The sequence below is a fragment of the Schistocerca americana genome, chromosome X, assembly GCF_021461395.2.
Source record: "Schistocerca americana isolate TAMUIC-IGC-003095 chromosome X, iqSchAmer2.1, whole genome shotgun sequence".
Lineage (NCBI taxonomy): Eukaryota > Metazoa > Arthropoda > Insecta > Orthoptera > Acrididae > Schistocerca > Schistocerca americana.
In genome coordinates, this window is record NC_060130.1 from 648,026,970 (window position 1) to 649,180,402 (window position 1,153,433).

Genomic DNA, 1,153,433 nt, shown 5'->3' on the forward strand with positions numbered 1-1,153,433 from the left:
AATGATGTAGACGCGCCGGTGTCAGCGCTTCTCGCCCACTTGGCTCTCCAGCTGCATATTCCAAGTGGCTCCGCAGTGCGTTGTCAGGCGGCGGCGCATAAGCTGTCGTAACTGCGAGTGAAGCAGCCAGTCCATCTGCAATCCATCTGCAGTCCGCGGCTTTGTCCAGGGCCAGCCTCACACCGGTGGCTGGAGAAGTGCGGCTGGCAGTGGCCGTCCGAAATGGCTTGGGGCTACGAGGGCCTTAGTTCGACCCTCGGCCTATCTAAGCTGCGGCTGGACCGCCAGGCTGGCTGTCCCGTCGAGATGGTAGAGAAACGTCAGGAGCCTCGTTGGCGGAAGCCTTACACATAGCGGACACCGATTCGATGCCTAGCTGTACCCATCATCAGCCTGGTGTAACGGCTAGGCTGCATTTATTTTTTGAAGGCTACATTTACGCAACTAGAGGCCACCACTGGTAAATTTTGCGCGACCGTAGTGCTCCACTTATTACAATTAGCCGATACCCACAGCCCCTGCCCGCACATTGAAATCTGACTACAGTGCTGAGACCACGGGCACCGTTTCCAATGCAGCGCCACGTGGAGGTGGGCTGGGTGGAAATCATTTTCCTTTTTTTGTATTAAATACAACAGTGATTACTTCTTAAAATTATGACATACGAAATTCCGAAATGGAAAAACATAAAACTTTAATTTTTAAGAAGGGAAAGAAAAAGAAGGTGGGAAAGATTAGTGTTAAAAAGAGTTGTCTCCTAACTGAGGCTACTCAAGGACGTGCTATCCGAATGCGTCCTCGAGCCAGTCGCCCCTGAGGAGTGCATCCAGTTATTAGCTTATTACACGAGTAGGCGGTATTCGGGATTATGCTTCCGTTGATGGTGACACGTAGTAGGACTGCAGGTCCATAAATATTGCAGTGGCAGCCATTCATCATCAGCCCTTGCTCCCTTAGCTCAAATCGTGAACTATCACGTCTCGAAAGACACGAGTCGATCTATCTCTCTCATAACTGTTCTAATATCTAAGTGTGTCGATTACCTAGTGTACATGTGAGACAGTTTTTCTCTGTTAATGTAATCTAGTTACAGGTTCAACGTTGCACGTGGTACAGTGACCAGCCATGATCTCTCCTACATAATCTGCTGAGAAGTTTCTATTCTACTTTACCTGTATGTCGCTATTTCTTTATTTAGTGTCGTTTATTTTGTCTCGACTTTATCTGCTATATTACTTGTGTTACGTGTTAAGGCAGTATAATTACATGTTTTACGTGGCACCTGGTACAATAACCGACCACTAATTAGCCTGCTCAGTAGATTAACATGTTTCTATTCTAATTTGTTTGTGTGTTCCTATTTCATCATCAGTGTCATGTATGTGTTATGTACATGGTAACTATTCTTTTGTTTCGTCGTTGGTGATAGCTTCAGAGGAATTCGTTGTGCTGGAGTCTATGTTTGAATTAATCCATTCGTCACGCTATCGTCTAACTCGATGTCGAAATGGTCTCATTTCTTTAGAGATAGTGGGTTCAAATTCGAAGACGTGATGTGTGTGTTTATTTCATAGTCCCTATTTGTCTGCATCTCCGAGTGTTCCTCGTAGTATCTTTGTGGTAATTCCTGGTGTATTGCTATGTAAGTGGTTGTACCGCGCAGCCTACAGAATTAAATGTTCAGAAGGTCCATATTCCCCATTCTGGCATTCACTGATGTAAGCAAGTGAAGGGCGCTGCAAATGCATGAGAGAGCAGGGGACGTTACTGCAGGTGTCACATACGAGACTCGGTAAACGCCCAAAAGGTCTCTAACGCCGGACATTGTCCCACGGTACGGGACGTGTTCGCGGAGACGCCGTGATGGCGTAATGCCATCTAGCGCCTGGATTATGGCACCAGGCCCCCGTTCGGGCCCGTGTCGTTGCATTTCTTTCCGTCTTGGAAGAATTCTGCTCACTGAATTTCTGGTTCAATCAGAGATGCTGATACACTTACATCTTTGCACTTCGCATATTCCCAAATAAAACACAAACTTACGGTTCGAACACTATCATAGATGTTTCATGCCAGTACTCTTCGTTTTCATCTTCATATTTAAAGCATTTACAACATTCCACGTTCATGCCCCTCAGTCACTGAGTCTTTGAGTCATGATTTTTTTTACTATTTCACTTCAACTCTTCAAAACTAAGTCATCCATTACCCATGCCAACACCATTAATATGATCCTGCAGGTCGAATGGTGCGGAAGATGGAACCAGGGCAACTCTGCTCTTGATGTGGCAAAAAACAAATCCTACCAACAAGGTTTTTTTTTCTTTTTTTTTCTTTTTTTACATATCCAATGAAAAGTTCCATCGACACACAGCCATTCTGAGTGGCCAGTATGTAGCACGGGAAGGCTACAGGGATTTGGTCCGAGGTGCCATTTAGGTAACTTAAGTTAACTTTTGGCAGAATTTGAGACGGTAAGTCCGTAAGTAATGCTGCGAGTAGGTGGTATTTAGGATTGTACTTCCGTTGATGGTGACGCGTAGTAGGACGTGAGGTCCATAAATATTGCAATGGCAGCCAGTTATCAAGAGCCCTTTCTCCTGTAGCTCAAACCGTTTTGCGCTATTTCCGCGACATTGGTCGTAGCACGTGTAGATTATGACCACGGGATCATGTACTGAAAAGAGCTAATGACACCCTACCTTTTGGAAAAATTGAGCTTTACTTGCAATCATCTCTATGGGACACTCATACGCAGCTTACTCAGTGAAACAAGTTGAGTTCACATGGCACTGGGACCGTAGGCAAATTCTGACTCGCTTGGTCCGGCACGGCGGCAACTCCAAAGTAGAAAGCAGTGCGCGGAACTACCTCAAAATCTTTAACTCCGAAGCTAAACACAAAACACACTCACACACACACACACACACACACACACACACACACACACACACACACACACACAACAAACACGACATACGCACACAGACACACACTTATACGCAGCGACAACCAAATTCCTGTTACAAGCTTGTGCAACAGTTTCTACAAAAATCATTGTTACCCTAACATGTACACACTTCACAAAATAATCAACATGTTGCGCTACATACTCGGAAGTGACGAAACTCATGAGATACCTCCTATCATTGTGTAGGGCCTCCTTTTGTCCGACGTAGTGCAGCAACTCGATGTGGCAGCGACTGAAGTCGTTGGAAGTCCGCTGCAGAAATACAGAGTCATTCTGTCTCTGTAGCCGTCCAGAGCTGCGAAAGATTTGCCGGTGCATGATTTTGTGCACGAACTGATCTCTCGATTATGTTCCGTAAATGTTCGACGGTACTCATATAGGGCGGTCTGGGTGACCAAATGATCCGCTGGAACTGTCCACAATGGTCTTCGACGCACTCGCTAACAATTGTGACCTGGTGACCAGGACCACTGTCATCCATAAAAATTCCATCCTTTTTGGAAACATGAAGTTGGTGAATGGCTGCAAATGGTCAGTTATCGGTTAAGTTGGACCAGAGGACCCAGTGCATTCCATGTAAACACAGCCCACACCATTATGGAACCACTTCTAGCTTGCACAGTGCCTTGTTGACAACATGGATCCACGGCTCGGTGGGGTCTGCGCCACACTCCAATCCTACCGTTAGCTTTTATCGGGTCTCGTATGACTATGCCATGGTTTTACAGTCTTCTAGGGTCCGAACAACGTGGTCACGAGCCCAGGAGAGGTGCGGCAGACGATGTCGTACTGTTAGTAAACGCACTTGTGTCGATAATCTGCTACCACAGCACATTAATACCAAATTTCATCGCACTGTCCTAACGGATACGTTCGTCATATGTCCCAGATAGATTTCTGCTTATATTTCACGTATTATTACATGTCTGTTAGCAACGACAACTTTACGTACACGCCACTGCTCTCGGTTGCCAAGTGGAGGCCGTCGGCCACTGCGTTGTCCGTCGGGAGGGGTAAAGGCTGAAATTTGCTATGCTCGGCACACTCTCGACACCGCAGACCTCCGAATATTGAATTCCCTAGCGATTTCCGAAATGGAATTTGCAGTGCCTCTAGCTCCAACTGCCACTCAGCGTTAAGAGTTTGTTCTTTCCTGTCGTGCGGCCATAATCACGTTGGACACATTTTATGTGAAATCATTTGAGTACAGATTACAGCTCTGCCAATGCAGTGCTCTTTATACCTTGCGTGTGCGATACTACCGCCCTTTGTGTGTGTTCATATTGCTATCTCATGACTTTTGTCACCTTAGTGAAATATCAATTCATTCCTACCACACTAAATTAAACACGCTAAATTTCCACTATACACATTACAACCATTACACAGTCCACATAAAAAGAAATCTCAGTTGAAAGTTCCTTTAATCCACAAAGACATACTTTCACAACACCAAAATGCCCCCTTTACGCCCCTTCGTAAACTTCTTGCATAAGTGCAACACCTTATATGATATGAATCTCAGCACTTACTAATGCACACGAAGATTAACACAACTTATACCCACACATATCACATGAAACTAAGAAGAAAATTCAGAGATAAAATTATTGGCTTACTAAAAGCGCTCTAGGAGGAGAGATTATTCTGAATCATCTCACAAAGACACAGGTCACCTCGTGACTTTAGGGCGTATGCATATATCGGAGTAACAGCAGGGTACCCTGTTCTTTTCAACTGACCTTACCTGATCCCCTCACTATTTCCCTCTTCCGTTTCGAAGGAGATGCCGACACATGAGACAGTGCTTCAGGACCGCCTTTGAACGGACAGACTTCTCTTCCAAGCACAACCAAGTTACAACGATGTGTGAGGGATTATTAATTACAAATTTGGTTAACCAGTATTTATATTGTGGAGGACGAGTTAGAATGTCTAACTCCTAGTAACTGTGTCTACAAACAGCATTTTGACTGTGGGTGAACAAAAAAAATCATTTGCTACCCTAGAAAATTATGCTGTAAGGCTTTACTAAGTGGAAATACACAAATATTATTATTATGTTTCTATGTTTGTTTCCAAACATATCAGTCATATATGGAGCAAAATTTGCTGAACTTGTGTTCTGAACAGCTCTTTGATATGCTTCCTCCAGTGGAAGGCTCCATCAACAAGCTGAAAGCCTCCTCCTACATACTTCTTGAACTAAGCTGAGTACCTGAGATGTTTGACTTCAGTAAAGTCGCTTGAAAATATTTCCCCTTTCCTACTAAATTTTGATCAAATGATAATGAATAGTGCCTTCTGACCACGGTTTAGCGGAAATATTCAAGAGTAGGCGGTGCTCAATGTTCAATGGAGAAAAAGGGAGCTTGACAGAATACTCGACTGCCTGATTCATAGGAGTACGTGAACTCCCATATAGGCAGATCACGTGCAGTGAGGGTGTACAGCCTCACATTGAAAGCCTAAATTCATTCAAAAAGAACAGTATTAAGTCTAGAAATCACGCCAACACGGAATTAGCTCACAGACCTTAAAGAATGCAAAGAAATCAAGGTATTCCTGCTGATGGCAGGCTAATGAGTCCTCTAAAAGCAGAATGCACTAAATAATTTGTTCTCAAATTAGCTACTGTCTGAAGTACACTGAACTGCCAAAGAAACTGGTATTCAAATACAGAAATACACTCCTGGAAATGGAAAAAAGAACACATTGACACCGGTGTGTCAGACCCACCATACTTGCTCCGGACACTGCAAGAGGGCTGTACAAGCAATGATCACACGCACGGCACAGCGGACACACCAGGAACCGCGGTGTTGGCCGTCGAATGGCGCTAGCTGCGCAGCATTTGTGCACCGCCGCCGTCAGTGTCAGCCAGTTTGCCGTGGCATACGGAGCTCCATCGCAGTCTTTAACACTGGTAGCATGCCGCGACAGCGTGGACGTCAACCGTATGTGCAGTTGACGGACTTTGAGCGAGGGCGTATAGCGGGCATGCGGGAGGCCGGGTGGACGTACCGCCGAATTGCTCAACACGTGGGGCGTGAGGTCTCCACAGTACATCGATGTTGTCGCGAGTGGTCGGCGGAAGGTGCACGTGCCCGTCGACCTGGGACCGGACCGCAGCGACGCACGGATGCACGCCAAGACCGTAGGATCCTACGCAGTGCCGTAGGGGACCGCACCGCCACTTCCCAGCAAATTAGGGACACTGTTGCTCCTGGGGTATCGGCGAGGACCATTCGCAACCGTCTCCATGAAGCTGGGCTACGGTCCCGCACACCGTTAGGCCGTCTTCCGCTCACGCCCCAACATCGTGCAGCCCGCCTCCAGTGGTGTCGCGACAGGCGTGAATGGAGGGACGAATGGAGACGTGTCGTCTTCAGCGATGAGAGTCGCTTCTGCCTTGGTGCCAATGATGGTCGTATGCGTGTTTGGCGCCGTGCAGGTGAGCGCCACAATCAGGACTGCATACGACCGAGGCACACAGGGCCAACACCCGGCATCATGGTGTGGGGAGCGATCTCCTACACTGGCCGTACACCACTGGTGATCGTCGAGGGGACACTGAATAGTGCACGGTACATCCAAACCGTCTTCGAACCCATCGTTCTACCATTCCTAGACCGGCAAGGGAACTTGCTGTTCCAACAGGACAATGCACGTCCGCATGTATCCCGTGCCACCCAATGTGCTCTAGAAGGTGTAAGTCAACTACCCTGGCCAGCAAGATCTCTGGATCAGTCCCCCATTGAGCATGTTTGGGACTGGATGAAGCGTCGTCTCACGCGGTCTGCACGTCCAGCACGAACGCTGGTCCAACTGAGGCGCCAGGTGGAAATGGCATGGCAAGCCGTTCCACAGGACTACATCCAGCATCTCTACGATCGTCTCCATGGGAGAATAGCAGCCTGCATTGCTGCGAAAGGTGGATATACACTGTACTAGTGCCGACATTGTGCATGCTCTGTTGCCTGTGTCTATGTGCCTGTGGTTCTGTCAGTGTGATCATGTGATGTATCTGACCCCAGGAATGTGTCAATAAAGTTTCCCCTTCCTGGGACAATGAATTCACGGTGTTCTTATTTCAATTTCCAGGAGTGTATGTAAACAGGCAGAATACGGAGTTGTGTTCGGGAACGCCTATGTAAGACAACAAGTGTCTGTCGGTTACTGCTGCTACAATGGCAGGTTATCAAGATTTAAGTGCGTCTGGCTGTGGTGCTATAGCTGGCGCACGAGCGATGGAACACAGTATCTCCGAGGTAGCGATGAAGTGGAGATTTTCCCTTACGACAGATTCACGAGTGTTTCGTGAATATCAGGAATCCGGTAAAACTTCAAATTTGAGATGTCACTGCGGCCGGATACAGATCCCGCAAGAGCGGGACCAACGACGTCTGAAGAGAGTCGTTCAGTGTGACTGAACTGTGACTCTTCCCCAGACTGCTGCAGATTTGGAAGCTTGGCCATCAAAAAGTGTCAGCTTTGCTAACTATTCAACGAAACATTATTGATATGGTCTTTCCGAGCAGAAGGCTCACTCATGTTCCCTTGATTACTGCACGACACAAAGCTTTACGCCTCGCCTAGGCCCGAAAACAGCGACATTGGAGTGTTGGTGACCGGAAACATGTTGATTGATCGGACGAGTCTCGTTTCAAATTGCATCGAGTGGATGGACGTGTACGGGTATGGAGACAACCTCATGAATCAATGGACGCTGCCTGTCATCAGGGGACCGTTGAAGCTGGTGGAGGCTCTGTAATGGTGTGGGGCGTGTGCAGTTGGAGTGATATGGAGCCCCTGAAACCTCTAGATACGACTCTGACAGGTGACACATGCGTAAGCATCCTGTCTGATCATCTGCATCCATTCATGTCCATTACGATTTCCGACGGACTTTGGCAGTTCCAGCAGGACAATGCGACACCCCACACGTCCATAATTGCTACAGAGTGGCTCCAGGAACAGTCTTCTTGGTTTAAACATTTCCGCTAGCCACCAAATTCCCCAGACATGAACATTATCGTGCATATCTGGGATGCCTTGCAACGTGGTGTTAGGAAGTGATCTCCATCATGTCGTACTCTTACTGATTTATGGACAGCCCTGCAGGATACATGGTGTCACTTCCCTCTAACGCTACTTCAGAAATTAGTCGAGTCCATGCCACGTCGTGTTGCAGCACTTCTGCGTCCTCGCGGAGGCCCTACATGATATTAAACCGGTGTACCTGTCTCTTTGGCTCTTCAGTGTGTAAGAGCATGTGTGAACAGTTCAGTAATGAAATAAAAAGTAATTAATATGAAACAGTCCACTTTTTCGGCTACCGTGTATAATTTTATATAATATGTTTTATTCTTTTTGCTCTCATGCGATTGAAGAGTAGCGCTTTGTACCCATTGACAGCCCACGCCCCGCCAACACGGGACGAGGGGAATGAAATGACAACGAAATAAAAAAAAAAAGAACAATTCAATACTTAAAACAACAGTTTCTCCCACACAGTGAGATGAGCCCCAGTATATACCCCTCTCACCAACTTCAACTCTTCCCCATCAATTCCACCCCACATTAGGCTTCCTCTCTCTTTTTCCCTCTCCATCTATCCCTATCGCTTTCCTCTTGTATTAACTACGCTCTCCAACCATCACAATCCCTCTTACCCTCCGTCTTTCGAATCGTTTGTATTCCCACTATCCGCTTCACCTCCTACCTATCATCTCCATAGTTTCCCCGCCTAGCAGCTCCCATGGAGCTACACCACGTACTATGGGTGCTTCAGCAAGGGTAGATGTTTGTGCTATTGATCCGTAAATGTAATCAGTTCATGTAATCCGCATAGACTGTTGGATAAAGCAAATCTAGATTGTATTGGAATCCTGTAGAATGGGGTGCTACTTTTTCCCGGCAGTATATATTCAGAATGAGTAAATATATCGAGATACAGCTTTCGGTAAATAATTGAGGAAAATGTGGCAAATTTTTTGACGTATATAACTAATTTTTTACTTTTATAGTTTCTAAGTTATGACAGGAACATCGTTTTTCTTCACTGTAACTACGTAAATTTTCTGTGGCACTCGAAAGAACCTTTGCAGCGTATTTCAGCAACATCATATGTGTAATAGTTGATCAAGTGGTAGCAAAATAAAAGTAGCACAGGCGACTGTCCAGCTGTCACTAGAGGCACTGAGGCATACACCTTTGTTAACTTGAACGTTAATTTCATTGGATCTGAGCTTTGTCCCGCTGCTCTCCGTCAGTTTATTTATGGTACTAGTGCAAATGTAATATTCTTGCAGGAAGTACTGTTTACCACATTTTCTCTCCCTGGTTTCAACAACTTCTTTGAAGGAGAACCTTAAGATTCGACGGCCGCTGCTTTATTCTACCATTAAGGTTTCCTCGTCACTGACATTGAGGTTCTGGCTGCGGGATTGGTTATAGTTTTGGTGGTGATTTATGCACTGGCTGGCGCGGATCAAACAGTGGCTCGCTCGAAATTTTACAGATAAAGGCTCCGAATCTTTTGCGTAATAATCATCTGAACCTTCTGCTGGATGGTGACTTCGACTGCGTGTTGCGTCCCGTTGATGAGTCCCCGCATTTTAATTTGGTTGTGATCTCCATGAATTGGTTAGTACGATGCATTTGAGGAATTTTTGGGAACATAAATTTCCGATGTTGGTAAAATTCACGTTTTGTACTGCAACTTCTAGTAGCAAACTTGACAGGTTTTATTTGTCCGGTGTTTTGTCTCGTTAGAATCTTGTAGTCGAAGTAATCCCAGACTCTTTCATTATTCACTGTGCTGTTGCAGCAACTAGCAACCTCCAGTCCTTTAAATACTGCTGTGCTGAGTGAAAAAAAATGGCTCTAAGCACTATGGGACTTAACATCTGAGGTCATCAGTTCCCTATACTTAGAACTACTTAAACCTAACTTACCTAAGGACATCACACACATCCATGCCCCAGGCAGGATTCGAACCTGCGACCGTAGCAGCAGCGCGGTTCCGGACTGAAGAGCCTAGAACATCTCGACCACTGCGGCCAGCGGCGCTCAGTGAATGCTTAATGTTTCCCGACTTTTTGATAGGTCTATTGATGCCGTGACTAGTGCAGTAGTTTGGCCTCCTCTCGGTAGAGTGTCACCCAGCTTTACGTGGATGGTGATCTGAGGATGTAAAACGCGGATCCGAAAAACTCTGATACGTTATTGTGCTGCAAGGGCGAGACACTTTCGGAACATGTATGAGTTTCATTGTATCATGCTTTATGGACTATATGCGCGAGAAGGTGACGCCCGTGTGAAAATCGCTGACGTTAAGCGGATCAAGTATAAGTTCTGCAGATTAAGAAATAACAGATGGAAGTGTTTAGGGTGAAGTCTACTCCACGTTCTCTCATTAACAAGGAACTGACATCCTTGTATCACCTGTTTCGTCGTCACACTCATCGTCGTCACTCTCTTATTACTTCGCTAGCCGTCCGTGGTGGCCGTGCGGTTCTAGGCACTTCGGTCCGGAACCGCGTGACTGCTACGGTCGCAGGTTCGAATCCTGCCTCGGGCATGGATGTGTGATGTGCTTAGGTTAGTTAGGTCTAAGTAGTTCTAAGTTCTAGGGGACTGATGACCTCAGATGTTGAGTCCTATAGTGCTCAGAGCCATTTGAACCATTACCTCGCTAGTCGCACAGGATGGTCGTCAGTTCACTCCTCAAGGAGTGGGGACTCAAGCTTTACATCAATACTATGCACAGTTTTATGTAGCGAATGACACTCTGCCCCCCCTCCCCCTTCCTATAATAGTTTTGCGATCCTTGCTGAGATGATTACGCCTGAACACAATGTTGTTTCCCCCTCCCATAAATCACGGCGTCTGGACGGCTTTTTGAAACTAGTTCAATTACATTTTTGGAATCTCTTTGGTTCTAACTTTACTTCTAGTTTAAACGATATTTTGCGGGAGAGAGCTATGCCTGCGGGCATAGCTGGAGAGAGTTGTTCTGATTTCGAAGCATCATGATTGCTTAACAGCGGCTGAGTTTCGTCCCCTTACTGTACTCAATTTTGACTACAAAACTGTTGCACAGGCTGTGAACAGCAGATTGTCGTTGTTATTTAAATGTGCGTCCGGCCCTGGTAGCTGAGTGGGCAGTCGGCCCTCGGCGGCCGTGGCGAGCGGACGCGCGCTGGTGTTTACGTCTCTGCTGCTGCCGGCTGAGCGCTGTTTACGGTGAGTTGACGCTCTTGTAGCGTACACAGTTAAGGGTGACTGTGTGAAAAATGTCACGCATTCACTATGAATGAACTAGCACGAAAAGATACTTTGAAATTCAGTTTCGATCCGAAATATGCATGACTTAGAGCTTACGAACTCGAAGCATGGATTGAGAATGTTTTGAAACGATCTTTTGATGAAATAATTGGTGTACATCTTTCGATCGTTAGCAGTACTGCGCACATAAAGTTTAAAACTGCTGAAATATGCGATCAGATTGTTCAGTCATGCGGTGGTAGCCTTAAATTTACTCACAGCGATGGTAATTTTGGCGAAGTTCAGATATCTCGTGCAGGATTTAGTGTCCACACAGTTAGAATTTTCGAACTACCTTTTGAAGTTCCTGCCGACGAAATAAATGCAGTTTTGAAAAATTATGGCACGGTTATCAGCAATATTGCGGAAAAGTGGATGTCCTTCAAAGTTCCTGTCTTGAACGGTGTTGGGCAGGTGAAAATAGAACTGGAGAAACACATTCCATCATATATTACGATCTGTGGATACAGGGCCATTGTTATATACGATGGACAGCCTCGCACTTGCTCTGGGTGTGGTGCAGCTGATCATGTTCGCGCACAATGCGTACAGAGACGAGTGACACAGTTGCCACCAGGCGAAAGTGTTCCTAGTAACAAGATGTCATCAATGCCTCTAACTTATGTGGTGGCAGTCCGTTCGACCATGGCAGCGACGGAGGTCACTCACATGGACACAACTGTCAACACCACCGAAGTTGACCAGACACCAATGGAGACTGCCACCCCAGAGGGCAACGCTGACACCACCCCCGACGTGACTATGAAACTGAACGATCCGGAGGCTGCGTGGTTGGTTAGCGCCCAGGCTGGCGAGGAAACCCAAGATGATGAGAATGATCCACGCACTGACAAAGGAGCGGATTCTAAATCAATGGGAAGCGACGACAACACCGGATTACCAATCTGCAGCTCTTCCTCAGTGACTGTGGCAAATGAAAGGGCTGACGTTTCTCCCAGAAAACACAAAAAGACACGGACCGCTCACAAGGATACTGAGAAAACAGCTCCACTGCTGCGCGAGAAAAGTGCGCAAATTGCCCGCGAATTAACGGACGCAACTCTTGGCAGGACAGATGCGAAGCATCGAGTGGCCATGACCAGGCGATAACAGTGACCACGCCGAACTCTGGGGTTGGAAATCACGTTGCAACAGACGAGGATCGGGTCTCTCAGCAGCTTCTGAAAGAGGGGCGAAAAGAACAGTGTCCAACGGGAAAGGGCTCAGATAAGAAGATGGACATGTCAAATGCGGGCAGCTGGGCTGATGATATCGAGGACATGTCGGTGGATCGAGGACTGACTACGTCTGAACCACCAAAAGAGGCTATGCCAGCCGGGAGAGCGGAATTACTTGTGACACGACAGCTTTCAACGAACCTGAGGAAAGATGATGATTCGGATACGTATTAAGTTCCTCACCGACATCATGCTTGTGCTGACTGGTCAGCGACTCTTAACATAGAGAACTTCATGCCTCCTTTTCAGGACTATAAGATAGTCACTGTAAACATAAACAAAATAACTTCTGAGCAGAAGATACACAGCCTCCGTGATTATTTGTATAGCTGTGATGCAGACATCGCGATGCTGCAAGAGGTGGCTCACCATTTCCTACCTGACTTTCCTGGGTATGAAGTACTGACAAATACCATCCCAGATAGCTCCTCAGGCACAGCTTTGTTATTCAAAGAGGGTTTTATTGTCTCGGACGTGGGAAGGCTAGAGTCTGGCAGAGGAATCTCGTGCCCTATTAACGGAGTTCGATTGATAAACATCTATGCTCCCTCGGGGAATCAAAATAGAGCTGCCAGAGCACATTTTTAGGCTACTGTGTTATTGTATCTTTTACGGAGGAATGAGGAGGACTTGATCGTCGGCGGGGATTTTAATTGTGTTTTAAAGCCTAAAGACCAATGGCCGAATTTTAACGGTTGTGCGACACTTGCCCAAACTGTTCGACTGATGGACCTAGACGACACCTGGGATATCCTGAACGGGGGCCGACAGTGTTTTACGTATTTTACCGCTCTAACTGCCAGCCGAATAGACAGAATTTATGTAGGAAAACGCCTGCGGGACAAGGTCTCTGCAACGGAGACGTGGCCGTTGTACTTCTCCGACCACGAGGCATATCACTGTACAATCCGAATGGTACGGCATGGAACGTACCGTGGCATAGCAGGTTGGAAGGTGAATGTTTCAATACTCAATGACCAAATTTTAAGAGAACGGGTGCAGGAAGTATGGGATCTCTGCTCACGGCGCCAACAAACTTTCCCATCGGTCATGCTGTGGTGGTGCCGCTGCGCAAAGTCCAAACTTATTAATTGCTTGAAAGGTTACAGCTATGAAAGGAGCCGTCAGCAGAAAGAGCTTTTCGAGTTTTATTTTCGATGTCTCCGTGAGCTGCATTCTGCTCCTCATGTCACACAGGAGAACTTTGTACAGATTAAAAGGATTAAGGCGAAGCTAACACTATTGAAACGAAGACAACTGGAAGTAATTAAAATACGTTCTCGCGATGGTAACAGCGCCTATGACGAAAGCCCATCCTCCTTCCATCTTGCGAAAGAGAAACGCCGCGTAAGACAGAAATTGATTCACAGATTAAAAACAGAAGGTGGCAGTGTCACCACAACCCAGAAAGAGGTAAAGGAATATATAACCGACTATTACTGACGGCTGTACATGTCAGAGCCCACGAATGACAAGGCAATTACGACCATGAAAAACTACCTTACGGCGACCCTCGACGAGACGGACAGACAACTATTACTAAGTGATGTCACTGAGGAAGAACTTCGGGAGGCTTTGAAGAAGGCTCAGGGTAATAAATCGCTCGGGGAAGATGGACTACCCATTGAATTCTACAAACAATTCTGGTACTTACTCGAACATTGCTTTCTGACCATATGTAATGAAATTAAAGCGGGTCGGCAACTACCAGCAGGATTCAGTGATAGTCTAATTGTACTCGTCTCCAAAGAATACCCACCAGATGATGTCAATAAATTTCGTCCTATTTCCCTCCTCAACTCCGATTACAAAATTGTGGCCCGCGTTCTAGCAGCGAGAATAAACATGTTTTACATAAAATCATACATGATAGCCAGACAGCAGCCGTCCCTGGTCGAACGATCTTTAAAAGTCTCGCAGATTATAGGGAGATCATCTCCTTTAGTGCTATTACCCAACCGGAGGCTGCAATTTTAGCTCCAGATCAATGGAAAGCCTTTGACAGGATCTCGCACAGCTACCTTTTTCAAATTATGAACCATTTAGGTTTTGGTGACGGTTTTATTACGATGGTCAAAAATATGTACACCTCTGCTTGCTCTAGGATCGTCATCAATGGGCAACTCTCCCGGCAAATAACTATTGAGCGATCTGTTCGACAAGGGTGCCCCATGTCAATGCCTCTTTTTATAATTGCCATTGAGCCACTTGTCCGTTTGCTGAACTGTGCTCTTGAGGGCTTAGCCCTGTATTCGACGACTGTAAAATGTGTGGCATACGCGGATGACGTAAGTGTCATCGTACGTTCGGAGCGAGACCGGCAAGAAGTCACTAATAGTGTACGGGAGTATGAACGAGCCTCATGCTCAAAGCTCAACTATCGAAAGACTAAACTAATGCCGATCGGCAGAGGGTTTAGAATCGATGACAACTGTCCATATGTAGTACACGAGAGTATCAAGCTGTTGGGAATACGAATGAGTCGCTGCCCTCTGAAAACTACTACGGACAACTGGCAAGAGCTTCTGGCTATGACGAGCGGTTGTCTCCAGCAAAATAAAGGCAGAGAACAGGACCTCATACAAAGAGTACAGTTTATCAATAAAATGATACTTTCGAAAATATGATATGTAGGGCAGACAATCCCTGTGGTCAACATCATTTCCAAGCAAATAATGACGGCAATTGGTTGGTATATTTGGGGGGGGGGGGGGGCGAAATATTACTCTCCCACCAGAGAAAGGGCTCCTATTATACGGAGAACTATTCAGCTGATTCAAGACTACCCAGACAGCGCGCTCCATATGGCCCTACGGATGTATACACCTACTAATATGGCAATACCGATAAACCTGGGGGAAAACCCACTACAAAGCGAACCACATCAGGATGTTTCTGCTCGAAGTTAGTTACCTGCGAGCGAAACTGAGCGCACTACTACAGGACCTTACAACCGCCCAACTATACTGGATAATGAATACTAGTGGAAGAGTAAACCGCATGGAAACGAAATATCCCCTACGGGATTGGGCTCAAATCTGGAAGAACATCCACAACAAAGTGCTCGGAACAAATATCAGATCAACGTGGTATAAAGTAGTTAATGAGACCATACCTACGAAAGAAATATTACACAGAATGCGATTGTCGGCAACTGACAGATGTAGGGAGTGTGTCCTCATAGACAACTTGCAACACAGATGTGTCTGCGGAGAAAATAAATTGATCTGGGAATAGTGCAGAATGAACCTTGCCTCTATCTGCAGGACAGCTAGACAGACAATCTCCATCACATCGGCGTTGCAACCTGATGGCACTTAGTACCACATCACGAAGAAAAATATATGGACATGGCTGACAGGACATACTCTGCATTACCTAATTCAAGCTGAAGATGCGCCATCTTACCAGGGCTACAGAGTATATCTAGCCACACAAGCACAACTGCTGATGAAGGATGACAAATACAGACAAAAGTTCGCGAACTATATACCAGCATTGAGAATAACGACACTATGAACGACAAAGACGATGAAAAAAAAAAAAAAACGAACAAGGAACGACGAAGTAGATGTATGCACTGTGTCCGACTGTTAATAGCGTTGATGGCAGTGTTTTTTTTTTTTTTTCCCTACATCACAACCAGTGTGTGGCGTCCGGCAATTGGGTACTCAGGTGCTAAGAGAAGACAACTGCCGACATAAGAGATCACATACAAACGGGGAAAAAGAAACGAGACCAAGCTATATGCTTGGGGTATACCATAATAGGCAACCCTCGAGAAGACGAGCGTTGAGTGCCGTCAAAAAGCCGAGATGTCTCACGCATAGAATAGTGGAAACAAACAATTAAAAAAATCTTTTGTATATTAAATAAGTTGACAAGAAAAAAACAACAAAATAAGATGAAAATAACAGTTTTGCAGCAACGAATCATCAACAGGAATGAAACGTTTCCTTTACTGCAGAGGCAATGCACCTTGAACTTTCCACTGGAGTGACAACATGTTTTCTTTTCTTGATGTAGAAGAAGCATCCTTTGTGTTAAACATTCTTTTAATGGCATAGAAGCCAGTCCGAGAAGGCAGAAATTGGCGAGCGCAAGGATGGGTTGAAGGGAAGGAAGGAGACCCAAAAAAAAAAAAAAGCAAAAAAAAGAAAAAAGTGGTCAGCGTGACAGACTGTCAATCCTAAGGTCCCGGGTTCGATTCCCGTCTCTGTCGGAGATTTTTCTCCGCTCAGGGAGTAGATGTTCTGTTGTCCTAATCATTATCATTTTATCCCCATCGACGCGCAGGTCCCCGAAGTGGCGTCAACTCGAAAGACCTGCACCATGCCAACGGTCTACCCGACGGGAGGCCCTAGCCACACGACATTTCATTTCATTTCACTTAACTGTGCGATTGATAAACCTCAATGTTGGGATGTTACATTTATTCATTGCGCTTTTTACGTTCTTAGGTTTTATTAGGTCTACGTATCTCGATCATATGAGCGTGTCGTTCTTTTTAACTTGTATAAGACTATCGCAGCGTCGGTGGTGGTCCAAGGACGGGGGACGCCACCGGTGGTTCTCTGTTGTGGAGTGATTCATGGCAGACTATTCTCTATGTCTTGGTCCTATATCTTGAACCGTTGTTGCGTCAAGCTGCTGATCCGTTGTCGGGTTAAAATCTCTCGGGTGTGGGAACATCATAGTTCGGACCCACTGAAGATGGCGGCTTTGAATTGGAAATCTGTTACTGATCAAATTCAGCGTGCCGCACTACAAAATGAACGATGTTCGCTCACCATTTTGCAGAAAGTACGAATACTGGATACCTATATTTTGTGTGAGACATATTATATGTCGCAGATCTTTCCCGTCCTCAAAATGGTAACAAATAAATTGCGGCAACTGTCTTGGCGATTTATATGGAAAGCCCATATATTTAAACTACAGTGTACGGTTCTGACGAAACCGCGCACAAAAGAAGGCTTGTCTCCGTATACCACATGTAAGGCTTCTGCGTTGTGTATCCAACGCATGATACTCATCTTTACCCGTGAATTGCATAATATCACGTCACGACTCTTCACTCTCGTACCGCCAGTGAGTCTTGCTTCACCTGTTGACGCAGGTCGCGTTCATTTCAAATTGCGTCACGTTCGAGAATTTTATATTGCAGTGAACTATCTTGGGAACGACACTTTGAGGCGGCAAGTGGTCATGACGCAATTCCTGCTTGCTCACAAGGGCGGGGTTGTCTGCCGAATCCCATCGAATGTTATCACAGCGTGGTCGTTGGAAGGTTTTATGGGTCAACGTAAGTTTCTCGATTCACACAGTGGAATTGGCTTCCTCTTGGTACAGACCTAGTAATGAACGCCTACACCGAACTGGACTTAGTGACACGGCTACATGTTGTTAATGTGGATCCTTGGACACGCTTCCATATAGATTTACCTGCAGTGGTCACCTAGAGCACTGGCTTTGGCTGCGGAATTAACTTAATTACCTCGTCAGGATTTCTGTCACTGCTTACCCCACTTACATTATCCTGTTGCTGGATTCCGCCTCCATTCCGAAGTCGAAGACGAATTCTGTGATGAGCTTAATTGCGCAATTTGTACATCTTGTTGTTACTAGTGTGGATGGAATGATTCAAAAAATGGCTCTGAGCACGATGGGACTTAACTTCTGAGGTCATCAGTCCCCTAGAACTTAGAACTACTTAAACCTAACCAACCTAAGGACATCACACACACCCATGCCCGAGGCAGGGTTTGAACCTGCGACCATAACGGTCGTGCGGTTCCAGACTGTAGCGCCTAGAGCCGCTCGGCAACCCCGGCCGGCGAGGGAATGATTTTTGACGTTTCAGCTTACTACTGCATTTTGGATCGCCTCGCTATTGTCCAGTTATTAGGGTGATATTACTAACATTCAAAATCTCACGTTTATTAGTGATGGGAAAAACCGAATGAAAACAATAGATTCGGTCGATTGCTGGAAAGCACTGGAGCTTTACTTATCAGTTAAACTATTCATTTGTTCTTTTGAGTGAAACCAGTCTAGGGGAGCAACTGAATGGAGCAAACGAATCAGTCGCCTGTAGTTTTACGTATCTGTTAGCTTATTATCTATTCATTTCTTTCGCAACTGAATGAAAACAGTAGACATAATCCGATGGTGTCTTGCGTACTGATAAGGGAACCTCCCCATCGCACCCCCCTCAGATTTAGTCATAAGTTGGCACAGTGGATAGGCCTTGAAAAACTGAACACAGATCAATCGAGAAAACAGGAAGAAGTTGTGTGGAACTATGAAAAAAATAAGGAAAATATACAAACTGAGTAGTCCATGCTCAAGATAGGCAACATCAAGCACAGCGTGAGCTCAGGGGCGCCGTGGTCCCGTGGTTAGCGTGAGCAGCTGCGGAGCGAGAGGTCCTTCAAGTCTTCCCTCGAGTGAAAAGTTTAATTTTTTATTTTCAGGCAATTATTATCTGTCCTTCCGTCCGATGAGAGGTAACTGACGGTCTACACACGGAAAAATTTGAAAACGTTAAAAACATATGTTTTGACAGAGCACAGGGAAAACTGTGCGACTGTGAAATTTTTGCTTTCATTTGTTGCAGTTTACGTGACTAACTCTTACGTTTTCATCACTTTTCTGGGAGTGACTGTCACATCCACAAGAAAACTTCAATCAGGCAAGGTAGAAGAATCTTTTTACCCATCCGCCAAGTGTACAAGTTAGGTGGGTCGACAACATATTCCTGTCATGTGACGCACATGCTGTCACCAGTGTCGTATAGAATATATCAGACGTGTTTTCCTGTCGAGGAATCGGTTGACCTATGACTTTGCGATCAAATGTTTTCGGTTCCCATTGGAGGGGCACGTCCTTTCGTCTACTAATCGCACGGTTTTGCGGTGCGGTAGCAAAAAACAGACACTAAACTTATTACAGTGAACAGAGACGTCAATGAACGAACGGGCAGATCATAACTTTGCGAAAATAAAGAAAGTAAACTTTCCACTCGAGGGAAGACTTGAACCAAGGACCTCTCATTCCGCAGCTGCTCACGCTAACCACGGGACCACAGCGCTCCTGTGCATATGCTCTCCTTGATATTGCCTATCTTGCGCACAGACTACTCAGTTTGTATATTTTCCTTACTTTTTTCATAGTTCCACACAACTTCTTCCTGTTTTCTCGATTGATCTGTGTTCAGTTTTTCAAGGCCTGTCCACTGTGCCAACTTATAACTAAATCTGTGGGAGGGGGGGGGGGGGGTTGCGATGGGGAGGTTCCCTTGTGAGTGGACTACTCATTCTTTGTTTTCAAGTGAAACCAGTCCTTAGTTCTTCGGTTGGTTAAGCACGAATTCGTTCGTTCATTCAATCGCAAGCACTGTTTAGTAGTGTACTTGACTGAGTTATTCTTCTGAGAGAAATCAGCATGTAGTAAGTAAAGCAGTGGTATGTATACAATACAAACACCCCCTCCCCCCACAGCGTAGCCTCACCCCCGAATGTACACGGAGACATTTCAATAGGAACACCAAAGTTAAAATAAGCAATTATGCACTGCATACTGGGTCTTCTTTTCACCATTAAAAACAGACAGGTTGTTGCGCATTAAATTGTTCCAGGTGTAATTAACGCGTAACTAATAAATAATCTACGTTGGGCATACGAAGTTGAGAAAGCACAGAAGTTCTTTTATGGGTGCGTGAAGATGAAAGACATTGCTAAATTTTTGCAGCTGTTTGCACTCAGTTTTACTGAAAAGCTGTGACGATACCCATTAATTAAAAACCATTTTAACCATTTTGCCGCTCGTCAGCATCCAGGGGCTGCCACGCCCAGGGCAAGGGTGGCAGACGGCAGGAGAAGGTAGCCAGGCACCGCCAGCAGTATTGCGCTCGCACCGGCCACCGCGCTACCTCCTCGCACCGGCTGTGACCCTGGCCCCGGCACCAGCAGGAGCAACGACGACGACCCACTGGGGTAGGTGAAAAAAATTTTTTTGTTAAGTTCGAATGAATGACTGAGTAAAACCATTCATATAACTGACGTAACCGACAGACTGTCAGTTGGTTGTCTGACAGTAAATGAAACCACTCAAACCTGGAAAGTAACGTAGCCACATCGGTTGTTTTTTTCATTCAACTGAAAAAACCGACTGAACGAAAAAACGATCGACCGGCCTGTATATAGCTTGTTGAAAAGAAGCCGGTTGCCACATCACTAACGTTTTACCAGACAGGCTGCTGGTAAAGGTGGTCAACGGACCGATGGACCTATCTGATAGAGACGTCGAGGAACCCTGTCAGCATATGTGACCCTTGTCATTTCTCGTTTCTGTCTCTGGCAAGGAGTTTCCACGAATTGTGTTCTCTGCCATATATATAGACAAAAAAAGAAAAAAAAGACATTTATGCATGTACTTTGTCCTTCAACTGTTTGTTGCTGCTGTTTCAGTTTAACAAAGAAGAAAGTGGCTCTATAGTCCGTGGATCGAGTCCCGCTCTTTCTTTTCTCCACTTTTTTCACTACTGGTCTAATTTTTTCGTACACGTGACATTTGACGGATAGTGTGGTGAAGTGACGCGTGTGCTTGTTTGCATGGGCTTTAGTCGAATTTCTCAAGTTCTTTTGGAGAAGAACTATCTAAAAATAGAACAAGGCGCTTGCCTGTGAACCGAGCGACTGAAAAAAGATTATCTGAGCACTAAATGCTAGTTTGATATACGTAGGGTCTGTGTTCGATTCCCACTTCAGGAGACGTTTCTTAATAGGCGCTAGTAGATTCTATTTACCCCTGGCAACGCCAAAGGAGAAACATAACGATTCCACTATGATTCCAGGTACACATTAAACGTGATTTCTCTACCCTACTGACTATAAGTTAGGCTGGGCGACGACAGAAGCAAAAGTAACATCATCCAGAAACACTGTACAAAGAAAAAAAAGTGCTACAGTTGAAGCTTTGTGCGGCGAACGCTGCATTAGCTTTATTAGCTCTACTTTCTAATCTCGCTAGAGGCCTAAACGTATGTGTGCTACAAGCTTTCAAATTGAAAACCACTAAGGAAATCTTTACTTCATTATCTTAAGTCTCATCGCATTTCGATTCATTACCCACTAGACGCAAAGGAGAAAAATCTGAGAAATTGTGAACTTGCCCCCCCGTTAAAACTTACATTTCTCTGCTTATACCAACACACTTCTTAGATTTATCTGAATATACAGTTCAGTTGAGTATGTGCGGCGCTGAATAATTTGAAAAAAGAAAAAAGAAAAAAACTGTTCGCTTGTAGATCCTTAGTCTCTTTTCTGATGTTTTAGCGACCAAATAATTTTCTCATAAAACTGTTCAGACTTCCTTAATGCATACGACAAACTAAAAAGTGGATTTAGTTTTCGTTTTGCAGTATGTTGTGAAAATGATAGAGTAGCTGTGCAGCTGGGTGTCGAAAGTTATCGTTATCGTGTAAGCCCTAACCATCTATCTTTGCTCACATTATAAGGAGAGTGACACGTAAAATACGCCAACAACGAAGAATAACAACTAACGACAGAAATGCAACTGAAATATTGTTGGAAGTATCGCACAATCCATACGGTCACTATTAATCACCTCGAGGTTTCGACTAGGGGCAAGTAAATCTTGGTCAATAATGCTTTATTTCTCTTGTCGTCTTTGCGCTACACTTTTAACACTTTTTTGAAAGATAGTTTCTATTACTTTGCATCAATTGTAGATACGTGTGATACGTTTAAACACCGTACCTCTCCATTTCATACAAGCATAATTTGGACTAAAATTTCCCAGCAGTCAGTGTTTGCAAATATGAAAGGGGTATGATTTCACATTAGATCGTACTGATCTCTGTGTCCACGATCTACCATAACACTTCTGGTTTGTAACATTTCAGAACTGATTATTCAGTTTTGGGAAAGAAATATTGTGTAGCATAACAAGTCTGCAAACACACCTGATTTCGTGAGGGTGGATGAGTGCTGCATCCAAGCATGTTGGAATTTTGGGCTTGGCTATGAAAAACCCTCGCTACCGCTTGTTGCCTCATTTAACAACAGTTACGTTACACTTGCAAAAGCTGCAAATTTTTATTCTGCCGGGAAGCATGTATAAAAAAATTTCTGCATTTGTATGAGTCGGCTGTTGATGCAAATTATTTTGCGAGTTATTTAGAAATTTTGAATGCAACCGACAGTTTTATGAGCCCGTACAGTTCCGTAAAATCTAGCCTGGTCTGCTTGCTGCGGACCGTGTGACTAATGCATATCCTCCGTGTAATCAGCTGTTTCGTGCTTACGGGCTATTCTGAATTGTTAATGACTTATTCAACTACAGGACGGAGCCGTGTTGGAGATGTTTTATTACTGACGCTGTTGAATCGACTTAGCGAGTTATCCGATTTAGTATGCTGTATGGTTCTCTATGTGACAAGGCTAATACGTGAGGGAGATTGATTTTGTACCACGTTTACGAGCGAAATGGAAGGGACTGCTGGCTGAGTGAATGTAAATAGTGTACCGTATTGATTGCTGCTACACGAAGATCAGTTTGTGAAACAGTGAACAAACAGTGCAGAATCTCGTTACTGGCGGGAGTAGCTCCCATGGCAGAGTCTCCAATACTACTTCTGTGTAACAATTATTTCTCGGAACATTGGGAAGAGGAGGAAATGTTACATCAGCATACTTCACAACAGTCAACTTGTTTATGCTTTGCGTGTTAAACCTACATCTCATTTGTTATGATACCTACACTTTGAGAGTCTTGTTACATAATATTACATTTGTTTATTGTCACGGGGTGATGAGCTTCTAAGCCAAAGAAAAGGAAATGGTAGGCACTTGTACGACAAAAAGATATCATAGATAACATTAGTATGGACAATAATTAAGTATTATTCAAGTGTTTTGCATACATTCTAAGCGAAAGAAGCAGGAGATATCGATAAAATACAAAGATGTGCTGTGCAAATGTTAATGAGTACAACTGAATGACGAGAGAGTGTAACAGAAATTTTGAAAATTCTTACACTGTAAAGGATACTCCAAGGAAGACGTAAATTTCGTGAAATACCGCACACTAACAGCTGTGGTAGAGATGTATAACCAGTCACTCTTCGTGCTCAATCCTCGAATGGAACGAGAGGAAGCCACAGTACAAGAACTACAGAAAGGAGCCTCTGCCACAGGTTCACAGTGATTCCCAGAGTATAGATGATGAAATTGTTCTGTTAAAGGCCTACCGAAGTGGAGTCATGTTTTTATGAATATCATTTAAGTATGACGTTTATAACTTGCGGCTTACGGCGTTAGTCCCTCTTTATACCGAATGTAGTAGGTTGGAAGCAATCTACTAAAGCAGATAAACTTGATGTTATTCGCCTTTGGCGCCAAGTTATTTATTTGTAAGGGAAACAACATATTCGTATACATACAAGGTGTTCGAAAATTCCCGTTACAAACTTCTGGGAATTGTAGAGGGGAGCGAGTGCACAATATTCTGAGTAGAAATCCCTATCCGAAAACGTACCGTTTCCGTGCTACAGCCGTTCGAAAATATGTTTGCTGTTTAGGTATGCAACAGGGTAGTCATGGTTGGGGGTGGTTATGTCGGATCGGTTGATGTCGTATGACGTCTATCCTACTTCTCTTACCTGTTTCGAGCCTCTTCACGTATCTGCGAGTGTTAGAGCAACATCGATGAGCACAAGTTTGCAGAATACAACGACATGATCCTTCTGAATGGCGAAGCTCACAGTGGTGGAAGAGCTGTTCCTCGCCTTTATCAAGATCGTTCTACACAACGTCCGACTCCATCGCATACCCTGCTCGCCACAATTATTACGCAACGCCTTCTCCATCAACAGGCGTGACTGTGGTGCTTCAAGCAGACACCGCACACCCCAATTGGAAGAAGCCGTCCTGCATCACGTTGACTAAGAACACGTCAATGAGTACGCGAAAAATTTATTTGGCTATTAATGAGTGGAACTGTAAAATAACTAACGTACTTGGTGACTCCTAATCAATTACTTGTAGAAGTGGTCGCCTTAACAACCTGTCTTCAAATGGTGTCAGAACGGTAACGGTACCTTTCCGGACATGGGTTTCAGTTGAAAATACTATCTACTCAGTTCCCTCTTCAATTTCCTGAAGTTAGTGACGGGAATTTCCGAACTCTGTAAGTACTCCACAACTTAGAGTACAGTGTGTGAACGATTTTCTGCCCAATTCACTTTGGGTATTCAGCAAGGGATGAAAAATTAATACATACACGACATAATCCCATTTATCTTATTCTCATGATCTCTTACGCGAGATACAAAGTGATGGAAGTGGATTCGTATGAAGTCTTCCAATGCCGGTTTCCTACATTCACCCAACAGTACTTCTAGAGAATGTACACATGTTTCTCATTTAAGTTTTGCGAACGGCTCTGCAACGGTTTTGTACGGGCTATGCCGCCTTTTTACGATCCTTGCTTCACGACTGTGAATTCGTTAGAGTTTTGCTGTCAAATGTATTTGATAGGCACCACAAATCCCTGACTAGTTCTTCAGAACTGATCGCACTAGGTTCTTGTAAGCGATTTTCCTTACAGATGAAATACACCCAGAACCCATCCAAAAAAGCAAAGCCCTACATCCGCCTTCCTCAGTATTTATTTTATAGCGAAGAATTGTGTGCATGTGCGACGGAATTGTGTGCATGCGCTGATAGAAATAGTTATATTATTTGATAGGCAGGTGACAGCGCTTGCGTGTGATATGATTCAATATATTGGTGTAGGAATTCCGTACGAATCAGTACACAACAACAGTGCGCGGGAGAGCGAGGTATACTAAAGACTGGAATATTGCTCAAGTCACACCAATACCCAAAAAGGGAAGTAGGAGTAATCCGCAGAATTACAGGCCTATATCACTAACGTCGCTTTGCAGTAGGGTTTTAGAACATATACTGTATTCGAACATTATGAAGTACCTCGAAGAAAACGATTTATTGACATATAGTCAGCACGGATTCAGAAAATATCGTTCTTGTGAAACGCAACTAGCTCTTTATATTCATGAAGATGTCAAATTGATTCCATATTTTTAGATTTCCAGAAGGCTTTCGACACCGTTCCTCACAAGCGTCCTCTAATAAAACTGCGTGCCTACGGAGTATCGCCTCAGTTGTGCGACTGGATTCGTGATTTCCTGTCAGAAGGGTCACAGTTCGTACTAATAGACTGAAAGTCATCGAGTAAAACAGAAGTAATGTCCGGCGTTCCCCAAGGAAGTATTATAGGTCCTCTATCGTCCCTGATCTATATTAGCGACATAGGAGACAATCTGAGTAGCCGTCTTAGATTGTTTGCAGATGATGCTGTCATTTACCGTTTTGTAAAGTCATAAGATGATCAAAACGACTTGCAAAATGATTTAGATAAGATATCTGTATGGTGCGAAAAGTGGCAATTGACCCTGAATAAAGGAAAGTGCGAAGTTATTCACATGAGTACTAAAAGAAATCAGCTAAATTTTGATTACGCGATAAGCCACACAAATCTGGGGGCTGTAAATTCAACTAAATACTTAGGGATTACAATTACAAATAACCTAAATTGGAACGATCACATAGATAATATTGTGGATAGAGTAAACCAAAGACTGCGATTCATTGGCAGAACACTTAGAAGGGGCAACAGATCTACCAAAGAGACTGCTAACACTACGCTTGTCCGCCCTATTCTGGAGTACTGCTATGCGGTGTGGGATCCGCATCAGGTGGGACTGACGGATGACATCGAAAAAGTACAGAGAAGGGCAGCTCGTTTTGTATTATCGCGAAATAGAGGAGATAGTGTCACAGACATGATACGTGAATTGGAGTGGCAATCATTAAAACAAAGGCGTTTTTCGTTGCGACAGAATCTTCTCATGAAACTCCAATCACGAGTTTTCTCCTCCGATTGCGAAAACATTCTATTGGCACCCACCTACATAGGGAGAAATGATCCTCACGATAAAATAAGAGAAATCAGGGCTCGCACGAAAAAATTTAAGTGCTCGTTTTTCCCGCGTGCCGTTCGAAAGTGGAACGGTAGAGAGATAGCATGAAGGTGGTTCAATGAACCTTCTGCCAGGAACTTTATTGTGAATAGCACAGTAATCACGTAGATGTAGATGTAGAAGTATGTCAAGAAAAGTCTTCGTGGAATCATCATGTTAGCTGTCAAGTGGCAGATGGTTTGTACCATCTCTTTTATGTCCCAGTCCATCCATCAGGACACGACGATTGTCCGTCCCTTGGGAGCAACTGTGACACGGCGGTGCAGCTACACTTAAAGCGCAACAACTGTAGTCGAGTAGATGGTATAAAGCCGATGTATAGGTAACCTAGCCATGACCAGTGGTATTCGGCTGACAAATATCGAATTTTCGATAACAAAGAACTTAAGAAATTTATTTGGCAAGTGCACAAAGGGGCTCTAAGCACAAACTGTTAGTTTGTAACGTCACACCCAACTGGCTGCAGAATGAACAACAGTTGAGTCAGTGGTGTCGCCTGTAGAACGAAGTATTATGCAAAAGTTGGTACCTCATGACGGCACCACAATAATGACGGTCGCTGCGAATCGGAGACAACGGCGTAGACACGCCCCCTGGTGTTACGTTACGCCTCCGCAGCAGCCCGAAGGTCACTTATGTGCTCACATCTTTCTCTACGTGATCAGCAATCAGTTGTAGTCATCGCTTAGGACGACAGTATCGTCGTAGTACAGATCCCGCTGCATGCGAATAGAACAGTTATTCTGGACTTATCATCAGTTGAACACTATTGTACTCTGACGTGAAGTTATCATTCTGTAAAAAGGTGCTAAAGGTTGTAAGTGTCAGAAACCGCATCAGTTTTATGTCATTTGTGTGGATATTATTTCTTTCCAAAGTAAAGTATTTACTATGTTCAAGTTTATATAAATTACTGATAACTTTTGTTTATGTGCTGCAATATCTGTTCGACCTCCTCCTGAACTAGAGTTGCTATTACACGCCATAGACACAATGAGAGGAATTCCTAGGAAAAGAACGGAAGGGCAGGAGAAATCCTTTCGAGACATTTCCTTTCGGTTGGATCCTTGGAGAGGTAGACTTGGTGGCAGTAACTGCACTCGCTACGGCCGCAGGTTCGAATCCTGCCTCGGGCATGGATGTGTGTGATGTCCTTAGGTTAGTTAGGTTTAAGTAGTTCTAAGTTCTAGGGTACTGATGACCACAGCAGTTAAGTCCCATAGTGCTCAGAGCCATTTGAACCATTAGTAACTGCTCTACTGTCGTGTAATAGTCAAGAGGCATCACTGGTCGCTGCCGCATTGGATTGTATCCTAGCTTATGCTTACCACTGCTGCATGATCCGAACTATGTTTCTAAAAGTGATACAGGCCCTCTCATCCAGATGATCAGAGATGTAACGCACCCAGCCGACGACTCGAGGCATATGAGCTGCACCACCACCTTCGCCACTACCTGGAAAGCGCCGTTCGTCCAGTCTAGGATTGCGGTAGTTTTTGGACTTTCTTTAAGACTTGTCCCGAGGTACTCATGAAATTAAAAACCCATAAACATATGTCTCTACGGTTGTTCAAATGGTTCAAATGGCTCTGAGCACTATTGGACTTAACTGCTGCGGTCATCCGTTCCCTAGAACTTAGAACTACTTAAACCTAACTAACCTAAGGACATCACACACATCCATACCCCAGGCAGGATTCGAACCTGCGACCGTAGCCGTTGCGCGGTTCCAGAATGTAGCGCCTAGAACCGCTCGGCCACTCTGGCCGGCCTCTACGGTTGTCCAGACAAATTTCCCCGCAGAGTCTTACTTTTTGTGCACCTAGTTAATGTTTGTTCTTACTAAGTCATTGTATTATTGTAAAGATTGTGTAATGTTTTTCATCCTTATTTGCAGCAGTTCTGTACGCGTACGTGACAACGTTAATGCTTCATGGTCCGATATCCTATATTTTCTTAACACTTTCCTAAGACTTTCACTCCCTGGAATACATGCACACTATGGTATGTTTTAATTTTTATGTTCACTGTCCAGTCACATTAATATGAGCACCTGTCAGAAGCCTGAATAACCACTTTTTGCTGTGCGGACCGCTGCGAAACGTGCAGAAAGAGAGTCACTGAAGTTCTCATACGTACCGACAGGGACGTAGAGCCATGCCGACTCCAATTCCATGGCCAGCTGAGCTAGGTTTCTCAGTTCAGGATCCGTGGCTCAGACATCTCGATCTTGGTGGTCACAAAGTTTCCCGTCTGAGTTTTAATACGGTGAGTATGGTGGCCAGGGGGGGGTACGGTTAATACATCCTGCTGCTCTGCGAACCACGCATGCACACTACAAGGTATGTGACACGTTGCGTAGTCCTGCTGGTAGATGCCATGGCGCCGTGGAAAAACAAGCTGCATGTAGTTGTGGACACGGTTCCCAAGGGTAGATACATACTTGTGTTGGTCCATTGTGCCTTGCACAATGGTGAGATCACCCAAGGAATGCACTCCAGCCTGGACCCTTCCGACGGTTGTTGCAGAGTTTACTTTGAGAGGTTTCACACCATACTAGCCGAAGGTCATCTGTCGGATGGAGCATAAAATGTGGTTCAGCGGAAATATTTACCTGTCGCCACTCAGTGGGCGTCCGGTTGCGGTACTGGCGTGGAAGTTCCAGCCATCGTCGCTGATTAACAACAATCAGTATGGAGGTCGATATGCAGCAACGTTCCCTGAACGGTCGTTGTGGAGAGACTGTTGGTAGTCCCTTGGTCCATCCGCGTGGTCCGTTGCTCAACAGTTACACGTCTATTCGCCCGTACACATTTCCGCAGCCGTCGTTCACCCCTGTCATTTATGGCTCGTGATGCACCAAAGTTATCTCGGCACCGGTTTTGTATAGTGCCATTTTGCCATGCGCGGTATACTTTAACCAAGGCAGCGCGCGAACAGTTTACGAATGTAACCGTTCCGGAAATGCTTCCAACCTTGAACCGAAAGCCAATGATCATGCGCTTTTGGAAGCAGATAAATCGCTCCATTGCCGCATTGCGACAACGACTGCATTATTGCCGCGTCAGCCCGACACGCTTTATCTACCCTCCACTGCTTGTACTGCCACCTGCCAACTGTGAGCGATTGTTGCACGTTGACGTCGAACATAGACAGTGGTCACATTGATGTGACTGGACCGTGTATTAGCCACCTTGGTGCCTTGCTTAATAAATTATCTGACCCTTTTACGCATAAACTAACACCACACAATTTAACTATTCTAAAGATTAAACTCTGCACGAACATTTAATTAAAACAGAATACTGTGGTTACCGAAGTGTGGACCACGATATAACAACAGTACATCACATTTAGTACAGCTCCTTAGGGAAAACATTCAAAAGATGTGTGGTTTACCATATTTTTACCCTCGAATTTTAATTTTCTCTATCTTTCATTTATCCTCATCAAGAGACTGCTGCCATTCGTTACGCCAAGTGAGAATTTTGTCAAGGTCTTTCCACATATCCCTACAATCTTCCAACGATGATATTTCACTCTACGCAACAGCATCGTCAGTAAGGTATCTGATTACTTTTCTGGCTCTATCTGATAAAACACTGATACATATGACAACCTGAAAGGACTACGTTTCCTTCGGGCACAGCTAAGAGAGGCTTTTTTTCCCTCCAGGATCATTATAAGCTTTGAGGTTAAACTATGCTCTAAGATACTGTAAGAGACAGAAGTTGTTTTCTTTCTTTTTTTTTTTTATTTGCTGGCTTTCGGAACGTGCCAATATAGCCAACTCACCACTGAAAATATTACACAACAGTTGGTTTTGACAATTCATAGTATACATAAGGTTACACTGGTAAGAAGTTACATAGGCTTACAAAAGGACAGATTCCGACATAAAACAAATTTTACATCCGCAGTATACACAAATACGTAATCAAGACGAAAGGTAACAAACATAGAGGTAGTACGCTACAAAATTCTAGTGATAAAACAAAATGAAATGCTAAAGCGCCGCTAGTACGTCTTTGGGATACTCCCGATTCAATCCATATTAACGAGCGTGTATCTAAATTAACAATGAAATGTTCTTTTCTATGCCGCATAGGAATTCTTTCAAAATCTGCGGATAGAAAACTGAATATTTGGGCACGTATAAATGTCTCATCTAGACAGAACAAGAGAGCAATATACAATAACTAGATTTGGGTATTGTAGCTATACATGTCGAGGGTGCGGCGCGTAAATCCGGACAAATTTTAATTTGAATTTCCAGCCATATCGTAGATCGACAGGAGAACGCGATTGGCGTTGTTGAAAGCCATAAGCATCTAGCAAAAGTCAGAACCTCAAAACGGCCGAGATGTTATGCACAAGTGCGGAGTACAAACGAAGACTCGCGATTAACGAAAGTCTTCGCGCTGGGCATTCGCCCACTGAAATAGTTCGATTCTTCGGGTACACGAGATCAACTCTTTACGATATTGTGGACAATTATAATGCTTCGGAGAAGTCTAGGGTTCATGTCCTTGCTATTGCGTCCAGTGAGGGTGATATCATGCCGCCACGTTTCTTTGAGAAGAGACAAACTGCCACAAAAGAATTTTATCTGCACGAATGTCGTGAAACAGTGGATGGTGACTATGGCCCCGGGGATACAATTTGTCTTTCCACAGGGCGGTGCACCGGTTCATTCGAGTCAATTAGTACAAAACTGGCTCTCGGTAGCGTTGATATGTTCTGGTCAAAGGAGTTCTGGCCCCCGAGTAGCCCGGATTAAAATCCCCTTGACTACCGTGTTTGGAGCGTAGTCGAAAGAGTTACCATTAAGACGAGGCACCCTAATGTCACGTCTCTACGCACCGCTGTCGCAGCAGCATTCGCGAATATCGACAGAGCTGTATTAATGACTGCGAGCGATCGCTTCAGGACAGGATTGGAGGCGGTCATTGTGGCTGAATGGGGTTACATCGAGTAATGTTACTCTTGTAAGATAGACCTACTTTTATGTAAAAATATTTTCATTTTCATTTGTATTTTGTTTTAATAAATTTGCTTTTAAAAAGAAGTTTCAACTGTCCAGATTTAAGCGCCGCACCATGTAGATGTACCAGTATTCAGAGACATACATACAGGAGGCAAATAGTGACACATATTTATTAGACTGGCGTTCCACATCCTGCTGAGTAGTGCGTTGCGATATAGGAAGTTAACTGTGCTTTTGTGCTCCCCTTGCGTTCTAATTGTCAAGAACATTAGATCAGCAGCACAGGGAACTTGTATTTGGATATTGGCACTGTTAACGAACTCGTACAGGATTTTATACGTTGCTATATCGCTGGATGCTAACAAAGTTTAGAGGCTGCTTAGGAACTGACGATCAAGAACCCGAAGATAACTTGCAAGAATGTTTAGCTGACACGTGTTCCGAAGACAGTGTATGAATATGTGGTTTGCATCATCTACCTCTCCGCAAACACAGAGAGGGGTGGCGTTTAGATTGAGCCAATATAGATATTTGTAGAGCTTCCAGTGATTGAACTTCAGCAGTGCTATAACTGCCGTTAAGCTCCTCCCTGTTTGTATCTTATTATACCATGGTGCTCTTGGAATAATGGGATGAAGTAATACGTATTGGCTACAGTGCAACTAGTGTGATGGTTTCTAACGAGTTGTAGGGATCAGCTGTCAGAGATTATGACTGTTATGTCTGTTGTGGACGTCTGTGAAAATAGCAGGGCTTCAAAAATGGCAATCAGCCCTGCTATCACCATAGTGGAATGTGGATCCACCCAGTAGAGGCCTTGTCGTTTGCTTCCGGGTACCCGTCAGGCACTATCAGCGCCGTCACTACACTTGGGTAAATCTGTATAAACCACTCGTCTATCGTGACAGTGAGACAGGAATTCAATTGAAGTTGCCTTAGTTCGATCCTCAATTTGAAACGTTAAACTGGTCCTGGAATCAATCTGCAGAGTCGACGTTTGGTATGGCCTATTGTATGTGACAAAAGAGGACTCTTCGACACATTGCGCCTTAATGCATGCATTTCCATATATGCAACCACGACAGGTAGAAGTTGCTTATTTATCCAATATCTTCAGCAAACACTCCTCGAAATAGAGGTGCAGGAGGGATTTCTCGGAAGGGAATGTACGTCGCAACTTTAAATGAGTCTCACTCGCTTCAATCAATAATGCGTTGCTTGTTGTTGATATGTTCGCTCCAGCCGGCCGGTGTGGCCGAGCGGTTCTACGCGCTTCAGTCCGGAACCGCGCGACTGCTACGGTCGCAGGTTCGAATCCTGCCTCGGGCATGGATGTGTGTGGTGTCCTTAGGTTAGTTAGGTTTAAGTAACTCTAAGTTATAGGGGACTGATGGCCTCAGCTGTTAAGTCCCGTAGTGCTCAGAGCCATTTGAACCATTTTTTTTTTGTTCTTTCCAGTAACTAAACCCAAGGCTTTGTAATGCATAATGTCGAGACTCTGGAGCGTGCTGCCTGACGTTTATTTTTAGCACATGTATCCATAGTCAATGTGTGTCCGTAATAGGGGCCGGTATAAAGTCATCTCTGACCGCCGATCAGAGTCCACCCATACTTTTTCGTTGCTCAGTGAGATGGCAGGCTTTTTAACATCTGCTAACGATATATCCGATATACGGAGCCCATCTTAGTTTATCATCCAAGATATTGTATTGTTTTCGTAACTGCGAAAGTTTTTTGTCCCAGTTGCATTGTTTTGGGGAACTGGAATCCTATGGCGAATAAAGATCAGAAGAGTAGGCTTGCTATCAGAGATTTCGAACCAATTTTCTGTAAACGACTCAGGTAGACGTATGAGAGTGATGTGTCTTGTCGTGTGACAGGACTGAACAGTACTGTCTTCGGAAAATATACACGCCTCATCTGCGTGTTGTAATATTTGGCTGGCACTGGCAAAAGTCTCATTAAGTTCAGCAGTACAGAGAGTAAATAATAAGGGAGCCAAGACTGGTCTCTGCTGGAGTCCTCGCCGAGTTTCTCTGGATCCCAGTGTAGTTCCTTGTTGCAAAATGATTGTTTTTCGTATTGCTCACGAAGCTTACCATGTTTCGCAAGAGTGCTTTTGGGTAGTCGAGTTTGAACTTTTAAATCCATACGCTATTGCAAATTTTGAGTAGCAGCATTTTCACTTTGTGGGCGATTGTCGTAGCATCGGATGGGCAATATAATCGGGGCCAGGAGCAGTACCTTCCTTTGGAAAAGTTCAGTCTTGAGTCCTTCCGGCTAAAAGGGTTGTGTAATGACACTGTTCTTCTCTTCGTATTCTGCTCGTCTTCCTAGTTCATTACGTCAGCTAGGGCTGTCACTCATAAGAACGATTCTACAAGTTCGTCGGAAGGTGGAGGTGTGCGCATGTACATTTTCAGACCGTTTTTAATGTAGTTTATTTCATTCCAAATCCTGGTTTTTCTTTGCAGTCTGCAGTGCAGATATTATGCCAAGATTTTCTATTCTGGCACTAGAATAACTTCTTGGCTGCAGCTTGTGCTTCAAAAGAGCAATAAATTTAGTATCATTTGAAAGAGTTTTGTAGTTCCTTAATGTTTGTCTTCGTTCCTTGAGGACTGCGGCACATTCTGAATCCCACCAACAATGTGACCGCCTATGAGTAGACTGCTTACGTTATTTTAGAGGTATTGAGACGTCCACTGCTTAACATATAAGCGATACCGAGATTCCATAATCTCGTTCGGGTTCTCTGTTTCGATGACTGATTTCAGTTTACCTTCCAGTAATATTTCGTATAGGTTCCAATTGGTTTTGTTTGTGTCCCATTTACGGCTGATTATGCGTTTGACAGTCTCCCTACGTCGTGCATTTACTACGATTTGAATTGGCAAGTGATCCGAACGTAAAGTATCTGGTAGCGCTTCCCTTGTTGTTCTGGGAGACAGTGCAGGGCATGCTACGCTGAAGGCTACTGCCATCGGGACTTCATTTGGTCGGACTATCCGTGCTGATGAGCCCTCATTTAATACTATAAATCTTACTGAATCTAGTAAATCCACTAGCATTTTTCCCATTGCCTTAGCATTTCTGTACGCTCCACAGAATATGGTGACCGTTAAAGCCATTTAGTAGCAGAAGAGGTTTCTCGATGGAGCAATTATCGTTGTCAACTGTCGTTTGGAAAGCCTATCGTTAGGTGCTTTGTATGAGGAGACCTAATTCAGTTGGATGTCCTTAATCTGCAGGCAGATACTCACCGTTTGCAGTGTATCATGCTGAATGCCAGTACTGACAGCAGAAAAGTAAATATCGAGTTTTATCAACAACGCTGCACCTCCGTAGCGATCACCTCAACCTTTTATTAAGACAGAGTATCCTGGGAGCGCGAACAGTTCTTTTCTTTTGAACCATGTTTCAGTTATGGTACAAATGTTTACATTAGTCTCGAGAATAAAATGTTGAGGACTGTCGTTTTTTGCCTTGAGCGATCAATCTCGTACCCCATTGGATAATTTTATAGGCCATACTGTGATGTAAAGTGCGGGGGCCACAAATTTTGGATTGACATCCGGAACAAAAGCCGGCCGAAGTGGCCGTGCGGTTAAAGGCGCTGCAGTCTAGAACCGTAAGACCACTACGGTCGCAGGTTCGAATCCTGCCTCGGGCATGGATGTTTGTGATGTCCTTAGGTTAGTTAGGTTTAACTAGTTCTAAGTTCTAGGGGAATAATGACCTCAGCAGTTGAGTCCCATAGTGCTCAGAGCCATTTGAACCATTTGAACCGGAACAAAATGGCTCTGCGCATTATGGGACTTAACTTCTCAGGTCATCAGTCCCCTAGAGCTTAGAACTACTTAAACCTAACTAACCTAAGGACATGATACACATCCATGCCCGAGACAGGATTCGAACCTGCGACCATAGGACATCCGGATCGAATCTGTTTGCAGTACAGGAGTGGACCCATTAGTACTCTGCTCGTATCATTCTTCACAGCCTTTACTCTACTTAAAATGTTGAGTTCAAATGGTTCAAATGGCTCTAAGCACTATGGGACTTAACATCTGCGGTCGTCAGTCCCCTAGACTTAGAAACTACTTAAACTTAACTAACCTAAGAATATCACACACATCCATGCCCGAGGCAGGATTCGAACCAGCGACCGTAGGATCAGCGCGGTTCCGGGTTGAAGCGCCTAGAACCGCAGTTGGTAGAATCTAAGACATTGTGGTGGCTTCAGCCACCATAATTTAGGAAGATCAATAACAATCCACAGTTAAATAGTTCTTCGTTCAAGTAAATCAAATAAATTCTATTTTATCATTCTTGCACTACAAATTCGGAGCTGGAAGTAAATAAGCCCATCGATAGCACGGTCCTTGGAGACGAAGCAAAAGCTCGAATTATATGAACATGGAGAAGGAAATGGGCAGTACCTTTCTTGAAAAAAAAATCCTGTCATTTGCCTGGAGCTAATTAGGGAAATTACGGAAAACATAAACCCGGATGACTGGTTGGAGATTTGATCCATCGTCTTGCCAAATGCGAGTCCAGCGTGCCAGTCACTGCACTCCTCGCTTGGTCGAAAGTAGAGTGTTGCTGGTTGATAAAGAATACAAGAGGTATAAAAGGTAGCCTTCTCTGGCGAATGTCGTATGTCATGCATACGAGACACGGAAGTCATCGTGTCTTGCTGAAATGCAGCAAAATCAGTGTTCTTAAGAACTGCTAGAATAACACATCACGATTAGGCCTACATTATGCTCTGTGGATGATTAAGTGGCATTTTCGACGACTATAATTTGATGTCTGCCTTCAGAAATACCACCGTATATCTTATGACAAGACAACACAAATTAGTCATCCTTTACCTACCTGTCCAACGGCATTGTCCAGCCAAGAACAGTAGCAGCATCGGCTACATTCCTCGCCCACTAGGTCTGTTACAAGCAGGTAAATACGTAAGAGGTACTAGAACAGCGCGGAGTGCCACAATAGCCTGTGAAAACTGAAACCGTTTAGTGATGTCTATACTCCCTATATTATTAAGTTGCCTGAGACGACACTGGCTACAGTCTATATTTTCTTCAGAAGAAGATGGAAACAAATGGTACTCACCTAAGGAGTTTTAGGCACCATGAGAAATCAAGAAAAAATGGATAATAGCACAAAATTGACTAACCTGGTGGCTCAAAAGGTTTATCAAAATGAAGATCGATTAATTAGCAGTGGCTGTAGAGACAGAAAGTTTGCTCATGATCTGTCTGACGTCGATCAATACTGATCTACCGAATCTTCCGTTGCATATCGAAGACGTCTGTATATATATTATCCGTTTGACAGTCTTTGCTCGCTGGTTAATTTGGTCTTTTGCTGCCTAACTAACTGACGTAATCGGTGGACATGCAACAGAGAGCAGTAGGCCTCCCCCCCCCCCCCCCCCCCACTCCGCATAAAACCTTTATGACATCAACACCATCCTCTTCAGTCCAGGCTGACTCTAGAGAAGAATGCTACCTGCTGCAAGCAAGAGTTGGTTCTCTCGCTTTTTACCAGAGACGACACAACTCGTCACTCATCCGATCAATAAACATTTTTAAAATTAGACGTAGAACTCATTTAAGCACCTCAAATTCAATATTAACGTACAACCAGTGCACCGTCTAGGTCAGGCTGAAATTTATTATTTCATCCCTTTGTTTCAGTTAAATCATAGATTAAAAACACTCTGAGCGCATTAATTAAGTCAGTGCCAGTATGGTCAGCAGATTTCGAGTATTGCAATGTTGCTCTGTGCCATAAGTAGAAGCTCTGCGTCAAACAGCGCCGCTGTCCGAGCAGCAGTGTCCTATGAAGACTGCTTTTGAATGAGATGCCAGCTCGGACTGCAATTGTTCATGTAATCAGTAGACGACTTTGGTTTTACGCTGTTATCTGTGTCACTACACTTTTATTAGTCATATAACTCCATTTTGTGTTGTTTTCAATAAACTGTGTTACGCAGACATCGTTGCAACAAATAATGCATTATTTGTTCTAATATATGTCGTTCTGTATTAGCCACTTTGCCTTCATGGAATCTGTTCATAACATTTTAATGTCAATCGTTGTCGGTTTATATTCAGCGTTATGGCGCTCAGCAGTCATTAAAAACTAAAGATATGAGAGGAGTGCAACTTTTTTGTTTTTTTGGTCATCAGTCTACTGACTGGTTTGATGCGGCCCGCCACGAATTTCTTTCCTGTGCTAACCTCTTCATCTCATAGTAGCACTTGCAACCTACGTCCTCAATTATTTGCTTGACGTATTCCAATCTCTGTCTTCCTCTAAAGTTTTTGCCCTCTACAGCTCCCTCTAGTACCATGGAAATCATTCCCTCATGTCTTAGCAGATGTCCTATCATCCTGTCCCTTCTCCTTATCAGTGTTTTCCACATATTCCTTTCCTCTCCGATTCTGCGTAGGACCTCCTCATCCCTTACCTTATCAGTCCACCTAATTTTCAACATTCGTCTATAGCACCACATCTCAAATGCTTCGATTCTCTTCTGTTCCGGTTTTCCCACAGTCCATGTTTCACTAGCATACAATGCTGTACTCCAGACGTACATCCTCAAAAATTTCTTCCTCAAATTAAGGCCGGTATTTGATATTAGTAGACTTCTCTTGGCCAGAAATGCCTTTTTTGCCATAGCGAGTCTGCTTTTGATGTCCTCCTTGCTCCGTCCGTCATTGGTTATTTTACTGCCTAGGTAGCAGAATTCCTTAACTTCATTAACTTCGTGACCATCAATCCTGATGTTAAGTTTCTCGCTGTTCTCATTTCTACTACTTCTCATTACCTTCGTCTTTCTCCGATTTACTCTCAAACCATACTGTGTACTCATTAGACTGTTCATTCCGTTCACCAGATCCTTTAATTCTTCTTCACTTTCACTCAGAATAGCAATGTCATCAACGAATCGTATCATTGATATCCTTTCACCTTGTATTTTAATTCCTCTCCTGAACCTTTCTTTTATTTCCATCATTGCTTCCTCGATGTACAGATTGAAGAGTAGGGGCGAAAGGCTACAGCCTAGTCTTACACCCTTCTTAATACGAGCACTTCGTTCTTGATCGTCCACTCTTATTATTCCCTCTTGGTTGTTGTACATATTGTATATGACCCGTCTCTCCCTATAGCTTACCCCTACTTTTTTCAGAATCTCGAACAGCTTGCACCATTTTATATTGTCGAACGCTTTTTCCAGGTCGACAAATCCTATGAAAGTGTCTTGATTTTTCTTTAGCCTTGCTTCCATTATTAGCCGTAACGTCAGAATTACCTCTCTCGTCCTTTTACTTTTCCTAAAGCCAAACTGATCGTCACCTAGCGCATTCTCAATTTTCTTTTCCATTCTTCTGCAACTACTGATATGATTCTTTAGGGTTTCTCATGGAATCTTACGAATCTGCTGCTCTACGTTGTGCAAATTCCGCATTACTTACTCGCGGCAAGTGGTCATGCATTTACTGCTGGTTATGGCTGGCAAGTGGTATCTTCAAGTGTCCACAATGCCGCGGTCTTCGTATGCAGGCCCGGCAGAAGGCGCGCATGCGTGGAAAAGTTGCTTCCAGACGGATGATCGAACCGTGTTCAAAGATCATTACGGGGAACGGGGCTATGGCAATCGGCTCGTTCGTTGTATTACCACTGTTGCCGCTGGCACCGTTCTGGGAGGGTACCAGATCGAAACAGGTAGCTAAGCGTGTCTTCCAATACGTAGCAACGAGGCTAACAGCGGAAATTCTTTTTTCCTCATTGCGACATAGTGACAAGAAAAGATGGGCTACTGGCTTTACTTACGAGGGGATAGCACCTACGCATTATCACCGATTTCGTCCAGATTTATAGCATTCCCAGGGCTATACATAAATGAAAGTGACTAAATGGGAGCCGTGCGGTTAAAGGCGCTGCAGTCAGGAACCGCAAGACCGCTACGGTCGCAGGTTCGAATCCTGCCTCGGGCATGGATGTTTGTGATGTCCTTCGGTTAGTTAGGTTTAAGTAGTTCTAAGTTCTAGGGGACTAATGACCTCAGCAGTTGAGTCCCATAGTGCTCAGAGCCATTTGAACCATTTGACTAAATGGGAGTTCCACTTGGCCAACCGTTTATAAAAAGAAATGCATGTTTTGGGCAGGTCGAGCGAGCAAGGGTCATTTATGTTAGCATACTTCCTAGGCAACGTTTGGCGCAGCGGTTGAGATGAAAGCGGTAGTCAGAGGGTCGTGGGATCGAGTCCTACCTTTAATTATCAATTTTTACGTTATTTATATTGCAAATAAATCGAAGAAATACTCAGCGTCTTGCATTTATTAATATTTTCATAAGAGGCATGGGAAGCAAATGCGAAGGAAAATCTGTGATTGTAAATAAATGTCTCTGAAGGGACTGTGATTTAGGCGTACACGAGAAGCTCTTACATAAAATTAGATAATTCGGTTATTTTATAGTTGAGAATTTACCGAGATTGTGTGACATTCAGCGTAAAAAAGGGGAAGCACTAATTTTATAGGCATTCCGCACACTTTATAAACGCCAAGCTTTTACAGTTACGTGGTTATTTTAAAGTTGCTGTAGAAAAACTAACTTGGTTTACACTGATAAATGGTTGTCATTGCCAGCACACTTTGACAGCAAACCGTGCGTAACGCATCATTTCGCGAAATATTGGTGAAGATAGCTGGTAATGTACACTGGAATGTGTTCTGATGTTGTCTTCTCAGGATGTGATTCCTTTTCCTCTTTCGATGAGATAAGAGCAGTTCTTCAGCTTTCTTATCAAATTTCTTACCGGACGAAAAAAAGACGTTTCAGGGTTGTATTACCAGAGTGCATTGGGCGGAACCCCTTTAATACTACACGACGACAATCCATGTCTAACTTACAAAATCTCGTCGGGGAATGGTGGATTTGTTTGTCCTTCCCATGAGTCAGTTAACAAAATAAATTTGTTCTCCTGCACGCAGGACTTCACCACTTCAGTCAAAAAAAATTTGTATTAGGCTGTTGTAAGTCCACAAAAGTTTCATGAAGTAATGACAACATTCCTACATTTTGTCGCACACTTATCCCCAGTTTTTTGAATCCTCGGTCCAAAAGAGTCATTACTTTCTTGTAGTCATGCGTTGGCTGTTGAAAACCATGTTAAAGAAATGGGATGTAGCATATTGTGCTGCATACGAATGGGTTACTTTGTTCATATCCTTTCGTTTCAACAGAACTACTCTCGCCCTTCTATAGTGCATGGTCCGGTTATAAGTCGATTGGTACTGGCAGACTAGAAAGAGAACATACGAAGATAAACATTTTACTTTACGTGACGTCAAGAATAGTATTTCGACGAAGAATTCTCGCCTTACCTGTTTCATCGGTGTTGATAGCAAAATTATTTTCGTAAGTAGAGATAAGAGCCCGAATTTGGACTTGAAACGTCTCTGCTGCAGCAAGGGTTTCGTTAATAGTGGCTCTCTTTTCTGGGGAATTTTATGCTATTGTCTGAACTCTCTTCCTCAGGTTTTCGAGACTTTCCAAAATTGGACAATGACTCACAAAAACAAGTTCTCTTTGTTGCAAGTTTCTTGTGGTAACTTGTTGGCTATACCTACAAGTCTCTACGAAGCGGTCATGTTTCCAGGTACCAAATGTGTTATATTTATCCTTTCGTCTCCAACCCTTTCTAATGTGCTCTCAAATTTTCTGATTTCACAAATTCTTCAAGCGAGATTCTCCTCTCGTTTGCAGACTCTTCATATTATACTTTCGATGTGTTTTTGCAACATTAACCACCATTACTTTGTAATCTAGTGAAACAACATCTGTATCATTTTTCATTTCTTTTTCGATTTGTTCGTAGTCATCGCTTGACAGGAAGTCTCCCTCCACTTCTTCACATTCCCCTCGACCGTCGACTTCATCGGACCAAATGAACTGATCGCCGCACACTAACGCAGAAATTCTATAAAGTCTCAATTACTTTCTCGCACACTTTACTTTTAATTTCAGTGTGTCCTTCGGTTATTTCTGAGGAACTTTCTGATGTGACCCGATCGTTTTCGGCCAAAAGATGTAAACTACAATCCAAGACCGTTACCAAACATTGTTGTTCTCCCTGGTCGATGGGATGATTTTACCTGCAGCGGAAACCTATTGTTGGCATGCATCTGCCGATGTCTGCTCGGAGGTCAAAATGAAACTAACTGAATACGAAATCCTGACATTTTAATTCCAATCCCTTGTTGGAAGTCTGTTTTCAGAGTACTGTTAAGTACCATCTTTTCTTCGAAATGAGCAGCCCTAAATTTTCCTTTGCTTTTCCTTGGCATGCCTTTTACAAAAATATTCATAAACACAATATACTGAGCATTATTTGCGTAAAGTAAAAATTTATAATAAGAAATTAAAATTTTTCCGCATAGAAACTGGACCCCACGATCCTCGGACTGCCGTTCTCAACTATTTCTGCTGTGCCAACCGCTGTTTAGAAACTGCGCTGACAGAAGAGGATTATGCCTCGGCCGATCCACGCCAAAAATGCTAATTTTACTAAAGGCTTGGCCATCTGGTACTCCCGTTGCTGTCACATTTCTAGCCAAGCACCGCACATACTTTCTATTACCGGATATAAGGTCTCCCTGTTATGCAACACACTGTTTTTTCATAGTGATCCAAACATTTTGCAGCACCTTCGCACGATGGTCAGTAGGTTTCCTTTACTCAAATCTGTAAAATGTGAACGTGTTTTAACTGGCAATTAATTTACTACAATTATACCAAAGAACAGCCATTGTTTGTTCTTGTTAAACTGTTTTTGTTAAACAGTTGTGTGGTGTCACCGCCAGACACCACACTTGCTAGGTGGTAGCTTAAATCGGCCGCGGTCCATTTAGTACATGTCGGACCCGCATGTCGCCACTGTGTGATCGCAGACCTAGCGCCACCACAAGGCAGGTCTCGAGATACGATATAGCACTCGTCCCAGTTGTACGGACGACATTGCTAGCGACAATACGGACGAAGCCTTCCTCTCATTTGCCCAGAGACAGTTAGAATAGTCTTCTGCTGAGTCCATGGCTACGACCTAGCAAGGCGCCATTAGCCTTACCTAGTTTGAGAGTTATCGTATAAATGTCTCAAGAAGAACTTTGTAAACCAACAAAGAATAAAGTTAAGTATATTCCAAAGCTACGTATTTTCTTTATAGCAGTCATAACGTATCTTGTTCCATACTTGACGCCAGTCGGCGTGTGTGTACGCGTGCCTTTCGGCTCCCTTCTCAATGTGGCGTAGCTAGCTTGTTACGCCACAACAAGTTGAACTGTAGGTCGCCCTATAATTGACTAGACAATATCAGAGGTAGGTACGGGCATATTATCACAAATTGTGTTATTGCGGCACTTAAATCAATCTTTGTCTTCTGGAGGGAAGTATATAACAAGATCTTATTTTCCGTATCATGAGAGTAAGAATGTTGTTTGTCTCCGACATCTGCTGTCGTCTACCTAACCTACACCAGTCGCAGGCGTTTTGGTAATACGCCGTGGTACACACTGGTAAAAACATAAGTAAAGTGGACAGAGAGATGCGAATCTGTGTGCTCATTCTGTGGCTGTCGTGTTCGGAAAGACCTTTTCCCTTGATCTGGGGAGAACGATGTTTCTCTGCTGCTTGAGGAGAACGGGTCGTTGGAAAAACACTTCTGAAAGCTCTCGCAGGGAGTAGAATCGTACAGCAAATGCTGTTAGCATTAGCATGAAATGACCAACTAAAGTGTCTACATTCTCTTCTGGAAACTGACCGACTGAAAGGGCTACATGCTAAAACAGTTTCGTGCAGCTGTTTGGAGTCCGCGGATTAGAGCGGTCGGCTAGTGGCCCTCCTCGTGTGCAAGAGATAATCTTTATATCCTCTGAGGCAGAGATAGTATCGCAGAGTGTATTACAGACGTCGATAGTGAGTGATTAATAAAGTTGTTCTCCCCTTGCGAAAAGTTTCGACAGAGTTCCCAAGTGCATTCCCATGATCGATCATGAAAACCAGTTTAGTCCTATGCCAGTTTTAAATGTGAGTGTTAAAATTTTGGTGGACGTACATACACTAGGTAGTGCGGCTACTCACAAAAGTCCACTTTGGGCTGTAATTATCGTATGGCAGAGCAACTTGGTAGCTAATGCGTTAGTGCGGAATCGATTTACACTGGAAAAAATTAGTTCCAATTTTTGCCACCAGGTGCAAATCTGGCGCTGTATGCTGTTTGTATGTCAGTATGACATCCACGCTGTCATCTGACAAGCCATAATGTGAGTGAACAGTATGAACATATAGACGAGAGGCTGGGTGCTATTAGTGAAATTTTTTTATGTGAAGAGCAGCAGTTAAAGTGCTGCATTGAGAAAGTATCGCCAGCTGAAAGGTCTGAGGAGAGACCCGATGTATTTAAATGGTTTAAAGAAGATGATACTGAAATTCGAAAATCCAGGTGAGCTTGGTGTGGTACGTGGAACAGAAGGCTTACTACTATCCCTGTGGAAGTTGTTGTCGATGTTGCTGATGCCGTAACTGACCATACAGCACGTGCCTCTGGTTGCGCTAGTGCTCATGCAGAGTCCCGAGAATTGTCCATCCCTTGGTGAACAGTATGGAAAGTTTCTCTGTCTATATTACACTGGTACCCATCCAAGATCCAGACCGTGCAGCATCTGAGATCTCAGTGTCCGCAGCTACATTCTGATTTAGCTCTTCGGTTCCCAGTACAGATCGTAGTTGATGACATGTGGACGATCAATATTGTATGGAATGACGAGACCCGTTTTACGCTACTGGGTGCAGTAAATACACAGATCTTCCGAATCTGAGGTACTGTTAAACCGCGTGTAGCGCACAAAGACCCATTACTTTCGGCATATGTGACTGTATGGTGTGAATTCACAAGCACCTTTATTCTCAGCCCGCTCTTCATCGAGAATAATACACACAGAGGGCCTTTAAAATGTGCTGTGACACCTGAACGTTATCGACACCTCCTTGTACAGAATGTGATTCCCGCTTTGGAAGAACGCAACTGTGTAGAAACCACTGTTTTCAAGCAAGATGAGGCAACACTTCACGTCGGTCGCTAGTGAAAGACCTGCTTAACGCAGCATTCCACGAATGTGTTATCTCCAGAGGTTTCCCATATGCATGTCCTGCAAGACCACCTGACCAGAACGCGAGTGACTTTTGGCTCTGACGACATCTAAATGAACGGGCTTACCACGGACACGTTCGGGCTCCACCTGATCTGAAGGCCGGTATACAGCAACACGGTGCTCAGATTCCACTGGAACTGCTGTGAGCAACTGTTGGTCACGTCGTCGGACATGTCCGAAAGAACAGATGCCATCTTCATATCGTTAAGGCTAACCGGCTGATGACTTTCTTCAGTGCGGGTACCCACGAATTGCCTGAACTCTTACGGGACTCGGTGGATTGTCTGCCGCGGGTAATGGGTATAATGGCAGGGGCACTACGAATGAAGTTTGTGGACTATAAGTTGAGAAAGTGGTCTCCCGGGGATCGTACCTGCGATAAATCCCTGCAGTCGCACTATCCTCTGTGCCCTCGGTGGCTCAGATGGACGCCGGCACGGTAGCTCAGTGTGTTCGGTCAGAGAATTTAGCTACCCTCTGTAATAAAAAACTGAGAGCACGGATCTACGAACAACCTGAACGAGTGTCATCGGACGTCCGCCACGAACAAATTCAACGAACAATATAGAACAAAATGGGTTAAAAAAAGATGGATAGAGCGTCTGCTATGTAAGCGAGAGATCCGGGGGTCGAGTCCCGGTCGGGGCACATACACTCCTGGAAATTGAAATAAGAACACCGTGAATTCATTGTCCCAGGAAGGGGAAACTTTATTGACACATTCCTGGGGTCAGATACATCACATGATCACACTGACAGAACCACAGGCACATAGACACAGGCAACAGAGCATGCACAATGTCGGCACTAGTACAGTGTATATCCACCTTTCGCAGCAATGCAGGCTGCTATTCTCCCATGGAGACGATCGTAGAGATGCTGGATGTAGTCCTGTGGAACGGCTTGCCATGCCTTTTCCACCTGGCGCCTCAGTTGGACCAGCGTTCGTGCTGGGCGTGCAGACCGCGTGAGACGACGCTTCATCCAGTCCCAAACATGCTCAATGGGGGACAGATCTGGAGATCATGCTGGCCAGGGTAGTTGACTTACACCTTCTAGAGCACGTTGGGTGGCACGGGATACATGCGGACGTGCATTGTCCTGTTGGAACAGCAAGTTCCCTTGCCGGTCTAGGAATGGTAGAACGATGGGTTCGATGACGGTTTGGATGTACCGTGCACTATTCAGTGTCCCCTCGACGATCACCAGTGGTGTACGGCCAGTGTAGGAGATCGCTCCCCACACCATGATGCCGGGTGTTGGCCCTGTGTGCCTCGGTCGTATGCAGTCCTGATTGTGGCGCTCACCTGCACGGCGCCAAACACGCATACGACCATCATTGGCAACAAGGCAGAAGCGACTCTCATCGCTGAAGACGACACGTCTCCATTCGTCCCTCCATTCACGCCTGTCGCGACACCACTGGAGGCGGGCTGCACGATGTTGGGGCGTGAGCGGAAGACGGCCTAACGGAGTGCGGGACCGTAGCCCAGCTTCATGGAGACGGTTGCGAATGGTCCTCGCCGATACCCCAGGAGCAACAGTGTCCCTAATTTGCTGGGAAGTGGCGGTGCGGTCCCCTACGGCACTGCGTAGGATCCTACGGTCTTGGCGTGCATCCGTGCGTCGCTGCGGTCCGGTCCCAGGTCGACGGGCATGTGCACCTTCCGCCGACCACTGGCGACAACATCGATGTACTGTGGAGACCTCACGCCCCACGTGTTGAGCAATTCGGCGGTACGTCCACCCGGCCTCCCGCATGCCCACTATACGCCCTCGCTCAAAGTCCGTCAACTGCACATACGGTTCACGTCCACGCTGTCGCGGCATGCTACCAGTGTTAAAGACTGCGATGGAGCTCCGTATGCCACGGCAAACTGGCTGACACTGACGGCGGCGGTGCACAAATGCTGCGCAGCTAGCGCCATTCGACGGCCAACACCGCGGTTCCTGGTGTGTCCGCTGTGCCGTGCGTGTGATCATTGCTTGTACAGCCCTCTCGCAGTGTCCGGAGCAAGTATGGTGGGTCTGACACACCGGTGTCAATGTGTTCTTTTTTCCATTTCCAGGAGTGTATTTTCAATTGATCCCGTTGATGTATAACAACGCCCGTCAGCAGTTAAGGGTATTGATTTAAATGTAATTTCAAGTTGTATAAACGGTGGTTAATATTAAATCAGAATTATGCCTTTCTCAAAAAAATGTGTGTGAAATCTTATTGGACTTAACTGTTGAGGTCATCAGTCCCTAAGCTTACACTCTGCTTAACCTAAATTATCCTAAGGACGAACACACACACACATGCCCGAGGGAGGACTCGAACATCCCCCGGGACCAGCCGCACAGTCCATGACTGCAGCGCCTTAGACCGCTCGTATGCCTTTGTCATTTCTTTGACATTTTCTGCATTATCTCATTCGTAATCCGCTACATATGCAAACATATCTATGCGTAAACATTTTTGGAAGGTGACTGTCAACAGCCGTTAATTAATGTATAAAATTTATGAATAAACAGCGCTAGATTTGCAACTGGTGGCCAAAATCAAAACTAATTTTTTTCGTCGTGCATCAGTTCCGCATTAACGCAGTAGCATGTCTATCAAGAAGTGTCGCTGCCACAAGGTAATTACAGCCCACAATGAACCTCTGTGAGTAGCTGCACTTTAATTACAACCAACCTTTACTCTTTAGGGACAGGATACATAGCATAACGTGCAGCCATTCGTTAACTGGCTGTGTTGTTGAACTAACTAAATAAAGATGGAGGGTCTTATGACAAGAGAATAAGTTTAGTTTTCCTGTAACGGTAATCTGAAGTATTCAGTTCTTGTGCATGTCTTTCTGCTCTTTGATTTTAGGCTGTTACTCTCTTCTGTTTATGTACGATATTACCGTCGAAAACTGCTAGATACCAATTGGAGACAGGGTAGTGACTTTGGTGAGCTCGTTTTCCAGTCTATTGGTCGGATATCAGAGCCTTCTGTAAGTAGTTGGGTAGCTCCAGGGCGCTTATGGGTTATACAAGAGTGGTGACGGTTTTTAATCCTGTCAGGCGGCTCGAAGCGAGACTGACGAGTCTTATTTAGAATGCTTCAGTATTTAAGTGCCGCAGAGAATTAATCTGGAAGCGGCACTAAACCTTTCCGAGTAAATTTGACGAGCAGTCGTAGCGTGATTGGTCTCGCGCCCCGCCAATCGCAGAGGCTGCGCTGACTGGCTGTGGTGCGAGGATCATTTCGCGCTACGCCGTGGTAGTTTCGAAGCACAGTCACATGAGTGGTTACGTTGACAACTGTGTGTCCACGAGCGCAACAACGTACTCAAATTTACATTCCGTAATGCCCTTCGGGTGTGCAGTTTCGTGAAGATGTTACTATGTGCTCAAAAGGTTTGTGTTTAACCGTGTACTTTCTGGGTTTGTGTAGTTAAGTCTTGCATGTCTCTTTAAAGGCTAACAATATATGCTTATAAAGTGTATAGTTTATTTTATATTACACGCCCAGTTCCGTGGAACAAAACTGAGAAGGAAATGGCTCAAATGGTTCAAATGGCTCTGAGCACTATGGGACTTAACATCTTAGGTCATCAGTCCCCTAGAACTTAGAACTACTTAAACCTAACTAACCTAAGCACATCACACACATCCATGCCCGAGGCAGGATTCGAACCTGCGACCGTAGCAGTCACGCGGTTCCGGACTGAAGCGCCTAGAACCGCACGGCCACCGCGGCCGGCGAGAAGGAAATCTCCATGTTCATGAACTAACATCAAAAAAGTTAATACTATTTAACATAACACTTACACTAATACTGTGCAGAGGACAAGCTGATGAGTGTATGCACTGAGGTGACGAATCGTGGGATAGCGATATACACTAATACATACGACGGTAGTACCGCGTACACAAGGTATAAAAGAGCACTGCATTAGCAGAGTTTGTACTCAGGTGATTTATGTAAAACGTGTCCGACTTGATTATGGCCGCAAAACTGGATTTAAAACACTCTGATCGCGGAATAGAATTTGGAGCTACACGCATGGGACACTCCATTTCATGAATCTTTATGGAATTCAATATTCTGAGACCTAGAGTATCGAGAGCGTACCGAGAATACAACCAAGAGCAGCGGAGTTTGCGTAGATTTGTTAGTGCTAACAGCCAAGCAGCGCTGCTTGAAATAACTGAGAAATCATTGTGGGATGTACGATGAACATATCTGGGAGGAGAGCGTGGTGAAATTTGGCGTCAATGGGCTATGGCCGTCGACAACCGACGCGAGTGCCTTTGCTAACAGCATGATATGGCCTTCTGCGCTCGTGACCATATCGCTTGTACCCCAGACGACTGGAAAACCGTGACTTGGTCACATAAGTCCCAATTTCAGTTCCTAAGGGTTGATAATGGAATTAGAGGGGCGCAGGCCCCATGAAGCCATGAACCTACGTTGTTAACGAGGCACTGTGCAAACTGGAGGTGGCTCCATAATGGTGTGGGCTGTGACTGCATGAAATGAATGAATCATTGACTGGAAATTGTCACGCTGGGCTACCTGTAGACCATCTGCAGCCATTCATGGACTTCATGTTCCCAAATAACGATAGAATTATTATGCATGACAATGCGCCTTGACACCGGGCCACAACGGTTTGTGTTTGATTTGAAGAACATTCTGGACAGTTCGAGCAAATGATTTGGTCACGCAGATAGTCCGACAATAATACCATCGAATGTTTATGGGGCATAATCGAAAGTTCGTACACAAAATCCTGATCTGTCAACCCTTTCGGAATTAAGGACGGCTATATAGGCAGCATGGTTCAATATTTCTGCAGAAGACTTCCAACGACTTACGGATTTCATGCCACGTCAAGTTTCTTCAATACGACAGGCAAAAGGAGGACCGACATGTTATTAGGAGGTATGCCATGACTTTTGTCACCTGGTGTATTAGCAAAATCAACAATGGAACACAGGAGCTTGCTTAAATTTTTTCCAGGAATTCCACAAGAGAACAGAAGTTAGGAACCGTGAGAACATTCTTCACTTTAAACGAGGATTATTGCTAAGATTCCGTAATTCTTGTGGTAACGTATTGAAAATGGATTCACGAGGAAGATTTAATCCTTTCTACACAAGAATAAAGAAGTTTCGATTCGAACTGAGATTGTATTCCTGCCTAGAATTAACGGAGTGAAAGCTGTTAATTCTCGGAATAAGAAAAACGTCATTAAAGAAAAAATATGTTGAGTGGACAATGTCAGAGTTCCCAGACTCTTCAGCAGTGATGGACAAGAGGTTCGTAGTCTTACAGCTCATATTGTTCTAAATGGCCGTTCCGAGCCAAAAATATCCTTTGAGAATGGGAAGAGTTACCCTTCAATATAATGCTGTATGTTATAACCGAATACAAATAAGCACAGTACGAGGGTAGGAACTTAAATAGTGGAAACCAATTATTACTTTTGTTGTCTTATTAATGAGAAAGTAGTAACTTCCACATTCTGCAATTCTCTAAGCTCTTTTACTAAAAAATACCAATACTAGTTACTATTTTCTGTCACATTAATGAGAAAGGAGCAGAGCCACTAGTCCTCAGAGCTCTGGAAGTCTTCTTTACCTGCTGAATCTATACTTTTTCGAATAAAACGCTCAAGTTACCACACTTGAGAATCATTCTGAACTGAACCGAAGTGGGCTGTCATAAATGCCTGGTTTTTTCCTGCAAACGTGTTGCGGTTACAACATTAAAACTCGAAAAATGATCATGAAAATCTTTCTGAATTTTAGTGTACTGTTGATGAACTCAGACATTCTTCATCTCTGCGTGTTGCAGTAGAGATCACAAGCTCTGTTCCGGCATCGATTGGGTGTGTACGAGTTTTAAGTACGAGGGTTGGAACTTAAATAGTGCCAACTATTTATTCACAACCGATACAAAAGAGTTACATGTTTGCACCTGTTACTGTCCTTCAACGTAGTCACCAGCGTTGTATAGAACCCGCTGTCAGCGATGTGAAAGGCGCATTATACCGTTAGCAGAGCCTTTTCTGTAGGTGGTGCGAATGGAACGGTCTAAAGTTATGGTGATTCTCGTGTACGACTGTGATGGTGTTATCCTAACGCATTAGTTCCTCCACATCGTCTTGTATCTTCCTACAGCCATTTAACTTCGATACCTTACCGTACACCACAGCACCATCAGCAGACAACAACAGATTGCTACCCACCTTGTCAGCTAAATCATTTATGAACATAGAGAACAACAGCCGTCGTAACACACTTCCCTGGGGCACTCCTGACAAAACATTTGTCTCCGATGAACAGTTGCCGTTGAGAAAAAGATACTGGTTTCTATTACTTAATAATCTATCTGTGAACTTATTCAATATGCTTGTATCTTTGTTAACAGCCTGCAATGGAGCAGCGTGTCAAATGCTCTCCGGAAATCTAGACGTATGGAATCTGCCCGTTGCCCTTGATCCATAGTCCGCAGTACAACATGTGAGAAAAGGGTAAGCTGAGTTTCGAACGAGCGATCCCTTCTAAAACATTGCTGATTCGTGGACATAAGCATCTCAGTCTCAGGGAAGTTTATAATATTAGAACTGAGCATATTTGTCAATGATTATGAAGCAAATAGAACTTAGGGATATTGGTCTTTAATTTTGCGGGTCCATTCTTTTACTCTTGTTCTGAAGTCACCTACAATTTCTTCCAGTCGCTTGGTAATTTGTGCTGGGTGAGATATTCGCGATAAATGTAAAGCCCATGTTTGAACCTCAAATTAATATGAAGGATATTATGAAGAGCTAGTGTGCCACAGCAATTTGTTTCGACTATGTGCGCTATTTACGCTGAAACAGCTTGTGCGTTGTCCTAAAAACACATGAGAACCATAGGAAGACAGGGCGCCGACCATTGGAACATATCGCACGTGAGGACGAGATGCTGCTGATGAAAATGTTAACGTAATTAGATACGTTAACAATCTAAAGATGAGCATGATAGCCTGAAACCCATTAAGGCATTGAAATAATGCATTTTAAACGTAATTGTGACTGATTCTTTATTCACCAACAAACCTTAATTGCCGCAGAGTTCACAAGATCCGATATCGATAAAATAACCTTAGGCCATCAGTTTTGTATCATAAAAACTAAATTAGTGGGACAGAATAATACTCTATCGAGACTTAGGGCAAAAGGAATCAAACCTAGAGACGAATCTAGAATATTTCCGCAGAAATTTTCAACGTTGTCGATTCAGCAGCATTTTTTTTATAAAATAGACAAAAAGGGCGTCTCTTTTATCTAAGTCTTTTTCTCTTTTTAAAGTAACATAAAACCCCAATTTCAGTGACAAAAAATTAAAGTCCTTCTCTAGAAACAGCCTTAACGTATGTAGTAGCTGGAAGAATGCATTTCAACCTTCATCGAGAATAATTAACGAAAACTTGTGTTCGTCATGCTCTTCGGGTGACAGCGCCGACATAGATTTATCAGCAAGCTAATCATGCGTTTCGATTAATAAAATGTGAATTTATGTTTGTAACGTTCCCCAAAACTAGGCTAAATAGTTGTAGGAGAAACTGGGTGCATACGAAGCTTCTGTAGCCTAGCCAAGCTCTTTTGTTGGTCTTCAAGTGAAATGTGTTTAACTGCTTATACACCTTTGTCGTTACGCAAAGTAAGTATAAAGTTATGCGCAAACTTATGAACCAGTTTTAAATCTATGGAATGTAAAGCCTATCAGATTACGGTGAAATTTGCAACGAATGGACTCGATGGCAATGGCAGACGGAGTGAGCGACAACGGACATCAGTTCTTGAGGCTTCGTTCGAGTGGCACATAGTTTCTTGCGGTTTGGTTCATTTAGATTCTAGTCCGCGAAGCCAAAATACGAATGTGGATTTTCTATTGAAGCTATAAATGTTGGATGAAAATGAAAGGTTCTTATGGATGATAGAATACGTGTGTATTACATTGCGTCTTAAGCTTTCTGGAAATTTAAACAATACTATGTACAGCAAATGAGCAGTTCCATATAGGTATGTGTATTCTACCCCATTATAAGTTCCTTTTTTAATCCAAACAAACCCATTAAGAGTTAAAAAGAACTGAAATGTTCCCATGGATGATGTAACTCATGCTTAAGCTTGCTGGCAATCCAGCCAATACCATGTACAGCAACTGACAAGTTCCATGTCGGTATGCGTATTCTACTCCATCTAATTTTCTTATTGAAATCCAAGCAAAGCCATTTACAGCGACGGACAATATCTATATAGGGATGGAGTATGTCTATCATGGAAAGCCCTGGCGTGAAACATGCCTGTGAAGGTCCAATTGACAGAAGTGAAAGATGCGTCATTCCAGCGTTAAGAGAACGTGTCATCAGTTTACAATTGACAAAAACAAGGCGAGAGTCTGGAATAGCGTGGGGGCGATTTCTATAGGAATTACAAAAATAACATCTTCTGTAAAAATTCGGATAGAGGGGTTTTTGTGCTCTTCAGTCCAGAGACTGGTTTGATTCAGCTCTTCATGCTACTCTATCCTGTCCAAGCCTCTTCATCTCCAAGTAACTACTGCAACGTATACCCTTCTGAATCTGCTTACTGTATTCATCTCTTGGTCTCCCTCTACGATTTTTGCCCTCCTCGCTGAACTCAAATACTAAATTGGTGCGCCCTTAATGCTTCAGAACGTGTCTTAGCAACCGATTCCGTCTTCTAGTCAAGTATTGCCACAAATTTGTCTTCTCCCAAATTCTACTTAGTACCTCTTCATTAATTACGTGACGTACCCATCTAATCTTCAGCATTCTTCTGTAGCACCACATTTCGAAAGCTTCTATTCTCTTCTTGCCTAAACTAGTTATCGTCCATATTTCACTTTCATACATGACTACATTCCATACAAATACTTTCAGAAAAGACTTCCTCACACTTAAATCTGTATTCGATATTAACAAATTTCTCTTCTTCAGAAACGCTTTCTTTGCCATAGCCAGTCTACATTTTATATCCTCCGTACTTCGGAAATCATCAATTATTTTGCTTCCCATATAACAACTCATCAACTACTCTAAGTTCAAAAATGGCTCCTAGCACTATGGGGCTTAACTTCTGAGGTCACCAGTCCCCTAGAACTTAGAATTATTTAAACCTAACTATCCTAAAGACATCACACACATCCATGCCCGAGGCACGATTCGGACCTACGACCGTAGCGGACGCGCGGTTTCAGACTGTAGCGCCTAGAACCGCTCGGCCACCCCGGCCGGCCTACTCTAAGTGTCTCATTTCCTAATCTAATTCCCTCAGTATCAGCTGATTTAATTCAACCACATTCCATTATCCTCGTTTTGCTTTTGTGGTGTTCATCTTATATCCTCCTTTCAAGACACTGTCCATTCCTTTTCAGCTGCTTTCCCAGGTCCGTTGCTGTCTCTGACAGAATTACAATGTCATCGGTAAACCTCCTAGTTTTTATTTCTTCTCCGTGGATTTTAAGTCCTGCTCCAAATTTTTCTTTTGTTTCCTTTACTCCGTGCTCAATATACAGATTGAATAACATCGAGGATAGACTACAATCCTGTCTGACTCTCCTCTTAACCATTGCTTCCCTTTCATGCCCTCAACTCTTATAACTGAAATCTGGTTTCTGTACAAATTGTAAATAGCCTTTCGCTCCCTATATTTCACCCCTGCAACATTCAGAATTTGAAAGAGAGTATACCAGTCAACTCTGTCAAAAGATTTCTCTAAGTATACAAATGTTAGAGACGTAGGTTTCCCCTTCCCTAGCCTGTCTTCTAAGGTAAGTCGTAGGCTCAGTATTGCCTCGGGTGTTCCAACATTTCTTCGAAATCCAAGCTAATCTTCCCGAGGTCGGATTCTACCAGTTTTTCCATTCGTGTTTAAAGAATTCATGTTTGTATTTTGCAACCGTGGCTTATGAAACTGATAGTTCGGTAATTTTCACACCTGTCAGCACCTGGTTTCTTTGGGTTTGGTATTATTATATTACTCTTCAAGTCTGAAGGTATTTCAACTGTCTCATACATCTTGCTCACTAGATGGAAGAGTTTTGTCATGGACGGCTCTCCCAAGCGTATCAGTAGTTCTACTGGAATGTTTTCTACTCCTGGAGCCCTGTTTCGACTTAAGTCTTTCAGTGCTCTGTCAAATTCTTCACGCAGTATCATATCTCCCATTTCATCTTTATCTACGTCCCCTTCCATATCCATAATATTGCCCTCAAGTACATCCCCATTGTATAGACCCCCTATATATTCCTTCCTCTTTTCTGATTCCCTTCTTTGCTTAGGACTGTTTTTCCATCTCAGCTCTTAATATTCATACACTTGGGTCTCTTTCCTCCAAAGGTCTCTTTAATATTCCTGTAAGCAGCATCTATCTTAACCCCAGTGATACATGGTTCTATATCTTTACGTTTGTCCTCTAGCCATCCCTGCTGAGTTATTTTGCACTTCCTGTCGATCTCATTTTTGAGACGCTTGCATTCCTTTTCGTCTGCTTCATTTACTGCATTTTCGTATTTTCTCCTTGCATCAAATGAATTCAATATTTCTTCTGTTGCCCGTGGATTTCTATTAGCCCTCATCTTTCTACGTACTTGGTCCCTGCTGCCTTCATTATTCCATCCCTCAAAACTACCCATTCTTCTTCCACTTTATCTCTTTCTTCTGTTTTTATCAATCGTTCCCTAATGCTCTCTCTGAAACTCTCAACAGCCTCTGGATCTTTCAATTTATCCAGATTTCGTCTCCTTAAATCCCTTCCTTTTTGTAGTTTCTTCTGATTTGGTTTACAGTTCATACCAATAAATTATGGTCAGAGCCCACATCTGCCCTGGAAATGGCTTACAATTTAAAACCTGGTTCCCAGATCTCTGTCTATATTATATAATCTATCTGAAACCTTCCAGTGTCTCCAAGCCTCTTCCACGTATACAACGATTTTTCATGATTCTTAAACCAAGTGTTGGCTATGATTAAGTTATGCTCTATACAAAATTCTACCAGGCGACTACCTCTTTCATTCCTTAGCCCCAGTTTATACTCAACTACTACTTTTAATTCTCTTTCTTTTCCTACTATCGAATTCCAATCCCCCATGACTATTAAAGTTTCATCTTCATTAACTATCTGAATAATTTCTTTATTGCATCATACATTTCTTCAATCTCATCATCATCTCCGCAACTAGTTGGCATAAAAACTTGTACTACTGTGGTAGGGGTGCGCTACGTTTCTGTTTTGGCTACAATAATACGTTCACTATGCTGTTCGTAGTAGTTTATCGGCGTTCCTATTTTTTTTATTCATTATTAAACCTACTCCTATATTACTCTTATTTGATATTGTATTTATAACACTGCATTCACCTGACCAGAATGCTGTTCCTCCTGCCACCGAACTTCACTAATTCCCATTATATCTAACTTTAACCTATCCATTTCCCTTTTTAAATTTTCTAAGCTATCGGTCCGACCCGTAGAACGCCATTTATGTTTCTGTTGATAACGACGTCTTCCTGTGTAGTCCCCACCCGGAGATCCGAATAGGGCACTGTTTTACTTTCGGAATAATTTTGCCAAGAGGACGCCATCATCATTTAACCGAACAGTACTGGTTCATGTCCTCGGGATACAGCATAGCAAGGCCGTTTTGTTGATGTTACAAGGCCAGATCAGTCAATCATCCAAACTGTTGCTACTGCAACTACTGAAAAGGCTGCTGCCCCTCTTCAGGAACCACGCGTTTGTCTGACCTCTCAACAGATACCCTTCCATTGTGGTGGCACCTGCCATACGGCTATCTGTTTCACTGAGGCACGCAAGCCTCCCCACCAACCGCTAGGTCCATGGTTCATGGCGGGTGGGATGGAGGGAGGGATATAGTGGTAGTCTGTAACAATTTGTTAAACGCAGAAACTAGTTGGTTACCTAAACTATACCCGTATTTCTTCTCGGGATGCTATCAAAACCGTCTAAGAGTTCGTCGCACGTGAAATGCAGGGCGAGTTCATGATTTACGACGAGTTAGGAGTGATGTTGCTGTCAAAGTATTTACTCATAGGATGACTTCAGCAGGAATGTTGTTTCACGTCTTTTTGTATCGCCCAAATTACTATGCAGATTTCTTTCTGTTTCCTGCGATTTGTGGATCAGTCCTTTACGCTCACGTCGAAGTTCTCGTTCTAAATGGTGCATAGAACTGGTTTGAGTAGAATAGTTACGAATATCTCGTACCTTATCCCGTAACAGGCAACAGATCGGACAGTAATCTGAATTATAATCGCTGTGTACTTGTCTTAGGTCGTAAAAATTGTACTCTAGTTTCACTAAATCAATAGATTTCATTCCTCTTTAAGTTTTCACCAAGGACACTAATTTTTATTTAGAGTACCACGTTCACGTCCTAATCTTGTTAAGCGCTTTCTGCAGTTGTTGGACAATGCTAATGCCACAGCTTTTCAAGGTAATATCTGCGATGAGTTAACAATTAAATCTTCATTTTACATATTCACGGTAAATCTACTCCACTACAAACTTAACAAAGATGTGGTAATGTTATTGGAAAATGAAACGAGCCAATATTCGCAGGAGAGTAACGTTTGTGAATGTTCTGGGTCGACACTAATCTTGTCTCACACATACGCAACAGGAATGGACGCATATTCATACGTCTGAACGTAGGGAGGCAAATGTCAACGAGAGATGCTCATGTTGTGTACACATTGGCACCGTAGACAATCATGCCATGCGCTGGACAGGTATGAAATATGCAGTCTGGCAAATTTCGTTCTCCTCGGAGATACAAGGCACAGATACGTCCATCGTGATGTTGTATGCCGAACCTGAACACTTTTAAAAGACGAAGTGGTGACAGTCCTGTGTCCATTCCAATCATTGGATGCACAATTGAGGCGTGCCCCTTTCTGCAACCATGTTAAGGTAAGCTGTAACGGTGGTCACCATGCTGGCAGGCAGTGGGGATCCAGACGTCGTTGCACTTCCCGTGTAGTGTTTGCGAAAAAAGAGCATTTCCTTACAAAAAATACGTAACGTGGCTGTACGACCCTTCAGGGCCGAGCGAACAATATGTCTGTCTTGTTGGTCGCTAGTTACATAAGGCGGTGGAGATTTGGCATGTCGTTGAATATGTCCCTCCGAAAACCATCGATTCCACATTCGCATGACAGTCGTGAGGTTCCAGTCAACGCGAGCAACAAAAACCGTGAAATGTAAGTCACAGCCTGAATAGGCTACTATTCTGCCATTGTCAAATTGCGTCAATTGCTATTAGACGTTTCTCTTCTATATATGAGGCATACGTAAATACTCTCCTAAACAAACAACACTCGAATGCGATAGCTGAATGAAAAAAAAAAACTTTGTGTAACCTCCCTTTATTTAAAGAAGGTATATGGCATTACTCATACCTAATGTGTGAAGATCTGCTGCAATGCTAATCCTTCGGATGTCGAAGCATGTTGTACACTTAACGCTAATTGCTGCATAGTTGCATGTCGACTTCATGGTGTTGTAGTTTTTGTTGCCAGCAGTATACATTTACTTGTAATTTGATCAAATTATTGTTTGGTAATAGGTATCAGATTTCGCTGAGTCCCATCGCTCTCTAGCTAAGGGTCACGGTTCGTTTACAGTCGAGTGGCAAGTCTATTTGCAGTAATAACCCTTTGAATGTTCAGTGTTAATCCGTCGGTACACACACCGTGCTTTCGAACGTTGAGCGTTGAGCGTGCAGAGTTTCTGACGGCATTGTGTGGAAAAAGTGCATTGGGAGTCTTTCTGAAGGTGTAGAGCAATATCTAGCATGTCAGATATTCTGAATGTGCGTTTGAAAGGAGACCAGTGATATGGAAGAAGGTCGTGTTACGCACGCCATCTCTCTGCAGTACAAAGTAGCGAGATGTCATATTGGCTTACATGTCGTCTGTAAACACTAGCAAATTGAAAATCCCTCTAAAACACGTCGACAATTGTACTGTTTGTTGCAATAAAATGACTGGAACCGTTGTATTGGTGGTTACAGAATTAGTGTAACTTGTGTCTTATGAAAGAATGCCGTTTCAAGGCAATGGTACATTGAGGATTCATCAAAAACCCGTTGCTCCTGTTGTAGTTTGTTATAATTAAATGTCAGTTAATAACACACCTACAATTAAAACTTTCAGGGGATGCTAAAATGCTGAGTATGATAGCAAATAATTCATGGTCGGCGTATCGTAATGAGCAGTGTGATAGAATCGTAAGCTGGTTCGCGTCTCACTGCATCGAAATATTGTTCTTTATAATCTTTGTGTTTCATGGTTTAGTAAATGTATATTCTATTGCACTGAGGTGTCAAAGTCATGGGATACCTCCTAGTATAGTGTTGGACCTCCTTTCGGCCAGCGTAATGCAGCAGCCCGACGTGGCATAGACTTCACAAGTCGTTGGAATTCTGAGCCATGGTGCCTCTACAGCCATCCGTAATAGCGAAAGTGCAGCCGATGCAGTGCACAAACTGACCTCTCGATTATGTCCTCCAGATGTTCGACGCAATTCATGTCTGTCGATCATTTGCTCGAATTGTCCAGAATGTTTTTCAAACCATTCGCGTACATTTGTGGCCCGGTGACATGGTGCATTCTGATCCATTCAAATTCCACGTTGTGTTGGAAGATGAAGTCTATTAATGTCTAAAAACGGCGTCCAAGCAGCCGAACATAGCCGTTTCCACACAATTATTGGTTCAGTTGGATCAGAGGACCTAGTCCATTCCATGTAAACACACCTGACACCTTTATGGAGCCACCACCGGCTTGCACAGTGCCTTGTTGGCAACTTTGGTCCGAGGTTTCGTGGGGTCCGCGCCACACGTGAACCCTACCAGCAGCTCTTACTAATCGGGCCTAACCTGACCAGGCCACATTTTGCAGTCGTTTAGGGTACAACCGATCTGGTCACGAGTCCAGAGAGGGGCTGCAGGTGGTGTCATGCTGTTAGCAAAGGCACTCGCGTCGGTCACCTGCTGTCATTGGCCATTACCGCCAGATTTCACCGCACTGTCCTAACGGATACGGTCGCCTGTGTCCCACAATGATTTCTGCGGCTCTTTCTCCCAGTTTTGCTTGTCTGTTAGCACTGACACCTGTACGCAAACGCCGGCGCTCTTTGTCGTTATGTGTTGGCCGTCGGCAACTGCGTTGTCCGTGGTGAGAGATAATGCCTGAAATTTTGTATTCTCGGCACACTCATGACAATGTGGATCTCGCAATATTGAATTACTCAACGATTTCCGAAATGAAACATCCCAAGCGTGTAGTTCCAGTTACCATTCCGCGTTCAAAGTCTATTAATTCTTGTCATGCTGCCATAATCACGTTGGAAGCCTTTTCAAACGAATCACCTGGGTAAAATTGGCAGGTACGCCAATGCACTGCTCTTTTATGCCTTGTGTGTGCGATACTATCGAGATCTACACACGTGCATATCGCTATCCCATGACCTTCGTCGCCTCAATGTGCATACGATCTTACGTAGAAATAAGTGTCCTCTTTGTGAGGAATGATTTTGTTCGATTTGATTAATGTAAAACACAGCTTGCACTACTAGCAGTAAGATATTTCCCACTCTCCTGTTGTAAGTTTCGTATTTCGTTTGTTGTAAAGGTTCTGATATTGAACAGAAACAGTGGTCAAGTAAGAATTACGTCGAGGTATTACGAAAATGTGAGACTGATGAAATAATTTTTATGTTATGTGGAGAACTATTTTAAACTATAATGCACTATTTGTAATCTAATTTTTGTTAAGCCGATGTCTTGTTGACTCCACATCTTACTTTCCTTTTTGCCTCATAGCATGTTCATGGATATGAAAGTTTTTTGTGTGTGCTACACACAAAACAGCATGGTTTGCGTATGGGTAGGGGAGGAAATGTGCGTTTTAATAGAGCTAAAGTAGGAAATTTACTCCCGTTCGTTTCGTAAACAGTGCGATACGGACAACAACTATTGCTGGAGTGCGCTGCAATCGCGTGTAATACGTTGAGACACACACACCGTATACACAAGTCGCATCCTTTTTGAGCGTTCAGCAGCTCTTTGAACTCGGCACGCTCAACGTTAACGTTCGAGAGTACGGCCCATGTGCCGTCGCCTTTAGGCTCTGCTTTGCTGTTTTCCCTCGTTACCCTTTTAATGTATTGTAGTGTACGCTTTCTGTCCTTGTTCTCTGATTAATGTTGCAACTTCAACAAGTTTTTGGTTTTGTCTTGGGGGGAATTAGTATTGTCATATTTTTGAGGCAAAGATTATATGTTTTTTAATCGAGTTCTGTAAGCGGGGTTGCTGGATGTCGCTGTAGCTAGTATCCTGTAGGTGATACTGAAACCAGATGTAGCTGCTGTCTCGGTGGCCTACGATGGCCGGTAGTATCTTGTGGAGATTACAAATTATTTACTGTCGGTACCAGGACAATGAGAACCTTGCAATAGCCGGGAGGACGACGGTTCAATCCCGCGTCCGGCCATCCTGATTTAGGTTTTCCGTGATTTCCCTAAATCATTCCAGGCAAATGCCGGGATGGTTCCTCTGAAAGGGCACGGCCGACTTCCTTCCCCATTCTTCCCTAATCCGATGAGACCGATGACCACGCTGTCTGGTCTCCTTCCCCAAACCAACCAACCAACCTTGCAATAGCTTGATGAGAGTAGACAAGGAACCTGTTGGAGCCACTGTTACTTGAATAGTGTTAATACGCCTACTGGTATACTGTGCTCAAACGTTATCAGTTGCCTAACATACTGCACTAGTGTGAGGCTTTCCATCATAAATGATATGGGCACAAAACGTACAATAGCCAGGAAATTAGGAAATGTCTTTCGTCAATTACATTCCGAACACATGGACCCCGTTATACACATTCAAGAGGAGATTGTTTTACCAACGCTTTTAATAAATCTGATATATTTGAACAAATGTGACGAGATTATGTTGAATAGCCTCATTCCGGATTTCAAACTGCATGTTATGAGCCTTAATCGAGAGGAGTGTAGTCCCGCGTATACAGGGTGAGTCATAAATGAGGAAAATTATATCGTGCAAATTTTCATACACTGAGCTACAAACATAAATTCGTTTTCGCATGTTCTTATGTCAATAAATGACAATGCAATTGAATGGTAAAAATCTGGAAATATGAAGTGGACTTTCGGGTGTTACTGTGCGCAGACATTGGCCAAGGGGACAGATCGGCAACAGGGCACAACAGGCGAGTATTGTAGGTAGTATAGCTTCTCACGAGAAGGCGAGATATGCGGCGTCAAGCGAAGGTCTGCGTGATACCGCCAGCAATGTCAGTGCCCACATCTATCTCGTACCGGTTACGTTGGCAGGTATTATGTATCGTGGCTAGTTGGCATAGCGACACGAACGTGAGGAGGGGCTGCACTACTGTACGTGCATGGTTTATAATTTGGTTTTCGTGTCCCAGACTTAGTTTTAAGAAACGAGTACATAGATGCAAAATACAAAATACAACTACACAGGTATGTGGCAGTTAATACAAACGAATACAATACAGCCGTACAAATCGAAACTAACATAGCAACACATGACCAGAAGCTGCAGTGGTGGTTTATAAGTACTGTTCGAAATGGCGGCCACGAAGTGTGCGGCAAAGTTGAACTCTTCGCAGAAAGGATTGCTCAGCACCATCCAACATGTCTGTATCTCTTTGCGTAATATCACAGGCATTTTGTATTCTGCGTTGAAGTGTGCTGATATCAACAATCTCTCCTTCATAAGTCACAGATTTCAGATGCCCCCACAAAAAGAAATCCAGTGGATTCAGGTCTGGCGATCTTTCTGGCCATGCTACAGGGCCTCCACGACCGATCTATTTCGAAGGGAAGGCATTGTCCAGGTGGCGTCGCACTGTGCCGCTGAAGTGAGCCGGGGAACAATCTTGCACGTATCACAGGTTCACACGAGAGGCCAAACTAACGTCTTCCAACAATTCCGGTAGTGTAGTATCCAGGAAACGCATACTTCGCTATCCTGTAAGCCTTTTTGGTAGCACATGTGGCCCTATGAGATGGTTATCAATAATACCACACCAGATATTGACACCGCATCGTTGTTCGTACCCTCGTATCACCGTGCTGTGGGGGTTTTCTTCCGCCCACTCGTGCCAATTATGCGAATTCACTATACCCTCCTTCGTGAAATAGGCTTCGTCGGTGAACAGTATTGTTCGTGAAAAATGCTAGTCGTGGGTCTGACGCCGTAGGATAAAGTTGCAGAAGTCCAGCCTCCTCTGGTAGTCTTCCGGCAACAGTGCCTATTGCGCCTTCTGCATGCGAAAGGGATGGTAATGGTTCCTATGGAGTACTCGCATAACAGTAAAATGTGACATTCCGACGGCAGTTTTCTTCGCCATCCGCGCTGTACGTCGACGGTCGGCCACGACCACCACTAAATCCTGGAGGTGCTACACATGCACCATACTCTCTCGAGCGCCTGTCCACAAAGTAAAGCGTTTTTGCTGATGGAAGGCGCCGGCTAGGAAACTTCTCGTGCCTTGGAACGTTAGCTCTTCCATCTTCAAGCCCGTAGGTGAGGTGGATGTCGGCGTATTCCTCGTTTGTGAAACTTACTGTAGTAACACTGCGAAGCGGCCGTTAGCAGCTGTCGACACGGCGAGTATCCGGCAGAGTGAGCAGCGTAGAGGTGTTGTAAACACGTCATGCACGCCGCGGTTTTACTTCCGCCGTTAACCACCCTTTCCGCTTACAGGACACACATTCCCTAACATGGGACTGTACACTCCGTTACCGCCGTCAACGTGTGATTCACAAGTTCTGACCCAATTTCACATATATTACGATAGGATTTGTTCTTTCTCGTATCTTTCTAAAGCTGGCAGATACACATCAGCTCATTGGTGTGTCATGTGTTGTATCTATGGGTGAATGACATGTCGTGATAGTGAGGCTCGTCGGTATCTCGTTCAATGGTTAACAGGTGTTTCTGTTTTACGTACACAGTACACCAAGGAGAACGAAATTAACAACGGTGCGTCACATGTTACGCATAGCACTATGCGGTCCTGGACATATTTTTCCTCATTTATGACTCACCCTGTGTATTCGTGGTTAGAGTTGTAAAACTACCGTACTACAATAAGTAAGCGTAGTTTTTCTAGTAGCTTTGGTCATTCAAGGTCGTACCTCCGTTACCTGTAAACTGGGTATATTCCACACCTGACGGGCGTTACTACATAACGAACGCTTTCTTTGCGTATGCGATCAGTGTCTTATTAGATTCCCCTAAAAAACGGAAGTAGTTAACCCTTTAGAAACTGAGTGAGAATATATAAAGGGACGAGTAATCGATGGAACGTTTGTGTTCTACGTAGTTATCCTCCTGTTTGTCACTTAAGAATGAACTGTATTTATAGCAAAACTGAAATTGCCTATGTTTAATTCAGGTTTTATTCGAGAATTGTTGATTTGTAACGTGGAGCAGAGGGATGCTGCAGTAAAAATAAATAAAGCGATATTGGTTTATTATATACAGCTAGAAAACGCTATTTATTCAAGAAAAAGGTAAAAAATAAAAAAAAGCACGAAAAAACGTCAAACATCGCTTCGGCATTTCGTCGAAATTATATGAAATATTTTCTGTTTCACATTTATCAATAATAACACGAAACTCTTACACTTGATCACGATGAAGAACGTTCTACTGAGTGCAAAATAATGGCAAGAATTATATATACGAATATTTCTACACGTTTCTGCATGTAGACAGTACTTGCCTGTTACAGAAAAGCGCTGTAGTTACGCGATCAACTAATTTTTATTACTTATTAAATGCAATTTATATTCTGTAAGGATATAAAATACACAATCGGGTAACACTGACTGATGTGCAGTTCTGATTATGTGCAAAATAAACAACCAAACAGTAAAGAGAAAGAAGTCGTCTGATCGCACTTTTTCTCTTACAGATTAGTTTCACTTTCTTTTCCTGCCAATGCTCCCACTACCGGTAACCCTACCATATACTACATCATCTATGTAGCTTACAGAAACTCCCGAACCGTAGTTTTGGTAGAACACAACTTTGATCATGACCTTATTTATTTCGTATGAGGATGTAAGAAAAGCTGCATCTCTAGTATTCAGGGAGACAATACGCATGTGACCTTCATCACTCATCAATTAACCCAAACGATCCGGCCGAAGTGGCCGAGCAGTTCTAGGCGCTTCAGTCTGGAACTGCGCCACCGCTACGGTCGCAGGTTCGAATCCTGCCTCGGGCATGGATGTGTGTGATGTCCGTAGGTTAGTAAGGTTTAAGTAGCTCTGAGTTCTAGGGGACTGTTGACCTCAGATGTTAAGTCCCATAGTGCCCAGAGCCATGTGAGCCATGTAACCCAAACGACGTCAGCAGAGAAGTCATGTTACAATGCCTTGAGCTTACGTCTAGCAAACCTATGGATTCAGACAGCCATATCGAAGATTGAAATGGAACTCGAGACCCAACTCACTTTCACATGCGAACATTTCCGTGATAAATGCAGTTGAGTACCTACAAACAGGTGGCTCTGTCTGCCCAGTGCAACTGCTCAGTGTGCTCTGTGGTTAAAGCTGTCGACACCGTACCGCTGGTCTCACTCTCGACTGAGGGAATGGATCCACTTAATGTTCTGGGCAGAATATCTGCAATGACAAGGATACCAGGTACAGGATGTCAGTTTTTTAAATTTACTGGTTCACAGCTGCATGTCATATTCAATTTCTTGTCCTATGCAGATAAATTGACTTTGCCGTGCTGGCGTGGCTTGTGTGCCTCCCCTTTACAGACAGACTTAGTGTGGGTGGAACCGTATCGGAGTGGTGTCTGTGGGGATGCCTGTCCATTATTTCCTCCCTGAAGAGAGAGAGCAGCTTTTTCAGTCGTTACTGTGGAAGCAATCTGGATAACTGAACGATCTATTCTTGTAATATTAGGCAACATGGCCTTCCTATATTGATATTGCTGAGGGTCGAAAGCTAAGAGAGCTACAGGCGTTACATTTCTCGAGGACATGTAGCTCCACTGTATGATTTAAAGCTCATGGAATATTCTTTGGTTACGTATTTCGGAAGTAAATGAGTCCCCCTTTTTATATCTCCCAGTGAGGATTACTCAGAAAAATGTAGTCATCGGGAATATATTCCTTGAAATTCTCAAGGTAGCAGGAGTAAAATTCAGGAAGCGAAAATTTTTACATAAACTACACGGCAGTTATAAAACTCGAAAGAGATGAAACGGAGGCAGTAGCTGAGATGGAAGTGACTGTGTTGTAGTCCATCTGTGATGTTGTTCAAGCAATACATTGAGCAAGCTGTAACGAAATTCAACGAGAAATTTTGAGAGGGAATTAAAGTTAGAGGAAAAATAAAACTGCAGCTTTTCCGACGACATTGTAACTCTTTTAGAGCCAGCAACAGAATGGGAAGATATAATGGACGGAATGATTGTCTTCAGAAAAGAGTTTATATACGGGAAATATTTTTAAGCGTAAAGAAGCAGTAATTGAGTTTATCCACCTCCAGATACATCATACGCTGTTATAGAAATGAAGAAGTAAATGAGTTAGTACAAAAAGGGCCAGTCACTGTATCCTTGTGATGCGCGATCAAACCAAAATCCTCACCAGAGTGGGTCTAAACTAGCAAGTGAATGTTGTGACAACGGCGGAGAAAATGTTAGCCCACGAAGATTTTGCAGACAGTGGCATTCTAGAATGATTAAATAGCATGTAAAATTCCTTTAGCAAACCCGATATATTTCGATACCTTTGTTTTGGATACTTAGCAAGAGGACAGCAATTACGGCTCAGTCGCCTTTGAGAACGTTCGAGGCATTCGTGAGAATTCTCTAGCTGAGATCTGAAGGTCTACCATTTTCAGATCAAGCAGGCTGAGAGTTTCGTGCCGTTACGACAGTTTTTTAGCTGTCCAGTGCGAGAATGGGGAGAGACGTAAAAAGGATCTGCACTGGCCGGTCGGAGGCCCGCATGCAAGTTTTGTTTGCTCGGGGCGTAGCCCACAAGTTTAGTCTTGGCCTCTCTAATTTTATTAGATTAAAGCGTAGAATGATTATAGAGAATGATGCTATGCTGTCCATCGTAATTTGAGTTCACCATTGGTTTCTCTCCATCTCCTAAAAGTACCACGGCCGATTTCCTTCCCCATCCTTCCTTGTCCTCTATCTCTAAAGACCACGTCATCAACAGAACATTAAAACCTAAAGTTACTTCCTTGTTTTCTTCGAGTTGACAGTGGACATGAAAGAACGCGCTGCTGACACGGAACCTGGAACAAAGTGTCGCCATAGTGAAAAACTGGAACGAAGACGACTGCTGATAGTGTAACCAGTAAGTAATGCGGATGGTGGCCAACACGTGTGCTTATGTCAAATGGAAGATCTGAAAAACACGTAACAAGTTTGTACTTCACAGGATGCGAGAATTGTGGAGAAGTCGGAACGATGTGTTAATTGTGCAGAGGTCGGAATATTAGACTGTAACGTCCTGCCGACGACGACATCATTAGAGATGGAGCTTTAGCAGGGACTAAGGAAGGAAAGTAAACATTTTCAAGGAAGCATACCATCACTTTCCTAATGCAGTTTAGGGAACTTCTTGACACTTACAATGTCAAAACATGTCTGGATCGCTGGAGGAGCAATTGAACCCCACCACTCCCGAATGCGAGTCCAATGTCTTGACCACGGTGCTATCTCGCTCGGTATGAACCACGGAGTTGTTACAAACTGGAAGTGCGTAGAAGCTTTCAAACTCCCTATTTGCTGAAAATAAGCAGGCGTAGAGTGGTTGCGCAGAACTATTGATTAATAAATTATAAAACAGAATATGCAGAAACAGGAGCCCTAAGCAGCTATACAACCTGTAAAGTGACAGATTGAAGTGTTACGTGATTGGATTAATCATGGAGTAATGGGCACTACACAACCAAAAACGCAGGATTTGCATGAGGTATAAAGTCGTCTCTAAGTGCGGCTAGCAAATATTGCACACTTCTGATTTCCTTGTTTTAACTTCGCCGGGGATGACAGTGAGTCGCCACAACAACAAGTCAACGATGTGAGCCGTTCGATGATAACAGAGACAACACAATGTTTTGGATGTCCTTTATTATGAGTCAAGACTTTGAGAGATATATTAAGGAAAAAAGTAATGCGCCCTAGTATTTTGGTAATGTTTAACAGTGACGGTCACGTGAGTTTTTTATTTCTCTTATGGTTTTCTGAAACTATCATCTGACCTTTATCTGTTTAAAATAAACTGAATATAAATAACACACTTACCTTACGCGATCTGGGCCAGAGGACCAGGTACAAATCTCATCTTTCACTGAATCCTGTTTCTCACTTTCTGCTGCCAATCACCCTCTATGATAATCTGCTTCAGGTCCTCATAAAGTCCATCTCTCAACATTTCTTTGGGATACCTAGCAGTCTTCTTCAGGGGCGAGTAAATTCCATGGATTCCGATGTTTATCCATGGAAATGACATTAACTGCCCATACAAGACATCTGATTCTCATCAGGCCTACAATATTTTATCTGTTGTAGATCTCATCCAGCTCGCAATTATGCCTGATCCTCCATTACTCAGTGATCACATCTCATGAGATTAAGTATCAATTGGTATATAAGAAGCATGACTGCATGTTGTGACTGAAATTTTGAGGGTTGAGAAAGGAGTAAAATAAAAGTTAAGGAAAAATTAATAATATAAAACGTAGGACATGTTTTGTATTGACCGCCAATTTTTTTACTAGGATGAGTGATTTAGACTGACCAGGCAATCATCTCCAGATCACAAAAACATAGTTACACTGAGTAACTAGTCAAACGACATAGCATGTGCGTACGGTGCAAATGACGCATTACTCATTGTACCAAGTCTTCTGTGAACTGAGGAAGACTGTCTGATAAATTGAAACCAGTCATCCTAGTATGTATTTTCAGTGAAGACAAAAAGAATTTGATAGGGAAAATAAAGTTCATGTACACATGGCTTATCATAATTAATATGTAAATGAATACCGTTCAAAGTATACGATATTAGAGGCAGAAAAGTTCCACTAAACATGGGCTGTAAAATGCGTACCTTAGCTATCAGCACTTCTTCGTATTCAATACTGTGAAACCAGTCTTTTTCTACTGCAATATGTGTGCTTTAAATATTTTCACATGAAGCAGTATGAACTAAAACAGGATAAAATTGCTTTGTGTGTGTGTGTGTAGCAGAGGACACATGCTGGCATATGTCGTTTATCTGTCTCCTTCTCCTCTCTCCATCCAATTCCTCGTTCCATCATTCGCTTTCTAACCCTTCCTCCTCCCTCTCTCTCATCATATCCTTCTCACCCTCTCTCAGCCATTACCCTCCTCTTCCTGTGTCTTCCATCTCCTACTCCCCACTCTATCTCTCAATCTGCTCTTCCCTTCTCTCTTTGTCCATTATCCTCTAACCCCTCTCTATCTGTCCACCTCCTCCTCCGCCCTCTCCTCTATCTGTCCACTTCCTCTCTGCCCCTCTCTCTCTGTCCACCTCCTGCTGCCCCTCTCTGTCTGCCCATCATCTCCATCCCCCCCCCCTCTCTTTGTATAACTCATCCTCACCTTCTCCCAGTATCCGTCCATCTGCTCCACACAGTCCATTTCCCAAGTCGTACCCCCCACATGTGTGGGCCCTCCAATACTTGCTGATACAACCCTCTTAAAATGCCAACCATATAGGGTTGAGTAGATGTCTGGGGTTCGTACCTGTTTTCACCCATATCCCTGTCACGCTGGACACACACACACGCACGCACACACACACACACACACACACACACACACACACACACACGCGCGCGCGCCCGCGCGCTCGCGCTCACGCAGGTGCATGCCCCACATTGGTCAGAATCTCAGATATGCGTGTGTGTGTGTGTGTGTGTGTGTGTGTGTGTGTGTGTGTGTGTGTGTGTGTGTGCTCGCGTGTCGAATGTGTGTGAGTGGGGGGAGTTTGGATGGGTGGGTGGGTAGATGAGTGGGTGTTGGAGGATGAAGTATACAAAGAGAGAGGAGAAGGAAGAGGTGGACAGTCGGTGGCAGGCGAGGAGGTGATGAACAGATAGACAAGTGAGAGGAGGTGAACAGATAGAGAGTGGTTAGGAGGCGATGGGCAGAGAGAGGGGGCAAGAACAGATCTGCAGATAGAATGGGGTGGAGCAGATGGATGCAGAAAGGAGGAAGGAGGAGTGGCATTGAGAGCCTAGGGAGGAGGAGATTGGAAGATACAGTGGGTTCTAGGAGATGGAAGAGAAAAGGAGGAGGTGTGGAATCTCAGAGTGGGAGAGGCAGAGATAGTGAGAGAGAGGAGGGAGGAGGTGCTGGACAGAAAACGAGGGAAGGAGGAGTTGGACAGGGAGAGGAGGAGATGGACAGAGACAGGGAGGGTTACATATGTCAGCACATACCATGTGCTATTGATAATCGATTTATAATCATTACTACCTGAAAATTATCCCTATTGATTAATAAAATAGTTATGTTTCTAGTTAATAGCGTCAGTGATGGTCAGGAGTAAGCTGTCTACTTCTACATTAATTCTTTTGCTTCCCTGGTCGCTGTTTTGCATTTCATATTGTAGTGTATTTGGGTAAATAATGAGCCAGGCTGGATACCATGGTCCAGGCTGATGAGCTGATGTTTGGACCGTGTCCCTGGGGGCTGTGGCCTACCATTTCAGAGGAAAGCATGAGGCGTGGCGACCACCCAGAGTAGATACCTACCAGCCATCCAGCCATTGTCAGTGCTCACATTCACGAGTCAAATCTCTGCAGTTTGTCGCATAATGCGCCCTGCAAAATGTTCGGTCCAGGGCCACTTTGGCAAAAATCGTTGCTGCTGAGAGACCATCACCTGCACTTGTGAAAAGTCTGCGTTTTTACAAGCGGGCTCATCCAGCCAAAACATATTTCAAAGGAATCTGGTATTCTGCCAAAAAGTCGCCTTCCAGGAACACTATGCTAAGGACAGTCAGTGTTAGGTAAAGATTTCGGCATTCTGTAAAAAGTATCTGGGCGGCACTTTCTCTTTGTTGCAAACTTTTTTATATTCCAGGCAGCCGCATCTTTGAAAGGAGTGGTGTTAGGAAGAATTCTAAAATCGTTCTTTATTAAAATACGACCGGCTTCACGGCTTCAAGCCACATCATCAGGTGAACAAAGTTAAAAGATAATAGGCATACCCCTCGCTCCTAGACAAAATTTACTGTTGGAGAATATCGTCAACACTATGGTGAGCGAAACGTAAATAAGGAGTGCCCCATTTGTAAAGTTTTCCTGCATCATTGGGCAGCTCAATGCCGGCCACGGCAAAAGGGGCCCTCACGAACGACAAAGAGAGCCTCTCTTTCTCGTTCGTGAGGGCCACTTTCGCCTTTCCCTGCACTGACCTGTCCTGCTGTCACACTGATACAGGCAAATTTTCAGGAATTGGGTACGTATTCTTTACCTTTCGCTCGCCATAGTATTCTCTAAACAGAAAATTTTGACTAGGAGCGATGGGTATGCCTATGATGTTTTAACGATGTTCACCTGATGAAGTGGCTTGAAGCTACGAAACCGGTCGTGTTTCAGTAAACAACATTTATATCAGCTGAAAGCGGAGTGCTTCCTAACATCTCTCTCTCTCTCTCTCTCTCTCTCTCTCTCTCTCTCTCTCTCTCTCTCTCTCTCTCTCTCTCTCTCCCCCTCTCCCTCCCTCTCCCCCCCCCTCCTTCTCTTTGTAAAGCGATACGCCGATTTTCTTTTCGTGTCTTACGTGGGATGGAGTAGGAGAGTTCAAGAAGTCAATTCTCGAGAAGTGTGGGCTTGGAGGCGAGCATGTTGGCTGAAGTGATAAGCTTAGCTGTGGAGTGTGATGGTAACTCAGAGCTGTTAAAGAACTGCGTGTGAGGGTGTGTAACGATTGGTTAAGGTTATAAAACATTTTCTAGGGGAGGTATAGTGGTCTCGTCAGTAAAATAAATAAATAAAATGATGCCAAGGTTGTTTGGAGTACACTGCAGAAGTTTCTCTGAGAAGACCTTTAACATCCTTCATACAGTCCCAATGTCTAACCATGCGATTTTTAGAATCCTGAAGAGAAAAGTTCGCGGCCGTCGATATTCTTCAGACAAAGAAGTGCCTGTCTTGGTAAAATCATGGTTCCACAGCTTAACGGAACTGGTCAGTGCTCGTATCTCTGTCAGGTACCGGAGAATATGGTACTCGCATTAAAGTCATGACACGATCCAATGGAACCAAAATCGTAACTTTGTATTTATTATATTTCCGATAACACAATTTAGTCTTCAATGTTTCGTAAACAGAAATGAAACATGAAGTTAACTTAAGATTCATTTTTCAGAAAACTTAGTTTTCTTGTACTTTAAAGTTAATTTGAAATTGTAATCATATTTGAAATTATCAGTATTTTATATAATTGGTCCTATATAATAAATTGATAATATTTATGAAAGATATAGTTAATTGTATGTTAATCTATTTTGATGTAAATTATCGATGTATTATAAGATCACTTAACTATGTATTCTTGTATCTTTGTACTTACGGTCCAGTTAGTAGCAGATGTTAACTAGCAGTCATGGAATAGTTGTTGTTATGGAGCTGGCGTGAGATGTAGTTCTGGAGAAGTTGATATGAAGCTCTTATGTTCAAATGAATAAATCGTACGAGAATGGAGACTGATTTGTGACATTACTCTGAAGTATGAGATGAAGATAATGAGGGGAAAGATGAAGAAATTTGATCATTCAGTGTCCAAACTGCCAAACGCAAAAGAACTCGATCGTACCGCCTAGACATACAGAAGTATTATTTTCAGTGAGCCATATTTTCAACGAGTTATACTATCGACGAGAAGCTACGAGAATCATTTTAGTACATTTTATTTTTAATTATTATTTCGATCTTCCCTCCATCTTATACTAGTGGCACTGGCTTAGTGTTACTATGCCTCAAAATCTGCACATGAATAATAACTGGATTTTAAAAGTAATACAAAGTGGTTTGTAATAATAGGCCACCGAAAACGCTTTCCTCACCGTTGATAAATTTATTAACGGTTAGTCGATTACTTTTGAAATAATAAAGATTTTTTTCCCCAATGGATTATAAGGTTTCTAAATTTCAGTAATAGTGAGGCGCCTGACGAGGGCTGCAGTCTGGAACCGCGAGACCGCTACGGTCGCAGGTTCGAATCCTGCCTCGGGCATGGATGTTTGTGATGTCCTTAGGTTAGTTAGGTTTAACTAGTTCTAAGTTCTAGGGGACTAATGACCTCAGCAGTTGAGTCCCATAGTGCTCAGAGCCATTTGAACCTGACGAGGGATGAAAGTATACACAGCCTACTTTTACTTTACTTTACCTTATTTTATCTGTTATATTGAGAGTCTTATTGACTGATACAAAATTTGTTCTCCGAGGCTCCGTGCAGGTATTAGGAGCATTTCTGCGGTACGAGAAAGCACACCAGCTGAGCCTAGATCTATTGGAAAAAGCGAGCTTGGAGCTACACTATATTTCGACGGTATTGTCGCTGTTGCAGTTCGACAACATGTGGTGATTTTAAAAGGAGCTGCTACATTACAGTCAGGGTCTCTCGTGGACGTTTTGGTGATGTGCTGCTGAGCCCGCGTCTGCGTATTGTAAAAGTTTTGTCATAGGCAATCCAGTGACTGAATGGCTTGAGTGAAACTTTTAAAGCTAAGAAATGAGTAATATAAAAATTGAAGCAAAAATTTGAGAAAGTCATTGCTATCACAGTGCTAGGTTCCCGCCATTATACGCCATTTTTTCCTGGATGAGCCATGTAGGCAATAATGCAGTATAAGGAAGAAAGGGCATTATGGTTTACCGTCCCATACACAAGAAATAATTTTAAATTGAGCATAAGGTCGCATATTACAAGTATAGTTGGAGAGTTGGTCGTGTCGTACTCTCAGAAAAGCTTAATTGGTTTACAGAAAAATGTCAACTGCAAATGCTAGGGCGTGCTAGAAGGAAATGCCTCCAAATTTTTATGTAAAACACTCTTAACACTTGTTAAGTAAAATCCCATGAACCATAGACCTTGCCGTTGGTGGGGAGGCTTGCGTGCCTCAGCGATACAGATAGCCGTACCGTAGTTGTAACCACAACAGAGGGGTATCTGTTGAGAGGCCAGACAACTGCGTGGTTCCTGAAGAGGGGCACTAGACCTTTTAGTAGCCGCAGGGGCAACAGCCTGGACGATTGACTGATCAGACCTTGCATTATCAACTAAAACGGCCTTGCCTGTGCTGGTACTGCGAACGGCTGAAAACAAGGGGAAACTACAGCCGTAATATTTGCCGAGGGCATGCAGCTCTACTGTATGTTTAAATGATGATGGCGTCCTCTTGGGTAAAATATTCCGGAGGCGAAATAGTCCCCCATTCGGATCTCCAGGAAGGGAGTACTCACGAGGACGTCGTTATTAGCAGAAACAAAACTGGCGCTCTACGATTCGGTGCGTGGAATGACGGATCCCTGGATCTTGTAGGTAGGTTAGAAAATTTAAAAACTCAAATAGATAGTTTAAAGCTAGATAAAGTGGAAATTAGTGAAGTTCGGTGGCAGGAGGAACAGCACTTCTGGTCAGGTGAATACAGGGCTGTAAATACAAAATCAAGTAGGGAAAATTCAAGAGTGGTTTTAATAATGGATTAAAAAATAGGAACGCGGATAAGCTACTATGAACAGAATAGTGAACGAATTGTTATAGCAAAGATAGACACGAAGCCCACACCCAACACAGTAGTACAAGTTTACATGTCAACCAGCTACGATGATGAGGAGGAGATGGAGGAAATCTATTCTATGACGACATAAAAGAAATTATTCACATCTTTAAGGGAGCCAAAAATTTAACTGTCATGGGGGACTGGAAGTCGGCAGTAGAAAAGGAAGAGAAGGAAGAGTAATAGGTGAATATAGACTGGGAGAAAGGAATGAAAGAGGAAGCTGCCGGGCAGAGTTTTGCACTGAACGTAATTTAATCATAGCTAATAATTGGTTTAAGAAGCATGAAAAAAGGTCGTATACGTGGAAGAGACCTGGAGACACCAGAAGATTTCAGAATGATTATATTACGGGAAGACAGAGATTTTGGAACCAGGTTTTAAACTGTAAGATATTTCCAGGGGTAGATGTGGACCACACCGTAATTTATTAACTACGAGCTGCACATTAAAACTGAAGAAATTGCAAAAAAGGCAGGAATTTAAGGAGATGGGACTTGGATAAACTGAAAGAACGAGAGGTTCTTGAGAGTTTCAGAGGGAGCATTAGGGAAGGACTGACAAGAACAAGGGAAAGGAATCCAATAGAGGAAACATTGACGATAAACGGTTTAGACGAGAAGAAAAATAGAAGCATTTGAAATGTTGTGCTACAGAAGAATGCTGAAGATTTAATGGGTAGATCACGTAACTATTGAGGAGGTACTGAATAGAACTGGGAAGAAGAGAAATTTGTGGAACAACTTGACTACAAGAAGGGATCATCAGTTGATAGGACAATTTTCAGGCATCAAGGAATCACCAGTTTAGTACTGGAGGGAAGGGTGGAGGGTAAAAATCGTTGAGGGAGACCAAGAGATGAATACAGTTAGCAGATACAGAAGGACGTACGTTGCAGTAGTTACTTGGTGATGAAGAGTCTTCCACAGGATAGAGTAGCATGGAGAGCTCCATCAAACCAATCTTTGAACTGAAGGCCACAACAACAACAACAACAACAAATATTTTTTCCTCAGCAGGGTCACCCTGGCGACGAACACTTTTCTCCCAAGAAAAGACCAGTTTGTTGACGCCGCCACTAGAAAATGTCTGACTTTGTTAACGGAGCTACGATCTGGCCGCTCCTAACACCACTTCGTCTGTATCAAAGTGAAGTCCTCGAAGGTGTTCTCTAAGTTTTGGAAACCGAAGAAAATCTGATGGGTGCAAGTCGGGACTGTACATAAGAAGATCGATGTCAATGGCCCCTAAGCATTGGGTTGTTTTAGACGTCAAAGAGCTCGAGTGTGGTTTGACGTTTTCATCCTGAAAAAGAGGGTGCTCCACGTGTGGAGGAACTGTTCAGATCACGTGACATGTAATACTTCAACTGATAATGGGAACAGAATAAAAAATTCGGAGGCGTTAATTTTCAGCACCCCGTTGTAGGAGGATTGTAGCCGTTTCCGTTAGTGGCTTAACGTCTGCGGCATTTGATTCGTTAATGGATCCAGTGTAGTGAAAAAGATTACCAGTTATCTGACAGGATGCATTTGTGGAGGAAGAGTATTGAGGATTTGCAAAAGAAAACTCGCCAGAACACAGTAGAGCACGTTGTAAGCTGTCCAATGACGGCTCTTTTGTCTGTGTTTGCTTAAAGAATAACATACTTTTTAGGTGGGGTCTGTTGTAATAACATACTTTTTGGGTGGGGTCTGTTGTCGAAGACATGTTTCACTGCAGCTGCATCGTCATCAGTGTGTTTTTTACTGTATATAAGCCACTGATGATGCGTCAACTGCAGCGAAACATGTCTGGGACAACAAACAAAGCTGTGCTTTGCTAAAGGCGAAAACCACCCAAAACTGTATGAAATTAAATTTATTTAACGCAGTCTTTAAGCAAAAGGCCTGGACACTTGGTGGTCAGAAGGTTTATAATTCTAGAGACCTCAAAATTATAGCGCAGATTATGCGTTATTGGGTGCTTTGTATCTGTCGATAATCTTTGTGAATTGTTTGCCGAATTTTCAAAAGGACCAGGGGAGGAGGGATGTCTGCAGGAACAACGCTTCAGCGCTCAGCCCATATAAGTCTAAGCCACAAAAACTCACACAGACCTCTGCTAATTCCAATTCCTGTGGTTCACCCAACACGGTTTCGTGAGAATATCACCTGTCATCCCAAGATTCCTATTTAAGTTTTCGAAGCACATCGGTCACACTTACCTATGGGTTATACCGACCAGTAACAACTCTAGTAGCGCGTCTGTGGACACGTTCGTGGTATGGTGTCAAACATAACGGATAATGACTCAAATTGCTGCAGCACTGTTCAAATGTTCAAATGTGTGTGAAATCTTATGGGACTTAACTGCTAAGCTCATCAGTCCCTAAGCTTACACACTAACTAACCTAAATTATCCTAAGGACAAATACACACACCCATGCCAGAGGGAAGACTCGAACCTCCACCGGGACCGCTGCAGCACTACTCTATGTTTATTCACTTGGTGAAATGAATGGCAGCTCTCTTTAAAAATGGTTCAAATGGCTCTGAGCACTATGGGACTTAACATCTGAGGTCATCAGTCCCCTAGAACTTAGAGCTACCTAAACCTAACTATCCTAAGGACATCACACACATCCATGCCCGAGGCAGGATTCGATCCTGCGACGTAGCGGTCGCGCGGTTCCAGACTGAAACGCCTGGAACCGCTCGGCTACAACCGCCGGCAGCTCTCTTCAGATGTAGGTAAAGACAAAATAATGATTTTGAGACAGAGAAAGATCCCGATCGTATCAGATTGCTGGTGAGCGTCTTTAGCACGTGAAAAAATACACTGAGGTAGCGTAAGTCATGGGTTAGCGATATGCACATATATAGATGGTGGTGGTATCGAGTACACTTGGTATATAAGGGCAGTGCATTGGCGGAGCTGTCATTTGTACTCAGGTGATTCCTTTTAAAAGGTTTCAGACATAATTATGGCCGCAGGACAGGAACTGACAGCCTTCGGACGCAGAATGACAGTTGCAACTAGACGTATGGGACATTCAGTTTCAGAAATCGACAGGGAATTCAGTATTCCGAGGACCACAGTGTCAAGATTGTGTCGAGGGAGCCAAATTCCGGGAATTAACGACCAAGAGCAGCCGCGTTTGCTAACAGCTGTCAGTGCTAATAAACAAGAAACATTGCGCGAAATAGGCGCAGAAACCTATGTGTGACTACGAAAAATAAATCCGTTTGGACAGTGCGGCCAAATTTGGTGATAAGTGGCAGTGGCAGCAGACGACCAACGTTAGTGTTTTGGCTAACAGCATGACATCGCCTACAGCGTCTCCACTTGGAGTCGTGAGCATATCCGTTGGACCATACACGACTAGGAAATCATGGCCTGGTCAGATGAGTCACGACTTTAGATGGTAAGAGCTGATAGTATGGGTCGAGCGTGGCGCAAACCCCACGAAGCCATAGTCCCAAGCTGTTAAGAAGGCGCTGTGTGAGCTGGTGTGGCTCCTTATTGTTGTGGGCTGTGTTTACATGGAATGGACTGGGTCATTTGGTCCTTCTGAACCGATAATTGACTAGAAATGGTTCGGTTTGGCTACTTGGAGATCATTTTCAGCCATTCACGGAATTCATCTTCCCAAACAACGATGGGCTTTTTATGGGTGCCTTGTTACCGGGACACAGCTGTTCCCGATTGGTTTGAAGAACTTTTCGAGCGAATGATTTGACCACCCAGACCGCCCGACATAAATCCCAAGGAACATTTATCTGACGTAATCGAGAGGTCAGATCGTGCTCAAAATCCTGCACGAGCAATACGTTCGCGATTATGGACGACAGTAGAGGCAGTATGGCACAGTATTTCTGCAGGGGACTTCCAACGACATATGAGGTGCTATCCCATGACTTTTGTCGGCTAAGTGTGTAAGTAATTCGTGTCCATACGAAGAAGCGATTTGAAATTGGAGGATCTCACGAAGTTACCCGAGGACGAATGGAAGACCTAGATTTGGTGGAACGATTCTGGGAAAGAGCAGCGCACCTGTAAAGGAAACACCATATATGATGCTAGTGCGACCAGTTCTAGACTATTGTTCCAGTGGTCAGAATTCTTATCAAATAGGCATGACAATAGCCATCGAAGATTTTTGAGACGCCTTAGTAGGATCGTAATTTGTTTGCTATGGCCCCTCCGGCTGTGTAACAATTCATCTCGAGGATCTTGAGGGGAATACTTTGAGGATCTCTCGAAATCCCGTTGGGTGAATATCGAGAAACTGTATTCGAATACGGCTGTTCGAACATTATGCGAACACCACATTATATCTTCTGAGGGATCACTAAAAATGTGATGAATGGTTAGGGCTTACACAAAGGGATGTATAGGATGTGGCAACTCAGACAGTCCACCTCAAATATATACGGAATGAATAAACAGATCAAGGAGCTGTGTTCGCCAATTTGTAGCGGACAGTATGGCAAACTTCCAGACATTCTCTAGTAATTTCTGTCGATTACAGTCACTGAATCACGACACCGACCATTTTCTTCTGATGGAACTACATACTTTTTCCGTTGTGTTTGAAAGAATCTGATAAGAGAACCCTCAATAACATAACAAGTATGGGACTAGATCAAATAGCATCAAGATAACATATCCGTGAACCATTTTCCCGGCCTCAGAAGAAGAGATTCAACAAAGGTCTCCCATCTTATGCCAGGTGTAGGAAAACACTTACTGCCAGTATGCTTCTTATGTTTACCAGTACGCTTGACTGCCACCAGCCTGGGTCTGCTGTTCTAGCAATCAGAAAACTTGTCCCCAAAAGTACTGAGACGTTCACAATGCATGAGACAGCCGAAAAAGTGAATATAGTTTATGGCGAACGTTGCCGAACTGAAGAATGTCGAGATCGTGTCAAGCACTCACGATCAGTCTTTTCAAGTGTTATAAAAGGAAGTACTAGAAACTGGAATTGTTGAGAATAAAATACGCCAAGGAAATAGTGGACAAACTGAAGAAAGAAATGAAACTATCATTTCAACAGCAGTAACACACAATGAAAACGCCAATAAGAGAGCTCTCGGGGGTACGAGAGGGATTAACCATACGAGAGTTCTGCGAAGTACGAACACTACATTCGATCGCATTTCATCATCTTTACATTTTGCTGCGTTTACAGCTGCACGCTAATGATTTGCAAAATTGGTTACAGCTCTGCGAGTGTTATCTACTTAAAGTGTAAAGTAATGCGGCACATCTATGCAAAAAGTTTGTGTAAGAAAGGTGTTTCTCAAGACCTGCATCATTGGTCTACGTTAATCGATGGGAATCTAAATACACTAAAGTATCTCGAGTTCCTAAGATATGGTGTCCCCGGAGTAATTGGAAGACATCACACTGGTCATAAGGCAATTAATGTGATAACAACATGACGGAAAGCCTTTTCATTCCGCAGATGTAATGATGGACTCTGTTAAGAAAACATTTGGGAAGCATTGGAAAGGAAGTTGCGGAAACGCAAAATGGTCTTCATACTTATCAAACTTAACACACCGATACTTTTATCTGTGGGGAAAACAAAAACAAACGTTCTGTTAGGAAACACCGACAACTCTCGAAGATATGAAATACCTCCTAATTCGGGCCTGTGCTGCCGTTAACTCCAGATGAATTTAAACGTGCTGTATCGCTTCTCCAGAATCACTTTATAGTGCGTAGCAATGCTCAAAGTCAACATTTTGAGCACTTGGTATGACAGCCTTAATAATAAATACATGAACCATAACTGAATTACGTTTTAACATACATTTCGTACAGTGGGGCAGACGTTTGAGGGACCTCTTGTCCTGACTACTGGACAATGGTTTCCGGCGCTATTATCTTGCTACTATTTGATCACGTCCCACACATGTTATATCGCTGAAGTACTCTTAGATGCTTCTCCCATATGCCACGAAAAAGTATATAGTTCCCAGAATGAGATTTTCACCCTGCAGCGGACTGTGCACTGATATGAAACTTTCTTGCAGATTAAAACTGTGTGCCGGACCGAGACTCGAACTCGAGACCTTTGCCTTTCACGGGCAAGTGCTGTACCATCTGAGCTACCCAAGCACGACTCACGACCCGTCCCCACGGTTTCATTTCTGCCAATTCTGACATGTTCGCAGAAGAGCTCTAGTGAAGTGTGGAAAGTAGGAGACTAGGTACTGGCAGAATTGAAGCTGTGGGGACGGGTCGTGAGTCGTGCTTGGGTAGGTCAGATGGTAGAGCACTTGCTCGCGAAAGGCAAAGATCCCGAGTTCGAGTCTCGGTCCGGCACACAGTTTTAATCTGCCAGAAAGTTTCAAATATATAGTTGTATTAGAATAAAACAAACTCTGTGTCGTAAAGGTGACTATAAACAAAAAAAATTGTACATATTGTCTGCTATAGCCGCACCTTGATATATTTGTTCATTCTGGGTATATTTGTTGTGGCTTGTCTTCGTTGCCTCAAACAGTATAAGCACACCGGACAAATGACTTATGACAGCCTGGAGACATCACGTTAGTACTGCCCGTAGCCATGATAATAGCGTCACTTGGACGAGGAAGAGAGTCTACTACTTGTTTCAAGTATGTCACATACAGGTGAAGTCACACATTGATTACTGCAACCCGCATAGATACCAAATTTCGAGGATTTTGATTGCTGCTTGCTGCCCCCAAACCCTCCCCCCCCCCCCCCCCCCCCGCACACACACACACTGTTCGCGTTAAACATCTCATTGGTGCATACGGTGGCTTGTATGAGTTGGAAAAAAAAGGCCGAATCACGACTGGTAGGGCCACATCACACGCCTCCAGTTAACTACTGTGCGGGTGTTTGAAGACGTGCAGCTTTGTGTACCGCTGGAGCAATAGCCTTTTGCGGGGTAGCCGACTCCGAATGTACACTGTATGCAGTTCCCTTCGCATTTCCTCGCGGGAACTGGTGAGATGGACCTACATCCACTAACAGTTGGTTTTCCTGTCGGATTTAAAATCGATTCTCTCTGACAAGGTGTATCCAGAGCTTGTCGGTTAGGATCGCATTACGACCCATGTCACATGGCTGTTAATGGTACACCACGTTGCAAAGTTCTCACTGATATGTCAACAAATCTGGCAACTTTTTTAGTTTGAGGTTATGAGATCGTTAAAACACAAAAGCTCCTGTCCACCGTTGTGACAGGGCTCTAAGATTACTCTTCTTGTCTTGACTTACATCAGCGGTGGAGGTCAGAGAAACGGATGGTACAAGTCCTACACCACCTACAACGCTACAAATCGACCAGTGCGATCGTTTGAAGAGATGACTCATAAATACTTTGTCCATTGAGATTACAGTTACATTCCTCTCTCTCGACACGCGAATTGAATGGGACAGATTAACAGTACAATTTCCTTCCACCATTCACCGTACAGTGGCTTGCAGGTTACATAGGCCTATGTAGCTGTAGATATACGATCAGGACCGCCTGTGGATGGTAACGAGCCAAGTACACAACTGGAAAAAAATTGTACACCTTGTGCACCCGAAAAGACAATGTCGATTTTGATCCTATGACGGTATATGACACATTTGGGGTAGTAGATACAATCATAACAGTTTCAACGTCGTCCACCGGAAGATAGCGTAGAGGCATTACTACGATAGCGCCATCTTCGTCTAGCAGTCAATAGGGAATGCTGATTTCCAGAAGCGTAGCTATGGCGCAAATGTGTGGAACAAACAGGCAGTGGCCGGCCGAAGTGGCCGTGCGGTTAAAGGCGCTGCAGTCTGGAACCGCAAGACCGCTACGGTCGCAGGTTCGAATCCTGCCTCGGGCATGGATGTTTGTGATGTCCTTAGGTTAGTTAGGTTTAACTAGTTCTAAGTTCTAGGGGACTAATGACCTCAGCAGTTGAGTCCCACAGTGCTCAGAGCCATTTGAACCAAACAGGCAGCCATGCCACGGAGACGCACTTATATTTCCTGCAGCCAACTGAGAGAGATTGATGGCGTCCAGTTGTCTCACTCCGAGTGGCAGGATGGTCCTTTCGGAGAATTGCCACACTAGTAGGACGTGTTGTGCAATGATGCTGGTATTAGTGGTCACGTGAACATTATCAACTGGACGTTCACATAGTACGGACACCGGCCAGGATGCTCGTACAATAAGGACAGAAGTGGGAGACCGTACAGCTACCACAGCACAGATAAGAGGGCTTATGAGCCTAGGCGTGTCAAAAAGAACTGTTACTAACCGATTGTTAGCAGTGGAACTACGGGCAAGTACACCTGTAGCCCGTTTTCCACTCACGCCACAGCATCGATGTGCACGGCTCGACTGGTTGCTTCAAATGGTTCTGAGCACTATGCGGCTTAACTTCTGAGGTCATCAGTCGCCTAGAACTTAGAACTAATTAAACCTAACTAACCTAAGGACATCACATACATCCATGCCCGAGTCAGGATTCGAACCTGCGACCGTAGCGGTCGCTCGGCTCCAGACTGTAGCGCCTAGAACCGCACGGCCACTCCGGCCGGGGCCTCGACTGGTGCCATCAGAGGATCACTTCGAAGATGGAATGACGCACCGTGGAATTCAAAGATGAAAGCAGATTCTGTCTGCACACAAGTGATCGTCGTTTGCGCTTACGACGTGAAGCTGAGTGCTGTCTCGTAGGGTGCGTTTTCCCAAGACACACTTCACTCTCGCGCTTTTTTTGGCGTTTCTGGAGGAGACGCTAACCAGTGCTTGGTGCGTGCAGAATGTTGTTAGACCCGTTCTCTTGCCGTTCTTACAACAAGAACGTGATGTGTTGTTCCAACTGAATAATGGTCGCCCACACGCCGCCCGTGAAACTCAACGTGCTCTGCAGGCGCACAGCTGCTTCCCTGGCCAGCACGATCTCCGCACTTGTCTCCGATCGCACACGTGTGGGATATGAAGGGCCGAGAAGTGACTTGTGCGATTCGTCAACCAACACCTCTTACAGAACTACGTTGTCAAGTTGAGCAGGCGTGACATGAGGTATCCCTGCACACTCTTCCCTGTCTGTACGATCGACTGGATGCGGAAGTCAGCGCCCTGTTTTGCTGCCCGTGCAGACTTCACTACATACTAATATAGGTGTTTCAGTATGATTCGATACCTGGTATCTCAGTGCCGCTTGTGCTATTAATCTGTAAATGTAATCATCTTATGCACTCCATAATCGGTGCTTCAACAACTAATTTTGAGCGAATTAGGAACTTATTAGAAGGTGTCCTAATTTTTTACGGCAGTGTATTATACCATTTGGACAATTCTACCAGGCACAGTACCCGAAAAAGTTTAAAACAGATGCAGACATTGACACTACAGATATCCACACACACTGATCAACCACGCGTCAACTTGCCGCCACCCGACGGACAGAAACAGTGTACTCAGCTCAGTCATTCACATAGTCTAAGTTCTTTCCGACGATGAAGACTCGACCACCAGTTACAATATACGAAAACTGTGTTCCAAAGGAACGGGCACGGTGATCACCGGAGAAGGCGCTCTAAATGGCATACTATAGCCATGGGAACAACCGCGCCCCACGGTCTTCCTACACTGAGATGAATCAGCGGAATGTTAAGATGAAAAATATCGTCCCTCCGCCCACCCCCCTATTCATTGGCAACTATAACATGAGAGATCCTCGGCAGGGTCGAAGAAATCATCAACCTCCGAATACCAGGAATACACTGCCGCCAGTGAGACTGCAGGAAAAAATAAATCGATCGGACAGTTATAACTGTGCAACAGAGACTGAATAAACACGTGGGCTAACGAAGGCTACCCTGTCTCAACAATTCCCCGGTGCCAAGAACCTATTTCCACTTCAGCGAGCTGTGCAGTAAGACGGAAAACTTATCATGGTGCAAGCCTCCTCCTATTGCGACAGTGTCGTCAAGGACACAGTGAGAATCCTATCACGATGTACGATGAACAGAGGCCACGGGTACAACACCAGTAGTATGCGGGACCTTGTACTGCCGTTACGTGCTTCCGCTACCGCCGGACGCGGAGCATCAACAGACACTCGCCAAAGGTGGGGGCGACTGACCACCCACGATGCTGTACAGCAGTTTGAATAACGTGCACGTACCGAAAAGACAACGCGATAGGATCTCATTAATTATTTCTTTCGTCAAATCAACGAGTACGGTTCAAATCCGCGTATAGCTATACAGATTTAAGTTTACCGTGATTTTCCTTAATTCACCCAGGCAAACGCCGGGATGGTTCCTTTGAAAAGCACACGGCCGATTTCCTTCATCTACATCTACATACATACTCCGCAATCCGCCATAAGGTGCGTGGTGGAGGGTACCTCGTACCACAACTAGCATCTTCTCTCCCTGTTCCACTCCCAAACAGAACGAGGGAAAAATGACTGCCTATATGCCTCTGCACGAGCCCTAATCTCTCTTATTTATCTTAGTGGTCTTTCCGCGAAATGTAAGTTGGCGGCAGTAAAATTGTACTGCAGTCAGCCTCAGATGCTGGTTCTCTAAATTTACTCAGTAGCGATTTACGAACAGAACGCCTCCTTTCCTCTAGAGACTCCCACCCGAGTTCCTGAAGCATTTCTGTAACACTCGCGTGATGATCAAACCTACCAGTAACAAATCTAGCAGCCCGCCTCTGAAATGCTTCTATGTCCTCCCTAAATCGGACCTTATAGCGATCCCAAATGCTCGAGCAGTACTCAAGAATGGGTCGTGTTAGTATTTTATAAGCGGTCTCCTTTACAGATGAACCACATCTTCCCAAAATTCTACCAATGAACCGAAGACGACTATCCGCCTTCCCCACAATTGCCATTACATCCTTGTCCCACTTCCTACCGCTCTCCAATGTTACGCCCAAATATTTAATCGATGTGACTGTGTCAAGCGCTGCACTACTAATGGAGTATTCAAACATTACAGGATTCTTTTTTCTATTCTTCTGCATTACTTTTACAGTGCGGTTCTAGACGCTACAGTCTGGAGCCGAGCGACCGCTACGGTCGCAGGTTCGAATCCTGCATCTGGCATGGATGTGTGTGATGTCCTTAGATTAGTTAGGTTTAATTAGTTCTAAGTTTTAGGCGACTGATGTCCTCAGAAGTTAAGTCGCATAGTGCTCAAAGCCATTTTTTTGCATTAATTTACATTTATCTATATTTAGAGTTAGCCGCCATTCTTTACACCAATCACAAATCCTGTCCGAGTCATCTTGTATCCTCCTACAGTCACTCAATGACGACAACTTCCCGTACACCACAGCATCATCAGCAAACAGCTGCACATTGCTATCCACACTATCCAAAAGATCATTTATGTAGACAGAAAACAACAACGGACCTACCACACTTCCCTGGGGCACTCCAGATGATACCCTCCGATGAACACTCACCATCGAGGACAACGTACTGGGTTCTATTACTTAAGAAGTCTTGGAGCCACTCACATACTTGGTAACAAATCCCATATGCTCGTACCTTAGTTAGGAGTCTGCAGTGGGGCACCGAGACAAACGCTTTCCGAAAGTCAAGGAATATGGCATCCGTCTGATACCCTTCATCCATGGTTCGCAAGATATCATGTGAAAAAAGGGCGAGCTGCGTTTCGCAGGAGCGATGCTTTCTAAAACCGTGCTGATGCATGGACAGCGACTTCTCTGTCTCAAGGAAATTCATTATATTCGAAATGAGAATATGTTCGAGAGTCCTGAGACAAACCGATGTTAAGGGTATTGGTCTGTAATTTTGAGGATCCGTGCTTCTACCCTTCTTATATACAGGCGTCACCTGCACTTTTTTCCAGTCTCTCTGGACTTTACGTTGGGCAAGAGATTCGCGATAAATGCAAGCTAAGTAAGGAGCCAATGCAGTAGCGTACTCCCTGTAAAACCGAATTGGATTCCCATCAGGACCTTGCGATTTATTTATTTTCAACCCATTCAGCTGCTTCACAACCCAAGGGATGTCTATCACAATGTCCTCCATACGGGAGTCTGTACGAGACTCAAACGGCGGTATGTTTGTACGATCCTCCTGCGTGAAAGATTTCTCAAATGCTAAATTTAAAATTTCAGTTTTCGTTTTGCTGTCTTCCGTTGCCAACCCAGACTGATGAGTGAGTGACTGGATGGAAGGATTCGACCCGCTTACCGATTTTACGTAAGATCAGAATTTCCGCCGGCCGGTGTGGCCGTGCGGTTCTAGGCGCTTCAGTCTGGAGCCGCGTGACTTACGGTCGCAGGTTCGAATCCTGTCTCGGCATGGTTGTGTGAGATGTCCTTAGGTTAGTTAGGTTTAGGTAGTTCTAAGTTCTAGGGGACTGATGACCACAGATGTTAAGTCCCATAGTGCTCAGAGCCATTTGAACCAGAATTTCCTTCGGTTTTCAGCAGGATCTTTTGTTAAGGTATGACGGTGGTAGTGGTTGAATGCTTCACGCATCGCTCTTTTTACAGCAGCACGAATCTCTACTAACTTTTGCCTGTCCTCGTTCTCCCGTTCTTTCTTGTACCGCGAGTGCAACTGCCTTTGCTTCATGAGCATTCTCCGAATTGCGCTGTTAAACCACGGGGGGTCTTTTCCATCCGTAACCCACTTTTTCGGCAAATACTTGTCCAATGCGTGATTTACAATGTGTTTAAAATTTTGCCATAATTCTTCCACGTCCATCGTACCGGAAGTAAATGAAGTCGATTCATTTACTAAGTGGGATGCTAACTTCTTCTTATCTGCTCTTTCTAGTAAGAATACTCTCCTAGCCTTCTTGACCAACTTTTTAACTTTTGTAACCATAGTCGTAATGATAACATCATGATCACTAATCCCTGTCTCAACACTGACACCGTCGATGAGGTCTGGTCTGTTCGTGGCTACCAGATCTCTAAAATATGTCCCTTACGCGTTACTGTCGATTTAGCTGCTCAAGACAGTTTTCGGATAATGTGTTCGAAAGTAATTCACACGACGGCATGTCTGTACCACCTGTAATGAATCCATAGACATCCCAGTCTATACTAGATAGGCTGAAGTCGCCTCCGACTAATATAGCATGATCAGGGTACTTCTGCGATACAGAATGTAGAGTCCCTTTGAATGATTCTAGAACTGTCACAGTGGAACCTGGTGGCCGGTAACAACACCCCACAATTAACTTTATTTCCCCTAGCCCTGTTAAACGTATCCAGATAACTTCACAATCACACTCTACTTCGACCTCAGTAGACACAATACTTTTGTCGACTGCAATGAAGACACCACCTCCTACAGTGTCTAATCTGTCTTTCAGATACACGTTCCAACCCTCACGAAATATTTCAGAACTTCCTATCTCAGGGTTCAGCCAGGTCTCAGTCCCGAGAATAATTTGCGCGTCACACGCTTCCTGGAGGGCAGTAAATTCAGGAACTTTATTCCGAACACTACTAATATCTTGATAGCTGAAATGTCTTTACACTGAGCGCGTCGTGATTTCCCTGCCTGTACGTCGACTGGTGAGTGTTCATCAGGACACCTCGCGCTACTGCCTAGCCTAAAAAAAAAACCATGTGCACGCTACAAGTATTCTGCTACCCGAGTAGCCGCTTCCTTTTTGTAGTGCACCCATCACCTATCTAGGGTCGTCCTACAATTCCCCACCCAATAGCGAAAGTCTACAAATCTGTAGCTAAGACCGTCGCAGAGTCGACGAAGCCACTGGTTGAGACCCTCCACTCGGCTCCAAACCAAAGGACCCTGCTCCACTCTGGGAACGATTCTGCAGATAGAGAGCTCTGCTTGAACCCCACGTGCGAGGCCAGCGGTCTTCACCAAATCCGCCAGCTTCCTGTACGAACTGCGGATCGCCTCAGAACCAAAGCGACAGGCATCATTGGTGCCGACGTGAGCAACTACTTGCAGATGGCTGCACCCCGTACGCTCGATAGCCGCAGGCAAGGCCGCCTCCTCATCTTGGATGAGGCCCCCCGGCAGACAAACCGAGTGCACGTTGGATTTCTTTCCAGCCCTGTACGCTATTTCTTTAAGGGGCTCCATCACCCACCTAACGTTGGAGCTCCCAATAACCAGCAAGCCTTTGGCCCCTTGTGCCTGCTCGGGCCCTGCTGAAGGAGCGGCCACCCGTCCACTGACAGGACGAACGGGCGAGGCCAGCCGGACAGCCGCCACATTGACCCTCCGCCTTGAGCGACGTGAACGCGTTGCAGTCCGCCACTCACCCTGAGGTGAGGGCGGCCCCAACGCGCCGGGTACACTAGAAGGTGCCTCGGCGGCTGTGTCAGCGGACGCAGCAAGCGACACTTGGGGTGTCTCAAGCGACGCGCCAGACCCTCCACCGTCGCTGCACCTCGAGGCAGCAGCCTGAAGGCAGATGACCGTGGCCAGCAGTACGCTCAGCTGCTCGCGAACCGCGGCCAGTTCCTCTTGCGCCAGCACACAGCACGCACACACCCTATCCATCCCACTGCTAATATCTAACGACTCCGCGAATTTATACTCTACGGCTATCAATAAGCAATATTACTCCTTCCCCAACCTTTCGTAATCCGAGCTTGCGTTCTTCACTAGTGATCGCGCCGTCGACGGGACCTAAACTGTAATCTCATTTCCTTCCTTTCTAGAGGAAAAGCACACCGAATTCAAATACAGGAAATAAAAAGAAAAAAAAATACCGATACCTTCAGAACATTATCAGAACTCTATAAAAATAACAAATACTAAAACAAAATCCGTTGCATATGTAGACGAAAGGAAACGAAAATACATTACAGGAGAACCGACGAAGAAGACATCACCAGTAATTAGACAATAACGAAAGAGATTTCACACACTCTTGCTGAGGTCTAATGAACATTTCCCTCAGCAATTGGGAAAATGCCGTTGTTCATTACCACCCTCCCAAGCAAATTCAATTCGACTTTAAATGAACAGACAGAACATAACCACCGCCATAGAAGAAATTAAAAGCCTTAGCAGGGAATTCTGTAAGACTGAGTTGAGACAGTTAATAGCATTAGGCTCTTTACATGTCTAGGCCCAACTCCTTGGGGGAAGGCTGGGAGGGGAGGGAGGATATTACATGAGAAATACGCACGTTAGATTATCCTGCGACGGCGTCTCGGTTTGAGGACAAAATTAGAGTAGACATGAACTACCAAAAACTTTGGGACAGGCAAACACGAATTGATTTATGTGTTATTCCGTGTTGAAGTTGGAAAATACAGAAACAGAAAAAAAATACAACTTCAAGAAGGAGTTTTTCGATATAAACGACATTTGGTAGGCGTATTTGTACATGTGAAAGATGATGTCTATTCCGATTTCGCACCAGTCACATGAGATTGGCCCCAGTAACGCTATTATGAGGATGCAAATCAGGCTTGCTTTAAAACCACTCTGTACCGGTCGTGAGCGTTAGTCACCTTTGAGATTCGACCTGGTGAGTTGATGTCAGTTCAAGAATGGCTTTAAGGCAACAAAGACTTCATTATGAACACCTCACTGAGTTTGAACGAAGTCGTGTAATAGGGCTAAGAGAAGCTGGATGTTCCTTTTGCGCTACTGCAGAAAAACTTGGCAGGGATGAATCTACGGTAGATGATTGCTGGTAACGGTGGTCACAAGAATGTACGGTCACAGGGCTCCTGACGGCCATGCGAAACCACCGAGAGGAAACACCATTGTGTTTGGCGTATGGCTCTGACGCATCCTACTGCATCTGCTGCAACAATTTGAGCATCAGTTGGCACCATAGTGACACAACGAACTGTTACAAATACGTTGCTTCAAAGACAGCTCCGAGACGGACGTCCTGTAGCATTCATTACACTGACCCTAAACCATTTGCTACTTCAGTGGTGTCAAGCGAGAGCTCCTTGGAGGGCAGGGTGGGAGTCTTTTGTGTTTTCTGATGAAAGATGGTTCCACCTTGATACCAGTGATGTCCGTGTGTTCTTTTGAAGGAGGCCAGTTGTGGGTACGCTACCATACTGTTTGCTTGCTGGGCACACTGGGCCTACACCTGCAGTTATGGTCTGGGGAGCGATTTCGTATCACAGCAGGAGCATTCTCGTGGTTGTCCCACTCACCCTGACTGCAAATTTGTACGTCAGTCTGGTGATTCTATCTATTGTGCTGCCATTCGTAAACAGCAATCCACGGGGTGTTTCCAACAGGATAACGCTTGACTATATACCGCTGTTGTAATCCAAAATGCTCCAAAAAGTGTCGACTTGTTGCCTAGACATATTTGATCACCAGATCTTTCTCCAATAGAGCACATATGGGACACGATCGTACTACAACTCCAGCGTCACTCACAAATAACATTAACCAACCGTCCCTGTACTGAGCGACTAAGTGCAGCATGCAATGAACTGTATCCACAAAACTTACCTCCGACACCTTTACGACACGATGCATGCACGTTAGCATGCTTGCATTCAACATTCTGGCGGATGCATCCGTTATTAATGTACCAGCATTTCACATTTTCAGTGGCTTATCTCACGCTAACATTAACCTGCGATCTTGCATGTTAATCACTTAAATAGTTACCTACATAAATGTATTCCCCAAATTTCATCACTCTACATTAATTATTTTTTGCTGCTGCTATTTGTTTTCCGTTAGCGTGACTGACTGAAGATGTGGTAAGCTATAATTTTCCTCAACATTATTCGGAATTGAGGCTCCTCGTAGTACAAGGAAGTAATCCATACAGTATTTCATTTCGCCTAATCTCTTTCTTTACATTAGGAATATGGAGCGTTTATATGTCCAAATTTCTCTAAATATTTATTAAATAACCTTTAAAAGTCCGTCATGTGGGTGAAAGCTGGCTGTCAAAGAGCAAAATTAATCTCCATAACATCAGCCGTCATGAACGAACTCACACCCAGGAACATTTTCATTTTCAGTTTCCAGGTACTGGGTACAGACGAGATTTTCTTTTCTGTAAATGGATAGACACTAATTCTGATAGCAAACATTTGAAGACCCAATTCAAAAATCAAAATGCCGTGCAAATGGCGTTTCCAAAAATAAAAAAATTAAAAATAAAGTGATTTACAGGAAAGTACTCATTATACAAGCAACATGCTACTGATTAATGAGGTCATTTTTATATTTATTTATCGTTATCTTGTCAGAAGTACAAACTATATAATGAACAAAAGGAAATCGATCTTCGACAACAGTTTATACATTGGTTGACAAGAAACTGGCCACATCGTGTCCATTCGGTGTCACTCTCATCAGCACAGGAAGGCCCCACTTCCGCATCTCTTCGTACCAGAGCGTAGTCTTCCATATTGTCCACTTTTCTGAGTGATCAGGAAGGAGCTCATTGTTCGGAATCATCCATTTTTCCAAATGTTGACCTTTTCCTCACCACTTTGAGATCCTTGCTCGCATGGTGTTCCTATAAGAGCTTCAGCAGTTGCCAGGAACACCTTTTTTGATATCAGCCAAGGATATGCTGGCTGAGGGCCAGCGGGGCTTTCGTAATCATAACATTGCTATTCTCGCACGTAGCAGGTATCTCGCTTTAATTTCAGGAGGGGCTATGCCAACATGACATTGGAGTTTATGTACGGGAGTAGGTCTTACACAGTTAGTGACAGCTCCGATTAAGTGCGAAATCTGAGTTTGTGGCATGGCTGGATTTGTACCGTGCCAAACATGTATATTCATCTCTGGAGGAACACAGCGCTAGAGCTCTAGTTATCACTGTGCGCTGGTAAACTCCCCATTTGTCAGTTTGAGCACTATGCTGTTTCTGGCAGACACTCTCTGTTTAATGTTTAGATAGTGTTCATTATATGTAAGTGTACGGCGCAGAGTCATTCCCAGATATTTCGGAGGCGGCCAGTGTCTAAGGTATTTCCTTCTCAGTTGATTTGAGGAGTTAACAACTTGTTTATTCCCTGGTGGAATATACAGGTCTGAGTTTTGGCAGGATCGAGTTTCAGGTGATTTTCATTACGCTAAACGGTAAATTCTTCTGTACCTTTAGACAAGGTTTCCTTCTTGTTTACAAAACAGTCTGCCTGAGGAGTGATTTGACACTCATCAGCACAGACACAACTATAGGTACCTCAGGCAATGGCTGATCTTTAGTGTAGATGTTCAATAACTATGGTGCGAGCACTCTGTCTTGCGGTAATCCATACTTCTGTGTTAGCCATCTGCTTCTTTATCCCTGGAATTCCACAAATAATCTCCGGCTCTGGAAAATATTTTTGGTGTCCCACACAAGGTTCAAGTCTTTGGTGATGTCATACACTTTGTTAGAAGAAGCTAATGAGTGACTATATACTAAACCACAGAGAGGTTAATGGCTACAGTGCCTGTGACGAGCCGTTTCTCGAAACCAAGTTTAATCCCAGTTTAATATCTGTGATTCGCAGCTCTTTTCTTCTCTGAAGCCAGCTTTCTGTGGCATAAGAGAAGGCTCAATTTTTCTTCAGTCTCTGAAAGATGAGCCTTTCCAGGACTTATTTCTCTCTCTAGATCAAGCTGGTTTTCCGTTTAGTAGCAGTTGATGGGCACTTTGCTCAAACTTTATACTAGCACGCATGCTGGCTTGGGTGTTATCTTTACTGAGACGGCGTTTATTAGTCTTCAGTCTCTCTGAGTGCCTTCAATCACGTCACAATGTGTGCTGAAACCACTCGACTCTCTTAGCTAGCGATATTAAGTAAAGTACGATTTGTGCACTGGAAGGAGCCTCTTCAAGTTTAATGCCCTTCATACAGTTAGTTTTGCAGTCCATTGGAATTTATGCCTTAGAGGAAACTTGGACAATGTCGACAAGATGGTCGTACTCTCCAGGAATTGAAGTAATGCTCAGAATTTCTCATCCACTGGAAAATCTTGCCCTGTCACCCTTCTTAAAGCTGTATCTCCGCTTAAATTGGATTTCCTAAGGTTTTATTGAGGATAAAATTTTACATATGATGGGTCTATGTTCTGTGTTTGATACAGGTGGACATACGGCTTTGGAACATGTATGTACAATACATTCACTAGCAAAAAGAGGGTGTAGATTATAGCCTCGTCTCCATTTCACACTGCTGAAAGAAGGAGGATGTTTGATACCGTGAATCAGGACCACTTGAAAAGTGGTTCCCCATTTTTGTCGTCATGTGTATAACGGCGTACATGACTGTGGCTGTTGAAGTCTCTATAACAAACCTTTAGAAAAGGTCTGATTTGGAGTGAAAGAAAATTGTCTTGCAGTTGATTAATTCCGTGGAGATAATTTCAATACCGCTTTTATGAGATTGGCCAACACTGCAGAGTTATAAATTGGGCTTTACAAAAATGGCCCTAGACGGTTTTGATTTGTATTAGAATGTGAGGCAAAATGTGAAGGCGAACGAGGGGTTCATCAGCATCTCTTCTCTGCGAATCACTGAGATTTGCGTGGCAGAGGGCACTTTTTGTTGCTCCATTTATTATATCTCCTGGTTCGTCCACGAATGGAGATTAGGAATTGTGCGCTTTGTATGGCTCCACGCGAATTGTTATTTGTCAACAGTACCTGCGCGCTCTCTGCGGGATAGATATGTTTCTGCCTTCAAAGATGGTTCTTTAAGTTTTCTAGCTAGGTTTTGCACCAGGTTCTTGGCACTTTACTTCGAGTGTCTGCCACGTAAAGTTTTTCAATATTTCACTTGCACTCTTCAACCAGCCAAACAAGGCTGCGAGCATTCGCAACAGCTTCCTTAGTATGTGCTCGATTTACCCTGTTGTTCCGACCTTATACGGGCCACAGATACTAGAACAGTAGTCACTTATGCGCCTTATAAGTGTTTCAAGCGTGATATCTATTGTAAATAATTTGTTATTTCCCAGTTTCCTTTTAAATATTTGCTACCTGCCATTTGTTTTTCCTGCAAGTGAGTCAGTGTGACCGTTCCACTTTATAACTACACATTGTTACTCTCAAATACACTCCTGGAAATGGAAAAAAGAACACATTGACACCGGTGTGTCAGACCCACCATACTTGCTCCGGACACTGCGAGAGGGCTGTACAAGCAATGATCACACGCAGGGCACAGCGGACACACCAGGAACCGCGGTGTTGGCCGTCGAATGGCGCTAGCTGCGCAGCATTTGTGCACCGCCGCCGTCAGTGTCAGCCAGTTTGCCGTGGCATACGGAGCTCCATCGCAGTCTTTAACACTGGTAGCATGCCGCGACAGCGTGGACGTGAACGGTATGTGCAGTTGACGGACTTTGAGCGAGGGCGTATAGTGGGCATGCGGGAGGCCGGGTGGACGTACCGCCAAATTGCTCAACACGTGGGGCGTGAGGTCTCCACAGTACATCGATGTTGTCGCCAGTGGTCGGCGGAAGGTGCACGTGCCCGTCGACCTGGGACCGGACCGCAGCGACGCACGGATGCACGCCAAGACCGTAGGATCCTACGCAGTGCCGTAGGGGACCGCACCGCCACTTCCCAGCAAATTAGGGACACTGTTGCTCCTGGGGTATCGGCGAGGACCATTCGCAACCGTCTCCATGAAGCTGGGCTACGGTCCCGCACACCGTTAGGCCGTCTTCCGCTCACGCCCCAACATCGTGCAGCCCGCCTCCAGTGGTGTTGCGACAGGCGTGAATGGAGGGACGAATGGAGACGTGTCGTCTTCAGCGATGAGAGTCGCTTCTGCCTTGGTGCCAATGATGGTCGTATGCGTGTTTGGCGCCGTGCAGGTGAGCGCCACAATCAGGACTGCATACGACCGAGGCACACAGGGCCAACACCCGGCATCATGGTGTGGGGAGCGATCTCCTACACTGGCCATACACCACTGGTGATCGTCGAGGGGACACTGAATAGTGCACGGTACATCCAAACCGTCATCGAACCCATCGTTCTATCATTCCTAGACCGGCAAGGGAACTTGCTGTTCCAACAGGACAATGCACGTCTGCATGTATCCCGTGCCACCCAACGTGCTCTAGAAGGTGTAAGTCAACTACCCTGGCCAGCATGATCTCCGGATCTGTCCCCCATTGAGTATGTTTGGGACTGGATGAAGCGTCGTCTCACGCGATCTGCACGTCCAGCACGAACGCTGGTCCAACTGAGGCGCCAGGTGGAAATGGCATGGCACGCCGTTCCACAGGACTACATCCAGCATCTCTACGATCGTCTCCATGGGAGAATAGCAGCCTGCATTGCTGCGAAAGGTGGATATACACTGTACTAGTGCCGACATTGTGCATGCTCTGTTGCCTGTGTCTATGTGCCTGTGGTTCTGTCAGTGTGATCATGTGATGTTTCTGACCCCAGGAATGTGTCAATAAAGTTTCCCCTTCCTGGGACAATGAATTCACGGTGTTCTTATTTCAATTTCCAGGAGTGTAATTTTATAACATGTCTGATTTAACCTGTGATGTGTTAATCACATAGTCAAAAGATATAACGCTTTTATGTTTCGTTAAGTGCATAAGTAATAATCTGTCTACGTTTAGAGTATGTTGTCAGCTTTACTATATGGATAGCACACACTTCCTTATCCTGCTCTTTATTGATATTGAGGTACAACATACATGATCTATTTCTCAGTGCACATTCCATCATCAAATGTATTCCAGAAACCAGTCAAATCTGTATCGACTCAAAGAGGCACTTCCGTACATGGACTGGTAACAATTCGTATTCCTTTAGAGCACAAATAAAATATGGAGCTCGTTAATACACTGTGAAACTGTCAACCGCTCTAGGAAAGAACCACAAGTACATTGCAGCTACAGTGTGATCACAGTGAAAAGCGGGAGAAGATAGGTATTATACCTGAGGAAGTATTTTGCTTATCATCCTCGGACATTCGTAATGATTTTCTCTCATTACCATTACCAAAACACAACAAAATAAATCAATAAGACCCTTCATTAGTCCACCATTTCTGTAGTCGTCGCCGGTCAGGCAATGCTATCATAAGCGCTGTGTATATCAGTTTCAGCTAAGACGAAATTATCGGTTAGTAATTCTAATAACTTTCAGCTCCTGAAATATTTCACAACAAAACGGAAGGTAGTTTCTGGGAACTGACTGTGACGCTCATACCGTAAGTCGAACTAAGAGCTGTGGCACAGTGCTTACGACACTCGAATCTGAAAGATTACGTTCGAAATTCTCGTGCGGCCATTGGATATTAAGGTTCTCCGGGGCTTCCCTGAATCGTTTCAAAGAAATTTTGCTATCGATCCTACAAAGAAGTTGATTCTGTTCCCCCTTATTCTCCAATCAGAGCTGGTACTCTAGCGGCCACGTCGTCGAGGGGGCATTAAACTGAACTATTCGTTCGTCTTTAACATGATTGTAGTCTATGGTCGAAAATTATTTTTGGTACTCTCTATACAAAAATGAAGAGCGTTATTGACCACTTTTTTATTGGATGGATTTCCAACATTCGTACCGTCTTTGGAAACATCAACTCATGTGCTCCAAATATTGTTGCAGAAGTAACTCCTTACCTGTCATAAACAAATTCCCTATGTCTGGGAAATTATGATTTTCTTCGCATCAGCCATTAATGACTGGTACGAGTTTAGAACAAAGCGTTCCTGAATATCATTCACTAATTTGTTAAAAAAAAAAAAGCGTTTGTGCTTTTAGCACGGTAGTTTCGTATATTTCCGTAACGCTTTGAGGGCATTGTCGTTCCAGTTGTTGTTGAATATCGTTCACTCCGACTTCCTATATCGTTCATTTATCTACAGTCAGTAAGTTCATGTAGGTATCTTACAAAGAATGCCTCATGTGTATATTAAGGGCGTTAATCCGTTCCGTTAATATGTTATTGCATTTGTCGTCTTACAATTTAGGTGATAGATACACGAAAGAAAAGGTTTATTTATTGACTCCTTATCACTGTAAGCAACAACGTTCAGGAAATCTGTTTGTTCACCATGAACATAATATTGTGCATGCACCTGTCTCCTTTCTAGAAGTACTGCCTGAAATTTCAGTGGATGACACTTTGTGAAGCTCTAGTCTCATATCTGAGAAGAATAAGGAAGGTTGGATCCAAGTCGTTCTGCATCTGCTTCCTCCGCTTGTTCTAATGTTATTCAAGGTGACCCTACGTAGGACTACTACACTTACACACTGATACGGTGCTTTTATTCTTTTCAGCGTACTTTCATTACGTGAGGTATCCTAAAATTTTTGCTGCATTTTCAAGAGGTTATTTCCACAGTATGAGCCTCACACGTAGTGATAAGCATTAGAGTCACATATTCGAATGCCCATTTGCTCCATTGAATTAGTCAGAGTTAGCAGCTGTTAGCTGATTACAATCTGGCTCTTTCATAAGTCAACTGACACGGCCTTCCATTCTTGGGCATCAGCAGCAGCTTGAAGTGATACATTAGCGATCATATTTTCTGGGCTTTTGCAAGATTACCTTTGATGAGTAGCTGTCTGCCCGAATTACGTCAGTCTAAGAGATTATAAATAATTAATTTGATCATAACTTTGTTTCAGATTTATCACTGACTGATATCCCAATGAAACTAGAAGACTGGAAATGCTTCTTCATTATCTTTCATCGATCAACACGTTTTGGTATAATCCATTCATATAATGTTCGAGAGTTTCTGAGTCCCATGCGCAGTAGCGACTGCGACATTGCATTATTATAAATTGTGGCTCTTTGACTGTGTGCTAAGTTGCCGCGTGCTATTCCAGAGTGAAATGGTATTGAAATAGTACGAAAGTGGTTCGATGAACCCTTTGCTACACACTTAAGTGTGAATTGCAGAGTTATCATACAGATATGGATGTAAATGTTCTATGTTGTAAATTACATCAAACCTATAAGAGTTGTATCATGTTTCTTTAGAACCGCAAGCCACTGTGAGTATCGTGCATTTGCCGTCGTCTCTGCTATCTTCATTCACAGCTTTACTGCCATATTATTTCCTCAGGGGACTTTTGGAGGCAATCATGTGCGAGTACATCCTCAGAATCCGTGATGTGTAATAAATTCGTTGATATATGTAAATATTATTCTGACAACAAGATTATACATTTTTCAGATATATTGGAGCTCTAATTAATTTCAGTTTTATTAGAACTGTACCTACATTTCCTCATGATATTATCCTAAGCTAGGAGGTGGCATACTGTTCTATTATCCACTAAATGCAGTGCGCTACTTAATTCTCCTCCGACGCAGCTATTCCTCACATGTTGTAGCTATAGACATATGTTAAACTGTGAATGCGAGCTCCAGTAGCAATTGAATTAAAGTCACTTACCTAGTAGTGCTCAGCATTCCACTTCGCCTTGGTCACAGAAGAGACGCGCTGGGGCATCCTGAACATATAGGTTACCATCGAGTGCCGCAGACAAACAAACTGCGGCGCATGGTTGGGCAGTGTGTAAGTCACCAGTGAGAGATGTTGGCAGATCCATCAGGCGCCTCAGATTACCCCTTGCATCACTTGCCTGAACAGTGCCCTGTTGGTAAGCGGGCGCTTCACCTCGTGAGGTCTCCAATGTCTCTGTGTACATCTACATTTATCCTCTCTAAGACAAAATAATAAAAGGAAAATACCTACTACGACGGGATTAACGGGATGGGACGGAAAACGGTTTGTGTGATGTACACGTACAGTCAAACAAATCATTAAAATTTCAGAAAAGTTTGATGATGTACTCAAGAGAAATAGTTTCACAATTTGAGCAAGTCAATAACTCGTTGGGGCACCTCTGGCTCTTATGTGAGCTGTTAAGCTGCTTGTTATTGATTGATAGTGTTTCTGGAAGTCCCACTGAGGGATTCCGTGCCATCGTCTGTCCATTTGGCGCGTCAGATCGTCAAACTGCCGAGCTGGTTGGAGAACCCTGCCCATAATGCTCCAAACTTTTTTAACTGGTGACAGATCAGATGTCCTTGCTGGCCAAGGTAGGATTTAGCAAGCGCGAAGACACGCAGTAGAAACTCTCGATGTGTGCGGGCGGGCGTTATCTCGCTGAAATCCAAGCCCAGGATGGCATTCCATGAAATGTAACAAAAGAGGGGTAGAATATCTTCGACGTATCGCTGCTCTGTACGGGTGCCGTGAATGGCAACCAAATGGGGCTGCTATGAAATGAAATGACACCCCAGATCTTCACTCCTGGTTGTTGGTCCGTACGATGGGCGACGGTCAGTTTGGTACCCCACTGCTGTCTGGGGCGTTTCCAGACATGTCTTCGCTGGTTATCGAGGCTCGGTTAGAAGCTGGACGGATCACTGAAGACAATGAGATTCCAGGTATAATGTGCCTGAGATCACTAAAAACGAGCTTGTTGGTGTACAGAAGTCAATGGTGGTCGGCGCAAGTTCAGACCCCATTCTGTGAGCCGCTGATAAATGGTCCTTGTGATCACTGAAGCATCAGTTGCACGTCGGATAGACGATAATGATGACTCTGGGGCTCTGAGTGCCTCTCTGACGATTGCTCGGTCCTCTTATTCTATCGACTGTCTAGATCGACCGCTTCTGTGTTCTGCTACCGTTCACCAATTCCTGTCAACACCGTCTACTGGTGTCAACGCTCCTGTTCAAAGCGATTAGCAGATTACTCCAACCGGTTCCTTTGAGCCCGACTGCGCGTCCTCTCTTAAATCATGACATCCGCATATATCATTCACTCGCCTGTCTGTGAGTCATAGTTATTGTCGAACTGACTACACAGAATGAAAGCCGCAAATACTTTATACCCTGATATCAACATGTTTACGGTCCTTGCCAGCTGCACGGTGAAATTGCACTGCAGCGTCACACATTCATCCACAGGCTTCCAAAGCTTATAATTTTGCCTTTTCCGTCGATACCTTTTTCAGTACTAATTTGTGACCTCTTCATGGCGTGTCGTTGTTTCTTTAGTCTTAGAGTGCACTTCGCAAGCCACATTATGGTATGTAGACGAGCTTACTTTGTGTACCACTGATACTAACCATCTTTCCTGCCCCAGTCGCGAAAGCTGTACAGAAGGAACGCTTGATGGAAGACCTCCGTGTAAGCCCGAACATCACCAACTTTCCCTCATGGTCTTTCTGCGAGATATAATTAGCCAGGAACAGAATATTCGTCGACTATTCTAGTAGTGTACGCTCTCGTGACGCAAAACTCATCTTTTGTAACATTTGCAAATGGAGATGTATGAGCATATTCCTGATACTTTCGCGTTTACTAAACGAACTTGTGACGAAACACGACGTCCCTCTTTTGATTTTCTGTATTTCCTGTCAGTCCTATCTGTTATGGGTCCCAGACTGACGACCTGTATTCAAGTTTCGTTCAAGCGAATGTTTCGTTAGCTACATCCTTTGCGGGTGATCAACTCTTCAACTGAATATCACCTGCCTTCTTCCTTTATTGCGATAAATTTCATATGAGCTTTCAACACTAAATTCCTCCATACGCCTACTCTTAGGTATTTAATGGATGATATGGTTCCTGTATTTGTTCGACAGCCGTGTAATCGCACAATAAGAGGTTTTTACACCTATTTATATATAAAATATTGACTCTGATTATGTTGAGGGTCAACTGCCACTTCCTGCACGAAGCGTTTATCCTCTACGGCTCTTCATGTACACTGGTGTCCAAAAGTAAAGCAAAAATGGAAATTTTCCAAGGTTGCGTTTATTTTGCCACGAAACAGTGTAAACAGGTGATATTAAAGTACAAACAATGCAAAGAATACAGTACATAAATCATGCTATATGCATAACATTAGACAAAAATGTTCTTCTTTTCTTTCAACTGAAACGATTTGCACACACATTTCGACAACTGCTTAATCTGCTCAGCACGGCGTGTGAACACCTTTGGCAGCAATACAGGCCCGAAAACGAAAGGCCATGATGGGAATGATGTCATTAATGTCATGTTGAGGCAGTATTCCTTCAGAGCTGCTCGCAACTCTTGGAGAGTGGTTGGTGGATGCTGACGTGATGCAATCTGTCTCCCTGGTGGATCCTAGATATGCTCTATGGCAGTCAGATCGGGAGAGCTTGCAGGCGACGCCATGCATGTAATACTTCCTGTTTTCAGGAAAACATCAGTCACCCGTTCGCTATGAAGTTGAGCATTATTGTCCATCACCACGAAGTATGGGTCCACACCACCTCGCAACAACCGCACATGAGTCCCAAGATCTCGTCACGATACCTGACAGCTATTAAACCTTGCCGATTCACCCGTACCATTTCATGAGAAGGTATTCGGGTGGTCCGCATAATCCCTGCCTCAACCATTAGGGATCCTCCTCGATATTGGTCTCTTTCCACAACGTTTGGGTCCCGAAATCATGTTTCACGTTCCTTTCAGATGCAAATCCTTAGAGAATCACTCTCCAAACCGTATCGGGACTTATCTTTGAAAATAAAATTGGCCCACTGTTCGACGTCCTGGCGCCATGTTGACGACTCCATTCTAGACGTTCCTTTCTGTGAAGACGTATCAGAGGTACAAATACAGCAGGTCTCCGACAGTAAAAGCCACTCTGCCGAAGCCATCTATCACCGTTTGTCTCGATACAACACGACCAGGGGATTCTGCGAGGTCAAATGGCACTAGCCGTGCAGTATTAAGGCGGTACCACCGTACCCTTACAGCCAAATAACACTCCTCTCTTTCTGATATCACACACGGTCGGCCATGCCCTGGTCTTCGAGATGTTGTTTCGGTCATATCCGAAAAACAACAGAACGATTCCCATTAATCCATCGGGCCACATCATTTTGCGACTGTCCTGTTTCGATTCTTCTTATGACTCTCCACCGCAGAGAGTCTGGTAGGCGTCTTCTTTGCGTCATATCGCCCCGTCTGTGACTGTAAACACAGCAACTGTGGATGTGGAACTATCCGGCAAACACTGCCCCGTTTCGTAACTGACCTGACGTCGTTGTCGGCTTGGTTGTCCGCTGACCGGAACACCACCTTCCGTGCAGAACACGGTTTCACGGGCATCTGCTGACAGTTTATATGATTATACCGCGAACTACACACAAGACGGGGAAATGACGGTTTGTTGCTTTAATTTTTCTATACCAATGTATTTCGCTACAATTTTGCAGCTTTGCGACCTCCTCATATCTTCTCATATCTTCTCTGAAGAAACGATCTTGTCTTACATATCGGCCGTCCAATGAAAGTGTTGATGCTGCTTGCATCCTCGGTAATCTCTGTCTGCTGTGGCGTACAGTGAGCGGAAAAGCACACGTGGAATGGTGGATTCGCTATGGGTTATAGCTCCCGGGCTATAAGGCTGCTTACTCATTGCTGTTTTCCAGCACGGGCTTGGGGAGTAATCTCCCGCTGTGTTGTGATCCATCTACCCACTGTTACAATCCTTGATAGTCGATATGATGCCAGCAATAAGCAGGTCTCTGCAAATGCATCTGATGGCAGGCTTTCTCCCTGTGACGGAGTACTAACGATGCAGCTTTGACATAGTGGCGGTGGAAAGCGCAGTGCCTGCTCGGCCTTGGAAGTGGAACGTCCCATGTGTCATGTATGACTCTTTTTCCATTTGTTGTTCTCGTCCAGCACTGAAGTGCTGAGTGCTTTTCTGCGTTGTGGCTCGTTTATCCGCTGTTACAATCCACAATATTATGCGGCGACCCCTATCATCAACAACTCTTTGTCCACGGTAGTGTATTCTGGCGGCGTCTGTACTCATAGAAAACCTATGTAACGGTTACACAAGAAAGGCGCAGTGCTTGGATGACTTCAGGAGTGCCCCTTGCGAAGCATAATCTCGTTGATGTCCGCACCGAAATAAGGTGGCATTGTGCATCTTGCCCATTCTTATGTCATTTATCCTGTCGATGACCAGTAGACAGCAGAGGGACTGTAGACCTCCCTCTGTCCCACATCTGTATTTAATTCAGCGGCTCTAAGTATTCATGCTATGGTAGTTTCGGTTCGGTGTTACTGAGGTACGTTAAGTTTCGTAATTTCGGACTGTGTGACGTGCGTTAACCATTCATCGACACATTGATCGTCTGTTACATTTTCTATGGTCCCTGTGGCGTGCGAAGAGTTGACACGAAGACTTGAGGACATGAGGATCATCAAGCAAGGAATTTTTTTGTTTTTTTTATTTTTTATCAGATAGCAGGAAGTGCTGCGCTCCTCAGTTTTCATCTACCACGACTGCGACTTGTTGACATAATAAGAGTTACACTAGCTGCCTTGCACGTAAACAGACCTAGTGTCGTCACGGGTAATTTAACAACGGTTTTCTCATCATACTATCTATGACTGGATTTTGACGGTTTTCCATCTGCCTCGGCGAATGCTGGCTGTTCCACTTCATTCGGCCTCAGTTACACTATGTCGGGGATTGCTGCACAAACACTGTCTCCACGTACGAATACACCATAATTACTCTACCACGCAAACGTTGGGGTTACACTCGTCTGGAATGAGACGTTTCCGGGGGGTCCACTGGGGGCCGAACTGCACAATAACCCTGGGTTCGGTGTGGGGCGGCGGTGGAGTGAGTCGACTGCTGTAGCCTCTCGTGGGGTTGTGTACCACTGAGGCTACGGCGGAGACGAAGCCTCTCCGTCGTTTCTAGGTCCCCAGTTCAGTACATACATACACATACATACATGACTGAATTTCAGGTCTTGACTTCCTGGCTTTCTACTTATTTCTGGCGATGTTACTGCTTTTCTTCCGTAGCTGCAGGCCATAGTGTATTCGTTGCTCAGAGTTAAGGAAGATCCTCTCTCCTCTCCAAAACAGATATTTCTCCTATATTTCTCCTTCCTGTTGTCTCCACTACTTGTTTTATTCGGACTCCTTCTTCTGCCATACTTCTTTCAGCGTACTCTAGGTGGGACTTACAATATAACAGAGTCAACAGTTTCTATGTCTTGACTGGATATCACGTTGTCTGCTGCCGTGCTAACGTCTTCTGATCATTATTGTTACGCTTCTCCTTATACCACTAGTACCTTAGCCACCACATTTCTCATCTGGCCACAGATCTGTAGTGCACATGTTGGACTTGTTATGGTCGCTTCACAACAGCAATAAAGCGACTGTGCATAGTAACTCAAACTCTTAACATGGTGGAACACCAATGATTGGAGCAACTAATAGAAGAAATACAGACTTTACTAACTTGAGGGATTCGGCTGTCAATTACCTTCCCATATTACATGTGATCAGCTACTGTTTCGTAGTAATCCTTCTAATTAGTGCAATTTGTCACTGTATTTCAGATATTTAGACAGTAATCTACCAAATGTATTTGAGTGGTGCTTGAAAGTCGATCACATAGTCACCCATTTGACACCCACTGTTCGATAAATTTCTTTCCTAGACTCTTCCATGCATTACATACTTCACATATACAGTTGAAAGTCATCTTCAGAACTGTGTATTATAAACTTTTATCACATGCCTTGCTTTACCACTTGTATATCAAGAAAATTCTATGAAAGTATTACGCTAGAAGAAATAGAGAACGTGCTCCTTTAATTTTATTGTAAATATTCTACCGCAGAAAATCAATACTGTAGTAATGTCAATCAGCCATAATTGATGTCCAATTAAACTGAACGTGTCTAAGCATAATGTCTCGGCAGTCGAGAAATTTGCAACGTTTTTACTCATACGACGTAGCACAGAACACATTATTTTCACGTCTTTTTCCCTTAACTTTTGAAATTTAGCACAGACCCGCACATTGCATTTGAATTGTGTATGTATTACACGTAAAAGGGGGGCGAAAGGGGGGGACAGCTATGGTTATCGAATTCCTTAACGTATTTCGATACTCAAGCATTTGATTAACATTCTCTCCAAGCACTTTTACTGCAGTCTATAATATGTACAGGGTGTCACAAAACTACGCTACAAATTCAATGTGTTATAGTTCTAAAAGTAATTACGATAATTAGGCCTATGAGACAGAAGATCTCAAGTTTTGTTTGTACGTGTTCCAGGTTTTCGTGAGTGAAGCCTACTCACAAGGGTTTATTCGGACCAAATCAGACTCAGAGTTTCAAAGGAACAACGAAACACAGAATAGGAATGAATCACCCTCGCGGACGTCGATATGCTGGTGGTACAGGAATTTTATGCATACGGGAAGTATTGAGTTGAAGCATCATACTGGCAGACATGGAACAAGTGAAGCCGACACAGAATAGCTACAGCTGGCTTTCCAGCATCGTAGAAATCTGTTCGGAGGGCGTCACTGGAGCTCCAAGTTCCTAGGGCGACTGTGCACTGCGTCCTTCGGAAACGTTTACACATGTATTCATACCGGCTGCAACTATTGCACGCATTGATACCAGATCAAAAGCCACAACGTATGTAGCTCACTGAGGACGTTCTTCGCTGTTTAGGGGAGGATGAAAGTTTTCTACACAAACTAACATTTTTTGTTAAAACAATATTCCAAGTGTGTGGTAAGGCAACCAAACACAATTTTCTCATTTGGGGCACAACCAGCCTAAATACTGTGACGGAAGTGGTACGCAACAGCCAGAAAGTGAATGTGTGGTGTTGTTTGATGGTTTATCGCGTTGTGGGATTCTTTTTATTCCCCTGAAGCTGTTTACGTTAACACAACTGCATAGTCGCGAAGACACAACAGTTTTCGAAGAAGACGATGCACCATATCAATGTGCCCAAATTGTGTGATACATTCCAGACTAGGTATTTCCAGATCGCTGGATTGGCAGGGATGTTCGCCTGACATCACACTGAAGAACTTCTTTGTATGCAGGTATGTCAAGGTCATAGTCCACCACACGTCTGTCAACCACATCAAAGAATTGAAGAACGGAATCGTTGCTGCCATTGCTGCCACTGATGCGGTTATGTTGCGCCGACTATGGATAAAGTTTGAATACTTACTGTGTAGGGAAGCAAGCCCATACTGGTACGTCGAGTGAAGTAGTGATCATTCGCCTAGTAACTCAGTCAAGGCCAGTCGCCAGAGAAAATGCCGTGAGCCGCTAACAAAGAAACTGACACATACCCTTACATAAAACTTAAATGTTTAAATATAACTTGGAAACTTAGATTATGTAAGACCAAGGAAATGTTAAAAATTGTTAATATCAACATGATTCTTTAATTAGTTACTTCAAAAATCCACTTCTTGTAAAATTCTGAGAGACATGCAGTAACAAAGCTCTAGACCTCTACTTTTGGAATTAGGTGCAGTTTGTCATGAATACAAGAGGTAGAAGTTTCCAGGAAGCTACCCCTTTTACTTTTAGAATTCTTCCATTTTTCATGAAGATATATTCTGTCTAAGTAACTGAAAGATAAGCGGTTTATACTTTTCCATACATGCTTCCGTTATTTTCTTTATGGAGCATCTTCAGTAGCCTGCAATAATGTTTCTTTTTATACATATAATAAATGTATTATGTAGCAGTTACAATATTTTACTTTGTTACATTTTTTCACGCTTTTCACCGGTTTTTCAGATTAGAAACAACTTTTGTATCACAAATTTCGTGATGTTGAATTATCATTTGGTGTTACTTACGATTTCCATTGTTGTTGCTCTATATGTGTGGTCCTGGAAATGTGTTCATTCGATCCTCATGTTCCAGGTGGCCGATGTCCGGTGTTTCTTCAATCACATTAATTGTAACACATCACTTGCAATTTCCATTTTTTGATCAACTTGTGTGTGTGTGTGTGTGTGTTTACAGAGTGCAGTGTGGCCAAGTGTCGTTGTGCGTTTACTTTTCGAGTTTCGTTGTGTTGTGTGTGTAATTTGATACTTTTTGTTTGTTTTGTGTGTGCGTGTGTGTGTGTGTGTGTGTGTGTGTGAGAGAGAGAGAGAGAGAGAGAGATAGGGTGGGAGTGAGAGAGAGAGAGAGAGAGAGAGAGAGATAGAGCGAGAGAGAGAGAGAGAGAGAAAGAGGGCGGGGAGAGAGAAAGTAAGGGGACGAGGACGATTCATTAATTATTTACTCTGGTTATGTTCCATATTTCTGTATGTTATCGTTTTTGTGGGCAACATTATCAGGAAATCTGATGATTAATTACTTTGTTTTTCACTGCAGGGGCTCTTTATATATGGAAGTTTTCTTGTAATAGTATCAGTTCTTTATCGTGATTGTTCATCCTAATGATTTTGACATCTTGTTCTATGTCGAATGGTTCATGTCCATGTTTTATCAGGGGTTTACCGAAGTAAAATTGACTATGGTTAATAAATGAATGGTTAAAATATGAAATAAAATCGTTTTATAACAAGAAACTCATGCTTAATATAATGTTGTTACAAAAAACTGAACATATCACAGGAAGAACACTACAATGTACACAGCACAAACACAAACGAGAAATGAGAATATTCTCTAACAAAAATAACCAGAAAGGAAACTCAACAAAGTAGGATACACCCACCACCAAAAATTTCACCCGATATTAATGAACCTCACAGATACAGAATTAACAGAGAAAGAAACACAACTATTGGAGAAAGGGATCATAAACAAAATCGGTAAAAAAATAGATAATCACTACATAGAAAATCTGATCGTAGAAACAGAAAGCATCTTCACAGTGGAAGAGCAACAAGAAAACAATACTGTAAATATTGTGCTAACAGGAACTAGTGAATTGAGAAATAAACAACTTAATCACAATGTCAAAGACCGAGCAAAACAGGAAACCTGAAACAGAAAATAATATCGCTAAAAAATTAAAATAAAAACTATAATCCAACAGCATCATAGTCACAAGAGCTGATAAACCGAACAGCACAGTACCGAAAATAAAGAACAATGTATAGAAATAACTAAACATTTTACCACCTCAAATAGTATCACAGAACTGAAATCTGATCCAACAGCATGTTTACAGACACACATAAGAAACACCCTCAAAGACATCAAACACATACTCAGAGATAAACGAAAACAACACAAGAACCCAAAAGCACCAACATTAAAAAGCCAGCCCGAACTTCATGAAGTCCTTTATTCAATTAAGGCCTGTTATTAATTTCACAAATCCATCGTTATGCCATGTGGCAAAACAGATTTAAATAATCACAGTGCAATAAAATGAAGAACAGCAAAACAGTGAAAATCACAAATGATCTTATAACACAAATAAAAGACTTATATATTTCACAAACAGCATCCCTGATATCTTTTGACTTGGAGAATATGTGCATCTCGATACCCGCTGCATACACAATAAAACTAATTGAAGAAAACTTATTAACATACAATGATCTACCTGCGGACAATATTAATGAAATAACCAAAACCCTAAATAACATCCCAAAATTACTTCCAATTAGAAAAGTAATTTTACTTACAAAAAGATGAGCTTCCAAAAGGATCCCCAATATCCGCATCATTGGGAAACACATTCATGAACCAAATAGAAAACACAATCTTCGATACTGTCATCACAGAGGAAGGATACAAAATTGTTTACTGGCGCAGATATGTGGATAACATAATCTGCATGGTAGATGAATCAAACAGAAAATAGATAAACTTAATACGGACATAACAATACACACAAAAATTTTCAATTCATCATGGAAGAAGAAGCACAATCGTAAATACGCTTTCTGGATAAAACAGTTAAGAGAGACACCAATAAGCACATATTTGACAACTTCAGAAAGCCAACAGCCACAGACAGAAATATAAGTGCTTCATCCAACCACCTGCAAGATCAAAAATTAGCAGCCGTATGACACATGTTACACAGGCTAAACAATATCCCACTCTGCAAATAAAACTATGAAAAATAATTACAAACAATGTAACTCATAGCCACAAACAATTATTACAACACCCATATAATACAAAGACTCAACCAAATAATTAGAACACAACTAAAGAAAACAAGTAGATAATACCACCCCCAAACACCAAATAACCTGACAAGCACTACAGCACACACTAAATCAGAAAACAATAACACTCATGACATGACTAACAGAAAGAAATGGTACACTTCAACGTAGAAACACAAATCTACACGCAGGAAAGCAAATAGTTTAAAGAAACAGGGATTACATATTGCTTATACAGCAAGAAACATTCTCTAGTCACATTTACAAACAACAACAGACAAATCACATAAATACCAAGGAGCAGGAACATAGGCTTAAATGAAGTACCAGTGTGTGTACTGAAACTATGCATAGAGATTACACAAGGCCCTTTAACAAATATAATAAATGAATCCTTCACATCAGGGACATTTACAGAGCAGTTAAAACAGGCAAGAGTTATACCTTTGCTTAAGAAAGGTAATGCAAAAGACATAGAAAATTACCAGCCCATTTTCCTGCTGTCACCATTCTCAAAAATAATAGAACCAACCATGGATGAAAGATTAATGAATTACCTGAATTAATACAGTCTTTTAAGCAGATCACAATTTGCTTTCCGAAGTGGCAAAAATACGGAGTCAGCCACAGTAGAATTCACAAGGGTTGTACTTGATGCTCTTGATAAAGATGAGTGTGTCACAGGTATATTTTTTGGTCTTTCTAAGGCCCTTGATACAGTTGACGACAAGATTCTATTAAATAAATTAGAATCATTAGGAATAAGAGGGGTAGCTAGTGACTGGTTTCAATCATACCTAGCAGATAGGGTGCAAAGAGCAGAGATAACACAAACTTCAAATAGATCTAAACATTTATCAGAACCAAAATAAATTAATATAGGGGTTCCACAATGGTACCATATTAGGACCAATACTATTCCTGATATACATCAATGACCTTCCCAGTAGTGTTACTCATGGTGAAAAAATTCTGTTCACTGATGACAGCAATATTATAGTCACTGAGAACACAAGAGAACTTGCAGAGAAAGCAAATGAAGCTCTCAAGGAAGTTTATGATTGATCAATAAGCAATAAAGAGGCACTGAACATAAAGAAAAATAATACCATGAATTTCAGTTTGAAGATGGAAAAGACAATGTTAAATAAAATGTAGGTGGCACCTCTATAGACTGAGTAACAAATGGTAAATTTCGAGGAATGAATATTGATTCTCAGTTGAAGTTGTGTGAACACACAAAGGTACTTGCAAACAGAATGTCATCAGCATCTTATTATGCCCCATAGGATTCTATCATCAGTATGTAACATGCATGGTCTTTTAGTTACATGCTATCCATACGTGCACTCAATTATTAGCTATGGCCTTCCTTTTTTGGGGAACAAATCCACAAAATATGAACACAGTTTTCAAACTCCAGAAAAGAGCCATAAGAATCATAACCGAAAATGGTAGTCTAGCTCATTGTAAAGATCTGTTCAAAACACTGGGGATTTTTAGTGCTCTGTGTGAACACATTTATCTCTCAGTTGTAGACATCAAAAATACCATTGGTAATTACTGCACAAACAGTTCTGTCCATGGCCATGGAACAAGAGGTAGACTCAACTTAGAGTTACTAAGAAGAAATAAACAAAGAACTCGAAACAGCATTTTCTACCATGGAATAAAACTGTACAATAAATTACCAAAAGAGATAAAAGAATTGCAAAAATACACTTGTTTAACAAGGTAGCTAAAAGTACCTGTTAGGCAATACATTTTATACAGTGAAGGATTACTTAGATAAAACAGAGTAGGGGTTTCGTACAAAAAATGTTATACAGATAAATAATAATAATGGTTATAAAACATCGAACATTCCACATAACACCTTCAGACTGTGTTTTTTTCCTTCCTTTTGTTTTTCTAGATAAACTTACCCTGAAGTTATGCATTGCACAATACTAACACCAATTCCTGTTCCTAAGCTCAACATCTCACTCATTATAGATGGACGCTGACTCAGTTCTTCAGTATAGCAAAAGGGAAGTTGTGGCACAGCAAACGGCTCAGAGACCACCAGTGTGTGTGTGTTTGTGTGTGTAGTGACTGAAGTGTTACGAAACAGTGTGTATATAGTGTATGCAGTGACTGATAGTGGGATATGAGTGGACAATGTGGCATTACATTATTTAATAATTTACAAAAGTATTGTGTACCAGGAGTAAATCTAATGATTGTCTCTAGCTAGAAGTCTGTAAATGATATGTGTAAATGAATTAACTTATTATAAATTGGTCTAAAGTTGTAAATAGTTTGACATATTCTATATCCTTGTAAAAAGAGATATACGGTTGAATAAAGTTACTACTACTACTAGAATGAGATTTTCACTCTGCAGTGGAGTGTGTGTTGATATGAAAATTCCTGGCAGATTAAAACTGTGTGCTAGACCGAGACTCGAACTCGGGACCTTTGCCTTTTGCGGGCAAGTGCTCTATCAACTGAGCTACCTTTTCTTTTTTGATGTTGTTCGATGTTGTTCGTTGCATTTGTTCGGTGCGGATACACACTCGTTCAAGTTCAGTGTTGAGCTGTTGACCCAGTTTTCTATTACAGAGGGCAGCTAGCACTCTGACCGAACACGCTGAGCTAACGTCCCAACGTCCTAAGCATGACTCACGACCTGATCTCACAGCTCCAATTCTGCTAGTACCTGTCTCCACCGTCCAAACTTTACTGAAGCTCTTCTGCAAACCATGCAGAAACTAGCACTTCTGGGAGAAGGGATATTGCGGAGACATGTCTTAGCCACAGCCAGGGGGATGTTTCCAGAATGAGATTTTCACTCTACAGCAGAGTGTGCGCTTACACTACTTCTACTACTACTGCTACTACTACTACTACTACTACTACTACTACCAACTAGAATGCCAAGCATATGAATCCACATATCCTGATATGACAGACAGGAAAGAACATATAAGAAGGTTGAAGTGTGAAAATAGTCATTCTACCTTGGCCAAACACCTAATAAAACATAAGCATGAACCATCCAACAAGAAACAAGACATCAGAATTATTAGAGCGAACAATCACAACAAAAAACTCCTGCCATCAACAAGAAAACTTCCATATACAAACAGCGATTGCATGAAAAAGAAAGCAATTAATGACCAAATCAATATAAGCAATAAGTCCCTGATGTTGTTAGCCACAAAAACAATAACAATACGCACACACACACACACACACACACACACACACACACACACACACACACACACAAAAATATCACCACATTGAAAAAAAAAAGTTCTCACAAGGAACGACACATAACAAAATGCACAGACACAACACACGAAAAATATCAGACCACACACATAACACGAAAAAAAGACGAAAAGTAAACACACAGCGACAATCGCTAACATTGCACTCTGTAAACACACGCAGGTTGATCAAAAAATGAAAATTACAAGTGATTTGTTACAACAAATGTGAGTGAAAAAACTACAGAAATCGGCCAGCTGGAGCATGAGGACCGAATGAGCACATCTCCAGGACCACACATATGGACTAACAACACAGGAAATCGTAACACCAAACGATAATTTAATAACACGAAATTTATGCTACAGAAGTCGGTGCTAATCTAAAAAACAAGAGAAATACATGAGAAAATATAACATAGTCAGTATTGTAACTACTGCCTAACACATTTACTATATGTATGAAAAGAAACATGTGTTACAGGCGACTGAAGATACTTCATAATTTAAAGAAACGAAAAGCTTATGGCAAAAAACAATTTGCCCTTCACTTAGCTGTGTAGACAGAACACACCTCCATGAAATTTGAAGCAACTACGGAACGACGGAAAACGAAAAAAAGTTCCATTTTCTTTCTAAACATTGCAGAGCTAGACTTTTGCAATTAGGTTCTCTTTATCATAAAAATACATGGTAGAGGTTTCAATGAAAATACCATATCAACTTTTCGAGTTATTAAGAAGAAACCCAATTTTGTACTTAAATTTAGTAAAACGAGTTAGATTAAGTAACCTTTGATACTAAGCTAGAAGGCTATAAAGGTATCACTATATTTGAGATATGTAATAATGAAACTGTACCAAGCTTGAACGTAATGTGATAATATTAAAAGGTACAGAAATTCAAAAAGAAGCACTACCATGTGTTACGTTTGGAAGACTGTGGAGTTCGAAGTTTAAGACCTACGGGCAAAGAATTTTATAGAACATAAATAATGTACGGAGATACAGAAAAATTGGGATCGTTTGTAGTCTTCAATTTTGTATTTATAAATGGTGTTGGATGAATGCTGTTGTTGTTTCCCGAAACAGTTTTGAAGCAAGCGTGTATAAACCAACGGATAAATGCTTCTATCGGAGCACAAAAAATGCAGAATACGTTGCTTTTTGTAAAAAAAATACTGTGACAGAAATTTGGATACCAACTGCCTCATATAAGCTTCCTCAGAACCTATACAAATTTTCCGAAATTTTTTTTAATGTGAACATACTCGTGCTTTTTATAAGATGCAGCTCACCACACCCTCCCACAAGCTCCCCTAATTGCAACTCCTTCGCATCCACTCTTCTATTGTTGTAAGTCGCTCATGCCGATTCACCTGTGCCACAGCCACAGTCCTCTTCGTTCTGTCCTACTGCAGACTCCTCTCACTGTAACTGTCTCCCATCTTGATAACACTTACTGCTAATATCTCATTTCTTTCTTCCTACTGGTGCTTTCTCTTATGCTGTCATTCCATTTCCCAGTCATTGTCGTATACTCTGTCTCTCATTATCACTGGATCTTACCCACTTCCACTTTCTCTTTCTCTTCATTCCTCTCCCTTTTCCCCCCACCCCTGCACTGTCGCCTTCACTCTTTCCCTAGCGCTGTTATGCCACTGTCAACCATGTTCCACCGCCATTATGTCACTCTCTTTCTCTCACTCTGTCACTGTCTCCTTCGCTCTTTCTATAAGAAATAAACTGTCTGCTATCTTCCAGTAATTATTACTTTTCCGTATCTTTGTCATTGGAAATATCTTCTTGTCTCTCAGCATAGAGAAGAGTGAATATGTTCACATACCAAAACTTTTGGGAAAATTTTTAAAGGTTCTGAGAAAGATAGAATGCGACAGCTGGCACCGCACTTCTAAGTTAGAGTCTTTTGAATAAACGGAAACTTACTCGCTTCTTTTGTGCTCCGTTAGGAGCATTTTTCCACTGGTCCCTCTCTTTCCCCTGCTGCAAAAGGGCATGTAACTCATGTGAGAAACAAAACGTATTGGTCAGTAAAATCTTAAGACACTTTATTCATGTGAAATTGAAATAACGCAAAACTACTTTTACACCTCAGACCGAATTTCAAGCGCAAAAAATTTTGAATATGCTTCAGTGTAAAACATAGGATTCCTAGATAATAATGGAGACATATTACAGCAAATTTCCCTGTTCTAAATATTTTTATAAACTAAGTTTTCGCCTCACACCGGATGTTGTGCGCATATTTACTTGTACCAGTAGGGTGATTTTGATCCTCTGTATCTCGAAATCTAAAAAAGATATGAAGAAAATTTTTCAAGGTAATTCCTAATCGATATTTTAGGCATATGTCACAAAAATTACAACCATTGGATGTGCATAGCTGTTTCGAAATCCGCGGCAGAGTTTTAGTATCCAACAAAGGAGTTTTTAGGATGTTCCTCGAAACGGATAAATATTTTTTGTACACTGTGGGATGGCTCTTCTAGGTAAATGTCTAGTGAATATACCGTTAAAATTTATGTAAGTTTCTTCGATTATTTAATACTCAAATTTCGATTCAAACCAGATTTTACTTGAAGATGTAGAGTAGCTTTGAAATCTTGTATCTTGGAAACTGGTAAAGATACCAAGAAAATTTTCAAGGTTTTTCGAGATCGGAATCTTAGGAATATATTGTGAAAATTTGAGCCATTTTCTGTGCGTAGCCACCTTGGAATCCTCGGCTGGGCTTTGGTCCGCTGGTGAGGGCTAAAATATATTAAGAAAACGCTTTTTTCGAGGTTTACCGAGTAACCGCACATGAACTAATGGTTCCTCCACAATTCCCAACAAGCCAACCGTAGATCACACCAAACGCAAAAAGAACAACCAACTGATGTGCTCCATTTGTCTAACCAGGAGGAAGTTTGAAACGTTTAGACTTCTACGCTGTTTTGTAGGATAGTAATACCAAGACGATCCTTCTGATGGATATACCCATGGTGCCCCAGGGCTGCCCAAAACACTTGACCCCATCTTTTGGTCACCAACAGAACTCGAGGTACGATCACTGAAAATTCTGTTTTTATGCGAAGTGTTTTGGAAAATATTGGTAAGCATGCTTTCGCTTGCGTAACGATAGTGAGGTGTCTGCACAGACCAGCTTCCGCTTATGCCTCAGTGGTCTTAATAATGGCTGACGTAATTGTGTTCGGTGTAATTGATGAAACTGTGTAAAAGTGAACTTACTTGGCTGAAGAACTTATCTGGAAAGCCCATGTTTTGTATCCGTATCCTTCTTCTTGTGGCACCCGCTATATTAGAGAATACCGCGTGCAATTATCTTAGAGAGTCGGAATACTTTATTTCAGTCTAGCGGAGCTCACAAGTTGACCTGAGGAGTGAAAACTTGATATTACTGTCTCCATCACTTTCCGCCTGTCCTTACAAATAGTTTTCAGACCCTTGTAAAATCATTTTAGTTTACATTAATAGCGAACACACACAAAAATTTCACTCGCCACCCCACAACTTGATGTTATGTATACCGCCAAAGGCACACATGTTGAAACTGACTAACTGGCTTGAAAACCTTAAGAGATAATATGTCACATAAGCCAAACATGGTGTGAATATCTAAATTTGTTTGTCTGTAGCAATTAAAAATAGTAGCATACCTTTGGAGACACCCGTATTTGCGTGTTTGTTTGTGCGTGTGTGTGTGTGTGTGTGTGTGTGTGTGTGTGTGTGTGTGTGTGTGTGTGTGTGTGTGCACGCGGGTGCGTATTTTATCTGAAATAAAAACAGAACTTTTTTCTACAAAAGCTGGTAGCAGTCAACTGAAGTATTTGTATAACAGAACTTGAAAACTAAAACGTTTTCCTTCGAAATCAAGTAGACTCACAGGTTTAGGAAGACGTCACCTTCAAAAAATTCGTTAGAATCTTGTTTCTATGGGGATGTTGTTGACACTAAAAGAAGTTGATAGAAAACTTGTTACATCGTTTTTCACCTTAGTATCTGAGTGACGTAGCGACGAAATTCGTTATCTTGTTTAGCATTTGTCCATTCCTTTACGAGTCCCTCTTTGAGTATTGGCGTGTTTTGGGAAGTATTTTCCATTCTACGAAACTCTCTGATATCCTATAGTGTGAAGATTGTTAAATGTAACACAGCTAATGCTACGACTGTGTAACAGTTACTTTTTTAAGTTGTTTACAAATTGGAAAGCCAATTCTTTTAACTTTCTGTCTTTATAAACTGTTATTACTTTGTCGTCGAGTTGAGTGCATCCTTTGTGTTCGAATGCTATTTGTTTTTTATTTTTTCTCGTTGAATTTATACGAGCTAGTTTTCGAATACGTGTTTCTTGCTACGTTAGACAACTATATTAGAGGTATGTATGGTGACTGCAGGGTATAATCTCAGTGAAGGTCTACTAAAATAGTTTCAGTAATTAATAGTCCACATTTTCAATTTTGCTGCAAAGTACCAGCGCTGAAATTGTGTGCTCTGCCTGTAATTGGAGTGAATGTAATCTGTTAATGTCAACTGGCGTGAGCTGTACTTACATTTCTTTACATAGGGGAAGAATCGCTGATCCGTATCAAGGTTCTGTCCAAATGTTATAAGGCGGCAGAGTTTTATAATACATCAGAGGTGTCAGATTTTGGTAACTATGCAGATATTACGTTGTAAGAAAGCAGATGATGCAATACAACACCAGGTTTAATGTGACATACAGTAATTCGAGGCACAGACAAACGGAGGCAATACTGATCTTACGACCCATAAATAGAATTTGGACTCGTCACTCTTGCAGTATCCACTGCTTTAGTTGCCTTCCAAACTGGTCTCAAACATCTCATGGCAAATGACGAATCTGGAAACCGTAAAGTTATAAATAAGTGTTGATGTCGGTCTGTGGTGAGAGACTGACTGGCCACAAAGAAAGTAATGTATCGACCATAGCCTTGTTGAAGGAACACTTGCAGTATTAGCCAGAAGTGATTTACGGAATAGACGGAAGATCAAAGTCTCTATATGCGTGTAGTGATTTGGAACATATTCGTCCAGAATATGAGCCTAGTATGTATACTGCTGTGTCAACCTTTTCGGCGAAAATCTTGGAAGCTTGTAGAGCAGTAGTATGTTAACATACAGCCACACTCCATTAATGTGAAATTTAAGAACGTAGACTGCTGACGCGGCTCTCGGAAGAAAAGAAACTAAACGTCAATAAATTATTAAACGTATAGGTAACTATCTTGATCAACCACAGATGTGTGAGGTACATCACTCGTTGTCAGGTCACTCGTTTAAGCTAACTGCATAGTCGGCGTGATGATCTACAATGGTCTCTTGATTTCCTAACTGGCGTCAGTGAATTTTTGTTTTGGTTCTTCGGTCAGCCATGTCCACATAAATTCTGATATTTCATCTGAGCACTCCTCCATCTTACTCTCCAGACAGCCATACCAACTGCTACCTACAGGAAACTCGATTATTCAGATCCTTTTTTGTCAAGATCCTTGATGTCGGCCTGATCATTACAGGACACAGGAATGTAATGCATGTTGCCATTTTCATTTAGTATTTGCTTAGATGCAACAAACATGGGAAGTACTCCTTTCAATGAAAAGCCAGCAATCAGAGTGTAAGTTTTAGTGTTCGATGATATTGATTTTACAGCATCTGAGAACACTTGTTGTATCACTATTGAGACGAGAATACACCACAGTTACACACAATACACTCACTTCACGATGCCGTCAATGTGGGTTGGCAAAAACTCCTTAATAAGATGTCGTCGAGTGCACAAACAAATTCAAATTCTATAGGGATATGAGACTTTGTCTTTTTGTTTTATAGTACGATTTTTATAAATGAAACAGTTTGGGGAAATCAAGCATTTATTTACACAGCGTAAACATATGTCATACATGCATACCTTATGTAACACATAATTCGAAAATAATGACATTTACTCGTGGGGACAAAGCAGGTAGCGTTAAATAGGTTAACAATCTTCATGAATCTTCATATCCTGTTTACAATACACCATGTATAGTAGTGTGTATGCACTGTAAGCTTACTTATTAATACTTCTCAGAGTTACATCACGAGGACTGTTGGCAGATTCTCGTCAGCTGCCGAATGCATTTCCGTTTGTACTCACACACGTATAGTTGTTTTATATACCGCCATTTCTTCGCATAGTAATTATTTTAAGGACATGGTGAAGTTGCGATTAAACTTTCACATGAACCGTGTATGCTGAAGTAATGAAATGGCTTGCACATGTGAATATGAGACATTTTTATCCACAGATATATAAAACAGTTGTGACGTTGCTATCGACGATAAAAATATTAAAATTTGTGTCCGTTGATGGATGGGGTGTGATTTACCTGTATTAGTAAGATATTCTAACACCAGATTGTTTCTCAAAATTATCTGTTCTTCGAGACCCAAATATTTTCCGAAATATATTAAATTTTGAGATAGTTGATCTTAGTTATTTGATTTGAAATTTTTGTTTCAATTTTAATTAAATTAACATAGATTGTACCATATCTCTGGTTCTCACTTGCGCGTGTCTCCAGATATTGTTGCACTTTGCTCCAGGCAGATCGAAAATATTCCTCATTATTCATTATTTGATGTTATATTTCACTAGTTGAAACTCTGTTCAGTTAAAGAAGTATTGCGCAACCTTTGTTGCTTCCGTAGACCAATACAAGAAGTGTCTGTCTTCAAGTAATTACGTAATAATTGTTTTACACAAAACACCATAAAAAGGACAATTAGTTTAGTCATAATCGAGTATTTGCTACACGAATAATGTTTTTCAAGTTTGTACTTAAACAGGGTTTCAAGGAATAATACTACACTTTTCCACATAATAGTTCACATGTCCACCCGTATATGAGTAAGCATCTCAAACTACAAAAAGGCTGATAACACTATTCAATAGAGATAGAGGAAACATGACACCAGGAATAAAGGAAAGAATCACACAACAAGGAAAACATGGTTCACAGCTGTACAACAATATTCCATGATTACAGTATATAATATTTTTGAAAGCTTATACACGATAACATTTAGTTCATAACGGTCAAAGAACTCCATTACTGGAAGACTGCTGTACAGGTGTTTTATACACTCCGCTAGCAATCAGGGTTCAGGATGTAACTACAACTGCTTAAAACTGGAAGAAGGGAGCGTAAAATATTGTTAAGTTTCGTACTATTGTTGTCCACAGATATAACCATTTAATTAAGATCAATACTTCTGATTTTATATTGTAAAAATAGGAGTTTCCTAAATATGTACTCTCACATAGTAAAGAGCGGCAAATATGTTTCATTTCGAAGGATTCAAGATATATGTATATATATATTTATATAGCTCGATTGCCCCTAATTATATTTAGCACAGCTGTTACTGCTGCCATTAGGGAAATATGACACATGTACGCTACTAATACTTGTGAGAAAAATATACAATAATTCTTAAGCAAATATTTCATTGAAAGTAGTTGACACATACTGGAGATAAAGTGATTACATCCATTTCAACAATTTTCTCACCAGTTACACTAATATAATACAAAATCTTTTCTGCGTAGGAACAGGTAGAGGGACGATGAAATATTTTTTGTGGTTACCGATTTCTTCCATCTATCATGGAATAAAGATTTTGCTCATGTTAGCTTCTAACGTTCAGTATAATTATGGGAATTAATTGCTCACTTTTCCAGAGGTTACAGCATATTTTTTTCGTTTCGAGTACTACCAGAAATTTGCAACATAATATTATATGGACCTTTTACATCCCACGCTCTCGAATGCATAGACAGAAAACAGATACAACAGTATTTCGGCGGACGCAAAACATTTGATAAAGGTAAATATATGCTTTTCTTTAAAAGCACAGTCCATTGTTCTCTACAGTCCAATATTACTCTTATTTCTTGATATAAATTCTACCACATTCGTCGTAGCAGGATACTGTGAAGTTACATTTTGCAGCTAATTGAAATCCTAGTATTCACTGCACTATTTCATACGTAAGTCTGGTTTCAATAAAGGTGCCATTAAGTATGACATGATTGTAACTGTAATTTTTTACAAAATTTTTATATACTTTAGTGTCTAATAATTTATGGTACCCTGTCGTTTGCCTCTTCCGTACTGGTAATTAAACTCGAACTCGTGGATATAATACTGCAATAATATCAGCATTACGGTAATAACATTTCTGGAATAGTGCACGAAATTTTTATTTCTCAGGTACATATATACAGTACTGCCCCCTACTATATACAGAACTGTCTCCAGTCTTTCAATGGATCCTGAGAGTTGTCTTTGGCGACTAATCTTCGAATTTTATGTGAATTCTTATAATACTAGGAACACTGTGTTGCTGTGCCCTGATTTATTGGTGATGCTCTGATGATTGATGCCAATGATGATCTTCAGCTTAATTCGGGAATCAATTCACTTGCAATAGTAGTTCATTGGTCATAAAACGTTACATCATTAGACGACGGTGGCGACAAAAGTTTCAGTGTTTCCCGAGGCACGACCCACAGTGTTGTTTTTCACCAACGTGCGTCTTATAGCCCGCCTGAAATTCCTTTACCGGGGGAAGATGCTGGAACTAGCTGCACGAGTTGCGTGGGTTGCGGAATGGGGGAATTACGTGCCCTCCTGCGATCGGTAAGTTTAGTCAGCGGGCCAGCTCTGCACTGCAGAATGTCTGCTGTGTTACTTTGCTTATATGTGTAAAAAGGCGACACCTCCAAGGAAATCATTGCTAGTGATGTGATCTCAGAGTAGTATATATCTATACTGAACGGAGACACGAAGGCATCACTACTCAATTTCTAAAAGCATATTACATGAACAGTACAAATTACGACAAACGATTGTGCTAATACCATATCTCAAATACAGAATGTAGATGCAGTGCTGTATTTGGCAATGCTTCGTTTCATATAGTTAGTGAAAGTAAAATCTCAAATGTTATACCATGTAAAGAAAATACGCTGTCGCGCGTAAGAAAAACAGTATTTCATTAGCGGAAAACATCATCAAAGGAGAAACATTCGTAATTTTCAAGGCAAATAAACATATGCTTGTGTAATTTTGTATAGATTTTAGAAGAAATCGAGTTTCTTGACGTTTTACTATCTCCTTCCAGCTGTGATTTAAATCCAATATAACTGATTTGGAACGTAATGCAAACATATTTCAGCAATAAACATCTATAAATCCTTCACTGAAATGTTGGAAACGCCTATCACACACCTAACACAAAGACGCGTAAAAGAGATAAACACAGAATGCCAGGCGACAGGACATGCGTATATTAAAAGTAACTAAAACATTAACTGATGTAGTGATGCTTTAATACAGACGAAACTTAGGAAAGGTTCTTGTAAGGAGTGGACAGGAATGTAGCGAAGAAAAAAGTGACCAGCCCATCGACGTTATCCTGATCTATCTGATCGGAAGGAGGGTCTGCTTGTACGGCAACAGGATCCACTCACACAGCTAATAAACTCATAGTTCAGACACTTAATATTTACTACAAAAATCATTAAACACTGGCATTAAATCAAATGAGCTACTCACGAAATACTGTCTTCGTCACAGCTTACAAATATGGTATTTCAGACCGGGAATTGGGACAAGGGTTTAATATCGGTAGGGCACACAGAAAAATACCGGGTGTCTCTCCTAAGAGTCGTCAGTTGTATTTTCTCTGGTTTCTCGTTAGATCTTTTCCATTTCGTTTCCGCAACGTGTTGCGTAAGTCAGCTGAAACTATTACTGCTTGTCCCATCGTTCATGCGAAAGCCAGTGTCAGCAGAGAGCGTCGGTTTGTTTGCCATTAGAAGCAAAATGGATTTTAAAGCGGAATTTTTCGTTCCCACTCGGTAGAGTGGTTCCAGATTAGTATAGTGCGATATTTGTTTTATCTGTATGTATTAACAGGGCGAGTAAATCACGAAGAATAAACAGTAGTCCAGCAGCGACTACGTAGCGCTTCCTGCTTGGCGGGAGCAGTCAGCGCGAGCCAGTTCGGTGCTGTCGCTCCTGACTACTAGTTATTCCTCGTGATTTACTGTCCCTGGTAATGCATATCGACAGAAAAAATATCGCACTAAAATAATGTAGGATCATTCTATCGAATTGGCACGTAAAATTCTCCTTAATTTTTTTTTTTTTTTTTTTTTTTTTTTGTTTTTGAGGAAAACAAACCGATGCTTTCTGTTGACGTTGGGTGTCGCGTGAAAGACGTAACGATCACTATTTGTTTGGGCTGGCTCCAGGAACACAATGCAACAACTAAATTGGAATTATCTTCTCAAACAGCAGAGAAAATGCACTTGATGACTCTAAGGAGAGACACCCTCTACAGACGGATAGTATCCTGTTACCCACAGTCGAGATAATAACATAAATGGGTCTCTGTCTCTGCTTAGAACGTTAATAGCGAAAAATGTAACACGAAAGAATCTAATTCCAAAGAAATTAAATAATTGCTTAAGAATGAGCCTTAGCATATTGTGATTCTAGCGATTTTTTACGAACGACAAAACCACACATGACCTTACACAGATTAAGGTAATTTCTGTTCCCTCAGTTATCATACTCCTCCTGACGCGCGCGAGCGCGCGCGCACACACACACACACACATACACACACACAATTAGTGATATAGTGAAATAATATCAAGGGAAGTACCGTAAATCGTGGCAACATACGGATGTCACAGTGCGAAGGAATGTATAGTGCTCGTAGGGCTTCCATGTGGACAGTACACCTGCGTTCTTCCTGTGTCTTACTAAAAATGGGTTTCACATTATCCTATTAATACACCACACAAGACATAAATCTCGTCAGTGCTCATGTCTCGACTTTGTAGAATGTTGGCTATTGTACCACAACAGTATTTAAATGCAGCATCCGCGTTTGGCTTATTGTATTTAGTTGAGCAGTCACATAAATGAAACAACTAGAGTCCTCTTCTCTTGACAAACATATTTCACACTTCTCAGTAGCTTTTAGAACTAAGACGTATTTACGTGGGGCTTATCATCTTTCATATCGGCAATCAGTTTCTCGCATAATGCTAGACTCTTCTGCTTGCCGACATGAAAGATGAGTCGCCCCACGTACATGTCTTAGATGATGTTTCACGGCAGCTTGATGTTTTGGAGGCTTCACCAGTTAGATAGGATTCCTATAGAAGGTACAGAGCTAAATTTAATACACGTGGTTAACTGGTAGGTTTTAAATAGAGTGAGCTGCAATTCTAAGAGTGCACAGTGTTCTTAAATTTCGACACTTTGAATCCCTGCCTCTTGTCACTCTCGCCATTTCCCACTGTGACATAAGTGAAGTTAAACGAGTTCCTTACTACTCGATTAATGAGCCCTGTATCACAAACTGGCTGTAAATACTTTGCACTGGGTTTCGTTGAGCCTTTCATGGTTCATTTTGTAATAGGAGAAAGGGTATTTCAAGGGAGAAAAACGAACGGGTCCTTACTGTTGTTCATCAGGTGAACGTTGAGGAAAATGTTGTAAAGGAAATTATTGGGTGTCCATTTAATTTATATGCCTTTTAATTTCACCTTATCTCTGTGACATCAGCGGCAACAGCACTAATGGAAAGGTTATCTTTTACGTTCTGTTCATCCCTTACATTGCACTTATGAAAAGTCATTGACCTGGAATGGAATGTGTCACGTTGATTGCTGCACCCGGCGGTGTATGCTCGTGTGGTAGCAAATGAAGATAAGAAGAGTACACTTGATATGGAAATAAGAGGGTAGTGATGGCAACACTATAGTGTCACACAGGGTCTGCAGTTATCAGCTATGGACGCATTGGCGAGATGAGTCAGATAAGGTGGAAACTTCAGAGCGGTAACCAAAGAGACGCCATTCGCTGCCGCAGAACGTCTCTTTGATTCGCCGAGCTAACTGCAATAGTTCCACATGTAGAATATAAAATTAATAAATTAACAGTATGATGAGGCGTTGGTGGTTAGTGGACCTTCGACATTTTGGCAATTCTTCTGTAGGTTGCATGAGACACCACTGCAGAAGGTGTAGGTGGTCCATGACGTTCTCTGCTGTATCTGTCCAAGTACACACAAATAAGGACAAGATCTCAAATGAGATGTTGCAGGATAACTACAGAAACTACGCTACAGTATCTCAATGATTGTGATGGATGACGACATATCATCTGGTGCCAGTAATGTATTCTATGGATGGACCAGTGGAGTATGCTGTCATTTAAAAGTCATTTTGCGGGGAGACATGGTCCCTGTTTTTGAGTATTTTACCTCCCATAGTACTTTCACATGAACTTGATCTTAAACGTGATGTGCATTGGACCACTATAGACATGACGTGACCATGTTTCAGTAAATAAACAGCGATATTGTGATGGATGGAGATGAAATAAATAATTTCTCGAATATGTGCTATTTGGGATACAGTGGACGAGGGCATCGTTTTGAAACTGACATGGTGGGGAGGCAGAGTCACCGATATTGGGTATCGAATCTGCTCAATTATTCCAATCTGGACCAGTTCCTCCAGGTGTTCTGGGAGGGATCACCAAAGAAATGTCTTTACAGCGATGCAGTTATTTCATGGCGACATAGTAACGGATGACGTCATAACATATGACATCACAAAAATATATTAGTGAGGATCCAGTGGAGTTGAACATTGTTTCAGAAACAATTTGGGAATGATTTCAAATAAGTTGTGAGGGGGCATCACAATGGAAATGATTTTATAGTATCTCAGTCAATATAAGTAACATTGTGATAAATGATAACTAAATATTGGTACAATGCTTGTGTCTAGTGGTGATAAGGTACCGCTTTAAAATCGACACCACAGTGAGTGTCTAGAATTGGTACCCTTTTCACAGTTTGTTAACGGTCTTGCGGATGGTCGCGTCCATGATGATTGTAGTGGAGGTTCTAGCGTCACTCTCATGGCTGCACTTTGGGTTTCTGACATGAGGTCAGGGTCGTGACTGGTTCTGCCCAGTTCACAAATTATTGACGGTGGTGGAGGTCGTGGTGGCGTCACAACTGAGGCTGTACTTCGACCAATGCGCTATGGCTGGTGCTGCCGTCCTCACAGTTTTTGACAGTGGAGGTGAGGTGGCATTCCTGTCAGGGCTACACTTACGGTAGCCGACACAAGGACACGATTGTGACTGATGATGCTCACCTTGCAACATTTTGACGACGGTGGACGTACTGGTATCACTCTTGTCGCTGCAGGTAGGATTTTTGACTTGGTGTGAGGGTTGTGACTGTTGATACCTTACTCAGAGACTATTCACTGTGTTGGGGTGGTGGCATTACACTCAGAGCTGTACTCTGGGTAGTAGACTATGGTCGATGCTGCCCTCCTCCCAACTTGTTGACGGTGGTGGCCGTCGTGGCTGCACATGGGGTAGTCACGGGAAATGATTGTGACCAACGATGACCAACACACCGCTTGTTGATGGTGGAGGATGTACTGGCATCACTTTGATGGTTGTACTTAGGGTATTTACTACTGGGATAAGGTTGTGACTGACGCTGCCCCCCTCGCTGATTATTGACAGGGATGAAGGTGGTTTTGCAACACTCGAGGCTGTGCTTTGAGTAGTAGACTATGGTTAACGCTGTCCTCCTCACAACTTTTTGATGATGGTGGGGGAGGTGGCATTCCTGTCGTGGTGGAATTCGGGTAGACCACACGGTCACGTGACTCTGACCGACGATGCCCACCTCACAGCTTGTTGACGGTGGTGGAGGTGGTGGCGTCCCACTCGTGGGTGCGCTTGGGATAATAGACGCAGGGCCCAGGCGAGGGGGCGCGTGGCCCCTGGCGCCGGCTAGCGTGTCTGGTGACGCTGCGCTGCAGCCGGATCGAGTAGTGGCGGCCGTCGCCATTCGACACGAGGCTGTCGTCGTGCGTGCCGTCCGGCGAGTCGCGGCCCCCGTGGCCCAGCCACCGGCCGTGCGAGCAGAACATCTTCAGGAACAGACGCTTGAACTTCTCCCCGAATATTACGTAGATCACGAAGTTCACCGACGAGTTGATGGTGATGAGCAGGTTGCTCGTTTTGACCAGCTGGTCGATGTTTATACAGTAGAATGCCTCCAGAATGTTGTTTACCAGAGCGAGGATGTTGCAGAGGAAGAAGACGATGACGACACACAGGAGCATCGTCGCGAGCCCAATCTCCTTCTTCTGCAGCCGGGACAGGCGTTGCCGTTCTTGGTTGGCCTTCCTCACCTGCAACAAAACATATTTCGTTTACAAATTTATTTTCTACGACGTAATTACTTACAACACTTTGCCGGTGTTGACGTAGAAAGAGGTGAATGATTTTAAAATGGTCGAATTTTTAAAAAATGCCATGGCACATGTATGTTTGGCTCTGAGCACTATGGGACTTAACTGCTGAGGTCATCAGTCCCCTAGGACTTAGAACTACTTAAACCTAACTATCCTAAGGACATCACACACATCCACGCCCGAGGCAGGATTGGAACTTGTGACCGTAGTGGTCGCGCGGTTCCAGACTGTAGCGCCTAGAACCGCTTGGCCACTCCGACCGGCCACATGTATGTTTAATGGACAGTGCACACATACTTCAAGACTTTCAGACAACCAAAAACCAATGACCAGACAAACAAAATATTGAATATAAAAACATAAGTTGTTCAATTGGTTCAAATGGCTCTGAGCACTGTGGGACTCAACTTCGAAGGTCATCAGTCTATTCTAACTTACAAAACTTAAATCTAACTAACCTAAGGACATCACACACATCCATGCCCGAGGCAGGATTCGAACCTGCGACCGTAGCGGTCGCGTGGTTCCAGACTGTAGCGCCTAGAGCCTCTCGGCAACCCCGGCCGGCAAACTCATTTCAACAAGATATTAAGGTCCTGCGGTAACTCAGTCTAGTTCTACACAAAAATTCCGAGTGAATTAACGCCGCCTTGACGATTGTTTAGCACAAATATCTTCAGTGGAGAGACTGCCGCGGTGGCCAAGCGGTTCTAGGCGCTTCAGTCCGGAACCGCGCGACAGCTACAGTCGCAGGTTCGAATCCTGCCTCGGGCATGGATGTGTGTGATGTCCTTAGGTTAGATAGGTTTAAGTAGTCCAAAGTTCCAAGGGAATGATGACCTCAGATGTTAAGTTCCATAGTGCTCAGAGCCATTTGAACCGTTTTTTTCAGTGGAGACACAAGTACATAAGCAATGTTTGGAAAAGACCACAGGTCACGCTCATCTGCAAGGAAAGGAAGTAGTAGTGATTCACTGAACTAGTCTCCTTCATTACCCACATCTGTATGTAAGAGGTCACAAGAACATAGTTTTATTTCAAACACTGAGATGTAGATGGGAAAAGTACCCTTCTCAACGGAAATCAGTGTGACAATTGTGGTCAAAATGAATCATTTTTTTATGCATTTTTGTTACTTGCTTACAAGTAAAGTTACATTTTGATATACATTATTGAAACTTCCCATGATTGAATCCGTCAGGGCTGTATTTAAGAAGCAATAACTGACTGATCCAACAGGTGGGAGAGCTTATGTGCCATTCGATTCGATAGGTTGTCCCATACCAGAAACCGGCTGGTTAAGAACCGGCCGAGCTCGTAGTAGAAGTACACTCCTGGAAATTGAAATAAGAACACCGTGAATTCATTGTCCCAGGAAGGGGAAACTTTATTGACACATTCCTGGGGTCAGATACATCACATGATCACACTGACAGAACCACAGGCACATAGACACAGGCAACAGAGCATGCACAATGTCGGCACTAGTACAGTGTATATCCACCTTTCGCAGCAATGCAGGCTGCTATTCTCCCATGGAGACGATCGTAGAGATGCTGGATGTAGTCCTGTGGAACGGCTTGTCATGCCATTTCCACCTGGCGCCTCAGTTGGACCAGCGTTCGTGCTGGATGTGCAGACCGCGTGAGACGACGCTTCATCCAGTCCCAAACATGCTCAATGGGGGACAGATCCGGAGATCTTGCTGGCCAGGGTAGTTGACTTATACCTTCTAGAGCACGTTGGGTGGCACGGGATACATGCGGACGTGCATTGTCCTGTTGGAACAGCAAGTTCCCTTGCCGGTCTAGGAATGGTAGAACGATGGGTTCGATGACGGTTTGGATGTACCGTGCACTATTCAGTGTCCCCTCGACGATCACCAGTGGTGTACGGCCAGTGTAGGAGATCGCTCCCCACATCATGATGCCGGGTGTTGGCCCTGTGTGCCTCGGTCGTATGCAGTCCTGATTGTGGTGCTCACCTGCACGGCGCCAAACACGCATACGACCATCATTGGCACCAAGGCAGAAGCGACTCTCATCGCTGAAGACGACACGTCTCCATTCGTCCCTCCATTCACGCCTGTCGCGACACCACTGGAGGCGGGCTGCACGATGTTGGGGCGTGAGCGGAAGACGGCCTAACGGTGTGCGGGACCGTAGCCCAGCTTCATGGAGACGGTTGCGAATGGTCCTCGCCGATACCCCAGGAGCAACAGTGTCCCTAATTTGCTGGGAAGTGGCGGTGCGGTCCCCTACGGCACTGCGTAGGATCCTACGGTCTTGGCGTGCATCCGTGCGTCGCTGCGGTCCGGTCCCAGGTCGACGGGCACGTGCACCTTCCGCCGACCACTGGCGACAACATCGATGTACTGTGGAGACCTCACGCCCCACGTGTTGAGCAATTCGGCGGTACGTCCACCCGGCCTCCCGCATGCCCACTATACGCCCTCGCTCAAAGTCCGTCAACTGCACATACGGTTCACGTCCACGCTGTCGCGGCATGCTACCAGTGTTAAAGACTGCGATGGAGCTCCGTATGCCACGGCAAACTGGCTGACACTGACGGCGGCGGTGCACAAATGCTGCGCAGCTAGCGCCATTCGACGGCCAACACCGCGGTTGCTGGTGTGTCCGCTGTGCCGTGCGTGTGATCATTGCTTGTACAGCCCTCTCGCAGTGTCTGGAGCAAGTATGGTGGGTCTGACACACCGGTGTCAATGTGCTCTTTTTTCCATTTCCAGGAGTGTATTTGACGCTAGTAACTATGTGGTGAAAGAGTCTTGCTGTTTAGGCGCCGAAGTGAACTGATTTAATAACAAATAATCATTATGTTAGGCAAAGGTCATCAATGAGGTCTGAAGTATTATATACTGGTACGCAAAACTTAAGGACGCAAGTAACTTTCTCACGATGTGTCCCTGCCAAGTAATATAGTTCGATGACACTTGGATTCCTCGGTGCATTGCGTGTTCCCCCTTCTCATCTTGTGAGGGTGCGTCCATCATTGTCGAACGTGATCGTTTTGATAGTCCAGGCGCTATGGTGTAGGAAGGCATGATATTGCAAAGGCGTATCGATCTCCAAACCTTCGAACACGATACACTCACCAGTCAGGGTCACTTGTGACTCTACACACCTTCCCCACGTGAGGCTTTTAGGAGGAGCATTCCGCCCTGAATTCAATTTAGCGATGACAATGTGAGACTTCAGCGAACTCCGTGGAGATCACATATATTAAAAGCCACGTCACGCCGTGTTTAATGTCTAGAAAACTTCGCTGACTTCCATGTAGTTATTGTTTTTGAAAAGAAATGTCATTTCCATTCCCCTCATTACGCATTTCTTTCAGTTACCTTCTGTACTAAGTTGTAGTAGTTATTTCCATGTATGATCCAAGTTTCATCCAGCTATGTTACTTGGTGAAAGATACTTCCGTCCCTGAAATTCATATTACGCGTTATTGTAAATTTGAAACGGGCCGAATGTATCATACAGACTTCCAAACTCTTTGTATTAAAATTTAGCATATTAGAAAGTCATTCGCTGCTAGGTTCTGGCAGAGGTAACATCACATACCACTTGTGGTAATCCTTTTTCCAGGTGTACAGCGGGGTGAACATTTAAACATACCGAGCGAGGTGGCGCAGTGGTTAGACACTGGACTCCCGTTCGGGAGGACGACGGTTCAATCCCGCGTCCGGCCATCCTGATTTAGGTTTTCCGTGATTTCCCCAAATCACTCCAGGCAAATGCTGGGATGGTTCCTCTGAAAGGGCACGGCCGACTTCCTTCCCCATCCTTCCCTAATCCGATGAGACCGATGACCACGCTGTCTGATCTCCTTCCCCAAAACAACCAACCAACCAATTTAAACATACTTGTTACCTTATGATATGTTATTTACTATGACATTTATTCTAAAACGTCCGCAGCTCGCGGTCGTGCGGTAGCGTTCTCGCTTCCCGCGCCCGGGTTCCCGGGTTCGATTCCCGGCGGGGTTAGGGATTTTCTCTGCCTCATGATGACTGGGTGTTGTGTGATGTCCTTAGGTTAGTTAGGTTTAAGTAGTTCTAAGTTCTAGGGGACTGATGACCATAGTGCTCAGAGCCATTTGAACCATTTTTTTATTCTAAAACGTAAACGGTGTGTTTACAATCGGCATATTAGGGATGAAGATATAAACTGAGTGGTCATAAAGCATAGGGAAAGTTGTCCCATTTCAAGTTGTGTCTTATATGATGCCCGACTATCGCGGTTTCGTGTGTCATATAGTCCCAGTGCGGACGATATTTGTGGAGTCTGTTAATGAGTGGTGTATACTGGACATGACACCGAGTGTACGGACTTCCGATGTGAGATGGTAATCAGTGGAGGAGGCATGAATCGTACCATGTCACAAATTAGACAAGTGTGGGGACTTGTCAGCCTCAGCAGTGCCTAACTGGGTTTTCAGTATTCTAGAAGCAATGTTTTCACTAGCGTAATTCAGACCCACAAGAAGTCTTTGATGAACAGACGTGAGGTCGCATCTGTACATCAGTACAATGTGATCGACGGTCTGCTGACAGTCCGATCACCGCCGATTTGAATGTGTGGCGTCAGGAACCAGTTTTCACTACGACAGTACCGTAAATGCAAAACATTCACCACAGCCATCAAATTTCGACTCGCGTCCCTTTGCTCGTCAACATCGACCCTGGACCATGGAAGAGTGGTGGCATGTATCATGGCCTGCTAAATCCAAGTTTCAGTTGTATAAATCTGCTGCCCGACTGCGAGTTTAGTTATTCCACATGAAACTATGGGTATTGCTTGTCGAAAGATTATGTCAGGGCGTGACTCAGTGTTGTCTGAGATGTGTTTGCATGACCGCAGTTAGGTCCCATTGTACGGCTACAGTCACCAGCGACAGGTGCTCGTTATGACGACATTCTTTGCATCCCTTTCTGGCAACAGAGTACCCTAATAAGTGACGTATCACCGCTCCTTGTTTGCACTTAGGTGACTTGATGAACACTCATGTAAGTTCACTACGATGGGTTAATCTTCTAGATCAGCTGATCCTAACCTGATTATGAACTTATTGACTGCTGTCCATACCAGTGTACGTTCCCCAGCACCAACTACCCAAGAACAGTTTTGGGTCACAGTGAACAAGACTGCTTCAGCTGTATGACAAATCGTTATTTCTGATCCAACTAGTTTCGTGCTGTTAGAGCTACATTTTCAGGTACAGGTACACAGACTTATTTTATAATTTAGTCCAAACGATAACTAGTAGATGACCCAACATGATGTAGTCCAATGAACTTATCTAGGTGGTCACTGCGGACTTCATGTTGTCACGCCGATGTTAAACCTTACTTTTCCCATATGGGGATGATGTTCCCTGCATTCTGCTCTATTTTAAATTGGACCGACCTCTTGACTGTTAAGCAATTTTATCACAATTGGAAAAAGAATGTTGGGTCATTGCTTTGGAATAAATTATGAAATAAATCTGTATCACTGAGGATGTGACTCTAAGGCCGTGAAAGTAGTTGGATCAGAAGTAAATATTTATTATACAGCTGAAGTGGTCTTATTTATCATGGTTCAATTCTAATGTTTACATTCTTACAGTGCTATTTTTTTTACAATTTTGGGTGTTCCACTAGAAGAGATGCGGCTCAATGTCTCTCCAAAACGATTCCAATAACGCTGTGAGTTGATGCTTCGACGTGTTACTACAGTTCTGAGCGCTCACGTAGGAGCGAATCGCTATTAACATAGCATCCAACGCCTTCCCTTGATATTTGGCCAATCAAAGTGTTTCATCAGCGTTGACGTTCTGGGAGACAATACAGTTGGATACCTCTAGTTCCTGACAGTAAAATAGCATCTCCTTATTACTTTAAAATATCTACACTAGACATCACTCATCAAGCAGTAGCAACTTATGTCAAAACTTTTAATGGAGCTGACGAGTGTTTCTGTTGCGGGGACAACAAAAATAATAGTAAGTGGTACCTGTTTCCCAACGACCATACCATCACCGGCCACGCATTCAGTGGAAATAACAGCTTTATCCACATGGCAGATTATTTTGCAATAGAGTAATTCTACGACGACAACAGTACAGGCTGTGGGAAAAGTAATGGTAGAGGTTCTTCACCAGTCATGGAGGTAGCACTTGCATGGTTTCCGAAGACATCGATCGAATGAGCCTCACCTTGTCGTCTTTACTCACGATATCCAAAGTGGCATGGATGGTGGAAATGCTTTTGATTCAGTACCACATCAACGGCTTCTAAAGAAAATTCTTCCTCTAGGATATCTAACCAGATACTCGTTTGTATCGAAGATTTCCTGACCGGTGGGATGCAATACGTTTTCCTAGACTGATAGTCATGTACAGGCACAGAAGAGAGCGCTCCAGAGAAATGTAACAGAAATGTCGAAGATCATTGCATACGTTACTCAAATAGCGGACAGTATTAGCTGTCATCTCAGGCTTTTCGCAGATGATATTGTAATGTATGTCGATATTACACCCGTGGGAAATTCCAGTAGAATCCAGTTGGGTCTCCACCATATGTCAGCCTTATGCAGTGACTGGCACTTCCCCTTAAAGTAGAGGAATGTAAAGCTGTCCCCCTCACAAATTTTAAGAGCATGGTATCCTTTGACTACTGGATTAATGAGATACACCCAGAGTCAGTCACATTATAGAAGTATTTGTGAGAACGACGTGCAGGATTATGAAATGTATTGCACGTATAAACTCAGTTGTAGATGAAGTAAGACTACAACACTGGGAACCTGCAATTTTCCTACGAAAGAGATTCTATTCAAAACACTAGGTACTGCCTGGTCTTTCAAGGAAAGGATATTAGCACTGAACGTCGCGTCGACGACGACGAGGTTATTAGAGACAGATTACAAGCTGACAATCAAAAAATAAGTTCTAGGATTCTCATCGGTGCTACAGGAATGTCAAAACACTCCTCCGTATAAATTATGAGTCATTATAATATCGCTGCGCGGAGTGTTCAAGGGGTTTGAGGCGCTATGTCACTGATTGCGCGGCCCCTCCCGCTTGAGGTTCGAGTCCCCCTCGGCCATTGGTGTGTATGTTGTTCTTAGCAGAAATTAGTTTAAGTTAGCTGAAGTAGTGTGTAAGTCTATGGACCGATGACCTCATTTTCATTAATGAAGTCTGTTCCACAGTTCAGATTAAAGTGAATTCTCATAGTGTGTACGAGCCAATGGAAGTAAACTCAAAGGAAACGCATTTACGATGACATTAAAATAATATGGTGTAAATATCCAGTATGAAACTATCGACTGTAATCTGGCTGGCTACGTGTGCTACTAGCAAAATTTTCAGGAGAACGAATTTTGCATTTTCTGGCCGATTCTCTAGCGGAATTATCTGAGACTACTAAGAATGTGAAAATATGATTCATACAGGGTCAATTTTCCGCTCACTTCTATACCTCAAGCAACATGGTGGATTCCTTTTCTACTGAATGGACCTGACGTGTGGAACTTTTACGCCAACTAGCGCGTCAGACTTTGACCTAAATTCTTTTTATACGTCATCTAAAATCCCTATTTTGTGAGTAAGAAATCCTTGACACTGTCGACTAGAATCGTAGGATACCACATGCCATTGTCATTGTGCGAAGGCGCACAAACGTATAGGATCTTGTTTGCCAACCTATTCCGAAAAGAGTTGATCGTAGGAAGTCTGGGAATAGCTAAAACGGAAACGACGTATCCATTTGACAGTGAAGTCGTGGGGAAACTTTTTTCTTTGGGTCGGCTCCAGCTACAAAACGCAAAAACTAAACTGAAAAATGTTACGGAACACCAGAGGAAATATACCTGACGATTAATAGGAGAAACTCTAACACGATATCCAGCTTCACAAACAAAAAAGACGTCGGAATAGTTGAATGTTTGCTGTAAATTATGAAATATAGCGTCTTCTGAAAACAGTTCAGACAGTTTTAATAGCCGGCCAGTGTGGCCGAGCGGTTCTAGGCGCTTCAGTCTGGAACCGCGCGACCGCTACGGTACAGATTCGAATCCTGGCTCGGGCATGGATGTGTGTGCTGTCGTTAGGTTAGTTAGGTTTAAGTAGTTCTAAGTTCTATGCGACTGATGACCTCAGATGTTAAGTCCCATAGTGCTCAGAGCCATTTGAACCAATTGAACAGTTTTAATAACGTGGAACCCACAACAGAAATGCAGATGACGCAGTGTACTGAAATCGCAAATGTGCAGCAGGATAAACTAAAATGCGCTCCTAAGTAAAATAAAGGGAAACGCATTGATTTTGGTGTGACATTATCAAAATGGTTCAAATGGCTCTGAGCACTATGGGACTTAACATCTATGGTCACCAGTCCCCTAGAACTACTTAAACATAACTAACCTAAGGACAGCACACAACACCTAGCCATCACGAGGCAGAGAAAATCCCTGACCCCGCCGGGAATCGAACCCGGGAACCCGCGCGTGGGAAGCGAGAACGCTCCCGCACGACCACGAGATGCGGGCGACATTATCAAAGGTGTATGGTGCTGAAACAACAGGAAATAGTGTTTTGCTGGAAGTAGAATCGTCAAAATATATTAACTGATGAACCAAATACGCACGCATATATTGAGTTTCCTAAAGAAATACTACGCCAAGATGGGCTACACTGATGACTCAAAACATTACGACAACACATTTAATAATATACTGATCTCCTTTTGGAGAGCTTGTGCGCGGCATGGTTTCAACAAGTTAGATAACGCAACTTTGATGGGCAACAAATCAACGTGAGTTTACTATCACGTTATCCTGTTGGAAGATATCACTGCCGCCGGGGAGGATCTCGAGCATGAAATGGTGCAGATGGTCCACAACAGTCTCCACGTAGTCCACAACTATCATGACGCCCTCGATTACCACCACATGCCCAGTGGAATCCCGGGTGAATGTCTCTAGTAGGAGAACGCTGCCCTCACTGGCCTTAGCTCGTGACGAGTTCCATGTTTCTAGCAGCCGTTCGCTTGGAGGACGGCGTATACGGATGTGATCATTCAGTGTAACAAGAAACGAGATTCATCCTTCCGGGCAACAAGATTCCATTGATCCACGGTCCCAAAACTAAGATGCTGTGTCCACTGCAGTCGTAACAGACCATGTCGCTGCTCCAATATGGCCATATGGTAACTCATAGAGGTCGTCTGCTGCAGAGTCCCTTATTAAATAATGTTCGCTGTCCTGTGTGCTCCGAAACACGTGCGCCAGCGCCAGCCTTATGGTATACCCTGTCGTCGGATCTGCCACACATGGCCGCCTATGCTCCTTTACAAAATAAGCAGGCCTTCCGGTACTGAATACAGCTTCGAATGAACAGCTTCCCAGATGACCATTCCCAGGCGCATGGTCATAACGATGTGTCATTTTTCAAAGTCACTTACGTCAGTTGATTTCTGGATTTGTGACCCGTGTCGAGGCTGTAGCGATTCCCCTCCTCTATGCTCAGCAGGTATATGTTCGTCCCCGATGGCTGAGTGGTCAGCGCGACAGAATAATCCTAAGGGACCGGGCTCGATTCCCGGCTGGGTCGGAGATTTTCTTCGCTCAGGGACTGGGTGTTGTGTTGTCCTAATCATCATCATCATTTCATCCCCATCGACGCGCAAATCGCCGGACTGGCGGAAAATCGAAAGACTTACACCCGGCGAACGGTCTACCCGCGAGATGCCTTACTCACACGACATTTACAACAGGTATATCTTGCTTTCCGGATCACGCGCTGTAACGCCACCAGGCGCCATTCAACCTCGAGGTACACAGTTGTCATAATACTTTTCCTCATCAATACAGAAGCTGTGTTTGCTTCATTTCCAGCTCTAGCCCTCTCCACACTTTTATTTCGTCTCTAATGACCTCGTCATGGGCGGGAAGTTCAACCATAATTTTCCTACCGTTTTCTCACCGTACCTTCTTCTAATGAGAATAGAGCTAACTTAAGAAATGAACCGCTTTGGAGTGTAACAACAAAAGTGTAAAATGAGAGGCACAGCTTCTAACAGAAATGTCACACAACAAATAAATCACGCTGGATCAGACTGATCTTTCTTAACGACAACCAGTGTCATTTACTGCGAAGCATGATTGATCATCTGTCAATAAAATTAATTTTTGTCTTCTACTTCTTCAACTACACAATGGCCTGCGGCAGTGATGTGATGATGAGGATGAAGATCATGATAATAATGACGAAGACGATAACTGTGATGCTCTGTTTTACGAAACACGAAACTATTGTTTTTGGAGGAAGCATTTGTTAATTTTTCTTCATTTATTATAAAATTTAGGGTGTCCTACATGTCATGAACCGTCCTTAGTTATTGACAAACGGTTAATTTAATGGCGTGTGACGAGGGCCTGCGGTCGGGTAGACTGCTCGCCTGGTGCAAGTCTTTCGATTTGACGCCACTTCGGCATCTTGCGCGTCGATGGGGATGAAATGATGATGATTAGGGCAACACAACACCCAGTTCCTGTGCGGAGAAAATCTCCGACCTAGCCCGGAATCGAACCTGGGCTTTTAGGATTGACAGTCTGTCTCGCTGAATACTTTTTTTTTCGATATAGTTCATTGCTTTTGGTCTGGGCGGACGTCACAAGACATCTGTTAAAGTTGATTGGTGATTCCTTGACTCAATTTTTTTAATACAGAGAGCACACAGCTCTCTGACCGAACACGCTGAGCTACCGTGAGTGAGTGTCATTCATTGTATTAGCTTCCTTTCTCTGCCGAGATATTCAATTAACTATTCTTCACTTTCTCATTATCGTTCTACACTAGCAAAATATTTGAAAATTTTTGAAAATGAATGTAAAAGTCATAATGTTGTTTAATGGTTGCACTGAGACGTTTCCGTAATATAAATGGTACGTGCGCTGCATGTGACGTCCATAAATGTTGGTCATAACAGTCTCTGTACCTCTACACTGTACGACAGTGAGGAATTGAGTTGTTCTGCTGTTCTGAGACTTCACATTTAAAAATTTTTTGCCTGTTTCGTGAAAATTTTCCACGAAAAATGTAATAGGTGTTATATTACTATACCACCTGCACCTAAGACTTCCTAATATAACATTGCAGTGTCAATCAAAAATAACTAAACAATTAGTACACCTAGCAACATCAGATGATTGAAAGTAAGTAATGGTCTCTTAAACCAAACAATAGTAAATTAACGACTACTTCTGGTGGGGAAATTAAATCTAAATCCCTCAAATATCTCCTCTCATATGATTCTCCCTATTCGTTATATTTTCAGCTACTTTAATCCTATTCAATCAAATAAACTTTTTCTCATTTAAACCCAACCCTATTAAAAGAACAGAAAAAAGAACAATTGAGATAAAAAACTTAAATTGAAAATGAAAACAAATTTATTCTCAACATTTGATCCATCAACTAACATCTTCAATTTATCGTTAAATTGAACTAGAACATTCTTAGGACTATTATTAATCCCATCAATGTTCTGACTTACACCATCACAAATTAATATTATCTGAAATAAACTAAACTTAACCTCACACAACGAATTTAAAACACTACTAGGACTAAAATCATTTAATGGAACCACATTCATCTTTATGTCAATTTTTATTATGGTACTATTTAATAATTTTATAGGATTATTCCCTCACATTTTTATTAGAACAAGACATTTAGCATTTGCTATTGCCCTACCTATATGATTAAGATTCATATTATTTGGATGAATTAATCATTCTAATCATATATTTACACACCTTGTTCCACAAGGAACACCACCTGCATTGATATCATTTATAGTATTAATTGAAACAATTAGAAATGTCATTAGACCAGGTACACTAGCAGTATGACTAGCAGCAAATATAATTGTAAGACACTTACTATTAACCTTACTAGGAAACACAGGACCATCTATAGCAATAAACCTAATCTCACTACTAATTATTGGACAAATACTTCTATTAATTCTAGAATCAGCAGTGGCCATAATTCAAGCTTATGTTTTCTCAATTTTAAGAACTTTATATTCTACAAGTATATTAAACCTATATCAACAACTCACTCAAATCACCCATGGGTTCTCTTTCTTTAATGGTTGGACATGGTTTAGGTTCTTCTGGATTATTTTGTTTATCTAATATTATTTATGAACGTTTAGGTGGACAAAGATTATTAATTAACAAGGGTATAATTAATTTGATACCTAGAATGACTTTATGGTGATTCCTTTTGAGATCATCAAATATAGCTGCCATTCCATCATTAAATTTGGCAGGTGAACTTAGATTATGAAATAGAATTATGTCTTGATCTTCTTTTCGATTTTTTGCTTTAATTTTTTTATCTTTTTTTAGAGCTGTTTATACTTTATATATGTATTCTTATTCTCAGCACCAGAATTATTATTCTCGGGTTTATACTTGTTCTCTTGGTTATTTTCATGAATATCATCTTTTACTTTTGCATTGATTGCCTTTAAATATTCTTTGTTTAAAGTGTGAGTATTTCTTTGTTTAAATTGCTTGAGTATTTTAATTGAAAATGTTGTTTCGTGGAATCAATGATATGAAATTTTTCATCTTAGACCGTGAATTTATTTTCTATTTGTTCTTTGAGTTCTTTTCTTTATTCTTTTCTGGAACTATAATTTTATTTTAGGTATTTATTATTTAATAATTGATTGTAGACTTTTGTTGAATGAGAACTTTTTAATTTGAATGGTTCTATGGTTGTTATAACTTTAATTTTGGGTTTAATGTATCTTATTTTTATATCTTTTGTTATATATACTTCTTCTTTGGTGATTTATTATAGAGAGGATTATATATCAGAAGAAAAGAATATAAATCGTTTTATTATTACTGTTTTAATATTTATTCTTTCTATAGGGTTTTTAATTATTAGTCCTAATTTGATTAAAATTTTGTTAGGATGAGATGGTTTTGGTTTGGTTTCTTATTGTTTAGTTATTTATTATCAAAATGTAAAATCTTATAGTGCTGGTATATTAAATGCACTTTCTAATCGTATTGGTGATGTTGCTATTTTAATTTCTATTGCTTGTATGTTAAATTTTGGTGGCTAAAATTATACTTATTATTATGATTTCATTTCTAATTCTTTTGAAATAAAAGTTATTACTATATTAATTGTTTTGGCAGCTATAACTAAGAGTTCTTGGCTTCCTGCTGCTATGGCTGCTCCTACTCCTGTTTCTGCTTTAGTTCATTCTTCTACTCTTGTTACTGCTGGAGTTAATTTATTAATTCGTTTCAGACCAATATTAGAGACTTATAATTGTGGTTGATTTTTACTTTTAGTTGGTTGTATAACTATATTTATGGCTGGATTGGGCGCTAATGTTGAATTTGATTTAAAGAAGATTATTGCTCTTTCTAGTTTAAGACAACTTGGCTTAATAATAAGGATTTTGGCTATAGGTTATCCAAAGCTTGCACTTTTTAATTTATTAGCTCATGCTTTATTTAAGGCATTATTATTTATGTGTGCAGGTTCAATAATTCATAATTTAAAGGATTCTCAGGATATTCATTTTATAGCCTCAATTGTTAATTTTATACCTTTAACTTGTGTTTGTTTTAATGTTTCTAGTTTATCTTTGTGTGGTATGCCTTTTTTTTGGTAGGGTTTTATTCAAAGGACTTGATTCTTGAAATTGTTTAAGATGAATTAATTGTTTAATTTTTGTTCTTTATTTTTTTCTACTGGTTTAACTGCTTCTTATTCTTTTTGTTTATTTTATTATTCAATATCTAGGGATAATAATCTTTATTCTAGATTTTCTTTTGATGATAAGGGTTATTATATTTCATTTGGTATGACTGGTTTATTATTTGTTGCTGTTTTAGGTGGTAGTCCTTTATCTTGGTTAATTTTTCCTATTCCTCATATGATTGCTTTACCTTATTCTTTAAAGTTTTTGACTATTACAGTTGTTGTTCTAGGTGCTTATTTGGGTTATCTTATTTCTAAGTTTGATTTTTCTCATAATTTGTTTTCTTTAAGTATGCTTTCTTTTGTTAGATTTACTGGTTCTATATGATTTATACCTATTCTTTCAATTAAGTTTGTTAGATATGTTCCTTTAAAATTAGGTTATTATTCATCAAAATCATTTGATTATGGTTGAGGTGAGTTATTTGGTGGCCAAGGTTTATATAGATTATTTATTTATTTAACTGGATATATTCAAGGTTGATGTGATTCTAATTTCAAGATTTATCTTTTAACTTTTATTTTTTGAATGTTTATTTTAGTAATGTTGTTTTTCATATACTTAAATAGTTTATAATTAGAGCATGACACTGAAGATGTTAAGGAAGTATTTTTACTTTTAGGTATTTATAAATATAGATATAATAAAATTATAAACAGCCGACCAGTTGCAATGGATAAAGAAATCTTTACCTAGGTTTCAACAAATTTAAATTTGTCTTCTTCAGAAGGTGGCAATTTTACATTAGTATGGACTGATGTATCATCGCCGTTTTTACAAATGTCTGCATAGATCCATTTGTCCAAATTAAAGTATAGCTGTATTTTAATTTGGACAAATGGATCTATGCAGACATTTGTAAAAACGGCGATGATACGTCAGTCCATACTAATGTAAAATTGCCACCTTCTGACGAAGACAAATTTAAATTTGTTGAAACCTAGGTAAATATTTCTTTATCCATTGCAACTGGTTGGCTGTTTATAATTTTATTACGTGGAACCGTTGCTGTTATGCAGCTATGTTTAAAACACTGAAATATAGATATATTACTTTTACAGTGAAAATGTATCAGTGAATTATAGTTAATAATGTAATTCCGAACCAGTTATAAATAAGTTAATGTTACATAGGTGGAATCATTTTGCTAATCCTGATAATAGGACTATTGCTGCAATTGGTCCTGTTAGTGGTCAAGGTCTATAGTCTTGAAAAGATGTTTCCCTACATGTAGTATGTGTGCCCATATTATACGTAACCGTTTGTGTATTTTGTTCAGAAAGTAGTTTCCTTCGAGTCTTTAGTTTCAATTTTGAAACATCATATTACACTCTAAGCTAAAAAAAACGGATGCACCATGACGGAATTATCCGAATGCGACGGAAATCAGTAGATGTGATGTACGTGTACAGACCAACAAGAGATTACAGTTTCAGAAAAATTGGATGACTTATTCAAGAGCACGGTCTTCACAAACTAAGGAAGTCAGTAACGTGTTGGTCCACCTCTCGCTCTTATGCAGGCAGTTATTCGGCTTGGAATTAACTGAGAGAGGAGTTGGATGTCCTCCTGAAGGATATCATGCTAGGTTCTGTTCGATTGGCGCGTTAGATAGTCAGAATCCCGAGCAGGTAGGAGGCCCTGCACATAATTCTCCAAACTTTAACTGGGGAGTGTTCCAGCTACCTTGCCGACCCAGGTAGAGTTTCACAAGTCCTAAGACGCGGTGTAGAGACACTCATCGTGTGCGCTCGGGTTTATCTTGCTGAAATGTATGCCCAGGATGACTTGCCATGAAGGGCAACAAAATGGGGCGTAGAATATTATCGACGTACCGTTGTGCTCTAAGGATACCGCGGATGACAAGCAAAGGGGTCCTGCTAAGAAATGAAATAACTGACCAAGCAGTCACTCTAGGATGTCGGGCTATATGGCGGACGAGACCAGGTTGTTACCCAATCACTGTCTGGATCGTCTTCAGACACGTCTTCGCTGGTCATCGGGGCTCGATTCGAAGCAGGAGTCTTCACTGAAGAGTCCTGCTTTGAACTGTTTGTATGTTCAATTACATCACACCTACCGATTTCCGTCCCATTTGCATAATTTCTTCGTGGTGAGTCGTTTCTTTTATTGTGTTAGAGTGCGTTTTGATTAATCTTAATCTACTTAAATTCTCTTGACTGCTGTCAAGTGGAATTAAGTGCCCCCGGTAGCTGAGTGGTCAGCGGGATAGAATGTTAATCCTAAGGGCCCAGGTACAATTCCCGGCTGGGTCGGAGATTTTCTCCGCACAGGAACTGTGTGTTGTGCTGTCCTAACCATCATCATTTCATCCCTATCGACGCGCAAGTAGCCGAAGTGGCTTCAAGTCGAAAGAATTGCACCCGGCGGACGGTCTACCCGACGGGAGGCCCTAGTCACACGACATTTATTTAGTGGAATGAAGTAAAAATTGTATAATTCGAAGGCAAAGCTACTGTCTCTGTTACTTATGGTGCCATAAATGAGGAAGAACAAACGTCTGTTCTCCAGTTTACTAGCTGGAGAGAGAAATTCATCCATTACAGCAGACATCCACTCTTCACAGTGAGTACTGCTTTAATTTGGACGCTACTTCCACCTATTACTTTCCACTGAGGAATAAGGACCCTATTTAAACGTGGATTTTGCGTAGCGAAACAAAGTAGTGGGGAACTCTTTTGTTTTAACATGGGGCGCTGCCGCAAAGAGGCAGTATTTTTTACCATTCTGTTGTGTATAGGAAAAAAGGCGCAAGCTCTTGTGTTCGTTGCCATTATAAATTATACCAGTATAACGACAACTATCCGCAGCCAGACTCATCCTCTGACAGCATTCTGAAGCGAAACTGAATTACCCAGAGCGTTTATGATAATTCACTCATGTTTGTATGTTAGCTAACGAATCTTTTTAGTTATTCCATTTTCTTAACACTTGAAGTTACATTACTGAACACATTAGCAAAAGAGGAAACGAAATCTTACGGTCTAAGAAACGAAAGTAGCAATTTAAAGGACAAACAGGAGACTGATATAGCATCACACACTCAAAGTTATCAAAATATTTCTCTTATCCGCTGGCTTTTCTTATAACAACAACATACGCCATGGCAGAGATTTTTATGCAAATCTGAATAGCTGGAGGTTGAATGTTAGATGTGACTTCGTACAGCACGTCATTTAGATGTAGCGCTAAAGGGATGGAACTATGTTTTTCATGCTATATTCCGAAACAGTCGTATGATTTCACTAAATTTCTGTGTATTTAAGTACACTATCATCCTGAAAACCGGCAGTCTACGCTGGGAAGCCTCAGATCTACTAAGTTACACACCTAATTTCGTAATTATTTCACGTGATCAATGATATCAGTCTGTTATGTAAGAGTTACGACAATTCTGAGAGTATATCATGACACTCGCCTAAAGACTATTGCAGATACCCATAGAAACCTTCAGGGAGTTACGGAGTTGTCAGTACTGTCAGTTACAGAAGACGTGTACTGGGTTCCCTGAACTGTCATCCTAGCCAGTGTTCCTGCCCCCTTCATTGTCGTCTCAGTCTATGTGCGAGAGGACGCATCATAAAATACTATTTTTTTTAACAAACATCAATCTATGTTTTATGATTAAAACACCAGTTTTTCAGTTCACAATGTTGTACCTGACAATACGTGCCTTACCTAGTACGTTTTTCTACTTACTTTGTATTAAATAGATCAGCTAAATGCAAAAAAATACCATTTCACAAAACCTAATTATGAATTATTGTCTTACATTGGCGTACATAAGATTCTAGTAATCCAATGTCACAAATTTTAAATTTACGTTCTGCTTACTAGTAACACTTACAGTGCCAAAGATGATGGAAATAAAGGGGAAGGTGAATGGGTGAATGAGTAAATGTGAGTGTGTGTGTGTGTGTGTGTGTGTGTGTGTGTGTGTGTGTGTGTGTGTGTGTGTGTCCGTGTATACATAACCTGCATGAAAATCAGTTGAAATATGGAAGAAGTTTCGTATCATATTAATAATCAACATTTGTTTCCACGCTGTTTTCAAAATATGTGTAACGACTCCAGCAGCAGTTTTTCGTCTTTCGTGTAGTTACTCATTTATGAAATGTAAACGTTTGTAGAGAAATTAGGGCGTGTAATTTTAAAGTTTAAAGTCTATGAAATTATGAGCAGTTGTATACATTTCTTTACTGTGTAACACAAGCTGAGGGAAAGATCGAGGAACCGTTTTCTTTCGTTATTTTCTCACTTACATACAAGTAGAGTTACAGTTCCAACAGTTAGTATGTAAAGCACAAATGCTTATCTGCTATTTAACGTAGAAAAAAACTGAATAAACTTAAAAATGAAACCTGACCGTAGGTGTGTAGTGAAATGGTTAAGAAGCTGATTGACGACGCAGTATTTAGGTCTCAAATAAGAGCAGTGATAGTACACTAAGGACGATATACAACCACTGTTATTCGATGTTTGTTGTTAACAGGGAACACTCAAACTATAGTTCCAATGAAAATATCCACCACTCAGTGAACCAGTTTGCGAAAAGGAGTGAAGATAAACGGCCGAGAATGTTAGGTTTATGTATGAGTACTTCCGTGAACTCAGAAACTTTGTTTGTCTGTTTATTTTCCGGAAGTATACAGACTTGTTTCTCTCTTGATTCAGATTCTCGTACAACAGTGCTGAAATTACTCAAGGAAAATTCGAGACTTCTAATACATTTTGGAGGACCATTGTCTTTATGATGAGCTATAGCTTTATAGATTTATTCTACATACAATACAGTATCTCCTACAATGAAGAATTTTTGTCTGTCATAGCCCTTTCACTCGTTTCTCAGAGTACTAACGTCAGTTCTGCCTGTTTGCATTGAAATAAAAAGAAAAGAAAATGTTACCGAGCTTCTCAATGACCCTCATAATTGCTAGTTGCGAAACAAGCAAATCAGTACATTAACGCCTTTCACATATTCTATTCATTAAAGTCTTATGACAAACAGCTTGTCATTTAGCAAGAAAGGATTCATTGGACAAAGGCTGAAACTGTGGTTTTCATGCACAACCATCTTTTAGGTGCCTCATTGAGGAACCGTACATTCGTGATAATGCCATATGTAAGTCAAAGAGGTCATTTTTTTATTCTATTGATGTTACTATTGCCAGAGAACATTTGTCAAGTTGTGATGAGCTGGTTTTGAAATCTCATATATCACTTGTACAGGATTTATACATGCATACATACTAACCCAAAGCAATATGAAAAACTGCTTCTCTAGGCAAAAGACTTTTTTTTTTCAAACTGTTCAAATTTTTAATTTGAAATGTATACAGAGTGTTCTTGGAGAATGGTCAGTATTCAGGGATATGACAAGAATGAATGTTTGAAGCAGAAACTTCAGAGAAATATATATGCTGTAGTCAAAATGATAAAATACATTTAACAATCATCATTATTCTTTTTTGTATTGTTTAACACAATTTCAGGTTTACACATGTACAAATTGTAAGGCGTCCGCATTTTACAGACCTTACATGAGCTTCATCCATAACAACATTACGATACAGTATGAGATATTCAGAAAATAATAAATATATTAGGTCGACAAAAGGCAATTTCAGTTACTCTCATGTCCCAAAAACTAGCAAAACAATATCTACCAATGTATGGACAGGGGCATGAATAAACAAGTTAAAGTGAAATGCATTATGGAGACGAACCAAGCAGGTGGTTAAAGGCATTGGGAAACCCCATTTAACAAGATAACAGAGAGCTTCAGCACAGAAAAGGATAAAGCCACAATAATACATTATTCCTTTTAACATAAATATTGCCAAGACTGAGGGTAAGTGGCTGCATAGCATTAACAGGGGTAGGCTGTGACCCAGCAAGAAAAATAAAATTCACCTCTAGTATTTTGGAAACATCTGTTTTTAGTAATAGATAATGTCAATGAATATAATGTTTGTGTTAATGTGTATAAAATGTGCAAAAATATTAACTATTTTACATATATAACGTCACTTAAGTAAATACATGCCTGTTTATGAGGATAAGTTGCAATATTGACGTAGAATTTATGTGTTGAGAGTAGATAAGACAAACGAATGCTTCCTTAACTTCACTCATCTTTCACAATCATTAATATCATGAATGTTTGAGAATTGTGGAGTGCAGGAAGTTATTGTAAAGAGATAATCTAAAGGGTGCATGAACCATTTTAATAGAATTTAACCACGAGTACTGGAGAGAAAAATGTTGTAAGATTAATCAAAATAACTATAAAGAACTGTAAAGACAAATAATAAGCATCTAAATAGAAAATGCCATGGGAAGCAATACATCTTAAATAAAAAAAATTAATGTTAAAACGAAATTATCTAGCATAAGATAGACAATTAGCTGGACAATGATTAAAATTAATTGAATCTATAATTTTGCACTGCAATGAGCAATTCCTCAACCATTGATCACAGCAGCACAAAATTAATTCAGAAGTGATGGTATGTGTAAGGTGTCCAGATTTTATGGACCTTATATGAGTTTGATCTACAATGACAGTACGATACAGTATGAGATATTCAGAAAATAATAATTATATTAGACAGACAAAAGGAAATTGCATTTAATCTGATGTACCGAAAACTAAAAACAATATCTACCAATATATGGACAGGGGCATGAATAAACTAGTTAAAGTAAAACGCATTTTGGAGACGAACCGAGCAGGTGGTTAATGTCACCGTAAAACCCTATTTAACAAGAGAACGGCGAACTTCAGTGCAGAAAGGGAAAAGGCGATGACAATACATTATTCCTATTAACGTAAATACGGCTGGAACCGAGGGAAAGTGGCTGCATAGCATTGACAGGGCTAGGCTGTCACCCAGTAAGAAAAATAAAATTCACCTCTAGCGAGATGGCGATTGGCTGAAGCCATACTGGGCGATGCAGACGCAACACTGATGGAACATTCCCATAATATAAAAGCATTTTGAAAACTAAAATTTCGAGATCTCTCTCTGTCTCTCTCTCTGTCTCTCTCTCTTCCTCATCTCGCAGTGGACCGCACAAGTGTGTGGAAATAGCTAAGGCATTGAGAGCTTTGCTTTCTGTGGAGTGAGGACGACATGCTTCACGTACTGTGGCGACAGATAGGCAAATACATTGTGCACGTCGCTCCAACCCTTAGCAAGTGTGTGAGTCTAGAACTGCTCACTCCAACTTAAGTACTCTTTGACCATTGAATATGAAAAGCTAGGATACTGACCTACCCTCACATTGAGTACATGAGAGTTTTTTCATTGGCACAAAAAGTAAATTTATTCACCATCAACTTAGTGCACTGGCCAGCATGAGTTGATGAAGATATTTAATCATTCTTTCCTGTGATAAAAAATTTGTGTGTAGAGATAACATTTTAATAATCGTCAATTCAATACGTCCAAGAGTTAAATATTTTGTTGTTGAGCGTCAAAGGTGATTGAACATGATTAATGTGTATCACTTGATCGCTAAAAGTACAGTTGATAAATTATATGTATAATAAAAAAGGGAATAGCTGTTTCGTCTTTCTAGAATACACCCCAAACTTTCACCTTTATTAATTCATTCATTCTACTTATGTGACAGCCGAATTTCCAATGATTTTGCTACGATCCGCACCTGATATTAGCTACCTTACAGGGCCAAGTTCATATTTATTTAGAATGTCTGTTTAACACCCTGGGCTTGAGAAGACAGTTCTGATATTTTGTCCATTTGCCCGCTAAGTCTTAAGCTATGTCTGCGGACATTAATAGACTCACTGTGTACATACAGAGGTACGGACCATGACAAAATTACAACGGTTACGAAACGTTTTTTCGTGAGTCATCAGTCTTACGACTGTTTTGATGCGGCCCACCACGAACTCATCTCCCAGAATGACCTAATCAATATGTTTCATTAAATATATAATTTTTAGAATAAATAAGTGGCTCTAGATAATGAAGCTAGAAAGCTAAGAATTTTTTAGAATGTGCAAATGTATGTCACAACCAAAAGATACAAGTCTCAACTCGATTACGGTGATATTTTGGTCAAAACTGGTGCTTTTATAACATACTGAAGGCGTTAATATTAGACTTAGAGAGACGAAAATCCTTATGTAGTCTTAGTTATGTTACTCCATTAAGCTACGTCTAACAGTTTTCAAGTTACTTATTAAAGATTAAATTTGGAACTAAAAAACCGTTTTCGTAATAGATTAACTATCTTTTGTATTAGTATTAGAAAGTTCTAATTACTGCACTCGATTACATTGATGAAATAATACTGTTATACCAGGTTTCAAGACTTTATTGTAAATAACAATCTTTACAAACAATCTTAAACAAGCAGGTCAGAAGTCATGTTCTACTGTCGGTTCTGGTCGAAAAATTATAGCTGGCAAAGTTTACATGCATTCGCGCTAAACATTTTCACTAACTAAAGCAAACTTAACTTTAATTATGTAAAAATTATGACGATTGTAAATTGTTAAATGACAGAGATACTAATTAATACGTGACCGAGAAAGGGGCCACTTAGGTGCTGCTATCTGTGCTTGGAGTGGTTGATAGCAGATGTTCTGTTCGGCGGTCCACTGCATCTATATATAAATACGGCCAGATAGACAGTAGGTAGAGACACGTTGCACCGAGATATCAATCTGTCCGCGTCAGTCAAATGTCTGGAAATTCTGTGCATCGAATGACGTCAGAGCTTGATAGCTACAAAAACAGTTTTCGGTAAAAGCAGGAAGTGAACTCGCGGGGAGTGTACACAGTCCTGGATCGCATAGATTTCACGGAAGAAAGGGTTTGTGTGCCGCCCGTAATGTTGGAAAAAACGCGGAGAGATTGCTTTCCACTTTTCAGGAGAGCAAGTAACTTTGGTGATAACAAGTCAGGCCGATAGACCATTTTACCTGGAACTTTACGTAGAGGTCGCTTCTGAACTGGTATTAGTGCTATTTCCCATAAGGGTATTATTATTATCATTAGAAATATTATTATAAATTGTGTGTGTGTGTTAACTTTTACTGAACATATCAATCAGTTTAAACTCAAAACTTTTATTTATAGTGATAGTTTCCTGAGTCTGTTGAGTAAATAGCAAGTAGGAAAATTTTCTTTCACTGAACACAATGAGTGAAGTGGACTTGCAGACTGGAAATTATGGTCAGTATGTTCTCCATCGCTTTCAGTCTGACGCAGAAATAGTTTTCCGGTTCTTGTGAACGGGAAGAAGGCATAATTTACCCGCCGCTCCACTCTGCAAACTCCGGAATTGTGAGGATTATAGTTTTCCAAAAGTGAGACGGTGTATCGGCAGACTCGTAGATTCTACACACCAGCGTGAATAGTCGTTTTGTTGCCACTTGCTCCAATAGTTTTAGAAATTCTGGTGGAATGTTACCTATCCCTTCTGCCTTATTCGGTTTAAGTCTTCCAAAGCTCTTTTGAGTTCTAAATCTAATACCGGGTTCCCCTACCTGTTCTATATCGACTCTTGTTTCTTCATCGGTTACCTCAGCAGACATGTCTTCCACCTAATAGAGGCCTTCAATGTACGCTTTTCATGTATCCGCCAACTCCTTTGCACTTAACAGTGGAATTCCCATTGCAATCTCAATGTCGCAGGCCTTTTTTTTTTCATTTCACCGAAGGTTCTTTTGAATTTTCTATATGCTCAATCAGTCCTTGTGACGATCATTTCTTTTCCGATGACTTCGTGTATTTCACGGAGCCATTTCGCCTTAGCTTTCCAGCACGTCCTATTTCTTTTCATTCCTAAGCGACTCGTATTTCTGTATTTCCTTGAACATTTGTGTACTTCCTTCTTTCATCAATCGACTGAAGTATTTCTCCTGTTATCCATGGTTTCTTCGCAGTTACCATCTTTGTACCAACGATATTCTTTTCAACTTTTGTGACTGACTTTTATGGAGATGTTCATTCCTCATCAACAGAACTGCTACTGAGCTACTTATTACAGCCTCAGAGAACTTCAAGCGTATCTCTTCATTCCTTAGTACTTCTTTATCACACTGTTTCTTAATGACTAGCCTCTTAAGCTTCAGCCTACTTTTCATCATTACTAAACTGAGATCTGGGTGCGCCTTACAATCCAGAATCTGATTTCGCAATCTCTGTCTGACCATGAAGTAATCTGACTGAAATCTTCCCATATCTCCCGGTCATTTCCAAGTATACCTCCTTCTCGTGTTATTCTTGAACAGAATATTCGCTATTACTAGCTGAAATCTATTGCAGAACTCCAGTATAAAAAGCGTTTTATAATGGCTCAACAGAAAAAATATGCATTTTTAACACGTTCACCTCCAAGTATTATCGCATTACAGCGTTTGTACAGTTCACGGTAAGTATTTCAATGTCCCACCGTCAACTTAAGTACTTAAGTGCAATAATGCACTTTTGTGAGAACATGTTGTGTTGTTTGTCTGAGTGCCTCGGAATTCTGCGGTAGCGCCAATAATGTGGCCAAGAAGTTCATCTCGCGTATTCAACTTTCGTTTATACATCCCAGGCTACACTCAGCCCTGTAAACAAAAATGTAATAGTGTCAGTTCTGGCGATCTTGGTGGCCAGTTAATTGTACTGAGGAGAAATCACGACGTGAGTCCCACAAGAGTCAAATTTAGGATCCACTCCTATTCCTCATTAACGTGTTCTCGTACGGAAACCATTCGAAATAGTGCTTTGCTCTGATATCCCTGAATATTGACCATTCCTCTTGGGGCACGCTCTACTCCGAACAGCTACAAAACCTGGTGGGAACTTATAAATAACTTTCTTTACTGATTACTAAATCTGTGATTGCCTGAGAAAGAAATTCAAATTAGCCACAAAAATCTTTGATTGCTTGTCCAATGACGTAAAATATGTGAAAGGTAACGAAACAGACTCTAAATTTAACATGAAAGTACTTCCTCTGGACACCCCCTTGTATTCTGTAAACGAGTAATGAATCAAACACCGCTAATATGTGTGGGATAGTTGACACCATATTTATATGTTCTTAGGTTTACAGCCAGTTGAGATCTTCGATTGGTCATCCTTCCATCATGTTGAAGGAAGTGTCAAAACGGCCTCTATGTCCTCTTGGTGTGGAGCAACATGATGGCGGGGACTGGTCCACCGCTTCCCAGCACCACAAGGCGGGAAGAGTCGGTCTCGAATTCCGGCGTGTTCTGGTAGGCGCCATCTCTCACGGCGTTTGGATGTCTCTGGGTTGGAGCCGCTCGCAGCTTATTGTGCCCAGTAACAGATTCGGAGCAGAGCTCAGGTGACAACGTGTCTGTTTACGAGGCCACAATCTTTCGAAATATAAAAGGTTTCCTGTATTATGTTTTCGGAAAATACACTGGCACTACAAAGTGCTTTTGCAGACCCGTTGAAAATCGAACACGTGGCGTTCGCTCAAGCTGTGTTCAATAACCACCGATTTATCTTTGTGTCAGAGGTGAATATACCTGCCGTCTCCAGTGTCGCGTTGTGTCTGCCCCATGTTCTGCAGTCTTCACTCACGCTAAATGCTGCAGACGTTAGACGAGCGCAGTTACAATGGATCCTCAGCCAAGTCAACAACATAGCTAATGATTTATGATGGTCGAAAGGTTGTTCAGACACCGTGTTTCTTCAGTGTCTTTGAGATGTGAGCTGTTTTTGGTCCCATGTCTGATATGAAACCTAGTCGCTTGTTCTCTACCTATGTTATTTCGTCATAGCGCTTAATTCGCATTGCTTTCTTAGGTAGAACAATGGCGTAGTTGTTCTTCCGGAAGGCCTCTCTCAGTGATTCTCACAATGTTTGTAGATGATTCACATATTTAAAAGTAAACTCCCAATACCTGAAAGACTCGAATTTCTATGTATAAAGCAGCTTCAAGATTCTTATCACTTAACAAATGAGTTAATCGTACTAATCAAACGAAACAATTTTTGGTCTTGTTTCACAAACTTTATTATTACTATACGACCTAGGTTTTTGGTTAGAAGCCCATTTTCTAGTACACAGATGATCAGTTGGGATCCGTTGCGTGCTAGACAATGGACTTATAACCCGAAACATAGGTAATACAATATTAATAACATTAGTGGAACTAAAACATTGTTTCGTTTAGTTAATATAATATACAATGATTGGTCAAGCACCCACTGTTGAATCAGTCAAAATGAGTTATTGTGTTACGCATCTGATGTTAAATATGTAAGGGAGGAAAAGCTCAGAACTGGCTTTTAAGATGCGCTTAAAATACGTTGGAAGTCACTAAGTGCTGTCATTATGAAACACTGTATGAATATGGTGCGCGTAATTTGCCTTCCGTTTTCAGAAAAAGTCTTTCACGCATCTCAATATTTATGGCATCATATCTCTTTAACTATCTGTGGTACAATGACGTAGTTTCACCGACACTTTCAGTGGTATATGTAGATGCTCTCTGCAATTTATTTTTGCAAATAAAGTCAGTAAAGAAGAAGTAATAAATTAAAACGTCTTCCTTGATGCTGAAGTTTGGCTACATGGGCAGCGAAATTTTACTAAAGAATAAACACTTTTCCTCTCATCATTTTTAGGTAGTGTCAGAGATTAGTAAATCGTAATGGTTCGAAATTATAGTTAAAGAGTGTTTGATGTAAATAAGTGCTGTCATTTTCGCATCCTGGGTGAATATAATCTGTGTGATGTGAGTTGTTGTCTACAGTTTCTTACTATAATACTTGTCTTACTGTGCTAAACCTGTAACATAAGGTTATTGCTTTTAATGAGCAAATTATGACAGCATTTTATATTTTTAAATTCGCTCAATAACTGTATGGAATATTAAAAATTAAATTTTTGCTGCCTCTGGAAGCCATAAAATAGGGAACCTGTCAACACGCTGGGGTTACTGTCCACCACATTACTTGCATAGTGTTACAGATATTGAAGTACTCCACGAAAAAAGATGCTCAAATATTGAGGTTGGCATAGAGAAGCTTCCAAAGTGGTAGAAATGTCGGCATCTTGCTTTGTGTTTCGAAATACAAAATTTTGCGCATCATACAACTCACAAATGTCGAATCCTATGATGACACTTTCAGTGAGACATATTTGGAATCAGACGCCCTTACACAAATACCTGAATGCAAAAATTTAGATTGATATGACAAAAGGTGCTCATATAGCCTCAGTCGTAGGAAAATAAGATGGCAATATCCCACAAAATACAGTTAGTCTACAAAAGATCTACTGAAAAAATACATGTGTGTCTCATCTCAGATTACTGCTCAAGTGTGTGCGACCAGTACCATATAGGACTAACTGGGGATATTCAGTGAAGGGAGAATCTCACAGAAATGACGATAAACTTAACTTGGCAGATTGCAGAAGATAGATGACAGTGATAATGAAAGATGCCACTTACAAAGTTTCAAGAACCACTATAAATGGGAGACTCTAGAAATACACTTCAGCTCCCCACGCTTCGCAAGAAACCCCAACATACGATACAGAGCCATTCACGTCACAGTTTGCATAGCATGTATGTAGCATAGACGTACTGCGGTTCGGTAGACACATTCTCCTTGTCACTTACTGCCATCATCAGAAGATTGGGCCAGTTTGAGCAGTTCACCTGACTGGAAACCCCAACATTGCTGCAACTAGCCGGGAAAGACAAAGCAGATACATATGTTTACTTTGTTGTTAATTCTGTGTTTCACTTACGACACGAGTGGTGACTAAGACAGACACTACCATTTTCATTACCTTTAGCTGTTGTGCTGTTTAGTGGTCAGTAAATTGCAACAGATTTCGTAACAAGATGCAAAAGAGCAGCTCGGCTATAATACGTCTCTTCTGTTTATTCAGTTCGTTTACTTATGCAACTGTGTTCTTTGAAAATGTACGAATGCTATGAACTCGGATCCGTGACATCTAAATCCCGTCTTGACCACCTGCAAGTACATTTACATAGTAAATTAGTGCCTAAAATCGGATGGACCGATGACCGTAGCAGTCTGGTCCCTTTGCTCCCACAAACCAGCCAACCTAAAATCGGCAAATAAGCAAAATAGAGCCATACATCTAAACAAGTCACGTATACATAAGGTGTAAACTGAAATGGCCCTCATCATTTCGACGGATATCTTGCAAATCATCTGTTGCACATGTAACTAACTACACTCCCTTTACCTTTTCGAGACCGGAAACGAAATACAGTCTTTCAGCCCGGTACTGGGGCACGTCCAGGTCTTCTTTCTTGTCCAGCCACAGATCGTCGATGCTGCATCTGTAGGAACAGTTTGAATAGTCCAGGAGGTGTTCCATGTCTTGTCCAGCACCATCCATGTTACCATGTTACCATGACCCTGCCTGATCATGTTTGTTTGACTGGGGCCACCCATGTTTTTATACGGTTCCGGGTTCTCCACGTATTCAAGCTTGTTGTGAAACTGCCAGGCTATACTTGTGGTGTTGGATAGTCAGGTGGTGGTTCTTCAATGGCCGTATCTTAAAAGCTTTTACTGGTTTCAGCCACCCAGGTTCGCACTAAGTGCCAAGGAGTGGATCTCGTTCATCGATGGTTTGTCTGAACCTCTCTTTGAATTCGTGAGATATTCTTAGGGATATGGGACCCTCAAGGCAAGCAGCTCTGTAAAGTATTGGTAGCGACGTGGCTTTCACAGCTTTTTTGATTCGACATGCTTCATTACAGCTTATATCAACCTTTTTGTCAGGGATTGATCTGGTAAATACTGGGCCGGCATACTCAGCTATAGAGACGCATACTGTGGTGTAGAGACGCATCGTGCTGTAGAGACGCATAGTGCGGTGATTCTCTGGAGAGTACGTTTTCCACCCTATTTACTGTTTACGACTTTCACCGAAATATTATTTCTCGAGCCGCATTATGACGAATCTTTTTGGAGTGTTATCTATATCTTAGGGTTCTATCAAAGGTCACACCCAGACAAGTTGTGTGTTCCATTGTGCTATTATTACAGGAAACGCTGAGCTTTGTCTTTGGTTGCCGAGATCGAACGTAGAAATCGCTTGCTGAGTTTTAGAAGGATACGATTTAGCGGATATACCGGGTGATCAAAAAGTCAGTATACATTTGAAAACTGAATAAATCACGGAATAGTGTAGATAGAGAGGTACAAATTGACACACATCCTTGGAATGACATGGGGTTTTATTAGAACCAAGAAAATACAAAAGTTCAAAAAATGTCCGACAGATGGCGCTTCATCTTATCAGAATAGCAATAATTAGCATAACAAAGTAAGACAACGCAAAGATGATGTTCTTAACAGGAAATGCTCAATACGTCCACCATCATTCCTCAACAATAGCTGTAGTCGAGGAATAATGTTGTGAACAGCACTGTAAAGCACATCCGGAGTTATGGTGAGGCATTGGCGTCCGATGTTGTCTTTCAGCATCCCTAGAGATGTCGGTCGATCACGATACACTTGTGACTACAGGTAACCCCAAAGGCAATAATCGCACGGACTGAGGTCTGGGGACCTGGGAGGCCAAGCATGACGAAAGTGGCGGCTGAGCACACGATCACCACCAAGCGACGCGCGCAAGAGATCTTTCACGCGTCTAGCAATACTTTTTTTCTTGTTGTAATAAAACCCCATGTCATTCCAATCATGTGTGTCAATTTCTACCTCTCTATTTACATTATTCCGTGGTTTATTAAGTTTTCAAATTTATACTGAGTTTTTGATCATCCGGTATTTTGATAGTATTCTATCGTATGCAGAGCTGATGTCAACCAATGCTAGCTCTGTAACCTTTACATTTTCGTGCACTTTTTCGATATGTTCTGTCAGGTATAGAATTTGGCTGGTGCATGGTTTGCCAGATCTAAAACCAGCTTGTTGTGGAATCGTTTCAGATCAATAAAGTCTGCCACGCAGTTAAAATACAATTTTTACAGGTGACAAAGAAGTGATAGTGGTCGGTGATCTTCGGCGAGACTGATTTCTTCCCAGGCCACAGCAGCGCCACTAGCTTTGCCTTTTTTTTCATATCTTGGGGATCTTATGAGTTTCGTGGCCATGGTTGAAGAGCTGCAAAATCCACATATCGGCGGCCGGACAAAAATGTATGATCTGCTATGTGCACATATTATCCACCCCAGACGCTTTACCATTTCTCATAGTATAGAGGACATAGTCGAGTACTTTCGTTGTGGAAGGCGCTGAGAAATTACGAGTCTCCGATTGAAGACACAGTTGATTTTTACTTTTTGGTGCTTTTCATTGGACTTTAGATTCAAGAGGAGTTGGTGGGCCACTGGGTGGGTGTTACCTCAGCAGACTGTCCGAGCCTTTTGGATCATCGCTGAACTTTTTGATAAGATTCCAGGCTACTTTGCTTCAGTGCGTCATGTCCACCTTCTGCAAAGTCTCGATCTACTTTGTTTCGCTTCACTTAGGATTTCCATTAGCGTTGCATCTGATATTATGGTTCTTTCACTGAAAGTGTCTTTCTGATACAGTTCCTAATACATATATGAGACGTATGTCAGACACATGCGAGAGGATGAATTTCTGTTCAAATGGTTCAAATGGCTCTGAGCACTATGGGACTTAACATCTCAGGTCATCAGTCCCCTAGAACTTACAACTACTTAAACCTAACTAAGCTAAGGAAATCACACGCATCCATGCCCGAGGCAGAATTCGAACCTGCGACCGTAGCGGTCGCGTGGTTCCAGACTAAAGCACCTAGAACCATTCGGCCACCAGCGGCCGGCGATTAATTTCTGTCTGCAGCCAGGCAGTATGTGTTACATTGAGATTCTTTATAATATTTTTACAAATGCTGGGTAATTTTCAGATGTGGGGATGAGGTACACATTGTCTTTGTCAAGTTCCTCCTGAAAAATGTCCATTTCGCCTTCCTGAAGTAAAATCTTCTGCGGAAGGGCACCGTAGTGTCCTTATCTGTGGCATACACCGTTATCCCAGTTAGCCTGTTTTTGGTTCGATGAGTGAGCTGATATATCATTTTAATACAACAGTCTTGTATGTAAGAACTGGTGATAAAGCTACAAGGATTGTAGCCTCACTTCTATATTTTACTCGTAAAGGATCAGAAAAGTTTTGGTCATGAAGGATAGAGAGCACTTGTGTCTACCCACTTCTCCATTAGGTGTCCGTTCTCATGTGTTTCTTTGAACCCCTGTTGGTGCTGTGGCAACAGAAATCTCCTACTATGAATTTGGGATTTTGCTTGTTAAAATGTTTTGACAGTGAGAAAGCAAAGTTTTCTCCTGGAGGTTTGTACACATGTGCCACTGTGAAGTTTCCAATTTCGATTGTTAGTATTACAGAGGCATTATTTGTGGTTTTATCCACAGAGCTCACGATCATTTCTGTGCTGCTAAATATATGACTGCCATGTTTGAGGTGCGATCTTCCACCGCTAGTGGCAGTCCTTGTATTTCGGATACTTTTCCTCCTCTGCCTGTGTGAGATTCTTGAATGCATAATGCATGCCTGTAATTCTGTCGACATTTAGACTTATTATCGTCATAGCTGCCTCTCATTGGTGCCTATTTTTTGATTTGAAGATGGGTTTCTATTGGTGGAATGATTGGCCGTTGTCCTTGTGGATAAAGTATTGCCGGCCGAAGTGGCCGTGCGGTTAAAGGCGCTGCAGTCTGGAACCGCAAGACCGGTACGGTCGCAGGTTCGAATCCTGCCTCGGGCATGGATGTTTGTGATGTCCTTAGGTTAGTTAGGTTTAACTAGTTCTAAGTTCTAGGGGACTAATGACCTCAGCAGTTGAGTCCCATAGTGCTTAGAGCCATTTGAACCATTTGATAAAGTATTCAGGCGACGCCGACAATCTCTGGTCTATTTTCTCCTTTGCCACTTCGAGAATGATTTTTTAGAGGCTCCTGACTACAAATTCTGCTCACTTTCTTTTTACACACTATATAAGGGCACTCTGATTTTGGGACCCAAAAACATGGTTACGAAAGGATTAATCTTGTGGTGATCAAAACAGCTATCCAGAATCGGTAGATGTTAAATCGAGCAAAGTAAATTCGTGTAGCACACCGCGGGTATGTTGACCTACCTTTCCTTTACCCGCTGTAAGAGTTGTTTGTTTAAGTAAATCTGATAAGTGTAGGTGACTGTAATGCGTGTGTGTAGCGTAATCTCATGTCCGTGTTTGGTGACGATAAGACAAGCGAGTAGGTGAAACTCGATGCCGGCACACAGTCTACTACCCTACCAGCAACAAGGGTGCTGCCGAGCCTTACGCCCCCATCCGAAGAACGAATCACCATCAAAAGTGTTACATGCCCCCCACCACGACACACTGCGGAGAGAGTTCGAATTTAATCCAAGACCTTGGAGCAAAAGACTGTTGATTAGGTGCCTTACCCCTTCACCTTTCCTTCTCTTGCTGGCGAAATACTAGCGGTGAAAATTTCTTCCAGACGCATAATTCGATCCAGTTAATTCTGATTCTACCTCCGCTACGGACGTGAGTAAATACTTCAAGTGATAAAGGCCAACGAGGGATTAATTCGACGCTTTTCTCCGCCAAAGCATCAATATTTTTATGTGTTGAATAACTTGTGACAAACGTGCTTTTTTGTTCCATTCAGCGGTAAATATTCTTCGAAGCTCCAAAGCTATGGTCACGACGTATCCAAAGTTAATTTACGAAAACACGCTCTAGGTTCTAATGAGATCTTCGTTAAGTCAACGAGAGTTTTCTGCCTTTAAATCAGGCCATTTTCAGATCCACTTGAAAATGGTCTGCTGGAAAGGCTGAAATTGGTCACTGACTTAATATAGATCGTATTACCAAGTGAATCAGTTTTTGTCGAGTCAACATATAGTTGCGGAATCGACAGCCTCCGAACATGTAGAAACTAATAATCTACAGAATTACCAAAGAAACAAACTTCCTTTAGCTAAGAAAAGCTTCCCGAACGAACTACTTTCGCTGAATTTAGTTCACCATGGAATATCCAAACAGCCGACTGCTACTTAATCTGCGGTTCCTACGGATATATACCTGTTAAATGTTATATACGGATTTTACATTTCCTCGATTGATGTTCTTAATTTAGTCAATTAAGTGAAGCCTAATTTTTAGCGTTGGTCAGAATATGTGGAATCCATTGAGAACAGATATTTGTCAGAAACAGAATTTCGTCTGTTATAAAATGCACTACAGTCTTTGCTATGCCCAGGAATACCTCTATATCTTGCTAAGTTACATGCCGACCCCCTTCAGCTGTGTTGCGCACATAATGGTTGTTGTTTTGGAAAATAACCGATTTTGTACAATGTTCATGAAATTCATCTGTGACGGAAGTACAACAACCACAATGAAATTCCTCAAACAGTCTTTTCGGATGTTAGTGGGAGACCACGTGTTTAATGAAGTTATTCGATTCAGCGTTGATGAGATTCACCTTAAAGAAAGCCGGCCGCTGTAGCCGAGCGGTTCTAGGCGCTTCAGTCTGGAACCGCGAGACCGCTACGGTCGCAGGTTCGAATCCTGCCTCGGGCATGGATGTGTGTGATGTCCTTAGGTTAGTTAGGTTTAAGCAGTTCTAAGTTCTAGGGGACTGATGACCTCAAATGTCAAGTCCCATAGTGCTCAGAGCCATTTGAACTTTACAGAAAATCGTAACAAATCATCCAACGAAAATAGTTCACATGAAAATATTCGTTTTTCAAAACACTACTTCTTTAAACACTCAATGTAAACTGACTAAATGGCCAGTTTCTGAGCTGCTATTATTTTAATAATAACCAACGACAATAGTAATATCACAGTTCAATAGCGACAACCATCGAGTATTTTTAAAATCTTAAAAGATGACCCCTGATACATTGTTACTGTGTTACGTTATTCTATTCGGTCAGAAGTCGATTTCCTTTTCTGTTTTAGGAATTTACAATAATTACATGTATTGCCTCTGTCTCTGTCTTTCTCTCTCTCTCTCTTTCTCTTTTTCTCTCTCTCCCCCTCTCTCCTTCTCTCCCTCCCTCCCTCTTTCTGTCTCTGTGCGCGCGCTCGCGCGCGCGTGTGTGTGTGTGTGTGTGTGTGTGTGTGTGTGTGTGTACGGGCTGCGGGGAGGGGGCTGGAGGTGCAACAATACTTAACGTAGAATCGAAATCATTATGGTTTGAACCACTGTCTGAAAAGAGAAAGAGTTGCTGATGATGAAGCTGTTTCGTAGAGGGAGGGGGACATCTGCGGCACGTCATACACGGCAGATGCGCCGGCTGAGTTGCCACTGCGGCCGTACAGTATATCACGGGCACCAGATGCGCGTGAGAGGCCGCTTCCCTCCCGCACTGACAGTCTGCATGTCATTTGTTTCCCGCCAGATGTTGGGCAATGGGTGCTACATAATGAATCAATGTGTAACGAATTATAATACCACTCTTTCAGTCATGAACAAAATGAGATTTTGATAGCTTGAAGTTGTTGAAATATGTCGAATGGAATTCGTTTGATACTGATAAATATTACTGACTCTGAAGACATATTTATTCAATTTATGATTATTCCTCTGTCATAAGAATTAGAATGCCTAGATTACGCTGTAGGCAATGTGATTACTATCTTACCTTAGTTGTACTAAATTTGATTACTTTTGCTATTTTCCTTCTTAAGCAAACATTATTACTAAACTGAAATACACTTCATTAATGTTCCACAACATTATTTATATTATTGGAAGGCTATTTTTCTCAAACTCGGATGGGTCAAGAATTAGAATCAGTTGGTAGAGCATCTGCACGAAAAAGGCAAAGTTTCCGAATTCAAATTCCGGTCTGGCACACAGTTTTAATCTGTAAGGAAATTTAATATTAGAATACACTCAGCTCCCGAGTGAAAAAATTCATTCTGAAAATCGAAAATATTTTATTTGCAACGTTTACCTACACGTTCCAACTACTTGTCTACATAATGGCAGCTTCGACTTAGACATCTGCCGTAGCATGGTACTAACGTTCCAGTAACCTTGTCATAGCCAGTTCCCTACACTGGTCTGAAGATCGCTGTCTGTGTCTAAATGATGTTGTCATGGCCAGCTGCTGATCCCAGAGAAGAGATGAAAATCGCAGTGAGCCATGTCCGGGTTTGGTCGGGGATGATCATCCACTTTCCATGGAAAATGCTACACCTGCAGTGTCCGGCCAAACATTTTCACGAATTAGGGAACGCATGACAGTTATGTTCTTTGGGAAGCATGAAATCAGGTGGAAGCACTCAGCAGTCACTTCGGACGTGGTGGGAGAGTCTATTGTTCTAAGCATCTTTACTATCTCATTGTGCGTTCAGAACTCAACAGTGTGCCGTGACACGATCGACAGGCATACTAGAAACATTGTACAAAACATCTGGTCAAAGCATCATCGTATATTCACGGTGGTTTCAATTTCGACGAGGATAAAAGTCTGTCATATTTCGTTTCTAAACGGCATTCAGCTATCTAGATCAACATCAGACAACTTAAGACTGTGAATACCACAACACATGATGCGATAATGTCAGTTTCGTTTGCTACAGAAAGCAAACATGCACCCACTCAGTGATGTTGGGGTAAGACAATATCTGCCATAATTATTCTAAATGTTCCGATTCTATGGCACACGATCAAATCGGCTTGTCTTATAGAGTACTAAAATATGTTTAAGGAATGTGTAAATTCGTGCAGTCATCCATCCCACTCCTTATTTCCATTATGTATACATAGTTAACAACTGCAACATATGTACGCTGATGGAGACTGGGTATAAGACACCATCTATCGTAATGATACGAACTGTTCCGATTCTACGCTACAGTGTCAAAACGATTGTTTTTAAACAATACAAAAGATTTTTAAGCAATTTGTAATAATCCTGGAATCATCCAATCCATTTCCTGTTCCCATTATGTATATACAGTCTGTAAAATGACTCGTTCAAGTGAATTTAAAAGAAACTGTGCTACTGATTTATTGCACATCTAATGAACTAACTGTGGAAACGGTGTCGTACAACAGCCATTCTTCAGGACTGTACTGTTTCAATACCGAAACTGTTAGCGTAACGCTATCTTTTGGATCGTATTGTACACGTGAAACTCACGGTGTTGCTGGAAATATCTCGTCCTCAAATGTGTTTTAATTGTAGAGGATCTAGAAAATACACTGCCTGACAAAAGAGAGTGAACCTATTAAAGATCTTGGTCGGATGTCACTGTAACTTCGTACACACGCACGTCATTCGCAATTTTGTAAATAATTTGAGTTACAATGCTCTGTACAAGTGGAATGGACACTATAGTGCATTAGTGTTACTGGTGTTTAGTGTTATTGCCAGGTCAGGTAGGGCATGTAAAGGGCCTGAACAGCATCAGGTATTGAGTGATCACTGCGAGGGACAGGAAGATATTGCGTACTCGTGTGAGACAGCCTTACCAGCAAATAACAGAGTCTGAAATGGGTCTTAATGTGGATCTCCATTTGGACGGGTGGCGAAATAATGTAATATCAAAGTCTATGGGGTATACTGATGCGACACTGGTCTGATGTGGGATTGCATGGAAACATGAGGGCAGGCGTAATCGCCCTTAAGGTTCCAGCCGACCGCTTCTAACCACCTTAAGGGGGGATTGCTGTATTGAACTCCAAGCACATTGTAAGCTATTCAGATCTGCGCTTACCATCCGAAATCAACTAATGGACTCCCTCCAACCTTCTGTGTCAGTCCGCACCACTTAATAGAGACTAGCAGATACCGGACGAGAGAACACCTGTCCCATGGGTAGGTTGCTGTAGGCATTTCAAAACAACCAGCTGTTTTTGGAGCGGTTCCGTTGACTGCTGGTGAATAGTGTCGTGTTGTTTTCAGCAGTGAATCATGGTGCTAGCATTAGCCCGGATGACAGACCACTGTTTGGCAAGCCATTTCGTATGACTTTACATAACAGCTGGTAGCTATTTAGGGAACTTTGGTATGCCACGTACATTCTGCTTCCTCACGTGCTACCTCTCATGCAACAGTAAAGAAGCGCAATTTTTCAACAGCACAATGCTTCTACAAACATGATATCTGTCACCGTGATTTGTCTTCGTGACGTTGATGTACCCCATGGCCAGCGTGGTCCCCAGATTTGTCTCCAGCAGAACATGTATAGGTCGAGGTCAGACGTCAAAAAGTCACAGTGGCCGTAAACATGAAATCAATGATCATTTACAACAGTTGTGGGCCAACTTACCTCAGAAGCGTATGCAACGGCTTCATAACACCATTCCCAACCGAATCAAAGCGTGTATCGAGGCCAGAAGGGTGCAATATCGTACTGAAAACTGGGTTCCACTGTCAAGTTTTTTGTAAATTTGACTCGACATCGTAATGGCTGAAATAACATTACGCATATCAGCAACACATGAAGTTTTATTTTGTTCTTTCCTCCCCTCTTGTGTGCTATACTTTTCTTGTCAAATTACTGACTCTCCACAGTTGACGCGTGAAAAGGTGTACATCATTTTTTGGCTGTAGGTACTAATCCGTCATTATTTTTAAAATGAGGCTTCTGTGTTACTTATTTTTCAGTAAATAGCTTTTATGTAAGTATGTAGAAAAAATATTATTTATATTCTGTTAGGTATTTGTGGCCTAGTAAACTGAAGCAGTACGAAAAGCACATAACAGAAAACCAGCAATACAAAGATATTCAAAGGTGAGCTCGGCCTAGTAGTTCAATAGACTTTGCCATAAGACAGATTTAGAGAGCGACATCGAGGAACCATCCACCTTTACTGCAATGAATTCTACTTTCCAGGCAACTAGTTATGATTAAGAGACCACCTTCAAGCCCTCTGCATATTTATAAAATTTCATAAGAAACTCTACAAGGCAAACAAGCTACTGTAAGCCATAGTACCTGATAGATAATCAGATCTCTCGCGTTGAATACATATTTTTTATTACTTGCAGGATCTACATCAAATAGCTAAGAATTCAATATGTGAAGAACACTGAAGTAGGTAGTTGTATTCTGGTTTACACGTTATATGCCAGTAATGTTGCTGTGGTGACAAAGGCGTTACCCTTTACGTTTTTGATGTCACGTGCAGAGGCCAGTGACGTAAATATACCGTCACAAGCTACGCCCCTTTATCTGTGACATTGTAATGACGAGGCAAGCCACGTCCCGTATGACGTTATAATCATAGTGTGATAAGCCACGCCCATATCAACGAGGCCATGATCATGGCATGACAAACCATGCCCATTTCCCTCTGAGATCACAACCATTGCATGAGATCACATCGGCGGGAAATTGAAAATACCGACCAAACAGGCAATTAGTATGTAGCTGCCATTTTGAAAAATGGTTCAAATGGCTCTAAGCACTATGGGACTTAACATCGGAGGTCATCAGTCCCCTAGACTTAGAACTACTTAAACCTAACTAACCTAAGGACATCACACACATCCATGCCCGAGGCAGGATTCGAACCTGGGACCGTAGCAGCAGCGTGGTTCCGCACTGAAGCGCCTAGAACCGCTCGGCCACAGCGGCCGGCACACACACACACACACACACACACACACACACACACACACACACACACATAGTGTAACGTTCCATCTCTATAAAATGTATATATCGAATACTGTATTCTCTCTTCAGTAAATTTCATCTCTCCTTCTCTGTTTTATATTCAACGAAAAGATGTTTGTGTCAAATGCCGTACTGCTCACGAGTAGGTTTCACCTCTCTGTAACGATTCATTTCTGCAACAGAACAAAACACATAGGCCTAAAAATAACAGGCAGCTGACATTTAAATTCTAGGCCTAAATCAGGCTATGCACCAATACGAACCTGCAGATACTATGTAACTGTAGAAAACAAATTATGGTTGAAGTAGTGCACCAAACAGTCAAGCTCACAGACAGTCAAGCAGTCTGCATTACTCTTCTATAGCTGTCAGCTACTGGAAGAGTGCAAGTAATGTGCATCTTGCCTGACACCTAAAACACGGAAGTGGGCTCTACAGTTAATTGCGAAAATGCTTTTTCACTGTAAAACACGGAAGTGGACTTTACAGTTAATTGCGAAAATTCTGTCTCTATTTAGCAAAATACGTAAATATATTGGCATTTCAATCCCTGGACTTCTTAAAGCTATGTTACTTATGGTACAAAAGTCGAACTATGATCAATAGACAGTTTTAGAAGATTTTCAGTAATGCCTCGTACCACCATGCACCAAATCAGGGGGTGGGGGGGGGGCGGGGGGGAAGATAGCGCATCATGTTCTAAACAAGAAATGGGTAATCGATGTTACTGACTAACTAATATACCTTTCTGTTACTTTTGATCTCGGATATACCTGTCCTAGCTTGTTATATTCCGAAGTTACATTTTTAGTCACTTCAGCACAACGAAGCGTTCTAAAAATAATATCTATTGAAGAAATATTTAATGTGTTGCATCACGTGAAGTACATATTTTCGTAATTCGAAAGAATAACTTCGCAATACACTTAAGTGAGAACTGCAGGTTACTGGTATACCTGTAGATGGAGATACACTGTGTGATGAAAGGTAGCCGGACACCCCCAAAAACAAACATTTTTCATATTAGCTGCATTGTGTTGTCACCTACTGCCAGGTACTCCATATTATAGACTTCAGTAGTCATTAGACATCTTCAGACAGCAGAATGGGGCGCTCCGCGGAACCCACTTACTTCGAACGTGGTCAGGTGATTGGGTGTCACTTGTGTCATACGTTTGTACGTGAGATTTCCACACTCCTAAACATCTCTAAGCCCACTGTTTCCGATGTGATAGTGAATTGGAAACATGAAAGGACAGGTACAGCACAAAAGCGTACAGGCCGACCTCGTCTGTTAACTGACAGAGACCACCGACAGCTGAAGAGCGTCATAATGTGTAATAGGCAGACATCTATCCCGACCATCACACAGGAATTCCAAACTGCATCAGGATCCACTGCAAGCACAATGACAGATAGGCGGAGGTGAGAAAACTTGGATTTCATGGTCGAGTGGCTGCTCATAACCCACAAATTACGCCGGTAAATGCCAACGACGCCTCGCTTGGTGTAAGGAGCGTAAACATTGGACGACCGAACAGTGAAAAAACGTTGTGTGGAGTGACGAATCACGGTACACAATGTGGCGATCCGATGGCACGGTGTGGGTATGACAAATGCCCGGTCATCTGCCAGCGTGTGTAGTGCCAACAGTAAAATTCGGAGGCGGTGGTGTGATGTCGTCGTGTTTTTCATGGTGGGGCTTCCACCCCTTGTTGTTTTGCGTGGCACTATCACAGCACGGGCCTACATTGATGTTTCAAGCACCTTCTTGCTTCCCACTGTTGAAGGGAAATTTGGGGATGGCGATTGCATCTTTCAACACGATCGAGCACCTGTTCATAATGCATGGCCTGTGGCGGAGTGGTTACACGAAATAACAATCCTGTAATGGACTAGCCTGTACAGAATCCTGATCTGAATCCTAAAGAACACCTTTGAGATGTTTTGGAACGCCGACTTCGTGCCAGGCCTTACTGACCGACATCGATACCTCTCCTCAGGGCAGCACTCCGTGAATAATGGGCTGCCATTCCCCAAGAAACCTTCCAGCACCTGAATGAATGTATGCCTGCGAGAGTGGAAGCTGTCGTCAAGGCTTAGGGTGGGCCAACACCATACTGAATACCATCATTACCGATGGAGGGCGGCACGAACTTGTAAGTCATTTTCAACCAGGCGTCCGTATACTTTTGATCACATAGCGTATAAGAAATGTTACCACACAACACAACATGGTCAAAAAATGAGCATTAAGGTTCTACACACAGACATTAAAGTTCGAAACATCGAAAATATAAATAAAGTTTTTTATCAAACATGTAGGGATATAGAGTAGAAAACACACGCATTGTATTACTGTAATACGCATGTATAATCACGTAAGTATGGTGACGAACGAAAATCGAACTTGTATCAAAATAAAACTGTCTGTATTATTTATTAAAAAAAACCTACAAATCTCTAGTACAAGCCGTATACAGCACTACTGTCACAATATAACTGTTCTGTAACGTGAAAGAAGGTACACATGGCTCTCATATTTTCACTACTGGCGTAAGTTATAACTAAACAGCACTTGAGCTTAGTATCATCTTTCTACCATAAATTAAATAAACCAGAAATTGTGTGTATTATTTATAGAAATACGTAAAGAATCGATGTATTACATTACAGAAGACATATGGCTCGACTGGTGATCTAACAGGTTAAATTGCACATTTCGACGTGAATACTTCGATCTTTGTACCAAAGAAAACAATGTTATTCCCACATTTAAACTTTCTCTATTAATTACCAAAAAACATTCCTACTTTAGCTAAGCCAATATCAAAGTCAGCCAAAACTTATAGTGACCCCGTCTCAAGGGTAAGAATTTCATCTTGCTTTACAAAACGTTTATCATTTTATGCTGATAGCACTAACTTAGGGCATTGCACAGTAGAGACTTACATGTCACGTCGTGCGAGACAGATCCCAGAAATGCTACTCTCTGACGTAATTCCAGACTGAATTTAGACAAAACATAAGTGCAGGCAATGATCTTCACAACTTTTTTCATTACCAGTTAATGCATAATACTTAGGAAAGTGTAGACGGTTGAAGTCGGCAATGTCTTTACAAGACAAGTGACTGCCGCAGTTGTTAGATCGGTTACAGCAGCTGCAATGACAGGTTAACAAGATTTAAGTGAGATTGAACGTGGCGCATGAGCCATGGGACACAGCATCTCCTAGATAGCGAGGAAGTGGGCATTTTCCCGTGCGACCATTTCGCGAGTGTACCGTGAATATCAGGAATCTGGTAAATCATCATATCTCCGACATCGCTGAGGCAGGAATAATACCCTGCTAGAACGATACCAACGACAACTGAAAATAATCGTTCAGTGTGACAGAAGTGCAACTTTTCCGCAAATTGCTGCAGCTTTCAGTGCTGGGCCATCAACAAATGTCAACGCGCGAACCATTCAAGGATGCATAATCGATGTGGGCTTTCGGAGCCGAAGGCCCCCTTGTGTACCCTCGATGACTGCACAACACAAAGCTTTATGGTTCGCCTGGGTCCGTCAATATCAACATTGGACTTTCGATTACTGGAAACGTGTTGCCTGGTCGGAAGAGTCTCGTTTCAAATTTTATGGAACGGATGGACGTGTACGGGTATTGAGACAACCTCATGAATCCATGGAACCTGCAAGTCAGCAGGGAACTGTTCAAGCTGGTGCAAGCTCTGTAATGGTGTGGGGCGTGTGCAGCTGGAATGATATGGGACCCCTGATACGTCTAGATAAGACTCTGACAGGTGACACGTGCGTAAGCACCCTGTCTGATCACCTGCATCCATTCATGTCCATTGCGCATTCCGACGGATTTCGGCACTTCCAGGACAATGCGACACCCCACACATCTAGACTTGCCACAGATTGGCCCCAGGAACACTCTTCCGAGTTTAGACACTTTCGCTGGCCACCAAAGACCCCAGACATAAACATTGTTGAGTATATCTGGGATGCATTGATGCGTGCTGTTCGACTGAGATCTCCACCCTCTCGTACTCTTACGGATTTATAGACAGCCCTGCAGGATTCATGGTAACGGCATCCTCCAGCACTGAGTCAGACATTACTCGTGTCCATGCCAAGTCGTTCGGCACATCTGCATGCTGGCTGGGGCCCTACACGAAGCTAAGCAGGTGTACCAATTACTCTGGCTCTTCAGCTTATTTCTGTGCTTTGTGTCAGCAGTTCGTAGTGTGTGGTCTTGAGGTTACTGCTGCTGAAACTCGATCACGGGGCACGTGTTCTATACCCGACCGGGTCGGGAAATTTTCTCCACTTGTGACTGGATGTTTGTGTTGCTTTGATCATTATTTCTTCGTCATCGATCCGCAAATTGCCGAAGTGGCGTCAAATAAGGGTATTTGCACCAAGAATCCCGCCCTATAACGCCACGCGGACACGTGTGTGTGTGTGAGTGTGTGTGTGTGTGTGTGTGTGTGTGTGTGTGTGTGTTCCACCACGGGGTTTCACACATAACTTATAGTCTGTTGTTGTTGTGGTCTTCAGTCCTGAGACTGGTTTGATGCAGCTCTCCATGCTACTCTATCCTGTGCAAGCTTCTTCATCTCCCAGTACCTACTGCAACCTACATACTTCTGAATCTGCTTGGTGTATTCATCTCTTGGTCTCCCTCTACGATTTTTACCCTCTACGCTGACCTTCAATACTAAATTGGTGAGTCCGCAGCTCGTGGTCGTGCGGTAGCGTTCCCGGGTTCGATTCCCGGCGGGGTCAGGGATTTTCTCTGCCTCGTGATGACTGGGTGTTGTGTGATGTCCTTAGGTTAGTTAGGTTTAAGTAGTTCTAAGTTCTAGGGGACTGATGACCATAGATGTTAAGTCCCGTAGTGCTCAGAGCCATCTGAACTAAATTGGTGATCCCTTGATGCCTCAGAACATGTCCTACTAACCGATCCCTTCTTCTAGTCAAGTTGTGGCACAAACTTCTCTTCTCTCCAATCCTATTCAACACCTCCTCATTAGTTATGTGACCTACCCATCTAACCTTCAGCATTCTTCTGTAGCACCACATTTTGAAAGCTTCTATTCTCTTCTTGTCTAAACTATTCATCGTCCATGTTTCACTTCCATACATGGCTACACTCCATACAAATACTTTCAGAAACGACTTCCTGACACTTAAATCTATACTCGATGTTAACAAATTTCTCTTCTTCAGAAACGCTTTCCTTCCCATTACCAGTCTACATTTTATATCCTCTCTTCTTCGACCATCATCAGTTATTTTGCTCCCCAAATAGCAAAACTCCTTTACTACTTTAAGTGTCTCATTTCCTAATCTAATTCCCTCAGCATCATCCGACTTAATTCGACTACATTCCATTATCCTCGTTTTGCTTTTGTTGATGTTCATCTTATATCCTCCTTTCAAGACACTATCCATTCCGTTCAACTGCTCTTCCAAGTCCTTTGCGGTCTCTGACTGAATTACAATGTAATCGGCGAACCTCAAAGTTTTTATTTCTTCTCTATGGATTTTAATACCTACTCCGAATTTTTCTTTTGTTTCCTTCACTGCTTGCTCAATATACAGATTGAATAACATCGGGGAGGGGCTACAACCCTGTCTCACTCCCTTCCCAACCACTGCTTCCCTTTCATGCCCCTCAACTCTTATAACTGCCATTTTGTTTCTATACAAATTGTAAATAGCCTTCCGCTTCCTGTATTTTACCCCTGCGACCTTCAGAATTTGAAAGAGAGTATTACAGTCAACATTGTCAAAAGCTTTCTCTAAGTCTACAAATGCTATGAACGTAGGTTTGCCTTTCCTTAATCTAGCTTCTGAGATAAGTCGTAGAGTCAGTATTGCCTCACGTGTTCCAACATTTCTACGGAATCCAAACTGATCTTCCCCTAGGTCGGCTTCTACTAGTTTTTCCATTCGTCTGTAAAGAATTCGCGTTAGTATTTTGCAGCCGTGACTTATTAAACTGATAGTTCGGTAATTTTCACATCTGTCAACACCTGCTTTCTTTGGGATTGGAATTATTATATTCTTCTTGAAGTCTAAGGGTATTTCGCCTGTCTCATACATCTTGCTCACCAGATGGTAGAGTTTTATCAGGACTGGCTCTCCCAAGGCCGTCAGTAGTTCTAATGGAATGTTGTCTACTCCCGGAGCCTTGTTTCGACTTAGGTCTTCCAGTGCTCTGTCAAACTCTTCACGCACTACCATATCTCCCATTTAATCTTCGTCTACATCCTCTTCCCTTTCCATAATATTGTCCTCAAGAACATCGCCCTTGTATAGACCCTCTATATACTCCTTCCACCTTTCTGCTTTCCCTTCTTTGCTTAGAACTGGGTTTCCATCTGAGCTCTTAATATTCATATAAGAGGCTCTCTGTTCTCCAAAGGTCTCTTTAATTTTCCTGTAGGCAGTATATATCTTACCCATTGTGAGATAAGCCTCTACATCATTAAATTTATCCTCTAGCCATCCTTGCTTAGCCATTTTGCACTTCCTGTAGATCTCATTTTTGAGACGTTTGTATTCCCTTTTGCCTGCTTCATTTACTGCATACTTATATTTTCTCCTTTCATCAATTAAATTCAATATTTATTCTGTTACCCAAGGATTTTTGCTAGCCCTCGTCTTATTATCTACTTGATCCTCTGCTGCCTTCACTATTTCATCCCTCAAAGCAACCCATTCTTCTTCTACTGTATTTCTTTCTCCCATTCCTGCCATTTGTTCCCTTACGCTCTCCCTGAAACTCTGTACAACCTCTGGTTTAGTCAGTTTATTTAGGTCCCACCTCCTTAAATTCCCACCTTTTTGCAGTTTCTTCAGTTTTAATCTACAGTTCATAACCAATAGATTGTGGTCCGAGTCCACATCTGCCCCTGGAAATGTCTTACAATTTAAAACCTGGTTCCTAAATCTCTGTCTTACCATAATATAATCTATCTGAAATCTGTCAGTATCACCAGGCTTCTGCCATGTATACAACCTTCTTTTATGATTCTTGAAGCAAGTGTTAGCTGTGATTAAGTTGTGCTCTGTGCAAAAATGTACCAGGCGGCTTCCTCTTTCATTTCTTATCCCCAATCCATATTCACCTACTACGTTTCCTTCCCCTCCTTTTCCTACTGTTGAATTCCAGTCACCCATGACTATTAAATTTTCGGCTCCCTTCACTATCTGAATAATTTCTTTTATTTCTTCATACATTTCTTCAATTTCTTCGTTATCTGCAGAGCTAGTTGGCATATAAACTTGTACTACTGTAGTAGGCGTTGGCTTCGTGGCTATGTTGGCCACAATAATGCGTTCACTATGCTGTTTGTAGTACCTTACCCGCATTCCTATTTTTTGTTCAATATTAAACCTACTCCTGCATTACCCCTATTTCAATTTGTATTTATAACCCTGTATTCGCCTGACCAAAAGTCTTGTTCCTCTTGCCACCGAACTTCAATAGTTCCCACTATATCTAACTTTAACCTATCCATTTCCCTTTTTAAATTTTCAAACCTACCTGCCCGATTAAGGGATCTGACATTCCACGCTCCGATCCGTAGGACGCCAGTTTTCTTTCTGCCGATAACGACGTCCTCTTTAGTAGTCTCCGCCCGGAGATCCGAATGGGGGACTACTTTACCTCCGGAATATTTTACCCAAGAGGACGCCATCGTCATTAACCATACAGTAAAGCTAGTATATATTCATAAATTAAAGCATTTCGTACATAAATTCCAGAGTTCTTGCATACTTTTTTTCGATTCCCCTACAGTAGATTTCTGTCTGCTCGTTGATTTGATTTACATGGTTTTGGATAGAAATAAGATTCACATTGGTATTTTCATAGCCATCGCAGTTCCACATCAGCCAAGCCTCGACTTGAGAGCATTTCAGAATGAGAATGAATGCGTGCTTCAGTGAAGTAGCGTTTCTGCACAGAAAATAGACACTTTGCAATGTCAATGTACTTGCTGTCATGTACAAAATTTTCCTTTTTCTTTCTATGTGTTTTAGGGCACAATATTGCTACTGTCATGCAATGTTCTTTCTCACGTGAGATACAATAATGTGGATGTGTTAGTAATTACATTTAGTAATAAAGGCGAGTATGTTTCTGAAAAATAATAAGGAACATACGTACTGATACATTCTTTAACTTGAAGTAACAAAACTTATGTAAGTAGCTCTAAGTATTCCGATGAGTACTTCCTATTAACTTAATAATCAATTTCTGTATAAAGTCAAACATAACTAGACATTTTCAATACACTGAAAAATACTTATTAAATATGTTACCGTGGTGAACAAATGTAGAAATATCTGACCAATTTGCTTATTTTTTACTGCCGTTCAGTTCAATAATATTTCTTTACCAGTAAATAGCATTTAGGCTGCTAACTAATTAGTTCAAAAGTGCTTCTGTACACGCGGATTTGGTGACCGTTTATTTTCCACGTAGTTTAGGCCATGAGTAATAAGGGTAGCACAAGTACCGCATTTTAAGCACAGCTCTCTATCCGTGGGTACTGCGGTAACACTCAGAGCGCCCTGTTTGTTTCATTAGACAAAATACAATACGATTTATTCTTGTAAAATTAGAAGTGTTTGATAACTTGTAACAAAATCAGCTATTATTTTCTGTCTCATTAAAAAATTGTTCAAATGTGTGTAAAATCTTATGGGACTTAACTGCTAAGGTCATCAGGCCCTAAGCTTACACAATACTTAACCTAAATTATCCTAAGGACCAACACACACACCCATGCCCGAGGGAGGCCTCGAACCTCCGCCGGGACCAGCCTCACCGTCCATGACTGCAGCGCCTGAGACCGCTCGGCTACTTTGTCATTGCTTGGTAGCTACGTTACAGTGCTACAGCTATATAAAACTGCGTTAGGCAGGCGTCCTGTGGTTACTGCATCAAGAATAATATCTTTGTCGTACCAATAGGATTTCTTACTTTCAAAATGTGACAATTTTGAGTTCAACGTCCTATAAATGTTATGACGCTGATGCTCAGAAATCTGGCCATTATAAATTAAAAGGGAAGTTAAAGAGTGAAGTTACCTAATATATGAAATGATTATGCTAATACTTCTGTCCATATGGCATTATAGTCTCGAATTTCGTATTGTGGCTCTTACAGTCCACGTTGAAATAAGATTTTTGTACACTTCTAACGTACTTACTGGACTTGGATAAGAAATGTCGAAAGCGGTTGAATAAGAAACGTCGAAAGCAAGATATTGGACTGGTATTCGAGGGGTGAAGGGTTCAGATCTGCATCTACAAATTCGGATTCAATTTTCGGATTGAGTCCAAGTAAATCGCAAGGTGATTAGTAAATATTCCGCACCCGAATTCATATTACATTCTCTACACAGGAAAAATAACGTTACTTTATACTTCATTTAAAAATTCTTAACAAATCCAGTTTTCCGCATATGTAGCTGAAGATTAGCATCGAGTGACGGACAGAGCTTACAACCTACAAATATTGCACCCGACCAAGAAAGACAAGAAAATGAACCTGGTCTCAAAAAATTGAAATTTATTGTCATAAGTGTACGCCCGAAATGACAACCTTAGCCGTCAGAGTTAACCAACATAATGTTTCAAAGACATTTGTATTTAATACTTACATAACCTTCACATCAAATCCAGTCCTGGCAAGGTACAAAACTAATAAAAAATAGAACACCACATTTTTTTCTCCGTCCTAACGTGAAAAACGGAAAATCTTGTAACTTTATGTAGTATAAGTAACTCACTTCTTGTTGTACTCATTCTAAAATGTTAGCCCAATGTTTGTAAAACGCGTGGTATCACTGTTTACATGTAAAATGTACCGTATCATTTTCGTACCACTCAGCATAATTTAATTACTGTACTTCATACATCTTATATTAACCAATTTCAACCATACATAGTTAAATATCGAATTTTAATGTCATCAAAATTAATTAAATGAGTGTAACCAATTTCAGAAGTAGTTTTGGAACGTGTAAGAAAATGTTAACTTCACCTGAAATGTAATTTTTGACGTAAAGAAACGCATTAGTCGGTCAATAAGGCAAATGATGCCCTGCATCAGAGCATCGGTAAATTTAAAAGTGTTTGTGTGGTCATAAGCTGCATAAACGAGCTAACACATACAGAATAAAATGAAGTGCACCAACTGTTAATTAAACCTGAACTGGAAATTTGTGGTAAGTTCCTATGGGACCAAACTGCTGAGGTCATCAGTCCCTAGGCTTACACACTACTTAATTTAACTTGAACTATCTTACGCTAAGGACAACACACACTCACGCATGTCCGAGGGAGATCTCGAACCTCCGACGCGGATAGCCGCGGGAACCGTGGCAAGTCGCCTTCGACCACGAGACTTTAGAAGCCTGGTAGCTGTACCAATTGTTATTTTGCCCAGAGCAGCTAAATCGTTCAAATTGCAGTCGACACAAACGCCATACTGTCGCACATATAAATGTATTACACCAACTGAAGATGAGCGAAAGCGCGCTAGGCGTCTTAGCAAAGATTTGCTGGTTGCTGTAGACCTTCAAGTAATAAGGTAACGAAATACATACATACATGCATACTCTCTCTCTCTCTCTCTCTCTCACGCACATACACACACACACACACTTTTCACCCGGCTGTAATTACAGAATACAGGAATCAATCTAAGTGCCCAGTCTATATCATCTGATTATATGGGCCGTGACAAAGTAGTTTTTTATTTATCACCATTACAAAAAACCTGTCACTAGTGTAACCACTACCCTCACTCACTAGTAACAGGTTATAGTAGCTAAGGAGTATTCAGGCTTGTGTTGACACATGAGAAACAGTTTTGTCGCGATCTCCATCAGGATATGACATAGACTGCGGATTTCATTTGGTTCCTTATATCCCTGAAGGCGCTTCTAAAATGCATACAGCGTAAATCTGACATCAATAAATACAGATTAGTGGAAAAGAATAATAGGAAATCAGGTCAACATAAGAAGTAGTTTTTGTACTGTCCAGGAATTTGTGACCAGATAATATCCTGTTATCTACCATCACCACAGGGATGTTCCAATTAGCTTTATCACAGTGAGATAATGTTTCCTCTCGAACAACCTGCATGTCTAACCTAAACTTCCTTACTTTGATTAGCTACGTTAGGCTTATATATTGCATAGTCGTCATATTTTCCACCAGTGTACAGAAAAGATAGTTTAAATACCAGAAAAAGGTTCCACGGTCTACAGACTATTAGCTTCTGTAAAATTGCAGAAATATCTTCCGTACTTCTCTAGAGCATAATTAATCCGGGATATCCCTCGAGCGCTGTTTTATCCTAAAAGCTCGTGGAATTACGAACGTCTGCGGGCAACTACATTTATCATTGCACCTCAAGAAAGATTAAACTAATTAGAGGGAGTAATTTGATTCATTGCAGCTGCTGTGAAGAGCGTGGAGGCTGAGGGGGAAGTGCCGGGTGATATTCATAAAATAATTAAATCCATCAAATGTACAGGACTGGTTTAATAGTGGTAAGATAAATATATGAGCTCAGCTTTCAAACATTCGAGGCAAATGTATATGGTTTAATATTGAAATAAACGGCTTGTTTCAGTCTGTTTATTTTATCACAACGATTCATATGTTAAAGCAAAGGCTAGAATGGCTCCATTCAATTTCGTATACCGATTTGTTTAATAGACCGACAACTGAGAGCATATCAGCATGACGTGCTTCAGTATTCGAAATCTCTACGGTACGACTTCGCAGAGGCACTCGACTCCGCGTTAGGTAGTTCGAATCCTACTCGTGGAAGAAATGTTTATTTCTAGAGTTTGGATATCGAGTGGAAAAGCGGTGATGGCGTACGGGTTCAGACCATCACTCATTGCACTAATATTCTGAGTTAAATTCCAGACATCTCTGCAATGTCTCTAGGAGTGGAGATATGTAGCACCGTTCATGACGATCCGTCCGTGTGATGAGGACATTAGGCCAGCGATTCGCTTGATGCTATTCGAGAGCAGTAGGTCATCATACCTTAATAGACACACAACACTACACCGTACAAGCACTCAAAACAGGCATCCATACGCCACAGATGCATATTTGACATTTCATAGTAGCTCCGAGGAAGGCATACGAGATTCCCGCATCTGCTCAACTCTCATTTCGTAAACATGAAATGACTTAGATTAATCTGAGCTTGAAAAGATGTTTGGGGAAGCATCACATAGCATATTCCCGCATCTGCTCAACTCTCATTTCGTAAACATGAAATGACTTAGATTAATCTGAGCTTGAAAAGATGTTTGGGGAAGCATCACATAGCATAGAACAAACAAGTCTAAAGAACATCAGAATTAAGTTTCTTGCGAAGATGTCATTATACAATATTTTCACTGTCTTCTAGCCGCATCAGACTAGTGTGAAGACTCGAACTTCAGCTGGAAATCCCCGTCGCCACGTATGGAACCACCGATTGTAGTAACGGCTGCTGTGATTGGCTTATCTTGCCCCACACATACCGTTATTAGTATTCCGTCATCTAAGAGGCCGTACAGGTCAGAACGTGCCACAAAAACTGTCATGAGGCCGGCGGCTGTAATCATTGTGGTACATAGATGCAGGTACTCGACGTTGAGACACTACGTATATACGCGTCAAGTTGCTTATAATGACATTCAATAGCCATACATCTTTCGATTCAGTCTCCCGTCCACCGAAGTCAGTTTTGGTCTGTGAACTACACTTTTCGTCGACTAATGATAAAGGACTCATGGTGACCGCAGGAATCTACACTGAGGTGACAAAAGTCATGGCATAAACCTTAATATGGTATCGTACCTCCCTCTGGCCGGTGTAGGTCAGCAACTCTACTTAACATGGACTCAACAAGTCGTTAGAAGGCCTCTGTAGAAATACTGAGCCATGATGTGTCTGTAGCTGCCCATAATTGCGAAGGTGTTGCTGCTGCAGTATCTTGTACATGAACCGACCTCTTCATTATATCCTATAAGTGTTCCACGGAATTCATTTCGGGCGATCTGGGGAGCCAAATAATTCGCTCGAATTGTCCTGAAGGTTTCTCGTACGAATCGCGAAATGTTATCGCTGACATGGCGCACTATCATTCATGAAAACTCTTTAGTTTTTTGGGAACATAAAGTAAATCCATTTCTGCAAATGGTCCCAAGTAGCCAAATATAAGCGAGGACCCAATCAATTCCATTTAAAAACAGTCCACATCATTATGGTGCCGCCGGAAGCTTGCACAGTGCCTTGTTGACAACGTGGGGTCTGCACCACACTCGAAACCTACCATTAGCTCTTACCAACTGATACAGGGCTGATCTGACCAGGTCACCGTTTTACAGTCGTCTAGGGTCCAACCGATATGGTCACGAGCGAAAGGGACGCGCTACCGGCGAATTCATGCTGTTAGCAAAGACACTAGAGTCGGTCGTCTGCTGTCATAGCCCATTAACACCAAATGTCATTGCAACGTCGTAATGGGTACGTTCATCATACGTCCCACACTGACATCTGCGGTTATTTCACGCAGTGTTGCTCTTCTGTTAGCACTGAAACTTTACGCAAACACCTCTGTTCTCGGTCGTTAAGTGAAGGTGCTCGGCCACTTCGTTGTCCGTGGTGAGAGGTAAAAGCTGAAATCCGGTATTCGCGGCACGCTCTTGATACTGCAGATCTATGAATATTGAATTTCCTAACGAATTCCGAATTGGAATGTCCCATGCGTCTAGCACCAACTACCATTCTGCGTTCAAAGTCTGTTAATTGTCATCGCGCGGCTATAATCACTTCGGAAACCTTTCCGCATAAATCATCTGAGTTCAAATTACAGCTCCTCAAATGCGCTGCCCTTTTACACTTTGTGTAGAAGATACTACCACAGTCTGTACATGTGAATATAGCTATCCTATTTCTTTTGTCACCTCAGTGTATGATGGAGGTAATATTTAAGCGTTATCGGTAACTACTGGCTAAAGGAAGTAAAAGTACTTCAGTACAAGTAGCATGTGTTTCATTGCAACAAGCTGAGGATGTGAGATACCCGGGACTCGGCGCTTGAAGACCTACCAATGTGAGACCTTGGGTCCATACGCACTGTGTGGACATTACCCAGCATTTTTTACAATTAACACTGAAAACTGAAAGAAAATCATTTGAAAGTTTTAATTATTGGAAATTTCATAAAGACATCACAGAGGAAATTCTGACGTTGTGCATGATATGGAGGCAAGACTTAAGAAAAATGAAGACAACTTTATAGTACTTGTCTACCTATAAGACTAGTAAAATGGTGTCCGAAGTTTAAAATTATTTTAAAAACAGGTATAAGCTGCAGGGAATTACGCTTAATGTACAATACGAACAAGAAAGAAGGCGTACAAATAATAATGGAAGACCAGCTGAGAATTGCTCAACATATATATATCGAAGAAGCAATGTATGGGAAAAAGAAAGATTCAGGAGTGGGATTAACATTCAGGGTGAAATGATATTAATGATAAGATTTGTGATGATATCCGCGCCCTCAACGAAAGAGAGGGAGAATTGCAGGAAATGTTAAATGGAATTAACAGTCGAGTGAGTATGTAATGTGAATTGAGAGGGAACCGAGGAAGGACGGAAGTAATGAGAAGCATCGGAAACGACATTGGCGACAATTTTGACGTCTCAGTTAGTAGATGAAGTGAAGGAATTTTGCTGTTTTCAAAGCAAACAAAGTCATTACGGACGAAGCAAGGAGGATATAAGAAACAGACTAACACAGGAAAAGCGGACATTCATCGCTAAAAGAAGTGAACTGGTATTAAAGATTTTTGACAATGTACATCTGTGGCACACAGTTGTATGGAAGTGGATCATGGGCTGTGACAGAACTGGAAAGGAATAGCATCAAACCGTTTGAGCTGTAGGTTCCAGAAGGATGTTGTAAATTAATCTGCGGATCTGTGAAGAAATGGATGCGGGGAAAACAATGACTAGGAGGAGGCACAGCGTGGTAGCAAACCTGGGAACAACTTCCAGCGTGCTGACGAAATTGTAGAGGGCAAAAACTGTAGAGTAAGGCAGAGATTGCAATACGTTATGAAAATAATCAGAACATTTGTAGTTAGTGCTTCTCTGAGATAAAGAGGTTGACACAGAGGAGGAAGTCGTGACGGGTAGCATTAAACCAGTCCAAGGACAGATGACCTGGAAAAAATCATAAAGGGTGAGGTGACCTAAGTATGATGCAAAATCACAAAATTTGTGTTTTTGAAAGAAAAAGAGGACCTGTTACGAAAAACGTTAACTCCTGGAGAGTATAAATGACAGCGTTTTTAATTCATTAAAGTTACAAATTTAGACTAGACAAAATAAAAACTGTGTATAATTTTTGGACTGAAATTCTTAAATATGATTTGGCTGGTCCAAAAAACGATACTCGTGTAATCATTGTCATATGCACTGAAGATCAACAGTTGTTGTCTTAAAAAGCAGAGAGCGAACTCACAAAACGGTACAGATGTGTAACTGGGATTTTTCTCGGGATACTATTTTCAGGATATTAATGGCATGAAACGTACGTCAGATTGGACTTCTGAAATTACTTAATTTGTTTTTATTACTTGTAATACTGTCAATTTAACAAGGATTGGGCAGGAAATATCCACAATTATTCTTAATATAATGACACCTATACGAAAGTAAGAGATACACAAAACAGAATCACTATTTTTTTCATATCATCAACGGTGATCGTTTCTTGCCGCGTGGGATTAGCCGAGCGGTGTAAGGCTCTGCAGTCATGGACTGTGCGGCTGGTTCCGGCGGAGGTTCGAGTCCTCCCTCGGGCATGGGTGTGTGTGTTTGTCCTTAGGATAATTTAGGTTAAGTAGTGTGTAAGCTTAGGGATTGATGACCTTAGCAGTTAAGTCCCATAAGATATCACACACATGTTTTTTTTATCGTTTCTTAGCTTTGGTTACTGGTAATAACTTGATACCAGTGCCTAAGAGTTTAATTTGTACACCACAGCACTGAAGATGACCACTATGTGATTGAAAATCGATTTTGCTATCAATAAACCGTCAATATTACGGCCAACGTTGACCTTCCTTCTAATCAACGGTAGCGTTAAACAGTAAGCTGATTCCTGGTTTAACATTTCGAATCCCAGCAGCAACATGAGAAATTAGCATTTTCCCGCTCACACCACTCCTATTAGTAAGATAAATGTATTTTTTATTTAATTTGAAAACTATTTTGTCCCTACACACAGAGTCTAGGGCCATAACTTCCAGATCATGTATGGTGCAGATAATGTATTCTGCAGATATATCTGTAGCTGTTTGAACCATTCCTCTATTCCTCTTGAATTTTAACCAAGATATAATCTCCTTCGACTACATGTGCTGTATCAGTCACTACAATAGGATCAGAAGTGGATTCTCTAAAGGTATGAACATCATCCATGCTGACGTCATTCTTCAAACGTATGTCGGAATCAGAATCAGTCTCGGTTTTCTAGCCGGATCAATTCGAATAAAATCCTCGAGTTTTTGATGACCGTCTCCGCCATCGTCGTCAGGAGTTCACTGACTGCCAGGGCTGTTACGGTTTATCGCTTAGCAGCCGCAGCAGTCAGTGAACTCCTGACGATGAAGGCAGAGATGGTGATCGAAAGCTCGAGAATTTTATTCTAATTGGTGTCGCTTGAAAAATGAGAACATTTTATTCATGTATGCTGTCACGAAAGATTCCGAAGACACAGAATCAGTCTCGTCAGTTTCCTTTCTTTTTATGCTCTTGCCACAGCTCTGGCCACAGGCAAAGCCTTCTGGCTCTTCTGCTTTTGGCCTATTCCTTTTTTATTTGAAGGATTTTCGTTTTGACCCCCTACGCCAACAGCAGATCATTATAATTTTAACTAGAGTATCTGTGTATATGTCTGTGGAATCGTAGCTCCCAAACGAAAGGGGCGATTTCAGTACAGCTTTTTCTTTTAATCTGAAAGCTGGTTTAATCGGTACAGTTCTTAGCTATATTCCACGAAAGTCTGTTCAGCCATTTAAATTTCGTCAGCTAAATTAAGTAATAGTGTTTTCCGCCAGCGTGCTCTCTTGATACACTCTATGTAATACGTGAGAGCTAAATCAAGTTACTTTGAGGTAACGGGCGAGTTGCGGCGCCATGGAAATATTTTATGTTTGGCGTTGGCGTGGTCGCGTTGGGGAGTCTCGGCGGGCCGCGGCTCGTCGGCGGCCACGTCGTGTCGAACGTTAGCTGGGGTTCATCGGCCACATGGCTGGGAATTCCATGGCGACACTGTGTCGATGAAGGAGACACGCTGGGAGTGCCACAGATGGCGGACTTTGTGAAACCTTGATGACAGATATTTCACAGTTCGTACAGAAATTAATAGTAGCCAGATGAATGACGATACCTCAAAAAGAAACACGTACATTAGCATTACTTGAACGACGATTCTGATGGTGTAATCAGATTTTCAATATCTTTATTATTTTACAGTTTAGTATCTGACTGTAAATTATACAAGAAACACCCAGCAACGAGTTTCCAAAATCTAAGCGCTTCATCCGATTTCATCGATCGACTTGTCTCTAGGAAGCTGTTAGTGTAAACCTAAATTAGTATGAATTACAGGCATGTAACTTCAATAGTACATAAGTTATTGTATGTCAAAGTGGATGATTACTATCAATTGAGACAGGCCGTAAGTACTCCACAGTTACACGAAAAAACAGTAGCCGCACGCTTATAAATATATTTATTCATCTATGTCTTTGTTTATAATCGATATATGCTATTCATGAAGAAATTGATCACTTACTTACTGTGTTTTAGAAAGCACAGAGGCATTAGACTACTGGCTTAATTTAGTTTCTATTCCTTTGGTATATGTTTATTTAACTTGTTTATGTATTTAATAATGTGTGTTAGAGCGTGTTTATGGTCCATCCGTTGGAATATTTATTTCAAAAATGTTCAAATGTGTGTGAACTCCAATGGCACTTAACTGCTAAGGTTATCAGTCTCTAAGCTTACACACTACTTAACCTCAAACACACACACACACCCATGCCCGAGGAAGGGCTCGAACCTCCGCCAGGACCAGCCGCACAGAATATTTATTTAATTTCAAGTTATTTAAATGTAAATCCAGTACTTCGAATGTGTTTCAAAATGTTTGCGAGTGTGCGTTGGCTTGGAGACATGACAGAAGCGCTATCGCCAATCACAGCGCTCGGTGCTAGTACAGAGGACAAGAGAAAGTTCTGAACAGTACGGCACAGGACACGGGGAAGTGAAGACGTAGTATACGTTCAGAAGTGAATATTTCACAAGCTATGTTGTTGTTCATATTTAATTACGTGAAGTAGGAATCTATTGTTCCCCTGTTATTCAACATATATTTTATTTTATTGCTGGACCATCGACACCAATAAGTGTTTCGCAGGAATATACAGCATTCTCAAAAGTACTTCTACTATCTTACTCATCATTTAAAGTCGTTTAGATAGTACCTGTCGATTTTATTTAATTGCAGTCTTTCACTTATAAATTTATTTTTTACATTCATAATTCGCAACTGTCCAGTGATAGAAACCTTAGACCATTCGATTCATGTGCGTATTCTTACTGTATACTGTAGACTCAGCAGCATTTGGCCTGTAATGCGGCAACTATGCATTCCAGCACATAGACAACGAAACCTGCCAAAAGTTTTAATGTTGGAACTCTGAGTCGGAGGGTACGTATCTGAGAGCCACCACCTCACACCCTTTCATCATTTTATTTGAAAGCCCACATTATGGAGAGCCAAATTGGAGAGCTCGAAAAAAAAATCCCAATAAAAGTCCGCAAGAACATATGTTTTTCTTTTGCGGTTCACCAACAGTGATGATTTTTGTCTTTGGAAGTCGCGTGTTTCAGCGCCTACAAAGCAGAGAAATGGTGACTGTGACTCAACAGTAAAAGATAAACATCTGCCCTCCCAGTCTTTTTTGTTGTACTATTTGAAGTCTACAATTCAGTACTCAATAGTTTAGGAAGCCTAATGCCAGAATATGGAATGGCAGCCTATTTTCTTACGACTTGATTTAGAATTATCGCCACTGCCTATTGTCTACGTTATCTACGTTAGCTAAATAGATACTAAATCATAGTCAATAAGTATATGTGTGAATTAAAAGAAAGAAACACGTAAATCACATAAGTGAAAAAGAATTCGCATCAAAATTTCGCGTTTCGTCCAGAAACTATTTCTGTGAATGTGGGGATCGAGTATCAGTGTCGACTGTATCGTGTCTACTACTAAAATTTGAAGTTTAAAAACTATAAAATAAAATTTACATTAAAAAATTTGAAAAACACCGACACAAGAAACCTCTAAAAAATAATATGTATTGCCCATTTAAATTTAATATAAGTGGCTATATTTTGACCCAAGAGTTGTCGCTTCGGGGGACAGCTAAGTAAATAAAATAAAAACGGAATACATCTAGAAAAGATAAAGTATCAAATTCAAATACAAGTCAGCTACCTAGCCATCGTGAGTAAATATCAAAACAGCAATATCAAATCGGTGAGTCTGAGTATTAATTAATGAAATCCGAATAATTTGCAATGTAGACACAACCGTTAATAATGCCTGCCCTCACGCGACTATCCGTTTCGGGCGCCGCACTTGAACACGCCAACGTGACGTATACCAAGCACCGTGCAACTCGCACTCGCGGTTTACTGAAGCGTGAATTAATACGCTACCATTAAACCACTGCAGGACATAGGTCTCAGAGATAGATTAATGATTGAACCCAACTTCGTACGTGATTATGTAAAAATATGATCTAAAATAAATAGGAAACTCTATTCTTTAACAATATTGGACTAATTAAAGACGGTTTGGTTTTTCATATTTTATATAATACGTAATTATAACTTCAATATTAATTTTGAGGTGTGGATGCGGGACGCACAGACATGGAAGAGGTGACGCCAAACAGAAGAGGTATGTACCCAGCAATGAAGAGAGTATACTGTTCTAGAAAGGATAGCTGCCGTTGACTTCTTTTACTTTTGTTTACTTAGAGGTCCCCCGATGCGACGATGCTTGGATCAAGTTATTAATATTTATATTAAACTTGAAGGGGCAATACATATTTTCCTTTTTCTTTTTAGAGGTTTTAGTATCGGGAGTTTTAAACTTTTTTTAATTTTATTCAGCCGTTAGTTTACTGCTAATGGTGTAGTCCCTAGCGGTTGTCTTACTGGCGTATGCGAAGTGCGACAACCTGTGGTTCACCGCTGTGTGGCAGGTGAGTGAGCAGTAGGTGGTAGTGTATTACTTTGAGAAATTAACCTGCATCATGTTTCGGAATGGAGCGTATCAGATTTGAGGATTATATAGACTCCTTAATACTTATCTCCATTCAAATAGTGTTTTTAATGTAATATCGGTGGGTAGAGTAAAATTTTCTGTGTATGTAGCACACATTTGGTAGGTATACAGGGAGAATCACCTAAAACTTGCAACACAAATACGAACAGTGGAAGATGACCTGTTGGCACGCTGCGATACTTGTGCGCATTCAGTCCTCCGTCTATGAAAAACGGACATGTGAGCTGATGGTTCCTATCCTCCACGCTGACGTGCCACCTGTCGAAGCTAACGGGGATTGTCAGCAGACCTATAGTGCGTGTGTCGGACGTTTACCTTCCTGCGATTGATTAACATGGCTCCATCACTAAATAAGAGTGATAGAAATATCTCAGTGAGAAATTTACTCATCTATCAGAAGATAAAGTGCAAGGAGGTGCATTTGTCAGACCTCACGCTCCAAAAATCATTTTAGATTTCAACAATCCAAAATGACTGTTGGCGAGGTTGGGTCTCACTCAAGAAGGTAGTTACTTAATTCTCAGGCAGCAAATGGACTCATACCATGTTTCTGTTGCAGCCAAAATGCTGGATAACTTCAGAACATTAGGCTATGTGACAAGTCCTAACATTTAACTTTTTTACGTTCACCTCGTTTTTTTTTTTTTTTTTTTTTTTTTTTTTTTTTTTTTTTTTGCTGGAAATTTGGATGACGTCATTGGGGGACACTCGGAATGCCTTCATCGAGACAAGAAAGTAATGAGATTATGACGTCCGAAATACCAGTATGTTGACGGACTACTGTTGGCCACTTCACCGGGACGCACAACAGGCAAACCATCGGAGGAAATTGATAGTAGACGCTTTAAGGAGAAGGAGAGAAAGCAAATAAAAACCAATGGACACTTAATCCGTATGCAGTAAAGAGGTGTTTACTTATTTACATTTCCATGAAAGCTTTGTTCATATTAAAAATTTAAATTAAAGTGTCAGTTAAATTATTTGTCTGTGGTTACTTTTTAGTTTAATGTGCAAAACAGTGTGTGTAGTACTATATGTTTTATTCCTAGATACAGCTCAAGACAAACCAAGGACCTTTAAGAAATATAAAAATGAAGTAGTCAGACACCCGCGCTCGTTTGCACTTGATGTGACTTGTAAGCACCACTGCATTGAGTGAGCATAATGAAAGAAATCTGTAGGGACAGTAGAACCTAAGAAGAGAGAGATAAGATGCATAACTTGGTGAAAAAATAAGACTTGTTGTTATATTAAGGAAATGTTAGCCTACGTTATTTCACTTCCTTGCAACACATTCAAGATTAGTTGGCGTTAAGGATTTGGAAGAATTAAATTATTGTCAATCAGAATCCCGTATTCGTATCTAAGTATCCTACAATGTGTGACCTCTTCCGTAACATACTTACTGGTGGTATTACTGACTGAATAATGTGAAAATATACTTAGGCTAAGTAGAAAGTTAAAATATGACTTTCCTTTATAGTATTAGTAGATAAACTGTAGAGTATATCACCCGGAATGAGACATATATCCCTCATAGCTGGTGACATGGGAAAAATCACAAGGATGATTAGAACTCAGATAAATTAAACCAGATGACAACAAGAAAATAATTTTCTTTCCCTCATGAAACGTCAAAAAGTAACTCTCTAGAATGCTTGTATTGTATTTCCGAATAACAGGTAAATGATATTTTTGTTGTTTTCTTTCACCCAAGGAAACTTACGGAATTCTCCTAGAACCATTATTCACGAAGAAACTTCATCTGACCAATAATCTTAACAAATTTCGATGCCGTAACTAAAAACACGTTTTTAATGTAGACAGATTTATATATTTAAAAAGGGCTCCATAGAGTCACTCAATGACTTAATGAATTCATTAGTTTAATAGCGTTTGTGTTACGTGGTTTTGGCAACTAATTTACCATATTTCATTCATGTATTGGAAGCTCGAGAATATTTACCAAACAGCAAGGCACTTCAACAAGTAATCAGAATTACAAATCCGGTCGACAGTTGGGTCGCGCTTCGTTTAATTATCTTCTAAGCGCATAACTTCCAAATTCTGAGAACGACCGAATGCTATGCATTATTCAACGCATTGGACTTCGCAGCTCAGTGAGAATGGAAGTAATACCACTGTTTATTCTGTGTTCGTATGCAGGATCCCATATTGTAAGTGGTGAATTTTGATTTGCATTGTGACAGTGTCCTCATCCACGTAACAGTATTGTGGAAAGGTGAAATTATACTTTCCAAAGGAAAACGGTTAATCTAATGGTAAATCTTATCTCTGTATTTTTTTTTTGTCTTCTTTAATGTTTCCTTCAAGGTTTCTCTCTACAATACGGAAAGGAAAAGAGTAAAAAATAAATAAATCCCTTATATTTTAGTGGTTTTACATATGTATAGAATATTTACAACACTCAGTTTGAAACAGCATCGTTTATACGTAATACTGTGCCGTTCTGCACTTTTGATCGTCAGTACAAACATACTTGTGCTTCATTGAACATGGACCACGCAAAGATTTTCACTTCGACTAGTCTTCGTTACTGTTACATCAACAAACAATTACACTTGTGGGCCATTGAACATGGACCACGCAAAGATTTTCACTTCGACTAGTCTTCGTTACTGTTACATCAACAAACAATTACTAACCGTGTTGTAAAACCTACCATTCAGCCAATCGAAAGAAATTTTGGTAGTTACCTAGTTATTTACATGTTCCAAAGATCATTTACATGATACATAATAATGATGGAACAAGTTTATTGCAGGCTGTCGACGTATTTAATTTTATATAAGGGCGAATACTGATGATTTACAATAGAGTACAGATTATAGTGAGAAATGTGTAGGTTTAACAACAGAAGGTACTTCCCCTCTTAATTTACATGTATGTCACAAGATTCGACATGAAAGTAGCCTACGCCGCGGAAACAGTTTTCAAGATTAAATATAGTGGTTTAGTTTCTAACTTTAACTTTCATCAGTTATCTCATACCATTCTGCACGTGGATGAAAATATTTTTCGGAGCCGACTTCATAATTTTGTGATCCAAAGCCGTGATTAAAGAACAGTAATTGCGGTAATTATGAAACAGGACGCTTCAGTTATATGCGCTATTACTTATTTCATACATGAAAGAATTACTTATAATAAATTTCGTGAGAGAATTTTTGTTATGAAACTGTTTTAAATTGCCTCGCTTTAAAGACAGATCTAGATTATTCAGCACTGTATATTATTTGCACGGTAACAAAGAGAGATGTTATTATTCAGAAGTACAATGACAATATTACTTATAAATAATGACTTTCCCAGGAATATTGTTCTATATGAAATTTAAAAAACTGGAAAAAATATTTTGAGATGTAGGTACGTTTGTCTGTGAAAACTACAACGGCACAAAAGTGCAAACGTTTTGAACGTACCCATGTAATAAACACACACACACACACACACACACACAGACACACACACACACAACACAAAAGTATATGCCTCGCATTATTTTAGAATAAGGGCAGGATTTTATGAAAGAAAGATATCAGCAAATGGAATGGAGTAGACCTGGAAAGAAAAAGTACGACGCTATGAAAAGATTAAGGAAGTCATCGAGAAAATAAAGCTTAACAGAAAGAAGATTGACGAAAGATGATATACGACACTCTCTAAAAGGATTATTCGAGTAAATAATAAATTTATTGTATTCATGATTAGTGCTGGACCAAACGATTCTTTAGAGCAGAATGTATTGTAGTCCCCGAAGTTAATCACGAAAGCAGGCAACTAAGCAGTAAACAGTTTACATGCCGAGTAAATAGACTTGTAGCCTTATATGGATGTCACTCTGAATAGTATTTCACTATGAACACTGCTTTCGGAAAGCAGTTCAAGAAGTGAAAAGTCGCAAAATTTGTTGCCAAGACTAACTAGAACGTGGGGGGCCGATATGCAAACAGACAGTATAATAACATTGGCCTTGGTATACTGATGAGATGAGAACTGTTCAGCACGATGGCTCAGCAGTTCCCAGACACACTTATTTGACGCTGAGCTTCGACATTCCATGCGCATTGTATGTAGTACGCTTATGGTTACGCTTTGTCAGTGACTGCCAGTGCTAATCAGTGTCACTACACACACATAAGAAGACAAGCTAGCCTTCAGTAGATTGTAGAATGTAATGCATAATAAGCATTCTCTCGTCTTAGACGAGACATCCTACTGGGGCCTCGCCAGTTAGCCTGTAGAGGCGCCGGGAGCCAGTCCGCCAGCACTTTCTATCCTCTGAGTACCTGGAAATCGGAGTGACCGCCCTCGCTGCATCGAGATTAGTTGCGCATTGAAAACTTGTATTTCAAACTACCGGGTTTCAATCATTATTAACCACGTCGTGTTGACCAACTCGGATCAGATGTGGAAAAGTAAGATCTGATGATGTTGATGTTTGACTTGTGGGGAGCTCAACTGCGGGGCCACCAGCGCCCGTAAAAAGTCCCTAATTTCACTCAGTCCAATTTTTTCACAATCCAATCTAGCCACTGTCACGAATGATGATGAAGATGATGATGATGAAATGATGAGGACAGCACAAATATCCAGTCCCTAGGCAGAGAAAATCCCCAACCCGGCCGAAATCGAAATAGTAAGGTCTCTTCACAGCCGAGGAAACGACTCTCTCCTGGCTGTTGCTGAAGAGAAGTGCGTAAACAGTCTCCATACCGTACTCTAGTGTCCCTTGCGTGATTTCGTGTACCATAACTGTACACTGAGGTAACAAAAGTGAAGCGATACCTCCTAATAATGTGTAGGAATTCCTTTTGCCCGGCGTAGTGCAGCAACTCGACGTCGGATGAACTCGACAAGTCATTGAAAGTTCCCTGCAGAAATATTGAGCCATGTTGCCTTTATAGCCGTCCATAAATGCGAAAATGTTGTCGGTGCAGATTTTCTTTCAGGAAGTAATCTTTTGATTACGTCCCATAAATGTTCGGCGTTATTCATATAGGGCGATGTGGGTGGCCAAATCATTCGCTCTAATTGTCCAGAATATTCTTCAAACCAATCGTGAGCAGTTGTGGTCCAGTGATATGGCGCATTGTCATCCATAAGTATGAAGTCTGTGAATTTGTGAAAATGGCCTTCAAGTAGCTGAACATAACATTTCCGGTTAGTGATCACTTCAGTTGGACTAGAGTACTCAGTCCAATCCATGTAAATACAGCCCACACCATTACGGAATCACCACATGCTTGCACAGTGGCTTGATGACAACTTGGGTCAACGGCTTCGTGGAGACTGAGCCACACTCGAACCCTACAATGAGCTCTTACCAACTGAAATTGGGATTCATCTGTTCAGGCAACGGTTTTCCAGTTCAAAAATTGGTTCAAATGGCTCTGTGCACTATGGTACTCAACATCTTAGGTCGTAAGTCCCCTAGAACTTAGAACTACGTAAACCTAACTAACCTAAGGACATCACACACACCCATGCCCGAGGCAGGATTCGAACCTGCGACCGTATCAGTCCCGCGGTTCCGGATTGCAGCGCCAGCACCGCACGGCCACCGCGGCCGGCGGTTTTCCAGTTGTCTAGAATCCAACCGACATGATGTCGAGCCAGGGAGAGGAGCTGCAGGCGATGTCATGCTTTTAGGAGAGCCACTCACTACTCTACGCAAACGCCGCGGTTCTTAGTCGTTACGTGAAGGCCGTCGGCCATTGCGATGTCCGTCGTGAGAGGTAATGTCTGATATTTGGTATTCTCGGTAATATCTTGAATCTGTGGACATCGGAATATTGAAATCCCTAACGATGTACGAAGCTGATTGTCCATTGAGTCAGTCTCCAACTTCCATTCCATGATCAAAACCTGTTAATTACCGTCGTACAGTCATAATCGCTTCGGAAACCTTTCTACATGGATCACCTTAGTAGAAATGACAGCTCCGCTAACACACTGCCCTTTTATACCGTGGATACGCCATAATGCCGCCATCCGTATATGTAAATATCAATATTCCAATCCAATGGCTCTATGCACTATGGGACTTAACTTCTGAGGTCATCAGCCCTCTAGAACTTAGAACTACTTAAACCTAACTAACCTTAGGACATCAATCTCATCCATGCCCGAGGCAGAATTCGAACGTGCGACAGTAGCGGTCACGCGGTTCCAGACTGTAGCGCCTAGAACCGCTCGGCCACCTCGGCCGGCATCAATATTCCATAACCTCTGTCAGCTCAGTGTATGAATTTATTTGGTAATACTGCAGTCGCATGTTGACAAGTGTCCCTATTAAGTACGATACAGTAGCGCTGCGCAGTTAGTGCGGAGCATGTTCTGTTGTGCTACAATATCCCAGATAGAGGGTTCTAATTCTGAAGTGGGACTATTTTAGCCTACGTGGCGTGATACACTAGCTTCTCAATCACAAGTCCTGCCGGTTTATTGGCAACACTGGTTCCTCGTTTCTAATTTGTAGCCCTCAATCCAATATAACAAGAAAGGAATTACATCTCCCATTTCCATTTTGGTCTACCCCTGCTTCTATTATCTCCGCTATTGAACTGATAGGTTTTTCTAAGCAGGTACAATTGAATCCTAAGTATTACATATGAACATGATTTTAGTGTATTGTTTCGCACCCGTTATTCTGCTACGTTCGAAACCAGGCTATATCGTACTGAATGAAGATGCTTGTCGTATGTATGATGACACTGTTGCAAGATTTCCTTAATCTGAAATCCAGTTTCTCACGAAAATACACACAGGACAAAGTTTAGATACAAACCTTTTTAGTACTGCCAATATGCAACGATCGCGGAGTAGAGTTCAAAAGCGAAAATTTTTCTTCGTCCCATATGTCATGGGGATTAACAGTCCCGTCATAGTTTCTGCATATAAGGAGGTCACCACATCTGCTTCTGACTGAATAAATCTACGTTTGACGAACAACATACTGAGTTGTGGTTGGTACAAACTTTTAAATTAACTTGCATTCCTGTTCCAGCATACCATAAGCAGTTAGTTTGTCTACTAGGTCACTGTAAAGAACTTTGTCGAAGGCGCCTAGAAGCATGGCAATTTGGGCTAGATAATCTACATGCTCCTAGATATCCAGAATGAACAGATCAGGCTGGGGTTCTCATGATAACGCTTATGAATCAATTCTCCTTCATCCAGAGGCGTTTAAATAATTAGTTGACGTAAATGAAGTTCGCCTGTATTACTCGGCCTTTGTATTTCAACACTTCATTCTGGTAAACATTTGTTGCTGTAGCCACTATTAGGGCTAAAGGACATACTTTGATTAAAAGTGTTACTTTGGAAGTTTATTGTCTAAAGAGCCACTATTAATGTGCGCAAAATGTCTTCAATGAAATCATTTGAAAAACATTTGATCGAAATCCACCTTTCCCAACAACAAGCATAAAACACGAAAGAGATAATTTACAAAACTTTCTTTCGGCAGGTTCCTGAGTATTTATCGTCACATAGGATCAATAAAGTAGAGAAGAACAAAATCCAGCTCCTCGTACTTGGAGCGAAGGCCCAAGGCATGATTACCTGCCTCCGTGCCATCCTCTCTCTTGTGGCGTCATGTAAATGCGGTATAGAGGGACATGTGAACATTACGCTTCTCTGCCGGCTGTTTTGCAGACTTTTCAGACCGTGGAGCCGCTACTAGACCAAGTAGCTGTTCACCTGGCACCACGAGGGTGAGTGCACGCCGTAACAGCCCTCCCACGAAGCAAAAATGCTTGGCAGTACTGGGGATCGAGCCCGGGTCCTCTGCACGGCAGCCACCTACTCTGTCCGCTCAGCTACGCCGGCGGACAATAAACTATATAGATAAGATCCAAAGAAAAGAGGTATGCGTCGTCACAGGTACAGTCAGTAAAAAGCTTAGTACGAGAGCTTCAAGAAGACGCTAATCAACTTCAGTAGTTGCTGCTGCGGGCTGGGCACAATAAAACTGGCCCTGAAAGTATCCACTATAAGGCAGCACTGGATGGATCCATATTAATGAGCATCACAGAAGTGGCTGGAAATCACTTTCGCTGACGTCGATGCTTTGCTCTATGCATCAAACTGTGAGACACGGATAGCAGCTCTGTCTGAGGGACAGCAGCAATAGCGTTTTGTGTGTTCTGCTGTAACTCTCCCAGTGTATGAGGATTATTTGAGTACACCTGACCCTTCAGTTTTCCCCACCACAGGTAAGAATCACAGAGAGAGAGAGAGAGAGAGAGAGAGAGAGAGAGAGAGAGAGAGAGATCAGGCGATCGAGACGGCCATCCGATTTCGTTGCATCTGCTGGTTTTCTTCTCCTCATGGAACACTTCGTGCAGTTGGGACAAGGTTGTGGAAGGTGGCGTCTTTCTGAACATATCAATATAGTCGTTCATCTTCTGTGAGTTGATCCATATATAGATTACAAAGAGTACAGATATACCAGACAGGATTAACAGTTTGGTGCCAGCCGGAGTGGCCGAGTGGTTCTAGGCGCTACAGTGTGCAACCGCGCGACCGCCACGGTCGCAGGTTCGAATCCTGCCTCGGGCATGGATGTGTGTGATGTGCTTAGGTTAGTTAGGTTTAAGTAGTTCCAAGTTCTAGGGAACTGATTACCTCAGAAGCTAAGTCCCATAGTGCTCAGAGCCATTTGAACCATTTTTTAACAGTTTGGTGAAGGAGTCCTGTTACGATACAGCCATCAGACATCGTTCACCGAACAGCAATCCTTAAAAGTATTGATGGAGATTTTCTGACTTGTATAGGCGCCTAGTCTGTGAATTCACATACCCTGACTGGATGAATCGGGCCTCATCAGAATAAATGAAAATCTCAAGATCCAAGAGAAATGATTGCACTTCACTCAGAAGCCACTGGGAGAACTGAATATGAGAAAGTTTCTCTGCACGCTTTAATTCGAACTGAACAGTAAATTTTTATGGGCACAGATTCAGGTCCTTTCGACAATGTTTCGACACGATGGTCTCTTAATTCCAACTAGCACACATATACGGCGCTGAGTATTTCTTCACTCGAGCAATGTTTCATTCTGTTCGAATTCTTTTCAGATAGTTACGCGGCTCATTCACTCCTGAGTCCGTTTCACAACAGTTTGCTACTAAGTTTTACACTGCAGGCTTCCATTACACCTACACGTACGTGAACCGTGGACTGACTAGGACAGTAAAACCAGCGAAGCTCGAGTACATACAGGGGCTTACTAACTATGGTAAAGTATTAGGGAATGGAACAGAAAAGGGCAGAAATGATTGTGTTACCAGAAATATCCTCCGCCACACAATGAATGAAGGGTTGCGAAGCACAAATGTCATTTTAAAAAGCAAAGCAATCAGAAGGTAATAAGGAAATACCTCTTTTTATCTTTAGACGCATAGCCGTTTCCCTCAATCTACCACCTTTATTTGACGTCAACGTGTAATAACCACTCACAGACAGCAAGTGTGAGCACTGGCAGTTGAGAGTACATAAGGTGGCTCGGAAGGACGCTGACGACAGTGCAGTCGTTGTCGAAATGTGGAAACGGGGCCATCTATATGAGGTCCTAAAGGGTATAATTATTGGCTCTCTGGCAACAGATGGAAGCATTTCCAAAACGGCTAGGTTTGTAAACTATTCGCTTCCGCAGTGGTTAAAGTATACCGTTCATGGAAACATTGCGCTATCCAAAACCAGCACCGAAGTAACCGTGGTGCACCACAGGCCATAAATGACAGGGGTGAACGAAAGCTGCGGAGGTTTATAAGGGCGAAAAGACGTGTAACTGTTGAACAACTGACCACCCAGCTGAACCAAGCCTCTGCCAACAGTGTCTCCCCAACAACCGTTCAGTGAACGTTGCTGAGTATGTGCCTCCGCAACATTCGCCTGTATCAAGCATCCATTCTGACTACTGTTCATCGGTGACGAAGGCTGGGATTTGAACACCAATATCGCAATTGTATGGCCACTGAGTGTTGACACATGGCCTTCTCAGACTAGGCAAACACCCTGAAACAATGTCGGAAGAGTCCAGGCAGGAGGAAGGAGCGTTATGGTCTGGGGAATACTTTCGTGGCATTCCCTGGATGATATCGTCACTCGGGAAAGCACAACGGATCAACTTAAGTACGCATCTATTCTTGAGAGCCATGTCCATCCCTACATACAGTTTATTTTTCCTCGTTACGATGGCACCTACCAGCTGGACAATGCAACATGACACACAGCTCACAGTGTACGTGCGTAATTCGAAGAGAACGAGGAAGAGTTTACCGTACTCTCCTGGCCACTAAACCCTCCGGCTATAAATTCAGTCGAAAATCTATTTGACCACCTCGATCGGTCTGTCAGCGCCATTGAACCTCAACCGAGAAATCTAGCGCAGCTGCCCACGCACTGGAGTTGGCATGGCTCCACATCCATGTCGGTGTCTTTCACCACTTCATGGACTCTCTTCTTGTATGTCACGCAGCATTACGCGCTTTAAAAGGTGTTCATTAAGGCTTTTGACAGATGCTCACATCAGTGTGACTAAACGGTGTGTTTCGTAACTGGTAGATGTGCTGCTTCACAGTTTCTAGGCGCCCGTGGAATATCGTGAAGACCACTACGCAGTGTGGCTGTGATAGCCCCTACCCTGCTCCATAACCAGCTGACAGCACCAGATCCCCAGTGATATTTGTCTCACAGGAAAAGCGGATTTCTATTGACACGTTTCAGTGAAAACTTCTGCAGTTTCCAGCCATGCTCCCATCTCTCCCTCAGTTAATCTGTACTGCACAAATCAGAAACAGGTTTTCTGCTAAGCAAGACCTTTATAAATGACAGTGCTGATACTGTGGTTGCTAATTTGCAAGTTCTGAATATGAGCGTCCGGTAGGGTCGACGATTTTGTGGCCGTACATGTCCCACTTACTCGATGTTGTCCCCCGTTGGCCTCTATATACACAAGCATAGCTCACACATGAACAGAAGTTTCTTTTCGTCAATGGAGCTAGCAAATTTATCTGGTTTACCAAAAGTTATACAACTACTCCAAGCTTTCAAAATATTGCCCTCCCTTTAAATAGTTTGTTCATTATGTAGCATGTCTCATTCATCGTTCTTCGTGGGTTTTCGTTCCTGCTACTGGCCTGAAAACTATACATGAAAACTGCAAAGCAGAAAATACAGTACACTCAGCGTAATCAATTTTTCAATTAATCTAGCATGGGATGCTATCAGTTTCCAAATACACCTATTCGAAGATATTCAGTCAAGAAAGGCTAATGTAACCTCCTCTTGACGCTAAACGAGGCACAATAGGATCTTGGAGCGACAACCGCAATCCTTAGCTCCACATTTCCATCTCGTTTTCCTCCTTCCATGTTAACTTGGTGATTTTCACATCTCTCTCTTACTATTTAATTCTAGGTTATTTAAGCAACGTTATTCAATGCGTACAAAAACTTCATTTTTGCTGCATAGAGATATTGCTTTCCCTTTTCGAAAAATGCGCTGGTCTGAATATCCATGACAAGGTAATAAAGGCATACAGAGTTTTGTGGTCAGTGAGTACCTCAGTTCATGACGTCACTTTTAATGTTTTCACACCAGGCTACATAAAAGAATCGTACCATAGTTGCAAAATGGAATAAAGTAGACCAATAGTATACTCTGTTAATTTAAAAAAAAAAGAGCTGTATTTCTCTCTACATGTGACATTTAATATGCAAAGCTCGTGATGTTTGTGAAGTGATGTGCTTGGCTGAAGGAAGGGGCCCGTGCACTGTCGTCATCAGCAACGAAATCGGCTTACCCGAGTTATCGGATTTCGGATCAAATAGAGCTGTATTTCTGAAACGGCGGTGATCGTAAACGGTTCGTATACCTTGCCTTTCTCTCCTGTAGCGTTTATCTCATATTACGGGGTTCGCTTTTTTCAGGAGTTGACAATTGTAATTCAAATTTATGGTATTCTGTCGCCCCAGCCGTCAGTTCACCTAAGGGAAAGAAGTCCTGTGCACCTTGTGTCTAGGAATCGAGTAAACTTTATTCCTTGTCCAATCGTATTTTAACAGTTCTTATATAGTATTTTTGAAGGTAGCATTTGCCTAATATAGCTTGAAATAGTACTTAAAATCACACTCAGGGTGGCCGATGTACCAGGTCAACGGTCTGTTCACATGCCAATGAGGCAAAAAAACATGCCATAGCTCTCTGGGGGAGCCCTAGGGACAGGTTTAGAGGCCTTGTTCCTTTCTGCCATCGCACCAAATACCACTTCTTGGAAATGTGAGAATTCTGTCTGAAGAGTATCTTTTGAATATAGGTGACTGTGATGAGTTCATTTGGAGTGTTTGTATTGTGTTTGTTTTGTACTTGGTGGCAAGAGAGAAGGTAGAGACTGAATCCTAGATCCTTTTAAATGTCTCCATCCGACGGACGGACCACGAAATAATGTGCCACATACTCACACTCCATGAAGCACAATTGAGATCGTTGTAATTTGACAGAAGACATTGACGCAAAGTCTCGTTATCATGTACTGTACAGCACCAAATCTCCTTCCCCTACAAGATAAATACTGTCGAAGAAGATTTCTTTCACCGCTGGGATACGAACTGGTAACCGAGAAAAGTGGAATAACGACCTCGGCTGTGGAAGTGGATGCCTCTCCGACAAAGTGTATCGGAAGTTGTGTAACGCGATAATCGTGAGTAATCATTGTCGTGAATGCGGAGTTCCATGAGCCACTCATGACTCCGGAGAACGTACACTACAATGGGGTATGTCCAACAGGCTCGACACAGTGGAACAATCCGTCGTTCAGATAAATAAAGGAGGCTACTACACACATATCTACCACAACAATCCAGAATATCGGGTTGCGTGTTCGAATCTGAAGCCGTGGAGCTGTCTCTGTACACATGCTGACTACAACGCAACAAATAAAAAGGTTTTATTTGTTCATCTACATCAAAATTAGGAGGAATGGCCGTAAACGTGTCCACTTCAGCTAGGGTCGTTGCAAATCACTTCTCTGAAGGAGAGATAAACTTACAGGGTATCGTTTGGCCAATGACGGTATCAGAAATGTAACAATAGACTTGACTGAGGAAGGCTACTGAAGCAAATTGTGCCTATTATTTTCACAAGAAAGTTCTCAGCACTTGTTTCAGTTGATTCGAAGAAGCCAAGGGTAACCTACATGTTGATGATCATCGTTGACTGTTATTTGAACACCACTTTTTTCAAGCGTCGTTACTCTAGTTTAATCATAGACATTAACAATGAAGGAATGAAAGTTGTTTGTAAGAATACTAAAGCCGCTTTTAACGATAAGGTCAGCTGCGACTATACACAAGTTTAGAGGGGCAAGGATAGTGAAGGAATCTGGCCGTGACTCCATTGTGCCCTAAATTTCCACGAGTAGTAAAACAGTTGAAAAGCCTGTGGGATCACTTTGACAGCATTTATAATTGTATGAATATCTGCCACATTCCAGAGAACAGTTCAGGAAAACACTGTAGATATTACGGCTTCTAATTAATACCTATGGAGACTTTACAGAACCAGAGTCATGCCCTGCTTGCGGTGTCTGCCTTGTACAATGAGGTCATAAGTCGTTTTTTCATGACTGCCTTCCTGAAGCCAGCCATAAATTCACCGTCTGATACTGAGATCACCTCTACCCCCTCAATACATACCGAATTTCCCAACTTTCTGGAGACATTTCTCTCGAACAAAACGTATTTTCAGTGACAACAGACAAGACAATAGGCCAATAGACACTTTGATGTGCCAGCTTTACGGATAGACAATGAAAATCCATCCTGCGTTTTTGTCTAGTACATACTCCCTGGATTGTTTTATTGCCTGAGACAGGATGAACTCTGTACTTGCTGTATGCAAAGATATATGATACTGTACCTCTGAGAGGACTGAAACCGACACACAGGTTAAATCTGATGAGTTGTAGGAGTGAAAAAAATCGCCAGTAAACTGAGAGGAGGTAATAAATTAGAACAGCAAGTCCCAGTCAGTCATTGACGGAAAAGTATTACTTCTAAGGAATGGCACACAAGAGACAAAGACTTGTGTTTCGGAACGTAGAATACAGGGAGATCGAGATTTCACATGCATCTTCGCCCTCTGTTGGTTTTGTAAGCTGACTAACTTTGGTCATTTGCTGGATAACTAGTATTCAAGATCTCTTCACACGGTTCGTATCAAGGACAGCAGCTATCATTATCCAACCCACACACGTACGAGGTCGAAGGCTTTCATCTTCAATCCTATCTGACATGCGAGAGCGTCCTGGCAAAATGGATAACGCTACGTGCTACAAATATGAAGGAGAACAGTTCCTTATCGCTCAAGTCCCCACGACTCAACCGCTTTTGTAAACATTTGTAAAGAACATGGCAACTGGATCCTGGGGACAACTTGGGGTAAATAATGTGAAACTAACTGTCTATCTAGATCAAGCATTCTGAGATGAAGTGATCTGTTATTGTTGGTTCAAATGGCTCTGAGCTCTGTGGGACTTAACATCTGAGGTCATCAGTCCCCTAGAACTACTTAAACCTGACGGACCTAAGGACATCACACACATCCATTCCCGAGGCAGGATTCGAACCTGTGACCGTAGCGATCACGCGGTTCCAGACTGAAGCGCCTAGAACCGCTCGGCCACACGTATTTATTAGTTTTCTATATCTGGTTTTCTAATATATGCCTTTCATTTATATTAGATGTTTTGTAGTCTATAGTTTTCATTGTTATATTTACTTTCAGGGGTCTGATACCCAGCACTCATAATAAACGGCTAATAAAAGGGGAAGGAAGCTGCATAATTTTTGCCAAGGTGAGCTAGCAAATGGAACGATTAAAAAGTGGTCTTGCTGCTGTGTGTGATGAAATCAGTTTTTTACTCTGGATAAAAACTAGCTGATGCGTATGATAGTCTGATTTGAAAGTATTTTTCCACGGACCATATTGTCAACTTAATTTTTAATACTTCAAATAATATAGTATATAATTCTGTCAGGCGGATCGAAGGGCTTTCAGTTTCTCAATTTAATTTCACGTTAAAAACTGTGGGATGACATAATTTCTTGAAGGGAAAACAAAACATAGTCACTAAGTGGTAATACAGACAGGCTGCATCTGTAATGTCAACAAAGGAGAGTAAAAGCAATGTGTTCGTGATATTAAACGATTACGTTTTTCGGTGTATTGATCGATAATATTCATACTCTGGTGTGATAAGTCTCCATGTATCAAGTTACTAAGCCAACACGTCATACAAGAAGACCCTTATTAGTATTCTTTGTTTCTTTTGCGTGTCAACATCTCTAATTTTTAATCGTCATTGAAATACACTGACGAAGAAAAAATCCAAACGCAAAAAAAAAAAAAAAACAATTATGTTGAGAAATGAAATTTCAGGAATACATTTGCCTAATTTGGAATGCTTGTACATTAATAGCCGGCGTAACTGCCAGAAGGTGTATGTAAGCATGTAAACGTGCTTGCATTGCTGTATACCGGTGGTGGATGTCAGTTTGTGAGTTGGAGTTCCATGTCTGTTACATTTCGTCGGCCAATATACGGGCGGATAGTGCTGGTTGTGGATGACGCTCGAGCTGTCTTCCGATGATGTCCCACATGTGCTCGATTGGAGTCAGATCTGATGATCGAGTAGGCCTGCGCAACATGTCGACACTTTGTGGATCATGTTATGTTAAACAGCGATGGGTGGGTGACCGTTATCCTGTTGAAAAACACACAACAGGTCGAATCAAATCACCAGACTGACGTACAAATTTGCAACCAGGGTACGTGGGGTAACCACGAGACTACTCGTGCTGTCGTACGGAATCGCACGCCAGATCGTAACTCCTGTTGTAAGTCCAGTGTGTCTAGCACCCACACAGGTAGGCTGTAGACCCTCAACTGGCCTCCTTCCAACCATCACACGGCTATCACTGGCACTTAGACAGAATCAGCTTTCACCAAAAAACACAAAAATCCTCCACCCTGCCCATCTAAGAGCTCTCGCTTGACACCTCTAAAGTCACGAATGGCCGTGATTTGAGATTAATGTAATGCACGCTACAGGGCGTCCGGCTCGGAGTTGTCCTTGGAGTACCCGGAGTTCGATGTGTCACTGTGGTGCCAACTGCTGTTCAAATTGTTGCTGGATATACAGTAAGACAGGCCAGAGCCATACGCCGAACACGATGGTTATCCCTCTCGGTAGTGTCACGTGGCCGTCCGGAGCCTGGTCTTCTTGTGACCGTGCATTTTCGTGACCAGCGCAGCCAGCGGTTATGTACAGTGTCTACATTCCTGCCAAGCTCAAGGAACAGACAGCTTCTCGTAGCCTTTTTATGCGAACTCGTTCAAAATCAGTGAGAAATCGATAATGGTGTCTTTGTCGCCTTAAAGGTATTCTCGACCAAAGTCATCTCACCACGTCCAATCTCAGAGGTAACTAACGCCCACGACCGTTTCAGCGTGTGAATAAGTATCATCCTTCTGTTGTAGAAACATTTTCGCTTATGATGCACTACTCCTTGGTATTGTGACTTTTTTTCATCAAAGTATAAGAATCTAACCTCTATTTATTTTGTTTACAGCTGAATTGGGTGAGTGCCTATATCATTAATTTTATTTGTTAAGCATATATTTACTTGCTGCTTATACGTAGATAGGTCAGTCTTTGACCTTAAAAAGGAATTTTTCGTTAATACTGCTTCTGAAGTTCCATAATCCTTCAGATTATAAATATACTGATTAAATAAGATACTGTCGTTTGAATACTGAACTGCTTCCGTCTTATATATAAATGGCCACAACAGCATCATCAACACTGTATTTCTTAGAATATAAATTCTATTTCCATTCTTAGGCCCATTAGCTTAGTATACCATTTACAAAAGTTAAATCTCAAATTTGACAAATATACACTGTTAGCTTGTAAGTCATCAGGAAATGTAGGTATCCTTGAAAAATCAGTAGAAAATTAGTTTTCAAACAATGATTATCCATCGTAACATTGCAGTGAAACAGATCATAAGAACTTCAATATGTAGTAAGATTCTTAGACCGCTTACACCAGCTATGCGAAACAGCAAAGAGGAGCCACTCAAGCATTGGTATGAAGTGGTTTCCGAAATAATGGTCATCAAAATCATTCGTCTCACAGGAGTTTGAAATTGGCACCTATCGAATAAAACTATAGAGAGCCGATACTGTGGCCTCCATGACTGCCAGGTTGGCAGAGTGCGGGCATGAGGATCTGTTGAAAACCCTGAGGCGCTAGTAAGGCATTTTTAAAAGAATATACCTTTATTATTCATGGACACGACTGCCGGTAGCCAGGCGAGCAGGTAGAGCTCACGCAAAGCCAGTGTGTGTGTGTTTACGCGCGTGTGTGTATTCCTAAGGGACCAAACTGCTGAGGTCATCGGTCCCTAGACTTACACACTACTTAAAGTAATTTATGCTAAGAACAACACACACACACACACACACACACACACACACACACACACACACACACACATGCCCGCGGGAGGACTCGAACCTTCGGCGGGAGGGGCCGTGCAATCCGTGACATGGGGCCCCTAAAGATGATTCCTGCATGGATCAAAGTCTTGACTACTGCAGTGACGGGGCTACACAATCAACAGGCAGCTATGTCACATTATATTGCTGACAGGCCACACTGAAAATGTCCCGATGGCCAGCAGTACGTTTAGAAAGTGACAGGGCACTCTGGCTGACGTCGTAGACGGCGCCTGGAGAAAGCATCCCACAGCCCTGCTCGAGGTGGGGAGTTACGTTACAGACTTTCAGCAAGAGAACGGCCACCGCCACCGATGTCTGCTTGAAGACGCATGTTAGGGGGGGGGGGGGGGGGGGGGGGTAGGGGTGGCAGCAGCTTATGTGTTCCCCGAGGATTATGCTAGTTTGGCAGATTACCATTTACCATCAGCTATTAGGCGTCCAAGAACTTGGCGGTAGAAGGCATTCTAAACTTCTCGTCGGCAGTTAATAAGGGTAAAAATTTTGTTGTATGCAATAAAGATAGTCAACTTAGAGACGCCATAATCGTTTCACAACACTCTGTTAACATTGTCCGGCCGGAGTGGCCGCGCGGTTCTAGGCGCTACAGTCTGGAGACGAGCGACCGCTACGGTCGCGGGTTCGAATCCTGCCTCGGGCATGGATGTGTGTGATGTCCTTAGGTTAGTTAGGTTCAATTAGTTCTAAGTTCGAGGCGACTGATGACCTCATAAGTTAATTCGCATAGTGCTCAGAGCCATTTGAACCATTTTTGTTAACATTGTCTGACGATAATTACCTTGAATATCAGCAGGGACTGGACATAGGAAGTTTTGGGGAAGTTGGAGAGTAGAAGAAGATAACTAGTTGATAAATAGCTTCCACCAACCGTCCACGGGCTTAGCTGAGTGGTCAACCCGTCTAACTGCAATGCAACGGGCCCGAGTTTGACTCCCAGCCGGGTGGGAGATTTCCTCTATTCCGACACAGGGTGCTGAGTTGTCCTCATCATCATTTCATCATCATCATCGACACCTAAGTGGTACAATGTGCTTTCAAATGAAAAGGCTTGCAATTCGGTGGCCGAACTTCCCCAGGTGGGGCCCACCTGCCATCAATGTCATACGATCATTTCATGTCCACCACTCGAAAACAAGACAAATGAACGATGAAACCTTTGGAATGCGACTGGATACGACATTTAAAGTGATAACTCGAGAGTGTTATTCAATTTAGTTGAATAATTTGGATGTTCCACAGGTTTTATTTTTGAAAAGAAATCGCTACATTTATAAATATTGTGTTCCAAATGACAATAAGGTTACGTGATACCCATTTACATAATATTACTTCATTTTAATCATAATTTAAAATGAATTATAACAACTGTAACCCCTATAAACACAGTTATTATCTTATTGTAGTTGTTGATATTTTTAGTCTAAAGGCCGGTTTTAGGCATCTCTTCAGCTACTCAGAAATTCATCGATAAAGAATTAAATGTTTTCTAGCAATAATTTATCTTTCGTTATGTTTCCATCCTCAGGCAGCACTTGTTATTGTAAAGGGAAGTGGTCAGATATAAAGAGAGAAGAAAAATGCCGCATTTGGAAGTCTGCACGCGATTCCTCATCCAGATTCAGGACAAAAGTTTATCTAGCAAAATCAGAACATCACAGCTTGCAGCGCATCGGAATGTACAGAGAAACGTGTATCAGGTGCTCTACGTTATCAGACGTCGCAGTTCACCGACTAAACGGCTGGTGTATAATACTCTCATTCACCATTTAGTTATGGTTCGAGCCCTCATCAGGTTTCTATTTATTTTTTAGATGTCCATTCCCTAGTTCTCGTCGTTTATAAGCATGACATTATTTTCTCTTATGACAATACCCTATCATATGGCAGTGGGATCCTTTAAACTGCATACTTGCGTCTACGCACTACCCGCACTGTGCAGAGCCATAACTAGTTCTTTCAAGTTCATATACACTACTGACCATTAAAACTGCTACAACAAGAAGAAAGGCAGATGATAAACGGGTATTCATTGGACAATTACATTGTGCTAGAACTTACATGCGATTAGATTTTCACGCAATTTGGGTGCATAGATCCTGAGAAATCAGTACCCAGAACAACCACCTCTGGCCGTAATAACGGCCTTGATACGCCTGGGCATTGAGTCAAACAGAGGTTAGATGGCGTGTACAGGTACAGCTGCCCATGCAGCTTCAACACGATACCACAGTTCATCAAGAGTAGTGACTGGCGTATTGTGACGAGCCAGTTCCTCAGCCACCATTGACCAGACGTTTTCAATTGGTGAGAGATCTGGAGATTGTGCTGGCCAGGACAACAGTCGAACATTTTCAGTATCCAGAAAGGCCCGTACAGGACCTGCAACAAAAAATGGTTCAAATGGCTCTGAGCACTATGGGACTTAACTTCTGTGGTCATCAGTCCCCTAGAACTTAGAACTACTTAAACCTAACTAACCTAAGGACATCACACACATCCATGCCCGAGGCAGGATTCGAACCTGCGACCGTAGCAGTCCCGCGGTTCCGGACCTGCAACATGCGGCCGTGCATAATCCTGCTGAAATGTAGGGTTTCGCAGGGATCGAACGACGGGTAGAGCCACGGGTCGTAACACATCTGAAATGCAACGTCCACTCGTCCACTGTTCAAAGTGCCGTCAATGTGAACATAAGGTGACCGAGACGTGTAACCAATGGCACCCTATACCATCACGCCGGGTGATACGCCAGTATGGCGATGACGAATACACGCTTCCGATGTGCGTTTACCACGATGTCGCCAAACACGGATGCTACCATCACGATGCTCGAAACAGAACCTGGATTCATCGGAAAAAATGACGTTTTGCCATTCGTGGACCCAGGTTCGTCGTTGAGTACACTATCGCAGGCACTCCTGTCTGTGATGCAGCGTCAAGGGTAACCGCAACCATGGTCTCCGAGCTGATAGTCCATGCTGCTGCAAACGTCGTCGAACTGTTCGTGCAGAAGGCTGTTGTCTTGCAAACGTCCCCTTCTGTTGACCCAGGGATCGAGACGTGGCTGTACGATCCTTTACAGCCATGCGGATAAGATGCCTGTCATCTCGACTGCTAGTGATACGAGGCCGTTGAGATCCAGCACGGCGTTCCGTGTTACCCTCCTGAACCCACCGATTCCACATCCTGCTAACAGTCATTGGATCTCGACCAACGCGAGCAGTAATGTCGCGATACGATAAACCGCAATCGTGATAGGCTACAATCCGACGTTTATCAAAGTCGGAAACGTGATGGTACGCGTTTCTCCTCCTTACACGAAGCATCACAACAACGTTTCCCCAGGCAACGCCGGTCAACTGCTGTTTGTGTATGAGAAATCGATTGGAAACTTTCCTCATGTCAGCACGTTATAGGTGTCGCCACCGGGGCCAACCTTGAGTGAATGCTCTGAAAAGTTAATAATTTGCATATCACAGCATCTTCTTCCTATCGGTTAAATTTCTCGTCTGTAGCACGTCATCTTCGTGGTGTAGCAATTTTAATGGCCAGTAGTGTAGGACGCTTCCCGATAGAGTATACGAACGATGGAAACGGCAATATGCTTTCGGCGCTGGTGCGTCTGATAATTAAACTGCGGCTGCTGATGTTCGAATGTAAGCCGCACGGTACCCTCAACGGCGTCATCCCGGTAAGATTGTTTTTCGTCGCCTGGAAAAAAATTTGGAAATTTGTGGTAAGTTCCTATGGGACCAAACTGCTGAAATCATCGGTCTCTAGGCTTACACATTGCTTAATGTAACTTAAAATAACTTACTCTAAGGACAACACACACACCTATACCATAGGGAGGACTAGTTATTTACGACGGAGTGAGCCGCGCGAACCGTGGCAAGGCGCCTTCAACCCCGAGGCTACCCCGTGCGTCTCGTCCCCTGGAGCAGCGCCCTCAGGAAACTGGTAATCTTCGTCCACAAATAACGGGGAGAGGTCGTCCAAGGACTAAACTTACTACACAAACAGAGGACGCGATTCTTGAAACCCTTCACCAGTCACTTCAACAAAGTACCAGTGATATTCCAAGGCAGTTCAGAATCTCATACACTGTTTGCTGAAGTGTTGGACTGCGTCCATATCGTTACACGTTAACTCGACGTCAGGGGCCAGATGACCGCATTCGACGAGTACAGTTTTTTGAATGACTTTTGCACCAAGTGGAAGGTAACGAACATTTTAAAAATAACGTGATAAGGATTGATGAATCTAGCTTCATTCTTGAAGGTATTTTCAACCTCCAAAACAGCCATTATTGGTAGGATCACGACCCACATGTCAGCCGCGAACGTAGTTTCAGGCACGCTTTGGCATAAACACGTGGGCTCGAATCGTGGGAGCTTTTGAGCCCTTATCTATTGCCGGAGAAGTTAAATGCGCCTCAGTATCGTATGTTTCTTTGTGTTACTCTGACGCATTAGAAAACATCGGCGACAGCTATTGCTTCAACATGATGGTGCACTGCCGCACTTTGAAATGAATGTGCGTAACAATTTAAATGAAGCGTTTCCAAGGAAATGGATAGTTCGTGGAGCTCCAGCGTTCCGGTTTCTATGTTCCCCGGGCCTTAATCCACTAGACGTTTATTTGTGGGGACACTTATAGAAAAAGTTCATAGTATTCCACACATGGATGTACATGACCTAACATTTCGCTGTTATGCTACTTCGGCAATGGTGGATGCAGGTGTGTTGCGTAGGGTCCAGCAAGTATGATCCAGAGACAGACGAAATGTTTGCAAATGGAAGGTGGTTGCTTTGAACATCTCCTCTATAGCGAACGTTGCTCGTCCGTGTGCGTACCGGCTCTGTGAAGTTAAACATGAATGTCAAACGCTCAGAGTGGAATTTTGTGGGTAGTATAATGGGCAACATAGTGTAACTTACCTATTGCTTTTTTGCACCTCATTGGATACAGACGATGTTACTGTATCGACTATTATTTTCTGTTAGCTTTGTCTTTGTCATATACGAAACAATGTGGCTCTTGACGTCAGTAAGAAGTTAATGTTTAAACAAAGGTAAGAGTAACAGAAAGGAATACGCAAGACATCGCATTGTGGAGGTGCTATCTGAATGCAATTCTGTGCTTCAAGTGAATTGTTTACAGCGAAAGCGATTCGAACATCGGTGAGTCAGCATATCCGTTTCCCACTGCACTGCCTCATCTCACTGAGCCAATGGGACACCGCCGGCATCGCCTAGAGTTGATGGTACCTGCTACCGGCCTCCTACACGCAGTAACAGCGTTGCCAGAGCCTATTGCTGGGGCTAGGTTTTGCTAGATACACTTTTGTTTTGAAGTGAGATGAGGAATTAAATGCCGATCTCCAAGTGCAGCATTTGTTTTGTTTTTTCAACCTCTTTTGCTGTTCTATACTTTGCTCTTCTTTGTGCAACAGTGTGGTTCATCTTGGAGTTAATGGAGGTCATTTTTGTTGTAATTATAACAACACTATCATTTTGTAAATACAACGGGTTCTTCACAAGAAAATGGGTAAGAAAATAAATGTGTTGCGTGTCCATTGATAATTTTCCTAATTTTTTCAACAGTTGCCCAAATGAGTTTTATGTTGAGTCAGTACCTTATTCGTAAGTGTAGAATTGCCCATAGAGTAATTAGGTGCGGAAATGAATGGAAAGTTCCAAAGAAAGTCAACTTTTTCATTTTTTGTTCAAGAAAAATCTGTTACCACTATCAGAGGGAATTTTTCTGAACTCAAGCATTACAGAAAATTTACATTATGCTTTATACAGTTTCACTTCTGATCAACATGCTCGCACATTAGTTTGAACAATCAGTGTGCCACATATGTATTTTCTCCGGTGCTCTACAAATTTTAATGGCGACACAGCTTGCCTTATACAGAACTGAACGACTAGTTGGTTGGTTGATTTGGGGGAGGAGACCACACAGCGAGGTCATCGGTCCCATTCTTTCAGAGGAACCATCCCGCCATTTGCCTGAACGGATTTACGAAAATCTAAGGAAGCCTAAAGCAGGGTGGCTGGAGGTGTGTTTTAACCGCCGTCCTACTGAATGCGAGTCCAGTGTCGTAACCACTGAGCCACGTCGCTCGGTAATCTCAGTAACTGAATGGCCTGTGTTTTTCCTGTTATATGACAGGTGTTTTACTGAGATTAAATCAGTAATTCTTCAGAATAATCGTTGTTCTTTTAGTTGTTCCATCTCCGTTCCGCTTGAGTATCGTTCTTGCGTGATCAGCTAACACTACTATGTCACGGTATGTCGTTTTTATATAGTATGATGAGGAGCGGTCCTAACGCTGAACCCTCTGGACTACCAATTGCTATTATTGCCAATGATAAGACGATTCATCGCAAGAACTTTACCGGCTGTCTAACATTTCCTTTTGCTTCCTATCAGTCAAACATGAAGTGAACCACGTACTCACTGAACTTTGGAACAGATAAATTTTCTCGAAAGTGTGTGGCGATTTCCGCAGTAGGACGCCTTAGACACATTACAATAATTCCATTGGCTGAAATTTTGTCATTGAAATACTGTAACAGTAAATATAGCTTTCCTTCATTATAGGAAACGTTTTATGTCGATAGAATTACGAAACATTTCGGAAGAACATCCTTGGCAAGATCTTAAGAGAAAAACTTGCATTTCGGCTGTAAAAAAATGGTTCAAATGACTTTGAGCATTATGGGACTTAACATCTGAGATCATCAGTCCCCCATGACTTAGAACTACTTAAACCTAACTAACCCAAGGACATCACACACATCCATGCCCGAGGCAGGATTCGATCCTGCGACCGTAGCAGTCGCGCGGTGCCGGACTGAAGCGCGTAGAACCGCTGTCACCACAGCCGCCTATTTCGGCTCTGGGATGACTATTTGTATCCTTAGCTACAGTTCGCTGCCTCTGTTTCTAAAGAGACCACGTCGAAGTAGACTGAAAACACTAAAGTATGTTGTGACTGTTGGTCATAAGGCTGCAAAGGAGCACAGGAACGGGAAAAACGGAATAGCGCGGAAACCCCGGCAGCGTCGACCGCTGTCAGCAAATTACGGCGAGCTAAGCGGCCGTTGGCGTCGCGGACAGCTGTCCTTATGCATATTGAGAGCGGGGCAGCCCCTCCGCTGCGGGGGACATGTCGTATTGCCTGCCAATCACAATAATTACGTCCCTCATATGTACGCACCCCCCCCCCCCCCCCTCCCGAGCCCTACTCATATTTATGAGAGCTGCTTAATATCTTAAAGCTCTACCGATTGTGCGTTCATTAAGTGAGGTGCATCAAAAGAATGGGATATCCATGTTTGAAACTCGCCCGCATATCAATAAAGGAACGTCCTGGCATTCAGGTGAAACGATTTACAGATTTCACTGCAAACCAGAATGGAGGAAACAATACGGCTTGTACCAAACAATTTGTAACTAATCCATATTTTTAATTATCACGGTTGCTGTGAACAATAAGGAGAATCTATGATCATGGGATAATCCTCCGTATTTCCTGCGGCTTCACCTGTTGATACAAGAAAACATTAGATAATTTAAGACCTTTTGAAGTAAACGATGTGTCATCTTTATCATTATCGTGATCATTATCAGTTATTTGACATTCACTGCCAGATAAAGACCTCCTCCAGATTTTTCCATGCCTTATGATACCCAGCTATGCGCAGTTATGTTGTTGTTCTTATTTTCTTTTTAACGTCCTTTCAAAATCTCATTCTTTCCTTGTCTCTCGAACGGTCCGGATAGCCGCGCACGTTAGACGCTGCTTCCGAAATTCGGGGAGGCATGCAGGCCCCAGACCGAATACGCCCGACGGATTAGCGACCAGAGCATGTGTGTTGGCCAGCATAGAGGTTTATAGGCGGTTTCCCACATCCGACTAAGTAAATACTAGGCTGTTACCCACGTCCCGCCTAATTTATCTGGTAAGAAAACATTCTGAAAACGTTCACAAACTTTCACATAGCGTGACACTAGTCGCAGACGTAGAGAGTGCTCAAATTCCCTCTTGGAGCTAGGGAGAGGGAGGGAGATGGTGAAAGGAGGGCATCATGCCAACCTGTACCACTAACATGTCCAAATCCAAATTAACGTGCAGACTCCGTGAAAGACACGGGATAAGCTCAGGAAACGAAAAAGTTCTTTACTTGCGTCTTGGAAGAACTACGTGCCCTATCTTCCATACATTTGCCAGGCTACAAGTCCTGCCCACCTCCGTTTCCTGTTAAATGCTGTCTTAAAACATCTGCACCCTTTGAGGTTCCTGAACAGTTTCTGTTGTGTTGGCAGAAGAGCCAACACTTTTTCTGGAGGAGGTCGAAATGCACGCGTTTAATTACACGCTGACTGGCGTGTGGTCTGGAACAGGACAATATCTTGAGAATTGTAAATAAAGTACGTAGATGATGTAATACTTAACTTTAATCCACAATTGTAGAACATCTCTCGTTACGGTACATGCTTCATAATATTAATTATCAATTGAATACGGCGCCTTGTTAGGTCGTAGCAAATGTAGCTGAAGGCTATGCTAACTATCATCTCGGCAAATGAGAGCGTATTTGTCAGTGAACCATTGCTATGAACGTCGGCTGTACAACTGGGGCGAGTGCCAGTACGTCTCTCTAGACCTGCCGTGTGGTGGCGCTCGGTCTGCTATCACTGACAGTGGCGACACGTGGGTCCGACGTATACTAATGGACCGCGGCCGATTTAAAGGCTACCACCTAGCAAGTGTGGTGTCTGGCGGTGACACCACAGTTTCGGTCTCTATAAACTATCGCCACATCCGTAAAACAACAGAACGATTCACATTAAGCCATCAGCCACATCAGTTTGCGACTGTCCTACTCCCATTCTTCCTATGGCCATCCACCGCAGAGAATCTGGTAGGCGTCTTTTCTGTGCCGTACTGCACCTACTGTGACTGTGCACACAGCGATTGTGGATGCGAGACTACCCGAAAGACACTACCTCGTTCGATAGGTGCCCTGATGTCATCGCTGGTGTTGCTGTCTGTTGACCGGAGTGCCATCTTCCGTGCAGAACACGATCGTGCAGCCGTCTGTTGACAGTTTGTATCATTATATCGTGAATTAGGCAGAGAACGGGGAAATAGCGGATTGTTGCTTTAATTTAAGACGCCAGTGTAGCCCACTTTACTTGCGGTCGTAACGTTGACTCCCTACAGCATCTTCAGTCATCACCTTAATGACGATTTTTGTTTACACACGTTTTGTGGTTTTCGACAGTGATGTGTCTCGTTAGTGTTACGTTACGGTACGAAAGTACTCTACTTGAGATTATCTCGTTTAATTGTAGACAGCCAAGCATCGCTGCAAGGTTATACAAAAGAGAGTATGTTCTCAACTGAACTGCTACCACACAGTTTTAGTTTAATATTCCATCAGAAAGAAACGTAGGAAATGCTATCCTTGGTCATGATTTCTGGGCTCCTGACTGCAAAGAGCCGAGCTCTGTGCCCCACAAGTAATGTCGCTGCCACACTCCGAGTCGGACTGTGTGTATCTGGATGAGTGGGACATTAAAATGTCATACTTAAAGACGAAAGTGTATAGTGAGACCTATGCTTTTAGACAAAACAAGCCATGTGACAGACTTTTAAAAAAATGCATCAACTTCCGCAACATTTGTCACCTCTTCGGTTACCTTTAAATAGTAGGAGTCGCGACTGCCAGTGTGTTCTTTCGCCTGTTACTTAAAGTCAGGAAGCGTAGGCTGAGAAGAAACTGTCAGGAAGTAAGGCGTGGGGGCTGTATTCCGGCTTCCTGCGCTAAAGTCGTTCAGCCAAGGCTCCCTGCTGTGGCGTCAGTCGGGTGGCACGACAACAGAACGAAAACCGACGCTTGATGCAGTCTCCAAGTCGTAACGATTTCATGTGCGAATAATGATGTTGCTTAACATAATGACCCATGAAACGCGGGACGCGTGCTTATCGTTTTTCAAAAATACTAAATCTATTCCAGATTCAGCCACATTAGTAACAGATGAATAAAATGGTCATTCTACGCCTTACATTAGCATAAAATGGAACATAAGACTGTTAGTAATGATATGCAGTTTATTTTTTCACAGCGATTCACATCAGGACAGACTCGAATTACGAAGATATCTGAAGTTGAGTTTTCTGTCGTTGTTAAAAGTGCAATGGAAGTAGATACTTCGGAACCGCGCGACCGCTACGGTCGCAGGTTCGAATCCTGCCTCGGGCATGGATGTGTGTGATGTCCTTAGGTTAGTTAGGTTTAAGTAGTTCTAAGTTCTAGGGGACTGATGACCTTAGATGTTAAGTCCCATAGTGCTCAGAGCCATTTGAACCATTTTTTTGAAGTAGATACTTCCTTCCTCAACAACACAGCATCATCAGAAAAAGGTACAGGATTTGTATTTGTGTTGGGTATTATGAGGACTATCTTGATTTTTATTTATAACGCTGTGGAATACATCAACACCGCAAACTCTGGAAACGTAATTCCCCATTCACTTTTGGTTTACGCTAACAGTCAGTATGTAAGATTCTTCCATATTCAGTATATCGCTAAAGAGAAAAATTGCTGAGTTCACGGACGACAAAACTCGTCTCTAGACTGCTCTGAGACAGACAAATTTACCTATAATCATGGCCGAACAAAACTCCAAAAAAGTTCGTAAAATATTCCCTCCGTTTTTAGGGTTCAGGCCGTAGTCGATTTTCAGGGAAATCGCCTCATTTTTGGGGTATAGCCAGTTGCACACCTCTCGTTTTTACTTCAATAAAACGGTCTTCACAACTTCTGCGAGTGGTGTGAAAGTAATTGTGCAGCTATCGTCACACTTTAGCGTGCCGGTCCAGTAATTTTCAGGTATGCCTATGAAACGCAGTTGGAAGACATTCTCAAGATCCAGCAGATCTTGTATTAACTTCTTTGTCACGGTGATGATATCTGGCAAAACGAGTCCTTCGTATAGTAAGTGGTTTCTTATCGGTTTCAACAACGGATACAATACAGGATAGCAACAATATCCTATCACGGACCACATGGTTAGAGAAATACGTTTTATTTCTGGATAACCCAAGCTATTTCCATAAATTTAAAGTATTCAGCTCCCATGTCACAAGCAGTAGCTCCAGTGTGTAATTCTGATTGTTATGCTTCTTTAATTACTCGATGGTCACCCGAGTTGTTGTAATGGCAAAGTCGTAATATAAGGGCTCATTCCACACCACACATGCGGTGCGGCACACCGTAAACTGGAGTATTAAACTAGCAGATGTAACTTATACGATTATCAATGTTGTCTTTATGAATACATAGGTTACCTCTTCGAAGATTTTAAACAGTTCTCCTCCATCGCTAATGAAACTGCCTCGTCCATTTTGGAGCGTTGAACCGCATGGCAAAGGATACTTATGTGTTCTCTAATAATTGTAATCTTTGGGAGAAACCAATGCAGAAACCAATGCAGATTATGAAACCGCCTTTGCTGTCTGTTATATATCAAACAAGACGTCATCTTAAATGGTAATTCATGTTATAATAATGCCAAAGGTAGAAACGAAGACAACTTGTTCTAAATATTGCATTCGATTGATCATCATATCCCAGTGAAGATGTGGCACAAAGTACACTGAACTACTTCACTGGGAGGTCAAACAAAGAACTGTTTGCCTGATACGAAAGACACAGCACATCATGACTGGATTACTGTGAATTGCAGAGGAGGTCTCTCATATTAATCACGTGAATGGCTGAGTACATTGATAGTCAGGCATATTTTCATAAATATAAGAAGCACGATTGTTATTTATAACTGGCTTGCCGTACCTCATTGAAACAGTACTGTGTATTAACTGGTATTCACGTAGATCTTATAATTATTCTAAACAGAACGGGGAGAGTCGGTAAAGCCGATTGAGCAACATTCTGCTACTGGGAGCTTCATTCTACTTTCAACGCGGTTATTGTTCAACGTTTCTAGGCTGACTTATCACAACTGGTTTTAAAGTGTAGTAGACTTCAAAGGTATAGTAGTTTATAAATCAAAATGTCGTATGGTGTTGTTGATCGGGACATCTCACGGGGTGTGTTCAGCCGCCTTTAGGAAAGGGTGTTGTTCATCAACGCACGTTGGCCCTTTTCCGTGCGGATGTGTGAGAGTTATGACGTGTGTACTTTTAGTGGACAGGTATCGTGGGCGTGCGTATGGTGTAGTGATATATTTTTTTGCATAATGGTGATGATGATAATGATGATGATGGTGAGAGAAAGAGATTGTGCAAAACCGTTGCTGTCACATAGCCTTCTCCTCTCGAGTAGCACCAAGAGAACCGCCGAGCCTAACGTCCCCGTCCGACATAAGGATGAACATTAACAATGTTACGTTTCTTCACATTTCGAGAGACTACAAAGAGGTTTGGAATTTAATCCAGCACATTGGAGTAAAAATTATTGGTCATAAATTTTAAACCACCACCTCAGCTCGGGGGTCAAATACTAGCAGTGAAACTTTATGTCACCACAAGGACTCCAGCCAGCTTATCTCATAGTCGAGAGCTACCGCACAGGCGTTCATTATCAACCTTTTATAGGCGTAAGGATAATTGTTTATATTCAGTACGAAAAATATACACAGGAGCAACACTGCGATCAGCACTTAAGGCAGCACAGATCGTAAGTACGCGGCACTGCTGTCTCCTCGGTGACGTCAGGGTGCGGCGACCAATGACAGAGCATTCGTCGCGAATGGTCTACATGTTAAATTTCCCCATACCTTGTTATCAGATTTTAGCGTCGCGTCGTAGACGAGATTTTATGGGACGACACACACTCGGATTGAGGAACTGTTGGAAAAGATATTAGTCGCGTCAGTTGAAAGAAAACTTTCTGCAATTCCCTTAAGTGATTTATGGAAATCCCAGAAAACGTAACTTTGGATGGCCAGACGGGGTTTGGAACTGTAGTTCGTCTGAATGAAATCTAGTGTCTTATGATGAGGCCCTAACGTTAGGTGAGCACGCTGAGAGCAGCTTTGACGTGCAGTACATTCAGTGTTGTATTATTTCAAAAATGCACTGTGATTAGTGTTTCATGTGATGTTGTTTTCTGACTTAAAGTGAACGGCGGAAAAGAACAAGTTAACTGCAGGTAACAACATACTTCTTTTTAATGCGATAACTTAACAGAAGTTGGATGAATCAATGTATAGCTCTATGTTTCCTGGAGCATATCTTTATGATTACAGCCAAAACGTTCACATCCTCGAAACATTGCTGCTGATTTGCTGTTTGATTTGAAATTATCTCATTCACGTACATATCTAATAGACTTACTTAGCGGCAAAGGTTCCACGTTTCATTTAGTAGTTGCTGCTTGTATTGTATCCCTGCGTTACTTCCGACGTGGGTAATTCCTCGCGGAGGGAGATATCTGACTTCAAAGCAAAATAAAAAATGAAAATAGATGAGTGCGGAAGAAGGAAAAACCAGTTACTGAGTTACTTTTGTTTCCTTTTTGTTACATATAGCAACGACAGTGAAATACACATACAACGAGGAAGTTAATGAAGCGTACAGAGAGGCGATACTGTTCTATTTTCAGTAAAGTTTTACGTACTTTACGCTTCTAAGTCATTATACGTGAAACCAACCAGCGAAAGAGTTCTGCCTCGGTAAGGTCGCTACGTCAGCTTAGCGCGAGGGCACCGAGCATGTCCGCTTCCTTCCCATCGCTCGTATTGGCTGGCACACATGTACAGTCGTGCTCAAAAGTATCCGAAAGATCTGAATTGCATTTCGCCTGATTCGCATGCTACCCACATAGCGCAGCTGTCTAGCAGGTCCTATAATCGCTCCTAGGTACAGTCGTTTGACTATTGAAAATGGCTCCAAAAAGTCACCACTGAAAAAACGGCTCTGTATCGCAATAATTCAAGATGTAAAAAAATACCACGATACTACAAATATCAGGGAACACCTTATCACAGATAAGACTGTCCTTAAGGCTTGTAAGTTCACATTTATTGCAATAAATGACCTACCTGAAATGTTACCACTCTCATTATTACGTCAGATAGGTAATGCACGTAGTAAGTTCGTCGTATTCATGATTTCCTCTTCAAAGTAACAGACCGTACTTGTTGTTTAACACAAAATGGTATCAAAAATTTAAGTTGTTCACGATCAGCTAGTTGAGAATATGTATGAACTTCAAATGACATGACGAACCGTCCCGTTCTGCATTTGGATTCAAACCCAGGTCATGCAGACTAAGATTTCGTGACTGCCGGAAACTAACAGCCATTCCTGACTAGGCATACAGAGAGTGATATATCTCGACTTTAGACAGTATCAGTTAGCAAATATCAACTTTAAATTACATACCGTAAACGTTTTTAACGGTCGCGAATTCCTACCCAGCATCTACTGTCCCTGTTAACGAACTAAGAGAGATGTTAAATATTTCTTCTTCACAAGTAACTTACTTGAAATTCCGTGACGTAAGGCTTTGTGTTGGACAGGGATTCTAACCCAGAACCTAATCGGATTGTTATCGAAGCACAATCAACTGTGACTTATCGTATTTGCTCGGCAGTAGCTAGATGTTTTAACTGAAATGACGAGATGAAACATTATTTTTTTCCTTATCACGACTCCAACCCGGAACCTATCGCTGTTATATATTAGAGAAAACGAACGTTAAATATGGTTTTGTTACATCAGCAGCGACATGTGAGGATGTTTGAACTAGTAATAATATCACGAAGAATTCAAAGCTGACTTGGGATCGAACCCCACACATACCGTTGTTGACTACAAACAAAGAGACGTCAGCTACAGAATTGTTCTCCACCAGCAGCTCGGAATAACATCCTTGAACTTAGAGTGATCTCTCAAATAGTTCTGTGTCTCACTGGGAGTCAAAAACGTCAGATATCGTTAGTGTTGACAACGAATGAAAATGCATTAAAAATCAAAATTATTATCCATCAGCAGATAGGTGTTCTCATGCTAGAGCTTGATAATACATAATGAAAACTTTAGTGCCGGGCCAGCACTCGAACCCATTCACGCGCAATATGTGGAGATGTTGAGGAATCTGCAGTTTTGACAAACAACAAATTGTAGTCGAGCTGTATTTTCAGGAAGGGATCAAATTCCGCGTTAAGGGCGGTCTGAATTGCATTCCAAGTTCAGAACCAATTTTATCGACATACAGAAGCTCAAATAAAAGATGGAATAAGGGACCTGTGACCCTACATAGCGTTTGTTTCGTCACTATAAATAAATAACTAGTATAAGAAAGGCTACTGGTGACAGAGTTCCCACATTTCGCCACTCCTGACTTTATTGTGGTTCAACCTAACGACTACTTGGTAGAGAAGGAATATCATGTTTAATGTGAATTTCGGACCGCAATGCCATTAAACCTTCTTCACTTGGCGTAGCCAGAAGAGAATAGAATCTGTCTCTCCCTATTAAAAATCATGGGCAGAAGTTGGAATCGAACCAAGGCCATCAGCATAGAAACCCATCATCAATCCAACAGACCACCAAACCAGCTACTGTGAGGACTCATTTTTCTTTCATGACACCGTTGTGGCACACTCGATGAGAATTATGACACACAGGTTCCCTGTAGTGGTTTGCAGCATGTTCAGTACATTCATTTACTTGGTTGAGCGAATCACCATGAACTAACTGCCTCGGCTACCCAGTGCATACATTCGACTCTATTTTGTAATCACCGAAATAAAGTCATGTAACTGCCACCTACACAGAACTGCCAACAGTGCAGGATGCAGAAATTTAAAGAGGAAGTGTTCCTTTCCATTTGAGCTACTCTATTGCGCTATCTGTTTGTTGAAAACGTCGTGCAGTGCAAAAGAAGTGTCTGTCTCTCAGAAGTCTAGATCCGGCCATATGCATTATCTCACAGCACTGTGGAATGTGGAAGATCTGGAAGAACTATTGTTGACGTCTGGAGGAGCTGTAGGTATATGACAGCTAGTAGCGTCACGGTAAGTGTCACGCACCGTAGATAAGATGTCGAGAGTTCCATTTTACTCGCTCCTAAATTTTTTACAACGCAATTCTGCTATCTGCTGAAGTTACCAATTTAACGGACCTTTGAAAATAGATACCTTCACTTCTCAACACAAAATAGCTGCATGTGGAAAAAGGGCTAACTACTGCGACATTTTGTTCTTTTCGGGTACAATAGACGGCTAGGCAGCAGATGAATCTCGAAGCTTTTGTGTTATGTATGGGGAGAGCGCATCGTGCGAAAGTAGTCAGAAAGTATTTTCTACATTAGCTGTCGTCTGGTAGCGGCATTTTATTCTTCTTCAAACCTTGTTTGACAGCTTTAACTCAGAACAAGTTTTCTACATGCATGTAATCAATAAACTACATGTGCAATGTCAGAGTGTTATAGATCACATCAGAGAATTCGCATATATCGTTGATGATTATTTTCTCTCTCATGTTTAGTATTGTTTTAACAACACTAAAAGAAACCTTACAAAAATTGTGCACTGTATTAAAAGAAATGAGATAAAACTACGCAAGATAACTTTACAACGAAAGTCTGTTTTGATAAAACTGAATATCTGTACACAAGCATGCCTCTATCGGCACGAATTAGTAAAATACTACTCACTTAGATTTCGATTGGGTCTGTGTTTAATTGGTATGCTGTGTCATACTCAACAGGTATGCAAATGTGGCATTTCATAAATAAAGTTATGTATTCCTAGAGACCCAAAATTTGCTTATCAGCAGCGTAACGAGGCGTTACCTGTTGTGCAGCATTGTAAGTTTTTCACCATTGCACTATGAGCTGAAAGTATTTTCTTGCGATTTCCTTATCAATGTTTGATCTGACTGCTTGTAGCTCTTTCGCAGAAGGGATAAAAACTTTACATTCAGCGAGACTGGAACCGCGAACCATAACAGACGCTTTTCCAGAGGTCAGCACGTCACCACAGAGCTAGCGAAGAGGTATGTGTTGCTCATTTCTTTTACGAGACCAATAGTATCTAGAACTCGTAAACCGCTATGTAAAGGCCTTTCAAAGACGCGGCTGCGACGGCCTGGAATGCGTAATGAATCTGATTCGCATTTATGTAACCAGGTTCAGGGACTGGAGCGTAGTTACTAATAATACTCAGAACTGACTGCAAACTAAGCATTATAAATCAGTAACTCTCATAGTTGTTTTTATATTTCTTTCGTAACTGTACTCAAACTTAAGAAACTCATTCACGGACGTTTTCGTGCCTCGCCGATAGTCGAGCGCACTAAACAAATAAAGAAAGAATTTGTGTGTGTGTGTGTGTGTGTGTGTGTGTGAGAGAGAGAGAGAGAGAGAGAGAGAGAGACAGAGAGACAGAGAGGGAGAGAGTGAGAAGACAGAGTGAGAGAGAGAGAAATAAAGATAAAGAAGCATGAGAGAGAGGGTAAAAAATTGTTGTAAAGAAATTGAATACTGGTATGGAAAGAAATCTTTCATTAAAATAACACGTTCCACATCATTACGAAGTGTCGTATTCATGATCTATGGAACAAGTATTAATCCAATTTAATCTAATCAATCATATTGCTGACTAGCCGTGAAGAGTCATGAATTACCGAAATTTTCGCCAATATCAGTAAGCAAATCTAAACTTGAAAATAAAACACGACAGTTTTTGTAATAAATCGGGACTCCTATCAAGACCCTTTCATCCCTGTTAACTAACCACGAAAGATGACTGTGTATGCATTTAAAGATGAAGTGCATGATGTGAAGTTCTGTGACGGAGTTACGAACCCAACATGTAATTGGATTGTTAACTAAGTAAAATCAAATGTTACATATCGGTTTTTCTTACCAGCTTCTAGGTGTTTGAATCTAAAATAAGGATACAAATTTTTGTGCTTGAGCGACAATCGGACCGCACTCCTGTCGTTCTTCTTTATCGTCCATGAATGTAGCTTAGGTATCAATTGCTTACTCACCAACAGTAAGATGTGTGCGTGTTTGACCAGAAATTTTTGGCACACATGAACAGACATTAAAAATACACCTTAATCTGCACTAGCAGGTCGGTGTGCACGTGATAGGGCTTGAAATGAAATTATGAATATTTTTTAACTATCCACGAAAGATGTATGATATATCTCCGTTCGGAAGTAACAAAGTGTGTATGCATTTAAAGATGAAGTGCATGATGTGTAGTTCTGTGTCGGAGTTCGAACCCAACACGTAATCGGATTGTTAAATAAGTAAAATCAAATGTTACGTTTCGGTTTTTCTTACCAGCTGCTAGGTATTTACACACACGTATACAATACAATAATGGCTTGCAGAAAATAAAGGCGAAACGTGTATGACATTAAAATTGTATTTATTCGGTTGCTGTCAGACGGTCCATAAGTAAAAATTATTGATATATCGTAGTACAACTTACTGTGTCGAGCTACCAAGAGAATTTGATGTCTAAAAGTTTACTCCTGATTTCGTTACAAAATTTTTCTGGAAATTCGCAGCCCCATAAAGTAAATCAGAAAAAAAGCCTGCACACGCTGGTCCCTACCACAGTTAGAACTGACGACTTACTGAGCCGTTGCGGCACGAGACATGGGCGGTACCAAGGGGCTACGGAAACACTGCTAACAACACCTCACTCTGATCATGGAGTTGGTCGCTCAGCCTCATAATGCGTCGTGAAAGATAATAAAAGTGGTCACTTATGTGAAGAACAGCATTTCTTTAGCCAAAAAATTGAACTTTCTGACTCAGTGTCTTAGATTACATGAGGATTATATAGCACGAGTCATTCAAATGGATAGGTGAGTCAATTCAGTACCATACGCGGAAGTGATTGCACTGTCACATTGTTGCCAAATGTTTGTGACGATGTTACCAGTTCTCAGCTGTGCTAGGAACAGCTCTGTAGCGTTATAATATTGGAGGATATAGAGAGGAGGCGCGGGGTTTAGTTAATATGCAGCGTCTTCTCCTACCAGTTGCGTCAAACATTCAGGTGTGCAATCTTCCATCACGATTACAGTTTCCCACAAAATATATACGAATAAAACACTTACCTTGTTACTTTGTGACAAAAGATTATTTCAGTACAATAAAAAGTCTTTGGAAATCAACTTTGCCCACCTTTCACGAAAAGTAAGATAACAAAGACTTTGCACATCGAAATCGATTGCATCTATGTGCAGTCTTGTGATCATACAAGTAGAATTTCGTGAATTGCACGAGAATTTAGAAAAATGTTGGTGCAAACGGAAGCTGTAAGAAACACAGTTAACTAATTATGTTGTACCACGCAATAATCAATTCATTTGAAAATTCAGAAGAGAATAAACTAAAAATTATGCCCATTAAGACAGAAACTAAAGTGCGGATTCGGGCACTGAGCAGATCTGTACTTTTTCATCTTCAGATATATACAAATAATATATACTAACCAGCGCATTTATTGCTTTCGTAATGTTTCCCTCTTGTTTAGTTTTCTAGAGATGAACTAGATCCACACCCATGAATCTGATTGTTTGTTTGCATCCTTGCATCTACTATCCTTGTGTGTTATTTTTCGGTGTTCAAAAAGCAAAATATTATGCTTACTCCCACGAGGTATTAAAACGAATTATAATCAAAATACAGTGAGACGCCAATTTGTCTGTCGTCACGGTGTTAAGTCGACAGAAATAGTTGGGTGTTATTGCCTGCATCACCGGCATCCCGTTGTCGTCTTCTCTTACTGAGATTTTCATATTACCCTAAAAACAAGACGCCGAGATAAATGTGTATACTCTCCGTGACGAAACATACCATATTCCATTCATCCTGATCCATTCGTTGCATGCATCGGCAGCAATGAGTGATAGGAAAGCTGTTGTGTACTGACGAATAACAATAAAAATGGTAGTAATAACGAATCAGTAATCGAGGATGTTAGTGCATTACAGACGATTAACAAAATAACCAAGAAAATTTGAGTGTTTAATTGGCCCACTACATAGGTGTTCTTACCACTTTGCTACTGAATTCTGTTCTGGTTGTTTGCAGAGAGAAAAGAAAGAACCCTGTAGCCATACATACCGCTAGTACAACGAGATATTACCTATCAACTATCCTTGCTTTACATCACGAGACGTACATGGCGTCACCGAGCTGATATTTGAGATACATTTCTGTTTTCTCTCTGTGTCTCTCTTTTTTTTATTTTTGTTTTTATTTTTTGCGGAAAGCATCGAGAAGCGCGAATAATAAGCAAGTAGGCATATAAATTGTTTACTGTTATTTTCACTGGGATACGTAATGCAAAAATATAACTTTTAAGTGTATTATTGCGTAATTCCAGTTATTGACAGTCTATTTGTGACCTTCTCGCATTCAGTTGGGTGAAAACTATCACATAAGCAAGCAAAACACAAATATTTCTTGCACCATGCGTACCACACAAACGAAATCTCGCTGCACTGACGTGTTGTCCGATATATGGCACGAAAATCATATCTGATTCATATTGATAAATACAGCTCTATCAGATACAAATTTGAATGCGTACCAAGTGTATAAAAGTATATCTTGAAATACGTAGAAAGTCACATGGAGGTATTCGACTGAAACACAGCGATGACCAAGACTGTAACTGGGGTCGACAGCATCGTCGCCTACCACCTCGACAACTCGAACGGTGACAGTGCTCGGCCGCTTACTTACGTTTACTGGTATCAAAGCTACAGCATGAAGGCACAAAAATGTTAATAACCCGAAGATCATTAGAACCCATAGAAAGTAAAGCAGTCATCAGTCGGAAGAGTGGTTTGAACACCACAGTGCTTTAATAGGCACGGTCTTGTTGGAGGTAGTATGTCGTTGCCTCCCGCCGACCTTTGAGTTGACTTACCCAGCCAGTTAATAGGGGAAACTACAGCTTAACGTGGCTTTCGGACCACAGTGCAACTCGGCATTTTTCACAGCAACAAACACTGCCTGTCAGGAAATAAGTGTAAAATGTCACATAAAAATCATGGGCCTAACGATGGATTGAACCTGAGACCTTCGTATCAGTTCTCATGCTCTTTGTCACATTGCCACTATGCAGGTACTACTTTGGGTTTTGCTTAGCATTAAAATTAAGGATCTCTCGTTTGTGCCTGCGTTGGCACATGTGTGTCCCTTAGGAGCCCTTACTTTTGGGAATACCCTCGTATACGTGTGTGTAAACGCCTTCCGATGCCCCCTCAAGGAAGACAACAGTCTAGCTACAATATTATAAATATGTCTCAGTTTGTGGATGAACTCAGGTTGATAATCATTTTGAATATTTAGAAGTGCTGTACCCACTGGTGTTAAACTAGTTTTCAGCCAATGATTCCCACAGCTACAGGAACACTACTTGTGATACCTCTTAGACAAAATACTTACGCAGTGCTATCAGATGGAAAGATCAATCTGACACAAACTGTGGGAAGTTTGTTTTACAACCTTCGTACCTAGATAAAGAGCTTTTCCTATTTGAGATATCTGTGAACGTTGCTGCATACGACGATTTAAGAAGAAACTAAATTCCTTCAGCTACGCCACTGTTTAAAGAAATCGTCTTAACGGCACTAGATCGTGGTTTGTGAATCGTTTACCGGCCGTACTCTGCCGCATTTCGCTGGTTGGAAGGCAAAAAGCTTACTGACAAATTTCACACGAGGAAAAGGGAGATGCAATGTCTCCCACTGGAAGGTCATGTTGTTTTATTTAAATGATTACAAAATCAGGTAAAACGAACTGTGAGGTGGCCAGTATAAGCACATTACTGTTGTCAGTATAATGTTGCACCGCCCAGGGCCTGTAATGATAAAGGGCGCGTTTAGGTCAGTCATATTGTATACAGAAGTGGAAGAGAGAGCAGCACTGAATTCTACAATCCGTATGCATTGCACACACACAGAAATTACTGTTATAGTGTACTAATGGAGCCCAATGAGTGAATTGCATATTTTACGATGAGAAAGAGCACTGGGAAACAGTCTTCGCTACTTTAGGTTACTTAAACTGGTGTCACTCTGAGCTATAATTTATGGTCAGTGTAAGGACAATGAGTAGGATGCGGGTTTTTCAACTGTGAAATACTTTCCTACATTATAGAAGCGAATATTAAATTTGAACTAATATTCCGAAAATTTTGAACTTGGATAGCTTACAATGAAAATCTTTCTAGAATGAGATTTTCACTCTGCAGCGGAGTGTGCGCTGATATGAAACTTCCTGGCAGATTAAAACTGTGTGCCCGACCGAGACTCGAACTCGGGACCTTTGCCTTTCGCGGGCAAGTGCTCTACCAACTGAGCTACCGAAGCAACTCACGCCCGGTACTCACAGCTTTACTTCTGCCAGTACCTCGTTTCCTACCTTCCAAACTTTACTGAAGCTCTCCTGCGAACCTTGCAGAACTAGCACTCCTGAAAGAATGGATATTGCGGAGACATGGCTTAGCCACAGCCTGGGGGATGTTTACAGAATGAGATTTTCACTCTGCAGCGGAGTGTGCGCTGATATGAAACTTCCTGGCAGATTAAAACTGTGTACCCGACCGAGACTCGAACTCGGGACCTTTGCCTTTCGCGTCCTCAGTTACCCGATTCGTATAGATTCAGGAAACGTCCACAGTCTTTCAATTCCGTGCATGTGGCGGGGAAGGGTGGGGCGTTAAGTGGGAGAAGGGAAGCCGCGGCGACAGAAAATGTATCCGGCGTCTACCACTAACACTGCGGTTCCTTGAAGACACGGCCGTGAAAAAGATGAAGAGATAGCTGCCAACTTTTGCACAAGGCTATCGTTCTCTCGGGTTCTTTCGAAATTTTCAACGCGTAGAATTTTATGATATATTATCATATTACACTCTACACGCACTCACAAGAGCTAGTGCAAAGAAAATGATACAGTTAACTCACAAACAGGAAATGTTGTCTGCTAACGAACAAAAGCGCGCTTATTAGGCGGCTGAAATTTCGAAGGGTCTCCGAATATTGCCACAAATCATTACGTTTTAGCAGTAGATATCGTCACCAGTCAGCTGTACTATACTCAAAAATCAACCTGTCATTCATCTGATAACAGTTACGGAAACGTCGTTTAGTTGGCAACTTATTTTAAAACTAAGGAATATAGTTGGCTTCTGTCTGTCCAATTTATAGGGCGGATTTGCAGCTCTTTCTGTCGGTGCTATTTGAATTATCTTTGGAAACATGAATTCATTTCCTCCACGAACACTGATGGAAATGGAAAATTGTACACCAAGAAACAGCACTTCGATTTTTATCAAATTTTGTGTACATGTCCATCATCATCCCCGTAAAGAGCAAGAATACACTCTTCCATTCCTTGTGTCGTGGAGGAATAACTTGCCTTGCCTAAAACACCTGCTGTATCAGTTGATAAAGGCTGCTGACTGGAGGCTGTCTTGAAAGCCGCATCCCACATCTGCTCAATGGCTAACAAGTCATACGATCGGGTAGGACTGTCGAGGATCTGTGCATTCCCGTGTCGTTTCTCGTGTTAGGTATGGAAGGATCTTGCGTTATCCTGCCACATTATTCCAGTTGTTACATTGGGTATTAAAGGCTACACCACAGAGATCGCCATTATTACCACTTACTGGCCCATCAACAGTTATCAAATCGGGGTTGTTGCCACATCCAATAGCTACAAGCATCATTATTCTAGAAGCTGAAGAGATGTGTGTCTGGAGATTGGCTGTTTCCTGTGATCTTTCCCCAGGACGTCTATGGACACGATGGCGTCCATCTGACAGAAATAGAAGTCATATTCATAGCTGAACACCACAGAATGACACTCAGTGTCCCAACTGACTCTTCATCATGCAAGTATATTTTGTGTATGATATGGTGTTAGGGGTAAAGATGCATGGCAAATCGAGGTATCAACATGCTTCCAGTAATCCGTTCCTAACGATTCGTGGTGAAATTCCGAAGGTAAGACGTTGCTGGATATCAGCTGCTGTAATTATTTTTCAGATCTATTCGAACAACCGATCTTCATATGGTCTGCTCCTATCAGAAGGACACTCGTCAAATAATTTTATAGTCATGTTGTTTTCATGAGTGCATCGAGTCACTACTCACTCAGCAGTTATGCCATTAAAGCAGACAGACTGCGTGGTGCTGTGTCAGTATGATGCTCTCATGTCCCTGATGTCACTGGTACAAACCTCCCGCAAAATGTGATAAGGTAAATGTGCACGTCCTCTGGGAAGACTGTAAGCAGTCTCCACTTGAAGTGCTTATAAGATTTTGAAGGTATACAACGCGTGTGGTAGTGGATAACAGCAGTCCAGGCCTCTCCCTATCCCAAAGAAAAAGAGCCAATGACATTAATTTCAAAGCTCCAACCACAGCTTATGGCTTCATAAAAGAATTCCCAGCTGATTGACAATAATTACATACTCGACAGATCATCAACTAAAAAGACATAAAAATTAGTCGATCAGTTTATCCAATTAGATTTATTTTCCCCAGCCAATGAAAACCACAGATGGATTCCCTACATGGAACACCAGTGAATGGAGGGGGCGAAGTAATGTTCAGGTTCACCATTTATGTAATGTAGGAGGTGATCAAGATGGAGAAATTCTGTAAAAGTTCTTGGCCATTACATTTGAATTTAAGTTGAAGCCATACAAGTTCCTCCCTCGTTCGAAGAACTGGCACCGAATCAGGTGTCCCAACTAGAGAGTCAAAGAGACAGGACCGCCTGCCGAAGCGAGGCTGCACCAACGATTCGTTTCCTCCCATTGTCGTGATATCTGTGGGAACATATTTGTTAACTGCGGATACACGCAGTGTGGTGTGGAGTCCGACTTTATAAATAGCGCGGGAAGTCACCCTTCAGCCCCATTCGGTTGTTGATCTTGGACGAGTTCACATCGCAGTTACCGCCTTTTTGGTACGCAGGCGTTGCCTTCCATCTCCCTGGGAGCAGCCTTGTGTTAAGACTGTCTGGAGGATCTGACATCGGTAATCCACTGATCGCTATGTCATAAGCTCTGTCGTTGCGTCTCTGCCTTTGTGCAAGTAATGTGCAACTCATGGCTAGGAACTCTCAGTTCTTTCAATCGAGGATACTTTCTATGAAACACTGTGATAGGCTACCTCGCATTTGTGTGAACTCCTGTAATATAGAGGGTGGTCAGAAATAGTGTGGAAAGCTTGTAAAGACGTTGGAGGGTAGGTTGTGGTGAGGATTAATTGTTAAGAAAAAATTCTATACGTTGTAGCGTTTCCGATTTAATTATCATTTAAGTTAGCCCGTCAGGTCGTTGCGGGTGCAAATTCCAGCGGTACCACAGAGACGGTGTCGCCAAACATGTGCTTTGGTTTCCTCAATTCAAACAAAACAGAATTACAAAAACAGGATGTGGAAGGTAGCGAAGATCGAACTTGCTACCGTCCAATGGTTCCCCATGTTTTATGCTAACCATACGAAGGACACATTTGGCATGACCACCTCTGGTAGACTGCTTGGATTTGCACCCGCTGTGACCTGATTGGATAACTTTAATGTTAGTTAAATCGGAAACGGTGCAACGTATGCCATTTTTTTCATTATTTCTCGCCGGCCGCGGTGGTCTAGCGGTTCTAGGCGCTCAGTCCGGAGCCGCGCGACTGCTACGGTCGCAGGTTCGAATCCTGCCTCGGGCGTGGATGTGTGTGATGTCCTTAGATTAGTTAGGTTTAAGTAGTTCTAAGTTCTAGGGGACTGATGACCATAGATGTTAAGTCCCATAGTGCTCAGAGCCATGTGAGCCATTATTTCTCAGCACAAGCTACCCTGCAATATCCTTACAAGCTTTTCACAAGATTTCTAATTACTCTGTGTGATCAAATTTAATAGCATTTTATGGCTATTAGTGTTCTGCAAATTTCCGACTGCCCCTTCCCCTTTAGATTAAACTATCAAATATGAGATGAAACGTTTGCCAAGAAAAGAAGCCCGGCTTCTTAACGGTCTAGGGCCAGAAGATTAGCGGTGAGTTCTGATACCTGTCTGACAAGGAAACGGCCGATAGGCAGTGATTTCCCCAGTTTTATTCATATAATTCATCAGCTGCATACCAGTCCCTGCAAGTTCCATTAACCTTACACACACCCGTTACCCACCATGCATGCACATCATTCAGCCGCGTGGGGTTCTCACTTGAAGGAAAGGCAAATTTACGATTACATACACAGCAATCCAGTGACAACATATTCTCCAGTCAATATAAAATATCGTTGTCTTGCGGATCGCATCATGCTGGATAATGAAGACCGGAGTTACATCTAAGTGTGATGGGATGAATAGAACGGTTCGTGCCAAATGTACCCTAAACACAAAATACGTGGCTGTAAAAACGATCAAAGCCGGAAACTAGTCAATCAGTAAATAAATAGCAGCTCTGGTGTTAAACATAAACACTGCGGAAAAAATCGCAACACCAGAAAGATAATTAATGTAGAGTAATTAAATGTTAGAGCGTCGAGGGACACTTTTTTTGTTTAGTTAATGTTTTTATGCTGGTATCAACGGAGACATTGAAGCAAGTACTTTTTTTTAAATGGAACTGTGTACTTTTTATAACGCGTTCGACAGTTCCTGAGTAGAGAATTACAGTGACATAGCGTTTGTTAATGTTAACGTTGAAACCCGGCGTATAAACTTTGAGAAATGTTCTAGAATTTGAGAGCACAGTGGTCGCAAACGGCTTTACCGGTGGAAACACTGCCAGCAGAGCTGTCGTGCTACGCTGTGTCAGAATGTCAACACATTTGTCTGTTTACTTGTCTGCACTTCAGGCCGCTCATTTCTGTTTCAACATTAGTTGTTGTGCAGACATGTACACCAATGACGATAAGTTGGACATACTAATTTTATTTGGTGAATATAAAAGAAATGCTGTAACAACAGCATCTATCCGGATCTACTCATGTACCCTAGATGATTGCACGACACAATGCTTTACGACTCGAATGAGCCCGTCAACACCGATATTTGACTGTTGATGACTGGAAACATGTTGCCTGGTCTGACGAGTCTCGTTTCAAATTGTATCGAGCGGATAGACGTGTACGGGTATGGAGACAGCCTCGTGAATCCATGGACCCTGCATGTCAGCAGGAGCCGGTTCCAGCTGCTGGAGCCTCTGTAATGGTGTGGGGCGCGTTCACTTGGAGTGATATGGGACCCCCGATGCGTCTAGATACGACTCTGACAGGTGACACGTGCGTAAGCATCCTGTCTGATCGCCTGAATCCATTCATGTCCGCTGTGCATTCCGACGGACTTGGGCATTTCCAGAATGACAATGCGACACCCCACAGGTCCAGAATTGCTACAGAGTGGCTCCAAGAACACTTTGTTGAGTTGAAACACTTCCGCTGACCACCAGACTCCCCACACATGAACATTATTGAGCATATCTGGGATGACTTACAACGTGCTGCTCAGAAGAGATGTCCAACCCCTCATATTCTTGCGGATTTATGGAGAGCCCTGCAAGATTCATGGTGTCAGTTTCTTCCAGCACTACTTCATACATTAGTTGAGTCAATGCCACGTCGTGCTGAGGCACTTCTGAGTGCTCGCGGGGACTCTATATCACTGGAACGCCCATAAATCACACATTACTGCCAATTCAGACTTTTCTCGTAACTTGTAACATTTCGTGCAAACCATTTCATGACTTCATGACTCCATGTTGAAACGCATAAATATACCACTTAGCTCCTTCTGCATATCCTGAACAGTCACTTTTCATTCGAGATGAACCCATCGAAGCATACACAAGAGTCTTTCATATTGTGATGACATACTGCCCCTCCCCCCCCCCCCCCCCGCCCGCTCTCTCTCTCTCTGTCACACACACACACACACACACACACACACAAACAAACAAACAAACAAACAAACAAACATGACACAGTCACAACATTCATACATCACCAAAGCGATATATCCTAGCTAAACAAATACACAAGCAAATATGCATGTATAGATGTTTTTGGGACTATAGCAAGAATTGTGTCTCTCTTTGGACAGTCAACATGAAACAGTGCACCCCTGGAGATAAGCTACGTGCAGAGGCGGTCCGAATCATTTAAGAACTTTATTGTAAATTTTATTTAGATTCTCAGCTGTTGAATTTTCTGCATGAGTTTTAATTATTACTTCCATCGCCAGAAAAGAGGAATATTACTTCGATACAACAATAACAAAGTTGTCCCAGGGTTTGTCCCTGCTGCACATCTTCAGTCACCACTTATCGGCTGTAATATAACATATAGGCAAAAAATTTGATTTTAGTGAAATATTGAAGATATTGTCAACTCTCTAGAACTTTTAGTTTGAGAGAATTAATTCCATTTTTAACATATTAGTCAAATAAAATTGTGATTTGGATGTATTTATGTGGCATTAATTTGTAAATTTGTGGTAAGATCCTATGGAACCAAATTGCTGAGGTCATCGGACCCTAAGCTTACACGCTACTTAATCTAACTTAAACTAACTTACGCTAAGGATAACGCATATACCCATGCCAGAGGAATAAGTGGAACCTCCGACGGGGTGAGCCGCGCGAACCGTGACAGGACGCCCCTGACCTCGCGGTTATCCCGCGCGGCTATGTGGCATTACTTACTGCACATATTCTACAGATTTATCCCTAGAAATGTCGACACCTGTCTTTTTAACTACTCCTAGGACAAGTAGATTAAGTTTGTTGGCTAGATGACTACTATAATCTATTTTGGCAGTATTTTTTAATAACTAAATCCTCACATACCTATTTCTCTACTAACTTGTCCGCAAATATTTTATTTTATTATTTGACTCGAAGAAGTTCATTGACAAAGATCCAGTTTTCCTAGAATTTGAAGCTGTTCTTTGAAATACGTCGCCACCATTCTCTAAAATTCACGGATGTGAGGGTCATGTCTCATTCGATGATAACTGTCAAAGGATGGGTGTAGAGGTGATTGTGATCAACATATGATCACTTGCTGAATGCACTAATGTATACTAATAGGCCAATATATTACGACCACTGACCACCGCAACGTTCGATGCGTCTGGTGGCGTTGCGGGCTGGGTGCGCAGTAACAGACGTATGTAAATGAACCCCACACAGACGTGGGACCATCCCAGCTATGATATTAGCTGCAAATGGTGAAATACATTGAGATAAGAGAATTTGAAAAAGGTCAGATTATAATTACATAGGGCCTGTGAAAGAGTACCACGATAACAGTGAAGCTGGTCGAATGTTCACGTGTTACTGTTGTGAGCATCTACGGAAAGAGGTAGAATGACAGTGAAAGCACAACCAGGCGCTAAACTGTTAGACATCTACGACTGTTCACAGAACGTAAGGTTCGGAGGCTTGTCTGCTCTGTAAAATAGGATAGATGGTGACCTGTGGAATATCTGTCTAAAGAACATAGTGCTGGTGCACTTTCAAGTGTTTGGGAACACACCGTTCCTTGTACATTGTTGAACATCGAGCTCCGCAGCAGACCACCCCTATGTGTTCACATGTTGAACCAACAACATGGTTAATTATGATTGCGGGGGCACGGTCCCATCGGGAGTTGACCGTCGATCGATGGAAACGTGTTGGTCTTCGGCTGAATCGAATTTTTGCTTCACTAGGTCGATGGTCGTCTCCACAGATGCCGTCATCGAGATGATCGGCGGCTCGAAACGTGCAGAGCGCCAAGGACGCAGGCTCATGGGGGTAGCATTACGCTATGGGAGTCGTTCTCGTGCACTTGCGTGGGACCTGTGGTAGTGATCGAAAACACGCTGGCTGCTGCGAACCACCTGCATCCCTTAGGCTTGATGTCTTCTCCGACAGTGATTTCATCTTTCACCAGTACAGTTGTCCGTGTCTGGAGCCAGAACCGTGCTACAGGTGTTTCAGGATTATAGTGAACTCATGTTGATGTCTCAGCAACCAAATTCGCCTGATGTAAATCCCATGGAACCCGTCACTGCGTAAGCAAATCAGTGGCCTGTTATTACGCGAATTACATGACCTGTGGGTAAACATCTACTGACACATACCTCCGCAAATCTACCAACAAACTGTGGGATCCCTGATACGCAGAATCAGCGGTGTATTTCGTTCCAAACACGGAAAAACAAGCTCTTAAGTAGGTGGTTATAATGTTCTCGCTCATCAGTGTACGTGCTCTGTAGTATGACACACACTGTCAGTAAGCATGAAGACTGACTGACGGAGAAGACAACAATCCTTAAATTTTAATTCCTTAATCTAGCACTGTTTCGTCAACAGGAAAATTCTGACGTTGCTTCGTTTCGTATGTGAAGCATCGTAGCAATGAGGAGCTCGCCATAATCTCGCTGGTGACGTCGAAAAAAACAGACTGCCCCATCCGTTGCTTACTCATAATTAGTCAAGCATGCAGCAGCAGACACCGCGTTGTTTTCATCTTGTTGGGACACATCCCACAAACAATGTTCATTGGTCGGTGCTACTCAAGTCGTCTGCAGGAATTTCTGAAACAGTCGATAACATGGCAGGAACTAACGGGAATAGTGATCTTCACAATCTATGGAAGCTTATGTAGACTAATATAGGGAAACTCCATCATTTACGCCTCAGGTGTTCCGAATAGATATGTACAAACCGACTGTGTAGATCATGAAACTTCAAAAAGTTTAAGTTTTTCGTGCCAAATAGTGTTAGAAACAGCTTGTTTCAATGATATTTAGCCAAAAGTATGTAGAATGTGTTACTGATAAGTCGAACAGTTCAGACAGTGACTATGGGGAAATCCAAAAAGTAAATCACAGGGTTCAGATTGGTTTCCTCTTGTATTCTTTATGCATGTGGATGGGCTGACACTTGATATACATCAAGCAGCGTTTTTATTTTTTGCAGATAACGTACGTGTTGTAATTAACAGGTTACAGAATCCAGTAGAAACCACCTGAAACAGTAACCAGCAACAATCACGCTAAAATCTCTAGCAGTTGCCTCGAGGAATATTGCGTAATTTACACAGCGGTATCCGGAAGAAGACCAGAGAGCCGGTGTATTCAGTTAACAAGCGATTCTCTGCCAAGAGACTCTCATTTTATACCGGAAGAATACAGTGTATTCCGTTCGGTACAACAAATAAAGCAGCAGTAATCATTGAAACTTATGAAGTACTGACAGTGAATAGATGAGAATACTCAATATTTTGGATGTAGATATTCGTATTAATGAAAATACGGGTTAAACCGATGTAACTCGTTATCGAGCTTTTCAGATAGCTAAGGTTAGTAATTTCTACTCTTATCTTAACTACTAGTTTTCGAAACAAAGAAATTATGTCCTAATACATTTCTTTCCGTTAATATTTTGTGGTAAAAATTTCTACAGTAACTCAACCCTTAGGCAGAAAGTACTGACTGAATAAAGGTGAACAACTAGAATAATAAATGGTGTTCAACCAAACTCACATTTCGCCTTTTGAAGATGTTCGGCATACTAACTGCATTCACTGCACCTGCATTTTACTATCGTTTACTAATGAAATGTGTCAAAATCAGCTCAGAAATTTGAAGAGAATGTAGATATCAACTGACACAAAACTGAAGATAAGAATGACTTTAATACCCACTAAAACTCGCAGTCCCTCAAAAAAGTGTTCAGTATAACTTAAAAGTAACATAAAAAGCCTAAAATTTTGCAAAGATCATTGTAGATCTACTCTGAAAATATTTTTTCTTCTGAACTCCTTCTGTTCTACAAACTAATATTGAAGTAAACGCTGGCAGCATGTACAGGTTAGTAGAAAACATATGTTTATTTTTTCTGAAGATTGTGTTTCATTTATATTATGAGTAGTGACAATGAGGAATGTCTTCATTTTTCCTACCTTAAAGCCACTGTACTGTTTCGTGATGGTCTGCGTTCAGCCTCACAGGGAAACAAATCACCTATATATATCGCCAGTCAACTGCCTCGGTCCATACCAGTTCGATATAAGCTGTGCAGATAACCTGTGGAACATGTAACTGACTAGCCGCGGTAATTCTGTAAGTATCAAAATATCAGAAGCCCTGTGTCAGAGTACAACAACATGTCCAAGTCGTTCGTTTATTCACTGAAATTTTGTTAGGTAAATACTGGGCATCATAGAATAGACTTCTGAGGACTACTAATCTATCTGTTTATCTTTGCAGATTTTAGTTGTGAAAAAACTTGCACTTTGCTGCTGTTAATGGTCTACTTTTCAACTGGGTTTACCATTATAGCAATTATCTGACTGCCATGGATCATCGTACTAATCAAGGAATCTTCTCAGTTTTTATCATGCATGCATTCCGAGTCCTCGGTCAATGAACAGACTTCGAAAAACTGACAGCAACACGCTCCCTACTTTTTACTGACAGCGATCCTAGCACAGAGGAGGAATGAGAGTGAAGTGAGAGATAAAACGTTCTGTCAGCGTCCATGTCCTAAGAGATAGTGCATATCTCGCTACGGTTGGTTGGTTGGTTGGTTTTGGGGGAAGAGACCAAACAGCGAGGTCATCGGTCTCATCGGAGTAGGGAAGGACAGGGAAGGAAGTCGGCCGTGCCCTTTCAGAAGAACCATCCCGGCATTTGCCTGGAGCGATTTAGGGAAATCACGGAAAACCTAAATCAGGATGGCCGGACGCGGGATTGAACCGTCGTCCTCCCGAATGCGAGTCCAGTGTGCTAACCACTGCGCCACCTCGCTCGGTATCTCGCTACGGCCAAGAGGCACAAGCCCTAGTAAAAAGAACCAGTCACGATATCATCTGAAGTAATTTGTTCAAATCACAGGAAACGTACATGTGGGTGGCTACCTAAAGCCTTCTAAATACATCTATTGTGTATCTTTGTAAAACAACAGGAAATGCGTTTACTAGCTTTCTGTCGAGGGACGTAGCTTGATCTGTCACTGAATGAATACACAGTGGTCCCAAATGTAATACGATGTGTTGACTGTCAAGAACTGTGATCCAGAGTTACGGAAGTACTCATATAAACACTGGAAGGATGGCAGAATGTGATTTGCATTAAAAGATGACCTTCCTGAAGTCCGCATATTAACTGCATTATTTTGAATATTCGTGATTTACGAAAGTAAAGTTATTGTAGGTAAAACATATGACAGTGGTGTAATGTCTGGAAGTAGCAGATGTTGCTTACAGACAATTAACGTTTCAGGCCTCGTGGCTAAGATGTATGGAAAGTTTATTATGCGCATGAAGTCTGCTAAGTAGGTTGCAAGGCCTATCAATTTACCAGAATCTGTATGATACTATCAGTCCAACAGAACTCTTGTGAAGAATAAAAATTTAGTCTGTATCTACGATTCTTTCTATTTCATCTTATTTCCGTTTGACTGCAGTTATGCACAACATATTGGCCGACGGCAACAATGAATCATCTACATTTCGATTTTACTCAACGAATCAATGAATCTCGATGGTGATGAGTGGAGTGGATAAGGTCAAAGTTGAGCAATTATCACATGACCATTCAAGGAGTCATCTTGGCTCTATTTAAAGTGGTACAAATGAGTGATGTAGGACGGAGACTAATTTTACTGATGCCAGTCTAATGATCATGAGTTTTCGAGTATAAATGTAGGACATTATTGGGAGTGGATTAACTTTTACGGAAGAGCGTTTTACTACCACAGACTGAAGGCACAAACATATTGATTTGTATGTGTCACTGAACAGGAAGGAATAAAAATAAATTCATTTATTCGATGTTAACCTTCATCTACATCTGCACACTGCAACCCAACTTGTAGCTTGGGCTATGCAACGGACGGCATTTGTGGTATCCGCAAGTCGTTGTGATGCCTCCAACATCTTTCTCATGCCCTGCTATCTTGTCCTATTCAGTTAGCTAATGATGCGTGGGAAGCATGACTGTCTGTCAGCCTCCTTATAAGATCGAATTTCTCTGCTTTTTACGTTGTTTTTTTTTCCTCTCGTCGTCATTTTGCCATATGTGTCAGAGAAAATATTATACTTTGGAACGTACGATCTCGGAATTTTAACTTCAATACTCTCCGTGATGTAGAACGCCTCTCTTACACAGTTTGCCATCTGAGTTTGATGATCATTTGCGTTACGCTTCTGCATTTACTAAACGCATCCGTAACGATATATGGAAATTATCTTCATATTTCCTTTATCTCGGATTTTATTGTTGCATGTAAGGATCCCAACTACGAGACATTCAAGAAACGATCAAATGAATGTTGGGTTTTGTAAGTTATTTCATGCGGAGTAGGTTTCGTTTTCTTGACATTTTTTCAAAGTACCTCAACCTTAAATCTGTTTTTTTCTAGTTTTACTTTTATGTGGCTGTTCTACTTTGTCGCCTGAATGAATATTTTTACATATATTACGGCCGTTACAAATAACATCATCAAACAATAATAGCCTCGCCGACATAATTATACGCTAAAATTTATATTATAATATATCCCATTAGAGAGAGAGCAACAGAATAAATTTTTAATGATGTCTTTCAATGAAGTATTAAGTGGTTCCCCAAATTCTGAGAACACATTCTATATTCAGTCCTGTACAACATTCAGTCATACGAGCGATTGATTTAGCACATGAACAGGAGTCAGTGTATAGAGTAGGCTGCTCCAAATTTTTGGGTATACATATCGATGAAAACATGAACTGGAAGAAGTGTATCACTGAGCTGTGCTCAAACAGTTAATTACAGCTGCTTCTACTCTTCATGTAATTACTAGTCTTGAAAAGAAACGGATGAGCCTCCAAATATTCTTTGCATATTTCCACTAAATAATGTCTTACAATATAATTTTCTACTACTCAAAATCGAGCAGTAAGAATAGTAACTGGAGATCACGCACGGTCATCTAGTAGGTATCTCTGCAATGAGTTAGATACTTGAACCACATCATCACAATATATATATTCGCTAATGTTATTCGTTTTAAGTAACACATTACAGTTTGAGAGGAATGCAGATGTCTGTACCTACAGCGCTATAAGAAAATGTGATCTTTATTGTACATAATTAAAGCGGTCAGTTGCTCAGACAGGAGTTCAATATGCATCTACAAAAAATTTTGAATATTTGTCAACAACATAAAATGTCTGACAGGTACCAAATTTAACCTAAAATTATTTCTTGTGAAGAAGTTCATCTCTTTTCATTTCAAAACTGATAACCAGCAAAAAAAAATGTGTTTCAAGCGTAGTTGTATGTGTAGTGCTGAGGAATTGAATGTTGTGGTGTACACATATTCTGTAAACTAGCTCATTCCACATCATTTCGTTAAAACAATTAGTGAAATTATGTATGGTACATGAAGCTAAGTAACTTTACTATTTAATTATGTTGAAGGCCAACTTCCAGCCTGCCGGAGTGGCCGTGTGGTTCTAAGCGCTACAGTCTGGAACCGAGCGACCGCTACGGTCGCAGGTTCGAATCCTGCCTCGGGCATGGATGTGTGTGATGTCCTTAGGTTAGTTAGGTTTAATTTGTTCTAAGTTCTAGGCGACTGATGACCTCAGAAGTTAAGTCGCATAGTGCTCAGAGCCATTTGAACCAACTTCCAGACCAGCCCGGATAGCCGCACGCGTTTTCAAGCCGTTCCCGGAATCGGAGAGGTGCGTCGGATCCGGATCGGATCCTCCCCGTTAATTTACGACGATGGCTAGTATGCTGGCCAGCGTGTATGTGATTTTTAGGCGGTTTCTCAGATACGGATAAATGAATACCGAGCTGATACCGACGTCCCGCCTCAGTTACACGAATCTCATACCCTTCGAAAACATTATCAGCCTTCCAAATGAGATAACACTGGACGCAGACAAATGAACACAAATTCTTTCCCAGAGTAGTTGTATTGGCGACCTCTGACCACGATCTACCACTCAAATTGCCAAATTGAAAAACTGACATACCGATCTCCTGAAGATACGAGATTAGGGCAGAAGAAAGAAGAAAGGAGCTCAACTGCCAGTCCTTGCGGTAAGTGTCAGTCCCCCGCAGATTTTCCTGTATGTCACTTAGTGTTTCTGGCACTGTAAAATTAATTAATAGAACAGCATCATTAAAGGGGTGACTTACAGAGCTTCTGACATTATCTTTCAGATCACGTGTGGCTATGTAAGAAACATGAAAGTAATACAGAACACCAAACTCGAAGTTTGACGAAACAGATACACGCTGTGTTAGCAGCGTCTATGGCTCCTAGCATCGATTCACAGCGACTCTCAAAGTGTTCCCAGCGATCTTCATTTCTTTTATCTTCTATATCAATCCAAAGTTCAGCTGCACAGCAATAGCAGTACAAATGAATCTCCATGCGATGAAGCCAGGATTATGCTCTGTGAATGACGAATCAGGTGCAGGAGAAACTAGATGACATGCCGGCTACGGTAATGAAAGAACTTTTCTTCACTATCACATCCAAAAAGTGGACGAGCACACCTTCTGGAAGACAGGTCTAGAAATGTGTTGGGCTCTACATCTTTCCGTAATAATGGGTCACTTAAGTTACATGAGTTTTTGCTTTGGTTTAAGGAATGTACCATACAAAGGAATACCTGAATGAAGGTCAGTGCCACACCGATAATCTTCTAGATAACCGATCATTCGTTCCCCCTGCGACACCGTAAATAAGTCACAAGACTACCTTTGACTTCGAAGAGGTTCAAAATGGTTCAAATGGCTCTGAGCACTATGGGACTTAACATCTGAGGTCATCAGTCACCTAAAACTTAGAACTACTTAAACCTAACTAACCTAAGGATATCACACGCATCCATGCCCGAGGCAGGATTCGAACCTGCGACCGTAGCAGGCACGCGGTTCCGGACTGAAGCGCCTACAACCGCTCGGCCACATCGGCCGGCACTTCGAAGAGACATAGAAATCTTTCATATAACCTTTCCTGCTTTCACCGACAATTAACGCACAAAGCTCCGTAACTGGGCATTCAAAGAGCCCAGTTCAGTGCAAGTATGCTTTTAGGTCTTTAATTGCAATCAAAGAATAGATGGCCAAAATAAAACTTTATACAATGCAGAAGCTATTACACGTACTGGTGATTATTTCATGATGTATGGTTGCGCATATTCTGTGATTGCACATTCTTGGACAGTTTAAATCGAGCCCCGTTTGAAGAAATGAAAACTGAGGTACCGAATGCCCCTTTACCACTTCATTTAGTAATCACCAGCAGAACTGAAAACTTGCAGGTCTATCTTTAAGCTTTAAGACACACACTACAAGAGGTGGTGAAGATAATGCTCTGACACGACGATGTTTTGGATTCCACTTAGTGGCGTTTACTACGTACGTGATTTCTTAGGCTGACTTTCATTTACTCAACACTTGTACACGGGATACACGTTTGAATGTCCTCACAATTGCTTCTTTCGTGAATTTCACAAACAATTTTCGACAAATACATTAGATTTTGTGTAATTTCAAAGGAAAAATACCGGAGGTTTGGCAAAACAACACTAGCCCGTAAAATAATTAATGCACCTTGAGGTAGGTAATGTAAATTACGATAAGTGAAGGGAACTTTGCAAGCCACATTGGCTAAAAAAGCATTTTAATAGATGGCCGGATACCTATTGTTCTTTGGGACTGCGGTGCGCTCGGAGAACAGTAGAATATGCAGCCTCCGCAGGATATTGGCTGGTTTGAGCAGCGCACGTCATCCAGCTTATAATAAATGAGGCGAACTCAGTAGCACGGAAAATCGTGCGGAAGCGAGCCTGGAGTGGCAAGCATCGATACACTCTCGTATCAGCTGACCTTCAGCGTAAACGGCTCTTCCGTGCGTCGAGGTGTGCGATATTACCTCTCTTTTTCCTCGTGCCTCGAATGCGACAACACTCTACGTACAGAGCTTCTATTTGTGCTGGTTTTTGTATTTGCATGAGTGAACGGAGCGTTGATCCGCTGTTTTGACTTGATAGATACGGTTCACGCATGCTCATTATTAATACAAATGTGGTGACTTATCGAAACATCGCATTCATTGTGAACTGAATTGGACATTACCCCCTTTGCAGAACATTATACTAATTACAAGAAACAAACTTCCGTTATGTCCTACTAAACTGTTATGTCTTTATTCACCTGTCTTCCGCTTTTTACACCGCTTTTAGAAGACATTAGACTTCTATAAACGTAAAGAATAAAGTTAAGAAAATATCCGACTGTACAAAGTGTGAACCGCAGCCTAGTTGAGAAGGCAACTACACCACCTACCGATGTCGTTTTATGCAACCAACAATGTTTATATGTGGCCTTCAAAAACCACACACCGGGCTTTACATTTAAGATAGTTAAATTGTGTACTGGAATATGTTTTCACTATAGGCTGAAGTTTTCGAGTTATCCAAGGAAAACGTACGGAAGTGATTTTCAAACGCACTCCCGCTCTTACGCTCAGCCCCCACTGATGACGATCTCTTGTATGTTGTTCACACTTCCTTCTATCACGGAACACAGATTTGCGACTGCACGAATTATTTCCCAAACTCGAATTTCTTCGGTCTACAATTACTGGCCTTATTACATAACAGGCTTAGTCGAGCAATTATAAATTGTAAAATTGATATTTGTGTAAATCTTACCTAACAGCTTTGTGAATTTCAACAGCATTAATTAAACAATTACATAATTATTCACCAGTTCTTCTGATTACATAACTACTGTTCTTTTAAGGGTTAAGTTTGGATCGCATTGTCAACATGATTAAGTATAGCGTAACGTTTCCGGAAGTCGTGTTTCTTTCATTACCCTCACGGGCACGTTTAAATCAATAACGTCAACGGAATACCCGACCATGCTGGTGGCCTAAAAGCCCAGTCAATAAAGAACAAAGAAGGTAAAGTATCAGGAATAGTTCATGTAGTCGGGAATTTAGTACAGTTTGTAACAGGAAGTGGCATGAACAACATACTAGAAATGCTGACTGATGAGGAATGTGTGTGAGGGTGGAGGTTTCTTTGAAGGTCATTTTTTCACGTTTACCTTGAATAACTAGGATACCCTGTCTGGCCTCATGCAAAAATGTATCCCAGTACAGAATCTAACTATATTAAATTTCTTATATAAAGGTCCTGTTCATTTTTCTGTAGGTCTAATAGTTGGCACGTATAGAGCAACAGAAAATGGAAATGTCGTACGTGGTTTTTGAGTGGCAGGTATAACATTGTGGGTTGCATAATGTGACATCGGTAGGGGCAGCTGAATCACCCTGTGTACATAGAACTGTACACCCTACACACTGCACAGCAGGTGGACAAATACTACATATTTTTCCAAACTGAGTACCAGGCGTTGCCTGTGTATGTGTTTGTTCCAGTCTTCTATTGAACCATCTTCCTCATCCCCTCTCTCTGCCCACCTCCTCTTCTTCCCTTTATCTGTCCATCTCCTCTTCTACCCTCTCTCTGTCTTTTCCCCCCTCCCCTATCTCCGTTCATCTCCTCCTCGACATAACTGTGCCTGTCTTCTCCTTCCCCCTCGCTGTCTGTCCATCTACTCGTCCTCCCTTCTCTCTCCACGTTATCTAACTCACCCCAATGGAAGCCTGGTGGTTCTTACCCCTGCAGTATTTCTTTCCAGATTGTAACTATAGGTGAACTTACTTTGATGGAAATTATTCCACAAGTTCAGGATACTCTCTCTGCCTCTGTCTTTGGTCGTACACACACGTCTCAAATATATTTTACACATATTTGGCATATTTCACGCGTATTTCTATACATATTTAACCTGTGTGTCTAGTGAATTTCCCATGAAATTTCAATTACTGGCAGCTTAATGTTTATGACGTTGTATCTTCCCTGAACCATGTGCTGTTGAAAAAAAAATATTCAAATGTGTGTGAAATCTTATGGGACTTAACTGATAAGCTCATCAGTCCCTAAGCTTACACACTACTTAACCTAAATTATTCTAACGACAAACACACACCCATCCCCAAGGGAGGACTCGAACCTCCGCCGGTAACAGCCGCACAGTCCATGACTGCAGCGCCGTACAGTGCTCGGCTAATCCCGCGAGGCCCATGTGCTGTACGATGACATAATTTTGCAGGTACATCCAGTGGTATGTATGCCTACCGTCTGCGGAATGTCTTGCGAATAGTGTCAGTAGTAAAGAAGTAATCAATTAAAACATCATGCATAATACGGCAGTGTATCACGCACCTCATTGTTTATGACGACGTATCTTCTGAACTAAAAGTCATACAATGATGTAATTTTTGTATATATTAATAATGTCTGCACATGTGTAACAAATACAGGTCGTGGTAAAGAAATGATACATTGCAGCAGCGTGCTTCATCTGGCAGTTATACTGCGTGAACAGTAAAAATGTAGTAAGCTACAAACTCCTTTCCTCTCGTCATTTTGTGAGGAATGTGAGCGAGGAAACGTTGCCTGAAAGTTCGAAATTACGTAGAGAGTTTGCTCCTAGTTTTTACGTGCTCTCATCCTCAAATACTGGATGACTAAAGTGTGGTTATTCTCGCGTAATGGGCTGCAATGCTTTGTCACTCCCATCCCTACCTATCTGATAAATGGGTGGTTCTTACCCCCGTAGAGATTCTTTCTAGACAGTAAATGATATGTGTACAAAGTTTGGTTGAAATGGGTTGGGAGGGTATGTGGAACATACATACATACACTGATAACCCCGCCACTGAGCTCCCGTAAAGTCTTCGTCATACATATGTATATATTGTATTATATTGAACTGGGGACCTAGAAACGACGGAGAGGCTCCGTCCCCACCGCAGCGGCAGTGGTACACAACTCCCACAACAGGCTACAGCAGTCCACTCACCCCACCGCCGCCCCGCACCGAACCCAGGGTTATTGTGTGGTTCGGCTCCCAGTGGACCCGGCTCACACCAGACGAGTGTAACCCCAATGTTTGCGTGGTAGAGTAAATTATGACGTACAAGTACGCGGAGAAAGTGTTTGCACAGCAATCGCCGATATAGTGTAACTGAGGCGGAATAAGGAGAACCAGCCCGCATTCGCCAAGGCAGATGGAAAACAGCCTTAAAAATCATCCACAGACTGGCCGGCACACCGGACCTCGACACGAATCCGCCGGGCGGATTCGGCCGGGGACCGGCACGCCTTCCCGCCTGGATAGCAGTGCGTTAGACCGCACAGATAACCTGACGGGCCGTAGGTATACATACATACATACGTACATCCCTTTTTATATTTTACATGGATTGAGAAGATTCTAGTGAGATTTCGTGCAGTTGTTACAATACATGAATTTGCTACTTAGCCCCGTTTGCATATCCGCGAAAGTTATTCCCTCCCTCTCTCTCTCTCTCTCTCTACACGCACACACAGACACAAATATGACACAGTTACTCACTCATACATCAACAGCTTCCATCATTGACAGAATGATATATTAATTTTGGGAAATGACACGATACGGATATTTAGTGGTGTCCCAGCGGGGTATAGCAGATTGGAGACCAATGAATTAAAAATGAGTGGACGCATAAGAGGAGATCTTATTGACTGACTTCTAAAGATAAAAAAACTTCATTTACAGTAAATTGGGGCAAAACTTAGGGCAGTATCAACTTACTTCATCAAAACATCAGGGGAATAAAGAATAAAGTAGATGAGCTATTAGTGTGTTTAGATGACCTCAAAAATAATAATGAGATTCAAATACTCTGTCAGTCTGAACGCCATGTAACTGTGGGGACGGATAGTGTCAGTAAAAATGGGTATAATTTGGTATCTTACACTTGTAGATCTAGGATGGATAAAGGAAATGTTGCCATTCTCATAAAAACAAGGATATAAATAAAAAACTGCAGAAGTAACCAAATTTTGTGTTAATCAGCACTTTGAGGTTTGTGCATGTGAACTTCAGCTAGATAATGTAGTATTGATATTAGCAACAGTGTAGAGGTTCCCATTAGGAGGCTGGGAGCTATTTATAAAAAGAGTTTGACTCCGTAGTATGCTGTCTGTCAGACAAAATGAAGTAGTTATTAATTTTTGGTGATTTCGATATAAACGTTCTAAGAAGTACTGTTACGAAGACTGAACTAGAAGTGTTATTAGCAACATATAACTTAGAATCAGTGGTCCATTTCCCTACACGTATAGCACAACACAGAAGCACTCTAATAGATAAAGAATTTGTACAGAAAAAGGATGTAAAGCAAACACATGCTTTCCCTATGGTAAACGGATTGTCAGACCATGATGCACAACTGGTTAACCTACAAAACCTAACAAGGTGTACTGTTCAGAAACGATTAAGTAAAAGTGTGAGGTTGCTCAACCTGGTATTTATAGAGCATTTCAGAGAAAGTTTAAGAAATGTTAATTAGGGAGATGTATATTATGAGTCAAATGCTAATGATAAATGCAACATACTTCTTGATAAATTTATATCCCTTTTTTAACATTGTTTCCCAAAGAAAAATACTAAATCTAACACCACAAACTTTTCAAAGAAACCTTGGATTACTACAGGTATTAAAGTGTATTCAGGAAGAAAAAGAAAACTGTATGAGACAGCAAGAACTACTAAGATCCAGAAGTGTTTTTACACTATAAAATTATTGTAAGACACTGAGAAAAGTTATAAGGAAATCAAGAAATATGTCTGTTAGAGAAGAAATTAACAACCCCAGCAATAAAATCAAATCAATATGCAATATTGTTAGAAGGGAGACAGGAAAAGTAAGCACTGGAGTAGGTAGTATTACTCTTAAAGAGAATGGGACAACCTAACCAACAACACACAAGTAGCTATTTATTTAACAACCATTTCTTAGGTGTAGGAAAAAAAATTGGTGAGAATAGTTCAAAAGAAAAAAACGTGGCAGATTTGAAAAATTTTAGTGAGATTAAGTTTCACCTAACAATCTCTTGTGAAATAAGTAAAATTATTTCATCTTTGAAAAATAAAAGTTCTTTTGGAGTAGATGACATCTCTAATAAGATATTAAAACAATGCAGAGCAATTACACCTGATGTTCTGAGTCACTTATGTAATGCATCACTAACTCGTGATATTTTCCCAGACAGGTTAAAATATGCCTTTGTCAGGCCTCTCTACAAAAAGGGGGACACCACAGATGTCAATAATTATCGTCCAGTATCCTTGCTTACAGCATTTTCAAAAATATTCGAGAAAATAATGTACTCAAGAGTTGTTAGTCATCTCAACAGTAATTGGATACTTAGTAAATCACCGTTCAGATTTCAAAAACTGAAATATACAATTTCACTGCCCACATAATAGAGTCTTTAAATAGTAAAATGTCTCCAGTAGGAATTTTCTGTGACTTTTCCAAAGCAATTGATTTGGTGAACTATGACATTATGTTACAGAAATTAAAATTCAATGGTATAAATGGAATAGCATATAAGTGGTTTAAGTCATACCTACAGAACAGAAAACAAAAAGTTTCTTTGTATGGGTCAAGTGATTCAAATAAGTTTGCCACTTCATCTAACTGGGGTGAAATTACATTAGGTGTTCCACGGGATTCAATCATGGGTCCCCTACCGTTCTTGATATATGTGAACGACATCCCTTCTTATCTGAAACAAGAAGCTGAACTGACACTGTTTGCTGATAATGCATGCATCATTATTAGTCCAGTAAAAGAAATTCCAATTGAAAATAATACATATAAGGTCTTTGGAAAAGTCATTAATTGGCTTACTCAAAACTTTGGAAAAACACAGTACATCCAATATTCTGCTGCAAAATGTACAGTTCCTTTAATAAATATAACACATCAACAGAAGTCAGTAGATAGGGTAGAGCATACGAAGTTTTTGGGTGTACATATAGATGAAAATCTTAATTGGGAAATTCATATTTTGGATCTTCTAAAGCGATTAGGTTAAGCAACTTTTGCAATCAGAATAATTGCCAATCTTGAGGAAATAGAAATTAGTGAAGTATCATACTTCATATACTTTCATTCTCTGATGTCATACGGAATAATATTTAGGGGTAATTCAACACTTAGACAAAAATTATTTACTTCTCAAAAGAAAGTGGTTAGAATAATGTGTGGGTTTCATAGTCTCACATCTTGTAGGCATCTTTTTAAAAGATTGGGAATTGTTACTACAGCCTCACAGGTCATTCACTCACTAACAAAATTTGTTATCAACAACATGGACCAGTTTAAAAACAACAGTGACATTCATGATTATAATGCCAGAAAAAAGAAAGACTTACACTATCGTTTACTCAATCTACCTTTGGCACAGAAAAGGGTAAAATATGCTGCTATAAAAATTTTGACAAATTGTCAGATAAAATAAAATGTTGGACAGACAGCAGTAATAGCTTCAAAAGTAAATAGGAATCATATTTCCCTAACAACTCCTTTTATACCATAGATGAATTCTTCAATAGTAATAAATAAATATTGTGCCATTTAAAGGAATGGGGTAAATAACAGAAATATTAATCTTTAACACTGTACTAAAAAATCTTGTTTCATATGTGCATTTCTTGTGCACTTGACACCTTCCACATCATAATGGCTACTGTACCGTGCGATTGATCAAGGGAACACGCAAACAACTAACTCATTAACTTCATTGCTGATCGGGCTGGCTGTATTAATCTTCAGCAACTGACTGTCCTCACCTATCAATTTGTGAAGCTTGTCGAGTATGTAACCTATACACAACATTTTAACTGAATTTGTTTTATATTCTGACGAGAACGCAGCAGTAAGTTTAGGTGGACACTTGCCCCCTCATTCACGTGATGGCAAGACGACTTTGGTATGCGTTTTAAAATTTTTTGAAATGGACAGACACCAGCCTAAACAGGTGGTTAGCACATCCAATTTTTGTTTATGGAAATGCCAGTCACATGTATCTCTTGTGATAGTATAATGCATCTTTGTTTGAGCTTGGACTTTAGATTTATATCTTATGACAAATGGTGTAAGTGCGCGCGTGCGCCTGTGTGTGTGTGTGTGTGTGTGTTTTCACAGATATTAAAGATAAAGTTTTCATTTCTCGTTCTGTTATAATTTATTTTAACAATTTTACTCATTTTACCCATATTAGACTCAGCAGACTTCAGTACTACGGGGGCGACACTTAACGCAGCCCGACAAATATTTGTTGTGTATCATGCCTCTCTCATGGAATAATTATCATACAGTAAATCGTGCAGCCAGGACAAGTGATGCCGTTTCATTGTTTGATTGGAAAAAAATAGCTTCGCAATAAGATCCGAAGGACCAGGAATAATGACCGGCCGTCGTGTCAACCCATGATGTATGTCGTCATTTGAATGTGGTATAGAGGGGCACGGGTTCGGGTTACCAGTCTCCAAGTCTTTGTCACCTTTCCAAAAGTAGGAGCCGCTACTTTCCATGAAAGTAGCTACTCAGCTGGCCTTCACACCAAGGAAAATAGAACCCGGACCCTCCACAAGACAGTCAGACGAGCTCACTGATTTATCTAAAATACAAGTTAATAAAGGACTTTTTGCAGTGTATATGATTCACAATTAGCCGTTTTCCTTCTTGCAACCGGGTCCCAAAGTTATAAATTTGACTTTCGATGGTTTGCTTTTAGCAGTCTGGCGGCTACCAGACATTAAAATGCTTCATAGGACAGGAGGGTCGCAGCATAACTTTTTACCAGCGTGACGTTTAATAAAGCTATCAATTCCGCACACACTTCGAATTTTAACAGTCATCCTCAACAAGACTCAAAAAGCTTTCCTTCTAGTAGCTGTAACTAAAGGTAAACGAACGTTTCTGACACTATATCGCGTTTTCTAAATGAATCCTTGAGGAAAAGTTATTCTCTTCTTTGCCTAAACTTTATCTCTTCAATTATCCATTCTTGATAAGACCATCAACTCAATAGCAATGTTCGATAATCGATACAAAAATGATTATGTAGGCTAAATCACCGAATGTAATTACATAGGTTCTCAATAAGTGCTAAATTACTTCGGCTATCCTCATATCCAAGTTATTAATATTGCATGCCAAATGCAGTCCCTAATTAACATAGTATTCATTCCAAAGAGGAAAATAAATATGCTTCTATGTGATGTTCATTTCCTGTTATGATCAGCAAACAGTCAGAAGGACTGATTTATTTTACTCGACATTTATATTCTGTAAAAGCAGGCTGCGTGCGCTATTTAAGCACATGGAGCGCAAACGTGTCGTGCGCTGCGGCAGACGCGGCGATACAGTAAGCCAGGATCTCCGGCTGGCAAGAGGTTAGCCCACGTTCCACCAACGAGCGGTTGTCGTTTACATTCGGATTATCTGGCTTAATTTTAATAACCATAGCACTCTGTATATGACCGAGTCTTTTCCAGATTCCGTAGCATTACTCTTTATAAAGTGTGTCTTTTATCCACCGTACTTCCGGAGAGAACGTAAAGTTCTAAAAATAGTCCAAGCTAGGGCACGCATGTCAATTTATCCTGTAGCTTTAGTTGATAGTCATGACTTCGGTGAAGTGTCCACGGAAGTGTAGGTCAAAGGTGAGTAATTGGGCATTGCATTAAAATTGCGTGTAATTTGTTTCGTTGAAGAATTGGATCGGGTCGATATAACACTGGTAAGGAGGGCTACGCAAGTAGACAATAACGATCGTGAGGTACCTGTCTTGCTAACGCGCTACTCCATTACTGCAGTCCTATTATTTCTTACGCAGTTTAAAGTTGCCATATGCCGATACAATATTGTGTTTAATGACTGTAACCACAATAATGATGAGAGTTGAACATTATCTAATGTATCCTAAACGACGTACTTAAAATTATGGGTTGTTTACACACAAAACAGTTAACTACCACAAATACTCGGATAACTCTGCTGGGCTGTTTATGAAAATTAGTCGTTTGATATAAGTATTCTCAGTTTCTGATACATATTTTGCATTAATCTGTAACTGAAGACCTAATGCCTTGGTTGGTTGGTTGTTTGAGGTTTAAGGGACCAAACAGCAAGGTCATCAGTCCCTTGTTTCAAATATAGTCCATTCCGCTAATGGGACACCTCAAGAAAGTCAGAACAATAAAAGGGAAAAAGCTAAAAACGTAAAAGGGCAGTCATGTTGTCAATGGTAAAAACAAAATGAGGGAAGTCAGCAAGAGAACTAACCCAACGCTATGCTGAAGCAGCATAGGCAAGACCACCTGTGACTTAAAAGGTGCAACTGCTAGAATGTAGAAGTACGTATGGGAAATGGAGACTAACCAATCCTTAAAAAAAGGGTAAAAACAGAGTAAAAGGGGAAGAAAAGAGGAACTCGGTCAGGGGGGTGAATCGGGAATCTCCGAACACGGCGTACAGTGGGAGACACCCAAACACTCACCGCCCTGCCCCAACACCAGAGAGAGATTAAAAACCTTAAAACTGAGAATAAAAACCACTTTCCCGGAGGAAACCGAGAACCAGAGAGACCATCCGGGAATCGTCAGCCAACATCAAAGGTAAAGTGTGGGGGAGTCTGTACTTAGCACGCAGAGCCAAAAGAAGGGGACATTCAACCAAAATGTGGGCTACTGACTGGTAGGCTCCACAACCACAAAGTGGGGGTGGCTCATCACGCAAAAGAAAACCATGGGTCAGCCTGGTATGGCCAATGCGGAGACGACACAGTGTGGTCGAGTCCTTTCGGGAGAGGCGAAAGGAAGAACGCCACGGGCCTGGCGTCACCTTAATCGCACGAAGTTTATTAGACAGGGCGGTAGCCTCCCAAGAATTGGCCCATGACTATGCGAAGTGGGATTTGATTTGAAGCCGTAGATCCGCTGCAGGAGGGGTTACAGAAAACGGGGGGTAAGTGACTGCTCCCCCAGCCAAACGATCAGCGAGCTCATTACCCGGGATACCCACATGGCCAGGGACCCAAAGGAAGTCAATGGATTAAGCAGCACGGTGAATATCAGTGAGATGGTCATGGATGGCAGAGACCAAGGGATGGCGCGAAAAACACCGGTCAATAGCAAGAAGGCCACTCATCGAGTCCGTACATAACAAAACGCGGTTGTGTTGGGACTGTTTAATAAAGGTAAGGGCCTGGGAAATTGCCATCAATTCGGCAGTAAACACCCCACATGTTGGTGGCAGCAGATGGTTTTCCGTGAAGGCATACCCCACATGATCAGCAGATTTAGAGCAATCAGTGTAAAAAACAACAGCATCCCGAAACTAACATAAAATTTGGCGGAAAAAGGAGCGGAACACCAACGGGGGGATGGAATCCTTCGGACCTCGGCGGAGATCCATCCGAATTCGAGGCCGAGGAACTAACCAAGGGGGGGGGGGGGGGGGGGGGGTGGATGGGAGGGAGCGAGGAAGGCAGGACAACCTAATGCCTTGGGAAAACAGTGAACATTGTAGATATAATAACGGAAAATACTATTTGGATCTAAGTATTAATTATTTTGACAACATTTTTCTATCAGACATACAGTTTACCTTCACATCTATTAATGTCTCGTTTCTTGAGTCAGGACATGTTTATTTTGTGGAGGTACGTTTATGAAGTTAATTATAGTTTATCTGAAGTAGATGGATTCTTTCCCATCAGATCACCATACTTCGCGTTTAGATAATTCGTGTCACAATTCATATTTAGTCCAGCTGGATATGATGTATGTCAATATCCCAAGCAATTGATTTATCTTTAAATTTCGGTCGTTTTGGATTATGTTATTAAGACATATTTGTACCGTAAGTTTAAGTAGTCAAAAATAACAGAGCAGCGGTGAAGTTCGTCCTTGCCTCACAGTGCACTGCCGCTACTTTCTTCCATTCACTCATTTACACCCACTTACTCGAATTTCACAAGGCTTTCCAGTATGCAGGTTCTTCACATAAGAACTTCAACTAAGCCGGTCTGCGAATGATCATAAATTTTCTAGCAAACATAGCAATGAAGCTACTTCTACGTCTATACAGTGCAAACCACTATGAATTGCATCGCACAGGGTGCGTACCATTTTATCAGTTATTAGGACTTTTCTCGTTCCTTTCACGTAAGGAGCGTGAGAAGAATGACTACTTCAATGTCTCTGTAGGCTCTTTAATTAGTCTAATATTGCCTTACTGATCCGTATGGCAGCGATATGTAGGAGTTGTGATACGCGACGAACGACGCCCTACAAAAAAAATATCCGAATGGGGCGTAAATCGGTAGGTATGGTGTACATACACAAAAAATGATTACAATTTCAGGAAAATCGGATGATTTACCCAAGGGAAAGAGATTCATCAATGGAGCAAGCCAGTAAAGCGATGGTTCCACTCTCGCCCTTACGTAAGCAGTTATTTGGATTCGTATTGACTGATAGAGTTGTTGCATGTCCTCCTGAAGGATATCGTGCCAAATTTTGTCCAGCTGGCCTGTTAAATCATCAAACTTCCGAGCTTGGTGGAGGGCCCTACCCATAATACTCCAAACGTTCTCAATTGGGGAGAGATCTGGTGACTTTGCTGGCCAAGGTATGGTTTTGCAAGCACTAAGACAATCAGCAGAATCTCTCGCCGTGTGCGGGCGGCCATTATCCTGCTGAAACGTGAGCCGAGGATGGCTTCCCATAAAGGACGGCGTAGATTATCGTCAACGTACCACTGTGCTGCAAGGTTGCAGCGAATGACAACCAAATGCAGCTCCAAACCATCACTCCAGGTGTCGGCCGTATGGAGGCCGAAAATCAGGCTGGTGTCCCAACACTATGTGAGGCATCTCTAGAGACGTCTTCGCTGGTCATCTGGGCTCAGTTCGAAGCGGGACTCAACACTGAAGATAATTCCACTCTCGTCAATGAGATTCCACGCCGAAGACCTGATACAATTCTTAGCCAGATATGGTCGAATACGCATACGAAAATCCTGTGGATGTTCAACAATGTACACTGCTGTCATAAGTTGTATGAATGACAGAAGTTTGCCACGCTCTCATTTAACGTGCTGTACTGCTTATAACGAAAGTTTACAGCGCTATACGAATAGTAACTAAAACAGTAATTAGGTTAACTAAAACGTTGTATTGAGGATAGTAATTGCAGGGTAGGAGCATATCCACCAATCCGTACAGTATAATAAGTAAACATTATCAGTTCTCACAAAAACGAAAACATCAAATAATAGCTAGCAATAACTTACGTTTACCAAGGGAAAGAGATATATTAATTCAAATATTGTTTTGTATGGTCTAACAGATTTGTACAATATATAGTCCAAGATATTAGAAAGAAATTCTAAACATAAATGTTTACAGACGACTCTACAGTGTACTTCATAAATACATTATCCCGCTTTAATTATCAGTTTAAATAATACAGAGTACAGGATGGTAAAAATAATACATATAACTCTCTGATACTCAATGATTACTCTTTTCGTTCTGCTGAACTCAACATCTGATTCCTAAGGCAGGGAGGACGATTCATTTACTTTTTGACGGCTAAATGAAGGAAAGCATTAATGGCAGTCGACAGGTACTTTTGTAGTCCTTATACAAAATACAAGCCGGTCGCGGTGGCCGAGCGATTCTAGGAACTTCAGTCCGGAACCGCGCGACTGCTACGGTCACTGGTTCGAATCCTACCTCGGGCATGGATGTGTGTGATGTCCTTAGGTTAGTTAGGTTTAAGTAGTTCTATGTTCTAGGGGACTGATGACCTCAGAAGTTAAGTCCCATAGTGCTCAGAGCTATTTGAACCTATAAAATACATATTTATTTATGTATGTTTCACATAGTTATTTGTATATCTTTTATCACTGTACTACGACTTGGCAAAACAAGAAAGAAAACGATAGCCACAGCAATAATATTTTACCGCACTGGTTGTCAGTAGATGAAGCAGAACTGCATTTTATTTCGTTTCCTTTACAGTACACTTTCTACTGTGAAGCCTTTTTCCCCACTCTTTGTGTCAACTAATATGGCTCAAAGAAAAAAAAAAAAAAATAGTTCGTACAATAATTTCTGAAGAACTTCGTAAAGTAATGTATCGTGTTAATCCGTTGATGGTTCTTTTTGTACGCCTCGAATTCACTTGGAAAGGGAAACTTGTAATCGTTTCTCGACCTTGGGTTGCCAAGCATTAATCTGAGTTTAACCTCTAGTCTGAGACTAATATGTGCGCCGGAGATCTACATATTTCATCGAGTGTACAGCTCTAATTACTAGAAGAGTCTCACTACACGCTGAACGTAATCCACCTTATCGCTTGCAAGTTGGGGCTTTGACCCATCATCCTGCCCCCTTCCCCCTCTCCCCAATCCAGCCACCCGCGCGTGCACGCGCGCGCGCGCGCGCACACGCACACACACACACACACACACACACACACACACACACACACGCGCGCGCACACACACACACACACACACACACACACACAGACCAGCAAATATTCACACTTCATTTCCCAGCTTCCCAGAGTAAAAGTGCGAGAAACAGTAACATTTTCTAGCTTCTGTGAATCAATTGGCATTAGCTGTAGAAGAATTTCTGTAAACTGAATCCAGCCTTAAACACACTATACCTCATATAAACAAAGAAACGAAACGAATAGCGCTAATTCGACCCTGATCATAGCAACTTACGAAGATGACGTCCAGTTTCAGTGGAGTTTAAGGTGAACAAACGTAGCTTCTGGAGGTGGTTATCGAAGTGTGATATTTGCCGCGATTCATACATGCTTTAGATACGGAAAATACCGAAAAAGAAATTCCTCATCAGTTTAATATTATTATTAGGGCATCTTAACAGTATTTTAGGAACCCTTTTTCAAACAGCCACAGAAGTGCCTTGTTTCCTTAACAAAATGTGTTGGTAATCAAGTGTAAAACGGGACAATGGGTTTCATTCTACTTGTGGTTCTTTCGATTATATTAGTAATAATAATGTCGTGTTGAACTTTATCTGAGTTCTCATATGTTTAAAGGAACAGAGGCGTGTCATATGAATCACTACTGTTTACGACATCCGTAAGGAAACATTATACACGTGGCAATGTTTCCCACTTACTAACCTTCCTCCACGCAGAGTGACCCCTTGCCATGCTTCGCGATTTGCGAAGGTTATGTCTTGAGTGTATCTGTTAGATGTAGGCCACTATAATGGTTGTGGGTAAGTCCGAAGCAACCGTAGAAAGCCCAGATGGCTCCTGTACAGTACTTGTAGTTGGTCTGATATGTGGCAGCTCGATCTAAATAGAGAAAAATGTAAGTTAATTGCAGATGAGTGGCGAAGAAAACCTCGTAATGTTCGATTACCGCACAAATAGTGTGCTGCTGGAGAGAGTCAGGTCAATAAAATATCAAGGCGTAACGTTTAAAAGCGACATAAAATGGAAAGAATACACCAGGACGGTAGTAGGGAGACGACTGGTTGACGGGTTATTCAGTGAATTTTAGAAAAGCGTGGTTCACCTGTATTGGTGTCCTCGTGTAGAACACTAGTGTGACCCTTTGTTGAGTACTATTCGAGTGTTTTGGATCCCAACTAGGGTGGATTAAAGAAAGACACCGAAGCAATTGAGAGGCGGTCTGCTAGGTTTGTCAACGGTAAGTTGGATCAACACGCGATTATTACGGAGATGCTTCATGAACTGAAATGGGAATCCCTGGAGGGAAGACGACGTTCTATTCGCGATATAATATTGAGAGACTTTAGAGAACTTGCATTTCATATTGACTGCCGGAAGATTGCTGCTGCTGCCAATGTACATTTCGCGTAATTACCTCGATGATAAAATAAGAGAAATTAGGTTCAAATGGTTCAAATGGCTCTGAGCTCTGACTTAACATCTGAGGTCATCAGTCCCCTAGAACTTAGAACTACTTAAACCTAACTAACCTAAGGACATCACACACATCCATGCCCGAAGCAGGATTCGAACCGGCGACCGTAGCGGTCGCGCGGTTCCAGACTGAAGCGCCTAGAACCGCTCGCCCACAACGGCTGGCGATAAATTAGGGCTCGTACGGAGGCATACAGAAATTCATTCATCTCTCCCTCTGTTTACGAGTAGAACAGGAAAGAAAACGAATAGTGATTGTACAATTAACCCTCCGAATTGCGACATATGGTGGCTTGTGGAGTATGTGTGTGAATTTAGATTTCGACGATGTATGTATCGCGTGGAGATGTGTTTATGTTTTATGTTATTGAGAAAAGAGAGCGTGTGAAACTCTGTGCCAGCACATAGCCTCTTCTCTCGAATGCCCACAACGGGGCTGCCGATATGAGCGTCCTCGTCCGACCGACGTATCACGACCAATACATCACACGCTGACACTTCATGAGATATTGCGGAGGTGGAATTTAACCCAGGACATTTGCGTGAAGTCTGATGATCAAGAACCACACCACACCACCTCTCCTCTCCTTCGAAGCAAATTCTGGAGGTAAAAACTTCTTCGACCATCAGGATACGAACCACCATCCTCAGTGTCGACTGCCGCCAAACAGGTGTGCGTTACTAACCTTGGCGACGAAGACACGTCGAGGATTCGTAAAGAACTTCCAGTAACGCGAAGAACTTTTCACAGAAGTATATAATTTTTTTAATAGTGTAAAAATGCAGCGCATGCATAGTTAAATATTTCGCCAGAAACGCGCTTTTCAGTCGAGCTAATAGTTTATATAGTAGCATCGTACAGTTCACAATGTAGTCTCAGATACAGCTGTTCGACGTGATATCACATTAGAAGAGATGATTCCTGCGTAAGTGTTACACAGTAGAGCCCTTCTTCCATTGGTACGAGGTTCATGGTCTCTCTTAAAAGTACTGTTACATGGAGCGTTACAAATACTGTATAATGTGTGAAAAGTTTCAGAGGAGAAGCTGACAACATGAAAGACGAAGCGCACGCGCACCACATTGTCGTCAGTGGCAGGTATTCCACATTTGTGTATGGGTCTACGAGTTCATAAGTGTTTCACCTAGCGAAAGTGTTACAGTACGTATTGTGTCTCTAAGAGTGTTTTAATACCCAATATTTATGTTGTTTCTTTAATAAAAGAATCAACTTTTGAACAATATTGACCTGTCGCCCATTAGGATAGAAGGCCCTTGATAAACATGTTGTCAAATTCATTCATCGTACGATATATGTAGCTGATGTTTCAACCCTTTTCACCTCTTCAATACGTTTTTATGGACTTCCGCTTTAGATACGTGTTTCCCACACACTGTGTTTTCAAATGTTTTCAGTGTAACTCAGAATATGGAAGTCAACATCGTTCTGCTCCACTTCCAGTTTTCTGCTCCCAACAACAGGCATGCGCAGATCAGCTTGTGCATTCGGCATCAAATTCAAGAAGTCGGATCTAAATTCAGATAAAAGAAATAATGTGAAAAAATGACATAGATGTATTGAGTTAAAATAACCTTGAGGTCATGGTTTGTGTGTTCTGCCTCTACCTCTTTCTTACGTACACCTCCACTCCACACTGTAGGTATTGTAAGAGATGTTATTGTAGTTATAGCGGTCAAGTTACACTAATAACACAGGTTCACTAATGGAAGTTTATCTCATACTATCTAATGGTTCACTTCAACAGAACATGTAATTTCTATGAAAATCGTAAAATTTAGTAAGGTTAATTTGTTCTAAATTAATAGGTGATGTCCTTAGTGATACATCTAATACATTAGTGGCTCAGTGAATTTTTTGAGACAGAAATAAAATGCCATTTTAAACGTCTTTATAAAAAAGGCTACAACAAGGACTTAAACTTTTCCTTACTGACATATTTTCCCAAAACTTTCAAAATGTAGGTGTACAAAAGAGTAGTCTCACATTTAACTAGAAACAGTTTACTTAACACATGACAGTTTGGATTCCAGAAGTGTTGCTTTGCTGATAATGCCATTTATGCACTCCTTCACCAAACATTAAATGTCTTGAACGAAAAAATATAGCAACTTTGTATTTTTTGTAATCTGTCCATGGCGTTTGATTTTGTATATCACGAACTCTCTTAGAAAAGCTTAAGTTTCATGGAATTGCTGGCTTTACAGACAACTGATCTGAATCATATCTCACAAACAATGTGCATAAAGTTGCGGTGATTAATTCAGACAAGGTTAGAACGACAGAAAACTGTAGTGACTTGGTGGGAAGGATGAAAGATTATATGTCAAGGTCCCGTCGATGGCGCGGTCATTAGAGACGGAGCACAAGTTCGGATTCCAAAGCGATGAGGAAAAAAATTCGGTCACACCATTTTATGAGGAACGATCCCGGCATTTGCCTGGAGCAGTTTAGGTACATGATTGAAAACGTAAATCTAGATAGCCCGGTGGGGATCTGAACCCTTGTCCTCCCGAATGTCAGTCTAGTGTGGTAACCACGGATCCACCTCGCTGGCTAGGTGACAGAGGAAAAATCACGAAGGTTCAAGTCTGGGTGTACTCCTTTATATTTGCGAGTGACTTTTCATTTTATTCGTCAAGCAAAGCTGATACCTTTTGCAAATTATAATTGTGTTATAATTAACGCATTAGAGAGGAAATAACAAAAGACATTTTAATGATATTTCAAAGGTTTTATTAAGCGGTTTTCTGAAAACGGACCCTACCTTAATTTTGGGAAAACACGCCATATGGCCTCACTTAATGCTTGGAAGACACATTTTATTCAGTTCTGTATCAATAAATAAGCTTATACTAACAATCGATGTAACAACTGAACATGAGTCCACAAAAGTAGTAGAACGCTTCCGATGTTTGTGTTTACATATTTATCAAAAACTTGAACTGCAATAAATATATGTCTGAGCTGCTTAGATACTTAAGTAGAGCTACTTTTTCCCTATCTGTAATTCCTAGTTTTGGAAACAAGCCAATCAACTTCCTAACTTGTGCTACATATTTAGATTTAGTAAAATGTTATGCAATACTTTTATTGGGTAACTCATCACTTAGAAGGAAAGTATTGCTTACAGAAAAGCGAGAAATAAGAATAATATGTGGTGTTCACTCGCAGTAATCTTGTAAATTAGCTCTTCAGGAAGTTATGTATTTTAACTGCACCAGCACAATGTACATATATACACTATGTGATCAAAAGTATCCGTACATCCCCAAAAACAAACGTTTTTCATATTAGGTGCATTGTGCTGCCACCTACTGCCAGATACTCCATAGCAGCGACCTCAGTAGTCATTAGACCCCGTGAGAGAGCAGAATGGGGCGCTCCGCCGAACTCACGGACTTCGAACGTGGTCAGGTGACTGAGTGTTACTTGTGTCATACGTCTGCACGCGAGATATCCACACTCCTAAAAATCCCTATGTCCATTGTTTCCTATGTGATAGTGAAGTGGAAATGTGAAGGGACACGTATACCACAAAAGCGTACAGGCCGACCTCGTCTGTCGGCTGACAGAGACTGCCGATAGTTGAAGAGGGTCGTCATGTGTAGTAGGCAGACATGTATCCAGACCATCACACAGAAATACCAAACTGCAAGTACTATGACAGTTAGGGGGGAGGTGAGAAAACTTGGATTTCATGGTCGGTCAAGCGGCTGCTCATAAGCCACACATCACGCCGGTATATGCCACACGACGTCTCGCTTGGTGTCAGGAGCGTAAACGTTGGACGATTAAACAGTGGAAAAACGTTGTGTGGTGTGATTAATCAAGGTACACAATGTGGTGATCCGATGCCAGGGTGTGGGGATGGCGAATGCCGGGTGAACGTCATCTGCCAGCGTGTGTAGTGGCTCTGAGCACTATGGGACTCAACTTCTGAGGTCAGTAGTCCCCTAGAACTTAGAACTAGTTAAACCTAACTAACCTAAGGACATCACAAACATCCATGCCCGAGGCAGGATTCGAACCTGCGACCGTAGCCGTCTTGCGGTTCCAGACTGCAGCGCCTTTAACCGCACGGCCACTTCGGCCGGCAGCGTGTGTAGTGCCAACAGTAAATTTCGGAGGTGGTGGTATGGTGGTGTGGCCGTGTTTTTCATGGAGGGGGCTTGAACCCCTTATTGTTTTGCGTGGCACTATCAAAGCACAGGCCTACATTGATGTTTCAAGTAACTTCTTGGCTCCCACTATTGAAGAGTAATTCGGGGATGGCGAATGCACGGCCTGTGGCGGAGTGGTTACACAACAATAACATCCCTGTAGTGGACTTGGCCTATCTAGAGTCCTGACCTGAATCCTGTAGAACACCTTTGGGGTGTTTTTGAACGTCGACTTCGTGCCAGTCCTCACCGACCGAAATCGATACCTAGCCTCAGTGCAGCACTCCGTGAAGAATGGGCTGCTATTCCCTAAGAAACCTTCCAGGACCTGAGTGAATGTATGCCTGCGAGAGTGGAAGCTGTCATCAAGGCTAAGTGTGGGCCAACACTATATTTAATTCCAGCATTACCGTCGGAGGGTGCCACGAACTTGTAAGTCATTTTCACTCAGGTGTCCGGATACTTTTGATCACATAATGTACATTCACTAACAAAATTCGTCATAAATAATTCATAACAATTTGAAAGAATGGCGTTGCCCATATCTACAACACTAAAAGAAAGAACTGCCTTCAGCTGAGCGTAGTATCGGAAAACAGCCGAGTGGGCGCCGCCGAGCTTCATGTGATCTTTAAGGCACGCTAGCGGCACCATGTTACCTGATCAAGTTACAGAGAGACGGACAAAAATGTATGTAGTAGTAGAAGAGAATCTCCAGTGGACTGGGAGTAAATTAGAGGTAACAGTTTCTGTCACTGTCGGAATAATTTTTCTGAACAGTGGCAAAAAAGGTCGTCGCCATACAGGCTCACGGGATGCAAAGCAGACAAGATATATAGGTCGTTGCGCGTAAGCACAGATCGAGCAACAGAGAGTTTCAGTTCCAGTGTATAATTCTCTCTCTAAATCAGAAATCTTTTCGAGGAACAAGTTCACTGCACCCAATCTACTCCGATAAACGTCTAAATTCCAGCCATTATACAACTTTCATGAAAGAACCAGGTTAATTATAGTACATATCAGGGCAGTGACACGCAAGTATTTTTCTATATTCTACGCAGTTATTCAAGATAACTACCTTCATCATCACATGCTGATAGTCATCCACTGGCTTACTTGCAGTATGCTGTGTAGAGAGGCACTTCAATGAGACATAGAGCACCAGGAGATCCAACGTCCAACAATTTTACGACATCAAGATGGCATCAAAAAGGAGGAACTTTCGTTTTTCACTCAGGTGCGCAACGATCGTTTGTAATTCATCATAGAGTCGCATTCTGAGTTGCATTAACTTTCACTTGTGCCCAGTTTAACTCCTCCCCACGCCCAGTGACTCTGAGATGTAACAGTCAATTGTTTTGTATATTTATTTCACTGAAAACACAAAATAATAGTGCTTTTATGTAAACGGCTTCCCATCAGTTGCTTATATTCATGTACACACAGCCTCGAAACAATGGTCATGTCTGTGACACTGTATACTTGCACATCACAAAATGGTTCACGAATGAGTGGAGAATGCATCGATCTACCATTTTCTGCAGTGCAATAGCTGAACGTTATTTGGAGCGAGTTAGGAATTTTAAAACTTCTTCCGCTTTTGCATACATTAAGAGTGGCACTCTGAGCCACGATTCCCATCTGCCACACTTTCAGAGACACAAGGCTAGTAATCCTTTGTTACGCTTGGCGCTGGAGATAAACAGTACATAAACATCAAAACGCGTAAGTTCTGATATTTCTCTACAACTTCACGCAGCATGATATTGTAACTGAAGTGAAACTTTATGGGATGCAATACAAGTGTGGCGTACTGATGGAGAAATTTGATTATGTATCTGTTAAATATTTATAAAATACATACCGTGTAGTTTTGTGAGGTAAAAATTAACACATAGGAAGTTGACGATTCCCTACATAGTTCACCGTGAATGCAACGTACTGAACGAATTCTTGTACGTCCACAGTTAACCTGACAGACGCCTGTGTCTTATCAACCGAGGCTCTCTCTCTCTCTTTCTGCTTTTACGCATGAGGAGAGCACAAACATGGTCTAAAAACACGTAGCCTCCTTCACATGGTAAGACCTTGTTTTGCACGAATCTGAGCAGCATTTCATGGGGTAAAACTAAACAATTTAAACATCACGTGGTGCGGATGCTACCATGTGAAATTCGCGACAACCCTCAAGTTTCTGTAAAATTTATGACCAATGTTCACAATTGTTTTCATGCGTTCTAAATGCTAAATGATCTTTATGAGCGAGGAGAGTTTGAACTTCACGGAATCGATGCAAATTATAGAAACAGATGTGCGAATTTGTGTATGTATGATCCTCATCGCCTCCTAAACCACTGGATCTATTTCAATCACACTTGGTACACATATCATTTACTGTCTGGAAAGAATCATTGGGGGCGTAAGAACTTCCCACCTGTCAACAGCGTGGGGGTGAAAAAGTAGTGTAACGCACGGCACTAGAATACGCATACGTTAGTTATCCAGTGTTTGAGAATGAGAGCACTTAGAGACTTTCAGCAAGCTTTACACATAATTTCAAACCTTCGTGAATCATTGTCTTGCTGAAGACCCACACAGAACGATGAAAGGAAAAATGTTTGTGGCTTGCTACGTTTTCGCTGTTCATGCAGTGTAATTGCCACATGAAGCATGGCGTTTTAATTTGTTACTCCTTTACTACTAACTGTATTCGTGACACATTTTGGAGACAGTATTTACATATAATACTGAATCTCCCAGAAAAATTATCTCACTGTTCGACACTTGTTCAGGAGATACGACGTTATGAACACTGAATGCGAGAAAAACTACCACATCATGAAAGACGTTTAAATTTATTACTTCGTTGCTACAAACTCTATCAGCAACACTTTTCGCTGACGGCATCCACATTTCCCTTTGAGTAAAGCTATAAAAATATTTGATTGTGTGACACACGCTTCAGGAGACGTAACATCAAATGCTGAGACGCGTCAGAAACTTTCGCATTATGTTTGACGTTTTAATTTATTACTTTTTTGGTACTAATTCTGTTCGCAACATATCCCGCAGTCGGTAGGCAGATATATCACTGGATGTTCCTGCAAAATGGTATCTTTGTACAGTCCACAGTTCAAGAATTGCGACGTCATAAACATTAAGCAGCGTAAAAATGAAAGTGCAGGGCGAAATTCGCTACACATGCAGGTGAAATATGTGTACAAGTACGCGTGAAATAAGTTCAGTATGTGTGAAATATATTTGACATGTGAGTACGCGAGCAAAGCCATAGGTAAAAAGCTCATCCATAACCACTGGAACGATTTAAATCAAATTTAGTATACATATTTGTTACAACCCGAAAAGAAAGAGTGTAAAAGTAAGAACCACCAACCTCCGATTGGGGTGAGAGTGGTAACATGGAAAGAGAAGAGAGGACAAGTAGATGCACAGACAGGAAAGGGAAAGGGAGTGATTTGCGCAGATTGGAGAAGGAGGATACAGAGAAAGGTAGGGCAGGGAGCACTGGACAGAGAAAGAGGGGAGAGGACGAGATGGGAAGAGAAAGAAAGAGGAGGAAATGGACAGAGACAGCAGCGGAAGAGACAGGCAGTGTGACACGAGGAGATGACCCGCTGGAGGGGGAGGAGGAAATGGACAGAGAAAGGCAAGAGGAGGAGATGGATGGAGAGAGGGGAGAAGAGTAGAAGTACAAAGAAAGGATGATGAATGAGATGAAGAGGGAGAAGGGGAGATGGAGATGGACATGGAAAGGGGGGATGAGAAGATGGACAGAGAGAGAGATGGGGGGGGGGGGGGGAGAAGGATACTGACCAAGCGAGAGTGAGGAGGAGATTGACAAAGAGAGAGGGAGGCGGAGACGGAATTAGAGGATGGGAGAGGCGATGGACAGAGGAGGAAGGAGCTGGTGGATGGGAGGATGAGATTGATTGAGACAGGGGAAGAGGAAATGGACAGAGAGAGGGGCAGGAGGAGATTGACAGAGAGTCGGTGGTTGAGGAGATGGACCGAGAGATGGGATAGTGGAGATGGATAGAGAGAGGGAGGTGCGGGTTGATGGATGCAGGCAAGGGGTGTGGATACAGAGAGGAGGGAGGAGCAGTGGATAAAGAGATGGGGGATGGGTAGAGAGAGGTGGGAGGAGGAGGAGCATGATAGAGCGAGGAGGAGGAACAAGATAGGCAGAGAAAGGGAGGAGAAGGAAATGGATAGAGAGAAGAGGGACTAGGTGATAAACTAATGGAAGACTAGAATAAATAAATACTCGGACAATGTCGGGTTTCCCAGCGAATTATTCAAAAAGTTAATCCTGGGTATTTTCTGAAATGGAAGTTTTTATATTTCCTTTATAGTTTCTTTGGGGTTATTTGTGCGCTTTTAAGCATCTGTTCTCTTGCGATTACTTGGGTCTGAAATAAATTTCCAACAGTTCACAATATACTTGCAGCAGATCACACTACATTTCAACGCTTATCGAACAGTTATGAACACATTTCGGACTGTTCGCGTCATGTTTTATCCGAAACGATAACAGAAGTCCACAGTGTCCAGCGACATTCGCAATATTGTGTTTCGCTTTGCAAGTGATATGCCAATTTGAAAGAAGAAATTTATGAATGTTTTAATTTACGTTTTTAACGAATTCGAGTGTGTAGCGGCGGTAGCAGACTTGTAAATGTGTCTACGTACGAGAGCCATATATTCGCCAATGTACTCGTATTTATCTACTGACTTTTCTTCGACTTCATATTTGGCAGGTGTTTTACAAAATGGTTCAAATGTCTCTGAGCACTATGGGACTTAACATCTGTGGTCATCAGTCCCCTAGAACTTAGAACTACTTAAACCTAACTAACCTAAGGACATCATACACATCCATGCCCGAGGCAGGATTCGAACCTGCGACCGTAGCAGTCGCGCAGCTCCGGATTGAACGCCTAGAACCGCGAGACCACCGCGGCAGGCGGTGTTTTACAAAACAGTTCAATGTAAAATTCACCTGAAACTCTCAGCGAGTCCATCTACCCATATAAGCATGTGTCATGTTGGGGAAAAACAGACCGTAATTTTCCCACAAAAGGATAATACAGCAGTTTCCAAAAGAATGTGGGGTTATAGCTTTCGAGGGGATATGCTTGTGACAGGACGGGAGAGTATCCAATTATCAATATTATTTTAGAAAATATTACTACAGCATCATTCAGACAGTAAATGAATGAAGAAAACCTTCAGCAATACTCAATCCCAGTGTGTATAGCATGTGAGTACACTCCTGGGTAAGCAGATCTGGGAACAAAATGTGTAGTTACTTTGAATATAAGAAGTCGTAACTGCATCTCATTTTGCTAAATTGGGTTGAGAGTAGTACTAAAGCAGGAAGATGTGAATGTCTTTTTGAAAAAAGCTCATGATTACGATAGAACTGATCAGGGATAAAACTGTAATGTGAACTTTTGAAGCAAGTAAGTGTCCTGGTTTTATTTAGAAAGTCACTGCGCGGAAGAGTTCAACCCGGGAGATACGAGTGACTGTATTGTTCGCCACCTGCTCAGGCCACCCCGTCCAGTAGAGAAAAAAAAAGCGAGCTGAAAAAAAAAGAGAAACTTCTGGCTGGGCGGTCGCTGGGCGCTGCAGTACTGAACTGAGCCGCCGGGAAGCGGGAAGTTGTGCGGACAAGCGCTGTCGCCGTCCACCCTACCTGTCGTTGTTCCTCAAAAAACTCAACGGCCATGAGTTTATGTCAAACGTGGGCCAAGTTGCGGGTCCGTGACGCGTGAAAGATGTTGGATATTACGACCACATCGTGATTACATGAAAAAAAGCGACTTGCTGTTCAACATTCATGCGTGCGGTTACCTCGAGAGATACGATGTCCTGATGTGAAATATAAGGTGATACATTTCTTGAGGTTGCCGAAAAACACTCGGTTCCGCGAAAGTTACGGTCATTACTCTGTTGGGAGCTGTTAGAGTGTCACGTACAGTAGCGGAAATCAGCAAAAAGGTAGGGTTTCTACGAAAGTAATCGTATGGTGTCTGAAGCATACATGTATTGAATTTATAATGAAAGTAGTAGATCCATATATTTATTTCACAACACGAGTAACACAGTAAAGCCGTTGCCTTTCGTGGATGGAAACTGGTATAAAAGCGCTCACTGTCCTATTGTGTTATTGCATTGTTACTACTTCGTCCAACCTCCGTTCTTCCCAATTACCTGAAAAATTCTCTTCGGCATTGGTGTTGTTAAATGTTTGTAGTTCTTGCAGTGAAATTGTCGCCCACTCTTTTCGTATCGCTGTTTTCAGCTCACTTATGGACTTAAATTGCATTCTATTGCGATAAACATGACTTGCAAGTATTTAGCAAAGGTTTTCTACAGTGTTCAAAAGCAGGGATATGGCAGTTAGTATCGACTGTAAATCAGAAACAAGTTGTCTGTTTCCTATCTGCCGTAAAGGCACGTAAGCACACAGTGACCCCGCAGAGAGCCGACTGCCTTTATACCGAGTTCCACCCCTCTTCTACCTGAATCATTCATGTCTTGTTATATAATGTAGTACTGACATCAAATGCGATACCATTTCATGCAATTGTCGGTATACTGGATCTCATACTATAGTATGTACACTGTGCACAATTATTTCAAGTGACAATGTGAATTTTCCTAAAAATATCCATGCCTTTATGCTAATTTTCAATCCTGTTTTCCTTACTCGGAGTAATGTGATACACAGGCCATGACAAGTATACCAATGCAGGTTAAATATATGGAGGTGCGATTTTCGCTAAGCTGTAGCGAACTACGTGGTAAATTATCTGACTTACGCAAGAATTATTAACGTTTGCAACTGCTTAACTACGACACCAACTGTGTTTTGTAAAATGGAACTATGTACAGACAGCCAACAGCGTAGTGGCATAGCTGTCAGAGCGCCATCTGTATCTACTCTTCAATAGGGAATGCTCACAGCGAAAAGGTTCAGTGTGGTGCTAACATGTGAAACAAGCAGGCAACTGTGCCATGGGGATACAGTCGAACATCCTACAGCCAACTGACCGTGTTTGAAAGCGGTCACATTATGGCCTTGTGTGTGGCGGGTTGGCTCTTTCGGAGAATTGCCACACAAATTGGCCGTGCTGCGTCAGTTGTGCAACGTTGCTGGTATCAGTGGTCACGTGCACATTATCATACCTGCAGACGAATTTCTGGACATCCACGCAGCACAGACGCCCGCCAGGATCGGCCTATTATTAGGATAGCTGTGGCAGATCGTATGAATGCCGGACATTTGCCACGCCGGACATTTGCCACGCCGGACGTTTGCCACACTTGCCCCTTCGCCAAGTAGCGATCCCTCAGGTAAGGGACGCCCTTCCTCGTACTACTTCTGTCCGCTTTCAAACCGCCGTCTCCACATCTTACTCGATACAACCAGTACGTGAGGGACATTCTTCTTCGACATCTAGGCCAAATACAGAGCTTCTTTTCCGAAATCGAAATATTTGTAACTTTTGGGAAACAAAAGCAATACCGGCGATTATGTCAGTATGCAGTTAGTTCTGCCAAGTATAAATATAGATCCATCTGTCTGTACGGTAGTTTCTTTTCACGCTTACTGATTGCGATAGAAACAGTGCATCGCCATGGGAGCAGCAAGAAAGGAACGATGTAAAGAGAATGCTAATATACGCTAGTCACTTGTTTTTGATCACTCCATTTGTGCCTACTTTAATTACTACAACTGCATGCCCAAAAGACAATAAGAAAAGAAGAAATGGCTATGTGAATGTTTGAAAAGAAGAACGACATACTCCATATTAATTTACTATCTAAAATGGGATATCCCTTGCTGCGAAACATTAGTTAATAAAGTGTAGCGGGACAATGTTCAAAACATGACTGAAAATACGTTCACTAAATAGAGATAAGAACATCTATGATTGACATGCCATCTAAAGTGGACGTACAATTTTAAAATGTTAGAAATAAGGAAATGAAGTAAGACAGAGTGCTATGCTTGTAACGTACGTTGTTGTTCTACATTGTTTAGCTCTGGTATTTACAGGGTCACAGAGAAAGCATCCTAGGTTTTGGAGGGGAAATCCGTAATTGTAATGATCTGCACTACAACAGAAACACGAGGCACAAATTAAGGAAAAATAATGTAATGTGTGTTCCAGCTCACAAGCGACATTGAAGCAGATAGTTCCTGTGACTTAGTATGGGCAGAGGTTATATTCGACAACCGGAATAAATTAATAACTACCTCCTTTTACCGACCCCCGGTCTCAGATGAAACAGTTGCTGAACAGTTCAAAGAAAACTTGAGTCTCATCACAAATAGGTACCCTACTCATACAATTATACACTCCTGGACATGGAAAAAAGAACACATTGACACCGGTGTGTCAGATCCACCATACTTGCTCCGAACACTGCGAGAGGGCTGTACAAGAAATGATCACACGCACGGCACAGCGGACACACCAGGAACCGCGGTGTTGGCCGTCGAATGGCGCTAGCTGCGCAGCATTTGTGCACCGCCGCCGTCAGTGTCAGCCAGTTTGCCGTGGCATACGGAGCTCCATCGCAGTCTTTAACACTGGTAGCATGCCGCGACAGGGTGGACGTGAACCGTATGTGCAGTTGACGGACTTTGAGCGAGGGCGTATAGTGGGCATGCGGGAGGCCGGGTGGACGTACCGCCGAATTGCTCAACACGTGGGGCGTGAGGTCTCCACAGTACATCGATGTTGTCGCCAGTGGTCGGCGGAAGGTGCACGTGCCCGTCGACCTGGGACCGGACCGCAGCGACGCACGGATGCACGCCAAGACCGTAGGATCCTACGCAGTGCCGTAGGGGACCGCACCGCCACTTCCCAGCAAATTAGGGACACTGTTGCTCCTGGGGTATCGGCGAGGACCATTCGCAACCGTCTCCATGAAGCTGGGCTACGGTCCCGCACACCGTTAGGCCGTCTTCCGCTCACGCCCCAACATCGTGCAGCCCGCCTCCAGTGGTGTCGCGACAGGCGTGAATGGAGGGACGAATGGAGACGTGTCGTCTTCAGCGATGAGAGTCGCTTCTGCCTTGGTGCCAATGATGGTCGTATGCGTCTTTGGCGCCGTGCATGTGAGCGCCACAATCAGGACTGCATACGACCGAGGCACACAGGGCCAACACCCCGCATCATGGTGTGGGGAGCGATCTCCTACACTGGCCGTACACCACTGGTGATCGTCGAGGGGACACTGAATAGTGCACGGTACATCCAAACCGTCATCGAACCCATCGTTCTACCATTCCTAGACCGGCAAGGGAACTTGCTGTTCCAACAGGACAATGCACGTCCGCATGTATCCCGTGCCACTCAACGTGCTCTAGAAGGTGTAAGTCAACTACCCTGGCCAGCAAGATCTCCGGATCTGTCCCCCATTGAGCATGTTTGGGACTGGATGAAGCGCCGTCTCACGCGGTCTGCACGTCCAGCACGAACGCTGATCCAACTGAGGTGCCAGGTGGAAATGGCATGGCAAGCCGTTCCACAGGACTACATCCAGCATCTCTACGATCGTCTCCATGGGAGAATAGCAGCCTGCATTGCTGCGAAAGGTGGATATACACTGTACTAGTGCCGACATTGTGCATGCTCTGTTGCCTGTGTCTATGTGCCTGTGGTTCTGTCAGTGTGATCATGTGATGTATCTGACCCCAGGAATGTGTCAATAAAGTTTCCCCTTCCTGGGACAATGAATTCACGGTGTTCTTATTTCAATTTCCAGGAGTGTAGTTGGCAGTGACTGCAATCTACCTTCCGTATGTTGACAAAAATACATTTTCAGACTCTATTGTAGATAGAAAACAACTTTCGTAATTGTTCTAAATGCTTTTTTAAAATTGTTTTGAACAATTAGTTCATGAGGCCATTCAAATTATAAATGGTTACGAAAATACACTTGACCTCTTAGCCACAAATAATCCTGAGCATCACGACGGATACAGGGAATACAGTCGTAGCGAGGCTCAATTCCGTAACAAAGAAATTCACCAAAACAAAACGCGAAGTATATCTATTTATAAATGCAACTAAAAATTCGGTTGACGTATTTCTAAGAGAGAGTCTCCAATCCTTCCAAACTATGTAAGTGAAGACCATATGTGGTTTAAGTTCAAAGAAATAGTATCCGCAGCTCTCGAGAGATTCATACCAAATAAATTAATAAGAGACGGAACTGATCCCCCATCGTACACAAAACACGACAGAAAGCTGCTGCAGAAGCACCGAAAAAGGCAAGTATAATTTAGACGAACGCAAAATCGCCAAGTTTGGCGAAGTTTTACTGAGGCTCGAAATTTGGTGCGGATTTCAATGCGAGATGCATTTAATAGCTTCCGAAACGAAACTCTCTCTAGAAATGTGGCGGAAAATCCAAAGACATTCTGGTTCCATGTTAAGTAAACCAGCAGAAAGGCTCAGTAAGCGACGACGTGGAGGAGGAGGAGGAGAGGGGGGTGGGGGGGTGGGGGGGAAGAGACAAGGGACGCAACCCTTCGGAGCAGGTAAAATCGTGGCAAACGTCCAGCATGGCAAATGTCCGCACAACGATCGTTTAGCTACCACAACACAGCAAATTCGGCTAGTTTGCCCGGACTTGTCAACACGAACTGTTGCGAACCGGTTATTAGCAGTGGGACTACACCTCTAGCGCATCCTCCACTCACATCACAGCATCGACGTGCATTGCTCGACTCGTGACGTCAGAGGATCACTTGGAAGACAGAATGCAAATGTAGGTGATGGTCGTTCGCGTGTATGATAAGGACGTGGTGAGGGATGACTTGTAGAGTGCTTTCGACCAAGATATGCTGGTCCCACCACAGGCCTTATGGTCTGGTATACGATAAGTTACAGCTCTCGTTCGCCTATTGTGTTTATGGAGGGGACGCTAACCAGCGCTCGGTACGTGTAAAATGTTGTTAGACCCTTTCTTGAAACAAGAATATCATGTGTTGTTATAACGGAACAATACTCGTCCACACACTGCCCGTGAAACTCAACGTGCTCTGCAAGACATGCAGCAACTTCCCTGGCCAGGACGATCTCCAGCCTTGTCTTCAATAGGGAAAGTATTGGGACAAGATGTGACTCGTGTGACTATTCAACCAACAGCTCATACAGAACTACGTGAACAAGTCGACCAGGGCTGGAACAACGTATCCCAGTACAGTATTCACCATCTGTACGATCGACTGGATGTCAGAATCAGCATCTACATTGCCGCCCGTGGAGGCTGTACCACATGGGTGTTTCAGTGTGGGTCGATACCTGATATCTCAGAACTACTTGCGCCATTCATCCGTAAATGTAATCATTTCACGTACTACATATGCTCTATTAGAACAATAGGTCCTGAGTGAATTGGAAACCTCAAAAAAGGTGTACTGTTTTCTTTCTGGCAATTGAGCTGAGAAATAAAAAGAAAATAAATGTCGTATGAGTAGGGCCTCCCGTCGTGTAGACCGTTCGCCAGGTGCATGTCTTTCGATTTGATGCCCCTTCGGTGACTTGCGCACCGTTAGGAATGAAATGATGATGATTAGGACAACACTACATCCACTCCTAGAACGGAGAAAATCTCCGATCGAGACGGGTATCGAACCCGGGCCCTTAGGATTGACATTCTGTCGCGTTGACCACTCAGCTACCGGGGGCGGACGCGCTGAGAAATATCTGGTAGAAAAAACATTAGATATATTGCTCGGTTTCCGAGTTAATCTTGGGTAAGTTAGCACACAGGCTGATGCGCGCGCAAATTCAAGCGGCCCGCCATAGAAGGTGTCGCCAAACGTGTTCTTCGTTTGGTTTCCTAAAACCGAGCAAGAGAGCGATTCAAAAACTGAACGCGGGACGGTAGTAAAGATCGAACCCGAGCCAACTGCCAAGCAATCCCGTGTGGTATAATCTACGTTATGAGAACAATTGTACCATGCGGGCCGCTGGAACTTGCGGGTGCTACGGCCTGATGCGATAACTTCAATGCTAAATAACTCGGAAAGGGCACAAAGTGTCGAATTTATTTCTTAACTCTTATTTCTCAGTACAGCCTGCCCTGCTACACTTTTATAAGCTTTTGAGAGCATTTCTGCCCTCATGGTATACAAATAACTTGTTTTAATTTTTTGGTAGCATGTGGACGGTCTACTGTGAATGTGTCCATCTACGTAGATCATGTAAAATTCTTACAATTGTAATTTCGACTGTTTGAATGCCATGTCTGTTTACGGTCCTCTTGCGATGTAATGAGTGGACGGTTGTTGCTGAAGGGATTTCTCCTCAAAGCGATGTTTTCTCACACTCCACTGTTATACATGCAATGGCGAACCTCTTTCTCGGGAACTATTTCTGTTTTCTGGTGATGTTCTATTGCAATGATATTAATGGAAGGCGTTAAAATCAATGTTCGTATTAGTCGAAGAGGGTGTTATAAGAGCAAAACAACGAATTGTCGTCCTTCACGTAAGTGTCGACGCAGCTTTGATTTCTGCTGGACTAAAGGAATGGAATTTCAGTCTGACTCCTGGCAGGCACGGACGTAAAGCTTTTACGGGCTCTTAGAGGGACGGAGGTTCTTTCGCGTGTGTTTTCCGGGCCGCTGAGCAGCGGACAATGCCATAAGCACGGCAGTGGCAAGTGTGATGTACTGCCGGATTCCCCAGACGTCTGCGTCTCATCAGTCTGGCGCTTCTACTCGCACACCGCAGTGTGTCCCTAGCCCTCTGCATCGTTCTTCAAAAAGAACGAACACCTATACATGACTGGATTCTGCAGATTCTAGTCGACAGCTCTTGACACTGAAAGGCAGAGCAGTTACTAATGGCAGATGCATACACTAGCATATTTACCCACCGCTTGGATCCTTATTTAACAGTTTCACACTAAGGTTCAATGTGAAACCAAGGCCCATACTGTACATGTGCACGGTAGGCATATACACTACTGGCCATTAAAATTGCTACACCACGAAGATGACGTGTTACAGATGCGAAATTTAACCGACAGGAAGAAGATGCTGTGATATGCAAATGATTAGCTTTTCAGAGCATTCACTCAAGGTTAGTGCCGGTGGCGACACCTATAACGTGCTGACATGAGGAAAGTTTCCAACCGATTTCTCATACACAAACAGCAGTTGACCGGCGTTGCCTGGTGTAACGTTGTTGTGATGCGTCGTGTAAGGAGGAGAAATGTGTACCTTTACGTTTCCGACTTTGATAAAGGTCGGATTGTAGCCTATCGCGATTGCAGTTTATCGTATCGCGACATTGGTGCTCGCGTTGGTCGATATCCAATGACTGTTAGCAGAATATGGAATCGGTGGGTTCAGGAGGGTGATACGGAACGCCTTGCTGGATCCCAAAGGCCTCGTATCACTAGCAGTAGAGATGACAGGCATCTTATGCGCATGGCTGTAACGGATCGTGCAGCCACGTCTCGATCCCTGAGCCAACAGATGGGGACGTTTGCAAGACAACAATCATCTGCAGTTCGACGACGTTTCCAACAGCATGGACTATCAGCTTGGAGACCATGGTTGCTGTTACCCTTGAGGCTGCATCACAGACAGGAGCGCCTGCGATGGTGTACTCGACGATGAATCTGGGTGCACGAATGGCAAAACGTCATTTTTTCGGATGAATCCAGGTTCTGTTTACAGCATCATGATGGTCGCATCCGTATTTGGCGACATCGCGGTGAATGCACATTGGAACCGTGTTTTCGTCATCGCCATACTGGCGTATCGCCCGGCGTGATGGTATGGGGTGCAATTGGTTACACGTCTCGGTCACCTCTTGTTCGCATTGACGGCACTTTGAACAGTAGAGGTTACATTTCAGATATGTTATGACCCGTGTCGCTACCCTTCATTCGATCCCTCCGAAACCCTACATTTCAGCAGGATAATTCACGACCGCATGTTGCAGGTCCTGTGCGGGCCTTTCTGGAAACAGAAAATGTTCGACTGCTGCCCTGGCCAGCACAATCTCCAGACCTCTCACCAATTGAAAACGTCTGGTCAATGGTGGCTGAGCAACTGGCTCGTCACAATACGCCAGTCACTAGTCTTGATGAACTGTGGTATCGTGTTGAAGCTGCATGGGCAGCTGTACCTGTACACGCCATCCAAGCTCTGTTTGACTCAATGCCCAGGCTTATCAAGGCCGTTATTACGGCCAGAGGTGGTTGTTCTGGGTACAGATTTCTCAGGATCTATGCACCCAAATTGCGTGAAAATGTAATCACATGTCAGTTCTAGTATAATATATTTGTCGAACGAATACCCGTTTATCATCTGCATTTCTTCTAGGTGTAGCAATTTTAATGGCCAGTAGTGTATAAGGGACGATCAAGAGGTTACCCTTTGAGGGCGTTTCTGCGGCGTGTATGTAACGTGGCGCGATGCCGCTATATAAGCAACGACAAGTAGGTAGCAGATTACTGTGGCATTCACGTCTTCATGCCCTTTCGACATGTGTGCGATAAATACGGAAACGTGAACTATGACAATATTATTGCGAAATAAGTCCAAATAGGACCAATGTCCTACCATCCTTTTCTTGGCTGCCGGAGGACAAACACCGGTAGTCATCCATCGGTGAACGAAGAATATGTATGAGGCAGCATGTCCGTCGAAAACCACCGTTGTGGGGAAACTGCGTCAAGGGGAGCTGCTGCTTCATGATAATGCACGTCCCCATATCGCAAATTTCGTAACTCTGAAGTTACGCCAAATCAAGTGGGAGATGCTTTAACACCCGACTTATAGTACTGATGTCTCCTCATGTGATTATCACGCCTTCGGCACCTTAAAAAACACCTTCGAGAGTAAACTATTCCTCTCGAACGAGGATGACCAGCAAGCAGTTACCGACTTCTTCACGCAGCTGGACACCGTGTTTTAACAAACGACCATCTGCAACCTGGTGCGTCGGTGTGATTGTCGCCTCATTGTTCACGGCAATTTTGCCTGATTGGCATATCAATTGTGCATCGCACGGTCTTCAATCGAGACTTTTAGATTGCCCTTTATAATAATCAATGAGTGGCTTGCACTGGAATGGAAGTAATATACATCAAATAAGCAGAAGATACAGTACAGTTTTCAGTTACACACGGGGGTTGACCCATAAATAATACCTTAATTCATTGCACTACATGCCATAGCAGTGGCACGTAACTGATTGCAGCACGTTAAGTGGAATTTTACTATCTACACTGGTGTCCAAAAAAATTTAAGCAACAATCGGAGATTTTTATTTTGCCACAAAACATGTAAACAGGTTATAGTAAAGTAGAAGCAATGTAGAGAATACAGAACGTAAACAACTGCAACGTGCATAACGGTAGACAAAAATGTTCGTCGTTTTTTCCTACTCAACGGATTTGCACATACATTCCTACAACTGGTTAATGCGCTCAGTATGGGGTGTGACCACCTTTGGCAGCAATACAGGCCTGACAACGACTGGGCATACTGTGAATGATGTCATAAGTCCCATTTTGAGGTAATAACGCCCATTCTTCCTACAGAGCTGCTCGCAGTCTTGTAGAGTGGTTGGTGCCCGCTGAAGTGATGCAAGCCATCTCCCTAGTGCATCCCAGACATGCTCTATGGCATTCAGATCAAAAATCGACTAGGCCAAGCGATGCGTGGAATATCCTCCATTTCCAAGAAAATGCCCACGATCCGTGAGGTCGAGCATTATCGTCCGTCAGTACGAAGTCTGAGCCCACAGCAACTCGCAACAATTGCATATGACGTCCAACGTCCCAAGATATCGTCACGATATTTGACACCAGTTAAACCTTGTCGATTCACCCGTACAATTTCGTGAAGACGGATTCGAGTGGTAAACATAATCCCTGCCCACACCATTTGGGGAGCGTCCTCGACATCGATCTCTTTCCACAATGTTTGAGCCCGTCGTGTTCCACGTTCCCTCGAAATACGAATCCATCGAGACTCACTCTCCAGACTAAATCGGGACTCTACTGTGAGAACAACATTGGCCAACTGTTCGACCGTCCAAGTGCCATGTTGATGACTCCACTCTAGACGTTCCCTTCTGTGAAGATGCGTCAGGGGCAGACATACAGCAGGTCTTCGACAGTAAAGGACACTCTGCCGACACCTTCTGCACACCGTTTGTCTCGATACAGGACGTCCAGTGGATGCTACGACCTCCCATGCCAGTTGCCGTGCAGTACTAAGGCGGTACTCTTCTGCCCTTACAGGTCCTCTCTTCTGAAGTCATACGTGGTCGGCCCTGCATACAGTTTCTGTCCCTATAAACTGTCGCCACGTCCGAGAAACAACAGAACGATACACAATAAGCCATCGGGCCATTTCAGTTTGCGACTGTCCTGTTCCTATCTTTCTATGGCCCTCCAACACAGAGAGTCTTCTCTGTGCCATACTGCACCTTCTATGACTGTGTGCACAGCGTTTGCGAATGAGGGGCTACCAGATTAGCATCCTTCGTGCAGAACACGCTTCTTTTCAGTATTTTCATTATGGAAAAGTGCTGTTCCTGCAAAGGATGAATGGCGCGAGTACATGACTTCTAATGGTTGTGTTACATTATTCGAACTCCTCAGGTGGAAATCACACACAGCATACTCTGGAAACGTGAAAATGCAGCATATCGCCTTCTTCAGGAATTTGAGAAACGTTTAATCAGTAGCATCAGCGACTTGGGAGCATCGTACCGACAGATCGTACAGACATCTGTTGGTTGTATTACAGTGACAGCTGATCGAGTGGTCACAGGATGGACAGAAGACTACCGTCAAGTGTATTCATAGTCGCGAATATGGGGAACGATGACAATGAAAACTTGTACCGGACAGGGACTCGAACCCTGATTCCTTATTATCCGAGCACGCTTCTCGACTAGACCCAATCTTCCATACCTCGTCAACCATGTGTCTACCTATATTCGTATATCAATTACATATAGCACCGTACAGGACAGAAATTTTAATTGGCATCGCTTGGCCAGTGTCGGCGGATAAATACGATATTGCAATGCCTATATTGTTCTGAAGTACGATGCAATGTTCCTTCGGACATGCTTGTCCGAAGGAAAAGACAGCGTGGCGACTACAGCCTTTATGAAATACGTTAAATGTACTTGCAGCTACGATTATGGACAACTATCAGCTATATAGTGGAATGACGACAGTGAAAATTTTGGTAGGACTGGGGCAACATATGGAAGTTTGGGTCTGGCCGAGAAGCGTACTCGGATAGGCTAATGGTAGAGCGACCGCTGGCTTTAAGCAGGGATTTGGGGTTGAGTCCCAATCCGGTACAAATTTTCACTGTCGTCTTTCCATCACACAGTTCTTGGTTGTCCATATTTGAAGCTGCGAATACATTTTACGTATTTCCTAACGGCTGTAGTCACCGCAGTACTTGTTCCTTAAGGAACATTGTATCGTAGTTCAGAGCAACACGCGCTCTGTAGTATCGTATCGAGGACAACTATGTCCCAAGATGAGTAGTCACTCGCCTTTCCATAAGAACTGCACTATCAGAAGGTAGTAGGACTGCTCGATATTCGACTGGGTCTATCGAATTGACCGATCACAACAGTTGACACATGAGAAGAGGTCACAGGCAGCGTGTCACTACCAACTGTCCGGAACAGATTATTGGAAGCTAGGTTAAGCTGCCGACAAGCGTCGTTTACTGCTGACACCATGTCGCAGAAGAGAAAGTTTGGCATGGGCTACAGCCAGAGTCATTGTGTCGTTTCATTGATGAGTTTTATAACTGTCTCTGGCAGTTAGACAAATCGGAAAGTGTCCGCAGACGAACTGATAAAAGCTTAGGTAACAAAACGATTCTCGAGACTCACACCTCTCCAACTCCTATTGACATGGATGTAAGGGCTATCGGATATGACAGTAGCATTCATTTGACAACTGTTGAACGCTCGCCAATATGTGGTCAGAATGGAAAACCCTGTTGTCGTAGCTTTACGACCAGGGAACCAAGTGGCGTATTCCAGCAGGATACCACAAGACCCCATTCTGCAGGTCACACAGACAATTGCCCAGGTGAAAGAAGGACTTGCGCACTGAGGGTTCCGTACAAATTTATTTATGTGTATAGACAACTCATCCATTCCGGGAATCTAGAATCTCGTCCATTTTTGCCTGACACATTTTTGCTGACCCAGATATTCTCAATATATAAGTCCTAGGAATTCCAAGATTTTCGAGAATTTTTTTAATCTCAACAATATAAATGTGACAAAGTCATGTAGGAGTCAGGTTACCATTATTGTAATAATAAGCAGTTCTCTATTCAGGCTGACCGAGTCCAACAGAAAGTACCCTTTAAGTTTTTATGAGTGAGTTTGCGTGTATTAAAATATGTGACATAAATGATTGTATCTTTTGATTGCATTGACTTAAAAGCCTCAATGTTTTACCACCAAGGGACCATACATCTCAGTATGTGACATACATCTCAATTTGGGAAGTCTACCCGTTCCTGAGAAAAAGGGTTATTAACAGTTTCACAGACAGACAGACAAACAGACACACACAGGCAACAAAGCTATCCTGTAAGGATTCCGTTTTTGCCAACTGAGGTACAGAACAGTAGAAACACCTTACTGATCGTCGACAGTCCTGTCCTGGCCCCCAATTTACCTCCCCGTAAAGCATGTCAGGTACCCCATTGGAAGACTTACACATTCAAACAAGTCTCCAGCCAGCAATCTTTATGAACTGCCACCGCGTGAGGTGGCGCATTGGTTAGTCCAGTAAACTCACGTCCTCGGGATCTCTCACCCACGAAAACATCTGGCCATGGGTTGCCGAGAGCGTAGCTGCCCGGGGTGGCCGAGCGGTTCTAGGTGCTACAGTCTGGCACCCCGCTACCGCTACAGTCGCCGGTTAGAATCCTGCCTCGGGCATGGATGTGTGTGATGTCCTTAGGTTAGTTAGGTTTAAGTAGTTCTAAGTTCTAGGGGACTGAAGACCTTAGAAGTTAAGTCCCATAGTGCTCAGAGCCATTTGAACCATTTGAACCGAGAGCCTAACACGTCACCACTCCGACTGATGTACTCTGGCACAAAGCTGAAACAACGTGGAATGATGTGACAGTATCTGTCTCACAACCTCAGTTAGAGCTAATTGTGTCAGATTTGTTTACTAAATTTCACTCCATGTACACTTTCAATTCATTTCAAAATTTAATCAGGCGGTCTTGCTCCTGTACCAAATACGAACACCTACTAAAATATCATTAGCGGCTATCCTTCCTAGTGCTGCAATATATCACAAATATCTGACGAAACAGAAGGCAGTTACCTGTGTGAAGCCATCGTACAACGTTCTCATGAAGCGCTACTGAAAGTGTTACACCATAAATTGTCAAATGTGTGACATTTTTAGCACGACATGTTTCGAGACTATGATATCACATTATCAAATGTTATAAATCAAGGAAACGAATAAATAAATCCCGATACTACACGTACTGAAAATCATGTATCCTGTAGTATTACATACATCACAGTTTCCGTACTATTACGTACCGTCAAAAGTAAAATTCCAGCAGCAAACATGCATTGTAAAACACAAAATTCTTCTCAGAACATCCCATGTTGTCTTGTTTTGCTCTCAAAGCATAGTTGTTAACTAATGGCAGGCCCTTTCACCTGCTAACGATAGTACTTTCCCGCAACCCATACGTTACAGCCCCCAACATTGCATCTATAAAAAAATCTGTGAAGGTTATATGGCAAGTACGCGTAAATTATAAAATACAATACTACATCTATGTTGCAAGGAATGCGTCCGTATAGAACGTTCAACGGGAAACAAACCTAACGCCGCCAGCTCGAATAAGCTGATGGCTGCTCCCAAAGTTGATAAGGATAAAGTGGCTTCAGAAATGCCTCTTGGAAACTTCTGTCTTTTCATTTATCACGCTGAGGAATTCCTTCCTCCAAATCTGATTACAACTACCCATTATCCTATAAGTGCAATACCATCATGCTGCCTCTGGTGTTACCCAACGAATGCTGCTCATTCTTGAGGTGCTTCGCTACTTCCGATGTGTCTTTTTTTTTATTATTATGCTCTATATACCCTATTCTATAGTCTCTTCCCATTTGTCCCACTTCACTTCGCAATCCTGACACTTTAATTCATAAACTGGCCCTTTCCCCACGCATTTCTTCCTTTGTCTATCATATGCTTCAGCCTCTGCTCCAGTTAGTTGTCCGTCCTGAATGCAGTTTTTACCCATTTCTTGTTAAATAACCACGCCAGTTCGTGTGAGATGATTCCCATATATGATATTACTTTCTAATCTGCCGATTTTTGTCGTTTTGTGGTTTTCTGTGCCCTACAACTGCATCCCCCCTCTCTACGAACCTAGTTTTCAAAACCATTTTCCAAATATATTTGCCTAAGTGTTTTCATTTCTTCATCCTTGTTCTGAGGACTTAGCGGAATGGAATTAGTCCCATGCACAGCATTTATGAAGGATGCTAATTTACGCATATTGGTGTTTATATTCAAACAAACTAATTGGCGAGTAACACTGATAAAATGCTTAAGTATGTAATATTCACAGTAGAGCATGAGCAACAAGGTGTTTTGAATTACCTTGATTTGAGGATAACAAGCGTGAGCATCGTTGGGGCCTGTGATATATGCTTTGCTGGAAAATACTGTCTGTGGCGGGTGAAAGCGACTGCTCTTGGTTTACAGCAGTTTTTCGAGAGTATAGCGCACCAACATGAGATGTTGTACGAAGAGTTTTTTTTTTTTTTTTGACACTGTATATTCAAATGGCTCTGAGCACTATGGGACTTAACTTCTGTGGTCATCAGTCCCCTAGAACTTAGAACTACTTAAACCTAACTAACCTAAGGACATCACACACATCCATGCCCGAGGCAGGATTCGAACCTGCGACCGTAGCAGTCCCGCGGTTCCGGACTGAGCGCCTTAACCGCGAGACCACCGCGGCCGGCACTGTATATTCAGTGCTGGGTTTTTACTCCTGATTGTGCCTAATGGCACAGAAACTTTAAGGTACGTTATACTACAGGATAATATAAATAATTTTATATGGTTGTCAGCACGTGTGTAGTATTACAGTTTATTGATTCATGGCCCCGCGGGATTAGCAGAGTGGTCTCGGGTGCTGCACACGTGTGTGTGTGTGTGTGTGTGTGTGTGTGTGTGTGTGTGTGTGTGTGTGTGTGTGCATTGATTCATGTCCTTATTTTATATAATTCGATAATGGGATAACGTAGCCCCGAAATATGATGTGCTAAAAATGTCACACATTTGACAACTGGCGGCATAACATCCTCAGAAGACAGTCAAAAAAAATGGCTCTGAGCACTATGGGACTTAACATCTTAGGTCATCAGTCCCCTATAACTTAGAACTAGTTAAACCTAACTAACCTAAGGACATCACACACATCCATGCCCGAGGCAGGATTCGAACCTGCGACCGTAGCATCAGAAGACAGTCAGCTGAATGTACTAGCGGTTCCTGTCCAACGGGAAACAGCCAGATAATCCGACTGAAATGCTGCGACACCTCTGCCTCCTGTAAAACAGTTCCGCGAGCGACACGAGGTATCAGTGTGATGGGAGGTAGCTGGTTGGAATCCTGGTGCGTCATTATATGTCGTGTGAGAGAATGCGAGGTGGCAGTGTTGAATTCTGCTCACGAGAAGCTACTTCAGAATCCTTGATGAGATACCAAACTGTGATTTGTCATGGAGCAAAGGCGTGTGACACAGTTGACGATGAACCGTCCGTTGGATTGGGCGTTAAGCTCGACGATCCCACTGGTTGCATTGGAGAGGAGGGAGCTGTATGCCAAAACTGGGTTTCAATTCTCCCATCCCTTGATCATAACAACACAAAACTACACTCCACAAGCAACCCTTCAGAGCAATCCACACCACACCGATACATACTTAACTCGTCATACCACGTCAGAGGAGAACAACATGTGATTCTCGAATCTGTAGCCAGCGCACGTGTCCTGTGTATGGGATTGACTGTCACTTGAGGCAGATAAAACAAGCCGATGTAACAGTTCCGCTTTATGCTGCGATGAACATTCACGAAAATTTAAAAATATGTCTTTCAGAGACGTTATATTCTACACTGACTATAGAAAGTTTTTTATTTTCACAATTGCAGTTGAGGCCTTGAGGCAGTGTGAATTGCTGTACTGCAGATGACTGTGTTTCCGCACACGTCAAACAGTAAATACGTAAAATACTGCCGGCCGATGTGGCCGAGTGGTTCTAGGTGCTTCAGTCTGGAACCGCGCGAACGTTTCGATCGCAGGTTCGAATCCTGCCTCGGGCATGGATGTGTGTGATGTCCTTAGGTTAGTTAGGTTTAAGTAGTTCTAAGTTCTAGGGGGCTGATGACCTCAGATGTTAAGTCCCATAGTGCTCAGAGCCATTTGTAAAATACTGAAACATACGCAGAAGCACAGTCGTCTGCAGTACACTAGCTGATAATGACCTTAAGGACGATAAAACGATATTCAAATTGTGAAAAGGAAAACATTCTACAGTCAGTGGCGATTATAACATGTTTCCAAAAATTCTGCATGACTGTGAACCCCTGCCATGAAAAATTAAAAATATGAGTCAGAATAATTCTCGAATCTAGATTCCTGTTTATTTGGTGTAATATTCTGAAAAATCAATTATCCGTGCTGTCTTAACTTTTCAAATAGTTACTTTTTGCTCTGTATGGAGAAATTGGGCTCGATTATCTGTCCAACAAATGTTCATCTCAATGCCGTTCATAAGAGCTTAACCAAGTGTGCGCCGGCGACCCTATCTCGGAGTACATCTGTTATTCTTTTTCGTGACCTTATCCCAGGCTTCAAGGGTCGACATGTTAACTCGTTAATTCGGCAGTGTTAATCGCATAGGGTGGACGGATACACATCCTGGCTCCACTGCTGCTCCCCTCGCCCCACTCTACCCCCTCCTCAGAAGGACGGAATTAATCTGTCTGAACCTAGTTTCATCCCATGTGAAATTGTACAAACGTATTCGAAGTACAAGTAGTTGCGAATCGCGTAACTGAGGCGGAGCGTGCGTACTGGCCCAGTATTCACATATTCGAATGTGGGAAACCGCCTGAAAAACCACATCCAGGCTGGCTGGTATACCCGCCCTCCTTGTGAATCTGCCGGGTAGATTCGATCCGAGGCCAGCACGCCACAGCGAATCCCGGAAGCGGAGAATTAACAATCGCGGATATCCAACATCGTAATTATTCTTTCTTCGTAAAAATAGATTCTTGGCCTGAAATTATATTCCTTTTAGATCATTTCATAATTTCAATTATGTTAATCAGATTTCGTATAATTCAGTATTTATTTTTACGATTGTCAGATTTTCCTATCGATATGGTAAACATTGTACTTTGTTAGTAATTAATTATTATGAATACAAAATGCGTAACATAGCTTGGCACTTCCCGTGGGAACTCTGGGAACGGAGGAATCAGTAGAATTGTAAAAACTGCATTATCAAGTACACTGCTGTATCAGTATACTTTATTAAAGACTATCTGTTTCGGTCTAGGATCCGGCCATCATCGGGTACAAAAAAAAAAAAAAAAAAAAATCTCCGCTACGCATTTACTCAATTAGAATAACAGCTATGAGCTGTACGTTGTTCCATCGCTAGTATTAGCTGTATGTCCTTTTAACCTCCGAGACGGTTGTGTGTACGTGTTACAATGCCTGCATGCGAAGCTCATGAGTCCATGATAACAGGTACACACAAGCCTCTCCGATGTTAATAGGATATATATGTTACACACATACAGCTAATACTACTGATGGGACAGCCTACAGCTGATAATTGTTATTCCAGTTGTGTAACTGCACAGCTGAGATGTTTTCGGACCCGATGATGGTCTGATCCTAGACCGAAATCGATCGGTATTAATGAAATATACTGATGCAGAAATTTATTTCGTACTGTAATTTTTAATTTTCATTACAGCTGTATAACACCTACACAAAATTTTTATGAATCGGTAGAAACTGGCTGGTGCTGACGTCTTTCCGTAAAGTACTAAAAAAGCACTACTGTCTGCAGGAACACCGTATGCTGGTGTAGCGGCGATGGTCGGTGCAAGTGTTCGTTACCGTAATCACGCTGCCTGCTGCCATTAGAGGGTGCAGTATTTCACCACAGTGTCAGCTTCGGTACACTGCCATGACCGCCCATTTCATGACCAACGGCGCAAGTGAAATCAGGGATGCTTCAGCAGTGTTGCAGCAAAGGTTTTATTAGTCGACCACACCATTATAGGACCTGAGAATGAAGACACTTCGGTCTGATTATCGTGAGTTTTTATCGTGATATTTCACGAGTACACCGTGCACCACTTGACTGTTTATGCACAACTGCCTTGAAATCATTCATAATTGTTTCGTATTTCTTAGCCACCACTGTGCTTGTTTGCAGCAACATGGTCCTGTAGTGCGTGACAGCTGGGGTGCCTGCTTACCAACACGGTCACAATGGTGCACGTACACTGACGTACTAAAAGTTATGGCATACCTCCTAATGTCGTGTCTCATCTGTTTTTACCTGGCGCAGTGCAGCAACTCTACGTGGCATGGATTCAACAAGTCGTTGTAAGTCCCCTGTAGAAAAACTGAGCCATGCTGCCTCTATAGACGTCTATAATTGCGAAAGTGTTGGCGGTGCAGAATTTTTTGCACCAACTGACCTCTCCATTATGTACCATAAATGTTCGATGGGATTCATATTGGGCAGACAGGGAGGGAAAATCACTCGCACGATCTGCCCACAATCTTCTTCGACTCAATCGCAAACAATTGTGGCGTGGTGACTCAACGTATTGTCGTCTATAAATATTCAATCCACCACCCCCATGAACCGTGGACCTCAGCTTTCGTGTGGAGGCTTGCGTGCCTCAGCGATACAGATAGCCGTACTGAAGGTGCAACCACAACGGAGGGGTATATGTTGAGAGGTCACATAAGCCGTGTGGTTCCTGAAGAGGGGCAGCAGCCTTTTCAATAGATGGAGGGGCAAAAGTCTGGATGATTGATTGAACTGGCGTTGTAACATCTACCAAAATAGCATTGCTGTGCTGGTACTGCGAACGGCTGAAAGCAAGGACAAACTACAGCTGTAATTTTTTCCGAGGCCAAGCAGCTTTAGTGTATGGCTAAATCACGATAGCATCCTCTTGGGTAACATATCTAGGAGGTAAATTAGTTCCCATTTCGGATCCCCGGGTGGCGAATACTCAGGAATACGTCGTTATCAGGAGAAACAAAACTGGTGTTCAATCTATCGGAGCGTGGAATGTCAGATTCCTTAATCGGGCAGGTAGGTTAGAAAATTTAAAGAGGGAAATGGATAGGTTAAAGTTAGATATAGTGGGAATTAGAGAAGTTCGGTAGCAGGAGGAATAAGACTTCTGGTCAGGTGAATACAGAATTATAAATACAATATTAATATAAGTAGAGCAGGAGTAGGTTTAACAATGAATATTAAAAATAGGAACGCAGCTAATCTACTAAGAACAACATAATGAACGAATTATTCTAGCCCAGATAGACACGAAGCCCACCTCTACCACAGTAGTACAAGTTTATATGCCACCTAGCTCCACAGATGATGAAGAGATTGAGAAAACGTGTAATGGGATAAAAGAAATCATTCAGATAGTTAACGGAGACGAAAATTTAATAGTCATGTGGGACTGGAATTCGATAGTAGGAAAAGGAAGAGAACGAAAAGAAGTAGGTGAATATGGACTGGGGGAAAGGAATGAAAGAAGAAGCCGTATGGTAGAATGTTGCACTGAGCATAACTTAATCATAGCTAACACTTGGTTCAAGAGTCATGAAAGAACGTTGTATACACTGAAGAGACCTGGAGACACCCAAAGGTTTCAGATTGATTGTATAATGGTAAGACAAAGATTTAGGAATGAAGAATTAAAATGTAAGATATTTATAGGGCCAGATGTGGTCTCTGACCACAATTTATTGGTTATGTAGATTAAAACTGAAGAAACTGCATAAGGTAGTAATTTAAGGAGATGGGACTTGCATAAACTGAGAAAAACCTAAGGTTGTAGACAGTTTCAGAGGGAGTATTAGGGAAGGATTGACAAGGAAAGGAGTAAGGAATACAGTATATGAAGAATGAGAGGCTTTGAGAGATGAAATGATGAAGACAATAGATAATCAAGTATGTAAAAAGATGAGTGCTAGTAGAAATCCTTGGGTAACACAAAAGATACTGAAATTAACTGATGAAGGGAGAAAATATAAAAAAATGCAATAAAGGAAGCATCTGAAAAGGAATACAATCGTCTCAAAAATGAGATCGACAGGAAGTGCAAAATGGCTAAGCAGGAACGCTAGAGGACAAATGCAAAGATTTAGAAGCGTATATCACTAGGGATCAGATAGATGTCGCCTATAGGAAAATTAACTTGACCTTTGGAGAAAAGAGAAGCACCTGTATCAGTGTCAAGAGCTCAGATGGAAACCCAATCCTAAGTAAAGAAGAGAAAACAAAAAGGTGGAAAGAGTATACAGAGGGTCTATAAAAGAGAGATGTACTTGAGGGCAATATTATGGAAATGGAAGAGGACGTAGATGAAGATTAGATGTAAGATATGATATTGCGTGAAGAATCAGACAAAGCACTGAAAGATGTGAGTCGAAACACAGTCCCGGGAGTAGACAAATTCCATTAGAACTACTGACAGCCTTGGGAGATCCAGCCATGATAAAACTCTCCCATCTGGTGGCTCAGATGTGTAAGACATGTGAAATACCCTCAGACTTCAAGAATAATATAGTAATTCCAATTCCAAAGAAAGCAGGTGCTGACAGGTGTGAAAATTACCGAACTACCAGTTTAATAAGTCACGGTTGCAAAATACTAGCACGAATTCTTTACAGACGAAAGCAAAAACTGATAGAAGCTGACGTCAGGGAAGATCAGTTTGGATTCCGCGGAAATGTAGGAACACGTGAGGCAATACTGGACCTACGACTTATCTAATAAGACAGGTTAAGGAAAGGCAAGCGTGCGTTTATAGGACTTGTAGACTTACGGCAATCTTTTGAAATTGTTGACTGGAATACACTCTTTCAAATTCTGAAGGTAGCAGGGGTAAAATATAGGGAGCGAAAGGCTATTTACAATTTGTACCGAAACCAGGTAGTACTAATAAGAGTCGAGGGGCACGAAAGGGAAGCAATGGTTGAGAAGGGACTGAGACAGCGTTATAGCCTATCTCCGATGTTATTCAAAAGGACTTGGAAGAGCAGTTGAACGGAATGGACAGTGTCTTGAAAGAAGAATGAAACATGAACATCATCAAAAGCGAAATGAGAATAATGCAATGTATTGAAATAAAATCAGGTTATGCCGAGGTAATTAGATTAGGAAATGGGACACTTAAAGTAGTAGATGAAATTTGCTATTTGGAAAGCAAAATAGCGTTTATGGTCGAAGCAGAGAGGATACAAAATGTAGACTGGCGATGGCAATGAAAGCGTTTCTGAAGAAGAGAAATTTCTTAACATCGAGTATAGATTTTAGTTCAAAAATGGTTCAAATGGCTCTGAACACTATGGAACTTAACATCTGTGGTCATCAGTCCCCTAGAACTTAGAACTACTTAAACCTAAGTAACCTAAGAACATCACACACATCCATGCCGGAGGCAGGATTCGAACCTGCGATCATAGCAGTCGCGCGGTTCCGGACTGCACGCCTAGAACCGCTAGACCACCGCGGCCGGCGAGGAGGTACTGAATAGAACTGGGGAGAAGAGGAGTTTGTGTCACAACTTGACGAGATAAAGGGATCGGTTGTTAGGACATAATCTGAGGCATCAAGGGATCATCAATTTGTTACTGGAGGGAAACGTGGGGGGTAAAATCGTAGAGGGAGACCAAGAGATGAATACATTAAGCAGATTCAAAAGGATGAAAGTTGTAGTAGTTACTCGGAAGTGAAGAGGCGAGCACAGGATAGAGCAGCATGGAGAGCTTCATCAAACCAGTCTTTGGACTGAAAACGCAACAACAATAACAACAAGTATTCAATTGTTCGTTGGAAACCTGAAGTCCATTAATGATTGCAAATGGTCTCCAAGTAGCCGAACATATTCGAGAATCCAGTCCATTCCATGTAAACACAGCCAACGTCATTATGGAGTCACTACCAGATGGCACAGCGTCTAGTTGACAACCTAGGTCAAAGGCTTCGTGGTGTCAGCGGCACACCCGAACTCAGGAAACGCGCCGCAAAGGCACTCACGTAGGTCGTCTGCTGCCACAGCCCATTAACGCTACATTTCGCTACACAGTCCTAACGGATACGTTAGCCGTTCGTCCCACATTGATTTCTGTGGTTATTTCACTCTGTGTTTGTTGCCTGTTAACATTGACACGTCAACGAAAACGCCGCTGCTCTCGTTCGTTATGTGAGGGCCGTCGGCCACTGCGTTGTTCGTAGTGAGAGGTAATGCCTGAAATTTGGCATTATCGACACTCTCTTGTCACTGTGAATCTCAGAATATTGAATTCCCTAACGATTCCCGAAATGGAATATCCTATGCGTCTAGCTCCAACTGCCATTCAATGTTCAAAGTCTGTTCATTTCCGTCGTGCGGCCATAATGAAGTAGGAAGCTTTTTCACATGAATCATGTGATGAAAATGACAGCTGTGCCAAAGCACTGCCATTTTATAGATATTGTACGTGATACTATCGCCATGTGTATATGTGTATATTGCTATTGCATCACTTTTGTCACGTTAGTGTAAATACTGGTCGTCCATCCACCAAGAGCCACTGAGTCAGTCACCAATGTGGAGCGGGCTACAACCGTGAGGCCGTTTAAGCACCGTCTCCCGCCACCTTCCGCTGATGTAGTCATGACCATTCGACAACCTAAATGGTCGCCTGGCTTGCGGGCCCAAGCTTCAAAGCAATGGGCCAAGTGTCGAACTGAGACCCTCCTCGCCGACGATACGCTGGGCGTCCATCGGCGCCAGGAGCCGCCAGCCAGACGTCGAGGCCGTGGTTTATACCCTGGATGTCAATACTTTTGTTTCTCGCCTCAAGCGTAGTCTTTCCGTTCCCGAGATACGCTGAGTATGGTGGCCGTAGGGGATCAAACGACAACGCATCGCCGTCGAGGACCGTGGGTTCAAAACCTATCCGCTGCCTGGGTAAATGAGCACAAGACCTCTGCTGGACGATATATTTAATACATACACCAAGCTGAGCGTGACTGAATTTGCTCTCGCCAACGCAGTAGTGAACCCAGACGCTCTCCATTAGTATCTGTACCTGCATCCACAGCTATATTCCGTCAGTCACCTTATGGTGTGTAGCGGAGGGTACTTTATGGACCATTATCACTTCACACTTTTCCTGTTCCAGACGCGAATGGTTGGTGGGAATAATGATTACTGACAAGCCTCTGTGTGGGATCGAATATTTATAGTTTCATCTTCATGGTCTTCTCGTGAGATATATCTAGGAAGCTGAAATGTGTTGGTTGAATCGTCTAGAAATATACACTTTCGGAACTTTAATAGTAAATCACATCGTGATGTAGAAATGCAGAACGACCCTCTTGCAGTGTCTGCCACTGGTTTTGGCTGAGCATCCCCGTGACTCTTTCATGCTTACTAAATAAACCTCTAACGAAACATGCTGCTCTTCTTTGGATGTTCTGTATTTCCTCTATCAGTTCTACGCGGTATGGGCCCAGATTGTCGACCAATTTCGAGTACTGGTCGAACGAGGGTTTTGTATGCCACCTCCTTTTTGAGTGAACTACAGTTTCTGAGGTTTCTTACAATGAATCAGTCTGGCAATTGCTATACCTATGATTAATTTCAATTATTCGTTCCACTTGAAATCGATCCGTATGTATACTCCAGGGCATTTTATGGAAGCAACTATTTCCAGTGATTCATTTCCAATCGTTTAATCACACAACAGTGGGTGTTTCTGTCTGTGTAGTACAATATATTACATTTCTGTATGTTAAGGGTCGAGTTCCCCCTCCCTGAACCAAGCCTCGACCCTCTGCATTTCTTCCTGCATTTCGCTACAATTTTCTAGTGTTGTGTCTTCTCTGTGTACAACAGCATCATCCAATAATTTTGTAATTTTTGGAAATATAATTTCAATTTTAGATTATTTGAAATCATTTAAGGGATCGTTACGTAATTGTATCAATTTTGCTTCTGCAGAAATACGGATGCAAGTTTGTTTTACATGCTACTTGCTCTTTGCGAGTTCCGTGAATGGAAGGAAGGGATCGCTCGCATCTGCCTTCATCTGTTAAATTTACAGGTAATATATTTGTTTACGAATCCTTTAGTTGGCTGAAACAATCATGTTCTCTCCGTAAATTGTCTAATTGCCATAGTTAACACTGGGTTCACACAGGCATTGTCTACCATTAAAGAAGAAGAACATTCGATAATATGTAAACTATTCATAATTCAGCATATAAATGCCATAATGTCATGATACCAATAACTACTAACTTTTTTATACTTAACTGATCATCTGGGTTAACATCAGTACAATGACCGACCATAGACTGCGTAGTGAAATTATGTACTTCAAAACGATATGAAGAAATTATTAACGTTTCTGAGGATTACTGTCAGAACACTGCAAACTAAATCCTTAAGGAGCTACCTTAAGAAAAATAATATGTTCTACGAGTTACAGTATCGACTAAAGTAGCATTATAGGCTATAATGAATCCTAAACCTTCATGAGTATGGCATAAGAGAAAGAGAAACAAGGAAAGGGGGATAAGGGTTTAACGCCCGATCATCGACTAGATCATTAGAGACGGAACAGAAGCGTCGATTAGAGGTGGACGAGGAAGGAAATGAGTCGTTTATACTCAACAGAACCCTTTCAGCATTTGAATGAAACGGTTTAGAGAAAGAACCGGAAACCTAAATCTTGATAACCGGATGTTGATTTGGGCATCCGTCGTCCTGAAAGTGAGTCCAGTGTCCTCCCATGATTAGACGAAAATTCAGCTATTTACCTATGGCCACAACCAATTTCATAATGTCTTGACGCATGTTTTGACGCAACCTAGTTATTGAGAAACAAATGTCAGACACCGGCAGCGTATAGAGTGTTACGAAGAACAAGTTAGGATTTCTTTCACTTTATTTTATATCGTAGAAATGAGTTCAGCACCAAACTTTAGATTAATAAATCATAACCTAATGTGCGAAATCCTGAATCAGGTTGTGCAGTGCCCGTATGATTAATAAAAGCAAGCTCGGAAAGGGGCAAAGGAGGATGGTAGGCTGTGGTGGCAAACAGCTGGTAAGCCGCTAACAACGAGAATTGTGCGGTGGTAAAGAACCCAATTATCTAAGGAAGCCAACGGCTTCGGGCGGATGAGGCCGCAACAGGCTTTAGTGTTACTTTAATGCAAAATTGTCACTGGAAAACATCCGCTCGCGTCTGTTCTTCATGTTGCGTGCAGTCATCAATTGTGTTCCCAACGTAAGGGCGGCGGCCTCTTATAATACATGTAAGACAAGGTGCATTTACGAAGTCCGTAGGTAAGCTGCATAAATAGCAGGACGTGATTTTCCAAGAGAAAAATTAATTCCGGACGTAAAGTGTCTCCCGCTTCGGATGTCCGAGGGGGAGGTGCTGACAGGGAATAACATTTAAACGAGAATGAGTAGAATATTAAGAGTAAAAACATGGAATGGTAACACCTTTTAGATGCTGGTTAGGAGGAGGATCATAAGGAGGAAATTAGAAGAAACTGAACTAACATAATGTTAATCTCATAAATGAGATGGGTAAGGAATGGAGAGCTTTCAGGTTACCAATTCAGAGCACTGTATTTTATTTTGAAGAAACATGTTAAGGAATTGGTGATATTGGTATAATATTAGGACGAAATATTAAGGATAAAGTGATGTTAATGAGATATATAGCTGAACTGTTGATCACAGTAAAAACTCAAAGAACGTTGAAAAAACTAGTGATAATGCAAATATACATGTCCCATAGATGTCAATCTGATCAATATAAACGAAAACTGTGGCAAGATTGAGGACATAATTGAGACAGAAATGAAGGATATATGTACAGCAGTAAAGGATGCATGGTATGTGGTAGTACGTTTAGGTCAAGATGGAATAATTGTGGGAAAAGAGATTATGAAATAGGAATGAGTGAGTAAACGATTTCGTGCACTGTGCACTGCCAAAGAAAAATGAAAAACTCCTTAACATTAGGAAACACATTGCATGAACAACGTGGGAGAAGAAGATACACACGATCCCCACTCCAACTGACTCAAACAGATACCAGATTAACTACATTTTGACGCAGAAAGAATTTAGAAATTTTTTGATAAGTTCTAAGACATTTCCAAGGACGGATATCATTTCAGATTATATCCCCTTGAAAAGAGAAATAATTATTAGGTTAAAAATTTTAAAAAAAACATGAATGAAAAGAAAATTTAAACTGGAGGAGCTTCAGAGGAAGAACTAAGAAAGGTATCTGAAGAAAATTTACAGGAAAAAATAGCCAAATACACAACTTATGAAACGGCAGTAAAAACTTTTGCATTGGTGTTAAGAACTGTAACTAGGAAGCGGTAGCAGAAATAATATCTTAAAAATAAGAATAGAGAAAATAAACCATTATTAACAGCAAAAATGTTGGAGAAGGTGGAAGAAAGACGAAAATATAAAGAGTCTGCCACGGAAGGCGTTGGAAAAAAATACAGGGCTCTAAACTACCAACTCCGAAAAGAAACTTACAGTGCAAGAGCTGAAAGGCTACAACGGAAATACTAAGAAACTGACGAAATAGAAAGGAAGGAGAGGTAAGATTCAACGTACGGGGAAGTAAATAACGTGGATTTCAGGAAGTGGAAGGAAGCCACCTTGTGGATGCTTAAGATGAAAATAATAATGAAATTGCAAAAGGCGAAGGAACGAGTACTTAGAACAGTTATGACAGGTAATGGGTCGTAATGATGCTTCGGAAATGGAGAATAAAAATGAATTGCTCGAAGAGGACAAAGGATTTGCACTCATTATGGAAGAAGTTGAACACGAAATGAGGAAAGGAAACCGATGGAGACGAGAATCTAAATTAACCAATCGAAGGCTTAAGCCAAGGACCTTAATGTACATAGTATAAGAAGTTTGATATACCATTCGGTAACAACTGAAAGTAGAATAACGAATAGACTATTGCCATGAAAAGTTAAGAGAGAATTGGTCGAAGTGCAGTTCGGCTTCAAAAGTAGAAAAGTCACAAGAGATGCCATTAGACAGTTATTAGAAGCCGGGAAACGATTCCTAGGGATGTTTGCGCAGTTATTGGTGGCTTGGAAAAACCGATCGGTGGATTAAACTTCTAGATGTCCGGAAGAAAGTCGGGACTGACTAGAAGAAACGGAGGTTAGTAAGCAATTTACATACCAAACGAAGACGAAATAATAACGGGATATGAGGTAACGAATTAAAATTGGGAGAGAGGACAGACAAGGCTGTTATCTCCCACTTATTGGGTTCAAATGGCTCTGAGCACTATGGGACTTGACTTCTAAGGTCATCAGTCCCCTAGAACTTAGAACTACTTAAACCTAACTAACCTAAGGACATCACACACAGCCATGTCCGAGGCAGGTTCAAAAAAAATGGCTCTGAGCACTATGGGACTCAACTGCTGAGGTCATTAGTCCCCTAGAACTTAGAACTAGTTAAACCTAACTAACCTAAGGACATCACAAACATCCATGCCCGAGGCAGGATTCGAACCTGCGACCGTAGCTGTCTTGCGGTTCCAGACTGCAGCGCCTTTAACCGCACGGCCACTTCGGCCGGCAGTCCGAGGCAGGATTCGAACCTGCGACCGTAGCGATCGCGTGGTTCCAGACTGAATCTCCCACGTATTCTGATTTAGTCTGCTTAGTTAAAAACTGCTTCTAAGAAAATTGTGGTGTGACAGTAAGAGAAAATGAAATAAAACGTAAAAGATTTGCTGATGACGTGGTATTACAAAGTGAAAATGACTGTCGTCTCATAGACATATTTGCAGCGAAATGCCTAGAGTAACTTGTACCTCTCAAATATCTGCTCGTGACATGTTTGCCCGTTACGTAATTTACATGACGTGCTCGCTAGAATGTCTCAAACAGATTTCAGAACCGACTATATACCGAGACTTCAAGCGTATTAATGTACCTTAACCTGTATCTGAGACGCAAGAAATGGTTTGGGAGACCTCATCTATTCCCTTCTCGGACGTAAACGAAAAACTTCAGGGATTTACTAACAAACTAACTCAATTGCATTAGAAATATGCTCCGCTAAAGACAGGAAAAGAAAGAAAAAGCCTCCAGTTTGGTTAACTGAAGAACTGAAACAGCTCATGAATCTCAGAGACGCTATACAAACTGCACCTCACGCCTGGAAGTCATATTGCTTTTAAACAGAAATGGAAAAAAGTCAGTCAAACTGTGAGAACTGAAAAACTCGGGTATGTCAATACATTTACTGACAACAGAAATCAACCAGCTGTCTTATGGAGACACCTGAGTGGTCTTGGTCTATGTAAATTAAAAGTTTCAGCTGATCCCATTGTCTTGGCCGCGGAACTGAACCGTTGTTTGACATTACTTACATCCCAACTGAATCAAAATCGTAACTGAGGCTCATTGATTACTTCGATGGGGTAAACGACTGTAGCCACGAAACATTTTATCTAAAGCATGTTACTTGCAAAACCGCCCAAATCATGTGGATCATGAGTATTAGATCTGCATTTGCAGGGCACGATGGCATGACAACCCATTTAATGAAGCACGTTATTGACCCACCATTGCCCACTGTAACAGATACCTTCACACACTGACCACAAGTTTGTCCCTGAGGCTTTGGAACAGGAATTAGTTAAGCCACTACGAAAAAGAACGTTGCCCCACCCTCTGATTACCGACCTATCTGAATTCTTCTTCCACTGCCCAAGGCCTTAGCATATATATGCATGACCAGCTAACAAACTACCTAAAGGCAAACAACCTACTTCACGATTAACAACAAGGTTTCAGTAAACATTGGAATTTCTACCTCAATAAAGATAAACAGATGGCCTGAAGCTTTCCATGTGTGCAAAAGAGGCGACTATAATATGGTTCTTAGACTTCGCAAAGCTTTGGAAAACTAAGCAGCCTAATTTCTGGCCAACTACGGTGCAATGCTTTCGCTCATACCCGATGTCTCGCCAGCAATGTGTTACATCCATAACCATAAACACATAGTAGAGGTAGGTAGTATTAGGTCCAACATTCTGTTAATTGTATGTCAATATGTGTCATCAGTTTTGTCCTGCTGCAAACAGGACGTGTACGCTGAAGACCTCCAGTTGTATTTAAATGCAAAACCAAAATACCTGGAGACATCTATCGAGAATCTCAATACTCCAAAACGAGCGCATGACACAGGGTTAAAGCCCAACCCATACAAAACCCAAATGTTACTTGTTGGTCGTTCTAGGCTTATTAGCCCGAAATATCGGGATTCGCTACCTTAAATGGGACGAATATTAACTTCTCTCCTTCAGTAAAGAATCTAGGAGTAATAACAGATGAAAATCTAAATTGGACTTTACTGCAATGTGCAAAAAGGTATCAGTATCTTTCCATGCCCTACAAAAATATAAAAAGCTCTTGCCTCTTAGTCTGACAAAGAACGGTGTTATCCGGCATTGCCTTTCTCAGGAAAACTCTAGACGCTGGGAGCTGATTATGAATGATTCCTGCGTTCGTTATTTCACCTTCAAATACACAGACTAGCGCAGGAATTTCCATATTCTCTGTCTTCTCCACTGTCTTATCAAAGTGCACTATTCTTCATACTTCTCTGTCTGAATAACACGGCAGAAACGCCCCTTCCATTCAGATCGAAATCTCTCACTCCATCGTTCAGCCGCTTTCTCGAAGTCTTTCTCAGTTGCAGGGACCTGAATCTGGAGTAAGCGCCCTCATTCTATTACAGAACTGAACAACGTCTCCATTTACCGAGCGACTTGGCGCAGTGGTTAGCACGCTGGACTCGCATTCGGGAGGACGACAGTTCAAACTCACGTCCAGCCATCCTGATCTAGATTCTCCTTGATTTCCCCAAATCGCTTCAGGCAAATGCCGGGATTGTTCTGTTGAGAGGGAACGGCTGACCTCCTTCCCTATCCTCCCCTAATCCAATGGGACCAATGACCTCGCTGTCTCGTCCCCTCCCTCAAATCAACCAACTAACCAACATCTCCAATTTCAGACGAGAGTTAATGACATATCTATTAAATCAATAATAATGATTACCATTTTCCCTGTACGCACTCGTTACACTTGTACATCCTTCTTTCCAACCAGATCTTTCTCATTCCCCGGTATTTTTAGCTGGTGCAGTCTCCTTAAACTTCCTTTCTCACGAACTCGCTGTATCAGAAAACATTTATTTTGTTCTCCTGTAAATTGTTTTTATTTCTGCCAATATTATTATTATTATCGTTGTTGTTGTTGTTGTTACTATTGGTTCAAATGGCTCTGAGCACTATGGGATTTAACATCTATGGTCATCAGTCCCCTAGAACTTAGAACTACTTAAACCTAACTAATCTAAGGACATCACACAACACCCAGTCATCACGAGTCAGAGAAAATCCCTGACCCCGCTGGGAATCGAACACGGGAACCCGGGCGCGGAAAGCGAGAACGCTACCGCACGACCACGAGCTGCGGACTGTTGTTACTATTACCACTATTAGGCACAGCAGTAACAGTACTAGAGGTACTGCTAACATTAACTTTATTAGTTCATAGTAGGTATTATTAACTCACATTGTCACTATTTACACTCAAATCGGCTTAATACGATTTCTCACATTAAAATTATTTTTTCTTAGGTAACTATGATGTAAAAAAGGTACGTTATGTGTGAAACCTTATTCCTACGTAATGATCTGCTAATGATATCAGGTTAGGTAAATAAATGAGTTAAGTAACTTTTTTCCTAAAACATCAGCTAATAAAACCAGATATACAGCTAATGCACAAGTAGGGAATCCCATAGCCTACACTCTTGTGAGAAAACCGTTGGCCACATACTGAGTCGGTGTGAGATAAGTGAAGCAGGACGATAACAGCAGAGGTCGCCAAACTGCTGGCGGTAGCGGTGTGGAGGGCGACACCCCGCGTGCTGTTGCGTTCCTACTCCCGAGATGTACATCACGCCAGCAATTAAGGAAACACTGCCTCCTCCAGAGGGAATACAACCCGCTGGAAAAAGCGTCCGTCTCCTCACTCCCAGCCCGCCTCAAGCAAATAACCAGCAAAAATTATTGCCACCTATCTCTCTTCTGAACCCGCCTATAGAATCTAGTTACATAAAGGAAGTTAGATATTAGAAGATGCTATTGTCGATTTAGACGCAGAGGTAAGTTACTGTATATAGTGTGGAGTTACTCCCTTCAATTCGTCTTCTATTTTTCCAAAGATGTATTTTTCCTTGTACGACCGTGGATGTAATATTGATCGACGTTACGAGTTACGCCTGGTGTGAACCACAAATTCTTAGAAATTCTTTGCTCTGAATTCCTAAATATTTTCGAGCAGTAATTTGTAGATTTTAATAGGAAACAAGCCCTTTATAACCATAGAAGTTATTTCTAGATGAAAACTTAAGAATTTTGTACCAAGTGAAAACTTTTTCTAGCTTTTTTCTGGATTTATACACGGACATTTATTTACTTGCTGCGGAAAGTGGCCACATTAACGAACTCGAGATGGAACCTTTCGTGTTAATATGGTAGATAGATTTGCAGATGCGGAAACTCCGTTTGTTCAACTGAAATTTCGGACCTATCTTTCGGACATCTTTTGACTGAGCTGACAGACTGAAGCTACAGCGCTGGCAATTGATATTTTATTTTTAAAATAACAGCTGTAGATACACGCTTTGCTTTCCCTTTAAAAATATTCTACAGCGCTGTTCATGAGTACTTTCAGTGTTTCGTATGAAGACTGCAGTAAAACCACGAAAAATATAGGGAAATGATGCATATGAAATGACAGAACATCCTTCCCAGTTTCGATATGTAATGGGCGCCGTGGCGTAGTTTCACTACTCGGCAGGCGTGTCAGCATATGTTGATAAATCATCCGTTCTTTTTTTTATAATGGGGGACAGAAAAGTTTCCGTTCGAAGATCAGACAGTCCTGAGTCGGTATGCCAAGTAGGCAAAATCGCAATGAGCGTTGAGGTAATGATTCCACCGACGCAGCAGGTTGAAAATACCCGTTTGGTAAAATACCGTGTTCTGCGGCGTGAAGAAGTCGGTGACTGCCTCCTCGTGTTACAGGTATCTTAGACCCTTCATGGCCTTTTTGGAGACTGATAGTCCGATAATCGCATGGCGAGAGATCAGGGTGCTCGAAAGTCTACCACTTGAGTTGCTGTCCGTAATGGAGGAGTCTGGCCTCGCAGTCCGACCAGTGTCTTATGTCGAACCGCGACCGGCATGGAACTTGGTGCACCATTCCACAACGGAGGTTTTCGACAGACATGTTACCCATACACATACTTCATTCTCCGATGGATGTTACCGGTCTTTGCCCTTCGGCAGCCAAGATAAGAATAACAGCATGTAGGTCCTATTTGGTCTCATTGGGTAATACCGTCGCCACAGTTCACGTGTCCGCATTTACTGCTAACACGCCGGAAACGCATGAATACCACACTACAACTCGGCGCTTATAGACCTGGATCGCAGTCGGGCTACGTAGCATAAAGCTTACAACAACACCCTCACATTAGTTCACGTTTGCAGACAGGCTATGCAGGCTGTTGCGTCTTCCCGGGAAGTTCGTGTCTGCTACTTGGATGAAATGCATGCACATATTGACGTACGCCGTGTCGCAAACGTTGTCAGCGTTGAGCACTACTAATGCGAGTTGAAAACGTGGATAAATACTCTATTAACTCATTTTTGTCTAATTTCAGTATGTCTTGTAGTTTTGGAGCCATCACCTACTTCAACCCCAGAGATACTTGTTTATGTAATGAATGTTAAATTTTCAAATTTCATTGCTCTTTGTCCTCTTGAGATTCTAAAGTTCGTTAATTTGTCAATGAACGACGTTTAATGCAAGTGAACTGTTTTTACAGAGAGCCAGCGGGCTCCTTACGGCATCCCTCTGCACGTAATCACACTCTCGTGCGTCTGGTGTACACATTTTATACAGTCCGATCTCATTACATTAAGGCGAAAATCTCGCTAGTTAAAATTATTTGAGGATATGTATTCGTTAACATTAACTAGTAAAGGGAGACCTAAAGAGACTGACTACTAAGATGGGTTTAGAAGGCCGGCTGGAGTGGCCGTCCGGTTCTAGGCGCTACAGTCTGGAGCCGCGTGACCGCTACGGTCGCAGGTTCGAATCCTGCCTCGGGCATGGATGTGTGTGATGTCCTTAGGTTAGTTAGGTTTAAGTAGTTCTAAGTTCTAGAGGACTGATGACCACAGCAGTTAAGTCCCATAGTGCTCAGAGCCATTTGAACCATTTTTGAGCGTAGAAACAAAATTAAGAGGAATCACGTGAAAATTTGCCATCACGTGATAAGAAAAAATGTATGTGAAAATCTTTAAAGAAATTGCATAAACAAACCGCGATTCATTGCTCTCTTTCTTAGTTTACGTACTCTAGAGCGTCAATGGGTCAAATGGCTCTGAGCACTATGGGACTTAACATCTGTGGTTATCAGTCCCCTAGAACTTAGAACTACTTAAACCTAACTAATCTAAGGACGTCACACACATCCATGCCCGAGGCAGGATTCGAACCTGCGACCGTAGCGGTCACGCGGATCGAGACTGAAGCGCCTAGAACCGCACGGCCACACCGGTCGGCTCTAGAACGTCATACACAAAGGCGCCCAGGTTGATTCCATGTTCCTTGATACGGTTTGTTATGGAAACAGTCAGGTACAGGTTGGAGGAGACAAGGTGGGCAGGGTTCGTATCCCGAGGCCTGGCCACTTTGCATCCCCTTTCGCGCCGCCGTGCTGCACCCTCATACTGCTCATGTTAATTTTACTTATTTATTTACTTTTTTTTATTTTTTGTCCACATGTATACTGAGGAAAACAAATCAAAACTAGTCCACCCATCCGGAAACTTGGGAATCCCGCAATGTGATACAGGATGGCTGGCGGGCCGAGTCCAAGGTGCAGGCGCGTCATGTTTCATTCCTAATCGAGCGAGCACCTTCGACGCCAGGAACACGCCAACTTAGTGGAGGCGTGGTAAAAACTCTGTTAAGATAACTGGCAAAATATGCGCGATTACGGAAACTGCACGCAACTGCTGCATGTGCAGTCTGCAAGTACTGCCAAAAATCAAGGCGCGAGTGAGGAACATCTCCACATAGACATTCGAAAGTCCAGTCCCTTATCGAGAGAACTGCCCAAGACGTTTTTTGCAGGAAAATATTCCAATAACATGTGACGGCACTCGTAGAAAACACGTGATCATTTGCCGCCCCAACAAACAGGCATCCGCAATCGCTACCCAGTTGAGTCGGTGAGAATCATCGTCGACATAACGACAGACAGCGCAGACGGAAGAGTCCGCCAGTCCCATGGCATGGAGGTGTTGATTAGTTGGTCACTTCCCATAGGTCGTATAATACCAAGTTCATCTGATATACGTCGAAAAGAAGCTATGAGGAATGTGCCGCCAAATGGAAGTTCACCGCAACAATGGGAACTTACGTTCTAGTACGTTACAGGAGACACCACGCAAGAAAAGGACGTAAAAATCCTTCTCCCTCGGCAGGTGTGTTCGTGGGAATTCAGCGCGAGCGTAACTCAGTTCCACAATGAAGGCCGCGATGTGTGCAAACGCGGTCCTTATGCTACCGACCGCGACCGGCGGACAGAGGGACACTGGCACAAAAACGCAAGTAAATGGTGCGTATTGGAGGCCTCGACGCTGCGCCATTGTTTGTGCATCGTGCCATGCAAAGTGCTGCCGCACGATAGCGGATGTTTATGAGATCAAGCCCTCCCGCACACGGGGGCCATTGAGTATGTCACAGCGTACTTTGAAGATGGACCGAGCCGTCAGAAAATATCTTAATGCCGCTTGAATTCAACGTCCTATAGTAATCGGCAGCGGAAGAGTGTGGGCAATATGAACCATTCTGGATGCTACATAGACATTCGGGTAAGTAACTCGCTGCAACGTATCGAGGCGATTTAGGGAGCTGTGACTGATCATCATGTGGGTAATTGTCAAAACGTGACGAAAGCTGACCGCCGCTGTACGGCGCGTTGACGACGTAAATGTGATCCCACGAGAGCGGAGATGTTAGGCACAGGGCAGGGGCGCCAGAACATCCGGGGTTAGCCCGCGACCAATAGACAGCGCCGTGGATTTGCGCACATTCATCACACTTCCAGCCGCTCTCCCAGGAGCCGTGATGGTGTGGAGGATCAGTGCGACCTTCTCCCGAGAACTAACGAGCATCAGGAGGTCATCTGATTATGCACGACATCGGAAGGTGTAACCAGACAACTGCGTCATCAGCAGGCTTATGAGTAACTCCAGCGCGACTGCATTCCCACTGAGCTACCGCCGCAAGACTCACGATACCTCCTCAAAGCTTCACTTCCGCCAGTAGCTCATCTCCTACCTGACAAACTTCACAGAAGTTCTCCTTCGAAGCTTGCGAGACAAGCACTCCTGGTAGAGAAGATGTTGTGGAGACGTGTCTTAGCCACGTCCTGGGGGATGTTTCCAGAATGACATTTTGACTCTGCAGCGAAGTATGCGCTGATATGAAACTTCCTACGGATTAAAACTGTTTGTTCGACCGAGACTCGAGCTCGAGACCTATGCCATTTGCGGGGAAGTGCTATACCAACTGACAGGAAGTTTCATATCAGCGCACACTTCGTTGCAGAGAAAATTTCATTATGGAAACATTTCCCACACTATGTCTAAGCCACGTCTCCGCACTATCCATTCTTCCATGAGTGTTAGCCCCAGAAGTTTCGCAGGAGAACTTCTGTGAAGTCTGTAAGGTAAGAGAGGAGGTATTGCCGAAAGAGAAACTGCGAGGAGGAGCCGGGAACTATACTACTATACTTGGTTTTCTCAGTTTGTAGAGCGCTTGCCAACGAGAACAAAGGTCCCGAGCTCGAGTCTCGATTTGGCACACATATTTGATCTGCCAGGAAGTTTAATGCATTACTTACGTTGGAATGCACATAACCTAAAATTTTATTTTTCAAATAAGTGGGCTGAACTCAAATGAGATCGGAAACCTGGCAGTATAGTTCAGCGAACAGTGCTCACATCTTGAGTTGGAGGAGCAACTGGACACCTGAAGGTGGTTCTATGGATATGGCAGTGCAAAGGAATGCACCTAAGTTCAGACACTAAGTTGATCCAATGCCGCCATTTCCACTGTACATAAAGATCGACTGGCACGTTGCCTTAGTTATCGCCAAAGGGAATTTTTCACTAAAATGTTACTCAATTTACTACTTGCAAAGCTTTAGATATGAGCATTACTGCCGCTCGAATTATGGAAAAACCAGAAGCCGGTTATACACTCACGTATTATATACATGTGCGCCGTAAATTTTAGCTGCACGCTTTTAACCCCACAGGTTTACATCGATCAAGTGCGTCCGTGGCTCCTTTTTCCAGCGTGACATTTTTGGTTCACGCATAATTATAAATCACTCTTGCGTATTCTGTTATAGTCCATTACACACAATTACAATGAATTTTGTCACAGTACTTCGGCATTTCGTTTTGGAATAAATGCTTACCGTTCGGAGGCACGTGAAATGTGTCGCATCGTTCAGTAGTAGTCTGAAAAATATTTGAAGCTAAATAACAGGCGATTCAGTCTATAAAGCAATTTCTTCAAAAGCGAGGTTCACAGACGGTGAAGAATAATAATAATTCAGAGCCGTTCACGAGAAAAATAACAGAAATTACGACCATCGACTTCAAGGGTATTTGAGAATGTTTCTTTACTTGATCGTGTGCGGTTGTAGGAGAGGGATTCAGTCTCTGGACATTTAATGTTTCAAACTGCATTACAAAGTTGTATTACCTTACGTAAAGTTATCAGGTATATCAACTTAGTCTTTCTTTCTGTGCTTCTGTCTGTTGAAGGTAAGAGTATGCATGTTCGCCATTAGAAAATTGCGCGAATGATTCGGTAGCCAGACCCCAGATTGGACTCCACACTCCCTTCAATTCTGACGCAATTTAATTGTCTAACAATTTAATTACTAAAAAGATTCATAAACTTATGGTGTGATAGACTATGGGTTTATTTTAATTTGTTTGTGTTTTGTCGTTGACATTACTGTATACCTGATAACGACGTAATACAATGCTCCTACGTTGTAGACGACCACACGGCTTAGAAACATGCTACAAACCCCTCCTCCCTTCGTCCTCCCAATTAATTCTCCAAAGCGAACAGTTTAGTGTGAGCAGTATCTTTGGCTGTCAGTTGTTCCAAAAAAGTTCATAAACTTAGGCCGCCGAATTAGTGCTGATGAAAACGTGTGTGGAAAGGTGCATGCTTGAAATTATTTTTGACGGTTTGGTTCTATCTACCTTGGTAACACACACAAGTGACTCTAGAGAAGTGTTTATTGTATTGTGTTATATTATCAAGCCACAGTATTTCTGAATAAATGCCTCTTAAGTCACCTGATAGTCTCTAATCACATGAGAAATGTAGAGAGCGCGACACTTATATGTTGTCTAGCCACCGACAAGCAGGTAGATGTTACGGAGGTCCAGCCAAAGAATTTTCGTATCTCCAGAAGCGCACTACCTGGATACCAAAAAACTGAGAAGGTGTCTTCCTCACACTACACAGGTTTGCGTATAAACATTATATCTAACTTGAAATCTTTGACATTAATTGACAAATATATGTTGCGAGATGCGCGTTATTAACTATCAACTCAGTGTTTCCTCAATGCCTATACTGCCAGCAGAAAAACTTATCTTCCACTTTTTATTTGATCACTGGTTTAATCAATAATTAAAATCAGAAGTTTTTGTTTTGTTGAAGCATAAGTCTCATGTAGGCCATCACAGGCAGCGAAGGAAAATGCGAGCCAGCTATCGACATTGGATACTGCATTAATGCTTGCGTAATACCATGAAGCGCGGCGTTCTACCATTAGCGAAGGACGAGATTAATTCGTGCTATGGTACAAAGCAACATTTCAACAGCCGACTTCTCGGCGGGCACCCGAATCCTTCAGATAACCCTGGCCGGAGTTCAGTACATGCCCCCTATCGTGGTGGTCGCAGCTCGGCTGATAGCAGCATTCCACTGTTTCCGTGTGTTCGACCTGCACAGGCTCTGCGCCTGGCGTCTGTCGAATGTGTCACCAAGCTGATACAGCTTCATTGAGCAGCGTCATCAACTGGGCGAAGCCGCTGGTTTAGGAGCCATATGATGTTGGGCTTCGAACTGGATCCGCCCAGGTGATGCCACCCGGTGGGTGGCATCACCTGACACTCACGTCAGTCATCGAGGGTCCTGGGTCCTACTCGAAGCGTCTGAAGCTGACTGAGGTAAGAAAAGCCAGTTGGACGTTGATGTTGTAACAAGCAGCCACGCGAGAGCTTTCCTGGCACAACAGACATATACAAGGTGAAGTACGCCACATTCACTCGACGGCACTCGGCATGTAGACCTACCAGTCAAGTCTGACGGAAGTACAGTGTTACACCGATCTCTCGAATGATTTACTATTGAAACTTTTCGTACGTTTTGCGATGAACGTTCCGCATTCAAACGAAGCACGTTCATAAAAATCTTATAGTAATTTTATGAATGAAACAGGTTTATATATAGTAATTTTACGAATTAAACAGGTTTATAATTTGGTGACTGTCAATTGTGAGCTACAGAAAAGTAGTGATAGCTCCGTAATCGTTTGTTTGCGGAGAAATGATATGCAGCTCTTCTATTTCTTGGGGTGTTCTCGAAAGGTCACTTCATTTTTTTTGTGTAAGTAAAATGTCACTCTGGATACAGTGGATACTTACAGACAATTGAGTCCGAGCTAAATCTACTGTCGAAATGAATTAAGTAGAAAAAAATGCGATGAGCATTAGTCTTGGTCCTGCTAAGCGCGCAGTCCCTAATAACAGTTTTAGCGATAAGGAATACCACAAAAATAATTAGTCAGGATGGGTCAAACTGAACTGGAGTCCCGCTTCGCATGAATGTGGATCTAGTACTGTAACTCGTCTCCTCAATTGGAAAAGTTTCTCCTCTAATAAGTATGTTGTAAAACCTGTGCTGGTGTACTAAATATAGCACACCATTCCCAAATGATTGATTACAGTGTGTCAGAAAGTAGGCCTGAATCTAAAAACGTACGTGAAAGTAAGTGGCGTTGGGTTCTACCATCACTGATACATAAAGTGGCTGCGTTGTATCTGCTCTAAAACATTTTAGCTGCTCTTTTATCGGTTATTACCACGTTTGTGTTATTGTCATACCATTGATTTCAGTATATTACAAATATTTTGACTGAGTAAAACACTTCATTATGATTTGTTAAGTGTTTTGTCTTGAATGGATCTGTAGCAACGTTAACTTACGCTTTTCTCATACTCTTTGACCATTTTACATATTACTAATTTGATAACAGGGTTTGCACGGTTCATAACCTATGCAATATCAGTTCTCCAGCGCAAAATTAAATGCCGAATTTTACATACGCCAGTACAAGTACTATGCTCCGTGCTTTAGATAGCATGGTCAACTTAATAAAAAGCCAAAAATACATAACTGTGTTGTTACAACAATTCGGAGTCTGCTAATTATTACAGTATCAATAGTTTCCTTGAATCTCTTCCTTCAAAGCGCAGATGATTCCTTGAAGAATGTCACGGACGAATCCTCACCCGCGTTAGCTAAAACGCCGCCACTCTCGACCTCAAAGTCGACAGGACGTGAAACTCTGACCTTCTATCGCCACCATACTTGACCTGTTATGCCCTAGTAGCATACGACATATACATACATCGGGTCGGCGTACTTATTTAACTTTATATAACATATATGGGACTGACAACGTCATCTGTAGATGAGACCATAAAAGCAAAAAATGATCGAAAATACAATTAGACGTGATTGCGTAAAGATTGATTGACATCGAGCATATATCATGCGTTAAACTACAAACCCCTCCGCAATGTCACATGAGGCCATGACATGGGTCTGTATTAATGGCCAGCTGGATGTAAACGTCAAGATCGGCAGACTATTACAAACTATTCGAGAGATGCGGGTTTTGTAGTAACACTGGTAGTTACCCTCTCCTTTTATTTCGCATGCAGCCATAATGGCAAAGCGCCTCAATTTAGCACCTTCCGATTGACATTAGTGTAACATTTCTATGGTTTAACCAATGTTCTTTACATAGGTGTGAGACTATGGTTCGCTTCATTTAGGGTTCATCTAAGGGAGAAGTATCTTGCGTTCAGATACGTAAAACAGCGTTTGGTGTCCGAAATAACTGAGCCGAAGCCACAGTAATGACTGGCAGTTCACTTGTAGCTGCTAATTAATTTAAGCCAATTAACATCTCAATTTCTCTGATACTACCGCGGATACGATATGATTTAAGTATCACTCAATATCTTACTCGGCAGATGCACTTGAAGTCGGCTAGCTGACACAGGCAATCCGTACATCGCTTTGAAAATTTTTCTGCGTCCAGTATTCGTCAGGAGACTATTTCCTAAAACCGCACACAAACCTTTGATGGCAGCTGGTAAATTTACAGCTCCCTTCCGACTTGGGTACTGGGCTATTGACGCTGGGCTCCTTCCATTCGTTAACGGGAGTGCCCAGCATGAACTCATAACATCGTGAGACGATTAAACGGAACGAGCACATAAATTCCATTGTAGGAAAGTTAATTGCAGATCGTTCCTGCACGGCTCTGGTAAAGTATCCTCCATCAGCAGAAACGGCGAGTTGAGGCAGGCATGTGGCCAGTAGTTTAGTGACTTGTTGTGCAATTCCAGTATTACAAAAGCCATGTCAGAGTTTTTACAAGTTTAGTCGAGTTTTAAAAACTATATGTTATAAACCAGAGGATTAGAAAGACAAATGAAAGAAACGCCTATTAAAGATCGAGAGTGCGGTAAGATCCCATTTATTTGCTGTCTTTCGTGCTTAATGAGCAATGTGCCTTTTCCTTCTCCCCTCGTGTTTATTTTGCAACCTTAATCAGTTTACCTTGAGCTATCATTCACATCCGAAATGAAATAAGAAAATTATCGTACTTGTGTTTTGGCTCTCTTCATACTTAACAGATTGCATATTAGGGTCACCAGCCTCCCTTTATCTTCAAAACACTGTGAGACGAGCGTTTTCAACCTATCAAACGTTTGTAAGCCTAGTGATCACCTCAGTCTTCGAGGTCCATGGCTCTTGCATTATATCGCAGAAATACGGGATGATTATCAATAAACAAGCTTCGCCACAACATGTAATGCAAAAACAGATAGGGAAACAAATAGTATAGGCTACGCACAGCGAATCAAAATTATAAATGAATATAGAATTACAAAATAGCCTTTATTTATTTTAACATCATTCAGCAGAATCAAGTTTTTCCCAGGCGTATGGACATTTATTTAAATTTTTGCGTGTCCCTCTGATGCCCGCAACAGGGAATTCTGTTACTCAGTTGCACGTTACGGCGTCCCTCCCTAGGCGAGAATACCTCAGTCTTTTCATTTCATACAGGTAAAATGGTTTAATATTTTATCTTTGTGTTGTCGTACGTCTATTACGCTCACCAAGCCTGCGTCTGTTCAACTCTTCCCCGGCATCTTCGTTCTCTCGCCAAGCGCGGTCACGCTGGGCCCCTCTCTGTTCTGACTACATCTTTTCTCTTCTATGGGCAGCCACTTGGATTTCACTCCCTACCGCAAGGCCACCTGACTGGCTGTCTTTGCACTGTTAACAACAATCCTCTCGGACTGGATATAATATATCTTTCTCTGCAAAATATTGCAGACACCATCCTTGGGCCACACGCTGGTTAAACCCTTCTTCAGATTCTCCAGACAATGGGATTTTTACAAAACTGTTATCCCACCCACCTGTCCAATCATGAGAGCTTCCACGACTGGCTTGGGTTGTTCGCTAAGATCATTGAAACAACCGCAAGCTGTCTACCTGAGCTTAACTGCGAGTTCCTGTGGGAACAATGACACCGCCGACCATCTATAGAAAATACGCCATGTTTAAATTTCCAACCGATCCCTTTTTTCCGAATTGAGCGAGGTTACCATTGATCAGCACACGCATTCGGTAGGGCGACGGTTCACATCCCCGTTCAACCCTCCAGGTGTAGCTTTTTCTCAACCGTCGCTATACGAAGGGGGTCGACACTTCATGCCCACCTTTACAAAATATTGTAATCTAGTCAGTTAAAAAATATAACGTAAAAATTTAAGTCTTAGTAGCAAAACGTGACTCCTCCCAATGAATATCGCATTCAATATTTTCAGGTTCTGGACGTTTACTTACGCAGCAGTATCTCTTCAAAAAGTATGTTGTGGGTAAGAGTCAACAATAATCACCGAATTTTGCATTCTTTAAATTTTTTGCGATGGGCATAAAGTAACAACCCCGTTAGTGGTACACATTACCGAAAATGCGTTGATATTCGCAAGAATGTGCTAAAATATTTAAGGTTCTGGATCGTACTTACACATCAGTATCTGTTTAAAAAATATGTTTTTAATATAAGTCAAGGACAATTATTAAAATTTTGTAATTTTGTTTTTTAAAAAAGATTTTTACGGTGCACATAAAGTAATCGACCTCCCCCTTCACCCTTTGGTAATGCGTTGTTGTTGCTAATGTTAATATCCATTAACCGCTCTAGTTAAACGTCAGGATGGTTCCTTTGAAACGGATACGCCCGATTTCTTCCCCATTCCTTCGTAATTCGAGCTTGTGGTTCATCTGTAATGACCGAGCTGTCAACACGACGATAAACTCTAATCTTCCTTAATTTAATTGCTTTTATTTTCTTTCGAAATGGTTCTTTAGGAATATATTGGATATTATGTACTGTAAACTGACGTACTGTATGTACAAGGTCAAAATCTGAGTAATTCCTTCAGTGAGGAACGATTCTGGGTCACAGCCTAAACTGAAGTAATATTACTCTTTGATTTCTGCTGCCCTCAAAATAGTTCTGAAAATACAATAACTGGCTAATAATACTCTGATACGCTGGATAACAGGTACACGAAATCCATCTATTAGGGCAAGTGCCTGTAACTGAATTCAACAGTTCTGTTTTGTGTAAGAAAGCCGGCCGGGGTGGCCGAGCGGTTCTAGGCGCTACAGTCTGGAACCGCGAGACCGCTACGGTCGCAGGTTCGAATCCTGTCTCGGGCATGGATGTGTGTGATGTCCTTAGGTTAGTTAGGTTTAAGCAGTTCTAAGTTATAGGGGACTGATGACCTCAGAAGTTAAGTCTCATAGTGCTCAGAGCCATTTAACCATTTTTTTTGTGTACGAAAACAACACTAAGATCTATTGGAAGGCTGGATAATTCACAGTTTATAGTGATGTATCTGGCTTTGTACGGAACTAATTCAGCTCATTGATGTGGTGGTGATTTGCATACTTTGCACTGCATTATTTCGATTACGCCACATTCAGACAACATATCATTATAGAGAACGCAGGGCATCAAACTACTAGATAAAGGCAATCGAATACACTTAAATGGCTATATTTTTTATCAATAATCGTACAATTATTGAGCCGCAGTGAACAGTTAATTACTTTATCTCAGTACATTATAGGGAGATTCTAACACCAGAAACAATACATACACAAAATGACAGCAATGCACATTCTTTGCTTCTTTTCGATACTATTTAACCTTTCTTAACTACGGGATCTGATGTACTCAAGTTCTGATAAGTTTATATTATTAACTTTGTGGTCAGATGGGCTTCCTGTCGCTACAGTCGCGTTACTTTAGGTGGGGGAGTTGTGTGCGCCACCTGGCCGTGAATTTGGTAAATTTTGTTGTGTCTGATCTTACTTTTTTAAATGCTTGTGTACAGAAGTTTATAAGGTGGAGAGTGGGGATCAACCCAGCATTTTCCTAAGCAAGCGTGGAAACTCACTCAGGCTGGCCGGTTTATCAGCGACGATTGGTAATCCGCCACGAGGGTTCGATCCAGGGCTGACTCACCTCCCTATGTCGCAGGCTATAGCTTTGTGAGTTACGCTATACGAGCAGGTGACAGTGATATACATGCATCAAAAAACTGGTTTTAAAATTTAATATTTTTGGGGAAATGCTGTTAGTGTTATTGTTAAATATCATACATATTGTCTTCATCTTGCTGTCTCAGATCTGCATAAGAAGTTTTAATTGTGATTCCAAATGTAAGAAACTTACCTCCTGGTCAGGTCACCTAAACTTGTACACAGATAAAGTCAATCTAAATATCTTTTAATTTAATTAAAGGAATAAAAATCCGCTTAAGTTTCTAGTAAGTTTATTATTTATTACGTGGCCAGTTTCAAAGGCTAAAGCTCCATTTTCAGGTGACACCAAATAAGAAAGCATAAATGTATGGCAGTAGGGCCGGTCAGTCGTGAGGAGCTGCGCCAACGCCAAAATGCGCAAGAGAGCGTAGGACCAGCAATCGAGGCGCCGTACTTCGCCTGTCTAGACAGTGAACAAAATGTCCATTGACAACATCATGATTTAAATCGAAAGCCGGCCACAGTGGCCTAGCGGTTCTAGGCGCTTCAGTCTGGAACCGCGCGACTGCTACGGTCGCAGGTTCGAATACTGCCTCGGGCATGGATGTGTGTGATGTCCTTAGGTTAGTTAGGTTTAAGTAGTTCTAAATTCTAGTTGACAGATGGCCTCAGATGTTAAGTCCCATAGTGCTCACAGCCATTTGAACCATTTTTGAAGCGAAATTCTCGAACAAGAAAACAAGTTATTCAACAGTTGCCAGTAAATTCTGCTACACCGTATCGAACAACAATAATGTACACGCGCAACCGTGGAAAAATCCGAACACAAACTCTAGGCGTTGGCTACAGATACTAGTGTTGTTGTTGTTGTTGTTGTTGTTGTTGTTATTGTCTTCAGTCCAAAGACAGATTTGATGCAGCCCTCCATGCTACTCTACTCTTTGCATGACTCTTCCCCCTCCGAGCAACTAGCGCAACTTACATAATTCTGAACCTGCTCAATGTATTCTTCTATTGGTCTCCCCTACTATTTTTACCCACACGCTTCCCTCCAATAATAAATTGGTGATACCTTGATGCCTCAGAATGTGTCCTACCAACCGATCCCTTCTTCTAGTCACGTTGTGCTGCAAATTTCTCCCCAATTCTATTCAGTACCTCCTCATTAGTTACGTGATCTACCTATCTAATCTTTAGCATTCTTCTGTAGCACCACATTTCGAAGGCTTCTATTCTCTTCTTGTCTAAACTGTTTATTGTCCATGTTTCACTCCCATACATGGCCACACTCCATACAAATACTTTCAGAAAAGACTTCCTAGCACTGAAGCCTATATTCTGTTAATAAATTTCTCATCTTCAGACGCACCTTTCTTAAAATTGCTGGTCTAAATTTTATATCCTCTCTACTTCGACCTTGATCATTTATTTTTCTTCCCAAATACCAAACCTAATTTATTACTTTAAGTGTCTCATTTCGTAATGTAATTCTCTCAGCATCACCTGATTCATTTTGACTATATTCCATTATCATCGTTATGAATTTGTTCATCTTATATCCTGCTCTCTTCCAAGTCCTTTGGTGTCTCTGACAGAATTACAATATTATCGGTAAACTCAGAGTTTTTATTTTTTCTCCCTGGACTCAAATTCCTACACCAAATTTTTCTTTTGTTTCCTTTCATGCTTGCTCAATATACATACTGAATAACATCGGGTATAGGCTACAACCCTGTCTCACTCCCTTCTGAACCACTGCTTGCCTTTCGTTGCCCCCGACTCTTATAACTGCTTTCCGGTTTCTGTACAAATCGTGAATAGAATTTTCCTCCCTGCATTTCACCACTTGCGCTTTAGAGTTTGAAAGAGATTCTTCCAGTCAACATTGCCACATGCTCTCTATAAGTTTATAAATTCTATAAACGTAGGTTTGCCTTTCCTTAACCTATTGCTTATGAGAAATTTCAGGGTGAGTATTGACTCGCGTTTTCTTACATTTCTCCGGAATTGATCTTCCTCGAGGTCGGCTTCTACAAATTTTTCCATTCTTCTGTAAAGAATTCGTGTTAGTATTTGGCATCCATGACTTATAAAACTGATAGTTCGGTAATTTTCACACCTGTCAGCTCCTGCTTTCTTTGTGATTGGTGTTATTATATTCTTCTAGAAGTCTGAGGGTATTTCGCTTGTCTCATACATCTTGCTCAAGGCTCTCAGTAGTTGTATCCCTGGGGCCTTGTTTCGACTTACAACATTCAGTGCTTTGTCAAATTCTTCACACAGTACCGCATCTCCAATCTAATCTTCATCTACATCTCATTCAATTTCCATGGTATTGCCCTCCAGTACATTCCACTTGCACAGACCCTCTATATACTCTATCCACCTTTCTGTTTTCCCTTCTTGGCTTAGGATTGGGTTTCCTTCTTGATATTCATACAGGTGGTTCTCTTTTCTCCAAAGGTCTCTTTAAGTCTCCTATAGGCAGCGTCTATCTTACCCTATTGATATATGCTTCTACATCCTTACATTTCCCCTCTAGCCCTTCCTGCTTAGCCATTTTGCACTTCCTGTCGCTCTCATTTTTCAGATGTTTGTATTACATTCGCCTGCTTCATTTATAGCCTTTTTATATTTTCTCCTTTCATCGTTTATAGTCAATATCACTAGTTTTACCCAAGAATTTCTACTAGCCCTCGCCTTTTTACCCACTTGATCCTCTGCTGTCTTCATTATTTCATCTCTCAAAGCTACCCATTCCTCTTCTACTGTATTTCGTCCTCTGTTCTTGTCAGTCGTTCCCTAATGCTCCTGCTGAAATTCTCTACAACCTCTGGTTCAAAAATGGTTCAAATGGCTCTGAGCACTATGGGACTTAACTACTGTGGTCATCAGTCCCCTAGAACTTAGAACTACTTAAACCTAACTAACCTAAGGACAACACACACATCCATGCCCGAGGCAGGATTCGAACCTGCGACCGTAGCAGTCGCGCGGGTCCGGACTGCGCGCCTAGAACCGCTAGACCACCGCGGCCGGCGACAACCTCTGGTTCTATCAATTTATTCGGGTCCCAACTCCTTAAATTTCTGCCCTTTTGCAATTCCTTCAGTTTTAATGTACGGTTCATAACGAATAAATTGTGGCCAGAGACCACACCTGCCCCTGGAAATGTGTTACAGTTTAAAATCTGGTTCCTAAATCTCTGTCTTACCATTATATAATCAATCTGAAACCTTCTGGTGTCTCCAGGTCTCTGCCACGCATACAAACTTCTTTCATGATTCTTAAACTATGATTAAATTATGCTTTGTGTAAAATTCTACCAGGCGAGTTCCTCTTTCTATCTTTCGTTGTCTTCCTTTCCCTAATATCGAATTCCAGTCCCCCATGAGTATTAAATTTTCGTCTCCCTTAATTATCTGAATAATTTCTTTTATCGCATCATACATTTCTTCAATCTCTTTATCATCTGCGCAGCTAGATGGCGTATAAACTTGTACTACTGTTGTAGGCATGGGCTTTGTGTCTATATTGGCTAAAATAATGCGTTCATTATGCTGTTCGTGGTAGCTTATTCGCGTTCCTTTCTTTTTCTTTTTGTTCATTGCTAAACCTACTCCTGCGCTACCTATATTTGATGTTGTATTGTCACCTGACCAGAAGACTTGTTCCCCCTGCCACCGAACTTCACTAATTCCCACTATATCTATCTTCAACCTATCTATTTCCCTTCTTAAATTTTCTAACCTACACCACGTGATCAAAAGTATCCGGACACCTGGCTGAAAGAGACTTACAAGTTAGTGGCGCCCTCCATCGGTAATTCTGAAATTCATTATAGTGTTGATCCAATCTTAGCAATGATGATAGCTCCCACTTTCGCAGGCATACGTTCAATCTTCAAGTTTCTTGAGGAGTGGCATACCATTCTTCACGTAGTGCTGCTCTGAGGAGTGGTATCGATGTCGATCAGTGAGGCCTGCACGAAGACGGCGTTCCAAAACATCACAAAGGTGTTCTGTAGCATTCGGGTCAGGGCTCTGTGCAGGCCAGTCCATTACAGGGATGTTAGTGTGTTGTAACCACTCCTCCACAGGCCGTGCACATGAACAAGTGCTCGATCGTGTTGAAAGACGCAATCGTCATTCCCAAATTCCTCTTCAACAGTGGGAAGCAAGAAGGTGAGAAAAAACGTCAATGTACTGTGATAGTTCCACGCTGATTAACAAGGGGTGCAAGCCGCCTCCATGAAAAACACGACAACCGCCTCCGAATTTCACTGTTGGCACTACACACGCTGGCAGATGACGTTAACCGGGCATTCGCCACACGCTGACCCTGCCATCGGATCGCCACATCATGTACCGTGATTCATCACTCCACACGACGTTTGTCCACTGCTCAATCGTCCAATGTTTACGTTCCTTACACCAAGCGAGGCGTCGTTTGGCATTTACCTGCGTGATGTGTGGCTTATGAGCAGCCGCTCGACCATGAAATCCAAGTTTTTTCACCTCCCGCCTAACTGTCATAGTACTTGCAGTGTATCCTGATGTGCTTTGTAATTCCTGTGTGATGGTCTGGACAGATGTCTGCCTATTACACATTACGACCCTCGTGAACTGTCGGCGGTCTCTGTCAGTCAACAGATGAGGTCAAAAAAATGGTTCAAATGGCTCTGAGCACTTTGGGACTTAACATCTGTGGTCATCAGTCCCCTAGAACTTAGAACTACTCAAACCTAACTAACATAAGGACATCACACACATCCATGCCCGAGGCAGGATTCGAACCTGCGATCGTAGCGGTCACGCGGTTCCAGACTGAAGCGCCTAGAACCGCACGGCCACACCGGCCGGAAGATGAGGTCAGCCTGTACACTTTTGTGCTGTACGTGCCCTTTCACGTTTACACATCACTATCGCACTGGAAACATTGGACCTAGGGATGTTTAGTAGTGTGGAAATCTCGCGTACAGACGTATGACAAAAGTGACACCCAATCACCTGACAACGTTGGAAGTCAGAGAGTTCCGTGGAGCGCCCCATTTTGCTCTCTCACGAGGTCTAAGGACTACTAAGGTCACTGATATGAAGTATCTGGCAGTAGATGTCAGCACAATGCACCTAATATGAAACACTTACGCTTCTGGGGGTGTCCGGATACTTTTGATCGCATAGTGTACCTTCCCGATTAAGGAATCTGATATTCCACTCTCCGATATGTAGAACGCCAGTTTTGCTACTCAAGGTACCGACGTCCCCCTGAGTAGTTCGCGCCCGGAGATCCGAATAGGGTGACGACTTTACCTCCGGAATATTTTACCCACGACAATACCATCATCATTTAACCACACAGTAGAGTTGCGTGTCCTCGGGAAAAATTGCTACTGTGGTTACCCCTTACTTCCAGCCGTTCACAGTACCAGTACAGTAAATCCATTTGCTTTCATGTTAAAAGGCCAGATCAGTCAGTCATGCAGATGGTAGCCCCTGCAACTTCCGAAAAGGCTGCTGCCCCTCTTGAGGAACCACACGTTTGTCTGGTCTCTCAACAGATGCACCTCCGATGTGGTTACACCTACGGTACGGCTATCTGTATCGCCGAGGTACGCAAGCCTCCTTACCAACAGCAAAGTCCATGGTTCATTGGCTTGGGGATTAGTAGTGGTATACTCTTAGCATTCTTCCGAAAATAGCAATAATTAGTTTAACACTGTCTTTTTCTCAGAACAAAATATTATCAAATTTAATAAGTACAATATTAAGAAAAACTATTTCTGAAGACAATTTGAATGCTCGATCAAAGGAAACACGACATTTATTTGCATAGGTATTTTCACTGTCGTATCGACACTTAGCCTTGAATATTTGAATATCTGATTTGAGCGCCGTATGCTAGACTTTACATGTTCTATGGATTATGTAGCCTATTTGTTTGACGTGTTTCACTTTAAAAAGTGCTTTTCAGATGTTTACATGTATTCCGTTGTTGTTTAGACCACGTTTCCTGCCTGTTATTGGCTGTCTTGTTTAATCGGTGCTCTCCTTATCACTGAAACGACACTCCTGCCCACCATTGTGTTTTGAGGCGCCACGGACTCAGAAATAGACATCCCTTGTGTAAGTTTTGCACATTTCTGTTTGCGATTCACTTAAAAACTCTGAGGCGTCGGTACGAAATAATTTGCATACATAACTGTATCTGGCCGCTTATTTCACGTTTTAAGATGCTACTTCTATGTATTTAAACTAAAGTGAAATAATGCCTAATCACTAGAGCTTGGCGTGTATATATTTATATAGCTGGAACTGCTATGTATTCACATTACTAATGACCGTTGCGGATACTCGGTGTCCAAGATAGGCATAATAATTAACTAGTGTTAGAACGCTTCAACTGTAGAACTGTAGAACTGTGGACATACAAGTGTAGGATCCTATATTTTCTTGGTAATTTTGTCATTATTTTAAGGATATGAGAAACACTGTGTACTTTTCATTGTGACTTTGTCTGAAAATATAATAATATTGTCTCAAGACATTAGCTGGGCCGGCCGGAGCGGCCGAGCGGTTCTAGGCGCTACAGTCCGGAACCGCGCGACCGCTACGGTCGCAGGTTCGAATCCTGCCTCGGGCATGGATGTGTGTGATGTCATTAGGTTAGTTAGGTTTAAGTAGTTCTAAGTTCTAGGGGACTGATGACCTCAGAAGTTGAGTCCCATAGTGCTCAGAGCCATTTGAACCATTTGACATTAGCTGCTGTGCATCTTAAACGATTTAAATACATTATTAAGTGTTAAAGTGGATTTAAAGTAATTTAAATATCGATTCCCAAAAGCTTGGGACCGTTGACGTCATCTCTGTCAACTGCTTTAGTCACTACTGTACAAAGGACAGCGACGGCACCGGTTCAAACACTGTCGCCGTGCAATTACTCCAGTGCAAACAGCGGATGTTATGTCAGCCCACACAGAGACCGAATACAAGCAAATTGGTCCTTACCAAACGTATGAACGGTATAATTCTGTTCAGCTAAAATCGGTATCAACGCAAATGTTACTAAGACTAAGCTACTGAAAAGCGATAGCACTTCTCAGTCTTCCTTATTAACATTACTTTCTCGATTTCTAGGAATATATGCATTCAATAACAAAAAGCGGTGTACTAGAGAGCTGAAAAATGTTGACTGATGATGAGTCTCTGCACAGAGGAAGTGCGCTTCGGCAAAGCCATACTGCCGTCGTGAACAAGAATAAAAAAAAAAAAAGACTTGGCGTTTTCGCTCCGATTGTTTAGTGCCACATTTGTAGGATGTATATCTGTTAGAGAACATGTTAACCTGTAATACCGCAATACCGGTGTTTCTTATAACTTTATATGATAACTTACATGTGTAAAGCTAACGGTGCTGATTGTAATTTTTGCAGTGTGGTATCAGTAAATTCACGTAAAAAGTACTGTGTGTAGTATGTAAATTTATCTATAAATAACATCGCTGGGTGTGTGGAAGGGACTTCGCACATAATAACTGCCAGGAATAGAATAATGCCAAACCCAATTGCTTGGGAAACAATTCGTGAGCTCATCTCTGGCTGCTCGTGAAGTTCAGTCTATGGCATGTTGAAGCTCACGAGTATATGCGAAATATGCATATTAGATATGTAATGTACTAGGTGGCATGAATTTCGCACTCTGTGTTAGCAGCTTCCATTGTCGTCAGTGATATGAGTTTCCACTCATAATTACAACACCATTGTGATGATCCAGAGAGGCCCATTCAAGAAGAGTCAATTCGAATATTGTCGTCTTCACCATACGATGGCATCACATCTACGTTCTCATTACAGCCGGCATTGCTTCCGTAAGAAGAACGACGTTAACAGGCTTTAGACTGTATAAATTACCGTAGCAATTTCTTTATTGACAAATTTAATTTTAAATTAGTGCTTTATGTAAGTGTACGTGGGTTGTAAAGTTATATCGTGCTCACCCATTGTTACCTGGAGTAATGTCCAGCTTCCTATAACCCTATTTGAATGTTCGAGTATCATTATGAACGAATACGAAATGAAAAGTGACTGATAAAATATTATTAACTAGAATTTTATTTAAAATTTTGCAAAAATGGTTACTCACTTATATTTGACGCCGATAAAAGATTTTTCTGCTCTAAATACTTCAGTACTTAATAAATGATATCAGAAATGTATAAAATGTAAAAGAAATAAAGGATTATTTTTATATAAACCGCCAGAAAAAATTTGAATCATCCAGAAGGGGAGGAGTACGCGAAATGAAAGTTTCCAGGTTAGGGGTGCTGTGTGACGTTATTACAGTGAGCACAAAATCGAATCTAACTTAGGAGGAATTCGGTACAATGTGTTCAATTATAATTAAGACTTTGCTCCACCTCTAGTGTGGTAGCATGTACTGATTCACTTAGGAAGGGTATCACAGATCCGTTGTATCTTTCCTCGAAGTAAGCTGGCCCGCAACTATTATAACTGGACCTTGACTCTGTGACACTGACACTGGGACGTAGTTGACGACCGAGCTAGACACATGTGTATTCTGGGGACCTTGCTTGTAACAAGTGTACATCAACATTACGCAGACTGTTGAAAAAGACACGACCCATGCATGGAGGAACTTAGTCCTGTAGAAAAATGGCACCACGATACTGTCGCACGACAGGTAACACATGAGTGATAGGATGTCCATACTGCTGTACAGTTAGATCCCCCTCAATCACTACTAACTGTGACCAGAAGTCACACCCGATGATTTCCCACACCATGACGCCAGGCACAAAACCGCTTTGCCTTTCGAGAACATGGGAAGAACTGGACCACTCCAGACGTAGCCACCATAGTCCCGGACGATGGTCATCCAGGATACTGCTGAACCGCGATTCATCTCTGAATGCCCTCCAACGTCGTTCACTGGCAGTCCATGCTTCTCGGTCACAGCAAAACTCCAAAAGCAACCGTTTTTGCCGTAGAGTTTACGGCAGCCTACGAATAGAACGATAATTCCGACCAATGGTTCGAGATAACATGCAGTATTGCAGGGTTCCCTTTACTTGTTGTCGGACTGGATGCGCAGGTGTAAAGCAGTTAGGACGTACTCGGTGCACAGTGCGACGATCATCATTTCTGATGGTCAGACGTGGTCGACCGGAACCCTGACAACGAGTACGCTTGCCCTCGCGTTTCCATGCTGTCCAGAATTGGGATACTGTCACATCCGAACACACCACAATTTGGACGTTTCACGATTCGATCAGCCAGCCCAATGGAGATCCACAATTAGGCCTGTTTCAAACTCTTTGTGGTGCAGATAAAACTGACACACGAATACCCGGCAATTTCCATATCAGACATTATGATCACTCATCATCTGCCGCTGTTCAGGCCCCTTACATACCCTACCGGTTCTGGTAACAACTCTGAACGCGAAGGACACCAATGCACGCTTGTGGCCATCGTACCAGTCATACAGAATTGCAACTGTAATCATTTATATAACTCCAGATAGTGTGGACATGCACTAAGTTACACATACGTTCTGACATATCTTATGCGTGCCTTACATATTTCGGCAGACAGTGTATTAGATGACTGTAGGTTTCTTACACAGATGATGTACTACGTGTTTTGCGTGTTGTCTGGCATGCCGTACTTCAAAGTGGTTTCGTCTTTTGCTGTTCACAGTGCTGTAAGAGGAACTGTTTGTTTGACTCAAAACAGTTTTGGTTACAAAGGTTCAGTGTGTATTAGGTCAAGCTGGTTAGCAATTAAGTTTTTCAAACGCTTTCATTTAAACGCGTGTGAGAGCATCTTTGAAATTACCGTAGTATTATTGTTTTTATCTAGAGAAACAGCGTGTTCAGAAATTACTCATTTCTTTGTGCATATTCCAGTTCAAATAACGAGACTAACCGACTCATAACGTACAAGCTAGAGCAATATCCTTCGTCCTTAGTGGACTTACGGCGTTATTGTTATAAGTTAAGTGATTGCTGTGTTTTATACAGGTGAACTGTATATATTCTTCACATCGTTTCGCTTTGGAAACGTTTACTCGTTCCCGATAGACTCAGACGCACAATAAAAAGGCCTAGTGATTAACCGACGGGATACGTTACAAATTATGGTGTACTTTTTTTATACTTAATAAATGTTTAATACGGTCATAGTAAAGTAAAATATAGCGACTGGCTCTTGTGGCAGAGAGACCACCTGGTTCAACAGCTTCACCTCACAAACAACAATGAACGTTGTGTCAACTTCACAAGAAATTCTGAGAAATTTTATTTTGTTAAGCAAAGACGTGTGAAGAAGTTCGAAAGTTAACCTACGTCGTGCTTCTCTGTATGGTAGTTAATAGGTTACATTCGACCGCTCCCACCTGTGTTGAAAATACTTTCTCCCACAGATGTTCAAATCGGGTATCATCAGATCGGAAGCTAAACGTTACTGTAAGCTACCTGTGCCTCTGAGATTAACATGGCAATGAATATTTAGCATTTCATAATTTAAGTCTCCAATACCAAACAAAACAAGGTATATACTAGCACGGGTATGTGTTATGGAACTATCCATTTAAATGATCAGGACTGAAAAACAGTAACACGAATTATCTACAGATGGATGGTACGAACGGTAGAAGCCGACATGGAGGAACACGCGATGTATCTTGGGAAACAAACTGAAGAAAGGCCATCCCACATTCCAAGCACTTGCAGATGAAAGAAAATCTGTTGAAAATGTTTATGGGAACACACTCTTCGCAATTTGAAGTTATCAGGGATAGATTTCACTATGTTAAGGATACGACATGATCAGGACTGAAAAACAGTAACACGAATTATCTACAGATGGATGGTACGAACGGTAGAAGCCGACATAGAGGAACACGCGATGTATCTTGGGAAACAAACTGAAGAAAGGCCAACCCACATTCCAAGCACTTGCAGATGAAAGAAAATCTGCAACTGAGAAGGGAGTGTGACAAGATTGAAAGCCATCCCACATGATACTGAACCTGTGCGTAAAGTAAGTAGTGACGAAAAGTCACTAAAATTTGGAAAATAAAGCCGGCCGCGGTGGCCAAGTGGTTCTAGGCGCTTCAGTGCGGAACCGCGCGACCGATACGGTCGCAGGTTCGAATCCTGACTCGGGCATGGATGTGTGTGATGTCCTTAGGATAGTTATGTTTAAGTAGTTCTAAGTTCTAGAGGACTGATGACCTCAGATGTTAAGTCCCATAGTGCTCAGGGCCATTTGAACCATTTATTTTGGAAAATAAAGATTAAAGGTCATGGAGAGAAAAACAGAAATTAAAGGTTTGAAAACAAGTTGGCAACGTACTTGGAATATCAGTTGAACAGAATTGATAGAATCTTGAAAAGGTTTATAAGATGAATATAAAAAAGTAAACAAGGATAATGGTCAGTAGTCGATTAAATCAGGCGATTCTGAGCGAATTAAATTTGGAAATGAGCTACTGAACTAATATACGAGTTTTGCTACTGGGCAGCAAAACAACTGACGATGACAGAAGTAAGCAAGGTATGAAAGACAGGCTTCCACTACATCCAACAGCTTTTCTGAAAAAGAAGAACGTGTTAACATGTAGTACAACTTTAAGTGTTACGATGTTCTTTATGAAAGTATGTGTCTCAAGTGTTGCGTTAGATGGAAGTAAAATGTGGATGATAAGCAGACACACAAGATGCCAAAGTAAGCTATTGAAATTTGTTGTTACACAAACATGCCGCAGTTTAGATGCGTACATTGAACAACAGATTTTATTATTTTCTTTTATATTTCACGTCTAGTTCCGTATGACCAAATTGAGGAGCAAATTTCCATGGTCAGGGAACGTATCATTACACGAAATTATAACATAAAAGTAATAACAGATAAAATAAAATGTTTATGAACCCTAAAATGCAAGCCATAAGTTTATGTAAACGCAATCAACAATATAGCAGAGGAATCAGCTTAATTCTTCAAGGAAATTCTCTGCAGAACAGGAGGAATGACCCTTGGGAAAACTCTTGTTTCGATTTGCAAGTGCGTCGATTATTGCTACAATTTTTGAATTCTTGAGGTAGGTTATTGAAATCTGATGCAGCAGTATACTGCGTACCTTTCTGCACAAGAGGTACGGAAATGCGATCCAAATGCAGATTGGATTTCTACCTAACATTAACTGAGTGAAAGCTGCTAATTCATGTGAATGACCTGCTACTGTTAACAAGAAACGAAAGTAAGGAATATACATATATATATGTATATATAGGCCAATGTCGAAATACCCAGACCAATGAGTAGGGGTCGCGACTCCACAACTTATTGCCCGAACCGCCTGTTTCTGAGCAAAATATATCCTTTGGGAATGGGAAGAGTTACCCCAAAATATAATACCACACCTCATAATCGAATGAAAATAAGCAAACTTCACTACTTTTCCTGTCGGACTATCACTTACTTTAGATACTGTTCGAAGAGCAAAAATTAGAAGCGTTAAACCTTTGAACAAGATCCTGGACGTGCGCTTCCCACGACAGTTTACTATCTATCTAAACACCTAGAAATCTGAACTGTTCATTTTCACTAATCATATGCCACTCTGCGAAATGAAAACGTCGGGTTTTGATGAATTTTGTGTTAGAAACTATAAAAACCGAGTCTTAGTGTGATTTAACGTTAGTTTATTTTCTACAAGCCATGACCTGCTCTATTTGAAACAGTGCCAGTGTTGCACACAACATCCTTTACTACCAAGCTAGTATCATCAGTAAACAGGAATATTTTAGAGTCACCTGTAAAACTAGAGGGCACATAATTTACATAAATAGGGAACAGGAGCAGCCCCAGCACAGATCCATGGGGCAACCCCCATTTGACCGTGCCCCACTCAGACCCCACATCATAGCCATTATCAACACTGTAGATAGTGACCTGCTGTCTGTTGTTAAAGTAAGAGGTGAACCAATTGTGAGCTACTCCCCGTACTCTACAATAGTCCACCTTCTGAGCAACATTTTGTGATCAACACAATCAAACGCCTTACTTAAATCAAAAAAGATGCCTAGGGTTCGAAACCTTTTGTTTAATCCATCCAGTACCTCACAGAGACAGGAGAATATAACATTTTCATTTGTTAAACGACTTCTACAACCGAATTGTATATTTGATAGCAAATTATATGAAATAAAATGATCAATTATTCTTAGATCAACAGCTTTTTCAGTAACTTTAGCAAACACTGATGGCACAGGAACAGGTCTAAAATTGTCTAAACTATCCTTTTCTCCCTTTTGATAAAGTGTTTTACTACTGAGTACCTTAGTCGTTCAGGAAACTGTACATTATTAAACAAAAAAATTACAAGTATGGCTCAATACAGGGCTAGCATGTGCAGCACAGTACTTTAATATTTTACTAGGCACTCCATCAGATCCATGAGAGTCCTTAGTCTTCAGTGATTTAATTAATGATACAACCTCCCCCGAATCAGTATACAGAGGACTATTTCAGACATAAGTCTCGGTGAGGTGTTTTCCAAGAGAGTTATATGACTCCCTGTAGAAACTATGTTTTTATTTAGTTCACCGGCAATGTTCAGAAAGTGATTGTTAAATACTGTACATATCTCTGACTGATCAGAAACAGAAATATTTTTACTGTGAACTGACTTTATGTCGTTGACCTTGTGCTGCTGACCAGATACTTCTTTCACGACTGACCATACGGCTTTAATTTTATCCTGTGAACTAGCTATTCTATTTCCATCCATATATTCTTCGCCTTTCTAAAAAAATTTTTAAGCACCTTACAATACTGTTTGGAACGTGCTATAGTAGCTTGATTGCGACTGCTTCTGACATTTTGACATAATTCCCACTTTGTTCTACAGTATATCCTTACGCCGCTAGTCAGCCACCCAGACTGCCTTTTACTGTTAGTGCCCCGTTTAGAACGTTCCAATGGAAAGCACCTTTCAAAGAGCATGAGAAATGTGTTAAGAAAAGCATTATATTTGTCATCTATGTTATCGGCACTATAAACGTCCTGCCACTCTTGTTCCTTGACGAGGTTTAAAAATCTCTCTATTGCTGTTGGGTCAACTTTCCTACGTAGTTTGTAATTATATGTGACATTTGTTTGACTACAAAAGCCCTTCATTGTTGAAATTCGTGCATCATGGTCTGAAATGCCATTCATCCATATACTAAGGAAATGCCCATCTAATAATGAAGAATGAATAAAAATATGGTCTATGGCTGTGCTACTGTCCTCCTGCACCCAAGCTGGAAAAAACACAGTCTGCATGAGATCATACGAATTTAGGAGATCTACTAACATCCTTTTTCTTGCACCATTATACACAAAATTTATATTGAAGTCACCACATATAACTAATTTCTGGTACTTCCTATAAAGTGAATCAAGAAACTTCTCTAACATGAGCAGAAATATTCTGAAGTCAGAGTTAGGGCACCTATATACAACGACAATTAGGAGTTCAGTTTCATTAAATTCAACAGCCCCTGCACAACATTCAAATATCTGTTCAGTGGAGTGCCATGATACGTCTATGTACTCAAACGAAATACTCTTGTTTACGTACATGAAAACTCCTCTACCAGCCTTATAATCTGTATCCTGGTAAAGGAAGCCTCTGAATTGTCAAATTATTTAAGTGGTGCTCCGATATACCAATAATTTTAGAGTCATCATCTAAAAGCAGTTCACTACCTTTAGCTCTAATATATCTTATATTTTGATGAAATATGCTAATTCCGTCACTACTTGGATACCTAACCTCCTCTGAAGGTGACTTCCTGTAAGACGAGATACCTATCAGCTGACTTCAATCTAAAATAGATGCAGCTCTAATACCAAACACTACTGGAATTTTCCCATTAGTGATCCCACTATCGCCCAGTACACTGTCACCTATAAGCTTCCACATACCTATTGAGGTGCAGGCCATGCAGAGTGAAACCGATCTATTGATAGAATTAACTGGCAACACTGCAGTGTGAGCCATGCCCTCCACGATCAGTGCCTGCTACAGTCTCATGTTACCACGCCGAACAGCAGCATTAAGATCAGGCCGATTGTGACGTTGAAGCATTTGCACGAATTACACATTATTGCCACCATTTTGAGTACCTGTCTTTACCAGGTCACAACCTACATCATACTCCCCGTCCCTATCAAGTACACTCCTGGAAATTGAAATAAGAACACCGTGAATTCATTGTCCCAGGAAGGGGAAACTTTATTGACACATTCCTGGGGTCAGATACATCACATGATCACACTGACAGAACCACAGGCACATAGACACAGGCAACAGAGCATGCACAATGTCGGCACTAGTACAGTGTATATCCACCTTTCGCAGCAATGCAGGCTGCTATTCTCCCATGGAGACGATCGTAGAGATGCTGGATGTAGTCCTGTGGAACGGCTTGCCATGCCATTTCCACCTGGCGCCTCAGTTGGACCAGCGTTCGTGCTGGACGTGCAGACCGCGTGAGACGACGCTTCATCCAGTCCCAAACATGCTCAATGGGGGACAGATCCGGAGATCTTGCTGGCCAGGGTAGTTGACTTACACCTTCTAGAGCACGTTGGGTGGCACGGGATACATGCGGACGTGCATTGTCCTGTTGGAACAGCAAGTTCCCTTGCCGGTCTAGGAATGGTAGAACGATGGGTTCGATGACGGTTTGGATGTACCGTGCACTATTCAGTGTCCCCTCGACGATCACCAGTGGTGTACGGCCAGTGTAGGAGATCGCTCCCCACACCATGATGCCGGGTGTTGGCCCTGTGTGCCTCGGTCGTATGCAGTCCTGATTGTGGCGCTCACCTGCACGGCGCCAAACACGCATACGACCATCATTGGCACCAAGGCAGAAGCGACTCTCATCGCTGAAGACGACACGTCTCCATTCGTCCCTCCATTCACGCCTGTCGCGACACCACTGGAGGCGGGCTGCACGATGTTGGGGCGTGAGCGGAAGACGGCCTAACGATGTGCGGGACCGTAGCCCAGTTTCATGGAGACGGTTGCGAATGGTCCTCGCCGATACCCCAGGAGCAACAGTGTCCCTAATTTGCTGGGAAGTGGCGGTGCGGTCCCCTACGGCACTGCGTAGGATCCTACAATCTTGGCGTGCATCCGTGCGTCGCTGCGGTCCGGTCCCAGGTCGACGGGCACGTGCACCTTCCGCCGACCACTGGCGACAACATCGATGTACTGTGGAGACCTCACGCCCCACGTGTTGAGCAATTCGGCGGTACGTCCACCCGGCCTCCCGCATGCCCACTATACGCCCTCGCTCAAAGTCCGTCAACTGCACATACGGTTCACGTCCACGCTGTCGCGGCATGCTACCAGTGTTAAAGACTACGATGGAGCTCCGTATGCCACGGCAAACTGGCCGACACTGACGGCGGCGGTGCACAAATGCTGCGCAGGTAGCGCCATTCGACGGCCAACACCGCGGTTCCTGGTGTGTCCGCTGTGCCGTGCGTGTGATCATTGCTTGTACAGCCCTCTCGCAGTGTCCGGAGCGAGTATGGTGGGTCTGACACACCGGTGTCAATGTGTTCTTTTTTCCATTTCCAGGAGTGTATATTCCCAGCTCTACCCACGATCACTGCCTGATCTCCTTTCGTAAAATTGATGAAGGGGTATTGCATCGAATTGGGGAGAAAAGAGTTTGATGCCCCAATTTACCTAAAAGAAGAAACACTCTGATAGGGCATATCCATGGACATCATATTTCAGTTAGTTAGGCAAGAGATGGAAGTTTGGGAAATGAAAATTATACAGGGAGTTTGAAGCTTGGTTAGATTATACATGTCAAAACTTATGTAGGTTGCAATAATTACGTAGAGATGACGAGACTTCCAAGAACAATCTAGCGTGAGGGCAGCATTAAAACAGTCTCAAAGACCACAACAACAACTACTAAGACAAGAGATTATGTCTCCGGATTACGAGGTGATTTCATAAAATGATATTCAGTTATCACTATTTTGGGTCACTGAATGAAATTTTAGCGCAGTATTACATTATTTAGTCTGATTTTTTTAAACAACAATTATATACGACACCACTAAAACTTTCGTTGAGAAACCCATTTGAAGTAGTTTGATATAAAAAAAACCAGAAACCTCAACAAAGTTGGTCCCTTTAGTACACTTACCGCAAAGTAGAGTTATAGCTTTTTTAACAGAAACCTGAGACTTCAAAAAGCTTTTTTATGTGTAACGTAGAATCTCCGAACACATTCATTAAAAATATGTTTCGTAGCTACAGAAAACTATTGAAGTAAATTGAAACGAATGAGTTACCACAGAGACTAATATTTCTATTATCCCTAAAGCCTTATGAAAAGTGAGACACTCTGAACAAAACAGAGAGTAAAAGAGAGTTTCAGCTGGTTGAAATACGAGTGGAGGGACGCTTACGATAAAGTTCTTATCTTTTGGAGTTTTGAGACCCAGAATTTCGTAAAATAACTAAGTTTTCCTACTGTTTAGAGCAAAAGTTGGTTGTCACAAACGTGAATTGAATTCTGTCTGTCCTGTGATATGAAGGTAATACAAAGAACATGTAAGAAGTCAGCCGAGGGTGCAACATGCAGCGTTTATACTCACCTAAACCAGGGTAGTTTCATCGCCTGCAGATATAGTCAAAACTACGTTTGCTCACATACAGAAAAAATTCGTTACACGTGTATATTAGAAATGAAAACCAGGTAAAATGACTGATCGAGGATGTGAAACCCCCTTTTCCAGTGTCTTAACCAGTGCTCCAAACTGCTCAGTCATTAAATAGAAATCTCTCGGCGATTAATAGCAACAGATATACACTGCGCAACATAATTAGATGATCAGTTTTTCGAAACCACGTAATTGTCTTCCACTGCGACGCATGAGTTTGAAACTTAGCTCAAATGTGCCTGAAACATTCCGCTGCAATGACATAAAATCATTGCGCCCTGTTAAGTCATCCTCGGGCTCGGCGACGCTTCAAAGGGTAACACATGCGGAAAAAGTCCAGAACTCAGAAGTTTATGTAAGGTGTAAGGAGGGTTAATAATGTCACATTGCCACCAAATTTCGCTGAATCTCCACCCAACACAACCGCGGATGTGTCTTACGTTGGGGAGGTCAATGCACCCTTGTTAAGTACATTTAACCCCTTCTTTGACAGCCCCCCCCCCCACCTCCCACAACTGAACGCGACCGCGCCCGTTTGGACTCCAGTGCAGCCACAATTTTGCTCTGGTGTGGAGGGTGCAGAAAACGGGGACCGTTAGGAACTATATGGCGAAATTTGAACACGACCCGACGCAGAAGAGGGTGCTTATGCTGTACCATACCTCTTGCTTCACGATCTCCTGTGGCGTTATCATGGAGACGTGGGACATTGACAGTTGCGTGAATAAAACAGCAAAGCTTCCCTCTAAAACGACTCCATTCGGCAACACTCTCGGTGGTCTCCGCCCCTCTTTGTTGCGCATCTGCCTATACAGTAACAAGTAGTGATAGAGTTCTGGGCGCCTGCAGACAGGCAACCCTGCAACACCCTTACGATTCCGCCAGACTGTTAGCATGTGATAGACCAGCAATATGTAGGCGTGTAGGTTTCCCTCACGGCTTGTCTCCGAAGAGGTAGACTTTTGAAGTCCTCACTTGCTGCTTCAGATCACTTTCAGAATTCATGGAACAGTTCTTGAGAGTCCTTAGTGGTTCCACCCTGAACACCTGAGTAAAATTGGCGGTCACAGTGCACTACAAAGGGGTGCGATCATGTTCAGTAGGGATGCTGGCCCACGATTTGTTTAGAGAAGAGTCATCGGTGTCAAAGCTTGTCAGTAATGTCGATTTATTGCTCATGGTACTGCAAACTGTCGTTCAGGGCCGTGATATGTGGGGGAATCAACGCTCAAGTAAAGGTGTGGCTTCAATGACGCCCTTCATCCCACCACCTTAGGGTTCTTCGTGTCGATTCTGGGCGGTAGCGTGTCTGAAATGTTTTCCTCGGCCACCTGAAGGAAACAGCGTAATTTTAATTCTGGAAGTCGTGGTTCTGACCTCAATCGCAGAGGGGTCGGAAGAAGGAGAGAAATGTGGAAAATACTGAGTTAGACGACCTTCCCATTGTGATACGTCCGCAGTATCGTTGAATAGAATTTTCGTTTAACTTGGTGCCAATGTGACATTATTAACCAACCTTACTCCTCACATGAACTTCTCAACACTAGCCTTTTTTCCCCATGAGTGTACACCTTGCTTTGTGAAGAGTCACCGAGCTCGAGGCCGACGTCCCTAGGCGCCACGCTTTTGCGCTTTAGAGCGGATGGTTGTAGGCAGCTTTGACCCAAATTTCAAACTTATACCTTGCTATGCGTGACAATTTCCGATTTTCGAAACATTATCCTTTAATTGTATTGTGCAGCGTAAATTCGATAAACTTCCAAATTTATCTTAGCACAGTATTATTTTTTACTAAAATAATCATCTGCTTATTCTGTTAATTATCTGCGTTGAAGGAATGATGCAGTTAACATAATATTGTGTGTTCTGTGTCGTTTTTAGTGAAACTATAACTTAACAATTCAAAAATTAAAATAACTGCAGCCAAAGCAGTGACGCATAAACACCATTTCTGCATGGGCTAATAAAAACAGTACAGTAACAGTCTTCTTTTTACGACAGAGGTAGGAACAACAATCGGAGCTTAAAAACGCAGAGCCCATATAACTACAATTTATTAGTTGAATGATTAGTATGTTGTTTCGAGTTTCATACTCTATTAGTAAACATCGTAGAAACGGTAGCACGTCGACGGTTAGGATGGCAACTAACTGAATTCCAGCGAGCTAGTAAATCTGCTGCAGATTAAGGGTTTCAAGAGAATAAACATCAAAAGTAATTAGTCTCTTATTCATCTCCCAGGACAGATACTGTGCACCCAAGCTGTCTGCGTCTAGGAAATTTTGGAAATTTGTGGTAAGTTCCCATGGGACCAAACTGCTAAGGTCATCGGTCCCTAGGCTTACACACTACTTAATCTAACTTAAAGTAACTTACGCTAAGGACAACACACACACCCATGCCCGAGGTAGGACTCGAACCTCCGACGGGGGCAGCCGCGTGAACCGCGACAGGGCGCCCGAGACCGCAAGGCTATCCCGCACGGCTGTCTGCTTCTAGATTTAATCCTATGTGCAAGTCTGAGAACGTTTTCTAAACGTTTTCGTAGCGTGTATCTGAGGCGGAATCCGGATATCTGTCCTGTATTTACCTAGTGGGACGAGGGAAACCACCTAAAAAAGACTTTCCGCCAGGCAGCATCACCGGATTTTATGCTGGTAGCTTGAACGGCATCATATGATAACTGAACATGATGGAGGATACGGAGATGAGGTCGTACTTGTGTGACACAGTGTTATCAGCACCTGACACAGTCTGAAAGTGGCCTCATTTCAGGTACTTATTTGGTCAGCTTGTCGAATCGTGCAATACACAGATTTGTAGGACATTTGGATGTGGCAGTGGCCCGATGCTGGATTCTATAGGAACGTAAGGGCCGACATACTCATCGCCAATGCCGATCGAAAAAGTCTGACTGCCTCGAGAGAGGGTCGCCGCGTTGTGCACCAATCACGTCGTAACGGCTTGACATCCACGCCCCAACCCGACAACAAAAATCGACTGCCTGCAACGTTCTGTGTCATCACACACAATTGTTTGCAGACTAGCAGCAGCGTAGGTTGTTGTTAACACCACAGCACAAACGGCTGCGTTTGTAGTGCTGCTGTGACTGAGAAGCATGGACTGCTGATTAAGGGGGTCGGATTTGGCTAAGCGATGAATCGCAGTTCAGCAGTATTCTGGATGACCATCGTTGGCGAGTATAGTGGCAACCAGGGGAGAGGTCTGGTTCTTCCAGTGTTCTGGATAAGCAAAGCGGTGTTACTCCTGACGCCATGGTGTGGAGAGTCAACGGGTATGACTTTCGGTCAGGTTACGTCATGGACATCCCGTTCCCCATGCGTTACCTCACGTGCGGGACCAGCTCGTACGTCATCTCTTTCCCATTTCCTGTATCCACGACAAGTTACAGTCACAACGACTTTGTGACACCCCTCCCAACCGAATCAGAGCATGCTTCAAGGCCGGTTGGGGCTGCACCGTCATACTGATAAGTGTGCTCATGTTGGCAAGTTCTTTGCAATTTTGAGTTTCTTTTGTAATCATTAAAATAACATCGCATGTCGTGTCAAACCATCAAGTTTCCTTCCGTTTCTCTTCCATTCTGAATGCTTAACTGTTTTTGTCAGACACTGTATTAAACTTATATGTTTTTTGAGGGGGACCCAGAAAGTATAATAACGTACATGTGTTTCACTGCAGCATGAGCATTCTTCTTAATACACTCCTGGAAATTGAAATAAGAACACCGTGAATTCATTGTCCCAGGAAGGGGAAACTTTATTGACACATTCCTGGGGTCAGATACATCACATGATCACACTGACAGAACCACAGGCACATAGACACAGGCAACAGAGCATGCACAATGTCGGCACTAGTACAGTGTATATCCACCTTTCGCAGCAATGCAGGCTGCTATTCTCCCATAGAGACGATCGTAGAGATGCTGGATGTAGTCCTGTGGAACGGCTTGCCATGCCATTTCCACCTGGCGCCTCAGTTGGACCAGCGTTCGTGCTGGACGTGCAGACCGCGTGAGACGACGCTTCATCCAGTCCCAAACATGCTCAATGGGGGACAGATCCGGAGATCTTGCTGGCCAGGGTAGTTGACTTACACCTTCTAGAGCACGTTGGGTGGCACGGGATACATGCGGACGTGCATTGTCCTGTTGGAACAGCAAGTTCCCTTGCCGGTCTAGGAATGGTAGAACGATGGGTTCGATGACGGTTTGGATGTACCGTGCACTATTCAGTGTCCCCTCGACGATCACCAGTGGTGTACGGCCAGTGTAGGAGATCGCTCCCCACACCATGATGCCGAGTGTTGGCCCTGTGTGCCTCGGTCGTATGCAGTCCTGATTGTGGCGCTCACCTGCACGGCGCCAAACACGCATACGACCATCATTGGCACCAAGGCAGAAGCGACTCTCATCGCTGAAGACGACACGTCTCCATTCGCCCCTCCATTCACGCCTGTCGCGACACCACTGGAGGCGGACTGCACGATGTTGGGGCGTGAGCGGAAGACGGCCTAACGGTGTGCGGGACCGTAGCCCAGCTTCATGGAGACGGTTGCGAATGGTCCTCGCCGATACCCCAGGAGCAACAGTGTCCCTAATTTGCTGGGAAGTGGCGGTGCGGTCCCCTACGGCACTGCGTAGGATCCTACGGTCTTGGCGTGCATCCGTGTGTCGCTGCGGTCCGGTCCCAGGTCGACGGGCACGTGCACCTTCCGCCGACCACTGGCGACAACATCGATGTACTGTGGAGACCTCACGCCCCACGTGTTGAGCAATTCGGCGGTACGTCCACCCGGCCTCCCGCATGCCCACTATACGCCCTCGCTCAAAGTCCGTCAACTGCACATACGGTCCACGTCCACGCTGTCGCGGCATGCTACCAGTGTTAAAGACTGCGATGGAGCTCCGTATGCCACGGCAAACTGGCTGACACTGACGGCGGCGGTGCACAAATGCTGCGCAGCTAGCGCCATTCGACGGCCAACACCGCGGTTCCTGGTGTGTCCGCTGTGCCGTGCGTGTGATCATTGCTTGTACAGCCCTCTCGCAGTGTCCGGAGCAAGTATGGTGGGTCTGATACACCGGTGTCAATGTGTTCTTTTTTCCATTTCCAGGAGTGTATTTTGCGTCTCGATGCCTAATGGGATTAATACGTATCTTATTATCGTCACGTTGGTGATTTCATTTAAAACGAAGTGCTTTTGGAATAAAAGCCTCCTTTTACGTGTAAGACTATGTGAAAAGTGAAGTTGATGGTATAACGCATACAGAACATGGCAACCTCACATCAGAGAGTGGTCACTTCAGTGCTTTCTACCAAGACCCATTAAATTTGGTGATGTACAACAGTGCTGCTACGATCAGTCGACGGTCTTCCTGGGTGCTAAAGGTTTGAAATAGTATCTGAGGAGAAATGTCGTTCTCACTGTATATCTCGTCTTCTAGAGACCAACATAGAGACCGCATAGATTACAGTCAGCTTCCGGAACACAGAGAACTGCAGTGTAGGTGCCTTGCGTGTACATGTCCACTTGACACTAAAAGCCACAGAATATTAAGGAAGGTTTCAGGTTTTAAGTGATCATTTTGACTATATCTTTCCTCTCTTGCTTTTATGTTCTGATTAGCGAATTAACAATATTACACTACGTTCGTTACGGAACCGAAACATCATCCATACCGCAACTCAGGAAACGTTGAATATTCTAATGCTGACGTATCTTATTTGATGATATCTCTATCGCTCGCCTCACATTCTATTATTTTTCTTCATAGTCTATGACTTATATTCTGAAATTAACTGACCAATGACTGCAGAATTTATTCTATGTTAATATTAAACGGCGAAAGAACTTGCTACCTATTTCAGTGTAATTACGTTTCCTGAAAAATGAGGCTCTCTATGTGTGTAATTTATTTCTAAGATATCCGGCTGAGTCTGAATTCGTATTGGATTTGTGTATTGTTGTAAGCTTCCCACCTGTCCTCATTCTCTAACTGTACTTTTATGAAATATACAAGACTAACAATATGGATCGACGAAACCCCAGCAATGTAAGAAGGGGATACGCCAAACGTATTACATACTAATTCTGTTGTACGCTCATAAACTTGGGTCATGAAGGAAAGGGAAAAAATTAAGGAGCGAGGAATTGGAATGAAGTTTCTGAGTGGTCAGGTAGGTCGTAAAGTAAGAACAGACGAGAAATGATACTTTTAAGGAGATAAAACATGAACCCATGATATGGGCATGTGAAGAGAATGTATGAGACGAGGATGCCTAGGAAGACGCCAGAGACGAAAACAAAAGACAAGACACTAGGGGAAAGGCCACAGGACAAATGGCTGCAAGGAGTGAGAGAGAGCACTCGCAACCGAGGAGAAGACTGGGACGGAGTATCAACAAACAGCAGATCATCAATGTGTCTAAGGTAATGTAAAAATTGTGGCCTTGTCCAACTCTACATTAGATTCCCCGCTTCTTATCACTTACCTTAACCATAAAGTTTATTGAGCTGTAAATCCGGCTTCGAGACTTAGCCTGTACAAATTTTCATTAATCGCTATGTATTCATTATAATGCAGTTCAGCATTTTCTGAGTGTACTTCACTTATTTCATTTCATGCCATTTCATTTCAATTAGCTGATGCTCATCAATTTCATGCATGTTATTTCACTGAATTTGATTCAGTTAGAGTTCATAATGCGTGAGTGGTGAATGTCTGAGAGTGCGGAAACAACCAAGCGACACGATAGCGGCAAGACCACATCAGTTACCAGCTGTACTATCCGACGAAGTGTAGTGTATTGTTTATAAGCTACGTCAGTTTCTTACTTCAGGACAGCCGGCCAGTGTGGCCGAGCGGTTCTAGGCGCTTCAGTCTGGATCCGCGTGACCGCTACGGTCGCAGGTTCGAATCCTGCCTCGGGCATGGATGTGTGTGATATCCTTAGGTTAGTTAGTTTTAAGTAGTTCTAAGTTCTCGGGGACTGATGACCTCAGAACACTGTATAGCAAGCGCTGAACTAGGCGTGCCAATGACAAGAGAAGACCAAGAGACGCCCCAAGGCTACGAGGCAATAACGCCCCCTGGGCAGCACGCATATAGGACGTCGCCGCCGACCGAGCTGGGCCAATCTCTCGATCTCTGTACGTCCCAGCGGGACGCAGTTCGCATTGCGCCTCAATACGTCGCATTGTGGTCTATTCTTCCACATTGATAGTCGTCGCCTCGCACCTTAGCTAGTTGTGATGGAACATTAGTCATTGTATATAGTTGTGATATAGACACGGACAAGATTCAAGAGTTAATGCATGTTATTTTATTGCTGTTAACCACAGAACTTCAGATTGAACATCACTGAAGTTAAGTACTCAATTGGTTCCTGTGATACAATGTATTTTAACCACCCTCTCCTCATCCAGCTGAGAACCACAAAACATTACAAGACGCCACAGCCACAACAAGTGGCGACAAGTCTGATCACCAAGTTTTGTTTGCTTATCATGTATTCTGTTTTGCTGCAGGGGAGCTGTCGTTACAGTGATTCTATTTGCTGATTTGTTCTTGTTATTGCATGTATTACAGGAGGGGAGCTGGAGAACTAATCTATTTCTCTTTCCAGAGGCTTTGTACATTGCTTTTCTATTTGTCTTTTCATATTTTGCTGAAATTTGTTAGCGTTAGAATAGCTACCCCGCCCACTCCAGTCCATGGCCGTGCGCTTAAGCTGCAGACTGCTCCTGTTCTGCAACTAAATCAGATTTTTCAGTTTCAGAAGCAGAAAATCGCCACATTGCTGTCTACAGTACAGCAATTGCTTGCCGCAAAAGTTGCGTTGGCTGCCCAACCTACCAACCAACCGATCCAACAAGTGCCTCCAAACAACATTACACCTTTCCGGCACTTCGATGGAAAAAGAAGAGGAATGGCTCGAATGTCTCACCCAGTTCCAGGCCCACTGCCAAGTCCATCGAATTCGAGGTACTGTAAAATCGCATTATTTCTTGGCCGTCGAGGTAACCCTTGTTTCGCTTAATTCAAAATCTCTTCCCTACGTCGTTTCCCAATGCACTCTCCTATGATGTAGTAGGCGAATTAAGTTAGTATTACGAACAGCAGGTTCAGGTCGCGGCAGGCAGATTTCAGTTCTTTCGCCTTAAGAAAAAGCCCGAGCAGTCGTACCGTCTGTGGCATACCGTCTGACAGGGTCTCACTGGGAAGTGTAAATTCAAGCGTAGTTGAGGCAACTTTTATAGTCAGATGACGATCCTTGATGCGATCAGATACAATTTCCCCGATAGCAGGATTAGAGTACAGGTTTTCAAGTACTCAGTTTCTTCGCTCCATTAAGTGTTGCAAATATTAGAACAATTCGATTTCGACGCCATGGCAGTGATGAATCTGATCAGGTTCCGATTTTTCGGGTCGAGTCGCCTCTTGCCCGCGACCGCCCCACTCAGGCACCACAAAGAGCGCTCACACAGACGCGCAGAGGGCCTAGTAAACACGTAGCCAGGCCTGTGAATCTAGTGAAGTCTTGCCCTCGCTGTTTTGCTCGCCGTAAGTGGCAAGACCACCCGTTGTGCAACGCGACATGTTACTCATGTGGAAAGAAAGGCCACGTCAAGGCAGTTTGCTTCTAACGGCAAAATGACGCCAACTCTGCCCGCTGTCGCAACAACAGGTCTCATGCACTTTCTTTGAATCCAGTGTTTCCAAAACCGACAACAGGTTCTAGCAGAAATTCAAGTACGTGGTGCTCTCATCTCGCCCCAGTATAGAGCGACGCCATTCCAACAAACTATCTGTAATCTTACAAATTGCTGGCCGTCGTGTTGACTTTCAATTGGAAACATGTGATTCTGCAGCTCTGCTTAATCGTGCCACGTACGAAAAAAATGGTTCAAATGGCTCTGACCACTATGGGACTTAACATCTGTGGTCATCAGTCCCCTAGAACTTAGAACTACTTAAACCTAACTAACCTAAGGACATCACACACATCCATGCCCGAGGCAGGATTCGAACCTGCGACCGGAGCGGTCACGCGGTTCCAGACTGAAGCGCCTTTAATCGCACGGCCACACCGGCCGGCAATGTGCCACGTACGAACAATTAGGCTCACCACTACTGTCAAAATCTTGCACCCAACTCACTGCATACAACGGACAGAAAATTCCAGTACTTGGACAGTGTAGTTTGACTGCCACTTACAAGTCTCACACTAGGACAGTAAAATTTAATATGTTGCAATCAAGAGACAGTGAAAATATTTTTGGCTCAGATTCGTTTGACTTGTTTGGCCTTAGTATCCAAGACAATGTATTTTCAGTGGCTGCTTTTAATTCAAAACACAGTCTAACTAGTTTGCTTAAGGAATTTCCTGAACTCTTTTCTGATGGACTTGGAAAAGCTAATAATTTTATGGCGCACATTACCCTGAAAGACAATGCACAGCCTAGGTTCTTTCGGGCTCGGACCGTTCCCATTGATTTAAAAGACAAAGTAGCCAGTGAATGAATTGCAGGACAGTGGTGTGATTGCTTCGGTACAAGCTAGTCAGTGGGCAAGTCTATTGGTTTTGATGCCCAAACCTTCTGGTCGCATTCGCATTTGTGTTGACTTCGAAACTAGAGTCAATCCATAGAAAAGAATGGACATTTATCCTTTTCCTCGCCCTGAGGAACTTATGGACGGGTTTGGCGCAGGTCGTTACCTTCCTAAGATAGATTTGCTTCATGATAATTTAGAAATGCCACTAGACGAAGAATCACAGAAAGTATTTGTTGTTATTACACACTTAGGCCTGTCCAAGTATTTGCTTTTGACCTTGGGCAATACCTCCGCGTCCGCCATTTTTCAACGTTACTTCGAACAGCTCACTGCTCAAGTGCTGTTCTGTTCGAACTACCGTGACGATATTGTCGTCTCTGATCCTGCGCCAGAGGAACACATTGCCGATTTGCGCTCTCTTTTTCGAGTGTTGTCAGATGCAGGACTCAAGTGTTGTCTCGAAAAGTGTCATTTTATTTTCAGAGAGAACTACAGCGCTTAGGTCACATGATAAACAAAAAAATGGTTCAAATGGCTCTGAGCACTATGGCACTTAACTTCAGGGGTCATCAGTCCCCTACAACTTAGAACTACTTAAACCTAACTAACCTAAGGACATCACACACATCCATGCCCGAGGCAGGATTCGAACCTGCTAACGTAGCGGCCGCGCGGTTCCAGACTGTAGCGCCTAGAACCGTCACATGATAAACAGTCAGGGCGTGCACCCACTCCAATTTCATTTGCTTGCAATCCGTTGTCTGCCTGTTTCTCGCAGAGTATCTGAACGGCAGTCAGTGATAGGCAAGTTGACATACTACATTCGTTTCATTCCGAACGCTTCACAGATCGCGGCCCGCTTGCATCGCTTGCGTCGGGAAAATGTGCCTTTCGTGTGGACCAAAGAGTGTCACGACGCATTTCAGAAACTCAAAAATGCCTTGCTCATTGGGAGATGTTCAGTACGTTTCGATCCTGCCAATCCAGTGATTTTGCAAGTAGACGCTTCCTCTTACGGAATCAGCGCTGTGCTTTCGCAGAGAATTGGTGCACAACACAGACTTATTGATTTTGCCTCAAATTTGTTAACTCAAACTCAGTGTAGTTATTCACAAATTGAAAAAGCTCTCGCTATGTATGTTGTGACAAAATTCCACCACTGTTTGGTCGCAAGTTCTATTTAGTGACAGATCACAAGCCTTTGCAGTCCTTGTTTCATCTGCCAAAGCCGGTTCCTAAACGTACTACTCAAAACCTGCAACGTTGGCTTTTCCTTCTATTCCAGTAGCAGTACGACATAGTGTATATACCCACGGCAAAGCATGGCAATGCTAACGTCCTTTCTATCGGCCCCGACACTGATTTTGATTCCTCTGGCACATCGTGCTGCCAGGTGGATGCGCAGGACTCTAAATTGCTGCAATCTTGTCCAGTGAATTACAGAAAAATTGCATAGGCCACGGGAGCTAATCCTGATCTGAAGATTTTGTTGCATTACATTCACACGTCTTGACCTCTCTCATTGAACAGTATTCAGAACTCAGTAGTGCGCCGATACTTTACTCGTCGGCATAACCTTTCAGTACAACAAAGTGTTATTTAAGTACAATCTGACAGCGGAAAATCCCCTGTGCTCATTCTTACAGTGTTGCAAAAGGATGTGTTACAACTGCTTCATCAAGGACATTGGGGTATTGTTCGCACTAAATACACTCCTGGAAATGGAAAAAAGAACACATTAACACCGGTGTGTCAGACCCACCATACTTGCTCCGGACACTGCGAGAGGGCTGTACAAGCAATGATCACACGCACGGCACAGCGGACACACCAGGAACCGCGGTGTTGGCCGTCGAATGGCGCTAGCTGCGCAGCATTTGTGCACCGCCGCCGTCAGTGTCAGCCAGTTTGCCGTGGCATACGGAGCTCCATCGCAGTTTTTAACACAGGTAGCATGCCGCGACAGCGTGGACGTGAACCGTATGTGCAGTTGACGGACTTTGAGCGAGGGCGTATAGTGGGCATGCGGGAGGCCGGGTGGACGTACCACCGAATTGCTCAACACGTGGGGCGTGAGGTCTCCGCAGTACATCGATGTTGTCGCCAGTGGTCGGCGGAAGGTGCACGTGCGCGTCGACCCGGGACCAGACCGCAGCGACGCACGGATGCACGCCAAGACCGTAGGATCCTACGCAGTGCCGTAGGGGACCGCACCGCCACTCCTCAGCAAATTAGGGACACTGTTGCTCCTGTGGTATCGGTGAGGACCATTCGCAACCGTCTCCATGAAACTGGGCTACAGTCCCGCACACCGTTAGGCCGTCTTCCGCTCACGCCCCAACATCGTGCAGCCCGCCTCCAGTGGTGTCGCGACAGGCGTGAATGGAGGGACGAATGGAGACGTGTCGTCTTCAGCGATGAGAGTCGCTTCTGCCTTGGTGCCAATGATGGTCGTATGCGTGTTTGGCGCCGTGCAGGTGAGCGCCACAATCAGGACTGCATACGACCGAGGCACACAGGGCCAACACCCGGCATCATGGTGTGGGGAGCGATCTCCTACACAGGCCGTACACCACTGGTGATCGTCGAGGGGACACTGAATAGTGCACGGTACATCCAAATTATCATCGAACCCATCGTTCTACCATTCCTAGACCGGCAAGGGAACTTGCTGTTCCAACAGGACAATGCACGTCCGCATGTATCCTGTGCCACCCAACGTGCTCTAGAAGGTGTACGTCAACTACCCTGGCCAGCAAGATCTCCGGATCTGTCCCCCATTGAGCATGTTTGGGACTGGATGAAGCGTCGTCTCACGCGGTCTGCACGTCCAGCACGAACGCTGGTCCAACTGAGGCGCCAGGTGGAAATGGCATGGCAAGCCGTTCCACAGGACTACATCCAGCATCTCTACGATCGTCTCCATGGGAGAATAGCAGCCTGCATTGCTGCGAAAGGTGGATATACACTGTACTAGTGCCGACATTGTGCATGCTCTGTTGCCTGTGTCTATGTGCCTGTGGTTCTGTCAGTGTGATCATGTGATGTATCTGACCCCAGGAATGTGTCAATAAAGTTTCCCCTTCCTGGGACAATGAATTCACGGTGTTCTTATTTCAATATCCAGGAGTGTAGTTAGAATGCTGGCACTGCACTTGGCAGGGCATGGACGCCCACATCCAACAGATGACGTCACACCCAGTGCGCTCCACCACAGACATTCTCAGCTTGTTCTAAGACTCAATCCCCATGGCAACGAGTGGACATAGACTTTGCAGGGTCATTTTGGAGCACTAGATGGCTCGTAGTGGTAGACTCTTTTAGCAAGTTCCCATTTGCGGAGCGTATGAACTCTACCACGTCTCGTGGCCACATTCAAGTGTTGTCCTCAGTTTTCTACGTTGAAGGATTGCCTGGCGTCATTTTTACGGACAACTGACTTCAGTTCACGTCACATGACTTTGAAGATGTTTGTGAACAAAATGGTGTTCTTCATGTAACAAGTGTTCCGTTTCACCCGCAGCCCAACGAAGAGGCGGAACGCTTTCCTTCGTACATTCAAACAACAAATGGTTAACCTTCGCACCTCCCACACACGGGAACAGGCGTTGCAACTCTTTGTCGCCTCCTATCGCTCCCACCCACGCGACGGACCATGGCCGGCGGAACTTTTGCATGGCCGCCGCCGTCGGACGCTGCTTCACTTGCTCCGCCCACCGCAGCACCCGGCGTCGCCGATGGTCCGCAAGTATTGTTTTACGCCTCGTGATCTTGTTCTTTACAGAGTTGTTGGCCTACGTCAGTGCTGGGAGCTAGATGAGGTCCAGAAACGCATCGACTCGTATTTGTATCTAATTCCAGGTCCCGATGGTTTGCAGCACCGTCACCAGAACAAAATTCGCATTTGTCGTTTGCCCCGTGACTCTGTTGCTTTTTTTCCCCGAGATTCACGGCCTCACGGGACCACGCGGCCCTCGCAGCTGTCCGCTGGTGCCAGCTCGGCACCCCAGGACGAGTCACTGGACGTCGCACCCTCGCCTCCGCCATCACCGCTCTCCGACCCGATGCACTTGGACCCACCGGCGCCTTTGCCATTCCGAGTGGATACCACCTGGACCAGATGGTATCCGCTGAGAAAACTAGCACCGTAGATAAGCTCGTTCCTAACAACGTTACTGAACGATGCCTTACGGCTTGGCAGGGCACTTACAGTATGGAAAATCACCAAAGCAGTCATTACTAAGAAATCAGCGAACAGGGAGCCTTCAGAGCCAGAGAATTACAGGCCAACATGCCTAATAAACACCCTATCAAAGATTCAGGAGAAGCTGCTGTGTGAGCGCTTGCAAACACACAGAGCTCTGAGATATGAGCTAGCATCAATTCGGCTTCAGAGCTGAGAGATCAGTGGATGATGCCATCAACCAGGCCCTACACATAGTTAATATTACAACACAGAAATACGCCACGGCAATAATGATTGACATTTCTGGGGCATTCGATAATCTCTGGTGGCCCCTAATGTTTTACAGGTTAAGACATCTGGAGGTACCGCAATCACTGCAGGACAGTTTCCTAGACTACTGTAAAGACCTAGTAGTCTAATGGCGGATGGACAGCCGCAAAGTAATTAAAAGCATTACCGAATGCTGTCCTCAAGGGTCTATCTGCGGCCCCATCTTCTGGGACAACAATCGAACCCCTCCTACAGCTTCTAAATGGGGATGACAGGTTAGATGGAATTGTCACCTACGCAGATGACCTATTAGTTGTAGTCACTGCAAACAACAGATCCTAGTTAAAAGAGAAAGCCAGTGGAATACTACAAACAATTGCACAATGGTGTCACAGCAATAAACTCAGGATAGCCGAAAACAAAACATACACATTACTGAAAGGATCACTCCTAAGGAATCCTTCGGTTAAAATTGGGGACACAAACATCAAACGAGCACACATTACGGGCTATCTTGGGGAACAAATAGATGAAAAATAGAATATCCACGAACACATAAGGCTAATAAGAGACAAAGCAGAAAAAATACTACACAAACTGGTGAGGCTGAATTCAAAACAGTACAGACTACCTCTACCAGTCATACTGACATACCATTGTCCGCTCTTCGTATCAGTACTCAGCTTCGCAGCTAGTACGTGGGCACACAGACTGAAACTGGTCACCAACAAAGCATCAGTCAGACGAGGGCAGAGAAGTATCCTACTTAGGCTATCTGGAGCCTTCGGCACCACCTCAGTGGATACGCTATGTGTTGTGCTCGGAATATGCCCCATAGATATAATAACGATCAAACACAGATCCGCAGGATACTGGTTAAAGATGGGGAGACTAGATAGGGTACACACAATAACTGTTGTGCCGATACAGACGAAACGTCACTTTAAAAGTTGGAGTTTGGATACATGGCAAGGTGAGTGGGATGTAAGTGATAAGGGGTGTAGACTGCACGACTTCCTCCCTGACATAAGGGAGCGCTTGAGAATGAAACAAATCGATCCCAGCGGCGGTATGGTACATCTCTTAACCGGACACCGACCTTATCCCAATCATTTAAATCGCGCGAGTCTGAGGCAGACACCCACATGCACATGCGGGGAAGAAGGTTCCCCAGAACACACTTTCTTTTTCTGAGAACAATAGACTTATTCTACGCAGAAAGAGACATAAATATACACAGAGCGATAAGAGAAGAGGAACAATGGCTCAGTTAAACGTACTGACAAACAGTATTTCAAGAACAACACATGAAGAGTACGTGCGGACACGACATAACAGGCGTGCCTATATGCGACGTAACAACAATCTCCAGAGGGTGGGCAGCGATACCCACAGTGAGAACGAAACCAGTAACAATGAGGAAGAACAGGAGGAATACGAGATGTGACAGTAAATAAGCATAAGGTGCTGGCTATTTTGCCAAAAAATCACCAAATGCTGTACACGGATGAGCACTTAAAGTTAATACATAGGATTAGCAACACTATTTCTCCGCAAAGTGAGTGAGTGAGTGAGTGAGTGTGTGTGTGTGTGTGTGTGTGTCTGTGTGTGTGTGTGTGTGTGTGTGTGTGTGTCTGGCGGTCAACAGCTCGAAAAAGACCATTCCGAGGTATTCACCGTCAGTCACAATCGGTGATGGCACTAACAAATCTCTCCTCTATCCTATCATCTTTTATATTCTTCTTAAAGAAACAAAATTTTATTTATATTTAAACCTTAAATTATTGTTTTTTGAAAGCTAGATGTTGTAGATGAAACAAAAGAAAGGAAAATTTAAGATTTAAGACCAGTTTTAAAACATCAGGTAACAGGTCTATAATAGACAATAAATAAATAAGTCGCCGTCATCGCCCCAGGAGACGCCCTCGCGACTGGACGTGTATCCTGGAAAGTGTTTTCGGGGGCACATTTCTCGGCTTTCGCAAGCCAGATGGTGGAATACGGCCGGGAGTACGCCATCCCCCACAGCTATGCCTCCGGCTCATCTTTATGTCCAGCTTCCTGCCTCCCGCCCCCTCACTGCCGTTGTCGTTTGCATCTCTAATACACTATATGAGGAATGCGCTGGCATAAACCTTCGCCAGCACACCGGTTGGCGCAAGGAAACACTGTATAGCAGGCCCTGAACTGAGCGCGCCTTTAACAAGAGAAGACTAAGACACCCCCCCCACCCCCCACCCCCCAGGCTACGAGACAATAACGCCCCCTGGGCAGCACGCATATAGGACGCCGCCGCCGACCGAGCTGGGCCAATCTCTCGATCTCTGTACGTCCCAGCGGGACGCAGTTCGCATTGCGCCTCAATACGTCGCACTGAACCTAGTCTTCCACAGTGATAGTCGTCGCCTCGCACCATACCTAGCTGTGAGAGAACGTCAGTCATTGTATGTAGTTGTGATATGGACACATACAAGATTCAAGAATTAGTACAAGTTACGTGATTGCTGTTAATCACAGAACTGCAGACTGGACATCATTGAAGTTAAATACTCAATTGGTGCCTGTAAGAAAGTGTATTTTAACCACGTGTGCTTTCTCTGTTGTAGTGAGAGGAAACCGGCCAGCTGCTTATCATACTGCCCTCTCCTCATCCAGCCAGGAACCACAAAACGTTACGAGAGGGCACAGCCACAACAGTAATGTTGACAAAGCACAAATCCTAAACTTGATTCACTGAAGACGCCACGTGGAGCTACACAACTTGGTTTTGTTGGTAGAAAGGATTTACTTTCATGAGTGATAATTAGATTTTACTGTTTCAATTTACTTCTCATTTATTGTAAAATATCTTTATACAAAGGCCTTTACTTCACCAAACTTCTTACCGACAAGTTAACTTAATGGCCCTGACCAGTGAAACCAAGATTTTACATACAACTTTGAAACACAACGTTTGCGCTTAGTGAATATAGTCATTTTAAGTTAGATTTGCAGAATGGTATACCATGACTACAGTATCACTGAGCTACAGTGGAATCAGGCAACTCATATAGATACCTGAGTGTAACATCTTGTTTGAATATAAAACGGGATTAACACACAGACTCTGTTGTAGGTAAGGCCTTGGGTCGATTGTAAGATACTATTCAAAAGCAATTAGTCTGGAGCCAATAACGAGGTCCTCACCAGGTTGTGAAGGGCAGTGTTATGTCTACCGGCCGCCGTGTCATCATTTGCCTTCCGGCGTTAGTCGTATGCGGTATGGAAGACCGTATGATCAGTACACTGCTCTCCCGGCCGTTTTGCAGACATTCAAAACCAAAATCACGAGCCTGAGAGCACTTTGTACCAGTCCTCTCACCAAGGAAAAATCCTTAGCAGTACCGGGAATAGAACTCGTTTCCTCCACATGCCAACTATCCATGGCGACCACTCACCTCCGAAGGTGGACTACGGAATCAATACCAGCCGCAAGTAACAGGTAATAATGAACTATAGAAAAAAAGGCAGCACGATTGGTCACAGATTTGTTTTTCTCACGGGACTGTGACACAGAAATTCGGAGAAACCTCAACAGGCGGACGCTGGAAGAAGTTAAACTTATTACAACGCGTACAGAAGCATTCAGGTAGTCGCTATTCCCATGCCCCATACGCGACTGGAATAGGAATAAACCGTAATATGTAGTACAATGGAAAGAATCCTCCGACATGCACTTTGCAGTGGTTTGCAGGGTACAGACGTCGGTGTGGAATCCGCGGAGGTGAGCTCCTCTCGCAAGATAACAGCCGTGTAACACCTCTTGCGGTACTCAGCGTACGCTCCCTGGCTTCTATCTACGCCATCAGCCATCAGCCATCTCGAAAACCAGACACGCCACATGAGCGACGTCTTAGAACAGCTTCTGTTCGTGTCAGCGAAATGCGAGTGCATCTCGTCACCAGATGCAACAATAAATGGAATTAATGTGGACACTAATTCCAGATACGATGTCTGACACCTCTGTGAGACAATCAATAAAAGACTCTCGCGTAGTTGGCGTATACGATACAAGAACCTGAAATCGTTGCCGAAGAAAGTCTGTAGGTATATGATTCTTTAATTGTGATCGAATAGACGGTAGAGTTACAAACTAGTATTTTTGGCGAAGGTAGTAATAGTACAAAACAAATGTTTAGTTCTTATTGGCATGAACAACTTATACCTCGTCAGAGAAACATCATCACATAGTGACAGTTCGAAGTGATGACCGCAGCGCCTTACAAATATTAGGGATGAAATAACTTTTAATGCTAGAGGGACTAAGAAAGGGTGTACTTTTTGCAGTTAGTACTTTCAAATTCGTTTTAAAGCCCGCAAAACAGAAAGTTCGCATTATTTGCGAAAAATATGTTCAGGTATGTCGTAAAGGTAAGCATATTTCTTTTTGTTCAAATGTTCAGTGCAGGAACTCTAAACTCTGGAACTGCACACTAGTGCAAGAAACAAAATCTGAACAAGCATTCCACTATTTTTTGAGTTTATATATATACACACCAGTTCAAAAAGTGTGGAATATATATAGAGTGTTTCAGTAAAAGTGTTTGCCTGTGTAACTTACAAACTAATAGGTGATGGGAAAGTCCATCCACAAAGTCAAATAAAATAAATTTATGAAATCACGAAAACAGCTGGCCCCAAACTACGATATATAGTACCTGAACAACCTCAGAAATTTTATAAGTGGAGTTCAAGCTTCATATATATACAAGGTGTGTCAATAAAAGTCTTTCCGTCTGCAACTTACAAAATAATACGTGACGGGGAAATTTAATGGTGTACCTCAAGATAAAAAATACCGTTTCTGCGAAACTACGAGCATAGTTTAATGTGTTATTTTCCAAAGAGATGCAACTAGGAGATAAATTTTTTTAAATGTAACAAAAGTTGTTTCTACCATGCACTGGATTTGTTTACACCAGCTGTGTACAAATCGGTTTAAATCACATTCCTATCACGTTTAGTTTGGGAGCTACAACACTTCAAAGTTTCAGGGGCGGATACCACACGCTGTACATAAGGTAGTGCGCCTTGTAAAGGTGCTGCAGACGAGACGTAACGTCACCGGTGTGAGCTTATGAGACGTTGCTGCAGTCGCTGATATCAGCCTTAGATCTGTGCGGCGCATAGTACAGGATCACTGACCCACGATCTACATGGTAACGACTTCGATCGGAGAGTTACTTTCTGTGAATGAGCCATGCGTAATTTCACTCTGGATTCTTTGCAAAATGTTATATTCTCTGATGGGTCCACGTTCACAAATTATGGTGTAGTGAACAAATTTTGGAACAGCAAACCGTCATAACATGCACTACAGGGCCGCAGACAATCCTCGGTGAGTACGACCTGTCGAACATCAACGTCGATGGTCTATTAATGTATGGTGTGGAATCCTTGGGGATGAAATCATCGGTCCACACTACTTCACGGATATTCTGTCAGGAGAGATGTATCGGGCTTTTACAGTCGACAGTTTGGGCCTCTTCTTGAACATGTGCGTCAACACAGCAGAGATCATGTGTAGAAGCAGCACGATGGTGACCGGGCCTATTCTGCGCATGCTGTTGCGGAAGAACTGAACAACAGATTCTCTGGAAGATGGTTGATGCGCCGTGCCCCTCATAAATGGCTCCCACGGTCCCCCGTTTTAATAGCGGTTGATTTCTTTTTGAGGGGATATCAAAATAATCGTCCTTATGTCGCTGAGCCCACAACCCAGTATGATCTACAACGGGGCATCGAGGAAGTATGTTACTCCGTGACAGCGACGACGTTACACCTCATTCCCAGATCCTTTAGAAGGCGCACTGCGTTGTGCATTCAGGAAGATGGACACACATTTGAACACCTCATTTAAATCAAAATTCCGCCGCCGAAACATCCATCACCACACAGTCACGTACTATGTACAACGTGTGGTGTCCACGCTTGAAAATTTGAAGGTTTGTAGCTCCCAAACTAAAGGTGACAGGAGTGTGATTTAAATCGATTTGTACACAGCTGGTTTCAACGATTCCAGTGCATGATGGAAAGAACTATTGTTGTATTTAAAAATTGTATCTGTTCTGAAAATAACACAATAACCTATGTTCATAGCTCTCCAGGAAGTGTAACATGTCTTATGTTGAGCTACAGCAATAAGTTTCCCCGTCACGTATTATTTTGTAAGTTAACAGAGGCAAAAATCTTTACTGACACACTCTGTATGTATGTATATATAAAGCTTGAACTCCACTTACAAAATTTCTGAGATTGTTCAGTTTTTTTCTGATTATTTTGTAGTGCGCTAGCGTATATCTCGTCGCTTGGGGTCCGCTACTTTCGTGATTCGGTAAACTTATTTTATTTGACTTTTTGGGTCGATGCTCCCATCAGCCTTTTAGTCGTACAAACATTTCTCTTTGTGTTATTATATTCTAACTGTTTCTATATAATATATTCTTAGATGTAGATTGGTATGAAAGAAGGTAAATTATGGTTTAACATCCCGTCGACAACAAGGCCATTAGAGACGTACCACTTGTTCGGATTAGGGATGGATGGGGAAGGAAATCGCCCATACCCTTTTTCAAAGGAACCATCCCGATCACAGATCGTGTCCAGCCCAGAATTTTCCGATACGAGGGTCGAAAACGGTCTAAAATCTTGACAAGGCTCACCATTCTACCACACCAATGATAAAAAATCTGTAGGTTTATAGAAATCTGACCCCCATACTAGCGTATGGTTATCAAGGAGCAGCTGTGGATGAAGATTGCACAAAAAGGTCACTGGAGCGACAATGCGTGCAGGAGCTTCTAAGTTACGTGCTGAAGCAAATGTAGGCTGCTAGTATGATACCTCTAATTATCTTTGTAATTTTAAATCGAGATATGCCCAGCTTTTATCAGAACAGAACTTGTGTCACGGTTAGCAGATATGACAAAATAACGCCGTCTTTCAGGTAAAGAAATTCCCCCAGCACAGTGAAATCAGACGGAAGAGCAAATATTGAATGCCTATGTGTAACACTCGCATAAGGCGAGCATCGGTAGCTGCAAACGGCAGCTAAGAAAACAGGTGTTTCCCGCTAAAGCGGTAGGGGAGCGCTCCCTACCTGCATACGGGAGCAGGTAAGCCTGTTGCCACGTCCTCATTTCGCATTCATGAGCTGCACTTGTCCTCCTCCGCTACCACTGCTGCGTGCTCTTCCGAAGAATTTATCTTTTTCAACATAAAGGGGCAATAAGGAAAATCGCAAAGTATGTGCAGCGTAACAGAGCTGCAGGGCCAGTTTTTACAGCTATAAAAACAAAAATAATGTAATAAATGTTTCGAAAGACTCTTTGTAGATTTATAAGACGTATGTGAGTATCCGACGGATTAAAATGTCTACTTGTTATACACTACAAAGAAACGTTTAAAAGTAGATATTTCGTTATTAACCGTTTTCTAGGTGGAAAAGCGATTTGGATAATATCCCACATATAATCAACCGATTTCTGTTTTGACGAATCTCAGTACCTACAGACAAACTAAATGCGAAATGTTTACGATTCTTAATTTGGAACAAATGTTTGAAAACTTTTTGTATGGCTTTCGGTCTGTTGTCCATACGAATATCCCTTGGGGTTTTAGGAACATTGTATGATTTTACAGCGCAATATGACATTTACCTGAATTTTGTATTACTGTTTTCAAAATTAATATATCATTTCGCTGAGCAGAGTCTCCTGTCAGTAAGTAATGACTGACTGTATCTGTTAACTGTCCTTGAAGTTCCGTTTGGTGGTTTGCATAGAGCAAAGATGCCAGCAAAACGTCATTTATGCTTTCCATTGCTACATACCACCTTCACATCAAGGTTTCTTTCCCAAGTATATTCAGCGAGGTGACTGGGGAATTGTGATTGATTAGAGGTCATGAGTAATAACCAAATTTAAGTACATTTTATTAGGTTTAACTTTGTGAACTTGAGATTTCTAAGAAACGTTCGGCTGTATTTGTTCTTGATATTTACATTAATTGCGTTCCAAAATATCTTATTTGCCTTCACACTGGCGTCTTACCCTACCATATAACGAACGTTTTAGGCATAATAGCGGAAGCTTCACGTTTTTAATTGCGCCTTTTGGAGCAACTGTCTACATTAAGTCATCAACTAATTCTGTACTCTCTTTTACTGTGTCTCCTTATCTGCAAAAAAATTCTACGTTCACGCCGCAATTTTTGTTTCCAGAAAAGAGTTATAATTAAAAATCTAGTGGACAGAGCTAAAAGGATTTGTACGTCGGATCACCTGGACGCCGAGTTAAAACATCCAAAGCAGGCTTTTCAGATTAATGGGTACTCTAACAAGGAAATAAATAGAGTTTTGCGACCGAATAACACGAGGACTAATGGCAACGATAGGACACAGAGAAGGAAGAACACGATTTCTCTTCCCTCCATCAAAAAAGTAACGGATCAGATCGGCAAAATTCTAAGGAAACATAACGTTCGACCGATTTTCAGACCAACTAAGAAAATAGGCCAAGCTCTTCGTTCCGTTAAGGATAAACGTCCCTCTCTGTCTGCAAGTGGTGTATATAAGATTCCGTCTACGTGTGGCTAGGTCTACATTGGAACTACGAAGAGAAGTGTGAATACACGGTAGAAGGAACATAAAAGTCTTTGCCCTCTAGAGAAAACTGACAAATCAGCCGTGGCGGAATATGCTCCTCAATCAGGTGATCAAGTGGTGAAATTTTCGGAAACTGAAGTTTTATGTACTATGACGAACTACTATCCACGGCTATATAGAGAAGCCATCGAAATATATAAACATGGGGATAATATTGACAGAAAAGAAGAAGCCATGAAGCTCAGTGATATATGGACTGTGGCGCTACAAATGGTTTAAATGACTCTGAGCACTATGAGACTTAACATCTGAGGTCATCAGTCCCCTAGAACTTAGAACTACTTAAACCTAACTAACCTAAGGACGTCACGCACATCCATGCCCGAGGCAGGATTCGAACTTGTGACGGTAGCAGTCGCACGGTTCCGGACTGAAGCGCCTAGAACCGATCGGCCACCGCGGCCGGCTGTGGCGCTACAGAATCTATGAGAAGTTTTTATCTTTGACGTACTATAATCGATAGTTAAAAAATTTTATCTTTCACAATGTTTATCTCTTCTATCACGTGAAATACAGACCACGCCCACTTTCCACGATATTTAGGCCGCTCTTCGACGTCCGCCTCGTCAGTCTGCAAGACTCAGCACGACCAGGAGCACCTCGAAAGATGTCCAACGTAGCCTTGGACGAAACGTCAGGGATTGAAGAGTTCCATGGACCACTGTCATACAACCCAGAAAAATTCTCAGCAGCTGAAACATCCGGTCGTGAAAGCCTTCATTATATGATTGCACCCAGTCGTTATGAAAAGTGGTGGCATTCTTATTCATTATCCTCAACCTCCCAAATCTGGTCTGTTTCTGGTGCCAGACATGCTCTGAGCCGACTGTGCATTCTCCTGGTCTCACGCTGTTAGTTTATGCCGATATGCGCATCCTTTCCAATGGGGTAACTGAGTGTCGTTGCTTAGCTGTGTCTTCGAAGCGCTCCTTGACTTCAGTGGTTGTGGTACACGAAACGTGTTCACAGCTCCATAACTTCGGTCAAAGGACTGCTTGAGTTGCACACTGAGTTCATGCGCTGCTCATCCTTTTGTTCAAGATGAAGCGCCTACACTTTTATGTTGCTAATCGAGACGTGTGCCCTTTACGCAGTACTGACAGTACGTAGTTACGAGCTTCTGAAAGTATAGATTTTAGAGTTTCGCGTGAACCGGTTGTTTGTCACTTGCTCCATTGCTCTGCAGACGTCTAATGCCCGAGGGCGTAGTAAGCTTAATGTACAGCCGACTAACAACGTATTTTTAAATCTTGTTCGAGAACACATATGAAAAATGTTAAGGAATATGAACGTAACTGGTCAACCGTCCACACACATACGTTCACTGTTATTTTAACAAACACTGATCGTCCATGGTACACAAAAGAGGTCGGCACACTGTTGCAGAAGCAACAAAAACATATGCACAACTCAAAAAACGCAAAGTCTCAAAGATTGGCCATGACTTACAAAAGCTCGAAATTTAGCACGAACTTCAATGCGAGATGTTTTTTAATATCTTCCCCAACGAAAGCCTGTCTCTAAATGTGCAGAAATCCCAAAGGCATTCTGGTCACATGTGAAGCAATGTTACTGATGAAAGTGCCAATAAACCGTTTTCCTAAATTCTATCACCAAAGAAAACGAAGTAAATATTCCAGAATTCTAAACAAGAACTGCTACCAACTGAGCAGTAGGTATCTGTGGCTTATCAAAACAGCTTAAATCCCTTAGTAAAGCTAAGTCATCCGGTCCAGATTGTATGTGAGTTAGATTCCTTTCAAAATATTCCGATATACGAGAGCGTGCTGAAAATTAGTGCCTCCTAATTTTTTTATGTCAAAACTATTAAAGCTGTTTAAACAAACCCAACGTTATTAACATTTTACATCTTCATTGTTGACGTCTACATATTTGCAACCGTCTCCCGCTAGAGAGTTCCGAATTGTAGGGAGTACCATGGCACTGCGTAACATAACTAAGTCGACGCGTGAGAAAAGCTGCAGTATTCAAATTTCGTAGTCGAAAAGTTTGTCGCCTTCGAGCACCCTCTCTAAGGCGCTGCTGTCATGGACTGTGCGGCTGGTCCCGGCGGAGGTTCGAGTGTGTGTTTGTCCTTAGGGTAATTTAGGTTAAATAGTGTGTAAGCTTAGGGACTGATGACCTTAGCAGTTAAGTCCCATAAGATTTCACACACATTTCAACATTTTTTTCGAGCACCCTCTCCTTCAGCATGCCAACGCCAGACAACACATGAGTTCTGAGATATCTGCAAGAATCTGACGTATTGGTTTCCCTGTCATCGGCCATCCTCCATAGAGTCGCGATTTGGCCTCATCCGATTTTCGTATGTTTGCAAAACTTAAACAAGACCTTTGTGTACTTCTCTTTGATAGTGAAAATGCGGCGCGAGCAGAGCTGAGTTTGCAGCTCCGTCAAAAAGTCAAAGGTCCTACAGTGGCGTTATCAGAATCCAGTCTCTCCTTAGGATAAATATGTTCGTCGAAAAGATGACTATCTGGAAAAATAAATACTTAGACATGAGGAATAAAGATAAAGAATGTTAAGACATTTGTTTTATTTAAAAAACTTTATGAGTTTTCACACATACTGTACAATCATATATAATAGCTGGCTCGACGGAAGATCCGTACCTAAGGACTAGAAAGTGGCACAGATCACACCTCTACTCAAGCATGGAAGTAGGAGTAATTCGATGAATTACATAGCCACATCACTGACTTCGATTTTCCGTAGGATTTTAGAAATTGTACTTTGTTTGAATGTTATGAATTAACTCGAGTAAAAAGATCCGTTGACAAACAATCACCACGGATTCAGAAAATATCGTTCTTGTGAAACACAATTAGCTCTTTACTCTCATGAATAATAAGTGATTCAGAGAAAGAATCACAAATTGATTCCATATTTCTAGATTTCCAGAAGGCTTTTGGCACCGATACTCATAAGCAGCTTCTACTGAAATGGAGTGCCGTTTCAGTTGTGTGACTGCTTTCGCGATTTCTAGTAAGAGAGGTTACACTTCATGGTAACTGATGGAAAGTCATCGAATAAAACAGAAGTGGCATCTGGTGTTGCCCAAGGAAATGTTATATGCCTCTCCTGTTCCTAATCTGTATTAACGTTTTAGGACAAAATCTGGGGAGCCTTGTTAGATTGTTTGAAGCTGATGCTGTCATTTAGCCTCTAGTAAAGGCATTAGAAAATCAAAAACTATTGCCAAATGATTTAGACAAAATATCTGTATGGTGCAATTGACCCTAAATGGAATAATTTCGGTTAAAAGATAAATCACAGATATCCAAAAACTGTCAATTCAAATAAATACCTACGAATTACAATTACGTACAACTTAAAAGGAATGCTTACATAGATAAAATGGTGTGAATGCAAACCAACACTGACTTTTATTGGCAGAACACTGAAGATGCAACAGGTCTATCGTAGCAGTGGTGAAGGTGGGGGGAGGGAAAGATTTCGGCTCACGAGATGTGCACTGGCACGAGTGCCATAGCGCTCCAATCGCCACGCCATGCTGTCGGGAAACTACAAACGTGCCGCACTTAACTGGCCGTGCAGTCGCACTGCATCTTTCTTTGTTATATCTCACATTTCTGAGCAACAAAACCAATAACAAAACATATTTTCCGCATTATTTAATTATTTTTTGCGTGATGAACACATGATATAATTTTTATCTGGTGCGAACGGACAGACGCAGACAATTTCACACATTTCCGCACTCTGGTGGCTACGTAATCGTGACTTAATTAGTTTCATAATCGAAAAAGGTCTTCCACACAAATATCTCGATGGAAATATCGTAGCACTTTTGCAACCTCATTATGGAGACGTCGAAACTATACATGAGGAAAGCAATGAGGACGCCCTGGACAGTTTGAACGCAAAGACATTTGTCATTAAAACGGAAATTACCCTGCAGATCAGTCAGTAATATCTGCACATGCACACTGGCGCTTTTAACTGAAACAGTAAACGGTCTCTAAAACAGTTCAAAAACTGGTGTTAGTCTTGGCACTGTCCTCAAAATGTTTAGGAAATGTTATATCCTAGCCAGTAATGCCACCCGAGCCCGCTGCCAAAAGGTTGGCAGCATCAAAGTCCGGACGCCGTCCGCATAAGCAGCGCCAGCGAGACAGGAAATCGCAGCAAGACTGCGCGCGCCTCCGCTGGCTTCTGGTTTCTTAAGCGCTGGAGTCGCGAGCGCTAGGACAGTTCTGTATTCGCCGCTCAGTTGTATACTCGCCACCGAATTGTGTACTTGCTAGTCAGTTGTGTGTTCATCGCAGCAGAGTTGTTGTTTGCCGTCAGCCGACGCTGACCTAGTCGCTCCGACTCATACTAGACAGATTTCTGTAGACACGGAGTCCACTACTGTGTTTCTGTATCTTCGTTAATAAAGATAAGTACCGACTTTTATTTAATCAGAGTGTTTGGGTTTTCATCTTTCTGTTCACTGTTCCAGCGGACCGGTCGGCCCGCTATTAAAAGTGTGGCGGTGACTTCGTAAGCCGTTTCTACAGCGAATTGCTTGTCGCTACGAAGGCCGCCACAAAACTGGCGACGAGGACTTCCGAACTCGTGTGCAGGGCTGGTTCAACTTGTTTCTGGTTATCCTAATTATAGCGATAAAATTTTGGGGGCTGGTTTAATTTGTGTTCACTATGTCTGCCGAATTACAACAGTTGATCTTGTTACAGAGTCAGCAAATACAAAGTCTGGTGGAAGCAATCGCCAAACAAGCGGTTAATCCTCCAACACAAAAGGAACAAGCACAGGCAGCACCACCTTTCCGTGCTTTTGATGCATCACGAGAAGAATGGCGAGAATATTTTGCGCAGTTGCAGGCGCACATGACAGTCTACAAAATCACAGGTACTGAGCGGCAGCTTTATTTAATTTCCACTGCAGGCGTGGAAGTCTATCGACTACTTTGTAAGTTGTTCCCGGAATCCCAGCCAGAAGCTTTAGACTACGACGTTGTCGTTAACAAGCGTGCTGAGTATTTCGAGTCGCGAGTTCATGTGGCAGCAGCCAGATTCAAGTTCTTCAGATTAAAGAAACTGCCACAGCAATCTAATAAACAGTGGTTAACAGATTTACGGGGCCTCACCCGTCAGTGCCGATTTAATTGTGTGTGTGGAGCTTCCTACAGTGATGTCACGTTACGAGACGCTATTACTCAAAACATTGCAGATTCTCGTATTCGTGCTGCTATCTTAAAGTTGCCTGACCCGTCATTAGAGACTGTGATGAACATCATTGAAGCCCAAGATACTTTTGACTATGCTGAGTATGAGTTAGATCAGCCATGTATTTCTCAAATTGCCTGTGCTAAGCAAGTTATGTCACGCCCGCGGCCCCACCGGCAGCGTCAGACTGTAAACACTAGCCGGCCGCGTCATGTTAAACCCATTCGTCAGCCGCGTGTGCAAAATGATAGAGTTAAGTCTTGCCCTAAGTGTGTTCTTGCTCATCCTCGTGAACGTTGCCCGTTAAGAAACGCGGTTTGTCACTTTTGTCAAAGGAAGGGACACATTCAGACTGTTTGTTTGCGTAAACGCAAGAACAATTCTAGTGCTGCCCAGCCCATGGATATTCATGTTCTTCAAAGCCAGCCCGCCCAGGAGGTCGCGTTTAAAGACTCTTCCACGGTTCGTGTGGGTAATAAACTTGTTCGCAATAAGCCACCCACCCAGCCCTCTGCTATGCGACCCAAGCGTAATTCAAACGCTGTAAAACGTAATGTACAGACTGCAAGTGAAGCGGGAGTTGTTGTTCCACCCGCCCAACCCACGAGTTGTCGTAAGCAGCGAACACGCGCTAAACGCGCTGATTTTGTGTCTTCCGCCTCCACTGCACCGATCCAGAGACAGTGTAATAAACTATTTGTCAAGCTACGCATCCAGGATAAGACCTTCAATTTTCAATTAGACACTGGTGCGTCTGTGACTCTCATAAATAGTGCTACGTATGCGGCTATCGGCCGCCCTAAACTTTCAGCGGCAAAACATTCTTTGGCTACTTATAGTGGAGAACAAATTCCTGTGTTAGGTGTATGTAGCGTGCCAGCCACATTCCGTGGCAATACAAAAACAGTTTCATTCACAGTGCTCCGCGCTACAGACAGTGTAAACATTTTCGGATTAGACTGTTTTGACTTGTTTGTCCTGTCTATCCAAGACAATGTGTTGCAAATTAATTCTGTTGTTGTTCCTCAAGACAGCATAACCGATTTGTGTAAACGATACAGTGACATATTTAAAGACGAACTAGGTTGTGCTGCGAACTTTGCCGCTCATATTACGTTAAAAGATAATGCTCAGCCTCGATTTTGTCGTGCTCGTCCAGTGCCTCACGCCCTCCGGGCACCTGTAGAAGATGAACTTCGTCGTTGGCAAAACAACGGTGTTATTCAACCCGTTTCCGCGAGCCAGTGGGCTTCTCCCTTAGTTATTATAAAGAAACCGTCTGGCAACTTACGTTTGTGTGCTGATTTTAAGTCGACAGTTAATCCTCAGACTGTCATTGATTCTTTTCCTTTGCCTAGACCGGACGAGCTGATGGATAAGTTAGGGGACGCTCGTTTCTTTTCCAAAATTGATCTCCGTGAAGCATATTTGCAATTGCCCCTCGACGAGCAATCACAACAGTATTTTGTCATAAACACGTCGTTGGGGTTGTTCCGTTTTCTGCGTTTGCCTTTTGGTTGTGCGTCAGCTCCAGCTGTTTTTCAGCGTTTTTTGTCACAACTTCTGGCTAATGTGCCATCGTGTTGCAACTATTTAGACGATATTGTTGTGTCCGGTCGGACGCCTGCTGAACATTTCCGTAATTTGGAGTGTTTGTTTAAAGTGTTGTCTCAGGCAGGCCTACGTTGCAACATCGATAAATGTTCATTTTTCCTTACGGAGCTGGAGTATCTGGGACATGTTATTAATGCTCAAGGCATTCATCCCTCCCAGTCACATTTAGCAGCTATTCGTGATTTGCCCGCCCCTCGCAATCTGCAGGAATTGCAAGCAGTTCTTGGCAAATTGACATATTATATTAGGTTTATACCTAATGCATCACAGATTGCTGCACCGTTGCATCGTCTCCGCCGTAAGAATGTTCCGTTTGTGTGGTCAGCTGATTGCCAATCAGCCTTTCAGCAGCTTAAAGAGGCTTTATTGAATGATCGTTGTCTGGTCCATTACGACCCTAACAAGCCTCTGGTGTTAGCTTGTGATGCCTCTTCTTTCGGCCTCGGTGCTGTGTTGTCTCACCGAGTCGGTAACATCGAACGTCCTATTGCGTTCGCATCTAAATTGCTAAACAAAGCTCAGTGTAATTATAGCCAATTGGACAAGGAAGCGTTGGCTATTGTGTTCGGTGTCACAAAATTCCATCACTACCTCTATGGTAGACCATTCTATTTAGTAACAGATCACAAGCCCCTGACGTCACTGTTTCATCCGTCTAAACCAGTTCCTCAGCGGACAGCTCAGAGACTACAACGTTGGGCTCTTTTGTTATCACAATACCAGTATGAGATACTGTATCGCCCTACAGCTCAGCATGCAAACGCTGATGCGCTTTCTAGATTGCCGGTTGCTGCGGATGATGTCTTCGATTCCTCTGACGACTCTTGCCATCAGATTGACGCCGATGAGCATCAATCGCTCCGGGATTTTCCGATTGATTATCGTCAGGTGGCACGTGAGACAGCTATGGATCCTCATCTGAGTTTACTATTACGTTTTGTTCAACGTGGTTGGCCGTCCAGGGCAAAGGACATATCGGATCCTGTGGTTCGTCGCTATTATCCGCAACGTCCTCTGTTGTCTGTTTCGCACGGAGTTTTGCTGTTACGCACCGAGAATGACCAGCTTCGTGTAGTGGTTCCCCAAGTGCTCCAATCCAAGGTCCTCGACTTGTTGCATCAAGGTCATTGGGGAGTGGTCCGCACCAAGCAGCTTGCCCGCCGTCATTGTACATGGATCGGCATTGATAAGCAGATTACGCAGATGTCTACAGATTGTTCGACGTGTGCCGAACACCAAGCTGCTCCGCCTCAACGCTATTTTGAGTGGGCACGCCCTGCCGGTCCCTGGCAGCGAGTACATATTGATTTCGCTGGTCCATATTGGCATTCTTGTTGGCTCATCGTGATAGATGCATTTAGTAATTTTCCGTTTGTTGTGCCCGTGCAGTCTACAACGTCTGCAGAAACTATACAGGCGTTGACTTCAATTTTTTGTATTGAGGGTCTTCCAGAAGTTTTAGTGTCTGACAATGGTCCACAATTTACCTCTGCTGAATTTGAAAGTTTTTGTTCTGCCAATGGCATTCGCCATGTTCTTACTCCGCCGTTCCACCCTCAATCGAATGGTGCAGCGGAACGTTTTGTACGCACATTCAAGGATCATATGGACCGCCTTCGTGCTACGCACTCTCGTCGGCAGGCCCTCATCACGTTCCTGTCGTCGTACCGGACCACGCCACACGACGGCCCTTCGCCTGCGGAGCTTCTCCACGGCCGTCGTCATCGCACCCTACTACGGTCGTTGCACCCCCCGGATCGACCCGCCACTTCTGAGCATCGCACGCGTTTTCAGCGCAACGACGCCGTTTTTTTCAGAGTTTATCACGGTCGCCGTCGTTGGGAACGTGGTACCGTGATAAGTGTCCAGGGTCGCGGTTTTTATACTGTTCAAGGTGCTACTGGGGTGCACAGGAGGCATCAGAACCACCAGTTGCGCCGCGCTGGCCGCCCGGATTCTGCCGCCCGTTCTTTGTCCACAGATTTGGTCCGCGGCGGGTTCCAGCCGCGCCTTCCGACTTCGCTGCCGCCCCCAGGGCAGCAGCAGCAGCCGTCGCCGCTACCACGCCGACAGCCCGTCCCGTTGATGCCTCCCGCGCAGCTTCATCCGGGAGCGCCCCAGGTGGTCGCTCCGGCGCCTGCGGTCCCTCTTCAGTCGCCACCGCCTTCGGAGCTGATGGACGTCGACCCCTCAGCCGGGCCGCCTTCCCAAGCGGTGGCTGTGCAGCCTGTCCTGCAGCCGCTTTCCTTGGGCACCCCCAAGGAGTCTGACACCGCAGCGCCTTGTCCGGCGCCCACTCAGCAGCCGTCGACGCAGCGTCAGGAGGCGCTGCCTCTCTTCGTGGGTCCCGACGCCCCGTCACGTCCAGTACCAGAAGCTGCGCCCGTGGTCACAGGCGTGCACCCTGACCTCGGTTTTCAGTCGGTGTTTCCCGAGGCCCCGCGCAGCCAATGGTGGTGTGCGGACCGACAACAGTCTCCGCCCCGGTCTCTTTTGCTACGCCTGCGGCCAGACCCCTCCCCCGCCGTCGACGCTCACCACGTCATTACTCAACGACGGTGCGGCGATTTGGGGGGGAGGAGTGTTATATCCTAGCCAGTAATGCCACCCGAGCCCGCTGCCAAAAGGTTGGCAGCATCAAAGTCCGGACGCCGTCCGCATAAGCAGCGCCAGCGAGACAGGAAATCGCAGCAAGTCTGCGCGCGCCACCGCTGGCTTCTGGTTTCTTAAGCGCTGGAGTCGCGAGCGCTAGGACAGTTCTGTATTCGCCACTCAGTTGTATACTCGCCACCGAATTGTGTACTTGCTAGTCAGTTGTGTGTTCATCGCAGCAGAGTTGTTGTTTGTCGTCAGCCGACGCTGACCTAGTCGCTCCGACTCGAACTAGACAGATTTCTGTAGACACGGAGTCCACTACTGTGTTTCTGTATCTTCGTTAACAAAGATAAGTACCGACTTTTATTTAATCAGAGTGTTTGGGTTTTCATCTTTCTGTTCACTGTTCCAGCGGACCGGTCGGCCCGCTGTTAAAAGTGTGGTGGTGACTTCGTAAGCCGTTTCTACAGCGAATTGCTTGTCGCTACGAAGGCCGCCACAAAAGGAAACTACCCTTATAACTCATTCAAGGTCAAAATGAATTCTTCAGACCGCGCGTTTTCTTTCGAAGCAGTGACCTTAAGGAATTGGACTGTGGTTGTCAGTGTTTGTCCCTTCTACAATGCCCAATCACAGTAACGTGAATAACTTTCAAAAGCCCGAATAACCACATTTTTACAGCGCGTACCGCTACAAGATGTGCAGGAAGAGATTCAGTGAGTTTCTGGAAGCTACCGATAGGGATGCGGAGCCATGCCGAATCCAATGATGTGTTGAGTTGTGCCAAGTTTATCGGTTGAGATCCCACGCCGCGAACAGAGACCCTTAATTTGGTTTAAATCTGAGCAGTTTGGTGGCCAGGGAAGTAAGATAAATTCATCCTGGTGCTCTTTGCCACACGCACCTACACTGCGAGCTGTGTGACGCATTGCGTTGATCTGCTGGTAGATGTCATCGTGCTGAGGAAAAACAAACTGCATGTAGGGTAGTCATGATCCTCAAGGATAGATGCAAACTTATGCTGGTCTATTGTGTCTTCCAGAATGACGAGATCAGCCAGGTAACACTAATACGACCTATTCTTGAGTACTGCTCGAGCGGTTGTGATCCCTACGAGGTCGGATTGAGGGAGGACCTAGAAGCAATTCAGAGGCGGGCTGGCAGATTTGTTACTGGTAGGTTTGATCATCACGCAGTGTGTTACGGAAATGCTTCAGGAACTCGGGTGGGAGTCTCTAGAGGAAAGGAGGTGTACTTTACGTGAATCACTGCTGAGGAAATTTAGAGAACCAGCATTTGAGGCTGACTGCAGTACAGTTTTGCTGCCGCCAACTTATATTTCGCGGAAAGACCACAAAGATAAGATAAGAGAGATTAGGGCTCGTACAGAGGCATATAGGCAGTCATTTTTTCCTCGTTCTGTTTGGGAGTGGAACAGGGAGGGAAGATGCTAGTTGTGGTACGAGGTACCCTCCGCCACGCACCGTATGGTGGATTGCGGAGTATGTATGTAGATGTAGATGTAGATGTAGATGTAGATGTAATCTCACGAAAAATTCCCCAGCCCACAACGCTCCCTACTCTGTCCTGGACCCTTCCAGGGATAGTTGCAAGGTGCTTGGTTTCAGACGTTTCACTCCGTACACGCCAACAGCCATCTGTCACATGGAGTGTTAAACGTGAGTCATCTTAAAAAGTCACCTGTTACCACGCGGTGGACGTCCAATGGCGGTACTGGCGGGAAAATTCTATCCTTCTTCGCCGATGAAAAGCAGTCAACATAAGTGCATGAACCAGGTGCCTATTGCAGAGATTCTTACACAGTAACATTCACTGAATTGTCGTTGAGAAGACACTGGGTCATCTGTGCGGTCAGTTGGTCAACACACGCACGTATATTAGCCCATACATATCTCCACAGGGTCATTCAATGCTCTCCTCTATATTCTGTAGTGCTTCACAGTTACCACGGTGCCGGATTGGATAGCGCCATTTTACCACACACGCTTTATTTTAACCATGGCAGCACGCAAACGCTTTACAGTCTTAGCCATTTCGGAAAAGCTTCCACCCTTGGCACAAAAGGCAATGATCATGGCCTTTTGGAGTCAGAAAAACCATTACGCATTACGCATTATGACAATTCTTGCACTATTTTCCGCATCCCTCAGCACGCTTTATATAGCCTCCACTGCTAGTGCTGCCACCTTCCGGCTATGAGTGGTTATTGTATATTCACGTTGAACATAGGTAGTATACACATTAATGAGAAAGGACAACGAATAACTCGATTTTCTTTCTGAATGCATTCCCATCAAATCAGAAACGAGTTGTCACCTTACAATGTTTTACTGTGCGCAATGTACAGTCAATTGCACTTAACATGCGAGGCCGGCAATCCAGTGTGGCTTCTCTTATTTTCGTTCACGCAAAATTGGTCCAGGAATGTGCTTCACATTTATAACGTCTTTTGCAGTAATATATAAAGTCTCCATACTATTCGTTCAGTTCAGTAAAAAACCGTTGCAGCTGACGGTGGAATAAAGTTTTGTGACTCTAGAAATTTTACTATTCATACCATCAATTTATTCACATGGTGCATGCCTGAAAATTTAGCACTATGTGCTTCTCGGCATACAGATCAATAAATCCCGTCTGGCGGTTTTTAGCAATTTTTTGCTCTTTCACTGTCAACCAAACCCTTAAAATCTTTCTGCATGGAACTGTAATATTTTTTCATAGCAACTTTGCAGTACCTGTCGCTTATGCGACTGCATATTATGTATAGAGAATTCTCATCCCTCTCTTCTTTCATCCATAATGGTTTTTTAAAGGCCCGTGACGATAGATCGCTAGACTACCTCTTTTGTGCAAATAACCGCTGGACCTGTGAATGTCCTTCATCGTATGAACAAACGGTGAAAGGAAAAGAGCGCTACACCACGATTCTGCCGACCTGAGGACTGCTGTGTCGACTAAAAAAATGTCACACCGCAGTCCTAAATGAAATGTCGCGCTGTACCTGGTACTTCCGTGAAGGAACGAGCAAAGTCGAGATAGGACGAGCAGTGGCCCGCACGCGCTTCACACACATGCTCGCGTGAAATTTGGCACCCCATGGCCGGCCCTACACTAAAGTGCCTGCCCACGCTATGCTTGTCTGTCCTCTGCTACATTACTGCTGTGCAGTATGGGATCCTTACCAGATCGGACTGATCGAGGACATCAAAAAACCTAAAAGAAGGGCAACTCGTCTTGTATTATCACGAAACAGGGGACAGAATGTCACGGATTTAATACCAGATTCGAGATGGCAGCTATTAAAACAAAAACGTTTTTCCCTGTATGGAAAAATGTTTTGTTGATATTTAGCTACGTAGGGAGAAATGATCAGTGTAATACAAAAAGAGAAATCAGAACTCGCACGGAAAGGTTTGAGTGTTCGCCTTTCCCACGCGATATCAGAGAGTGAGGCACTAGAGAAATAGTGTGAAACTGGTTGAATGAACCATCTGCCAGACACGGAAGAGTGAACTGCAGAGCAGTGACGTAGATGTATATGCATTGATATTCTGCAGCTGTGTATAAAAAGAAATGAACATAAGCAACTGAAGATGTATTATGAAATGAAAGTAATCATTTTCGAATTACAATTTTATCATGCCATTCACGTAGAAGAATAGCACCAATCCTAGGAATGTACATCATGTTAACAGCGTCAGCTCTAAATTACGAAAAAATAACGCAGAGAAGCGATGTTAGTAATTAAATAGCGCTACCCTATTTAATGATGGCACACTCATTCGTTTCATCCATTTAAACTGCATTTATGAATCACATCGTAAGAATGTTCAAATCAGTGAGATATTTGGCACCAGCTACATGTTAGTAACCGCACACTTTGGCACAATGAACAGTGCATGTTGCCAATGCCAAAACAATGTTTCACAAACCTCTTAATCCCTCAGCTGTACACTGCTTCGCTCTGGCGCAGTAAGTGGCTGCAATGAAGCGGAGGGAGAGGCAAGTAAGTGGTACGGGCGAAAGTTTAAAATTTGTACCTCCAAAAGCTCATACCTGGACACTATCAAAATTATGACTCAAATATTCACGCGGGATTGATTGCTGTAGCTGATATTTTGCTTGTTTCTCCTTAAAATAAGATGTCAAGTTGGTGGTGTTTCCTTTTAAGAGAACACCCTCATATCTGGGTATACAGATATGTTTAGCAGCTCGCATTCTTATGAAAATATAAGATACTGTCGTGCGGCATTGAGTGCCCAGATCGCCGCCACACACTTCTGTCTTTGAAGAGTCCCTAATCAGTTTAATATATTGGTGTCAGAACCAAGGCTTGTGTAACTTTTTCTTCATTTCGTTCGCCGGCCGCTGTAGTCGAGCGGTTCTAGGCGTTTCATTCGGGAACCGCGCTGCTGCTACGATCGCTGGTTCGAATCCTGCCTCGGGCGTGGATGTGTGTGATGTCCTAAGGTTAGTCAGGTTGAAGTAGTTCTTAGTCTAGGGGACTGATGACCTCAGATGTTAAGTCCCATAGTGCTTAGAGCCATTTGAACCATCACTGCGCCTACCAGCTACCGCAGGTCACTACTATTCTTCCGAGGAAACCTGGCATCAAGCGAACTGGGAGTGTGTCTCTTGACAGAGAACCAACTCTACTTACGCCCTGAAAATAGTGGCCTCATACAGTTCTTATGTCGTCTTGCAGCTGGACGAAAAGACCATAACGAACAAACATCTTTGGTGGATATAAGGGACGTATGAAGGGAAGAAAAGCACTGAAATTTTAACGAAATTGGCGAGAAAGAAATAAATGATCTGTACTTTTTTTTATTTTTTTCAAGCATGTGGTATACCCTGCTTGCACGTAGAGATGTACATTGAGTGGGGCCGACAGTAGTTTTTGCTCTTCCACGTAATGTAGTCTAAAAGGTATGACAGCAAGTATATCTGCATATTCTCAGGTAAGACGTTTAGTTCATGAAGTGGTTTACATGCACGAAGGGGACGATTAACGGTAAGATGGGAAAACCCTACTCTCAGTCCACGTTATCTGAACCCATTATTTCAACGTCTAGATATTAAACAATCGGTTTTGCACAACATTGACTGATGTTAATGTGTTAGTATTACCACGTCGCAATCCAAAGAGTAGATTGTAAAAGTGAAAAATGCAAGGTTTTGTATCCCCATCAGCAGACATTAAAAGTATAAAATAAGTTTTAATAATTGTCAGAAACAAGATTGTACACTTTTATGTTAAGCAATTTCTGGTCCCAACGCGTAATTTTGTATTTACTATTAATGATCGTAAATTATATCAATGTTTGAGGGAAAATGAATCACGAAGCCGGGGCGTGACATGTGAGAGCGAGTGCTAGGGCAAGGTGACACTTAAAGCGCCGAGCACCGACCTGAGACATTCGCAGTTGACACAGCCGAAGGCCGCTGCCACCACCCTGGAGGGGGATGCTCAGCTGCAGGGCCTATTCCATGCATCACCGACCAGACTCACGCAACTACGGGCGAGGTCTCAAAACCTGGTCAGGTGCGCCATGCCCCATGTGCAAGCCGACGCAGTGCGGTGGGTCCCGTCTATCTGTGGCGCCTATAAACGGCTAGACACAGATAACAGCCCGACTTAAAGAAAGTTTCAGGCTCAACTGTCTACTATTGCCCGCAACGTAACTGTGTAAGCTGTCTGATGATGGTATCTTGCAGCTTTCGAAAAATGAAATTACTCGTACAATAAAATCCAGACCATTATCTGCTTATAGGCGCTGATAAATCTCAACGGGCACAGTGGAAAATGTATGCCTGTCTGTCTATGTAAACACATACATCAACAAACGTGTAACTGGAGCACAGAGAACCATTACTGTTGTGATACTGATGATCATGGTGCATCTGCAAAGGGACAAAAGTTAATTTTCCTGCCACTGTGATTGACTGAATTTCTGTCGCGCCCATGCTATGTTTTCATCAGGTCTGCAAATAGACAATTTCTGCCCACGGAACCAATTTTTCTAAAGCGTATTGCTTTGACTATTATTAGAAGACATATTTGAATAAACGATTAGTATGACTAGTTAAGTGAGAGGACATTGCCTAGAGACTTGTCATGATCTTGCATTGTGATGAAATTAAGCTACATGGACAATATGAGCAATGTTAGATTACTCAGGCGCTTGTCACGAACAATATGTGACGCCCTTTAGAGATTAAATGTTGTACCGTTGTCATCACGAACACAGACTTTCTGATCAGACTGACCACAATTAATAATGAAATAGGTAACGTTGATAAGCATATAAATAAAGAGTAGCACTGGTAATGAATATTCTGTTGTTGATACATCACTGTGTACTAAGAAACAAGTCATGGTTTCTGAAGGAGGCAGACATGATAAACTCTGAATGGGACGGTGTCAGAATCATTTTTGTTCCCACGATGTCCATCACTCTGCAGTATTTGTAAAACTCATTTCACCCATGTCATCCTAAAACAGTGCTTAATGTCTATGTGTGAGCACAGTGAAGTGTGCCGAATTGCGTCTCGAGTAACAATTAGATGACTTCGAGTAGGTATTGAAAATATATTTTATTGTTTTCTTTTTAGGTGTGACTGATTTGAGCTTTGATAAAGGCCTTATACGACAGCGAAAATTATAAAATATATGTGCAATTTTTATGTGGTTTAGTGTGTTTAATGTTTTCAGTATTTTATTTATGCTTATGTGTAATGAACTGACGTTTATCTGTGAAATTGCAACTATGTAATATTGATCTCGGTATCGCATGTGATAAAGCGCTATACATTTCTTATCTCTATTTAAGTGTTATCTTTTGAATGGTATTGGTGATTTATTTGAGATACAATATATAATGTTTTAAGGCCAACTGAGACACAGATGATATATTTCAAATGGTTAAAATGGCTCTGAGCACTATGGGTCACTAGTCCCCTAGAACTTAGAACTACTTAAACCTAACTAACCTAAGGACATCACACACATCCACGCCCGAGGCAGGATTCGAACCTGCGACCGTAGCGGTCGCGCGGTTCCAGACTGAAGCGCCTAGAGCCGCTCGGCCACACTCGTCGGCTGATATATTTCCCTTTCTTATTTAAATTTATCTGGGTTTGAATTTATATTACCTTGTACTGTAGGGATATATGTGAACGTGGGTAAATAGTTATTGTGTTGGTAATAAGTGAATGTAATTTGTCATCAGAGTGTTAAGGTTTTCAAATGAATGTAGTAAATTTAATACCGACACTAGCACTTGGAGTGAATAGATGTGGTGACCGGAATGAATCTAAGACCCAAATTAAAATTAGTACCCTTGGCTAAGAACCAGTTCCCCGTCGAAACAATCAGCCCTCTGCAACCGAAGTGGACAGATCACCATAAAATTTTGCGTGACGCTGTCAAACCATGGCCGGTCTCAGCGCAATACTATCAATATACATTTTTTTCCGCGAACATCGTGCAATGGTACATTGCAGTCTATTAATGGAGTTACAAATCTCATGTATTATTGCTATAATTTACTTATTTCATTTAGTTTGTGTTCAGCTGAGACTAGTTGATATATGCTCACTTTTATGGGAAACAATATCCAGTGCGGAGATTAGGATATCAATTAACGTCTTACTTTTCTCTGTTATTTGAAGCTCAGACCATCCTAGTATACTTACTTTTTCGCAAGAAGACTTGTCTGGAAAAGGGCACACGAAATTTTCGGACATTCGACGTCATTCAGTCTTTTACCAACTATCGTGGGAGACAAAGCATTGAAGATCTGCCTCGTATTAGCAGCTCGTGCTCAAAAATACGAGATTATGTCCGTACACACAAATTATGACTTGCAGGTACTGTGAGGACAATACTACAGGTGTTTGCGCTGCATTTTTGGAGGCACTAAGTGTGCTGCGTTGATCCAAATAAAACACTGCCGCCTCTCTACTGTCAATTTGGTCTCATGGCGACCAAAACGAACAACAACACAAAATCTCTAACACTGTGTTGCGCAAACGTCGGCAAGGGAAGACCCGAAATGCTACCTCCATCATTATTTTATTTTTCTTTCCATCAATGTGTGCAAGGTTTTTCTCATAGCTGATAATCTTCATAGACCCAGGCATGTTACAGTGTACATTTCAGACCTACAGTTCCACGGGTTCATCTGGACGAGTACAAATAACCCGAGCTCAAACCACTACCGATGAACAAATTCAAAATTGTATTAAACAACAAGTCAGAGTCACACAGATATCCAGTTCAAATTCCAGGTACAGAAAGCAGCACAGTAGTACAGGGAACAGTTGTATCAGAGAATCGGCGTACTGAAGCGTCAGTAACGAAATACGAAATGCCGATTTTTCCCAGCTGGCCAGGCGCTTTCCCCTCCCCAGGAAAAGTCACAGCACGGCACTCGACTGCCAATGTTCCCCCATTTACCACGGTAACAATGAGACTTCTAAAATTTTCCACTAAGACTTGGCTACTCGTGTTGTGCATGCACACATGGCACTTTCCCCTTACCGTGCAACTTTCGCCGGCTGACAGTAGGTTTCTCGAGTCGCGACCATATTATTTATGGCTCTGCGCACTATGGGACTTAACTTCTGAGATTATCAGACCCTAGAACTTAGAACTACTTAAACATAACTATCACAAGGACATCACACACATCCATGCCCGAGGCAGGATTCGAACCTGCGACCGTAGCGGTCGCGCGGTTCCAGACTGTAGCGCCTAGAACCGCTCGGCCACCCCGGCCGGCCGTACTGTTTACTTCCTGCTGAGAGCCAAGGGCTACCCCAATGTGACGCGTTTGCCCCAACCCATGAAGTGGTGCTACAGTAGCGAGATAGTAAAGTATTTCGTGAAACCCAAAAGAATTTTATTCGGCTAACGATTCTCTCTACGAAATACCAACAAATGCAATATGGGCAGTACGAGTGAAGCTTAATGGCAATTTTAAACATTGTGGGCTATCTATGCTTTTTATGGGAAGTGTGTGTTGTATCAGCATAAGAAGAAAGAAAGGTTAGAGTTTAATGTCTTGTGTCGACATCTGGTTCATTGTAGATGGAGCAGAAGCTCGTGTTGTTTCAGGAATGGGGAAGGAAAACGGCCGTGCCCTTTGAAAGGAACCATTCCGACATTTGTCTGCAGCAACTGAAGGAAATCACGAAAACCTAGAACTGGATCGCTGGACGTGATTTTGAGACGTCGTCCTGTCAAATGCGTGTCCAGTGTGCTACAAATTGGTATTGGCGTAAGTGAAGCACTGTATTTCAAGGTAAGAAAGGTGACATTATTTATTTTCACTGTGAAGTTGGGCAGGATATATACGCGTACCTTGAAGCTGAGATGAACATGTTCTCAAGAAATTTAATCTTCATCGTATTGAATTACACATTTCCGTTTCGTCCGCATACTGGTACCTTGCTTACAAAATTCGTATCTCACAGTCAAACTGATCTTTCACATCACAGCAAAGATGCTGACGTCATCTACTTCCCTCTCCACACGCAGATGTTGTTTCTGCAAAATTATTTCTATTGATACCGGCTCCTACGAAACCTTAAATCTAAAGCAGTCGTGAAATATAAAATAAGTTAGAATGCAGATTGCACAACTGTTAATCTGTGCCGGCTTTAGTGACCGATCGGTTCTAGGCGCTACAGTGTGACACCCCGCGACCTCTACGGTCGCAGGTTCGAATCCTGCCTCGGTCACGGATGTGTGTGATGTCTTTAGGTTAGTTAGGTTTAAGTAGTTATAAGTTCTAGGGGACTGATGACCTCAGATGTTAAGTCCCATAGTGCTCAGAGTCATTTGAACCATTTGTTAATCTGTCATGACGTCAATCGTAGAATTTAAGTGTTGAGAAATCAGATATAAGAAATGTGACTTATTAGTGACAGTTTACATTATTTACTTGGAGTTAATGTCGCATACATTTGGTGTATTTTATATCCTTAGGCCTTTCGGGTTAACCTGAAAACCATTAGATAATATATAATATATTCACTTACATTCAGCTTGTGTATAGTAGGATCGTGACGTATATCGCATTGACTCTCATTTGTTTTTGTAAATGTAGCCTCATTGTTACATAGTGCACCAGAAACCCCCTCCATATCTGAGTCGTCAGCTTGGCACAATGCCATGGGAGAGGTGCGGGTTCGATTCCCGGCAGGGCTGGAGATTTTCTCCGCTCGGGGACTGGATACCTGCTGTTTTCCTCATGATATCATACTAATCGACTAGCAAATCGACGCAGTGACGTAAACTAAAAATGTTTCACTAGGCGACCAGTCGACCCGGCGTGGGAGCTTAGTCACGCGCACATTTCATTTTAGTGCACCAGAAGACAGCAATGAAATGTTCGAAACCGTAATAATTGAAAATAGGCTTTAAACTCGAAAACTTGTACGTTTACACTTCAGTTTTGTAACATGGACAAAAACTGTGCTTTGTCATGCAACAATTACGGTTAATCACCAAGAGATCACAGTCAAATCAGCTGAAATGTAATTTCGTAACAGGTGATGCCGCAAATAAATTACGAAGTACGAATCTACTAAACATTTCAGTATTATTTATTAGCCACAACAATTCATGCACTTACAATGTATTTTACCAAACACCGTAAGAAAAAGACCTGAAATATTTGTGGTCCATTTACACGTTTCGTGTGATGTGAGAGGTGCCCCAGCCGTTACTCTTTCTTTATGACAGCCCTGGGACTAACTGACACACTCCCCCAAACTTGCTGCCGGAATTGGGCGTTTTGCAGAAATTCTCGTTGTATCCGTCGGCACGTAACGGCGTCGGCAATGGATCCTCCGAGGCGCACGAGGATTCGGGTCGGGCGAGGAGGCCGGCGGCTGGAGCTGGCATTTGAATGCATTGACCGCGAGAGCCTTGGACAGGCAGATGGGCTGTGGCCGCGGCCGACCCGCTTGCTTCCGCTTCGCCACACCACGTGCCGCCGACTCCCTGGGGCGTACGCCGTATCTCTTGTTCGTATTCACGCAAGTCGTCCAGTCACACGCGGGAACCTGAATTCTTACCTCCTCTTCTGGGAATGCTGTGCAAGACGCTACGAGAATAGTAATTTTTATTATAATTTCGTCATGAGCGGTTTGAAAAAGTTACTGTAATCACAGGTTTCCCTTTCTAATACTCTGTTTCTACATATTGTTGTTTAAAAAGTCTTAGCTCAACCAAACATTCTCATATTGTGCTCGAAATGCACGCAAAGAACTGCATTACACCAAGATGGCCTAAAAATTTAATCTGCTTCAAATACTCTAACATATTCTGTAATAGATATTAAACATTTTCTGCTGGCTAAGCTCATTTTCATGAGCTACAAAGCTACCTTACTCCAGTTCAGAAACAAAATTTAAAACAGGAAGCACGTAAGACTAATAAATGAAGTTTTATCGAACGTTTAGAAGGTTTCTAGTTTAATTAGCTTATCAAATAAAATTTTATAAATTTAGTCGTTATTTTTAATGTTAGACATTTGAAAAGTGTAAATAATTTCTTCACTACAACGCATATAGTAAAAATTCAGGCAATTCTGAAATTTCAAACTAATGATAATTCTGGAACTTAGCTATATAGCTTCTAGTACAAATATCTATAACGTGATCTAATCATGTATTGACCGTTGGCGACAACACTACTCAGAATAATACAGATAATACACACTGTCTACTTTGGTCTAAATTCTCCAATGTATTTACTTCAGCACACTTGAAGCATGACGCTAAATGGTAATATGAAGCTAAGAAGAGTAATATAGTATTTTAATTTTATTTTATACTTTTTATTATCATTATAACTGGGCAGAAGTATGACCAACGCTAGGTCAAATGCAATGAATTAAAATAACTTCCACCCTGTTCAAGGTTCGGACCATTACGTAAGATTACCAGCAACTGGTAAGAAGCAATTGTTCCGTTCACATGCTATATATTTTCTATATGACCTTGCTATCTATGACAACGGAAGTGGAAAAAGAGAAGAAATTCTACGAAATTCTCCGTCACAGACTTGAAATATTCAAGTAAACATGACTTCCGTAGATATTCCAAGGAGTGCCAATTCTTGTCGTTCTTAAGTATAAATGAACGATTCTCTTCTTGTTCATGGGTTGATTTTGTGCAGCACGAAGGAAACTAATGTAAACTTCTGGTACAGTAGAGAGTGTGCTAACTAGACTAGGACCACGAGACGTAATATACCTTTCCTCTAACGTAGAGGTGGTCAACCTGGTCCCTATCGTGCTCTAGTTGGAGTTGCAGCTTTCGTGGTTGGCGATAAGCGGTAGGGATTTTAAAAATATTTTCATTAGATTTTCATAAAATTTTGAAATAAACTATTTGGTAAGTAATTTATATTATATGCTTTAACTTACTACAAGTCTGCTTTATAAATTTTATGAAGTAAGTTACTTCTATACCTTATAAATCACAATTAATATACCACAGGTTAGCCGTTAGAAAATTTTACTGTTAACGGAGATACAAAAGTGGACTGTAGGTAGAAAATGTTGACTGCCCCTGATCTAAAGAGAATCTTGACGATATGGCTGATCGAAATAATTACATCCACAGAAACTGAATGACGTTCACTGCTTTCTTGTCTCAGCCAACTTTAACTACTGGATTTAGAGCATCTACGCCTACGAAAGCAGAATTGAAATACAAAATAGAAGGTCGGTTAAATGTTACATTAAATTTCTTATTTTTTAATATTTTGAGTGCATTAAATACAGCCGGTTTTCTACTTAAAGTCCGTATCGAACAGAAAACGGTTACATCTAACTACAGTACATTGGTTTCGATCAGTTCAACTACTGACATCAGCCACTTCATTGAGAATCTACTTGAAGAGTGTTTATAATACATCTAACAGCACGTAAATGGACGGAGATAGAAACTGAGCTCCGGTCAAATTGCGCGGGATTCAATCACATTATAGCGAGTACAGTACCGCTCATCAAAGTGCCAAACCCTTATGCACTCTCTGATCAAAAGCATTCGGACACCCGTTAGGGGATATTAAATGGAGTGTGCCAACACTCCGCCTTCATTACAGCCTGCTGTGGACACTTTCAGTGATCTGTCAATGTCTGTGGAGGTGCGGCGGCCTAATCTTCTTCAACAGCCGCAACCAGGCAAGGTAGCGACAGCGATGGAGTCCGGAGCCAAGTCGACGTTCTAACTCAACCCAGAGGTGTTCCACTGGGTTCAGATATGAGATCTGGACAGGCCAGTCCATTTGAGCAATGTTGCAGTGCAAGAAATATTACTTCACAGATGATGCTTTATGACAGGGTACCTTGTCATGATGACATAAGCTTTCACAGTCTCAGAACAGTTCTTCTAGTTTAAGCAGAACATAATGCTGTACACTGTGTTCATATCATTCCGCATTTCGAGTTTTCTTAAGCCCAATACGGGGCCCACACCCCACCCACGGGAAACACCTCTAATACTTGATACACTTCTGACGTCGTAAACGTGGGAGCGATGTGTAGTATTATGAACACTGAAAACATTTTCCTCTACCAAGATCGCTAAAATCATTTATTTATACAAATAACCGATTTTGGCATTTCTCTGTTGCCATCTTCGGATGTGCAAAAGATAGGACCGAAAATACTTGGATACAACTACTAATATAACTATACAAATAATTAAATCTAAGATTTGCAATACATGAAATGGCAACATACCTATGTTTACATTATTACACACACTATTCCTTCAGTATGCCTGTCCTAGAACAAATATGTTGACGTTATATTCACCCTGCATGACTAATATCAAAATTACTATCATGTAATAGAATATGGTCAATCTCCAAATCATCATAATTTAAAAAAATTGTAAAAATTTGCAACACATCCTTAAGACACATCTTGATACACAATTACGTTTATGACAATTTTCATCTAAAGAACTTTTCAACAAATTTTTTAAACATTCATTAGTACGAAATTACATATTATGATCCTTAAACTCTTTTAAAAAGTCCAGTGTATGCCTTACAATTCCATATGTGAGCTAATTTTATTACCTCCACAAATACTGTAAATCAAAAGATACTATTAATACATTATGATGTTTTTTATCTGGAAAATATACACTGTATCTATTTACCAAAGGGCCGCAACTAATATGTTGTTTGTACTAGCTTGTATTCGCAGTATGTCGTTCGACGCCTAGGTGAGAACCATTTATCCCATGTCTAACTGCAATTTCGTCACTCGATATCAAGGTGAAATCTCTTCCACATTTGATGGATCAGTGTAAAATTAATTTATCACATGTTATTGGAGTTGCTTCAAACTGAACCCGCGAACTATGTATTTATTTTATTTTCTCTTTTTATAAGGTGCAATGTATAAATTAACTTATTTACAACAACACGTTGTATGATGTCTAGGTGAACTCAGGTTACCCGACGTCTAACTACAAACACATCACTTGATGTCTAGATTAAATCTGTTCCAATGTTTGCTATAATCAGCCCATAATTATAACCCCCTTTAGGTTACAAATGCTTGTAAAATAACCCGTGATCTAAGGTTGTATTCATTCACAGACGTAGTAAAACGTGTTATTATTTTGCACATTACACATCACAAAATGAGAAAATTTTCTAAATACATACTTCACGGGTTCAATCAGGAGCAACTGCAATCGCATGTGGTACATTAATTGTACAGTGATGTATCAAATGTGGAAGAGATTTCACCTAGGCCTCGGGTGAGGAAATTGCAGGAAGACACAGCATAACGAACTGTCACGTAGACGTCGAGCGACAAGTTGCCGCATAGAAGCTAGTACAAACAGCATTTTTGCTGGAAAAAATACAGAATGTTAGTTGCAGCCATTTGGTAAATAGATACAGTGTATATTTTTCACACGAAAAATATCGTAATGTATTAATTGCCCCTTTCATTTCCAGTATTTGTGGATGTAATAAAATTCGCTCACATATGGGATCATAAGACATATGCTGGACTTTTTAAAAGAGTTCAAGGTTCCTCTTATGTAATTTAATATTAATAAATATTTAAAAAATTATAAATGTTTTCTAAATAGCTTTTTACATAAATATTGGCACATAACGTAATTCAGTATGAAAATTTGTCTTAAGTTCTTGAAGTAAAAATGTTTTTTTTTAAATTATTTAGGATGATTTAGACAGTGGCAACATTTTGTTACATGATCGAATTTTTGACATTAGTCATTCGTGGTAGATATAACGTGAAGGTATTTCTTCTAGTACGCATTTGTAAGAACTAGCTTGTAATGTTACATCATGAGCTCAGTTTAAGAGCGATTGCAAACCCACATGGTGCAATAATTATACAAAGGTAACATTAATCATTGAAAGACTGGTCACCTAGATATCAGGTCATCAGATTGCACACTGGCGTCAGACGACGAGATTTTGCTTAGACTTCGAGCAACGTGCTGTCGTGGATAAGCTCATATAGATATCGTAATTGACAACAAAAGCACAAACATTAAGTAGCTCCACTGTTTGTACATATACTTTAAACGTATTCTTGATGAAATATCATATCAGTGCCTGTAGATGTCATGCTATTCCTGGATGTATTAAAATCAACTTCTAAAGAGCTTTTAAGGGGTTCTAGTTTGTCATATCGATTGTGATTTCGTATAAAGCAAAATTTGGTAAAGACAATCAAAAATTTTTATAAAATGATTTTTAGAAAGTTTTCTAAAATGATATAAAAGGTTTATGTATAAATTATATTTTATGAATGTTGCACACGATTTAACAGATAGTTTCTTTTTTTAAAATGAAAAATACTGACTTGGCTCATATGTTATGATAATGGTTTACAGATATGCAGTTATAAGGATTAAGGAACAATTGATCCATGAGAGATGATAATATCGATTCGTACTACTGCGCCATCTGATGTATTTATGTATTACCAAGAATGTTTACGCTGGGATCTGTTAGTTATAAAGTAGTGATGAATGTAAGTCTTTGTAAACGGCCCAATAACATGTGTGTACATAGTAGCTTCTTTAAAACACACATGTCGACTTCTAGTAAAGCTCATGAGACCAACATGGGCATACATTGTATGGCACCGCTTATTGTACTGAAGGAAAAGATTCTCTGACGATACAAACATAGGTATGTTGTTAATTTATGATTTTCAAAACTCGGATATAATTATGTTAGCTGTGTTATGTTAGTTGTTGTAGCCTAGTATTTTCGGTCCCACCTTTGCAGATCCGCAGATGGCAACAGAGAATTGCCGAAATCGAGAATCAATATGAAGAAATGATTTTAGGAATCCTGGCAGTTGAAAATTCATTCAGTGACCACCCCTAATACCGTAACAGCACCTTCTGCACATTTTACTATTAGCTTAACAAATGTTCGCAATTTACGTTCTCCAGGCATGCGCGAAATCCAAACACTGTCATCGGGCTACGCCGGCCGCTGTGGCCGAGCGGTTCTAGGCGCTTCAGTCCGGGACCGCACGACTGTTACGGTCGTAGGTTCGAATCCTGCCCCGGGCATGGATGTGTGTGGTGTCCTTAGGTTAGTTGGGTTTAAGTAGATCTAAGTTCTAGGGGACTGATGACCTCAGATGTTAAGTCCCATAGTGCTCAGAGCCATTTGAACCCATCATCGGGCTACAGCGATATACATCATTCCAAATAACTCGTTTCCAGTCATCCTCTGTCTATTGGCGTCGCTGTTTTCACCACCTTGAGCTTCACCTAGCATTGTATACAGAAATTTGTGGCTTATGTTGAGCTACTCGACGATTCAACCCCGTTCTTATCAACTTGTAACGACAATTATACGTATAATAAATTTTTTTCTTTATGAATTTAAATAAATTAATAATAGCAATGTGTTGAATTTCTTTTTCGATTCTTTTCGTGTCATGTTAAAGAAACTGTGTGTAACTTTTGAAACGAATATTATTATTTCTGTTAGATTTCAAATAATGTGGTAATCAAAGGGAAGTGTGTTTAGTGTTAAAACTATTGTAAGATGTGAAAATTGTAATTTATACACTTGGTCCATACGTAGGTAATGCGTTAGGATATGTGTAGTAGAAAACCTGTGGTGAATACCCTACCTGTAGGGGAGCGGGAAAAGGTGGAGGCAGGCGAGGCGGGAAAACGCACACTAGCGCGGTTCTGCACAACGGGCTCAGTAACACAGTCGGAGGCGAGCAACAGTCGGAAGTACACGTACTGTACCGAGGAGGCTACCCAGGAAAAGTGGATTCCATTGAGCCTCGGATGAACCGATTCCGACGACTACTTGGCATGGCTATATTCTGAGGCACAAAATTGGAAAAATTACGACGCTAAGAAGATGGAAAGTGCCGATGTTGTGTGAGCCTTAGCCGTGCTTGTATGTGTGCCGTGCTGCCCGCTATCTCGCTGCCCGCCATCCGCCGCACCGACTTGCACAGGTCAAACATTTATTTCATCTTTAGAAGTGTATCTGTGTGGACCAGTGTCGAAACTGTTTCTAATGGTTCAATAATAACGTGACTTTTACCAGAATTGCTTTAGCCATGACTTATCCTGATCACTGACCTAGACAGGATCCTTACCTCGTATTGTGCAATCCGAGTATCCTAAATAGAAAGTTTAATGTTTGTGTTGATGAAAATTATCAGCAGAGTAATCTATGCCATAAAGGAATCTATAGTTCTGTATGTTGTTGCAAATATTGGTAAAGACCAAAAGAGTTTTTTTTTTGAATTGAGTTAGCGATGTTATTTAATTAATTTGAAACAGAAATAATGACAGTTAAATTATTCATAAGTAAGACAAAAGAGTAGTTATCCAGAGATTGATAAATTTTGTGTGTTAATTTGCCTTCAGTACTTAACAGTTTCAGTATAACCACTATAACAGTTTCAGGGCCCCCCCCCTTTTTTTTGCTCTTGTCCATTCGTTCAAACCTTGATGTGTACTGATCAGATTTGACCAGTAAAGCTAAATTCTATATTAATCCTAAATGTATTAGTGTTTTTCCATTATTCATAGTGATATTGTGTGTGTACTTTTAAGATTGTCGACGCTAGGGCAATCTATGCCCGATTTCAGTCTGCTCAACATACAAAATGCAGTTAGTAGTAATCATTACTGTGTGGTGTTGTGTAAATGTAGTTCGTCCAAATTAGTACAAAAAGAGCAAACTTTAGTTCAGTGGATTTTTCGGATTCCAAACTTTGCTATATACCGTATCGTTACTACGTGTTACTATGCTTGTACATGCACCCACTTGTACAAGGAAAAAACTCACTAATTGCCTAAGTAGGCTGGCGACCGAATTGTTATTTATAGGTAGCATCTACTGTGTGTACTTCTTGTCCACGCGAAAGAATAATTATACTGTACATTTGCTTGATGCGTCACTGTAGTTATTGACTGAAGATAAGTCCGATTTGGCTTCGATTAGGTACACGCGGTCAACTAATGTACTAAAAATCCTTGTTTATAAGGTGAAGCCCGTGAACTTATTACAGTACAGGCTTTATAGAGCTAACCTACGTCCGAGCAGGGCGGTAGTGTTACAAGTGGCTTCCCGGTGACAGGACATCCATCTGTTGTCGGTTACAAATTAATGTAAATACCGAACAGTGGATGTTCAGTGGCACGAATTGCAATAAAGTTTAGCAAAATAAACTGCAGTGTGAGTCAAGTATAATAGTGTGGTATAGTTGGCATTCAATATGGACAGGAACGTAGGCAGGGTAGATGCGCCAAGTGAAATGGAGAATGCGGCTGGCAGTAGCCGGAGTTTACGCGGCCAGATAACAGATGGCGTTAGCGAAAGACAGTTGGCGTACATACAATACCACGAACATGTCAGTGAACAGATTGAAAGGTTGAGATCGCCTCGAACACAACAAGGGACAAAACAGGAAGCAGAGGGTGACTTTGTAGATGATAGTGGGTATGTGAACGAATCCACTGACATATTTGATTCACCACAGATAAAGGAAGAACCGAAAGAAACTTCTGAAGTAGAATCGGAACACATCGATCCTGTAGGACAAAACAGTATAAAAATTTTAAGTATGAACGACTTATTTGAACAATTAACCAAACAAATTGCAGGACAGAATGAGCAACTTCAAAATCAAGTCGGCAATCAGGTTAATCAGCTTAAAACACATGTTGATCAGCAGCTCAAAACGCAAAATGAGCAGCTTAAAACACACGTTAACGAGCAACTCAAAACACAGGTGGATCAAATTAAAGCACAGGTGGAAGGACAGGGAATTAAAATTAGTAAACAGATAAAACAGGTAGAACAAAAAGTGGGTAATTTAAGTTCTGTGGTAAATACTCTGAAATTTGAAATTGATACCATTAACAAAAATATGGATACTATGCAGGAGGAAATTGGAAACATTAATAGTAGATTTGATGTTGAAATTCTCAACATCCAAGAGAAAGTAGAACCTCTGGTTGAAACTAAGGTAGACGAAAAATTTTTCGGTCTTAAAACTGAAATCGTAAACGAATGTCAACACGGGATATCGCAATTGAAAAAGGTAGTTTCAGACACTGAAAGTGGTTTAAGTAAAAAAGTAACCGGATGTGTTCACAATTGTGAAGAAAATACTACGAAAATTCAGGGCAAAATTTTCGATCTGGAGAGCAAAATTAAAGATAGGCCTGGTGTTGTCTGTAATGGCACACCAATTACGAAGCTGTTAGAAGGCGAGGAACGCTTCGATCCAGCCAAGAAACATAACGGGTGGCATCCGTTAGATTTTATCAAAAATTGCGAGAGAGTATTTCCTGAGCACTTGTCTGATCAGGAAAAGATAAACGTAGTAATTAGCGCCTTAGCAGGTGACGCTAAGCGCTGGGGAATAAATTTAAATACCGAACGAATGACTTTCGAAGAATTCAGGCAAAGATTTACGGAAGAATATTGGTCTGAACAAAAGCAGGACCATTTATGGCGCGAGTTTATCATGGCCAAACAGCATGATAACCGGGGCAGAAATTCTTTGAAAGATTTCTGTGAGTATTGGTACCGGAAATTGACACACCTAAGAGGTAGAAGATCAGATTCGGAAATTATCTGGGAGCTATATAAAAAGCTTCCGGAGGATTCAAAAAGGTATGTAGGAAGCAATCATCGCAGCTTCCAAGCATTTCTCGAAAGAGTCAAAGACGAAGATCATTGGCGCGAAAGTCGTGCCAATTATCAAAGTTTTGGTAACCGTAATAACCGACACAATGACGAACGAAATGACGGCGATGGATTTCGCGTCAATGTAATACAGAGAGGAAGAGGCAGAGGAAGAGGTAGAGGAAATAATCCAGGTCGCGGTAGAGGGTATACCGCGCAAAATAATAACGACGCGGGAAACTAATTTCCGCGAACGTTGCGGGCCAAACGGAAGCGGACAATATATACCGGCCCCGATTCAAGAAAAGATACCGGACCGACCGTAATGTAATAAGACAGGCTAGGGACGAGCGTGGAACGCCGCGACGTGTTGTGGCGAAACAAGCGTCAGGTGCGAGCCAGAATGAATCATCGCTGCCGCACAGAGCGCTACATGTTAACAGGCGAGTGGAGCATCAGAGGGCAACGGCCCAGCCTAGCCGAACATCTGTTCGGAAAGAAGCCGCTAGCAATACGGCAGCAGTAGATACGAACATAGCCGTCAGAGCTAAAGAAAATTTTACGAGTGATAATTCCGTGGCAAAGGAAACAATAATTGAAACTGTAAATACACAGAGAGGTGCGGTTAGCAGTGTTTGCAATGAGATAAAAGGCGAGGATGAACTAGCAGAAGTAACTGATTGGCGTGTGCAGATCGACGATCTGTACAAGGGCCTAAAGAAATGTGAGTGGGAGGATTTTAAGAAGGAGTATGAGGCGAAGAAATTAGTTGGTGGAAAGAAAGATAGTAGGGACGTCCATAAAGTGACGTGGCCCAAATTTGAAGAGGGGAAAATAAATAGCGCCGCGCAAAGTACGCGTGCTGCCAATAGGATGAAGGTTAATGATAGGAAGGATTTGGAGGATGAAATCCTCCGCATTGATGAAGAAATAACTTCTGCTAACAGTCCGCCAATAGTACAAGCTGCTACCGAGAGGCACCGTGGAGAAGGGGTAGATGATTACCTGAAAGTAATTAAAGTCCACGAGAATTACACCGAATATGAAGTCACAGTGGATGTGAATAAAACTGAGGATGAGGCCGTTTTGCCAAAAGAGGAGATTGAATTAAAATCTAAGCCTGACGACAATACAGAGGAAGAACTTAGTGCCTGTCTCAGAAAAGCTTTTATGTTAGAACCTGAAAGCGATCCGGAATGGTCGGATCCCGACGATAGTTCGGATGATGAAAGATACATAAATATAGACGAAAATGAATGTACTAACGCTCCCTATTGTGCAAAAGTAGCGTGCTTAAGTGAATCTGATGTTGAGGAAGAGTGTAGTGATGACTCTAGTGAAGATGAATTTTCAGGTGTAAAAGAAAGTGAATATACTTTTACTGAAAGAGGGTATGAGAAAATCAGTGGAAATAAAGGGGATGCAGTTAAGTACGATATTGTACCTAACGATGACGACGTATCAAAACAAAACCCAGACGTTGAAACTAAACAAAGAAAGAAAGAGCCACCTGACGACTCTGTGTTTATTTTGCGAAGAGTTCAAGTAAGCAAAGACTTTGAACTCCAGAAGCCTAAGAAGCCACCAGACTTAAGTGACTGTTTTATGAACCAGAAAAGACTGCCTTGTTAATAAAGAGATTAGGGGGCAGGATGTTGTATTTTTATATATTATTAATATTATGCATGACTTTATTATTACTGTAACTCAGTGTTATATGAAAGTGAATTATTGTTTGTTGAATTAGAGTCTGGGGCAGATTTATATTGGATTTTGAGAATGTCATGAACACATTACATCATGAAACTACAGGATTTCCACCGGAAGAAATTTTGTTAGGCAGAAGTAGTAAAAGTTTAATTGAAGAAAAACTAGAGTTTCCACCTTGTACAAGTTTGGGATTGGATCAAAAGAAAGAATTGGTGATAAAAAGGGCAAAGCAAAAAGCTGAATCTAGATCTAAAAGACACAATAAAAATTTAAAAGTTTCAAAATTTAAAATTGGAGATTATGTTCTTTTAAAAACCCACGAAAAGTCTAGTGAACTAAACCATGAAATTTCAAAATTTAAGTATATTTATAATGGACCATATGTAATACAGAATATTCCACACGACAATGCTTACTACCTGATCTACCCAAAATCCAAAAGACCTTTAGGCGTAAGAAATATTGTGGACCTAAAATTGTATGTACCTAGGAACGAGTAAATGTGCTGTATCTTATGCTGAACCCAAATTATTCTAAATGTATCTAATCTTTGTAAATGTCTGTATACCCTTGAAAGTGTGCTAATGTAGTTATGTGAGTTTCAGATTACCAATTGTACTGAAACTGTAAAAATGTATGGAGAAAAGGACTGAAAAGAAAGGATAAATGCTATCAGTCAGATAAAAGATGGGACTGTCAAAATGAAAATGGGCAGTGTATGAACCGTAATATGAAGGACTGCCAAATACCAATGAGGGCAGATAAATAATCGATGGAAAATTGTAAATGTGATCCAGGAGATGTCACCATATGAAGTGAAAAGGACTGCCCAAATCCGCATAATAGGCAGCAAATATGTGTAGTTAATTTTCTGAATATATGTGTGTGTGTTTTGTTTAGTAAGTAAGAAAATGGACTGCTATTCAAAGCATGCAGCGATAAATTATTTTATAGTGTATACAAAATATGCAATTGTTTTTGTAGTTAAATGTTTGTATTCCAGAATTTTAAATTATTTCTTTGAGAAATTCAGAAAAAATGAGTAAATTGCTATTTTAGTGAGGTTATGATGGGAAGTTGGACTGTACAAAAGGCACTTGAGTAAATGACAAGTAATTATTCTAGAAGTATTAAAAAAGTGTAAACCTATATACAGTGAGCAAAAGGAAATATGTAGTGTAAATCTTTTTGAACAATTAAGTAAAGACTCGGAACCACTGTATAATTGTAAGATTTATTAGTGTTCCCATAAAATTTAGACTTAAGAAAATTTTCTGGAAACAGGGGCATGTGTAACGACAATTATACGTATAATAAATTTTTTTCTTTATGAATTTAAATAAATTAATAATAGCAATGTGTTGAATTTCTTTTTCGATTCTTTTCGTGTCATGTTAAAGAAACTGTGTGTAACTTTTGAAACGAATATTATTATTTCTGTTAGATTTCAAATAATGTGGTAATCAAAGGGAAGTGTGTTTAGTGTTAAAACTATTGTAAGATGTGAAAATTGTAATTTATACACTTGGTCCATACGTAGGTAATGCGTTAGGATATGTGTAGTAGAAAACCTGTGGTGAATACCCTACCTGTAGGGGAGCGGGAAAAGGTGGAGGCAGGCGAGGCGGGAAAACGCACACTAGCGCGGTTCTGCACAACGGGCTCAGTAACACAGTCGGAGGCGAGCAACAGTCGGAAGTACACGTACTGTACCGAGGAGGCTACCCAGGAAAAGTGGATTCCATTGAGCCTCGGATGAACCGATTCCGACGACTACTTGGCATGGCTATATTCTGAGGCACAAAATTGGAAAAATTACGACGCTAAGAAGATGGAAAGTGCCGATGTTGTGTGAGCCTTAGCCGTGCTTGTATGTGTGCCGTGCTGCCCGCTATCTCGCTGCCCGCCATCCGCCGCACCGACTTGCACAGGTCAAACATTTATTTCATCTTTAGAAGTGTATCTGTGTGGACCAGTGTCGAAACTGTTTCTAATGGTTCAATAATAACGTGACTTTTACCAGAATTGCTTTAGCCATGACTTATCCTGATCACTGACCTAGACAGGATCCTTACCTCGTATTGTGCAATCCGAGTATCCTAAATAGAAAGTTTAATGTTTGTGTTGATGAAAATTATCAGCAGAGTAATCTATGCCATAAAGGAATCTATAGTTCTGTATGTTGTTGCAAATATTGGTAAAGACCAAAAGAGTTTTTTTTTTGAATTGAGTTAGCGATGTTATTTAATTAATTTGAAACAGAAATAATGACAGTTAAATTATTCATAAGTAAGACAAAAGAGTAGTTATCCAGAGATTGATAAATTTTGTGTGTTAATTTGCCTTCAGTACTTAACAGTTTCAGTATAACCACTATAACAGTTTCAGGGCCCCCCCCCTTTTTTTTGCTCTTGTCCATTCGTTCAAACCTTGATGTGTACTGATCAGATTTGACCAGTAAAGCTAAATTCTATATTAATCCTAAATGTATTAGTGTTTTTCCATTATTCATAGTGATATTGTGTGTGTACTTTTAAGATTGTCGACGCTAGGGCAATCTATGCCCGATTTCAGTCTGCTCAACATACAAAATGCAGTTAGTAGTAATCATTACTGTGTGGTGTTGTGTAAATGTAGTTCGTCCAAATTAGTACAAAAAGAGCAAACTTTAGTTCAGTGGATTTTTCGGATTCCAAACTTTGCTATATACCGTATCGTTACTACGTGTTACTATGCTTGTACATGCACCCACTTGTACAAGGAAAAAACTCACTAATTGCCTAAGTAGGCTGGCGACCGAATTGTTATTTATAGGTAGCATCTACTGTGTGTACTTCTTGTCCACGCGAAAGAATAATTATACTGTACATTTGCTTGATGCGTCACTGTAGTTATTGACTGAAGATAAGTCCGATTTGGCTTCGATTAGGTACACGCGGTCAACTAATGTACTAAAAATCCTTGTTTATAAGGTGAAGCCCGTGAACTTATTACAGTACAGGCTTTATAGAGCTAACCTACGTCCGAGCAGGGCGGTAGTGTTACAAACTCCACGTGCGCAGTCATTGTGCTAACACGTTTGACCTCACCCGTGATTCCTTCTGCCGCTTCCATGCGATTTTACGCAATTACCCTCCGCAATACTCGACGATCTCCGCCCGTAAGTACGTGACGTCTACCTGGTCTTGCTTTAGCTGTGGTTTTCTCTCCGCGTTCCCACTTTACCGTTACTTCTTCAACTGTCGACTTAGGCAGCTTTAGTGGAGTTGAAATGTCCGTGTTGGATATGTTACTCAGGTGACATCCAGTGACTAGTCCACATTAAGGCATGGATCTCTCCTTACCGAACCATACTGTTTTAACTGCTTCTGTTCTGACTGCTCAACACATCGCCTCTTTTTATATCGGCGGTGCAGCCTCTCCTGACACCCGGTATTCAGTTCTGCATTACATAACGGTATCCGTGTAATGTTGAACAGATAGTGTATTTTAAGTGTTATTGAAAGAATAAAATCTTCTTGGTTCTCAGATTAAGGACTCAACGTCTAATGACACAAGAGGATATCTGTGCTGTCTAATTTTTAGGGCCGCGCTGGGTAGCCGCGCGGCGTGGGGCGTCTTGTCACGGTCCGAGCGGCTCCCCCCGTCGGTGGACGAGTCACCCCTTGCGTATGGGTGTGTGTGTTGTCCTTAGCGTAAGTGGGTTTAAGTTAGATTAAGCAGTGCGTAAGCTTAGGGACTGATGACCTCAGCAGTTTGGTCCCATAAGACCTTACCACAAACTTGCAAAGTTTAATTTTTAGGTTAATGGTTTCAAGGAAGGAGTTACCGTGGCAAAATTTGTCAGTGACGGAACGTGGTAAAAAAAAGGGTAATGTTTAAACCTCCATAATGCGTCTGTCTTCAGCTGCCACGGAGAGCAGACGTAGTTCATGCATTCTTCATCTGCGTGTATATCTTCCACTCCAGCGGCTATTATCATTTCTTACGTATGGTAGTGAAGTTTACTGCGAAAATTATTTAAACATCGACGATAGCTGAGAGCTGCATGTCAGGAATTACCAGGAAGTCAGGAAACAAACGAATATGTCCAGGAACAGAATGGACTGGATGACGTAATTATTACTGTGCTGACAATGAAACTGCGCAAGGGAAGATATATATCCAGGGGAGCAGGTTGACGTAGGGAAGTTTTTGCTAGATTCCAAGAGAGTAGCAAATAATGGAAACACCATTTAATGCAAGACCAGCCAAGTCATGCCAAAATTCACGCGTGCAGGGTGTGCCAAGTGCGGGCGGGCCGAGGCTCGGTCTGTCTCGGCTTTGCTCGGTCCTTCTCGGAAGTGACGGAACAGCAAGACATTTCATTACAGCAAGACATTTCATTGAGTACGCCAGTGTGGAAGTTTTCGGTAGGCACAACTCTCTTCAGTTCGGAAGAATCGTGGTGTTAGTGCTGTTTAATCTTTCCTATTTCAGCACAGGATTATACAGCCAACTGTATACTAGGAATGTTCCTGTTATATCTAGTATGCCGCTGCCTTCCTCAAACATTTGAAATGACCTAGCCAGTTAATGGGCAACCTACAGTTTAACGTGAATTGTGAGCTTTAAGTGAGACAATTATCGACTGAGGAACCGATTCACAAATTAGAGACATCACAAAAATTGTCGGTATTAAGCAAGGGGGTAATTAATTGCATTGAAGCACTGTATGCGAGAATACAGTGAATACATCCAATACTATTAGGTAAGCTAATCTCTTTCCGTTCAATCTCATATTAGGAAAACTGATTGAGAATAACGAAACTACGGTGAAAAGCAAGATAAAGGTGAAACTTCCTGGCAGATTAAAACTGTGTTCCCGACCGAGACTCGAACTTGGGACCTTTGCCTTTCGCGGGCAAGTGCTCTACCATCTGAGCTACCGAATCACGACTCACGCCCGGTCCTCACAGCTTTACTTCTGCCAGGTTCGCAGGAAAGCTTCTGTAAAGTTTGGAAGGTAGGAGACGAGATACTGGCAGAAGTAAAGCTGTGAGGACCGGTCGTGAGTCGTGCTTCGGTAGCTCAGATGGTAGAGCACTTGCCCGCGAAAGGCAAAGGTCCCGAGTTCGAGTCTCGGTCGGGCACACAGTTTTAATCTGCCAGGAAGTTTCATATCAGACCACACTCCGCTGCAGAGTGAAAATCTCATTCAAGATAAAAGTGGATCTTCCGACATCCGTACCAGCGAATTCTCTCACTAAGGCAGACACCGTTCATACGAAGCAGCTAGAAACGTATTCTATTGTAAGTAGCTAGACACGTATATTATTGCTATCAAAACTTTTAGGCAATATGTCATCCTCGAAGCCGATATGGATATTACAGAAGAAGAGTTATCGGGAGTCACTGATTCGCCGATCAAATCTACCCAGATAAAGCACATGTCTGAATGAGACAAACAAGAAGCAAACACTTGTTTCTTCGATAAATTGTGCTATAAATTTCGGAAGACAGATTTCTCCCAGAATGTATTGGATGCGCTGTGTAGTGCAATTCAAAAATGGCTCTGAGCACTATGGGACTCAACTGCTGTGGTTATCAGTCCCCTAGAACTTAGAACTACTTAAACCTAGCTAACCTAAGGACAGCACACACATCCATGCCCGAGGCAGGATTCGAACCTGCGACCGTAGCAGTCGCACGGTTCCGGACTGCGCGCCTAGAACCGCGAGACCACCGCGGCCGGCTGTGTAGTGCAATTCAGCCACTCTGCTATATTTCAGTCATCTAGTATTTGACCACACTAGAGATGGCCCTGTGGTAAACTCACGGGGAGCCAGTATCAGCGGCGTATTCGCTGTGCAACATATGACCAAACTCATGCTGTCTCTAAGAGTGAAAATAACTGGCTTTTCTCAGTGAAGTGCTCGGAGAAGAAGGACTATGGGGGAAAACATGTCCAGAATATGTATAAAACGTTCACCGTTAAGTTGTCGCTTTACATCTGACAATATACGAGCTTTCGACCATAAGCACCATAGTCCTCATCAGGAAAACAACATACTGTCAAATGTGACTGAATTTTCAGGGGTTACGTAATCGCCAACGGTGATACTTCTTTCATAATGCCACGACCACGGAGAACATTTCACAGAAGCAAACGTTTAGGCTACGCCACAATATATTGAAGGGTAAGGGGTAAATGAAGTATCAGATAATCTAAATATTCCCTTCAAAGAAGCCGATGACACAGGCGGAAATAGCTGTAGTAGCTAAGACGTCTGACGTCGAACGCGAGTTCCCTGCTCTGCCAAATAAACAACACCGGTTCACACCTCGTAAGAAACAGCGGCTACCTTGAAACTCCGCCAGAGACGGCACTCTGGTACAGCGCGACTGCGCTCTCACCGAGTCTCTCGCAACCTAGCTCTAACCCTCCGCAATGCTATACGCACGGTGGCACAAGTACTTAGAACAAATATTATACATTCGACACATGATCTAAACTTCATATCTTGTCATAAAAAAACTTTTGTGGCGGTGTTCGTAGCGACAAGCAATTCGCTGTAGAAACGGCTTACGAAGTCACCGCCACACTTTTAATAGCGGGCCGACCGGTCCGCTGGAACAGTGAACAGAAAGATGAAAACCCAAACACTATGATTAAATAAAAGTCGGTACTTATCTTTATTAACGAAGATACAGAACACAGTATTGGACTCCGTGTCTACAGAGATCTGTCTAGTTCGAGTCGGAGCGGATAGGTCAGCGTCGGCTGACGACAAACAACAACTCTGCTGCGATGAACACACAACTGACTAGCAAGTACACAATTCGGTGGCGAGTATCCAACTGAGCGGCGAATACAGAACTGTGCTAGCGCTCGCGACTCCAGCGCTTAAGAAACTAGAAGCCAGCGGTGGCGCGCGCAGTCTTGCGGCGATTTCCTGTCTCGCTGGCGCTGCTTATGCGGACGGCGTCCGGACTTTGATGCTGCCAACCTTTTGGCAGCGGGCTCGAGTGGCATTACTGGCTAGGATATAACAAAAACAAGTCATCGGAACTTAATAAATCATGCAATACGATTTTTTTTATGTGCATTGTGTCCGAAGCACGTATTTCTAAACTGCTTATGAATTATGATAAACAACTGCCTGCCGCACAAAACAATAACAATAAACAATCGTCTCCTGTGGATCAACGGCGAATGTTTTCGTATCGGCTTACAGGAAGTCACTGGTACCTGAAACCTAGTAGCAACTAAAGAGGAGCTGCCTATTAAGTTCCTGGCAGCTTTTCCGACTCTACTACAGGAAGGGGATGTTGAACGGCTGTGGCAAAATCTTCTGCCCCGGCGTAATGCATGTATTTCAACTGACGATCGTCAGTATTAACAGCTGCCATGCGCTTAACTTGTTACTGTAACGTTTAAGTTCTTTATTTCAGTGAATAACTAAGTATTCAATACTACACATTATTTACTTATCGAAAAGTACACCATTTAGCATCCTCTAAACTCTTTACAATTTTAAAGATCTGTGGCAGAGTATATTGTAAAACACAAAATGCACAACTTCGGAGAGAGTAGGTTGGTTGGCTGATTTGTGGGAGGGGGCCAAACAGCGAGCTCGGCGGTCCCAGTGGATTGTGGAGGGATGGGGAAGAAAGTCGGGCGTGCCCTTTCAAAGTAACTCTCCTAGCATTTGCTTGAAGCAATTTAGGAAAACCACAGAAAACCTAAATCAAGATGGGCGAACGCAGGTTGAAACCGTCGTCCTGCCGAATGCAAGTCCAGTGTGCTAACCACTTTGCCACCTCCCTCTGTCAGGAGAGTAATATAGCAGCAAAACACACAAAGTTCTGAGTCGAGGAAATAGCTCACAAGCTGTACAAAATCTAACTATGTAATATACTGCGTAGAAGCCAGTTCCATTGACCTCCAGAAATCCGTTAGCCCCACGGCTAATACACGATTATAATAGTGGACAGAGAACATCTATTTATCAAGTTCTCGGTTCGGTGTTGGAGGAAGGTAAGTTGTACTGAAATTCTCACGGATACAGTTCTATATGGAACTGCGATATGCTGACATACCAACGGCTTATGGCTACGCCCTGATTTAAATATTGTTCAGTCAACTACAATGAACTAATATCCAACATAGGGTCATTCTCTGGTTTCTATCATTTCACACGAAATAACGTATATACAAGGTGAAGATAAACTCGCGGAGTCGGACTTCACAGTGCGATTCCTCACATACTAGCAATACAAAAATGTCTGTCATAAAATTTCGTCCAGCGCATATTTCGGGTAGTAAATGGACGTTAAAGATTGGGAATCTGGCAACACTGTAATCACATGTACAGGAACTACCTCTATCAGCATCAGCCCCACCGCTGTGCAGTTGGTACAGTGGGTACGAATCGTTTTGGGTTAGCATGCAGGAAGTCGAGGGTTCGATGCTGCGTCGAACTGAATTTGTCTTTTTATTTTTTTTGCTAATGTAGTGTGTGTGGTACGGTACCTGGCGTCTTAATCGTCATACAGCGATTAGAGGGGTCTTCTACAAAACATTTGCAATTACATACAGTGAACACTAAAATGGAAGTACAATCTATTAGATGCAGTGGTGCGAAACATTTCGCGTCCACGACGCGCAAAAGGCTTCTTTAAAACCTGACCAATGAAAGTGATTGCAGTTCCATTTCTGTATTCGTAGTATGTAACTACAAATGCCTTGTAGGAGACTCACTGTAATAGCTCTGTGACGATTAAGACGCCATATACCGTACCACACAGAATACATTTAGCAAACAAAGCAAATGAGCCTCCGCCCCAGAATCGAACCCTCGATCCCCTGAATGCCGACCCAAATCGCTATCCACTGCACCAAATACACAGCATTATTGCGCTGTGCTGGTAGGGATAGTTACTGTACCTGTGACTATAATGTTGCCAATTGCCAATCTTTATCGTCCGTTTACTGCCAGAAATATGCGCAGGACGAAATTTAGTGACAGATATTTTTGTACTGCTAGGAATCGCGCTGCGAAGTCCGAGTGCGCGAATTTTTGCTCACCCTGTATATGTGCAGGGAATTCATTAACGGGAACTTGTACTACGGAAAGTGACATCCCAGAACGTTTTGTTCTTGGACCAATTTTTATGTTCCGGTCATAGAAAGAATATTAGTTACATTATTATACTCTCTTTGTTCGTGTGCGATGTATACATCTACGTCACATTCAGCATAGAGGCAGACACAACACGTAGTTCAATAGAAATGTGAAAAACTTGATGAAGTGGATTCGTGAAAATGGCTTAGTCATTTCACCATAAAAACAAATGTCAACTACTTTTTTTACATAATAGTAAACACTTCAAAAAGTATAGTGTAAATAAAATGCAGAGAAATAGCATGAAATCATAGTTCCGTTTAGTGGGGAAGATCCTATAGGCCTGCTACAAAGTGAACTTTGTGTTGCACATAACCGGTTAAATTGCTTCAAGACATCTAGCAGAGGTACCTCTGTACTGTTCGTGGGTTAACTAAACGATCAACACTGTTGAATGTCTACACATCTCAAATAAGACTGGTTAAAGCACCGAAGGCGGTTGAATTCCACGTCTGGGCGTCCAGAATTTAGGTTATCGTGGTTTCCCAAAATTGCTTAAGGGAAATGCCGTAGTAGTTCCTTTGCATCTGTCATGGATGGTTAATCTTCCAATTGTTCCTCAAACTGGGCGTATGATCCATGCCGTGATGGTCCCTTTGCAACTGTCATGGATTATTTACCTTCCGATTGTTCCTCAAACTGACCGTATGATGCGTCATTTAGCGACTCCTGGGTAGTAGAACGTTAAACCATGATCCACTTCCATGTAGTTATACTGAGGCTGAATAATGGCTGCTCTTCGTATGTTGGTATGCCTTGCTGCAGTGAAAACATCGCCTACTCATGCTCTTCCGAATCATTTGAAATATCCCCGCTTATCAGAAGGAAAATGCTACCACAACGTTACGTTAAAGAGAAGTCTAGCATAGGCAAACTGCGAAATACCTAAAACCTTTCACGAGACCTGTACGTACTGAGACAGACTATCTGTAACACTACCAGTTGTTATTTACAAATATGAAGAAACTAGCAGACTGTTTAGTAATATCTTCGAATTATTTTCATTTGTTGACGCGTAAATAAATGCTTGTTTTGAAGAGTACTTGGAATTCAAAATGGTTCAAATGGCTCTGAGCACTATGGGACTTAACTTCTAAGGTCATCAGTCCCCTATAACTTAGAACTACTTAAACCTAACTAACCTGAGGACATCACACACATCCATGCCCGAGACAGGATTCGAACCTGCGACCGTAGCGGTCGCGCGGTTCCAGACTGTAGCGCCCAGAACCGCTCGGCCACCCCGGCCGGCTTTGGAATTCATATGGCTGGATTCATTGCACGTCAGGACAGACGGATACAGACTAAGGAATGTAGTTACTTCTACCGACATTCATGCACTAATCTATGTGTCAGTGAAAGCGCCTATTTTCGTTTCTGAAACTAATTTTGTACTCATGACCATCAAATACTACTAAAGTCTATGTGTGAACACTTTTTTAAAATTCTTGGAGTTCGCCAGTCGCGTATAATCTACACTGTCTGAGATAAAAATGAAGCACATGGTAGGGGAGGAGGAATCGAAATAGAGTTTCACGAGTTAAGAGGAATTGTGTGATAATTCAGAGATTAGAAAGTCGAGTAAAATTTACGAAGACCTTGACAATATGAGCCCATTTATCGGTATTAGGTTGCATCCCTTCTGGCCTGGATGCATGTTCTGATTCGGTTGGGAGGGGGTCATAAAGCCCTTGTGCCCTCTCCTGAGGCAAGCTGGCCCACATTCATTGGTTGGTTGAGCGATTTGGGGGAGGGGACCAAACAGTGAGGCCAACCGTCCCATCGGATTCGGGAAGGACAGCGAAGGAAGTCGGCCATGCCCTTTCAAAGGAACCATCGCAGCATTTTCCTGAAGCGATTTAGGGAAATCCCGGAAAACCTAAACCAGGATGGCCGGAAGGGGGTTTGAATTGCCGTATTACCGAATGCGAGTTCAGTAGGCTAACAATTCAATTGCGCCACCTCGCTCCGTCACAACTTTTGTTAATGGACCTTGAAGTATTGGAAACTGTCACTGGACGGTGTTGACATCCGAGATGGTGCCACACGTGTTCTATCGAGAACACATCTGGGAATCTTGTTGGCCATGGAAGGATCTCAACATCTCGCTGACGGTTCACAGAGACACATTCACTGTGTGGACGAGGATAGTTCTGTTGAAAAATGGCACCACATTATTGTCGCATTGCTGTGTAAGCACTGTATATGTTGAAACTTCCTGGCAGATTAAAACTGTGTGCCCGACCGAGACTCGAACTCGGGACCTTTGCCTTTCGCGGGCAAGTTCTCTACCAACTGAGCTACCGAAGCACGACTCACGCCCGGTACTCACAGCTTTACTTCTACCAGTACCTCGTCTTCTACCTTCCAAACTTTACAGAAGCTCTCCTGCGAACCTGGCAGAACTAGCACTCCTGAAAGAAAGGATATTGCGGAGACATGGCTTAGCCACAGCCTGGGGGATGTTTCTACTGTGTATGTTGTTGACGTTCAGAGGTGCAATCTTCATATTTCGATTTTTACGTCTCTGTAAACTATACGTTTCTTTTGATTCCTCAATCCTCCAGTAATCGTGGTTCAAATAACAGAAGCGGGCAACAAAAAATTTAAATATATACAGCTGATGGCAAAGAATTCTTTTGTTTAAATTACACACACAAAGTTGACTACATAAATTTCTCATTACAGTAGGGTCTATTTCCATTTATTGGTCCTATATTACAGAATGTATTTTATGCTTTAGGTAATGCAGTGGTTCATTTCTGTATCGTTTGTGCGAAGTATGTTCACTTTTTTAATAAAATAAATCTGCGAATGCTGTCATGCCTTCTGAATGAAAACAGTCCCTCGGGAAATCAACACATCTCATGTCTGTATATTTTACCAGTATCTGTTGGCTGCAGTGTAACTCAGCAATACAAGTAAATATCTAAACCAACAGCTGTACGTGAATTACAACTTACGCGAGCGAGTGCCGAGGGGTTAGTATTACAGGCGGGGCATAGTTTCGTTGGGCGAGTATTCGTGATTACATCCGCGAGTGATACTTTAACCCGAAGCTGCAAATCCGGCTGGCCATTATCTGGGCGGGAGATGCATATGCAGCGGCGCGGTGGCAGCAGCTGCGGTCTGCTGCAAACAGCGCGCTGGACGGGAACGTGGACGCGACACCGCGCAGCCGCTCGCGCGGCAAATGTACGCGTCATGCGTCCCGTACTCCGTCCTCACCTGTTTGCTCTTGTAGTGTTGCGGGCTACTGTCGGAATTGCCCTTGCTAGCGCCTGTACGATTGTGAATCGATTCAAATCTTCCATCTACTTCGAGAGTAAGAGCCCGCAATCATAGTGACATCGCAAGACCTTGACCCGCTTTCCTTCCCTTCGCTCTAGACGCAGGAAGCAGATAGAAATATTATACATCTAGATATTCGAGGTGGAGAGAATTCGGATATTAGAACGGCGCGATTCGGTTCCTTGCATACTAACAACACAAACACAACTACAATAAAATTTCGTCCCTCGCATCTTTTGGGTAGAAAACGAACGACGAAAATGGAGGTTTAGCAACAGCGCTATCACATGATAGACAAAAGTCTTCATTTAAAACGGAATAAACTCACTGTTTAATTAATGCATTGAGTTCAGAGTTTGACTAGAATGCTCAAAGTGGAAGATTCGATTCTTAGGTGTAGGCAGATCTGCTGTTATCTGGCCGGCAGCGGTGGCCTAACAGTTCTAGGCGCTTCAGTCCGAAACCGCGCGACTGCTACGGCCGCAGGTTCGAATCCTGCCACGGGCATGGATGTGTGTGATGTTCTTAGGTTAGATAGGTTTACTTAGTTCTAAGTCTAGGGGACTGATGACCTCAGATGTTAAGTCCCATAATGCTTAGAGCCATTTGAACCATTTTTGCTGTTATCTGCTAATTTTAATCTGTATGGGTTGATATGTAGCTTTAAATGTCTAGACAGTAATTTTCAACACAGGAAATTATGTAATATTATCACAAAGGAAGATGTACAGTGGTTTTTACTATTCGACTTTTAATGAATTACTCAGTGTTTCAAAGTCTTTGCATCACTCTTCTGTGGATGGGAGATCGCGTCATGGGGAAGAAGTTTTTTTAGAGATAAAATGCCTGATAACGCTCCCAGAGACGCTAGGTGTCGTTTTATTATCATGTACATATATGCAGACCTAAGCGGTGAATGAAAATTTATACCAAGGCTGGGGTTCGAACTTGGTGCACTGGGCAGGTGTACTAACCGCTACGCCATCCTGGCACAGGGGCTTTGCACAACTGCAAAGACTACGCTAGCACGCCTTCCTCCTCAATTCAAATTACCATTCATGCCTCAACCCACTTAGTACTCCCCCTAAATTCGAACAGCATTGCAGAGGCTGTCCAGCTTTACTGGAATAGTACCTCAGCAGGGAACGAAATCCTGGATCCTACCTGACAACCCGGCATCGGTGCTTTAATTAGATGAAATTATATGGTTCCAGGTACCTTTTTCAAGTCTCAAACATCTGTAATGTGTGTGTGCAGACTGAAGTGACGAATGAAAATTCGTGTAAGGGCCGGGGCTTGAACCCAGGTCTCCTACTCACTAGGTAGATGCACTAATCACTACGACAACCTGGTACAGTGGCTTTGTACAACAGCACAGACTACCCTTGCTCGCCTTCCTCCTCTGTCCAAATTCCCATTGACGCCTCAGCCTACTTAGTATTGCCTGTAAACTCGAACAGCGTCGAATCGTTCGATGATGAGATGCTGCTCCAATATAATTGGAGAAACTCTGCAAAACTGTTCGAGCGTAGTTAGTAGGCCCAGCTAGTCTAATGAAATCTCGTTATCCGAGTGCCATCTAATTCAATAGAAAGACGCCTAGCGTCGCTGGGAAGCTTCAGCGAACATTTTCTCGGAAACAGAAGCTGTGCCTGATGACGTGAGATATCATCCCTAGATGTTAGATGGGAAGACATGTAAACACTCTGCATATTTCCTTTAAGTGTTCAATATGATCTCATGTCACGCACTATTTTCCGTCACTCTCTCCAGTCTATATATCTGGATTGATTAGCCCGAATTACTTTCGTTCAAATCAAAGTAAATTACAAATTCCGCCAAATTCCGTAAACAGACAAATAAATAACAAGATATACGTTTCGAATCGAACATTAAATCTCGAAAATTTTAGCGCAACACACCAACTACTATATTAAATTCGTAGTGATGTTAAAGTGTATTCCATGAATTTACTTGTCTACCATTTGATTACTGCAAGGTAACTTACAACTCTTACACGTCCATTCTCTATTGAAAATACGCAAAAAACAAAATTTGGCTACAGCCACCTCTGTATTGCTAATATACGGGGGATTTTTCTGAGAATCACTGCGTACGAATTGTGCTTCAACGAATAAGTTTTCCCCAAGCGAGTTTGCGAAGTGTTGTGGAGGGTACCTCGTATCAGTATTAGCGACTGTCTGTCCTGATGAGTCTTCGTATTCATCGAGGAAAAAATGGCTGCCTTTTTCATTCTATAGAGCCTTGATCCCTCTTATATTGTTCTCATGACGCATGTGCGAGATGTGCTATGATTGTTGAATTTATTCCTCCAACATCAATTTACGAAGCATACCAAAAAGGAATGTCGCATGAATAACGTCTTCTTCCTCCCAAACACTCTTATTTTATTTTACAAATCATCTCCGTCACAGTTTCGTCAGGGCTATACCAACAAGTTACGATTCTAGCAGTGTACTTCTCAGCTCTTTTGATGTCTGTTGTCGTACCTACTTGCTGCAAACGCAGGATCAGTACTGCAGAGGCGCTCTACCTCCTCCTGATGAGCAATTTCCTTTACAAAACCACTGTATTTTTTCATAACCCTTTCGGCAGATCTAAGTCTTTCATTCTCCTTCACTACAACAGAATTCTCATATTCGTTAGACTCTGTCCAGCCATATTCGTGTCACCACCTACAAAAAGCCTGAGTTGTCACATTTTGCAGAACAGACCGCTGCGAGACGTACAGGAAGAAAGTCTGTGAGGCTGTGGAATATATCGATAGAGGTGTTGAACCATGCCGACTCCATTGCCATGGCCAGCTGCGAAACGTTTCTCAGCTGAGTATCCATGATGCGATCAGCCCGATCGAAATGGTCTTGTAGATTTTCGACTGGTTTTAAGTCCGGGGATTTCGGTGACCAGAGAAGTACGCTGAACACGCACGCACATTGCGAACTGTGTGACACGTTGCATTGCCTGCTGGTAGGTGACACTGCCAAGGAAAAACAAACTGCATATATGCCTGGACATGGTCCCCAAGAATAGATGCATCTTGTGTTGGCCCATTGTGCTTTACAGAATGACGAGATCACCCAGGGATGCCACGACTATAATGCACCCTCCCCCGGCCTAGACCTCTCCGTAGATTGTTGCAGAGTGTTTACTTTCAGATGTTTCACACCGTACCCCCGGCCATCTGTCCGTTAAAGTATAGAACATTATTCATCTGACAAGGTCACCTGTCGCTACCAAGTGGACGTCCAATTGCGGTATTGGTGTGCCAATTCTAGTCTTCGTCTGCAATAAACAACTGTCAGCATGGGTGCATGAACCAGCAGCCGGCTGCGGATACCCAAACACAGCAGTGTTCTCTGAATGGTCGTTGAGAACATATGTTGGTAGCCCCTTGGTTCGTCTAAGAGGTCACAAGATCAACAGACGCACGTCTATTCGTTTGCACACATCCCCGTAGCCATCGTTCACACCTGTCTTCGTCCGCAGCTCGTGGTCTAGTAGCTAGCGTTGCTGCCTCTGTATCACTGATTCGATTCCCGGTCGGGATGGAGATTTTCTCTGCCCGGAGACTGGGTGTTTGTGTCGTCCTCATCATTTCATCATCATCACCGTCATTCGTGACAGTGGCTAGATTGTATTGTGTAAAATTTGGACTGTCTCAAAATTGGGACTTTGTACAGGCGCTGATGACCGCGCAGTGGGGCGCCCCACAAACCAATCATCAGCATCATCATCATCATCATCATCATCATCATCATCATCATCATCATCATCATCACCCCAGTCATCTGTGGCCTACGTCGCACCACAGTTGCCTCGGAGTCGGCTTTGGCTAGCGACATTTTGCCATCCACTGTACTAATGAACCACGGTGGCTCGCGAACGGTTTACAAACTTAGCCGCTTGGGTAATGCTTCCACCCTTGGCTCGTAAGCCTATGATCATGCACTTCCGGGCATCAGATAAACCGCTCCGTTTCCGCATTACGACAGATACGGCACTGTTTGCCGTGTCTTCCCGGTACGGTTTATACAGGGTGTTACAAAAAGGTACGGCCAAACTTTCAGGAAACATTCCTCACACACAAATAAAGAAAAGATGTTATGTTGACATGTGTCCGGAAACGCCTAATTTCCATGTTAGAGCTCATTTTAGTTTCGTCAGTATGTACTGTACTTCCTCGATTCATCGCCTTGATTTCATACGGGATACTCTACCTGTGCTGCTAGAACATGTGCCTTTACAAGTACGACACAACATGTGGTTCATGCACGATGGAGCTCCTGCATATTTCAGTCGAAGTGTTCGTACGCTTCTCAACAACAGATTCGGTGACCGATGGATTGGTAGAGGCGGACCAATTGCATGGCATCCACTCTCTCCTGACCTCAACCCTCTTGCCTTTCATTTATCGGGGCATTTGAAAGCTCTTGTCTAAGCAACCCCGGTACCAAATGTAGAGACTCTTCGTGCTCGTATTGTGGACGGCTGTGATACAATACGCCATTCACCAGGGCTGCATCAGCGCATCAGAGATTCAATGCGACGGAGGGTGGATGCATGTAACTTCGCTAACGGAGGACATTTTGAAAATTTCCTGTAACAAAGTGGTTGAAGTCACGCTGGTACGTTCTGTTGCTGTGTGTTTCCATTCCATGATTGATGTTATTTGAAGAGAAGTAATAAAATGAGCTCTAACATGGAAAGTAAGCGTTTCCGGACACATGTCCGCATAACATATTTTCTTTCTTTGTGTTTGAGGAATGTTTCCTGAAAGTTTGGCCGTACCTTTTTGTAACACCCTGTATATCTTCCAATACTAGTGCTACAACATGTCGTGTGTGAGTGATTTTTGAACGTTGACATCGAACACAGGTAGTGATCACGTTAATGTGACTGGAACGTGTATTTAACACATAAGTTTAGCATTGCCCCTAAACACTTAAATGACGTGATCGTCTATAGAACTTTACAACTGATCTTTTAATTGGATGCTATTAGATTATTTCTTTTTATTGTGAACATTATCAAGCATTTATCCACTTTTAATCAGACCTGCCCTATTCATTAGATTATGTGGAAATTTTGTGTAAGGCTTTCTGCGTTTTCTTGTTATAGCCCACGGACGACACTTTCTGGGCAGCATCATCCAGCATTAAGATGGAGCAGGTAACACCAAACTAGCATTGATTTCTATACGGAGCTGAATTACTTCAGTGTTGCCCTTAACGAAAATATTGTTTGCCTGTGCTGCTCGAATTTCAGTTAACAGACTATAGTGTGAATATATACGCCTCGTATTTTGGAGGTGAGTCCTGTAATGTGCCATAACTTCGCTGAAAGTGTTAGTAGGATGCGATTGTGGTTTGGCGGTGTTTTCCAGTGTGCTCGACTGCATACAGCGTGGTGTGGCTACTATTGTACTGTTGTTCCCGCTGAGTGGATGCAGGTGGCATAATTTGCGCGTTTATCGCCGATATGGCGCGCTCCCTCAGCACGCCGCAGACGCCGTGCGCTCTAGTTGGCACGTTTCACCTCGCCTGTACACTGCCTGACGAATTATGGCGGTGATAAAAAACTTTTACTAGCGAAACGAGGCCATAATGCAATTAACTTCCACTTATGCATCGTGCAAGTCTCTTTTTAGTGCATGACGAAGGTACGATGTACAATTATAATCATCCTTCTCTCCTGTCCCGATGGCTACCGAAACGAAGGAAAAATAGCTGTATAAAGGTCTTTCAGTTTTTCATTAGGTCTCTTATGCGAAGTGAACGTTGCCAGGAGCATAACTGTTCTGTAGTATTTCTGGACTATATGTTCTTTGAAATTATTCTTCGTTATTTCCTAATAAGAATATCGCCTTTTTCCGATTATAATTAAGAGAGTAAATGTACTCGGCGCACATTCAACAGTTACATTCGACAGTTACAATTGCAATACTGTATTATTTATTTTGTCTCATAATGTAGATACAATGAGTTCATTCAATGAGTTCTCTGCCTTGCGAGAAGTGTTCTCAAATCAATGCTCATCTATGATAATATGAAAGGACAGACTCTTACTGCAAAACTTCTACAAAAGGTGGAGGATCACGCATTTAATTCTGGAAAGATACTTCGAGACGTGATCTTAGTACAGTCAGTGAAGACGAACTCTTTTAAATATCAGTTATTGAATTAACAGGGCTCGACATCAACAAAAAGTGAGTCATTTTGTCTGCCTGCAGTTTTTTTTTTCCCTGGGGACATAAATGCGAATATCACAGAAGAAACTAGGTGCACACTTTGAAACTTCTATGACCGTTTCAGCGTGTCTGGTTGGTCAACTGTTCAACATGGACAACTACAACAACAGCATCGGTAATCGACCATGTGACTACGAATAGGGACAGGGAACAGTGTGCTATAACTTCACAAGATCTTGGACTCTTAGATAATTTTTGATAAATAACAACAGTGAAATAAAGTTGGAAGAAAGTCCCTACATCAGTAGTCAAAATGCACAATTTTCCGAGAGAACTAGGAAACCAAAGCTTTGAATGTGTGAATAGAGAAATCAATGTAAATGCAAAATTCGCTGAGTTCTCAATGCCACACGATCCAGTAACATCAATGTGACCGCTGTCTGCGTTTGACGTCAACGTGCGGTAACCACTCACACACGTCATGAGGCAGCACTGGCAGTGAACGGTATATAAAGCATGTCAGGGGATGCGCAAAACTGTGCAGTGGTTGCTGTAAGGCAGAAATGGAGCGGTTTATCTGACGTCGCAAGGGGCATGATCATTGGTTTTCTGGCCAAGGTTGGAAGCATTTCTCTAATGGCGAAGTGTGTAAACTGTTCGCATGTCACCGTGGTCAAAGTATACCGTGTATGCCAAAATTGCGGTATCCTAAACCGGCGCCGAGGCAACTGTACTGCACCACGGGCCCTGGATAACATGGAGACCGACGGTTGTTGACATAGGTACAGGCGAATAGACCTGCAAACTGTTAAGCAACTAGCCGCCCCGGTGAACCAAGAGGCTTCAAACAATGTATCTTCAACTATTGTTCAGCAAGCGTTGCTGCGTATGGGCCTCTGCAGCAGGCACCTAGTTCATGTCCATGGTGAGTGCTGTTCATCGGCTGCAAGGCTCGAATTTTCACGCCCATACTGCAACTTGACGTCCACTGAGAGGAGACAGGTGGTCTTTTCAGATGAATCACATTTTATGCTCTATCTGATAGATGGCTTTTGGCGTGTACGGCCCTGCAACAATCATCGGAAGGCTCCAGGCCGGAGGAGGGAATGTTACGGTATGGGGAATGTTTTCTTGGCATTCCGTTGGTGATCTCGTCGTTCTGGAAGTCACAATGAATCAGCAGAAGTATGCATCTATCCTTGTGGACGATGTTCACCCCTGCATGCAGTTTTATTTTCCTCGTTACAGTGGTAATTTCCAACAGGGCAATGCCACGTGTCATACAGGTCGCAGTGTGCATGCGTGGTACGAAGAGCACCAGGATGAATTTAAAACACTCCCCTGGCCACCGAACTCCCCTGGTTAAAACCCCATCGAGAATCTGTGGGACCACCTCGACCAGGCTGCATGTCCCATGGATCTTCAGCCGAAGACTTCAGGGCAGCTAGCCACGGCACTGGAGTCGGCACGGCTGCACATTCCTGTCGGTACCTCACTGACTCTATTCCTGCACATCTCGTAGCGGTCCGCACGGCAAAAGTGGGCTGTTCAGGCTTCTCACAGATGCTCACATTAATGTGACTGGGCGGTATATTTAAACTGAACTTCAGAAAGATATTTTCGGAAGTACTTAGATCAGCAGCAATATCTCATAAAAACAAATAAATAACAGCAGGTATCAGGAAGTCCTCCCAAACCCATAAGTATCTCAGTTACAATGAAAAGAGTCACAATGATCCAGGGTTTTTAATTTCCACCGCAAGTACAAAGAGTTTATGGGAGAGCGCTGATTGTTGCAAAAAGTCATTTGATAGAAAAATTATAGAATGAAGTTAATATAAGGAAAGCTGTTTGGAAGTCATTAAAGAGGAGACAGGAACAGACAAGAAAGCACGATAACATAGGTGTTACGGAGGGCGATAAAGTAATAAATTATCTTCACAAACCAGTCAGCTACATAAATGAGCATTTTCCTATTATTTAAGAGAAGCCGCAAAGATAAAAATCTTCAAAAACAAATATAAACTGTGTAAGTAACAGAACACTAAGTAGGCCTACAATGACGTTATTAAGCACAAAACTTCATGAAGTACATTACATTGTACAAAACCTAAGAAAATAGAATTCAATAGGTTTAGATTAAGTGCCAATATCTAGGCTAAAACAATGCATACTGAGAAAAAAAAGGTCCCTTGACAAATATCATAAAAGAGTCATTTGCGGAATGAAAGTTTCCAGAGTATTTAAACCGGAAACGAGCTGTGTCTCTGCTACAGATAGATATAGAAAATTACAAGCCCGTTTCTCAGCTGTCATTTGCCTCAAAAACAATAGAATGATTATGAAACAAGGGTAAGGAATCACTTAAATGAATATAACCTTATAAGTCCTTCCCGGTTTGTCGTAGTGTACAAGTACAGAATGACCAGTAGTAGAATTCAATTAAATTATACATGATACTCTTGACATGGACGAGTGTGTCACAGACATACGTTTAGATCTTTCTAAGGCTTTTGATACTGTTGACCATAAAAAGAGGATGAAAATTTAAAGTTTTACGACTCTTCGACAGAACAAAAAAAAAAAAAAAAAATGGTTCAAATGGCTCTGAGCACTATGGGACTTAACATCTGAGGTCATCAGTCCCCTAGAACTTAGAACTACTTAAACCTAACTAACCTAAGGACATCACACACATCCATGCCCGAGGCAGTATTCTAACCTGCGACCGTAGTACTCGCTCGGTTCCAGACTGCAGTGCATAGAACCGCTCGGCCACTCCGGCCGGCTTTCGACAGAACAGTCGTTAGAGATGCAACACTAGCTCGGATTGCGAAAGGAATGGGGAAGGAAATCGTCCATGCTCTTTCCAAAGGAGCCATCCCAACATTTGCCAAAATAAGTTAGAAACATTAGGAGTAAGAGGTGTAGCTAGCGAATGGGTCATATCCTACAGAGGGGTACAATTTGAGATATTACAGAAACTTCAAATAAGGCAAAAATTTTGATAAAACACATCACAGAACCATGATACATTAATATAGAGGTTCCCCAGAGAAACATATTAGGTCCAACACTGTTCCTCGTATTCATGAATTACTTTCCCAATACTGCTAGTCATGGATAAAAAATTCCGTTACCAATACTATACTCACTGAGGAAACAATGGGACTCCTTGCAGACAAAGCAAGTGAAACTGTTGTTTTAATGTACAAGAGACAGTAAAATGCAAACGAGACAGGTGGAAAAAAGTAAGTAAACTGTTTATTATTTCAAAAGTAATTGACATAACTATTAATACATGTAACCCTAATGTGCGTCAAGACAGTCAGTGCCTTCATAGAAAAATGTTTGCGGTTGCCTGCGGATCCGTTATTGTACCCAGCCGTGCATCTATTCGTCGGAAGCAAACGGACGAGAACGAATGTGGTGCAGTGTTCCAAAAAAGCAATGAGCAGTGGGCCCTTGTAGTCAAAGAAATTTTAAGGAAGCTGGCGTGCCCATCGTTTCGACTAGGCTACAGACGTTTCACTAGAAAGCCCTTGTACATCCTCCATACAAGCCCAGATACCTCCCCATGCGACTTCTATATTCCTAGATCCATGAAGGAGGACATTAGTGACCGCCAATTTGCTTGTGATGAAGAGGTCCACGCCTGGGTACAATGGTGGTTCCGTAGACAACCTCAAACATTTTTTCATGAAGTCAATGGCCGTCTTGGTTCACAGTGGAATAAATGTGTCAACAGTTATGGCGATTACTTTTGAAATAATAAACATTTTCGTTACTTTTTCCCATCTGTCTCTTTTCATTCGACTGGCCCTTACTTTTTTTTAAACGCTGCACCCGGATCATCTACATGAGGTGTATCGAAAAACTTCCACCAAGCTTAGTAAGTTGTAAGAGACAGCAAACTCGTCATTTTCCAGCTCGGATATGCATAGTTTGGTAGCTTTAGAATGTCGAAAACGGTGACGTCAGTGTATTTTCATATTGTGTTTGCTACCCTAACTAATTAGGCAACCCATTAGCCATCAGCGTAAAGGTATCTACAGGCTGCGCCTAACAGCACCAATGGACATAAGCTTGTCTTCCCATACCTCTTTCTTCTTATCATAACGGGATATGTGTTGTACAACAGTGCAATGACATTATTAGCAGCATTACGACATGTACTAGTACACAAGTAAAGAAATATGCTTCTTACATACGACAAAGTTGATGTGAAAGGTCCAAAATTAGCCAGATTTTTTGTGGAAATGTATTCTAACATATAAACAGCGTAACCTAGAACTCCTCCGACAAAATTTTATTTCTTGTTTAGGGATGTATTACGAGTATTTGACTATAAAGGACCTGCGTCTCCTGTGGCTCATTACAGAGTAATATTACATTTGAGTTTCGTTCTCTTTCATACTACAAGGAAGATTTTCCTGTGACAATTACTTCACAGCAGCGAAAAAACTTCTAATATACAATTACGATAACACGAAAGGATAGAGTTTCTAGTAAGGAGACTATTTACAGATGCAGAAGTACTACCGTGATGTGGTTACCGTCGTACGTGGTCAGCGAGCGTAATGTCTTTATGCCGTTCTGTACTTTGCCTTCAGTGGACCTGTAATCGAGTTGCATATTGGCCAACTCCTCACCAGTGCACCTATTCATAATGCTGTGTATCATTGTTAAAGTACAGCTAACTTTGCCACAAAAACAAATCAAAGCCAGATTCGAGCGGTACCGAGTGCAAGCTTAAGGGCGAGAAGTATAGCTCCCGTTATTGTTGTCAGCAGGAAATACTGTCAGTGAACAGAACAAGTTTAGAAATAAACAAGACACGCTGTGCATACATTCAAAACTCGCCATGTTGTGCACATAATTTCCCCTCAGTAGACACAGAAAGACAAATAGGGGTTAAGAAATAGAATTAAATACAATTAATATGTGACAAGGCACAAGAGACTTCGAGTCCTTTACACGAAAACACTCGGAAAACATTCGTACCAATATTTTGTTGTGGACTTAGAGCTATCCCATATTCCTCCCCATCTGATGTTCGTAGCAACTGAGAGAAGACTACAAAAGACCGAAAAGTCGCTAGTAGTGCCCGTAACTCTTGAATGGAATGTGTGTACACGTAACAACATTCATTTTCCGCGCCTGTTACATTTTACAGCGTGATACTGAGAAATCTGCAATGTCGGCCTAGTTAACATTGTATCGAATATTCTGTATTTATTTCTGGTATTAGGTGTGACAAATTTCTGCTGATGCTCCGTTCAAATGCTTGCTTTTACAGAGGAGGTTTTGGAACATTTAAGAGAGAAACCGCCCAAGAGCATTCTTCATGTGGCCCAAGTGGTGAGCATATCTCATTTAACGTATTGAGATCAAGATATACATCCATACACTCTGCACAATGTCGAAGCAATAGTAGTGGAAGACTGCCCAGGTTAGTAAAGATTGCTCAACGGTATTTACAGCGCTGCCTACTCCAGCCACCAGTGTCTGCTTTGGTATTTCATACCGAACAGTATACGTTAGCTCGAGAAGGCATTGTGAATTTGCACAACCCCTATAATTGTGTTGGTGGAAATTCACATGCACAAGTGGATAGAAGGCTAAAACACAGGTTCATTGCGATCATTTGGGTGAGCTAATTTACTCACAATAACTGTTCCGTAGTTACGGCCACACTAACAGGACTGCTCTACATCAATTTTCTTAGAGTTGTTCTTCCTACCTTGTAGAGGGACCAGTTCCGTGACCACCTCTTGCCTGTCTTCCGTGAGGAACTATAAAGACCACTGTGCCCGTCACTACTTTAACATCAGAGGAGGACGTTGTATCAAAAATCCATGCTCTGTACTTATGCCGATGAACCCAAACACTAGGACCGCTTTCTTAATCGTGTGTGGATCCACCTTAGGAACTCAATACATCAGCGATTCTTTGTAGCGTGGGTTCGAAAGTCCTTCGTAGGTATTCTGAGGTATGTGGCACCATATGCGTACTCACAGGTCACGCATTTCCCATAAATCTGGGCCGTGGTTTGGAAGTTCACAGCTGGTACCTGGTAGCATCCCAGATGATTTCCATCGGGTCCCAATCAAGTCAATTTGGTGGCCAAGACATCAATGCGAGTTCCCTATTATGCAGCTCGAACACCTGTAGCAAAATTATGGTTTCGTAAGAATGACATTTACCCATGTGGCAGATGCAATCGTCTTCGAGAAAAGCATCAAGCACGAAAGAAAGCACGTGACACTCAACAATATTCAGGTAGTCCACAGTTGAGATGGTGATTTCAATTGCCACCACAGGGCCAATGGAAGACCAGATGAATGTCCCCCATTACATAAGGCAATCCTTACCGGCCATCATAAGCGGCACGGTGCGTACTTCGAACAGTCACGCGTCCAAATGACGGCATATCCGGATATGACAGACGACCTCCCAAACTCGATGATCCCGTACCCACTGCAATTGTAATTGACAATGCCGCTGGCTAAAAACGAAAATATGTAGCGTTCATCTACTACGGAACCCCATTTACAAAAACCTTTGCTGAAAGGTGTGTTCCGAAACACTTTTGCTTTCACGATCATTGTACAATGTGCGTCATATCTGCGGCAGATCGCAGCCTATCCTACCTTACAGATCGGGGAAGCCTCCTACCTCTACGTTCTGCGATGAGGCGTGGATGTCCAACACCTCGTCATCTAAACTTGGTTACATCGTGTTTCAAGCAGTTCAAGCATTCACAAGAGTAGCACGCGAATAGTCTACCAGCTTTGCCGTTTCCGAGATCTCGTTCACAGACGTCGATCCATTACAATCTTTACTATTTCAGAGACACTTATATCAATTGCTTTCATCGTTTGTAACACTTATGGTAACTAGAATGTTTTCCCATTCGTTTCTGCTTCGCTCATATGCTTTTCTTACCATGTCGCGTCCTCGCATCGTTAACCGGCGGCATTCAGTCTCACGTTGATGGTAGCCATAATGTTTCGGTTTATGAGTGTATTTCTCAACCGATGTAGACACTAGTAGTTGTAAGTAAAATTTCTGAATCACTTTTGTAGTGTCCAGTATACGAGGTGCGACAATAAAGTAATGAGATTGATGTGAAAAAAATGTTGCTTACCGTTTTAATTAAGTTTAGTGTTGTCTCCTTCAAAGTAGTTCCCTTCTGATGGCACACACTTTTTCCAGCTCTTCTGCCATTCAAGGTAACATTTCTGGAACTCATCATCTGTAATATCCTCCAAGACCCTCTCACAGCTTTTTGGACATCCTGTGTTGTTTGAAAATGGTGTCCCTTGACCGCCGTTTTGACTCTTGGAAATAGAAGAAAGTCATACAGAGCGATGACTGGTGAATAAGGTGGCTGTGGTAGTACTGATATTTGTTTTGAGGTTAAAAATTGCTGTACTGACAGTGCAGTATGGGATGGCGCATTTCTCATACCAAGATCTTCAGTTATTATTAGACGAACCGGTTTTCGACTGATGTTCAGTTCTTCGGAAATCATTTTCACGGATAACCTTCGGTCAGATCGTAGGAGTTCACGCACCCTGGCCAAGTTGACATCCGTCCGTGGGGTTGATGGTCGTCCGTTGTGGTCTTCATCTTCAACATTCGTTCTGCCTTCACTAAACATTTTATGCCAACGAAAAACTTGAGCTCTTGACAAAACCTCCTCTCCAAAATTCTTCTGAAGCTTCCCGTAAGTTGTCGCCGCGTTTTCACCCAATTTAATGCAAAAAGAAATGGCATACCGTTGCGTAATATTGTGCGGTTCCATTTCCGTGACGAGAGACAAAAACACGAGTTAACTTATTACAGCACAACTCACAACTGAGCAGTTTCATCGATGTCACACTTGGACTAGAAGTAACATATAGGCCAAGGTCAAAGATATTGTGCCTACACAAGCCTGCAGGGTAGCCACATCCTGCAAAGAAAATCAGTCTCATTACTTTATTGTCGCACCTCGTAATTTGACGCTCTTTTTTGAATTTTGTAACTAACGCGGAACATCGACCTAAGACCATATCAGAACCGTTCTATAATTTTAAAGCACCAGAGAGCCCCAACTATGTATTTCTGGATACGGTTTCCATTTAGATAAATAATTTGTTTAGGAGGAGGAGATTAGTGTTTAACGTCCCGTCGACAACGAGGTCATTAGAAACGGAGCGCAAGCTCGGGTGAGGGAAGGATTGGGAAGGAAATCGGCCGTGCCCTTTCAAAGGAACCATCCCGGGATTTGCCTGAAGCGATTTAGGGATATCACGGAAAACCTAAATCAGGATGGCCGGAGACGGGATTGAACCGTCGTCCTCCCGAATAAATAATTTGTTTATCGTCCTGCCCAACATACGAGTTAAGCGTCCCGTGCATCCACTTTACATTCATGGGTAATGGGTTGCGTAACTAATTAGTCTATGAAACGGAATCCGAAGAAGCTACGACGCCATTGCACTCCACTTTCGGCGCCCCACAGCGCCGATGTCTCCTATTTTCTTTAAGGAAGATAGGACGTCAAAGTGGGCCGACTAGTAGTAGGAGAGGCACCACACGAGATTTTAATTTCTACCGTCTATATTCTTACAAATAAATTCATAAAACTTTGTCAGCATGACTAGGAAGGATTCAGGATTCACACTCATACAAGTGGAAGTTCAAAAACATAACACATCAAATTTTTTACTGTCAACTTTCATAGTTTTTTCACTTACTATTGGCTGCATTTGTTGCTGTAGGTACACTTCTCTTCTTAAATAAGAGAGATGCCTCGATGAATTTTGCACAGCATACAAACCATACTTACAGGTGTATGAAACTCTAGAATTTATTTACTCTATGAAAAAACGAATGAGCTGTTACATTTTAAACTTCATGTTAAGAAAAATCTCAAATTCTGTAGTTAATTATCTCAATTTTTACTACAGCGAGGAGAGCTTTAGCTTACCTGACGGTATATTGCGGTGTTCAGCACGGCCAAGCAGGCGAACGGCAGGATGTAGAGGAAGATGAAGTAGAGCCAGTGTATGTAGACTGAGATGTAGATGCGGTTGTCGCGCAGGGAGGTGGGCGCCACAGTGTAGATGGTGGAGTTGGTGATGGGGCTGAAGTCCTCGACGTGCGTGACCTCCCAGAAGCGCGGCAGGTTGTAGACGGTGGCGAGTGCCAGGATGAGCAGAACGTAGAGGCGCGCGCGCCCGTACGTGCAGAGCGAGCGCGCCTGCAGCGGGTGGCACACCGCCACGAAGCGCTCCAGCGTCACCGTCAGCGTCAGGTAGACCGACACCGTCTGCGCGATCAGTGCCACGGGGAACACGATGGGCGCCACGAGCGGGTACACGTAGTAGAAGTACGCCATCAGCATCCCCGTGTACCCGTAGATGGCCGGCAGCCCGAACAGCAGCACCGACGTCACGATCAGCACGGTGTCGCAGCGCGCCAGCCCGATCAGCAAGTAGTTGATGGACGAGCGCATCTGTGGCCGCGATAGTATGATCATCGAAATGATGTTGCCTACGATCCCGAAGATACCGATCAGGTTCAGCAGCACGCCGTACGCCACGAACTCGAAGAGCAGCTGTCCGTCCGTGCTGCTGGCATTGGACTGCGAGCACGAGCTGTCGTTCATGCTGGCGCCTTCTTGCTCACTCCCGTCGCACAGCTCTCTTCGGAAACACCGGCACCACCTGCTCCACCAAAATTTTCCCCCCTCTTCTCCTAATAATTCACCATTTCTACTCCACGATCATCCTCTACTTGCCACAGAATATTGTGCGCGAACGTCAGATGACTATTCTCAGTAGTACTTTTAAACTTCCAGAAGTACATAATTAAATAACAATCCCTTATTACTCTTTCCATTGTTCAGTTTAGCTACTTAGAGTGCGAGCAGTTCCTCAGAATTTCTTTGTCTACAGATTCCACTTTTCATTCCCACCTGCAGTCAGCATTCCTGCACGTGAAGTAACCTAAAACAGAGAAATAACACGTTTTAGATTAATAGCACTAATTTGATGGATGTCTATTGTCGTAAGTCCAACATTTGCATCTTATCTCTTTCTAAACTAACAAGTAAACTTCACCAACTTAACCTCGCATTTTAAAGAGAAAAACGTACGCTTGCAGGAAATCAGCCCCAGAAATTGATCTAGCGTGAAAAATTAGGCCATAATTCTGGTAGTACGCTATTATCACCTTGTGAAAGCACAACGTTTAACCTTTTTTTTTTTTTTTTTTATCAACTACCTCCGCTTCACTGCAGCCGCCTTATGCCAGAGCGGGAGGAACTGTACAGCGGAGTGACAACCAGGGCCCTCTTATTCACGCGATAACCTAGGCGTGGGAGTAGGAGGCTGAAGGTACACACACCTGCCCAATGCGTTTCGAAATCCTGTTCGATAAAAAAAATTTATTCTAGTCGAAAAATAGTGGGGAGTATGATTACACAATGCGTCAATCCCATGCAGATACACCTCCAATATTGTTTCAACAATAATCTCCTACCGATATCCTGTAGCTATAAATAAGTCTCAAAATCAAAGTGAATAAACCTAAGCGACTGTACCATTATTATGAAATGAAATTAATGATTTTAGATTTGCAATTTAACCATGTCAGTCACGTTGAAGACTAGCGGATCTCCTGCAAATGTACTTCACCTTCACAATGCTAGCCTTAAAATCTAAAGAAAATAGCGCAGAATTTCGATGCTAATAATTAAATAACGTTGCGCCGCTTCTTTAATGGCACACTCATTTCGTTTCGTTAATTTACACTGTGTTTGTGAATTGCTAAATAAAAGTGTTCATTTAATGTGGGTTAAAAACCCCGCACTTTGGCACAATGAACACAGCACGTAAATAATGTGAAAACAGCATTAACAAACCTCTTACTCATTACACTGTATAGCACTTCGCGGCCGGGCATTGAGCGGCTGCATTGTGGCTGACCAAATGACAAACAGCTGGTGCGCGGGAAGTTGAAACGCTCTACTTTCGGAAGTCATAGCTGTGTATAATCGAAATTGGCCCAGTTTTTTTACGTGGGATCGGTTCATAAGGCTTTTTTCTCCTTCAAGTCTGAGGTCAAGTTGGTGATTTTTCCTTGTAAGAATAAGCTTTGCAAACACTTTTCAACTTAATCATGAGAATTAAAGTAATAACAGAGCTAGAAAGTTTGATACACAGAAGCACAAAATTTGTCAATAAAATAAATATCAGGTAAGCAACGCTCTATTATTTCCCCATCATTTTCACTCTGACAACAGAGCATTCAGTTTTAAGAGAGTAGATCACATTAAAAATGTTGTTTGAAGATGTAACATTTAAGGAAATCTGCTCATTTACTTGAGCTGTTTTCTTTCGTTTCTACTATTATCAAAACAGTTTGTTTTGTAAGATTTACCTTTATCCAAATAGTCTGTACGTGTTCCAGCTACAATTCCTACATATCAGTATTCTTATAGTCGCTTAGAATTTTAAGGCGAACTCTGTAATTTGATTTAACTTTTTAGTCATAAGTGTTCTTGATATCTGTTCTTAGTTCTGTATAGATTTTGTGACATTTGTAACCTCAAGTACTGAGAAAAGCAATCTACAGAAAAAATTCCTGTTTCAAGACAACCTCTCCTGAAGCAGCCTACGACTACGTTCCAGAATTTGTTGTATATTCCACTTTCTCCAGGAATTTCTTATATATCTATTCGGGTTATATGTTATGTTTCACTACATGAATTCCTCAATTCCTTTCGCATTTAGTTTCCTCATGTTTTTGCACTTCTTGTTCTTTTTGTATCAAACCCAAGAATATTACAGGTTATAATCTGAGTCTTGTGACCAGACAAAGTGCTTATTATAACATTTACACAATAATTTCTCGGTGTTAGTGTATCTAAAAATAGTTATCAGACTTCCAGTTCCAATAATACAGACCAACAATTGTTTCACGGTATTTGGGTGGTATGAAGTAGCTCGAAACTGTAGTAAGGCTCTAGAATAACTATGTTTTAGAATATTTAAATTATATTCGGCACCTAATAATATTTCATTTTGCATAGAAGGTGGAAAACTTAGTAAAAATTCGTGTTGTTTCACAAACAGCTCAAAATTACCATCTCGAGCCCTCTAAATGTATTTACCACTGTTAAATTCCTGTACATTTCTAGATTATAGCACTAGTAAAAAGTATGATCAGTAGCAATTGGTGCTGAGTGATGTATACTCATATTCGGAGTTACTCTTTCAGGGTTTCAATGAAATGCACAAATTTTATTTATATCTGCATCATATGTGAATGGAAACTGCACTGTATAAAAACAACTGAACTCAAGAGCATTATTTTGTAAATTCTAATATTTTTCCAGCATGAACTTACTTGAATCACAGAAGTTGGACAGAAAAATGTAGGTTGACATTTTTCACAACTAGAGATTAAAAGGGGCAATCCTGAATTGCTGTAGAGAATATTGGATAGCCAAAATAGCTTTCAGTACTATTACTAAATGTGATCTTGGCTATTAAAATTTCTCGAAAAATGTAGGTACAAGGAAGGTAACTGCGAAGAAATCATGGGTAACAGAAGAAATACCTCAGTTGATCAACGAAAGGAGGACGTACAAAAATGTTCAGGGAAAACCAAGGATACAGAACCACAAGTCACTTAGAAATCAAATGAAGGGGAAGTGCAGGGAAACTAAGACGAAATGGCTGCGTGAAAAATTTGAAAAACTCGATAAATAAATGACTATCCGAGGAAATGATTCAACATAGAAAAAAGTCAAAACATCCTTAGCTGAAAGCAGAAGCAGGGGCAGTTACATTAAGAGTACAGTGGGAATTCTACATTTATACGCAGAGAAGACGCGGACAGATGGAAATAGTACTCTGATGGTCTCTATCCGGGGGACGACTTGTCTGATGACGTGATGGAAGAAGGAACAGGAGTCCACAAGGGAAGAGATAGGAGATCGAACTTTAGAATCAGAATTTGAAAGAGCTTTAGACAACTTAAGAGTAAATAATTCCATCGGAATATCTAAAATTTTTTAGGGAAGTGACAACAAAACGACTATTTACGTTTTTATATCAAATGTATGAGACTGGCGATATACCTTCAGACATTCAGAAAACATCATCCACAAATTACGAAGATAGCAAGAGCCAAATAGTATTAGAATTATCTCATCGTCAGCTTAACAGTTCATGCATCCAAGTTTCTGACAAGAATAACATACAGAAGAATGGAAAAGAAAATTGTGAATCTGTTAGACGAGTATTGGTTGGACTCTAGGAAAGGTAAGGCACCAACGAAGCAGTCTTGACGATGCGGTTGACAATGGAAGAAAGACAGAAGGAAACTCAAGATACGGTCATAGGATTTGTTAACCTGGAAAAAAGTGTTCGACACTGTAATATGATGCAAGATATTTGAAATTCTGAGGAGAACCTGGGTAAGCTAAAGGGAAAGACGAGTAATGTACAATATGTGCCAGAACCAAGAGGGATCAATATGACTGGAAACCCAGCAGCGAATTGCTCAGAGTAAAAAGGATGTAAGACAGGGATGTATTCTTTCACTCTATACATCGAAGAAGTAATGATGGAAAGAAATTAAAGATTCAAGATTGGGATTATCATTCAAGGGGAAAGGATATCAATGACAAGTTTTGCTGATGACATTGCTGTCATCAGTCAAAGTGAGAAAGTGTTACAGGATCTGTTGAATGAAATAAACGGTCTATTAACTACAGAAAGTGAATTTAGAGTAAATCGAAGAAAGATAAAAGTAATGAGATCCAGAAGAAATGAGAATAGCAAGAAACTTGGCATCAGAACTGGAGACACGAAATAGAAGAATTTGGTTCAAATGGTTCAAATGGCTCTGAGCACTACGGGACTTAACATCTGAGGTCATCAGTCCCCTAGAACTTAGAACTACTTAAACCTAACTAACCTAACCTAAGGACATCACACACATCCATGCCCGAGGCAGGATTCAAACCTGCGACCGTAACAGTCGCGCGGTTCCGGACTGAAGCACCAAGAAACCGCTCGTCCACCGCGGCTGGCTTAGACAAATTTAAGGAATTCTGCTACCTAGGCAGTAAAATAACCCATGATGGATGGAGCAGGGAGGACATGACAAGCAGACTTGCACTGGCAAAAATGACATTCCTGGCCAAGAAAAGTCTATACTAGTATCAAACATAACCATTAATTTAAGGATACAATTTCTGAGAATGTACGTCTCCAGTACAGCATTGTGCGGTAGTGGAACGTAGACTGTGTGAAAACCGGAGAGAAGAGAATCGATGCTACAGACGAACGTTGAAAATTAGGTGAACTCACACGTTAGGAATTAGGTTCTCCGCAGAATCGACGAGAAAAGGAGAATATGGGAAACACTGACTAGAATAAGAGACAGGCCAATAGGACATATGTTAAGACATCATGGAATAGCCTTCATGGTGCTATATGGAGTTGTTGAGGGTAAAAGCTGCAGAGGAAGACAGAGACTTGAATGAATCCAATTAATAATTGAGGACGTAGGTTGTACGTGCTACTATGATATGAAAAGTTTGGTGGAGGAGACAAATTCAAGAATTCGTGGCGGGCCTCATGAAACCAGTCAAAAGAGTGCTGTCTAAAAATATAATTACGTGTCTAGGTTTCAAAAATGCACATTACGATCGTAGTAATGAATTAATTTTCAAAATAATGCAAGGCAACAACAACTAAATCATAAGCGCTCTCTTTCAAAAGACTTTTTCAAATGAAATGTCGTGTGGCTAGGGCCTCCCGTCGGGTAGACCGTTCGCCTGGTGCAAGTCTTTCGATTTGACGCCACTTAGGCGACCTGCGCGTCGATGGGGATGAAATGATGATGATTAGGGCAACACAACACCCAGTCCCTGAGCGGAGAAAATCTCCGACCCAGCCGGGAATCGAACCCGGGCCGTAGGATTGACAGTCTGTCACGCTGACCACTCAGCTACCGGGGCAGACTTTTTCAAATGAAAGATGCTTGGAGACGCAACAAATTCCTAGACACAAAGCTTGACATGAGTTATGCGACTTCGAACTGCATCAGGTTCAAAGCTACTGAAAATTAAAAAAAGTGTTGTGAATCTTGAAATTTTCTCAGCGGATAGAATATTCTGTTTTGTTCTGGGCATGCATCCGGGATAGCGTTATTTCTTATTCCCGTGTTTCAGCTGAAAACATTACAGCCATCTTCAAGACGAGTCGCTGGTAGAATTTAAACCACTTGATACAATTGTATTGTATTGTACGGAGCTGAAGACCTAGAAATGACGGAGAGGCTTTGTCCCCGCCCTAGCCCGCAGTGGTACACAACCGCACAACAGGCTACAGCAGTCCACTCACCCAACCGCTGGCCCACACCGAACCCAGCAGGGTTATTGTGAGCTTCGGCTTTCGGCTCCCAGTGGACCCCCTCCCCCCCCCGGGAATGTCCCACACCAGACGAGTGTAACCCCAGTGTTTACGTGGTGGAGTAATTATTGTGTACGTGTACGTGGAGAAAGTGTTTGCGCAGCAATCGCCGACATAGTCTGTAGTGTAACTGAAGCGGAATAAGGGGAACCAGCCCGCATTCCCCGATACAGATGGATAACCGCCTTAAAAACCATCCACAGAATGGCCGGCACGCAGGACTTCGGCACTAATCCGCTGGGCGGATTCATGCCGGGGGCCGGCACGCCTTCCTGCCCGAAAGGCAGTGCTTTAGTCCGCATGGCTAACCAGGAAGGCTACTTGATACAATATTGTCCATCAGGGGTAGCACTGTCAGCAGCGAAAGCGTCAGTAATAAATAAAACTTCATGCGTTTATGAGTAAAAATTAATTAAAACTGCACGAACAGGCTCAGCAGATACACGGTCCTTACGAATTACGTGGTTTATTGTGAAAATGAATGGCATGTGATGGAATGGCAGTTAGCGATGACTTAGAACAGTGCTTCTTTTGTATGCGCAGACGTGAAATGAGGCGATTACAGTATGTGCCGGGCTGGAAGCCCTCGTCTAGCCTGAGAAGGTTGTCCACTATTTGTATTTCCACAACTTTCTTGACCACTGAATCTCAACAGGATTAGACTGTCACCAACATTTTTTTTTTAAATCATGGAATGGCCAGTGGAAAAACTATGATCGGTCACTGAAGATTTGTTGGTTCTTGACCACTGAATCTCAACAGGATTAGTCTGTAACCAACACTTTTTTTTTTTTTTTAAATCATGGAATGGCCAGTGGAAAAACTATGATCGGTCACTGAAGATTTGTTGGGGTGTAGTAGGCGAGTGTGTTGCTGGAGTATGACGTTCCGTTATTGTATAGTGTGTATTGTTTGCTCTTTGTGCCTGTTACCAAACTGAGAAGGGATTTCACATACCCGTCTTCCGTAAAATCATTTGCAGACCAAAACTAACTGCAGTCTTGGCCGGTAGGAGGAAGCTTACACCCATATTATGCTACTTCGTTATTCTGATAATGTTTCTTCAAAAACTGTCAGATTAATGAAGAAGCATGAAGCGGATTCGGTCTTCCTCCCACCGTCCAAGACGGCAGCTCTTGTGGGATATATGAGACATGATTTGCTTTTGCGAAAGGCGAGTATATACTAAATTTCTTTTCAGCGTGCTAAAAGTTACATAGCGCAAACAATACTTAGAAAAACTTTCTACAGCCCATCAAATCTGTAGTGGCTGAACACTGTGCTTCCATTGACCATTCTGTTGATTAAAGGGAAGTCAATATACTAACCACCCATGATCCTGTTGGGATTTAGTGATCAAGGAAGCTGTGGAAATACGATTAGCACCTCTCCACCGACACTAGGGCTTCCAGCTCATTTCACGTCTGCGCTCTCAAAGGAAGTATGTTTCTGAGTCTTCACTGTCTGTCATTCCTTCACATGCCATCCACTTTTTATAATCACCACATAATTCTCAATTTATGTGGATTTACTGACTGTATGCTTTTTTTATTTTTTAATAATCTTAAACACATAAAATTTTACCTGTGTTGGACGATCTTGTTGCCAGCAGTTTACAACTAACGCATGAGTCTTTAATTCACAGTGTTGTGTCAAATGATTTAAATTGTGCAAGCGACTCACTTTGAGGGTGGCTGTAATGTTATCAGCAGAAATATCGGAAGAAGAAATAACATTGTCTCGGATGTACGCCCGAAAGACAATCGAATAATTTGTGTGTTGTGCAAAAGAAGAATTAAAAGGTGTGAATGACCCGCTGCGAACAAGGACATTTGGCAACTCACGGTGGCAGACGCTAGCGGCATGTTATGTATGGATAACACTATCTGCCGCCAGACTGAAACGCTGCTCGGTATTAAAAAGTATAGAATCTGTCTTCTTCTGTTCCACGAATCACAAGTGCTGTAAGTTATTTTCACGCTGATTTTTAATACGCTCCCAACACTATATACCTAATGTTGTGATATTTAGCATTTTTATTTTTCTCGTCATTTCATCAGCATCTGTTGCCGCTGGATAAAAATTTCATTCTGTTACCTCAGAGAGCGCTGACTTACTACACTACTTTATTCTCTTACAAGTGCAATCACAAAGACATCTGCAGCGTAACGGGTTTTAACAAAACAGTGGTCATGTTCTGATACTATGAGAAAGGAAAACACGGAGAGATACCACATACTCGTATTCTTCCAAGTCTCCGATTGAAAAATACCGGGACATCTAAGCAGTGTGACATAAGATTTTGTTTATTTTATTGAAAAATGGAACATTCGCAGATTTTATTCTAACTTCCCACTTTCTTCTTCCTCCTGACGATCACCAATGTGTGGTTGTAATGTGATTTTCGAAAGTTTCTTGTCTTTGCGTCAGTGACTCAATAAAAGACAAAAAATTCCCGTCAGAACTCTTCACTCTGTTGACATACAGCACACGGGATTAAGTAGATAGTCAAATCGAAACATACAGATTGAGAAGCCACTGACGTCCCCGTAGCAATGACACCAACCACATCTCATCAATCGTCTTTTGATTTTGTTGGCCGACCCCAACGATGTCCATTAAAACACGAAAATATGAACCCATAGCTGTGAACAATAATGAGCTAGACCAACTTGTACAGTGCAGTTCCAATCCTTCAGTGGCAGCGGCCAGTGTCGCAGAGCTTACTTGCGTGAGCTGCAGCCATTGCTTACAAGTGCTTTTCGTGCAGTCTTGCCTAGTGTCTATTATACAGACAGGTTACGAGAGAAGTGGTAGTCTTCACACTTTCCTAATTGTGCGAAAAGGTATGAAGAACGCTGGAAACTCACCCTCTGAAGAATACTGTGAAACTGGAAATCGTCAAGGGCAACGAACGGTTAACAACTCTCAAAATCCACAACTGGGCAACTTCTTAAATTAAACTAACTGGAGATCAAGTAGACAATCTGAAATTTAATACTAACTAGCCGGTCTACTACTTCAAACTATGCTCTAAGTTACTGTATGAGCGAGCTATCCATTACTGTACAGGTAACTTTTAGTTAACATTGGCAAATGTCTCTGACCCTAGTTAGATTTTTAGTATAGTCGAAGACGCCTGGCAAATGTTCATGTCAGTAACATCCCCATGGACGTTCCAAACAAAATAATAAAGCTCAGATAGCAGACTCACCGAAACGTTCGTGCAAATCTTTTAATCCGTCCCTGTCCCATATGGCTTAGGATAAATCAAAATGGAAGTATAAACCTGACACAGTCTGTAATGAGTATTGGGGTTATCAAAAATACATTACATACATTTGGAAACTACAAGTATGCTTCATATGGAATGAAATAGACCACGTTACACAAGACTGTGTAACGGAATTGTTACACAATCTTGTATAACATGGTCTGTGTCAAACTTTTGCACTTTCGTAGTGTGTCGATTAATATTTAGAGAGCCGGCCGCGGTGGTCTAGCGGTTCTAGGCGCGCAGTCTGGAACCGCGCGACTGCTACGGTCGCAGGTTCGAATCCTGCCTCGGGCATGGATATGTGTGATGTCCTTAGGTTAGTTAGTTTTAAGTAGTTCTAAGTTCTAGGGGACTGATGACCACAGATGTTAAGTCCCATGGTGCTCAGAGCCATTTGAACCAATATTTAGAGATGAATGTTGAGAGAGAGACGTTACAAAATGATTCTAATAGTGTATTACATTGTTATTTACCTGCGTATTTAAGACATTCATGTTTTTGCAGTTTTGTCTCTTCCGAGGAAGCAATAATTTATTGTAATGAAGAGAGTACTATTCATCTAACGAAGTTGTGAAGTCATTAAGCCTGACAACTGGCAGTCTTCTTCTCTTGTTCCATTTCTGCATTTCTGGAACGTCTTTCTTGCAAGAGAAAATGTGCATTAGACTGACGCAGTAGACTGTGATGGTACAGGGATGGCGCGTGGCCCTTGTCATTTCCGTTTGTGGAACTCCTAATCTCTGGAACGAGGCGTGCGGCGGACAGACTGAAGTGAGAGAAAGTAGCAGACTAGCAGTGGTTGAGTGAGGTCACGTTGTGGTGCATTTTTTCAAGATTGTAATTTTTTGTGCCAACGCTGATACAATTTACCCATCATGGCCACAATTAGTATTCCTGCAGTAACAGGTCGTCTCATGTAAATTGCAGCCATGGGCGCCAGAGGTATCCAAGGAAATTCGTGTTGTTGCAAGACTTGCACCATCTCAAAAAAATGGTTCAAATGGCTCTGAGCACTATGGGACTTAACATCTATGGTCATCAGTCCCCTAGAACTTAGAACTACTTAAACCTAACTAACATAAGGACGTCACACAACACCCAGTCATCACGAGGCAGAGAAAATCCCTGACCCCGCCGGGAATCGAACCCGGGACCCCGTGCTCGGGAAGCGAGAACGCTACCGCGAGACCACGAGCTGCGGACTGCACCATCTCACAGCATGAATTCTTCCAGAAGGTGGACATTATGGCGTATTTTGTCTACCTAAATAATATGAAACGTCAGAATACAGTGAAAGAAATTTTATATCCGATTCTCAACTGCTCTCCTTCCGACAAGGCAAGCGACAGATAATTTACTTCGTAATTATACATTTGAAGGAAAGTCAGGCTTGTGTTGATATACAGGGTTCTCAGAAACAGTCTGCAAAGTTTGTAATGGTGTTACGCGGTAGGTTCTGCTAAGAAATTCACCGCTTCCGAGTTAATTAGCATTGAAGAACCCAATCAGACCGTTGCCAGGGACGTGTTGCAAAACGTGTGCTTTCTTCGGTTTCTTGAAACCGTATCGTGCCCTGTCATTTACGCTATAAGAGTCTGTAGGGCCGCTTGAATTTGCGAGCACAGCGGTCTGATTGCCTAACTTCAAAGCTAATTAACTCGGTAACGGCTCAACGTATCGAATTTCTTTAACAATTATTTCTCATCACAACCTACCCTGCCACACCCTTACAAGATTTTCAGACTGTTTCTGACCAACCCGTACAATGTGGTGATGATGCTGCCAGTTTAATACAGAAATACACTGAAGAGCCAAAGAAACTGGTACACCTGCTTAATATCGTGTAGGGCCCCCACGAGCACTCAGAGGTGCCGCAACACGACGTGGCACGGACTCAACTAATGTCTGCAGTACTGCTGGAGGATACTGATATCATGAATCCTGTAGGGCTGTCTATAATTCCGTAAGAGTACGAGGGGCTGGAGAGCTCTTATGAGCAGGACGTTGAAAAGCATCACAGATATGCTCAGTAATGTTAATGTCTGGGGAGTTTGGTGGCAAGCGGAAGTGTTTAAACTCGGAAGAGTGTTCCTCGAGCCACTCTGTAGCAATTCTGATGTGTGAGATGTCGCGTCGTCTTGCTGGATGTACCCATGTCCGTCGGAATGCACAAAGGACATGAATGGATGCAGCTGATCGGACAGGATGCTTACGTACGTGTCACTTGCCAGAGTCGTATCTAGACGTATCAGTGGTCCCATATTACTCCAACTATACACGCCCCACACCATTTCAGAGCCTCCACAAGCGTCAACAGTCGCTTGCCGACATATTGAGTCCATCCACTCGATACAGTTTCAAACGAGACTCGTCCGACCAGGCAACATGTTTCTACCCATCAACAGTCCAGTGTCGGTGCTGACGGACCCAGGCGAGGCGTAAAGCTTTGTGCCGTGCAGTCGTCAAGGGTACAGGAGTGGGCCTTCGTCTCCGGAAGCCCATATGATGATGTTTCGTTGAATGGTTCGCACGCAGACTCTTGTCGATGGCCAAACATTGAAATCTTCAGCCATTTGCGGAAGGGTTGCACTTATGTCATGCTGAACGATTCTCTTCAGTCGTCGTTGGTCCCATTCTTGCAGTATCTTTTACCAGCCGCAGTGATGTCAGAGGTTTGATGTTTTACCGGATTCCTGATATTCTCGGTACACTTGTGAAATGGTCGTATGGGAAATTTCCCTCTTCATCGTTACCTCGGGGATGCTGTGTCCCATCGCTCGTGCGCCGATTATATCACTACGTTCAAACTCACTTACATCTTGATAACCTGCCATAGTAGCAGCAGTAACCGATGTAACAGCTGCGCCAGACACTTGTTGTCTTATATAGGCGTTGCCGACCGCAGCGTCGTATTCTGCCTGTTTACATATCTCTGTATTTGAATACAAATGCCTATACCAGTTTCTTTGGCACTTCAGTGCAGTCAAAACTCAAAAAGTGTTAACTTATTATTTCCGGTACGTACTATTTACGTCGTTTAAACCCTACCTTCAAATTATTATTTGTTAAATGGAAAAGTAACTGGATTTAATTCGATGAAACTCTACACAGATGTGCTGGGCAGTGTCTTTAGTGTGCATGTCGATTGCTTCAGGTCGCTCTTTTCAGTTCAGAGCACAAAGTCATTACCGAGAAATGCCTAAAACAACTGTGCCTCCCGCCAAGTATGTGGATCTGGTGAGGAATTTCATCTGAAGCTATGCAGCCCAAATAACATAAAAGTCAGGCGTTTCTTCCTTCAAGACACTTTTCACCCGCATTCTGCAGGGGTAGTAAAGACGCTCCTGCAGCGTTTTCAGCGTGTTTGATCACCCACAGTACAGCACTTAATTGGCTCCCTCCGTTGTTCATCTCTGCTCACATGAACCGCAGGTTACGAAGATAACATTTTGGCACAAACAACGAAAGGCACATCAGCATAAAGAATTGGCGGAAGGCACAGGTGGCTTGTTTCTGCGACGAGGGTACTGGAAAATTTGTACAACGCTACGACAAATGTCTAAGTTGGAGTGTCGACTATTTAGAGAGGTAGCTGGGAAGTATGGCTAACAGTTGCGAATAATTTTTTTTTTTATTTTCACTGTGGTTTTCATTTCGCGGCCGAACGGACCTTACTTTCCGAACAGCCCTCGTACTGTGAAATACTGGAAGCTCCCACTAAACTATGAAGAGTCACAGGCTAACCTCAGCGTTTATTTAAAATTTGTAATTACTTTCTTGATTCTAATTTGCGGATCATTAAAAACACAACGCGAATGCTTAAAATGAATTCTAGAGATTTCTGTATAGGATACTGAAAAAAAAAACTGTCCATTCCTCCAGTCTTGTAATTGTCAGTTACAAATTTTATGTGTTTCTTGGCGGGTTGGAGGAACTGCGTAAAATTGAAAAACCGTTCACGAATAGGGAACACGTAATTGGGCTCATTACCGTGGAAAATATCTATTTAAAACATGCTTAAGGCGTAACGTTGAATATCTAAGACGGTGTCTTGAACCTAGCATTAGACAAGTTTGAGGTTCATCTTCCGCTCGTCTGAAACGACTGTGTTGAAACTGTATAAATTTAGAAATACCTGAGCTAAGACTCAGTTAAAATATCTTTCACCCTCTCTCTCTCTCTCTCTCTCTCTCTCTCTCTCTCTCTCTCTCTGTCTGTCTGTCTCATTGACACTGTCAGTCAAACTTTAAACAACATCGTTGTTGTAAGACCTACTTGAAACTTGAGTAGAATTACAAAGGTGAGGTGACGTAAGCCTACCTGAATACATATCTAGTAGTAGTGAATGGGGTGGACATTTCACAGAATCCTGAAATTTCTACCGTATTCGTGTCAGTGTCTGCTAAAAAAACACTGTATATATGTAGGTAAACTATTGTCTCTCCTTTTGCCTGAGTGCACACACTGTCTGTCAAAATTTACCCAAATGAAAACCATATGCTGCATGCACCACACACTTAAAGTTCCTCTCGCTGGAGAAAGAAGCCATATGTCCTCAGACTGTGTCCAACAGTAGACAATTGGGAAGGACCTTGTCACGTCTGTACGGCCATAAGGGAGGTAAATCAAGGCAAATTAGTCAATTTTGTATCCACAGCTTATCTTCCAGTATTACAGGCTAGTTCTCTTCTCAGCGATACATCTTTCTGTGTCTCAACAACGAGATGAGAGCGTATATGATGACAACACAGACAACCACGGGATTTTTAGTATATGGCTGAAAGATCTGCTAGTTAACTAACATACATTCCCATGCGCACAAGAATTAACTGACTATGGATGCGGAATGACAGTTGGGGCTAGACGCATGGGACATTACATTTCGGAAATTGTTATGGAATTCAGTATTCCGAGATCCATTGTGTCAGGACTGTGCGGAGAATACAACAAACGCAGAAATCAGTGTAGGACGTACGACGAAGGTATGGACGTATCCGTAAGGACAGTACGGCGAAATTTTGCGCTAATGGACTATGACAGCAGACGACCGACGGGAGTGCCTTTGTATAACAGCACGACATCACCTGCAGTGACTGTCCGTGGCTCGTGACCATATCGGTTTTGTTCTAGACGACTGAAAATCCGTGGCCTGGTAAGATGAGTCCTCATTTCAGTTGAAAATAGTTGATGGTAGGGTTCGAGAGTAGGGGAGACCCCACGAAGCCATCGACCCAAGGCACTGTGGATGCTGGTGGTGGATCCATAACGAGGGACATGAATCCCATCGAACATTTATGGGACACAATCGAGAAGTCAGTTCGTGCACAACATCCTGCACCGGCAACACTTTCGCAATTATGGACGGCTGTAGAGGAGGCATGACAATATTTCTGTAGGGGACTTCCAACGGCTTGTTGAGTGTACGTCACGTCGAACTGCTGTACTACTCTGGACAAAACTAGGTCCGACACAATATTATGACATATTCAATTACTTTTGTTGCCTCAGTGTATTTATGAAGTTGTGTCATGATATTCGGAAACTCGGCGTACAAAATATATAGTTAGCAATTCCAGCTATGACCTGCTTCAGTGAGGTCAGAGAGAACTATGCGACGTCAAACATGTTTATTGTGTTACGGTTATCTGTTGTCTAACGTAAGACTACCCCGCACAATTTTAAATTCCAAATTGACTGAAACATTTAGTAATTGCTCCAAGTTAGAATATTAACTCTAGAATATTAACTCTTTGTGTCTTCATGTTTCATCTTTATCATGTCGTGTGTTCTAGTCTTCAGCTTAATTTCATCATTTGCGACGAACTAACTCATCTTTTACGCTGCGCAACACAAATAGTCGCTTCTACGAAGCGCCACAATTGTCGCCCATTGCGACGTGGAGTTTGAACCTTGGCTCCAAGGTGCTTACTACCCTCCGCTATAATGACGCAAAAGCGTGGAGCCCAGTGATGTCATCCTCGCTCTCGGCGGTGCTGAAAACAGCAAAGAGTTGACACATGCGAAAATACGGTCAGGATTCAGAAGCTGATGTGAGGTGTAAGGTGGATTAATGAAGTCACATCGGCACCAAATTCCATCACAATTCTGCCCAACGCTACCGTGGACGTGTCACCCGATGTGAACGTCGTCATACTCTTTCTTACTCTCATTTCACCTCTTTTTTTGATGCCACAATGCCGAGGGTTGAAATCACGCCGTTTTATTAAGTTAGTGCATAAGTTCGCAGCGTTTTTGTTTTGGATGATGGTATTCCTGTTGTTGTGGGTTTATTTGTCCATTGTCATTTTTTAATTTGTAGTTTGCTGTTGAATTTTGAGTTTACATGTTGTCTTCTGTCATTTGGATATAGTGATTTGAGCTGTAGACGCCAGAAAATGGAGAGCAAACTGCAGAAATTGGAACATCTTCGACATATTCTTCTGTTTGAATCCAGTAGACGGATGAAAGCAGCGAAGGCTGCCAGAAAAATTTGCGCTGTTTACGGGGATAATGCTATTGAACAGATCGTAGCAAGGAAATGGTTTCTTGCTTTACGAATTGTTTTGCCATTAATGACTCTATACCTTCAGGAAGACGTTCGTGGTTTGGTGAAGAACGTTTAAACGCATTAATCCACAATTCTCAACGCCATCGTACTCGAGAACTGTCAAATGTGTTGAACTGTGATCATTCCACCATTGGACGACATTTGCATGCAGTGGGAAACATTCAAAAAGCGGTGTGTAAGTACCACATTCACTAAGTCAAAATCACAAAAATCTGCTGGTGGACATATTTGCATCTCTGCTTGCTCGTCATCGATTGGCTCATGAACAACGCCGACCATTCCTATCCTCTATCGCTAGTGAAATCGTGTCTTTATATTAACATAAGGAAAGGAAAGAAATAATTGAGCCCAAACAAAATAAAAACTCCCCGTACAAAGTCCTGCGCGAATCCACAAAAGATAATGTTATGCATCTGGTGGAACACCGAAGTGTCGTCTACTACGAATTGCTTTCCCGAGGTGTAACCATCACTGCTGATGAGAAACTTCCTGGCAGATTAAAACTGGGTGCCGGACCGAGACTCGAACTCGAACCCTTACCTTTCGCGGCAAGTGCTCTACCATCTGAGCTACCCAAGCACGACTCACGACGCGTCCTCACAGCTTTAGTTCCGCCAATACCTTGTCTCCCACCTTCCAAACTTCACAGAACCTCTCCTGCATACCTTGCAGAACTAGCACTCCGGGAAGAAAGGATATTGCGCAGACATGGCTTAGCCACAGCCTGGGCGATGTTTCAAGAATGAGATTTTCTCTCTTACGGTAAACACCAAGAACTTACGTACCAACTAAATATTATTGGTGGTCGAGGAAATTATTTCGGACGCACTGCCAGTCAGAATCTACGCGGGAAGGCCTCAGGGGATGACATAGAGAACGTCAATGGACCCAACACTTTTCTTGGGGCGTTGATTCCTGCCTATTCAGCGGTCGAAAATGACAGTTCGTAGCAACAGGACGACGTTATTGACGACCTCTGACGCTACTGACACCTTCCAGTCGATTCCATCCTTCTCTATGGATATTGTGGGCCAACATCTCCACTGAACGTGATAGCACCCCTCTGGAGTGCAGTGCGACCGCAGTTAATGCTCTGGTGTACAATATGGAACCTCTAGGGACCATTTAAAAACATTTAAAGAAATCTGAATGTAACCTGAGGCAGCAAAAGGTGCTTATGCTTTCCAGCCCTCCGTTTTTGGCTCTCCTGTGGCGTGATCGCGACATTGATACATAAGTGAATAAAATGGCAAATTGTTCCTCTAACGTCCACCACTTTAGTACCAGCCTCAGTGCCACCCTTGCACCTCTGTTGAGCACTTTAAAAACGTACCTGTACTGAGACAACCTGTGGCAGAGTCATAGCCATCGGCATATAGGCAAACCTTGACACCCCTCCGTTCCTGGATTCCTAAATTACTTGTCATTTTTAGGATGGTATCCCAGTATGCACACACAATGGAATAGTCTGTTTGTTGGCAGCCGAAGATGGACGAGGAGATTGCCTGTCATTTTTAGGATTGTATCCTAGGATACACACACAATGAAGTACGCTGTTTGTCGGTAGTCGAAGATGGACGAGGAGAATTTCTATCAATTCCCAGATTAGGGTGGCAATCGGGAAATCTTTCACTGTAGGGATTATTTTCCCGTGATACGATAGAACAATTTTGGTCAGTCTGGCATATTTGGTCGAGTGTGTTGTGTTGTTATAAGCAGATAAGGATTCTGAAGTAATTACAGTGTTCGTGAGTCAAAAGAAAGTACAGTATTCTATAGCTAAGGCGTTGATTGACTAAGAAGTTCAATGATTAACAAATTTCGGGAGATGCTTTGAACGCTGAAAACTATCTGTTCAACAGAATAAACTCCAGAAAAAAATTCAAGATGATTTCTTCAGACAATTAGTTGTTAAGAAAATACTTTGTCAGGACGAATGGTCACAGTTGATGGCAATATCTCTCGGTAGTTAGAAACCGCCTTTAGTGGACCAGATCCTACACAGGTCAGCTTTTACCAAATAATGACGACAAAAATGAAGAGAAGTTTCAAATGAGGCGGGAGGAGACACACCTCCCTCTTCAAAGACAACGTAGGAATTTTATATGAGTCGATAGTATGAAAGATATATACACATATTTCCCGCCCTAAAGCGTAAAATTAAGCTATTCTTCTGTGCACAACAAACATCTTAGTGCGCTTATTCCTAATGGTGAAGTTATAACATTCGTACAATAACCAGGGTGAGTCAATAAGTAAGTCTCAAAGCCAGAATACAGCATATCGTTTTAAATTTTATACGTATCTAGAACGTGGCAGCGCATGTTGGGTAAACGTAGCCAATACCCAATATTTCACGGCCAACTGTTAAAGATTTGCAGTCAGACCGGGATGGCAGGAGTGTTATGCATGTGTGCCTAATAGAACAATGCGATTTGTGTGAGCAGATGGATTGCCTGCAGAGCACACCCATAGCGAAAATCGTACCGGATATGGTTGGAATTGCATTTCATAAAAATTTTGCTTAGTCGGATAAAGGAATGCAACAAAGGACAAATAAGACACAAACAAGGAGCATCCTAGCCACATCGATTATCCAATGATTGAACTACTTTCACCGTCCAGGGGAATTACTGCAGCAATTTAAGGAACCAAATAAACTTATTACATCCCGAGAGGTCACACGTTTGATGCGAACGCTGTCACAAGAATTCAATGCTGCAGACTTTTAACGCATTGTCCAACGATGGGATAAGTGTTTAAGTTTACAAGGGGAGTGTATTGAACGAAAAATAAATTTCAGGCTGGTAACTGGGCTCTGATGTGTCTATCTCAGTCTGCGATTTATTTATTGACTCACCCTCGTATGTTTTTGATTTCTTTTGTTTCATTTTCTTTTCTTTAGTTGTCTTTTTTTTCTTTTAGCGCTATTTTGGCAAGAACCTTTAGGCATAGATTAGTAGTTTCGATAGAATAGACTAACGGAAGGCTTAAAAATCTGTTTATAATGTAAGACATAAACTCAAGCTTAGTGGTGTAAAGAAAGTTCTGAAGCAATTCTATTTCCCTGTTACTCGTTGTAAATTTCCGTGTTTTCTGCGCTAAAGATCTGCCAGGTTTTACTTTCACTACAGAGGACATGCCCATCTAGCAGAAAGAGAGGTTCCCGTTAGATTTAGTTTCATCTCTCATACCGTGAGCGATTTGCTTTCAGAATTCCGCCTGCGTCGTATAGATATAAACCACGCGTATTTTGACCGTGCAAATAGAACTTGCAAAATTTTTTATAGGTGTAATATTTTAGAGTGCACTTTCGCCTTTTCTTATTGTATAACCTACAGATGGCCAATGTATTTCCGAAACTAGTAATAATTGTTATCGTATTACCTTATTGTGTCTAAAATAAAAGTAGGTGTTTAGAAATTACTTGTACATACAGGTAGCAATAACTTACAATCGTACAGATTAATTAATACGTTGACACTATATTTCAAAGCAGTATCTATTTGACAAAATTCGATCGCTACACTGTACCGAATCAAGTAGAGAATTTTTTGGAACTTAGTCTCCAAGTCGCGATATTTCATTAGGGCCTTTGTTAGCTTAAGAGGCAGGTGGATAGGGGACGTGGCCTCTGGTGCTTGCGACGGGGAAAGTAGGCGCCTCAAGAGCTCGTAGCCGTCCTCTGCCTCGGAAGAATTATACGGCAGCACAATAAGTCTTGGCTGCTGTCGCTGCGGTCTGTTTCACATGAAGTATAAAGAGCGCCCACAGGCCGCACCCCACGCAGTGCGACGACCTCCCTCGACAGCACGGGGCGGCTTTCGGCCTCCCGAAAAATGCAGACCCCTGAAAAACCTCTGCCTAGACTTGCTACATTCTGGCAAGTTCTTCCAGCTGTTCACTTAGCGTCAGTGAAGAACGCGTAGTAAAATATAGTTTGCCAACCGTAATCCAAAACCATATTCGGTTATATACTCAATGCTAACTTTTTTTCTAAAAGAAAAGAGGACATCATACCTGCCATTGACTGTAGAAATTATTTATTTCACAATTACAGTTTCGGTCTTTGGGTCATTTTCAGGTGATACTGCAAAACATTTTGCCTCTTCATCACATGTCAGACTTCAAAATCCTCCGAAATGCATACGTGTCATTGTCAAAAACAAGCATTTTCACTGTAGAAATATAGTAACATCAGGTGAGTGCGAAGCTCTGTATACCGTGAAATGATATAAATTAAGTGAAATGTTAGCAATGTTAACATCCTTCGCGTAGTCCACACTTAAACAGTGTGTTAGAACATTGATTTTTAGCGGTTTATGATAGATGTAACCAGTGGTAACATTTCACGTAATTTACGTCATTTAACGATGTACAGAGCTTCACACTCGTGCTGTTACTGTACGTCTACAGCGAGAAGGCTTTTTTTTTTTTTTTTGACGATGACGTGTATACATGTCGGAGGATTTTAAAGTCTGACATGTGGTGAAGCAAAATCTGTTGCAGTAGCACTTGAAAATGACCGGAAGACCAAAATTTAAATTGTGAAATACATAATTTCAACAGTCAACGGCGAATATGATGTCCCTTAAAAAATTCTACATTAGTGTGAACCCCGACCATGGGAAGCTAAAGGGTTTTCGTGTTATCTCTTGGAAACAGCGCGCTGTTTATAAGACATTCAGTCAGATGTAGGAGTCGAAATTGTTGGTTAACATGATAATAAAATCGGTCTACTACCTTTTCAACAGCGTTTTTACATTGACAGTCTACAACTTCATCATCAAGACTTCAGTTCTTGTGTAAAGACCTTCATCCCGATGTCAACACACTAGAGACGCGTGTTTCCGAATTTTACTAATTACTGCGCTGCAGTCATGAACTGTGCGGCTGGTCCCGTCGGAGGTTCGAGTCCTCCCTCAGGCATGGGTGTGTGTGTTTGTCCTTAGGATAATTTAGGTTAAGTAGTGTATAAGCGTAGGGACTGATGACCTTAGCAGTTAAGTCCCATATGATTTCACACACATTTGAACATTTGAACTAATTACTGCCCCATATGACAACACAGTGAAGAAACTTGCACATGTTATTTGCACAATTTTCAAACATGACCTTCAAAAATCTATGTAAACAACATGTGGATGCACTGATAATGAATCTCTGACTTCTGAATGTACCAGGTAGTTATCATTAAATTGCAGCTACTCACGAAGGTCCGGTATGGGCTGCTAATATCGTATGGCAGCAAAATTTCGTAGATTTGATAATGCGTTTATGCGGAACCTATTTACGCTGGAGAAAATAGTTCCAATTTTGGCCACCAGGTGCAAATCAGGTGCTGCACAGCATCTCACCGATGTCCCCGGTGCTCATATTACAGAAACTGTGAAAGTGGTAGTTAACAAAATTCAGCATTACGCGTTTCTCACTTGTTTGACCTTTTCTGCCCATGTCCTGTTCCTAATCCATTATGTATGCAAACATTTCTATATGTCTTTGTTGCAGTCACAGTGCCAGATTCGCACCTGCTATTCAGACTTAGAAATATTTTTTTCCACCACAAGTCGGTTCCGCATTAACGCTTTAGAAAATCTACGAAGTTTCGCTACCATACGATAATTACAGCACACACAAGTGGGTAGCTGCACTTTTATTATAACCAGCCGGTATATTAGCACAGCGTTAACATTATTTAAAAAACAGTAGAATTAAATTGTCCACTCATTGCACTGTCTTGTTTTTGGCAAGGAATACTATTCTCGACGTCTAGACCCATAGTAATCAGGGAGGCAGTTAACCTCAATCTCACAGGAAACTTTGTTTTCTTGTAACTGCCTTAATATGAAGCTATCAATAATGTCATTGACAGGAAACAATTACTATGTACCACCAAAGAGGTTTATGATTAAAATACCTCACACGAATAGTCCTGCATTTAGGTTGAAGTATGAAGCAGGTTTTCCTGCTATCGTGTGGCGAGCCAAAGAAGTCGTAAACGGTCTGCTCATCGTAACAATCTGGAGCAGCGTTTCGCCACTTCGCCTATCTCAGTACACCAAGCACGACCGATTGGCAGATGTCCAAAGGTTCTACCACAGTCCGAGTCTCTTCGCTGGTGTTGGGGCAAGTCGTGTACTTGGCCCCTGGCGCGTCCGCTCAAGTGCAAGCCCGCTCTGGCGCGTATCAATACTGGCCACCTTGCCCGGCTAGGGCAACTCATCAGCACGTCATCGTGTCAGCGTCAGCCGTAGTGTGGTCCTCGACCGTAAGTTCGCTAACGCTCAACGGTCATCGTGACACAACTGCCTGCCAGGGAGTACAGCCACAGTACAAATGGTCCGCGAGGCGTACTGAGGACCTCACAGCCAACGGTCCACTGGACGTAAGCCATACGGCAAGGCAATCCGCCAACTCGCCTCACCTGCAGCCTAGCCAACAGCTGATTCAGTGCAGTACGGCCACCCGTGACTGCTAGCCTGGCACCTCGCAAGATCGCCACGCCGTCCAGCCGAGCTGATAGTACCGACTGATGGCTTCGTCTCATCCACACATCGCTGCAGTGTGAACCGTGGGTTCGACGCAGTCCACCCACTGACCGCCTGACGTAAGCACGAGTCTTGTATAGCAAATTATTGGGAAATAAATAAAGGATTCAACTTTCTTCGAACAATCAGTGACTTGTGCTATCCCCCTGTCTCCACACTAACTTAAAACAATTAACTTCAACAATAGAAGTAAAATATCACTGAGTGGAATATTCGTGTAGGCATTCCGATCCCTGAAATAATTGCGGAAAAGGGCGAATTTCTTCATTATCAAGCAGTTCCATGGCAGTAAGTTCGAAAGTTTTGAAGCTTCTCTTTTCGTTCTTCCGTGTTTGCGGTTTAAAAACTGGGTTGCTTTGGAAATTAACCATATGCAAACACAATTAGTTTCTTTTTATATCTACCCAGACATGTTTCGACACCAATGTGTCATCTTCTGTGGATCAAATTTTTATATCTGTAAAGTACAGTATCACATTTGTAATAATTTAACTGCTGTAGGCCTAAGAAGTACTATATTTGCAATTTGTTTCGTTTTGTTTAGACACTCACCTTAAAATTACATCGCTAACTGAACTGTATTATTATACATCGACTTTAATGCTCGTTTTCGTCGTTTTTTGTATTTTTGTTTTTTGACAGTATGTCATCTGCAAACTATCAATGAAGATAATAATTCCCTATTTGTGGAGAGCTGTTTCGAGGGTAGAGATTATGTACGTTTCTGTACTTACATTTTCCGTCCTGTTTCGTGTCCCTTGCTGTTGTCTCAATCAGTTACTATTTAGTGCATTGTTTTCATTCAGTTTCTCAGAAAATTTCCGCTCACATGCACTTACACAAAATATGGCGGAATGTGATCTGAACAGACAGTTTCGACAACACACTCAGTGAGAGGTGTCATGTTATTGTCGTTGCTCACTTGCTCATCGTCGGCCTTGTGATTGTTATGGCGCTGATTTTGAATGTGTGAGTGTGTGTGTGTGTGTGTGTGTGTGTGTGTGTGTGTGTGTGAGTGTGTTTGAGGGAGAGAGAGAGAGAGAGAGAGAGAGAGAGAGAGAGAGATGGAAAGAGGGGTGGGGAGGGAGCCAAGAAAACAGTAGCTTTTTTTCCTGTTACGTTTTTGTATTGTGTTGTTGAGCGTTCCAAACAGTGTTTTGTTGCACAGTGTTGTATTTTCGTTCAGGACGCTCTTTCCCTGTATTATTGCTTTTTTATGTGGTAGTTCTCTTCTATTGTAAGTTTTTGATAGAGACTGTTGCTTTCTCTGAGGATCTTAAGATCAGTCTCCATGTTTTTTGAGTGGTGGTTTTCTTCTATTACATGGTCTGCAAAAGTGGAGTGTGTACTATCAATTCTTAGGGCTCTGACGTGTTCGGAGTACCTCGTTTTGAAATTTCTGCATGTTTGGCCGACGTAGACCGACTGGCATGAACTGCAGGTTAACTGATATACTCCAGCTTTGGAGAATTTGTCTACAGAGGTGTTCTTAGGTCTTAGATTCTTCTGTACTGTGATGCAAGTATTGTACTTCTTAGGCCAGCAGCAGTTAAATTATTATAAATGTTTGCTATTACTTTACAGATATAAAAATTTGACCGACAGAGGATGACACATAGGTGTCGAAACATGTCTGGGTAAATATACAAATAAAATGGTTCAAATGGCTCTGAGCACTATGGGACTTAAGATCTGAGGTCATCAGGCCCCTAGAACTTAGAACTACTTAAACCTAACTAACCTAGGGACATCACACACATCCATGCCCGAGGCAGAATTCGAACCTGCGACCGTAGCAGTCGCACAGTTCCAGACTGAAATGCCTAGAACCGTTCGGCCACAAAAGCTGGCTAATAAAAATAAACTAATTGTGTTTACGTAAAGCTGATTTCCAAAACAACGCAGCAAGAAACGAAATTTTATTTACTGTGTTTCGTATTTCAACGATACGTACACATAATAGCAAGTGAGGCATGCCAGTGGTTACACATATGTCCTATTCGCGAGAAACTGAACTCAATCGCGGCATAGCCATGTTTAAATCTGTTTGCAACTATTACCCCACAAATATTTTGGCTAATTAAGCCTCGTTTTTTTTTTCAGCAAAGTGTCGGCGGATTGCTTACACAAAAGAGATATCGGTATGTTTCTACATTTTACGATCCTTACAGGGTGTACAACTCTAATAAAAATAAGTAACGTTTTGGAAAGACCAACGATGACGTCAAATATGTGACTGATAATTTTTTTTGTGGAGACGTTTATGGGTGATACAGTTATTTCTTTACCGGTATATTGTGTGGCACAATAACATAAAATTCCAAATGATTGGAGCTGCTCAATAATCTATTCTAAAAAACAAAAATAAGGAAATAAGGAGTAACGCTATGGCATCAGAGTATGTTATATCTTCAGAAACAAAGCACCTCATGAAAGCAGGATTGTGGTGACTTGATTCTTAAGTTAACTCTAGGAGCGCTCGGTTTTAACAACAGTTATCTGTACTACTACAGGGCTATTACAAATGATTGAAACGATTTCATAAATTCACTGTAACTCCATTCATTGACATATGGTCACGACACACTACAGATACGTAGAAAAACTCATAAAGTTTTGTTCGGCTGAAGTGGCACTTCAGGTTTCTGCCGCCAGAGCGCTCGAGAGCGCAGTGAGACAAAATGGCGACAGGAGCCGGGAAAGCGTATATTGTGCTTGAAATGCACTCACATCAGTCAGTCATAACAGTGCAACGACACTTCAGGACGAAGTTCAACAAAGATCCACCAACTGATAACTCCATTCGGCGATGGTATGCGCAGTTTAAAGCTTCTGGATGCCTCTGTAAGTGGAAATCAACGGGTCGGCCTGCAGTGAGCGAAGAAACGGTTGAACGCTTGCGGGCAAGTTTCACGCGTAGTCCGCGGAAGTCGACGAATAAAGTAAGCAGGGAGCTAAACGTACCACAGCCGACGGTTTGGAAAATCTTACGGAAAAGGCTAAAGCAGAAGCCTTACCGTTTACAATTGCTACAAGCCCTGACACTCGATGGAAAACCGATGGATCGGTCGTGGTGGAGATCATGATCAGCAATTCATGTCCTGGCCTCCACGCTCTTCCGACTTAACCCCATGCGATTTCTTTCTGTGGGGTTATGTGAAAGATTCAGTGTTTAAACCGCCTCTACCAAGAAACGTGCCAGAACTGCGAGCTCGCATCAACGATGCTTTCGAACTCATTGATGGGGACATGCTGCACCGAGTGTGGGAGGAACTTGATTATCGGCTTGATGTCTGCCGAATCATTAAAGGGGCACATATCGAACATTTGTGAGTGCCTAAAAAAACTTTTTGAGTTTTTGTATGTGTGTGCAAAGCATTGTGAAAATATCTCAAATAATAAAGTTATTGTAGAGCTGTGAAATCGCTTCAATCATTTGTAATAACCCTGTATATAAAGACAAGTCATAGTGTGACGTTGTAGCCAAACCTCTCGAAGAACTCTTCAGCGATTGACTTCACTTTCAGGTACGATACTCCGATACGCGGTTGGGCGGGCACAAGCTATATGGCAGATTTTTTAGCAAAAATCTCGGAAATTTGTTGAGCGATTTAGTTCAAATTTTGAAACAATACTCTAATAAATCTTCGGACGTACATGTAGCCTATGTCTGCCCGTAGGTTTATTAGAGTACATATAGAGTACTAGGTCATAACAAGCATATTTCAAATAGCACCCCATGTCGGCATCCCTTATCGTCCAGCGCTGGGCGTCCTTGAATAGTGTCGCTACTCGCCAAGAGGGTGGGCACACAACATACCATCCGAGCAGGTCTGCAGGGCAACATTTTCAACGTATTTGTGGCAGCAAGGTAAATGAAAAGTCGGGGTGAAGTTTCACAACCTTTATTTGAAAACAGTTCCCAAATGTGCTTGAAATTACGCCCTCCTGCCAGAACTCACGTCGTAGAACGACGCTCGAGTGATTGTCGCACTCTTTCACACACTACTGGAAAAGTGGAAATTGCATCGTAGGCTGCCATAATGCGCGCTATCAGCTCTTCATCAGTAGCAATGGGTGATACATAGTCAACAGTTGGCCCCAGTAGAAAGAATCAGTGGAAATCAAACCGGGTGAATGTGCAGGCCATGCGGCAGGCCCACCGTGCCCTACCACGTTCTCACCAAATGTTTCATCCAGATGCATTCGCGTTGCATGTGCGAAGTGCGCAGGTGCACTATTATTTTGGTACTCCATTCGTTGTCGCACGTTGAGTGGAACATGTTCTAACAACTCTGGCAGAGTTTCTCATAAACAGTATCTGTTTGCGTTCAGTCGCTGTGCGAACATGTATTGACCGACCAGATTATCGCCTACCAAACTGTCCCAGATGTTGACATCGAAGCTATCTTGGTGATCACGAACATAGGCGACGTGCGGATATTTCTGTGCCCACATGTGCTAATTGTGGCTGTTGAACATACCTTGTATCCTCTCGTGTAAATGATGCCTCACCCGTAAAAAGTACATGGTTCAGAAAGTCCAACTGAGTGGAAAACACTAGCAAAAACCACTGACAGAATTATATTCGACGTGGAAAATCGTCTGGGTTAAGGGCGTGAACGCTCCGAAGGCGGTTGGGGATGCAAATCATCTCCATGCCACACACGCCAAATTGCGGAATGACCTACACCCATTTCCCGGGCAACATGCCGCCAGCCTGTTAATGTTGTGTTTTCCAGCAGTGCTAAAGTGTCCTACTCAAGCCCTGGTGTACGCAATGTGCGTTGAAGACCACGTCTGTCAGGGTTTCGCATCTGTAACACAAAATGAATACCCCGGCTTACGAAGTAGGCCTTAAATATACATGTGACATTACGAGAACGTGCCAGTGGTAACTTCAAGTGAAACTGTGTTTAGTGGGGTCCTATGGATGGCAGTAAATGTGCACTCAACGATTCGGAAACGGCTGAACGAACAGACGTTGGCTGCGTGAGCATTTCCATCCGCCGCCCCGTAAGCACAGTACATGTCTCTCCTTTCCTCCCAACAATAGCGCTCCATTTCCTGTCCACTGAACACAAGATTATCGCCTCTTGATTACAAATTGACGCTGGGTGAACCAAACACCTCAATGCGACCAGGTGCTGCCTTCTATGCAACACCTACCTAACAGGCATTTGCACAACCGGAAGTAACGCATTCACGTCCCAGTAAGAGGCGGAAAACCCGTAGCTTTGCCCTGCCAGGAGTGTCAGCAACTACGTGGACTACAGCGTCTACAAATAAAGGTCATAAAACTTCAACCCGTCGTCTCCTTTACCTTGATAACACAAATACATTTAAATCGCTCCTCGATATGCAGTATTTATTCATTCTGAATGTATTTGGGGTGGCCTGTCTACGCTGCATCACCCTTTAAATATATGGGTTGGACAGAAAACATGGAAACATCAAGAGGAATACATGCCTGGACATAAATGGAGATGCTACCCAAGGCTGCAGGTTGCGTTGTATTTAACCACGAATGGCACCCGTGCAGTGTCTTCAGTACGTTGTAAGTGGTCAGAACAGTGTTCTGTGTAGTTTCGGGTGCATTACGTTGCAGCTAAGTGAAATGGAACGGGCAAATTGTTGGTGCTCGTATGATGTATGCTTCCGTAATCAAGAGACAGGATGTGTATTGTGTTTGCCGGCCGCGGTGGCCGTGCGGTTCTGGCGCTGCAGTCCGGAACCGCGGGACTGCTACGGTCGCAGGTTCGAATCCTGCCTCGGGCATGGATGTGTGTGATGTCCTTAGGTTAGTTAGGTTTCAGTAGTTCTAAGTTCTAGGGGACTGATGACCTAAGATGTTAAGTCCCATAGTGCTCAGAGCCATTTGAACCATTTTTTGTATTGTGTTTCAAGAGGCACCCTATCGAAGATTTACTTTGATGAGCCAAAACATTATGACCACTTGCTTAAATCATGTTTGTCCGTGCTTGGAACGAAATTAATCACTGATTCTGCGTATATGGGATACGACAGTTTGTTGCTAGGTTTTTGGAGGTACGTGGCATTAGAAGTCTACGAAAAGGTCATGAAATTCGCGCAAATAACGGGGTTGATAAGTTCTATAAAGAACGGAATTTGACCATGAACGTAAAAAATATAACATATTATACATTAAACAGGTGTTCGCTAGGGGCGATAAAACACTGGAACCAATAACAACTGTAACATACCTCGGAGTGACAGTCGGTAGCGCCCTGAAGTAGAATGGCCATATAAAACTTTTTGTAGGAAAAAGATGTCAGGCTGAGAGGCAATAGAAGAATATTAAAGAAAAGTAAATTATCCACGAAAAAAATGGCATAGAAAACACTAGTTTCAACGATTCTTGAGTATTGTTCATCGTTCTGGGACCGTAATCAGTTTGATTAATATAAGGGAAGACATCCAATGAAGAGCGGTGCAGTCCGTCGAGGAATCGTTTAATCGGCGTGAGAGCGTTACAGAGCTGTCTCATCCATACATCTTGAGGTGGCTTGCGAGGTCTAAGTGTGGCAGTAAATGCTGACAGTACCTTTAATGAATTTTCATAGAATCCCTGTCGTACCGGAATAGCTTTTACCAAGGATTATTAAGACTTAAGAGTGTACTAGTGTGCAATACTTAATTCACATCAAATTAAACATTGGGCACTGATTAGTTAATATGTCATTATACGCCTAAAAACGAACTATTTATGAAGACACATATTCTAAAAGGCTGATTAAAGGTACGAGTTCCATACATCCTGATATTTTAATGACAGAAGGTTCCTTCATAGGAAATCCTGATGCAAGATGAAGGGTTCATTCTGCAAATAATCTCAAGGCTGCGACTTAACCATTCTGCATTTTATTATGAATGCTAATCCAGCAGGCTTTTGCAGGCTAGATTCTATAGTTTCATAAGGATCACACCTATAGGAAGATAATTTGAGGTGTGCTCTGTGGCTAAGTTGAGAGGAGAAACCCCTGGAAATCCAAACGTCCGTGATCCACTCCCATTCCGGTATACAGTTTTTAATCTCCAAGAAAATTTCTTTGCTGTTGACACTTCCGTCCATCGTAAGTACGATTTTTCATTTTGATTTACGAAATGGCTAGCATCACATTTGGCAATTTCTTAATAATTACACAAGTAAACTAAACCATACTTTTATTTCTTTTATTAGGTAATAGCTTAATTACATGATTTTCTGATGCTTAATCCGCATGTAACTTCTGTTTTTTCCATCACACACCATTTTGCCACGTTGTAGCTTTGCTTATAAATTAGAAAACTAGCAAAAGACATGTAATCTTACATGGTAATTGTGTATCCATTAGCTCATATTTCCTTTCTCTCTTTTCCTTAAGACTTGTAACATAGCTTTTAATCCCAGAATTGCGTGTCGTACATATCGCTGAAGTTAGCTACTGTAGTTTCCCGTCGTACTGGTATTCAAACGAGCTTGATACGGTATTCCCATTACATTGATGTCTTGATAAGAGCATACAACCTGTTCTGCACCGACATCACTCGAAAATTCATGGAAATAATCGAGGAGACTTTTCGAAAGGTGACTCTTGATGTTCATTGACCCACCCATATAGCCGCCCGTGTTAGGACGCAGCTTCTAGGATGCGGGCAGGGGCACCGGACCCCGATCGAATCCGCGCAGTGCACCAGTCAGCTTGGATGTGGTTTTTAGGCGGTTTCCCACATCCGACTACATTAATATCGGGTTGGGCACTAAGACCCGCCTCAGTTACACGTTTCGTAAACATTTAGAAAAACGGTCGCACTTTACGTGGATAACACCACTATACATAGACAGTCGCGTTACACATATTCTGTCCCGGACAGGGATGGGGGCGGGGTGGGGGTGGGGGGGGCAACGGGGAGTGGCGACAGGAAGGGCATGAGGTCACCCTTTAAATTAATCACGCCACATCCAACAGTAAGGTTGCAGACCCCGCGCAGATGCGGGACAATGACACAAGGAAAAGAAAGATGACTCTTGATGTTCAACAGCCTAACGTCTTGAAATTTTCCAGATTATTGCCTGCGACAGAAATGTAATGTGAATCTTTTTTACTGCCTAAAAAGTTGGTAAGATGCTACTTGAATAGTATCTATGCTTCCTTCCCATTCACAGTCATTTCTTATTCGAAGTTCCATCAAAAATCATCTTTCGCTTGTCAGGTTCGACAACATTCTTTAAATTTCGCTTCTGATGTGTAAAAATGTAGTAGAGATATTTGAAAAATTCTCTGTTCTTTGAGCGACACTTTCATAAACTGTTTTACAAGGTGAACTTAACTTTTAATGTATAAGGTAACAGAATTTTTTCCGGTCCTCGAGGTTCTAGCGCAAGTAGAAGGAGAGCCCAAGAGCTTGTCGTAGTAGTTCGACTTTCAGGGGTTGTCCTGGGATATATTTTGTGAATTTTGGTCCGAGGGATCCATGACCACCGGCGGATCGGTACGCAGTAATAACGTTATTATGAAATATCCGGTTTGTTATCGCAACCACCCTTGTTTCCGTCAAAGTACCTCTACAACAATGAAGAAGCCTGTATATGCATCTACAAAAACGTACAGCATAAAACAAAGAGTAATGTAACAAACCTCAGATAAAACACGTATATTTCTATCACACTGTGTATAGTACAGCACGTAACAACTGCAGAACTGTTGTCTTACGGGTACTGTTCAAAATGTCCAACACCATGATCACGGCAGAGTGTACAGAGACGTACCATGGACTGTCTTACATACCAAAGAATTCCAGGGGTTTTGTGCCCTAGCAGCCAGGTCAGAGTGAGTATCGAATGGATACTCGTAAACTAGGTAGGCTCTTCGCATACCGCCGGAAGAAGTAGTCCGTTTGTATCATATCTCGCGACCGAGCTCGCTATCAAAAAGGACCACATAGACTAGACCTCTGCCGTCCTAATTATACTTCGTTGTGGTTCCTAACATCAAGAGCAACGCGTGTCGGCGCCTCTTCATGCTGAAACCACATAGCCTGACGAATATCTTCTAGAAACTGTGGCATGGCATATTGAAGGAACAAACTGTAGACGAATTCGTTAATTGTATCAGCAGGCTAGTAAGGTCCAGGCACAAAATCGTCGACAAAACCGGTCCAGACATTTACAGAAAAGTGTGTTTGTATATCAGCACAAGAGTGTGTATGGATATTCGTCAACGCACACGTTGCTATTGCTACTGGACATTCCATGCTCCTCCACACGCCATCCGATGAAGGATGAGTGAGGATGAAACAGTAGTCCATCAACTATAGCGTGGTCTCTCGGGCCTGATAGCGCTGCTTCATTTGCCCTTCTATACATTGTTGACATCTACATCTACGTTATTACTCTGCTGTTCACAATAATGTGTTTGGCAGAGGGTTCAACCATCAAGCTGTCTTTTTGCCGTTCCACTCTCGAGCGCCACGCGGGAAAAAACGAGCACTTAAAATTTTCTGTGTGGGCCCTGATTTCTCTTATTTTATCGAGATGATTATTTATCTCTATGTAGGTGGGTGTCAACAGAAAGTTTTCGCAATCGGAGGAGAAAACTGGTGATTGAAATTTCTTGAGAAGATCATAAATGGTTCAAATGGCTCTGAGCACTATGGGACTTTACATCTGAGGTCATCAGTCCCATAGAATTTAGAACTACTTAAACCTTACTAACCTAAGGACATCACACACATCCATGCCCGTGGCAGGATTCGAACCTGCGACCGTAACGGTCGCGCGGTTCCAGACTGTAGCGCCTAGAACCGCTCGGCACTCCATTGCACAGAATAGACATTAGACCTGTACATCAACAATATAAGGAGTGTGGACAGCATCAGATGTCGAATGATCACATTGAAGGATATGGAGATGTCGTGTACTCGTGCGACATGGTGTTATCGGTACCTGACTGCGTTTCAAAGAGAGCTCATAGTTGGTCTCCATTTGGCTGGCTGGTCGAACCATGCAGATATGCAGGGCTTGTGAGGTGATAGTGGTGCGAAATTGGACTGTATGGAAACGTGAGGGCAGGCATACTTGGGCGTTAAGGTTTCCGTCGACCACGTCTGACCAACATAAGGAGGGATCGATATACAAGTACATCGTAACAGCTTCACATGCGCGCCTGGCATCTGAAAATATGAAAGAACTCCATGAAAGAATTGGTCGAAGACGCAGCAGCTGGACAAGGGATTTCCCGTCACACGCGCGTGCTGTCTTCAGCATCACAACACAGACTGCTGCCTTGGGAGTGATGCTGTGACTGAGCAGTGTCGGTTGCTTAAGAATGGCATCGCACTGCGCTCTGCAATGAAACACAGCTCTGGGCTACCTCGGATGTGCATCGTCGGCGAGTACAGCGGTGGCCTGAGGAGAGGTTTCATCCTTCGAATGTTTTGCACAGACGTAACGATATTAATCACGGTGGCGTGGAGTGAAGAGTCGTTTGGTTTGACTTCAGGTCACTGCCGGTAGAGACTGAGAGATGTCTAACAGCACTACAGTACGTAACGACATCCTGCCTCTTCATGTATCACCTTTCATGCGATAGTATCGTTGTGCCACACAGCCTAATTCTTTGAAAATTTGACTATTTTGTAATCAAAGCAATACCATCACATATCCTTTCAACCCATGAAGTTTCATTTGATTTGCTCCTTACTTTCTGCGTGCGTTGCTTTTTTTATCAGGCAATATGTATCTTTGGTATGTAGTTTTCTTTTTATTTGTCGGAAGATATCTATAACCTATATCTGCACAGTAGAATTATGATTAGCGTTGGAATCGCTGGAACGAAAGCAACAATCTCGTATAATGGTGCTCAACAAGTAAATAAATTTGTTTCTACATCTACATCTGCATGGATACTCTGCAAATCACATTTAAGGGCCTGGCAGAGGGTTCATCGAACCACCTTCACAATTCCCTATTATTCCAATCTCGTACAGCGGGCGGAAAGAACGAACACCAATACTTTTCCGTACGAGCTTTTATTTCCCTTATTTTATCGTGGTGATAGTTTCTCCCTATGTAGGTCTGCGTCAGCATAATATTTTTACATTCGGAGGAGAAAGTTGGTGATTGGAATTTCGTGAGACGATTCCGTCGCAACGAAAAACACCTTTCTTTTAATAATGTCCAGGCCAGATCTCGTATCATTTCAGCGACTCTCTCTCCCATATTTCGTGATAATGCAAAACGTGCTGCCCTTATTTGAACTTTTTCGATGTACCCCGTCAGTTCTATCTGGAAAGGATCCCACAACGCGCAGCAGTATTCTAAAAGAGCCTACACTACAAACATAGTGTAGGCAGTCTCTCTAGTAGATCTGTTATATTTTCTAAGTGTCCTGTCAATAAAACGCAGTCTTTGGTTGGTCTTCCCCACAATATTTTCAATGTCTTCCTTCCACTTTAAGATGTCAGTAATTTTAATTCCTAGGTATTAAGTTGAATTTGCAGCCTTTAGATTAGACTGATTTATCGTGTAACTGAAATTTAACAAACTCCTTTTAGGACCAATGTGGATGACCTCACTCTTTTCGTTATTTAGGGTCAATTACCACTTTTCGCAACATTCAGATATCATTCCTAAATCGTTTTGCAGTTGGTTTTGATCTTCTGATGACATTTTTAGTCGATAAACGACAGTGACATCTAAAAACAACCTATGACGGCTGCTCAGATTGTCTCCCAAATCGTTTACATAAATAAGGAACACCAGAAGGCCTGTAACACTACCTTGGGGAAAATCAGAAATCAGTTTTACTCGATGACTTTCCGTCAGTTACTACGAACTGCGACCCCTCTGACAGGAATTCACAAATCCAGTCACATAACTGGGACGATATTCCATAAATAAGCAATTTCACGACAAGCAGCTTGTGTGGTACAGTGTCAAAAGCTTTCGGGAAATCCAGATATACCGAATCGATCTGAAACCCTTGTCAGTAGCACTCAAAACTTCGTGCGGCAAAATAGCTCGTTGTGTTCCACAAGAAGGATGTTTTCTGTATCCGTGTTGACTGTGCGTCAATAGACCGTTTTCTTCGAGGTAATTCATAGTGTCCGAACACAATATCTGTTCCAGAATCACACTGCATATCGGCGTGAACGATATGGGCCTATAGTTACGTGGATTATTCTTGCTACCTTTCTTGAATATTGGTGTGACCTGTGCATTTGTCCAGTCTTTGGCTACGGATCTTTCGTCGAGCGAACCGTTGTATATGATTATAAAGGATGGAGATAATGCATCAGCATACTCTGAAAGGAACCTAATTGGTATACAGTCTGGACCAGAAGACTTGCTTTTATTAAGTGATTTAAGTTGCTTCAATACTCCGAGGATATTTACCTCTACGTTACTCATGTTGGCGTCTGTTCTTGATTCGAATTCTGGAATATTTACTTCCCCTTCTTTTGTGAAGCCATTTCGGAAGGCTGTGCTTAGTAACTCTGCTTTAGCAGCACTGTCTTCGATAGTAACTCCATTGCAATCGCGCAGAGAAGGCATCGATTGTTACTTGCCGCTAACATACTTCACATTGGACCAAAATCTCTTTGGATTTTCTGGTAGGTTTCGAGACAAAGTTTCGTTGTGGAAACTGTTATAAGGATCTCGCATTGAAGTCCGCGCTAAATTTCGAGCTTCTGTAAGAGATCGCCAATCTTGGTGTAACACATATATTGATTAGAAGTAGGTTTATATTATGTAACTGTATCTGTAATTACGAAGTACGTATTCTTTGTTGATTAAGGTCATTGATTTGCGTCATGAAATTTAAAGTTTTGTAAAGTAGTAAAGTATATACGGAAAAAGCTAAATGATGTTTAAAATAATGAAATTTTATAGTATGTGTATATTTAGAAGAAAAACATTGTATATTGGAAGCTGGTTCATGATTAGGGCACTTGTATTGTAAAATGCAAAAGATGAAGGGAAATCGCTCCGCAACGGAAGTGGCTTGGCGAGATGTAAAAGGTGATTTTGGCGGTCGAACTGGGCGTCTCCTTGGTGTGAACGGTACGCAGTCAGTGGCTAGCCATTGCGCGATACACATCGACTGTGCCAAGAGAGGCAATTGGAAGCCGCTTTGCAAGGAATTTTACCTCGGATGTCGATTTGGTTGTTGCATGGTACTCTCGGCAATTAGGAATGGCTCTAACACATTAAAAATCTGTCGCCAAGAAGAAACTGTATAGAGCATTCAAACATAAAAAGCCGTGAATACAGTTAGCCACCACATCGCCTGCCACCACACCTTCGCCACTGCTCCACCAACTTCATGCATACAGATATGTATCAGAGCATGGACCAGTTAATTTGTGAGAGTGATTTTAATAATAATCCAAGCGCTATAAATTTATGTTTAGAGCCATAACTTTTATCCTGACCATGAAACTATGCAGGCTCCCCTCCTTAGTGTTTATAAAACCGAGTATCCTGTTTCAAACGCACTATTATTGATTATTTATGTTTATGAGATGTGCAAGGACTATTAAAAGTTTTTTACGAAAATACTCTCAACTTATTGCAAAAAGTCGTTTTGCAAAAATCCAGTGCCAGACTGTGTAAATATGACTGTCTAAAATACTTGCTTCACAGGTGATGAAAAAAGGCAAATAAGTTATACTCATTTGAAACTTAATTTAGCTTTGATTACTATCATTAACGAATTTTTGAATTTAATTGAGCTCAGTGTTGAATGCGCACCGTCATCAGGCCACAAGTGGCCCATCGGGACCATCCGACCGCCGTGTCGTCCCTAGATGAGGATGCGGTTAGGAGGGGCGTGTGGTCAGCACACCGCTCTCCCGGTCGTAATGATGGTTTTCTTTGACCGGAGCCGCTACTATTCGGTCGAGTAGCTCCTCAGTTGGCATCACGAGGCTGAGTGCACCCAGAAAAATGGCAATAGCGCATGACGGCCCGAATGGTCACTCATCCAAGTGCCGGCCACGCCCGACAGCGCTTAACTTCGGTGATCTGACGGGAACCGGTGTATCCACTGCGGCAAGGCCGTTGCCCTACAGTCTTGAATAATTTGATTTAAAAATTAAAAATATAAACTATTCATAGTGAAGCTAAAAATTACATTTAGTTGAACTGAATTTTGCTACTGAAATAATCATAGAGTTTGACTAGTGATGCAATATAAGTTTATGGGTCCCCACCATATTCTTCTCATATTAGAAAAGTAATTGGAATATTATTGCTACTAAGGAAATCTGATACATTTCTGTAAATGGGAGCATAAAGAGTGTAATTGTGGTATTATTTATTTTTATTTGTGGTATTTATATGTCAGTTAAGTCAGGACCCCTCCTGGCCAATTTTAGTCCTGCACTTCTTGCTGTAACATTTCAGTAGTGATCCAAGTAACAATCTTGAATGTAGCTCCTACTGGTGTGAGCTTGGTACAAATTTTCATTTCTATCATTACTAATACATGCAGTAATGGTGACTGCTGCTACACAGAGCTCAAATTGCCCCGTGTTTGTTTGTATCCTGTGTACTATTCAAAGGAAAATATTAATGGAAGTAACTTCAATAACTGATATTTAATTCTCTTAAACATATATTTTAAAAAGAATGTGCGTAATTGGGCTGACGACTGTTCGATTTTCCATTCGCATATGAATTTTACTACCTTCATTAACCCCAAATTTAAAGCCTGTTTAGTTTTTCTACTAATTGCACTATATTCAAAATTACAAAAAAATGGCTCTGAGCACTATGGGACTTAACGTCTGAGGTCATCAGTCCCCTAGAACTTAGAACTACTTAAACCTAACTAACCTAAGGACATCACACACATCCAAGCCCGAGGCAGGATTCGAACCTGCGACCGTAGCGGTCGCGCGGTTCCAGACTGTAGCGCCAAGAACCGCTCGGCCACACGAGCCGGCTCAAAATTACAGTCCGATACCTTCATTCATTAGGCAAACACGCGGTCAAAATTTCCCAAATTTTCTCAGAGCGTAACATTAGATTGTGTCACGGCAGGTTAGTGTTACACGTGACTTTTCCTATGACAGGACTTAACGTTCGGTAGTTACGGAAGAGTGACGTATAACAAACTAGTTTTATACGTGGGGCTAGGTGGCAGGACATTCGTCAGTTTTAATCACTACTTTTTTTTGGGTTGGGTTGGGTTGGGTTGTTTGGGGAAGGAGACCAGACAGCGAGGTCATCGGTCTCATCAGATTAGGGAAGGATGGGGAAGGAAGTCGGCCATGCCCTTTCAAAGGAACCATCCCGGCATTTGCCTGGAGCGATTTAGGGAAATCACGGAAAACCTAAATCACGATGGCCGGACGCGGGATTGAACCGTCGTCCTCCCGAATGCGAGTCCAGTGTCTAACCACTGCGCCACCTCGCTCGGTCTACTTTTTTTTTTTTTTTTTTTTTTTTTTTTTTTTTTTTTTTTTTTTTTTCCCTGTACTGTATTTCGATTCCCCCCAAAGGGGGCGGGCTGGCAGCAGCTTATTACGCTGCTCTGCAGCCTACAGAATTTTTAAAATGTAAGGAGAAGTTAAGAAACAATAAAAGCAGGCGATAAAACGGGGACTTAAATTGTAAAATGGCTGATTAATTGGGAAAGTTAAAACATAAAGCAAAGGGTTGGCAAAGCGAATAAAATACACAGGATGCAGACAGGTAACATAGTAGACAGACAATTAAAAAACATGGCGAGAGTATGGTTTCTGTTCGCAAGAGATATAAAATCACACCCAGCGACAGTATGATGGCCGTTCGCAACACTTCGGAAAAGATACACAACACTGAACACTCACTGTAAACACTGCACTAAAATATCGGCACAAAGAGGATTCACTAGAATTTTTTTTTTCTTTATTGTATTTCAATTCCCCATCGGGTCAGGCTGGCAGCAGCATATGCGCTGCTCTTCAGCCGAAAGACATAGAACAAAACAAGAGAAGACATTTAAAAACAGCAAAGGAGAGAATAAGGTGAACATAGATATAAAAAAGGGGGAACATCATGGAAGGCAATAGACAAAAAACGGGGTGACTGTAAAATGGAGATAAAAAAAACTGTTTAAAAGTACCACACACAAACAGCCACACACTGCGACGATGAAAAGAACACAAGGCACAGTATGACAGGAGCATAAAGGTAGCGACGGATGGCATAGCACATAACGTAACACTGACGGCGAACCTCAAGGCAGTACACAATTAAAATCACACATCTTGACGCACACGAGAAACAGCACTAAACACAACACTGATGTGGCACACTGATGATGATCAATACAGAGGATCTGCCAGGTGCTAGGAGATGAGGGAGACCTCAAGAAGGGAGGGAGGGGAAGAGATGGGGGAGGGGAGCGGGGGGCGCGCGGAAGAGGGCCAGGTAGGGAGGGATGTGGGAAGGAGAGAGGCAAGTATGGGGTGCAGGGTCTCAGGGGAGGGGGGGGGGGGACGGAGGAAAATCCGCTCTGGGAGAAGGAGGACAGAGGGAAAGGGGGCCCTGGGGAGGGGGGGGGGAAACAAGACCAGGTTTTAGTTGGAAGGAAGGGTAGATGTCACGGCGAAGTTCGTCATCTGGGAGGGGGAGGCGTTGGAAATTGCCCTGATGAAGGAGATTGAGGGTGTGGAGGTGGAGAGAGGGAGGGATACAGCGATAGAGGCGCAGCAACGGGCGGGGGGGTGGAGAGGAAGGAGGAAACCAGAGGGTGGGGGGGGGATCAAGCCTGCGAACAATGTAAAGGATGCGGAGATGTTGGAGGAACAGGAGGAGGTGGGGGAATGGGATCAGTTCATACAGGAGCCGTGTGGGGGAAGGATGGCGGACATGGAAGGCAAGGCGGAGCACATGGCGTTCAAGGATTTGGAGGGCTTTGTAAAAGCGGGTGGGGGCGGAGATCCAGGCGACGCTGGCATAACAGAGGATAGGACGGATGAGGGATTTGTAGGTGTGAAGGATGGTAGAAGGATGCAATCCCCATGTCCGAGGATTCACTAGAATATAGTTCAGAACGTAAATATTGGTCGTAAAACAAGTGTAAGACAAGTACTGAATATCCAGCGCCGCGAACTTGCAACAGGTCAGGTGAAATAATTAATAGATTACTTTATAGGCCTTAAAAAATAGAATATAAAGTGTTAACAAAATTAAAATTGATACAAGGACTACAGTAGGTCAGAATGAGGTAGACGAAAAAGTACCTAATGGGAAATACGAGAAATAGAACCTGAATATGATGACACCTTAGAACAAATAGCGGAAAACCAATGAATATGACCGAATTGATAAAAATGTTGTCTGTAAAAATTACAGCACAAGGTCATCAAATTAAACCACAAGGTAGTGAAAACAGTAAACAGATCGAAAAAGTAGACTTAAAAATAGGCGTTATAAACAGTGCAATCAAGGAATTAAAAACTGAGATACATACTATCAAAAATAATGTCGCTACTATGCAGGGACAGATTAACAACATCAACGATAGATTCGATGCAGAAATAACGAAAATTCAAGATACTGTAAAACCTTTGGTGATAACAAAAGTTGATGAAAGTGTTTTCGACCTCAAAACCGAATTAATGAGCAAATGTAACACCGAAATTTCTCAGTTGAGACAAGCGGTGAACGACACAGAAAGGGAACTAAGTAAACAAGTGGCATCATGCGAATAGAAGTGTGAGCAGACCACTTCAAAAAGTCAAGGTAAAGCGAGTGACCTTGAACGGAAAATAAGAGAAAAACCGAATTATGCCACTGGTAGGATAATTTGTAGCAAACTGATGGAGGACGAAGAACGATTCGATCGGGCAAAAAGACATAATGGATGGCACACATTAGATTTTTTGAAAAACTGTGAAAGGAATTTTCTTGATTATGTAACGGACCAGGAAAAGATCAATGAAGTTATTATCGCTTTGGCAGGTGATACAAAAAGATGGGAACTAAATCTCCACAGGGAAGAAATGTCATTTGAAGAATTTAAAGCCGGCCGCGGTGGTCTAGCGGTTCTAGGTGCTCAGTCCGGAACCGCGGGACTGCTACGGTCGCAGGTCGAATCCTGCCTCGGGCATGGGTGTGTGTGATGTCCTTAGGTTAGTTAGGTTTAAGTAGTTCTAAGTTCTAGGGGACTGATGACCACAGATGTTAAATCCCATAGTGCTCAGAGCCATTTGAACCAAGAATTTAAAATAAAAATTTATAGAGGAATACTGGTCAGAACAAAAACAGTACTGCCTATGGCGGGAATTTATCATGGCCAGATTATATGACAACAGAAGAAAGAGCTTCGTGAAAGAATTCTGCGAAATGTGGTTTCGAAAATTGACACACTTGAGAAATAGACGAACAGAATCCGAAATAGTGTGGGAATCATGGATAAAGTTCCTGGAGGATTCAAAACGTTATGTGGGAAGTAGGCAAAAAGCTTCTCGTCGTTTTTTGGAAAGAGTGGTAGACGAGGACCACTGGAGAGGAAACCGTGATTATCGCCAAAACAATAACATCCGGAGTAGGGAAAATCCTGAGCATCATGAGCAAAATGAAAGTGAATATTACCGAGTAAATATGATACAGAGAGGTAGAGGCAAGGGTCGCGATAACACGTCATTTCGCGATAGACGATTTGCGTCGCGAAATTTTCAAAACCGAAATGATTCGGAAAACTAAGGCCCACGTGTTTTACGGGCCAGATTCACGCAGACAAATATAAAGGGCCCGAACTAAAGAAATCATACCGGCTGAAGCAAAGTGAATGTTAGGCATGAGCAAAAGGCTGAGCTGTGTCACAAGGCGGTGTGCACAGAACCACAGATGATGGCATGTATGAGTTACATACGGGAGAACATGCGGCACGCTGTAGCATGCAAACTAAGCCACCGCGTACATTGAACTTGGCGGAGCTATCAGCTGCCCAACGTGCGGCTGTAGTAACGACAGTAGGAAGAGATGGCGTTGCGAGGGAATTCAGTGGACCTGTTCCCGTAGGGAATATCACCAAAATGAAAAGAGAATTGGACATGTTATTAAGTAAAAGTGAAAAGACAGACAATTTGCGCATCAGGGAGTCTCCAGGGATCGGATAAGGGCGTGACGATTTGTTCTACAGTATAAAGCAATATGAGAGGGACAACTTTGAAAAGGGTTATAAGACCAGAGATTTAATAAAAGAGAGAAACGAAAGTGGAAACGTCAGAAAGAGGACGTTGTCTGAAAATGAAAAGGAGGTGGAAGTAGTTAACGCTGCACAAGATGCACGAGCAGCAATTACAGAGGAACAGGTTGGTAAGAGAAAGGAAGGCACCACGCAAAGCATGCGACCTGCCGATGTTATAGAAATTGGTGCAAAAAATAGAAACATGGTCGGTATCAACAGGGATATGGAGGAGAATGAAATCCTTAATAGTGTGGATGAAATGATCCTGGCTGATGAAAAACTCGAAACAAGTAAATATTCTTAATAATCATGAGAATATAGACTCAGGTGAACATATGTGAACCACTGAAATCCAAGACGATTATATGAAATATGAAGTTAAAGTTGATGTCATCCAAAGTGATATTAAATAAGCGCCTGTGACCGAAAATGAAATAGAAATTTTGGGAAAGTATCGAAAAATTGAATATAAGAAAACTCCAGACCCAGAATGAGATTTTCACTCTGCAGCGGAGTGTGCGCTAATATGAAACTTCCCGGCAGATTAAAACTGTGTACCAGACCGAGACTCGAACTCGGGACCTTTGCCTTTCGCGGGCAAGTGCTCTACCAACTTTTCTTTTTATTGAACAAACTGATAGTAAATATACATACACAAAGCAACAGCTCTTCAAGGTACCAGTTAAACATATACAAATGAGTGTTAGGTAAACAAATTATTAGAATAACATGAAATAGAACAAAATATAACATATCCTGTTTTCTTCCTTTTTTTTATTTTTTTTAATAATCTTTATTGAACAAACTAAAAGTATATATATATGTATATATATATATATATATATATATGTATATACTATGCAAGAGTTCTTCAAGCTACTATTTAAACACATACAAATGACTGTTAGTTAAACAAAAAAATATTAAAAAAACATAAATTACAACAAAATATAACATATTCTGTCTTCTTCCTTTTTTTTCGGCCGATGCATGAGAACGTGGATACGGATGTTGCATCATGTGACAGGTAGGCATGGCACACCCCAACTTTGAGGGGGGTCAAGGAAGACGCTGCGGAGATAACCGGCAAAAGTTTGTCGGTAAGATGGTTTTCGGGTGAGGGTGCTATGCGCGGTCACAACTTTGTACCAGAAGTCAAGGACTGTATGCGGACCACTCTGAAACAGGTATTCTAAAGCCTGTCCTCGAAACCAGATTAGGGTATGGTGCTTAGCAAAAGGGTAGTGAAATGTCTGGGGCAACAACAGGAAATCCGGGGTTAACGTCGTTGGCGGGGCACGGAAGTAAAAGCCCACGATTCGTTGGATGAGGAGCCATACGTTTTGTTTCAGGGGGCACGTAAGACGGTGCTTGTCGGTGTCCTCGAGCTGACAGTCAGGGCCGAGTGGGGAGGTGGCCAGTCCTATGCGATAAAGTCGACTATTAGTCGGGAATTTTCCATAGACTAAAACATACCAGAATGGAGACACAGACCACGGTAAAAAGGGTGCATGCACACACCCCCAAACCGTTTGCCAGTTAATGTCAGGATGCAGTAGCACCATGGGGTCGCAAGGGTTGGGCAGCATAAACAAACGATAATAATCTTTTGTACGGGGAGGACGGGTGACTGGAAGATCGGCCCGAACGTAGCTGAATTCTATGAAACAATTGGCGACGTGGTACAATAATGGAGAAATAGGTGCCACATTGATCGGTGGATCGAGAGAAGCTGGTCGGAGGATATCTAAGAGACTGCGCGTTAAGGACGGGACCGGCTCCTGCCAGTGCCGCAACAGAGTGTGGACAAAGAGTGCAGAAGATCGTGCCCGCACGTTGACGAGTCCCAGGCCACCTTTAGCAGGAGGCAGTGTTAGAGTGTTGTAGCGGACTTTTAAAAGTTCCTCTGCTGACACGAAATATCCAAAGGCTGATTGGATGCGGCGGCCAACGAGTAACGGCATTTGGGGGGGGGGGGGGGGGGTCTGGGCGACGGGTACCAGTTTAGGGGCGACATACATGTTGACATAGGACACACGTTGGAGTTGGTTAAAGTTACAGTGCACTTGACCGTGGACATGGTGCCGAATCGACTGCAAAAGCCGCCGGTAAGCCAGGGCCACTGTGCGGTGTGTGGAGCTCGGAAATTCGATACCCAAGTACCGGTGGTACTGACTGGGAGTGGGGTCGGCACCGCAGCCGGAAGGCCGCGCCCAATGTGCATCATAGTCGATTTACGGACATTAATAATGCTACCAGAAAGACGTCCATACTGGTGGATCCATTGGATGGCGTCATTGAGTTCTGTGGAGGAGCAGGTGAGAAAGAGGAGGTCGTCCGCATAAGCCCTGCAGTGAAAGGTGTAGTCACGCAAAGTGAGATCCTGCAGTCTAGAGGTAAGACCAGTGATGAGGGGCTCAAGTACAATGGCATATAGTAAAGTAGACATAGGGCATCCTTGACACACAGAGCGGCGTATAGGAATCGGTCCTACAAGCCTCCCATTGACTTGGACCATCGAGACAGCGGGAAGTAGTAACCGACGAATGGCATCGACAAAATGTAATGGGAACCCCATACGTGTAGCCACCATGAGGAGGAATGGGTGTCGAACGCGATCAAAGGCACTCGTGAAATCGACGGATACCAGTGCTGCACGAAGGCGACAAACCGACGCCAGTGCGATGAGGTCACGGCATTCTCCTAGGGCTGTTTGTAAGGTGGTCCCACAACCACGTGCAGTCTGTTCCGGTGAAAGGACCGTAGGTAAGACGGTGAGTATGCCCGCTGCTAAGAGGCGTGCATAGATTTTATAGTCTGCATTCAGTAGTGTAAGGGGGCGATATACAGAGACATGAGACCCTTCCTTTGGCTTAGGCACAGGTAGAAGAATGCCAGTGACGAATTCAGGTGGAATTGGGAAGGACGGAGTAAAGAGTTCCTGAATCATTTCCGTCCAACGAGGAAGCATTAACGTGGTGAACGCCCGGTAAAACTGCACTGGGAGACCATCTGGTCCTGGTGATTTGTTCTTGGCCCCTTTGTTGATCGCATCTACCACCTCTTCTGCGGTGACTGCAGACATCATGGACGTTGACTCCGCGACGGTGAGGATCCGATCAGGGGAAGGACGGAGATCATCGGGAATTGTCGTTGCCATCGGTTCATCATCATAAAATTGGCGATAATGTTCAGCAAAGGCAGACACCACTGCCGCCTGTGTTGTGTGGTGAACAACATCGGAGGTCGTGGTGTTGGGGACGAAAAGTCGACGTCGACGACTGTGGTCGGATGTGGCATGGATTGTGGATGGGGTTTCGTCGTGGAGGAGGTCATGTCGTCGGGAACGCACCACGACACCATCCAGTCGTGCACGTTGGAGAGAGAGGAGACGAGCTTCAGTACGCTGTCGTTCCCTATGGGTGTCAGTGGTGGAGGGAGCGCATCGAGCTCACGGAGGACGGCGTAGTGAAAATTTGTGGTGCCCTGATGCCATGCTGCTGCTTCCTTGCCACATTGCATGAAGATCTTTCTGATCGCAGGTTTGGCACATTTGAGCCACCAATGGAACGTGGATGTGTACTGCGGGAGGCGTCTTCCGCAAGACGCCAATGTAGTGGCAATATATTGTCGACAGTGTGGATCATTAAGGAGGGAGGTATTAAGCTTCCAATAACCTCTGCTGCGCCACACTGACTGGGGTGGCAGAGCCAGGGAGCAAATGACGGCGCAGTGGTCCGAAAATGCAAGGGGCCATCGTTTAGCTTGGGCGACTTCATTGCCAAGGTGGGCAGAGACATAAAACCGGTCCAGTCTGCTCGCAGAATGTGCTGTATAATGGGTAAAACCGGGGGTATTGCCACGAATTTTTTCCCAAACGTCCACTAGATGAAAATCTTCGATTAAGGTGAGCAGCGCCTGGCATGGCGAATAACCAGGCATTTGGTCCTGTGGATGGAGGACGCAGTTGAAATCGCCTCCCATGATAAGGAGATCATAGCGTCCAGAAAACAGGGGCGCCACGTCATGTCCGAAGAAAGTGGGCCGTTGCCGACGGTTCGTGGAGCCAGACGGAGCGTAGATATTGATGACGCGCGTGTCGAAGATGGTAACAGCCATGCCCCTTCCACAGGGAAGGATTGTCGTGTCCTTGAGTGGGATTCCTTCGCGTATGTAGAAAGCCACTCCACGCCCTGATTTATCTCATGTGGACGTGTATGAGTCGTAGCCGTAGACTGGTGGTAGTGTGGCAACGCGTACTTCCTGAAGAAGGGCGACGTCGACGTCAGAGGCCCGAAGCATGTCACATAGGAGTTGCAGCTTGGGTGCAGTGCCGATCATGCTGATGTTCAGTGTGGCGAACCGGTACGTTTGTTTCAGTGGTGGTGGACGCGCATCTACCATCACCAAGGGAAGTATGAGGAGGGTACCGACAAGAAGTCCCGTCCCATCAGCTGCAGTGCCTCGCTTTTGATGTTAGCAAGCAGCCTTGTCCGGCGGAGGTAACTCATCCGGAGGAGGGGGCGTATCTTCCTCAATGTCGTCGGCCCGTGCTCCTGCGCCGTGGGTCTGTCCAATGTCCATGGGAACTGGGTCGTGGTGAGAGAGATCTGGAGTTGTCGGCGGGGAGACAAGCGTCTCAACCTGCGCACCGATCGTTACATTGTGCGTGGCGACCTTCATTGTGGTCCCGTCCTGCGAAACGTCTTGTTCATCGTGAAAGTTGTCCGCCGACCTCTGCGTGGAAATGTCGGCTGGTTGGGTGTCGTCTTCGTCGTCGCGGGTGGCGACGCTTTGAGAGCCCATGGGTGAACGGCGGCGGCGTTTGCGCCTACGTGGCGAGCGTTGTTTGCGCACGTGTTCCTCAGTGTCGGACGACGGCAAGGAGGAGCGTCGACCTGGTTCGAAGGCGTCGGTGGGTACAATGAAATTGTTAAACAGGTGTTGTGAAGAAGTACTGTTCTCCTCAGCGTCCGGTGTGGGAGCCTGTTCGGCGGGAAGGTTGTCAGGTTGGACGTCCGCACCGTCCATAGGTGACTGGGACGGTGAGACGTGCCGATCGGAAGGACCGGGTGACGGACTGGACGAAACTGTAGACGTGGCAAGAGCCGCTGCGTAAGTGACCGGTAGGGCGGTCATGGTTGGTGTGACGGTCGCTTCCGACAACGGGAGCTACGCGACACGTCGTTGAATGCATTCAGACCGTAGGTGACCTTCTTTCCCGCAACCGGAACAGGTCCGAGGTTGGCCGTCGTGCATTATAATGGCACGGCAGCCTCCGATATGTAGATAGGGAAGCATGTGTTTCTGCAACTCGATGCGGACCTGTCTAACACCGTTTAAAACGGGATAGGTTTGAAATTGTACCCATCGTTCGGCACCATCTTCGAGAACGTTGCCATAGGGATGGAGCGCCTCGATGACGACGTCTGCAGGTAGTTCGAACGGCAGCTCGAAGATCCTTATCGTCAGTGTGCCGAGACCTGCGTGATCGATTGTAACGGGTCCGACGTTGCCGTCGGAATGACAGAAGAGCAGTCCAAGTTTTGCCTCTTGAAGCACCTTGTCGCACGCCGTATCGTTGATTATTTTGACGTAGACGGTACTGCTAACTATGGACAAGTGGAAACCAATTGGATCCGTTGGTGGTATTTTAACTTCATCGCGAATAAATCGTTCTACCTCCAGGGCCTTGGGTCGGGCGAAGTCGGAACAAAAGTTGAAACGTAATGTCTTCCTCCGATAGTTGTGCGCCATGGTGGTCTAGAAGGGAAAAATGGCACTTACAGCGGCCGAAGTATACACAAACACACCGTGCGCGCCTCCCCCTTCAGCGCTCTGGCGCGAGACCGCCTCGCAGCAGTGCCGGCGGCAGACTGCCATCTGAGCTACCCAAACATTATTTAATTTTATTTATGGTATTTATATTTCAGTTAAGTCAGAACCCCCTCATGGCCAATTTTAGTACTGCACTTCTTGCAGTAACATTTCAGTACTGCTTCAAATAATAATCTTGAGTGTAGCTCTTACTAGTGTAAGTTTGGTACAAATTTTTCTTCCTATGATTCCTAGTACGTTCAGTATTGGTGAGAGCTGCTACTCCCAGCTCAGAGTGCCCTGTGTCCGTTTGTATCCTGTGTACTATTCAAAGGAAAATATTGATGACCCGGGTTCCCGGGTTCGATTCCCGGCGGGGTCAGGGATTTTCTCTGCCTCGTGATGACTGGGTGTTGTGTGCTGTCCTTAGGTTAGTTAGGTTTAAGTAATTCTAAGTTCTAGGGGACTGACGACCATAGATGTTAAGTCCCATAGTGCTCACAAGGGAACCTCCCCATCGCACCCTCCTCAGATTTAGTTATAAGTTGGCACAGTGGATAGGCCTTGAAAAACTGAACACAGATCGATCGAGAAAACAGGAAGAAGTTGTGTGGAACTATGAAAAAATAAGCAAAATATACAAACTGGGTCGTCCATGTGCAATAATAAGGGCAATGTGAGACGAGGAGAGCCGTGGTCCCGTGGTTAGCGTGAACAGCTGCGGAACTAGAGGTCTTTCGTTCACATCTTCCCTCGACCGAAAATTTTAACTTTTTATTTTCAGTTTATGTGACAAACCCTTATGTTTTCATCACTTTTTTTGGAGTGATTATTACATCCACAAGAAAACCTAAATCGGGCAAGGTAGAAGAATCTTTTTACCCATTCGCCAAGTGTACTAGTTAGGTGGGTCGACAACATATTCCTGTCATGTGACGCACATGCCGTCACCAGTGTCGTATAGAATATATCAGACGTGTTTTCCTGTGGAGGAATCGGTTGACCTATGACCTTGCGATCAAATGTTTTCGGTTCCCATGGGAGAGACACGTCCTTTAGTCAACTAATCGCACGGTTTTGCGGTGCTGTCGCAAAACACAGACACTAAACTTATTACAGTGAACAGAGACGTCAATGAACGAACGGACAGATCATAACTTTGCGAAAATAAAGAAAGCAAAATTTTCAGCCGAGGGCAGATTCGAACTAAAGACCTTTCGTTCCGCAGCTGCTCACGCTAACCACGGGACCACGGCGCTCCTCGGCTCGCATCGCCCTTAATATTGCCTATCTGAGGCATGGACTACCCAGTTTGTATATTTTGCTTATTTTTTCATAGTTCCACACAACTTCTTCCTGTTTTCTCGATTGATCTGTGTTCAGTTTTTCAAGGCCTATCCACTGTGCCAACTTATAACTAAATCTGAGGGAGGTGCGATGGGTATATTCCCTTGTCAGAGCCATTTGAACCATTTGAAATATTGATGAAAGTAACTTCACTAACTAATATTTAATTCTCTTAAACACATATTTTCAAAGTAATGTCCCTAATTGGGCATTCGTGTATGACATTTTCTACTTTTATTAACCCCAAAATTAAAGGCTGTTTAATTTTTCTATTAATTTCACTATATTCAAAATTACAGTCCAATAGCTTCATTCATTAGGCAAGCACGCGGTCAAAATTTCCCAAATTCTCTCAGAGGGTAACATTAGCTTGTGTCACGGCATGTTGGTGTTATATGTGACGTTTCCGGTAACAGGACTTAATGTTCGGTAGTTAGGGAAGAGTGACGTATAGCACATTAGCGTTATATTGGAGATTTTCCGTCTGTTTAAATTTGACATGTTTGGTTCAAATGGCTCTGAGCACTATGCGACTTAACTTCTGAGGTCATCAGTCGCCTAGAACTTAGAACTAATTAAACCTATCTAACCTAAGGACATCACACATATCCATGCCCGAGGCAGGATTCGAACCTTTGATGACATGTTTGTTTCGTTGATTTTGCAACAGTGTTCTGACCCATTTTGTGTACCAATTAATTTATTTGGTATAAATCTCTCAATCGCTGCCGATACTGTTTCTTTGAATTCAAAACGCATCTGGTCTACACTTACATTATTTATTTGGAAGGAGTGTAGATTCTTTCTCAGGAAGACGTCAAGTGAATTTTTACCTGCTCTTTTGAAAAGGTATATTTTTCGTTTATTTATGGAGGATTTGGAGATTACGATATTCAGCCTCGCTACGAAACCCTGTGTTCACTAATCCTTATATCGGTTTTGATGCTCGTTATTAACTCAGAATTGTTTGTTGCTAAGAGATTAAGTGTGTTTTCGCAACCCTTTACTATTCGCGTGGGCTCTTGAACTAACTGCTCGAAATAATTTTCAGACAGTGCGTTTATCACAATTTCGGATGATGTTTTATGCGTACCTCCGGAACTAAACATGTATTTTCGCCAACATATTGAGGGTAAATTAAAGTCCCCAGAAACTATAATCGTACGAGTCGGGTACGTGTTTGAAATCAAATTCAAGTTTTCTTTGAACGTTTCAGCAATTTTATCATCTGAATTGGGAGGTCGGTAAAAGGATCCAATTATTATTTTATTCTGGTTGCAAAAGATGACCTCTGCCCAGGCAAACATGCAAACTCACAGGAACTTCTACTTCAGTTTCGCGACAAGACAAACTACTTCTAACAGCAACAAACACGCCTCCACCTTTCGGAACACCGTTAGGTTCTTCGCAAAACTTTCGGCTGAACTTATCTCCGGCTTTAGCCAGCTTCCAGTGCCTATAACGATTTGAGCGTCAGTGCTTTCTATTAGCGCTTGGAGCTCTGGTACTTTCCCAACACGTCTACGACAATTTACAACTGTTTTACCAATGGTTCCTGTATCTATGTTCTTCCTGTATTCGACCTGCACCCTTTGTGACTGAAAACTTCCACGCCACACAGCCCCTGCTACCCGTGTAGCCGCCTCCTGCGTATGGTGGATACCTGACCTATTCAGCGGAACCCGAAACACAACCACCCTTTGGCGCAAGTCGAGGAATCTGCAGCCTACACGGTCGCAGAACCGTCTGAGTCTCTGATTCAGACCCTCATCTCGGCCTTGTACCAGAGGTCCGCAATCATTCCTGTCGACTATGCTGCAAATGGTCAGCTCTGCTTTCATCTTGGAAGCAAGACTGGCAGCCTTTACCACTTCTGTTGGCCGCTCGAAAACAGAGGGAATCTCTTCTCGTCCAATGTGGCACACATCATTGGTACCGACGTGAGCAACCACCTGCAGCTGGCTGCACCCTGTGCTCTTTATGGCATCTGGGAGGAAACGTTCCACGTCTGGAATGACTCCACCCGGTATTCAGAAGGAGTGCTTAATGGTTTTCTTTCCCTTCTTGGCAGCAATGTCCCTAAGGGTCCCCATAACACACCTAGCGTTGGAGCTCCCAACTATCAATAATCCCACCCTCTGTTATTGTCCGGATCTTGCAGGCTGAGAGGTTTCCTCTGAAGCAGAACAGGCCACAGCAATTGGCTCAGCGTCCGTGTCAGCTACAGACAGCACCTGGAATCTGTCTGTCAAACGCCTTACGTGCGGCCGCCTGGGATATCTTTCGCCCCGGGGCGACCTTCCACTCGACTACAGGTGAGGGGTCAACCGCAGTGCAAGCAGTAACTGAGCTGGCCACCAGTGAGGACAGATCGGAGGACTCGGACTTGCTGGACGTCCGTTGGATCCCCACGGCCGGCCCACAACTGTGGTGCCCATCTACTGCAGCCTCAAGCTGTGAAACGGAAGGCATCACAGCCTGAAGCTGAGAGCGAAGGGTCACCAACTCGGCTCGCATCCGCACACTACAATCGCAGTCCCTGTCCATACTAAAGACCGTGGAAAACTTAACTGTGCAGATAAAACGACTATCGACACATGATGCGCAACTCCAGTGTAGACCCCGACGAAAACGCAGGAACTGTGTCTAATAAATTACATTAATACGCAGGGATTTAAAAACTTAACTACCGAAGGACTTAGGTGAAACTAAATAATTCGCCCCTGATTAGGAACTTGTAATATGTCACAAAATCGGTTTACTTTCCGACGTAAACGAAAACGCGAGAACTGTGGCTATTAGATATTTAATTAACACGCAGAAACTCAAGAAACTAAACTATTAAAGCACACAAATGATATGATAAAATTCGTTCCTGGCTAGGAACTCATAAAAGTCACAAAATCGGTTACTTCATTGTTGCTGCTTGTGTCTCGGCCGACTGCTGCCTTCTGACTACTACAAATTCATTCAGTCTGACTTATAATAAGCTTACAATATGAAACTGAGAAAGAATTAAAACTCTTCTTTCTAGCTTTTGCCCTTTAAAATAAATACAGTTTGGTTAAAGGGTGATTCAGAAGTCACGCGCGCGCACACACACACACACACACACACACACACACTCACACAGACGCACACACACACACACACAGACACACACTCACTCACTCTCTCACAGGCACCCACGCACGCACTCACGCAGGCGTGCGCGAGCGTGCGGCTTCTACAGAGGTAGCTATATCATATTTGATATCTAAACGCGATTTCTGAGAGAAACTGTCCCCGAAGTGATCCAGCCAAGATGCAGTTATCATAAGCAGCCACAGAGTCCTTCACACATCGTAATAACCTAACGCAGGTGTTGCTCCTAGTAATTTCATCTTATTAATGTTTTATGTGCATTACATTTATAAAGTTTTAGTGGGTATGTATATCCAGTTTACGTTCTCTCATTCTTGCCAGCAGCTGCGTGGCAGCGCCACCTATTGAGGTGATTCTGTATTGGGCGTCAGTACTAGCACACGACGCTGTGGTGCATTATGCTTACTACCTGAGCCCCATCTCATTCTGTTACTCGCTCCTGTGAACGGGAACGAGTTATGCAGGTCTTGGAGTCACTCGCATCCATCAAGAAAAGGTAAGGCCGTACAATAAGGCCTCTGCAATATGATTACATTTCTGAGTGTCCGATCACTGGTGATCTGTTTTTACTATTTTATATTTTTAGTTTTCGCTGAGTTTAACGAAGGCGATGTTGCTTGATGTATTCGACGATGCCCTTTGGCTACACTGTCTAAAGGATCGTTCTAAGAAATACCAAATTAAGGTATTTGCTCTTTCAGTATTTGATCTGTTTATACATGCTTTTAAGGTTATCCAAGTTTGCACAACGCGATCGCTATTCGTAAATAGATGTATTTGTTCTCTGTTTTCTATGTAGATCAACCTGAAGATGCCTAAATAAGGCGAAACGCGTAGTTGAAAAATAAAAAAAATAAAATAAAATTGCAACCAAGACTATTTTTAACCAATACCTAACGCAGTGTTTTAGTGCTTAATGTTTATACGGCTATATGGTGTTATCTCTCTTTTCCACTAAGCGGGTGGCCTCGAGCGAGATGAGATAATGATTAAGACACTGGAGTCGCATTTGGAGGGGTGTAGTCCATCCTCATTTATTACTATTTTGGGCTCCTTCTCTAAATCCGCTGACATCGGCGCTACATTAGTCGAAAATATTGTTTCCCTACAATATAGGTGGTACTAGAAGTACATGTAATATCTAAAAAGTCTGCTGAAACCACATTCTTGCTCGCATTTTAATTTGTTTAAACATATAACAGGTTCTCTCTTTAGAGCCGTCAGCAGACCCTAAAACAGTCAATGTCTCTATAACAGCATTTGATTCTTCTAGAACTGCAATCTCTTTATATTTTATTAGTTTGAAATATCAAGACATGGACTATCGTAACGGAGGAACAAAACTCACATTCATTCAGCTCAGTATTTTCAAAGGTTACATATCCGTTTGTACCGAACTGTACATTGCAATGTAAAGCGTCTGTGCAGTTTTAACAAGTTACTTTTCTCCGTTCCATTGCCAGTTCCGAAAGTCATGGATTATGATACATGGATACAGTAAGTCACTGAAGCGAAATGCGCGTGTGGAGTGTTACACATTAACGCAGTACACAGTGTGCTGTTTGCAATACTGTAGCTGTCTGCCGCATGCTGCACAATATCACCATTTCTCCCATTTTCCTGATAACTGTAGCTAGATCTCCAGCATCATAAATTCTATGCCAGAAACCCGAGAGCTTTTATGGAAGAAGTTCTACAGGTACAGACTCCATTAAATTACCACAGAGGGGAAACTCCGAATAAGGTACTGCAGTCATAAAAGAGATTACACTTCTGCGAACTGATCGTTTAGTGTTCTACTGTCAAATGTTTTCTGTAATGAGGTTAAGTGCTCATGAAAGAATAAATAATACCGTGTACACAGCTCCTATTATTCTGCCTTAGCGGTTGTTCCCGTGATCTTTCCGGCTTCACGGTTGCTGGGAACGCTGTAATCGTAAGTTTAATGTTGATTTTATCACCTGACAGATAGTAGACCGACATGGGTTTAAACAAGACAAACTGATCATGAAGTGGGTTTGCAGTTAGTAAGTCATTATTTATTAATCCGTTATTTACATTACCTCAGCCGGGGGATGGGCTGGCATCGGACATGTTACCACACTTAAACTTTTGAACATAACAGTTAAAACTACACAGACGAAAATTTAAATTGTTACATGATGACCGAACGCTAGCAACTAGATATTTCATTACATCCATGTCTGTGGCACATTTTCACCAATATTTTATTCAAACGCAAACCTACTTAAAGTACTTAACTTGCAGGAAAAACATTCCTACATAAGCTGAATGGATTAGAGGAATTATTACAAGCATCATCTAATGCCATGTAATTCTACCCCTGGACTTGATAACTGCCTGGATTCGTTTAGGATGCGAGTCCATAATGTACAGGCACGTTGCATCCAGGTTAAGTCACTAGCCGAGGATTTGATCGCACTATTCCACCAATTTGCAGGGATGCTCATGTCGGCGTTTTACCGGTAGATCCAGCGTGTCTCACAGATTTTCTGTGTCGGGTGATTTTGCAGGCCAATTGAGATTAGTAGGTTGGAGTGGGGTTTTCGGAAAAAAGTCATGTATTCTTACAGAACGATGAACTTGACTACTGCTATCTTCGCGCACTGTGTGAGCGGTAGCCTCTTGCAAGGTGACCGACGACAAATGTTCATTGTGTGCAGTTCCCGTCTGAATGAACTCTTACTAACAGATTGGGATGAACCTTCATGCAGTGCCTGCAGCAATTTCTGGTGGCTTTGGAGGTGATTTTGATCCACAAGCCGTTCAACGCCTCTCTGATCCCTCTCAGTCAGTATCTTTTCTCGACCACAATTCTGAAGTCGTCTTCGTGGCTACATGTGTTACAACACTGCTTGTAGACATGCAGAACAGTCCGCCGCCAAACACCAACTTCACACACGTATAGTCATGGGCACGGCCGAACACTATTGCTCCATTTCGTCGCTCTGTCACGCCCTTGCATTTAGCCTTGTTTAAGTAAAATGTGCGCTTGAAACATAAATGTCTCACTGATCGCTACTGTCTTGCGCTACGTAGAGACAGTGTGCACTCGGTTGAGCACGAGACTAGAACGCTTTGCACTCTGTAAATTCTTAATGATTCATCTGTGTATGCGCATTGTGGTGACTAATATTTTGTCCGGTGAGCTTGTGGGGTGAATACAAGATGGGGATGAGATGTGATACAGATTGCAGTACCGCAAGCCCAGTGGACGTTCACGTGCAGATCATCGCCAGGTTCTACACTTTGAGAGATGTATATTAATTAGCCTGAGGGGCATGGGAGCATCGTATCGAAAGATCTGGAAGTTAATTGGCTGTAGTGTGGTGACTGCACATGGAGTGGTCTATAGTCAACTCAGCACTACAGTGTGGCAAGACGAGCAGTCGCTTACCCTTCCAGAAGAACTAGACCACAAGAAGAACTGTTTGACGGGCCATGTAGGTCACAACAGCTGAAATTCTGGCTAAGATCACAGGCAGAGTGTCATCACGAACCATAGGAAACGCATTACTGAAAACTGGGTAGGCATCTCCAGCTTCCATGCGCGGTTTACAACTGACGTAATACCACAGGGAACAGTGACTTCCATTGTGTACTACCAGAGTCGAATGGGCACCGAGTGGCAATCTATGATGTTCAGCGTCGAGTCTCGCTTATGTTTGGCGCGGTTAAATGGAGCCCAACTTGTGCATAGACGACTTGAGGAATGGTCGCAGAAAACAACAAATCTCAAGTCCGATATTTCTCCAAATCAAGAAACGACAGAGTGGGGAGTTATTAGATATGACAACGGGATTGATTTGGTATTATTTCAGAAGTGAGGCTGAGTACTAACCAGTATTTAGGAGGAATGATAAACACTTGTCATTCCCCTCATGACCAGCGTTCCAAATGGCCTAGTCCAAAATGGTAACGCACGAACTTATACTGCGGTTCACATCACAAGTGTCTTGGAGATTGAATGGAGCCTTGACTGACCTATCCAGTTAGCTAATTTTTCACAGAGGGAATAAGATGGAGAGACGTATACTTTCATACTAGCCTCCTCCCGGTAATCTTAATGAGATGTCACGAGATGTATTGTGAATAGAATAGTCTAGCGGTTCTAGGCGCGCAGTCCGGAACCGGGCGACTGCTACGGTCGTAGGTTCGAACCCTGCCTCGGGCATGGATGTGTGTGAGGTCCTTAGGTTAGTTAGGTTTAAGTAGTTCTAAGTTCTAGGGGACTGATGACCACAGCAGTTAAGTCCCATAGTGCTCCGAGCCATTTGAACCTCATAGCGATGTTGATGTTGGGCATGGAATGAAAGTTTTATCATTTAATACCCGCTACGTGGTGAACACCTGCATAAAGGATGGTTTTATACTGGACTGGTGGTTCATGGTGGAACATTTATTCATTTCCGTCAGTGGACATACGCAAGAACAAGAACGATTGTCTCAAACATGATGAGGTGTTGGTGTGGTCTTCAAATCTGTAAGACGATGATATTCTGGATTTGTAGCTTCATTTTTATGGTGAAGGGTTTGACTGTATGTGATCAGGAGATGATGATATAAGAGGCGAGATGAAGGTGGTAGATGACAGTAGATTGGCAATGATGTCCATGATGTGGAGGCTAAAACAAAAGGTAGGGAAATGGGAGAAAGAAGCTCTGTTAGAGCCGTTCTCATAACTTCTTCACTAATTCCATGAGAATGGAGCGTCTTGCGATTGTTTGTGGTATCATTGTGGCAGTTGTGAGGATTTTTCACTTTTTTTTTTTTTTGCCGATCCGTGCTGGGCTTCACAAACGCTACTCATACATAACAGGCGCACGCTCTGGGAACGAAACTAGTCAAAACATTTTTGATTCGTAAACGTCTTCATTTCCCATATCTCTCCTCTTTGAAGCTTCACAAGTAGTGACCTTTTGGGCAGTATTTTGAACATAAAGTTTTCTTTTATTTTTAATTTCATCCACTGTTGTATTAGGCACACATTATTTCAAAAGACTACATATTTGTTTGGTATCGTACGACGTCCGGTCCTGCTCCTACAGTCTACACTTTCGACATGAAAAATATGCAGCTTCTGTTGAAGCTGTTCAGATAAACTCTCACGTGGATAATGCACCAAGTTGTCCTCCACTGAATTCTGTTTATTTGAAACAATTTCGTCGTGATAAATTCAACCTATCGTTATAATCAGTTTGCTCTGATCCGTGAGAGATACAGTTGGACCAATATTTTCTGTCTTCCAAGATTTCTGAAGGATATTCGAGTCTGAATCAGTCCGGCGTTGTCAGTACACAGAAATGATTTACCTTGCACTGTTATCATCTTTATAAGATCTGTACAGACGTTAGCTATCACATACCCCCATTTAAACAAACTGCCATTCCTTACACCAAACGAGAGCGGTAGAGCACTGAGACGCACTTAACGGAAAAGCGTAAGTTAGGTAAGATAAGTGAAAGGAAGGACGTACTGCATAGAGCCCCAAAGGAACATGCCTTAAACATACTGGAGGGCCTGGAAATTTTTATCCACAAAAACCGAGCTCCACAAACAGTCTTAAGGGAAAAGAGTGAATTTAGCCCTAACTGTTTTCTGATAGTTTTCGAGAGTTGCTAGTATGATATTTTCTGACCGTAGTGCACTCTCCCCCTTTTTCGCAAGTCCAAATTTGAACCTGTTAAATTACTTTCCAAATATTTAAATTTTTAGAGTGTCGATGTAATTTTAATGAAATTACAATCAAATGCAGACCATTAGATGCTTACAGGCGTTGATAAATATCAACGGGGACAGTTGAAAATATGGTGCCCCGATGCCCCGACCAGAACCCGAACCCGGGATCTCCTGCTTACATGGCAGACACTCAGTCCAACTGAGCCACCGAGGACGCAGATGATAGTGCAACTGCAGGGTCTTATCTCTGGCACGCTTCCCGTGAGACCTACACTTCCAACCTACTGTCCACACAGTACATTTTTAGTGCCCCTGCCCACCACACCCATTACGCGCGACAGTCCATGTACCGATTCCCGTAAGAGTTTGAGCAATGTGAGTGCACCCGCACTGAAGAAGATCATTCGGCGGTAAGCCTTATCTAAATGAAGATGGTATCTGTTCTTTCGGACATGTCCGAAAGATGAGATACCATCTTCATATCACTCCTGTTTGATATTTATCAACGCCTGTAAGAAGCTAATGACCTGCATTTCATTGTAATTTCATTCTTCGAGAGCTGCTAGATCACCAATGGTATCTGTTCATGTGTTACGAAATAGAAATATAATAGATGCATACACTCACTACTTAAACGATATTAAAAGATTTAATATCGAATTACTATGAAAATGCGAGCTTGTAAGGGGAGCGGGCGGCGGGGCGGCGGGGGGCAGTTTCTTTAAGTCGTTTCCACTTCCGTTTTGAAAGTCGGTCCTTTTGTTTTCCTCCTTATATCCTCATTGGACAGTTTTCCCATTTCTGTCTAGTTTTACTCAACCTCATGTGCTATGCCGGATCCACCTGTGGACTCATGCACTGTGTCGGATTTGTTGTTGGCAGCAGGTATAATCAGCCTGTGTATGTGCCTCAAGCCCAGTCCCATGCCCTTGGATGGAACCATGAAGAAACTGAAAAGTATACTGTGTTATTCTACGAAGCATGACATTATTTTTATATATCATCTGCAGACGAACGTGATTATTAAATGAGTTGAAATGTCTTTTCCTTTTTTTATTCCGAAGCAACACAATTATATTTACAGATTGTCGGTTTCCACTGTCTCAGACAGCCATTTTCAGGACTAAAAGTAAAATTTGAAACTTCTATTTAATTTGTTATGTCACATGTGAAACATATTTAGCATTATAAAATAATGAAATAGTGAATTTCTCATACTCAGTTGCTACACAGGTGGACCACGTGTTGTGACTAACATAAGAGTATCCTGAAATATTATATATAGGCCTAGTAGAATCTAAAAATAAACTTCCTTCCACTATGGCCATCTAGTGGTGGTTACAAAAGCGATAATTATACACTAAGTGTGAAACTTCCTAGCCGATTAAAACTGTGTGCCGGACCGAGACTCGAACACCCGATCTTTGCCCTTCGCGGGCAAGTGCTCTACCAAAAATGGTTCAAATGGCTCTGAGCACTATGGGACTTAACATCTGTGGTCATCAGTCCCCTAGAACTTAGAACTACTTAAACCTAACTATCCTAAGGACATCACACACATCCATGCCCGAGGCAGGATTCGAACCTGCGACCGTAGCAGTCGCGCGGTTCCGGACTGCGCGCCTAGAACCGCTAGACCACTGCGGCCGGCGTGCTCTACCAACTGAGCTACCCAAGCACGACTCACACCCCGTCCTCACAGCTTTACTTCCGCCAGTACCTCGTCTCCTACCTTCCAAACTTTACAGAAGCTCTCCTGCGAATCTTGCAGAGCTAGCACTCCTGAAAGAAAGGAGAGCTTCTTTAAAGTTTGGAAGGTAGGAGACTAGGTACTGGTAGAAGTAAAGCTGTGGACAGGGGGCGTGAGTCGTGCTTGGGTAGCTCAGTTGGTAGAGCATTTGCTCGCGAAAGGCAAAGGTCCCGAGTTCGAGTCTCGGTCCGGCATACAGTTTTAATCTGACAGGAAGTTTCATATCAGCGCACACTCCGCTGCAGCCTGAAAATCTCATTCTGGATACATTACGTGTGTTAAACGGATTCGTTAAAATGAGGAGCACGCACATTCTGTTTAAAATTTCATTACTTTGCTATGATTTGAATGATTCTTATTTCTTCTCACAGTGTCAATATTACAAAAGTTCATGAAATATTGGCGCTTCTTCTTCGACTGCTCGTTTATACGCGTACTCGACGAATTTATTTCGTCCCATCAGTAGTTTCGCCTGTTCCTTTGTTTGCTATGTAGATCTAGAACCTTTAATGTGTCCACATAACGTCTCGTGTTGGATGTGTCCAAAATTTGTAGACATTGTACGATTTTTCTAATGTCATGTTTTTCAGATTTCAAGTAAAACTCCAGTGTCAACTTGTTACTGACGTATATTTGTTCTTTCTAACACGTCAGAAAATCTCTTCCCGTCAGCCCTACGAAATGGTTCAAATGGCTCTGAGCACTATGGGACTTAACTTCTGAGGCCATCAGTCCCATAGAACTTAGAACTTGTTAAACCTAACTATCCTAAGGACATCACACACATCCATGCCCGAGGCAGGATTCGAACCTGCGACCGTAGCGGTCACGCGGTTCCAGACTGTAGCGCCTAGAACCGCTCGGCCACCCCGGCCGGCTCAGCCCTGCACAGTGTACATACCGGAACTGGTAAACATGTTTTTTTATAATTCTTATTTCTTGAATTTGAAACGAAATGTTAACACTTACTTTTAGAAATATTCGCTCAAATTTGTAGCTCCTTTACATTACATACTAGTGTATTTTATGTTGTTGGTACTTTCGTGTGTTGCAACTTTCATTTTATATTGCAGCTATTATGTTAGTTAGTTAGCTTCATGTTCCATGGGTCACTTTAGACCAACAATCGTAATGATGCGAAACGAGTCATTTTACATTCACATCGCAAATTAATTCGTAAATATTGCTACATTTATACGAGTAAGTATCCTACATTTAAAGTATACAGATGAGAGTTGAAAATTCCTGCCCACCACCTTTTATCCATGGCCATAATGTAAATGTTTCTAAGAAATAGGAGGAGTTGTCAAGGACAAAATTCTTCAGTTTGTGTTCAAATTTTAATCTGCCATCTCTCAGACGTCCACTGCTCGTGATCTCGCGGTAGCGTTCTCGCTTCTCGAGCACGGGGTCCCGGGTTCGATTCCCGGCGAGGTCAGGGATTTTTCCTGCCTCGACATGACTGGGTGTTGTTGTGTCGTCTTCATCATCATCATTCATCCCATTACGGTCGGAGGAAGGCAATGGCAAACCACCTCCACTAGGACCTTGCCTAGTACGGCGGTGCGGGTCTCCCGCATCGTTCCCCTACGCTCCGTCACAGAGTATGGGACTTCATCATCTCTCAGACCTTTTACGCTGAGTTCACAAAAGTCATGGGATACCACCTAATATCTTGTCGGAACTTCTTTTCCCGGCGTAGTGCAGCAGCTCGAAGTGGCATGGACTCAACAAGTCGTTGGAAGTGCCCTGCAGAAATACTGAGCTACGTTGCCTCCATAGCCATCCATAATTACAAAAGTGTTGCCGGTGGAGGATATTGTACACGGACTGACCTTTCGATTATGTCCCATAAATGTTAAAGGGGATCAATGTCGGGCGATATGGGTGGCCAAATTATTCGCTCGAATGGTCCAGAATGTTCTTCAAACAAATCACGAACAATTGTGTCCTGGTGTCATGGTGCATTGACATCCATAAAAATCCAATCGTTATTTGGGAACCTTAAGTCCATGAATAGCTGTCAATAGTTACCAAATAGCCGAACACAACCATTTCTAGTCAATGACCTGTTCAGTTGGACCAGTGGATCAAGTCCACTCAATGTGAATTCAGCCCATACCATTATGGAGCCACCACCAGCTTGCGCAGTAACTTGTTTACAACTTGAGTCCTATGACTTCGTGTTGTCTGCGCCACACTCGAACCCTACCATCAACTCTTTACAATTAAAATCGGGACTCATCTGACCAGGCAACATTTTATAGTCGTCCAGGGTAAAACTGCTATCGTCACGAGCCCAGGAGAGGCGTTGCAGGCGTCGTCGTGCTGTTAGCAAAGGCACTCGCGTCGGTCGTCTGCTGCCCCAGCCCATTAACGCCACATTCCGCCGCACCGACCTAACGGATACGTTCGTCGTACATCCCACATTGATTTCTCTGGTCATATCACGGAGTGTTTCTTGTCTGTTAGCACTAACAATTTTACCATCGGTCGAAGAGAAGGTTATTGATCACTATGTCGTCCATGATGGTAATACCTGAAATTTGGTATTCCGGGCACGCTCTTGACACTTTTGATCTAGGAATATTGAGTTCCCTCACGAATTACGAAATGGAGTGTCCCATACGTGTAACTCCAATTACCATTCCGCTTTCAAAGTTGATAACTGCCATCGTACAGCCAAAGTTACGTCGGAAGCCCTTCGTATGAATCACCTGAGTGCAAATGCCAAATCCTCCGATGCACTGTCGCTTTATACCCGGCCGGCCGCTGTGGTCGAGCGGTTCTAGGCGCTTCAGTCCGGAACCACGCTGCTGCTACAGTCGCAGGTTCGAAACCTGCCTCAGGTTTAAATGTGTGTGACGTCCTTAGGTTAGTTAGGTTAACGTAGTTCTACGTCTAGGGGACTGAAGACCTCAGATGTTAAGTCCTACAGTGCTTAGAGTCATTTTTTGCGTCTTATATCTTGTCTGCACCGTACTACCGCCATCTGTATAAGTGCATGCCGCTACCCCGTGACTTTTGTTACCCTAGTGTATATCACTGGATGAGTTATCAAAAATTTTACTTGCAGCATTATATAATATTCTCTAAACATATTGGACATAGAAGCCTTAATTTTTATTTTAGAAGTTTGGATGGTCTTTTAAGACGGTCAGAACAGGTCATCTTTATAGGTAATTGTGTAAATAAAAAATAATAAAATCCTGTGTTAGACTGTAACTTCTGGAATACCCTGCCATTTTCGAGACACTCGGTAATCAAGCTACTTTATGTTCTGAATATTATTCGCGAAATTTGGAAGTTTTTACACGTAAGAATATATAAGCTTTCAGTAAAATGTCCTCTGTGAGTGTGGCATAAGATCCATGACGCCCCGCCCCCTTCCTCCGACGCATTGAAAACACGTTTGTCACCATGCTCAGTTGCGGCACAACCGTTGTGCATTTAATGTTCGTGAAACATTTGAAGTCGAGTTATGACGTGCTGGATTCCATGAGTCAAAAATTTATCGAGTCAGTCGCATATCTATGAAGAGATTGAGTGTGGTCGTATTTTGCTTATTGGCTGGCGATGGTCTACAGTGTCGAACCTCTTTCGGAAGTCTAGAGAGACGGAATGAATCCGGTTACCAGTGTCTTCCATTTGCAAGACATTACTCTCTTGCGACCAGGATTTCCTAAAAGTTTGCAAAGCTACACGCCTTATGTCCTCGGCAGATTCAATGGCCAGCTTTCTAGCGGCTTCTGCAGTGGCACCGATTTGACCATCCTCATCCCGGAGCATCATGGATTACGTGGCAGACCTCGAGGCTAAAGCTTGTCAGACAACAACAGCACCGGATGTTTCCACTTGCTGACTGCTGGAGTGTGACCTGTGACTTAACTGCACAGAGGACGGCCGCCTAATAGTTCAAAGAGCGTCAGGCGGCGACCAGAACCTCATGAGAGACGCCAACAGAGAGCGGCTAGCAGGATGCGGCATTCTCCACTGCAAAAGAAAATACAGTTGTGATCTAGTATCTTCCCGCTGAACTTACTGTTTTCGCCATTAACTTGCACTATTTATTTGATGTAGATATCCATTGCTGCGTAGCGCCGCGTTCGAAATCTCCGACGATCGGTCTTACAGAGTCATACCTTGGCTTCCCTATTGCAGTCTCTTCTTTCTTCATCTCTTCAACTACATTTTACAGCAACGACGCATGACGGAATATTTGACGAACGAATATCTTTTCAGTATATTATATTTTTATCAGTCTTCATTTTCTCGATGACTCGTTGCAAGATGTATTCAATTCTTTTTCGAGCTGTGGTCAAACCAAAGTTTTCATGTATTTTTGTCTGGTAACGACGCCTATACCTGTGGATGTTCGCAGCTGTAGCTTTTTATAGAAACCCGTTTTGTCTTTTGCGGTCCTTTCTACTACGCTCCACTGGCAACTTTCTTGTTTAACTTCTCTTCGTCTGAAGCAGAAAAATTAACCTAGCTCTATAAGACTTTATAATAAAACATTAACTGCCCGGCATGTGTGCCGGCTCATTATTACCTCATTTCTTTTCTTTTTGCTCATGTGCATGCTATAGCCGCCAGCTAGAACTGGCTCCACTTCGTTAAGTACTTGAATGTATTGCTATTCGCTTTTTGTGACTGCTACGTCATCAGCGAACCGTATCATGCTGCATTTCCACCTGTGCCTGACGAGTCTCACATTTCGTGTCTGAGTGACCTATACCATTGTTCACATTAAATACTTTTAAGTTTTCGTAGATTCTTTATTAACGGCACTGTCTCATGTTTTATGACTACCACTTCTCTGCCTTTTGAAGGGTCTCTGATTTTTCTGCTGCTTTACATACTTTTCTTTTAAGGCAACTCCGTCTGTTTATCATACCAATAAGTCTTTGAAGTGACATTATTCCTAGTGTATGGTATTCCAAGACAGTCCACTATGTAATTCCTTCTTCCTAGCTGCAGTGTCTGATTTGCTTTCTCTTTAACTTCTTGAATTTTAACTGATAATTCATTAGTACCAGGTTATGGTAACTATAAACGTTATATTGTTCTTGCAATGCTTAACTTGATTACAGAATGTTTTTTATACAATAACTGTCATTCTGCTATCGTCTCTGAGCCCTTTGCGCCTTACATGTATATTTACGTCTCGAAAAGTTAATTTACTACTAATGACAAGTGCACAGCACAGAGTTCCATTCATACAGATCTTCTTTCATTTTTCTTGTAAGTACCGAGCTCCGCCGTATTTTCTGTTCCTTACCTTCACCGACGGCTACATTCTATCTCTCTCTATAATTAAATTCTCGTTCTCTTCAAAATATAGTATGAGTTGTGTAATGGTAACTCATTTTTCTTCAACTCCACTATTATCTGCATCTGTAGTTATCACGTATCCTTGTGTGATACCAGAGTACACTGGATACTAGACCTGATGATGTGTAGATATGGAATATGCTAAGTTTGTAGTGGGTTCAGAATGTTTAAGCGTCAGACGAGAATAAGTATCGGAACAATGGAGACATCTGAACGATGTGACGTTGCAGTAAGGTGGATGTGAGTGGCATCTGGGGGAAAAAGCCTGTGAGCGGTAGCAGAGCGAGGAGCTGACACAGGCTGACGAAGAATGGTGGGATAGTTACCTTCTTGCAGCTTAGATGGAATGGAGTTCTTAAGCAAATTATTTACGAGCCGTAGTACTTAATTTTTCTCTCGCTTAGTACTGCCTTGTCATTTGCAAACACACATAGATATTTTGGCGGATTGTGGTGTTTTATAGTCCTTGGGCACTACCTCCGCGATGAGATGATGGCAGAGACATGATTTTCCGGGCCGTAATCCTATCCGGTGGTGAGTGTTTGTTTAGGACCAGAGACAACTAGCAATCGAAGTTGTGGAGTTGAAGCGACGGCCATTGCCTTCCGGAATTAACTCGTAAGAGAAGAGTTGAGGCAGTGCGATAGTTAGCACAGCAACTCTATTATCTCCGTCGGAGCCGCGTAAATCGACCATCCACGTTTACATCAGTGGACAGACACCATAAAATGGCAGTGTTTTTGCTTGAGAAGAAAAATTCGAAACATATCCTGGTTATTCTCGTTTAGTTGCCCAAATCTTTATTCACTAATCTGAAGAAAAAGAGGATATATGTTAGCTAGAGCTAGGCACTTCCAAGTAATCAGCCTACTAACCTACCGTCTACAAATCCCACCCAACTTAAAACTTTCGACGTAACCCAAGCAGACTAACCCCTTGAAAGTAAGGCTATCCGTCCGCATTCTCCCTATCGATATACCTTTCCAACCGAACAACTCGTGACATTACAGGCCTAACATCACACAAAAAGTAATGTGAACGACACCTTATCTTAAAACAGATCAAACTAGAAAACCTTTCCGTATATCTGATAAACATCATCGCCTCTTACTCCTAGAAACAGTGTATTTTTTTCTCATTTGCTACTCTCCTCCTTTTTTTTTGCTTTATTTTTAGCCTCACTCCCAAATTACGTAGCACATCATTTCCACTACTACGGAACTCAGTCCGCATTTTTGCATTGAAACCGTTCAATGTACTACTGTTAATACTGTAGGAAACAATACAAGTGCCGGTTCATTCTCATTTAGTTCAAAGGCTTGTCCAAACAAGGCACCTCTAATGCCTCCATTACACTTTCCATAGAGACCGTTAGCGTAGAGGCGTTCTATACATTCTTCTCTCTGACCTTTACCAATGACATACACATTAACGTGTTTCAGTTCGTTATTTATTAGCTTACTGCATGAAGATGGACCTCAAAACAGAATGTAATACTATTAGGAACAAAGTGGCTCCCAGGAAAGATGTGAGAGTTCATGGAAAGGCTTGCACTACATCATCATCATCATCATTTAAGACTGATTATGCCTTTCAGCGTTCAGTCTGGAGCATAGCCCCCCTTATACAGTTCCTCCATGATCCCCAATTCAGTGCTAACATTGGTGCCTCTTCTGATGTTAAACCTATTACTTCAAAATCATTCTTAACCGAATCCAGGTACATTCTCCTCGGTCTGCCCCGACTCCTCCTACCCTCTACTGCTGAATCCATGAGTCTCTTGGGTAACCTTGCTTCTCCCATGCGTGTAACATGACCCCACCATCTAAGCCTGTTCGCCCTGACTGCTACATCTATAGAGTTCATTCCCAGTTTTTCTTTGATTTCCTCATTGTGGACACCCTCCTGCCATTGTTCCCATCTACTAGTATCTGCAATCATCCTAGCTACTTTCATATCCGCAACCTCAACCTTGTTGATAAGGTAACCTGAATCCACCCAGCTTTCGCTCCCATACAACAAAGTTGGTAGAAAGATTGAACGGTGCACAGATAACTTAGTCTTGGTACTGACTTCCTTCTTGCAGAAGAGAGTAGATCGTAGCTGAGCGCTCACTGCATTAGCTTTGCTACACCTCGCTTCCAGTTCTTTCACTATGTTGCCATCCTGTGAGAATATGCATCCTAAGTACTTGAAACCGTCCACCTGTTCTAACTTTGTTCCTCCTATTTGGCACTCAATTCGTTTATATTTCTTTCCCACTGACATTACTTTCGTTCTGGAGATGCTAATCTTCATACCATAGTCCTTACATTTCTGATCTAGCTCTGAAATATTACTTTGCAAACTTTCAATCGAAACTGCCATCACAACTAAGTCATCCGCATATGCAAGACTGCTTATTTTGTGTTACATATCTTAATCTCACCCAGTCAGTCTATTGTTTTCAACATATGATCCATAAATAATATGAACAACAGTGGAGACAGGTTGCAGCCTTGTCTTACCCCTGAAACTACTCTGAACCATGAACTCAATTTACCGTCAACTCTAACTGCTGCCTGACTATCCATGTAAAGACATTTAACTGCTGGCAAAAGTTTGCCTCCTATTCCATAATCTTGTAGAACAGACAATAACTTCCTCCTAGGAACCCGGTCATATGCCTTTTCTAGATCTATAAAGCATAGATACAGTTCCCTGTTCCACTCACAACACTTCTCCATTATTTGCCGTAAGCTAAAGATCTGGTCCTGACAACCTCTAAGAGGCCTAAACCCACACTGATTTTCATCCAATTGGTCCTCAACTAATACTCGCACTTTCCTTTCAACAATACCTGCGAAGATTTTACCCACAACGCTGATTAAAGAGATACCTCTGTAGTTGTTACAATCTTTTCTGTTTCCATGTTTAAAGATTGGTGTGATTACTGCTTTTGTCCAGTCTGATGGAACCTGTCCCGACTCCCAGGCCATTTCAATTATCCTGTGTAGCCATTTAAGACCTGACATTCCACTGTATTTGATGCGTTCCGACTTAATTTCATCCACCCCAGCCGCTTTATTGCACTACATCAATAGGGGTAAATAAATGAGCAGAAACTCCAGTACGATAGATATGTATTGTCTTTATTACCTCAAAATATGTTTTGTGAACCATGATGTTATTATAAATTAAACTTGCAAATATTGTAATAATAACTGCTTATCAATTTTTATTTCATATAATATATTGTATTTATATTATTTTATTTCTGGTAACATGCAAATATACGTGTAAGGAACTCTCGAATGAATGGAAAGATGTGTTATCTCTGTGAAATTAAGGAATGGAATGCTTATTCAGTCTTCAAGAAAGGTTATACAATGCAAAATGGGACATACTGGAGGATCTTCATCAGTTAAATGCGTCACCTCAAACAAGTGCTGAAAAAAAGAAGGAATTTCTGTCTATGCTTCCTTACATTGACAAATAATACCTTGTGTTTTACAGAAACATTTACCAGTGAGGTAGCTGAATTAAACAGAAAATTAGAACTGATTTTCTAAACGCTTACGTTTTCCTTTTCTTGTATCTGTTATTTTGAAAGTTTTCCTTCTCAGTACTAATTATATTTTAATTATATTTGTATTCATGATAAAAAAAACATTATTAATGGCAGCGAAACAATACGTAACATCTGAGATATTGTTTTTATTTCCTGAAAAAAATACCATTTGGTCCTTATACCATTTCCCACAAACACTCCTTCATTTGCTTATCCTATTAATATCCTCTCAACAATTCCTCACCAATGTCCTACCTCCGATTTCACTCCGACTGTTCCAGTCACACTGTTTTTTTTACATTTATCCAAGAGCTGGTCCTGAGAATTTGGTGTACCGTCAGAAGCTCCATAATCGAAATCGTCTGCACCGTAACAACACAAAGCAGACCTCAATCGAATCAATTCATCGGGTGTAGAAAAATTTCCGCTACCAATCACAATAAAAGATTATTAATTCGTCACACGACCGGTTTCGGGCTTCTGCCCATCCTTAGGTGTTTATACATTCATGTACATGTTTATATTGCTGGAGATCAACGAAGATGAAGCATCATTATTACAATTACGCTGTGGTAACATACATGTTTGTTTGTAAACACGTTCTTCTTCACGAGTCAAGAAATAGCGAAATATGGTGAAAATGATAACAAATGTGCAGCTAAGTGGTAGAACTGTCACCAAAGCGTAATTGTAATAATGTTGCTTCATCTTAATTGATCTCCAGCAATATAAACATGTACGAGAATGTATAAACACCTGAGGATGGGCACAAGTCTGAAATCAGTCGTGTGACGACTAAATAATCTTTTATTGTGACTGGTAGCGGAAATGTTTCAACACCCTATAAAGGAACAGTCACGGAGTTCAAAATCATCCACTATGGATAAAATTCACTGAATTAATTCATCGTCTTATCAAGGTCATCACATCAAAGTAACGAAATCTACCTTTTTGTCATACTTTAATATTTCTATTTGCAGATACGTTATATACAAAACCAGTATGTGTGTACAGAGGCCACATAGCTGCTGACAGCGCGCAACTATGAGGAATCAAAAATATGAAAGAAAAAAAAAGAAAGAAAAAATGAAGCGTCTGTTAGACGACAGACCTTACAGTCCACAGAAGACAGGTATAAAGGCGGCGTCAGGGAAGATCATCGGCCAGCACGTCAAACATCTCAAAGGCGAATCACTTGGCAGAATGAGGGCGCTCTACCTCATACTAAATGCATCTCCGTGTGACGCTATATAAGATGCTTATACGGCCAGTACTTCTGGACCCAGCGGTCACATGGAGCAAAAGAGCAAACACGAACATAAAACACCTATAAGCTGTGATAAATGGAGGACTATGCCAGTCTCTTCGCCTCCCACAAAACATACTGTTGAAGCTATCACACATCGCTCGGACACCCAGGCTTCCAGACGAGACAGTAGGGGAACGTAACCCCTTGTATGTGAAGACACAACAGTCAAAGAACATAAAGTTAATGGAATTAGGAAACAGTGGGACAGTGGGCATCGACACGGGAATGTTCGTCGTCCGGATTAACTGTGAAGTCCCAGCATGTCTTTACGTTAGGAGAGTACACTTAAAGAGTAGAGCACCTCGGAAACTGACGAAGTTAGCCACAAATCAGGAACCACATGAAATGAGACTGAGGGCAAAAATAGGCCATATCTGTGGTATCGATAGCAACAATGCCACGGCATAGTTTCATAAGTTGGCACTATGAGACACCGAAGACTGCGCACTCTAGCCGGAACGGGAGAAATCTATGAGCTCCTCCTGATTCTGCCTATTTGATCAAGAGCAGACGGCCGGGACACTTCGCTTCAGCTTCGCACCTCAGGCCAAAGTTATGTATCACTATTGTGGCTAAAGTAAAGGTGGATTTGGCCGGCCGGTGTGGCCGTGCGGATCTACGTGCTTCAGTCTGGAACCACGTGACCGCTACGGTCGCAGGCTCGAATCCTGCCTCGGGCATGGATGTGTGTGATGTGCTTAGGTTAGTTAGGTTTAAGTAGTTTTAAGTTCTAGGGGACTGATGACCTCAGAAGTTAAGTCCCATAGTGCTCAGAGCCATTTGAACCACAGGTGATTTTAATTCACACTGCAGTACCGAGAGATTTTCACCTTTTCCTTCTCCTGTCCACGCGCCGCCGTCCAGGCGGGATACAAAAGTTGGCGACGAAGACTCCCCTTTCACCTTCTATCATTTCGTTTTTTGCTCGGTACTGCTTTAGCTTTTTTGTGATATCCCCGTGTGGCTTAGTGACTGTCTTTAAGTGTTCCCACCATTCGCTATAAGACTTCCAACTGTTTAAACCGTGGCTTCGCCACAGGAACAGGCTTCGCTGTCCCACCTTGTACGTTTTCAGGCTCAGCAAATGACGCAGCTGCTTGCTGCCATAAATGGACTGGTCACGCTACAAACTGCAGCTGCTTCGGCGCCTCCGACGCCACCGCCTGTACCGACGCCCTCGTCGACGGCGCCGCCATTTCGTGCCTTCAATCCTGATGTTGAACGCTGGCCAGAATACATCGCCCAGATCGAGACACACTTCGCAGCATACAACATACCAGGTACAGAGCGGCTTGCTTTTCTCATTGCCAACGCGGGTGTTGTGCTATACCGTGTGCTCGTGAAATTGTTTCCTACCACCCGCCAAGAAACTAAAACGTACGACGAAGTGAGTGATGCTCTGAACTCCCACTTCCGTGACAATATAAATGTGGTAGCTGCACGCTACATATTCTTTCGTCTCAGGCGTGTCCCTATCAGTCCAATAAAGCTTGGTTAGAGGACCTTCAGGGACTAACTTCTGATTGTCACTTTAATTGCTCGTGTGGACGCTCATATGCGGATATAATTATGCGGATATAATTATTAGAGACCTATTGCGCAAAATGTGGCGGATCACCGCATCCTAAAGAAAATCCTCAAATTTAAAAACCCGTCTTTGCAGGAAGTGGTAGACTTGCTAGAAAGACTGGATACATAAGATATGGCTACTTCCACGTTCGATGTGACCCCGGGTGTGTGTACTGTTGCCCTTCAACCCAGCCCAGCCAGACACGCCGCGCTGCTCGCGCGCACGTACACAACGTTCACGCCTGGCACCTAATCAGAAACTGAAATTATGTCCGAATTGCTTTCGTGCCCACCCACGGGACAGTTGCCCATCCTGTCAAGCACATTGCTATTTTTGTAATAAGAAAGGACATGTGCAAGCTGTGTGTAGTAAGAGAAACTCTAATTCCGAATTTGTCTCCCGTTCGCGTGACTCACGTGGGCGTCACCGGAACGGACACCGTCGTAATCATGATTCACATCAGCCTATGGATGTTAATGCCATTTATTCAAAGCCTTCTGCTTCACGTGCTTCGAAAGCTCGTCGTGTGAATTAAGTTTTGTTAGACACTTCCTCTCGCATTCAGCGCGATGCGAGGAAACTTTTTGTGACTTTGAACACTTGTGGACGTTCTCTTCGCATGTAGCTGGACACTGGTGCGTCGGTTTCTATACTGAACAAATCAACGTATGACTTGGTTGATTCGCCCCGCTTCGTCGTTCACATTCCACACTGACTGCATGTACTGGACAGGAAATCTCAATGCTCGACGTGTGTAGTTTGCAAGCCACATATGGTACAACGACCCGTACAGTGTCTTTCCATGTGCTCCGCTCTAGTGATGCTACGAACATTTTTGGCATGGACACATTTGAACATTTTGGCCTCGCAGTTCAGGACAATGTACTTGGCATCAACGCTAGTGACCATGCAGACAGTGTTGCCGCACTATGCGATAATCTTACTGAGCTCTTTTCTGATGGCCTTGGTTGAGCCACAGTCTTTGCAGCGCATGTTGTAGTTAAAGACAATGCCATGCCTATTTTCCGGCGCGCTCCCGGTACCGCACGCACTGCGCGACGCCGCAGCTGCTGGACTTACGCAATTGCAAGACAGTGGTGTCATTGAACCTGTTTCTGCTTCGCCATGGGATTCGCCTGTAGTGTGTGTGAAGAAACCAAACGGTCGTCTCCGTATTTGTGCTGACTTTAAATCTACAGTAAATCCCCAGACAGTGGTAGCTACGTTTCCCTTACCGCGTCCCGAAGACGTTTTTGATAAGCTTGGTGCGGGAAAATTCTTTTCCACGATTTACTTGCGGGACGCATACTTTCAGATTCCGCTCGACCAACAGTCGCAGCGCTATTTTGTGATCAACGCCCACCTTGGATTGTTCAAGTTCGGTTGTGCTTCGGCTCCCGCTATTTTTCAGTCTTACTATCAGCACGTGTGTGCCACTGTCCCCGGTTGTTCCAATTATCTGGACGATATAGTCGTATCATGTCGCACCCCTGCCGAACATTTGCAGAATTTGCGTGCCTTATTTACTGTACCTTTGCAGGCAGGACTAAAGTGTAACAAGGAGAAGTGCAAATTTTTTCAAACTGAGATTCAGTATTTAGGACATATGATTAACGGACAAGGTATCCACCCTTCGCCGTCATATCTCAGTGCAATTACAGACTTGCCAGCACCCAGGAACTTGAAAGAACTTCGGTCTGTATTGGGCAAAATTACGTATTATATTCGGTTTATACCAAATGCAGCGCAGATTGCAAGCGCCTTTGCATTGCCTTCGGCGTAAGAACGTTACTTTTGTTTGGTTTTCGGAATGTGACGCTGCTCTCCACAAGCCCAAATCTGCTTTGTTATTGATCGCAGTTTGCTCCTTTCGATCCCTCCAAACGAGCTGATTTGGTTGTCGATGCATCTTCTCACCTCATCGGAGCAGTTCCCTCGCACCGCATTAATTCTGTCGATCACCCGATCGCTTTTGCGTTTAAGTTGCTCAGTTCTGCCCAGCAAAACTATTCTCAAATCGAGAAAGAAGCTTTAGCTATTGTATATGGAGTGACGTAGTTTCATGATTTTTTGTACAGTCGAAAGTTCTATTTGGACACTGAACATAAGCCTTTGACGTCGTTGTTCCACCCCCAGTCGAACGGCGAGGCTGAACGCTTTGTGCGTATGTTTAAGTCGCAGATGATCAAGTTGCGCGCCACGCACTCACGCGAGTGCGCGCTCTGTACTTTCCTTGCTTCCTATCGCTCTCAGCCGCGCGGCCCCCTTTCCCCATCGGTCGCTCCTGCATCTATTGCACCCGCCGCCGCGCGCTCCCGCCGCTTCGCCTCGTTCTGGCTTGATTTGGTGTTCTATCGCGTTTTCTCTGGCAGGCAGCGCTGGGAGCAGGGGCGCATTCTTCGCCAGCTTGGCCGCACCTTATTTCTCATTTCTGGTCCCTCAGGCACTGTCAAGCGATACGGGAAACAGATCCGTTCGTGCCGTCCTCGGTTTTCTGCCTCCACCGACGGCGCCTCCGCCGCTCGCGCCTCCGCCGCGGAAGCGCCTGCCGGCGTCGCCGCTGCCGGTCCGGTCACCTGCACCGGACGGACGCCTCTCGCCGCTGCCACGGCCCCACCTCCAGCCACTGCCGCCGCCGTGTTCCTCCGCGGCGGCAGAACCGATGGACGCTGAGGCTGACGTCACGCCGCCGCCGCCGTCGCCCATGGAGGTCGTTTTTCCGCCTCCTCATCCGAGCATACCCAGTGGCGGTGCGCGGCCTGGGCAGGTTTTCCACGGGGCGTTTTCTTCGCCCCCTCGAGAGCAATTCGGGATCGCGTATGGACAGCGCACCCCGGCAGTTCAGCTGTCTGCCCCGTCAGCTGCGCCGCCCGGTGCGTCATTTCAGGGGAGAGGGATGTGGTATCCATAGCAACGATGCTACGGCATAGTTTCGTAAGTTGGCACTATGAGACACCAACGACAGCGCACTCTAGCCGGAGTTGGAGGGATCTACGAGCTCCGCTCCTGATTCTGCCTATTTGATCAAGAGCAGGCGGCGTGGACACTTCGCTTCAGCTTCGCACCTCAGGGCAAAGTTATGTATTACTCTTGTGGCTAAAGTAAAGATGAATTTAATTCACATTGCTGTACCGAAAGATTTTCACCTTTTCCTGCTCCTACCCATGCGCCGCCTTCCAGGCGGGATACAAAAATATCTATGTGAGTATCTCCAAATTCTGGTTTTATTGAAGACAGCTACGTATGTTCCTTTATCAGTTGATCACAAGTTGCTTAGTTGCAACTGCTCAAACTGCTGCTGTCAACGAATCTTACCTATGTCGACTTGTGCACTTCATTATTTTTCCAGCAGCTATATGCTGGTCATGTACATTGGCTTTGGTGTCAGGCTAGAGAAGTTAGCAACCTCAAACTACTTACGAAAGTGTTGTGGCAGTCATGTAGCATCATGCTGGAATATTCAACAACAAGGCTGTGTGTGCCATTTCTCTTGGAATCGTGTAACTGATGTATTCGAGTTCCAATATAATTGATTTAATATTGTCTACGGTAAATCAATTCTTCTCAGATACACCACAAAATTATTTCAATGCAATACACCTCATAACTGTGCCAAATTACAAATCGTTATTTCTAGCACACGAATCCTACTGTATGGTGTATAATAATTATGTATAATAATTATGCGTCATTTACTATTGTGTATAATAATTATGTTGTATTTATGGTTGTTTATTATAGGTTAAGTGAACATTTTAGTGGCTTTGACGGGTTAAGCCACAATATTCGGAAGCAGCAGTAGTCGAACAAGGAGGTCGATGACCAGCGGAGTTTTCGCAGCAGCAGTCAGCACTTCGACAGATCAACGACCGAGCAGATTGCACATCAGCGATCAATACTTCAGGAACTGTCAGCATACTGAACTCACGTATGCGACGTATCTGGCGATTCGCAGAAGGACGACAGCGTAATGCTCGACCACGCCAGCATAGAGGTAATACAAGGAAACCCGGCACGTGAGTCGACATTTGTCACGTTTCTGCCCAACGTGAGAAGCATAGATCAACGGTCGAAGAGTCAGTCGCCGCCCTAGAAACTTAGCGACATTGGCGAAAACACCGAAAAACTACCTCCCACAAATGGGCATGAGGTGGTCCTTTGAGGGGAGATAGGAGAGAAGAAGAAACGTTGCATGGACGGACGGACCGATGGCTAGTCAGCAGACGTCATACTTCCCTGCAACGTCTTAGCTGCTACGCTGCTCGACAGAAGATGACGTCATTACCGCGCCAATAGGTCAATGCAGAAGATTCCATCCCAGATGTTGCCAGGAAGAAGTCGCGCGGTACTTACCCAGGTAGTTGGTGAGGACGAATGGACTGCGACCTCACCAAACGGGTCACCTGTGAACCTTGAGGTTGATGAACTCCGCCAGAAGATGCCGAACCTGAGGATCGCTTGTTCGATTCAGGGACGGAGCACTTCGCACCACGCTGTAGCTGCTTGTTAATAACGCGACGAGCGAATTCACAAGAAGACCGCGCCGCCGTCGCAGTGGGTCACGGGTACGGTACTGAACAGAATATACGCCTTCTGGCTCTGCGCTGCAATACGAGCCGTCGCCGTATCATCGGTCAGCATAATCTGTATGCTACGCATACGCACAGCACCGCTGCCGCGAGGAGTTGAGCGAGTTAAAACACGGTGTATTACTCTGTTTGTTTAAAGGGTCTTACGTTTTTTAATAAATGACTGATAGTGGAACCACCAATGTTTCACTCTCACTTCAGCCACTGAGTCAAGGAAAGAGCCCACTCCTCCGTCCACAAAGTGTCACTTTCCCTCCCGCCATCCCTGACAAAATAATGACCTTTGCTCCCCTCTATCACTGACACTCAATATCTGTTGTCACATAATCCCGACCTGCTACACTACCATGTCTTACGTCAGTACCTTGATAACAGCGATTTATCGCAATTACATATAAATTAGACCACTAAGGCTTATTTTGCCTTTAACGGACGTGTTGTCTCTGACAGAATATAGAAAAGCATTCGTTTGCTTCTCTCTTTCAGACTGCCAACACTAGGCAGGTTCGTCCTCTGCTGTGCGGTATGGGATTCTTACCAACCAGAACTGAATGACAGTCAAGAAGTTTAAAGCAGGGTAGCTCGTTTATTATCACAACGAAATACGGGAGACAGTGTCACGGTTATGGTACGTGATCCGGCGTGGTAAGCATTAACGCAAAGGCGTTTTTCACTGCGGCGAGATCTTTTCACAAAATTTCAGTCACCAACTGTCTCCTTCAATTGCGAAAATATTTTCCTAACTATGAGCTACACAGCGAGAAATTGCTACCATATTAAAATAAGAGAAATCAAAGTTCGCACGGAGAGATGTAGGTGAACGACTTTTAACAGTATAAAACAAACTTTGTTCACTGTTGTTCGAATCATTGTTGCTAATTATTAGAAATTAGTCTTTTGATTTAAAATTCCACAGTTGCAGAAGATACTTTACATGACTTTCGAAATGATGTAATCATAACACAAAAATTAAGTCACTTAAGATCGCTGTATGCTTTTCATTTGTAATGTAAAACAAATTGCAAAGATAAAAGTACCGATCAGTTCTCTCTCTGGTACGGTAGAGAAATAGTCTAAAAGTGACACAGAACCATCTGCCAAGAGCTGTATTTTAACAGCAGACTAGTCATATTAATGTAGACGAAACACCATGCCACATTACTTGCGTCTTACATACATCACATTATCCCTATACATCATCACGCTGGACATTGTGATCGGCGCTAAGTTGTTAGTTGTTAGTCAGTTAATTAGTCAGTTAGATGCAGCCCGCCCGGTTAGTCGTTTGGTCCAACGCACTGCTTTCCGGGCGGGAAGGCGTGCCGGTCCCCGGCACGAATCCGCTCGGCAGATTAATGCCGCGGTCCGGTGCGCCGAATAGTCTGTCGATGGTTTTTAAGATGGTTTCCCATCTGCCTCGGCGAATGCAGGCTAGTTCCCCTTATTCCGCCTCAGTTACACTATGTCGGCGATTGCTGCGCAAACACTATCTCCACGTCCGCGTACACCTTAATTACTCTACCGCGCAGACATTGGTGTGAGACGTTCCCGTGTGGGTCTACTAGGGCCGAACCGCACAACAACCATGGGTACGGTTTGGCGCGGCGGTGGGTTGAGTGGGACTGTTGTAGGCTTCAGTGCAGAACCGCTCTGCTGCTACGGTCGCAGGTTCGAATCCTGCCTCGGGCATGGATGTGTGTGACGTCCTTAGGTTAGTTAGGTTTAAATAGTTCTAAGTCTTAGGGGACTAATGACCTCACATGTTCAGTCCCATAGAGCTTAGAGCCATTTGAACAATTTTTTGACTGTTGTAGCCTGTTGTGGGGTTGTGTAAAACTGCGGGCTACGGCGGGGACGAAGCCTCTCCGTCGTTTCTAGGTCCCCAGTTCCATAAAATACAATACAGTCGGTTAGATGGTTTTATGTTACATTGATCATTTTGCACGATAAATCGTAATGATGTGGAAAGAATCATTTTATATTCACTTCGCGAATTAATTTGTAAACATGGTTACTTGTTGAACATTTATAACGTTGTTTGTTTTTAAAAAAGAATACAGATATGAGTTAGTAATTCGTATCTACCACCTTTTACACAATACAATAATAGAAATTCCTCTATGGAACAGATAGCTAGAAACTGGAATAAGGTACGGGCAGTACTTTGAGAAACTTTCAGAAAATGCAATCGGCGTTCTTCTTATGATGACATAATGCGATATGCATCCTGCTATTCGATGCTAGCGGTAAATTTGTCCCTTGAAGTTCATTAGTCAGAAGCCATAGCAACAAACAAAAAGAAATTGTACCATTGCAAGGGACAAGTAAGAACTAAGTTTATGGTAAAGCTCAGTGTGCTAACAAGTACTTCTCAAAACGAGGAAAATATGTAGAATGCCGAGCGAGTAGCAGGAACACACTACTGACAATTTTAACTTCGGAGTAGCGGCTGACGGCGTTTACAGAAATGGGCAAGGAAACCCATGAGGTACGGTGCTGCACTCCGTCATTTGTTTCTATATTCCACATGTAGTTAGCAGCGAATGGCAGGCATTTGACATCTGGGCCTTTCAGTCATTCGTCATTCCTCTGCAAGCCGCCCGTATTTTCCCCTATCAGCTGACAGATTTATGACCTACTGTTATGTGTTGTATGGCGATGCTAGACGTTATCTGCCACGAACCTAACAGCTATATCGAAAAATCTTTCGTTTTATACCAGCCGTAACATCGATGAGTATTTTGTCGGTGGTCGTGCTGCCATATTGGAAATGAAGTTTTCCTGTCGCTATGTTTTCATTTAATTTTCAGCGTCGTCTTAAATATCAGCTCTTTCTAGGGAGAGAAAACTGATTTGTAGTTTAATTTTGCGCAGTTTTCTTTACATTCAAAATGAAAGCCATATAGTGGTCTTAAGTGAACTAGTTGTTGTGTTCCGATTACAACAGTTTGAAACAATGGCGAGATTTCGGCTTGACCACCTCTTTGACTCAAAAGATTCATTTCTGAGAAGTACTAGCAGTGATTCGAATAACAATGAACTTAGATTATTTTATTTTACGTGTTAGAAGTTTTTCACCCGTCATCCCAGGAATTTTTACTATGAGAAAACGTATTTATTAAGATTGAGACGCAATTTTGGGAGCGTTAACACACTGCTCGTCTACATATACAAGGGACACGCTTCATAGTGGAATATTGGTCATTGTCATTAGACATACAGCTTCTCCATACCACAATGGCAACCAATGAAATGATTACCTGACATGTGAAAAAGAAATCATTATAGAATCTCTGTGGTAGATACTTGTTAAGAAAGCTCGAAGCTCTGGCGTTAATGAGTTGATATCGTGCTTCCATAACCCCAACCACAACAGCACTTCGTGTCTATGAGTGATGTACTGTGTATAGAAAGAAAATATTATTTATCTTCTTTTTTTTTTACTTTTGAACGCTCACCACACTACTAGGTACACGAGAACCTGTGAAATTCCTTCATCGGCAGGTGAAAAACCTGCCACGTATTTTTTGTGGTTTTTCCTTCTGTAAAGCATTTCTTCATTGGTCAGATCCGAAATAAGACTTTCGTCAGGAACTTACTTTGCCCTCTCCTCTTTGGGCAGAGCTGGGTGCAACTAGCCCTCATATCTGAATATCACCGCCTATATTTGAGTTCCCAGTTCGAATTTATTACTATACGTAGTTTTCATAATCACTGGGAAATTATGTTATTATAACAAATACACACCAATGATAAAAAGTTTTTAAAAACCACACAACAGTACAACGTACAACGCTTAGATTGCGAACTTGGACTGTTCATTTTCAGTTGCATACGCAATGTACTACAGAGCGACATTGTCGTGCCCAAAACACCCCTTTGTAGCTGAGTATAGGTCTCTGACCTAAAGCATGTGATAATTGTGCCGTATCATTACGTACTATAAGGTCTGTAAAAACGCAAGTACAATACTCTAATACTAACGGAGAGGTTTTGGGATGGTTCTACTCAACCTTTTACAAGGTTTCGACGGATGTAAACTGGTACTCTTTAGAAAGATATGTAACTTGTTCTGACTATATTCAGTTTTATGTCCATGTTAATCCATGGACGTCAAACTGAAAACGGAGCAGGTTATATATCTTTCTGAAGAAGACGGGGTTAAATCCGTCGAAAGTATGGTAAAATGTTGAATAAAACCACCTTTCGCTGCAACTGGTTGGCTGCTTTGGATTAATTTACTATTATTTCAGCATGTTTAAATACCGCCAGGAGTGTAGAGATGTGACATAAAACAGTAAATTTATGGTTGAAACTGTACGGTTGACAATAGAGTTCTCAGCACACTTAACCGCAAGGGACAGCTGCTGCAGCAACGTATTGTTGGCGACAGCACGAGAATGTCATCAAGGGTTTCATAACACAGTAATTATTTTTCTTAAAAAGATTACATTGTCTTACCGCCTAGGAAGGGTTATTCTGAACAGTGTATATTGGCGTCATAACATACTCATACCCGCCAATCTTACTCTTCCCCCGAGGAAAGGTACGTCCTGTGACCATCTTCTTGCGTGACATGAACTCCCACTTGGACTTCGTCCCAATGTCCTCAATTCCAGCATAATTTTGAACCTTAACATCGCTTCGTTAATTGTGACCAAACATTTTAAAATTAAAGCAGAATATTTAGTACTTACAATTAGTTAGTTCTTCTCTAATACAGGAAGGCAATTTAATAGCCTAAACGGCAGGGCGAAGTAAGACAGATCGATACGTCGAAGTACGAAGGACAACTACGTCGAAGTAGAACGTATCGATAGGACTAAGTACAACAGATAGATACATCGAAGCTCAGTACATTAATAGGTCGAATCCGACAGATACATTAGACTAGGTCTGATAGATAGATCGGTTGACAAACGATGTATCAGTAGGAGCACATTCGATATACAGACAGGTTGAGGAATAACAAATCGATAATTACTGTGAAACAATTATACTTCCATTTGAAAACCGAAAAAGAGGAGAGTCGATTCTTGTGAGGTATGGTTTTACAGAAGAATGATGGTTCAAATGTCTCTGAGCACTATGGGACTTAACATCTCAGGTCATCAGTCCCCTAGAACTTAGAACTACTTAAACCTAACTAACCTAAGGACATCACACACATCCATGCCCGAAGCAGGATTCGAACCTGCGAGCGTAGCGGCAGAAGAATGATGAAAATTAAGTGTCTGACAATGCACCACAAAGCATTGATTGGTCAGTACCATCTGTACCAAATGAAGGGATAGAGATGATTCGGTAGGTCGAAGTTCGAGACACCGACATTCGAATTTCGACGTATAGGTATGTGGTAGCTCCAAATATCGATAGGTCGGATCACGAAAAATCGATAGATATACATAGAATACATCGATACGTCGAATTAGGGCATAACTATATGTCGAAATTCGACATATCGCGCATCGATGATAGACTGTTCAGTTGGGATAAGTTCCTTGGGTCTTTAGATCTAAGTCCACTATATAGTTACGTCGATAGACTAATTCCTATAGTTCTGTGTGCCAAAGCCTTATGGTTCGATAAGTTGAATTTCGGTACACAGATAGAATAAAGTCAGTTTCGTCGGTTGGTAGATGTTCGATAGATAGATCGGCGGTAGCCCTACGTGACGATTCGTCAAAGTTCAGCAGATCGATCGTTCGAAGTTCTACGTGTCGATAGGTCAAAGCACAACACATCAGTAGATCGAACTTTGATACACCTATAGGTAGAAGTTGCATGTATATCGTGATGAATTTAGGTAAATAAGTCGGTTGAATTTCGCTGTTCTTATGAATCCAATCAGAACGTCGATCTATCGATGTCATTCTTCGACAAACAGTTCCTTAAAGTTTGCGCTTTTCAGTATGTCGAAGTTAAGCCCATCTTTGTACTGAACCTTGACCTATACATATACCGAGACTTTCGCCTATCGATTTATCATATGCCGAGCCACCAGACTATGATTATCGAAATATCGTACTTCAGACTGACGATCATCCGAAATAACTCCTGTGGAGCTGTCGTACTTCCACCTTTTGTATATCGAACTTCGAGCTGCCGATATATCAACATTCGACTCGGCGACGTATCTAAATCATGAGAGCGAGTAACGAACATAGACCTGCCGCTTGAGTATTCTTCGGCCTATCGATACATCGATCTTTCCTGGTCCGGTACGAGGATCTGTGTCCCATCGACACATCGGAATACCAACCAGCTATTCTCGCACTTCCATGTATTGATAAACAGGTCTTCCCTACAGATCTAACGAAATTCGACCTATTCAAATCGTGAACTTAGCTCTACCGATATGTCAATATATCTCGAATTTGGTTGACGATTTGAAGACCTATTACTAATCGATATCTATAACTTGAGATAAATAAATTTCGTGAAACGTGACAGAAAACATAGACAACTACGTACAATACACATAGAAAAAAAAATTCGTTAACGTTGCTCAGGGAAGGTCTGCTAAAAAGTCGGTTTGACATCTATATCAGCTAATGGGAGTTCCTATGGCTCTGTTCAAACGGCTGAAAAGCTAGTGAACTCTATAAAATAACCGCAGTGCAAGAATTTAAACCGGATGACTCTGCAAAAAGTTTGCAGTTATATGAATGGACTTTGAATACGGTTCATATTGGAAAAATTAAATTTATTTTCGGATGAATCATGTTTCCACGTAAGCTAATGCGTTAATTCACAAAATAACCGTTACTGGATTCTGAAAACCCTAATGTAGTACGCGAGGCATCCCTGCATGAACGAAAAAATGGAGTATTGTGCGCTATTAGCGGTGAGAGAATAATAGGCAACATTTTTTCCCAGGAAGTAGTTAGCAGCGAGAGATATATGGAAAACAATTTGTGGCCCTTTTTTGGCCAATTAACTGAGAGAGAACTTGCTTTCACTGTTTCAGCAGAACTCTGCCAAGGCACACGCAGCCAACTTCTCACGACAGGAAGTTCATGAGGTGTTTCAGGATACAGTTATTACTAACAAGGTACGGCCTCCTCGTTCCCCCGGTTTAACACCGCGCGATTTTTATCTCTGTGGGACATTAAAGGAGAAAGTGTAATAATCAAATCCACACACTCTAGATAAACTTTAAAATAAAATTTGTCACGCAATTGTTGCCGTTTCTCAGAGGGAACTGCTGAGTGGAATGAGCAGCTTTCTAAGCAGGTATCAAAAATGCTTGAACAACGAAGGGAGGCAGTTACAGCATCTACTTGCTTAATAAATTTTCTTCCCTTTTGAAGTGTTTATGTTATGCATGTTAGAAATAACTTATGCGATTAACGCGCTACACTTACTTCAAAAATGGCTCTGAGCACTATGCGACTTAACTGCTGAGGTCATCAGTCCCCTAGAACTACTTAAACCTAACCAACCTAAGGACATCACACACATCCATGCCCGAGGCAGGATTCGATCCTGCGACCGTAGCGGTCGCGCGGTTCCAGACTGTAGCGCCTAGAACCGCTCGGCCACACGGCCGGCCGCTACACTTACTGCATACCACCTAACCGCACCACGCCGGCTAGCAGCATCCAGCGAAAGCGGATGGGTTAACGATTAAGCACGTAGTATTTAAAGGAAAGTCGTCGTTTGACGTGGTTACCAAAAAATCTCTTAAAGTTGTTACGAAAAAGTTCTTGTGCGATTTACTTCAAATTTTTGCATGCTACTCTAATAAACGTTGAGATGAGAATCGGTAGATATGATGCACATGTAGAGAAAAAACAAATGTTTACTATTTCAGAAATATTGGATATTTATTCGAGAGAAAGAGCTTAGCATATCGAGTAAGCCAATAACGCGATGTTCCGCGTCTGGCACTCATGAAAGCAGTTATACAGCTTGACAATAAAAGATAGAGTTGTTGGATGTCCTCCTGAGGACTTTCGTGCAAAATTTTGTCCAATTGGCGTGTTGCATCGTCAAAATACCGAGCCGGTTGAACTATTCGGCCAATAATTCTCAACTGGGCAGAGATTCAGCGACCTTGCCGGCTATGTAGGGTTTGGTAAGCACGAAGACAAGCAATAGAAGCTCTCGCCGTGTGCAGGCGGGCATTATCTTGCTGAAATGTAAGGCCAGGCTGGCTTGCCACGAAGGGCAACAAAACGGTGCGTAGAATATCGTCGACGTACCGCTATGCTGTAAAGCTGCCGCGGATGACAACCGAAGAACTCCTGCTATGGAAAAGAATTGGCTCCCGAAACCATTACTACTGGTCTACATTAAAAGTATTCGCAAACGCTAATATTGACAAATATCAGCTGTAGAATGAAAAGACGACAACGAAAATTTGTGCCGGACCGAAACTCGAACCTGGCTTTTCCGCTTATCGCGAACGGTCATCTTACAATTTGATTATTTGTGCACGACTCACGACCAGATCCAAGCTTCCATATGTCGTCAACCTTGGGTCGACAACCTGTACTCGTACATCCATTATGTATATTCCCCACAGGTGAGACGTTTTACTTGAAAGTAAAGTACAGGTTGTCGACACATGGTTGACGACATATAGAAGTTTGCATCTGGCCGTGAATCGTGCACAGAGAGCCAAATGGCAAGGCGATCGCTCGCGATGAGAGGAAAATCCGGGTTCGAGTCCCTGCCCAGCACAAATTTCATTGTCGTCTTTTCATTCCACAGCCCATGATTGTCCATATTCGAAATTGCGAATACATTTAGTGTATTTCATATCGGCTCCAGTCACTGCAGTGCATGAAAAGAACTTTGCATCGTATTGAGAATAACACAGGCACTGCAATATCGTAGTTACAGCTGGCTGTCGGGCCATATGGCAGGCGAAAGTCCGGTTGATATCCCACCGCTGTCCGGGGCATTCCCAGACGCGTCATTGCAGGCCATCGGAGCTCAGTTAGAAGTGGGACACATCGCAGAAGATAATTCTACTCCTGTCAATGATATTCCAGGCCGAAGATGTGTCTGGAGACGCCTGGGACAGCAATGGGATACCAACCGGACTGTCGTCCGCCATACGGCCAGACAGTCGAGTGACGGTCTGCGGTGCTATTTCTTCTCATAGCCCCTTTGGTTGTCATCCGTGGCACCTTGACACTTCCTGTACATGTCCATCACATTTACCGATTTCTGTTCCACTCAGATAATTCATTCGTGATGCGTCTTTTTTGTGTCTTGGGGTATAAGAGGGAAATGTTGTTAGCGAAAATCTCGAAAAGTTTTTGACTGATTTACTTCACATTTTTACACTATATTCTAACAAAGGTTTGGACAGACATAGGCTATACATTTTCTCAATGAGGCATCAGGGATCATCAATTTAGTATTGGAGGGCAGCGTGGAGGGTAAAAATCGAAGAGGGAGACCAAGAGATGAATACACTAAGCAGATTCAGAAGGATGTAGGTTGCAGTAGTTACTGGGAGATGAAGAAGCTTGCCCAGGATAGAGTAGCATGGAGAGCTGCATCAAACCAGTCTCAGGACTGAAGACCACAACAACAACAGCAACAACATACACGATAAAGTAAGGAATGAGGAAGAGTCGGCGAGGAAAGGAAAATGTGGGAGACATTAACAAGAAGATGAGATAGGATGATAGCACATCAAGGGAATAACTTCCATGGTGCTAGAGGGAGCTGTACGGCGTAGAGGAAGACGGAGATTGGATGCATCCAGCAAATAATCTAGGACGTAGCTCGCAAGTGCTACTGTGAGATGAAAAGGCTGGCACAAGGAGGAGAATTCGTGGTGGGCCATACCAAACCAGTCAGAAGGCTAATGACCGAAAAAAAAATACACGACAGCAAACACAATACAAAATATCGATTTGTCGCCGGTAACCCTCTAAATATTCTTATTTGCATCAGGGATGTTTCAGTATGTTGGTAAGCCTTGGAGAAGAGAATTGATTATGTTATAGTGACAGCAGGTTGATTATATTGGGCCTCGCGTGGTAGCCGTAAGGCGCCTTGTCACGGTTCGCGCGGCGCACCCCGTCGGAGGTTCGAGTCCTCCCTCGGGCATGGGTGCATGTGTTGCCCTTAGTGTAAGTTAGTTTAATTAATGTGTAAGCCTAGGAAACGATGAACTCAGCAGTTTGGTCCCGTAGAACCTTTCCACAAATTTCCAAAAAATTTTGATTATATTGTTTCCCAAGTGGAGACTGACATCATAATCATTCAACAGAAATAGATCTGAAACTCTCACAAAGTTCTCCCACCGAAAGCGGCATACACCTCACGACTGTGTGTGTGTCCTCGAGCCCTTTGGGATCACCAGATAAACGAGTTCCTTGTCCTTACGTACGATGCTCTATACAGTTCTTTCACAATGATAGCCCCAAGAATTTAACAATAACATAGATTTTTCTTCCTTACTAGGAAAGAAAACATCTTTCAAATATCTTTTTAATTGGTCCTACATTTGCTCACCAGATTTTGATGTTTTCATAGGGACAACTGGGGCTCCATAAAGCAATTCTAGAATTCTAGGTCCAAACTCACCATTAGTTACCTTTCAACTGTGGCTTCAACTTAAAACAAATGTACCCGTGTTTATGGATCGGAGTGAGGTCTGCGACAGGCTTAGGAATTTCAAAAACAACACACATCACTGCTTCAGTAAGATTGAGCAGCAACGTCTAGTAATCATCTTAGGGTTAAAGCTTTTTTCTTCCTCCGTGTTTGCTTTAACAATACGTATGTTTTCGGATAGGGTCCGCCTTTAGCAAAACACAATTTTGTTTTTTGACCCAAGCATGTTTCACTGCAGTTGCAGCATCTTCAGTGGGCTTTTATATTTCATCTGTTAAAGAAAAAGAATGTCTTTTACTGTTTGTATGCATGTAACTATTAGTTTTTAAATCATAATTACAGATATTTGAAAAAACACATAAATTATGAATTAATACCTATTTACCACATGGCGTGGTTTTTCTGCTGTGTTGTGTTTCTACAGTGACTGTTTTGTTCCACAGTTTGTCATCTGCAACCACTTACACCTTAAAGTAGATAAATTGTTTAAGCCAAAATTACGATTTGAAAATTGTTATTTCTATACGTGAAAATAATTAATTCTATGTGTGTGTGTGTGTGTGTGTGTGTGTGTGTGTGTGTGTGACTATTTACAACTGTTTCACCTACATTCCCTTTTTCCTCATCGTCATCACGGTCAAATACTATATGCTGAGTTGCCACTGTCACTGTTTCACTGTTTACCAGCTGCAAAAACAAACATGTTGGGCAGTGGAACAGTTGAAGGTGTAAAAACAAGATGGCTGACAGTGAAACAGTTGAAGGTGTTCCTGTCGGTTGTTCAGAATCTTTCACACAAATAAATAAACACACACACACACACACACACACAAAACAATTCTAAAACCTACTGTCAATCTCTCTCTCTCTCTCTCTCTCTCACACAAACCCACACACACACACACAAATTCACAGACACCTCTGAAAGATTCTGAACAACCGACAGGAACACCTTCAACTGTTTCACTGTCAGCCATCTTGTTTTTACACCTTCAACTGTTCCACTGCCCAACATGTTTGTTTTTACAGCTGGTAAACAGTGAAACAGTGACAGTGGCAACTCAGCATATAGTATTTGACCGTGATGACGATGAGGAAAAAGGGAATGTAGGTGAAACAATTGTAAATAGTCACACACACACACACACACACACATAGAATTAATTAATTTCACGCACAGAAATAACTATTTTCAAATCGTGATTTTGGCTTAAACAATTTATCTACTTTAAGGTGTGAGTGGTTGCAGATAACAAACTGTGGAACAAAACAGTCACTGAAGAAACACATCACATCAGAAAAACCACACCATGTGGTAAACATGTATGAATTCATAATTTGTGTGTTTTTTTAAATATCTGTAATTATGATTTAAAAACTAATAGTTACATGTATACAAACAGTAAAAAACATCATTTGTCTTTAACAGATGAAAAGTAAAAGCCCACTGAAGATGCTGCAACTGCAGTGAAACATGTTTGGGTTAAAAACAAAACTGTGTTTTGCTAAAGGTGGACTCTATCCAGAAACATGCGTATGGCAACGTCTAGCTTGGCAACGTGCTGCACTACTTCACTACCTAACCCCACTGGCACACATAACAACAACAACAACAACAACAACAAAACACCGCACCTGGGTCGTGTACAGTTATAAAGAAGTTATGTGTAGTTAATGTACAGGAACCCAATAATGTCAACGTACTGACAAAAAGTGCCGTGGCAAACTAAATATTGATATTAAACACAAATGCTGTAAAATGAGTTCTTTAAAAATTAAAAAAGTACGAAACCTGCTCATAGCGTGCTGACTTTCAACACAGCACGGTGAGACACACCCGAATCGAGACCTCGTGGCGGATTGACGTTCGTTGTTAATGTACTGGCAAACACGTATGTAATTTTTAGGTTGAAACTTCCAGGCAGATTAAAACTATGTGCCGGACCGAAACTCGAACTCGGGACCTGGCAGAGCTAAAGCTATGGGGTAGGGCGTGAGTCGTGCTTGAGGAGCTGAGATGGTAGAGCACTTTCCCGCGAAAGACAAAGGTCCCGATTTCGAGTCTCAGTCCGGCACATAGCCAAAATCTGCCAGGAAGTTTCATATCAGCGCAGAGTGAAAATTTCATCCTGGAATTTTTAGGTTGTTTCCCACGCTCTGTTACCCAAATGCTTTACTGGTGGCGCACGTTACTTTTCTCCCTTAGATAACTTAGACTCCACCAGTGAGAAAGGCATCTGACGTCGAAGTTAAACAAAATAAATTTGTCAGAATTTGAACACAGGGTAGCCTGTCCTAGCCGGGGTAAGTGGTAATGGAAAGAGATGTTGGTATGCGCGGAATTTTGTTCACCTTATATGTTACAGAGAGAGGTTGTTTGTTGCCGTACCTCTTCAGTTTAAAAACCTTACAAGCTACTCGGAAAATGTGCTCTTTTTAAGTGTGCGAGAGCGTTTTTTAATCAAATGAGACGCGCTGGGTAACACGATTTCGTTAATCTCGCAGGCCGCTTGCCGGCCGAGTCAAGCGTGGCCCGCTGCGCTGCGTAGCCTGCCGCCAGCACGCCAATTAAGTGCAAGGGAATGCTCTTTAAACACGGACAGGGCTGGCTGCCGCGGGCCGGCACGGCCGGAAAGGAAGCCGCTGAATTCAAAAGGAAGAAAGGGGCCGCCTCGCCTTTGTCCTCGCCAGCTTCCTGCCGCGCCCAGATGGAAATCCGCACGCCACTCGTTACGACCCAGCATTCCCAACAAATGGACCGGTTAGGGGGGGAAAAGTTCGCTGTGTGGATATCAACTTGAGATTCGAGTACAGAAAACATTACACGCGAATAGGAAGCCGTTAGGAGAGCAGTAAAAGATAACGCGACATCCTGTCCTAACATCTGTGCGACATCGTTTCACCCGTAAACGTAAAGGTCCTTGCGATTCCCAGGGAGCGATCGATTGGTCGTCGGCTTTGCGCACCAATTGAAGGGTAAGAAAGTTTTCTAGTAACGTTAGCAGAGTTAAGGAGAATCAAATGCAGAAATCATGAAGCCTGTATAACTGAAGAGTAGAAGTGTCAAACGTCAAAACTTCCTGTTAAGTATTTCATTATTTAAATTTTATCAGGTTACGTAAGTCGTTTAATTAATCTTACCTTCAGTACTAGAGCTTCCACCTGGTCCTTCCCATTTACTTCCGCTTTTACCTCAACTAACTCCGCGTCCTCCACGCCTCAGTACACCTTTCATCGGCAGTAGTATATATTAGAGAGGCACATGCCATTGAACGCCAGCCTATCTACACCGTCTGCTACAGGTGCTTGGTGGCTGTATTTACTTCACTTATCTTGGATATCCGGCTGCTCGTGTATTTCGTGGTTTTTCGTTCCTGCATGATCACTTTTTTCGTCGTTTCAGGTTCTTTTTATCTTCAATTTGACGACTGTGTTTCCGCTGCAACCGTTTTTTTCCGTGGCTTAATATTCACCGAGGTGCATGCCACCAGGGCTTTCAGTTCTGACAAATGCAACCCCTGCTGTATTTTTAACGTATGTTTGATGCTCGCACCATTAGCTTATTCTGCCATTTAATGGCTTAGACAGTTTCGTGAATCAATGATTCATGTAATAATTACTTTGTAACGTTTTGCAGTTAATCTCATGATGCGCTGACAGTGCGAAACTCTATATGAATCAATAAACATTAAAACAGACACTGTCTTTTACTTGAAACATGGAACCGCTGTTGCTTCACCAGGCCGGAGTACAATGGTGCAATTTGTCAAACGTTCTAAGTGCCAAACCTCAAATGTTTCGGATGAATCCAAAAATTGAAGGTATATTAATACAACAGAATTATGCTGCTTACTCCATAATCGCTAAAAATGAGACAAATTTAAAAAATAAATATTGTATTAAAATCTACCTACGTACAAAACCAGGGAACTCATTTGTTCAAATTGCCGAAATGAAAGCCATCAATACCGAGGCACTAAGTTTTATTTGTTATAATACAAGTGCAGAAACACAGCAGTAAGGCTTTAATTTGTAGTAATGTAGTCGGCAAAAACCTTTTCTCATATCTTTTGAATATCTGCAAGGGAACAACAAAATTAAATTCAAGTAAAAGCTATCATTACAGACTTCTGTTTCTTACACCCCGCTCTTGCGATCAGATGTTGCAAAGTTTACTGTAGAACTCCGCCGGACGCTATGGCCGAGCGGTTCTAGGCACTTCAGTCTGGTACCGCGCTGCTGCTACGGTCGCAGGTTCGAATCCTGCCTCGAGCATGGATGCGTGTGATGCCCTTAGGTTGGTTAGGTTTAAGTAGTTCTAAGTCTAGAGGACTGATGACCTCAGATGTTAATCCCATAGTGCTCAGAGCCATTTGAACCATTTTGAACTCCCAGTGCTGTTCAGGAAAAAATGGCAGCGCCGTCAACAGGTCTTCCTGTTGTACAGCTGACAGGCGCGTCTCTTCTTTCCGATGAAGAACGACATGTCATCAGCCTACTTTAAATGCAAGGGCATATTTCCATTCTTCTATTTTAGTGCATGAAGTTTTAATAGCCATTTCAGATGAACGAGTATAAGACATTTCGTCATACCGCAACTGTAAATCTAGCACTCCTGCTTTGATAGCATCTTCAAAATCAATGAAAGCAATTTCATCCATTGGACGTACATACACTACTGGCCATTAAAATTGCTATAGCACGAAGATGACGTGCTACAGACGCGAAATTTAACCAGCCGGAAGAAGATGCTGTGATATGCCAATGATTAGCTTTTCAGAGCATTCAAACAAGGCTGGCGCCGGTGGCGACGCCTACAACGTGCTGACATGAGGGAAGTTTCCAACCGATTTCTCATACATAAACAGCAGTTGACCGGGGTTGCCTGGTGAAACGTTGTTGTGATGCCTCGTGTAAGGAGGAGAAATGCGTACCATCACGTTTCCGACTTTGATAAAGGTCGGATTGTAGCCTATCGCGATTGCGGTTTATCGTATCGCGACATTGCTGCTCGCGTTGGTCGAGATCCAATGACTGTTAGCAGAATATGGAATCGGTGAGTTCAGGTGGGTAATACGGAACGCCGTGCTGGATCCCAATGGCCTCGTGTCACTAGCAGTCGAAATAACAGGCATATTAACCGCATGGCTGTAACGGTTCGTGCAGCCACATCTCGATCCCTGACTCAACAGATGGGGACGTTTGCAAGACAACAACCATCAGCACGAACAGTTCGACGACGTTTGCAGCAGCATGGACTATCAGCTCGAGGACCACGGCTGCGGTTACCCTTGACGCTGCATCACAGACGGGAGCGCCTGCGATGGTGTACTCAACGACGAACCTGGGTGCACGAATGGCAAAACGCAATTTTTTCGGATGAATCCAGGCTCTGTTTACAGCATCATGATGGTCGCATCCGTCTTTGGCGACATCGCGGTGAACGCACATTGAAAGCCTGTATTCGTCATCGCCATAATGGCGTATCACCCGGAGTAATGGTATGGGGTACCATTGGTTACACGTCTCGGTCACCTCTTCTTTGCATTGACGGCACTTCGAACAGTCGAGGTTACGTTTCAGATGTGTTACGACCCTGGCTCTACCCCTCATTCGATCCCTGCGAAAACCTGCATTTCAGCAGGACAAATCACGACCACATGTTGCAGGTCCTGTATGGGCCTTTCTGGATACAGAAAATGTTCGACTGCTACCCTGGCCAGCACATTCTCCAGATCTCTCACCAATTGAAAACGTCTTGTCAATGGTGGCCAAGTAACTGGCTCGTCACAATACGCCAGTCACTACCCTTGATGAACTGTGGTGTCGTGTTGAAGCTGCATGGGCAGCTGTACCTGTACACGCCATCCAAGCTCTGTTTGACTCAATACCCAGGCGTATCAAGGCCGTTATTACAGCCAGAGTTGGTTGTTCTGGGTACTGATTTCTCAGGATCTATGCACCCAAATTGCGTGAAAATGTAATCACATGTCAGTTCCAGTATAATATATTTGTCCAATGAATACCCGTTTATCATCTGCATTTCTTCTTGGTGTAGCAATTTTAATGGCCAGTAGTGTAGAACGAATTCATACCGTTAGATAGCTGAACAGTATTGTGTAAATCTAAAGGAACAAAGGCTTTTTGCAGATGGCACCTGGAACTCCAGAAGTGTGAACTGTTGGCACAAAGACCATGAACACATCTAGTAATGAATGTTCGAAACATTTTCTCCAGGATTTGGCACCTGCAACAGGTCCTGGGACATGCAACTGAGTAGGGAGTAGACAACACAACACAAAACGCCTTCTGTGAAATGAATAGGACTTAGAACGTTTGATGTTTCTGCTCTTCTATTCATATCATTTATAATCAGATAAAGCAGCCGCAGGTCACGCACAATTTGTTTCACTATAACCGTTTTTACCAGTCGAACGCACACATCATCAGATAGTGATTTCCTTGCTTCATATACTTAGTGTTTGAGTAGTGTGTAGAGTGGTGCTTTTTAAATCCCCCTAACATTTTGACACTATAGTCATAGTTTTCTAACGAGCGAAACTAGCAATAGTGTATCAGATTGTGAGCGCTACCTGGGGCTGCTTTATCCGAATATTATTTAAACGGTCGCTGTATAACCGGCAGGCGATGCATCCATTACAAAGGTTGCATAACAGTTCTGAATATTTCTGTACGAAGCTTTATCTCATAAATTGTTTGTGCAGGTAGGTACTATCCACTCGGTCCGCTCCAAATTCTTTTGTACTTTTTTAAACAGGCCATTTTTTCAGTTACGGAAAGATTAATAATTCGATGTATTTACGTAATATCGGAAAAAGCGCCGAGACATCGGAAAGCAAGACAGACAGCAGCAAGTACAGAAGCGCAGTGATCTGTACCTCTTCAGAACAGAAAACGACAGACAGCGTGTGGCTTAGTGTGATAAAAATTAACAGTCCTTACAGTGGTTGACGAAAATTGAATTACGAACGTAAAATACAGTGCTGCAGTGGTGGAGAAACTCAATCTAGACAAAACTAACAAATAGCAAGAATAAGAAAACGGGCTATTTCTGCAGATTTTTATAGCACGTCAAAATTTACATTACAAATGCAATTGAAGAGCTTTGTGAATTCACAGAGAACATTTACCATTGTTCAGCAATCATAACCCACTAATTTTTGAAGATAAAATATAACGAATGTTAATCGATAGTTAAACTGTTGTTCAGTGCCATTAATATCTGTGATGGCCGCACCGCTGGGAGGACTGATAGTGAAAATGCTATCTATTTACAGTTGATATGGGTGCACACTTAGTATTGGTTAACACCGTCTTTTGCGACTGTAATGAAAGTCTTATTAAAACCACACGCGATTCGCTTTATTTTAGTGTATCTTCAGTAGTCACTGTAACAATATGGCTTTTCTTATACAGTAACGTATCTGAAAAGATAAGAGCAGGGAGAACTTCAAGAAATAGATAGCATCAGGCTCAAATACTTGGGATCTTGGTTTTCCAGTGACAACATCATAGGAATGGACATCAAGGAAAGAGTAGCAGTGGAAATGAAATGCATGTATTTCCTCAGGCAGACGCTCAGCTCATAATCAATATCAGCGGATACTGAGATGAGTACGTGTTACATAGTGACGTGCCAGCAGTCACGTACTGCTCAAAAACCTGGACCATGACTAAAAGAGACAAGATAAAACCATTAATAAGTGAAAGAACAGTGATGAGGAAGATATGTGGACCTGTCTTAGATAAAGGAGAATGGCGGAGGAGGAAGTATGAGCAAATCTACTTCTTGATGTAACAACCGCCAACAATCCTACAGAAGCTGAAGAACAAAACAATCTAGCGGGCGAGCCACACCACATGGGACGACGAAGGCAGCACTGGATGGACGACCTGGCGAAGGATGTGGCAGCGTCGGGGATCGAAGACACCTGGAGGAACCGAGCACAAAATAGAAAGGAATTGCGAAGCTTGTGGAAGCATCGCGTCATCTGCAGGGCCTGTGATTACTGGATATGTGTGTATGTAGGGTAACGAACAGTTCTTATGCTTTCTACTATAAACAGTATTAGAGGCCAAAAATACGAGACAATATTGTTCCATTCACTCATGATTCTTGGTGTTGACAACAGTAATGCCCATTTTAGTCTACGCCCTCAATCTTGCATTCAGCACTACTCAGTTATGTCCCTAGTTTGTTTTTTCTGCATTGTTAGCTGTACGTTATCAGGGATACACAGCAGTAAGGACAGATTTACGGCCGGCCGCTGTGGCCAAGCGGTTCTATGCGGTTCAGTCCGGAACTGTGCGACTGCTACTGTCGCAGGTTCGAATCCTGCCTTGGGCATGAGTGTGTGTGATGCCTTAGGCTTAAGTAGTTCTAAGTTGTAGGGGACTGATGACCTCAGATGTTAAGTGCCATAGTGCTCAGAGCCATTTGAACCATTTGGTAGATTTACGGATGAAGGGTGGGCCGCATGTGTGGGTTCTCTGAATGTAGTGGAAGAGCGGAACAACGACGCTATTCTGAACTGCTCCTGAAGAGACACATTATAGTCATTTTCATTGATATGAAAGTATTTTCACAGAAACAAAGCCCATTGGAAGAAATAAATCAAATAAATCATAAGTTGGTTTGTCACTTCGAACACCTTCTGTAAATAGATGTTTATGCCACCTTTTTGACCTTCGTTCACCTTCAAAGACCTCGCTGTAACACATCATTGGATTCGTCTCGATAGCCGTAGTGACGGCAATGGTGGGAATAGAGGAAGGGGGGGGGGGGGGGGGGAAGAAAGATCGGAAGTAAAATTAATTGATGGCGTACTACATTAGAGTGGAATCGCAATTTGTGTGTTCCCTCGTCTGATTAGTGAGGGTACGATTCACATTTAAACGTTTGATGTGGTGATTTTGATAGTAAACGGGGCAAGTAAGGTATAATTATGGAATGCGAGGTGCAATTGCAATCAAACTTAGTACAAATGTCGTGTACTGTATATAAGAAGCTGCTATGTGGGTAAGACTCTTCAATCACCGCTATTTATGTGGGGAGGGGTGAGAAAGTGGTGATACGTGAACATTAAACTCTGGAACTCTTTAATTAATTTTAGCCAATTTTGAATTTAGGTGGCTGTCCAGAAACGTAATAATTTCAGAGTAACACACTCGCAGCATCTGCAGCGGTCGTATGAACGTTTGACGAGAGTGACACGAACAGATAATCAAAAAAGAAAGATTTTAGTGTCGAATTCTTAATTCTCGTGATAACTTGTAGGTGGAAATCCTAGCTGTAGGGAGTGAAATGTATTGCGTAATTCTGTAACAATTAGAGCAATATCTAATATAATATTATTAGTAACTGGGCTATTTTATGAAACGCAGCTAGTAGCACCACATATAAAAGTTCGTTGATGCACATGTGATATCCCTTTCACAAAGCCCCAGGAGTGTTTTTAAAATTCTTAACTGTATTTTTAATAGAATGCAAACTCTTTTTGTTTATAAAAGATCAGCGGGACTGAATTGCAGGTAGTTGCGCTCCTGTCGATACAGCAAATGGAATAGCTCTGCCTCTCATGTGACCGGGATTTGCGATCTTGGGCTTTCATCGGCGTTTGGATTAGCCAAAGCACACTTGATCACTGCTACATCTTTAATGCCCAACGCAAGGGGCATTCTCTCTCAGTTGGCTTTTCCTGTGTCACCGTGTTAAAAGTGTACCTTAAGTACCTCGGTTCGGGGCCACAGACTTTCGAGCCAACTGCCGTGACAACAACGTATGCTGACAGTGCACGTACGAACACCATTGTCGTTAATCACTTCCTAATTCCATGCTACATCACTGTTCAGACAAGATGACAGCCAGCTGCAGACGCTACCATTCATTTGATTACTGAACCTTACATTGAGGTAACAAAGGTCATAGGGTAACTCCTAATCTCCTGCCAGGCCTCTTTTTGCCCAGCGCAGTGCAGCAACTCAAGGTGGCAACGAGCCAATACGTCCTTGGCAGTCGTTGCAGAAATATTGAGCCACGCTGCCTCTAAAGCCGTCACTAATTGTGAATGTGTTGACGGTGCAGTATTTTGTGCACGAACTGATCTCTCGATTATATTCCTTGACTATTCGATGGAATTCATGTCGGGCGACGTGTGTGGTCAAATTATTCACTCGAATTGTCCAGAGTGTTCATCTCACCAATCGTGACAACCTGGTCCGCTTACGTAGCGCATTGTCATCCATAAAAGTTCCACCGTTGAATGGCTGGAAATGGTCTCCAAGCTGCCGATAATAGCCATTTACCGATATTCAGTCTATGATCGGTTCAGCTGGATCAGAGGACCCACCCCACTTCATGTAAATACAGCCCACACCATTATGGAGCTACCACCAGCTTTCGCAGTCTCTTGTTCTCTACTTGGTTCCATGGCTTCGTGGGGTCTGCACCATACTCGAACTCTACCATCATCGCTTCCGAACTGAAATCGGGACTCATTTAAGCAGGACTCGGTTCTCCAGTCGTCTAGGATCCAAAAGATTTCGTCACGAGCCCAGTAGAGGCACTGCACGCGATGTCGTGCTGTTAGCAAAGGCACTTGCGTGGGACGTCTGCTGCCATAGCCCCTAACGTGAAATTTCGCAGCACTACCGTAACGGATACGTTCGTCGTACTTTCCGCATTGATTTCTGGTGTTATTTCACGCAGCGTTGCTTGTCTGTTAGCACTGAAAACTCTACGCAAACGCCGTTGCTCTTGGTCGTTAAGTAAAGGCCGTCAGCCACTGTGTTGCCTGTGACGAGAGGTAACGCCCGAAATTTTAGGTACTCTACACTGTGGATCCCGGAATGTTAAATTCGTTAACGAATTCGGAAATGGTATGTACATGCATCCAGCTCCAACTACGATTCCGTGTTTTAAATATGTTAATCCACGCCGTGCGGCCATAATGACGTTGGAAACTTTTTCAGATGAATCATCTGAGTACAAATGACAGCTGCTCCAATACACTGCCCTTTCAAACCTTGTGTACATGATACTACCGCTATCTGTATGTGTGCATATCACTGTCCCATGACTTTTGTCACCTCAATGTACGGCCATACAATGAAGGCTTTCACGACCGAATGTTTCAGCTACCGAGAATTCTTCCGGGTTGTATGGCCATGGTCCATGGAACTCTTTTATCCCTAACGTTTCGTCCAAAGCTAAGTTGGACATCTTCGGAGGTGCTCCTGGTTGTGAGAGTCTTGCTCCCCAAATAGCAAAACTCATTTACTACTTTAAGTGTCTCATTTTAGATGTTACAGGATTTAAAACTGAGTATTACCAACTGAAGCTCGGAAATGATTATTTCACGTGTGACCTGGTCTTAAATGAGTAATACATATGAGGCATGTGTTTATAAACTACTCAAGTGTCTAATTCAAAATTTCTTGCTGCACCTTAACAAAAATATAGAGTCAGATTTGACCGCTGTGTTTTCTTTTTCGTGTAGGGTTATATAATGTAGCTGCTACATGAAATCCCAATAGAAACGAAAGAGAAATACACTGATAAGATCTTGGCTTCCCGTCTCATTGCACAACGGGCAGTGTGGTTATTTGACGGAATGTACAACAGTTTATGCGACCTTGTAATGGATACACTGGGACCGGCACTTGTAACTTTGAACATTTACTGTGAACATAAGCTGTTAGTGGAAGGTGACCGTAGTGTACGTCAATAAAAAGTAAATAGTCTGTTTTGACAACTAGTTTCTTACCTTACAGAACTCAGTTTTGGATTCCTACCATATGTGTAATATTATCCTTAAAGAAGTTACCAGACGAGACAAGGGATTCTCCTCAACCCAGATTGAATCGACGTTTCGGGTAACGACTGTTATTATTTCAAGTTGGGGTGCAACGTGGCTTCTTTGTGATCACCCTTAGGATACGGAACAGCCTCGGACAGTACCACACATTCTCTCCATCAGCAACGTGGTACAGTAAAGGATAAAAATGCCCGCCCGGTTAGCCGAAGGTCTAACGCACAGCTTTACGGAGTGGGAAGGAGCGTCTGGTCCCCGGCACGAATCCGCCCAGCGGACTTGTGTCGAGGTCCGGTGAGCCGGCCAGCCTGTGGATGGTTTTTAGGCGGTTTTCCATCTGCCTCGGCGAATACGGGCTGGTTCCCCTTATTCCGCCTCAGCTACGCTATGTCGGCGATTGCTGCGCAAACAAGTTCTTCACGTACGCGTACACCACCATTACTCTACCACGCAAACATAGAGGTTACACTCGTCTGGTGTGAGACGTTCGCTGGGGGTCCACCTGGGGTCGAACCGCACAATAACCCTGGGTTCGGTGTAGGGCGGCGGAGGGGTGAAGTGGACTGCGGTAGCCGTTGTGGGGTTGTGGACCACTGCGGCTGCGGCGGGGACGGAGCCTCCCTGTCGTTTCTAGGTCCCCGGTTAACATACAACATAAACGGATAAAAATTAAAATCCACTGAAAATGGTCACACAGCTCAAAATATTACCGTGTCTAATAATCCTTCCCTTTACTAACGTAACGCTATGCCATCTTCTCATATTCTTGGTGTGCGAAGGCTCATGCGTTACGAGCCATGCAATGAAAACGGAATAATGCCAGTATTGGGGAAAAAATCCGATGGTGCCTTTTGTGGTGTCACCGCCAGACACCACACTTGCTGGGTGGTAGCCTTTAAATCGGCCGCGGTCCATTAGTGTACGCCGGACCCGCGTGTCGCCACTGTCAGTGATCGCAGACCCAGCGCCACCACACGGCAGGTCTAGAGAGACGTACTGGCACTCGCCCAGTTGTACAGCCGACGTTCATAGCAATGGTTCACTGATAAATACGCTCTCATTTGCCGAGACGATAGTTAGCATAGCCTTCAGCTACATTTGCTACGACCTAGCAAGGCGCCGTATTCAATTGATAATTAATATTATGAAGCATGTACCGTAACGAGAGATGTTCTACAATTGTGGATTAAAGTTAAGTATTCTACAAGTTACCTCCTGTTTTGCTAGTCTTATTTCTCTGACCTGTTCCAGACCTAACGCCAGTCAGCGTGTAATTAAACGCGTGCATTTCGGCCTCCTCTAGAAAAACAGTGTTGGCTTTTCTGCCAACACTACACCTTTAATTGAGAGCGATAGGCTGTATGTATTTAGGTCAAATAACGTAACTACCTACACGCGATGTAGCGTTAAGTTCGCTAAGATGAAGACGAAAGCAGCTTTGATATGTAAAACCGACGGTGAAGAATATGTGTTTACAGATACGTACGACATTCATCTTTTTTTGTGACTGCAGGAGTTAAATATCTTTCATACAGTCTTAGTAGGCGCAGCAACAAAACACTTGTACCGAAAAGCATTATCGAAATTGACTTCTCGCTGTCCACAGCAAACATTTCGACAAATGACGAAAATAAGCAGACATATATTGATGAGACAAACCTTAACGATCACCTGCTTGATAGTATGTTAGCCCACATATGGCAAGGAACGTAACAACGATCCTGCATTGCATGGGTCCTACAAGTCCTTGGCAGGTCGCCCGTGTATGTAGCACCAGGGGTCTCTGCGCTCAGGTCCCGTAGTTCCCTTAAATTATAAGCTGGTGGTTCGTGGGCACGGGACTGGCACGCGATATTATCCCAGATGTTTTGTACAGATTTGCCAGAAACTGCCTGAAAAAAAAAAACGTTTCAAAGGTGTTGCAGGAAAGGTTGTGGTGAGAATTAATTGTTAAGAAAAATATTCAATACGTTGCCCCGTTTCCGAGTTAATTAGCATTGAAGTTAGACAATCAGGCCGTTGCGATCGCAAATTTAAGCGCCCAACCAGAGACGGTGTCGCCAAAGGTGTTCTCCGTTTGGTTTCCTAAAATCGCACGAGAGAGCGATACAAAAATTGGACGTCGGACGCTAGTAAGGATCAAAAGCGAGCAGTGTAATGTGCTGCGAATACATAGAAAGAAAGATCCTTTATCATTTAGCTACAATATAGCAGGTCAGAAACTGGAAGCACTTAATTCCACAAATTATCTGGGAGTAGGCATTATGAGTGATTTGAAGTGGAATGACCATATAAAATTAATCGTCGGTAAATCAGATGCCAGACTGAGAGTCATTGGAAGAATCCTAAGGAAATATAGTCCGAAAACAAAGGAAGTAGGTTAAATTACACTTATTCGCCCACCCACTGCTTGAATACTGTTCACCGGTGTGGGATCCACACCAGATAGGGTTGATAGAAGAGAGAGAGAAGATCCAACGGAGAGCAGCGCGCTTCGTTACAGGATCATTTAGTAATCGCGAAAGCGTTACGGAGATGATAGATAAACTCCAGTGGAAGACTCTGCAAGAGAGACGCTCAATATCTCCGTACGGGCTTTTGTTGAAGTTTCGAGAACACAGCTTCACTGGGGAGTCAAGCAGTATATTGCGCCCTCCTACGTATATCTCGCGAAGAGACCGTGACGATAAAATCAGAGATTAGAGCCCACACAGAGGCATACCGACAATCTTTCTTTCCACGAACAATACGAGACGGGAATAGAAGGGAGAACCGATAGAGGTACTCAAGGTACCCTCCGCCACACACCGTCAGGTGGCTTGCGGAGTATGGATGTAGATGTAGTTTTGTGCGCTATCATCTATGCTATGAGGAAAACTGACAATTGTACCTCGCGGGCCGCTCGAATCTGCATACACAGTTTCCTGATTTGTTAACTTCTACAGCATCATTACTAGCTTTTCAAAGCGTTTTTCACCACCCTGTGTAGGGTGAAGGACAGACGAATTTGGAGGGCCAAGTTAGTTCACTACCATTATCCTCAAACCACTGCAGCGCAATGCTGTACTCGTGAAACGGATAGTTATCCTGCTGGCAGGTGCTATCGCTGAAAGCCATCAAGCACGAAGTGATGCGGGTAGGCCACAGTAACGTTCATGTAGTCCAGACCTGTCATAGTGCCTTAGATTACTGCCACAGGTCCCACAGAATCCCAGTTGCATATCCCCACAGCATAATACAGCCCCCACCGGCCTGAGTCATTTGTGCAGTGTACGCTTCGAGTCGCCGTTCACCTGGATGACGGGGTAGTTAGACACGGCCATAGGCTTGGTGTAACTAGGAAAGTGATTCATTTTACATGTAGACGAGTGTCCACTGATCCAGGGTCCACTCTCGAAGATCCAGTGCTCACTGCTGTCGTAATTGACAACGTCGTAGGTTCAACATGGGAGCACGTACGGGTCGTCTGCTGTAGTACTCCATTTTTAACAATGTATGCTAAACAGTTTGCTCCTAAATAATTGTGCCTGCACCAGCATTATACTCATTAGTCAGATCAGCTAATATCCCCGAGTATCTCAATTTACAAAGCGTGTTAGCCTCTGACCTCCACAGTTTGTGATAGGGCGTAGACGTCCAACACATTGTAGCCTACTCACTATTCCACAGTCCTTCATCCATTTTCCATAGATACTCAAGATAGTAGCACACATACAGTCGACCCATTTCCGAGATACTCGTTCCCAGGGTGTGGTCAATGACAGTGTGTCCCTTATGTCAGCCGCTTATGCCTGATGACTTCCCCATTTGCAGGGCGCACCATGCGGTGGTGATTTCCTATTCGTTTCTGCTCCATTTATATATTTTCCTTGCCGCGTCACATGTCCGCAACGCCAAAAGCCGCAAAAAATCTTGCTGTATGCAGTGGTAACAATTTTATGGCTCATTAAAGCATCTGACACCTCTCTTCATTCTGTTCGCTATATCTAAGCAGTTGGTACGGTGAATAGTGCGCTATGTGAAAATATACGATGTGGAATATTTGATTCTAGAAGTAAAAGTATATATAATTATTTGCTGATTTTCATCTGCATAATTCGCTACCTAGGTTCTTAATCCTTATGCATCAGTCACACACTTAAATATAAATGAAATACACAGCTGGCGATTAACATTACAACACCAGGAATGGCTAGAGGACAAATGCAAGGATGTAGAGGCTTATCTCACTAGGGGTCACCAGAGAATTTAATTGGTGTAAAATAGAGAGACGCCATACATTGCGAAGAAGAAATTTTTTGTAAATAATTGCAAACTGCGCAGAAAACAGAAGTTATATTGTTGTGTGAAAAAACTAATTTTGTATAAAAATTAATTTGCCGTTTTTGGCAGCAATATAGCTTTGTTAAATCATAGGCTAGGTTAGTTTTACAACTACCAAGTCTGACGTAAGGGAAATGTAATTTACTATATTTTGGTTTTTTGGAATTGACCCAAAGTTTGAGTTAAATTATTAAAAAAATTTTATTTGCTTTTTTTTTTTCATAATTCAAGCGGGTGAGGCGTAGAGCCTTACATCGTGAATACTGAGGTCGTAACTGCAATGAACAGGCGTGCAGTATGAGTCACACATAGATCTAGTAGCGTCTGGTGCCCGAGTCTGTGTAGTTTCTATGCTATCTGGTGGTGGTCACTAGCTGACGAATACTTGGAGCTGAGTCAACATACTGTCGTTTTTATTTGCGGATCTGTCCGTTCCGTTTTCTAGTTATTTATTATTACTATTATAATTGTGCTTAGTTATGAGTGAGAATGAAGGCGTGACCTAGCGTCACAAATTTTTTATACACGTTTCTCACATACGTAGGCCACCCAAGTATGTGGCGTCCATAACGTTTGACCTTCAGCCACAGTCTGGGCTTCGGTTGGAAGCCCATATTTCCTGAAAAGATAGTTTCGTCTAAGCCTACAAATAACAGTTACGTCTTCCTGAAATGAATCGTTTCTACATATGTTTCTTACATTTCATTTCCCAGTTAAGTAAGTTAACAGAGACTTTACTCTAACTAGTGCATTGAAGTGACATCTAATTAAACTTACTTCGAACCATAAGTAATTAAATCGAAATAATTCCGAAACTTCAGCAAAGTATGGTAGTTAATGCAAACACTTTGTTTAATTATTTAGCTAACTGAAATATTTACGTTAAGTAGATTCAAGTTCTTTCAAAATTGACTTTCATCTAGGGAAAATCATCCTCCGCCAATATTTACAACATAACATAACATACAGAGTGACAGTTATTGAACTATATGAAATGAAGCCTCCTCCCATGAACCATGGACCTTGCCGTTGGTGGGGAGGCTTCCGTGCCTCAGCGATACAAATAGCCGTACCATATCTGCGACCACAACACAGAAGTATCTGTCGAGAGGCCAGACAAACGTGTTGTCCTCGAAGAGGGGCAGCAGCTTCTTCAGTAGTTGCAGGACCAAGAGTCTGGATGATTGACTGATCTGGCCTTGCAACATTAACCAAAACGGCCTTGCTGTGCTGGTACTGCGAACGGCTGAAAGCCAGGGGAAACTACAGCCGCAATTTTTCCCGAGGGCATGCAGCCTTACTGTATGTTTAAATGGTGATGTCGTCCTCTCGGATAAAACATTCCGGAAGTGAAATAGTCCCCCATTCGGATCTCCGGGCGGGGACTACTCAGGAATACGTCGTTATCATGAGAATGAAAACTGGGGTTCTACGGATCGCAGCATGGAATGTCAGATCCCTTAATCGGGCAGGTACGTTAGAAACTTTAAAAAGGGAAATAGGTTAAATTTATATATAGTGGGAATTAGCGAAGCTCAGTGGCAGGAGGAACAAGACTTCTGGTCGGGTGAATACAGGATTATAAATACAAAATCATATAGGAGTAATGCAGGAGTAGGTTTAATAATGAATAAAAATATATGAGCGCGGGTAAGCTACTACGAACAGCATAGTGAACGCATTATTGTAGCCAAGATAGTCACAAAGCCCATGCCAACCACAGTAGTACAAGTTTATAGGCCAACTAGCTGCGTAGACGACAAAGAGATAGAAGAAATGTATGATGAGATAAAAGAAATTATTCAGGTAGTGAAGGGAGACGAAAATTTATTACTCATGGGGGACTGGAATTCGGTAGTAGGAAAAGGAAGAGAAGGAAACGTAGTAGGCGAAAATGGAATGGGGGTAATGAAAGAAAGAGGAAGGAGTCTGGTAGAATTTAGCACAGAGCATAAGACAGAGATTTAGGAACCAGGTTTTAAACTGTAAGACATATCCAGGGTCAGATGTTGACTATGACCACAATCTATTGGTTATGAACTGTAGATTGAACCTGAAGACACTGCAAAGAGGTGGGAATGCAAGGAGCTGGGACCTGGATAAAATGAAAGAACCAGAGGTTGTAGCAAGTTTCAGAGAGAGCATAAGGGAACGATTGACAAGAACGGGGGAAAGAAATACAGTAGAAGAAGAGTGGGTAGCTTTGAGGGATGAAATAATTAAGACAGCAGAGGCTCAAGTTGGTAAAAAGATGAGGGCTGGTAGAAATCCTTGGGCAACAGAACAGATATTGAATTTAATTGATGAATGGAGAAAATATAAAAATGCAGTAAATGAAGGAGGCAAACGTCTCAAAAATGAAACCGATAAGAAGTGCTAAATAGCTAAGCAGGGATGGCTAGAGGACAAATGTAAGGATGTAGAGGCGTATGTCACTAGGGGTAAGATAGTTGCTGCCTACAGGAAAATTAAAGAGACCTTTGGAGAAAAGAGAACCACTTGTACGAATATCAAGAGCTCAGATCAAAATCCAGTTCTAAGCAAAGAAGGGAAGGCAGAAAGGTGGAAGGAGTACATAGAGGGCCTATAGAAGGGCGATGTACTTGAGGGAAATATTATGGAAATGGAAGAGAACGTGGATGAAGATGAAATGGGAGATACGATACTGAGTGAGGAGTTTGATAAAGCACTGAAAGACCTAAGTCGAAACAAGGCCCCGGGAATAGATAACATTCCGTTAGAACTACTGACAGCCTCGGGAGAACGAACCCTGACAAAACTCTACCATCTGGTCCGCAAGTTGTATGACACAGGCGAGATACCATCAGACTTCAAGAAGAATATAATAATTCCAATCCCAAAGAAAGCAGGTGTTGACAGATGTGAAAATTACCGACTATCAGTTTAATAAGCCACAGCTGCAAAATACTAACACGAAATCATTACAGACGAATGGAAAAACTGGTAGAAGCTGACCTCGGGGAACATGAGTTTGGATTCCGTAGAAATGTTGGAACACGTGAGGCAATATTGACCCTACGATTTATCTCCCGAGGAGATCACGAATGTAAAATTAGAGAGATTAGAGCGCGCACGGAGGCTTTCAGACAGTCGTTCTTCCCGCGAACCATACGCGACTGGAACAGGAAAGGGAGGTAATGACAGTGGCACGTAAAGTGCCCTCCGCCACACACCGTTGGGTGGCTTGCGGAGTATCAATGTAGATGTAGATGTAGATGTGCGTTTCTAGCATTTGTAGACTTAGAGCAGGCTTTTGAAAATGTTGACTGGAATAACCTCCTTTAAATTCTGAAGGTGGGAGGGGTCAAATACAAAGAGCGAAAGGCTATTTACAGTTTGTACAGAAACCACATGGCTGTAACAAGAGTCGAGGGGCATGAAAGGGAAGCAGTGGTTGAGAAGGGAGTGAGAGAGTGTTGTAGCCTATCTCCGATGTTATTCAATCTGTATTTTGAGTAAGCGGTAAAGGAAAAACAGGAAAAATTTGGAGTACGAATTAAAATCCATGGAGAAGAAAGAAAAACTTTGAGGTTCGCCGATGACATTGTAATTCTATCAGAGACAGCAAAGGACCTAGAAGAGCAGCTGAAGAGATTGGACATTGTCTTGAAAGGAGGATATTAGACGAACTTCAATAAAAGCAAAACGAGGATAATGGAATGTAGTCGCATTAAATCAGATGATGCTGAGGGAATGAGAGTAGGAAATGAGACACATGAAGTAGTAATGAGTTTTGCTGTTTGGGGAGCAAAATAGCTGATGATGGCCGAAGTAGAGAGGAACGTCGAGTACAGATGTAAGGGTCAGTAATTTTTTCTGAAAGGTATTTGTATGGAGTGTAGCCATGTATGGAAGTGAAACATGGACGGTAAACAGTTTAGACAAGAAGAGAATAGAAACTTTCGAAATGCGGTGCTACAGAAGAAGGCTGAAGATTAGATGGGTACATCACGTACCTAATGAGGAGGTACTGAATAAAACTGGGGAGAAGAGAAATTTGTGCCAGAAGTTGACTAGAAGAAGGGATCAGTTGGTAGGGCACGTTCTGAGGCATCAGTGGATCACCAATTTACTGTTGGAGGGAAGCTTGGAAGGTAAAAATCGTAGAGCGAGACCAAGATATGAATACACTAAGCTGATTCAGAAGGATGTAGGTTGCAGTAGATGTTCGGAGATGAAGAGACTAGTACAGGATAGAGTAGCATGTAGAGCTGCATCAAACCAGTCTCTGGACTGAAGACTACAAATACAACATGAAATGAAGTCGTCTTAATTTCTGAACGGTATGTGTCATCACGTTAGAAATGCACAGTTGGCCTCGGAGAATGATGGGAATTAGTATGCGCATGAGCCTTGTTGTCGGCTATTTGCACGTGAAAAGTCACGGAACGGCGTGCCTGAGATACAGTGCTTGTTATGGCCTACTATCCGAGAAGTAACAGAACAACTGCGGCTCAAAGGACGTTTGCGACCGAATTCAAGCTGAAGACAACCGGTTCAACTGTGCCAACAATCAGGAATTTTATTCGCAAGTTTGAGAGATTGGGTAGCATTCGTGAAGACAGTGTTGGCAATGTCGGTCATCCAAAAAGGGTGAAAACACCTGAAAACATCGAGAAGACACGCGCTGTGTTTCAGACCAGCCCCAGGAAATCGATCAGACGTGCTGCACAACAGGTGAGAATCAACTGGGGGACACTGCGACAAACTGTTGTTAAGGACCTGAATCTCTTCCCATACAAAATTCAAATCTATCATCCATTAAGCCCCAGGGCCACGGAACAGCGGTTGTGTTTCGCCAACACTATTGTATACAGAATTGTCGAATAGGACTTAGATGTGAATATGATATGGTTTAGCGACGAAGCCCACTTTAGTTTGGATGAGTTCGTCAATAAGCAAAGTTAGCGCATCTGGGGACTGAGAATCCGCATTCTGCGACTGAGAAGTCTCTCTATCGTCAATGGGTGATTGTATGGTACGCAATGCCCAGTCACTGAATAATCGGTGCGATATTCCTTGGGGGCACAGTAACCATCAAATGTACTTGAAGATTTTGGAAGATGATTTGATCCCCATTTTCCAAAGTGGCTCTGATTTCGCCAAGATGTAGCTCATGAGACAGAGCTCGATCCCAACTAAGCGGGAGTGTGTTTGATGTCCTGGTGGAGCACTTTGGGGACCGTATTCTGGCTCTGTGGTACCCTCACTTCTGGTATTTTTCTATGTTACAAAAATCTGTTAACCATTTTCCATCGGAATTACACGATGTCTCCTTGCAACAAGACATCTTACTCCACTGTTATCTGTTTTTCATCGTGACAAAACACCTCTGGTTGCAACAAAACATATTATTCTTCATTAGCCTCCATTTACTAATATGTTCCTTCCCATGTCACGTTCAGTAAACTATACATAAACAACTCAGATTCCACTACCCATTTTTCATTAGAACACGTCTCACTACCCGAAGTTACCCCAAATCCTCATTAATCACTTAATTTTCAAAACCACATCCTGTAATCACTTCAAATTTTAATAATCCTCCCTTCCACAATTAAACATTTCTCTCTGTTCATAACCTTAAACATGACACTACCCCCTGCTGCTTAAACTTTCCTATAGAAGGGAAAAATTTGAAGATGATAGACCACAGTTCAGAGTGGTAGAAGAGGAAGTTTGACAACATGAATAGACACTGAAGTAGTCTTGTCTGTAACTCGAGAACCTAGTAATCGTCAATTACCTAGCACTACGAAGAGTGTAACGCTCTATGAGATATTTACCCCAACTCCTTTTTTTATCTGCATGGTACCTGCAGCATTACTAAACTCAAAACCCTGAGGGGTCCATTTCTGGATCTAACTTTCCCTGGCCATCCAATTACTAGAATACAATTCTCTCTCCATCTTATTTTCATATGGCTTAACAAAGAAAATGTGCCTGCTTAACACTTACATTCATACAGCATGTAAGAGAACTTACCTCACTAAGCTATATTTCATCGCTTACACCTTCACCTATCACAACAACGTCAACGTCTATTTCCTCCACATACACCTCTCTTATCTCCTTAAAGTAACCATTTCAACAACAACGTATGACCCAAAAACCACTGCCTGTTCATTCTAAACTTCCACCTCTTCATTGCAGTAAGAACCCCTTTTTGTGCATTACTACCTACAAACACATTTTCTGATCCTACTGCCTGTACTCAATAACCACTGACCTTCACTGAGGCACTCTCTACTTTACTTTCTTCAATATTGTTATTGTTACCCATCATTAACCTCCTGCCACCACAGTAAACCTTCATTTTACCAAACGTTACAGCGGACTCTAATTTATAATCCAGAATGGATACCAGAACATTATTACTTCCAAATTTAACTTCTATAATTATTTCTTGCCCTACTTTGTAATAATTTTTATGCAAGAGATGGCAGCTGTTACAATTGTATAACTGTACCGAAAATTCCTTTACCAAATCATCTAATCCACAGAAGTTGTGGTCACATCTAATAGGATAGGCTCTGTATAGAAAAGAGTAAAACAAAAATTGAAGAGCACAGTGGGAACAGAGCCCAGAGAGAAAAGAGTTAGGATAAAGTGAACCAGAAAATAAGAATGGACACACCTAGGTAGAGGAGGCATCACTCACCAAGTGTTTTTCCTACCAAATTCAGCAGACTCCCTACTCCATATGTATCCAAATCCTTGTCTAATAAAATACAATGTTTGACCCAGGTTACAGCGGTATTCAAAACATCGTCAACATAAACAGTTATTTTTCTCAGTAGTTCGTTACTTAAAACTTTTGACATAGTTCTCAGAAAAGCACAAGTACTTATACTTAATCCAAATTGTAGAACCTTATATTGATAACACTTACCTGCAAACAAGAATTCTGTGTACTTCCTAGATTCCTTTGATAGTGGCAAATTCCAATAGCCACGTGTTACATCCATTGAAATCAAGAATTAAGCCCCTTTACATTTTTGTAACAGTTTATCAATGTTTTCAGGCCTATCACTTTCTGGTCTAACAATTTTATTAAAAGCCCTAGTATCCAACACATGGCTCACAGATCCATCTCTCTTAATAACCACAATTAATGGATTGTTGTACAAACGTACAGCTTTTTCAATAATTCCCCACTTATGCGTTTTTTGGATCAAGTCGCTTCCTGCTCTCCTATGCTCTTTCTGTAATTGTTCTAGGTATTTTGAAAAACTATGCATCTTCTTTCACAGTGAAATAGCTTTGATAATCCCTTAATAATCCTGGCTGACCTAAGAAAAAATTATTATGCTCTTTACTCTTCCTTCTGGCTTTCATTGAATTAATGTATTTCTTCTACTTCCCCTTCTGCCTTGTCCTGTGCAACCAGCAACTCTTCTGTATCAATCCCATTTCCTCAGTGCCGTATTCATTATACCCGTTCATACATTCCCTTTTTCTACAATACCTCCTTGGAAAACTGTCAAGCCCTCCGCAGTTAGATTCTTTTTCCTATAAAATGGTATAATTACGTTTCTTCTCCGTATTTCCAACATCATAGAATCCTCATTGACACCTTGTTTCCCTTTATATTGATTGAAAGATCCACACTTTTCAACATGTTTACAGTTAATCCTTGAATTATTGGGAATTTACGATACAATTGTATATCATTTATTCTAAGAAGCATCAACACTTTATACTTGACAGGTTTCTTAATCATTCCTGTGGCTAAAATTAATTGAATCCCCATATCAGGCATTATTTCTAATTCCTCTTTGCTATTTTGTCTGAAACTGACATGATGAGACCGAGGTTGTGTACAATTAATGTAGGTTGATTCTTAGAAAGAAGAAGACAGTAACCAGACACTATTAACAGTGCTGTTTATTGAATTAAATAGCGTCGTAACCGGTTTCGAACTGACAAGTTCATCATTAGATGGATGTTCACAAGATTCACAAGATGCGCTTTACATAATCGTCAGTTTTCGATTTTTATTCTCCCACTGTAGCGAAATATTCTTGAAGTGTTGGTGGCCTACGGTAGAAAACAATGTTAGAAGCGCCCTATGTGAACATAACTAACTTCCAAACGATGTAATACAGGGTAAACGAATATATGACGTTAAATAATTATAGTACTTACACAAAAAATTCCGCGAAATTTTGTTACGAAGTTGCAGGATTGTATTTTTGAAGTATTGCAAAGTAAATGCACCACTTATATTATTTGCGTATCACTATATTGTGCTGCATATACTTTCCATATTGTACGACTGTTCACAGCTGTTGCGATCTCAATAGGCACAATGTAACGCTCTACGCCTCACGCCTCCAATTGTTGTTTACATTTTTAGACCAATTCCTCTCACATATCTGTATTTCCATTCTCAGTTATATAAATAAAGAAGTCGTCATGACATATCCTTAAAACTGGCGGAAAATATTGGTCCTCTAGTTGAATTGTGTGTGACAGCGAAATATACTCCAATCACATAACGGTATTGTTGTCTGTAGTCTTATTATGTATTCTAATTTTAGTACTCATCTCAAGTGTTCATAGCTCTTAGCGTATGCCTTTTCGAGTCCACGTTTACTAGACTTTTCTGCTTCGAAATATCGTAATAACACTGAAAACGACTTTGTCCCATGGGACAGACTAATGGATCACCACTGTAGCCTTTGTACTATGGTACACTACTTTTGAATCAACTTGCATATAACAAGACTGCCTCTCAAAAGACGCCAAACTGAGACTGAGCAACACTGTCATCACAACAGTGTGCCATTATGAAGCAGAGACAAAAATGGTTCAAATGGCATTGAGCACTATGGGACTTAACATCTGAGTTCATCAGTCCCCTAGAACTTTAAACTACTTAAACCCAACTAACCCAAGGACATCACACACATCCATGACCAACGCAGGATTCGAACCTGCGACCGCTCGGACACAGGAGGTGGCGAAGCGGAGACACTCATTTCAAACCGAGAGAAAAGAAAATGAAATGCAAAACAGAAGAAAATGAGTCAGCAAAATTTTAGGCCCAAATTATACTGAAGAATGAACATACAAACTAAGAACTACTAAGGAGATTTAAAAATATACCAAAATGTACTCGTATACGAAAGAATGAAGAATAAAACTCTATGAACATATTAAAGGAAAGGAACAAGCTACATTAACTAGAAAGGTTGTAGAATACTACGAAACTCATAGTAAAGCTAAAATTGTATCAATAAAATGATTCGGTGTAGCGAAAAATGCCTGAAGTGGGCAGGAACAACAACTTGATATACAAGAGAGGCAAATATCTAGGCACACAATTCAAAACTAGAAAATTGGCCGGGGAGAAATCCAGAAAAACTGCGTCAAACGAGACGGTAACAACCCCTTCTGAGAAATTAATGTAATGTGCATATGAAAACTTGTGTATTTCCTATGTTTGATCGGTTGACACGTTCCGCATTAGCACGTTTATCGTGAACACGATCTATGAAACAAGTTACTATACACACAGGGGCAATATATACAGCAAGGGAAAATATTTCACGTGTGTACTATATTATACTGATGTTCAATGTATCCTAGATCTTTCAATATACGCGTTTGTGAGATTCTTTCATTCCATTCATGAACACTCGGGAATACACTATGTGATCAAAAGTATCCGGACACCCCAAAAACATACGTTTTTCATATTAGGTGCATTGCGCTGCCACCTACTGCCAAATACTCCATATCAGCGACCTCAGTTGTCATCAGACATCATGAGAGAGCAGAATGGGGAGCTCTGCGCATCTCACGGACTTCGAACGTGGTCGGGTGATTGGGTGTCACTTGTGTCATACGTCTGTACGCGAGATTTCTACACTCCTAAACATCCCTAGGTCCACTGTTTCCGATGTGATAGTGAAGTGGAAACATGAAGGGATACGTACAGCACAAAAGTGTACAGGCCGACGTCGTCTGTTGACTGACAGAGACCGCCAGTAGTTGAAGAGGGTCGTAATGTGTAATAGGCAGACATCTATCCAGACCATCATACAGGAATCCCAAATTGCATCGGAATCCACTGCAAGTAGTATGACAGGTGGGTGAGATAACTTGGATCATCAGCCACATATCTCGCCAGTAAATGCGAAACGACGCCTCGCTTGGTGTAAGGAGCGTAAACATTGGACGACTGAACAGTGGAAAACGTTGTGTGGAGTGACGAATCACGATACACAACGTGGCAATCCGATGGCAGGGTGTGGGTGTGGTGAATGCCCAGTGAATGTCGTCTGCCAATGCGGGTTGTGCCACCAGTAAAATTCGGAGGCGGTGGTGTTATGGTGTGGTCGTGTTTTTCATTGAGGGGACTTGCACCCCTTGTTCTTGTACGTGGCACTGTCACAGCACAGACCACAATGACGTTTTAAGCGCCTTCTTGCTTCCCACTGTTGAAGAGCAATTGGGTGAAGGCGATTGCATCTTTCAACACGATCGAGCACCTGTTCATAACGCACGGCCAGTGGCGGAGTGGTTACACGACAATAACATCCCAGTTATGGGCTGGGCTGCACAGAGTCCCGACCTGAATCCTATAGTACACCTTTGGGATGCTTTGGAACGTCGACTTCGTGCCAGGCCCCACCGACCGACATCGATAACTCTCGTCAGTGCAGCACTCCGTGAAGAATGGGCAGCCATTCCCCAAGAAACCTTCCAACACCTGAGTGAACTTATGCCTGCGAGAGTGGAAGTTGACATCATGGTTGAGAGTGGGCGAACACCATATTGAATTCCAGCATTGCCGATGTGGGGCACCACGAACTAGTAAGCCAATTTCAGCCAGGTGTCCGGGTGCTTTTCATTACATAGTATGAGATCCCGCATCCGATCAAATTTTACGACGGGCGTTCTATACAATTTCACCAACACATAACGTAAGTGAAACATTAAAAGCTGCGGATAGGAGAACTAGGAAACCCGTCGAATATCAAAATATCATTCATTCTGCAGCATACCGACTTTACAAAGCAAAGTTGTGCGAACATCTGTCTTGTGGCGATGGAATATTGCGAACGCTGACATCCGGGACGCTTGATTAGCAGTACTGTCTGTAACATTTGTAGTTCCATGGTTTTGAAACCCGAAGAACCATCTGCTGGGGAGCCATCACTCTGCAACACACTACAAAACAACCAGCATGGTAATTATTAACGATATAGGCAGTGCCGAGCACTGAGCTGTATTTAAAATTTCATAATCGTGCTACACTTACAGTCGTACAAAATAAAATGGAATTTTCGATAATGTAATGAGTTTTGACAGTAAACTATGATATAATTAGTTTTTTGTGTTAGGTCTCAGTCAACTGAAATTTTCTGAAAGACGACGTTATGTAAGCTGTAACTGTATATTACAAGTATCACAGAATATATAATGCGCTCAGTGTTTCAGGACTCATGCTTTCATCTTTAGCGATTGTGTGTAGCGTTATACGATTGTTGTTTTAATGTCACTCATATGGACTAGACCCTTTGACAACTGCTACTAGTTGAAATTTGCGAACAGCAGGTTAAATTAAGGCAGTCATAGTGAAAATAACGTCGTTCTTCGGCGTATGATGCATTTACTCTTACGTTATTACCATAATACTTCAGATTGTTGCTGCTGTCAGTACATGCTATGAAGTTGCGAGGAAATGATCTTCTTTGACATAGAGGTTGAAAACACAGTTCGATGAATTTGTTTCGATTTAAGTCTCCGACACACGCGTGTGTCGAAAACGGTTTGCGGTTTTTCATAAATAAAAAATTACAAAATAATCCGATGCTCCGTTAATACAGTTTAAGTGGCACGAAATACTCGTAAAATGAAGGAGGTTGGCGGATCATTAGTTTAAATGACAAGCACCAGTTAAATTTCATGTTGTTTCATTTAACATTTGAGCCACGTTTTTTATAAGACATTGAATCATTCTAACATGAGTGTGGCCAACTTACGATTAGGCACGTTACGACGAAAGATGTGTTGGTACGAATTCAGTGGGTGAGGTACAGGAAACATCCTTGAGCTGTGCATGCTAGGTCTACTGTCGTAAATCACTTAAGAGCAACCGTCTTCATCCTAGTGTCGACAGCGGTTGAACGTGCCTGTGGATCCGAACAGGCGATTATATCGCTGCCCCAGCGAATCACCCCTGCTGTAGAAGAAATCCTTGTCCCAGAGGTTGTGGGAAGACGTGCTCTACCGTATTTTAGCACAAAGTTCAAGGCGCAAAAGGAGAATCGCACTCACCATGCTTTCTAGAATATGCATAAATGGTAACATGCGATCATTGCAATCCCGCCGTATCACAACGTGGCAGTCTCCACCCGCCACCATAGAAAATTTCATTTCTGTGTAGATACGAATTTTACGTTTACGATTTGTAATGTAATCGTGTTCTCAACTTGCGTTAATGAGAAATTCCATTAGCATTACTGTTAAGAACTATCAACAGTACCAGTTAAAGCTTCATTTTCCACATACATAATAATTCAGTGGAAATTACAATAACAGTTAATTAAGAGGCAATACTTCCAAACTTACCACAAGTCAAAAACATCATGCCGATGTTACGAAATAACTTTGAATATGGAAATTGAATAATCCTCACCGTTAGAAGACGTTTCCAAGATTCCACCTTCCACGGCTGTTATACCCCACATGAAGAAAATAATCCTAACCATATACTAATATTAAAATTAACGTCTATCAGTTAAGCTTACGTTTTTTTATGAAGGATACCCGAAGCGTAAAAGCGCAAGGAACAACACCAAAATAACAAAGTATATTAACTGAATTTTAAGTATTCACGTGCGGATAAGGAGAATCACTACAAACTATAGCCTATACATAAAACGCCATGTATCAAAAAGAGATGTCAAACCATACAAAACGAAATTCGTTGACAGAGACGACAATTAAACGTAGGACGTAATACCCTTTAACTATGTGTTATTATATTTTGCATGGAATAACCGTGGTTATGGTGATAGAAGATGTAACTAGCTTAGTTAATAGTTTTTAAGAGCTGCCATGACCCAAGTAGAACAGGAGGCTGGGAAATTACTTTTTGCCGAGTGGTTTGTATTGTCCACATTAAAGCAATTTGCTCTTCTATAAAAAGGATTTTATTGTTACAGGACTAATATTTTTCAACTGTTTTTGTTGAATTTAATCTAGGTGTTAGGAAGTCGTTTCTGAAGGTATTCGTCAAGAGTTTTGCCCTGTATGCAAAAGAAACGCGAACGATAAACAATTCAAGCTAAAAGAGAGTAGAAGCTTTCGAAATGTTGTTCTATATAAGAATGTGGGTGATTAGATGGTTAGATCGGATAAATACTGAGGAGGTACTAAAATGCGTGTGGGAGAAAATAAATTTATGGCCTAACTAACTTGAGCCGGCCGAAGTGGCCGTGCGGTTAAAGGCGCTGCAGTCTGGAACCGCAAGACCGCTACGGTCGCAGGTTCGAATCCTGCCTCGGGCATGGATGTTTGTGATGTCCTTAGGTTAGTTAGGTTTAACTGGTTCTAAGTTCAAGGGACTAATGACCTCAGCAGTTGAGTCCCATAGTGCTCAGAGCCATTTGAACCATTTGAACCTAACTAACTTGATTATAAGAAGCTATCGGTTGTTAGGGCACATTCTGAGGCATCAACGAGTAATTATTTTGGTATGGAAAGTTGTGTGTGGGTGGGTGGGAGGGGTAAATATTAGATAGGAAGACCAAGCAGGTTCAGATGGATGTAAGTTGCAGTAGTTATGTACAGACATGAAAGACTTGAGCTTTATGGATCAACGTGGAGAACTGCATCAAACCAGTCTTCGGACTGACGACCAAATCAGAAACAAAGGTACTAATTTTAGTTATATTCACTTAAATTTTACCTGAACTTGTTCCTATTCTTCTTCTTTTTCTTCTCATGGCGTTAAAATCTTGGATGGATTTTAGCCGCTTCAACAAGTTTCCTCCATTCCGCCCTCTCCAGCGTAGTATCTATCAGATTTTAAATCTTCTTCCACTTCCTCTATCCACACTTTCGTGGTCTTCCTCTCCATCTTCTTCCAACTGACTTACATTCAAATATCTTTTTAGCTGTTTTTCGATATTCATGCTAAAGACACGCCCAAACCAAACTATTATCCTACTTTTTATTATTCTTATAATGTCAGCTCCTTGTATAAAGCGGTACGGCTCATTGTTCTGGATCTATAAAAACCACTGTTATCCTTGACAGCTCTACAGATCTTGTGCAGAACCCTGCATTCAAACATACTGAGCTGCTGCTCATCACTACGCGTTAGTGCCCATGTTTCAGATCCGCAGATAGCAACTGTCCTGATCATGACTTTATAAATTTGCAGTTTCAGCTGTCTATTTAATGTAACCTTGAGGCCCACAATTTTATAAAGGTGTGGAATCATGTATTACCACTTAGGACGCGCAGTTTTATTTAAGTTGACATGGAATTTGTCCTATTAATATTAGACCCCATATATTCAATGTTCTGCACATGTTCAAAATTGAAACCTGCTGCTGATGGTTTATGAAAGTTATTATTTTTCTTCCTAGTGAAATTCATGTACTTGGTCTTTATTTAATTAACCGAAAGCCTCTACTTAGCTTGTTTCAGCACATCTATTGTTCTCGAAAGTGAAAACCTACTGCTATTAGTAACTGCAACATCATCATCATCTTCTTCACATATCTTGGTTGGCTTTGTATCTATGTAACCAGGTATTCGACGCTTCCGGAAGGCTGCTTCAAGAATCGAATTAAAAAGCATTGTGGAGAGGGCGTCCTCTTGTCTGAATCCATTACTAAAGCCAAAGCATTTTCTAAGTTCTCCATCCACTCACACTACAGCCTTGGAACCAGCCAGTTATGCTTGGATATGTGAAACATACTTAGATGGTATAGCAAGCAGTAGCAAATAATTTAACATTTCTGCCCTATCAACACTATCGAGGGCCTGCTTGAAGTCTATAATATTATACTGGGTGATCAAAAAGTCAGTATACATTGGAAAACTTAATAAACCACGGAATAATGTAGATAGAGAGGTCAAAATTGACACACATGCTTGGAATGACATGGGGTTTTATTAGGACCAAAAAGAAAAACGAAGTTCACAAAATGTCCAACGGACGCGTGAAAGATCTCTTGCGCGCGTCGTTTGGTGATGATCGTGTTCTCAACTGCCACTTTCGTCATACTTGGTCTTCCAGGTCCCCAAACCTCAGTCGGTGCGATTATTGGCTTTGGGGTTACCTGAAGTCGCAAGTGTATCGTGATCGACCGACATCTCTAGGGATGCTGAAAGACAACATCCGACGCCAATACCTCACCATAACTCCGGACATGCTTTACAGTGATGTTCACAAGATTACTCCTCGACTTAAGCTATTGTTCAGGAATGATGGTAGACATATTGAGCATTTCCTGTAAAGAACATCATCTTTGCTTTGTCTTACTTTGTTACGCTAATTATTGCTAGTCTGATCAGATGAAGCGCGATCTGTCGGACATTTTTTGAACTTTTGTATTTTTTTGGTTCTAACAAAACCCCATGTCATTCCAAGCATGTGTGTCAATTTGCACCTGTCTATCTACATAATTCCGTGATTTATTCAGTTTTCAAACTTATACTGACTGTTTGATCACCCGGTACTGACAAGCGTATGTGCCTCACACAAATATCTGATCTGTTGTTGACCTACTAGGCCGAAATCCATGGATGGACAGATTAAGATACATAATTCAGTTTCACAGATGCCTGAGGATGGAGGAAAAATCACACTAAACTATGATCATTGTTATTTAAGAACATTATAGCTGATGTGATTTTCTATTACTGGACTTAATAAATGTACACGGACGAGTCGCAAACGGATACAGTTGTATACAATATCACTCAACCCTCAAGTGTAATCACACGATGGAAACGATTGCGTGAAACAGTTCCGTCTGTTCGTTCGTGATACTCGAAATAGAGTGACTAATGATGCCCAGGAACATGCCATGTTCCTTGATTTCCAGAAAGCGTTCAATACAACTCAATTTCCGCCTTGTGAACGAAATATCAACGTACGCAATATCAGCAGTGTGACTCGAATGAAGAGTTCCCGCCGCTCTGAGTGGCAGCACTGTTTGAGGCGCCGTGTCACGGATTGCGCGTGGTGTGTGTGTGTGTGTGTGTGTGTTGTTCTTAGCATAAATTAGTTAAAGTCTACGGACCGATGACCTCAGGTGAATCGCATTTCTTGTTACACCTGGTCGATGGTAGGGTCCTTACATGCCGTTATCCAGGTGAATGGTTGCACGAAATATGCACTGCGCTACGGACGGCGACCGGTGAGGGCAGAGTTATTCTATGTGGTACATTGAGATGGGCTACTACTGGCATCACGACAACAGTAAACTACGTGAACATTATTGCGCGCCACCCGTACGGCGATGACATCTCCCAGCAGGATAACTGTCCATGATGCAAGGTGAGAATCGTGCTACAGTGGTTTGAGGCACATTATAATGAACTCACATTAACATCTTGGCCACCAAACGTGCCTATTCTGTACCCACTAGAACACATATCGGGCTCCAGCTACGTGTCTGTAAACCACTATCCCGCAGTTTGCGGAAATTGCTTGGCCTGTGAGCAGGCACCTGATGCCACATACTTCTGGAATCCTGTCAAGGACTTGTAGAATCCATACCATTCAGAATCACTGTTGTACTTTGTTTGCATAGTGGACCAATACGCTATTAAACAGGTTGTCATAATGTTTCTGATCATCGGTGTATATGATTTAGTGGATAACGTCAGAACCACGCGTGATTAGCCGAGCGGTCTTAGGCGCTACAGTCATGGACTGTGCGGCTGGTCCCGGCGGAGGTTCGAGTGCTCCCTCGGGCATGGGTGTGTGTGTTTGTCGTTAGGATAATTCAGATTAAGTAGTGTGTAAGCTTAGGGACTGATGACCCTAGCAGTTGAGTCCGATAATATTTCACACACATTTCATACACATAACGTCAGAAGTTCCGCGAGGCTTTTCGCTCGTGATTCTGTTTTATGTAGAGAGGTTGCAACGTTAAGAAACTGTCGAATTGCCGGATGACATGTAAACGATCGACACCTGGTTCAGCAGTTCAGTACTGTCGCCCGCCTTAAATAAATGTAATGCATTGATCATAAATAGAGAGAAAGACCCATTTTTGGATAATAAATCGGTTGCAGAACAATCTCTGGAAAATATCTGGGAGAATGCGAACGGAGAGATGTGAAATGGAACGACCGCATAATACTAATTGCAGCCAAGCTGGTTGCCAGATTGAAAGTCATTGGATGAATCCTCAGGAAACGAATTACACCCACGAAGGAAATAGTTAACGAAATCATCGTTCAACTAATACTTGGAGAGATGAAGGAAACAGAGCAGACGAGCAACCCGTTTCGTTCCAGGTTCATTTAGAAAGCGCGGAAGCATCACGAGGATGCTCATCCAGCTCCAATGGAAGAGCGACAGGAGACGTCTTGTGTATCACAGTGTGATTTAGTGTTGAAATTCAGAGAGCATAAGTCCCAATAAAAGTCAACCAATAAATTGCTTCCTCGTAATTATATTTCACGAAAAATTCTTGCCAAAATTAGAGAGCTCACACGAAAGTTTACTATCAGTCGTTCTTCTCGTGGAAACGGGGAAGTGACATTGTTTCATATAGTACCCTCTCATACACACACGTGAGGTGCTCGCGAAGTACAGCTGTAAATGTTGGTTCCTTGAACAGACTGTCGAAAGTGCTACAGAACGAGGTAACACCTCAACACAAGATATTTGGCACGTACTTGTGAACAAACTGTTTCCTTATTAGAAAGGTTGTGAATCTCATCGTACAGTAATAAAAAAATAATGAAAACCTAAAAAACCTCTTCCTCTAAACAATCTGTTATTACGTCACACGGCTATCGATAACTACCATATATCCTTAGCATCGCTGTGCCATGTTGAAATATGATCCCATTCCTGAGAAGAAGCTATCAGGATTTCAGGAAGCAATCTCGGCAACGACTGATGAGCTGGAAGCCGTCTCTCCAATGTATCTCATAAATAACCTGTACATTTCACATCCTCACTCGCCAGTCGATGTGGTGGCTATCGTCATCGGAAATAAACTCATTCAAGAAAACAGCTCATTGCAGACAAGCATTATCGTACTGGCGGAGGTTTGAGTCCTCCCTCGGACATGGGTGTGTGTGTGTTTGTCCTTAAGGATAATTTAGGTTAAGTAGTGTGTAAGCTTAGGGACTGATGACCTTAGTAGGTAAGTCCCACACATTTGAAAATTATTGTAAATGATGCATCTCTAAGTCGTCACGCGTATGATTGCAGTATCTCGTCTTTAGACATCTCAGCGTCAATGTTATTCTTTAGAGTATCAGCGCTCATTCAATATGTTGTCTTCCACACAAGTACTACAACACAACAGAATAGGCTATTTCCACGCTGTCCCTCTAATTATATCTGCCATTAATTTCCCGAGCCAACGGCCGTGCCAAAGTGGTAACCCCAGTTCCCGTCAGATCACCGAAGTTAAGCTCTGTCGGGCTGGGCTAGCACTTCGATGGGTGACCATCCGGTCGGCCGAGCGCTGTTGGCACGCGGGGTGCACTCAGCTCTTATGAGGCAAACTGAGGAGCTATTTGATTGAGAAGTAGAGGCTCCGGTCTCGGAAACTGACATACGGCTGGGTATGCGGTGTGCTGACCATCTGCCCCTCCGCATCCACATCCAGTGACGCCTATGGGTTGAGGAGGACACGGCGGCCGGTCGGTACCGTTGGGCCTTCATGGCCTGGTCTGGAGGAGTTTCGTTTATTAATTTTCCCATAGACCAGCGTGCGAGGACAAACCTTTAACAAACTGAAACAAAATACGTACGAAAATACTACATTCCCTCAGCCGGCAGATTGATCTGGACTTAATTTGCATTCGTTCGTTATTTATGTCCTCCCTGAGGTGAACAACATAGCAGCAAACAATCTGTTGCTCTTTTGTCGACTTAAAATGGTTAAAAGGAAAACAATTTTTTTTATTAAGATAAAATAACGATAACGAAATGAATAGTGTGATGTTGGGTACGTAAGTTCTACCTGTTCGTTTGGGATGATGATAGTGGAGTTCCCTGGTAATGTTAGCTGGAAGGATTGGGTAGAGATTTTATCGCGGAGGATAACACAGGAAAAACGTTCGGCTGTGTATAGGACAGAACCAATAGATGGGATGTATGTGTTAGAATGGGCTGGAGGAATTGCCACTAGGTACGAAAAAGATGGGTTAGGCCTTTAATTGCAGAGTGAGCAGTAGTATCAGTTTAGGTGATACAGCGGGTAGTTATAAGGAAATGATTTCATGATCTTGGAGGTAAATCTGATCAGAACTACACTGGGGAAGGATGTGAAGCGTTTCGTGACGGAGAAAATGTAGGACGTGTTTGTTGAGATGATGCAGCTGGTGATGGTTGGCGAGGCCGGTAGACAAAAATGGTGGTAAGACTCAGTTCTTTGGGAACTGTAACACAGGTGAAAGTGTTCTGGGTGTTTGAGAGTGGAAATTTCAAAATTTTTTTATGTATGTTCCGATTACCGGTTTCGACCACTGTTGCAGGTCATCTTCATCCATATAGCAGTATATCCATTTCAATAAACTGTTCCACGTCTGTTCTGCTAGCAGTTTGAGGAGCCACAAATCATCACGGCATGTCGAACAGGGTTTTGCCCCTCTACTAATCAACTACTCGAAATTATTTTTAGGTCCTAAAGCTACCAGCATAACAGACATGCACAGAAATGTGCTCTAATGGATACATTGAGATTTATATAGGACAATGAATACGAAGGTGAAGAGAAAGATGACCTGCAAGAAAGATCTAAGCCAGTAATCGGTACAATATAAAGTGACAAAATTATTATCTGACTATCTTCATTACAATGAAATGTCTACAGTGCTCTACATCTTCATATCTTCAGTTACCAAATTCATAAGTTGGTACGGGAGACGGACGGGGAAAAATTAGTTCGCTAAGTAGGTGTCACTCTAAGATTTGGAGAGAGCAGTAAAGTGTGGAAGCAGATGAAGTCCACGCAACATTTTCATATGCGGAGAGGGGTCGGATTAGGGTTTCGTACGCATGGCTAACCCCAGTCTGAGCTTCAAACGGACTCGTCTCCGCATTGCTGTGAGTTGGGCACATACGGCCGGACTGGACCAGCTGCTCCGTCTATCTGATACACAGTCTGCAACTCCTGAGGCATTTCCAAGCTCTCGAGACAGTTGTCTTGCAGACATTATTAGATTTCGTCGTGCAGTTCAGGCCACAAATCGGTTCCCGTTGTGGACTGATTGCTTGTGGTCGATCGCGCAATGGCTTACGGCGAACATTTCCTGTGTCGCAGAACCGTCGTCAAAGCCTTGGATTGGCGCTCTGTGGCCAATAAACGCTGCTGAGACAATAGTGTGTTCTGACCTGCATCAAAGGCGCCTTCGAATTCCGTCGTGAAAAACAGATTTCAAAGAGCCCCTTTGTGACATAAACAAGACACTCTTTGCTGACAATGAAAGTTCAAACATGACAAACATTTATCGTCTAATAAACTAATATTCCTTATGCCTGAATCACGTTCCTAATAGAAGTGCAAGACTCATACTTTCTTATATAATCTACAGGTATTGCAAATACCTCAGATCCTTAGTCGGGATAATGCACGTGGTAAAGGATCCTAAATTGTAAACATTAAGGTAGGAAAGTAATTGTCACAGCAACAACTTAAGCTCATGGTAACAGTTCAAAGTAATGGCCGCCAGTCTCGATGTGTGAATTATAACAATTTTAGCGCAGCCTCTCGTATATGCATGTTGTCTGTTGTACAATGGGCAGGCAGCAAGGGATCTTATGAAGCATTTCTCCTTCAGACTCCACGGAGGTTACTTGTATTAATGATTTAACTTCGTAGGAAAAAAAATTCATGTGCTGGTCATTTGATAGAAGCTGCCTTTCCTTTCGTGCAATGAGGACACACATTCAAGTAGGAAGGTACACTATGATGTACACTATAATTGAAACTACGACCGCTTGTCATCAGCAAGATGTACAAATGTGGCAGTACATCTCGAATAAATATCAGAAATCGATTGTCATTCAAACTACATGGGAGATGATCAGCTCCTATTCATTTATCTTGTGCAATTTAACATCGCAACTTACCTGGAGAATCTTTGCTTGTGTTCTGAGAACAGCCTCGCGTATGGATTTTCATCGCTCGGGGTAGTGTCACCAACGTCGAAGCAGCAGCTTGTTTCTAATGGAAGGTAATCAGTTCACAAATACAAACCTCACATACAATGCTCGTTCAAGAGTCGTACCGTGTAAAATATTCATTTCCGACCATTGTTTTCTAATCTCAGTATATTATGCGTAGGATATTCTACCCTATCTATAATCTTGACCCTAAATGAATTGACCACCCTGTAGACAGTATGATTCTGATTTTTTGGGAAACACTGACTATCATTTAAAATTATCACTACGTTTTGTCTTTTCATTTTACATTTTTTTATTAACTTAACCTGAGGCCATTACTAAAGTATATGATAACTAAACTACGCGATAATTTTATGGTGACAATTCCAAACTCGTGGCATCCTTGGCTGTATACTATCTGCGAATTTCTAGAGTAGTGCAATATCCATCGGCCACGGATTATCCTGTTTTACTTCTTTTCACTTCCATTATCGATAATATACAAATCCAACATTACAGTGATCATGTACTACCATACTCATTCACAGGACACACGCAAACACTAGACATTCAGTGAGGACACAGAGAAGACTCTATTTCAATGTTTCTGCATACCTCACTAACTTCTGGGAAAATGTGACAACGTTGAGGTTCAAAATGGAAACTACATATTCCACCAATACTCTGGTCCAACGTTTGGCAGACTTTGCCAGTACTAGCGAAAAAAAAAAAAAAAAAAAAAAAAAAAAAAAAAAAAAAAAAAGGTTGTCACCCAGAAATACTGAACATGGGTTGAAAGTGCTTCAAACATAATTATTAATAATCATCACACTACACTGTAAAAGATGTTCCTTTCAAACTTATAACGGAAAATCGAAGTAAAATTTAATTCATTTCTATGAATGTAACTCCATCTTTTGTCTGGAGTATGGGGCTGCGGTGCGCTCCTGAGTTGCTGACAGTTGTCCAAGGAGCACACATGCCCGTAATAATCATTACGAGACCAGTTAAGAATGCTACCGTATTTTGTAACACGAAGGTTACTTGATTTAAGCAGGTCTGAAGATGACGTAATGTATCGTCCAAACTAGTAGCCTAAAAATAAAACCTAAATAACAGCGATTGGTATTGTTTTATTGGATAACTCATTTCTTTCCAAGCGACAGTGTTCATTGGTAAGAACCATTCTACTAAGAAACACAACATAATATAATTGTCTCTCGTACAAAAAGTGTGTGACGTGTCTAAGGGTAACGCCAGTAAATTTTTTTTACCTCTTTCTTGTTGGAGTTGGAGAGGATCTCTTACAGCGAGAGCTATTGCACTGATATCTAAAAATACGAAACAATTGAATAAACATTTTACGACTGGTTGCAAATTTCGTACACCATTGTATGTGTGTTATTACTAATCACGAATTTGTATTGTCATCTAGAAGTAGGTGTAAGTAGATGAATGACGAACACTAATTTCACTTAACGAAGGTTTATTCAGCACTTGCACATACAAGAGCGCGGAGCTAACTGCCTCCGGCCAGTGCACATACAGAATATATACAGCTACAGAACGTTCCAGTCCAATGATTCTTGACATTTTTGGATACTTCTAGAATGTACTCGGACCGAATATAGAAATTAATACTGTACAGTGCCGGTGAGTTTTGAGCTCACGACCCTCCATGCAACAGTTTAGTGTCATAACCACTACACCATGGTGCTACTCAGCTTCTCCTGCTACAGTATTTATCAATTGGTATTTGTTTTATTCTCTGTACTTATTGTTTTTCTCCAATTGTAATGTAATGGAATGAGCAACATCCACACCAGCACTTGCAGGACGAGCACTTTTGCCCGAATGGCGTGCGCGAGCCCTACACAGTGCTATTATTATCATTATTATTATTATTATTTCTAGCAATAGTAGTAGTAGTGGTAGTGATGGTAGTGGTGGAGGTGGTAGTGGTCAGACAAAAAGTAGTTGCAGTCTGGAGTCTTTCAATTTCTGCCGGTTAAGATTTAAGGACGCTAGTAATTAAGTGGTATACGGACGGTAGCTACGGAGTACACATTCTAACTCTGTTGACTTTAAATGGAGGTGCACGGTGTGGGTGAAGTAAGTGTCAGTAGGAAAGCATATTTTGTAGCAAGTGTTTATCTTAAATATGGATAGTTGGTTTTCTTGCCTTAGAATGAGTTCGGGATAGCACTCGGGATGCACTGACGAGAAGAACACGGCAAGTGCCATAACCCGATTCCCAGAAACATCGCTCAGTGAAAGAGAGGTCTAAATAAACGATCATGTGTCTTGGCTATCCGTAGATACTCGACCGTTTCTAAGAAAACAACGGTCAAATTATTCGAGATTCACTATATGCCTTTTAGCGCATAATTAGTTCGAGCGAAGCAGTGGAACAGTGGTCAGCGTCGCGGCTTCACAGTCCTGCGCCCCGAATTTGAATCCCGATTATTGCTTTTAATTTTGTTTCTCTTTTGCGTTTTTCGCCCATGTCCGTAGAAGACTACTACATGAATGTTTTCCAGTGTATGCTGAAATAACGTTCTCGTTTTTCGTCTGCTAATTGTCTGGCTATTGAGTAAATTAAAGAAAAAAACAATAAAAGAATGATAAAATTATTTGAAACAGTTTTCACCGGAATTCCTACAGTGTATCTTGATTCATCAGTTACAAGCGCCGGTTTTCTGAAAATGATACGTTGTGCATCTTTTGCGGCGAAATTGTTGCCAATGAGTGAAATCTTCAGCAATGCTAACGATGTTTCTTTCCCAAATGAGATTCATACGAAGAAATGCTCATGGTGTTCGAAATTTGTATGCTTCGAACGTTTCTTAGGTCGGTATCAACCAAAAGAATGTACCAAATCTTCCGCCGGCCGAAGTGACCGTGCGGTTAAAGGCGCTGCAGTCTGGAACCGCAAGACCGCTACGGTCGCAGGTTCCAATCCTGCCTCGGGCATGGATGTTTGTGATGTCCTTAGGTTAGTTAGGTTTAACTAGTTCTAAGTTCTAGGGGACTAATGACCTCAGCAGTTGAGTCCCATAGTGCTCAGAGTCATTTGAACCATTTTGAACCAAATCTTCCTCAAGATTAAACTAAGAAAAAGATGTAAGAATTGATATAAGAATTAAAGATGAGGAATCGAAAATGTTAAAATATTGTAACCCATGCAAATACGATACACACATTCACTGAGGCGACGGAAGTCGTGGTCATGGAGTACCTACTAATATCGTGTCGAACGTCGTTTTTCCCGGCGTAGTCCAGCAACTCGACGAGGCATGGACTCAAGAAGTCCTTGGAAGTCCCCTGCAGAAAAAGTGAGCCTAGCTGCCTCTACAGGCGTCCACAATTGCGAAGTTATTGCCGGTGCAGGATATTTTGCTCGAACTGACCTTTCGATTATGTCCCATAAATGTTCGATGGGATTCACGTCGGGCGATCTGGGTGGCCAAATGTGTCGCTCGAACTGTCGACTACGTTTTTCCAAGCAATCGTGAACAGTTGTGGCTCGTTGACATGGCATCGTTATTTGCGAGCAGTCGTCCAAGGTCCAACCGACATGATCACGAGCCCAAGAGAGGCTCTGCAGTAGATGTTGTGCTGTTAGCAAGGGCACTCCAGTCGGTCGACTGCTGCCATAGCTCATTAACTCCACATTCCACTGCACTGTCCTAAGTAATACTTTCGACGTACATTCTACAATGATTTCTGCTGTTATTTCGCGCAGTGTTTCACAACCATGTTTAAGATTTTTTATTTTGATGTAGTTTTCTCAGGATGTGATTTCTATCTCTCTCTCTCTCTCTCTCTCTCTCTCTCTCTCTCTCTCTTTCTCTCTCTCGATGAGAGGAGAGCAGCTTTGAAGCTATTTGATCAAACACTTCCATTGAAAAAAAAAAAAAAAACTGAAAGATATTGCCGTGTCGAATTAGCAGCCGAGGGCTGCTCGAAGGTCAAAACGAAACCAACGGAATACGAAAGTTTTCACTTTAATTACAATCCCTTCTCGGAATATTATTTGCACAGTCTTGGTGGGAGTGCTAGCAGTGACAACCCTGAGGAAACGCTGCTGCTCTCGATTGGAGCGCTGTCCGTGTTGAGAGGCAATGACTGAAATTAGGTCATCTCGGCACATTCTTGACACTGTGAAACACGGAGTATTGAATTCCCTAACGTTATCCGAAATGGAATGTCCTACGCATCTAGCGCAAACTACCATTTTGCTTTCAAAGTCTAATTTCCTTCGTGGGGCAATAATAATGTCGGGACCTTTTCCAAATTTATGACCCGAGTACAAATGACAGCTCCGTCAATTCACTGCCCCTTTACACCTAGCGTACACGATACAACAGCCGTCTGTATATGCCAGGATATATTGATCTCTCACGACCTTACGTCACCTCAGTATTTATTATACAAAAATGTATGGCACTTTTTTGTGAAACCCAGACATAATACTACGTTTTATATAAAATTTTATATGAAACATTTGTGTGGGAGCCTTCTACGAACACAGAAAGATAAATGAAATAAGATTTAATTAAATTAAAAAAAACGGATTTCCAACATGGGACACAAAAACCTGAAGCTTCGACGCTAGCCACTGTGTCACCTCTTCGATTCAATATACTGCCAGCTACTGCAAAAATTTTGACCGTCGTTTTCTGAGAAACGGTCGAGCATCTACGGATAACCCGAGACACATGTTCGCTTATTTTGAATAATTTCGGAGTTATAGAATCTATACGAAACTTACTGATTTTAGCCATCAGACATTTGTTATCATCGTGAATAGGCACAGCCCTGTAATACTAATCTGAGCATATAGCAAAGGTAGAGATGATTGTCAAGCTGGTTACATGTAAGTAGAAGGTTTCTGCCCATCAGTTACTTAAATGTTTATTACTTTTATTTCTGAAGGAAGTGAAATCGCGAATGAAATTACTGGGAAACTGGGTGATGGTACTTGCTGAGTTCCCCTTGTGAGTATTGTTTCACTACTTAAAAAAAAGAATATTAGAAATGAGCAGTATCAGCTCTCTCATTGGCTCATTAGTTCGTGGTGTAATAAAACACCTATGAAAACTAAATATCATTATCTTTCGTCATTTTAAAAATGTTCAAAGAAAATTCCATATTATCTGAAGTGTGGTTACGTGCTAATGTTGACGATGGTGACGGAATGGACGGAGAGACAAGGGGATACTAGGTAATATCTGTTTACACACACAAGGAGATCGTGCCCGCACCTCATCACCGATTTCGTCCAAATTTGTGATAAGTGGCGTGCTGCAATGTAGTGACTCAGAATTTTTTGTGTGGAGACACTTCAAGCTTTCTTAAGAAAGCAAACAGTAGTAACATTCCACAACTTTGTTCCTCATGTCTGCGTATTTATTTCTCAACATAGTGAACCTGACGACGAACATGTTTCTCCCAACGAGAGAGCAGTTTGTTGACACCGTCATTGTGGAGACTTTGTCGGCGGAGCTACAGCCTCACCTCTACTGCACTACTTCATCAATATCAAAGTGAAGTCCTCGAAGGTATTCTTTAATATTTGTAAACTGATGAAAATCGAATGAGACAATGTTGGGACAGTATGGAGAATGATCAGTGAGAGGGAATCCAAGGCGTCGGATTGTTGCAAACGTCACAAAGCTCATGTGTGGCCTAGCAGTGTCATGCTGCTGGAGAGGGAGTTCCATGTATAGACGTTACACGCTACAATTCGGTGCACTCTAGCCGCAAAGGGTTTCAAATATGTAGACATGAAGAATAAGGCGTCTAATGTTAACAAGGTTTGTTTTATTTAAAAATATTTAAGAGCTGTCACATAATAAATTCGGAGGCATTACTTTTCAGCATGTCCTCATATATGCATGGCTTGGCCAGAGATGGGAGTGACGCAAGTGAGAGCTCCAGATAAACAAGTGATCAGAAAAAATAGCTTTTTGGGGGGCGGGGAGCTCGAGGCATGAGGCATTACTCGTGTTGACGTAGATCCTACGCAGCGGTGGGCGCAGTGGAAAGAGCACAGAAAGGTAATCATATGGTAGTGTGGTCGAGTCCGTATGCGGAAACTTCTTTATTTCCTATTTTCACATTACTTACGCTCCAAATAAACCAAAATAATGCTCATTATATTGTATTGATTAATATTTTCACGAGAAGCATGAAAAGGAAAGGCAAAAGACATTTTGGGAGTGCAAATAAAGTTCCAAGAAATGTTTGTATTTACAGCTTCCACCAAGACTGTGCAAATAATATTCCGAGAAGGGATTGTAATTAAAGTGAAAACTTTCGCATTCCGTTGGTTTCGTTTTAACCTTCGAGCAGCCCTCGGCTGCTAATTCGACACAGCAATATCTTTCAGTTTTTTTTTTTTTTTTTTTCAATGGAAGTGTTTGATCAAATAGCTTCAAAGCTGCTCTCCTCTCATCGAGAGAGAGAAAGAGAGAGAGAGAGAGAGAGAGAGAGAGAGAGAGAGAGAGAGAGAGAGATAGAAATCACATCCTGAGAAAACTACATCAAAATACAAAATCTTAAACATGGTTGTGAAACAACAACTGTGTAGATCTGAAGAGGTTGAAAAATCAGCCAAACAGTTGAAAAACAAAAGTTTATTAGCCATTGACCTAGGTTTCAACATTTGTAAAAATGTCTTCTCCAGAAGGGGGCCTACCCTTTCGGAAGAATATATTTTTAGAAATATCGAAACTTAGGTCAATGGCTAATAAACCTTTATTTTGCAGCTATTAGGCTGTTTCTTGAACCTCTTCGCATCAAAATAAATTACGTTGTACATCACCAGCTATCCTCACCAATATTTGGCCACATGATGCGTTACGTATGGTTTGCTGCCAAACTGTGCAACGAGAGAGAACCTTTTACGATTGTGAACTAAGTTTGTTTCTCTATAGAAACTTTGAAACAGCTATGTAGTTGTAAAACGTCGCCTTTCATAACGGGTAAAACATGCCGAGAAAATTTCTGCTCACCTGCACGTGTAAATCACCAACTACAAAATAATAAAATTGTCAAAGTTTACGGATGAAATTCTCGTATACGCCTTAGAATGTCTTCCTGGAATTTTATTTGCAATTTAATAGTTTGCTTCGCCTTTCCTTTTCATTTCTTTTATGTAAATATTAATGAGTACCTTATGCTAAGCGTTATTTCGGTTCATTTGCTGAGTAAATAATGTAGAAATTGAAAATGAAAAAATGTTTCCGCATACGGAGCCCTCGGAGCGACGTTCCGTATTCTTTCCCCATCTCCAAACGCTGCCTGTAAACTACGCTAACATAAATGGCTTACGCTTCACCCGATCCACGCCAAAAATGATATTTCTTTCTGAACACTTGGCCATATGGACCTATCACTTGTAATTTAAATATCTCGTCAAGCCCCACCTACGCTACAAATTTTGACGAAGTTCGGTGATAACGAGAAGGCGCGGTCAGTGGTCTCAGAAAGGTTGGGAACTTATTGCGTGGGGGGTGAGGCTGCTCGATGAGTCTGTAGCTCCTAAGCCAATCGTTTGACCGATCTCTGATGAACAGACTGTTATGATGCCGTTGGAAGCAGGAGTGCTGCTGATAGCTGATAGCTGAGTGTGGAACATTTACACTGAGGTGACAGTCATACGATAGTGATATGCAAATATACAGATGGTGGTAGTAACGCGTACGCAAGGTATTGCACTGCATTGGTGGAGCTGTCATTTGTACTCACGTGATTCTTGTGAAATAGTTTTCGTCGGTATTATAGCCACTCGACGTGGAATAACAGACTTTGAACGTGGAACAGTAGTTGGAGCTAAAAATTTGGGACATCACACTTTGGATATCGTTAAGAATTGATAGGTGAGGTTCGATAATGAGTAATTTCGTAGTCGACAGTGATCACCTTAACCAAAACGTGAACTATTTCTTTTAGCGCCACAACATTGTATTATACGCAAGTATTTTCGTTCTGTTGTCATCTCAGGAGTTTCTACGAGTTATTCATAATGCGGATGATTACTTCTAGCCCCATACAAATTCTTCAGGAGAGTTACCGTGAAATCAAGACTATGATGATTGATTCATCTACATCTATGTACATAATCCGCAAGTCATTATGCGGTCAACTGTGTGGGGGGTTCTTGTGCCACTACAAGTCATTTCCTTTCCTGTTCCACTTGTAAATAGAGCAAAAGGAAAACCACTGCCTATATAACTTTGAACGAGTAATGATTTCCGTCGCTGGAATTCGAAGTGAATTTATACCGTCATGGTTATAGAGTTCCCGACCACTATAGGTCAGTCCATTCTCTCTTTTAAAACAACTATAGAATCCCCAAATTGACTGATTCTCTCAGTTACATTCGTAAAGAGGGTGGAAAGAGACTATCGTGTGACAGGATATTGACAACAGCAAATACCGCTGCGATGTACTGAGAAACACGATCCATTCGTGGCTAGAGCTCACATCCCTCGTACTCTCATTGACTCGCTAAATTCACTTGATATTCACTTTCCATTTGAATGACTCGTGGTACATAATCATCATGTAAACTAAGACACTGAGACAGAAATTTCAATTTTGGCTACAGAAATGCTATTCTTCACATAAGTGACAACTTTTAATATCTTTCACGATGCGTTATGAGGCTGAGCGACCAATACCATGATCAGAGTGGCGTACTGGCAGCAGTGTGTCCGTAGCCCCGTGGCACCGCCCGAGTCTCGTGTTCCAACGGTTAAGGGAATCGTCAGTTCTAACCGTTTTAGGGGCAGAGCGTGCGATTTTTTTTTTTGTGTGTGTATTATTTCATGGAGCTGCGAATTCCCATAAAATATTCTGTAACAAAATCAGAAGAAAACCTTTACACATCAAATCCTCTTGGCAGCTCGACTCAGTAAGTTGTGTTAATGGTCGTAGATCTTGGCTTTCTGACTGCCAAGCTGCTATACAATACAAGCGTCTCTGAAGAAATTCGAATCGACCGTCAACGATACGAAATTCAATATTGTTCTTCACTTAAGATTCACATGCCAGGGTGATAAGTGTGAAGGAAATAAATTGATTATCAAATCGCAAGAAAATACTTTCAGCTCAAAGTGCAATGGTGAAAAACTTACAATGCTGCACAACAGGTAACGCCTCTTTCCGCTGCTGACAAGCAAATTTTGGGTTTCTAGGAATATGTAACTTCATTTATGAAATGCCACATTTGCATACCTGTTGAGTATGACACAGCATACCATTTAAACACAGACCCAATCGAAATCTAAGTGAGTAGTATTTTACTAATTCGTGCAAATAGAGGAACGCTTGTGTACAGATACTCAGTTTTGGTAAAACAGACTTTCGTCGTAAGGTTATCGTGGGTAGTTTTATTTCATTTCTTACAATACAGTGCACAGTTTTCGTAAGGTTTCTTTTACTATTGTTAAAACAATACTAAACATGAGAGAGAAATTAATCATCAACGATATATGCGAATTCTCTGAAGTTGTCTACAACAGTCTGACAATGCACATGCAGTTTATTGATTATGTGCATGTAGAAAACTCGTTCTGAGTTAAAGCTGTCAAACAAGGTTTGAAGAAGAATAAAATGCCACTACCAGACGACAGCTAATGTAGAAATTACTTTTCTGACACGATGCGGTCTCCCCATACATAATACAAAAGCTTCGAGACGCATTTTGTGTCTGGCCGTCTATTAAACCTGAAAAGAACAAAATGACGCAGAAGTTAGCCTTTTTTCCACATGCGACTATTTTGGGTTGAGAAGTGAAGAGAATTATGTTCATAGTTCCATTAAATTGATAACTTCAGCAGAATTGCGTTTTAAAAAATGTAGCAGCGAATGTAATAGAACACACGACGTCTTATCAACAGTGCGCGATGCTTACTGTTACGCTACTAGCTGTGACACAGCTAACCAGCTCTGGAAGTGAACAACAGTTCCTCCAGAACTTCCGCATTCCACAGTGATGTGAGATAATGCACATGGCCGGATCAAGACTTCTGAGAGACAGACAGTTACAGCATTTCTTTTGCACTCCACGACCGTTTCAACAAACAGATAGCGCAATAGAGTAGCTCAAATGGAAAAGAACACTTCGTATTTAAATTTCTGCATCCTACACTGTTGGCAGTTCTGTGTAGGTGGCAGTTACGTTACTTTATTTCGGTGATTACAAAATAGAGTCGAATGTATGCACTGGGTAGCCAAGGCACCTAGTTCATGGCGATTCGGTCAACCAAGTAAATGAATGTACTGAACATCCTGCAAACCACTACAGGGAGCCTGTGTGTCAGAATTCTCATCTTGTGTGCCGCAACGGTGTTACAATAGAGAAATGAGTCGTAGAGAAGAGGGTTTGGTGGTCTGTTGGACTGATGATAGTTTCATATGGTGATGGTCTGGGTTCGATTCCAACTTGTGCCGATGTTTATTGATAGGGAGAGGCAGATTCTATTCTCTTCTGGCGACGCCAAGTGAAGAAGGCATAATGGCATTGTGGTCTGAAAATCACATTAAACATGATATTCCTTCTCTACCAATTACACGTTAGGTTGAACCACAATAAAGTCAGGAGTGGCGACATGTACAAACTCCGTCACCAGTAACCTTTCTTATACTAGTTATTTATTTCTAGTGACGAAACAAACCCTGTGTACGGTCACAGGACACTTATTCCATCTTTTATTTGAGCTTCTGTATGTCGATAAAAGTGGTTCTGAACTGGGAATGCAACTCAGACCACCCTTAACGCGGAATTTAATCACTTCGTGACAATACAGCTTGACTACAACATGTTGTTTGTTCAAAATTGCAGATTCCTCAACATCTCCACATATTGCGCATGAATGGGTTGGAATCCAGGCCCAGCACTAAAGTTTTCACTATGTATTATCAAGCTCTAGCATGAGAACACCTATCTGCTGGTGGATAATAATTTTGGTTTTTAATGCATTTTCATTCGTTGTCAACACTAACGATATCTGACGTTTTTGACTCCCAGTGAGACACAGAACTATTTGAGAGATCACTCTAAGTTCAAGGATGTTATTCAGGGCTGCTGGTGGAGAAAAATTCAGTAGCTGACGTCTCTTTTTGTGTAGTCAACAACGATATGTTTGGGGTTCGATTCTCAGTCAGCACTGAACTCTTCGTCACATTATTTCTAGTTCAAACGCGCTCACAGGTCGCTGCTGGTGTAACAAACCCATACTTAACGTTCCTTTTCTCTAGAATATAACAGAGATACGTGCCGGGTTGGAGGCCTGGGAAGGAAAAAAATAATGTTTCGTCTCGTCATTTCAGTTAATACATCTAGCTAGGTTGTTGTTGTGGTCTTCAGTCCTGAGACTGGTTTGATGCAGCTCTCCATGCTGCTCTATCCTGTGCAGGCTTCTTCACCTCCCAGTACCTACTGCAGCCTACATCCTTCTGAATCTGCTTAGTGTCTTCATCTCTTGGTCTCCCTCTACGATTTTTACCCTCCACGCTGCCCTCCAGTACTAAATTGGTGATCCCTTGATGCCTCAGAACATGTCCTACCAACCGATCCCTTCTTCTAGTCAAGTTGCGCCACAAACTTCTCTTCTCCCCGATTCTATTCAATACCTCATCATTAGTTATGTGATCTACCCATCTAATCTTCAGCATTCTTCTGTAGCACCACATTTCGAAAGCTTCTATTCTCTTCTTGTCTAAACTATTTATCGTACATGTTTCACTTCCATACACGGCTACACACCATACAAATACTTTCAGATACGACTTCCTGACACTTAAATCTATACTCGATGTTAACAAATTTCTCTTCTTCAGAAACGCTTTCCTTGCCATTGCCAGTCTACATTTTATATCCTCTCTACTTCGACCATCCTCAGTTATTTTGCTCCCCAAATAGCAAACCTCCCTTAGTACTTTAAGTGTCTCATTTCCTAGTCTAATTCCCTCAGCATCACCCGACTTAATTCGACTACATTCCATTATCCTCGTTTTGCTTTTGTTGATGTTCATCTTATACCCTCCCTTCAAGACACTGTCCATTTCGTTCAACTGCTACATCTAGCTACTGCCGAGAAAATCCGATATGTCAAAGTTGGTTGTGCTTCGATACCAATCCGATTAGGTTCTGGGTTCGAATCCCTGTCCAACACAAAGCTTTACCTCATTGCATTTCAAGTAAGTTACTTGTGGAGAGGTAATATTTAACATCTCTCGTAGTTCGTTAACAGGGACAGTAGATGCTGGGTAGGAATTCGCGTCCTTTAAAAATGTTTACGTTATGTAATTTAAAGTTGATAATTGTTAACTGATACTGTCTAAAATCGAGGTATATCACTCTCTTTACGCCTAGTCAGGAATGACTGTTAATTTCCGTCAGTCACGAAGTCTTATTTTGCATGACCTGGGTTTGAATCCATATGCAGAACGAGGCGGTTCGTCGTGTCATTTGAAGTTCATAAATATTCTCAACTAGCTGCTCGTGAATAACGTAAATTTTTAATGACATTTTGTGTTAAATAACAAGTATGGTATGTTACTTTGAAGAGGAAATCGTGAATACGACGAACTTACTACGTGCATTACCTATCTGACGTAATAATGACAGTGCTAACATTTCAGGTATGTCATTTATTGCAATAAATGTGAGCTTACAAGCCTTAAGGACAGTCATATCTGTGATGAGGTGTCCCCTGATAGTTGTAGTATCGTGGTATTTCTTTACATCTTGAGTTGTTGCGATACAGAGGAGTGTTTTCCAGTGGTGACTTGTTGGAACCATTTTCAATAGACAAACGACTGTACCAAGGAGTGATTAGATGACCTGCTAGACAGATGCATTATGTGGGTTGCATGGGAATCAGGTGAAATGCAATTCAGGTCGTTCGGATACTTTTGAGCGTGATTGTACCATTACTGTGTGATATATATATATATATAGCACAGATTTTATATGCTACCTCACGTTTTTAAAATGAGTGAACTCATTTCAAAGTATGAGCCCTGATTTAAGCACTACGACTCGAATGCACTTTTTTACATTGATGGACCACCATCAGTGTCCTTTATCTTACTTTAGTTTACGCTTTGCAACTACGTGATTCTCTGTTTCTCTGAGGCGTATCGCGACTAATTTTTTATTAAGATGTTTAGTTGCTTCAAGTGTACTCAAAATGCCGAAGAGGAAGTGTTCATTCCAAATAAAATATTCATATGAGCGGTTCTTCATAAAACGAAGAAGGCGTGAATATGAAACAGAATGTGTGATTTCTAAGTGTTAGGATATTATTGCGTATGGGGAAGAGCAGATATTAAGGATCATTTAGCTGACGTAAAGCACAAAGCAAAAGTGCGCTATAGGATCACTTAAAGTAATGGACAGTTACTTTGTTTGACAGCATCGAAATTAGCAATGTGCTGTCATACCGTTAAGCATCATCATGTCTTTGAATTCAGTGTGCTATGCTTTCGTGCTAAGCTCGAAACTTTTTAATGTTTCCGAAGCCGCAAAAAATGTGACTCTGGGCAAATCACCAGCAGTCGTGAAATGCTCGTAATTGTTAGCGCCCGACACCGCCAAACAAATACAAAGTGATCTTACAAAGTTCCGTTATTTTTTGTGTAGCTGCTGCTGTTCGCAGCTAAAAGCGTCATTTGTTCCAATCTTTCACAGTTTTAAGCATAAACACGTGGCGAACTACCGAAGCTGCAGCACCTCCAAACGCACAGCCTCAAACCAGAGAGGACGAGCGGCCCCTTCCAGGCCAGTACAAGAGGAAAGGGGCTACGCCACAGCAACAGCAACGAGACCAACGCCACCCAGGCCAACACAACAACGTCCAACGCCGCCACAGCTGACCATGGCCGCGGACGTTGAACGGAGAACGCTCCTACCGCGGCAGACACTATCGGGTGCGGACCACAGACGGAGCAACAGATATCAGCCAGGATGGGCAAGGGGCACGGTAGGCGCTGACAAAGGCCACCACAGGCCGCCACCGACTCATAAACCGCAGAACAAGCCACAAGCCCAACAGACGACACCGCACCAGGAGAAACCAGTGGCAACATCTCACGCAGCAGAGCTCAGGGCGATGTTGAACGAGTTCAAACAACTCGTTATGCAAATTCTGCAGCTTATCGTGCTACAGTGCAAGCGGCCGCCAAGGCCAACACCACAACAGCATCCACAACGCCCAGACATGGTTAACACCACCATTGGGGATCAAAGCCTGCTTCTGGGACGCAAATAGTGTTCGCACCCAAGAAGGCGAGTTCCGGCGGTTTCTGCACGACGAGTCAGTGGACGTATGCCTCGTGACGGAAACTCACCTGAAACCTGGGGTCAACGTGCGGGCAGTAAATTACCGATCCTACCGCACAGGCCGAGAAACGGCAGGCGGTGGGACGGTGGTGTATGTCAAGACATCGCTGCGATACCACCCTGTACGACTTCCAGAGCTGGCGAAGGTGGAAGCTACAGGTGTCGCTGTTAGTACGTCGGCGGGGAAGATAACATTCATTGCAGCATACCAGCTACCGAGAGGGACACTACAACCAGCAGACTTCGAGGCGCTGCTGGCAGTGCGACTTTAACGCAAAACACTCGGAGTGGAACTCCCGAGTAACGAACAGCAGCGGCCAGTGGCCACTCCGAGTGGCCAGGAATCACGATGCGATTGTGGCAGGGCCCTGTGACTGTATCATATACCCACGACGCGGCCTCCCTGACGTCCTCGACGTCGCCATCATCAAGGGGGCAGCACAGAACGCCGTCGTGTCCACCCGCTGTGCCCTGTCGCCAGATCACTTGACAGTGATATTCGACCTGGATACAGATGGCGTAGCACCACCGGAGAGCCCCAGAACGCTGCACAACGTCGACTGGGAGCACTTTCGAGTGCTCCTGGCACAGACAGAACCGCCACCCTCGATCCGGACGTCTTGGGAGCAGACGCGGCCATCGTAGCATTCACGCGATACTCATTGGATGCAGCAAACGCAGCCACGTCGCAAGGACCAAGGAAACCACAGTACCACTCCCACTGGCTGTCTACTGACATCATAGATGTCATCTGGGAGAAGAACAGGATCCGTCGTGACTAGCAGGTTACGAGAGACCCCGCCGCAGAAACTTGAGCTCAACCGAAACCGCTGCCACATCGCGGCCGCATTAGCCGACCACAGGAACCGAGACTGGGCCGGCCTGATCGCAACGCTCAGGATTGACGAGGGCAGCGCGTGGAAAACCACCAAGAGATTCCTGAGACGTCGCCAACGCATTCCGCCGATGCAGCCGGAGCGTGACGTCTTCGCAGAACCCGACACCATAGCCAGCGTGTTTGCAAATGCGTTTGCGGAAAAATTCACGCCGGTGGAAGACGACATCGACCACGAACACGTCCGCCTGGTGGAAGAGCGGCTTACTGCCTTCCTGGCCGTCAGAGCGGAAGATGACGAGATTGAAGAAACCACAGAAGAAGAGGGGCAACAACAGCTCGCCCTCCTGCCAACCAGGAAGGCAGGTGGCTCCGACGACGTCAACAACGCGCTGTTGAAACAACTGCCGCAGGTCGCAGTCCGCGTCCTGACGGCTATTTTCAACGCCGTTCTGAAGAGCTGCAGCTACCCCTCGGCGTGGAAGCATGCTGAGGTGGTGGCCATTCCATAAGCAGGGAAGGACAACTGTCTGGCCCAGAACTACAGACCGATCAGCCTGCTACCGTCCACTTGAAAGGTGTTCGAGCGCCTCTACGCAAGAAGGTTGCGCCGCCATGTCAGGGAAGAAGGTCTGCTTGCTGACGAGCAGTTCGGGTTCCCCAGAGGACACTCGACGCAACAGCAGCTGCTGCGTCTCGTGGAGCACGCGATAGGGGCTCTGGAATGTCGCGAGTACTTCGGGGCGGTGCTACTGAACGTCGCTGGCGCCTTTGACTGTGTTGGCACAACGGCCTTCTGTACAAGCTGCTCGTACACGGGGTGCCAGTTTCGCACGTCCGCCTGCTCCAATCATATCTACACGGACGCACCTTCCATGTGCGAGTCGACGATGGTACATCAACAGCTCGTCCCATCCGAGCGGGAGCACCACAGGGGTCCGTCCTCGGCGCCCTACTGCACTGTCTCTACACTGCTGACATCCCGAAAACGCCGATGGTACACCTGACACTTTATGCGGACGACAAAGCGCTGTTCGCGAAAAGCATGAACGTGCAACTGATGCGTCGCCGCCTGCAGCTCGCCTGCGACGAGATCGGAGCTTGGGCCACCAAATGGCGGCTCAAATTCAACGCGGGCAAGTGCCAGGCGGTGATTTTCACGCGGAAGAAGGTAACAGCGGACATCAGGCCAGTGCAGATCATGGGAGGTTCTATCCTATGGTCACGCATTGGTCGGCACCTCGGCGTTACACTGGACACAAACCTGACGCGGAAGGCGCATATTCTGGAGGTGCGGGCAAAGGCGCAGGCCAAGAAGTGCCTTCTGTACCCGCTACTGAACCCTGAGTCAACACTTCCTCCAGACTGCGACAGGACACTGTATTTAACTCTCATCAGGCCAGTGTTGGAATACGTTGCCGTAGTCTGAGGAAACGCGGCCGACAAATCAGTGAAGCTGCTACAAACCGTGCAGAACAAAGTCCTCACGCTTGCACTGCACCTGCCACGTGATTTCCCCACGAGGGAACTACACAAGTTGCCGAAATACTGACGCTGAAATAGCGTTTCCGGCTACAAGTTTCTACACGGCAACGAGAGTATCAAACAATCAACTCGTCAGTGGCCTTTGAAACCAAGTCCACTGGTGACCGACCACTCGCTGGCCGAAGCAGCTCTGCGAGTAGCGAACACGCACCAGTAGCGAAAGAAGCAAGAAGCCGAAAACAGTGACACCAAGAAGGAAATCCATAATTGAGAAGAAATAAAAGTCCATAGGCAGCTGTAGGAACAGCAGTATAGGCTGCTTAACCTACGACACACCAAGGCAAGAAGCCTTAAAGAACTTATGACCGCCAGTAGCCCTCATTCTGTCGTCAACCACTGTAGTGTGAGTTCGAGGTCCTGATTGTGTTCGCTAATCGTCAGTTTGCTCCGTTTTTGCCTGTGTATTACCAGTTGAGGTGAGAAATGAAGCAGTCAGCTGCATCAAGCAACGTCGACATTCCAGTAGCGGCGGGTGGCAGAGACTAAGCAGGATGGGGAATTACCTGGTAAGTACAGATTAACTAATTTTGCTCTTCCACTAAGAATTTCGTAGTATTGAATACATTTATTTTTATCCTTTCAGCGCATATCCACCAACACAAAACGTGGATGAAATGAATGCCGTGGTGCAACAGCAGCAGCTGCATTGGCAGTATTGTATGTACGGTAGATACTCCACCTGTGTAATACTTGTGGTGTCCAAGAAGACAGTAGTTGATTTTGAGGAACCAAAATCGATAACTGTAACATTTTTCACCAAAAATTTCGTATTGAATACATGTCGTACTGTTTCAGCATGGATCCAGCGCGTAATTGAAGAGGTCGAGAGGCAACAGCTGCAGCTGCAGCAACAGCAACAGCAGCAGCAGCTGCAGCAGTGGCAGGAACTGCAGCAGCAGCAATATTATCGTACGTAGTACATACATTTTTCATCGAGTAAGAAATGTGTTGTGACCGAGGAGTGTAAAGTTGTTGTAGATGATTTCGAGGGACCAAAATCGATAAATATTAGTTTTTCACTAACAATTTCGTATTGTTGCAGTATATGTCATCTATAGATAGTTTCTTTCCAAAAAATTTCAGCGTTTACGTAATATGTAGCAGTTGTTGTTGTACATGATTGCAAGGATCAAAATCAATGAAACGTTCCTTCTTTTCTTTTCACTAAGAATTCCGTATTATTTTAGTATATATGTATCCATTACTTTTTTCATCTCCATGGTACTTTGCATACGTAATTAAATGTCGTCATATTCATGTAATATGTCGCGTATTTTTTGTACTAAATGATTTTCCGGCAGACGAATAAGGTGGACAGGGAGGGGTATGTGCTGGAGATACAGTATGTGATTAAAAGTATCCGGACACCTGGCTGAAAATTACTTACAAGTTCTTGGCGCCCTCCATCGGTAATGCTGGAATTGAATATGGTGCTGCCCCACCCTTAACCTTGATCATAGCTTCCACTGTCACAGGCATACGTTCAATCAGGTGCTAGACGGTTTCTTGGGGAATGGCAGCTTATTCTTCACGGAGTGCTGCACTGAGGAGAGGTATCGATGTCGATGGGTGAGGGCTCGCTCGAAGTCGACGTTCCAAAACATCACAGAGGGGTTCTATAGGATACAGGTCAGGACTCTGTGTAGACCAGTCCATTACAGGGACGTTATTGTTGTGTAACCACTCCCCCGCAGGCCGTGCATTATGAACAGGTGCTCGATCGTGTTGAAAGATGCAATCGCCACCCCCGAACTGCTCTTCAACAGTAGGAAGTAGGAAGGTGCTTAAAACATCAAAGTAAACCTGCGTTGCGATAGTGCCACGCAAAACAGCAAGTGGTGCAAGCCCCCTCCATGAAAAACACGATGTCTCCGTAACATCATGGCCTCCGAATTTTGCTGTGGGCACTACACACACTGGCAGATGACGTTCACCGGGCATTCACCATACCCACACCCTGCCGTCGAATCGCCAAATTGTGTACCGTGTCATTTACCGGCGTGATGTGTGGCTTATAAGCAGCCGCTCGACCAAAAATCCAAGTTTTCTCACCTTCAGCCTAACTGCCGTAGTACTTCCCGTGGATCCTCATGAAGTTTGTAGTTCCTGTGGGATGGTCTGGATAGATGTCTGCCTATTACACATTACGACCCTCTTCAAGTGTTGGCGGTGTCTGTCACTCAACAGACGAGGTCTGTCTGTACGCTTTTGTGCTGTACGTGTCCCTTCATGTTTCCACTGCACTATCACATCACATCGGTAACAGTGGACCTAGGGATGTTTAGGAGAGTGCAAATCTCGCTTACAGACGTATGACACAAGTGATACCGAATCACCTGGCCACGTTCGAAGTCCGTCATTTCCACGGAGCGCCCCATTCTGCTCTCTCACGATGTATAATGACTATTGAGGAAGGTGATACGAAGTACCTTGGAGTAGGTGGCAGCACAATGCACCTAATATGAAAAAAATATTTTTGGGGGTTACCGGATACTTTTGATCATACTGTGTATGCAGTAGCTTTCGCAGACCTAATGTAACTACATTTTGTAAAAAAAATAATTTTGTTTCCCGTAGATTTTATTATTAGATCATTACTGTTGCAGGTGATATCAGTGTGATGAATCGATTGGTTCTTGTCAGTTCAGGTAAGGTCGAAAGGCCACATTGGGTGAAGAGGATGGAGGAAGACCCTCGTCTGGGTGAGGAGATGAGGGAGATGCCAACGAACAGAGCGAAATAGGTAGTACACACTCTGGTTTCAAATAATCTATGTTCTTTCTTTCCTTGCAGCAAGCAGTGTCTGGAACGTTGTACTTAATTGTGTTCGTTATTCTTTCACTCTTCTAAAGCGGCTGCGTGGCTGCGTACGGGTAACAATTCCTGCAATACGCCGTGGCTTGGGTGCCAGTGATGGCGAAGCCCGTAACACTCCGCGAGCAAGGGCGCCGCTGGTCGCCGAGCGAGAAGCTGCAGCTGCCGGCACGCCTCTCGCTCACGCCGCCGTTCCCGACGCCACCGGTGTATATGATTGTGCAAGAAAAAGGGTGTTGGTAGGTCTCCTAAACTCATATGATACGATGCAGACTGTGTTTTTTCCAACTAGGATGCAGCGGAACAGTACCACAACCATAGACAATGTTTTTATTCATTCTTCATTATTAGATGGGCACTCTGTTAGTGAAAGAGTGAATGGTCTTTCAGACCACGATGCACAAATTTTAACACTAAAGGGATTTTATACTCAAACAAATGTCACATATAATTACAAACTATATAGTAAAGCTAATTCAACGGCAGTAGAGAGTTTTTTAAACCTCGTTAAGGAAAAAAGAGTGGCAGGATGATTACAGTGGCGATAACATAGGTCACAAATATAACTCTTTCCTAGAACGTTCTAAACGGGGTACTAACAGTAAAAGGCAGCCTGGGTGGCTGACTAGTGGGATAAGGATATCATATAGAACAAAGCGGGAATTATATCAAAATGTTAGAAGTAGTCACCATCAAGCTACAGTAGCCCACTACAAAAAGTTATGTAACGTGCTTAAAAATGTTATTAGGAAGGCAAAGAGGAGTGGTACGCCAATAGAATAGCTAATTCACAGGATAAAATGAAAATCATATGGTCAGTTGTGAAGGAATTGTCTGGTCAGCAGCACAAGTTCGGTAATATAAATTCAGTTCGTAGTAAAAATATTTCGGCTACTGGTAAGTATCTAACAATTATTTTCGGAGCATTGCTGATCAATTAAACAAAAATTTGGCAAATGCCTTTCCGACACTGATGTCTGAAATACTCCTCTGAGTAACTGGCAAGGGGGATATTGAGTCAGTTATCAAATTACTGAAGACTACTGACTCTCATGGATACGATTGAGTGCCTAGCAGAATATTAAAGTACTGTGTGCGCATGTTAGCCTTGTACTTAACAATATTTGTAATTTTTCGTTACCAATGGTCAGTTTCGCGAACGATTCAAGTACTCAGTAGTAAAGTCGCTTTATAAAAAGGGAGAAAGGGATAATGTAGACAATTTTAGATCTATTTCTATGCCATCAGTGTTTGCTAAAGTTATTTAAAAGGCTTTCCATACACTTGGCTGGCAGGATCACCTGATGTGATTTATGGTTGTTGGACTACCTGAAGGACGGCATTTACTAGGCGAACATTCACACATGTGCTGATCTGAAGCTCAGCATATCAGGAGAGACAGCCAGCGTAGCTACAGACTAGAACAGTTCTTAAGTTTTCACCTGCCACTAGCCATCCAAATCAGATTAGTCTTTTAGTATATGTATCTATATAGCTCACAGTTCACCAGAATTACTATTATCATTGTAAAATCCTTTGCTATTGGGGCTGTTGAAATTATATTCTAAGGATACACAATCCATCACAATTATTGTAAAAGCTACGCTACTGGAACAGTGGAATCTAATTGTAGTAGTAAAAAAAGTATGTCGGCATTAGTTTTAGCGTAGGTTTACATATCTGAAAAAAACTGTAAACATTGTTATCCAATGCTACTGCAAAAAAAATTGTAGACATTAATCTCGATCAGTATTACTGTTGCAGCATGTAAGTTAAAAGTATATTTGCATTGGAATAACAGAGTCAAATTGTACCTCAGGAACTATATTGTATCTCAAGAAATGAATTTTGATCTCAAGAACTGAATTCTAGTTCTGTGGACTCAATAAACGAAAAAATCCGCTTCCATATGACTTTGTTGTTGATACTATTTAGGATAAAAAACCTAACCCCTATTGCATTACGTAAGTATATATAAAAGCTGTGTAGGACACAAATGACATTAGTTTTTCTGAAGAAGAGTGCTGTTATGGAGGTGAAGTTTAAGACCGAGAATAACAAAATATATATAATGGTTGCATGGAATTACGCCCATCGTGCAGCACGTGTTGTGTTATGGGAGCAGGAGGCACATAACCCCGTCCGCTTCCAAACTCATGAAGCAAACATATCTAAAATTATATGTATGAGTACCACAGACATGCCAACTGGACGAAACTATAATGTTTCAAAGCGGGAACAGGGGAGAAGAGGAATCATGCACATATTATGAGGGAAAATTTCTTTCATTTCTCAAAGTAATTTAACATTTTAATAAGCATTTTCACACGTCTCCTTCTTGTTGAGTTCATGGAGAGCCGGGTACCCATAGAGTTCCAGGTCTTGAATAGCAGCAAACTTGAAGATCCGATGCCTGCATGAGATCTTCTCCTTCCCCTTCACGTAGATAATGGCCGAATAATCGAAGGGACGCCACCATATCTTTATAAGGCATGTCAGGATCATCCCAGTGACTTCTATGGTAGAAATGAGTTAACGACTTCGCATTCTCTCGTTCAAAAAATGGCTCTGAGCACTATGGGACCTAACATCTGTGGTCATCAGTCCCCAAGAACTTAGAACTACTTAAACCTAACTAACCTAAGGACCTCACACACATCCATGCCCGAGGCAGGATTCGAACCTGCGACCGTAGTGGTCATGCAGTTCCAGACTGAAGCGCCTAGAACCGCACGGCCACACAGGCCGGCTGCATTCTCTCGTGTTTTAGCGTACGTCACATCCTTGAAAGGGCTCGGTGATGCAATGCTTGCTGAGAGTGTCTCTAATGTACCAGAACATTCTGTGTCTGCCATATTTTTAAATATGAACTGTCTGCTCTCATCATAATAGAAACCATGAAGTAAAAAAATAGGTTACGGAGCAGATATTATTATTGCTATTGATCTTTTCAGCTATATAACCAATACAACAAATCTCTGAAGCCATTTTGCTGTATCCAAGTTACTGTTACGTCAGTGAAAATTTGTGAATAGTGACCAAGAGAGCCAAGAGAGCCACGGAAATGGAAACACCTCAGGGCATCACAACGAGACTGCCACTCCAGAAGAACAAAGGATTTTCATGCAAACATCAGTCCAGCTTCCAAAGGGACATCGTCTCTTACTCTCTTACTGAGGTTTCTCTTCTTCCACAGGATAACAACAGCATTTATGAAAAGACTATGTAACATCAGTATGGCTTTATTGTAAAATTGTTTTTGTAATGCCATTTAGCCTGAAGATGAAGTATTCCCTCGAAACATGTCGCTAAATAAATAAGTATACAATAGGCAACAAAGTTTGTTACTGGTAGCAGTAATTTAAAAAAAACCTTTACAATAAATCTTATTTGATGGAGGTCCATCAATGTGGCAACGCTCATTCGATCATAGTGTTTAAAGCAGGACTCATACTTTGAAATGAGTTCCCCCCTTTTAAACAAGCGAAGTAGCAAATAAAATCTGTGCGATATATATCATATAGTAATGGTACATGTTGTCTAAGGAACATGTAGTAATCAAAAGCGTTCACATGGCGGCGAGGCTTAATCAGTTTCATATAAATATCCGAGAGCACATTACACACATTTCATGATTTTACCCGCTCAAACACGTTGCAAGCAGTACCATTCTCTTTTCCCAGCGAATCCGTAGTACTCAAGGTTGACTGTCGTAACATATTGAGGAAGTAAGACCTCTACATTATGTTTTCTTGAGTGTGGCTATAGATCTGCTCTTAAATAAGCAGAGTTGTGCAGTCACTATTCCTCTTTTATAGCGATAACTAAAGCACGACCATACTTTACACAATACACTCACTACCACTTCTCAGATTCACTATTACAATTACGACATTACCTTATTCACAGACATCCTGCATACACTTGAAGTTCAGTAACTGAATGACGATGGATTGATAGCGATTATTCAGTTACATTCAGCTGGTGCGCTGAAAGTGACGAACAGAAGTCTATTGTTTTTTTTTTTTTTTGTGGGCAGACGGTAACGCCCTCCACGGTGGCCAACGGTAAAGTTTAAAGTTTGTTCCAGTTGTCATATAAAACACAATAAATAATAAATATAACCAATTAAACCTCGAGAAATTTACAATTATTTAAAATTCAGGCAACTTTTGTCCCATTCATTTTTCACATCATTTGTGGATAGAACAGAGCCCTCTATCTTTTGTGGTAGGGACCCCGTTGCCATGGGCGATAGTATATATCAAGCGCCCCCTAGCCTGTGTGGTTGGGACGCTGTCGTCATGGTAGCCGCTTCGAATAAGTCGTCTGCTGTAATACCATATTTCCGCGGCGTTCGTTGTTATGGTAACGGCGTACCATAATCATTCTTCCGCCATTTTGTTGTCAATCTATGTGGTCTTCTGCTGCGGCGTTATCTTTGCACAGCGTGGGTTGTCGTGGTGTGTTCTGGCTGCTGTCCATAAAAGTAGTTCCTAGTAATTAATAAAAAACTTCTAAATCAGTGTAATCTCCGTTATAATATTAACATATTAGAAAAAGAAGTATATCGGTGCCCCTTAGCCTATTTGGCTAGTATGCCGTCGTTATAGTAGCCTCCTCGTGCGTGTCGTCTGCTGTAGCACGGCATTCGATATTGTAGCATCGGTGTATCACAATCCTCCCTTCATCATGCTGCCGTCGATCTACGTAAGTCGTTGTATTATGGATATTCATCCACAAAGTTGTTTCTGAATTACATATTAATGTTTTAGGACTTATACAAGGAACCGAGCGAGGTGACGCAGTGGTTACACACTGGACTCGCATTCGGAAGGACGACGGTTCAATCCCGCGTCCGGCCATCCTGATTTAGGTTTTCCGTGATTTCCCTAAATCACTCCAGGCAAATGCCGGGATGGTTCCTCTGAAAGGGCACGGCCGACTTTCTTCCCCATCCTTCTCTAATCCGATGAGACCGATGACCACGCTGTCTGGTCTCCTTCCCCAAACCAACCAACCAACTTATACAAGGAAATCTTTAAACTTTGTAGGTCTTCATTATAAAATTAAAACACTATAATAAAAGTAGTATCAATATACATCGTCATACAATATTAACATAGCTGAGAAGGATGAGCAGTATCGTCATGAACTAATAATATTTGCGAAGATTTCAAAATAATTATTATCACAGTTTACTATTTGCTCATTAAGAATTGCCGTTGTATCCTGTTTATTGTGCAGGAAGATCTCTGAATTTTCCAAGACGTCCATCATGGGTCCCTAAGGGTATTGCATGTGGCCCTATCCGCAGTCCATGGCCACGTCCTCCATGCTAGCCTTTGTGACTCCCACAGGAGGTCTTAGCAATTGTGCATCCGCATTGCAGATTCGTGGATTCACTGCCCGTCGACGCGAATCTATCATGTGACTGCGTGATATGTGTTGTTTCAGTCTTGTTCAGAAGGACAGTCACCCAGCATTCATATAACTGATTAGCCTCGTTGGGCAATGAACGTCCGGAAGAACAGACACCACGCATTGTTGTAATTGATTAGTGTCGCAGTGGTTAAGGGCAACTGCCAAGTGGGCACGAGATCTCGGATTCGAATCACGCCCCGACACACATTTTCACTTTTACCTAATGATTCCGCATAAAGTCGCCGTGCAGCCTTCGTCAATAAATAATTCCTTCCCTTCCCTTTCCTTTCTCCCGCATCCTCCTTCAATTTATATAATATGTATCACAGGTGCGGATACCGCGTCAGAAAAAACAGACGCCATGCAGTCATATAATCTTTATTAGAGACTTTTATTACAAAAACACCTTTTACGTGTATGTCATGGTCATCATACGCCGTTACTCCCCTAAGAAAAGGTTGTAGCTGAGCAGAACCTAACGCAACGTAGGTAGTACTATAAGAGAATTGGATGTGCCGGAATCTACCTGAAAACGGACTTTCAAAATATTCACTTGTAGCATTAATAATTATTTGAAAAGTGTACCTGCAGCGGGCTGAGTCAATGTTTCAATAGAGTCCGCTGCCTCATAAGGACGCGAGGCCAACGAGAAATACAGGCCGCGGCGCTTACGTCAAGAAGATTGTGTCGCGCTCGCTCGCTCAAATCAGCAGACAAACCATGATTCTACACCTGTTAACTCGTAACTAGGCATGTCCGTACAAGCTAAAACTGAATCTTGTACTGAAATCCGCTATTATGGAATCTTACTGTTATTAGTCCTATAATGGTTCAAATGGCTCTGAGCACTATGGGACAATAACTTCTAAGGTCATCAGTCCCCTAGAACTTAGAGCTACTTGAACCTAACTAACCTAAGGACATCACACACATCCATGCCCGAGGCAGTATTCGAACCTGCGACCGTAGCGGTCGCGCGGTTCCAGACTGTATCGCCTGGAACCGCTCGGCCGCCACGGCCGGCAGTCTTATAATGATGGGAAGTCCATGGGCCTACTTGTAATTTATTACGGCTGTACTGGCGTACAATAAAATAAAATCATGCTAAAATGATTATCAGTTGCATAAGGCACCACTTCCAGCATGCAATGAGTACTGTTAAGCAGAAGAGACTAAATGCTATGACCAAGCCGTTATACCATTTATATCGAGTATAGATCTTAAATTAAATTTTGCTGTAGTACTGTTAGTCAGTAAGACTTCATAATAGCAGTTTCGAGTGGAAGATGGAATTCTCGTTAGTACTTTGTGTCTGCTGAGTTGAGCGAGCGAGCGAGTTCAGGACTACCTTCGTGACGTTCCCGCAACGGCCTGTCTTTCTCGTGAGCCCTCATAAGGAAGGCAATGACGTCATATAACAAGGGGAGAAACGGTAGAACCAGACTCCGCAGCGTACCGATGTTTCCGTATGTCGGACAACCGAGACAAGCTGTTATTGTTATCCCCAGTGCAGCACGAAAAACAAGTAGCAGACCGATGTGGGCAGAGGGAGCGACGGTGTTTGTGAAAACACTGAGGACAAGAAGGTAAACGGTGCGGATTGAATTTCCGTCGAGACTTAGAACTTTGAAAAGATTCAGAAAATGAGCTACCGGAGAGAGATCGTCTGAAGTGTCGCGGCCCCGTTCGTGTGCCTCTAGGCCGCCATGCTGAAGAGGAGGACCGTGGCGTAACATGTTTACCGGGGCGGCCGACACGAACCTTAGATTCCCTATTGTGCTCACAGTAAGTGTTTACCGTCAAACCGGTGGTGAAACTGCAGACCGAGTATCCAACTGGATTTCGGTTTCCTTAGTGAATTCGAAATCCTGAACAGTTTTAAGGATTTCTTCTAAGGAAGGATAAAAATTCCGTAAAGCCTGTGTGCCTAGTATCTCGTAGGGAGAACTTTGGATAGGCAAGTCCCGAATGAAGGAATTGGCATACTATCGCCGGCATGATTCTTCGGAGCACATAGAAGAACAACGGCGACTAAGACCACGAATGTCAGTGATCAGTTCTTTATAGCAGACCTGGCAAACCGTGACTCGAGAGCCATTCCCCTTCAGCGATTGCTTTCCCACCAAATCGACTCGTGCGGTGACGTCATTGCCCCGACACGGCCACGTCGGACAACTGTCTCTCGGGGATCGTAAGCTCTATAATACGAACTCCCTAAACGTAAACGGTAAAAGACATACACCACTAAGACATTGCTCTTTATTTAGCTGTTTGTCTCAGATTCTTATATTTACATTGATGAAATATTTAAATGTTTAGGTTAGCTCTATTTTTGGTCTTGAAAACATCTGCAATTCGATTTTAGTTTGCATTGTAGCGAAACGGAGTTGAAGTTCCAGTGGTTCATTCGACACTCCATTACGATGAGCAGATATAATGTACTCATCGAAGAAAATGTATTTTCACAAATGATGTTGACATGAAAATCTGTGATTTCTGGATACCGATCTTGTGGCATAATTACAAAATTTCGGCATCTGTTTAGGTTCTAGATAGCATGAATGGATCATTTTGTAATCTGCAAACCACTTCTTGAAGAAGAACAATTTTCATTGCATTATGAAGCAATCCGGCTCTATAAATCTTAAATATTTAAAACAACTGTGCCAGCCACTGGAGACATCACCAAAAATGGAAGTAAAATTTGAAAATTTTAGTTCCATGTTTTCCTGTTTCAATTTACAGCAACTCGAGAAATAACACAAATTTCCCTTGTTTAATAGTAATATAAACAACGTCAGTTTACACCGGCATCCATTAATATCCGTAAACATATCAAAAACAGCGTGTTCCTTTTTTACATAAGTAAGTTCAAATTATGTAATTTATTTGTAAAATCTGTTAGAAAGGCTGATTCTGATTAAAAAAAGTGAAACACTCAGCTCAGTCTCAAATTCCATAATATCCGATTTTATTTCTCTACCCAAAACCTTGAAAATTTTATTCTAAGGTAAAAAAACTAATGAAATCTTTTCCGGCACTCAACCAACGAAATTCGGAATTAAAAAGTAACGCGTTAACTTTTTCCAAAATTGTTTAAATTATCGATTTCCTCTGCGTATTATATTCGAAATTTTCATTATGTCTATCTTTGCGGCTTTTCCCAGATGGTGCTGTCTGATGAAAAATGCAATAGACGAAACCATTTTCGCTACCGGCCACAGACTGTAAACCATTGCAAAAAGTGCAGAACACCCTTTAAAACCAGACACATTAAAATACATAAACCTGTTGTTCTGAGCATCGGAACTAAAGCGGGCAACTTTCCAGGGAAGTCGTCCTTTATTATGCGAAAAGAATTAGTAGTTAACTAGGATATTTAGATCAGTGCTCTAGTACACACACACAAAAATAATGCCAAAAGTTCACAATTAAATTATTGTTTATTTTTTATACTATGTACCATATCATGATTTCAGAGTGCTACGTGGAAAAGCAACTGTTTTGAAGTGTAATGCGGCATTATCGAAACTAAACGCTTTTGCCACATCTATTGCAGATAATTTTACGTGTAAGATGTCGCTGACGCGTTTCTGAACATCAGCGAATTTTAAGCGTAAGACATACGATGCAGACAAACTCTCTTCTTTAAGATTCGATGACTGAGACAACTCTTCTACCTTTTTTTTTTTTTTTTAAGTTGTCGACAAAAGGGTATCTTTCGTCAGGAGAGTAACGCCCTACGTCTGTGTATGACTACATGGAGTGAAGGGAAATATCAAGCAAGTTTATGAACTTTGTACTGACTTAAACATTTTTCGCAAATTATACACTGATGTTTTTCATCGGAATTCTATACAGAAAACTAGTGACTCTCCCACTCGCTAAGAAAAACGCGCTTTTCAGTATTCTTTATTTTCGACAACCTTAAGAACCGCAACAGAAGGATCGCCACAGAAATAACCAGAATCAAAACTAGAGTAAAAGCTACAGTAGCAAACACAATGACAGCTTCATCGATATCTCAAAATTAAGGAGAGAAAATTCGAACAAAACGCCTAGGGTAAACCGACTAACGAAACAGCGATGCCTTTTCGAACAGACGCCGCCCCACTCGACTGCTAGGCCATGAAGACAGGACCCGAGTAGAGTTGGAGGGGGAAGCGATAACTGGAGGGCAGCAACGCTTTGCCAGTCCTGATATATATATATATATATACATATATATACATATACATATATATATATATATATATATATATATATATATATATATTACACTCCTGGAAATGGAAAAAAGAACACATTGACACCGGTGTGTCAGACCCACCATAATTGCTCCGGACACTGCGAGAGGGCTGTACAAGCAATGATCACACGCACGGCACAGCGGACATACCAGGAACCGCGGTGTTGGCCGTCGAATGGCGCTAGCTGCGCAGCATTTGTGCACCGCCGCCGTCAGTGTCAGCCAGTTTGCCGGGGCATACGGAGCTCCATCGCAGTCTTTAACACTGGTAGCATGCCGCGACAGCGTGGACGTGAACCGTAAGTGCAGTTGACGGACTTTGAGCGAGGGCGTATAGTGGGCATGCGGGAGGCCGGGTGGACGTACCGCCGAATTGCTCAACACATGGGGCGTGAGGTCTCCACAGTACATCGATGTTGTCGCCAGTGGTCGGCGGAAGGTGCACGTGCCCTTCGACCTGGGACCGGACCGCAGCGACGCACGGATGCACGCCAAGACCGTAGGATCCTACGCAGTGCCGTAGGGGACCGTACCGCCACTTCCCAGCAAATTAGGGACACTGTTGCTCCTGGGGTATCGGCGAGGACCATTCGCAACCGTCTCCATGGAGCTGGGCTACGGTCCCGCACACCGTTAGGCCGTCTTCCGCTCACGCCCCAACATCGTGCAGCCCGCCTACAGTGATGTCGCGACAGGCGTGAATGAAGGGACGAATGGAGACGTGTCGTCTTCAGCGATGAGAGTCGCTTCTGCCTTGGTGCCAATGATGGTCGTATGCGTGTCTGGCGCCGTGCAGGTGAGCGCCACAATCAGGACTGCATACGACCGAGGCACACAGGGCCAACACCCGGCATCATGGTGTGGGGAGCGATCTCCTACACTGGCCGTACACCACTGGTGATCGTCGAGGGGACACTGAATAGTGCACGGTACATCCAAACCGTCATCGAACCCATCGTTCTACCATTCCTAAACCGGCAGGGGAACTTGCTGTTCCAACAGGACAATGCACGTCCGCATGTATCCCGTGCCACCCAACGTGCTCTAGAAGGTGTAAGTCAACTACCCTGGCCAGCAAGATCTCCGGATCTGTCCCCCATTGAGCATGTTTGGGACTGGATGAAGCGTCGTCTCACGCGGTCTGCACGTCCAGCATGAACGCTGGTCCAACTGAGGCGCCAGGTGGAAATGGCATGGCAAGCCGTTCTACAGGACTACATCCAGCATCTCTACGATCGTCTCCATGGGAGAATAGCAGCCTGCATTGCTGCGAAAGGTGGATATACACTGTACTAGTGCCGACATTGTGCATGCTCTGTTGCCTGTGTCTATGTGCCTGTGGTTCTGTCAGTGTGATCATGTGATGTATCTGACCCCAGGAATGTGTCAATAAAGTTTCCCCTTCCTGGGACAATGAATTCACGGTGTTCTTATTTCAATTTCCAGGAGTGTATATCCGGCATCCGACGGTCGATTGCAACGCTGGTAAAATTGCAGCCTAGCAAACGCCACACGGTAGTGACACCCATAATGACTGAACAAAAGCTTACGAATTCAGCAAATGGAGAGGAACAACTTCTGGAACAAACCCTTACACACTATGCGAAGACCACGAAAGAAACAAATGACCGTTTATGATCTGAATCGGTTACCTTGTAAGCCAACAAATGATTGATGTGACGTTGTAAGTTAGTTTCCCAAACGTCAACGCCATCCAGAAGCGAAGGAAACGGTGGAAATGCCGAAGTATTCTCGCCCCTGATAAACACTGGGATTTGCTACTGCTGTAGATATGATTACTGTTGCTGTTGTTCTAGTAAGCTGCCGTTGTTCCTCCTGCTGAAGAAGCTGCTGCTTCATAAAGTACGGTACGGGTCCATATTGTGAGATATATTGGTGCACTGCGAGTTCGGAATTACTCGGCACCTCTGATGAAGTCTGCTGTTATGACCAAAATTTATTGGGCGACGTACGGCGGTGTACAGACACACAGTAAATTCAATAACTGTTAAGGGAGGTGTTACACAAATAGCTGATAGCCGACCAATATTAAAATCAATGCATAGGCTGCAATCAAAGCAAATGTTGTCACCAGATAGCGGCTGGTAAAGGGAAAGTTCCCCAGTCGAGCACACGAGAGAAGGGTCATGGTTACACGCGGGCAGTGGTCGCGGAGTCTCGGCAGGCGACATGGTGCGTGACCTCTTCCCAGAGAGTCGGTTACGCAGACAGCTTGTAGATGGCGACGCCGCCGATGCTGGGGGCTGCAGGTAAGAATCGATCTCCGACAGCGATGATAGCTCCATGTCGCTGTCGGAGTCTGTTATTACAATTCCTATGAATATTTTCTGTATATTGGTTTGATTAATGTTAAGTAACATGAATTCGTGACGCTTTGGCACATTCAATATGATGTGATTTTCTTTTTCTCTTAACTTCAAATGTGTTAATGATTTTACTAGGTATGGTCTATCATATTTAATCTTTTCGTGACAGTGCTGTGGTGATATAATGGATGTGACTGTCAGCCGTACCCGCTTTTGTTGTTCGAACCTTCCCTCTGGGCTGTTTATTATTCATTGGGCACATGTATACAGTTCCCTACTCACTGTTTACTTGCAACTAGCAATATGCACAAATAGCTGAATACCTGGCGTGCGAGGTGGCGCAGTGGTTAGCACACTGGAGTCACATTCGAGAGGACTACGCTTCAAACCCGTGTCTGGCCATCTAGATCTAGGTTTCCAGTGATTTCCCTGATTTGCCCCAGGGAAATGCCGAGATGGTTCCTTTGAAAGGGCTCAGCCGATTTTCTTCCGATTCCTTGACACAATCCGAGCTTGTGCTCTGTCTCTAATGACCTCGTTGTGAATGGGATGATAAACACTTATCTCCTCCTTCTACTTGGCGTTGCCTGGGTGTGTATTCATTCCAGTCTTCTATCAGTTCATCTCCTCCACCCCATTCTCTCTGTTCATCTTCTCTGTCTGCCTCTCTCTGTCAACCTCCTCCTCCCCTCTCTCTGTCAGTCTCCTCCGGCATCCTATCTTTGTCTACTTCCTCCACCTGCCAATCTCTGTCCATCACCTCTTGCCCCCCCCCCCCTCTCTCTGTGCATCACCTACTCCCCCCCCCCCTTCCTGACCATTACTTACTGCCTCCATCTCTGTCCATCACCCACTGCCCCCCTATCTCTCCATCTGCTGCTGTCCCTCTCCCTGACTATCTGCTAGTACCCCTCTCTCTGTCAATCTGATCCTACCGCTCTCTCTCTGTCCATGTGCTTCTGCCCCTCTCTCTGACAATCTCTGGCCCTTATGCAAGCAGTTATTCGGCTTGGCATAGACTGGCACCTGTAGAATGTCCTCCTTAGGGATATCGTGTCAAATTCCGTCCAATTAGCGAGTTAGACTTCTGGAACATACCCTTACACACTATGCGAAGACCACCAAAGAAACAAATGACCGTTTATGATCTGAATCGGTTACATTGTAGGCAAAGAAGTAAAGCTAGTTGGAGAGTCCTTCTCACAATGCTCCAATCGTTCTCAATTAGGGAGAGATCTAGCGACCTTGCTGCCCAAGGTAGGGCTTGACAAGCACGAGGACAAGCAGTAGAAATTCTCACCGAGTACAGACAGGCATTACCTTTCTGAAATGCAGACCCAGGTTGGCTTGCCATCAAGTGTATCAACTAGAATGTCGTGGACGTATCGCTGTACTGTAAGGGTGCTGCTGACATTTAGCATTTGCTAGTACTCAGGGCTCAGTTCGAATTGGGACCATCACTTAAAACGGTTCTAATCCAACCAATGAGAACCCAGACGTGTCTGCAGACGCCCCAGACAGTGATGTGATACCAAACTGGCTGTCGCCCGCTATACGGCCCGCAACCAAGAGTAATTGGGTGGCGTGCCATTTCTTTTCAAGCTGGACCCATTTGGTTATCATCTGCGGGACCCTTACAGCACGGCGGTACGTCGACGATATTTTGTTACCTTCATGGCTTGCTCTGCTCTGAGATAGTGGAGAAAGCGTTTTTTTAAACTTGCATTGACTTAATGTTGGAATTAATTTAGACTGGTGTTTATCGCAACAATGTGTAGTGTTTGCGGATGTTAATCGGTATTGTGGTGTGAATTCGCGTGATTGAAGGAACTTCGTGTATCTTACTCCATTCAAGGAAATGCCCATTAGGCCAGTGCCGTGTGCTACAATTTGCTGTGTACAGATGAAGAGATCTACTTGTCAAGAGATACCATTTTCCTGGTAAATGCAAACTGCATTGTTTTTGTACATTTTGTCTAATCTCTGATGGTGTTCCCATCGTGTGCCTGATAATTTCAGCCATCAGCCGGCATGTGTTCTCCATCTTAAAGGTAGACCACTTTGACTGTATTTAATGCACAGATCTTCGCTTTCTCAGTTCAGGGAATCCCTGTATGCGTGACTTAACTGAATAATTTCGGAACTGCAGAATTTTTACGAAATATGTATTTTGGCCATCAACCACCATGTGTTTTATCGTGAATGTGCATGGTCTCGTAATTCTAATCGAAGTTTATTGCAAGGTAGGTCTAATGGGCAAGATGGTTACATATATGTGTAGAAAATTTCAGCCCGTCGATGACTTTTATGTTTTTGTACCTCCGCTTGTGGTAGTGACGAATTCTCAAGGCATACCAATGTGCATCTATCTGGTTCTCTGCTGTGCTCTCTATGTCCTACTGAACGTCAGTTCACTCAGATTCCTGTAAGTCAATTGCTCCATATATCCCTTATGAGTCTCTAGTGTTTGAGTCTGACTTTGATGTCTATTTCAACCCCAAAGCCTGATAAATCGGCCTGCTTCCGATTAAATGAAAACCCAACTCTTTCATTGCTATGTATTGGATAATCTTAACAAAACGTCAGAATAATATTGAATTCAATATCGCATATTTGTGACATACCGAGAAGACCCTGTCGAGTAGACGTCACAAATCAGCAGTATAGTCAAATAACTCTGAAATGAGGAAACGCGCCCAATGTTTCACCGCCACTTCTCTGTGCTAATCATTTATTTACGTAACCCCAAAAGATATTAATGATAATGATGATGGGCTAAAACTAGTGATAGGTAAAAGAGGCTAGCCCGTCACGTCCCAATTACAATTTGACTGCTCACGACTTTTAGCTTCCTCTTGGCGGTATATGCCCGTAGTACTATATGTCCAACTGAATCCTAAAGCCGTTATTCGCTGCGCAACAGAAATTCAAGATTAATCATTTCATGGAGTCATTCATGCCATGTATTGATTTCAGATCTTATCGATTGGCATACAGGCTAGCGAAGACTGAGGGCGTGAGCCAGACGTGACTACAAAACCAGGGCATAGAAGGTCCAGATATAAAGGAACCATACGTGATACTAATTTCACACCCAACGTTTGAGCTCTCATACAAAAGGAGCCTTCCACACTTTCCCAGAATTCTCGCAGTAAACTGAAGTCCCTTGCTCACACTACACTGCCACCGACCTCACGTGCTCTTTCCACTTCGTACCGCTTTGCAACGTCAGGCCCAAATATTTAACTGGCGTGACTGTATGAAACAGCACGCTATTAATACTGTATTCGAACATTACAGGATCGTTTTTTCTACTCGTCTGCATTAACTTATTTATCTTACGTTTAGAACAGACAGCCATTTACCACACCAAACAGAAATTTTGCGTAAGTCATCCTGTATTCTCGCATCTTTCTCGATTTTGCTGGAATACCGTGTCTCCAGTCGCATAAATTATTTCCAGCAAGAGACCCCGGAAAGGACATTGTACTTGTAGCTATCATCACAGCAGCGTATTCTCTGGGAATATCTGTTTCTGATGATAAAATAACTTGCAGTAACATTTCTGCTACGAGGCAGGGTGCAAATGGTTCAAATGGCTCTGAGCACTATGGGACTTAACATCTATGGTCATCAGTCCCCTAGAACTTAGAACTACTGAAACCTAACTAGCCTAAGGACATCACACAACACCCAGCCATCACGAGGCAGAGAAAATCCCTGACCCCGCCGGGAATCGAACTCGGGAACCCGGGCGTGGGAAGCGAGAACGTTACCGCACGACCACGAGATGCGGGCACGAGGCAGGGGAGGTGCTTCTTCAGACAATGTTCCAAGGAAAATACTCGCCGGATAGCTCCTCAAAATTCGCTAAGAGCTCTTCCGTCACAAACTGTGCTTCTTTTAATAAGCCTTTCGAATTTAGACAGTGAAGTATCTGAGGCAGATTTGCCTTCATTTCTGGCAGTAAGGCATTCGTTGGCGTCTGTGGCATAGCGGAAAAGCTAACTCATCATCTTGACACTCATCAGTGAATAGCCACAACGAATCAGAAGCGCAGGACGTCACGCAGAACAAACAGCTCACACTATCACGTCTTTATAGCCCAAAAGGACGACATCACTATGTTGTTGAATCCTTCTTGAAACATTCTAAGGTTGGTTCTTTCTGACAGCTAGAAAACTGATGCTAGAAAACAACTACCAAAAAAAAAAAAACAACAGTGAAATGCAGTTTCATAAACGACAATAAAAAATAACGCCTTTACTTTAGATTAGGGACGGCCACGGCGTGCCAAACTTCACGCGTGCAGAGTATTCGGGCTGTGTGCGGGCCAAGGCACGAACTGTCTTGGCTTTCCCTGGTCCCCCGCAGAAGTAACCGACTAGGGCGACACTTCATTCAGTACTGCACTGTGGCGGTTTTCGGTCGGCAGAACTACTATCAGCTCAGCAGAATCATGGTGTCAGCACTGTCTGCCCTTCGCTATTTGTTCGTGGTATGGAGAACGTTCACAGGTCCAGTGGCTATTTGCAAAAAAAAGAAAAAAAAAAAAAAAAAAAAAAAAAAAAAAAAAAAAAGAAAGAAAGTAAATCTAGTGATCTATCGCCTCAAACCTTTAAAAATGAATGGGACTGACAGAAGAGAGTGATGAGAATTCTCAATATACATTATGCAATTGCATAAGGAACCAGTATTGCAAATTCGCTATACGACGACATTACAATACATGCAGAAGGAATTTAAAGATCTAGTTGACAGTGAAAGAGACAAAAATTACAACTATCGACGGGCAGGATTCATTGTTCTCTACATCAAGACGCATTTTGTGCAAAGTTTTCAGGTATGGATCGCATGAAGAAATTGGTGACATGAATAGCAAAATTTCGGAAGTCGCACCCGTTATTCTGCTGTCAGTTGTTACAGTTTTCGATGAAACTGAACGAAGAGAATGGAGACTTTATATAGTACTGCAAAATACATTTTCCAAGTTAAGGGGCAAGCCTCGAAAGATTTTTCGATTTAAGACCCACTATTGTTGAATTTATGAAGGAAAAAAGAGTGCAGAAACGAAAATTAGAACATCCGTAATGGATTCCAGACCTTACATTTTAAATGTAGTTGACTGCACAGTGTACACAGTAGAATATTGCAAGAAAACAAACAACTTATTTCTGTTTTTTTTTTTTAGGATGCATTTAAACAAAATGTCACGTTGTAGACAGGGCGTGTTCTGACAAATACAGTCAAGTTTCCTAAGCTCACTGGCGTTAAAGAGAACCTGAGCTTTGAAGATTTTATTGTGAACTTGAGAGAACTACAAGGTTAGTTTCCTATACGTTTTGAGAACGCTGTCAGTCTTTCATCTGTTTTCGAGACTTTTTGCAGTTTCAGTTGAAAACGCCCCTGTGTATGTGCAGATGTAACTGATTGATCTGCAAGGTAATTCCCGTCCTAAAGACAAATCCCTTTGACGTTAACTCTGTCCAAAACGACTGCATTGCTTTCTTTAGGTAGTTTCCACGTGTCGATAATGTGGTTACAAAAGTTCTAGAATATTTCGATCAATATATGTGTTGTGAAAGACGTTTCGGTTATGGAACTATATTAGTTACCATTACGTGGCAACCTGAGTGGGAAATCTTGTGAAACTGTCTGCGTTTATCGGTATGTCGACAGTTGGTACCAATAAAAGTTATACGTTTTCAGAGCGCCATAAATAATTGAATAAAAAAAATTGTTTTGTTTTTGGTCTATGTTGTTGAGAAACGTGAAATATAAAATCAAATCATAGGACTGCAACTGCAATGCAATTTAAATTCGGCACGTTCACAGTTACCCCCTCCTCACCCTCACTTCGAAGTCTTGGCCATTCCTGCTTTAGAGGTTACCATTTCACATACACTCTAGTATTATACGCTATCCTGTTCAGGTAAAGCACTCAAGGAGGATAAAAGTAAAGTAGTGCGGTTGGAAGGTCCCAAAGGGCAGGTTAAGCCGCCTGAATTTGAAAGGTGTTTTCTGTTCAAAAATGGCTCTGAGCACTGTGGAACTTAACTTCTGAGGTCACCAGTCCCCTAGAACTTAGAGCTACTTAAACCTAACTAACCTAAGGACGTCACACACATCCATGCTCGAGGCAGGATTCGAACCTGCGACCGTAGCGGTCGCGCGGTTCCAGACTGTAGCACTTAGAACCGCTCGGCCGCTCCGGCCGGCGGTGTTGTCTGTCCTTCGCACCTGTCGACACATTTCCTTTGGCAAGTGTGAGCGTTGCGAGCTATTCAACCGTTAACATTGTTGATCGTAAATAACTTCAGGGAGTTTGTGTGTTCAGTGTGGTGTCATTTATGTGTTGGATGATAATGAGAGAAGGTAGAGGTGAAACCCAGTGCCGAAGCATAGCCTACTCTTCTCGAACAGCACCATGAGACCTTCCGAGCGTAATGTCCACGTCCAACTGACGGATTACCATAAAAAATGGAGCATACTTAAATTTTATAAAACACTGTGGAGCAGTTGGAATTTAACCCAAGACATTGGCACGAAGACTGGTGATCAAGCACTTCCGGCACCACTCCTCCTGTCCCCTCTGTCATAAAGAAAAAATAAAAACTGTCAACAGCGGGCAGCGTACACGGAAGGTCACCCACCAGTATACTGGCCATGCTCAGCGGTGGGTAACTTCAGTGATACGACGGGAGCCGGTGTATCCAGCGCTCCACGGCCGTTGACAGTAAGGACGGTACACACCACTTATGAGAGTCCATTCTGTCGCAGAAAATCCGCGACAGTTGAAGTGAGTACGGCATGGCTGCTTCGCACGTCTACCACGATCAGTTAAGTAACACAAGGCGCCCGGAGTGGCCTCGCAGTTTGAGGCGCCATGTCACGGACTACGCTGCCCATCCCTCCGGAGGTTCGATTCCTCCCTCGGGCATGGGTGTGTGTGTTGTTCTTAGCATAAGTTAGTTAAAGTCTAGGGACCGATGACCTCAGCAGTGGTCCCTTAGGAAATCACACACATCATCCCTAACACAAATTTGAGTACGCATTGCCGCGCGGGATTAGCCGAGCGGTCTAGGGCGCTGCAGTCTGGGACTGTGCGGCTGGTCCCGGCGGAGGTTCGAGTCCTCCCTCGGGCATGGTTGTGTGTGTTTGTCCTTAGGATAATTTAGGTTAAGTAGTGTGTAAGCTTAGGGACTGATGACCTTAGCAGTGAAGTCCCATAAGATTTCACATACATTATTGCTTCAGTTCTAAAAAAGTATAGTTTTCAATCTGTGTTGTGGCAGTTCTAACGAACTATGGTTTTAACTAGTGTTGCGGTGAATTCTATTTGTGATATTCCTTAAGCGTATCGTTAAAGCTGCGTTTTGAATCAAAGGTAAGACGAGGTTTGTAAATGGAATTAACCTGGAAGACCAAGCAAGCGAATTATTTGTACGCATTATGTTGCAACGGCCCTAGGAAAAGAACAACAGAAAGCGAAATATGACCAATTTGTAAGTACAGAACCAGACACACGAAGTTATACGTCTTCAGCCGTACCACTGAAATCTCAACGCGTTTGAAGTTCTATGCCTCAAGTTAAAACAGACTCCATGGGGCGAAATAAAACAATTACGCTGCGAGAATCTGAGAGAAAGGTGAACGATGATGATACACGAATAATGCCAGAGTAATAGAAGAACATAAGTAATCACGTGCAGAACGAGCTTAGATATTTAAGAGAGGAGAGCGTAAGAAAAGGAAAAATACAAAATATTGTGGTTTCCTTATGGGATGATGAGGATAGGAGCAGCGAAAATAGGAACTCTAGCGCGGTCGTGACAAACCAATAGTCGGATAAAGATGATCATGACGTTTACCCCGTAAGAAAATTAAATGTTAGATCTTCATTTTTATTTCATACTTGGCATTTGGGAACTTTGATGCTCCTTGTGAGTGACGGATGGCTATTTTGTGCATGCATGTGTGCGTGCGTGTGCGTTCGTGTGTGTGAGGAAAATACTATTAGCGCGTGAACGTTGTAGCAAAAAATTAAACCCGGCAGCCTTTTGCACTTTGCAGTTGACTGCTGTCAGTAGCGCTGCTACCTGTTAGGGATCTTCTCTCAGTGAATGAAGAATAGAGGGTATTATATTCAAAAATAAATGTCAAAGATACTACCATTTTCTTACCACGAAGAACTAAGTACTTTACTGTATTGAGTGGCCATGATTATATTAGATCTTGTACTGGACGTCTGAGTGGGGAAAGTCAGCGCTGATTTTCTGGAAAAAAGTTGAGAGGTACTCGGAGTGACCCGTTTCCAATGTCTAACGTTTACAAATAATTGCTGTAAAGAATTGTAACATCATTTTAACGCGTTCCTTAATGTAAGCAAACGAAAATGGTTCAAATGGCTCTAAGCACTATGGGACTTAACTTACGAGGTCACCAGTCCCCCAGACTTAGAACTACTTAAACCTAACTAACCTAAGGACATCACACAAATCCATGCCCAAGGGAGGATTCGAACCTGCGACCGTAGCAGCAGCTCGGTTCCGGACTGAAGCGCCTAGAACCGCTAGGCCACAGCGGGCGGCTAAGCAAACGAGTTTAATTCAGATTTGTACAGGGTGTTCATAAATTCCAGTTACGAACTTCTAGGACTTATATAGATGAGTGAGTACATGATATGTTGAATAGGAACTCATGACCGGAAACATGCCGGTTCCGTGCATGGAAGTTTTCGCTTCAGATATGTAACGCGTCCACGTCTGCTGAGGGAAAGAGAAAAGTCTCAGAGTTGCTTGTCCTGGTATGGCTCTGAGCACTATGGGACTCAACATCTGTGGTCATCAGTCCCCTAGAACTTAGAACTACTTAAACCTAACTAACCTAAGGACATCACACACATCCATGCCCGAGGCAGGATTCGAACACGCGACCGTAGCGGTCACGCGGTTCCAAACTGACGCGCCTAGAACCGCACGGCCACACCGGCCGGCTTGTCCTGGTATGCAATAAGTCAAATAGGATGACGTGTACTACGTCAGACGGTCAACTTATAGCACTTATCGTATGCGAAGTTTAATTTACGACAGTCCTGTAGAAATACAGGAAGATCTACTAGCAATAGTTCTGCCTGCTGCACTACAAATTGAAAACTGCTACACATTAAAAGATACGTTCTGGACACCACCAGAATTGCTTGAGGACATCATGAATGTGACCGTGAACCCACAGCAGATAGTTCCTAGAAGAAAATTAATAGTTTCCTTCTATTGTGAATGTTGTCGCACGTAATCTACATGTAGTTACCAGTAAACATGCAGCAACTATGTTTACACTACAACCTGTTGTGAAGCAGGTACCATCGCTATAGAAAAAACAAACACTTAGGGATCAGAGATAAAGTTCCACCGAAATGAAAAAAATGAAATGAAATGAGCGTATGGCATTGATGGCAGTGAGTTCCCACATGCGGATATTCGGCCGCCAAGTTGCAAGTCTTTTCAGTTGACGCAACTCTGGGAAACTTGAGTGTCGAAGATGATGGAATGATGATGAGGACAACGCGACACTCAATCCCCGAGAGGAGAAAATCTCCCACCCTGCCGGGAATCGAATCGAAACTGGACCCACTACATAGCAGTGAAACGCGCTAACCACTCAGCTAAGGCGGCGGATTTCACTGAAATAAATGTTCAGCAGCTGAAGTTCTATACAATCGAAGGATTCAGTCACGCCCGCATCTCGTGGTCGTGCGGTAGCGTTCTCGCTTCCCACGCCCGGGTACCCGGGTTCGATTCCCGGCGGGGTCAGGGATTTTCTCTGCCTCGTGATGGCTGGGTGTTGTGTGCTGTCCTTAGGTTAGTTAGGTTTAAGTAGTTCTAAGTTCTAGGGGACTGATGACCACCGATGTTAAGTCCCATAGTGCTCAGAGCCATCTGAACCATCTGATTCAGTCACAAAATTCGAGAAACCCAGTTGTTTACAGAATTGGAGCCAGCGGTCATTGCCCCACAGACCAAACTTGCAGCATTCTCATACATTCAACACATCGAAGTTTGTCGTATCACACAAGCAGACAGGAACTGAAAAAGTTTCCCCTCTACTCTCTTCCATAAAAGCACGTGTGGAGATAGCACCCGGTAAAGCCGGTTATGGAAAATCAAATAAAACTGGCGTCAGATCAAATTAAGGTAGAGTGCCACTGGCCAGTGCCGAATTCAATCAATGGCAGAAATTAATTCCGCATGGTTATCTGTGGACATAATTCTGGAATTCGCAGAAACACGGATGTCAGGTAATGCGATACTGATAGTGTAGTCACGTTGCGTGTGGCGAACCTTGAAAACAATTGAAGAACTGCCACATCTCAAACGTATTGACGTAAGTTGCAGCGTACATTATTTAAATTATTTTTCTTTTGAGCGTTTAACTCGCTGTATGTGAGGTGATGACGAAATTACTCGAGAGAGTGGGGGGGGGGGGGGGGGGGGTACTAAAGTTAGAAAACCGAGTTTCTTCCGAATTCGTTTCATCAAGAAGTGTAGTACTATTTGAATTAAGAGGTTTTTCCTATTGGGACAGTGAATATATTTACCTAACCCTTTCAGACATGAATTTTTTCGGGAGGAAGTAATTTTTTTGTGTGGCAATGCTCTTAGGTGATTTTTTAATTATTTTAGGAGCAAGAATTATACAAAAATAGGTTCCCGTTTTTAAAACATACTTTGTACACTTGGCTTCATTTTATGGACTAAAATAACTAATTACGAAATATTCTCTATTATTATAAATAGTAAAATGATCATTTAATAATTACCATGCAAAATTACAATGACAATATTCACTTACATAGTGGAATATAGTGAACCAATAACATCCGTGTAGTGTGGTGGTCAAGAGCTTTTACGTACTGCTACATTGACTTGCTGGTATTTTCACTGTAATGCTCAACAGTCGGCACCACTTTTGCATGAAGAAAGTGTTGAATATTAACAAATATGTATTTGAGGTTTCCAGTTGGAAAAAATACTTCATTTGCACTGAAGACACAGTAAAAGTTAATGCACACAATTGGAGCCAGAGTATCTGATAGGGTTAAATATGCGATTGGCCAATTACCAGCCCAGCGTCATTCTCAAATGAAACATGGGACATAATGTAAATGCATTATATGTAGATTTGTGTGAAGCTAGCGTAGGCTATCGTAAGTAAGTGGAGACTATGGTAGTTTTCCTAGAAGCCTTGGCCAGCTAAGATCCTAACCGCGTTACCTGTACGCTAAGTTCGTTGCATATCTATCGAGCGTAAGCTCATTTCGGTAACTTTATTTGAGTATGCGATTAGTGCCTTACTAGATTCCCCTAAAAACCTGAAGTGAACCGTCTAGAACCTGAGTGAGGGTACGTAAATGGCCACGTATGATCTACATAGCTATTCTCCTTTCTGTTACTTAAAAATAAACAGTAGTTATAGCAAAATTCACATGTCTCATTCAGGTTTTATTTGAACAATATTGATCTGTAACTTGAAACAGAGCGATGTTGTAGTAAAAATTAAAAAAAAGAAACAGATTTATCACGTAGCGCTAGGAAACGCGATTTCCTAGAAAAAGGTAAAGTTTTTCAAAAAATACTTTGGTATACAGGGGGGAACCACCTGGGATCATTCAAAACCCTTCGACGAAATTTGAAAATGGTCCGAAGAAGAAAAGGGTGTTTATGCTTTCTCAGTCCTTCTTTTTGACGCCCTCCTCTGGTGCTTCCACGGACGTCCGCAACATTGACACACACGTGAATGCCTTCGGTAACATCCTTGGTGTCACTCGAGCTCCTTTGTTCGACACTTCATTGCAGAGCCGCCAAACGAAGCGCTGAACTGTGGATAAGAATGGAGGGCGGGGATGTCGACCTTCCCACCGTCTGACACGTCCATGATGGCGCTGGGCAGAGTTGTGGTGAATTTGGTGTCAATGTGAAATCACTAACTCACCTTACAGCTCACGTGAACTTCCGAGCTCTTTCCTTTTTGCGCATGTGTCGTCCCCTTGCTGTTTGAAGCGTCGCCGAACCAGAGGGTGACTTTTCAGGGCGTCACGCTTTTGCAGCATTACAGAGAAAGGTTGTAGGCACCTCTAAGCCAAATGTTAAACATCTGCGATGCAATTGGAAACAATTAGTGGGCTTTAAAGTAATGATCCTTTAAATGTTACACTATGTACTAACGAACGACTTTGAGGAAGGGCAGAGTGTAATGCTTTACGACTTGACACTTGTGAAGGAGCAGCTAGGAAACGGCGACGCTTGTCGATTATTTGTATGCTAATTTCTTGAGCACCCACGACAAGTGGTTGAAGGATGGTGAAACCACGGGTGGGCGACAAGGTGCGGGATGTCCGTGCCTCGGAGTCTTTCTCTCCCTGTAAAAACAGGATAGGCAACGATCTGTGGTATATTTGAAGACAGTGTGCAATCCTGGTGCAGGCAAAAGTGCTTTGTAGCGCACAGTTCATTACATATTGTCAATCACTGGGGACTCCTGTGACGCCTGTATATTTGCATGTGGACCCAACAAAACGTCAATTACGATTGCAGTGGGCGCGGAATCATCGACACTGGACTTCGGGTCAGTGGAAACGAGTCACCTGGTTGGATGAATGACGTTGACGAACAAGCTGTTAAGCAGGTGCTAGTAATATTTTGGCTCATACCACCATGTATCAACAAGCCTGAAGTATAATGTGTTATTTTGGGATACATTTTTAAAATGAACATTCAGATGCTACTATAGACTGTTAACGTGCATTCTTTAATTTGTTTGTGATTTACTGCGAATATTAAGTCGGATATATGTCGTATTAATGAGTACAACTAGATATATGCAAGGTCTGAAGTGATATTTTTGCTCATCTCTGTGATACATTCCATTAACATCAAACGTTTTCTCTTGAGAATGACTTAAATGTCAGAACTGACCGATGGGGTACAAAGATAATTGAATTCATTGCCCAGGGCGGAAAATTATTGATTCAAGAATTTCTTCAAGCCTATGGAACAGCATGTAAAGAGCATATTGTGTGTTTAGATGGGATAGATTTAAGTAAGATGTATTTAAATACAAATCTAGACTTGTGATTCACACTACTATGCCATTAAGCTAGGAATATTTTCCAACAGAACAACCATGACTAAAGTGACGAATATTATAATTTACATCTTTATTTAACTGTGAAGAAAGTCCTGTGACCTATAAGGAAACGCGAAGAATAATATAACACGCAGATTTGCCGTATACATAATTGTATATCGAAATGAATAGAACAGCTCAAAAACAAAGAAATAAAGCGTGAAATGTAACGTTCCGTTAATGTGGTCACTATAGACGGAGCACGCGTTCTGATGTATCCAGACGGAGAATCGTATCAAGTCTTGGCAATACCTTGAAGTTATTTTGAAAAACCAATAAACACTTCAATGTGGATATACGAGGGGTGAATAAAGTCCCGCTGATTACGAAAGCAAATTATAGATCCTAATCCATGGGTAACCTCTGGCAGCAAACTCTTAGGACTCAACATTGTGGAGAGGTGTGGAGCTTTGTTTTGATCGAACTATTTGTCGGATTGCGATCCGAATTCAAAATCTTTGCCGTTCATTGGTAACGCTCTCACCATCTTAAGATAATTCTTCCTCTCGAATTTTGTGTGGAACTGTTTCTTGGTTTCGGTGGCTTATATGTAGGGTATTTAAAAAATTTCAGGTCAGACTTATCCGGACTGTAGAAATCCTAAATGGAAAAGTGTGGTATTCGCTAAATACTCTTGGTGCAACGTATAAAAGTGACAACAAAAGAATTCCCTACCACAGAAAGAAGTTCTTACGAGGGCTGAACAGAAAGTAAGTTCCGACTGATCACGAAATGAAAACCACATTGAAAGTCAGAAATGTTTTATTTGTAATAGTTAGCTATACCTTGAAAGGGTCCTGTAGCCACCTTTCATTAGTCCGGTAGCCCATTTTCATTACCATTTCTCTTTCTTTTCCTTGTTTCTCTATTCTCTTTACTCTCATAATAGTGTGATTGAATGAATGTGGTTGGGTGTCACGTTGCTAGACGGTGGCGTAGTCTGCTGCAGAAACTCTGCGATAGTCGTACAGATTCAGCAGCAGTTGCACAGAATAGCCAACTCTCGTAGTGGTCAAGTCAGCAAAGAGGTTGCCGCTACTTGTGAGAAATCCACCTGCGTTAGGTTGGTGGCGGAAATGGCATCTTGGGGTTTTCCGGTCCACGCGGAGCGTGGAAGAGGCTGGAGAAGCGGGAGGCAGTCTGCCGCCGGTACAGGAAGCGTCCACAGCTGTGCTCCAGTCGAAGAAGGGTGAGTTAGACTGACCGCGTGGCGCGTTGTTACTTGGCGAGGGGAGAGCTGTTAGCCTTTGGTCTCGCTTTTCAAATCTGGAAGATTGCTTTGCCTTGTCGCAGCAAGGAATGCAAAACTTTGGCAGATTTTTCTTTTAGCAAATTTCTGTAGCAGACTTGGATCCGCCGGAAGAGCGCCACACAAAGGTGTCGATAAGAAGTGAGCACTCGCTTCTGTATCAATGTCTGTTTGCCTTCAGCTGTGCTTGTATAAGCTTTCACCTTTCCAAATATTTAGAGCCTTGCCTTCTCGTAAATTTTCCTTACTTTCCGTGTCTTTTGTCCGTGGGGAGCCAACCACGTGGTAGAACATTATAGTTGTTGGGCTACCGGCATCACTAACTGTCCGATAGCATGTTTGTTTTAGAAAATGTTAACATGATTGTATGATGTGATATTGTTGGAATTTGGCACTATACCTAGAAATTGTGCCTCCACAAACGACGTGTTATCAGGAATCGTGTGCATGCCTCACATCCTTAGTTTAGGAATAAATGATTTTATCTACAATTTTCTCTTGTGTTCCGAGATTACGTTTTTGCGCCTAAGCCACTCACCTCGTCGCTTTCCCATTAGCACATCCAATGCGTTTCCTTATGCACAGGTCCAGTGATTAGTCTCCTCTTGTATTTTATAACAAATGCTTTAGATTAAGTCATATTTTCAGGTGTGTTGCTGGGAGCTGATCATATGCAGTGTTCATGCATTTTCTATTTTATTTTAAATGTTTGATTGTCGTGAACAGCGCACGGGCAATACTATTAATTACATCGTATCCGCTGTGAGCGACGTCACAACGTATGCATTTTTTGTGAGTTTTTGGTCTGTGATCAAATTAATTTATTTTCCGACTCGACCAAATCTTTGATTAGTTGTATGGTTTGAGTCGGTGGCGACCCTATTCTTCTCACGTTGATTTCATAAGCAATAAGTATTTCCATTCCCAATAATAAGGAATAACCCGTAGTAACGTGGTTAGTTACACATGGTTTACCCTGCCTTCGGATTTCGGTAAACCAGAGATCTTCTGATGCGCAGTGAGGATTAGTTATTTTCAGTTGGATGTGCTAATTGGTATATTGTTTTTCTGTAATACAGAATTTACGTGAATTTATGATATAGGCGTGCATTTTCTTACATGTTTAATCTCGTATATGTATTACTGTATAGACATTGTGATTTAGTATTCAATTGTGTTACAAGTTTGGGTTGATTCTTGTCCTGTGGCGTGTACCGGTGTCATATAGTAAATCTTGGGTGCTTTGTGGGGACTGTGAGTCCATTAGGAGACTTTGGCATTATTCTTGTTGTATTTTGGAGCACGGAGTAACTATCCTTATGATGGAGACGCGTAGCTGTTCAGGGAGCCACGATCGGAAAAACCTGCCAGACAATAACCCTGAACAAGGACGAGGTCAAAACGTCGAGTCCGACCAGTAACGAAACGCGGAAAACGCAAGTACAAGTGTTGTCCATTCTGAGCCCGCTGTAGTGATTTCGAATCATTCGATAGATGCAAATTCATTACAGGCTATGCTACGACAATTACTAGACAGTAATAGGAGACATATCGAGTAAGTGAATAAAAAACAAGCAGAAGAATATAGGAGGCATATCGAGGAAGCGAATAAAAGATTGACAAGTGAGATAGTACAGGGTGTTGGGGAGAAACTGGCGATCATTGACCAACGCATCTCCGCCTTAGAAGAGGGGCAGTAAGTCATTAGCAAGCAGGTGATGGAGCAAGAAGAAAGGTTCGCTGGGAATATACGTATACTAGCAGAACAATGCCAGAGTGAACAAGCGGCTCTTGAGTCCCGAGTAGGACAAAATTCCGCCAGGGATCTCCGTGCGTTAGCAGAACAATGCCAGAGGGACCACGCGGCTCTTGTGTCCCGAATAGAGGACACTGCGGCTAAGTGCCCGGTCCACCTTAGCGCGCAGGTAGAAACCCTCAGCCATGCGATAATAGCTCTCGAGCGAGAGCAAGGGCTTACGCAAACAAAACAAGACAAGGCCCACCGAGAGATGCGAGAATAAATAGCCAGGATCTCAGACGCAGTGGCGCGTAAGTCTGACAATAATAGGGAAACGATTACCTCGTCATCAGCGGATGCAGACGAAATACGGTCGATAACGAAATGTCCGCGTGGACAGTGTGAAATAAAAATACAACAAAGAGGGGTTACCGAGGGAATATGTGAGCGCAATGCCCGTTTAGAACTTCACCTAAAAGGGTTAAAGGCCCATGAAGTTGAAAGAAATGAACGAAAGGGCCATTATTCCGACGATGATTCCGGGAACGATGGCGAATTTGATCATCGTCATGATCACGGATCTCGTACCAGGTGGGAACGGCGCGGATCCCCTCAGGAACGTTCGCCAAGGGAAACTCACGAATTTGACTTTAAACATTTTCTGACGGTGAGGAAGTTTGAAGTCTTCCGTAACTCGGGTACGGGGATTCTCCCTTCCTCCTACGTGGCCCAGTGCGCACAAGATGGAGTATATGTGCGGCTACCTCGAAGGTGAGCCAGCGGCGCGGATGAGGTCAATTGCACGCAATTGCTACACTGTTGGGGAGTTTCGACAACAGTTCCTGTCGATCTATTGGTCAGTGACAGCGCAAAGTCGTGTAAAACACGGACTCATTATGCTACCAGAGTTAAGCAGGTCAAAATTCTCCAGCCCTGTGCAGATGTTCGAGCACATACTGCAGGCGAATGAACATCTTGACGATCCTTATGGACCTACGGAAATTATTCGTATTTGCCTGGGAAAGTTTCCAATGCAGTTGCGGCACGTTATCCTTGCAGGGCGATGTAAGGATGACGTAGAGGGGTTTCGCAATTTCCTTTTAGAGCTTGAGTGCGATGCGAATAGCATCACGCAGAATTACGGTCAGAGCGCCTACGAGCAGCGGCCGCGCGAGCGAAGCCGCAGCCGTAGAGACAGGTGGCACTCCAGACGTAACGGGTCGCCTCAGAGTCACAGGGCGCGCGAGCGTTGACAGCGTTGCGACTCCTCACGGAACGCGGGCAGAACGAACGATGACAATCGTCATCATTCGCCGAGAGTAAATCAAAGACACCCCTGGGAGTTTAGAAGATATGGTAATGAGCAGAGATATTGGAGTAATTATAGCGGACCTAGGAACGGTAGTCGTGACCGACCACAGAATAATTATCGAACAAGCAACAACAGGGGTGCTGTAAACAGTACGGGTGGTCCGCCAGTGGGTGTTGAAATTCGTCCCGCAAACCCGCGGCACAATCCGACAAATGCCCCTAATCAAAGGGATCAATGACTATTGGATGACTCGGTTGGCGCAACTTAATGAGGACGCGTGCTATTGAAGATATTGATGTGCATTTGATAAAGGAAGACGTTATTATGGAAGATTTGTTGAGGGAGGGCCACAGTATTGGTGTGTCTGCGGTAAACCCAGTCGCTTCTGTTTCGTAAAATTACAGTGTGTATTTTCCAATGTTTTGATTCACTCTGGTGTCATTAAAATTATCGTGTATATTTTCTATGAATTGTAAAGGGTCCCCCAATATGTGTGTAGTTATTTCTTCTTATCAGCAGAAAGGAGTAGTGTTGTGCAGCTTCAAAACATCTGAATGTGAATGATTATGAGGCTCATATGAAGCGTTTCCTATTACAGTAAGATGGCTTTCGTTCTTTGATGACTAAAAGGATATCGGGTGTGTTGGTGTGGCGAGTCAATGGTCGTAAGGTAATTCTTGATGATAAATTACAGTTTTAGTGTTCTTATTCCCCTTAGGTGAGCATGATTCAGTGAGATTTTTCTAATGTACTGCGATGTTAATGAAGCAACTTGGTGACTTGTAGGTGAAGGACTTGTGTATGAAGAGCGATTAATAGTGTTTGATTTTCAGAGTTGCCATCTTATAAGATATTTGGAAAGTGTAACTTTCCGTCACATACTACTAGGTACGGTTGAGGACACCAGGATGTGAAACCCCAGAAGATGTATATGGAAACAGCTTATAAACTCAAGCAGCTTGATATTTAATAGAGAATCAATGCGACTACCTCCAAGCTAAAATAACATGACGGTAGGTGAGGACCCCTGGGGACATGTGGTGGGTAAGTGTGTAATCATTATGAGTATCTTATGATAGCAGTAAGTTGGATACTCATGGCCCTGGACAATGGATATCTTTTGACAGTTTTTTTTTATGTACTTATAGGACGAAGTGTTTATGTGTTTGCTAATAGGATAGGATGATTTTTATTTCCATTTTTATGCCCAGTGACCTTTTGCATTAGTCTGATGAATAGATGTTGAAACATTTACCATTCCAGATGTGACTTGAATGAACCTTCTGTGTCTCATTAATCATAACTTTTATTATGCAATGTCCATAGAAAAGAAGTCTCGGAAATTTTTCACAGATCAGCAAACATGTTCTGCAAACCTTGGAGGAGCAGTCAATGAACAACGATATGGGTATTGGTGTTGAAAGGAATATTTTGTTTATATGTGGGAATTGTAGTCGGGCTATATGGTGATGGTGACTAGTACGAGCTGTGTAGATTGTGTGTGAGAGCGTAGTTAGGAGTAGGTAGAGTTTTGTGTCTGTAGCTAGCAGCGGCGCCAAATCCTATCCAAATCCTGACCAAACCTTGTACAAGATCTGATTGACAGCAGATGTAATGCTGGAACTATATTTTACAAAAAGGATTTTTTGTTTGTTTGAATATTGGTTATTTAATTTTCTTCATTGTTTTTTTTATTAGTAATGTTAAGAAGGCCCTTTTTGTCAAGTTAATTTTGGGCACTATTCCATGTATTGATCAGGAGTGAGAAACTCCGAAGATTTTGTGGTAATCTGTACACATGAAATTTTGTAACGATCTCTGTGAGCGCAGTTCTTAAGTGGGTGCAAGGCCGCCTAGGGAGCCTCCGCATCAGAAAGCACAGGGCTTGGTCCACCGGCAGGCGTTGCAGAACCCAGGTATCAACGGCGAAGCAGTGGTGCGGCGAGCGGTCACAGCCGTTTCCCCATCAGAGGGGAGGGGACGCTGGTCTTCCCCCAGGCGCAGGCTCACACCGGAGCCCGCAAGCGTGTCACCACGGGAGCGCCAGCTGATGGCCGGCGTTCCACCCCATGTGCTAGTCAACTGACAAGCGAAAGGGAAAGTATGACGCACACCAGGCGAGGCCGCCGATCCCTGAGCGACGCTAGTCCAGACGGCTGCTGCGGTGAGGTAACGCCCACTGCCCGGAGGGACACGGGTCCCACCACTGACGCATCAGCTGAGACGGTGCAAAGAGGTGATAAGCGGGTCTCAAGTCCGACATCCGCACGAGATTACGTCGACCTCGATGCGACGCAGAAGAGCGCGTGTCTCCCCATTGACACGACAGGAGACGGGGGCGTGTGTCGGTAAAACACATTCCTCCACAACACACGGACGACGACCGCCAAGCCGCCTTCTCGATGATGAGGCAGGGCCCACAAGTGGCGATGTCCTGCAAATCTGCAACGCCGAACCATCCCACAGTATGGACGCATAGGGTCGAAAGGGGCACGAGGCAACGTCGCGGGATGCTGTCTAGGATGAACAACCTGGGTTACAACGGACGTTACAATCAACGCCGCTGCGAACTCCCCAGTTCAGTGTTGTGGTCCCCTAGTGGCTTATTCTCCAAGTCGCCTTTACAAGAGACGCCCACCCCAGCACCTAAAGAGAATACCCAGTGAAAATACCATGTGACGAAACTGCAAAATGACAGCGTGTCAACGAGCTGGTTACTGGGTGTGTTTTTGTACTCATGTCTTATTTTCCATAGGTGGTTATTTACCAGCTGTCATTCCATTGGGTTCATTAATGATTTTGTATCACTGTAATTGTTGTGAAAATTGTATTTTGCACTTTCACTTACATGTTTTTATTTATGTCAGCACCAGCTGATACTGCTTTGATTCGTGATAATGATTTTGCAACATTGAATTTGTTTATATATGCATATATTGTGTGTACCTGTTCATCTATGTCTCTATGTTAACTTTAGATAATAGGTTTAAGCAATTTTAAGATAATATCTCATGTTTGTTGTCGTTGTAGGTCAGATGACATGATGTTAGCGTACAGTATCACAATTTAATTTGTTTTGTTAGCCTTGCGGACCGCATGAGGTCACAATTATTGACTAAGTTCAGATAAAACTCATTTGGATCTAAGAGATCAATCAATTCTTTTGTGCTGCTGTTTGCCTGTCGCAATTGTTGCTCGTTAGGGTATGTTTGTTTTGAAGACTATGGCGAATCTCCTAGCATGGCGAGAAAATTCGCGGCACAGTCTTCTCCGGGAAGTTTGGGGTGATGAAAGGGTCCTGTAGCCACCTTTCATTAGTCCGGTAGCCCATTTTCATTACCATTTCTCTTTCTTTTCCTTGTTTCTCTATTCTCTTTACTCTCATAGTAGTGTGATTGAATGAATGTGGTTGTGTGTCACGTTGCTAGACGGTGGCGTAGTCTGCTGCAGAAACTCTGCGATAGTCGTACAGATTCAGCAGCAGTTGCACAGAATAGCCAACTCTCGTAGTGGTCAAGTCAGCAAAGAGGTTGCCGCTACTTGTGAGAAATCCACCTGCGTTAGGTTGGTGGCGGAAATGGCATCTTGGGGTTTTCCGGTCCACGCGGAGCGCGGAAGAGGCTGGAGAAGCGGGAGGCAGTCTGCCGCCGGTACAGGAAGCGTCCACAGCTGTGCTCCAGTCGAAGAAGGGTGAGTTAGACTGACCGCGTGGCGCGTTGTTACTCGGCAAGGGGAGAGCTGTTAGCCTTTGGTCTCGCTTTTCAAATCTGGAAGATTGCTTTGCCTTGTCGCAGCAAGGAATGCAAAACTTTGGCAGATTTTTCTTTTAGCAAATTTCTGTAGCAGACTTGGATCCGCCGGAAGAGCGCCACACAAAGGTGTCGATAAGAAGTGAGCACTCGCTTCTGTATCAATGTCTGTTTGCCTTCAGCTGTGCCTGTATAAGCTTTCACCTTTCTAAATATTTAAAGCCTTGCTTTCTCGTAAATTTTCCTTACTTTCCGTGTCTTTCGTCCGTGGGGAGCCAACCACGTGGTAGAACATTATAGTTGTTGGGCTACCGGCATCACTAACTGTCCGATCGCATGTTTGTTTTAGAAAATGTTAACATGATTGTATGATGTGATATTGTTGGAATTTGGCACTATACCTAGAAATTGTGCCTCCACAAACGACGTGTTATCAGGAATCGTGTGCATGCCTCACATCCTTAGTTTAGGAATAAATGATTTTATCTACAATTTTCTCTTGTGTTCCGAGATTACGTTTTTGCGCCTAAGCCACTCACCTCGTCGCTTTCCCATTAGCACATCCAATGCGTTTCCTTATGCACAGGTCCAGTGATTAGTCTCCTCTTGTATTTTATAACAAATGCTTTAGATTAAGTCACATTTTCAGGTGTGTTGCTGGGAGCTGATCATATGCAGTGTTCATGCATTTTCTATTTTATTTTAAATGTTTGATTGTCGTGAACGGCGCACGGGCAATACTATTAATTACATCGTATCCGCTGTGAGCGACCTCACAACGTATGCATTTTTTATGAGTTTTTGGTCTGTGATCAAATTAATTTATTTTCCGACTCGACCAAATCTTTGATTAGTTGTATGGTTTGAGTTGGTGGCGACCCTATTCTTCTCACGTTGATTTCATAAGCAATAAGTATTTCCATTCCCAATAATAAGGAATAACCCGTAGTAACGTGGTTAGTTACAACCTTCCAGCTACTTCTCTACGTAGTAGACGTTCTGACTTAGACATTTGTCGTAGCGTTGAACCAACTTTCCAATACCCTCATCATAGAAGGCAGCCGCCAGTGCTTTCAGCCAATTCTCTACGCTGGCGTAGAGCTCTTTGTCTGTGCCAAAATGTTGTCTTCATAGCCAGTGGTTCATGTGAGCAGAGATGAAACTCAGAGGAAGACAATTACAGGCAGTGCTATGGGTAATCAAATATTTTCAGCAGCTGAAAACGATGCAGGAGCATCCTCATTGCCCTGCAGAATCCGGCTGAGAATTGTCTTGAAGAAGAAACAGCACAGCAGTTATGTTATGTTGGCTGCATAGCTTCAGGCGAAATATCTCACCAGGCCCTCGTATTTGGCGCTAGGCACTATTTTCTAGACATCTTTACGCGCTCACTGTGAGCTCATAAATGAGAAGAGCGACGTGATGCTGTCTAGGGTCATACTAGAGACACTGCCCAACACATCTGTGCAAAGCTTTGTCGGATTTTCATAGTCTTTTCCATTTTGCGAGCGATCGGAGCTTACTTTCTGGACACCCCTCGTATTGCGAGATAGCTTCCTGGCATGTACCAGTTTTATAGTTTCTTCACAGGGCCAGACAGACTGAGGCAAAACTGAAGGCCGCACAAATGAGCAACAATTTGTAGTAATTTATTAGTAAAAAATATACAGCACATTAAGTACCGTGTGGTTGCAACTGCAGTGCAGACAGAGGTCTGCTGTGGGATGTATTTAGCTTATGACATAGAAACTTGGTAGATACTCTCATCTGTTAATGTGGAACCGATTTACGCTGAAAAAAGATTAGCTCCCATTTTGGCCAATAAGTGCAAATCTGGCACTGTGTAGTACCTTGTCGGCGTCTCCGGTGCTCAGATTGAACAAATTCTGTAAGCGATGGTTAATACTACCACAATAACGTAGTCCGTGTTGTGTGGGTCCAATAAACGTTGCGACAAGGAACTGATTTTACACACACACACACACACACACACACACACTGATGAACCAAAGCAATATGACCGCTGCCCACCACGAGCTTGAATGCCTCGTGGTGGTGTGACGCAGTAAGGAAAGAATGTAAGCAAAAGAGGGATAATGGGCATTATAGCGAAGATACAGGCCGCAGATGCGGATATTCACTGATATAAGCGGTTTTGACAAGGGGGACATGATTTTGGTGTTGTGGCTGGGAATGAGAATCTCTGAAAATGCGAAGCTGGTCACCTGTTGGCGCACTGCTGTCTTGAGAACCTAATGAAAGTGGTTGAGGTATGGTGAAATGACGAGTAGGCCATACGGTATTGGACGACCATGTATCATCACAAGCCGGCCTCAGATTCGATTCCTGCCTCGGGCATGGATGTGTGTGATGTCCTTAGGTGAGTTAGGTTTAAGTAGTTCTAAGTTCTAGGGGACTGATGACCTCAGATGTTAAGTCCCATAGTGCTCAGAGCTATTTGAACCATTTTGAATCTCATCATAAAACGTAGAGGTCGGAGAATCCATCATTGTGTAATCCAGGATAGGCAGCGATCTGTGGCAGATATGACGACAGAGTATACAGTGGTGTTAAAGACACAAGTGTTTCGGAGCACGCCGTTCAAAGGCCACTGTTGAACATGGAGCTCCACGTCACGCGACTCCCACGCGTTCTCGTGTCGACCCAACGACATCGTCCGTTATGATGGTAGTGGGCACAGCATCACTGAGTTTTCACCGTGGATCGATATAAATTAGTCGCATGACGAATGAATCGCATTTCATGTTACTCTAGGGCGATGGCCGGGTCATTACATGCCGTCATCTAGCTCAATGGCTGCACACGCAACGTGCCACAGATGCAAGACGGTGAGGGCAGAACTATGCTATGGGGTGCACTGAGTTGGGCTTCCATGGGATCTGCGATGGTAATAGAAGGCATCATGACAGCAGTGAACTGCGTGAACATTGTTGCGGACAACCTGCACGGCTTCATGCTTGAAGTCTCCCCCTACAATGATGACATCTTCCAGCAAGATAACTGTCCCTGTCGCAAGGTCATAATCGTGTCTTTTCTTTCGAGCATGCCGTTTTAATAATAGCCGAAAACGAATGTATTTTACCATGTAGTGCTTACAACTCATAATTTCTACTTTATGTCACAGCAACTGTCAAAATTTACTACCGCCTGTCTCAACTAGTGCAATACAATACAGTGCATTGATAGACCAGAACTCTGGGTTCAGAAACATTTGGCAACTTTGTTTGCAATCGTTCATGTAAGACGTGTAGCTGCTGATCCATCTCTATTCTATACACTGTAGTTTTCTATATCTTCTTCTCATTTTCCGTTGACGGTCCCTTATTGATGAATCTTCCTCCCACAACCCAATAATTTGTTCTCAAATTCTTCTGCGCAAACAGTTCTTACTCGAGAGTTTTCTTTCATTCTGGATGAAGTCGGCTGAGAAACTTCTGTCTGTACATCTGCTCTGTTTCCGGGATACTGTATCGTTCTGCAGACTACATTAGTTCCATATCAAAAAGTTACTGTAACGAGTAATGGCCCATCTTCGACAACTAGACGGTAATTGTAAATAGTGGTAAACTCGACTGTGCACAAGTCCCAAACAACTGAATACTGATTTACACGAGCCACCAAAGCCGATGCGCCAGGCAGTTGTTTTCAGTGAAACATAAACAGTTTAAGAAACATATGCATTGCTCATGCGCGGCCTCGTCGAGTCTGAAAAACTAATTTCCGGTTATTGTATCCTTATCTCAAAATCTCTGCAGATGATGAAGAAATTGATGAAATGTATGATGAGATAAAAGAAATTATTCAGGAGGTGAAGGGAGACGAAAATTTAATAGTCATGGGTGAGTGGAATTTGAGAGTAGGAAAAGGGAGAGAAGGAAACATAGTAGGTGAATATGGATTGTGGGTAAGAAATGAAAGAGGAAGCCGTCTGATAGAATTTTGCACAGAGCATAACTTAACCATAGCTAACACTTGGTTCATGAATCATAAAAGAAGGTTTTATATATGGAAGAATCCAGGACATACTAGAAGGTATGAAATAAATTATATAATGGTAAGACAGAGATTGAGGAACCAGGATTTAAATTGTAAGACATTTTCAGGGGCAGATGTGGACTCTGACCACAATCAATTGGTTATGAACTGTAGATTAAAACTGAAGAAACTGCAAAAAGGTGGGAATTTAAGGAGATGGGACCTGGATAAACTGACTAAACCAGAGGTTGTACAGAGTTTCAGGGAGAGCATAAGAGAACAATTGTCACGAATGGGGGAAAGAAATACAGTAGAAGAAGAATGGGTAGCTCTGAGGGACGAAGTAGTGAAGGCAGCAGAGGATCAAGTAAGTAAAAATACGAGGGCTAGTATTAATCCTTGGGTAACAGAAGAAATATTGAATTTAATTGATGAAAGGAGAAAATATAAAAATGCAGTAAAGAAAGCAGGCAAAAAAGAATACATACGTCTCATAAATGAGATCGACAGGAAGTGCAAAATGGCTAAGCAAGGATGGCTAGAGGACAAATGTAAGGCTGTAGAGGCTTATCTCACTAGGGGTATGATAGATCCTGATTACAGGAAAATTAAAGAGACCTTTGGAGAGAAGAGAACCACTTGTATGAATATCAAGAGCTCAGATGGAAACCCAGTTCTAAGCAAAGAAGGGAAAGCAGAAAGGTGGAAGGAGTATATAGAGGGTCTATATAAGGACGGTGTACTTGAGGACAATATTATGGAAATGGAAGAGGATGTAGATGAAGATGAAATGGGAGATACGATACTACGTGAAGAGTTTGACAGAGCACTGAGAGACCTGAGTAGAAACAAGGCCCCGGGAGCAGACAACATTCCATTAGAACTACTGACGGCCTTGGGAGAGCCAGTTCTGACAAAACTCTACCAATTGGTGAGCAAGATGTATGAGACAGGCGAAATACCCTCAGACTTCAAGAAGAATATAATAATTCCAATCCTAAACAAAACAGGTGTTGGCAGATGCGAAAATTACCGAACTATCAATTTAATAAGTCACAGCTGCAAAATACTAATGCGAATTCTTTACAGACGAATGGAAAAACTGGTAGAAGACGACCTCGGGAAAGAGCAGTTTGGATTCCGTAGAAATATTGGAACACGTTAGGCAATACTGACCCTACGACTTATCTTAGAAGAAAGATTAAGGAAAGGCAAACCTACGTTTCTAGCATTTGTAGACTTAGAGAAAGCTTTTGACAATGTTGACTGGAATAATCTCTTTCAAATTCTAAAGGTGGCAGTTGTAAAATACAGGGAGCGAAAGGCTATTTACAATTTGTACAGAAACCAGATGGCAGTAATAAGAGTCGAGGGGCATGAAAGGGAAGCAGTAGTTGGGAAGGAAGTGAGACAGGGTTGTAGCCTCTCCCCGATGTTATTCAATCTGTATATTGAGCAAGCAGTGAAGGAAACAAAAGAAAAATTCGGAGTAGGTATTAAAATCCATGGAGAAGAAACAAAAACTTTGAGGTTCGCCAATGACATTGTAATTCTGTCAGAGACAGCAAAGGGCTTGGAAGAGCAGATGAACGGAATGGACAGTGTCCTGAAAGGAGGATATAAGATGAGCATCAACCTAAGCAAAACGAGGATAATGGAATGTAGTCGAATTAAGTCGGGCGATGCAGAGGGAATTAGTTCACGAAATGAGACACTTAAAGTAGTAAAGGAGTTTTTCTATTTGGGGAGCAAAATAACTGATGATGGTCGAAATAAAGAGTATATAAAATGTAGACTGGCAATGGCAAGGAAAACGTTTCTGAAGAAGAGAAATTTGTTAACATCGAGTACAGATTTAAGTGTCAGGAAGTCGTTTCTTAAAGTATTTGTGTGGAGTGTAGCCATGTATGGAAGTGAAACATGGACGATAAACAGTTTGGAAAAGAAGAGAATAGAAGCTTTCGAAATGTGGTGCTATAGAAGAATGTTGAAGATTAGATGGGTAGATCACATAACTAATGAGGAGGTATTGAACAGAATTGGGGAGAAGAGGAGTTTGTGGCACAACTTGACAAGAAGAAGGGACCGGTTAGTAGGACATGTTCTGAGGCATCAAAGGATCTCAAATTTAGCATTGGAGGGCAGCGTGGCGGGTCAAAATCACAGAGGGAGACCATGAGATGAATACACTTAGCAGATTCAGAAGGATGTAGGTTGCAGTAAGTACTGGGAGATGAAGAAGCTTGCACAGGATAGAGTAGTATGGAGAGCTGCATCAAACTAGCCTCAGGACAGAAGACCACATCAACAACATCATCTCAAAATACTCAGTCTCACAAGGGAACCGCGCCTACTGGTCATCCCCGCTTTGTCCAATTGTGTGGAACTTGCAGGGCTTGGCAAGAAATGAAAGTGACAGCAGAAGCCGGAGCTGCAGATGCCCAAGCATTTAGAAAAGGTATCATTTCTGGTGCGGCTAGGGCGAGGCATGAGTGATTTATGTTGACGTAATTTCCAGGCAACAGTTTGTACAACGGAAGAAGTACAGAATAGTAATTCGACGGTTGTGGGCTCGAATATGTTTCTATAATCTTGTTCCTTTATTTCACTTTTTACTCTTCTTTCACTGCAAATAAAACGACATAATGCTCTATATATTGCATTTTTTTAATATACTCATAAAGCACATAAAATGGGAAGCTCAAGGAAAATTTGTGACTGCAGATAAATTTCCACGAACAGATTGTAGAGCGTGCACGAAAACTTCGTATATAGTATGTAGTATCCTACCCACGTGTCTAATATAGGGTGCCTAGGAAGCTGTTTCATCGGATCGCTAGACAACAATTCAAGCAACTCGAATTAATGGAGTTTATTACAAGAAGTTAAATTGAACCTACTTGACTCTGCGTATTCACAAAGTTGTATCGAAAGCAAATGGCGACAGGCAAATAATCATTGCCCTCCGGTGTATACAATTTCAATGCAAGCAAAACAAAACAGTTCATAAGTCACTGCTGTAGCGTTTGTATGACGGCTCTTCTTCCTCTCCCGCCGCGGGCGGCGGCGCGGCCCTAGTATTCTGTTCGTGTAGATGCCGCTACTGCCTTGGTGTCGTCCTGGTCAGCGTAGTATTGGCTGACACCGTCTCACAGTTCTCTCTGCTCTACCGTTCTTCATCGTCGTGCCGGCGCTTGTCGTTAAACCGGAACATAATACTAGATACTCTTATTATTTTACACCCGATTATTTACATGTGGTGGGGTGACACTCATAATAAAAATAGGACAACGACTAATTTTCTTGGAATGTTACTTATAATCAGTTTTGATTGCAAAATTTTTTATTCATATGACCGGTTTCGGTTCATTCAGAACCATCTTCAGATCTGATATTTCAGTTACAGGAGTAACCCGTCCAAATCCAGCAAATTTCACAAGACTGATTATAAGTAACATTATAAAATCACTGATTGCTGTTATCCCAATCAGACATTATGTGTGTTTTTGCAAAATTTTCTTGGAAGCTTGCACACACTATAAACGCGGAATTTTAAATCACATGGTAGTTTTAGAAGTTTGTATAGAAAAACAAACTTGGTTTATATCCATAAAACGCTTTCTCTCATATCACACGTAATTCATAATTTCAGCAAATGTTGGCAACGAAGTGTACGAGTATTCTGATGCAGCCTTCTCTAAAATGGATTTCGTTTTCTCTCCAGATGAGATCAGAGCAGTTTTGAAGCTTTTTGATCAAATTATTTACCTGACGATAAAAATATATCACATAGATGCACTAGCGAGAGCCGTTTGGAGGTGGAGAACGGAGAAAATTACTTAAGGGGACATTTTATTGTATTGCATTGTATGTTAACCGAGGACCTAGAAACGACGGAGAGATCCGTCCCCGCCACAGCCACAGTGGTCCATAACCCCACGACGACAACCGCAGTCCACTTCACCTCTCCGCCGCCCCACACCGAACCCAGAGCTATTGTGCGGTTCGCCCCCGGTGGACCCCCCAGGGAACGTCTCACACCAGACGAGTGTAACCCCTATGTTTGCGTGGTAGAGTAATGGTGGTGTACGCGTACGTGGAGAACTTGTTTGCGCACCTATCGCCGATATAGTGTAACTGAGGCGGAATAAGGGGAACCAGCCCGCATTCGCCGAGGCAGATGGAAAACCGCCTAAAAACCATCCACAGACTGGCCGGTTCACGGGACCTCGACACAAATCTGCCGGGCGGATTCGTGCAGGGGACCACGCCCTCCTTCCCGCCCGCAAAGCCGTGCGTTAGACTACACGGTCCACCGGACGGGCTAGGCTAGGGGGACATTGTATGTCCTATTCCGCCAATATTAAATTATCGAATTTTGTGACCCATTATCTTGGAAACTCTTCAAGTTACCAACTTACAATTTTCCATAATTATTGAATGCACCTTTCTAAATACAATGAACTAGAATTATTACTAAAATTGTATTGTGGGCCGTTTGCCACACTCTGCTGAGGTACAGGAACCTTTAGTCGCAGCGCTAACTGGTCCGAAAGCAAAGGGTAACACGCCCATAACTTGGATTCACGAAATGACTGTCGCATTTGAAGCGGCCAAGAAAAGCATCGCCAACGCAGCCCTGCTGGCACATCCATATCCTACCGCCACGTTAGCATTGGTAGTCGACGCTAGCCAGACCGCAGTCGGCGCTATGTTACAATAACAATATAGTGACACGTGGCAGCCACTCGCATTTTTTTCACGCAAGTTGACAACTTCACAAAGACTTTGGAGTGCATACGACAGAGAACTTCTTGCCATTTACGAATCTGTCATGTACTTCAGGCCGCAACTAGAAGCACGTGACTTTGTTATCTTTGCGGATTACAAACCACTAACATAGGCATTTCGTCAGAACAACATGAACTGTTCCCCCAGACAACACAACCAGCTCATGTTTATTTCTCAGTTTACCACTGATATATATCATGTGTCTGGGATCGACAATGTAGTGTCCGATTGTTTGTCCAGAGTCAGTAGCATCGCCAATACCATCCATTACGCCAACCTCGTTGCAGCACAGCAAGCTCATGCGGAATTACAAGCGATTCTGTCAAATGGTGAATCATCGCTGCACCTGCAACTGGTAGACATTCCTGGAGGCGATGTAAAGCTATATTGTGACATGTCCACATCGAAGCCGAGACCCTTCCTACCTCAGGAATTTCGGAAGAACGCTTTCCATTCGCTGCACAACTTATGTCACCCAGGCATACGAGCTACGACACGTTTAGTAACAGCGCGCTACGTGTGGCCTGGAATGCAAACGGACTGCCGCGAATGGGCGAGATGCTGCTTGAAATGCCAGCGTAGCAGGATAAATCGCCACGTCCACTCACCGGTAGGAAGCTTTCCAATCACAGCAGCACGATTCACGCATGTCCACCTTGAAATTGTTGGCCCACTGTCATAATCCGATGGTCACCGTTACGTACTTACGATGACAGTGGCACGTAAAGTGCCCTCCACCACACACCGTTGGGTGGCTTGCGGAGAATAAATGTAGATGTAGATTGATCGGTACACTCGGTGGTCGGAAGCTGCACCAGTGGACAATGTTACGGCGGAAACTATCGCTTTCACCTCCATCACACACTGGGTGTCACGTTTTGGTTGCCCGCTGCACATTACGATGGACAGGGGACGTCAATTCGAGTCCGATTTGTTTCGAGAGTTGACAAAATTTTGTGGCACTCTTCACCAACGGACGGCGAGCGATCACCCTGCCAGCAATGGTTTAATAGAGCGATGGCACCGTACCCTAAAAGCTGCCCTAGTGTATCATTGCACCGGATGGACCAAAGCATCCCCCTGTGGTGTTACTTGGACTCCGAAGCACATTCAGGCCAGACCTGGATGCTTCTTCAGCCGAATTGGTTTACGGCGAAGCATTACGCCCGCCGGGAGAATTCGTGGCTACCGACACTGCCGAATATTACTGGCGACCAGCCGGAATTTCTACGCCAACTGCGACAACATGTGCCTCGCCTCCGTCCGCAGCAGCCTCACCGACAGTGTCGATGAAGAGCTGCTTACCACCAACTGAACCTGAGTCTACTGTAACTAGATAGACGTCGCCACGTCTTTTATACCTGCCCCTAGTACCGGTGTTGCAAGCGTCTGGAACATGTCCAAGCCTGTCCGGCACGTCCAGACCTGCGCGCGGCCTTGAAGTGGTTACGCAATCGCGAAAACGCGTACTCGGGCCACTGGTAATACTAGGTGGCCCGGAGTCGCTTTCTAAAGAGGCCCCCACTGGGGCCACCGCAGCGGATGACTCTCCATCTCCGAATAGGTACGCTGGCAGGCGCGACATCGGCACGTCCCATCCGTCGTCGGATCCAAGTTGTGAAGTCTCTTCTTCGACCCCATCTGCCGTTGTGCTAGAATTTGTGTTATGTTCATGGGTTTCGGTTTGTTGTATACCACGGGAATCATCTTCATACATGCCTCTTCTGTATCCCACAGTGGGACGCAAGTGGTACGCCATCCTGCAATGTCCAAAACATAAAATAACCTAGAGAGCCACTGTGCTCGATAATGTAAACATAATTCGTAGGTGCATTTGCATTGGCATTTCTTCTTCTCCGTACTCAACTTGTGCACAAGCCTATATTTGGTGCTACCCTGACTGGGAGACCTCACTGACCGTGAGGCCATTTTCTAGGATGGCCTACGGCTGTGTGTCTGAGAAGGACTGAGTGATATGTACTGAGGCTCTAATATGTGTACCATAGAGGTCTGTATCTACCCTGTCGAAAGTCAAAATAACGCTGAGCGCACCTTATACCATTTGGCATAAATGCAAATTCTCTATATGCTTGTCTAAACTGTTCAATTAATTCTTCCAAGTTGGGTTTGTAAAACCAAAGTTCTACACATATTAGAGCCTCAGTACATATCACTCAGTCCTTCTCAGACACACAGCCGTAGGCCATCCTAGAAAATGGCCTCACGGTCAGTGAGGTCTCCCAGTCAGGGTAGCACCAAATATAGGCTTGTGCACAAGTTGAGTACGGAGAAGAAGAAATGCCAATGCAAACGCACCTACGAATTATGTTTACATTATCGAGCACAGTGGCTCTCTAGGTTATTTTATGTTTTGGACATTGCAGGATGGCGTACCACTTGCGTCCCGCTGTGGGATACAGAAGAGGCATGTATGAAGATGATTCCCGTGGTATACAACAAACCGAAACCCATGAACATAACACAAATTCTAGCACAACGGCAGATGGGGTCGAAGAAGAGACTTCACAACTTGGATCCGACGACGGATGGGACGTGCCGATGTCGCGCCTGCCAGCGTACCTATTCGGAGATGGAGAGTCATCCGCTGCGGTGGCCCCAGTGGGGGCCTCTTTAGAAAGCGACTCCGGGCCACCTAGTATTACCAGTGGCCCGAGTACGCGTTTTCGCGATTGCGTAACCACTTCAAGGCCGCGCGCAAGTCTGGACGTGCCGGACAGGCTTGGACATGTTCCAGACGCTTGCAACACCGGTACTAGGGGCAGGTATAAAAGACGTGGCGACGTCTATCTAGTTACAGTAGACTCAGGTTCAGTTGGTGGTAAGCAGCACTTCATCGACACTGTCTTGTCTATTTGGAACATTTTGGAATATTGCGTTGCCATAAAATGTTAGGGCAAGATCGTCGATGCGCTGCTGATTGGTAGGTACCAGGAAGGCCAGGCGCAGGTCGTCAGGATAATTACGGATGTGCTCCCAATTTGAATAAAAAAACTCCAACGCAGACATGAGCTGTAAAAATAATCTTTATTTAGAACGTGACCGTTCCCTTCCGTTTACAAAACGTCGTATACACTCTATTACGTACAATATATGTTACATATTTTACTTCAGATTGAACGACATCATTCTTAGCAGGTTCGTCACCTGCTATTTCTACACCAATATAAAAGGGATTAATGCCTTGAAATAACTTATTCTTACATTTACACTGGTTTTCTAAATCTACCCATGACTTGACCTTTCCAATTTCTGCGCTACATTCTGGTTTGGAATAAGTAATAAATTTAAAGGCATTACGCCTACCATACTTTCTCCATGGTACTCCGGACGACCTGTCCGGTTTCAAACTAAAGGGTCCAAGTTTATTCGTACAAGCTAATCTAACTTTTGACCTATCCTCCTGCACACGGAAGGTATTAAAACCTCGCTCCAGCCACCATATTCCGGCCCACACCGTGTCGTAACCAGAGGAAGTAAGATCGTGGACGTCTTGATCAATGGGAAACTGACTACAGCCTCCACTGACCGCGTGAAACCGGCGTACTTCTTTCCGGAAGCAACGACGTCTTACCTACCACGACTTCCGCCTCACTCAGCAATCATTCCATCAACTTCGTCGCCGACACAGACGCAGCCGGGGGCCGCAGTTGACCCATCACCACGCACCTCAAGGTCCGGGCGACATGTCAGTTTTCCAGCACGCTATTTGGAATGACGCTCCGCTTCCACCATGGGGGCTGATGTGGCGTCTTCTGTCATCCTCCAGTAGCGTGACATGCGCGGTTATTTGAAAGTACAGAGCCGAGAAACTTTCCCGCTGAACGACAGAGACGCTATACACAAGAGACATTTGTTCTGTGATTTACTCTTTGATTGTAGTTTTCTGTTCCACGTTCTACTCCTTGGCGAAAGCGTGAATCGAAGTGTGTTGGATACTGAATAATTTACCGTACTGAACTTTTCTCACACCTTCGCACGAATTATCGATTGCAGTGTATTATTGTCTATTCCGCCGGCAGGGTATCGTTAATAAATTATTGCATTAAGTTGAGACAAGCCTATTTCCCTTATTCAGCCTACAAGCACACGCAGATGTTAAACCGTCGATCGCAGTAATTCAAACCGGTACCGACATTGATGGCTGTGTCACCCTCATTTTGTTCAACAGCTTCTGATGTAGCAGCAACCATTGAATCCTCAGCCACTGCATTTACAGAGTCCCCAATTGCTGTTACATATTTCGTATACGTAGAAGGTGGTTTTGGCAAATTCAACACAGTGCAGAAGACATTACGAGCCCTTGGACCTTTACCAATGCATCTAAGGCCAAGAACAATCTCACATTAGTTTCATACAATTCATTACCTGAACACTTTGATGAAGTATGAAATGCTCCTTCGTTTTTGCACCTCTGACATTTAATAACTAATTTAGACACAACACCTATTCTAGCACCAGTACGTTCGTACAGCTTAACTTCACCACCACAAAGACAGCAAGAGACAGTTTTAGAAAGAACTTGTGTAAGGATTTGCAGATTAATAATGGCATTGTCCATAATATCATTACTTTTACCATTGTCACCCGTTTCTAAAGTTACTTTCCTTTTCAATGCACTAGGGGGCGTGGTCACTTCAGAAACATTATCGTGGTTCCGTTCACTGTTAGCACACGTTTTGCAAGTACTCCAGAAGAAAATGCAGGTCTTGCATATTTATTACCCGCAAATTTGCGTTTCTTGAAGTTACTTTTACACTTAGTCATTTTATTTACGTATAAAAAGCAATAGAAGTTAGCTCACTACAAAAATTGCCGGTAATAACACTACTTTCAATGAAAGCTAGTATCAGAAACAAAGGACTGATTTTTTATCCATAATGCCAACTTCTCAGACGTAGCAGTGGGCACAAAACAAAGCAATTCACAGCCTTCTAGACCGTCTAGTTCCCAAGATATGACTGCTCAATGTGGCAGTATATGCGTAGCCACAAAATTTAACAGTCACACGTCAACATTCAAAATATTATTTGAAGGTCTCACAATTGTCTGATTTTAATGTATTATACACCAAAATGTTCAGGAAAGTCCAAAGTACATTATGGAGTAGAAAACAGAAAATGTCAAGTTTCAACGAATTCCATGTACAATGTCCCCTTGAATACTGCATGACGGGAATACGACTTCATACCGAAAAATCTCATATTATTGTGGATTTGTTAGTCATCCCAAGAGTCAGTTAACAGAAGATATTTGTTCTCCTACATGTAAGGCTTCATCAAAACATTCCAAAAATTATTCAGTAAGGTTGGTGTAAGTTTCTCAGATTTTGATGAAGTAGTAACGACATTCCTACATTTTCCGTATATTCATCACCAAATTTTCCTTTGCCTTTCCTTTCAATGAATTTAATGAAAATATTAATAAATAAAATATACTGATCATTACTTCAGTTTATTTGCGGTGTAACTAGGGTAAGAATTGGAAAACAAAGAATTAAAAAAAAAGTCTCTGCATGTTGACTCTAGCACACGATCCCAGGATTCGGTTATTGAACTTTCTCTGCTGTGCCTCCTGCTGCCTGGAAACTACGCTAACATAAAAGGCTCATACCTTATCCAACCCGCATCAAAAATATTTAAGCTCTCCGCCATTTGGATCTATGACTTCTGGCCAAGCTCTGCAAATGTCTCAAATCTGTACGAAAACGGTGATGACAAGTAGGCACAGTCCCCTCATGAGAGCGTCAAATGTGCGTACATCTTTAACTGTAAAGCTTGCGGACACACTGCTACCTCCTGGGAATGTTAAGTGCCAAAGATTCACTTCCTCGAACAGAATACTCTGCTTAATGTCGTCAAACGTGGTGGTGCAGTGATAAGACACAGGACTCGCATTCAGAAACAAATGTTCAAATGTGAATTCCTAAGGAACCTAACTGCTGAGGTCATCAGTCCCTAGACTTACACACTACTGAAACTAACTTATGCTAAGAACAACACACACACCCATTCCCGAGGGAGGACTCCAACCTCCAGCGGCAGGGACTGAGCAATCCTTGACATAGCGCCTCTAACCGCGAGGGCAGACTGCGCGGCTCGTATTCAGAAGGACAGCGTTTGAAATCCCCGAAAGGCATATAGATCTAGGATTTCCATGGTTTTCCTAAACAGATTTAGGAAATTGCCGTGTTGGTTCCTCTGGCACAGCCGATGCCCTTTCCCGATTCCAGCTTGTGCTGCGTCCCTAATGACCTCTCGTGGTGTGCACGCTACTACACATTTGGGAATGCTATCTGCCTCAAATCTACAAAAAAAGGACGTTTCACACCTGGATCAGTCGATGGTCGCCTCCGTCGTTTTACATCTCTAATTTTTGTATCTGCTGTTACAAGTTTTTCTTTTCTCGAGCTTTATTAATATCTAAATATAATATCAAAAACAGTAATTCTGCACTCTGAAATACTGTAGAGATCTACAAGATGGGTCCAGTTAAAGACAGTAGCAATTCCATCGTGAAAGAGACTGAAATCTGTGCTTGTGAGGAAAAACAAACAACGGATGGAAGGAAGAAGTATGGAAATCTATGAATTTTGATGGATTCTTATACTGTTATACAATACAAGAGGTGATAAATGCCACAACTCTTCATTTCTATTTTGAGTAAAGGAATAAAACTAATTTGTACTTTTAGTTTCTTCAATACAATTACACTGAGCTGACAAAAGTCATGGGACAGAGAAATCCACACAGTCAGGCAGCAGTTTTTGTGCTTTGGTAGTTTAGTTTTCTTTAATTTCTGCGTGTTAATTTAATATTCAACAGACACAGCCTTCGACTTTTCGTTTTTGTCGGAAACTAACCTATTTTTCAGCATTTTACAAGTTCTTAACCAGGAGCGAATTATTTACTCTCACCAATGTGGTTTCGTAGTTCAGTTTATGAATTCGTCAGTGTTTACAGCAGACTTTCGTAGCGCGTGTCGTTAGTCGTTTGTACGTTTGTTTTGAAAGCTAGTGATCGCTCATTGGCAGTAACAGTTAGACAGCAGGTGCCAGCCAACACAGAACAGCAACAGGAAAGTGACCGATTTTATGACATTTTATGAGTTCCCAACCAGGAGCGAATTACTTATAGTTAGCCTAACCTGTGTTTCGGTAATTTAGTTTCTGAATCTCTGAGTGTTAATCAGTCTTATAAGACACATTTCTTGCATTTCCGTCAGTGTCTACAGTAGACTGGGGAAAATTGGAGGATATTTGCCATCGTGATCCACCGACAACGCCTGACAACGTGCATCTGCGCATTGTCAATGCATGTGCGAACATTACGGAAGTTAAACTACTCGCTGTTGAGAGGAATGTCGTTACGCGAAATGCATTGAGGTTGATGGATATCATTTTGAGAATTTATTGCACTAATGTGGTATTTACAGGTAATCACGCTGTAACAGCATGCGTTCTCAGAAATTATAAGTTCACAAAGGTACACGTATCAGACTGGAACAACCGAAATAAAATGTTCAAACGTACCTACGTTCTGTATTTTAATTAAAGAAAACCTACCTGTTACCAACTGTTCGTCTAAAATTGTGAGCCACATAGTTCAAACGGCTCTGAGCACTATGGGACTTAACTTCTAAGGTCATCAGTCCCCTAGAACTTAGAACTACTTAAATCTAACTAACCTAAGGACATCACACACATCCATGCCCGACGCAGCATTCGAACCTGCGACCGTAGCGGTCGCGCGGTTCTAGACTGTAGCGCCTAGAACCGCTCGGCCACCCCGGCCGGCTGAGTCACATGTTTGTGACTATTACAGCGCCATCTATCACAAAGCGAAACAAGCGTTCCAACTAAAACATTCATATTTCTTTACGTACTACACGAATATGTAATAAAAAATGTGGGTTCCTATTCAAAAAAAACGCAGTTGATATCCGTTTGAGCTATGGCAGTGCCATCTAGCGGGCCAACCATAGCGCCATCTGCTTCCTCCCTTCAAGCTAGATAAGTTTCGTTCTTTGTAGTTTTTTCGTTTGACGCTTATTTCGTGAGATATTTGGCCCGGTCACTATCAATGGACCACCGTGTATATATGAAGATGGTATCTGTTCTTTCGGACATGTTTATGGATGACAATACTCCGTGTGACTGGGCAACAGCAGCTCGCAATTGGTTTGAAGAACATTCTGGACCATTCAAAAGAATAATTTGTCCATCCACATCGCCCGACGTGAATCAGATCGAATATTTATGGGGCATAATCGAGGCGTCAGTTGGTGCACAAACTCCTACACGTGCCAATATTTTCGAAATTATGGACTACTAAAAAGGTAGCATGGGTCAACATTTGTGCAGGAGACTTCCAACGACTTGTTGAGTCCATGCCACGTCGATCTACTGCAATACACCGGGCAAAAGAAGGTCCGACACGGTATTAAGATATATCTTATAACTTTTGTCACCTCAGCGTACCTTGTTTAAAGAATCACGAAAATGTATGTAATTGACGACAGAGTCAAATCGCTATCTTCCGAGACAGGGAGGTAAGTGAGACGTGCATTAAATAAACACCACAGATTAACGATCATTCGTCTGGTACGCTGCCAGCGTGAGTGATGTCTCTAAGCGTTTTTTCCACCCTCCCGTAAGTACGAAGTTTTAATTTGGTAAGATGATTCACAACCGTGCTCACTGCAGTGCAGTGGCAAATATTCATTCTAGTAGTACATTGCTGGTTGTAAAAGTAAGATTCAACCGAAAAAACTCTCCCAGGATTGATATTCCGTAATAGAATTTGATGCCTGCCTTGCTGCGTGCGGTCTGCAACTGACATGTAGTCATTAATCTTTCGTCACAAATCTTTTAAGGAACTAGCATAATATCAAAATCTGCCAATGTTCGTTCTACGGTGTTTTCGCAATCCTATAACTTTATGAAAGCAAACCCGGTCGTAAAGTGTTTAATTCCTTTTCCTAATACAGCTGCTTCTATTCTGAACAAGTTTTACTACACCAGACGCTGTGGGCTATATTTACACCTGGCTATAACTGAAACAACACCGTATGAAGTCCATATTCACAGTTCCTGGATGTATATTATAACTGGAAATCAAGTGGAGCTACCTATGGCGCTTTCGAAATGCCTGGGTGAAATCCAATGAATTTTTCGGGTGGAAAAAAACTTCTGAGGAGGAACTGAGAAGCTTGAGTAGCCAGTAGCTGCTTCCTTCCTTCCGAGAAAAACTTATTAATTACGATTAACGCAACAAATATTATCTTTGAAACAATTGTAGGGGAGAGACCATAATACTGATAATGGCTGCAGTTATACGAAGTGTCTACTGGCGCTCATCATTGTTAGATACAGACATCTGAGATTCCTGCATGCCGAGGCTTATTCACCGGCGGACTTGCTGCCACGCTCCGTGGGTAGGCACTTCATCAAGACGCTGAGTGGCTATTAACACACAACCTTATAGCTTTTCAGTGGCCCGGTCAATGTCGGCGATGTGGACAGTGGACACTACCTGCCACACGGAGGATCTCTCGCTTTCCACTCAAGCATGGTGCACTGCGAAGTACTTGGTAATCCTGTACGGTCATTTCTTTCATTTAAGGTACATCATATTAATGGATTTGTTCGTTTCAATGATTGTGGTTCATCAGTAGCTGCATTTGCTTCGTTTCATTACTTGACAAACTTACACTACTGGCCATTAACATTGCTACACCAAGAAGAAATGCAGATGACAAACGGGTATTCATTGGACAAATATATTATGCTAGAACTGACATTTGATTACATTTTCACTTAGTGTCGGTGCTTAGATCCTGATAAATCAGTACCCAGAACAACTACCTCTGGCCGTAATAACGGGCTTGATACGCCTGGGCATCGAGACAAACACAACTTGAATGGCGTGTACAGGTACAGCTGCCCATGCAGCTTCAACACGATACCACAGTTCATCAAGAGTAGTGACTGGCGTATTGTGACGAGCCAGTTGTTCGCCCACCATTGACCAGACGTTTTCGATTGGTGAGAGATCTGGAGAATGTGCTGGCCAGGGCACTAGGCGAACATTTTCTGTATCCAGAAAGACCCGTACAGGACCTGCAACATGTGGTCGTGCATTATCCTGCTGAAATTTAGGGTTTCGTAGGGATCGAATGGAGGGTAGAGCCACGCGTCGTAACATATCTGAAATGTAACGTCCACTGTTAAAAGTGGAGTCAATACGAACAAGAGGTGACCGAGACGTGCAACCAATGGCAACCCATACCATCACGCCGGGTGATACGCCAGTATGGCGATGACGAATACACGCTTCCAATGTGCGTTCACCGCGATGTCGCGAAACACGGATTCGACCATCATGATGCTGTAAACAGGACCTGGATTCATCCGAAAAAATGACGTTTTGCCATTCGTGCACCCAGGTTCGTCATTGAGTACACCATCGCAAGCGCTCCTGTCTGTGATGCAGCGTCAAGGGTAACCGCAGCCATGGTCTCCGAGCTGACAGTCCATGCTGCTGCAAACGACGTCGAACTGTTCGTGCAGATGGTTGTTGTCTTGCAAACGTCCCCATCTGTTGAGTCAGGGATCGAGACGTGGCTGCACGATCCGTTACAGCCATGCGGATAGGATGGCTGTCGTCTCGACTGCTAGTGATACGAGGCCGTTGGGATCCAGCACGGCGTTCCGTATTACCCTCCTGAACCCATCGATTCCATATTCTGCTAACAGTCATTGGATCTCGACCAACGCGAACAGCAATGTCGCGATATGATAAACTGCAATCGGGATAGGCTACAATCCGACCTTTATCAAAGTCGGAAACGTGATGGTACGTATTTCTCCTCCTTACACGAGGCATCACAACAACGTTTCACCAGGCAAAGCCGGTCAGTGCTGTATGAGAAATCGGATGGAAACTTTCCTCATGTGAGCACGTTGTAGGTGTCGTCACCTGCGCCAACCTTGTGTGGATGCTCTGAAAAGCTAGTCATTTGCATATCACAGCATCTTGTTCCTGTCGGTTAAATTTCGCGTCTGTAGCACGTCATCTTCGTGGTGCAGCATTTTTAATGGCCAGTAGTGTAGAAATATCCGAAGAAGAGCAGCGCATTTCGACACAGGTTCGTTTAGTACGTGAGAAATCGTGACGGAGATGCTCTTCCAAAACTAGAGACAGACGCTGCTAGGGATGCATTCACAGTACATCACGGCGTGGTTTACTGCTGAAATTCGAAGAACGTACGTTTCTGGGATTTTCGACCCGTTTACTACTTCCTCCTGCGTGTATTTCAGAAAAAGACCAGTGAGGTAAAATTAGACATCTTTGATCTCACACTCAGACATTGCCACAGTCGTTCACGTTGCGCAGCATTGGCAACAGTAGCAAGAAAGGAGGGAGGTGACAGTGATTCCCAATGTATCCTCTACCACACACAGCATAGTAGCTTGCGGAGTACTGATGTACACTGATCAACCAGAACATTATGACCACATACCCAATAGTCGTGATTTCCCTAAATCGTTTCAGGCAAATGCCGGGATGGTTCCTTTGAAAGGGCACGGCCGATTTCCCTCCCAATCCTTCCCTAACCCGAGCTTGCGCTCCGTCTCTAATGACCTCGTTGTCGACGGGACGTTAAACACTAACCACCACCACCACCACCCCCCAATAGTCAGTATGTTTACCTTTGTCACGGATGATACAGGCGATGCGCCTTGGCATGGAAGCAAGTGCGAGGGCTAGACCTTGGTAGGTCGGTAGAGAGAGTTGGCAACACATCTGCACACACAATTACCTAAATCCCTTAAATTCCGGGGAGGGGGACGGTGAGCTCTGACGCCTCGTTCAATCGTATACCAGACTTGTTCGATGGAGGTTCCGATCTGGCGAGTTGGGGGCAAGCACATCAACTAGAACCCGCCACTGTGTTCTTCGAACCACTCTATCACACTCCTGGCCTTGTGACATGGTGCATTATCTTGACTAAAAATGATACTGCCGTCGGGAAAGATGATCGTCATGAAGGGATGTACGTTGTCTACAACCAGTGTACGATACTCCTTGGTGGTCATAGTGCCTTGCACGAGCTCCACTGGACTCATCAATGCCCACGTGAACGTTCCCCAGAACATAGTAGAGCCACGGCCAGCTTGTCTCCGTCCCACAGAACAGGTGTGAAGGAGCTGTTCCCTGGAAGACAACGAATTCACAACCTCCTATCGGCAAGACGGAGAAGGTCTCGGAATTTATCAGACCATGCAACATACCAGGCTGCACAGCCTCCGACGTCTGACGTCTGTAATGAGGGGTGACCACAAAACCTCACGACATCTGGTCCTGGTTTCCCCTTGGTTACGCCACGTTTAGAAAACACTCACCACATCATTCCTCGAACATCTGAAAAGTAGTGCAGTTCTCGAAATGCTCGTGCCGAACCTCCGGCCCATCACAATCTGCCTGCGGTCAAACTCAGGCAGATCATGCTCCTTCCCCATTCTATACACGGACAGCACGCTCACTTATACTACCTACACCTTGCGTGTATCTGATTAGCAGTCATTCCTCACCAGGTGACGCTGCTGTCGCCAGGACAGGCCTACATCGATAATCAGTCGGTGGCCATGATGTTCTGGCTTGTTGTTGTTGTTAGTTGGGGGAAGAGACCAAACTGCGAGATTATCGGTCTCATAGGATTAGGGAAGGATGGGGAAGGAAGTCGGCCGTGCCCTTTCAAAGGAACCATCCCGGCATTTGCCTGGAGCGATTTAGGGAAGTTGTTGTTGTTGTGGTCTACAGTCCTGAGACTGGTTTGAAGCAGCTCTCCATGCTACCTTATCCTGTGCAAGCTTCTTCATCTCACAGTACTTACTGCATCCTACATCCTTCTGAATCTGCTTAGTGTATTCATCTCTTGGTCTCTCTCTACGACTTTTACCCTCCACGCTGCCCTTCAATGCTAAATTTGTGATCCCTTGATGCCTCAGAACATGTCCTACCATCCGGTCCCTTCTTCTTGTCAAGTTGTGCCACAAACTCCTCTTCTCCCCAATTCTATTCAATACCTCCTCATTAGTTATGTGATCTACCGATCTAATCTTCAGCATTCTTCTGTAGCACCACGTTTCGAAAGCTTCTACTCTCTTCTTGTCCAAACTATTTATCGTCCACGTTTCACTTCCATACAAATACTTTCAGAAACGGCTTCCTGACACTTAAATCTATACTCGATGTTAACAAATTTCTCTTCTTCAGAAACGTTTTCCCTGCCATTGCCAGTCTACATTTTATATCTTCTCTACTTCGACCATCATCAGTTATTTTGCTCCCCAAATAGCAAAACTCCTTTACTACTTTAAGTGTCTCATTTCCTAATCTAATTCCCTCAGCATCGCCCGACTTAATTCGATTACATTAAATTATCCTCATTTTGCTTTTGTTGATGTTCATCTTATACCCTCCTTTCAAGACACTGTCCATTCGGTTCAATTGCTCTTCCAAGTCCTTTGCTGTCTCTGTCAGAATTACAATGTCATCGGCGAATCTCAAAGTTTTTATTTCTTCTCCGTGGATTTTAATACCTACTCCGAATTTTTCTTTTGTTTCCTTTACTGCTTGCTCAATATACGGATTGAATAACATCGGGGAGAGGCTACAACCCTGTCCCACTTCCTTCCCAACCACTGCTTCCCTTTCATACCCCTCGACTCTTATAACTACCATCTGCTTTCTGTACAAATTGTAAATAGCCATTCGCTCCCTGTATTTCACCCCTGCAACTTTTAGAATTTGAAAGAAAGTATTCCAGTCAACATTGTCAAAAGCTTTCTCTAAGTCTACAAATGCTAGAAACGTAGGTTTGCCTTTCCTTAATCTTTCTTCTAAGATAAGTCGTGAGGTCAGTATTGCCTAACGTGTTCCAATATTTCTACGGAATCCAAACTGATCTTCCCCGAGGTCGGCTGCTACCAGTTTTTCCATTCGTTTGTAAAGAATTCACGTTAGTATTTTGCAGCTGTGACTTACTAAACTGATAGTTCGGTAATTTTCACATCTGTCAACACCTGCTTTCTTTGGGATTGGAATTATTATATATTTCGCCTGTCTCAAACATCTTGCTCACCAATTGGTAGAGTTTCGTCAGGACTGGCTCGCCCAAGACCGTCAGTAGTTCTAATGGAATGTTGACCTCCCGGGGCCTTGTTTTGACGCAGGTCTTTCAGTGCTCTGTCAAACTCTTCACACAGTGTCGTATCTCCCATTTCATCTTCATCTACATCCTCTTCCATTTCCATAATATTGTCCTCAAGTACATCACCCTTGTATAGACCCTCTATATACTCCTTCCACCTTTCTGCTTTCCCTTCTTTGCTTAGAACTGGGTTTTCATCTGAGCTCTTGATATTTATACAAGTGGTTCTCTTATCTCCAAAGGTCTCTTTAATTTTCCTGTAGGCAGTATCTATCTTACCCCTAGTGAGATAGGCCTCTACATCCTTACATTTGTCCTCTAGCCATTCCTGCTTAGCCATTTTGCACTTCGTGTTGATCTCATTTTTGAGACGCTTGTATTCCTTTTTGCCTGCCTCATTTACTTCATTTTTATATTTTCTCCTTTCATCAATTAAATTCAATATTTCTTCTGCTACCCAAGGATTTCTACTAGCCCTCGTCTTTTTACCTACTTGATCCTCTGCTGCCTTCACTACTTCATCCCTCAGAGTTACCCATTCTTCTTCTACTGTATTTCTTTCCCCCATTCCTGTCAATTGTTCCCTTATGCTCTCCCTGATACTCTGTACAACCTCTGGTTTAGTCAGTTTATCCAGGTCCCATCTCCTTAAATTCCCACCTTTTTGCAGTTTCTTCAGTTTTAATCTACAGTTCATGACCAATAAATTGTGGTCAGAGTCCACATCTGCTCCTGGAAATGTCTTACAATTTAAAACCTGGTTCCTAAATCTCTGTCTTACCATTATATAATCTATCTGATACCTTCTCGTATGATTGTATATATAGATGTACTTTCAATGCTGCAGTGCCCAGTTGTCTTTAAGACGGGTGGTATGGCAGGTGGTCACAGCAATGGGGTACTGTCGAAAAGAACCTACTGAGAGTGAATAAACAAGAGTTCATCGATGAACCATTCTTTGTGTTTTGTTTTGTTTAAATTTTTAGTCGGATACTTAGTTTATGAGTTCTATTCCTTAAGCATTGCGTGGTTTCTCCTGTAATGGAGATGAGGATTTATGTCTTTTTATTTAATTCCTTAAAAGTGTAGTGTCATTATGTGGAACTATCGCACCCTGTTTACGTGGAGAGAATGTTCTGTTTCAAAGTACTTTAAATCAGCCTGAAACAGTGTCACTCCTAATAATTTCATATATTAAGTAAATTACAAGCGCCCTTTACTAGTTACCGATGAAAAGCATTCACACGCTGTTTTAATTTGTTATAATATTTACTAGCAATGGTTATATGAGGACACGTATTGTTGTTGAAGCGACGTTGATGCTTGGGTGGAAAATCTTGTTGGTTTTGTCTTGTGCGCATCACGGAAGTCTCGAGTAAATTATGTAAAGATACGCCGAAAAGAGTTCTTAAAACGATCTTAATGAACGAAATACACATGTTTATTTATCGCGTCAGATATATAGGAATAGTGTAAAATTGCTCAGATCTTCTGTGGAAGTAGTTAGCGGACTATGCAGCACTTCCAAAACTACGCCACGTTTTCTAGTCGTTATGGTAAAATATCTTCATGGCTCATACTCATTATAGTCTAATGAGCGTGACCGAAGTGATTTTAAAATAACCTAATTCCCTAGGTAATTGGGTTAATGAGAAGGTGAAGTGCTCTACCATGCTTTACTAAATAATGTGATGGCACATGCCGCGAAAACCGTTACACAAAAAATCGGGTAGTGGCCATCACATTATAGCCCCGAAGACGGAGCTAGAATAGCTAACTCCTCTGTGATCCTAGTTTCGCTTCCTGATCTGAACTTGAAATGTATTTGACTACACAGTTCTGTTCTAGTTGTTTCCTCACCTTCAGTGCGTGTATACCAACATTTGCCATAGCCTCTCATAAATGAAATATTAAACCAATTTTATTTGATATAACTACTGAATGTACAGGTGCAGACGTAAGGAAATGACAACCAACTCAGTTGTTTTATGCTGCCAGATGAAACCGAAGGTGATGAAATGTGACATCATGGATGTTAGACTTGATTCTTGAACAAGCGGTAATAGTTGCCTGTCTCGTTCAGTTTCTTCTTGCTCACAATGAATATCTTTCAATTCTGAAAACATGGTCTTTTCAAGAATGTGACTAAAAACATCAAAACTTGATCCTAGACAGAAGACAGTAACGTAGGATTCCTTCTAGTTTGCAGCATGTTGCCATAAATTTAAGATAATTTTAGTGATTGTTGTACTTGGTTTTCAGTATAGGGATAGTTAGTGTGGTTCGCATCTAACTTCTGAACAACATCTCTTATTATAGAATGAAAAATGATGTGATGCTGTGAGAAGCACATTTTAGAAACTCTGTAATTCACACCCATTGCAACGCTTAGGTTTGAAATTTGGCTCAAAGGTGCGTACTTCTGTCCTCTGTAATGATGCAAAAGCGTGGTGCCCTGCGAGGTCACCCTCGGACTCGACGACCCTTCAGACAGCAAGGTGTCGAAACATTCGAAAAACAAGAAGGCCACAGCCCAGAAGTTCATGTGAGGTTCCTGCTGTGGTAATGGTATCACATTAGCACCAAATTTGACCACAGTTCTGCCCAGTCTTGAACGTGTCACACGATGAGAAGTTCGTCACACTCCCTTTCACCCAAATTTCACCCCTTATTTTGACTCCTCAGCGATGAAGCTCAGAACTGTGACGCACATAGTTGAAATCACGTGGTTTTATTGCGAGTGGCTGGAAGAAACATTCTAGACATATCATCGCAGAGAACTGGCACAGAAAGGCCGCTGGGGGTGGCATCAAGCACATCACTGAAAGATCCCCTTTCTTTGGTGTGTTAATTCCCACACATTGAATGGTCGAAAACGGAATTTCACAGTGTGATGAGCTACAGGAAGATGTTCTTAACAACCTTCGACAGTGTTGACGCCAAACGGGATTTCAACCCTTGTCTAAGGAAACTGAGTGGCTGCATCCACATCGAACGTGATCGCACCCGTTTGGAGCGCAGCATGACTGCAATTTTTACTCTCGTGTACAGATTTGGACCGTTGGGGAACGTTCAAAAGTGTTCTATGAAATCTGAAAGTGATCCAAAGAAGAGCCCCAGTTTTGTGTCCTCCTGTGGATGCAACATTGACACATGCATGAATCAAATGGCGAAGGTTCAGTCTGACACCGGCCAGATCGGCACCCACCAGCCTTTATTGAGATTTTCAAAAATGTTCCTGTATAGGCAGAACCCTTGTCGTAGGTCTAAGCGCTCTCAGACAGGCAACCCTTCCGATACATTTCGATTTCGGATGACGTACTATCAGCCGCAAGAGCAGTAGTGTAGCGGCGGAAGAGCACCCGCGTAGCCTGCCTGCAGGCATCTATCACACTTGTCATGCGTTCTGTCTGCACAGGTATATCTATAAATTGCTCAACAAAGATGGGTGGATGGGACCGAGGGTTTTACCGAACAGGAAGGACCCTTTGCTGTTATATTTATGTATGTACGAATGTCACATCCCCTCATGATGACGTCGTATGGGGATGCAAAATAGGAGGGATGAGAAAGCACAGGCATCATTTTCTGCATCAGTTCACGTTGAGATTTCGTCGAATGGTGTTGAGCGGTCCTTACTAGACCCCAAAATTATACGACAGAAAAACTACAGTCGCGCTGTGATCCAAAGGTGCAGAGCACGTTTAATGGGGGAGGTTCTGACTTCCATCCCAGAGGCGTCAGAAGAAGGGGCGAAATTTGGGTAAGAGGGGCTGTGAAGACCTCGCTCATGTGACACGACAACGGTGCCGTTGGGCAGAATTGTGGTGAAATTTGGTACCAGTATGACACCATTAACCAACATTATGCTTCACATTAACTGAGCTGCGACCTTTTTTTCCCATGTATTAATAACATGAAGCATCGTCGAACCCGAGGATAAAGGCACAGAGCGCCGTGCTTTTGCACCATTACAGAGAAAGACTGTACGCAACTTTGAACCGAATTTTAAGAACAAAGCGTCGCAAAGTGTGGTAGTTAAGAGGTTTCGAAAAAGTGATCCTTTAATTCCTTTACGCACTTCTATTTTTAACTACTGGCATTCACTTTTTATGTGTAACGTTTTTCAGAAATTACAAATATATTCTCAGAACTTAAGGTTTTTTTCCAAATGTGAAAACATGTTCCATGGTACAAAATGTCATGTACCTAGGAACAAATATTCTTTTCAAATTTAAAAGCGCTGTTGTCGAGAAAATGTTGTCTATACTGTATTTGATAGTCTCTCTGGTACATTATAGTTCTACTATGCACCAATAATCAGTAATGGTGATCGAATAAAGCAGAAGTATTATTAAAGCATAAATATAGACTGGCGAAAACGAATCGGAACACGAAACAGTAATTAATGTAGAGTAATGATATTTCGGGAATAAACTTGTCTTGGTAACATATTTAACTGATTAACATTTAAAGGTAAGAGGCTAATGTAAGCGCTAAATAAGCTGTTACAATTGTGAACTGATGCTACATAAATAAACGGGGTAACATCCATAGTGTTGAACGCAAAAACGCAGACGTGGATGCATTATGGTGTACAGGTGCCGGATGCCGCTTCGTGGGATCGAGTTCCATGCCTGTCGCACTTGATTAGTGAATACATGGATGGTTAATGCTGTTTGTGGATGACGCTGGAGTGTTTGTTGGATGATGTCCTGTATGTGCTCGATTGGAGACGGAGACAGATCTGGTGATCAAGCAGACCAAGGCAACAAGCCGAGACTTCTTGTAGAGCATGTTGGGTTACAACAGTGGTATGTAGATGAGGGTTATCCAGTTTGAAAACAGGAATGTAAGAACAACAGATAGAATCATCAGATCGACGTAGAAATTTGTCATCAGGGTGCATGGAATAACCACGAGAGTGCAGCTGCTGTCATACAAAATCGCTCCCCAGACCTTAACTCGAGGTGTAGCTCCACTATCTAGCGCACGGACGGGTTGGTTGCAGGTCCTCAACTGGCCTCCTCCTAACCAAAACAGGACCATCACTGGCACCATGGCGGAACCAACTTTCATCAGAAAACACAACAGACCTCCACCCTGCCCTCCAATGAGCTCTCGCTTTACACCACTAAAGTCGCAAATGTTGGTGGTTTGGGGACAGTGGAATGCACGCTACGGTGCGTCTGGTTCGGAGCTGTGCTTTACGTAACCGATTTGCAAGAGTCCACTGTTTCATTGTGGTGCCAACTGCTGCTCATATTGCTGCTGCAGATGCGGTATCATGCGGCAGAACATATTCCGAACATGATGGTCTTCCCTCTCGACAGTGCCATCTGGCCATCCGGAGCCCGGTCTTCTTGCGAGTACATTCTCTTGACTACCGTTGCCAAAAGTCATGTACAGTGGCTACAATCCTTCCAAATCTTTCTGCAGTATCACTGGAGCAACATCCAGTTTCCCGTAGCCCCACAACACGACACCGTTCACACTAGCTAGGTGTTGATAATGGCATCTTTGTCGCCTGAAGGACATTCTTCACTAACATTAACTCACCACGGCCAATCTCAAAGGTAAGTAACGCTGACGACCGTTACAGCATATATTTAAAGTAAATCTGATTTTCATACTAATAGTGGCACTACTAGCACGAAATCTGAATAGACATCATCTTTCAGAAGTAGAAACGCCCCTACCAACTTACGTTTACGTCGCTCAGCTCCTTCTAGATGTTGTGATAGTTTTCCGTCTGTGTATTCAGAAGTAGAATCTATGGCGACTAACACAAATTTCCATTTGCAAGACAGGTGAAATTGTTAAAACGTTAAAGAAACTCACTTCATTTGCAAATATCACATGCTCCATGTTAAAATAAATAAAAAAACACGTTGTTCTGTTTCAAGGTACATGGTTGTGCACATTCCATCCGTTATGTAGGATGATTCTGTAATGATTTTACAAACATTCAGGGATGATGGAAAAGGGTAACTGTATCAATGTTTTGAATTATTGCTCATAGCTCTTAAAGTATGCATTTTTGAGACCATATTTGCTTGATATTTTTTTCTTGTTTTAGTCCATACTACTGCTTACCATACCATCTTAGCAACAACAATACCGGTCTACGTATTCCACTGTCAGAGACATTACAACTATTTTCATTTACAGCTTTCGGGTATGTCGTTTAGAGACTGCGCCCATTACCTCAAACTGATGCATTTCCTCTTCTCCGTCATCCCTGAAAGTTTGTAAACAACCATTACCTCAAACTGATGCATTTCCTCTTCTCCGTCATCCCTGAAAGTTTGTAACATTGTTACGTTGTCACCCTGTTTACACAGGTCCATACACACAGGTCAGCCAGGACATTATGATCAGCTACCTAGTAGCCGGTATGTCCACCTTTGGCACGGATAAAAGCGGCGACGCGTCATCGCATGGAAACAATGAAGCCTTGGTAGATCACTGGAGATTGCTGGCAACAAATCTTAGCACACAAGTCACCTAATGCCCGCAAATTCCGAGGAATGGGGTGATGAGCTCTGACCCCATATTTAATGATTCAATCACATCCAAGACGTGTTCCATCGGGCTAAAGATCTGGTGAGCTGGAGGGGGGGGGGGGGGGCAGCACATCAATTGAAACTCGCCGCTGAGTATCTCGAACCACTGCATTAGACTTCTGGGCCTGTAACATGGGTCATTATCTTGTTGAAAAATGCCACAGCCGTCGGGAAAGGTGATCGTTACGAAGGGGTGTACGTGGTCTGCAACCAGTGTATGACATCCAGTGTACGATAGTCCTTGGCGCTCATGGTGCCTTTGACGAGCTCCACTGCACTCAGGGCTGCCCATGTGAATGTTCCCCAGACGATAATGGAGCCGCCGCCAGCTTATTTCCATCCTGCAGGACAAGTGTCCAACGTCTAGTGCCAATGGTCGCTTGCCCATCTCAGTCGTAGTTGCCGATGTCGTGGTGTTAACATTGGCACATGCATGGGTCGTCGCCTGGGGAGGCCCGTCGTTAGGAGTTTCCGGTGCACTACTCTTTTTTTGTACGTCAAGCTCCATAGGACCAAATTGAGGAGCAAATCTCCATTGTCATGGAAAGTGGCAGTACATGAAATTGGAACACAAAAGTACTAACAGATAAAATGAATTTTTTATGAATCCTAAAGAGCAACAAACTATAAGTATATAAAAACGCAACAATATAACAAAGGAACCATCTTAATTGTCCAACGAAGCAGTGATCCATAAGGAAACCCTTCAATTTAGATTTCAAAGCGCGTGGACTACTGTTAAGGTTTTCGATTTCTTATGGCAGCTTACTGAAAATGTATGCGCCAGAATACTGGACGCCTTCCTACAAAAGAATCAAGGAGCTGCAATTCAAATGAAGACTGGATTTCTGCCTAGTATTGACTGAGTGAAAGCTGCTAATTCTTGGGAATAAGCTGATACTGTTAACAAGAAACGACATTAAAGAATATACACTTGTATATTGAGAGGCCAATGTTAGAACACCCAGACTAATGAATAGGGGTTGACACTTATACTACGCCCAGCATTAAATTATGATGTTAGTTCCGCCACAGTTCGTCACCTGTCTTGTTCTGCCAGTCTGCCCAGCCCCACGGCGTATGGACGTGTTCCACCTTGGTTTAGCCACGTATTGAAGACACTCACCACAGCATTCCTCGAAAACCCGACAAGTTGTGCAGTTTCTGAAACGCCCGTACCGAGCCCCAGGACTGTCACAATCTGCCCTCGGTCAAACTCAGATTGATCGCATGCCTTCCCCTTCCTTCAAGCAGACAGCGCGCTCACTGATACTAAACGCACCGTGCGTATCTGACTGGCACATATTCTTCGCCAGGTAATGCTGCTAACGCCTGGACGGGCTTATATCGATAGTAGGCCAGTGGCCATAGTGCTCTGGCTGATCAGTGTACATCACTTAAATGTGTAGAACGCGACCAAAAAACATTGAGTGTTCCATGGTACACTATCCTCTAGGGAGAACTCTTGCCCCTAAGTGAAGGTAGTATGAAACTGAATTTCTGACGTGGCTACGTAGCGCAGTAGATTAGAGCGTTGTCTACGATATATGAGGTCTGGCTTAAAGTCTGACGTCGACGCACATTTTTAATTTCTTTCCAAGTTCCAATTTTCAACGTCAACATTGACAACTGGTATGGCACTGAGTATTACAGAAGTTCCATTGCGATAGTTTTGAATGTTTACATCTTAAGCTGATGAGAAACCTTGCGAGTGCCAACATCAACATCTATACTGTCCTGGCCGCTTTACGGTATGTGGAGGAGCTTCCGGCACCACTATCTGTTAGTGGTGGTGGTTAGTGTTTAACGACCCGTCGACAACGAGGTCATTAGAGACGGAGCGCAAGCTCGGGTTAGGGAAGGATTGGGAAGGAAATCGGCCGTGCCCTTTCAAAGGAACCATCCCGGCATTTGCCTGAAACGATTTAGGGAAATCACGGAAAACCTAAATCAGGATGGCTGGAGAGGGGATTGAACCGTCGTCCTCCCGAATGCGAGTCTAGTGTGCTAACCACTGCGCCACCTCGCTCGGTCACTATCTGTTCCGTCGTTCTTTGTACATTGGCGAATAGCGCGTGGTAAGAATGTGACCAGTTCAGAGATGTATGTGAAAGGAAGTAATATGTTGCCCGGCTTATCCCGCAACGTACTACTCCGTAATTTCTCAGGCAAACCCCTCCATGATCCACGACGCCTTTGTTGTAGCATCTGCCACTGTAGTTTGTTACCCCTAGAACATTAAGGGGGGAGGGGGAGGGGGATGGGAGAGTGTCACGGTGTTATTAAACGATCGTAAAAGTAAGTCATAATCTAAGGTTGATACACTAGTGAATCACAGTTCTGAGGCATCCAGTGATACGTCAGATACAAAGCAAGTACAAAATGTAATGTTCTAAGCCCTACACTGACAGTAAGAGACTGACGGGAACTGCTAAATGGCAACAGCTGCAGTCGCAAATTTTACGGGGATTTACAAATCTAGAGCTAAGAATATCTGTAATACACTCTAAGAGCAAAATGACACCACGAACGAATTATTCGAATGAGATGGAATAGATTCGGTAATAGATACAGTTGACGTACATGTACAGACAAAGAGACGACTATAGGTTCAGAAAAATTGGTTGATTTATTCAAGAGAAAGAGCTTCAAAAATTGAGCGAGTTAATACAGCGTTTGTTCAGTTTCGGCCCTTATACAAAATGTTATTCATCTTGGCATTGACTGACAGATTTGTCAGATTTCCTGCTGAAGGATATCGTACCAAATTCTATCGAACTGGAGCATTAGATGGTCAAAATACCGTGCTGGCTGGAGGGCCACAAGCTCTTCGATCTTTACCAAAAGTTGTATCAAATGTGTTCTAGTTTCTTCTCATACACAAAACATATTCATGAGAACAGAACAACATTGTTGATTGCTTTCCGGTTTCATGGATACCATACAGTACTTCCGAAATTACTTTCTAGGCTTCCTGTGTAAAATACTTGTTTCGAATGTTGAAAGCTATTTAAAACGCTATCACACAATATATGCTACTATTAACTGACAATCAATAACAAAAAAGAGCGTAATAGTAGGATAATATGTTTCATGAGGCGCCAACAGATTTGGCTAATTTCAAAATTCTATCGTATATTAAAGAAAGATGATGTTGCGCAATATTTAGATTTAAATTAAAAGACTGTTTTCAAAAGTAACACTTATTCAGCATATGCTATAAGACAAAAGATCATTTTTAAACATACAGCTATTTTCCAAATACATCAGATGTATCGGTACAGCTAAAACACAAATAATTATATTAACCTCTAAAATACGACAGACTTGCAAAATACAAGACACATTTTGGAGGTAGCACAAAAAATATATTCAACATGAGACACTTTACACAAAAATTCTCTAGTGTTTTAAATATCGTAAAAATTCAACTTAATTCATTTTGCTAAGACAGCCGACCGGTTTGTGGAATTAATAACGGAATCAAGAATGACTGCTATCACATTAATATATATTCAAAAAAATTTTATATGCAACACACAAACTATTTTCAGTTACTACTAACATTAATGAAAATAGGAGTAGCCTTCAGGCAGAATTATTCTATTAGTAAATACGTTTTTACATTTCGTTTTTGTTGCACCACATCTCTAAAACTAGTGAAGAGAGGGATGTCTTTAAACAGATTTTGGAGAGACGCCAAGCGTCACCTAAGAGCTAATTAATGTAATCATAGGTCATGTCGACCTACAATACACTTTTAGAATTAGAGAATGTCAACCAAATGTACGTTGACCATAGTGCATAAATGTATCCAGTGTAAATCATGAGCGTCTTCTGACAGTTGTTATCACAATAAATGCTGACTTATGATGACATATTGTATTTAACAATATTTAAATTTCACAAAACTACAAATCCCGATAAGACCTGGAACTGACTGAAGCCCTGAAATTCATTACTTCACATTACACTGAATGGCATGTTGTACTGAATAAAGGGTCCGACTTTACTTTTATCGACGCTAAGAATATAAAATACTATAGTGTGCAGAACTGACTGTTAAATCTCCTTACCTGTCCAAGAACAAAAGCAGTCCTCCACCGTGAATGCCATAACACACTACTATACATAAAACGTAGAAATGAAATTCAGATTCACAGCAATTTCTGCAGGAAAATACGAAAGCCATGTGAATGTCAAGATTATTTCTCGAAGAATGCTACCCTACAGTATTCCTAAGTTCTTCGTAAAGCGAACTACTCCAGTGTTTCTAATGTGTTCAAAATACAAAGAAACCTGAAGAAAAAACAGACATATAAAATGTTACGTTATTGTTTTCCACATACTTATACCACGCAAGCTCACGTTGAGGACACCTTTAGTTATCGAGTTAGAAACGTTATAATATTAGTTTAGATTTTTTATGTGGTCACTGTGTAGATAACAATTTATTTCCGTGCGCTTTTCAGATCTTCCCGCTCTGAATACCACTGAATTTGTAAAGGGTACTGAATGGGAAAGGTGGAGCACCTAGTGTTTACATTACCCTAATACAAGAGAGCAGTGTATATTTGAAACTACTGGAGGATAATGAACAGAGCCAGAAAATCACATTACTACGTAGGCGGGAAGCAAATCCTGTGAGACAGTGGAAGGGCGGCGTACAATTGCCACCACGGCAATCGAGCGTTATTGCCGGTCCCTGGTGTTCGTTAACGGTTCTCGTTTGCACCCTCTGGACACAGAAGGCTCGCACAGCGTTTATTGTTCCACGTGTCATTTGCCAGCAAATAAGACACCTCTGACAACAATGGAGTCTTCGACATGGAAAAGAAATGAAGCTCCTAGAAACAATAGTTGTTTCCTGTCAATTAACACTTTAATTTCTCATATATTGAGATGATATAGCGATCTGGAAACGCGGTGAAAATGTTTCCTAAAGCGAACATTTCACACAGCAAAAACATCCTAGAGATCAGCTTTAGAACGCTGGAACACGGTTTTTCACTTCCCTCTGAGGAAAACTTGGTATACCAGTGTCAAATTAACCACGTTACTTTGACAGTTGTTTCATTCTTACAGCGAGTCGGTACTTCGTAACAGTAAATACATCTAACTTAACAACTGGTAAGTTTGTGTAGGTGTATGACCAAGGGCGGGTTTCTTTACTGGACAGTGAGACAAAAGTCCCATTATATTGTTCGTGTGATTGTCACTACCTGTTCATATCTTCAAATGGTACATGGGTAGCAATGAATACTCATCATTAATAACCTATTCTTGAAATCCTGCAAGTAAGTTATCAGGTATTCGGCTCCTTTAATCGAAAATATGTTATTCCAGATATCTCAGCATTTTGTATCATCCTCCCAGAGCTAGATAAACATGTGTTTCTCTGTAGTACCCTATTTGGTAAACATTACGATTTCTCTGTTGTTGAACTTCAAACAGCTAACTCAACCACTACTGCGAAGTATGTCATCTAAAAGCTTCGCACGGTAGCTTTCAAAGAGGTTTCAGTATCAAACTCTGTTATTTGCTTCACCCACGACTAAATCTGTGTTATCGTCCCATGCTATTTTGCTCCCCACTGTTACCATTGAGTTCCTTCCAGAATGGTCTCCTGAGATGAATCATTACAAACCTAGTTTGTTTTACTGAATGTATCGCAATTAATAAAGCGGCTAGACTTAAATTTTCGCAACTACCGAGCGCCATTTGCCATTATTTCCATAAAACTAATTCTTGTTTAAAGTGATTGCATTATGCTGTTGGTTTCTATATATCACAAGTATTACTGAACAGCTTGTTATACAAAGGTTTTCAGTAAGAGTTTCACATATTTTAAAGCTAAGGAAGACATTCTGAAGTACCAATAAGAAAGAAATTCAGTCTGGTATATTTTCAGTCAAAGTTGTAGGACAAAACAGCTGCTTAAAGTACATATAAGGTACATTTCGGGAAGGCTAAAAGGGCTGAAATGTTCTATCTGCATAATAGCAATAATTTTCCTTGCCTGATGAACATTTGGAAGCAAAGTGTAAAATTTCGAATACTATTTTGTTCCTTCAGCTTTCAGACACAGACGTTTTAATGATGTAAGAGAACGTGTGATCATCACAGTATTTTGCCTCAGTGCGAACGCAATGGTTACTTGTATTGGAACTGCAGGTTTTCGAATCGTGCCCTGCTTGTGGAACAATTGATCCTCACTAAATAGTTGTATGAAGGCGATGGAAAACATTGTTGTATGTGTTTCTTAATTTTGAGTTAAGCTGTAAACGTCGCTGCAGTGTTTTACAGAGTGAGGCGATGTAACGCAGGTCGTGGGATGAAGCATGGTAGATTTCCAACATTCGTAAGATACGTGCTGTCACGTCGTCTTACACAACTGCACTTGAGTCGCAGTCATCACAGTGATATACTCTGAAAACTAGCATCTAAGATACTACTTGATTTACGTCTTGAAACATGAAACCCGTCAACGACGACAGTGTCATAACTCAGTGTGGTCCGATCTTTCATTTCTTTTAGCAACGATAAACGATATAGGCATATCTTTTGGATGTTATCGCTTCTTTCACAACTGAGAATGATTTGTATATGTGAAAAATATCAAGTTGGAATTAACTAGGAATCCACAGCCCACTTGAAACTGCAATTTAGCCTGTAACTGACTGGATAAATACTTTCGAAGGCTTAAGTATGGCGGGACATACAGCCTCCAGTAACATCTTAGTTTGCAGAACACTGCTGCATTAAAATCAACTTCTGACTCGAGGACAGCTTTAGTTACTTTTTATCTTAGTGCATTTAAAGAAACGTGAGTAGTGAATACCTTAGTTTGTTCATACGAGCAGCACAGTACTAATCCTTGTTGAGCCTTCGATATTTATCTATTACGTGGTGTGCCAAACAACTTATGGTAAATGCCGGGGTGATACCTTCATAACTGTGTCTTCCACACTCTTTCCAGATGAGTATATGATTAATCTTCAATGGCCTTGTTGCCCACGGCGTATTAAGCTCCCACGTTCCTTTGTCTCTTTGCCCAAATGCACTTCACTGTGAGCAACATTTAGGGATAAGCTTGTTATGTCTCATAAATTTTGATAGTTGTAGCGTTGTATCAGTAGACATTTAGTACAGCCTGGTCAGCCACTCGATTGAAAGGTAGGAAAAGTTCTTGTGTCCATTTCTTCGCACATTCTTAGTAGTCCTTTGAACACTAATTACCACTGTTGCTAAAATTGTGTCATGATTATTTATCTCAATTCTCGATTAAGGTATCCGAGAAGGTATCAACAATCTTTGACGCAAAAAAACTTAACATATGTGACTCGTGTCGAGTTTTGAAACATCTCGTCCCTGTAATTGCAGGAAATGGTCTCAAAACGGTCTCGCTGGAATATATCTCTTGTAGGATAATTATGAAATTTTAATTTTTCTATAATGAATCTAGACTGCTGCAACCATCCTGTAGGAGTACGGCATGACGACAGATTAATATTGATAGTGAACTTTGGATTTCTTCATTTTCCCTCAAGTCTTCAACATCTTCAGATTATCAGTTTGGTGATTGGCAGCGCGTCACAGCTACAAAGTTTTCCAGTCTTTCATGGTCACTTTCCAAACGGTGCACGTACGGGCTATGTTTCCTTAGAGGATTGAAGTGTCTTGTCTACTCCAACAAATATACGTTCCTTTTCTAGGTAACCTGTGCACTCATAGGCAAGTTAGAAGAATTTCAGGTATATACCCAACTTTTGGCATCTGCCAGTAGTTCTTCCTGCTGTGACATTCTTCCTTCTCAAGCGTTACGACACAGATTTCAAAATTCATAATAGGATTCACATAATCACCAGTGTATCTAATTCAAGTGGACGGTTCAGCTCAAGACCAGATGAACAGCTACTAACTTTTTATTTTACTAATACTTCACGTTTATAGGTAAGACAGTTATTAGAATAACATACAAAATTGTTTCATCATACATGTTTATTACTCAAACAACAATATGGGAATTGTGAGTCCGCCTTGCAAAAAAAATTGTTATTTGTTTACTTATTTATTCCCCAAACTAGATTCAGTGACAAATATCGCCTTCATCCGTCGGTTATTTCAGTCTAAATCATGCAGAAAATAGCATAGCTATACAAACACAGTAGCACATTAATTCATTTTTACTGTTCGTTTTTTGAAATCTAGCTTTCTGTCGATACTTTCATACTGCCTTATTTCTTGTACCTTATGGCGTGTTTTTAAGAGTTGTTGTCGCTGTTTGCAGCATAATTCCTTTGCTTTTTCTGTTGTTTTCCTCAGCGTACTTCATGTCATCTGCAACTGTGTGAGCGGCAGTTAGTAAGCATATACTAAAAGGTGAACTTAAGTATGTCAGCGTTATACACTTGGGGTTGCGGAAACTGTATCCACAACGCTACCGCAGCACCAAGTGTATAACGCTGACATAAGTAAGTTCACCTTTTAATATATGTTTACTAACAGCCGCTCATAAAGCGGCAGATGACATGATGTACGCTGAGAAAAACAACTGAAAAAGCAAAGGAAATATGCCGCAAACAGCGACAACAACTCTTACAAACACGCCATAACCTACAATAAATAAAGTATTATGAAAGTATCGACAGAAAACTATATTTCAAAAAAGAACAGTAAAAATGTAATAATGTGTTACAGTGTTTGTATAACTATACTGTTTCCTGCAGGTTTTAGATTATTGGGAATATATAAGCAAACGAATAACAAAGTGTTCTGCATCAAAATTGGACTCATAATTCCCATATTGTTGTTTTTCTATGCAAACACCGACCAAATGGAAGAGTTACAAGATAAAGTTAATGTTTGTTACTATATTCTTCCGTCACTGTTTCGTAGAAGAACTTAATTAGAAATAAAAAGTATTACTCCGAGATAGCCACAATTTTGTGCTTTTTCAATTTATAATTGTGGATATTTACTTTCAGTAATGACCATCTAACCAACTTCTTCCACACATGATAGGTCACTGTCGGCCTTAGAGCAGTAGGAGTGTGTCTTACTGGCTTAAGCTTGTTATCAGTAGCAGACAACACTTCTAATTTATGATAAGGAGGACTGAAAAAGGGTCAGATGTCGTTTCCTCATGTGTCAGTGATTGGCGACATGAGCAGGCCAGCTGTTGCTATATAATGCCGTGTACCTTTCGGTCCTCTACCTACAGTAGTTCCATCGCAAGCCCTGTAGCTGCTGCAATACCCCCTAAAAATACTCGGCATTCCGAGGGGCGTTCAATAAGTAATGCAACACTTTTTTCTGAAAGCTGGTTGATTCTGCTCAGGTTTCGAATACATCATATTATACCCCACTCTTTTAGCAAGCAAACCCTACTTTCCAACATAAAAACCGTTCAATGTGATATCTTGACGCCGTCTTACTGGGAGGGCCTGTATTCCTGCAATGGTACCACTCTACTGCTCTGCGTCTGAGCCAATGCCTTTCTGCATCAACAGCTTCCCCATCATCCACGTGCTGCTTCCCGCGGAGTGCATCCATCATTGGGTCAGACAGATGGAAGTCGGAAGGTGCGAGCTCCAAGCTGTAGGGTGAATGAGGAAGAACATTCGAATTAAGTTTTGTGAGCCCCTCACGGGTTCGCAGACTAATGTGAGGCCTTGTGTTGTTAAGGAGGAAGAGAAGTTCGTTTGTATTTTTGAGGCGACGAACACGCTGAACTGCTTTCTTAAATTTATTGAGAGTAGCACTGTAAACTGCAGAGTTGATTGTTGCACCATGATGGAGGACATTCAGAGTTCCAGAAGATTGTCGCCATTACTTTACCAGCTGAGGGTGCGGTTTGAATTATTTTTCGGGGGAGAGGTGGTGTGGCGCCACTCTATGGACGTCGTTTTGTTTCCGATTCGAAGTGATGGACAAATGTTTCAACGCCTGTGTCGGTGTTCGACCAAAAAAGGTCTGTAAAGCTCAAACAATTTCGCACGAGTGGCCATTCGTGGCTCTTTATAGTGTTCTGTTAGACGGCGAGAGTCAAGCGGGTACACATCTTTGAGTACCCCAACCGGTGGACGAGTGTGTCAACACTACCAACAGAAATGCCCAGCTGTAGAGCGACGTGTTTGAATGTGATCCGTCGATCTGCTCGAATGAGAATGTCCCCACGTTCCAACATCGCGGGAGTCACAGCTGTGTGCGGCCGGCCGGCACGCAGATCAGAAAGGTTTGCGCGACCTTGTTGCGATGATGATAGACACCTCACCCAACGACTCACCGTGCTTTTCTTCAGTACTTGATCTCCATAAACAGTCTGCAAGCTCCTATGAATACCTGCGACACTCTGTTTTTCCGCCAAAAGAAACTCAGTAACTGCTCTCTGCTTGGAACGCACCTCTGGTAAAAACGCCTTTTTTTCCCACGAAGACCCACAACAAATTCTGCATTTTCTCTAACGTGGCTGGCCGAGAAAAAAATATGCTGCATTACTTACTGGACGCCCCTCGTACAATGATACTTCTCTTAGAATGTACAGCGGTTAACGGAATTCCTAAGTGTTGATTGAAATTAAGCCCCCATCCTCACCCCATTTCTCCAATTTCGTTTTATAGTTTCTTTCATCTGCGCAGAAATCGAGGAGGTACTAGAGAAGTGTGTGGCACTGCCTCAAATTCATTATCAGTGTCAGGCAACACTTCGATCTTGTTTATAGTACATTGACTGCAACCCCACTACATACTACATCGTCTGTATATTTTTTCATTCCATTTGCATCAGTCTGCTGTTTAACTAACAAGCCAAACGTTTGTAGACACTAGTGACCCCGGAACGATGCATCTTACGTATGATACATCTGTTCAAATTACATTCGTGTTTTCGAAAACGACCACGTCAGGTATCTGTCATATCGAGACAAACTTAAAGATATCACGAGCAATCAGTAATGACAATTCTCAGAAGAAAATTAATAGATATCTGGTTATAATCCCTCCAGATTGTTTTCTTCAATGCATATTTCATACACTGGGCACCTGCAACTGTAGTTTATATGATTCTTAGAAGAGACACGTGGTATATCATCGACTGAGCCAACCAACACATTAAAGGTGGCTCTCTTTCATTTATGGGAGATGTGTTTGGTTTTTAGCTAGAAAAGAAGCAGTGTCAACCAGTATGGGCAAAACCTAGGAAGTCCCGTAGTTACGGGGTGTGTCTGCGCAGGTAGATTCCAAAACTCTCGTTCGAATGGTACTTGAGTACTGGTCGTCAGGCTGAGTTCATAGAAGAAACAAAGAAGATCCGAAGAGAGCAGTGCGTTTTGTCACATGTTCGTTTAGCATGCGTGAAAGCGTCACATATAGGGCGTAGACATTAATATGGAAACACCGAGAGAAATACATGCTTGAAGATAAATGCAGATGGTAGCCGATCCTCCACGTTGCGCTGCTGTGTTTGACTACTGACGGCACTTGTACTACGTTCTCAATACGTTGCACTGGACAGCCTTAGGCACAACAGTTTTCTGCAAAGTTGTCAGTGCATTATGTCGGAGCTAAGCGACTTCGAATGTGAACAAATTGTTGGTTCTCGTAGCGTGGGTGCTTCCGTAACCAAGGGAGTCGAAGTGTTTGGTGTTTCAAGAGACACCGAATATTTACACCGCATACAAGGAAAGCAGAAAAACATCATGAGCTAAGTCACAACGCGGACGAATGTTCGTCATGACTGAGCGTCACAGATGGTCATTGAAGAGGATTGTAACGAAAAATAAGAAGGCCATACCTGAGAACGTCATTGCAGAACAGAATGTCGCACTCGCGAATCTTGAAAGGACCAAAACAACACGAATGGAGATCCAGAAGTAGGGAGTTGCACAGAGAGCTGGTTCAAAATGGTTCAAATGGCTCTGAGCACTATGGGACTTAACATCTGAGGTCATCAGTCCCCCAGAACTTAGAACTACTTAAATCTAACTAACCTAAGGACATCACACACATCCATGTCCGAGGCAGGATTCGAACCTGCGACCGTAGCGGTCGCTCGGTTCCAGACTCTAGCGCCTAGAACCGCACAGCCACTCCGACCGGCATTAAGATCTCAGTTGTGTAGTTTACTGTGATGAACGTTCTAATATAGTAGTGTGGCAATGAAAGGGCAGGAGAGGTTGAAATCAAATCCCAGCATGTAACCTATTTATCTTGAATAGTGACTGATTATGGAATTTGAGAGCGCAACATCGATGTCTTTAGCATCCATCTGAAGTCGGTTTAGATTAACGTGGCTGAAACGAGTAATAGTGTTCAGAAACAGTAGAAAATAAACAGAAATTTTTTTCCTGAATCTTCTCATGTCAAAAACACTCTCTCTCTCTCTCTCTCTCTCTCTCTCTCTCTCTCTCACACACACACACACACACACACACACACATACATCATACATACACACACACACACACACACACACACACACACACGTGCCGTAAAACTTGCGATGTATCTGTCTTTAAAATAAACTGGAATGAATAGGAAATGAGAGATAAAAGAGAGAATGTTGACTGTCTGTGGAACATAATTGTGCCTGATTGATTTCTAGACGAAACACTGATGCGTCATTCACTCTGCAGCAAACTAAAAATTAAAATCTGACGTATTCTGGGGTTCTTTCGCCACTGACTGGTAAAAAATTTCATATTTCCGGTTGAAAGAATGTGCTTTTTTCTTCTAGTATCTATTTATTTCAAACAAGTTTTCTGTTTATTAGGTCATCGGCAGGAAACAACAAAATACCTTCCACAAGGTGTCGTACTCAGAGGTGGAATAACAAATATATATTTAAAAATTTCATAGTGTTTTCAGTCGGGGGGGGGGGGGGGGGCGGAGGGGGGGGGGTTAACTTGGTGTAATGACACTATTTTTCAGCATTTGGTGTCATGTTGGTCATTAGCAATCTTCATTCGCCGCGCTCTGTGATTGACAGTGTGTTTTTGTTCTTGCTAACCACGCTAAATCCTCTTTCCGGTAAATAAGAAGATGGGAAAACAATTAAATACTTCTTTGTTGTAGCCCATGAAGATGGATACAACATAGGAATTTGCCTTTGAAGCCAGAATTCTTGATATAAATTTCAGAATATTTATTTTCACTAGTCATTTGTTGAAAGTTCTGTCAGCTCTTCCTGAAAGGATAATTCTGATGTTTGTGGATCAAAGAAAGTTTCCAGTGCTCAATCTGGATTGATTGTTTTAAGGAGATCTTAAAACACGCATGCCAAATCTTCTTTAAGTGCGTTCAAGTGCCGACAAAATACTAAATTTTCATCATTTGTTTTCACAGAAGAAAGATGTTTTAACCGGCGATATTGCTTTCGACCTAAATTATATCTGTGCAAGGTAAATTTCGACTCAAAAGCAGTAATAATTTGCTTTTGCTACTACTCGCTCACTGCGCACATGCGTCAGATACCAGGGCGCAGCAGGAGGTGTATCGAAGGAAAGACTGCAACATAAAAAAATTCAGCTGGTAAGCAAGCTGACGTTTAATACTTTTCAAAAATTGTTGGAAGTAACCTAGAACTGTTGTTTTTGAAACAAGCCTTTAATACCTTTTGATCTCACTATACCTTTCCGCCTGAGCTTTGCGAGTATTGCCCCGGTGCGAGAGGGGTGGGCAACAAGTGGCCGTCAACACTCCCTTAATTTGCTTTATACTGAGCCACCAATCAGACCTCATTACCATCCCCGTAGAGAACCGCTCCCGTATAGGCATCTTGCATTTTTGTAACGTAGAAACAAGCTCCAGGAACGAGTGGATCACATCACCGGCATGACCTACCACGTCACAGATGCATCCATTCCTACTTTCTTTGGAAAACTAAAGAGACTGCCTTTTCCGTGGAGGAATGCAGAATGTTGTTCCGCAATGAAGGACAGGTGCATGGCACTCAGAAAGTTTCAGTCCACATTATCAGTTGGAAACCTCGTAGTCTTTCGGTTTCTGATAGCGAAATGCCACCGTATGAAGAGAGAGATCAATAAAATATCACGCCAGGCATTCCGGAACTAACAAACTGTTTCACAAAGCCGTCGATTGTATGGGACGCTTCCAGAACAATTTCAGCGAAAAGTACAAGATGCCCAGTACCGTTGCAATGCAGAATATTACTCTCCAGACCAGCGAAGGAGACTTTGCCCGGAGCATGTTGGACCGTTTCGCTCGTACAAATGATAGACAGAACCTAGCTTTCCGTTACTGTTGAACCATCACTGAGAGAGGCAGTGTTCATTTTAGTTTTACCAACAATGAAGTTTACAACCTCCCTTTCCCCATCTAGGAGCTGAAATTGGCACTGTCTGTAGCACGTAAGGGTCAAAGGTCACGACAGCATTCATTGCAGCATGGTGTGACACCTAAAGGCAAACTCCAAAAAATCTCTCTTCCATCCTTATACGTTAAGTTTTGGAACAGGACATTTCGCATACCCGTGAAAGGAGGTTATTTTATTCCCCCTGCCGGAACCTGAAGAGGATCACACGTTCCCGAATATTATCGTAGTGTTGGCTTAAAGAGTTACGTGGGAAGGACCTTAGAGCACATAATCATCCACCACCTTGTCTGAATGTTAGAATAATCAAGATGGTTGCTTAATAGGTTTAAGTACAGTTTCATGAGGGCAATGGAATCTACGAGGCCTGAAAGTGGGAGGAATTTTCTATTTCTTCTGACTTCTTCAGTGCCTTCCAACAAATGCCACTGTTGAACAAAGCAGGGAAAATGCTGCACACGATTCAGATCTCCCTGATGCATTTCTGTGATCACAGAGAGAAAGTAACATTACGCTGGGCGCAAATAAAGCTGACAGAACTTGCAACAAATGAAGACTGAAAATTAATATTAAAAAATGAAAATCAAGAATTTTGGCTTCAGAGGCACATAGTTACATTGTATCCAGAGTTATGGGCTGCCACATAGAAGTATTTCACTGCTTCTCCATCTTCGCATTCAGCGGAAAGAGGATTTAGCGTCGTTGGCATGTTAGTTATGAAGAAGAGAAACAGACTGTCAGCTGCAGAACGCGATGTTTTGAGATAGCTGATACGAGGGTGAGTCAAATGGAAACCTTGAATATTTTTTTAAATATTATTTATTGTGCAGAAGTGGTACAAAGCTGTATCACTTTTCAACGTAATCTCCCCCACGTTCGATGCTAGTCGTCCAGCGCTTACCAAGTGCATAAATTCGACTAGAAAAAAATTCTTTTGGTAGTCCGCGCAACCACTCATGCACCGCGTGGCGTACCTCTTCATCAGAACGGAACTTCTTTCCTCCCATTGCGTCTTTGAATGCTCCAAACATATGGAAATCACTTGGGGCGAGGTCTGGTGAGTATGGTGGATGAGGAAGACACTCAAAATGTAGCTCTTTGATTGTTGCAACTGTTGAACGGGCAGTGTGGGGCCTTGCATTGTTATGTTTCAAAAGGACACCTGCTGACAGCAATCCACATCGCTTTGATTTGACTGCAGGCCGCAGATGATTTTTTAGAAGATCTGTGTATGATGCACTGGTGACAGTGGTGCCTCTAGGCATGTAATGCTCCAAAAAGCTGCCTTTTCGTCCCAAAAGAGAGTTAGCATAACCTTCCCTGCTGATGGTTCTGTTCGGAACTTATTTGGTTTTGGTGATGAGGAATGGCGCCATTCCTTCCTCGCTCTCTTCGTTTCCGGATGGTGGAAGTGAACCCACGTTTCGTCCCCAGTAACGATTCTTGCAAGGAAGCCATCACCTTCTACATCTACATCTACGTCCATACTCCACAAGCCACCTGACGATGTGTGGTGGAGGGTACTTTGAGTACCTCTATCGGTTCTCCCTTCTATTCCAGTCTCGTATTGTTCATGGAAAGAAAGATTGTCGGTATGCCTCTGTGTGGGCTCTAATCTCTCTGATTTTATCCTCATGGTCTCTTCGCGAGATATACGTAGGAGGGAGCAATAAACTCCTCGGTGAAGGTATGTTTTCGAAACTTCAACAAAAGCCCGTACTGAGCTACTGAGCGTCTCTCTTGCAGAGTCTTCCACTGGAGTTTATCTATCATCTCCGTAACGCTTTCGCAATTACTAAATGATCCCGTAACGAAGCCCGCTGCTCTCCGTTGGATCTTCTCTATCTCTTCTATCAACCCTATCTGGTACGGATCCCACACCGGTGAGCAGTATAGAAGCAGTGGGCGAACACGTGTACTGTAACCTACTTTCTTTGTTTTCGGACTGCATTTCATTAGGATTATTCCAATGAATCTCAGTCTGGCGTCTGCTTTACCGACGATTAATTTTATATGGCCATTCCATTTTAAATCTCTCCTAATGCCTACTCCCAGATAATTTATGGAATTAACTGCTTCCAGTTGCTGACCTGCTATATTGTAGCTAAATGATAAAGGATCTTTCTTTCTATGTATTCGTAGCACATTACACTTGTCTACATTAAGATTCAGTTGCCATTCTCTGCACCATGCGTCAATTCGTTGCAGATCCTCCTGTACTTTAGTACAATTTTCCATTGTTACAACCTCCCGATATACTACAGCATGATCCGCAAAAAGCCTCAGTGAACTTCCGATGTTATCCACAAGGTCATTGATATATATTGTAAATAGCAACGGTCCTACGACACTCCCCTGCGGCACACCTGAAATCACTCTTATTTCGGAAGACTTCTCTCCATTGAGAATGACATGCTGCATTCTGTTATCTAGGAACTTCTCGTTCAAAGCGCCAAAGAAGTTCTTCACAATCATCAACACATCGTTCTCTCATTTCAGGAGTCAGCTGCCGTGGCACCCATCTTGCAGACACTTTGTGAAACTGAAGCACATCATGCACAATGTGGTGTGCTGACCCATGACTAATCTGTAAACATGCTGCAATGTCATTTACTGTCACTCGGCGGTTTTCCTTCACTATGGCTTCAACTGCTGCAATGTTCTGTGGAGTCACAACTCGTTGCGCCTGACCCAGACGAGGAGCATCTTCCACTGAAGTCACACCATTTGCGAACTTCCTACTCCATTCGTAGACTTGCTGCTGTGACAAACATGCATCACAGTACTGAACCTTCATTCATCAATGAATTTCAATAGGTTTCACACCTTCACTACGCAAAAACCGAATAACAGAACGCTGTTCTCCCCTGGTGCAAGTCGCAAGTGGGGCGGCCAACTTTATACTGATACTGCGACGGTATGTGTGCATCTGCACTATGCTTCCACCTACAGGCCATTCTGTACGCTGTTTGTTGCACACTTACCAACTTACAGGTTAATTGTTATTACAAATTTAAGGTTTTCATTTGACTCACACTCGTACAAACATGACATCAAATACTAAAAAATTAGTGTCATTACACCAAGTTCACCCCTCTCACTAAATATATTGTGTAATTTTTAATTATGTATTTGTTAGTCAATCTTTGAGTACGACATCAATATTGCTGATACCTTTTAATAAAATAATTTAAATATATAACTTTTTCAATCCTTATTGAGATACATATTAATTGCAAGATATGAACCAGCTGAAGTTTGAACACATATGCTTGAAATATGGTATTCCAGGACGAAGGCTTTGGCCATTGAATTATTGTTCGAAAAGCGTGTTATGATCAAAACTTGTTGGAAAAATTTATGTTATTTATTTATAGATCGGACCTGCGTCTGATTTCCTTTCCTTGAAAAAAAGGGTTGGGGGTGTTGAGTAATTCTTGCGTCGGAAAAGGTGTGGTGGGTGGGAAAAGGTTGAAAATCTGTGCTATATAACTTAACTTGTAGGAAAAGTTTGTCTCATGCTTTCGCTGTTTGTATGGGTGAGGTAATTGCCTTTACGGGAACTCCGCCATTATAAGAGCACTTAAACGTGTATATGTTTGTTGTTACTTCCATTGACAAAGTCTGCGTTGAGGAGTTGCTTTCCAGAAATATATTCTCCTAGTGACTTTCATCTCCAGAATCTACTTTTAATCCACGAATATTTGGCAGTCACAGCTCCAAACAGCATGGCTGTCTCTGCATTTCATGTGAAAGGGACGGGATGACCAAGTGTTTCCATGTTCTACATCTACATCTACATCTACATCTACATCTACATACATACTCCGCAATCCACCATACGGTGCGTGGCGGTGGGTACCTCGTACCACAACTAGCATCTTCTCTCCCTGTTCCACTCCCAAACATAACGAGGGAAAAATGACTGCCTATATGCCTCTGTACGAGCCTTAATTTCTCTTATCTTATCTTTGTGGTCTTTCCGCGAAATGTAGGTTGGCGGCACTAAAATGGTACTGAAGTCAGCCTCAAATGCTGGTTCTCTACGTTTTCTCAGTAGCGATTCACGAAAAGAACGCCGCCTCTCCTCTAGAGACTCCCACCCGAGTTCCTGAAGCATTTCCGTAACACTTGCATGATGATCAAACCTACCAGTAACAAATCTAAAAGCCCGCCTCTGAATTGCTCTTATGTCCTCCCTCAATCCGGCCTGATAAGGATCCCAAATGCTCGAGCAGTGTTCAAGAATAGGTCGTATTAGTGTTTTATAAGCGGTCTCCCTTACAGATGAACCACATCTTCCCAAAGTTCTACCAATGAACAGAAGACGACTATCCGCCTTCCCCATAACTGCCATTACATGCTTCTCCCACTTCATATCGCTCTGCAATGTTACGCCCAAATATTTAATCGACATGACTGTGTCAAGCGCTACGCTACTAACGGAGTATTCAGACATTACAGGATTCTTTTTTCTGTTCATCTGCATTAATTTACATTTATCTATAATTAGAGCTAGCTGTCATTCTTTACACCAATCACAAATCCTGTTCAAGTCATCTTGTATCCTCCTACAGTCATTCAATGACGACACCTTACCGTACACCACAGCATCATCAGCAAACAGCCGCACATTGCTATCCACCCTATCCAAAAGATCATTTATGTAAACAGAAAACAACAGCGGACCTACCACATTTCCCTGGGGCACTCCAGATGATACCCTCACCTCCGATGTACACTCACCATCGAGGACAACGTACTGGGTTCTATTACTTAAGAAGTCTGCGAGCCACTCACATATTTGGGAACCAATCCCATATGCTCGTACCCTAGTTAGGAGTCTGCAGTGGGGCACCGAGTCAAACGCTTTCCGGAAGTCAAGGAATATGGCATCCGTCTGATACCCTTCATCCACGGTTCGCAGGATATCATGTGAAAAAAGGGCGAGTTGCGTTTCGCAGGAGCGATGCTTTCTAAAGCCGTGCTGATGCATGGACAGCAACTTCTCTGTCTCAAGGAAATTCATTGTATTCGAACTGAGAATATGTTCGAGAATCCTGCAACAAACCGATGTTAAGGAAATGGGTCTGTAATTTTGAGGATCCGTCCTTCTACACTTCTTATATACAGGCGTCACCTGCGCTTTTTTCCAGTCACTCGGGACTTTACGTTGGGCAAGAGATTCGCGATAAATGCAATCTAAGTATGGAGCCAATTCAGCAGAGTACTCTCTGTAAAACCGAATCGGAATCCCATCAGGACCTGGCGATTAATTTATTTTCAACCCATTTAGCTGCATTCCAACCCCAGGGATGTCCATCACTATGGCCTCCATACGGGAATCTGTACGAGGCTCAAACGGCGGTATGTTTGTATGATCCTCCTGCGTGAAAGATTTCTCAAATGCTAAAGTTAGAATTTCAGCTTTCGTTTTGCTGTCTTCTGTTGCCAGGCCAGACTGATCAGTGAGTGATTGGATGGACGCCTTCGACCCGCTTACCAATTTTACGTAAGACCAGAATTTACTTGGGTTTTCAGCAAGATCTTTCGCTAAGGTATGACGGTGGTAGTGGTGTGTAGCCAGCCCAAATTTACTACGTACTGAACTAGTGTCTATAGAGCACACACTTAAAACAGCGCATTAAGTTCGGGACATAACAAATCACTTTATTGCGAATGAACCGCCCTGTAATATGTTGAGGTGACACTAGGTAACTGAAGGTTTGATGAATGTAGCCGTCTTTTCTAATTCGCCATTCACTCGTTTCATTTGCTTTTTGACATCTCTCACGGCGGCATTTTCCCACTGTTGCTTCAGTCCTCATAAATCTATGTACTTTGGGTCCCTGCACGTTATCTAACTGCTAATAACTGACGTTTTGGTACAGTTTAAGCCAGTGACGTGGAATTCCTATGGTTATTGATAGATTTTAGCGTATATGGTGTAAATGGCCAGGAAAAGTATCAACTGAGTCGATGATCTTAACGTCCCCATACGACGGACTGTCACTTTCAAAATTGTCGCACTCTCTAAAAATGAGACATTGCAAAGATAGTTAATTACGGATATCTGTGCACATACTAATGATGAGGACTTGCACGCACAACCAGAACTCACTTTTATAGATAAATACTGGTGATGAAATTTAACTTACTACCTTTTATCACGAGTTTGCAGCATGCAGTTGCACGTAGGATGATACATTGTGTAAAAGAAGAACACTTGACTGGAAACAGCTAAATTCATTGAAAGAAATTCTGTCTTACGAATATCATCGGATAATGATCATGTGGCAGAAAATTAAAAATGTTGAAAATTCATAAGATAAAGACGGAAAAAACGTCGAATATCACGTGACAGCTGAATAATAGAAAACAGCTATTGGAGTACGATAAAGAGAAAACGCTGTTATAACTTAAACGTTTTCAGAACGTAGATGCAAACTAAAATGATCAGCAGTAACAGAAATGACCATTCACAATGTAATCATTTGATACTTGGTCAACATGTTATCTACAAAATAAATTTTGTTGTGCTACCTCTCGTCTTTCTTGGTGTTGCATTTACGGTGGCCAGCAGTGTATCTCGTAGGTGCGCCAACATCTGCAGAAGACCTAAGCCCTCAGCTTGCCGCAGCCGGACTATATAAAACGCATTTCACATGCGGTCGAGTGACATAGGAATTGCGAAAACAAGCATCAACACCCACCTTATGGAATAAAAGAGTAACTGTCGTTTGGGCACCACAGATAAATGGGAGGTAGCAGAACATACTCAGTGACCAGAGGACCACCAACATCGTTTCTTTGATACCACAGTTTTATCAAAATCGAATTATCACTCTGCTAGGACGTACATAGACGGCAACATAAATTCAAAAACACAAAAAACAGCTCCAACAGAAAACGAGAAACACTGAAATTAGAGAGGTTGTGAGCCTTAGTAGTAAATAAAATAAACAGCACCAACTTTTCCAAACTGAAATCTTCACATCAAAAATCAGTTCGACTCCAAGATCTTAGATAACGGACTGATGACGCCTGATGGCGCGGTTTCGTAAAAGAAGTTCGGTTTCATGAGCTTGTTTCAGATTTTAACTCATTTCTATGTCGTTATGAATTCTGATACTGTCACCAGCATTGGGAGACAAGACGTTAGGCAGAGAAATATGCCCTGTATCATGGTCCAATGCTCACAAAGGAAAATACTTCCAAAAACACTTTACAATAACCCTCGTATATCACAGGAAGAAAATGACATACAATATCTCTATAACATAGGAAACGCGAAATACCAGTAACAAATCTGGTATAACTGGTAAATAGTGAATGTATAAATACAGCATTACTAAATAAAATCCTCTCGGTCTTCAAGCCATGTCAGTTCAAATAAAGTTCTTCAGCTTTCGATTGTTATCCACGTCATCGTCGCCAGGAGAAAACCGCTGACTGTGGGGGCTGATTTTTTTTTTTCTTTTTCTTTATTGTTATTTCAGTTCACACAGTGGTAACCAAAGGTTACAAAAATTGTATTTACAAATGGCTAAAACATATAAAAAGTGACAATGACAGCTGATTTTCTAAAAAATACATAGGTGGACGATAGTGACGATTTTTACATAAAATCAAGTGACAATAAACGAGGATTTGTAAAACAAACAGAGATGAAAGTACTGATGGTTGTTCAAACTCGTCTGACGATCTTATACTACACTTAAGTCCGCCCCAGTAGCTGAGTGGTCAGCGTGACGGATTGCCGTCCTCTGGGCCCGGGTTCGATTCCCGGCTGGGTCGGAGATTTTCTCCGCTCAGGGACTGGGTGTTGTGTTGTGTTCATCATCATTTCATCCCCATCCGGCGTGCAGGTCGCCCAATGTGGCGCCGAATGAAATAAGACCTGCGATATGGCGGCCGGACCTGCCCCGCGAGGGGCCTCCCGGCCAATGACGCCAAACGCTCATCATCATCATCATCATCACTACACTTAAAATAAAGTCACTCTTGAACGTGAATGATCCCATGGTGTAATGGTGATCGTAAGTGACACACGAAAAAATGGACATGATGAACGTGCAATGATGAGTATGACTATGGGGTCCTGCAGAACAGCAGACAGCGACTTGAAGTCAGCAAGGTGTAGAAAGGGGGAAAGCGAAAAATGGAGGATGGTGTGAGTTGAAGCATTGTGATTAGGGTTGGGAAGGGGTGTATATCTCGGCACGGATTTCATCGTTGGGGAGTGGGAATTGGTTAACGTTCCTGCACGAGAGGAGGAATAAGGCATGGAGGTGCATGGAAGGTGAAATATGGATGTAATGGTGCAGCAGGGTACCTGGATTGGTGATTAGTGGATCATGGATTGGGTGCTAGGACTAGGTTTCGCGATATATGTGTCGTATCCGAAGGTGGTCTAGGAAGAGAAGGAGGTGTGGGAAGCGAATGAGTTGGTACAGGATGTGAGTTAGGGAATGTAGGCGGGTGCAGAAGGCGACGCGGAGTGCATGTCTTTCCAGGATGTCGAGGGACTTACAGAATTTAGGCAAGGGAGAGATTCAGGTAGTGTTAGCGTAGGTTAAGGTAGCGCGAATGAGAGATTTGTAGGTGAGGATAATGGTAGGAAGATGTAGACCTCAGGTGCGGCCTGTTAGCAATTTATTATTTGTAGTAGATTTTGGGCTTTTTGTTTGATGGTAAGAAGACGTGCGTCCCATTTTAGCTTTCTGTCGAGAGTTAGTCATAAATACTTTCCTGTATTAGTCAGAGGAGTGGGATGATTGTAAACGGAGAGATAGAAACCTGGACGACGGAAACGCCAACTGGTGCGGCCAAAGCTGGTGGCTTGGCTTTGCTGCAGGTTTACTTTAAGTTTCCACGTATTACACCACTCGGCTAGGAGATTCTGGTGGCGTTGGAGGGAGGCATGAAAGAATTTAAGGGTATTACGTACAGCAGGAGGTATGTTGGGGGTGGTGGCTTGGGAGTGTCTGCATTGTACAGGATGTGAAGGACAGGTGAGAGAACAGAGCCTTGAGACACACCTGCAGCGGGGTGAAAGAAGAAGGAGCAGGTATGGCTGACTTTGACATATGCAGGATGATGTTGAATGTAGGGCAACGTATGTTGTCCCTTACGAGTGCCGCGGCGTCCATATAGATCAGACAGTTCGCACAGTTTCAGAGCACTGTACCGAGCACAAAAGACATATTAAACAAAAGGAGCTTGATAAGTCGGCCATAGCTGAGCATTGTCCGGGAAACGTACACAGTCATAAAAGAGGCAGCTGAAATTAGAATGAACAGAGACCAAGGTACACATTGAGTTAGGTTTGGAGGTGGGGGATTTGGATGTCGAAAGGAAACTACGACGGATATTTTCCACTCGTAGGGAGGCGAGAGCGGCAGTTGCAATTGTGGCGTCGGCCCCTCGTGCCGCATGACGTCACTCTGGGATTCCGTTCCGACACTGACAATGTTGAGTGGTTATGGAAAAAGTTCAAGGCAATCGTAAAATGCGTTTTACACAGGTAGGTGCCGAGTAAAACTGTGAGGGACGGGAAAAACCCATCGTGGTTCAACAACAAAGGTAGGAAACTACTGCAAGTTTAAACGCAGCCAAAACCTCTCAGACAAACAGAAGTTAAACGATGTCAAAGTTAGCGGAAGGAGGGCTATGCGTGAAGCGTTCAGTGAATTCGAAAGTAAAATCCTATGCACCGACTTGACAGAAAATCCTAGGAAGTTACGGTTTTACATTAAATCAGTAAGTGGCTCGAAACAGCATATCCAAATACTCTGGGATGATGATGGATTTGAAACAGAGGAAGACACGCGTAAAGCTGAAATACTAAACACCTTTTTCCAAAGGTGTTTCACAGAGGAAGACCGCACTGCAATTCCTTCTCTAAATCACCGCACGAACGGAAAAATTGCTGACATCGAAATAAGTGCCCAAGGAATAGAAAAGCAACTGAAATCACTCAAGAGAGGAAAGTCCACTGGACCTGACGGGATACCAATTCGATTCTACACAGAGTACGCGGAAGAACTTGCCCCCCTTCTAACAGCCGTGTACCGCAAGTCTCTAGAGGAACGGAAGGTTCCAAATGATTGAAAAAGAGCACAGGTAGTCCCAGATTTCAAGAAGGGTCGTCGAGCAGATGCGCAAAACTATAGGCCTATATCTTTGACATCGATCTGTTGTAGAATTTTACATGTTTTCTGCTCGCGTATCATGTCATTTCTGGAACCCAGAATCTACTCGGTAGGAATCAACATGGATTCCGGAAACAGCGATCGTGTGAGACCCAACTCGCTTTATTTGTTCATGAGACCCAGAAAATGTTAGATACAGGCTCCCAGGTAGATGCCATTTCCCTTGTCTTCCGGAAGGCATTCCATAGAGTTCTGCACTGACGCCTGGTAAACAAAATAAGAGCCTACGGAATATCAGAGCATCTGTGTGGCTGGATTGAAGAGATTTTAGCAAACAGAACACAGCATGTTGTTCTCAATGGAGACACATCTGCAGACGTTACAGTAACCTCTGGCGTGCCACAGGGAAGTGTTATGGGACCATTGCTTTTCACAATACACATTATTGGCCATTAAAATTGCTACACCAAGAAGAAATGCAGATGATAAACGGGTAATCATTGGAAAAATACATTATACTACAACTGACATGTGATTACATTTTCACGCAATTTGGGTGCATAGATCCGGAGAAATCAGTACCCAGAACAACCACATCTTGCCCTAGGAACGGCCTTCATACGCCTGGGCATTGATTCAAACAGAGCTTGGATGGTGTGTACATGTACAGCTGCCCATGCAGCTTCAACACGATACCACGGTGCATCAAGAGTAGCGACTGGCGTATTGTGACGAGCCAGTCGCTCGGCCACCATCGACGAGACGTTTTCAATTGGTAAGAGATCTGGAGAATATGCTAACCAGGGCAGCAGTCGAACATTTTCTGTATTCAGAAAGGCCCGTACAGGACCTGCAACATACGCTGCTGAAATGTAGGGTTTCGCAGGGATCGAATGTAGGGAGGGACCACGGGTCGTAACACATCTGAAATGTAACGTCCACTGTTCAAAGTGCCGCCAATGCGAACAAGAGGTGACCGAGACGTGTAACCAATGGCACCCCATACCATCACGCCACGTGATACGCCTGTATGGCGATGACGAATACTCGCTTCCAGTGTGCGTTCACCGCGATGTCGCCCAACACGTATGCGACCATCATGATGCTGTAAGCAGAACCTGGATTCATCCGAAAAAATGACGTTTTGCCATTCGTGCACCCAGGTTCGTCGTTGAGTACACCATCGCAGGCGCTCCTGTCTGTGATGTAGCGTCAAGGGTAACCACAGCCATGGTGACCGAGCTGACAGTCCATGCTGCTGCAAACGTCGTCGAACTGTTCGTGCAGATGGTTGTTGCCTTGCAAACGTCCCCATCTGTTGACTCAGGGATCGAGACGTCGCTGCACGATCCGTTACAGCCATAGGGATAAGACGCCTGTCATCTCGACTGCTAGTGACACGAGGCCGTTGAGATCCAGCACGGCGTTCCGTATTACCCTCCTGAACCCACCGATTCCATATTCTGCTAACAGTCATTGGATCTCGACCAACGCGAACAGCAATGTCGCGATACGATAAACCACAATCGCGACAGGCTACCATCCGACCTTTATCAAAGTCGGAAACGTGATAGTACGCAATTCTCCTCCTAACACGAGGCATCACAACAAAGTTTCACCAGGCAACGCCGGTCAGCTGCTGTTTGTGTATGAGAAATGGGTTGGAAACTTTCCTCATGTGAGCACGTTGTAGGTGTCGCCACTGACGCCAAACTTGTGTGAATGCTTTGAAAAGCTAATCATATGCATATCACAGCATCTTCTTCCTGTCGGTTAAATTTCGCGTCTGTAGCACGTCATCGTCGTGGTGTAGCAATTTTAATGACCAGTAGTGTATATAAATGACCTAGTAGATAGTGTCGGAAGTTCCATGCGGCTTTTCGCGGATGAGGCTCTAGTATACTGAGAAGTTTCAGCATTAGAAAATTGCAGCGAAATGCAGGAAGATATGCAGCGGATAGGCACTTGGTGCAGGGAGTGGCAACTGACCCTTAACATAGACAAATGTAATGTATTGCGAATACATAGAAAGAAGGATCCTTTATTGTATGATTATATGATAGCCGAACAAACACTGGGAGCAGTTACTTCTGTAAAATATCTGGGAGTATGCGTACGGAACGATTTGAAGTGGAATGATCATATAAAATTAATTGTTGGTAAGGCGGGTGCCAGGTTGAGATTCATTGGGAGAGTCCTTAGAAAATGTAGTACATCAACAATGGAGGTGGCTTACAAAACAGTCGTTCGACCTATACTTCAGTATTGCTCATCAGTGTGGGATCCGCACCAGGTCGGGTTGACAGAGGAGATAGAGAAGATACAAGGAAGAGCGGCGCGCTTCGTCACAGGGTTATTTGGCAAGCGTGATAGCGTTGCGGATATGTTTAGCAAATTCAAGTGGCAGACTCTGCAAGAGAGGAACTCTGCATCGCGGTGTAGCTTGCTGTCCAGGTTTCGAGAGGGTGCGTTTCTGGATGAGTTATCGAACATATTGCTTCCCCCTACTTACACCTCCCGAGGAGATCACGAATGTAAAATTAGAGACATTCGAGCGCGCACGGAGGCTTTCGGGCAGTAGTTCTTCCCGCGAACCATACGCGACTGGAACAGGAAAGGGAGGTAATGACAGTGGCACGTAAAGTGTCCTCCGCCTCACACCGTTGTGTGGCTTGCGGAGTATAAATGTAGATGTAGATGTCTGCGGGTTCGAGCTGCTATTAGCTGCTCAAGTCACCTTCCGCGTCCTCGTCGTTTTGGCCCTCTTTGATTGGTGCCAGAGCCAGAGGCCATAATCGTGGCTATTTAAGAGCGAAAATTCTTGCCAGACCCAGCAGTCAGTTGTTTTATTCCTGACGACGATGACGCAGACAGCCATAGTTTCCTGCCGTTATGTAGACAGGAGTGACACCATCAGCAGTCGACCAATGGTGTAAACGACCAGAAGATGACCCCTACGTCGGGTTGAATTATTGAGCCATGGTGAGCTCCATAATTTTATTCAAACTGACACGGCTTAAAAACCGAGAAGATTTTATTTAATGTGTGAAGAACAAATACATGCATTATGCATGTCCACGACTAAGGTGCACACGACTGCAATGTTGCCACATCAGGTCCATAATATTTCTATCATAAACCCATCAAAATCATTTTTCAATCAAAGTGATTAACTTAAAACGTTCTGGACACATGTACATTGTTCATTTAGTAGAAGCAATGGACCTTATCTAAATACCATAACTGCCCCATGATAATAGAGTAAAGCCATCGAAGCGCGTCATATAAAAAATAATAAAAATTTAGTATCTATTTACGCTGTGTTTATGATTGAGTATTAAAAGTGATTAATTTTGGAAGAACCACCATGTTCACGCTATTCTTAAACTAGTCAACTAGCATGGACTATACTTCATTAAATACAGAGTTGCACAGGGTGCCACCCAGTCAAGGAGTATTTTAAGGAATTGGTTTAAAAAATGTATTTCAAAGGCGCCAGTCAGACTTTTACAAGCTTTCTCCCAGAGCAAATTCGGCTGTGCGTACGTGACACAAGTTGCCCGTCTTTCAGAACCGAGGCAGTCTTGTCCAGTTGAAGCTGCTGAAAAGAGACATCTTGAGCCCGCTGCTGAATGTCTAGCGAATTCACGCCATCGCTTTTAGCCAATAGCGTGCATGGGATACGGGTCATGTGTGTGGACGCTGGAGCGTTCTGCAGTGAAGAACACAGTTGCCTCGCTCTCTTGTGATCCAGACCTCGAGCAGAACCGACGTCTGTTTGGGAGGCTGAGCCTCTGGCTCTGCGCTCCGTAACCGGCCACCAACATAAGTCAACATGAAACGCCTCCTCTTCCGTTGCCCATTTCAATTAGTTGTCAGACGTCCTAGAGTGGCCTACATGGATCTGAGCACTATGGGACTCAACTGCTGTGGTCATCAGTCCCCTAGAACATAGAACTACTTACACCTAACTAACCTAAGGACATCACACACATCCATGCCCGAGGCAGGATTCGAACCTGCGACCGTAGTAGTCGCACGGTTCCGGACTGCGCGCCTAGAACCGCGAGACCACCGCGGCCGGCTCTGGCCTACATCTGGTAACTTCCGACCCTAAGCGCGCCCCTTGTGCAGCGTTCATTGAAATATATTCTCTTTATTTTGCCTAATTTCCTGTTCTGTTATTTAATGACAGCCTTAGATGCCCATTCACAAGTCCTTATCGCTGGACCTCCTGTACATTGTCGTCGAAAGCAGACTCCAACAACCTTCTTCCCTCTCCCTGCCCATGTACATTGGTGTCAGAAACGCGATTCGTCACCGCCTTCGGAACATTACTTTTTGTTCATGTTCGATGTATTGCAGTCGGTCAGTATTCGCCGCTGTTATTCCGTTGCGAGCAGAGCATGGGCGCTGCAGCCCGTCAATTGCGATGCCGCGCCAGACGCTGTCTGAGCCTATTCCAACGCCCAGGACAAAGTCTACTTCCTGCCTGCCGCAGCCCGCCGCACCAACACGTGCGCGCCGAGTACACCGAGCTGCGCCTCACAGCCCAAGTGCGGGCTGCGTGCGCTCCGGCGCCATTTGACAGTCGCAGAAGGCCCAACTTCTCAGTCGCCGCTAGCTGACTCTGAGCCGGCGCCGAGACATGAAGAAAACGCGCGAGGCGTCCTTATCGGGGCTGTGGCTCATGGAGCGCAAGGGTGCACTATTCACCCTCGGCGCGGCTTCTTTGCCGCTGCTTCCGTTAACCTGCTGCTGTTGTCTCCTACCTCCGTCGCCTCTGATGCCGCGCCGGCCGCGGTGGTCTCGCGGTTCTAGGCGCGCAGTCCGGAACCGTGCGACTGCTGCGGTCGCAGGTTCGAATCCTGCCTCGGGCATGGATGTGTGTGATGTCCTTAGGTTAGTTAGGTTTAAGTAGTTCTAAGTTCTAGGGGACTGATGACCACAGCAGTTGAGTCCCATAGTGCTCAGAGCCATTTGAACCATTTTGAACCTCTGATGCCGCCAGTCGGCTGAGAGCAGTGTGGCAAGCCACGAAGCTTTGCCGCCACACGCGGGCCGAGATGTCCGCGTCGCGGGCTCTGCTGTTGGTGCCGACTAGCTACGCGGCCTACTTGCCGCAATACCGCCCCACGTTCGCGACTGGCCAGCCACTCACTGCCACCTGCCTTATGGTCCTGGACTCAACGTCCGGGGCGCGTACTTTCGTCGCCATGCAACCAGCCGCCCCGCCACCCATGCCGCTGCTAGACCGGTACCGCGTGCGTATGGCCCTCAGGCGCACCCTACCGTCGCCGCGCTTCTGCGCGTCGCGACGCGACGACTCTAGAGTGAGTGTTGCCATGTACTAAGGCACTTGCAGCCATTTGTTCGGAGAAGAACTTAGAGATCAGTAAATTGCAATAAACAGCTAAATTTTGCGTCTTTTGCAGTTGTGGCTCGTTTTTTGGAGGTGTCTTTACCTAGGACGATTTGAACTTTAAATTTTTGTGAGTCTAATTACTATGAGGTACGATAAAATGTGTAATTGGTCCTTGATAAGCCCTTAAGATTTGCGTTGGTTGGATAATTAATGGATGTGTAATTTATACACGTACTTCCTTAGGACCTGTGTATTGCAGTGGATTTCTTGCCCTTGTTTCAGTCTTTGTTGTCGAAGTACATCATGCTTAGTAATTTTGGTGAGTAGTTTCTTAAGGTATATCCCTGAGAGTTTTCGTTTAATCTCCATGGATGTGCAGCGTGCACAATGTGTTTGGCAACCACAGAGTCTCCCAGTCGTTCATGACATTTTGTATTCGTGTCAAGATCAATTCAAGTTTCTTCCATATTTCCTGTAAGCATCATTTCTGCGCCGTCTGATGAAAGTAGGTTCCTACTCCTTGCTCCACAGACGTGAGCGCTTTAAGCGTTCTGTAACCTCGTATGCCTCCAAACCGCGTCTTCAAGGTTTCCGAAATCGTTGGCGCCCTAAATCCATTTGCCTTGATGGGAGTTTGTTTTCATTGCAATACCAGACACAGACGCGAAGTCAATGTCTATGCGTTGTTAGAAAAGCGTCAGACCATAGATTCTGACGATCTTGGTGTTGTCTGTCAGTTTTACCGAGCGGGGTGGCGCAGTGGTTAGACACTGGACTCGCATTCGGGAGGACGACGGTTCAATCCCGCGTCCGGCCATCCTGATTTAGGTTTTCCGTGATTTCCCTAAATCGCTCCAGGCAAATGCCGGGATGGTTCCTCTGAAAGGGCACGGCCGACTTCCTTCCCCATCCTTCCCTAACCCGATGAGACCGATGACCACGCTGTCTGGTCTCCTTCCCCAAAACCAACCATCTGTCAGTTTAATGTTGGTACTAGGCGACTTGAGAACCCAAGCGCATACGCAGTCGCAAGAATACGATTAGCACCTGTGTTGCCGAAACCTATAGGACGCTGTGTGGTACGCCGGACTGTGGAACGAAAGGAATGAACTTTTTTTACCTTCTCTTTCTTTTTCTTCTGAATTTCTCTACATTCTCATCCCCGATGTTTTATTGTTTTTCTGTCCATGCCTTCTGTTTTTCGTAATTGGTAGTTACTTAACTGGTTAACTCAGTGCAAGGATCTAAGATGTATTAAGTTACGTACCGTAATAAGAGTTATAACGAGTGATAAAGGAGAGTTGATCTCTTGTACCCCTGTGAGCTTTGCGAGGATATGGTGACTTCCAGTTGTTTCCCCCAGAGTGTAGCGAAGTTCCTTTTTTTTTTTTATGAAGATAGATATGAGATTGATTTATTGAGGTAATTTGTGAGCAGACAATAGGTCCTGTCGTTCTAGTGGTTGAAGGTAATTATGTGTAGGCAAGAGTTCCTGAGTCAGGTGCTATAAGTGCTGTTCTTTCTGTTGCACAGATACTGTTTCGTTGTGGAATCTGAAGAGGATGCAATGAATGTTAGTTATGTTGCTAATTGTATGAGAGAACATGATTCAGTGATGTTAACTGGTCTATTTTATGCTGTCGCTGCCAGATGTCAGAGCAGAACCGTTAACCATGCTTCATTTTACCATGCAGCGAGTTTCCAGGTGAGACAATGTTTTTGGAGTCGTTTAAATTGCAGACTATGTTACTAGTGAACGCTTACTATAAGCAGAAACTGCATGGTACAAACACATGGATCAGCACAGCTGTCGCCTTGCGATAAGCCAGCCTGCCACCACACATTATCACTTCTCTCACTCTTGTCTGTCTTAATTAAGTTTAATTTTTATATGATTTATAAGTCATTTATTGTATAGGTTTTGAATGACAATTTACTGATAAAATTACAGATAGTACAAATATTAAGTGATTCTAAGTAAGTGTTAATATTTTTTCAGAAGGATGGCCCACGTGCATGCCTATTTCTATTACGTGGAGAGTTTAGGTATTTTGAAGATTTTGAGATATTTAAAGGTACGCTCTGCCAACTACTGTATAGGCCTTCGTCACGTGATGAATTGCGCTGTTTGCTTTGTTCAGCTTTGTTGCAGAATTTTGGTGTCGTACTGTAGTACACTTGCAGTTTGCATTTTATTGACAAGGATTTTGTGTTGTCTTTCGAAAGAAAGCATCAAGTTTACCTTACTATAGTTTTTCTATATTAGTACTTATTACAAGTCTGCTTGGTTGAATGTTTCGTATTGTTGTCAAACAAAGAATGTAGAGCCTCTCTTTGTAGTGTCTATTCCATTGGTCTTTCATTGCTCAATAGATTGCGATACTGCGAATCTTTGCAACTAATATTACATTGTTCCACTGCTTTGCGCATGAGCTTACTCCACTGTCGGTTTAGAAGCACATTTTTCCCTGATTTCTTTCAAGATGTCACTAAGAGTTATAAAAAACTGCACGTTTTTAATTCTTGTGTCCTTTTAACTGATCATTTCCTTCAGTATCTCTTTACAAAGCTTTCTTGACCTGCCTCCAGTGATATTAACATTAACGTTTTTCTTACCTAAGTGTTTTACACGGCATATTAAGTCCTGCAGTACTCTGTAACACGCTCCAACCATTACGTATGGGAATTTTCGTTATATTGAGGCGACTCTATTGCAGTTTTTATGCAGACAACAAATTCCTGAAACGACTAGCCAGCGTTTTCCGAATTTTGTGTTTGCTGAAATTCAACACAGAGATGCACTCTGTCACTCTATTTCAGTTTTAAATTAAAAAAAACTAATGTACTAACAGTCCGAACCAACACTTGTTAACCATTTCTTTTTGTCATACAAAAGTTAAGATCCTTTCATATACATATTTGGTGTCACTCTGTACTTAGTGTTTAACCTGCTGTAAGACAGCATTGTCCTACTCTGTTTTTGCGCATTCTTAGGCTGCATCTACAATGCATTCGGAAGTCGTCCGATCAGAACCTGTCCGGTGAAGGGCGATAAACGTGCCCCGGCGCCGTCCTACGTGAATACGCTATAGGTCAGCAGTTGCAGTTGATGAGAAGCTATCCTGAGTGATTTGATGATGATTTTTTTGTGTTGGCTCGTGCTAGACAAGAACGTTAGCCTTAAAAGACGTAGGAAAACGACTTGGGTGCAGCGACTGAGTAATATTCCAATATCGTTTCACAGTTTCGGGTACTTAGCAAGAGGGATGTCTTTTCGGTCCTTGGGTCTAACATTTCGATTGAGTGTTTACACAGTAGGTAAGTGTGTCTTGGCAGTTGTAGATGCGATATGGAGGAATTTCTGTGAGTGACGTCTATCCGTTCCTGATATGAAAATTTTTGGAGGAATACCGTGAGGATTCCACGGCCTGTGGAACTACGTTTTTTAATTACAAAATGTTTTTTCAATAGCTTTTAGAGATATGGCGAACTATCGTTATCGATTTATTTTTATAGATGTGGGAGATTATGGAAAACAAAGTGGGGGAGGAATGTTTTCGGCTTCTAGTTTGTCAGCATTCTTGGAGAACTGTCATGTTACGTTACCGCAACCTTTGCCTGTCGAAGGAATTACTACAGATATGCCATTTGTCTTGCTTGGAGATGATGCATATCCTTTGAAAACATACCTCAAGAAACCTTCATCCAAACGACAGGTCTCACACAAAGAAAAGGTTTTCAATTACAGATTATCGAGGGCTAGAAGATGCGTGAAATGTGCTTTTGGTATCATGACTTCCAATTGGCGTTTACTGGGTAGATGTATTGAAACAGAACCTGGCAAGGTGAGGCCGATAGTTAAATGTATCTGCTTACTGCACAAAATAATTATTGACCATGAAGGTGGTGACTTCTTCAACTCTGCAAATTTAGAAGAAAACGAAAGTGCACCACCATGTGAAGAATCTGGATCATCAATAACATTCAACAGACAGTCACAACAGGCTCAAATTATCAGAGAGAAATTCAAGTCATACTTCAATGGGGTTGGCGCCATTCTGTGGCAAAACGAGCGCTTCGAGTAGTACTTTGGAAATTAAAAATTCATTGCTTTTTGACAGTTTGATAAAAAAATTATATGTTAGAAGTAATATGATTGAAATTACTACTGATTTGTAGTAAAATGTAGAGAATTGAAAACATGCATTAAAACTATTAAAACATAAACTCCATATTTACCCTTGACTGATAGTATCTCCCCAATAGATTTCCACAGTTCTCACTTAATATCCCGTTTATGGTAGCCTTCAGTTCACTGGCCCCACAAGCGACGCTCATTACTTACAAGATGAATTATAAATTCCTTGTCGATCATCCCACTCATGGTGCACTGCCGAACTTGAAACAAACATGTTTGGTCAGCCAATTCGGCAGTCAGGTGCCAAGCGACGTCATACTGCGCTATTCCCTCCAATGTAGTAGGCACGTGCATCAGCCACCTAGCGTTTGTTCTTTACTTTGGCGTTAGCCAGCGCCGGATCGGATCGTAACGGACGACTTGCTGATGAAATGTAGGTGTGGCCTGAGACGATCTTGAAGAAAACATTTTTAAAGTACAGCTGGTGGAGCGTGCTAGCGATAGACACTAAGGCTGCACCTTCATTGCATCTGGAAGTCGTCCGATCCGATCCGGTCCGGCGCTGGCTAATGCTGGAGTAACAAACAAACACCAGGTAGCTAATGCACATGCCTACATTGGAGGGAGAAGTGCAGTAATACGTCGTCTGGACCCGGACTGCTGGATTGGCTGCCCAAAAATGTTTGTCTCCAGTCCAGGAGGGCAGTCTGGCGGTGCATCACGAGCAGGATGATCGACAAGGAATTTCTAATTCATCTCGTGAGGAATGATCCTCGCTTGTGGAACCAGTGGATTAAATGCTACCATAACTGGAATACGAAGCGAGAACTGTGAGAATCTATTGGAGAGCAAGTATCAGTCAAAGGTAAATATCTAAATTATGTTGCAATCGTTTTAATGCTTGTTTTCAAATCACTACATGTTACTATAAATCAGTACTAATTTCAATCAACTTACTTTTAATGTATGGCGCTAATCCCATTGAAGTATGACTTGAATTTCTCTCTAATAATTTGAGCCTGTTGTGGACAGTCTGTTCAATGTTCTTGATGAACCACTTTCTTGATGTGGTGGTGCACTTACGTCGTCTTCTAAGCTTGCTGAGTTGTAGAAGTCACCACCTTCACGATCAACAATTATGTTGTGCAGTAAGAAAATACATCTCACTATCCTCTCTGCTTTGCCAGGTTCTGTTTCAGTACTTTTCCCAGTAAACACCACATGGCAGTCAAGATACCAAATGCACACTCCACACATATTCTAGCCCTCGATGATCTGTAATTGAAAACTTTTTCTTCATTTGAGGGATGGCGTCTGGAAGAAGGTTTCATCAGATAAGTTTTCAAAGAATATGCATCATTTCCAAGCAAGACAAACGTCATATCTGTCGTAATTCCATCGACAGGCGAAGATTGTGGTAGTGTAGCATGATAGTTCTCCAAGAATGCAGACAAAGTAGAAGCCGGAAACATTCCCCTGTCACTCATAGGCATTCCTCCATATCGCATCCACAATTTCCGAGAGACACTTACCTACCGTATAATCACTCAGTCGATATGTTAGACCCTAGGAGTGAAAAGACATCCCTGTTGCTAAGTACCTGAAAGGGTGCAATGATAATGGAATATTATTCAAACGATGTATGTATCCTTTGTTAGTGATATTTTACGGACCTTAAATATACATAAGCAATAACAGAACATTTGTTCTAAGAACTGAGTACAACTTATGTGCTGATTTTGTGAGATACACGTTTCCTTTTTCAAGTGAACAGGCTCGGGTAACGTGGCAGAACTTGCGAGACACTTTAGGAAAAAATATAAAATACAACATGACTCTAAGAACAGTCAGGAATTTATTGCATTTGATAAATGGCCCTATTTAAAAAGCATGCTGTCTTTGAAAGACATTATAACACCATGGCCCAGCTCAGAAAACTTGCCTGCCACACAGAAAGAGAATGAGCTTTCTCCATGTGATCAAAGTACCACCACGGCAAGATTCGTCTTCTTTTGTGAGTGTAGTTCAAATGCGTCCTCCTGTCCAACAGGCTGATGAAAAACTCATTTTAATGGACTATCCGTAATGTGCTGTTAACAAGTCCTTATGTATAAACTAGACATTATTTTCCACAATTATTCTCATGGCATTCAGTGCTAATATTTTTCAGTCTTGAACTAAAAATTGTTTCAGTGTGATTTTCAGATCATACATAGTCCCTGTTGACGTATGTCAACGCCTGTAAGCAGCTAAGGATGTTCATTTAATTGTAATTTCATTCTAACGAGCTGCTTAGTATATATACATAGATACTTGTAAACAGTAGCTTATTTGCTAATAATGTGTAATATAACTGAGAAGGAACGTTAAAAATATGTCTATGTTAATAAATATATTTTATTGTAACTGATGCCAGAATTTATTTATAATATTCTAATATTATTTTACTAGTTATGCCATTCACAATAACAAAATAGTTGACTTACCTGACTGTGATGGTAAGGTTTGCTTCTGGAGTGATACATTCCCTGAAGTTATAATTGCCAGTTATATAGCCTGTTATGCATTCAAATATATAGTCAAACGTTTCTATAGACATGTGGTAGTAATGTTTGAACAGATCTGCCTTCATTAAAACGATGCACCCAAGTCTTTTGCCTATAACTTTAAAGGCGAATGTTCTTATCTAGCAGCAGCCAACACAAAAAATCATCATCCCAGTCACCCATGATATCTTCTCAGCAATTGCAATTGCTGACCTATAGCGTGTAACTTATTCCAGTGTGAATACTCATGAATGACGACAGTACACTGGGTTGACGCTCAGTGTAATCTCTTCCATTGTTTATGTGATGGCAAGTGGCAGCCAGTGTACCACGTGCGTCAGCTGCGCGCCGTTACGGGCTCCCCTTGGACTCAGTGTAGGCATTCACGTCGGATGACGCCAGGACACGTTTATCGCCCTTCATCGGACAGGTTCGATCGGACGACTTCCGGATGGAATGTAGGTGCACAGCCTTTGCAAGCGCACGAGTGCTGTGCCGAGTGCTGAAAGTGCTACCTCTCCCTCACCCTTCTCGCCCTTCCACCTCCCTACCTCTCTGCTCTTCCCCCCTCCCACAGGACTTGCGCTACGCCACAGATAATACCCCCTTCCATCAACCCACCAGAGAGAAGCGCCTTTAAAGTTTTTCAACGTCACACACGCATATCTCTCCCTCTCCGCTGGACAAGCCACGTGCTCTTCGCCCATTAGTCAGAAGTATGTTTACTCACAAACACTGCGTGCACTTCGTCTCGCAGGAACACATTCTAGCTGTGAACCTTTTCGTATTTTACGAACTGATTGTAAACTCACTACATTCTTTCCCTTCTTTTATGTGAAGTCTTATGGATTGGACGAGGATACTGTTAGCTGTTTTGCCACTGTGGACACAGATTAAAATAGTCTTTTCAAGAGTTTTGCCATGTCTTCTCAATGGCTATAACTTTGTTTTACAAGCTTATGTTAAGCCAATGAAGGTTCACCGATAATCTGAAAACTGTAAACTCTAATAACAGTTGATAAGGCAGATATTTTTCTTGAACTTCGCCGTTTTAGAGGAAAAAATAAGGTTGTAACCGATCCTCATTTTCAATTAACAATCCAACAGGGGCTGTTCTGGTCTTGTTCTTAAGTTTTTCTAGTTCTAATTTTAGTTATAGAGGACAGTTTGTTAATGATTATTGTAACATGTTTGCACAACACTGTCGTTGAGTGACACTGTTGGGAAAAATATTAAAGCTGTGTCTTATCCAGAGCATGTTTTCATATTTTTACCTACTTAGATAATGGGAATTAGTTATTTTTCATGTGTTTCCTGCTAAAGGGATTGAGTAAAGGGATTGAGGGTGGTACCACGGTATGATGGGATAATGAGCAACATTTTATGCAAGGTAGTGGATATTAACGATTTCGCAAAGATCTGTTCCCTCAAGTACTTTTGCTTTGTGTTCTTTTTATAACTGTGATGTGATGAAGTGATATGTGTTGACGTTTTTATTTTGTGGTTTTGGGAATTAGAGAGCATTTAAATTGGTGTGTGTTTTCTACAGTTAATGAGTCTAAGTCGAAACTGTATTATGAATAGGAAGCTCTTACGCTAGGTGCATTCACCCTACAAATATTTAACCTCTTAACATATGTATCATTTACAATATGATGGTTCTTTTGTCAACTAATTTTTTTATTGCCAAAATTATATATTCAGTGAAGCACAATATTGACAGTGACAATGAAATTATTTTTTAGGTGCTTAACAATGGACATTTTCATCTCTAAATAGCCCCTGGTTTAAAATCACGAGTATAGTCGTGATACGCTTAACCTTTTTTTTTTCTTCTTAAAATTACAGTAACTCTTTGCATCGAGGCACTAAAAGTGAACAGCAACACTAACCATTAAAATTTAGAGCCATTGTTTATATGTTTGTGGCTGTGTGAAATACCCTGAAGCAAGGATCAATACACAAAGCTACACCACAGTCTTTACGCATGTATCTTGATTCCCTCCGTGCCTTCTTCCCTGTGGCATCGCGAACACTACTGCACATCCTACACGTTCTTGATGGATTCTGCTTATTCTTGGTCGGAGGAATCGTCGATGTAAAATGACGTCCAACAAGTCGCGTTGGGCTTGATTTTGCTGATGGACGGCCCGCTGCTTTGGGTGAACATTCCTCCCCCTGATGTTTGGCAATGATCTGTTCAGCGACAGCCACGCGAAAGTCAAGGGCAGTGAGCTTTCGTCCATGTTTTTTATATAGGACAAAGGCATTCCATTCTGCTAATTCCAATAGATGAAAAAGTACCTTCTTGCAATACTTTTTACCCCTCTTGCGTGGCAATGGATTGTTTGCGATGTGCTGATCAACTTTATCCACACCTCCCATTGTGTCATTATAAGCAAATACAGCCACTGGTTTGGCAAAGTACTTGTTTCTTATTTTCCGTGTTTGTATTTCTGCATTGTGGATAGTGGACAGCATGCAGACGTCTCTCTTATCTTTCCATTTCAGTGCAGTCAGCTTACCTCGCTGGAGGTTTCTTGGTCCGGAAAGAAGGCGGCATTTGTTTTCTTGTACGACGCACGGTGCCATATATATCTGTTCTTTTTGTTAGCAGAAGGTCAACTAGCTGGGGAGAACTATAATAATTATCTAGAGTCAAGCAGTATCCAATATTTAGCAAGGGTTGCATTAGTGCCATTACAATTTGTGACGACATTGGCAGATCCTTGTATTCTTCCTCAAATGTTGTGCCCTTGCCAACGTAAACAATTGGGGACAAAACATATCCAGTCTGTGACTCACGCAACATGAATGTTTTTATGCCAAACCTAGGTCTCTTGAGCGGCAAATACTGGATCCAACCCAGTCGCCCTTTATATTACACCAGGCTTTCATCTAAGGTGACATCTCTTTCTGGAACACAGCTGTTTCTAAATTTAGCGGACAGGTAGCTCACAATAGGCCATACTTTATTCAGTTTGGGTTGTGGATGGCTTTCTGCGTTATAGGTACCATTGCCCGAAAAATGTAAGTTCTTCTTCAAATTGATAAACCTCTTGAACGGTAGATCCTCTCTAAAAATTGGTGTGGCTAATGTAGCTCTTTTTGTCCAGTACATCTGAAATGTGGGTTTTTTTACAATGGTTTGTAACAATATTACAGCAACAAATATGAACATCTCATCAATTGTTGTTGGCTTCCATACCGGGACGTTCGTTTGTGTTGCATATTTGTTGGTCTCGGTAACAAAAATTTCCATGTATCCGTCATCAATGAACTCTCTAAAATAATGCAAGACATCTTCAATACAGGGTTCACAATTAATTTGAGGTTTACCTGTAAAAGGAAAACGTGGTGGAGCAGGTGGCAGTGGCTTAGATGGATCTATCTCGTACCACACTCTGGCGCTCGCAATGTCACACTCAGAAGAAACTGATTCATCACTTCCTACTTCCGAACTCTCTTCATAGCTATCTTCAGAACTCTCAGACCCACTAAATTCATTATCAAACTCATCGTCATTCTCCATTTTCATAAAACGTGAGGAAATAACAGGCAAACTGCAAGAAGAGATTGTAGAGTGAACGCTAGTACAACTGCCTGATTCAGTCTCTAGCCAGAAATATAGAGCTACACTTCAGAGTAACACACCACAGTGACATCTACGAAAATATCAAGGAACTGCAAAAACACGAGATAGAACGAGTAAATTAGGCCTTTTAAATCGTGTGCCAGTCGGAAATGATAAGCCCGAGTATACTTGGCGTTTTATTATTTCGTCAGAATTAAAAAAACGAATACACTCGGGATTTTATGTTAAGTGGTTAAGGTCATACCAGATCCTCATTTGGCAACTGTACAATTTTTTGTTGGATCTTGAGCACTAACTTATGAGAAATATTTATTATACCTACCCACTTATGAGACCTATATTATTTGTCAGATAAACCACAACTTAGTCACATTTCAACCCTGTTAATTTCCATTTGCCACAGTTATGACAAATTAATTGGCATGACAAATTAAGCGATGTGCATTAGGACTATTATCCCACGAAGTAATTTAAAATGATTTTTAAATGAATAGGTATAGCTTTCATTTGGATTTTCTGAGTTTTTAACTATCATTTGGCTCCATTGGCCATTTACAATGCTTTATCCAATTTGAGGCAGCGACAGCTCATCAAATGCTCTGGGTAGTTTATGCTACAATTTTAGAAGTTGAAACTACTGAGTAATTTTGACCTAGGTGTAACATTTCTCTCTCTCTCTCTCTCTCTCTCTCTCTCTCACTGTGTATTCCAGTATGCCATGTTTCGAAGGACTATTGCTCTATGAAGCGATTTAAGATATTTTAAAGAAAGAAGGTAGCATTTTGGTCTCAGGAATTCATGGACTTTTGGTGGGTAGCCTTTGCTATCCCCTGATTTCATTCAGAATGGAGCATTTTTTCGGTATAAGAAAAGGTTTTGTGCTTCTCTGTTTTAACATGGGTTAATACAGATAAGGTTTGTGTTATGTGTTTCATAGAACCCCATCTCTTTGGCTTAGTAACTGAATCTTCCATTTTACTGAAATTTGTTAATATTTTGTAGCCTGAGCAACTTTGTGCAACTACTACCCGCAAAAATAGTCAGATGATGTACCTAGATTTTACTTGGATTACTGTTCTTTTTCAAATGTACTTAATCCAATTTTTACCGAAGCCACACGTTAATGTTCTGCAGTAAGCTGGTTTATTATGTTGCTACAGAAATACTTTGATTATCTTAGTTTAAGTATTTTGTTAAAATTTTGGATTTTCCATTGTATTTTGTTATGTTGATGTTACAATTTATATTTTCGTATTCGTTTCACTGTGTGGCAACGAGATTAATATTTGCCAGACAACACAAACAACTACATATTTCTATGGGCGCCTGTAAACCATTAAAAGATCAGTGCTGATTCAGTCCAGCCAGCATCTACTTCCAATGAGAATGAGTTTAGTACTGCAACAGCAGTAATAACAGATTTCTCTCCTCTCAACCTAACAGAAACCATAATAGTTCATTCCTCTTTTGTGAAGTTTTCTGGCTCGATTTTAACTTTGTTTAGTTTAAGAACTGATTATCTGGACGATGATGATTTCAATTATAGTAGAAAATGTGTACAGTTAATATTTTACTGTTTTTTAACTCGTGAAAGTTGATAAACTTGCCAACATGTAAGTCACCTCCCTCTTACACTAAATGAAATATTATAAGAGATCCCTCCCATAGCATTAAGGCCCCTATTAGCGCAAACAATCTTTCCAGAGAGTGACAGACACACTTTTGTAAGTAATGTGAGTCACCACTCCTCTTGAAGGGAGAAGGAATGTGAGGGTGGCAACAAGTCAAGGAATATTTTACGGAATAAATTTAAAAAAAATTAATTCAAATGCCCCAGTCAGATCTTTACAAGTTTTCTCCCACAGCAACTTCGGTTGTGCCTAGGTGACACAAGCTGCCTACCTTTCAAAACCGAGGGAGTTCTTTCCAGTTAAAGCTACTGAAAAGAGACATCTTGAGCTCTCTGCTAAAACTCCTAGCGAATTCACGCCATCGGTTTTCGCCAATAGCGTGCGTGGGATACAGGTCACATGTGTGGACGCTGGAGCTTTCTGCAATGCAGAACACAGTTGCCTCGCTCTCTTGTGATCCAGACCTCGAGCAGAACAGACATTTTTTTTGAGAGGCAGAGCCTTCGGCTCTGTTCCCCGTGACCGGACACCAACATAAGTTAGCATGAACTGCTTCCCCTTCCGTTGCCTATTTCAATTAGTTATTAGTCCTCCTATACTGGCCTACACCTTGTAACTTCTGACCCTAGGCACGCCCCATTGTACACCGTACACTGAAATACTATATATTCTCTTTATTTTACCCAATTTCCTGTTCTGTCATTTCACGGCAGCCCTAGATACGCACCCATAAGTCCTGACTGCTTGACCTCCTGTACATTGTCGTTGTGAGCGGAATCCAACAACCTTCTTCTCACTCCCTGTCCATGTACAGAGTTACATGCAACACACCTATGAGAATAAAGAACAGAATGAAAAAATAAGGAAGGAAACTAGAAGGACGGTAATCTACTAATGCGACCAAACCCACTCAATTAGCGCTAGAGATGAGTCACCCTTATTGCCTGCAAGTATGGGAAGGAACATCACAAGCAACGCCTCCTTATGTATGATGACATCATCATGCAACGAGCCATGCCCCCCCCCCCCCCCCATAATAGTTCGTGTTTTTTACAATCCAGTAGTCTTGTTATGGTTTTAGAAATAAGAACGAAACAGACAATCACATAACTGTAAGAATGATTTGAATTTTCAGCTTCTATATTCAAAACTGCTTCCAAAAATATGTAATGCATTTAACTTGCAGTATTGGCACATGTAAAATACATAAACTTCATCATCAGCAAAACATACACACACACACACACACACACACACACACACACACACACACACACACACACACACACGCATCATGCCATGGCAAAATGCTAATAAACTGCCTTTTAAATCACAATGTTACTGAAAAATTGTAACAAATGGCTCCATGTTACATCAAAAGTGTAACAAATTGCCCCATGTTACAGCAAAAAGTAAGAAATCGCCTTATTTTACAGGAAATGTTTAACAAATTGTCCCTTGTTCTAGCAAAAATGTAACAAACTACCTCATCAAAAGTGTAACAAATTGCCCCATGTTACAGCAAAAAGTAAGAAATCGCCTTATTTTACAGGAAAAGTTTAACAAATTGTCCCTTGTTCTAGCAAAAATGTAACAAACTACCTCATTTTACATCAAAATTTTAACAAATTTACACATACTTGGTGGATATAATTGGGGCAATAATGTGCAGATGATATGTTAACTGTCATTGTCTCTGATATACTGGCATATGCTGACTACCATTACCCTGAATACATGTCTGTCACTATTACAGGGCAATGACAGTGAATTGACACGTGGTGACTGCTATTAGCCTAGATACTGCAGTCAAATAAGTGCATGACTACCATTCCCTATGGTACTAATATTGATACACATAAAGTTGATAGTATATATGCCACAATTTTTCAGTTGGTGTAAAAGTTTCTGTAACAGGATATCCCTCATTTCATATTCAAATACAGATAAGCTAGAAACTAAATTGTAACAAATTTCCCCAAACACTGTCATTTTACAACAAAATTCTAAGAAATTAAGTTATACTCATCAAGTTACAATAACATTGTAAGTATTTGCCACACACATCACCATTGTCAGAAAAATTGAAACAAACTGCCAGCCTTGTAGTAAAAATTACAACTTGCCAATATACATCCCTATGTCAATCCAAAATTTCTCCATATTACATAAAATGGAAACAAACTGCCCCATACAACACCAGCTAAGCAAACTGATATTGGTTCTGTCAAGTAGTGCCTTATTCCAATAGATATTAGTCTGCAAGTCGAGACTTATCAGTACTAGCAAGTAAAGTCTTTGTTCCAAAAATAAGACACTTTATAAGATCCATGACTCCAATTGCCCAGGTCAGTATCATATCGATGAAAGCTGTGTTAAAGAGTGAGTGATGAAACTGCTTAGTCCAAAATAGTATGGATGCACATAAACAGTCATTTCTCCCTTGCCCTGTTTGCCAGTAGAAAAAGGAAAAGAACGGATAGTAGTGGTACAAGACACCTTCCATCATGCTATGTAGGGCGGTTTGCGAAGTGCAACTTTAGATGTAGATATAGCAATCCGTGCTCCCTCTTACTATATCATCAAGACTTCACATTCTAGTCATTGACCTAGCCTGCATGATATGCTTTGTATGCTGCAACAAGTCTTAGCTTGTTGGTATGGATATGTCCTAACTTGCTGATTTGTAGCTTTTGCTTGTTGGAACAAATTGTAACTTGTTAGAAGAAGCCTCAAATAGCTTAGTCGGTGATGTTTGGGGCAGTTTCCTACGTTTTTGCTTAACGGTGGTGACATAATTATGTTGAAATTTTGTTGTAACTTAGCGATGTATGATGGTAATCTATTGCAATTTTTGCTGTAACTTGTGAAAGTTAGTAACAATGATATTGTATAGGACAATTAGGCAAAATTTTGATCCAACAGCATGATGTTATGGGACACTTGGTCTACTTTTGCTGTAACATGACGATGAATGACGAAGTTTGCTAAAATTTATGTGTAGCCTAATATAAAAAAAGGGAGATCGAGTAGCTACTACCCACTGCCAAGGTATGGCACACAGACAGTTAGCTTCTGATGTTGTAGTAACAGCATGGTGTAGTATGGTATCTGGGTTAATGGCAGTCATCGTACGGCAACTGAACGTAATTGTGCTCACGCACTGAACTAATTTACGTTGCTCGACTCTATAAACTGATCAGTATCTCCCCACTTTGTAAACTGATCACCATTTGTCCACCCTATAAACTGATCACAATTTGTGCATCCTGTATAATGACCATCGTTGCCCCACAGTAGTAGCATCAACTGTGTGTTTGGGACAATGGCAATCGTCTACTGCATGTAGACACTGTCAGCTACTTGCGTTACAACACAGATTTAAGAACGAGTAGGTGAAACCCACATTGCTAGTAACTTACACCCACAGTAGCTGGCATAGTGAGTATTTAATGCTGACAACCACCTCCCCTCCCCCCCCCCCGTCCCTCCCCCCTCACCCGTCCACCCAGTAGCTAACACCGCTAGCGGCTAATGCTGGCAGCACCAGTCACAGGTACTTCTATCAGTCACAGGCACCCCCACACAGTCACAGGCAACCCCTTATTTACAGGCGCCCTGTAGTCACAGACACTGCCCAGTCACAGACGATCTCCAGTTGCAGACACCACCCACCCAAACATCACATGCCCAGCTCACAGAACCTTCCCCTTCTTTCTTTCTGTCTCTCTCTCTCTCTCTCTCTCTCTCTCTCTCTCTCACACACACACACACACACACACACACACACACCATCTCAGTCACACATACCAAACATCAAAGAGAACTCATTCGACTTATTACAGACGCCATGAGTAACTGAAACACACAGCACGTACACACTGTAAGCTGCTAGTGTTAGAACACTGTTGTAAGACCCAGTAGTGGACAGTCATTGTCAACACACACTGTTGCCGTGCATGTGCTATTTTCATGTGTTTGGTGTAATGAGTGTCACGATATTACAACTGTCCATCCTTGCCCCCAACTGGATTGGCTGTAATGGTACTTACCACATCATCTGACCTTAATTGCCCCAAAGGTATCCACTATCCATTAGCGATGTATGTCATAATTTCTTATCCTTTCGCTGTACCATGAGGCAGTATGTTACAATTAGGCTGCAAACTTTGGTGTGTTTGGTATTTTGTTCCAATTGTGTTGCAACATGTAGATATATGGGCAGGCTCTTGGAATTCTGTTGTAACATAGATATGACTGGGGAAATTTCTTACTTTTTGGTTTATACAGGTAGTTGTTACAATTTGACTGTAATATTGTGATATATGACACATTACATTACTGTTTTGCAGTAATTTCTTTTAGCCACATTTTAAAATACAAATACAAATAATCTGACCATCATTGCCCCACAATGTTACAACACGATCATGTATGGAACAGTTCCTTAAAATTTTGCTGTAAAATGACTATGCATGGCGTGAAGTGAAATGCAGACTCTACTGAACAGTTACATATGATGACAAAGCGTTTTATGCTACCAGATAAGGTTAATACTCAATTAGGTCACTATGTTCTTATCTTTGAAAAGCAGTTGGAAAGAGTAATAATTTTTGTTTCTTACCAATATAGCTATGTACGCAACAATGAGGATTATCACCAGAAGGTGACATTCGTTTTTTTGTGGCACATTAAAGGTAATGCCCTAAATCGAGTCACTATGATATTTGGCTGACTGATATCTGCTTCAGCCAAATTGAGATGTGTTTGATAAATTTATATGTGGAAACAGCATTTGAAGATCGAAACGGTCAGGAAAAATATTATTTACTTTGGCACAGAAATCAATTTACTACAGTCAATAAGTACACTTTTGTAATGTTATAGAACTATTTTTTGTGTGTTTTGATTTCTTTAATGTGTGGCACAAAGATTGAATTGTGGTGATTGCCTAACCGCCAGCCGGTGTGGCCGTGCGGTTATAGGCGCTTCAGTCTGGAACCGCGTGACCGCTACGGTCGTAGGTTCGAATCCTGTGTCGGGCATGGATGTGTGTGATATCCTTAGGTTAGTTAGGTTTAAGTAGTTCTAAGTTCTAGGGGACTGATGACCACAGATGTTAAGTCCCATAGTGCTCAGAGCCATTTTTCATTGGCTAACCTATAATTAATTTCAGTCGTGCGAATAAGAAGTCCATGAATATCTTAGTAAATGATGTATGTAGATCATTTAGATGTGGAAATACTTAATTTTAGGCTACAGTGAGCCTTGGAATGTGTGGTACAATAATCGAACTCCAGTCATCATCAGTGTACCTTAACCTTTAAGTTTTATCAGTGGAGTTAGTATGAAAGCCATGTGTATTTCTTTCCAAGGTTACAGAAAAATTAAATTATGGCAGTAGTGCAACATGTGTTTAGTTCTTGGAAGCTAGATAGATCGAATTTTCGTTGTAGATCACAGATATCCAAGTTTCATCTCTGTGTACGGAACCTTACTGCGCTGTTTACATTTGCATTCCATACATTATGGAAGTTGCCATGTTTATTATGAGAATAAGATGTTTAACTGTTACAATGAAATAAAGATTTTTTTCAAAACACCTATTTCTACATCCACATCATACTCCACAGGCCACCTAACGTAGGGTAGCGGACGGTACTTCCATTACGAAAACTGATCCTCCCTTCCCTGAACCACTTGCGAATGCTGCATGGGAAGACTGATTGTCGGTAAGCCTCTGTATTAGTTCTAATTTCTCGAATTTTCTTGTTACTGTCATTTCGCGAGATGTGTATGCTAGTCGCGCGGTCTAACGCGCTGCTTCCCGAGCGGAAAGGCATGTCGGTCCCCGGCACGAATCCGCCCGCCGGATTAGTGTCGAGGTCCGGTGTGCCAGATAGCCTATGGATAGTTTTTAAGGCGGTTTTCTATCTACCTCGGTGAGTGCGGGCTGGTTCCTCTTATTCCACCTCAGTTACACTGTGTCGGCCATTGCTGCGCAAGCACTGTCTCCACGTACGCGTACACTGCAACTACTCTACCATGTAAACATTCGGGGTTAAAATCGTCTGGTATGAGACGTTCCCGAGGGGATCCACTGGGGGCCAAACTACACAATAACCCTAGGTTCGGTGTGGGGCGGCGGTGGGCTGGGTGTATAGCTTTGGCGTGTAGTGGGGTTGTGGACCACTGAGGGCTACGGTGGGACGAAGCATCTCCATCGTATCTAGGTCCCCGGTTTCAATACACAATATAATACACAAGTAATACGTTGTTTGACTCCTCCCGGAAATTTCAGTAGTGAACCTCTTCGTCATGCACAACACCATCATGTAACGTGTGTCCCTAGAGTTTGTTGAGAATCTCTGTAACATTCTCGCACCGACCAAACAATTCCGTAACAAAATGCGCCACTGTTCGTTGGCTCTTCTCTCTCTCGAATTTCAGTCCTACCTGGTAACATTCCCACATGAACAATACTGAAGAATCGGTCGAATAAGAGCCCTGCAACAGTTTTCTTTAGTGGATGAATTGCATTTACTTAAGATTCTTCCTATGAATTTAAATCTGTAACCTGTTTTTCCTGCTATTTGTTTTACGTATATGATCATTCCACTTAAGGTCGCTCTGGATAGTTACTCCTAGATATTTTACGCTAGATACGGTTTCCAGCGATTTGCCATCAATACTGTAGTTGTATATGAGTGGATTTATTTTCCCGTTTATCCGCAACGTACTACATTTATTTACGTTTAGAGTCAACTGCCAGTCCCTTCACCAATCATCAACCCTCTCTAGGTCCTTTACCGTCTTATGCCGTTGGTACCTTCTTATAGCAACGACATCAGCTGCGAACAACCTTAAAGAGCTTCCGATGCTTTCTACTGGATTATTTGTACACATTGTAAGATTATAACGGTCCTTTCACACTCCCCTGGGGCAATCGGGATATTATCTTCATATGTGTTGATTTTCTTCTGTTAAGAGCGAGTTGTTGAGTTCTATCTGCAGGGAAGTCTCGAATACAGTCGCAGATGTGGCCGGATACTAGGAACCTCGGTCAGCTAAATGGCGGTGCGGGACAGTGTCAAATGCCTTCCTGAAGTCAAGGGATACAACATCAACCTGAACGTCGTTGTCTGCAGTGTTTCTTCTCCTAAGACGGTGCTAGGTCTGTCAGTTTGTCTTTTTCAATGTTTTGCGTTTACATGTCGCATTAAGGAGTCTTATCATTAGGATTAGGTTTTATTTAGTTGCTGATTACCGAAATACTATCTGTGAACGCTTTACGGAGAATGGGCACCACAGTCCCGATTGGTAAACATTGGAGCCTTCCCCAAAAGATTGTCTTGTTTACAAACGCGAATATGCTTATATGTAATAAAATCAGTATTAGCCCGTCAGTACCGTCGATTATATTTTACTGGTGTAGAACCTGTTTCGTTATCTTCTCCCCCCTAAAACTACCCTTAGTTAGGTGCTTCATTACTAAGAAAGATCTACAATTTTTTACATATATTTGAGACCAGCATTAGTGTAAGTTACATCCATTATGTATTTGGAGTGACATTTTGAAGTCGAAAAAATCCTTGTGAGATTTGACGTAAAAATTGTGTGTTACCTTCTTATTCCCTGAAATTATCATCATCATCATTCATCATCATCATCATCATCATCATCATTTAAGACTGATTATGCCTTTCAGCGTTCAGTCTGGAGCATAGCCCCCCTTATACAGTTTTTCCATGATCCCCTATTCAGTGCTAACATTGGTGCCTCTTCTGATGTTAAACCTATTACTTCAAAATCATTCTTAACCGAATCCAGGTACCTTCTCCTCGGTCTGCCCCGACTCCTCCTACCCTCTACTGCTGAATCCATGAGTCTCTTGGGTAACCTTGCTTCTCCCATGCGTGTAACATGACCCCACCATCTAAGCCTGTTCGCCCTGACTGCTACATCTATAGAGTTCATCCCCAGTTTTTCTTTGATTTCCTCATTGTGGACACCCTCCTGCCATTGTTCCCATCTACTAGTACCTGCAATCATCCTAGCTACTTTCATATCCGTAACCTCAACCTTGTTGATAAGGTAACCTGAATCCACCCAGCTTTCGCTCCCGTACAACAAAGTTGGTCGAAAGATTGAACGGTGCACAGATAACTTAGTCTTGGTACTGACTTCCTTCTTGTAGAAGAGAGTAGATCGTAGCTGAGGGCTCACTGCATTAGCTTTGCTACACCTCGCTTCCAGTTCTTTCACTATGTTGCCATCCTGTGAGAATATGCATCCTAAGTACTTGAAACCGTCCACCTGTTCTAACTTTGTTCCTCCTATTTGGCACTCAATCCGTTTATATTTCTTTCCCACTGACATTACTTTCGTTTTGGAGATGCTAATCTTCATACCATAGTCCTTACATTTCTGATCTAGCTCTGAAATATTACTTTGCGAACTTTCAATCGAATCTGCCATCACAACTAAGTCATCCGCATATGCAAGACTGCTTATTTTGTGTTCACATATCTTAATCTCACCCAGCCAGTCTATTGTTTTCAACATATAATCCATAAATACTCTGACCAACAGTGGAGACAGGTTGCAGCCTTGTCTTACCCCTGAAACTGCTCTGAACCATGAACTCAATCTACCGTCAGCTCTAACTGCTGCCTGACTATCCATGTAAAGACATTTAATTGCTTGCAAAAGTTTGCCTCCTATTCCATAATCTTGTAGAACAGACAATAACTTCCTCCTAGGAACCCGGTCATATGCCTTTCCTAGATCTATAAAGCATAGATACAATTCCCTGTTCCACTCATAACACTTCTCCATTATTTGCCGTAAGCTAAAGATTTGGTCCTGACAACCTCTAAGAGGCCTAAACCCACACTGATTTTCATCCAATTGGTCCTCAACTAATACTCGCACTTTCCTTTCAACAATATTTGAGAAGATTTTACTCACAACGCTGATTAAAGAGATACCTCTATAGTTGTTACAATCTTTTCTGTTTCCATGTTTAAAGATTGGTGTGATTACAGCTTTTGTCCAGTCTGATGGAACCTGTCCCGACTCCCAGGCCATTTCAATTATCCTGTGTAGCCATTTAAGACCTGGCATTCCACTGTATTTGATGAGTTCCGACTTAATTTCATCCACCCCAGCCGCTTTATTGCACTGTAATCTATTGACCATTTTTTCCACTTCCTCAAATGTGATCCTATTTCCATCATCATTCCTATCCCATTCTACCTCGAAATCTGAGACATTACTGATCGCATTTTCACCTACATTGAGCAACTCTTCAAAATATTCCCTCCATCTGCCCAAGGCATCCACAGGATTCACCAGCAGTTTTCCTGACCTGTCCAAAATACTTGTCATTTCCTTCTTACCTCCCTTTCGAAGACTGCTAATTACACTCCAGAATGGTTTTCCAGCAGCTTGACCCATAGTCTCCAACCTGTTTCCAAAGTCTTCCCACGATTTCTTCTTGGATGCTGCAATTATCTGTTTGGCTTTGTTCCTTTCTTCAACATAACTTTCTCTGTCTACCTGGGTTCTGGTTTGTAGCCATTTTTGATACGCCTTCTTTTTCCTTTTACAGGCTGCCTTGACTGTATCATTCCACCAAGCTGTTTGCTTCATACTACTTTTACACACTACTGTTCCAAGACATTCTTTAGCCACTTCTAGTACTGTGTCCCTGTACTTTGTCCATTCCTTTTCCAATGACTGTAATTGACTACATTCAACTAACTGGTACCTTTCTGAGATCGCTGTTATGTACTTGTGACTGATTTTCTTATCCTGAAGTTTCTCCACTCTTATCCTCCTACATATGGACCTGACCTCCTGCACTTTCGGCCTCACAATCCCAATTTCACTGCAGATTAAATAATGATCAGTGTCATCAAAGAATCCCCTGAATACACGTGTGTCCCTCACAGCCTTCCTGAATTCCTGATCTGTTATTATATAGTCAATGACAGATCTGGTTCCCCTGCCTTCCCAAGTATACCGGTGAATGTTCTTATGTTTAAAAAAGGAGTTTGTGATTACTAAGCCCATACTGACACAGAAATCCAAGAGTTGTTTCCCGTTCCTGTTGGCCTCCATATCCTCTCCAAATTTACCCATAACCTTTTCATACCCTTCTGATCGATTTCCAATCCAGGCGTTAAAATCACCCATGAGCAGAACACTGTCCTTGTCCTTTACTCTAACAACTACATCACTGAGTGCCTCATAAAAACTATCCATCTTATCTTGATCTGTCCCTTCACAATGCGAATATACTGACACAATCCTAATTTTCTTGCTAGACACTGTCAAATCTATCCACATCAGTCGTTCGTTTACATACCTTATTGCAACTACGCTGGGTTCCATTTCTTTTCTGATGTAAAGCCCTACACCCCATTGTGCTATTCCTGCTTTGACTCCTAACAGGTAGACCTTGTATTCTCCCACTTCCTCTTCTTTCTCACCCCTTACCCGAATGTCACTAACAGCTAAAACGTCCAGCCCCATTTTACTTGCAGCCTCTGCCAGCTCTAACTTCTTCCCAGAGTAGCCCCCATTGATATTAATAGCTCCCCATCTCATTACCATTTGTTTGCCAAGTCGTATCCTTGGAGTTCCTGGTTTGTCAGTTAGAGGTGGGACTCCGTCACCTCCAAAGGTCCGAGGCATTTTGCTCTGATTGTTGCCAGCATCATATTTAAAGTACCAGGGAAGCAGGTTGCTAGCCTTACTTGCCCCGAGTCCCATTGGGTTTTATCCCTAACGGCTGAGGGACTAACCGGTGGATTTGGTAGTCTTTGCCGTATGAGCACAAAGGTGACCACGACTCAGAATATGTCCGAGATGCCCAGCCTTATTCCAAAGTAACTGGTATCCCGACTATCGGGACCACTTACTTGGCCACTCATACGTTGCCCGTGGTTCATGAACTAGGACATGACTACAGGAACCCACACCATGAAATTATGATTGTTCAAATTCATTGCTGTGCATATCATCATTTAGGACTGGAATGAAAGATGAAATACCTCCTTCTTATGTTACACGCGTCTTGCAGATTTATACAAGAATTTAGATATGGGATTAGCATTATGACAGTTAATCTGAGAGTTCACAGTCAGGCTTTAAATATCATACAGTAATATTATTCTCCCAGTAACTGAGAGTAATGCAGACTGTTTATTTGTTTATGTGGTTGCCTGCTTAGTGTAATATTTTGGCCAACGCATGTTTTGTACAGTTAAAGGGCTAGTTACACTCGTTTTGGTAATTGGCCCCATTTAGGTCTATACATGAAATATCATCTGCATGATTAGGTTGTTTCCTTAGCGACATGTGTTAACAATTTTGTTGCAGTAACAGCATGGGGGGCACGTAATCTGAGATTCCACTGTCACATTTTACACGTCCGTTCTTATGACTCTCTCTTTGTGTGTGTGTGTGTGTGTGTGTGTGTGTGTGTGTGTGTGTGTGTGAGTGTGTGTGTGTGTGTGTGTGTGTGTAAATAACATTGTGGCAATTGAAATAATCATTGCATTTGTGTGCTGGTGACATATTTTTGCAGGCCACTTAGAAGTGGAAACAACATTTTGACGGTTGAGAATCGTCATGACTTTCGTTGAGCAATTTACAGGGTGACCCAAAGCCACGAACAATTGAAACTATACCAATTCACGGAGTAATGTAGATGAGACGTAAAACGTCGTACACATGCCTGAAATGATAGTGGTTTTTATTGAATCCAAAATCGAGTGCAAAATCCGGCCAACAGATGGCGATGGAAATGCAGGCTGCCTTTTAAACTGTCAGCCTAACGGGTGCGAGGTACGCCGATATGTTACATAACGCATCATTCCTAGCCTGGCTGTTTAACACATGCTAGAAGTCACGACTCTTAGGCAAGATGGCGTTCCACCTCCTATTGCTACACGCATGAAAGAATTCTTGCCCACTACGTAGGGTGAGGATTGCGGGTTGAGTCGCCACTCGTCATGCATGGCCTTCCAGTTCCCCAGACCTGTATCTGTGTGATTATTGGTTGTGGGGTTACCTGAGGTCGCAAGTCTACCGCTATCGCCCGACGTCTTGAGGGATTTCAAAAGACTACGTCGGATGACGATATCTCATCACACCTACTAGTATGCTGCACAGCGCTGTTCACAACGTTGTGTGTCTGCTACAGGTCGTGATGAATGACACCCAATATCTTGACAATTTGTTATTAAGAACACGGTCTTTGCTAAAAATCAGTTATTATGATAATTATTGCCTTTGTATTATATGAAGCGCCAGCTGTTTGTCTTTTCGTGCGCATTTTTATGGTTTGAATAAGACTCCAAGTCACTTCGAACATGTCTATCGAACTGTTCCTCTTTACCTACACTATTCCGTTAAGTACTGAATTCTCAAATGGCAATGCTCTTTTGGGGCATCCAGTAGATGTGAAAACATTTAGTGTAAGGACCCGTTTTGCCTTGCACCATGTGTGGTATAGTGACCGAACTATGGACCTTCACAAGTGCTTTGTGTGTGTGTGACAGAGTGTGTATGTCTTATACATTTTTTGGCAAATACTTTTAAACATGGCTGCAAAAAATTTAGGTAATGCATTTGCTTTTGAACAGGGCCAAGGTGGTGGCTCTAGGACTATATTGTCACTGTCTGTTTCGTTTTAATGACCTGTACATTGTTGGTATTTGATTGGTTGTTTCATTTTAATGGCTGTCACAGTTCCAGGAAATGAGATGTGGCTTCTTAGATTACGAATGGTGTCACCGTGAAGGGAGCATGGCAAGTCCCTGAATGTAAGCAGGTAGCGTGGTTCCTTTTGGGCACTAGTCGAGTGGATTTGGTCCCGTTAGTATATTGCAATACAACTGATGTTATCAAATTATTTCGCATTTTAAGCATCTCAATTTTTGCATGAGAAATAATGACCGAATATAAAATGTTTTAAAATTAAACTGAAAAAATATAAATTTTAGTTTCTCAGTCAACATAGAGAAAAAAATGGTTCAAATGGCTCTGAGCACTATGGGACTTAACTTCTGTGGTCATCAGTCCACTAGAACTTAGAACTACTTAAACCTAACTAACCTAAGGACATCACACACATCCATGCCCGAGGCAGGATTCGAACCTGCGACCGTAGCGGTCACGCGGTTCCAGACTGAAGCGCCTTTAACCGCACGGCCACACCGGCCGGCAGTCAACATAGAGAGATACACTTTTTATACTAACATGCCTGACGGGAACTACATGAGCTCCGCTTCTCACATTTAAAACTGTGACTGCTATGAGGACACACATTGCGTATGTTTCCGCATACAGGTGATTTTTTTTTTTTTTTGCTCTTTATTTTTCTATTTCCATAACGATTAGCAAATAGCAAACTATAACTGCTGTTAGTATTTATCTGTTACACCTTACACGTTAAACTTATAGAAAAGTTTAACGAAAATAGTGTCCCTCAGATTCACGCGCGTCGGGTCGTATTGTACCAATCCTGATGTGCGCCTGGCCACTGCTTTCGCAGTGGGTTTCAGGTCATGGAAACTACGCGTGGTTAATGTCTTTACACTTGTCATGAATTTTCTGTCGCAGAAATGTTTTTGTATGGCATAGACACTGATTGTATATACGTATGAGTAAATAAGTCTACAGAGGCGTGCCATCCAGTGTGACATTATTGGATGACTGTGTCATGTTTTCCACGTAACGCAAAAGTCTTCTAGACTGCCTACTCTACACTTGTCCGTCCTCTGCTCCAGTACTCCTAAGTGATGTGGAATCCTTGTGATGTAGGACTGAGAGAGGACATCGAAGTACTTCAAAAGAGGGCAGCTCATTTTGTATTATTGCGTTATAAGGGAGAGTGTGTCATCGATATGATAAGCGATTTGAGGAGACAATCATTAAAACAAAGGGTTTTCGTGGCGGCAAGGTCCTTTCACGAAATGTCGATCACCAACTTTTTCCTCAGAATTCCTAAATATTTTGTTGGCTTCCACCTTCATAGAGAGCAATGAGCATCGTAATAAAATAAAAGTAGTAAGAGCTCAGATGGAAATATTTAGCTGTTACTTTTCCCCACATGCTATTCGACAGTGGGTAGTTCGAGAACTAGTCTTAAAGTCATTTTATGAGCAGTCTACCAATCAGTTAAGTGTAAATTGCAGAGAATCAAATAGTTATAGATGTATATGAACCATATAAGATGAGTTTGCGTGACATCCGTTGCGTATGATTGTATCATCAAAGTCCATAGAATGACCACCAAAGATCAACTTATGTCACACCAAGTTACTCTCTTTGTCCTTACTTAAAGAACTGGGCCGTTGCTTTGGTTTACAACATTGGAAGGCTGTGTCACGATGTCCCGCTAGTGCCTTAAATAAGAAAGCTGTTCTACTGTGTTAGCGAGATACTCTCCTAAAACGTCGCATCGTAGGCAGCCCTCTACTACAACAAGGGACGTTCTTCCACATCTACGATCAGCCGGTGGTCACTTTTAAGGATGTGCTGTACTTAATGACTACTTGAGTCTGCACTCACCTGAAGGCTACTGTACTTGGTTCTCGGTAGATTTGTAGCAGTTCTTCTCTCGGAAATTCGGTGATGATATCTGGAAATCGAAAAAGAGACATTAGGAATGCCATCTTGGGAAAAATTGATACCAGTGCTTACGTATTCAAGAGAAGTTCAACTGAGTCTAGCACGAAATATTTAAATCTATCGACCTGAGTTTAATGGTTTATGATATTGTTACAGAATATCATATGGAAAAGTCAACACCTCAAAATTCCTTGATTTGTAGTAGATAAGGACTGACGTTTTCTTTAAAAATAAAACTGCACAATAATTCAGTTAATGAAAGGTTAACTTCAACTGAGAATATATCATTTACCTTCCAAGTACAGCTTTTCTTCGATTGAACCATTATCTGTTCATTTCGAATTGGCTTCTTTTTTAGGAGAACCAAAGCTATTTCTGAAGGCTGTCAATGCGATATCTCTTTTTTGTCGGCTGATTTTCATTTCATAAAACCGTTCACATAACAACCACATATTAAAGCATAGGCTACCACTATTGTCCCACCGCACTGGCAGGAAGCGAACTACCTGGATAACACCGGAGTACCCTTGCAAGCGCCAGAACTCTGCAGAGCCTGGGAGCCGAAGCGCGAACGCATCACGAGGAATCGCAAGCACTGCTTCAAAGGCGATGCAGTATGTCCTGTCATTTCGGCGACATCGCGCTCAGACTCTGTGGTCTTACGTTGTAATGCAAAACCGAATTCCATGAGGAACATACAAGCCAAAACCCCGTTTAGAGGCATACACGGTTTGCGAACCTGCCATGTGTCGCGAGGCGTCGTCCGTCCAATGCACACAGCATTCCAGCTGGCTTGCGAGACTAAACAGCTTAATCTACGTCTACATACATACCCCGCAAGCCACGGCACCGTACGGTGAATGGCGGAGCGTATCACGTACCGCTACTAGTAATTTCCTATCCCGCTCTATTCACAAACTGAGCGAAGGACAAACGACTGCCTATAAGCCTCCGTAAGAGCCGTAATTTGTCTGATCGTACCTTCGTGGTCCTTACTCGAAGTTTACGATGACGGCAGTAGAATCTTTCTGCAGTTGTTCTCAAATTATATTTCTCTAAATCTCTGCAATAGTACCTCGTGTTAAGAGCGCCTTCTTCCATCGAGGGATTGCTATTTTCGTTCGCGAAGCATCCCCATAACATTTGTGCGCTGATCGAACCTACCGGTAACAAATCTAGCAGCACGCCTCTGAACTTCTTTGACTCTTTCTTGAATCTGACCTGTTGGGGATCCCAAACACACGAGCAGTACTTGAGAATGGGTCGCACTAGCGTTCTACACCCCGTCTCCCTTTATAGATGAGCTGCATTTTCCCAAAATTTTACCGATAAAACCACCAACCTGTTGTGCTCATTCCATTCCATATCGCTTTGCATTATACTTAAATATTTAATCGATGTGATTGTATCAAGCAGCATATTAGTAATATTTTACTGGAAAGCTACTGTATAATTTTTCCTATTCATTCGCCTTAACTTACAGTTTTCTACGTTTAGAGGGAATTACCATTCATCACATTAACTTGATGTTCTGTGTAAGTCATCTTATACCCTCCTAGATTTCCTCCACGATGACGCCTTCCCGTACAGCACAGAGTCATCAGCAAACAGCCGTAAATTGCTGCTCAACCGGTCGGTCAGATCATTTATGTACATAGAGAATAAGAGCAGTTCTACTACAAGTCCCTAGGGCACTTCTGACGATACCCTTGTCTCAGGACCGAGCGAGGTGACGCAGTGCTTAGACACTGGACTCGCATTCGGGAGGACGACGGTTCAATCCCGCTTCCGGCCATCCTGATTTAGGTTTTCCGTGATTTCCCTAAATCGCTCCAGGCAAATGCTGGGATGGTACGGCCGACTTCCTTCCCCGTCCTTCCCTAATCCGATGAGACCGATGACCTCGCTGTTTGGTCTCCTTCCCCAAAACAACCCAACCCTTGTCTCAGGAATCGCCGTTTTGCGTATGTGGCGCTGCAAGCAGGAAAACAACAAAGCAGTGTTCACACGTATACTGGCGTAAAACTGTTTAAGATACTCTTTAATTGTGACCTTGAACGAACACTTTACAACGCTTATAGTTGATACTATTAAAATTTGTAACTGAGGACATCCCTTTATGGGCGCCCCGTAATAAAGTGCTCTACGTCTTGCGAATAATACTGTCATGATACTGAAGCGTTTACAATGTTTTATGAACAGTGCCGAACAATTTGAGTCAACGTCGCTGACTTCTTCACTCCTTCTAGCTTCATCTTTTCATCCTACATATTGATTTCCAAATTCCAAGGTTCCTCATATCTCACTTATCTTCCACTGCGAAAAATTCAAATTTTAAAATCTCTCCAGTTGCCTTAGTCGCCTATTTCGCACAATTTCTAAAATTCGTTCCCTTACGTTTGCAGTCTCTTATATTTGCCCAATTTTAACTGAAACAGTTTTCTTTTCAACTATCGGACGTTGGTAAGTGGCGGTTGACCGAAAGAACACGCTTTTAATGATGCCTTACTGAGTTGCCTAAACAAAAACGCGTCTCTTCTCTTTACAAATATTAAATTCGTTAGTTCTTCAGTTTAAGCGAAAATCGTGTTTGATAGGACAGCAGTTCAGACTATTTCCTTGGTATATTGAGCTAGTAAGTTGCATAATTCTTAACAAAGGCTAGGAGCAACTATATTCATCACGAAAGTTGAATTCAGTTCCATTTCCAGTAATTACGCTCATCCGCTGCGAATACAACGGTGAATCACTGACAGTGGCCTTTCCATACGTCGAAAAATTTGTAAACTTGAGTAGGCGCATACGAACGTCCCACTCGAAACCTGAGCAAAGCCTCGAATTAACGGGCGTGAATGGTATTGCTTGGACATTGTTGAACGAAACAGAAAGATACTACCTCCTGACGAAGAAGGTGCGATGAAGTCAAAATGTTCCAGAGAACCAGCGATGCTTAAGGGGTACGATTGACTGTGTCATACCGCTATCGACAGTAGTACCCCGTACAATTTGTCGGGCGGCTTGTTCCAAATGTTCCTAATTTAAGGGCTTGTCTGCACATCATTTTCACCGAGCTTTCTTAAACTTTTCTTTTTGTACTTCCGCGTCCAGAAGCACGCTTCGCCGTTGAAAGAGCGGCACCGGAGGTATGGGGTTTTAGCTCAAAACTTTCGCTTACTGTTCAAACTGGTCTCAATAACATATGGCTGCAGTGGGTGCTGAGAAACTAGGGGAAGCGTTCTATTGCTTGTGACGCCGCTGTTCTGAGTTAAGGTAACACCGTACTGCGTCATTGTAATGTATGTGCTTAGTAGATAGTTTTCTTCATTGTGGTACCTTCATTATCGAGGTGGACATAAACCACGTGACAATGATATTTGATATACCCGTAGAACGGGGAACCAGTTCTTATTGCATTACACTATGTGTCCCGCTAGTTTATTTATCGTAGGTGTTATCGTAAATTTTGAGAGATGTTGATGTAAAGAATCTATTATAAGATCTTATATAATCTCTGATATCTTCAGTTTACTTGGCGATTGTATCAATATCAGTGATTGTATACTGTGTGAGACACAGTGTTCCATCACATATTTATACAATAATTTTTAATTTCTTTTTATACAGTATTTAAGAGGAAACATATTTTTTCAGTCGTTCAAATGGTTCAAATGGCTTAAGCACTATGGTACTTAACGTCTGAGGTCATCAGTCCCCTAGACTTAGAACTACTTAAACCTAACTAACCTAAGGACATCACACACATCCATGCCCGAGGCAGGATTCGAACCTGCGGCCGTAGCAGCAGCGCGGTTCCGGACTGAAGCGCCTAGAACCGCTCGGCCACAGCGGCCGGCTTTTCAGTCCTATTTCAATGAAATACACATACTGTAGTATTCCTATGCTGTTATAAATTTCAGTGTATAGTTTGTACTCCCGTATTTGGTGAGTAATTGATGTGCAATGGAGTGCTATTCATATGCCGATTAAAGCTATACTGAAGTTTTCTATGAATCGTTTGCAGTCATGTATGAAATAGCAGATTTAGTTATAAAAATATAAAAATGTCTTTTCGTCCAGTAATATGGAAAGTAAAGAACTACAGAGACGGAATTTGTTTGATAGTATCGAAAATGAAGTGCTTATAGCTCTTGAAGTATGTGTTTTAGAGCCCCAGTTTACTAGACTTTTTTTGGTTGAATGATCCTTCTTGTCATATCCCTGAATATTAATCCGGGACACCATACAAAACCTCCGGTACAGCGCACACATTGGTACTTTTTATGATTAGAAGATCGTATGTGGTAACAGTAACAATAGAAGAATATATTTACTTTGGGTACATTCTTAACTTCGTAGCAGAACAAATCAAGCATACGTGGATGGAATTAAGGGTAATTCTTCTTCTTATCATTTCGATGACAACTATGTCGATGGTATTTAGATGAAGCGTAGCACCCCAACAAAATGCACTGCCTTAGGACCTGCTCATACCAGATCCTCATGCATCACAGAGCGAGAGGAGATGATGTAAACGGGGCTGTCAAGGAAATGACTCACCGTTTGATTAGTACTGCAATTGCAAGAGGCATCTTGGTTATGGCGTAGTCTCCATTCTAACCTGACAGGTTTGATGTTATGGTATTCAGTCCGAAAACTGGTTTGATGCAGCCCTCTGTGCTACTCCATCCTCTGCAAGACTCTTCATCTCCGAATGACTACTGCAACCTGCATCCTTCTGAATCTGCTTGCTGTAGTCACCTCTTAGTCTCCCTCTACGATTTTCCTCCCAAAATTACTTTCAGTACCAAATTCGTGATCCGTTGATGTCTCAGAATGTGTCCAGTCAAACGATCCCTTCTTGTCATTAGGCTGTGCCACAAATTTCTTTTCTCCCCAAATCTACTTAGTACCTCCTCATTAGTTAAGTGATCTACCCATCTAATCCTCAGTATTCTTCTGTAGCACAACATTTGCGAAGCTTCTATTCTCTGCATGTCTAAACATTTTATCGTCCATGTTTCACTTCCATACATGACTACACTCCACACAAATACTTTCAGAAAAGACTTCCTGACACGTAAATCAATATTCATTATTAACAGGCTTCTCTTCTTCAGAGGACCTTTCTTGGCCATTACCAGTCTACGTTGTATATCCTATCTACTTTGGCCATCGTCAGTTATTTTGACGCTTCAAGGGGATAGCTTCTTTTTGGTGGTATCCAAACACGTTTATTTCTGATCTGTCAGCGCTGAAGTCTCTGTTTTGTCTTTGGCTTCACCAGGGAGGCGTTACTTGACAAAAATTATCGTAATGTTTAAAAGTTGAGCAACAGATTCGTGCCCCGTGTCCATCACCAATGTTAACTTTGCCCCTTTCGAATTTGGCAGTTTCTATCCGTCTGATGTCGGATGGTACTATTCCATCCAAAACTTGAATCATTCCGACTGAAGGTGGTATCAACCATCCCTCACCTGTCGATAAGTTTGGCGAAGAGCAATGCCAGCCTGTTCCGAGTGGCAGGAATTGTACTACACAGTGAAATATGTGAAGGGTGGGTTACTCCTGCCGAGTAACATATAGCTGAAGCCCATGCATGAAGCACAAGTGCTTGCTCAAATGGTTCAAATGGCTCTGAGCACTATGGGACTTAACATCTGAGGTCATCAGTCCCCTAGAACTTAGAACTACTTAAACCTAACTAACCTAAGGACAGCACACACATCCATGCCCGACGCAGGATTCGAACCTGCGACCGTAGCGGTCGCGCGGTTCCAGACTGAAACGCTTAGAACCGCTCGGCCACATCGGCCGGCAGGTGCTTGCTCCCTGACTTGTACTTTTGACATGTTGCTTGGCGCTGCGACCTTCACTCTCAGATTGTTTCATTGCTCCTTCAACGACAGACCCCTCTCAAGAATAGCCCTGAGTTATTTAGGAACTGCTTTCTTGTAGGAGGTAATTGCACAAAACCATATTGCAAGAATCCATTGACGGAGTAGGGATCAAGTGGTTCATGACGTCAGGGTCATATTTTCTCCCGATAACTCTTAGGTCAGTGCGGGCGACCCAAAGAGCGTCCTGTAGCGCGGCGGGGTGCACTCAAAAGTGGAGTATTTTTTACATTCATGGTACGTGAAGTTCAGAAAACAAATATCGGTCCCGCGCAGCAGTTCCACGCAGCTCTCGAACATTCTCTAGAATATCGAATTCGGATTTTTTCGACCATCTTACTTCTTAGTTTTTCTCGTGAAATAAGTAAAGTAGTGATCGGTGTCTTTGTGAGCGGCCTGCATTCGATTCCTGACGGGATCAAATTTTTTACATAGGTGCATGCCCTACGAGCATTCCCGTGAACTGTAAAACACGTAAAGATGGGATAAAATTTAATCTCCATTTTTATGTAAACAATCGTGACTAACAATCTTTTATAAAATATCAGAAACTAAGAATTTATGTTTGCAATGAAAATTGGATTTTTGTGAGTGGTATGTAATTAGAAACCAGAAGACATGCATTTTCCATAAATATGACAATTTTATGTCTTAATTAGAATGTATTTGATGCATTTCATATTAAATGACGTAGGTATTCGAAATGAATTGAAAATAATGAGGAAATGACATTTTTATGTATTCTACGCTTCACGGAAATGCTCTTAGGATATACATCTTTGTTTTACATTTTGATTCTGCTGGGAACAGAACACTGGCCTCCATCGTAGTGAGCGAGAATTATAAAAACAGGCTGCGCGTAGAAAACAACCACTATATTTTAACTTATTAAAGATGCTCGCTTTTCTCGAGAATGTTTTACAGTTGCGCTTAGCAACTTTTCGTGTTTGATATTTGAATTCTGAAGTTCACACACCATAAATATCAAACATTACAAAAATCCATGTGGTCTCCTTGTCAGCTTGCTAACCTGTGGCATGTATGGGCCATCATACCGGGCACTGGTTGCAACCAGCAACTTTCACAGCTCTACCCCTGTTAACGGACTGGTTTACATGCTGCTGCAACTTGCTGAGAAGTACTTCAAGTTTGCACCTCATGCAGCTTTTCAAGTCCTGTCAAGTGTTTGAAGCCCTTGAGTGCGATGCCTCATTATTAGACGTCCGCAACTCGTGGTCTCGCGGTCGCGTTCTCGCTTCCCAAGCACGGGGTCCCGGGTTCGACTCCCGGCGGCGTTAGGGATTTTCACCTGTCTCGAGATGACTGGGTGTTTCTGTTGTCCTAATCATTTCATGATCATTCATGAAAGTGGCTGAGCAAAGTTTGGGACTTTGTACGGGTGCTGATAATTGCGCAGTTGAGCGACCCAAAAACCAAACATCATCATCACTATTAATAGAGTTGTAGAACTACTGTAGGCATCTGTTGAGTATCACAAGTAAGCATAAAATACAGTACAGTTAAAGTCGTACTTGTATATTAGGTGTGTTGCATAGCTATCAGGCATTACATCACATCGATTAATTTCTTTATGTATGTGATAAGAGTACTACTAGAGTCCCCTAAAAACCGGAAGCGTCTAGAAACTAAGTGAAGATGTATGAAGTAGCAGGGGACGAGTTTTTGGTCTGCTTAGTAATACTCTTGTCTGTTAGTTAAAAGTAAGCAATATTTACAGCAAAATTGAAATTTTCTATGTTTAATTCTGGTTTCATTCGATAGTTCTTGATTTGTAACGTCAAACAAAGGGATGATATAGTAAAAATAAAGAAAACAATACAGATTTATCATACAGAATCAGAAATCGCAATGTTCTTAACCAACAAGTAAAATAGTAAAAACTGCGAGACAAAAATATATCAGACTCGGCTTCAGTACTACGCTAAACATATGAAAAAAATATGTTTCTGTTATTCATAAACTTCCGTACTAATTATTTATACAGAGTGGTCCATTGATAATGAGTGGGCAAAATATCTCAAGAAATAAGCATCAAACGAAAAAGCTACGAAGAACGAAACTCATCTAGCTTGAAGGGGGAAACCAGATGGCGCTATGGCTGGCCCGCTAGATGGCGCAGCCATACGTCAAACGGATATCAACCGCGTTTTTTAAAATAGGAACCCCCATTTTTTATTACGTATTCGTGTAGTACGTAAAGAAATATGAATTCTTTAGTTGGACCACTTTTTTCGCTTTGTGATAGATGGCGCTGTAATACTCATAAACCTATAATTGCGTGGTATCACGTAACATTCCTCCAGTTCGAACGGTATTTGCTTCGTGATACATTACCCGTGTTAAAATGGACCTTTTACCAATTGTGGAAAAGGCCGATATCGTGTTGATGTATGCCTATTGTGATCAAAATGCCCAACGGGCGTGTGCTATGTATGCTGCTCGGTATCCTGGACGACATCATCCTAGAGTCCGGACCGTTCGCCGGATAGTTACCTTATTTAAGGAAACATGAAGTGTTCCGCCACATGTGAAACGTCAACCACGGCCTGTAACAAATGAGGATGCCCAAGTAGGTATTTTAGCTGCTGTCGCCGCTTATCCGCTCATTAGTAGCAGACAAATTGCGCGATAATCGGGAATCTCAAAAACGTCGGTGTTGAGAATGCTACATCAACATCGATTGCACCCGTACCATATTTCTATGCACAAGGAATTTCATGGCGACGACTTTCAACGTCGTGACAAGTTCTGCATTGGGCACAAGAGAAATTACGGGACGATGACAGATTTTTTGCACGCGTTCTATTTACCGACGAAGCGTCATTCACCAACAGTGGTAACGTAAACCGGCATAATATGCACTATTGGGCAACGGAAAATCCACGATGGCTGCAACATGTGGAACATCAGCGATCTTGGCCGGTTAGTGTATGGTGCAGCATTATGGGAGGAAGGGTAATTGGCCCCCATTTTATCGATGGCAATCTAAATGGTGCAATGTATGCTGATTTCCTACGTAATGTTCTACCGATGTTACTACAAGATGTTTCACTGCATGACAGAATGGCAATGTACTTCCAACATGATGGATGTCCGGCACATAGCTCGCGTGCGGTTGAAGCGGTATTTAATAGCATATTTCATGACAGGTGGATTGGTCGTCGAAGCACCATACCATGGCCCGCACGTTTACCAGATCTGACGTCCCCGGATTTCTTTCTGTGGGAAAAGTTTAAGAATATTTGCTATCGTGATCCACCGACAACGCCTGACAACATGCGTCAGCGCATTGTCAATGCATGTGCGAACATTGCGGAAGGCGAACTACTCGCTGTTGAGAGGAATGTCGTTACACGTATTGCATTGAGGTTGACGGACATCATTTTGAGCATTTATTGCACTAATGTGGTATTTACAGGTAATCACGCTGTAACAGCATGCGTTCTCAGAAATGATAAGTTCACAAAGGTACATGTATCATATTGGAACAACCGAAATTAAATGTTGAAACGTACCTACGTTCTGTATTTTAATTTAAAAAACCTACCTCTTACCAACTGTTCGTCTAAAATTGTGAGACACATGTTTGTGACTATTACAGCACCATCTATCACAAAGCGAAGAGAGTGGGCCAACTAAAACATTCATATTTCTCTACGTACTACACGAATATGTAATACGAATGGGGGTTCCTATTTTAAAAAACGCAGTTGATATCCGTTTGACCTATGGCAGCGCCATCTAGCGGGCCAACCATTGCGGCATCAAGTTTCCCCCTTCAAAAAATGGTTCAAATGGCTCTGAGCACTATGGGACTTAACTGCTGAGGTCATCAGTACCCTAGAACTTAGAACTACTTAAACCTAACTAACTAAGGACATCACACACATCCATGCCCGAGGCAGGAGTCGAACCTGCGACCGTAGTGGTCACGCGGTTCCAGACTGTAGCGCCTAGAACCGCTCGGCCATTCCGGCCGACTCCCCCTTCAAGCTAGACAAGTTTCGTTCTTTGTAGTTTCTTCGTTTGGCGCTTATTTCGTGACATATTTGGCCCGGTCACGATCAATGGACCACCCTGTATGACCTGTATGGATAAGGTTCGTATCACTAGACATGTGCAAGAAATATTACGATAGGTAATGTGCCATGCAATCATGTAGACACAAACTTGGTTTAATTCAAGTATCTCTACTTTTCATTGACGAGTTTAAAATCATCGCCAGAAATAGTTACCACGACACAAAAATGGAATAACTAATAAGCAACGGTTATTTTAAGTCTCGTACGACTTTGAGACGCTTGAAACCGAAAGGGAGGAATATGAATTAGAAATCTATGACTACGATGATTTCTTAACATTGATTTAAACAATAATGACATACCTGTAATTTGGTCGCAGGTTCGAATCCTGCCGAGGGCATGGATGTGTGTGATGTCCTTAGGTTAGTTAGGTTTGAGTAGTTCCAAGTTCTAGGGGACTGATGACCTCAGAAGTTGAGTCCCATAGTGCTCAGAGCCATTTGAACCAGTAATTTTCTATATTATTCTTTGCACATATTCCTAGTGATTACAGATGTCTTGAATATTCATTAAGCAGGAGAAATGCATACTGCATAAACATACATGACATATAGCCTCGAGGTTTACAATCGCAGACCTCGAACGACTAGAAAGCTTGTGTAGAAACAGAGCTGCAGGTTAGACAAAATAAAATACTTAATGATAAACATCTTTTTGAAGCAAAATAGGCATAAGACTAGCTCTCAATGAATTTAAAAGCCAGGTATTACCTTTGAGTACACAAAATTAAAAAAACTTCGGTTAAATGTGAAATCAGTTAAAAGAACAAAGTCTAGATCTATATACCTTCTTCACTTGTAACAGTATGCTGTAGACTCAGGTAGCTGATACTTGGTGATTACGATACATACCGAAACGTCATGTGTAGATTGTAGAAATAGGTAGCAGACGAAATTTTTTCCAAATTTTTTGTTTGTCCAGTGGTTCAATAATGAATGAACATCAAAATTTCTCGTTTAGATATAGGAACGACGTCAGGAAATAACTACGGCTAGCACAGCCAGCCATCTGTCGGTGTCGGAACAATTAGCCATGCAGTAGACTTGCTGGCTAGTGTTGACAATACGCTCTGGATACATACAAGGAAAAGTATTCCACAACTAGTGCTACAAGCTAAGCCAAGAGAAAGTACCATGTTTCCAAAACTACGACACACTTTCACTAGGTCCACAGCTGAAGTATTTGTGCATGTTATTACAATTATGCTTCGTTTATAAGAAGCAACTCCATGAAGTCTTTATAGTGTGATCATTTGATGCAAAAAGCAGTTAGTTTTATGTTCAACCAACTTGTAGTTTGTGCGCTACTGAAACGTAGCGATACGTCCATAAATATTGGTTAACATGAAAAATCGTGCATCACATTTCGATTCCGTTGAGCGATACCTATACATCGTTTGAGTATCTGTCAGACAATAATTTAATGTCTATGAAGCTGATCGAAGGCGATGCTGCTGTATCACACCGTTTGAAAATCCTTATTAATTGCAGGATGACGTGAAGACGATTAGAAGTTGATGAGAAGAGTGACAGCTGACCTAAACATATATAAATTTAATGCAAAGCGCTTAAAATGAGACACATATCCCGCATAATTGCCGGCCGAACTGGCCGTGCGGTTAAAGGCGCTGCAGTCTGGAACCGCAAGACCGCTACGGTCGCAGGTTCGAATCCTGCCTCGGGCATGGATGTTTGTGATGTCCTTAGGATAGTTAGGTTTAACTAGTTCTACGTTCTAGGGGACTAATGGCCTCAGCAGTTGAGTCCCATAGTGCTCAGAGCCATTTGAACCATTTGAACCGCATAATTCCACTTTACAACCAGTTATCAGTAAACATAAGCAGTCACAGTTGTCAAGTATCTCACAAGCGATTTACGTTTGAACGACTATTTACTGGGAGAACCGCAAAGGAATCGTATTTCGCATAATTGTGAATCAAGTTTATTACAAAGCTGAATACTTGATAGTACGGATACCTCAGCATGTTTTCACTTAAACTGGTTTGAATTTTTGGGTCTGGTGACACAATGCAATCTAAGCCAGAAGTAATTCCATAGGTGTATCATACCACCATTACCTTATTTGTTGTAGACTGAGAGATAACTACATACACTACTGGCCATTAAAATTGTTACACCACGAAGATGACGTGCTACAGACGCGAAATTTAACCGACAGGAAGAAGATGCTGTGATATGCAAATGATTAGCTTCTCGGAGCATTCACACAAGGTTGGCGCCGGTGGCGACACCTACAACGTGCTGACATGAGGAAAGTTTCCAACCGATTTCTCATACACATACAGCAGTTGACCGACATTGCCTGGTGAAACTTTGTTGTGATGCCTCGTGTAAGGAGGAGAAAAGTGTACCATCATGTAGCAGTCGAGATGACAGGCATCTTATCCGCATGGCTGTAACGGATCGTGCAGCCACGTCTCGATCCCTGAGTCAACAGATGGGGACGTTTGCAAGACAACAACCATCTGCACGAACATTTCGACGACGTTTGCAGCAGCATGGACTATTAGCTTGGATACCGTGGCTGCCGATACACTTGACGCTGCATCACAGACAGGAGCGCTTGCGATGGTATACTCAACGAAGAACCTGGGTGCACGAATAGCAAAACGTCATTTTTTCAGATGAATGCAGGTTCTGTTTACAGCATCATGATGGTCGCATCAGTGTTTGGCGACATCGCGGTGAACGCACATTGGAGGCGTGTATTCGTCACCGCCATACTGGCGTATCACCCGGCGTGATGGTATTGGGTGCCATTGTTTACACGTCTCGGTCACCTCTTGTTCCCATTGACGGCACTTTGAACAGTGGACGTTACATTTCAGATGTGTTACGACCCGTGGCTCTACCCTTCATTCGATCCCTGCGAAACCCTACATTTCAGCAGGATAATGCACGACCGCTTGTTGCAGGTCCTGTACGGGCCTTTCTGGATACAGAAAATGTTCGATTGCTGCCCTGGGCAGCATATTCTACAGATCTCTCACCAATTGGAAACTTCTGGTCGAAGGTGGCCGAGCAACTGGCTTGTCACAATACGCCAGTCACTACTCTTGACGAACTGTGGTATCGTGTTGAAGCTGCATGGGCAGCTGTACCTGTACACGCCATCCAAGCTCTGTTTGATTTAATGCCCAGGCGTATCGAGACCCTTATTACGGGCAGAGGTTGTTGTTTTGGGTACTGATTTCTCAGGATCTATGTGCCCAAATTGTGTGAAAATGTAATCACATGTCAGTTCTAGTATAATATATTTGTTCAATGAATACCCGTTTATTATCTGCATTTCTTCTTGGTGTAGCAATTTTAGTGGCCAGTAGTGTATTTCAAATAAGCTCTTAATATCTTTGGTGGTTGTAGACTCTTTGATTCATAGTACGCAACAATGAAATAATAACACCCTGAAACGATAACACCTGAAATCTGTATGGAAAAGTCAAATCCATGCTGTTAAAGTAAAAGGTAATTAATTTTCTTCGCTCTGCCTTGCGAGAAGGAAGGCGAATCAGACCATGATCGCATCCACGCAGCTGACCAACGACTGTGAGCAGGTACACCGGGCAGCCTGGTTACGGTTTTTAGATAGATTCTGGCGTTCGTTTAGGCAAATGCTGGGTTGATCATCAAATTTCGTATCAGAGATTACGATACAGAGACAGAATACGATACCACACGGTACATAGTTTAAATGAGTCACACACAGATGGCGCAACCGCGCGGGATTAGCCGAGCGGGCTGAGGCGCTGCAGTCATGGATTGTGCGGCTGGTCCCGGCGGAGTTTCGAGTCCTCCCTCGGGCATGTGTGTGTGTGTTTGTCCTTAGGTTAATTTAGGTTAAGTAGTGTGTAAGCTTAGGGACTGATGACCTTAGCAGTTAAGTCCCATAAGATTTCACACACATTTTTTTGAACAGATGGCGCACACGATTCCCCTCAAATAGGTTAGCTTGACGACTTTTGGTGTCAGGATGGGCAGGTGGGTCACACGGAGAATAATAAAATAAAATCTGCCAAATCCTGGGAAAGCGGGTCCCGTACTAGAAGGGATAACCGCTATAAGAAAGAAGCAGAAAAATGTGTTCCACGTGTAATATTCTGTGAGAATTGGGAAGTGTCACCATGATGCACTAGTCCAACTTTTATCGAACTATGTGGAGTGTCAAATAATGAAACTTTCATTCCATTCACAGCTGACATTCATCATCAAAATCAGAATGAAATGTGACGCTCACTCACACAATTGAGCTCATATTTCTTATAGTATGAAAGCAAACAACCTCGACATGTCATCTTGGGGAATTTCTAACCATGCCTGATTAATATGCGGAGTCAGTTCAAAAATATTGCCTGTTGTGGGTGGAATGAAAGTATACGTCTTCCCATCGCATTTCAGATCTGCTCTTTGAGTGGAGAATTTGGAGACCAAGAAGGAAACTTACGCATTCGTACATTCTTCAAAGAGATTTTAGTCTGAACTGAAGCGTAGGATCTTGCATTATCCAGCGGAATATGCCAGCTGGTAGCGTCATTATGAAGGGTCGACAACAGAGTTTATCACTCTTGCCTAATGCTTGCGAGCATTCAGCTTCTCTTGCGCGATTACCCTAGCAGTCCTGTTGTCACAACCAGTAGCACTGCATCCTACATTTCCAGAAGTGGGACAGGCCTGTGTCTTCTGTCATCCACTTGCTCGTCTGCGGACACGTAGGTTTCTATCTGACTGCCACAGATGGAAGTGAGACTCTTTGCTGCACACCGTATAGACTCTCTTGTCAGTGGCATAATGTGGGCCGTAAACGAAGAGTGGAAACTCGATATCTACAGCTATCTTCCAGTAATGTATTCCGATGTTTCTCGATGGCATTCTGCAGGTAACCTCAGTCAGGATTTCAGCTGTCGTCATCCATATTTATGCCAGAGCCAGTCGAATAGTCGTACGATTTTCTTGCAGTACATACAGTCCTCCTCCAAGGACACGTGTCTACCCTTCTTCTCACTATTGTCCTGAGTTCATATAGTCACCACTTGGCCTGCAATCATTTCACTACAGCGACCTTTCTGTGCGATTTGTCAGTATGACGCCTCAATGTCCATCATGCCTACCTTAAAATACAAAAAATGTGAGATAAACTGTGTGCACACGTCATCTGCGCGTGTTATATTGCGATCCTCATCTCACACGTTCCGTTAGCATCTGACATACTTAATAGCTATCATTTACTCACACCAATATTCATCTATAGGGCTGTCTCTTTTCTATACTGAAAATAAGTTTGCAGAAGGGTGAACTTTTGATCAGAATAACCGACTGGCATGGAAATACTGCAATAATAGTTCGTTATAATCCATCAACATGTTCAAACGTCAACATTTTCCATTTGTGTCCGTATTTACAGAGCTGGGTGTATGGAGGAGATAGAGAACATCCGAAGAAGAACTGAGCGATTTATTATGGGTCTGGCTGGTCAGTGTGAGAGCGTTACGGAATCGTTCAACAAACTGCAGCGGGAGACATTGAAAGGGTCCTGCAGCCACCTTTCATTAGTCCGGTAGCCCATTTTCATTACCATTTCTCTTTCTTTTCCTCGTTTCTCTATTCTCTTTACTCTCATAGTAGTGTGATTGAATGAATGTGGTTGTGTGTCTCGTTGCTAGACGGTGGCGTAGTCTGCTGCAGAAAGTATGCGATAGTCGTACAGATTCAGCAGCAGTTGCACAGAATAGCCAACTCTCGTAGTGGTCAAGTCGGCAAAGAGGTTTCCGCTACTTGTGAGAAATCCACCTGCGTTAGGTTGGTGGCGGAAATGACATCTTGGGGTTTTTCGGTCCACGCGGAGCGTGGAAGAGGCTGGAGAAGCGGGAGGCAGTCTGCCGCCGGTACGAGAAGCGTCCACAGCTGTGCTCCAGTCGAAGAAGGGTGAGTTACACTGACCGCGTGGCGCGTTGTTACTTGGCGAGGGGAGAGCTGTTAGCCTTTGGTCTCGCTTTTCAAATCTGGAAGATTGCTTTGCCTTGTCGCAGCAAGGAATGCAAAACTTTGGCAGATTTTTCTTTTAGCAAATTTCTGTAGCAGACTTGGATCCGCCGGAAGAGCGCCACACAAAGGTGTCGATAAGAAGTGAGCACTCGCTTCTGTATCAATGTCTGTTTGCCTTCAGCTGTGCCTGTATAAGCTTTACCCTTCTAAATATTTAGAGCCTTGCCTTCTCGTAAATTTTCCTTACTTTCCGTGTCTTTCGTCCGTGGGGAGCTAACCACGTGGTAGAACATTATAGTTGTTGGGCTACCGGCATTACTAACTGTCCGATCGCATGTTTGTTTCAGAAAATGTTAACATGATTGTATGATGTGATATTGTTGGAATTTGGCACTATACCTAGAAATTGAGCCTCCACAAACCACGTGTTATCAGGAATCGTGTACATGCCTCACATCCTTAGTTTAGGAATAAATGATTTTATCTACAATTTTCTCTTGTGTTCCGAGATTACGTTTTTGCGCCTAAGCCACTCACCTCATCGCTTTCCCATTAGCACATCCAATGCGTTTCCTTATGCACAGGTCCAGTGATTAGTCTCCTCTTGTATTTTATAACAAATGCTTTAGATTAAGTCATATTTTCAGTTGTGTTGCTGGGAGCTGATCTTATGCAGTGTTCATGCATTTTCTATTTTATTTTAAATGTTTGATTGTCGTGAACAGCGCACGGGCAATACTATTAATTACATCGTATCCGCTGTGAGCGACCTCACAACGTATGCATTTCTGTGAGTTTTTGGTCTGTGATCAAATTAATTTATTTTCCGACTCGACCAAATCTTTGATTAGTTGTATGGTTTGAGTCGGTGGCGACCCTATTCTTCTCACGTTGATTTCATAAGCAATAAGTATTTCCATTCCCAATAATAAGGAATAACCCGTAGTAACCGGTTAGTTACAACATTGTAATACTAGTGAACACATACACCAATTCATCCAAGTGACGTCTGGCGTAATGGCACAAGTAGATCAATTTGGGATAAGTTGTACAGGTGCCGACTGTTTTTATTCCACCGATCACACATGGATGGGGCGACGGGATGGGAATGGGGGGGGGGGGGGGCACGGGTTACATTTTCTTGTTATGAATTACCCTCCATGGCCCACTCTTCGGTTTGCCGTTGAGTAAAGAAGTAAATGAACTATCTTCCCTTTTATTGTAGAGTAGTGTCTTGATATTTAAGGCTGATGTTGCACCATGGTACCAGCCACCTTGTTTGGTGCCTCTATTCTCAAAAATAGCTGCTTAACGAAATATGAGGATCACTGTTTTGAAACTATGTCATTTTCTACCAGATCGATACAGAAATTTGTAATCTGGCTCTAAGATACCTCCAAACTCTTTCTGTAATGGTGCAAAACTATGGCGCCTTGGGATGTCACATTCAGGCTTGGTGATGCTTCAAGCAAGGTGTCGACACGTGCAACGGAAGTGGCAAGAGTGCAGACGTTCATGTACGGTGTAAGATGGGTTAATAATGTCGCATTAGCATCGTTGTCGTGACATATCATGGTAAGGTCGTCACACCTTACGTAACCCATGTAACAGACCTTCTCCTAATGCTTGTGCTACAGAGGTCATAAATGCGACGCACAGCGTTGATATCATGGATTTCCTTATAAGTGGCCCAGGAAAACATTTCGGACTCACCGCTGCTCGGAATCGACACAAAAAAGCATCAGGAGGTGTCACAAATGGCGTAAATGAAAGTCCCCTCTTCCTTTGAAACGACATTTTCACAAATTTCGTGGCGTAAAACGACAGTTTGCAGTGAACTGCGACACAGGACGACATTCGTGACATCCTTGTACACTGCTGACACCCAGTGAACGATTCAGCCCTTCTCTAAGGTTATCGCAGGGCTACAACCCCACTGAACGTTATCTCACCCCTTTCAAGAGCAGCGTGACTGCAGTTTTTGCTCTGGTATACACAGCACGTTCAAAACCACTCAACAAAATGTCGACACAGTCCAAAGCATAAAAGGGTGTTTATATTTTTTTCATCTCTCCTTTTTCACTCCCTTCTGTGGCGTGTGCAAGGGGACTGCAACATTTACACACTCGGGAATAAAATGGCAAACTGTCCCTTTAAGATCTCCCAGTTTGACAACACCTTCAGTGCCATCTGTCCACCTTTGTTGGACACTTGAAATAATGCCCCTGTAAAGTAACACCTAATCTCCCATTTCAACACAATCTCAGGATAGGCAACCCTGTCGACACCCGTCAGATTTACCATGTTACAAGCAAGAGAAAGTGAACTTTCAATTTTGTTGCTTATTATATTGACTATTAGTTAGTGTAGTGTTGATATTCATTCTATAGGTTCAAAAATGGCTCTGAGCACTATGGGACTCAACTGCTGAGGTCATTAGTCCCCTAGAACTTAGAACTAGTTAAACCTAACTAACCTAAGGACATCACAAACATCCATGCCCGAGGCAGGATTCGAACCTGCGACCGTAGCGGTCTTGCGGTTCCAGACTGCAGCGCCTTTAACCGCACGGCCACTTCGGCCGGCCATTCTATAGGTCTGGTAAAAGTTAATACAGGGTGTTTCAGAAATGACCGGTATATTTGAAACGGCAATAAAAACTAAATGAGCAGCGATAGAAATACACCGTTTGTTGCAATATGCTTGGGAAAACAGTACATTTTCAATCGGACAAACTTTCGAAATTACAGTAGTTACAATTTTCAACAACAGATGGCGCTGCAAGTGATGTGGAAGATATAGAAGACAACGCAGTCTGTGGGTGCGCCATTCTGTACGTCGTCTTTCTGCTGTAAGCGTGTGCTGTTCACAACGTGCAAGTGTGCTGTAGACAACATGGTTTATTCCTTAGAACAGAGGATTTTTCTGGTGTTGGAATTCCACCGCCTAGAACACAGTGTTGTTGCAACAAGATGAGGTTTTCAACGGAGGTTTAATGTAACCAAAGGACCGAAAAGCGATACAATAAAGGATCTGTTTGAGAAATTTCAACGGACTGGGAACGTGACGGATGAACGTGCTGGAAAGGTAGGGCGACCGCGTACGGCAACCACAGAGGGCAACGCGCAGCTAGTGCAGCAGGGGATCCAACAGCGGCCTCGGGTTTCCGTTCGCCGTGTTGCAGCTGCGGTCCAAATGACGCCAACGTCCACGTATCGTCTCATGCGCCAGAGTTTACACCTCTATCCATACAAAATTCAGCGCTGCTACCATTGCTGCATGAGAGACATTCGCTAACGATATAGTGCACAGGATTGATGACGGCGATATGCATGTGGGCAGCATTTGGTTTACTGACGAAGCTTATTTTTACCTGGATGGCTTCGTCAATAAACAGAACTGGCGCATATGGGGAACCGAAAAGCCCCATGTTGCAGTCCCATCGTCCCTGCATCCTCAAAAAGTACTGGTCTGGGCCGCCATTTCTTCCAAAGGAATCATTGGCCCATTTTTCAGATCCGAAACGATTACTGCATCACGCTATCTGGACATTCTTCGTGAATTTGTGGCGGTACAAACTGCCTTAGACGACACTGCGAACACCTCGTGGTTTATGCAAGATGGTGCCCGGCCACATCGCACGGCCGACGTCTTTAATTTCCTGAATGAATATTTCGATGATCGTGTGATTGCTTTGGGCTATCCGAAACATACAGGAGGCGGCGTGGATTGGCCTCCCTATTCGCCAGACTTGAACCCCTGTGACTTCTTTCTGTGGGGACACTTGAAAGACCAGGTGTACCGCCAGAATCCAGAAACAATTGAACAGCTGAAGCAGTACATCTCATCTGCATGTGAAGCCATTCCGCCAGACACGTTGTCAAAGGTTTCGGGTAATTTCATTCAGAGACTACGCCATATTATTGCTACGCATGGTGGATATGTGGAAAATATCGTACTATAGAGTTTCCCAGACCGCAGCGCCATCTGTTGTTGAAAATTGTAACTACTGTAATTTCGAAAGTTTGTCTGCCTGAAAATGTACTGTTGTCCCAAGCATATTGCAACAAACGGTGTATTTCTATCGCTGCTCGTTTAGTTTGTATTGCCGTTTCAAATATACCGGTCATTTTTGAAACACCCTGTACATCGACTTTTTTCTGCCTCATGGATGAAACGCTCCTCACATTACGAGACGAAAATTACGTACTGTATCATAAAATGACGATTTAGTCCATCGCGAGAATAGGTAAATGGTGAATGTATTTTCTTCTGATTGGCCTCTGCCACTATTATGCAGAATGAAACAAAAGCGTTTGACCAAATTTTCTGTACTCATCACTCACACATGGGAGAAAATATTTGCTGTGTGAACGTTGGTCCCAACAGATTTTATTGCCTTGTCGGAGTTCATATTCAACAACGCTCCATAGTACATACATAATGGGGAACTCAGAGAAGCAGGACATATTGGCATACCACTAACAGTCGTTGTAATGTACAGCATTCAAAATGCCCTGTATTAACGATGATGTATTCATCCACCCACTGTCACCATTGCTTTTATTGTACTGATGTATCTCTGGAGTATAGCAAATGCATTGGCAGTCAGCCGGCCGGAGTGGACGAGCGGTTAAAGGCGCTACAGTCTGGAACCGCACGACCGCTACGGTCGCAGGTTCGAATCCTGCCTCGGGCATGGATGTGTGTGATGTCCTTAGGTTAGTTAGGTTTAAGTAGTTCTAAGTTCTAGGGGACTTACGACCACAGCAGTTGAGTCCCATAGTGCTCAGAGCCATTTGAACCATTGGCAGTCTATAAACAAGTGTTTTGAAATGCTTCATGTATAACAGTACATGGGGTCTAGGGAAAGGGAACGTGGAAATCAGGAGAATAGTGTGCCTCTTCCTTTGTATCAGTCACAATCTGTCATTTAAAAATCAACTGGCAATCAACCATAATCGAGACAGCATTTTAAACATTTTGTGTAAGAGAAAGTTCCATTTTCTTTGCTCGATTATTTCTGTGCTGTGTGTTTCTCATGATTAATATACTTTGAAGTGTTGTACAAACTAAGTTATAACAAGAATTTGGAGCATTTTTGGATCACTGTGAACATAAAACTTATCGTTTTCTGTTTGGTGTGGTGATGCCCCTATAGTTTGGTCCTACCTTTCTGTTCTTGTTCTCATTCCTTGCCTCTTCCCGTTCCTCTAAGGGGTCGACATTGTCTAATGGTTTTGGTAGTGTCAGAGACAATAGGCTATCATATGACTGTCCTGATGTGACCAGCCCTCCACGACGAATTTGTGCAGCCAATCTGTCTGCATCTAGACTAAATCTCATGTTGAGCAATGAGAACGTTTTCTATATGTTTGCGAAATGTGAATCCGGGACTGGAGGTGGGTACCAGCCCAGTACTTATCTATGAGGATGTGGGAAACACAGAGAGGAGAAATTTGTGGCACAACTTGACTAGAAGAAGGGATCGGTTGGTAGAGCATATTCTGAGGCATCAAGGGGTCACCAATTTAGTATTTGTGGGCAGCGTGGACGTTAAACCTCTTAGAGGGAGACCAAGAGATGAACACACTAAACAGATTCAGAAGGATGCAGGTTGCAGTATGAGCCGTGGTACAATTTGCTGTTTTGAAGAGCGCGCCGCAGCGCGTAGTTTTCTTTTTTTTTTAATTTTTTTATGGTGACTTAACTGCTAAGGTCATCAGTCCGTAAGCTTACACACTACTTAACCTAAATTATCCGAAGGACAAACACACACACACCCACGCACACCCATGGCCGAGGGAGGACTCGAACCTCCGCCGGGACTAGCCGCACAGTCCATGACTGCAGCGCCCAAGACCGCTCGGCTAATCCCGCGCGGCGCAGCGCGTAGTGTAAAGCAGTCGCCTTCCGTTTCTGGCGGTGGCGCCGCTGTGGCAATCGCAGCTTTGGTGTCTCTCTCTGGTGGGAAAGGGGAAAAGTTGCCCGTTCACGTGCATTTAATGAGCGCTGTGAGCTCGGCAAGAGGTCAGTCAATCAGTCCGAGTGAGGCTGGGTCAGTCTCACGTCACCAGTTGCTGGTGGTCGCCCGGTCGGGGCTGTGTTCCTGAATGAGTCTGCGCGTTAGGCCGCCAGTCTGCTCGAGTTGCTTGGGCAACGGTCATTGGCGGTTGGATCGGTAGGTTGGTCGGTCGCGCACTGAGACACAAGATGACTGGCCCGTCTTGAACGTCGGCGCATGTGAAGTCCCCACTTGAGTCCAGTGGGCCGCCCCGTGTAGAAAGGGGTAGTGGCTTCGCGGTCGGCACGAGAGCAACAGGAGTCAAACCACGACATTGGGCTGGCCGGGGCGAGCTGCGACGCCGTGAGACGGCAGATCGGCGCGCCTTCCTGCATCCGTTGAAGCGGCTGGCAGCGGACGGTTCGGGAGAGCGTTTTGGGGGTGCTGCGCCAGGTCTTCGCCAGAAATCGTAGTTTATTAGAAATGAAGTGGCTGGAGATACGTTGTTTCATTTATTTGTTAAATTCTACTTGTTTTCTTGGACAGTCTCTCGTACCCAGCTTGCTCGTCTGTCTATCCTCCTATTTGTTAGGCAGTTAGTGTCGGTCTCTCTGTCTGTCTGCCTACGTTAATAGCTGCCTCTGTCATGTTTGTCGGGTTCGGTGTTAACGAATTTCTTGCTTAAGGTGTAAAGGCCGATTTCCTGAAGTATGTTTTTATCTTGCCTATCATCTTGAGAGGTGGTATATGTGTAATGTAGAGCTTGTTGGTACATTTTGTGTAAAACTGCATTGCATGGATATTATTTAAAGGGTCATTTTAGTATATAAAGTTGCCACCCATCCACGGTAAGAGTTCCTTTAAAAACAAGTTACACCTTCGGTGGCAAATAATTTTTAATGTGAGTGTTTTGTACCATTTCCATCCCTCTTACGGGGTGCATAGTTTGTGTGTTTGTCTGAGTTGTTAAAATTTTTAGTTTAAAGTAATCTGGTGTGTTGCAGATTTGCAACAGTGTAGTCTTTCAGAGGTTGTTGTGAGCGGTCGTGACTACGGCCGTGTTAAAAGGGAGCGGCAAGGTTCCCAGCCCGAAAGCTCATACTATCAAGAAAAGAAATTGTTATTTCTGCCTCTGAATAAATTGTAACTTGATATTTACAGGGAGCTTTCTGATTATAATTTTAATCTGTTCCCAAAAATGTTCTTTTAGGATTGCAATTTCCATTCATTGAAAAAAAAAATTTTTATATTGTTTCATCAGTTACCCTTTGGCAACTACTTCCACGCTCACAGAGTGTGATTAAATGTGTTAATGTTCTTGATGAATCGCTAGTAAGTAAAGTAAATTCTTAAGAAAAGGTTTTGAAAGTAAATTCACGGTAGGTACTGGGAGATTAAGAAACTTGCACGGGATAGAGTAGCATGGAGAGCTACATCAAACCAGGCTCTGGACTGAAGACCACAACAACAACGTGGGAAACAGCCGGAAAACCACATCCAGGCTGGCCTGCTCATCAGCCCTCGTCATTAATCGGTGAGGCGATTTCCATGCGGGTCACGCTCGCATTGGAAGCAGCCCGTTAACGAGCTCGGCTGTGCGGGTGGGTTCATACCTTTGTGTTTCACACCGTATATTATAATTTCCAACACAAGTAATGATCTAAGAGTTTAAAAAGAGGGATTTATCACCTCTTCTGATGAATAATCTGCACAAAGTCAAAACTTAATACTTCATTTCGACAATGCAGCACATCTCCCTCCACCCACAATAAAATAACAAAGTATCCGGCATCCGAAGTGACCTACTCAAACATCCCCCCCCCCCTAACCCTTCCCCCCCCCCCCCCCCCCCTGCCCGGGCTCCGGACTAAACTTGCAGATTGTCTCCTGTTTCTCAAACTTTAACGAACTTCTGAGGACCTCATTTAGAAAAGACGAAGAACAATGCAGAGGCCGCGATAAGAGAACTGAGCACCATCGCGGAAAGTGAGCTCCAGCGACCGTTACACTAGTGGAAGGACCTTTGAAACAATAAGCTGCAGCAAAACGTCTTGACTCAGGCTATCATGTGAACACTCACATATTTAAATTGATAGTTGTTATTTCTTTCTACATTTACATCTATGTTTTACGAAACGTAGAGGAATATGTTTCAGAGGATTTTTTTGTACCAAATGCTGAGGTTCCTTACCATTCTTTTAATGAATGAAGCGTGGAAAGAATGACAGTTTTTAAGACCCTGAGTGAGCTGATATTTGTGAAATTTATCGACCACAATTTGTACAGATTATGTGCATAGGGGTCTGAAGAACATCTTGTAGTTTATCACCCGAAAGACGATTCTTGACGTTTTCAAGGCATTGTCTCGGCAGATTTGCGATATGTCATTCGAACGTCTGCCAGATAAGATAGTTCATCATTTCTGTTACACACTCTCGCCACTGAAACAAGCCTGTGACAATTCGCATCGCTATTCTTTGTATGAGCTGTATATAAACTTTGTATAAGCTGTGATATGAGTCTCATACACTTGATCAGCGTCGTGTGGGTGTTACATACAGTTACATGTTGTATACAGTTACATGTATAGAAAAACTGTGGTCCCCAGTATCCAACCAATGAATCGTATTCAGCGGTTTACGTTACCTCAAACTGAGCCTATGTGGTCATTGTATTTGAAATCTCTATGCAGTATATATGTGTATAACATGACTATCCCCACGATGACTTTTCACCTTGGCATTTCCTTGCAATAAGAGCTAGCATCCAGACTTTGGACAGGATGATATTCTGTCGAATCTAACTGGATATTTGGATTTTACTGCAACATTTACTCGACAAAATTACCTCGTCTGTTATAATATCATCAGATAATTAACTGTATAAGAAAAGTCATTAATGTATAATGTGAACTTTAATGGATTTGCTAAACTCCGTTTAAGTCCACCAGATATAACTTCAGACTCGGTAGGTGACTCTCAATTCTGGATAAAATGCTGTGTCCTAACGGTTAGGCAATCTTCGATCTCGACACAAGTTTGGCTTGTATCCCACAGGAACGTAGTTTCCTTAGATGGCGACAATTCAGTACCTGAAGAAAACGTTTACAAACGTCTGAATCAACCAGTCAAATTGGCTTTCTCTACGCATGGCAGAGAGAATCGTATGTGTTTCCGGAGCCCATGCTGATTTCCCCTGGAAGTTCATTTTGTTCCAGGCTGATCACATGAGCTCAAAATATGTTACAGAATTTTTCTACAAATAGATATGGTATAGGGTGGTATTCCTGTACACCAGTTCTACTTCCTACTTTGTAGATAAGTGTGACACGTACCATCTGTGACGGGCCATTCGCTGCTGACCGGCCGCAGTCTCTCTCTCTGCCAATGTCACAATTCGAATGCGATATTAGGATGTGGGAGAGATCATGTAGTCAGCCCATAACTCTCCCAGCCGTTGTAAGCTTCACAGACCTTAGAACCGCTTTTTATCACTCAAGTAACTTAACAACTGGCATCACCAAAGCGTACCTAGTTCCAGACTTCCTGCCAAGAATAGAACACTAGAAATTCGGGGAAATGACTCCAGATCATCCTCTGATCACTCACTTACGAAGTGGAACTATTTTGCAGGTATTACTTTCTAGTCACGGGGAATATAACCCGGCCCAAGAGGTTATGGGGTGAATTATGATCAGCAGTAGACCTAATTCGTCATGTATGTGTAGAACTTGACAGGGTCTCGGTTCTACCTTGGGGCCTCCGACTAAGCAAAGACTAATTTTTACAGCTGCTTCAAATGTTGGCTAGTCCTATCACTTAAAACTTGTTAGTAATATGTCTCAAGTTGTGGTACATTACGGGTGAGGTCTGAAATAATTCCGATGCACATAATATGGTAAAACAGTACGTCATTATCGTTCACACTAGATTGCAGAAAAAATTTTCTGATGCGATTAGATTATGATAAAGAAAGTTCTCAGAAAGCCAGACTTCTCTCTAAATGTTAACCAGGTGTGAATACTTTTCTCTCTATTTCACCTGCTTTGTTGCAGTTCCTTCTTCCATATTATTCCTTCGTGTTACATCTCATATAACGAATTTCTCTTTTTACGGATCTGATCTAAAATAACTGAAACAATTGCCGTTTGATTTATATTAAACACTGTAACTCTTTTATTATACGCGTTGTTTCTTCATTCAGCCGCTCGTGAGCAGGTTTTCGTAAGGCTGATTTCTCTGCCAGAAAGGTAAACTTAATTCGCAGTAGCTTATTCCGTCCAATCATTCGCCGCTGGATTACTCCTTAGCATTAAATTTTGGCGCTTAATTGAGATCATAAAGTGTGAATGGATTTCAGCTTCGCTGCCCTTAGGAAATATCGTTCTTTAGCCTCATTCTCTGTGACTGCTCGTTCCCTCTGTTAACAGGCTGTTCATTCACTGCCTTCTCCTCCAGACTTGTCTACATCTGTTGACTCAGTTTCGAAGAACAAATGTTTTAGAGAAACTGCGAGTATGAATAAATTAAAACCGATTGTCCTTTTTCCTTATACCTCCTTGATAACTGCACAGTGAGCCAACTACAGCAAGTAAGTTGTAAATGAGTGGCACAATTAGGAAACAATCTACGCTAGTGACAAGAAACGTTACTGCACTATAACTGGGATTTACTACGACTAATTGTATTTCCTACTTACATTGAGGTGACAATAAGTCATGGGATAGCGATACGCAAGTATACAGTGGCCGGTAGTATCCCGTGCCCAAGGTATAAAGCGGGAGTACATTAGCGGAGCTGTCATTCGTACTGAAGTGATTCATGTGAAAAGGTTTCCGACGTCATTATGGCTACACGACAGTAATGAACAGACTTTGAACGCGGAATTGTAGTTGGAGCTAGACGCATGGGACATTTCATTTCGGAAATCGTTAGGGAATTCCATATTCCGAGATCCACAACGTCAAGAGAGTGTTGAGGATACCAAATTTCAGGAGTTACCTCTCACCACGGACAACGCAGTAACCGACGGCCTTCACTTAATGACCGAGAGCAGTGGTGATTGCCTATAGTCCTCAATGTTAACAGACAAGAAACACTGCTTGAAATAACTACAGGAATCAATGTGGGACTTTCTACGAACATATCCGTTATGAAAGTGCGGCGAAATGTGGCGTAAGTGGGGTATGGCAGCAGACGACTGACGCGAGTGCTCTTGATAACAGCGCGACATCGCCTGCAGCTCTTCTGTTGGGATCGTGACCATATCGGTTGGATCCTAGACGACAAAACCGTGGTCTGGTCACCTGAGTACCGATTACATAAGAGCTGATGGCAGACTTCGAGTGTGGCGCAGACCCCACGCAAGTATGGAACGAAGTTGCCAACAAGTTTACAAGGAATGTCTTGGGGCTTCTAGCCCAACTGAACCAATTATTGTCTCGAAACGGTTATGTTCCACTACTTGGGGACCGTCTGGAGTCATTCAGAGCCTTCATGTTCTCAAACAACGACGTCGTGTCACCGAGCTACATTTGTTTGGGATTGGTTTGAAGAACAGTCGACCGAGCTGGTAGCGCAGTGAGTAGCACAGTGGACTCGTATTCGGGAGGACGATGGTTCAATCTAGCGTCCGGCCGTCCTGATTTAGGTTTTCTGTGATTTCCCTAAATCGCTCCAGGCAAATGACGGGATGGTTCCTTTGAAACGGCACGGCCGAATTCCTTCCCCGTCCTTCCCTACTCCGATGAGACCGATGACCTCGCTGTCTGGTCTCCTCCACCACCACAGCCCAACAGCCCAGAAGAACAGTCTGGACAGTTAGAGCGAATGATTTGGCCACCCGAATAGCCGGACGTGGGTCCCATCCAACACATTTTTCAACAAGTCAGATCGTGCTCTACATCCTGCACCGGCAACACTTTCGCAGTTACTGAAGGTTATACATGCACCGTGGCTAGGTATTTCTGCAGGTGACTTCCAACGACTTGTCGAGGGCGTGCCACGTCGAGATGCTGCATTACGCAGGACAAAATGAGGTACGGCACGATATTAGGAGGTGTCCCATGACTTTTGTTGCCTCAGTGCATTAGGATTTAGTACTGATCTCCAACGTAACGTTAAGACAAGCAGACTGGTTAGGTCATAACTTCGAAAGAAATTACATTTTTTGTTTTATATGCACTGCTGTGTGTAATCTCATGTATGGAAGCGCATCAAAAGTGAAGCATGAAGCCACGAAATCGAACACGCAATAAAATTTATAACACTTTATCTGCAGCCTGACGCTGTTTCATTTATTGTTGCTACTATATGTGGCTACGTTCCCACCGACACCTATGATGGATAACGAACGAAGGTCGTCTCGTTTTTGCAACTTAATTGATCACCGAGATAAATTCAGTGGCCTTTTTCTATCGAACTATGGTATTTTCTTGCCCCATAGTACGCATCTGTGTTAGTGGAATAACTGTTTTGTACGTCTAACAAGAAATTACTGAGTAAGAATGCATTCAGGACAAGGAATTTTGTGTCGTTGTTGCCGTCGTTTCAATGTTTACGAAACCTCGCGCCACAGGGTTGAGAGGCGATGTCATTCCATAACGTTGACGTATTGGAATATCTAAAATTTGTGGAACCAAACGCAATTTTATGTCACTGTACGTCACGCAGTCGGCTTTAAAAGATCAGTAATTTCCATTTTTATCTCCTACAATGTTCAACAAGTGATAAGATAGCCATAAAGATAACTGATGCTCGTAATGAAATGTTTCTTAGTGACATAATTATTACACTGTTCACATAAAATTTATGACTATGTATGGCAGTCAAATGACATACTTTTCTTTATATTTATGTAGTATTCTGTGACATTTGGGCTCTGGTAAAGTGTTGTACATCAAGTGATACATTACTAACAGAAATCCAAATTTGTGAAACAGAAACGTGGAAGATACTGTTATATGCCATCACATTTTCGTTGGTAATTTTTTTAAAGAGAATATTCAAGTGAGGAGCGTTTAGGTTACGTCGCTTTGTGACCTCTCGGAGGGAGAGACTGTGGTGGGAGCTTTGGCATCTCGCGGCGGTTAGCCGACCGGGCGAGGAATGCAGACAGGCTCGTGGTTCGCCACAGGATGGAGAAGACTCAGGGACAACTAAGGTGGAGGAAATGACGGATGAATGTTATATTTTCAACGAAACTATATTGCAGACCCTACAAACATGATACCGTAAAACTAAGTACACCAGAAAAACCGCAGCGACGGCACGAGCTCATTGCAGCTTTAAGGATAAGTCTCGAATAAATAGTTGAAAACTTACGAGGTGTGGCTAGAAAAAAACCGGACTAGTACTGGTGAAACAATAAAACGAATGCAATAAGGCTGAAAGTCGCGTGGCCTGTCACGTGACTCTCGCTCCGCCTACTGCTCGAGTTTCATCTGCCTCCTGCACTCAGTCTGCCCGTGGCGTCTGTTTTAAGTAGTTGACGTTTTGTCTGTGCGTCGGAAAATGTTGAGAGTACAGAAAGAACAGCGTGTTAACATCAAATTTTGTTTCAAACTAGGAAAATCTGCAAGTGAAACGTTTGTAATGTTACAACAAGTGTACGGCGATGATTGTTTATCGCGAACACAAGTGTTTGAGTGGTTTAAACGATTTAAAGATGGCCGCGAAGACACCAGTGATGACACTCGCACTGGCAGACCATTGTCAGCAAAAACTGACGCAAACATTGAAAAAATCGGTAAACTTGTTCGACAAGATCGCCGTTTAACAATCAGAGCAGTGTCTGAGTTAACAGGAGTTGACAAGGAAAGTGTTAGGCAGATTCTTCATGAAAGTTTCAACATGAACAAAGTGTGTTCAAAAATGGTTCCAAAGTGTCTCACAATTGAACAGAAGGAACGCCGAAGAATGATTTGTTCTGACATCCTGGAAAACATTGAAAGTGATCCCACCTTCTTACAAAATGTTATTACTTGCGATGAATCGTGGTTTTTTACTTACGATCCCGAAACTAAACGCCAATCGATGCATTGGAAAACTCCTGGTTCTCCACGACAAAAAAAAGCACGAATGTCAAAATCGAAATTCAAGGCAATGATGATTGTTTTTTTTGACATCAAAGGGATTGTGCACATTGATTGGGTACCAGAGGGACAAACAGTGAATCAGCATTACTACATTAGCGTCCTGGCTACCTTACGTGAGCGAGTACGGAGAAAACGGAACGATTTGTGGAGAAAAAAGTCATGGATCCTTCACCACGACAATGCCCCAGCTCACAGTGCGTTGTCAGTGAAGACGTTTTTGGCAAAACACAACATTCCCATCTTAGATCATCCACCCTCCTCACCTGATTTGGTCCCCTGTGACTTTTTTCTTTTCCCTAAAGTCAAGTCAGCTTTGAAAGGAACTAGATTTGAGACTGTTGAAGCAGTAAAAGAAAAAGCGACGGAAGTAATGTATGGACTTACCGAAAATGATCTGCAGCATTGCTATGAACAGTGGAAAATTCGTATGGAGCGGTGTAGAGACCGAGGAGGAGAGTACATTGAAGGAGATAACATGAAATTGTAAATAATTGTAAATAAATGTTTTTTCCAGCATCAGTCCGGTTTTTTTCTAGCCGCACCTCGTACAACGGTTTTACTTGTGACACACTATGAAATTAATGAAAACTGAGATACTGGAGCAATCTGATCATATTAAGTGCCAAATTCAAGCTGGTGGCATCTTTTAACACGACAAGAAGCTACTTTTCAAATAAGGTGCGAGTGTAGAGAATTACAGACGACAATATTAAAAGTGTATATGCAGATGTCTCCATATTACAAATCCTCCACAGTTGCATGAAACACGAAGGCAGTGTTGGTTTCCTAGATCTTTGCCTGATGATCCTTAACTGAGTATTCATAATTTACTCTATGATATGCTTTGATGGGTCAATTATGTAAATGGCCATTAGTAAAATTGTATAAAATAGCCACGTAAGTGTGAATTGTGAGGAAGAAAGGCTGAAAATGAAACACATTCTACTAAAAGGTAGACGGACACTCGTTCTTCTAATTGGCTATATGTATTTACAATCTGACGTAAACATTGTCACATTGCAAAAGTCAGATGTGGCCATGATTAACGAATTTTAGTAATGATACGTTTAATACTGTGTTGCTATTTTGATGTTCAGATGGCTCTCAGCTCTATGGGACTTACCATCTGAGGTTATCAATCCCCTAGAACTTAGAACTACTTAAACCTAACTACCTTAAGGACATCACCCCATGCCCGAGGTAGGATTGAAACCTCCGACCGTAGCGGTCGCGTGGTTCCAGACTGAAGCGCCTAGAACCGCTCGGCCACTGAGGCCAGCCGCTATTTTAATTAGAGGCCACAAAATTACTGGAAACGTTTTAGCAGTATTGTAATATCATACACTGAAACGTCTCTGTTAGATACCTTTTTATATTATTTAACTTGTATTTCGTGCTTCGCATCCAGTCATTAGTGATTTAGCTTTGTACTTCGTGTTCGTTACCATTCAGTGGTAAAGTGCTACATTAAAAACACCCAATCCTATGTACATTACCTACATTCTGTGCTTCCAATCATGAGTACTTTAATTGTTCCCATATGCACATTCCATATATTCGCCTGGATCTGTTACACGATTCTAATGCTTAATAATTTAGTGATTAATTAAGTTCTGATATTAAATCTTCCCAATTTTAATTAAATTGGGTGTCGAGCCAGCAAAGTTTTGTGGCAACGGAACCTGCAGTAGACTGTAGAGTTCCACATTCACTAACGTCCGCCAGTTTCTGTTTGAAAATCAAATTTCAGTTAACTACTCACCCGTTAATAACCGTTTAAAATCTGCGTAAAATTAGATTTGGATATGAATTATCGTCATTATAGAAGTGCCTCAAATGTATTCACTAATGAGTGGCGTCATAGAAAATATTCAAGGGCGATCAGTAAGGTGCAGATGATCTCTTGGTTGTCATTTGCTAGTCAGTGCTGATGAGTTTGTCAAGTGATCTGCGTGGTCTAGCAGCCAAGTGAGTTGCATACTTCAACTTTCCGTTAGACATGGAATAATGTTATGAGCTTGAGCTAGGAGGGCGCACTGAAAAGTAATGCTTTCAGATTATTTTTTACATAAAACAAACTCTGCTAATATTCTACATCTTTATCCTGCATATCTAAATATTTATTTCTCAACAAGGTCATCCTGGCGACAAACACATTTCCCCCCACAAGAAACCAGTTTGTAGATACCATCACTGCAGAATGATTTAATTTGTTGAGGGAGCCACAACCTCATCTCTGCCTGCACCTATTCATCACTATCAAAATGGAGTCCTCGAAGGCGGTCTTTAAGTTTTGGAAACATATGAAAATCGGATAGAACCAAGTAGGGACTGTACGGAAGATGATCGATGACAGTAAACCCAAGGCGTCGGAAATTGGAAATTTGTGGTAAGGTCTTATGAGACCAAACTGCTGAGGTCATCGGTGCCTAAGCATACACACTACTTAATCTAACTTACGCTATGGACAACACACACACCCATGGCGTCGGATTGTTGCAGATGTCGCCGCACTCGAGTGTGCTCTGACATTGTCATCCTGAAGGGGAGGATACTCCATGTCTGGGTGAAGTTTCCTGCGGTTAGAAACTCAGTTACAGCACGTTATTTTCGACGCATCGACGTAGTTACATTACACACCCCCAAGTTTTTAGCGGCAGAGGGTAGCAACTTGCATCAGCGACGCAGGAAAGACGACCACGTAATGTGCATGACATGTAATGCCTCTACTCACATGGAGAACAGGATACAAAATACCGAGGCGTTACTTTTCTGCACGCTCTCATGCATGCTATAACTTTTCATAAGACTTATCTCATTTGACTGTGTTTCCTGTGATTGATTTTGTACTACTTTAAGAACTTTAACATTGTTTATGGGATTTGAGGTGGATGCAAACTGTAATTGTCTGCTGCAGTTGATATTTGTTTCTGTTTGTGACGGACTTTTTATTTGTTTTCACAGTTGATAATCAACTTTAGTTTACGTCACGATTGATATTGGTAAACTGTATATTTTTGACTTCGAGTGTCTACTGTTGACTGTCGTGAACTAATTTGTAGTTAGATCAAATGTTCTTGTAAATGTTTCTCTATATGATGCTCCGCTCGCATTACATACATCAGTTATTGTTTGTAAATATTTTTATAGGAATCTGCAATTTATGTAAGGCTACCACTCACACGTGTGTGAAAATTATTCAAATAAATATTTATTTGGTTCAAACTACAAAGCTAAGGTTTTGTCAACATCATTATTCCTATGAGGTTTATTCAGTCATTTTACTCATTTAAATACATTATTGGCTGACTCTATTTACCTAAAGAGTTAACGGTCAACTCTGTAGTAACTGTATGAGATTCAAAGCGACGGTGCATGACCAACGCCTATGATATCATAGCGAGTCAAGCTAAAAAATTTGGTCGTGCTTTGCCCATACCGATAGCGCCCAATAACACTATCTGAGCGTTTGAAACTCCGTCCACGCTGTATAACTCAGAAACTCACTGTTGTCAACATGTCTCGAGTTACCGCTTTACACGCAGCAGTAACGAGTTCTCTCATATGCTTCAAAGTAGTTGGAACCTACTCCGTAGACCGAGTTTTACATGAACCCAGAGGATAAAGTGTGGTGGCTTAAAGTCAGGAGATTTTGTTGGAAATCTGTAGATAGGACAAGCGCTGTCCACTCACTAGTTTGGAAATAAGCGCTTTAAAGTATGTATTTCTGCTAAATATTTATGAGCAGGGCATCTGTTGTGTTAACACTACGCGCGACCGCTACGGTCGCAGATTCGAATCCTGCCTCGGGCATGGATGTGTGTGATGCCCTTAGGTTAGTTACGTTTAAGTAGTTCTGAGTTCTAGGGGACTGATGACCTCAGAAGTTAAGTCCCATAGTGCTCAGAGCCATTTGAACCATTTGTTAACACTACGCTGAAGAGTCAAAGAAACTAGTGCACCTGACTAATATCGTTTAGGGCCCCCGCGAGCACGCAAAAGTGTCACAACACGACATGGCATGAACCTGACCAATGTCTGAAGTAGTACTGGAGGGAATTAACACCATGAGTCCTGCAAGGCTGTCCATAAATCCGTAACACTACCACGGGGTGGAGATCATTTCTGAACAGCACGTTGCAAAGCATAGCAGATATGCTTAATAATGTTCATGTCTGGGGAGTTTGGTGGCCTGCGGAAGTTTTTAAACTCAGAAGAGTGTTCCTGGGACCACTCTGTAGTTATTCTGTACCTGTCGGTTGTCGCATTGTCCAGCTGGAGTTGTCCAAGTCGGCTGCGAAATCCCATATCGATGATGTTTCTTTGGATGGTTAGCACGCTGACATTTGTTGATGGCCCAACACTGAAATCTTGCAGCAATTTGCGAAAGGCTTGCACTTCTGTCACGTTGGACCATTCTCTTCAGTCGTCGTTTGTCCCATTCTTACAGGATATTTTTCCAGTCACAGTGATGTCGGTGGTTTGATGTTTTACCGGATTCCTGATATTCACGTTACGGTCGTGATTTGGTCGTACGGGAAAATCCCTATTTCATCGCTACCTCGCAGATGATGTGTCCCGCCACTCGTGTGCCTACTACAATTCCACGTTCAAACTCACGTAAATCTTGATAACCTGCCATTGTAGCAGCAGTAACCGACATAACTGCGCAAGACACTATGTGTGTTATATAGGTGTTGCCGACCGCAGCGCCGTATTATGCCTGTTTACATATCTCTATATTTGATTATGCATGCCCATAGCAGTTTCTTTGGTGCTTCAGTGTATATTTTGAGCAAACTGACGGTGTCACTATGAGCACCCCTCTTTCGCCCATAGTAGTTAACACTTTTATGGAAGACTTAGTGTTAAAATCATTTCAGTGGTGATTTTGAAACCTAAATGTTTTCAGAGATGATAATTTCGTTATACGGCAGAATGGTACAGCAACCCGTATTTCAAAATCTTAGCTTCCACCATCCGGGCATTTTCTTCACCACGGGAGAGGAATAAACTGGAGACCTCGCGTTTTAGATATCTTGGTTCGTAGAAAAGACCACAGATGAGCGAATCCAACTATCGATGTAAGGATACTTACATCGCCAACACTCTGTACTCGCGCGCTGGATCCGATCCGTGACTTGCGGCCGTGCTTTTCCAGCGTCGCGCAGCGTTGCGCGTGGCCTGTTTCTTCGGCAGGAGGCTCTGGATGCAGAGGTGTATACATTCTGCGTTTAACCTGGCCATGCTTACATGTTAGCCAGGCAGGCAAGCTGCCGCGTGTTATCACTAGAACGGGCAGGCTGCTCTACTCCCATGCACGAAAGCAACAAAATTCAAATGGTTTAAATGGCTCTGAGCACTATGGGACTTAACATCTGTGGTCATCAGTCCCCTAGAACTTAGAACTACTTAAACCTAACTAACCTAAGGACACCACACACATCCATGCCCGAGGCAGGATTCGAACCTGAGACCGTAGCGGTCACGCGGTTCCAAACTGAAGCGCCTAGAACCGCACGGCCACACCGGCCGGCCGAAAGCAACATTAAGACTGCAGTTACCGCCCCCATGCGTAGGCTGTCGTTAACATTACAGCACAAGCAGGTGCGGTTGAAGACGTGACGAGAACTATGACTTTGAGCATGGACTACAGATGAATGACGCCACACTGTGTTCAGCGATGAATCACGCTTCTGCACTACCCTGGATGAAGGTCGTCCACGTGTACAGCGGTGACTTGGCAGAGGTACCAATCTCCCAAACTTTTCGAGAGGTATAGCGGTGTTGCTCTTGGCGTCATCGTGCCATTAGCCGTCGGGTATGAGTTCAGGTCACGGCTAGCAGTGACTGAGGGAACTCTGAGGGCACGACGCTATGTCACGGACATCGTGCGTCCTGTTGTGTTACCATTCACGCGACAGTGACCTGGTGCCATGTTTCAACAGGGCAGTGCTTGTTCACACATGACACGTGTCTCTATGAACTGTCTGTGTGACGCTGAGGTACCTCGTATACGGCAAGATCCCCAGATCTGTCCCCAATAGGACATATGCAGCAACCTGTTGGACGTCAACTCTATCCCACTGCTATCATCCGGTGTATCAAGGATTAGTTCCGATAGTTACTGGATTGTTTCCCTCAAAAGACGATGCAATGGCTTCCTGACACGTGTACCAATCCAATCACTGCATGCATCTGGGCTAGGGCAGGGGGCTGGTGGTTCAGATAAAGGTGCATACCGCCGTTCTTTGTAAATTTTACACGATTTTGCAATAACTGAAATAACATCATATACCCTCTCGACTCATGAATTTCTGGGTGCTTCATTTTTATTATCAGGCATTTTATTTCCACTGTAAGTAGCCTGGTTGTATGTTGGCAGTGCTATATACTGTGTTAATATCGCTGACAGCGCTCTGCTCGTGGTTAGGGAAGTGTATGGACATGATATTCTTAGTGGAGACTTTGTGTCGGTAGGACATGCATTGAAAAGTGAGACGGAAGGAACTGTATGAGGATAGATGTTGTTTATAATGTCTGGGCAGTGGAATTATTGACAACTACACTCCTGGAAATGGAAAAAAGAACACATTGACACCGGTGTGTCAGACCCACCATACTTGCTCCGGACACTGCGAGAGGGCTGTACAAGCAATGATCACACGCACGGCACAGCGGACACACCAGGAACCGCGGTGTTGGCCGTCGAATGGCGCTAGCTGCGCAGCATTTGTGCACCGCCGCCGTCAGTGTCAGCCAGTTTCCGTGGCATACGGAGCTCCATCGCAGTCTTTAACACTGGTAGCATGCCGCGACAGCGTGGACGTGAACCGTATGTGCAGTTGACGGACTTTGAGCGAGGGCGTATAGTGGGCATGCGGGAGGCCGGGTGGACGTACCGCCGAATTGCTCAACACGTGGGGCGTGAGGTCTCCACAGTACATCGATGTTGTCGCCAGTGGTCGGCGGAAGGTGCACGTGCCCGTCGATCTGGGACCGGACCGCAGCGACGCACGGATGCACGCCAAGACCGTAGGATCCTACGCAGTGCCGTAGGAGACCGCACCGCCACTTCCCAGCAAATTAGGGACACTGTTGCTCCTGGGGTATCGGCGAGGACCATTCGCAACCGTCTCCATGAAGCTGGGCTATGGCCCCGCACACCGTTAGGCCGTCTTCCTCTCACGCCCCAACATCGTGCAGCCCGCCTCCAGTGGTGTCGCGACAGGCGTGAATGGAGGGACGAATGGAGACGTGTCGTCTTCAGCGATGAGAGTCGCTTCTGCCTTGGTGCCAATGATGGTCGTATGCGTGTTTGGCGCCGTGCAGGTGAGCGCCACAATCAGGACTGCATACGACCGAGGCACACAGGGTCAACACCCGGCATCATGGTGTGGGGAGCGATCTCCTACACTGGCCGTACACCACTGGTGATCGTCGAGGGGACACTGAATAGTGCACGGTACATCCAAACCGTCATCGAACCCATCGTTCTACCATTCCTAGACCGGCAAGGGAACTTGCTGTTCCAACAGGACAATGCACGTCCGCATGTATCCCGTGCCACCCAACGTGCTCTAGAAGGTGTAAGTCAACTACCCTGGCCAGCAAGATCTCCGGATCTGTCCCCCATTGAGCATGTTTGGGACTGGATGAAGCGTCGTCTCACGCGGTCTGCACGTCCAGCACGAACGCTGGTCCAACTGAGGCGCCAGGTGGAAATGGCATGCCAAGCCGTTCCACAGGACTACATCCAGCATCTCTACGATCGTCTCCATGGGAGAATAGCAGCCTGCATTGCTGCGAAAGGTGGATATACACTGTACTAGTGCCGACATTGTGCATGCTCTGTTGCCTGTGTCTATGTGCCTGTGGTTCTGTCAGTGTGATCATGTGATGTATCTGACCCCAGGAATGTGTCAATAAAGTTTCCCCTTCCTGGGACAATGAATTCACGGTGTTCTTATTTCAATTTCCAGGAGTGTATATAATTTTTGGAACTGGGTGTCACATGCGTAAGGTAAAATTTTCTAAATACATTGTTTTCTCTTCAACAAAATCTTTCTTTTGCTAGCCATATGCCTCCTAGCAGTTAGTCTATAGTAGTTAGACTGTTTTTATTTAGTTGACTGTAGTTGCTGCTTGCTGTAATTGCTGTAGTTCGTGTTATGAAGATTTTCTTTGAGGTAATTGACTTAAAAAAATGGGATTCGTAATTGAAATTAATTTAGGCAATTAACAGAGCTGGAGGTACTTTCATATTTCTTTAATTTCATATTTATTGGAATTTTATTTTTTGTTAGGATTTCTTGCAGCACAGGGCCATTCTTTTGCGTTAAGTATTGGAAGTCATGTTGTCACTGTACAGCAGTCAGATTGCGTTGGGCTTGTATATTGTTGGCAATAAATGAATAGGTTAAGTCGGAGGTGTCTTTGTCAGGGAAAATTCCGTAGGTCAGTGTTTAAATGATAAAAATAATTAAAGACATTAGTTTCACCACGTAGCTCTACATACCCATGTATACTCCGCTATCCACCTTATATTGAGTGTCGCAGAATATTTCGGGTGCTGTTCCATTTGCAATCAGTCCACGGGAAGAACGAATACCAATAAGCCTCCTTATGGGTTCCCGCTTCTCTGGTTTTCCAATGACGATCATATTACGAGAAATGCGAGTAAGTGAAATGTATATTTACTGTACTAGGAACGTACAATACTTTAAAGTCTCCTCCTTTATCTCCTGTCGAATCCTTGATCACTGCACCACCTCGGTCGTTAATCTGCAAAGAGCTAGACGGGACTGGAAATGGAAATGCCGTGTGGCTAGGGCTTCCCGTCGGGTAGACCGTTCGCCTGGTGCAAGTCTATCGAGTTGACGCCACTTTGGCGACTTGCGTGTCGATGGGGATGAAATTATGATGATAAGGACAACACAACACCCAGTCCCTGAGCGGAGAAATTCTCCGACCCAGCCGGGAATCGAACCCGGGCCGTTAGGTATGACATTCTGTCGCGCTGACCACTCAGATACCAGGGGCGGACGCTAGATGGGACTGCAGAGCAAGAAACCGTAACACGTCTGGGAGTGGGATGTCTTTGAGCGAGGAACTATCTTTCTGTGAAGAGGATTTATGTGTCACTCCATGTGAGATAGTAAATGCCAAGGTCTGCCATTCTTGGTGATTGTGTACACCCCCGTAACGATGCAATAGATGGTTATTTCTGTGGCAAAGCAGCATAAGCCTAGTCTCATCATTGGGTATTGATAAAAATAGTCTAGTCAGCCTACTGGGTAGCCAGTTCGACGTCATCCCAGTATAGCATGTTTGGAATGTTGGTCAAATATGAGTTGCTGTTCGCGATCCACCTTCCCTGATCCTTAATTTACTGAAAGCTAATTTGTAACAGGGGTGCCATTTACTTGTTATGGAACTCGTCAGCCCCATCATTAACGACATCACACGTATCCGACCTGGTGGATAGCGTCGGATGCACCTTGAGGCTGTTCGCCCACAATGCTGTTGCATATATGTAAGTCGTAACACTAGAAAAATATACCGAAATGCAGGAGGACTTGTGGGCGATCTGTTCTTGGTCCCGAACTGGCAGCTGATCTTCAGCATAGACACAGGTAAGCTATTGGGCTTAAACAGGCGGAAAGGCCCGTTATTGTATGACTGCATCACTGCCGAACAACCGCTGGATGCGAACCCATTTATTAAATGTTTGGAAGAGTGCATACGGACCGAAAATTAAAGTGTAACGACCACAAGTAACTAACCGAAGGGAAGGCATATGACAGAGTGATATTCATTGGAAAACGCCTCAGGAAGAGTGGTCCAGCTACGAAGGAGCTACCTTACAAAATCCTCATTCGACAGATATTTGAGTATTGCTCGACCGTCTGGGACTCTTACCAGGTGATATCGATAAAGAAAAAGAGAAGTTAAAAAAATGATCTGCTAGTAACACATCGCCAGTGGTGTACGCTACAAGACAAACCCACGGCATGGTTTCCTATTAAAGTACCGCGTGCGTGCGTTCCTAGAAGATGTAACTACACTACTGGCCATTAAAATTCCTACACCAAGAAGATGGTTCAAATGGCTCTTAGCACTATGGGACTCAACTGCTGTGGTCATCAGTCCCCTAGAACTTAGAACTACTTAAACCTAACTAACCTAAGGACATCACACACACCCATGCCCGAGGCAGGATTCGAACCTGCGACCGTAGCAGCAGCGCGGCTCCGGACTGGAGCGCCTAGAACCGCACGGCCACCGCGGCCGGCCACCAAGAAGAAATGCAGATGATAAACGGGTATTCATTGGACAGATATATTATACTAGAACTGACATGTGATTACATTTTCACGCAGTTTGGGTGCATAGATCCTGAGAAATGAATACCCAAAACAACAAACTCTGGCCGTGATAACGGCCTTGATACGCCTGGGCATTGAGTCAAACAGAGCTTGGATGGCGTGTACAGGTACAGCTGCTCATGCAGCTTCAACACGATACTAAAGTTCATCAAGAGTAGTGACTGGCGTATTGTGACGAGCCAGTTGCTCGGCCACGATTCACCAGACGTTTTCATTTGGTGAGAGATGTGGAGAATGTGCTGGCCAGGGCAGCAGTCGAACATTTTCTATATCCAGAAAGGCCCCTACAGGTCCTGCAACATGCGGTCGTGCATTATCCTGCTGAAATGTAGGATTTCGCAGGGATCGAATGAAGGGTAGAGCCATGGGTCGTAACACCTCTGAAATGTAACGTCCACTGTTAAAAGTGCCGTCAATGCGAACAAGAGGTGACCGAGACGTGTAACCAATGGCACACCATACCATCACGCCGGGTGATACGCCTGTACGTCGATGACGAATACACTATTCCAATGTGCGTTCACCGCGATGTCGCCAAACACGGATGCGACCATCATGATGCTGTAAACAGATCCTGGATTCGTCTGAAAAAATGACGTTTCGCCATTCGTGTACCTACGTTCGTCGCTTGAGTACACCATCGGAGGCGCTCCTGTCTGTGATGCAGCGTCAAGGGTAATCGCAGCCATGGTCTCCGAGCTGATAGTCCATGCTGCTGCAAACGTCGTCGAACTGTTCGTGCAGATGGTTGTTGTCTTGCAAACGTCCCCATCTGTTGACTCAGGGATCGAGACGTGGCTGCACGATCCGTTACAGCCATGCGGATAAGATGGCTGTCACCTCGACTGCTAGTGATACGAGGCCGTTGGGATCCAGCACGGCGTTCCTTATTACCCTACTGAACCCACCGATTCCATATTCTGCTAACAGTCATTGGATATCTACCAACGCGAGCAGTATTGTCGCGATACGATAAACCGCAATCGCGATAGGCCACAATCCGACCTTTATCAAAGTCGGAAACGTGATGGTACGCATTTCTCCTCCTTACACGAGGCATCACAACAACGTTTCACCAGGCAACGCCGGTCAACTGCTGTTTGTGTATGAGAAATCGGTTGGAAACTTTCCTGACGTCAGCACGTTGTAGGTGTCGCCACCGGCGCCAACTTTGTGTGAATGCTCTGGAAAGCTAATCACCTACTTCCTGTCGGTTAAATTTCGCGTCTGTAGCACGTCATCTTCGTGGTGTAGCAATTTTAATGGCCAGTAGTGTATTACATCGCTTCCATCTACGTGAACATTGCGAAAATATTGTGAAGGGGATCTTAGATTACACTGACAATTACCAACAAACGTCCTTCCCGCAAACCATTCCAGACTGTAATAGTAAAGGGTGACAGTGGTGCACACGGTACGTTTCGCCGCTCACTGACATGTGTTTTGCAGAGCACAAATGTGGATGTATATCTGGTCTTTTTAAGTATCCGAACGTCCCTACTGAGCTCGAGAAGAGTTTTAGTTTTCTACTAAGATTTATTTCTGTGAAGAAATTTAGGTTGTTGGAAGGGTTTGATTTTCAATAAGAATTATAGTTTCTATTAACCTTCTAATTTCGAAGAAGAGTTTTATGTTATAAGAAGAATTAAATTCTGTTAATGACGGAGAAGTCATTTCTCTCACTTTGTTTCCTACACCACAAAACTGAGTGTCGTCTAATCCTATTTTGACATACAATCTCTCCGGTGAGTGAGTGGCACAAGAACAAACTTGGAGAGAAGATGTAGATAGTGGTAACTGCCAGCCTAGCAGCAGCGGCAACAACAGCACAACAATCCCATACCCAACGACATGTTACTCAGTAGTTTCTTACAAAACCTACCAAAAAGTTGTATTATTTATTGCTCTTTTCATTGCTCACAATGATTTTCTTTGGATAAATAATGTAAAGTTGCACAGTATTTCGAACTTCGCTTGTAACACTAGGCAGGCAACGTCATAGTACATGAAAGAAGATGACTGTGCTTAACACTCTCCCTCCCACGCCCCCCTCTCCACCTCCACTAGTGCAATGCACAATATGTCCATAATACAACCCTACGAAACTATAGGCAAAGTCCTTCTTTCCCATGTTGTTTTACTCGTGCGTCACATTGGCTTCAGTGCCAGACTGGGACTCTTACCAGGTGATATCAACCCCTCTACCTTGGCTGTCTGCTCTCAGTAGCATCGCCCCACCACATCTGAGACGACAAGAAGGAGCGGCCCGCGAACGGGAAAAGACTAATAACGAAAAGCTTCCCCAAAGGCTACCCGCCCAGAAAATACTGCTCAATCCACCCTGCACGCGACTAAAATCAAGAAAATCATTCTGGACAGCTCGAGAACCAGAGCCATTCAAGATTGAAGATGTGTGGAAGGAGAAATGGAAAAACGGCACCAGCATACTTCGCCGTGGCCTCGAAGACCCTACATGAATATCAGGCTTCTTACTACCTAGAAGAACCTGGTGTGTGCTCAACAGAATCCGATGTGGACATGGAAGAACTAAGGCCTTGACGTTCAAATTGGGACTCTCAGATTCCCCTATGTGCGACTGTGGATCAGCAGAACAGTCTGTTGAACACATTGTAGAGGAATGTTCCCTTAGGTGTTTTAGTGGAGGCTGGAACGACATAATCAACGCCTCGCCAGCAGCACTGAATTGGGCAGACTCTCTGGATATCAGTTTGTGATATAATTAGTAACCATAACTCTTGTACATTCCTTTGGTTATGTATAAATATTGCATTGTGTATATATAGCTGTAAACTGCATGAGTATTTCCATACCAAAAAAAATAAATAAATAAATAGTGTCAGTTACGTCGTCAAAGCATGAACATTTCGTATGAATTTCTGCACTTTGCTGATTTTTGGTAGATTGGTATTGATAACGCCGCGTCCCATCACACCTGGTGATTTTTTTCGAGAAAAGAATTTAACTCAACTCGCAGCAGCCGTCAACGCATCCTGAAAAATGGCTCCGAGCACTATGGGACTCAACTGCTGAGGTCATTAGTCCCCTAGAACTTAGAACCAGTTAAACCTAACTAACCTAAGGACATCATAAACATCCATGCCCGAGGCAGGATTCGAACCTGCGACCGTAGCGGTCTCGCGGTTCCAGACTGCAGCACCTTTAACCGCACGGCCACTTCGGCCGGCCTCAACGCATCCCGGTTTTTGTTGTTTTTGTTCAGGATTCAAAACGTGAGCGACGAATTTTGCGAACACTTTTGTCCACTTTCAAAACATTATGAAGAATGTGTCTCGAACACTTGATTTAGAGATTTATAGTTCGTTGTCAATTGCAACAATAAAAAAAAATTGTGGTAGTATCTTATGCGACCAAACTGCTTAGATCATCGGTCCCTAAGCTTACACATTACTTAATCTAACTTAAACTATCTTACGCTATGGACGATACACACACCCATGCCCGAGGGAGGACTCGAACCTCCGACGGGAGGAGCGGCGCGGACCGTGACAATACGCCCCAGACCGCGCAGCTACCCCGCGCTGTGCCACAACAGTGAGACACTACGGCCGTATATGCATTACCTGCTCACAATAGACTGATGGAATGCACATGCGTTGTTTACAGTTCTTAGTCTTAGCTGCCACCGTGATTACTACGATGACTTCGCTTGTACGGCAAGAATAAAATTAGTCTCGGAACTTTTAAGACGCGGGATGTATAGTCCACACGCCGAAAATACACCCCTGTCGGTTGATGTGGGCTTGGCGTGCCTGCTTCACGCGTCTGCCACAGCGTATCAGGTAACTCGATTTTGCGTACGTCTTTGTGGCAACGCCCAGTATGGATGGCAGATACATAGACGACAGTTGCGTTTAGTCACATACTAGGCGGAGTCAAATGAAGACCTTAAAAGTGCAATTAAAAATCGAAATTTGGTACCACTGTTCTGTAAGCTGTCACTGATGTTACCAATGATGTAAGGAATACCGTACATGTTGCAGCATACTACAGACAAGCGAAACGCGCCACAAAACCTGTTTAAAATGGCTGCCCCACTTGCGACAAGCGCCAAGAGAGAACAGCGTTCTGTCATTTTCTGACCATTGAAGATACGGAACCTATTGAAATCCATCGGCGAATGAAGCCCTAGTGTGATGAATTATGTCTATCACTGCAGTAAGTGTATAGAAGGAGTAGAAAGTTCGAAAAGTCGTGACTTCCGTACAGACGCTCAGCGCCTTGGTCAGGCACACCACATTACTACTGAGTACACTGCAGCAGTTGAAGCCAATGTGACAGAAAATTGCCGTACGATGGCTGAAGAAACAGCCGCGAATCTGATCACTAGACATGACTCAGTGCATTACATCATTCATGAAGTGCTCAAGTTTCTCAAAGTGTCTACAAGTTGGGTGCCACAGGAAATGACTCCAGAAATGAAAAAGGGACTCGTTGACGTCTGTGAAGAACTTTGCGACGCTCTGAAGCAGAAAGTGATGGCCCCGAGTGAATACCACATGTTTGGGCCATTCAGGTAGGCGATTGGAGGAAAGAAGTTTTTCCGATGAAGCAAAGAGGTAGAACGGATTGTGCACGAGAGTACACTGAAGAGCCAAAGAAACTGGTACACCTTCCTAATATCGTGTAGGGCCCCCCGAGCACGCAGAAGTGGTTCTAGGCTTTACGGTCTGGAACTGCGCGACCGCTACGGTTGCAGTCTCGAATCCTGCCTCGGTCATCGATGTGTGTGATGTCCTTAGGTTAGTTAGGTTTAAGTAGTTCTAATTCTAGGGGACTGATGACCTCAGAAGTTAAGTCCCATAGTGCTCAGAGCCATTTGAACCATTTTGAAGTGCTGCAACACGACGTGACCTGGACTCGACAAATGTGTGAAGTACTGCTGGAGGGAGCTAGCGCAATGAATCCTGCAGGGCTGTCCATAAATCCGCAAGATTACGAGGGGTTGAGATCTCTTATGAACAGCACGTTGCAAGGCATCCCACATATGCTCAATAATGTTAATGTCTGGCGCGTTTGGTGGCCAGAGGAAGTGTTTAAACTCAGAGGAGTGTTCTTGGAGCCACTCTGTAGCAATTCTGAACGTGTGTGGTGCCGCGTTGTCCTGCTGGAATTGCCCAAGTCCGTCGGAATGCACAATAAATATGAAATGACCAGACAGGATGCTCACGTACGTGTCACCTGTCAGAGTCATATCTAGACGTATCAGGGGTCCCATCTCACTCCAACTGCACACACCCCACACCATTACGGAGCCTCCACCAACTTGAACAGTCCCCTGCTGACATGCAGGGTTCATTGGTTCATGAGGTTGTCTCCATACTCGTACTTGTCCGCTCGATACAATTTGAAACGAGGCTCGTCCGACCAGGCAACATGTTTCCAGTTATAAACAGTGTATTGTTGGCCTACGGCCTTGCCGCAGTGACAACATCGGTTCCTGTCAGATCACCGAAGTTAAACGCTGCCGGGCTGAGCTAGCACTTCGATGGGTAACCATCCGGTCTGCCGAGCGCTATTGGCAAGTGGGGTGCACTCAGTCCTTGTGAAGTAAACTGAAGGGCTACTTGATCGAGAAGTAGCGGCTCCGGTCCCATAATTTGACAAACGGCAGGGCGAGCCGTGTGATGACCACATGCCCCCCCCCCCCCCCCCGCCATACCCGCATACAGTGACGCCTGTGGGCTGAGGATGACGGCGGCTGGTAAATACCATTGGGCTTTCATGGCCTATTTGGGCGGAGTTTAACAGTGTATTGTCGGTGTTGCCGGGCCCAGCCGAGGAGTTAAGCCGTGTGTCGTGCAGTTATCAAGGGTACATTAGTACACCTTCTGCTCCGAAAGGCCATATCGATGATATTTCGTTGAATAGTTCGCACGCTGACACTTGATCATGGCTGAGCACTGAAATCTGCAGCAATCTGCGTAAGGGTTGCACTTCTGTCACCTTGAACGATTCTCTTCAGTCTTCGTTGGTCCCCTTCTTGCTGGATCTTTTTCCGGCCACAGCGATGACGGAGATTTGATGTTTTACCTGCTTCCTGATATTCTCGGCATTGTCGTGAAATTGTACGTTAAAATCCCCATTTGATCGCCACTTCGCAGATCCTGTGTCGCATCACTCGTGCGTCGATTATAAAATCACGTTAAGAGTCACTTAAATCTTAATAACCTGCCATTGTAGCAGCAGTAACCATTCTAACTACTGCACCAGGCACTAGTTGTCTTACGTAGGCGTTGCCGACCGCAGAGCCGTATTCTGCCTGTTTACGTATCTCTGTATTTGAATACATCTGGCAAACCAGTTTCTTGGCGCCTTAGTGTATATAATCCGCGCTTATTGAGCGCTGGAGAAAGTGTGTTGAACGACAGGGAGACTTTGCCAAAAAATGATACACCTGTGTTGCCCTTTCTTCAATTAAACAAATTTTAAAGATATTTAAGTACGCCATTTCACTTACCCTCGTAGTTTTGGTACCGCCAGTAACCTTTTACTCTGAGCAGCTGAAAGCTAGTAACTTTGCTACTAGGTGTGAGGGTTCTTCTTTCGCTCTACGAAGTATAGTAAAGCAAAGTCTTGTTCAACTTTCTTGTTGAGTGCCGTTAAATGTTTTTCTGTTGACATTATTCTTGCTCTGCTATTTTGATCAGTGGAAACACATTCAAATTTAGTAGCACAGTTTTTTTTTCGGGAGACGTATTTTTACGTTTTATTAATGCCATATTCTTTGTTGCTCACTTCTGTAAAGATTTATAACATTCGATGTATGACTGTTCGAGTTGTCATTATTTCTGTGATGTTTCCCGGGTTTATGAAATGAAGCGTATATCACAATATGATTCCATCTCGATATCGTCTTTTAGTGGTTAGCAGGCAAAGTACTTCGAACAGTTGTTTGCCGCTCAATTTTCAAGTCTATAAAGCTACTTCTCAGCGAAAACATCTCCTCGTGTGACAATGAGACTGTATTCTCTTGTATCGCAGCAGCGTTCCGAGCCACGCCGGTGGGAAATTTGGTGTGCGCAACGTGAGGGAGTCGGCGGGTACGTATGACTGGAGGGTAATCCATTTGGCGACAGCGGGGGCGGCGGTTTTTGCCGCGGCTGGAGCGGCGCCAGGCGCCAGGCGGCGAGCTGCCTGTTTGCTGTTTGCCCTCTCTGCTCCCTGCTCGCTGTTTGTCTCCGGCGGCCTTGCTGGACCGCTGCGCCATATTTTACTGGCCTCCTCAATAAGGGGGCTGAAGCCAGCATTTCTAGTCTCACTTTCAAAGTCAGCGTCGCCGTTTATTCCTCGCCTCGTGTCACCTTTCGGCACGCAGTGCCAAGAAAGGCCCACGTCTGCCTTCACTGTGCGCGAACCATCCGCAAAGAAAAAAATGTGATCCATCAATTTTTTCCAGCGTAATTCATGATGAAATTGTTCACAGGTGGATTGCCAGATGCCAGTGTCCAATGGACGACACGTTGCCATGATCAGACGCGCTGATGAACTGATTACCTAGGAACTGGCGCAGTTATTACATGTCCTCCCCCCTCTCCCACTGACGTGGCGCTTTTTCACTGGTCCGTGCCCAGGCGCGGGGGTGAGCCCAGCATATCCTACCCGTGCCCTCCCACCGACACGTCGCTCCGTACGAGGAACGCGCCCACAGACATGCTGCCGGGGCCTCTTCGGTAGCTCCACCAGCTCCTCAAGTCAGTTGCTTGTAGGATGTCTCTTTCCTCTTCTTAATCTGCTTCCCAGGCCTTACTAAAAGTGATCACAACTGATTAGATGTTCCCTTACTCAAATCTCGATGTGTTGGTATGCATACGACAGCATGCGTACATAATATGCTCCAAAACGCCTCGCATAGATAAGGGATTTTCCTATGACCGTTCTCGGGTTCCGTTGGTAGTAAAAAGGTAGGGTCAAGTGTTTCGGATAGTGCTTTGGTTAGTTACGATTTGTATGTTAAACAGAAAGATCGTCTTAATGTCACAATCCTACAGTACAAGATCAAGGTATGAATGTTACACACTTGTTTCCGCTTATGCAAATGGAGCAGATCGATTGGTTATTTTTGCATTTGATGTGGCCTACAGTGGGTATGCTGGGACTTACGGAGGCACCGTTGTTCATGGGCAGCTCCGCGGAAACCGCCAACAGAAGGAATTTTTTAGTATACTTTCGCCGTCACCAGCGGATCAAAATCCAGTCGAGGATTCCAAGACGGCTTTGCATAAATAATGCCTGAAATTTTTACGATGTGTTCCTAATATCCCAATCTTCAACAACCTTGAAAATTTTCTTGGCATCTTCATCCGTTTCCAAGTTATAGGCGTCCAAAGTTACCGTATTTCTAGGCGTAAAATACGGTATGAGGCAAAATCTAAATACTAAATAACCGCAGAAAATTGGTAAAAGTTTATCGGTATATACTCTAGGCATTTCTCTAGAAGAAGCATCTCCACGTTTTCAAAAATGTTGGTTCGATATCGAGAAACACCCCAAATAATTTTGTTTTGGTACCAAAACTAGGCAACAGATTCCGAGACGGCAATGGACAGCAAATGTCTGTAATTTTTACGACTTATTCCTAAGATCCCGATCTAGGGATCAGATACAGAGGTTCAAATTTACCCTAGTTGTACACGTAATATACACACGTAACATCCCGTGTGAGGCGAAAACGTAGTTTGTGAAGTGACGTACCACGGAATATATGCTGTAAAATATCTTCAATATCATCTGGGAACCCATGGTGTAGTACTGAAGCACATGCAATTATTTTTTCGCGTCAAATGCAGTCTGAGGTGTAACATTAGTTTTGTGTTATATCGGTTTCACTTCAGTAAACTATCTAAATTTTACTGACCAAACACTCCTTTTTTTATATGAGTTACATGCTCGCTGCAGCAAGGGTAAGAAGGAAGAAACCCAGCTGATGATTGCTTCTACCGGAGGACAAAAAAAGCGAATATGTTCCTGCTCGTTTATAAGACTCTCACTGAAATGTTGGGTAGCAGATGCCGCATTCTACCTTCCTCATAGCTTTAACAAAAATAATAAAGTGAAAAAAGAGAAAAAAAAGTGGAAGTAAGTGAGAGCCAGTGATAATGAGGGACAGAGTATATGACAACGAAAACGAGGAAGAGAGCGATAGTGCCTGTGAGAAGAGACAGCAGCAGTAGGAAGGAAGGAATGAGATGTTAGCAGTAAGAGAGAGCAAGAGAGAGACAGAGATAGTGAGAAGAGACTGTATTAGTACGACAGAACTGTGGCTATGACCCAGGAGACAATGAGAGAGGCACACAGACATAATAAGAGATAATGACAATGAGTTTGGCTGAATAAGTGGGTGAGTAATAGCAATTGGAAGTGGTTAGCGACTTACAGCGATGGACTAGTTGGTGTGAGTTACAGTATGGGGAACTTGTGGGAAATTGAGGTGAGTTGCATATTAAGAAGGAGCGAATATGTTCGACACGGGCACTGTTTGGTATTGTCAAGGACGGCCTTATACTGCTGGACCCTAAGGCCTAGAAAAAACCTTTCCAATGTGGCATGACGATCATCGGACATGCTGCGCGTACTGTGAAAGATCGTTGCCGAGAACACCAACTGCACCAAGACTGAAGCAGTCTAAGACGTCGGCAGTTGCAGAACATTGCTTATCGGAACCTCACGGTCAAGTCGAAATAATGTGAACACCGCCTATGTTAGGGCAATAACCATTAACAGACGGCAGGTGGCAGCACTAGCACTGAAGGGTATATGTGTCTGGGGGACACGGAAAACACTGCAGGGTAAAGGAACGATTTATCTGACGCCCAAAAGGTAAGTGTGGAAGCATTTCTGAAACGGCTAAGTCTATAAACTGTTTACGTGCCGCAGTGGTTAATGTATACCGTGCATGGAAAAATGGCGCTATCCAAAATCGGCGGCGAGGCAACTGTGGTGCATCACGGACCATAGGTGACAAGGGTGAACGACGAATAGACGTGCGACTACTGATCAACTGACAGCCCAGATGAACCGAGGAACTACCAATAGCGTCTCCTCAACGGCATTTCAGCGAACGTTGCTTTGCATGTGCCTCCGCAGCAGGCACCCGGTTCATGCATCCACGCTGCTGTTTATCGGCTACGGAGACTGAATTTTGCACGCCAGTACAGCAACAAGACGTCTTCTGAATGGCGCGGTGTGGCCTTTCCAGATGAACAACGTTTTATGCTCCAGAGGACAGATGGCCGTTGGAGTGTGCGTGAAACATCTGAAAATAAACACCCTGCACGCTTTATGGTGTGGAGAATGTTTTTGTGGCATTCCGTGGGTGATCTCGTCATTCCGGAAGGCACAATGGATCAACACAAGTATGCATCAATCCTTTGGTATCATGTCGGCACCTACATGCAGTTTGTTTACCCTCGGCACGATGGCATGTACCAGGAGGACAAGACAACATGGGTTGGGTTGGGTTGTTTGGGGGAGAAGACCAGACAGCGAGGTCATCAATCTCATCGGATTGGGGGAGGACGGGGAAGGAAATCGGCCGTGCCCTTTCAAAGGAACCATCCCGGCATTTTCCTGGAGGGATCTAGGGAAATCACGGAAAACCTAAATCCGGATTGCCGGACGCGGGATTGGACCGTCGTCCTGCCGAATGCGAGTCCATTTTGCTAGCCACTGCGCCACCTCGCTGGGTACAAGACAACATGTCACACAGCTCGCAGTGTACGTTCGTAGTTGGAAGAGCACCAGTATGAGTTAACCGTACGCCCCTGGTCACCAAACTTCCTGGATTTAAACCTAATAAAGAATCTATTGGACCATCTCGATCGGGCTGTTCTTGCCGTGGGTCCTCAGCCGAGAAATTTAGCGCAGCTGGCCACGTCGCTGGAGCCGGCATGGGTCTGCGTCCCTGCGAGTACTTTCTATTAATTATTTCACTGACTACGTTCGTGCAAATCTCGTAACGGTCTGCGCTGCTAAAGCTGGTTATTCACAAATGGTCAGATTAATCTGACTAGGCAGGGTATACGCTGGGGATTTCGACCATACTATGGTTCTTACACAGACGTCTATTATTTCAGACTGTGACATTAAACAACCTATGGATATTCGGGTAAGAGAACAGCTGAACAATCAAGACTGTGGCCATAACCTTAGTAGGCCTGGGAACCTCCAATTACGTTAAGAAGAGGAAGGAAAGATTCTACAATGAACTGATTTCGGGAGCAGGTGGAGCTACAGCAGAGACGCTGGCGACACCCTCACCAGAAGCCGGAGCGATGGGTCGGCTATCCATCGCTCCCCTTTTCCAAAATGACTCCTGTCGGAGGGGGAAGACGTGCTGGAGCCTGTGTGCTGACCGCTGAGAGAGCATCAGCTCGAAGGGAGGGGTTGAAGAGGTCAATGCCTTGCACAAGCTCCTACGCAATCAGTTCATTAGCGCACCTGATGTCGGCAGTGTGGTCGCTTGTCGAAATATTGTGTTCGTTGGACACTGACTTCCGGTCTTCATCGTAAAATGTTTGTCAGAAAAGTCATTGATTTCTGCAATGAGGATGAATGCGCTTGGAGCCTAATTATACGCTTTTCAAAGTAAATATATCACACATATTTGAGCACATATTTAACCTGCATCTATAGTGAATTTCACCGTGCAGTTTCGTTTTCCAAGAGCTCAGTGTTTATGACGTCATATCTACTCAGCTATGTATTGTACAATGACGTAATTTTACAGGTACATTTAGCGACATATTTTGATACTGTCGGTGAATATAGTTAGTAGCAAAGAAGTAATAAATTTAAACGGCATGCATTATGCGGCTGTCTTTCACGCATCTCAGTGTTTATCAGCTCTTGTCTACTGAAATATGTGTCTTACAATGATATACATTCAGATACATTCACTGGTATTGTGAACACTGTCTGGGAAGTGTGTCGGAAGTACAGTTAGTAGTAACGAAGTAATAAAGCAAAGCGTCATGCGCGATGGGACTGTTTTACTGCATGAACAGCTTTTCTTCTTTCATCATTTTGTGGGTGTTGTCAATGAGAAAAAATTTCGTAAGGGTTTCAAAGTGCGATTAAAGCTCACTAAATGCTCTCATTCTCAAATACTGGATGAATAAAGTTTGGGCATTAGTGCGTCGTGGGCTACACTTCTTTTTCATCCCCACCACAAATTCTTTTCACAGGTAGGTGGTTCTTGTGCCCACAGCGATTCCTTCCAGACAGTAACTGGTATGTCTGCCAAGTTTGAAACTGGTCCAGTTGTTCAGGAGGAGATACGGAACTCACATACATAAATGCATACGTACTTCGATTTTTATCTAATGTATGGATTTTGAACAGGGAATGTGGCAGGTAGACTCCTGAGGCAATACACTATAACAGGCAAATGAGCAAGAACTCTTTGCTACCAGCAGTTGTGTGATAATTTAATCACGCCACTGGAGAATGTAATGCCTGCAGGCAGAAAGCGACTGTCGTTTATACACGATGGGGCACCATACCATCCTTTATGTCTACATGTGCAAGGCTCGTCTCTGCGTAACAGTGTAATGGTTATTAATGGGTCAATGGTTATCTGGAGAGTGGTTCAAAAATGGTTCAAATGGCTCTGAGCACTATGGGACTTAACTTCTGAGGTCATCAGTCCCCTAGAACTTAGAACTACTGAAACCTAACTAACCTGAGGACATCACACACATCTATGCCCAAGGCAGGATTCGGACCTGCGACTGTAGCGGTCACGCGGTTCCAGACTGTAGCGCCTAGAACCGCACGGCCACACCAGCCGGCTATCTGGAGAGTGATTTGCAAACAGAAACTGGGGAAAGCCAATGTGAAACTATGCAGTCTACTGTAAGTTTCGTGTGCCACAAAACGTTTCTGGGTCGCCACCCAATTTAAGTTAAATTGGGAAAATTTAATGTAAGAACTCAATTAATCACTGAATTTGTAAATATAACTAACGTGTTAAAATTAATAAAAGGATCCCAGTGAATATATGGACTGAGCATATGGGAACAATTTAAGTGCAACCGTTAAATCAAATAATTCAGAGCAAGCAGGAGCTTAAGCCTCAACAAAAAGAATAAGGTAATCTGACAAAGCCTGCGTTTTGCGCTCCAGGAACGCCAGTTGGGACATATTAAGAATAAGCTTATTAAAGCGGACTGGGTTTGTCTGAGAAACAGTCATCACAGTTTAAAATTGTTTATTCAAATAGAACATCATATTAAAAATTCACAAAATAATTATAAATTATGATCTGTCGATGCCTGTTATGTAATTCATTACCTCACTTATTATGATATTGTGTACTATCGTACGTTACGGTGGTAAATGAAAAGGAAATCTTCGCTTGGGAAAAGTTCACATAAACATACACGATTCAAGATAAAAAGAATCTTGTCCTTCACAGTAAGTCACAGGCTCAGAGGGTGATCCCTATCGCTATGACTGAACTAATGTGAATATGAGTACTATGGAACACTTTCCGACCAAGAAATTTATCTGCATCACCTTGCACATGAAACTTAGCTACGGTCATGTGAAATACCCGTAAATATCATTGAATATTCATGAGCAAAGGAAAATTACTAAGACTCTCGAAAGACTCAAGAACACAAATGTAAACCGTATAGACACAAATAGCAATAAAATATCATGCGGAATTAAGAACAAAACGTATCCAAGATTGTCCTGAAGCTACACGGGGTGAAATTCCCACCACGTGACATGGACAAAGCTGCACAATCTTAAAACTGAAACTAAATGAAAAGAAGAAGAAATACAACACATACATATGAGAGAAGTTTACACATACATTCTACTTAAAAAAGAAGTCAGACAACTGAATTTGAAACCTGTGCTGGAGTAACGAACTTCCTACACCACGTGTTCTGCTTACACAAAGCGAGGACCGGAGAAACTTCCTACATACAGAAAACCATACTCTGAAAAATGTAAGAGTTCGACTGCCGAATTTAACAACGAACCAGCAGATCGAACATGTACATAAGTTGGAATAGCTACACACGATCACATATTAACACACTCACCAACACCAAGTCGTTTTTAAGAGTACCGTCTTCACTCACCAGAGGTCCAGCACTCTCTCCCTGCAAAGAACTTCGCCCACGTAGCCGGAAGAGACCGGAGGGGTCCTTCGCCACCAAATTAACTGCTGTAGAATGACTGCCGTAAAGGTACAAACCACTTTGCCTTGACTGAGAAAGCTACGTTGCTTCGGTGTTACAACCACAGCAGACAGGTAGATGCTGTACTGCCACCATATATAAGACAAATTCAACATACACACTCACTCACTCATTTATACAGATGATAAAAATCAAAGTAATTTGAGAGCACAATATGTAGATAATTTACACAGGACAGGATGCTTACTGGAAAACTTGATACTTCAGTGTAATTCTGTACCACTGAATGGGGACAAACACGAAGTGGAAAACTAAAATACAAATAACTGCACGAAAAACAAGTTAAATAGTATGAAACGAATCTAACAGAGACGTTTCACAGTTGCAACCCACCTCAATTTGAACCTACTAACTATATCCAAGCCTTGGGCTACCTATATAATTTTAACACCCCGCCCCCACACACACATACACTTCCTTCCAGCCCTAAATTAGCGAGTCCTTCATTCCTTAGCATGTGTCCTATCAACTGAAATCAAACATTTAATGGGCCATGGACTGGTCTAGGGAGTCCAATAGCGTAGTCACACTGTTCACCAAAGCTTACTCCCTTATATTTCTAGCATCGAAGAGGTACAGATACAACTTTGTATGCACCTTTGAGCAATGGCCTTTTGCAAGGTACGCTACTCCGAACGTGTACTGCAAGTAGTTCGCTTCGCATGTTCTCCCGGTAGCTGATTGAGATGGTCCTGCTTTCACTGATGGAAGAAATTCAAAAAAATGGTACAAATGGCTCTGAGCACTATGGGAATTAACTTCTGAGGTCATCAGTCCCATAGAACATAGAACTACTTAAACCTAACTAACCTAAGGACATCACACACATCCATGCCCGAGGTAGGATTCGGACCTGCGACCGTAGCGGTCAGGCGGTTCCAGAAGGTAGCACATAGAACCGCTCGGCCACCCCGGCCGGCGGCAGCAATTCCTTTCGGGATAGAAACCGTTTGTCACAGACTGACATTTGTTTCTGATCCCTATAGATGTTTTTTTTAAATTTTTGTGCACTACTATTCTCCAGCTCCGTTACATGGTGGCTTCTAGACACATTGAACAGTCTGTTTTGATACTCCACAAATTGGGTAATTTCGTGCATGGTGTGGTCACGGAAACGTCTAAACCTGACAGCTACTTTCTGCTATTAAGTCACGTCTCCGTGTCGATGATGATGTTTGGTTTGTGGGACGCTCGACTGCGCAGTTATCAGCGCCCGTACAAATTCCGAGACTTTGCTCAGTCCAATCTCGCCACTTTCATGAATGATGATGAAATGATGAGCTCAACACAAACACCGAGTCATCTCCAGGCAGGTTAAAATCCCTGACCCCGATGGGAATCGAACCCGGGACCCCGTGCTCGGCTAGCGAGAACGCGACCACGAGATCACTAGCTGCGGACGTCTCCATGTCGACCCACAGTTTGGCACCTCCGCTGCTATGAATTACTTCGTTAAGGGTAGAATCAGCAGTTCTACACATTCTACAGCGCTCAGTACTGACCAGTATGCTATTTTAAGAAAGAGATTAACATTTTGAGCGGTGAGCTTTTTTCCTGCTCTTCATGCATACTGTTGTCTACAGCAGAAAGCCTTTTCTGGAAACGCATGTTGAAAAAAAAGTTGTTCAAGGCGCGTATGCGCAACTCGAGAAGGTGATTCTGTCAAAACATTATCGAACGTAGTGAAATATGAATTACAAGAAAATTCACCCGGATTTTGTGTTACGTCCGTATTCCTAGATTTTATTAGTCCTTAAGTAGATTCCCTATTGATTACCTTATGCAAAATCTTCACATTCTGTGATGTGCTTGTAATGAAATTGTGTCTTGATTGAAATTATAGTGGATTCGATGCTGGGAAACTTAGTTTAACTTTTCTTGTTATGATGAACTCTCCGCATCCCAAAATAGCTTATCTTGTAGATCTGGAAACACAAAACAGTCTTAACTACTTACTCTTTAGATTAACTTAATCTAACGTGTATCAGCGCAGAGAAAATGTAATAGGTTCCCGAAAGCTTATTGAGCTGGCTTTGCAATCCGCCGGATATTCTGGTCACTTGTTCTAGTTTTACAACCCTACTCTACAAACTACAGCGAAGTGCACGCAGAGGATAAACCCCATTGTAGCCCATACTATGCTTTCTGTTCCATTTTCGTGTGGAGCATGAGAAAGTGACTGCTTACATGCCTCTGTGCAAGCTGCAGCTAAAAGATCCAAACAAGACCAGCGCGTTTCGTTACAGGTTCATTTAGTAAGGGTGAAAGCTTCACGAATACGCTCAGAAAATCCCACTAGCAGACGCTGCAAGACGGGCGCTCTGCATCACAGAATTTTCTACTGTTAAAGCTCCGAGAGCGTACGTCCCTAGCAGATATATTAACTGCTTTATCTAATCGTATTGGTGATGTTGCTATTTTAATTTCTATTGCTTGATTGTTAAATTTTGGTGGTTGGAATTATATTTATTATTATGACTTTATCTTGAGTTTTTTTTAAAAAATAAAGCTTATTACTATGTTAATTGTTCTAGCTGCTATAACTAATGCTATATGTTATTCAGCATACCTGTAACGCTCTCTCAAGAGTTAAATAAACTGTGACCTGTGAATATTAAAAATTTCACTGCGAAATGAATACCCTATTATATTTCGGGTGTGCACCCGGTCTTCGTTTCCTACCGCTCACGGTATTTCAAATGAGCACCTGTCACACATATTTCGGTAAGCCTGTCCTCGGTTTGCGTTGCCGAAGGTGAAACTATGATTCCTACAAATAATATCGTGCCTATTATGAGTCCATCTCCATACAACTAAAGTGATGCGCTATTAGAAAAATTATACTACTTACACCACATCCTGCTGCTGTGAATTCCTGCAACGAGTAATGGTCGATCTTAGACGACAAGTAATGAACGGTATACAATGGTGAATACAGCAGACGGTCGGGTATTGGCTTGCAAGGTACCGCCGACCACGGAGAAGAGAAAGCAGTTGCTTATCAAGAAACATAAGGAGGTGGCAAAGGCGTGTTCATTCTAGACCCCGTACAGCCTGAAATATTCATTTTCTGCCATTGCTGCTGAACACAATGTACTCAGTTTATGGTCCTTTACTGTCCTTATAATTTTTCCTGTTTGGGACAATTTGTAGTTCCCCCCTTCGTAATACCATGGATTGTTTTATGGCGTAAGACTAACAACTGGTACCATAATGTAGATAGCGTCTTCGGTTTCTTGTCGTGTGATATCTCCCGTGGCCCTGTGTAAATGAACATGAATCTTTGCGTTGGGGCCAGGTTTTGAGTTCTTTGTTGCGGGTGAAGCTGGTGTTAGTCATCGGCCTTCTCTTCTCTGTTGACGGAGTGGCTGTAGCCCGCTGGTAATCGGATAGAAAGCCGTTCCATCTAATCCCATTTACAGGCTACAGTCACGCCTCTTAATGCTCCGTCCGCCAGCCGCTCTTCAGCTATGAATGACACTCGACTCGTTACTTACGATACGCCAGGCTTGCTACCTTGGTAATCTTTACGTAGAGCATATAATTTACGGAAAGAAAGCGTATTTCCCTGAAGAATAATCCTTAACAACTTCTAATATCAGCTCATACAGCTGAACGCGACAACAAGTCACGCCTGTAAAGATGTTGCAACCGACATAATATCCATTAGCAGCGCCTTATCAAATAAGAAAAATATTCGTGCAGTAATGATTAAAAGTGTGCGTTATGACCTACTTTGGGTATGGGGCGTGTGTTGTCCTTAGTGTAAGGTAGTTTAAGTTAGATCAAGCAGTGTGGAAGCCTAGGGACCGAAGACCTCAGCAGTTTGGTCCTATAGTACTTAACACAAATTTCCAATATAACCCACTACCGACGATCAGCTTACGTACTTAGGTGTGAGTGTGTGTGTGTGTGTGTGTGTGTGTGTGTGTGTGTGTATGTGTGTGTGTTTAATCACCTAAAAGGCGCTTCTGATTTGTATTTTGTGTGTTTATGAGTACAACTCGTGTAACAAAGTTACCATTCCGAGCGGAAATTTGAAACGAATGAATTAGTGGAAAACCCCTAGTAAAGAAATGCAAAGTATATACGCAGCCCTTTGATGCTGTTGGATACTTTCACTTTAGTTTTCTATCAACCGATGTTACGTTTCTTCAGAAAAGCTTGTTTCCTGGAAATCAGCACGTTATCAGATGCGTTGAATTCAGTAGATTTCGATACCAGAGCAACAGTCAAAGAACTGCGCGAATAATGGAGCAGGATATTATATAATCATGTATTTCAAAAATGAAACGAATGCCACTTCTACAAAAGAATTTAAAGACTAAGTGAAGATAGTCCCAGATAGTAATGAAACAAAATTCTTGCGCGTCCGCTAACATATGGCAGTAAGAAACTGAAAGGAAAGAGAGATCATGAGAAAAATGCTCAGAACAAGGATATCTGGGAACTCATACCACCAGAGAAATAATTCTAAGAAAAACTCGGGAGGGTATCGGATATCATAGGGAAACATCTCGAAAATCAGCTGCTACTAGACAACTAAGACACCACTTTATAAACCAAACAGAAGATATAACTAGAAGGGAAGAAAGGTAAGTTACAAACTGACGTCTCAGCCATATCGATGTCATCTGAGACACAATTGAGAGCGACTTACCAGCAGAGGATGTAAAAAAGCTGTATGTGAATAATATATTGATACAAAATATATGAATGTAAAATATCGAACAAGAAGAAAAGCACACTCCGCACCTAAGACAGCAAATATTCATGAAGAAAATCAGGGAATATGATGACAAGGAGAAGAATTATTTTAGAGTAGCTTACCGTTTTCGTAGTACTTGAACAACGATTTAAGAATAACACAGCTTCCACTCTACCATGTATTCTGGTCTGTTTGACACAACTCGCAGATACATTTTCCTATGCTATGAACGTTTCTTACACCCGGTATGCTTCCCTTCAATGTCAATGTTCAACAGTTGTCGTCACACAATAAAACAGAGCCTACATTAGCTTCGTGACGTCTCTGAAATACTTCACATAGAAAAAGAGGGGACTCACTTTCGTCAATGTAACATACATATGAAAACAGCGCAGCAGTCAGTATAATATTGAGGCAGGCCTTTGTACATTGTGTCATTTAAACAGTTTCTGCAAGGAATTGATCTAACAAAACCTCTGTATTATAGAAATGCTGAAGTGGTACGAGTGATGAAGTGATGTTCTATACTACCTAGCGGGGTGTCTCTATCCTTCGGGAATTATTCTCGTATTCGGGGACAGCGGGGCATAAAGCACAATCCAGTAATCCTGAAGTTTACCTAATTTTTTTCTCAACTCTAATACTCGTTTAAAATAGCTTCTGTGCCTCAAATAACTTTTACCCGTGTTACAGCTGCATGTCTCCAGAAAACTGTTGTATGTTACCTAATTTCACATAGAATACCCACAAACGTGCCAACTTGGTCATATTAAAAAACAAGCAGTAGTGAGGCATAAAGATAGGCAGGCCGCTATTTCTACTTCCGACTCTGTAATACGCGCTATACGTTTGTAGTAGCAACGTTAAGATCGGTTTACCATTACAGCGTCTGACGGTGACTGGAGAACAAAATCATCTTTCGTCATAGGTTTTGTGGACATTGTGGTAGGTAAGTAATGATATATATATATATATATATATATATATATATATATATATATATATATATATATTTTCCTTTATTGTATTTCAATTCCCCATCGGGGCGGGCTGGCAGCAGCATATGCGCTGCTCTTCAGCCGAAAGACATAGAACAAAACAATAGAAGACATTTAAAAAAACAGCAAAGGAGAGAAGAAGGCGAACATAGATATAAAAAAAAAAGGGAGAACATCATGGAAGGCAATATACAAAAAACGGGGTGACTGTAAAATGGAGATAAAGAACTGTTTAAAAGTAGCACACACAAAAAGCCACACACTGCGACGATTAAAAGAACACAAGGCACAGTATGACTGGAGCATAAAGGTGTTGACGGATGGCATAGAACACAATGTAACACTGACGGCGAACCTCAAGGCAGTACACAATTAAAATCACACCTCTTGACGCACACGAGAAACAGCACGAAACACAACACTGACGTGGCACACTGATGATGATCAATACAGAGGATCTGCCAGGTTCAAGGAGATGAGGGAGACCTGAAGAAGGGAGGGAGGGGAAGAGATGGGGGAGGGGAATGGGGGGCGCTCGGAAGAGGGCCAGGTAGGGAGGGATGTGGGAAGGAGAGAGGCAAGTATGGGGTGCAGGGTCTCAGGGGAGGGGGGGATGGAGGAAAATCCGCTCTGGGAGAAGGAGGAAAGAGGAGAAGGGGGCCCTGGGGAGGGGGGGGGGGGAACAAGGCCGGGTTATAGTTGGAAGGAAGGGTATATGTCACGGCGAAGTTCGTCATCCGGGAGGGGGAGGCGTTGGAAATTGCCCTGATGAAGGAGATGGAGGGTGTGGAGGTGGAGAGAGGGAGGGATACAGCGATAGAGGCGCGGCAACGGGGGGGGGGGGGGGTGGAGAGGAAGGAGGAAACCAGAGGGTGGGGGGGCATCAACCCTGCGAACAATGTAAAGGATGCGGAGATGTTGGAGGAACAAGAGGAGGTGGGGGAAGGGGATCAGTTCATACAGGAGCCGTGTGGGGGAAGGAAGGCGGATACGGAAGGCAAGGCGGAGCGCATGGCGTTCAAGGATTTGGAGAGCCTTGTAAAAGCGGGTGGGGGCGGAGATCCAGGTGACGCTGGCATAACAGAGGATAGGACGGATGAGGGATTTGTAGGTGTGGAGGATGGTAGAAGGATGCAATCCCCATGTCCGGCCGGACAGGAGTTTCAGCAGGCGGAGGCGGGAATGGGCTTTCTGCTGGATGGTCACGAGATGAGGGGTCCAGGTGAGGTGTCGGTCAAGGGTGAGGCCAAGGTATTTCAGGGTGGGGGTGAGTTGGATAGGACGACCATAAAGGGTGAGGTAGAAATCTTGGAGGCGAAAGGAGCGAGTGGTACGGCCTATGATGATTGCCTGGGTTTTGGAGGGGTTGAGACGGAGGAGCCACTGGTTACACCAAGTGGTGAACTGGTTAAGGTGGGTTTGGAGGGTACATTGAGACCGTTGAAGGGTAGGATAGAGAGCCAGGAAGGCGGTGTCATCAGCATATTGGAGAAGGTGAACTGGTGGGGGTGGCTTGAGCATATCAGCTGTATACAAGAGATAAAGGAGAGGGGAGAGGACAGAACCCTGGGGGACGCCAGCCGTGGGATAAAAGATACGGGAGTTGGTGTTGTGGAGGGTGACATAGGAAGGACGGTGCGAGAGGAAGGAAGCGACCAGACGGACAAAATTGATAGGCAGGGCGTAGGTTTGGAGTTTAAAGAGGAGACCGGGATGCCATACACGGTCATAGGCATTTTGGAGGTCAAGGGAAACAAAAATGGCGGAGCGACGGGAGTTGAGCTGGAGGGACAGAAGGTGAACAAGGTTGAGGAGTTGGTCGTCAGCAGAGAAGGAGGGTCGGAAGCCACACTGGGTAAGGGGGAGGAGGTGGTGTTGAGCAAGGTGCCGATGGATACGGTAGGAGAGGATGGATTCAAGGACCTTACTGAAGACGGAGGTGAGGCAGATGGGACGATAGGAAGAGGCGGCAGAAGGGGGTTTGTTGGGTTTGAGGAAGAGGAGGACGCGAGAGGTCTTCCACAGGTCAGGGTAGAAGCCAGTAGAGTGGATGACATTATAGAGATGGGCGAGGACAGTTAGGAAGGAATAGGGGCTTTCTCGAAGGTGACGGTAGGTGACACAGTCGTGACCAGGGGCCGTGTTGCGTTTGGACTGGAGGAGAAGTTTAATGTCTTGTGCTGTGATGGGAGTGTTGACGTCGGAGGGGGGCAACTGCCCCAAGTACTGGAGACTAGGAGGAAGTGGAGCGACTGAGGTATCAGCACGTTCCATGACGGTGGGGAAAAGAGAATAATCAAAGCGGGGATCATCGGGGATGGAGAAGACCTCGGAAAGGTGGGAAGCGAAGTGGTTGGCCTTACTGAGGTTGTCTGGAAGGGGGCGATCGTTATGGAGAAGGGGGTAGTGGAGAGCGGAAAGGGAACCAGTAAGACGATGGAAGGCAGACCAGTACTTGGAGGAGTTGATAGGGAGGGTGGCATTGAGTCGTGTGCAGGTCTGGCGCCAGTCCCGGCGTTTCGTTGCTGTAATAAGGTTCCGTACGTGTCGCTGTATTTGCCGGTGGCGTTGTAGTGTATCCCTGTCACGAGTGCGGAGGAAGGAGCGATAGAGGCGGCGGGATTCACGGAGGAGGAGGACAGCCTGCGGAGGGAGAGTGGGACGGTGTGGGTGGATGGTTTTAGTAGGAACATGGGCCTCCACGGCGTCAGTAATTACCGTCTGAAGGAAGGACGAGGCGCGGATGATGTCGTCAGGATGGCGATAGGTAAGAGGGTGGCTTTCGACCTGGGTGGAGATGGAGACATATATATATGTAATTATCATTACTTATATACCACAATATCCACAAAAACTATGACACTACACGACTCAGTTTCCCAGCCGTGGTGACAGAATAAAAATGGAAAAGTGAAAAATCCTTCGACGCTATTTTTCTCAAACTATTATACAGGGTGCGTCAAATAGATGTATACACACTTTGAACTGTCATAGTCAATTTATTTCCCGTTCTACAAGGTTAAATATCTGTGAGACTGTAATGTTATGTTTCTTCAACAGGTGGCAGCAGTGTCAAGGAAGTAACTGCAACATAGCGAACGTGCGCTTGATCTTTGAAGCGCGGAAGCAGATAATTAAGTGGCACTGGAAGTTTGAGAATGTAGCTGCGGTTTGAAGACAGTGGAGAAGTGAGTATGGTACAGAACCACCTTCAAGGTCAACAATTACACGTCTGCGAGACAAATTCGAAATTCATGGAACAGTGTGTGATGTGCATAAAGGTCGATCAGGGCGACCTCGTACAGCTACAAGTAATGATTCCACAACTGCGATCTTGGAACTGTTTCAGCGTACGCCTCAAAAATCTTCGAGGCAAGCGGCACGTGAGAGTAATGTAAGTGCTGGTAGTGTGCTATGCATTCTGAAGAAAGGCAAGTTTCGTGTATACATTCCAAGGCTGATGCAACAGCTAAGTGACGTCGATCCAGATCGAAGGTTAGAATTTTGTGAATGGGTTCAGGAGATGGTGAGACGTGAACCGGGATTTATGGGTAGCATAATTTGGTCGGATGAAGCCCAATTCAAACTCAATGGAACTGTCAATAGGCACAATTGTGTGTACTGGGCTGAAGTTAATCCTCACATTACAGTTGAAAAGGCTGTGAATTTGCCTGGTGTAAATGTGTGGTGTGGTTTGTCTGCAAGGGGACTCATTGGGCCTTTCCGCTTTGAAGGTACTGTTACTGGAGAAACGTACCTAACAATGCTTGCTGATTCTATATTCCCTGCCATTCGTGCATTATACGGTAATGATAAGTTTTATTTCCAACAAGATGACGCCCCGCCGCACTATCATAGGGACGTACGAGCATACCTGGATCACAATGTGCCAGGCCAGTGGATAGGACGCAGGGGACCAATCGAGTTTTCTGCACGCTCTCCAGACCTCAAGCCGCTGGGTTTCTTCTTATGGGGCACAGTAAAAAATGAGGTGTACAAACGTAGACCACGTAACCTGGACACACTTTGGAATGAGATTCAGGCGGTGTGCACAGAAATCTCATTGGACACTTTGGTACGATGTACGGAATCAGTGGTGACTCGTACTAAGAAATGTATTGATGCTGAAGGCCACCAGCCACATTAATCACATTTTCAAGGTAAATTTATTTTTCCAATTGGACTTTAAGCTTTCCATTTCCAGAAATTTAACATTGTAGAACGGGAAATAAATTTTCTATGACGCTTCAAAGTGTGTATACATTTTTTTGACGCACCCTGTATATGGCGACAGGACTGCGCAGATCAACATAAGGATGGCCGCTGAACGGTACTGGAGAAACCATGTGTGCTACGCGCACACAACTAGAGGAGCTTCAGAACTGTTTCGCATTTGATGAAAAAGTTTCCGGGATAATCGAGGTGACTGTTTCCTCCACCTAAGGCTACATAAGAAACATTGGTCGGTAGTATTTTGTTTTACACAATAAAGAGATGAGGTCAGTCATTCGAGGTATTCATTCCATTAGTCAACATCGTTGTGACGCCATGTGCTCTGTTTGGAACAGAGGACCAATCTTATAAGCAATCGAAACAGAGTTAAATTCTATGATAATACTGTCACGTCATAACGAAAATCAACTCCAAACCACATGGTAGAGTAGTCAGTGAAGTACAACAGTTAGCACTGAAATCATATTTGCTGCAGACAACAACGTACGCACAGAAGAGAACTTTTCCTGAATGAAAGAGAACTGTTAAGAAATTTCGAAGTCCTTCTAGAAATAATAAATACCAAATAACAAATATTTGTTGGTGATCTGATTTCAACAGGCGACCTGCCAGGCAATGACAGTGACGCTAACTGCTACACCACGCTGCATGCAGCACAGTTCGCGGCAGTATTGCATCGAAAGAAACGAATAGAAGGTTAAGATATAACGTCTAGTCGACTAGGAGGTCTTTAAAGACTGAGTACAATTTTGAAAAACATAGATGTTTGTGGCTGACGATAAAAACATTCTTCTCCCCAATGCGGAGGAGCGACTGGAAAATAGCTGGCTGGTCGCACTTGGTTATTTGCCAATAAATCTTGCCTGAATCGTGGGGGAGGTTGTCTTGGCGGTTATTGAGCGCACAGGATACTGTCGACTGGCATATGGTATTCATGTCGGCAGGAATGAGGATTGCCGCCTGCATGTAGGACCATCTTCAGTTTCTTTCGGCTGGCCGATTGCGAGTATAGTGTTTAATCATGTTTTTACCTTCCCAAGTGAGAATGAGGGAAGTATGTCAGCATCGCACGCTGCGTGGATTCACTGCTCGTGATTTTCTTCATCTTTACAAGATCAAAACGCACTCTTCTGCCAGACTTTTTCAACTATTTACTTCACGCTCGTTCGATGATTTTGCGACAGTTTCGAATGCGGACTTCCACAACTATTTTATCTGGTGGAGCACTGTAGGGTCGCCTTAATACAAGAGCATGCCGAAAAGTAATGCCTTCAAAATTTTATGTAATTGTAAAGATTTTGAAATAAAACAAATGTTATTAACACTCTACATTTTTATTCTTCGTGTCTACATATTTTCAAGCCTCTGCTGGTAGAAGGCTCCGAATTTTAACATGGCGGTGCGTGAGAAACAGCGTGCTAAAATTGAGTTCCGAATTTGAAACGTTCGTCCACAGGAGGAGTACCCTCTTCTTCATCATGACAATGCCACACAAAACACAACGGCTCCAATATCTGCAACAATCCGACGCCCTGGGTTCACTGTCATCGATCATCCTCCTTACAAAATGGTTCAAATGGCTCTTAGCACTATGGGGCTTAACATCTGAAGTCATCAGTCCCATAGACATAGAACTACTTAAACCTAACTAACCTAAGGACATCACACACATCCATGCTCGAGGCAAGATTGGAACCTGCGACCGTAGCAGCAGCGCGGTTCCGGGCTGAAGCGCCTAGAACCGCTCGGCCAGAACGACCGGCCCGATCCTCCTTACAGTCCCGACTTTGCCCCATCCGATTTTCATCTGTTTCCAAAACTTAGAGAAGACCTTCGAGGACTTTAGTTTGATAGTTACGAAACGGTGCATGCAGAGGAAGGGTTGTGGCTTCGGCGACAATGTAAAACATACTTTGTTGCAGTGACGGTATCGTCAAACTGGTCTCTCGTTGGGAGAAATGTGTTTGTCGGTCGCCTGGATGACCATGTCAGGTTAGAAATATGTAGACATGACGATTAAACACGTAGAATGTTAATAACGTTTGTTTCATGCAAGAAGCTATAAGAGTTTTCACATAATAATTTCGGAGGCATTACTTTTCAGCACGCCTTCGTAGATCAGAGGCGCACTGCACTACATGCAGGAAGCGACTGCTCGGGCGGCACTGTACGTGTGGTGTGCACATCTGCGGTTATAACTTCTCCATGCAGTTGATAATCTACACTACTGGCCATTAAAATTGCTACACCACGAAGATGACGTGGTACAGACGCGAAATTTAACCGACAGGGAGAAGATGTTGTGATATGCAAATGATTAGCTTTACAGAGCATTCACACAAGGTTGGCGCCGGTGGCGACACCTACAACGTGCTGACATGAGGAAATTTTCCAACCGATTTCTCATACACAAACAGCAGTTGACCGGCGTTGCCTGGTGAAACGTTGTTGTGATGCCTCGTGTAAGGAGGAGAAATGCGTACCATCACGTTTCCGACTTTGATAAAGGTCGGATTGTAGCCTATCGCGATTGCGGTTTATCGTATCGCGACATACCTGCTCGCGTTGGTCGAGATCCAATGACTGTTAGCAGAATATGGAATCGGTGGGTTCAGGAGGGTAATACGGAACACTCGTATCACTAGCAGTTGAGATGACAAGCATCTTATCCGCATGGCTGTAACGGATCGTGCAGCCACGTCTCGATCCCTGAGTCAACAGATGGGGACGTTTGCAAGAAAACAACCATCTGCACGAACAGTTCGAAGACGTTTGCAGCAGCATGGACTATCAGCTCGGAGACTATGGCTGCGGTTACCCTTGACGCTGCATCACAGATAGGAGCGCCTGCGATGGTGTACTCAACGACGAACCTCGGTGCACGAATGGCAAAACTTCATTTTTTCGGATGAATCCTTGTTCTGTTTACAGCACCATGATGGTCGCATCCGTGTTTGGCGACATCGCGGTGAACGCACATTGGAAGCGTGTATTCGTCATCGTCATACTGGCGTATCACTCTGCGTGATGGTATGGGGTGCCAATGGTTACACGTCTCGGTCACCTCTTGTTCGCACTGACGGAACTTTGAACAGTGGACGTTACATTTCAGATGTGTTACGACCCGTGGTTCTACCTTTCATTCGATCCCTGCGAAACCCTACATTTCAGCAGGATAATGCACGACCGCATGTTGCAGATCCTGTACGGGCCTTTCTGGATACAGAAAATGTTCGACTGCTGCCCTGGCCAGCACATTCTCCAGATCTCTCACCAATTCAAAACGTCTGCTTAATGGTGGCCGAGAAACTGGCTCGTCACAATACGCCAGTCACTACTCTTGATGAACTGTAGTATCGTGTTGAAGCTGCATGAGTAGCTGTACCTGTACACGCCATCCAAGCTCTGTTTGACTCAATGCCCAGGCGTATCAAGGCCGTTATTACGGCCAGAGGTGGTTGTTCTGGGTACTGATTTCTCAGGATCTATGCACCCAAATAGCGTGAAAATGTAATCACATGTCATTTCTAGTATAATATATTTGTCCAATGAATACCCGTTTATCATCTGCATTTCTTCGTGGTGTAGCAATTTTAATGGCTAGTAGTGTATTACATGCCAACGCTGGATGGAGTACTTCACAGGAAACATTAAATATAATCGAGAGTTCTGTTCTTCATTAGTAAGTAGAAGAGGTGCCAGCTACCTGTAAGATCATCAATAATAAGATTCCGGAATTGGTCTTAGTTACTAACGATTATAATATACATGTAGCACAGGAAATAGAGAAGTCGACTAGAAGCGAACGTATATAATGGGATAGAGATGTCAACGGAAAACGACAGTAAATAGCAATGAAATTTTAATGAAGTATGTAGCACAAGGATTGGAAGAACACCAGTGGCAAGGGCGCAGTTGTTGTAGAGAATAATTCGATCACATAAAGCGAAATAAGTACAGATTTTTCAAGTTGTAAATAACAAAGGTGAAGGGAAGCGTCAAAGGCGCATAAAATACACTGACGGGAAAAAAATTGCGACACCAAGAAGGAATTGTGCGATATAAACGGAAGCCGGTAGGCGTATTTCTACATATGGAAGATGACGCCTAATCAAATTTCGCGCCAGTCGCGCAAGAGTCGTGCTGGCAGCGCCACTATGAGTATTCAAACGAGGTTTGCCTCAAATACACGTTGTAACGGTCGTGAGCGTTAGCTATCTTCGAGATTGGACATGCTGAGTTGAGGCTAATCAAGAATGCCTTTAAGGCGACAAAGACGCCATTAACAACACCTCATTGAGTTTGGAGGAGGCCGTGTAATAGGGTTACAAGAAGCTGGATGTTCCTTCTGCGGTATTGCAGAGAGACTTGGCAGGAACGTACTTTGCTGGCAGCGGTGGTCACGGGAATTTACGGTCGCAAGAAGACATGGCTCCGGACGGCCACGTGGCACTAACAAGGGGGAAAACCATCGTATCCGAAACATGGCTGTGAAATATCGTACTGTGTCTGCAGCAGGAATTCGCGCAGCAATTGACACCACAGTGACACAACGAACTGTTACAGATCGGTTACCTCGAAGACAGCTCCGAGCCATACATACGGCCTGTAGCGTGCATTCCACTGACCCCAAACGAATGCTACTTGCGACATCAGTGGTGTAAAGTGATAGCTCATTATTGGACAGGGTGGAAGGTCTGTTGTAGTTTCTGATGAAAGCTGGTTCTGCCTCGATGGCAGTGATGTCCGTGTATTGGTTAGAAGGAGACCATTTTATGTCCTGCCTACGTGCTAGACACTCTGGACCTACACGCCTGCAGTTATGCTATAGGAATAGATTTCGTATTACAGAAGGAGCCTCTCGTGGTTACCCCACGCACCCTTATTGCAAATATGTACGTCAGCCTGGTGATTCGATCTGTTGTGCTGCCATTCATGAACAGCATTTCTGGGGGTGTTTTCCAATAGGATAATGCGCGCCCACATACCACTGTTGTAGCCCAACATGCTCTATAGAGTGTCGACATGTTGCCTTGGCCGGTTCGATCACCAGATCTGTCTCCGATCGAGTACATATGGGACATCAAAGAATGACCGCGTCAGCGGCAACAGCAGACAGCATTAACCGTCCCTGTATTGACCGACCAAGTGCAACAGGCATGGAACTCCGCCGCACAAAATGACATGCGGCACCTGTCAAACACGATGCATGCATGTTTGCATGCTTAGGTTCAACATTATGGTGGCTACACCGGTTATTAACGTGCCAGCATTTCACATTTGCAATAGCTTATCTCGAGCTGACATTAACCTGTGATCTTGCAATGCTAATCACTGAAATATATTACCTGGACAAAAGCATTCCAGTAATTTCATTGTCCTAAATTAATTACTTTTTAGTGTTGTAATTTTATCCGTCAGTGTATATCCACCATGTCAAGTGTTACAACAAACGCTTAGCAGATGACCTTTTTTAGAAAATATGGTGTTTCAATGGATAAATTTGTAAATTATTAAACAATACTCCAGAGTTTGTGATGAGCAAGGTAGTGAGGAACAGAAAAGACCCGTTATAGCTTAATATTCATGTCAGAAATTTGTATAAGAAACCTAAGAGAACTTAATCAATAACTAAAGGAAGCCAAAGCCACGTTAGCAAAAAAAAAAAAAAAAAAAAAAAAAGTGTCAAAACGTTGCCGATAAAGCACCACCTGAAGCACTGCTCATAGTACGCCCGTTTAAATGCGAAACTCTGACTGGGGAATGGACACGAATCGGAGAGATTATTACCATAGACATACCTTTTGACGCAAGATGGGCGCGTATGTAGATAAAACCAACGGGAATCTGTTTATTCACACACCTGATGATGGCAACATTGTCCTTTGCCGAAATATTTTGCCTCTAGGTCCAGAGATCTGTGTGAACAACCGTAAAATAATATCTCATTTTCCAAGTCGGGAGAAAGTGATGAAACTGTTTAATTTTCGGTGCCTTCTCTTTGTGGTCAACATACTATATCGCCGATATCCCCTAAGGACCTCTGCTGGTGGGCTGCGGGAAAAACCTATTTCTCGGCGAGTGATAGGCTATCTCCCTGCAGCTTTATGGAGTGAAAGTCGATATCTCACAAATGAACTTCGATACTAATCATACGTGCATGAGGACAGCTAACAGCAACGAAGGGTATCCAGAACTAAACCGAGTATCTGAGATGCAGACGGCTCGCAAATTTTTCACGAACATCAAAGTCCGCGGCGCTAGGTGCCGATTCTTTTTACCCTCACACATTAAAATCAAGATTATTCTCTTAAAATCCGTCTTTCACCCTGAAAAAACACATACTACAAGGATAAGGCTTATATTCAGATGTGAGACCATTTACATTCGATCTTCATCGTAAGATTCGACGTAAAAGCAGCTATATAATTTGAAATGGACCCCAGCCGATCATAAAATTTATTACTCCTGCAACATTAGTATTACTTTGTGTATACGTTCGTAGCGTTTTTCCGTAAGTTTAATACGAAACAACAGATAAACATACAAGAGACTTTAATCATCAATGATACACTGAAGAGCCAAAGAAATTGGTACACTCGCCTAATATCGTGTAGGGGCCCCGCGAGGACGTAGAAGTGCCGCAACACGACGTGGCATGGACTCAACTAATGCCTTAATTAGTGCTGGAGGAAGCTGACATCATGAACTCTGCAGGGCTGTTCATAAATCCGTAAGAGTACTAGGGGGTGGAGATCTCTTCTGAACAGCACGTTGCAAGGCATCCCACATACGCTCAGTAATGTTCATGTCTGATGAGTTTGGCGGCCAGCGGAAGTGTTTACCCAGTAGGGTGTTCGTGGAGCCACTCCGTAGCAATTCTGGACGTATGGAATGTCGCAGTGTCCTGCTGGAATTAACAAAGGCCGTCGGAATGAACAATGGACAGCAATGGATGCAGGTGATCAGACAGGATGCTTACGTACGTGCCACCTGTCAGAGTCGTATCTAGGGGTCCCATATCACTCGAACTGCACACGCCCCACACCATTACAGAGCCTCCACCAGCTTGAACAGTCCCCTGCTGACATGCAGAGTTCATGGATTCATGAGTTTGTCGCCATATTCGTAAACGTCCATGCGCTCGATACAATTTCAAACCAGGCCCGTCCGACCAACCAACATGTTTCCCGTCATCAACAGTGTAATGACGGTGTTACGGGCCCAAGCGAGGTGTGAAGCTATGTGTCGTGCAGTCATCAAGAGTACACGAGTAGGCCTTCGGCTACGAAGGCTCCGAAAGCCCATATCGATGATGTTTTCCGGCCGCAGTGATGTCGGAATTTTGATGTTTTACCGGAATCCTGATATTCTCGGTACACTCGTGAAATAGTCGTACGGGAAAATCTCCATTTCATCGCTACCGCGGAGTGCTGTGTCCCATCGCTCGTGTGACGTCTATAACACCACGTTCAAAGTCCCTTAAATCTTGATAACCTCCCATTGTAGCAGCTGTAACCGATATAGCAACTGCGCCAGGCACTAGTTCTCTTATATAGGCGGCATATTCTGCCTGCTGACATTTCTCTGTATTTGAATTCGCATGACTATACCAGTTTCTTTGGCGCTTCAGTGTATATTCTACTTCACTGTTTACAGCAGTTTGCCAACGATGAGGTAGCTTTTCGGTTCCGTGACTGTAGAAATCACATGGGTTTGATGCGAAGTACTAGTCGAGCCATGTTCGAAGCGTATTTACATTCGGAAAGGATATTCGTTGGCCGGCCGGAGTAGCCGAGCGGTTCAAGGCGCTACAGTCTGGAACCGCGCGACCGCTACGGTCGCAGGTTCGAATCCTGCCTCGAGCATGGATGTGTGTGACGTCCTTAGCTTAGTTAGGCTTAAGTAGTTCTAAATTCTAGGGGACTGATGACCTCAGAAGATATGTGCCATAGTGCTCAGAGCCATTTGAACCATTTTTTTGAAATTCGTTGACGGTCTCTCGACAGAAAGGGGAAAAACTGAAAATCTAAGGGAGCAACGTCAGGGGAATGAAGTGAAAGGTCAGGGGAATGAGGTGGACGCGGAATAACTTCTCTACCCAACTCCTGTATACCGTTTTCATTAGTCTAGCAGAATGTGGGCGAACGTTGTCGTGAAGTAGCATCAATTCACGCAGTCTTTCAGGTTGATTTTCTTGGATTTGGCCTGCAAAACGTCTCAGTTGTTGGCAATAAATGGCAGTAATGATGGTTACACCTAGAGCAAGAAATTCGTTGTACACTACAGCGTCGCTGTTCCACCAGATGCATAACGCTATCTTTTGTGGAAGCGTGCAAGTGTTTGTGCGGGGAACTACCGCTTTGTTTGGTTTCAACAGTTCTTCTGTTTCCCTTATGTCAGCATAAAGACACCATTTATCGTCACCAATAACGATAAAGTATAGGAATGCTCGGCGTTGTTCACTAGCCAGTTGATGAAGAGCAAGCAGATATCCACAAATGGCAACACGCTGATTTTTGTGAATTTGGCTTACAGCATGTGGTACCCATACACCCGATTTTTGAAGCTTGCCCATTGAATGTAAAAGTCGCACAATGATAGAATGATCACAGTTCATCACATCTACCGGTTCTCTAAGACACTAACACAGATCATGTGTGGATTAATGAGTTTAATCGATCTTCAACAAATCCCGAAGGTCTTACTGAACGTGGAGGGTTACTAATGTCAAAACGCTCATCCTTCAAACGAGAAAACCATTTTCTTGCCGTGCACTGTCAAATGATACTATCACAATACACGGTGCAAATGTTTCTGTCTGTCTCCGCTGTTGTCACTGCTCTACCGAACTGAAACAGCAGAATATGTAGGAAATGTTTCGATTCCGCCACTTGGCACTCCATTTTCTAGCGTCCACAGTTCCATCACTATCTCCAAAAGACAAATGACAATATGTAAACTCAGATTCCATCAGTGAACGACAAATAAAAAATGACAATCATTAAATAAACACACAGCATCTGGAAGACCAACAGGCAAAACAAAAACGCTACGAAGCTATGCGCCAACATAATATTTACTTCGCTTTGGCTCTTCAGCTTTTGTCTACCTGCAACATTCATCCACATAAGGTATTTTGGGTAGTGATTAAACACTACGTACGTTATATTTTAAATAAGACTTGGTATTTATGCATTAATAATTTCTTCTCAACTTCGCACAGAGTAAAAAATTGACCGAAAAAGCGATAAATGACTAAATGATACATAATTTACACATATATCGGTAAAATATATAGTCTGTGTTTAGAAAAAATGCCCTGAGTTATATTAAGAAGATTCAGAATGGTAGTTAAAAAATGGTGTCTGATGGCCAAGGGAATTCTGGAGAAAACTGGTCCAAAATAACTATAAATTTAAGTAGGCCAGCAGAATACTTACTTCCAACGTAAATACTGCTGGACCGAGGAGCATGCGTAAAGACATGTTCAATACATGTATCACAAAAAATATCGATATGAGGCAAAACAGAGAGCGATTCTGGAGATGTGATGCAGATTTTCAGAATACATGTATATGTGTATATTATTTGGTATTAACAGATGTAGATGTAAATGTACTGAATACGCATGTTGTCTTAATTTCAGTGTCAATTTTTATGCAATGTAAACGGTAGCATTTCAGTCCAATTTCCTTGGTTGCGTTGTCGTTTAAGGTCTGTACAATCATATTTTTAAAGTAGCTTTGAATTTTCCTTTCATCACACGAAATGCAGCAGAGCAGTAAAAATTGATAATGTGGTTCAAATGGTTCAAATGGCTCTGAGAACTATGGGACTTAACATCTGAGGTCACAGTCCCCTAGAACTTAGAACTACTTAAACCTAACTAACCTAAGGACATCACACACACCCATACCCGAGGCAGGATTCGAACCTGTGACCGTAGCGGTCGCGCGGTTCCAGACTGAAGTGCCTAGAACCGCTCGGCCAACCCGGCCGGCATGATAATGTGAAAACATAAATTTGTTTATGATAAATTTAGTAAACGTAAATGATAACTTTTCGTTACGTTTTTACTTTGTAATAAAGGAACACTAATTTTATCAGTTTATGGTATTCTGATATTGAATAAACTCATTATATTACATATTCAGTGAGAAGTATTTATGGTGTTCCAAAATTATAACAAGGTGAAAGCCATTCATAGATATTGGCATCTGTACTGGCAGAAGTGTCCAAATTACTTTTTTGCAGTATTATGTCTCCTGCAAACGGAAGTAAATGATCTACAAATATAATGTCAAAGATAAACATAAGATTCAAGGAAACTGAATGGTGTTATGAGAAAATTGAATACTGGCTCGGAACGTAAAAGAACATAAAAATTCAAAATGGCGTTTGCTAAATGTCATCTCTGATTTGCAAGATAAATTAAATTTCTTTGAAAATCCGAAATGTGGGTGGACTTCTCCGAAATTTCCTCTGTTGTCCCGTATTTAGGTCGTCCATTACTGGAATGGAAGTTTCGTGTTACGCGACCCATTTAATTATATCATTTGACATTGGCGTTGGCATACGAGAAGCTTTTAACATATACATGTACGTGATACTGGATTCAGCGGAAATAAAAGAAACTTTGGGCAAGCTCCAAAGAAGCTTGATAGGTTCTCTAACGTTCTCAAACATATAAACGATTCATCAAATAGGCCTAACAGCAGTATTAAATCGATAAATGCTGATGTTTCTGTCTACAAAAAAGTATACTCGTTGGACGAAAGGAAATATTCGTACAAAACGAGTTACGCTACGCACTGACTTACGGAATTTATACGTAAATGTAGAGGTAACTAAAAATAACTTAGCATAGACAGAAGTAATAATCAGCTTGAGGACGTGAAGTACGGTGTAACACATGCATATCATCACAGACGAGAAGTCCAACACCAGCATTAGTAATTTATAGAGATACACGATTGGTAAAGGCATTTATTTGTGAATTAATGGAACTTATCTTCCACTTGGATTCATTTAAGAATATTTTAAGATGTCTTCAGTAGCTACCGTTGATATTGTGCTCAAATAAAGAAGGAAAAGAGGAAAACACAAATGGAGACATCCTCAATCTGCGACTTTTGTAAATAACTTTAGGCGTGTGTTGGGATGCCTATTTAACGTGTCGTAAGAGATGAGAACTGGTGGCGGCTGGGAGGGTGGGTGGAGGGGTTTGAGGGGGGCAGGTTTGGGTAGTCGTTGACGCGTCAACTATTTTATGGAGGACACATGGCTAACCGATGACAAATTATTCAGTGGTTTCAAGACCGACATTGTATGCCGGCTTACAGATATCAGATATTTTCACGGGCACTCCAATAGGTTGCTGAACTTTGTTTCAGAAGGAGAATCTCGCAGGTTTGTAAGCACGGAAAAGTTATCAGACCCCCGGGAAAGAAACCAAAATCTGGCAAAAACAAACAGGGACTTCCTCAGTAGCCTTACTGTGCCCAGGTAACGTCGTTGAGAGGAAAAGTAAGTTCCATGTAGCTGCCTATGACATGTCAATGTAACAAGTCAATAGGGTTCTGTAATTGAAAAGTTTTGAATTAGCGAGGGCGGCTAATAGGTGCCAATGATTATCTTAACGTAGCAGCTACTGGATTGCGACAACATGAAGAAGAGAAAGGAGGGAACATAGACTAGGAAATAGTCAGATGGAGTAAAAAGCTTTAACTGGGTTTGTAGCGTCTAGTGATTGCATTTTTATTTATGCTTTTTATAGAAATAGTGGCAAAGTTAAGACGGGTTTGATTTTCAAGTTTACGAGTTGGTGAAAACTGTCATAAGCACAGAATCTTCCGGCTTCGGCATCAGATTCTAGTTAGCAGGAGCAGCAAACTGAATATGTTTCAGCTACTAAGGTAGATTACATAGAGGTGGCCAAAGAAAAGAAATACAGTGAGGCTCGAAAGCGAGTGAAGTCAGAATGAAATAATTTTATAACCTTTATTATATCCTGATGTTAATGAGTGTAGTTTGTTTATCCTTTTGTGTCTATGAATTTTTCTTAAGGATAACTTAACAGACTAATAATTTCATGTGTATCTGGTTCCGATGCACGTACTGATCTCTAGAAATGTTCTAGAGAATACAACCAGAGATCCTGTAGGATTAATCAGTGTTACATAGTCATAGTCTGGCAGGGCACTGATTAATTTGTGAGACTGGCGACCCTATGGCGATTTAAAGTTTAATACATGGTGTAACGGGGAAATACTTCTCCCGGAAGGGTTTTATGACTGCGCGGCATACCTAGCAGGCAAAGTGTCCAGCGGGCGATACAGTTTGGATCTCGAAAGAGTTAATGAGGCCCAGCTCGTCTATTTAGCCCCTCTGGTGTAACGCGCCCTTGGGGGAGGAAACGTTACATCTTCTTCAAAGTCACGAACTGTTACCGTCCAATACCACCAACAAATTGTTTGACAGCACCTTAAGAGAAAAAATACTTCTCACATACGACAGTATATAAATTTCATACATAAATAGACTGTAATAAATAGGATTTGAAAATGTAAGTATAAATAATTAATGCTAGGAACGAACTTCACTCTTTTATTTTTATTTTATTTACACGTCAAGTTCTGTAGAACCAAATAGAGGAGCAAATCTCCAAGGTTATCGAGCATGTCAGTACATGAAATTACAACATAACAGTAACAACGTATAAAAATAAAAAGTTCATGAACCCGAAAAAAGTTAATCCATAAGTTCAAGTAAACGGAATCAGCAATACAACAAGAATTAGCTTAATTTTTCAAGGAACTCCTCGACAGAGTAGAAGGAGTGACCCATGAGGAAACTCTTCAGTTTCGATTTGAAATCGCGTGGATTACCGCTAAGATTTTTGAAGTCGAGCGGTAGCTTATTGAAAATGGATGCAGCAGTGTTCTGCAGACCTTTCTGCACAAGAGTTAAGGAAATCCGATCAAAATACAGGTTTGATTTCTGCTGAATATTATCTGAGTGACAGCTGCTTATTCTTGGGAATAAGCTAATATTGTTGACAAGAAATGACAGTAAACATATTTATATTGAAAGGCCAATGTCAAAATGCCCAGACGCATGAACAGTGGTCGACAAGAGGTTAGTGAATTTACAGCACTTCCTGCCCGGACCGCCCGTTTCCGAGCCAAAAATATGCTTTTAGAATGGGGTTACCCCATAAGCGAATGAAAATAATCAAAGTAGACTATTTTTCGTGTCGAACGATCAGTCACTTCAGATACTGTTCTTATAGTAAAAATGACAGCATTAAGTCTTTGAAAAAGATCCTGAACGTGGGCCTTCTACGACAGTTTACTATCTATCTGAACACCTAGAAATTTGAACTGTTCAATTTCAGAAATGGTTCAAATGAATCTGAGCACTATGGGACTTGACATCTGAGGTCATCAGTCCCCTAGAACTTAGAACTACTTAAACTTAACTAACCTAAGGACATCACACACATCCATGCCCGAGACAGGATTCGAATCTGCAACCGAAGCGGTCGCGCGGTTCCAGACTGAAGCGCTTAGAACCGCTCGGCCACATCGGCCGGCTAATTTCAGAAATCATGTGCCCATTCTGTGAAATTAAAATATCAGGTTTTGTTGAATTGTGTGTCAGAAACTGTAGAAACTGAGTCTTACTGTGATTTAGCGTTAGTTTATTTTCTACAAGCCATGAACTTAGGTCATGAACTCCACTATTTGAAACTAGGCCAATGTTGCACACAACATCCTTTACTACCAAGCTAGTGTCGCCAGCAAACAGAAATATTTTAGAATTGCCCGTAATAGTAGAAGGAATATCATTTATATAAATAAGGAACAGGATTCGAAGTCCCAGGAACAATGTATCAACTTGTGAAAATAGACGTCATCAGTACTTTAAAACCAGTTTCTGCACACGTCAGAAAGTGTCCAAAGTCAGAGCCACCTCGTAGTCAAAAGTAGAATCTTCGGTATCTTCTCACGCCAACTCGAATTCTGTTTAATATAGTCGACAGTGTTCACGGTAACTCAAACATTCGTTCCGTTAACAGAAATGAAATAGGTGTCAATCTTCTTGTCTGCCAATCAATCTTCAAGTCATCTGGTACAATAAGGTTTAGAGCTATGAAAAACAACTTGCGGGATTCGAAACGGTTCTTTGCTGTATTGTTAAGTCTGAATTTTTGTGAGAAGCCTTTCCTATGCTCCGCGCTATTTGAGGATTTCTGAAATGAGGGACTATGTGCTCTACCACTCGAAGGTAGAGTGAAAATACACTCCTGGAAATTGAAATAAGAACACCGTGAATTCATTGTCCCAGGCAGGGGAAACTTTATTGACACATTCCTGGGGTCAGATACATCACATGATCACACTGACAGAACCACAGGCACATAGACACAGGCAACAGAGCATGCACAATGTCGGCACTAGTACAGTGTATATCCACCTTTCGCAGCAATGCAGGCTGCTATTCTCCCATGGAGACGATCGTAGAGATGCTGGATGTAGTCCTGTGGAACGGCTTGCCATGCCATTTCCACCTGGCCCCTCAGTTGGACCAGCGTTCGTGCTGGACGTGCAGACCGCGTGAGACGACGCTTCATCCAGTCCCAAACATGCTCAATGGGGGACAGATCCGGAGATCTTGCTGGCCAGGGTAGTTGACTTACACCTTCTAGAGCACGTTGGGTGGCACGGGATACATGCGGACGTGCATTGTCCTGTTGGAACAGCAAGTTCCCTTGCCGGTCTAGGAATAGTGGAACGATGGGTTCGATGACGGTTTGGATGTACCGTGCACTATTCAGTGCCCCTCGACGATCACCAGTGGTGTACGGCCAGTGTAGGAGATCGCTCCCCACACCATGATGCCGGGTGTTGGCCCTGTGTGGCTAGGTCGTATGCAGTCCTGATTGTGGCGCTCACCTGCACGGCGCCAAACACGCATACGACCATCATTGGCACCAAGGCAGAAGCGACTCTCATCGCTGAAGACGACACGTCTCCATTCGTCCCTCCATTCACGCCTGTCGCGACACCACTGGAGGCGTGCTGCACGATGTTGGGGCGTGAGCGGTAGACGGCCTAACGGTGTGCGGGACCGTAGCCCAGCTTCATGGAGACGGTTGCGAATGGTCCTCGCCGATACCCCAGGAGCAACAGTGTCCCTAATTTGCTGGGAAGTGGCGGTGCGGTCCCCTACGGCACTGCGTAGGATCCTACGGTCTTGGCGTGCATCCGTGCGTCGCTGCGGTCCGGTCCCAGGTCGACGGGCACGTGCACCTTCCGCCGACCACTGGCGACAACATCGATGTACTGTGGAGACCTCACGCCCCACGTGTTGAGCAATTCGGCGGTACGTCCACCCGGCCTCCCGCATGTCCACTATACGCCCTCGCTCAAAGTCCGTCAACTGCACATACGGTTCACGTCCACGCTGTCGCGGCATGCTACCAGTGTTAAAGAATGCGATGGAGCTCCGTATGCCACGGCAAACTGGCTGACACTGACGGCGGCGGTGCACAAATGCTGCGCAGCTAGCGCCATTCGACGGCCAACACCGCGGTTCCTGGTGTGTCCGCTGTGCCGTGCGTGTGATCATTGCTTGTACAGCCCTCTCGCAGTGTCCGGAGCAAGTATGGTGGGTCTGACACACCGGTGTCAATGTGTTCTTTTTTCCATTTCCAGGAGTGTATAAGTGTCACAGAGACTATTCACAGTACTTCGATAAGTTGATGTTCTTCGCACTTACACTACGCGTTAAGACGAGAGTGCAGTCTTCACGCCCGCATCTCGTGGTCGTGCGGTAGCGTTCTCGCTTCCCACGCCCGGGTTCCCGGGTTCGATTCCCGGCGGGGTCAGGGATTTTCTCTGCCTCGTGATGGCTGGGTGTTGTGTGCTGTCCTTAGGTTAGTTAGGTTTAAGTAGTTCTAAGTTCTAGGGGACTTATGACCACAGCAGTTGAGTCCCATAGTGCTCAGAGCCATTTGAACCATTTTGCAGTCTTCACAAACACTGTACACTAGGGCCTGTTTTGAGATACTCAGGGTATTAGCATTACTGCATCAGGTCGTACCTGCAAGTTTCATTAACATACCGTTTCTCGTCCTTATTTACGGCTTGTCTTTTGTACACTACGTCTGCACGCCAGCTTTATATCTAAAAAAAGTCTCAGGTGAATCGCAGACGAAATATAACTGATTAGTCAGCCCTGATTGTAGACATGAGGGCTTCGTTAGCAGAAGGACAGTGGGCGTACGAGCGCGATTTGCAAGGTAACTGATATAATAAGAACTTCGCTGATACGATAAGGCGTATGGGAGCTCTGTCCATGCATCTGAGGCAACTTGGCTTGTTATCTTCAAGGTCAACATTCAACCCAATACATTCTACACACCCGTAGGGTGCCTGTGTGTTTTACAGCCGACATCCTTCCCTCCACCCACCGCTCTCCCTTTCTCTCTGGACCAATATATTCAAGTTCCCACCCCCCCCCCCCCCCTTTATTACGAGAACAAATGTGTGCACCGCGTCATTCGAGATCTGTGCACCAACGTGAGAGGGTATGGTTTGACTGGGATCAAGGTGTGGATCTTTGTTATAAACAATATAATAAATTAATTTCATTATTATTTCTACTGCGCAAGCTTCGTCGCTCGAGGACCGTTCGTGTAGAAGGATCATGGAGAGCCAACAGCAAAGTTATCCCACGTAGAAAATACGATATTGCAGTGTCTGTGTCATTCTGGTTACGACGTAAAGTTCCTTTGGACATGTATGCATGCGCCGGCCTGGTACAAATTTTCATTGTCGTCATTCCATTCTACAGCTGATGATAGTCCTTATTCGCAGTTGCGAATTCATTTGATGTGTACATGGAAAATGGCGAGATATATTACCATAATTTCAGAGGTAAGATACTTTGACATTAAAGTCTATGTATAAAATAATGATGTCATGGCATATTTTTAAACATGGTGGTGAATATTAAAGTAATTTATGACGTGAGGTACTTTGACAATACAGTGTGTGGCTGAATTTCAATAATTCTATCAAATGTGCATCACCCATAAATTACTAATGTGTGAGTGACGTCATGACGTATGTTCCAAAACGAGCGTGTTGTCCCATTGACAGAAACACAGTAATTTAAAAACATTCAGGTATATTCTACAGGTACTTGGCAAATATTAACAAAATTTATGGCATAAGATACTATGACACTACAGCGCGTGTATGTGTTTAGCGAGAAGGCGAGGAGTCTCGCGAAGTCTGTCACCGACTGTACAACACTAACAGGAAAAAAACTTCCGTACTTACCGTGTAGCCACAAAAATATTTGAACATTTGAAGGATGAGGTAGAACGTCTGACATAAGGAAAGAAAATACTATACCTAATCTGAAATATTCTTGTAGAAACAATAAACAGCCAATTAGTTGAAGAATGGAGGTTTATTCAACCCCTTTACCATTGCTTCAACCTTAATAGCAACATCGTCTTCAAAAGGAAACATCGACAGCTGGATTACATATTGTGGCAGAGGTACGTTAAAACGCAACCGAAAGGCGTCAGTCAAATATAAAATTTCTCCATCATAATAATTAAAACATGCGCAACATGGTTTTTGTCACTTGGTATTTCCTCATCAATGTTCGGCTAGAGCACTAGCAACATGCAACCCAGTTGTCAATATTTCCTTCTGAAGAAGATGATTTTATAAACGTTGAAACCACGGTAAAGAGGTTTTAATAAATCTTCCATTTTGCACCTGATTGGCTGTTTGTTATTTCTACAAAAAAATTTCATCCTATGTTTGCTGCTCCAGACATGAACGAAACTTAAAGCTGAAATACTTTTACTTTTCATACGAATTTTTAATTAAAAATTTGAAGTATGTATACGGTACTATAGAAGATAAACGTGTCTACTTTTCTGTTGAATTCAAGTATTTCAATAATAATATCACATACTTGTACATTAGTTTTCATTAAATTTCATTCAATGCAATATTCAATGATTTAGTAACCAGGATGTAGCCATATACATTAACAAGTCATATATATGATAACTGTGATCGACAGTTGTCATTAGCAGGCACTGTTTAAGAAAGGAACAGAAATGAAAGCAAAATATGATGATAACCACCACAAAATAAAATAAAATAATTTGCAGAATGTAGCTGTATAACTAATCTGATTTATATCGCAACATTCAGTAATTTGATACACAGAAATGCAGCTAACTAAATAACTAACTCGTGTAAGTGTTGTCCAATTTCTTTCATGTTTCATCTACCATTCAGGATGACCAGACTATGAAACATTCTGTCATTAACACTCATGTACGTAGTTCTGGTTTGCTTGATGCACTCAATGTAGGAAAGATTTTTAAAAGTTCATCAAAACTGATCACAGGGACAACTGTAATGCATAAAAATTGTTTGTGGTAGATGTCCGAAACCCCGATTGTCAGTTCATTTTCTACACGTGTTATGAAGGTGACTAGCAAACTAATGTCCATCAGGTTTAAACCAAAAGAGACCTCACCTAAATGGATTTGTTGCACGTTAATTTGGCCTCCGGTGTTCTTATGCGCCAGATTACTGGAATGGCTACTGTGATATTACAAGTTCCAGCATTGTGTATTCACGAGATGTATTGTGCAAACGGCCTTACAACTCAAAATTCTGTCGTGCTCAACTCCACCCCCTGTTCCTTAACAGACGACGTAAAAGCTGAACCCGACACATTACGGGCTGCATGGGCGATAGAAACCAATTTCGTCGAGTCTGTGTTAAGCACGGTGGTAGTAAAACGCCCAATTGTATACTACGCCAGCTCAGCGATTTTAAAACGGCCATAAATGTGGTAATAGAAACGCATACCACATGGCACTCAGATGAGTTGTTAACTTTTCTAAAACACACTACCGCATGAAAACCTATAAATACAACTAGACGAAGATACGCAGCTGTTCACGGTAATCAACACACCATTCAGACTGTACAAATACGCACAACTACGGTTTGGTACAGCAAACGTCACAACTGAAGCGCCTGAAAAAAAAAAAAAAAAAAAAAAGTGAAGCACCGAGAACAGGAGGGGGAAATCGGCTGAGAGTGTTATTTCGGTTATTACTAAATAGAAACAAATTTATAAACAACTTGACAGAATGAGTCCAGTTATGAGTAAGATGATGCAACACCTCAATCCTGTTTGCATTCACTGATGCGCTTTGGAACGGTGCCCTAAAGCCGTAGTATTATCTTCTGAGGGATGCTGACACACGACTGTGTAACAGTTCTGTTTAACAGTTCCTGGATACTGGCACTGCGACGTAGCTGATGTCCGAGCTGATCTCACACATGTTTATCGGGGACAAATCTGAGAATCGTGCTGCCACGAGAGTAACTCAGAATTCCTCAGTCTGTACCAGCCATGACCAGAAGACATATCCGACGGTACCCCATTCCATTATACCACAAGTAATACCGCTGTGCACATATAAAACAATGGAAGAATGGGGACTCTTGACAGGTCGTCGTCATACTCGCCGACGATTTTCATTCGGTTAGTGCTGAACTGCGATTCATCGCTGAACACAATGACACGCAATTCTTCCGCAGCGCAAGGTTCCCGATCACGGTCTCACTTCAGACTCAGCCGGTTGTGTTGTGGTGTTAATGACAGCTAATGCATCGGACGGTAATTTCCCAGTCTGGCTGCTGGTAGCCTCTGACCAATGGTGCGGGATGACACAGAATGATGGTGAGAGTGCATTACTTGTTCTCGAATGGCAGGTGCAGGTGTGAAGGCATTACGATGTGCTTGGTGCACAATATGATGGTCCTCTTCTGGGCGTCAGACATGGTCGACCGGAAGCTTGACGAACGGTATACCTACTCTCACTTTCCCATGCAGTCTAACTTCGCCCCACATATCTGCACCCAGCACGATTCCACCAGTCTGCCAAATGAAAATCAGGAATAAGGCTCCTTTCAACTGTCAGTTGCTGACAACGCTATCTCAGACGAGTACAATTTATCTTCACAGTGAATTCTCAACACCTGATGCTGTTTACGCCCTTTATATTGCATATCAGGCCGGATAACAACGCGGATAACATTAATGAGCCATCGTGGTCGTTCTACGTATCACGGAGAAGCGCAGTTCTAATCATTGATGATATCAGAAGTAGGTTTAGCCAAGGAAATGTAAATAAAACACTGGCGCCATTTTTTTTCAAACATTGCAATATTCTAGGATGTGTTGCAACATACCTAATGCCAGGTCTTTAAGAAACAAACAGAATATCTGGGCCACATCCTATCAGCCAGAATACTACTTCGAAGGGCGCGTAGGTAGTGTAGTTTCGAACCACGCATAGAAAATGCGGAATATTACGTCCACTGCTCTTTCACTACCACCGTTTTGTGCTCTGGAAGAACGGATTGTCACACAGCGCGATGGATTCGGCGAAAATTACTGCATTAGTTATACACATATCAAATAAATGGTCACAAGTACGTTTGTTATTTCAGTAAGAACACTAGATGAATTGTGCGAATTATTATTTACACTATCATCAAGATGTTAACAGTGCACAGAAAAGTGCAGAACACCTACTCACAATATTTTTGCTACATCATTAATGATAACTTGGCTTACATAATAAATATATACACAGGTAAATCAGTAAAACATCTGGCATCTTACGGTGGAAAGAAGCTAAGATTGTTTACCTCGGCTAGAAGCAACATTAGTCCTCGCTGCTCGGTTTCTGAGGTAGCCTAGCGACCTATCTGTGTCTTTTACTTACGATCAGGGAAGAGCGACTAGTTTATCTATCGAACACGCTCGTGACCAGAGAACCGTGTACCGCTTGGATACCACTCCATTAAGAAATAGTATCCAGTCACAAGTACGCTGTCCCACCACGCAGTTTACCTTTGACACAGTCTTCTTACGGCTTAGATCATGAATTTCCTATAATCATAGGTCAATCAGTATTGTCTTGATCCTAAACAGCTATTACCATTTTATTACCTTTAATAGAAATATTACGCCAAAATAAGCAAGTACGTAAACTGTTTGTCGAAAGCAGCGGAAATCCGGCACTAGCTTAGAGCAGTGGGTAAGAAAATGGCCTTCTTTCCTCTTGTCACCAACGTGCGAACAGGGATACCTCGAACTAACTGTCGGCAGCTCGTGGCCCCCCGGTCGCGTTCTCCCTTCCCGAGCGCGGGGACCCGGGTTCGATTCCCGGCGGGATCAGGGGTTTTTCACTTGCCTCTAGATGACTGGGTGTTTGTGTTGTCCTCATCATTTCATCAACATTCATTAAATTGGCGAGATTGGACTGAGCAAAGGTTGGGAATTGGTACGGGCGTTGATAACAACCCAGTTGAGCCCCCCACAAACCAAACATCATCATAGAACTAAAAAACTACTCTATTAGGCATAGTGACCTGTCCACCATCGTGAACAGTGAAAAATCCAGTAATACTAGACCGACGGTTTTCGATATGGCATCGGAGCAGCCCTGAGACATACACTATGTGATAAATAGTATCCGGACACACGGCTGAAAATGACTGACAAGTTCGTGGCGCCTTCCATCGGTAATACTAGAATTCAATATGGTTTTGGCCCACCCTTAGCCTTGATGATAGCTTCCACTCTCGCAGGCATACGTTCAGTTAGGTACTGGAAGGTTTCTTGGGGTATGGCAAACCATTCTTGACAGAGTGCTGCACTGAGGAGAGTTATCGATGTCGGTCGGTGAGGCCTGGCACGAAGTCGGCGTTCCAAAACATCACTAAGGTGTTCTATAGGATTCAGTTCAGGACTCTGTGCAGGCAAGTCCTTTACAAGAATTTTATTGTTGTGTAACCACTACGCTACCGGCCGTGCATTATGAACAGGTCCTCGATCGTGTTGAAGAGGCAATCGCCATCCCCGAGTTGCTCTTCAACAGTGGGCAGCAAGAAGGTGCTTAAAACATCATTGTAGGGCTGTGCTGTGATAATGCTACGTAAAACAGCAAGGGGTGCAAGTACCGTCCATGAAAAGCACGACCACACCATAACACCACCGCCTCCGAATTTTACTGTGGGCCCTACACACGCTGGTAGGTGACGTTCACAGGGCATTTGCCATACCCGCACCCTGCCATCGGATCGCCACATTATGTACCGTGATACGTCACTTCACACAACGTTTTTCCACTGTTCTGTCGTCCAATGTTTACGCTCCTTACACCAAGCGCGGCTTCGTTTCGCATTTACTGGCGTGATGTGTGGCTTATGAGCAGCCGATCCACCATGAAATCCAAGTTTTCTTACCTACCGCCTAACTGTCATAGTACTTGCAGTGGATCATGATGCAGTTTGGAATTCCTGTGTGATGGTCTGGATAGATGTCTGCCTATTACACATTACGACCCTCTACAACTGTCGGCGGTCTTTGTCAGTCAACAGAGTAGGTCGGCCTGTACGCTTTTGTGCTGTACGTGTCCCTTCACATTTTCACTTCACTATCACATCGTAAACAGTGGAACTGGAAACGTTTAGGAGTGTGGAAATCTTGCGTACAGACGAATGACACAAGTGACTCCCAATCACCTGACCACGTTCCAAGTCCGTGAGTTCTGTGGAGCTCCCCATTCTGCTCTCTCACGATATTTTATGACTACTGAGGTCGCTGATATGGAGCACTAGGCAGTAGGTGGCAGCACAACGGACCTAATATGAAAAACGTAAGTTTTTAGGTGTGTCCGGATACTTTTATCACATAGTGTACAAATCATAACGACACAGAACAGTCCATTTTCCTCGTCTCCAAGACTTCTCACAAAACTTCTCATACAGAGAAAAACAGTGTTTCGTCTATAATCTAAACATATAACACGTTTTAGGAGCAGCACATAACGATTTCTCATCTAGTCTGGGATCACAAACCCAAATCGCGTTGTTCCTATTGTAGTGTTCAGTCCGAGCATTGGTCTGATGATGCTTTCGACGCTAGTGTACCCTTGGCAAGTGTCTTCATCTATGTGTAGCTACTGCATCAACTTCATATTGAAGCTCCTTATTGTAGTCAGATCTTTGATCTTCTTCTACAAGTTTTATCATCCACCCTTCCGTTCATGACCTGGTTAACTGTTCCTTGAAACCTACCAATTTGTACCTTTCTTTAGTCGAGTTGTACTATAAATATCTTCTCTCTTTCATTCGTTGTTACACGAGCCATATATCTACTTTTCAGTATTCTTCTCCAAAACTGCAATTCATGAGCTTCCGTTACTTTCTGGACTACACAATTCATCGCATGCACTTCACTTCCACATAAAACTAAACTCGATAGGAATATTTTGCAACTTAAGATTTGTGTGAGTTGTTCTCACACGTCACTTTTCCAGATAAGTATTTCATGGTACAGCTAGTCTATATATTTTAACCCTCTTTAATTGCTACTCAAATCTCAAATCTTGTCTATTAAATGTCCGCATACCTTACTTTTCAGAAAAGTCTTTCTTTCTCTTGCTAGTGTTCATTTCTTACCTTCTTCTCTTCTGCCATCAATAGCTAGTTTGATGTCCAAATAGCAAAACTCGTGTATAACTTTCAACGTCTTATTTATTTAGTTCCTTTAGCGTCCCCTGACTTATTCAACTGCAGTCAGGTATCACTGATTTGCTTTTATTCATATTCTCTTTGCAACTTATTCTGAAGACACTTTTCTCTGTATTCAACTCATCTACCAAGACACAATCCGTCTCCGACATTACAACGTCATCGGCAAACCTTAAGTTTTTGATTATTTATCCAGAACTTTAATTCATTTTTCCGATATCGCCTAGGTTTTGCTTTATTGATTGCTCTTTACACAGACTGAATAATACGAGAGACCGGCTAAAATTATTTTTAACAAATTTCTCCACTACTGTTTCCCATTCATTTCTTTCTACTCTTACCATTTCTGTTTTGTTTCTGAAAAAGTTATGGTTGGCCTTCAGAACCTTCTATGTTACCCCTGATAACTTCAGGATTTAAATGTATGTCTGAGAGCCAAAGTTATTAAAAGTATTATCTCATCCATGGTCGTTTTGAACACAGCAGCTGTTTTCGTAAATATCATCGAAAAGAAACATTGCAAACAACCACGCTTTCCGAATGAATGATTCGTTTCGCCTGAACTAGTTTTTAATTTAAACCCATAGTCAGAAGGGAGCAAAGATTTCAAATTTCCGTCCTATAATATAACAGAATCTTCATGAATTTCGTGTTTTTAATTGTTTTAAAACTTATAACAACTGTTTAATGAAGTTGACGACATAAAGTGTTATCAAGTGAATCACAAATAATTTAATTTTGTTAATGAAATGGCTGTCACAGCTACTTAAAATGTGAACTAAATTCATCAATATTATCTTTTTAAAAAGTTGAATAATTTCAAATGCATTTCTAATGCAGGTAAATTAGTTACCACTGTCACAATATTCTTGGTAGGGTTTCAATTACATAAATTTTTTAACAATATCATGTCCATTTGTCGACTTTGTATGTTAGGTGCAAGCATCAGAATGACAATTGTCATGAAAACATTGAAACAAAAATTATTTTGGCATCTTGCACAATTATGAAGTATGATTGGTTACTGGAAGATCTTTTGAAAAACATACTTCGCTGACATTCCTGAAAACTTCTCTTTCGTCAGAAAGCTTGGAAGCGTACCTTGCATATTGGATCATTTCCTTAAAAGACCGAGCGAGGTGGCGCAGTGGTTAGACACTGGACTCGCATTCGGGAGGACAATGGTTCAATCCCACGTCCGACCATCCTGATTTAGGTTTTCCGTGATTTCCCTAAATCGCTCCAGGCAAATGCCGGGATGGTTCCTTTCAAAGGGCACGGCCGACTTCCTTCCCCGTCCTTCCCTAATCCGATGAGATCGATGACCTCGCTGTCTGGTCTGCTTCCCCAAAACAGCCCAACCCCAACCCCTTAAAAATTGGCGATGACAGCTTATACCAGATGAGAAAATCAGTATAAAGTTTTGTCGTTACCTTCTCAGATTTGGAAGACGTTATTACGAACTTGTTATAATTTTGCTGGTATTCTTTTACTGTTTTTTGAAGTTTCCGGTTGCCTCTTGTAAACACACACACTCACTTGAAGTAAGATATTTCCTGAAAGACTGAAAGCTTACTGAGCAGTATCTGTACGCGTCACTTTATTCATGTCGTGTCTATTGACGACAATAGGTTTGATTCTGAGTCCTGTTGAACACCAACTCATACTGACACCCTGGAAAGGAAAAACAATCGAAATTGAAGTATTTGTCAGAGAATCGTAACACTAGAGAATAAAATGGATTTTTAAATAGCCTGCAATAAATACAAGTCTGCTCAGTACTGTTAATAAAATCTTTGTTGAAATTCGGTATCAGTTTTAACGTCTGGGTTCGAAAAGTGTCGGCAGCAACCAAGGTTTCTTCGATCGTCGCTGTTTCTTTTCTTCAAACAAAAATCTTGCCACTTTCGGCTGACTAATTTCGTCCTTATTTTTGAATCTTTGAACCCAACAGCCAGAAGCTTTAAATTCAAAATCTGTAAACTGTTGCGCTGCTACTAAAGCACACTGTAGTAAATTCCGTGTTGTCACTTGCTGATAATTCTCCCGTGATTCTTTTTTTGTATTGTTTGTAGTGTCCACGGGGGGTGAACCGTCGCAAAATTAACAACGTTCATTTTGTAATCCAAAGAAAGACGGTCTACTGCTCTGCCTTCTTTTCTATTGGTTCATATTTATCCGATGAGCTGTGGTCTTCGTGCTTTTCGAAAGGTTCTCCTTCACAGTTTTCATTTTCGTGAGCAAGTTTATCATCAGCCACAAGTGTTTCTTCAGTCAACATGCCCATAGTACGTCTATAAATTTCTTCATCCATCAACATTGTTACACGAGAAATTGTTGTTTAAGATTCAGATGCAATCAAATTATTTGCAACAAGCAAGCGTTCGTAATAAACAACAGCATCTTTTAACATCACCTTCGACACTTCACTATATAATGAATCTGCAGCTTCTGACACTTTCGATATGTCTTCGTTGACAGACATTGTTAATTCAAATACTGTAAAATTTCCATTAATATTTCAAAGTACAGAGCGCTGCAGCTTCTGCGAAAGTTAGGAATGAACTGGCGCTGTAGCCCATTGCTCGTTTAATTCTGTGCTCGCCTTGACACTTTCTGACCGTCTGTCTGTCTGTCTGTACACAGGGTGAAGAAAAATTCGCGCACTCTGACTTCGCAACGCGATTCCTATGTTGGCAATACAAAAATGTCTCCGACAAAAGGCCGGCCGGTGTGGCCGAGCGGTTCTAGGCGCTTCAGTCTGGAACCGCGCGACCGCTATGGACGCTGGTTCGAATTCTGCCTTGGGCATGGGCGTGTGTGATGTCCTTAGGTTAGTTAGGTTTGAGTAGGTCTAAGGTCTAGGGGACTCATGACCTCAGATGTTAAGTCCCATAGTGCTCAGAGCCATTTGAACCAATTGGCAGTCTGGCAACACTGTACTTCCGGTAACTATCTCTGTCAGCGAAAACAATAACGCCGTGCAGCTGGGGCAGTGGTTAGCATACAGGAGGTCGAAGCTTGTTCGCTTTTATTTTCTAAAATAGTCTGCGTGGTACGGTATCTGGCGTCTTAATAATCATACAGAGATTACAGTGGTTCCTCTACAAAACATTTGCAGTTACATACTAAAAACACTGAAAATGAATTACAATTGTTTTCACTGGTCAGCTTTTAAGGAAGCCTTTTGCACGTCGTAGACGCGAATTGTTTCGCGCGATAACGGCAACTGCTCAGCAGTGTGGGATCCGTACCAGATAGGGTTGATAGAAGATATAGAGAAGATCCAACGGAGAGCAGCGCGCTTCGTTACAGGATCATTTAGTAATCGCGAAAGCGTTACGGAGATGATAGATAAACTCCAGTGGAAGACTCTGCAGGAGAGACGCTCAGTAGCTCGGTACGGGCTTTTGTCAAAGTTTCGAGAACATACCTTCACCGAAGAGTCAAGCAGTATATTGCTCCCTCCTACGTATATCTCGCGAAGAGACAATGAGGATAAAATCAGAGAGATTAGAGCCCACACAGAGGCATACCGACAATCCTTGTTTCCACGAACAATACGAGAATGGAATAGAAGGGAGAACCGATAGAGGTACTCAAGGTACCCTCCGCCACACACCGTCAGGTGGCTTGCGGAGTATGGATGTAGATGTAGATGTAGATGAACCTCCGCATGCGCAGTCTGCAAGTATTGCCAAAAATCAAGGAGCGAGTGATGGGCGTCTTCGTATACATATGTTCAAGTCCCGCCCTTTGTCCAGGGAACCGCCCGAGACTTTGTTGCAGGAAAATATTCCACCGCTGGGTAAAGAAAGGACGCGGGTTCAATTACATACGGCGGCACTCGTAGAAAACACGCGACCATTAGTCGCCCCAACAACCAGACATCACCAACGGCTACGATTGACGGCGCAGAGTGGAGAGTCCTATGGCATGGAGCTGCTGATTAGTTGGACACTTCCCACAAGTCACATATTGCGTCGGAAAGAGGCTGTGATGAATGAGGAACCAAATCTAAGTCGACCGCAATGGTAACTAGCCTTTCGGCAGGCGAATTCGTGGGGGTTCGGAGCGAGCATAACTGAGCTCCGCAATGAAAGTAGCGATGTGTGCAAACGCGGGCCTGGTGCTACCGACCGGGAACGGCGGTGAGAGGGACGCTGACACAAGAACGGCAAGTAAATGGTGTGCAATGGAGGTCTCGAGATGCGCCATTCTTTATGCATCGTGGCCATGGAAAGTGCTGCCACATGAAAGCGGACGTTCGTAAGACAAAGCCCTCCTGCATGCGGTGGGCGAGTGAGTGTATCACAGCGTATTTTGAAGACGTTGAAGATGGACCCAGCCGTCAGAAAATATCTGAATGCTGCTTGAATATAACGTCCTATCGTAATCGGCAGCGGTAGAACCTGCGTAATATGAACCATTCTGGATGTACATGGGCATTAAGATAGGCAACACGCTGCAAAGGATCGAGGCGGCGTACGGAACTGTGACTGATCATTATGCTGGTAATTCTCACAACTTGACGGAAGTTGACCGCCGCTGTACGATGCGTTGACGATGTGAAGGTGATCCTAAGATATCGGAGATGTTGGACACAGGGCTGGGGCGCCAGAACTTCCGGAGCTAGCCCGCGACCAACAGACAGCGCCGTGGATTTGCGCACATTCATCAAATTTCCAGCCGCTCTCCCATGAGCCGTGATGGAGTCGAGGATTCGTGGGACCTCCTCCCGTGAGCGAACGAGCATCAGGTGTTCATCAGCGTATGCACGACATCGAAAGGTGTAACTGCGTAAGATGAGTCCAGATAACTGCGTTGTCAGGAGGTTTATGAGCGGCTCCAGCGCCACTGCATAAAAGTACATGGCCAGGGCGCAGCCTAATCGGACCGACCGTAGAGTGGGTATCGGACCCGCCACACGCCCGCTGACCTGGACCAATGAACGCGGGCTGGTATAGAGCCGCCGAAGAACGCTGGTGAACCAGCAGCGAAGCCCATCCGTTCTAAGACAGAATACTGGAAGTCATGGCCTACCCTTTCAAACGCGCTGTCAAAATCTACGGCAACAACCGCCGCACTACGTCTACATACCTCTATAAGTGCAATCACGTCACGACAGCCTCCAGTTGCTGTCTGGACGTTAACTGTGCAACCTGGCGTAGTTTGAGCTGTGGAGAGGACGCGCTGTAAGAGGGGTCTGCAGCGCGCTGCCAACAGCGCAAAAATCTTTTAATCATTATTTAATAAAGTGATAGCGCGGTAGCGGCCCGACGTAATTCCAGGCGTCAGCTTACGCACGGGAACAATAATGTCCTCAACAAAGGCTGGCGTAATTGCAGCTGCAGGTGTGATCAGTTCATTGTACATCTCCGTCCATTGTGTAGGCATGAGACCACAAAACGTACGACAAAATTCAGTAGGGAGTCCGTTAATGCCTGGTGGATTGCACAGCGCACCGCTGAAGATAGCGGTTGTGACCTCCTCGGACGTGAAAGGTTCAATTAACGTAAACCCCTCCTCAACCGTGAGGGTGCGCGGAACGTCCACGACGATAGGATCGTAGTCCAGGAAGGCCCCATCATCGGCACGATAGACTCGACGATGATGCTCGGCAAGGTATCTGCACTACTGGCCATTAAAATTGCTACACCAAGAAGAAATGCAGATGTTAAACGGGTATTCATTGGATAAATATATTACACTAGAAATGACATATGATTACATTTTCACGCAATTTGGATGCATAGATCCTGAGAAATCAGTACCCATAAAAACCACCTCTTTTTTACGCAGCTCAATGCTTATGCCGTTACATCTCCTGAATTACGCGTCGTACAATGATATAATTTTCTAGGTACACTACTAGCCATTAAAATTTTTACACCAAGAAGAAATGCAGATGACAGACGGGTATTCATTGGACAAATATATTATACTAGAACTTACATGTGATTACTTTTTCACACAACTGGGGTTCATAGATCCTGAGAAATCAGTACCTCTGGCCGTAATAACGGCCTTGATACGCCTGGCATTGAGTCAAGGAGAGATTGGATGGCATGTACAGATACAACTGCCAATGCAGCTTCAACACGATACCACAGTTCATCATGAGTAGCGACTGGCGTATCGTGACGAGACAGTTGCTCGGCCACCATTGACCTGACGTTTTCAATTGGTGAGAGATCTGCAGAATGTGCTGGCCAGGGCAGCAGTCCAACATTTTCTGTATCCAGAAAGGCCCGTACAGGACTTGCAACATGCGGTCGTGCATTATCCTGTTGAAATGTAAGGTTTCGCAGGAATCGAATGAAGGGTAGAGCCACGGGTCGTAACACATTTGAAATGTAACGTCCACTGTTCAAAGTACCGTCAACGCGAACAAGAGGGTACCGAGACGTGCAACCGATGACACCCCATACCATCACGCCGGGTGATACGCCAGTATGGCGATGACGAATACACGCTTCCAATGTGCGTTCCCCGCGATGACGCCAATCACGGATCGAACATCATGTTGCTGTAAACAGAACTTGGATTCTTCCGAAAATATGACGTTATGCCATTCGCGCACCCAGGTTCGTTGCTGAGTACACCATCCCAGGCGCTCCTGTCTGTGATGCAGCGTCAAGGGTAACCGCAGCCATGGTCTCCGAGCTGATAGTCCATACTGCTGCAAACGTCTTCGAACTGTTCGTGCAGATGGTTGTTGTCTTGCAAACGTCCCCATCTGTTGACTCAGGGATCGAGACGAGGCTGCACGATCCGTTACAGCCATGCGGATAAGATGCCTGTCATCTCGACTGCTATTGATACGAGGCCGTTGGGATCCAGCACGGTGTTCCGTATTACCCTCCTGAGCCAACCGATTCCATAGTCTGCTAACAGTCATTGGATCTCGACCAACGCGAGCAGCATTGTCGCGATACGGTAAACCGCAATCACCATAGGCTACAATCCGACCTTTATCAAAGTCGGATACGTGATGTTACGCATTTCTCCTCTTTACACGAGGCATCACAACAACGTTTCACTAGGGAACGCCGGTCTCACTGCTGTTTGTGTATGAGAAATCGGTAGGAAACTTTCCTCATGTCAGCATGTTGTAGGTGTCGCCACCGGCGCCAAACTTGTGTGAATGCTCTGAAAATCTAATCATTTGCACATAACAGAATCTTCTTCCTGTCGGTTCAATTTCGCGTCTGTAGCACGTCATCTTCGAGGTGTAGCATTTTTAATGGCCAGTAGTGTACTATGTCCGTTTGGCAGGTGAGCCGCTGCGCACGATGATTTGGAGTTCAGTGACTAAGTTTTGTCTGCGGTGTCTGCGATCATGCACAATATGAAGCATGAAGGGATTCTCCCGGCAAATCACATCAGGTCTGCGGCCACGCACCACAGCTCCCTGTAGTTTCCGGCGATCGCTAGTAGCTTATCCCTAATCATGCTGCGTCCAGTTTGTACTTCCGGGGAATGTGACTGGCTATCAAGGTCACGGAGGACGGAAGTAGGAGTCGGTAGTGCACTTGTACCAAGCGGTCACGTTTAGGATTCTTCAGCCACCAGTCCACGACAGACTCGCAGGATCGGAGACGCTGTTCGCATATTGTCAACGTCTCAGTGATACGTTGGAGACAATCAGGATCCTGCTGTTGGTGAGTGTGGAGTTTCCATGGTACTCGACTCCTTTAAGCCTCCTGGCGGGGAAACAGCAATATACATATGTGCACCCAGTGGTCAGAGAACACCAAAGGCCAGCGCTCAACATCGAGCACTGCATCAACCAGCTTACATGAGACATCAGTGCGCCCTAACCGACTAGCGCCGGCCGGAGTGGGCGAGCGGTTCTAGGCGCTATAGTGTGGAACCGAGCGACCGCTACGGTCGCAGGTTCGAATCCTGCCTCGGGCATGGATGTGTGTGATGCCCTTAGGTTAGTTAGGTTTAATTAGTTCTAAGTTCTAGGCGACTGATGACCTCAGAAGTTAAGTCGCATAGTGCTCAGAGCCATTTGACCCATTTTTAACCGACTAGCCGAATGTCTCGTGTGAAACGTAAATCCCGGGTCGTCGGCGCGCCGTACCTCCCAGGTAGCCCGTATGGCTAGATCACGAACAATGAGACGCAGCTCCTGGCACGATGTAGAGTTGAGGTATTAATCTTTCCGCCGTGTACGCAGTTAAAGTCCCCTCCAAAGAGAAGATGTACGTGCCGACCTAAGAACGGTAGGGCTATCTCCACCGCATAAAATCGTACTCTTTCACGCCGACGTCCAGTACCACAGGGGGCATAGACATTAACGACCAGCGTGGAGTGAATCGTAAAAGGCATACTCCTGGCAGACGGGAGATAGACGATGCCGTCAATCGGGATGCCTTCGCGTACATAGACCGGCACTCAGCGGCCAATGTGGTTGCCATGAGAGGCATAGAAGTCGTATCCTACCATCAGGGGTAGCGCTGCTAAAAATGCACGTCTTGTAACAGTGCAATGTCTGTTTCCGAGGCCCATATCACTTCTTTCAGAAGATATATTCTAACCGGCGCGCTGATCCCGTTGACATTCAATGTCGCGATACTGTATGCGTGGAGCTGTGCCCTACCTGGGTGGGGGGGGGGGGGGGGGGAGGGGAGGCTGCAGCTCGCTGGTGTGAAGATGCGGGGGAACCCGGAAGCAGGAGCTGCCGGCGCTCCTCGCACGGCGGAGGAATTAACATCGACAGGTCGCCTTCCCTAACGGTCATCTCTCCTGTACGGGAATCGCTCTTCCTTCAAAATCCTCCATCCACGCCCGCGGTGACTCCGTTGCCGTGGTATCCGTATGTTCAACGGTTGCCGACACTGGGATCGCTCCTTCTTCGGAAGGGGCTTCACTAGCAGGAACATTCCGTTCCGTCGATGCGAGAGCCACTTAGGGCCGCCAGTCAACAGATACAGTGACGACGCTGTCGTTCACGGTCTCCGACACCGAAGCGTTCACTTCCGCCGGGCGGGATGGCCGAGCGGTTCTAGGCGCTACAGTCTGGAACCGCGCGACCGCTACGGTCGCAGGTTTGAATCCCGCCTCGGGCATGCATGTGTGTGATGTCCTTAGGTTAGTTAGGGTTAAGCAGTTCTAAGTTCTAGGGGACTGAGGTCCTTAGAATTTAAGTCCCATAGTGCTCAGAGCCATTTGAACCTTCACTTCCTCGATAGGTAGTGTATCGTTTGGACAGACGATGAGCCCCGTTCCGATATCGTACGGTGCCTCCTTTTGCGTCGTTTAGGGGATCGTTGTTTACGCAATCGTCCGTCCGTGTTCGATGACGGGAGGGAGTCGCGCCGGTCAGGCAGAAAGGCCGCCGTCGGGCAGCCAGAGAGTCGACCAAGGAGTCACGTTCCACATCAGCGTCGGTCACGGCTGCAGCCGGAGCAACCACCGGAACTGAGGACATGGCTGAAGTCACATCGTCAGTCATCTCGTCCGCAACCGGTTCAGGAAGGAGCGTAACAATTACCATCAGCTGTTCACTTGATTCAGAGAGCCGCCGGGCGGCCGGCAGCGACTTAAGCGCCGTCGCATATGTGATCGGAAGTACCGTAGACGATGAGGGAAGTACTACAGCTCCAGTTGGTAGCTGAGTTATCCATCGCTGCATATATTCAGGTGTGATGTGCCCCTCTTTACCTCATGGGATCCCGGGTTCGATTCCCGGCCGGGTTGGGGATTTTTTCTTCCCGGAGACTGGGTCTTTGTGTTGTCGTCACCATTTCATCATCATCATCATCATCATCATCATCATCATCATCATCATTATCCGTGACAGTAGCTAGATTGGACTGTGAAAAAAATTAGACTGTGTAAAAATTGGGACTTTGTACAGGCGCTGATGACCGCACAGTTGAGCGCCCGATAAACCAAACATCATCATCATCACCCCTCTTTTCCACACCCAGAACAAGTCCGCGGCTGTCCGTCGTACATGATTACTGCTCGACATCCACTGATGTCACATATGACGGAATATGGTTGCGCCGATCAATTGCGATTTGACGCACTCCGTTAAGAGCAGGATATGTGCGGATGTGGGAACTGCGTTCTGCCTTATGATCATGAACAGCACCGTATGCCCGAAAAGCAGCTATGATGTCCTCTGCTGGAACCTCGAATGGTTGTTGCGACACGAGAATAGTTCGAACGCCTAACCTCGCATGTTCGACTTTGTCCACCCCGACGTTACCGTCAGCGTAACGGAAACGGAGTCCCTATTTCGTCACATTCAAAATGCACTCACTCGCAGTGTCATTGATCGTTTTAACCTAAACAGTGTTGCTGAGAATCGAGAGGTGGATACCCAGAAGTTCCAATGTCGGGATCTTCGCCTCTTCACGGAGGAAACGTTCCACGTGTAAGGCTTTCGGTTGTGCATATTACGGGCAAAAGTTGAAATGTATTGTCGATTTCCTGAACTTATTTTCCATGATCTCAGTGCGTGAAGCCTACGTGCAGGTCAAGTCTCAATGTAAACAAACACGTGCTCACACGCTCCGTAGTGCGGCACGTACACCCCGGGCGACCGCTAACGCCAGACTCATGACTGGGCTATTTCACTTGTCTGCTGGAATGCTACTTCTGACTGCATATGAGAGCCGTATGAACTACGCTTAAAACTTAGAACCTTTTTTCTCGCATATTTCTGGATGGTGCGCTTTGAGACTTCTATGAGTGACCACCCTTGAGGAATACTATCAGCCTGTGAAGTCTCATGCCGAACTGAATTTCCGAGACCGGGAGGTTCCCTTGTCAGCAAATCGTCAGATGGTAGCAAGGATTTCTTGTAAAAATTTCACTTTTTTAATCTATATTATGACAGAATAATGACGATTTTCTTATTTACATAAGCTTTTACAATGTATGTAAGGTCCTAACCTCTTATTTACTTGAGGAAGAATTTTTCTCTATAAATTACAAAACATGTGCCTGTAACGACATGATGGCGGACAAATGACATTAAGTCAGCTAGTGATAGGATTGGTTGTACCAATGAAAGGGATGCTGCAGTAACGGCGTGCTTCTACAACTATGATGTATAACATTGCAAATATTCTTTTTCTTACCCTATATCGTGACGGAAGCTATATATTTAACTTTTGAAAATATTGCCAATGTAAACGGAAATATTTTTTTAAAAAATTAACTTCGTTTACTATGGCAGTATACACATTCCCTCTATCAGTACAGCTCTATAAAATTTGAATAAGATTTTGTTGTTATATTTTGTTTCTTAGCCATATTTAGTCATTCAAGATGGTGTCAGGTTTGTTGTGGATATGGCTGTATATTTCTGTCTGTCCCAACAAATTCATCTGCACTTCATTTTCAGCAAAATTTAGTTTTTCTAAGTTTTCTTGAGTGGTAGTCTTTGTGTTGTATGTTGGTCTATGTGAGCAGTAAAAGTCCATTTGATTAAAGAACAGGATCTTTCCAATAATGTTCATCATAGCTGTAGAAATATGCCAGTACTGAATCATTTTGTTCACTGGTACAGCCAATCAAATTACTGGTGAAGTTAATGTCATGTGTCCACCACCGTGTTTGCAGTGAAGCTCATTTCCGGCAGGTTCCATATCAATGATGCTGACCCCTATGCTGTAATTTATAGAGAATAACCTTTTCTCAAGCAAATAAAATGTTACAAACTTGTACACAGAGCAAAAGCTTCTGTAAACAAGAAAATCATCAATATTCTGATATGGTATAGGTTCAAAACGTGAAATTTTTACAAGAAAGCCTCGCTGCCGTCTGACGGTGGGATCATGCCCGAAGCTACTTACGGCGAGATAAATCATTCATAAAAAGTGCGGCTGAGGTAACAATATTTTCTTCAGTGATACTGCCAAATCGTTCACTAAATCTATAGTAATTATTTGGTGTAATTACTAGATCCAATAAAGAAAAGTGCATCAAAACCTACGTTGGCCACTCTTCTTCAATAAACGCATGTAACATTTGTATCTGAAAGACAAGGGGGTAGGGAAGCGTTTTGCTCCATCGCATCTACAGATGGAGTCCAATCGGTGAACCGGGAAGCATTAGACAACTTCCGAGAATACAACCAGAGTAGTCAATGCCAATGCTACTAAGCAGGATTCCTCATTACGGGAAGTTCCATAGGGTGACCAAAACTTTGAGTCAGAATGACGCAGATGGTAGAACATCCTAAACAAGGTATTGTGAGATTAGGATCCCACGACTGGAAATTAGAACTTCAAGCGATACAAGAAGCGGAACGATCAGTGCATCCGAGGCTTGTATTTGTAAACCGAGTATGTTTATTAAAAATCAACTGCCTTTCGCATTGATGTTATAGTGCTACCGAGAAAAATATTAGCCCATTATCGCTGAGCGTACCGGTTTACAGTTAATGAATGATTTGCGAAGATGTAGCAATTCTCGTTGGTGGAATTTGGAGACACGCGTTTAATGTGTGGTGCTGTGGGATATATTGCTTGCAAAGCAGAGAAAAAAGGACAGAGAGAAGTTTAGCATAAAGCGGCAACCGTATTGGGAAAAATTATCGGCGTGCTTAGAAATGTAGGAGTAACTGCGTCGTTCTAACAGTAAAGTGCTGACGAAGGTTATCAACAATGAATTTTGTGTGTAGTAAAATTTAAGGAGATGGTGTTTGATTATAAGAGTGAAGCTGTCCGTAAATTCTACACTTCGAAGAACGCAGTTTGGAAGTCCTAATGGAGCATAAATTATACCCCAAAACAATGTGGGCAGGGAACATTCAGTTCAGTTTTTTCATTGATTACGTTGCAATAGATGCATTGAGATATGCGGTCGTCATTATGAGCAGTTGTTAGGAGAAAAAGTTGTTGTTACAAAGTGCAAGTTGTTCGTGTCAGTAAAAAGAAACTAAATATTTATTTCCCAAAATAGAGAGGTTATCATCTTAGCCACAGAACGTAAAGAATCCTTTTCCGCCTTTTTCCAATCGCTCTTAGTCAGTAAAACTGGCCGCGTGACGAAATGTCTGCTGGTCACACATTGGCATAAATATTGATGACCTGTGAAAGAGGCTGAGTTGCACAGTGGTTCGGAATATCCGTTAAACTGTAGGTAGCCCTGTAACTGGTTACGTTAGTCAGTTCAGAAGGCTGGAGGAAGTCAACGGCAAGCCACCTTCAACAATACACAGAAGTGTTCGACCGAAACTTCGGTTTGATAGCCGCTTTTCTGAATGGTCTGATTACAATAACTTTTTATTTGACGTCTGTTACGCGCCACTGCAGCTTGGCCGCAATGGCTACCGTCTGCCCTTCGGCTGAGCATCGGTCAAACATACTGTGTACCGCCCACGCAGGCAGAATGTATTGTTTTCCATTGCTGTCGGCGAAAGTCAAACAGGCTGCGTACAGGATTCTGCGTAGCAGTTGTTAAATAACGCTTGTTCTGAGTGCGCCGGTTGCTGTGCACTAATCCAACACTGCAAGTTAATTGACCCTTTGTTGTGGTACACTGCCAATAGCGGACGGTGCGCACGTGAGATAGAGAGTTGCAGTAAGAGGAACCCAGTTTCAAGATGTGAAATAACAAATCACTTGTAATTTCAATTAGACGCCATAATAAGCAAGCGACATGGGTGGCTAACATCATTCTGAACGCTCACAAATATTCATGCTCTGGCCCTCAGGAGAAGCCTCTTCCTAAAGAGTACAAACAAACCACACGCACCTAACATGCATTCCACAACTTCCGAAGTCACAGTCAGTGCACTGGCCAAAATGTTACTAGTCGAAAACACAGGATTCAGGGGTCTGAAAAAGATTCATTCCGTTTCAGAAGGCTGCATCTTTTACATAAATGGAGACAGAAATTTCTGGGGAATTTGAATATACTAATCGGTACTTGACCTTGTCGCGATTTGAAAGTTATTGGTTTATATTGTTGTACGTATGTATCTCAGTAGTACAATTAGCTTACTCACTGCGTCGAGTAGTGATCTTGATGACATAGCAATAAAAGTCGTTTTGTGCTCTCCTTTTAAATTGATGCACATCTGTTACATTTGCGTCATGTGAATTTCGTCAGGAAAGCAGCATTACACCTCCTACAGCGTAAGAGGTGTACCATTGGCCTATAAGGTTGTCTGATCTTTCAGTATTTTATTTTTCTTGGCGTTCCGTAAAAGACTCCGTTTATGTGACACCCCTTCCAACAACTTCGGACGCAGCATGGCAACAGCAGTGGATGCAGTACCTCAAGAAACGCACCCAAAAGTATAGAAGGATTAGGAATTTCATCTCGATGAAACTTTGTGCCAAACTAAAACTGTGTGCTACACTGGGACTCTGTCCTTGGAGCTTCGAAACATGAATCACGACCCACCCTCACATCTTTATTTTCTGACAGTGCTTCAATCTCCTACATTCCAAACTTGGGTAGTTTAAAGAGTGAGCACATGCCCGTGAAAGGCAAAGCTTCTTGGGTCGAGTCCCGGTCCTACACATAGTTCTGGTCTACTAGGAAGTTTATAATCAGAGTACACTAAGCTACTGAGTGAAAATACATTCTGGTATCGTCTATATGTTCGTGGTGCTTCTGTTGGAGATCACATTGAAGATTTGGTTAAAGGTAAATGAAAACACCTTTACCCCACGCTCACTTAACCATAAGCGACTGAAGACAATCGAGCTCATTTCCTACCTAGGGAGTAAAATTACATCAGACGGCAGGTCAAGGAAGGCCATTGTAAGCGGAATCCACCAATGCTTTTAACAATGGAAGAAACCTTTTCACATCCAGCAGCACAGACAAACATCTCAGGAGAAGCTCGTACAGACGTTTGTTTGGAGGGTGGTGCTGTACGGTAGTGAAACATGGACAATCGGGGAAGCAGAAAAACATCGAGATGTGGTGCGACCACGGAATGCTCAAGATTTCCTGGGACGAGATGATGCCAAACGAAGAGGTACTCCGCAGAGTCGAGAAAGAGAAGCCTTGTCTTCTGAAGTTAATCGAACAGAAAACGGACACATGGGTAGGCCATCTGCTGAGACATGATGGTATCATTCATAGTATCGTTGAAGGGACAGCAGAAGGGAAAAATGCAAGAGGCAGACTGAGGCTAGAATACATCAACCATATCGCAAAGGATACCAGTTGCACCACCTATAGCGCTCTCAAGAGGACATGCATGGCGAACTGCTGCTAACGAAACCTGTTGGTTGAAGATCTAAGAAGAAAAAGAAAACTTCGAACCAAGCATCAATGTTAGAAGTACCCAATGATTGTATATTCATGCCTGTAAAATGTGTATGCTTGTAAAATCGGATTGTTCTTTTGGAAATGAAAACTTTGTAACACAGGTTGATTATAATTAAAGTTAAGCTTCCAAAACGTTGTAGAAATTAAGCCACTGGTAAGAATGACGTCAAATTGCAACGAAATATTATCGGAGAAGGGGGAAAACGTACGGCAGAAGAAAAAAAAAATAGTGTGAACATTGATGAATAGATGGCGCTGTATGTGTCAGCATACGTAAATAAAAACACCTGTCAAGCGCACGACCAATTCAAGTTAGTATAAACACGTCGGGTACACAACTTTTCCTCTCTTTCGGATCTGCGACGTTCGCCGTGATTGTCTCAAAACAGGATCGCGCTCTGCTTGTAAAGCTGTGTTACAAGAATGATGACTGTGCATACGTCGCTCTGCAGAAGTTCCGGACACTGAAGGGTTTGAAAAAAAGGCGTTGGTCTGATGACCACCATGGGTCTGAAGAAAATGTTTGAGAAATTTGAAAAGACGGGTTCTTTTGGTGTGCAACCTGGTAGAGGAAGGAAACGAATTGATTCGACGTCAGTGGAAGCAGTGGCCACAGCAATGCAGGAGGAGACGAGTGGTGGTGTGTACACGTGTAGTGCACGGAGAATTTCCCGAACGTTGGACATACCCGTGAGCACGGTGCGTAAAATCCTGCGAAACATCCTTCTTTTTCATCCATTCAAAATTACCCATGTGCATGAGTTGATTCCTGTTAACTTGCCAGCAAGAGAGACCTTTGCTGTAGAATTTATTGCTCGCATGGAAGTGGACGATGGTTGGCCGTGGAAGATTTTGTGGGCAGACGAAGCCCACTTCCATCTGACAGGATATATGAATACACAGAATTGTCGAATATGGGGAACGGAAAATACACACGCAAATCAACCAGCCATATTTTTTCTAAGAGACAGGTGCTTCCGGTTCTGTTGCCTGTGCCGTCACTGGTAAGCACTACGAGCGTCTTTTGCGCAACCACGTCATTCCAACTCTCCAACAGCGTGGGTGAGTGGATGGGGTAATTTTTACGCAAGATGGCGCACCTCCGCACATTGCAACTGTAGTTAAGCAGCTGCTGAAGCGCCATTTCGGAAATGCTAGAGTTATCAGCCGCCATTTCACTACAGCCTGGCCGTCCCGACCACTTCTAGCTGTGGGGCTATCTGAAAGATGATGTATTCGGTGTTCCGGTTGCAAACTTAGCTGCATTGAAGGCACGCACTCCGCAACACACTCTGAACGTGAGCCCGGAAACACTTCGATCAGTTGTGGAACATGCTCTTTCTTGATTTCAACTTGTTGCAGAAAACGGTGAACAGCATGCTAAACATGCTTTGTGCCAATCACACGGAAATTAATATTCCGATTTCATTTTGATTGATGCTTTTCATGCGGTTTTTGCCCTCAGGACACTTAAAAACCAATCTGACTGATGCTTTTTATGCGGTTTTTGGCCTCAGAACGATTAAAAACCGATTTTTACCATCTGATGTGACATGACCTTACCATGGCGGATGGGCTTACGTAACTATCAGCACCACACCTGTACACCCATGCACACTGAGTAGTACAGCTTGTTTAACGTCAAAAGTACATCTTAGGCATTGTTGTATGATTCATTTGTCATTTGTAGTCGACCACTATTAAATTATGATGCTTACAGAGCCATCTATCGCTACATTTTGTAGCTATTTGGTTTTCTTCTGCCATACGTTTTCCCCCTTCTCCGATAATATTCCTTTGCAATTTGACGTCATTCTACAGCAGTTTGAAAGTTTAACTTTAACTATAATCACTCTATACATTCTCTAAGTTAAAATTCACTCCAAGATATTAACTTTATTGACTGAGAAGATTTAGCCTTGTGAAATCCGGAAACACCATGAATAATGACTTGGCAGCCGTACGGGAAATTTGCCACATGTCACATGTAATAATGTACCGAGGCCTCCGGCTGGCGCCGAAGTTAAGGACAGCACAAGGTTTCCAGTACCAACGCAGTGTATAGTTAAACATTCATTTCACTCTGCTGCTTCTCAGCGGCGAGGATAGACTCTTTGCCGTAGAATTTCCCAATATTCAGGTAAATGATGAATGGTGACTTGCTATAAATGTGGAAAAATGTATGTTAATGCGGATGAGTAGGAAAACCAATTGTTTAACTATCGAATACAGCATTGCTCGTGTACTTCTTGGCACAATAACATCGATTAAATGTCTAAGCGTAATGTTGCAAAGTGATATGAAATGGAATGATCACTCCAAGTTAGTAGGGAAGACCAATGCTCTACTTCGTCTCGTTGGGAGTATTTAAGGAAAGTGTAGCTGATCTGTAAAAGGAGACGGCGTGTAGAATGCTAGTGCGACCAACTTCTGAGTACTGTCCGAGTGCTTGGGACCTCCACCAGGTGCAGTTAAAGGAAGATATCGAAGCAATTCAGAGACATACAGCTAGATTGGCTACTGGTAGGTTCGATTAGCATACAAGTATTAAGGAGATGCTTCGTGAACTCAAATGAGAATCCCTGGAGGGAAGACGACGTTCTTTCGAGAGGCGCTATTGAGGAAATTTGGAGAACCGACATTGAAGGACTGTACTGAATACGAGCAAGTACTGCGAAGGGATTTGACAGAAGGGGTTAGGTCGACCTATTATGTAATGGTGTAAGATGTAGCCTAGCATCTGCGGAGATGGGTTGTTATATGGGTCTGAATGTAATGCAGGCGGGTAAGTAGTTGGGGGTGGGGGGAGGGGGGCTGAATTCTACCATAGTCATGAAGGGGAATAAAATGAAAGTATGAGGAGAGAAGAGACCATCTTATTGTGAGTTAAGGTATGTAAGAGCAGCAGACTGTGGAAGTGGAAATGGTGGTAAATGTAGAGTTTGGGGGATTTTTTGGTTTTTGTAGAGCAGTGGAACAGGATTAGATATTGGGGGAATTTATTTGACTATTGCAGTGGAGTTTCTGAGGTGTTAATGGTATACACACATACACACAAGGTGCTGGAGAATTTTATGACCTGATAATGTATTCGTGTTCTGGCGGGTAATGAGACGCTTGAAGTATTATGGAATTCATGGCGTTTAAGAGTGTACAGGGAGTGATGGAAGTTTTGTAGGAGAAAATGTGTCAGACCACGTGTTTATAGCAGCAGGAGATGGCAGTGAGATTCAATCCCCATGCTTAGCTTTTCAGTGCGTTGAATAGTTTTTAGTCAATTAAGCACTTTGTACTGGGTCAGTAGGTAGATTATTTATATTAGTTTATGACAGAGGGTTACCGCAGTCACTACCATAGCGGAGTACGCCAAATTGGATATTACATTGAACTTAGCCGAGACAGGATACGTTCGAAATGTGACTATTACAGTGCGCCATGATATAACACGCCTGTCTCAAATGCGTATCAAAAGTTTCTCAACGCGAAAGCTGTACTGAATCCACGAATGGGGCCATACCTAGAGCTCCAAGATAATATCATAGGGGTTAACCTCTGACTATTTATAAAACCCGGTGGTTAATGACGGTAATGACAAGGACCAGGTGAACCATAGTGGGGAACATTTCAGTCATCAGCACGCAGCGGCTCCACCTGGAGGCTGCCCACTGTCTATGCCGATTCTTCTGGTGGAAATATAATGATGTGTTGGTAAATGTGCCAACACCTTGTAGATGTAGGAGGCCGAAATGGAAGCTATCTAACGCAGACGGGCGTGAATTTTGGAACAGGATAAGTATTGAATGCTAATAAGGAAAGTATGCAGCTCCTCAAATACTTAACTTTATTCCATGTTGTGGTACATCGCTGTTGATAATACAAATAAGACTCTCTTCAGATACGGTTAATGGCGCCTTGCTAGGTCGTAGCCATGGACTTAGCTGAAGGCTATTCTAACAGTCTCTCGGCAAATGAGAGAAAGGCTTCATCAGTGTAGTCGCTAGCAAAGTCGTCGTACAACTGGGGCCGAGTGCTAATCCGTATCTCGAGACCTGCCTTGTGGTGGCGCTCGGTCTGCAATCACACAGTGGCGACACGCGGGTCCGACATGTACTAAATGGACCGCGGCCGATTTAAGCTACCACCTAGCAAGTGTGGTGACTGGCGGTGACACCACATATAAGATACCGAAATTAGCGTGTATTGCAGAGCTTCATCGTAAAAATGATTCCCTATATTTTTGGAGAGGTCGATCTGAAGCAGCCACTGATTGCACAAGTAGCTGAGATGGAGCAGGAGGGAACTTTAGGATTTCTGGAGGGTAGCAAACGCGTACTGCAGGCGAACAGTAGGACGAGGGTACAAAAAGTTGGCTTTGGCACGTCGTCAGCGTAAAAGTAAAATAAATAAATAGGGAGAGAATTGATTCTTACGAAACGTATGCAGAGAGGCAAAAAATATGATAATCTGATGCGTTTAATACTGACAAGACATATGACTGAAGACTGAATAAAGACATTTCTGGCCATTGGTTGGCGTCGGACGAAGAGGTGCACGCCTGGGCACAATCATGACTCCGTAGGCAACTGCAAACATTTGCCCGTGAAGGCATTGGCTGCGTTGCCTCATAGTAGGAGAAATGTATTTACAGTTATGGCTATTAATTTTGAAATAATGAACAACTTACTTACTTTTTATACATGTCTCTTTTTCATTTGACTGCTCCTCTTAAGTTGCATGAGATTCGTTCCTTCAAGTCGGATCAAGAAAGCTACACTGTAATCCTAGGCGGCTGCAGTAAGAGTTAGTAGAATTTGGTGGAGACTATAACTGCTGAGTGGTATGACAGTCTGTAGTAGTCTGTAATTGCCCGTACTTTCGAGATGTCAGTCCTCGCACTCGTTGGTATAAATGGGCTGTTGGACTCCTGTACGTCACTCATCTGTTTCGTCCCCCGTCTCACTGAAACCGTATCCATCTCTCTGTGGTTCCATTTTTTCCTACGCGAGAGCCAATTTCACGGTACGATAGTCCACAATCCCGATAGGCAACGATTCCCTCGTGGTAAATGGAGGAAATCTATTCGTACGCTGGTCTCGTTCATAGACACTGCATCCAGAACTCTCTCTCTCTCCCAATGGTTCCTGACCTCTAGTTGCAAAGCGCACAATAGTATCACCAATCGTTCGTTTCCTGCACCACCCGAGTAAACAATATATTGTTCTCGTTTTCCTCTTATCTGCTAGAGGATAATGTACCTGATTAACCATTCAAAACGGCCAAAAATACTCTAAAATCTGCGTTGAAGTAATTGCGGGGTTCTGGCAAAACACAATCATATATTTATTAAAGAACATCTTTTACACACCATGAACCGCACTAGAAATGTTTGTTTTCTAAAATATCAGATGGGTCGTAAACTCTTAAACCGATTTTGACAAATAAATATTTCTGATGCAACTCATGATGTAAAGATGTCGTGATGACTGGGCGTTGTGTGATGTCCTTAGATTAGTTAGGTTTAAGTAGTTCCAAGTTCTAGGGGACTGAGGTCCTTAGAAGTTAAGTCCCATAGTGCTCAGAGCCATTTGAACCTTCACTCCCTCAATAGGTAGTGTATCGTTTGGACAGACGATGAGCCCCGTTCCGATATCGTACGGTGCCTCCTTTTGCGTCGTTTAGGTGATCGTTGTTTACGCAATCGTCCTTCCGTGTCCCATGACGGGAGGGAGACGCAAAAACAGAGAAAGGTCTACAGAATAATAGACCTGAATACCCTTAATCTAAATTCTTGAAAGCTGCGGAATACATTTTGCTCTCTAACTGCTTTGGGTTCAGAGGGGGGTAGGATGGATACATGAAATGAACGTTTGTCGCAGACATTCGTCCAAATTGCTGAACTGGAAACTCACTTTGTGACCGTCAGTGTACGGTGGAACATTCTGCAACCTCACCGAGATGTGTATTCCAAGATGTTTCTTTCAGGGGCTTCGAGTTCATTTATAAATATGTGAAAGAGAAAATGGCTGTTTGTATTCAAGCAGGCAGAACCACTAATTGAATAGAAAAGGTAAGAGGTTTGAATGACCAGTAACATTTTGTTTCCTACTGCCTGAACTTAACATTCACAGTAAGCGGGAGAATCTCTCGATGGTCGTACCCTTTTCGCTGTCCGATTATGAATTGATGATTAATGGGTTTTTTCTTCATTTGTGCGGCTAAAGTATCTGTGTTTCCTGTCTAAGCCCTCTGATGTCTGCCGGCATAAATTAGTCTCAACAGGCAGGATCGTCATTCCGTCTCCAACCTTAAGAATTGCTAAAACTCAGAAAGTGTTGAATTCCTCGCCCTACACAAATGCTCATAGCGTGAGCGAATGTCAGGATTTCAGACGCTGTGAGAGGCTGAGCGGACGAGTGAAGCCCACAAAGCTGTTTTGTCTGTGCTATATGTAGTGTTGCGTTCCCTGGGATCACACTGGACGACAAAATTCACACTGAGCAAAAATATTTTGTTAATTACCCAATGCGATAATGAATTGCTCCGGGAAGCGTTGAGGCCGCTGACTCGGTAAGTGAACTAGATGAGAGGGGCAGAGACGAATGAAGAGTCATTAAAACAACGATACGAACCTAAAATGGGTAAATCCACTGACGTAACTGACTCTGACAAAGGGCAGAGTGTTACGACCCATTGCTTGGGAGCGAGCCTCTTGAAATCGGCGGAACTGGTAGGCTCTTCGTGTGCTGCGTATACGGAACATCACTCAATGTGGAAGTCGAAGCACCACTACCTAAAGAGAAACCGCGGTGCATTCGGTGTTACGTAACGAGCCGAGACGCTGCTCTGGCAGGGTCGAGGCGAACGCCCCGCAATGTTTCTCAAACGATTTTGCACACTCTACAGGGTAAAAAAACTTTGATTTCTACGTTAATTGTAGCTTTATATATCAACTTCTTGTTAAAATGCCCATCAATTCGTTAATTGTCATATTAATTGACTTGTTTCCTATACAAACATCAAATTCGAAAATGTTGAAATGAAAAATTGGGGTCGCTAAGATTCTGCGTTTGGCTCACATTACACCAAATTTTGCTGACAATGAAATTTAGCTAACATATTGAATTCTTTTTTAGACTTGGGAGGAAGTCTGCAGCTGTCTCAAGTCTCGAGAGAATGGATTTTAAGTAGCATGTTCACTTTAGTTCGCATGATCATGGGAGTGAAATGTTCATAACGTCACTCATATCTGGTAATCCGTTCGAGATAATGAACTGAGATTTCGGCCAATGATATGAAGCAGAGAGGAGAGTATTTTGCCCTGTAGTCGATATACGGATTTTTTTCTAAGGTGATGTAGCAGAAGCTGTAGTTTTTATTTTAATTTTTTTTTTCAAAGCAGTACTGTATTTTTGAAAAGTCGTCGACAGCTAGTGAAAAAAGAAGTTGCTAGTATGAAAGAAACGAAATTTCTTCTCTTATTCTACTGTAAATCAACACAATGAAACTTTCCAAAAGCTTTTCTTTCTACACTTAAATTATCTTTGACATACGAGAAATTACTGTATATAGCATACCTTCAGTTCGTTCCTATCTATGTCAGAATGAGGGAGTGACTCTTTTTACTAGAAATATCCCCTAATTCATTAGAGAAAGTGACTTCCACGAATACTTAGCAAGGTTTGCAAGTCATCTGCTTTTCACAATTTCAGAGTTACGGAAGTGTTTTACTGTGTCAGTTCTGGTCTGGAGCAAAAATGCAGAATTCTGCTATTTAAAATAACATATTTGATGCCTTCTTATCTGTGGTTGATAAGGTTGCGAAAATAAGATAGTCATTACTTTATGAACCGCTTGAGACAATTCATTAAGGTTAAAGTAGTTTAGAAATATGTATAACTTATCTTTAACACACCAAAAAGTAATTAAGGTGGAGACGTAACCTGTTCGCTCTGAATGGATATAGGAGAGAAAGGATAATTCACTATTGCTGTGAAAGATTTTCAAATTTCTCATACGAAGAACAGGAAGAAAATCCTTTGGTATGTTACAGTCGCTGCTGTTCAGTATTAAGAATATGGTAGGTTATACAATTCCGCCAACATTGCAACAGAATTGGCGTTTTGTTTCTGTCTAAAATGTTAACCTTTTCTCATTTGAAGAAGCATCATCAGTTATGAGTAAGGACTACATTTCTTTTGTTGACAGGTTTAATTTTACTTATTTTGCCTAATCACAGTATACTTTGCACAAAATCACCTTGCATTAGCTGTTGCGACAGGATACTGAAACAGGATGTTTTATTAAACAATTAGTTGGTGACCAGAGAGGTCAATACCTTACGCAAGATCTCATTGTGTCGGTTTACAGTAACATAAGAGAAGAAATTTCATGTTTTTCATACTGACAAATTCTGTTTCCACCAGCTGTCCATGACTTAAAAAACTACAGTTGTGGATTAAAAAACTGTAAAAACTGTAGCTTCTGCTACATCGCCGTAAATAAAATTCCATATGTTAAGGATACAGCAAAACAGTCTTCTCTTTGCGTGCTATCATTGTCCAAACTCTCGTTTCGATATCTCGAACGGTTTAGGAGATATGAGAGATGTTATGAATATTTCATTCGTGCTCTAGTACGGTCGGAAATGAACATGTGGTGTAATATGCACCAATCGCAGAATCATAGCGACCCCAAGTTTTCATTGTAACGTTTTAGAATTTATGATTTATGTAGGAAATATCACAACAAATGTGACCATTAACGAAACGAAGCTGACTTACGAAGCTACAAGTAATGTGGAAATAAAGTTTTTTTTTCTTTTTTTATCGAAGAGATTATGTAAAATCGTTTTAAAAACGCTGAAGGTCTCACGCCTTGACTCTGTAAGCGCAGCGCCTCGCAAAGCCTGACCGGTCGGGTGACACCACACCGAGCACGCTGCATCCCTTTCTTTATGTGGTGGTGATGAATGCTTTCCCGCTCTGTAAAGTGCGAGTAAGTTCCATAACGATCTTCGGTAGATCTGACGATGTAGTAAAATGCAGGTAGAGGCATGAATATTTCCGAGCACACAGCTCAATGCACACTGTTCAGCATGGGGCATGGTGGTCTCTATATATGACGTCAACCAGAAAAATGACTCCTCTGAAATTGCATCAAGCACCAGACGAAGGTCACTGTGGCAGTATTATGCTATGTGTGACATTCACATGGGCTTACATTAGATCTCTAGCAGTAATCGAAGACTCCATGACACCTGTGAACTACATGAGCACTGTTTTATATCTCCCGTATGGCATCATTTACCAGCAGGATAACTGTCCTTGTCAGAAGACCAGATTCGTTCTATTATCATATGAGGGTATCAAAATCGCGTGACGTCAAGCAGATGGAAGACATCTGGGTCGCAGTCAGGTGCCAGCTCCACTCCCACAAATCACCGGTCCGTAATTTACGGGAATTGCGTAACTTACGAGTAGACATTTGGTGCCAAATATCCCCGGAATCGTACCAACGATTTGTTGAATTTATCGCACACAGAATCACTGCTGTATTGCGTCCAATGTTGGATCAACACGCTGTTGAGCAGGTGGTCACAACGTTTTGGTTAATAGGTTATGATGCCTGAGAAATATGGACAGCACACTGGATGGTTTTCTTTAGATGCATAGGTGGAATCTGATGACCTGTTTAAGCAGGCAGAACCACTAATTGAATAGAAAAGGTAAGAGGTTTGAATGACCAGTAACAATTTACACCATTGGCGGAAAAACGTACTATTTCTTATCTATGTCACACAACTGACGAATGTTGATTTCGTAGAATGACCAGTGAAATGGAGAGCGAGCTATTTCCAAAGGACTACACACACACACACACACACACACACACACACACACACACACACGTACACTGTAATTCGTATTATCTAGCTTTTATTGCTCATCACCCACCTTTCCAGTCTTCCATCGCGCAGTGGGCCAAGATATATACAAGAGCCTTTCCGGAATGATGGGTCTTTTCTGCCTGATTAACTTCAATCGTTTGCTAACCGACTCGCTCAGATGATACACAAGAGGATATTTGCACACTGTGATAGACCTTGCTGAGTACTAGTCTATACAACACTTAGTATCATCTGCCTGACACAAGTAGCTACCGACTAGAGGCATTTAACTTTAGTTCCCTCCCCCAATAGCAGAGGGTGACAATGCACTCCTCTTTTTCACCAGTCGATGGTGACATGACCCATCACTCAACTGCTCGAGAACGATTTTTAGGATGTACACTGAAGAGCCAAAGAAACTGGTACACTTGCCTTATATCGTGTAGGGTCCTCATGAGCCAGCGGAAGTGTTTAAACTCAGAAAATTGCTGAAGGAGCCTCTCTGTAGCAATACTGGACGTGTGGGATGTCGCAGAGTTCTCCTGGAATTGGCCAAGTCCGTCGGATTGCACCATGGTCATGAATGGATGCAGGTGATCAGACAGGATGCTTACGAACGTGTCATCTCTCAGAGTCGTATCTAGACTTATCAGGGGTCTCGTATCACTCCAACTGAACACGCCCCGCACCATGACAGAGTCTCCACCAACTTGAACAGCCCCTGCTGGCATGCAGGGTCCATGGATTCACGAGGTTGTCTCCATACCCGTACACGTCCATCCGCTCGATTTCCAGTCATCAACAGTCCAATGTCGGTGTTGACGGCCCATGCGAGGCGTAAAGCTTTGTGTCGTGCAGTCATCAAGGGTACACGAGTGGACCTTCGGCTCCGAAAGCCCATATCGATGGCCCAGCATTGAAATCTGCAGCCATTAGCGGAAAGGTTGCACTTCTGTCACGTTGAACAATTCTCTTCAGTCGTCGTTTGTCTCGTTCTTGCAGTATTTTATTCCGGCCGCAGCGATGTCGGACATTTGATGTTTTACCGGGTTCCTGATGTTCACGGTAGCCACGTGAAATGGTCGCACGGGAAAATCCGCGCTTCATCGCTACCTCGGAGATGTCCCATTCCTCGTGCACCGAACATAACACTATGTTCAATCTCACTCATAAGTAGCAGCAGTAACCGAACTAACAACTGCGTCAGACACTGGTTGCCTTAAATAAGCGTTGCCGACAGCAGCGCCGTATTCTGCCTCTTTACACATCTCTGTAATTGAGTACTCATGCCTATACCAGTTTTTTTGGCGCTTCGGTATATATGACCAAAGGGAACTGCATTCAGTGATCCCTTCGTAATAATTAACAAACAGTTACTCTTCCACTGAAGCAAAGCTCTCTGAGATGTACTGAGCAACGATTTTCATGTCCTTGTTGCACTGAAAATACAAAGTCGTAATGCATTTGTTTGTTTTAACGCGTTAGATTCCTTATTGGTGCTTTTCTTCCACTTACACTGTTTGCATCTCACAAATTTGATTTTTGTGGCTTGCTTTATGCGTTCTGTAGCATAACATTAATTAAAAACACCTGATAAGAGGAGGGCCAATATAGAATTAGTATCCAACGTGGATCAGCAAACGTAACCACTACATACCATTACATAGTTTTGAATCAACGTAGGACGATAGAAATATGTATTACTGTACATTAATAATGTTGATGTTCTCAAGGGGGACGGAAAAGAAATTTACTTGCTACATAGACAGTATCAGCATTAATAAAGCGTTTTATTTATGTTGTCAGATGACTTTCATCTCACAATAAGAGTAAATAAGCTAATGCAGCTCATGATGCCAGTATCTGACCTCCATTAGCAGGAAGTGAGAGTGTTCTTTTACTTTAAATGTACCGAAGTTTTGGTTTAAGAACAGTATAGATTGTCGTTCAATGTTTCTTTTTGAAATTTGGCTACATGCAGAAAGAGTTATATGAAGTGATTCTGATACAAAAAAAATCAGCGCACAGTTCAACTTACAAAGCTGTTGACCTTATATTTCACGATATAAAGGAGGGCCATGTCGGAATTTTTCATGCTGTTCATACCATTGTAGCCCAAGCTTATAACATCACACGTACAGATGCCATCTTCATAAATTTCATGCCTGAAACCGTGATAAGTCTTCTGTGATGTATCTTATATTGTTGGGCGAAATACAAGAAAATGACGTGCATCTGGAAACAGAGCTACGTTTCACTTGTTCAGAAAATTCTAGACTATTGTTAAGTGATAAAACGGTAGTATTCCGCGAATATTCTATAACCACTTTGCTGATTTCTCACTGGCACTGAAGTAGCAGCAGTAAACCAGTACATGTTCCATGGCACGAAATGTGATATAAATGCTCCTATATAAATTGAAGTCGCTTTTCTCATCTGTCTGTACATGTAGGATGTTATCAGGAACTGTTGTATGGATTTGATCCGTTTGTCACTAATAGATGTAATGATTCACGAGGAAGGTTTGTAAGTAGGATTTATAAATTTTTCGTATAAATTATTGAATTACGATGAATTAAAGTTAAGTTGTGAAGACATGCCATTGACACCTAGTAAATAGCCACCATTGTTCGAGAGAGCAGCAGTGACTTCAGAATGCAGCATGCGTCACAAATTTTGCGTATGTCTGGGGGTCTAACCGACTGTGGGGAAGTGAAATAAGTGCTTAATGGCGAGGTCATCAGTCCCCTAGAACTTAGAACTACTTAAACCTAACCAACCTAAGGACATCACACACATCCATGTCGGAGGCAGGATTCGAGCCTGCGACCGTAGCGGTCGCGCGTTTCCAGACTGAAGCGCATAGAACCGCTCGGCCACTAGGCAAGATAAATTGCCATTTTTTTTCCGGTATCAGATCGGTTAAGATGCATGTCTGGTTGAATGTTCCGTTTCATCTAATCGTTTGTGGTTACAAGGTGCTTATTACGCACAGCGGACAGGTAGGAACATGTTTTATGTATAATGAAAGTGGCCATCAAAGAAAGAATTTCCCAAGACGAGTTACAGTTTAAAAAATTCGCTAGAGTTACACAGGAAACTAAACCTGGCTGAACTAGTGGCGGAGAGCCAATATATGAATATACGAGCATCAGGTTCTCGCATAGGATTACATAAGGAGCTAAAACAACCAGCTGCAGTTTTTCCCCCGTTGCCCTCAAAACTGGAAGCAGAAAATACACATGATATATCTGACGTGCAGCCGCTAAGCTACAAGAGGCTTAGAACAGGTGCTGGAAGCGGCACTGACGAAGACGTTCCCGATTTATAACAGATCGTGGGGGAAGAGTGTCAGAGGCCGGTGCCTGAAACGAACACATGAGAAACTGCAATAGAAATAGTCGAGGCAACAGCACAGGACGTCATACCGACCAAAGCGCAGGCAGCTCTTGAATCACTACAGGGAGCGGTCAATTTGACGCAGCAGAAAGTTGCCAAAACAAAATAAGTTGAACCACTAGAACGAACTCTCGATAGGCAAAACAAGGAAACCAATGCTTGTGCACAAACAGAAGAGTGTCCATCCCAAACCCAAAAGAAACGCGACGAAAGCCTTAGTGTCATCAAACAAGCAGGAAACGGAGAGGGAAGAGGAAACAGATTGCCTGTAGAGGAAAGCACCCCTGAAACGCAGACATAAGAACAAACTCAAAAACACGTGGATTCCTATATCGGTCAAAAGCCTACGACGTCTCCATCTGCCAACATATTAATGACTAGCGGACGGTGTATAAACAGAATCCTGCCAAATGTCAATGCAGAAAAACAGAAGCAAACACTTCAAAGCCAATGTAACGTACTGATGTGATATTTATTGATGTGTTGTGTATTGTACATGTACGTGTAACAAGAACCACAGATTTTCATGGATTTTAAAGTCATAGGTTTTTGTCAATAAAATCTACTTACATTAAAAAAGAGCGGTAGAACGTGTGTCTGGAAACTGAGTAAATGTGAGATCTAATCCCGAGCACGAAATATTTTATTCGCCCTGCCTTTTAATCTAGTATTCATCTCTCAATGATTTAGAGATTCGCCAGAAACTAAACGTAGTTCGGATTCCACGTTACTGTATATCCACTTTAACCGGTTGGATAATTGGCTATGCCAGTCGCGTAAGTGACTTCCAGTTGAATGCAGTCGTTTCAGAGGACCTGTATGGGGGAACAACATGTGAATCCAAAACTTGTGGTTTTCAGTTACTCATGCATAATGTAAAACGTATACCGAAAATCTACTTCAGCGCCGGCCGAAGTGGCCGTGCGGTTAAAGGCGCTGCAGTCTGGAACCGCAAGACCGCTACGGTCGCAGGTTCGAATTCTGCCTCGGGCATGGATGTTTGTGATGTCCTTAGGTTAGTTAGGTTTAACTAGTTCTAAGTTCTAGGGGACTAATAACCTCAGCAGTTGAGTCCCATAGTGCTCAGAGCCATCTACTTCAGCATATGATGCAGCTTTGCTTCGTTTACATCAAGGGTAGTCAATCTTTTGTACCTATCGCCCAGTTTTGCATATCTGTTAGCAGTGAAATTTTCTAAACGCCCACTGCTTTTTCAGTAATGCTGATTTATAAAGTGGGGAATTAACTTTGCCATACGAAGTTTATGAAGCAGAGTTACAAGAATTTGAAACATAAAATAACAATTAGTTACGAAGTACTTTATATCACAATTTTATGGAAAACCAATGGGAATATTTTTAAAACCTCTAATACCTACCGCCCACCATGAAAGCTGGAATTGCCACGAGTGGTCTTTGGGGACCACGTTGACTACCGCTGGTTTATATAAAGAAAGTATTGCAGCAGTACAGCAGATAACTTACAGCCTCTCTCTTTACCTGAGGCAAAAGTAGATGAGAACATGATTCTTTGCGTGGCGAGGTGAAGGATATTATTTGTTTAAATGCCTTCATTTTTATTTAGAAGACTGATAAATGGCCGGTCGGAGTGGCCGAGCGGTTCTAGGCGCTACAGTCTGGAACCGCGCGACTGCTACGGTCGCAGGTTCTAATCCTGCCCCGGGCATGGATGTGTGTGATGTCCTTAGGTTAGTTAGGTTTAAGCATTTCTAAGTTCTAGGGGACTGAGACCTCAGAAATTAAGTCCCGTAGTGCTCAGAGCCATTTGAACCATTTTTGAATCATCCAAATTGGCACTTACGAACACTGCAAAATAATGGAGCAACAACAGCCCTGAAAAGGAAGGACTTGAAATTGAGGGAAAGTGATATCGTTAAAGGAGGGACAAGATACGACAAATACCAGGCGATAAATAAGTGGACATATGACCGAATTGCCGAATCTCGTTGTCCTAGCGAGTATGTAACCACGAGAATACTTCGGAAGTGGGCTGCAGGTGCAGCGCTTCGATATACGGCCAACAAGGATTTTACGTTTGCTGCATCATTATCTTGGGCAGGAAATTTTAAATCGGAGTAAAAATTCGTCAACGGCACGTCACTAAATACGTCTCTCCTAAGGAGGTACAAAATATAGAAGATATACAGAAAGTGGTAGCTCATTTCAGCACGCAAACGGCGTCACTTATGACCGGTTTTAATCGTTATTACGTGATCAACACCAATCAAACAGGTTGCGGGTATCGGGTGAACATTCGACGCACGTTATCGCATAAGGGAGAAAAACGAACCCTTGTCGCAGTTGGTAGTAAAAACAAACTAACACATTCGTACACGGCCGGCCGAAGTGGCCGTGCGGTTAAAGGCGCTGCAGTCTGGAACCGCAAGACCGCTACGGTCGCAGGTTCGAATCCTGCCTCGGGCATGGATGTTTGTGATGTCCTTAGGTTAGTTAGGTTTAACTAGTTCTAAGTTCTAGGGGACTGATGACCTCAGCAGTTGAGTCCCATAGTGCTCAGAGCCATTTGAACCATTTTGAGCACTCGTACACGGCGCAATATGCCATCACAGCCTCTGGAAAAGTGTTGCCTAAGGTTTTCCTGTGTTTACAAGAAACGAATGTTACATTTGGTCCTCGGGTTATAGAAGAGGTCAATCCTTTAACCGACTCGTTGAAAAATGTTTACGTTACCTGCTCCAAATCCGGTAAACTGACGAATGCGATTTACAGAACATTTCTTGAGAATGTTTTAAAACCATACGTTTCTGATGCCAAGTTTCGTTTAATATTGGATTCCTGGGATGGACAAATTAATACCACAATATATGAGACAATGTTTATAGATGGCGAGGGTCAGCCGACGTGCACAGTAAAAGTAATACCACCAAACCGAACCGCACACCTGTGTGCCAGCCGTGTGAGGTTTATTTCTATCGCCAGGTTAAAAACTTTATTTCCAGGCTTCAGAATTGCAGTGTGCTTCTGGAAACCCAGCGGGAATCGCAGAACCGCACGCATGCAATAACTATTCACAGCATAATTCATAACCAACCTTCAGCACCGATTTTTCAGGCATGATATCGAATGCGTGCTACGCATCAAAATTAGTTCCCGAAAAAGACATATTTTTAAATGTTAGCGAAGTTTGCTTTCCACTGACTTTTCGAAAGGAACAGTGTAGCCGTCGAAAGATTGCACGATACGTAACGGTGACTGGAAGAGCCATTGTAAAGTGACCTGGAGTAACGTTTTAGTGGATTACTATCCCAAGAGTTTTTGGGAAATTTATTAGCCTACCTTATTATTAAACTTCCTGGCAGACATGGCTTAGCCACAGCCTGGGGGACATTTCCAGAATGAGATTTTCACTCTGCAGCGTAGTGTGCGCTCATATGAAACTTCCTGGCAGATTAAAACTGTGTGCCGGACCGAGACTCGAACTCGGGATTCGTGCTTGGGTAGCTCAGTTGGTAGAGCACTTGCCCGCGAAAGGCAAAGGTCCCGAGCCAGGAAGTTTCATATCAGCGCACACTCCGCTGCAGACTGAAAATCTCATTCTACCTTATTATTATCATTCCTTGTTGATTTACTTATCTTATTAACCCTCCTATCCCTGTCAATTGAGATATGGAAAAATACAAACAAAAAAAAGAACATCCGCTACGTTTCTTCGAGACTCGATCTCAGGTTCTCCGATTCCCAGCCAGTTACCTTGACCGTTGCGCTGTCGGTGCTGGTGGCGTTACGTGTTTACCAAGTGGTTACAGAAGCGGTGGTTGTAAAAGTTTCCTACCTCGATTTATGGAAAAGTATGCGTTTCCGGACTCCATACCTGATGATGAAAAATGCTATATTTACAATTATCTATCGATCCCGCCAATTTTGGGTCGATTGCTCGTCATAGCCTTGAGGTGTGATTTTCTCAAAAAAGGATGTGTCGACCCAAAATATCTTAGATTCCTTCGTTTTAGGTCGTACACAAGCAACCTGCCAAATTTGAGCCGAATCGGTTCGCCGCGTCTGAGGCCTTCCCCTTCTAAGATTCACACGAGGGCCGGCCGGAGTGGCCAATGGTGAAGAAAATCACGCGTTTTTGTTGTTTCAATGACAGAACAAAAATACCATCAAGAATTGTAAAGCAACTACGAGCACTATGGCCACACAAATGAAGAATTTAGTCCTGCATTTACACTACGGCGAAACCTTATTCTGTAATTCCTGCACAAAAGGTATAATGACTGGAACCGTTTATATTTACGATACAATTGATGTCATAAGCATTACTACGTCTGTCTTGAGCTATAAGAAAACCCAGTGGCACGAGAACCTCCGTTCTATAGTACACCGTGGAATGGAAAGCAGGAATTCGGCAGTTGCTGCTTCCATAGAGGTCTGAGTTCAGACCATGAAACCCATGAATCAATCGAAAGGACTTTCAAAATTATTACTTCATGAAAATATCGCTTCTGTGAGCGCAATACCATGTCTCAGCGCTGTTCCCATCGTGGTCTAATACTATTTCTTAATTTCCTGATACCTGCAGTTACCGAGCGAGGTGGCGCAGTAGTTAGCACACTGGACTCGCATTCGGGAGGACGACGGTTCAATCCCGTCTCCGGCCATCCTGATTTAGGTTTTCCGTGATTTCCCTAAATCGTTTCAGGCAAATGCCGGGATGGTTCCTTTCAAAGGGCACGGCCGATTTCCTTCCCAATCCTTCCCTAACGCGAGCTTGCGCTCCGTCTCTAATGACCTCGTTGTCGACGGGACGTTAAACACTAACCACCACCACCACCACCACCACCATACCTGTAGTTATAAGCTTACACCAGGACGCATTCAAGGACAAAATTCCACAAATTCCACACGAAATATTCTTTCTACCATAACAGCTACCATTTATTGACATGTGTAATTATCGGGAAGGAAAAAAAATGAACTGGATATTTCTGAAAACTTAACAGTCTTTGTTAACTGACGTCTTACGGTAAGTCTGTTGTCAACAAACTAAACGAAATATTTTCTGTCTCTAAAACGACTGCTTCACCGGTTAATGGGGAAAATAAAATCCGAAGGTACTTAATTCGATGTATTGAAGGCCGTTTTCACTGGGGGATTGTAGCCTGACTTGCGCCTAAATACGAAACCATTTCACTTCTCGAACTTATCTAACTAAATCCTTTTTACAAATTCGTGTTTAACCTTCCATTATTCTAATACTTTTGGCCCCTTACATGACGATTCTCTGGAAAAATTCTTTGCATTTGACCCTGTATATGAATTTATGCTGTTTCTTCTCCCCTTTATCGGTTTATTTCTGAATGCATTCATATATTGTAGTGGTGTCCTTTTCTTGGCTAGTTCATACAACTTTTATTGAATCCGTGGAATTCATGATAATGGCAGAATGCCATAATTAAATCGCGTGTTAACACTGTCAGACGAAAAACACATCAAACTGAGACTCCTCAGCAGAGCTTTGAACTTTCAGGCTGAATGGTCTGGGAGAAATACATCATCTCTCGCGCGGTCTTCCAGTTACGGTCTGACGTCATCCTCTTTCTGATATATCACTGCAGCGGGAGAATCATCATCTCCATATACATTGAGGGAAGAGCTATAGCTTGTTTAACCCCAGCTGTGAATGCTTCTAGCTCACGAATTATTAAATATGCTTCCTATTAAATTAGCTTCGATAACTATGCAAGATTTACGAAGACCTGATACGAAGTGATTTCAGGTGTCATAAATTCAAATACTTAGTATCTTTTGTAAAAAATCGTTTTGAGCAGAAAATAGGTGCCTCATTTAAGGTCAAACGATTTTGAACTGAAGGAACCGTAATGCAAGTTTCTTCTTTTTTTTCTTTCGTTTCTTTTTGCTTATTCCATGAATAACGAGAAGCTACTGGAGCTACCAAGTTAACAGGAAGCCAAATGTTCAAATGACACTATCATCGATTTTCAACTCATAAGATTTCATCCTGAGGAATACGTGAATAATGCAATGAGAAATTGGTAATCCACGAGTTAAAAATTTGTGAACAAACCAGACAGTACGAAAGCATATATGGATTAAAGAATAAAACCTGTTATTTATCAAGACCACCCAGGGTCAGTAACTAGTGAACACATCATCAACGCAGGTAGTAGTAGTAGTAGCAGTAGTAACAGTAATACTTATTATTGTTGCTGTTCTTTTTGTTCCAAAGACTGTATTGACACGAATCTTGTCGTTAGAATGTGCTATGCAATTTGTCACATTTGCGTAACCAATGCGACCTACACCAATTTGAAGCTGCTTACTCTAGTCAAGTATTGGTCTGGTTCTACAATCTGAGTCTCCCCTTCCCCCAACAGAGACACATTCTTATTTCCGTCACCAAATTAAATAATTCTGAATGTCTCAGGACATCGACATATGCCTTATTTTACTCATGTTGTGCCATAAATTAATCTTGTCCCCAATTTCATTCAATGCATCTTCGTTGGTAATCCCATTGACCCGCTAAATCTTCAGAATTTTTCTGTGCTAACACATTTCAAATGCTTCTATGCTCTTGTGTTTTGTACAGCTGAGATCCCACTTTTCCTTTCCTTGCATATGTACGATCCCGACAAATATTTTCAGAACAGAATTCCCTATATTATATTAACAACAGATGAGTTCCTGGCGTTGCCCGAGTATGTATTCTCCAATCTCCTATTGGGCCATCTACTCCTCCTGCTCTCTGTCCATATCCTCCGCTCCCCCTCTCTCTGTCCATATCCTCCTCTTCCTCTGTCAATATCTCCTCTTTTCTTTCTCTAGCCATCTCCTTCTCTCAAACCTCCTTTCTCTGTCCATCTCCTTCTCTCCCCTCTCTCTGTACATCCCTTCCACTTCCCTTCTCCTGTCATATCTCTCCTCCCTCTCTCTCCCCTTCTCTTCCTCCTCCCCTTTTGCCCATCTATTGCTCCCCCCTCCCTGTCTCTATCCACCTCTTCCCCTTCCCTTTCTGTCTAATTCCTCCTCCCCCACCATCTGTCCATCTCCTCCTCCTCTTATCTGTGTCTATCTCCCTCTTCACACTCTCTATCTGTCCATCTCCTCCTACCGCTTTCTTGTCCACATTATTATCACTACCCCAATATGAGGCTGTTGGTTCTTACTCCCATAGTATTTCTTTCCAGATGGTAAGTAGTACGTTAACCAAGATTGGCTGAAATCAATCCAGAGGTTCAGGAGGAGCATTTCACCCGTGGCGGTGCCCCCGTAATCACATGTCACATATACGACGGGCTTTCAATGAGTAATGCAACGCTTTTTTCTGGATGAAGGCTGGTTTTCTTCAGTATTCGAATACACCATATTATTCCCACTCTTTTGGTAACAAAACTTTTTTTCAACATAATATTTGCTTAATGCGAAGGGCTTACGCCATCATGCGGAGAGGGGAGGGGTCGTTGTATGCCCTCATGATACCACTCTACAGTTCGAAGTCGGAACCAACATCTTCCTGCATGAATATCCTCTCCATGATCGACGTACTGCTTCTCACGGAGTGTATCCTTCACTGAGCCAAACTGGTGGATGTCGGAAGGAGAGAGATCCAGGCAGTAGGGTAGATGAGGAAGAAAAGTCCAATGGAGTTTTTTGAGCTCTTTTCAGGTGCGCAGACATGTGAGGGTCCGTGCGTTGTCATGGACCGTGAGAGGTCCGCTTGCATTTTCGTGACGACGAACACGCTGAAGTAAGAACATTGCAGGAATCAGAGCTGTGTACAACCAGCAAGCACGCAGGAAATCGGACAAGTTTGCGCGACCTTGTTGCGATGATGACAGAATGCTTGCCAAACGCCTCACCGTGCTTTTGTTGACTATCAAGTCTCCGTAGACATTCTGTAAGCGCCTGTGAGTATTTCAGATGTTTGGTTTTTCCTTCAAAAGAAACTCAGTGACAGCTATCTGTTTGGAACGCACCTCCGTTACAGAGGTCAAATGGTTCAAATGGCACTGAACACTATGGGACTTAACTTCTGAGGTCATCAGTCCCCTAGAACTTAGAACTACTTAAACCTAACTAACCTAAGGACATCACACACATCCATGCCCGAGGTAGGATTCGAACCTGCGACCGTAGCGGTCACACGGCTCCAGACTGTAGCACCTAGAACCGCTCGGCCACCAGGGCCGGCTACAGAGGTCATTTTGAGGGCTACGTATAGCACCACGACCTGTCGCCACTTCGTGAAACTATAGAAGCTGAAGTGGGAATATTCCACGAAGGCCCACACTAAATTCCGAAAATTGCATTGCTTATTGATAATCCCCCATATTTAACATATTTCACACGTAAGAGCTATTTTTACATGTAACTCACCTGTATATCTAGTGAATTACGCAGTGTACTTTCTTTTTTACGCAGCTCAATGCTCATGCCGTTACATCTCCTGAATTACGCGTCGTACAATGATATAATTTTCTAGGTACACTACTAGCCATTAAAATTGTTACACCAAGAAGAAATGCAGATGATAGACGGGTATTCATTGGACAAATATATTATACTAGAACTTACATGTGATTACTTTTTCACACAACTGGGGTTCATAGATGCTGAGAAATCAGTACCTCTGGCAGTAATAACGGCCTTGATACGCCTGGGCATTGAGTCAAACAGAGCTTGGATGGCGTGTACAGGCACAGCTGCCCATGCTGCTTGAAGACGATACCACAGTTCATCAAGAATGGTGACTGGCGTATTGTGACGAGCCAGTTGCTCGGCTACCATTGACCAGACATTTTCAGTTGGTGAACATAGGGAGAACGTGCTAGCCAGAGCAGCAGTCGAACATTTTTTGTATCCAGAAAGGCCCCTACAGGACCTGCAACATGCGGTCGTACATTATCCTGCTCAAATGTAGGGTTTCGCAGGAAACGAATGAAGGGTAGAGCCACGGGACGTAACACATCTGAAATGTAACGTCCACTGTTCAAAGTGCCGTCAATGCGAACAAGAGGTGACCGAGACGTGTAACCAATGGCACCCCATACCATCACGCCGGGTCATACGTCAGTATGGCGATGACGAAAACACGCTTCCAATGTGCGTTCACCGCGATGTCGCCAAACACGGATGCGACCATCATGATGCTGCAAACGGAACCTGGATTTATCCGAAAAAATGACGTTTTGCCATTCGTGCACCCAGGTTCGTCGTTGAGTACACCATCGCAGGCGCTCCTGTCTGTGATGCAGCGTCAAGGATAACCGCCACGATGGTCTCCGAGCTGGTAGTCCATGCTGCTGCAAACGTCTTCGAACTGTTCGTGCAGATGGTTGTTGTCTTGCAAAAGTCCCCATCTGTTGACTCAGGGATCGAGACGTGGCTGCACGATCCGTTACAGCCATGCGGATAAGATGCCTGTCATCTCGACTGCTAGTAATACGAGGCCGTTGGGATCCAGGACGGCGTTCCATACTACGCTCTTGAACCCACCGATTCAAGTGGGTCAAATGGCTCTGAGCACTATGGGACTTGACTTCTGAGGTCAACAGTCCCCTAGAACTTAGAACTACTTAAACCTAGCTAACCTAAGGACATCACACACGACCATGCCCGAGGCAGGATTCGAACCTGCGCCCACCGATTCCATATTCTGCTAACAGTCATTGGATGTCGACCGACGCGAGCAGCGATGTCGCGATACAATAAACCTCAATCGCGATATGCTACAATTCGACCTTTATCAAAGTCGGAAACGTGATGGTACGCATTTCTCCTCCTTACACGAGGCATCACAACAACGTTTCATCAGGCAACGCCGGTCAACTGCTGTTTGTGTATGAAAAATCAGTTGGAAACTTCCCTCATCTCAGCACGTTGTAGGTGCCGTCACCGACGCCAACCTTGTGTGAATGTTCTGAAAAGCTAATCATTTGCATATCACAGCATCTTCTTCCTGTCGGTTAAATTTCGCGTCTGTAGCACGTCATCTTCGTGGTGTAGCAATTTTAATGGCCAGTAGTGTACATTCAGCGGCATATTTCAGTACTGTCTATGAAATGTGTTGCGAAAAGAGTTAGTAGCGAAGGAGTAATAAATATAAACGTAAGACAATATGCGACAGTATTTCGAGCATCTGAGTTTTCCTGAAGTCGTATCTCCTGAACTGTGTGTCTTACAGTGATATAATTTTCAAATATATTCAGTGGTATACGTGACTACTGTCTGCAAAATGTATCGGAAATACAGTTAGTAGTAAAGAAGTAATAAATTAAAACGACATGAGCGATGTGGCAGATTTACTGCATGAACGACGAAAATGTAGTAAGCAATTAACTTTTCTTCTTTTCATCATGTTTTGTCGCTTATCAGTGAGGAAAAAAAATGGAAATGCTTGAAATTACGTGTAAAGTTGTTTTACGAGTCAGTTAGTGATCTCATTCTCAAATATTGAATTAATGCTTATTCGCACTTCGTCGGCTATACTACTTTTTCACCCCCACCCCTTCAATAGGTAGGTTTTTCTTACCCTCGCAGCGAATCTTTGCAGGCAGTAAGTGACATGCTGAACAAATTTAGTTGAAATTCGTCCAGTGGTTTAGGATGATGATGATGATGATAATGATGATGATGATGATGATGATGATGTTTGGTTTGTGGGGAGCCCAACTGCGCGGTCATCAGCTCCCGTACGAAGTCCCAATTTCTTCACAGTCCCATCAAGCCACTGTCACGAATGATGACGACAATGATGAAATGATGAGGGCAACACAAACACTCAGTTCCCGGGCAGCGAAAATCCCCAAACCGGCCGGGAATCGAACCCGAGACCCCGTGATCCGGAGGTAGCAACGTTAGGTTTAGGGGGAGATGTAGAGCATCCATACAACCAAACACACATTTGTAGAAAATGTATGAATATTTCTCTTTTCTGTAGAGATTGTGTTGCAAATACCAGTCTAAATTTTATATTTTCTTTAGTTGTTTGATGACAGATGTTTCCCCTCTTCATTAGAAAACACGTCTACTACTTTCAATATCTTATTTAATAACATAGCTACGTAGTAGCAAATGATTTAAGTAGATTTCACTCCGTTACACCTACATCTATATGTACATATACATCTATACTTTGCGAAGCACTGCAAAGTTTGTAGAAGAGGATGCGTTCCATTGTTTTATTCCATTCGCGTATGGAGCGCGAGAAGAATGATTATTTAATAGCCTCTGTACAAACTGTAAAGATTCTAATTTTACATTCGTGGCCCCTTGAGTGACGATCAGTAACGAGTTATAACATATTAATAGGTTCCTCACATAAAGCTGGTTTTTGTAAAGCTGAAACTAGACCTTCGCGGGAGAGCTGGTGTCTATCTTGAAGCGTCTGTCATTCTTTTTACACTGAAGAGCCAAAGAAACTGGTACACCTGCCTAATATCGTGTAGGGCCCCCGCGAGCACATAGAAGTGCCGCAGCACGACGTGGCATGGACGCGATTAATGCCTGAAGTAGTGCTGGAGGGAACTGACACCATGAATCCTGCAGGACTGTCCATAAATCCGTAAGAGCACGAGGGGGTGGAGATCGTGGGGGTGGAGATCTCTTCTGAACAGCACGTTGCAAGGCATCCCAAGTATGCTCAATAACGTTCGTGTGTGGGGAATTTGATGGTCAGCGGGAGTGTTTAAACTCAGAAGAGTGTTCCTGGAGCCACTGTGTAGCAATTATGGACGTGTGAGGTGTTGATTGGTCCCGCTGGAATTGCCCAAGTGCGTCGTAATGAACAACGGGCATGAATGGATGAAGGAGATCAGACAAGATGCTTACGCACATTTCACCTAACAGAGTCGTATCTAGATGTATCAGGGGTCCCATATCATTCCAATTGAACACGCTCCACACCATTACAGAGTCTCCACCAGCTTGAACAGCCCCCTGCTGACGTGCATGTTCCATAGGTTCATGAGGTTGTCTCGATACCCGTTCACGTCCATCTGCTCGATATAATTAGAAACGAGACTCGTCCGACCAGGCAACATATTCCCAGTCATCAACAGTCCAATGTCGGTGTTAACGGGCCCATCCGAGGCGTAAAGCTTTGTGTCGTGCAGTCATCAACGGTACAGGAGTGGGCCATCGGCTCCTAAAGTCTGTATCGATGATGTCGCGTTGAACGATTCTCTTCAGTCGTCGTTGGTTTCATTTATGCAGGATCTTTTTTCGGCCGCAGCGATGTCGGAGATTTGACGTTTTACCGGATTCCTGATATTCACGGTACGCTCGTGAAATGGTTGTACGGGAAAATCCCCACTTCATCGCTACCTCGGAGATGCTGTGTCCCATCGCTTATGCACCAACTGTAACACCACTTTCAAACTCTCTTAAATCTTCATAACCTGGCACTGTAGCAGCAGTAACTGATCTACCAACTGCGTCAGACACTTGTTGTCTTACATAGGCGTTGCCGACAGCAGCGCCTTGTTTTGCCTGTTCACATATCTCTGTATCTGAATACGCATGCCTCTACCAGTTTCTTTGGCGCTTAAGTGTATATGCTCAATAACCACTATTAGTACCGTATAGTATGGGCTCCACACACTGGAGGAATATTCTCAGACGCGACGCACAAGTATTTTGTTACTAGTCTCCTCTCTTGACAGACTGCATTTTGCCATTATCCTGCAAATGATCCGGAATCTGCAAACCGTTTTACCTATACTGAGCCTATGTAATCCTTCAATATCTTTACGTACAAAGTGGTAGGCCCACATAAAATATTTGAATGAGTTGACTGATTGCAATTGTGACTCGCTGATATTGTAGTCAGGAGATACTAAAATTTTTCGTTTCGTATAGTGCACAATTTTATATTTATGAGCGTTTAAATAAAGTGTCCAGTCTTTGTGCCACATCTTCATCTCATCTACAACGAACAGAATGTACGTGTAGCTTTGTTCAGACAGTACTTCTTTCTATCTTTATCATATGCGAGAAGGCTGAGGTTACTATTAATGTTGTGTGGTAGCGAGCATCCTTCCATCGAGCACGCATAAGTTTCTTCTTACAGTTGTCTATATCTCTAAGTCCAAAATAATTTGTTGCGCCTTTCATGTTATGAAATAATCAGTTCAGCAAAAAATTTCGTTACATATCCCATATGCGCACTTTCACTAAAAAGCGTCAGTGTGAAAATAAGACATACGCTCTTCGGAAGTCAGAAAATACTAAATCTATCTGACTGCCTGGAACATGGGTTTTTAGGACGCCTTGTGAGAAAAGCATGAGTTGGGTCTTCATGACTGATGTTTGCGAAATAGATCGTGGTTGGCATGCAAGAAGTCATTCTCTTCGAAATACCTATTTTTGAGCTCGGGTATACTACAACAGATCGATGTCAAATAAATTGAACGGTCGTTTTGTACGAGGGACGTTTAACAAGTAATGCAGCCCATTCTGTCTCTGCTAATTTCGGTTGAAAGACTGTGGAATTTGATGGGGACGTCGTGGAATACTTCCGCTTCAGCCTCTATTGCTTCAAGAAGTTCCGATAGGTAGCACTGCTATATGTAGCCCTCAAAATGGCGTCTGAGACAGAGCTGCGTTCCGCGCAAAGAGCTACCACTGAATTTATTTTGGCGGAGACCAAAGAATCGCAGATATTCAAAGGCGCTTGTAGAATATCTATGGAGAGCTGGAAGTGACGAAAGCACGACGAGCCGTTGGACGAGGTGTCTGCATCGTTGCAACAAGATCGTGCAAAGCTGCGCGAACTCCCGCGTGTCGGCCGGCCGCAGACAGGTGTGACTTCTGCAATGTTGGAAATTGAAGAAACGACTTCTGTGTGTTCGTTGCCAACTGACTTTTCCTTCTCCATGACAATGCAAGTACTCAACAAGTCTGCGACCCGGGAGGATCTCACAGGGCCTCAATGAACTGTTCCTTCTCATCCACTCTAAAGCACGGATCCCGCACCTTCCGACTTCCATCTGTTTGACCCAATGTGAAGGATGCACTGAACGGGAAGCAGTAAGTGAAGGAGGAGGAGGGCGTTATCATGCAGCAAGACGTTTTTCCGACGTTGACCAGCAGAGTGGTACCGTGTGGGCGGAAAGGCCATCGCGTTAGGTGGCGTAAGGCCGTCGCATTCAGCGAAGGTTATATTGAAAAACAGGGTTTGTAATCAAAATAATTGGGAATAATATGATGTACTGGAATTCTCAAAAATGGCTCTGAGCACTATGGGACTTAACTTCTGAGGTCATCAGTCCCCTAGACCTTAGAACCACTTAAACCTAACTAACCAACCACTTAAACCTAACTAACCAAAGGACATCACGACCAGACATGCCCGAGGCAGGATTCGAACCTGCGACCGTAGCGCCTAGAAACACTCGGCCAACCCGGCCGGCACTGGAATTCTGAATAAAACCGATCTGCTTTCAGAAAAAAGGTGTTGAATTACATATGCAGATCACGTCTACTAGTAGAACCTGTGACCTAAGATTTAACTACTGGACAAAGATTTTATTCGACGAATCTACGATGTGGTATGATAGAAATGGGAGCTAACTCAGCTGCACATTTTGCATAGAATCTGACAGCGGTTTAGGGGACGTGCTGCTTTCTCCAGTTCAGCGATTTCAGCTGCTTCCCAGCGCCATTGACACTGATACCTCTGTTACGGATCTCTGGAGCTGTGCGAGAATTAAACTGTAACAATACTACTGGATTTCCTTTGTAAAAGAACATTTGAAATCAGAGATACGCATTTCTGCTTTTGTTCTGCCACCTTCAATTTCTGTTGTTGAGTCACCCATGTGTGTCTGAATACTATCTTTGATGTTATTGACAGCCTTTCTACACACATCAAAAAAAGTTTTGCATCATCCCGGTTCCTAGAACTCCTGAAGATAGACGTTGATTGTGGATACAGACACAGTCCCTTTGTTCAGAGACGTCACTAAACCCATCCAAATATGTAAACAACCATGCATGAGCAACGCCTATTATACGGAGGGGGTCCGACAGCCGGTCAGTTCCAGTCATTCCAACATGAAGGAGGTACACGGCTCGTGTTGTCTATAGTTTAACCATGCCTCGACGGTCAACACCGCTGTTCGATCGCGTTCGCATTGTTACTTTGTGCCAGGAAGAGCTCTCAACAAGGGAAGTGTCCAGGCGTCTCGGAGTGAACCAAAACGATCTTGTTCGGACATGGAGGAGATACAGAGAGAGAGGAACTGTTGGTGAAATGCCTCGCTCAGGCCGCCCAAGGGCTACTATTACAGTGGATGACCGCTACCTACGGATTATGGCTCGGAGGAACCTAACAGCAACACCACCATGTTGGATAATGCTTTTCGTGCATCTACAGGACGTCGTGTTACGATTCAAACTGTGCGTAACAGGCTGCATGATGCGCATCTTCACTCCCGACGTCCATGGCGGGGTCGATCCTTGCAACCACGACACCAAGCAGCGCGGTTCAGATGGGCCCAAGAACATGCCTAATCGATCGCTCAGGATTGGCATCACATTCTCTTCACTGATGAGTGTCGCATATGCCTTCAACCAGACAATCGTCGGAGACGTGTTTGGAGGTCAACCGGTCAGGCTAAACGCCTTAGACTCACTGTCCAGCGAGTGCAGCAGGGTGCAGGTTTACTGCTGTTTTGGGGTGGCATTATGTGGGGCCAACGTACGCCGCTTCTGGTCATGGAACGTAAAGTAACGGCTGTGCGATACGTGCATGCCATCCTCCGACCGGTAGTGCAACCATATCGGCAGCATATAGGCGAGGCATTCGTCTTCATGGACGACGATTCGAGTCCCCATCGTGAACGTCTTATGAATGACTTCCTTCAGGATAAAAAAAAAAGTGTGTGAAATCTTACGGGACTTAACTGCTAATATCATCAGTCCCTAAGCTTACACACTACATAACCTAAATTATCCTAAGGACAAACATACACACCCATGCCCGAGCGAGGACTCGAACCTCCGCTGGGACCAGCCGCCTTCAGGATAACGACAGCTCTCGACTAGAGTGGCCAGCATGTCCTCCAGACATAAACCCTATCGAACTCGCCTGGGATAGATTGAAGAGGGCTGTTTATGGACGACGAGACCCACGAACCACTCTGAGGTATCTACGCCGAATCGCCGTTAAGGAGTGGGAAAATCTGGACCAACAGTGCCTTGATGAACTTTTGGATAGCCTATGGGTATTAGAGGCACCGGTGCGTACAGCAATCTGGACCAACACCTCTGAAGGTCTCGCTGTGTGGTGGTACAACATGCAATGTGTGGTTTTCATGAGCAATATAAAGGGCGGAAATGATATTTCCAATTTTTTGTACAGGCTCTGGAACTCTCGGAACCGAGGTGAAAAAAACATTTTTTATGTGTGCATATGGTCAGGATTTCTTTGGGTTTTGTGAGAGAACTTTCGGTGAGTTTCTGCTACGGTAATCGTGGAAGGCTTTACTTTTGACAGCCATACCCGTTTCATTTAGCATTTTTAAGTACAGTTTCGTTTTACACACATTGTGAATAGTTACCATTTCATAACAGAAACTGTGTATCACTGTGCGTCCCTCCCACCACGAACTGTTCTTCTAGGTCCATACTTCTCTACGCAACCCTGCCGAGAGCTGAGTGTATCAAGTTCCTAACTGTCATTATTTGATTCTGCCACCCATTTATCTAGCTTGCTGAAAACTAAAATCTAGTACTCTGGTAAGAATTGGTGCTGCTTTTGCCTCATGTTCACTGTCCTTGTGTTATTATTGTTGATATCCATTGTATAACATCTTTTCAAGACATTATCTAGTCTTAAAAATCAATAAAAACAGTCTCGATCACTTTTTCTGTTTTGTTTTTTTTATTTGTTGAGAACCGGTTTCGGCCGTTTCCTCGAACGATCTTCAGGCTTACACCGCCATTACAGCTGCTGGTAGCGGCAGACGGTGCGAGATCTGTACAAGTATGGCTGTCACTGCTCACTTACGGATGTCGTTTCGTTGGCAGCCACCAGCAGCCATAATGGTGGTTGTAAGCCTGAAGATGGTTCGAGGAAAGGGCCAAAACCATTTGCCAGCAAATAAAAAAATTTGACAACGCGTTCTAGATTTTTCTGTATTTTAACATTTTATACCGAACTCTGTGCTCTAGTCAAGAATTCTTTCCAAAATTTTATTATCAAGTCTGTTCAGAATCCTTAAGTCCTTTGCCATTTCAGACAGAATTACAATGTCATAAGAAGACGTTGAAAGTTTTGATTTTATCTCCTTGAAATTGATCCTATTTCTAAAAATCTCCTTGTTTTCCTTTAATAATAGCTCTATCTACAAAATGTGAGTTAAGCTACAAGGCGGTCTCCCTCCCATCTCAGTTATTGCCTTCCCACCTGTTTCAAGTTTTAGAACTGCAGTCTGATTTCGGTGCATCTTCTGATAACATCAGAATGTCAAAGACTTAGTTCCAGTCAGCAGTCTCAAAATATTTCCCTAAATTTATGGATTCCGCCCGTGTTGGTTTGTCTTTCTTCATTACATCTTCTCAAATAAGTCATGCATCGCGTTTTCCTACTGTGGGGCCCTGGTCACACGTCTCGTATAGGGTGCCTAAAGGACGCTGCGTTCTCGGAATGTTATACAAGAATGCAAGCAGATCACATTAATAGTTTTTATTCCAATAACGATGACTGACAATACTTTGTATTACAAGAACGTGTCGCAGGCGATGAGCGAAAGGCAAACAGTCACTGTCTTTCTCAAATGGTTCAAATGGCTCTGAGCACTATGCGACTTAACTTCTGAGGTCGCCTAGAACTTAGACCTAATTAAACCTAACTAACCTAAGGACATCACACACATCCATGCCCAAGGCAGAATTCGAACCTGGGACCGTAGCGGTCACTCGGCTCCAGACTGCAGCGCCTAGAACCGCACGGCCACTCCGGCCGGCCACTGTCTTTCTCTATATACTATGTACATATAAGCAATGGTTATGGATCACTAATAACTGCTCTCGTAGTGCCGACCGAGTACTGAGCGGCCGAGGCTGGTAGGAGCGGTGCTTATATTATTTTCTTGTAGAGGCCGCTCCTGTCGTGGTGCGTTCCTAGTCAGCGAACTATTGGCTGACGTCGTCTCACAGCCTTCTCTGCTCTTGCGTTCTTCATCTTCGTGCCGGCACTTGTCGGTACGCTGGAACATCTACACTACTGGGCATTAAAATGGCTACACCACGAAGATGACGTGCTACAGACGCGAAATTTAACCGACAGGAAGAAGATGCTGTGATACGCAAATGATTAGCTTTTCAGAGCATTCACACAAGGTTGGCGCCGGTGGCGACACCTACAACGTGCTGACGTGAGGAAAGTTTCCAACCGATTTCTCATACACAAGCAGCAGTTGAACGGCGTTGCCTGGTGAAACGTTGTTGTGATGCCTCGTGTAAGGAGGATAAATGCGTACCATCACGTTTACGACTTTGATTAAGGTAGGATTGTAGCCTATCGCGATTGCGGTTTATCGTATCACGACATTGCTGCTCGCGTTGGTCGAGATCCAATGACTGTTAGCAGAATATGGAATCGATGGGTTCAGGAGGGTAATACGGAACGCCGTGCTAGATCCCAACGGCCTCGTATCACTAGCAGTCGAGATGACAGGCATCTTATCCTCATGGCTGTAACGGATCGTGCAGCCACGTCTCGATCCCTGTGTCAACAGATGGGGACGTTTGCAAGACAACAACCATCTGCACGAACAGTTCGACGACGTTTGCAGCAGCATGGACTATCAGCTCGGAGACCATGGCTGCGGTTACCCTTGACGCCGCATCACAGACAGGAGCGCCTGCTATGGTGTACTCAACGACGAACCTGGGTGCACGAATGGCAAAACTTCATTTCTTCGGATGAGTCCAGGTTCTGATTACAGCATTATGATGGTCGCATCCGTGTTTGGCGACATCGCGGTGAATGCACATTGGAAGCGTGTATTCGTCATCGCCATACTGGCGTGTCACCTGGCTTGATGGCATGGAGTGCCATTGGTTACACGTCTCGGTCACCTCTTGTTCGCGTTGACGGCGCTTTCAACAGTGGACGTTACATTTCAGATGTGTTACGGCCCGTGTTTCTACCGTTCATTCGATCCCTGTGAAACCCTACATTTCAGTAGGATAATGCACGACGGCATGTTGCAGGCCCTGTACGGGCCTTTCTGGATACAGAAAATGTTCGACTGCTGCCCTGGCCAGCACATTCTCCAGATCTCTCACCAACTGAAAACGTGTGGTCAATGGTGGCCGAGCAACTGGCTCGTCACAATACGCCAGTCACTACTCTTGATTAACTGTGGTATCGTGTTGAAGCTCCATGGGCAGCTGAACCTGTACACGCCATCCGAGCTCTGTTTGGCTCAATGCCCAGACGTATCAAGGCCGTTATTACGGCCAGAGGTGGTTGTTCTGGGTACTGATTTCTCAGGATCTTTGCACCCAAATTGCGTGAAAATGTGATCACATGTCAGTTCTAGTATAGTATATTTGTCCAATGGATACCCGTTTATCATCTGTTTTTCTTGTTGGTGTAGCAATTTTAATGGCCAGTAGTGTACGTTGTTCCTCAGCCTTCTACAATCCAATCTGATGATATCTCCCCCTAGTAGACTTCTGTCTTTCGTTCCATTCTTCTAAATTAACCGTTGACACCGGGCGTCTCTTGAAACACGTGATGACCTGTATTTATAACATCACGAAATTTCAAATTCTGGTACCTCAGTCATGACCAGAGAAATGTACCTGACGACGCTAAGGAGACGCAACTGGTAAATTGTATAACTGATATTTTAAAATTGTTTCACATCCTTCTTACCCTGTAATACTGGATGTTTGAATATTTTTACATGGCTTGACTGTGGGTTGATGAAACATTGTAATTTTTACAATATAATGAGAAAAATTTTTGGCCTAAAACGTGTAGATGAATAGCATCGGCTCAGAGGCAAACAGGAAATCAAACAATACTCTAATATTTGCAGTGATATTATAAAACTGAAATTGAGATTCTATGGACACATCAAAAGAATGAATGCGGACAGACTTACAAAGCAAATAGCTGAATTCTATGAAAGCAGGAGTAAATCTAAAACAGACCAAAGGAAATAGATTGGCGAAATCAAAGCAGATCTCGAACTAGCAGGAATTACACCAGAGGATATCTAAAACAGGGAAATCTTCAGATCCAAAATTCACAAGTGGCAAGTTGACCAAGAGGAGAAACCAAAGAAGAAAACTGGACCCACGTGGTCTCAAGAAAGAAAAGAAGCCCACAGCAAAAGAATGAAAGAAGTATGGGCAGAAAGAAACGCATATGCACTAAGTACTTTGCGTAGTCCTAATGGGCTCATTCGCAAAAATGAGTTCTTGACGCTTCCCGCATTACCGAAATATGACTGGTTACTCGACTACTGCTATGATGTGTACTTCAACGGGACTCGTTATCAATGAAAAAATCGCGACATTGCAATATAATAAAATATATTTGTATAATTCAGTTGACTGGAATTTCTCGCCTTAAAACTACGTCAAAGCTTCATAAGCTTTCAAAATAGTTGGTATGGCAATTGAGATAAAGTATGGTTCACTGATGAGTGTAGTCGTAGCAACATATGCTTTGTACGTTGGCGCTTTGGAATTATTGTGGCGAAGAATTATTGTTATTTATGGCTATTTAGAACTTCTAAAAAATGGTTCAAATGGCTCTGAGCACTATGGGACTCAACTGCTGAGGTCATTAGTCCCCTAGAACTTAGAACTAGTTAAACCTAACTAACCTAAGGACATCACAAACATCCATGCCCGAGGCAGGATTCGAACCTGCGACCGTAGCGGTCTTGCGGTTCCAGACTGCAGCGCCTTTAACCGCACGGCCACTTCGGCCGGCTAGAACTTATAAATTATTAGTATTACGTTTAAGTGGTACCGCATCAGAACAAGGGAAACGTCATACTGCGCAATTGTGGAACAGCTTCAGAACTTCCTGAGAAAGGATGACGACGTCTCTTTCTGCCCTGTAACATTGTGTGCGTGTATCCAAGGCCATAATTAGACATTTCATTTGGAACAGATGTATCAAGTATGAAAAGAAAACTCTACGGTAAAATACTTTTCTGCTTGAAATTCTGGTGCTTATTGGAGATCAAAAATTGCTTTTGTTCAATGATGGTCAAATCAGTATACATAAAATAGTTGCTCACCTCTGATTTCAAAACATGGATAGATAATTCTGAGTTCCTCGTTCTGTTAGAAAATGCATTTTGTGTTCTTGGAATATTCCTGGCATTGAGCTTAAATCCTTATTCTTCCTATGGAGTCCGGAAGTTCACCTACACTGACAGTGTTGTATAATACTGGCGCCATCAGTTCTTGTTACATATTCTCTGGCGGCGCCTCTGGGCTTGTTCTTTGGTTATTGTGGACGCCAGAGACTGTTGTCAGTATTAGATGGGAGAGGGGCTTTGTGCAGCCAGGAGATGATGTATCAGACTTTCTATAATCCTGGGATTATACTAGGATTTACACTGGCTTAAATGCTAGTGACTTCCCCATTATGGCAGTTAGGCTAATACAGGGTTATTACAAATGATTGAAGCGATTTCACAGCTCTACAATAACTTTATTATTTGAGATATTTTCACAATGCTTTGCACACACATACAAAAACTCAAAAAGTTTTTTTAGGCATTCACAAATGTTCGATATGTGCCCCTTTAGTGATTCGGCAGACATCAAGCCGATAATCAAGTTCCTCCCACACTCGGCGCAGCATGTCCCCATCAATGAGTTCGAAAGCATCGTTGATGCGAGCTCGCAGTTCTGGCACGTTTCTTGGTAGAGGAGGTTTAAACACTGAATCTTTCACATAACCCCACAGAAAGAAATCGCATGGGGTTAAGTCGGGAGAGTGTGGAGGCCATGACATGAATTGTTGATCATGATCTCCACCACGACCGATCCATCGGTTTTCCAATCTCCTGTTTAAGAAATGCCGAACATCATGATGGAAGTGCGGTGGAGCACCATCCTGTTGAAAGATGAAGTCGGCGCTGTCGGTCTCCAGTTGTGGCATGAGCCAATTTTCCAGCATGTCCAGATACACGTGTCCTGTAACGTTTTCTTCGCAGAAGAAAAAGGGGCCGTAAACTTTAAACCATGAGATTGCACAAAACACGTTAACTTTTGGTGAATTGCGAATTTGCTGCACGAATGCGTGAGGATTCTCTACCGCCCAGATTCGCACATTGTGTCTGTTCACGTCACCAGTAAGAAAAAATGTTGCTTCATCACTGAAAACAAGTTTCGCACTGAACGCATCCTCTTCCATGACCTGTTGCAACCGCGCCGAAAATTCAAAGCGTTTGACTTTGTCATCGGGTGTCAGGGCTTGTAGCAATTGTAAACGGTAAGGCTTCTGCTTTAGCCTTTTCCGTAAGATTTTCCAAACCGTCGGCTGTGGTACGTTTAGCTCCCTGCTTGCTTTGTTCGTCGACTTCCGCGGGCTACGCGTGAAACTTGCCCACACGCGTTCAACCGTTTCTTCGCTCACTGCAGGCCGACCCGTTGATTTCCCCTTACAGAGGCATCCAGAAGCTTTAAACTGCGCATACCATCGCCGAATGGAGTTAGCAGTTGGTGGATCTTTGTTGAACTTCGTCCTGAAGTGTCGTTGCACTGTTATGACTGACTGATGTGAGTGCATTTCAAGCACGACATACGCTTTCTCGGCTCCTGTCGTCATTTTGTCTCACTGCGCTCTCGAGCGCTCTGGCGGCAGAAACCTGAAGTGCGGCTTCAGCCGAACAAAACTTTATGCGTTTTTCTACGTATCTGTAGTGTGTCGTGACCATATGTCAATGAATGGAGCTACAGTGAATTTATGAAATCGCATCAATCATTTGTAATAGCCCTGTACTAGCCAACGGCCGGCCGGAGTGGCCGAGCGGTTCTAGGCGCTTCAGTCTGGAACCGCGCGACAGCTACGGTCGCAGGTTCGAATCCTGCCTCGGGCATGGATGCGTGTGTCGTTCTTAGGTTAGTTAGGTTTAAGTAGTTCTAACAAGGTAACCTCCCCATCGCACGCCCCTCAGATTTAGTTATAAGTTGGCACAGTGGATAGGCCCTGAAAAACTGAACACAGATCAATCGAGAAAACATGAAGAAGTTGTATGGAACTATGAAAAAAATAAGCAAAATATACAAACTGAGTAGTAGATGCGCAAGATAGGCAACATCAAGGAGAATCTGAGCTCCAGAGCGCCATAGTCCCGTGGTTAGCGTGAGCAGCTGCGGAACGAGAGGTCCTTGGTTCAAGTCTTCGCTCGAGTGAAAAGTTTACTTTCTTTATTTTCGCAAAGTTATGATCTGTCCGTTTGTTCATTGATGTCTCTGTTTACTGTAATAAGTTTAGTGTCTGCGTTTTGCAACCGCACCGCAAAACCGTGCGATTAGCAGACGAAAGGACGTTCCTCTCCAATGGGAACCGAAAACATTTGATCGCAAGGTTATAGGTCAACCGATTCCTCCACGGGAAAACACATCTGATATATTCTATACGACACTGGTGACGGCATGTGCGTCACATGACAGGAATATGTTGTCGACCCACCTAACTTGTACACTTGGCGAATGGGTAAAAAGATTCTTCTACCTTGCCCAATTTAGGTTTTCTTGTGCATGTGATAATCACTCCCAGAAAATGATGACAATAAAAAATTAAACTTATCACTCGAGGGAAGACTTGATCCAAGGACCTCTCATTCCGCAGCTGTTCACGCTAACCACGGGACCACGGCGCTCCTGAGCTCTCACTGTCCTTGATGTTTTGCATATCTTGCGCATGGACTATTCAGTTTGTATATTTTGCTTATTTTTTTCATAGTTCCACACAACTTCTTCCTGTTTTCTCGATTGATCTGTGCTCAGTTTTTCAAGGCGTATCCACTGTGCCAACTTATAACTAAATCTGAGGGGGGTGCGATGGGGAGGTTCCCTTGTAAGTTCTAGGGGACTGATGACCTCAGATGTTAAGTCCCATAGTGCTCAGAGCCATTTGAACCATTTGAACTAGCCAACGCGAGCAACGCTCCAGGTGCAGATGGAATTTCTTTTAGATTTCATATAGAATACGGCTCAGAATTAACCACTTTACTATTTCACATTTAATATATATTCCGAGAATGTCTAACAATTACGTTGCCATATACACAGGCGTGACCGACTGTGTAACAAGAGTACCAGAAAACATGACATGAGAATGACTTGGAATCTTTAAATGGTGATTAATTATTGAAATAAATTACAGAAATGAATGATAAGCTATGCAACTCACTGTTAAACTAGAAACGGAAGCTGCTGTGACCAAATGAATACAGAAATAGCTCTCATTCTCGTCGCTGGGATATAACTGTGACGTTTCTCTGTGCCCAGTTTTCGTCTGACGCAGCACATATATTTTCTCATAGTATAGGTCGAATAAACAAGAATACAACTATTTTGTTAGCATTGGACGAAATTTTTATGTTTTTTGTCCGGAGCATGGATTATAACGTGAAACGTATTCCTGATGCCACTCCTCCTGTAATGGGACACATCTGCCGTTCTGTACTTTCCATCAATTAATTTTCGTCTTGCCCCTTCCACAGTCTCATAAAAGACTTTTTCGTCAAAGGACATCTGATCTCGACAATCGGTCATTTCGCATTGTCAGCACTAATTTACAACAGCATCTCGTGTTCTCATTTCTGTACTAACAAGTAGTCACGAGTAGCCTTGCACTCCTGGACGCTTCAGTAAGGGAGAACAAGTCGACGAGTATGAATCGACGGCAGTGCCACCTTTCTCAAGACTCGACATATTCGTGAAACTATACTGGGAACGAAGAAAGCCCGTTACCGTGATGTAAAAGAGCCGCATTTATTTGTGTAGTATGCATCCCGAATATTCGACTGGTACACACTCCGTATCTGATCCCTACTTCTTAGATCTCCTAATGGCTTTCTGCACTTCGCACTGTCGTCGACTAATAAGGAAGATAGGCGTACTGAGTGCCGTGGAATTTTTTACTAATACACTCCTGGAAATTGAAATAAGAACACCGTGAATTCATTGTCCCAGGAAGGGGAAACTTTATTGACACATTCCTGGGGTCAGATACATCACATGATCACACTGACAGAACCACAGGCACATAGGCACAGGCAACAGAGCATGCACAATGTCGGCACTAGTACAGTGTATATCCACCTTTCGCAGCAATGCAGGCTGCTATTCTCCCATGGAGACGATCGTAGAGATGCTGGATGTAGTCCTGTGGAACGGCTTGCCATGCCATTTCCACCTGGCGCCTCAGTTGGACCAGCGTTCGTGCTGGACGTGCAGACCGCGTGAGACGACGCCTCATCCAGTCCCAAACAAGCTCAATGGGGGACAGATCCGGAGATCTTGCTGGCCAGGGTAGTTGACTTACGCCTTCTAGAGCACGTTGGGTGGCACGGGATACATGCGGACGTGCACTGTCCTGTTGGAACAGCAAGTTCCCTTGCCGGTCTAGGAATGGTAGAACGATGGGTTCGATGACGGTTTGGATGTACTGTGAACTATTCAGTGTCCCCTCGACGATCACCAGTGGTGTACGGCCAGTGTAGGAGATCGCTCCCCACACCATGATGCCGGGTGTTGGCCCTGTCTGCCTCGGTCGTATGCAGTCCTGATTGTGGCGCTCACCTGCACGGCGCCAAACACGCATACGACCATCATTGGCACCAAGGCAGAAGCGACTCTCATCGCTCAAGACGACACGTCTCCATTCGTCCCCCCATTCACGCCTGTCGCGACACCACTGGAGGAGGGCTGCACGATGTTGGGGCGTGAGCGGAAGACGGCCTAACGGTGTGCGGGACCGTAGCCCAGCTTCATGGAGACGGTTGCGAATGGTCCTCGCCGATACCCCAGGAGCAACAGTGTCCCTAATTTGCTGGGAAGTGGCGGTGCGGTCCCCTACGGCACTGCGTAGGATCCTACGGTCTTGGTGAGCATCCGTGCGTCGCTGCGGTCCGGTCCCAGGTCGACGGGCACATGCACCTTCCGCCGACCACTGGCGACAACATCGATGTACTGTGGAGACCTCACGCCCCACGTGTTGAGCAATTCGGCGGTACGTCCACCCGGCCTCCCGCATGCCCACTATACTCCCTCGCTCAAAGTCCGTCAACTGCACATACGGTTCACGTCCACGCTGTCGCGGCATGCTACCAGTGTTAAAGACTGCGATGGAGCTCCGTATGCCACGGCAAACTGGTGACACTGACGGCGGCGGTGCACAAATGCTGCGCAGCTAGCGCCATTCGACGGCCAACACCGCGGTTCCTGGTGTGTCCGCTGTGCCGTGCGTGTGATCATTGCTTGTACAGCCCTCTCGCAGTGTCCGGAGCAAGTATGGTGGGTCTGACACACCGGTGTCAATGTGTTCTTTTTTCCATTTCCGGGAGTGTAGAACCCAGTACGTTTTGCTCGTTGGCGATTGTTCATCAAAAAAGCAATTTGCATTTTGTGCCGCGTGGAAGTGTATTAGGACCTCAGATACATCCCAAATGCTTAAACAAAATTTTAGTTAGGGCCTACAGGACTATCAGCCTGTTTGCTGTCGACACTCCTGTCTACAGGGTAGTGTCATTACTATACGGGCGTAAGTAAATTCAGAAAAAGGTGGATAACAAAGTGTAATGAACGGCAGCTCTCTTAAAATGTGACTAAATGAAAGCTAATGCTCCTGACATAAAGAAAGAAAGCAACAGTGTTCGATTACAACAGTAGAGACGAACATCTTGAGCCAGTCATATTGTTTACATATTTAGATATAATAGTAAGAAGCAATTCTATATACGACTAACAATTGCAAATTGTAGTAAGGAAGGCAAATGTAAGACGTAGAAGGTCTCCCGTAGAGTACAGTGGATCTTAAAGGAAAACACATACAAGGCGCTGGAGTGACAAGTTGCAAAGTATTGCTCAGCCGCTTGGAGTCCTTGTCAAGCAGGCATGACATTGAACATATTTAGAGACGCGTTGTTGGGAAAGAAGCTGGCCAGTTTAGTCCATAGCCCAGGAATTCTCAGCGACCTTAATCGGAACTATTTGGAAATACACTATATTGTTCTCGTCCAGCCTTGTTGCGTAAATATAGAGAATGGTATTCCAAGGGGAATGACGCACAGTTCAGCTGCTACTATTGTATTTACAAAGTGAGGATTTTAAGGATTAACCTTTCGGTACATACGCCGATGAATAAAACTCATCATTCATACTGAAGAAGGGGTATTTGATCTTGTTATGTTTCCTGCAGTACTGCAGTGCTTCTGGTGTTAAGAATAACTATGTAATGTTCCTTCGGATATTCAAGCACTGAAAATTCCATTGGTGCCATCCGTCAGGCAGAGCTCTGCCCGCGTTTTACAGCTCGATAAGCAACGCAGAGACCTACATCGAAGACAATAGTGACCATTGAAGCATCAGCTCAAATGGGTTATAAATTTATAAACATTTTCTGGCGCAGTTTTATTTTGGGCGCCTTTTAGGGAACAGAATAGTTCCACGTCAACTACATCATCTAGAAATTCTGAAACAAAGAAAAAGCAAATATAGTAAATGTTAGCAACGGCCAACAAAGACAGGATGCTGTATAGACCCTCTGCACACACATGGAAATGTCTTAAGAGGTATAGTCTCGATTGTACAGTACGAAAATTACTAATGGTATTGCGTAGCTGGAGGTTTGTTTCATATATAAACTGGACGGGATGCATGTCCAAAGGAACAATGCGTCTTTCTTCTTAACAGCACAGGCACTAGAATATCGTATTTCTCCGCTGACTTTCAGTTAAAGTGTCCTCGCTTGTACGGGAATCCAATAAGGTGTGTACGAGTATAGGTTGTGACGTAGGACGACGGCAGATAGAAGTTGGGATCTGGCCTTGAGTCGTTCACGGATAGCCAAAGCGGTTAATTCGACCGCTCTCGTAAAGCGAGAAATACGGGTTCGAGTCCCATTTCGGCACAAATTTTCATTGTCATCATTCCCTTATTCAGCTGGTGGTTGTTCGTATACGGAGCTGCTGACACATTTCATGTATCTTGTTGAAGTGTCTGCAAGTATCAGAAGAAGCACTAACGTTGTCAGAACATCTACAACTGGTTGACGTGTTTTAACGTTTACTTAGGCGTCCTCTGGGACAAAAATATACCAGGCGTGTAATTATTGAAATATATTTAATCAGTTGTTTTTTATTCATTACATTCTTTTGGCATTTATTTTTCAAATAATGGTTCAAATGGTTCTGAGCACTATGGGACTTAACATCTTAGGTCATCAGTCCCCTAGAACTTAGAACTAATTAAACCTAACTAACCTAAGGACATCACACACATCCATGCCCGAGGCAGGATTCGAACCTGCGACCGTAGCAGTCGCGCAGTTCCGGACTGAGCGCCTAGAACCGCGGGACCACCGCGGCCGGCATTTATTTTTCATCTACATCTACAACTACATGTACTCCGCAAGCCATGGTGCATGGCGGAGGTACCTACATCTATATCTACATTTATACTCCGCAAGCCACCCAACGGTGTGTGACGGAGGGCACTTTGCGTGCCACTGTCATTACCTCCGTTTCCTGTTCCAGTCGCGTATGGTTCGCAGGAAGAACGACTGCCGGAAAGCCTCCGTGCGCGCTCTAATGTCTCTAATTTTACATTCGTGATCTCCTCGGGAGGTATAAGTAGGGGGAAGCAATATATTCGATACCTCATCCAGAAACGCACCCTCTAGAAACCTGGGCAGCAAGCTACACCGCGATGCAGAGCGCCTTTCTTGCAGAGTCTGCCATTTGAGATTGCTAAACATCTCCGTAACGCTATCACGCTTACCAAACAACCCTGTGACGAAACGTGCCGGTCTTCTTTGGATCTTCTCTATCTCCTCTGTCAACCCGACCCGGTACGGATCCCACACTGATGAGCAATACTCAAGTATAGGTTGAACGAGTGTTTTGTAAGCCACCTCCTTTGTTGATGGACTACATTTTCTAAGGACTCTCCCAACCTGGTACCCGCCTTACCAACAATTAATTTTATATGATCATTCCACTTCAAATCGTTCCGCACGCATACTCCCAGATATTTTAACCGAGCAAGGTGGCGCAGTGGTTAGCACACTGGACTCGCATTCGGAAGGACGACGGTTCAATCCCGTCTCCAGCCATCCTGATTTAGGTTTTCCGTGATTTCCCTAAATCGCTTCAGGCAAATGCCGGGATGGTTCCTTTGAAAGGGCACGGCCGATTTCCTTCCCAATCCTTCCCTAACCCGAGCATGAGCTCCGTCTCTAATGACCTCGTTGTCGACGGGACGTTAAACACTAACCACCACAACCACCAGATATTTTACAGAAGCAACTGCTACCAGTGTTTGTTCCGCTCATCGGATTAGGGAAGGATGAGGAAGGAAGTCGGCCGTGCCCTATCAAAGGAACCATCCCGGCATTTGCCTGAAGCGATTTAGGGAAATCACGGAAAACCTAAATCAGGATGGTTGGGAGCGGGATTGAACCATTGCTAATAGAGCGAGGGAAAACAGATTGTCTATAGGCCTCTATACCACTACTTGTCATTTCCTTTCCTATTTCACTCGCCAATAGATTGGCTGGGTTGAGTTGATTTGGGGGAAGGGACCAAACAGTGAGGTTATCGGGCTCATCGGGTTAGGGAAGGATGAGGAAGGAAGTCGGCCGTGCCCTATCAAAGGAACCATCCCGGCACCGAGCGAGGTGGCGCAGTGGTTAGCACACTGGACTCGCATTCGGGAGGACGACGGTTCAATCCCGTCTCCGGCCATCCTGATTTAGGTTTTCCGTGATTTCCCTAAATCCTTTCAGGCAAATGCCGGGATGGTTCCTTTGAAAGGGCACGGCCGATTTCCTTCCCCGTCCTTCCCTCACCCGAGCTTGCGCTCCGTCTCTAATGACCTCGTTGTCGACGGGACGTTAAACAATAATCTCCTCCACCTCCTCCATCCCGGCATTTGCCTGAAGCGATTTAGGGAAATCACGGAAAACCTAAATCAGGATGGCTGGACGCGGTATTGAACCGTCGCTAATAGAGCGAGGGAAAATAAACTGTCTATAGGCTTCTGTAAGAGCCCTAATTTCCCTTTTCCTATCTCCGTGGACGAGACGGGAAATGTATTTTCGTGGAAGCAGATCGTTGTGCAATCAGTTGCAGATGCCGCTTCTCTAAATTTTCTCAATAGTGTTTCGCAGATAGGACATCTTCTTTCAAGGGATTTTCATTTCAGTTCACAAATCAACTCCAGAATAACCACGTGCTGATGGAACTTACAGCCGCGTCCACACCGGAGGCGCCGCGCAGCACTGCGCCACGCGCAAACGGGTGGCGCAAAATAGCGCAAAACTGCGCAGACCCGGACAAAACAGCGCACAGTGGAGCAGAGTGTTCGTAGCTGCGCAGCAATGTCCCATTGTGTGCGTCGCGTTGATGAAGATGGGAACGAAAAATGCTGTCCATACAGAGCGTACACGAATGAACCAATTCCTCTGATGCACAAACACTGCGCGGGACGTGTTCGTTGTTGCGCAAAGCGGCGTGGTTTGACGTCCATGCCGGAAGCCCCGCACTGTGAGGAATCTCTTCCTTTTGATTTGCGCAGCGCGACGCGGTGAAGGGTGGTGCGGTAGGGCCGGGGTCGACGCGGCTTACTGGTGACAAATCTATCAGCACGTCTCTGAATTGCTAAAAAAAATGGCTCTGAGCACTATGGGACTTAACATCTGAGGTCATCAGTCCCCTAGAACTTAGAACTATTTAAACCTAACTAACCTAAGGACATCACACACATCCATGCCCGAGGCAGGATTCGAACCTGCGATCGTAGCGGTCGAGCGGTTCCAGACTGAAGCGCCTAGAACCGCTCAGCCACATCGGTCGGCCGCTGAATTGCTGTCAATCCTACCATTAATCTGATACGGTGGGATCCAGAATACTCGAGCGCCACTCAAGAATGGGTCGCAACAAAGTCGACCATTTGCCTTCCCTACTACCATCCTTATGTGCTATTTTCATTCCATATCGGTATGCAACGTTGTGTCTAAATATTTAATCAAAGTGACTGTGCCAGCTAGCCGCGTGGGATTAGCCGAGCGGGCTGAGGCGCTGCAGTCATGGACTGTGCGGCGGGTCCCGGCGGAGGTTCGAATCCCCCCTCGGGCATGAGTGTGTGTGTTTGTCCTTAGGATAATTTAGGTTAATTAGTGTGTAAGCTTAGGGACTGATGACCTTAGCAGTTAAGTCCCATAAGATTTCACGCACATTTGAACATTTGTGTGTCAGCTAGTACACTTATAATGCGGTATTCGAACACTATTGGATTGTTTTTCCTGGTCATCTCAATTAACTTACATTTATCTACATTCAGAGCAAGGGACGATTCATCATACTTACTAGAATTTTTTTTACGTCGTCTCCTAGCCTTCTACGATTACTCACCGCACCTTCTACACATCAAAGCGTCATCATAAAACAGCCGCAGATTGCTCCTCGCCCAGTGCATTATATCATTTATGTATATAGGCTATGAGAGCGTCCTACCACACTGCCCTAATTTACTCTTGCCGATACCCTCGTTTCTGATGGACACGCGCTGTCGAGGATATAATACGAGGTTCATTGAACTATAAAACATCAGTTATTTTTCCAAGTGTTCTAAGCCATCATTTATTGTCTAGTAGGATGATTTTGTTTTTATAAGGAACCTTATTGCTCTTAGAAAACCATATTATCTATCTGACGACAAAATTCATCTTCTGTTTCAACCCCTAGATGAAGAAGAAAACGAAGAAGAGGCGTGAGGAGAAGCAGATGTATCGGAAGAAGAGGACAGTCATAATACAGAGTCCGAAAAGAAGAAAGTCGTTTAGAGAATCTAGTGTGATACCGAAACTAATTGTAAGCACTTTGTAGCTAAAGATAGACAAAAACTGTGGAATAAACGCCCAACAGGATGTAAGCTAAGTAGCACTAATTAAAAGAAACCGTTGTCCATAGTACGGAACAACAGATAAGCTTTCAGGAGTGGCAGTATGGATCAAAACAAGAAAAAAATAGTTTGGTAAATATGGGTTCTAATCTACATACCTTATTCAGTAGAAGAGACGTTTCTTACTGTTGCTAAAATGTGCAAGTGCTCATAGCTGTTAAGGTAAGCACTTTCGCACCCGTGACTAGTGGACATTTTTTTTGTTTTTTTCTTTTTTGTTTTGTTTTGGTCCGTACTGCCACACCTCAAAATATGGGAAACAAACAGCTTGCAGAAGAGATCTGTATAACGGTATCTAAGATGAAGAATTGTTCTTAGCTGTTGGGATATACGTTGTAGAGACCGCATTTGGTATGCTTTTTGGTTATGAGTGATCGTTCATGTAATATCGCTGGATATAGTTCATTTATCCTGCGACACCCTGTATATGCTTGCATCCAGTGTTTATTAAATGTATAGTGCCTGCTGAGATCAGTGTTTGCATTTATTTTCTTATAAGTTCGGTGATTTGACATCACTTTATAATCTGCCGTAATTGGCAGATTACTTGCGAAATATATTCAGGAGTATTTTAAGGTTGTTGTTGTTGTTGTTGTTGTTGTTGTTGTCGTGGTCTTCAGTCCTGAGACTGGTTTGATGCAGCTTTCCATGCTACTCTATCCTGTGCAAGCTTCTTCATCTCACAGTACTTACTGCGACCTACATCCTTCTGAATCTGCTTAGTGTATTCATCTCTTGGTCTCCCTCTACGATTTTTACCCTCCACGCTGCCCTCGAATGCTAAATTTGTGATCACTTGATGCCTCAGAACATGTCCTACCAATCGGTCCCTGCTTCTTGTCAAGTTGTGCCACAAACTCCTCTTCTCCCCAATTCTATTCAATACCTCCTCATTAGTTACGTGATCTACCCATCTACTCTTCAGCATTCTTCTGTAGCACCACATTTCGAAAGCTTCTATTCTCTTCTTGTCCTAACTATTTATTGTCCATGTTTCGCTTCCATACATGGCTACAATCCATACAAATACTTTCAGGAACGACTTCCTGACACTTAAATCTATACTCGATATTAACAAATTTCTCTTCTTCAGAAACGCTTTCCTTGCCATTGCCAGTCAACATTTTATATTCTCTCTACTTCGACCATCATCAGTTATTTAGCTCCCCAAATATCAAAACTCCTTTACTACTTTAAGTGTCTCATTTCCTCATCTAATTCCCTCAGCATCACCCGACTTAATTCGACTAAATTCCATTATCCTCGTTTTGCTTTTGTTGATGTTAATCTCATATCCTCCCTTCAAGACACTGTCCATTCCGTTCAACTGCTCTTCCATGTTCTTTGCTGTCTCTGATAGAATTTCAATGTCATCGGCGAACTTCATAGTTTTTATTTCTTCTCCAAGGATTTTAATACCTACTCCGAATTTTTCTTTTGTTTCCTTTACTGATTGCTCAATATATGGATTGAATAACATCGGGGAGAGGTTACAACCCTGACTCACTCCCTTCCCAACCACTGCTTCCCTTTCATGCCCCTCGACTCTTATAAATGCCACCTGGTTTCTGTACAAATTGTAAATAGCCTTTCGCTCCCTGTATTTTACCCCTGCCACCTTTAGAATTTGAAAGAGAGATTCCAGTCAACACTGTCAAAAGCTTTCTCTTAGTCTACAAATGCTAGAAACGTCGGTTTGCCTTTCCTTAATCTTTCTTCTAAGATAAGTCGTAAGGTCAGTATTTAAGGTTAAGGTAACAAATATTAGAGGGCGTACAGTGTAAACAGACAGACACTTTCCCCTCACTTGTTACGTGAGTGGGATAAAGCAGCAAGTCGCTAATTTGAGTATTGGTAAGAACTGTCCTCATCAAGCATTGTGCTGAGGCCGGCGAAGTATGTTTGTAGATGCAAACGATGTTCCTTTTATCAACACTGTGACAGAGAGGTTGAGAGGAGCGTTGCGGACGTTGAAGACGCACATGCTGAAGGCGATGCACGGTCCACGGCCCTTTCACTGCGCTCGGCTGCGTACAGGACGCCGCAGGTGGGAGAGCGCAGCACAGCTAGTGTACCCCATTGGCCGGCATATCGCTCCATCAGTCAGCCACAGCTGCCGTCCTTCCTGGTATCAGGCAACGCCAGCACGCTCAATGCAGCTGCGATGCGCTTGTGTCTGCCAGTATACCCGCCACTGCGGTCAGCCTCGTGGCGCTGCTCGTTAGTCGTCTCGCTGAGGGCGACCAAATCCGCCGTCTCCTATTTCAGATATGTCCGTGGCGACAGCTGCAATAACAGCAGCAATCTGGACACCGATCTGACGGTGCGCCCGAACCACGTGGCGATTTCATGTGAAGGTGCTGCATATACCAAGTGGCCAGAAAAAGTACGAAAAGATTGTAAGGTCGTTTCAGTGTGGGCTGTGCAGAGAAATAATTGTTGAAAAAATATCTGTATATTGCGCCGTTTCCGAGTTCATCAGAACTGAGGTTAGCCAGTTAGGCCTTTGCGTGCGCAAATTCAAGCGGTCCGCCAGGTCGGCGTCGCCAATCGAGTTCTTCGTTTACTTTTTTATTTTCGTAAGACCAAAAAGAGGACGATACGATTGTAAGGATCGAATCAGAGCCAAAGTCTGAGCAGTCTCTTGCGCTATCACCTACGCTATGAGAACGACTGACATTAATTGTATCTGGCGGGCCGCTTGAATTTGCGTGCTCCTAATTGGTGAAGTTCAGTTTTAATTACCTCGGAAACGGCACAACGTACCTAATTCTTTTCTTAACAGCTGTCTCTGAGCATAACCTACCCTGAAACCCCCTTACAAGCTTTTGAGACTGTTTCTGACCACCATATATTGTGGAAGAGAAACAGTGAGAAATGTAGGTTTAATTTTCCATCGACGAACAGGTCATTAGAGACTGAGCACACGCTCATATTTAGAAATGATGGGGAACGAAATGCATGGTGTCCTTTTCAATGGCACCATCTCTGCATTTACCTTTAGCATGTAAGGGAAATCATAGAAGAGCTAAATGTTGATAGCCGTCGAAAATTTGAATCACAGCCTTCCCGAATGCGAGTATAGTGTCTTAATCACTGCGCTGACCCACTGAACAGATGCAGAAACAGAAGTACGAATTGGGTTTAGTCCAAGGCACCTAAGAAAACGTTTCCGCGTCTTAACGAGAGAACACACAACTTTCGGAGACTAAAATACAACCCAACATTCTCTCGAATCGCTACTTCCAAAAGAAAACAAGAAGTAACGACGCGTCAGCCCCACAGAGCTATGCCATAATGACCGGCCACCATATTATCCTGCACCACCATATGGCGTCATTTTGATGCAGTGAAGAGAGCCTTTCCTGGTCTTGGTGTGGCTCATTATCATTAAACTATCGCCTTAGATAGATTCTGTTCCTGCCACCAAGGAAAAATCGCTGGAAATACAGGGACTGGAATCCAGGTCCCATTCGTGGTTGTGAGACACGCTCGCCGCTCAGCAACAGACTGTTAAAACGAATAATAGAATTGCAAGTATCTTAATTCGCACGAGGTTTAATCAAGTATCATTCGCCATTCATCTCCACCAAAAAACGTCGAAATATTGCTTACTGTGAATATGACAATGTTGTAGTAAGAGATATGAATCATATTTTCTACGAATGTAGGCCGTACGAATATCAGCAGAGATATTATCAGCCACTACGCACTAATGACAAATCTACTTCATCAAAATAAGCCGCGCGGTCTCAGTCGCCTTGCCACGGGTCGAGCGGCTGTCCTCGTCGGTGGTTCGAGTCCTCCCTCGGGCATGATTATGTGTGTTTTTCCTAGCGTAAGTTAGTTTAAGTTAGATTAAGTAGTGTGTAATCCTAGGAACCGATGACCTCAGCGCCGGCCGGAGTGGCCGTGCGGTTCTAGGCGCTACAGTCTGGAGCCGACCGACCGCTACGGTCGCAGGTTAGAATCCTGCCTCGGGCATGGATGTGTGTGATGTCCTTAGGTTAGTTAGGTTTAACTAGTTCTAAGTTTTAGGGGACTGATGACCTCAGATGTTAAGTCCCATAGTGCTCAGAGCCATTTGAACCATTTTAATAGATGGGTGAATGACCTAAACCCTTAGCGAGCATCTCGGCTGTCGTAGATTGTATAGCTAGGAAGCACACCGACGCTGCTACAATCATCTAAGAGAAACCCTACAGGCTTTTTTCGCCATCCCAACAGGTTTATTAGGTCCCCCTTGGTAGCTGAGTGGTCATGTGGAGGCCAGGGTGCGATTCCCGGTACTGTCAAGGTTTTTTTTTTTCTTTCTGGGATGATAGGAAGTGATGCTATCAACCACGTGATGTAAACTGAAGAGCGATTATTAGCGACTCCAGGTTGTGAAAACAGAAAACGGCAGGGAGAGCAGTGTGCTGACACCTCGTCCTACACAGCGCATCTAGTGACCCCATTTTCACGCCCGACACGACGCGCGGTCGGTACTGATGATCCAGCCTGGGCCAGTGGATAGAGTTTACGTTCTATACGTTTGCTAGGTATCATCACTGAGGTACGTCTAGACTAAAATAAAACTCTAACGAGACGTGATTTCGCCATTTCGGGACAACGTAATCCAAATAGCAATGAAATCATTTGAAATCACGACTGAATACTTTATCGGAATGTAGAAACAGTACAAACAGCACACGCCCTGTTATGTTTTACGGTGAGGCAAGCTAAAATATCAGGAATACTCAGATAACACGGACACACTGGAAGAGCTCCAGAGAAACACTGGAAACTCCATTCCTGCCATAAGTCAGGAAGAGCTGCTGCTCGTGATTGACAGTTAGATAAAGCGCGCACAAAGCAGCATCAACGTCAACATGGACCATTTCAAGCATGTGCTGTAAATATTTTATAAATTTATAAACATTTTCAGGTCAGATTTTATTTTTACCACCCCTTAGAGAGCACAATAGTTCCACGTGCAATCTGGAAATAATGGAACAATGGAAAAGAAAATGTAGTGAATGTTTGCTACGGCCTATAAAGACCGGCTGTGGTATAGACCCTCTGTACCCATATGGAGATGTCCTTAAAGTTACAGTTGAAAAGCTACTACAGTTATTGCATAGCTCGAGGTTTATTTCAGATTTTACCTGGATGGGTTGCATAACTGAAAGGGAGACGATCATACGAGGACTTTCTTAGTATCAAATATATATATCGAATATGAGTAATTGTGATGTCATAAAGCAGATGTAGTGAAGAAACTTGACTATATTCCAAATGAGCTCGTGTTTGAAATTATATTTTCATGCACTTTAAATTCTGTATGCCAGATTTAAAAGAAAAATCACAAAAGTAATGAGAAATAGGTAACTACTCTTCAAAACCTCTTGTAGAGAAGGTGCTGGACATTGTGCCAGTTCTTGTTAGTAATAATAACCACCAGTAAGCGATGTAACGAAGTTGCACAATGTCCGGCGTAATTGGTATAACTAAACACCTGTAATATTTAGATTGCACATGAAGGGAAAGGAAATAGGAGCAATTAATCTTATGCTGAAAAGAAAGCGTTGTAGGTCTCTGAAAAGTCTAATGGAGATGATAGAGGATTTGGAGGTTACGCAAGAGACGTTTGGGTGGTTGGTTGGTTGGTTTGGGGAAGGAGACCAGACAGCGTGGTCATCGGTCTCATCGGATTAGGGAAGGATGGGGAAGGAAGTCGGCCGTGCCCTTTCAGAGGAACCATCCCGGCATTTGCCTGGAGTGATTTAGGGAAATCACGGAAAACCTAAATCAGGATGGCCGGACGCGGGATTGAACCGTCGTCCTTCCGAATGCGAGTCCAGTGTCTAACCACTGCGCCACCTCGCTCGGTAGACGTTTGGTAATGTCAGATGAGGCGAAGTATAAGGTGTGAGCTAACGTTCGTGTTGTACAGAAAGGAAGAAATATTGGCGGCTAACGGGCTGTCGAGATCGTTAGGGGCAGATCAATATGTCGGATGTCTTTCCAGACGAACCCACCCGACATTTACATTAAGCGATTTAGGGAAACGGCAGAATACCTAAATATGGCTGACCAAAAAGGTGTGAAACGCCATCCCCTTAAATACGAGTCAAGCGTGTTACCATTTCACCAAAATGATAGGGCAATTTGTAGAAAACTTCTGAGAGTTTGAGTATAGTATTTGTACATAAGATGAACTCTAGCAGTATCACAACCCCTCGCTTTCCCTCTACACCATTCCTCATTCCGTAACCCTCACAAATACGCTGCAACTCTAACACACGCAAGCAGCAAATGCTCCATTCTCTGTGTATCAAAGTCTTCAGGAAGCCATTCTTACGTGATAGAAGATTTTCATACACACAGCCTGCCTGGTGACGCTAGGGTTGCTTCTGAATTACATATAGGGCAATTTTGTCTCACGAACAGCTATTACACTCAGCTTCAGCATAAAAGTACCACGTGGAAAGAGAAAAAGAAAATGGAAAATACAAACGCCAGGCATATCCCTCCCCCTCCCTATGTAGGGGTGATTTATGGGTAAATTGGAAGAGCCCTTAAGTATAGCACAAAAGATGTGGCATGCCCACTGAATAAGATAAGACACTTATTTGCAATCGTTAAATGTTAGTGAGACCTATGCCAGATCGGAATTTACAGCATCCCGAGTCAGTGTGGAATGTCATACATCGGTCAATCAGATAGGGCATCGGAGCTCTTACACTTGTGGCATGAATGCTTCACTCATTTGATGCAGCCAAACAAGGCTGACAAATTAAGATATCTCTGACACGTGTCCAGAGCTGATGCACGCCATGAAACGCAGTGGAGTGCAGATGGGTGGTTTAGCTGAAGTTGGCAGTCAGTCAGCAGTAAATGAGAACAGACGCTTGACAGAACACAGGAAGACAAGCAGGGAGTGGAGGAGGTAAAGTGGTGTGCTGTTATTGCGTGAGGTACCCCTTAGAGTCTGAACTTCAGTGGCTTCTCTTAGACGTGCATACTGGCAACTTTCATTTCAAAGGGTGAATTTTGTGTGTCAGCTCTTCCTCTTTCGTGTCGGTGACTGTTATAAATGCTTGTAACTTTCAGTGTCATGTTTATGTTGTTGTTGATAATAATTGGAGAGGGAAGTGCTAGCATGTAGCCCACTCACTTCGAAAAGCACCCTGAGAGTCGACAAACGAAACGTCCTAGTGCGATAGATGAATCACCAGCAACAGTTTCATATTGCCTCTTTCCAGGATGGTGATCAGGAGCGAACTCTCTTCCCATTGCCGGCCAAATACTGGCGATGGAATCTTCTTCCACCACAGAGATTCGAACTGGCTTCCTCCAAATCGAAGGACAATGAGAAACAGAGCAACGGAGGCAGGGTAATCAGCTCACATAAGGAAAGAGAAGGTAATTTCGTAATTCAGCCCCTCATATATCGTCTGGTGATGAAAACGGTTTACGTTGTTGCAATATTGCCCCGCGAACACACGAAAAACCAGTAGCACACGTAGGAAAACATGCATAAACACTGTCACAAAACATGAGACCCCATGGACCTATAAACGTATAAGGAATGTTCCTCGTCTTCACATCACTCACACAGTCGTAGAGTCCTCAAACTACCTATATCAACAAATAGAGGACGCACAACTCGCTTGACAATGACGCTGCAAGCGCATCTGGAAAGCTTTCGCAGCTGCGTGTCTGAGTGACAGACCCAAAGTGTATTATAGGTCTGTACATCTTTGGTATTGCAGAAGGGCCGCATCCGTAGTAGAACCTGACAATGTTTTTGTTCCAATTGTTCGCAGAGTTGTACGATCTCAGATAAACAAGTATTACTCAGTACTGGAATTCTTTTATGAATACGAAACGAAAGGTAACACAACAGCAGTCGTGTCATCTATGAAATATTCTATTGGTGAGACAAAGACTTTGAGCTTGTGGCATTACATGTCAGAACGGCGCTATCAGAAAGTGTGGGCGCCGTGCTGTGGCACTCCATCAATGGTACATGGAGGTATTATAAACAAGGTTGACAGGCTGGTGCGGAGAGAGAGCTAACAGAGTCACGGCCGCATGTAAATCCCAACGATCAATGGTCAGCCAGTCAGCCAGGACCATCATAATGGAGACTGCAGCCTGTGACGCAAAAATGGCAAATTTCCATATATATATATATGTGTGTGTGTGTGTATGTGTGTTGTAGAAAAATTTCGTTAGAATTATTTTATAGTGCGTAGATGAGATAAAAAGAGCAAAAACGTGCCAAAATATTCATAGGTGCTCAATTTCCCACAAGGGAACCATGAAGATTTCAACGCTAGTGATGATCAGAGTCAATGTGTCGTACACCAACCGCTTCATCTGCCCATACCTCAAGTACGAGGGGGCACCACGACACTTTGCCATTGGTGTCAGAGAACGTTTAGACAATGTCTTTCACGATCGTTGGATTGGGAGGAGGTCTGCCAACTTCACTCCTATAGATTTCTTTTTGTGGGTGAAGACGAAGCGTTTCGTGTACGAGACGCCGATAGACATACCAGAATAGCTGGTTTCCCGTTTGACTGAAGCTGAAATTATTATTTTTTGAACACTTTTTCTCTTTGGGCATAGTAGTCATTAGCACTCAGATACCAGTTGTACATTGATGTAAACGGACGACAGTTTCAGCAACATCCCTAAAACAATATTCGTCACACGCGCTGTTTGAACACAGACTCTGAACATCATTCGCGTTAAAAACCCCGCGTACCCCAAGTTATGAAACGGTGCATCTGTGACATTTTTGTCACATGAGAAAAGAGTTTCTTTTTTTCCTTTAAACGCTCTATAAAATACTGTATTGTACACACATCTTTTTCAAGCCGCGTATATGTCTTCACAAGAAATAACGTCGGATTCAGGAAGCAAATATGTACTCAGGAAGCTCTTTTGAATATAATTTTTATGGTCTATGATCTGTGTCCGCAGCTCGTGGTCGTGCGGTAGTGTTCTCGATTCCCGCGCCTGGGTTCCCGGGTTCGATTACCGGCGGAGTTAGGGATTTTCTCTGCCTCGTGATGTCTGGGTGTTGTGTGATGTCCTTAGGTTAGTTTGGTTTAAGTTGTTCTAAGTTCTAGGGGACTGATGACCATAGATGTTAAATCCCATAGTGCTCAGAGCCATTAGAACTTTTTTTTTTTTTTTTTTTTTTTGATCTGTGATGTTTGTAATTTCGCACAAACAATGATCAATTACAAAGTTTATACATTAATCCTACAGTAACATAGTAGGGAATGAGGAGTGCTTTCATTTGACTTCAGCACCTGTATTATGTACATTCACACATAACCTCCAGAGACAGTGTGGATGAACATATGCTGTAGCCAGCGAATCAGACGGTGACTATTTGCTGGCTGGCCTCCAACACGTCGCATCAAGTGGTGTGATCGTGTAGTCTCCGGAGTGGGATAAAGCTCTCTGTACAGCGACAAAAAGCCAGTGTCTACATGCTTACAATGCGTCGGCTACCCCATCGTAAACGACGTATGCTGTGAGCTTGGACTACGTTTGGTGTTTGACTGTGGCTGGATTTCTCATTGCAGTACGGCGGACTTGGGGATTAATCAAGATCTTTTAGTATTTCACATTGTTCTTTATTTGCGTAACCGAAGCCGGACTGAAGTTTGTGTAGTGCGTCGAACTCCCAACTTCTACCGAACTTGTAAGTAGCCTCTTTGTTCAAATAGAGGGAATGGAAGAATCGTTCCTAAATTACACTTGTTCATAAGATCATTTCTGTAACTTTTTTTTCTATAGATGCTTGCTATATTTCGTAATGTATAATTAATGATCTTAAACAGCAGGATCCATCTTAAAATTTTAACCGACATACCAACTTTATCGGTAATGCTATTATCAAACTGCCGCGCGGGATTATCCGAGCGGTCTAAGGGCGCTGCAGTCATGGACTGTGCGGCTGGTCCCGGCGGAGGTTCGAGTCCTTCCTCGGGCATGGGTGTGTGTGTTTGTCCTTAGGATAAGTTAGGTTCAGTAGTGTGTAAGCTCAGGGACTGATGACCTTAGCAGTTAAGTCCCATGAGATTTCACACACGTCTGAACTTTTCTTTTATCAAACTGACAGGTACGTTCATTAAACAATTTGTGTTATTATCTCGCGAGATGAGTCCGTTAGCACAAGACATGGTGGGAGTGTACTTCAGATGGCATATGAGACGGCAAGGAAGTGACGACAGTTGGATCGGGGCTGCGCTTGGAGGTATACATACGGTGATATAATGGCAATAAAGGCACTACTCTTTGAATTTAGAATAATTTTACACTACATCTGGTTATTACTTTACTTAAGTAGTGATCAACATTTGATAGTATTTCATAATGAAAATTACAATCCAATTAAAATTAACTGAACATAAACTTATATATGGGAGATTAGGTGGCGGAAACTGAGGAGCTCTCAGTTCGCTACGGGAAAATTTATTCATGCCACTGCCTAAAGACTTTAGCGATTCAAATACATGTACAAAAACTAGAGTCTACTGGTGAAATTATTTACAGTGTATCAGTTTTATCAAAGTACCTTACATAATTTCAGTGACTCAAAATCAGCTTTATTTATGTGAAAATCTAGTATGCCGAGTGCTTCGCAGCTTCTAAGCACATTTTGAAAGACAGTTCCACGTTTACATCCCATCACAACAGTGTGCTAAACGAGCAAGATGTGTGGCTGTTGGCGTTTGACAGCTCTAAAATTTACAGGCGAGAACATTTGTATCTGAGAGAACCACTTCAGTTTTCACACAATAAAGAATTCATGCTTGAATACACACACACACACGCACACACACACACACACACACACACACACACACACACACACACACGTCATGTAATGCAGATGTAGAGAATATGTGCCACTGATGATGGGCTGTATGTCTGAACACCGGGCAGGCAATTAAATATTTTTAAATATAGCTCACGGTTTACCCCAAGACGTTGTTTCACAAATACTTTACGTTGAAGGGTGAATTATGCATTTTTGTACTGGTCCAGAATATAAAGAAGAAGCCCAAGTTACCATTTCAGACCACACATTGGCCGAACACCCGTTGTATGAAAGTGTAAAAAAGGTGTGTGGTAGTGTCATAAACTGGGCAATCAGAGAATATGGTCAGAGGAAACTTTGCCGAACGCGGTGATAGAGTAATTATTTCACAGTTGAAACTGTAGTAGTCCTCATGTGATATCCTTAGAGTTCCGTTTTAGCTCTGGTTTTCAGCAACGTCTATCAGTAATTGTTGGTAGATACATGGCCCAGCCCGACCTGGCCAATGGAAATACACTTCGCGAGGTTCCATTTCTCAGGAGCGCAGGGTGGACGCCTCTCATAAGACAACGACGCCTTCTGATAGATGATCATATGATTATGACTTGCACTAAAGCATTCCAAGAAAATTTCCCCTGCCATTGTTCCATTTGTTTCAATGTACATAGTAACTAGCAACCTGTGACCCTGCTATTATTATTAAAACAATGAGCATGCAAATATTATTGTGGTCTTTCCAATCTTAGATAACGTTGACGATAAGTTACGCAAAGGGTTATGAGATTCATCTAGCTTCAATAACAAAAAGTAATGTCGTCGAAATATGGGTAACTGTTATGTTCCTTAATTCATCTAGCTCGTGTATCAAATTCTTTTATTGGAGCCTGTTCGCAAATAATACATTCAGCTGCAGTTTTTGCAATTAATTAGTGTAACTGATAGAACTTAGCTTCTCGAACTAAATACTGTTATAAATCATCAGCACATAACATGATTTAACATAGTGGCTCTAGAAATTTGCTCTCTTCGTAATATAGCCCCACAGCTTGGGACCAACAACACAATTGCCCGCTGCACAATTTGCTGATAGTCTGCATCTAGAATTGCTCTCAGTTATGCTATCTGAGGTCCTTTCGTGGACCAAAATTTGGCTGAGACGTATTAGGGAAATAGTTAATGCCACAAGTGAATTTAAGAAACTACCTGAGAACTCATACCATGTTTCGCGGATCAACATGACCTACATTGAAGCTAGTCACTTACAAGCAATACGTTTATCCCGACGCTGTTCGTTATAAACAGCATGAACTAATAGCATCTGGAAGGTACATTGGAACCACTACGAGGCACTAAAATTTTTGAATTTTGATTCTATCTGGAATTCTACGATTTAAATTAAAATTTTCCAGGAATTAGGCTACTGAGTACCCCAAGGAAAGGACTTTCCTCCAGCCCGCCAAAAAACATGGCGGTGAATAAACACATGGTAGACCTGGCAGCTCAGCCATAAACTTCTGGCTCTGGACCAAACAGTTCTCTGTTCCTCTGATCTTGCTTTATGTGCTTGGCGTACGCCAGACGCACCACCCGAACTGCATCTCCGTACGACCAAAGCTGAACAGTCTGCCGAGGGAGATATGAAGGCTGTTTGAAACAATACTGTGTAATAATAAAAACCACAGTCGTTGTTACCTTGGAATGGATTAAATTTTTTTCTCAGATGCCCGCATCAATCTCTATGTTGAGGTCAGGGAGAGAAGGAATAAACACATTACTGTTGTGTGCTTGATCCCTGAAATTTCGGTGACTTCATGTGTATTCATTTCCTGATCACGTGGAGACATGACGTATGGTCATATCGGCCTCTCAAGTACAAGTGGTTGATCCGTGAGGAAACTGCAACCAGTCGGTTGAAAACGTGCTTAAATTTTTTTATTGTCTTGTTAGCGAGCTCTCGAAGCAGCGTAGACTCATCATAATGGGGTTGGTATTTACAGGAACCTTATATTGTATACAATGTGCAGATTTCTGCAGGGATTATGGTGTGAGTGAAAACATTTGTACACTCCTGGAAATTGAAATAAGAACACCGTGAATTCATTGTCCCAGGAAGAGGAAACTTTATTGAAACATTCATGGGGTCAGATACATCACATGATCACACTAACAGAACCACAGGCACATAGACACAGGCAACAGAGCATGCACAATGTCGGCACTAGTACAGTGTATATCCACCTTTCGCAGCAATGCAGGCTGCTATTCTCCCATGGAGACGATCGTAGAGATGCTGGATGTAGTCCTGTGGAACGGCTTGCCATGCCATTTCCACCTGGCGCCTCAGTTGGACCAGCGTTCGTGCTGGACGTGCAGACCGCGTGAGACGACGCTTCATCTAGTCCCAAACATGCTCAATGGGGGACAGATCCGGAGATCTTGCTGGCCAGGGTAGTTGACTTACACCTTCTAGAGCACGTTGGGTGGCACGGGATACATGCGGACGTGCATTGTCCTGTTGGGACAGCAAGTTCCCTTGCCGGTCTAGGAATGGTAGAACGATGGGTTCGATGACGGTTTGGATGTACCGTGCACTATTCAGTGTCCCCTCGACGATCACCAGTGGTGTACGGCCAGTGTAGGAGATCGCTCCCCACACCATGATGCCGGGTGTTGGCCCTGTGTGCCTCGGTCGTATGCAGTCCTGATTGTGGCGCTCACCTGCACGGCGCCAAACACGCATACGACCATCATTGGCACCAAGGCAGAAGCGACTCTCATCGCTGAAGACGACACGTCTCCATTCGTCCCTCCATTCACGCCAGTCGCGACACCACTGGAGGCGGGCTGCACGATGTTGGGGCGTGAGCGGAAGACGGCCTAACGGTGTGCGGGACCGTAGCCCAGCTTCATGGAGACGGTTGCGAATGGTCCTCGCCGATACCCCAGGAGCAACAGTGTCCCTAATTTGCTGGGAAGTGGCGGTGCGGTCCCCTACGGCACTGCGTAGGATCCTACGGTCTTGGCGTGCATCCGTGCGTCGCTGCGGTCCTGTCCCAGGTCGAAGGGCACGTGCACCTTCCGCCGACCACTGGCGACAACATCGATGTACTGTGGAGACCTCACGCCCCACGTGTTGAGCAATTCGGCGGTACGTCCACCCGGCCTCCCGCATGCCCACTATACGCCCTCGCTCAAAGTCCGTCAACTGCACATACGGTTCACGTCCACGCTGTCGCGGCATGCTACCAGTGTTAAAGACTGCGATGGAGCTCCGTATGCCACGGCAAACTGGCTGACACTGACGGCGGCGGTGCACAAATGCTGCGCAGCTAGCGCCATTCGACGGCCAACACCGCGGTTCCTGGTGTGTCCGCTGTGCCGTGCGTGTGATCATTGCTTGTACAGCCCTCTCGCAGTGTCCGGAGCAAGTATGGTGGGTCTGACACACCGGTGTCAATGTGTTCTTTTTTCCATTTCCAGGAGTGTATTTAGTTAGATTATACCACTCACCGCACAAACGTAAAATATACTGTAGCTGTTTGTTAACTTACACATCGTTTAATTCGAAGGGTTGTGATGATGACACTTAAAGTGATCCATTATATACCAGTGCGGAAACTAAGCATTTAAACGACGTAAATCTAACACATGGGATACAAATATTCGTCTGAGGCGCGATGAGTGACAAAATATAACATTTCGCCACTTCATCATCTTTGAGATGTAGGTGTTTCTCGAGAGATACTACACAGGCTATAGCAACATTATCAACATCGTCTCATGTTTGCAAAGATTATGCAACGGTATATGAGGTTATGACCCTAACGGAAGAGGAACACTTAGACTTTATCTGCCTCGTGGTGACTGGGTGTTGTGTGATGTCCTTAGGTTAGTTAGGTTTAAGTAGTTCTAAGTTTTAGGGGACTGATGACCATAGATGTTAAGTCCCATAGTGCTCAGAGCCAACTAAGACTTTACGTCCTGTCAACGGCGAGGTAATCAGAGACGAAGTACACCATCAGATTAGCAAAGGATGGGAAAGTGAACTGTCTACCTGCTCTTCAAAGGAACCATCCCAACGTTTGTCTTAACTGACTTAGGGAAACCACGGAAAACCTAAATCAGACTGGCTGGGCAGGTATTTAATCCACCGTCCTCACGAATGCGAGTCCTGTGTCATACTAGTGCGTCACCTCTTTCGGTGACCCTGACTGGATAGGTAAAGTTGTTCTAAGTAATTTAAGTACATCGTAAACAACCGTTAAAAGATGCGTGTTTTTTGTATGATCTAGTAGGCAGTATGTTCTGCTGCACCTCAGGCAAACTAAAACGATGACAATCCATCAGTCTTCAGTTAGTCTTTTAGCTTGATTTTATTTTTCTCTTGTGACCCCTTACGGTTACGATTTAACTAATATTCGCTGGGTTCAGAATTTAAAATGTGTAAGATAAACCCTCAGATAGTTTTTCTTAGCGGTTTTGTGTAGTTTCGTAGAGTGAGTAAAGCTCGATGTCAAGTCTGAATGATTTGATTCAGTTTGATGTGTGATCACTGTCAAATGATGGCGACAGCCAGCGCCTGTATGAAACAATGTGCTATGCAACTCGGTGAGTAGTTTCGTTTTCCGTACAGCAAACGTTTATATTGCGGGAAAGAGAGTGTTACGTTCACTCGTTTGGTGTAACCATTTGGTGCCTCATAACTGGCAGCACGCAAGTAAGAGCCATCGACGTAAATCAGAGATTAGCTTCAACTATACTGTTACTGGTGCTTTCTGGAAGTCGCAACAGTAATGACGTTCTACAGCAAAATGTTATATCATGGTCAAATGATTTAACATGCTTGAATACAAGACAGAACAACTGATACCGATGAAAATTTTTTCTGACTCTGTTCCTATTTCCTTTCAATACGCTCTTCTTGAGAGTTCAGCCCATTCGAGGTTTGTCAATAGATTGTAACGTGTTCTCCATGGCTCTAGCGTTAACTACATAATGGCGATGAATGATGAACACTAAGCAACTGTTTGCAGATTGTTAGCCAGGATTGCACCTTTAATTTGGGTTTATTCTTTTACGTATTGTTTGCTGAAAGCAAGTCTGAATAGACGGTCATAGCGTTTAATTGCCTAACAATTAGGAACGAACTAATATTACAACTGGCTGATTCGAGCCACTGTTTGAACGTTTGTTCTTATATGCAAGATTGTAAGATCATACGCTGTCAGCATAGGTCAGTAGGTCAATTATTTCCTTTGCACCGCGGACAACAACCGCTAATAATTCACTGAAGCTTAAAAAGGTGATTAAAAGGGGCCGGGCCACTTTTAGAGAAATTAAAAATTTATTGACATTCACTACGGCTTTTACCCCGTTTCGGTATATATTCACTTACATTGTACACGATTTTCTGTGATACATATGCCTTCTTGTATTTTCAAATGTTTCAAATGGCTCTAAGCACTATGGGACTTAACTTCTGAAGTCATCAGTCCCCTAGAACTTAGAACTACTTAAACCTAAGCAACCTAAGGACATCACACACATCCATGCCCGAGGCAGGATTCGAACCTGCGACCGTAGCAGCAGCGCGGTTCCGCACTGATGCGCCTAGAACCGCTCGGCAATTGCGGCCGGCTTTGTATTTTCCTGACGTAAATTTCTGTAGGTATGAAGCGTATATGTTCCGAAAATTTAATCTTTACTAGAGTGACATACACGATTTAATCATTGATAATAATCATGAGGTTTTAAAATACTGTTAATGTAACCTTGCTACCGCGGGTGGTGGCGCGGCGGTGTATACACTTCAGAACAGCTTTTAAATTCCCGTCCTAACTTCCGGATTTAGATATTGCATGATTTCTCTAATTTTATTCACTTGACTGCAGCTATGGTGCCTTTGAAACGGACAAGACTGATTTTCTTGGCCTTTCTGTTCAATCGTACATAGCCCCGACCGTAATGACGGCGTCTGTGATACGACGGAAAACCTTGGTGTTACTTCCTTCCATATGTAATGTACATTAATGGACAGCTAATTTAACTAAGATGACTCATGTATGAGATAGATGGCATAGTTTTAAAGTCAGTACGGATAAAGTCCTCAGCTTTTAAGTAGAAAACATTTTTCGGTTCAGATGTATGCAGCGCCTGAGGCCGGGAGGTTAATAATTCCCGCCACACAATTAGATAAGCAAAAGGTACTTACTAATTTTTCTTGAAATTCAAGTTTGAATACAATAAGCATGGTTGAAATGGATGTAGCTTACAGTAGTTATGCAGAGATGAAGAGGCTGACATTGTACAGACTAGAACGGAGAGCTGCATAGTACGTTTTGGGGTAAAGACTACAACAACAAGAAAAGTACGACCAAAATATTAGATCACAGTTCTCCCACAAATATCGAGCAAAACCGTTATGTCGATATGGATTACATTAAATTTTTCTAGAAATTTTCGTATCACCTTAATCAAGGGAAATAACACAGGAACATGAAATTCTATTTTACTTTGTATGTTAAATACATTTTCTTTTATCATTTATACGAGCATCATACATGTCACTGAATCACGCATGTGCCGATATATTCTAGAAATATAGCTTTTGTTTTCGCAGACTCCTACAGTGTAGGCATGATGCCACTCTGCATCTCATAACGGGATTCTACACACAAGGGCTTATAGTTGGCTTAAGTCCGTAGGGCGTGGCGGTCAGGCAACTGATTTACCTCTTCCTTTTAATCCGTCAAGGAATATGTTATTTAGCAACAGTCGACGGAGGTTAACACTTGAATACGGAGAAGATGCAACGTAGACGAAGTACGTTGTGTTTTAGGTATGTGTTTTAGGCGATCACGAAGCAAAATATTAGTCTATGCCCTGAGTTTCATCTTCTGTTATCGTACGTTCTGTTTCTACGTGTTTTCCGGCATCAATGAACTCTGAACAAACTCTAAAATGAATTACAACGTGAAAATAAAACGTTTCCGTGCACACGTCAGTACACCATATTTTCTTCTTGTGTTTGTGAGAAATATGTCGTGAAAGTTTTCCAAACGGTTTCCTTACACGCTTTTTATTAAAAAGAACTGCACATAATCGATTTTTGTGACACCTTATCTTTCAGCGACGGTTAAGTACGAACAGAAAAGCGCGTGGTTAAGGTAAGCCGTTATTTTCAGATTGGTCGATATTTTTGTTATGAGAGCGAAATGTCGTGGCTGGCTACCGAAAGGGGCTGAAACAATATGTGTTAAAGTGAATTACTGAAACAAAGCCAAGTTAACGATCGATCTACCATCCACCCCAGCATTTATGGGTTAGAAAAAGTGAACAATTGTAGCACGATGAAGGGGACCATACCGGCTTTCGCCTGAAGTAATTTAGAACAGTCTAAGTCAGGTTCGTTGGGCAGCGGTTTCCACCCATCTCGTCCACAATACAGGTCCAGTCACTTAAAAAATTGCGTGGTTGCATCATTTGAATTTCACGTTCACACTCTCTTCACATGACCATTTAGCAAGCGTGTAACTTCTCTTTAGTAATATTATTACATCAATGCTAAATATTTGGGGACTTTGCACCTGCTGTTCAATTGAAGGCCGCTGCGGGAGATCGCAATAAGCCACCTATACTTCGAAATGCTTTTACTTGATCCCTATGACTGGTTTCGGGAAACAATGTCCGTGACCAGATAGGTATCTGTCATTTCCTAAGAGCTGTTTCCCATATTTTTCGATAAAAGGGTCTATTTTAATTTGCGCTCTCCACAGACAGATGCATCTCACAATGCTGAAAACGCCTAATTCCGTCAGTTGGTGCTGACACAGTAATCTTTTCAGTCATTTATTAAATGTGTGTGTTAAGTAGAGAGCCGTCATTGTAAACAGTGTTATAAACAACAAACTGACAATCCATATGGTGAATGTGGAGGAAAATTTAAATTCTGGCATATGGTGACTGTATTTCAACATATCTCGTAGTTATTCGTAGTTGAGATTCTACTTAAACTATCTGCATGTGGTCATCACCTTTTATTTCATTGATTCACTAATAAAGCTTACTTTTGACTTATGTCTGCCAATAACAAATATGTGACATTAATTCGCTACTAATTTAAGCAAAAACACTTACTCTGAAGCAACATTTTGACTTTCAAACACATTTTTTACTTTTTCTCTAACTAGTTTGTGTTTATTTAAGGAATCCAGAAATTTCTCATTGATTTGTGTTTATTGCATATGCCGTCTGCGCCAGCACTGAGTGAAAATATGTATGGAGACTGCGATCTCGGTAATAATTGACTTAATGTTTTAGTGAAACCCGTTTAGTTCTTCGAGACAATAAAGGTAATTATAATACAATGAAATGAGGCAACTGCGAGGAGCCTCGCATGAGGACTGAATTTTTATGACCTAGTTTTAGGCGAAGACTCATTGAAAAAGATTATCTAGCCGTAACCAGTACAGCCACAGAAACATTTACGCGAATTTTGACTGTAATAAACGTTATTGTTAAAAAGTGTGGTCGCTGCTATTCTCTATCTCACATGGAAAATGTTAAGAAAATTTTAGACGCGAGGGTCAGTCTGCTGTCTTACTACACCTGCATCGTCTTTCACTTCTGTGTTCCTGTCAGCTACAGTGTATCTTACTACAGCAAGGTTTCCACTCTATCAGCGAATTTCCCTTCACACATTAAAAACTAACGTAAAACGTGACATATGTCGTGGTAGGCAGCAATTAGAATGTTTCGGTTAAGGCCGGTTAGTGGCTGCTAGACAGAGAGAGGCTGAGAGTATGAACAGAGAGAACAAGAGGAGCAGGTGTGCCAGCTTGTCTTCGGCGCCTAAATATAATCCACTATGTATAGACGCGCCGGGTCCATATGATCGCTCTTCATTGCTCACAGTGGCCACGTTTAGTTTCCTCACTGCCAACTGCCGAAGGATGCACAATAGCGTCCCATTAGTAAGAATCTCAGTTAGACTACCGGCAGCTGCGTAACATACAATTTATTTGTTTTTAACAAGCAGCTCCGGCGCTGAGTACTTGGTGCAACATGTTAATAGTATTGTGCACTTTACAGACAGTACATTTTTATTAACATACCCCTCGAATTAAAAATAACAAACTACTCGTTACACTTCAAAACTTTTGCGTATGTTAGTGGCACGAAGTATCCTTGTTTACTCCGACGTAGGTAGAATGACCGAGAACTGACGTATTGCGTCTAGAATTTTTTTAGGATCACGAATTATTGTACGAGCAACAATCGGAAAACCATACAACTATGTCGAAGGATTCGACACATATACATGTATAAACAAACATACCATTAAATCGTGTTCTGATTATCTGGATAAAAATAGTAAATTAATAAAGTTATTTGACAAAACACTTACAGTTTTTATACAGACATTTTCCATTAATTTATTGAAAGAATAGGCACATTTCGGATCATCAGCATACTCATTTGTAGGTGCAACGCGTTTTCTGTGACATGAAAAAATGTAATACCTTACATTAAAAACCTGATCTTTCATATGTTAAACGCTGCAATAACTGTACCAAAATTTTGTTGCGAGCTTGCACTGCACTACCATATCTACTGATATTTCTTAAAATCAGTACAACAGTAGCCTGTTGTTCCATAAAAATAAGCCTACCGAGAAAGCTATCTCAAACTATATCTACCTTTGAATCACACCTGTTATTTGTTTCAGAGAGGAGGCCTATGTGGCCTATAAAGAACTGCCCCACATCATTGACCCTAGTGCTCAAGCGAAAATTTTTTGAGTCAAGAGATCTCCTAGATGCTAGTAATATGATGTCAGAATAACTGCTGCACATGTCACACTTTTAGAAAAATGCGAGGGAATAGTTATTTGAGAGTTCGAAACGCAGACTGCTGTCTGCTGTAAATACATTGGGTGTGGCAGTGTTGACACAAAATTCACCAAAGCATTACGAGGTGAAACTGATCAGGTTTAATCGCTCCACTCATTGCCTAACAGTAATACGGTGTCCGTGTGGAATAATTTCAAAATTATAGAATTACTCAATGAACTAAGCCTTTCATTTGTTAACTCAACGTGTTGATCATTTATGCTAGGCTGTCAGCTACAGTGTATCTTACTATAGCAAGGTTTCCACTCTGTCAGCGAATTTCCCTTCACACATTAAAAATTAATGTAAAACGTAACGGTAATACGGTGTCCGTGTGGAATAATCTCACAATTATAAAATTACTCAATGAACTAAGCCTTTCATTTCGATCAAGTTCGTACGACAATGTGGTGGGACCTCGGTGTAAACGCCGCACACGTTTATTGTAATGAAGAGTGAACTATACAGTTTATCGGGCTTTGTTGTGTCTCTGTGGTCGCTCCATTAAAAGCTAAATGTGCAGGAATGTGGAATTAAAAAATCTTTTGTCATTTTCGGGATTTCATTATTTAAATTTAACTTTCAAGCTAACGGAATACTACAGTATTTAAGAAGACACTAAAGTTCACGATAAATAAATCTTATGATGTGTATTTTACATAAATAACGGCATCAAATATTCATATAAAAATTAAGACGAACAAGTGTAATACACTCTGACACATGATTTTCTGGCATCCGAATTTTCACACATGATGATATGGGTACATCGCTAGTGAAACAAGTTGATTACAAAACAAAAAATAAATAAATAAATAAATAAAATAAAATAAAATAAAATAAAAATAAAATAAAATAAATTAAATAAATAAAAAATAAAATAAAATAAAAAACAACAAAAAACTAACGTGTTGTTGGCTGCCAATACGTAAGGCATCTTTCACCTTCAGCGTAGTCCATCATTTGAAGAAAGCAGCCAACCGACACTGTTGCGCTGATTTCCGCATTCTCCACAAAGTGCGGTGTCAAAACGGCGCACGGTTCTACAAAGCAACGCGAAGTGCGGCAGTCCGCACAAGCGCAGCAGTCCGCGGACGCCGGGCGCTGCCACCGAGTGCCGTGCGCGGCGGAAGCTAGAGCGCGCGCAGGAGTAAATACGGACGCAGGCGCATTTCGGCGGCGACTGGCGGCTGGCGGCTGGCGGCGCAGCGGGCCGGCGCTGTGTGAGGCGTCTGTCGGCCGCGGCGCCGTGCCAGAGACTGGCGCAGATCGAACGCGCAGCGCCGCGCCGCCCGCGCAGCCTCTGGCGCCGCCAGACCTGCTGGAAGCCCACTCGTCAGCAGCCACCACCAACCGACGAGGTGTACTGCAGTCAGCCATTCTATGGCTACTTACGTTCCAAAACGCCGTGCGCAAAAACGGAGTTCTTCCGTGGCTCGTACCGCGGGTTTTATTGGTGATAGATAGGTACGGTCAAGTGTCTTAGATAGACATTGGGCTAGGGACAATTGTACACAGAAAGGAAGAATCATCTTACTGTAACTATTCTACAGTGCCGGGTCAGAGTAAGAATATTACACACATACAGGGTGTTACAAAAAGGTACGGCCAAACTTTCAGGAAACATTCCTCAGACCCAAAGAAAGAAAACGCTTACTTTCCATGTTAGAGCTCATTTTATTACTTCTCTTCAAATCACATTAATCTAGGGCGCGCGGCTCCCCCGTCGGAGGTTCGAGTCCTCTCTCGGGCGTAGGTGTGTTATCCTTATCGTAAGTTAGTTTAAGTTAGATTAAGTAGCGTAAAAAAGTCGGGTAGAGCGTCTGCCATCCAAGCAGGAGATCTCGGGTTAGAGTCCCGGTCGGGGCACATAATTTCAACTGTCCCCGTTGATATTTATCAACGCCTGTAAGCAGCTAATGGTCTGGATTTCATTGTTATTTCATAGGTGGAATGTCTCGTAATGTTGTTAATTATTCACTGACAGCGACTGACTGCCACTTTCGCCAGTGGAGAAGACAGAGCTAACTGCTCAGTTGACAGGCCTGGTCTCCTAGGAATACGATGCTCTGTTGCCTCTGTGGACAACGGTTTCGGACACGGGTTTTCGCTTACAGTTTATTTTTGTCCTAGAACTTTCTAAACTCTCCAATGTTTTTCGGTATACAGGAGAAAAATAAAATGCAACACCATACAATGTCATGCTGGCTGCTGAAGGGTTGGCCTAGCGGCAGACGTCGGAACCCATAACTTGGATGCTCTGTAGCAGCGTCGTTGGATGATGTTTTCGGACGTGGGTTCCTATAATCAGCTCGTTCCCCAAGACACCCTCTACAACTCCTCGAAGTTTGTCGGTATCGTTTTGCAACACAGTATATACTGTGAAAAGTATTGGACCTATAACATTCACCTGGGATATTTCCGAAGTCACTTTTACTTTTGAAGACGTCTCTCCATTGAGAATGAGAAGCTGCGTTCTGTACGTTAGAAACTCTTCAGTCCATTCACAGAGTTTCTTCGACACTCCGCACGCTCTTATCTTGGTCATTAGGCGGCAGTGAGGAACTGTATCGAATGCAGGACCTCAATCTGGGCGCTGGTGTCCACGGCCTCCTGGGTACTGTGGTTGAACAGAGCGAGCTGGGATTCACACGAGCGTTGTATTCGGAACCCATGTTGTTACCTAGACAGGAGATTTTAGGTCTCCAGAAATATCATAAGATGAGAGCGCGAAACATGTTCCAAAATTCTACAACTGACCAACGTCAGAGATACAGGCCTATAGTTGTGTGCTTATCTTTGACGACTCTGCATCAAAACTGGAACAACGTGTGTTTTTTTCCCAATCGTCAGGAACACTTCGCTTATTCAGACACCTACAGTACACTGCTGCTAGTGGAGGGGCATGTTCTTTCGTATATTCTATGCAGAATCGTACTGATATCAAGTCACATCCAGTGGTCTTCCATCTGTTGAGGGATTTCAGTTACTTTTCTATCCCATAGTCACATATTTCGATATCAGCCATTTCATCGTTCGTGCTACGATTTAAAGGAGGCTCTAGAGTGCCCTCTGTCTAGCAGATTTGGGAAAAGATTTAGTATTTCGGGTTTTTCTGTGTCGTCCTAATTTTAAATGCCATTATGCTCACAAAGTGTCTGGACAGATGGCTTCGATCAATCATATGGTCCCGTACAGATTAATGTGACACCAAGTGATCTCCAACCGAATCTGGTGTTTGCAAGATTACATCTGCAGTTTGCGAACCACCTTATGGAGCGCGTCGGAGGTAACTTACTGTATCACTATCATTTACATCTTTCCCGTTCCATTCGCGAGTAGAGCGCAGAAGGAACCATCGTAGGCAGATTTCCGTGTGAGCTCGAATCGATGTAATTTTACCTTCGTGATATTGTAGGAGTAAGCATTAGATTGGTTAGCTGACTCTTCTAGTGACAAGCGCTGTCGAAATTTTAGCAGTGCACCATAAAGTGATTCATAAGGCCTCTCTTGTAGCGTCTGCCACTGGAGTGTGATTAGCATCTCACTGGCACTTTCACAGTAACCGAAAATGAAAGTGTGGCGAAACACACTGCTCTTCTTGGATCTTCTCTATTTCCTTCGCACGCGGCCATGTTCTGTTTTATTATCACAGTGATGTTTGCAAAGTAAGATGTCCCGGCAGAAAGCGAGACTTCCCAGAAGAATGCTGTTGGGTGGGGTACGAAATAGCAGTGAAGATCCCTGCTTTCTGTTCCTAAAGCTCACTGGCTGAAAGGCCTGAACGTTAAAAGAGGCCCAGTCATTAGCAACCACCAGAAACAAACTGTGAAACTACATGAAGTGTGCTACTTGCAGGAGTCGTGGGTTCTCTGGAGCTGAGATGCTGTTTCGTTAGTGATTTATGAGTCAGTACGTTAGTAATCTACCACGTTCCACAAGTGAGGCTACTGGCTATTCACAGTGCCATATCATGATAAGAAACACCTAACGAAATTTGTCTTATTGTACGTCTACAGTATAGGAGTAAGATATCACGATTAATTTATAAGGTGATTTGGGGTATACAGAGTGCGAATTTCAGTATCAGAGGTGCCACCTCTGGCAGAAACCATGCTTCTTACCTCGCCGGGAATCGAATCGAACAGAGCTTGGATGACAAATACGGGTACGTCATTCCACACTCTTTCAGTTCTGTGGAAGAGTTCGTTAATCTCAATGAATGGTGAGTGGTTGTGTGCCAGTCTCTCAGCAACCCTCAATCGGATGTTCTCAATGAGTGAGAGATCGGAGAACGTGCTGGAATGGCAACACTATGTGTAAGTAGGTGAGGGCAGCAAGGGCAACTTTCGGTCTTGTATTATCTTGTTGAAAGATAACACCACGTAAATGTCAAAGACAGGGCTCAGCTACCGATTTAAACACATCAAAAGTGAAACTGCTCTGTTGTCTAAATCAGGTGATGATCTTTCCTCCCCAATGGCATCCCACACTTTCACGTCCAGGGCTGAGCCCGTATAACAATGACGAACGCAGTCTGCAAGCCTACGGGGCCTCCACTTACAGATACGTCCATACTGATGCTGTATGCAGACTGAAACTCGTCCGAAAGCCTCTCTTGTGCCCAGCGCTACCACTGGGTGCACTAATGTCGGCGAGCCTGCTTCTAATGCCGCGTGAATGGAAGCCATTGAATTCTGACCGTGCCGACTTTCCGTGATAATCCAGAAGTGCGCCCAATAGACCGTACAGTAACTTGCCTTCCTGCAGACGAGTTAATACCGGACTCAATGTATCGGACGTTCTACACGGTCCTGTATGGCAGAGTGAACAATATGCCTGACTTCTCCGGCGCCAATCATACGAGGCAGCTGAGATCCTGAATGGCGTCGAGTAAAGGCATCCTAAGCCCATCGATTCCATATTCATGTGACTCGTGGCATTGCGAACAGCGCGAGCCAACATCGCCGAATGACAAACCGCAGTCCCGACAGTTCGGTTTGCGACATGTCCTGGTAGACATTTCTCTTTCTTACATTAGGAGCCTATACCCAACGTGATTTCTGATTGAGAAATCAGCTGCGCAAGCTTCTTTTTATGCAGCATATAGACGATGTTATTTCTGCCAAGTCTGTGCGATTCGGCTGAAATAATAATGGAAATGACCAATGTAATTTCTAACATTTTACTGAAGAGACCGATTTGCTGTCAGGCTTCAAAGTTAAAACATTCGTGGAGCTTGTTGCACCCCGTGAAATAGATAATTCCGTCGCCAGCCCACCTGGTTGCAGGAATCATGGGCTCTCTGAAACTCAGCCGCTGTTTCAATACTATCACTGATTTCTAAGTTAGTCATCCACAAAGTAGGCCCATTTGTTCTAGTCTGGGAGACACAAGAATGTTGAAATGCGTTTTTGGTTTTCTGGAATGCAGTTTGGTTTGGATGTAGGCCTACGCATGTGCTTCGTAGAAAGCAGCACGTATCGAAAATCAGATGCATTACGTTGATAAAGCTAATAACCTGAATTGGTTTCCGTGTAACTGAAATAGTGTAGTGGTATTGAAGTAGTGACATCAGGCCCGTCGGATTAGAGTGAGGCTGGCATTTGTTATCAAAACGGTTTTCTGAAGTATAGTGTGGGGGGAATGAATCCGAGCCCGACGAAGAGACCCTTCCAGTTAATCAACGGAACTATCTGACGATTAGTCTGTCTTTCGTTACGCTGTGGCCGAGCGGTTCTAGGCGCTTCAGTCTGGAACCGCGCGACCGCTACGGTCGCAGGTTCGAATCCTGCCTCGGGCATGGATGTGTGTGATGTCCTTAGGTTAGTTAGGCTTAAGTAGTTCTAAGTTCTAGGGGACTGATGACCTCTGACTTTAAGTATCATAGTGCTCAGAGCCATTTTAATTTTGTCTTGCGTTCCACAAATGAGTTGATTCTGAACGTGGATGAAATTGGCACTTTCGTGCGACGCTGCCCGAGGTTCCAGATGTTGGCATTTATGTAAGCGAATGATGTATCCATAAAGCAGTAGCAGGTATTGTGTTACTTTTTAGGATAGAGACAGTACACTTCCTCCTCGGCCATGTAACTTCCACTCTTCAATAAAGGCCACCTCCAAACTAGCTGTTATGGTTTGTAGGCACACTTTTCCGTGTTGGTCCTGCATGTCTTCTAATGTCACCTTATATTAATTATACCTTATATTAAGTCCTCGGCACTATATTATCTCATCGAACGCAGTAAGAGACCTCTTATGAGTATCTGCCAGCCATTCTACAGTTTTATATATTTCGGCCATTCTCACTACATCCTCCTAAGTTGCGCTAAATGCTCGTCGAAGTCCAGTGATCAACATCCTAGACTCATGCAGCAAGGACGAACGTGCCAAGTGGAACTACGTAAGGCATAGTAAGATCAGTCCTTACGCTTCAGCACCCTTATTCCACAGCGAAGAATGTTAACGATGACCATCACCTGGCACTGTGCAGAGTTCATTGTGAACCAAGTTGTTCCAAACTACGTCTGTCGCTTTCAGCAATATCGTCTCTATTATCTATTCATGTTTATGTGTCTGACACCAGATTTTTCATGTCTGACCCTGTTCCCGTCCTCTTAAAGTAGTATGTAACACAAAACATTCTTGTGTTACAAGCATTAAAGTACGTGAAGAATATGGCAACGTAAGGTCACTAAACAATAAGTCATACACGGGCTGTATAACACTCCTCTGGCCTTGATAACTGATTCAAAACAGCGAGGAAAAGAATTTGTATCATTAGCTACCACACGTCCAGTTCTGGTCCCTCATTACTGATCAGATACCACAGAGCTACCAAACTGCGGAGATGTTGACTGCTGCGTTTCACTTGCAGTTCCATACAGTACCGGACATTTTCAGTGGGATTATATTCGAGTGATTTAGCGCAACAATAAGGTGCCTGAGTGTTCGTCAAACAAGAAACGTGTGCGTGCTACGCTGTGAACTCGGATGTTATCCTGAAAGGAGTGAGTGTCCATAGAATACTCATCATTCTAGACGTAGAAGAAAGGGCAACAATAGGTAACCTAGACTTTTGAAACAAACAACTCATTTCATTTCCGTGACAACATAATTCTGCGGGCCCAACTAATGGTACATTAAGCGCCCAGAAAAAAGGCACAGAATCACCTCTGAACTGAATTTCACCCTCCACCCAGCACGGCTTTAACACCTTATTAGGCAGCAGGTTCTCTCGGCGCCTTGCATCTTTTGAACAGACGCAAGATCGCGACTTGACGGACCACACTACATACCTTCAATATGATATGAGCAGGTTCTGTGTCATTTGGCCCATTGTAGAATTGAAGCTTTGTGTGCAGTGGTGAGCTATGACCTTTTCTGAGATATTTCACTCCAAAAGTCCATTGCTTGCTGTTTCCTACGCAACATTCGGAAGCAGGTTGAGGTGTACCTGTATTCACTGATGGTAACAATTCCCGTCAAGTTGAAAGCCGAATGTTATTGTTAAGGTGTTACAGTCGTCACCGATCCATGTCTATTACGGTATTTATACGAACACTGTACGCCATATTACGTTGCTGCGAGGTGGACCCCATTCCTTACACATACGTTGAGAAGTCAGTGTTGATATACTAACAGCCGGCCGGAGTGGTCGAGCGGTTCTAGGCGCTACAGTGTGGAAACGCGCGACCGCTACGGTCGCAGGTTCGAATCCAGCCTCGGGCATGGATGTGTGTGATGTCCTTAGGTTAGTCAGGTTTAAGTAGTTCTAAGTTATAGGGGACTGATGACCTCAGAAGTTAAGTCCCATAGTGCTCAGAGCCATTTGATATACTAACAAATCGTACAACCCTTTTGGCACTTCACCACGTCGACACATCTTACAACGCTGATTCCGTATAACCGATTGACACGTACTCATCACTTCAATGTCATGACGAACATCAGCGGTGGAGGGTCACAGATTGGCCTACTATCAGTTCTGCACCATCTACAGTGATACAAAGTGATCAGTGTGCTTTTCTGAGAGAATGACCTATTTTGTGCAGGAAGCCTACGAAACATGATGTTTATCTTGTCTGTATGGCAGTGCTATTCGAAAGTTTGACTTCTGTATTTGGAGGGTGAACATTAATAAAATTGAAAAAACTGCAGGGACGGATTCTGCCAGGAAATGGAGGAAAAAAGTTCCTATCAACATATGTCCAGAAACTCATCGCTGCCATGGTAGATGGAGCTGACGAATGAAAGTTCCTCTGACCACATGCCGTGTGTTCCTTGTGTGTTGCTGGCTGTGTAATTGACGCAGCGTACTGTAAGCAGCAGAATGGTCCGGTATTCATGTCAGGAACAAGCCGAAAGGGTGTTTGTGCACGGTCAAGCAAATGTAAACAGTCGAGAGGCAGCACGGCTATACCAAAACAAGTAAATTCACAGACACCAATCACACCACACAATATTTCAAGCCCATTTTGGGCGTTTGTGTGATAATCGATCATTTCAGACAGGCGTACGTACCGGGAGGCGGCGAACTGTGAGTACACCAGATTTGGTGGTCCTGGTCTACAGGATATTGAGATGAACCCTAGTATAAGTTCCAGGCAAGTGACCGCCAACATCGTGTAAGCCAAACTACGGTTATGTATATCCTGCATGACAACAGCTTGCATTGCATCCCATAGAGACCACTTTGAATATCTGCTGTGACTTGGATGCGATACAGCTCTGTGCTGTGTTCCAGGACGATTTGTTGTCGTTGCACGCACAACCTCCACTACCGGAAACATGTTCATAGGTCTCTTTATTCTTCATTTCCAATCAGGAATCAGTCCTTGCAGTTTGTCGGTTTAATTAATGTTCACACTGTACAAGGGGCAGTGAAATGAAAGCGAGACAGATAGCAACAACGTACGTAAGCTGTTTATTATTTCAAAAGTAATCACCGTAACTGTTAATACATTTATCCCACTAAGAGACATGATGGTCAATGACTTCAAGGAGAAATTTTTGCCGTTGCCTATGGAACCGTGACTGTACCCTGGCGTGCATCTCTTCGTCCGAAACAAATGGACGGGCACGAATATCTTTCTTCGGGGCACCAAAAATATGGAAATCGCATCGGGAGAGATCGGGACTGTGTAAGGGTTTCCCAGTGAAACTGCAGCAGCGTAGTCGAAACTACGTTGTCAACATGTAGGCCTTCCAATGTTTTGGAGAGTCACAACTGTGTTACCTCTGACGTCAAAGTGTGGAGTCAACTGGTATAACTTTACGTCACGTCTCGTGGTGATTGAGGTAACTCATCGGGCAGAATGGTTCGTCGTGGACATCCAGTGTCCCCTTGTGTTGCATCTCATGCGACGGCGTAATGGTACCAGTTTTCAACAGGGCAATGCCCGTCCTCATATGACACGTGTCTTTTTGAACTGTCTGCGTGACGGTGAGGTACTCTCGTGGCCAGCAGGGTGCCCAAATCTGTTCCCGATAGAATCTGTGTGAGAGCAGCTCTGACGTAAACTCCGCCCCGGTGCCAGTGCAATAGTGGCGAGGCAGCTTGCCACGGGAGTGTATAAAACGGCTTTATAACAGCCTTCCCAAGCGAAACAGCGCATGCATCCGAATCATAGAGGGTGCTACGTCATACTGGTGAGCTGACGAATATCGCCAAAGTCTTGGTAAATTTCTCTCGATTCTGTAATCACTGAAATAACATCACATACCCTCTCAGCACATGAATTTTCATTTTTCTTTTTGTCTTCGATTTCTGGTAGCTTCAGTTTTTTTCTCATTCAGTGTATTTACATTCAACTTTTAGAAAATGCCAGATGCAAATGATAACGCACAAGAACTGCAAAGAGAACTGGGAGCCACAGTCGTGTTGTATCCATATACACTCCTGGAAATTGAAATAAGAACACCGTGAATTCATTGTCCCAGGAAGGGGAAACTTTATTGACACATTCCTGGGGTCAGATACATCACATGATCACACTGACAGAACCACAGGCACATAGACACAGGCAACAGAGCATGCACAATGTCGGCACTAGTACAGCGTATATCCACCTTTCGCAGCAATGCAGGCTGCTATTCTCCCATGGAGACGATCGTAGAGATGCTGGATGTAGTCCTGTGGAACGGCTTGCCATGGCATTTCCACCTGGCGCCTCAGTTGGACCAGCGTTCGTGCTGGACGTGCAGACCGCGTGAGACGACGCTTCATCCAGTCCCAAACATGCTCAATGGGGGACAGATCCGGAGATCTTGCTGGCCAGGGTAGTTGACTTACACCTTCTAGAGCACGTTGGGTGGCACGGGATACACGCGGACGTGCATTGTCCTGTTGGAACAGCAAGTTCCCTTGCCGGTCTAGGAATGGTAGAACGATGGGTTCGATGACGGTTTGGATGTACCGTGCACTATTCAGTGTCCCCTCGACGATCACCAGTGGTGTACGGCCAGTGTAGGAGATCGCTCCCCACACCATGATGCCGGGCGTTGGCCCTATGTGCCTCGGTCGTATGCAGTCCTGATTGTGGCGCTCACCTGCACGGTGCCAAACACGCATACGACCATCATTGGCACCAAGGCAGAAGCGACTCTCATCGCTGAAGACGACACGTCTCCATTCGTCCCTCCATTCACGCCTGTCGCGACACCACTGGAGGCGGGCTGCACGATGTTGGGGCGTGAGCGGAAGACGGCCTAACGGTGTGCGGGACAGTAGCCCAGCTTCATGGAGACGGTTGCGAATGGTCCTTGCCGATACCCCAGGAGCAACAGTGTCCCTAATTTGCTGGGAAGTGGCGGTGCGGTCCCCTACGGCACTGCGTAGGATCCTACGGTCTTGGCGTGCATCCGTGCGTCGCTGCGGTCCGGTCCCAGGTCGACGGGCACGTGCACCTTCCCCCGACCACTGGCGACAACATCGATGTACGGTGGAGACCTCACGCCCCACGTGTTGAGCAATTCGGCGGTACGTCCACCCGGCCTTCCGCATGCCCACTATACTCCCTCGCTCAAAGTCCGTCAACTGCACATACGGTTCACGTCCACGCTGTCGCGGCATGCTCCCAGTGTTAAAGACTGCGATGGAGCTCCGTATGCCACGGCAAACTGGCTGACACTGACGGCGGCGTTGCGAAGATTTCATGGGATAGTTTTCAACGGGAGACGTTTCAGACACCAATGAGTTCATGTACACGCATAGGAAAAAATCCACCATGGACAAATCACAGACACATTACGTAATTAGAATTAATCTTTCACTCTACAACGGATTTGACACTGTTTTGAAAATCCCGGGTAGACTAAAACTATGCACCGAACCGAGGCTCTATTCCCAAATGTTGACTTTAGCGGCCAATGTTCAGTGCACTTACAGGTTTTCTTTTTTAATCTCAAAACATACGATATAATTTTTAATTGTTTAAAATGTGAAGTCTTGGTGAAATACTGTACATCGTAATAACTGAACGAAAAACTTTTGTAGACTTGTTTCAATATTATCATCACTGTATGACATAGGTTTCGGGTCATGAGCCCATTTTGCAATAAAGAACTGATCTAATAAACGACTCCTTAATGTCTGGCTTCTTGACTTAAAATATTAGGTAGTGTTGAAAAGCAATTCCTCCGAAGTTTTTACTGGAAAACTCTTACTTAAGAAAAACAAACGTTATTGGCGTTCTACATCTTTTTTTTTTCATGTTTACATATTTATTTCTGAAGGTAGTCATGCCAGCGACGAACTCATTTCCCCCAACGAAAGACTAGTTCGTTGATGCCGTCATTGCAGAATATTTTACTTTGTGGACGGAGCTACAGCCACATTTGTGCTAGAACCGCTTCATCACTATCAAAATAAGGTCGTCGAAGGCGTTCCTTAAGTTTTGGAAACAGATGAAAATCGGATGGGGCCAAGTATGGACTGTACGGAGGATGATCGATGACAGTGAACCCAAGGCGTGGGATTGTTGAACAGTGGTCTGGCATTGTCATGCTCTAGGAGAAGGTGTGCTCCATGTGACGACGAACTCATCGCATTCGAAACTTGATTGCAGCACGCTGTTCATCACGCACCAACATAATTGCGTTATATACTGCCATTTTACTTCATACAATTCAAAGCCCTCTAGCGGCAGAGTTCTGCAAATATGTATACACTAAGAATAAAGATGTATAATATTAATAACGATTGTCTTATGTACAAAGTTTTAAGAATTCTCACACAAAACTTGCGGAGGAATTACTTTCCAGCACGCCCTCGTATAAACGCTATCTCTGTTGAAAATTTTGACACACCTACACATGTATTTTACAAAATTCGTTAGGAGACCGTTTACAATTATGAAGCTGTTTCCTTAGCTCAGAAGATAAAGAACCATCCACACGAAAACTGGGATTTATAACATTATTTGGCATGAGTTATCAGTTCTGCTGTACTGGATAGACAGGAGGTCAATACGTACTAGGCTCAAATAACACCATAGAAGCTGGATATTGAAGAAGTAAAATTCATCCTTTGCCGATCATCGATAAAGCGAAAACTACAAACAGATAATAGATGTACAAGAGCTACACATGGAGGGAAAAGGTTCAGAACTCACTCAGTGGGAAACAGTGGAAATTAAGAAACATATTGTGAGGATATCGGTTAAATTTTTGAAAAAAAAATTGTCGGAGGAGTTTCCGCCACTTATGTTGCGCGCTCCGATTAGTGGCTCCAAGCTACATTTCGGTATCCCTATTCTTGTGTATCTGTGGGGAACCCTTCAGATATGTGACTTTGTTTTTGTAACTAATGTATCTTGCTCCATAATATTATATTTTTAGAGGGGCGTTTGCGCAGCAACCTCTGTTTAGCTGCGACGTTACATTTGTGAAATATCTCAATTCCAGCTATAGCCTCAACTATGCGGTAATTCAGAAGTTAATTTTCTATCACCAACTCTGATATTTTTTCTTATTGTCTGTCCTAAAGTAGACAAAAGCTATTATTTGATACTTCGCAATCTGAGAGGGGAATGTTCATTGAACCACTCTGTATTTACTCAAACCATGCCAGAGTCACTATCAGTGATGTTCAGAGGCGGATCTCTCGTCCGTTAACTTAAACTTTTCCTCATGGCAAATAAACATGGCGGGAAAGTGGCACTGCCACTGAATTATTAATACCGACACATTTTCGTTTCCAAAATCATCCAAATATTTATTTTATGGCTATTCCATCTAACTAATAAAATTTTTACTACTGTCATTATAATTTAACATTCTCTACCTTCGTCCCACGTCACCCGAGGCACCTGTTCTCAATTGTGATTCACTAAGATACCGCGCGTGAAGCGTCCGCGGTATGTCAAATACTTTACTACTTTCATTTATTTAATCCTAACATTAACTGTGGTCTCTCTTTATTTTATTCTGATAGCAATGTGCAGATTGGATAGGATATGGCTGTGCCCTCACAACCTAAAATTATAACTACTTTCAATAACCCCACAAACCAAATCACTTACACTCATTCACCAGTCTCACACATTTCTGGAGAATAAAATTGTAGTCATGCTGTGAGGCACCCAGATGCCTTGCTCATACTGTGGCATCAAGCAGTCAGGCCTGCAAGATGAGTGGTCTGCCAAGCGAGTGGATTCATTCTTATCTATCGAGTAACATGAACTCTCGTACTCACAATTAAGTTACAAATTATCCTCCTGTATGAATAATGCGCAACGGAAACGCACTTCTGACTATCAGTAATTTACAGAACTCTGACTGTTCACTACGCATTGTCAATACCACATTTTCTTTTTGTCTTTTATTTAGCGGCTTTTTTATCAACACGTGGCCACCGCACTGAATATGAATGGCGCACACATTATAAATTCGGGACATCATGACAACATACAATTCGAAGGAAAAGTCCACCAATCTTTTTCTTTTCACTATCTTATTTATTCCGATAAATTCTATAGCCTAAACACACAAATTCTATAACCTACAGCAATAACACGTGAGAAATTCCTCCCAGTGGGCATGGCTTTACATTGGTGAATCTTTATCTTATGGTCTCATAATTATTTAACGCTACAGTGCACTTTCTGGATAGGATGGTGGATCTTTTGCTATATCTCACACTTCGACTCTCACAACCATCATCACGAAACTTTCCTCCAGACCGAGCGGTACAAAAGGAACATGCATACCCACTACCTCTGAAACTACCTTGCTACTCTCCCATGCAAACCACACATTCTTAAATTACATGACATACACCACACTGCAATACGAAATACAAGACAGGGAATAGTTACAACATTATCACTTACAGCTTTCCCGCTTCAATTAATATTTATCCCAGTTTCACATGACACTGCCCCACTTCGTAATCCTACTTTCCTACTATGAACTCTGGAGATATATGCACGTCTTCCTGTGCAATGCAAGCCAAGTGGCGTTGCTGGATAGACAGCTGACTCGCCTTGTTTCTCTCTCAGAGTGTTACAGTTTGAATCAAGCGTCACACGGAAACATATCTCGCAAAGTAATATTAAGAACATATTCATCACACACACGAGTCCTCAACTGATACTATGGACGAGTACTTCTCTTTATCCTTTGTCTCATACACAGATTGAGACTCACACAGTACTCACCACGTGGAAGTACTCGCCTCTAATTTCAAGTCCTGCACACGCTATTTCTTAAATATTTCAACTTATAGTACACATGCTAGTAATTCAGCTTAACTTCAGCACACAGAAGTATATAAACTTATTGCTACACGTGGTTTCATTGTGACCGTTGGTCAATTCCGAAGATGACTACGATCCCATTAATATTACCTGCCTGACATTTAATTCTCCCCACAAAAGTTCCTGAAATAGAGAATTTATTATTTCAAACTACTCTTAAATATTCCACATGCATACCATGTCTCCACTCTTTTGTCTTTACGGAGCACAACTAAGACAGGTCTTAACAGCACAAGATCCAGTGGCAGAGTGCTGAAACATGGCCGTCCTTCAGGTCCTCTCGCACCTCTGTCGAAGTGGGGGAGCACCTTGCTACCGTATTGGTCAGCCACATTTCAGGCGCTCAAAGCTCAGGTAAATTTCATCTCTTCGGTCCCACCAAAGTTGGCAAAAGGATCGTCTCAAATATGATCATATATTCACATTCACTATCTGCGGTTAGCAGACGACCATACATTAATTTATTTCACAGATCTCACCAAACTGGATGTAGGGATTTATTTTGAGGTAGTGCACATGCGATCAATTAAATAAATAAATTGTCATTCTTTCCCACACTGGTATCTGGCTTCGCTGTATTAATTGAAATTGATTTATTTTACAAAAAAATGTGTTGTTCTGACAAAAATAATGAAGTATGTTGTACCTATTTTCAATGTCGGGCGGTACTGTACCCTTTCAATGCAATTAACAACTGCTCACCTGTCTATGGAATGGCCTCTCCTGGACATTTGGAAAATGATAATGACAAAACAATGTGAAATGATTCTGTTACATAAAAAAATCTGCACGCACCACTTCCTAGTACATAAATTTATTTTTAGGGATCGGTAAGGCAAATCGTTCAACAGACCATGAAGCCTTTACCGAACCATTGATCGATAGCGTATGTACTCACCGTGTATCGACCCCAAGTACATGTTGAAATCTGCACACACAATTTTCTTCCATTGTGTTGCGTTCATTGTCTAATTGTAACGCACGTCACTGCTTACAATGAACAGCATCACGTTTCACGGTTATCACCTTGCAACTTCTGCCATGAATAGCATGGAGAAGATTACTGGGCATGTACTAATTCCAAATTAATTTCTACACTCGCAGTTTCTCAACTTATGATGTGGCTGAAGCACATTTTATTTTCCTTGCTGCTATTTCAGTGCAAATGCGGTACATATACTGAGTAGACATTGGCGCTAATACTACTCACCACAACATGTGCTTGGCCATTTAACAAAGTATAACACGCAGAAAATGAAAGAATTTCTTACATTAATGTATCGAATTTTTATAGCAACTTAAAGTTAACATACACACTTAAATATTTCAGTTATCTGTAACACACGTTGTCATAAAACTAACTTCTGAAACCTGAAGAAAGAAGTGGATCGTGACCTGAACAAAGGGCCTAGGTATAGCGCAGCTCTAACTACTGAATTTACACCCCATCAGCCAGAAATATCCCCTGTCAATCAACAGAAAATATTATCAGCAAAAAGAAGAGTTTTGATTAATATTACAACTTACATATTCAACATGTTTACAGTGCTGGAGATGGCTTCTCATTTCATAACACTAAACAAAGTACATCTGCTGTGTTCTACTACCAGCGTCTTCTCTCCAGCAGTCCCCGATCCGCAGTGGCAGTAACCCTCAGTTCCCTCCACTTTCTGACGGTGGTGGGGAGGGCCGCCCAACCAGATTGGCCAATTTCGGCTGATGGAAGCTCCCCACCCACGTCTTTGGTTTCTTTTGTGAAGTTGATGAGCAGGGACCTATTAAACTTCCAACTAAACCCGTACTATCTTTGCCAGACCCTATCTCACTAGGAGAAAGTTCACTCAAATGGATAAGAGCACGCAAAAAATTAAACAAGATTAAATTAATGAATGAGGACAGATCGGGGAAGACGTTGGGAAGCGCACACATACATAAGAACAAAAAATTAAACAGAAACGTCCACCTCTTCTCTCAATGCTTAGGTAGGTCCAAGCGTACTCTGGTGGTCACTGGAAGTATGGCTTGATACTAGTGAATTTTACGTTACCTGAAATATCTGAAAGACAACATACAGTATATCCCCACATCTTCTATTGAATGATCAACCACAGTTCATTTATTCGCCCATTTAGATAATGTTACAACCTCCGTATACGAGAAGAATCTTGGTTCTTTCATTCATAAATAGATAATGACAAAACTCTCATTACTGTGCACGTAAGTCTATTCCACTGCATTTATGTATGGTTATTGTAAATGCTATCCTAACGAATTTTCTGAAATACTTATGTAACAGTGGGAAAACTGTCAACAGAAAACTTTTATAGTTTAGAATTTAAAAAATGTATTTACTTATGCTTTGCTCTCACCTTTACTTTCAGTTTTGTATTGGAAAATGGGGTTATACCCCGAAACCTAAGTCGTCCAGCAATAATAGAGTTAGTGAAACAAGGCTAAATTTGTGTTTCGTTTAGTTAGTAAATGTAACCCAATTTATTATTCCCCACGTCACGTTAGGGCTAAGTTTACCGGAAATCAATCCTAAATGACTAATGAATGTTAGCGTCGTTATATTTAACGGCTTCTCACCATACCTGAGAAGTTTAAAGAATTTCTTAAAAACAAACTGTTTTTCACAATAAAATAAAGGGAGCCTGAAACGGCAGCAGTCGATAAATTGCAGCACTTATGATATGTACAGTTCTTAACCCTTTTCAGCCCCACTGGCTACAATTGTGCACATTAATCTTTATAGTGTATTAGCTGCAAGAGAAATATTTTTCCCCAATGGAAACCTCAAGTACACAATTTGCGAATGTTCAATCCTTTCATCATGCACAAGTGCTCCCACCTGTTGGGTGTCATTGAAAAAGTATCAACAAGTGATTGTAACAGAGGGCAGCAACTTGTGACCGCCAAAATTCGAGGTAGTTGGTTCAAATGGCTCTGAGCACTATGGGACTTAACATCTGAGGTCATTAGTAGCCTAGAACTTAGAACTACTTAAACCTAACTAACCTAAGGACATCACAGACATCCATGCCCGAGGCAGGATTCGAACCTGCGACCGTGGCGGTCGCGCGGTCCCAGACTGAAGCGCCTAGAACCGTTCGCGGTAGTTGTTGGTCCACTGCATAATCTAATATTATTATTGTTATTTTGCATAGTAATTATTGAATTATCATTGTATTCATTACAAAAGTGAATATTTCAAAAATAAGTATCTTAGTCCATAAAAAGAAGCCAATTTTACAAAGTATATATTGAAAACGGTTATATATATTTGTATAAATCTTGCATCTAAAATCATTAAAAATCACCTAAGACCATTACAGCATAAAGAAAATGTTTCCTTCTTCCAGAAAAAATTCAGGTCTGAAAGGGTTAAACCTGGATACTTAAATATACATCGTTTCAAACATGTGGGACTTCTTCTTTGAGACATACACAAGAACATCAAAATAACTTGCCAATTCATCAGTAGTTACATCTTACATTATTCTAAAATGTTTGGTACACCAAGATCGCATGCGAATCTCTTTATTGATTACCGGATCTTGTAACACATCAACAGAAGTTCATGGTCTTTACAAACTTGCAAGTCACGACGTAACATCACCATGTGACTTACAAGTCTGTAAAGATCATGAACTTTTGTCAACGTGTTACAAGATCCGATAATGACAGCACAGATCTATCTAAACCGGTAATTAATAAAAGGATTTACAAGCGATCTTGGCGTACTTCATATTTCAGAACAGTATAACAATTCAGATCGCCCCCACCATCTGACACATTGTCAAACATATAAATAGTTGTTATCAAACCGTATCGCATTTGACATGAGCTTGCTGTGAGCAAGTCTGTACTTGAGTTCCACGATTTGGTGCCGATGTCGAAACTGTTTTGGTTCTTTTGCTTTCGTAATCATTTGTTATTGTCAGTACTAAAGGGCTGGTGTGAAGAGTTTAGGAATTAACGGTACCATGGACGTTTGTTCCTTCATTGGAGTCTTCACACTTTGGGAACAGAGATTCGAAATCACTGGGAGTGAAATTATTTCCAAATGGTACCACACCTGATATTTCTGGGCTTATAATTCAGAAATTCTGAATTGAATGATATGTCTTGTCCTCGATAGAAAACTTCGCTTTTTCCGAAGGTGAGAAACTAGGTATCTGTAAGATTGGATCTCTCAGGAAACTATTATGCCGGCATTTTTGTTTGCATACAGATGATCCAGTCAAAAATTTCAATCTACTCTTGCGAACAACGTTTTCTTTAAAGGTAGCAGGGTATCTCAAATTTCCTTCCATCTTTGCATTTTTATGAGGTTTATATTTCTGTGTGTTACACTTTCATGGAGCATTTACGCACTTCTCTCCAGAAAGCCTAAGTGATTTCAGCAAAGCTCTTTCATCAACAGTAATAGCAGTCCTTTGACTGAATGGATTCGATGTAGAGATTGAATTCGACTCCGTCACCTGTTTAGCATAAATCTACAATTTTTCTAAACTGTCTGATCAGGGATAAGTGAGCCGCCATGTTTTCAACGACATAGACCTACGAATCTCGTTTCATTTACTCTCACTCTCTTGCTAAAGACACCGAGCTGACAAAAGTAATGGGATACTTCTTAACATCGTGTCGGACCTCCTTTTGCACAGCGTAGCGCTACATATCGACGTGCCTCAGACACAACAAGTTGTTGGAAGACTACTTCAGATATACTGACCCATGCTGCCTCCACAGTCGTCCATAATAGAGAAGGTGTTGTCAGTGCAGGATTTTGTTCACTAACTGACCTCTCGATTATGTGCCAGTTATCTTCGATGGAATTCATGTCAACTATCTGGCGGCCATATCATTCACTCTAACTGTCCAGATTGTTCTTCAAAGCAGTCGCTAACAACCGCGGCCCGGAGACATGGCGAATCGTCTTCCGCAAAAATTCAGACGTAGCTTGGGGACATGAAGTCCATGAATGACTGGAAATGGCCTCCATGTACCCAAATGTTAAAAGGATCCTTGGGTCCATAGCTTCGTGTGATCTGCCCCACACTCGAACCCTACCATTAGCTATAACCAACTGAAATTGGGACTCGTCTGACCAGGCCACGGTTTTAAAGTCGTGCAGGGTCTAACTATTATGGTCAAGTGCCCAGGAGTAGCGTTGCAAGCGATGTCGCGCTGTAAGGAAAGGCACTTGCGTCGATCGTCTGCTGCCATAGCCCATTAACGACACATTTCGCAACACCATCGTAACGAATACGTTTGTCGTACGTCCCACATTGATTTCTGCAGTTATTTGAGGCCCTGCTGCTTGTCTATTAGCACTGACGACACCACGAAACATCACTGCTCGCAATCGCTAAGTGAAAGTCGTCGGGCACTGCGTTGTCCGTGGTGAGAGCTAACGCCTCATATGTGGTATGCTGGACACATTCTTGACACTGTTGATCTCGGAATATTGAATTTCCTAACGATTTCCAAAATGTAGTGCACCATGCGTCTAGCTCCAACTATTATCCGGCATTCAAAGTTTATTAACTACCGTTGTGCAGTCATAATCACATCGGAAACCTTTACATATGGACCACCTAAATACAGATTACAGCAAAGCCTATGCACTGCCCTTTTATACACTCCTGGAAATGGAAAAAAGAACACATTGACACCGGTGTGTCAGACCCACCATACTTGCTCCGGACACTGCGAGAGGGCTGTACAAGCAATGATCACACGCACGGCACAGCGGACACACCAGGAACCGCGGTGTTGGCCGTCGAATGGCGCTAGCTGCGCAGCATTTGTGCACCGCCGCCGTCAGTGTCAGCCAGTTTGCCGTGGCATACGGAGCTCCATCGCAGTCTTTAACACTGGTAGCATGCCCCGACAGCGTGGACGTGAACCGTATGTGCAGTTGACGGACTTTGAGCGAGGGCGTATAGTGGGCATGCGGGAGGCCGGGTGGACGTACCGCCGAATTTGCTCAACACGTGGAGCGTGAGGTCTCCACAGTACATCGATGTTGTCGCCAGTGGTCGGCGGAAGGTGCACGTGCCCGTCGACCTGGGACCGGACCGCAGCGACGCACGGATGCACGCCAAGACCGTAGGATCCTACGCAGTGCCGTAGGGGACCGCACCGCCACTTCCCAGCAAATTAGGGACACTGTTGCTCCTGGGGTATCGGCGAGGACCATTCGCAACCGTCTCCATGAAGCTGGGCTACGGTCCCGCACACCGTTAGGCCGTCTTCCGCTCACGCCCCAACATCGTGCAGCCCGCCTCCAGTGGTGTCGCGACAGGCGTGAATGGAGGGACGAATGGAGATGTGTCGTCTTCAGCGATGAGAGTCGCTTCTGCCTTGGTGCCAATGATGGTCGTATGCGTGTTTGGCGCCGTGCAGGTGAGCGCCACAATCAGGACAGCATACGACCGAGGCACACAGGGCCAACACCCGGCATCATGGTGTGGGGAGCGATCTCCTACACTGGCCGTACACCACTGGTGATCGTCGAGGGGACACTGAATAGTGCACGGTACATCCAAACCGTCATCGAACCCATCGTTCTACCATTCCTAGACCGGCAAGGGAACTTGCTGTTCCAACAGGACAATGCACGTCCGCATGTATCCCGTGCCACCCAACGTGCTCTAGAAGGTGTAAGTCAACTACCCTGGCCAGCAAGATCTCCGGATCTGTCCCCCATTGAGCATGTTTGGGACTGGATGAAGCGTCGTCTCACGCGGTCTGCACGTCCAGCACGAACGCTGGTCCAACTGAGGCGCCAGGTGGAAATGGCATTACAAGCCGTTCCACAGGACTACATCCAGCATCTCTACGATCGTCTCTATGGGAGAATAGCAGCCTGCATTGCTGCGAAAGGTGGATATACACTGTACTAGTGCCGACATTGTGCATGCTCTGTTGCCTGTGTCTATGTGCCTGTGGTTCTGTCAGTGTGATCATGTGATGTATCTGACCCCAGGAATGTGTCAATAAAGTTTCCCCTTCCTGGGACAATGAATTCACGGTGTTCTTATTTCAATTTCCAGGAGTGTATCTTGTGTACGCGATACCGCCACAGTCAGTATGAGTGCATATCGCTATCCCATGATTTTGTCACCTGCGTGTAAATCAGAGGCGCCCAGTTATTCTCCCAGTATATCGCAATACCTCCGATACAAGATGACTTTGAACCCAACACCATACACTAGACCTCAAAATTATCTGTTTAAAGGCTTGCCTATCTGTCCATTACTCGACCCGGCCTCACAGTTTTGGAGGTTATAAAGTAGGTGAGGTGTGCCGGCGGAAGTAATGCTGCGAGCGCGGGTCATTCTCAACTGAACAGATCAGTGGTATGTGCCTTACCCGCCAAAGGCAAAGTTTTTAGGTTTGGAACAAAGTTTTGATCTGGTAAGAAATTTTGGATTGTGTGTACTGTACTTCAAGGTATCGCTCCCAATGTCTGTACAGAAACATAACCATTTACCCAATACTTTCCTTCCATTCACGCCTCATTCAAAAGTTCATATCACCTGAAATTTGCATTTCCGTCCATTGATACTTTACCTTCAGTTACTCAGTTTAGGATCCTCTATCATGTGCATTTTTTCTATCCTAGACAGAAATTGCGGATTAATTGAATCTAGTTTCTCTAGTTACAGCGGCAAAAACGTTTTCTCAGAACTATTTTTTTGCTGTAGTAGTCATCAACTTCTACGTATGCTGACTCTTAATAACTGTATATGGCGTACATCAGTTGTTTACTTTACTGAACATCTGACTAATTTTACCTTTTTGTATTTACAGTCTGTTACGTTAGCATCATAGTCTAGTACTTTGCTGATTCGCTTAGTGACAGAGTGGACACAAATAGTCAGCAGGCATCTGCGGCTCAGTAGTATTCTCCAGTCGGTGAGGCAGCTGTGTAGCGACGTGGGATTGCCCCTCAGGGACGCTCTCTATTACAGTATAATAGCGTCGGCAGCCAAGTCTGGCGACGGAGACCGCTCTCGTCCTATGGGTGGCAACGAGAATTCCAGTCGCTGTTGTGCAGAGGATCGATACAGATTTGGCGACATTGTGTCACCATCATTTGCAGCACTGAAAATTTTGGTGATTACCACGTATCGCCCGGGTGCTTCCCATCACATTGTAGCAACGTTAATGAATGGGGCACCTCTCCACTCAGTTACTGTATGGAGAAAGAACACTGCAACGAACTACTACTAATATTCAGGAGTCTGTTCATTTTCACGTACGTTTCTTCCGAATCTGTTTATCAGCCCTTATAACAATTATATGAAAAATGTAACACAATTGTTGCAAGGCAAATAATATTAATAGTAACCTCAGACTGTTGTAGGTGTTTTAGTTGTCTGTAAATGATACACAACCTGAGGAAAAGCAGCACAAATGTTCAGTGAGGCCTTCACAAGATAGGGAAGCAGTGCAAAAATCGAAAACTTGGTTTAAATGTGCAGAAATGTAAAATTGTGCACTTGACATAAAACGCAAAAACGACGTCCTCGGTCAGTCACACACCTTATAACGCCGCTTCCGGGAGACGCGCCGGTCGTGAGACTGGCAGACTAACGACGAGGACCGGTGTGCTGGGCAGTCTGGGTGTGGTATTTAAGCGGTTTCCCGCATTCGAATAGGTCTATAACAGGTGGGAACCCACATCCCGCCTCAGTTACACGATACGCAAATACTCAGAAAACGTAGGCACACTTTTACATGGGACAACATAGGTGCAGATATTTGGAGTACCGGCCGAAGTGGCCGTGCGGTTAAAGGCGCTGCAGTCTGGAACCGCAAGACCGCTACGGTCGCAGGTTCGAATCCTGCCTCGGGCATGGATGTTTGTGATGTCCTTAGGTTAGTTAGGTTTAGCTAGTTCTAAGTTCTAGGGGACTAATGACCTCAGCAGTTGAGTCCCATAGTGCTCAGAGCCATTTGGAGTACGCAAATTCCGTCACGGTATAGGGTACGGGGTGGCTCCAGGAATGGCATTCGGCCGCCCTGTACCACTAATATTACCCTACCCAAAAATTAAGATACCAACAGCATGAAGACTTGGGACAAAGACCAGGAATCAGAAAAGAAGACATGGCGTAAAACCGCAGTAGCCTATCATTACAATATCACTGAGTAACAAGTGGAATCAGTCAGCTCATTCAAGTACCTGGATGTGACGCTTGGTAGGAATTTGAAATGAAATGATCACAGAGACTTAGTCTTAAGTTAAACAAGCGTTAGACATTTGTGGATACTGGGAAAATAAGATGAGTCTGCAAAGCAGATTGCTTACAAAACACTCTTGAGACCCATTTTAGATTAGTGATGAAGTGTATGGGACCGAAACCAAATTGGAGTAACAGGGGATACAGGACGTATGCAAAGAGAGGCTGCACGAATGGTCCCAGGTGAGTTTGACACACAGAAGAGCGTCACTGGCATGCTATAAACCTAAAATAGCAAGCGATAGGCGATAATTATCCTAAGGTAACCAACTTACGAAGTAGCAACAGTCTGCATTAACTGAGGAATCTAGCTTATTAATCGTATGGCAATCACATATCATTGCAGAAATACAAATAAAATATGCACATAACTTACAAATTTACAATCAGTTACAGATACGTTTAACCCAGTACTCCAGTAATCTAGAAATATGCTACAACCCAAACACATCGGTATCGCAGGAACTACGAGGACAAGATTAGAATGAAAGCGTGTATAGAAGGATTTTAGCAGTCATTCGATTCACGCCACATACGTGCATGGAAAGGAAAGAAAACTTGATATCACGTGCAATGGTAAGTACACTTTGCCATTGATTTCTGTGTGGTTTGCAGAGTATAGATGTAAATGTAGGTCTAGGAGTAGATGCTTATTGAAGTCATATGCGTCTTGCATAGCCTTAAAGAGAAACTGCTCTCGGTACGGTACCATAGTTCACATTTTTATTCCTCACCTTTCCGTAGGACGCATATATTTCCAGTTTAGATATTTTTTCCACGAATTCTTGCAAATTCTTCCCCTGATAAAACAATTCATACCATTTACGTGGAATTCGATTTTCTTTTACAAAAAGGAATCCATATGTTTCTAGACAGACTGTGCCTTAATTTTGTTTACAGTCCATCCCGTTCACTGACTATGGCAGGCTCTTGGTTTTTTTCTGCCACACCCCATCAACTGAGGAAAACGTTTTCATTCTAAGCCCCATCAATTCGCTATCGTACCTTCTACTCCTATAGAAAAGTCTAAAAGATTTTCAGCCCTATTCATCGATTTCACGTATTTCGTCTAATGTAGCTACCGATAATCTCATCATCTACGCTCTGGAAACCGCTTTGAAGTGCATTGTATTACGGAATAGGTTTCCTTCGCTTTCCGTTCAAGCATGGAGCACGGGAAGAATGACTGGTTAATTGCCTCTGTATGAGCTTTAATTAATCGAATCGTGCCTTCAAGGTTCCTACGGGTGCGGTACGTAAGGGGCTGTAATATACGAGAATTTCCTTAGTCCTCGCTTAATACAGGTTGTTCAAACTTTGCAGGTACATTTTTGCGGGATAGGTGACGTCCATCTTGTAGCTCCACCAATTCAGGTTTTACAGCAGACCCACAATTAAGTCATCATAGATTCCTCCTCTTCAGACAAGTAACCCGACTGCAGTAAAGTAACATTTCTTGGTGACCCATCACCGCTCTTTCGACTTAATAGATCCATACTTTCGTTATCACTTAAACTACGTTCCATATTTCTTCCGATGTATATGTTCCACCCTACGAAGCTACAGTGTTTAACTTTTAAATTCAGTGAGTTCAGCTTCGTGATATTTTTTGTTGACATATTACAACTGAAGGTATTTATTTCCTCTCAACGTCCTCGAGGAAGGTCAACGACTCACTGACTATAGGAACCCCACCTGGCATAGTGCAGTAACCGATCACGACCACGCGCGTCTTTGATAGCTCGACAGTCTTTTTTGCATGTCTCCTCATGCACATATGCATGACATTTGCGTTGATTCATCGATAGCGACTCTGCTACACTCGGTGCGTGCGGAAGTCATGCGATTAGCACGCTACCAACTGGAGGGACGTTCCTATGTCACATTCGATAGAATTTTTGTGATCGATACCTATAACAAGAGCTATACCGACAAATCGATAACCTGGAACAAACGTACCGTTACCGACACTGTCTAAAAGTATTGATTCATTTTTAATATATTTTTAAGATTTTCTCTAATTTTTTCAACACAAAAGGACCTTTTTATATACATAACATACGGAAATTACTCTTTGCTTAGATGGAACAACTTGAGAATGCAATGAAATACAAACCTGATCACTAAACAAAAATATTCCGAACACAGAAACTTACAGCTATGTAGTAGTTATAGTATTTAGGCCACTGTTACACGTCGCAGATTTACAAGCAATATAGGATATATACCGTCTCTTGCGAGTTAAACAATCAAAATATTAAAAGTTTTACATTATTGAAACAAATTTCTTGACGAAACTTAGGAGTACATCAACAACGGCACATGTATCGCAGAATAAATTGAAATAACGATCGTTTCCTGTTACAAATCTAACAACTTTTCTCGAGTAATTATCATCCTTAGTGATAAAATGAAAATCTAATGCTTCCATACTATCAAAATTTTAGATATGGTGAATTGTAAGCTTCGATAGCAATCAGACGATTTATCAAAAACCTGTAGATACATAAGAAGATACGGCATTCTCTAAAAACGAAAGGATCATGGAGATGCTGTGTGTTGCAAGGTACCACAAAGGTGTTGTACATTACGCAGTAATTTACTAAATTCTGAGAACGTACGTTCCTAGAAGAGTCAACTACTATATTACTTTCTCCAGCACATACACATGAAACGACCATGAAGGACAGATGATAGGGACTACAGCTCATTTACATGCTTACCAACAGCCGTTCTTCCTGGGGACCATTCCCGACTGAACAGGAAAGGAGGGGTGTAACAATAGTGCACTAGATGTCCTCCACTACACACCGTATAATGGCGTGCAGAATACATACTTTCTGACAAAAGAAAGTAAAGCACTCAGAAGGGGAGTATTAAAAGAAATGAAACTTTAGAGGTTGAGACGTTATGTGATGTTACTTCGGCTATTACAAAAAGGAGTGAAATTTGCAAAGAATTTGACAGTATGTGCCCACCTATCATTAAGGACGTTGCACCCAAGCTGATTTAGCTGCATGCACTGATTAAGCTGGGAAGAGTAACAAACCAGATATATCCTTTCTGAACTCAAGTGGCCGTCAAATGTTGTATCTGGATCTTGATATCCTAGATGCTAGCACAGGGGTGCAATTCATGTTCGAGATGGTCATGCACATGGTCTATTGGGGACAAATAAGTGGATTTTTCTGACGACACGAGTACCTCAACATCACGCACATAGTACATAAAGACAAGTGTCATGTTTAGATGAGCATTGTCCGGTTGAAAAATGGCATCATTATACTGCCGCATGAGAAGGAACATACGAGAACGCAGGATGTTCACGACGTACCACTGTGCCGTCAGAATTCCCGCAAACGCTGCCAGTCGTCATCTGAAGGCTTACACGATGGTTTCCCACATCATGACGCCAGGGGTTGCACCTCTATGCCTCTCCAAAGCACTGGGAAGGTGGTACTCCTCCCCAAGACGACGACATGCCCACTGACGATGGTGATTCATTGCTGGACACAATGCGATATAGTTCATCAGTACTCCATGCTTCCCAGTCACGCCTTCACTTTAAACCTAGCCTCAAGTGTTGCATTGTTAGCAGCACCGTATGCTTGGGACGGTAAAACGCTAGATCGGCTGCTGCTATTCTTTGACCAAGTGTGCTGGGTTACACAGAATATTACAGCTTCTTCTCGGATCGCAGACACAGATGTGGAAGGACTGCAATATGCTAGGTGCACAAAACAGTAGTCCTCCGTTGTGCTCGGACATGGACGACCGGAACCTTGATTATGCGTACGCCTGTCCTCAAGTTCAAATACAGTCCAACATTGGCCTACTGTCACATCTGAATGACCCACAAATCTGTATACTCTGCGATTCGACCAGGCGGCCCAATGGAAGCGACTTTCAAACCCTGTAGGTTAATGATAACGACGTCTCACATGAGTATGGATTATCTCCATGCCCTTTACAGTGATCACTTAATCACTCAACACGTGTCTACAGTCCTTCATTTTGTAGTTAGCAGTGTAGTAAAAAAAACAGGTAAGTTTGTGATGCCTCTACAGGGTGATTTTTTCCAGCGTGTACAAACTCTAGGGGTTGATCGATGAGGGGATACGGAACAAGAAAGGTCTAATGTACTTGCGTCCGGAGATGCATGGTTTCCATGCTAGAGACAATTTATTCAATCATACTTTGGTACAGAAACTGCGGTCTCATATCGGTGGGACGTAAAATCCTTATTTTCTTTTCTTTTCGTAAATTTAGTGTTCATAGGACTTGGAAAATCGATAAAAGTCAATAAAGTCGAGACACAGTAAAGACAATTCTTATTCCCTGACGAATGTTTTCGTCGATACGTGTAATTACGCCTATGCTTAGATCCAACGCTCGAGAGGAATTTCCAGTTTACTCGTAATTTTCAGCGTATGTTGAAAATAAATATTGACTCTGAATATAGTTACATAATTAAAAGCCGCGGAAGTACACACGGCAGGCTGCTAGGATGAAGTTGCTTCGTTAGCACTGGTGCACAAACTTGCCTGTTTCAGCATCTTGCAGTTAGTTAACTGTGCATCCCCAAGTGCACTCGATATTTTTCGGAAGCATGTTGTTTACTAATGTCGTTAAAATATTTCAGCACAATAAGGTTTGAAAACAGTTCACATGTTATTTTTAGGAGTGTCATAGGCTTACTCTGAAGTTTCTGTTAATGGTCGTTTCCGATTAATTATAAAATAACGTTGTAGATATACAGCTGATGCCTATTGTCATGTGACTCCCCCTCCCCATATTATGTCATACAAGAAAGTTTCCTCAGCTCCCCTACACCGTGGCTAAGAGCAACAGTGGAAGGTGATCGGGTATTGGCAGCTCCGAGCGATTACAAACCTATGAAATGCTCCATCGTTCTCATCTTCATATCGTAGACTGATGTGTAACTGTTTTTTTTTTTCGGGAAAAATTATTGAAATAAACTGGGAATAAATAAGCGATGTGACTAAAAATGTCAGAGTGTACTTTATATTTTCGGTAGTGCTACCCAATAAAGATGGACAAAATTGGAAGAGGTAAGTCGAAGAAACTAAGTATTTAAATTGACTGAAATGAAATAAAAAAGCTGATATTTAGTTTTGCATTTAATAAGAGTTTACTTCTACTCAGTTTCTCGTTGTCACCATCACCACCTCCATCATCATCATCATCATCGTACAGCTTCAGTTTCGCAGGTACAGTTAATGAGTCTTTTCCACTTTCTCCTACGCATGTATAAACTGTCTCGGAAAACATCATCTTTTGTCCTTCCTCTGACAGCGATGTCATCCTCGATCATGTTCAACCAACGATTTCCGGATCTTCCTACAGGACGTTTTCCCTCCACCTATCTTTCAAAATTTATTTGGGCTGTTCTTGTAGCCTCCAACCTTATTACATGGCCGTATCACCGTAGTACGGGTGTGCCGATTCGGTCTAAAAGGGATGTCTCGATTGCGTTAGTTGAAAGCACTACATGTGGCTATCTTGTCCGAAGTAAACTTTACGGGCAAACCTTTATTGTTTGTAACGTTCCTGGGAGAAACACTTTTGTGTATTTATCAGCTGATGTATTTTCATCGACGTAAGTTTAGTTTTTGGCCAAATGAGACCTGCCAAATTGTTTGACGGACCACTCGCACTTAACAGCCTGCTACAACGAATGTGTACAATGCCCTTGTACGAAACGTACTCGAGGCATCAGGCAGTAAGTAAATCGTCATCGCTTCTACGTTATACCACATTTTACGAGTACACAGAATTCTAATTTGCACATATTACTTGCCCTAAAGTACTAACTAAATTCACTAGAACTACACTGCTGACCACTAAAATTGCAGCACCATGAAGGCGGCATGCAATAGACATGAAACTGGCACTAAGTGTTCCACATGCTTGGATATGTAACTGATAAACATTGCAGCACAGCCGCCCGTAGTATGTAGGAGCAACGTCATCTACATTCTACTTGTCAGGAGAGATACGCAGCAGGTTTTCTCACTCAAAAATCTTGTCTTAATGTTGTATGTTTGTGAGGAGATAGTGTTATTCTTCGAGTAAGCAGGTGAAACGAGTACCAGCAGGTGATTCCAAAACGGCATATCGAAACTGTTGTTTTCTGTTCCGCTATACTGCCGTTTGCGCTGGTTAGGATATCATTACTGTTGTTTGGATATGGTATCGGTACGTTCAGTGACTCCAAAAGGGCTACACTCACGCCATGCAGCATCTCAGCGTCCGAGAAGGTAAGCATATTGTTTGCTATAGTGTGCAGGATTGTACAGCCACATCACGTGCCTTGTAACAGGAAATGGTCTTGTTACCAGCAAGTAAAGTATCCATATGTACAAAGCTTTTGACAATGTTGATTGGAATACCCTCTTCGAAATTCTGAAGATAGCAGGGGTAAAATACAGGGGGTGAAAGGCTATTTACAAATTGTACGGAAACCAGACGGCAGTTACAAGAGTAAAGGGCATGAAAGGGAAGCAGTGGTTGAAAAGGGAGTAATACAGGGTTGTAGACTATCCACGATGTTATGCAATCTGTACGGTGGTCAAGCAGTAAGGGAAACAAAAGAAAAATTTGGAGTAGGAATTTATGTCCAAGGAGAAGAAATAAATACTTTGGGGTTTTCCGCAGACATTGTGATTCTGTCAGTTATAGCAAAGGACTTGGAAGAGCAGTCGGACGGAATGAACCCGGTCTTGAAAGGAGGACGTAAGATGAACATCAACAAAAGCAAAACGAGCGTAATGGAATCCAGTCGAATTAAATCAGATGATGGTGAGGGAATTAGTTTAGGAAACGAGACACTATAAGTAGTAGATGAGTTTTGCTATTAAGGCAGAAAAGTAATTGACGAAGACAGCAGTAGAGAGGATATAAAATGTAGACTGGCAATGGCAAAAAAAGCATTTCTGAAGAAGAGAAATTTGTAAACATTGGGTATAGATTTGAGCGCCAGGAATTACTTTCTGAAAGTATTTGTATGGGTGTAGCCATGTATGGAAGTGAAACATAGACAATAAACAGTTTGGACAAGAAGAGAATAGAAGCTTTTGAAAGGTAGTGCTACAGAAGAATGCTGAACAATATATGGGTAGATGACGTAACTAATGAGGAGGTATTTAATAGAACTGCGGAGCAAGTAAATTTGTGGCACAACCTGACTAGAAGAAGGAATCGGTCGGTAGGACACATCCGAGACCTCAAGGGATCACCAGTTTAGTACTGGAGGGAAGTCTGTTGGTAAAAATCGTAGACTGAGACCAAGAGATAAATACAGTAAGTAGATTGAGATTGATGTAGGTTGCAGTTGTTACTGAGAGATGAAGATGCTTGCACAGAATAGAGTAGCTTGGAGAACTGCATGAAACCAGTCATTGGACTGAAGACCACAACCACAACATGTACAGTGCAACAATTTCTGGAGCACCACGGATTGTCAGCAGGATGACTGTTGTTGCGGCTTCACTTTTGCTTGTTTATCTATTAGTTGCTGTTTTTGCATTTGAGATGCGCCCTGGAAGAAACTGCCTGCAGTGTTTCAGAGTCGTTATATTATTATTATTATTATTATTATTATTATTATTATTATCGTTACAATCCACAGCACACTAATCGAATGGGCGCTGATGACCACGTTGTTTAGCGCCCGTAAACCTCAAACACACACACACACACACTAATCGAAAAGTTCCGTCGTTTATAAAGAGTACTCTCTATAGCTGCAAACTCAACACTACATTTTACTACTTAACTACTTGAAAAGAACAAAAAGAATTAATGAAAAGTAAGTGGTGGGGAGAAGGAGGAAAGGTAATGGCAAGGAGAGAATGAGATTGTAGCTTGACAGAAAATTGCTTTTCTCATGCAAAAGTTAGAACTAATAAAACTAACAGTACTGTGATAAATGGACTTAGTAAAATTTACTAAGCCTAGGGAGTAATTATTCGTAATTCCGTTACTGTTTTAAGTCCATTTGCTCAATGGTAGTCTATCAATCGCAGTCTGTAAGTCCGTATCCGAAACGCTGCAACATCCCTGGCACACAGTTTAGGACCCAGAAAACGTTGCCTCCTTCATTTTTGTGCATTCTCAGACTGATCTTCATGTTGTTGGCAAATGAGGTGTCATCCACCTGATGTCACTGAAGTCCTCCTCGTACACGTATTCTCTCACATTTTACCGCTGGAGTTCAAACAAGGATGGAATTGCTAGTACTGAAAGCAACTAAGGAGTCGATACTCATGATATGTACTAGGAACAAATGCTGTCCGTGCCATGTGATGGAGTCGGTCATCTTTGTTCTGCAGTGTTCCCTTTGATACTGGGTCTACAGAGAAGCGGTACTATTACACATTACCTAACTTCATGTTATTTTCCACCCTGATGGAAAAGATACTTTACCAGCCCTCACATTGGAAATGTTTCAGATACTCAGTGCAGAGCAGTACATACCTCTCTCTCGTACTTCGAAAACACTACGATCTTCTAAACTGACAGCCCCAACATCAACAGAGATGGTCAGGTGCTCCCATTTCTCTGGAAATGCATCTGTCGTTACTTCTTACACTGACGTTGTGGAGATTATTTGGATGAGGTCGGTGTTCCGTAAACATGTGGATCAACACCTTCGAAGGGGTTAGGTGACTCATTTTTGCACATTCTCTAACGTCTGGCAGGATACTATAGACTCTTTTTCCGGAACTCTTAGTGCTCCAGATTCACTGATTTTCATCAGTCATCCATGTATTTAGCTCTTTCTTGTCAGTGATTAGGTCACAGTTTATTTCCACTACATTTTCCAAACTGCGTCTTCTGAGTCAAAATTAGGCTCTCCTTCTCCTGATCTACAGATCGATCGGATACGTTTGAAGTGACACCCCCAGTGTCCTTCTACCGACGTGGTCCGGATGGCATCAGAGATCGTTATAACATTGTGCTGCATCCTATGGGGGATTTGAGAATTTCTCAAATGCTAAAGTTTATAGTAAACAAAGTTCCCACCTAGCAAAAATGGCTCTGAGCACTATGAGACTTAACTTCTGAGGTCATCAGTCGCCTAGAACTTAGAACTAATTAAAGCTAACTAACCTAAGGATATCACACACATCCATGCCCGAGGCAGGATTCGAACCTGCGACCGTAGCGGTCGCTCGGCTCCAGACTGTAGCGCCCAGAACCGCACGGCCACACCGGCCGGCTCCCACCAAGCGTTCATAGTCATTGATGATATGTCTAGAACCAATGGCTGTTTTGTATTGAGTGGCTTTACCCTTGCGTATGTCATGAGTATTAATCTTAAGAATACGTGCGAGCGGATAGATTGTAACGCAGCGAGTGGAACCGAAGGCGGTGTCCTCTGATGGCATTGGCAGCACCATCCAGAATAAACGGCCCACTCACATTAATGTGATAACCGCTGATGTTCCACGTCAACGTGCAATAACCACTCACAGACGGCAGGTGGCAGCAGTAGTAGTGGAGTGAATATAAAGCGTGTCGGGGCGACATGGATAACAGCGCAGTCATTATTGTAGTCCGGGAACTGAGCGACTTATCTTACGTCCAAAAGGGAATGATCGTTGGGTTTCGGATCAGGACTGGAAGCATTTACGAAACTGCTAAATTTATAAACAGTTTGCGTCCCGCCGTGGTTAAAACACACCATGCATGGCGACATAGCGCAATCCAAAACTGACGCCGAGGCAACTGTGGTATACCACGGACCATAGGTGACAAGGGTGAACGACAGTTGCTGTGATGTGCAGGAGCGAAGAGATATGCAACCGTTGAGCAACTGACCGCCCAGATGATCTTAAGGAATACCAACAGTCTCTTCTCAACGACCGTTCAGCGAACATAGCTGCGTATGGGCTTCCGCAGCAGGCACGTGGTACAAGCACCCATGCTGACTGCTACTCATTGGCAACGAAGGCTTGAATTTGCACGACAGTACCGCAGAAGAGATAGGGGATCCAGTATTAGAATCGGAATTTAAAAGAGCTTTGGAGGACTTACGGTCAAATAAGGCTGAAGGGATGGATAACATTCCATCAGAATTTCTCAAATCATTGGGAGAAGTGGCAACAAAACGACTATTCACGTTGGTGTGTAGAATATATGAGTCTGGCGACATACTATCTGACTTTCGGAAAAGCATCATCCACACAATTCCGAAGACGGCTAGAGCTGACAAGTGCGAGAATTATCGCACAATCAGCTTAACAGCTCATGCATCGAAGCTGCTTACAAGAATAATATACAGAATAATGGAAAAGAAAATTGAGAATGCGCTAGGTGACGATCAGTTTGGCTTTAGGGAAAGTAAAGGGACGAGAGAGGCAATTCTGACGTTACGGCTAATAATGGAAGCAAGGCTAAAGAAAAATCAAGACACTTCCATAGGATTTGTCGACCTGGAAAAAGCGTTCGACAATATAAAATGGTGCAAGCTGTTCGAGATTCTGAAAAAAGTTGGGGTAAGCTATAGGGAGAGACGGGTCATATACAATATGTACAACAACCAAGAGGGAATAATAAGAGTGGACGATCAAGAACGAAGTGCTCGTATTAAGAAGGGTGTAAGACAAGGCTGTAGCCTTTCGCCCCTACTCTTCAATCTGTACATCGAGGAAGCAATGATGGAAATAAAAGAAAGGTTCAGGAGTGCAATTAAAATACAAGGTGAAAGGATGTGAATGATACGATTCGCTGATGACATTGCTATCCTGAGTGAAAGTGAAGAAGAATTAAATGATCTGCTGAACGGAATGAACAGTCTAATGAGTACACAGTATGGTTTGAGAGTAAATCGGAGAAAGACGAAGGTAATGAGAAGTAGTAGAAATGAGAACAGCGAGAAACTTGACATCAGGATTGATGGTCACGAAGTCAATGAAGTTAAGGAATTCTGCTGCCTAGGCAGTAAAATAACCAATGACGGACGGAGCAAGGAGGACATCAAAAGCAGACTCACTATGGCAAAAAAGGTATTTCTGGCCAAGAGAAGTCTACTAATATCAAATACCGGCCTTAATCTGAGGAAGAAATTTCTGAGGATCTACGTCTGGAGTACAGCATTGTATGGTAGTGAAACATGGACTGTGGGAAAACGGGACAGAAGAGAATCGAAGCATTTGAGATGTGGTGCAATAGACGACTGTTGAAAATTAGGTGGACTGATAAGGTAAGGAATGAGGAGGTTCTATGCAGAATCGGAGAGGAAAGGAATATGTGGAAAACACTGATAAGGAGAAGGGGCAGGATGATAGGACATCTGCTAACACATGAGGGAATGACTTCCATGGTATTAGAGGGAGCTGTAGAGGGCAAAAACTGTAGAGGAAGACAGAGATTGGAATACGTCAAGCAAATAATTGAGGACGTAGGTTGCAAGTGCTACTCTGAGATGAAGAGGTTAGCACAGGAAAGGAATTCGTGGCGGGCCGCATCAAACCAGTCTGTAGACTGATGAAAAAAAAAAAAAAAACCGCAGCTGGACGTCCACTGAGTGGCCACAGGTTGCCTCTTCAGATGGATCGCATCTCAGGCTCCATCTTGCACAGGGCTATTGGCGAGTATGGCGTAATACGACTGAAAGCAAACACCCTGCGACAATCGTCGGAAGGGCACAGGATGGAAAGGGATCTGTTAAAAATGGCTCTGAGCACTATGGGACTTAACATCTGAGGTCATCAGTCCCGTAGAACTTAGAACTACTTAAACCTAACTAACCTAAGGACATCACACATATCCATGCCCGAGGCAGGATTCGAACCAGCGACCGTGGCGGTCACGCCGTTCCAGACTGTAGCGCCTAGAACCGCTCGGCCACTCCGGCCGGCGGAAAATTTTAGAGGAATTCTATGTACCCAGTTGTGTTCATAGCAGGTACCTCACCAACGTTTCCCAGTTTGTCTGACTGTGCTGCAGCTGTAGGGTATTCTCAAGGTTTGTACCTTGTACCTATGTAATTAAGCTTCTAGAAGTTCTCATTTCATTTTGCGTATACTGTGTCTTTGCTTCATTGGAGTGTTATCGTCTAACACGTAATTCTACCTCTCCCACGTCATGGGGCTGAGAGATTAGTAAGTGAGCAGGACACCGCCATTAGTAACACGAAGCATGGAAAAAGAGCGTGGAAGTACCCGTTGGTACACGCTAATGGACGGCTACGTGCCCAGACGCTGGTCCATAGCAATCTGCACGTAGCCAAAGTCGCTTACATCAGTGAATATCTCCAGCATCGTCTCTGCTTCAATAATACATAAGGGGAGATAAAAAAAGCTTGGTTCGAAAGTCCTACAGTGCAGCATCGTTATGCCAGTCAGGCAGAATCGCCTTGAGCACTCAGGCAACAATCCCACCTACGCACGAGGCTGAAGATAACCATCCGGTTAAAGAATGGTTCATATAGCTCTGAGCACTATGAGACTTAACATCTGAGGTCATCAGTCTCCTAGAACTTAGAACTACTTAAACCTAACGAACCTAAGGACATCACACAAATCCATGCCCGAGGCAGGATTTGAACCTGCGACCGTAGCGGTCTCGCGGATCCAGACTGAAGCGCCTAGAACCACTCGGCCACATCGGCCGGCTAACCATCTGGTACAACAACGTGTCCAGCTGCGTGAAGAAGTTTGCAACTACCTGTTGCAGATCTTTTTCAGACAGGAATTGTCAACACTTCAAGCCCTTTTTAAGGGTTCGAAGGCACGAGAATCGTATGAGGAGAGCTCAGGACTATATGACGGGTGCTCGAGTGTCTCTCACTTGTCCGCAGTGGATGAGGGTGGCCTCCTAGATCGACAGACGTTCAGTGTCAACCTCCTAGATCGACAGACGTTCAGTGTAAAACCACGACCAGCACGGAACTTGGTGCACCATTCCACCACTGTGATTTTCGAAAGACATGCAGCACCATATACATACTTCATTGTCCGATGGATATCCACCGCTGTTTGTCCTTCGTATGCCATAAAAAGATTCACAGTACGTTGCTTATAGTGTCGGAATAGTTCACGTTTCCGCAATTATCGCACATACGTCGGAAACACATGATGCCACACTAATCGGTCGCCTACATGTCGGTGGTTATATAATCATATCGGAGTCGCGCTATGTTGCTTATACGTTGCAGCTCCCCCCCCCCCCCCTCCCCACCCTTCCATGTTCCTTACTGTGTCAAGTATCGGAAAAGTCAGGAAGTGGAATTCAATCTCAAGGTGCCTCTCCCGGTATCCCGGAAGCTGGAAGAACACGTATCCTGGCTCGGGGCCACGTCTGAGCTTACACCAGGAAAAGTATTTCTTTTTTTTATAACAACTAAAGACACTATTGAAAATCTCCGCTAAATGCGATTTCCACTGTTTTATTTCTTTTTCTTGTGTAAATCTAGGCGTATTTTTCTGGCCGCTTCCAATAGAAAAACGACCCGTCCGGGCTATAGCACCTGGCGAAGTATGAGCGCTAGTCAGGCACACGCACAGTTCATGTAGTAGTATCTGTGAGTGTGCTGTCCGTGTGTGGCGGAACTAACATCAGACTTTATTGCTGGGCAGAGTGCAAGTGTCCTTTCAACCTCCAGATGTGTTAGGCCGGGTTCAGATCTGGCGAGAATGGGGGCCAGCACATCAATTGGATCTCGCCACTGTGTTCCCAGAACCACTCCATCATATTCCTGGCATTGTGACATGGCGCATTATCTCGTTGAAAAATGTCACTACCGTCGGGAAACATGATCGTCATGAAGAGGTGTACGTGGTGTACAATCAATGTACTATACTCCTTGGACGTCTCGTCTCATATAGGCCCACGTAAATGTTCCCCGCAGCGTAGTGCCGCCAGCTTGTCTCCGTCCCGCAGTCATGGAGTCAAGGAGCTATTCCCCTGGAAGACAGGAAGACGCCGAGTTTGCGCTCTCCAATCGGCATGATGTAAAAGGTACCGGGATTCGTCAGACCATGCAACGCTCTGTCACTGCGGCAACGTCCAGTGCCAATGGTCACGTGCCCATTCCAGTCGTAGTTGCCGATGTCGTGGTGTTAACATTGGCACATGCATGGGTCGTCGGCTGCGGAAGCTCATCGTTAGGAGTGTTCGGTGCACTGTGTGTTCAGACGCACTTGTACTGTGCACAGCATTAAAGCCTGATGTTAGTTCCGCGACAATTCGCCTCCTGTTCTACTTCGGTCCTGCTTTATTTTTGGACTGTCTGATTTTCATTATTGGATTACGTTCATAGCGTAGATAACTACGATTCCTGCAAAGTTTACGTTTTACGTTTACATCGACAGTAGGTTGGTGGTCATAATGTTCTGGCTGATCAGTGTAGATAAGATTCATTCTGGACCCCATTTAAAGAGGTCGTCTTTGGAACTTTCTTCCTTTTACTTGTTCTATAAATATTTACATTAAGATGAAAAGAGGTGTATATTAAATAAGATCTCTTTCAATAGCTAGAATTGTTAATAGGATGAGAGCAAAAAACAGAATTCACTACCAAAACAAGGCATAGTATTATCACTACTATCCTTCATTACCCGAAAGTGGGAAGTTTCTGGTAGATATTGCGCTTCGAGGTCCCCGCTTACTTTTCATAATGTCTGTCCTTACTGACTTCGTTAATGAAATCTACATTGAATTACCATATGTTTACTTGCGTTGTATTACACTGGTGCGACAAAAAGGAAACAGAAAAGAAATGCTGCTACCAGAAACTGATAACAGCTGAGAGTTGTTACCTAGGGTGACATTTATCAAACAAATGATGCTCTTACTTATGCGAGGAGAGCACCAAGAATATGGTAGTTCTACCCACCACCGCAGCGCATTTTTGCAGCGCCACAAAACATTCTTCACGCGATGTATTCCTGAGCCGTTTCGCAGAACCCATCAGTGGGAGGGAATCGTGTTGTGTTTCCGCGCATCTAAGCTGCTGAGAGCAGACAAACTGCAGGAGGCTTCCACCATTTGTCGCCCGCCCCACCTCATCCCCTCCACCATCCACCCTCATACCCCTGGCCACTAAATCCACCACCAACACTCCCCCCGATACAAATCTTTCAACCTCCTACCCCGGTGCAGGCAATTGAAAACTCGTCCGCAGCGTCTTATGGTATTCTTTAAATTTATCTAAAAATACTGGGAATATAAATTAAGGACACGTCATGTATTTCATGTATTTTATTAAAATGAGGGGAACACAAATACATTTTTGCTACTTCAACTTTAGCTATCGCCGTGTTTGAAACGTATTGTAAACACGTTCGTACCCTTGTAAATCCCAATAACAAAAATAAATACGTAAAGGTTAGGGAAATCCTTTCCGATGCCTACAGAATTAATTATGCTATGGTAGCTCGTTTATGTTCTTAGAAAGAAATTAGACGAACAAGTAACAACATAACAATGATTACTGTCTCTCCGTTCCCGAGGATAAAAAAAAAAAAAAAAGACAAACAGAGAACACAGTCCGCACATAATGGACGTATATTCCATTACCATCAGTTTTATGTTAATCTTGATCTAGAGTCCTTTATTAGTTTGAGTTTTATTAGTTTGAAATGGAAAGGCTATGTATTCGACTAACAACGATACTCAGGAGTTGGTACCTATGCAGGCTCCTTCCTATCAGTATTTATTTGTTAGCGAGCCCAGTCTTATGGCTAATAATCCATTTAAGTCAGCAAAATATCTTTGATTTACGCATTTTATTGTACCGTGTCACAAACAGAAATCTGTCCATGACATATACTTTTACAACAAGACAGTTATAATGTGTATACTTGGCTACCTGTTTCTTCTTTGAAATCCACTTTCGAATGACTCTCATCTTATCTTTCCCAAGATGGATTTCTTCAGTCCTAGAGGAGGTAGTATTGGTCAAATACTTTATGTGTCCAGACCCAATACCCCCTGCGATAAGTGCCGTTTTTCTTCTGGCTACTAGCAATAGCATTCGTTGATGCAGGCAGGATACACAAGAGATGTCACAGTAAGTTGCCACAACACGCACCTGGAGCAATCAAGTGAGGCGCAGCGCCGTATACCGATCCTGCCTTGGAGGCGGTTAAGTTGGAGATGTGTCTCAGAGCTGGATGGTGACAGATGGTGACGCGATACTGGACGCGCACGTAGTTTATGTATCATCCGATAGTGGACAATATTGGATTGGGGGCCTGTGATTTTAGTTTCGATTGTGTCCACTAGAGTGCACTAAAGTAATAGAATGTTTTTCATAAACTGTTCTAGTATTTTCATAAAATGTTATTATTTCTTTCTGTGCATGTAAAACGTTATAAATGTGTTTTAGCAGTATGAATGATGCGTGAGTGTGGTTTAAGGTTAATATTAAGATAATTGTTTGACGAGTTATGTAGTGGAATTTAGTGCGGGAACATTTCGAAGAAGTATGGATGTGGACAAAGGGGATTTTTGTAGAATAGATTTGTAAAGTAAGTTTATGGTAAAGGGAAAGTTAACTCAGGTATAAATAACAATAGTAAATAAATTTATGCACAAGCTAAACTTAAGCATGTTAAATAATTACGTCGGTAAAAAGTACAGTCGTTAGGTTTACTATTATGCGATTGGTTACTGATGAAAAGCGCGGATTGACGCGGGAGAATGTTGTTTTGCTATTGGCTGTTGAGTAAACTGACCAATGGTAAAGCAATATTCTTCGCGCGCCTTTCTCTGCTGGAAGAGAAGACTTAGAGTATTCCAGAGAAGAGTCGGAGCCTAGCCATGAAACAGTTCGGTCGTGTGTAGTAGTAGTTCCGATGGAAATGATAAGTTGCCGGATCTAGCAGTGTTTCTAACACCAAAAGTGTTGTATAGTGACGGCATAATTATTCCGATGTGTGTGTAAAAATTTCGGAATTTTTAAGAGAATTTTGTCACGAGAAGAGACATATATTCCGCGTGGCGTACTGAGCAGATCGGTGGCTAAAAACTGTGACTGCATTTGGTACCGACAGACTTAATATTTGGCGAGCATTATCAATCAAAAACAATCAGTATTTTTGTAGCTATTACGTTTTCGGGAAATGCAACACCATAAATTTGCTAACGTGAGTGAAAGGGATTATGAGTGACTGTGTTAAGACTAGCACGGGCTTGGCAGTGATACTTGTTCACCTAAGTTTCAGAATATATTAATTGAGGAAAAAATTTCCAACCTTTCATTGTGTCAAAACGTTCTCCCGAAACGTAGATTAGTGACTTCAATTGCAACCTGGTCCACGTTGAAGTACAGGAAGTACAGTAGGTTTTACTCGGCTTTCCTACTGATGATCTGCTGAGACAATGTTCACAGGTAGGTGCAGGTTCGTCCTAAAGGGACGGAAAGAACCGCGCCGCCGCACATGGAGCTGAAGCGACCATTTCAGTATGACTGTATATGTAGGAACTTCACCAAGCAGATTAACAGGTTTTGTGTATCGTCGATTTCTGAGCGATGAATTACCTGCTCTACTGGATAGCATTACTCTGGCAGAAAGACGACGACTGTGTTGCATGCACGGCTGGACACCACCTTGCTTTCTACAGATCGCACGACAGTATCTCGTCGCAACGTTTCAAGGGCGTTGCACTGGTCGAGGAGGTCCATCAGTATGGCCTCTAAGTTCACCGGATCTGAATCCGTCAGGTTTATGGCTCTGGTGACGTTGGAAGGTACTGGTGTCTGCCCAATCCATTGACAATGTGCAAACGTCACAGGAGCTTGTGATCAATGAATGTGGCGCTAACAGAATGGAGCCAGGTATATTTGAAAGAGAGCTCAATTCATTGCGAAAATGGGCTGAAGTATGCGTGGTAAGAACATGCACCACTGCCTGTAGTATCCACTTCTACGTAAAAAATGGGAATGAGAGGGAAGATTGACCACATCTCAACAGGTCCTGGTTTTCGGACTTACTACAGGAACGTTCCTTCTAGTTTTGGCGATTACCATTTCCTGCAGTCAGTTTGTGTACCACTGACTATCAGTGTAATAATTCTACAAACCATATAACATAAAGCATAAACTACAAGTTTCCACTACAAATACCGGGTGTAACGGGTATAAATGCAGACATTTTTATATGTGGTATCTCAATATGTACACACATCATTGTGTTGGTCGCTTTTTCTCTGCCTCGAGCAGTGTTCCCACAAACGTGTCGCAAGCTTTACGACCGGATATTTTCTGCACGGTCGTAACTGCACCACTGAGTGGACTATACCTGTCAATATAGACTAACCGTTTTGCGTCCACGCAGCCACACTTCAATACCTGTACCGCTACCCAGGGGAAAATAAGCATTAATGCCTTGCTCTTGCCACATGTACTTTGATGTACTGCCCATCCCGAAAACCTACGAACTGTGATAGCTATAACTATCAGTCTGCAAATGACGTAAATACCAGTTGCAGCCTGTACAATCTTAGTGCACATAATACTGAAAGAGCAAAATGGCCGCTTTGGAGTGCTTTAAAGGAGTAGATGATGTAGAATTGGTACAAAGCGTTCATTCGACCCTCCACCGCTGCCTAAGTCATTGCAGCGGTGAGTATGTGCCAGTCGGTTGTATGCAGTAAGCTCATTTAAGATGGGTCGTGCTGTAGATGTGACAGAATGGCAGAAAGCATTCATCGTGTTAGAAGTTGCCCACTACCACACCGCGAATGAAATTTCCTGATTTGTTGGTTTATCAATGCTTACTGTCTCAAGATTCTAACCGACAGGGATCGATGATGGACGTCATGCTTTTTTAATGACAACTGGTTGCAAACCCTGAAGGGATTGCTGCTGTCATTGACTGCATGTCAGTCTCAAATAGCTACCGGGCGAACATTGCGAAGGGAACTGCATGCAAGAGACATTTTGGGTAGGGTACCCCGGAAAAGGCCTGCGCTTGCAGCCGTAGGGCTACAATGGGCCAAACAACAAGAAGCTGGCCAGTAGCTGACTGGAGGTATGTAGTCTGAAGCGACGAATGGTAATTTTGATTCTTTTCAAACGAAGCTAGTAGCGGGTGTTTCGACGGCTGATGGAGGTGCTTAACATGCAATGTGTTCAATGTGTCGTTCTGGCTAGAGATGGTTCTATGATGTTTTGGTGGCGTTTTTCGTACTCTGACTAGGATAAACTCACTTAGGTTTCTGAGATCATGTATCATGATGTGTACTTAAAAATTCAGTGTGACTACGTACTACCCTTTCCTCTACATATTCGTGATGAATATAGTGTGGAGCCTTCCATGTTCCAAGGTGTTCACAGGACTCAAGCAAAAGTTTCTAGTTTGACGAACACTCAATCATCCCATCGCACCCAGACTGGTCCGTTAATTCAGTAGATCTTAATCCCAGAGAAAATGTCTGGGGCTATGTGCAACAAGGGGTGAAAGATATCTGTCAACTTGCTCGCGATTTGGCACCCGTAAGGGATGTAATCAGCAACGAGATATTTCATCTGGATATGGCATACCTGAAGAAACTTGTGTAGCACCAGCCTTCTCGGCGAATCGTGGCCATTATTACGACCAGAGGCGATGTGACAGTGTATTAGTGTGACATCTCATGGGAAACACTAACTTTTTTCCAGCGTGCCAAATGGCCTGTGACATCGTCCATCTAATTTCGTCAAATCTTTCTTTCTTCTTTCTTTTGCTTACGCCTTTGTCCTGCAGTTTTCGCAGGGCCAGCGTGGTTACAATCGGATTTGCAAGGTTAATTTGAAGGGAGTGGCTGGATGCCCTTCCTGCCACCACCTCATAACCCGTGAGATGGAATCTACATCTACATTGATACTCCGCAAGCCACCCAACGGTGTGTGGCGGAGGGCACTTTACGTGCCACTGTCATTACCTCCCTTTCCTGTTCCAGTCGCGTATGGTTCGCGGGAAGAACGACTGTCTGAAAGCCTCCGTGCGCGCTCTAATCTCTCTAATTTAACATTCGTGATCTCCTCGGGAAGTATAAGTAGGGGGAAGCAATATATTCGATACCTCATCCAGAAACGCACCCTCTCGAAACCTGGCGAGCAAGCTACACCGCGATGCAGAGCGCCTCTCTTGCAGAGTCTGCCACTTGAGTTTATTAAACATCTCCGTAACGCTATCACGGTTACCAAATAACCCTGTGACGAAACGCGCCGCTCTTCTTTGGATCTTCTCTATCTCTTCCGTCAACCCGACCTGGTACGGATCCCACACTGATGAGCAATACTCAAGTATAGGTCGAACGAGTGTTTTGTAAGCCACCTCCTTTGTTGATGGACTACATTTTCTAAGCACTCTCCCAATGAATCTCAACCTGGTGCCCGCCTTACCAACAATTAGTTTTATATGATCATTCCACTTCAAATCGTTCCGTACGCATACTCCCAGATATTTTACAGAAGTAACTGCTACCAGTGTTTGTTCCGCTATCATATAATCATACAATAAAGGATCCTTCTTTCTATGTATTCGCAATACATTACATTTGTCTATGTTAAGGGTCAGTTGCCACTCCCTGCACCAAGTGCCTATCCGCTGCAGATCTTCCTGTATTTCGCTACAATTTTCTAATGCAGCAACTTCTCTGTATACTACAGCATCATCCGCGAAAAGCCGCATGGAACTTCCGACACTATCTACTAAGTCATTTATATATATTGTGAAAAGCAATGGTCCCATAACACTCCCCTGTGGCACACCAGAGGTTACTTTAACGTCTGTAGACGTCTCTCCATTGATAACAACATGCTGTGTTCTGTTTGCTAAAAACTCTTCAATCCAGCCACACAGCTGGTCTGATATTCCGTAGGCTCTTACTTTGTTTATCAGGCGACAGTGCGGAACTGTATCGAACGCCTTCCGGAAGTCAAGAAAAATAGCATCTACCTGGGAGCCTGTATCTAATATTTTTTGGGTCTCATGAACAAATAAGGCGAGTTGGGTCTCACACGATCGCTGTTTCCGGAATCCATGTTGATTCCTACATAGTAGATTCTGGGTTTCCAGAAATGACATGATACGCGAGCAAAAAACATGTTCTAAAATTCTACAAGAGATGGACGTAAGAGATATAGGTCTATAGTTTTGCGCATCTGCTCGACGACCCTTCTTGAAGACTGGGACTATCTGTGCTCTTTTCCAATCATTTGGAACCCTCCGTTCCTCTAGAGACTTGCGGTACACGGCTGTTAGAAGGGGGGCAAGTTCTTTCGCGTACTCTGTGTAGAATCGAATTGGTATCCCGTCAGGTCCAGTGGACTTTCCTCTATTGAGTGATTCCAGTTGCTTTTCTATTCCTTGGACACTTATTTCGATGTCAGCCATTTTTTCGTTTGTGCGAGGATTTAGAGAAGGAACTGCAGTGCGGTCTTCCTCTGTGAAACAGCTTTGGAAAAAGGTGTTTAGTATTTCAGCTTTACGCGTGTCATCCTCTGTTTCAATGCCATCATCATCCCGTAGTGTCTGGATATGCTGTTTCGAGCCACTTACTGATTTAACGTAAGACCAGAACTTCCTAGGATTTTCTGTCAAGTCGGTACATAGAATTTTACTTTCGAATTCAATGAACGCTTCACGCATAGCCCTCCTTACGCTAACTTTGACATCGTTTAGCTTCTGTTTGTCTGAGAGGTTTTGGCTGCGTTTAAACTTGGAGTGGAGCTCTCTTTGCTTTCGCAGTAGTTTCCTAACTTTGTTGTTGTACCACGGTGGGTTTTTCCCGTCCCTCACAGTTTTACTCGGCACGTACCTGTCTAAAACGCATTTTACGATTGCCTTGAACTTTTTCCATAAACACTCAACATTGTCAGTGTCGGAACAGAAATTTTCGTTTTGATCTGTTAGGTAGTCTGAAATCTGCCTTCTATTACTCTTGCTAAACAGATAAACCTTCCTCCCTTTTTTTATATTCCTGTTAACTTCCATATTCAGGGATGCTGCAACGGCCTTATGATCACTGATTCCCTGTTCTGTACATACAGATTCGAAAAGTTCGGGTCTGTTTGTTATCAGTAGGTCCAATATGTTATCTCCACGAGTCGGTTCTCTGTTTAATTGCTCGAGGTAATTTTCGGATAGTGCACTCAGTATAATGTCACTCGATGCTCTGTCCCTACCACCCGTCCTAAACATCTGAGTGTCCCAGTCTATATCTGGTAAATTGAAATCTCCACCTAAGACTATAACATGCTGAGAAAATTTATGTGAAATGTATTCCAAATTTTCTCTCAGTTGTTCTGCCACTAATGCTGCTGAGTCGGGAGGTCGGTAAAAGGAGCCAATTATTAACCTAGTTCGGTTGTTTAGTGTAACCTCCACCCATAATAATTCACAGGAACTATCCACTTCTACTTCACTACAGGATAAACTACTACTAACAGCGATGAACACTCCACCACCGGTTGCATGCAATCTATCCTTTCTAAACACCGTCTGTACCTTTGTAAAAATTTCGGCAGAATTTATCTCTGGCTTAAGCCAGCTTTCTGTACCTATAACGATTTCAGCTTCGGTGCTTTCTATCAGCGCTTGAAGTTCCGGTACTTTACCAACGCAGCTTCGACAGTTGACAATTACAATACCGATTGCTGCTTGGTCCCCGCATGTCCTGACTTTGCCCCGCACCCGTTGAGGCTGTTGCCCTTTCTGTACTTGCCCAAGGCCATCTAACCTAAAAAACCGCCCAGCCCACGCCACACAACCCCTGCTACCCGTGTAGCCGCTTGTTGCGTGTAGTGGACTCCTGACCTATCCAGCGGAACCCGAAACCCCACCACCCTATGGCGCAAGTCGAGGAATCTGCAGCCCACACGGTCGCAGAACCGTCTCAGCCTCTGATTCAGACCCTCCACTCGGCTCTGTACCAAAGGTCCGCAGTCAGTCCTGTCGACGATGCTGCAGATGGTGAGCTCTGCTTTCATCCCGCTAGCGAGACTGGCAGTCTTCACCAAATCAGATAGCCGCCGGAAGCCAGAGAGGATTTCCTCCGATCCATAGCGACACACATCATTGGTGCCGACATGAGCGACCACCTGCAGATGGGTGCACCCTGTACCCTTCATGGCATCCGGAAGGACCCTTTCCACATCTGGAATGACTCCCCCCGGTATGCACACGGAGTGCACATTGGTTTTCTTCCCCTCTCTTGCTGCCATTTCCCTAAGGGGCCCCATTACGCGCCTGACGTTGGAGCTCCCAACTACCAGTAAGCCCACCCTCTGCGACTGCCCGGATCTTGCAGACTGAGGGGCAACCTCTGGAACAGGACAAGCAGCCATGTCAGGCCGAAGATCAGTATCAGCCTGAGACAGAGCCTGAAACCGGTTCGTCAGACAAACTGGAGAGGCTTTCCGTTCAGCCCTCCGGAATGTCTTTCGCCCCCTGCCACACCTTGAAACGACCTCCCACTCTACCACAGGTGAGGGATCAGCCTCAATGCGGGCAGTATCCCGGGCAACCACAGTCGTAGTCCGATCAGGGGATGCGTGGGACGAGCTGGCCGTCCCCGACAAACCCCCATCCCGACCCCCACAGTGATGCCCATTGGCAACAGCCTCAAGCTGTGTGACCGAAGCCAACACTGCCTGAAGCTGGGAGCGAAGGGATGCCAACTCAGCCTGCATCCGAACACAGCAGTTGCAGTCCCTATCCATGCTAAAAACTGTTTTGCTAAGAACGTCTGAACTAATCTTCAGAGAGCGCAAACAAATCGACAAAATTTAAACGGTTATTAAAATACAAGATTGCCTAGTAAATGCAGTAATGCTGCTACTTGCGCACTGCTGACACTGCTCGGCGGCGGAAGGAGACTAAGCGAAATTACACTATTCAGGTACTAAAACGCGATGCTACAACTCTCAAATACTATAATACGCTCGAATTTATGAATTAAACAATGCAAGTACCAAAAACACGCAAAGAAATTAAGAATTAAACTATGTAACAAATGAGTGAGCTAGGAGTATACGACTTGCTGCTGCAGCTGCTTATCCAACGGCGGCAGGGAGCACACTGAACAACAGCTGTCTGCGTCTAGTGTAAATCATGAAATAGTGCGAACGTGTTTCAAATGTCTGCGAGTCGTGTAACTGAGGCAGGACGTGGGAACCAGCCCAGTATTGACCTATTGGGATGTGGAAAAACACCTAAAAACCACACCCAGGCTGTCCAGCACACCAGCCCTCGTCGTAAATCCGCCAGGCGGATTCGATCCGGGCCGGCGCGCCTACACGAGTTCAGGAAGCAGCGCATTAGCGCTCTTGGCTAACCTGGAGGGCGCATCTAATTTCACCAAATAAAACAAAGAAAACAATATTCTCATTGTACTGAATCTAGAACTTATGATTAGGGATAAGGAATGAGAAACAATTAATTCATTGCGTATTTAGAGCATCACTCGTAAGGTATGTGTGTATAATTTACAAGCACACGCTAAGAAATAATGCCTTCCAACTGTTATATGAAAAATCTTAATTCTTCATATCTACATATGTACTTCTCAACGTTTTGTTGGTACCGTCGCTGTAGAATGTTTGAATTAGTAGACGGAGCCACAACCTCACCTTTGTTTGCATCACTCCATCACTATAAAAGTGAAGTCCTCGAAGATGTTCTTTAAGTTTTGGAAACAGATCAAAATCAGATGGGGGCGGGTCGGGACTGCATGGAGACAGTGAACCTAAGGCGTTGAATTGTTGCAGATATTGCAGCGTTCATGTGTGGTCTAGCATTCTTCTATGGATTTCAATTGGAGAGACTTTTCTGTGGATAGCACTTCTATTACAGCACACTGTTTCTAACGCACAGACAGTGTTACGTTTCACATTATCACGTTACACAGCACAATTCAGAGTCCTCTAGCGACAGAGGGATGCAGCAACTTGAGTCAGCAAATTGGGAAAGTCGACCGAGTAAAATACATGACATATGCCGATATTGAGACCAAAATAAAAAATTCGAAATCACTACTTTTCAGCACGCTGTCGAATTTTTAAAAAATCACAGTTGCTTCTTTACTCTGGTTGCCAAATGTCTAAAAATAATAATTTCAAAATTATTGTGCCCCTTAAATTATCATCAAAAAATGTTATCTTATTCCTACGCATGTTTTAAGTCAGTCATCTTGTAAAGGAATGTTTGAATTTGTAGACGGAGCCACAACCTCACCTTTGTTTGCATCACTCCATCACTAAAAAAGTGAAGTCCTCGAAGATGTTCTTTAAGTTTTGGAAACAGATCAAAATCAGATGGGGGCGGGTCGGGACTGCATGGAGACAGTGAACCTAAGGCGTTGAATTGTTGCAGATATTGCAGCGTTCATGTGTGGTCTAGCATTCTTCTATGGATTTCAATTGGAGAGACTTTTCTGTGGATAGCACTTCTATTACAGCACACTGTTTCTAACGCACAGACAGTGTTACGTTTCACATTATCACGTTACACAGCACAATTCAGAGTCCTCTAGCGACAGAGGGATGCAGCAACTTGAGTCAGCAAATTGGGAAAGTCGACCGAGTAAAATACATGACATATGCCGATATTGAGACCAAAATAAAAAATTCGAAATCACTACTTTTCAGCACGCTGTCGAATTTTTAAAAAATCACAGTTGCTTCTTTACTCTGGTTGCCAAATGTCTAAAAATAGCAATTTCAAAATTATTGTGCCCCTTAAATTATCATCAAAAAATGTTATCTTATTCCTACGCATGTTTTAAGTCAGTCATCTTGTAAAGGAATTTTCCACTGCCACGTACCTTATATGGTTATTTTGAGTTCCAAGTCTGCCAAAATCATACATCAGTAGTTCATTTTTATTATTTATGCTTAGAGGCCTTTTTTGGAATTATAGGGAAATGTTAATGTCACGTCATTGATGAGGCGGTTGGTAATTTGATTCTATTGACCTTTTCATCGATGTAGTGAAGAACAGAAGCCAGTATATCACTCTAGGAAATGAAACCCGTGAAATAATTATTCTTTCACAATGGTGAATGTATAGCAGACTTTACTTGTGAGCTTATAAACATTGCGGGAAGAATTAGAGCGGAAACGCCATACAAGCGGGCGTCTCTGCTGCAGGCATTCGTTGTATGCCTTCATTCTTCTCTGCATCCGGGAAGAAGGAAGACTTAGGGAGCCCAAGTTCGGATTATGAAATGATGGGAATGAAAATAAACCATGTCGTTTTGCAAGGACACTTTGCTAAATCTAAATCTCTATATGAGAAACGGAATTAGAGCCGCCGTCCTCCGGAATGCTGTCTCGTGACTTACCACTACGCCAGTTCTCGCGTCCTTTTTCTGGGACTCTGAAATGTAAATGCCATTTAGATTATAAATAAGGCACCTACAGGAAAACAAAGATGTCTAAATTAGGAAGTAAAAATGTAATTTACGTTAAAAACATGAATTCTTTGCTAAGAGTTAACATTGTGAGCAATCACCTGTCGTCGGTATATCATATTTTTCTGATATGTTGCTGAAAAAAGGCAAGAAATAGATCTATCTTTATCAAATCTAAGACAATAGTGGTTTTTGCGATCACTAAGGCTTCAGTTTGCAGTTTATGCTCATTCAAAGGGGCGAAACCGTGGCTACAGACTTGTACTCATATTTAACAACCACAAAAATTGTAATACTGAAAAAATATTCAGTATACACGGCTCACACAGACATTGTCTCTTTTAATAATCGTGTCGTGAGTTATTACTTTCTATAGAAATTTATAAAAATTTCTGTGTTGCAGCTTGACCTAATTACACATACTTAAAATAACACGGGGAAAAAACCACAAATGAATGACATCTTGAATCGAAAATGACAAGTAGGGAATCACTGAATGCATTCTTTTGATAAGGTCTAATTTATATCTGACTGTACGACAATAGGGTCAGTGAGATGATTTAAACAATAACAATAAAAAATGTACTGAATTTAATCAAGGAAAAGTAGAAGCTGGATACAGCACACTGGACCACTTCCAAGTGTCGAACGCACCAAATGAATATGAGCAATCACTTTGCCTTAGGCGTTTTAAGAAATCCGCGGAAATCCTAAAGCTGTATGACTGGATGGATACATGAAGCCGTCGACTGTAACCAGAATACATGCTGAAGTCTGGAGAGGGGGGCTGTATTCCTATATTCAGTACTGGATGTCAGATAGCCTATAATTGTGATGATTCATTTCTTTCTACGAGATAGTATACTTGAAGTGCTGCGTGATGCGAACTCGATGAACGGCTTGCATACGTGTCTACGTTTTATTTACTTGGTGGCAATTTACTACGGAACCAGGCTTTGTAGTTGACGTTAGTCGTTTTAATTATTGTTTTAAGTGTATTTCATCCATTCACATAATCTAGTTGAAAAATATAGCACCCCTCATTGACACACAAGTCGGACGGACCGTCTTCTGATACACTTCACGTAGCACAAAATAGAACAAGAAATTTTTGCCCATCTTCTGCAGCAGCTGTTATAAACAATTGTTATTGATTTTTTTTATCTTAAAAAAAGTACTCCGTCTTCAGGCCACAAGTGGTCTACCAGGACCATCCGACCGCCGTGTCATCCTCAGTAGAGGATGCGGATAGGAGGGGCGTGGGATCAGCACACCGCTATCCCGGTCGTTATGATGGTATTCTTTACCGAAGCCGCTACTATTCGGTCGAGTAGCTCCTCAGTTGGCATCACGAGGCTGAGTGCACCCCGAAAAATGGCAACAGCGCATGGCGGCCTGGATGGTCACCCATCCAAGTGCCGACCACGCCCGACAGCGCTTAACTTCGGTGATCTCACGGTTTTTTCATCTTAAGCTACTTGCAATTAAAGATTATTTTTCACGAGACATGTTTTGCCTTTATTTATATGAACCTTCAACATCGCAGCGCGTCAGCAATCGTTGGTTAATATTTTAAAAAACCAGAAACCCGCGTCGATTGCGGAAAAAGCACCTAGTGTTAACCTAGGTTTCGGCGTAGATAACTATACCTTCTTCAGAACAATAAAACCCACAAGTGCCTAAGAAGACCTTTGTCAATGATTAAAAGAACACCATAGCTATACATTTATAAACGAAATAAAGGAAAACACGAAACAGTACATATGTACAAAGTCAAAACCACTACTTAATGGTGTACGTTCCACCGCACAAACTGCAGTTTATGGCGGGTCATGGCCCATCGAACATAGGCCGGTGTGAGGTGGAGCGTACACCATTAAGTAGTGGTTTTGACTTTGAACATACGTACTGTTTGTGTTTTCCTTATTTTCGTTTATAAATGTATAGCTATGGTGTTCTTTTAATCATTGACAAAGGTCTTCTTAGGCACTTGTGGGTTTTATTGTTCTGAAGAAGGTGTAGTTATCTACGCCGAAACCTAGATTAACTCTAGGTGCTTTTTTCGCAATCGAGGCGGGTTTCTAGTTTTTTAATTTATTTATAAGCATCTTCTGTGGTCATTCTGGAGATATGGATACATTAAATTTCCCTAAATTTAGGTATTTATAGATTAAAACATTATTTGCTTACAACATTGGCCCACTATATACTAGCTTTTCTTATTTCTTAATAACATATTTCATAGAACCACTGGTTTTTCCTTCGCAGTTAGCGGAGCTTGGCAACACTAATAACCTACACAGAGAAAAAATGTATGAACATAAACAGTGCGCTGAGTGCGGAACACGTGGAACGAGAAGACTATATCTCTGGCGAAATTTTACGAAAATGCGGTGAAGTAGAGAAATACCAAAGCATAGTAAAAAAATGGTTTCAACGAAAGGCGAAACATAGCTGAAAGTGAATGAGCAACCAATTATTTTCCGATCTCAACCTCCGCTGCCAACAAAGGAAATAGCAGTAGTTGCAGGATACGTAATCATGAAGCAAAAACGTCGTTGGTAAATTGTGCGACAATTTTATAAGGAAACACTGATCTTAATCTATACATACCAAAATGAAGAGACGTATTCGGCACCCACATTTCCAGAATGATCACAGAAAATGCTTTATAAATAAAAGCGAAACGTGTCTGGATGAAAAATACTCATTAACTGCAGTAAGCTTAGGGTGGGAAAACCAATAATAATAATAACGAATACCAAGTATTCTACTATATGAAATAAGTTTCATTACTGTATATTAAGAGGAAATTGGTGAATTAGGTTCTTAGTTACAGGAACAAAATACAGATGCGATAAAAGCCATAGCCACATAGCTGTCATTTATAACATATTTAATACTTTAGTATTTTAGGTGAATGCAGAAAAGTATAGCAGGGAAACTTCTCAATCTTAAAGACACGTCGCAGAATTTTTCTCCCCGTTTACAAAGAAAAACAGGTTTAATTAGTAGCACGCCAGTATTTCTAGGGTAATTCAGGAGAGCAGAGGGCTTGTAGCTTTGAAGATAGTTCACTCGATAATTCAAGACCAGCAACGCTTCATTCACAGGAGCCGCATTCCAGTGCGTCAGAGATCGACCCAGATATTTGGGCGGGGCTTCTCAGATTGCTGCTGCCAGGGACAACAAGAAAGTCCCACCAGCTTCCATTCACGAAGCTCGGGGTGGCGAAACTATGGTGACGCCTCTGGTGCCTCGTGCGTCAGACTGGAATTCCTGGCAATTATTGCATCGCCGCACTCACAACGAGAATAATGAATGGAAAATCATCCAAATGTCGGTAACATGTATTCCTCTGGAATGTGTCAGCTCAGTTTTAATTCGTTTCAGATTCTGGCTTTTAATAACAGACCAGTGGGTTGGTAGACTTTTCCAGAACTCAGAAAAACCCACTAGTACATTCAATCCGTTATATGTAACACTTTATTACCTTGAACGCAGTCACTACCACACACGACAACGCAGATAACATAGCAAAGCCGGCAAATAAGTGAGTCGTAAACTTCGCCAGAAAAAGAGTAAGCAAGCACTGGGGTGTAACTAATGGGTCCAGCAATTGCTGACGACGAACGGTGTTTGCTTAGTTACATGAACAAAGATCGTTAATCATGCGAAAACAAAACAAGTAGCGTCTAACATGAAAAGAGAATAATTTTAGGAGGTGTTTCATTTTTTTATACAAAACTTCCTTAATCACCTTACTTCCTGAAATGAAACACAAAATCGGCCAAAAAAAACATGTAATTATAAAACAGGTAGATATCATAATCAAAACATAAGTCAGACAATTTCTGTCACCAGCATTAGCAGGTATTCTGTGACTGATATGCACGATTGTTACAAATTTTGTCTGAAATTCTGTTTTTGCACTACAACAGCCTATTACAGAATATAAGAACACAAGAAGTTGTAAAGCTATAAATGGTACTGTTCTGGCATTTCGTCTGCCTTTAAATGGGGAGCAGTGCTTCTTTCAGAAACCCTAATCAGTGCAGATTATTGAAAACGCCAGCCACTTGTCGCTAACATGATATTGCCATTCTACACTCCTGGAAATGGAAAAAAGAACACACTGACACCGGTGTGTCAGACCCACCATACTTGCTCCGGACACTGCGAGAGGGCTGTACAAGCAATGATCACACGCACGGCACAGCGGACACACCAGGAACCGCGGTGTTGGCCGTCGAATGGCGCTAGCTGCGCAGCATTTGTGCACCGCCGCCGTCAGTGTCAGCCAGTTTGCCGTGGCATACGGAGCTCCATCGCAGTCTTTAACACTGGTAGCATGCCGTGACAGCGTGGACGTGAACCGTATGTGCAGTTGACGGACTTTGAGCGAGGGCGTATAGTGGGCATGCGGGAGGCCGGGTGGACGTACCGCCGAATTGCTCAACACGTGGGGCGTGAGGTCTCCACAGTACATCGATGTTGTCGCCAGTGGTCGGCGGAAGGTGCACGTGCCCGTCGACCTGGGACCGGACCGCAGCGACGCACGGATGCACGCTAAGACCGTAGGATCCTACACAGTGCCGTAGGGGACCGCACCGCCACTTCCCAGCAAATTAGGGACACTGTTGCTCCTGGGGTATCGGCGAGGACCATTCGCAACCGTCTCCATGAAGCTGGGCTACGGTCCCGCACACCGTTAGGCCGTCTTCCGCTCACGCCCCAACATCGTGCAGCCCGCCTCCAGTGGTGTCGCGACAGGCGTGAATGGAGGGACGAATGGAGACGTGTCGTCTTCAGCGATGAGAGTCGCTTCTGCTTTGGTGCCAATGATGGTCGTATGCGTGTTTGGCGCCGTGCAGGTGAGCGCCACAATCAGGACTGCATACGACCGAGGCACACAGGGCCAACACCCGGCATCATGGTGTGGGGAGCGATCTCCTACACTGGCCGTACACCACTGGTGATCGTCGAGGGGACACTGAATAGTGCACGGTACATCCAAACCGTCATCGAACCCATCGTTCTACCATTCCTAGACCGGCAAGGGAACTTGCTGTTCCAACAGGACAATGCACGTCCGCATGTATCCCGTGCCACCCAACGTGCTCTAGAAGGTGTAAGTCAACTACCCTGGCCAGCAAGATCTCCGGATCTGTCCCCCATTGAGCATGTTTGGGACTGGATGAAGCGTCGTCTCACGCGGTCTGCACGTCCAGCACGAACGCTGGTCCAACTGAGGCGCCAGGTGGAAATGGCATGGCAAGCCGTTCCACAGGACTACATCCAGCATCTCTACGATCGCCTCCATGGGAGAATAGCAGCCTGCATTGCTGCGAAAGGTGGATATACACTGTACTAGTGTCGACATTGTGCATGCTCTGTTGCCTGTGTCTATGTGCCTGTGGTTCTGTCAGTGTGATCATGTGATGTATCTGACCCCAGGAATGTGTCAATAAAGTTTCCCCTACATGGGACAATGAATTCACGGTGTTCTTATTTCAATTTCCAGGAGTGTAATTCTGTATAGGTAGCAAAGAAACGTGTGCTGTCTTAAAAAAAATAATGGGTTAGGAGATGGGGATAACTGCTAGTGAAGAGAGAAAATGATGATGAAAGCATGATGAATAATCTTACAGCGATATGATCGATTGGCATTTATTTCGAACTTCGGTCATAGATCAGTATCTAAACACTGACTGGACCGTTGATTTCAGTGAACAGGTTTCCTGTTCTTCTACTAGTTCTTATTATTCTCTTTTCATCTTTATTATGAAAACAAATCAACGAACATATGTCAAATGGCTCTGAGCACTATGGGACTTAACATCTGAGGTCATCAGTCCCCTAGAACTTAGAACTACTGAAACCTAACTAACCTAAGGACATCACACACATTCATGCCCAAGGCAGGATTCGAACCTGCGACCGTAGCAGTCGCGCGGTTCCAGACTGAAGCGCCTAGACCCTCTCGGCCACCACGTCCGGCAATCAAAATGGTTCAAATGGCTCTGAGCACTATGGGACTTAACATCTATGGTCATCAGTCCCCTAGAACTTAGAACTACTTAAACCTAACTAACCTAAGGACATCACACAACACCCAGCCATCACGAGGCAGAGAAAATCCCTGACCCCGCCGGGAATCGAACCCGGGAACCCGGGCGTGGGAAGCGAGAACGCTACCGCACGACCACGAGATGCGGGCCGTCCGGCAATCAACGAACAGTATAACTAACAATAAAAATAACTGAACATGTAAGATTGAAACAGGATATGACCGCTTATAAGTAACAGTAAATTTGTGAAGGTTTACAGTACATCAGTGGTTAGGTTAACACCTGAGGTTCAAGATACAATATGCTTAGAGCCATTTGAACCACTTGCGGCCATCATAGAAGACATCGCTGCTGAAGTAGCGCGCTACGCAGTGGCTGTCGCAACTTGTCCACGGGCAACGTGATTGCGTCCTCACCAAAGCAGAGCGACCAGAGCGAGTGGGCGGAAGTCTGCTTGAGTGGGACGACGGACACCTGCACGGTCTGAGACAAAAGAAAATAAAATGGCCGACCATGTGACCGAGCGGTTCTAGGCACTTGAGTCCGAAACCGCGCTGCTGCTACAGTCGCAGGTTCGAATCCTCCCTCGGGCATGGGAGAGTGTGTTTGTCCTTAGGATAGTTTAGGTTAAGCAGTGTGTAAACTTAGGGACTGATGACCTTAGCAGTTAAGTCCCATAAGATTTCACACACGTTTGAACCTTTTGAACTACCAATACCACAACTGTTTAATTCATAATTTTTGTTGTCATACACATTGCACGGTACGTTTCGTTTCATGTGCAAGTCACACCATAGCCATTGTACGGCAATTTATCTGTCATTTGCAACCAGACCCGAAGCCGTCCAGTGCTTCTCGATAGTATTCCGTTCAAATTAGACTTCATTCTGAGCATTGGTTCATTTTTTACATCGTTTTGAAACTGGAACTTTAATTATAATCATCCTGTATACTGAAGCTAGTTAACTAAATATTTCAAAGATAGTTGCAAAATGCAATTATTGCAGATCTTCAAAAAGGTAAAATAAGTAGTGAGTAAATGAAACAGCTAACAAACACGCTGCTTTCAACCAGACATCCATGTTATAATGATTCCAAATCTATGACTACGTTCTGTCGACCGCTGTGACGCTCACGGGAGAAGGTACTTCCTGTTGAATCACATATTAGGTTTCCTCCCTTTCCATTCGCGTTCGGAGCGTGGGAGGAATGCTGCTTAATGTTCTTCTGTATGTGCTGTAATTAGTCTAATGTTGTTTCTGCGGTGCTGCGGGAACGATGAGTAGGGTCTAGACTCTTCACTTACTTCTGGCTCCTGAAACTTTGTAAGTAGGCTTTCGTGGCATGGTTGGCGTTTACTGTGCAGGTGTGTGTCACGTCCGGTTTTTAATCATTTTCCTGGTATTTCTCCACGAGTCTAACAAATATGTGATCATATGGTATTGGAGGAATGTTGCAGGATAGGTCGTACGAGTGTTATACAAGCAATCTACTTTTTACACCTAGTACATTTTCGATTCATATTGCATGAAAGCTTAATAGCGGTCCTGTTCTGCAGTTATAATGGAAGTCCCGTCATATACCTCACAATATTTGTATTAGTTCTTCGTGAAACGTTTCGGCACTTTATCATTGTCAAAGGAACTTAATGTGAAAGAAGATATTTTGGTTTTTACTTAAAGGCACGCTTTTGGATATTTGACCTTCATTAACAACTATACAGAGATATGTGACCTTCATTAACAACTATACAGAGCTATTTGACCTTCATTAAGAACTATAAAGAATTTAATAAGCGAGAGGAAGAAATATAATTATTTATACTCGCAAACCAATATCCCGAACAACCTTGTAAAATAGCACTAATGGTATACAAATATGGGCCCTTTCCAAAAAGTTACCAAAAATATTTCAAAGTATTTTAGTAAAACAGGATAAAAACAACACAAAACGGTAGACTAATCTACAGGGAGCAACTTGTATATTTAAGCGTTTTAAATGAAAATCCAACAAAATTTATTATCAAGAAAAGCAAGATTGAAAGCCCCTTCAGCCACGCCGCAGTCAAAGTGTGGCCACGTTTGGCACGTGCCTCATTTAATTGACACTTCATCGCAAGTCTCTCATTAGAAATTTTTATCATGGAAGAGTCATAACATTAGAGAGTGTTTTTTATTTCCACCGTTGATAACCAGGTCATAATTGGTGTCCTAAAGTGGAGGGCTGCAGCGGTCAAATGAAGAATCAGCTGAATTTTGTTTTCCTGCAGGTCTTAGTTCTTCTCACGCCTGCCCTTTAGCTGGTCTCCAATACCGGACTCAATAACCTCTCCCTGACAGTACCAAGCAGTTTGATCAACTCATCTTTTAAGAGTTCCAGCACTTGCTATTTTCTTTCCAGAGTGGTTGTTCTCTTTTTAATGTTGAGAACAGGAGATTTACTGAAGGGAGAAAGTACATCTGAAGTCCCCAGGGAGTACTGGGGTGTTTAAATGGAACCAATATTTACACCTGCTCTACCTAGGCAAGATGGACGTATCACATGTAACCTAAAGACGTGAGTGAGTGCGTATGTGTTTTTAAAGGTAGCTTCGAATTCTGTTTTTAGGATATCACCGTGAGATTACTTTAAGTTAGTCATAAGGGCACGGAAAGAAAACGTTTTTACCTGCCAAAGGTTTACAGTCCTGAACAAACACCAGTTCGCACAAAGCCCGATGCTGCATCCTCACTACCGGAAAGAACATTTCCAACTGTCCATTACTAATTTCTACTGCAAGCATCGCCGTGGCCGCCAGTCTATATTTCGCATACATCCTTGTGGAAGGGCTTCCGTACAAACGACTGTGTCCTTTTCTACGCCTTCTCCTCAACAAATAACAGAACTTGCACCAACCAGGATACGTGAGACAGCCTGACGAAGTTTCATGTTCTGGTGTACAATACAAAATAGTTCCATAAACACAATGACATTATATAACTAAATACACTCAAACCGTAACAGTTGCCAATAGTAACATCAAGCCTTACAGTATACAGTCAATGAACCGAAGTCTGCCATATACTATACCTATGGTTCAGTCTACGTGAACATTCCATTTCACATCCCCATAAATTGGTGCGCGTAGGAATTCGAACGTCTTAACTCATTCCAGATGCGCTTTTACACAATGGTATATTATTTAGCGAAAAGCAACAGTTTACTTTCTGTGTACAGTTATAAGCGAGAAAAAATGGTGCAGGTAGTTACAGCAATCCGAATATTGACGAAAAAAGAGAATTGTGTACGGGCAAGGTAAGAGGCACAAGATCTCTTAACCTACACATTGAGGTGACGAAAGTCACGGGATAGAGATATGCACATATACATACGGCTTTATTATCGCGTACACGAGGAATAAAACGGCAGCTCATTGGCGGAGCTGTCATTCGTAATCAGGTGATTCATATGGAAAGGTTTCCGACGTGATTATGGCAGCACGACGGGAACTTACATACTTTGAATGCGGATTGGTAGCTGGAGCTTGAAGCATGGAACATTCCATTTCGGAAATCGTTAGGGAATGCAATATCCTGAGATCCACAGTCTCAACAGGGTGCCGAGAATAACAACTTTCAGGCGTTACGTCTCGCCAGGGAAAACTCTGAGGCCGACGGCCTTCACTTAACGACTGACAGCAACAGCGTTTTCGTAAAGTTGCCAGTGCTAACAGACAAGCAACACTGCGTAGACTATCAACAGAAAGCAATATGGAACGTACAATGAACGTATCCGTTAGGACAGTGGCGAAATTTGCTGTCAATGGGCTATAACGGCACACGACCTAGCGAGTGTTTATGCTCATATCACATCGATTGCAGCACCTGTTCTGTGGTCGTGACGATATCGGTTGGACCCTAGACGACTGAAAAACGATGGCCTGGTCGGATGAGTCCAGATTTCAGTTGGTAAGAGCTGACGATAGGGCCCGAGTGTGGCGCAGAACCCACGAAGCTGTCTACCAACGTTGTCAACAAGGCACTGTGCAAGCTGCAGGTGGCTCGATAACGGTGTGGGCCGTGGTTGAAGGAATGGACTGGGTCCTCTGGTCCAACTGAACCGATCATTGACTGGAAATGGTTATGTGCTTCAACGACTTGTTGAGTCCGTGCTGCGTCAAGTTGCTGCTCTAAGTCGAGCAAAAGGAGACCCGGAATGATATTACGAAGTATTCCATGACTTTTGCCACTTCAGTGTATGTTACGTTCCACATATGTTTCAGCTGGTTGGATTGGAATTATAAGGAGTTACGCAAAAGTCTTTTGTAGCTTAGCGATGTTGAACTTCCAAGGTACCAGTCACTTTCAGATTCCAAAAATTTCAAAGTACAGCTCGTGTAAGGAAACGTTGTCAAAGATTTACTGTGGGTGAAATATTTGTTTGAAGAGCGGAGGCTTGAAGTTCTTCTTTTACTCAGCTGTCTGCGTCTTGCGATCGATACCAATAACGCCTACCGGTACACTTCGATGGCATGCAATATTCTCACGTGGCACGCTTACCTGTGAATTCGAACGGTAAAGTAAAGCAGATAATCTAAATAGCGCCCACATCAACAGATTAAAAATATTACAGGGGTATCTGTAGTCCTCATGTAACACCCATTTACGCTGGAGGTCTTATTTACTGAGTAGATTACTAGGTACAATAAGACGTCTAATCATATGGTAAATAGTTTGTGTTAACTGTTACTACTGCCGCCTTAATAAACATTTTAGGTGCTGTATTTATCATTCCATGCTGAGTTACTTTTCGGGGTATGGGGAGAAGGGAAGCAGGTGATGTAAACTTAAGGTTAAAAATCCCGCACTTATGCAATTCCATTTGCAATCTTGGCTCCAGAATGATATAACATGAGACAATAGAGACAACATTGGCTGTTACTTTAAGAAAAATTTTGAACATTCAATATCGGCTGTATCTCATTGCGAGATGAATTTCAATAGAAATTCCCCGTTAATACAGTAGAGGGCGGTGTCAAAGGAAAATGTCAAGCCACAAATCCAGAATTACATGCTCAGAACATTCAATGTGGCAGAGCAGAGATAACTTACACCGAACAGATATGGATTCCAAACGATCTATCGTTACACAGCAGGATTTCCTACAAAACAATTATTGGTCGACTCGACAAAGTAGTACGTAAAAGATATTATGCTAATGTGAACTAAGCCATCCTCGAGTTCAATTATAGCTCCGTCATATATTCTTTTTTAGTGATATTCCGCAACCGCGATATAGTCACAGGCAAAGTATACATTTTGTAAGTGCTCTGAATGACAAAAATATTTGTTACAAGGGCAACGGGTCGTTTCTTGCCCACAATGGTACCATACAGTTAACATGAAACTGATATTTTAAATTTATCGTTAAGAGTTTCTGAAATACAGAGATTGGACAAAGAAAGGAAACACCGCGAGAAATGCGTATTTCGACATGCAGATGCTACGCAAACCTGTAAGTTGTGCTTCTGTATTTGACCACGAACGTCAACTGAGTAGTGTCCTCAATACGTTACAAGTGTCAGACGTGTTCAGAACAGTGTTCTCTGACGCTGTGCGTGCATTACACGGAGCTAAGTAAATTCGAACCTAGGCAAATTGTTTGTGCTCGTATGGTGGGTGCTTCCCTAACTAAGTTAGCCGATGTGTTTGGTGTTTCAAGCGCCTCCGTGCTGATGTGTGTGATTGTAGGTTAAGGGCGCTCAACGACTATGTTATCAGCGCCTTAATGTAGGGAAAGCGGGAGAACATCATCCACTAAGAACGTGGACGAAAGTGTGTGTTGAGTGATCGTGTCAGACGGTCATTGAAGAGGATTGTGACGAAAAATACGAGAACGACAGCAGAAAAACCAGCGGAACTGCATGTCGCATTCGCGAACCTTTTCAGCTCCAAAACAATACGAAGGGAGCTCTATAAGAATGGAAATGCAAGGCGAGCTGTAATTCCAGCCGGCTAGGGTGGCCGAGCGGTTCTAGGTGCTGCAATCTGGATCCGCGCGGCCGTTACGGTCGCAGGTTCGAATCCTGCCTCGGGCATGGATGTGTGTGATGTCCTTAGGTTAGTTAGGTTTAAGTAGTTCCAAGTTCTATGGGACTGCTGACCTCAGAAGTTAAGTCCCATAGTGCTCAGAGCCATTTGTAATTCCAAACCGATCTTCAGTGGAAGAAGTGCCCGTAACAGAAAAACACGGTGTCCAGGACATAAAACCTGGACTACGGACCAATGAAAGAAACTAATTTGGTAGGGTAAGTCTTGTTTCACACTGTTTACGATGTCTAGCTAAGTTTATGTCCAAATAGTGAAACATGGCAGGGGTTCGTTGATGATTTGGGCAGCCGTATGGCGGTATTTCATGGGCCGCGAGGTTACTCTATAATGTTGCATTACTACCAAGAATTATGTGATCATTTTAGCAGACCTAGCCCATATCGTGGTACTATGTTTGTTCGCCAATGGTGATGCTGTAAGCGAAGACGACAGTGCCCCTTACCACATAGCTCGCACTGTCCAGGACTTGTTTTGTGAGTACGATTATGAATTGTCGCGTCTTTTCAGCCTACCACGGTCACTAGATCTGAATATTAATGACCCTTTGTTGGTGTACTACGTAGGAGAGAAGGACGTGTGATCACTATCCGCTTCCATCATCACTACCTGAACTTGCGCCGGCCACTGTGACCGAGCGGTTCTAGGCGCTTCAGGCCGGAACCGCGCTGCTGCTACGGTCGCCGATTCGAGCCCTGCCTCGGGCATGGAGGAGTGTGATGTCCTTAGGTTAGTTAGCTTTAAGTAGTTCTAAGTCTAGGGACTGATGGCCTCAGATGTTAAGTCCCATAGTACTTAGAGTCATTTTGAACCTGAACTTGCCACTAGTTTCGAAGAACAATGATATACGGTTCTCTTGAAAGCCATACCGGAACTGTATATGTCCATTCTGAGACGGCGCAAAGCTGTTCTGAATGCTAGCTCTTTTCCTATACTCTATTAGGGATGGTAATGTTTTGTGACTTTTTCGTTTCCATATTACTTTCCAACCATGCATATCGAAAAAATATAATGAGTAATGCTTGGTTGCACAAATGTGCTGTGACTCTATTTACATGTTACCTAACACGTCCAGTGAGTAAATTTTCTGCTTAGTAGTTGATATTGACTTCTGTGATCTAACAACGAGGACGAAGCTGTGTCAGAGAACTTACTAGTTAGTTTCATTCCCACTTGAGAGAATTATTCTTAAGCCACAATCGAAACGTTTCACTTCACTCAACTCACCACAATGCAGGGAGGGAATTAAATTAGACAGAAGTTCTCTATAAAAAGCAAAATTACCGTTCCTATTTCCATTTCACTACCTTGCAGTGGACCATGTGGTACGCGGCAGAAGCGCTAGAGCAAAGCAATGTTATTTGCATAACACCGACAGACCAGAACACTTCATTTCAGATGTTGACACAATGCTCGAGTACTTCTACACGTGCGCTATTCCTCCTCCCCTCCCCCTACCCCACATTCCAAAACCTCCTCCATACTACCCCGTACTGCTCGACCACATCTGTTTTGATTTGGGGTGTGCGCATATATCACAGTGTGTACTGTACCACTCACACCAGTTGAAACACGCTACTCAGTGCTCAATATGGTATCATGTAAATGTACAAGTAATTATCTTAACCACCGTGTCTTATTTATACATTGAATGACAAAAAAAGGTGAATCTTCCAGAAGGGGAGGAGGAAACGAAATTAAATTTCTAAAAGTGATAGGTCAACATATGACGCTGTACACGCTCCATATACACCGTATCTGGCCTGGTAATAACACTAAACACAAACAGTACTAATGCACTCGTGTGGCTGTTCTGCCACAGCGCTTATCATTTCCATACCTGCGATGGTGAGTACGTGCACAAAATTCATTGGTATCCGACTATGTCTTCCAGTGCCACATTTTTGCTGGCAGGCACTGTATTATTGAAAATATTTATTAACAGGAAACCACAGGAATAATTTACAACTCAGACTTGTTTTAGAATGAACATCGCCGACTGCAGTTCTCTTTTGCAGCTCACGTCTCTAGAATTTACCTTTAATTTTCCCTACACGTGTCTCCCGGGCGGTGTTAAACGAGCAACAAAAACTGGCAGTCAAACAGTCAACAACATTGTTGATCTCATTGTAATAAAACTCAGAGGAAGGACACCGGATGAAAATATGGGTGTTGTATAAGACTATCTAAAACTGGAACAAAGACGAGCTGAAGGAATGGAAAGAATACTGACAAATAACTTCTCAGTCTTCTGTCATAAGCGGCTGCTCAAACCCAGCCCAAGTAAACAGCTATTCGATGTCAATAACAGACAGGCCAGCCGTCAATTGAAAATCTGTTTTAACGGAAATTCTTTAGAAATAAAACACTTGTTTCAGAGACTCAACGGCAGGGCGCGTTTCTTTCCTTTTTTTAAATAGCACTCTGCTATATCTGCGCGAAGCCGGATTTCAGCGCACATGTCAGAACCCACGAGAGAAATACCTAAAGCCGCAAGGCGGAAGAGAACTCGGCACCAAGCGGCAGCCATGCTAAATATGTCACAAACAAGGACAAGACCAGAGGAATCTATGGAAACAAAAAAAGCAAACCTTCATCACAACGATGTCAACAGGCCACGAGCAAAAGAGGGAGAGACAGTCGGAATCCCGCCTAGAGAGAAACACCAAGCTCCAAGCGAGGTTATTATTGATAGACCGTAGTACTACCTAGCCACGATATTGTTGTACTTGATGTCCCGTGTTCGTAGTAGGAAACACGCGGTGACGTTGCAGTAAACATGTACAATGGTGGCTAAAGAAAACACATCACATTGTGGATGCTATCAGGACAGTTGTGCGCATACTATCAAATGGTAAACCGTGTCCAAGTGAATGGCTCTGAGCGCTATGGGACTTAACTGCTGAGGTCATCAGTCCCCTAGAACTTAGAACCACTTAAACCTAACGAACCTAAGGACATCACATACATCCATGCCCGAGGCAGGATTCGAACCTGCGACCGTAGCGGTCGCGTTGTTCCAGACTGTAGCGCCTAGAACCGCTCGGCCATGTCCAAGTGAAATATCACGGTAAAAACTCATGATAAGCCAACCGGAGCGCCCTCACTCTTAGGATTAACAAAATCGTGGCCGGTTAATACAACAATGACAGTAATCGAAAATATCAGACGTGAGTACAGAAGTGACTGGCAGTTTGCTGGGCGGCCGTGTTTACAGTACATCGGTCGCGGGGAACACAACTGGCCGGTGTATTCACGCTGCGGGATAGGTGGCGCACACACGCTGCGCTGTCAGCGCTGCGGAGGGACTGGGCCTTCTAACGGACATCTAGGTCCATTACCTTCTGCGGGCATTCAACGTCCGAGGAGCCGGATACCAGACACCCTATATTTCTTTATTAGGTTCTAAAGAGCTGTTGGAAAACGTACGACGGTGTACGATTCCCGCAAACATGACGTTATTCCAAACGTAACAAAGTATCGACTAATATTGACTTTCACTTTCTTGTACTGGCACATAGTGAAGGTACACGGAGAAAAGGGACTCGTTTACTTGCAGTTAATATTAAACTAATGGAAACACAAGTAAGATTCACATAAGTCACTGAGCCAAACGATTTCAATTGTAGGTTTTCTTACGTCGCGAGTCAAACCGCAATAGCATTTTATTGCAATAAGCTACCCCTTGCAGTACGGGCTCGTAGCTTTGGAGTCGGTGGCGGTGACAGCTGCTTGTATCTCGGCGTGATTCACTCGCACCTGTGCCTAGCACGACCGTAGGAAGCGCTACTTGTGTCAGTTCCAGCGACAAAATACTCATATCCTTAAGAATGTAAACAAACTATACTAAATCTTATTCAGTTTCGAAAAAAACTTTATATTTAGCCATTTGTTATAAAAAAAGCTGGTTGCAAAATTTCAGCTTTCTGGCTGGGATACTTTCAAAGTTAGAGAAAATTACCAAAAATACCAAAAACGGACACTAGTAAGATTGTCAGTTCGGATGCATAACAGTTTGTCCTTTGCTATCAGTTGGAATCATTACTAAAGTTTACAAAATGTTAGGTCAATATGTTTGAATTTTTATACTTAAATAACGCGCACTATTTTTCGTCTGCATAATAGAGAATTCAGTAAGAATTAATATTTATCCAATAACTATTTGTTTTGTTGTGTAAATAAATGAGAGTAAATGAGAGTGTGTATGCGGGACATACGTAAAGATCTTATCTCCTGCGAAACATTACGTAACTTGGTCATGGGAAAGTGTGCAACAAGCTGTTGCAACAAAAGCTGTCATTCCCCTTCATTGATGATGACCTATGTCCAAGTGTGCTTGTTTTTGTAAGAAGCAGTCAGAATAGTTATTTGTAGAGCAATGCTTTTCTAAAGTTGTTTCGAGATTAGTTTTCGTTTGGTTTGGTTTGGTGGAACATTTTATTAATATTTGCAGCATAAAATGATGTAAATGCATCTGTGAATGTTGACTGTAGTAAAACAGTTTAGGCGCGAATATGATCTTGAAAGATTGATCTGATTGGCTGTTCATTTGAGCAACCAATCAGGGTGAATTTTTTCCCGCACTCTATCAAGTAGTACATGCGCTGTGAGAAACGGCATTGAGACAGTCGTAGTCTCGCTGTCAGACGCCCAGGTCATGTTGAATGTGTCCGAAAGAGTTGTATGTCAAATGAAGAAGGTACTGTTATTTCGCGTTCGGTTTATATCGCCGTGAAAGCAGATACATTTACGGACAGATTGTGAAAATTTGAGCTTTGTGAAGGAATTAGTAGGAGAGATAAACGCGTGTGAAATCTCGGCCTTTGTGAAGAATTCCGCGTGCCATATTTCGTAATCGTTTACGGAATAGTTGGCGAGCAATTTCTTTTAAAGAAATCCACTGAAAAGGACCGAATGTAAAACTCATGTTGTAACTGAGTATAAACTGTGAAAATCGCGTAACAATTCGGGTTGAACTTTGGTACATTTCTGGCTGTCTTGTGTGAAAGCTGCAAGATGATGATATTAGCTGTTGGTTTTAAATGCGGGCCGATGACACCTATTTGATTTGGCATCTAAAGCAAATAAAGAATTATCTGCCGAATTTTGACATTTTTCTAAGAGATGAACCAATCGCCCTCCACCCGAAAATTGCTATAAGTTATTTACATGACATTTAGCTACAGAGTTAATGCGGACTGTGCTAACGTAAGTATTGACGATGTTTTCCTTCAACGCTGCATTTAACATGTTCAGAACAGTATCTACGTTGCAGAGAAGCGAGCTGTTGACCAGACGCCGTACAGAGGTAGGTGGAACTTTTGTGGTTGACAGTACGATGAAAGAAGCAGTAAGCAGTTATGCGAATTTCATACCAGCAACGCCGCAGTTTGTGTGAGTACAATGTGCACCAATGAATTCACTGATATATGAAGAATTTAAGTTAGCAGAACAATAATTGCAATAATATTTTCTTATTTACAATATGGGTACAGCTAGCAGAGTACTGTAGTACATTTCAGTAAATTTGTAACATTTCTACCTTCTCTTCGTTAGTGTACACTCTACAAATACAAACCTTAGAAACTAGACGATTGACTCAGTGACGGATGTGAATCCTCCTTATTCGCACTCATTTACTGTCAACTCCAGCAACTGGAAGAGTAACAGTACACAGTGTGTGTGCACTGTGTGCTAGTGCACGAGACTCAACTCCAGTTTTGTGTTCTTACCGATATTTCATTTATGGGCATCAGGCCATGGTCCACAGCATAACTGACTGCCTTTTACCATGACATTTATATCAGCTAGCTTTTTTAATAACGTCATATTTCCATTAATCGTACACAGTGACACAGTTTTTAATAGGTTTTTGGGGAAGGATATCGGTGACAGATTAAAATAGTGTATAAGTATAGGGTGCTATTTAAGAATAAACCACAGTTCATATCAGTAGTGGGGCAAAGAGAGTATGACATCACTTTTGATATCAAATTGATATGCCAATTAATTAAATTTATGATGTAATCCCACTGACCTATTGTTATGCTAATGATTTATGACCTCCTGGGTATATCTACTGCTCTGCTAATCGGTTTTTGACCCCCCAGGGGACAACCAATCCTTCTGAGAAACCCCACACCCCATCACCTCCTCCTGTCCCCTCCTCACTGGAAAATCACCAGCTTTCCCCTCTCCACCCCTCTACTGGTGAGAAACTAAAAAAATCAGTGTCAACTACAAATTTTTGTGGTAAAATCAAATGCTAATACATTCAATTTCAGAGGACATAATAATAGTAATAATAATAATAATAATAATAATAATAATCAATAATAATATATTCTTTATTTGGAAAAAATTGATTTGCGTATCGCTGGTGTAGAAGGATATATGTACTCTCTTTAATTTTGATCTTTGGAATACTGACAGAATCTACCTATGACGCCACAATCCAAGAACGCTGACCTAGATTACTGGTGCAGTATAACTCCCCTCCTACTATTAGAAGACAATTCAAGAATGCACAGGAAAATCCAAATTTATCCTCTGGCTGTGAAGCATGTGTGCTGGGGAGTGGTAGATGGCATTGATCGAGCACTAGACACTAATTGTAGCTGGCATTGTCAATAACTGCCGGATGTAGAGATGGTATTTTCGCTATTTGTCAAGCACGAGAGAGTTACTCCAGCCAGTCTAGCCAATAGCCCTATACAGAAAGGATGTATAATAATAATACAATAGCAAACGGTTACTGAAGCGCAGGGAAGTTACCTCTTATGGTTCTTCAAGCGAACAGTTCCAATGCTGCTCAAACATCTGACCCTCCATACAAGTGTCCTATAGAAACAGTATTGGGAAATGAAACACACTTACACCTATTTATGAGTTTCAAGTCGCATCCCAACCAACAGAAACATGGGAAATATATCATATGATATAAGAGTAGTGCTCATTATCTTACTTGAACATGACATCTTCAGTCTAGTCCAGCGCCGTCTACCGAGTGCTTGTGTTCCTGAAGAGCTGACTAGCTAGAACCTCTCTTTATACCTGGCCAGGCCAGTCAGCACAGGCATCTGGTCGGCCGACCCCTCGAGAACACGTCTGCTGCAGACCAGAGTCTTTAATTCTTAATACAGTTCGAGACAAGCAGGCAGGACTTGGGCCTATTGTTCCAATTGAAATTCCACCCACAACATACACTCTCTCCAGTTTAAAAAAAATCCGCTTTACTCAATCCAAGACGGTAATGCTGTTGTCGTTACACCTCGAATTTCTCAAGCGAAACGTCGATCCTTCTCTTTCATGCGCATTTTTTTCGAAGACCGAAGGATTTAGAGCATACACATGTTTTCACATCGCTAAAGTGTCGTTCCTAGTATGAAAATTCTGTGCAACATTATGGTGTTGGCTACGTTTCCTCTAAGTACTTTCTCATCCGGTATAAAAATCTGTTCATATTAGCTTAATATCTGTTACATCCTGCATCACAGATCTACAACACTACACTCATTTTTGGCCCATGACGGAGTTGTCAGACGAACGTGCTATTTCTGTCACAGGATCCCTTGGCGTTTTCGAACTCTCTTAAGGCAGTCAAATTTCTCGTTATATACGAAGTCCCTTAAGGGAGTCAAATAGCAGCACAGAGGAGTTGTAACTATCAGGTTAATACCACGCATCACTCCATAAATTCTGCTATATAGATGATTTCATTACGATGGCCTTCCCTCCCAGTGTAGGTGGGATATCTAAATTTCGATAAAAGATCTCGAAACAACGAAAGACGACTTACTAACCATTCCAGCAACCCAGTGGCACGTAATTGATACCAAAATGCTTAAAAAATTAATTAAACTGATCATAAGAGTCCATTTACTTGTTGGGGGGGGGGGGGGGGGCTTCCCATAGTATAGACAGACATCTCCTCCGATACATAAAATGATTGATAAACTTCGTCAGATACCCGAATACATCCAACGCTAATCACGCGTTGTTTGTCAATTGCCTTGTCATGGTGGTGGAAGTAAGTGACTTAGGATTCTGATATACTGCTCCCGACCTAATCTTGCTGAGACCTGTCGGTCTATGGTGTCCGTAGGATGTTTCAGTCTCTTCCCCCCCCCCCTCCACCCCCCCCCCCCCCCCCACACCCACCAAAACACCTCCGCTCCCATGCCCAGCACCGCCATCGGGTCGCACCGTCATCAGATCGTAAACCTCCGCCCGTTCCAGACTCACGAAAGTTGTCCTATTCTTCTCGGATGGGTTGGGTGCGTAAATGTCACTGGGGTAAATAACAGCTTGTTGAACAGTATACTTCCCCTCTTCCCACCTGAAAACCGAATGATTGTGAGATGTTTTCGAAATACCGCAGAAAAGACGACCCAGTGAAAAATAGCAAAATGCATGTCAGCTGATCTCCCCACCCCTATCGTGTATGGAGCTGAAGACCTGTGTTTCTCTCAGAATACAACATTATAGAAGTGCTTCTATTACCTCCAGCTCTAGACGGAATACAGTAGCATACCGGTCCACTATCGAACAGCACATGGGTGTACACCACCCTCTCCCCCCTTCCGCACTGTCCACGCCACTCTTGTAGTAGCTCCGAATTATGAGTGGACATGTGAGATTTGCAACAAAGTAAATGACTCAATGGATAGTGTATAGGAAGCTCTGTGATACTGTTAGATTCGTATTACGAAGGTGTACTCAATTTGGAAAAAGGTTATATATTTCTCACAAAAAACTGTGTTGTCAATGAAGACTCTGACATCATTACAGTGTCTTATTTCTAGTGTAGTAATCTTAATAAAGAGATCAGGATATATACAGGGTGACATTTATAGACAGTCATCCGATATCGATGAGTTGTAGGTGTTATGTTTCTGAATTTATTTGTGCAGTTTACGTATACTCTGTATTGTTGTGAATTTCCTCCTCTGCATTAGTGTGAGTTTTTCCTAATTGTAATAGATCTCTACCTAGTCAGTGACCGGGGTGGCCTACTCAACTCTCTAACTAATGGAACAGTGCTGTTGGAATGTGATGCCATTTCAAGAGAATAAGCAGGCTTCTGTGACTTGACCGGGGACATCTCTTACTCGTCGAAATCAGGTGGACTCAAATGCTATCTATCGAAGGCTGGAGGATTCTTGAGAGTGTGGTAGGTAGGTGATACTCTGACGAAAGGGAAGTTGAGAGGTGAACTCTATACAGTTTCTTCTAAGTGCTGTGTGCAGCCACTACAACACGGTACAAACGTCTCCTGGAGTGACTACAATGAGAAAATTAGGGGCTAATACGGCGGTTTTTACCGAGAGACAAAAAGCGTCAGAGGTTCTGTCTTTTGTTTTGTCGGTAAATAAGAGACAACAGCCTTCACTGAGTTTTGTGTGAGTAAAAATAGACGGACTGACATGTTAACAGGTAGACTAAATTTAAAACAACATCTATACACATACCTCCCAAGCCATCGTACGGTGTGTGGCGGAGAGTATCTTGTACCAATACTAGTCACTTCCTTTCCTGCCGGCCGGAGTGGCCGAGCGGTTCTATGCGCTACAGTCTGGAACCGCGCGACCGCTACGGTCGCAGGTTCGAATCCTGCCTCGGGCATGGATGTGTTATGTCCTTAGGTTAGTTAGGTTTAAGTAGTTCTAATTTCTAGGGGACTGATGACCTCAGCAGTTAAGTCCCATAGTGCTCAGAGCCATTTCAACTTCCTTCCCTGTTCCGCTTGCAAGTAAAGCGAGGCAGAAAAAGACACTCTTCATGTCTCCCTTTGAGCGATAAGTCCTTGTATCTTACGTTCGTGGACCTTATTGGGGGCAAGTGGATACTTTTGCAGTCAGCCTTAAATACCTTCAACCCAGGGATTCCCATAAGAGTACCCGAAACATCCGTCAACTGATTTGGCTGGAGCTAATAGGAGCGCATCTACAGGACTGCATTCTCAGGTAAGCACAGGTCTTCAGGCTCATACATGTTTGGGATGAGGTGGTCGGTAGATACGTACAGTCGCGCTTAAAAGTATCCGAACGACCTGAATTGCATTTCGCCTGATTCGCATGCAACCGGCATAACGCAGCTGTCTAGCAGGTCCTCTAATCGCTCCTTGGTGCAGTCGTTTGACTATTGAAAATGGTTCCAACAAGTCACCACTAGGAAACACTGCTCTATATCGCAATAACTCACGATATAAAGTAATACCACGATACTGCAAATATCAGGGAACACCTTATCACAGATAAGACTGTCCTTAAGGCTTGTAAGCTCACATTTATTACAATAAATGACATACCTGAAATGTTACCACTCTCATTATTACGTCAGATAGGTAATGCACGTAGTAAGTTCGTCGTACTCATGATTTAGTCTTGGAAGTAACATACCGTACTTACTATTTAACACAAAATGTCATTAAGAATTTAAGTTATTCACGAGCAGCTAGTTGAGAATATGTATGAACTTCAAATGACACGACGAACCCTCTCTTTCTGCATATGGGTTCTAACCCAGGTCATGCAAACTAAGCAAAGATTTCGTGACTGACGGAAACTAACAGTCATTCCTGATTAGGCATACAGAGTGTGATATACCTCGATTTTAGACAGTGTCAGTTAACAAATATCAACTTTAAATTACATAACGTAGATATTTTTAACGGACGCGAATTCCTACCCAGCATCTACTGTCCCTGTTAACGACCTACGAGAGATGTTAAATATTGCTTCTTCACAAGTAACTTACTTGAAATGCCGTGAGGTAAAGCTTTGTGTTGGACAGGGATTCGAACCCAGAACCTAATCGGATTGATATCGAAGCACAATCAACTGTGACATATCGGATTTTCTCGGCAGTAGCTAGATGTTTTATCAGAAATGACGAAACGAAACATTAATTTTTCCTTCTCAGGACTCGAACCCGGCACCTATCGCTGTTATATTCTAGAGAAAACGAACGTTAAATATGGGTTTGTTGCAACAGCAGCGACATATGAATATGTTTGAACTAGAAATAATATGACGAAGAGTTCAGTGGTGAATGGGAATAGAGCCCCACACATATCGTTGTTGACTACACACAAAGGCGAGTCAGCTACCGAATTCTTCTCCACCAGCAGCTCGCAATAACATCTCGAACTTACAGTGATCTCCCAAATAGTTCTGTGTCTCACTGGGAGTCAAAAACGTCAAATATCGTTAGTGTTGACAACGAACGAAAATACATTAAACATCAAAATTATTTTGAGGAGTCTGCAGTTTTGAACAGACAACAAATTGTAGCCGAGCTGTATTGTTACGAAGGGATCAAATTCCGCGTTAAGGGCGGTCTGAGTTGCAGTCCCAGTTCAGAACCAATATCATCGACATACAGAAGCTCAAATAAAAGATGGAATAAGTGTCCTATGACTCTACATAACGTTTGTTTCGTCACTAGAAATAAATAACTAGTATAAGAAAGGTTACTGGTGACAGAATTTCTACTTGTCGCCACTCAAGCCTTTATTGAGGTTCAAACTAATTTCTGCTTGGTAGAGGAGGAATATCATTTTTAATGTGAATTTCAGACCACAGTGTCATTATATCTTCTTCAGTTGGTGTAGCCAGAAGAGAATGGAATCTGTCTCTCCCTATATAAAATCATTGACAGAAGTTCGAATCGAACGCAGACTGTAGGCATATGTACTTATCATTAGTCCAAGAGACCACCCAATCCTCTTCTCCGTGACTCATTTTTCTATCGTAACGCCGTTGCGCCACACTGGATGAGAATTCTGAAACATAGGCTCCCTGTAGTAATTTGCAGCATGTTCAGTAAATTCATTTACTTGGTTGACCGAATCACCATGAACTAGCTGCGTCGGCTACCCAGTCCATACATTCGACTCTATTGTGTAATCACCGAAATAGAATCACGTAACTGCCACCTACACAGATCAGCCAACAGTGTAGGATGCAGAAATTTAAATAGGAAGTGTTCCTTTCCACTTGAGCTACCGTATTGAGCTTTCTGTTTGTTGAAAACGTCGTGCAGTGCAAGTGAAAAGCTGTAACTGTTTGTCTCTCAGAAGTCTAGACCCGGCTATATGCATTATCTCACAGCAGAGTGGGATGCAGAAGTTCTGGAGGAATTGTTGAGTTAATGGTATGTGTCGCGCACTGGAGATAAGATGTCGCGAGTTCGAGTACATTCGCTGCTTTCCTTTGCAAAAAACAGAAAGGTTTTCATTCTAAGCTATCCAAGTACTAAATTTTCGCAATATTAGTTCAAATTTAATATTCGCTTCTATAATGTAGGAAAGTATTTCATAGTTGCAAAACTTGCATCCGGCTCATTGACCTTACACTTAGTCGCTGACCATAAATTCTAGCTCAGAGTGACACCAGTTTGAGTAACCTAATGTAGCGAAGACTGTTTGCCAGTGCTCTCTCTCACTGGAAAATACACAATTCACTCATTTGGCTCCATAAGTACACTGTAACAATAATTTCTGTGTGTATGCAATGCATACAGGTTGTAGAACTTAGTGGTACTCTCTCTTCCACTTCTGGATATAATATGCCTGATCTAAACGGGCCCTTTATCATTACAGGCCCAGGGCAGTGCAACATCGTACTGACAACAGTAATGTGCTCATACCGACAACCTGACTGTTTGTTTTACCTGATTTTGTAATCATTTAAATAAAACAACATGTCCTTCCAGTGAGCGACATTTCGTCACCCTTTTCCTTCTGTGAAATTTGTCAGTAAGCTTTTTGCTTGATTCAATTTCGCTACAACAATTTTTTACTCTCTCTCCCTCACTCTTTTTGATTTATCTCTCTCTCTCTCTCTCTCTCTCTCTCTCTCTCTCTCTCTCTCACACACACACACACACACACACATACACTTTTTTTTATTTTTATTTGTTTGTTGTGCTCGACTATCAGGGAGGCACGAAAATTTCTGTGAATGAGTTCTTAGTTTTGAGTTACTGATTTATGATGCTTAGTTTGCAGTCAGTTCTGAGTATTATTAGTAACTACGCTCCAGTCCCTAGACCTAGTTACAGAAATGCGAATCAGACGCATTACGTATTCCAGGCCGTAGCAGCCGCGACTTGGAGACGCCAGCTATGGTCACTTCACAGCCCGGTGTACGATCGCATCGGTTCGTCTTCTTCCTGCTGATACTGTCACTGAGATTTGGCAACAAGGCAGGGTATTTTTGGCAACTCTGTGATCGACGAATTACTTCCTGGTGTGCACGGAAATAAGCCTCAAAGTTCACTTGATTTTACCTGTCATTTCCATTGAATAATCTGAGTTGTTATCGCTTGAGGTGGAATAAAAGATTGTAAATTTTCGGTTTTCAGCCCAGGAAAGTCGTTGCACGTAGAAATCGCAACTAATCTCGTCCTTTAAATAGCAGTTTACGAGTTCTAGCAACCATTGGCCTCGTAAGACGAAGCTGACACACATACCTCTTCGCCAGCTCTTTGGTAACGTGCTGACCTGTGAAAAAGCGTCTATTATTGTTCGCAGTTCCAGTCTCACTAACTCCAACGTTTCTATCCCTTCTGTGGAAGAGCTACAAGCAGTCAGATCAAACATCGATAAGGAAATCGCAAGAAAATACTTTCGGCTCATAGTGTAATGGTGAAAAACTTACAATGCTGCACAACAGGCAACGCCTCTTTCCGCTGCTGCCAAGAAAATTTTGGGTTCTAGGAATATTTAACTTTATTTATGAAATGCCACATTTGTATACCCCTTAAGTATGTCACAGCATACCAATTAAACACAGACCCAATCAAAATCTAAATGAGTAGTATTTTACTAATTCGTGTCCATAGAGGCACGCTTGTGTACAGATACTCAGTTTTATTAAAACAGACTTTCGTCGTAAGGTTATCGTAGGTAGTTTTATTTCATTTCTTATAATACAGCGCAAAATTTTCGTAAGTTTTCCTTTAGTGTTGTTAAAACAATAGTAAACATGAGAGAGATATTAATCATCAAGGGTATATGCGAATTCTCTGATGTTATCTATAACAGTCTGACAATGCACGTGCAGCTTATTGATTACATGCATGTAGAAAACTTGTTCTGAGTTAAAGCTGTCAAACAAGGTTTGAAGAAGAATAAAATGCCACTACCACATGACAGCTAATGTAAAAAATACTTTTCTGGCGTATTTTGACACGATGCGCTCTCCCCATACACAATACAACAGTTTCGAGATGCATCTGCTCCCTGGATGTCTATTAAGCCTGAAAAGAACAAAATGTCGCAGAAGTTAGCCCTTTTTTGACATGCGACAATTTTGGGTTGAGAAGTGAAGGGAATTATGTTCGAAGTTCCATTAGATTGATGACTTTAGCAGACAGCAGAATTGTGTTTTAAAAAACGTAGCAGCGAATGTACTCGAACTCGCGACATCTTATCTCCAGTGCGCGACACTTACCATTAACTCAACAATTCCTCCAGAACTTCTGCATTCCACTCTGCTGTGAGATAATGCATATAGCCGGGTCTAGACTTCTGAGAGACAAACAGTTACAGCTTTTCACTTGCACTGCACGACGTTTTCAACAAACAGAAAGCGCAATACGGTAGCTCAAGTGGAAAGGAACACTTCCTACTTAAATTTCTGCATCCTACACTGTTGGCTGATCTGTGTAGGTGGCAGTTACGTGATTCTATTTCGGTGATTACAAAATAGAGTCGAATGAATGGACTGGGTAGCTGAGGCAGCTAGTTCATGGTGATTCGGTCAACCAAGTAAATGAATTCACTGAACATGCTGCAAATTACTACAGGGAGCCCATGTGGCGACATGTAGAAACTCTGTCACCAGTAACCTTTCTTATACTAGTTATTTATTCCTAGTGACGAAACAAACGTTATGTAGGGTCACAGGACACTTATTCCATCTTTTATTTGAGCTTCTGTATGTCAATGAAATTGGTTCTGAACTGGGAATGCAACTCAGACCGCCCTTACGGCGGAATTTGATCCCTTCGTGACAATACAGCTCGGCTGCAATTTGTTGTCTGTTCAAAACCGCAGACTCCTCAACATCTCCACATGTTACGCATGAATGGGTTCGAATGCTGGTCCGGCACTACAGATTTCATTATGTAATATCAAGCTCTAGCATGAGAACACCTATCTGCTGGTGGATAATAATTTTGATGTTTAATGTATTTTCGTTCGTTGTCAACACTAACGATATTTGACGTTTTTGACTCCCAGTGAGACACAGAACTATTTGGGAGATCACTGTAAGTTCGAGATGTTATTGCGAACTGCTGGTGGAGAAGAATTCGGTAGCTGACTCGCCTTTGTGTGTAGTCAACAACGATATGTGTGGGGCTCTATTCCCATTCACCACTGAACTCTTCGTCATATTATTTCTAGTTCAAACATACTCACATGTCGCTGCTGTTGCAACAAACCCATATTTAACGTTCGTTTTCTCTAGAATATAACAGCGATAGGTGCCGGGTTCGAGTCCTGGGAAGGAAAAAATTAATGTTTCGTTTCGTCACTTCAGTTAAAACATCTAGCTACTGCCGAGAAAATCCGATATGTCACAGTTGATTGTGCTTCGATATCAATCCGATTAGGTTCTGGGTTCGAATCCCTGTCCAACACAAAGCTTTACCTCACGGCATTTCAAGTAAGTTACTTGTGAAGAAGCAATATTTAACATCTCTCGTAGGTCGTTAACAGGGACAGTAGATGCTGGGTAGGAATTCGCGTCCGTTAAAAATGTCTGCGTTATGTAATTTAAAGTTGATATATGTTAACTGATACTATCTAAAATCGAGGTATATCACTCTCTGTATGCCTAATCAGGAATGACTGTTAGTTTCCGTCAGTCACGAAATCTTTGCTTAGTTTGCATGACCTGGGTTAGAACCCATATGCAGAACGAGAGGGTTCGTCGTGTCATTTGAAGTTCATACATATTCTCAACTAGCTGCTCGTGAAGAACTTAAATTTTTAATGTCATTTTGTGTTAAATAGTAAGTACGGTATGCTACTTCCAAGAGTAAATCAAGAGTACGACGAACTTACTACGTGCATTACCCATGTGACGTAATAATGAGAGTGGTAACATTTCAGGTATGTCATTTATTGTAATAAATGTGAGCTTACAAGCCTTAAGGACAGTCTTATCTGTGATAAGGTGTTCCCTGATATCTGCAGTATCGTGGTATTACTTTATATCTTGAGTTATTGCTATACAGAGCAGTGTTTCCTAGTGGTGACTTGTTGGAACCATTTTCAATAGTCAAACGACTGTACCAAGGAGCGATTAGAGGACCTGCTAGACAGCTGCGTTATGCCGGTTGCATGCGAATCAGGCGAAATGCAATTCAGGTCGTTCGAATACTTTTGAGCAAGACTGTTCTTTGTTATTTTTCACTCCGTGGGCCTTTCTGCGGTGTTTAGAAAACAAATCTCACAACTATTCGGTTTGCAGGTGGGACAAGGGAAGTACACTGTTAATCTTCCTGTTATTTACTCCGGCAACATTTGAGCACAAAGTCCTTCCGAAACGAATAGGATAACTTTTGTGAGTCAGGAATCATCAACAGTTACCCGGCACAGTGTGCGGTGGCTTGTAAGTCAGGAGCGGTACAGCCCTGGCATGTGGGCGGGAGTTCACGACCTGCTGACGGCGGTGGCCACAGCTCTCATGTGACACCGTGGGGATGGCGAGCATGGGGGCGGAGGTGTTTTGGAGGCGTAAAACAGAATGAAACATCCTACAGCCACAACAGACCGACAGGTCTCAGCAAGATTAGTTCGGGAGCGGTATACCAGAATTCTAAGTGACTTACTTCCACCACTATGACGATGCAATCGACACACAGACAGTAATTAGCATTGGAGTCTTTAGCTATTTGATGAATTTTACAAGTCATTTTAATATCGGAAGAGATGTGTGTCTAGCCTGTGAGAAGCCCCCATAATCTGACTGCAGGTTAAAAATTACCATCCAAAGCGACTCTTATGATCAATTTAATTAATTTGTTAAGTATTTTTGTATCAATGACGTGCCACTGGGTGGGTGGAAGCGATGGCAAAAGCGCCACGAATATGATTCGCGGGTTGGAGTGGTAAACAACCGTTTTTTTCGTTGCATAGAGATCTTTCAATGAAATTTAAATTTCCCACGTACATAGGGAAAGACGTCAATCGTAATGAAATCACCTATACAACAGAATTTCAAAAGTGGTGTGTAGTATTAATCTGATATTTACAACTCCTCTGTGCTGCTATTTTACTCCCTTTAGGGACTTCATATGTAACGAGAAATTTGACTACCTTAAGAGAGTTCGAAAATGCGGAGGCATCCTGTGACAAAAGTATGGTATCTTCATAGCACTCCGTCGTGAGCCAAAAATGAGTTTAGCATTCTAGATCAGTGATGCACGATGTGACAGATATTAAACTGATATGAAGAAATCTTTTTAACAGATGAGAGAGTATTTAGAGGATATTTAGCCTACGCCATACTGTTGTACAGAATTTTCCCACTAAGAACGACACTTTAGCGATGTGAAAACGTGTGTTTGCTCTGATTCCTTCTGTCTTCGAAAATAACGCTCATAAAAAGGAGGAAACTATATTTCACCTGAAAATATAGGGGTGAAAGGACAACAACATCCCAGCCTGTGATTGGGTGAAGTAGATTTTTTGTTTTAAACTGGAGAAAGTGTATGTTGTGGATGGAATTGCAGTTGGAACTATACGCCCAAACCGTGCCCGTTTGTCTCGCACTGTGGTAGGAGTTGTCGATGCTCGTCCACGGCAGGGGTGTTCTCGAGGGGTTGGCACACCAGAAGCCGTAGCTTGCCTGTGCTGACTGTCCAGATATAAAGAGAGGTTCTTTCAAGTCGGCTCTTCAGGGACACAGTACACTCGGTAGATGGCGCCGGACTAGACTGAAAATGCCGTGCTCAAGTCAGATAATGAGCAGTACACTCATTAAAACTATCATGCGATGTATCCCCCATGTTTCTGTTGGCTAGGATACGACTTTAAACTCGTTAAGTGGTATAAGTGTGTTTAATTTTTCTATACTGTCGCTACAGGACTCTTGTACAGAAGGGCAGGGATTTATAACAGCACTGAGAATCTGGGTCGCTGTGCTAATATTATTACCCATCCTTATGTCCCACTCAGCAGCTGTGTCCTTGTAGATTGGCAGGAGGCCTCTCTCTTGCACTTCAGTAATAGTTTGCTGTTCTACTATTATTGCCCACTTTTCCCACATAGAGCTATTGACTATACTGGCTGGAGCAACTTTCTAGTCCTAGACTAATAGCGAAATTACCCTCTCTACATCCAGCTGTTATTGATGAGACTGGCTAGAGTTACTCTCTAGTGCTCAGTCAGTGGTATCTACCATTGTCCAACTCTCATAGTTCACAGCCAGAGGAAGAAATTTGGATTTTCCCACCAATTTTTGAATTTCCCATCAATAGGAGGAGAAGAGTTAGACTGCACCAACATTCTGATTTGGCCACCTTAGATTGTGATATCATTGTTATGTTATGTCAGTATTCCAAAGACGATGAAATAAAGAGAGTACCCTACACCCTTCCACACCAGTAGCATGCAAATTGTATTTTTCTAAATAAAGAATATACATTATTATTGATTATTATTATTATTATTATTATGTCCATTGCAATGAGTGTAATTAACATCTACATTTAAAGCAAAAATACTAATTTACAATGAGAATTTAAATCTCCCAATAATTATTGAATTTCTCTCCAATAGGGGATAGGGAGAGGAGGGCTGGGGATTTCCCAGAGGGATAGAGGAGGAGTGGAAGGGGAGGTTTGGAGGCTTTCTCATAAGGATGCATTACCCCTAAGAGCTCATAAATCAATTAGCATAACTGTGGGTTATGAGGAGTACATTATCAGTTTAATTAAGCAACGTATGTACTTTATATCATAAGTGGTGTCACACTCTCTTTGTTCCACAACTCAAACCTTTTAACGAAATAAGTCACAAGACAGGCAGTCACGGTTCGCTAATGTCACTCGGGTAGCTAAAAGACATTTGCTCGAGTCGTTTTTATTTTTCTTTCAGACCAAGTTTATTCACACTGATTAAAATAAATGGGACCCCCCGAATGCAGAATAAGATAAACGAATTGAACTCTCTCTGTAACTGGAACCGTGCGACCGATACGGTCGCAGGTTCGAATCCTGCCTCTGGCATGGATGTGCGTGATGTCCTGAGGTTAGTTAGGTTTAAGTAGTTCTAAGTTCTAGGGGAGTGATGACCTCAGAAGTTAAGTCCCATAGTACTCAGAGCCATTTGAACCATTTTTCTCTCTCTGTAACATTAAGCGTAATTTCCTTGAAGATATTTTTGTATCTCTTCGTATTGTTAGCAGTATGTATATCGATATCCTGTGTATTCTGCCATTACACAGCATACTGAATGGGCGGCAATGCGCAGCGTGAAAGAGTGTAAGCTCCACGTTGCATCATTTAACTACTTGGAGAGGTTTTCATGTAACGCAAAGTTTTTTTTGTTTTTTTGTTTTCTGACAACACGATCTGAGAAATATGGTTTTGTTGAGGATAGCTCCTATTGAATGAGGATTTTTGGATGGTTCAAGATTTGTTTTGTTCGCGATGTATACTTTTACATACAAATCCAGTGCTTTAGTGTAGAGAAATCGGTAATGTTCCGGTATAAAACTAGCAGTTTAATATATTCACCAATTTCGATGAACCAAATATAATTCATAAATATTTCTAAATAGACGGGAGATTAATTTTCCTTCGCCGTCAGGACTGCTATAATACAGTACAGTCATAACTAGTTGCCAACAAAATCGTAGTACAATATGACCTACATCTATAGCTACATCTTCATTGCGCAAGCCATCTCACGCTTTGTGGCTTAGGGTACTTGGTGTATCAGTGTCACTTTGTCCTTTCCTGTTCCAGTCAAGTATGGTTCGCGGGAACAACAATTGTTGGTACACCTCCTTGTGAGCTGGAATCCCTCTAATTTTATCTTCATGAAAATTTTGACGAGATATGCGTAGAACGATGTATTAGTTGACTATTCAAGTAATGTACGGTACGGAACTTTAACACTAGACAACAACGTTGTACAGAACGCCTCTCCCGCAGCGTCTTCCACTGGAGTTGGCTGAGCGTCTCCGCGACGCTTTCCCGCACCTGTAACGAAACGTACTGCTCTGTTTTGGACCTTCCCTATTGCCTCTATCAGTCCCATCTGGTACGGATCCCATACTGACAAGCAGTATTCAAGTATTGGTCGAACGAGGCTTTTCTATACTACTCCCTCTGTTGCATTTCCTAAGGACTCTTCTAATGAATCTCAGTCCGTCATCTGCCTTACATGCGATTAATTTTATGTGGTCGTTCCACTTCAAGTCGCTACGTACTTATACTCTTACATATTAATGGAAGTAACTGCTTCGAATGATTGTTCTGCAATTTTGTAATCGTACAATAAAGCCGGCCGCGGTGGCTGAGCGGTTCTAGGCGCTTCAGTCATGAACCGCGCGGCTGCTACGGTCTCAGGTTCGAATCCTGCCATGGGCATGGATGTGTGTGATGTCCTTAGGTTAGTTAGGTTTAAGTAGTTCTAAGTTCTAGGGGACTGATGACCTCAGATGTTAAGTCCCATAGTGCTCAGAGCCATTTGAACCATTTGAATTACACAATAAATAGTCTTTGTGTCTATGTATTCGCAATACATTAAATTTGTTTACGGTGAGGGGCAAATGCCACTCCCTGCACGAGGCGTCGATCCTCTCAGATGTTCCTGCATTTCCTCCGATTTTCTAGCGTCGCGACGTCTCTGTATACAAGACCATCGTCCAGAGAAGTTTGTAATCGTGCGCCGCACAGAGATAATCGCGGCGCACGGCTGTCGATGGCTGACGTGGCACACCGGGGTGACCACATGCGAAGCGAGGCAAGCGATGGCAGCTGCGATTTAACGCCGGCGCTGGCCGCCTGACGCCCTGCCACCGATGCTCTGTCAACTTATCGATCTCCAGCCAAGCCTCGTCAGCCGCACCTCGTCGGTGTAACACCTGGGCTCTGATAACAACGCCCACACTGACATTCCCCTCGAGCACCTCCTGCCAAAGGCCTACTCCCGTGTTCGTCTTCTTATAGGTCGTCACGTCGTCTGTGATAGTTAACGGAAGTTCTTTTTTAACTTGGAACACACTCACTACCAGCATGAGTGCAGATTTTAATATAATCAAATGGACAAACTACAGGGATATTTAACTGAATGGAAGTGTGAATTTTGTTTAACAAACTAGACACACTTAACGTTTTCAAATATGATAACGATGTCTTGTGAATAGAATTGTCCCACATACATACCTTTATCGAGTTTGAGAAAGATTTGATACAGTTAACAGAGTTAAGTAATCGGAAAAAAATAGAAAACAATGGTACACCTAGATCTAATAAGCGTAATACAAGCTATGTACATACAAAACAACATTAAAGTACAAAAGGAAGGTATGTTTGCGAGATCCTACTCGCAGCGTGTGACACAAAGGTGTCCTTTACCACCCAAAGTGTTTAATATATACGCAGACAACGTCGTAAAGTCATGGAAGATTAAATAATTGCACCATCATAAGCTTAATAACGAAAATATAAATACAATTCCGTTTGCAGAAGATGGAAAAATCTTACAAAGGGACTACGTCTACTCGTCGTCACCTATTTCGTCCACATTTATTGTATAAACAAGGCTTGTTCATAAATGAGAAGGACAGATTTCATAGCTCCAGTTGGCCATCCGTTCAGAAATCAATAAAATATTTGTCGTGGGTCCGTCCAGGCGTTAGCTGTATATGGTAGGGCACTTCCCGGGCAGCGTAGGGCGTAGCTGAAGAAGCTCCGAACGGTAATTCGACTTGTTTGCTCGAGTCCCAATATGGAAACTGCTTTTTTCTTATTTTCATAATGCTCATTATATCATATTTATTAATATTTTCTGAAAAGGCATGACAAGGAAAGACAAAGGGAGATTTGGAATTGTAAATAAATTTCGAGGTGTACTCGAGAACTTTGTATATACTTCATGATTTACAGGTGCTGGGGTGGTAGTCATCGTAAAAACAGGAGAGGCTTTAATCTTCTCGGCATTTTCGAAACGTGGCTAACACCGTATTTTTATATAGAAAAACAAATTTGGTTTGCAACTGTTGAAGGTTATCTCTCATCACACCGTTTGGCAGTAAACCACGAGTAACGCATCGTTTCACCAAATATTGGTGACGATAACTGGCGATGTACCACGGAATGTACTTCGATGCAGTCTTCTCGTGATGTGATTTATTTTCTCGCTCTATGAGATAAGAGCAGTATAGAAGCTTTCAGATCAAATCCTTTACCTTGCGTTAAAAACAGACATCGCTGAGTTGCACTAGCGGAGTGCTCTTCGGGAGAGTCACTTTAATATTGTACGATGGCAATCCTCCTTCATCTTCAAAATCTCATTGTACAATTGTGGATTTGTTTGTCCTGCCCAAGAATCAACTAACAGAAAGAAATTATTTATAAAAACAATACAATTTGTTAAGTAAGAGCGTGGTCGGCATTATGCACAGATGATAAAAATATCGACTTAGTTCTTTCAGAGTCCTGTCCCTCATGCAATGTCCATAAGGCATTACTTATCTTTGAATTCTTGACTGAGATACATAACAAGAGACATGAGTGCAGCTTACGCGTCGCATTATGAGTCTTTGTTTCTCTGCAGCCATCACAAAGATCCTGAAATGAGTCATGCCGCAGCGTCTAAATACAGGGTGATTCAAAAAGAATACCACAACTTTAGGAATTTAAAACTCTGCAACGACAAAAGGCAGAGCTAAGCACTAACTGTCGGCGAATTAAGGGAGCTATAAAGTTTCATTTAGTTGTACATTTGTTCGCTTGAGGCGCTGTTGACTAGGCGTCAGCGTCAGTTGATGCTAAGTTGGCGACCGCTCAACAGAAAGCTTTTTTGTTATTGAGTACGGCAGAAGTGAATCGACGACAGTTGTTCAGCGCGCATTTCGAACGAAGTATGGTGTTAAACCTCCTGATAGGTGGTGTATTAAACGTTGGTATAAACAGTTTACAGAGAATGGGTGCTTGTGCAAAGGGAAAAGTTCTGGACGGCCGAGAACGAGTGATGAAAATGTAGCACGCATCCAGCAAGCATTTGTTCGCAGCCCAGGAAAATCGACTCGCAGAGCTAGCAGAAAGCTGCAAATTCCACAATCAACTGTATGGAGAGTCCTACGAAAAAGGTTAGTTATGAAACCTGAACTTCAACTACCCGAGGCGATGGATCGGCCGCCAGGCAGCCCGTGACAGAGCACTTCATCACTGGCCTCCAAGAAGCCCTGATCTTACCCCCTGCGATTTTTTCTTATGGGGGTATGTTAAGGATATGGTGTTTCGGCCACCTCTCCCAGCCACCATTGATGGTTTGAAACGAGAAATAACAGCAGCTATCCAAACTGTTACGCCTGATATGCTACAGAGAGTGTGGAACGAGTTGGAGTATCGGGTTGATATTGTTCGAGTGTCTGGAGGGGGCCATATTGAACATCTCTGAACTTGTTTTTGAGTGAAAAAAAAACTTTTTAAATACTCTTTGTAATGATGTATAACAGAAGGTTATATTATGTTTCTTTCATTAAATACACATTTTTAAAGTTGTGGTATTCTTTTTGAATCACCCTGTATATGGGGAAATCAGAGTCAGTTGTACCAAAGTAGGTAACGTGCTATAAATTGGTTAAACACGTGGATAATTTTGAAGAACGTGGCTCAGTCGGTAAGGCGAATCCAAAGTTGTATAAAATGATTATCAAACTTTTTTCAGGCAACCCACTCTTGACATTGCGTGCGTCATGCGCAAGCAAAATTTCACGCATTTTGAGGTCTCTTCCACCGAAAACTTTGTTTCAAGCATGTCTCGAAGATGCCAAGCAACTACCGACGCTGTGTCTGACCGGACGTATTATTAACTGTGATTCTTTTATTCATATATGATGTATGTGTATGTCTTAGTGCGCTGTGAAATACATGTTTCTACTGATTGCCGGACTGCGATCTTACTTAACAGACCGTACATTGAGCGTTATTCGATTTACTCATATTAAGAGTAACATAAATACTGAAAATGGCATAATGCCGAGATTCCAATCTTAAAACGAAACACTAGCAGCTGAAAGCAAGATGACAACCTTTAAAAAACAAATTTTTCCGCATAGGAACTTGACCAAACGACCCTCAGATTATGGTTCTCTACTCCTTCTGTTGCGCCAAGCGCTGCCTTGAAACTAAACTAAGACCAACGGCTCGTCCCTTGCCCGCCCTGCGTCAAAAATGATAATTTTTCTAAACACTTGGCCATCTGTAGCTCTTACTTCTGTCTCTTTCATTTCTGGCCATGACCTGCATATAACATAAACTTCGACAAGATCGGCGATGACGAGTAGGTGCGGTCCTCATATTAGCGGACTCGGAAGGTAAACTAGAAAGAGCACATTGATCCTTACACAAGGTAGCAAATGATTATAATGTGAGAACATCTAAAAATAAAATTAAGACAATGGCATTCCATGCTAAAGAGCGTTTTAGAGAAAAATAATAACTGATTATCAATTGAAGACAGAAAGTCTGTAAATGAGTCCACGACCATGTAATGGCACATCACTTTTAAAGGACCGTCTTCATCACATAAATTGTACATTTCACCAATACCAGTTTCGGCCATTGCGATCTTTAAATCTGTGAAAACTAGAAAAACAGTGGTGAAATCATATAATCCAGATATCTGAATCAAAATCTTCAACAGGCTTAGTGATGCACAAGAAAAATTAAAATGTTAATATGATTAACAGCCATACATACCATAAAAATATTTTGACGTGGGTGTGAACGTCAAAATCTATATATATCTAGGTTGATAGTAAGAGCTGGTGATTTCCTGGATACGTCAATATTTATACAAATAACTGAGGCCATCAGAGAGCAATAATGCTCGGGTACATGGGTTGCCAATATTGTAACTTCAATTGTAGAAATCCATTATGCATTGTCATTACTTAAAATTACGTCACACGTCAAAATGAGCGTTTGACAATAAAACATTAACTGACATTAAATATGAATGAATGTATACTTAAAATCTACAAAAAAACGTGTAAAGAGTAATAACAGAAAACTACTAGCCTGGCAAAGTAAATAACACATTATTGTGAAAAAGCCACGATAAAAAATTTAAAACTAATATCACATCTATAAATCGAAACCTTTCAGCATGACGAAATAATTAAACAAGACAGTCACTATTAATTAAAATCTTGACAGTCAATGACACATTCGAAGTCGAATCTCAGTGACGGTGACACGTAGCTTCCCAGTAACAAGTTTTTTGTTTTCCTGTGGCTTGCGGAAGAAGGCCCAGGCTCTGCGCCGCCAATGGCCGGTGCAACGTCCCACCTCCTCCCCCCCCCCCCCCCCCGCCCCACCAAGCTAGCTACTGAATGTATCAAGATAAACATTCAAGTTAAACTCATTCTGGTCATCCAGCAGTAATGCTGGTTGCCGTTTTCTATGGACGTAAATTTCCATTTCTTCCAATATGTTCAATCTACATCTACATTTACACAGATACTCTGCAAGCCACCGTACGGTGTGTGGCGGAGGGTACCCTGTATCATTAATTGTCTTTTCCCCTCTTGTTCCACTAGCAAATAGAGCGAGGGAAAAACGACGGTCTATACGTATCCGTACAAGCCCTAATTTCCCCCAGCTTATATTCGTGGTCCTTAAGCGCAATGTAATTGTCCTTTTGTTGCCCTATGTAACACTTCCATATTATCGTCTATATTTCTCGCCACATGTTTTTGTTAATCCAAATGTATACTGAATGCTCTATTATTGTGGCTACAACTACGCTCTCTAAAATGAGTCTTTAATATCAGTTGAAGACATAGACTCCGAAAATGTGTCCGTAATCATATTGTGGCACTTTATTTTAGAGGTCCGTCTTGATCACACAAAATCTTTTACACTTTACTTTATTGGTTTCGGCTTCTGTCATCTTCAAATCTGTTACAAACGAAAACGGGGTGTAACCAATTAAGTTCAGATTGCTGAAGTTAAACCTATAAAAGGCCTAGTGCTACGTAAAATAAATAAAAAGTACTATCGCGATTAACCGCCATGCACAATAGCCATACGTACCAAACATATTCTGATGGAGTTATCAACGTCAAATTACGCATGTAGCTACATGGTAAGTGCTGGTGATGATCTGGATGCGTCGGATATTTACACAAATAACTGAGACCAGCAGAGGGTACATGCGTAACCAGTATCGCAAATTTAATAGTTAAGATGCAGTATGTATATTTGACAATAAAACATGTACTGATATACAATATGTAAAATTAGATCCAGACTTAAAATCCAGATTAAAAGTGAAAAGAGTAATAAAAGAGTAATAATGGGTAGCTCCTAGAATGTCAAAGTAAAATACATAATTTTTTATAAGCCAGAATAAATAGTTTCAAAATAAACTCACGTCTGTAAATTGAAATCTTCCAGCACGACAAAACAATTAAATCATAACCGTAAGTGTAAGGTAATTAACGAAACAGTGACTATTAATTAAAAAGTGGGATCTCAATGGCGTCGCCTCGTGGGTTCTCTGTATGACGTACTTGTTTTCCTGCGGTGGAGCAGGCGGAAGAAGGCCCATTTTTTTTTCTCTCTGTCCAAATGTGTACCGAAAGTGCTATTATTTTGGTTATACGTGTGCTCTCTAAAATGAGTCTCGAAACCTCGCGTCTGAACTAATATAAAACTTGTCACAGTTCTGACAATTGATCTTATAGACAAAAGATTCTAATTATCTGTTGCTGTTGTTGCCAGCTTTGTGGCGTAGTCTAGAACTAATTGCACCTTTTGTTTGAAATCCAATTTTCACTTTAGTTTTCCTGAAAGCCTGTGCAATTCTGTCGGAAAATGCACCATTGTATAACATAGCAACAAACTTCTTGCCCTCTGGTCCTATTGTCTCCTCCTTGTCACGTATTTTTTACTTTAGTTGATTTTAGATGTTCATTACGTCACGGTCCTTATTATACCCGTTTGCCTTTGCTACTTGTTTAATCATATTTAATTCTTCCACTTCGTCATTAGCGGTGAGTGGTAGTTTTAGCATCCTGTAAATAATGGCTCTGAAGTATGCCCACACTTACTTCCTCTTCCAGTTCCACTGTGAACTCAATTTTTTCCTACATCTCACCCATTCTTTCTACCACCTCGCATATTTAATTTTCATCGCCTTTGTTCAGTAGTATAATGTCGTCTTCATAACGTCTGTAATAGACAGCTTTTTCGCAGATGTTAGGATTTTGCTCAAAAAACGTATCTTCTAGCTCATTTACAAATACGTTAGTTAAAGTGCCCGACAAACTGTTGCCCATTGGGAGTCCGTCCTTCTGATAAAAAGTCTTATCGTTAAGCTTAAAGTAATTAAATGACAACATAATTTATAAAATTTCTAACAGTTCTACTATTTCCCCTTGACTAATGTTGTTGTATGTTAGCAAGATCTTCCTTATTATCTCCAACGTATCGTTAGTATACAAGTTAACAATGTCAAAGGAAGCCAATGTACCTCCAGCTGGGATTGGTACATCCTTAATATCATTCGCAAATCCATAACTATTCCTGACACTGAATGTCTTTTTGTAAGTATATGCTGCTCTCAGTCTTTTGTTACATTCCTGGCGACACGACATACTGTTAATAATCGGCTTAATCGGTTCCTCCGTCTTGCGTAATTTATTTTGCGAACGAAGCACAGGATTGGACGGATTCACCATTTTTGATGTTCGTTTCTCTTTCTCATCTGGAACCAAAAAGATATTGTACTCAATTGCTTTTCTTGTATCTGATTGAAACATGTTCACAGGATTTCTCTTCACTTCGACTACATTATTATCTGCAAGTAATTTTTCCGTTTTTTGGATGTAGTCGTAATCATAAATTACGAAGCCGAATTTCCTTGTCAATCTTCGTAACCATCGCCCTTTCCATTTCTAGTTTATGATTTAGGCTGTTAAGTGCTTCTAAGTGTTTTGAATTATTATGTTCGTAGCGACCTACTTCGGCTATACATTTGTTAGTTTCCACTGCTATGTCCATTTGATCAAATTTACTGAGTTTAGATACGTCACATAAATCTTTTACTTCTGTAATGGTATTTTTGATTATACCTGGGCTCAATTTGGGGGTAATACTAAATTGTTAACCCTTATTCAGAAGATACATTTCTTTATCCGTCATTTTTATTGTCATGAGATTTTCCAACCTGTCTGCAAGTTGATGCCTGATTTCCCGCCTTCTGTCTACCCTTACATTATACTTTATCTGTAAGTTGGAAGTTTTCTTCCTATGTCTCAGCATCATCTTTCTCCGTTCATTGTCTGCAAGGTTATTGGCTGGCTCTGAGCACTATGGGACTTAACATCTATGGTCATCAGTCCCCTATAACTTAGAACTACTTAAACCTAACTAACCTAAGGACATCACACACATCCATGCCCGGGGCAGGATTCGAACCTGCGACCGTAGCGGTCGAGCGGCTTCAGACTGTAGCGCCTAGAACTGCTCGCCCCCACGGCCGGCGATGCAAGGTTATTAACACGTTTGAAAACACATGAAAATTCTAACGGCGAGAGAAAAACATTCGGCAGGAAACATTGACAATAATATGAAAGTGTTGCATAGAGCAGCAAAGGAGCAATTACTAAACCTACTCGAGGAAATGGAGATTTATGTACACAGAAAATGGCAACAGGAATAATTACTGCTAAGTGAACAAAATAAGTTTAACCTGGACGCGTATTTTGATGTATTCAGAATCATACTAGTCTAAGCAGCGTCGACCTCCCCAGCAGCTTCGCGTACTGTCACGTGCGAATTCCACCGGCGGCGAGGAGACTGGGCCGCAGGAAAACTAAGGACGTCATACAGAGATGTCGCGAGGCAGCACCATTGAGATCCCATTCCGGATGTATTATCGAATATCGACTTTCTAATTAATATTCACTGTTTCGTTAATCATCTTACACTTACGGTTAAGGCTTAATTGTTTTGTCATGCCGGAAGATTTTAATTTATAGATGTGAATTTATTTCTAAACTTTTTATACTGGCTTTTACACAGATGTGTATATTACTTTGCTAGATAGGAGCTACACACTATTACCATGGATCTAATTCCACATATTGTACATCAGTAGACGTTTAATTGTTAGATGCTCATTTTGCTATGCGAAGTGATTTCAGTTAATGACTGCACCTACTGGATTTTAACTATTAAATTTGCGATACTGGTTAGTCATGTACCCTCTGCTGGTCTCAGTTATTTGTGTACATATCAAACGCATCCAAATCATCACCAGCACTTACTGTGTATCTACATGTACAATTTTACGTTGATACCTTCTTCAGAATAAGTATGGTATGTATGGCTGGTGTGCTTGGCGATTAATCATGGAAATACTTTTTATTTGCCTTATGTAGCACTAGTCCTTTTATAGATATAGATTCAACAAAATGAACTTAGTTGGTTAAACCTTGTTTTATTTTGTAACAAATTTGAAGATGACAGTAGCGGAAAGCGATAATCGTGAAGTGTGAAAGATTTTGTGTGATCAGGACAGACTTGCAAAATAAAGTAATGAGACTTGAAATTTCTTTCTGTCTGACCAATATACACCTTGTGCTGACCACTCAGCTCGAGCTGCAGATTTAAAAACAATAATATATATAAAGCTTTAGACATACAGTGACAAATATATACAGATCAATGACGCTGGCCTCATATCAGCGTCTATGTTGCTCGAACAGTCCACGGGTGTACTGCCGGCCCATAGTGTCCAACGGCCTCAATATTTCGGCGATCGGACATGTCACTATCGTCAGGTGCGCTGACTGAGTTCCTAAGGGCGGGCGGCCGTCCTAAATCCCCTACCCCTGTGAGGCGTTATCTCAACGGTCCGCGCCCGCGGCCGCGCGTCGGCGGTCGCTGAGACGCTGGCGTCGGCGTCTGTGATGGCGTCGGTGTAAGTGCCTCATCCTCCCTGGTCCCCCGTTCGTTTTATTTGCTGAGCGTCTTATTAATTAGACTCAATGCTGGTTCCCATGCCTTGCTGAGGTTATAGTCGCAATCTCGGTTGATGAGTCCATCCCTGGTACGAATTTCGATAGCCTCTCTAACGACGCTGTCCCAGTCTGTGACAAGACCCTGGTATGTTGGTAGTCCATTTCGTGGTTTTCGGACAAACAGTGCTCTGCGACCGTCGACTTGTTGGGGTATCTAAGTGGAGTGGGCTTCTGATGTTCTCGGCAACGATCTTTGATGGTGTGCACTGTCTGTCCAGTATGAGTCTTCCCACACTGACGCGGGATCTGGTATATACTGGCCTTCCGCTAGCCGAGATCGTCTTTGAAACCTCCCAGTAATACTCGTGTTTTATTGGGTGGACAAAAGACAGTTCCTACTCGGTGTTTCCCCAATATTCCTCCTACTTTCCCCGATACTGCGCCAGTATACGGTATATAGGCAGTGCCTATCTCTTCCTCCGTGACTTCTTCCGTCTCCACACGCTGTACTGTAGAGGTGGGGCGGAGAGCGCGTCTGATCTGCGATTCCGAGTATCTGTTTCTTCGGAATACAGTTTTGAGGTGTTCTCTCTGCGTCAGAGATGGTGCGCGCCCTGTTCACCAGTGTTTTTAGCACCCCATTCCCCTGCGAAGGGTGGTGGCATCTATCCGCATGCAAATACAGGTCGGTGTGCGTTTTCTTCTTCTATACCCTGTGTCCCAGGGTGCCATCCGCTCTTCTTTTGACCATGACGTCCAGGAATGGAAATCTTTCTTCTGTTTCGGTCTCCATTGTGAATTTGATGTTCAGATGTATGGAGTTCAGGTGTGTAAGAAAGTCTAGGAGCTTGTACCTTCCATGGGGCCAGATCACGAGCGTGTCATCCACATAACGGAGAAAACAAGTAGTTTTCCATTTGAATGACGCCAAAGCTTCCTCCTCGAAGTACTCCATATAGAAATTAGCGACCACAGGGGAGAGTGGGCTCTCCATTGTGACTTCTTCTGTTTGTTCATAGTATTCTCCATTAAAGAGAAAATACGTGAAGGTCAGAATGTGCCTGAAAAGGTCGGTCGTCTTCTCGTCAAATTTCTGTGCAATAAGTTCAACTGACTCTCGAAGAGGCACCCTGGTGAATAATGAACCAACGTCAAAACTCACCAGGATATCTGAGTCTTTCAGCTTGAAGTTGCCGAAAAGTTTTACGAAATCCACAGAATTACGAACGTGATGAGGGCGTTTACCCACATAAGGGCTTAGTAATTCTGCCAGGTATTTGGTCAGCAATTATGTAGGTGCCCTAATGTTGCTGACAATTGGGCGTAACGGCACCCCTTCTTTGTGGACATTAGGGAGTCCATAAAGTCTTTGTGGTACAAGTCCTTGAGGTGTAATTTTCTTGGGGACACCTTCTGGTAAATTTGCTTCATTGGGGAGAGCCCTAGTCTTGTTCTATACCTTCTTTGTTGGGTCGGCGTTGATCTTCCTGTAATATTCGTCATTTAGCAGGCTCTGCACCTTCTCAATGTAGTCCTTATGGGAAAGAACAACCGTAGCATTTCCCCTTGTCAGCCGGTAAGACAACAATCTCAGGGCTCTGTCTCAGGTCTCGAATGTCTGCCCTCTCCCTGCTGATAATATTCTACTAAATCCGTTATGTTCTCCTCAGAGCACGGCAGGTTTCCTGGCGTACTTCTTCAGCTGCTTCAGGTGGTAGTCGCGCAGCAACCTGTCCTACTGCACTGAATGTCCGCTACCGGCGTGAAGCTAGGTGTGCCAGTAAAATTAAGTCCCTTCTCCAGAAAAGAAACTGCATCCTCAGTCAGCTCAATCTCCTTGAGATTGATGACCGTCTGGCGTGGGGCCTCCAGCGATGGTTTGTCAGAGAGGCGAGGGAATATAGATATCTGACGTCCCGATGCCTTCTGTGGTGTGTGTATTGTAAAACCTTCAGTACACACACCATCAGATTATTTGACTTGTCGCTCTAACGAAGTAGGCGAGTGTCAGCAATATGTCTCGTGGTCTTATCGTGGCGTGTTTATCTTCTGCCGTTAGGTCAGACGATTGAAATGCCACTTACACGCTTAGAGTAGCAGATTGACGGTGACCAACTTTAAACAGAACTTGTTTAATTTTCACACACATTTATTAAAATAATAACAAGCATAAAAATTACTTAACTTGGTTTTGGATGCTATTTACAATTTACAATTCTGAAGTTCCTTTGGTATTGGTATGTTAATCTTATTGTTCAAATGGCTCTGAGCACTAAGGGACTTAACATCTGAGGTCATCAGTCCCCTAGAACTTAAAACTACTTAAACCTAACTAACCTAAGGACATCACACACGTCCATGTCCGAGGCAGGATTCGAACCTGCGACCGTAGCGGTCACGCGGTTCCAGACTGCAGCACCTAGAACCGCTCGGCCACACCGGCCGGCGTTAATCTTATTCTCACATATATCTCTGATACTTGACAAAAGTGTCTATACATTTATCTTCATGGCTATGTACAGGAATATGGTAATCTTAATAGGCGCAGACAGATACTTGACTATAGACTGGTACAGACTAATGTAGAGCTCATACAGACTGGTACAGACTAATGCAGACTGGTACAGACAAATGCAGACTGACTAATCGGAGGTCTGTACGCTTGTTATAATACCTGTATCACTGAGGAGAAAAGGTTCTACGTTAGCAGCAGTCTCATTGGCTGCGTTACATATTAATACGCGGATCGGCGGAAGCAGAATTTGGTCCATATCTATGGCAGCGCCGTCTCGTAGGGCGGAGACGGACGAGCGCTGCACCTGCGCTGTTGTGCTTAGCGGGGCGCGCTCTAGTAGGAAAGTTGTGTACGCGCTGACTACGCGGAACTATATACACACCACCTTCTTATGTACAGAATCGGCGGTCACCCAGTTAACACCATCAATCCAGTCCCAGACCCTGGAATTAAAATGATTTTTTTAATGGATCGTGATGAGACGCTGTTTGACTTTTCTTGCAATGTGTATTCTCTGAATAGAGTTCGACGAGTATTTCTGTGACGTTCGAGAGATTACTATACGAATCCCGCGACTTAATGTGTTGCCTTCCTTTGAATAATCTTTGTCTCTTCTATTTATACTATCCCGTAAGGATTCCAGGCTGATGAGCATTCTAAATAATCTATCTGATGGGGGTTAGGTGAGTTACTTGTGTCGTGGATGAATTAAATTTGCTTGAGATTATTCCAAGGAACTTAGTCTGTCATCTGCCCTTACTAGAACTATTTCTAGATGGTCGTTCTCATTTAAGTAGCTTCCAACGCATACCACCGATATTTTAAAGTTGTTACTGTTTCTAATATTTAATCGCCAGTCGATTTCAGAGCCACCATAAATAAACTATAGAATTATGTTTGACGAAACAACGACCTTGTCCCACGCATCGACCTACAAGAATACTGTCATCAGACATAACATAGAGAACAGAAGATAAGCCCATCGGACTAAGTATTATCCACCCCCTTAAAAAAGCACACCCGTCACTTGACTGTAGTTGATGTACAAATGGTACCAGCTCATATTGCCATTCACAGCTGACATAATTCATGCCAGTGAGATGGTCTTATGTGCCATCGGTTGTATGGAATTAGTACAGTGAGAAGGGTCGATGTGGGGAAGTGACAAAACGCCGGAAAAGATCTATCGTGGTGGACGTGCGCATAGCCACACGGTCTGTGAGGTTGCCCGATTTGTTGGTGTGTTGAGGCAGACTGGCCAATGCGTATACCAGGAAAGGTGTACCTCTTGCAGTACTATAACACTGTGAATGATAACTGATCGTTACGGAGTCTAACAGATAGAGACGAGTGTCACGTCTCGTAAGTGACGATCGGTTTCGACCGCAGAAAGAAGTTCTGCTGTCAGTGGGTACAGGTAATTCTCAACCAGTTTCAGAGCGAACACTGCGCAGGGAACTGCATGCAGTAGAAATGTGGAAACGGGTACCTCGCACTATGGTCTTGCTCACAGGGGCACATAAGCTTCATGACTTCAGTGGGGCCGGCCGGGGTGGCAGAGCGGTTCTAGGCGCTACAGTCTGGAACCACGCGACCGCTACGGACGCAGGTTCGAATCTTGCCTCGGGCATGGATGTGTGTGATGTCCTTAGGTTAGTTAGGTTCAAGTAGTTCTAAGTTCTAGGGGACTGATGACCTGAGAAGTTAAGTCCCATAGTGCTCAGAGCCATTTGAACCATTTTGAACTTCAGTGGGCAAAATAACTAAGAAACTGGACAGTTGCTGACAGGAGGCGTTTAATATGGTCCGACGAATCGCGATTTTGCTTATTTTCAAATCATGTAATGCTTCGAGTGCAGTGACGATCCAATGAGGCGTTTAACCGACTCTTTGTGGAAGGTGTAGTTCAGTCCTGAGGTGGTTATGTGATATTTCTTTAGAATGAAATTTTCACTCTACAGCGGAGTGTGCGCTGATATGAAACTTCCTGGCAGATGAAAACTGTGTGCCGGACCTAGACTCGAACTCGGGACCTTTGCCTTTCGCGGACAAGTTCTCTACCAACTGAGCTACCCAAGCACGACTCACGTCCCGTCCTCACAGCTTTAATTCCGCCATTTTCTCGTCTCCCACCTTCCAAACTTCTCAGAAGCTCTCCCCCGAAACTTGCAGAACTAGCACTCCTGGAAGAAAGGGTATTTCAGAGGCATGGCTTAGCCACAGCCTGGGGGATGTTTCTAGAATGACATTTTCACTCTACAGCGGAGTGCGTGCTGTTATGAAACTTCCTGGCAGATTAAAACTGTGTGCCGGGCCGAGACTCGAACTCGGGACCTTTGCCTTTCGCGGGCAAGTGCTCTATATTTCTTGATTGTTGTTTGTACCGTGATTTGGACCCACTCGTTCAAGTGTTTCCTTCGAAACTATCGGTGAACATGTGTTGCTCTTACTTCTACACCTTCATTGTGAGTACGCTGAGAAAACTTCCGCCGACGAAGATGCCAACAATCGTCTTTAGAGAGGCACGCATATGTTCCTGGATTGACTAACACTCAATCACCCCTCCGGCGTCGACAGGCCCAGTAATAACCCGACTTTAATAGCATAGAAAACCTCTGGAATTATTTGGGACAGTGGGTGACACGTTACGATAAACATGTCACCAATGAGTTGGATATGGCATACCCGAAAAATTTGTGGACCCTCTCCCTCGCCGAATTGAAGTCATTTTCAAGGTAGAAGCGATATTACCCGATACTAGTATAATTTCCCCTGCAGTGGCTAATGTCCAGTGTGCTAACAATAATAACTGTTATTGGGACAGTGCGTATGATCATTGTGGTGCGTGGTTCGAGGTCTTGACATTGACAGATTTAAGAGACATTACACCCATCGAAGACATCTACATTATCATTAGCAGCACAAATTTTTATTCCTGTTTGAAGCAGAAGGAAAACCGACAATCTTTTACGCAAGATTAGCGATGCGAGAAATTATATTTCATTAGCAACAGACACACTTTAATATCGTAACGGATAACGTCAGTAGCAGTGCCCTTCGCAATGAGGTGACATAACAATAGCGGCAGCTATGAAGTGCCAAATTATATATTTACAATGAGTCAACAGAGCTTATTCCCTACCGTAGCTCTTAAGGATTCAGAGAAAACATGAGCAGTTAGTCAACAATTGCACACAATTTGACACGTGTTTTAATTTCTTGTTCTTTCAGTTTTTGTATCCGTTATATACAGGAGCATCTGTATGAGAATAATCGATTCCGCGATGTTAGCCAACGGCTAAGTGCTAAAAACTAAATCTTGAGAATAGATGTAGGGGGCAGGGTCTAGGGTTCCCGGTTTATTTGCCCTTGATGTGTGTGGAAAGCCCGCATTCGGGCGGCCGCTAGGTCGATTTCTTTTCCTCTCGGATCGCTGAAGTGGAATCGAGTTACGGTCGTATTCCCGCCCACGGTAGCAAGCGCACCAGAGACAACCGAGCAGAGCCAAAGCTTTAAAGATCCTGCACCGCGACACCTTACTAAACCTTTCTGATCTGCAAGTCCTACCAGTCTTCTCAGTATCTCTCTCCTTTGCATGTGTGTGTTTGCCTACCAGCCTGTAAACGCAGGTTATCTGATAATCAAGGCAGACCTATTATGCACACTGGGAAAGACAGTAGTATCTATTACATTAACAGCTCTATTCATTATCGTCAAACAAAACCCACATTTAAATTACAAGAAGAGAAACAAATTAAATAAATAATTAAAATCAGATTTCCTGTCAAGGAATCGTACTCTATTGCCAAGGAAATGAAATAAATGGATAATGCGTGTGTTAGTAGGTAAAACGAACATACTATATCATACACACTATAAAATAAATGATTGCTTAAATAACACAAACTAGTACTTGCTGAAACTGTAACGGTTGATAAAAACTAAAAACAGAAGCTCCTCTGTCATTTCAGCGCAGCAAGAATGTAACTGGAAAATTCAGTGCTCTAGATCTCTGGTGAAAATGCTAAGCCTTTTTCATCTTCAAGAATTCAACATCTTCTTTGATGTTGAGGGATGCTCACTGAGTTTCTCAGACAAACATGTGAGAAAGTAGAAGGAATGTATTGGATTGGCTAAGTTATTGTCATAGTTCCGACGTCAATCGACAGGATGAACATGTAGCATGTGAAGTAGTGGCAATGTATGCTGTTACCCAGGATGAAATATGAATAAATAAACTGGTGTCCAAAATTAAAGAAAAGAACGGAAATTTTGGAAGGTTGCGTTTATTTTGCCACGAAACAATGTTGGTAGGTGATAGTAAGGTAGAAAAATTGTAAAGAATACAGAACGTAATCAACGGCAACATGCGTAACTGTGGACAAAAATGTTCTTCATTGTTTTCCAACTTAACGGATTTGCGCACACATTCTGACAACTCGTTAACGTGTTCAGTGTAGGGTGTGGCCAGCTCCGGCAATAATACAGGCCTGACAACGACGGGACATGCTGTGAATGATGTCATCAATCTCATGTTGAGGCAATAATGCTCATTCTTCACGCAGAGCTGCTCACAAATCTTGGATAGTGATTGGGTAATGCTGACGTGATGCAATCCGTCTCCCTATTGCATCCCAGACATGCTTCATTGGATTCAAATCGGGAGAGCGAGCAGGCCACGCCATGTGTGCAACATATTCCGTTTCCAAAAAAAACTCAACCACCCGTGCTCTATGAAGTCGAACATCGTCGTCCATCAGTACGAAGTCTGGGCCCACAGCACCTCGCAACAACCGTGCATGAGATCCCAAGATCTACTCTCGGTACCTGACAACAGTTAAATCTTGCTGATTTACCCATACAATTTCATGAAGAGATATTGGAGTGGTTAACATAATCCCTGCCCACACCAGTAGGGATCCTCGATCTTGGTCTCTTTCCACAATGTTACAGTGCTGTACTGGGGCGGTACCACCGTGCCCTTACGGACAAATAACGGTTCATTCTTTCTGATGCCACATGTGGTCGGCCCTGTGCTGGTCTCCGGGATATAGTTTCAGTCTCTATAAACTGTCACCTCATCCGAGAAACAACAGAACAATTGACATTAAGCCATCGGACCACATCTTCTGCTTCCATTCTTCCTATGGCTCTCCATGGCAGACAGTCTGTAGGCATCTGCTCTGTGCCAGACTACAGTGTCTCTGACTGTGTACGCAGCGATTGTGGATGTGGGACTACCCTGCAAGCAATACCCAGCTTAATAGGTGCCCTGACGTCATTTCTGACGTGGTTGTCCTTTGATTGGAATGCCATCTTCCGTGCAGAACACGAACGTAACGACATCTGTTGAGAGCCTGTATGATTATATTGTGAATTACACACAGGATGGGGAAACAGCAGTTTGCTGCTTTAATTTTGGACACCATTGAAGTATAAAATGAGCTATAGAGAATTAACTGGCTGGTACAAGAGCTCGTTGTAGTAATCAGCTGGCACAATACATCGCCACCAAGCCTGCCTCGATACACCGGCACGTCTACTCTGTCAATGGCCAACGGTTTTACCGAAATCCGGGACGCTTCATCAGCAATACGGCAAGCTCGGGCGTCTGCTTAGCAAGACGCCTTGTAAGTAGGCTGTTTAGGTTCTTATGTCGGTAACGCCATGTAGCGCTCTATATGAAAATCACTGACTGTGCAGTGTGCAGTCTGTGGCTGGTTTGCATTGTTGGAATTCGCCATTGTAGGGTTGGGCGGTTGGCTGCTAACAGCGCGTAGCGTTGCGCAGTTGGAGGTGAGCCTCCAGCAGTGGTGGATGTGGGGAGAGAGATGGCAGAATTCTGAGAGCGGACGATCTGGACGTGTGTCCATCAGAAAGAGTAAATTTGTAATATTGGATATCATGGACTGATATATATATTATGACTTTTGAACACCATTAAGGTAAATACATTGCTTGTTCTCTACCAAAATCTTTCATTTGCTAACTATGCCTATCAGTAGTTAGTCCCTTCTGTAGTTCGAATCTTTTATTTAGCTGGCAGTAGTGGCGCTCGCTGTAATGCAGTAGTTCGAGTAACGAAGATTATTGTGAGATAAGTGATTTGTGAAACGTATAGGTTAATGTTAGTCAGGGCCATTCTTTTGTAGGGATTATTAAAAGTCAGACTGTGCTGCGCTAAAAATATTGGCTGTCAGTTTAGTGTTGATCAGAAATGGTAAAGAGCGAAATGTTTGAGTACGTTCAGTTCTGCTCAGCTGTTTGAAAATCAAGTAATGCAAGAGGTTTATTAGCACAGTAATTCATTAATTTTTATAAGGGGACGTTTCAGCCTGACCGTGTCGCATATAAATACTGGTTGTCCAGCCTGCAAGAAGTATTGAATCGGCGACTGACATGGAGTGGGCTACTCCTTTGAGGTCGAGGAGGATCACTGATCACCCACCATCTGCTGGAGGAGCCATCTTCGTTCACCATCCTACAGGACTGCCTGTCTTTGGGGCCTAGCCTTTGCACTGAAGGGCTGAGGGTCGAACTGAGACTCTAGCAACTGGAGTCCGCTGGGCAACCGGCATCGCTAAGGACCAAAAGCTAGACACTACGTTTTTGTCACTTACCATGAATGGGTCAGACCTCGAGCCAACCTTATTACTAGCATAGCAATGCCTGAGGGCAGTGCCAGCAACTGATCCAGTTCGGACGTCAGACTGGAATGCCAACAACGTTGGATCACTCTGCTCATAAGATACTCCGAGCGTGGTGGCTGCAGGCGACTACTCAACATCACTACTGATGACAATGTGTTCGACGCCTAACCCAAGCCTGTCAACGTGACCTCAAGGCCTCTGTTGTAATCTGGACAAAAATAAACAAATCAACTGATACAAAGCTAAACGTTAGTAGATTTGCCCACATTTACCCATTAGAGATCCCCGAGACCTTACAACATATTAAAATGCTCTGTCCAGACACATTAATGTGACCATCGCCTATGTTCGACGTCAGCGACCAATAACCACTCACAGACGGCAGGTGGCAGCGCTATCTCTGGAGGGTATATAAAGCGTGTCAGGAAGACGCGGGCAACAGTGCAGTCGTAGTAATGTGGAAACGGAACGATTTAATCTAATGTCCAAATGGGTATGTTTATTGACATTCGGGCCATGAGTGGAAGCATTTGCGAAACCGCGTGACTGCTACGGTCGCAGGTTCGAATCCTGCCTCGGGCATGGATGTGTGTGATGTCCTTATGTTAGTTAGGGTTAAGTAGTTCTAAATTCTAGGGGACTGATGACCTCAGATGTTAAGTCCCATAGGGCTTAGAGCCATTTGAACCATTTGCGAAACTGCAAACTGATCACATGTCGCTCTGGTTAAAGTATACCGTGCATGGCTAAGTGGTGGTATCCTTAACTGTTGCCGAGGCAATTGTGGTGCACTAAAGGGTCATATATGACGAGCGTGAACGACATTTGAAGAGGTGTGTGCGGGTGAATTTACGTACAACTGCTGAGCAGCTGGCCGCCTAGATGAACAGAAGAGCTACGAAAAGTGTCTCCTCAGCGAACGTTGCTGCGTATGTGCCTCCAAAGCACCCATGCTGACTGCTGTTCATCAGCGTCGGAGGTTGGAATTTGCGCGCCGTTACAGCAACTGGACGTCCATTGACTGATGACAGGTGGCCTTTTCAGAAGGATCACGGTTTATGCTCCATTTGACAGATGGCCGTTGGCGTGCACAGCGTGACATGTTTGAGAGCAAACACCCGGCAACAATGGTCCGAAGTATCCAGGCCACAGGATGGAGCGTTATGGTCTTTGGGATGTTTCCTTGACTTCCCCTGGGTGATCTTGTCATTTGGGAAGGCACAATGGATCAACATGCATACGCATCTATCCTTGGGGACCATTTCCACCTCTTCAAGCAGATTATTCTTCCTCAGCACGATGGCATCTACCAGCAGGACAATGCAACGTGTCACACCTCACAGTGTACATGCGTAGTTCTAAGAGCATCAGTATGAGTTTACCGTACACTCCTGGCCACCAGAATCCCCAGATTTAAACCGACTCGATAATCTGTCAGACCATCTCGATCGGGATGTCGCACCATGGATGGTCAACCTTGAATCCTAGCGCAACTGTCCACGTCACTGATATCAGCATGGCTCGATATCCATGTCGATACCTTCCAAAATCTCACTGACACTGTTCCTGCACGTTGCGCAGTTATTCGCGCTGCGAAGGGTGGTTATTCATGCTTCTGACAGATGGTCACATTAGTGTGACGGAACAGTGTATTACTTCGACTGGATGCTTTTTAATTATTAATCTGACGTTACTAGGACAATTGTCAAATGACTGGTGGAAGAATAAGCAACTAATTACCTAACTTATTAAACTTTATTAGCAGATATCACAAATTTTTAAAAGCAAGAACACTCTGTACAGTACCTCTTCATTTTAAGTAGTCATTGCAAGCAGTTAACTAATAAATCTCCCGTTATGGAAGTCTCAATATTTTCGCTCTATCTAAAATGTTGTTCTAGTCTACTGTCTAAGTAATCCAGTGTCCTCGTAAAGCCACTCAATGACGATACTTTCCCGTGTAGCACAGCGTCATCAGCGAACAGTTGCAGATTGCTGCTCGCCCTATCCGTCTGATTGTTTATATATAAGCAGTGTAAATAACTTATACCCGCCAGCGTAGCCGAGAGCACTAACGCGCTGCTTCCTGGACTCGGGTACGCGCGCCTGCCCCGGATCGAATCCGCCCGGCGAATTAACGACGAGGGCTGGTGTGCCAGAAAGCCTGGATATGGTTTTTAGGCGGTTTTCCACATCCCGCTAGGTGAATATCGGGCTGGTCCACACGTTACGCCTCAGTTACACGCGTCGCAGACATTTGAAACACGATCGCACTATTTCACGATATACACTAGCCGCAGACAGATGGAGTACACTGATTCCGTCCTGGGGGGTATGGGGTGGCGGCAGGAAGGGCATCCAGCCATCCCTAAAACTAACGTTGCCATATCCGTTGTAGCGACGCAGACCCTGCGATCGCTGCGAGACTATGGCGTAAGCGAAAGGAAGAAAGTGTGAATAGCTTATAAGGGCGTTGCATGGTACGTTGTGCTGAGAAATAACTGCTAAGAAAAAGATTCGATATAGTGCACCGTTTCCGATTTAATTAGCGGTGAAGTTAGCCAGTCACGTCACTGCACGCACAAATTCAAGCAGCTTGCCAGAGATAGTATTGCCAAAGATGTTCTTCGATCGGTTTGCTCAAACCGAACAAACGCAGCTTTTTCTCACCTAGCTTAAATTTATTACTTCCGAAAGAGGCACGTTTTAACTAGTAATGGGTAGTTGAACAAGTGGTAATTCACAAACCAACAGATGTCTGTGCATTACCGCATTTTAGAGCGCACAAGTGCTTGAATTTGCGTACGCAACGAACCGGTCTGCTAAAGTCAATGCTAAATCTGGAACGGAGAAACTTACCTAACTTTTTCTGAAAAAAATATTTATCAGCACAACCTACCCAGCGACACCCTTACAATTTGTTCAGCCTATTTATCTCCACCCTGAATAGAGAAGAAGAGCAGTTCTGTCACACTTTTCTGAGCCACTCCTAACTATATCCTTGTCTCTAATGAACACTTTCCGTTGAGGGTAACGTACTGCGTTCCGTTACCGACGAACTCAACGAGACACTCACATACCTGACAACCTACTATATATGCTCGGAACTCAGTTAACAGTCTGAAGTGAGCCATCGTGTCAAACGCTACCCAGAAATGTAGCAATCTGGAATCTGTCTGTTGCCCTTCGTCCACATATACGTCATACATCACTTAGATTTTCTTAGACATCATAGTGCAGAAACTGTATTAATTAAGATAACTGTTGACATTAAATAGGCCATAATAACTGTAACGCTTCAGTATTGGCACCACTATATTTCAATCACGCACTTCATACCGTCAAATTCGACAAGCAGCTCTGAAAAGATTGCGATAGCTAAAATTTGCAGATAGTGCGCTGAAGTTGCTTGAAAGCTACTTGAGGAAGTTGAGAATGAAACTTTAGCCTGGAACCATGTTTTCCCACAAGTGCCACAGGGGTCAGTCCTTGGCTCAATATTGTTTTCCTTGAATGTTAATGACATGACATCAATTCGGGCCTGTAATTATTATTTCTATGCCGAAGACCTCCAGATATGCAGCAGTGTTACACTTGGAGACATCACTACTGCCATCGTCCAGGTGAATGACGATCTGGTGTTGAATGGTCACCTGGCCGCTAAACCCAATACTTTATGCGAATAAGTAGCCAACAATTTTTTTATCACATCAAAAATTAATTACATTTCGGCGAGAAATTGCCCGCTACTCTTCAAGACGGTATCACAGTACCACATCATAAAACACTGGATGAGCACCTCAAATGGGTAGAAAATATGATCGCAGTGTACGAGAAGATTTACACCTGCTTCTACTCCATCCAGAGATTTCGGAACATATTTCTACAGAATATAACACGTACACTTGTGCAGTCAGTCATTATGCCAAACCTCCCCCATTGCAACGTAATCGAACACGGTACGAGTAGTGATATCTCTAGCACTACACCTGCAGCTTCTGTCGGTTTATGGAATTCCAACACTGCATACTTTAAACAAACTGCAGCATGCAAAAATTTAAATTTTACTTAAGTGACATGTTTATTGCCACTGTTAAAGCGTCGAAACAATAAGCAGAACTATTTCACGCTCATTATAACAAAGTGCAAACTGATATCGGTGTGTCTTCGTGCGTGTTTCTGTAGACCAGTATCTTTCTAGTTATAAGCTCATAATATGTGCTACGAAAAGTTATTTGGTAATTATTTACGGGGTAACATGCTGTCGCAATCCAAACAAATTTATGGACCTGATTTGATCAATAGTCTACAGAACTTCTAAAATAAATTTGAAAATAACATTCAGCAGATATAGCCTCTCTTGCGTTTTTATTAACCACAGTGAAGTAATTTGCTGTCGTTTACTAGTAAATATAAAAATTCTGTCTACAAGAGCTAAACTGAATGACTTCATAGTGTGTCAGGTGAAGTGTCTTTTACTGTTCAAGCGAACACCACATAGTTTTTGCATTACGTTAAGGTGAAAGGAGACCTGTGGGTTTCACACGTCTTTCTGATTATTGTAGACCTATCGCCCTATATATTTAGTTTCACTGTTCTGCCACTCGAGGAAGGTTGCAGACGTGAAAACGAAATTTCAGTGGGCTGTGGCTACCGTATTTCGTATGATTCGAGGAACAAAGGAAATATCTTTCAGTAAAAAGTCAGAAAAAAATAAGCGCAGGTGTTTATCGGGTTACCGGCAATAACATACCGATCTTTTGTTCGGAGACGGGCCTGTAGAAAGCTGTAAGCTTTATAAATGGCGAAAATCCTTCTGGATCACTCACCAGGCGCGGTCGTAATCCTGTAATGGAAACGATATCTTTCACAGAAGATAAACCGCCTACGCTGAAGCTGTGAAGTAAAAGCCAGTATTACGAAACAAGGCGAGAAAGAGTAACATCGGCTAGTTCCTGAAGAAAGCGAGCTGATACAAGGGGCGGGAAGAACTCGGGTACGCCATTTCTCGTATAACGTAAGAGGTAGCTTTGCGAATCTGCGTCAGTCTGCCAGCATGCGTTGGACGCATCTTTAAGCAGCCGACCGAATATGGTGATTCTGTAAAGAGATAAATACATCAAAGGCAGCTCACAAAATTTTCTATTTAATGTTCAAGTCAGCTAATTTCTGTGCATGAAAACAAATAATCTTTTGAACAAGTAGATATAAATTATTTATACAAATGAAATGTTGAAACAATAAAAATGCACATAATATAGCTTTAGGATTTGTTTTTACTGTCGTGATCCACCTTTTACCCGTTTCTCAAAGAGCTTGCCTCTCAATCTTTTTATACAGGAAACTGTTCTCAATATTTGTTCCATTCGATCACCATTTCCTCGTTTACCACGATAACTGGACAACGAGACACTTAGTATTTTCCACAGTTACTAGAACAAAAGGTGGGAATCACGTGCAGATGTGCTGTGGATGGTGACCTCCCCACAAAATCTCTCGCCATCCGCACCACGTAAAAGCTTAGAAGCGCACCGTGCACACATGCTTAACCCACAATTGTGAATATCATCGGGATTATTGATACTGCTGTCTATTATCATTATTATTATTATTACTTGGATATCGGCTGGAATTTCTCCTCGTTTCAATCTTTCCAAGGCGGCCCAGGTTCTCTCAGCCTGTCAAATGAGTACAGGGGATCTTCCCAGTCGTAAATAGTGGCCACGACTATGGGCCACTGCGAAGGAAGGCTGAAATCTTCCTGGGGCCACGCCATCAGCCCGGTCACGGACATTACTTTTATTGACGTTAAAATCTTCTGGGTTATTAGGCCGTGTCATGTTTCTTCTAAAATGATCGACGTCTCGACTCCTCTGCTGGGATCTTCCTCAGGATTTTCTTGTAAGTAGGCTGTTTAGGTTCTTATATTGGTAACGCCACCGTCACGTAGCGCTCTGTATGAAAATTACTGGCTGTGCTGTGTGCAATCTGTGGCTGGGTGGCATTGTTGGAATATTCGCTATTATAGTGTTGTGCAGTTGGCTGTTAACAGCGCGTAGCGTTGCGCAGTTGGAGGTGAGCCACCAGCAGTGGTGGATGTGGGGAAGTGAGATGGCGGATTTTTGAGAGCGGATGATCTGGACGTGTGTCCATCAGAAACAGTAAATTTGTAAGAATGGATGTCATGAACTGCTATATATATTATGACTTTTGAACACCATTAAGGTAAATACATTGTTTGTTCTCTATCAAATCTTTCATTTGCTAACTGTGCCTATCAGTAGTTAGTGCCTTCAGTAGTTTGAATCTTATATTTAGCTGGCAGTAGTGGCGCTCGCTGTAATGCAGTAGTTTGAGTAACGAAGATTTTTGTGAGGTAAGTGATTTGTGAAACGTATAGGTTAATTTAGTAAGGGCCATTCTTTTGTAGGGATTATTAAAAGTCAGAATGCGTTGCGCTAAAAATATTGTATGTCAGTTTAGTGTTGATCAGAATAGGTAAAGAGCGAAATGTCTGAGTACTTTCAGTTCTGCTCAGCTGTTTGAAAATCAACTAATGTAAGAGGTTTATCAGCACAGTAATTCATTAATTTTTCTAAGGGGACGTTTCATTCTGATGTCCACTACTGCTAGGACACTCCCTGAGTGTTCTAGCAGTAGTGGACACCAGACGATTCCGAGCCAACTAGCAGACATTCGACGGTATCCACCGTGAACCAGATTATTCCTTAATAGCTTTAAGGCATGACGCGCATTGCAAAAAATGATTTTTGAACCGCGATTCGCGAAATTTAACTTTTACGCTCCACATAAGTTTCATGTTTGAAGATTCCATGTCAGATACAAATGCTTCCTCATTCAGATTAGCATTTACTACAGTTCGAATCGGTTCAGTCGTGGTGTTAATATTGGCACATGCATGGGTCGTCGGCTGCGGAGGCCCATCATTAGGAGTGTTCGGTGCACTGTATGTTCAGACACGCTTTTATCCTGCCCTGAATTAAAGTCTGACGTTAGCTCCACCTCAGTTCGCCGTCTGTCCTGTATTACTAATACGCCCATCTGTAATGTGGGGTGGCCGCCCAGCCCACGAACTCTGGACATGGTTTCGTCTTGGTTTCGCCTCGTGTTAAAGACATTCACCACAGCACTCCTCGAACACTCGAAAGGTCATGCAGTTTCAGAAATGCTCGTGTCGAGCCTCCGGGCCATCACAATCTGCCCACAGTCAAGCACAGATCGCGCGCCTTTCCCATTACACACACGCTCATAGATACTCCATGTTTTGTGGCGGCGCTCGTAGCGACAAACAATTCGCTGTAGAAACGGCTTACGAAGTCACCGCCACACTTTTAATAGCGGGCCGACCGGTCCGCTGGAACAGTGAACAGAAAGATGAAAACCCAAACACTGATTAAATAAAAGTCGGTACTTATCTTTATTAACGTAGATACAGAAACAGTAGTGAACTCCGTGTCTACAGAAATCTGTCTAGTTCAAGTCGGAGCGGCTAGGTCAGCGTCGGCTGACGACAAACAACAACTCTGCTGCGATGAACACACAACTGACTAGCAAGTACACAATTCGGTGGCGAGTATCCAACTGAGCGGCGAATACAGAACTGTCCTAGCGCTCGCGACTCCAGCGCTTAAGAACCCAGAAGCCAGCGGTGGCGCGCGCAGACTTGCGGCGATTTCCTGTCTCGCTGGCGCTGCTTATGCGGACGGCGTCCGGACTTTGATGCTGCCAACCTTTTGGCAGCGGGCTCGGGTGGCATTACTGGCTAGGATATAACACCATGTACCGTTCGTGTGTCTGACAAGCAGTCGTTCCTCGCCAGGTAACGCTGCTATCGACTGGACAGATTTATATCGATAGCAGGTCGGTGGTCATAATGTTCTGGCTGATCAGTGCATACACTTTTGAGGAAAACATTATGACCACTGACCACCGCGGCAATGAATGCCGCCTGGTAGTTTTGCATGCGTGTGGCTCGGTAAGGAACGAGGAGCAGATACAAATGTGGAGTCGTTCTGGCGACGATACAGGCCGCAAATGATATAAGGGCTTTTGACAAAGGGCAGACTGATATCTACATCCATACTCCGCAAGCCACCTGACGGTGTGTGGCGGATGGTACCTTGAGTATCTCAATTGGTTCTCCTTCTATTCCAGTCTCGTATTGTTCGTGGAAAGAAATATTGCCGGTATGCTTCTGTGTGGGCTCAAATCTCTCTGATTATATCCTCATGGTCTCCTCGCGAGATATATGTAGGAGGGAGCAATATACTGCTTGACTCCTCGGTGAAGGTATGTTCTCGAAACTTCAACAAAAAACCCTTACCGAGCTACTGAGCGTCTCTCTTGCAGAGTCTTCAAAAAATGGCTCTGAGCACTATGGGACTTGACATCTCAGGTCACCAGTCCCCTAGACCTTAGAACTACTTAAACCTAACTAACCTAAGGACATCACACACATCCATGCCCGAGGCAGGATTCGAACCTGCGACCGTAGCGGTCGCGCGGTTCCAGACTGTAGCGCCTAGAACCGCTCGGCCACACTGGCCGGCGCAGAGTCTTCCACTGGAGTTTATCTGCCATATCCGTAACGCTTTCGCGATTACTAAATGATCCTGTAACGAAGCGTGCTGCTCTCCGTTGGATCTTCTCTATCTCTTCTATCAACCCTATCTGGTACGGATCCCACACCGGTGAGCAGTATTCAAGCAGTGGGCGAACAAGTGTACTGTAAACTACTTCTTTTGTTTTCGGACTGCATTTCCTCAGGATTGTTCCAATGAATCTCAGTCTCGTATCTGCTTTACCGACGATCAATTTTATATGGTCATTCCATTTTAAATCACTCCTAATGCCTACTCCCACATAATTTATGGAATTAACTGCTTCCAGTTGCTGGCATGCTATATTGTAGCTAAATCATAAAGGATCTTTCTTTCTATGTATTCGCAGCGCATTATACTCGTCTACATTGAGATTCAATTGCCATTTCCTGCACCATGCGTCAATTCGTTGCATATCCTCCTGCATTTCAGTACAATTTTCTATTGTTATAACCTCTCGAAATACTACAGCATCATCCGCAAAAAGCCTCAGTTACCTTCCGATGTTATCCACAGGGTCATTTACATATATTGTGAATAGCAACGGTCCTAGGACACTCCCCTGCGGCACACCTGAAATCACTCTTACTTCGGAAGACTTCTCTCCATTGAGAATGACATGCTGCGTTCTGTTATCTAGGAACTCTTCAATCCAATCACACAATTGGTCTGATAGTCCATATGCTCTTACTTTGTTCATTAAACAACTGTGGGGAACTGTATCGAACGCCTTGCGGAAATCAAGAAACACGCCATCTACCTGGGAACCCGTGTCTATGGCCCTCTGAGCCTCGTGGACGAATAGCGCGAGCTGGGTTTCACACGATCGTCTTTTCGAAACCCCTGCTGATTCCTACAGAGTAGATTTCTAGTCTCCAGAAAAGTCATTATACTCGAACATAATACGTGTTCCAAGATCCTACAACTGATCGACGTTAGAGATATAAGTATATAGTTCTGCACATCTGTTCGATGTCCCTTCTTGAAAACGGGGATGACCTGTGCCCTTTTCCAATCTTTTGGAACACAGCGCTCTTCTAGAGACCTACGGTACACCGCTGCAAGAAGGGGGGCAAGTTCGTTCTCGTTCTCTGTGTAAAATAGAACTGGTATCCCATCAAGTCCAGCGGTCTTTCCTCTATTGAGCGATTTTAATTGTTTTTCTATCCCTCTGTCATCTATTTCGATGTCTACCATTTTGTCATCTGTGCGACAATCTGGAGAAGGAACTACAGTGCAGGCTTCCTCTGTGAAACAGCTTTGGAAAAAGACATTTAGTATATCCGCCTTTAGTCTGTTGTCATCCTCTGTTTCAGCACCAGTTTGGTCACAGAGTGTCTGGACATTTTGTTTTGATCCACCTACCACTTTGACATAAGACCAAAATTTCTTAGGATTTTCTGCTATGTCAGTACATAGAACTTTACTTTCGAATTCGTAGAACGCCTCTCGCATAGCCTTCCTCAAACTACATTTCGCTTCGTGTAATTTTTGTTTGTCTGAAAGGCTTTGGCTATGTTTACGTTTGCTGTGAAGTTCCCTTTGCTTCCGTAGCAGTTTTCTATCTCGGTTGTTGTACCACGGTAGTGGTGGTGATATGATCCAACGATGCAAACTATGTTCCCGGCAACAGTGAAACTGGTCGACTATGCACGTGAGGCTATCTGTGTGTCTCTATGGAAAGTTATTGAAACCACAAATAAGCGACAAGGTGCTGGACGTCCACGCCTCATTACGGAACGTGGAGTCGGAGGTTGCCCGCTCTGCACAATATGATGTGCAGTGATCTGTGGCAGATCTTATGACAGAGTACAAAGCTTGTGCCGGAACAGGTATTTCGGGAGTACTCTGTACAGCACACATAGTTGCACAGGGAGCTTCGCAGCAGCAGACCCCTTCTTTTTTCATCTTGAGCTATCGAAATAGTCAATTACAATTGCAGAGGACGCAGATTCAGTGTGAATGGACCGTGGACTAATTGAAACGTCTTGTCGGATATATCACTTTTTGTTATACCAGTTCAACGATCGTATCCGGATGCGCCGTCATCCATACGAACACTGCTCGAAATGTGCACTCCCCCTTGTACCCAGGTCGGCGGGGAAAGTATTATGTTATGGGGAACATTCACATGGGCTTCCATGTGACATGCGGCAGTAATCGATGGCACCATGACAGCTGTCGACAACGTGAATATTAATGTGGATCTTCTACATCCCTTACGTGTTTTACAACGTCGATGGCATCCTCCAGAACTATATACGAGGGTTGGAACTTTAATAATGGCAACTACTTACTTACAGCTCGTTCAAAACAGATACGTGTTTCAAAGTTTTACTGACCTTCAAAGTAGTCACCAGCACAGTGTATAACCTGTTGCTAGCCATGTGGAAGTCGTAGGATACTCTTAGCAGTGCCAGTTGTGTTGACAGTTCGAGCGGCGAGGTCTATTGCGCGACGAATTTGTAGCAGTTCTGAAGCGAATGCCGTGAAGTGTTTCCTTCAGTTTAGAAATCGAGTTGAACTCACGAGGGCTTAAGTCATGGGAGTGCAGTAGCTGGTGTAGCACTTAGCAGGCCCATCAGTCAAACAAATCGGAAACAGCTTGCACTGTACGTGCTTGAGCATTGTCCTGCAAAATGATGGCCAGGTCCTGCAGAAAGTGTCATCACTTCTGTCTCTAAACTGGTAGTAGGTTGTGTTCCAAAAATATGCCTGTAATGGACTGACCTGCACTGTGTCGTGACCTGAATCCTATAGAACAACTTTGAGACGTTTTGTAACGCTGATTTCGAGCCAGGCCTCACCGACCGACATCGATACCTCTCCTCAGCGCAGCACTCCGTGAAGAATGGGCTGCCATTCCCCAGGAAACCTTCCAGCACCTGATTGAACGTATGCCTGCGAGAGTGGAAGCTGTCATCAAGACTAAGGGTGGACCAACACCATACTGAATTCCAGCATTTCCGATGGAGAGTGTAAGTCATTTTCAGCCAGGTGTCCGGATACTTTTGATCACGTAGTGTATTTAGAGCCCTCTGCATGTAGAAGGCTTAGAATTGTAGGCTTCATAATATCGATGTGTAACGTAACTATGTCGATGCTTAGGAAACAGGGTGCTGTGACCGAATTTCGATTTCAAAGAGTTCGTTCACACATGGAACACCCTCTCTTTCAGCATGACAATTCCAGGTCTCACACGAGTGCTGCAACATCTGCAACAATCCGACGCCTTCAATTCACTGTCATCTATCGTCCTCCATACGGTTCCGACTTGGCCCCGATTTTTATCTGTTTCCAGAACTTAAAGAAAATCATCGAGGACATCCCTTTGATAGTTATGAAGGTAGGCAAGCAGAGATGAGGTTGTGGCTCCGTCGACAGAGTCAAACATTTAAATATTCTACAGTGACGTTATCAACAAACTTGTCTCTTCCAGAATGAGCTTTTCACTCTGCAGTGGAGTGTGCGCTGATATGAAACTTCCTGGCAGATTAAAACTGTGTGCCGGACCGAGTTCGAGTCTCGGTCCGGCACACAGTTTTAATCCGTGAGGAAGTTTCAAACTTGTCTCTCGTTGGGAAAAATATGTTTGTGGTCACTGTAACTATGTTGACAAATAAATATGTAGACATGAAGAATAAAGAAGTAGAATGTTAACAACGTTTGTTTTATTTAAAAAGCTTTAAGTGTTTTCAGATAAAAGATTCTGGGCCACTACTTTTCAGCACAACATCGTATAACATTCCAAGAGTATGGTAATCAATATAATGTCACAGTTAGTTCATGTATATATCAGATTCAAAACTTAGATCGAGCGAGACTCTTATTTTAATGGTACAGCATAAAAAGCCCAGTCAAATATTCAGATTTAAATAACTTACGATTTTTCCGAAGTCGCATAAAGTGAATTTTAAGTTGTTTATATCTGGTCACAACGGACTTCTTACGCCATCCATACACAATCTAAATTTATAGTGCGTCTCTAATAACTCATCCTCACGTGATACAGAACTGCAGCCTTCCTTTAGTTTTCTGAAATAACTCAAGTAATCATTCTACTTGGTTCCTCATCACAGTTTTACTACCTGGTAGTGTGCAGTGGCTACTTTTGTGGGCCGCATATTCAGCACCAATAATGCAGTGGCTCTACTTTGCTGGCTCCTGGTTAGATTCCAATCATGTAGAAACCTTCCTGTCCCAGGAGCAATTTTTATTGATTATGGGCGTACATTTATGCACGTAAAATAATAAAAATCAAATTTATTGGGTTGGAAAAAGATTACATGAAGAAAAATTGGCTAACACAGAGCTGCAAAAATGAAACAAATGTTTTATTGTTTAATGTTTGCTTTGAAACAAGAAAATCAAAGAATATACTAGTTTATATCAGAGTGTTTGTACTGCGTACAAGATTCGTTGAGCAGCTGTACACTATTTATCTCTTGCAAACCCCCGAAAAACAGCGGAATGTGGTGATCTTTATGATAATTTTTCGTTGATCTTGAGGACATCGACTCCGGTGAATGGGGAGAGTTATTCCCACATGATATTGACAGGTAACACTGTCTACTTCATCTAGGGCAGCGAGTACGAGCTGCTCAGAGTTTCGTTGCGTCACTAAAGAACTTAGACGCCGATAGCAGAACAGAAGAACTCGGAAATGATCGAGAAGTTACATGAAGCAGATTATAAAGAACATCTATTGTATGTGTAACTATTTAATTGTTTTGTCTCCTCTCTTCTTCCCCGTTTCTGTATATTCATCAGAAGTGACATCTTATTCCATCAATACTGCAAACTCTTACTGGTCGATAGAACTTCTTACTTCCCCTCAGTTCATCGCCGCGTACTTTCTGCCCTGAAGTTCGTTCAGTTTCATTTTAGTGTCTAAATCTCACCTTCGTTGGTTCATATTAGTCTTGAGGCGCAATATTTACTGATATACTGAAGTTCAACTGATAACAAAAGCAGTTCATAGGGGGAGAGAAACGTAGCAGATGATATCGACTGTCCTGACTCCAGAAGCTAATGGGATTTAGCAAGTATCAAGAAAGGTATGTTGCCGGATGATGACTGTATAACTGCCTTTTCAAGAATTTATGGGGAGAAATTTATTGGTTCCTTGTTAGAAGTAGGACTCACACGACAAGGAAAAATACTGTGACAAATTGCTGTCAGACGCTTAGGACAAAAGGGCTCCACTTAGGCCGCCTCTGGACATAGTAAGACTTTCCCGAAAACCAGATATTTATTATTTAACTGAAGTGCTTGCTTCGCTCTGAAACGGTTGTCCAGTAAATAATCACTAAAAGCAGAAGAACGCTTTCGAGTCCCTAACACCTGGGACACTTGAGGGAAGGCTTACAGCCATTCCCTTATAAACAACCCGGTCCATTGATAGGCAGCAACCGTCTTGACAACTCAGGAATGCAGATAACGACTTACAGGATTTATTAGTATCGTTCACGAGAAATTTAGATATGCACTCTGCTAAGAAACCAGCAGCCACCGCTGGGAGGTGTCACAACAAAGAGCCAGTGTGAAAGCAACTGGCGTTTCCCATGCTACACACCAGCCACTGGTTTGAACTTTTCGAGTTGCAAGGTCGGAAATTTTGGGCCCCTGCACAAAGACTGATGGGCGGTTTTACCAGTGTCGATTGTTCGTTGGGTAAGATTGGATACTGAGCCCGCCAATGACAAACACGATGTGTTTGGAATTGCAGCTCACTGGAAGTCAGAATGGGAGAAAACGAACAAGCTTACTGAGCACGGACAGCCACGTGATCGATGAGTGAGAGAGGAGAGAGAGGATGACCCATTGATTGAGTGATATGATAGGTGAGCGAAACATTAAGACTCAATAAAAGCAGTCATTTATAGAGCAGTGAGAAGTGAGTGGATTTTTTTTCTTCTGATGGATCAATTATGCATCATGCCTTCTGAAAGCTTTTCAGCTTTTGTCAACTCATTTTTCTGGCTCTGAATCTGATCCCTGCATTCATTCCGATGTCCAGCGTCACTCTATGAAATCCTTATTTGCCATTACTTGCCGGACAGACTTCCTTGTGAAGCACCACATCAGTCTTTGAGTGCCTAACTTTGTATCCTTCGTCTGACGACAACTTCCAAATATGACCTCATCGCTGCCCTTGCTAGCTAATCACTGCAGGAAATGGGAAATGTACACCGTGCACCGTGTCAGACATCGGGCATCACTCTGACTGGAGAGGAGTTAGGCCATCTGTCAGGTAGTGAAAGCAGAAAGAGTTAAACCTGCAGAGAGTGCCACCTAAGAGCTGTGGGACATGGTAGATTAAGACTGTCAGCTGTCCAACAGCAGCCACACGACACTGGAGAAAATCGACCGGTCGCGTCAACATTGAGTCAGTCGCATACCATTGCATACAACACCGAACTCATTAAGGGGTGAAATGAAACGGTTATTTTTCCCCTCTTTATTTGCTTAATTAGTTAATCGTGTCTACGCCAAGTCAAATCGGTCTTGCGATTGTATTTATGCTGTTGATCTGTGGCTGACAATACTAATAATAATAATATTAACAATAAATATAAATCTTTCCACGCATTTTGTCATATTTGTATTTAATGTAGTACATTTTGGTTGCCCAGTGTGACAGTTTGCATATCATTCATACAACCAATTTATTTTATCACATTTTGGTGCCCAGTGTGGAACTAATTGCCTGCAATCCTACGAATGATTTATTTTACCATAGTATCTTGCAGTTAAAAACACCAAGCTACACCCTAATCAAAGAGGGACAAAATGTTAATCCCGTTAGCTGTTACACTGGAGTAATTGAAGCTTCCTTAAGAGTTACAGACATACATGTTAGTGAGCCCTTAACGGCACTAATCCTATAAAATTACTTAACGAATTATTGAGGTCATCTCGAGAACACGTCGAAATATGTGAATATGAAACTGAAATACTAGTGTATTTACACTTATAGTTTACGGAAAGAAAACCATTCATATACATTACTTGCTGCAAATTACAGCGTGTAGTACTTGCTTTACAAAAGTGACTTTTCTAGTATACTACAATGATAGTTAACTGTAATTATCATAAAAATCATCTTGTGTTAAACAACCCGAGTACGTCCCAGTTTTTTTTTTTAGAAAGCAACTGCAGTACATGCTGGTCAGCTGTGTCTGAGTTAATATTCCATACGGCTAACAAATGCATGCATTTTTGAGATTAATGAAGTTCTATTTAAATACTGTACAAGACAATTTTTTCCTATAAAAGTGTTCTTACTGACATCTGGTCATATGACACGTCCGTAAGAAATGAAAACAAATCATTTTCACAAAAAATCATGTCCATAACATTTCATGTTTCACTACAATACTCGGTTAGGAAAGGAATTTTTCTTGTAAAATGTATAAAAATCGCCATAAGTCACATAAATATGGTGTACAGTAGATGTATTACAGAGGATCAGACGTAAGAGGGAGTGCTGCAAAATAATGCCTCCGATTATTTTATGTGCAAACACTTAAATCTCTTTCAATAAAACAACGTTAATAAGATTCTACATCTATGTTCTTCATGCCTACATATTTATTTCTCAACATAGTCACCCTGGCAACGAACATATTTCTCCCAACCAGAACCCAGTTTGTAGCTAACGTCCCTCTAGAATGTTTGAATCTTTCACTCTCTTGATGAAACCACAACGTCGTCTCCACTCGCACCGCTTCATCACACTCAAAGTAAAGTCCTCGAAGCTATTATTTACGATTTGGAATCAGATAAAAATCGGGGCCAAGTCTGAACTGTATGGAGGACGATCGATGAGAGTGAACCGATGGCCTCTGAGTGTTGCAGAGGTCATCGCGCTCATGTGTTGTCTGGCATTTCCACGGTAAAGAAGAGGCTGCTCCATGTGTGGACGAATTCTTCGAATTCAAGACTCGATTATAGGACGCTGTTTCTCACGCACCGGCATAGTTACGTTACTCACCGACATAGTTACTTTACACGCCGTCATGTTACACGCTGCAATTTGGTGCGCCCTAGTGGCAGACGGCTGCAAGTATGAACACATGAAGAATAAAGATGTAGAATATTACTAACGTTTGTGTTATTACGAAAGTTTCGAGAGTTTTCACATAAAAAATTCGGAAGCATTACTCTTCAGCACTCCCCACGTTGGTAAATCAGGTGGCAGACTTCAATTCATTGGCAGAATACTAGGAAATTGCAAGGTAGACTACTTACAAATCACTTGTGCGTCCCAACGTGTAATATTGCTCACGTGTGTGGGATCCATACCACATAGGACTAACAGGAGTTGTTGAATGTATACAAAAAGAAACATGCGGCACTGATACCCAATGGTCAGTTTGACGTCAAGTATCGCGGGAAAGCCTGTTTACAAAATTTCACTAACCGGTATTAAGTGAAGAATCTAGAGATATTCATCAGGTCCCTACGTATTGCTCCACAGCGACCGCGAACACAAGATTAGACCATACTGTACTCAGTTCTGTGCAAGAGACTTATCAACAATTGATGTAGCCTCTCAACAGTTGTCAGTTTATAGATTGGATGCTCCAAATTTTTGAGTGTACGTTCTGACGAAAATCTGAACTCGAAGAGGCATATTACTGAGCTACTCCTACAGTTAAGTTCAGCTACTGTTCTTCTTGTCATAATTAACTGGAAACAAAATAATAAAACACTTGATGTGCTTTGTATGTTTCCACTCAATAATGCCTTATGGAATACTTTTTGTGGGTGGATTACCTCTCAGAAAGACAGCATTGATTTACAGAAAAGTGAGCCGTAATAACAATAATAATAAATTTTCAAGGCGTTGCGCGCTTTAACAGCACCGTCAAAATATTCATAAATAATCAATCACAATTACGAATAACAATGATGTCCATACCTAAAACACTTAGAGAAAAAAAGATCTCTATTGTCCATTACTAAAGTCATATACAGCTAGGTGACTTGTGGATTATAGTGAAGATGTGTAACTGTCCGTGGCTCAGAAAGGAGTTCAATATGCAGCAAAAAACAAAAAAATAAATAAAAACAACTTGTTTTTAAATGTAGTTGCATGAGTATGACTAAAACATAATATGTTCATTAATTAACAATGATCATGCATACATATCCCGTAAACTGACTATTTCCTCGTCATTTCAACAAAAGAATCTTATAAACGATCTATGTGACATGTAACAAACAAACAAGCTAACTCACCAATTACAGCACGCACTGAGGCATTTAAGCAGTCATTATTGCTGCTACTAAACAGAAAGAAACTCTGGCGTATGGTGTCATGCCTTGCACTTCACCGTAATTTGCAGTGTACGTATGTAGATGTATAAGTAAGCACAGTCAAATATTCATTGCCGGCCGGTGTGGCCGTGCAGTTCTAGGCGCTTCAGTCTGGAACCGCGTGACCGCTACGGTCACAGGTTCGAATACTGCCTCGGGCATGGATGGGTGAGACGTCCTTAGGTTAGTTAGGTTTAATTAGTTCTAAGTTCTACGCAACTGATGACCTCAGAAGTTAAGTCGCATAGTTCTCAGACCCATTTGAAGCCAAGTATTCGTTGGCTGTATAAACTGATCGATGTCTAAATATGTTCCAAGAAAATGGTATCTCTACTGTTTTAACGTCATAAAATATTCATTCTGGATCTTAGGACATTTAAAATTCAGTTCCATTAACGTGACGTCCAACAGAAGGAAAATAAGAACTAATTTTAAGTAGTCTCAATGTTGAATGAGAGACGGAAAATACATTTAAGCGCTGAATGTTTGTTTTGGATATAGTAGTCATCCAATTACATTAGCCAGTGTCATTATTTGTAAAATTTATCGTTAAAGAAATCTCCTACAGTTGTTTTACAGAATCACTTACTCTGCACTTGGAAAAAAGCTTCTTTGACCTTTAGACTTTAGTGCAGAACATGGAGAGGCTTTATAGAATTCCCTGTCCTATCGTTTGTAATAACCTCTTGTATAAAGCTTAAGGAAGGAAGTGAGACATGTAAGCAAACTTCATTCTGTCGCGATAGACACTGTTCTCTCTCGAGACATTATACCGCGTCCCAGACCACTTCAGAGGTGATAATAAACCTTGTGTTATAAAGAGCGGTTGATTACGACACCAAACATTTTACTTCACGTTGCAAAACAAGATGTAGTAGGAAGATATGTAAGCCACAAGCGGCAACTGCGTTTCGCAGTAAATGAATGGGATCTATGTAACTTGGTTAGCGTCAGCGACATCTACAGAAGGCAAGGGACCTCAGAGCATCTTAGATGTTGGTGCAGCGTAACCGGAACAACAGATGCTACGGGACGAACACTGTGGCCAATTAATGCTATTGTACCGCGCAGTTGCCACGGAATTATGTTTGTACGAAATGTAGTTGCAGCGGAGGCTGCCTTGAGGTTCGTGAATTACCTCCTTTGTCGCTAGCCGTAAGGAACAATTAAAGGACGGAGGAAGAGCTGTACTCATTCTTACGGCTATTTAACCTCATTTGTAACTCATTTAAAACTGCACTAATGATATGAAAGAAATGGAAATTCCGTCCTGAAAATCGACCTTGAAAACGCTATAAAACTATGTTGATACGTTAGCCTTCATGACATACAATTTATTCATGATTAGATATTAAATAACTTAAAATGTGAATAAATTTTCGTGTGTGACTGAACGGCACGTGACTAGGATTAAAATCGAACAGAATCGGGTGATCAATGTGGACTTCGTAAAAATCTATTTTGGCACAAGAGTAGCTACATAGTCTTATAGCTAATTTAGCTTCGAAAGGCAATTATTTGCTAGAACGTTTTCATAGTTACGAGAAGCTACGAAAGAAGATTGGAGTTTAACGATCCGTCGACGAAAAAGTCACCACTAACAGAGCACAAGCTCGTCTTGGCGAAAGGACGGGGAAAGGAATAGACTGTATGCTTTGCAAAGTGACCATTCTTGCGGTTTGCTTGGGAATTTAGGGAAAACATGGAAAACCTTAAATTGCGTGGAATGACAGGAATTTGAACCACCGTTCTTCCAAATGTGTGCTAATCATAGCGCCGTATCATTCGATGGGTACTTATTGTTACGTGATGCTGATAGATGAGGTGTTAAAAGAACATTGCGTATTGATTGGATTCTTATCTTTTAATGCTGTCTTTTACAGATAAACCCAGGTCTCTCTGAACAAGTGATGCAATCTCTAGTAACACTACTCAACAGCCATTTGGCATCCGAGATGTGTGATATGTCATTTAGAATGTACTTTGGTGTGTAGAACCCAAATCAATCTTTCAAAATGTTCTAGCACGTAAGATTCTTTAATTTTTTGGGATTTTTATTGTTTGTATTCCGTATTTAGATGCTTACTGTTCTTTTGTTTAGATGTCAATTTTTTATTTGTAATTATTTTTGGTATAGTAGTGCTAGAAGTTCTACAAATGTTCACTAGGATAGATTCGATAAAGAAACAGTAAATAAAGAAAGGGCATCATTGTTATATTTTACGAATACCAAAGAAGAAATAAGATGATAATTTGTTGTCAACTAATGTAACACTTCTATGGCCGTCATGTCCATGTATACATATTAAACATTATTGTGTTCTGTAGTGTCGCGGAATAGTAAAGAGTTGGAAACGTGGAATATTGTCAAAGTTTCGTTGCCTGTGCCGAGAACCAGAGGCAGTAGGTTAGCCAAGAGGTAAGAAGATTGCACATGTATCGGAATGTGTCGTCACGCAGGGGCAGTGGCCTTGTTACACACAACAGGCGAGAGAGAATTGCTTAGCACGCGGGTTTGTGTAAGACGGAGACTTTCGTAGAGTGTAAGACAGAGGTATAGCGTCAGCTGTACTGCATTTCACAACTTCGCGTAAGTCTGTCGTAACAACACGTAACTCTGTCACAAGAACACCTAAGGGGCGAGTACGACGGATAAATCAGCAGTATAAGTGGAACGAATGCGTTCATTACAAACGAGCATGACTTCAGGACGTCGCTCGTGCTTCCTTTAAATACGCCAGCTTTGATAGCAACAAGACACTCGCAGTTAGACTTGCAGTTAGATGTGTACTGGGACGCTGTGTAGCGCTCATCTCGGTGATCGACATGTTAATCTTTATTAAGGAGATGTTGCAGTAAGGGCAGCCCATCCAGCAGCAGACGTGAGGGGACAGTACCAGCTCTGGTCCTCTCTGCTGCCGCTGTCAATCATCATCCAAGGATTAGCAGACATCGCGGCAGACTCGCTCGCTGCCACTGCTGACCACATCAGTGAGCCGTCGTCGAGATCGTATGGGGCCTAGGCCCTGTGCATCCGCCGTCACAACCGGGTGAGCCGACAACGCTGGGGGACTGCAGCCCGTTCTGTCCGTCCACCGCGGACGAGCCACCAGGAGGAGCAGGGAAGAAGACGGGGTGGGATAGAGAACACTGCGCACTACGAGAACGCTTGTCGTGCTGACAGCGCCGGGACTCCAACCCGGAGCCTCCTACGCACAGTGGCCTGCTGTCCGCCGCCGAGCCGGCTGGCCAGCCGGGCGCCATCAGCTACGCGCGGCCGAAGGGCATTCTACTGCTACGTCACAGCACGCGGCGCTGCGCTAGCAAGACTAGTGCGGCCCGGAGCTGGTCTGGTGTCATCGCTCCGAGTAAGCGAGGACTCGGGGAAGGTCATTGATATCACCACGCTCAGCCAGCCTGTGTTACGCGGGCCACATTGTACTCGGCAGGAATAATGGTGTCATGAATTAACAATGTTTCTTTGGCGTTTCTGACGCGTCCACAGTCATTTCCTAGCATCCTGTCAACTGGGGAGGTCACCGCTCGGCTTCCAGTCCACCGTAGGCGACCGGGACCACCTACAGTTCTAAAGTTTTAGATATGTATTTCTTGTCTGTTTTAATTCTGTACGTGCTCACAAGCACTGATTTATATTTTGCTGTATATCTAGGAAATGTTACCTGATAAAGAGAAGCTGATTTCTCCTATGAATTCAAGGCCCGAAAATTGAGTATGTCCACCCTATTACAAACAAGCTGCTGGTGAAAAGTTTAAATTTGCTGACTAATGTAATTCCTGTTGCATTTGCAATAACAATGAAATCGTGAGGAAAGGCAACAAAAAAGGTCATTGTCAACTTATTCCCTTCACTTTCTGGATAATCAGGCCGAAAATTAGCTTCTCACAATCCATCTATGTAGAAAATAAGTTGGTGACAATGACCCTGTGTCACGGAAATTACGCAAATATAAGACTGCCGTTCTGAAGATGCTACTAGTGATTGTGAATTTTGCCTGATACGCGCATGAATTGCTCTTGTTGTTGCAGGTCCAAGGCTGTTTAGCATTAAAATGAGCAAAACGACCCTAAGGAATCAGATAAGCTTTCACTGAGAGTTTATAAGTAGCAATCAGACTGTGGTTAAGAAAAAGCAAAAGTATAGTAAAGTGACCCCAGCGTTATCTGTCACAAAAACTTTAACTTGTTCTACCTGGAAATGTGGGAGGAAATTCCATGCAAGCTACGATAGTCTGTGACAGCAGTCAACAGATCGGAATCGACCGTTCAGCTGCTTGTTGATACAGCAATGGAAAGGCAGATACGCCAGCGTCTGGGTTGTGGGAGCAGCGTCGCTGCCTTGTGAAACGGTGGTCGTTGTCTCTGATTCACCCTCCGTCATGCATATAAAAACACTAATTTTACGTAACACATATACGGAGTGTAATAAGAAGGTAGACCAGATTTTTAGGAATGTGTATCACACACAGAAGAAGAAAGTTACATAGATATGGATCTGGCAACGCTTTAATCTCATTTTATAACTCGTTACCTACAGCTGCTGATAGTGCTTTCACCATCGAAAAAGCATAGGGGCAGAAGGGACCAGGATATCAGATGAAACTATTTCTTAGAGAAAATGTTTAAAATGGCATCCGTTGGCATTCATACATGAATCACTCCGCCTTTGCATTAAATAAACAATATATGATGTGTAGTTGCATTTCTGTAGCATTCAGTATGATTTCGCAACTTCCAACAATAGAGGCACGAAGACTCCGTGTATCTTTTCTGGGTTCAATACGTAAGACCTTAAAATGCCCCAGCAATTAAAATTCATATATAAAATCGCTTAGCGAGTCTGAGACTTCCATTCAGTCCCTTGTCGACAAGTCTGGTGCGGCAGTTGCAGATGGCAAGACGTAAGCCGATGTTTTAAATTTCACGTTCATGAATCGTTCACACAGGAGAATCGTACAAACATACCTGGTATAGAGAAACAACCGAAAGATTTGAAAGCATATAAATCACCACTTCAGGATGGGATCCCAATTCGATTTTCAGACATTACTCTACGGCATTGACCCCTTAACAAGCTTGCATTTATCGTTAATCTCTCGCTCAGCACAAAGCCCCAAGCGACTGAAAAAAGGCGCATGTGCCTCCAGTATATAAGAAGGACAAGTGAACGGACCCGCAAAATTACAGACCAGTATCCCCAACGTCTGTTTACTGCAGAATCCTTGAACATATCTTCCGTTTGAATATAATAAACTTTATTGAGACTGAGAAACTTATGTCTACGAATCAGTTTGGCTTTAGAAAGCATCCTTCATGTGAAACTTAGCTTGCCCTTTTCTCGCATGATATAGTGAGAACTATGGAGGAAGGGCATCAGACAGATTCCATATTTCTAGAGTTCCGGAAACCAGTTGACACGGTGCCCGAATTGCAGGCTGTTAACGAAGTTACAAGCATATGAAATAAGTTCACAGGTACGTGAGTGGCTCGAAGACTTCTTAAACAATAGAACCCAGTAGTTTGTCCTCGACGGCGAGTGTCCATCAGAGACAAGGGTATCGTCAGGAGTGCCCCAGGGAAGTGTGATAGGACCGCTGTTGTTCTCTACATACATAAATGATTTGGCAGACAGAGTGGGGAGCAATCTGCGGTTGTTTTCTGATGATGCTCTTGTGTACGGTAAGGTGTCGAAGTTGAGTGTCTTTGGGAAGACACAAGACGCCTTAGACCAAATTTCCAATTGGTGTGCTGAATGGGAGCTAGTCCTAACGGTGGAAATATGTAAGTTAATGCGGATGAGTAGGAAGATGAAGCCTGTAATGTGTTACTAGTGTGCAGCTTGACACAGTCAAATCCTTGATATACCTGGGTGCACCGTCGCAAAGCAATATGAGATGGAACCAGGGTGCGAGAAGTGTGGTAGGGAAGGCGAATGGTTAACTTCGATTAATTGGAAGGATTTTAGGAAAGAGTGGTTCACCTGTAAAGGAGACCCCATATAGGACGCTGGTGGCACCTATTCTCGAGTACCGCTCGAGTGTTTGGGATCCGTATCAGGTCAAATTGAAGGAAAACGTCGAAGCAATTCAGAGGCAGGCTGCGAGATTTGTAACAGGTAGGTTCGAACAACACGTAAGTGTTACGAAGACTCTTCAAGAACTCAAATGGTAATCGCTGGAGAGAATGCCATTGTTCTTTTCGAGAAACACTGTTGAGAAAATTTAGAGAACCAGCATTTGAAACTGATTGCAGAACGATTTTATTGCCGCCACCACACATTACCCGTAAGAACCACGAAGATAAAATACAAGAGATTAAGGCTCATACAGAGCCATATGGACATTCTTTTTTCCCTCGCCGTATTTGCGGGTGGAACAGTAAAGGAAATAACAAGCGGTGGTACAGGGTACCCTCCGTGACGCAAAGTACGGTGGTTTGCGGAGTGTCTACGCGGATGTAGATGTACACGTACATGTTTCATCGCACTGATACAGGCACAGCTAGTATATCAAGCAAAAAACATTGTAATTTCGTTCATTCAGCCTGGGTGAAGAACGTGAGGCTTCAGCAAACATTCACTAACAGCACCGGCCTAGACACTGACAGAGAGTATTTGATGATGACGTGCTTCGACAGTTGCGTAAAAATTAAAGTCTACCCGAACGTGTTGACCGTCAACATCCACAACCCGATCACGTTGAAACGACGCTGTATCCATCCATAGCACAGTTGTACCTGTGATAAATGAAAACAACCTCAGCTGTATTACGACACCTGTATTGTGTTATGACCTGTTTCGTTCGCTGAACATCGTCAGATTGCCTGCAGGAAATTATATTAAAGATACGGCAACTTGAATTAAAGACTGACACGGCTTGATACTACTGACAACGGCTTGATACTAAATCCTCACCGAGTTGTGCTTAAGTCATGACACTAATGATATTGTTGTCGCACGTAACGTAAAACACCAAATCCAAAACCGTTGATCATAAACATTTTGCCAACTACCTGACGGAAGTATGGCAAGCTGACACGACATGCTGGTACAATTAACTGGCTAGACAACACCGTTCCCGACATAGGTAAACACGTAAACATAGTGTTTGGCTTCAATCGATTGCGATAGTCGACTGTGCAATGACGATCTTTGCAAGCAATGATAAAACCATATCTGCAGTACTAATATTGGAGAGTGCACAACTAATACAAATACATTTGCCAAATAATCAAGTCAACTATATCAAGAATGGTAACTGTGATCTCACAGAACGATCAGAATTCATAGTTAATAAGTATTCATTGTCTTCGAAAAAGTAAAAGAACTAAAGCAACCAAACTGTTGGTTATCGTATACTGTTACTAAAACTGCAAGCGATTTGTGTTAAATTAACGATAGTTACTTGCAACGGAAGAGAACATACACCAGTGGTTTCACTAAACTGTATCATCATTATGTTGTTAATGACATACCACTCATTGTACAATCGATAAAGAAGACATTAAATTCGATACAGCAGAACCAATAATTTTGATCATACAAAGTGATCATCTCTACACAATAAAAGCAGTTACAACAAACATCATTTTAATGAACGTATAAAAGAACTGAAAACAAATGAACTGGGTAGTTTTTGTGTGTTGTTAATAAACTAAGACGAGTGGTGGAATTTCCTATCTGTCTGTACAATAAAGGGACAAAGGAAAAAGCTTACACAAGTTTCGACTGCCGTAGACGGATAAAACAGAGAGTAATTAGTTACATAAATGAGGGAGTAATTGCACGTAACATAGCAAAACACAGTAACTATGGTCAAATAAAGTGACCGTGAACAGTGAGTAGAAACGATTACAGAAATACGCTTTGTTAATGAACATTTGGAAAGCTAAAATAATCAAACTGGGTAGTTTCACTCCTTGTTGACGATTAAAATCAGTCAGCATTAAACTTGCCTCTATTATGTACGAAAGCAAAACCCACTAAACAATTAATTCGAACAACTGAAAAACAAATACGAACGAAGGTTTTCGATACAACAAGGGAGCAGGTGGCATCGTTATTTGGCACATATGACGGTACGTAAATAACTTAAAATGCATTTACGATGTAATTTTGTAAAATAATCAGGAATAGTAAATATGATCTCAAGTAACTAACGTTAAGTCGTTAATAATGTAGTTACAGGAGATGCATTGTCACTGAAAATGCAGAACAGCTAAAGCAATCAACCTGATAGCTATGACATACTTTTAATAATATTACCTGCGAGCTGCGTTAAACTAACTACAGTTATTTACAACGGAAAATAACAAATGCCAGTTGTTAAATAAACGTGTATTTTCTCTGGGATGATAGAGCCATATGACCTATTGTACAATCAATTCTGCAATAAATACGTACATTATGCCACAAACAGTAATTGTGATCATATAAAATAATCAGACTAGAGAATGAAAGCAATTACAGCAAATAACCTGTTGTCATGGAACTTGTAAAAGAACTAAAATAACAACTAAGTAACAAACTAAAACAAGTTGTGCTGAATTTTCTGCATATCTGTACAAGAAAAATGACGAAGCTTACACAAAACTGCACCAACTTTAGACAGACGCAAGAGTGTGTAACTGATTACACAAACGAGTATTAAGTAATTGTATACAACATAGCAAAGACAGTAAGTGTGCTCTCACGAATTGATCGTGAGCAAAGAATGAAGGGGATTACGAAAAATCTTGTGGGCGTATACAACTCCATCCTAATTAAACGGATACAGGTCGCTGAGTAAATGATTAAACAAAAGATTGTGAAGTAAAGACATCTGAAGTTTGTAACACCATTACGTGGGATAATGGAATGAAAAATTTTAAAAAATAGGAGAGAATGTAAAAGAGATTTGTAAGTAAACAAAATGCGCATCCAAAAGAACTGTTAGGTGACCCATTGATTGTCACCTGTGGAGAGTGAGAACGACTCCAGATTTCTTTAAATAACTTCTTTATTCTAGCCCTTGGCAATAATGTATCAGGAACAGCTTTGTGGAGACCTCCAGTTGTCTCTCATCACGCAAAAAAAAAAAAAGACGTCCGGTATTGCTGGCGGCTCAAAGAGTGGGGCCAAGTGATGCATCACCCAAATGCCTCTATCAGCAACGTCTCTGGCAGCAACTGTTATGGCAGCGTCGCAGCGCAGCTGACGATACTGTGACCTCCCTCCAGCTAGCAGGCGGCTCTCTGCTCAGGCAGCAGCTTCTCTGGTATCTCAGGCCAGGCTGCCCGATCCTGTGGTCGAACAGCGGACCCCGTACTGCATTCTGGGATGTCTCTCTGGGGGTCACAACCTCATAGTCTAGGCAGTGACACTAAGAAAAGAGTATTTTAGTACATGAATGGCTGAGTACTTATACGCTCCAAATTATGTTCGTTTAGTGCTTCAGGCACATAATCTAAACACTTCTATGGCTGGCTCTGTTGCATTTCAGTTTCGCTCTGGCGTACTTTTTGACCGAATATGGTCGACATGCTACATTGCCATCCTTTTTATAAAGACCCAATACCTTAGGTCAACCAAATTAGAATACTCTTTACACAAGAGTTCCTTGGTGACCGGTCCTTCTCGCCCTGTTTCATCTCTTAAAAATTGTTCTAACACTTGATTCCCTTAAACTTATCATTTAATCTTACACATTTCTACACGGTCCCTTGAACTACTCTTTACCTCAAACACAAAGCTTCTAACTCTCTATTCCAAACTTACAAGCTAAAATGACTCTAATTTTCTTAATACTACCCCCTTGTGTGTTCATTCTCCTTATGCTGGTTTTGTGCTCAGGGTATCCAATCTGGAATCTGAATGACAGCTGGGTCTCTCAGCCTTGTGCTTCATCTCCTACATACCAAAACAAGGACTACGCTCAGCAGAAGAAGTGTCGCTACATTAGTTAGTATGACAATAATCAATGTTCTCTCTTTGCGGTACTGCTTTCCATAATATAAATTTACATGCTGCACTAAGGTTTCAAGGAAGACTTGCCCTTCTTGCTGGTTCAGAAGCGTGTTTGTAGACTGAATTAATTACGATCTTAGAGTTTGATTTAAGCTGGCTAGATTTGCGGCAGGTGGCACTTCCATGGGCTCCTCTGGCCAATACAAACAAGGCTGTGAAGTATTCAGGTAAGTTACTCCTAAAATCGTGGCAGGCAGATGGAAAGTAGGCCCCAGTATCTAGCACTCAGAGTACAGCCAATGCACCTCGACCTGCTGAGAGTCAGTTCTAGCTTGGTAACTTCTTTATTGCATTCTCTTAGCTCCTTTTGTCCCATTAGTAATCACACTGAGCAGGAATTGTCCCTTTTTTACGACCACATTCGGACAGACTGTGATTTCCTCTTAGCAGAATTTTTTGGAACTTTGCTTCCTCCATGTCTATATATCTTCCCTTGCCTTTTGCTATTAATAATAGTTGCTATTTTTTTACTCTTACAAATACCTTCAATATCCCCACGTGACAGGATACACAAAAACTTTAGAGCACTCGTAATGTGCTTGTTTCCCTGCTACTGGTATAGAAACGGAAATTTCAATTTTCACTCCCTCAGTTTCCACTGATACTGTGGCTACCTCGAAATAAAAGGGTATGTTTTTGTGCTCGGGCTCTAAAATCAATTTCAACCCCAGAGGTAGTTCCTTCTGTACTTCACTTACACCTTCAAACTACTGCTCTGGCGACAGCAAGTTTATCCCTAGCTGACCTCTTAGAGCCTGCTGCATAGTCTGCTGCGCCAATCACTCTCTGCTTTGTTCCCTTTTGCCCACTGCTTAACCTCTTCGACGGTGTCGTTCACTCTTCGAATGGCTACCTCATCAGCAGTGCCAAATATTTTTTTTCATAATCCGACCTTCAACGTCGATCCAACCCCTTTTCCCTCGCCTAAGTGGAATAACCACCAGTACCTGGGTCATCTCACTCCTTAATTTCTTCTACGCTCCATGTACTCTTACACATACCTCAGCACTTTCTTTGAGTATCCCATACCTTTCCGTTCCCTGACGTAATTTGTCGAATACATCTTCGAATCTTCTCAACCCGTTACACATCTCCCATTCGCTGAATACCACCTGTTTCACCCAGCGATGACTGGTGATCACTACGTCTCCCTGTTTGGTGAACAGCACTCCCCTTCTACGGGAGTACAGTCAGTACAGTCCACCACTGCAGACGATTTTGTAGCATCCAGTCTTACTGGGAATGACTATGGGTGGACTTGAGGTTCCCGTTGGCGTTTAGCATCTTATTCTTCCCCGTCCACTACTTCTAAAACTATTACTTCCTCTTACTTTATACACTTAAGCCTGAAGCCGCGCCACTGCCTCCTTACATGCCCCAATCGTCCACACCTGAAACATTAGCTGCAAACGATGTCCGTTTCCTGTGCATTCCAGTCGACGAACCGATCACTCTATAGTTAACGGCACTGCTGTGTGCAAATCCGTTGGATCCCCAGGCCATATCGATCATCAAGCGCCCTCTGCTCAGCTTCCTGCAAAATAGTTTCATTGACTGCAGCATCCTGTCCTAATTCATAGGCACATCCATTAATATTTCCTTATCCTATCCGCAAATTGTTCCACAGTTTCCGTTTTTATCTTAGTCATTACCCCTAATTGTTTCCTATAGTGTCTGCCGCCATTTCGTTTCGTGTATCTCTGTATTGATCCTTCTTTTAATTCTTCGAATGTTGTGGCCCCCTTAGGAGCTTCTGTATTCCCTATATAACTTTTAACTTACAGTTAGTCTTAATTTTGCAACATTAAATAATTCCTTATCAGACCAACCTTCCATCTCAGTCACATTTCCAAGGTCTCTGACAAAGACCTGCACATCCTCGGTTGCCTTACCAGAAAAAGGAGCAATTAAACTTGCGACTGACAAATCTATACCCTCTTGTGACAACAGCGACTCTCTCAACGCACGCAGTTCTGTGTTGTCCGCTGTTAATTATGCTACCTTTTCTAACAACATGTGTGCAGCTTCCGGCTGCGACATGTCTTGCAACTCTGGTTCTGTCGAAATTTTGTCCTTAGCAACACTCTTTTTGAAAACTAACATTCACAAAAAAATAAAACGAAACACATTAGCTTAATTCTTACATCTGATCATGAGCCATCTCGCCTCTCAGTATTGTCTAGCCTTATGACCTAACGGTAACAAGTATAACATTTTACTGGAACTGGTTCCATAAATGGCGCTGAATGGCCCTGAAGGCTACACTGTGCACATCTGACAGGCAGTAAATAATCGTCATTTACATTATCTCTAAAACTAGACAAATCCATTTGTTCTCTCCTCGCAATAAAATCTGCTTTACAAAATTCACGACCATTATACCTTTTCTCCATTACCAAAATAAAATCAAAAATTAATGGACTCACCATACCATATGCTGTAGGTTCAGACGTTGCTCTAATAAGTTGATGTCAATTATCTTACACTAGCGATATATGACCCATGGATTGTCACCAATGGAGAGTGTAAAGAGACGTCACGAAGAACGAACATTTGTTTTGTTAAATTCGGCCGTAGTACATCAGGAACAGCTGGGTGGAGGCGTTCAGTTGCCGCTCATGCGGAACAATAGGTGTACGGCACTGACAGCGCAAATAGCTGGGCCGAGAGTGGCATCACTCGAGTACCTCTGTCAGCGATGTCTCCTGCTGTGACCGTGATAACAGCGTGGCAGGACAGCTGACGATGCCCCGCAGGTGGCCATGACCTCTCTCCAGCGAGCAGGCAGCTCTCTGCTCGCCAGGTGGCTGCTCTCATGACTCACGGCACGCTGCTCTGTCCCATGATCAGACAGTGGACACCTTACTACATTCTAGGATGTCGCTCGAGGTGTCACAAGCTCGAGGTGTAGGCTGTGATATTGAGACGTGATATTTTAGTACACAAACGTGTGAGTACTTATACGCTCCAGACTATGTTCATTTAGGGTTTAAGGCACATGTTCTGAACACTTCCATGGTGGCAAGTATGGAAAAGCTTCCGTCCTTCTGATAGCGCATTTCAGCAACTGTTGCTATACCTCACCCATCTGGCTCTACTTCGCAACACCTGTCGCTCGTGATTTGCATCGTGATGCGTAACACTCTTGCCTGCCTATGCCTGGCTCTTTTGCAACTCACTTCTACTTTGACGTACTTTTTGGCCGAATACAGTCGATACGCTGCAGACCAATGCACTATAAACAATATCCGAATAAAGGTATATAAATATAATTGTACATAAAACATTATCATAGAGTGGATGAACTATGTACAAAAAACTACCTAAACCTTAGTAGCAACGTCTCTGCATCTGAGTGGACGTCAATACACAGTTCAAAACTCTGAGGTCTATATGAGAATGAAAATAGATAAGAGGACCTCAAGGGAAATGACTAGTTACTCATGCTAAGAAAACTAGAGGTATTCAAGGACTCATCTCAGAAAATCTTAACAAATAAGAAAACTCCAGTAGCTGAATCGATACATGTGTAGGAAGTCTAATGCAGTCATATTACACAAGCATGACTGCCAGATGTGGGAGAATAAAAGTAACTGAGGTATAAAATTGACACATTAGCTCTTTTACGTATTCGGTGACATTGCACTATGTTATTCATGACTTACAAGATGTTAATTGCCGTTCGTGATTATTTTACGTAAATATGTCGTAACTGTTTTTTATAGCTACTTACATAGCGTCATATATGCCACGTGACGATGCAGCTTGGTGTAAGCACTTCCATGTCCTCCGTCCCCCCCCCCCCTCCCCCCGTTATTGTTCAGAACTGTGTTGTCAACCTTCGTTTGTGTGTGTTTTCCAATTGCATAGTTTTATTGTTTAATGGGTTCGTTTTTTATGATGATCGTTTATCAGTTCTGTATTTGCATGTAACAGTAGCAAGTTTCACAGAACGATTTAAGTTGTCAATACTTGAGTGAAACTATGCAGTTTAATTATTTTAACGTTCCAAATGTTCAGTGGCAACACATTTTTCCTCAGTCTCTTTATTCATTTCTCATGGTCACTTTATGTGAGAACATTTACTGTGTTTTGCTATATTATGTGCACTTACTACATCATTTATGTAACTAATTACTGTTTTAACCGTCTACGACAATGCAACCTTGTGCAAATATTGCCATCCGTTTCTTTATTACACAGACATTTAACAAATTCGGAACATTTCGCTTTTAGTTCGTTAATAGCGCGAAAGAGCTATGCCGTTCTATTACTTTCAACTGTTTTATACGTTTAATAATAAGACGTTTTTTGTTGGAACTGCTTTCAATTTGTAGACATGTTCACATTGTATGATCACAAATACAGGCTCCGTTATGTTATGTGCAGTTACTTCATGATCTATTGTATACAAAGTGATGTGTCGTCATCAACCTAATGATGACACAGCTTTGTGTAAACAGTGGTATATGCTCTCGACCACTGTAAATAATTGTAGCTAACTTAATACAGATCTCTGGTAATTTTATTACTAGCATTAGAGAACCACCAGTTTGGTTACTTCAGTTCTTTTACATTTTCAGAGACAGTTCATCTTTTGTATCTATCTTACCAATGACTTATTATCGATCAGTGAGATCAAAATTATAGTTCCTGATGCATTGGACTTAATTATTTTGCCAATGTATTTTTAATTATTCACTTACAGTCATAGCTTTCAAATGTCGATGTAGTTTGGTGAAAGCATTATGCAGATGAACTGTCTCTGAAAATGTTCCTTGTTAATATGGATTATCGTGTTGTTAACTTTTGGTTGGTTCTGTTTCTCAGTTGTTTCAATTTACTGAGCACTTTTACATATTAGTTCTGCACTTAAGGGTTTGTCATTGCTTTTAACGACTGTGATCGCACAGTCATACATACGATAGCCAGACCATTCATGTTGTTTGTGACTTAAGCAGAACTCGGTGAGGATTTGGTATAAGGCTGTTATTTGTGTAATCTGCCTATTTTATTCGTGAAGATGCTGTAGCTGCAGCCTAAATTTCCTGATTTGTTTAACTGCAGGCAGACGGTTGAAGCTCAACGAACGAAGGCGATCGTAGCACAATACGAGTGTAATAACACAGATAAGGTGGTTTTCATTAATCATAAACGCTAGTGTCAACTGTGTTCAACATGATCAAGATTATTTACAGGTGTTCTTAATAGAATATTTACATACTGTTTAATAAACTATTCACAGAACTGTACTCGCAACGGTAGGAAAGTCAGCTGATGACAGCTCCTGCACACCTTAGAAACGGTGTAGATCCGGCAGGCTGAGACGTAACGCTCGTCTGATAGTCAAGTAGTATTGTAACGTATATGCAACAGCCAATATTACCTATGTTCGTCTGTGAAACTGGACTCGATAAGCAACCTGAGCTATCAGTAAACGGAATCTAATCTGCATAACTATGTGTGCCTGTTGTATGAGTGTCAGTTTCACTGTCCTTTAAGCCCTCAACAGATCGTTACACGAAAAACTTAAAACTAACATTTGGATAAGCTATCTGACTGCGTATTTGAATACGAAAAACTACAGGAACAAATGAACCTGTAACAATGAATAGCCGCTCGGTGTAGTGGCGCGGTCTGTGGCGTGCTGTCACGGTGCACGCGGCTCCCCCGTCGGAGGTTCGAGTCCTCCCTCGGGCATGGGTGTGTGTGTGTTGTCCATACCGTAAGTTAGTTTAAGTAGTGTATAAGCTTAGGAGCCGATGACCTAAGCAGTTTGGTCCCATAAGATCTTACCACAACTTACTTATAACAACGAAATCTGCGTTCTTGAACAAGAATTTACAAGTGGTACAGAATCTGTCTTGTGCAACGGAATTTACTGGACTACAGTACATGACATGTTGTGGTGTGTCAGTGTCTCTGTTTTCGCACTAAGTTTTGCACTCACCTCTTTAGATGACTGCCTTTTTCCATATGGTTTACAGCAATGCGCAGCAGCATGCAGCAGCGGCTAAAGCTTATTGTTACTAAGAATGTATTTAATAAACAGGAGTTTTCTTGGGTCCTGTTAACTACTGAATAACTTTTGAGACGGGATTTCATTAATTAAGTCTATTTAAAACTTCAGAATCATCATGAACAAGTATTAATAATGACAATGACAAATGACATGTGTGTCAGTAATGACTGAGTGCGAGATTAAAAAATTATTTCCATTTCAAAATTGCACTAACGTTTAGTAACCACAGCATATTATTTAGATGTGGAGAATAATTATTATTATTTGGAGTATAAGGAGGCTTCTTTCACTGACAAGCAAAACATGGGATTATTGTAAACTCGTACTAACAATCATGAGCCTAACCCTACAATTGCTTTTGTGCTATACTCACGAATTTTACCTTGAATTCCATCTTCTAGCGTAGTTAAGCGATCTAGATCTACCTGCCGATATATAAATGAAATCAGGCCTTGAGTGTGGTAAGATCGGCCATCAACGACATGAGGGCAGCGTGACACCTCTTCTGTCTCCCAGCTCTCGACTGACTCTCGCAGACAGACCTCATCTCGCAACAATGCATGCAATCGCGCTCCCATGTTTCGCCCACAGATTGTTACTATCGACATCTGTGTGCTTACACAACGAAAAGAACAGCGTTAAGTTGGGTACATTGTTTTATGTAATGCAGAGTTCTGACACACTCCTTACAGTATTCATGACTTGTTTCAACCGCTTCTTCTGCGCTTATACTAGGTTTGCCGGCAATTGCACCAAGACTGCCTCCAGCAGTAGCTGTGTTGTCGTCTTTGTACGTCTCTCCGAATTGCAGGCACCAATCTGATCACTTAAGCAGTTGATGCTAAATCTAAATGAAGGCAATGAATTAGTGCCATGTCAACGCAAGCAATGAGGTGAGTCAGAATTCTCTTACGTGAAATGGAACACTAAAAACAGTCGGTGAATCTAAAAATTTATCTTAACCTGATGTAACCAAAACGGCACTTTGAACATGTAATATAACAAACAGTTTCATGTGATATGCTGATACGTGAGAATTGTATAAAATGAGTCATAAGACGGAAACGAACCATTTCCAAACCCGCGTGCGCATAAAATACACTGACTGATAAAAAAAAGAAAGAGAAGCACCCAAAAGGGGAAGAGGATACAAAATGAAACTTCGCGAACTGAGGCAGTATGTGATATAAACACAGTGATTAAAAAGTATGTTGTTAAAATAATTCAAGGACAATTAATTTATTTTCGCTGGTAATGCGCGTTATGGGAAAAACCTTGGTATTACTAGAATTAATTTTTTGTCCCGTCTAATGTGGAAGTCAAGGCAAAGCTGGGACGAATTGAACGTCAGTATCACTGGAAGTCGTTCCAAGATTTCACGTCACGAGAAGCAGTGCCATTAGCTCTGCTTTGGACGAAGGCTTGTAATTCGGATTCACGAAACCTACACGAAGCCCGTAAATACACATTCCAGAGCGTTGTGTGTAACTTCATGCTACGTGTCTCTGCTACGAATGTGTGGTCATACAGTGTCAAAAAATGTGTATTCTGCCACAATAGGTCAAAGGTGAGAGGTCAGTGAGCTGTAGTTGAACAGGGAAAAGGTAGAAGTATTCTTATAAAAATGTCATTGGAATTACGTGACAGGACTACATGGGTCTTGGCAGCCTTGAGGTAGGTCCAGACCTTTATTAACCCTAACTATCTTTTTGGTATGGGTTAAGAATAAGCTGAAAGGGAGCACCGAACTCGAAATATTACTGCAGGAAACAATCGGTAGGCGTTTTTTTCAAAAATGATTGAAATGGCTCTGAGCACTATGTGACTTAACATCTGAGGTCATCAGTCCCCTAGAACGTAGAACTACTTAAACCTAACTAACCTAAGGACATCACACGCATCCATGCCCGAGGTAGGATTCGAACCTGCGACCGTAGCGGTCACGCGGTTCCAGACTGAAGCGCGTAGAACCGCTCGGCCACAACGGCTGTCAGCGTTTTTTCCAAATACGTTGAGAATTCCCTTTGCACCTCAGTGCAGATGCCTACAATATAACTACCTGCAGAGTCGATTAGACTTGGTTATCCTGGCACTGCTAGCAAAAAGAAATCACAGATCATAAGAACGAGCGGGCAACGTCGCTTGGAGTGGCAGAAACGTCGCTAGTTTTTGTCTGTGAAGGAATAAGCAATGAAAATGCATAACACTATACGTATTGCATATGCATCTTTTTCATCTTTACATTAATTCAATATCTTACAAATATTTCACTGTGTATTACAATATCAAGTAATTTGCAGTGTAAATAAATAAGAACCTGTGAAATTCGCCACGTAAAAATTGTAAAAGATATACTACTACTTTATAAATTGATTTTAGCTGTTACTATAATTTTGCGTGCCGCGTGAAGCGGTAGAATGTGTTTGCAAAATGTTACTAAATGTTGTATATGCTTTAATCTCTGTTTATCAAGAGAGTCTTGCTAAAGATCGTTTTGGAAATATGTTAGTCAAGAGCATTTAGGATCTGCAAAGGTTCCATTGTTCGCGTATAAAGAAAGTGCAAAAGCTGAGCAGAGTTGCTGCAGATTGCAGTTCGCGCTTTAGAATGGAAATGCTACCGTAGCGCTTATGGACGTTGATGAAGTGCAAAATTCCAACACTTGAAGTACAGGGCTGTATGGAGTTATGGAGCTGTTATTCATAATGAAATTACACCGACATAGTCTGCCTCGTATAGTTGATCAAGTGCAAGTGAAGCTTTCGGTACACAAAGTGTTCGTTTAGATTGAGTAAGGTGTAATTATTACTCTTGCGTACGACTTACAGGGTGGTCCATTGATAGTGAACGGGCCAAATATATCACGAAATAAACGTCAAACGAAAAAACTACAAAGGACGAAACTTGTCTAGCTTGAAGGGGGAAACCAGATGGCGCTATGGTTGGCCCGCTAGATGGCGTTGCCATAGGTCAAACGGATATCAACTGCGGTTTTTAAAAATAGGAACTCCCATTTTTTATTACATAATCGTGTAGTACGTAAGAAAAATGAATGTTTTAGTTGGACCACTTTTTTCGCTTTGTGACAGACGGCGCTGTAATAGTCACAAACGTATGGCTCACAATTTTAGACGAACAGTTGGTAATCCGTAGGTTTTTTAAATTAAAACACAGAACGTAGGTACGTTTGAACATCTTATTTCGGTTGTTCCAATGTCATATATGTACATTTGTGAACTAATCATTTCTGAGAACGGATCCTGTTACAGCGCGATTACCTGTAAATACCACATTAATGCAATAAATGCTCAAAATGATGTCCGTAAACCTCAATGCATTAGGAATACGTGTAACGACATTCCTCTCAACAGCAAGAAGTTCGCCTTCCGTAATGTTCGCACATGCATTGACAATGCGCAGACGCATGTTGTCAGGCGTTGTCGATGGATCACGATAGCAAACATCCTTCAACATTCCCTACAGAAAGAAATCCGGGGACGTCAGATCCGGTGAACGTGCGGGCCATGGTGTTTCGACGACCAAGCCACCTGTCATGAAATATGCTATTCAATGCCGCTTCAACCGCACGTGAGCTATGTCCCGGACATCCATCATGTTGGTAGTACATCGCCATTCTGTCATGCAGTGAAACATCTTGTAGTAACATCGTAGAACATTACGTAGGAAATAAGCATACATTGCACCATTTAGATTGCCATCGATAAAATGAGGGTCAATTATGCGTCCTCCCATAATGCCGCACCATACATTAACCCACCATGGTCACTGATGTTCCACTTATCGTAGCCATCGTGGATTTTCCGTTGCCCAATTATGCCGGTTTACGTTACCACTGTTGGTGAATGACGCTTCGTCGCTAAATAGAACGCGTGCAAAAAATCTGTCATCGTCCCGTAATTTCTCTTGTGCCCAGTGGGAGAACTATACACGACGTTCAAAGTCGTCGCCATGCAATTCCTGATGTATAGAAATATGGTACGGGTGCAATCGCTTTTGATGTAGCATTCTCAACACCGACGTTTTTGAGATTCCCGATTCTCGAGCAGTTTGTCTGCTACTGATGTGCGGATTAGCCGCTACAGCAGCTAAAACACCTACTTGGGCATTATCATTTGTTGCAGGTCGTGGTTGGTGTTTCACATGTGGCCGAACACTTCCTGTTTCCTTAAATAATGTAACTACCCGGCGAACGGTCCGGACACTTGGATGATGTCGTCCAGGATACCGAGCGGCATACATAGCACACGCTCGTTGGGCATTTTGATCACAATAGGCATACATCAACACGCTATCGACCTTTTCCGCAATTGGTAAACGGTCCAATTTAAACGGGTAATGTATCACGAAGCAAATACCTTCCGCACTGGCGGAATGTTACGTGGTACCACGTACTTATACGTTTGTGACTATTACTTCGCCATCTATCACAAAGCGAAGAAAGTTGTCCAACTAAAACATTCATATTTCTTTACGTGCTACACTAATACGTAATAGAAAATGGGAGTTTCTAGTTTAAAAAACGCAGTTGATATCCGTTTGGTTTCCCCCTTTAAGCTAGACGAGTTTCGTTCTTTGCAGTTTTTTCGTTTGATGCTTATTTCATGAGATATTTGGCCCGGTCCTTATCAATGCACCACCCTGTATACGGAAGCATACTGCAGACATATAATAAAAGTTGTCCAGAATGTAGAATGATGTAACAGCAACTTGTTTTCCAAAAGGTATTTTGTATTAAAATATGAGACATTCAGAATGTTATTCTGCATTTGTCTGCTCAGTTTTACGCTAAACGATTAACAATTCCGCATCCGAATCCAGCGGTAAGCGTTCCTTTATTTTTTTTGTCCATGGTGGTCGTCGCCGTCTTATAGTTACATAGTATTTTGAACCCATTTACATCAGTCTGTGCTGTGTTCAATAGTAATGCAATATTTAGTTACGTATTGTACCAAGAAATTGGAAGTGCTGCAAATAAAAGTGAAATTAGGAGTAAAAGAAACCAGTACTATGAACAGGAGGACCTGAAAAATGTGTATGCATATGACGATTCCGTTTTTATACTTAAAAAAGATGCAATGCCACCACTGGTGATGTTTTGAGCTAATGAAACGAAACGCGAAACATCAAATAGATGCGCATTTGCTACTTGTGTTTTACGTCCCAAGAGGTGTAACTGCGGCACCTACTAATGATGGCGAACACGCGTTATCAACCCTGCAGTAATTCAAACGTTCGCAAAGGAAAACTGTTTCTATAACAATATTAACAAATTTCTGTGAATTCGACTAAAGAGATAATGTAAACCTTACCTATATAAGTGGCATTGTGAACTTTAAAAAAAAGCGATTTTAGTGCCTACATTTTACTTTAAAATGACGGACCTACGAAAGGTCACTTACGTGAAATGTGGTATAAAATCACGTTACTTCACTTTCTGGTGTTAAAGGACAGATCAAACAGAGCATTTAAAGACGATTATAGTTTCATTTAGTAGTTACTGGGCGCTTGTTTATTGAAAGATTTTCGAAGTATCAGGATGGAATATGATATTCTTGGCTGCCTGAGATGGCTTAGCTAGCTAACTGCTAGATATTTTGTTCTTTCTCACACAGTGACTGCTTCCGCTTGGGAACTACGACTTCTGTGTCTCGATTGCATCTGTCCAGTGTAGTTTACGATGAGAGGGGAGGAGAAGGAACCCGATGGCGGAACCCAGTCTACTCATCCCGAGTAGCGATAACGGACCTGCCAAGTTGAACGCCACTTTCTGAGAGTCAGATAACCATCAACACTATTATATGCGTTCAACTATGTTACACATATGAGGAATGGAATCCTACTCAGGGTTCTGTTGCGAACCTACAGTCAGGATCTGTGCGCCAATACTTCTCCTTAGGACAATTAAAAACGTCTTTCCCCAACAGAACTGGAATAGGTTACTTCAGAGACTAGCGCCACCGCAAAAGCATTCGTTGGCGACATTGTCTATCGTGGCTGGTAATCTTGGCGGTTCCATGCCTTGTAACAATTAACTAATAAAACTTTTCTAAATAATACACGCCGCAAAACCACCACTTAATTATCGTTCCAATTGTACGAGTGTTGTTGCATATAATTTCAAATGCCATCTCATGCCCCCATTGCTTTTCCGTTACTTGCTGCTATGTACGTAACTGGGAAGATCTACTTGTCCAGCGTTACGTAAAGCCTGTCGGGACTAACTAATTAATTACTTTTGACGGGCAGGAGGCATAATTTAATTTTTATGTGGTATCAACTCTCGGCATGCGGACGGATATAGACAATTTTACAGAGTTTCTCACTGAGTTTCGCACGTGCTTGTGACTCACTTAGTTTCATAATCGAAAAATGGTCATTCACACAAATATGTTGATGGAAACATTGCAGCGCTTTTGCAAGCTCACTATGGAGACTTGGAAAAGCGACCTGGGGACAGAAATAAAGACGTCCTGGACAGTTTTAACGTAAAAATATTTCTCATTAAACCTGTAAGCCGGCCGAAGTGGCCGTGCGGTTAAAGGCGCTGCAGTCTGGAACCGCAAGACCGTTACGGTCGCAGGTTCGAATCCTGCCTCGGGCATGGATGTTTGTGATGTCCTTAGGTTAGTTAGGTTTAACTAGTTCTAAGTTCTAGGGGACTAATGACCTCAGCAGTTGAGTCCCATAGTGCTCAGAGCCATTTGAACCATTTTTTGAACCAAACCTGTAATTACCTTGCAAGTTACTCAGTTACATCTGTGCATGTGCAGGGGCGCTATTAACTGAAACGCCAAACGGTCTCGAAAGCGGCTCGAAAGGTTGGAAGTGTTCTCTAAACCTTTATAGCACTATCCTCGGTGCTCTTTCAAGACCATAATGTATTCTTCAGACCTAACATCAATGAGCTCAGGGAACTGGATTGTCTTTGTCAGAATGTATACCTTATACAACGCGATTTTCGTTTCAAATGCATCCCCATCAAATCAGAAAGAAGTTACCTTGCAATGACTTACTGTGTGCACGGTACATTTAAGTCCACTTAAAATTATAAGTCTGCAATCCACTCCCAGTTTTCTAATTTTCGTTCCTCTACTCCTTTTTCCTTCATTAATCCTACAATAGCGGGGTTTCAATCGAAAAATCGTTCAAAGCATGCCCCTGACTTGACCAACGCACTTTTCAGTATTTTTTGAAGTCTTTATATTTCCACTCAATACTATTGTAAATAACAACGGAATAAAGCGTGCGGCTTCAGAGATTTTACTATTCATACCATCAATGTCCTCACGTGCTCCATGCCTGCAAAATTAGCACAAAGCTCTTCTTGATGTGCAGAACAATAAACACCTTCTATCGATCGTTGTTAATTTTTTGGTCTTTTACTGTCTACTAAATTTTCGAATTCTTTCTTCACGGTGCTGTAATGTCGTTTCATAGCAAACCGGCAGTACCCGTCTAATCCCGCACTTCTGCCATTCCTATTAATGTTAAAAAATAGGACGGTAGATCGCTAGAATGCCTCTTACTGTGCCAACAGCCACTGGACCTGTGAACGTTCTTCATACAAAAAACAAATAGCGAAGGGTAAACAGCGGTGACACCAACATTCTGCCGAACTCAGAGTCTTGGCGACCGAAACACGTCGCACCGCAGTACTCAATGAAATGTTGCGCTGTTCCGGGTACTTCTGAGAGGCATCGAGCCAAGTCGAGTGACAGGCCGGGCTTTGGCCCCCACACAGCCCGCACACGTAGCACCCGTATAGCTTGGCACGCGGTGGCCGACCCTGATCTAGCGATGAGACAACGCACCTCGCAGACTGGGTGCATTATCTACCGCCCCAGCTACTAGCCATACGTTTTTGTGTTCCTTACCGTGGCTTTCTGATTTCTGTATATTCTATGTATCATACACTACTGGCCATTAAAATTACTACACCACGAAGATGACGTGCTACGGACGCGAAATTTAACCGACAGGAAGAAGTTGCCGTGATATGCAAATGATTAGCTTTTCACAGAATTCACGCAAGGTTGGCGCCGGTGGCGACACCTACAACGTGCTGACATGAGGAAAGTTTCCGACCGATTTCTCATACGCAAACAGCAGTTGACCGGCGTTGCCTGGTGAAAAGTTGTTGCGATGCCTCGTGTAAAGAGGAGAAATGCGTACCATCACGTTTCAGACTTTGATAAAGGTAGGATTGTAGTCCATCGCGATTGCGGTTTATCGTATCGCGACATTGCTGCTCGCGTTGCTCGAGATCCAATGACTGTTAGCAGAATATGGAATCGGTGGGTTCAGTAGGGCAATACGGAACGCCGTGCTGGATTCCAACGGTCTCGTATCACTAGCAGTCGAGATGACAGGCATTTTATCCGCATAGCTGTAACGGATCGTGCAGCCACGTCTGGATCCCTGAGTCAACAGATGGGGACGTTTGTAAGACAACAACCATCTGCACGAACAGTTTGACGACGTTTGCTGCAGCATGGACTATCAGCTTCAAGACCATGGCTGCGGTTACCCTTGACGCTGCATCACAGTCAGGAGCGCCTGCGATGGTGTACTCAACGACGACCCTGGGTGCACGAATGGCAAAACATCATTTTTTGGATGAATCCAGGTTCTGTTTTACATGATGGTCGCATCCGTGTTTGGCAACATCGCGGTGAACGCACACTGGAAGCGTGTATTCGTCATCGCCATACTGGCCTATCACCCGACGTGATGGTATGGGGTGCCATTGGTTACACGTCTCGGTCACCTCTTGTTCGCACTGACGGCACTTTGAACCGTGGACGTTACATTTCAGATGTGTTACGACCCGTGGCTATACCCTTCATTCGATCCCTGCGAAACCCTACATTTAAGCAGGATAATGCGCGACCGTATGTTGGAGGTCCTGTAGGGGACTATCTGGATACACGAAATGTTCGGCTGCTGGCCTGGCCAGCACGTTCTCCAGATCTCTCAGCAATTGAAAACGTCTGGTCAATGGTGGCCGAGCAACTTGCTCGCCACCATACGCCAGTCACTACTCTCGATGAACTCTGGTATGGTGTTGAAGCTGAATGGGCAGATGTACCTGTACACGCCATCCAAGCTCTGTTTGACTCAATGCTCAGGCGTATCAAGGCCGTTATTACTGCCAGAGGTGGTTGTTCTGTGTAATGATATCTCAGTATCTATGCACCCAAATTGCGTGAAAATGTAATCACATTTCAGTTCTAGTATAATATATTAGTCCAATGAATACCCGTTCATCATCTGCATTTCTTCTTAGTGTAGCAATTTTAATGGCCAGTGGTGTATTTATTACACGAGTGGAATAAAATTCCATTGCTTCTCTGAATGGAAATGATATGGCGCCAGCGAATCTTATATATCGTAGATTCAGTCACGAGCGTAACATTATAGAAACCATAGATCAGCATGTGAACGTTACAGGATAATTGTGTGCGTGCGTTTGAATATTGAAATAGTGATAGGTCCTGATGCAGTGTAAAATCTGTCACTATGTATATCGGCAACTTATTACAATTGCTGGGGACAAACAGAGACGAAATATTCGACTCAGCGTAGAACAGGGAAGCAGTGATCGTAAGTCCTTTACAGCATCACGGGATACCGCTGCAAATAGGAATACGCCAAGAAGAAATGCATTGAGTCAAACAGAGCTTGGATGGCGTGTACAGGTACAGCTGCCCATGCAGCTTCAACACGATACCACAGTTCATCAAGAGTAGTGACTGGCGTAATGTGACAAGCCAGTTGCTCGGCCACCATTGACCAGACGTTTTCAATTGCTGAGAGATCTGGAGAACGTGCTGGCCAGGGCAGCAGTCGAACATTTTCTGTATGCAGAACGGCCCGTACAGGACCTGCAACATACAGTCGTGCGTTATCCTGCTTAAATGTAGGGTTTCGCAGGGATCGAATGAAGGGTAGAGCCACGTGTCGTAACACATCTGAAATGTAACGTCCACTGTTCAAAGTGCCGTCAATGCGAACAAGAGGTGACCGAGACGTGCAACCAATGGCACCCCATACCATCACGCCGGGTGATACGCCAGTATGGCGATGATGAATACACGCTTCCAATGTGCGTTCACCGCGATGTTGCCAAACACGGATACGACCATCATGTAAAACAGAACCTGGATTCATCCAAAAAATGATGGTTTGCCATTCGTGCACCCAGGGTCGTCGTTGAGTACACCATCGCAGGCGCTCCTGACTGTGATGCAGCGTCAAGGGTAACCGCAGCCATGGTCTCGAAGCTGATAGTCCATGCTGCAGCAAACGTCGTCAAACTGTTCGTGCAGATGGTTGTTGTCCTACAAACGTCCCCATCTGTGGACTCAGGGATCGAGACGTGGCTGCACGATCCGTTACAGCTGTGCGGATAAGATCCCTGTCACCTCGACTGCTAGTGATACGAGGCCGTTGGAATCCAGCACGGCGTTCCGTATTACCCTACTGAACCCACCGATTCCATATTCTGCTAACAGTCATTGGATCTCGAGCAACGCGAGCAGCAATGTCGCGATACGATAAACCGCAATCGCGATAGGCTACAACCCGACCTTTATCAAAGTCGGAAACGTGATGGTACGCATTTCTCCTCCTTACAGGAGGCATCACAACAACATTTCACCAGGCAACGCCGGTCAACTGCTGTTTGTGTATGAGAAATCGGTCGGAAACATTCCTCATGTCAGCACGTTGTAGGTGTCGCCACCGGCGCCAACCTTGTGTGAATGCTCTGAGAAGCTAATTATTTGCGTATCACAGCATCCTCTTCCTGTCAGTTAAATTTCGCGTCTGTAGCACGTCATCTTCGTGGTGTAGCAATTTTAATGTCCAGTAGTGTATTTCTATTTAGCAAGAGCTACAAGAGACAGAATTTATATTTATTTATAGGTCAACACGAAAATTTAAACTCTGGTATTGACACTGCTGAGAATCAATGGAAAAAATTCAAGAGCATCGTATGAGATGCTTGTGCAAGCATATACTCAGCAAAACTGTGAGGGATGGAAAAGAGACAGCGCCGTTTGGTAGCCGTGTTAGACAGCTTTTAGAAAGCAAGGAGTGCTTCACTACGAATCTAAACTTAGCCAAAATCTGATAGACAAACATAAACTGGTTGTCTGTTTGGTCGATTTAGGGGAGGGACCAAAACACGAAGGTCGTCGGTCCAACCGGCAGGAGAAGGATGGGGAAGGAAGTAGCCGTGCCCTTTCAAAGGAATCATCCCAGCATTTGCCTAAGACGATTTAGGGAAATCACGGAAATCCTACATCAGGATGGGGTCTGAGGGTTTGAACCGTTTTCCTCCCTAATGCGAGTCCAGTGTGCTAAGCACTGCTCCACATCGCTAACTAAATGAAGCCAAAATTAGCGTAGGGTGGGCAACGCGTGAAGCGTTCAACGATTTCGAAGGTGAAATTCTATTTACAAAACTGAAAGAAAATTCTAATAAGTTGTCATATGTTAAATCAGTAAAATGATCGAAGCAATCTAGTCAGACACTCTGTGTCCATATGGCGCTGAAACAGTAAGCGACTCGGAAAAGGTCGAAACACTAAACGCCTTTCTGCAAACTGTTGCGAAAGTGTTGCCGGTGTAGGATTTGTGCATGAACTGACCTCTCAATTATGTCTCATAATGATCGATGGGTGGTGCAATCATTCGCTCGAATGGTCTACAATGTCTAAAATGCTCTTCAAACCAGACCCGAATGTCTGTGTCCCCGTGACGTGGGGCATTGCCATTCACGAAAATTCCATCATTGTTTGGGAACTTTAAGTCCAGTAATGGCTCCAAATCGTCTCTAAGTAGCGGAACACAACTTTTTCCAGTCAATGATCAGTTCAGTTGGACCACAGGACCCAGTCCATTTCATCCAGCTCACACCATTTATTGGAAAAAATCACAGTTTATTCCCTCCTTTAAGAAGGGTTGGCGAATAGATGGACAAAACTATAGGCCTGTGTCCCCGACGTCGGTCTGTTGTATAATTTTGGAATATTCTTTATGTAATCGTATTGTGACATTTTAGGAAACAGAAAAGTCTCCTATGTAGGAATCAACATGGATTCCACAAACAACGTTCGCTTGAAACCCGGCTCGCTCTGTTTGTTGACGACACCCAGAAAGCAGTAGATTCAGGCGCCCAAGTAGATGCCGTGTTCCTTGATTCCCGGGAGGCGTTCGATACAGTTCCGCACAGCCGCCTAATGGACAAAATATGAGCGTAGGGAATATCAGATGAATTGTAGGTTTGGACTGAAGAGTTTCTAGCAAAGGAAACTTAGTATGTAATTCTCAACGGAGAGAAGTCATCAGGCGTAAAAGTAACTTGGGTCGTCATACATGGGAGTATTATGCCACCCTTACTTTTCAGAGTATGGATGTACAGGAAGCACAGCGAATTCGTTATGAAAGCTGTAATAATGTTATATAGAAGCTTCGGAACAGTTCGCAAAGCTGCTAAGAGACTGCGCAGTATGCTGCTCAGCTCGCACAGTACCAGCGTCGATCATTAAACTCATCTTCTGCAAGCAGTCTTTGCAGTCACATTACAATGTTTTCGAAATGCCCACCAATTGCTGTACGGAGATAGCGCAAATGAAAAATTACATTTTCCGTCATATCCTCTAGTGTCTTAACGGAAATGGAATTACATATCGCCAATTTAAGTTCATCGAGCGTGGTGGGATGGTTCTGATAGCCGGCCGCGGTGGCCGTGCGGTTCTGGCGACGCAGTCTGGAATCGCGGGACTGCTACGGTCGCAGGTTCGAATCCTGCCTCGGGCATGGGTGTGTGTGATGTCCTTAGGTTAGTTAGGTTTAAGTAGTTCTAAGTTCTAGGGGACTTATGACCTAAGATGTTGAGTCCCATAGTGCTCAGAGCCATTTTGTTCTGATAGATAGTATCTTTCAAAAATTGGTTCAAATGGCTCTAAGCACTATGGGACTTAACATATGAGGTCATCAGTCCCCTAGACTTAGAACTACTTACACCTAACTAACCTAAGGACATCACACACATCCATGCCCGAGGCAGGATTCGAACCTGGGACCGCAGTAACAGTGCGGTTCCGGCCTGAAGCGCCTAGAGCCGCTCGGTCACCACGGCCGGCTAGGGTCTTTCAATGTGCCCCACAAAATGTAGTTACAGTCAGTAAAATGGAGTGGATATGGAGGCCACTCTATCCCAGAGCCAATAAATCTGCAATAATCCAAATTAATAACTCTGTTCCTGAAGTATTCATCAAGGAAGCGAACTACCTGATCGGTGTCATGTGGTGTGGCTGCATATCCCATGAACCACTTGGTATCTGGTCGATCCTCGAACGCTAGCTGCGTGGTGACCAACTATTCCTAAATTGGAGCGTGGCGTACACTATTATTCGTTTCTCATCTGGTAAAATGGCCAGTAATGCCTCAGCTACATGCCACAGCACAATAAATAACTTTGGGAGTATACAGAGGTTTCACTTCACACAAATGGGGATATTTGGAACCCCAAATTCGCCATTTCAGTTATTCACGACTCCATTCAGGTAGAAATGTGTTTCATCTGTAAACCAGATGTAGTTAAGATCAAATCCTTCATTATCAATAATTATGTGAATCTGGTTCGCAAAATCAACCCTCTACCGCACAGCTCGAAGAGATATGACGTAGTGGCTTTGGATTCCGTATGGAAAGATGTGTAGACTCTGCATCAGTATTTGCTGCGTACTGGATCGCTTCAAACCAGTCTCTGCTGAAATTCTTCAGATGGATTTCCTAGTATTTCGCTGAATAATTCGAGGAACCGTTTCGACATTTTGAAGAGTAACTGCAAAATATCTGGGGGCAACATCCCCTTATATCAACCAGCCACGCCGCATCTCCATTGGAAGCTGGAGAAGAGTTTTCGCATCTGGTGCTTTTGGAATATTAAATTGTGTTTGAAAACTGCACCTTGTTGCCGTAGGAATGTTTTCTAGCCTGTGGTATCCGAGTACCAGAAAAAACAAGTTCCTCACATGGAATGTACGATTTCAACGTCTTCTATCAGTACGCCAACCTCGTTTCACGTTTCAGCGGTGGAACTGATCGCTTTGAGCTGCGGCGCGCTATTTGTAGGCACTATGCATCGCGATTACAATGTTATACCTTACCACCATTGTGAACTATTTCGGAACTTCTGCATAAAAATCTTACAGGTGTCACAGTGAACATACGGGTTTTTACACTCGTCTATTACTCTTAGTTTTCGAGATATTTAATTTTGAAATCAGTGACTCCTTCGATGGACACCCGGTAAATGACGTAGTAGACGAAGTCGGAAGTTCCATGGGGATTTACGCAGATGGTGCTGTTGTATACAGAAAGGTCCCAACTCTAGAAAGTTGTAGTAAAATATAGGAAGACCAGCAGAGGATCGATGCTTGGTGCTCGGATTGGCATATTACCGTCAACATAAAGAAATATAGCTTATTGCAAATACATAAACAAAAATACCGTTTATTCTATGATTACAATACCTGCGAATACGCGTACAGAGCGATCTGAAGTTGAACGAACACATAAAATTAATCGCTAAGGGAGAAGCCAGACTGGGAGTAATTGGAAGAATCCTTAGAAATGTGGTCCATCAGCAAAGGAGGTAGCTTATAAAACACTAGATCTATCAATACTTGAAGTTTTCCGTCAGTGTGAGATCCACCTAGTTCGATTGATAAAGGAAACAGAGACGATCCAGCGAAGAGTAGGACGTTTTGCAGCACGGTATGGTCTACTGTTAAAATAGCGAGATTGTAAAAGTATATTGCTTCCTCCCACTTACATCTACATATCATGTAGATAAAATAAGAGACATTGGAGCCCACACGGAGTCTTACCAGCAATCGTGCTCCTCGCTCATCATGCCCGACTTGAACAGGACAAGAGGGGAGTGACAGTGCTACACAGAGTACCTTCCGCCACACTCCGTGAGCTGGCTTGTGGAGTATAGATGTAGGTATAGACCAATCAGTTTTCCTTCACGTTGTCCATATGTCAGCGTTCCATTTCATCAGAAAGGATTGTCGGACTTCAGGTATTATTGTATTTGACAATGACGTAGTCATACTGAGGAAAATCGCAAATTATTTATTCGTGTTTACTACAACTGTCACTCGATCAAATCATAACTCTCATAATAGGCAAACAACCGACGTACTAAGTGTCCCGTGAAGCAGTAGTGAGAGCTTAACACAACTATGAGTCACAATACAGCATATATCTTGTGTCCGATACCTGTGACCGGTATTTATTTTACCCCTTTTACTTATTTTTAACAAAAATGACCTTTTCCGTGATAGTAAGCAATGAATACAAGAAGAAACGGGCAAAAAGTAATGAATCAATTATTTTAAGAAGGTGGTTTCACATTGGAACAAAATTTTTAAAAATTTACACAGAAGTAATTTTTATTATCATAGTAAGCAAAGAATCCAAAATAAATTGGAAAATGCAAAGAATGAACTGCTCTAAAGTTATGGTTTCTTTTTTGATCCTCTAGAACATGCGTTTTTCAAACACCCATCATTTTATGAGATATATCTGAAAGCAACTGTGTTCTTTGCCTACGCACAGTCTCACATGTCGAAACTTCCAATAGTCATAATGTGTAACATATGTCATAGTACGTATACTAAATAACAAGCGAAAATTGGTTTAAAACTTAATAAATTCAAGTCAAGAGTACATACTGATCCAGTTTCATTTCGAAAAGACTAATAACAGCAGTAGTACAAACTCAAATATACGTTATAACAACATTAGGTGAACTTACTTTCATTGTTATTGATCTCCTCAATATAATCACTATAATAAACACATGTTATAATCTCCTGAAATTACAATCCCAGTGTTGACTGTTGCTTTAAACGCCGTAAGTAATTACCGTAATGCACTACATTCGTACCTCAGCGTACCAGTAGATGTATGTCTTGTAACAGCATCGATGGTTTCACGCAAAAGGCACTGGCACTTAAAAAGTTAATAAAACGATGGTTTCAAGCGGAAACCACGTGTTCTCAAAGGGTTAAGTCTGTTGGGGCAGTAGTGAAACTCGTCCGAGCTGGTGTAATGGGAAAGGAATGTGGGTAGAATTTCTAATCCGATACCCTGACAACGAACCGTATTTGCGACGTACCAGTTTTAAGAGATTGATGGTCGGCTGATAGTTGGACTATGCACGGCTCTGTTAGAAAATGGGGTTCGACATTGTCAATGGGTCGGGCCGTAGACGTCTGCTTTCAAGTCCATTAGCTACGATAACTGAAATAAGAGTTACAGATTATGATCCTCCCGTCAGTTAGCTAAAGCACTAGCAAATTAAGAGAAATTGTAAGTAAATACAAGTTGCATTTAAATTAATAATAATAAGTGACAATAAAAGGTTATTATCTGCTAATAATAAATTGATGCCGGCCCTGATGGCCGAGCGGTTCTAGGCGCTACAGTCTGGAACCGATTCGAATCCTGCCTCGGGCATGGATGTGTGTGATGTCCTTAGGTTAGTTAGGTTTAAATAGTTCTAAGTTCTAGGGGACTGATGACCTCGAAGTTAAGTCCCATAGTGCTCAGAGCCATTTGAACCATTTTGAATAAATTGATGTGGAAGATAACACAAATGTATGTCGCATAAAGTGATAATTTACTCGAACAATCCCATGAAAGAATATCTACTAATGGTGATCTCATATTAATTCAGTTTAAACGATACCATTGGTAAATACCAAATTGCAGCTAGGATTGCATACATCTGCAGAATCAGAATGGTAATAGACTCCCCATGAGTCAGTAAATCAGTACTAGTTCTCCAAATGAGACTCCCATGCTTTGAAGTAGGCACAAATAATCCCAGAAACAGCAAGTAAACAACGTCTAAGATCCCTGAAGCACATCTTTCCATACGATAACTGCTCATAGTTAAAGTTCATACTATCTCCCTGCGTCAAAGTCAACTTGCTTCAAAACTACATTAAGTGCAAGAAAGTTTTGAAGTTAAGAATGAGATTTTCACTCTGCAGTGGAGTGTGCGCTGATATGAAAGTTCCTGGCAGATTAAAACTGTGTGCCAGGCCGAGACTCGAACTCGGGACCTCTGCTTTTCGCGGGCAAGTGCTCTACCAACTGAGGTCCCCAAGCACAACTCACGCCCCGTCCTCACATCTTTCATATCAGCACACACTCCGCTGCAGAGCGAAAATCTCATTCTTGAAACATCCCCCAGGCTGTAGCTAAGCCATGTCTCCGCAATATACTTTCTTCCAGGAGTGCTAGTTCTGCACGTTTCGCAGGAGAGCTTCTGTAAAGTTTGGAAGGTAGGAGACGAGGTACTGGCGGAAGTAAAGCTGTGAGGACGCGGCGTGAGTCGTGCTAGGGTAGCTCATTTGGTAGAGCACTTGCCCGCCAAAGGCAAGGGTCCCGAGTTCGAGTCTCGGCCTGGCTCACAGTTTCCATCTGACAGGAAGTTTCAAGTTTTGAAATACACTCCTGGAAATTGAAATTAGAACACCGTGAATTCATTGTCCCAGGAAGGGGAAACTTTATTGACACATTCCTGGGATCAGATACATCACATGATCACACTGACAGAACCACAGGCACATAGACACAGGCAACAGAGCATGCACAATGTCGGCACTAGTACAGTGTATATCCACCTTTCGCAGCAATGCAGGCTGCTATTCTCCCATGGAGACGATCGCAGAGATGCTGGATGTAGTCCTGTGGAACGGCTTGTCATGCCATTTCCACCTGGCGCCTCAGTTGGACCAGCGTACGTGCTGGACGTGCAGACCGCGTGAGACGACGCTTCATCCAGTCCCAAACATGCTCAATGGGGGACAGATCCGGAGATCTTGCTGGCCAGGGTAGTTGACTTACACCTTCTAGAGCACGTTGGGTGGCACGGGATACATGTGGACGTGCATTGTCCTGTTGGAACAGCAAGTTCCCTTGCCGGTCTAGGAATGGTAGAACGATGGGTTCGATGACGGTTTGGATGTACCGTGCACTATTCAGTGTCCCCTCGACGATCACCAGTGGTGTACGGCCAGTGTAGGAGATCGCTCCCCACACCATGATGCCGGGTGTTGGCCCTGTGTGCCTCGGTCGTATGCAGTCCTGATTGTGGCGCTCACCTGCACGGCGCCAAACACGCATACGACCATCATTGGCACCAAGGCAGAAGCGACTCTCATCGCTGAAGACGACACATCTCCATTCGTCCCTCCATTCACGCCTGTCGCGACACCACTGGAGGCGGGCTGCACGATGTTGGGGCGTGAGCGGAAGACGGCCTAACGGTGTGCGGGACCGTAGCCCAGCTTCATGGAGACGGTTGCGAATGGTCCTCGCCGATACCCCAGGAGCAACAGTGTCCCTAATTTGCTGGGAAGTGGCGGTGCGGTCCCCTACGGCACTGCGTAGGATCCTACGGTCTTGGCGTGCATCCGTGCGTCGCTGCGGTCCCGTCCCAGGTCGACGGGCACGTGCACCTTCCGCCGACCACTGGCGACAACATCGATGTACTGTGGAAACCTCACGCCCCACGTGTTGAGCAATTCGGCGGTACGTCCACCCGGCCTCCCGCATGCCCACTATACGCCCTCGCTCAAAGTCCGTCAACTGCACATACGGTTCACGTCCACGCTGTCGCGGCATGCTACCAGTGTTAAAGACTGCGATGGAGCTCCGTATGCCACGGCAAACTGGCTGACACTGACGGCGGCGGTGCACAAATGCTGCGCAGCTAGCACCATTCGACGGCCAACACCGCGGTTCCTGGTGTGTCCGCTGTGCCGTGCGTGTGATCATTGCTTGTACAGCCCTCTTGCAGTGTCCGGAGCAAGTATGGTGGGTCTGACACACCGGTGTCAATGTGTTCTTTTTTCCATTTCCAGGAGTGTATTTCCTTCCGCTAGTCCCCCAAAAACTGTCGCTTGACCGCACTAACTGCTCTGGAACATTAAGTCTCGCCTCCCTACCATTTCGACAAGAAGTATTCCCTCTACCCCCTCTGTACACGAAGTGTGTCTCCGTACCCCATCTCCAAACCAAGTGTCTCAGCTCCGTACCTCTCCCAGAAATCCCACCTTGCTCCAAAGGGTCCTTCGAATGTCTTCCGCTCGCACCAATGAGAAACCCTAGCTCCTGCACCAAACAGCGTGATTTACTAAAATCTGTAAAATGGACCACGCGCCGACAATTACGCCGCCTATTTTAACTACCGCCTGGCATCAAATGTGAGTGCCTCTATATGCCTTACGTACTTTTATTGCTATTAGGTTCACGATAACACAAGAAAAGGCTCCCACCAAATGTTTACTATATTAAACTTATTAATACATTTACAATTACACATATTTTTACACCTGAAACATCACAGTGAAACTCATCAAAAAACATCTATTCCAACATTTCCTTTCAAAAATTTTTGCTCTCCATTGTAAGTGTATTTTTAATGTCACATCATTTGGCTTTTTTACTTCCTCAAATTCTTTACCTTTTTCCTTGTCTACCAGCAGATTCATACAGTTACACACACAGTTTTGAAATACTGCTGGGATATCACATTTTGACTTGAAGCGCGCACACTTACGTTCTTCACAAGCATTGATTTCTACGACTGGATGCACATTTTGAGTTTCTTCCCTTCCCAAATATATCTACCTCATCAGAGTACCTACTCTCTCTCTTCGTGAATTTTCAGAATTAATAGTACACATATTAATTATACATATTTCTTCAGTATCACAGTTTCCCTTAAGTATTCCGAGAAATACATTCTACGCCCCTACATCATCTTTTCACCCTTCAATCTCGTTTGCCACTTCATCCCAATTCTTCTCCAATTAATAAGAAACAGATTCTTTCTGCGTTGCAGAACATGACCTCCGTTCAACCATATTATTCCCACCTTATTCCGATGCACACTTAAAATATACCTACGCCTTCGTCAAGAGCCATTGTTTCATCTTCCCATTTATAAGTACATATACTGATTCCTTCTCCAACGTAACGATTTCAGTACCTGCAACGTCCTCACACTTAACTACACCACTTACAATACCATATTCATATCCCTTTAACAGATCATTACTAACTTCCGCCGATACAACATAAACTTCTCCACAAACATATTCACCAACATCCGCCGATACAAAAGAAAGTACAATCGAAGTAATTCCTCTTACTTCCGCCGATATATCATCGTGAGCTTACAATATCATAGCTACGCCGCCTTCAGAGATATCACTTTTTAATAATCCACTGTCTGCAACACAAACTTTGCCGCTACTTAATCGCACCTCATCAGAATTCGTAATACATTCGATTTCCACCAACCGTGGACCTACCTCTGTCTCCGTTTTACCTTTTCCCCTCTCAAACTGCCCTGCTACTTGACATTTTTTATTTTGCCACCAAAACCGAGTATCTTCCTGCCTTACAGTTACTGACCTCTCATTTACCGCACTGTTCTCGCCTTCATCCTTCAACATACGCATATTATTTACCTTACATACAGACCCTTCGGTTCACTTTCATCAACAGAGATAAGCGCACAAAGCCCATCGTCGGAAATATTTATATCAATAGGCTCAACATTTGCACTTCGTCCTCTAAGTATCATTTTCACCTACTTTTATGAATAAATCAACCACTTTTATGAATAAATCACCCACTTCTGCTGATACGTCACGACTTTCATCTCCAGCCGACGAGACCACTGCCACAATGCCTGCACAGAAATCTTAAACTATTTCTGCTGATACAAAATAAAATTCCTCTGCAACTGACGGGACCACCGCTAAGCCGCCTTCGCATCTTCACCTAAAATACGTCCATCTATATTTTTAAAATTGTTCCTGTTAAAAATCACCTCATAAAAATTCTCCATCCACTTACCCTCCAGCACGTTCAGATTCGCCTCTGCCTGTCTTCCGGTTACAGAATTTTCTACCAGAGTGGTAGAAAAGAAGAACAACCCACGACCGTAGCAGCAGCGTGGTTCCGGACTGAAGCGCCTAGAACCGCTCGGCCACAGAGCCGGCAGCTCGTACTTCCTGCTTGCTATGCCTGCTGCGCTGCGTCACCACTGTCTTCGACCTCAAAATCATTTTTACTTTCTAGTGCTTTAATCTGGATATCAACTCCTTTGCCGCTAATTTACTGCTAGTCTGCTTGCTCCAAGCATATTTTGCTTAGACTCTCAGTTCTCTGCATAGCTAAATACCTCTTCCTACTAGTTCCCGTATCGGATCGACTTTGTTAATGCCAGAATACTTTATTATCCAGAAAGAACTCCTATAAACCAGCTTTTACTCATATATATCATTTCCGCTACGTAAGAATTTATATGTGACACTATCTGAAATATCGACTCCTTTGTACCAAAATTATTTCCCGCTCTGATACTGAACTATTTGGCTCGCTAATCTTTTCCGTCCCACATACGTTCGCTGGCGGTATAATCACGGCAGTCTCCATTTCCGAAGGTAGCGCTGTAAGCTCATATATGTTCACACTTCCGACGTTAGCACTTAACAAATCGGTCACGTTCGCCTGTGCTGGGCTGCTAACACCCATGGTAAAGTTGCTGCCGCACTTTGAAGCCTTTGCCAATGCCGACGAAAAAGTTCTTGGAGTCGCTGACTTGACCCCGCGATGCTGTAGCCGATGTCCAAATCTGCTCGACTCTCTGTGTCTTCGCTGCTGGCTTCCGAAGCCCAGTACTCAGCGCACTTTCTTGTTGCCGTCTTCTTTCTTCTTATACAGCTTCTCGTCTTCTATTCCTCGAGGCTAACTTCTAATACACACTCATATGGACGCAACTGCAGTAAAATTTTAAGCTCTCAAAACTTCCAGTGATGTTTCAGAACCTGGATCACGAAATATTCACAATGCTTATTAAACAAGCTTTCCAACAGCAAAATGGATTGAATTCAAGTTCCGGAGAAGAAAAACCACATTTGCAAGACACCAGCTGATAATGAATGTGGGTCGCTTCTCTGTTCAGATTCCTTGATGAAAAACATATTTGTAACGTATCAAATTTAAGGGATTGTTTGTCGTTTGGTATTTCGGCTCTGCACTACTCTGTTTGGAAAATGTCGCTCGACGTTCTCAATGGGTCGGATCGTGGACGCCTGCTTTCATGTCCATCAGCTAAAATAGCTAAAATAACAGTTACAGATTATGACTCGCCGGTCAAATAGCTGAAGCACTGGCAAGGAAAATAAAGTTTTAAATAAAGAAAATTTGCAGTTAAGTGACTAACAATTAAGGGCAATAAAAGATTATTATCCGCTCACAATAAATTGAAGTACATCACATCACAAATCCAAGTTGAATAAAGTGATCCTTTATTCAGTCAATCACAAGAATGGATATCTAGAATTGTTGGGCCTACAATAATTTAGTTTAAAAGATACAACTCGGTAAATATTCAGTTGCAGGTAAGATTGCGTAAACCTGCATAATCGGAATGGTATTAGACTCCCCAGAAATCAATAAATCATCAGTAGTTCGCCAAATAAGACTCTCATGCTTTGAACTGAAACATACTCCCCAGAGATCAATAAATCATCAGTAGTTCGCCAAATAAGACTCTCATGCTTTGAACTGAAACAAGTCATCCCAACAACAGCAAATAAATTACGCCAGAGTTCCTTCAAGCACATCTTATGGTGATTACTCCCAGCTAAAGTTTACACTGACTCCCTGAATCAAAGTCCCTTCCTCCTCGGCGCTGCACTGAGTATAAGCAAATTTTAAAGTAATCGCGACCCCTAGCAGCCCACGAATATCACTTTACCTCACTAACTGCTTTGCAACATCAAGTCTCTCCTCCCTACCATTTCGACACGAAGTCTTCCATCTATCCCGTCTCTACACGAAGTATCTCTCCGTATATCATCTCCACACCGGGTGTGCCAACTCGCTACCACTCCCAGAAATCACACCTTGCCCCCAACAGCCACTCCGCGAATCCGAAAGTCCGGGAGCCTCACCGCTCGCGCCAATGAGAAAGACGCGCTCCTCTACCAAACAGCAAGCTTCACTAAAGTCTGTCAAATGGATTACCATTTGCATAATAATAAAGTTACAGTTTGGATATATGGCTAAAATCAAAGAACATTTTCTCCCCCTTCTGTAGAGTCCAAACACTTTATTGTACACACTCGTAGAAAGGCATAGACATAATTAACTAAACAGATCTAGTGCATACGCGCTGACAATAAATAACAAATAATCCACGTTAAAACGTATTAAATATAAGTTTGGCCTGCACGGCGAATGCGTCTTTTCAAACTCGGTCAAATGGTTCAAATGGCTCTAAGCACTATGGGACTTAACATCTGAGATCATCAGTCCCCTAGACTTAGAACTACTTAAACCTAACTAACCTAAGGACATCACACACATCCATGCCCGAGGCAGGATTCGAACTTGCGATCGTAGCAGCAGCGCGGTTCCGGACTGAAGCGCCTAGCACCACTCTGCCACAGCGGCCGGTCAAACTCAATCTATTTATGGTATTACATGTTACCGTTTATATGTTACGAAGGTTTTAATACTGCCCAACAAAACTCTTCGTTGTCATCGATGAAACTAATAATTGACATTAAGATAGCATTGTCACTTATGGCTAGACCTGAGATCCCATGGATTTCTTTTTCCTGAATTGATCTGAACTTTAGCCATGCCTTATGGTAAAACGTGCAAAGCGATTTATTATTGCATTTTAGATCACAACACACGTAACACACCGTGGAATTAATCTTTTTTCTTCAGCATGGTATTGCTCCTGTACGTAGTGTGAAGTAAGTCAGATGTATTTGCTGACGCGTCCTACTTAATGTTGCGACCTGTATGCCATCGACCATCTATGGAAAGAACTACGACGATGTTGGTAGAACTGAGATCAACTTGCCGCTAAAGCGACTACGGCTATTCACTATGCTTCACGAAGAACAAAAATAAATTCCACTTTCAACAATACAAAGCCATCCGGGAGACTTTTCCATTAGAATAAACGTTGTAGCGACAGATACAGAAAGCCTTTCTCCATTTAGTTTGAACGAATAATTGGTTACATCCCCAACATATGTTTCCAGTTAAAGACTCAACATCACATGGAGGATGCATAATATTTAGAAAATAGAACATATACAGATATATCCTACAGTCGTAAATTCTTTACAAACTGTTTTACTCGTGCACTACATTTTCAAGTTTCGCTCTCATATCAGAGATACCCGATCAAGAGGTGTACGATTCGTGTGCCTACACAAAAGCTTCAACTATAAGCCTATAAGAGTGGCTTTGCGATTGTTAGTTCTGTAATATTGAGAGCCTACCTTAAAAGACGCTTCTAACAAGTTGTTATTGTAGGTGCTCGCTCCTCCCCCACCCTCCCTCAATGAAATAATACGTACTATATAATAACAGCAGTGATTAATTGGTTCAAATGGCTCTCAGTACTATGGGACCTAACTTCTGAGGTCATCATTCCCATAGAACTTAGAACTACTTCAACCTAACTAACCTAAGGACAACACACACATCCATGCCCGAGGCAGGATTCGAACCTGCTACCGTAGCGGTCGCGCGGCTCCAGACTGTAGCGCCTAGAATCGCTCGGCCACTCTGGCCGGCGCAGTGATTAAATTCGACAGGCTAGGCGTCATACAGAAAATCGCTAACAGTTCTTCTTACCGTGCTATATTCTAGAATGGGATAGGTGGTGAGAGCAGTAGGCGAACAAAATTAATCACAGAGCTTCAACTCGTTTTTAAACTATGAATAACTTCAGTGTCATGGGAGTCCTAAACTTGTACTAGCTTTTGATATGTCTCTTCTTCTGCGGCTTGGTCGGTTGAAGACAATGATTTCATTGGGTTTTGTGTGAACTAGCACGCAGTCCCGAACGTGTAGAGGGAAATGATTTAAAATTTGGTCATGTGTTGCGAACGGTAGGTGCAGCATGCCTGCACAATATATGCTTTTTGGTGGGCGCTATTTTTTTACTGACCCGCAGCTACAATTGTGGCAAATGCGGTCGCCGGACTGGCGCCAGCTCGCACATTTACCACGGATATTAAAACTGAAACTTCGTATTTTTCTAAGCCAGAAATATAACTGTGTGACATTCTTGACTCTCTGTCGTGCTGGGCTTTTAGATTAACATGAAGCTACTTCAATATTGAAAATTGTGAAGGGAACTGGCTGAACACAGAAGACATCAGCCATGTTAGATTCTTCACTTAATTGTTTGATATGAGTGGTTCGACGGGCTTGTCACAGGTTTTCGCTGTTTTGAATGGCACCATTTTTCGTATCTGTCATGGTGGGAATTCTCCAGGATTTTGTAGGGTGAGGTTACATATACTCGAAACTGTCATATTTATTTTTAAAGTTAACATACTAAATTGATGAAAAGGAACTGGTATATTAGTGGGTAATGGTTCATAACGTTTGAATAAACACTGTAAGAAAAGAGGTTTTCTGTTTATACAGGGTGTTACAAAAAGGTACGGCCAAACATTCAGGAAACATTCCTCACACACAAATAAAGAAAAGATGTTATGTGGACATGTGTCCGGAAACGCTTAATTTCCATGTTAGAGCTCATTTAATTTCGTCAGTATGTACTTCCTCGATTCACCGCCATGATTTCGTACGGGATACTCTACCTGTGCTGCTAGAACATGTGCCTTTACAAGTACGACACAACATGTGGTTCATGCACGATGGAGCTCCTGCACATTTCAGTCGAAGTGTTCGTACGCTTCTCAACAACAGATTCGGTGACCGACGGATTGGTAGAGGCGGACCAATTCCATGGCCTCCACGCTCTCCTGACCTCAACCCTCTTGACTTTCATTTATCAGGGCATTTGAAAGCTCTTGTCTACGCAACCCCGGTACCAAATGTAGAGACTCTTCGTGCTCGTATTGTGGACGGCTGTGATACAATACGCCATACTCCAGGGCTGCATCAGCGCATGAGGGATTCCATGCGACGGAGGGTGGATGCATGTATCCTCGCTAACGGAGGACATTTTGAACATTTCCTGTAAGAAAGTGTTGAAGTCACGCTGGTACGTTTTGTTGCTGTGTGTTTCCATTCCATGATTGATGTGGTTTGAAGAGAAGTAATAAAATGAGCTCTAACATGGAAAGTAAGCGTTTCCGGACACATGTCCACGTATCATATTTTCTTTCCTTGTGTGTGAGGAATGTTTGCTGAAAGTTTCGCCGTACCTTTTTGTAACACCCTGTATACTCCCTACATGGAGAGAAAACGTGATTCATATCACAGTAAGGATTATATCGTAAGTTCAAATGGCTCTGAGCACTATGGGACTTAACATCTGAGGTCATCAGTCCCCTAGAACTTAGAACTACTTAAACCTAACTAACCTAAGGACACATCCATGCCCGAGGCAGGATTCGAACCTGCGACCGTAGCAGTCACGCGTTTCCGCACTGAAGCCCCTAGAACCGCTCGGCCACCGCAGCCGGCTATATCGTAAGTATTACACAGCTCTCACAAAATAAAATTTTTTTTTCGTTGCCAGGGAAGTTTGAACGAAAATGGGATATTGTTATGATACTCATTCCGAGTATATTTGTACTTTTCCCAAATTGGCTCTGGTTTTTGAGATATAGGTTATTTGTGGAAATGAGAGTTTCATGTGGATAATATCGACTGCAGGGTCCATATATGGTGTAATGTATTTGCTACCTGTTTTTTAATTAGTGATATTGTACTATCTTTATTAAACAATTGTGCTCAGGGAGTGCATCTGTGTGGTTGAGGATTACATCATGCAAACAACACACTGTCAGCATGTGTTCAGTCCTGTTGTGCGGTGCGTGTGTTGAAGATATTGAGGGTTGTGCAGATTTGAATTCGGCGGTACTCGACATTCATTTGTTGGCCGAGGTAATCCCCGCAACAGCCGATAGGTAGCGTTCAGTGTAAACAAGAAAAATGGCGATGGTCGAAAGTCACACACATGTGCAGTGCAGCTTCAAGGAGATAGAACCTTTTCATCGTGACGTAGCAAATAAGAGGTGAGTATTCATTTCACACAAAACAATTAATGATGTTTGTTGGATGTGATTAACATGCAAATACAAGAAAGTTCTGCATAATATGTAGTATTTGTGCAATTTTGTTTTAGGAAAACATGAGTTCTTCACGCTGTCTTTGCGTGAACCATCCAGATGAGTTCTGCTACATTTGTGGTGAATACGTTCTTCAAAAGAACAGGAAGAATATCACTCCTTTTGTGAAGGAAGCGTATCTGGCATATTTCGGAATTAAACTTGGAGATCAAGACAAGGCGTGGGCACCCCATAAAGTTTGTAAATGCTGTGTGGAGTGCTTACGGCAGTAGACAAAACGAAAAAGGAAAAGCTTAAACTTCGGAGTGCCTATGGTATGGCGAGAGCAGAAGAACCATACAGATGATTGCTATTTTTGCATTGTTAATGTGAAAGGTTTTAATAGGTTCAAAAAACGAAAGTGGGAATATCCCGATTTGGAGTCAGCAAGAAGACCGGTGGTGCACAGCAACGATGTTCCTGTACCAACCTTCACAACATTACCCACGCTAACATCATCAGATGACGATGTGCACGGCGAGGAATGTACAAGTAGTGGTTCGGAATGCGAAGGACGTGAGACACAACCCCAGCAGTTTGACCAGAAGGAGCTCAGTGACTTGATACGAGAACTCAATCTTTCAAAGCAAGCATCAGAACTCTTAGCATCCAGGCTTAAGGAAAAGAACTGTCTTCATCAAAGTGTTAAAATAACAGCTTACCGGACGAGAGAAGAAAACCTTCTTCCATACTTCAACCAAGAAGAGGTTATAGTGTATTGCAGCAATATACCTGGACTTTTACTTGAATTGAGGCTGTCGGAATATAGACCAGAGGACTGGCGTCTCTTCATAGACAGTTCCACTAGAAGTTTAAAATGTGTTCTCCTACACAATGGCAATCGTTACGCATCTATTCCAATTGCCCACTCAACAAAACTTTGTGAAGCATATGCTAACATCAAGATGGTTCTGCAGAAAATTCAGTATATGCAGCACCAGTGGCTGATTTGTGTTGATTTGAAAATGGTGAACTTCTTGCTTGGACAACAAAGTGGATACACAAAGCACCCATGTTTTATCTGCATGTGGGATAGTAGGGCAAAGCACGAACATTGGAAGCAGAAAACATGGCCTCCAAGGGAACATATGGCTGTTGGTGAAGCAAACATCATTAATGAACCTCTGGTTAGTAGGGACAAGATTGTTCTTCCACCATTACATATTAAGTTAGGACTAATGAAGCAATTCACCAAAGCTTTAGACAGAAATGGTAATTGCTTCACATACATCTGCAATACGTTCCCTGGACTCAGTAGTGAAAAACTTAAGGCAGGAATATTTGATGGTCCTCAAATTCGCAGGCTCATCAACGATACCAATTTTACAAGTGTCATGACTGTCACTGAAGCATCGGCCTGGAACAGTTTTGTCGCTGTTGTAAAATGTTTTTTGGGCAATCATAAAGCCCCCAATTACGAGGAACTGGTCAAAAACACGCTCACTAACTTTCAAAACTTAGGAGCTAACATGAGCATAAAATTGCACTTCCTTCACAGCCACTTGGATCGATTTCCTCGTAATCTAGGTGATTTCAGTGAGGAACAAGGAGAGCGGTTCCATCAAGATATGAAAGGAATAGAGGAAAGATATAAAGGAAGATGGGACAGGCATATGATGGCAGATTATTGCTGGAATCTGCAACGTGACTGTTCTGAAGAGACCTATAAAAGGAAAGCGTGCAGGAAGCGGTTCGTCATGGACGGAAAATGATATACTTATAGAGAAACTTATCAATTATGTTTTATACGTGGACAAATGCCTATCAGGTTTTCATAGAAGCTACTTATAAAGATTATTTTCTTTTTTCATTGTAGTTTGTAGCGCTCGAGTTCAGTATTAGCAATTTTTTCTAATTTTTTGAATAAATCATGCATTATCTCAAAAACTAGAGCCAAACTGCATAAATGGTTGCTATATTCGTCCTCAGCACCACAAACCCATCCTAAAGCCACTCAAATATCCTTGGCAAGAAAATGAGTGTTGACCAGTGTTATCGATGAATAGGGCTGTATTTCTCTACGGTATTTCCCTTTACTTCATTCCGATAATTGACATTCGCATTCCCATTGGCGTCTTGCTCTTTGATATACTGTAGTATTCAGATCGGACGGCAGTATTTGACGTCCTTCCTGAAGTTTTTGTTTCCATTGGCGGCTTTCGTAATGTCCATTATCAGTGGATTAGTTTTCTCAAGAAGAACTTGTTCTAAATATCTTGGCGCAAGCTTGTACCATCCGTTAAAGTAGAAATAGTTTTAATTGCGAGATTTTGTATGAAAGGAAAATTGCAAGTTTAGCTGCTGCTCCGAAAAATAAATTGGTATCTCTAAATATTCCGGGGGATTAACAGGAATGCTGTTTCTTGCTAACTGATCTATTTGCTGTGCTCTGGTGAATCTTTTCGCTGGATAGAATAAAGCATCGGTTGCTGTAGCTATATCGTCATGTTAGTAATTATAAGTAGAATAGATTCACTTTCTCTGTAGATTAGGTAAAATTTACATTAAATCCGTGTAGCTGGTACATAACAAGTTTTGGGCAGTGCTTATTGTCTGTCTGTTCATTTATCCACATGACACACGTTCGAATTTTTACGGTACTGGGTGGTCAGTTGTAGATTAATCTTTTTCAGGAGAAACATTATAGTCATTAATTTCCATTGTATGTCGTTGGACATCTCTGCAGCTTTCGCTACCAATACGTTTGTGGGTGTGAAATACATAGCTCCGACGCAAATCATGAAACAACAAAACAGAAGTTTTTTTGCCTCTGATAAACAACAATCCACCGCAGACCATTTATAGCTGGTGATTCGCATATGAACGTACTCTTATAATCGAGTGCATTACGTTGATTAAAGCTTGTATCTTTTCTATGAAATGTGACATACAGTATGTCTCGTGCATTACAGGCGACAATCCATTATAAATTCTAGAAATTTATTTTGAATCTTCACAGGGAAAAGCTGATTATTCAATAGGAATAGGCATGGGAGGCTGGACGTATTTGTAACAGCTCTTTACTATTGGGTGTGGTGCTCAGACGTGTTTTGAGCAGCACGTGGATGTTTCGAACGGAGGAGGTTGGAAATATTTGTAACAGCACATGGTTCTCTGGAAAGAAGGTAACATGACGCCATCATTTATAACCATACAGCTGTTGCGGTAATTAACAGGGATGTCATTTGACTTGTTAGTTCTGTTTAGTACCCAAACGCATTCCAGAAACAATTTCTGACCTGTCCCAGAAAATCGAAGATTTTGCCGAACATCAGTTGGCCTAAATGTGCGTCCTCCCTGGAATCCATGTTATATGAAATGTGAGTACAGTGTGCTGCACCGAACCTTTAAGAAATATAAACTTATGAGTTCTCATAGCTGTAACACACTTTTTCTTATCAGATGATCAATACAATTATTGATATTTCGTTGTTCGATCCTATTAACATTTTTGCTTTCCGCAAAAAGAAACCATCAATTGAGAATTTGAACCTTTGATAATAATTCATTATTCTGTTAGTGATTCACTGGCAAAGTAGTTCATTTAAATGCAATAAAATACTGAGAAATGTATTTAAGGAAAAATGATAATTTATCGATACGCTCTTTAACACAAACGAAAAATCGTTATGCCATGATGCATGAATTATGTATAATCTGTAACTAACTGAAAAGTTTAACTAGGAGCCTTTAATATAGCACTAACAGAATTTAAATGTAAATAAATTACAACGTATATATCCACAGAACAATACAGTACATCACACTACCCGTGCCTTGAAGTCCTCCGTAAACTGGAAATGTGTTTGAATAGCAGGGTAGCTCATGACCCCGCGTTATATAATAGATTTACACATAGACATTAATAAATGTACTATATTACTTTTTCAGTGGTAAAAGAAATAGAGGCTCTGTCGGTACTTTAATAGAGTAGAATATACCACAATTATTATACTGAAAGCTACAGGGTAAGCACCACACGATTTTTCTCTGGTACATACAGAACGGTGAAATGGAATGCATCCATGATGAGATGGGACTTGCATGAACCTTCATTAGAGGCTTAGGAAGCCGACATAAGTGTGACAAGTTCTTTGATTAGGGCTGCAGTTCAGCCGAAACTGGGAGGGAATTGTGAAAGTGGCGGTGCAGGTTACACGGGCGAGCTTTTAGGCGGCGCGCCGCTGACCGCGCATCGGGTTCCCCGTTCGCCTGGGGCGCGGCTGTGACTCTCACTCGTACCTCATTACGGTGGCGCCCAGTCGCCCAGAACCATTCCACAAGGTCGTGCTGCTCTGTCGGCCGGTCCCGATACTTTCGTATCTGTGAACGGAAATACTGCGAGACCGATTTTCTAGTCACAGCATTTAACTGTAAACTTTCATACGTGATATACAAATATCGACGTGTGTCCTACTTATGCAGCCTGGTAACGGCCTACTTCGACTCTTGTCTACCGATACAAACATTGATTTAGAAACCATCAGAGATTAATTACGAATGTCTGGTACTTTTTTATATAGCAACGGATGCAGATGTAATAACTGTAGTTCGTACGGAGTGTATCTCACACAACAAATCCACTCGGAGGTAATGGGTTAGACCATGAACCTGAAGCTTGACGTAAAAATTAGTAGGTGGCCTTGTTCGGGGTGTGAGAATATTACCGTTATTCCAAAACACTCATTAAATAAGAGAACTGTACTTTAGATTTTTAAAGCACACTAAGCAGTAATTTTTCGGGATTAATTTTATTTTTTATTTAGTTTTATCACCAAATACTGATCAATGTATGAGTAAACAATATATTTTACCTGTTGCTCTTCTTCTACCTGTAATTTGTTTCCTCGTTACACGTAAAAAAAGATGGAAATACAGTTTTTAACATAAAAGATAATCGTGGACGGGTTTCACGCGTAATTTTACAGAAATAGACAACAATTAACTCTGGTGAGAGTATTCATATAGTTAATTATTAGTTCTACATAGGATATAGACTGATGAAGTTGTCTAAGTTAACACAAGAGAATGGGTGACATATCACTCTGCAAGTCATATTTCACTTTTAACTCAATATCTGAAGAAAACATCCTAGATGGACTTTAGAATCTGACATACATGAGATAGATCACTGTTAATACTTGTTGCTTATCAGGTTTGATGGTTGCGGCATGTTCTGATCCAGTGTGGTAAAAGTTAATATACAGAGTGTTACGCAGATTGTGAAGTACAGGAACCACATAATGCAAGAGGTGGGATGGTTCGTTTGAAAACACAAACTCAAGTTTATTTCCTAATTTGTCCTGTCGGAAAATATGCATCATTTCAAGATATCTCGTCGTCAGTGCACTCTAAATTCCAAGTTGCCTTAACTATTATAGCCCCCATCATTAATTTAGTGCCAATCATCCTGACCCTGCGATAGTCTAAGGAGAGGCTCTCGGTCCATAAACAACATTAGGCGGAACTGACAACCTAATTTTTTATACAGGGAGTTGCAAAATTTTGTAGGAACCTGTAAAAGAAATTGTCGGTCTGGGTTCCAATTTTAGTTGTGTGCTAAAGAGCACTGAAATACATGACACTAAAATTACGCAAGTGCGGAGAGCTGTACGTTGAAGTTCATTTCCAATGAGAGCCGCCTCATGGAAGTGCAGGGAATTCGACCTGTTAGTTACAGATTGAAACTGTTTCGACTTCACTGAAATTAGAGACAATAACTCGCTCAGTTAAATATGGATGGTAACATGAACGGGACATGAGATTCTCAAAGAAAACGCTTCATAAATTGCAGTAAGTGATTAAAGGTAAACACGACAAACGTTAATGGCTGGTCGGAGATTTGAAGGATGAAAGGAAGGTATCGATTTAAGATTTAGTCGACGATGAAGTTATTAGAGTCGGAGCACTATCCCAGATTGCGGAAAGTTGCAGAGGAAAGTAGGTCCTGTACGACCTGAAGAAGCCGTCAAGGCTTTTGCCAAGCGTTTCGGGCTGTTCACGTGAAAATCTTAATCTCAAAGCGAGTCCGGTGATTTGCAACTACATCACCTAGATCGCTTCGGGCAAATTGCTAGTGCAATTTCGCGTTGTACTGTTGTCATCTCTATAGCGCTTTCTTTATCCATGATGATATTATAAGATACAATGATGGCCAGAAAATCGTTAAACAGCTATCCAATACTAAATTGTTTTGTAATTCATATTGTGCTTTCGTCCTCTATGAACCGGTTTCTTTACTAATTGTGGTTTCACGATGGCTAGAAGAACATGTACCCAATACGTTATTTTAAACTACCAACAGGGATAAATAAGAAAGACTACATTTTGTTTTTAAGGATTTAAAATTGCAAATTGGAATATACAATAACGATAGAAGTGTTAGAAACATATCGGAGAATAACCACTGTTAGCTTGGTCTGCGTTATTCCACGGTATTGGCTACGCGTAATTATTTGCCGTAACCGGATACGTCTCTTAAGTCCAGTAGGTGGCAAGAATCACTGTAGGTCATTAATGTGTTGACGTATTCCCTTTTCACTACCGTATTACCTTCACTCCCGATCATGGGTTCTGCGTAGAACGACGTACTGTGTTTTATACTTGCAGGGTTTTCAGTATTATGCTTTAACTGTGCCGAGAGCCGCAACCAGACTTCTCCCACCTTTTTGTGTAGTTAGTTTCAGGCGTAGCAATATCCCTCGCCCGTAGGGAACCTTACAAAATCTTTCTTGAAATACACATAGAGAAAGCAATCACAGAGTAGCTTATGTTCGCATGTGTGCAAGCACGAACAGTGAGTGAACATTACATACACTGCTATGAGTTATTAAAGACGGTACTAGTAACACAATTTTTGTGGAACTTCGTATAACCTTTAGTAAAGATGGCATGTAACAGTCACAGAATTTAAAACTTCTTTCATAAGTAGCTTTCTCACGTGTTACCATGTTTTATGTTGAAGTGAGTGAGGACGGTTAGCTAACTAACGGATCCTTAAATAACTTGCTCGACGATATTATTTTCGTGTGATTTGTAGTCTATGAGAACGAGAAATTGAATGCGCAATGTATGAGAAGTGTGAATCATTGAAATCGGAATAAATAAGTGGAAGTGTGCCTGGGATCAGATTTTTTAGAAGTTTAAATCTTACTTAAAACCATTAAAGATGAAGTTAGCTTGTTTTTATTTGCTTTTTAGGAATGTGTTATTTTGTAATTTCATACAAATTGATCTCGAAACGGAGGTTGGCCCAGACTGCGAGATTATCGGGTCCTGTGAATTCAAATACGAAGCTAATTGGCTACTGTGTTATTTGGCCAATCAGAGAAGAGATCTTTCACGTGCTTTGGTACCAGGAGAGTTATTTTGCACAAGATGTGGTAAAAAGTCACAAAGGTCGGAGCTACAGACATGTTTGTTAACACTGAGTGACAGTAGTTTTTCGGAGAATTTGATTTATCAGTATAAGCTTATGAATATTCGGGAATGGCTTCAATGAAACTTTCAGGGCTTTTTTTTTTTTTTTTTTTAAGATCTGAGACACTTTCTTTCATTGAGAACTGGGACTTTTTCTTCCGTACGGTGTGCTGCGCGGCCATAAGTACGGCCTTTAAAGAGTCCAAAAGTGAGGATCTACGTGGAATTTGAGAAAGCATTCAAAACTCTTAAACACATTGTATTTATTTCCCAACTGTTTATTAATTAATGAAAAGTGCGGTTCTTTCCATTTAGCGACTGAGGTAAAACCTTAAATCGGCTACTAAAAAAAAACCACACACACACACACACACACACACACACACACACACACACACACACACACACACAGAGAGAGAGAGAGAGAGAGAGAGAGAGAGAGAGATTAAGAGAGAGAGAGCTATAAGTGTGAAGGGTTGGTAAAAACTGTACTATTATTGTTCTTACTACGCCTATTTTCGCTCATTGCTTGCATATGGCATCTAATTTTGGGGTAATTCATCAATGAGTAATAAAGTATTTATTGCACAAAAGCGTGTAACCAGAATACTAGCTGGAGTCCACCCAAGATCATCCTGCAGACATTTATTTAAGGATCTAGGAGCTTCTCAGTATATATACTCTCTTATGAAATTTCTTATTAACAACCAAACCCAATTCAAAAGTAATAGCAGTGTGCATAACTACAATACTTGGAGAAAGAATGATCTTCACTATTCAAGATTAAATCTAACTTTGGCCCAGAAAAGGGTGAATTATACTGCCACTAAAGTCTTTGGTCACTTACCAAATGGTATCAAAAGTATGACAGATAACCAACAAGTATTTAAGAAGAAATTAAAAGAATTTCTGAATGACAACTCCTTCTACTCCATAGAGGAATTTTTATATACAAATTAAGAAAAAAAAGAAAAAAACCAAACAAAAAAGTTATTTAAAAAATTAAAAAGAAACAAAAAAATAAAAAAAGTTGTTATATTAACTTAATTATGTTGTTAAATTAACTTAATTATGTGATGTATTGGAAAATTTGACTCGTTCCACATCATTACGAAATATCGTATTCATGATCCATGGAACTAGTGTTAATCTAATCTAATCTAATCTTTCACTTCTGGAACAATATATGCTGGGGCGGATTTCGTGTCCAACGTATGTATACATTTTTTAAACGACTTTCTTAATTTAGTAGTTATAGTCAGAACTAGTAAAAGTAACTCACTTCAACATTATAATACTGTTAAATACACGGTATCCATAATTAAAGTTCCAGCTTCAAAACGCTGTATGATGAGAAAAACTGCTCATAATGACGTCAAATTTGAGCGGCATATTGTTAATGCAGGGGGAAACTTCACCGAACAAAAAAATTAACGACAATAGATGGCGCTGTAAGCGTCTTAAAGTAAGTTGGATCGGCTACAAACGATACACCAATCGTAATACGACGGCTACGGTTTGAGTTGCATAGTTAGGTTAGCCCATCCACCACGGCAAGGTCGTACAGATAGGACGATGAAAAATAGTTTTTAATTGTCCTGGGGCAAAAACAGGATAAAAAGCAAAATTACATCGGTTTCTAAGCGTCACAACATTGGCGCAAGACATGTTCAATATGCTGTCCAATGTTTCCCGCCACAAGTTGAAATCGAGAAGCAGCATGTTCCACAACAGATCGGAGTGTCTCGGGGGTCACGTAGAGCATGAGTTGCGCATTGCGTGCCTTCAATTCAGCTGCGTTCGTAACTGGAGCACTGAACACAACTAGAAGTCATAGGGATTAAGATCAGGTGATCTGGAGCGCCAGACTGTAGGGAAATGACGGCTGATAATTCTAGCATTTCCGAAGTGCCTCCGTAGCTGCTTTTTCACAAACTGTGCAATATGTGGAGGAGCGTATTCGTGCAAGAAAAAGATCTTACCTAAACATCCACTCTGTTGAAGAGTGGGAATGACGTTGGTGCGCAGAAGACTGTCACAACGTTTACCAGTCACAGTACACGTAACAGGACCCGTAGGACTCATCTCCTCGAAAAATTACGGCTCCACGATAAACGATGCCGTTAACCCGCACCACACAATCACCTTTGCAGAGTGAAGTGATACCGGCTGATGCACGTGCACATTTTCCGTTACCCACATTCTGCAGTTCTGGTCATTGACATGTCCTTGGAGATGGAAAGGGGCTCCGTCTGTCCACAGACTGTTCCACAACCATTCACTGTACACTTCCATGCAAGCAAGAAATTCCACTGCGAACGTTTGTCTTGCTGACAGGTCAGCAGGAAACATCTGACCATGGGTAGTTTTGTGTGGATAGCAATGCAGGATGTTTCGTAGGGTTTTATGTACCGTTCTCGCAGGCATCTCCAACGTACGAGCGAGTCCCCTTGCACTGCATGTCTGCACACCACCGCTCGACACCGCCTGCAATACTATAGCCACATTCGACAGATGTCGGATCCACTTCTTTCCTCCCTCTGCCACATTCTCTATTCGAACGTCGTAATCATTTTCTCCAGACCCTTAGCAGATATCGGACCAATGGCTTTTTTGGTACTCTTGGGTGCCTGGAACTTTTGCGGGGGTACTGGCGCACAGTCAGCGCTCTTGTAAAAGAGCGTTATCAGCAGCGCACGATCCTTCCCGGAGAAAGTCGTGTTGGGCGTTTCGGACGCAAGGTGAGGAACGGCCGCACGCGGCGCGTCTTTTGGTGTGCATATTCTGACACACACAGAGCCATCTGTTGGTCAAATTTTCGTTAAACATTTTTTGTTCTATGTTTCCCCCAACGTGAATAATACGCTGTTTAAATTTGACGTCATTCTGAGCAGTGTTTCTCTTCTCTTGAACCTGAAAATTTAATTACGGGCACCCTGTATGTGTACCCTGTTGAGTCATGCAGTGCAGATAGTTTTTTACGTCTTTTCTCAGCTTTGGAGGATTATACGTCGCTTCAGGGCAGACCGTGTTTTCGAAGAACTCACTAAGGTGAGTACTTTCTATGTTATTACGAAGGAAGAAGAAAACCACTCTGCTGCAGGTGACATGTGAAATACATTTGGTTGTCTCATTTCAAGGTTGTTTCTTCATACAATAGGTGATAAATATCGTGTCAGTAGATCTGGTTATATTATACTCACAGTACGATGGTCTTCATATTCAACTGTCTGAATATATCAGTTGTGGGACTGTGGCATCTTTCCTAACAGAGTCATACAGTCTCTCATCGTACTCATCTAGATCAAATATCTACACGGCACAATATTCATTCTTCAACATGGAAGGGTACGCTGTCGTTGGGAAGGAACGTAACGCAGCTTCCCTGCCAACAATATCTCTTACCTTGCAAGTACTAACCTAAACTTGCTCCACACACCAGGGCAAAACAACAGACCTTGCGTTCAGCGCAGCAGTAGTGGGAGGATTACTGTATTAGAACTGTGCATCTGCCTCCACATCTAGATAAATATACCAGAAACTAGTGTCCAGACTTCGTAGCAGATTTCCAATGATCTGTCACATTCACTTCGCTTACTGAGCGAGAGAAATCTCAACTATTGTAATGTCTGTATTTTCCTAATCTCTATTACCTCATCTTTCTATCCGTACACGAGATACACGATATTGGCAACAGGAGTCTTGCAGAGTGTTCATTGAATACCGGATGTCCAAACGTAAACAACAGGGTTTCGCAAGCTCATGTTACTTTTTTCCGTATATTCCCATGTAAGTTCCCCAAATCCCATGTATGTTCCCCAAAAAGCTCTGCTGCACTATCACATCGCCTATACCGATGTTACAATCAGAGCAGCGTGTCTCTGAATTAGGTTGATATTTGCTGTCGTTCCTAGCTGATAAGGACTCCAAATTTTGGAGCAACGCTGTAGAACGTCTTGATTTTGTTTACAGATGCACTACATTTTCCCAGAACCCTTTCAACATACCTAAGTATTAAATTTGCCTTCCTGTTAGCAATTTTAAGTGTTAGTACCATTAGAAACGGTTCTTAAACGATATGGCATCTTCCAGATGTTCGGTTAGTAAACCTGTCATCTCATTATACAACGTTCTTTCTCTATGTTATAGAAACTGAGTACACTTGACTGTGTTACAGAAACTGAGTATACTAGAGACCGAAACAGCAAGCGTCTGTCTAACCATTTGCGTCACAGTTCATGACCTTCATTCATAATTGTCATTGGTAGAGTCACGCCTCATTTCGAATTGGACCGTCTTGGCAAATATACCACTCATTTATTTTCGTTTAATTCCCTAATCTCCCCAATATATCCCTCAGTCTGGAGATTTCAACGACCAACACTAGTAATTCCGGTGTGCCCACACGGTTCCTGCCGGATTACTGATCACAGCCGGATCGTTAGAGGAAGTTATCAGTTATTTTGTTTCGGGTTGTGCCTTCAGCAACCCAACGCCGTGGCTGCACACCATCGAGAACAGAACAGTCAGCCACAGAATGACCGGTTTGTGTGAGTGTGTGTGTGTGTGTGTGTGTGTGTGTGTGTGGGGAGGGGGGGGGGGACTATCGGGACAAGCACGCTACGTCTCAGCCTAAGATACAGCTGGCAAACTACTTTACAGCATGTACAACAGCCAGATGGCAAACTTGCCTCTGTCATCCGCAGTCTCCCAGGTAAGCACCCCGAGGCCATTTGATCGTAATCGATGGGTCTTCTGACTGTTTGCCGTGCACCCCTACATCCCGTCGGGAACGTATAGCCAGTACGATAGTATGCTGTTACAGCAATGTTAACAGAACAACTGTGACAGCTACAATGATGAACAAATTTAGACAGATAACACAACAGCTTGGTCGAGAGATGTGACGAAACTAAAACCCACTTACGTGTTCAGTCATAAGCGAAAGCGCTTTTACTGATGTTAAAACATCCGTGATTTAAGATCACACGTATGTATACTTCTGGGTGGAACGAACAACACTAACAATGTTTACGCAACTGTAAATCCAAAATATGAATATCTAGTAAACTTACAACTAGCAAACATGAGAAAAATTTTCTGTACGCGTTAATATGCAGTTAAAACGCTAGTGCTGATATCGACATTTTTACATTTATTTGTGAAGATCTGAAACAAATACTTATTTATATTCTAAAACTGTATGCTGTGTACTGACTATTTTATTTAGATGCTTGACAGGTTAAGCGCACATTTGCAACACGTGTCTCTGAAATGTAGACGACAGTCACACCATTTTTCTCACTTGTATGTAGTCAATAGTTGATTAAAATTTATTATCATAACATGTTCCTTTTAATTAAAATTCATGACCGTATGCTTTTCTTCCTATTGAAGATGTGTAAGTATTTGTAGTCAGCGTTGTCCTCAACAGTATCTTGAACCGTAAGAAAAATTTTCAGCTATCAAACTCAGCTAATACCTTTGTGCATAAAGGAATGATGTCAGGAAATACAACTGTGGAAAATTTCCATTTACAGTTTATACTGGACTCATCACAGTGTGTACTAATGGACATATAAACATATTTTTCTTAGGTTTACTGTTCTCGTATCTCATTCTGTGCATGTTACGCCTTGTAGTTTCAGTCACTTTTGTGGCTTTAAAGGCCATTGTTTCCGTTTTGACCCCTCACACAATCGGCCTTCTCCAATGACTTCTTTATATTTTACGTAGAGGGTTTTCTTAGCAAATCTGAGGCCACACATTTGTTTATTACCTCACTGTCAGAAAAAAACTACAGCATTTAACGTAACCGGAATCATGCTGCTGTAAGCAATTTAATATCAGGTATAATAATTTAAATAACGGTTCCACTTAGTGTCTTCCCAGTCAGATACTGTGAAAAATGTCTAAACCATCAAAAAACAAGTAATAGTACTTCTGAAACCCTGATGGTTATGGAAAATCTGCTTTAGCGCAAATTGTTTGAGCTGCTCTTTCACCATTTCCTATGTAACTCATTCCACATTACAATCTATCATTTGAGTAACTTTCCCCCGGTTCTTTGATAAGCTCCGAGTTCTTTCATCCTCTACAGGCGGGAAGACTAGGAGAATACATGGACAGACCAAGGAATTAGGTCAAGGACACCTAGTAACTGGGAATAATTACAGGATAAGGTCATCCCCTTCCCTCCCCCTCCTCTCAAATCTTTCTCTAATGAAATCTGTGTATCAGAGCAGAAGTAGGATTAACGATGGATACCAGTATAGGTGTAGTGTGCATGTGTGTAAAGGACATCGCATTTAGTTCATCTAGCTAAATCGTATCAAAAATGGATCTACATCTACATCCACATGATAACTCTGCAATTTACAATTAAGTGCCTGGCAGAGGGTTTATCGAGCCACCTTTAAGCTACTTCCCTACTGTTCCACTCTAGAACACGGTGGGGGAAAAATGAACACTTAAATATTTCCGTCCCAGCTCTGATTTCTCTTTTTAATATGATGATCATTTCTCCCTATGAAGATGGGCACCAACAAAATATTTTCTCATTATGAGAGGAAAGTTGGTATTTGAAATTTCAGGAGAAGATCGTGCCGCAGCGAAAAACTCCTTTGTTTTAATGACTGCCTCCACAATTCCTGTATCATATCCGTGACACTCTCTCCCCTATTTCGTAACAATACAACATGAGCTACCCTTCTGTGAACTTTTTCTATGTCCTCCGTCAATCCTATCTGACACGGACCCCACATCGCACAGCAATACTCCCGAAGAGGACAGACAAGTGTAGTGTAAGCAGTCTCTTTATTAGACGCGCAAAATTTTGTAAGTAAATAAATCACAGTCTTTGGTTTGCTTTTCCCACTACATTAGTTATGTGATCGTTTCAATTTAAGTTATTTGTAATTTTAATCACTAAGTATCACGCTAAGTTCACAGCCTTTACATTTGCGTGATTTATGGTGTAACTGAAATTTTAGCGGATTCTTTTTCGTGCTCATATGGTTAATTTCACACTTTTCATGATTAAGACTCAATTCCCACTCTTTTCACCACATAGATACGTCATCTAAATCAGTTTGCATTTCGCTTTAATCATCTGATGACATTACATGATGATAAGTGACAGCGTCATCTGCAAACAATCTACGGGGATTGCTGAGATTGTTTACTAAAAGTGGATCAGGAGCAACAGAGGGCCCATAACACTTCCTTGAGGAACGCCAGCTATTAATTGTTTTACTTCAAATGGTTCAAACGGCTCTGAGCACTATGGGACTTAGCTTCTGAGATCATCAGTCCCCTAGAACTTAGAACTACTTAAACCTAATTAACCTAAGGATATCACACACATCCATTCCCGAGGCAGGATTCGAACCTGCGATCGTAGCGGTCACGCGGTTCCAGACTGACACGCCTAGAACCGCACGGCCACACCGGCCGGCAATTGTTTTACTCGATGACTTCCTGTCAGTTATTACGAACTGTGGCCCTTCTGACTGGAAATCATGAATCCAGACACACAACTGACATGACACTCCATAGGCACGCAATTTAATTAGAAGTCGCTTGTGAGGATCGATGTCGAAAGTCTTGTGGAAATCTAAAAATAGGAAATAAATTTGGCGTCCCCTGTTGACTCATAATTTCGTGAGAAAGAGCGAGTTGTGTTTCACAAGCACAATATTTTTGAATCCGTCTTGGCTACTTGTCAATAAATCGTTTTCTTCGAAGCGATTCATCATGTTCGAACACAGTATATGATCTAAAATCCTATTAAGATCGACGTTACTAGTATGGGTCTGTAATTCAGAAAATTACTCCTATTTCCTTTCTTGGGTATTGATGTGACTAGTGAAACTTTCCAGTCTCTGAATACGGATGTTTCTACGAGCTAACGGTTGAATGTGATCGCTAAGTATGGAGCTATTGTATCAAATCTTCTGAAAGGAACCTGACTGATATACAATCTGGACCGGAAGCCTTGCCTTTCTTAAGTGTTTTAAGCTGCTTCGCTACACTACAGGTATCTACTTTTAAGTTACTTACGTTATAGTTGCTCTTGATTTGAATTTTGGAATATTTTCTTCGTCTTCTTTTGAGAATAAATTTCGGAAGACCGCTTTCAGTAACTCTGCTTTACTGGCGCTGTCATCAAAAACGTCATTGTTATCGTGCAATGAAGGTACTGGTTGTGTCTTGCCATTGGTGTACTTTAAATACGACCAGAATCTCTTTGAGCTCTCTGCCAGATTACGAGACGGAGTTTCATCGTGGAAACTACTAAAAGAATCTCGCTTTGAAGTTCGCGCTAAATCTGAACTTCTGTAAAACATTTCAAATCTTGGGAATCTCGAATTCTTTTAATTTTGGCATGCTTTTTCGTTATTTCTGCAACAGTGCTCTGACATGTTTTGTGTGCCGTGGGGAATCAGTACCATCTCTTTTTAGTTTATTTGGTAAATATCTCTCAACTGCCATCGATACTATTTCTTTGAATTTCATCACGTCTGTCTACGCTTACACATTCAGATTCGAAGGAGTGGAGACTGTCTCTTAGGAATGCATCCCAAGAATTTTTGTCTACTTTTTTAAAAAGCTGTATTTTCATAGGTTTAGATGTCACGGCATTCAGTCAAACTACAACGATCTTGTGATCTCTAGTACCTATATCTCTCATGATGCTCCTCATTTGGTCAGGATTATTTGTTGCTAAGAGGTCAAGTACGTTTTCGCGACTATTTACTATTTACTATTGAACTAGAGAGAGGACATGTTACTGTCTCACCTATTTTTCACATGTGGAAAATTATTAAAGATTTTATTACAACCTGACACACCTTGCGCTAGAGTCCAGAAAGTTAATGGCCTGAGCAGACACTGATGGATCCCGGTAGAGTGCTAAAACCACGATGTATTTTTATGATTCTTAGTTTGTAGAAACTGCTTGTCGGGAGTTGAAAGCAATTGGCGGTGAGCCCATCCCTTAGTAAATCTGGCCAGACAGACCACAGCCATACAGGGCAGCCCTGGCAGCCCCTCCTCGTGACAGAGCTCCAGCAGAACAATGCTGTGATACCTGATGTGGCGCCAGCTGGAGCCTGGGCAGGGACGACGGTCTAAAGGAATGCGTCTGACCAGTGGAGTTGTAAACCAGTCATTGTATGCAGGGCCGTGCATAATAAAAATTCATGTTTTAGTGTTCGCTGATAGTACGAGTAGGCCAGTGAACTACTTCGCTCGGCTGCCTCTGTAGTATAAGAAAACTCTGGCATTGGAGAAACGTTTAGAGATAGAATCTTTATTACATTTCATAGCTAGGACTAACAAGCTCCAAGGCACAGGCGATTTAAATAAAGATCTTTGAGATTGTATCTGTTAGCTTGCTGCCATGGGAAGTGACACGACTTTGGCCAAAATCATCTCCCCCCCCCCCCCCTTACAAAACTTAAAAGAGCCATTAGAGTCGCAGGTTTCCTAACTCTTGCCCTGGTTCGACATGAGTTTGTGCTGCCGTGTGGGAGGGGAGATTTCACACTTTTAGAGCCCTGTGATTCGCTCAAGACGGGTTGAAGGCGGTGTCGTTAGAACGCTTTATGGGAAAACAGACTTTTTTTTTCTGGAGAAGTGCAAAGCACTGAGGTGCAGGACTTTGGTCTGGTAACTGACTTCTAGTCGAAGCTCTGGCATGTGTGGTTGGCACTTGGGACCTGTCCTGAAACTGACCTCACTTGCGAGTAGTTTAGAGTGGGGAGCCTGTGGTGAAGTTCTTACTGTACAGTGTGACTTCATACGTCTCGAACTACTCGTTTGCCGAGGGCACACTTATTCGTTTTTGGTTCACCAGTCTTCACGTCAGGTGTCCTTGCGCGCTCTGTTGCATAAGTGAGCCGCTGACCGGAGTGGCCAAGCGGTTCTAGGCGCTACAGTTTGGAACCGCGTGACCGCTACGGTCGCAGGTTCGAATCCTGCCTCGGGCATGGATGTGTGTGATGTCCTTAGGTTAGTTAGGTTTAAGTAGTTCTAAGTTCTAGGGGACTTACGACCTCAGCAGTTGAGTCCCATAGTGCTCAGAGCCATTTGAACCATTATTACAAGTGAACCAAATTGGTCCTTGGTACAACCACACACTGAAATCTACCGTGATATCAGGGCTTTGGTAGAGAGTAAATTGAGATCCGTCTACCTGATCGTTAGACCGTGAGATTTTCATGGTCGCGATCGATTCACAGGTGCCACCTCCACGACTCACGAACTCCACTGCACACATCTCGCCAGCTGCAAGTCACGTCGCCCCACGAAGCAAACGGGGTAACATAGTGCCACTCCGGCATTGGCAGGGCATAGAGATCTCAATCGCCACTTGCTCTCAGCTGCACCTATGTAGATAAACTTCAGCAGATTTGATCAATCAAAGTCTGCTCAGCGGATGATCAATTCATCTTGCGTTATCAACATTTTTAGTGCCAGAGTACTTGGCTCACTGATCACCTAGTTAAACTGTCGTTGTGACCCAGGATCCGCCCAGCTGAGTATTAAATCACCCGTTAGTTGTTTAGGAAATCCAATCTATTACTTGTTTCGTATTATTTATATCTTGTTTGGTGATATAAATGTTGTTAGTACACTAAATATTGTCAACATTCTCAATCAATTAAATAGTCCAAACAATTTACCTTTCAAACTAGTTGTTCAGAATAATTTTCTGATAACGTATTCAGTACGATTTCGGACGACATTTTGTGCCTACCACCGAGTTTAAACATGTGGTTTCTCCAGCAGTCCGAGGGTGGATTGAAGTCACCACCAGCTACAATTGTATGAGTTGGGTAGGTATTTGAAATGACACCCAAGTTTTCTTTGAACTGTTAAGCTACTGTATCATGTGAGTCGGGATGTCGGCAAAAGGAAGCAGTTATTAATCTATTCCTATTTTCAAGTAAAACCTCTACCCATACTAACTCACAGGAACTGTCAACTTCAGTTTAACTGCAAGATAAGCTACTTCTGACAGGAATAAACATTCCACCACCCACTGTATTTAAGCTACCCTTTCTGAACACGTTTAGGTCCTTTGTAAAAATTTCAGCTGAATTAATTTCCGGCTTTCTGTTCGTATAATGGTTTCAGTGGGAATTAGCGAAGTTCGGTGGCAGGAGGAACACGACTTTTGGTCAGGTGAATACAGGGTTATAAATACAAAATCAAATAGGGGTAATGCAGGTGTAGGTTTAATAATGAATAAAAAAATTAGGAGTTCGGGTAAGCTACTACAAACAACACAGTGAACGCATTATTGTGGCCAAGATAGACACGAAGCCCACGCCTACAACAGTAGTACAAGTCTATATGCCAACTAGCTCTGCAGATGACGAATAAATTGAAGTAATGTATGATGAAATAAAAGAAATTATTCAGATAGTGAAGGGAGATGAAAATTTAATAGTCATGGGTGACTGGAATTCGGCAGTAGGTAAAGGGAGAGAAGGAAACGTAGTAGGTGAATATGGATTGGGGCTAAGAAATGAAAGAGGAAGCCGCCTGGTAGAATTTTGCACAGAGCACAACTTAATCATAGCTAACACTTGGTTCAAGAATCATAAAAGGAGGTTGTATACATGGAAGAAGCCTGGAGATACTGAAAGGTTTCAGATAGATTATATAATGGTAAGACAGAGATTTAGGAACCAGGTTTTAAAATGTAAGACATTTCCAGGGGCAGATGTGGACTCTGGCCACAATCTATTGGTTATGAACTGTGCGTTAAAACTGAAGAAACTGCAAAAAGGTGGGAATTTAAGGAGATGGGACCTGGATAAACTGAAAGAACCAGAGGTTGTAGAGAGCTTCAGGAAGAGCATAAAGGTACAATTGACAAGAATGGGGGAAAGAAATACTGTAGAAGAAGAATGGGTAGCTTTGAGGGATGAAATGGTGAAGGCAGCAGAGGATCAAGTAGGTAAAAAGACGAGGGCTAGTAGAAATCCTTGGGTGACATAAGAAATACTGAATTTAATTGATGAAAGGAGAAAATATAAAAATGCAGTAAGTGAAGCAGGCAAAAAGGAATACAAACGTTTCAAAAATGAGATCGACAGGAAGTGCAAAATGGCTAAGCAGGCATGGCTAGAGGACAAATGTAAGGATGTAGAGGCTTATCTCACTAGGGGTAAGATAGATACTGCCTACAGGAAAATTAAAGAGACCTTTGGAAGAAAGAGAACCACTTGCATGAATATCAAGAGCTTAGATGGAAACCCAGTTCTAAGCAAAGAAGGGAAAGCAGAAAGGTGGAAGGAGTATATAGAGGGTCTATACAAGGGCGATGTTCTGGAGGACAATATTATGGATATGGAAGAGGATGTAGATGAAGATGAAGTGGGAGATATGATACTGCGTGAAGAATTTGATAGAGCACTGAAAGACCTAAGTCGAAACAAGGCCCCGGGAGTAGACAACATTCCATTAGAACTACTGATAGTCTTGGGAGAGACAGTCCTGACAAAACTCTACCGTCTGGTGAGCAAGATGTATGAGACAGGCGAAATACCATCAGACTTCAGGAAGAATATAATAATTCCAATCCCAAAGAAAGCAGGTGTTGACAGATGTGAAAATTACCGAACTATCAGTTTAATAAGTCACGGCTGCAAAATACTAACGCGAATTCTGTACAGACGAATGGAAAATCTGGTAGAAGCCGACCTCGGGGAAGATCAGTTGGGATTCCGTAGAAATATGGGAACATGTGAGGCAATACTGCCCCTACGTCCTATCTTAGAAGCTAGATTAAGAAAAGGCAAACCTACGTTTCTAGCATTTGTAGACTTGAAGAAAGCTTTTGACAATGTTGACTGGAATAATCTCTTACAAATTCTGAAGGTGGCAGGGGTAAAATACAGGGAGCGAAAGGCTATTTACAATTTTTACAGAATCCAGATGGCAGTTATAAGAGTCGAGGGACATCAAAGGGAAGCAGTGGTTGGGAAGGGATTGCGTCAGGGTTGTAGCCTGTCCCCGATGTTATTCAATCTGTATATTGAGCAAGCAGTAAAGGAAACAAAAGAAAAATTCGGAGTAGGTATTAAAATCCATGTAGAAGAAATAGAAACTTCAAGGTTCGCCGATGACACTGTAATTCTGTCAGAGACAGCAAAGGACTTGGAAGAGCAGTTGAACGGAATGGACAGTGTCTTGAAGGGAGGATATAAGATGAACATCAACAAAAGCAAAACGAGGATTATGGAATGTAGTCGAATTAAGTCGGGCGATGCTGAGGGAATTAGATTAGGAAATGAGACACTTAAAGTAGTAAAGGAGTTTTCCTATTTGGGGAGCAAAGTAACTGATGATGGTCGAAGTAGAGAGGATATAAAATGTAGACTGGCAATGGCAAGAAAAGCGTTTCTGAAGAAGAGGAATTTGTTAACATCGAGTATAGATTTAAATGTCAGGAAGTCGTTTCTGAAAGTATTTGTATGGAGTGTAGGCATGTATGGAAGTGAAACATGGACGATAAATAGTTTGGACAAGAAGAGAATGGAAGCCTTTGAAATGTGGTGCTACAGAAGAATGCTGAAGTTTAGATGGGTAGATCACGTAACTAATGAGGAAGTATTGAATAGGATTGGGGAGAAGAGGAGTTTGTGGCACTACTTGACAAGAAGAAGGGATCGGTTGATAGGACATGTTCTGAGGCATCAAGGGATCACCAATTTAGTATTGGAGGGCAGCGTGGAGGGTAAAAATCGTAGAGGGAGACCAAGAGATGAATGCACTAAACAGATTCAGAAGGATGTAGGCTGCAGTACGTATTGGGAGATGAAGAAGCTTGCACAGGATAGAGTAGCATCAAACCAGTCTCAGGACTGAAGACCACAACAACAACAACGGTTTGAGATTCAGTGTTTTCTATTAGCGCTTGGAACACAGCTACAACAGCTTAAAACTACAATATTGATTGTTTCTGTATCCACTCTCATCCTGTGTTCGTCCTGCACCCTTTGAAACGTAAGCCCTATCTGCACGTTCCAGAGACCCTATAACCTAAAAAACCGCCCAGTCCCCTCTACACAGGCTCTACTAACCGTATACCCGCTTCCTGCATGTAGTGGATTCCTGACCTGTCTAGCAGTACCTGTAAACCCACCCCCCTATGACGCAAGTCTAGGAATCTGCAACTTACACGATCGCAGAACCATTTGAATCTCTGATTCAGGTCCTCCACTTGGCGCTGTAACAAAAGACCACAGTCGGTTCAGTCGACGATACTACAGATGGCGAACCTCTCCTCCATCTCACAAGAAGACTAGCAGTCTTTACTGCCTCAGTTATTTGCCCAAACCAGAGACAATCTCTTTTGATTCAAAGCGAAACACGTCGTTAGTATCAACAAGAACCACCACCCGCAGTTTGGTGCATCCTGTGCTCTTCACGGCATCCGGAGGTACCCGTTCCACATCCGAAATGACTCCTCCCAGCATGCACACAGAGTACACACTGGATTACTTCCCCTCCTTAGCAGCCACATCCCTAAGAGGCCCCATTACGCACCTCAAGTTGGAGCTCCTAATCACCAATAATCCCACTCTCTGTGAATGCCCATACCTCGCAGGCTGAGAGGATTCCTTTGGAACAGGACAAGCGACCTCCTCTGGCTGAGGGACTTCGTCAGCCACCGATAGCAGTGTCAAGCTGCGTGACCGAGGCCAACGCCGCCTGGAACTGTGAGCGAAGGGTTACCAACTTGGCTCATATCTGGACACAGCAATCACAGTTCCTGTCCATACTAAAGACTGCCTGATAAATACATGCACAATTACAGGAGTTGAAACTAAAGAACACTGACGAGAGGAAAAGTAAGTCGCTTCTTATGATAAGTGGTAATTCACAGTACTCGTAAATATAATTCGCAAAAGAACGGTGTACCCACTTTTGTCTGCAGCAGGAACGCAGTTCCTCTCTCACTGATAGTCTGACTGACAATGATCTGATTTAACTAAAACAAATAAACAAAAACCTGTACGATACGAGGGCAAATTGAAAGGTAGATACAAACGGGGTTACTTTACACTACAATGCTCTTAAAACAAGAGACTATGTTTAGTATGCACACAAATACGCAAGAATTAAAAATAAAACTAAACTAGTATTCACACAGAGAGCTGAAGGCAGGTCGCTCATGTCTGAAGCTCGTAAATATAATTCGCAAACGAACGGTATACTCGTCTTTATCTGCAGCAAGTACGCAGGTCCTCAGTGACGGTCTAGGCGACATTCGTTTGTGTTGCTCTCCTTGCGTAGTCAAGATGTCCCAGGAGGAGGAGGATACGACTGGAATAATCATTCTAAGAAATCTTCTTTCGGTGTAACGCGAAATTTTCTAACCCATTAAAAATGCTACTCATATGCTTCAAATATGTAACAATCAAGATGCCGCCGCAATAATGATACTAGAAATAAAGAAAATGACGACTGATAAATATTTTAGTACCAACATTTCAAATAAAATTGCCAGGAAGTTATGCACGTACCTTTTTTTTCCTTTTTTGAGCAAATTTTGCCCACAGGGATTACATACGTCATGTGCTGCGTGTGCATTGGTTACAACGTTCTTGTCACTTCATGGTGTACACTAACATTATCGACAACATTTCAAGCTGAAAACCAAAGAATAATATTAAGTAATCGTATGTTTGGCAATGTGAGTGACAAAAACGACCGCTGTGGATCGGAGGCTGAAGGCGTGATTCGTTCAAATCACCTGGGCTGCGGAATCTTCCGCTTCTACGGTGTAGCCAGTTTATGTACATGCCCGTTGTGAGACTTTATTTCAGTGATTACGAAATCAAGTCAAATGTAAGCAGGGCAGCCAATTAACGGCGATCCAATCGAACAAGAAAATGAATGGATTGAAACGACTGAACAACTCCAGGTAGTCAGGTAGTCAGAATACTCATCTACTACCGGGGACCTGCATTACGACAAAACTATGATGTACTTACATCTGGAGCTCGGTGGTCTCTTGGTTTCATGCTAGGTTGGTATACATTGAGTCTGGATTCGATTCCCAGCTATCACGACGATTTTTAATTGTCACAAGAGATTCTTTTCGTCTCTAGTTACAGCAAGTGAAGAACGTACAATTACGCAGTGGTTTCAGATTCACATTAAAGGTGATGTTCCTTCGCTGCCCACTAGAGGTTAGATCAGGCCACGACGGAGGAACTGGAGGCATGTACGAGAGCGTACTGAAAGTTAATGCCTCCAAATTTTTTTATGCAAAAACTCTTAAAGCTTTTTAAATAAACGTTATTCAACGTTCTTCATCTTTATTCTTAATGTCTACATATTTTGTTTCTCAACTAATGGCTCAAATGGCTCTGAGCACTATGCGACTTAACTTCTGAGGTCATCAGTCGCCTAGAACTTAGAACTAATTAAACCTAACTAACCTAAGGACATCACACACATCCATGCCCGAGGCAGGATTCGAACCTGCGACCGTAGCGGTTGCTCGGCTCCAGACTGTAGCGCCTAGAACCGTACGGCCACTACGGCCGGCATTTCTCAACTTATTCACCCTGGAAGGATAAATATATCACTACTGCAGAGAAAATTCGGCTCTTGACATTGGATTGTGATGCTTTTTTCAAGTTTTACGTTAAATACACTGAAAATAAACTGAAATAATGGTCAATATAATGTACTGATTAACATCCTCGGAAAACGTGTGGAAAGGAGAAGCAAAAGAAAATTTCTGATTCCAAATAATTTCCAAGAAATTACTGTACTATTGCCATCCACAAGGACTCTGCCAAGAAGGGACTGTACTTAAGGCGTACAGAATTTCTGGCAGTCTCATTGTGACCATTTAGCAGTACTCAGTAGCTGCACATGTAAATAAATTCCTCCGTTTTTACATGTAAATCATCAACTTTAAAATAATAAAAAAGTGTAATTTTATGCACAGAATACTCGTGTATGCCTCACATTTCCTTCCTGGAAATTAATTTTCAGTCCCACAATTTCCTTTGTATTTTCCACGCCTTTTATGGGAATGTTGATAAATACGGTATATTAAGAGTTTTGGTTCAAATGGCTCTGAGCACTATGGGACTTAACTTCTGTGGTCATCAGTCCCCTAGAACTTAGAACTACTGAAACCTAACTAACCTAAGGACATCACACACATCCATGCCCGAGGCAGGATTCGAACCTGCGACCGTAGCAGTCGCGCGGTTCCGGACTGAGCGCCTTAACCGCGAGACCACCGCGGCCGGCTATTAAGAGTTACTTAGGTTTGTTTACGGTATAGGTAACGTAAAATTTTAAAAAAGAGAGAGTAAAAAAGAGAGTGTGCACATAGGATTCTGAACCCATCTACTTCGCATTACTGTTCTTTACTTTCTCCGCGGTGCCAGTTGCTGCCTTCAAACTACATTAACATAAACTGCAGGAATTACACAGGAATTAGCAATTGCCGAGGTGGGCCAATCACCATCTGCCCTGAAAAACTGGTGTATACCGTTCTGAGATCGTGCGACTTTTCTTTGTTCCACTCCCACAATTCTACTAAACAATTTCCGAAGTAAGTAATGTCAGATTTAAAAAACGGTTTCATAGTGTTTCTCAGTGTCTAACAAAAGTCATGTAACTAATGTTCTCTTCATGTCAGTCTGGGTCAGTCTTGTGTTTAAATTGCTAGACCTCTCCACAGGACAACAACTCATCCGAGCCATATTTCTAATGGCATCAAGTTCTCCCTTCTCCGCCCTATTGCTCAACGGTATTTCCTACCGTCTACGGAGCATTGTTCTGAAGGCAGCATGTTTATGAGACCTGGGATGCGCAGAACAATTGTGGTTGGTTCAAATGGTTCTGAGCACTATGGGACTTAACTTCTGAGGTCATCAGTCCCCTAGACTTAGAACTACTTAAACCTAACTAACCTAAGGACATCACACACATCCATGCCCGAGGCAGGATCCGAACCTGGGACCGTAGCAGAAGCACGGTTCCGGACTGAATCGCCTAGAACCGCTCGGCCACAGTGGCTGGCATGCTGTCGCTGGGTATGTGTTTGTTCCGTGGTTGACCTTGTAATTTATTGCTTTCACTTTTAACTATGATTCCTAATACGTGGCTTTTATGGTGTTTTTTGTTGATATGGCTAGTGTTTCTGTGACCTTCATGGGATGGTTGTTTTAGTAAATTGTTTATAGCTCTAGGGTCACTTGTTTTAGTTTACTACAAGCTTAGTAATGTTACGACTTAGTGACAATTTTGTGTATACTATCATAGTGTGCTGTATGACTTCATGAGTGCCCTTAGGGGAGGTACATCCACTTATTTAAATTTGTTAAACCTTTTGGTATTGTAATTGGTTTACGGCATGAGTTGTTACACGTTATAATAGAGCCTCTATCGTACATGAGTGGAGGTAGCATAAAGGCAGTGGTGCTGTTTTTAGAGGTTTTATATATTACGATAACGGGAATAATAGAGTAGACCTTAGCACAGTGCACTCGCTTACGTGGCGGCAACACGGTCCATCCTCTGGCATTTTAACATCGGTGAGTTGTTGGCACGGTACTAGAAGGGCGTGTATGCAGTAATGCGTGCCACTGTCCGGCCATCTCGCTTTGCATGGAAATACGTTAGTGACATCCTTAAGCCAGGACCATTGTCCTGCTCTTCAAGAGGGTTTACGTTCAGCCCCGGAATGTGAGATTATTTTTGTGCCTGCACACGATATACCACTGAATAAATACATACTGAGGGAAAAAATCACAACACCAAGAACTAGTTGTACGACACAAACGAAAGTTGGTAGGCGTGTTTCCACATTTCCAAGATGATGTCCAAACAGACTTCGCACCATTCGCAAAATGTGGCACTAGTAGTGCCACAATAAAGTTGGAAATCCGATTTGCTTTGAATACACGCTATAACGGCAGTGAGTATTAGTTACCTTTCAGATGTGACGTGCTGAGTTGATGCTTTTAAGGCGACAAAGGCGCAGTTACACCACGTCACTGAGTTTGAATGAGGTCGTGTAATAGGGCTACTACAAGCTAGATGTTCCTTCTGCGATATTGCAGATTTGGCAAGAATATAGCCACTGAACATGTCTGCTGGCAACGGTGGTCATGAGAATGTACGGTCGCAAGATGACCAGGGTCTGTCCGGCCATGTGGCGTTACAGAGACGGAAGACCATCGTGTTCTGCGTATGGCTGCGGTGCATAGTACTATATCTGCAGCAGAAATTTGAGCGGCAGTTGGCAATATAGTGACCCAACGATACCGTTACTTCACGGACAGCTCCGAGCCACAAGCCATGTAGCGCGCTTTCCACTGACACTAAACTACCGCCATTTGCGACATCAGTAGTGTCAGGCGAGAGCTCATTGGAGGGCAAGGTGGTGGTCTGTCGTGTTTTCTGCTGAAAGATGGTTCTACGTCGTTGCCAGTGATTAGCAGTTGGAGGCAGAAGAGGGCCAGTCGAGGGCCTGCAACCAACCCGTCTGCGTGCAAGACACACGAAACCTACACGTGAATAACCGTCTGGGATGCGATTTTGTATGACAGCAGGACCACTCTCGTGGTTATCCCAGGCATCGTAACTGCAAATTTGTACGTCAGTCTGATGATTCGGCCTTTTGCGCTGCTTTTAATGAACAGGATTCAGAGAATTGTTTTCCAACAGGATAACGCTCAGCCAGATACCACTGTTGTAACTGAACGAGCTCTAATGATCGTCAACAAGTTCAGATATGTCCCTAATGGAGCCATAGGGAACATCACCGGACGACAACTCCAGCCTTATCTGCAAACAGCATTAACCGTCCCCGTATTGACCGTCCAAGTGCAATACGCATGGTAACCCATCCCACAAACTGACATCTGGCATTTGTACAACACAATTCGTGCACTTTTGGATACTTGCATTCAACATCCTGTCAGATACACAGGATGTTAAGGTACCAGAATTTCACACTTACGATGGCTTATCTCACGCTTCCATTATCCTGTGATCTCGCAATTTTAATCATTTAAATATGTTACCTAGACAAATGTATTCCAGTGATTTCATTACTGTACATTAATTATTTGTTGGTGTTGCCATTCTTAACACCTCTATATTAACCCCTGTTGGTTGACTGATATGGACGTTCTGTATGCCTGATGATGACACTGTTGTCCTGAAACCTGTATGTGCTTTCCTTAAAGATTTATTACAACTGTAGCGGATGGTATCAATCATGAAATAAGATATCTTTTTGATTGCATTGCCGGCCGGAGTGGCCGAGCGGTTCTAGGCACTACAGTCTGGAACCGCGCGACCGCTACGGTAGCAGGTTCGAATCCTGCCTCGGGCATGGATGTGTGTGATGTCCTTAGGTTAGTTAGGTTTAAGTAGTTCTAAGTTCTAGGGGATTGAAGACCAGAGCAGTTAAGTCCCATAGTGCTCAGAGCCATTTGAACCATTTTTGTTTGCATTGTATACGCAAAATCATTTTGGCTTACGTAAAAATGTTCAAATGAAAACAATGTAAAGCTGCAGCATATAAATAAGAAATCACATACTATGTCTGTAATGGCCAGTTGTTACAGTAACACAACGACACAGCTTAGTCTAGTGCAGCGAGGTAGTATTCCGATGAAAGCTAACTATGAACAATATCTAATCGTTCGTGACGGATTAAAATCCGTCATTCTGGTATGATTCTGATTCTTGCGACCTGTGATATTTATTAACGTTCTAAGAGGCATATTCTAGAAGTAAGGGCCTTTTGGCCATTTTCAAATGTTGAAACCGTAGAACAAAGCTGCATGAATGCTTCGCCATCTACTGGTTGTTTATAAGACATAGAGCACACTGTTTTTATTCAGTAGTCGTCTGACTCCAGGTGAAACGAAATGTGCCGCGACTATAAAAGTGGTTGTACTAATGTGCATGGTGAAGGGCGGTGTGATAGGCTCAGCACCCTCAGCATCAGGTAAGACCTATGAAATCTTACCTAAATCTGATCGACAACTGACGACTGGTGCCCTGGATGATGAATAGCCTCTTTTGAACGCACGACTAACCACACAGTTCATACGGAAAAATCCGGATATTGAAACTGTGCCCAAGGTGAAAATATTTACCGACCGACACAAAAAGGAAAGAATATCAAACGAAGTAGCATTATTGGACTGCTGTGGATATGATGGAGATGATTTGTTTGCCCGCTTTGTTGCAAGTGACTAGACGCTAATGTCCTGCACCAAACTAGGCTCAAAGTAACAGTCAGTGCGGTAGCGACATCCGACTGCAGCAAAACTAAACAAAAATTAAAGTAATATTCTAACTCGAATCGTAAAGTGGCGGCTGGCGTTTTCTGTGACGAAAATGGCATTCCTTGTGTTGATTCCACAGAAGGTTAAGTCAACAGTTACAACCGAAGTGTGCAGCGAAATGCTCTTCAGACTGAGACGTACCAACGAAAATCGGCTGTGCGCGAAACTGTCGTCCAGGAGAGCTCTACCCCACTAAACACACGTCCCGACTCGACTGCCAGTACCAAATGACCTTTTTCGGCCAACATTCTACATTCTCGACATCGCACACAGCAGCTGTGACTTCTTACGCTTCAAACAATCGCTTAGTAGAAGATGATTTCTATTTATACAGTCATTTTACAGTGCAAACGCATTGAAGTTAACATCAAGCATTTCATGTATCCTTTACAAAGAGCTTCTAATGGTGGTTATCCACCGATAAAAGCTGTCTCTAAGCAATATATAAAATTTCGAAGGGCTCTCCCTCTCCGTATACGCCTGGTATATTATTTCTGACGCCCACGTTGTAACTTCAATGTGTTTACACGTAAACCGAAACTGATTGTATTTATATGACATACCCAATAAGGAGGTCTAATGAAATTATAATTACAGCCGTACAGAAATTTACCTCCCGGATGTAAGCAAAATAATTTTTTACCTCATTAATCTCATTCCTCTTGGGCTTAATGAGGACCCTCTGTTAAACAGCAGGAATTAAGCGTCAGGTAGAATGCCACTCAAGTGTCTTAACGAAGACGAGAGTTGTGCTTTCTGGAACACTTTCTGCGCCTGTTTCATTCCCCTTGTCGATGTGAAGCACCACACAGCAATTACAGTTGTAATTCTCCACAGTAGAAAGGTTCCGTGACAGCACTAAAATTGTGATCTGCTAGGAAAAAGGCACTCATTCCGGTAATGGATAGGCCGTGAAATTATGCATCCATTACTGGCCTGGTAAGTTTCCTTGGGCCTAAAAGTAACGGTTTTAGGCAGAGAAATTTAAGAGTGTAGTTCGATCCGTTATTTTTTGTGCCTTCAGAGAAGATGAATGAGGCGAGCGGGTGACTGGGCCGCAGACGCAGTCCGGGCTGCGTCCCCTGACACCGCGCGTGGCTGCCTCTGCCGCTTCCTGCCCGCCGCATAACGCCGTTCCCGAACCGCGGCCAGAGATTTTGCGTCGAAGCAGAAAATAATGTCACTTTGACCTTTGCAGGAAGTCAGTGAATTTGATATCTTAGTAAACTTTAGAAATCGCACTCTTGTTCACATTTTAATTTACTGAAACAGATACCAGTTTCGACTTTGCAGCCATCATAAAAGGAGTATAAAGACAAAAATACTTCAGAATGTATGTCACATGCACATGAATCTATTACCGTGTGGTTGTAATTTAAGTACAGTTACTCACAGATGTCCATTGTGGGCTGTAATTGTCGGATGGCAGCGAAACTTCGTAAATATGCTAATGCGTTAATGCGGATCCTATTTACTTTTGTTTGGTCCACCAGGTGCAAATCTGGCGCTGTGAATAGAACAAAGAAGTATAGAAATTTTTCCATATGTATTGCATGAGGAACGGGACGTTGGCAGAAAAGATCAAACAACTGAGAAAGGGATAAGTACATTTTATTAACCATCTTATATGAAAACAGTAGTTTCCACGCAGCTGCTCTCTTTCAAAGCAGGATACACATGCTGTACAAGGAAGTCTAAATAATGTGCAGACGTCACGGTACACCTGGTAGGCCCTCTGGGTGTATTCTCACCAAAGAAGCACGGACCGAGAATAAAGGTGCTTGTGAATTCACACCACGCAGTCATAGACGGCGAGTGCAATGGCTTTTCGTGCACAAACCGTGATTCAACAATACCCTAAATTCAGCAGTTCTGTGTATTCACTGCATCCTGTAGTGTAAAACGCGCCCCATCACTTCGTAGAATACTGCCCGGCCCCGTGTCATCAACTTCGATCAGTACCAGAAACCGAAGAACAAATTCAAAACGTTGCTGCTGATCATAAGGTTTCAGTTGTTGCACCGTCTGAAACTGTGAAACAGACAGCCAAACTTTCCGTACTGTTGACTATGGGATGGACAATTCTCGTGACACTAGATGAGCAGTAGCACTAACCTGGCCGCATGCTGCATAGTCAGTTACAGCAACATCAACGTCGTCGATAACTTCCACCGGCATATGATACCTTCATCTTCCAGGTGCCACGCGAAGCTCAACCGTGTTTTCGTGTTTCACTGTCATATCCTTGCAATCATTTAATCACATCGGAGCTCCCCTCAGATCTTTCAGTCTGCATTATTCTCTCGGTTAGACCGTCAGTGAGAGAGCACTTCGATTTCCTGCTGCTAATAAGGCGAGTACACCGTTCGCTTGTAGGGTAAACATAGTCATGTGTAGGGACTGTGGTTGTTGTGAGCGGACGCAAGGAGAATTGGCCACTCTTCGCGGGCAGGTGGAGGCTTTGTCTGTTAGGCTCATCGAGCTCGAGGCGCAGGCGTCGGCTCGTAGTGGCGTTGGGGCAACTGTGGTGAGACCTATGCCTACTTCGGTGGCCTTGGAATCGCATGGAACCCCTGATGTCGCTGCGTCTTCCGGCAGTGAGCATCTTACCGGTCAGCCATCACTCCAGGGTGAATGGCGGACAGTGGTGGGCTCGCGCGTGCCTGGCCGAAAGGCGAAGGTGGGATCTGGCCGCGTGGCAGCTGCCTTACCCCTTTCCAACAGGTACGGGGTGCTTCCTAGTGGTGATGACATCGTTTCCGAGCCACCACAGGATGCCTCGCCTGTTGGGCCAGTGGCCGATTCTCCGGCAAGGTCCCGACAGTCACAGAGGGCGGGCCTATTAGTTATAGGGAGCTCCAACGTTAGGCGGGTTATGGAGCCCCTTAGGAAAATAGCGGGTAGGTCGGGGAAGAATGCCAGTGTGCACTCGGTGTGCTTGCCGGGGGGTCTCGTCCGTAATGTGGAGGAGGCCCTTCCGGCAGCTATTGAACGCACTGGGTGTGACCGGCTGCAAGATAGTAGCACATGTCGGAACGAATGACGCCTGCCGCTTGGGTTCTGAGGCCATCCTTGGTTCCTTCCGGCGGCTGGCTGATTTGGTGAAGACAACCAGCATCGCACGCGGAGTGCAAGCTGAGCTTAATATCTGCAGCATAGTGCCCAGAGTCGATCGCGGTCCTCTGGTTTGGAGCCGTGTGGAGGGTCTAAACCAGAGGCTCAGACGACTCTGCGACTATAATGGTTGCAAATTCATCGACCTCCGTTATTGGGTGGAGAACTGTAGGGCCCCCCTAGACAGGTCAGGCGTGCACTACACACCGGAAGCAGCTACTAGGGTGGCAGAGTACGTGTGGCGTGCACACGGGGGTTTTTTAGGTTAGAGGGACCCCCCCTTGGGCGAAACGATAAAATACCTGACGGCTTACCAGAGAGGACATTATCATCGTTGATAAAGAACGTCCGTCCTCAGAGACCAAAAACAGGAAAAGTCAACGTAATATTGGCAAACTGCAGGAGTATCCAGGGCAAGGTTCCTGAATTAGTATCTCTTATTGAAGGAAATAGTGCGCAGATAGTATTAGGAACGGAAAGTTGGTTAAAACCGGAAGTGAACAGTAACGAAATCCTAGACACAGAATGGAATATATACTGCAAGGATAGGATAAACGCCAATGGTGGAGGAGTATTTATAGCAGTAAAGAATTCAATAATATCCAGTGAAGTTATTAGCGAATGCGAATGTGAAATAATCTGGGTTAAGTTAAGTATCAAAGGTGGGTCAGATATGATAGTCGGATGCTTCTATAGACCACCTGCATCAGCAACCGTAGTAGTTGAGCGCCTCAGAGAGAACCTGCAGAACGTCGTGAAGAAGTTTCGTGATCATACTATTGTAATAGGGGGAGACTTCAATCTACCAGGTATAGAATGGGATAGTCACACAATCAGAACTGGAGCCAGGGACAGAGACTCTTGTGACATTATCCTGACTGCCTTGTCCGAGAATTACTTCGAGCAGATAGTTAGAGAACCAACTCGTGAAGCTAACGTTTTAGACCTCATAGCAACAAATAGACCGGAACTTTTCGACTCCGTGAATGTAGAAGAGGGTATCAGTGATCATAAGTCAGTGGTTGCATCAATGACTACAAGTGTAATAAGAAATGCCAAGAAAGGAAGGAAAATATATTTGCTTAACAAGAGTGATAGGGCACAAATCGCAGAATATCTGAGTGACCACCATCAAACGTTCATTTCTGAGGAAGAGGATGTGGAACAAAAATGGAAAAAATTCAGAAACATCGTCCGGTACGCCTTAGATAAGTTCGTACCGACTAAGGTCCAAAGCGAGGGGAAAGATCCACCGTGGTATAACAATCATGTACGAAAGGTACTACGGAAACAAAGAAAGCTTCATCATAGGTTTAAGAGTAGTCGAATCATAGCTGATAAGGAAAAGCTGAACGAAGCGAAAAAGAGCGTAAAGAGAGCAATGAGAGAAGCATTCAACGAATTCGAACATAAAACATTGGCAAACAATCTAAACAAGAACCCTAAAAAGTTTTGGTCATATGTAAAATCGGTAAGCGGATCTAAATCCCCTATTCAGTCACTCGTTGACCACGATGGCACCGAAACAGAGGACGACCGAAGAAAGGCAGAAATACTGAATTCAGTGTTCCGAAACTGTTTCACTGCGGAAAATCGTAACACGGTCCCTGACTTCAGCCGTCGCACGGACGCCAAAATGGAAAATATTGAAATAAACGATATCGGAATTGAAAAACAACTGCTATCACTTAGTAGCGGAAAAGCATCCGGACCAGACGAGATACCCTTAAGATTCTACAGTGATTATGCTAAAGAACTTGCCCCCTTTCTATCAGCAATTTATCGTAGATCGCTGGAAGAACGTAAAGTACCTAGCGACTGGAAGAAAGCGCAGGTCGTTCCCATTTTCAAGAAGGGTCATAAATCAGATGCGAATAATTATAGGCCTATTTCGCTTACGTCAATCTGTTGTAGAATAATGGAACATGTTTTGTGTTCTCGTATTATGACGTTCTTAGATAATACAAATCTCCTTCATCATAACCAACATGGATTCCGCAAACAGAGATCATGTGAAACTCAGCTCGCCCTATTTGCCCAAGAAATTCACAGTGCCGTAGACACTGGCGAGCAGATTGATGCCGTATTCCTGGACTTCAGGAAGGCATTTGATACGGTTCCGCACTTACGTTTAGTGAAAAAAATACGAGCTTACGGAATATCGGACCAGGTTTGTGATTGGATTCAGGATTTCCTAGAAGAAAGAACACAACATGTCATTCTTAACGGTTCAAAATCTGCAGATGTAGAGGTAATTTCGGGAGTACCGCAGGGAAGCGTGATAGGACCTTTATTGTTTACAATATACATAAATGACTTAGTTGACAACATCGGTAGCTCCGTGAGGCTATTTGCAGATGACACGGTTGTCTACAAGAAAGTAGCAACATCAGAAGACTCGTACGTACTCCAGGAGGACCTGCAGAGGATTAATGCATGGTGCGACAGCTGGCAGCTTTCCCTAAACGTAGATAAATGTAATATAATGCGCATACATAGGGGCAGAAATCCATTCCAGTACGATTATGCCATAGGTGGTAAATCATTGGAAGCGGTAACGACCGTAAAATACTTAGTAGTTACTATCCGGAGCGATCTGAAGTGGAATGATCACATAAGACAAATAGTGGGAAAAGCAGGCGCCAGGTTGAGATTCATAGGAAGAATTCTAAGAAAATGTGACACATCGACGAAAGAAGTAGCTTACAAAACGCTTGTTCGTCCGATTCTTGAGTATTGCTCATCAGTATGGGACCCTTACCAGGTTGGATTAATAGAAGAGATAGACATGATCCAGCGAAAAGCAGCGCGATTCGTCATGGGGACATTTAGTCAGCGCGAGAGCGTTACGGAGATGCTGAACAAGCTCCAGTGGCGGACACTTCAAGAAAGGCGTTACGCAATACGGAGAGGTTTATTATCGAAATTACGAGAGAGCACATTCCGGGAAGAGATGGGCAACATATTACTACCGCCCACATATATCTCGCGTAATGATCACAACGAAAAGATCCGAGAAATTAGAGCAAATACGGAGACTTACAAGCAGTCGTTCTTCCCACGCACAATTCGTGAATGGAACAGGGAAGGGGGGATCAGATAGTGGTACAATAAGTACCCTCCGCCACACACCGTAAGGTGGCTCGCGGAGTATAGATGTAGATGTAGATGTAGATGTAGCAATGTAATTCATGCCGTACACATAAAACAATTTCACTAGCAGTGCATGGTCTCTCTTCTCGACAGCCGCACTGTTTACTTACGTTATTGCATGTAAAATGGCAGCGTGGATGTCATACTAGCAGTTAAATAGTGTACAGCACCAGATATGCACTTGGCGACCAAAATTGAAACATTTTTCTCCAGAGTACATCGGCTCAGCATTAAGGCACCGGCATATCTGCCAAGTTTCTCTGTCGTAAGGTAGTTACAAACCTCAGCGAGTAGTTACACTTTAATTATACCCACCCGGTACATACAAACGAGAAACAAGAGTATGAAGCTCGACCAAGAGCATGCCTAGCGTAAACTGAGCCGATTAACAAAATCGTCGTACTTAACACATTGTGAACGGTGCGCGAGTAGGAATCGAGCACCGGCGGTTAGGCGGACGGCACACGAGTCTTGATCGTGCTGTCTGTAAAAATTCATAGCTAACTGGTGTCTCCTACCCTTTGTTAGTAGCCATGTAGACTGCGCAACGAAGGGCTCTGCATTCTCCTACGACGTAGGTTTCAAAGTGTGAACTACCTGAACACCGTTAATGCGAACTGTATGTATATGCTCTCTTGAGTCCCACACTGCTTTCGTCTGCTATCTTTTTGGCCTACTTTTCGCGCTCTTCGTAGTTTTGACATTGGGGATATCGATCATAGCGTAATTTGGTGTAGTCTGGAGGAAGAAGTCGGTGATTCCAGTTAAAAAGAATAAGTTGATAATTCCTATACTGATCCAGATTACTGTGTGAACGAATACTCAGTCAAGTAATAAATGAAAGACAATAATGCAGTGCGACGTTTAAAATATTGTAACACCTAAATTAACATTCGTAAAAAAGTCTGATAGTAAAAAGTATCATAAGAAACCACACCCAATACGTGTCTGCGAAGTGTATTCCGATCTCAGGAACAGCCTGAAGGGGAAAATGTGCAGAAATAAACATCCTGGTGGTGTCCAAATTGTGATGTAGATCATTGTATGAATGTTTCAAAACATAGCAAACTGAGGTCAGATATGTGTAAGAACGGTGCCTGCAAGTTTTTCTTCAGAGTAAAAACACGGTTCAGTAAAATATTTCATATGTTTGCTAATTTTAATGTCTCGTTAAAAGATTTTTAACATCAAATAAACAAAGTTTCATCTTCCAAGTGGAACATCGTACACATTTATTGCATTCGCAGTTACAAAACAATGGTTTTTCAAGAAGGTGTTATAAATAGCTGTCCATCTGCCACTTGTAGGGTGACTGAGGCCGGCCTCGAATGTATTAAAATAGGGTAAAAGTTACAAATCTTGGCGCAATTGACGTGAAGCCGGATCTGGTTATTTGTACAAAAACATTGAAATGTTAATTTATCGAGCTAAACTAATAGTCATTCTGCACTGAGTAGCTGCAGTGTTACAAATGCAGTTGACAAAAACCTTGTATTGACGAAGTTGTTAAATTATAAATGTATTACACTAGCTGAAGGTTGCTTACAGACTAACGCGTCGTAAAAAAAACTGTATAAAAAGTGGATCTCGCTTTATTTCTTCAGATCTCATTAAAATGAGCCTAAGACTGCAAATTATACAGTTTATATCTGTATCTTAGTAATGACAAGGAAGTTTCCAACTTACTTTACATATACGCAAAAATACACTCCTGGAAATTGAAATAAGAACACCGTGAATTCATTGTCCCAGGAAGGGGAAACTTTATTGACACATTCCTGGGGTCAGATACATCACATGATCACACTGACAGAACCACAGGCACATAGACACAGGCAACAGAGCATGCACAATGTCGGCACTAGTACAGTTTATATCCACCTTTCGCAGCAATGCAGGTTGCTATTCTTCCATGGAGACGATCGTAGAGATGCTGGATGTAGTCCTGTGGAACGGCTTGCCACGCCATTTCCACCTGGCGCCTCAGTTGGACCAGCGTTCGTGCTGGACGTGCAGACCGCGTGAGACGACGCTTCATCCAGTCCCAAACATGCTCAATGGGGGACAGATCCGGAGATCTTGCTGGCCAGGGTAGTTGACTTACACCTTCTAGAGCACGTTGGGTGGCACGGGATACATGCGGACGTGCATTGTCCTGTTGGAACAGCAAGTTCCCTTGCCGGTCTAGGAATGGTAGAACGATGGGTTCGATGACGGTTTGTATGTACCGTGCACTATTCAGTGTCCCCTCGACGATCACCAGTGGTGTACGGCCAGTGTAGGAGATCGCTCCCCACACCATGATGCCGGGTGTTGGCCCTGTGTGCCTCGGTCGTATGCAGTCCTGATTGTGGCGCTCACCTGCACGGCGCCAAACACGCATACGACCATCATTGGCACCAAGGCAGAAGCGACTCTCATCGCTGAAGACGACACGTCTCCATTCGTCCCTCCATTCACGCCTGTCGCGACACCACTGGAGGCGGGCTGCACGATGTTGGGGCGTGAGCGGAAGACGGCCTAACGGTGTGCGGGACCGTAGCCCAGCTTCATGGAGACGGTTGCGAATGGTCCTCGCCGATACCCCAGAAGCAACAGTGTCCCTAATTTGCTGGGAAGTGGCGGTGCGGTCCCCTACGGCACTGCGTAGGATCCTATGGTCTTGGCGTGCATCCGTGCGTCGCTGCGGTCCGGTCCCAGGTCGACGGGCACGTGCACCTTCCGCCGACCACTGGCGACAACATCGATGTACTGTGGAGACCTCACGCCCCACGTGTTGGGCAATTCGGCGGTACGTCCACCAGGCCTCCCGCATGCCCACTACACGCCCTCGCTCAAAGTCCGTCAACTGCACATACGGTTCACGTCCACGCTGTCGCGGCATGCTACCAGTGTTAAAGACTGCGATGGAGCTCCGTATGCCACGGCAAACTGGCTGACACTGACGGCGGCGGTGCACAAATGCTGCGCAGCTAGCGCCATTCGACGGCCAACACCGCGGTTCCTGGTGTGTCCGCTGTGCCGTGCGTGTGATCATTGCTTGTACAGCCATCTCGCAGTGTCCGGAGCAAGTATGGTGGGTCTGACACACCGGTGTCAATGTGTTCTTTTTTCCATTTCCAGGAGTGTATTATAGAGTGTAACAGAAAGGTACCACCAAACTTTCAGGGCACCATCCTCACACATAGAAGAAAAACATACGTTTATACCCATTGATCGAGAAACCTTTATTTCCGTGTTAGAAGACATTTTCTACAACTGTTCATAGTACATTAATCACAGAAAGCACTAAGGAACAATTGAGTTTGAAAATTTATTTCTTAGAATAACATGCTACGCGTAGAACGCTAGTATGGTAGAATTGAATAGTCTTCTTGTTGCTTGTTTTGACCGTCCATATTTAAATGCACAACTAAATTTGCTACAATGCATTCCATACGAGGGTTATTCGGAAAGTAATAAATGGTCGGTCGCGAAATGGAAACCACAGTGAAAATCTGATGAAGTTTTGCACAGGTGTGTTGGGCAGTGTCTCTAGTATGCCCGTCGATCGCTTTACGTGGTCCTTTTTAGTTCTGAGCACACAGAGGGCACCTAGAAGCATAGTGTCTCCCGCCAGGTACGAGGGCCTGGTGAGAAATTTCGCCTGAAGCTATGCAGCCAACGTTACATAACTGTCGAGCGTTTTCTTCTTCAAGACAATTCTCAGCCACATTCTGAAGGGGCAATGAAGATGCTCCTGCATCCTTTTCAGTTGGAAATGTTTGATTGCCCACAATACAGCCCGTAATTGTCTCCCTCTGATTTTCGTCTCTGCTCACATGAACCGCAGGCTATGAAGACAACATTTTGGCACAGACGACGAGCTGTAGGCCAGCGTAGACAATTGGCGGAAAGCGCTGGCGGCTGCCTTCTATAACGAGGGTATTGGAAAGTTGGTACAACGCTACGTCAAACGTCTAAGTCGGATTGGCAACTGTGGAGGTAAGTAGCTGGAAGTTATACCTAACTGTTGAAAACAAAACAGTTTAGATTTTCACCTCTGTTTCCATTTCGCGACCTATCGTTCCTTACTTTCCGAATAGACCTCGTATGTTGTCTACTTAACCGTGTGATTGTCGAGAACTCTTTCCTTCTGGTTATCAGAAGCAACCATCCAAGTTCCAAAACGTTTCATTCTTCTGTGAGGTATTTTGATACCTGTTACCAATCCCTTAGTGTCGCTACCACCTACCACGTTGCGGCTACCTACCTTACTGTTGTGACTGATACAGCTCTTATTTGCTCCTGGAACATGTCTAATTTCTTCAAGGGAGTCGTAATTGCTATTTCGTTAATATTGTGCCATAGTCTCTCCTTTCTTACTGTTACATCTACATAAATACTCTGCAAGCCATCTCACGGAGCGTGGCGAAGGATACTTCTAGGACTATTAAATGATCCTCCTTTCCCTGTACCATTTGTGAAAGGTCTATGAGAAGAATGACTGTCGATAAGCCTCTGTATTAGCTCTAATTTCTCGAAATTTCTAGTTGTGGTCATTTCGTGAGACGTATGTGGAAGGACGTAATATGGTGTCCGACTGTTCCTGGAAAGTACTCCCCAGAAATTTCAAAAGTAAACCTCTGCGTGATGCACAACGCCTCGGTTATAGCGACTGCCGCCGGCCGGTGTGGCCGAGGGGCTCTAGGCGCTTCAATCTGGAACCACGCGACCGCTACGTTCGCAGGTTCGAATCCCACCTCAGGCATGGATGTGTGTGATGTCCTTAGGTTAGTTAGGTTTAAGTAGTTCAAAGTTCTAGGGGACTGATGACCTCAGATGTTAAGTCTCATAGTGCTCAGAGCCATTTGAGCCATTATAGTGACTGCCAGTAGAATTTGTAGAGGTTCTCCGTACTATGTCCGAACTCTTGCGGGAATCAGGTAAAGCAGTGAGAAGTTAGGGTAATGGACGGTGGACGAGACATGTGTAGCGTGCACCAAGTTCAGAATTATGGTTGGAAGGGAGGTGTGTTCGGATAGGTTCTAGTCTTGGTTCGGCACAGATTTTCAGTTATCGCCATTGAATTTAATTCAGTGTTCAATTGCGGCGAATGTATATATATACACTCCCTTCAGGAGTCGTCACCATTATTAGAAGGTAGAATTATTGATTTTCAGAAGGAAATTCTCAAGGTGAGTTATTATTGGTTCCTAGCTCAGTGGTAAATACTGACACCGCGCATTTGTGGAAAACGTTAAGTATCTAAATGATAATTACATGTAACAAGTGAAATGTATGCTTAGTTCCCATATACAACGACGCCCTAGTTTTCCACTAAACCCTCCGATAGTAGTACGATAGGCTAATTTATACTCAGACATGTACAAATGCGATCAACATTTATAAGAGAGTTCAGTTAACTTTGAAATAGTACTCAGAGTGTTAATTTTATTCTTTTTATTTACGAGTCGGTTGTTAGATTCTACGAAAGTCATCCAAGGTTGCAGCAAGGTCACGCAGTTTAACAGGCGGGCCCGACCATTCGTAATGAAAGATATCAAGAATATACCTATGTTTACGAATAGAGTAAAGGCTGCAGAGTAACTCTAAAGCTACGGAAGGCTTCCAAGCGTAGTTTTTTGCTCGGCTGTCGAAGTGTGCGGGAAGAACTTTGCACACACTTTTCTTTTCTCCAAAACTTTCAGGGAATACCTCGAAAACTCGATTTAGAGATGTTTAGTTCGTTCATCCGTTAAGACTTGTGACACAACAATGTTGACAAACTACAATCGCATGCCCACTACTTAGTACCGCCTGCTCACAACTGACTGGTCGAATGCACGTCTTTTGTTCGCAGGCTTTACTTCAAGCTGCCACAGTAGTTACTGCGCCGACGTATCACTTATACGCCACGAATAAAATCAGTCTTAAAACTTTTCGGACAGACAGTGTAGCAAAGATACAGTATATTAATATAATCGACTTTCAAAAAGTCTTCGTTCTAAGGCCATACAGTCCAGAATCGGTAACCCAATCAGGCAAAATCACCGTAATCATAGAGGCAATCATCAAACCGACGCATCAGGTTGAAAATACCCGTTTCGTAAGACTTTGTGTCCAGCTGCATGAAGAAGTTAGTGACTGCCTGCTGCACATCCATGTCCGACAGAAATCGTCGATACTTCAAGGCCTTTTTTAACGGACCAAAGGCGTGATAATCAAATGGGGAGCTATCAGACTATAGATCAGGTGCTTGAAAGTCCCCCACTTGGGTTAGCGTAACTTTTTCATTACTACGTTTGCGATATGGATCGTGCTTTATCACATAACAGCTGCACTCTTTGGTGCACAATTCCACAAAGGCGATTTCGACAAAAATGCTGCCTCAAACACATTCTTCATTCTCCTATGGATGTCTACCAGTGTCTGTCCTTCGGTAGCCAAGGAAAGAATAACAGTATGGTGGTTCTATGTGCACAAATCTGGTAATAACTTCGCCATACTTTACGTTTCTGCATTTGCCGCACACACGTTGGAAAGACACGAGTGCCACATGACTCCCTTGACTACATGTCGGTGCTTATATACGCCCATCTGCATCGCGCCACGTTGCACATATCCTGCAGCTACGTCCTCAAACGGCAACTTATTTATCGCCCCTGATAATAGCTTGAATTCAGGCATACATAACTTAATTCATGTCAACTTCAGTCTATGACTGATGATGATGTCTGGTTGTATAGCATGAATAGCGTGAGATAGTGGTGGACACACTCTAGAATTCCAAGAAGAATCATAACGAACGGAATACATATCGGATAACAGAGAACAGATATGAGGTAGAGGTCGCGGTATGTATAGGGCGCTCAACAGCAAGATTCTCAAATAATTGCATTCGAATGTAGAAGTGTTCTAGTACAGTCTAGCTGCTATCTTTCAGTCACGTCGTCGCCTGTTCTCGTAAGATATCTGTTTCCTCGGATGTTTTCCTAGCGTATATGTATGCGAAACGTGTGATTTAAGGTCAAAAGATACGCTCTGACTAAAACAATTTTGTGGAAATATGTCAAGTCTACAATTTGAAACATTCTGAAGTTTCTGGGATAATATTTTCATAAAAACACAAATAAACTTTTCTCTAAGTAACTTTGTTATGGAGTGTATCTTATGCGATTTCAAGGAGCCACTTCAGTAGAACATAATTCTTTTCCTTATTGTAGTGAAAAATACGTGATGCAGTCGCTATTTGACACGTGGGCATTAGAAGAAAAACATTTTGAAGTCTTTCTGACATCATATTTCAACTCAGCCCCTCTTCACTCTCCGTCACGTATTTTCACATTAGCGAATGCATTCCTCTAAACCCACACCTCACAACCCCTCCCATACGCCTCCCATTAAACTGCTATGTAATTTATGGACGAGCCAATTACAATTAATATTAATTCACAATTAAAAATTTACAGTGTCACCTCTATGTATTTTTTTAGAAAATAACTACGTGATATTTACTGTTGCAACAAATTTATGAAAACTTAATTTAGGATTAAACAAAAATTAAGTAACGCAGTTTTTCATATGAACTTGTTATCAAAATATTAATGTATCTTCATGATCATTTGAAGATTGAAAATTTCTTAACGAATTTCTATGCAGTGTACGATCTAACTTTTTCAAATACACTCCTGGAAATTGAAATAAGAACACCGTGAATTCATTGTCCCAGGAAGGGGAAACTTTATTGACACATTCCTGGGGTCAGATACATCACATGATCACACTGACAGAACCACAGGCACATAGACACAGGCAACAGAGCATGCACAATGTCGGCACTAGTACAGTGTATATCCACCTTTCGCAGCAATGCAGGCTGCTATTCTCCCATGGAGACGATCGTAGAGATGCTGGATGTAGTCCTGTGGAACGGCTTGCCATGCCATTTCCACCTGGCGCCTCAGTTGGACCAGCGTTCGTGCTGGACGTGCAGACCGCGTGAGACGACGCTTCATCCAGTCCCAAATATGCTCAATGGGGGACAGATCCGGAGATCTTGCTGGCCAGGGTAGTTGACTTACACCTTCTAGAGCACGTTGGGTGGCACGGGATACATGCGGACGTGCATTGTCCTGTTGGAACAGCAAGTTCCCTTGCCGGTCTAGGAATGGTAGAACGATGGGTTCGATGACGGTTTGGATGTACCGTGCACTATTCAGTGTCCCCTCGACGATCACCAGTGGTGTACGGCCAGTGTAGGAGATCGCTCCCCACACCATGATGCCGGGTGTTGGCCCTGTGTGCGTCGGTCGTATGCAGTCCTGATTGTGGCGCTCACCTGCACGGCGCCAAACACGCATACGACCATCATTGGCACCAAGGCAGAAGCGACTATCATCGCTGAAGACGACACGTCTCCATTCGTCCCTCCATTCACGCCTGTCGCGACACCACTGGAGGCGGGCTGCACGATGTTGGGGCGTGAGCGGAAGACGGCCTAACGGTGTGCGGGACCGTAGCCCAGCTTCATGGAGACGGTTGCGAATGGTCCTCGCCGATACCCCAGGAGAAACAGTGTCCCTAATTTGCTGAGAAGTGGCGGTGCGGTCCCCTACGGTACTGCGTAGGATCCTACGGTCTTGGCGTGCATCCGTGCGTCGCTGCGGTCCGGTCCCAGGTCGACGGGCACGTGCACCTTCCGCCGACCACTGGCGACAACATCGATGTACTGTGGAGACCTCACGCCCCACGTGTTGAGCAATTCGGCGGTACGTCCACCCGGCCTCCCGCATGCCCACTATACGCCCTCGCTCAAAGTCCGTCAACTGCACATACGGTTCACGTCCACGCTGTCGCGGCATGCTACCAGTGTTAAAGACTGCGATGGAGCTCGGCATGCCACGGCAAACTGGCTGACACTGACGGCGGCGGTGCACAAATGCTGCGCAGCTAGCGCCATTCGACGGCCGACACCGCGGTTCCTGGTGTGTCCGCTGTGCCGTGCGTGTGATCATTGCTTGTACAGCCCTCTCGCAGTGTCCGGAGCAAGTATGGTGGGTCTGACACACCGGTGTCAATGTGTTCTTTTTCCATTTCCAGGAGTGTATATCTTTCAATACAGCGTTCGTTCTTTTTTTTCGGTGATCTAGTGAAATCTGTTGCCCTAATTCTCATAGTAAGGGCAACTGGAAACCATACACATCCAAAAATAGAGAAATTGCACGAGGATAACTATAACTACTCTCATTCTAGTCTCTAGCTCCATCAATATTAGCTGAATCGTAATGCGCAACCAAATGTCTCTGATGTGGTAATCGAACACACTATGTCAGTTCTAAGAAGCAAAGAGTACACGTTGAATAATGGAACTTCTCAATTCTCGCTTCTCAGATAGCCTAACATTAATGCGAATCTTCACATAATACTGAACTGTCAGAGATCTCGTGTAATTTTGTAATGGAATCATTTGGGTATTGGCATCTCTCTAATCTATACTATTAAACTCGTTTCAGACACATGTATCCTCGTGGCAATGCCATTTTCACAAAGGTTGGGGGTGTTTTTGAAGAAAACACAGTTGAATTATGTTTAATTGTAGATATCACCCTTTGTAAATAATATTAATAATACTTTACCTTTACAGAATAATATCCTGTTCTTGCAAAATAATTATGGCCCATACTACATAAAGTGTGTGTGTGTGTGTTCTGCTTTCTCACTTGACTACATTCTTCAGGATTTGTGGGAAAAATTCTTTCGTAATTAACACGGATTCCGAAAAAACGCTATCTTTTGGTAATATGTCGCTTTGTTCGTCCATAAAGCAATAACAGCTGGTGCCCTCATTTTCTTCACGTTTCTTTGTATCTGGAAGGCGTTGGCCTAATGGATAAAACGCATGCTTCGTGAATATCCGACCAGTTTTGCACGTGGATAGACTACGTCCTCGCAGATAGAGTTCAGCCTTTATTCTTAACGGCGAAAAATCTTCAAATGTGACAGCAGTTTCACCTGTGCCCTAAAATCGCTTTACAGTTACATCATTGTTCGTGATGTGTATATACACTCCTGGAAATGGAAAAAAGAACACATTGACACCGGTGTGTCAGACCCACCATACTTGCTCCGGACACTGCGAGAGGGCTGTACAAGCAATGATCACACGCACGGCACAGCGGACACACCAGGAACCGCGGTGTTGGCCGTCGAATGGCGCTAGCTGCGCAGCATTTGTGCACCGCCGCCGTCAGTGTCAGCCAGTTTGCCGTGGCATACGGAGCTCCATCGCAGTCTTTAACACTAGTAGCATGCCGCGACAGCGTGGACGTGAACCGTATGTGCAGTTGACGGACTTTGAGCGAGGGCGTATAGTGGGCATGCGGGAGGCCGGGTGGACGTACCGCCGAATTGCTCAACTCGTGGGGCGTGAGGTCTCCACAGTACATCGATGTTGTCGCCAGTGGTCGGCGGAAGGTGCACGTGCCCGTCGACCTGGGACCGGACCGCAGCGACGCACGGATGCACGCCAAGACCGTAGGATCCTACGCAGTGCCGTAGGGGACCGCACCGCCACTTCCCAGCAAATTAGGGACACTGTTGCTCCTGGGGTATCGGCGAGGACCATTCGCAACCGTCTCCATGAAGCTGGGCTACGGTCCCGCACACCGTTAGGCCATCTTCCGCTCACGCCCCAACATCGTGCAGCCCGCCTCCAGTGGTGTCGCGACAGGCGTGAATGGAGGGACGAATGGAGACGTGTCGTCTTCAGCGATGAGAGTCGCTTCTGCCTTGGTGCCAATGATGGTCGTATGCGTGTTTGGCGCCGTGCAGGTGAGCGCCACAATCAGGACCGCATACGACCGAGGCACACAGGGCCAACACCCGGCATCATGGTGTGGGGAGCGATCTCCTACACTGGCCGTACACCACTGGTGATCGTCGAGGGGACACTGAATAGTACACGGTACATCCAAACCGTCATCGAACCCATCGTTCTACCATTCCTAGACCGGCAAGGGAACTTGCTGTTCCAACAGGACAATGCACGTCCGCATGTATCCCGTGCCACCCAACGTGCTCTAGAAGGTGTAAGTCAACTACCCTGGCCAGCAAGATCTCCGGATCTGTCCCCCATTGAGCATGTTTGGTACTGGATGAAGCGTCGTCTCACGCGGTCTGCACGTCCAGCACGAACGCTGGTCCAACTGAGGCGCCAGGTGGAAATGGCATGGCAAGCCGTTCCACAGGACTACATCCAGCATCTCTACGATCGTCTCCATGGGAGAATAGCAGCCTGCATTGCTGCGAAAGGTGGATATACACTGTACTAGTGCCGACATTGTGCATGCTCTGTTGCCTGTGTCTATGTGCCTGTGGTTCTGTCAGTGTGATCATGTGATGTATCTGACCCCAGGAATGTGTCAATAAAGTTTCCCCTTCCTGGGACAATGAATTCACGGTGTTCTTATTTCAATTTCCAGGAGTGTAAGTGATCTTGTAAATAACCTAGGAAACGCCATGACAATGTTCGAAAATTTCTGTAGCGTATTCAGGGTGGTCAGAAACAGTCTGAGAAGCTTGCAAGGTTGTTGGAGGTTAAGTTGTGCTGAGAAATAACACTTAAGAAAAGAATTCGACACGTTACGCCATTCACGAGTTAATTTGCATTTAAATTAGTCAATCAGGCCGTTGCACGCGCAAATTCAAGCGGCTCACTACATACAATTAGTATCAGTTGTTCTCATAGCGTAAATGATCGCGCATGAAACCATTCAGCCTTTGATCGGGTTCGATCCTTACTATCGTTCTACGTCCAATTTTGTATCGACTTCATGTTCGGTTTTAGGAAACCAAACGAACAACAGGTCTGACGACACCCTCTCTAGCGGTGCCCCTTGTACTAGCGTGCTACGGCCTGATTGGCTAATTCTATTGCTGATTAATTCGGAAACGGCGCAACGTAACGATTTTTTTTCTTAACGGTTATTTTCAGAGCAAACTACCCTCCAACGCCTTGCAGGCTTCTTAGTCTCTTTCTGGCCATCTTGTACTGGGTTTTTCCGTAATGACATTACATACTTTCAGGGGTAATGCAGAAGGATAAATGTAACATTTTGAGGCAAGAGACCCTGGTTCGGAAACGACTAACTCGAAAGTTATAAGCAAAACTCGTTCCAATATCTCTGACAGTAGAATGCACGTACACTACTGGCCATTAAAATTGCTACAACACCAAGAGGACGTGCTACAGACGCGAAATTTAACCGACAGGAAGAAGATGCTGTGATATGCAAATGATTAGATTTTCAGAGCATTCACACAAGGTTGGCGCCTGTGGCGACGCCTACAACGTGCTGATGTGCGGAAAGTTTCCAACCAATTTTTCATACACAAACAGCAGTTGACCGGCGTTGCCGCCGGCCGCGGTGGTCTAGCGGTTCAGGCGCTCAGTCCGGAACCGCGCGACTACTACGGTCGCAGGTTCGAATCCTGCCTCGGGCATGGATGTGTGTGATGTCCTTAGGTTAGTTAGGTTTAAGTAGTTCTAAGTTCTAGAGGACTGATGACCACAGATGTTAAGTCCCATAGTGCTCAGAGCCATTTTGAACCGGCGTTGCCTGGTGAAACATTGTTGTGATGCCTCGTGTAAGGAGGAGAAATGAACACCATCACGTTTCCGACTTTGATAAAGGTCGGAATGTAGCCTATCGCGGTTGCAGTTTATCGTATCGCGACATTTGCTGCTCGCGTTGGCCGAGATCCAATGACCGTTAGCAGAATATGGAATCGGTGGGTTCAGGAGGGTAATATGGAACGCCGTGCTGGATCCCAACGCCCTCGTATCACTAGCAGTCGAGATGACAGGCATTTTATCCGCATGGCTGTAACGGATCGTGCAACCACGTCTCGATCCCTGAGTCAACAGATGGGGACGTTAGCAAGACAACAACCATCTGCACGAACAGTTCGACGATGTTTGCAGCAGCATGGACTATCAGCTCGGAGACCATGGCTGCGGTTACCCTTGACGCTGCATCGCAGACAGGAGCGCCTGCGATGGTGTACTCAAGGACGAACCTGGGTGCACGAATGGCAAAACGTCATTTTTTCGGATGAATCCAGGTTCTGTTTACAGCATCATGATGGTCATATCCGTGTTTGGCAACATCGCGGTGAACGCACACTGGAAGCGTGTATGCGTCATCGCCATACTGGCGTATCACCCGGCGTGATGGTATGGGGTGCCATTGGTTACACGTCCCGGTCACCTCTCGTTCACATTGACGGCACTTTGAACAGTGGACGTTACATTTCAGATGTGTTACTACCCGTGGCTCTACCCTTCATTCGATCCTTGCGAAACCCTACTACATTTCAACACGATAATGCACAACCGCATGTTGCAGGTCCTTGGTTCAAATGGCGCTGAGCACTATGGGACTCAACTGCTGAGGTCATTAGTCCCCTAGAACTTAGAACTAGTTAAATCTATCTAACCTAAGGACATCACAAACATCCATGCCCGAGGCAGGATTCGAACCTGCGACCGTAGCGGTCTTGCGGTTCCAGACTGCAGCGCCTTTAACCGCACGGCCACTTCGGCCGGCGTTGCAGGTCCTGTACGGGCCTTTCTGGATAAAGATAATGTTCGACTGCTGCTCTGGCCAGCACATTCTCCCGATCTCTCACCAATTGAAAACGTCTGGTAAATGGTGGCCGAACAACTGGGTCGTCACAATACGCCAGTCACTACTCTTGATGAACTGTGGTATCGTGTCGAAGCTGCATGGGCAGCTGTACCTGTAAACGCCATCCAAGCTCCGTTTGATTCAATGTCCAGGCGTATCAAGGCCGTTATTACGGCCAGAGGTGGTTGTTTTGGGTACTGATTTCTCAGGATATATGCACCCAAATTGCGTGAAAATATAATCACATATCAGCTCTAGTATAATATATTTGTCCAATGAATACCCGTTTATCATCTGCATTTCTTCTTGGTGTAGCAATTTTAATGGACAGTAGTGTAACAGTACTGTTGTTACTAAGATTGTAGGGTGGGCAACTTCCAAAGACAGTATTATTGACCAAAGTAAGAAAAAATATCCAATAAACACGGGCTGTAAAATGCATCCTTAAGAGGTATCAGCACTTGTTCATCTTCGATATTGTGAAACACATCTCTTCTACTGCAAAGTCTTTGGTTTCCATATTTCTGGAGGGACTACTATGAACCAAAGCAAAGAAGGTTCAGTAAATATCGGCTCCAAACTGCGTACCTTAAGAGAAATGATCACTTGTTCAGAAGAAGAGATGTTTTTCACAGTAGGGGAGATGAACAAATGCTCATACATCTCGAAGTATGTATTTTAGAACTCATGTTTACTGGAAATTTTTCTTGTTTTGCATCTACCACTACCTCTGAAAGTTGCGTACCCTATAGTCTTACCAACAACAATACCGGTACATGTTTTCCTCTGTCAGAGATATCAGAACTATTTTAGCCTATAAATTTCGTCTCGGTCGTTCCAGACCAGTGTCTCTTGCCTCAGATTGATACATTTACTCTTCTCCATCGTTTTATAAAGTTTTTAGCATCATCACGGCACCACCCAGTAGAAATGTTGTAACGCCGCAAAAATGCAGGATGTCTTGTAGAGGGCTTACACTTGGTGCAAGCGCCCACTCGCTGTTTAAGCTTATTATTAACCCATGTAGCATATTGCTCATAAACAAGCGTAAATACCCAATGTTTTTCCTTTACATGATTGATGATGGTTCTCTCGATACAGTCTAGAACGTAAAATATCGATCGAGGAGTATGCGTCTTGTGCGAACTGAAGTGTGGCCGATCATATAACATTAGTCGCACAAAAATAAGATGCCAAACTGGAAATCAGTCGAAGAACCAAAAGAAAATGTGACTTACTCACTACAGATGTAGCCTATGAAACCCTCGTCCGTGCAGTTCTTTCGTATTTCTTCTCAGTATCTGATACTTACCTGATAGTAACAATATAAACGTGCAAAGGATCAAAAGAAAAACGGAAAGTTCCGTCATGAATTTATTTAAGACTGTCACCTATACGCCTATCACACTCCAGCGGCATTCGCAACATTAGAGTGTTGTTTATCGTGGAGTTGTACAATGCTAAAATTCCGAGAGAGGACGTTCCAGAGAGAATTAAACCACAAGTTACTTCAGGAAACGTACGTCTCTCAGAATGGTCGTGACGGGATAATCAGATATATTGGAACTTCTACGAAAGTCGTTCTTCTTTTGCCTCGTTTGCGAATCGAATAAAAAGCGAGAATATCATAGCCTCCGTCACACACTCCACGGTGGCTTTTCTATTGTACACTCGAATAAATAGAAGTACAACCTCAGCGAAGCCACGATCCGGCCCTGCCACTGCCACTGTATGCTGATGTCGAAGTGTACCACGATCGGAATGCTTCATGAAGAGGGCCTGCTTGCAAAGACCCCACCATTTATATAGCAATCCTCAGCCATTTTCGGTGACTGAAGGAGCTTGAACAGTAGGCTCAGCGACACGTACACTGAACTGCTGATCAGTGGATACTGTTCTCTTCACCGATGATTCAAAGTATCACAAAAAGTTATGTATCGAATTTTAAGATTACATTTATGTACCACTACCAGTTTTCATGTTTCAGAATTATTAATCTTACAGTATTAATTCATTGACGTCACGTCTTTTCATTATAATTACAATTAACGGGCTATGTCATTATAATTATCACAATTTATTGTTATGATGACACCCGAGGAGCATACTTGCGCTCATGTTTACACATGTTTTAGTTAATGGTCAAACTCTTTTAGCCGAAAGTGACAACCGTCGTAATTTATCACGCAAAACTGGCGTCTCCACTCCCTCACTGGATCAGTGTGTCACCACCCCTACGGGGCCCCAGCACACTCAACGGGAGGTCGTATTCTTATTCTTTACCTCAGTCAAGCAACAACAACAGTAGCAACAGCAACAGTAAATTCAGGTTATATTTGCAACTTTCGAGGATAGTACGGCATCCAATGGTATTTGCAGTATTGGGCATCAATTTTCACAAATTTCTGGCAAAGGATCGCGTCCAAGGGTATTTTCTACAACTTGTGACGCAATCTATGGTTTCATTGCTAGTTTACAGGTGTTTCAAGAAGATACACCTCAGTACAGATTTCTGTGATATTTTAAGGATTTTTTCCCCACTTTTTCAGACTACACACGCAAATGTGGATCTCTTGAATATTTTAGCAATTTTTTAAGAAGATGCGCGTAAGTTCGGGGTCTGGTGTAACTTTACTTATCTTTCGACAATACATACGTCAATACTAGACGGAAAAACTTAAAAAGTATTCGCAATGCGTTATTCATCAACAATTTGCAACGTACCTTCTGTAAGCACACCACTCCTACGTACGGTTTTATCGATTTGTTCCCAGTACTGCAGCAACAGCAACCGTCTTCAAGTAAACACACGTATATACTCGTATATGGGACAATCAGTCACCACAACGCTATAATTCAACTAAGTACAACTATATTCGGCTTTGAAATTCTTTTTGTTTAACAACAAACACGCGTAAAGCCTATGTTTCACTTATAGGAACTCAGGCCCCTCAGAATTTGTGCGTTAAGAAGTTATAATGTCACTATCAGGTCCCTCAAGAGTGTAAGATTATACTGGACTTGTAAAATTAACAGAGGAATCTTTACTATAGAAAGTATACTTGCACCACTAACCTTGGTATAAGAATGTGACAGATAGGTATACACTTTATTTGAAAATGGACAAAACAATAGCTTCCGTACTCCAAACAGTGTATTCCTATCGCACTGCAGAACACCCTGTGTAAGTGGCGATCACGCATGTCTTTACAACACCATCCGATCCAGTGTGTTCGTCTCAACATCATGACGGCCATGGAAGGATGGCGAAATGGCATTTTAATTTAAAAACAAACAAAAAATGAGGCTGAACCTCTCGAGCAATGTTTTCAAAGTATGCACTGCCGCACCCCCCTCAAAGGGAGATGTATAGAGAGCCAGCACAAGCCGGCCTCGCAAGCTGCTGGTGCTGCCACTGTCGACTGGAGACCCATCGCCGCTAGTGCAAGTTCAAGCTTGCTGCTGGTACTACCACACGTGGTTAACAGGACATCAAGAGTGTAGCCCTAGCACTGTCTGACTGGCCATATAACCACCCACGTCACACACATAGCGCCTAGGGACAGATAAACGAGGCGACCATTCTGCGCAGCAGCCATCTTCTGAGACCCCTCTGTACATATCACGATTAAAGCCTAGCAATGCCGGCTTCCACCACTACCTCCAGGTAGCACTACGTTTTCGAGCAGACCGTTGTGCGAGTTTGGATTAATTCTGGTTCTCGTGGTGCGATCTAAGTTATCCCGTCACCTTTGTAATGCTGTTCTCCCAGCAACTACAGTTCTGGGCATGCATATGCCCTTGCCCCACCAGGCCATCACCTGCCCGCCTGTCTCTGCCGCCACACGTCGCAGTTGAAGGGCCAGTCAGCCGGCAGTCTTAATACACACTAGAATTTTTTAAACATAACTTGTCTCTTAAATCCATAAATTAGACTTCATTAATACCTCATCAGCCTGATACATTTTTCTCCATACCAAACATGTATGTCCCAGACTGACGTGCTAGGTGGAACTTTTCTTTGCTGCCGGCCGGTGTGGCCGAGCGGTTCTAGGTGTTTCAGTCTGGAACCGCGGGACCATTGCGGTCGCAGGTTCGAATCCTGCCTCGGGCATGGATGTGTGTGATGTCCTTAGGTTAGTTAGGTTTAAGTAGTTCTAAGTTCTAGGGAACTGATGACCTCAACTGTTAAGTCCCATAGTGCACAGAGCCATTTTTCTTTGCTGATCGAACAGATATTTTATCACCCTCCCAAGTGTAGAAAAAATAATTTTATAAACACTTACATTATATGCATTTCATATCGCAATAGTACGTCTAAGTTAAAGTCTTCTCCCACTTTGAGAGCGGGATATGACTGGCATAAAAAATATCATTTGAAAGACGTCGCCGCGTGGGATTAGCCCAGCGGTCTAGGGCGCTGCAGTCATGGACTGTGCGGCTGGTCCCGGCGGAGGTTCGAATCCTCTCTCGGGCATGGATGTGTGTGTTTGTCCTTAGGATAATTTAGGTTAAGTAGTGTGTAGGCTTAGGGACTGATGACCTTACCAGTTAAGTCTCATAAAATTTCACACACATTTGAACATTTTTGAAAGACGTCGTTTAATGTATTTATCTTTTTCTATTCCACTGAAAATACCTACATACAGCGCGTATTGTCGACGTTATGTTTTATGTGTCATGTCTGGATACAACAGTTGCTATTCATTCATGATACTTGCTGTTTACACTAGCAACTACGGCCAAGTAAGCTTTGCTGCTACATCAATACTGTAACAGAACAGTAATGGATCTCACCATCTGCATATACCCAGCAATTTACAATATGTTCTAGGTCAATTACCAGCCCCTGCACTTTTCAACTTCTGTTAATGTTTATGACAACAGAGTAAAGGATACCTAGACTTGTTTAGGTGTAATACTTACAGTTATTTACGTGGAGCTGACCTACCAGTCCCTGCTCCCAACCCCAGCACGTCTTCCTGCAGTTCGCTAGTACATTCTTATACAAAAATGCATCATCTCACATCTATATCTGAACGAAAACCCTGCAAGACGCTGTACAGTGCATGGCGGAGGGTAAAAAACGGTGCTATTACAGCTTTTCTTTACGCCCTCAGAAAAAACATCAAAAAACATATCCTTACATACTATTCCAGTTTGTACACAACTATGCTGATACACTTTCCTGGGTTTTCCAACGCTGATTAAACCTATCCCTTACTACCCCTCCCTCAAACCATGGAAAGAAGGTTATTTCATTCTGGAAGGCAACCTTCGTATTAGCTCCAATTTCTAGTTGCAGTCGTTCCACGAGGCAAATGTGGCAGTGAATAATACGTCGCTCACAACATAAGAAGAACTAGTCCCTAAACCAATAATCGATCCTATGCAGATCTTCCTGTAAATCGCTATGGCCTACTGGTGCTGCAGCCTTCCTATACAGATAAGAGCATACATTTAAATACACATTCCACCGGATACTGTACAGTGCACGGAATGTCTACATGATACGACTGTTAACGAACGCTATTAACAAATTATAAGTGCAATGTGTACTGCGTTTACCTGGTATACACACAGTCCACCTGAGAATTGTTGTAATATCCGTATATACGAGGTGGTCCGAAATTTCAGTTTCAAACTTCTGGGGCTTGTAGAGGGAAGTTCAAAAAATGGTTCAAATGGCTCTGAGCACCGTGGGACTTAACATCTATGGTCATCAGTCCCCTAGAACTACTTAAACCTAACTAACCTAAGGACATCACACAACACCCAGTCACCACGAGGCAGAGAAAATCCCTGACCCCGCCGGGAATCGAACCCGGGAACCCGGGCGCGTAGAGGGAAGTGAGTACATAATATTTTGAATAGGAATCGATGTACGGAAACGTCTTCTAACGACTTTACAGAGCGTCAAAGTTACATGCTCCGGTGCCGGTGATTCTGCGATAATTTTACAAACTTTATAGGATGATGGGGAGGGATAAATGTATCAATATGAGGTAAGGGTCGCCGCACCCGAAACGATGTAGAAGATTATTAGTGAAAACTGCTCTGATACTCTGACAGTGGAATACGTGTGCCAGAACTGTTGTCATTAAGATCTCAGGGTAGGCAACTTTCAGAGATTGTGTTATGGACCAAAACAAGAAATAAATATCTAGTAAACATTGGCTGTAAAATTCATACCTGAGTAGCTATGAGTACTTGTTCAATAAAGGACAGCCGGCTGCAGTGTCCGAGCGGTTCTAGGCGCTACAGTCTGGAACCGCTACGGTCGCAGGTTTGAATCCTGCCTCGGGCATGGGTGTGTGTGATGTCCTTAGGTTAGTTAGGTTTAAGTAGTTCTAAGTTCTAGGGGACTGATGACCTCAGAAGTTAAGTCCCATAGTGCTCAGAACCATTTGAACCATTTTGAGTCAATAGAGGACATGTGTTTCACACCAGTGATGATGAACAAGCGCTCAGGTATGCATTCTGGAGCCAATGTTTACCACACATTCTTTCTTGTTTGCTCCATACTATCCCCTCGGAAAGTTGCATACCTTACATCCGGAGAAACAACAGTACCAGTACATGTGTTCCAATGTCCGAGTTATCACAATGATTTTCGCTTGCAAATTTCGACTCGCTCGGTTCCGAACCAGGAAATCTTACTTCAACTTGATACATTTATCTGCTTCAATTACCCTTGAATGTTTGTAATATCATCACAGAATCATCCAGTATATACACTACTGGTCATTAAAATTACTCCACCAAGAAGAAATGCAAATGATAAACGGGTATTCATTGGACAAATATATTATACTAGAACTGACAAGTGATTACATTTTCAAGCAGTATGGGTGCATAGATCCTGAGAAATCAGTACCCCTGGCCATAATAACTGCCATGATACGCCTGAGCATTGAGTTAAACATAGCTTGGATGGCGTGTACAGGTACAGCTACCCAAGCTGCGTTCAACATGATACCACAGTTCATCAAGAGTAGTGACTGGCGTATTGTGACGAGCCAGTTGCTCGGCCACCATTGACCAGACGTTTTCAATTGGTGCGAGATCTGGAGAATGTGCCGGCCAGGGCATCAGTCGAGCATTTTCTGTATCCAGAAAGGCCCGTACAGGACCTGCAACATGCGGTCGTGCATTATCCTGCCGAAATGTAGGGTTTCGCAGGGATCGAATGAAGGGTAGAGTCACGGGTCGTAACACATGTGAAATGTAACGTCCACTGTTCAAAGTGCTGTAAATGCGAACAAGAGGTGACCGGGACATGTAACCAATGGCACCCCTTACCATCACGCTGGGTCATAGGCCAGTATGGCGATGACGAATACACGCTCTCAATGTGCGTTCACCGCGATGTCGCCAAACACGGATGCTACCATCATGATGCTGTAAACGGAACCTGGATTCATCGGAAAAAATGACATTATGCCATTCGTGCACCCAGGTTCGTCGTTGAGTACACCATCGCAGGCGCTCCTGTCTGTGATGCAGCGTCAAGGGTACCCGCAGCCATGGTCTCCGAGCTGCAAACGTCGTCGAACTGTTCATGCAGATGGTTGTTGTCTTGAAAACATCCCCATCTGTTGACTCAGGGATCAAGACGTGGCTGCACGATCCGTTACAGCGATGCGGTTAAGACGTCGGTCATCTCGACTGCTAGTGATACGAAGCCGTTGGGATCCAACACGGCGTTCCGTATTACCCTCCTGAACCCACAGATTCCATATTCTGCTAACATGCTAACAGACATTGGATCTCGACCAACGCGAGCAGCAATGTTGCGATACGATAAACCGCAATCGCGATAGGCTACAATCCGACCTTTATCAAAGTCGGAAACGTGATGGTACGCATTTCTCCTCCTTACACGAGGCATCACAACAACGTTTCAGCAGGCAACGCCGGTCAACTACTGTTTGTGTATGAGAAATCGGTTGGAATGTTCGAATGTGTGTGAAATCTAATGGGACTTAACTGCTAAGGTCATCAGTCCCTAAGCTTACACTCTACTTAACCTAACTTATCCTAAGGACAAACACTCACACCCACGTGCGAGGGAGGACTCGAACCTCCGCCGCGACCAGCCGCACAGTCCATGACCGCAGCGCCCGAAGACCGCTCGGCTAATCCCGCGGTGGCAATCGGTTGGAAACTTCCCTCATTTCAGCACGTTGTAGGCGTCGCCACCGGCGCCAACCTTGGGTGAATGCTCTGAAAAGCTAATCATTTGCATATCACAGCATCTTCTTCCTGTCGGTTAAATTTCGCGACTGTAGCACGTCAGCTTCGTGGTGTAGCAATTTTAACTGCCATTAGTGTACATAAACTGACAGATGCTGGCGCCTATATCTTTGACGCTTTGTAGCGTCGTTGGATGCCCTTTCTGGACTTGGGTTCCTGTTCAAAATGTCATGTACTTACTCCACTCTACAAATTGTAGAAGCTTATCACGGGAATATCCGAACACCCTGTAGATCTCTCTGGATGATTTCTCATGTCTCTGCTTTAGAAATGCTGTTGTTGCATTTCAAGTGCTTCTGGATACTTCTGGTGATTTCTCTCACGAACAACACCACCATTCAATTGTATACAAAGCCGTCTCGATCGCCAAACGCTCACTGGATATGTAAGACTTATATCACAACGAGGAAAAAATAAGCCGCTAAAACCTCTGCAAATCGCTACACCCTTCTGCTGTTACAGATCTCTTATACCTAAACACATATTCCAGAAGCCATTGTACACTGCATGCTGGGAGGTACATCGTATTTAATTTGGTGTATAACGCAACCGGCAGTGCAGTGTAGAGTCCGCACCGCAAACGAAACTTCTGATACCATCCCACCCTGCTCCATTCGTGAATGGTGATTGAAAAGAATAATTGTAACCATTTCGTAAGATATGTGTGAGATGTAGTGACCAGTTGAAAATGTTATTTTTTATCCACTCCTTCATGGATGATACCGATTTGCCCATATTATCGCCTTTAACAATTCCTCCATTAACTTCAATCATTGAGATATAGGTGTACAGCGCTACACTATTATAGCCTGTTGCACCAAGAAAATCAGATGCATAACACCTGCAGTTTACCGCTTTTAGCTTGTTGTCTATATCCCCCTCATCGCATTCCTCTGATAAGTACCCTTGATATCCTACGCCAGATATTCGATGGTGGTGGCATAGGTGTATCAGAGTCTTAGTTGAATGCGTTCTTTTTTTTTAATTTATCCAATATCGTTTCTCAAGATCTACGTTACGTTTTTTTTCCAATGGGATATACCTACGTAATACATTCCTGAGAATCTCGCAGAACTTCAGGCACTATCCATGGATCATGTTTCCATTGATGTGCTGCGTCGCTGATCAGGCACATCCACGCACAGTCCAGAGATACTGTAAGAGTACAGAAATATTCAGGGTTTAATGAAAGCATTGTTAAATTTTTTGGCCCTCGCATGCTATTCGAGAGTGGACTGAAAATGTTATTGTATTCCAGCTAGTGTAGAGTATATCTTCTTTTCCTACGTTGGCAGTGTGCTTGTTTATAGTGGTAGTTATTTATTAAACAGGAGTACCAATACATACTCATTGATCTGAATATCTTACATCAAGAGCTCGTTAACCAACAAGTACAAGCCGGACAAAACCAGTGTCCGAGCACTATGGGACTTAACATCTGTGGTCATCAGTCTCCTAGAACTTAGAACTACTTAAACCTAACTAACATCACACACATCCATGCCCGAGGCAGGATTCGAACCTGCGACCGTAGCGGTCACGCGGTTCCAGACTGAAGCGCCTAGAACCGCACGGCCACACCGGCCGGCCACTTATAATAGCAGCTGTATTTGTGTGGCCTTCACTTTTGTTCAAACTGTAGCATCTAAGTGACATGGCATTGGAATTAGCCGCCACTCGTCTACTTCACCTAAATCAAGCTTAAAGTTCTTGCAAACAAGCCTGAGTGTGCCACCGTCTTCTGCTTTAGCTCACTCCTGTGTGTTAGGATGGCAGTTACTGAATACGGCGATAGTGTAGATTGTTTCTGCCTCTGTTTGTGTGTAATAGAACCAGTATTTTCGATTACCCTTCCATCCCACTCTCACACACTGATCGAATACAACAACTGATTGTCTGTATTCATCCATACATACCATAGTCTATCCTTACGTTTTGGAGGAAAATATGTCAACTTTCCCACAGCATTTTTTTTTTCTGTACAGATGATCAGTGTTGACGCAATTTCGGAGTATTTTGTGTATATGTGTGTGTGTGTGTGTGTGTGTGTGTGTGTGTGTGTGCGTGTATGTGTGTGTGAGAGAGCATATTATATGTGATATAAAATTAAAAAATTAAATTAATTGATTTTTGTACAAGTTCCAGTATTTATTTGGGATATACCTAGTTATCCAGCAGAACAGTGGAATGAGAGTGTAACATAGATTTCCCATATATGTCTGTCAGTTCTGTTTAAGAACAGTAATGCTGTGTGTGGGACTCCCTCCAGCTAATAACAAACGTCTCGTTAAAACTACAGTTTCTACAGCACATACAGTCGTGTACATCCCATATTATTTTCGAAAAGTAATTTGCTCATGACAAATAGCCAGTTATCCACTGACTCCCACCATTAACCAAAGCTCAGTTAAAACTACAGCCTTCTATGGCATATACACCTCCATTTTCTATTCCCATGACTTTGAAATGCAGTTTGCATACAAATAAATCATCACTTTGATTGTTTGGAAGACGTATTAATTCTCGCATCTCTATCTCTCTTTCTCTCTCTCTTCCCCCCCCCCCCCTCTCTCTCTCTCCCTTTATATATATATATATATATATATATATATATATATATATATATATATATATCAATGCCTGCCCAAACGTTCACAGAAAATGTGTGTTGATTCTCGTCAACCCAAACATGTGGGTTTTTCCCGTCAAAAACCATAAGGTTTTTAAAGCAGAATTTTTTGCCCTATCGACCGAACTGTCTCAAGTTACTCTAGTGCTGTATTCCTCCTATCTACATGCATTAACAGATGAAGTAAAACACGATGAATATCTAATACTCCAATAGCGACTAAGAAGCGCTTCTGCATGGTGGTAACAGTCACATGGCAGTGCTGTCGCTGCTGAAATTCTGGCTGATTTTTGTGTTTTCATGTCCCTTTTATCGATAAAACGAATATCGCACTAAAATAATCTGCGACCGCTCAATCGATTGGGTACATGGAATTCCCCTCTAAAAATCATTTTATTTGTAACAGGAAAGAAACCGACTCTTTCTGTCGACACTGAGTGTCGTATAGGAATGGGAATTGGAGGCGTATAGGTAATAGAAGACTGTAGTTTTAACGGAACATTTGTTAATGGTGTGAGTGAATGGATGACGGGCTATTTTTCACAATCAATTTTCTTTTCAAAATTAGTAAAGGGTGTATAGGCATGTATATGCCCTGGAGGACTGTAGTTTTAACGAAACATTGTTAAAGTGGTGGGGGAGTACTACACACAACATTACTGTACTTTGATAGGACTGAAACATGTTTGGAAACTATGTTACACACATCTGATTCCATTGCTCTGCCGGATGAATGGATATTTTTTCGTAAGAAAATTTCATTTCAAAATCAGGACGAAATCTAGATGCTACAGATGTCTGTAGAATTAACAGAACATGTGTTACTGGTGCGAGTCCATAGTTGATTAACTATTTGTCTTAAGCAAATTACATTTCAAAAACAGTACGGAATTTATATGTGCTTATACGCTTTATAGGATTGCAGTTTCAGCAGAAGATTTGTTCATGGCTGGAGGGAGTATCACACACAGCATTACTGTAATCATATAAGACTAACAGGCATTTGGAAACAATGCGGAAAATGATTGTTATACCCATCTGATTCCACTGCTCTAGTGGACTTGGGTATTCTTAAACACACAACAGCAAATTGTAAAATTATGATTCTATTACATTTTTTTTCAGTTTCATCTCATATATGTCACAATCACACAAAAACAACATACACACACACACACACACACACACACACACACACACGCACGCACACACACACACACACACACACACACACACACACACACACACACACACAGTGGCCCGATATTGTGACAATATTCGTCATACGTAATAGAGAAAGAAAGCAGTGGGAAAGATAACGCACATGATCCTGAAACATAAATGTAGTTTTTCACTAGAGCAGTGCATGAGAGTTTTATGGAAGGCAAATTGATAGTACTGGTGTTACATACCCTCTTCCGTGCGCCGTACAATGGCTTGTGTAGTATTTGTACAGATGAAGGATGTTCATATATAAAGGAGTTGTCTACAAGAGGGCAGTAGCGAATTGTAGGAAGACCTGCGTGGGAATCGGTGGCTGGTGGTGGTGATGGGACTGGTACTTGATCTGAGGAAGAGAATCTAACTACTACACATAAACATAATCAGAAACCATGCACACTATCGGCAGAAGCATTAGCCGCTATACAGTACACAGGAGGGGGCTAAAGCAGAAGAATATGTTGTGCTCAAATTGAAAGAAATTTAAGAGAATGTAAGCCACCCACTAAGAACTGACAGGAAGATTTATGTGTAACGGGCGAGTGGCCGCAAATCACATCGGCGTGTCTCCTAGACAGTCCAGTTTGCACCGAAGTGTAAGAGACACAAAGCCAGCTGCTGTAACTGCTGCTGACCTTCCTGCTGCTGAAAAAGACATCTACGTTAATTTTGTCCGTGTTGTACTTGTTGGTTATGGGATCTTGATGTATGAAAGTCGGAACAGTGAGTAAGCACTGGGTTTTTTCCTAAATAAATAACTTCCGCTTCCGATTAGCATGTGAGAGAAAAAAAAAACTTGACAGTGTTTTGATTAAACCGGGAATCTTGCTGTACTCTTACAGTGCCTCTCGACTGTGCGTCGATGTGTTTGATCTCCGAAGCAGCTGCCTCAATGGAAATATGATCCGATGAACAGTGCCTGAATCTCTGCCACTCTCTCGGGAACGTATTATGTACGTACATCCCATTTGAAGGAAAAGAGATGTATTCCTCGAAAAACGATATTGGGTAAATTTAAAAGGAAACCGCACTCAACTAAGACTCTGATACGCCTGATACCCCTATGCCACCACCATCGTATATTCAGCGCAGTTATCAAAGGAATACGATAAAGGGAATTATGCCACGCAGCGAGGCTTTATATAGACAACCATTTGATAGCGGTGAATTGTAGACGTTATGCATCTGATTTTCGTGGTGCAGCCCTTGTATATTAACGGTGCTGCAGTAAGGCTCCTTTGCTAAGTGCTTTGGGGAACTACCCTGTATATTCCAAAATTTCAAATGTATATCTGGTGTTGCAATTACAAAGCAGTTCAGCGTACGTACAGGTGCATATAGACAACCAATTGGTTTCTCGATAAATATGTTAGAGTGGGATAGGAAAGAAAGCGACAATAGTGCTGCGTTGTGCATCTATGTATCGACGACTGAATTAATGGAGGAATGGTTAAAGGCGATAATATGGAGAAAAGCGATATCATCCATGAAGGAGCGGATAACAAATACCATTTTCAACTGATTACTCGATCTCACACACATCTTACGAAATGGCTATAACGAAAAAATCATTCTTTTCAACCGTCATTCACGAATGGAACAGGGAGGGATTGTAGCGAAAGTTCCTTCTGTGGCGCGGACTCTACACTTTACTGCAGCGTATTAAATATGATGTACCTCCCAGCATGCAGTATATAATGGCTTGTGGAGTATGTGTTTAGGTACAGGAAGACCGTAAAGCAGTAGTGTGTATCGATTTGCAGAGTTTATAGCGGCTATTTTCTCCTTCGCTGCTATATCAGCTATACATATCTAGTGACAGTTTGTGAGCCGAAATGGCTTTGTATCCAGTTGACTGGTATTTTGTTCGTGACAGCAATCGCTAGAAATTTCATGAAGCGCTTAAATGCATACATTAGCATTTCTAATGCAGGTACACGAGAAACCTTTCTGATTATCTTATATGGGGATATTCCAACGATTCTCAGGTGGACTGTGTGTATACCAGGCAGATACGGTACGCATCCTACCTACAATTCGTTAAATGGCGTTCTATAATTCTGCTATCATGTAGACCCACCACCCACTGTACAACGGCTTGTGGAGTGTGTGGTTAGATGTAGATTCTTATCTACATAGGAAGGTTGCAACACCAGCTATGTGCGAAACAAGTTTCTTAACATTGATGCCATCTTATAATGGATGCCATTTTAGGACGAAATTTAAATTGACAAAATTATACTTTTTATACTATTTCATTTAAAATTTAAACATAAAACACAGGGTCTCAATCAATGTGGCTTTTTTTCACTAAAATATTAATGTCTAGTCTCATTTTTTGATCACTGCTAATTCGAAAACAATCTCCTAAATTGAAATCCATCAGCGAGCTTCGATAGTAGTTTTCACTCTTATTTATGAATTATTATGTTACTTCTTTGTAGAACAACTTCATATTTAGGGTTGAATAACAGGTACACTATTTTCGTTGCACTGATTTATAGACTTTATTCTCCTCATTGTGGAAAAAGCTTCACGCACCAGTATGTGGATCGAACATTGACGTTATCGTTGCTGAAGGCTTGTGACGTCATGAAAATTTAGACTGTGGAAATATAAGTCCGGGAGGATAATTTCGTTATGGAATTTACCAAAAAAAGTGTCACACTGCATGTCTATAAATTCTAGCTGTTGCTCAGTTTGCTACGGTCGCAGGTTCGAATCCTGCCTCGGCATGGATGTGTGTGATGTCTTTAAGTTAGTTAGGTTTAAGTAGTTCTAAGTTCTAGGGGACTGATTGCCTCAGAAGTTAAGTCCCATAGTGCTCAGAGCCATTTGAACCATTTTTGTTGCTCAGTTTCCACATTGTCAAGATAAACTGAAACTTCAACAATATGAGGCCCCTACACTAATACTGAAAGATGAAGATGGAAGAATGACACACAGTAACAAGGAAAATGCAGAAATCATGGCAAAAGCATTTAACAAACTTCTGAATTGCGAGGAACCCAAAGAATCCTTACAAATCAACATAAATACCCCAATAAAAACCAAACCTAACAAACGAGACCCTCCAACCTTCCAAGAAGTAGAAAAAATTCTAAAAGAACAAAAAAATTATAAGGCATGTGGAGAAGATCAGGTTTTTGTTGAAATGTGGAAATATGCAAGTGACACAGTCAAGACCTCCCTACACATGGCTCTAACCAAAATTTGGGTAACAGAACGATTCCCCGAACATTGGGCCACAGCTATCATCCATCCAGTACACAAAAAGGGAGATAAGAGCAACCCAGACAACTACAGAGGAATCTCTCTCCTAGATTGCACATACAAAATTCTATCCAAGATCCTATATGAAAGAATCAAGGAGCAATTAGAACAGGAGTTAGGGGAATATCAGGGAGGTTTCAGACCATGGAGAAGCTGTGCTGAGCAGATAATTAGTTTAAAACTGATTATGGCATACTACAAGAAACTGAACAAACCTTTGGCAATAACATTTGTAGATTTTAAGAAGGCATATGACTGTCTCCACAGACCTTCAGTATTAAAAATTTTAAGAAATCTAGGACTCCATCCAAAACTAATTAAAATAATACAACTCACTCTAACCAACACCAAATCAAAAGTGAAGTTTAGAGGAGAAATTTCAGAACCATTCCTCATAAAAACAGGCTTAAGACAAGGCGATTGCCTGTCACCATTACTGTTCAACTGTGCACTGGAATACATAATGAGAGAATGGTATAAGGACACTCCAAAGATGATACGAGTTGGAAGTGGAAAAGATGATATTAGCTTAAACTGCTTGGGATTCGCTGATGATCTTGCCCTCCTAGCCAACCCCGTTCAGGAAGCCAGGCAACAAGTGAAATCACTACAAGAAATAGCAGAGAAAGTAGGCCTTAGAATATCATTTGAAAAAACGGAGATTATGCTAACTGATCCACCACTTGCAAACAAAATTACAATAGTAGAACAGGAAATCAAAATTGTTGATAAATTTAAATATTTAGGCGAAATAATAACATACAATCTAAATGAGAAGCCATCATGGCAGAATAGAATAAAAAACTGAACTACGCAAATTACATTACCAAAACTACATACAACAAAAAAAGCCTATCTATAGATGCAAAATTAAAACACTATAAAACAGTTACACAACCAGAAATAACGCATGCAGCTGAAACTATCTTCAAAACAACTAATACAGCACAAATTGACAGAATACAAAAAAAAGAAACAAGAATAATTAGGACATGTATAAATAAACAGTATAAAATAAATGGACATTGGAGAATAGCATCAAATGAAACAGCATATAAGAAAATAGAAGCAGTCATGAGCACAGTCAGGAAGAAACGCATCTCATTCTTTGGACATCCGATGAGAACTCCAGAAAACAGAATTAGAAAAAAATAATACAAAAATTTTGGAATAGCAAGAGCGACATTAAATGGATCACAGAAATTAAGAAGGATATAAAAGAACTTCAAATTACAGTAGATGACCTAAACAGCAAGACAGAGAAAACCAGAATACTGCAAGACCCGCAAACCAAATGGTTCAAATGGCTCTGAGCACTATGGGACTTAACATCTGTGGTCATCAGTCCCCTAGAACTTAGAACTACTTAAACCTAACTAACGTAAGGACACCACACACATCCATGCCCGAGGCAGGATTCGAACCTGCGACCGTAGCGGTCACGCGGTTCCAAACTGAAGTGCCTAGAACCGCACGGCCACACTGGCCGGCACCCGCAAACCAGACTACAAATGAAAATCAATAAAAGGAGTACAGGAAGAGTGGTCTCAGATGAAGAAAGAAAGAAAATATCTGAAAGAATGAAGAAATATTGGGCAGACAGAGGAGCAAAACACCTTTCATATAAGAATAGACTCTAATAATTATATTACTTAAATATCATATCAAGTTATTGTTGAACCAAATTGTATCCCTATGTAACAACTTGCTTACAACTTTGTATTTTTGACTAGAGTGGTCCAATGTAGGCCATAAAATAAATTATAAAAAAGAATTTAAAAAACTGAAAATCAGTGAAACAGTGCAACACTTCGCAAACTGAAAATCAATGTTATAAGTTGCTGCAAGTCGAGCTGCAGATTCATTTGTTGAGTTTTCCACCTGAAGAGAAAAATATATTTTCATAGTGAAAATGTTGGGGAAAATTATTAAGGTATTTAAAATAAATGGCTCTGAGCACTATGGAACTTAACTTCTGAGGTCATGAGTCCCCTAGAACTTAGAACTACTTAGACCTAACTAACCTAAGGACACCACACACATCCATGCCCGAGGCAGGATTCGAACCTGTGACCGTAGCGGTGACGCGGTTCCAAACTGAAGTGCCTAGAGCCGCACGGCCACACTGGCCGGCACCCGCAAACCAGACTACAAATGAAAATCAATAAAAGGAGTACAGGAAGAGTGGTCTCAGATGAAGAAAGAAAGAAAATATCTGAAAGAATGAAGAAATATTGGGCAGACAGAGGAGCAAAACACCTTTCATATAAGAATAGACTCTAATAATTATATTACTTAAATATCATATCAAGTTATTGTTGAACCAAATTGTATCCCTATGAAACAACTTGTTTACAACTTTGTATTTTTGACTAGAGTGGTCCAATGTAGGCCATAAAATAAATTATAAAAAGAATTTAAAAAACTGAAAATCAGTGAAACAGTGCAACACTTCGCAAACTGAAAAGCAATGTTATAAGTTGCTGCAAGTCGAGCTGCAGATTCATTTGTTGAGTTTTCCACCTGAAGAGAAAAATATATTTTCATAGTGAAAATGTTGGGGAAAATTATTGAGGTATTTAAAATAACTGGCTCTGAGCACTATGGAACTTAACTTCTGAGGTCATGAGTCCCCTAGAACTTAGAACTACTTAGACCTAACTAACCTAAGGACATCACACACATCCATGCCCGAGGCAGGATTCGAACCTGCGATCGTAGCAGCCGCGCGTTTCCGGACTGAAGCGCCTAGAACCGCATTGAGGTATTTATATCTCTGGTCCAATATGATGAATACTTTCTCCAGTGACTTCGCTTAACAGCACACACTTTAATTTTTGCACCTATGCTTCTCGCTTTTCGCCTTCCAAATATCCACAATCCCTTGAACGGTAGGTATTAAATTTTTTCATTGTCTTGAGAGTTTTGACGCACGTTAAGCATATGAAGACGCGATCGCGTACGATAAACATATAGGCGTCCTGCCCAAACGTGTTGTGGATTGATGTTGGTGTGTCGAACCTTTACTTTGATGTTCATAACCCGGTCATCATGCTATTACTGATTCAAAAAGCGCTACACTCCATTCTGAACACTGCGCCGTACATATGTTTGCAGCTAAGTCCATGCCGAACCTAACTGTGATCACTCCCATGAACGGAGCGCTTTGGTTGCACTTCCCTTGCGCTACGTAATATTATCTGACCGCCCTATTTTAACACGAACGCTCACTCCTAAGGGGGCGAGCATGCGTGAGCAGTCTTCCTCGCCTAGCCGCATCCTGAACAGGCGGGTTCTATGCCACTGCCGCAAACATTAACCGCCGTAATAAGTGCAGGAGTTGATAATGGACGCTCAGTGTAATGTAACTTACTTCGTATAAACAGATACAGAGATCCATTACTGTTCAATTACAGTACTGATGCAGCAGGAAAGCTTATTTGGTCGTAGTTGCTGGTATAAACATCAACAGTCATGAATGAATAGCACATGTTTCTTTCCGACATAACGTCGACATTGCACGCTGTATGAAGATACACTACTGGCCATTAAAATTGCTACATCACGAAGATGACTTGCTACAGACGCGAAATTTAACCGACAGGAAGGAGATGCTGTGATATGCAAGCCGCGCGCGATTAGCCGAGCGATCTAGGGCGCTGCAGTCATGGACAGTGCGGCTGGTCCCGGCGGAGGTTCAAGTCCTCCCTCGGACATGGGTGTGTGTGTTTGTCCTTAGGATAATTTAGGTTAAGTAGTGTGTAAGTATCCAGATGGCAGTTATAAGAGTCGAGGGGCATGAAAGGGAAGCAGTGGTTGGGAAGGGAGTGAGACAGGGTTGTAGCCTCTCCCCGATGTTATTCAATCTGTATATTGAGCAAGCAGTACAGGAAACAAAAGAAAAATTCGGAGTAGGTATTAAAATTCATGGAGAAGAAGTAAAAACTTTGAGGTTCGCCGATGACATTGTAATTCTGTCAGAGACAGCAAAGGACTTGGAAGAGTAGTTGAACGGAATGGACAGTGTCTTGAAAGGAGGATATAAGATGAACATCAAAAAAACCAAAACGAGGATAATGGAGCGTAGTCAAATTAAATCGGGTGATGCTGAGGGAATTAGATTAGGAAATGAGACACTTAAAGTAGTAAAGGAGTTTTGCTATTTAGGGAGTAAAGTAACTGATGATGGTCGTAGTAGAGAGGATATAAAATGTAGACTGGCAATGGCAAAGAAATCGTTTCTGAAGAAGAGAAATTTGTTAACATCGAGTATAGATTTAAGTGTCAGGAAGTCGTTTCTGAAAGTATTTGTATGGAGTATAGCCATGTATGGAAGTGAAACATGGACGATAACTAGTATGGACAAGAAGAGAATAGAAGCTTTTGAAATGTGGTGCTACAGAAGAATGCTGAAGATAAGATGGGTAGATCACGTAACTAATGAGGAGGTATTGAATAGCATTGGGGAGAAGAAAATTTTGTGGCACAACTTGACTAGAAGAAGGGATCGGTTGGTAGGACATGTTTTGAGGCATCAAGGGATCACAAATTTAGCATTGGAGGGCAGCGTGGAGGGTAAAAATCGTAGAGGGAGACCAAGAGATGAATACACTAAGCAGATTCAGAAGAATGTAGGTTGCAGTAGGTACTGGGAGATGAAGAAGGTTGCACAGGATAGAGTAGCATGGAGAGCTGCATCAAACCAGTCTCAGGGCTGAAGACCACAACAACAACAACAAGTGTGTAAGCTTAGGGACTGATGACCTTAGCAGTTACGTCCCACAAGATTTCACACACATTTGTGATATGCAAATGATTAGCTTTTCAGAGCATTCACACAAGGTTGACGCCGGTGGCAACACCTACAACGTGCTGACATGAGGAAAGTTTCCAACCGATTTCTCATACACAAACAGCAGTTGACCGGCGTTGCCTGCTGAAACGTTGTTGTGATGCCTCGTGTAAGGAGGAGAAATGCGCACAATCACGTTTCCGACTTTGATAAAGGTCGACTTGCTGCCTATCGCGATTGCGGTTTATCGTGTCGCGACATTGCTGCTCGCGTTGGTCGATATCCATTGACTGTTAGCATAATATGGAATCTGTGGGTTCAGGAGGGTAATACGGAACGCCGTGCTGGATCCCAACAGCCTCGTATCACTAGTAGTCGAGAAGACAGTCATCTTATCAAAAAAATGGTTCAAATGGCTCTGAGCACTATTGGACTTAACATCTGAGGTCATCAGTCTCCTAGAACTTAGAACTGCTTAAACCTAACCAACCTAAGAACATCACACACATTCATGCTCGAGGCAGGATTCGAACCTGCAACGGTAGCGGTCGCGCGGTTCCAGACTGAAGCGCCTTCAACCGCTTGGCCACATCGTCCGGCCACATGTCAGTTCTAGTATAATGTATTTGTACAGTGAATACCCGTTTATCATCTGCATTTCTTCTTGGTGCAGCAATTTTAATGGCCAGTAGTGTATTTCCAGTGGAATGTAGTGAAAGGTGTGCATTACATGGCGTCTTTAAAATGATATATTTTGATGCCAGTTATATCTCTCTGGCGAAGAGTGAGGAGACTTTAATTGAGGCGAACTAGGGTGATAAGAAATGTAGATACTGCGCTGTTTTATAAAATAACTTTCTCGACGCTTGGCATGGTAATAGAATATATGTTTAATCAGAAAGAGAAAGTTCTATCTCTCGTGTTGATCAGGGACGCATATGGCCCTAGCTGTCTGCTACAGAGAAAAATGTTTCGAAGTGATGAGAGATTAACGACGTTTAATTTATGGATTTAAGAGGCAAGTTAAACTTAAAAATATCTTAGCGTGTGGTTTAAGACTAGCGGCTGGCTGGCCATTCAACTGCGACTAGTGGGGGCAAAGATGGGTGGGTATGCGATGGCGTGGTGGGCCAAGGGCATATGCCCGCTTGAAACCATAGTTGCAGGGAGAACATCACGGCAGAGATGTCGTCATACTTAACATCGCGCCACAAGCAAACAGAATGGATGCAAATTTTCAGATGCGGTCTACTCGAATACGTAGCACTAGGGGGAACGCAGTCACCGAGACTATCATTGCTTGGCCTTAATCGTGATATGTACGGAGGTATCTCAGAAGCTGGCTGCAGCCCAGGATGACCACCGCGTCATCGCCTTGCTTAACTGTCCCTGGTCGCTAGGTGGGTGGGGGTAGATGCTATGTGGCCAATCAGGACAGTGGTGGGGCTATAACGACGTGCATTAGTACCAGCAGCTGGCTTGGACGTGCGCTAGCAGTAATTTTGCCTTCCTTCGACCATGGCTGCACCAGCATGCGTGCCCGGCTTGTCCTGGCTCTCTACCAACATGTCGCTGTCAGGGGTATGCGGACGAGTTCACTTTGAAAACATTGCGGGAGAAGTTCTGTTGCATTTTTTGCTTGTTCTAAATAAAAAAGTAACTGTCACTCTCTTTCCACGGCTTTCCTGATGTCAAAGCAAACACTCTGAACCGAGTGGTGCGGTGAAGACATGCCCGAATCTTGGTAAAACAGGGTGCTCAGCGGTGCAATAGGAATACATAGTTCGGAGTACAGGAACGTTCTTCGTGTGTTTTCTCACAAAGTACATCTCTCTCTCTCTCTCTCTCTCTCTCTCTCTCTCTCTCTCTCTCCCTCTCTCTCTCTCTCTCCTATTCTCATCCCGATGGTAGCAGCACAAGTGGGGATTATTAGCGATGAATATAACTTTCTACATCATCGTTTTCACCTTAATTAAGTTCGGTTTAATGCTATATTCTTAGTGGACCTGATAGTGACTTCATTGTTTCTTAACACACTAATAGTGCGGGCCTAAGTTCCTGTACGTGAACTGCATGCGTGGTGCATATTTATTGTAAAGTAAAAGTTATTTAACTTTGAATAGCCTTGTAATATGTTAAATTATCGCATTGTTGTGATTGTTTCATCCATATTTTTAGGTGTGACCTAAAGGTGGCTGTTTGTGGAATGCCTGGAAGAATCGGTACAACCGTACATAGCAGTGATGTGCTGCCAAAGGTACGTTGCGGGAGTTTACTTGTTGCTAAGTATTGCACTGCGGTAACTTTTAAATATTCGCAGACCGGTATATTTGTGTGTATTCTTGCGAAATCGGTAAAATTATCCGAAAGCTCGTATTTACGTGCAGCTTCTTAAAAATTGGTCAAATTGTCACAAAACACATAGTTGTAATTATGGTCTTAAAAATGGGGAAAAACCGTTAAAATAGCGCCGAAACCTGTACTGACGTGTATGTTTTAAAAAGGTAAATTAGCAACGAAATCGTAAACAGCGTCGTTTGTTGTAGGAAATACGCTTGGACGTGGTACTCTGCCAGAAATTTGCGAAAACTAAGCCCCAAAACTGAAAATACCACTGGGTACCACACTATGCTGGAAATTTGGGTTTATCGCCTGAACTTACTGCTGATACCGCTGCTATTGCCGTTGCTCGACTGAGGTACAAATTACAAATACTAAGTCTCTCTCGGAATACTGGAACCCTATGGGAGTTGTGGTTGGAGGAGGACCAATTGGTGCTGACTGCGCAAGTCGAGGGACCCCATTTATGGGTAATAAACCGCCATTTCTATAGTGACGGTTATCACTTGAGGCAACTTGAGGTGAAGATGAACACAAGTATGATACTCGGCCGCCATCTTGATCAGTCAAAGCTCATTAATTTTCATAATAATGTCAGTTATAGACTCTTAACTACACCCTAAATCAACAAAACGAGAGCCAAAGTGATTTTATGTGTTGGGTGCTACGGCAGTTCGCCAGTTTGTATACATACGACAACAATGGAGCCTTTGCCCCAGGAATGGTGGAGCCCTCTACTCACGATCGCCTCGGGGATAATTACATTAGTAAGCAGATAACGTGAAATGACATCTGCTGTGTTAGCAGTGGATCAAGATGCCGAGAGCGAGGAAAAGATACACTGAGTGTACAGAGTGGCATGAGAGTCCATTATGGGCACGAACTCTTATTCCAAGCGATAACGGCACATTTCCTCAACAAGCGCTCAGAGTGTCTGAGGAACACCTAATTGTCGATTTTACACTATATTCAAATATTCATTCCTTCATTGTTAGCCGGCCGGTGTGGCCGTGCGGTTCTAAGCGCGTCAGTTTGGAACCGCGTGACCGCTACGGTCGCAGGTTCGAATCCTGCCTCGGGCATGGATGTGCGTGATGTCCTTAGGTTAGTTAGATTTAAGTAGTTCTAAGTTCTAGGGGACTGATGACCTCAGTAGTTAAGTCCCATAGTGCTCAGAGCCATTTGAACCATTTGAACCTTCATTGTTATTCCCACTGTGACACCAGGTGATAAGAAACGAATGAAACGAAAAATAAGTTTAACGGTCTGCCTTTCATGAATTCTTTTTCATACCGTTACAAGCTCGTATAGGACGAGAATACTGAGGGAATCACAGGTCTCCTTTCCACCGGACACAGCCTGCTATTTAACAAAAGCACAGAAAACCTAAATATGAATGGCTGGGCAGTGATGTGGACCCCGTGAATCAAAATGCTAACCTGGTTTGCCCGCACTGCACTTATTTTCATACGATTCCTTCTATCTGAAATAAAAGAAAATAAAAACCTTCAGGTTTCATGACTTCTGTTAACCAATAATTGCTAGACGTTGAATGGCTAAATCTTACAACTTAGTGTGCTGATCAATGTACACGTGATATTTCATAATGTATTAACACTCTTAGTCTTTTTATAATAAATTTGAGTCTTAAAATAAAATTTTAAGTTCGCTGCATTAGAATTATTACATGTGATTCCTTATAATACATAAGTCAGGCGGAGTAATACTGTCCACAGCCGGACTGAACCTTTGGGATACGAGAAGCAAACTGTTTGGGAAATTTGAATGACAGTGGTCATTAGGCTAGTTAACAGCCGACGGTTAAACCACGGTGGGTGCCATGGATTTCCGTATTAAATGTAGAATGGTCTATAAGTTCTAGGAAAACACACCGTTTATAGAAATTTGTGACCCAAAGAAAGGAGTTAGAGGCTAACATCAGTTAACGATGATCTCAACTTGATTCATTAGTAGTATTTCAAAATCATCTCCTCTGTTAAAATGCTGCCAACGAAAATTATGCAAATTGGTGTGAGTTAATGACGTATTGCCTTTTGAAATCAATGATGACTTACTTGCTAGGAATAGCTTGGAGAAGGCGGGTGAGCATCGCAATCCTAACCTCACCAAGCATCGATAACGTGCCATAATAGTGACAATGGACGCTCAAAGGATGGAGTAAGTTCACACCATGTCATGCGAATGAGTGAATGTTGCTGCACATTGATGGATCCCTCTTCTCAGACTAATTTCAGCTAAGGCTCGTTATAACATCCCCATGCGAGGACTGTTGTTTATTTGGCATGAAGTGCATTGTAGTTTTTCTGATACAATTAAAAGTGACGGAAACAAAGATCCATTCTTTAACATTCTGCTTGTCTGAATAAAAACAAACCTAGTCCGGACCTCTGCTTTTAGCAACACAACATGTCATACCATCTCATTAGGAATATGTCAGAGAGGTTCCATTGACATTCTCGCGACATAAGGTAATTTTGTTGCCTTCAAATAATATGTTCCCAGTCCAGTTAACTAAATCTGATACGCTCTTCATTATCTGTGAGCAATTGATGGAACGTCATCGGTCATCAAGACTCCCCGGTGCCTCCCGTATGTTGTGGAGCCCGTAGTTGCAGCACATCACATAGTACAGTTAATTAGAGATAATTATAAAACGTTATGTGTAATCTGACGATTACGTCAAATCAATAGTAGGGAAGATCAATGGAAGACTGAAAATTTGTTGAAGAGTTCTGAGCAGGTGCAGTACATGTATGAAGGAAATCTCGTACAAGATACTAGTGCAACCAGTAATTGTGTGCTTCTCCCTCGTTTGGAGTCTGTATCAAGCAAGTACGATAAAAAATATTAAACCGTTTCAAATCCTCGCAGCTAAGAATGGATCAGGTTCGTACAGGTCATTGAGTAGTGTAACAGATATCCAAGGGGAATCTTTGAAATAGAGGTGAGATTCTTTTCCACTTAACCCTTCTGATACATTTCAAATATCGGTATTCGAGGACAGCTGCGCTACAAGCATAGTGTATCTCACGTAAAAAGCATGAGAGTATGATAAGAGAGATTAGGGAGGCTTCAGAGGCATACACACAGTAATATTTTTCACTCTTAGTACGCGAATGAAATTTCACAGAAATTATCTGTTATTGGTACAAGGTTCTCTCTGCCACGCTGTATACGACGGCTTGCCAAGTGTATATGTAGATGTACAAATTATGGCGAATGACCACAGTCACAGTGACGAAACATAAAGACGTCTATTTATGATGAGAAGGGCAAAATTATTGTTTGCATACGTAGAACGTGGTATATGTTACAAGCGGGACTCTTAACCGAAATATAGCAAATAATAACAGAGTAAACATTTCTTGACTTTACATCATGATCCTGAAAACAAAAATAGTTTCGAAGCAAAGTGTTCGTTATGACTATGTACTTTTACTGCAGAAATGATTGCGAAAATAATACTGGAAGTAAAGTATATTGTCTTCTTCATGGCCATGTGAAACAAAATACCACCACTTTATTACTACATTTAATTATAGCATCGCAGATCTTCCGTATTAAAGTGTAACGTGATTCTGTGTGGGAACTATGGCTCCAGACCTATCGAGCAAAACCGTTATCTAAAATACTTCGGAAATAGCAGTTTTTTTACCATCCTCACTGTTCACACAAACGGAAATTAAACAGCTGCGAGTAATGCCACAGCGTCGAGAAGCGCCCAACTTTCCTAACTCGTCTTGTGCATCAGCGTAAATGATCCTCTTTTTGTGCGTGGAACTGAAACCACACACGTCAAATAAACTACTTCGAAAGACGTTATCTGGGTTATTAGCTGAAACTTAAGCTCTGGGCTAATATGATGGAACCTTTTCTTTCTGGAAGTCTGTTCTAAAGTTGACAATGACGTTAGGGGGCATATGGCTTGCGAAAAATCGACAAATATCAGGAAACAACATGTGGAGTTTTATTTTATGAGCGAATCTCTCCATTAGTCAACACATTTTATTTGAAAGAAACGAAATTGTAAACGTTGTTTACCCTGTATCTGTCGCCCAAATCTATTGCACTAGCATTTGTTATAAGATATCACAAACAAAAACTATTTTCTTTGGTTGTAGAAATATTGTGTCAAGGGGGGTGCGGAGGACGACGACAAATTGAAAAGACTTCATAATCTCTTAAAACCGTCTTTTCTATGAAATAGCATAAGTTGCATAATGCAGTTCCGTTAAATTTCTAGGTACGAAGCAGCTGATACTGCATGTTGCCGTATACAAAACTTCCAGTCAACTAAGATCAGCAAGAAATGGCACCTACCAGTACTTATGGTTTCAGTGTTAAGCCTATACATTCAACAAAAAATACAGTACAAGAGATAGATGAAGCATGAAGCACACCGAAAATGCTGCCAAGAAAAGAAAAGTGTTTTAGTTGTTTACCTAATTTCTACATTTTTGAGGGCACTACATTTTTGTAGGTATTATCGAACTAAAGTCAGTGTGTTTCACTTACTGATTGTGATAGTATTTCACAGTCATGGGAGATATACTAAAATCACCTTATGCAGTTGTTTTAGAACCGCACTAAATAAAATGATTAATTCTAAAAAGCAGGTTTCATTCCTTCGTGCTGGAGGATAAATATTAACAACTAATACTATAAAGTAAATGGAAACATAGAAAATTATACTGTGGCCTCTCTTTGAGACCGAGTTCATTGGATGGGGATGAAGTAAATAATGTTAATACGAAATGTCTCTTTGGTGACGTCGTCCGTAGGGATAGTGCACAACTTGCGCTTGCGTTGGGGTGGGGAAGGATAGCGAGTGTATCCTTTTCAAGGAAATCATCCCATTATTTAATTAATTTATTTAAGTGATTTAGGGGAAACCACAGAAAACCTAAATCATGATAACCAAATATAGACGTAAACTGCATACAAATGAGTTCAGTGTCTTGTAGCAGTTTCGCTACCTCACTCGGTTATACGAGGTGCGACAATAAAGTAATGAGACTGATTTTCATTGCAAGATGTGGCAACCCTGCAGGCTTGCGTAGGCACAATATCTTTGACCTTGGTCTGTAAGCTGCTGCTAGTACAAGCGGCACATCGATGCAACTGCTCAGTCGTGAGTTGTGCTGTAATACGTTAACATGTGTTTGTGTCTCTCGTCACGGAAATCGAACCGCATAATATTGCTCAACGGTATGGCATTTCTTTTTGCGTTAAATTGGGTGAAAACGCGACGACAACTTACGGTAAGCTTCAGAAGGCTTTTGGAGAGGAGGTGATGTCAAGAGCTCAAGTTTTTCGTTGGCATAAAATGTTAAGCGAAGGCAGAACGAATGTTGAAGATGAAGAAAAAAATGGTTCAAATGGCTCTGAGCACTATGGGACTTAACATCTGAGGTCATCAGTCCCGTAGAACTTAGAACTACTTAAACCTAACTAACCTAAGAACATCACACACCCATGCCTGAGCAGGATTAGAACCTGCGAGCATAGCGGTCGAGCGGTTCCGGACTGAAGTGCCTAGATCCGCTCGGCCACTCCGGCCGGCGAAGATGAAGACCGCAGTGGACGACCATTAACCTAACGGACGGATGTCAACTTGGCCAAGGTGCGTGAACTCGTACGATCTGATCGAAGATTATTCGTGAAAATGATTGTAGAAGAGGTGAACATCAATCGAGAAATGGTTCGTCTAATAACACTGTTCGACATGGGTTCTATTTCTGATATTAAAGTATGTGCTTCTAGACCATATTACCGTGGGAAATTCAAATACGTAAACAAAATATCGTTGTCAGGGATACTTTTTATGTAATATGTATATATATGTATATTCACAATTCATGGCAAACACAGAGACGTTATAGAGAAATACGGGTATGTTGCCGCATCCAGTAGTGATAGGACGTGATAATTTCTTGTGCAGCAGTAGGTGAGAAGAATCAGACATCATTAGGTTATCCCCCGCCACACCTATGTCATTAAGACCACCTGAAACATCTCATTAACTCGAACGGCGACAGCCGGTCGCTGCCTCGGCAGTAAAGCTTCACGCCTCCTAGGGGCAGGTGCATCGAGTTTACAACAGTGGTGTTAGCTGTAATTTGTGTCAGTCTTAACGAGTGAGTGTTTTGGCTGACAAGTAACTGTCTGTCATATTTCCGAGCACAGTTAAATTTTTTAGTTCCTATGTGTAAACTGATTGAGCCTGGTGCTGAAGGTAAAACGACTGCTTGTTTTTACTCAGCAGCGTTCCTCTAGTTCCCTACTATTAATTTAATACAGGTGTATTACCAAAGTGGTATTTTTAAATTTGTAGAAATGCCACATCGTCGTGGATGCCGATGTAAGCCGGACAACTTCTGCTACATCTGTGGGAAGTTCGCTTTTGCCAGAAATAGGAAGAAAATTTCTTCAGTCATAAATAAAGCATACAAACATTACTTTGGAGTAGAGGTAGGAGACAAAGATAAAGAATGGGTACTACATTTCTGTTGTGCTACATGTTACTGCAAACTAATTCAGTGGTGGAAAGGTAAAGAGAATGTGGCATTGTTTGCTGTTCCCATGGTGTGGAGGGAGCCTAAGGACCATGTTACTGATTGTTATTTCTGTCTAACAAAAATTCAGGGTTTTACAAACAAAAAGTCGAAGAGGCACATTGTTTACCCAGATGTGCCTTCAGAGAGAATGCCAGTGCAGCATTCCGACAACCTTCCAGTACCTTCAAGAGCTCGAGGTCAAATTCCGAGTGATAGTGAAATAAGTAGTACTGAAGAAATCACAGATGATGATACTTTATATCACTGCACAAGTGAGTCATCGCCACATTTACTAACACAGGCAGATTTAAATGATTTAGTACGTGATCTAGGACTAAGTAAACAAAAGGCGCAGCTGCTTGGTTCAAGATTACAAGAGTATAATCTACTGCACCAAAGTACTAAAATCAGTGTGTTCAGACACAGAGAACATGCCTTTATTTCTTATTTTTCAACTGACGAAGCACTGACATTTTGCAATGACGTTGCTGGCCTGATGAAAGTGCTGAACTTCACTTATATTTCACAGGAGTGGAGACTATTCATAGATGCATCGAAAACAAGTCTGAAGGGTGTTTTGCTCTATAACGGAAATAAAATACCCTCTATTCCAGTAACTTACGCTAGTTTGGAAAAAGATAATTACGAATTCGTACAAAGGATGCTAAATTCATTAAAATACAATGAACACAAATGGAAAATATGTGCAGATTTCAAGGTATTTGCTATGGCACTTGGAATGCAACAAGGCTACACAAAGTATGCCTGTTTTCTTTGCGAGTGGGATAGTCGAGACCGAAATTCTCACTACATGAAAAAGAAATGGCCTAGGCGAAGATGGAAAGTTGGCGAAAAGAATGTACAACGTGAAAGTCTGGTAGCTCCTGAATATATACTACTTCCACCGGTTCACATCAAACTTGGCCTGATGAAACAATTCGTGAAGGCCATGGATCCAACAGACTGTGGGTTTGCATATCTAGCTACCAAATTCCCCCGTCTTTCAGCTGCAAAAATAAAGGAAGGTGTATTTGTGGGCCTACAAATCAGGGAGCTGCAGAAAGGTGCAAATTTTGAAGCATGTTTAACTGATAAAGAAAAAACCGCATGGGACTGTTTCAAGATGGTGTCGGAAAACTTCCTCGGAAGAAGAAGAGCTACTAACTACAAAGCAATGGTGAAGAATATGATCAAAGCATATCAGTATTTGGGGTGCAATATGTCTTTGAAGGTACATATGATAAACTCTCATCTGGACTACTTCACAGAGAGTTGTAGTGACGTATCAGATGAACATGGGGAAAGATTCCATAAAGACATTTCTACCATAGAAAGGCGCTATGAAGGGAAGTGGGTACCTTCTATGTTAGCAGATTATTGCTGGAATACCATTCGAGAGAAGAAAGATTCACAATACAAGAGAAAAAAGTGATGTGCATTACAAGGCAGAGGCTCATTGTTTGTCAATTTTCTGTAATTTCTCATGTCAAATAAATGCTTCAAAGTGTATACACAAAGGTTACCGTGTTATATGTTAGATCCCACCCTCCATTAATGTGATAAACTTATAACATCATAAAGATGTGCATTTGTTTGTCGAATTTCACCTCACGTTTGCTACACTACATCAGAAACTGAAAAGAGAAATAAAATTGTGATTACTCATAAACTATCCCTGACAGAAAAAAACCAAAAACAGTTTTCAATTCAGCACTCAAAATACAACTAGAATCACAATATTTTTTATCAGAAATAGAAAAAAAGTTTTTTTTTTGTAGAACAGTGTAATAACTGAAATCTTAGTATGAGAAAGATTTGTGCAAAAATAGTCCCCAAAAATCTCACTCCACAACAGCGAGAAACACGGAAAAATGTGGCGGCCGATCTGTTAGACCAAACGGAAATCAATCCAGAATTGTTGAGCCGTGTTATCACTGGTGATGAAAGTTGGTTTGTTCAGTACGATTCAGAGACAAAACGCCAAAGTTCGCAATGTGCTCAAAGGGATCACCCAGACCAAAAAAAGCTCGCATGTCAATGTCAAAAGCGAAATGCATGCTTGTGTGCTTCTTTGATTCCAAGGGAATTGTTCATAAAGAGTGGGTGCCTCCTGGACAAACAGTTAATCAATATTACTACAAAGAAATTTTAGAAGGACTTCGTAAAAGAGTTCTTCGTGTCCATCCCATACTGCTCTGTCAGTACAGCAATTTTTAACCTCAAAACAAATTTTAGTACTACCACAGCCACCATATTCACCAGATATCGCTCCGTGCGACTTTTTTGTTCTTCCATGAGTCAAAACAGCGGTCAAGGGACACCATTTTCAAACAAAACAAGATGTCCGAAAATCTGTGACGAGTGTCTTCGAGGATATTACAGAAGATGAGTTCCAGAAAAGTTACCATCATTGGCAGAAGCACTGGAAAAAGTGTGTGCAATTAGAAAGGAACTACTTTGAAGGAGGCAACACTGGAAATGGAAATGAGCGTATGGCATCTTTGGTCAGGAGGCCACCTATTCGGGGAAGTTCGGCCGCCAAGTGCAAGTGTTATTTCAGTCGACGCCACATTGGGTGACTTGCACGCCGATGCTGGGGATGAAATGATGATGAGGACAACACCCAGTCCCCGAGCGGAGAAAATCTCCAACCCGGCCGGGAATCGAACCCCGGCCCGCTTGCATAGGAGGCGAGCACGTTACCACACAGCTAAGCAAGCTGACAGGAGGCAACAATAAACTTGACTAAAACGGTAAGCAAAATTTTTTTTTTCACATCAGTCTCATTACTTTATTGTCGCATCTCGTAACTCTTTGGAGACGAAGCACGAACTCAGTTGGATTAGGATGAGGAACGACATCGGCTGTAACCTGTTCGAAGCAACTGTCTTTGTACTCGTCGGAAATAAAGTAAACTACGGAAAAACATTATATAAATGGCTGGATAGGGATTAAGTCTTCGCTTCTGCCGAATTTCTCTCCACCTTCTTAACAAATGCACCATGTACTAGATCAGCGGGGAAGTGTGCTAACGAGAATGGAAGTTGTTACACCATGAACTCATTGACCGAACGCAAAGAAACCGATACTCCAGTATTTCCCATCTGGGGGATATTTCGACTGAAGTTCCGTTCTTAAGTGAACATATTTTCAGTGTTCCCAATATATTAAAAGCCAGTACCTACAGATGTAGAACGGCGAGTGCAGGATATCTCAAAAGTACGCTAAACTTCCAGTGTCACATAACTCAACTTGTAATTAATTTAGAAACAAAAAATAAACTTTGTCTGACGGAAAAACTCAGAAAGTTTTCTTCTGGTTCATTAATCAAGCTCTAAATGACCTCCCCTTGTGGTACGTACGGCATCCAGACGATAAATACGCTTTCTGAGTACACGGTACACTGTCGTACGACCGATTTTGAGTTCTTTTGATGCCTTACGAAAAATCACTTCTAACGCCGACGGGGGCGGGGGGTCCTGTGTGGCATTCAGGTTGCTGTTAACTTGAGTGTTTGACTTGGTTCCAGTAAATCAAGCCATACCAATCTACGATTCGTTTATGGTTCTCTTGCCATCCTGCAACAACGGAGGAAGACTATTCAGTTACGTTGTTCCTGTCACCCAGTGAGGGGAAACAGTTATTCTTTGCATTACATAACAAAATTGGATTGGTGCACCAGAAAAACTTTACTTTGTTTGCCTAAGTTAGTTACAAGTCGAGGTATATGACTGTGGCGTATCTCTTGTAACACGCTGTACATATTCGAGACTGGGTGTGTCTAATGTTACTGCAGCCGGCCAGTGTGCCCGAGCGGTTCTAGCCGCTTCAGTCTGGAACCGCGCGACCGCTACTGTCGTAGGTTCGAATCCTGCCTCGGGCATGGATGTGTGTGATGTGCTTAGGTTAGTTACGTTTGAGTAGTTCTAAGTTCTAGGGGACTGATGACATCAGATGTTAAGTGCCATAGTGCTCAGAGCCATTTGAACCATTCGTACCTACTGTTATGGTCACCAGGATGAAATTGTCGCAACTTGTACGGGTTCATGTGCAGGCGTTGTTTCAGAAGGCGCCACACCATTGCTTTAAGAAGTGATAGTTTCTGTTATTACGTGGGCTCCATATCACCGCATCTCGGATATGCTCGCATTTTCAACAGACGTGCATGGCCAACTAGTGCTCTTCCCTTTGCATACGCAATAAAATTCCTACAATTTTGTATGCCAGTCATAAACATCCTTGGACAGAGGCCGTTCCTTGCTGAATCGACGGCGGAATGCACGTTGCACTTGAACAATGGGCTGACTTCGCGCTTATACCAACATACAAAAGATTAGTCATGCTAGAAACAAACAGCAGCGCAGCTTTATCAAAACTCTGAACCTTCGTCTATACAGTGGCATACGCAATGTGTTTGCATCTTTTATAATTTGTCTGTAATAAAAAACTGACATCTGTTCTTTCTTTTTGATTCAGGCAGTGCTGCACAATGCTCCGCTAGGCTACTCTTTTTTCGAACACCTTTTGTAAAAGCGATCTGCTGTAAACGTAGAAGTTACAAAATTATTGTCCTTGCTGTAACCCCTCCTTATTTTTGGTTTAAAGTCTATACTTAGTAGTCATTTACAGGTAACAGCGCAATTCGGAAGCTTGTAATCACTCACTGTGACGCAATACGTTAGTTTTTTGCTGTATGTACTTTGTAATAAACCAGCGGGGACCGCGACACCGGTAAATGAAATAATAAGTATTACCTCAAAGCAAACACGTAATTCAGTAACCAAATAAAGCAAATCTTCCTACCACATGCAAAATTTGAACCTAGAGCCTCACGCGCTATAGCCGTGCACTTAAAATTCTGACACTTGTGAATGACATGATACATTCTCCATACACTACATTTAAAACTGATAGGTTGTGACTGAAATAAAGCTGCCAATATAACATACGCAACATAATGTGCAAACAGGAAAACTCTTTCACCACTACAAACAACGGAAAATGGAACTTAATTTCCGAAGAGAGTTTCACCGTACTTTTTGACTCTATTTTCTCGGATAGAATTACTGTGAATAAAAAGGAGAGCGTCGACAATATCAGTATGCAAAAGCGACCACCTTGAGTTGAGAATTAAATCGGCAGAACTAAAATTTCTTTCAGAAACACAGCTGGATGCTTCTATACACAATATTTTTCTGGCGATCATCTGAGTCGAAAAATTTTGCCTTCTCTTTTTCCAGTAAGATGCAATATTTTCTTCCATTTTACTGGTTTGATTTAAATATCTATTCAACACATCTATTGAAGTAAGACCATCATAGGCATCTGCCTACAAATCAAACATCTTTACTACCTCGGTAGTGGAGTTTTTGTGGAATCTGATGAAAGAATTGCCTCTAAGTAGGTTGTACATGTCTCTTTCATGGTCTAATGTTTTTTACCTGAGTGTAAAAGTACAAAAGCTGTTTAATACATCATTTTGCAAATCCGAACCAATGTGAACACTACTGTGAGCATGAAAGATTGTTGAAAATAAAACCCAACGTTCTGCTGTTGAAGGTATTTAAACTATTTTATTCGACTTTAGGCATCCGCCAACGTCGCTCACAGATTTGATCGGGCGATCAGATAAAGTATTCTCATACAGTCGGCTATTCCTTAAGTGAAGGAACATCGACTCTGAACCTATTAGGCTTACACTCGATTCTGTGATCGACCTTGGTTTCAACTGAGACTCGTCAGCTCCCTTTGGAGCTAGCCACTGTGGAGCTATTAACATAGGAATAAATGCATTCTACGTCTTGCCTCTACCATGACGTCACCCCTGTAATCATCAGATATCATTTTTAACTGATGAAATGGTGGCCAGAGAAAAGTTGCTACCTTATGGCACCTGTGGACAATAAACTTTCCCTCTAAGCAAAATTTGAGGTCTTTACGTAAAAGTCCTATTTCATAGGCTTCTCTGACCTGGAGCACCTGACTCAAATACTGTAATAGTGTCATCTTCCATGTCAACAGAAGGTGCAGTGTAAATGATTTCACCAGTTCTAATTCCTTGGACATCTCTTTGGACGGCTTCAAAGACCCTCATGTTTTAAAATCTATAAAATAAGCGATAATGTATAAAAATTACAGTAATAGAATAGCATACATACCGTGAGAAGAGAAATTATTCTTTCACCAGCGTGATATCAATTCCTTCAATTTGAGCTATTACTCCCTTGTCGCCGGCCGCGGTGGCCGTGCGGTTCTAGGCGCTCCAGTCCGGAGCCGCGCTGCTGCTACGGTCGCAGGTTCGAATCCTGCCTCGGGCATGGGTGTGTGTGATGTCCTTAGGTTAGTTAGGTTTAAGTAGTTCTAAGTTCTAGGGGACTGATGACCACAGCAGTTGAGTCCCATAGTGCTCAGAGCCTTTTGAACCATTTTGAACTCCCTTGTCAGAGAGCTTTTCACACAAAGCCGAATACTGGCTTCCTACCGATTCTAACATTACCAGCCACATGTTCCAGCGAATATTGTTGGATTGTTCCAGTTATCTATCAGGAGCATTAAGAACGTGACTTTTACTCGTGTAAGTGACGAGTTCTTTCGCCCTAGTCAAAAGGCCACGAACGTATGGATTACTGAGAATACTTCCCTCTAAAGCATTTGTATCACTGTATTTAGCATATGGCAGGAAAAATTCAATCGTGAATAATCGCGCAGTGCAGCGACAATATTGGCACCTTGACCAGTCGTAAAACGCATGTCTTAACAATTCTCTTCGAATGTTATCGGCTGTCTTTGGAAAATGGTTTGTAAATAGAACACTAGATCTCAGGGTTCAGTCAACAAAATAGGAGACAGTATATGTCAGGTAACGGTTTCTTCTTGTACTGCATGTCCAATTGTCAGTAATTGCTGAGCATTCGCCTTTTGTTGTATGAGCACTTATCTCCGGCATAATTATGTCTCTTAGGCTTTTAGCACTCTCTGACAAGTGCCACCACACTTTTGCAAATATTTTTCCGTAAGTCGCTCCAGTATTGATTAACATTAGAGATATATCCAAAAAACCTTCCCCTCCTGTAGTTCCATACGACCTTAGGTCTCGCTCACGCATAGACACTCATTTATCGACAGTTATCTCCTGAGCAGGTTTAAGAAGCCGTTTCTCATCCACACAAGACCCTTGTTCATTAGACATGCATGGATGCTGTGAATGTGCGAAGTACCATTTGACCCATTTGCATGAGCATAAATTTCACTGCACAGCGAACAGCAAACAAAATTGACGTTTTTCTCATCGCCATCCATTATACGCTTATATACCGTCCAAATTTAACTTCTAAGATTCGTTCCAGGATGTGTGGTTCTGTACTCATTTCTAATTACTTCCTCTTTTCTTGAGATACGCTTCTTCCTCTGCAAACCACGTTTAGATTCTGTGTTCATTTACTGTGTTAAGGAAAAAAATGGAAAAGCCACATCACTGCACTAAGCACTGCTCTACTTGCCGTCCGTAGACCGCTGCTCGCAAATGCGGTCAGTGTTAGAACCAGCCCGTAGACCGCAGCACACCAGTGATTGGTCACTGGCTGGCACAATGTGGAGCAGTGCGGCCTCGGCAGGTGGGCTGCGCACGCGGCAGGTGGGCTGCGAATCTATGCGCGACTCTCCTTGTCGATAGCAAACCGGTGCTGTTGTACGGCACTGCTCGGCCCGTGCGGAGACATGATGGACTCGCTTGGCCCGAGGGTGTTGTAGTCCCGTGCAGCCGCAGCCAGCGGGCCGGCCTCTGTCCACGACCCTCACCTGTCTGTCGACTGCTGAGAGTTCATCAGAGTACCTCAAAGTACCACCTACCATATAAAACCTCTGTTACCCGAGTAGTTGCTCCAGTCGTCTAGTACATCACTGAACTATCGACGGGAGTCTTACAGTTCTCCACCCGACAACGCAGGCCCAGAAATCTGCAGCCGAGACCGTCACAGAGTCCACGAAGCCTCTGGCTGAGACCTACACGGAACATGCCAAAGGATCCCGATCAACTCTGAAAACAATGTTGCAAATTGCGGGCTCTGATTGCACCTGCACGCGGGGCAGTCTTCACCAATTCTGTCAGCTGTCCATATGGACTAAGTATGCAATCAGAACCTATGCTACAGGCGTTATTCCTGCCGACAATAGCAACAACTTCCCGAGTACTGCATCCTGCACGGATATCAGCAGACTATTCCTCCTCCACATCTTGGATGAGGACCTCCGGCAGACATACTGAGTTCACTTAGGACTTCTTTCCGGAGCTAAGGGTCTCCACAAAGCACCTAAAACTGTAACTCTCGATAACTAGCCCCCCCCCCCCTCCCCCTGTGCTTGCTCGGACTCTGCGGATGGAACGGTTACCTGTTCACTGACGGGGTGAATGGAGGAGGCCAGAAGGGGGGCCTCCACACTGACTACTCCGCCTCGAGCGGGGCGAACGCGTTGCCACCTGCCACTCACCCAGTGGTAAGTGTAGATCCAACGTGCCTGCTACACTGGAAGATGTAGAGAGTATTCGAGCCAGTGGAGGTTAAACATCTAACCACTGCTGATGATGGGCATCAGTTTCGAATGAGAAGAAAGTATAATCATTTAACATCTGCTACATCAGTAAGCATGCGCCAACGTGTGAACCTAGTATGTTCCAAAACACTGCGCATAAAAACGGCATTTCCTGGTGTTCATTCCTCTGGTGCTCTTAGTGATCAGTGTTTTGGATAGCCCTTGGGCTAGAGATCATTTGTATACCAACACAATGATCGTCTTAGTGTCATTATCCTACAGTACAGGGTCAAAGTATGACTATCACACACTTCCTCCCGCTTAGGCAAATGGAGGAAATCACTTGGTTCTTTTTGGATTTTATATAGTCTATAGTAGGCTTTTATGGGCGGTTCCTCGGAAAACAAAAAAAACCGGTTTTTTACTGTATTTTCACCGCCACCAGCGGGTAAAAACCCAGCGAGGTTCCCAAGATGGCTATGCACAGCAAATGGCTGAAAGTTCCACGGTATATTCCTAAGATACCGATCACTAGCAACTTCCAAAGCTTTCTTGAGACATTTATCCCGTTCGAAGATACATAGGCTTGCAGTTACCCTACTTCTACATGGAATATCCGGTAGGAGGCGAAATCTAAATAATAAATAACCGCAGCTAGTTCCTTAAATTCTCTAGGCATTTATCTAGACGTGCCCTCGCCCCGTTTTCAAGAATCCTTAGCCGTTATCGACAAAAACACAAATTGTTTTTTGGGTACCAGAAACCAGCCAGAGATTTCGAGACGGCCATGCACAGAATAAATATAATTTTTGCGATGTATTTCTAATATCCCGAGTTGAACAACCTTGAAAATTTTATTGATACTTTTAATCATTTCCTCAGACATAGAGGTTCAAAATTACCCTTCTTGCACATGTAAAACGCTCATGTAAAATCTAATGTAAGGTGAAAACGTAGTTTATAAAGTGATGTAGCACGGAGAAATACGCTATAAAGTGTCTCCGTTACCTTCTTTTGAAACCCGATGTTGTAGTACTGAAGCCCACGTTTTTTTTTTTTTTTTTTTTTTTTGCACGTAAAATACGGTGTGAGGTGTAAAATTAAGTTGACGTTATTTAAATTTCGCATGAATAAACCGTCTAAATTTTAATGACTAATACATTTCTTTCCATACGAGTTATATGATTTGTTGCAGCAGGAAAAAGAACGGAACCAGCGGAAAAATGCTCGTATTGGAGCAGAAAAAATTCGAATACATACCTGTTTGTTTAAACGACTCTGATTGAAAAGTGTGGGAGCAGCTGCCTCGTTCCACCGTCCTCAGCACCTTTAAAACGTTCGTAAAACTTTGGCATATAAACATAGTTAAACATATTGGCGCATTATATACTGAGACAGAAGAAGGGAATTGCAGTGGCAAAGAGATGGAAAAGTATAAATACTGGTAGGTAGTAGACAGTGGTTGTGTTAAACAAAGTCCGCAGCTCGTGGTCGTGCGGTAGCGTTCTCGCTTCCCGCGCCCGGGTTCCCGGGTTCGATTCCCGGCGGGGTCAGGGATTTTCTCTGCCTCGTGATGACTGAGTGTTGTGTGATGTCCTTAGGTTAGTTAGGTTTAAGTAGTTCTAAGTTCTAGGGGACTGATGACCATAGATGTTAAGTTCCATAGTGCTCAGAGCCATTTGAACCATTTGTTAAACAAAGAGCGAAGGAGATTACCGCAATGTGAGGAAAAGAGACGGACACAGTAGCAACAGAACAGTAGTAAAAGAGTGAAGGAGACAGAGTGTAAAGGAGTGACAGTGACGACGAGGAAGAGACAGATGGCGACAGAAGAGACAGCAGCAGTAGGAAGGAAGGAATGAGGTAGAAGCGTAAGAGAGAGAGAGCAATAGGGAGACAGTGGCAATGAGAGGAGACTGTAGTAGTAGTAGGAAAGAACGAAGGGGATTGTGGCTGTGACACAGGAAACTATGGCAGAGAAACACAGAGCGGTACCTACAATGAGTTGGGCTGAATGAGTGAGTAACGAAGGGCTAATAGGAGTGGATGGATATGGGCGACATATAGCGATCGGCTAGTGTGTGTGAGTGGGTTACATTTAGGGGAGTTTGTGGGAGTTTGAGGTGCGTTACATGTAAAAAGAAGCGCTGATATTTTCGCATGAAAAAATCACTGTGAAAATTCTTAGAGCTGCTGAGGAAGGTAGAATAAGGCCGTGGGTACACCAATTTTCAGTCACAGTCTTTTAAATTATCAGAAATGTATTCCCATTTTCTGTGCTCCGATAGGAGCATTTTTCTGCTGGCTATCTCTATGAAGTTTGATAAATAACCGACTGGTGTTCCATGTTGTAATGGATTCCATTTATGTAAACGCGATTTGAGCACTATTCTCGGTGCTATGTCATACTTTATTTTGCTGCCCTTCTGCGCATCGCCAGATATTTCTCAGAATCAAGCAAATTCTCTAAATCGTGTGTTGAACATTGATTACACGTTGCTTACTTTCCACTTTAGTATCACCCTCAGCAGAAAGTTACACTGCTGGAAACGAAATTTCATGGAGGAATCATCTTTGAGTAGTATCATTAATATCTGCTATTTGATATGATGGCCTGTCAGACATTAACTGTCATATCTGTCTTTCCCGTTTGCTAACTGTCATATTTTTATGAGCCTCATACATTTCATATACTAGCGTATTCTTCAATGATGTGCTTTGAAATCAAAAATGTTTTTTCTGTCATATATATAAAATTTGTTATTCCAGTCTGATGCTGCGTTGAATATGAATACCAATACAGGCAAGCAGAGTATAAAATACAAAACAAATAAAACAAATTTTGTGCTAAGTTCGGTGATTTTACAGCTGATCTAGAATTTACACCTTTGTTTTCAACAGAAATTTAAGCAACTATTACTTGTTTTCAACAGAGAACAACAGTAAAGGTTTTGACTTTTCAATGGTAATTTTAAACTTTCATTCATTAATAGTGTCCAGTACTGGCCTGTTTCTCTGTTCGCGGTTTACAGAAAAACGAACACTGCACAGTCATAGCTAAAGTTATCCATACTAAACGAAATTAAGAAAAATGTTGATTATTCAGTCCATTCCAAAATATGAATAGTAAAATACGTCTATCTTTTATCGAACGATTTATGGCTGTAACAGTGTTTTCCGCAGGATTTTTCATTCCCATTCAGCGGCAGATTCGACGCGTTACTGGACAGTTCGCATTTTAGCCCCTCATAAGAATGGGCAATATAACCAGTATCAGCATTAAAATAAAAGCTTGATCTTGTTAACAGATTAACACGATGTTGTGCGAACGTCGTCCAATATCATCAAAGCACTGGAAATATTTTACCGTGAAAATTTAGTTACCAGTAATCTTCACAATACAGCCGCTAGGTAAAGGATAAAAAGAAAAAAAGAAAAAAAAACAAAGAAAAAAAGGACAGAGCGGCAGTGGCGCAAAGCGCTGAGCGAAATATACGGAAGACGCCAGTATCTGGTGCGTAATACTAGATATGAATATTCAGAGGCTCACGGTTTACTGTAGCAACCCGCTGACAAAACACGGACGTCCTCTTCCTCTCTGGTACGAGATTTTCCTAAAGACTCGAACAGCTGAACGTCTTAATTCTTAAGTGAAATTAGTAGTTATTGTAGTCTTCAGCTCGATGAGTTTTTCGATGCAGTTCTTTGTGTATGCATGTTAGCAGTGCCAGATATTACAAGCCTCAGCGGTGAACATACAAAGTTTAATGCATAGCATGGAACCAAAAGACCAACAGAACCTATAACTGCGGATATATTTGGATCATTACCTGTAGTTTACGGAGGATTTTCATATACCTTCGTAGTATTAGATACATATTTTAAATCTATAAAGCTGTATTCCAGAAAAAAGCCTAAGTCGAAACAGGTAAACCGTGGAAAGACAGTTTCGTTCGCATAGTAAAGCCAAAGATTACCCAGTCTGATAATGGTATCTGGTTCATAGAAAACAAGTTTGACAAACATTATAAACTCACCATATTCAGAATATCAAAGTCTCTCCTTGCCTTCCACATGGAAAACCCAGCTAAAGGATTATGAAGGAAAGATTGTGTAGGACATATTGTACCAAGAGGTACACATCTTCCACTAATTAATAACTCCTTTCAAAGGAATCATTAACAACTTGTGGCATGAGGCTCTTGGATTCACTCCCAGTGAATGAATGTTTTTTGAGAGGCCAGCAAATATCATCCCAGGTTAGTCCTTGTTAAAACTAAAGAGAATCTATGGACGATTACAGTTGAAATAAAAAAATACATGTATTTAAGGCCATTTCGTCGTGGATAGCTCTCTTCATATTAAGGCTTATAAACTGATACACCACAACTCTAAAAACTCTGAAGTACGAGACATGTAGTTGATTTGAAACCGTAGTTCTGCTAATCTGGAAGCTAATGAGTAGAGTTGTGAAACTACAGTTGGCTGCTGTAGACTACCTACTATAAGTGAACGTAGACAACGGTAGTTTTCTTACTACACTACTGGCCATTAAAATTGCTACACCAAGAAGAAATGCAGATGATAAACGGGTATTCATTGGACAAATATATTATACTAGAACTGACATATGCTTACATTTTCACGCAATTTGGGTGCATTGATCCTGAGACATCAGTAACCAGAACAACCACCTCTAGCCGTAATAACAGCCTTCATACGCCTGGACATTGAGTCAAACAGAGCTTGGATGTCATGTACAGGTACAGCTGCCCATGCAGCTTCAACACAAAACCACAGTTCATCAAGAGTAGTGACTGGCATATTGAGACGAGCCAGTTGCTCGGCCACCATTGACCAGACGTTTTCAATTGGTGAGAGTTCTGGAGAATGTGCTGGCCAGGGCAGCAGTCGAACATTTTCTGTATCCTGAAAGGCCCGTACAGGACCTGCAACATGCGGTTGTGCATTATCCTGCTGAAATGTAGAGTTTCGCAGGGATCGAATGAAGGGTTGAGTCACAGGTCGTAACACATCTGAAATGTAACTTCCACCGTTCAAAGTGCCGTCAATGCGAACAAGAGGTGACCGAGACGTGCAACCTATAGGACCCCATACCATCAGGCCGGGTGATACGCCAGTATGGCGATGACGAATACACGCTTCCAATGTGCGTTTACCGCGATGTAGCCAAACACGGATGCCACCATCATGATGCTGTAAACAGAACCTAGATTCATCAGAAAAAATGATGTTTTGCCTTTCGTGCACCCAGGTTCGTCGTTGAGTACACCATCGCAGGCGCTCCTGCCTGTGATGCAGTGTCAAGGGTAATCGCAGCCATGGTCTCCGAGCTGGTAGTCCATGCTGCTGCAAACGACGTCGAACTGTTCGTGCAGATGGTTGATGTCTTGCAAACGTCCCCATCTGTTGACTCAGGGATCGAGACGTGGCTGCACGATCCGTTACAGCTATGCGGATAAGATGCCTGTCATCTCGACTGCTATTGATATGAGGCCGTTGGGATCCAGGGCGGCGTTCCGTATTTGCCTCCTGAACCCACAGATTCCATATTCTGCTAACAGTCATTGGATCTCGATCAACGCGAGCAGCAATGTCGCGATACGATAAACCAATCGCGATATGCAACAATCCGACCATTATCAAAGTCGGAAACGCGATGGTACGCATTTCTCCTCCTTACACGAGGCATTACAACAACGTTTCACCAGGCAACGCCGGTCAACAGCTGTTTGTGTATGAGAAATCGGTTGGAAACTTTCCTCATGTCGCCACGTTGTAAGTGTCACCACCGGCGCCAACCTAGTGTGAATGCTCTGAAAAGCTACTCATTTGTATATCACAGCATCTTCTTCCTGTCGGTTAAATTTCGCGTCTGTAGCACGTCATCTTCGTGGTGTAGCAATTTTAATGGCCAGTAGTGTAGCTTTGGTCGCTTTAGCAACGGCAGTGGTAACAGCGGTTCACGTTATATCACCGAAGTTAAGCGCTGACGGGCTTAGCTAACACTTGGATGGGTGACTATGCGGGTCTGCTGAGCCCCACTGGTAAGCCGCGTGGTATGAGTCCCCATGTCACTGATTGCGCGGTCTCTCCCGCCGGATATTCGTGTCCTCCCTCGGGTATGGGTGTGTGTGTGTTGTTCTTAGCATAAGTTAGTTTAGATAGTGTGTAAGTCTAGGAACCAATGACGTCAGTAGTCTGCTCCCTTAGGAATACACACACATCTGAACATTTCTACTGGCAAGCTGGGTGTTCTCAGTCCTTGTGAGGACAATTGAGGAGCTACCTGACTGAGAAGTAGCGGTTCCGGTCACGAAAGTTGATAACGGCCGGGAGAGCGGTGTGCTGACCACATGCCCCTCTATATCCGCATCCAGTGACGCCTTTCGGCTGAGGATGACAAGGACGTCGGTCCATAGCACTGGGTCTTTCGAGGCCTATTCGAACGGGCTTTGGTCAGCTGTGGTCGTACTCCGTTACCTATAAGTTCACCAGGTTGCAAACTAATCGGGCGTTACCTCATAACGATCGCTTTCTTGCCTTATGCGATCAGTTTCTTACTAGATTTCCCTAAAAACTGGAAGCGGTAAACCGTCTAGAAATTGAATGACGATATACACTCCTGGAAATGGAAAAAAGAACACACTGACACCGGTGTGTCAGACCCACCATACTTGCTCCGGACACTGCGAGAGGGCTGTACAAGCAATGATCACACGCACGGCACAGCGGACACACCAGGAACCGCGGTGTTGGCCGTCGAATGGCGCTAGCTGCGCAGCATTTGTGCACCGCCGCCGTCAGTGTCAGCCAGTTTGCCGTGGCATACGGAGCTCCATCGCAGTCTTTAACACTGGTAGCATGCCGCGACAGCGTGGACGTGAACCGTATGTGCAGTTGACGGACTTTGAGCGAGGGCGTATAGTGGGCATGCGGGAGGCCGGGTGGACGTACCGCCGAATTGCTCAACACGTGGGGCGTGAGGTCTCCACAGTACATCGATGTTGTCGCCAGTGGTCGGCGGAAGGTGATCGTGCCCGTCGACCTGGGACCGGACCGCAGCGACGCACGGATGCACGCCAAGACCGTAGGATCCTACGCAGTGCCGTAGGGGACCGCACCGCCACTTCCCTGCAAATTAGGGACACTGTTGCTCCTGGGGTATCGGCGAGGACCATTCGCAACCGACTCCATGAAGTTGGGCTACGGTCCCGCACACCGTTAGGCCGTCTTCCGCTCACGCCCCAACATCGTCCAGTGGTGTCGCGACAGGCGTGAATGGAGGGACGAATGGAGACGTGTCGTCTTCAGCGATGAGAGTCGCTTCTGCCTTGGTGCCAATGATGGTCGTATGCGTGTTTGGCGCCGTGCAGGTGAGCGCCACAATCAGGACTGCATACGACCGAGGCACACAGGGCCAACACCCGGCATCATGGTGTGGGGAGCGATCTCCTACACTGGCCGTACACCACTGGTGATCGTCGAGGGGACACTGAATAGTGCACGGTACATCCAAACCGTCATCGAACCCATCGTTCTACCATTCCTAGACCGGCAAGGGAACTTGCTGTTCCAACAGGACAATGCACGTCCGCATGTATCCCGTGCCACCCAACGTGGTCTAGAAGGTGTAAGTCAACTACCCTGGCCAGCAAGATCTCCGGATCTGTCCCCCATTGAGCATGTTTGGGACTGGATGAGGCGTCGTCTCACGCGGTCTGCACGTCCAGCACGAACGCTGGTCCAACTGAGGCGCCAGGTGGAAATGGCATGGCAAGCCGTTCCACAGGACTACATCCAGCATCTCTACGATCGTCTCCATGGGAGAATAGCAGCCTGCATTGCTGCGAAAGGTGGATATACACTGTACTAGTGCCGACATTGTGCATGCTCTGTTGCCTGTGCCTATGTGCCTGTGGTTCTGTCAGTGTGATCATGTGATGTATCTGACCCCAGGAATGTGTCAATAAAGTTTCCCCTTCCTGGGACAATGAATTCACGGTGTTCTTATTTCAATTTCCAGGAGTGTATAAAAGGTCGCATAGACAAGGGAACACTTTTGTGTTACATAGGTATCTTCCTGTCTATAACTTAAAAACAACCAGAATTGAAAGCAAAACTGAACTTGTAAATATTTAACACAGGTTTTATTCGAAAACTGTTGATTTATAACATGAAGCCGGTCGCTGTAGCCGAGCGGTTCTAGGCGCTTCAGTCCGGAACCGCGCTGCTGCTACGGTCCTGCGTCGGGCATGGATGTATGTGATTTCCTTAGGTTAGATAGGTTTAAGTAGTTCTAAGTTTAGGGGATTGATGACCTCAGATGTTACGTCCCATAGTGCTTAGAGCCATTTGAGACCTTTTTGTAACGTGAAACAGAGAGTTGTAGCAAAAACAAAGAAACCAGTATCGATTTACTATATAGCTCTAAAAAGTCAGTTTCCCCAACAAAACAGTAAAATAAGTCACAACTGGAACAAAATTATATCAAACGTCGCTTCAATACCTCGTCGAAATTAAATAAAATATGTTTCTCTTATTCATAAACAAGTTTCTCATTTGTCAATAATCGCAGTAAACTCTTGCCTTTGACTGTAATGAAGAGCGTTCTATTGAGTACAAAATAACGACGGTAATCATACTTTTTTAAGTTTGCTCATCCAAACTGTACTCACATCAGAAGTAATTCATTTGGTTTCATAAAAGCACAGAAGGTATGCAGTCAACCAGCTTTTATTACTTACGAAATACAAGTTACGTTCTGTAAGGATATAAAGCATAAAATGTGCTAACACTGAATGATCTGTGGTTCTAATTATGTGTAAAACAAACAATCGAACAAACAAAAAACCAAAGAGAAATCGTCAGCTCCCAATTTCTCTCTTACACATACATTATTGTTTCTTTCTCTACTACTGCCACAAAAACCACCGGAATCCAGCCATTTACTTCGCAACCTAGGTAGTATAGCAGAACTGTCGAACCGTAGTTTTGATAAAGCGCAACTCTACTAATGAGCAATGAAAAAGCACTGCTGCGTCAATTGCTTCGAGAAAATAAACTGAGCTGCTAGGAGTGCAGGTGACACTAGAATAACGAACTGAGCTTTGTAGCTTGTAACTAAATACAGGTAAAAGAATAACAACAACGAATGCTCCATAGCTGCTTAATTGTATACCAGAATAATTTAATAGATTTTATATAAAACATAAGCAACACAGAAGTGATTAATAGTTACGTCATGGTCTAAAGGTAATTGTGACCATATGTATTACTGAGCCATGTTTCGTTAGCTGCAATTAGGGAAAAAAATGAAAAAAAAATTCGGTATGTATAATTTGATCGTAGTTAGGTAATGATGTTTTGTACCTTGGTGTTAATAGAACAAGGAGTACTGTGTAGAACATTTAGGACATCTTTTACCTTTGTAGTTATGTGTTACGCATTCGTTTGTTGATTAATGTTTTGGTGTGCAATACACTGACTGTTCAGAGGTCAGGTGGAGGATGTGGGTCAGGAGGTGTGGGTGCTGAAACGTATCCGTCTGGACCCTGCAGGGTTGGCATTCTGAGTGCATGTCAGTGCATCTGCACGTGTGTGAGAGCGTTTTCCGCGCGCTGCTGCTCGTCCTTAGGTGATCGTCACTGAACTGCTGGGCGGCAGAGAGAGAGAGAGAGAGAGAGAGAGAGAGAGAGAGATCGCCAGCAGGACACATGGCTGCGCATTGTCGTTACATTTTCTCGTATGTTTTCGTGATCTGGGCGATTTAAGTGCTGCTTGGCTATATTTCATTGCCCTTTTTAGTATAGTGAAATTAACAGTTCCTGTGTAAATTATTTTGCCGCTTAGTGTGTTTTGTGCCCGTTGTGTGGGATGAGAGCGACTGGGTCTATCGCAAGTTTATTCACATCATTAAAACACTGATTCTTTTTTAAACTTTTAGCATGCTTGTTTCTTCTTGACAGAGGAACGATTCATTTCTGGTAGATTACTCGTTCAAATTCCTTGATCCTGCCTAATTGTATCCTGTAACTTTTGAAATTGGCCTGTTACATTAGCTTTGTCTGTAACTGCTGTTGAAAATTTCAAGATGCTTTGTAATTATCACCTATATTTCTTGCAGAGGAGTCATTTCTTACGTAAACCATCTGCTCTCCCAACAAAGCTTGATTTGAGTCAGCAGTTTTCGATTTCAAAAGGTTCTAAATTGTTTTCCCTTATTTAGATACCTGTTCTTTCACAACAGTAGTTTCGCTGCTTATACCAGATACTGATTCTGACATCTTAAGTAACGAATATGACACACCATTTACGACTTGCTGCAACACTTTCTGCGTTGTGGCATGGAATGGCGACGTCGTGAGTTGTGGTGGCTGTAGTGGCGGACCTGCAGCCTGGACAGCTGTTACGCTTCGGCTAACTACTTGCCTGGGGCGCCGTAAGCAGTTGTGCTGAACTGTGGGTCACCTACCCGCTAATGGCGGAGGCTGTGACGGCGTACAAGGTGCCTTTCGTGACAGGCGCGAGTTGCTTTTGTAAAATTCTTAATTTGGAGCTGCCCGGATGTCTGTCAGAAAAACGTAGCCAAGAAGCGTGCGCACATCTATGTGGGGTACTTCCAGGTGGCATTGGAGTGATGGGGTTAAGTGAACAAAAATTACGAGGTCTTCAGTACCTCCAACCTATATGAGTTAAGCTAGCAAGAATCCTCAAGGAGGAAGGGCACAGAAGACAAGTCCTGATGAATCAGATGTTAACTGATAATCAGTAAAACCAAGGTACAGAAGCGTGTATAAGTGAGAGAGAAGTAATATGATGAAGATGGGTGAGTTGCTGCACCCGGAAGGCAGCTGGAGCCCTTGAGGACATGTTATGCATCGAGAGACGCACCCTCTGTATCAGACCAGTGTTTCCTCACCCTCCATTACAATAAGAAAACTATTAGAGCACACAGGTTGATAAAATCTGAGGTAAGAGAATAACGGCAACGAAATAGTAAAGCAACAACAAATGTAACAGAATCAGAACAATTAAAAATATGAGAAGGGCAGGTGCCGTATCGGACTGCCGAGAAAAAAGGCAGCCATGAGACCCTGGGTTGGAGCAGGCAACGTGTCACCTCTCCAATCCCTCAAGCGGCCGACGAGGCCAATGTGCACTACCGCACAGAGAAGAGTAGAAACCACCCTCACGGGTAAAACGTAAAACCAGATCAGCCACTTTGGAGTCGTTCCCTGGCACCAGAGGCAATCTGTCAGCAAGTTTAAGGTTTCGACGTATGGTGGCTAAACTGGGGCCAAACGTCCAGTTACGGTGCCCATGTCTCCAAAGTCGGCTTCCTGGTTGCGAATTGTCCAACCAGTCAGGAGGTTCGTTCCCTGGAATCCCAAAGTCAACTGGGGCTCAGACAAAGACAACCGACTATACAGCCTGATGGAGGTCAGAAAGGCGATACTGGATTGTCACAGCCATTGGGTGTCGAGGTTGGCACTGGTCGATAGCCTGAAGACTACTAAGGTGGTCACTGTCGATTAAGAACGTCTCGCACATGCAAGAAAGAACGTGACTGAGGCTCGGACGATGGCCCCCAATTCTGCTGTGAATACACTGTATCCGTTTGGCAGACAGCATAGTCCACTACATCTTGAATGTATAAAGGCAAAACCTGTTCGCCCGTTGACCATAGAGCCGTCAGTGTATACCACTTCTGAATCCGAATATGCGTTAAGTGTGGTGTCACCGCCAGACACCACACGTGCTAGGTGGTAGCCTTTAAATCGGCCGCGGTCCGTTAGTATACGTCGGACCTCCATGTCGCCACTATCAGTGATTGCAGACCGAGCGCCGCCACACGGCAGGTCTAGTCTAGAGAGACTCCCTAGCACTCGCCCCAGTTGGACAGCCGACTTTGCTAGCGATGGTTCACTGCCTGCATACGCTCTCATTTGCAGAGACGACAGTTTAGCATAGCCTTCAGCTACGTCATTTACTACGACCTAGCAAGGCGCCATATTCTGCAAGAATGTATTCTGAACTGATAATACTTTGAATCATGTACCGTCAAGAGCGACGTTCATCATTAATGGATTAAAGTTAAGTATCAAACTAATTACGTTCGCTTTCTGAATTCTAATTCCTTGTCATGTTCCAGACCTCACGTCTGTAGAGTCCTTCCCTCCTCACGCCAGCCCGCGTGAGCTAAAACGCGTGCATTTCGGCCTCCTCTAGTAACACGGTGTTGGCTCTTATGCCAACACGACATTAAGGACAGCGACAAACCATGGGGTCAACAGAGTCTTTCAGCCTAAAGGATGGGTCGAGAGAGATCCGAGGACGGGCTCTAAGGTGTCAGGCAAATCCAACACCTTCCATGAAAACCCTGACATGATAAGCAAATCCAGTAGTATATCACATAGCTCCGAATAAATCGTGACATTAAATTAACCAAAGTAATACGAGTAACGAGTGAGTAAATGGAATACCACAGACTAACACAAGAATGCCTAAATGCATGTCATACCTTCCCACCGTGCGACAGACGCAGTTCCGAGGGGAGAAACGAGAGCAGAAGCCGAGAGCAGAACCGTGTTAAGCTAGAAGGCCCTACGATAAGGGACGGACACCCACGTTGCCAGCTAACAGCTAGGACCACCCCCAGCCAATGTTAACGGCTAGAGCCCTTCAGAAGAACAGTATAGATCTTACGATAACACTAAAAGGGCCACCCCAGCCGCAAGTTTTAACGTGAGACTTTTTCGCGTCTCTGTTGCGTTGCAAACTTTAAAAACATTGCCCCACCATGAAAAGTATAACGTTTCTCACTGGATTGACAGAATTTTTGTAGGTGGAGCTTAAGGTTAACATTGAGACTCTGTTTGGTCAGATGAAAACACAGCTAGATAGTTTTTTTAAACCAACTTCGGTAAATTGTAGTAAGGAGAAGTTAGGAGAGAGTTGCTTCCGAGACGTCGAGGTGAGCGGAGCTCTGCTGTCCGCTGCCTCCTGACGAACACCGACGAGGTAATGAACGCACGCGATGCCGCATAACAGCGCATAAAGCTTCACTAAGAACTGCAGAAGTCTCATCTGTTACACCTCCTTTTTGCGTAATACTAGTGCCGATCGTCAATTAAAGCTTACGGTGTTCCCATTTGCCACTTGAAGCAAAAATCTGAAACACGATTATTTTTCTGTTATATAGTTACTGAGAAGCCATATCAGCCACTGTAATTTACGACAAGTTAGATAAGTAATTAAAGATAATTGAAGGTCACTGTAGACCATTTTGATAGTTTTCTCTTTTGTGAAACTTAATTTAAACCTAGATTATAGATGTGATATGGCATAGGTCATCCTTTGATCCATTGTAGAACTTGGAAACCCATTCAGGGAATATTCGTTCACATTTTTGTTGAATGCAGTTGGTTTTTACCATCCTGTATTAAAACATTTCCTTTTATGAATAGTGCAATTTATAAACAATGTTTTGTGAGTAGAATAAAATTTCCAATGGTAAACGTAACTGCTCTTTCGACGTTATTTTACCAGCTAACTAAAAATAGGAAAGCCTTGAACCCCTTCCACTAAATTTAGTTAGTATTAAGATTCTTTTACAGGGAGTGCAGTGGAGCTGACGCTGAAATCATCAAGTATTTGGTTATATCATCACTAGTCTCACTGAACTCTTCTGAACTCTACATGTCATGTGTGGTCTGGCGTCTCCTTACCAGCAACAGGTCCCAGGTTCAAACTAGTCAATTCCCTAAAAAACACGCTCAGAGCGTCGTTGTGCGAAAGTGGTAGGGAGACACGATATAGAACAAACAGAAACCACTCAGATTGTTAGAGAATGGCGACCCTGCCAGGATGGTAAAATCCCATGATTGAAGGTCGACCACATGCCTAACTAGGTCAGATAAATATCCTGTTAAAAATTTTTCGTAATAAAAAAAAATTTTTTTGAAAGGCATACATAGTCGAAAACAGTAGCTGCAGCGATAGATAGTAATAAAGTATTCAATAAAAAGTGCGACATTCTAGCAGAGACAATAGCATAATTAAGTTATGTATTTTAAAAATTGTTAGAATTAAGTTTTCTCCTCGATGCAAGGGCACAGGTGGCGCATACATCGTTGACAAGATGGTTCTGACCCAAAAAGTAAGTGAAAGGATTGTCAGTCTTGGGTTTAATAGGTGTCAAGTCGTGTGAACAAAAAGTTTATGAAACGCGTGAGATCGCATGAGCGCATGTTGACTCGAAGTAGGGTGCTTGAATTGCTTTTAAAACAGAAAACAAAGGATTCGGAAAGATTAGCAATGGCAAATCGAGACCCTGACCGAATTGAGGTAGAGATCCAGCATGAAAATGGACAGAGAATAGAGGACAGTACAACAGACGATGCAGTATCGCGAGAAATAGGACATATAACGTACCATAACGAGGATAATGTACGTCAGGGCATAGAAAACGTAAGTCAGCATACGACAGAGGAGCAGAAAAGTAGAGAGACAGTCGATGAGGATTATAACTTGGGTCTTGAATACGTAGATCCCATGGTACAAGTAACCAGAGCTCTCTCACCACAAGGAATGCGAGCAGAAACGTGTCACAGCACAGTTCAATGCAATCGGTTGCGAACCAACACTTGGGCGAAAACACAGAGCGTAGGACGTCGGAAGAAAACGCAATAGGACCCACCAATCTGGCAGAATTATTACAACAAATTACGGAAACCATGACAAGGCAAAATAAAGACATAGCGAACCAAATTCAAATTCAGAATGCAGAAACCACGAGAGAAATGCGTGCGATTAAAGAACAAAACAAATAAATTCAGTTACACCTAAGTCATATTGAAGACGAGGCAAAAGAATCTCCAGAAGTGATAGGAAACTTAATAACAGGTCACAATCAATTGAGAACAGACATTGACAAGGTACAAGCGGACGTACAAACATTGCGTAATGACATTCAGGACGAGATCAAAACATTACGTAACAACACCCAGGGAGAAGTCAAGAAACTAGAGAAACAGATAAACGTAATTACTAGAAAGCAGCAGGTACAGCGCGTGAAATTGTTGAAAACGTGTGTTACACAAACGTATCACAAAAGCAGCGCTGAAAAGATATGATAACCGCATAGTCAAAATAGAAGCGCAAACGAAGCGACAATTTCAGAAATTGCGAACAGAGTTGTTGCAAACCATTGAAGAGCGTAGCGAACAGGATCGAACAAGCACAGAGTCTGCAACTACATCCGTATCTGTATCAGCACCGGAAAAACAAGCAATTAACGAAGGTATTACGCATTTGCGATTCCAATCACAGGCGGAAAGTAACATACGTGAAATCAGACAGCCTGCACAGCAACAAACACGTTTCGAAATTCTTGATGAACAAACGTCATCACAAACACATGCGGAACCACAAATGTATGTTTCAAGACAGTTTGGATCGTGCAATGAAGCAGCAAGGTTAGCCAGACAAGATACTAAACCAATAACTGACAATGGAAAGCCAGGTCGCAAAGAGTACAGTGCAATGCATTCAGCTACACGTTCACAACCGATGGAAGAAAATTATTGCGTACCGCTCCAACGATACTACGCAAGGGTAGGCGAAAGTTACAGTGGACAATATCCAATGGATCTACCACAACCGGAAAGAACGACGGGAGAAATGATCAGAAACAAAAGTGGCGAAGAATCGCGAATTTCATATGGAACTATGACGAAGTACGACAACGATCATTTCCTCACAGTCAGAAAATTTCAACACTTTCGAGAAGGAAACTCATTACATCCACGAACTTTTATTGATCAATTCCGAGTAGGATTACCAGAACACTGGACGCTAGCACACAAATTAGACTTTATATGTGCATAGACGTCAGGAACAGTCGCAGAAACCATGCAGAATGTTGCAGCGACATGCCGATCGTACGAAGATTTCTGAGAGAAGTTTCTCTCACGATATTGGTCCAGCGAAGCACAGAACAGAGTGAAGTACGAATTATTACCGAACCCATATTTTGAAAATTCAGGAGAGAAGAGTCCCGTGAAATTTTTCGAATTAATGGCAAAGAAAAATCAATGCTTAGATGTACCATACAGTGACGGAGAGTTGATTAAATTATGCACGATGAAGCTACCATTGAAATACCAGCAATCAATAGTAGGTCGCGGAGGCAATGACGTCGAAGCATTTAAAGGTATTCTAAGGGAACTAGAGTTCATATTTTCGGAAGATGACGCAAGAAAAAGACGAAGCGCACGTGATAACGAAAGCAAAAAGCAGTGGAATCCACAAGACACAGTACGAAGAAACAATAATTACGAACCGTGTGATAACTTCGCACCAAGAAACAACAACAGATTTCAACAAAGAACCGGTTATGGATTTAAAAGAGAATATGGCAATAACTATAATCCACCCAGGAACGGCAACAACTATTACAGAGGGAATAACGACAACCGGAACGGGTACTGGATAACCAATAGACCGACAAATTATCAACAAAGAAACCACTATCAACAAGCTGAACAAGAAAAGAGAATACAGATAGAAGAGGTGGAGGTAAGACCACCAAACTCCGATAAACGTTCGAATTGACAGCTAAGCGCCCATGCCAAAGAGAATGACGCACCGACCCAGGACAATTGCAGCACCTTGAACAGAGAAGTAAAAACCTTATCACGAGAAGAGAAGAAGGAAGAAACAAATCCGCAGGGACCAGATGAAAACGAAGACAAGAAAATAACAATATCGTGTTGGGACGAAATTAATTGGGAGAATACTGACGAGGAAGATGAATTACCAGAGGCATGCACAACGAATGTAGGAGCAAAGGACGAAGTAATGAGTATTGCAGAGCTATTTGAGATGGAAACCAGGGAAAGCGAATTCAATGAGGATAATGCGCAGTCGACAGAAGTTGAAATTAAGTTACGAGTGGGCACACAACCCAACGTATATAATGAAGGAAGTTATGAAGCGATAATTAGAGGATTTAGATGCGATTATGTGGAAGTAGCGACGAAGAAGGAGAAGATAGATGAGGATGAGGAAAAAGTAGAGTATGTTGAAGAAATCGTAAATGAAGGAAGAAATAGAGAAGAGGAAATAAAAGAGAGAGAAGTAGCAGTCGAAGCTTTTCCTACAGAAAGTTCGAATTCACAAGGGAAATTCCTGAAAAGAGTCATGTGTGATTCAGTGGAGGATTCGTTGATGCAAGAAGAAGAAGAACAGAATCAACCCTTTCAAATTCAACCAATTGTGAACTCCATGGTAAAGCATATCCCAGTCAATATTGTAATTGATAGCGGAAGTGAACTGACTGCGATCTTAGATAATTTATTCATGCAGTGTAATGCAAATGAGGAATTGCCATTTCTGAAAACACGTAAGATTAAAGTAAGAGGTCCTATTAGAAACAATGTTGCGGATGTTACGAGACAAACAAGGTTAACTCTTTCGTTTCAAGGTCAAAAGATCGAAGCCAACTTCGTGATTATACGTAAACTAACTGTGGATTTGATTGTAGGTGCAGATTTTTTAAATGTGAGACGAGCGATAATAAAAAAATGGTTCAAATGGTTCTGAGCACTATGGGACTCAACTTCTGAGGTCTTTAGTCCCCTAGAACTCAGAACTAGTTAAACCTAACTAACCTAAGGACATCACAAACATCCATGCCCGAGGCAGGATTCGAACCTGCGACCGTAGCGGTCCTGCGGTTCCAGACTGCAGCGCCTTTAACCGCACGGCCACTTCGGCCGGCCGAGCGATAATAGATATGGGGAAAGGTAGCGTAATATTCGGGAATGTCACACTTCTCTATGAGCAAAAGCTAAAATTAGAAGAAATACCAGTTATAAACAAACAATTGAGAATGACGCGAGATAAAGACGATGAAGAATTAGAATGGTATGCCAAAAGGGGGAATCGCCTCAACTTATGTCAGAAGTCCATAAAGAAATCGACGAAAAATTGCAAGAAGTTCAAGGTATTTCGGAATACAGTAGAAGAGAATTAGAGGGTATTTTACGAGATAAAGCACAGGTATTTTTACCTATGACTGGCAGTATTAAACACATTCAGTACAAGTTTGAAGTAAAACAGCACAAACCATTTAGACTGGCACCCTATACAATCCCATTAAGCTACAGGAATAAAGTATTCCAGGAGATATCTAAATTGTTAGATGACGATATTATTGAACCAGCTACCTCCACATATAACAGCCCGCTCCATATTGTACAAAAACGAGATGGGAGCATCAGGTTAGTGCTTGATTCCAGACAGATCAACACAATCATAATCACTGAGACACATAGCCCAGAAAAATTAGAGGAATTGATACAAAACTTCCACAGTGCTAAGATATTTTCATCAATTGATTTACGGAGTAGTTTCTGGCAAATAGAATTGGCCCCAGAATGTAGAAAATTTACAGCATTTATCGTATTCGGTAGATGTTACCAGTTTAAACGATTGCCATTTGGTTTAAACGTATCATCAGCAGCGTTTATTAGGGGATTTAATACTATATTCAGTCCTGAAATTTTACAAAAAAATACTTGTTATGTTGATGATGTGATTATACCAGAACCCTCTTGGGAACATCACAACGACACATTAAACCAGTTTTTACAGATCATGAAAGAGCATGGGGTCACAGTAAATATAACAAAATCCAAATTTGGAAGGCGAGAGGTCAAATTTATAGGACACATAATTTCCGAGAAAGGGGTAATGCCCGACCCAGAAAAACTAACGGCAATCAAAGAATTCTGTACTCCATATAATAAGAAAACTCTCAGAGGATTTCTAGGTCTCACCAGATCCTATAAAAAATTTATTTGGATCGACTCTCTCGCAACACCACGCCTATGTGCATTGACTGGAAAAAACACGCCATGGGTATGGGATCAACAAGCCAATGAAGAATTTTTAAAAGTGAAAAACGCACTAACAACAGCACAGATTTTAGCACATCCTGATCTAACACAAAATTTTTGTATGGCCGCTGATACGCGCGAAAACAGGTTTAAGAGTTGTTTTATTCCAAGAATACGAGCAGGCAGGGCTAAGATCATATAGAACAATTGCATTTGCCAGTCGGGTACTCACAAAAAGCGAGAAAAACTATTCAGTCACGGAGCTGGAAGCATTGGCCATTGTATGGGACTTCCAACGTTTTCGATACTTCCTATTCGGAAGAAAAAAAAAAAGTATACACTGACCACAAAGCATTAGAATTTCTCTTATCCACCAAACTAACTCATGGGAGGTTTAGCCAGATGGATGTTAATACTACAAGAATTTGACTTCACTATTACACACATACCAGGACCAGCGAATGTATTAGCAGATGCTTTATCACGATGTCCACAGGGTGCATCCAATAACATAGGTTTGGAAGCAGCAGAAGACCAGTTTACAATGTACTATATGAAATAAGTACCTTTCGAAAACTACATTACGACAGCATTGAAAAACATAGGCAAAGAACAGGACAAGGATCCCGAAATACTAGGAGTCAAACACAAGTGGAGAAGTAAGGATTTTCCAGACATTCGACAGCAATATCTCGTAAAAAACAATGTTTTATTTTTAGACGAAATGTTGCAACGAATGAATGGTTAATTTATATCCCAGATGAACTAATTAATAAGTACATATGGTATACACATTTAAGTAATGGCCACTTTGGACCAAAGAAATGCTTTTTAAAAATAAAGCAAACAAGCCATTTTCCTAATATGGAAACACGCATTAGAACAGTATTAGTCAAATGCAAAAAATGTATGAGGGCTAAACACGTCACTTTCCAAACGAAGCCACCTGTGTTTCCAATAATCTCTAAAAGATGAAAACAAATAGCTGCAACAGATTTGATGGGGCCCTCCCACGCACAAAAAATGGATATATTTTCATATTTGTCGTCTTGGAACTTACTTCTAAATATGTTACCTTGGCACCATTAAAATGGGCAACAGGTCTTACTATAAGTAAAGCATTTAGACAAGATTTTCTCAGACAAGTAGGTCGAGTGGAACGAATAATTTCGGATAATGGCCCACAATACAAATCAGTGCAATGGCAGAACACGTTAAAACAACACAAAATAAAACCCTTCTACATATCTATGTACAAACCTAGCGTAAATCCAGCAGAACGATCTATGAAGGACATAGGCACCTTATGCCGATTATATGCAGGCAAAAGACACACCACTTGGGATATATACCTTAAAGATTTTCAAGAAGTAATAAATGAAATGCCACATAGCACTACACTACTACCTCCAGTTACTGTACTTAAAAATATTGAAACCCCAAACATAACCAGAGAAAATGTTAGATTTCCTATTGTACCACGTACACAGCACAAACAAGTCATAGCAACAGCACTCTCCAACATCAGAAAGGCAGCCATTAAAAGAAAAGAAAGAGGAGATAGAACAGCAATTAAAAGAACATTCTTAGTAGGCCAGAAAGTATTTGTAAAAACACACCATGTTTCCAGCAAACAGAAACACAAAATACATAAGTTTTACACTGCATACAAAGGACCTGTCATAATTAGCCGAATTGCTCATGATAATGCTGTCGAACTAACGAACCCAAAAACAGGCAAAACCTTAGGACTTCACCATGTGAGCCATATCAAAAAGTTTGAAGATTAATTTTATCAGCACAGTATTTCAATATTATGTTGCAGATAAGATCGTCAGGAGAAAGAATAATGAAGAGAGAGGAAGGTGGGAAAAAGAAAGTAGTTTCAATAAAAACAAAAATAACTTCAATAGTAACATAGATTAAGGTAAAGGGATAAAGCGTAGATAGTCTAACAGCATGAAATACTAAAATGATATACACCACGACATTACACAAAAATAAAAAACGAATTTGAGGATTCTTGTAGATGTTAAGACTCAAAATATCTTAGAATTGTAACATGGAAAGGGCGCCAAAATTTGTAAAGCTTTTAAGAAGGCGTAAAACAATGTAGGTACTAGACATATGTTAGATGATTATAAGTAAAACTTTTTGTAAGAACCATTGTAAAACTCCAGCAAGGACGAGATGCAACGACCCACAAGTTGCAACGCGAGAAGTATCAAAAAAGGAAAGGACGTAATTAGCAAGACACGATTGCTACAAGGCAGAAGCATCGAGAGAAGGGAAAGGACAGCGAGACCAACAGAAGGCCCTTGTAGCCGAAGTGGGCAGTAAATAAATCTGCTGCCAAGCTGAACCACAGGGTGGCAGAACACTGCTAGGACAGAACACGGAACGCCAGAAGGGTCTCCGAACGCCCCGACTCAGTGGAGCGAGCAAAAAACGGCCCGACGAGAAGACCACTGGGGCAAGTCACCACTGGCAAAAAAAAAAACAAAAAGTGTAAAAGTCACACTACTGCTATTAAATAGCACGCTGATGCACGAAACTGAAGAAAACTTCCACAAAGTAAAAATGACATGCCCAAACAATTTATCAAACTGTTACTAAGAGGAGAACTTCAAAGCGACTAGTTATCAATAAATATTTCCATATCCTGCCCAGAGAAGAACCAAGAAGCAAGTAAGAAGCAGAGAAAAAGCAGGAAGAACAGAAGTTGAAGATTCGCAAGATTGAGACCAAGAAAGAAGATGGGTGAAGAATAGACTACATACCTTCCCAAATCCCTATCCTATTGTAAACTAGTCGTCTGCAAAGTATTACAACGAAAAACGACCGCTTTCAGCGACACATAACGATGACTTTCACGCATAAAAAGCCAGTAAACCACGAGATTCTGCACTCACAGCTCCATTCCATTATGGGAATTCCACAACAGCAACACGCACTTGCAAAGCCAACAAGGAACGACAAACGAAGCTGTACATCAAATACTTGCCAACATCCATCTCGCTCAAGTCCATCACCTTCATGCAAAAACATTCGCCAACCTCATACTTAAACATTCATAGGATTGTGTGAACGTGTGACATCAAATTATGTGATGTAGGAATTGTGCAAAAGAAATGTGTGAAAAACTAAATAAGTTAAGCACACCAGACAGCTAATAAACTACAAAATAACAGTCATTGACTATGGACTTAAGTAAAAAATAGACTATCGATAAAAATAAGTCATTAGTTCTGAAATTGACAGTATATAAGGAACAAAAGTAAGGCATAATAAACACTAAAACTATATGCCACTTATTTTCTCCTCATAAAAACAAAAGTATAACTATATTTTACTTATTTTCTCCTTCTAAAAACAAAGAATAGAAAATTATCTTGTTGGATGTTTTCCCTTTTTTTTACATTTGTACCATTTGTTAGGATAACATTTCAATACTTGTGTATGTATATTTATTTGTCAAAGCAATTCTTGGAAATTATTCTTATTTGTTAGTGTAACAATGTTGAAATGAGTGTCTAGAAACAAAAACATTTTACTTGTACATGATATTTAGAAAATGTGTTAGGAATAGATTTTACTTAATTACTACATTTATAAAAACAATATTTCTAAGAAAATCGATGTGAAAGACTCCTCACTTTCGATAACAACCTTCTCAAAAACAAACTTCATAATTAAATAAAGAAAGAAAATAATTAAAAAATAATAATTATAATAGAATAAAAGTATTCTTCCCTTGTCAATATAAACATATTTTTGGTAACAATGTGGAAGAATATAAAAATATAAATTAGTAATACAAACTAGCATAGAACAGAATAACGTGGCTGAACAGAAGGCAACAAAATTTAGATAACGGGATAATTTTTGAGTGGCTTGGACAACGATTCAATCATTGCCTAACTTCAGTACAAAAATTAAGTTCGAAGGGTGGTGATATGTAAGGTGTCAGGCAAATCCAACACCTTCCATGAAAACCCTGACATGATAAGCAAATCCAGTAGTATGTCACATAGCTCTGAATAAATCGTGACATTAAATTAACCAAAGTAATACGAGTAACGAGTGAGCAAATGCAATACCATAGACTAACACAAGAATGCCTAAATGCATGCCATACCTTCCCACCGTGAGACAGACGCAGTTCTGAGGGGAGAAAAGAGAACAGAAGCCGAGAGCAGAACCGTGTTAAGCTAGAAGGCCCTACGATAAGGGACGGACACCCACGTCGCCAGCTAACCGCTAGGACCACCCCCAGCCCATGTTAAAGGCTAGAAACCTCCAGAAGAACAGTATAGATCATACGATAACACTAAAAGGGCCACCCCAGCTGCAAGTTTTAGTGTGAGACTTTTTCGCGTCTCTGTTACGTTGCAGACTTTAAAAACATTGCCCCACCACGAAAAGTATAATGTTTCTCATTGGATAGACAGAATTTTTGTAGGCGGAGCTTAAGGTTAACATTGAGACCCTGATTGGTCAGGTGAAAACACAGCCAGATAGTTGTTTTAAACCAACTTCGGTAAATTGTAGTAAGGAGAAGTTAGGAGAGAGTTGCTTCCGAGACGGCGAGGTGAGCGGAGCTGTGCTGCCCGCCGCCCCCTGACGAACACCGACAAGGTAATGAACGCACGCGATGCCGCATAACAGCGCATAAAGCTTCACTCAGAGCTGCAGAAGTCTCATCTGTTACCCCCCCTTATTGCGTAATACTAGTGTCGATCGTCAATTAAAGCTCGTGGTGTTCACATTTGTCACTTGAAGTAAAAATCTGAAACGCGATGATTTATCTGTTATATAGTTATTGAGAAGCCACATCAGCCACTGTAATTTACGACAAGTTAGATAAGTAATTAAAGATAATTGAAGGTCACTGTAGACCATTTTGATAGTTTTCTCTTTTGTGAAACTTAATTTAAACCTAGATTACAGATGTGACATGGCATAGGTCATCTTTCGATCCATTGTAGAACTTGGAAACCCATTCAGGGAATATTCGTTCACATTTTTGTTGAACGCACTTGGTTTTTACCATCCTGTATTAAAACATTTCCTTTTATGAATAGTGCAATTTATAAACAATGTTTTGTGAGTAGAATAAAATTTCCAATGGTAAACTTAACTGCTTTTTCGACGTTATTTTACCAGCTAACTAAAAATAGGAAAGCCTTAAACCCCTTCCACTAAATTTAGTTAGTATTAAGATTCTTTTACAGGGAGTGCAGTGGAGCTGACGCTGAAATCATTAAGTATTTGGTTATATCATCGCTAGTCTCTCTGAACTCTTCTGAACTCTACATGTCATGTGTGGTCTGGCGTCTCCTTACCAGCAACAGGTCCCAGGTTCCAACTAGTCAATTCCCTAAAAAACACGCTCAGAGCGTCGTTGCGCGAAAGTGGTAGGGACACACGACATAGAACAAACAGAAACCACTCAGAATGTTAGAGGGCTATAAACGATTGCTCCCTGACAACAGGCGCCTCGCTGTGCGGGAAGTTGGAGTTCAGAACAGCGGCACGGTATGCGAACTGTAATTGTGACACCAGTCCTGGACCGCTTTTGTGGGAGGCGTATCTCCCTATCAGGAAACACGACACGGTAATTCGGATGCACAGGGTGCAGTGAATGTGTGTCGCATAGTAGAGCAACAGCTATTGGCGAGTGATCTGTAGTGGAGGAACTGTAGCGTCTGCTAGACTGGGCAGAAAAGTACCTTTCACAAATCGGAACGCACCGTGGGTTATCGGGTGCAGCATCAACAGTACTCAAGGCGATGCTGATCCACATGCCGGACTCCTATAATCAGGAATACGCAGGATGAGAGGTTTGTAAAGTTGCGGAAGTGTAGAGCGATTTGCGCCCCATCTGTTGCTACTGAGGCAGCGATGACTATTAAGTTGTGACAGCACGTTCACTCAAGCTGTTGAAGCTGGGGGAGCTACGTCAACCAGGCATCAAAGACCAGACCCAGAAATCCGATAAAACTCCACCACTTTGACCAGCTGGTGGTCGAAGTAGAGTTTTGGTTGTGAATGGGCAGAAAGACGGCGACAGAAGTGCATGACACATGTCTTGATGGATGAAAACCGGAAGCCATGGGTAGAGACCAGAAGAGCGCCTTTCGTACTGCACCCTGCAGTCGGTGTTGAACAACATCAACATGTACCTCCAGGTCACTTCTCACGCCTATGCTGTTCACTGCCACGATTGATCTTGTTCGGTGGTAGTATGCTCACTCTGTTCACTCCATATTTTTATACGGGTGCCAAGAACATTGTCCTTTGGGCGATTTATGAAATAATGGGACTTTCCTCGCCGATATCCCACTTGCAACAAACTAAGTCGCTCTCCGCTACTAAGATTCCTTATTCACAACTGACACACATCACATTCAGGGGAAGAATATTTTCCGCTGAAGTTGAATATCAAGCTCACAGAGGCAAAGATTTTAATCATCAACTGCGACATAATCGCGTATACAAACAGTGATTCAATACTGTCAAATGCTTTTTATTCCAGTCTCTGATCACAATACCAATTCTTTAGACGGTGACCGGTTTCAGTCTGTAATGACCATCCTAAGATCTAAAATATATAAATATATACATCTAGTGAGCAGTGTGTCTTTCAACATAAAACAGCAATATGTATCAGAATATACTGTCATACATCCAGGGAAATGTACAGATAAAATATGGTATAATGTACCTTTTTTACACCATGTCCTAAAGTGATATGGCCATAATGGCATCGTCGAAACATATAAATATAATCAGCCCAGCATCATCATGTAGATCTAAAATAAGATGTAGACTAGGCCACATCGTTCACATAGTGATTATTGCAACTGGATACTGAAGTACAGTAGCAACCAGAAACCTGTTTGCCTATATCCTCCCTAGATGTCGCTACTGTTGGATTGCTTAGATGTAGTCATCATTTACGCAACATAATCTGATAAAAGCACATTAGATAAAATGCATGTAGCAGACTTATTAAAATTGATGACTATCATAGAAACCAAATGTGATACTTTAAAAGATGAATGCAGTTACCCATATAAAATTATTAAAAGGAAATATATGAACAGGATAGTTCCGACCATTTTATGGTGAATTTACAGTCAACAATTAATATACGTAATACATTGCCTGTGAAAACCTATTAATTGCTTATGAAAGATAAAATGTCTATACGGCAGCTGAAAAAGAGACGGATCAATGATCAGCGCCCTCTGTTGGGTCGTCCGCTAGGATGTTATGTAGGCGCGCACCGATCGTAAGAACTTGACCACTAGAGGGCTTTACATACATCGTGACATGTCTCTCACAGAAAACGTTTAGACAACATATAAGCAGTCAATAAATAAAATTATATAGTCTCGCTATACATTCCATGAATAGGTAGAAGATAATCAGTTACAGGATTAGAGCAGCTACTGTACGGAAGTAAGGAAAATGCCTACTGTTCTCAACATAACTCAACAAATAAGGCTAGGTATAAATACGCGAGGCATTATTTGGTTATCAAACAAAGAAAAGTTGGCGTTGGGTACGCTAATGGGCTCATGCTTTTTGGCTTTGTAAATGTCCAACTCCTCCAACAAGTTGTCTACAACACGGTTGTCTACAAGAAAGTAGCAACATCAGAAGACTCGTACGTACTCCAGGAGGGCCTGCAGAGGATTAATGCATGGTGCGACAGCTGGCAGCTTTCCCTAAACGTAGGTAAATGTAATATAATGCGCATACATAGGGGCAGAAATCCATTCCAGTACGATTATGCAATAGGTGGTAAATCATTGGAAGCGGTAACGACCGTAAAATACTTAGGAGTTACTATCCGGAGCGATCTGAAGTGGAATGATCACATAAAACAAATAGTGGGAAAAGCAGGCGCCAGGTTGAGATTCATAGGAAGAATTCTAAGAAAATGTGACTCATCGACGAAAGAAGTAGCTTACAAAACGCTTGTTCGTCCGATTCTTGAGTATTGCTCATCAGTATGGGACCCTTACCAGGTTGGATTAATAGAAGAGATAGACATGATCCAGCGAAAAGCAGCGCGATTCGTCATGGGGACATTTAGTCAGCGCGAGAGCGTTACGGAGATGCTGAACAAGCTCCAGTGGCGGACACTCCAAGAAAGGCGTTACGCAATACGGAGAGGTTTATTATCGAAATTACGAGAGAGCACATTCCGGGAAGAGATGGGCAACATATTACTACCGCCCACATATATCTCGCGTAATGATCACAACGAAAAGATCCGAGAAATTAGAGCAAATACGGAGACTTACAAGCAGTCGTTCTTCCCACGCACAATTCGTGAATGGAACAGGGAAGGGGGGATCAGATAGTGGTACAATAAGTACCCTCCGCCACACACCGTAAGGTGGCTCGCGGAGTATAGATGTAGATGTAGATGTAGAAGTTCGAGAGCGCGACCCTTCTCTGCCCTCTGTAAAATATGCATACAACTCTCGATATTGTTTACAGTGTGGTCGGTTTCTGCTAAATGCATTCCTAATGCAGTTTTGTTATGCATTTGCAAATGCTCCCTTAATGTAATTTTAAACGAGCGGCCAGTTTGACCGATGTAAAATTTGTCACAACTACTACAAATGATCTTGTAAAGCCCAGAACCGTCATTTTATCGGAGTCTTTACTTAAACTACATTTTGAATGGAGTTTCAGAGTGTTGGTAACTTGAAAACCACATCTAGCCTTAGATTTATTCAAACACTTTTCTATTTGTTGGGACATCTTTTCGTAAAATTTCATTGGAATAGTTTTCAAGTTTTCTTTATTCTTTCTTTTTTTTAGATGATTGTGGGTCTGCCTATTATTTACATTTTGTTTTTTTATCCTATTGTATGAGCGCATAACATCTTTAGCTGAAAAACCGTTGGCTACTGCAGTTTGCTTTAATATACTAAGTTCTTGGCTTATTTCACTGTCGGACTATGGTAATCTAAGAAGTCGGTGGATCATAGAGGTGAAAAAGGCGTTTTTATATCGAGGTGGATGGCATGAACTGGCTGCAATAATAGTATCTGTATATGTACGCATTCTGAAAATCGAAAATTTATGTCTATTATCAACCATCTTAATGGTAAGGTCTAAATAGTTAATGGAGCCCACGTCTTCCATTTCTGTAGTAAACGCTATTTCTTGGTGCATGTTGCCTATGGCATGATCAAATGCGGTAACCTCATTCTCGTCCCCCTCTAACAGTAACAAGATGTCATCGACATAACGTTTATAACATATGGTCTGGTCACCATAAAAAAAGGGTCGGACCTATCCTCTTCATATATTTCCTTTTAATAATTTTATATGGGTAACTGCATTCATCTTTTAAAGTATCACATTTGGTTTCTATGATAGTCATCAGTTTTAATAAGTCTGCTACATGCATTTTATCTAATGTGTTTTTATCAGATTATGTTTTTTACGTAAATGATGACTACATCTAATCAAGCCCACAATAGAGACATCTAGGGAGGATATAGGCAAACAGGTTTCTGGTTGCTATGTGTACGTCAGTAACCAGTTGCAATAATTACTGTGTGAATGATGTGTCCTATTCTACACCTTATTTTAGATCTATATGACGATGCTGTGCTGATTATATTTATATGTTTTGACGAAGCCATTATGGCCGTATCACTTTAAGACATGGTGTAAAAAAGGTACATTATACCATATTTTATCTGTACATTTCCCTGATTGTATGACAGTATATTGTGATACATATTGCTGTTTTATGTTGAAAGACACACTGCCCACTAGATGTATCTATTTATATACTTTAGATCTGAGGATAGTCAATACAGACTGAGACCGGTCATCGTCTAAAGAACTGATATTGTGATCAGAGACTGGAATAAAAAGCATTTGAAAGATTGTAATGCAACATAAGCATGGAGAACTTAAATCTTACAGATCACAAAAACCCGAAAAAACTCTAAGAAAATGCTCAGCTGTGCCCCCTATTGGCGACCTCTCTTTCCGCTGCCCATGAGTCGACTGTCGACCACCCCAAGAGGGGCCGTGGAGCAGGTTTCGAGCTCACACACATCGTGGCGCAGACCAGTATCCGGTTGGGAAGCCATACAGGTTCTAGCCTGATATCTTTCAAATTATAGTAGATTACGTTTCTAGTTCTCTTCAATCCCGAAACGTATGTTCTGGCCATAACTGGGAGTCCATGGAATAAATGTTTGAAGAGTTTCTAATAGCCACCGATTAGATTACAATATGTAGGCTAATACTCTTCGTTATGGAATTTATAGTAAGCAAATCTTCAAGAATTTCCAATATCTCAGAGAAACAAACTACGCTGAACACACATTGACGGAAAACAAATCGCAACAAGAAGGAGTTGTGCGACATAAATGGAAAGTTGCTAGGCCTGCTTCTACATCTGAAAGATGATGTATGTTCCAGTTTTACGTCAGTCGCATAGGAGTAACGCTAGTAGCGCCACTAGGACGATGAAAATTTCGTTTGCTTTAAATACATGCTGTACTGGTCGTGAGGGTTAGTTACTTTTGAAACTGGACGTGGTGAGTTGATATAAGTCGAGCATGTCTTTAAGGGGACAAAGACACCGTTATCAGCCCCTCACTGATTCTGAACGAGGTCGTGTAATGGGGCTACTAGAAGCTAGATGTTCCTTCTACGATATTGCAGAAACATCTGGCATGAGTGTAGCCACTGTACATGATTGCTGGCGGCGGTAGTCACAAGCATATACGGTCGCATGAAAACCGGGCTCCGGACGACCACGTGGCACTACTGAGAGGGAAGTCAATCGTGATCGGTGTATGGCTCTGGCGCTTCGTACTGCATCTACAGCAGCGATTTTAGCAGCAGTTGGCACCACAGTGACACAAGGAAATATTACAAATCGGTTACTTCAGGGGTGGTTCCGAGCCAAACGCTCCGTATCGTGCATTCCACTGACCACAAACCACTGCCATTTGCGACTTCAGTGGTATCAAGCGAGAACTCATTAGAGGACACGATGGAGGACGTTGTGTTTTCCCATGAAAAGTCGTTCTGTCTCGGTGCCAGTGACGACATTGTGCTAAATTAAAAGGAAGGGCAGCATTGGCCGTAATATTGATGGTTAGGAGGAGGCCAGATGAGAGCCGGCAACCAGCCTGTCTGTGCGCTACACACTCTGGACTTACATCTGGAGTGATGGTCTGATGCGCGATTTCGTATGACTGCAGAGGCACTCTCGTGGTTATCCCACGCACTCTAACGGCAAATCTGTACGTCAGTCTGGTGATTCGATCTGTTGTTCAAATGGCTCTGAGCACTATGGGACTTAACTTCTGAGGTCATCGGTCCCCTAGAACTTAGAGCTACTTAAACCTAACTAACCTAAGGACATCACACACATCCATGCCCGAGGCAGGATTCGAACCTGCGACGGTAGCGGTCGTGCGGTTCTAGACTGTAGCGCCTAGAACCGCTCGGCCACCCCGGCCGGCCGACCTGTTGTACTGCTATTCATTAACAGCACTCTAGAGGGTGTTTTTCAACAGAATAACACTCGCCCGCATACTGCTTTTGTGGCCCAACATACTCTACAGAGTGTTGACATGTTGCCTTGGTCTGCTTGATCATCCGATCTATCTTCATTTGAGGGCATATGGGACATCATCGGACGACAACACTAGCGTCATCCCCCAACAGCATTAACTGTCCCTGCATTGATCGTCCAAGCGCCGCTGGCATGGAACTCCATCTCACAAACTGACATCCGGCACCTGTTCAACACAATACATGGCCGTTTTCATGTTTGCATGCAACATTGTGGCCATTACAGCGCTTACTAATGTGCCAATATTACACATTTGCAACGTCTTATCTCGTGCTTACATTAACCTGTGATGTTGTCATGTTAATCGCTTAAGTACGTTACCTACACTTAAGTATTCCTGAAATTTCATTGCTGTACATTAATTTTGTTTTTGTGTTATGGTTTTTCTTTTTCGTCAGTGTATTACCGCGAGTTGAGGATCAGCGCCGCCAGGCATGCTGCGAGTTACAGGTTCGAATCCTACTACTAGCAAATATTTGTTACTTAGTGTTTATTATTTTTGGAAAGTTCTCCAAATTCCTAATATTTGTAACGTTAGCATATTCTGGAATATGGCAGCATTCTCCCAGTTCTGATTCGGTTATACATTGTTATCTGTCATAGAACTGTACTCTGCGTCAGCAGCTCGTGGTCTTGTGTTTGACATTTCTGACCTTCGATCACAGAACCCCACGTTCGATTTCAGGCCGGATCGGGGAATTTCTGCGCTCCAGATCGGGTGTATGTGTTGTCGTCATCATCATCTCATCACCATCAACGGCGAAGTCTCCGAAGTGGCGTCAAATAAAAGACTTGCACCTGGCGACCAAAGCCCCCAGAAAGGAACTTCCGGCCAAAAATGCGATACACACATTTCATAAAATGTTTTTAATTGCGTACTAGGTGTTGTACTTCACTGATTACCTTCCTTTGGGTTTCGACTTGACTATAGTTAAAGATGTGACAATAATTAGAAAATCACTGATAGTTAGATTCCCTCTTTATTGAGGTGGCTCCTCAACATTATGGAAAAAGCTCGCCTTCTTTATACACATTACACATAAGACAGTAATAATTATCAGACACATTTAAAAATGTACTGTGGAGGTCACGTTACTGCACCAAAGTTGTGCCGTCGTATTAAGAGATGCAATTAATAACTACTACAGTAACCGGTTCTGCTAAAAAAAATAATCACTGAAGGAGAAGGGGTTGCAGCTAGTAAAACCTTAATCTGTAGATTATTAGGAGTGTACTATTTCTGGCTTTGCAGCCATTATATTCTTACAGCAGTAGAGAAGGCTGCAATGAGAATATGATGTAATGTGGTGTGAGGTACCGACGACAGATGGTTTTTTCGGTACGGGTATCGTGAGAAAGACTGCCTAAATTGTGGTCTTTCTCCGCGAATGGTTGCTGCGTTCGGAAGTTGCGAGGCAAAATGATAACCTTCTGTTATCAATATTAGACAAACTAAACGGCGAATATATTTATATTGCAGATTAAGGTATCTTTCAGTAACGTGCTATCAGTCCATTACCTCATAACTATTAATAATCATCAGAATAATAAATACAAATGAAAAGGCAAACGAAGCACTTCGGAGATCTTCGGATCGCGCCTATGTTGGATGGCGGGCGAAGTGGTTCGCCTGTGAGATCAGAGTTGGTTCGGCAGCGACGGAGGACAGACATGTTGTGTGCCGCAGTATCAGTTAAGACTTAATTTGCAATGTCTGGTTTGTAAAAGGGAGAGCTGGTTCGGCAGTGTCGGAGGACAGACATATTGTCTGCTGCAGTCGGCATCAGTTAAGACTTCATTAGCAAACTCTGTCTGTATGCACATGTAGCTGCGGACAGTGTAATACTATTTAAGGAAATACACAGTTCATTATTTTGTTGGAGAATATAATTTATTTGTGACCCTAAATTGGTATCTAATTGTGCAGTTTCTCGTGTTCTGCTAATAAAAAGTGAGTAGCATCCCGTACAAACAAAAATCATCGAAAATTTAATTATTCACATAATATCACTTCGTCACTAAGAGTTTCTTACAGACTCAAGATAACGGATTCACGGCCTACGTGCTGTTTTCTGCGCAGGGCACAACAAATATAGAATACCACATGTTAGTGAACGTCAATTAGAACTTATGTATTTCACTCAGAGCGGTGGAAGCAAATAGGCACCTCGCATGTACTGCAATCTTAGTACAAATGAGATCGGCGACACATCATCAGTGGTAGCACAGAGGAGGTATGAAGGAAAGAAATTGTCGAGGGAAGGGGTTTATCAAACGCACGTATATACACCCTTCCTCTCTCCCTGTATCATATTTAACCAGCCGTAGCAGGTTCGATTTTAATAGTTTCTTTTGACAATATATGTTCGTCAATAATAGACATCACTCTGGATCATAAGAAATGACTGCGTTCTTATGAAGATTGTTTACATTTGTCGGCATTCTGTCATATGGTATCCGATAGAACCACGCCACCTTCTTGGTGTGAAATTTTCATTATCCTTTCCTGCTGAACTAGCCGGATGTTTGCATAGGAGAACTGGAGATAAGTTCGCAGATAGTCCGCAGAGCAGTCACTGCGATTTGCGGGAGAAATGAGAATCGATTTGCGGTTTTCCAAATACGGGCTGCGCGGAGTAATTAGCACGGTGTGATCCGTTAACGAACATCGCTTATTGCCTGATTGAGCTGTCTTGTTACCTGCCACGGCCTAACGGTTCTCCCGGTTCCGTTCAGAATGAATGTCGTTACCGCTTGTCGTGACGATATAGCACCGCATTAAGCAACTAGATTGGCTTTAGGTTAGCTAGTTTCCACTTACTTGTGCTGCAACATTTTTCTCCTTATTTGTGCTGCGACATTTTAACATACTGTGCAGATATCTGATTTAGAGAAGTTATTTCAGTTGATCATGTATCACAATACTGGCAAAGAAACACAAATTTCACTAGGTCTAAATATGACAGATTTAAGGTTGCGCCGGTGGTTTAAAAGGATTAAGCATGATAGATGAAAAACAAGACACGGGTTTAAATACATTCAATAACTGGTTAAATTAGTACAGTAGTATTTATTGGAGAAAGTATACTTCTTGTGAGTCTCTGCTCTTCATATCTTGGGTAAAATTTACAGTTAGTACGTGAAGTAATTAACCTAACTCCAAACTCATTGCTAAATGTCTTGTATCTTATATTCCAGGCAACAAAACGACATTTCAAATGGAAGACATAATTAAAGTAAACCAAAAATAATAGAACTTCAAATAAATACAGTGCTTTGGTAGAGCTGTCATTTGTCCTCAGGTGATTCATGTGAAAGAGTTTCCGACGGGAATTAACAGACTTTCAACGCTGAAACGATGTTGGAGCTAGACGCATAGGGTATTTCATTTCCGAAATCGTTAGGGAATTCAGTAATCAGAGATCCAGTGTCAAGAGCGTATCGAGAATACCAAATTTCAGGCGTCTGTGTAGAGTTGTCAGTGTTAACAGAAAAGCAACACTAAGTAAAACAACAGCAGAAATCAACGTGAGACGTACGACGAACGTAACTGTTCGGACAGTGGAACGACATTTGGTGTTAATGCGCTATTGCGGCAGACGACCGACGCCAATGCCTTTTCCAGCAGCACGACATTGTCTCCAGCGACTGTCCTGCTCTCGTGGCCATATCGGTTGGACCCTATCCTACTGAAAATCGTGGCCTGGTCAGATGAGTCCCGATTTCAGTTGGTAATAGCTGATGGTAGGATTCGAGTGTGGCGCAGACCTCACGAAACCAGCACCCAAGTTTTCAACAAGATACTGCGCAGGCTGTTGGCAGGTCCATAACAGTGTGGGCTGCGTTTACATGGAGTGGACTGGATTCTCTGGTCGAACTGAACCGATCATTGACTGGAAATGGCTTTGTTCGCCTATCTGGAGACCATTTTCATCCATTCATGGACTTCATGTTCCCAAACAACGACGGAGTTTTTATGAATGACAATGCGCCTTGTCACCCGGCCACAGTTATTAGCAATTGGTTTGAAGAACATTCTGGACAATACTAGAGCATGATTTGGCCACCCAGATCACTCAGAGGAAATTCCATCGAACATTCATAGGACATAATCCAGATGACAGTCCTTGTACAAAATCCGGCACTGTCAGCACTTTCGCAGTTATGAACGGCTATAGAGGCAGCATGACTCAATATTTCTGCGGGGGACTTCCAACGACTTCTTGAGTCTATGTCACGTCGAGCTGCTACACTACTCCGGGAGGAAGATGGCGGGACACGATGTTAAGAGGTATCGCATGACTTTTGTCCCCTCACTGTATTGCTTAGAACATGGAAGAGAGGGTCACATAAGTGTACCTCTGTCTTCCACCTTTCCATTTTGAATTGGAAAAATGGCTGTACTTTTAAGAGCTAACTATCGGTGTTGCTACATCATGAAGTACTTCTAGCGCAATAACATTTACCTTCAGGAAGATGATGATGTATGCTGCCATCTCTATGGCGTCGGTACGCTTAAGATATTGGTGTGAAATTTTAGAACCTGCCATCTTATTTCAGGCAGAAAGAACATTTGACTGCCTATGTAGGCCCTGATGTCGATGAAAGCATCAGAAAAAATTGGTAAACTAACTTTTGCTCTCCACTATCTCTTTTCTTATATTTGACCTATGCCTAAGAAATTCCTGCGCATATTGGTATTCAGCGTTCAGTTGGTCTCATCGAAATACATGACGCGAAGGTGGCTTAGAACTGGGAATTATCTATCTCCTACATTACGTCTCCATTGTATCTGCATTATTCTAACAATTAAGGCCCCTGTGACAACAGCGACCGGGGAATACGTCTCTCAATATCTTCCTCTGTAACAATTTTAGATGGAACGGCAGATTATGGCATGATTAACAACGCCTTGGACAGCTCTGTAGACGAAGTTCACTTGTCAGTGAAGAAGAATTACGTTCAACCACTTTCCTCTTAAGCTCTGTTTGTGACTGCTTCTCCTCTATTATCATAGTCTGTGACGAAACCATACATTTGGTAGTATATTAACATACCAGACTCGCTCCAAGAGGCTGAAGAAGCTACGCTTCGATTTTTCCATTCGCAGTTCATGTTTCACAGATTTTCCACAAACTGTCGCTTGACCACTTCACTGCAGATAGCATGATGACTACGGTAGCCACAGATCCTACGGTGGATTTACACACTAGCGCAACGACTAAACAAGCGAGTCATATGAACCAAGTTTATACCTTCAGCAGCGTCTGGCTATAGCATTTTCTATAAGAAGTCTTTCCGTGTGTGGCAGTATTATTCTACAAGCAAGGCACGCTGGTATTTCTGGTTGCAGCAAGGTAAACAATCAAATGAATCAGCTATAGGACTACTCAAGACCAGGATTGCTGCAGCTGAACCGTTCAACACGGTATTTTTATAAATCTCTAAGTAGGTAGTTAGTCCCTGTTATAAGGCCATAGTTTTCACGTATCACCTCTACGTGATCAGTAGTAGTCTTAGACTCTGCGTCATAGAGCACAGAAGAAGAGGAATTAATTTCTTTCTTTCATAAATTAGCCAATGAACATAACATGGGGTTTACATAATCAGATGAGCAATTGTGTATATAAAAATTCAAATGAAACCTGCTAGTGTATATGTGTGCTAACTGACAGGCTACGATATACACAACCAGCCTATTACTGACGGGTAATTCGCCGAAATAACGTCAAACCGCAAGACATTTCAGGCGGCCGAACAACCCCAGGGTAGTATTTCAGTCTATTAATAGCAGTGATAGCCGTCGGGTGCGAAATATATAAGTAGGAGATCTGCATGGATGATCACATACACAATCTGGATAACAGTATCCGTACACCACTATGTAATGCGAAACTGACCACTAGATATCAAGAGAGGCGGACCCGACAGGAGGAAAGGAGGTGGGGAGTACTGTGTTGATACTAGAGAAACAGAATGGGTCGTTAGGGTGAGCTCAGTGACTTTGCACGTGGACTAGTTATTGGATGTCACCTGAGTAACACACCCATCAAGCACATTTCAGCCTTTAATCTATTCACATCGACTGTTGGTGATGTGATTGTGAAGTGCAAACGTAAAGGAATAACCACAGCTAAAGCCAAACCAGGTGGACCTCATGCAGTGACAGACGGGGACCATCGAGCACAACAGAGGGTGTTTGTAAGACATCACATGAAATCAGGGGAGGGACACACTGATGAGATCGAAAGGCCTACCAGCAGTCCTTCTAGCGCAATGAATGGGCTAGAACAGTTAAGCAGCTCCTCATGCACTCAAATTTCTGTAGTCACTGCTACACGACATTTGAGGTAGTGCAGCTGGACAGTGAAAAACAGGAAACGACTCATTTGGAATCATGACCCACTCTATATCCTGCGGTAATCGGAGAGAATTCCAGATTTAGTGAATTCCTGGAGAACGGGCCCGTCATCATGTATAGAGGCAACAGTGATCCACGGAAGTCGTGGTGTTACGGTATGGGGTTGTTTTTGGTGATTATCGATTGGTCCCCTTATTGCGCATAGTAAATCACGGAGTGCGGAAGGGTCAACGAATCTAACAGCATTGCGTACAGAATACGGCAGAGGAACAGTTTGGAGACGGTGGGTGTGTACCAGCATGAGAACAAAAAACTGGTTTAAATGGCTCTAAGCACCATGGGACTTAACATCTGAGGCCATCAGTCCCTTAGACTTAGAACTACTTAAACCTAACTAACCTAAGGACATCACACGCATCCATGCCCGTGGCAGGATTCGAACCTGCGACCGTAGCAGCAGCGCTGTTCCGGACTGAAGTGCCTAGAACCGCTCGACCACAGCAGCCGGCTATGACAAAGAAAAGAAAGAAGTTTACAGTATTCGACTGAAGATTGATAGTGTTCGTTACATCAACAAATGTTAGGCGATAATACTAATAAACAACATGTAATGGGATAGGCACGTAAAATTTGTAGTGCGAAAAGTGAATGGAAGATTTTGATTTTCTACAAGGGTTCTGGGAAAATGCAGTGTATCTTTAAAGGAAGTCGTATGCATGATGCTACTACCACCAGATCTATAGTAATGCTCCAGCACTTCATCAGTCAAGCAAAACAACAAACAGCTGAACGAATTCAGAGATGTGCGGCCTTTTATGCCCATACCAAAGAGTAACAGACATGCTCAGGGAAACTTCGGAGAAAAGACTACAACTTATACGATGGTAATCGAGAAAGACTGTACGATTAATCTTGTGCCGCCTTCGTATCTCTCGCTTAGAGGCGATGATGGCCGATTAGGAAACGTCTAGAGCAGAAATGGCCACGGCGTGCCAAACAGCAAGTGTGTCAGATGTGTGGGCAGCTTGTGGGACAAGGATCGTCCTGTCTTGAATTTGCTCAGTTCTTCTGTACCCTGTACAGCGCGACAGTTCATTTGGTACCGCAGTGTGGTAGCTTTCGATCAGCTCAGCCTCTGTGGCCGAGCGGTTCTAGGAGCTTCAGCCTGGAACCGCGCTGCTGCTACGGTCGCAGGTTCGAATCCTGCCTCGGGCATGAATGTGTGTGATGTCCTTATGTTAGTTAGGTGTAAGTAGTTCTAAGTCTAGAGGACTGATGGTTCAAATGGCTCTGAGCACTTTGGGACTTAACATCTGGGGTCATCAGTCCCCTAGAACTTAGAACTACTTAAACCTAACTAACCTAAGGACATCAGACACATTCATGCCCGAGGCAGGATTCGAACCTGCGGCCGTAGCAGTCGTGCGGTCCAAGACTGAAGCGCCTAGAACCGCTCGGCCACATCGGCCGGCGGGGACTCATGACCTCAGATGTTAAGATGTTAAGTCCCATAGTGCTTAGAGCCATTTGAACCATTTGATAATTTGCAGTTATGGAACATGTGGAGAAAGTAGTGCATGCGTTACTCCACTGCCAGTGGCAATAGTTTTATATGGAACCGAACGAAGAGTATGGAAGATTTCTTTATTACTGAAAAGCACGTTGCTTACGTCAATTGTTTAATTAATGGAGGAAAAATGAGTGCAGGACGAAAATTAGAACATCCGGAATGGACTGTAGACCTGGAATTTTAAAGGGACTTGAGTGTACATTGCTCACAGTAATACAAGGTGAGAAACAACTTATTTCTGGTTTGAAGGGGTTACATTTAAAAAGAAAATGCATTGTAGAAGAGACAAATTCTGACAAACGCAGTCCAGTTCCATAAGCTCGTTGATGATAAAGGAACTCGAGACTTGAAGAACACATTGAGGCCTTGAAAGAATTGCAACGATTGTTTTCTACAAGTTTTGAAGGCACTGCAAATCTTTCGTTAATTAAGTTCTCATGGTAGGGGTTCACAGTCATGTAGAATTTTTTTAAGGACGTTATATTAACACTGACTGTAGAAATTATTTATTGCACAACTGCAATTCCGGCCGTCGGGCAACTATCAAGTACCACAAAATCCAAATGAATACAAAATTGAATAACAGAGTATGTATGTACAGAAATGCACAAATTTGTATGTAGATTGCTGTAAATTACAAAAATTGTGAAGATAAGCCATCACTTACATTTTGTTTCATCATACGTAAGACTTTAAAATCCTCCGGCATATATACATGTCACCATCAAAATTAAACCTTTTTAATGTGTAAATACATTAACATCAAACGAATGTGAAGCTCTGTACATGGAGAAATGATATGAATTACGTGAACTGTTACTTATGCTAAGATCCTTCGCATAAATACAGTAGTTAGAAATCAATGTTCTAGCACCCTATGTACATTCACAAGCTGGACTGTCTACGAATTATCAGAGACTGTACATTCCGGCGATAACAATTGTGAGCTTCTTCTCATAACATCTTTTTATATCTGTTGGCAACATACAGCTTTCTGTGTGACGATGTGGTGAAGGATAAGGGGTCAGGATAGGAAAATTTATTTGTAAGAGATTAAAAATACACATGTGTTCTCTTCAAAAGAGCTTACACTTGTTTGGGTACTAGTACAGAACATGGCAACACTAATCTTACATATTATTTTGTATGCATATACATTATTGGTGACGAGAAAACACCGAAGTCACAAAATGCTCGCCAATGGTACAGGCAACAGTATAGCACAACAACTTGCAATTGTTAAATAAGTAATTTCTACAATCAACAGCAAATACGAAATCTTTTAAAAATCTTTCATCTGCATTCGAATGTTTTCGAGACTTTTTGCCGTTTCAGCTGGAAGCGCCCTTGTGCATGTGCAGATAGAACTGATTGTCTGCAGTATAATTCCAGTTCTAAAGGCAAATATTTTTACGTTGAGACTGTCCAGTGCGACTACTTTGCTTTCCTCAGGTGGAGTTTTCACGTCTCTATAATTAGGCTCCAAACGTGCAAAAATATTTCGATCAACATATGAAAGACGTTTTTTCGATTACGAAACTAAGTAAATCCCGTTTACGCGGTTACGTGAATGCGAAAATCTGTGATATTGTCAACGTCTGTCTGTACGCTGACAGATTGTACCGGATAAAAATTATATCTCTTCGGCACGCCAAACATAATAATGAAATTTTGTTTTGTTTGTGATCTATGCTGTCCAGGAAAGTGAAATATAAAGTAAGTCGTATGCAGTGGGACTGTATATGCATTTAAATTAGGCACTTTCGCAGTTTCCCCCTCTTTCCCCTCAGACAGCGTGCCATGGCGGTGGCGAAAAGTGCAGCCAGGGTGAGCGCTATAGCACTCGTGCCAGGGCACATCTCGTGTGCCCAATTCTTGACCTGCCCCGTAAAGCAACTGCGCCACAGAGCGATTGAGAATCGAAACTTAGACAGATGCCCTATTCGTTGATATATGTCATTTTTGTGTATGTTTTGCAGTTCTCGCGCAGTCGTCTTCCGAAATCCTGGAAGTGCGTATGAATACCCTTGAGCACAGGGCAGTATACACTAATCGACAGTTCAGTTATGTAAGAGTGCAGTGATTTGACAACGCCAGCCACATTCAGGGCTAGCCTGTGATCAAAAATTTGCAAGCTTATGAAGTATAAAGACCTCAGAGAAAAAACTTCGAGCTAACGTCTTCAAGTAAACTATGAATGACTGAATAAAAATACTTGATGTTATAACAAATGGATTCATTACAGAAATCTGGAGAATTGCTGCAGGTGAATAACCTTCCCATTTGAGATATCAGATTTCCGCGGTCACAGTCAAGGTCTCCTACATCTCAAATAAAGGCACTGAATGGCTTGGTGTGCAGTATACATTGCTCGTAACTTGGGTTTATGCTAGCGTTTCGCTGCTATAACCGCTATATGTCAGTTTTTATGCGCGTCCTTGAGCGTCTTCGACGGTTCGTGTTCTTACGGCAGATGCGGTGCTTAGCAAATGGATGAATAAAAGTGGATGTCAAGCTGGTTTTTCCACACTGCGTATTCCCCAACAGTATTAGCGGCAAGTGATGACATTCTAAGATTTATGCAGTCTTCTACTTAGTCTGAAGTTATCGTTTCTAACGTACACGTTCTATCTGCTCTACCGTCATTTCGTGCTTTACTGCCCGAACGCTACGCTATCTTTCGGCATTCTGCGCTGATAGTAAACGCAGCTTGAGATAGTAGGTATTATAAAGTAATGTTTGTTCTCTGATTAAGGGATGATAGGCGTAACACTTCACCTCCTCTCCTACACATTACCATTGTGTTGTAACTAAGTACGTATACCATTTGGAAATAATGACTGCAACCAAAAGGTTTTTCACGAAGAAATGGCCTGAGGATCCTATGTATACAAAATTCTTATCGAAAATGTTGTACCAGATTCCTACATTTCTTTTAAGAGCCAATATTTAGGTATCATCTTGAATCAAGTGAAGTACCCCCAGTTAATTAGATGAAGCAGTTACAGTTAAAGATAAACATACAGACGAACACTGTCTAAACACCAACAGTACCTACCGACCGCCGTGCCACACTCAGCCCTTAGGCATCATTGGCTGCTGATACGGGGGGGGGGGGGGGGCATCTGGTCAACACACCGTTCTCCCGGCAGTAGACAGTTTTCTTCGCCAATGCTGGTACTTCTCGATCAATTAGCTTCCCAATTGGCCTCACAAGGGCTAAGTGCACCCCACTTGCCAACACCATTAGGCAGATCCGGACGGTGACCCATGCAAGTGCTAGTCAAGCCCGACAGCGCTTAACTTCGGTGATTTGTTGGGAACGAATCTTACCACTGCTGTAAGGCCGTTGGCAGTTACCGGTAAACATTAGTTCTAATTACGATCTTCGATTACAAACATCCTCTTTGACCTTACGTGTTTTCTAGTACCATTTACACACATTTCATGAGTTTCTCTTCTCGATCTTTTCTTATCCAGAAAGGAACATCCTTCACCTAGCTGCATGTTTAGCGAATTTGTACTTCATTTCCGTTGCTTTCGTAATGACACGGTGGGGACAAATGGCTCAAATGGCTCTGAGCACTATGGGACTCAACTGCTGTGGTTATCAGTCCCCTAGAACTTAGAACTACTTAAGCCTAACTAACCTAAGGACATCACGCACATCCATGCCCGAGGCAGGATTCGAACCTGCGCCGTAGCAGTCGCACGGTTCCGGACTGCGCGCCTAGTACCGCGAGACCACCGCGGCCGGCCACGGTGGGGACACACGGTTTTTTTATTACCGATAATAACAGCAGCAGTAGTAGAAGAAGAAGTAGTAGTAGTAACTGTGGGGTTAAACAACTGCTGATTTTCAAAACATCCACGGGTGTACTGCTGGTCTACAGTGTCCAACGTGCACAATATTTCGGCGATCATACATGTCGCCATCATCAGGTGAACTGACGGACTGAGCTCCTGTGAACGTGCTGGCACGGAAATCCGTACACTATGACTGCTCAGAGGGAACTGTCGCGGCGACGGCCTAATTAAATACCCTCCGCCCGCGGCGCGCTCCTTCCGCCGTCCGCGCCCCGCGCCACGGTCGCGCGGTGGAACAGATTGCGACGGCGTCTGAGATGACGTCGGTGTGATGGCTCTGTCCGCGGTGGTCGTCACAACTATACGTTTGCTCGATTTACTCTTGATTAACCCAATCGCTGGTTCCCAAGCCTTGCTAAGATTATAGCCACAGTCACGGTTTGTGAGGTCGTCATTGGTGCGAATTTCGATGGCCTGTCTAACAACCTTGTCCCAGTATCTCGACGTCTGTACCAGAATCCTCGTGCGTTCATACTCCATAGCGTGATTTTCCGACAAACAATGTTCAGCGACCGCCGACTTGCTCGGATACATCAGTCGAGTGTGCCTCTGGTGTTCACGGCATCGATCCTCGACGGTACGCATCGTCTGACCAATACACGACTTGCCACATTGACACGGAATGTGGTTCACGCCGGCCTTCCTCAAACCGAGGTCACCTTTGGCGTTCCCCACCAGTGCACGAGTTTTATTCGGAGGACAAAACACAGTTCCGACCCGGTATTTCTTCAAAATGCGGGCGATTTTGCCCGAGAGTGCGCCTGTATATGGAATAAACGCAGTGCCTACCTCCTCCCTCTTGATTTCGTCCATCTCCACAGGTTGTGCTGTAGTGGTTGGGCGGAGAGCACGTTGAATCTGCCACTCTGAGTACCCATGTTTTCGAAATACAGTTCTCAGATGTTCCAATTCCTGGGGTACACTCTCTGCGTCAGAGATAGTGCGCGCCCTATGTACTTGTGTTTTAAGTATCCCATTCCTCTGTGAAGGGTGGTGGCAGCTGTCTGCGTGCAAATACAGATCAGTGTGCGTTGTCTTCCGATACACCCCATGACCTAGGGTGCCGTCAGCCCTTCTCTTGACCAAGACGACAAGGAACGGTAATTTACCCTCCGTTTCAGTCTCCAAAGTGAATTTGATGTTGGGGTGTATGGAGTTTAGATGTGTAAGGAAGTCAAGGAGTTTATCCATACCATGTGGACAGACGACGAACGTGTCGTCCACGTGACGGAAAAAGCAAGTAGGTTTCCATTCGGATGACGACAGGGCTTCCTCCTCAAACCTCAAAACCCCTCGAAGTTCTCCATGTACAAATTCGCTACCACCGGGGAGAATGGGCTACCCATGGCGACTCCCTCCGTTTGTTCGTAGTTTACTCCATTAAAAAGAAAATACGTGGAAGTCCAGACATGCCTAAAAAGTTCAGTGGTCTTCTCGTCAAACTTCTGACTAATCAATTCTAGTGACTCTCGCAGGGGTACCCTCATAAACAAGGAAACGACGTCAAAACTCACCATGATATATGACTCACCCAACCTTCAGCTATCAAGGCGTTTAACAAAATCCACGGAATTACGGATGTGATGAGGGCATTTACCCACATAAGGACTTAATATTCCCGTCAGGTATTTGGCCAACAAATATGTAGGTGCCCTGATGTTGCTGACAATGGGGCGTAATGGTACCCCCTCTTTGTGAACCTTGGGGAGTGCATATAGTCTAGGCGGTACCGGACCTTGGGGTAACAATTTCTTAGCGTCACCCTCCGGTAAATCTGCGTCCTGATTTAGTTGACACATTTGTTTTTGTAACAGTAATGTTGATAGTAACAGTAATATTTGACTTATTTGTAACGTGACTGTAGAAATAGAAACCTAGTGAGAAAATAAAACGTATAACAAGAAATAATATTGGATGGTACAGCAGCGGATTCTTAGTTTTACTCCTGGAGGTCCAATGGTGATACTACAACACATAAAATATTAGGTCTTTTTATTATAACATGAATAAAATGAAATACTTAACTTTGTTACGATTCATGTCCACAGGAATGTCATGAGTATTTATAGCTGTTCCTGTACTTTAAGGTATCACTTGATACTGAACAAGATACTAGTCTCTTCTCACATATTACAGTTATTCATAAATATTTATGCCCATTTCTGTCTCATGTAATTGTCTCCCTGCGATATGGCTCTGTCTTCTTCGGCGACGACTGCTGATTGGGCTGAGCGATTCTTCACTCAGATGTATGTAAGCGAGCTGATGCGGTGCCGTATGGATACTCTTCTGGGCGTGTCTTGCTTCTGGCAGCCACTATGTTTTATGTAAATTTAACGTGAAGGGGGGAGGGGGAAGGAAAGGAAAAGGAAGAAATTATTGATGTCAACTGCATCGGGACTTTGTGCGGAATCAGCTGTGAAAATGTGTGCCGGACCGGGTCTCGAACAGGGGCTCACCCGCTTACTAGGCCGTTGTGTTAACCAAGGCGTTATTCGAACATATCGTTTATCGAAGGTGCGAGCACTGTGTCAGCACGCTCACCGGCCGACCAGTACTCCAGCGAGAGCCATCTGTTCGCTGTCCCCGTCCATGTCCTCCATGCTCGCTACTTCAAAACTCCCGCAGGAGGTCGAACGTAATTGTACATCCGCACTGAACGTGGACCATCAAGGCGAATCAGTTATGCGAATGCTTGGTGTCTGATGCACAATTACGTTCGACCTCCTGTGGGAATCGAGCACGTAGCACATGAATAGTGACAGCGGATAGGTGGCGCTCGATGCTAGTGTGGGTCGTCTGGTAAGCTTGCCGCTGTAGTCCGAGCGGTCATGGTGGTGGTGGTGGTTTTTGGGGGAAGGAGACCAGACAGCGAGGTCATCGGTCTCATCGGATTAGGGAAGAACGGGGAAGGAAGTCGGCCGTGCCCTTTGAAAGGAACCAACCCGGCATTTGCCTGGAGCGATTTAGGGAAATCACGGAAAACCTAAATCAGGATGGCCGGACGCGGGATTGAACCGTCTTCCTCCCGAATGCGAGTCCAGTGTCTAACCACTGCGCCACCTCGCTGGTTAAGCGGTCATGATAAACACTGTGTCCGAATGGCGCAGTGGTTAACGCAACTGCCTAGTAAGCAGTAAATGGTTCACATGGCTCTGAGCACTATGCGACTTAACTTCTGAGGTCACCAGTCGCCTAGAACGCATCACACACATCCATGTCCGAGGCAGGATTCGAGCCTGCGACCGTAGCGGTGGCTCGGTTCCAGACTGAAGCGCCTAGAACCGCACGGCCACTCCGGCTGGCAGTAATCAGTAGATCCCGGATTCGAATCCCAGTTTGGCACACATTTTTCACTCGCCGTCTCTGTTTCCACATAAAGTACCGGTGCAACTGACGTCAGTAATTCCTTCCATTAACTTTTCTTTCTCCCCACCATCTCCACCTTCAGTTTACATAATGTGTATCACAGCTGTGCATTCCGCGTGGTGTTTGTTCTTTCAGACATGTCCGAAAGAACAGACAACACGCCCACATATTTTTTCTTGTGGTGTCGTCGCGAGTTAACAAACTTTCCTTGGCTCCTCTCTCTTCAAACGACACCACATACAGCAATTCTTGGTTGGTCATAACGCAGCTCTAATAAATTAACAGCATAATACTACCGCCAAGGGTTGAGTGTCTTACACTCCATTACTTAAATCTACATTGACGTGCAAGCTTCACAAGTAATCACACGGCGCGTGGCCGAAGTTACCTTGTACCACTGCTAGTCACTCCCTCCCCTGTTCCACTAGCAAACGGTGCGAAGGAAAAAGAGCATTGGTTTCTCTTGTCTTTGCGGTCCTTATGTGCAGGGTGTACGATGGTGGCAGTAAAATAGTTTTGCAGTATATCTCTCTCCAAACTTTCTCAACAGTGTTTCGGGAAAAGAAGGCTGATTTCCCTCTAGGGATTCCCATTTCAGTTCCTGGAGCAATTGCGTAACACACCATGTTGATAAAATATACCGGCGACAAATCTAGCAGCACACCTCCGAATATTTTGATGTTTTCCTTTAATCAGACTTGGTTGAGATCTCATACACTTACGTAGTAGTCAGGAATGGGTCGCAAAAGTGTTCTCTGCGCAGTCCCCTTTATAGACGTGTTACGGTTAGCTCGAGTTCTTCCAATAAATCGAAGTCGACCATTCTCATTTCTTACAACGACCTTACGTGTTCGAGCCGTTTCGTATTGCTTTGCACTGTTACGCCTAGATATATTATCGGCGTGGCTGTGCCAGGCAGCACACCACTAACATCGTAGTCAGGCATTACACGTTTGTTTTTCTTACTCATCTGTACTAATAAAAAATTTCTTCTTCAGAGCTAGCTGTCATTCATCACACCAAATAGGAATTCAGTCCAAGCTATTCTGTATCCTCCTAAGTCACTCAACGATTACATTTTCCCGTACACTTAAGTGTCGTTAGCAAACAGCTGCAGTATCCTGCTCCCAATATCCGTCGTACTATTTGTGTATGTAAAGAAAAACACACTCTATCCGAAGATACAGGGAAAGGGATTTGCCTATTGCCCTTTGTTTATGATTCGCAGGCTCTTTGGTGGGAAAGGGCAGGCAGAGTTTCGAATGTGCAATGGTTTCCTAATGCGTGTTGATTTGTGAACAGAGGCTTTTATCTCGGAAGGAAATTCATTACACGAGGTCTCTTCGCAAAGTGAGGTCCGATCGGGTGCGAAATGGAAACTGCAGTGAAAAGCCGATGAAGCTTTGCACCGATGTGTTGAGAAGTGCATCTAGTATGCCGTCGATCGCGTCTCGTCACTAAATCAAATGGTTCAAATGGCTCTGAGCACTATGGGACTTAACATCTATGGTCATCAGTCCCCTAGAACTTAGAACTACTTAAACCTAACTAACCTTAGGACATCACACACATCCATGCCCGAGGCAGGATTCGAACCTGCGACCGTAGCAGTCGCGCGGCTCCGGACTGAGCGCCTAGAACCGCTAGACCACCGCGGCCGGCAATCTCGTCACTCTTTTCCGTTCTGAGCACACAGTGAGCACGTAAATATGCCTAGAAAATAACATCTCCCGCCCAGTATGAGGCCCTGGTGAGAGATTTTACCTGATGTCTTGCAGTCCACGTAACATAACTGTTATGCGTGTCCTTCTTCACGAAAATAGTCGGCCGCACTCTGCATACGATGGCAATGAAGAGGCTCCTGCAGTGTTTTTGATGGGAACTATTTGATCACCCACAATACTGCCTGTAATTGACTCCCCCTGAGTCTAACCTCTGTTCACTGAAACGGCTGACTACGAAGAAAACATTTTTATACAGGCAACAAGATGCAGACCAGCAGAATTAGAGGAACGCATAGGCAGCTGCCTTCTATGAAGACGGTATTGGAAAGTTGTTACTACGCTACAATGAATCACTATGTCAGAGCAGAAAGTATGAAGAGAAGTTAATGGGTGTAGCTATCAGATACAATAAGACATTTTTGATTTTCACAGTGGTTCACGACCGATCGGACCACACTGAGCCGTGTTGTGGCTCGCGTTGGTGCCATTGGTAGGTTGGCGTCGTGTAATAGGGATAGTGACGTCTCGTTTTCTTCTCGTGTTTCCTGGCGCCACTACGTTTGCTAGTGTTGTCTGTCCGTGAGTGGCAGCAGCAGCGGTTATCGATATCTAGTACCCTGGTACTATCTTTGGAAGGGTGTCAAGTGTTTTCTGGATCGGAGTGTGTCGGGTAGCTCGGTTGGGACGGAGCAGCAGTGAGGTCCGGCAGCACGAGGACATGCCGGGACCACTGGCGGCACAGAGGCACTGCCGGATCGTGAGGCTGTAGTTGCGATGGCGACAGCCTCGTTCTCCGCTGGACCCAGAACGTCTGAGTTGAGTGAGCATTAACCCAGTATTGAAACCTCCACTGCCGGCCGGTGTGGCCACGCGGTTAAAGGCGCTTCAGTCTCGAACCGCGCGACCGCTACGGTCGCAGGTTCGAATCCTGCCTCGGGCATGGATGTGTGTGATGTCCTTAGGTTTAAGTAGTTCTAAGTCTAGGGGACTGATGACCTAAGATGTTAAGTCCCATAGTGCTCAGAGCCATTTGAACCATTTTTGAAACCTCCACTATTTTGATATCACGCCGTTTGTTCCCACATTGCTGCTCGTAGGGTCACTAAGACGAAGAGCAATGAATGGAGTGTTTGGAGTTGGCAAAATTAACTAGCCACCCTACACCTTTTATTATTGACGAAGTTCAACCACCGGTATTTTCATGGCTAGTGGCCGCTAACGCCCCAGTTACCTGCCCTGGAGGTTAGCGTATTACGCGGCAGTGTACCTTTCCTCGCCTTGCCGCTGCTGTCCGGTAAGGCGTGTAGTTCGACAGCCTCCTTGACTGTGGTCCGGATATTTCCTTTGGACTGCCTTGGTCGTAGTGGGTCTTTCTGCTTCTGAATGTTCCAAACACCGGAGTCTGAAGACGCAGCGCTGTCCGCCGGTTCCGCCTTGCCTGGGTTATTCCATTGTTGTGTTAGTTATCAGACGTTAGGTAGATGTTGCAAGAGCGCTGGCGTGCGTTTAAACTGTCAAGTTTGAGTTACCATCCGGTTAAGTGAATACAACTCTTGTCTGCCTGTTCATCGTTTATGAAGTTGAGCGACTTTCCCAGGTCGATCCTTGGGGCACTGTCTGAGGCTCACTTGTCTCTTGATGTGGTCAGATTGTGATAACTGTCAATAAGGCCTTCAGCCATGAATGCAATTTGTCTTAAGAATTTTTAATTAGATACTGTCTCTTAATAGTGAAAATTTGATGATTGTCCTTTTTTATAATATTTTAGTAACTCTTGGAGAACTTAACTCGTTCTTAAGAATTTGCTATCTAGGCCTTAAGCTGTCAAATTCTTTTTTGAGTTATCACTATTGGGACCTTCAACCGATAAATAATTAGAATTTCTGGTCAATTCGGCCTTCAGACGTGAGTGCAACTTGCTTAAGAAATTTTTTATTAGAGATTGCGTCTTAGCAGTCAAATTTGATAATAGTTCCTTATTGTCAACCTTATTGGCAATTGATTTCAAGTAGTGTACGTCATTAAAAAAAAACTGAACAACCAACGGTAACTGAGTACGGCCCCGTCCACAATGAATCCTTCCTTTCCTTAAGTACCACGTTTGACTTACTTTCCGAACAGCCATCGTATTTGAACTTAGAATATGCCAAAGAACCTTGCAGCAAACTTTCGTAAAGGATACTGGTCGGTAAATCTGCAACTCCGTTCTTTTACCCCTTTTATATATGGTTTTCAACTATGTTTTTCTTTCGAGTTGCTTGAGACCCCTCGCTGGGCGACAGATTAGTGGTAGTTAAGGGCCCATGGTGTACAAAACTCAATGTAAAACTGGACCGGACAAGACCTGGTGATTTACTTGTTTTGATGTCTCAGTTGCTTCTCAAAGCCAGTAATGCCTATTTCTATGTCCTCCTTACTGGAGTTTGTGCAACGGTAAAACGATGGTATGTCTGTACGCTTCTCTTTCGTGAATGATGTTTTAAACGAAAAATTTAAAACTTCAGATTTCATTTTGCTGTCTTCTATTGGCACACCAAACGGATCGGCGAGTGACAGGACAGACACCTTTCACACGCTTAGTGACTTTACGTAGGATAATAATTATTCAGGTTCTCGATGAGATCGTTCGCTAAGGTATTATGGTGAGTGTATGTTTCGTGCATGGATCTTTTAATAGGCACACGAATTTCTACTAACTTTAGCCGGTCGACGTTTCCTAAGTCTTTTCTCACTTGAGAGTGCAACAGTCTCTGCTGTCTCAGAATTTTCCGAATTTCGTTATTAAGCTACGGTAGGTCTTCTTCTTCCTTAATCCACTTACGTGGAGTACACATCTCCAGAGCGATTTGCAATCTGTTTAAACATCGGTATTAATTCCACTTGGTCCATCATACTGGAACTAAGTGATCTGGAGTGACTGTCTAAGCAGAATGCTAATAATTGCTTATCTGTTCTTTCCAGCGTAAAAGTCCCATGGCCTTCTTGAGTGACTTATTAACCTCACTAACCATCTTGGCTATGATGACATCGTGTACCTAATCTCTGTCTCTGTGTTGACAATGTCTGTAACGTCAGCAGTACGCAGACATTCTCCAGGACAACAGCATATCTTGCCTAAGAAATTCTTTGTCCTTGTTCGAAATCCAGATTCGAAAGTTTTGTGTCCACATCAATAGTAAATGTGAAGTTGTTTCTACGCATTTCTCCACTATGAGTGGAGAAAGTGAAATAAAATAATTTTTGTCAGTTAGTCTCCTGAAATAAATCAGTAGTATCATCCAAAGATCGCAGTGCCATAACAAAGTCGTCAACTCCCATCAGTACCACAGACGATACTGCAATGACGAATGAGAGGCGCTGGCCAAACCACACACTCTCTCAGCCCCGCCGTGACTCTGCACGGGGGCCGACGTACAGCCGAACAGAGGAAGGTTCACCCTAATTCTTGACTTCCAATCAAGCAGAAAACATCTCCTAGTTAGAACTCATGTGTTACTCATGTCTTAGTTTGAACTGTCGTTCTAAACTTTGTACTTCACGAAAAGAGTTTAGTAACTGTGTGCATCAAGTGCGGCTTTAAAATTCAAAGACAGTTGTAAATATTCGGCACATTCCTGTGGCAATGGACTGTATAAAGTTAAGTAAATCTTTTTATCATTCTTGTAATAAAATAAACTGATATCTCACGTGTTGTAGTTCCAATCCACCATCTCCCAGAGCAGTCAAAAACCCCGCAGTTATACGCGAAGATTGTATTTTCGTCAGGGCGTAACAAAATCTAGGAGACTCTTTGATACATATTCGTCATCAGACGTTTCATGTAACATTTATTTCCCAATAATTATAAATGATAGTGTTTGGTGTAGTGTTTTACTAGTAAATTAGATCTAACATCCAGATCAATCTTACAGTGCGTTAAGCAATGACATACCTAGTTGTCTAGCAGCAGAGAAATAATGATAGCTAAACGATGTATATCTGATATATCAAGCACATTTTGTGACAAAATTTCCTCTAAGAGAATGGAACTTTTCGTAGCAAGGCAACCACGGGCCTGTTCGGAATGAAATTCGAAGAAGACTCTTTTTCTAGTCTCCCGTAGCCAGGCGCTGCCTCTTTATCTGAAGTGCATTGATCGGATGTGACGAGCCGGTCCTCAAAGTTTTGTAGCCACGGAAGTACCCTCTCGGCACCGGTGGCTGTCATGTTCACGTATGTAGTTAGCTCCTTCCAGCTTTCAAGAAATAGAGCAGCGCTCGCGCTCTCGTAAATTGGAAACTACCGGTGAAGTTGTCCTAGCGGACTCTAATCGCTATGATCGTAAGACTTTTAATTACAAAACTTCACGGCTTGAAAATTGCTATCATTATAGATCGTCAATGGACTTAAGGAGACCCCTCGCGTAAAGCAGACAAAACATCAGCTAGAAACTGATTTTTGTTCAAATTTCATCTGAAAAAGAGAAATCGGAATAATAGTTGCGATCCGCCAAGAAATGATTGACTCACAAATCAGTCATTTTCTTTTCTGGAAAACACTCTTGGTAAAAAAAAGTATTAGCCATCTTAACTTGGTAAAGCCTCCGAATTACGACAAGAGGTTGGCAATAACGTTAATCAAACGAGGAACAGAAATGATGGAATATCGGTATATGCGTTCTTGGTTGCAGAGCCATTGTAGTCTCTGATAACAACGTTGTATAGTCTGGTCCCTTTAATCCCACAAACCAACCAACAACGTTGTATGTCTTTCACACCGTCCACTCAATGTATTTTCTATCTCAAAGGCTGTATCAATGATAATGGGTTGAGATATTACACGTCACCGAAGATTTTCTAATGATATACGACTACGTGATACTGTATACTTGGATTGACAAATCCCGTTGAGTGTTTGGAACTGAAATTTCCCGGTTTGGCAGTGAAAGTGCAATACGTGCAGCCTTCAACAATTACCATAACAGAAACTTATCCAAAGAGCCCTCGCAAAATCAAAAGCAGTTCTGGTCGTACGTAAAAGGTATCAGTGGCACCAAAGGTGGTGTCCAGACACTCAAGACACGGTAACTGAAGTTGAGGTTAACAATGCAGAGGAATAAATGCGTAACTCCCTTTTTAAATAGTTCTTAACAACGTAAAATGCAGAAGTGCTCCCCCGTAAAATTCCCTCGCCACTGCAAAGATGAATCGTACAGATATTAGTGGGAGTGACCTTGAGCAATAGTTGATATCGCTGAAACCGAAGAAGCTTCTCGCACCGACGGACTTCCTGTCGGATTCTATACAGAGCTTGCGATTGAGCTAGCCCCTCTTTTAACCGTATTACTCATATACTGTAAATCCATCTATAAAAAATGAAAAAAATGTCCATTCGTTGATAATAATCACAATGGATAACTGCAGTGATCCACAAGACTACTGTCCAATTATCTTTGAAACAGTACTATTGCATAATACAAAACTGTTACGGCTTTCGTATCCACTTGTTGGCAAACTGCCTGTTGGCTTGTCTCGGATTCTTCGGCCGACGTTCGTTTGATGATTTGCTGCCATTGTCAAAGTTCCTCCTTCCATTACTGGAGCAATAGAGGGTGAAACTTAGACAATGACAGCCACTCGTGCTGGCGAAACGTAATAAGAATCATCAGACGAACGTCGGCCAAAGAACCCGAGACAGAAGCCCACAGGCATTTTGTCACTAATGCATAATATTAGAACATATTCTGAGTTCAAACGTAATTAAATAATAACCTTCTCCATCCCAGCCAAAATGAATTTGAAAACCTTCGGTAATGCGAAACCCTACTCGCGCTCGTCTCGCCTGACATACTGTAAACCGAAGTCAAGGCAGTCGGGTAGATGTAGTACTTCTTGACCTCAGAAAGGCATTTGACTCAGTATAACGCCAAAGATTGTTAGTGAAAGTACGAGAGTGGGCCGAAAAATAATGCCTCAAAAATTTTTATTTGAAAACTCTTAACGCTTTTTAAATAACACAAACGGTTTGGAGCTATATTTTTATACTTGATGCCTACGTATTTATTTCTCGACATAGTCATGCCGACGATGAACACATTTCTCCCAACGAGAGACCGGTTTGTTGTTACCGTCAGTGTAAAATGTTTGACTTCGTTGACGGAGCCACAACCTCACCACTGCTTGCACCGCTTCAGTATTCTAGATAACTGACGCTGTTATCTAGAATAAATTAATACCTAAGAAAATCTGCGTAATACTCAGTCAGTTCTTTATCACATTTGAAATTGGTGCAAAGATTGGCAAATAGCGTTTAATGTTTAGGGATGTTGAATTATGCATTTCTCAAAGCGAAAGCAATAAAACAAAATGCCTTATTACCACAGTATTAATGGGTCACAGTTTGAATCAGTTGTCTCGTCCAGACAACTGGGTTTATAAATGTGGAAGGATATGAAATTTGAGTATTAAATAGGATGAGGTAACCAGGTGGTTGGCGTCGGTTTCTTGGCTTAAATTTGGGAAAGGCAATCCGTCTAAAAAGCAGATTACTCACGAAATACTTGTGTGAGCCACTCTGGAATATTATTTGCATAGTTTGTGTCTGGTGTTCTAGGGCGACATCATCAGCACCCTTGCATAAAAGAAACAGCGGCGAGATTGGTTAAAATCTATTACAAGAACAACAAATTATCAGACATTATCCATGAAATGCAGATAAAAACAAACGAAAACAACTTTAGAGACAATCAGTTATGAAATACCATCATAGATACCTTTAAATGAGGAAAGATGTCGGTGGCTGGATGAGTAGTTAAAAATAATTGGTGACTCAGTCACTATGTAACGCAATAAAACCGCACCTAAAGTAGTTTGAGAAAGGCTCCGGAAGCACACAAAGGCTTAAAACGTGTACTGCACTTGTCTATTTGACATTTTAATCAGAGAACAGGTTCTGTGAGAGACATTGGTCCGCCCAAAGATCGTCATATATTCAGTTGAGGTATGCTGTATCGATACTCGTGTTCCACAATTTTGACACAGTGGTTGGTGCTCCTGCCGTAAAAGAAATCCGTGTGTCAAGGGGTTGGTAGGCAAAGTGAGAAGTCTATGTCTGTAGCAGATCCGAAATAAGTAGCATGCCCAACGTTCTTCAGATACACAAAGTTTGTGTGGGGTCCTCAATTACTCGACTCCTGGAGCAAGTGGTGTTGTAGCCTCATAGTGCAACGGCGTAAGAGGAGAAAGTGGAAGTTCAGCAATAAGCTTAGGTTATCATTGTCACCGGGCTCATGTGGTTGGAGGTATACAGGTACATAACATAATGAAATTAATATGCTCCCTTATCATGACCACCACCGGATGCAGCATTGTGGTTAAGGGACAGGCGAGGAGTAATATGTGTCCTTGACGAACAGCGACAGCTCACCTTTCGCCCTGTTACCAGTAATGTCGTCATGTTGGTTGACGTTATGTGCCCGTATTTTTAAAATGAGTCTCTTGGAGGTATAGACACCTAGGCCCGTCCTTTACGAGCCATTTTATCATTCTGTACTTAATTTATCCTTATCTTTATGCCCATATTGTAAAGCAATAATAGAGGAGTGGTGGGAGGAGTGGGTTTGCTTCAGTATCAGGTGTCGTGGCATCTAAGTTCATAATTTCATCCTCATCAGTCACACGTGCCACTATTACATGTAATAGCATCAAGACACCTTTCGACCCGAGGATCAAGTCAGTACGTTTTCATTCGCGCAACACATACAATCAAAATTCGACATCATACTCATTCTGAACAACACAACTGAAACACCATCCTAATCTAATGTAACACACTACACAGTCGACGTTCCACGGAAGGCGTGGCTACTGTACTCTGTCGTCCCTGGTGGGTGTTGGTGGGGTGTAGCTGCGGTCCCCGGGGCTGGGCTCGACGAGAGCTCCAACTGGTGGGCCGGCGTTAAGCCCGGGGCCGGAGCCTGTGCTCCTTGCTAGCGAGAGAGCCGCGTTGGAAATAGGCCTCAGAGGAAGGGTATTGCACATCACTCGTCGAACATTGAACACCTGACTTGTGGATGCAACGTAATTCCTGTAATCCGGTAATAAGTGAGGAATCAGGGAATATACCGAAACCTGGTACGTACTGATCCAGTTGAGATTATGAATGCAGGATTACACTCATTGCAGTGCACACCGTGTGACTGAAGCCCTTCATCCGAGAGTAGAGCCGAGGTTAACTTTAATACACGCTACTATGAGAGATACCCTCTATAACGCACTTCAAAATGGTCTGAAGATTTTGTATATATCAGGGCTTGCCGAAAAGTAATGCCTCAGAATTTTTTATTCTGTTCTCAATATCGGTTGAGGTGTTACATGTCATGTATATTTCTAGATCGAGTTTCCTGCTTCTTTGACGGAAGTTGCGACACACTGCCGCTAGAAGGCTCAGAATTTTAGAGTGTATCATGGCGGTGTGTGACGTAACTATGCTGGTGCGTGAGAAACAGCGTGCTGTAATCGAGTTTCGAATTCCAAGAGTTCATCCACACGTGGAGCACTTCAGCATGATAATGCCAGATCACGCACGGGTGCTACGACATCTACAACAATTCGATGCACTGGCTTCACTGTCATCGGTCATCCTCCATATAGTTCCGACTTGGCCCAATACGATTTTCTTCTGTTACCAAAATGTAAAGAGCGCCTTCGAGGATTCCACTTGATAGTGTTGACGTGGTGCAAGCAGAAGTGAGGGTGTGGCTACGTCAACAAATTCAAATATTGTACAGTGACGGTATCAACAAACTGGTGTCTCGTTGGGAGAAATGTTCGTCGCCAGGGTGACTGTTGAGAAATAAATATGTAGACATGAAAAATATAGATGTAGTGTGTTATTAACGTTAGTTTTATTTTAGAATCTTTAAGCGTTATCACATACAAGATTCGGAGGCATTACTTCTAGTACACCCTCATAGATGCAGATGAAAATATGTAGTCATCATTAATTGTTATGGATATCACCGCTTATAATCTCGTGCAATTCTCCTTGACATCAGCAGGGTTGTTACTGAGATCTCTAGACGCAGTTTCTCTCCTAATTTTTAATCTGTATTGAAATGTTAAAAAAGTGAAACAGTGTATTTGCCAAATGAATATGTGTACCACGAGCTACCTGAATCTATGATAGCTGTAAATGCGTATGTGTCAACTATGGAACAGATGGAGTCTTTACATGCATGGACAGTATTTCAGATTAAAAAAAATGGGTCTGAGCACTATGGGACTTAACATCTGAGGTCATCAGTCCCCTAGAACTTAGAACTACTGAAACCTAACTAACCTAAGGACATCACACACATCCATGCCCGAAGCAGGATTCGAACCTGCGAACGTAGCGGTCGCGCGGTTCCATACTGAAGCGCCTAGAACCGCTCAGCCAGTATTTCGGATAGTTTCATATACAAAGTAATAGAGGAATCTAGTCTCTATAGCTTCGACTATTAGATTGTCTGAGTGAACTCTGGTATCAGAAGTGACATTCATCTTCATTAATTGGCGGGGGTGGCAAGGAAAGGCAGTGAGGCTAACTTCTTGATAAAGTTTGGGTAAATTTTCAAATAGATTCGTAGTGTCTCCTGGGCTGACAACAGTTGACGCGTCAGTGTATGGAATGTGGATATTAAACGTAGCGCAGCAGACTTAGTAGTGACAACAGGTTGCGTCCTCAGTCAATAAGCATAGCACCACACCGTACATGAAACCATCTCAGCTACCGACTGCCTTTTAAGTCATAGACTAAGGGTGTGAGGAGGAAGGAACGAGACGACAAGCAAACATATTTCAGAGAACTCGCTAATCAACGAAATATTCACTACGGAAAAGTGAAATACTTCACTTGCAGTTAAAAACTAAATGTTCAAAAATGGTTCAAATGGCTCTGAACACTATGCGACTTAAGTTCTGAGGTCATCAGTCGCCTAGAACTTACAACTAATGAAACCTAACTAACCTAAGGACATCACACACATCTATGCCCGAGGCAGGATTCGAACCTGCGACCGTAGCGGTCGCGGGGTTCCAGACTGAAGCGCCTTTAACCGCACGGCCAAACTAAATGTGACCTAAGATACGTTGCAGTACAGTCACTACTAAGCTGCATCCAGATCTATACCTGCACTTACATCTGCCCTCCGAAATCCACTTTACAGGATGTGGTGGAGGGTGTTTTGGATACCACTACCATTTTCCCACTTCCGTGTTGGAAGTTCACTTATGGAATAACTGTCTTTGTGACGCCATTGTGCTAAAATTTCTGTTTTCCCATCATGGTCATTTCACGATGCGTACGTGGCAGAATGTAATAACTCGTCTGATTCTTTTTGGAATGTATACACTCGGAAATGTCACACAACTCCTCTTCGTAATGAACAACTCCCCTGTTGCAGCGTCTGTCACTGGACTTTCTTGAACATTTCCGTTACGCTCTCGGTTTTACTAAACGATGCCAACTGTCAACACGACACTCTTCTTTGTTTCTTCTCCAATTCCTGCATTAATCCCACCTGTTACGGGTCTCACACTGACGATATATTTATCGGAATCTAGTGTCAATAGTTTTGACTAGGAAGCTATACCAGTGAATCTAAATCTTCCAGTTTCTTTTCCTCCAACTAATTTACTTTGATCGTACTACTGCAAGTCACTCCGTACGCGTAGCAGATATTTTACGAATGGTAGTCTGTCTAGTGATCGAGCGCCAATTGAATAAGCAATTAAAAATGTTCATCTACAAATCTATATTACAAACGTTCATCCCCTGTATGCCTTCAAGGATTTCGCAACGATTTTCTGGTCTTTCAACGTTCCTATATGTAACAGCATTGTATACGAACACACTCATTGAATTTTCAACGCTGTCTCCATTTATTAGTATGTATACTATAAACAGTGACGGCCGTAAGAGACGCCCTTGAGTTATACGAGAAAATCCGTAGAGCTTAGCTGTACGAGGAAGATGCTGATAATGATGTGACGAGACTTCCCATGACACAAATGCTAATATTCTTCTTAATACTGTATGCGTAACTCTAATGGTGTCGAGGCTGGTAGATGAAGCTGCGTCAGGTGTAGAGCAACCACATTCAATAACTACTAAGTTGATGACGTGTTTTAATAGCTCCCTCACCAAAGAATTGTTCCCATATGAAGTAGCTCACTTTCACTACAGCGAGGTATATCGTATAATCAGTAACATATTGCACAAGTGTGTCGCGTATGCCATAGCAAAATCAGAGTAAATCTGGCAGTACTGATATTTCGAAAAATCACTTTTACGTTACAGAAAAAAATATTACAGATGACTGGAATTCGTAGCTGATGGCTCATGAATCTGTAATCCCTGAGGAATACGCTGAACAGCATTTCCATCAACTACTTATGTTTCACCCGTTGTCGTCGTTGTCTCAGCCTCCGTCCGACGAATGGTTTGGTGTAGCTGTCCATGCTTGTCTGTCGCGTAGAAATCTCTTCATCTCTGTGTAACTACTGCGAACTAAATCCATTTTAAAACGTTTGCTTTATCCAGGACTCGGTCGTCCTCTAACATCTTAAGTCCTACTTCCAAGTCCATCACTGTCTCTGACAGAAATACAGTTTCATCGGAGAACCTTGAAATTTTCGTTTATTCTCTCTGTACTTTAATTCGTTTCTAAAATTTATCTCGTCTTCCTTCATTGTTTACTCCATGAAAGGAGTTAATGATATAGAGGAAAGATTGTAAACTGTATCACTTCCTTTTTAATTACTACCTCTCCTCCTTCCTGTCCATCGACTCTTATAACTGAAGTCTGAAATCTTTACAAGTTTTAGATAAACTATCCTTACTCGCGTTTTATCCTGAACCACTATCTGGACAAACATTGAAGCAAGAACGCCTCTAAAAAGCATCGAGTCGCCGTCCTTGTGCATACTAGGACGGCGAGGACTTTGTTAATTGTCGCATAAGCCGTATTGGGCGGTTCTAGGTAAGTTGCCGCTGTCTAGTTTTACATGCCAACGTTTGGATATATCTACCCTCTCGGCATGGATTTTATAAAATGCCATATAAGAAATTAACTATTCATTTATGAAGATGTGGATACTACTCAACTCTGTATTCTCTTATTTCTCCTGGTTTGCATGTCCCGATTTGCTACGCATTGATCTTGGGCGTGTGAGGTTATACGTGCGCAAACAGAGATTATAAAAAAAAAAGCAGTGACAAAATAAATCCAATTCTTAAAATTCTAAGCTACACACTGAACTTTACATTCTCAATCAGCACTTCATTTGCTGTATTAGATTTCCAGCATTATTCATGGGCGCAAAACACGCTTCTCTGATGTATTTTATTTTTTACTTGTGAACGAATAATTTTAACAATACATTTTATCGTTTATTACGAACCTTTTTTTATTTTGAAGATTTTCAGCAACAATCAAA

General features: G+C 42.9%; 2 protein-coding genes, 1 non-coding gene and 2 pseudogenes across 3 annotated transcripts; 2 read left to right on the forward strand and 3 right to left on the reverse strand.

Moving 5' to 3' along the window:
• Positions 1-123,202: 123,202 nt before the first annotated feature.
• LOC124555515 (FMRFamide receptor) lies at positions 123,203-845,174 on the reverse strand. The gene is made up of 4 exons (XM_047129461.1): positions 844,914-845,174; positions 674,147-674,216; positions 411,130-412,150; positions 123,203-127,256 (listed from the first exon to the last, which is right to left on the reverse strand). Exons 3-4 carry the CDS (start codon positions 411,808-411,810, stop codon positions 126,747-126,749), a joined length of 1,191 nt encoding a protein of 396 aa, XP_046985417.1. The 5' UTR covers positions 411,811-412,150; positions 674,147-674,216; positions 844,914-845,174; the 3' UTR covers positions 123,203-126,746.
• Positions 447,980-448,097, reverse strand: LOC124556942 (annotated as a pseudogene).
• On the forward strand, positions 453,420-485,649 carry LOC124556226 (leucine-rich repeat extensin-like protein 3). Its single transcript, XM_047130216.1, has 2 exons — positions 453,420-453,507; positions 485,111-485,649. The coding sequence occupies exons 1-2, from the start codon at positions 453,420-453,422 to the stop codon at positions 485,647-485,649; spliced, it is 627 nt and encodes a 208-aa protein (XP_046986172.1).
• Trnac-gca lies at positions 470,790-470,903 on the reverse strand. Its single transcript has 2 exons — positions 470,866-470,903; positions 470,790-470,834 (listed from the first exon to the last, which is right to left on the reverse strand). It is a non-coding gene; the product is annotated as a tRNA-Cys (tRNA).
• Positions 532,670-532,787, forward strand: LOC124557250 (annotated as a pseudogene).
• Positions 845,175-1,153,433: the final 308,259 nt, after the last annotated feature.

What these genes read in the sequence shown, in the direction of transcription:
- LOC124556226 (XM_047130216.1), top strand. Translation starts at nt 453,420, where the DNA reads ATGGTCGGTATCAACAGGGATATGGAGGAGAATGAAATCCTTAATAGT. An exon ending in TGATGAAAAACTCGAAACAA is followed by an intron (nt 453,508 to 485,110) that starts GTAAATATTCTT and finishes TTTCTCTGGCAG; the next exon opens with GCAGCGCTGGGAGCAGGGGC.
- LOC124555515 (XM_047129461.1), bottom strand. Translation starts at nt 411,810, where the DNA reads ATGAACGACAGCTCGTGCTCGCAGTCCAATGCCAGCAGCACGGACGGA. An exon ending in ACACCGCAATATACCGTCAG is followed by an intron (nt 127,257 to 411,129) that starts GTAAGCTAAAGC and finishes GTTTTGTTGCAG; the next exon opens with GTGAGGAAGGCCAACCAAGA.